The sequence below is a fragment of the Podospora bellae-mahoneyi genome, chromosome 3 (genome assembly GCF_035222275.1).
Source record: "Podospora bellae-mahoneyi strain CBS 112042 chromosome 3, whole genome shotgun sequence".
In the NCBI taxonomy this organism is placed as follows: Eukaryota; Fungi; Ascomycota; class Sordariomycetes; order Sordariales; family Podosporaceae; genus Podospora; species Podospora bellae-mahoneyi.
The window spans coordinates 1769611-2801356 of record NC_085882.1 but is presented as its reverse complement, the minus strand read 5'-3'; the positions used below and the strand labels follow the sequence as shown (position 1 = coordinate 2801356).

General features: G+C 52.9%; 328 protein-coding genes and 14 non-coding genes across 342 annotated transcripts in view; 167 read left to right on the top strand and 175 right to left on the bottom strand.

Annotated features, from left to right (window-relative positions):
• Nucleotides 1-1596, top strand: part of QC761_308180 (uncharacterized protein) — a gene marked incomplete at both ends in the record, with an annotated part of 2321 nt that extends 725 nt beyond the window's left edge. Inside the window, one exon of the mRNA XM_062877963.1 lies at nucleotides 1-1596. This exon is cut by the window's left edge and continues 314 nt beyond it. Within this exon, the coding sequence (XP_062733783.1) occupies nucleotides 1-1596 (1596 nt within the window).
• A 337-nt stretch (nucleotides 1597-1933) lies between these two features.
• QC761_308170 (uncharacterized protein) lies at nucleotides 1934-6166 on the bottom strand (the record flags this gene model as incomplete). Its single annotated transcript, XM_062877962.1, has 5 exons — nucleotides 5300-6166; nucleotides 4136-5244; nucleotides 3941-4067; nucleotides 2484-3893; nucleotides 1934-2459 (listed from the first exon to the last, which is right to left on the bottom strand). The coding sequence occupies exons 1-5, from the start codon at nucleotides 5452-5454 to the stop codon at nucleotides 1934-1936; spliced, it is 3327 nt and encodes a 1108-aa protein (XP_062733782.1). The 5' UTR covers nucleotides 5455-6166.
• On the top strand, nucleotides 5799-9042 carry QC761_308160 (uncharacterized protein). Its single transcript, XM_062877961.1, has 2 exons — nucleotides 5799-7623; nucleotides 7675-9042. The coding sequence occupies exons 1-2, from the start codon at nucleotides 6502-6504 to the stop codon at nucleotides 8839-8841; spliced, it is 2289 nt and encodes a 762-aa protein (XP_062733781.1). The 5' UTR covers nucleotides 5799-6501; the 3' UTR covers nucleotides 8842-9042.
• Nucleotides 9043-9794: 752 nt separating this feature from the next.
• QC761_308150 (uncharacterized protein) lies at nucleotides 9795-12935 on the bottom strand. Its single transcript, XM_062877960.1, has 2 exons — nucleotides 11833-12935; nucleotides 9795-11774 (listed from the first exon to the last, which is right to left on the bottom strand). Exons 1-2 carry the CDS (start codon nucleotides 11897-11899, stop codon nucleotides 10474-10476), a joined length of 1368 nt encoding a protein of 455 aa, XP_062733780.1. The 5' UTR covers nucleotides 11900-12935; the 3' UTR covers nucleotides 9795-10473.
• Nucleotides 12936-14109: 1174 nt separating this feature from the next.
• QC761_308140 (uncharacterized protein) lies at nucleotides 14110-15910 on the top strand (the record flags this gene model as incomplete). The annotated part of the gene is made up of 3 exons (XM_062877959.1): nucleotides 14110-14532; nucleotides 14691-14752; nucleotides 14821-15910. The coding sequence occupies 3 exons, from the start codon at nucleotides 14110-14112 to the stop codon at nucleotides 15908-15910; spliced, it is 1575 nt and encodes a 524-aa protein (XP_062733779.1).
• A 454-nt stretch (nucleotides 15911-16364) lies between these two features.
• Nucleotides 16365-18857, bottom strand: QC761_308130 (uncharacterized protein; the record flags this gene model as incomplete). Its single annotated transcript, XM_062877958.1, has 3 exons — nucleotides 18310-18857; nucleotides 18141-18164; nucleotides 16365-17987 (listed from the first exon to the last, which is right to left on the bottom strand). The coding sequence occupies exons 1-3, from the start codon at nucleotides 18388-18390 to the stop codon at nucleotides 16365-16367; spliced, it is 1728 nt and encodes a 575-aa protein (XP_062733778.1). The 5' UTR covers nucleotides 18391-18857.
• Nucleotides 18858-19837: 980 nt separating this feature from the next.
• On the top strand, nucleotides 19838-21739 carry QC761_308120 (uncharacterized protein; the record flags this gene model as incomplete). Its single annotated transcript, XM_062877957.1, has 1 exon — nucleotides 19838-21739. One exon carries the CDS (start codon nucleotides 19838-19840, stop codon nucleotides 21737-21739), a length of 1902 nt encoding a protein of 633 aa, XP_062733777.1.
• Nucleotides 21740-22258: 519 nt separating this feature from the next.
• QC761_308110 (uncharacterized protein) lies at nucleotides 22259-27233 on the top strand. Its single transcript, XM_062877956.1, has 3 exons — nucleotides 22259-23097; nucleotides 23165-26405; nucleotides 26471-27233. Exons 1-3 carry the CDS (start codon nucleotides 22780-22782, stop codon nucleotides 26584-26586), a joined length of 3675 nt encoding a protein of 1224 aa, XP_062733776.1. The 5' UTR covers nucleotides 22259-22779; the 3' UTR covers nucleotides 26587-27233.
• Nucleotides 27234-27929: 696 nt separating this feature from the next.
• Nucleotides 27930-31521, top strand: QC761_308100 (uncharacterized protein; the record flags this gene model as incomplete). Its single annotated transcript, XM_062877955.1, has 7 exons — nucleotides 27930-28053; nucleotides 28113-28151; nucleotides 28235-28449; nucleotides 28585-29215; nucleotides 29271-29730; nucleotides 29785-31029; nucleotides 31087-31521. 7 exons carry the CDS (start codon nucleotides 27930-27932, stop codon nucleotides 31514-31516), a joined length of 3144 nt encoding a protein of 1047 aa, XP_062733775.1. The 3' UTR covers nucleotides 31517-31521.
• Nucleotides 31522-31821: 300 nt separating this feature from the next.
• QC761_0056440 lies at nucleotides 31822-31892 on the bottom strand. Its single transcript has one exon. It is a non-coding gene; the product is annotated as a tRNA-Gly (tRNA).
• Nucleotides 31893-32461: 569 nt separating this feature from the next.
• Nucleotides 32462-33751, bottom strand: ATP5 (ATP synthase F0 subcomplex subunit OSCP atp5; the record flags this gene model as incomplete). The annotated part of the gene is made up of 4 exons (XM_062877954.1): nucleotides 32462-32841; nucleotides 32907-32999; nucleotides 33070-33381; nucleotides 33593-33751. The coding sequence occupies 4 exons, from the start codon at nucleotides 33749-33751 to the stop codon at nucleotides 32728-32730; spliced, it is 678 nt and encodes a 225-aa protein (XP_062733774.1). The 3' UTR covers nucleotides 32462-32727.
• A 468-nt stretch (nucleotides 33752-34219) lies between these two features.
• MOB1 (Mitotic exit network component) lies at nucleotides 34220-35616 on the bottom strand (the record flags this gene model as incomplete). The annotated part of the gene is made up of 4 exons (XM_062877953.1): nucleotides 35339-35616; nucleotides 35168-35233; nucleotides 34515-34973; nucleotides 34220-34461 (listed from the first exon to the last, which is right to left on the bottom strand). Exons 3-4 carry the CDS (start codon nucleotides 34663-34665, stop codon nucleotides 34220-34222), a joined length of 393 nt encoding a protein of 130 aa, XP_062733773.1. The 5' UTR covers nucleotides 34666-34973; nucleotides 35168-35233; nucleotides 35339-35616.
• A 23-nt stretch (nucleotides 35617-35639) lies between these two features.
• QC761_308070 (uncharacterized protein) lies at nucleotides 35640-38393 on the top strand (the record flags this gene model as incomplete). The annotated part of the gene is made up of 2 exons (XM_062877952.1): nucleotides 35640-36477; nucleotides 36538-38393. The coding sequence occupies exons 1-2, from the start codon at nucleotides 36210-36212 to the stop codon at nucleotides 38391-38393; spliced, it is 2124 nt and encodes a 707-aa protein (XP_062733772.1). The 5' UTR covers nucleotides 35640-36209.
• Nucleotides 38394-38492: 99 nt separating this feature from the next.
• On the bottom strand, nucleotides 38493-39959 carry QC761_308060 (uncharacterized protein). Its single transcript, XM_062877951.1, has 3 exons — nucleotides 39217-39959; nucleotides 39094-39162; nucleotides 38493-39024 (listed from the first exon to the last, which is right to left on the bottom strand). The coding sequence occupies exons 1-3, from the start codon at nucleotides 39407-39409 to the stop codon at nucleotides 38705-38707; spliced, it is 582 nt and encodes a 193-aa protein (XP_062733771.1). The 5' UTR covers nucleotides 39410-39959; the 3' UTR covers nucleotides 38493-38704.
• QC761_308050 (uncharacterized protein) lies at nucleotides 39852-42344 on the top strand. The gene is made up of 2 exons (XM_062877950.1): nucleotides 39852-40743; nucleotides 40807-42344. The coding sequence occupies exons 1-2, from the start codon at nucleotides 40354-40356 to the stop codon at nucleotides 42067-42069; spliced, it is 1653 nt and encodes a 550-aa protein (XP_062733770.1). The 5' UTR covers nucleotides 39852-40353; the 3' UTR covers nucleotides 42070-42344.
• Nucleotides 42345-42456: 112 nt separating this feature from the next.
• Nucleotides 42457-43329, bottom strand: QC761_308040 (uncharacterized protein; the record flags this gene model as incomplete). Its single annotated transcript, XM_062877949.1, has 1 exon — nucleotides 42457-43329. One exon carries the CDS (start codon nucleotides 43327-43329, stop codon nucleotides 42457-42459), a length of 873 nt encoding a protein of 290 aa, XP_062733769.1.
• An 867-nt stretch (nucleotides 43330-44196) lies between these two features.
• Nucleotides 44197-50681, top strand: QC761_308030 (uncharacterized protein; the record flags this gene model as incomplete). The annotated part of the gene is made up of 2 exons (XM_062877948.1): nucleotides 44197-46779; nucleotides 46834-50681. The coding sequence occupies 2 exons, from the start codon at nucleotides 44197-44199 to the stop codon at nucleotides 50455-50457; spliced, it is 6207 nt and encodes a 2068-aa protein (XP_062733768.1). The 3' UTR covers nucleotides 50458-50681.
• Nucleotides 50682-50786: 105 nt separating this feature from the next.
• On the bottom strand, nucleotides 50787-52516 carry RPN6 (26S proteasome regulatory subunit rpn6). The gene is made up of 3 exons (XM_062877947.1): nucleotides 52127-52516; nucleotides 51989-52071; nucleotides 50787-51927 (listed from the first exon to the last, which is right to left on the bottom strand). Exons 1-3 carry the CDS (start codon nucleotides 52306-52308, stop codon nucleotides 50921-50923), a joined length of 1272 nt encoding a protein of 423 aa, XP_062733767.1. The 5' UTR covers nucleotides 52309-52516; the 3' UTR covers nucleotides 50787-50920.
• Nucleotides 52517-52696: 180 nt separating this feature from the next.
• On the top strand, nucleotides 52697-54672 carry sof1. The gene is made up of 2 exons (XM_062877946.1): nucleotides 52697-52870; nucleotides 52960-54672. The coding sequence occupies exons 1-2, from the start codon at nucleotides 52865-52867 to the stop codon at nucleotides 54295-54297; spliced, it is 1344 nt and encodes a 447-aa protein (XP_062733766.1). The 5' UTR covers nucleotides 52697-52864; the 3' UTR covers nucleotides 54298-54672.
• On the bottom strand, nucleotides 54610-55736 carry QC761_308000 (uncharacterized protein). Its single transcript, XM_062877945.1, has 4 exons — nucleotides 55334-55736; nucleotides 55080-55271; nucleotides 54963-55021; nucleotides 54610-54895 (listed from the first exon to the last, which is right to left on the bottom strand). The coding sequence occupies exons 1-4, from the start codon at nucleotides 55407-55409 to the stop codon at nucleotides 54860-54862; spliced, it is 363 nt and encodes a 120-aa protein (XP_062733765.1). The 5' UTR covers nucleotides 55410-55736; the 3' UTR covers nucleotides 54610-54859.
• A 1227-nt stretch (nucleotides 55737-56963) lies between these two features.
• QC761_307990 (uncharacterized protein) lies at nucleotides 56964-59124 on the top strand. The gene is made up of 3 exons (XM_062877944.1): nucleotides 56964-57475; nucleotides 57528-57975; nucleotides 58032-59124. Exons 1-3 carry the CDS (start codon nucleotides 57371-57373, stop codon nucleotides 58811-58813), a joined length of 1335 nt encoding a protein of 444 aa, XP_062733764.1. The 5' UTR covers nucleotides 56964-57370; the 3' UTR covers nucleotides 58814-59124.
• QC761_307980 (uncharacterized protein) lies at nucleotides 59122-62170 on the bottom strand. The gene is made up of 4 exons (XM_062877943.1): nucleotides 61000-62170; nucleotides 60908-60931; nucleotides 60648-60835; nucleotides 59122-60589 (listed from the first exon to the last, which is right to left on the bottom strand). Exons 1-4 carry the CDS (start codon nucleotides 61124-61126, stop codon nucleotides 59615-59617), a joined length of 1314 nt encoding a protein of 437 aa, XP_062733763.1. The 5' UTR covers nucleotides 61127-62170; the 3' UTR covers nucleotides 59122-59614.
• A 1486-nt stretch (nucleotides 62171-63656) lies between these two features.
• DCL2 (Dicer-like protein 2) lies at nucleotides 63657-68859 on the bottom strand (the record flags this gene model as incomplete). Its single annotated transcript, XM_062877942.1, is given in 6 exon segments — nucleotides 63657-65041; nucleotides 65095-67575; nucleotides 67630-67888; nucleotides 67944-68057; nucleotides 68125-68640; nucleotides 68656-68859. 6 exon segments carry the CDS (start codon nucleotides 68671-68673, stop codon nucleotides 63657-63659), a joined length of 4773 nt encoding a protein of 1590 aa, XP_062733762.1. The 5' UTR covers nucleotides 68674-68859.
• Nucleotides 68860-69029: 170 nt separating this feature from the next.
• QC761_307960 (uncharacterized protein) lies at nucleotides 69030-70184 on the top strand. The gene is made up of 3 exons (XM_062877941.1): nucleotides 69030-69267; nucleotides 69322-69453; nucleotides 69507-70184. The coding sequence occupies exons 1-3, from the start codon at nucleotides 69054-69056 to the stop codon at nucleotides 70166-70168; spliced, it is 1008 nt and encodes a 335-aa protein (XP_062733761.1). The 5' UTR covers nucleotides 69030-69053; the 3' UTR covers nucleotides 70169-70184.
• Nucleotides 70185-70207: 23 nt separating this feature from the next.
• Nucleotides 70208-71985, bottom strand: PRE8 (Proteasome subunit alpha type-2). Its single transcript, XM_062877940.1, has 5 exons — nucleotides 71474-71985; nucleotides 71392-71411; nucleotides 71260-71310; nucleotides 70541-71140; nucleotides 70208-70479 (listed from the first exon to the last, which is right to left on the bottom strand). The coding sequence occupies exons 1-5, from the start codon at nucleotides 71515-71517 to the stop codon at nucleotides 70361-70363; spliced, it is 834 nt and encodes a 277-aa protein (XP_062733760.1). The 5' UTR covers nucleotides 71518-71985; the 3' UTR covers nucleotides 70208-70360.
• QC761_307940 (uncharacterized protein) lies at nucleotides 71817-73723 on the top strand. Its single transcript, XM_062877939.1, has 2 exons — nucleotides 71817-73064; nucleotides 73125-73723. Exons 1-2 carry the CDS (start codon nucleotides 72210-72212, stop codon nucleotides 73266-73268), a joined length of 999 nt encoding a protein of 332 aa, XP_062733759.1. The 5' UTR covers nucleotides 71817-72209; the 3' UTR covers nucleotides 73269-73723.
• A 70-nt stretch (nucleotides 73724-73793) lies between these two features.
• MNN11 (putative alpha-1,6-mannosyltransferase mnn11) lies at nucleotides 73794-75920 on the top strand. Its single transcript, XM_062877938.1, has 3 exons — nucleotides 73794-74657; nucleotides 74711-75138; nucleotides 75194-75920. Exons 1-3 carry the CDS (start codon nucleotides 74363-74365, stop codon nucleotides 75410-75412), a joined length of 942 nt encoding a protein of 313 aa, XP_062733758.1. The 5' UTR covers nucleotides 73794-74362; the 3' UTR covers nucleotides 75413-75920.
• Nucleotides 75921-76548: 628 nt separating this feature from the next.
• DPL1 (Dihydrosphingosine phosphate lyase) lies at nucleotides 76549-78944 on the top strand (the record flags this gene model as incomplete). Its single annotated transcript, XM_062877937.1, has 3 exons — nucleotides 76549-77054; nucleotides 77280-77885; nucleotides 77948-78944. The coding sequence occupies exons 1-3, from the start codon at nucleotides 76945-76947 to the stop codon at nucleotides 78942-78944; spliced, it is 1713 nt and encodes a 570-aa protein (XP_062733757.1). The 5' UTR covers nucleotides 76549-76944.
• A 157-nt stretch (nucleotides 78945-79101) lies between these two features.
• On the bottom strand, nucleotides 79102-82056 carry PDK2 ([Pyruvate dehydrogenase (acetyl-transferring)] kinase isozyme 2). Its single transcript, XM_062877936.1, is given in 5 exon segments — nucleotides 79102-79552; nucleotides 79563-80008; nucleotides 80067-81073; nucleotides 81186-81334; nucleotides 81402-82056. The coding sequence occupies 4 exon segments, from the start codon at nucleotides 81514-81516 to the stop codon at nucleotides 79945-79947; spliced, it is 1335 nt and encodes a 444-aa protein (XP_062733756.1). The 5' UTR covers nucleotides 81517-82056; the 3' UTR covers nucleotides 79102-79552; nucleotides 79563-79944.
• Nucleotides 82057-82270: 214 nt separating this feature from the next.
• QC761_307900 (uncharacterized protein) lies at nucleotides 82271-85478 on the top strand (the record flags this gene model as incomplete). Its single annotated transcript, XM_062877935.1, has 2 exons — nucleotides 82271-85004; nucleotides 85068-85478. The coding sequence occupies exons 1-2, from the start codon at nucleotides 83085-83087 to the stop codon at nucleotides 85476-85478; spliced, it is 2331 nt and encodes a 776-aa protein (XP_062733755.1). The 5' UTR covers nucleotides 82271-83084.
• A 280-nt stretch (nucleotides 85479-85758) lies between these two features.
• Nucleotides 85759-87714, bottom strand: QC761_307890 (uncharacterized protein; the record flags this gene model as incomplete). The annotated part of the gene is made up of 1 exon (XM_062877934.1): nucleotides 85759-87714. The coding sequence occupies one exon, from the start codon at nucleotides 87712-87714 to the stop codon at nucleotides 85759-85761; it is 1956 nt and encodes a 651-aa protein (XP_062733754.1).
• Nucleotides 87715-90429: 2715 nt separating this feature from the next.
• On the bottom strand, nucleotides 90430-92528 carry QC761_307880 (uncharacterized protein; the record flags this gene model as incomplete). The annotated part of the gene is made up of 2 exons (XM_062877933.1): nucleotides 90430-91656; nucleotides 91755-92528. 2 exons carry the CDS (start codon nucleotides 92526-92528, stop codon nucleotides 90430-90432), a joined length of 2001 nt encoding a protein of 666 aa, XP_062733753.1.
• Nucleotides 92529-93355: 827 nt separating this feature from the next.
• Nucleotides 93356-96114, bottom strand: QC761_307870 (uncharacterized protein; the record flags this gene model as incomplete). Its single annotated transcript, XM_062877932.1, has 4 exons — nucleotides 95118-96114; nucleotides 94669-95066; nucleotides 94509-94611; nucleotides 93356-94458 (listed from the first exon to the last, which is right to left on the bottom strand). The coding sequence occupies exons 1-4, from the start codon at nucleotides 95503-95505 to the stop codon at nucleotides 93356-93358; spliced, it is 1992 nt and encodes a 663-aa protein (XP_062733752.1). The 5' UTR covers nucleotides 95506-96114.
• Nucleotides 96115-98139: 2025 nt separating this feature from the next.
• QC761_307860 (uncharacterized protein) lies at nucleotides 98140-100211 on the bottom strand. The gene is made up of 3 exons (XM_062877931.1): nucleotides 99421-100211; nucleotides 98564-99340; nucleotides 98140-98505 (listed from the first exon to the last, which is right to left on the bottom strand). The coding sequence occupies exons 1-3, from the start codon at nucleotides 99667-99669 to the stop codon at nucleotides 98404-98406; spliced, it is 1128 nt and encodes a 375-aa protein (XP_062733751.1). The 5' UTR covers nucleotides 99670-100211; the 3' UTR covers nucleotides 98140-98403.
• A 157-nt stretch (nucleotides 100212-100368) lies between these two features.
• Nucleotides 100369-101939, bottom strand: MNN4 (mannosyltransferase). The gene is made up of 2 exons (XM_062877930.1): nucleotides 100685-101939; nucleotides 100369-100634 (listed from the first exon to the last, which is right to left on the bottom strand). The coding sequence occupies exons 1-2, from the start codon at nucleotides 101531-101533 to the stop codon at nucleotides 100620-100622; spliced, it is 864 nt and encodes a 287-aa protein (XP_062733750.1). The 5' UTR covers nucleotides 101534-101939; the 3' UTR covers nucleotides 100369-100619.
• A 1362-nt stretch (nucleotides 101940-103301) lies between these two features.
• On the bottom strand, nucleotides 103302-104801 carry QC761_307840 (uncharacterized protein; the record flags this gene model as incomplete). The annotated part of the gene is made up of 1 exon (XM_062877929.1): nucleotides 103302-104801. The coding sequence occupies one exon, from the start codon at nucleotides 104799-104801 to the stop codon at nucleotides 103302-103304; it is 1500 nt and encodes a 499-aa protein (XP_062733749.1).
• A 1039-nt stretch (nucleotides 104802-105840) lies between these two features.
• ERD2 (endoplasmic reticulum retention protein) lies at nucleotides 105841-107561 on the bottom strand. The gene is made up of 4 exons (XM_062877928.1): nucleotides 107097-107561; nucleotides 106960-107018; nucleotides 106832-106898; nucleotides 105841-106766 (listed from the first exon to the last, which is right to left on the bottom strand). Exons 1-4 carry the CDS (start codon nucleotides 107122-107124, stop codon nucleotides 106273-106275), a joined length of 648 nt encoding a protein of 215 aa, XP_062733748.1. The 5' UTR covers nucleotides 107125-107561; the 3' UTR covers nucleotides 105841-106272.
• A 389-nt stretch (nucleotides 107562-107950) lies between these two features.
• RFC5 (Replication factor C (RF-C) subunit) lies at nucleotides 107951-109380 on the bottom strand (the record flags this gene model as incomplete). Its single annotated transcript, XM_062877927.1, has 3 exons — nucleotides 107951-108516; nucleotides 108591-109213; nucleotides 109294-109380. 3 exons carry the CDS (start codon nucleotides 109378-109380, stop codon nucleotides 108168-108170), a joined length of 1059 nt encoding a protein of 352 aa, XP_062733747.1. The 3' UTR covers nucleotides 107951-108167.
• Nucleotides 109381-110668: 1288 nt separating this feature from the next.
• Nucleotides 110669-115762, bottom strand: QC761_307810 (uncharacterized protein; the record flags this gene model as incomplete). Its single annotated transcript, XM_062877926.1, has 7 exons — nucleotides 115579-115762; nucleotides 114837-115154; nucleotides 114675-114695; nucleotides 114034-114497; nucleotides 113298-113478; nucleotides 112013-112910; nucleotides 110669-111951 (listed from the first exon to the last, which is right to left on the bottom strand). Exons 2-7 carry the CDS (start codon nucleotides 115077-115079, stop codon nucleotides 110669-110671), a joined length of 3090 nt encoding a protein of 1029 aa, XP_062733746.1. The 5' UTR covers nucleotides 115080-115154; nucleotides 115579-115762.
• A 3066-nt stretch (nucleotides 115763-118828) lies between these two features.
• On the top strand, nucleotides 118829-122311 carry rpc2 (DNA-directed RNA polymerase III complex subunit Rpc2; the record flags this gene model as incomplete). The annotated part of the gene is made up of 1 exon (XM_062877925.1): nucleotides 118829-122311. The coding sequence occupies one exon, from the start codon at nucleotides 118829-118831 to the stop codon at nucleotides 122309-122311; it is 3483 nt and encodes a 1160-aa protein (XP_062733745.1).
• A 753-nt stretch (nucleotides 122312-123064) lies between these two features.
• Nucleotides 123065-124198, top strand: QC761_307780 (uncharacterized protein; the record flags this gene model as incomplete). Its single annotated transcript, XM_062877924.1, has 1 exon — nucleotides 123065-124198. The coding sequence occupies one exon, from the start codon at nucleotides 123065-123067 to the stop codon at nucleotides 124196-124198; it is 1134 nt and encodes a 377-aa protein (XP_062733744.1).
• A 363-nt stretch (nucleotides 124199-124561) lies between these two features.
• Nucleotides 124562-124941, top strand: QC761_307775 (uncharacterized protein; the record flags this gene model as incomplete). Its single annotated transcript, XM_062877923.1, has 2 exons — nucleotides 124562-124570; nucleotides 124645-124941. 2 exons carry the CDS (start codon nucleotides 124562-124564, stop codon nucleotides 124939-124941), a joined length of 306 nt encoding a protein of 101 aa, XP_062733743.1.
• A 408-nt stretch (nucleotides 124942-125349) lies between these two features.
• rhp57 (DNA repair protein rhp57) lies at nucleotides 125350-126858 on the bottom strand (the record flags this gene model as incomplete). Its single annotated transcript, XM_062877922.1, has 1 exon — nucleotides 125350-126858. The coding sequence occupies one exon, from the start codon at nucleotides 126856-126858 to the stop codon at nucleotides 125350-125352; it is 1509 nt and encodes a 502-aa protein (XP_062733742.1).
• A 339-nt stretch (nucleotides 126859-127197) lies between these two features.
• Nucleotides 127198-130190, top strand: QC761_307760 (uncharacterized protein). The gene is made up of 3 exons (XM_062877921.1): nucleotides 127198-127853; nucleotides 127906-128110; nucleotides 128143-130190. The coding sequence occupies exons 1-3, from the start codon at nucleotides 127616-127618 to the stop codon at nucleotides 129863-129865; spliced, it is 2166 nt and encodes a 721-aa protein (XP_062733741.1). The 5' UTR covers nucleotides 127198-127615; the 3' UTR covers nucleotides 129866-130190.
• Nucleotides 130191-130641: 451 nt separating this feature from the next.
• On the top strand, nucleotides 130642-132124 carry RPS8A (ribosomal protein S8A). Its single transcript, XM_062877920.1, has 4 exons — nucleotides 130642-130976; nucleotides 131127-131223; nucleotides 131307-131496; nucleotides 131552-132124. The coding sequence occupies exons 1-4, from the start codon at nucleotides 130921-130923 to the stop codon at nucleotides 131914-131916; spliced, it is 708 nt and encodes a 235-aa protein (XP_062733740.1). The 5' UTR covers nucleotides 130642-130920; the 3' UTR covers nucleotides 131917-132124.
• Nucleotides 132125-132480: 356 nt separating this feature from the next.
• On the bottom strand, nucleotides 132481-135155 carry mcl1 (DNA polymerase alpha accessory factor Mcl1; the record flags this gene model as incomplete). Its single annotated transcript, XM_062877919.1, has 2 exons — nucleotides 132481-133245; nucleotides 133317-135155. 2 exons carry the CDS (start codon nucleotides 135153-135155, stop codon nucleotides 132481-132483), a joined length of 2604 nt encoding a protein of 867 aa, XP_062733739.1.
• Nucleotides 135156-135483: 328 nt separating this feature from the next.
• QC761_307730 (uncharacterized protein) lies at nucleotides 135484-137241 on the top strand. The gene is made up of 3 exons (XM_062877918.1): nucleotides 135484-135691; nucleotides 135766-135934; nucleotides 135986-137241. The coding sequence occupies exons 1-3, from the start codon at nucleotides 135654-135656 to the stop codon at nucleotides 136973-136975; spliced, it is 1197 nt and encodes a 398-aa protein (XP_062733738.1). The 5' UTR covers nucleotides 135484-135653; the 3' UTR covers nucleotides 136976-137241.
• Nucleotides 137242-138135: 894 nt separating this feature from the next.
• On the top strand, nucleotides 138136-143250 carry QC761_307720 (uncharacterized protein). Its single transcript, XM_062877917.1, has 2 exons — nucleotides 138136-141513; nucleotides 141568-143250. The coding sequence occupies exons 1-2, from the start codon at nucleotides 139586-139588 to the stop codon at nucleotides 142757-142759; spliced, it is 3120 nt and encodes a 1039-aa protein (XP_062733737.1). The 5' UTR covers nucleotides 138136-139585; the 3' UTR covers nucleotides 142760-143250.
• Nucleotides 143251-144189: 939 nt separating this feature from the next.
• QC761_307710 (uncharacterized protein) lies at nucleotides 144190-148044 on the top strand. The gene is made up of 3 exons (XM_062877916.1): nucleotides 144190-144958; nucleotides 145098-147575; nucleotides 147639-148044. Exons 1-3 carry the CDS (start codon nucleotides 144791-144793, stop codon nucleotides 147702-147704), a joined length of 2712 nt encoding a protein of 903 aa, XP_062733736.1. The 5' UTR covers nucleotides 144190-144790; the 3' UTR covers nucleotides 147705-148044.
• A 56-nt stretch (nucleotides 148045-148100) lies between these two features.
• Nucleotides 148101-148874, bottom strand: QC761_0056040 (uncharacterized protein; the record flags this gene model as incomplete). The annotated part of the gene is made up of 1 exon (XM_062872524.1): nucleotides 148101-148874. One exon carries the CDS (start codon nucleotides 148872-148874, stop codon nucleotides 148101-148103), a length of 774 nt encoding a protein of 257 aa, XP_062733735.1.
• Nucleotides 148875-149918: 1044 nt separating this feature from the next.
• Nucleotides 149919-152566, top strand: LSC2 (succinate--CoA ligase beta chain). The gene is given in 6 exon segments (XM_062877915.1): nucleotides 149919-150166; nucleotides 150255-150347; nucleotides 150432-151581; nucleotides 151641-151881; nucleotides 151894-152102; nucleotides 152159-152566. 4 exon segments carry the CDS (start codon nucleotides 150113-150115, stop codon nucleotides 151682-151684), a joined length of 1341 nt encoding a protein of 446 aa, XP_062733734.1. The 5' UTR covers nucleotides 149919-150112; the 3' UTR covers nucleotides 151685-151881; nucleotides 151894-152102; nucleotides 152159-152566.
• Nucleotides 152567-154570: 2004 nt separating this feature from the next.
• On the bottom strand, nucleotides 154571-154928 carry QC761_0056020 (uncharacterized protein; the record flags this gene model as incomplete). The annotated part of the gene is made up of 2 exons (XM_062872523.1): nucleotides 154571-154708; nucleotides 154887-154928. 2 exons carry the CDS (start codon nucleotides 154926-154928, stop codon nucleotides 154571-154573), a joined length of 180 nt encoding a protein of 59 aa, XP_062733733.1.
• An 84-nt stretch (nucleotides 154929-155012) lies between these two features.
• Nucleotides 155013-156471, bottom strand: ypt1 (ras GTPase; the record flags this gene model as incomplete). The annotated part of the gene is made up of 7 exons (XM_062877914.1): nucleotides 156426-156471; nucleotides 156295-156352; nucleotides 156021-156203; nucleotides 155722-155845; nucleotides 155619-155666; nucleotides 155319-155546; nucleotides 155013-155213 (listed from the first exon to the last, which is right to left on the bottom strand). The coding sequence occupies exons 3-7, from the start codon at nucleotides 156029-156031 to the stop codon at nucleotides 155013-155015; spliced, it is 612 nt and encodes a 203-aa protein (XP_062733732.1). The 5' UTR covers nucleotides 156032-156203; nucleotides 156295-156352; nucleotides 156426-156471.
• A 680-nt stretch (nucleotides 156472-157151) lies between these two features.
• QC761_307685 (uncharacterized protein) lies at nucleotides 157152-158206 on the top strand (the record flags this gene model as incomplete). Its single annotated transcript, XM_062877913.1, has 2 exons — nucleotides 157152-157443; nucleotides 157512-158206. The coding sequence occupies 2 exons, from the start codon at nucleotides 157152-157154 to the stop codon at nucleotides 158204-158206; spliced, it is 987 nt and encodes a 328-aa protein (XP_062733731.1).
• Nucleotides 158207-158604: 398 nt separating this feature from the next.
• QC761_307680 (uncharacterized protein) lies at nucleotides 158605-159366 on the bottom strand (the record flags this gene model as incomplete). The annotated part of the gene is made up of 1 exon (XM_062877912.1): nucleotides 158605-159366. One exon carries the CDS (start codon nucleotides 159364-159366, stop codon nucleotides 158605-158607), a length of 762 nt encoding a protein of 253 aa, XP_062733730.1.
• A 3974-nt stretch (nucleotides 159367-163340) lies between these two features.
• On the bottom strand, nucleotides 163341-164162 carry QC761_307670 (uncharacterized protein; the record flags this gene model as incomplete). The annotated part of the gene is made up of 1 exon (XM_062877911.1): nucleotides 163341-164162. One exon carries the CDS (start codon nucleotides 164160-164162, stop codon nucleotides 163341-163343), a length of 822 nt encoding a protein of 273 aa, XP_062733729.1.
• Nucleotides 164163-166809: 2647 nt separating this feature from the next.
• Nucleotides 166810-170481, top strand: YAT1 (carnitine O-acetyltransferase yat1). Its single transcript, XM_062877910.1, is given in 4 exon segments — nucleotides 166810-167664; nucleotides 167718-169868; nucleotides 169937-170324; nucleotides 170333-170481. Coding segments are annotated over 3 exon segments (2742 nt in total). The 5' UTR covers nucleotides 166810-167225; the 3' UTR covers nucleotides 170089-170324; nucleotides 170333-170481.
• A 204-nt stretch (nucleotides 170482-170685) lies between these two features.
• Nucleotides 170686-174503, bottom strand: SFL1 (Flocculation suppression protein). Its single transcript, XM_062877909.1, has 6 exons — nucleotides 174406-174503; nucleotides 172975-174381; nucleotides 172817-172915; nucleotides 172700-172767; nucleotides 172222-172641; nucleotides 170686-172157 (listed from the first exon to the last, which is right to left on the bottom strand). Exons 2-6 carry the CDS (start codon nucleotides 173364-173366, stop codon nucleotides 171343-171345), a joined length of 1794 nt encoding a protein of 597 aa, XP_062733727.1. The 5' UTR covers nucleotides 173367-174381; nucleotides 174406-174503; the 3' UTR covers nucleotides 170686-171342.
• A 3650-nt stretch (nucleotides 174504-178153) lies between these two features.
• On the bottom strand, nucleotides 178154-192239 carry TOM1 (E3 ubiquitin-protein ligase tom1). The gene is made up of 4 exons (XM_062877908.1): nucleotides 191611-192239; nucleotides 179395-191536; nucleotides 178990-179334; nucleotides 178154-178928 (listed from the first exon to the last, which is right to left on the bottom strand). The coding sequence occupies exons 1-4, from the start codon at nucleotides 191656-191658 to the stop codon at nucleotides 178834-178836; spliced, it is 12630 nt and encodes a 4209-aa protein (XP_062733726.1). The 5' UTR covers nucleotides 191659-192239; the 3' UTR covers nucleotides 178154-178833.
• A 1114-nt stretch (nucleotides 192240-193353) lies between these two features.
• On the bottom strand, nucleotides 193354-194995 carry RPS6 (40S ribosomal protein S6). The gene is made up of 6 exons (XM_062877907.1): nucleotides 194784-194995; nucleotides 194592-194671; nucleotides 194523-194529; nucleotides 194095-194457; nucleotides 193818-193985; nucleotides 193354-193761 (listed from the first exon to the last, which is right to left on the bottom strand). The coding sequence occupies exons 1-6, from the start codon at nucleotides 194787-194789 to the stop codon at nucleotides 193666-193668; spliced, it is 720 nt and encodes a 239-aa protein (XP_062733725.1). The 5' UTR covers nucleotides 194790-194995; the 3' UTR covers nucleotides 193354-193665.
• Nucleotides 194996-195077: 82 nt separating this feature from the next.
• Nucleotides 195078-196720, top strand: DPH1 (Diphthamide biosynthesis protein 1). The gene is made up of 2 exons (XM_062877906.1): nucleotides 195078-195499; nucleotides 195551-196720. Exons 1-2 carry the CDS (start codon nucleotides 195307-195309, stop codon nucleotides 196705-196707), a joined length of 1350 nt encoding a protein of 449 aa, XP_062733724.1. The 5' UTR covers nucleotides 195078-195306; the 3' UTR covers nucleotides 196708-196720.
• A 182-nt stretch (nucleotides 196721-196902) lies between these two features.
• On the bottom strand, nucleotides 196903-197574 carry QC761_307615 (uncharacterized protein; the record flags this gene model as incomplete). Its single annotated transcript, XM_062877905.1, has 2 exons — nucleotides 196903-197313; nucleotides 197398-197574. The coding sequence occupies 2 exons, from the start codon at nucleotides 197572-197574 to the stop codon at nucleotides 197032-197034; spliced, it is 459 nt and encodes a 152-aa protein (XP_062733723.1). The 3' UTR covers nucleotides 196903-197031.
• A 1199-nt stretch (nucleotides 197575-198773) lies between these two features.
• QC761_307610 (uncharacterized protein) lies at nucleotides 198774-201724 on the bottom strand (the record flags this gene model as incomplete). Its single annotated transcript, XM_062877904.1, has 3 exons — nucleotides 198774-200700; nucleotides 201254-201316; nucleotides 201567-201724. 3 exons carry the CDS (start codon nucleotides 201722-201724, stop codon nucleotides 198774-198776), a joined length of 2148 nt encoding a protein of 715 aa, XP_062733722.1.
• Nucleotides 201725-201738: 14 nt separating this feature from the next.
• QC761_0055900 (uncharacterized protein) lies at nucleotides 201739-202896 on the bottom strand (the record flags this gene model as incomplete). Its single annotated transcript, XM_062872522.1, has 3 exons — nucleotides 201739-201765; nucleotides 202341-202529; nucleotides 202855-202896. 3 exons carry the CDS (start codon nucleotides 202894-202896, stop codon nucleotides 201739-201741), a joined length of 258 nt encoding a protein of 85 aa, XP_062733721.1.
• Nucleotides 202897-204908: 2012 nt separating this feature from the next.
• On the bottom strand, nucleotides 204909-206432 carry SEN54 (tRNA-splicing endonuclease subunit sen54; the record flags this gene model as incomplete). Its single annotated transcript, XM_062877903.1, has 1 exon — nucleotides 204909-206432. The coding sequence occupies one exon, from the start codon at nucleotides 206430-206432 to the stop codon at nucleotides 204909-204911; it is 1524 nt and encodes a 507-aa protein (XP_062733720.1).
• Nucleotides 206433-206700: 268 nt separating this feature from the next.
• Nucleotides 206701-208099, bottom strand: CYP10 (Peptidyl-prolyl cis-trans isomerase cyp10). Its single transcript, XM_062877902.1, has 2 exons — nucleotides 207533-208099; nucleotides 206701-207477 (listed from the first exon to the last, which is right to left on the bottom strand). The coding sequence occupies exons 1-2, from the start codon at nucleotides 207608-207610 to the stop codon at nucleotides 207037-207039; spliced, it is 519 nt and encodes a 172-aa protein (XP_062733719.1). The 5' UTR covers nucleotides 207611-208099; the 3' UTR covers nucleotides 206701-207036.
• Nucleotides 207876-211656, top strand: QC761_307580 (uncharacterized protein). Its single transcript, XM_062877901.1, has 3 exons — nucleotides 207876-209496; nucleotides 209577-210461; nucleotides 210515-211656. The coding sequence occupies exons 1-3, from the start codon at nucleotides 209410-209412 to the stop codon at nucleotides 210755-210757; spliced, it is 1215 nt and encodes a 404-aa protein (XP_062733718.1). The 5' UTR covers nucleotides 207876-209409; the 3' UTR covers nucleotides 210758-211656.
• A 296-nt stretch (nucleotides 211657-211952) lies between these two features.
• Nucleotides 211953-214917, bottom strand: CTA8 (Heat shock transcription factor; the record flags this gene model as incomplete). The annotated part of the gene is made up of 2 exons (XM_062877900.1): nucleotides 211953-214394; nucleotides 214451-214917. The coding sequence occupies 2 exons, from the start codon at nucleotides 214915-214917 to the stop codon at nucleotides 212513-212515; spliced, it is 2349 nt and encodes a 782-aa protein (XP_062733717.1). The 3' UTR covers nucleotides 211953-212512.
• A 1660-nt stretch (nucleotides 214918-216577) lies between these two features.
• Nucleotides 216578-218161, bottom strand: CWC27 (Peptidyl-prolyl isomerase cwc27; the record flags this gene model as incomplete). The annotated part of the gene is made up of 1 exon (XM_062877899.1): nucleotides 216578-218161. One exon carries the CDS (start codon nucleotides 218159-218161, stop codon nucleotides 216578-216580), a length of 1584 nt encoding a protein of 527 aa, XP_062733716.1.
• A 333-nt stretch (nucleotides 218162-218494) lies between these two features.
• Nucleotides 218495-220709, top strand: VMA2 (Vacuolar ATP synthase subunit B; the record flags this gene model as incomplete). Its single annotated transcript, XM_062877898.1, has 7 exons — nucleotides 218495-218923; nucleotides 218994-219078; nucleotides 219134-219153; nucleotides 219211-219246; nucleotides 219301-219462; nucleotides 219512-219837; nucleotides 219902-220709. The coding sequence occupies exons 1-7, from the start codon at nucleotides 218825-218827 to the stop codon at nucleotides 220707-220709; spliced, it is 1536 nt and encodes a 511-aa protein (XP_062733715.1). The 5' UTR covers nucleotides 218495-218824.
• A 1427-nt stretch (nucleotides 220710-222136) lies between these two features.
• Nucleotides 222137-223342, top strand: QC761_307540 (uncharacterized protein; the record flags this gene model as incomplete). The annotated part of the gene is made up of 1 exon (XM_062877897.1): nucleotides 222137-223342. One exon carries the CDS (start codon nucleotides 222137-222139, stop codon nucleotides 223340-223342), a length of 1206 nt encoding a protein of 401 aa, XP_062733714.1.
• Nucleotides 223343-223527: 185 nt separating this feature from the next.
• Nucleotides 223528-225078, bottom strand: ZPR1 (nucleolar zinc-finger protein; the record flags this gene model as incomplete). Its single annotated transcript, XM_062877896.1, has 2 exons — nucleotides 223528-224889; nucleotides 224953-225078. The coding sequence occupies 2 exons, from the start codon at nucleotides 225076-225078 to the stop codon at nucleotides 223660-223662; spliced, it is 1356 nt and encodes a 451-aa protein (XP_062733713.1). The 3' UTR covers nucleotides 223528-223659.
• A 247-nt stretch (nucleotides 225079-225325) lies between these two features.
• Nucleotides 225326-225949, bottom strand: QC761_307520 (uncharacterized protein; the record flags this gene model as incomplete). The annotated part of the gene is made up of 1 exon (XM_062877895.1): nucleotides 225326-225949. The coding sequence occupies one exon, from the start codon at nucleotides 225947-225949 to the stop codon at nucleotides 225326-225328; it is 624 nt and encodes a 207-aa protein (XP_062733712.1).
• A 1163-nt stretch (nucleotides 225950-227112) lies between these two features.
• On the top strand, nucleotides 227113-231374 carry GDE1_1 (Glycerophosphocholine phosphodiesterase; the record flags this gene model as incomplete). The annotated part of the gene is made up of 4 exons (XM_062877894.1): nucleotides 227113-227647; nucleotides 227703-227824; nucleotides 227887-229840; nucleotides 230021-231374. Exons 1-4 carry the CDS (start codon nucleotides 227631-227633, stop codon nucleotides 231372-231374), a joined length of 3447 nt encoding a protein of 1148 aa, XP_062733711.1. The 5' UTR covers nucleotides 227113-227630.
• A 779-nt stretch (nucleotides 231375-232153) lies between these two features.
• Nucleotides 232154-234819, top strand: QC761_307501 (uncharacterized protein). The gene is made up of 3 exons (XM_062877891.1): nucleotides 232154-233369; nucleotides 233448-233750; nucleotides 233804-234819. Exons 1-3 carry the CDS (start codon nucleotides 233019-233021, stop codon nucleotides 234317-234319), a joined length of 1170 nt encoding a protein of 389 aa, XP_062733710.1. The 5' UTR covers nucleotides 232154-233018; the 3' UTR covers nucleotides 234320-234819.
• Nucleotides 234820-234904: 85 nt separating this feature from the next.
• QC761_307504 (uncharacterized protein) lies at nucleotides 234905-235884 on the bottom strand. The gene is made up of 2 exons (XM_062877893.1): nucleotides 235406-235884; nucleotides 234905-235330 (listed from the first exon to the last, which is right to left on the bottom strand). Exons 1-2 carry the CDS (start codon nucleotides 235712-235714, stop codon nucleotides 234923-234925), a joined length of 717 nt encoding a protein of 238 aa, XP_062733709.1. The 5' UTR covers nucleotides 235715-235884; the 3' UTR covers nucleotides 234905-234922.
• On the top strand, nucleotides 235482-238952 carry PXA2 (ATP-binding cassette long-chain fatty acid transporter pxa2). The gene is made up of 3 exons (XM_062877890.1): nucleotides 235482-237099; nucleotides 237151-237824; nucleotides 237878-238952. The coding sequence occupies exons 1-3, from the start codon at nucleotides 236356-236358 to the stop codon at nucleotides 238602-238604; spliced, it is 2145 nt and encodes a 714-aa protein (XP_062733708.1). The 5' UTR covers nucleotides 235482-236355; the 3' UTR covers nucleotides 238605-238952.
• On the bottom strand, nucleotides 238942-241402 carry QC761_307480 (uncharacterized protein). The gene is made up of 3 exons (XM_062877889.1): nucleotides 240807-241402; nucleotides 240544-240743; nucleotides 238942-240492 (listed from the first exon to the last, which is right to left on the bottom strand). The coding sequence occupies exons 1-3, from the start codon at nucleotides 240977-240979 to the stop codon at nucleotides 239144-239146; spliced, it is 1722 nt and encodes a 573-aa protein (XP_062733707.1). The 5' UTR covers nucleotides 240980-241402; the 3' UTR covers nucleotides 238942-239143.
• Nucleotides 241403-241910: 508 nt separating this feature from the next.
• On the top strand, nucleotides 241911-243843 carry ARP3 (Actin-related protein 3). The gene is made up of 5 exons (XM_062877888.1): nucleotides 241911-242140; nucleotides 242239-242261; nucleotides 242329-242600; nucleotides 242660-243580; nucleotides 243639-243843. Exons 1-5 carry the CDS (start codon nucleotides 242106-242108, stop codon nucleotides 243702-243704), a joined length of 1317 nt encoding a protein of 438 aa, XP_062733706.1. The 5' UTR covers nucleotides 241911-242105; the 3' UTR covers nucleotides 243705-243843.
• Nucleotides 243844-244474: 631 nt separating this feature from the next.
• Nucleotides 244475-246691, top strand: ADH1_2 (alcohol dehydrogenase). Its single transcript, XM_062877887.1, has 3 exons — nucleotides 244475-245454; nucleotides 245520-245631; nucleotides 245712-246691. The coding sequence occupies exons 1-3, from the start codon at nucleotides 245394-245396 to the stop codon at nucleotides 246601-246603; spliced, it is 1065 nt and encodes a 354-aa protein (XP_062733705.1). The 5' UTR covers nucleotides 244475-245393; the 3' UTR covers nucleotides 246604-246691.
• On the bottom strand, nucleotides 245739-248924 carry QC761_307450 (uncharacterized protein). The gene is made up of 3 exons (XM_062877886.1): nucleotides 248547-248924; nucleotides 247222-248488; nucleotides 245739-247169 (listed from the first exon to the last, which is right to left on the bottom strand). Exons 1-3 carry the CDS (start codon nucleotides 248548-248550, stop codon nucleotides 246680-246682), a joined length of 1761 nt encoding a protein of 586 aa, XP_062733704.1. The 5' UTR covers nucleotides 248551-248924; the 3' UTR covers nucleotides 245739-246679.
• A 545-nt stretch (nucleotides 248925-249469) lies between these two features.
• On the bottom strand, nucleotides 249470-250996 carry QC761_307500 (uncharacterized protein; the record flags this gene model as incomplete). The annotated part of the gene is made up of 1 exon (XM_062877892.1): nucleotides 249470-250996. The coding sequence occupies one exon, from the start codon at nucleotides 250994-250996 to the stop codon at nucleotides 249470-249472; it is 1527 nt and encodes a 508-aa protein (XP_062733703.1).
• A 2818-nt stretch (nucleotides 250997-253814) lies between these two features.
• Nucleotides 253815-256220, bottom strand: QC761_307440 (uncharacterized protein; the record flags this gene model as incomplete). Its single annotated transcript, XM_062877885.1, has 1 exon — nucleotides 253815-256220. The coding sequence occupies one exon, from the start codon at nucleotides 256218-256220 to the stop codon at nucleotides 253815-253817; it is 2406 nt and encodes an 801-aa protein (XP_062733702.1).
• Nucleotides 256221-256445: 225 nt separating this feature from the next.
• Nucleotides 256446-257199, top strand: QC761_307430 (uncharacterized protein; the record flags this gene model as incomplete). Its single annotated transcript, XM_062877884.1, has 3 exons — nucleotides 256446-256626; nucleotides 256690-256804; nucleotides 256867-257199. The coding sequence occupies exons 1-3, from the start codon at nucleotides 256592-256594 to the stop codon at nucleotides 257197-257199; spliced, it is 483 nt and encodes a 160-aa protein (XP_062733701.1). The 5' UTR covers nucleotides 256446-256591.
• Nucleotides 257200-257421: 222 nt separating this feature from the next.
• On the bottom strand, nucleotides 257422-258612 carry TFB4 (RNA polymerase II transcription factor B subunit 4; the record flags this gene model as incomplete). Its single annotated transcript, XM_062877883.1, has 1 exon — nucleotides 257422-258612. One exon carries the CDS (start codon nucleotides 258610-258612, stop codon nucleotides 257422-257424), a length of 1191 nt encoding a protein of 396 aa, XP_062733700.1.
• Nucleotides 258613-259710: 1098 nt separating this feature from the next.
• SHE4 (SWI5-dependent HO expression protein 4) lies at nucleotides 259711-261908 on the top strand (the record flags this gene model as incomplete). Its single annotated transcript, XM_062877882.1, has 2 exons — nucleotides 259711-260457; nucleotides 260547-261908. The coding sequence occupies 2 exons, from the start codon at nucleotides 259711-259713 to the stop codon at nucleotides 261906-261908; spliced, it is 2109 nt and encodes a 702-aa protein (XP_062733699.1).
• Nucleotides 261909-262144: 236 nt separating this feature from the next.
• Nucleotides 262145-263974, bottom strand: QC761_307400 (uncharacterized protein; the record flags this gene model as incomplete). The annotated part of the gene is made up of 1 exon (XM_062877881.1): nucleotides 262145-263974. The coding sequence occupies one exon, from the start codon at nucleotides 263972-263974 to the stop codon at nucleotides 262145-262147; it is 1830 nt and encodes a 609-aa protein (XP_062733698.1).
• A 2273-nt stretch (nucleotides 263975-266247) lies between these two features.
• Nucleotides 266248-274195, top strand: QC761_307390 (uncharacterized protein). Its single transcript, XM_062877880.1, has 4 exons — nucleotides 266248-267853; nucleotides 267972-268289; nucleotides 268347-272536; nucleotides 272592-274195. Exons 1-4 carry the CDS (start codon nucleotides 267691-267693, stop codon nucleotides 273150-273152), a joined length of 5232 nt encoding a protein of 1743 aa, XP_062733697.1. The 5' UTR covers nucleotides 266248-267690; the 3' UTR covers nucleotides 273153-274195.
• A 2730-nt stretch (nucleotides 274196-276925) lies between these two features.
• On the top strand, nucleotides 276926-280511 carry ACS2 (acetyl-coenzyme A synthetase 2). Its single transcript, XM_062877879.1, has 6 exons — nucleotides 276926-277722; nucleotides 277795-277818; nucleotides 277925-277951; nucleotides 278070-279232; nucleotides 279291-279551; nucleotides 279607-280511. Exons 1-6 carry the CDS (start codon nucleotides 277146-277148, stop codon nucleotides 280072-280074), a joined length of 2520 nt encoding a protein of 839 aa, XP_062733696.1. The 5' UTR covers nucleotides 276926-277145; the 3' UTR covers nucleotides 280075-280511.
• A 2875-nt stretch (nucleotides 280512-283386) lies between these two features.
• On the top strand, nucleotides 283387-286570 carry QC761_307370 (uncharacterized protein). Its single transcript, XM_062877878.1, has 2 exons — nucleotides 283387-283674; nucleotides 283729-286570. The coding sequence occupies exons 1-2, from the start codon at nucleotides 283608-283610 to the stop codon at nucleotides 286005-286007; spliced, it is 2346 nt and encodes a 781-aa protein (XP_062733695.1). The 5' UTR covers nucleotides 283387-283607; the 3' UTR covers nucleotides 286008-286570.
• Nucleotides 286571-286695: 125 nt separating this feature from the next.
• On the bottom strand, nucleotides 286696-290191 carry RGP1 (Golgi membrane exchange factor (Ric1p-Rgp1p) subunit; the record flags this gene model as incomplete). The annotated part of the gene is made up of 2 exons (XM_062877877.1): nucleotides 288953-290191; nucleotides 286696-288890 (listed from the first exon to the last, which is right to left on the bottom strand). The coding sequence occupies exons 1-2, from the start codon at nucleotides 289677-289679 to the stop codon at nucleotides 286696-286698; spliced, it is 2922 nt and encodes a 973-aa protein (XP_062733694.1). The 5' UTR covers nucleotides 289680-290191.
• A 163-nt stretch (nucleotides 290192-290354) lies between these two features.
• QC761_0055620 lies at nucleotides 290355-290426 on the bottom strand. Its single transcript has one exon. It is a non-coding gene; the product is annotated as a tRNA-Trp (tRNA).
• A 45-nt stretch (nucleotides 290427-290471) lies between these two features.
• Nucleotides 290472-294286, bottom strand: QC761_307350 (uncharacterized protein). Its single transcript, XM_062877876.1, has 2 exons — nucleotides 291132-294286; nucleotides 290472-290953 (listed from the first exon to the last, which is right to left on the bottom strand). Exons 1-2 carry the CDS (start codon nucleotides 292873-292875, stop codon nucleotides 290883-290885), a joined length of 1815 nt encoding a protein of 604 aa, XP_062733693.1. The 5' UTR covers nucleotides 292876-294286; the 3' UTR covers nucleotides 290472-290882.
• An 811-nt stretch (nucleotides 294287-295097) lies between these two features.
• QC761_307340 (uncharacterized protein) lies at nucleotides 295098-297740 on the bottom strand. The gene is made up of 2 exons (XM_062877875.1): nucleotides 296852-297740; nucleotides 295098-296790 (listed from the first exon to the last, which is right to left on the bottom strand). Exons 1-2 carry the CDS (start codon nucleotides 297322-297324, stop codon nucleotides 295335-295337), a joined length of 1929 nt encoding a protein of 642 aa, XP_062733692.1. The 5' UTR covers nucleotides 297325-297740; the 3' UTR covers nucleotides 295098-295334.
• Nucleotides 297741-298757: 1017 nt separating this feature from the next.
• On the bottom strand, nucleotides 298758-300983 carry QC761_307330 (uncharacterized protein). Its single transcript, XM_062877874.1, has 3 exons — nucleotides 300607-300983; nucleotides 299751-300541; nucleotides 298758-299695 (listed from the first exon to the last, which is right to left on the bottom strand). The coding sequence occupies exons 1-3, from the start codon at nucleotides 300788-300790 to the stop codon at nucleotides 299114-299116; spliced, it is 1557 nt and encodes a 518-aa protein (XP_062733691.1). The 5' UTR covers nucleotides 300791-300983; the 3' UTR covers nucleotides 298758-299113.
• A 196-nt stretch (nucleotides 300984-301179) lies between these two features.
• On the top strand, nucleotides 301180-302605 carry QC761_307320 (uncharacterized protein; the record flags this gene model as incomplete). The annotated part of the gene is made up of 2 exons (XM_062877873.1): nucleotides 301180-301921; nucleotides 301991-302605. The coding sequence occupies exons 1-2, from the start codon at nucleotides 301445-301447 to the stop codon at nucleotides 302603-302605; spliced, it is 1092 nt and encodes a 363-aa protein (XP_062733690.1). The 5' UTR covers nucleotides 301180-301444.
• Nucleotides 302262-303552, bottom strand: QC761_307310 (uncharacterized protein). Its single transcript, XM_062877872.1, has 3 exons — nucleotides 303113-303552; nucleotides 302670-303052; nucleotides 302262-302489 (listed from the first exon to the last, which is right to left on the bottom strand). Exons 1-2 carry the CDS (start codon nucleotides 303357-303359, stop codon nucleotides 302739-302741), a joined length of 561 nt encoding a protein of 186 aa, XP_062733689.1. The 5' UTR covers nucleotides 303360-303552; the 3' UTR covers nucleotides 302262-302489; nucleotides 302670-302738.
• Nucleotides 303553-303641: 89 nt separating this feature from the next.
• QC761_307300 (uncharacterized protein) lies at nucleotides 303642-307056 on the bottom strand. Its single transcript, XM_062877871.1, has 5 exons — nucleotides 306845-307056; nucleotides 306738-306754; nucleotides 306406-306611; nucleotides 305139-306308; nucleotides 303642-305083 (listed from the first exon to the last, which is right to left on the bottom strand). Exons 1-5 carry the CDS (start codon nucleotides 306889-306891, stop codon nucleotides 304628-304630), a joined length of 1896 nt encoding a protein of 631 aa, XP_062733688.1. The 5' UTR covers nucleotides 306892-307056; the 3' UTR covers nucleotides 303642-304627.
• A 2382-nt stretch (nucleotides 307057-309438) lies between these two features.
• QC761_307290 (uncharacterized protein) lies at nucleotides 309439-311438 on the top strand. Its single transcript, XM_062877870.1, has 2 exons — nucleotides 309439-310253; nucleotides 310317-311438. Exons 1-2 carry the CDS (start codon nucleotides 309877-309879, stop codon nucleotides 311062-311064), a joined length of 1125 nt encoding a protein of 374 aa, XP_062733687.1. The 5' UTR covers nucleotides 309439-309876; the 3' UTR covers nucleotides 311065-311438.
• A 7050-nt stretch (nucleotides 311439-318488) lies between these two features.
• SSN6 (glucose repression mediator protein) lies at nucleotides 318489-322295 on the top strand (the record flags this gene model as incomplete). Its single annotated transcript, XM_062877869.1, has 5 exons — nucleotides 318489-319541; nucleotides 319608-319811; nucleotides 319870-320132; nucleotides 320189-320281; nucleotides 320337-322295. Exons 1-5 carry the CDS (start codon nucleotides 319388-319390, stop codon nucleotides 322293-322295), a joined length of 2673 nt encoding a protein of 890 aa, XP_062733686.1. The 5' UTR covers nucleotides 318489-319387.
• A 768-nt stretch (nucleotides 322296-323063) lies between these two features.
• On the top strand, nucleotides 323064-324685 carry RPL3 (60S ribosomal protein L3; the record flags this gene model as incomplete). The annotated part of the gene is made up of 6 exons (XM_062877868.1): nucleotides 323064-323076; nucleotides 323262-323340; nucleotides 323425-323581; nucleotides 323640-323663; nucleotides 323725-324374; nucleotides 324430-324685. 6 exons carry the CDS (start codon nucleotides 323064-323066, stop codon nucleotides 324683-324685), a joined length of 1179 nt encoding a protein of 392 aa, XP_062733685.1.
• Nucleotides 324686-325111: 426 nt separating this feature from the next.
• On the top strand, nucleotides 325112-325918 carry QC761_307260 (uncharacterized protein; the record flags this gene model as incomplete). Its single annotated transcript, XM_062877867.1, has 1 exon — nucleotides 325112-325918. The coding sequence occupies one exon, from the start codon at nucleotides 325112-325114 to the stop codon at nucleotides 325916-325918; it is 807 nt and encodes a 268-aa protein (XP_062733684.1).
• A 1054-nt stretch (nucleotides 325919-326972) lies between these two features.
• On the top strand, nucleotides 326973-330013 carry QC761_307250 (uncharacterized protein). The gene is made up of 3 exons (XM_062877866.1): nucleotides 326973-327647; nucleotides 327728-327830; nucleotides 327897-330013. The coding sequence occupies exons 1-3, from the start codon at nucleotides 327181-327183 to the stop codon at nucleotides 328062-328064; spliced, it is 738 nt and encodes a 245-aa protein (XP_062733683.1). The 5' UTR covers nucleotides 326973-327180; the 3' UTR covers nucleotides 328065-330013.
• On the bottom strand, nucleotides 328095-330924 carry QC761_307240 (uncharacterized protein; the record flags this gene model as incomplete). Its single annotated transcript, XM_062877865.1, has 6 exons — nucleotides 328095-328194; nucleotides 328367-329062; nucleotides 329132-329657; nucleotides 329722-329973; nucleotides 330047-330646; nucleotides 330707-330924. The coding sequence occupies 5 exons, from the start codon at nucleotides 330922-330924 to the stop codon at nucleotides 328730-328732; spliced, it is 1929 nt and encodes a 642-aa protein (XP_062733682.1). The 3' UTR covers nucleotides 328095-328194; nucleotides 328367-328729.
• Nucleotides 330925-333873: 2949 nt separating this feature from the next.
• On the bottom strand, nucleotides 333874-338032 carry IME2 (Serine/threonine protein kinase; the record flags this gene model as incomplete). Its single annotated transcript, XM_062877864.1, has 3 exons — nucleotides 336206-338032; nucleotides 335055-336150; nucleotides 333874-335012 (listed from the first exon to the last, which is right to left on the bottom strand). Exons 1-3 carry the CDS (start codon nucleotides 336380-336382, stop codon nucleotides 333874-333876), a joined length of 2412 nt encoding a protein of 803 aa, XP_062733681.1. The 5' UTR covers nucleotides 336383-338032.
• A 4241-nt stretch (nucleotides 338033-342273) lies between these two features.
• Nucleotides 342274-342681, top strand: QC761_307225 (uncharacterized protein; the record flags this gene model as incomplete). Its single annotated transcript, XM_062877863.1, has 1 exon — nucleotides 342274-342681. One exon carries the CDS (start codon nucleotides 342274-342276, stop codon nucleotides 342679-342681), a length of 408 nt encoding a protein of 135 aa, XP_062733680.1.
• Nucleotides 342682-343053: 372 nt separating this feature from the next.
• QC761_0055470 lies at nucleotides 343054-343124 on the bottom strand. The gene has a single exon. It is a non-coding gene; the product is annotated as a tRNA-Gly (tRNA).
• A 425-nt stretch (nucleotides 343125-343549) lies between these two features.
• ELP1 (putative elongator complex protein 1) lies at nucleotides 343550-348378 on the bottom strand. The gene is made up of 4 exons (XM_062877862.1): nucleotides 347609-348378; nucleotides 346576-347537; nucleotides 345379-346519; nucleotides 343550-345323 (listed from the first exon to the last, which is right to left on the bottom strand). Exons 1-4 carry the CDS (start codon nucleotides 347824-347826, stop codon nucleotides 343646-343648), a joined length of 3999 nt encoding a protein of 1332 aa, XP_062733679.1. The 5' UTR covers nucleotides 347827-348378; the 3' UTR covers nucleotides 343550-343645.
• Nucleotides 348379-348855: 477 nt separating this feature from the next.
• Nucleotides 348856-350136, top strand: QC761_307210 (uncharacterized protein; the record flags this gene model as incomplete). Its single annotated transcript, XM_062877861.1, has 1 exon — nucleotides 348856-350136. One exon carries the CDS (start codon nucleotides 348856-348858, stop codon nucleotides 350134-350136), a length of 1281 nt encoding a protein of 426 aa, XP_062733678.1.
• A 4806-nt stretch (nucleotides 350137-354942) lies between these two features.
• Nucleotides 354943-356718, top strand: YPD1 (Phosphorelay intermediate protein; the record flags this gene model as incomplete). The annotated part of the gene is made up of 3 exons (XM_062877860.1): nucleotides 354943-356168; nucleotides 356227-356402; nucleotides 356466-356718. The coding sequence occupies exons 1-3, from the start codon at nucleotides 356145-356147 to the stop codon at nucleotides 356716-356718; spliced, it is 453 nt and encodes a 150-aa protein (XP_062733677.1). The 5' UTR covers nucleotides 354943-356144.
• An 891-nt stretch (nucleotides 356719-357609) lies between these two features.
• Nucleotides 357610-358413, top strand: QC761_307190 (uncharacterized protein; the record flags this gene model as incomplete). The annotated part of the gene is made up of 1 exon (XM_062877859.1): nucleotides 357610-358413. One exon carries the CDS (start codon nucleotides 357610-357612, stop codon nucleotides 358411-358413), a length of 804 nt encoding a protein of 267 aa, XP_062733676.1.
• Nucleotides 358414-358673: 260 nt separating this feature from the next.
• QC761_307180 (uncharacterized protein) lies at nucleotides 358674-360533 on the top strand (the record flags this gene model as incomplete). Its single annotated transcript, XM_062877858.1, has 3 exons — nucleotides 358674-359553; nucleotides 359796-360005; nucleotides 360073-360533. The coding sequence occupies exons 1-3, from the start codon at nucleotides 358953-358955 to the stop codon at nucleotides 360531-360533; spliced, it is 1272 nt and encodes a 423-aa protein (XP_062733675.1). The 5' UTR covers nucleotides 358674-358952.
• Nucleotides 360534-362674: 2141 nt separating this feature from the next.
• QC761_307170 (uncharacterized protein) lies at nucleotides 362675-363547 on the top strand (the record flags this gene model as incomplete). Its single annotated transcript, XM_062877857.1, has 1 exon — nucleotides 362675-363547. The coding sequence occupies one exon, from the start codon at nucleotides 362675-362677 to the stop codon at nucleotides 363545-363547; it is 873 nt and encodes a 290-aa protein (XP_062733674.1).
• Nucleotides 363548-365890: 2343 nt separating this feature from the next.
• Nucleotides 365891-368922, bottom strand: QC761_307160 (uncharacterized protein; the record flags this gene model as incomplete). The annotated part of the gene is made up of 3 exons (XM_062877856.1): nucleotides 368280-368922; nucleotides 366036-368221; nucleotides 365891-365981 (listed from the first exon to the last, which is right to left on the bottom strand). Exons 1-3 carry the CDS (start codon nucleotides 368361-368363, stop codon nucleotides 365891-365893), a joined length of 2361 nt encoding a protein of 786 aa, XP_062733673.1. The 5' UTR covers nucleotides 368364-368922.
• Nucleotides 368715-370466, top strand: QC761_307155 (uncharacterized protein; the record flags this gene model as incomplete). The annotated part of the gene is given in 4 exon segments (XM_062877855.1): nucleotides 368715-369648; nucleotides 369701-369853; nucleotides 369906-370298; nucleotides 370315-370466. 4 exon segments carry the CDS (start codon nucleotides 369615-369617, stop codon nucleotides 370464-370466), a joined length of 732 nt encoding a protein of 243 aa, XP_062733672.1. The 5' UTR covers nucleotides 368715-369614.
• Nucleotides 370467-371064: 598 nt separating this feature from the next.
• On the top strand, nucleotides 371065-371347 carry QC761_0055380 (uncharacterized protein; the record flags this gene model as incomplete). The annotated part of the gene is made up of 2 exons (XM_062872521.1): nucleotides 371065-371243; nucleotides 371302-371347. 2 exons carry the CDS (start codon nucleotides 371065-371067, stop codon nucleotides 371345-371347), a joined length of 225 nt encoding a protein of 74 aa, XP_062733671.1.
• A 565-nt stretch (nucleotides 371348-371912) lies between these two features.
• On the top strand, nucleotides 371913-373222 carry QC761_307150 (uncharacterized protein; the record flags this gene model as incomplete). Its single annotated transcript, XM_062877854.1, has 4 exons — nucleotides 371913-372006; nucleotides 372073-372507; nucleotides 372567-372599; nucleotides 372656-373222. 4 exons carry the CDS (start codon nucleotides 371913-371915, stop codon nucleotides 373105-373107), a joined length of 1014 nt encoding a protein of 337 aa, XP_062733670.1. The 3' UTR covers nucleotides 373108-373222.
• A 2979-nt stretch (nucleotides 373223-376201) lies between these two features.
• Nucleotides 376202-377677, top strand: NOP15 (nucleolar protein). The gene is made up of 3 exons (XM_062877853.1): nucleotides 376202-376312; nucleotides 376370-376426; nucleotides 376487-377677. Exons 1-3 carry the CDS (start codon nucleotides 376273-376275, stop codon nucleotides 377554-377556), a joined length of 1167 nt encoding a protein of 388 aa, XP_062733669.1. The 5' UTR covers nucleotides 376202-376272; the 3' UTR covers nucleotides 377557-377677.
• Nucleotides 377678-377870: 193 nt separating this feature from the next.
• Nucleotides 377871-380827, top strand: QC761_307130 (uncharacterized protein). Its single transcript, XM_062877852.1, has 4 exons — nucleotides 377871-378469; nucleotides 378733-378956; nucleotides 379072-380264; nucleotides 380320-380827. The coding sequence occupies exons 1-4, from the start codon at nucleotides 378418-378420 to the stop codon at nucleotides 380711-380713; spliced, it is 1863 nt and encodes a 620-aa protein (XP_062733668.1). The 5' UTR covers nucleotides 377871-378417; the 3' UTR covers nucleotides 380714-380827.
• A 177-nt stretch (nucleotides 380828-381004) lies between these two features.
• On the bottom strand, nucleotides 381005-382450 carry QC761_307120 (uncharacterized protein). The gene is made up of 2 exons (XM_062877851.1): nucleotides 382291-382450; nucleotides 381005-382218 (listed from the first exon to the last, which is right to left on the bottom strand). Exons 1-2 carry the CDS (start codon nucleotides 382308-382310, stop codon nucleotides 381090-381092), a joined length of 1149 nt encoding a protein of 382 aa, XP_062733667.1. The 5' UTR covers nucleotides 382311-382450; the 3' UTR covers nucleotides 381005-381089.
• Nucleotides 382451-382767: 317 nt separating this feature from the next.
• GET1 (GET complex subunit get1) lies at nucleotides 382768-383947 on the bottom strand. Its single transcript, XM_062877850.1, has 3 exons — nucleotides 383740-383947; nucleotides 383455-383641; nucleotides 382768-383393 (listed from the first exon to the last, which is right to left on the bottom strand). The coding sequence occupies exons 1-3, from the start codon at nucleotides 383824-383826 to the stop codon at nucleotides 383053-383055; spliced, it is 615 nt and encodes a 204-aa protein (XP_062733666.1). The 5' UTR covers nucleotides 383827-383947; the 3' UTR covers nucleotides 382768-383052.
• A 375-nt stretch (nucleotides 383948-384322) lies between these two features.
• On the top strand, nucleotides 384323-385327 carry QC761_307100 (uncharacterized protein; the record flags this gene model as incomplete). Its single annotated transcript, XM_062877849.1, has 1 exon — nucleotides 384323-385327. One exon carries the CDS (start codon nucleotides 384323-384325, stop codon nucleotides 385325-385327), a length of 1005 nt encoding a protein of 334 aa, XP_062733665.1.
• A 1690-nt stretch (nucleotides 385328-387017) lies between these two features.
• Nucleotides 387018-389783, top strand: QC761_307090 (uncharacterized protein). The gene is made up of 2 exons (XM_062877848.1): nucleotides 387018-387932; nucleotides 387996-389783. The coding sequence occupies exons 1-2, from the start codon at nucleotides 387723-387725 to the stop codon at nucleotides 389367-389369; spliced, it is 1584 nt and encodes a 527-aa protein (XP_062733664.1). The 5' UTR covers nucleotides 387018-387722; the 3' UTR covers nucleotides 389370-389783.
• Nucleotides 389784-390137: 354 nt separating this feature from the next.
• QC761_307080 (uncharacterized protein) lies at nucleotides 390138-392807 on the top strand. The gene is made up of 2 exons (XM_062877847.1): nucleotides 390138-391727; nucleotides 391787-392807. The coding sequence occupies exons 1-2, from the start codon at nucleotides 390575-390577 to the stop codon at nucleotides 392404-392406; spliced, it is 1773 nt and encodes a 590-aa protein (XP_062733663.1). The 5' UTR covers nucleotides 390138-390574; the 3' UTR covers nucleotides 392407-392807.
• Nucleotides 392808-393575: 768 nt separating this feature from the next.
• QC761_0055290 (uncharacterized protein) lies at nucleotides 393576-393752 on the top strand (the record flags this gene model as incomplete). The annotated part of the gene is made up of 1 exon (XM_062872520.1): nucleotides 393576-393752. One exon carries the CDS (start codon nucleotides 393576-393578, stop codon nucleotides 393750-393752), a length of 177 nt encoding a protein of 58 aa, XP_062733662.1.
• Nucleotides 393753-393754: 2 nt separating this feature from the next.
• QC761_307070 (uncharacterized protein) lies at nucleotides 393755-394223 on the top strand (the record flags this gene model as incomplete). Its single annotated transcript, XM_062877846.1, has 3 exons — nucleotides 393755-393823; nucleotides 393888-394112; nucleotides 394141-394223. 2 exons carry the CDS (start codon nucleotides 393755-393757, stop codon nucleotides 393900-393902), a joined length of 84 nt encoding a protein of 27 aa, XP_062733661.1. The 3' UTR covers nucleotides 393903-394112; nucleotides 394141-394223.
• A 463-nt stretch (nucleotides 394224-394686) lies between these two features.
• Nucleotides 394687-397256, bottom strand: RHO1 (GTP-binding protein Rho1). The gene is made up of 5 exons (XM_062877845.1): nucleotides 396400-397256; nucleotides 396221-396248; nucleotides 395828-396025; nucleotides 395631-395765; nucleotides 394687-395571 (listed from the first exon to the last, which is right to left on the bottom strand). The coding sequence occupies exons 1-5, from the start codon at nucleotides 396468-396470 to the stop codon at nucleotides 395419-395421; spliced, it is 585 nt and encodes a 194-aa protein (XP_062733660.1). The 5' UTR covers nucleotides 396471-397256; the 3' UTR covers nucleotides 394687-395418.
• QC761_307050 (uncharacterized protein) lies at nucleotides 396961-399846 on the top strand. Its single transcript, XM_062877844.1, has 3 exons — nucleotides 396961-397016; nucleotides 397101-398829; nucleotides 398893-399846. Exons 2-3 carry the CDS (start codon nucleotides 398374-398376, stop codon nucleotides 399622-399624), a joined length of 1188 nt encoding a protein of 395 aa, XP_062733659.1. The 5' UTR covers nucleotides 396961-397016; nucleotides 397101-398373; the 3' UTR covers nucleotides 399625-399846.
• VTC2 (Phosphate metabolism transcription protein) lies at nucleotides 398991-403000 on the bottom strand. The gene is made up of 2 exons (XM_062877843.1): nucleotides 400266-403000; nucleotides 398991-400194 (listed from the first exon to the last, which is right to left on the bottom strand). Exons 1-2 carry the CDS (start codon nucleotides 402597-402599, stop codon nucleotides 400108-400110), a joined length of 2421 nt encoding a protein of 806 aa, XP_062733658.1. The 5' UTR covers nucleotides 402600-403000; the 3' UTR covers nucleotides 398991-400107.
• Nucleotides 403001-403596: 596 nt separating this feature from the next.
• On the bottom strand, nucleotides 403597-406669 carry QC761_307030 (uncharacterized protein; the record flags this gene model as incomplete). The annotated part of the gene is made up of 3 exons (XM_062877842.1): nucleotides 403597-404574; nucleotides 404634-406360; nucleotides 406411-406669. The coding sequence occupies 3 exons, from the start codon at nucleotides 406667-406669 to the stop codon at nucleotides 403597-403599; spliced, it is 2964 nt and encodes a 987-aa protein (XP_062733657.1).
• A 946-nt stretch (nucleotides 406670-407615) lies between these two features.
• Nucleotides 407616-409662, top strand: PHO80 (Pho80p cyclin; the record flags this gene model as incomplete). Its single annotated transcript, XM_062877841.1, is given in 3 exon segments — nucleotides 407616-408452; nucleotides 408465-409041; nucleotides 409092-409662. The coding sequence occupies 3 exon segments, from the start codon at nucleotides 408224-408226 to the stop codon at nucleotides 409660-409662; spliced, it is 1377 nt and encodes a 458-aa protein (XP_062733656.1). The 5' UTR covers nucleotides 407616-408223.
• Nucleotides 409663-410266: 604 nt separating this feature from the next.
• Nucleotides 410267-411130, top strand: QC761_307010 (uncharacterized protein; the record flags this gene model as incomplete). The annotated part of the gene is made up of 2 exons (XM_062877840.1): nucleotides 410267-411015; nucleotides 411067-411130. 2 exons carry the CDS (start codon nucleotides 410267-410269, stop codon nucleotides 411128-411130), a joined length of 813 nt encoding a protein of 270 aa, XP_062733655.1.
• A 616-nt stretch (nucleotides 411131-411746) lies between these two features.
• CHZ1 (Histone H2A.Z-specific chaperone) lies at nucleotides 411747-412256 on the top strand (the record flags this gene model as incomplete). The annotated part of the gene is made up of 3 exons (XM_062877839.1): nucleotides 411747-411905; nucleotides 412005-412017; nucleotides 412087-412256. The coding sequence occupies 3 exons, from the start codon at nucleotides 411747-411749 to the stop codon at nucleotides 412254-412256; spliced, it is 342 nt and encodes a 113-aa protein (XP_062733654.1).
• A 1296-nt stretch (nucleotides 412257-413552) lies between these two features.
• On the top strand, nucleotides 413553-414782 carry BET1 (protein transport protein bet1; the record flags this gene model as incomplete). The annotated part of the gene is made up of 3 exons (XM_062877838.1): nucleotides 413553-413563; nucleotides 413832-414065; nucleotides 414155-414782. The coding sequence occupies 3 exons, from the start codon at nucleotides 413553-413555 to the stop codon at nucleotides 414453-414455; spliced, it is 546 nt and encodes a 181-aa protein (XP_062733653.1). The 3' UTR covers nucleotides 414456-414782.
• QC761_306980 (uncharacterized protein) lies at nucleotides 414765-417242 on the bottom strand. Its single transcript, XM_062877837.1, has 2 exons — nucleotides 416480-417242; nucleotides 414765-416416 (listed from the first exon to the last, which is right to left on the bottom strand). The coding sequence occupies exons 1-2, from the start codon at nucleotides 416513-416515 to the stop codon at nucleotides 414965-414967; spliced, it is 1488 nt and encodes a 495-aa protein (XP_062733652.1). The 5' UTR covers nucleotides 416516-417242; the 3' UTR covers nucleotides 414765-414964.
• Nucleotides 417243-422238: 4996 nt separating this feature from the next.
• On the top strand, nucleotides 422239-425982 carry GLT1_2 (glutamate synthase [NADH]; the record flags this gene model as incomplete). The annotated part of the gene is made up of 4 exons (XM_062872519.1): nucleotides 422239-422372; nucleotides 422429-422523; nucleotides 422575-423246; nucleotides 423302-425982. The coding sequence occupies 4 exons, from the start codon at nucleotides 422239-422241 to the stop codon at nucleotides 425980-425982; spliced, it is 3582 nt and encodes a 1193-aa protein (XP_062733651.1).
• Nucleotides 425983-426847: 865 nt separating this feature from the next.
• Nucleotides 426848-428188, top strand: GLT1_1 (glutamate synthase [NADH]; the record flags this gene model as incomplete). The annotated part of the gene is made up of 1 exon (XM_062872518.1): nucleotides 426848-428188. The coding sequence occupies one exon, from the start codon at nucleotides 426848-426850 to the stop codon at nucleotides 428186-428188; it is 1341 nt and encodes a 446-aa protein (XP_062733650.1).
• Nucleotides 428189-431716: 3528 nt separating this feature from the next.
• FAA2 (medium-chain fatty acid-CoA ligase faa2) lies at nucleotides 431717-434135 on the bottom strand (the record flags this gene model as incomplete). Its single annotated transcript, XM_062877836.1, has 2 exons — nucleotides 431717-432060; nucleotides 432115-434135. 2 exons carry the CDS (start codon nucleotides 434133-434135, stop codon nucleotides 431958-431960), a joined length of 2124 nt encoding a protein of 707 aa, XP_062733649.1. The 3' UTR covers nucleotides 431717-431957.
• A 122-nt stretch (nucleotides 434136-434257) lies between these two features.
• QC761_0055150 (uncharacterized protein) lies at nucleotides 434258-435342 on the bottom strand (the record flags this gene model as incomplete). The annotated part of the gene is made up of 2 exons (XM_062872517.1): nucleotides 434703-435342; nucleotides 434258-434474 (listed from the first exon to the last, which is right to left on the bottom strand). Exons 1-2 carry the CDS (start codon nucleotides 435023-435025, stop codon nucleotides 434258-434260), a joined length of 540 nt encoding a protein of 179 aa, XP_062733648.1. The 5' UTR covers nucleotides 435026-435342.
• A 776-nt stretch (nucleotides 435343-436118) lies between these two features.
• Nucleotides 436119-437574, top strand: QC761_306940 (uncharacterized protein). The gene is made up of 2 exons (XM_062877835.1): nucleotides 436119-436523; nucleotides 436600-437574. The coding sequence occupies exons 1-2, from the start codon at nucleotides 436439-436441 to the stop codon at nucleotides 437022-437024; spliced, it is 510 nt and encodes a 169-aa protein (XP_062733647.1). The 5' UTR covers nucleotides 436119-436438; the 3' UTR covers nucleotides 437025-437574.
• Nucleotides 437575-438594: 1020 nt separating this feature from the next.
• On the top strand, nucleotides 438595-440556 carry MET15 (Homocysteine/cysteine synthase). Its single transcript, XM_062877834.1, has 3 exons — nucleotides 438595-438985; nucleotides 439053-439107; nucleotides 439167-440556. The coding sequence occupies exons 1-3, from the start codon at nucleotides 438945-438947 to the stop codon at nucleotides 440427-440429; spliced, it is 1359 nt and encodes a 452-aa protein (XP_062733646.1). The 5' UTR covers nucleotides 438595-438944; the 3' UTR covers nucleotides 440430-440556.
• A 69-nt stretch (nucleotides 440557-440625) lies between these two features.
• On the top strand, nucleotides 440626-441707 carry QC761_306920 (uncharacterized protein; the record flags this gene model as incomplete). The annotated part of the gene is made up of 2 exons (XM_062877833.1): nucleotides 440626-441446; nucleotides 441508-441707. Exons 1-2 carry the CDS (start codon nucleotides 440858-440860, stop codon nucleotides 441705-441707), a joined length of 789 nt encoding a protein of 262 aa, XP_062733645.1. The 5' UTR covers nucleotides 440626-440857.
• An 869-nt stretch (nucleotides 441708-442576) lies between these two features.
• Nucleotides 442577-443900, bottom strand: WWM1 (WW domain-containing protein wwm1; the record flags this gene model as incomplete). Its single annotated transcript, XM_062877832.1, has 3 exons — nucleotides 443547-443900; nucleotides 442847-443486; nucleotides 442577-442819 (listed from the first exon to the last, which is right to left on the bottom strand). Exons 1-3 carry the CDS (start codon nucleotides 443633-443635, stop codon nucleotides 442577-442579), a joined length of 972 nt encoding a protein of 323 aa, XP_062733644.1. The 5' UTR covers nucleotides 443636-443900.
• A 626-nt stretch (nucleotides 443901-444526) lies between these two features.
• On the bottom strand, nucleotides 444527-446767 carry QC761_306900 (uncharacterized protein; the record flags this gene model as incomplete). The annotated part of the gene is made up of 1 exon (XM_062877831.1): nucleotides 444527-446767. One exon carries the CDS (start codon nucleotides 446765-446767, stop codon nucleotides 444527-444529), a length of 2241 nt encoding a protein of 746 aa, XP_062733643.1.
• Nucleotides 446768-448221: 1454 nt separating this feature from the next.
• Nucleotides 448222-449067, top strand: QC761_306890 (uncharacterized protein; the record flags this gene model as incomplete). The annotated part of the gene is made up of 1 exon (XM_062877830.1): nucleotides 448222-449067. The coding sequence occupies one exon, from the start codon at nucleotides 448222-448224 to the stop codon at nucleotides 449065-449067; it is 846 nt and encodes a 281-aa protein (XP_062733642.1).
• A 783-nt stretch (nucleotides 449068-449850) lies between these two features.
• PMT2 (Dolichyl-phosphate-mannose--protein mannosyltransferase 2) lies at nucleotides 449851-453484 on the bottom strand. Its single transcript, XM_062877829.1, has 6 exons — nucleotides 452810-453484; nucleotides 452541-452671; nucleotides 452412-452466; nucleotides 451096-452353; nucleotides 450988-451046; nucleotides 449851-450932 (listed from the first exon to the last, which is right to left on the bottom strand). Exons 1-6 carry the CDS (start codon nucleotides 452942-452944, stop codon nucleotides 450345-450347), a joined length of 2226 nt encoding a protein of 741 aa, XP_062733641.1. The 5' UTR covers nucleotides 452945-453484; the 3' UTR covers nucleotides 449851-450344.
• A 314-nt stretch (nucleotides 453485-453798) lies between these two features.
• QC761_306870 (uncharacterized protein) lies at nucleotides 453799-454915 on the bottom strand. Its single transcript, XM_062877828.1, has 3 exons — nucleotides 454773-454915; nucleotides 454511-454614; nucleotides 453799-454455 (listed from the first exon to the last, which is right to left on the bottom strand). Exons 1-3 carry the CDS (start codon nucleotides 454809-454811, stop codon nucleotides 454002-454004), a joined length of 597 nt encoding a protein of 198 aa, XP_062733640.1. The 5' UTR covers nucleotides 454812-454915; the 3' UTR covers nucleotides 453799-454001.
• Nucleotides 454916-454983: 68 nt separating this feature from the next.
• QC761_306860 (uncharacterized protein) lies at nucleotides 454984-457554 on the top strand (the record flags this gene model as incomplete). Its single annotated transcript, XM_062877827.1, has 1 exon — nucleotides 454984-457554. One exon carries the CDS (start codon nucleotides 454984-454986, stop codon nucleotides 457552-457554), a length of 2571 nt encoding a protein of 856 aa, XP_062733639.1.
• Nucleotides 455858-459004, bottom strand: COX11 (Cytochrome c oxidase assembly protein cox11, mitochondrial; the record flags this gene model as incomplete). Its single annotated transcript, XM_062877826.1, has 3 exons — nucleotides 455858-456956; nucleotides 457065-458407; nucleotides 458468-459004. 2 exons carry the CDS (start codon nucleotides 459002-459004, stop codon nucleotides 457922-457924), a joined length of 1023 nt encoding a protein of 340 aa, XP_062733638.1. The 3' UTR covers nucleotides 455858-456956; nucleotides 457065-457921.
• A 350-nt stretch (nucleotides 459005-459354) lies between these two features.
• QC761_306840 (uncharacterized protein) lies at nucleotides 459355-460230 on the bottom strand (the record flags this gene model as incomplete). Its single annotated transcript, XM_062877825.1, has 1 exon — nucleotides 459355-460230. One exon carries the CDS (start codon nucleotides 460228-460230, stop codon nucleotides 459355-459357), a length of 876 nt encoding a protein of 291 aa, XP_062733637.1.
• A 3599-nt stretch (nucleotides 460231-463829) lies between these two features.
• QC761_306835 (uncharacterized protein) lies at nucleotides 463830-464882 on the bottom strand (the record flags this gene model as incomplete). Its single annotated transcript, XM_062877824.1, has 3 exons — nucleotides 463830-464169; nucleotides 464250-464704; nucleotides 464727-464882. The coding sequence occupies 3 exons, from the start codon at nucleotides 464880-464882 to the stop codon at nucleotides 464151-464153; spliced, it is 630 nt and encodes a 209-aa protein (XP_062733636.1). The 3' UTR covers nucleotides 463830-464150.
• A 2532-nt stretch (nucleotides 464883-467414) lies between these two features.
• On the top strand, nucleotides 467415-471450 carry QC761_306830 (uncharacterized protein). Its single transcript, XM_062877823.1, has 4 exons — nucleotides 467415-467528; nucleotides 467792-468005; nucleotides 468112-468252; nucleotides 468316-471450. Exons 1-4 carry the CDS (start codon nucleotides 467521-467523, stop codon nucleotides 471232-471234), a joined length of 3282 nt encoding a protein of 1093 aa, XP_062733635.1. The 5' UTR covers nucleotides 467415-467520; the 3' UTR covers nucleotides 471235-471450.
• A 5620-nt stretch (nucleotides 471451-477070) lies between these two features.
• QC761_0055010 (uncharacterized protein) lies at nucleotides 477071-477391 on the bottom strand (the record flags this gene model as incomplete). The annotated part of the gene is made up of 1 exon (XM_062872516.1): nucleotides 477071-477391. The coding sequence occupies one exon, from the start codon at nucleotides 477389-477391 to the stop codon at nucleotides 477071-477073; it is 321 nt and encodes a 106-aa protein (XP_062733634.1).
• A 2970-nt stretch (nucleotides 477392-480361) lies between these two features.
• PMA1 (plasma membrane H+-ATPase) lies at nucleotides 480362-485567 on the top strand (the record flags this gene model as incomplete). The annotated part of the gene is made up of 5 exons (XM_062872515.1): nucleotides 480362-482537; nucleotides 482697-482916; nucleotides 483084-483204; nucleotides 483267-485180; nucleotides 485240-485567. The coding sequence occupies exons 1-5, from the start codon at nucleotides 482355-482357 to the stop codon at nucleotides 485565-485567; spliced, it is 2766 nt and encodes a 921-aa protein (XP_062733633.1). The 5' UTR covers nucleotides 480362-482354.
• Nucleotides 485568-486240: 673 nt separating this feature from the next.
• Nucleotides 486241-488209, top strand: QC761_306810 (uncharacterized protein; the record flags this gene model as incomplete). Its single annotated transcript, XM_062877822.1, has 3 exons — nucleotides 486241-486277; nucleotides 486454-486885; nucleotides 487350-488209. The coding sequence occupies 3 exons, from the start codon at nucleotides 486241-486243 to the stop codon at nucleotides 488123-488125; spliced, it is 1245 nt and encodes a 414-aa protein (XP_062733632.1). The 3' UTR covers nucleotides 488126-488209.
• A 124-nt stretch (nucleotides 488210-488333) lies between these two features.
• QC761_306800 (uncharacterized protein) lies at nucleotides 488334-490561 on the top strand (the record flags this gene model as incomplete). Its single annotated transcript, XM_062877821.1, has 3 exons — nucleotides 488334-488834; nucleotides 489048-489266; nucleotides 489321-490561. Exons 1-3 carry the CDS (start codon nucleotides 488456-488458, stop codon nucleotides 490559-490561), a joined length of 1839 nt encoding a protein of 612 aa, XP_062733631.1. The 5' UTR covers nucleotides 488334-488455.
• Nucleotides 490562-491237: 676 nt separating this feature from the next.
• On the bottom strand, nucleotides 491238-494469 carry QC761_306790 (uncharacterized protein; the record flags this gene model as incomplete). Its single annotated transcript, XM_062877820.1, has 4 exons — nucleotides 493714-494469; nucleotides 493392-493640; nucleotides 493031-493133; nucleotides 491238-492964 (listed from the first exon to the last, which is right to left on the bottom strand). The coding sequence occupies exons 1-4, from the start codon at nucleotides 493834-493836 to the stop codon at nucleotides 491238-491240; spliced, it is 2202 nt and encodes a 733-aa protein (XP_062733630.1). The 5' UTR covers nucleotides 493837-494469.
• A 939-nt stretch (nucleotides 494470-495408) lies between these two features.
• On the top strand, nucleotides 495409-497414 carry CIT1 (citrate (Si)-synthase). The gene is made up of 4 exons (XM_062877819.1): nucleotides 495409-495652; nucleotides 495724-495788; nucleotides 495857-497041; nucleotides 497099-497414. The coding sequence occupies exons 1-4, from the start codon at nucleotides 495536-495538 to the stop codon at nucleotides 497148-497150; spliced, it is 1419 nt and encodes a 472-aa protein (XP_062733629.1). The 5' UTR covers nucleotides 495409-495535; the 3' UTR covers nucleotides 497151-497414.
• Nucleotides 497415-497658: 244 nt separating this feature from the next.
• On the top strand, nucleotides 497659-500467 carry YHM2 (Mitochondrial DNA replication protein yhm2). The gene is made up of 4 exons (XM_062877818.1): nucleotides 497659-498211; nucleotides 498407-498967; nucleotides 499049-499721; nucleotides 499789-500467. Exons 2-4 carry the CDS (start codon nucleotides 498742-498744, stop codon nucleotides 499841-499843), a joined length of 954 nt encoding a protein of 317 aa, XP_062733628.1. The 5' UTR covers nucleotides 497659-498211; nucleotides 498407-498741; the 3' UTR covers nucleotides 499844-500467.
• Nucleotides 500468-500797: 330 nt separating this feature from the next.
• QC761_306760 (uncharacterized protein) lies at nucleotides 500798-502921 on the bottom strand (the record flags this gene model as incomplete). The annotated part of the gene is made up of 3 exons (XM_062877817.1): nucleotides 500798-501799; nucleotides 502521-502602; nucleotides 502909-502921. 3 exons carry the CDS (start codon nucleotides 502919-502921, stop codon nucleotides 500839-500841), a joined length of 1056 nt encoding a protein of 351 aa, XP_062733627.1. The 3' UTR covers nucleotides 500798-500838.
• A 793-nt stretch (nucleotides 502922-503714) lies between these two features.
• On the top strand, nucleotides 503715-505161 carry QC761_306750 (uncharacterized protein). Its single transcript, XM_062877816.1, has 2 exons — nucleotides 503715-504651; nucleotides 504730-505161. Exons 1-2 carry the CDS (start codon nucleotides 504504-504506, stop codon nucleotides 504771-504773), a joined length of 192 nt encoding a protein of 63 aa, XP_062733626.1. The 5' UTR covers nucleotides 503715-504503; the 3' UTR covers nucleotides 504774-505161.
• Nucleotides 505162-505430: 269 nt separating this feature from the next.
• NIC96_2 (nuclear pore complex subunit) lies at nucleotides 505431-509182 on the bottom strand. The gene is made up of 2 exons (XM_062877815.1): nucleotides 505921-509182; nucleotides 505431-505849 (listed from the first exon to the last, which is right to left on the bottom strand). Exons 1-2 carry the CDS (start codon nucleotides 509035-509037, stop codon nucleotides 505529-505531), a joined length of 3438 nt encoding a protein of 1145 aa, XP_062733625.1. The 5' UTR covers nucleotides 509038-509182; the 3' UTR covers nucleotides 505431-505528.
• Nucleotides 509183-509411: 229 nt separating this feature from the next.
• Nucleotides 509412-512413, bottom strand: NIC96_1 (nuclear pore complex subunit). The gene is made up of 3 exons (XM_062877814.1): nucleotides 511399-512413; nucleotides 510639-511343; nucleotides 509412-510563 (listed from the first exon to the last, which is right to left on the bottom strand). The coding sequence occupies exons 1-3, from the start codon at nucleotides 511417-511419 to the stop codon at nucleotides 509496-509498; spliced, it is 1794 nt and encodes a 597-aa protein (XP_062733624.1). The 5' UTR covers nucleotides 511420-512413; the 3' UTR covers nucleotides 509412-509495.
• A 596-nt stretch (nucleotides 512414-513009) lies between these two features.
• Nucleotides 513010-515410, top strand: QC761_0054900 (uncharacterized protein; the record flags this gene model as incomplete). The annotated part of the gene is made up of 6 exons (XM_062872514.1): nucleotides 513010-513570; nucleotides 514623-514687; nucleotides 514776-514929; nucleotides 515077-515155; nucleotides 515225-515272; nucleotides 515330-515410. 6 exons carry the CDS (start codon nucleotides 513010-513012, stop codon nucleotides 515401-515403), a joined length of 981 nt encoding a protein of 326 aa, XP_062733623.1. The 3' UTR covers nucleotides 515404-515410.
• A 161-nt stretch (nucleotides 515411-515571) lies between these two features.
• QC761_306720 (uncharacterized protein) lies at nucleotides 515572-519148 on the top strand. The gene is made up of 2 exons (XM_062877813.1): nucleotides 515572-518259; nucleotides 518314-519148. Exons 1-2 carry the CDS (start codon nucleotides 517641-517643, stop codon nucleotides 518721-518723), a joined length of 1029 nt encoding a protein of 342 aa, XP_062733622.1. The 5' UTR covers nucleotides 515572-517640; the 3' UTR covers nucleotides 518724-519148.
• Nucleotides 519149-521188: 2040 nt separating this feature from the next.
• On the top strand, nucleotides 521189-523486 carry QC761_306710 (uncharacterized protein). The gene is made up of 3 exons (XM_062877812.1): nucleotides 521189-521657; nucleotides 521736-522111; nucleotides 522170-523486. The coding sequence occupies exons 1-3, from the start codon at nucleotides 521339-521341 to the stop codon at nucleotides 523122-523124; spliced, it is 1650 nt and encodes a 549-aa protein (XP_062733621.1). The 5' UTR covers nucleotides 521189-521338; the 3' UTR covers nucleotides 523125-523486.
• A 731-nt stretch (nucleotides 523487-524217) lies between these two features.
• QC761_306700 (uncharacterized protein) lies at nucleotides 524218-527862 on the bottom strand. Its single transcript, XM_062877811.1, has 11 exons — nucleotides 527815-527862; nucleotides 526792-527650; nucleotides 526689-526742; nucleotides 526484-526623; nucleotides 526340-526369; nucleotides 526216-526291; nucleotides 526117-526153; nucleotides 525972-526062; nucleotides 525860-525896; nucleotides 525694-525802; nucleotides 524218-525642 (listed from the first exon to the last, which is right to left on the bottom strand). Exons 2-11 carry the CDS (start codon nucleotides 526958-526960, stop codon nucleotides 524826-524828), a joined length of 1560 nt encoding a protein of 519 aa, XP_062733620.1. The 5' UTR covers nucleotides 526961-527650; nucleotides 527815-527862; the 3' UTR covers nucleotides 524218-524825.
• Nucleotides 527863-530508: 2646 nt separating this feature from the next.
• Nucleotides 530509-531774, bottom strand: QC761_306690 (uncharacterized protein; the record flags this gene model as incomplete). The annotated part of the gene is made up of 2 exons (XM_062877810.1): nucleotides 530509-531432; nucleotides 531559-531774. The coding sequence occupies 2 exons, from the start codon at nucleotides 531772-531774 to the stop codon at nucleotides 530509-530511; spliced, it is 1140 nt and encodes a 379-aa protein (XP_062733619.1).
• A 689-nt stretch (nucleotides 531775-532463) lies between these two features.
• Nucleotides 532464-534894, bottom strand: QC761_306680 (uncharacterized protein; the record flags this gene model as incomplete). The annotated part of the gene is made up of 3 exons (XM_062877809.1): nucleotides 532464-533252; nucleotides 533305-534177; nucleotides 534658-534894. The coding sequence occupies 2 exons, from the start codon at nucleotides 534892-534894 to the stop codon at nucleotides 533692-533694; spliced, it is 723 nt and encodes a 240-aa protein (XP_062733618.1). The 3' UTR covers nucleotides 532464-533252; nucleotides 533305-533691.
• A 90-nt stretch (nucleotides 534895-534984) lies between these two features.
• Nucleotides 534985-535447, bottom strand: QC761_0054840 (uncharacterized protein; the record flags this gene model as incomplete). The annotated part of the gene is made up of 2 exons (XM_062872513.1): nucleotides 534985-535094; nucleotides 535348-535447. The coding sequence occupies 2 exons, from the start codon at nucleotides 535445-535447 to the stop codon at nucleotides 534985-534987; spliced, it is 210 nt and encodes a 69-aa protein (XP_062733617.1).
• Nucleotides 535448-535500: 53 nt separating this feature from the next.
• Nucleotides 535501-547456, top strand: QC761_306670 (uncharacterized protein). The gene is made up of 4 exons (XM_062877808.1): nucleotides 535501-542037; nucleotides 542107-544974; nucleotides 545041-546956; nucleotides 547136-547456. The coding sequence occupies exons 1-2, from the start codon at nucleotides 541808-541810 to the stop codon at nucleotides 542939-542941; spliced, it is 1065 nt and encodes a 354-aa protein (XP_062733615.1). The 5' UTR covers nucleotides 535501-541807; the 3' UTR covers nucleotides 542942-544974; nucleotides 545041-546956; nucleotides 547136-547456.
• Nucleotides 544704-545756, bottom strand: TRM9 (tRNA methyltransferase, has a role in tRNA modification; the record flags this gene model as incomplete). The annotated part of the gene is made up of 1 exon (XM_062877807.1): nucleotides 544704-545756. The coding sequence occupies one exon, from the start codon at nucleotides 545754-545756 to the stop codon at nucleotides 544704-544706; it is 1053 nt and encodes a 350-aa protein (XP_062733616.1).
• Nucleotides 546917-548764, bottom strand: XYD1 (D-xylose 1-dehydrogenase (NADP(+))). The gene is made up of 3 exons (XM_062877806.1): nucleotides 548502-548764; nucleotides 547997-548434; nucleotides 546917-547941 (listed from the first exon to the last, which is right to left on the bottom strand). The coding sequence occupies exons 1-3, from the start codon at nucleotides 548557-548559 to the stop codon at nucleotides 547262-547264; spliced, it is 1176 nt and encodes a 391-aa protein (XP_062733614.1). The 5' UTR covers nucleotides 548560-548764; the 3' UTR covers nucleotides 546917-547261.
• A 436-nt stretch (nucleotides 548765-549200) lies between these two features.
• On the top strand, nucleotides 549201-550443 carry QC761_306640 (uncharacterized protein; the record flags this gene model as incomplete). Its single annotated transcript, XM_062877805.1, has 2 exons — nucleotides 549201-549545; nucleotides 549763-550443. 2 exons carry the CDS (start codon nucleotides 549201-549203, stop codon nucleotides 550441-550443), a joined length of 1026 nt encoding a protein of 341 aa, XP_062733613.1.
• A 2433-nt stretch (nucleotides 550444-552876) lies between these two features.
• On the bottom strand, nucleotides 552877-554103 carry QC761_306630 (uncharacterized protein; the record flags this gene model as incomplete). The annotated part of the gene is made up of 1 exon (XM_062877804.1): nucleotides 552877-554103. The coding sequence occupies one exon, from the start codon at nucleotides 554101-554103 to the stop codon at nucleotides 552877-552879; it is 1227 nt and encodes a 408-aa protein (XP_062733612.1).
• Nucleotides 554104-556794: 2691 nt separating this feature from the next.
• QC761_306620 (uncharacterized protein) lies at nucleotides 556795-561430 on the top strand. Its single transcript, XM_062877803.1, has 2 exons — nucleotides 556795-560058; nucleotides 560118-561430. Exons 1-2 carry the CDS (start codon nucleotides 559447-559449, stop codon nucleotides 561276-561278), a joined length of 1773 nt encoding a protein of 590 aa, XP_062733611.1. The 5' UTR covers nucleotides 556795-559446; the 3' UTR covers nucleotides 561279-561430.
• A 579-nt stretch (nucleotides 561431-562009) lies between these two features.
• Nucleotides 562010-565520, bottom strand: PFK26 (6-phosphofructo-2-kinase; the record flags this gene model as incomplete). Its single annotated transcript, XM_062877802.1, has 4 exons — nucleotides 562010-563877; nucleotides 563934-564780; nucleotides 564924-565227; nucleotides 565370-565520. 4 exons carry the CDS (start codon nucleotides 565518-565520, stop codon nucleotides 563020-563022), a joined length of 2160 nt encoding a protein of 719 aa, XP_062733610.1. The 3' UTR covers nucleotides 562010-563019.
• Nucleotides 565521-565535: 15 nt separating this feature from the next.
• QC761_0054760 (uncharacterized protein) lies at nucleotides 565536-566909 on the bottom strand (the record flags this gene model as incomplete). The annotated part of the gene is made up of 4 exons (XM_062872512.1): nucleotides 565536-565556; nucleotides 565784-565877; nucleotides 566126-566380; nucleotides 566608-566909. 4 exons carry the CDS (start codon nucleotides 566907-566909, stop codon nucleotides 565536-565538), a joined length of 672 nt encoding a protein of 223 aa, XP_062733609.1.
• On the top strand, nucleotides 565665-570114 carry QC761_306600 (uncharacterized protein). The gene is made up of 2 exons (XM_062877801.1): nucleotides 565665-568459; nucleotides 568515-570114. Exons 1-2 carry the CDS (start codon nucleotides 568266-568268, stop codon nucleotides 569566-569568), a joined length of 1248 nt encoding a protein of 415 aa, XP_062733608.1. The 5' UTR covers nucleotides 565665-568265; the 3' UTR covers nucleotides 569569-570114.
• Nucleotides 570115-570178: 64 nt separating this feature from the next.
• QC761_0054740 lies at nucleotides 570179-570250 on the bottom strand. The gene has a single exon. It is a non-coding gene; the product is annotated as a tRNA-Gly (tRNA).
• On the top strand, nucleotides 570251-573365 carry QC761_306590 (uncharacterized protein). The gene is made up of 6 exons (XM_062877800.1): nucleotides 570251-570570; nucleotides 570626-570991; nucleotides 571093-571649; nucleotides 571723-571830; nucleotides 571917-572399; nucleotides 572462-573365. The coding sequence occupies exons 2-6, from the start codon at nucleotides 570874-570876 to the stop codon at nucleotides 572918-572920; spliced, it is 1725 nt and encodes a 574-aa protein (XP_062733607.1). The 5' UTR covers nucleotides 570251-570570; nucleotides 570626-570873; the 3' UTR covers nucleotides 572921-573365.
• Nucleotides 573366-574909: 1544 nt separating this feature from the next.
• Nucleotides 574910-579165, top strand: SPT23 (SPT3 Dosage dependent suppressor of Ty-induced promoter mutations-like protein; the record flags this gene model as incomplete). Its single annotated transcript, XM_062877799.1, has 4 exons — nucleotides 574910-575016; nucleotides 575053-575566; nucleotides 575621-578980; nucleotides 579037-579165. 4 exons carry the CDS (start codon nucleotides 574910-574912, stop codon nucleotides 579163-579165), a joined length of 4110 nt encoding a protein of 1369 aa, XP_062733606.1.
• A 1047-nt stretch (nucleotides 579166-580212) lies between these two features.
• Nucleotides 580213-583216, top strand: PCF11 (mRNA 3' end processing factor; the record flags this gene model as incomplete). Its single annotated transcript, XM_062877798.1, has 3 exons — nucleotides 580213-580960; nucleotides 581027-581500; nucleotides 581558-583216. The coding sequence occupies exons 1-3, from the start codon at nucleotides 580799-580801 to the stop codon at nucleotides 583214-583216; spliced, it is 2295 nt and encodes a 764-aa protein (XP_062733605.1). The 5' UTR covers nucleotides 580213-580798.
• Nucleotides 583217-585865: 2649 nt separating this feature from the next.
• On the bottom strand, nucleotides 585866-588441 carry QC761_306560 (uncharacterized protein; the record flags this gene model as incomplete). Its single annotated transcript, XM_062877797.1, is given in 4 exon segments — nucleotides 585866-587364; nucleotides 587369-587831; nucleotides 587910-588053; nucleotides 588061-588441. Coding segments are annotated over 4 exon segments (2487 nt in total).
• Nucleotides 588442-591384: 2943 nt separating this feature from the next.
• On the top strand, nucleotides 591385-594642 carry QC761_306550 (uncharacterized protein). Its single transcript, XM_062877796.1, has 3 exons — nucleotides 591385-592068; nucleotides 592182-592477; nucleotides 592540-594642. The coding sequence occupies exons 2-3, from the start codon at nucleotides 592303-592305 to the stop codon at nucleotides 593814-593816; spliced, it is 1452 nt and encodes a 483-aa protein (XP_062733603.1). The 5' UTR covers nucleotides 591385-592068; nucleotides 592182-592302; the 3' UTR covers nucleotides 593817-594642.
• Nucleotides 594643-595389: 747 nt separating this feature from the next.
• QC761_306540 (uncharacterized protein) lies at nucleotides 595390-597642 on the top strand (the record flags this gene model as incomplete). Its single annotated transcript, XM_062877795.1, has 2 exons — nucleotides 595390-595551; nucleotides 595576-597642. The coding sequence occupies 2 exons, from the start codon at nucleotides 595390-595392 to the stop codon at nucleotides 597640-597642; spliced, it is 2229 nt and encodes a 742-aa protein (XP_062733602.1).
• A 1896-nt stretch (nucleotides 597643-599538) lies between these two features.
• RRP12 (pre-rRNA processing protein) lies at nucleotides 599539-603407 on the bottom strand (the record flags this gene model as incomplete). Its single annotated transcript, XM_062877794.1, has 2 exons — nucleotides 599539-603210; nucleotides 603309-603407. 2 exons carry the CDS (start codon nucleotides 603405-603407, stop codon nucleotides 599539-599541), a joined length of 3771 nt encoding a protein of 1256 aa, XP_062733601.1.
• Nucleotides 603408-603755: 348 nt separating this feature from the next.
• SEC17 (vesicular-fusion protein S17) lies at nucleotides 603756-604973 on the bottom strand (the record flags this gene model as incomplete). Its single annotated transcript, XM_062877793.1, is given in 4 exon segments — nucleotides 603756-604170; nucleotides 604224-604530; nucleotides 604582-604762; nucleotides 604776-604973. The coding sequence occupies 4 exon segments, from the start codon at nucleotides 604806-604808 to the stop codon at nucleotides 603756-603758; spliced, it is 936 nt and encodes a 311-aa protein (XP_062733600.1). The 5' UTR covers nucleotides 604809-604973.
• Nucleotides 604974-605271: 298 nt separating this feature from the next.
• On the top strand, nucleotides 605272-605934 carry QC761_306510 (uncharacterized protein; the record flags this gene model as incomplete). Its single annotated transcript, XM_062877792.1, has 1 exon — nucleotides 605272-605934. The coding sequence occupies one exon, from the start codon at nucleotides 605272-605274 to the stop codon at nucleotides 605932-605934; it is 663 nt and encodes a 220-aa protein (XP_062733599.1).
• Nucleotides 605935-606090: 156 nt separating this feature from the next.
• Nucleotides 606091-609229, bottom strand: QC761_306500 (uncharacterized protein). The gene is made up of 2 exons (XM_062877791.1): nucleotides 607137-609229; nucleotides 606091-607073 (listed from the first exon to the last, which is right to left on the bottom strand). The coding sequence occupies exons 1-2, from the start codon at nucleotides 608809-608811 to the stop codon at nucleotides 606343-606345; spliced, it is 2406 nt and encodes an 801-aa protein (XP_062733598.1). The 5' UTR covers nucleotides 608812-609229; the 3' UTR covers nucleotides 606091-606342.
• A 1467-nt stretch (nucleotides 609230-610696) lies between these two features.
• Nucleotides 610697-611564, top strand: YPI1 (Type 1 phosphatases regulator ypi1; the record flags this gene model as incomplete). The annotated part of the gene is made up of 2 exons (XM_062877790.1): nucleotides 610697-610916; nucleotides 610975-611564. 2 exons carry the CDS (start codon nucleotides 610697-610699, stop codon nucleotides 611334-611336), a joined length of 582 nt encoding a protein of 193 aa, XP_062733597.1. The 3' UTR covers nucleotides 611337-611564.
• Nucleotides 611565-612248: 684 nt separating this feature from the next.
• On the bottom strand, nucleotides 612249-615876 carry QC761_306480 (uncharacterized protein; the record flags this gene model as incomplete). The annotated part of the gene is made up of 3 exons (XM_062877789.1): nucleotides 612249-612709; nucleotides 612777-615095; nucleotides 615177-615876. 3 exons carry the CDS (start codon nucleotides 615874-615876, stop codon nucleotides 612249-612251), a joined length of 3480 nt encoding a protein of 1159 aa, XP_062733596.1.
• A 3971-nt stretch (nucleotides 615877-619847) lies between these two features.
• QC761_306470 (uncharacterized protein) lies at nucleotides 619848-620926 on the bottom strand (the record flags this gene model as incomplete). Its single annotated transcript, XM_062877788.1, has 2 exons — nucleotides 619848-620796; nucleotides 620856-620926. 2 exons carry the CDS (start codon nucleotides 620924-620926, stop codon nucleotides 619848-619850), a joined length of 1020 nt encoding a protein of 339 aa, XP_062733595.1.
• A 231-nt stretch (nucleotides 620927-621157) lies between these two features.
• Nucleotides 621158-624203, bottom strand: QC761_306460 (uncharacterized protein). Its single transcript, XM_062877787.1, has 6 exons — nucleotides 623228-624203; nucleotides 622918-623138; nucleotides 622750-622771; nucleotides 622459-622685; nucleotides 621592-622410; nucleotides 621158-621540 (listed from the first exon to the last, which is right to left on the bottom strand). The coding sequence occupies exons 1-6, from the start codon at nucleotides 623427-623429 to the stop codon at nucleotides 621517-621519; spliced, it is 1515 nt and encodes a 504-aa protein (XP_062733594.1). The 5' UTR covers nucleotides 623430-624203; the 3' UTR covers nucleotides 621158-621516.
• Nucleotides 623979-625677, top strand: ILV6 (acetolactate synthase, regulatory subunit). Its single transcript, XM_062877786.1, has 2 exons — nucleotides 623979-625188; nucleotides 625318-625677. The coding sequence occupies exons 1-2, from the start codon at nucleotides 624410-624412 to the stop codon at nucleotides 625499-625501; spliced, it is 963 nt and encodes a 320-aa protein (XP_062733593.1). The 5' UTR covers nucleotides 623979-624409; the 3' UTR covers nucleotides 625502-625677.
• On the bottom strand, nucleotides 625650-627609 carry ARG3 (ornithine carbamoyltransferase). Its single transcript, XM_062877785.1, has 3 exons — nucleotides 626689-627609; nucleotides 625946-626633; nucleotides 625650-625881 (listed from the first exon to the last, which is right to left on the bottom strand). The coding sequence occupies exons 1-3, from the start codon at nucleotides 627043-627045 to the stop codon at nucleotides 625838-625840; spliced, it is 1089 nt and encodes a 362-aa protein (XP_062733592.1). The 5' UTR covers nucleotides 627046-627609; the 3' UTR covers nucleotides 625650-625837.
• QC761_306430 (uncharacterized protein) lies at nucleotides 627441-631251 on the top strand. The gene is made up of 3 exons (XM_062877784.1): nucleotides 627441-628925; nucleotides 629042-630019; nucleotides 630147-631251. Exons 1-3 carry the CDS (start codon nucleotides 628142-628144, stop codon nucleotides 630968-630970), a joined length of 2586 nt encoding a protein of 861 aa, XP_062733591.1. The 5' UTR covers nucleotides 627441-628141; the 3' UTR covers nucleotides 630971-631251.
• A 3418-nt stretch (nucleotides 631252-634669) lies between these two features.
• RAV1 (regulator of (H+)-ATPase in vacuolar membrane) lies at nucleotides 634670-635598 on the bottom strand (the record flags this gene model as incomplete). The annotated part of the gene is made up of 2 exons (XM_062877783.1): nucleotides 634670-635431; nucleotides 635500-635598. 2 exons carry the CDS (start codon nucleotides 635596-635598, stop codon nucleotides 634670-634672), a joined length of 861 nt encoding a protein of 286 aa, XP_062733590.1.
• A 614-nt stretch (nucleotides 635599-636212) lies between these two features.
• rmt3 (Ribosomal protein arginine N-methyltransferase rmt3) lies at nucleotides 636213-638174 on the bottom strand (the record flags this gene model as incomplete). The annotated part of the gene is made up of 2 exons (XM_062877782.1): nucleotides 637729-638174; nucleotides 636213-637669 (listed from the first exon to the last, which is right to left on the bottom strand). The coding sequence occupies exons 1-2, from the start codon at nucleotides 637994-637996 to the stop codon at nucleotides 636213-636215; spliced, it is 1725 nt and encodes a 574-aa protein (XP_062733589.1). The 5' UTR covers nucleotides 637997-638174.
• A 2737-nt stretch (nucleotides 638175-640911) lies between these two features.
• QC761_306400 (uncharacterized protein) lies at nucleotides 640912-645079 on the bottom strand. Its single transcript, XM_062877781.1, has 3 exons — nucleotides 644873-645079; nucleotides 641990-644805; nucleotides 640912-641932 (listed from the first exon to the last, which is right to left on the bottom strand). Exons 2-3 carry the CDS (start codon nucleotides 643972-643974, stop codon nucleotides 641041-641043), a joined length of 2877 nt encoding a protein of 958 aa, XP_062733588.1. The 5' UTR covers nucleotides 643975-644805; nucleotides 644873-645079; the 3' UTR covers nucleotides 640912-641040.
• Nucleotides 645080-645639: 560 nt separating this feature from the next.
• QC761_306390 (uncharacterized protein) lies at nucleotides 645640-647184 on the top strand (the record flags this gene model as incomplete). The annotated part of the gene is made up of 1 exon (XM_062877780.1): nucleotides 645640-647184. One exon carries the CDS (start codon nucleotides 645640-645642, stop codon nucleotides 647182-647184), a length of 1545 nt encoding a protein of 514 aa, XP_062733587.1.
• Nucleotides 647185-647945: 761 nt separating this feature from the next.
• UFD2 (Ubiquitin conjugation factor E4) lies at nucleotides 647946-651671 on the top strand (the record flags this gene model as incomplete). Its single annotated transcript, XM_062877779.1, has 4 exons — nucleotides 647946-648754; nucleotides 648817-649030; nucleotides 649082-650475; nucleotides 650529-651671. The coding sequence occupies 4 exons, from the start codon at nucleotides 647946-647948 to the stop codon at nucleotides 651436-651438; spliced, it is 3327 nt and encodes a 1108-aa protein (XP_062733586.1). The 3' UTR covers nucleotides 651439-651671.
• Nucleotides 651672-652245: 574 nt separating this feature from the next.
• On the top strand, nucleotides 652246-654737 carry OPT8 (OPT superfamily; the record flags this gene model as incomplete). Its single annotated transcript, XM_062877778.1, has 3 exons — nucleotides 652246-654071; nucleotides 654121-654597; nucleotides 654663-654737. Exons 1-3 carry the CDS (start codon nucleotides 652401-652403, stop codon nucleotides 654735-654737), a joined length of 2223 nt encoding a protein of 740 aa, XP_062733585.1. The 5' UTR covers nucleotides 652246-652400.
• Nucleotides 654738-655229: 492 nt separating this feature from the next.
• On the bottom strand, nucleotides 655230-660895 carry QC761_306350 (uncharacterized protein). The gene is made up of 2 exons (XM_062877776.1): nucleotides 658621-660895; nucleotides 655230-658559 (listed from the first exon to the last, which is right to left on the bottom strand). Exons 1-2 carry the CDS (start codon nucleotides 659802-659804, stop codon nucleotides 656783-656785), a joined length of 2961 nt encoding a protein of 986 aa, XP_062733583.1. The 5' UTR covers nucleotides 659805-660895; the 3' UTR covers nucleotides 655230-656782.
• QC761_306360 (uncharacterized protein) lies at nucleotides 655240-656325 on the top strand (the record flags this gene model as incomplete). Its single annotated transcript, XM_062877777.1, has 1 exon — nucleotides 655240-656325. The coding sequence occupies one exon, from the start codon at nucleotides 655240-655242 to the stop codon at nucleotides 656323-656325; it is 1086 nt and encodes a 361-aa protein (XP_062733584.1).
• Nucleotides 660736-663713, top strand: RDS2 (Transcription factor; the record flags this gene model as incomplete). The annotated part of the gene is made up of 8 exons (XM_062877775.1): nucleotides 660736-660833; nucleotides 660907-661643; nucleotides 661731-661753; nucleotides 662065-662082; nucleotides 662238-662580; nucleotides 662649-663358; nucleotides 663418-663611; nucleotides 663671-663713. Exons 2-8 carry the CDS (start codon nucleotides 661460-661462, stop codon nucleotides 663711-663713), a joined length of 1515 nt encoding a protein of 504 aa, XP_062733582.1. The 5' UTR covers nucleotides 660736-660833; nucleotides 660907-661459.
• A 450-nt stretch (nucleotides 663714-664163) lies between these two features.
• Nucleotides 664164-667439, top strand: SPO22 (sporulation-specific protein 22; the record flags this gene model as incomplete). Its single annotated transcript, XM_062877774.1, has 5 exons — nucleotides 664164-665738; nucleotides 665795-665894; nucleotides 665969-666388; nucleotides 666440-667003; nucleotides 667060-667439. The coding sequence occupies 5 exons, from the start codon at nucleotides 664164-664166 to the stop codon at nucleotides 667437-667439; spliced, it is 3039 nt and encodes a 1012-aa protein (XP_062733581.1).
• A 1489-nt stretch (nucleotides 667440-668928) lies between these two features.
• Nucleotides 668929-669903, bottom strand: QC761_306320 (uncharacterized protein; the record flags this gene model as incomplete). Its single annotated transcript, XM_062877773.1, has 2 exons — nucleotides 668929-669090; nucleotides 669115-669903. 2 exons carry the CDS (start codon nucleotides 669901-669903, stop codon nucleotides 668929-668931), a joined length of 951 nt encoding a protein of 316 aa, XP_062733580.1.
• Nucleotides 669904-670387: 484 nt separating this feature from the next.
• Nucleotides 670388-672503, bottom strand: QC761_306310 (uncharacterized protein; the record flags this gene model as incomplete). Its single annotated transcript, XM_062877772.1, has 3 exons — nucleotides 672193-672503; nucleotides 671363-672139; nucleotides 670388-671305 (listed from the first exon to the last, which is right to left on the bottom strand). Exons 1-3 carry the CDS (start codon nucleotides 672325-672327, stop codon nucleotides 670388-670390), a joined length of 1830 nt encoding a protein of 609 aa, XP_062733579.1. The 5' UTR covers nucleotides 672328-672503.
• Nucleotides 672504-673307: 804 nt separating this feature from the next.
• Nucleotides 673308-676059, top strand: ALG14 (UDP-N-acetylglucosamine transferase subunit; the record flags this gene model as incomplete). The annotated part of the gene is given in 5 exon segments (XM_062877771.1): nucleotides 673308-673480; nucleotides 673537-673705; nucleotides 673725-673809; nucleotides 674205-674311; nucleotides 675212-676059. 5 exon segments carry the CDS (start codon nucleotides 673308-673310, stop codon nucleotides 675971-675973), a joined length of 1296 nt encoding a protein of 431 aa, XP_062733578.1. The 3' UTR covers nucleotides 675974-676059.
• Nucleotides 676060-676206: 147 nt separating this feature from the next.
• On the bottom strand, nucleotides 676207-679379 carry RSM25 (mitochondrial ribosomal small subunit component). The gene is made up of 2 exons (XM_062877770.1): nucleotides 676638-679379; nucleotides 676207-676568 (listed from the first exon to the last, which is right to left on the bottom strand). The coding sequence occupies exons 1-2, from the start codon at nucleotides 677036-677038 to the stop codon at nucleotides 676244-676246; spliced, it is 726 nt and encodes a 241-aa protein (XP_062733576.1). The 5' UTR covers nucleotides 677039-679379; the 3' UTR covers nucleotides 676207-676243.
• On the top strand, nucleotides 677610-679301 carry QC761_306280 (uncharacterized protein; the record flags this gene model as incomplete). The annotated part of the gene is made up of 1 exon (XM_062877769.1): nucleotides 677610-679301. The coding sequence occupies one exon, from the start codon at nucleotides 677610-677612 to the stop codon at nucleotides 679299-679301; it is 1692 nt and encodes a 563-aa protein (XP_062733577.1).
• Nucleotides 679380-680273: 894 nt separating the features above from the next.
• Nucleotides 680274-682661, top strand: QC761_306270 (uncharacterized protein; the record flags this gene model as incomplete). Its single annotated transcript, XM_062877768.1, has 3 exons — nucleotides 680274-681234; nucleotides 681286-681749; nucleotides 681818-682661. The coding sequence occupies exons 1-3, from the start codon at nucleotides 681040-681042 to the stop codon at nucleotides 682659-682661; spliced, it is 1503 nt and encodes a 500-aa protein (XP_062733575.1). The 5' UTR covers nucleotides 680274-681039.
• A 349-nt stretch (nucleotides 682662-683010) lies between these two features.
• QC761_306260 (uncharacterized protein) lies at nucleotides 683011-684456 on the bottom strand (the record flags this gene model as incomplete). The annotated part of the gene is made up of 2 exons (XM_062877767.1): nucleotides 683011-683905; nucleotides 683963-684456. The coding sequence occupies 2 exons, from the start codon at nucleotides 684454-684456 to the stop codon at nucleotides 683011-683013; spliced, it is 1389 nt and encodes a 462-aa protein (XP_062733574.1).
• A 628-nt stretch (nucleotides 684457-685084) lies between these two features.
• QC761_306250 (uncharacterized protein) lies at nucleotides 685085-687488 on the bottom strand. Its single transcript, XM_062877766.1, has 2 exons — nucleotides 686483-687488; nucleotides 685085-686410 (listed from the first exon to the last, which is right to left on the bottom strand). The coding sequence occupies exons 1-2, from the start codon at nucleotides 686759-686761 to the stop codon at nucleotides 685265-685267; spliced, it is 1425 nt and encodes a 474-aa protein (XP_062733573.1). The 5' UTR covers nucleotides 686762-687488; the 3' UTR covers nucleotides 685085-685264.
• A 366-nt stretch (nucleotides 687489-687854) lies between these two features.
• Nucleotides 687855-692943, top strand: QC761_306240 (uncharacterized protein). The gene is made up of 3 exons (XM_062877765.1): nucleotides 687855-688307; nucleotides 688394-692697; nucleotides 692829-692943. The coding sequence occupies exons 1-2, from the start codon at nucleotides 688129-688131 to the stop codon at nucleotides 692319-692321; spliced, it is 4107 nt and encodes a 1368-aa protein (XP_062733572.1). The 5' UTR covers nucleotides 687855-688128; the 3' UTR covers nucleotides 692322-692697; nucleotides 692829-692943.
• Nucleotides 692944-694313: 1370 nt separating this feature from the next.
• On the bottom strand, nucleotides 694314-696008 carry HLJ1 (Chaperone protein dnaJ). Its single transcript, XM_062877764.1, has 2 exons — nucleotides 695160-696008; nucleotides 694314-695106 (listed from the first exon to the last, which is right to left on the bottom strand). The coding sequence occupies exons 1-2, from the start codon at nucleotides 695719-695721 to the stop codon at nucleotides 694559-694561; spliced, it is 1110 nt and encodes a 369-aa protein (XP_062733571.1). The 5' UTR covers nucleotides 695722-696008; the 3' UTR covers nucleotides 694314-694558.
• QC761_306220 (uncharacterized protein) lies at nucleotides 694559-697514 on the top strand. The gene is made up of 2 exons (XM_062877763.1): nucleotides 694559-696664; nucleotides 696776-697514. The coding sequence occupies exons 1-2, from the start codon at nucleotides 696607-696609 to the stop codon at nucleotides 697147-697149; spliced, it is 432 nt and encodes a 143-aa protein (XP_062733570.1). The 5' UTR covers nucleotides 694559-696606; the 3' UTR covers nucleotides 697150-697514.
• A 34-nt stretch (nucleotides 697515-697548) lies between these two features.
• Nucleotides 697549-699725, bottom strand: SIW14 (tyrosine-protein phosphatase siw14). Its single transcript, XM_062877762.1, has 3 exons — nucleotides 698421-699725; nucleotides 698169-698358; nucleotides 697549-698111 (listed from the first exon to the last, which is right to left on the bottom strand). Exons 1-3 carry the CDS (start codon nucleotides 698909-698911, stop codon nucleotides 697812-697814), a joined length of 981 nt encoding a protein of 326 aa, XP_062733569.1. The 5' UTR covers nucleotides 698912-699725; the 3' UTR covers nucleotides 697549-697811.
• Nucleotides 699726-701231: 1506 nt separating this feature from the next.
• On the bottom strand, nucleotides 701232-703141 carry QC761_306190 (uncharacterized protein). Its single transcript, XM_062877761.1, has 2 exons — nucleotides 702535-703141; nucleotides 701232-702466 (listed from the first exon to the last, which is right to left on the bottom strand). The coding sequence occupies exons 1-2, from the start codon at nucleotides 702668-702670 to the stop codon at nucleotides 701679-701681; spliced, it is 924 nt and encodes a 307-aa protein (XP_062733568.1). The 5' UTR covers nucleotides 702671-703141; the 3' UTR covers nucleotides 701232-701678.
• Nucleotides 703142-703322: 181 nt separating this feature from the next.
• QC761_0054330 (uncharacterized protein) lies at nucleotides 703323-703633 on the top strand (the record flags this gene model as incomplete). The annotated part of the gene is given in 3 exon segments (XM_062872511.1): nucleotides 703323-703344; nucleotides 703356-703459; nucleotides 703517-703633. 3 exon segments carry the CDS (start codon nucleotides 703323-703325, stop codon nucleotides 703631-703633), a joined length of 243 nt encoding a protein of 80 aa, XP_062733567.1.
• Nucleotides 703634-708469: 4836 nt separating this feature from the next.
• On the top strand, nucleotides 708470-711310 carry QC761_306180 (uncharacterized protein; the record flags this gene model as incomplete). Its single annotated transcript, XM_062877760.1, is given in 5 exon segments — nucleotides 708470-708812; nucleotides 708888-708921; nucleotides 708979-709190; nucleotides 709338-710673; nucleotides 710689-711310. The coding sequence occupies 5 exon segments, from the start codon at nucleotides 708470-708472 to the stop codon at nucleotides 710789-710791; spliced, it is 2028 nt and encodes a 675-aa protein (XP_062733566.1). The 3' UTR covers nucleotides 710792-711310.
• A 1073-nt stretch (nucleotides 711311-712383) lies between these two features.
• Nucleotides 712384-715923, top strand: QC761_306170 (uncharacterized protein; the record flags this gene model as incomplete). The annotated part of the gene is made up of 1 exon (XM_062877759.1): nucleotides 712384-715923. One exon carries the CDS (start codon nucleotides 712384-712386, stop codon nucleotides 715921-715923), a length of 3540 nt encoding a protein of 1179 aa, XP_062733565.1.
• Nucleotides 715924-718737: 2814 nt separating this feature from the next.
• On the top strand, nucleotides 718738-719896 carry QC761_306160 (uncharacterized protein; the record flags this gene model as incomplete). Its single annotated transcript, XM_062877758.1, has 2 exons — nucleotides 718738-718812; nucleotides 718880-719896. 2 exons carry the CDS (start codon nucleotides 718738-718740, stop codon nucleotides 719387-719389), a joined length of 585 nt encoding a protein of 194 aa, XP_062733564.1. The 3' UTR covers nucleotides 719390-719896.
• Nucleotides 719897-722530: 2634 nt separating this feature from the next.
• Nucleotides 722531-722876, top strand: QC761_306155 (uncharacterized protein; the record flags this gene model as incomplete). The annotated part of the gene is made up of 2 exons (XM_062877757.1): nucleotides 722531-722539; nucleotides 722601-722876. The coding sequence occupies 2 exons, from the start codon at nucleotides 722531-722533 to the stop codon at nucleotides 722874-722876; spliced, it is 285 nt and encodes a 94-aa protein (XP_062733563.1).
• A 6021-nt stretch (nucleotides 722877-728897) lies between these two features.
• Nucleotides 728898-730570, bottom strand: QC761_306150 (uncharacterized protein; the record flags this gene model as incomplete). Its single annotated transcript, XM_062877756.1, has 2 exons — nucleotides 730537-730570; nucleotides 728898-730369 (listed from the first exon to the last, which is right to left on the bottom strand). Exons 1-2 carry the CDS (start codon nucleotides 730550-730552, stop codon nucleotides 728898-728900), a joined length of 1488 nt encoding a protein of 495 aa, XP_062733562.1. The 5' UTR covers nucleotides 730553-730570.
• Nucleotides 730571-730688: 118 nt separating this feature from the next.
• GLR1 (Glutathione reductase) lies at nucleotides 730689-732580 on the top strand (the record flags this gene model as incomplete). Its single annotated transcript, XM_062877755.1, has 2 exons — nucleotides 730689-731235; nucleotides 731305-732580. The coding sequence occupies exons 1-2, from the start codon at nucleotides 730979-730981 to the stop codon at nucleotides 732578-732580; spliced, it is 1533 nt and encodes a 510-aa protein (XP_062733561.1). The 5' UTR covers nucleotides 730689-730978.
• Nucleotides 732581-732984: 404 nt separating this feature from the next.
• COX15_1 (Cytochrome c oxidase assembly protein cox15) lies at nucleotides 732985-733360 on the top strand (the record flags this gene model as incomplete). Its single annotated transcript, XM_062877754.1, has 2 exons — nucleotides 732985-733198; nucleotides 733317-733360. 2 exons carry the CDS (start codon nucleotides 732985-732987, stop codon nucleotides 733358-733360), a joined length of 258 nt encoding a protein of 85 aa, XP_062733560.1.
• Nucleotides 733361-734353: 993 nt separating this feature from the next.
• SEC6 (SNARE-binding exocyst subunit S6) lies at nucleotides 734354-736624 on the top strand (the record flags this gene model as incomplete). Its single annotated transcript, XM_062877753.1, has 1 exon — nucleotides 734354-736624. The coding sequence occupies one exon, from the start codon at nucleotides 734354-734356 to the stop codon at nucleotides 736622-736624; it is 2271 nt and encodes a 756-aa protein (XP_062733559.1).
• A 375-nt stretch (nucleotides 736625-736999) lies between these two features.
• On the bottom strand, nucleotides 737000-740677 carry QC761_306110 (uncharacterized protein; the record flags this gene model as incomplete). The annotated part of the gene is made up of 3 exons (XM_062877752.1): nucleotides 737000-737089; nucleotides 737111-739044; nucleotides 739096-740677. The coding sequence occupies 2 exons, from the start codon at nucleotides 740675-740677 to the stop codon at nucleotides 737249-737251; spliced, it is 3378 nt and encodes a 1125-aa protein (XP_062733558.1). The 3' UTR covers nucleotides 737000-737089; nucleotides 737111-737248.
• A 530-nt stretch (nucleotides 740678-741207) lies between these two features.
• QC761_306100 (uncharacterized protein) lies at nucleotides 741208-743276 on the bottom strand (the record flags this gene model as incomplete). Its single annotated transcript, XM_062877751.1, has 4 exons — nucleotides 742444-743276; nucleotides 742051-742364; nucleotides 741867-741997; nucleotides 741208-741803 (listed from the first exon to the last, which is right to left on the bottom strand). Exons 1-4 carry the CDS (start codon nucleotides 742561-742563, stop codon nucleotides 741208-741210), a joined length of 1161 nt encoding a protein of 386 aa, XP_062733557.1. The 5' UTR covers nucleotides 742564-743276.
• On the top strand, nucleotides 742967-746779 carry QC761_306090 (uncharacterized protein). Its single transcript, XM_062877750.1, has 2 exons — nucleotides 742967-744403; nucleotides 744470-746779. Exons 1-2 carry the CDS (start codon nucleotides 743783-743785, stop codon nucleotides 746501-746503), a joined length of 2655 nt encoding a protein of 884 aa, XP_062733556.1. The 5' UTR covers nucleotides 742967-743782; the 3' UTR covers nucleotides 746504-746779.
• A 572-nt stretch (nucleotides 746780-747351) lies between these two features.
• QC761_306080 (uncharacterized protein) lies at nucleotides 747352-749900 on the top strand (the record flags this gene model as incomplete). Its single annotated transcript, XM_062877749.1, has 3 exons — nucleotides 747352-748280; nucleotides 748340-748444; nucleotides 748506-749900. Exons 1-3 carry the CDS (start codon nucleotides 748233-748235, stop codon nucleotides 749898-749900), a joined length of 1548 nt encoding a protein of 515 aa, XP_062733555.1. The 5' UTR covers nucleotides 747352-748232.
• Nucleotides 749901-750552: 652 nt separating this feature from the next.
• QC761_306070 (uncharacterized protein) lies at nucleotides 750553-751452 on the top strand (the record flags this gene model as incomplete). Its single annotated transcript, XM_062877748.1, has 1 exon — nucleotides 750553-751452. The coding sequence occupies one exon, from the start codon at nucleotides 750553-750555 to the stop codon at nucleotides 751450-751452; it is 900 nt and encodes a 299-aa protein (XP_062733554.1).
• A 4173-nt stretch (nucleotides 751453-755625) lies between these two features.
• Nucleotides 755626-757197, top strand: GRE2_2 (methylglyoxal reductase (NADPH-dependent) gre2). Its single transcript, XM_062877747.1, has 3 exons — nucleotides 755626-755887; nucleotides 755950-755970; nucleotides 756133-757197. Exons 1-3 carry the CDS (start codon nucleotides 755866-755868, stop codon nucleotides 757140-757142), a joined length of 1053 nt encoding a protein of 350 aa, XP_062733553.1. The 5' UTR covers nucleotides 755626-755865; the 3' UTR covers nucleotides 757143-757197.
• A 21-nt stretch (nucleotides 757198-757218) lies between these two features.
• Nucleotides 757219-758382, bottom strand: QC761_306040 (uncharacterized protein; the record flags this gene model as incomplete). The annotated part of the gene is made up of 1 exon (XM_062877746.1): nucleotides 757219-758382. The coding sequence occupies one exon, from the start codon at nucleotides 758380-758382 to the stop codon at nucleotides 757219-757221; it is 1164 nt and encodes a 387-aa protein (XP_062733552.1).
• Nucleotides 758383-758732: 350 nt separating this feature from the next.
• YME1 (i-AAA protease yme1) lies at nucleotides 758733-761931 on the top strand. The gene is made up of 4 exons (XM_062877745.1): nucleotides 758733-758939; nucleotides 759004-759589; nucleotides 759640-761048; nucleotides 761109-761931. Exons 1-4 carry the CDS (start codon nucleotides 758913-758915, stop codon nucleotides 761568-761570), a joined length of 2484 nt encoding a protein of 827 aa, XP_062733551.1. The 5' UTR covers nucleotides 758733-758912; the 3' UTR covers nucleotides 761571-761931.
• Nucleotides 761932-763225: 1294 nt separating this feature from the next.
• On the bottom strand, nucleotides 763226-766103 carry QC761_306020 (uncharacterized protein; the record flags this gene model as incomplete). Its single annotated transcript, XM_062877744.1, has 3 exons — nucleotides 763226-763878; nucleotides 763933-765643; nucleotides 765705-766103. 3 exons carry the CDS (start codon nucleotides 766101-766103, stop codon nucleotides 763226-763228), a joined length of 2763 nt encoding a protein of 920 aa, XP_062733550.1.
• Nucleotides 766104-769647: 3544 nt separating this feature from the next.
• On the top strand, nucleotides 769648-771123 carry QC761_306010 (uncharacterized protein; the record flags this gene model as incomplete). Its single annotated transcript, XM_062877743.1, has 1 exon — nucleotides 769648-771123. One exon carries the CDS (start codon nucleotides 769648-769650, stop codon nucleotides 771121-771123), a length of 1476 nt encoding a protein of 491 aa, XP_062733549.1.
• A 1741-nt stretch (nucleotides 771124-772864) lies between these two features.
• Nucleotides 772865-774355, bottom strand: QC761_306000 (uncharacterized protein; the record flags this gene model as incomplete). Its single annotated transcript, XM_062877742.1, has 1 exon — nucleotides 772865-774355. One exon carries the CDS (start codon nucleotides 774353-774355, stop codon nucleotides 772865-772867), a length of 1491 nt encoding a protein of 496 aa, XP_062733548.1.
• On the top strand, nucleotides 772969-777221 carry QC761_305990 (uncharacterized protein). Its single transcript, XM_062877741.1, has 3 exons — nucleotides 772969-775720; nucleotides 775780-776269; nucleotides 776334-777221. The coding sequence occupies exons 1-3, from the start codon at nucleotides 775540-775542 to the stop codon at nucleotides 776695-776697; spliced, it is 1035 nt and encodes a 344-aa protein (XP_062733547.1). The 5' UTR covers nucleotides 772969-775539; the 3' UTR covers nucleotides 776698-777221.
• Nucleotides 777222-777555: 334 nt separating this feature from the next.
• PRN1 (RNA pol II transcription cofactor) lies at nucleotides 777556-778737 on the top strand (the record flags this gene model as incomplete). The annotated part of the gene is made up of 1 exon (XM_062872509.1): nucleotides 777556-778737. The coding sequence occupies one exon, from the start codon at nucleotides 777556-777558 to the stop codon at nucleotides 778735-778737; it is 1182 nt and encodes a 393-aa protein (XP_062733545.1).
• On the bottom strand, nucleotides 777711-778250 carry QC761_0054120 (uncharacterized protein; the record flags this gene model as incomplete). Its single annotated transcript, XM_062872510.1, is given in 3 exon segments — nucleotides 777711-778010; nucleotides 778015-778191; nucleotides 778245-778250. Coding segments are annotated over 3 exon segments (483 nt in total).
• A 923-nt stretch (nucleotides 778738-779660) lies between the features above and the next one.
• Nucleotides 779661-781985, bottom strand: QC761_305970 (uncharacterized protein; the record flags this gene model as incomplete). Its single annotated transcript, XM_062877740.1, has 3 exons — nucleotides 781685-781985; nucleotides 781349-781625; nucleotides 779661-781145 (listed from the first exon to the last, which is right to left on the bottom strand). Exons 1-3 carry the CDS (start codon nucleotides 781699-781701, stop codon nucleotides 779661-779663), a joined length of 1779 nt encoding a protein of 592 aa, XP_062733544.1. The 5' UTR covers nucleotides 781702-781985.
• Nucleotides 781986-782422: 437 nt separating this feature from the next.
• Nucleotides 782423-785141, bottom strand: QC761_305960 (uncharacterized protein). The gene is made up of 2 exons (XM_062877739.1): nucleotides 784376-785141; nucleotides 782423-784308 (listed from the first exon to the last, which is right to left on the bottom strand). The coding sequence occupies exons 1-2, from the start codon at nucleotides 784575-784577 to the stop codon at nucleotides 782666-782668; spliced, it is 1845 nt and encodes a 614-aa protein (XP_062733543.1). The 5' UTR covers nucleotides 784578-785141; the 3' UTR covers nucleotides 782423-782665.
• Nucleotides 785142-785533: 392 nt separating this feature from the next.
• On the top strand, nucleotides 785534-787963 carry QC761_305950 (uncharacterized protein; the record flags this gene model as incomplete). The annotated part of the gene is made up of 1 exon (XM_062877738.1): nucleotides 785534-787963. The coding sequence occupies one exon, from the start codon at nucleotides 785534-785536 to the stop codon at nucleotides 787961-787963; it is 2430 nt and encodes an 809-aa protein (XP_062733542.1).
• Nucleotides 787964-788526: 563 nt separating this feature from the next.
• ATX1 (Cytosolic copper metallochaperone) lies at nucleotides 788527-790380 on the top strand. The gene is made up of 2 exons (XM_062877737.1): nucleotides 788527-789427; nucleotides 789561-790380. The coding sequence occupies exons 1-2, from the start codon at nucleotides 789298-789300 to the stop codon at nucleotides 789728-789730; spliced, it is 300 nt and encodes a 99-aa protein (XP_062733541.1). The 5' UTR covers nucleotides 788527-789297; the 3' UTR covers nucleotides 789731-790380.
• A 2367-nt stretch (nucleotides 790381-792747) lies between these two features.
• QC761_305910 (uncharacterized protein) lies at nucleotides 792748-796181 on the top strand. Its single transcript, XM_062877736.1, has 4 exons — nucleotides 792748-793343; nucleotides 793399-793804; nucleotides 793859-795670; nucleotides 795725-796181. The coding sequence occupies exons 1-4, from the start codon at nucleotides 793207-793209 to the stop codon at nucleotides 795881-795883; spliced, it is 2514 nt and encodes an 837-aa protein (XP_062733540.1). The 5' UTR covers nucleotides 792748-793206; the 3' UTR covers nucleotides 795884-796181.
• Nucleotides 796115-797831, bottom strand: BNA3 (arylformamidase). The gene is made up of 2 exons (XM_062877735.1): nucleotides 797540-797831; nucleotides 796115-797482 (listed from the first exon to the last, which is right to left on the bottom strand). The coding sequence occupies exons 1-2, from the start codon at nucleotides 797692-797694 to the stop codon at nucleotides 796267-796269; spliced, it is 1371 nt and encodes a 456-aa protein (XP_062733539.1). The 5' UTR covers nucleotides 797695-797831; the 3' UTR covers nucleotides 796115-796266.
• Nucleotides 797832-798421: 590 nt separating this feature from the next.
• Nucleotides 798422-800474, top strand: QC761_305895 (uncharacterized protein; the record flags this gene model as incomplete). The annotated part of the gene is given in 4 exon segments (XM_062877734.1): nucleotides 798422-799450; nucleotides 799515-799798; nucleotides 799856-800093; nucleotides 800100-800474. Coding segments are annotated over 4 exon segments (1752 nt in total). The 5' UTR covers nucleotides 798422-798595.
• Nucleotides 800475-802073: 1599 nt separating this feature from the next.
• QC761_305890 (uncharacterized protein) lies at nucleotides 802074-803078 on the top strand (the record flags this gene model as incomplete). Its single annotated transcript, XM_062877733.1, has 1 exon — nucleotides 802074-803078. The coding sequence occupies one exon, from the start codon at nucleotides 802074-802076 to the stop codon at nucleotides 803076-803078; it is 1005 nt and encodes a 334-aa protein (XP_062733537.1).
• Nucleotides 803079-803382: 304 nt separating this feature from the next.
• Nucleotides 803383-805402, bottom strand: QC761_305880 (uncharacterized protein; the record flags this gene model as incomplete). The annotated part of the gene is made up of 3 exons (XM_062877732.1): nucleotides 804863-805402; nucleotides 804688-804806; nucleotides 803383-804638 (listed from the first exon to the last, which is right to left on the bottom strand). Exons 1-3 carry the CDS (start codon nucleotides 804937-804939, stop codon nucleotides 803383-803385), a joined length of 1452 nt encoding a protein of 483 aa, XP_062733536.1. The 5' UTR covers nucleotides 804940-805402.
• A 184-nt stretch (nucleotides 805403-805586) lies between these two features.
• SOG2_2 (RAM signaling network component) lies at nucleotides 805587-809780 on the top strand. Its single transcript, XM_062877731.1, has 3 exons — nucleotides 805587-806664; nucleotides 806731-806842; nucleotides 806906-809780. The coding sequence occupies exons 1-3, from the start codon at nucleotides 806324-806326 to the stop codon at nucleotides 809378-809380; spliced, it is 2928 nt and encodes a 975-aa protein (XP_062733535.1). The 5' UTR covers nucleotides 805587-806323; the 3' UTR covers nucleotides 809381-809780.
• A 281-nt stretch (nucleotides 809781-810061) lies between these two features.
• Nucleotides 810062-810961, top strand: QC761_305860 (uncharacterized protein; the record flags this gene model as incomplete). Its single annotated transcript, XM_062877730.1, has 1 exon — nucleotides 810062-810961. One exon carries the CDS (start codon nucleotides 810062-810064, stop codon nucleotides 810959-810961), a length of 900 nt encoding a protein of 299 aa, XP_062733534.1.
• Nucleotides 810962-810969: 8 nt separating this feature from the next.
• TSC13 (Very-long-chain enoyl-CoA reductase) lies at nucleotides 810970-812918 on the bottom strand. The gene is made up of 2 exons (XM_062877729.1): nucleotides 811883-812918; nucleotides 810970-811811 (listed from the first exon to the last, which is right to left on the bottom strand). Exons 1-2 carry the CDS (start codon nucleotides 812142-812144, stop codon nucleotides 811117-811119), a joined length of 957 nt encoding a protein of 318 aa, XP_062733533.1. The 5' UTR covers nucleotides 812145-812918; the 3' UTR covers nucleotides 810970-811116.
• On the top strand, nucleotides 812856-816614 carry MTR4 (ATP-dependent RNA helicase mtr4). The gene is made up of 2 exons (XM_062877728.1): nucleotides 812856-816169; nucleotides 816233-816614. The coding sequence occupies exons 1-2, from the start codon at nucleotides 813102-813104 to the stop codon at nucleotides 816411-816413; spliced, it is 3249 nt and encodes a 1082-aa protein (XP_062733532.1). The 5' UTR covers nucleotides 812856-813101; the 3' UTR covers nucleotides 816414-816614.
• A 943-nt stretch (nucleotides 816615-817557) lies between these two features.
• Nucleotides 817558-817633, bottom strand: QC761_0053970. The gene has a single exon. It is a non-coding gene; the product is annotated as a tRNA-Lys (tRNA).
• Nucleotides 817634-818301: 668 nt separating this feature from the next.
• On the bottom strand, nucleotides 818302-824659 carry QC761_305830 (uncharacterized protein). The gene is made up of 4 exons (XM_062877727.1): nucleotides 823310-824659; nucleotides 821139-823246; nucleotides 819930-821087; nucleotides 818302-819872 (listed from the first exon to the last, which is right to left on the bottom strand). Exons 1-4 carry the CDS (start codon nucleotides 823736-823738, stop codon nucleotides 818828-818830), a joined length of 4740 nt encoding a protein of 1579 aa, XP_062733531.1. The 5' UTR covers nucleotides 823739-824659; the 3' UTR covers nucleotides 818302-818827.
• A 689-nt stretch (nucleotides 824660-825348) lies between these two features.
• Nucleotides 825349-828086, bottom strand: LCB3 (Long-chain base-1-phosphate phosphatase). Its single transcript, XM_062877726.1, has 4 exons — nucleotides 827403-828086; nucleotides 826959-827175; nucleotides 825639-826900; nucleotides 825349-825567 (listed from the first exon to the last, which is right to left on the bottom strand). Exons 1-4 carry the CDS (start codon nucleotides 827524-827526, stop codon nucleotides 825479-825481), a joined length of 1692 nt encoding a protein of 563 aa, XP_062733530.1. The 5' UTR covers nucleotides 827527-828086; the 3' UTR covers nucleotides 825349-825478.
• On the top strand, nucleotides 827284-829926 carry QC761_305815 (uncharacterized protein). The gene is made up of 3 exons (XM_062877725.1): nucleotides 827284-828302; nucleotides 828371-828944; nucleotides 829193-829926. The coding sequence occupies exons 1-3, from the start codon at nucleotides 828054-828056 to the stop codon at nucleotides 829339-829341; spliced, it is 972 nt and encodes a 323-aa protein (XP_062733529.1). The 5' UTR covers nucleotides 827284-828053; the 3' UTR covers nucleotides 829342-829926.
• UBA2 (E1 ubiquitin-activating protein uba2) lies at nucleotides 828982-831559 on the bottom strand. Its single transcript, XM_062877724.1, has 4 exons — nucleotides 831224-831559; nucleotides 829903-831151; nucleotides 829759-829837; nucleotides 828982-829702 (listed from the first exon to the last, which is right to left on the bottom strand). Exons 1-4 carry the CDS (start codon nucleotides 831446-831448, stop codon nucleotides 829378-829380), a joined length of 1878 nt encoding a protein of 625 aa, XP_062733528.1. The 5' UTR covers nucleotides 831449-831559; the 3' UTR covers nucleotides 828982-829377.
• A 193-nt stretch (nucleotides 831560-831752) lies between these two features.
• QC761_305800 (uncharacterized protein) lies at nucleotides 831753-833834 on the top strand. The gene is made up of 2 exons (XM_062877723.1): nucleotides 831753-832758; nucleotides 832827-833834. The coding sequence occupies exons 1-2, from the start codon at nucleotides 832335-832337 to the stop codon at nucleotides 833522-833524; spliced, it is 1122 nt and encodes a 373-aa protein (XP_062733527.1). The 5' UTR covers nucleotides 831753-832334; the 3' UTR covers nucleotides 833525-833834.
• On the bottom strand, nucleotides 833561-834439 carry QC761_305790 (uncharacterized protein; the record flags this gene model as incomplete). The annotated part of the gene is made up of 2 exons (XM_062877722.1): nucleotides 833561-834014; nucleotides 834074-834439. The coding sequence occupies 2 exons, from the start codon at nucleotides 834437-834439 to the stop codon at nucleotides 833850-833852; spliced, it is 531 nt and encodes a 176-aa protein (XP_062733526.1). The 3' UTR covers nucleotides 833561-833849.
• A 607-nt stretch (nucleotides 834440-835046) lies between these two features.
• Nucleotides 835047-836411, bottom strand: QC761_305770 (uncharacterized protein; the record flags this gene model as incomplete). The annotated part of the gene is made up of 1 exon (XM_062877721.1): nucleotides 835047-836411. The coding sequence occupies one exon, from the start codon at nucleotides 836409-836411 to the stop codon at nucleotides 835047-835049; it is 1365 nt and encodes a 454-aa protein (XP_062733525.1).
• Nucleotides 836412-836683: 272 nt separating this feature from the next.
• On the bottom strand, nucleotides 836684-839053 carry CDC10 (cell division control protein). Its single transcript, XM_062877720.1, has 3 exons — nucleotides 838203-839053; nucleotides 837555-838117; nucleotides 836684-837502 (listed from the first exon to the last, which is right to left on the bottom strand). Exons 1-3 carry the CDS (start codon nucleotides 838321-838323, stop codon nucleotides 837173-837175), a joined length of 1014 nt encoding a protein of 337 aa, XP_062733524.1. The 5' UTR covers nucleotides 838324-839053; the 3' UTR covers nucleotides 836684-837172.
• On the top strand, nucleotides 837563-839493 carry QC761_305750 (uncharacterized protein; the record flags this gene model as incomplete). The annotated part of the gene is made up of 2 exons (XM_062877719.1): nucleotides 837563-839358; nucleotides 839411-839493. The coding sequence occupies exons 1-2, from the start codon at nucleotides 838989-838991 to the stop codon at nucleotides 839491-839493; spliced, it is 453 nt and encodes a 150-aa protein (XP_062733523.1). The 5' UTR covers nucleotides 837563-838988.
• Nucleotides 839494-839577: 84 nt separating this feature from the next.
• On the bottom strand, nucleotides 839578-842701 carry QC761_305730 (uncharacterized protein). The gene is made up of 2 exons (XM_062877717.1): nucleotides 842305-842701; nucleotides 839578-842250 (listed from the first exon to the last, which is right to left on the bottom strand). Exons 1-2 carry the CDS (start codon nucleotides 842398-842400, stop codon nucleotides 841459-841461), a joined length of 888 nt encoding a protein of 295 aa, XP_062733521.1. The 5' UTR covers nucleotides 842401-842701; the 3' UTR covers nucleotides 839578-841458.
• On the top strand, nucleotides 840613-841278 carry rec14 (Ski complex subunit Rec14; the record flags this gene model as incomplete). The annotated part of the gene is made up of 2 exons (XM_062877718.1): nucleotides 840613-840721; nucleotides 840774-841278. The coding sequence occupies 2 exons, from the start codon at nucleotides 840613-840615 to the stop codon at nucleotides 841175-841177; spliced, it is 513 nt and encodes a 170-aa protein (XP_062733522.1). The 3' UTR covers nucleotides 841178-841278.
• A 677-nt stretch (nucleotides 842702-843378) lies between the features above and the next one.
• Nucleotides 843379-846453, bottom strand: QC761_305720 (uncharacterized protein; the record flags this gene model as incomplete). The annotated part of the gene is made up of 1 exon (XM_062877716.1): nucleotides 843379-846453. One exon carries the CDS (start codon nucleotides 846451-846453, stop codon nucleotides 843379-843381), a length of 3075 nt encoding a protein of 1024 aa, XP_062733520.1.
• Nucleotides 846454-847345: 892 nt separating this feature from the next.
• Nucleotides 847346-847912, bottom strand: QC761_305710 (uncharacterized protein; the record flags this gene model as incomplete). Its single annotated transcript, XM_062877715.1, has 1 exon — nucleotides 847346-847912. The coding sequence occupies one exon, from the start codon at nucleotides 847910-847912 to the stop codon at nucleotides 847346-847348; it is 567 nt and encodes a 188-aa protein (XP_062733519.1).
• Nucleotides 847913-848759: 847 nt separating this feature from the next.
• On the bottom strand, nucleotides 848760-849790 carry QC761_305705 (uncharacterized protein; the record flags this gene model as incomplete). Its single annotated transcript, XM_062877714.1, is given in 4 exon segments — nucleotides 848760-848777; nucleotides 848835-849368; nucleotides 849541-849709; nucleotides 849720-849790. 4 exon segments carry the CDS (start codon nucleotides 849788-849790, stop codon nucleotides 848760-848762), a joined length of 792 nt encoding a protein of 263 aa, XP_062733518.1.
• A 1263-nt stretch (nucleotides 849791-851053) lies between these two features.
• QC761_305700 (uncharacterized protein) lies at nucleotides 851054-853549 on the top strand (the record flags this gene model as incomplete). The annotated part of the gene is made up of 5 exons (XM_062877713.1): nucleotides 851054-851257; nucleotides 851332-851433; nucleotides 851455-852380; nucleotides 852412-852737; nucleotides 852762-853549. The coding sequence occupies exons 1-5, from the start codon at nucleotides 851198-851200 to the stop codon at nucleotides 853547-853549; spliced, it is 2202 nt and encodes a 733-aa protein (XP_062733517.1). The 5' UTR covers nucleotides 851054-851197.
• Nucleotides 853550-859730: 6181 nt separating this feature from the next.
• On the top strand, nucleotides 859731-862456 carry INDA1 (Amino-acid permease inda1). Its single transcript, XM_062877712.1, has 2 exons — nucleotides 859731-860890; nucleotides 860973-862456. The coding sequence occupies exons 1-2, from the start codon at nucleotides 860353-860355 to the stop codon at nucleotides 862157-862159; spliced, it is 1725 nt and encodes a 574-aa protein (XP_062733516.1). The 5' UTR covers nucleotides 859731-860352; the 3' UTR covers nucleotides 862160-862456.
• Nucleotides 862457-863805: 1349 nt separating this feature from the next.
• On the bottom strand, nucleotides 863806-865257 carry QC761_305685 (uncharacterized protein; the record flags this gene model as incomplete). Its single annotated transcript, XM_062877711.1, has 1 exon — nucleotides 863806-865257. The coding sequence occupies one exon, from the start codon at nucleotides 865255-865257 to the stop codon at nucleotides 863806-863808; it is 1452 nt and encodes a 483-aa protein (XP_062733515.1).
• A 1242-nt stretch (nucleotides 865258-866499) lies between these two features.
• Nucleotides 866500-868473, bottom strand: QC761_305670 (uncharacterized protein; the record flags this gene model as incomplete). The annotated part of the gene is made up of 1 exon (XM_062877710.1): nucleotides 866500-868473. One exon carries the CDS (start codon nucleotides 868471-868473, stop codon nucleotides 866500-866502), a length of 1974 nt encoding a protein of 657 aa, XP_062733514.1.
• A 3800-nt stretch (nucleotides 868474-872273) lies between these two features.
• On the top strand, nucleotides 872274-873617 carry QC761_0053780 (uncharacterized protein; the record flags this gene model as incomplete). Its single annotated transcript, XM_062872508.1, has 1 exon — nucleotides 872274-873617. The coding sequence occupies one exon, from the start codon at nucleotides 872274-872276 to the stop codon at nucleotides 873615-873617; it is 1344 nt and encodes a 447-aa protein (XP_062733513.1).
• Nucleotides 873618-875586: 1969 nt separating this feature from the next.
• QC761_0053770 (uncharacterized protein) lies at nucleotides 875587-876185 on the top strand (the record flags this gene model as incomplete). Its single annotated transcript, XM_062872507.1, has 2 exons — nucleotides 875587-875739; nucleotides 875901-876185. The coding sequence occupies 2 exons, from the start codon at nucleotides 875587-875589 to the stop codon at nucleotides 876183-876185; spliced, it is 438 nt and encodes a 145-aa protein (XP_062733512.1).
• A 34-nt stretch (nucleotides 876186-876219) lies between these two features.
• On the top strand, nucleotides 876220-876533 carry QC761_0053760 (uncharacterized protein; the record flags this gene model as incomplete). The annotated part of the gene is made up of 2 exons (XM_062872506.1): nucleotides 876220-876382; nucleotides 876523-876533. 2 exons carry the CDS (start codon nucleotides 876220-876222, stop codon nucleotides 876531-876533), a joined length of 174 nt encoding a protein of 57 aa, XP_062733511.1.
• An 864-nt stretch (nucleotides 876534-877397) lies between these two features.
• Nucleotides 877398-879385, top strand: EGC2 (endo-1,4-beta-glucanase; the record flags this gene model as incomplete). Its single annotated transcript, XM_062877709.1, has 5 exons — nucleotides 877398-877589; nucleotides 877643-878164; nucleotides 878219-878530; nucleotides 878589-878839; nucleotides 878891-879385. 5 exons carry the CDS (start codon nucleotides 877398-877400, stop codon nucleotides 879195-879197), a joined length of 1584 nt encoding a protein of 527 aa, XP_062733510.1. The 3' UTR covers nucleotides 879198-879385.
• Nucleotides 879386-879659: 274 nt separating this feature from the next.
• QC761_0053740 lies at nucleotides 879660-879754 on the bottom strand. Its single transcript has one exon. It is a non-coding gene; the product is annotated as a tRNA-Ile (tRNA).
• A 395-nt stretch (nucleotides 879755-880149) lies between these two features.
• Nucleotides 880150-880807, bottom strand: QC761_305650 (uncharacterized protein; the record flags this gene model as incomplete). Its single annotated transcript, XM_062877708.1, has 3 exons — nucleotides 880150-880433; nucleotides 880499-880646; nucleotides 880701-880807. The coding sequence occupies 3 exons, from the start codon at nucleotides 880805-880807 to the stop codon at nucleotides 880362-880364; spliced, it is 327 nt and encodes a 108-aa protein (XP_062733509.1). The 3' UTR covers nucleotides 880150-880361.
• A 762-nt stretch (nucleotides 880808-881569) lies between these two features.
• QC761_305640 (uncharacterized protein) lies at nucleotides 881570-882965 on the bottom strand (the record flags this gene model as incomplete). The annotated part of the gene is made up of 2 exons (XM_062877707.1): nucleotides 881998-882965; nucleotides 881570-881937 (listed from the first exon to the last, which is right to left on the bottom strand). Exons 1-2 carry the CDS (start codon nucleotides 882578-882580, stop codon nucleotides 881570-881572), a joined length of 951 nt encoding a protein of 316 aa, XP_062733508.1. The 5' UTR covers nucleotides 882581-882965.
• Nucleotides 882966-883199: 234 nt separating this feature from the next.
• On the bottom strand, nucleotides 883200-883271 carry QC761_0053710. The gene has a single exon. It is a non-coding gene; the product is annotated as a tRNA-Thr (tRNA).
• Nucleotides 883272-884401: 1130 nt separating this feature from the next.
• Nucleotides 884402-884491, bottom strand: QC761_0053700. Its single transcript has one exon. It is a non-coding gene; the product is annotated as a tRNA-Lys (tRNA).
• Nucleotides 884492-884763: 272 nt separating this feature from the next.
• QC761_0053690 lies at nucleotides 884764-884847 on the bottom strand. The gene has a single exon. It is a non-coding gene; the product is annotated as a tRNA-Gln (tRNA).
• Nucleotides 884848-887665: 2818 nt separating this feature from the next.
• QC761_305630 (uncharacterized protein) lies at nucleotides 887666-889018 on the top strand. Its single transcript, XM_062877706.1, has 2 exons — nucleotides 887666-888610; nucleotides 888668-889018. The coding sequence occupies exons 1-2, from the start codon at nucleotides 888408-888410 to the stop codon at nucleotides 888957-888959; spliced, it is 495 nt and encodes a 164-aa protein (XP_062733507.1). The 5' UTR covers nucleotides 887666-888407; the 3' UTR covers nucleotides 888960-889018.
• Nucleotides 889019-891820: 2802 nt separating this feature from the next.
• On the bottom strand, nucleotides 891821-891905 carry QC761_0053670. The gene has a single exon. It is a non-coding gene; the product is annotated as a tRNA-Ala (tRNA).
• An 867-nt stretch (nucleotides 891906-892772) lies between these two features.
• On the bottom strand, nucleotides 892773-894374 carry QC761_305610 (uncharacterized protein; the record flags this gene model as incomplete). Its single annotated transcript, XM_062877705.1, has 2 exons — nucleotides 892773-893602; nucleotides 893654-894374. 2 exons carry the CDS (start codon nucleotides 894372-894374, stop codon nucleotides 893073-893075), a joined length of 1251 nt encoding a protein of 416 aa, XP_062733506.1. The 3' UTR covers nucleotides 892773-893072.
• A 494-nt stretch (nucleotides 894375-894868) lies between these two features.
• QC761_0053650 (uncharacterized protein) lies at nucleotides 894869-897073 on the bottom strand (the record flags this gene model as incomplete). Its single annotated transcript, XM_062872505.1, has 2 exons — nucleotides 894869-896948; nucleotides 897021-897073. The coding sequence occupies 2 exons, from the start codon at nucleotides 897071-897073 to the stop codon at nucleotides 894869-894871; spliced, it is 2133 nt and encodes a 710-aa protein (XP_062733505.1).
• A 400-nt stretch (nucleotides 897074-897473) lies between these two features.
• On the top strand, nucleotides 897474-898811 carry QC761_305580 (uncharacterized protein; the record flags this gene model as incomplete). Its single annotated transcript, XM_062877704.1, has 1 exon — nucleotides 897474-898811. The coding sequence occupies one exon, from the start codon at nucleotides 897474-897476 to the stop codon at nucleotides 898809-898811; it is 1338 nt and encodes a 445-aa protein (XP_062733504.1).
• Nucleotides 898812-904165: 5354 nt separating this feature from the next.
• On the bottom strand, nucleotides 904166-905293 carry QC761_305570 (uncharacterized protein; the record flags this gene model as incomplete). Its single annotated transcript, XM_062877703.1, has 1 exon — nucleotides 904166-905293. The coding sequence occupies one exon, from the start codon at nucleotides 905291-905293 to the stop codon at nucleotides 904166-904168; it is 1128 nt and encodes a 375-aa protein (XP_062733503.1).
• A 649-nt stretch (nucleotides 905294-905942) lies between these two features.
• QC761_0053610 (uncharacterized protein) lies at nucleotides 905943-908666 on the top strand (the record flags this gene model as incomplete). The annotated part of the gene is made up of 2 exons (XM_062872504.1): nucleotides 905943-907337; nucleotides 908246-908666. 2 exons carry the CDS (start codon nucleotides 905943-905945, stop codon nucleotides 908351-908353), a joined length of 1503 nt encoding a protein of 500 aa, XP_062733502.1. The 3' UTR covers nucleotides 908354-908666.
• QC761_0053620 lies at nucleotides 907416-907498 on the bottom strand. Its single transcript has one exon. It is a non-coding gene; the product is annotated as a tRNA-Gln (tRNA).
• QC761_0053600 (uncharacterized protein) lies at nucleotides 907633-909972 on the bottom strand (the record flags this gene model as incomplete). Its single annotated transcript, XM_062872503.1, has 2 exons — nucleotides 908796-909972; nucleotides 907633-908728 (listed from the first exon to the last, which is right to left on the bottom strand). Exons 1-2 carry the CDS (start codon nucleotides 909815-909817, stop codon nucleotides 907633-907635), a joined length of 2118 nt encoding a protein of 705 aa, XP_062733501.1. The 5' UTR covers nucleotides 909818-909972.
• Nucleotides 909973-909975: 3 nt separating this feature from the next.
• On the top strand, nucleotides 909976-912777 carry QC761_305540 (uncharacterized protein). The gene is made up of 6 exons (XM_062877702.1): nucleotides 909976-910277; nucleotides 910336-911070; nucleotides 911126-911532; nucleotides 911587-911733; nucleotides 911792-912162; nucleotides 912219-912777. The coding sequence occupies exons 2-6, from the start codon at nucleotides 910848-910850 to the stop codon at nucleotides 912634-912636; spliced, it is 1566 nt and encodes a 521-aa protein (XP_062733500.1). The 5' UTR covers nucleotides 909976-910277; nucleotides 910336-910847; the 3' UTR covers nucleotides 912637-912777.
• A 17-nt stretch (nucleotides 912778-912794) lies between these two features.
• On the bottom strand, nucleotides 912795-912892 carry QC761_0053580. The gene has a single exon. It is a non-coding gene; the product is annotated as a tRNA-His (tRNA).
• Nucleotides 912893-912910: 18 nt separating this feature from the next.
• QC761_305530 (uncharacterized protein) lies at nucleotides 912911-915610 on the top strand. Its single transcript, XM_062877701.1, has 2 exons — nucleotides 912911-914132; nucleotides 914190-915610. Exons 1-2 carry the CDS (start codon nucleotides 913710-913712, stop codon nucleotides 915549-915551), a joined length of 1785 nt encoding a protein of 594 aa, XP_062733499.1. The 5' UTR covers nucleotides 912911-913709; the 3' UTR covers nucleotides 915552-915610.
• A 606-nt stretch (nucleotides 915611-916216) lies between these two features.
• QC761_305520 (uncharacterized protein) lies at nucleotides 916217-917967 on the top strand. Its single transcript, XM_062877700.1, has 2 exons — nucleotides 916217-917222; nucleotides 917300-917967. The coding sequence occupies exons 1-2, from the start codon at nucleotides 916266-916268 to the stop codon at nucleotides 917678-917680; spliced, it is 1338 nt and encodes a 445-aa protein (XP_062733498.1). The 5' UTR covers nucleotides 916217-916265; the 3' UTR covers nucleotides 917681-917967.
• Nucleotides 917707-917804, bottom strand: QC761_0053560. Its single transcript has one exon. It is a non-coding gene; the product is annotated as a tRNA-His (tRNA).
• A 198-nt stretch (nucleotides 917968-918165) lies between the features above and the next one.
• On the bottom strand, nucleotides 918166-919302 carry QC761_305510 (uncharacterized protein; the record flags this gene model as incomplete). The annotated part of the gene is made up of 1 exon (XM_062877699.1): nucleotides 918166-919302. The coding sequence occupies one exon, from the start codon at nucleotides 919300-919302 to the stop codon at nucleotides 918166-918168; it is 1137 nt and encodes a 378-aa protein (XP_062733497.1).
• A 1486-nt stretch (nucleotides 919303-920788) lies between these two features.
• Nucleotides 920789-921847, bottom strand: QC761_305505 (uncharacterized protein; the record flags this gene model as incomplete). Its single annotated transcript, XM_062877698.1, has 2 exons — nucleotides 920789-921523; nucleotides 921629-921847. The coding sequence occupies 2 exons, from the start codon at nucleotides 921845-921847 to the stop codon at nucleotides 920789-920791; spliced, it is 954 nt and encodes a 317-aa protein (XP_062733496.1).
• A 157-nt stretch (nucleotides 921848-922004) lies between these two features.
• On the bottom strand, nucleotides 922005-922640 carry QC761_305503 (uncharacterized protein; the record flags this gene model as incomplete). The annotated part of the gene is made up of 3 exons (XM_062877697.1): nucleotides 922005-922160; nucleotides 922216-922471; nucleotides 922534-922640. The coding sequence occupies 3 exons, from the start codon at nucleotides 922638-922640 to the stop codon at nucleotides 922005-922007; spliced, it is 519 nt and encodes a 172-aa protein (XP_062733495.1).
• Nucleotides 922641-922859: 219 nt separating this feature from the next.
• Nucleotides 922860-924343, bottom strand: QC761_305500 (uncharacterized protein). Its single transcript, XM_062877696.1, has 2 exons — nucleotides 923074-924343; nucleotides 922860-923019 (listed from the first exon to the last, which is right to left on the bottom strand). The coding sequence occupies exons 1-2, from the start codon at nucleotides 924042-924044 to the stop codon at nucleotides 922971-922973; spliced, it is 1020 nt and encodes a 339-aa protein (XP_062733494.1). The 5' UTR covers nucleotides 924045-924343; the 3' UTR covers nucleotides 922860-922970.
• QC761_305490 (uncharacterized protein) lies at nucleotides 924302-925678 on the top strand. Its single transcript, XM_062877695.1, has 2 exons — nucleotides 924302-924847; nucleotides 924919-925678. Exons 1-2 carry the CDS (start codon nucleotides 924441-924443, stop codon nucleotides 925559-925561), a joined length of 1050 nt encoding a protein of 349 aa, XP_062733493.1. The 5' UTR covers nucleotides 924302-924440; the 3' UTR covers nucleotides 925562-925678.
• Nucleotides 925679-925932: 254 nt separating this feature from the next.
• Nucleotides 925933-926025, bottom strand: QC761_0053490. The gene has a single exon. It is a non-coding gene; the product is annotated as a tRNA-Ile (tRNA).
• Nucleotides 926026-926052: 27 nt separating this feature from the next.
• On the bottom strand, nucleotides 926053-929198 carry QC761_305480 (uncharacterized protein; the record flags this gene model as incomplete). Its single annotated transcript, XM_062877694.1, has 3 exons — nucleotides 926053-927911; nucleotides 927966-928389; nucleotides 928445-929198. The coding sequence occupies 3 exons, from the start codon at nucleotides 929196-929198 to the stop codon at nucleotides 926492-926494; spliced, it is 2598 nt and encodes an 865-aa protein (XP_062733492.1). The 3' UTR covers nucleotides 926053-926491.
• Nucleotides 929199-929878: 680 nt separating this feature from the next.
• BET4 (Rab geranylgeranyltransferase) lies at nucleotides 929879-931371 on the top strand (the record flags this gene model as incomplete). The annotated part of the gene is made up of 3 exons (XM_062877693.1): nucleotides 929879-929935; nucleotides 930009-930900; nucleotides 930953-931371. The coding sequence occupies exons 1-3, from the start codon at nucleotides 929927-929929 to the stop codon at nucleotides 931369-931371; spliced, it is 1320 nt and encodes a 439-aa protein (XP_062733491.1). The 5' UTR covers nucleotides 929879-929926.
• An 11-nt stretch (nucleotides 931372-931382) lies between these two features.
• Nucleotides 931383-933089, bottom strand: QC761_305460 (uncharacterized protein; the record flags this gene model as incomplete). Its single annotated transcript, XM_062877692.1, has 2 exons — nucleotides 931383-932555; nucleotides 932610-933089. 2 exons carry the CDS (start codon nucleotides 933087-933089, stop codon nucleotides 931383-931385), a joined length of 1653 nt encoding a protein of 550 aa, XP_062733490.1.
• A 154-nt stretch (nucleotides 933090-933243) lies between these two features.
• Nucleotides 933244-935565, bottom strand: QC761_305450 (uncharacterized protein; the record flags this gene model as incomplete). The annotated part of the gene is made up of 1 exon (XM_062877691.1): nucleotides 933244-935565. The coding sequence occupies one exon, from the start codon at nucleotides 935563-935565 to the stop codon at nucleotides 933244-933246; it is 2322 nt and encodes a 773-aa protein (XP_062733489.1).
• A 279-nt stretch (nucleotides 935566-935844) lies between these two features.
• Nucleotides 935845-937076, top strand: PET8 (S-adenosylmethionine transporter). The gene is made up of 2 exons (XM_062877690.1): nucleotides 935845-936491; nucleotides 936537-937076. Exons 1-2 carry the CDS (start codon nucleotides 935891-935893, stop codon nucleotides 936821-936823), a joined length of 888 nt encoding a protein of 295 aa, XP_062733488.1. The 5' UTR covers nucleotides 935845-935890; the 3' UTR covers nucleotides 936824-937076.
• On the bottom strand, nucleotides 936787-940731 carry QC761_305430 (uncharacterized protein). Its single transcript, XM_062877689.1, has 6 exons — nucleotides 940487-940731; nucleotides 940333-940414; nucleotides 938921-940259; nucleotides 938655-938865; nucleotides 937340-938604; nucleotides 936787-937279 (listed from the first exon to the last, which is right to left on the bottom strand). Exons 1-6 carry the CDS (start codon nucleotides 940518-940520, stop codon nucleotides 937091-937093), a joined length of 3120 nt encoding a protein of 1039 aa, XP_062733487.1. The 5' UTR covers nucleotides 940521-940731; the 3' UTR covers nucleotides 936787-937090.
• A 247-nt stretch (nucleotides 940732-940978) lies between these two features.
• On the bottom strand, nucleotides 940979-943480 carry QC761_305428 (uncharacterized protein). The gene is made up of 2 exons (XM_062877688.1): nucleotides 941616-943480; nucleotides 940979-941447 (listed from the first exon to the last, which is right to left on the bottom strand). The coding sequence occupies exons 1-2, from the start codon at nucleotides 941815-941817 to the stop codon at nucleotides 941140-941142; spliced, it is 510 nt and encodes a 169-aa protein (XP_062733486.1). The 5' UTR covers nucleotides 941818-943480; the 3' UTR covers nucleotides 940979-941139.
• A 510-nt stretch (nucleotides 943481-943990) lies between these two features.
• Nucleotides 943991-944257, top strand: MSN5_3 (karyopherin; the record flags this gene model as incomplete). Its single annotated transcript, XM_062877687.1, has 1 exon — nucleotides 943991-944257. The coding sequence occupies one exon, from the start codon at nucleotides 943991-943993 to the stop codon at nucleotides 944255-944257; it is 267 nt and encodes an 88-aa protein (XP_062733485.1).
• Nucleotides 944258-945923: 1666 nt separating this feature from the next.
• Nucleotides 945924-948934, bottom strand: QC761_305420 (uncharacterized protein; the record flags this gene model as incomplete). Its single annotated transcript, XM_062877686.1, has 2 exons — nucleotides 947509-948934; nucleotides 945924-947351 (listed from the first exon to the last, which is right to left on the bottom strand). The coding sequence occupies exons 1-2, from the start codon at nucleotides 948439-948441 to the stop codon at nucleotides 945924-945926; spliced, it is 2361 nt and encodes a 786-aa protein (XP_062733484.1). The 5' UTR covers nucleotides 948442-948934.
• Nucleotides 948935-949063: 129 nt separating this feature from the next.
• On the bottom strand, nucleotides 949064-952637 carry QC761_305400 (uncharacterized protein). The gene is made up of 6 exons (XM_062877685.1): nucleotides 951865-952637; nucleotides 951721-951801; nucleotides 951449-951656; nucleotides 950213-951027; nucleotides 950114-950160; nucleotides 949064-950057 (listed from the first exon to the last, which is right to left on the bottom strand). Exons 1-6 carry the CDS (start codon nucleotides 952025-952027, stop codon nucleotides 949386-949388), a joined length of 1986 nt encoding a protein of 661 aa, XP_062733483.1. The 5' UTR covers nucleotides 952028-952637; the 3' UTR covers nucleotides 949064-949385.
• On the top strand, nucleotides 952588-955586 carry SSN8 (RNA polymerase II holoenzyme cyclin-like subunit). Its single transcript, XM_062877684.1, has 3 exons — nucleotides 952588-953246; nucleotides 953316-955215; nucleotides 955299-955586. The coding sequence occupies exons 1-2, from the start codon at nucleotides 953087-953089 to the stop codon at nucleotides 954191-954193; spliced, it is 1038 nt and encodes a 345-aa protein (XP_062733482.1). The 5' UTR covers nucleotides 952588-953086; the 3' UTR covers nucleotides 954194-955215; nucleotides 955299-955586.
• Nucleotides 955587-956514: 928 nt separating this feature from the next.
• On the bottom strand, nucleotides 956515-958068 carry ADK1 (adenylate kinase; the record flags this gene model as incomplete). The annotated part of the gene is made up of 4 exons (XM_062877683.1): nucleotides 956515-957484; nucleotides 957554-957708; nucleotides 957783-957835; nucleotides 957912-958068. 4 exons carry the CDS (start codon nucleotides 958066-958068, stop codon nucleotides 957019-957021), a joined length of 831 nt encoding a protein of 276 aa, XP_062733481.1. The 3' UTR covers nucleotides 956515-957018.
• Nucleotides 958069-959366: 1298 nt separating this feature from the next.
• QC761_305370 (uncharacterized protein) lies at nucleotides 959367-960363 on the bottom strand (the record flags this gene model as incomplete). Its single annotated transcript, XM_062877682.1, has 1 exon — nucleotides 959367-960363. The coding sequence occupies exon 1, from the start codon at nucleotides 960276-960278 to the stop codon at nucleotides 959367-959369; it is 912 nt and encodes a 303-aa protein (XP_062733480.1). The 5' UTR covers nucleotides 960279-960363.
• A 144-nt stretch (nucleotides 960364-960507) lies between these two features.
• On the top strand, nucleotides 960508-961851 carry rps23 (ribosomal protein S23). Its single transcript, XM_062877681.1, has 5 exons — nucleotides 960508-960625; nucleotides 960733-960859; nucleotides 960936-961011; nucleotides 961099-961270; nucleotides 961330-961851. The coding sequence occupies exons 2-5, from the start codon at nucleotides 960738-960740 to the stop codon at nucleotides 961395-961397; spliced, it is 438 nt and encodes a 145-aa protein (XP_062733479.1). The 5' UTR covers nucleotides 960508-960625; nucleotides 960733-960737; the 3' UTR covers nucleotides 961398-961851.
• Nucleotides 961852-961938: 87 nt separating this feature from the next.
• Nucleotides 961939-963471, bottom strand: COQ2 (Para-hydroxybenzoate--polyprenyltransferase, mitochondrial precursor (PHB:polyprenyltransferase); the record flags this gene model as incomplete). The annotated part of the gene is made up of 2 exons (XM_062877680.1): nucleotides 963256-963471; nucleotides 961939-963051 (listed from the first exon to the last, which is right to left on the bottom strand). The coding sequence occupies exons 1-2, from the start codon at nucleotides 963316-963318 to the stop codon at nucleotides 961939-961941; spliced, it is 1176 nt and encodes a 391-aa protein (XP_062733478.1). The 5' UTR covers nucleotides 963319-963471.
• On the top strand, nucleotides 963395-968423 carry QC761_305340 (uncharacterized protein). The gene is made up of 2 exons (XM_062877679.1): nucleotides 963395-964069; nucleotides 964124-968423. Exons 1-2 carry the CDS (start codon nucleotides 963799-963801, stop codon nucleotides 968275-968277), a joined length of 4425 nt encoding a protein of 1474 aa, XP_062733477.1. The 5' UTR covers nucleotides 963395-963798; the 3' UTR covers nucleotides 968278-968423.
• A 163-nt stretch (nucleotides 968424-968586) lies between these two features.
• Nucleotides 968587-969752, bottom strand: QC761_305330 (uncharacterized protein). Its single transcript, XM_062877678.1, has 3 exons — nucleotides 969209-969752; nucleotides 968940-969143; nucleotides 968587-968862 (listed from the first exon to the last, which is right to left on the bottom strand). The coding sequence occupies exons 1-3, from the start codon at nucleotides 969309-969311 to the stop codon at nucleotides 968858-968860; spliced, it is 312 nt and encodes a 103-aa protein (XP_062733476.1). The 5' UTR covers nucleotides 969312-969752; the 3' UTR covers nucleotides 968587-968857.
• A 5816-nt stretch (nucleotides 969753-975568) lies between these two features.
• On the top strand, nucleotides 975569-979544 carry QC761_305320 (uncharacterized protein). Its single transcript, XM_062877677.1, has 3 exons — nucleotides 975569-976510; nucleotides 976609-979458; nucleotides 979520-979544. Exons 1-2 carry the CDS (start codon nucleotides 976241-976243, stop codon nucleotides 976906-976908), a joined length of 570 nt encoding a protein of 189 aa, XP_062733475.1. The 5' UTR covers nucleotides 975569-976240; the 3' UTR covers nucleotides 976909-979458; nucleotides 979520-979544.
• A 595-nt stretch (nucleotides 979545-980139) lies between these two features.
• Nucleotides 980140-981911, top strand: QC761_305310 (uncharacterized protein). Its single transcript, XM_062877676.1, has 2 exons — nucleotides 980140-980845; nucleotides 980904-981911. Exons 1-2 carry the CDS (start codon nucleotides 980364-980366, stop codon nucleotides 981601-981603), a joined length of 1182 nt encoding a protein of 393 aa, XP_062733474.1. The 5' UTR covers nucleotides 980140-980363; the 3' UTR covers nucleotides 981604-981911.
• Nucleotides 981912-983342: 1431 nt separating this feature from the next.
• Nucleotides 983343-983818, top strand: QC761_305305 (uncharacterized protein; the record flags this gene model as incomplete). Its single annotated transcript, XM_062877675.1, has 2 exons — nucleotides 983343-983663; nucleotides 983804-983818. The coding sequence occupies 2 exons, from the start codon at nucleotides 983343-983345 to the stop codon at nucleotides 983816-983818; spliced, it is 336 nt and encodes a 111-aa protein (XP_062733473.1).
• Nucleotides 983819-984302: 484 nt separating this feature from the next.
• QC761_0053280 (uncharacterized protein) lies at nucleotides 984303-985099 on the top strand. The gene is made up of 2 exons (XM_062872502.1): nucleotides 984303-984589; nucleotides 984670-985099. Exons 1-2 carry the CDS (start codon nucleotides 984513-984515, stop codon nucleotides 984836-984838), a joined length of 246 nt encoding a protein of 81 aa, XP_062733472.1. The 5' UTR covers nucleotides 984303-984512; the 3' UTR covers nucleotides 984839-985099.
• Nucleotides 985100-986626: 1527 nt separating this feature from the next.
• Nucleotides 986627-990761, bottom strand: QC761_305300 (uncharacterized protein). Its single transcript, XM_062877674.1, has 6 exons — nucleotides 988761-990761; nucleotides 988572-988677; nucleotides 988191-988513; nucleotides 987443-987529; nucleotides 987184-987346; nucleotides 986627-987105 (listed from the first exon to the last, which is right to left on the bottom strand). Exons 1-6 carry the CDS (start codon nucleotides 990327-990329, stop codon nucleotides 987089-987091), a joined length of 2265 nt encoding a protein of 754 aa, XP_062733471.1. The 5' UTR covers nucleotides 990330-990761; the 3' UTR covers nucleotides 986627-987088.
• A 191-nt stretch (nucleotides 990762-990952) lies between these two features.
• On the bottom strand, nucleotides 990953-991309 carry QC761_0053260 (uncharacterized protein; the record flags this gene model as incomplete). Its single annotated transcript, XM_062872501.1, has 2 exons — nucleotides 990953-991186; nucleotides 991292-991309. The coding sequence occupies 2 exons, from the start codon at nucleotides 991307-991309 to the stop codon at nucleotides 990953-990955; spliced, it is 252 nt and encodes an 83-aa protein (XP_062733470.1).
• A 224-nt stretch (nucleotides 991310-991533) lies between these two features.
• Nucleotides 991534-991897, bottom strand: QC761_305290 (uncharacterized protein; the record flags this gene model as incomplete). Its single annotated transcript, XM_062877673.1, has 2 exons — nucleotides 991534-991660; nucleotides 991716-991897. 2 exons carry the CDS (start codon nucleotides 991895-991897, stop codon nucleotides 991534-991536), a joined length of 309 nt encoding a protein of 102 aa, XP_062733469.1.
• Nucleotides 991898-992256: 359 nt separating this feature from the next.
• On the top strand, nucleotides 992257-993926 carry RPN8 (proteasome regulatory particle subunit). Its single transcript, XM_062877672.1, has 3 exons — nucleotides 992257-992722; nucleotides 992789-993060; nucleotides 993126-993926. Exons 1-3 carry the CDS (start codon nucleotides 992533-992535, stop codon nucleotides 993702-993704), a joined length of 1041 nt encoding a protein of 346 aa, XP_062733468.1. The 5' UTR covers nucleotides 992257-992532; the 3' UTR covers nucleotides 993705-993926.
• A 52-nt stretch (nucleotides 993927-993978) lies between these two features.
• On the bottom strand, nucleotides 993979-994698 carry QC761_305270 (uncharacterized protein; the record flags this gene model as incomplete). The annotated part of the gene is made up of 1 exon (XM_062877671.1): nucleotides 993979-994698. One exon carries the CDS (start codon nucleotides 994696-994698, stop codon nucleotides 993979-993981), a length of 720 nt encoding a protein of 239 aa, XP_062733467.1.
• Nucleotides 994699-994967: 269 nt separating this feature from the next.
• On the bottom strand, nucleotides 994968-996823 carry HEM13 (Coproporphyrinogen-III oxidase; the record flags this gene model as incomplete). The annotated part of the gene is made up of 2 exons (XM_062877670.1): nucleotides 996062-996823; nucleotides 994968-995996 (listed from the first exon to the last, which is right to left on the bottom strand). Exons 1-2 carry the CDS (start codon nucleotides 996248-996250, stop codon nucleotides 994968-994970), a joined length of 1218 nt encoding a protein of 405 aa, XP_062733466.1. The 5' UTR covers nucleotides 996251-996823.
• On the top strand, nucleotides 996724-998486 carry ATG8 (ubiquitin-like protein atg8). Its single transcript, XM_062877669.1, is given in 6 exon segments — nucleotides 996724-996953; nucleotides 997018-997061; nucleotides 997076-997190; nucleotides 997257-997447; nucleotides 997607-997824; nucleotides 997887-998486. 3 exon segments carry the CDS (start codon nucleotides 997358-997360, stop codon nucleotides 997942-997944), a joined length of 366 nt encoding a protein of 121 aa, XP_062733465.1. The 5' UTR covers nucleotides 996724-996953; nucleotides 997018-997061; nucleotides 997076-997190; nucleotides 997257-997357; the 3' UTR covers nucleotides 997945-998486.
• A 4556-nt stretch (nucleotides 998487-1003042) lies between these two features.
• QC761_305240 (uncharacterized protein) lies at nucleotides 1003043-1007969 on the top strand. Its single transcript, XM_062877668.1, is given in 6 exon segments — nucleotides 1003043-1004603; nucleotides 1004663-1004925; nucleotides 1005025-1005702; nucleotides 1005767-1006381; nucleotides 1006439-1007575; nucleotides 1007587-1007969. 5 exon segments carry the CDS (start codon nucleotides 1004303-1004305, stop codon nucleotides 1006949-1006951), a joined length of 2370 nt encoding a protein of 789 aa, XP_062733464.1. The 5' UTR covers nucleotides 1003043-1004302; the 3' UTR covers nucleotides 1006952-1007575; nucleotides 1007587-1007969.
• Nucleotides 1007970-1008545: 576 nt separating this feature from the next.
• On the bottom strand, nucleotides 1008546-1011587 carry QC761_305230 (uncharacterized protein; the record flags this gene model as incomplete). Its single annotated transcript, XM_062877667.1, is given in 2 exon segments — nucleotides 1008546-1008613; nucleotides 1008632-1011587. 2 exon segments carry the CDS (start codon nucleotides 1011585-1011587, stop codon nucleotides 1008546-1008548), a joined length of 3024 nt encoding a protein of 1007 aa, XP_062733463.1.
• Nucleotides 1011588-1012227: 640 nt separating this feature from the next.
• QC761_305225 (uncharacterized protein) lies at nucleotides 1012228-1012503 on the top strand (the record flags this gene model as incomplete). Its single annotated transcript, XM_062877666.1, has 1 exon — nucleotides 1012228-1012503. The coding sequence occupies one exon, from the start codon at nucleotides 1012228-1012230 to the stop codon at nucleotides 1012501-1012503; it is 276 nt and encodes a 91-aa protein (XP_062733462.1).
• A 54-nt stretch (nucleotides 1012504-1012557) lies between these two features.
• On the bottom strand, nucleotides 1012558-1016465 carry VAM6 (Vacuolar morphogenesis protein 6; the record flags this gene model as incomplete). The annotated part of the gene is made up of 5 exons (XM_062877665.1): nucleotides 1016066-1016465; nucleotides 1013499-1016009; nucleotides 1013329-1013437; nucleotides 1012761-1013247; nucleotides 1012558-1012713 (listed from the first exon to the last, which is right to left on the bottom strand). Exons 1-5 carry the CDS (start codon nucleotides 1016145-1016147, stop codon nucleotides 1012558-1012560), a joined length of 3345 nt encoding a protein of 1114 aa, XP_062733461.1. The 5' UTR covers nucleotides 1016148-1016465.
• A 1024-nt stretch (nucleotides 1016466-1017489) lies between these two features.
• On the top strand, nucleotides 1017490-1020441 carry PHO91 (low-affinity phosphate transporter; the record flags this gene model as incomplete). The annotated part of the gene is made up of 3 exons (XM_062877664.1): nucleotides 1017490-1017510; nucleotides 1017560-1020224; nucleotides 1020299-1020441. 3 exons carry the CDS (start codon nucleotides 1017490-1017492, stop codon nucleotides 1020439-1020441), a joined length of 2829 nt encoding a protein of 942 aa, XP_062733460.1.
• A 677-nt stretch (nucleotides 1020442-1021118) lies between these two features.
• On the top strand, nucleotides 1021119-1022372 carry QC761_305180 (uncharacterized protein; the record flags this gene model as incomplete). Its single annotated transcript, XM_062877663.1, has 3 exons — nucleotides 1021119-1021323; nucleotides 1021394-1021743; nucleotides 1021845-1022372. 3 exons carry the CDS (start codon nucleotides 1021119-1021121, stop codon nucleotides 1022370-1022372), a joined length of 1083 nt encoding a protein of 360 aa, XP_062733459.1.
• Nucleotides 1022373-1022534: 162 nt separating this feature from the next.
• Nucleotides 1022535-1025141, bottom strand: QC761_305170 (uncharacterized protein). The gene is made up of 2 exons (XM_062877662.1): nucleotides 1024725-1025141; nucleotides 1022535-1024566 (listed from the first exon to the last, which is right to left on the bottom strand). Exons 1-2 carry the CDS (start codon nucleotides 1024894-1024896, stop codon nucleotides 1022777-1022779), a joined length of 1962 nt encoding a protein of 653 aa, XP_062733458.1. The 5' UTR covers nucleotides 1024897-1025141; the 3' UTR covers nucleotides 1022535-1022776.
• A 944-nt stretch (nucleotides 1025142-1026085) lies between these two features.
• QC761_305160 (uncharacterized protein) lies at nucleotides 1026086-1028474 on the bottom strand. The gene is made up of 2 exons (XM_062877661.1): nucleotides 1027295-1028474; nucleotides 1026086-1027230 (listed from the first exon to the last, which is right to left on the bottom strand). Exons 1-2 carry the CDS (start codon nucleotides 1027586-1027588, stop codon nucleotides 1026397-1026399), a joined length of 1128 nt encoding a protein of 375 aa, XP_062733457.1. The 5' UTR covers nucleotides 1027589-1028474; the 3' UTR covers nucleotides 1026086-1026396.
• Nucleotides 1028475-1029023: 549 nt separating this feature from the next.
• On the top strand, nucleotides 1029024-1030528 carry QC761_305150 (uncharacterized protein; the record flags this gene model as incomplete). Its single annotated transcript, XM_062877660.1, has 2 exons — nucleotides 1029024-1030214; nucleotides 1030268-1030528. 2 exons carry the CDS (start codon nucleotides 1029024-1029026, stop codon nucleotides 1030526-1030528), a joined length of 1452 nt encoding a protein of 483 aa, XP_062733456.1.
• Between the last annotated feature and the right edge of the window lie 1218 nt (nucleotides 1030529-1031746).

Sequence of the window (1031746 nt, the reverse complement as noted above, 5' to 3'; positions counted from 1 at the left end):
TTAGCTACTCGGGTGGAGAGTGAAGAAGAGATGTCTGCTGTGGAGCAGTCTGTTGTTCTGGAGGAGGCGGATAGCAGTGTTGTTGCGAATGTTTCGCAGGAGAAGAACTCGACTGTTTTGAGGGGCGGGGAGGAGAATCTGCAGCCGGAGGGGCAGGAGGAGAGGCCAAAGTCGGTGTTGAGTATCAAGGTTGATGAGTCGTTGATGGGCATGGAACACTTGTCTCCTTTGCCGTCGCCGCAGCCTGCTAGGCCGCTTTCGAGGATTGAGGACTCGGTTGAGGAACTAGATAAGCTTGAGGAAGAACTTGAGGCCCTTAATGAGGTGGCTCAGTTGGAAAGGGTGGTTTCCCCTGAGTTGGCCACCGAGCCGGTTCTTGAGTCTATTCCTGAGGCTCCTGTTCAGCAGCAGCCTTCAACGTCGACAAGACGGGCCTCGACTATTAGAGCGTTGACTACTACTACTCCCACTACTCACACTACTACCCGTACACGCAGCACAACTGAACGCAGCTCGTCGGTCCGGAAGTCGACGTCGGCGTCATCGGCTAGGGAGGATGACAAGCCTGCTTCTACCTCCAAGACCGCCGCCAACACCTCTACAACTCGCCGCTCTATTGCCCGTCCTTCTAGTCTGCTGCCTCCCAAGGCCACGGTGAAATCTAGCAGAGCACCCACCGTCCCGGCCTTTGAACTCCCTGGTGAGGCTGTCGCCCGTCGCCTCAAGGAACAGCGCGCCGCGAGGCTCTCTCAGCAGGTTTCTGCCGAAGAAGCTGCCGCTATTGCCGCGCAATTCTCGCCTAGCAAGCCGCATGCCAAGTCTAGCAAGCCGTTGACACGTCCGACGTTTGAGTTGCCTGGGGAGGCGATTTCACGGCGGAAGAGGGAGGAACGCGAGGCGCGGCTGAAGGCGCAAGAAGAGGAGGAGAAAAGGAGGAGGGAATTCAAGGCTAGACCAATTCGTGCGAGTGTTATTGGCAGCAGTGTGGGAAATTCAGTTCGGGAGACGGCTACTAGCCGGGCGAGGCAGGCTAGGATGGAGGCTGGGGGACAGGCGACGACGCCGACGCATACCTCGACTGCTACTGCGCCTACGTCAGCTTCTGCGGCGAGAATGAGGCATTCCATTGCTGTTACTGGGGGTGGGTATGCTTCTAGCACGGTGGCTGCTTCGACACGGTCAGCGGCGGCTTTGTCTCTGACGACCACGACGGCAACGACGACTAGAGGTCGGACATCTCTTGCTGCTCCTTCTGCTGGGGGAGCGGGTTCTTGTAGCAGGGGGACGTCGGCCACTTCTGCTGCTAGCAGTAGTGGGAAGAGGAGCAGCACTACTACTACTACTGTGAGTCAGGAGGAGGTGCAGCAGCAGAAGATGAGGGGGAAGGAGATTTTCAAGAGGGATAATTCTTTTACTTTGGAGAGGGAGAGGGAGAGGAAGGAGAGGGAGCAGGCGGCCAAGATGGCGAGGGAACAGGCTGCGGAACGGAGTAGAGCTCTGGGACGGGAGTGGAAGGAGAAGATGGCTGTTAGGCAGAAGAGGGCTAGTTTGATGATTTCTGGGTCGGGGGGTGAGAGTGGTGGGCAGAGGTATTAGATGGTGGGGGAAGGGTTTTGTTAGCTTGGAGTTTTTATTATTTGGGGTCGTTTTTCTTTTGATTCTGGATTGATTGCTGTAAGGAAAGACAGATAGGGTATTGTTAGGATTATGATTGGGGTTTTTGGTGGGGGGTTAGAAGAGATGGGGTATTGTTAGGGCGTTGGTTTTTGGCCCTGAAACATACTGTCAAAAGCTGAAAAACATCAGAATAAAAGAAGGAAACCGAGTATTCCACGATACCTGTCGTCCCTCCTTTCCTAGGTAGTTCCTCAAGTGGCGTTAGCTATTACACAAAGCTCTGCTCCAGCCCTCCCTGTTTATCCTGATAATATTCCTAGAAACGTTCTGGCTCAGGCCCATATCCACTTTCGTCAGCCTCAACTGTGTTCCCATCTTCGCTGCTGCGCCGCCCCTCGCCATCTTGGATTCCGTCCCCGATGTTGCCTTTCTCATCCCCATCCCTGGTGGCCTGACAATGCTGAGATTCTGAGCTCTGGCCAGCCTTATTGTTCCCGTGCTCGTTGCCCTCGTGACCAGCATCGTCATCCGTGCCGTTATCGACGTCTTCGTGGTGACTGCTGCTCCCACCGGCGTTCTCACCGCTCTTCATTGCAGCGTTTGCCTCAGAATTGCCGTGTGTGTTCCCGTTGCCACCGCCTTCGCCTCTCAAACCCTGCCATTCTTCCAGTGCCGACGAACTTTCGACGCTATCGGGATGATCCGAGCCCAAGACCTTCTGACGGAGGCGAACACACTCCTGCATCAACTCTACAGCTGCCTCAAGGCGGCCCATGACCTTCCAAGTATATGCAAGGTTGTGAATGCTCACCAGTGTGTCGGGATGCTCTTCTCCTAGAACCCTCTTTGCAATTTCCAGTACTTACAGTTGTAGTAATTCGGCCTCCTTCCACTGGCCTTGTGACTGGTATGTTAATGCTAGGTTGTTCATACTAGCCAATGTATCGGGATGTTCTTCTCCTAGAACCCTCTTTGCAATTTCCAGTACTTGCAGCTGTAGTAATTCGGCCTCCTTCCACCGGCCTTGTGACTGGTATGTTAATGCTAGGTTGTGTATACTGGTTAATGTGATTGGGTGCTCTTCGCCCAAGTGGGCTTGATTGATCTCCCACACTTCTTTCTGGTACAATACCGCGCTCTGGTAATCTCCCCGTCCAGAAAAAAGCGCGCCCGCATAATGAAGAAGTCTTGCTCTCGCCAGCTTTCCTTGTCTTGAGGAGATGTCTTCTCCTAGTTTTAACACAGCAGTGGCGTGCGGGAGGTATGCGTTGCATATAGTCCAATTCTTGTACTCCCCCCACGGGAAACACACAGTCACGACCAAGAGTGCCCGCTCGGCGAATTTTTGCTTTATGCCGTTCTGAACCAGCCATTTTCGAGTGACCAAATGCACGAGTTGATGCATATCAAATTTCTGGTCTTTGTCTTCAGTGACAAATGAAAACGCTTTTAGTACCCCTAGTGCCTTGATGAGCTGAAGCTCTCCTGCACCGTGGTCTTTGGCGTACGTGAAAAGAAATTCGTAGGGAATGGTCTGGCGATCGAGGAAACTCATGATTGAAAGAAGCTCGCCTGCGAGGGTGTTCCGATTGTGAATTTGCTTAAAAGAGATAATCCAAGCCTCTGCTACTGCGCGAGGAGTTTCCGAGTCTCTCCCGACCGTTTCAAAGTCTTCACTAAGTAGATCGATAAGAGTCTGGTCGCTCTCGTCCAGGAGTTGGATGTATCGAGAGATCGTGATACTGTTCTCTTGGATGAACGAAGCCGCCTGAACCAGTGCCAATGGTAGATACTCAAGCCGAGCAGAAAGTCCTGCATAATCCCCAGGCATCGTGTCGATTTCTGCAAGCCGTGTTGAGAGCAACTGGGCTGTCTCGACTTCATCCATCTTTCCGATCCTAATAACGGACGAGGCCATTCCTTTTGTTAGCCTGGAGGCGACCTGCAGGTTTCTTGTGGTGATGAGGATAGTCCCGTGCGCACACTCTGGAAGGTAGCGTCCCAATCCATCATTTCTGTTGAAGAAAAGCTCCAGATCATCAGCATTATCGATTGCCATGATCCACTGACCACACTCCTGGCTTTCTAACCAGCTCTTTACCAATGGCAGCACCTTTGCTTTGGGATCTCCATGCCCGGGGATCCGGTATTTCTGTGCGATAGCAGTGTATGCTTCACGGAACCGCTCGTGGTTGCTTGCGTGGACCCAAAAGACTGATATGTTGGGGTAAGTACGCTGGATCCGATATGTGAACTCGATGGCAATTTGTGTTTTCCTGTCAGGTATTAGGTAATATTAACAGAATGAACGAATTGAACTTACCCGATGCCCCCAAGACCGCAGAGAGCAACTCGGGTCTGTGAGGTGGAGTTGCACGACAGTTGATGTAGCGTCGCTAAAATATCTGACCGACCAACGAAGTTATTGTTCCGTGGGTATGGAACAGAAACTAAATACGCATGAGACAACTTCCGAGATAGTATGTAGAGGTTGCAAGGTAATGAGACTATTACATACAGGTATCGTCCTGAGGAGAAGGAGAAGGAGTCCATTTCTTCAAGAATGCTTTCATACACGCGGCGGCGGTAGCAGCTGCGTATGGCTGCCATCCTTTCGCCTTGTGACTGTCCGCATAGTCACAGACAGCCTTGATCACAATACAAGGGAAGGTGTCCCAAACTCCTGCTCCTTCCATCTCGAACCCTATGATGTTCGCCTCCAATTTCAATTTCGATTCCGCCACAATCTTGTCGCGATATGGTGCTGATTTCACGACGTTGTCGCCTGAAGCCATGATACCCAGGTGAACCATAGGATGCGGAGTTTCATGGCCGAGCCTCTCGCGTGTCACTAATTCGTCGTCGCACCCACAGGTCTCGCACAACTCCTTTTCGCGGATATGGCTGTAGGTTGCCTTATAAAGCTTGTCCTTTGCTGCGCCTGGATATTGGGTAGACAGGCCCGACTGGGCGGGCAGGACCGACAGGACCGACATGATCTTGGCCATTTCCTCTTCAAGCATCTTCCTCTGCCGCGGGACCTTCAGTTGCGAGAGAAAAGAGCGTACTTCTAAACTGGGCCTGGCGAGAGTATCCAAAAGCCCGGCCTTGATTTCGAAGTGATCATCATACTGTCGTCCTAAATCGTACTGAATGATCCCATCACTGATAATAACATCGCCAAGTATAATCTCTGTGCTGACATCATGTGTAGAGCTAAAAGGGACGCCGCCACAGACCCCCACAACAAGTGCGAGCTTGATGTTGGGGAAACTGTGCCTGCAGTTGGATGCCACCAGCGCAGAGCCGACTTTCCCTATCCCCGGCATGTGTGCGAGAACAACATTGTGACGACCAATGGCACCGGTGGTATACGCATTGGGATCACCGGCAACTTTGTCGTAAGGTGGACCCTCGTCATCCCAGTAGACGTCGAAGACAGCGTCCACGGCAGTGGCCTCTGATGGGAGCGCGCAGATGATGGCAATGCTGAAGTCGCTCCGTTTGGCTGGACGTCGGGGTGGGACATACGTGCTGACTACATTGTTGGTTGTCGAAGACTGGATTACTAACTGACGGTCCTGCGATAGTCCAAGGGAAGTCCGCTGAGGTGTTTCTGCCACGGCACTGGCAACTGTCAGCAAACAGTCTATTTAGACATCAAACCAGCAAAAGTACGCACTCGTTGGCAACGGCAAGTTCTAGGATCTGGTTCCGGTCACTGTTAACCAGGACTTGGGGAACCCTAGCGGACGGCGGCGGTGGAATGGAGCGTTCTTCCTGTAATTCATCGGTTGCCATCCGCTTCCGGTGTGATCGCAAGACCGGGGGCATCATAAGTGTTCAAGCGCGTCCCTGTCGAAGATGTATGCTGTATTAATTAGATGTTCTGATGTGCTTTCAGAAAGTTGATAGAAGAAGGAAATGGACTTTCTTCCGCAGAGCCTTATCCAGCTGGCAGTCAGTCAGATCCTGGGCGCCTTGCCGCTTGGAATTGGTGTGGCTCATGCTCAGCCGCTCCGTCGTCCGCCTATATGTGAGAGGTCTAGAGATTTGATACAGTGCAAATCACCTGATGCGAACAACTTGGAAGCCCTCAAGTCTGCCTTGTGACTATGGCTGGGCTTGATTGATTCTGTTTGGAGACTTCGTCATCAGGTTTTAGTTGATTATACATACCATGTGGAATGTCTACAAAGCCCATAAATCATAGACCGAAAGACCAACAACCAACAAACCCCATCGTCCGAGCCGGAGACCGGACGGGCGCAGTAACCACAACATTGCCTGAGTCTAGACCCAAAGGGTCTCCGTGCCTGATGATAGGGGATGTGAGGTAGGAATATCTCGTGTTACATGTCGATAAATGCAGCTCAATCGGGCGATTGTCAAGGGTTTGATATGCAGCCTCGCCGTCGTTGATCCGAAAGTGAAGTGAAACCTATAAGGATGGTTGTGTCCGTGCCGCCGTCACGATGTTCAGACGAGCGTGGCTTTGCCCCCGTCCTCTCTCCAGTCGTTCATTTTAAGTCGTTCGTTCTCAATGTAAACGGTCACCTTCCCAAATATTCTTCCAAAATTTTAGAGTTTGCGCCAACTCGAATCTCAGACACCAAAAACCGCTGTGCGACCTCAACAGCCGCTGGACCAATTGCCCCGAGCGACCGAACCCGGAAACCGTTAACCACCGCTACACAAACTTACTCTCAAGCCTTTGTATTCAAACACTGCTGCGTCCTGCGAGAAACCGGGAGAAGAAACAACGATCACAGAAGCCCGAAAGAGAAGGAAATACTATGGATATGACGATATACACCGGTAGATTATAGCCGAGAGACCCTTTTTCTACCACTCTCCCGCTCCGCAGCCACCCAGGCGACCAAGATGTACGCCAAGGACCGCGAAGCTTCTCCGCATTTTAGCAGCGGCAGCGGCGGGTCCTGGTCTGGAAGAAGTGCAACGGTGGAGCTTCTTCTCCAACAACAACACCGAACCCGAACCTCGTCGCATGGAGGAGGAGGAGGATTAGGAATGGGTATAAAGCAGAGGCCCCTGGTCCGACCGAATCATAGATCATATTCTTACGGCCATTCGAGAGGAGGCTTTTTCAGGAACAGGTTATCGCTTTGGATATCAGGGCTCGCTGTGTTAGTGTTGGTGTGGATCTATCTGAGAGTCTATGGCCACGGTTACGGATATTCACTGAAGAATTCACATTCAGGCGCTGGGCTGGGGACATCGAGACCCGGGCAGCAAGGGACGAAGATTTCTTTGGGGGACTTGCCTGCTTTCATTTTACCGCCGGTGACGACGACAACACTGGTCAGAATGACGAAACCAACAGCATCACCAGGGAAAGCAACAGGGAAGGGCAGCGGTGTGAAGGCGACGGCTCCGGCAGTCGAATTGAAGCAGGGCATTTACATCGGGACGACAAACCTCAAAGCGCCAAGATTCAAGAAATCGGTGGAGGCATTCAGGGGCATCCCCTATGCTCAGACGACCGGAGGGCAAAACAGATTCAGGCCACCACAGCCACTAGAGCCATCGAAGGAAACATTTCAAGCTACGAGATACGGAGAGTTCTGTCCGATCAACGATGGGGTGGTCTATATAGGCCAGGGCGAGAATTGCCTAAACCTGAATGTCTACAGGCCTGCTGGACTGATCAAGGGGAAAGGTGGGAAGGGTCGAGACGGAAACGAGCTAAAGCTGCCAGTAGTGGTGTATATCCACGGAGGAGGGTTCAATGCTGGAAAGGGCATTGAGAGGAACATGGCCAGTTTCGTCGCCTGGGCGGAGCACGACATCGTTGCTGTGAACTTTAACTACAGGGTGGGCGCGCTGGGCTTTCTACCGAGCGATATTACTGCTAGGGAAGGGATTTTGAATCTCGGGCTGAGAGACCAGCAGGCGCTTTTGGAGTGGGTGCAAGACAACATCGGTGCCTTTGGTGGTGACAAGGACAATGTCACCATCATGGGACTCAGTGCCGGTGCCCATTCGGTATGTCCTCACTTACCATCTCTTCTGAGCATACGATACTAACATCATCAGATCGGCCACCACATCATGCACTACGCCAACTCCCCCAGACCACCCCCCTTCCACAAAGCCATCCTCGAATCCGGCGCCACCACAGCCCGCGCAGTCTTCTATCCCACCCACCCCCGCCACCTCATCCAATTCCGCGAGTTCCTCACCGCCATCAACGCAGCCCACATCCCCGAATCCGAAATTTTCCCCCACCTCCGCACCCTCCCCCTCAAAACCATCGTCGCCGGCTCCAAAGCCGTCTGGGACAAGTACGTCGACAGCGTCACTTGGCCCTTCCAACCCGTCATCGACGGCCCAAACCCCTACTCCAACTCCTCCCACGCGAACCACACCCTCCCAGACATCATCCCCGACCTCCCCATCTCCTCCTGGCAGAACAGCCACCACCTCAAAATCCCGATCATCACTGGGTACAACACAAATGAAGGCACAATCTTCATCCCCCCTGACGCCTCCACCAATTCTGAATTCCGCTCCTTTTTCAAGACTTTGATTCCGACGTTGAAGGATGCTGATTTGGATAAATTGGAAGAATTGTACCCCGACCCGGTGACGAACCCGACCTTCAGCCCGTATGTCTCTGTTCCTAATGGAAAGGGGGCTCAGTGGAATAGATTGGACACGGCATACTCCCACTACGCTTATATATGCCCCGTTCTGCAATCAGCGCATTTCATGTCCCTTTCTGGGATTTCCAACGTTTATGTATATCGGTATGCTGCTACTGGTGTCTTTGGAGCCGCTAACCACGGGGATGAAGCGCCTGTTGTGGCGCATGATATGGAGTTTTTGGGTTACGGGAATGAGAGGCCGGGGTTGGTCAGGACGGCGGATGAGATGATTTCTTTTTGGTCGGGGTTTGTGGCTAGTAAGGGGGGGGATGTTAACGCTGCGAGGGGGAGGAGGGTGCAATGGCCGAGGTTTGAGAGTCCGGTGAAGAGGGAGGGGTGGTGGAAGGATTTGGGGAAGGGGAGGGTGATGGTTTTTGGGGAGGGGAATAATGAGCGGGATAGGAGTGTGCCGCAACAGGAGAGGAAGCAAGGGTATCCGGTCAAGGTGGAGAGCTTGATGAAGCTGGAGAGGGAGGCTTGTGAGTTTTGGTGGGGGAGGGTTGGGTTGAGTGAGGGGTTGGGGAGGGGGGAGGAGGGTGGGAGGGCGAAGTTGTAGATGGGCTGGGTTGGGTGATGTGGAGGGGTGGATTGTTGGATTGTTGGGAAATGGTTTGGCGTTGGGAGTATGGGAATTGGATTTGGGTATTTGTGTGATTGGGGGTTGTCATGTTGATGATGGGATTAGTCTGGCGAGATGAAAGGGCTGATACAGGACCGATTACAACGAAAATATATTGTCTCTGACTGTTGGTCATCTCTGTTTTATCTGTTTACTAACTCACATGGCATATCGGGCGTGGTTCAGGATGAGTTTCTACACATCACATGCTAACGCACTTTGCAGTACCAGGATTTTAGAGAGTCGGTTTGGATAATTGAGTTATAGGAGGCGGCGGAACCCATTCCCTATCCTACCTACATTCAAGAAGCAAGCTGGCATCCATATGTCACAGAGTGGGTAACTGGGGAAGGAACATCACTGTATGGTTTTCCGTAATTGAATTTGTTTACAGAGATATCACTATTCGCAAGTATTACCAAGCCAGGAGTTCTCAACGACATATCCCCTCGGCGATTCCCCCCCCGGTCTATTTTCGTGACTCCCACTCCCTCGGGATGACTACCTACCTAGTCTTCCCCGGAGATATGTCAACAATCTGACTCTGACTCCTCCTGCACCCCGCAATAAAATAAACAGCGGCCCGGCTCTTCAATACGTTCCGTGAAACAATGAGACGCCTGTACATGTCCCCATTCGGTGACTTGCAGAGCGGTGGTGATCTGGAACTCCAGACGTTAGGTAAACAGAAGCCGAGGTTAAGCTATACTCGAAGGATGATACACTGCAGTCCTCCTGCGTCTGCTCCGGTAATAAACCGTTGTACCGGTCGATCCGTCGTAGATCGACAAATGTGAAATAGATGTTCTTGGGTCAGGGGGTATCTAGCCAGGTTGAGAATTACCCAGACCCAAATCCTCCGAGGTCAGTAGTGTGGTCACTCAAGTGGCCTCAGCAAATATTTGACATCATCATCAGCATATCAAGTCAAAACATAGTCATTTCCAACCACCCCATCGTAGGGCAGCAATATTATAGTTAATTTGATATTTTTCTTCCCCCAATCACCACCTTAAAATCTCATCCTTCCGTCGGTATAAAAACCCCTTTTCACAATCTCAATATGCTCAAAGATACAAGAAAAAGGGTATCAAAAGTGCTGTAACTCCCTTCTCTTTTAGGGCTGGCATTTCCTCTCCTTTCTCTCTTCCTCTTTCCCTCTCCTAAATTGTTCATCGACATCGTAATTCTTCATCATCTCTATCCCTCCCTTCCTCTAAATATGGTTTCCCCCCTTAAATCAGCTCTTACCTCGCGCCCTGCATGAATAAGCTGAGTTTATATGTGACTCGAATCTCTCGATATGTCCAGAATAAAAGTTTGCAATATAAATAGCAGTAAATGTTGACTGATTCCTTCTTTGCCAACCTGACTCAGGTTGGTATCGGGAGGATAGTGTTGATTTGTGGTTGGTGTGGGCAGCCGGGAGGGAACAGCAAGTCAACCGCGGTGTGCGAAAAGCACATTGCATTGACGCCAGACCTCTGGAACTTGTGTAATCTCATCTTTTCAATACAAGCTGAATGTTGCCCAGTTTCCATGATAAGTTTCGTATATCCAAAAGTCGTCCTAGGCCTTTTCTCCAGTGCTAGCCAGCAGCTTTTCCAGCTCCTTGTTCTCCTTCACCAACTGGTCAATCCACACGTGTGTCGCGATGAGGACGCCAGCCTTGCTAAGATTCTGGTTGATGACTGTCGGCACGATTTGGTTGAGCTTTGCAAAACCATCCTTGATAATGTTGCGGCGCTTCTGTTCGCTCTTGATGTGATTCTCCCGCTTCTGTGCCTCTGACAGGTTCTCTCGAGGCGGCTTGGCTGCTGTTGACTTTTTCCGTTTCCCGTTGGTTGGAAGAGTGGCGCCGTCTTCTACGGCAGAGGCGGCGATAGATGGCTTTCGCCTCTTGGCGGTTGGCGGCGACAAGGCGGACCTAAGTGGTGACGGAACAGATATCGGAGTCTCTTGGATAACAGAGCGTTCTTGCTCCTCGTCTTCGTCGTCCGAATCCGTCGACTTGTCGCTTCTTCTGCGCTTTTTCAGGGCGCTCGATGAGCCGTCGCTTTGTGGTGGATTTGGTGAAAGGTCGGACGTCTTCAGTTTTAGGGGTGATATTACCCCGTTCGTTGTGGTTTGTGGAGGGTGAGATGCTGCCCACGGCTCAGGACTGGGTGCTCGTGTGGGAGCATTGCTGTGGTTTCGTTGCAGGCAGCTCAAAGTTGCCAGCTGCTTCGCGGCGATGTGTTCTGTTGATTCTCTCTCGTGCCTCGGAACGAAATGTTGGGCGTTGCTGAAACCTGGATCGGATCCAAACAGGACCTCCACCGTTCGTGATGGTCTCGCTTGTTGAGAATGGGATGGCCCAGCATTTGAAGCGAAAATGTTGAAGCTGTTAGCATCTTGGTGCAAGGGCATTGGTATCCCGTGAGAGGGCATGAACTGCAAGTTGGTACGGGGGGACTGCTGCTCAGATGCCGGGAGCAGAGCTGTTGCGGCACTCAGGACATCGGCCGATGGCTGGCCCATCGGGGTGGGAGCAAAGTTGTTGCTGCCGTGGGATGCATAATGAGGACGGATTGGAAGGGCCGAGTTGTACTGTTGCATGGGCTCCTGATAAAGCATGTTGTCGGTGTTCACTCCAAAGTTCAACTCATGACCGACAAGCAGTTCGTCTGACCATTGCTCCGAGTGCAGACCTAAACCCTCACCCCATGATGTTCCAGGATTGTCGCTCTGGAATACTCCAAAGAATGATTGCAGATAATCAGTGCCATCTTCACCGAGAAGACTCTGGCCCGAGATTTCGAGGCCACCGGGATTGGCGAACAGGTCTGGATTGTCTAGTGTGGGATCTCCGTTCGGATTGTTCATGTCGTCTGAAAACAGGCTATTAGTATTCTATGATCCAACTCTTTTGGCTCCTTGAACACCTACAGCCGAATAGAAGACCGCCGGGGGGGTGCGTCGGTCCCATCGTGTGCGGGCGCCGGGCCAGGAGCATATCCGCCAGCTGTCAGGCAAAAAGGACTGTGTGCGTCAAGACCTCGAAGCTTGTGTATTGTGCACTGCTGTCTCGGTGCAAGCTGCCATCAACCGTTGTGAAGTGGCGTTGAGCTGTGGAAGTGATGATGGATAGCTAGCTGTTGGGAGCTTGGAACGTAAACGAGACACGTCGCTCGCGTATAGCCGTGGCAAAGGGGCAATCGTCACGTCGTAGGCAGTATAGCAATACCACTGTAGCAGTGTTGAGCTAGAAATGTGGGCGGATGACACCGATGGCGGCCGTGATAGTAGAATGCTTGTGGTGATGGTGGTGGTTCGAGTGGGGAGCCAAAAGAAAGAGGCACATGCAAAAAATAAGAGGGCCAGCTGGGTTCTTCAGGACGTGCAAACAGGGAGACGGAGAGCTGCAGGGAAGTATTTCTCCAGTTTCACAGAAGACTTCTCTGGCGCTAGCGTTGTGCGGGGGAAAGAACCGGGGGGCCTCTGTTCCCGTCGACAGGCTGGGGTCCTGACGGGGATGACTGGACAGGGGGGTGATCAGGGGAGAGGTCGAGGTTGAAGTCGAGGTCGAGGTCGAGGTCGAGGTCGAGGTCGAGGTCAAGCGGAGAAGTAAGTGGTAAAAGACGGGCAACCAAGCAATAACTTTTGTTGAAAGGAAAGAAAACGAACGATGATAAAGTCAGAACTTCCAGGCAATCAACTACAAGGCTGACAAGAAGACTTTCAATACAGGAAACGGAAGACGGGAAAAGGAAACCTGACGAGGTGCTTATGTGTGATGGATTTGATTTGGGGTTACCTAGTAGCTCAGCCTTTTACCAAGTACCTGGAAGTAGTTGGAAAGTGATGCTGCCACCAACCAAGAATGTGTGTGTGATGGGTGTCGTGGGATGAGGAGATAGTGCAGGAGTTCAATCTTGAAAAAGGAGCCTCGGGAATCCCAAGACAGGCGGAGTGCTGCATCGCTTGCTTGATTCATGGCGCTAAGCCCCTTCCGGAGTGAGGCCGCTGCGGGGCTCCCTTTTCCGGCAAGGTCTCCTCTGCTATGTGAATCGTGCATGACTTGCATTCGCAATTAAACAGCATATGCTTTAAACAGAGAATCACATGTCTTTTTTCTTAACGCTCACCACCAGAGTCTTGCTTGGCTGGATGGCAGCAACGTTTTCTCAGATTTTCTGATCAACAAGAACAAGATGCTCCATCAGACCAGTCACCAGTTACCAGAGGTCACCCGGACTGGAGTCGCATTCCCAACGGCCAAATTCACCTCTTGGGTGGGTAGCATGGTGTCCGAGCTGAGCAAATGCATTGCCCGTCCTCATCTCGCCCTGCTGGTAGCTCCGGGATCTGTGCCTGATTATCATCGAGTTCAGACATCGGTACGGAGTAGTGTAGATCTCGATGGTTTCCAGAAGTGTTCTCCTCCGCATCTTGGCAGCCTTTGCAACCGGGCCTTTACCGGTTCGCTGACCGCACATTCAACCCTTGTACCTTATTCTGCAAACCATCCTCAAGAACTGGGATAGAGATTACCTCGTACACATCCTTCAGAGTGTACAGTACTTTGTTGATATCTCTGCCATCCTTATTTCCAGAGATTCAGACGCAACGTCCGAGAAGCATCGCTCTAGCTCGTCTGGGCGCTCAATCCTGTCATCAAGGCCACCCCCCCAAAACGGTCACAGGGCCGAGATCACGCTGCAGGTCAGCGTCATGCCTTCACAGCGAGATCTACCCACAGGGATCAGGGCGATGCTCGAATCCCGAACCAAATCATATTTTTGACAGACCCTTCCGAGCAGTCTCGTCCGTTGTCAGCGTTTTGCGTCCCGCTCTGTTCCGCCATGTCCGTCCGCGGGGTCGTGTGGTGACCGGTATTCGTAGGGTTCGGCCAACCGACCGAGGCTCACGGGAACACGCTTGACCTCAGGGCGGGTTGCCAGCGTTACATCAACGCTCAAACACCTTCTTCATGTGCCAAAAAAAAAATAGCTTTCTGTATTACCACATCTTGCCATTGAATATCACTTTTTTGGAGGGGGGGGTTATTCAGCTCGAGTTTCTTATGTTCTTTGAGCCCTTCATTTGGTTGAAACTGCCGCCGCTGTGGTTGTAAGACCGAGTCCGGCCATATTCGGTGTCAGCGTGTCACTGTACCGTGTCGGATATCTCATCTTCCAAAGTCACCAAACACCGGCCGTCTGGATGGCACCACCAGCAAAATCCTCTCTGCCGGCTTCGCCCGCTGCAGCTCCGTCTCCGTCACTTATTTCTGCGGCATCACCATCCTCAGCGGCGCAACTGATCCAATCCATACCCCCATGGAAGCATAGGAGAGGATGGGATGCCGGCATTCCCCCTATTCTCCGGCCGCTGGTGCGGGCTTACCTCTTGGGCTATGCAAGTACGGTAGCACCGAGACTGGCCTCGCTGCTAATTCAGCACCTGACGCGCCTGTTCAAGAAACACTACGACACACCAAAACAAGAGGCATCATCAACATCAACAAAACAGCAGTCAACCGGCACATTCCTTGCGTCGCTCATACGCACACTCAAGGGGGGTTTTGATTGGCACAGGTTCCCCACATTCTGTGCGCTGCTGGCAGGCGGAAGCACGTTGCTTGAGGTGTGTAACATATATGCAACCTGCACTCACCTCGAATTGTGACCACACCTTTTTCTCCAAGACATGCATAGACATTTCGGAGATGTTACCTTGCCTCGACCTAACTAGCCTCTCATACAACCACCAGCGTAGCTAATGATCCGGTGTCAACACATTAGGTGCCATTGAAAGCGGCATTTGACCGTCTCGCCAAGAACCTACCTGACATTGCCAAAAGAAGGCAAGTTCACTTTTGTCACTATCCGTTGCTCGTCATAGCTAGTACTCCCACTTACACATCACACACAGGCTAGCAAGGTTTATCGCCTCCTTCACCTCAGCCTACCTCTCCCTCGCCATCCTCCAATCCAAACCCACCTCCTCCTTCACCACCACCACCACCAACCTGGACGGCACCACAACCCAAACCCCCCTCGCCGGCCGCACCCTCGACCTCACCCTCTTCGCCCTCACCCGCGCCATCGACGTGGTAATCGGCACAGCATGGAACCTCCACCGCCAGCGCCGCCAGGCATCCAATAAATGGACCCGCCTCGAATCTCTCATCTCCAACGTCACCGACCCAGCCATCTTTGCCCTTTCTTCCGGAATGGTAATGTGGTCCTGGTTCTACTACCCCTCCTCCCTCCCCCGCGCCTACAACAAATGGATCGACTCCGCCGCCGCGGTAGACAGCCGCCTGATCCAAGCCCTGAAGTATTGCCACGACGGCACCCTCCGCTACGGCGAGGAGACGGGGCAAGCGGAGTTGCTCGGGTCGATGTGTAAAGACTACAACCTGCCAGAAGTGTGGGGTGATCCGGCCAGGTCGATCCCTTTTCCATGTGAGATTGTTCACATGGGCTGTGGACCGAGCTGTGAATACCATGCCCTCTCCCGCTTTGTCAGGTCGTTCAAGTGGGCTATGACGACTTACTTGCCGCTGTCACTGCTTCTCGCCTTGAGGAACCCAAGCAAAAAGGCGTTTAGACGGGCGGTTCTGTCAGCTGCTAGGACGTCGACCTTTTTGGGGACGTTTATCACACTTTTTTATTATGGGGTGTGCTTAGCCCGGACGAGGATCGGGCCGCATATTATTGGGAAGGGAATTAAGGAAAGGAATATGATTGATGGGGGGATTTGTGTGGGCACGGGGTGTGTGCTTTGCGGGTGGAGCATTTTGATTGAGAAGGTGGGGAGGAGGAAGGATGGAGGGTTGTTTGTTGCTCCGAGGGCGATGGCTACGTTGCTGCCGAGGAAGTACGAAAAGACAAAGGAGTGGATGGAGCGGGTGGTGTTTGCGGGGAGCACGGGGGTTGTTTTTACTTGTGTGCTGGAGGATCGGGGGAGGGTGAGGGGGGTGCTGGGAGGGTTGTTGGCTGGGGTGTTGAATCATTGAGGTGTATAAATTAGGGGAGGGGGGGAGGCACAAAAAAGTAATGTGTATGATTACTGTCTGGTAAGGGCGAGGCGTGGCGTGACATAAGATAGACGATACCTAAGTGTGTACGACAGGATACCTATGTTCAAGACTGGTCATAGCAATATATTACTCTTGCCGAGTAAAGGGAGCTGTGGGCTGGGCATCCACACCCACACCATCATGGTGCCATGGTTGTTCAAGGGTAGAGGTATGGCATGGTTGAACTGAACCCTAGTTCTTGAACCATTCCACAGTCGTAAGAGCGGAGCAAATATATCCCAAGATACGCCACCCCTTACCCAGCGGCGCAATGCCCTTACCCTGACAATTCTATTCTCATCCTCGCCTCACCGACCTCACCGCTTGCCCGTAAAAATTGGCAGAGCCATAGTATATACCCCTACAATGTAGATCTACTCTGTTTTTACCTTTACCCACCCTGCGGCTCAACCCAACCCTCATCCAGCTCATGCCACCGCCCATGAGCCTCCACCGCAAAAACCGGAATGACACAGCCACAAAGCCGACACCTCACGCCATCCTGCTCATCTTCCTCCTCGACCCATTCCACCTCGGTGTCGTCACTGGTATCTTCAGCCTTTTCCTCCCCATCTGGGGGTTCATCAGCAAAAGCAACGCCCCTAATCTCCTCCACCTCCCTCTGCCTCTGAAATGCAGCCATGATATCCCCTCCCCGGCTGCTTTCCTTCGCCCTATCCATGTTGGTGACACAGACGTTGAGCAGCCCGATGCAGAGTTTACTCTTGTCCGGATTCAAACTGTGAAACAACGGCATCAACGTCCCCTCAACCAACCTCTCCGCAATACTTTCTGGCTCAATGTTGAGATCAAAAACGAACCTAGGCAACGCAACCGATTTGGATACCCGACCGTGGTTATACTCAAACTTATCCCACTCCGACGGCGAATGATACGGCCGGGTTGTCAACCTGAGCGTCTTTGGCTGTGCCAGCCACCTCCCCTTTCCCACACTAGTTGGTGCTGGTGATATAGGTGGAGTGACCGCATCAAAATCATCCAACAAATCAACATGCATCCGCCGCAGCAGAGAGGTAGTAATCTGAACCAAACCCGCCCTGACCTGCGACAACTGCGTCAAACCGCGATAGGTATCCTCAATGCCTATCTGCCTCGGAACATCCCTCGCCGGCTTGACCTCTGAACCGTCAATCCCGTGGAGCAAAAGCCAGACTTTCCGGCCTATACCCTTCTCCCCACCACCACCGCTACCGGCCAACAGCCGTTCAAGAGCGAAAGGGGAGACGGCCGGGTTGGTTCGGGCGTTGTGAACGGTCAGGCCGTCGTCGTCGTCGTCGGTTTTGAGTAAGCTTTTCATGGCGGTGATGGTTTTGCCGCCAATGCCGGGGATTTTCCGAAGAGGTAATGGGTCGAGGAATGGGACGGGACTGTGGGAGGAGAGGAGGGTGGTCTGGTTGCGTGGCTTGTTTCTATCGCCAGCTAGCTTGGCGAGGAGCTTGTTGGTGGAGATGCCACAAGCAGAAGTATACCCCAGACCTTCCATCTGCTGGCGGAGGTAAAAGGCAAGGTGGCTGCCGAGGAGGAGCCTCAGCCTCAAGCTATCCGTGCCCTCATTTTCGCGGTCAGAAACAAAATCTGGAGGCCAGACACACCCCTTCACCTCCCGGGCATCAAACGCAAACCCCCTTTCCGGATCCTCCCTCGACAGACAAAACCACGACTCCTCCAAGCAGTGATGATTCACCAACCCCAGGTTGTAAGCCACGACATCAGTCACATCCAAGAAAACCTCATCCAACCCCAACCTCTCCACCCTCCCGTTCCAAGAATAGGACTTTAGCAGGGAGTAAATCTGCTTGGAGACATCCCTGAAGGGTGACAGGTCCTCCCCGTCTGCCAGGACAAGGTCGGGACACAGCCTCTTGGCCTCCTGGATCCCCATCAGCTTCTTCACCCCGTGCTTTCTCGCGACGTAGTTGCACGTGGCAAGGATGGACTTTTGCTTGATGCCGAGGGGTACAGACTTGAGGTGGGGGTTGGCGTTTTCGATGCACTGTGTTTTTTGCACACTGTGTTAATAGGCTGGTTCAAGAGTAAGCAAAGGGGACGGATCGGAATGAAATGTGAGCAAGGTTAAATGTCTATTATTATGTATGACGACGCGGTAGGATATTGAATAATAAGAGGATTTCAGAAATTTACATGCCTGTGCGTAGAAGCAATCTAGATCCTGGATAGGGTGCGGGTGAAGGTGTTAGCTGAGGTTCCGAAAAAAGTAACCATTTTGATATAGAGGTAAGGTTAGACATCTACCAAAACGGGAAGGACGAGAAAAGACAGCACTGCTGGGGACGGAGAATGAAATGGCCACTTACAAAATGCAGGATGACCCGGTCATCTCCTTTTCGGCGTGGCGCCTTCCTCTTGGAGTCCGGGTTGTCCATGTCCATGTCCATGATGTGTGTGTTGTTTCTTTCTGTTTCGTTTTGTTTACATTTTCGTCATCCTCGAGGATAATCAGTCGAGGGGTTTATCGTCTTGGTAGTGTCAATATTCCCTAAACCGACATGCTGGCACAGGATGGCTAGCGTAGTGTAGCTCAGCTTCTGGGGTCGTTCTATTTTAATCCCCCGCGCTTTCCCTCTTCAGTACTGGGCTTGCCCTGCTGTCCACCGCAACACGTCCGTGCACACCTGGAATCTGGAGAACAGGCGGACACCGCTCAGACGGAAGGTGGGGAATCGGCTCCACAAAAAGCGCAAGAGCTTAAAGCTTCTTTTAAAGGATCTGAAGGAAAAAGAATGAATCCTGGACAAAAGGGAACGGAATGTTTGCTATCCGACCGACTTTTAGAAACATTCTTTTTTTTTTTTTTTTTTTTTTTTTTGCAGAAACCGAATCCAACAGGGCGTCCCGTTCGCCTCAGTTGACAAGGGCCCGGCTCGGAAGATCAAATCGAGTGCGTTGGAGGGGGGAAAGGGTTTATTTTGGGCATAGCACGTGGACGGCGTCAAACTTGGTTCTTTCTCGTCTAGATCTGTGTGACACAACTGGCTGACAGATTTCATTGTACGGTACCTCCATGCTTACGTACTTTACTCCGGTACACACCACTTTACGCAGTCGGTCTGGAGAAGGGCAGCCAGCCCAGCCCAGCCCAGCACGAGATCCGATGGCCCGCCCGGTCATAATGCGGGAGATCCTGGTGATTATTTGGGGGATAGATGGACGGAGGACAGCCCAAGCCTCGCTTCGGAAAGGATTGGTACTAATTTCAATAGGCAAACATCTTTGGGGCTGTGATGACGGGGAAACCATTCTAGAAGAGTAGTGTACGAAGCGGTGGGATCCTGAAGGAATGGCTAACTAACAACCAGAATTAGGACTCACCATATCCCCAGGGGGACGCTTCTAAAAAGAGAGGAGAAAAAGAAAAAGAGAGACAGAGAGTGAGAATCATGGTTCTTGAATAGACGCGATGTGACTTGGCCTGCATGCGCTTTGCATGCGGTGTCAGCCGCTCTGATTGGGTCGTTGGGCGCTTGCGCCTGCAATATGCATCTGGTGTGCCAACCACTAGCAGCCCAGGTTGAGGGACACACACGGCCAGAGAAGAGGAGTTGATCGCGTCTATACCTGTGCCCTAATGCCGCATGCGCATTAGTCCCGAACACCCCCGGTCTGGCGCTTCCCCCCTCGCTAACCCCCCCCCCCTCTCTCTCTCTCTCTCGCACTCGATGACTGTTTAGTGTACTCTATACTATATAGCCGCCCATCTCCCGTCCGCGACTGAGATCCCGGATCTCTGGCTCACACACACAACTACCGTGTGCGCTTTGATATCAGATCTGCCGTCCCTTTCCCAGCTGGCTTGGAATTCGGGATTGTCTAGAGGAAGGAAAGATGGCGACATCACCACAGAGCCCACCAAAGAGACCACGCCTCTCTCTTCAAATCACAGCCATCGCCAATGGCCCAAGTGTACGGACATCGAGGAGGGTGGCGGCGGCGGTAGACATGAAATCGCCCACGGCCTTCAACACACTGTCAAACGTCTACGCTACCGCTGTCGACCGCTCAACGCCGATTCAAGAAAACCCGCCAACGGCTCTGCTGAGCGGTAGGCCAATACTGCGGCTCCAAACCCAAACTCAAGATGCCGCGCCAGCAACAGCAACGGCAGCAACCGCCAAAGCCAGGCACACCCCCTATTTAGGTCCATATCTCGACACACCTCTCACTGCGCAACCACTATCCCCCGCCATCGCCATCAACCGCGAGGTCCAATTCCCCAGCGCCATGACCGCCACCCCCCCATTATCCGCCCAAGCCCAGGACGCAAACGCTCGTGTATTTACCTTTGACAGCACTAATAAGCCCGGTCTCCCATCACGGCATCAAAATCAGTCTCAACAAGAGAGCACCGCTCCAGCTCCATCATTGCCATCACAATCCCTCAAAAGAAGAACCAACACCTTGCCAGCCAACATGACCCCCAAGCTCCCCTACACCCACCCCCGGTCTCTACGGTCCATCCTCCGCAACTCCCCCTTGCCACCATTGACCACCAACTTGTCCCCCTCCACAGGGCAGAACATTTCCCCCAGGCGGACCTCCCTCCGCCTCCAAGAAAGAGCCGCCAGGCGCGTGGCGTATAACTCACCCCTGGAACAAACGATAACAACCCACAAATACACCCGATCACATATTGATCTCCTAGTAGCCGACGACGACACCACCCCCGTAAGCCCCTCCGTCACCTCTGACGAAGGCGACCTTGACAGTAACTCCACAGTCTTGGACCAAACCATGGCTTACTCCAACCTGACCCGCGACGGGGGGCAAACACCGGGTCCGTTTGAGGAAATGCGACGTCGCATGGCCGACATGAGGGCCAGCACACCCACTACTTCCTCCTCGTCAGCTTTGTCGCCTACTTCCACGGGCGGCATCAGGAAAAAGGGCGGAAAAAGGAGGGAGAAGAAGAGGAGGTGGGTCTGGACGATTGGACAGGACGAAGACGGGGAGGAGAGTCTCCCTTCTTCATCAACCACTCCAGCAACAGCGGTACCAACGCTGGCGATCCCAACAACAGGGAAAAAGCACCCCCTGGCTGCCTCGACTACCGTCCCTGTGATTGCGGTCCCTGCTCCAAGATCAAGGGAGAGACAATCAAAATCAACAGTCGGCACGAACGGAAAGGGGGTGGCGGTTGCTCCTCCTGCTATCACACAACAACAACAACAACAACAACAACAACAACAAGAGCAACAACAGACCCGAGAGGAGAGGGAGCCAACCCCCATCCCTTCTTCATTGCTGCCCATCCCACATTCAAGCCCGGGTTCTTGGTCCAACTCATCAGGGTACTCGGGGTATTCCTCCGACGCGGATATTTCCATGCCTAACCAGCAGCAACAACAACCCTACCTCTCCATCCAAACAACTGCCCATCATCAACTATCCTCCGCAATGGCGATCGAGCCCCCCACTCCCAGCGTGGAATCCATCGCCTCGTCCACCCAAGACAGCGTGTTTGAGCATACAATCGGGTATTCTTCGAGTTTGAGAGGATCGTTCAGCTCGGCTGGGGGCGGGAATGGACAGGATGTGGAGATGAGCGATAGCAGTTCTTTTACTTCTGTGGAGGAGCAGGAGGAAAACAACCATTATACCTACCAAGGGAAGGGGAGGGTCATGGTGGGGGAGGAGGATGTGGAGATGGAGGAGGGGACCCCGACTATGACTGCTAGGCCGGTGGGTGCGCCGTGGAGGGTGGCTGATGGGGGGTTGATTGCTAGGTGAGAGGTTGATTTTTTTTTTTGGGGGTTTCTGGCATCATGATTGGGAAGAGATGGATTGGTTTGGGAAGGGCTGGGAATATGTATATGATGGACATGAACATGATGGATATGATGGGAATTGGATACCAAATAATCATGTGTTACAAAATCTCCCGAGAGGAGAGGAAATCTAAAATGAAATACAAACTTGCATCAATACCACACGCTGTTCTCTCTCGATTTCAGTTATCTTGAAAACACACGTCGAGATGATCCTCAAAACCCCTCCCCCTCAGTATATCGTGATCTCGGTTGACACCCCCTCCGATCAGATCCCACCACCCTTCCCCCCTCCCAAAAGATCGGTAACACAGATCCCCGTCCCATCTTTTTCCATGCCCCACAACTTCCCAAGCTGCGTGTTCTGTACCATGAGCCTTTGCTCCCACTTACATACACACACGTTAAAAGTGGGGCCCCATGACATCACCCAACCCGAACCAACCACAACCACAGACGTCATACATCTCCACCCCCCCCCCCAAACCCATCCATTCATCTCCTTTCCCTCCATGATCCACCAACCAGGATACCTACCTCTCATCCTTGCCTGTTCACTGATTGTCTTGTTTCAAAGCTCTTTCCGGTGGTGTAGGGCTGTCACATATTTCTCGTGCTACGTAATAAGAGCAGGAGGAGCTTCCCCCTTCCCGCAGCTTTGTTGTCATCTGAAACTCTCGTACTCGCCTGAAAAACTTGAACTGGTGTGGCCGGGAAGGAGAGCTGCCTATGATATAATGGTCCCTGTCTCTCTCGCTCTCGTTGAGGCTGAACGCCCATATACATTACATAGCAATTTAATACCTACCTACCTACCTGTCCTCCTTACCTACCTTTCCACTTCCCCTCCCACCCACCCTTCAACGTTTCATGCAGTAGGTTACTCCCACCTACAGCTGCTGCCGTTGCCTTTCTCCAAGGGTACAACCTGCACCCTCTCTAGGATCACTAGTTGTCGTCAAGTTCAATGATAGACGATTCATTCATGAATAACCAGCAACAATGAGCAACTACCAAGCCCACCAATACCCGGTAACGGGCCAGCACTACTCCGGCACCAACCGCATCCCAAACATCAAGCAGTTCGCCGAAAGCCTCGACCGAGACAAGAAGAACCGAGACAAAAAGGTCGAAGAGCGCGAGCACCGCCTCCGCCACAGACCCGTTCAGCCCCAAGCCAACGGCGGCGACGTTCAAGATCACGTACCCACCCACAGCGCCGGCAAAAACAGGCGTACCGTGACCGACCCCGTAACGGGAAACGAAGTCGAAGTAGTAGACATCACCTCCGACCATGTCAAGAACGCTGCCGAGCCTAAGGTTAGTTCCCCTTTTTCATCATGGTGGTACACAGATGGAGGCCGTGCTGACACACAAAATCCGCTAGTTAACCGTCCCCAACGCGAATCTGAACAAACCAACAACCTTGGCCACATCACCGGACCAGTCCGGCGAGGAATACCGAAAAGCCCAAGATGAAACCGCCCCCCCGGACCCCGTCCACAAGGGCGCCACCTCGGACGTGCCCATCCACGGCGAGGCGACCAATGTGCTCTTCCACCCGACCCCGAGCATCAGCTTCGAGGGCATGTTTGAGAGCATCGAAGCCCGCGCCAATGTCCTCTGCGCCGCCGTCTTCTTCGGCATCGTGCTCATTGGCAAAATGTTTGGTGGCTCGCTTTGGGGTCTGATCCCGTTGGCGGCCGTCATCAGCTCGGGCATTTTCCTTTGGGCCAAGGACCTCATCAAGCAAGGGCGTGCCAACGAGTGGGCGGCGGAGAAGAAGAGGGGAGAGACCGCCGTTGTGAACCTCATTCCGGAGAGTGTTGAGTGGTTGAATACCGCCATGGGGTTGATCTGGGGCCTGGTGAATCCCGAGATGTTCGCCGCGGTGGCTGATACTCTGGAAGATGTCATGCAGGCCTCCGTTCCCGGTGTTATTGAAAACGTCAAGGTCAACGACATCTCCCAGGGCAGCAACCCGTTACGCATCCTTAGTCTGCGAGCACTTCCCGACTCGCACGTAGAGGACCTCAAGGAGGATATCCGGAAGCAAGATGAAAAGACCAAGGATCCTCAAGAGATGGCGGCCGATGAGCAAGGAGGTGACTTTTACAACCTCGAAGCGACTGTTGCATACCACTCTTTGCCATCTAGTGGTGATGTGTCGAGCAAAGCGGCCAAGAACATGGGAATGCAGCTGATCTTTTACCTCGGTATCAAGGGCCTCTTTGGTGTTCCCTTCCCCATCTGGGTCGAACTGAACAGACTGGTCGCCACCGTTCGTTTGAGAATCGCGCTGGCTCCTAACCCGCCCTTCATCAAGACCCTAAGTTTTACTTTGATGGGCTTGCCCAAGGTTGAGGCGAGCTGTGTTCCCCTGATCGAAAAGGGGGCCAACATCCTCAACCTGCCCCTCATCTCCAACTTTGTCAACTGGGCCATCGCCACTGCGGCCAATATGTACGTCGCTCCCAAGTCAATGACACTGGACATTGGCAAGATGCTTCAGGGTGATGCCATCAAAAAGGAGACAAATGCCCTGGGAGTCTTGTATATCAAGATTCACAAGGCCATCGGATTGTCAAAGCAGGACAGGCGGGGTTCCGAGGGTGGGGGGTCGGATCCGTACATCTGTGTCTCCTTCTCCAAGTTTGGGAAGCCCCAGTATTGCACTAGGGTCATCCAGGATGATCTGAACCCCATTTTCAACGAGTCCTGCGCTCTCCTGGTCACCCCTGACATCATCAAGGCGGACGAGCAGCTTAGCCTGGAGCTCTGGGATTCAGACAGGAGTTCGGCTGATGATGTCGTCGGCAAGGTGGAACTCTCGATCCAGGAGCTCATTCAACACCCGGGCAGGATGTTCTCGCAAGTCTCCAAGCTTAGGGGTGTCAAGGCGGAGAGCAGCATGCCTGGTGAGCTGTACTGGGAAGTCGGTTACTTTGACAAGACCAAGTTCAGGTCTGCGCTCCGAACGGACGGCAAGGACCCCAGATTGCCCAAGGCTCTGCAGGACCACAAGGATCTGCAGGACGACAAGGGCGCTCTGGAGACTGCGGAGGAAGATGCGGTTGTCCACACCCCTCCTGACCCGCTCTGGCCTTCTGGTATCTTGTCTATCGTTGTTCACCAAATTGTGAGTCTGGAGCTCGAAGATGTCAAGGGCTCGAACGGCAAGAGAAAGGGCAGGGAGTATGAACCCGCCCGGGATGCCGGAGAGATCAAGGAAGAGGAAGGAAAGAAACTGCCGAGCTCATACTGCACCATCTTGCTCAACGACGAGCTGGTGTACAAGACCCGCACCAAGGTGGTGTCATCCAAGCCTATCTTCGAAGCTGGTACCGAGCGCTTTGTGAGAGATTGGAGGTCTGCCATCGTCACTGTCACTGTCCGCGACTCCAGAAACCGGCAACACGACCCAATCATCGGTGTCGTTCCTCTCAAGCTTTCAGATGTGCTGCAGACCAGCAGCCAGAGCACACGGTGGTACCCTCTTGATGGTGGCATTGGGTTCGGCAGAATCAGAATCAGCCTGCTGTTCAGGAGTGTTGAGCTCAGACTTCCACGCAACGAGCTTAGTTTCGGGGAGATAGGCACCTTTGAGTTCTTGTCTGACAGAATCTCCACTGTGAACTACAACCCTGGAGAGAACACCAAGCTGAAGCTAAGAACTGGCGGCAGTTCTGCTTCCATCAAGGGCTCGTTCTGCCATGGCACCCAGGAAGGAAACGGCATCGAATGGGATATTTCCGGTGAAGGCAAAGCCCAGAAGGTTAGATTGCCGGTTCGGTTCAGATACCGCAGCCCGGTGTTTTTTGAATTTCACCCAAGCGGCAAGCGGAGAAAGACGGATACGTTTGCTGCCTTTTGGCTTTGTGACGTGCCAGACTCGGAGGAGAAGAATTTCAACATCCCCATTTGGAGGTGCAACAACGGCCTGAGGCTCTCGCAAAACTACATTACCGAGGAGAACTGCTCCTCTCTACCGTGCCTCAAAGTGGAGGAGATTGGCAGACTGAGATTCAGGGGCCGGTTCAAGCCGGGGACGGACCAGGACCACCTTCGCTTCGTGAGCGATAACAACTCTCGGGAAACTATTGAAACCTGGGAGGCTTGCTACGCCGAGGGAGTGAGGGGCGAGCATGTCGCTGCCGAAGTGCCTCCGCTGGTGCAGAGGCTCCACGACGAAAGCTTGTTACGGGAGCGAGATGTCTTGCGCAATGCATCTCAGGAAGAGAAGAGGAAGTGGTTGGCCAAGGACGGGACTGACTGGAGCGGTGCCTTTGGGGATGATCCGGCGGCGCTGTTGGCTGCTCGACGGAGCAGGCAGAAATCTGAGGACCTGAGTACAACTGACTACGAGAGCAGTCATTCGACAGACGATGAGGATGTTGACTTGGGTATCAACGATGCCACGCACGAGGATGGCGTGGAGCGAAGCAGCGGCGAGAGCTCGGAGAATTACACGTTCAGGACTGATAGCCGTGAGACGGGTGACAGTCGAGCGTCGATGGACAGCAAGAATACGGCCGGATCCTCGAGCAGCAAGAATCCCATTAAGCAGTACAAGGACTACAAGGAGCGCAAGCGGGATCTGCACCGTCAGCATCGGGGTCTGATGCAATGTAAGTCATTTGCACCATTGGATAGATAGGTACCTTATGTTTTCAGTTACTGACATGTCGGATAGGGAAGCCCATGCGTAACGTCCAGTTCGCCAAGAACGAGGCACTTTTTGCTGCCAGGAGGGTGACAAAGATGGGAAGCTTGAGTGGAAGGAAGCCTGATGTCGAGACTGAGGTCTAGGCAAGGAGATAATGGAGTGCTACATGTCCTGGTGAAGCTGATGTGACGAGTCCATGCTTGATGATTGGAGTTGGGAAAAGAGTTTTTTTTCTTTCTCTTGTGTGTTTAGGGCTGGTAATCAGCGGAAAATCCAATGACCTATACCGAACGCTTTTTCCATTGCGTGATGATTGTGGGAAGATGAGGAAGCTGCTATCTCTTCTGTTGTCAGTGGCCACCCAGATAGTTCCTGCCTTACCTGTAAGCGAGAAATCCAACTGTCTTTCCCCGATTGGATTTGAAACCGATGTTTGCGCCTTGCCACTAGGAAATCTCTTCTCTCACATTGCCATGAAAAAAAGTTGGGCCTACCTACTACACCAAGGTAGTAGCATCTCCATCTTCCTACATGGCCAACTCATTCTGTTGACATCAAAATTGACCGCTCGGAAACCAAAGGTAACCTTGGACCCAATCGGGCACGAATCTTCCCGCAACGGCAATGGAGATTGTGTGATACTGACACAAGCTGGAAACGAGCTCCAAGCTACATGCTGGTTCGGACCGCAGCTCGGGGGTGGTTGGTGTACGGCGTGGTGCCGGAGCCGGGATCGGTTGGTTGGGCGATGGGACAAGGATTCCGCGCTTAAAATATCCAACGGTGGATGGCCTCGGTTTCGATCTGATATCAGTTTGTTTGTTTGTTGTTCAGCCTATCTCGTCTTGCCATCAACAATTTCGTGAGGAAGCGGAGGCGGGAGGGGATGGCAAGCTGTTATCCATCCCGCAGCTTCACGGAATCCAGCGCCGATAAGATGCCATTCTGTTGATGCCCAGCCCATTGAGAACGGGTGGATCTCGAGATCTCGCCAAGCAGCGCCATGCGGCAGAGGCTCTGGCGGTCTCGACCATTGTCAACCAACCCCCTGGCAGTGGGAGGCACAGTGGGCGGGTGCCGCAATTATCTTTGACGTCACAGGCACAGATGGCCTTGGCACTTGGGCTCCTACCAACACATGCTTCCACCCCCACCACTGCCACACTGCCACACACCTGGTTGAATTTTACCTTACCCCCCCTTTCAGGACCATCATTGCCGTCTTCGTCCGTCCATCTGTCTGTCCATCTATCCGTCCATTCTCTGTGTGTGTCCTGAATCTGCTGTGTGTCGTCGACCTGCACCTGATTCGTTTCTCTCCCTGCCTACTCGATAGTGAGCACTGTCGAGGTACTCCATACTCACGTTCACTAGTATCTCCACCGCTCAGCTTTGGTGGTGTGTCCAGCCATCCCGCTATCATTTCTGGTGACACAGAGGTCATCTTCACTCTTTACCGCCACTTCGCCTCCCAGCATCACACACAATGGTTGTCTTCGACGGCCACGAGTTCCAGACGGCCGAGGAATCGAGGCTCAACGAGGATCGCAAGCGCCAAAAGTACTGGAAGAAGTGGGGTTCCTATGTCGCAGAAAGACAGTGGGCTACTGGCAAGTTGCTGCACTGATTGGTATTGGTCATGAATGCCTCATCTAACACTGAACTGCAGTGCGCGAGGACTACAGTGCCGATGGTGATGCTTGGAGCCGTGAGTGATCCCTCGTGTGTCATGTTACGGTGCTACCCCTCCTTCTCGTAGTGCGGGATACTCACATAATAACCGATCGGCAGATTTTCCCCACGAGCATTCGAGATCCCGCGCCTACCGATGGGGTGAGGATGGCATTGCCGGTGTCTGCGACACCCACGGCTACCAGAACATCGCCTTTGCTTTCTGGAACGGGCAGGACCCCTTTTTGAAGGAGCGTCTCTTTGGCTTGTCTAACCCTCAGGGCAACCATGGCGAAAGTATCAAGGAAGCCCATTTCCATCTGGATAACACTCCTGTAAGTGCCATTGACATACCTGCACCCCAGAAACCCTAAATCGGCTTGCGCTAACCACATGTTCCTGCAGACGGTAAGACCCTTCATGCAGACGATGGAACGGCCGAAGTTTAACGCTTGACTTACGCATGACTGCAGCACTCGTACATGAAATATCTCTACAAGTACCCTCAGAAGGCCTTCCCATACGAGGACTTGCTCAAGGAGAATGCCAAGCGAGGCAAGGAGGACAAGGAGTACCAGATCCTCGACACGGGCATCTTTGACGAGGACCGGTACTGGGATATCTTCATCGAGACCGCCAAGGAGGATGACGATCCGGATGAGCTCCTCTTCCGTGTGACTGCGTGGAACAGAGGCCCAGATCCTGCACCGCTGCACATTGTCCCTCATGTGTGGTTCCGTAACACGTGGGCTTGGGGTCGCGAACCGCCTGAGAACAAGCCAGCTATTGGGGTTGCTGATGAGAATCTTCTCAAGTCCAAGCATCACAAACTTGGAGACCGTTATGTCCTTCTCTCACCCTCGCCCGGCGTAGGACCCAGCGGGGATGATGTGCACCCCGAGTTCATGTTCACTGAGAACGACACCAACTATGAGCTGCTTTACAAGGGCAAAAATGAGCAGCCATATGTCAAGGATGCTTTCCATAGGTACATCGTCGATGGCGAGAAGGGTGCTATCAACCCGGCCCAGACGGGAACCAAGGCTGCCGCATGGTACTCTTTCAACGAAGGCGGCGGTGTGGGCCCTGGAGAGTGCGCCGGTATGTTTACCTCTTCCTATCTTTTCCTCAAGAAGATTGACTGACCATCTCAAAGTTGTCCGTTTCCGATTTTCCAGGAAGCCTGAGACCTACCTCGATGAAGAGGAGTTTGATGACCTGATCGAGAAGAGGAGAGAAGAGGCCGATGACTTTTACTACCACATTAGCCCTCTTCCCATGGCCGATGATCTTCGCAATATTCAGCGCCAGGCTTTTGCCGGCATGATGTGGTGCAAGCAGCATTACCTCTTCATCTGGGAGGAATGGGCCAACGGTGACCCCAGCCAGCCTCCCCCACCCGAGTCTCGCAAGGGCATACGCAATTCCGCGTGGAAGCACCTTCACTGTGACGATATTCTATCCATGCCCGATTCCTGGGAATATCCTTTCTTTGCTGCATGGGATACAAGTTTCCACTGCATCACCTTGGCCATGATCGACCCCGAGTTCGCCAAGAAACAGCTCGATCTGTTTACCCGCGAGTGGTACTGCCATCCCAACGGCCAGCTGCCTGCGTAAGTCTTGAATTTTGCGTGTATGTGAAGTGGTTCCCGACTGATAATTTGCAGGTACGAGTGGAACTTTGGCGATGTCAACCCTCCTGTTCACGCTTGGGCTACGTTCCGTACCTTCAAGATCGAGCGCAAGCTGTATGGGAGGCAGGATCTCGACTTCCTCGAGAGAGTCTTCCAGAAGCTGTTGTTGAACTTCACCTGGTGGGTCAACCGCAAGGATGTTGAGGGCAAGAACGTCTTCGAAGGTGGTTTCTTGGGGCTGGACAACATTGGTTTGTTCAACCGTTCTGAGCCCCTTCCTACGGGCGGTACTCTTGAGCAGGCTGACAGCACTGGTTGGATGGGCTTTTACTGCCTGAACATGCTCAACATTGCCCTCGAGCTCGCCAAGCACCGCCGTATCTACGAAGATATTGCCAGCAAGTTCTTTGAGCACTTCATCCTCATCAGTGATGCCATGACCTGGAGAATGGGCCAAAAGGAGGAGCAGTCCCTGTGGAACGAGCAGGACGGCTTCTACTATGATGCCATCTCGTGGGGTGGCCCCTGGATTCAGCAGCTGCCCGTGAGGTCGCTTGTTGGCTTGATTCCGCTTTATGCGACCTTGACCTTGGAGCCTGAGCTCCTCAACAGACTTCCCTCCTTCAAGAAGCGCGTGGAGTGGTTCATGAACAACAGGTGCGACGTGGCTGAAAGGACCATGCACAGTATTCGCAAGCGTGGTAAAGGTGACAGGATTTTGCTGTCCCTTGTCAACAAGGAAAGATTGCTCAAGATCTGCGAGCGCATGCTGGACGAGGACGAGTTCTTCAGTCCCTACGGCATCCGGTCGCTCTCCAAGTATCATAAGGAGCACCCTTACTCCATGGACGTCAACGGTCAGACCTTCAAGGTCGGCTATGTTCCCGGTGACTCGGACAGTGGCCTTTTCGGTGGCAACAGCAACTGGAGAGGGCCTATCTGGCTCTGCGTCAATTTCCTGCTCGTGGAGTCGCTGCAGAGGTTCTATCTCTTCTTCGGACAAGACTTGCAGGTGGAGTGCCCAACTGGTTCGGGCGATTTCATGCACTTGGGACATGTGTCTGAGGAGATCCAGCACCGTCTGCAACACATGTTTGCCCGCCATGACGATGGGCGCCGGAGTATCAACGGCAACAATGATACTCTGGACTTCGACCCCAACTGGAGGGATTACCTTTGGTTCTATGAGTTTTTTGACGGAGACTCTGGGCGGGGTCTGGGAGCTACGCATCAGTGTGGCTGGACGGGTTTGATTGCCAGAATGATTCACGATACTGGGTATGTTTCTCTCCTCTCGTTTGCTGGGTTTGACATGAGTACTAATCGTTTTTGTAGTGTCAACTGCCGCCTCCCGCAAACTCCTCGCACCCCGTCCGCCGGCATGGCGCACTACTTCGACGACATCCTCCATCGCCACCTCGGCGGTGCCCAAACGCCCCGCACACCGATGCTCTCCCCCCGCCTCCGTCGTTCCTCCACCAGCCGTTCCATCGCCGCCCGCAGCGATTTCGACCTGAATGACCTCAACGGCTACGAGGATGAGGCGGACGGAGGATTCCCGGCCAGGAAGGGATCCATCGCCGCTCCAGGCATGGGTCAAAATGGAACCAACGGTTTGACTCTGAGCCAGAAACTGAAGGGCAGAGAAGAGGATGAGAAGCACCTGCATGCGTATATTCACCAGCAGCTGGAAAAGGTGAGGCTGGAGAGGGGGGCGGATGGGTACTCGCAGGGTGATGAATTCGAGGCTCATGCCAATGAGTAAAAGTTTGGCGGGGGGGATGAGGATGGGATAAAGTTATGCAATGGGATGGGGAGGATATTTTGCTTTTAAAGAGAGAAAATAGTTGATAGATAGAGATGTTGATGAACGTGATGGCTGGCTTTTTGTTTTTGGAAGCTATTCAAGTCGAAAATTTTGATATCTGCGCCAGTGAAGAAGTGAAATAGGCTATGATGGGTAGGAAGAGAGAGAGGAGAAGGGGATGCAGGGTGAAGGAGATGAAGGAGGAGAGGGTAGTATCCTGGCATAATCCCGTATACCGCCACCAATTCTCATCACTCATACTAGCATCAGTGGTTTAGTGGTAAAATCCATCGTTGCCATCGATGGGCCCCGTGTTCGATTCACGGCTGATGCATAACCTTCTGATTTGATTTTTGTTACCTATCCTCTTTCTGAGGGACAAATTGCTGATTGCTTCAATTTTGGCTCAATCCAGCTAGCTGTTTTGCCTTTTTGTCTCGACCTGGTGTTTGCTTGCGAGTTAGTTGTGTCGTGATTAAGCAACACACATTCCATTCTTTGTGTACCTTAGCCTTCAGATTGGGTAAAGCTGTATGTATGTTTGGACGAGCAAAAAGTTACCAAGCGTAAGGTGTCATGTCATGTATGACAAAAATGGTCCGTCAATCTGGGGTTCGAAGAGAAGGGGAAGGTGAAAGGGGGGTGGTTATGGAAATCCATGGTTGAAAAGGCAGCGGTGGTTCTCCCAATCTTGATGGACATTCACAGGGACCACCTGGTTCGGAGGAAATGAGATAGATACCGAGGGAACTCTTGGTTTTGTATTCTTACAACTTCCTGAAGGCGGCGGTGGTGGGCGGGAGCATAGTCGCTGAACTGGTCGTGACTGCATGGACGAAGCTACAGACGGGCGAGGAGGGCTTGTAGTGTCGATCACAAAGAGGATCACCAAGACGGCAAGCAGGTAGATATCCAGCTTGTAGCAATGCGTCTATTTTCAGCTCATATACACAGAAGGACGTCCTTCCTTTCTCTCGAAAGATCCAGACAAATGACCGCGAGCCTTTGATGTGTCGAAACTTGACCGGTCCCCTTCCACTCTCGTACCCTATCCCCATCACAATCCTCTTTTCTGCACACTATAAAAGGAGCGAAAAAAAGCAAAGGGCTGAACGGCTCATGACGGTCTTGTTAAAAAAGAGGTAGTAGTAGTAGTAGTAGTAAATAATTTACAAGGTGTCAGTAAGGAGCTTGTTCATCTTGGCCAGCTTGGCGGAGACGGACAAGTCGATTGTTCTCTCGCCGACCTCGACGATGAGACCACCGATGATGTCGGGGTTGACCTGAGGTAGAGTGTTAGTATATGGTGGAGTGATATACAGCAAGGGGTAAAGCGGTGGGGCCATACCTGGTTCTTGACCTTGAGCTTCTTGCCCTCACCAACATACGAGGACTTGGAGACGGCAGACTCAAGGCGGTTGAGGGTCTTGTTGTCGAGGGGCTATGTCATGTCACATGTCAGTCCTCACCATCCCCTTCCTACCTTGTGAACAGTGGGGAGGGGGGCTCACCTGAGCAGAGGTAACAACCATCTCAACCTCACCACGAGCAGCGCTCATCAGCTCGCCAAACTTGGCGCACACACCAGGCAGCAAGCCCAAGCGGTTGTTCTCAGCAAGAGCAGCCAAAAGGTTCTTGACAGTCTCGCCAGAGACGCCAGCGCTCTTCGTGAGCTCGGAAACAATGGCCGACTTGTCGGCGGCGGAGAGGGTAGGGGCCTCGAGGATGCCGACGAGCTTGGGGTCCTTCGCGAGGAGGTTGGCGAGGGAAGTCACGCCTTTGGCGGTGGGCTCGAGGGAGGAGGTCTTGACGGCGGCAGTGTACTGTTATGGCGCCAAAACCAAAATGACGCAGCTTGTTAGTGATTGTTCCTCAATTATTTTCCCTTTTCCATTTTCGTAGTTCTCCGGTGTTGTCCCATTTCCAATTGAAGTATTCCCCCCCAGTGTCCAACTCAATTGCTTTCCCCCCCTTCCGAAAAAAACACCCCAGAAAATGTCCGACACCGAAAAGACTTGTCAGGGAGGGGCGTACCAGAGCAGTAGCATAGGTGCCGTCGAGGCCGAAGAGGGAGACGGGAGCCTTGACCTTCTCGTTGGAGGCAGCGGCAGCGTAGGTGCGGGCTTGGGCCTGGATGGCGCGCTGGGGGGCGGCGGACCGCGCGGCGCGGAGCACTGCCTGTCGCGAGAACATGGTGACTGTGGGATTGGATGCGGTGATGCGGACCTCGAGTGTCGTGAACCTGAGCTTCAGTTTTTAGAAACGGGGTTTGGCTGCTCGGCAAAAGAGGGGTGCCTCAGGCAGAAAGCCAGCTTCGGGTTACTGGCGGGCGGGTGTGATGGGGCCAAGAGCAAAGCTGCCGGGTGGAACCGGGCCAACCACCCACCGTCACCTATGTAACCTCCCTGCGCCCGATTGGATTCCTTGGTCTTTATACATTTTATCATTCCAGTCAATTAGTTATCATTGATTCGCATACATGCATTACCCGAATGCCATATTACAAGAATCCTATTACAGAGAGACAGACATCCATACCCTGAAACCCAAAGCTCCAAGCTCCAAGCTCCCATCCATCCATCCATCCATCTGTACCCAAACGCCACATGCAACAAGCCAGCAATGCATTATCCTTAAACCCAGCATCCCAATCTTCCACGACTAGTCACTACGCAACATGCTGTCCACCAAATCCCCCAAAGGACCCCAAAAGTCCTTCCCGCTGGCCAAGTTGTGCTCATCAATGAAGAGGACATACTGCTTGAAGCTGGTGTTCAGGTGGGGTTCCAGGCCGAGCTCTCGAATGACTGGGTAATGGTGGCAGTAGATGTGCGCGTAGACACGGTACATGCGCTTGAAGATTTGGCGCACAAGAGCTGGGAAAGACTTGGGGAATGGAACGCCTATTTCTTGTGTTAAGGGGTTCTTCTCTAGTCTGTAGAGACAGGCAACGTACCGATACGGCTGGGAAGCACAGACTCATTGTCAATATTGCTCTGAACCCAAGTCATGAGCTGCTCAATGTAGGCCGGCGCTGGCATCTTCGTTGGTCGCTTGTAGTTCTCCGAGTCTTGCCACAAGTACTCAAACTCATCCGTGGCCTTCATCTCGGGACATGACTGAGGAGAGCAGAACTCGGTGATGGCGCCATATAGCAGGTTGATCTGATTGTAGAAATCGACCACTATCCATCACGAGTCAGTTGGCCTATCATTTTCGGTGGTAGTTTTAGGAATGAGAGGGCATACTGTTGACGGCCAACCACTCATTCTCATCCTCGCCCTCAGGAAGCTTCACCACCTTGCGAAGACTCCCCCCGCCAAGGGTCGCCTCGGCATATTGACGAAGTTGGTAGCTGGTGGCACCGCCTTTGCCGCCAGCGCGAGGCCTAAACTGATTCCTCGTCCGTTGGTTACTTCAGTGTGCCCAAGTTAGCCAAGATATCTTCAACTCGTAGTTGCAATGGTCGCGTGCGTCTCGCTGGGATAGAGCTAGGCGCCCCACGTCGAGTCGGTGAAGCGTCTTCGGTGTTTTCTCATAATGGGCAAAGAAGGGCGCATCGTGGATTTTGGTCGGGGCTCTAGGGGTAACGGCCGGAGGTCAACTCACACTGTCGTCAAGAAGTTACTCATGATGAGAACCCAAAGCGCAAACTGTCTGTGGGATACTGGTGAACTGCAGGTCGCAGTGTGCCAAAGGTTAGCGGGGCAATTCGCTATGATGACGCAGCTAATGGGGAAACTCCACTGCTGTCAATGCGGAGCAGAGCTCGAAACAGACCTCTGATGAAGACTGGCAGATACAGAATGTTGGACGGCCTCTTGTTGTGGATTCTCGATATGGTTGAATGGCGCGACAAGTCCAAATATGGAAGAGGGAGTAGAAAGTCCAAAGTCAAACAAAAGTTAAAAGACGGCTGAGTGGGTGGGATGTTTACCAGCATGGGAACACATGCAAAATAATGCTGCACAGCAACAGCAACTGGGCGGCCTGTCGGCGGCGTGGTGGCAGGGCCGTTCTAGGGCGGCATTTAGCCCACTTTAGCGGGGTAGTTGGGCCTAATTTCCCCAACTCTTGCCCACTTGTTTCAGCTGGACTACGATCCCGTTCCACTTCCAACCCTCAGCTCACATCAGGTCACTCAACTTTGAACTCGAGATGCCTGCTCGAACCACTCTTATAAGTTGGGAGATATTCTCACGGCATTTGGAAAGTACCTGAGACCTCACTTAGCATGCGACCACTTGACGACACCACCCGTCGAATGAACATCAGGAAGCTTGCTTATTGACGGAATTTCATATCAGCCTCAATGCAATGACCGTCCATCCCGCTGCCGTTCTCCAACCCACCTTCTTCTCCTTGGTTGCTATTTGCAACGGGAAAGAATATCTTGCTTTGTTATGGATGTCACATCCCCTCTTCAGACCTCTGCAGTCTCTACCAGGCTAATGGTTCAGTGGTCGATGGCTGAATATCAAGGGCCCACCAGATCAACGGGTCACTTTGAGATATTGCTGCATGAGGGGAACACATGGCTGGCATGTATTTATACTACCTTACTTATGTGTATAGGAATGCTGTGCAGCATGTCGACAGTCTGCTACATCTCGAAAGTCACATCGCTTTTGCGAGCTCATGACACACAAACATGCGAGCTCTCCATCTTATCGTTGCCTTCTTTTGCCTGGCTGAGGCAAAGGGGATTTCTGTTGAGCAAAGACGCAAAGTAGTACAGTCCTTCAGTGTACGCCGAAATGCAAGTTCTGATACAACCCCGTTGCAAGTCGGAAATGGAAACTTTGCCTTCGGGGCCGACATTACCGGGCTCCAAACCTTCAAGCCCTTTGCTATCATGAACACTTGGGGATGGCACAACTTCAGCCTTCCCACCACCCCAGGGCAGACTTCTGTAGAAGGTGAGCATGAGACACCAGATAGGTATATGATCCATGAGACAACTAACTGCTTATCTCAAGACTACACCGGCTTGGAATGGTGGACGCATGGAAGACTGGTCCGCTATGAACAGCCAAACCCAGCCCAAAACGACATCTCGAACTGGCTGAGAGAGAACCCTCATAGACTCAACCTCGCCAATGTCGGACTACACTTTGGTGGTCATGATGTTGTCGAAAGTGATCTGGAGGAAAAGACCCAGGAGCTAGACATGTGGTCGGGAAGACTGACCTCATCTTCCAGATTCAATGGGTCAAAGATTGTAGTTCAGACATGGGCCGATTCGGACTCTGACACTGTTGCTGTTCAGGTTCAGTCATCACTCTTGAAAAGGGGAGATCTTGGTCTATTTCTGGACTTTCCCTACCCAGACAAGGAAAAGTTCAATGCTCCTTTTGTTGGACACTTCAATCTAGCCTCCAAACACAAGACGACTATGAAGCAGCTTTCGCCTCAAAGTGCCCAGATCAAGCACACGTTGGACGGCACCACATACTATACGCTGATTCAGTGGGAAGGCAGTGAAGCAACCATCACCGGACCCCTGCACGGAACTCATCGCTACGTCCTCGCCCCTAAATCATCCTCCAAGATCCAACTCGTCATCTCCTTCTCACCGACACCCAACTTTTCCAGCAAGAAAGCCAGCTACCGGAAAATCACTACCGCCTCTCGCAACTGGTGGAAAAACTACTGGACCAAAGGCGCCTTCATCGACCTCACCCCCGTCCACTCCGACCCCCGCGCCCTCGAACTCCAACGCCGCATCATCCACTCCCAATACCTCACAGCAGTCAACTCAGCCTCCGATTTCCCCCCGCAAGAATCCGGCCTAGTCAACAACGGCTGGCACGGCAAATTTCACCTCGAGATGAACCTCTGGCACACCCTCCCCTTCGCCCGCTGGAACCACCTTGACCTCTTCCACCGCTCCCTCCCCCACCTCTACAACCAATTCCTCCCCTCCAGCCTCTCCCGCGCCCGAAAGCAAGGCTACAACGGAGCCCGCTGGGGCAAAATGACCGACCCCCTCACCGGCCGGTCATCCCCGGGGGAAATAAACTCCCTCCTCATCTGGCAGCAGCCTCACCCAATGTTTTTTGCGGAGACAGACTACCTTTCCCACCCCAACAACCTCAACACCCTCCAGAAATGGGACGCCATCCTGACAGAAACGGCGAATTTCATGGCGGACTTTGCCTGGTTCAACTCCTCCACCAAAGTCTACGACCTCGGCCCTCCGTTGTATCCCGTGTCGGAGAATACCAACCCTAATATTACCCTCAACCCTACTTTTGAGCTCGCCTACTGGAGGTTTGGTCTTGATGTTGCGACGAAGTGGAAAGCGAGACTGAACCAGACGTCACCAGAGATTTGGGGTATTGTCAGGGATAATTTAGCTCCCCTGCCAGTCGTCAACAACACTTACGCTACTTATGAAGGGATCCCAAACATGTGGATTGCCGCAGAGACAACGTTTGACCACCCTGCTCAGGCTGGGATATTTGGTCTCCTTCCCCCGTCACCGCAGGTGGACCTCACGGTAGTCAACAACACGGCTCGCAAGATCAAGGAGACGTGGAGACTGAATGAGAGCTACGGGTGGGATTTCGCAATGTTGGCTATGAATTCCCTGAGACTGGGGGATGTAGAGCAGGCGGTGGAGTATCTACTTCACCCCATCTTCAAATTTGATGATGCTGGCTACGCGGTGGGAGGGGAGAGGGTGCCCACCCCGTATTTTCCCAACAGTGCTGGACTGCTGATGGCGGTAGGGATGATGGCTGGGGGTTGGGTGGATGATGAGGGGGTGAAGTTGCCTGAGCAATGGGTTAGGGAGGGGGCGAGAGCTGAGGGGTTCGTGGTTGCTTTGTGAGATGGCTGTACCTAGTTGAGGGGTTTTGCGATGCCGGGTGTGAGCGCGGTAGATGGCTATTCATGTCATAAACTTTTACTAATACATGACATGGTATATGGTCCTCATTTCCATGCCATTCTTGCTTCAATAACAAACCCATCGCTATGAGATGCTCTTCCTCTTCATAACCCTCCTTCTCAATCATGTCATATCTACGCATAAGCCATGAGCATGTAACAGGTCTCTCTCTTCCCCAAGAACTTGAAAGTAAGCATTTCACAATATTCTGCTTTTTCAGTCCCTTACCCTTCTCCTCTCCTCTCCACCTCTTAGATGAGCGGCATCTCCCCCAAATTCTCCCCCTCAAAGCCCTCCTTCCCCAGCATCTTGGTCTTCTTCTTTTCCTTGACCTTCTCCTCCTTCTTCCTCTCCCTCGCGAGCTTCTCCACCATCTTTATCTCGGCCAGCTGATACCCCGGGGGCGCATCGTCGTCCTTGTCAAGGTCGATTTCTCCAAGCAACAAGACGTTCTCGCCTCTGACTAGGAACGTACCCCGGTCGATGTCGGCGAAGATGCCGGTTGGCTCTTTTTCCGAGAGGACGGGGGGCACGAAGATGCGCTCTTTTGTGGATTGGAGGACGAGGTTGGCTGTTTGGCTTGTTGAGTATATCTTATTCCTTGGGCTTGGGGTCGTCATAGTTCAAGAGATGTACATACCGAATTGATCCCAGCTGCGGAGGATGCCTATCAATTTACGGCCGTCGCGGAGGGAGATCATGAGTTTTTCTGTGAGGTGTTTAGAACTCATGTGTGAGTGAGAGAGAGGACAGGAGAACACACTATCTGTGAGGTCCAACAGCTGAGCAGCAGTGGTAAACATCTGGGCTGGCAACTGCTGGGGCTGGGGAGGGCGGCCGAGTCCCGGGGGCATCATGCCCTGGGGTACAGGGCCGCCTGGATGTTGAGGTGGTTGCGGCATCATTCCAGGGGGAGGAGGGCCGTGTTGGTGGTCATGTATTGAGAGGTGTTCCATCTTGAATGTTGATATGTGAGGGTAAGGTTAAGCCTAGTGGCGGGTGGGTGGTAGTCAATTCAGGGTCAAAACCCAAAGACCGGTTAACAAGATGTTGTTTTGTTGGTGGTATTGTCTCCCTAACTAGCTTTGGTCCGTCAAATCGAGGTCGACGAAGTGGCGTTGCAGGTCCTGGAGGAGGGGTAAATTTGGGTTCTGCTTTTGCCTTTGCAGAGATGTGTTATGAAGTTGGTATAAGAAAGCTGTCCCGGGCTTGAATATCGTTCGAGTATTGAGCTATTGACCGAGTCCCTCTCAAAATATCGAGTTGATGTGAGATCTCTCTGAATTCAGGCTGGTGGGCTGAGTGACACAACACTTGCCTGTTGAATGCAGCTTCCGGCGGGCGGACAGTGTGAGCTTTACTGTCTTCCACACGGAGCAGCCTTGCTCGAAGTCGGCGCCAGTTGTGCCACAGTGGAGCAAGGCTCTAAAGCTATGCCCGGCCAGACGTCATCTGATTGGTGAGAGCTCTGGTGTTCCTGGTTTCAAGCCACAGCATTGGCGGTTTGAATACAAGAAAATCGTGCGCAAGCCACAGTTGACAGCTGGGGTTGGGAGAACAGTGACAATAGCAGGCCGGCCAGTCCGTTCCGTCGGTTGCCGCCAGTCCAGCGCAAGGCGCTTTCTTTTCGACTTACTGTCTTCTCGAACCAGTCACCCGACACACAACACCAAGGTCAACAAGGTCGACTTTGCATACAATGATCACGGCCTTCGCCAGTTCATTTCTGATACCAGAGTTTCTCTGATATATACAAATCTCGACCAATTCTGCACCTTTTCTTCGCCAGACGCAAACCTGTCAGGTTCGGCGATCAACCCGACACTGGTCTCAAGAGTGACGACTGCTTCTCTTCGTTTCTCGACCACCAAAAGCTTTCACACCTCGAGTCGCATTCGCAATGGCTACGACAGACCCTTCCTCGGCCGTTGCGCCGGTTGGAACATCAGCGCAAGCAACACAGTCTAAGAGAGACAAGCGCCGCCAGTTGATCTCCGATCGACTGGCCCATCTTGACGATAGGCTGGCTAGAGACAGGGACCAAACCTTCCGCGAGCAACTTCACAAGATCCAAATGGACACAAATCTGGTCATGAGGATTGACCCATACGCTGAGCGACCATTTGACAATCTCGAGGAGGAGTACCAACAAATCCTCCACCAGCTGAACGCCGATGCGAGCACAACACCACAATCGTACCTTGGAGCGGCCGGTCCGAGATTCACAGACTGGATGAACAAGGTCCAGGACTTGATGGAGGAGCGTGACTACGCTTTAGCGAAGCACAAGGTAAGGAATACTTTCCTTGCGACTTTTTGTCGCTTTTGTCAAAAACTGACCTTGTTTTCACAGTTTGACTATGACAAGAAGGTGTCTGAGTACATGAACACCCACGCCTTTAAGGTCGAGACAGCGAACCGAGAATACCGCGCGCTCTCCCAAACCCTTCGCGACCGCCTAATCAACGCCATTACCACCAAAAAATTCCGATTGAATAAGGAGAAGGAGGCACTGGAAATCTCCGACTCGTCTGCTCTTCTGCTTCACCCGAACCAATTCAGCATCACAAACCCTGCCAGCCCTGGCGGTACCCACACCAAGCGAGCGACGAGGTTGCGACGAGGAGAGATTGACGACATGTCCTTGGACAATAAGAAGCGAAAGCGCAATAACAACGACGACGATGGCTCCCCAGCCCCCCAGCGACGAGCTCTAGATAATGCTAATACCACGCCTCTCTGGCAAACCGACCGCCTAGCAGTGCGCAAGACCACCGGACCAATCTACAGCATTGACAAGTTATTCACCGACAAGGAGCTCTCAATGACCTACAACACGGCTGCCTTTGCCGCCCACAAATATCTGTTGACGCATAAGCCAAAGTTTGATGAGAACGGCCGTCCTATCCAGTCGCCAGACGGTAGCGACTCCGGCAACGGCGAGCACGACGATGACGACGACTCGGTTCCCTCTGCGCCCCCAATGGAGCGCAATATTTCCCACGCGACTCGCAGCGGACTTCGTGGCTCAAACAATCCCAACTTCGTGGATGACAAGCTCATGGGAATGGAGTTGCTCGCCAATTTTGACTTTCCTGGCAACTTCGACAGGATGCTTGCTGCAGACCCCAAACTCCCAGCCACATTCCCATCCACATACATCAAGGGGCACAACAGACTTGAGTACAACACCACCAACAGCCTCGCTAACGACGACGTCAATGGTGATATGATGGTCATGCAAGCCCTCAAGCAGTATGAGCAGGTCAATGGCCCTGGATCGAGCTTTGCTGTGGAGAATGGAAGCCGCAAGCTCCTCGAAGCTGCCTCTTTCCCAGCTAGAGACCACCGCTTTGTTGCTTACCTTCAGGGCGAAAGGCCTTCGGAGAACGAGGTGCGCAAGCGCCTCGGGCTTCCGGTGCTGCCAGATACAGTCGAGCCTGTTATGAGCAACGAAAGGAGCAGCACCCCGCGTCCAGGTCATGGAGGTACACCAGGCCAGTCGCCAGCCAAGGGTTTTGGAGGAGTGCCAATGAGCCGACAATCCAGTGCCAATGGTGTTCCTATGAGCCGCAGCAGCAGTCGGAAGGGAGGACGTGGTGGACGGGGCAGTTAGAGGAGGAATGAGGAACATCGAGTCTCCTAATCTGGGATGCAGACATTTTGCGCCACCTATCATATCTGGTGGATGAAAGTTGTACATGACATACTACTTATGGGCATATGAAACGGAGTTTTCGGGAGGGAGTTACGGGTTGGGCGGTTACATATCGGGCTCGATTTTTTCTTTTATTTCATAACATTGCGGGCGGCATCACGGGCATCTACTGCAATACCCCAGCGGAAGCGGCGGACTGATTAGTTCACCGAATTATTATCAGTTCACATGGAATAAATCAATTCATTCTAACTTGCTTGCTCCAAACCGTGACATGCTACTCGCCCACTCTCTGTTTCCAGATTCCTCTCTTTGCCTGCTGATTCCTTTCAAATTCCAACAAATTCAAGGACCAAAAACCAAAGCCCTCACCTCGATACTCCTCCTCCCCTCGGCCTCCGGTCTGGTGCGTGGATCCTCAAACGCCGAGTGCGCCACCCTCCCCCCCTTGACCTCGCTGTTTTCCTTTAGCGCCTCCGAGTCAAAACACTGCAGGAGAATCCGTTCGGTGTTCTGCATCCCGGAAAGGTAATACCACTTTTGATCAGGATGATGGGCAATGGCGGCCGTCTGCCCTATGTAGCCCGTTTGGGTGTACCTGTGCTCTACCGGCACCACTTCCTCATCTCGTAAACTTGCGCTGGAGGCAAAAGCGAGGGGGAAGGATTCAAGGGGTGCGTCGTTGAGGGGTCGCCAGACGTTGATGATGCGGTATCGGGTGCCGGTTGAGAGGATTTTGTCGGCCTCGTCGGGGGGGAGGTGTTTCCTCACGCGCTGGGCGGCGGATAGGGCGGTTTGATCGATGTGGACGCGCTGAACGGGGGTTCGGGGGGCGGATGGGGAGGGGAGGCGGATGGTGTGGTCGAATATCAGGATGTGGGTTGCGTTTGGGATGGTGGAGAGGAGGAGGGAGGTTATTTCGGGGTAGTAATGGGTTTTGATGGAGGTGTCGGAGGTGAAGAGGGAGGGTTCGGAAGTGGGAGGGGGTTGGGAGGTGAGGATTTGGAAGGAGTCACGGTCTAAGGTGAAGGAGGCGAGGTTGGGGCGGGCGTCGTGGATGAGGGTTGGGACGGGGGTTGAGCCGTAGTTTCGGGGGGGAGTTGGGGAGTCGGGGGGGAGGTCGGCAAGGTTGAAGGGGGGGGAATTGTCGGAGGGGGGGGAGTAGAAGTTGAGGGGGGCGGTTACGTCGCCTGAAGGGGGGAGGTGGTCGATGGCCATGGTGGTGAGGTGTGAGGTGGGCTGTCTATCTTGGGATATGTGCGGTGGGTGGCAGAGATGGATGTTGAGATGATGATCAGAAGGGATCCAATGGATGAGGATGTCAAGGTATATATATTCTATGATTCTGTCTAGAAATAAAGGTTTACCCTCTCGATATTATCAAACAATGCTACATTCAAATGCTGTCAAACACACGATTCACCACTTACACGGCCGGTTGCGCCATTAGCCCCATCACGTCATGTTGAAGAACAACTCGAAGGGCGCGCTTTAGTTCTCGAGGCCTTCAAGATGCGACAAAGATTAGTAATAAATGATTTGCTCAGCTTTGGGCTCCCATTTTCTAGCGTTGCTGCAAGAAGAGAAGTGGCCGCATCTGCATCTTCTTTTCAGAAAAGGAGGGGGGATACGGATAGGAAGTGCTGACAATGACGTCTGCACCGTTGGCATTAAGAGGGCATAAAGTTATCCCGAAATTTGGCCAAGACCTGGGGTATTCTTGTCGAAGACAGCCACATGTTTTGATTGGAGCAACTCATCAAAAGGCTTAGCCTAATCAGGCAACATGTAAACAGACACGGATGGTACCTGGTCGGATGTAACTGTGCGCGCACAGGACACACCGATAGGAAGCGCAGCTTGTCGCATTTAAACCATCATTTCCATCCCATATCCATTATATCGACGCGTTAAACGGTGGCCCTCATTAGGCGGGGTGGTGTCTAAATTTTGGCATATTTTTTTTTGGGAGAGACACAACACACACGCAGGTCGTGGGCTTGCATGTCCATGCGTCTGCCCCTGCCCCCATGATTATTATTTCTGGACGCCCTCGCCCGCGGCAAATTTGCGACGACCGCGGACATGGATGAAGAACACACCATAACGCTGAACCTGGGATCTTCACCCGACCCGCTAATAGATCCGATTCTCAGCCCACCGATGCTGCCGCCGTCGCGCGTCAAACCACGAGCCCAACCCGCCGCGCGACTTTTATCCATTGCGAGATCGCCTAGGAAACGAACCTTTGAGCTCGACATTGGCAGCCCCGTTTCGCCACAGAGGCTGCTGGTGACTGTCCAGGCTGAGGACGAGGTGAGGAATACAAAGGGCATAAAGCGCCGGCTTTTCCAATCGCCGACGCCGAAACGGGGAGTTATGAGGGGAGGAGGGGATGTTACCACTACCGTGGTGCCGGTGCGCGGTCTGAGTGATGATGAGGGAGTGACGCCGCGGAGGAGAGGTCGGCCACGGAAATCTGGGACGCCGGTACCTACGACGCGACGAAAACGACCTGGTACACCAGGAGCGAAGGCTGTTGTTGCGAGAGGCACGTCTCGATCGCCACAAAAGTCCCCTCAGAAGCAGCAGCCACTAAACGAAGATGCGCTGGAACATATCGAGGCGACGCCGCGACCCGTCAGCCTGTTGAAGAGGCCGGCGAAACGAAAGTCGATGACACCCGCAAAAGAGGATACCCAGCCGAGAAAAAGAGGACGGCCGCGGAAGAGTCTGGTTCCTGCCGAGATGAATATGGGCAGCATTGCGGAAATACTACAACAGGACAACGCTTCGAGATTACCACCAGTACAACATGACTTTTTCGGCCAGGATCAATTTACGGCAGGGGAGGATCACGAGGATGATGGTGCAGGCGACATGGAGGATGATATCTGGCTTGGGACCCTTTCGTCGCCTGCCGCGCAGAGACTCCGGACGAGTTTAAGCAATCGATCTCCCCCGAAGGAACCATCACCAGCACCAGAACCCGAGCCGGAAGCAGAACCGTCCCCAGAGCCGGAACAACAACCACAACCCGAGCACTCCGAAGGTGATTTCGATGAACAAGGCGAGTGGGGCGACATGCACGATGGACCTGAGGACGATTACGATGAGGGCGATTACATGACAAGTCCAGTTCGTGATTTGGGGGATGCTCAGGATACCATGGCGGGAGCGGAGGACTTTACAGAGGTCCCGCTTGCCGAGCTCAGGTCTCTGATGAATTCCAGTATGATGGCCGGGCAGGAACAACAGCAAGAGGAAGAGCTCGGTGAAGCCACAAAAGTCATTATTAAGAATGGTATCGACTATCTTAGGCAGAGTCGAGGGACTGCGGCTGGGGAGGGCCCACAAGAGGCAGTACAAGAGACAGGGGAAGAGCATGATTTCGGGTTTAGTGTCGGGCCAGGGCGGACATCTCAACTGGAAGCTGCTGAGCCAAGGAAGCCATTTGACTTTGGTTCTAGTTTTCACCCTGGGCAGAGCACTCAAATGCCTTCTGTGCGCCGACGAAGGGAGACCAATTTCAACTTCAGTGTCGGGCCTGAGAAACCTGCTGCATCTTCTCATGCTGAGCAGCTGGAGGGACTCGATTTCGGACAAAGCACTCAAAAATCCCCCACTCCACCACGGAAGAACTTTGATTTTGATTTCAGCATTTTGCCGGGTGAGAACATGGCTGCTGAGAGGAGAAGCGAGTCTGCTTCCAGCTCCCCTGTTGGAAAACAAGAAGCAAAGGCTGCTGAGAGGGCAGCTGTTTTGCGGAGGGAGGTGGCTGGTTTTGGTTCTAGCATTGGACCAGTGCAGAAAGCTGGCACATCTTCGTTTGAAGTGAAGAGCAGATCATTTGATCCTGATTTTTTTAGTGACGAGTCTAGGGAACAAAGCGCGGAGCCAAGGCAAAGTTCTGAAGAGCCCAGGCGACACAGCGAGGAGCCAAGGCGAGAGTCTGAGGAGCCACGACAAGAAATCGAGGAACCCAGGCATGAGTCTGACGAACCGAGACAAGCGTCTGAAGAACCGTCACAGAAAGAACAGTACTCTAGGTCGAGGCCCGACCCAGACTTTGAGTTCAGTGATGGGCCTGTTCCGCAACCCGAGCCGGACCAGGATGTGCAACCAGAAAGACAATGGGCCGAGACCTCAGGATATTCAGCAACCGAGCAGCAAGATGACCCAGGACAAGAACCAGACCGGGAGCAACCCAAGCCTTACAAACGACCTTACAAACGATTGCCACCCCGTCCCAGCGAGGTCGAAATCCGAGCTGAAGTCGAAGCCGAGGATGAACCCGCAGACGACTCCGATGCTTGGTGGAACCGAGTTCCAGAAAAGCCGAAGCCAATAAAGAAGCCAAAGTCACTACTCGGGAAGTTGATCCGCAAGGCTGCTCGTCAACGGACAGATTCGGCCAACACAACGCAGGAACCATCGCCTGCCGACACATCAAACCTGAGTGGAGAAGGGGATTCCTTCTCTACCTTGCCCGATGAAGTGTATGCCGCTGCAACTCCAGGCCAACACGTGGAATCGCAGCTTGAAGAGCAACATGACGACAAAGTGCGCGATGGAGAAAGAGAGGAGGAACCGGACAATGATGGAGGGGAAGAGGAAGCGCAGGCCGCGAGCCACCCAATCCAGCCGTCTATTGAGCGGCCCTCATCAGTGAATCACTCCATCCCCCACCTTGAATCGAATAGGCTGTTGACACCTGATGAGACACCATCCCCAATACCCTCCGAGGCTGAAGGCGATGGCGTAGACGAAGCAGGGACCGTTTCACCCAACCAACCAGCACAGCCGAATGTTCAGGTCGAGATGCCCTCTTCCCCACCTGCCAGTGACCCTAGCCCGCCGGTCCCTGTTGCCCGCCTGCCGCAGCACACCAGAACAAAGTCGAACGAAACCCCAGCCGATCAGCTGTCGGACGTGGCACCTCTACCGAGAACAGACTTGAATGTACAGTCACTAAACCTAGCGCCCCCAGGATCGCAGCCCCGGCCTAGCCTTTCACCCATAGTACGTGCCGGCCGAGTTTTGCAGCTTGTGACATCCGATCCGCCCTCGCCCCCAGGGAGAGACAGTGTACTGCGGAGTCCATTTCGGGGATCGTTTGAGAAGTCGAGCCAGTCCCCCGCGCCCTTGATCTCACAGCCCCGAGCCACCCACTCCCCGTCGCCGCAGCGTACTGACACCGCCCAGGAGAAGCAGCAGGACCGACCTTGGTTTAGAGGACTACAGCAGATTAAGAATTTTGTTGCCGAAACAGCCAAGAGTTTGTCGCCCACCCGGATTTCGAATCCCAGGCCAGAACCTGAGCAGGAGCCTGAGGAGGAACCCGAGGAGGATCTTCAGGAGACCCCAAGTAGAAGAAGTTCTGGGCGTGAGGCGCGTTTTAGTGAGCCTGAGGTTGACCCAGAAGCTACCGTTAGCGCTCCCAATTCTGCGATCGCTGAACCAGCACGACGTCGGGCTCAAGAGCGAGCCGAGCCTGCGCGCACAAGCAATTTTGGTTTCCGGGGGTCGTTTACTTCTAGCCGAAATCACGAGACTACAGACAGGAGACCACAACAAAAAGCGACTCGTCTGCCTGCCAAAGAACCGACACCCCAGCCTGAACCGGAGCTTTTCACTATGGACCCTGTTAACACACAACAACCAGAGCTGCCAACTCAGGAAGAGGAAGATGATGCTGATTTCTGGCTCGAGGCTGGTGGCGTCACCCCTTTCGCTCCAAGAGTGGTGCCCCCGCAGATCAAAGCACCTGTTGTTGAGTCCCGGCAGAGCAGCAAGATCCCGACTCTGGGGAGGAATATCAGCCGTCAACAACAAAGGGATGGCCAAGAAAATCAGCTTCGCTCTTCACGGAATTCTCAGATTGATGACGCTTATGAAATCGAACAAGAGTCCAGTTCTATCCTGGAACAGCTTGACAAGCGGCCGGCCGTCAAACCCACCCCAGCTCCGGCGAGGACCAATCTGAGCGGCTTTTTTTCATCGCCTGTCTTGTTGCCTGGCCAAGAGACGCCCGGTATGGGGTTGTTCAAGCCATCACGGCGAGAGCCAGCCAACAACCTAGTGCAACAGCAACAAAAGGAACGGAAGAAGCTGCAACAACCGGATAATAGCTTGTTTGCTCATTTGGTGGAGATTGAGGAACAGCAAAATCAAAGTGTTACTGCTGAAGCAGTCACTAAGAAGCAATCGGGTTTCGGGAATGCTTCGCAGAACGTGGAGGTGCGGTCTGGCGCACATGATGATAGCCTTGAAAGCATCGATGGCGGTTTAAAAGGCAAGGAAAAGGACAGAGGACGGAGGTCCACTTCCGCTCGTGCTCAGGAGATCATGGAGAAGCGGTTGGCCAGGATCACGGAAGGTCAGAGGAAGGCGAAGGAGCAGATGACAGCAGCCTCTACATCGCAGTCATTTGCATTGCAGCCTTCAACATCGCAACCCTCTGCATCTCAGCCGTCTGCAGCGCAGCCGTCTACAACTCAGCCATCCACTTCTCGGACGGATAACACGGCCGATCAAGCAAAGACGAGCATTCGGGCCAAGGGCAAAGAGCCAGAACGGCCGCCCATCCCCGCCCCTCGCCCCCTCTCTCCCGTCGAGCCTCAAGAGAACCCGAATAAAATCCCCCAACTTCGAAACTTTGCGCCCCGCAGACGAGAATTTGGAGAAAACACTCTCTTCCAACCACAGGCAGGGCCCGCCAAAGCAGCAGCCCCCCCGACCACTACCAATGTGCTCAACCCAGACAACAGCCAAGTCGGCCGCTTCTTTGAGGAAAGCCGTCAGTTGATTGAGCCTCAAAAGAAACGTCGGCAGCGGGTACGGGCTCAGAACGGTCAACAAATCTCGGCCGAGGTTTTTTCTAGTCCAAAAACTACGCCCCCGAGACATGAGCCGAACCGAGCGGCGTCTCCTGCCAAATCCTCGTTTCGATCGCCGCTCAAGGGGAAGACTCCCGGTCCGGTTGTCGAGTTTACGAGTAGTACGCTCTCGCCGTTGCCGCGCGAGAGGCGGGCAAACTCACCGCAGAAGACGAGGCAATCTCGGAGTCAGAAGCAAGGTGCTGGAGAAGGTGGAATTGGTGAGCGGACTGGCGCGGACAACCGTCGTGAGGAGCCGGTGGTTAGCTACCCTGAGCTGCCTGAGCCACAGCCTGAAGCCAGTGAAGAGGAAGAGAATGGGCGGCAAGCTGATCCTTTCTCGGATACCTCTCAGCAGCGAAAAGATCGGGAGTTGAGAGAGCAGCAGGACCGGCAGGGTTGGAGGGCACAAGAGTTGGGACCGCCGCTGCACTATGGGAAGGCGTCGTTTGAGCAGAGACTTCATCAGGCCAAGGCGCAAGAACCGGAACAGAGACCGAGGGGGGCTACGTGGGAGGGCTATGGCCGGGAAGTGGAGGAGCAGCCGTCAGAGCTGGATTGGGAGGCAATTGGGGAGCAGGAGCCTGATCAGGGTCACTACGATGAGGATGGTGAAGACAGGGACCAAGAGCCTACCCCTCCTCTGTCTGAACAGGACCAGCAGCGGTATGAACCGTATCAGCCTCGGCAACGTGATTACCAGGGGAGGGATCTTGAGCCTGTTGAGGAAGAGGATTACTCGGATGAGGAAGAAGAGGGAGATTACGATCACCATCAACAGGGCACCTACGCTCAAGAGGGTGACTACGATCACGAGGATGACTATGACCATGGCGACTACAACCAAGAAGACGACCATGATCATCAACAGGGCGAACACGACCATGAACAAGAGCAAGAAGAAGAAGAACCCCCCCAATCCTTCTTCCCCAAATTCTCCCTCCCCTCCCTCCCCAACCCCCTTTCTCTCCTCTCCTCCCTCGTCCCCACCACCACCTCTCCCCCCCCAAATGACCCCCTCAAAGGATGGGGAATCCCCAACTGGGAACTCCTAGACCAATGCCTCACCCTCCACCGCCAACACCGCCTCCCCATCCTCCCCTTATCCGACGTCTCAAAATCCTTCGTCGGTCTCGTCCCCTCAATCGGGGAACCACAAGAAGCAATGACGATTGAGGTCTGGCACTTACAGATAGTAGAGTACTACAAACATGTTGTCTTGCACACCCGAGGAGAAGAAGATAAATGGACGGAGTGGGAGCTTGTACGGATGTTATTTGCTGTGCTGATAGGGGAGATGAGAAGACGGGATAGGAAGGGGATGGAGGAACGGAGGAGGAAAAGGGAGGAGGTAAAGAAGGAGAGGGAGAGGAAAAAGAGGGGGTGGTTTAGCCTTGGAGGGGTGTTTGCTGGTGGGGGGAAGTATAAGGTTGAAAAGCCGAAGAGGAAAGAGAGGAGCAGGAGGTGATTGTTGGGATAGTTGAGAAAGTGTTGGAAATATGCAAGTCAGGATATCAGATGGAAGAGGGATAAGGGAATATTGCTGGGTAGTATAACGGACCAAACAGGGAGATACCAAGGTTGCTGTTTCTTTCTTTTTTTATTTCTTATAACATTGTTTGTTGGGTCAAGTCAGGGTTATGGTTGTCAGGATCAGAACATGGGAGGAAAAGGAAAGCGTCAAAGATACCACATGAATGAAATGTTTTGTTTTCTTACGTTGCGTCAAACCAGGCCACCTTGGCATTGATTGTACACTCACTGTCTGTTCATACCTGTATCACAAATCAAATACCCCTCACGATCAACGCTTGATTCTCAATTTCCACACCCCTTTTTCTAAGAGTGCGTTCTCTGTCAAGTACCTCCTCACCCTAACCTAGTGTAGTGATATTACAGCAATTCCACCTCTTCCCTCTTGAAAAGCCAACCTACTCCAAAAGCGAAGCCTGGTTGGTGTAAAGCACATCCACCACATTGCTCAACTTTTCAATCGTCGCCAACGCCGCATCATACGCCTCATCCCGATGCGTCTCGTCATAAATAATCAAGCACCCCGCCCCCTGATCCAGCACACCAATAATCACCTTGTCCAGAATCATCTGCGACAGCTTCCTCTCCACCTGCTCCTTGTCCAAGCTGACCATCTTGGCAATGTGGTCAATCTCAACCCGGCTGAACGGCTCGATGACCTTGATAAGGTTCTGCTCGAGCATGGCATCGTACAGCCTCCTCAGATGGTTCCGAACAAATCCATCGCTCGCCAGCTCCCACTTGTAGGTACCCAGGGCACGCTCGTACTCCTCCAATGAGCGGTTAGAGTGCGCGCGGGCGATGGCCTTCATAGCCTCGAGGGACTTGCCGGCGTATTTCTGGGCCTGCTTACTGGTCATGAGCTGATTGACGTCGTCGGCAAGGTTGAGCATGATCTTGCAAAGGAGCATGTACTGCAGCGCAGCCTGGGCGCGGGAGGCCTCGTCTTGGGAGTGGTAGCCGTCGAGGGCCTCGATGAAGTAGGAGAATGCCGTCTGAAAGTCCTTATCTTCAGCGTGGAGCATGCCGGACTGCATGTCGAGGTTGGCTTGGAGGAGAGGGGGGGTGTAGACTGAGGCGGCAGAGGTACGAGCGCTGGTGAGGGCGGCGCGGGCTTTGGAGATGTTGCCGAGGGCGTGGTACACTCTAGACTCGAGGAGTTGGACTTCGACGAGGACAAGCTTGTCGTCCATGCGCTTGAGCTCCTTGAGGAGGCCGTTGATGAGTGTAAGAGCATCATAGTACGCTTGCTTCTTCATGTACAGGGCAACAAGGCGGGTCTCGAGGTTTTGTCGAAGGAAGCTTCGTCTCTCGGAGGTGGCCCATTCTATGCAAGATTTTGTGACGGCGATCTGGGTTTCGAGGGAGTTGGGGATGGCATCGAAAAGGTCGAGGAGCTGGCGCACTGGTGGGGGTGAGGTCAGTTTCCGGTCAACAAGCAAGCCTCCTATGACCCAGCTACATACCCAACTTGGCTGTCTTTGCCTTGGCGAACGAAGACAGAACTGTCCGGCTTGTGGTTACGAGACTCACGAGCTCGTGTGTGTTCCTAGTTAGGGTCAGATGAGCAGTTCCCGCATGAAGGCTGCCAACGAGGGGCTCACTGTTGGTCGCGGTAGAGCTCTCCCAGGCTGATAAGGGCAGTCTCATATTCCCGAATAGCGGCCTCGGAGTTTATGGATGGCGGTTGGGAGATAATCTCCTTGTAAAGTTCGATAGCTTTCTGGGGGTTGACTGGGGCGAGCTTCTGAGCCTCGCGCACCCTCTCGGAGTCGCCTTGCGCCATTGTGACTGCGTGTTGCGTGGATGCTGTTTGTTGGAAGGGGGTGATTGTAAGTTGAGAGTCCCCGGTCGATCAAGATGGTACGGCAAGGTCGTCGCGGATATGGCTCGTGAAATGGATGCTGTTGGTATTGGTTATAGCGTTGGGAAGCAGTCGTGGTTGCAGCTCCAAATCCAACCTGGATGGATGCCCGCCGCCTCACCACCAGTCCACCCCTGCAAGGTCAACTAGGTAGCCGTGCTTGCGACGTAATGGAGCTAGCGGCATCCAGCCTTGGCAGGTCCACCTTACTGTGGCGCCAATCGGTTGCTGGGAGCTGGTGTGGCTGACCAATAGCGGGCGGTGAGCATTCTGCCTCCAGACCCCGCCAAAATTTCGAGATGCGCCTGGACTTTGGAGCAGGCGATTGAAAGAAGCATCTGCCTGTCCAACATCTGTTCCGAATTCACCGCTACATCCTTGTCCACGAGCAGACTATTTCGGGTGATAATATTAAACACACGCTCCACCACTTTGTGCGATCAACGATACATTACCAGTCCGCTACAGGGAACAAATCATGAAGGTACGGCGCAATGGCAGAATGTTTTCAGAGTTACTAGCAGCTTGGAATAGCTTCAACCTCTGGTTTTGTGGCTGCTAACATGGGCATAACAGATCAAAGCTCTCACTCGGCCGACTACGGTCCAACAGGCCCCTGGTTCCGATAACCAGCGCGCCCCCCGAAACTTAGCCCCCGAAATCCATCCGTTCGAGAGAGCCAGAGAATACCAGAGAGCCCTCAATGCTGTCAAGTTGGAACGCATGTTCGCCAAGCCCTTCTTGGGACAGTTAGGGAGCGGTCACGTACAGGGTATCTACAGCATGTGCAAGGACAAGAACTCTCTCAGCAGTGTTGCTTCAGGTTCCGGTGACGGCATCGTCAAGGTCTGGGATCTTACGTCGCGGGAGGAGGTTTGGAAGGCATCGGCCCACAACAATGTCGTCAAGGGATTGACCTTCACCAACGACAAGAAGCTTCTGTCTTGCGCGACCGACGGTATCAAGCTCTGGGACCCTTACACACCAGCCTCCGACAACACATCTCCTCTCGCATCATGGCAAGAAGGCGGCCCCTACACCTCTCTTTCGGCCCACCGGACAGGAAACGTCTTTGCTGCTTCTTCAGGTGCCGGCTGCATCCGTGTGTGGGATCTTGAGCAGAGCACAGCCGCCCAGACCATCCAGTGGCCCAACCACACAGATACCATTACCGATGTGTGCTTCAATCAAGTTGAAACATCCGTCATTGCGTCTGTCGGAACAGATCGGTCGGTTATCTTATTCGATCTGCGAACAAACATGCCGGTTGTCAAGACAGTGCTCAAGTTTGCGGCCAACCGTGTTGTTTTCAACCCCATGGAGGCCATGAACTTAGCTGTGGCCTCGGAAGACCATAATGTTTACGTATTCGATGCCAGAAACTTCAACAAGGCTCAAAACATCCACAAGGGGCATGTCGCGGCTGTAATGGATGTTGAGTTCTCGCCTACCGGTGAGGAGCTTGTTACTGGCTCTTACGACAGGACCATCAGAATCTTTAAGCGCGACCAAGGTTCATCCCGCGACATGTACCACACCAAGAGAATGCAGAGAGTCTTCAGGACCATGTGGACCATGGACTCCAAGTACCTCATCAGCGGCAGTGACGACGGCAACCTCCGTTTGTGGCGCGCAAACGCCTCAGAGAGAAGTGGAGTCAAGTCGACGAAGCAGCGACAAGCCCTCGAATACAACAAGGCTCTTACCGAAAGGTTTGGCCATATGCCCGAAATCCGCCGCATCAGCCGTCACAGACATGTGCCCAAGGTCATCAAGAAGGCGGGCGAGATCAAGCGCGAGGAGTTGGCGGCCATCAAGAGGAGAGAGGAGAACGAACGGAAACACTCGGCCAAGAAGTTTGAGAAGCGCAAGAGCGAGAGAGAGAAGGCTATCTTGGCCAAGGTGCAGTAAACAGTCTTGTGGCCTTCTGTTCCGGTTTGCAGCGATTTCTCGGTCTCTATTTTGCTTTACATTGGGCGGCGTTGGAGGGGTTTACTTTGGGGTGGGTGTGCGGACCTGATACCATCCACGTTTGGCGTTGGCATGTTTGAAAAGGACTAAGACGGGTTCGGCGTGTTATTTTGAGCTGATATCAGATATCACATATCGAGGAGGACGGCAGATAATAAGATGCTATCTTCTCACTTCTTGCACTTTTGTTCAGGTTCCTGCGGTTTATGCGGGTTGATGGATGACAGGCAGTTGAGATCTTTACGGCTTGTTCTCGCGATTATTCATGCCGTCTGTGCTAGGGCGCATAAAGACAACAATTCTTGTTTGGGAAACGGAACTTTCGATGCTTCCCTTTCTCAACTTTGGGAATCATTCGCTATTGCATGTGATATGATCGGAGCTGATCTGAAACGAATCATGACCCAACAAGCGAGAGAACAGCCTTGGTATGTCATTCCAGTTTGGTATTTTCTGACCTCCTTCTTCTTCAGTACGTCTCTCCACGTCGACTGCTACCCAGTTATGTGCAACGAGTACCCAGAGAACACTGTCCTGGCTATAGAGGCAAAGGGGTAAAAATCATCAGCATGAATTCCGCAAGACGATCGACGACCGGCACTTACAATGAACCCAGCGCAACAAGTTGCAAGGAGACTGCCAAAGCAATTCGTGCCAGGAGCACCTATCATGTGTCAGTCACATAGTTTTCAACCAACGTTCATCAATCAAACTGCACTCACGGGTAATACACCTCGCTCCGACCCTCTCGTTGGGATCAGCAGGATAGTAACCACAAGCACCTCCCCAGATTCCACTGTTGGTGGACCAAGGAGCCAAGTTCATACAGCAAAGAGCGATGGACTGGTCGCCACCGCAGTCGGGAGTGACACTGGGGGTCGGAGTCGGAGTGGCAGTACTGGAGGATGGGATCGCTGTTCGCCGCTGGAGTCAGTCTATGAGAACTCCAAGCCAAGAGGATATGACAGAGACTTACGAGTGCATGCCGCCGAGGCGCCCGTCACGGCCAACGACGACATCGCCAACAGTTCAATAACAGATCGAAAATGCATTGTTGTCTTTATCCCGGACAATTACTGACTTTTTCCATGAGACAGCAACGGTCCCCGAAGATGAAATATATATTCTCATTTACATCTCTTGAACCTGGCTTTCCATCTGACAACCTGCTGACCATCCCCAACCTCGAATACGAAGAACAACGCTGTGAGGTGGTATCGCCATTTCTAACCAGAACCCTGGCTCAGCAATCCTACTCGCTATAGCCCAAGGCGTGGCGTTTGATTATTGCCCGGTGTTTTCGTAATGGTAGGCTTAATGCACCCAGTCGGTGGTTGACTACCGGCTCCTTCAGCCTCGGAATTGGTCCGTCTTACACCGTTGGGCCTGGGCATACCACCATCACATCAGTGTCATCAGATTCTGGGTTGCAACTTTACTCCAACGTCCTTGGCGGTCGAAGGGACAATAACTAAAGGTCTTATAAATGATGAGGTGACCGAAGCTACTGGACCTCTGAAAGAAAGCTTACGGGTACATCTCGCCGATACACTTGTCACGGCCATCGACGACACCACAAGAAGGTCTCGTTCGCAATAGAAGTCTCCATTTATTTGTCCACGGCGTAACGGGTTATCATGAAGAAGTCCAAAAGACCACTTGACGTGTCCTGCAAACATTCGAGATAAGCCAGCCCAGGGGTGGTGATGATCTACGGCTCCGTGTGTCGATGATACTTCGTCCCCAACATAGGGTCAACAGCAAGTAACAAGGGGCCTTCGACTGTACCGCTCCCTCGGATATTTATGCAAAAAGAAAAAAGAAAAAAAATCTTGTTCGACGTACAGCCCGGTATAAGATGTCGCTAAAGGCTTCGAGGGCCGTCGGCACTCAGAATGCAACCCGGATTTGGGGGCCAGCGAGGTAACTGTAATTCCGATGAGACGGAGGGTGTTCCATCACTAGCGATGTGAGGGTTGCATGCGGCAGAAGAGCCTCACTTTAAAGACTCCCATTGTTTAGGAAGCTTGCATAAGGATGATGCTGACGATGCTTTGGTCGCCTTACACCAAGGTCTGACAGATCTTACTCACCACCAACAACTCCCACCAAACATCACCAGCAATCGAAACCACGAACTTTATGGTTTTGTGTTTACCCAGGAAGATCACTTGAAGGCATTGAAAATCAACAAGCTTATACTTATCATTCCTGGAATAAATTCCAAGTTCGGTTTTAGACATCCCGCCTATCGAAGATCTGAAACGCGAGACTAACGGGACCGCGAGCCAAGTCACCGACTCAACAACCGACCCGGCAGCGGTACTGTACCTTTTCCCTTTCTTTTGGTAGATCTGGCGGGTAACGGACCGCAGGGCGACGAACGAGCCCCTGACCGACCGAAGTAATTACCTTCCCCGGATTCCAAAAGCGAGCTGTCGAAGGATCAGTTTCCCGATCGGGAAAGTCGTTACTTACATGACATACATGCCTTAGCCTCCGCAACAAGGCACGCGGCATTGATCTCCCTCACCCCTGGTTTTGAACACGATCAGACCTTTTTGTCGATTTGGGGAGAGCTTGCGGTTGCAAGAGAGATTTCGTCAGCGCCCCTTGATCTGCTCGCCTCCAGATACATCGAATGGCCTCGATCCCTTGGGCCGCCGCAACGCCACGATTGAGCACTTTTGGCCGAGGCTTATGAGGCTTATAGAGTACCGTGATTGGTGGACCAAGTTTGTCGTCTCAAGAGTGATATTCTAGATGTCTTAAGCAGAACATGGAACAGGCTACTAAAATGTGTGGTTTCCCGTCTTTGGATGAAGCTCGTCTGATCCATTTCTGGACGACTTTGGCTTTTTCATATTAGTCTAGACCAGGTCCCATGAGTGTCTAAACATCTCATCGATCTCTCATGCTCGACGACCTTTTGATGTTTCTACCACCACCTCCCTGACCAGGCACTGTCCAAGACCGTTCTCGTTCCAACTTGAATCACAAACATCCTCTCAAGATGGCGGACTTTGAAGCAAACCAGCTCCCCCAACCAACAACCCCTTCCCCCAAGATCCCCAAAGAGCTCTCCTTCGAAAATGTAGTCAAGAACCAAACAGCCTCCGTAAGCCAACCCTTTCCCCCCTATCATCGCCACCACTAACATCCGATCCCAGCCCTGCTCCCTCCCCGACTTTACACTCTACCTAACCCACTCCTCCCACTCCCCCGAAATCCTCCACTTCTTCCTCTGGTACTGGGACTACGTCCAACGCTGGTCCCAACTCCTCCCTCGCCAAAAAGCCCTATCCCCAGCATGGGACCCAGAAAAAGCCACCGAAGGCCCAAGAGCAGCGAGGTTTATCACTTACAGCCACAAACGGGCCAGGAGCTTGAAGATGGAGAAGGTGCTCGCAGTTATGGACATCAATTCCCCTCATTCTGACGAGCAGCCCGAGAAGGAAGGTGATATGTCAAGAAGCCGTTCGAGTTCAGCTTCTTCTAGTGTTACAACAGCGAGCGCTGTGTCGGTTGTTGTTTCGGGGCAACCGAGGACGCCGTCGTCTTCTATAAGTGGGATTTTGAGCCCGACCGAGTCAATGAGAGGGTGTAGTTGGCAGCCATGTAACCTTCCAACCGCTGCCCTTTTTCTCCTGTGAAATTTGAACTGACAAGAGTAGTCACCATCCAGCCAAACCACCCCGAACTCTCCCGCATAACAAAGCTCTTCCTCTCCTCTCCCGAGACGTTGAAATGTCTATCACGGCACGACAGAGAGCAGTGCATACGTGCGGTGCAGCATACAACCCACCCTACCGCCCTACTTCCGGCATTCATGTCGGTCGAGTCGACATTAAGAAACCTGCTTCATCCAGCTTTTATCCGCCACTCAATTACCAACGCAAACACTGCTCGGCTTGTCTTCACGGGTGTAATCTGCGCCATCCTCGCGCTACTAGGGTTCATCGTCGAGATGGTGTTGATCCTCTCAAAGCAATCCCCCTACTTACGAGTCCTCGGATTGCTATTCTTCTGGCCCGGGCTTACCGGTTTATTCGCCTCTATCAAAGGGCTGGATGTATACCTCCACTTTCAACAAAAACGCCAACTTCGCCCTTGGGAGCAAACCTCCCTTCCACTCTTCCACTCGCCCTCGACCGATAAGAATGAGAAAAGGGGGCATGAGAGGATGGACACGACCAGCACCAGCATCAGTTCCACAGCCCCATTTACCCCGACAGGCGTCGACACAAGAGGCAGAGAGCAAAATACCACCTGGGAGGAACAATACCGACAACAGAGCTGGAAGAAAAAGACCTTCACCACCGCAGTCCCAGTAGAAAGCAAACCTCTGATCGTCCTGCAAGACCGAATCATCTTCCTGTCGATACTCTGGGCCGGCATCTCGTCATCTGGCCTGACAGTGGCGGTGTTGTTCATCCCGGCAAGAAATCTCTTCTAATTAGGTAGTTAGCTACCAATACACCAAAGACAAGCGTGACGGTGTAGTAACAACAGCCTCTCAACCATCGCTACCTCAAGCCTAGCCCGTTTGATCCCGTATGACAAAACCCACAAACCTCACACCACCATCATCCCATCTTTTCCTTGGACAACGTCTCTCCTCCATCACCCAATAACAACAACAACAACCCCTTACCATGCCACAACCCGTCCACCTCTAAAATTTACTGGGAACACCCTCCATTTTATTTGAATCTCACACACAAATCGAAAGTAGATTAAGTACTACAACGGGATCTCACGTACCCCCCTTCCTGCTGTGTATTCTCTAATATGTACAACATGTAACCTGTCCATCATCTTCATATCACCCACATCTCGACATTAACATTATGCTTGTTCCCGACGACGACCCACCATGATCACAAACCTTCCTCGTGTATCCCACATCAATTCAGTCATCTCGGAAACCCCATTACCTCATTAACCCCACATTATCTCATAAAAAATAAAATAAAACAATGAAAGAAAGAAAAGCCCATGCATGCAAGGATACACCCACATCTCATCATGCCTTCACACTAGAAGTGTTAAAAAAAAGAGGATATCACAAACCCTCAAACGCCTCCCTTTCTCCCTCTCCCGTCCGCCCAACCATTTTCCCCAGCCCAATGCCCGACGTAGTACCATGACAACCATATGCCCCATGCTTTGAGATACCTACCCAGTTTAAAGCAACCAACTTTTCTTGTAAGAACAGTGAAAGAAGAAGAAAGAAGTAAACACCACCCCCCTCTCTCTAAAACCACACCGTAAAAAACAACATCACTCCCACCAACCCCGCCACCATCCCCTTAAACACAACCTTGGTCGGCGCAGCGGGATTCTGCGTCTCACTGGCCGGATTGGCAGCTGTGCCCGTCCCCTCATCCCCTCCAGCAGTTGTAGGAGCAACAGTAGCACTAGGCACACTCTCATACGTCCCCGTAAACGTCTCACCCACCGCCGGCAACTTGACATTCCCCTTCACCAACCACCCCCCCTGCGTCGCCTCCGGGCAAGGCCTGACCGAGACATGCTTAGCATCATAACTGTCCTTCACCACCCCCGTCGGCTGCCCAACCTGCTCCCACTTCTCCTTCAAATTGTCAAAATCAGGCTGCACCGGCTTCGGCGTCCCACTCCTCACCACACCATTCACCACATCCTCCTCCTTGGTCGGATTCTCATACTGAATCAACCCATAACTATTCTCCTCCTGAATCCACTCATAAACAATCGCGCCTGACCAATCATTCCTCATCTTTGGCCCAAAAATGGCAAGCTGGTCGTCAAACAGCCTCGGGCCGGGAACGTTGCACCCCGTCTCACTAAAAAAGATGGGCACCGGGAAGTCCTTGGCCTGCTTCTGCAAGTTCTCGTAGCCAGAAGTCTCGTAGGTGGAAGGGTCGCACCACTCGTAGCTATTCAACGCGAAGAAGTCGACATTCTCGGACGAGTTTCCGCCGCATGTCAAATAGTCTTGGAGCATTGGGCGAAGCTCGGCAATGTCAGCCGCCGAGTACCCGATGGGGACCTCACGGTAGTTTTTGGCGTCACGGTGGGCTTTCATGTCGCGAACAGCCGCCTTGATGAAGGGGGCCGCCTGGGAGTGGGCTTCGGTGGAAATGATTTCGTTGCCGACGAAGAAGCCCAGGACGTTGTCGTACTTGATGAAGGCGTCCATGACCTCAGCGTAGCGGTCGTGCATCCGTCTGGTCCAGGCGGGTTTGGCCTACTCGGGTGTTAGTATTTCAAGTCTGATGAACTGAAAGGCAGAGGAGATTTCGTACAGGCTCAATGTACGTATCAAACGTATCCAAATCAATCAAAGCCGTAATCCCAGCATCATTGAAAGCCTTCATGCAGCCGTCGTGGTTCTTGTCCGCGTCAACATGATAGACCCTAATGGTGTTGGGACCCAACTCCTTCATGAGCTCAACATCGCGCTTGCACTGCTCAGTGTCAATCAGAGGGTCGTCTGTTGTGGTTTGATGTTAGCTGCCATATTCTTGTGCGAATTGTCCAAGTCGCGCAAATGCCAACATCTTACCTGGCGACAACTGATAAGCAATGCCTACAGCCAACCCCAAAAAATTAGCCAAAAAGTCCAATTTGATCAGCAGAATGTGGAAAAAAACATACCCTTGACAAAGAACTGCTTCCCATCCGGTGTAAAAAGCTTGTTCCCGACAGAAGAAATAGGGCCAATGGCTTCAACGGTTGTGGCAACGGCCAGCGCCCCAATCGCGGCAGGCCAAGAAAGCTTCATTTTTCAGTGCTTGTCAGGAGATCGCCAAGAGGTGGATAAGATTTTTGTTGCCAAGTTTCGCAATAATCAATGTCGACAAGATACTGGTCAAATTCCTGTTTTTGAGATATTTCTGCAGAGAGAATACTCGAAACAAAAAATAATTTATTTTTGGTGGTGGGTGTTTTGTGGTGTTGCTTGGGGTGATCTGATAACGGGTTTGAACCAGAGGTTCAAAGCTGCAAACGAACGGGAGAAGGCGCGACCGTTGCGAACACACCACACACCCGTGCAGACCACAGAACCGCAGTGCTGGGAGGGAGGGCAGGTGCGAGTGGTGGGTTGATCAAACGGTCAAAGTCGGATGGACCTTCAAGGGAAAGAACGAGTGTGCTCGTATTTTTTGTCGAGTTGGTGGCCGTTAATTCGTATTCCTGTTGTTGCTCCCTTCTTTCCTACCAAGTCACCCAATCCGGCGGAATCGATATCATAAGAGGAATAAAAAGCGAGTGGCCCCGTATCCGTCAAGAGCTGTTGTATGTTCACCGCCGGGTCTCCGTTTGCCTTCAGGTGCTCCCCGGAAGCGGTCCCGTCCTTATCCTCAGCTGAGAATTCCTGGCCTTATCGTCAAAACGAGTGACTGGAGAGTGTGGTGTGGTGGAAGAGATGAGAGAACACACACACAAAACATGGCGGGGAAAGGGTCAGAGATAATAAAACCAACACGACTGTAATGATGAGGACTACTGGGAGGTGTGACAGATGCAACATGGCCCATCAAACTGGGCTATCACAAACACCAACAACACGGGTTACCTGATTCTGTTTTCTTCCACAGACACACACATACAGACCTGCCATATCGCGATATCGCGTGTGGAGCTTTGGTTTTGTCGTCTGCCATGGTTCGGCTGCAGCAACCCCCCGGCGAGATCTCGATCCCCCTGTCAAACCAAACTCCAACGGGATTTGCAGGGATACGCTTACCTACCAAGAAAAATATATCGTGAGCTATCTCTAGCCAAGCTTCATCACCAATGTCTATCTATCGCTCTTCTCCCATCAATGCAAATAGTCCTCAATTCCTCCCCCCCCAAAGAAAAGTCCACGCAATCGCGGCTCGAAACCATCCCGACACCAATCAATCACACCCACCTCCCAACTCTTGTAACCAACCGCTTTTCAAACCTGAAGTTCGTGTTGCCATAGATGCACCATCCCCAAACAAGAATAGTCCTCCCCAGCCCCGCGCAGCCTGGCTGTACCCCCACGCAATAGCTCCAAGGTCTGCCAATTCCAGCTTGTGTCGTCAGAGTACTTCGTTCGGCAGGGAGTCGGAGACACCTGCCAAACTGTGCCCCCTCCACCACCCCTCCAAAAGATCCCGCCCGCATTTGCATGAGAGGGTCGGGTGGTGTAGAAACTCGGCGAGGTTCCCACTGGTCAGGACGGCCCAATATATTGTTGACAAACAAGGTTCAGCAACTTTATGGTCGTGATCCTTCCGACCATACACTCGCCTAACCACCAAGATTTCTAGTCCAATGCATCGTTCTGGAGAGGATAGCTAGCAACAAGACAACACATGGCCCCGGCCTGAGCGATAACGCAATCGGCTTTCTTCCCAGTTTTTTTGATCCTCCTCCAACAAAGCTTGATTGAAGAGGCGGGCGCTGCCGCCGAGCGGATGCGCGGGCCGTATCATCATCGCTCACCTCTCTCACCTTTCGGGGAAGCTAAGCTAGTTGCTCACCTACATCATAGGATGATGGTTCGGTTCGGTTCGGATATAGTGCATACGTCTTGATGATGGGACTTCCCGAGAGAGGTAGGGTAAACGTCATCCAAGACTGTAGAATATTGCCTCGCAAGTATCTAAGCTTGGGAGTTGGACTTGCATTCGCTGCGGGATGGGCTAAGTGGTCAAGAAGAATGCCGTGATATCCGATGGGTATCCCGTACCAAGGCCAGCTTTTTGAGCTTTATGCCGACTTACACGTCATGTTGAATCTCTACTCTAACCCAACAGCTCGACTGCAACCCGAATAACAGTTCCATCAGCCTACTGAAAATTGGAAAATTGAAGCAATCTACTCAACAAAAGATATCTCCAGACGACAATTTCATTCAAGTCCTCCTTCGTGATCCCAGATGTCCGGACATGTTGAATCTAACCAACCTCCAAACCCACACTCAATATCCAAATCAGCTCTCTACCTGTCTAGCGCTGCTCAGTAAAAACACAACTATCCATACAGCTAACCCCTCAAAAACCCGGCCAGCGCAAGGTATATTTGTTTAAAATATACCGCACGCTGGCAGGGTAATCAAACAATGAGGTTCATGGGTATCTCGCGCTTTATCCAAGCCAGCGCTATGAAACAGATATTTTGCGGCAATCGTCATCCAAGAGAGAAAAAACACGCAGAACAAAACAAGAAATAGGCAGTATCCAAGCAGAGAAACAAAAAAGAAACATCAAAAACACAGATGTAGAGACATTCCAGCTGATACCAACCCCCCCCCCCCCTTCGCTGCCCGAATCATCCCCTCACGCATCAACAACCACATCCTTTCCCAAGTTCTCCAACATCACCCTCCTCTTCTCCTGTTCCCTTACCTCCTTCTCCGCCTTCAACACCCCAACCGCAGCATCAGCCCCCCTAACCCTAGCCTCCTCCCCCTTCCTCGCACCCCCAACCCTAACCACCTCCTCCCCCGTCTCCGCCCAAACAACAGCACACTCCCACTGCCCTTCCTCGTTCTCCTCAACCCTATACTCCACCGCCCTTCCCGCCGCCAAAAGCCCCAACTCCTCCTTCGGATGCAAACAGTGCACCCCCTCCCTCACCAACCTCTCCATCACCCCCATGATCCCAATTCGTTCCATCAACCCCCTGCACTCTTCCAAATCCCCACTATCAACCCAGACAGCTCCCATCAAGCTCTCAAAAACATCGCCATAAAACTTTTGTGCTTGGAGTCTTGTAAGCGCGGGCCAGGGGTATTTTTCGCCGCGGTCAAGGGCGTGACGGATTTCGTCGCGGAGAAAAGAATGCCGGGATTGGGTAGCGAGGATGTGCTCGCCCATTTCGGGCGAGGTGTACCGCAGGAATGACCACAGCGGGAATTTGGCCGTGGTGCTGATGAGGTTGATCTCTGGGGGGTTAGTGCTTGAACTAGAAGTTCGTCGTGAGGGGGAGAGGTATGGGTTGGAAGTGGGATCAGGGAGGATGACTTCAGCGTTGTATCTTTCCTCTTCGATGGCCCACTCCATCACCAAAAACCCCAAAATGTCGGCGTTGACAAGAGCGGTGCGTAAAAGGTGGAGCTTGGAGTTTTCGAGGGGGAGACCGGTCAGTGGTTCGCGGAGGGAGAAGAGGGATTCGACAACGAGGTAGTCTAGTATCGCGTCGCCAAGAAATTCTAGCCTGTCGAGGGAGGCGCGGGTATCTTGCACGTTAAAAGAGGGATGGGTCATTGCCTCAATGAGGAGGGACTTTTTCTTGAAAGTATACCCGATCAGTTTCTCCAGAAGGTGCATGTTAGGAGGGAGGGGCTCGTCGTCGGGGGCTTCGTCGTAGAGGACCTGGCGGCCGTGGTCGATGCTCTGCCATTTGGCCTCGGGGAGAAACAGAGAAATACAAGCGAGGGCTTTATTGATACCGCCGCTGATGTGGGAGGCACCGATCAAGGCTTCTACCACATCGGCGAGGGTTTTGGTCGACATCTCCCGGGTTTTCGGTTCATCGGAAGAAGGGTTGTCGGTGCGCTCGAGGTAATCTTCCACAAACACGGGCCGCCACTTGTCTGTCGTGTAGGCAGTGTTGATGATATAGCGGGCGAGTCCGAAATCTATGGCAGCTTTGCAGAGACGGTAGTTGGAGACGATCTTGTCTTTAGTCGCCGAGAGGAAGCCTTCTGGGAAGTGGAGGTCTTGAACCGCGGTCAGCCACTGTTCTAGAAATCAAAGGGGCAAGTAAACTTACACTGTGCCGAGCAGTTGATAGTTGTGCAAAACTTGAGAATGGAATCTCCCAGAAACTCAATTCTTTCATAGTCGATTGACCTCCTCGCCCCCGATGCAGTGAGGGCCGTGACCACCAGATCCAGATCCGTGATCCCGGTCGTTTGCAGCGACCCATCCAGCAGGTCTCTGGCAACAAGATAGTCACCCACTGCAGCCGTAAGAGCGGGAAGCATCAGACCCACATGGGCAAATACAGTTGGGATCTTGTCGACTTTGACCTGGCTCGCAAGAATCACTCGCGGGTAAGGCTTCCCGCTGGGTAGCTGGTGAATGAAAGCATTGGGTAACTTCCGGAATTGACCTGCCCTCTTGGGGAACGCCTGCACAGACACATAAGGGACATCCTCTGGGGCCTCCTCGAACCCCTTAAACACGGACTTGATCATGTTCATGGGAGGCTTCTTTGGAAGCCACTCCCTAAAGAAATAGGGGTGGTTGGCGCTGTCAACATCCCGGATGAGGTAAGACTGAGAACAGTTGGCGAGAGAGTCGCGGTTGAATTCCAATGCGGCCATGCGGTCAATAGCAATCTCCTCCTCTGGCGAGAAAAGACGGATGGGATATTGTTTCTTCTCTATCGGAAACCGATGTCCGTAGGCCATCGTGAGCAAACCATAAGTGTGATCTCGATTGTCCTTGTCATACTTTCTCTCATGAGCAGCCCCCATGGATATAGACCAAGATATTTTGCGCTCCGAATGAATGACTTGATCTCTTATCAAAGGAACGGGGATTGGAAGCGAAAGGTCCAGCTGTGCCCAATGTGTGCCGTCCTCGCTGGATATTGTCACACGCCGACTGTACAGCTTAGTGCTGCTCTCCCAAGCCTTTGATACCTCCAGCCAGGGATTATATTGCACCTCAACAGTGGTGATCCCCTCCGGTTTTCCAACTTCCACCAAGCCAGGCGTTGTTCTGGCAGGCAGCATGTTCTTGTCGATCAAACCCGCCTCGTAGAGCTTCTTGTAAGCCTGGAAAGCGGCGTCTTTGCAAGCAAAAGCCTCCGAGGGCCAGGTCCGCAGGCTTTCTGCACGACGCAAACTCGGGGACAGTGAGACGGGCAAGTTCACAGTGGCGGCCCGAAGGCCGGGTTTGCGAGCGTCGATAGGGTTTCCCTCCAGATCGTGGATAATGTAAAACGGCGCCCAGTTGACAAACTTCCTGGTGGACAAGGTTGAGCAGAAATGATCGAGATGTTGCTTTGCGTCGTGGATAGTCATCTGTGCCCCTGTTGTTGGGTCTGTCATCTTGGGATAATCATCCGCCTCGGATTGTTCCATCTGCTCAAGCCCTGCTATTTCCCGTAATTCGTCTTCGTATTTGCGCTTCATCTCCTGCTCGAGCTCCTTCCACTCCTCCAGAGACTGGTCCTGATCATCTTTGAAAAGAACCCAGAGTTCCGACTCGTTCATACGAGCCCTCCCTCGTCTCTGGATGAACGACTTGAGGTTGCTGGGCTTGTCAAAGCAGATGACCAAGTTGCACACGGGTACATCGATGCCTTCCTCCAGAACGCTTGTAGCCACCAGCAAGTTGACCTTGCCCTTTCTGAACCGGTGCAGAGACTCAATGTCCTCTTTCGTGGTGAGATCGAGAAAACTGTGCTTGCCCCCAGGAAGTTTTGATGTGCCAACCATAGACTCCACGGAGTAGCGAGACTCGAGAACGGGATGTACCGAGAGAACATGCGAAAGGACCGAAGCGGTTGCCCTCTCCGTGACGAAAACGATTCCCATGGGGTTGCCTTTATGGGAGGCGAGAATTTGTAGCAAGGCTTGAACTTTGCGGGAGAGGTTATCTGGAAGGCTCGGCGGTGCTTCAGGTTTAATACCCTGAAGTGTAGCCGACAGATAGGCCTTTTCCTCATCCCAAAGGTTGTGAACCGATGGGGCGGGTGGACTGCCAACTTTGAGAAACTCAGTGACAACTCTGTTGATGTAATATTCCGCCGCCCACGGTCCTAGGTTCATCCTCATCTCTCTTGCTCTTGCAAACAGCGCCTTCATCTGCTTCTGTGACTGAGTATCGCGAGACATGATGGCGCGTTTCAGAGCCTCGCGACTACGCTCCGTGTTCTCCTCACGGAGTCGTATGATGTGAGGATCGGCCGTAATATCCATCTGTCGTAAGGTGTCGATGAGCCTGGTCATGTTTGAAGACGATGGGGTGGCAATTTGAGGTTCAGGAAGGTCTCCGTATATGAATGCTTTCATCTCTGGACGGTTCACCTGAGCCATAAGCTCGTCGCGGTGCCTACAGGGCGTCCTGCAGATTGCATCAAGGGTCTGCTCGAGTGTTTCTATACCAGCGAGATTGGACCTCATCAAAGGGCTAGCCGTGAGACCCAGAATGTGAGGGACGGGTTTCCCCTCCTGCTTCAGCTTGGCGTATGACTCTCTCATGAGTCTAGCCACAGGATTCATGCCGACACAGTTATGGGCTGCACCTTATCAGTCTTGAACCATGATTAACGAAATGGACAAGGAAAACTCACCTTCATCGATGACGAGAAGACTAATAGATTCCAAGGGCACAAAAGCGTGTGCTACGGCAGCATCAAACAAGATCTGGTACGTAGACACAACGATCCGGACATTGGTGAGAACCGCCTGCCAAACACCGGTCTTGTACTTCCAGGCCTGAACATTGTCCGCGCCGCAGATGAACCTTGACTGAACTCCTGGTATCTGTTTTTCGATGACCTCAAACTGTTGGGCGGCAAGCTGAACGGTAGGAGCAAGGAACCAGATAAGCTAAATATCTCGTCAGTTTTATTCGACCACATTATCGGCTTCGTGAACAACCTACCTTGGGGCTCCTTCCGAGCTCTTCCTGAATTCGAAGTATCGCCCTACGTAAAAAGTCAGCAATTTCCGCAAACTGAATCACGAAGCTCAACTCACACTTGAGTTTTTCCGCTTCCTGTGTCCATCTGTAGGTATATCCGCGTCAGTTTCACCCATAACCATCACATTCTGAGGTATCTTACTGCAACGATGATGTTCCGCTGTAGACTCTCCTGAAACATTTCGACTTGGTATGCTCTCGCGGTCATGATCACCTCAGGAGAGGTTTTGACTTTAGGGGGCGTCTCAGTTCCACTTGTGTCTTCAGTGTCCGAGGACACTTGGTAGACATTCTCTGCCAATGCCTCCGTCTGCATGGCCTCTTCCACCCCCTGAAGTCCATCTTCATCAGAGGAGGATGCCTTGGGCTCATCTGCCATCGTGTTCCTAGTATCCTTTGACTCCATAGCCGGCGTTGAGCGTAAACAGAGAAAGGATTTGTGGCGTGAATGGTCTTCCGAGCAAAGTGGCGGAAGTAAAAAACTCTGATAGCCTTTTAAAGCAAAGAAGAAATTTCTATGGCCTTTTCGTCCCCATCTTCCAAAGCAGCGGCGGAACAGGTTGGGACGAAGCAAACTGGAGTGTGGGTAAGCCACCGCAGGCCTCACTAAGGTCAAAGGGTGGTAGTACTGATGTGTGGAGGCCCACAGAGCAATGCACTGGTGAGAACATACCGCTTGGATCTTGCCCATTCATATATCTCGAGTGAATGATGACCGGCCAGTTGTGACCTCGCCGAGCATGGTCAGTTGGCTGGACAGGGCAGATGGAGCAGTGATGTCGAGACCAGAGTGTCGTCAGAACAGGAGGTCCATCCCGCGTCGGGAAATCAAATTGGGATCCTTTTATATATATACTTGAAATCATGCAAAAACGAGTGTCGACGAGGCCTACTGCCGGCAATGCTGGAGTGAGGCTGCAGCTGCTTGGCAAGCCGTCTGCATGAGGTGGGGATCACGAGGTTTAGTGGATGCGCGCCTTCCTCATTGGTCTGCTTACACTAACTGGATGGGCAGGTACAAGTAAGTTACCTTGCACAAGGCAAGCATTCCAGGTTGTTTCTTGCCGTTGAATGGTTTTTTATACAGGCCAGCAGTTATCATACATAAAAGTGCCAAACATCATAATTACCATGTCACTCTATGCAGCAGGCCTCAACGCCTGGAGCCAATTAGACTTTGACACCACCAAAAAAGACCAACAACCAGACGACATCTTCACTTTCACTTGCCTTCTCGAGGACAAGGAAATAGACTATATCCGTCCATTTCCATCATATACCCTAGGTAAGCCTCCCCAATCCAGCCCCTTGAACACCCACACCTAACTAACCACTCCAGTCTACACAACCACCACCCCCTTCTCACCAACCTACACAGCCGGCCTGGTCCCAAAACTCCACCAACAACTCTCAACCTCGCACCCAGACCACTACCACCACTTCGTCGAAGCCTCCAACGACATAGTAGTAGGTCCGTACTATCCCCTTCCCCTTCCCCTCCACTCCAGTTCTAACAAACACCAGTACCCAACCACCCAACAAACCCCCACCCCCTCCAATACCCCTCCCTCACCACCCTCCTCTCCCCCTCCTCCCAACCCATCTCCTACCCCACCCTTCAACTTTCCCAAATAACCCCCTACGCAACCGGTTTTCTCGCCCTTTCTCCCCCCCCAGAATCCCACGTCCTCTCCTGGGGCGACCCCCGCTACCCCCCCCTCCTCTCCCGCCCTTGTTCCCCCTCCCAACCCCCCCATCACCCCCATCCCATCCCCGACCTCTCCTCCCTCCCCACAGGCCCAGTAACGAAACTCTCCTCCTCTCCCTCAGGCTGCTTGGTAGCAGCCCTAACAGCCGGCCACGACCTCTACCTCTGGGGCCACCCAAGCCGCTGCTCAACCTGGTACCCTGACATCCCCGACTCTCCCGAACCCGTCGTAATAGGCGACGACAGCGAAAAGGATATCAAAGACGTAGCAGTCGGCCAGTCACACGTCCTAGTCCTAACCACCGACGACGAAATCTGGGGACGGGGAGACAACTCCTCTGGTCAACTCGGTTTAGGCAGAGAAACAAAACTAGTCACAGAATGGACAAGACTAAAAGGGGAGTTTGATCACGACAAAAAGAAAATAAAGGGGGTTTGGGCAGGAGAAAGAAACTCATTTGTTGTTGTCCAGCCTTGACATCACCAATGTTAATAGTGAAAGTGAATCACATGACAGCTGGTCTATGGCTTGTATTGTTCCTTCTTTTCTTCCTTGTCCTGTCTAGTGTACAAACATGCCCCGCAGAGAATCACCTTGAGAAGAACGCGCTCCCATATCATTCATCGTCGTCAAGAGAGAAAAAACAACACACAAAACTATTCCCCCAAATCATAGATTCGTGAGATAATCCTCAATCTCCTGGGGGGTGAGCTTCCGGAAGCGGGGTCCCACCGCCCCTTCGACGCCCTCGACGCCGAGGAGGTGGTCTGCTGGGGGTCCGACGATACCTATTGTCGCAAATGTCAGTAAATACTCTTGATGCAGCAAAACAACAGCAACAAAACCCACCAATCTCAATAGTTTCCCCATTCATCTCCCCCTCAATCGTCTCCTTCAACGTCAAAAGCGCAATATGCACCGCATCCTCCAGCTCCAACCCCTCCGTGTACCTCTTCTCCAAAAATGTCTTCGCCGTCGTCGCACTCTTCCCAATCGCCGTCGCCTTCCAGGGAAAGTAACTCCCCGAGGGATCGACCTGATACAACATCGGCCCGCCCTTCAAGATACCACCCGTCTTCCCGCTCAGCTTCTTGCCCTCCTCGCCCTCCTTCGCCTCAATCTCCTCCTCTGGGAGGATACCCTCATCCCAACCGGCAATGAGGAGAGAGACACCGTAGGGACGGACACCACCAGATTGTGTGGCTTCTTGCATGACGCGGGCGACGTCTTGGACTAAAATGCGGGTGGGGGGGTATTCATTGTAGATGCGCTTGTAGCCCGTGTGGGAGACTTTGCGGGCGCGGTCGACGAGGACTCGGTAGTCGGGGCCCATGCCCGAGTAGACCATGCCAATGTTGGGGGTGATGAGGCTGATTTTGGAGAGGGACGAGGGGTCGGCGAGGGGGGAGGAGGATTTCTTTTCTGTAGCGAGGACGATGCCGTTCGTGGCTGTAAAGAAGTAGCATATGTCAGTTATAGGTTTCAATATGGTGAACGATGTGACGGAGGATGGTGGGATGTTTGTCGACGGTGGGCGTTGGTAATGGCGGGGAGGGGCAGGAGCTCACCCTTGATGCCTAGGGCTGTTACACCTTGGTTGACGGCGTTGAGGGCATATTCTAGGATGTGTTAGAAATGGCTGTTCGTCTTTGTAGACTATGACCTTCTTGTCGCAAGACAGGATCCAGTGGGTGACGAACCGATCTGTACCAGCTTGCCGCTATTGCAATGTCAGCGATGTCCCATGTTCAGAGCTTCTGGCAGCCAAGCAACCCAACTTACCTGGGAGAGAATGTTGTAAGAGAGAAGGAGTATCTGTCCGCCATGGTGCCGGCTTGGAGAGACTATGGAATGGGTTGGGTAGGAGAGGCTGGTGCGTGGTCGTTGCGAGGGAGATCGTCTTCGAATGTGGTTCCCAAGTTGGCGTTGCAAGGCTGCTGATGTCGGTCGTCCAAAGCTCCCCCAGGCACGGTGAAGTTGCGCGTTCGACAGGCCCAGCACCGACAGCCTGCCGCAGCAAGAGAGAGAGCTTGGGCCACTTCCTCCTCATTGGCTGAAGGTGGGGCAAGCAGAAGCCTGGGACCTGGTGGTGTCCACAGAGGAGCTAAGCTGATTAGGGAAGTGGTGGGTTGAAACATAAAAAAGTTTCCCGCCGATGGTGAAGAACTTTCCCTTTGTTTCTTTTCTCTGCAGTTCGCAGAGAGCCTCGGAAATCGCCTCGTGGCCAATGGGCAAAAGGTAAGAACAAACTGTCTTTGAGACCGCTTGGACCCGACGAGAGATGTGAGAGTTCCTCCATCATGAGCTTCTTTTTGGGGTGGAATTGCCCATGCCACCGGCAGTTGGCGCAGTTTTGAGACCACCTGGCTGCTTTTACGATTACAGTTCCGAGCACTTCCCCAAGCTTCCTCTCAGCTTCCCTTCCATACGCCTATTTAAACATTTCCCCGCCATGTTCTTTTTTGATGACCGCATGACCACATTTTGATTACAGGACTACTTGGACGACACAGACAACATGGCTGCTGAATCTTTGGGACAGCAATGGTCATGGCCCGATGAAGTACGTGCTTCATCTCCTGAGCATCCGCACCAAGATAGCAATTGGACGACAACACCTCGGGCACCCGCCACGGATGCACCTACCGGCACGGCGCCAGAACCGACACCAGCAGAACCATCACAGCCGCGTTACAAACCACGTACTTGCCGGATATGTTTGGAAGTCGTGCAACCATCTACCGAGCTCGACGATACCGTCGCCGGGCGGGTCTTTGCGTCAAAAGCTCGTGTACGATATGTTTCCGAGGATCCCGAGCTGGGTCGGCTCATGAGCCCATGCAACTGCAAAGGCTCTCAGAAATATGTTCACGAGGGTTGCCTCCAGGCCTGGAGAAATGCTGCGCCAATGTCGGAGAGGAATTACTGGCGATGTCCCACTTGCAAGTTCGAGTATCGTATGGAGCGCTTGAGATGGAGCCGATGGCTGTCAAGCAAGGCGCTACGGGCAGCCATCACAATCTTGGTGATGATGATTACAGTCTTCATACTTGGATTCATTGCCGACCCCATCATCAGATATGGCGCCGACCCTCTGGGTACCATCGCCGGAACTTTATTAGGGGAGTTTGACGAAGAGTTCGACATACCAGTGCAGCCACTCGTCGAGGAATTGGAGTCAGACAATTGGTATATGCACTTTGTCAAGGGTTTTTTGTCCCTTGGCCTATTGGGTTTTATCAAGTCAATGTTGGCCATCTCGCCTTTTCAGATTTTCAATATCCGAGTTGGCGGTGGTCGTCGCAGACGAAGAGGTGGGACAGAGGGCATCAGTTGGTTTGTTGTGGTTGTTGGGGTTGTTACATTCTTGGCAGTAAGTGACATCTTCCTCTCTCCTCTCACCGAGTTGACAATACTGACCGATCATCATCAGGCAACCTGGCATGCCGTCAGTCATTTCAGCGCAAAGTTTCTTGAGAAGCTCAGCGACCGTGTTGTGGATGTCCAAGGAACGGAGCCCGAAGATGACGAAGATGACGAAGACGGTGAGACCGATGAGTCAAGAAAGGATAGGTGATTGTGGCCAACAGTGATTGTTCGAGTTCTAGAAGCTCCCAGTTCTCTTCAGTCCCCATAGAGACCCCCCTACCTGTACGAAGTACTGCACACTCTTAAGTTTCCACAGCTGCTCTTCCATGCTGTAGCTTACTAGTCTGTGTGCAGAGATCAAGCGTGGCAATAGCTGGCCGAATTTGGGCGTCTTGTCCTGTTCATGTTTGGCTTTGCGATGCGGCAGTCCTGTTGGTCATCTTGAGGGCCTCTTTGGGCGTTACTCATTGTGCTGCTTCCTCCTCAGCTTCATGCTGACGTACGAAGTGGGTTGAAGTTGCCAGCAGGATTGGTACAGTTATGTCCATCTCTTGTATATAGGGTGATTTTATGAACATATAATCGTACTTGTGGTTCAATTGGGTATGATGCCTGTCTGGTGATGGTGACATGGGGAAGCTGATAAGAGATAAGCTGCCGGGCTGCTAGCGTCATTGCCGGGCCCCTGAATTCTATAAATGTGGGACCGGCAACGGCAGTCGGGGCAGTGGCTGGCCTGCAACGAGCTGACACTTGTCAGCTGGAAATAATTTCCAAAACGCGCGCCGGGGGCATCCAGGTTCCTATTGTCTTGCTGAACGAGGAGGGTTGTTCGAGGATCCAGCGGTGTTGTCTTTCAATGTATTTGCCCTGAGCCGCCGACACATCGCCATATAACGGTTTCCTTGGCACTCTTATCTGCCCGATGATTCCTGTACGAGGCCAGCCAATCTCGCCAAATGTCTAGATCTTGATCCATGTGCGACCAACCTTTCCAGAACTTGCGGCCTTCCTCCTAGCCATTGATCTCGACTGTCACTTCGACCCTCGACTGTGCCGACAGTATTATATACGCGAGTCCCTTGACCAGCGAGAGCGCGGCCACGGCTCCCACACCAAGTCCCACGGGCTCAGACTTTTTTTTACGTACGTAACAAGCACGCAGCGCAACACATTCGAAGGGCCTCCCCGATTTCGCCGTGACACACGTCCTTCCGGCAAGCAATCTCGACTGGTATCTTCTGGAAGACTAGGTGGAATCGAACCTGAGTCTTGGGAAGATCCAAGCCACCACGAGACAAGATGCATTTCGCACTACCCCCACGAAAGACGTCGATTCCTCCGCCGTACATGCCTCGGTCGAACCGTCTACCCATGCTACGGAGAAGCCGCTTCAAGCTCATCGCGATCACGGGACTGTTCTTCTTGACGGTAATATACCTGCTCACCCGCGGCAATGGGCATCCAAAGCTTAAGAAGCGCATGCCTACTGGTAACCCGCCGGTGGTGGTGGTGACGGTGTTCGACGAGGCCAAGTACGGCAAGGGGTACATCGACTCGATCAAGGAGAACAGGATAGAATATGCCAAGAAGCATGGTATGTTGATGCCGCTAAAAAGCCACACAACAGCCGACTAACAGGACTGACAGGATATCAAACTTTCTTTGCCAATGTCGGCGACTATGATCTGAAGGGTGCGCCGGGATCGTGGACCAAAGTGGTGGCCATGCGCCATGCTCTCACCAAGTATCCCGAGGCCTACTTCCTCTGGTATCTGGACCAGAACGCCTTCGTGATGAACCCGCAGCTGAAGATTGAGGACCACATCATGAAGACGGCCAAGTTGACGGACCTCATGAAGAAGGACCATCCCGTTGTCCCGCCAGACAGCATCATCAAGACATTTTCCCACCTTACCGGGCAGGACGTGGACTTTATTCTCACGCAGGACAAGGACGGGTTGTCTGTTGGGAGCTTCATCGTTCGCAACGGAGAATGGGGCGAGTTCTTCTTGGACACTTGGTTTGATCCTATTTACCGGAGCTACAACTTTCAGAAGGCCGAGACACACGCCTTGGTAAGACTTGTTTGCCATAACTTCCAAAGCTGCCAGGCTTACTGACCTCCTCTAGGAGCACATTGTTCAGTGGCATCCCACCATTCTCGCCCGTCTCGCCATCATCGATCAGCGTCTTCTGAACTCCTACAGCCAAGGCAACAAGGGGGATCAGTACAAGGACGGAGACATCGCCGTCAGGCTCGTCGACTGTGTATCAGCCGGGGCCAACGCATGCGAGACCGAGTCTCAAAGATTTGTCCAGCAATGGCGAACCTCTTTTGGCAAATCCTGACGAAGGAACGGCGCACCTGAGGATTTCGAAGATTAAAGCAATAAACAGACTCAAACGATGACGACGGATTAGACACGAATTCCGAACCAGACCCTACTTTTTCGGGCACACAGGCGGATTGTGCATTGCGCCATTATCAGCATCACCACTGCGGGCGTTTAAATCATTTTTGACTTCATACCATGGGACTTGGGTTGAAACAGTCAATACAGGCGTTAGGTTTTATTTTTCATCTTTTGGAGGGGGGTCTTTTGGACAGAATAGCGATTGGAGGGTGGCTGCACAAAAAAAGCGAGGGGGGAGGCCAGGGGCTTTTTGACTTGCTTTGGTGTGCTGTTTGAAATTGTAGGCACACGCAAGACATGGGCCGAGCGGCGTGGTGGGGAGGGAAGACATGAATGAGGATGATGTCGGTAATATTGCGGGCAATGATGTGATGTTGCTGGCTGTTTTTAAAAGAAGTCACACTGGGCTGTGCAATATGAGAGAGGAAAGGGTCCGCGGAGGGAGGGGGGGTGGGGGGGTTGGTTTATCTTGTATATCAATCATGGCCAGGGGGGAAAGGATCAAAGCATATGGTTGATGCATTTGTGTGTGTTGTTTTGCTGATGTTTGCTTTGAGATGAGGTGTTGTTTGAGATAGAACAACAGGCAGGTGCTGCAGACCAACTGACCTGGGGACTGTAGAGTTCATGGAAAAACCCAGGGTTGCAACTTATCACTTATCGAGTCATCACCAGTCAGTGACCTCAGGCGAGCTGGCTTCGCTTCGGGATGGTAACGTAACGGTCGAGCAGTAGCGGCGCAGCGCCAAGCACGATCGTGAGCCAGAGGCAGATGCCACGATTGCATCAGATGGTCAGCTTTTTCCAGATTTCGTAACCAGGCCTCGGAGCTTTTGCTGTGTTGAGAGTGTGACGACGACCTGGGAGGTGGGGAGGGTAGTTTTGGGTGAGGGTATCCTTTTAATCGATCATGCGGAATGGGTGATTGAGTGAGTGTCGTTTTTGGATGAAGAGCATTGGTGACACACCGGCAGCTGTTCTAGCGGAAGACATAGGAAATGCGAATATGTAGGAGGGAAGCTATGTTTTATCGAATGGGATCAGCTACACAAAAAAAACCCAGCATGTGATTGTCCTCAGCCCGCGAGGTGCATGACAACGGCTCACTCCCATCTCCAACTTTTGTGTGGGGTTGCCGGGAGCCGCGGGTTCTTTCACACATCGCCATCGCGCGCGGGCAGGCTACCACGCTAATTGGCCTTGCTGGAGAGACAGCCTCCGCTCTTTTGTCTACAGCGTCACCCGCTAAAGCAAGCCCAGAAGCACTTCCCCAGCCATTACTTCCCTTCCATTCATCCCACTTTCACACCACCTACGTGAATCTGTAGGGGGGACTCATCTTGACCCGTTTGTTTTCTTTGGGTCAATTGCTTTTGTTTGTTTGTTTATTTGTTGTTTATTATAAAGGGGGGATATTTCGACACGAGAGACTGGATTGGTAAAACAACCACAGACCCAAATCTCAAGATGCCCGGCACATCACGCATGCCGGTTAGCCTGCGGGAGGGCTTCAACAATGTGAGGAATCGGTCGAGGGCGGGGAGCCCGTTGGCGTTGGGGATGTTGAACTTGGATTTGTCAGTGAATTTTTTCCCTCTTTTCTCATGTCCCTTTTCTACCTATCTCGGGAGAATCGGTTTATACCAAGCACGCAACTCTGTGATGCAAGCTGCCACACTCCAACTTTCACATAACATCCCGCCCCGAGCGTTGCATATCATTGCCAAGCTCGGCCTCCAACCAACCTACCTACCATCTTGCGCCAACCTCCACAACTGACAAACCATCTCCAACAACGACAGAGCCCGCAACCTAATTTTCTTCCTCTTCGTCCTCCGCTGGACCCGTCGCGTTCTATGGAAACTCAAAGGCCGCGGCCTCATCGGCACCATCGTCGAACTCTACGTCGACCTCCGCCGCATTCTGTACGGTTACTTCCTCCGGATGCCCGGCGTGCGAAACCAAGTCAAGAAACAGGTCGATGAAGCAGTGGGAAAACTCCAGACAAAACTCGTACCGCTCAACGCGACTCGCTATCTCACGCTGCCGAAAGAAGGATGGGACCAGGATGCCGTCCGGAAGGAGTTGCAGACGCTGGCGGATATGGACCACACCCGCTGGGAGGACGGGTTTGTTTCGGGCGCGGTTTATCATGGCGAGGATGAGCTGCTGAAGCTGCAGACGGAGGCGTATGGGAAGTTTACCGTGGCCAATCCTATTCATCCCGATGTTTTCCCCGGGGTGAGGAAGATGGAGGCCGAGGTGGTGGCGATGGTGCTGGGGCTGTTTAACGCACCTGCGGGGGCGGCGGGTGTGAGTACCAGTGGAGGGACAGAGTCGATTTTGATGGCTTGTTTGAGTGCGAGGCAGAAGGCATACGTCGAGAGGGGTGTTACCGAGCCTGAAATGTACGTCCCCCCTATCCATTTCCCCCCCCATCTATCACCCCCCCTTTTCTAACCCCCACTAGGATCCTCCCCGAAACAGCCCACGTCGCCTTCCGCAAGGCAGGTCTCTACTTCAAGATCAAAACCCACCTGGTTGCCTGCCCAGCACCAACCTACCAAGCCGACACCCGCGCCATCGCCCGGCTCATCAACTCCAACACTATTCTCCTGGTCGGGTCAGCCCCCAACTTCCCACACGGCATCATCGACGACATCGCCGCCCTGTCCAAACTGGCAGTCAAAAAGTCTGTTCCCCTGCACGTCGACTGCTGCCTCGGCAGCTTTCTGGTGCCGTTCCTCTCCCGAGCGGGGTTCGAAACCCAGCCATTCGACTTTAGACTCAAGGGCGTGACGTCCATCTCTTGCGACACGCACAAGTACGGGTTCGCGCCCAAGGGGAACAGCACCGTCCTCTACCGGACGCAGCAGCTCAGGAGTTACCAGTACTACGTCGATCCAGCCTGGTCGGGCGGTGTGTACGCCTCCCCTGGCATCGCCGGCTCCCGTCCTGGCGCCCTCATTGCGGGGTGCTGGGCTAGTTTGATGTCGACCGGTGAGGACGGGTATCTCCAATCGTGCATTGAAATTGTTGGCGCGACTAAAAAACTTATCGCTCACATCACTACCACGTCTCCTGTTCTGGCGCAAGAGCTGGAGATCTTGGGCAGCCCGTTGGTGTCAGTTATTGCGTTTAAGAGCAAGACGCTGAATATTTATGACATTGCCGACGGGATGTCGGCCAAGGGGTGGCATTTGAATGCGCTGCAGAACCCGCCTGCTATTCATGTCGCGCTCACGCTGCCGATTGTGAAAGTGTGGGAGAAGCTCGCGGCGGATCTGGAGGCGGTGGTGGAGCAGGAGAAGGAAAAGGAACGGGCGAGGGTGGCGGAGGGGAAGGGGGCAAAGGGGAAGGAGGTGGGGGATAGCGCTGCGCTTTATGGGGTTGCGGGGAGCCTGCCGAACAAGAGTGTTGTTGTCGAGTTGGCGAGGGGTTTTTTGGACATTCTTTACAAGGCTTAGAGTTAGAGAGAGAGAGAGAGGGGGGGGTGTGATAATGGGGAAGGAAAAGCGATAGATTGCAAGCGAACCAGGTTGGGTTGTGTTCATGATTTGGGAGATGTTTCTCTTGAGGTGAAGAGTCCATGTTTTTGAATCAAGCAGGCATGGAATTGATACATATCAAGATTCCACTCATCACATTTTTGTTATGTAAGAATCGTGGAAATATTTCTTGTTCATATTTCCATATATTCCTTCCTTACTATACCTTGCTACTACTCCTTGCCAACTTTGGGATCCAACTTTGTTTCAATGACCATAAGATAAAAAAGGGGTATTCTACTACTCTCTCTTTCCTCTCTCTCTTTCCGACTTCAAACTTTGAAACTTCCCCTCACTCTCTCACTCTTTTGGTGAGTCATTTCAGCGAGTGACTCTTCCCCCCTCAATGAAACTTTCAACAAAAAAGACACTTCCCCCCCTTGTCCCAAGACAAGGCAGACTTAAATCGTATTCCGCCCATCCTTTCTCCCCCTTTGGCATTGGTTTGCTGCTCTCAACTCCCCTTCCATGCATGCCATAAAAATATAGCGTTTTGTGTGTGTGTGTGTGTGTGTGTGTGTATGTGTGCGTGCGCATGTGTGTTTGTGATAACATATCCCACCCATATAACGCCCCCCCCCGCCCTCTCCTTCCCTTCCATTCCATGAAATCTCCCTGATACCCAAAAAAGAAAGAAAACATAAATATCATGCCACCCCGAAAATGGCAGACAGCCTCGCAGACAGGGCTAAAGGAACCAGATCACCACCTAGAGCTCACTGTCCCTCCCCCGTCCGCTCAACCAAGCATTATCAGCAACGCCCCCACTGGGATTAATAGTAGCCTCGGCGTCGCCGACCTGCCTCCTTTCCGTCACCTCGAGCTGCTCCGGGCTCTTGAGACGCTTGCGCATGATATACCGCATCGGCAGCGTCAATCCTTGGGATGTTGTTCTAGCACCCCTCATGACGACTGGTTGCTATTGGAGTGGCTCCGACGAGCTGGACAGGCGGTTGAGATGGAGGTAGACGTCTGTGCCGTAGCTGTTGGCCGAAATTAGTATGCTGTGACAGTTGAAAAGGGGGAAGAAAATGAACATACCCTTCCATGCTGATCAGCTTAAGGTCCCCACCGAAATACCTCGCGTACAGACGACTTATCGGCAACCCATACCCAAAACCCGCCATGGGAGCCTTAAAGTCGCTCTTGTCGAAATCAGGGTCCAGGTTTGGTGTCCTGTCGACAGTGGTGTACATGTACGTCCAAACAAGCGGGATCGAGCTGCGCGGTATACCGCCGCCCTCGTCCGAAACCTTGATCGTGATATCCTCCTTGCCCTCAGCCACAATCACCTTCGTGACGGGAAACTCCTGCTTATCCTGGCCGTGCGTCTCGACAACCGCACGCAGCGAGTTCTTGAGCGTTTCAAAGAGCATGTGCGACAGGTGCCCAGGCACGTACATAAAGTTCAAGTTAGGATTGCACACGAGCTGGATCTTGGGCGCCTCGAACAGGCCGTAGTGGTCCTCGCAGACAAAACGCGCGTTCTCGATGGCTTCCTGAGCCAAGTCCTTGACGTACGTCTTGGTGCAGATAATACCGACATAGGACGGGTCCCGGTAGTGGCTCTGATCGGTCAGGGCGATGTGCTGCCCGATCAGCATGCGGATGCCGATGCGTGACATGTAGAAGCGATCGAGGAATGACTGGATATTGTTGTCGATCTGCATCCGTTGCCGCTTGCGCTTCCACTCGAGGATGCCCTGCGCCATGGTGGTCACGACGCTATCGTGTCTCCTCTTGATGCGGTGCAGCGTCTGGGCGAACCTCTTGTTGTAAAGCTGCAGCTCGGGCGGCCAGTCTCCCGTGTCGTCGACCATAGCGAAGTATCTTCTTGTTGCGGGGAACTTCCCCTTTGACCAGCCATTGTTGACGGCGTTTTGCTGCGACACCGGCGTCCACGAGTTGTACTGGCCCTCCTCGATGCTTGGGTTCGGTGTCGCCTCGCTCAGCCATTGGTTTCCTTTCCCTCCGGTTATTTGCGCGGGCTTCATTAATCTCTCTCGTACATCTCTGGCGAGGTTCGGTCTTGGTAGTGTTGTGATTTCCTGGACGCCAACAAGATTTCTGGTGAGTCATGCAATTCTTACACCCCCCCCCTACGCGCTCGCTCAACAGACCCAGGGCAACAAAGCGACAACAGCTTCTGTAAAAACATACCTCGAACGACTGTGCATACCAATCTGCCACCTTCTTCACCGATGGCATCTCATTAAGGCCATCGGGCAACGTCTCGAGCTCCTGGACGCGGTGGGCGAGCCGTATGGGGAGCTCTTCGGCGAGGAACTGTGAGGCGCGGAATAGGGTACCTGGGTTACTTAGAATATGGGATAACCAAAACAAAGACAGAACTTGACGAGGCTTCCACAAACTTACCACTGGATGGCTTCTCGCCAAACTGGACCATCTGGCGCAAGCTTACCCCGGTGGCAGGGAAGCTTGCATAATGCCTGATGGTGTCCATCAACTTCTCGCTCTTTTTCCACGACATGACTGCGGCTCAGAGAGGACCAATTGGTGTGGTGCTATGTCTCTAGCTGGGCTGGCTGAGGTGTGTTGTGTGGTAGTGGTGCAGGTGCAGCATGAGGCGCTCACAAGGCAAAGACGACGCAACAAGAGTGGACTCGAGGCGGGCAACAACGGCTTTCTCGGTACGGGTACGGGGGCCCGGGGCCCAGAGAAAGAGAGGCTTCTGTGACTTCGCTACAGCCGAGGCAAGGCAAGCGGATCCGGCTGTCTCCCCAATGACGCAGCGCACCGGTGTGCCGGAGGCTTTTCGGTTGAAGTGTGGCTTCAGTGGGTGTTCAGTGATGTAACCGCCTGTAGGAGATAACAATCTGTGTTGACAAGTCAAGTGCCGGATAAGAACAATCCTGTCAAGGACGGGAGTCAAGACAGAGTCAGGAGTAGGAGTAGAGAAAGTGGTAAGTGGTGTAGTAGGAGTAGGAAGAAGACGAGGTAAGGTAGGTAGGTACCGGGAGGGGTGTCAGATGTTCATGTGCTTTTCCCGGGATACAGGCCGTTCCAGGGTTTTTGGTGGTGACTCGATGGGTTGTGTGGCGCCCCGCTAGCTGAATAATGACGGACCGCTGTGACGATGCAGAGCCGGATTTGTGCTGCTGTACCCCACATCGAAGCTCCCGTCCGCTGCGGGGCATCTGTTTTCCCCTTCTTGGCTCCCCTTCACAATCCATAGATATCACTTGTCTTGTCTGTATCACATATATCTGGCATGTCTCGATTTCTCTCTGCAATATCTGAATCTCGGGACCCTGCAACGGTTTTTGTCTTGGGGCCTCGTTCCTGTCGCTCCCGCCGGTGCCTCACCGGCTACCTGCTGGATATCTGTTCTGTCTGGCACCTAATGATTAATCTACAGTTATTCAACCTCCAGTTGACATCATGATCTTGACTCAGCACTCAGGCATTGGAGATGACTTGGAGAACAACCCCGCAAAAGACTTCAGACAAATATGGCGCATACACTCAAACTGTTGATATCTCACAAGATGAACAGCCGATGATCCTCCTGTCTTGTTGATGAGCTGGCATCAGATGACAGACAGGTCGGAGATATGTCGCTGTTCCGTCGCATTTCGAACGGCTCGGTAGAAGAGGTCCTGCATCCCCGGGCATGCGGAAGATTGCCGGGCGACAGCAGCCTCATCAGCTGAAGAGGGTTGCCCTGTTACACCGAGCTCACCTTGGGAGTTCACCTTGGTTGCTCACCTGGACTGCTGACCTTGGCCGGGTCTTGGCTCAAGCAGTAAAGTGGGGCAGCCGTTTGAAGCCTCACGATTTGCTTGGCTCAACTCACCACCACATCGGTGTTGTTGCTGTGTGGTGTAGGGTGTACCTCTCATAAATGATCACCTAACGACCTGTGAATGCCGCCCTCAATGTGAATCCATCATATCCAACTGTCGCGGTTAATCAGAGGAGGACAGTTTTTGAATACCACCAATGTCTTGACAACCTGTTTCCATTACCAACTAACGACGTTACGACTTTACAAGCCCTGGTGATAATAACCCCGTTTTTGTAAACAAAGACAGCACCATGTCGGGCGATGAAAACACGGACGAGTGGGAACCCATACCATCGCTTTCATCACTTTCGCCGTTTTCCTCCCCCGCTTTGTCCTTTTTGCTCCTCAGCAAGACCGATTTGGCCCACGATTCGGATCATCCGAGTTTTCACAGCAGTAGGCACGATGATGATGTCTTGTCTCACACACCACCACCCGCCACCACTCCCCGACCACCCAAAACACCCTCCCTTCTCACACCTTCCCCACCATCTACTTCCCGGTCAATGCATGGTTCTCATCTTCGGACTCCAACACAGCCATCTCCGCTGCAGCTGAGCAGTAGTGTTGTTGGGTTGGGTCTTGGTCATCTTGGGATTGGTCCACCGATGGTATCGCCGCTGCAACAAAAGGTTCCTGCTTGGATGTCGGCTGGCCATCATGAGGAGGTTATTGAGGAGGAGACGAGCATTACTCATGATGCGGATGATGAGGATGAGGAGGATGAGAGGGATGAGGGGGAGGTTATGAATAGGCAAAGTCTGATTTATGATCGAGGGGTTGATCATGAAGTCGAGGAAGAGCAGCGGCCTGAGAGGAGTGAGCGAGACATCATGATGAGATTGAGTCAGATCTACGGCCATAAATTTGAAGATGAGAGTGAGAAGGATGAGCCACGAGGAGAAAGCAGGCAGGTTCTCAGCCATGACAGAGAGGCTGATGATGAGGATGAGGATGAAGACGACGATGGGGAGGAGGATGGGACTGATGAGGAGGATGAGGTTGATGAAGAAGATGAAGGCGAGAACGGAGCTGAATATGAAGATGGGGATAAGCAGGAGTCGGACGACCAAGAATTTGGGGATGGGCAAAATCCTGCTTATGACCAAGGAACCGACGAGGAAAGCGAGGGTGAAACGGAGGGGCAGCGGGTTGTGGACAGGCAGAGCGTTGTTTACAACCCACGACCTCATGGTGACAGTGAAGATGAGACAAACGAGCAGGTCATGAACAGGCAGGACCTTTTCAGGGATCAGGAAGGCGATGATCAAAGTGACGGTGACACAAATCAGCACTCCATGGACAGGCAGGGCCTTATCTGGGAGCAACAACACGATCATCATAGTGAGGGTGACACGAACAACGAAGTAATGAACAGGCTGGATCTTTTTCAGGATCAGGCAGGCGATGACCAAAGCGAGGGCGATACGAATGACGAGGTCATGGAGAGGCAAAATCTTCCGTGTGAACGGGAAACCGACAGACTGCAGCAGAGTTTTATCTACGACCACGACCAACCAACCGATGAAATCACCCAAAACAGCAAAGCGATTCTGGTCGACCGCCTAGAAGGCTTGCTCCACCGATTAGCAACTTCAAATCCAACAGCCGACCTCGACACCATCGACATCTTACATGCCAAAGTAGACGAAATGGAAAGAGCCCTCTCAGCCACCTCGCCCAGGAAACCAAACACATCTAGGAGGCTATCATCAGAACTAGAACCCCTCCAACACTCCCAGGAGACCACCGCCCACTTCTCCGCCCAAGAACACCCCAACCAATCCCCCACCCACACCAGCAACATCAACCTCCACCAGTCCATAGAATCAATGCCCGACACCCTCTCCCCCTCCGCCTCCCTCGCCCAACTGCGCCGCTCCCTCATCCTCCCCCCCGCCCTCGCAACCACACCACCGCCCTGGCTCCTGCCGTCAGCAGTCCTCTCCCCGATCAAATCAAGCGAGATTTTCTCTACTTCAATCTCCTCCCCAACCCAACCAGAACTCGACGCAGCAGCCGAAGCCACAAACAAAGCCCTCGAAGCAGCCAAGGAAGCCGCCCGGGCGCACTCGGAAATGACGGAGCGGATCGCCGCCGAGGCGGACGAGTTGCGACGGGATCTGGCGGTCGTGGTGGAGAGGTTGAAGAATAGGAGGGAGGAGACTGATGTATGCCCGCTTTTCGCCCTTGGGTCTTGAATATATGCTGATGATGACGATGTAATCTTTTAGCACATCCACACCCTCCTCATCCAACGCGCCGAGGCGGCTGCCGAACGGATTTTGGATCTGGAAAAAGAGCTTTCCGATCTGGAGGATGACCTTGCGTCTAGCGAGTCAGAGCTGAGGCACTTGAGGCTGAAGCTGAGGGCGGTGGAGACGCTGGTGGGGGAGTTTGTCGACCCGGACGAGACGGACCCGGAGCTGTTTAGGTGTATTGAGAACTGGAAGGAGGATTGGAGGGTGGTGAGGGAAAGGATGAGGGAGCGGAAGAGGGGGAGGGAGGAGAGGAGGACGAGGTTGAGGAGGAGGGAGATGGTGGGGGTGGTGAATGAGGAGGTGGAGGAAGGGGAGGAGGAGGGAGAGAGTACGTTGACTAGTTTGGGGGGGGTTGGTATGGGGGAGCAGGGGAAAGGGTTGTGATTTTATGGAGAGAGTTTTTTGTATGTGATACCCTGTGAGTACCTACCTACCAAGTAAGTTATGGAGTTTTAGGGTTTATATGGGTTGACTAGTCTCAATTATTAAATTTTAACAGGTTGGAGGGTTTTTTTGTTTTCAATTTTTTTTTCATTTTTTTTATTTCTTTTTTTTTTTTCATTTTTTTCTACAGTAGCACTTTTGAGCTTAAATATCGATTATATCCAAACGGGAAGTATCCAAAATCCCTTCCTTCCCAGAAAGAACAGCAGCCTCTTTTCTCTCAGTCAATGTGAATCCTCCACAACTCCCTCCCACCCCCACTAACAAACTCAGTCCGGGTATGCATCATGGCAAAGTCATCACTCACCACCACATCCCCCTTGCTCCACGCGTGCCGGTAGCACACCCGCCTGTCATACAGCAAATCACCCAACAAGCCCCTCACAACCTCATCCGTCAACCCCATCCCTCCCTGTCCCCTTTCCGAAATTTTCAGTCTGCAATTCATCGGCCCAAACTTTGTCTTTGACTCGGGCCAGTGCTCGTGATACCTCAGACAGGGCAGTTTCGTCGTGGGGTGCTCCACCACCAGCGGCAGACCCGACAGGCTTACCCCCCCGAACGCAGTCGTGTTCAGCGACATGGTGCACTCTTTCAAGACATCCAAGCTAACAACATGCTTGTAATTCTGTTCCAGATATCGAAACAGCAACCTGCTCGCGGCGAACAGTGTCAAGCCCGTGTTGGAAGGGGAAGGGGTGACGGCAACAAACATCTGAAACCTCGGCGGTAGAGAACTTATCTTTCCCGTCTCCAGATCTTGCGTTGTTTTGAAGACACCGTCGTAGTGAAACGCCATTTTCTCTGCCGATAGGGAAGAGACAACTGGGTTCCCCTTCTCGTCAAATTCTGTCCCGACGTCTTTGACGGACATAATGACTTCGTACCGGCCTGGCCAGCCGAGGGTAGTGCCCATTTCTTTGGCTTTTTGGATGAAGAGGTCGCGATTGGTGGTTTGTTTGAAGCCTCGGAGGCAGATGGGGGAGTTGTGCTCTGCTAGGGCGCGGATGGAGAGGATGGGGATGGAGGTGATGGAGAGGGAGTTGGGGATGAGGGGTTGGATGAGGAGGCCGCAGGGGTAGAGGGGCTGGATGAAGACTTGGGGGGAGTCCCAGAAAAGGGGTGATTTCTCGCGGTAGTAGCTCCCGTGGCCGGAATGGGAGAGTATGAGTTCGAAGGAGGGGTCAGAGTCGAATTGGGAGCGGGGGAGGGAGAGGATCGTGCCGTCTGCTTTGAGGCCTAGGCAGCAGTGCCAGGGGGTGGTGCCGGGGGTGGTGTTGGGTAGGAGGCTGATGGGGAGCTTGGTGTTGGTTTGGGTTTTGGGGTTGGGGTTGGACACTGAGCCCTTCGGGTGAATAGACAGACGGAGATGGTTGGGAAAGCGTTCTCGAACAGCCCTCGCAAAGGCGTCGCCTCTCATGAGCATGTTTTTGGCGATGTGCTCGGTGCCCCTCTTGAACTTTGACTTTGACCGGTCCGAACCCAAGGGATAGACATGCCTGAGGTCTGTCTCGAGGAACTTGATGTACCCGCGGTACGTCATGCAAGTGTCCCCGTTGCAGCAGATCTCAACCGAGGCGTCAAAGTCAGGGCGGCCAAAGGTGTTGAGGAGCGCCCTGCGAAACTCGGTGGCATTGGCGACGTATGTGATCTCATCCAGGTCATTTCCGGGAAACACATGGAGAAGATCTTGGAGACGAGAGAACTTGATGTTGTTGCCGAACCCCTTTTCGACAGCGAGGTCACGGAGTGCTTGTCCATATGCCCAGACATGTTTGTCGGGAACGCCCAGGAGGTCGTTGTATACCAGCCCATCGGAGATAATGGTCAGCTCTGCTCCTGGGGGGTAGATGTCCTCAATGGCGGCACACAGCCCGTTCAAGTGGGCTAGGGCAAACTGCTCTGCCATATCGGGAAGACGGCCGAGGACCTTGCACTTGTCGTTTGGGGACTTGAAAGGAAAGGCGGGGACACACATCTTGATGGTCTGATTGGCCCGGACCTGGTCGTAGATGAGAACAAAGAACTTGAACATGTCGTGGCTATCCGAGGTCTCAGATCCCAATCCCGATCTGCTGAGACGGTATTTGTAGATGACCTTGAGGACAGCCGACGCTTTCATAGCTAGAGCTTCGTCAAACCCAGCCGTGATGTTGAAGGCGTAGGTGTTTGCCATGTTGAAGTGGACTCAGACACCCAGAGCACAGGGCAAGGGTGAGAAGAAGCAGATAACAAAAGCTCAACGAGCACTGAATGACAGTTGAGTAGGGGCTAGTCTCAAAGAGAAAAGCAATGCCGTGAATGCTGAAAACCGGTTGAATCTCGAGAGCAGATGGCACGGAACAGCCAGACTGTTTTGATTCTTATACTTCTATGTCCCCCTTGTTCTTCATCGATCGCCGAGGTGGCTTCCCCCCCGAGTCCTCCTTTATAGCAAACATCTTGACTCTCTTCGCCTCCTCCCTTGCCAGGTCCGGATCACTGGGCAACACGGGAACTTGCGGGGTTGTCGGGGTGTCACAGTATACACTGTGCCTTGGTGGACGTTGAGCCACCATTCTGGTTGCTCCATATCGTGGATATGTTCGGGCTTCAGTTGCCAATTTAGTTAGTCTCCTTGTACTACTTTGTCAATCGATATCGGACCATAGCACGGGGCCAAAATCCACTCGATTCGGTCAGCATGTGAAGGCTGTGTGAGCTCGAACCTCTGATCAAACATGCCAACATGACAACCTTCTTCCACCTCTAGCCCAACTCGCACATCGCAGCTGCGACGCTACCATCACCGCCTAAACTCCCAAGGGCCCCCTATCTCCAACCCTCAGGCCATTTTGCCCTACCCCATGACCAAGTCAACAGCTCCCTTACCTTAATTACTAGCTTAAGCTGCTCTGCCACCTCGTCACAGCTTCGAGCTTGCTTGAGGTGGGTAGAGTCCGAATACGAGTCTGCCGTGCTTCTTTCAAGGCCTGAAAACAGCTGCCTGTCTTTCTTGAACCTCCCTTCGCAACCAAAGTTGGTGGTGGAGATGGTCACGTGAATACTCACCTAATGCACCCCCTTTCTTTCATCACCAACGGTCTAGAAGCCAAATGCCGGTGCTTCGTTGATCTCTGGCCAATTATACTTTGTCGTGGATGTCTCGGTTTGTCAACTATTGTCTCCCTAATGTTGATATATACTAGCTGGGCGAGTATTAGTGATGGCGCAGCCTTGTCCAGGCGGGATACCTAGGGGGGGGGATGACTTCACCAACGACAAGAACTTGTGTTTATCATGTGAAAGAGTTTTACCCAACTGTTATACAACACTTGTTGTTGGAATTCGGTGAGCAATGTCAGCCAAATGTGGCAGCTGATAACCTGTAGTCGGGCCTCGAGTGAACATCTTCCCCTACCTCCGGGTAATGTACCCGCGTTAGGAGTGGTCAGACCTGGGGCCCGAAAACCCCTTTCACGCAGCAAAGGCTTAAACTGATAAAACCTTTCAAAGTAGGTCAAAATAGGTCCTCGCCGAAACCCTTCAAAGCAAATCAAATACGTACCTCGCCTTCTCCTTGCCTTACAACCTGCCCTCATTGAATCTATACACCAAATTCAACACTGTGACCCGGATGGATATGCGCGCAAAAGGAAACTTCTGATTGGTCCTTCTGGATTGACTGATAGGTTAGGTTGGTACCTGCGCCGTGTCCCCTTACAGAACCCTGACTCAGACAACCAGGGTTGCGGCCGTGTGTGTTAACGTGCATCACCAACAACACCACCATAGCCACGTCACCTGCCTGCGACGATATCCACAAGCGGTCAGCTGTCTAACTACGCTGGTGTAGTGTTGTTGGTGACAGTCATGCCACCGGTATTCACTCCAGGAGCAGTCGCCGAAGCTATTCCAAGACATCATCCCCATGCGCAACCCTAACCCCCACCCTTGATTCCCAGCTGTAAAAGGAAGTTGTCTGAAAAGAAAGAAAAAAGGGGTTGTATATACCTCAAATATCTTCGAACTATCCCTCCAAGTCTCTACCTAATAAGATCCCACCCTACAGCCCAAAACCACCCGTACTCACCCACCTTTCCCCCCAAACCTCACCCCAGGCCCCAAAACCCAACCGCGCTCGCAGGTGAAACCACCGCCTCCCCACCCACCCTTACCTATTTCACCACCGCTACCGCCTCTCCCGCAGTAGATGGAAGAGGTCAGCTAACTGCGCTTGCTGCCCCTCCTCCTCCTTTCCCGGGTAATCTCTGGGACGGTTGGGAGGAAGGCATCATGTGCCAGCCCAGCCAACATGGTCGACAACAACAATGCCATCACGGCCAACATGAAATAGATGAAGCTGGAGAAGAGAGGTGATGTTGGTGCAGAGTGCATGTAGCTCACTTACCCGAGAAAGGGAACGTGGGTTGGGTAGTGGTATATTGATGCTGAGAATTTGTCTTGGTGGGTTGCGGTGGGCTGGATCGTGGCTGTCTGATTCTCGCAAGCAGGAAAGACAAGGGTGGTATTTGTTCAATACGTGGCAAAAGACGCCCGTAGTCTGACCTCCGTCTCGGCGGTCTAATTGTTCAAACTTATTTCCGTCTTTTTCCAAGCCATGGGGTTATATTTCCAATGACTAGCTTCATTCATGTCTGAGAAAGGTCAGAAATAAATATTGACCGATACTTGACAATGGGTTGACGGCTAATGCTGACATTGTTATGGGTAAAGACTATGAGAGCTCTTCTCCGAGGAAGATGGTTGGCTTTGTGAAAAGAAGGTTTATAACCGAAATTTCTTGCGGAGAACCTGTTGGTTTGATAGAAATATAGAGATGAATTAACCACAGATCCCAGACTTAGATGGCAATAAGACGTCCCTGACAACCAGAGTCATACAATCTTAATCAATTAGTAAATCCAACCCAGTAATTATCCCGAACACCCACCTCCCATCCAGCATCAAACCCTCCCCGCCCCATCCATCCCCCCAACAACCCCCTTCTTCTCCCCCAAAACTCTCCCTCCTCCCCACTATCCCCATCCAACCCCTCCTCCCCCGGATGAACCGGCTGCCTCCCCCCCTTCCGCCTCATCACGTACCTCCCCCAAAACCACCCCGCCTGCCTCGCCCCAAAAGCCATCATTCTCCTCAAATCCACATCAAAAACCCTATCCAGCTCCTCCAACGTCTTCTCCTTCGTCTCAGGCACCAAAAACAACACCAAGAAAAACCCAACAATATTCCAACCCCCATACCAGCTAAAAGCGCCCTGCGGCCTGAACGCCTCCAGTAAACTCGGCCACGTAAGCGCCAGAACAAAATTGAAGAACCACGTCGTTGCCGTCGCGAAGCTCATCCCTATGGCGCGGATATACAGCGGGTATGCTTCTGCTGAATAGGTAAATGGCACCGGGCCCTCGCCGGGGCTGTAGACGATGCCAAAAAGGTAGATTCCCAAAGCGATACACCCGATGTGTGCTGGACTGTCTTCTGGTATCCAGAAGCTGAAACCAGTGAAGAACATGAATAGTGCCATCAGCGGGAAGGTGGTGAGCAGTAAATTGCGCCGGCCGTACGTGTCGATGGTGTAAAAGGCTGGTATAGCAAACAGGAAGTTGATGACTCCGAATCCCAAGCTTGCTGCCAGAGCCTCGACCTCAGAATACCCAGCCTCCCTGAAAATTTCACTGGAAAAGTAGGCAATGACATTGACACCGCAGAATTGCTGCATAAACATGACAATCTCCGAAGCAATCATGGCATTTCTGTTGCGTCGGATGGTAAAGACCTCCTTGATGCGGTTGCGTGTTCCAATGTTGGCCGTGGTCTGCTCTTCCGCCTTGAGCAGGGTGTGCGTGTAAAACAGATCCCTGGCCGCCTGGACTTTCTCATGGCGAAGTTGACAGACCGAAGCAAACGCATCCTTGTGGCGGTTCTTGGTGAGATACCATCTGGGTGACTCGGGGCAGACGTAGGCGAGACAACAGACAACGACGGCTGGAATGAGGGCGGAACCCATCATCAACCGCCAGTTGAGACCCAGGGGGATGCCGCGGTCAGGAACAGGGTAGAAGGCCAAGTCCGCAACGTAACCGATCATAATACCGAAGGCCGTCCACATTTGCCATTGCTTTGTGGTTTGTTAGCAATATGCTCACTGGTTGAAGGCGATGCCTCGAGAGGTGGATACAAGATGCCAAGGACTCAGGGGTAAAAGGGGGTGCTCACCATGACCAGGGCTCCTCTCAGTCTTGGCGGAGAGCACTCTGCGGCGAAAATCGGTGTAGTTGCGCTCTTGGGTCCAATACCAAATCCCAAGAAAAACCGTGCGATAAACATATGATACCAGGTGTTCGTAAACGCCTGCCAGAAGCATGCCAACGCCGAAATAGCACAAGAGATGAAGATGGTGCCTCTTCTTCCGAACCTCTTATTCATAGGCTCAGTCACCCAGCAACCAACAATGGCACAGCACAAATACGGAGCGCCGTTAGTGAGACCAATTAACCAGGTGTCCCCAGCGATTCCAAAGGCTTCCTTGTAAAAGATCTGGGCGCCATTGACAACTGTCTCATCCATGCCCTGAACAGCGGCACAGAGAGAGCAGATGGCAATGACCCAGTAAAGCATCCGGGGGTTGGACCACTTGTGGGTTGTCTCACGCTCCAGAACTTCCCTCTCGCGATCGGTAAGCTCCGGGATGGAGCTGTAGTCAGTCTGGTTGCTAGCGATAACTGCACCGAGACGGAAAGCGCGGAGGTCCTCATCGCTGGTCAGCCCGGCGTTAACGGCATACTCCTCGCCCATCTGGTAAAGTCGTTCATGGCTCAAACCAGCGAGGGGGTTTGCGAGCTTCCTGGAGGCTTCCAGGCGTTGGTGCTTGAGAGACTCTGGTGAGCCATGGTGGGATGAAGCGGTGCCTGTATCGTCATGGTGAGCGTACGAGGCTTTGGATGTGGTTGAGTTGGAGCGGTTGTGGGCCTTGTCAGCGTCGACAGCCATTGTGAAGGTGGATGATAGCAACAATTGATCAAAAACGATATCCAAGACCCAAGAGGGCAAACCATCATATATCTCCCACCATATTGTCCCCAAGATACTCAAGTCTCGGACTTGCGTTCACCTATGACATAAGTAGTCAGGGGAGGGGCATCCGAGCCGTTCATCATCCAACCAGATTTCATGGCAGCAAGGACAAAGATTGGGTTACACGGTGCCGTGTGTAGGTGCCATTCAACGGAGTGTGTAGTCGGAAAGTCGGCGCACAATGGAAGAACCGGCACCGGGAGGCATGTCAGATGGCGGGATGCCAACTACGTCATCCGGCGACCGCGGGAGATGAGCCGTGCAGGGAGAAAGCAACAAGGTACAGGAAACCGGCGATAGCCTCTGTTTCCCTCGATGCAAAGTGCTGCAGCTGCATGCACGACAAAGATTGTTTTTGAAGGATTTCGGATCGGCAGCATTGAGGGTGGTAGAGGTGGGGTGAAATGGCAGATGATGATGTCGATCGTGGGAAGCCCCGATGCCGTTGGCTCTTGCCAGAAGTCGATTCAAGCTTTCCAAGTCGGCTCACTCAAGCCACGAGCTCCTTCCCGAAATGGGGTATCCAAGAGTCGGTGAGAGGCTTAATGGGATGGAGAGGAAGGTACGAGTTATCAAGGGTGAATAATTTTAAAATTAATCGCAACAAAAGCTTACACGGCGCAGGCAGTACCTATCTATCCTAAGGAGCGAGTAGCTAGCTATACGAGTATAAGATACGAAGAAAACCCACACAATGACATAGCAATGTACCAACAGCAACATACAAGTCTCACACACCACACTCAAGCCATGGCTGACTTTCCTGTAAAGAAATCTCCCCACGTCGGGGCACGTCCCAAGTTGCCCGCTCGTTCATCTTGGACAATCACAGAACTCCTTCGGTTAGGACGACCAAGGCCTCCTTTTCGGTCCGTGTTGCTCACCACCGAGGCCGATCTTCGACTGCCTCTGTCCCTTCTGTCTGCCTCCCTTTCTCGTCCTCTGGCCTTGGAGTCTCGGGCATCTCTCTCTCTGTCACGATCACGCTCCCGCTCCCGCTCCCTATCTCTTTCGCGTTCTCTTTCTCGTTCACGCTCTCGCTCTCTTTGGTCCGACCGGTGAGGATATATGGTAGCATCAGACGACGACCTGGTGTATCCCCTCTCCTCTCTTCCACTTGCCCCTGATACGGAGCTTCTGTGATAGGGGCCAGGTGAGCTACGTCGGCGAGAACTTGTTGTCGAAGGGGGTCCGGTCCGCGAGGGGGGGCGAGTGGGCAAGCCAAGTCCCGTTGTTGATCGCGATAATGGAGGGTCTCGCCTCGCGGAGCCATTACTCTCGTATGGTCTTCCTGGAAGGTCGCGGTAGTTTCGCTCGCGCTCACGGTCACCTCTCCGGTACTCATCATCCACGGCCGCCCCGGAGACTGAGGAGGGAGGTGACGGAATGTCAACGGATGAGGGCTTATATCGAGACCTAGGGCTAACAGCGCGCGATTGAGATGGCCGTCGTTCCTGGAGACTCGGTTTGGGAGGCGGAGACAACAGTCCCAAAGCTTCCTGTACCACTCGAAGGGCGGCGCTGAACTTTCCCCGGGATGCTGGGTCGGCCTTCTCCGGCAAAAGGTGACGGGATATCTGCTTCGGAAGTCTTTCTAGCTTGCCGTCAAGTGGACTCTCGGCATTAATGGGCAGCATCGTGATCACCTTGGCGAACCTGCGAGCCTCTTCATCAGGATGCGCCCTCATGGCTAACGTCATCCACTGAGTCCATCCGTGGAGGGTCAAGCCAGGCACCGTCGGCCTACATCCGGGTGCTGAAGGTGCCAAGTGATATTCGAACCCGAGCTGGTCATACAGCTCCGACAATCTGACATGGACGTCTTGATTCCGGCTTCGAAATATTTCTGCACCTTGGTCAGCCTCATACAGTAGCTGGAAGATGGATTCAACATACCGAGGAATGAAACTGCCTCACACTCGATGTTGTGCTGGGAGTAGAAAGCTGCCATCTTTTGAGGAGCCATCACCAACGTCTTTTGTGGCATAAATTCATCGAGCTACAACAGAAGACGCGTTAATTTGTTTCTTACCAATCATCGACTCGCTCTACTTACAATGTATTGACCAAGACCTTTCAACACTTGCTCCCATCTTTTTGTTGGCGCTCCCTTTTCGTCGAACAGCGGACCCCATTTGAGGTCAACAGCGGAAATCTCAACCACGGGTGTCTTTACACCCGGAAACGGACCCGCCGAGTGGCCGCCAGACGAGAAGGGCGGCACTGGTGAACTGAACTGAACACCGGATGGTGATCGGGGTGCTAGCTCAGGGAAGGCTGAGGTTGTCTGACCGGTGACTATCCGAGGAGCTGTTTGCCGAGGAGACGGCGCTCTGTTGATATGTCCCGGGTAAGTGGGTGGTTGGAGTCGAATACCTGGTGTAGTGAAGGGTGATGCCCCGGCATGGCGGTCTTCATGGTCTGGGGCCGATGCGGTGCCTCGAAATTTACCCACTACAGTCTGATCAGCAATCTACCAGGAAACGCCTTGATGGGTTCACATACGTTCTGTCTCCAGTTTTGAGACTTTGTTGACAAGGTCCTCGAGCACCTTTGCCTGTGCAGACTCGATCGGAGTTTGAGCTCTCTGGAAGCCAACATTTGCCTGCGGTACGCTGAACGGCGGAACGCGAAGCCTTTCCGCCCTCAAAGGGTTGGCCATGTTGTTTTTGATAGCCTCGACCGGGCTTGCCTCTGTGTCGGATTCATCATCTTCACTGCTGTTGGAATCGTCAAATTCGGTGCTGTCGCTATCATCAGGGTTTTCGAAGGTCAAGTGCGGTAGCTTAGGAGGCAGAGAAGTGTCCGAGGGTGGAGGATGCAAAGTAACTGGTGCCCCGGCAGCCTGTCCGGTCCAGTTGCTCGGCTGTGTAGAAGAGTTCATGGGGAGCATTATGGAGAACGGTTTCTCAGTGGTGAGTCCTGATCAAAGAATAGAGAAAAGCTAAGCATATGTGCAGAAACTGTTGCCCCGTTACAGCCGAGCTGTGTAAAGGGCGGAGTAGGTGGGTGCAAGAGAGAAGAGAAAGTATAGTCGAGGAAGCAAAGCGAGCTAACTGGCAGAAGAAGCTGCAGAATTTGGACAACCTCTTGACAATATATCCATCTCGCAAGCCGTAGCCCGGGCGCTGGCCAACCTCCCATCTCCAGCTGATCAACCCATGACTTCCAGATGCGAACCATGGAATGTGGGTCCGCCTTACGAAACTTTGGAATCTTGAGAGATTGCCCCCCCGAATTTCCAATTCACTGGGGAGGATTTTCTTCCATGCTTAGAAACGATGCGGCATATGTCGCCGAAGCTGATACACAAAAGAGGCCACTTACGCAAGCCGCCGGACCACCCACACATACGGGCGCATGAAGAAACCATGGTGAATCCCAGAGCCGATCTGGAAGGACCAGACGCGTTCTTGTTGGTGGGCTTCGGCCGGGGAAGAAGGTGGTGTACGACATGGCACAGAAGCCCCGGCAGACACAAGGTTGCCTTGCCATGACTCCATTGCCAACCACGTTTGTCAATACTTGGTATATGATCTGTAGGATGCTCGGTATGTGTGTCTGCTCACTGGCAGATAGCCAATAGTAAGTCCCATATCGATGTTATACAGACCCCCGCCGGGCAATGCTGGGCGCGGGAAGCCGCAGCGTTGGCGGGTCTCAAGCTTGAGCTCTCAACTCTCACGCGGAAGCTTGCACATCTTTCACACAGCATCGTATGTCGCATGAGAAAGAGGAGGGTGGTATGCAACAGCCGGGGAAGCTGTCCGTTTCTTTTTATCGTTTCCCTCGCGGATCTATTGGACGACTGTTTGCGCCGTTTGCCCGACTTGCCTACCTCTATCCGCGCGGCAGACGCACATGGAAACAACGGAAGCGAGAATTTGGCAGAAACTCGCGTATGTATGACATTGCCATTCCCCTTACCCATCTCATGGCCTTGTTTCTATTTTCATATAAGTGCCGGCCGAGATTAATTGCAGGTTGATCGGGCGAACGACATGCGGGACTTTTTGGTTGATCATCAACATTTGAGCCCTGCTCTGGACCTTTTGCCATTGAACACCCTCACATTGGCGTCATTAGTATCGAAGCAGATACCGAAGGCCTCCGAAAGGAGTAGAAAGCAAAGAGGCAGCAGTAAGATACCACGACCATTTGCGTCGACCACACCATCATTTCGTTTACCATATCATAGCCCCAGCCAACATCCTCCAAGGTGAGAGTCCAATGAACTTCAAGGTGAACGAACCACACCACCACCTCTTCGGACAAGGCTGTGGCTGTGCCTCCCACATTTTGGACCGACTCATCACCAACCAGAAAAGCTACCCCTCCTTTTTGGAGAAAGCAGCACAGGTGGGCGGGAGATAACAAGGTAGGTAGGGAAGCCTGGAGCTGAAACATGGAAAACTTCAATTTGCCCGACTTCTTAGTTGGAGCGGAGCAAGTAGGTCGGTAGCCGACTATTGCCCCTTTGCAAGGTCGCAGCCGGTCAAGAGAAGGGGATCGTTGTGCGAAAAAGCGTTAATGCTGTGCTGGTGTAATTGAATGGTTGTGATAGGCTGCCTTGTATTTGAGTTGCTCCGACACCACCGTGACTTACACGCTCCCGGGGGTGAGAGTGATGCTCGAGATTGGGAGTGGGTAGCTGGCTTGGCTGCCTACCGCAGCCTTCTTGAAAAACATGGAGACCTGGTTTGATCTCTAGGGAAAATCGGTCAATGAAGATGGGGGAGCAATTCGTCTGCTCGGTAGGGGATTTGGGGGGGGATTGGAGAGTGTCATGTATGGTGACCCGAGCTGAATCTCCTCACGGTGATTCGGAGTTACACATGGCAGAAATGCAACCTAGCATTCGATATACTACACGAGGAGCAAGCAACATCGGCAATATTGGGAGACCAACGCACTGGTGCCTACCATTTATTGCTCCCAGACATATCCGCCATATACATGTCGAGCCCCTTCCATGTTCGACAGCACATGTGACCTTGGAAAGCAGAAAAACACACCTCCAACTTCCCGAATGACATCTCTACCCAGAATCCTCACTCCGCGATAACTACACCAGGAGTAACCATCAGATATAGAATTCATAAACTGATAACAGACACCTACCTACCACGGTTTGCTCCAGACAACCCTAGTAAGTACTAAGACCGTCATGAAGCAAGCCCGAGGGAGCAAAAAAGAGAGAGCAACTGGTGGTGGTCAGTTGCTGCTCCATGACACTTCCCATGCTAAAACCTACACACTCAACCTCCACACGTCGTGCACAGAATAATAGAGACTAGAACGTAATTACATTAAGGCCTTGAAAGATAGTAAAAATCCCTTCGATCATCTTTTTTATTCCTCTCGATTATGTTTTGATACCTTTCAACTAACTTTTACCACCTTCCAACTATCTTTCATGGCTTTTTTTTAACTGTCTTTCAAGGCCTTCATAAGTTATCACAGTCATCCCTTTTCCGTCAGATGCTCATCAAACACTAGTAGCACAATACCAGTCACTCAAACGATGCATAGAACATAATAAAAGTCATCGCATTACTCCGCAAACCCATCAACTACCGAATTGCTATGTAATTTTCCCCGCTCATAATGTCGTATTATTGTCCGCTGCATAGTTTCGTGCTGTCGTCCGCCCATCATCGTGTATTTGTGCGTAATGTCAAGAAAAAAAAAGAAAATGCAAACCGCAAAACCGTAAACCATAAAAAGCCGTAGAACCATTAAAAAAACCCAAAATTCTTGCCAAAATCGGCTCCTCCGTGAAAATAGGCCCTTAAAGCTCATCAGGGATGATGTCACCCACGAAATCTTCCTCGCCGCGAACACAGTTCGCCAGGATATAGTTAGGCAGCTGTGGCGTGGTCCGGCGATTGCTCTGCGAAGGTAAATTTTAGCCAATAGTTTACCAACAGGACATCAATCAGAATACTTACAACTTTGATCCATCCGTTCTTGCCGACCTTCACCTCGTCCTTCTCCTTCTTGCCGCGAGGACGAACGGTAATCATGCGAGGTCCCTTGGCCGTGCGGGTCACCGTCTTCCAGCCGCTCTCCTCAGTCGCGATGGTGGGCTCCTTGATCATGCGCTCGAAATTGCCCTCTGGGCTCCAGGCGTTGAACAAGACTGCACCGGTCTGGCCAGGAGTGGCTGAGGCATTTGTGTCGGCAGCCGTGGTGGTCGTCTGAGTGTGAGTCTGGGAGCCAGCAGTGATGGAAAGCTCGGAGATCGACTCATCGGGTGTGTCAAGACTGTCAAGAAGGTCAAGGGTATCGAGAGTGTCAAGAGTGGTAGGTGTGGTGGAGGAGGTGCTCGGAGAGTCGTTGTTCATAAATCCCAAAAACCAGTGGGGGGCGCGAGGAGTTGGTGCCATAGGCTCAGTCGAAGTAGCAGCAGCGCCAGGTGTCTCAACTGACACATCGGTATCCTCTGGACTGGCAATGGAGTCGGTCACGGTGGTAGCCTCAGCACCGGGAGGCAGAAGAGTGAACTCTTCCTCATAGTCATCGTCGAAATCATTGATGCTGACCGTAGTAGCCGGGCCCGAGTCATTCCCCTCCGGAATGCCGTTCTCGTAATCCTCATTCAGCACGAAGTCGGCAACCCTCATCTTGAGAGTCTCAAACTCTTCCTCACAGATTCTCTCGCCGGGAGGAGGAAGCGCTTCGCCAACCTCAGTCTTTTCAGCCCAGTCAACGCAGTCCTTGCACCACTGCTGATGGTCAGTATTTGAATTCCCTTTCCCCAAAAAAAAAAAAAAAAAAAAAAAAACTATGGACGGTGAATACATACGTAGACTTTGTTGCGGCGGGTGGACTTGCTGAAAAAGTCCAGCTCACGCCAGCGATCACAGGGTCCCTCACACTTCATCTCGGGCGCCTTGTTGCCAGAGCTGTGCTCGAGACACGAGATAGTCGACTGGGCAGGAGTGGCAATGCCGTTGCCCAACTTCTTCTGGTACTTGCGAAGGGCACTGTGGGAAAACTTCTCTCTGGCCTTCCACTCGCCGCCGTTCTCGCAGCGAATCTTGTTGCCGACCATGTTGACTATTTACTATCGACTGTCGACTCTTTGATGGAATTAGATGATGGTTGATGGATAAAAGGTCGACGGAAGTGACTGGAATGCCGAAGAATTGAGTGTCGAAGGTGAACAAGGTGTAAGAGGAGGAGATGTGTGAGGAGATGGTGGAACGAGAAGTAAGCGATAAAAGCTGTTGACCGGGCTATCTGTCTCTCGAGAGCTGACTGCTTGCGAGAGGGATGCTCGAGGCAAGAAAGAAGGAGGAAGTTAGGGGAACAGAGGTGTAGAATATATACTCGAGTTGGGGAGCCGTCGGCTGGCTGCAGCGACTTGAGGTAATTGTGGGCCTGATTGCCTTATCTGATGAACTGCCTGTTTTTTGTCTCCTGAATATTAGGCAGGAGCGAGTATGGGAAAATCCACCTGAGGCAGGTGGTTAGGAGCAGGAGAGGAAGGCACTAGTGATGAGGTGAAAGGTAAGAAAGGGGCACTTTTCTCCACTCGAGGAGCACTGCAACCTCAGATTACAAAGTAGAAGACCCACCTAGGAGCAACTCAATCTAGTATATAGTGCTCTATCATTGCAAAGACTTTTCTTGATGAGATTGTTGCTCCAGGGGAGGTTGGAAGGTTGATAGGGGGGGGTGGGGGCTGAGAGGGAAAGGAAATCAAGGGGCTGCGATTCACTCCTGATATTCACTCCAGATGTTCACCCTGCGGGGCCCAGATTTCAAGTACGTATCAATCTTTGTTCTTCACCTGCCCGAGAAATCTCTTCCAAGTTTGGCGAAAGCCAGCCTCTTGCCCTCGTCACGTGGTATCCAAGCAAACGCCCAACGCCTAGCGCCTGTCAAACAAGTCACATATCCAAGGGATCAAATCCAAACTGTTCCTCACTTCACTTCTACCCAGATCCATAGCTGTTCACCGTATCATTCACTGATATCCTCACCCACTCCTTCAATTCCTCACTCCAGCGGTGTCTGCGTTGAATGTCAGCTTTGTCCTAGGGAATCCCTCGAGATCAAACTGACCCTTCCCACTCGGTCAACACCAAGCTCTTCTCCCCATACTCCGCCACCAAAATTCTCTCGTGATCAAGAGGCACCTTTGCCTTAACCCCCTCAAACCTTGTCTCCTTCAGCGGCCAGATATTATGCGTCCTATACTGATGGAAGTTCTTGCAGCTCCAGATCCCCGGTTCCAACACCGGATCTCTCTCGGCCAGCGCAGTGATATCCACAAACATGCCCGTGTCAACATCAACCCATCTGGCATCAATCACGTTCATTCCCTGTCTCCTCTTCATCTCCGAGTAGTTTGGGTTCACGTCCAACAGATACGTCTTCTTGATCTCATGCACACCCTCCCCTCCCTCATCGGTGGTGTACCTCCACTCATGCAGCGTCTGGTTGAATTGCTTGGCCATGTGCTCCATCGTGTGGAGGCTGACCTGGACGTCGAGGTCATAGTCCCAGGGCATGATCCGGCCATTCCACCACCACCCAAGCAATGTGCCATGTGCGATCCAGGTCTCCATCTTGAAGGAGGCCATGATGGAGAGGTATGATCGAATGAGGTGCTGAAGGACCTCACGATGTTGAGAATACGGAATCACGCCCTGGAAGAAGCGGATGTCGTAGTGGGACATTTCTAGGGTGTTGCCAGCTTCCTGGAAGTACTTTGGTTCGGGGGGTTCATTGCTGTAGGAGGCCCATACCATCGGCCAAGCTCGCTCGGGGGGCGGCTCGACAGAGGGAACGGAGGAGAGGTAGGAAGACCGGTGAATCGTCGCCGATAGGAGGACGAAGGACGTTACCACGAGTACAATGGCCAGCAATAGATTCGGTAAAGATACGGGAGGATAAAGAGAAGATTTCATGACGTGCTGGTCTGGTGTCTGTCACAGTACAAACTAATGAAACAAAGGGCTATAGAGAAGAAAAACTCGGGATGGGAAAGTAGAGAGGAACAGCGAGTCAACATAAAGGATAATCGGCGCAGGACCATGCAGTCGGGGATATAGACTAAACATCAGAGACACATCGCAGCGAAACCACACGCGTAAGAGCACACGAGTGATGAAACCTCTGGTTCCCCGCATGGTCGTCAAGATATCTCTCTAGGCCCCATAGTTCCCGTCTGCTCCGACATCTCCCAGCCAGGGACTTCCCGGATGCCCGGGTTTTGCAGCTCAGGGACCCAGTGTCGTACGGAGCTGCCCTGTGTGAGCATTTGGGGGGGGGGGTCAACCTTGCGGTTGATCAGAGCTGCGGGAGTCAGTGCAGTTGCGAGGCGATGAGCCTCAGTAGGCTCTTCCAGAGCGCTTCTCTAGCAGAGCCTAACGTTGAGCTATAAGAGGATGAACAGATCAAAACCCGAGGACACAGCCCAGGAACCCACGCTCTAACGGCTAGCCTGTCCCAGAGAACAGGTCAAACCATCAAACTCAATTCCCAAGTCTCAGAAAATCGTCACTCTCTCTCTCTCCTCACCACCAGCCCATCCATCACCAACCACCCCACACCTATCCCACCTCTTTTCCTCCTCCTCTAACCCAAACCGTCCCCTCCCCGGAGCAGTTTTTATCACCTCACACGACACCCCCCTGCCTCTTCAAAAACCCTCAGATAAAACGACCTTGAACGCGAAGACGACAAATCAAGCTTTCCACTAGCAAAAGCAAGTCCCCACTCTGCTTCTCCGCCGCCGTTGAAGAAAGACGCAAGGCCGCGCAAGCTTGTGGGGACAGACAGACGAACGGGGAGAGGTTCTCCGAAAAGGAAGAATGCTTCTTTTTGTTTTCCTTTTGGAGGGAGGGGAGGGGAGTCGTCATCGGACCGTGGTCCGGTTTTGTTCGGGATGTGGGCGGGCCCGGAACACATTAGCTCACCAAGGTACGCGGGAGCACACCCCGGGGACGAAGGTGAAAGGAACAGCGAAAAAATAATTGGAAGATGGGGGTGTGAAGAATGTCAAGGGTGGATTACCTGCTGCTTTCGGGGCCCAGGTAGGATGATAGAGGTGGTTCATTTATAAATTACATGTGTGTGGCCCTTGGAAGACAGATACCAGCGATATTGTTTTTATTATTTTTTTTTTGGCAGCGATTCGTGAAGTCAATCATGGTCTCTCTGAACCAGAAACATCATCGTCAAAGAATCCTTGCCTCCACATCGTCACACAGAGGATAATTCAAAATGCCAAGGTCTGGGGATGGCAAGCTTCAGTGGTGGGTCCTCCACGCCAAGAGATCTCTCTGCAGATCATCGTTGGTTGGCCTGCCACAATCCAGGGGGTTTGTTTATTTTTCCTCCTCTTGACACTACTAACACTCTAGCTCACCATCTACAAGCCCATCCCCTCAAAATCACCCAATGCTTTGAATAGTATTCATAACAATTTGAGGAAAAAAAATTAAGAAAATAAAAAAAACAAAAAATATAAAAAAAAATGAAGAAAATATAAAAAAAACAAAAAATATAAAAAAAAATGAAGAAAATATAAAAAAAACAAAAAATAAAGAAAATAAAAAAAAAAAAAAAGTAGAATAAAAAACAACAACAACAGGAAACCCTGGGCACGCAAGATGAAATAGTCTTCATAATTCATGACACTATAAATTGCTCGCTCGCTTGAATACCAAAAACTCACTTCTTCCCCGGAGCAGCCGTAGCAAACGGACTAACAACCCCCCTCTCCCTCCTCAACCAGCTCTCCAACCTCTTCGGCGTCCCCTTCCCATCCTCTTCATCCACAGGACTACTCCCCCCACTACTCCCCCCATCACTCCTCGGGAACAAACTCAGCTTCCCCGGCGGCGGCTGACTCAGTTGAAACCCCTTCATCATCTGCCTCGTCTTGTTCCCCCCCGTCTTGACAATCGTCGTTGCCGTAGGCGTCGTAACCTTCATCACAGAATTATTATCATTATCATTATGCCCCCCTGCCTTCTTGATCACCCCCGTCCCGACCGCCTTTGGAGGTGGTGGCATCGTCGTCGAGTCAGGGGAGTAATAACTCATCGCGAACCCAACCTTTGGACCCCCGACCGACTTTCTCGAGATGGTAGTCCCCAACCTTTCCAAAACCATCCTCCTCAGATCCGGCGCGTTTCTTGCCAGTGTAGCAGGTGACGGCTGCTGCTGCTGTTTAAGCAGCCCCTTTTCGTCGTCGTCCAAGTCAGAAGAGTAGACACTACTGACATCACTGACTCTCTTTCCCACATCCTTCTCCTTGTTCTCCCCCCCGACCTGAACCGCCCCCGGCCCCAAACCCACACTAGCATACGCCTTATTCGACGTAGACTGCAGCACCGGCGCCCCAATATTCGGACTCCCCCCTTTGATCTTCCCCCCTCCCCCCCCGGTAAAAAAAGCATCACTCCCAATCCCGGGCCCCAACCTCCCCTGCTTCTGCTGTCGCTGCCGTATCTTCAACCCAAAAAACACCCCCACCACACTCAACACCATTGACCCCAACACCCCCCCAACCACAGCCCCAATCACAACCTCCGTTCTCATCCCTTGCACCGGTTCCGGCACCGCTGTTGAGGTGGGAACCCCAAACCCAGTCTCCAACCCCCTATCCTCCCCCTCCTGCACAACCCGTCCCTGCGCCAAAGCAACCGCGCTCCTAGACGCTTGCGCCAGCCTCCGGGAGAAACTGCTCTCCATCTGAACCGACATGGCGCTCATATTCTCCACCATCGTCATGCTCGCCCTCTGCAGCCGCTCACTCATCTGGCGGTCTGCGCTGCGCGAAACCTCAGCTATCTGCTGTGATAACGAGCGGGAGGCTTGCTCGGCGTTGTTCACCGACTGCCGGAGCGCATTGACCGACTGTTCTGTTTGGGTGAGACGGGAGGAGAGCTGCTGGACTGAGTTTAGCAGCTGGGCTGACGTGATGGAGAGTTGTTGGGACGATTGGGAGATTTCGCGGGAGGATTGGGATAGGGCGGAGAGTTGTTGGGAGAGGGATTGGATTTGGGGGTCGTTTTGGCGGGGGACAAGGAGGGTTGGTGGGGGGGTTATGGTCGGTATTGGCGGGAGGGCGGGAGGGGCGGCGAGGGTGGCTGTTGATAATACCCCAAGGGCGAGAAACAGATATTGGGAGAGTGACCCGGTTGTTGGTGGACGTGATTTAGCCATCTCCTTCTGCCTCTCTTTCTCTCCCGTTCCCGTCGAATCTTTTGTTTCGTGTCGTTTGTCGTTGTGTAAAGAATGAATGGCCAAAATCCAGTCTGGCTAAATGAAAGTAGCGGGACGGGTACCTATCTATATCAACAAGAAACAAAACCCCTGTAGAATAAAAAATTGTTGCAGTATAAAAGAACGTATGAAATCTACCGCGCCGGCGGGTATGAGAATAGAACAGAAACAACTTCAGCAAATGTCGTCGTCGACGATCATCATTCAGCCTAACTCCAAGATCACACCTCAGGCAAAATGGAAGAAAAGAGGGAGAAAATATCCAAACCCGCGAGGAGGGGTGGGTGGGCAGTGATAAAACTTCATGCCTCACTCACCCCAAGCAAAGAAAATGTGACGTGATGAAGCTTCCCAGCTCGGTTGACTTACAGCACACCAAAAGAGCTTGGCGGCAGCAGCCTCGAAGTCGCAGATCTCACCTCGGGGCGGGTGTGACCCGGAGCGAGCTCACGCACAGACCCTCAATGCAGGGGGAGGAAGAGCTTCAACGTCTCAGATATTGCCCCGTGCTTCAACAGCTACCAGAAAATTGTCTTCATGCCCTTGGTTTTTGTCAACAAGACGAGAGAAGGGTGAGTGTAATGACCCAAAGCTTGGCTGTTTTGGTCAAGGCTTGTCATCCTCACTCTTCAGACTTGGGATGGCATGCTGGTCATGTCTAAACTTCCCCAAACCATCATCATCCACCGAGCCAAGTTCATCAGAATAGTAACATTTGCAGTCTAGTCCGTGCTGCGTAGCCATGAAAGAGGTTTCTAATCCGCACCGAGATCCTTCATCTTCCAGAACCCAAGGACACTTCTACCCAGCCCTCCTCGTCTCAACCACACGGCACATCCATAAACCAACCTGGTAACAACCTCCTCACCCACCAACACCCCATTCTTGGGCCAGGGGTTCGGTTCCCCCCCCACCACCACCACCAACCACCAACCACCATCATGCGAACCAAAGACCACCACCATCGGCACTTGCACTACCCGGTTTGTTCTCGAACACACCCATATATCACTCTCCTCTTCCAAAACCAGTCAGCTTTTCCATTTTAAGTCTCGGTCCCTTGACCACCTGCCTGCAATATACCCCTACTGTATATACAATGTGAAAAAGCAAAAAAGGATATTCATACTTGTCGACCACACAACACGCCGGCCACTTGTCATTCATTCCCGTTATCCTTAGAACCAACCAGCATTTGAATTACACCCCATACACGTAAAAATAACAACCACACTTTCTTTTCCCTCCCCCCGCCTAACGCCAGCCCGCCCACCCAAGTGTCCGTATCTCATAGGCCATTGCATTTTTCTTATCCTCCTCTCGTTAACTTTCCCTCTTGCCATCACCCCCAACCTGTCTCTTTCGCCCCCTTCTGCAATCCCCTCCACCATATCCTTGGTTATTGCTGGCCCTAAACAGGCAACTTAAACTTCTCCCCCCTCATAACCTTGGTATAATAAATCCAAAAGAAATCACTATACAAAATCGTCTGCAAAATCCCCGCCGTCACCGCAATCGTGTCCACCTTGTGCGTCGGCTCGCTAAAGTACCGATAGATCCAGTTCGGGATATACAGCGCCCTGTACATCCCCAGCGCCGCAATATAATGCGCCGTCATGGCCTCCGCCTCCCCCGTCCGCTGCAGCATGAACAGCTGCGGCAGGATCGCCACCGACTCGAGCCAGATGGAAAACGCCCAAAACACCTCGAGGATCGTGTACTTGTACGGAAACAAGAGCGCGAGCAGGCCGGCGAAGCCGAGGAGGAACTCGACGTGGAACGTGTCGAGGTTGGGGTCGTTGGTGGGCTTGTAGGCCCGGGCCATGAGGTAGATTATGTAGAGCTCTGAGGAGATGAAGAGGACTTTGAAGATGAAGTTGTAGGGGGAGGAGGTCCAGGGGAGGTCTGCGCCATCTATCAGTCAACATTATCCTCCCAAGGTGGAAACGGGAAAAGGAGGAAAGACATACCGAGATATCGAGTAATGTAAACCAGCATGTAAAGCACCTGCGACTTGAAAGAAATACCCGAGCAGCTCTGTTTCCAATATCAGCCACACCACCTATTGTCACTGTCAATGACCCGGGGGGGAGCATACCTTCAACTGCTGGATCTTGTGCAGCAAGATGAAAATGGAGGCGAGATGGGAGAAATCCCCTGTGAAAGCACATCACATTATTAGCCCGGGTGTTCCTTCTCCCTCTAGCCGACGACTACTCGGAAGGGTATGCATACCCAGCACGCGAAAGATGTTGAGCGACATCGCAAAGGGAGCTCAATCCTAGCTTCTCCGGGGGCGTGCCCGTCTCTCTTTTCAACAACAATCCCCGATCAATTTCCCAACTATCAACACTGTTGTTATCAGCCCTGCCGCTGTTTAGTCGTCTTCTCTCGTCTTCGTTTTGCGTTATCGTTGATCGGTCTCCTGTTTCGTTTGTTCGTCGCCCCTTCTTCGTAGCAGGTTCGGTTCCCCAGCTCCCTAAAATCCAACCACCTGTTCTTCCGGAACTTCGGAAGTCTTCTCAAACCGACTGCGGCGCAAACCGACTCGCTCCGTCGTTATCGGGTGTTCGCTGTGGGAGTGATGCCCTTTTCGTGGTGTGTGTGCAAGTGGTTAGAGTCTTTGCCGTAGTACACTTCCTCACCATCCAAAGAGGACACGAAACGCGTTTTCTGGCTGAATTGGGGGAACAATTGGAAATGCACACTTACCCACCCTTGTTCGCTTTGGCACACGGCAATGATGCATGCCAAACCGATTCGACTCCACTCTTTGACAGGATCTGGCCAATCAGACTTTACAAGCTAACGCAAGGGCCAGCCCGCCTGCTGCCCGGGGGCCGAGAACAATGTGGGTCTGGGCTTTGCAAGTTCAAGGTCAGGGTTGGGAGAGTTGGAGATGGATGATGATGATGATGCTGCTCTTGGAGGTACAAGAGATGGTGATATTGGAGTTGGATGCTCTAATTTTATATCAGAGTTGTGAGATTATCTTGAAGAGCGAGGAAAAGCCCATCTGGGTGAACTCTGGAAAGCTCGGGCTCGCAACCTCGATGGCTCCGCCACCTTGTTCTTAACCAATCCATTTGTCAATATTATGTTATCGAATGCCTCCTTGGATCTTAAAGCCTCACCTCCATCAGCTATCACAACACCACCAGCAACGTATCTCAAAGATGCTCCAAATGAGTATTAACTTGTAAACTGACTGCCTGGCTGTCTCTGAGCTCAGGCATGCCCCAATTATACACTCCTAAAACGCCAAACTCCCTCTGCTCTTGTCCTCTTCCCTGCATCACCCCCCCCCTACATATCCATACTCATCAAATACATCTCCAATATCCTCATAAACTTGGCCACAAACGCCTCCAAGTGAAAAATCACCTTTGTCCCCGTCTTTATCCTGTGCTCATAAAACGCACTCCACTTGATCACCTCCGGCTTCAAATCATCATCAATCAGCGGCATCAGCTTAAACGTCAACGTCTTCAAGATGGTCGTCGGCGGGATGCAGTGCGTCAGCAAGTCATAAAGCTTGCTCCTCACCTGCAGGATCCTCGCGGAGGTATGCTCAGCCATGATCTCCTGCGCAATCTGCTCAATCAGTCCCTCCCAATCCGGGGGCGGGATCGGTGTGTCGTCCGTCACTTTCTCACTGTTTTTCTCTCGTCAGCTCCCCAATCCACCCCTTATATCTCGCCCCCCTCCCCCCCCCAAAAAAGGACTCACTTCTGCGCATAAACCCCCTCCAACATCAACAACGCCCTCCTCAAATTCCTCCCGCTCTCCCTCGCAACCCTCCCCACCAACCCCTCCCTCACCTCCCACCCCTCCCTCTCACAACTCCCCCTCAACACCCCCTCCACCTCCCCCACCGTCGGCCTCGCAACCCTAACAAGCAAACACCGACTCCTAATCGGAGCAATAATTCCCGCCGTGCTCTCCCCAACCAAGATCAGTCTCAAATTGGGACTATACTTCTCCATCGTCCTCCTCAGCGCAGCCTGCGCGTCCCTTGTCAAGTGATCCGCCTCATTAATCACCACAACCTTGAACCTTTGCCTCGCGCTCTGATCAACCTGCTGCGTCTGCGCCACCTCCTTCAGCAAGTCCTGAATCACCACCCTGTCATAATTCCCCACGTCCGACGGCGTGATCTCGAGGTGGTACACGCTCGCGACGATGTTAAACTCGAGCTTCCTGTTCGAGCTCGTCTGGAAGACCCGCGCATCAATCTTGATCTTTTCCACACCGGGGCCGTACAGCTCTTTGAGCGTCGCGACGATGCGAGTCTTTTTGCCTGCTCCGGAAGGGCCGTAGAAGAGGAGGTGGGGGAAGTCGCCTGATTGAGCCTGCAGATTCACACAAACAAAAACGAAAAAAAGTTAGATGATATTGTCGCTGCAAAAGGGGGAGGGGAGAGGAAACAAACCAAAGAACGGAGTCGATCAGACAATTCATCATGATATGTCAAAGCATCTAGACTTCTGGGCCGGTGCTTGTCGACAATGAGCGCCATCTTGCTTGATCAAATTTCTGTTGCTGTCGATTTTTGTGCTTGATGGTAGTTGTTCGGAGAGAGTTGAGGTAGAGTACTGGAAAGTGCAGGTGGAAGGAAGCCTTGAAAAGGTGGGCTCTGGAAAAGCACGCGTTTGGATGACGCGCCGCGCGACTCGGCCGCCAAAAATCAATTAAACCAAACCTACGCACAGCCCACCTCACCTCAACATCCAGAGCTCTTAATCTTGTCAGCTACGAGTATTACGACAACAACCACCAAGGCATCAAGATCACAAGTCACAGGACGCATCATCAAAAAAGTAAAATACAAAAACAATTCGCTATACGCTAGGTTATAGTGTTCACCCTTCCAGATAACTAAAGACACCCAGATCAAGCCCAAGCCCCAATCCTAGCACCCCTAATCACCGCTAAAGTCATGTCCACCACCCAGCAATCTTTTCCTCCACCAAACATCCCCTCCTCCCTCCTCAAACAGTGTGCCCCCAAATAAAGGAGACCAGAGCCTTGCGGAAGGATCCGGAGTAATGTCGGCAGATCAGACCCTCTTAAGCGAATCAAAGAGCCGAAGAAAGAAAAGAAAAGAAAAAAGTTTACACTACCTAAAATACAACAAACAAAAAAACCCATTTCCCTTTCGCCTTTCTGAAGCAACATCAATTCCCCCCCCCCGTAAATCGTAGCAAACAAAAGCTGTGGCCGCCGCCAGAACTCCCAAGGCCGAATATCCACAGAGATACCCAGATAACCCCAAGTGATATCCAGACTCCCTGCTTCTGGAGCCCCAGTATACGCAAGATGGTGCAAAGGACTGAATCTTGAAAGCGTATAGATGGTCGATGAGAGCTGTTTGTCGCGGAATCGACTTGGCTCGTGAGCGCCAACCACCCGAGAGTAGGCGAAAGGTGACGGATCGAATAGCAACGGCTGGCTGGCGAGGCCAGAGAACCGAGAAAAAAAAAGAAGAAAAGAGACCAATACCTCATAAGAAATGAAAAAGAGACTGTAAATAAAGCCTTCTAAAACCACCGCACCTCCGCTGATATCCTCCCTGTCGCGCAGATAGTGTACAACACAGCAGAGCTTCAAAGAGGGCCCGCTGAAGAGGGAGTGCCGTGTCAGTCGTTGTTAGTGAAACAACAAGTGCAAAAGGGAAAGGAGTCGTGACGGTCATAGCACTCATCATGCTGTCGTGACTAGTGTAGCAGAGAAAAGTAAGAGACCAAACTCCATAAGAAACACCCATCGCCCATCCATGATCCCAAACACACCCCAGTGCTGATGATTTAGAGCCAGTTGTTGTCCGCCTGTCCGGAAGGGAACTGGTGCGGGTGCTGCTGACCGCGGGGCGGCTGCGGCGGGGCCTGGCTCGGGCCCCCTGGGTACGTGATGGCAGCGGCGTGGTTGACGTTGCCGTTGGCGCCGTTGACACCATTCGGAGCATATCCGTGGAACGTGCTCGTCGTGCTGTTGGTGCTATTGGACATGCCGCGCTGGTGGGCAGGACGAATAGACACCTGGCCACCCGTGTGGTCAGCAGGGACAGGCGGCTGATTGGGGGTATTGGCATTGATCCCGCTGGCGTCAAAGGCCGAGATCTTGGCCGAGATGCGGCGACCATAGGGTGTGTTGCGAATCGAGGCAAGATGAGGGCGGATCAAGTCGACGAGGCGCTGCTTCATGTCGTTGGTGCCGTGGTCAAGGGCCGTCTGGTAGACATAGTTGGCATATGAGTCGCGGAGGCAGCGCTCAATCTCGCTTCCGGCATCCAGAAGCTCCGAGACGATCATGTTCTTAGACTGTTCCGAGGAGCAGCGAAGGCACTTCTCCACCACATTGGAGCTGAACTTGAGCTTGGAAAGCGTCAGAATGTGGGTGCGGAACTGGGCGACGAGGGGCTCGGTGAAGCTAGGCTCGTTCAGGTCGATGATGTATTGAATCACGTAGTTGCCAAAGGGGTCCTGGACCAGGCGGTACGCATTGTTGGTGATGCATTGGATGAGCCAGGCCTTCTGTTGGCCGTTGGCATGATCAATGCACCGCTGGAGGACGCAGCAACCGTGACGGTGAGTGCCCACGTCGATGCAATTCTCCCCGACAGCGTTGAAGATGAAGTGAGACTGCTCGGGGCTGAGCTTGTTGAGGCACTTCTGAATCACGTGGTTGCCATTCAGATCTTGGATCAGCGTGACGACCTGCATCTTCAGGGCGTCGGTGATCATTTGAATCTGAACCTCGTTGGACACATGTTCGATCATCTTTTGAAGGGCGCGAGTACCGTGTTGGTTCAACGCGATCGGCACCATATCTTTGGCTGAGTTCTTGATCAGCTCGGTGCGTTCGTCGTCTGTACAGTACTCGAGGAGCTTCTGGCAGAGGTAGTTGCCAAAGGGATCGATCATGAGTTCGTGAACGTGAGGCAAGACCTCCCGGTAGATGGCGTGGACCTCGTGAGGAATACGGTTCTCGAGCTGCTTCTGCAGGAACCTGCAGCCGTGCTGATCTCTGGCCAGGTTGTTGATGTTGCCCTCAGCCTTCTCCAACGTCATGTTCTGGTAGCGTGACATCGCTTCGACATTGTTAGCCAACTCGGCAAGACTGCAAATCACAACAGAAACAAAGTTACTTACCCTCACTGTCCTGCTGGCGACGATTCGCAATCACGCGGGCTTGGCTGTCGTGGAGAGGTTGCCGAGGGGCAGAAGGAGCAGGCTGGCCGTACTGAGGACCGTAGCCAGTGAAGCTCTGCGTCGGGATATGAGCCTGAGGCTGCGTGGCCTGAGAAGGCTGTGGCGCGGCACTGCCAATGCTGAGGTTGCTGAAGCTCGGCACGAGCATGCCATAGGGATTGAATGTCTGCCCCCCGTTGTACGGCACGCTACCAGGCACAGCGGCAGCATAGTAAGGACTATACTGGACTCCGCCCAGCGAAGGAGGGGCCGGCATGACCGCGACCTGGGGCTGCTGGTTCGGAGCCTGGAAAGGGGTAGCTTGGGCATGCAGGGTCGACAGGGTCGACGAGATAGAGGGATAACCAGCAGCAATGTCGTGACCGTTGGCCACGCGGACATCACCAGGCATGTTCTGGCTGTGGCGATTCATGGCACCGGCAGGGAAGCGTCCCAAGCTGGCATTGTGGTTATGGAAATGCTGCTGAGCATGGACATTGGTATTGGCACCCAGAGTCGAGCCATTGGTCTTGATGGTCGGGACGTCGTTGGCAGAGTACGACTGCTGAAGCTTGGGGGGCGAGGCCACGGCGTGGGCGGCAGGAGGGGAAACAACAGAGGCAGGAGTGTCCAAGGGCGTAGTGACGCTCTCGGACATAAACTTCATGCCATCCATTGAGTGACGGATGCTGGCCGGGCGGCTGCCAATGGTACCAGGCTCCGAAGGAGGGGAACCGACCGGGCCGGCACCGTTGAGACCGTTGGAACCGATGGTAGACATGCTTTGTCGCTGTTGATGCTTGGTAAGATTACTCCAAGTACTGGTTGAGGTGGGTTCAGAATCCAGAGCAGATGAGGTCTGTTGGGTGAAAAAAGGTTAGCAACAGTTGATCCTTTCGGAGTCGCGAGGTGGCTATAAGAAATCGCGATGAAGATGAGAGAGTGGGGAAAGAGAGCGGAAGTATTGTTCAATGGGAGTGAATAATTGAGAGTGAATTGGGGAAGAGGTGAGGGGCGAGGAGAAGAACAAGAAGGTCGGCCTAATAACCTCAGGCCGGGAAATGAACGAGAAGAAAGAATTTTCATCTCACAAGCCCTGACAGTTCTTCACGGCAAGAGCGAGCTGGCTAACGTCATTCTCGCCCTGTGACCTTCCAATTCTCCGCAACAAAAGAGAGATGGGTGATGGGTGAAGAAGTCGAGGCGATTCAGATGAACGCAAGAAGGTCGGGGCAAGGTAACTCACCAGTTGAGAATAGGCTTGCGAGCGATAGATCGTGTTGAAAGCCTCCGCTGTAGGAGTGGTTCGGGTATCCTCGAGATGGGAGTCTTCGTCTCCAAAGAGGAAACCCGTGGTGTTGTTGCTGTCCTCAAAATCACCCAGATAGGTTCGAGACTTGGTCACCGGCATAGAATACCGGTTGAGGCTGAGTGTGAGTCGTGTTAGCGACGGGACACGGCGAACAGCAAAAACAATGTTGCAAACGCAAAAACACGGAAACAACAAAAGGATTGTGGTGAAAGACAAGTAACAAGCGGTACTGATATGGATGATGTGAATATCAACCAGTCGGCGACGTGAGGTGTTGCGAAGAGGAAGAGAGAGTTGCGGGGGTGGGAAGAAGCGGAATTATTCCAGAAAACCACCAACGGCCCTGCTTGTTTGCAACCAGCTGCTGAGATCACTCAAGAGGGCGGGTAATGGGCGGCGAGAAGGGGGGGGCTCTGGTCCCTACACCAGTTTCACCACGGCAGGAGCAACGACAGTTGGCCCGAGCGCTTCTTCACCTCTGACAAGCTAGCAGTTCAAGCAGAGAACACCGAGCTTCAGTGTTGCTGCAGTACACATCTCCGACCTCCAAGCTGTGTCTCCCTCCTCTCACACTTCGAACAGCAGTACACAGCCAAAGCCGACACCCAGGGATAATTCAGAAGCAGTGGCAGAAGAGCAGCCAGCAAGAAAAGTCAAGACAAGAACTTACTGATTGGTGGAGCGGTGACTGGTGGGATCCTGGCGAACTGCCTCCTCCTTCTCGTCATCCTCGTCGCTGTTGCGACGGGATCCTGGCACCGAGTGGGACAAGGGGTCGTCAAAGGCGTACCGGGCCGGGATAGCACCACCACCGGATTGAGGTGATGTCAGCAGCGAACCAGATCTGTTAGGTCGGTTGTAGAGGCCCGGGGGTGATGTAAGGCTCGAGGTCGAGTACCGGTTTGGCCGCGATGTCGACCAGATGGTTGACAAGGATGTATTCACCTCGCGGTACTCGGGAGGCGTCGTCGGCTCTGACTGATGGCCGGCCCCCAGTCTCTTGGCGATATCCTCAGTCATCTGCTGAAGCTCCTGTGCCTCTAGCCTTGTCTGAGCGTCCAGCTTCTGCATTTCTGCCTCGAAGCGCCTACGCTGCTCTCGTAGGCGCTCGTAGTCCTGGCGCTTTTTCTCTAGCTGTTGAAGAAGAAGATAAAAGTCAGCCATACTGTCTCACCAGAACGGCACCACCCACGACGAAAGATAGGTGAGGCGAGGAAGTCGGAGCAATGAAGTTGCCACGGCTGACAGGTCCGCAGGTTGCCCTCTTTATGTTTTTCCAAAGCAGGAAACTCTGTTGTTTTTTCAACATACCAGTTGAACTTTGTGCATAGCCTGTTTTTAAAACCGTCAGCCACGGCTCAAGGTCTACTCAATCAGATAACCCTCCAAATCCACTTAGGGGGCGCGTAATCAACTCAAACGCCACCCCTTTCTTCTCAAGCAACCAACCAAGGAATTGAGGGGTACACGTACCGCAGTGGAAGCAAAGTCCTGCGGCTCAGGTACCCGCTGATGTTGCTGCTGTGTTTGCGGCGGTTGAATGGTATTGATAGTGGACAATGTTGGTACACGTCCGGAATCGGCAGTAAACCGGCGAGGAAGAAGAGGATTTCGAGAAGGCGATATAAGGCCCAATGTCGCGTTCACTTGCGAATCACCCCGGGGACTCTGCTGGATCCGGAAATAGTCGTCCATCTCGTCCGCCCTATGGTACATACAACAACAACAACAACCACACCAATTTTCATACACGGCTAGGCGGGTTCCACGGTGGAATCTTGCTCTATAAGTCTATATGACGAGGAGGCATGGTCAGCGGCTTGTCATGATGCGGGGGGGCATGAGCACTTGGGGCTGTATGGGGCAAGTAGTAAGTGGATATGCGCGCGCATTCACAAGCAGCCTGGAAGAGCAGAGAGGCGGTGGCTGTTGGGACGAGGCTTCGGCTGAGGACGGCATCAAAGTTCACCGATTTGAAGGAAGCTTTCCAAGGGCTGAATTGTTGAGCGGCAAGATGTGAGATAGACGCAGAATACGTCGGCTTGCAGTTCTCGCGGTTGCCTCAAGCCCTCTTCACTCTCCCCGCTTGATGGTTGCTTCCCTCCCCTCCCCTCCCTCGGCGGCGCCCGGCCGGCTGTGCTGTTCCGCGATGGGCGGCAGACGGACGGTGGAGGGGACAATGCGCGCGCACGCACTCTGGGACAGAGTTACTGACCTGGTTTTAGAGAATCTGTTGGCACGCGATAGGAATAGCCAAGGAGCAGCAGCAAAAAAAAGACTGGTCTTGAAGCACAGTACAAAAGAGCGTGGATATGTGTGTTCAGGGAAAGTGTGTGGAAACGGGCCGGCTTCGTCGTTGGGGGTGAGGTGGTGGAGGAGGTTGTGGTTTATGGGGATGGATGACCAGACAGTGGCAGACAGGCCAGTCACCCCTGGCAGGGCGGAAAGAGGCGTTGCTGTCCAGTAAAGGGCCTGGTTAGCCAAGCTCGTCCCCCTCGAACGCTAAGACATCCCCACCCTGACGATTGGGCTGCCGTGGGTCCCACCACCTGCACGTTTGCACTAACACTTTGGGGATCCCACACTAGAAAACAACCCGAGCCTGGAACCACACGCAAAGAGCGGCTCGTGTGCAAAAACAAAACAACAAAAAAAAAAAAAAAAAAAAAAAAAAAAAAAAAAAAAAAAAAAAAAAAAAAAAAAAAAAAAAAAAACAAAAAAAAAAAAAAAAAAAAAAAAAAAAAAAGGGAAGAGGCCGGGCGGGCAGAGATGGGGAGGAGCAACAAGTTGAAACGCTCGCAGCGGACCGTAGTGCCAGAGAGAAAGCTGGCAACCTTCATGGCTCTGTGATAGTGTCCCGAGTAGCAGTTTGTATGTACTTTTGTACCTTACCCTTCCATCCTAGCTTTGGAGCAATCACTTTTTGCTGCCCGAAGCTCCCTTCCTAGTACTTTAGTACCTACTTACTTTTATTGGGGATCAAACTGTCAACTTGTATGTACCATGTCTCGAGAGACAATGGTGGTTACGGTATGTTAAGAGGAGACAGTCACGCACGCTAGGCATGTACAGTACATGGAGCTCCCTTCCCTACATGCATGGTCCGGGGATGCTGGACTGGCGCTGCTCACGGGAGGCGAGGTGGGAGTGTGTCAATCCCCAAAAGCGATGGCACCTCATTGGGGCATCCCCCCCTTATTTCATGTGTCTTGTCCCGTTCTCAAAAGAGCATAGGATAGAAAGAGAAAAGGCCGTTCAGCTTTTTCTGTCGTGGTAAGTTTTTCGCCTCCTACCTACTACCTACACTACACCACGGCCGAGAACAGGCGATCAGGGAAACAAGCGGTGTACAACGTGAGCATTTCTCTGGGGGGGGAGGGGAAACGGGCGGCAGAAAGAGCAAGAAAGGTGTGATGGGAAAACGGGTTGCCGATATACGGGCCTGCAGTCACTTTCTCAGCCAACACTGCCTCAACGAGAAGGTATCAAAGTATTTTTGTTTCCCCAGCTTCGTGCCGACCACCCCCCTGTTTGTGTACTTCGCTGCTATTGTCGGTTGACAAGACTGGTTGGAACCCTTTGATCTGGGAGGTTTATATGGAGCTATGCTTGGCTTTTTGCGCTGGCTCAACCATATCTTGGACCAGTGGTGTGAGATGCAATATCGATAAGTGGCGTGTGGGCGATATGCCGGTGGCGATGAATCGAGTAGTAGACCATTCTAGGTGGTGATTATTGCAGCTCACATACATGAGCTGAGTGACAACTGACACAAGTGCCAAAGTCAATTGCCTTGCATCCGCTACTCAAAAGGCCGGCTTCCGTCTTTGGGCTGAGGTGGCCGTCTGGGGAAGAGGCCGGCATATTTCGAGCTTCAACCAAAATCCAGGTGGTGATTAACGGTGCAAGTATCCACAGTAGCTTGTGGTAGTGTACTGTGTACGCTATCAACGAGCGGGCGCGGGGGGCAAGTTATTTAGCCGGGTGATGTCCCCCCCCCCGGTGAGCGAGACCACTGCCATGGGATGGAATCCGATCATTATCAAACATCTACGGAGTATCGGATATCTATCAGTTTCCGTCCTTTCTTTTTCTGATATCTGATTGTTTGCTCACAACAACCCAAGTCTCGGCTGCTTGTCATCATCCTCGCCCCGAGTCCTTCCTTCGTCCGCGGGGTTCGAGATGGTGACGGCTTGAGCTAGGACCGCCCCTCAAGGGATTGATTCCCCGCTCCTTCGACAGTTCAAAAAGGGGAAGGAGGGGGAGGCATTGATCACTTCTCGCTCACCCCCTCTTCGAAGTGTCCTCGCGCCGGCATCCCGTTGCAACAGCAGCAATGGAAGCAAGTAATCGAAGGTGGAGATGGGCTCTGTCCGATGTCGACATCTCGCAACAACACACAACACAGCCCAACCCCCTTTTTCTCGGCGATGCTGGCTGCCATGTTGTTGGGTGTGGGTAGTGTTCTCGTCGATTGTGTCTCAGCTTGGCCAATGAGAAATGACATTGACCGATGCCCCACACCTGCCCGACAGAGGAATCCTCGATGGAAAAGAAGAAAAGTTGGAGGGTATCACAGACACAGACCTCTTTGTGGCATCGGAAAGGTGCTGTTTGGGTGTCTCGGTATGCCCTTCCGGGGGCATTTGGACCTCGAAAATACCTTGTACTCCAACCAGTCCGACCAACTCCCCGCGCCGCAACGGGCACTTGGAAAGGGTCTTTCTAACCCTACACCTGGACTCTCACCTTCAGCTTACCTCACCCTACCTACCTACCCCCTTACCTTGAAGAGGAGGATCGGATGGCCTACGTCAGCCTCAAGGGCAACCCCCACCCTTGAAAGAACTCTATCCGATCTATAGAAATAAAAGGCGGTGAGTTTTCGACGAATGTGGAATTCGATCTAGACTGACTGCTCTTGAACTTCTATAATCATCAGTGGAAGTTAAGACTGCCCATAACAAAAGCCTTTGCCAACTACAATTCTCGTGGTGACTTGTGACCCCCAATTGCCCCTGAATCCACCAGTGGAATCCAGATGCAGCTCTGTCGCCAGCACATCAACCTGCCTGCGCCGGGTATGCAATCCATCTTTGCGCGGACGAGCTGTGGAAAAGAGAAAACACGTCGGGGAACTCTAACCGGTTTCCACAGCCCCGTGTCGCCAACCATGGCGTTGATAGCAAGAGCTTGTCATTCTTGGATGGTGGGATGAACCCTGAGCAACCTTAAACGTGCCAAGCCACACCCACCCCTGGCGGTTCCCTGTCGTCGCCAACCCTGCCTCTTCTTCAATTCCTTATCGCGATAAGAAAAAGGCCGACGCCTATCACCGCGGGGCAAAATCACCTAGAGTTTATTCGAGTCACGAACAGATCCCTTTGACATTCACTACACCACTAACTACACACACACTGCTCAGCGTCTCGGTCACGGTTGAACAGCACGACACGACCAAGATGCCTTCGGCAGCCGTCGACGATGGCTTCGAGGCTCTGCTGGAGCCCTTCTACAACGGCAAACGGCTCACGGATCCCATCAACACCAAGCAGGACAAGTACCAGCTGCTGCCCGCCTTCCTCAAGGTCAAGGGGCTGGTAAAGCAGCACATCGACTCGTACAACTACTTTGTCGAGGAGGACATCAAGAAGATCGTCGAGGCCAACCGAGTGATCCGATGCGACCAGGAACCCAGCTTCTGGCTCGAGTTCACCGACATCCGCGTCGGCAAGCCCACGAGAAATGAAAACTCGCAGCTCCAGTGGCAGAGCTCGACAACCGTGTCGCCCATGGAGTGCCGTCTTCGCGATGCTACCTATGCCGCCCCCGTCGTTGTCGATATCGCCTACCCCAAGAACGGCGTCAGAAATATCCGCAAAAATGTCCAGCTCTGCCGCATCCCCGTCATGCTCAAGAGCTCCAAGTGCTACCTCAACGGTGCTAATAACGCGAGGATGGAGGAGCTCAACGAGTGTCCTCTGGATCCGGGTGGCTACTTTATTGTCGGCGGCACAGAAAAGGTCATTTTGATTCAGGAACAGCTCAGCAAGAACCGTGTGATTGTGGAAAAGGACGACAAGGGTGGCGTGCAGGCCTCGGTCACAAGTTCTACCCACGAACGCAAGTCCAAGACCTACGTCGTTCTCAAGAAGGACCGCATCCTTCTCACCCACAACATTCTCGTGGAGGCGATTCCCATCGTGATCGTTCTCAAGGCCCTCGGGGGACTGTCTGACTACGACATCATGGAGCTGGTGGCGGGAGGAGACTCCAGATACCAAGACGACTTTCTCATCAACTTTGAGGACGCAGCAAAGGCTGGTGTCTACACGCAGCAACAGGCGCTGGAATATGTGGGTGCCAGAGTCAAGATGGGCGGCCCGAAAAAGCCAAGCCCCAAGTTCTCTGCTGGACCACGGCGCAACCCCATCGAGGAAGGCTTGGATGCTCTCTCCAACCTGATTGTAGCCCATGTCACCGTCAAGGACCTGGACTTTTATCCCAAGACCATCTACATCGCCATGATGGTGCGGCGCATCCTGATGGCCGTTCACAATCCCGAGCTGGTCGACGACCGTGATTTCGTCGGCAACAAGCGTTTGGAGTTGGCCGGCCAGCTGCTGTCTTTGCTCTTCGAGGATCTGCTCAAAGGTTTTATTGGGCAACTCAAGGCGAACATGGAGCACTTTTTCAAGAGACCCAACCGCACGTCAGCTTATGACCCCATTGGTCCCATCGGCTCTTATGGTACAATGATCACCCAAGGGCTGAACCGGGCCATTCAGAGCGGGAATTGGACAGTCAAGCGTTTCGGTATGAATCGGGCCGGTGTCACACACGTTCTCAGTCGTCTGAGCTATATTGCTGCCCTCGGCATGATGACGAGAATCAGCAGTCAGTTCGAAAAGACACGAAAGGTATCGGGTCCCAGAGCCCTCCAGCCCTCGCAGTGGGGTATGTTGTGCACATCCGACACACCTGAAGGCGAGGCCTGTGGTTTGGTCAAGAACTTGGCGCTCATGACACATATCACCACCGAGGCAGGAGAAGAAAAGGTCAAGAAGTGCGTCTCGACATTGATCGAGGGCATCCGGCTTATCGAGGAGTGCAGCGGCACAGAGATGCATGAAGAAAACGCCTTCATCATTCACGTAAACGGCACGCCGTATGCTCTGACCCTTGACGCGGCGGCCTTCACCAAGAGGTTCAAGCAGTTCCGTCGCCGCGGCGTGCTGTCGGCCTTTATTGGGATTCACACCAGTCATGCCACAGCCTCGATCCACATCGCCACCGATGAAGGGCGCATCTGTCGGCCATACATCATTGTCGAGAACGGAAAGTCCATGCTGGAGGCAGCACATCTAGATCTTCTCCGGCACAAGAAGGCCACATTTGAGGACTTTTTGAAGAAGGGTGTGCTGGAATATCTGGATGTGAACGAGGAAAACGACGCGCTGATTGCCGTCCACGAGTCGGACATCAACAACCAGACAACTCATCTGGAAATCGAGCCATTCACCATCCTGGGCGCAGTTGCGGGCCTCATTCCGTTCCCTCACCACAACCAGTCGCCCCGTAACACCTACCAATGCGCCATGGGCAAGCAAGCGATAGGCTTCATCGCATACAACCAGCAAAACCGCATCGATACTCTTCACTACACGCTCGTGTATCCTCAACGACCCATGGTCATCACCAAGACCATTCAACTTATCCATTACGACAAGCTCCCTGCTGGCCAAAACGCCACGGTTGTCGTCATGTCGTACTCGGGGTACGATATTGAAGACGCCCTTGTGCTCAACAAGGCATCCTGCGATCGAGGATTCGGTCGCTGCCAGGTGTTCAAGAAGTACACGACCGAGCTCCTACAGTACCCCAACCGAAACAAGGACCGACTTGGTGGCGTGCAACGCGATGAAGACGGCAAGGCCAAGGATCGACATGCGGTGCTTGACAATGATGGTCTCGCTACTCCTGGAATGAAAATGAAAGACGGCGATATCATGATCATGAAAGAGACCCCGGTCGACCAGACGTCAACAAACATTGGTGAGGATCGGAAAATCACCGAGTTCCGTCCGTGTCCCATCAGCTACAAGATCAAGGATCCAGCCATTGTCGACAAGGTAGTCATCACCACCAAGGAGAGCGGCACGCCGCTGCTGAAGGTCCGGACCAGACAGACACGCCGACCGGAGCTTGGTGACAAGTTTTCGTCTCGTCACGGCCAGAAGGGTGTTGTTGGTATCATTGTGGACCAAGAGGACCTGCCCTTCTCCGACAAGGGTCTGACGCCCGATATCATCATGAACCCCCACGGCTTCCCATCGCGTATGACTGTCGGCAAGTTGTTTGAGTGCTTGACCGGCAAGGCGTCCGTCGTGGCAGGAAGGCGGGAGTACGGCTTTGGTGATGCCTTCCGGTCTCATCCGGTGGAAGAGATGGGCAAGGTATTGATCGAGCACGGCTTCTCGTGGGAGGGCAAGGATTACTTCACATCCGGCATCACGGGCGAGCCCCACGAGGCCTATCTTTTCAACGGGCCCATCTTTTACCAGCGCCTCAAGCACATGGTGGCAGACAAGATGCACTCTCGCTCTCGCGGCCCGCGCGCGGTCCTCACACGTCAGCCCACCGAGGGTCGTTCGCGTGACGGTGGTCTGCGTTTGGGAGAAATGGAGCGTGATTGCCTGATTGCCTACGGCGCCTCGCAGCTGTTGCTAGAACGGTTGATGTACAGCTCTGACGTTACCAAGGTGGACGTCTGCGAGCGGTGCGGTCTGATGGGCTACAAGGGGTACTGCCAGACTTGCAAGACGACGAGCAATGTCACCAAGATGAACATGCCGTACGCTGCCAAGCTGCTGCTGCAGGAGCTGATTTCTATGAATGTGGGGGTCAGGATGCAGTTGGAGGACCAGTTTCCCCATCCTCGGTGAGGCACACGGCGAGGTCACTGGTGGCCACAGTGGAGCTATCTCTCATAATTAGGAGATGGAGAAAAACACTTGCATGTATATGTGGCGTTTAGGGCTTCTAATGGGTGGGTGGGGGCTATGGCGTTTTTGATGCTTGGGTCAGATATCGTATTGTGTATATCTAGTCTTGGGGAACGGTAGCTGGGCACTCGGGCAGAGGTAAAATGATATTTGTTTAGCATTGGTGTTGTGAATAGATTTGGGAATTGAGTCATTATGGGTTTTTCTTGGTTCTGAGTTGATGTGGCTTCTGATGTCCCACTTGCTTGCTCCGAGGGCGTGATCATTAGAGTTTGGGTGGTCGTGATAATGAGGTCGGCGTGATCTCGGGGTGGACTTTACTGATATAGCTCTGTTTGGGCGGTTTACTTAAACCCTTTGCACCCTCCCGCATTTCTCTCTCTTTTTCCTTTTCTTTTCCAGAGTTATAGGTGTCTCGGGATTCCTAGAAGGATCACTTTTCTTTCTGGGATATTGTCAAGGTCAATTGACTCACTTGTCGACAAGGTACGGCCATCAACGAAGGCTTGTTTTCATCGACACACTGCCTTCATCACCTGGCTTCCATCATCACACACATCATCTTCTTTCCCCCATATCACAAGTATCCCTTCCGCTCTACCACCTTCAACACAACCCCTCTTCTTAACACCACGATAACTCAACATCCAAATACACCTGCTAACCTAACTCCCCATTCCGACTTACAGATAGATGTCTTCACCTTTTCAAGATAACAACAGCAACAGCAACAACGACAACGACAACGACAACGACAACGATAACGACAACGACAACGACAACGACGACAACGACAGCATGTCCTCTTCCTCGTCTCCCTCCTCAGGTCTCTACGCCTTCTCCCCCATCCACAGAACCCAAGCCGAACTCAACGATCGGGTCGCCAAGCTGGAGGAGATGGCGAGCAAGGCAAAGACTGAGGACGTCAAGTTCATGACTTTTCTCCGTCAACTTTTTGACAGTGTTAATCGCACCCGGCTGATGTGCAAGGAGTTGGGTGAGGAGGTGCGGATGCTGAGGAAGGCTGGGGAGGAGAAGGAGGAGGAGAATCGTAATGCTGCGGTGTATGTTATGGCGCTTCTGGAGAAGCAGGAGGAAAAGAACAAGAAGACGAAGGGACGGGTGAGGAAGTTGAAGGAGAGGGTGAGGGAGTTGGAAGAAAGGGAGAGGATGATGAAGGAGAGGGTGGGGGTGTTGGAGGGGTGGAAGAGTAGGGATTGTGTGTGTGAGAAGTTGAAGGGGGAGTTTGAGGAGTTTAAGGCGGTTGTGGAGGAGAGGGTGGTGAAGGTGGAGGAGTGGGAGGAGGAGTGGGAGGATCAGTGGGAGGAGGAAAGATACGAAGGGAGGGTTTGTGCGTTGGAGTGGCGGGCTGATTGGATGGAGAGGGAGTGGGAGAAGAACGCATCTGAACCGAGGGCCTGTGTGTTCGAGAGCCGGGTTGATTGGATGGAGAAAGAGGAGGCAGAGGGGGAAGAGAGTGAGAAGAAGAGCGTGAAGGCCTTTCCGGATTCCCTCCGGGAGGAGACGGCTGCTCTCACGGCCGGCCCCAAGATTGACAAGGGACTTGGCAAGCTTGGGGCGGCTGGGAATTCGGGGGCGGATGGCCTGGGAGAGTACAACCCGCGACGCCCTTACCTTCAGGCTTCTTCTCCGGCGTCGAGAGGACTAGCGAGCAGTTCTGGATATGGCTATCCCCGTTATCCCTCACCACCCAACTTGCTCCCCTATCTCTCTTCGAGCCTGACCCGGCAGATATACAATGCCAGCGCCTATGACGCCCCGCGGCCAACCTACCGCACTTACGGTGTTCCTTCCGATTCTCAATAGGACACCTCGTCCAATGTGAAGGATTCGGCCCCATTTTATTTCGGTAACTCATACAGCAGTGGCCATTCTACAACAGCTGCTGCGGGTAGCGTTCCTCCTGGTGGCCACTCTTCCCCCATGGCAACTCATCCTCAATCTCATCACTATAGTGTGTATGGCCGACCCTGCAACAACAAATGGAACAAGGAGGACTCCAACAAGAACAAGGACGTGACCTTTACCCTCAAGCTGGAGTCATGAGAGGTCAAACCGCCGACCAAAGAGACGACAGCTCCCTCTGAAGCCAAGACAGAGGGAACGGGGGACAGCAATATGGTGATTTCTACAACAACGAGAGAAAGAGGGAGGCGATGGCGTTTAATGATGCCTTGTGTGCGGTTGATGGGGGAGAGGGACATGATGCTGTTGCGGAGAAGTATGCCGGGGAGATTCATGGGACGGCATAGACTGGGAAGGACAAGGGTGAGGATGTGGAGATTGTTGAGGGTGAGGGGGGATTGCGTATGAAGTTTGAGAAGATGAAGTTGACTCGGGATGGGGAGGTCTGGCTAGAGGTGGAGGATGAGGGGAGCGGTGAGGAGAGTGACGATGGTGAGGAGAGTGACGATGGTGAGGGGGATGAGGATGAGGACGAAGATGGCGATGAGGAGTGGCAAGAGGACGATGTGGAGTACTATGAGGAGTCTGAGGAGTACTATGATGATGATTATGAGGATTACGGTGAGTCGGATTCGGTTGGATAAAAAATGAAAATAAAACACCAAAACAACCCATGCAGCATCTTATCATCGAATATTAAGAATCAAAAATATATAAAAATGAATTATCTCTGATTACTCTTCTCAAAGTTTGGCCTGGCAGTGATGTCTTCTTTCCCAACCTTCGCCTGGCAATATGTATCCATCCACTTGGTGGGTAAAAAATAACTGATATTGCGAGTCCGGTACAATGTGTAGTTATTCTTAACCTATGCTTTTTAAAGGAAGAATCGGCTTTTAAAAGATAGTCAAGAGGTCTAAAAGGATAATCAAGAGGCCTATTGATTACTTTTGAGGCCTGTTTCAGTGTTTTATAGTGCCAGTCTTTTTGTCCACAACGTGCCATCCAAATAAAGATTTATCCATACTCTTTCCCCAAGCCCTTGGGCAGTATTATGCAATATTCGCTTCGTTAATCCTCCCCGCGTCAACAACCCTCACACCCCCCTTCCAAACCTCAAACTCCACCGGCCCCCCTCCCTTCTTCTTGCCACCCCTCCCACTGGCATCAGAAGCCGGCGCATTAACCCCCCAAACAACCTTCATCCACCTCCTCCACCCCTTCATCGCCCCCATCCCCTCCACAGCCCCAACATGATCACCATACCCATAATTAACCGGCCTCCTGAACAGCGCTATCCTCCCGGATATCTGCGTCGACCAGACAAGCCCCAAACTCGGCGTCTTCAACGGGTAGTCCAGCGATGGGTTGTCACCCCAGCCGGTAAACCACTTTTGCTGGTGATCCAGCGATAACGCAGGATGAGCGTTAATCTCAACTTCTGGATCGGGAAACTCGGGGTTTAACTGCGGCTGTGGCGGTGGCGGTGGCGGTGGGATTGGTATTGCCCCCGCCGGTCGGGATCTTGATGCCAACGGTGACTCTTGTGATTGTTTCCCCCACACATGTGGGAAAGGTGCCTTAAGTGATGAAGCTGGTGTCTTGGGGGGGACAGGAGCAGGTGTCTTGAGCCCGCCGGTGCCTGAGAAACGATCGGCTACTTGGTTGGAGACCACCACCGCGAGGTTGTACTTTTCTGCTAAATCCTTGAGGTGCATTCCCAACTTGATGAGCTCGTTGGTCCTCGCGCCCATGTTGGAGGAGAGGTTGGAGTTGGCGGTGGGACGCTCAAATTCGGCGCGGTAGTTGGCTGCTACTGAGTCGATGACCAAGAGGCCGACGTTGCGGCGGGCGATTTCCACCGGGGCTTGGTAGGTGAGGATGTGGTCTTGGGATTCGAGGTCGGGGGTGGTGGTGCTGATTATTTTGTCGAGGGTTGGGCGGGCAGACCGTGGGAGGGTGGAGAACAATGGGTTTTCGGTGATCATTTGGGAGAGGCGGCGGGTCGAGAGGGGGGCTTCGGTGCTGATGTAGAGAGCTGGCCGGGAGAGGCCGTGGGGAGGGGGGAGTTGCACGGCAAGGAGGAGGGTGAGGAGGAATTGGGTTTTGCCGGCGGCGGATTCACCCGTGATTTCGGTGATGTGGCCGGTGGGAATGCCGCCCCCGAGGGCGAGGTCCAGGTGGGGGTCGAGGGTGCTGATTGTGATCCATTGGGAGGAGAGGGTGTCAGCCGTGTGCTTTAGGTGACTGGTTTCATGGTGATGATGTGGTGGTGGTTCAGTGTTGGACTGTACATCGTCGTGTTGTTGTTGTTGTTGTTGTTGTGATGGTGGTGGCGGTAGCAGTGGTGGTGGATCTGCAACACCAAGATCGGTGTGTAGGGCGTTCAAGATGGCATCACATAATCGCTTCACATTTGGCAGCTTGGTTCTGGTTTCTATTTCAGCAGGATCTAGGGTCAGGAGGTCGGCGGTGGTGTACCCGCGTGACTCGAGGGCTGAGATGAGGCCGCCAAACTGTTTGACTGGGAATTCTGGCAGGACTCGCAGCAGGTCTGTCATGGTTTGAAGATGTGGACCTTTTGATAAATTGATATCGATACTATCAATATCAGAGAATCAGGCAACGGAGGACGTCTGCTCGGCACCGATGGTGGGGCCGTTCGATCTGGCGTGCAGTGCGGAGCTTGGCAGGGCCCCCGCCGTTCCTCATTCCTCACTGGGCCTAGCGTCTTTCCAAGAGCCGGGAACCGCTGCAGGGATATTTCGGGGGCAGTGAAATTAAAGGAAGGGTCTCTGCATGTTTCTGTTTCTTGGATGCATGGCGCCAGGCACAGCTTTTCTTCACTTCATCAACCCCTGAGATCGACAAGGCCCGCATCTTCAGAGCTTCATAAAAACAACTTGTTTGCTCCAACGTTTCCCACACCGCATTACAATGGAATGGCCGGCCGTAGCACAAATACCCCGTAGGTACATGCAGTAAACAAGTCCTCCCAGATTGCTGGGAGCCATCTTTCGGCAATCCTGTGTCCCGTGTGCGCTGTCATCTGCTGGTGGTGGTTCCCCATCCTTGCCCGCCAATGTCTCACACCCCAGTCCCCCTCCCGCTTCCCACACGGAGTCCTCTTTTTAAACATCTCCTACCCATGGCACATGTCTGCCGATCACTTCTGACCCGGAAAGGAGTGCGTCTTTTCTTGTGCCTGCTGGCCGGCACCGTAATGCCAAACCCACTCTGACTTATGCTTTCTCTTCTTCCCAACCGTCATTGTCACCGTCGCTTGTGATTCAGGTGACGCAAGCCAGCAAGCGAAAGATGAAGATGAGGATATCTACTTTTTGTCAGCTCGCCTTCTTTGGCATTTCGGTCGAGGGACTGGCCTTTCCAGGTCCCCAGCCAACCGGTGTCATTGCCGTGGAAGACGGTCTTGGGTGGACGCCGAAACCAACAGAAGCTCCGGCTGTGAACGCGCTGCTGCGACGTCAGAATGGCAGGCCTTCAAACTACATCGCCGCTCCCGATAACACTTGCGGCTATCTCGACGGCAACAAACGTGTGTATAGCTCTGGATCACCGTGTATGAAGATGGTGCTAACTATTTCTAGGTGACCCATTGACCTGCCCGGACGAACAGCAATGTATCTTCATCACGGCTTCAGGCAGATCTCCGGCTGGAGTAGGCTGCTGCGGCAATGGAGGCTGCAACTTCCACACAGCCTGTCTGGACAGGAAGGACCTCAAGGACTGTGATGAGGATTGCCAGGCGGATCCTCAAATCCTCAAGTGGCATGTAGCATTACGTGAGATGATGTGTTGGATCGGTTGTACTGACTGTCTCGTAGTTCGGCGTTCGGAAAGCAACTGTGCAACACCATCAGCTATGAGCTTGGAGCAGTCGACTATTACTGCAGTATCTTCAGGCAGAGAAGCATCGAGGAAGCTGATACGACTCATGTGGGCCAGAAGACGAGAACCATGTCTACCATCACTCCAACCCGCACTTCAACTCGGCGCACAACCACTGCTGTCAGGAGCAGCAGCAGTTCATCGCAGTCGTCAGGGTTGAGCTCGTCATCGGAGACGGAGACGGAAACGTCAGCTACGGATAGGTCACTCGAGACAGCCTCATCCAGTGTCGATACCGCCCCCGCAGCCACTTCGTCCGATGCTGCCGCTGTGGTCCCGGCCGAGAGTTCTTCGTCCAACGCCGGTGCTATCGCGGGAGGTGTTATTGGTGCTATCGGAGCTATCGCGCTCATTGCGTTTGCATTCATTTTTTTCCGTCGCCGGAAGAGAGAGCAGGAAGGCCAGACGCAGATTCCGGACGGGCCTCCTCAACCCCCCATGTATCAGCAGCCATCTGCGCAACCGCCATCTGCGCAACCGCCATCTCACCCGCAAACTTACCAGCAATCGGCTCCACCGCCACAACAGTCCACATACGCACACTCCCAAGCTACTACATATCAGCAATCTTCTTACCAGCCATCGCAATACGAGCAGCAGCAACCATCCGCCTACCAACAGCGGCAACCATCAGCTTATCAGCAACAGCAACCATCGGATTACCAGCAACAACTGCCACCACAGCCTGTCCCGGTCGTGTCGCCCTTCTCAGACCCTCCGCGCCAACACCAAAGCCAGTCCGAAACACCTTCTTTTACCTCGATTTCTTCATCGTCTGCAGCATCCGCCATCCCGCCGCCACTCAAGCTTTCTTCTGCTACGACATCGCCCTATCTGCAACAAGCAACCCCGGCTCAGTTTTCTCCTCTCTCTGGTACCACCATCGCCGCTCTAGCCACCATCCCCGATACGCAAAAGTCGGCTCATCATAACCACCCCCCGCCTGAGAAATCGCCAAACTACTACCCAGCTCCGAGCCCCATGTCGACACCAGCGGCTTCTCCACGGTTCTCTTTTGACGGTATCCCTCCAGCGCCCCAGCCTCTCCAGCCGTACCGACCGGAGTCTGCTGCCTATCCGAACCAGCCACAGTATCAGCCCAGGCAGTACAAGCCCTTCGTTCCCCAAACCAGCGCAACTTACATGCCCAGCGCCAATGACACCATGGACTCGCCGGTGTCCGCTTATAACGCACTACCAGTGAGCCCCGTCTCAGCATTGGGATCCCACCCCATGGACGACATACCTGTGGTTTTGGCGACCGCAACGGCAGGGACAAGGAGGCAGCCGAGCGTGAGGAAAGGAAGCAGGGAAAAGGGTGGTGGCGTACCGCTTGTTTTGCAACCTGGTCTGGGAGCGCAAAGATTTGCCCCTGGCACTGTGAAGCAGGTTACAGTCCAGAGGGGTATGTCTAGACGTGGTCAGAATCCAAAGTCGCCTTCGCCAGTGCAGCAGCAAGAGGGACAGCAGCCAACCCAGAGCCCGGTCGTATTGCCGGCTCAGCCAAATCAGCCCCAAGCACCAATAGGGGCGGAGGACAAGAATCAGCAGGAAAAGCCACCCCAGGTTAACGATCAAGAGGTCCAGAAACCAGATCAGGAGGTGACACAGGAGAAAGAGCCACAACAAACTAGGAACGTTGCGGCTGCTACGTCATGAGATTAGGGGATTTTCAGGTTGGAATGATTTGTATGAGAAAAGAAAAAGACGTCGAGGAGAAAGACGTCGCGGATACCCCCTTGTTTTGCGTATGATTTATTTCGAGAGGCTGTTTGTCTCCTCCCTGGTTTTTGAGCCGTTTTGCTGCCCGGGACACATCTGATGAAGATTGGATTGATTTTATTTAACTTTCACCGTACATACTTACGAACTCTTTTCTACATATGCATACACTTACATAGATGTGTAGCTCAGAGACTGGAGTTGAAAGACTTGCCAGAGCTTACAATTCAGATTGAAGCATTTGCTTCAATGTTACCTTTTACTATGACCGAAATCTATGTCTGGTCGTAGACTCCAACTTCGATTGATGGCAGTGATGTACAAGCTTTCAATGCCCCCCCCCCCCCCTCCTTCTGTGCTTCGTTGTGGAGAGCGAAAGGACTGTCAATGCCGTATGGCATGGGACAAGTGTTTCCTTATCGTAACTAGTGACTGCAGATTGGTGACATCAACTCAGGCTCGATCACAGATGACAGACTCCGCGAGGCTTTCTGCTTGCATGGGCCTCCTGGGAGCCATCATTGCCAACCCCAACCCTCCACATGGCTGTTTACCCAAATTTGACAGGCATCTTGGCGCAATTGGACTGCAAGGCTTGGCAGGGCCAGCGACAAAGCGGGCCTTCTTCCCCACCAATTCTTCGGTTGGCCCGTGCTTTCTCTCTTAGGGCTCCACAGCACGGACCCGGCCCTACAATGTCGCCGATTTTTTTCGCCCACAGTTTGCAAAAACATATCGCGCCTTGCCCCGACCTTTCCACAACCGTTCAGTAGTCAACGACCAACGACGTAAGTAACCACTACGATACCCATTGCCCTCGACCAGCCCGACGGAATTTGAAGCGAGAGCCGATATCTGCAGATTCGAAAAGATTCAATCTTCCGAGAATTTTGCAGCCCTGCTCAACCTTCGACTCCCGCTGCGAAATATCCACCATCGACCGGCATCACGAACAATTTTGCTAACCCGACCTCACAACAGAAACCGGCAAGATGGGTATCTCTCGTGACTCTCGGCATAAGCGCTCCCACACCGGTGCCAAGCGGGCGTATGTTCAATCCCCTTCCTTTTGTCCTCCTTGCTGGTGTCGATGGAATCCAAGATGGCGGTTGCTAACTTATTTCGTGCTGCAGTTTCTACCGTATGTCCTAACTTCCTCCTCCCGTTTCCTAATCATAATACATTTGCCCCTCGACAGCTGGGGGCACTCGAAGGTCCGCATGGAGGTTCCTGTGGTGGTTCACACACTGGGTGCTTTTCTTGCTTCTCGAGAGGAGCGGAGAGGTGGCTGTGTCGTGGGCCGTCACAGGAACTAGCAACCCATCGCGTTCTGAGCCTGTCATCGCACACTAGGAATGAAAGCAATTTCTGACAGTAGCGAACAGGGAAGAAGAGAGCCTTCGAGCTTGGTCGCCAGCCCGCCAACACCCGTATCGGTGCCAAGCGCATCCACACCGTCCGCACCCGCGGTGGTAACCACAAGTACCGCGCTCTTCGTCTCGACTCTGGTAACTTTGCCTGGGCTTCCGAGGGTACCACCCGCAAGACCCGTGTCATCGTTGTCGCCTGTATGTTCTTCCCAAAATCTGAAGACCTTGAGTTTCAGACACTGACCTCTGCTAGACCACCCTTCCAACAACGAGCTTGTCCGCACCAACACCCTGACCAAGTCCGCCGTCGTCCAGATCGATGCCGCTCCTTTCCGTCAGTGGTACGAGGCCCACTATGGCCAGCCCCTCGGCCGTAGACGCCAGCAGAAGCAGGGTCAGACCGTTGAGGAGGTGAAGAAGTCCAAGTCTGTTGAGAAGAAGCAGGCTGCCCGCTTCGCCGCCGGTGGTAAGGTCGACCCCGCTCTCGAGAAGCAGTTCGAAGCCGGTCGTCTCTACGCCGTCATCGCCTCCCGCCCCGGCCAGTCCGGCCGTGCCGATGGCTACATCCTCGAGGGTGAGGAGCTCGCTTTCTACCAGCGCAAGATCCACCACAAGTAAGCATCACGCTTGCGTGTGAGGACAAAAAAGGACAAATAGGGTCTGAGCTCGGGTTCGCGTCGGTTTTCCCGCATGGTGTTCTTGTCGTTTTAGGGCTGCCCATCTGCATTCGCCGGTAACAGGCACGGCGCGGGGATATCGGGGATATAGGGCAATGGAAAATGATATACCCACCAGTAGAGCGGTTCGCGCGAATAATCGAGCCAGGTCAAGCCATTTTTGTTTTGTGCCGTTGTTGTCTTGTGTGATTTTCTCTTGGTGATTCTTCCTGTTGTGAAGTTGCAAATGTCTACTTTGTTTTGAGTGGGTAGATTTCAAGACAGGCTTGATTGGAAATCAACTGTCTATATAAGTCTTCAATAGCCAGGCTAGAGCAACTCCCTCTACGAACTGTCAACACGGATTTCTGACTAGCCAAATACCGAGACGGGCCCTTGATGAACACAAACAGAATCTTTTATACCATGCTTCTACTCGAACAACAGATAACTAGATACCCAATGCAATTCAATATCCATCATTACTCATTTTCCCATCCTTCTTCTCTTCTTTTTTCCGTCACTTTCAAAAGTCACTCTCATCCCCACTCCCAAACCCTCTGTGATTATGCGTTGACATCCGCCCATCACTCCTACTCCTGATTTGTTTCCCCACCCTCTCCTCGCCATACTCCCTGATCTTCTCCCCCAGGACGGTCCGTCCATACCTCTCGGCAATCTTGCCCGCCGCCTCAATCATCTTCCCAGACGTGTCCCTCATGAGCTTGACAACCTCCAGCGCGCGCATACCCCTCTCCTCACCCCCCTCCCTGCACTCCACCGCCAAGAGCTGCAGTAACGTTTTATCAATCTCCAACGAAAGCCTAGACCGCAGCGCGCGCTGCGAGGCGGTTGATTGCGTGGCGTCTAGCAGGTCGTCGAGCTGGGAGGCTTGGATACTCTTCAGCATGAACCCTTGGATCAATTTATCACTCTCCCCGGCCGCGTCGTCCTCTCCATCCGAGTCTGAGGATTGATCGAGCATCATGTCATCGTCGTCGTTGGCGGGTTTTGACTTTTTAGGTTTGGGCGGTCCAGAAAGCGGGATGGAAAACTCGAATTCGGAGAGTAAAGGCCGGGGAAAGTAGGGGTACTGATCCCCTCCTTTTAGGATGATGCAATGGAATTTACTGTCCGCCACTGCGATGGGGAAGTAAGATTCCTTTTTTCGGCCCGAGGCGAGACGTGGGAGGAGGGAAGTTGACAAGAGGGGAACCCAGTAGGCACGGGAGGGGAGGCGCCAGTGGAGGAGGGTTAGGAGGGTTCCTGTTGTGTCGTATATACATGGGTCCTATTACGCAAAGTTAGAAGAGCTGGGTGGTGAAAAAAAAAAAAAAAAAAAGGGGGTGCGGAGGGCCTTACGCCAACATCGGAAAAAAAGACTGATTTCAACGAGGCACCGTCCGGCAAGGCGACAATGTCTTCGTTTTGGCAGATTTCATCCCGCTTGATGTTGTAGATGGAGTACAAGAGCCTGGACATCCCGTCCGCGCCTACTGGGCCGTTGCCAATCGTCATGATGTAGTCGTTCCATCCCGCGCAGGTGACCACGGGGCTGGACTTGGGGCGATAGACTCGGTAGGGAATCCCAAAGAGGGTATATACCCGAACGTAATTCGCCGTGGTGGTGACAGTAATAAAATTCTCGCCTAGGGCCATGGCCAACACGGCTTCACCCTTCGGCAGGGAAATCCGCCAGTCGTTTCTCTGCGTCCAGGTCTCGTGGGGACGGTAAAAGACCACAGCTGGGGCGTCGTCTTTTGGTGGGCAGGAGAACAAGGAGCCGGTGTTGGTGAGGCAAGCTTGGTCGTAGAGGAACGTGTCGGTGAAGTGGAAGTCGCGGTGGAATTCGTGGTCGTAGAATTCGACCGTGACGGTGTGGTGGCTGTCTTGGTCGACGGTCCAGATGAAGCCTATTAGGTTGAGGCAGAGGTACTTTCTGTTGCCGCGCCAGGGGGTGGAGCCGGGTTGGAAAGGGGGGTGGTGTTGGAGTTGGAGGGCATAGTTGGCTCGTTTGGAAGGGGGTTGGCCGTCGGTGGTGTCGTCTGCGGGACGCTTTCGGCCGGTGTTGAGCGCATAGCCCGCACCGTCGTCGTCCACAACAAAGTCATCCTCCTCTACTACGTCATCATCAAGGAGGTCGTCGAAGCTATCTGGCGTACCAGCTCGGGGACGACTAGGAAGGGGTTGTTTGTCGAGGCCATGGGAGATTCCTTCAAGGGGGTCGTGGATAAAAGGGGCCGGTTGCCGGGGGAGCTTGAGCATGGAAGCAAACTGCTCCGAGACGAACTCTGGGCTGATGAATACTTCTCCATTAGAGGTAGTGAAGGAGGCCAGGTTTTTGGTTGGGTGCCAGGCGATGTCGACGACGTTGGGGTACTCATATCTGGCGACCACGCTCTGGTCCTTGGTGGACCAAATCAAGAGCTTCCTGTCCTTGCCGGCTGAGGCAAGAAGCGCTCCGTTGGGAGACCAAGCAAGAGCCGTGACATCCCCCTCATGCCCGTTGGAAAACACCCTTTGCTTCTCCCAGTCATTCTTGGACACAACCTGAATATCCCTCGTAGGCGTGGGCACCGCAAAAGCACGGCCATCAGGGTGCCAGACCACCTTGGTCGAGGCCTCGGAGTCGGTCTGCACCCTGCCAATGACACCGTCCACCTTTCGAATAAGCTCGGGATGATCCGCCGTCAAAGAGTAAATGTAGATGATCCCATTGGTACATGAGACCGCAAGCATGGTGCCCTTGGGGTCGAACGAGATATGCTTCGTCTGCTCTCCATGCTCCTTCAGCGTAAGCAGGTTCGTGGTATCCTCCATGTTGACCAGCTTGACCGTAAGCTCATCACTAGCGACAGCGCACCACTTGTCGTCTGGAGAGAGGGCAACATCGCGAACTGGGAGACTTGTCCGTGTCAGGAGGCGGTCAAACATGTTGGTCTCGAGCGAGTAGTAAGCGAGAGTGCCATCTTCCGAGCCGACAACGAAGAACTTGTTGCTTGTTGATACCGCAACATTTTGTTCCTGGCAGTCGTCCACATTGTCAGGCTCGCCGTCTGAGCCGGTCTTGTACACACGAATGGTATTGTTGGAGCCGACAGTGACCAGTTTTGTTCCGTCTGGAGTGTAGGCGCATTTCGTGGTGCCCGAGGTGTGGGCTGGGCGAGCCCTTGGTCGGGATGCGATGACCGACGACGCCATTGTGGTGTTTACTCTGAGTTGATCCGTTCTATTATCGCATAGATGAACCAGTGACTCAGCAGAGGTGTGCTTGTCGTCGTCGTAGCAGTCCCCTGTGGATATCCAACTAACGGGGATGTTTGAGCAGCTGGGTGGGCGGTGAAAGTTGCGCCCCAGGAGAAACATCCGCTGAAAAGGAGACGCGTCTCACCGCGTTTCAATTTAGCGGTCGCGTTTCGCTGCTGTCGTGCCCAGCCTCAATTGGCCCGTGTCCCACTTACACTACACCACGCATCCAAGCACTGTCAGCTGTCACCGCCTGGCATTTCCATCCCCTTCTGTCGGGCTTGCACTGATCCACTGGTGACCACTGATTACACTATCATGAACTGAAGGCAGCAGAATATACATCTTCCGGGTGGCCAGGCAGCTGTATTTCCAGATCTATAAGTCAGGGGCTGTTTTTCTCTTCTTTTGTCTCCTTTTTCCCAGCTCAAAATCGATAACCCCGCAGTCAAGATGCAGTCCTCAGACCCAGGTCACTTTTTCGAGACAGAGTGAGTTATCCAAACTGACAGGGGCCCCTATACGTGAGTGTTTGGATCACGAGCTAACCTATACACCAACAAAGTGCAGAGCAGGCCACAAGGCAAAGAAGGGCGGCCAAGTCTGGCAACACATACGGCAACCCCATCGTCCTAAAGTCCAAGATCCTCGCAGCTGTGCTGGACCCCAGATCCCCGTCTTCTGCTGTCTTGGTTGCCGAGTCTGCAGGAGCTGTGAGGAGGGTGGACTTTGAGGTAAGTGATTGGATTCCTTAGCAACCCACAGCATGTGCTGATAGTGAACAGGATCCTGAAAGCACCAAAACAGTCTATCGCGGCCCAACAACACCAGTCAGCTGTGTCACCGTCGGAGGCCCAAACAACGGGACACTCTTTGCTGGTGCCTGGGACAAGTCAGTCTGGTCTTGGGACTTGGACACCAAGACACCAGGGAAAAAGTACATCGGCCACGCAGACTTTGTCAAAGCAGTCGTCTGCGCCAGGCTCCGAGGCAAAGACATCCTCATCAGCGGCGGCGCCGACAAGAAGATTATCGTCTGGGACATCACCTCCGGAGCCCGCCTCCACACCCTCAAAGACGATGTGATCAACATGCTCAGCATCCAAGACCTAGCCGTCGACCACGCAGCCTCAACCGAATCCGAAATCTCCCTCATCAGTGCGAGCAGTGACCCGCATATTCGACGGTGGAAGATTCGGGCCGACGGCTGGGAGCAGGTGGTCGAGGAGCTGCCCAATGCGCCCGGCACGGAAAGGCGGACAATTTTGGAGCACGAGACAACCGTCTACAAACTCGTACTCGACCACGACGGGGACGAGGTCGACTTGTGGACGTCGAGCGGAGACGGGACGGCCAAGTGCCTGTCGAGGATAAAGAATTTCAGCTGTGAGGACAGTTTTCAGCATGGGGATCATGTTCGCGCTGTGGCTGTCACGGACCAATGGGTGATCACGGCTGGGAGGGACGAGGACATCAAGTTCTGGGATCGAGCTTCGGGGAAGCTGTACTGCTCTCTGCTGGGGCACTATGATGAGGTTACTGAGCTGGTGCTCTTGAAGAATGCCAAGGGGTCGGCTGAGAGACTTTGCAGTGTTGGTATCGACGGCACTGTTCGGGTATGGCCCTTGGCAAAGGCAGGTCTGGACACTTTGGTTGAAGAACAGAAGAATCCTGTCGCGGAGGAAAAAAGGGAGGAAACTAAACCCGAGGGCCTGCTGAGTGCCGAAGAGGAAGCGGAGCTCGCTGCCCTGATGGAGGACGACGATGAAGAATAGAAAGTACCTCAGGCTTAGGCTCGGGCACGCCACCCTGGCTTGCAGTTCGTATCTTTTGCCCTCAGACACTGTGTTCCTGCGTATTGCTGCGGGTTGCTCTTCCAGACCTGCTTGTTTCAGTGTTCCCGTCGTTCTACACGTGGTTCCTGGGACGCCACCGGGTTTGATTGCGCGTGATTGCAAGGACTGAGCGTGAGCTGCATGTTTCCGCTCAGCTTGACGGGAGGCTGCGTAGAGGCGTGCTATTCGAGTCGGACGGAAGCGCCCTGTGAGGTTGGTCGGTGATAATGAAGTTTCAAGGCAACACCATAACAACTTGGGAATATCTCGGGGCTTGCCAGCTATATTTCCCCGGAAATGGCCGAAAGCCATGATTATTGACGCCACTTCAGGTGTATGAATGTATGTCTTGGAGCACTTGCATTCATCAGCAGGTTGTAGAGAATGGACATCGGCCGAGTCAAAGGAAGCTGGCTGGCTGAATGAGATGAAGTTGCATTAGACGTAGCCCCCGAGCCTTGCCGGCAGTTGGTACGGCGTAGAGAGACTAGAGCCATCAACAGCACCTCCGGAAAAAAGCAAGGATAACGGGGTGTCAGAAAAATAAATTGCCGTTTGTCACCACAAGAGTCATGTCTGGAGGAACATCTTGGGTACCGTGGGACGAGGACTGAGTGTTGTTGACAACCCAAATCTGTCGAACGATTGGCGAACCACTGGGAGGTCAAAGCTGGGAGGAGAAGGGGTTGGACAGCGGTACGTCACTATTTTTACACGGGATGGAGGGCCCATCCCCGGATCGGGGATTGCCTAGAAGCGCTATCTCACGGTGGGTCAGCCCTGCCTGACTGGACAAAATATTGGGCGGGGGAGAATGGCTGACGATCATGGCACCTTTGTCTACCCTGTACAAGGAACCAAGTAGGCCTCTCGGTCAATCAAGAGGTCTTCAAGTATCTTGAGGGGAGAGTGATGCCTGTATCTCACAGTGTGCCAACTGTTCTTGGAGTGTAGCTATGAGGTGTTATGTATCTGGCTTACTTTGCTGTGCCATTGTTTTGTGGAAGAATATCCGTCACACACACTATGGAACCCTCCGCTTTTTCAGTCAAATCCCTGCATGGAACTAGCCTTGTTTCCCCTCATGTCAGACACTTCATCAACATCGGTTCACACATCGGTTCACCCAAGACACCCACCCATTCTCGCAGCATGTGGTGATTGCTTGCATATTGTGTAAACTGAGCTGATCTTGCCCCCTTTTTCTTTCTGTCTGACCAAGCTACCTACATGCAGCAGCCTCCGCAGCAGCAAGTATGATGGTGGCGTGGCATTGTCTCTCATTCACAACGACATATTCCTCCTCTCACAAACGCTGTTCCTGGTGATAAAAGTTGAGAGTTGGTGTGCGCACACTAGACAGGTCTGTAAGAGGCGCTTACGGAGACCCGCTCCTCCCAACAAGGTTTGAATCCCTCACACAACATTGCTAAAGGTGTTTCGCAGTCATGTTGGCACCCGGCTGAAGGTCCGAAGGCCGGAAGAGACGTTGTTCTTCGTTTATGCTCCTCGGCATGAGGGCCGAGGAGGGAAAAAAAAAGAGTGGTACTTTGTCCGGACCACCGTATGTGGTGCAATGGAAGCGAAGCATCCAAGAGGGAGAGAAGGCCAGAAAGAAAAAAAAAATACCTCAGTAGTTATGGAGAACAGAGAGATATGTCTGTCAGATTTGACTGATACCCAAAATTAATCCTTCCCAGCTTCCATTGGTGTTGGTTTGTTGTTAACATCCTGCTATTATGGATATTAGCTTCACCGAACCCGGTCTATGACTGGTTGGACTGATGGGTAAATACTCAAGTTTATTTGTTCCCTTCCTCTGTTATTTTTTTCAAGCTGTTTCCATCCCACACCACTTGGGAGCAAGCCCCTCCTCCTGATGCTTCTATTTTGGCCGCCGTTTGCAAGGCGCAACCAAGTGGCACTGGTGCTTCCTGGCTGGCAAACCCCCAGAAATTCTAGAAAAAAATAATAAGCCTCCGTTTCAATTCACTAGGAAGCTGGGGAAAAACCAGGACTAGGACGCTACGGTTAACCGGTGGTGTTACCCACACGAGTGAGTGAGCGATTCTGGATACCCGCATCCACTTCATCCAGAGTCTGGCCCGCCCTTGTCTTCTGTCTGTCTGCTCTGCGACTTGGCCCATTTACGACCCAATTCTTTTTTTTTCTATCTTGAGCAAGCCACCCCCTCCTGTTCTCGTCCTCCTTTACTTTTTACATCGCTTTATTTCCTCAGGTGCATTTGCAATGCCCGAGCCTGGTCTCTCTTGATTTTCTTCTTCACAAGCCACCGGCTGTCTAAGCGACATCATTGTTGGTTGTTGGGCACACAGCAGGTATAAACCAACCCTTACGACTTACGAGCATTTCTTTTCGCTTTCTCTTTCTTCTCTGATTGCCAGGCCAACGACGAGAGAACATACCTGGTACTTCCTTGGAGACGGGCCGAGCATGCTTTATGGCCGGGTCGTTGCTGCCATCACCCTTCAGACGACAAGATCCCACGGCGAATAATTCAGAGAAAATATTCTCGACGACGACAACAAAATGGCAGAATCGACAGGCTCGCCAGAGCTAAACGGCTGTCTGGTGGCATTGGAAGGTCCAGCAAGGCTGGTAGCAACCCAGCTGCGCCTTCTGCCCACCTCACCTCGCATCCTCATCCTTCCCGCCCTCCAACACTACCTTGGCAACATCAACAAAGACGACTACCCTGACGCCACCCAGCTCATCCACAGGGTCCATGTCGCCGCCCAAAAACGACATGCCGAAGCCCAAGAGTTCCTGCAGCAATCCACACCCGAGGAAGGGCGCCTCGTGTTCACACACGGGGGCACAGTCGGAGCCCACGCGCTATGTCTCTCGGCGATCAGCAAGCAACAAACCAGCGGCAACGTCGAGGAGGCAGATCTGGTGTTTTGCCAACTGGCTAGCAAAGGTGCTGCTCACCTTGCTAGGGAAGCCTCACGCCGTTGCGCCAAGAACCACGGTCCTTCGGTAGCGGCCTTGGAGAAAGCCAAGGTTGTTGCTGCTAGCCCGAGATCTGCTGGTCTAGTGCCGCGACCGTTGCGTCTCAGGAATGCCATGCCATCGTTGCCAAAGGAGACTGTGCTTGTCCAGCAGAAAGAACGCCACAGCCCGTTTGAGGACCCTGTGATCAGGGCGATGAGGGCGGCGGATTTGCTGGATAGGGAAACGGCTTTTTTGCAGCCGGCGGGTGGTATCAATGAGGTTGATATGACGGTCAGGATTGTGGAGATCAGGAAGAGGAAGGTTGTGAGGAGGAGCATGAGCTTGTCGGTGGTGGACTCTGTCGCGGGAAGTGTAGTGCTGGGGGGATCTAAGGGGTCGTCGTCGTCAGCGGCTTCGAGTGACGGGCGCGATAACAAGAACGGGCTTATTACATCGCCTTGCTCATCTTCTTGCGGAAAGACATTGCCATCAAGCACCCGACGAACGCCTCTGAGGATTGAGATTCCGTCGCCTCTTATTAGGTGGACTGGAATCAGGGAGGAGCCGCCGCCCCCCCTTGCTGAGGGGGACCAATCCGACCCGTCGTTTTCTTCTCGAGGGTGTCGTGTTGAAAATGAGAGGCCACGGTCGGCTGATGACAAGCTGACGTTTGAAAATAACTTGACGAGCCTTGGGAGGCATTTGGGGGTGGACCGCGATGATGACAACATGGGAGGTTACCACCGCTTGGGCGTGTTTGAGCAGTGGGGCCGAGGTCACAACGCCAATCTCACCACCGAGCCACCACCGTCCGATCACGAGAGCACCGCCGCCGCCGCGACCGAGACCGACAAAACATTTGAACCGGTGCTGCCGCTGAGGGAGGATTTGGTAATCCATCTTTCTACACCCCAATCGGACGAATCGCTGGATTTCGTATTTCAGGGCTTTCAGAGAGGCGATTATACGGATAGGATGCCGGTTCGGACCACCGCCGCCCTTGACTCGGGGGTTTTGGAGAAGGGGTATGATAATACGAGGAGGATTCTGGAGAGTTTGAGCCCGGGGGCTTTTGCGGAGGCGGCGGGTGATGGGAGGAAGCAGAGTTGGGCTAATGGTGGGTTGGTTCACGGGTTGCCGACGCCGGGGCATTCGCCGACACCTTCGGAGGCGAGGCCGGTGAGTGCGGTTGAGGGCGGTCAGCGGTTTTGGAGTTTGCCGGTTGGGGAGGAGACGTCAGTTGTGACGCAGAATTCGCTGAGGTCGATTCTTACTTCACAGTGCGCGCAGACGCGGACGGGGCGGCGGCGGCCGAGGTCGTCGGGGGATGGGTCGGTGACGGATAGCATTTGGGACGAGCTTTCTGTGGTGAGCCGGTATGTGAGGAAGGGCAAGGTTGACATGATGTTGGGAGTTGGTGGCGAGGTTGGGGTGAGCAAGGCTCGACTTGATGAGGTGGTTCAACTACTTGAGAAGCTCGGTTGCAAAGATGGTGTTTCTAGGACTGGGCGCGTGAGCCTGAGGTACGGCTCCCCCAACTTCTAACCCGTCATCTATCAGTTGCTAACCCTACACAGAGACCTCATCGGCGCCGCAATGCAAGCCTACACCGCCCAACCACTCTCCAAGCAAACCCAAGCAAACCCCTTTTCAGACCGAGCAGTCCTCGCGGCCTTGATAATCCCCTACATCGAACGCTACCTCTGCTCCCGCCCTCAAGTCCGGTTCCTCCTCATCGAATACCCCTCCGAACACCTCGAAACCATCCTCGCAGTCCAAAAACTCATGGGGAACGAAATCATGAGAATAGCCGGCGTCATCAACGGGGACGCCTCGGCGCTCAACCGACCCTTCTCCCCACCACCCAGCATTGAAGTCTACAAATCCTCCACTGCGCCCATGTCACAAGAGGACTTTGGGAGCATACTCGAAGCACTGCTCGGCTCCCCGTCATTCACCCAGGCGGATTACATCCTCCCTTCTGTAGCCAGCGAGGCGGACACGGCCACGTTTCTTGCGTCGGTGCAGAAGCAGCTGGTGTCGGTGTCGGATTTTTACACGCCACCCAAAACGCCGATCAGCGAGGTTGCGAGACCGAGGGAAGGGACGGGGACAAGGAAGCAGGTTTATCCGGCGTTGATCATCAAGGCGGCAAGGACGCAGACGACGGAGGAGTATCAGCAGCAGGGGGAAAAGGTGAGGCATCATTCTATTGCCAGCTCGGGGTTGGACACGCCGCCTGCGTCGCCGGCGGAATCGTTTTGCCCTAGTGGGTTGCGGCCGCCAGTTTTTAGGGATTCGGCGGCGCTGTCGCGGGGGGCGATGTCGCCGAGGGATATGACGCCCGGGTCGGGAATTGTGACTCCCACGCCGAGGAACATGACGCCGATCTCGAGAAATGTGACGCCTGTGACGATACAGAGCCCGCATCCGTTGACGGCGCAGAAGCAGATGGAGCGGGGTGGTGGGTGGGGGAGGCCGAGGGGGCAGGCGGTTCATCTTGGGGGGCAGGGCTCAACAGGTAGGCCGTATGGGTTTTCTACGGGGACGGCGTCTTCCCAGGGTTTGAGCCATAATGGTGGGAATAACAACCGGTTGAGACAGGTGGCTACGCTGAGTCACCTGCCGGTTACGTCGTCGTATGATGAGGAGGATTACGGGGAGTTGGATGAGGAGGAGAGGAGGTTGATGCCTATGTATGGGAGGCGGAGGGGGAGTGGTGGTGGGGGGGATGGGAAGAAGGCGCTGAAGTGGTTGGGGTTGGCTTAATTTTTTATTTTATTTTTTGTTTCTGGGTAAGGGTAGGAAGGGGGGAATGCATAGCGACTGGGTTTCTTTTGTGTTTTTTTTTTCGGGCGTTATTTGGTTAAAGGTCATCGGATGGGTAGATGGTCGTTGGGCTTGGGAAGGGAAAGGGGTGATACCACGAGCTTTTTTCTTTTTGACTTTTTAGATTGGGAGGTGTGAGGGTTCCGACAGGACTGGATTGGACACATCACAGAGGAGGTGATGAGATGCGAGTTGGACAGCTGGATCTGGGTGGCCTGTAGAGGGTACTACTGTATTGCATACTACTAATAGAGAAGGAGAAGGTGGTGAAGGGTAACTTTCATCCAAAATTACAATGGTTGTTTTGTCCCTTGTTTTTCATGTTCAACATGGGTTTTTCTGTTTCATAGGGTTAAACCTAGACATATCTGCCACTGATGAACCTGTTGAGCTTTGAGACGCCAGATATCAAGAAAATATATATTTAGAACATCGTGGGGATTCCCTGGTGTTATCTGTGCATTACCCCGTCAATATCGCAAAGTTTTATTTCCTTTTTTTTTCGTCCTAATTAACGCTGCGGAGACGATATGTATATATATCCTCGCAAGGCAGATTTGTGTGAGATTTCAGTTAATGCGAACTGAATGTTTTACCAAATCTCGGGTCATCCGGGGGTGGAATTCGCTCTCGCTTCTTTTTCCTACATGACGTGAATGGAGTCATGTTGAATGAGGTAACGTTAGACTAGTTTCGCATTATGGTAGTTTGCAGCTGTCAAAACTGTTTGCTTTGCTGTTCTGTTGGCGGACGACGTCTGCAACAGAAGCCGGTTGGAACATTCTGATTCGAGGTAAGGAAGAAAAGATCGGACGATGCAGCTCCGCCTGTGAGGGTGATCTGCACCGGGAGAAGCGTTGGAACGGTTGGCGATCCTGTGGAAGGACAGAAGAACTGGAAACGAGCAGCCCCCAACCAAAAGAGGAAAGGGCTGAAACGATGAAACGAAACGTTCGGAAGGGTGGTGTGTGACTTCGGCGGTACCGTGGCCTATGAAGTGGTGAGGGGGATGGCGGAGGTATCGCCAAGGTAGCGCTTATCCCTAGCTGCGTTTTTTGGGTGGATGCTTGTTCTTGAAGACATGGACAGATGTGAAGACGAGGGAGGGTACGGAGTATATACGATTTGATAAGGAGGAGAATGAATAGATTGTGCAATAGGTTCTTTGTTGTTAGTTGCCTGTAGTGTTGGATATTCAACAGTGTGGTACGTACGGATGACGGATGACTGAGCCAAGAAGGAATTGGAACAGCTGTCACGTCGAGGTATGGGAACCGTGTTTTAATGGCGTGGGTGTCGATTAAACGCGAGAAATGCCATTTATTAGACAATTACCACAAGATGACCAAGGTGGTGTGGAGGTTGAAGTTCTGAAGCTGTGGTCAGCTCGTGAGCAGTGCCCCGTTGGTTAATGTCAAGGAGATCGCTTGTTGAGAGGGGCCCGGCAATCTGCTCGCGCCCCCCATGCCCCTCCACAGCTGGCAACCTAGGCCCCCGTTTTTAGCGGAAACCTCGATTGGAAATAAGGGGCTCCGTCCGGGCAGGCGCAAACGAAGCGCTTCATTCCAAAAAAAACCACCTGAACACTTTTCCTGAACTTACTCCAGCAGAGAGAGAGGGAGAGAGAATCCATACAGTTTTTTTCTTTTTGCCTTTTTTGCTCTCCTGTTACGACGACGTCTTTTTCTCTTTTTGACGAAGGACACCTCAACCAACGGTTTTCCCTCTTGACACGAGACACTGCAACAACGATTACCCAAATCATCCACCCCGGCGCTCGCCATCTAGAAAGTCGATTCCATACGGATATCCACCCCCTTTTTTTGTTCATGGCCACAAAGCTGCGCGCTTGAGCAAACTACGACAGCATCATTCCGACCTCGTTTCGCCGCCGATTATAGAACGTGATACGACAACGCCGGTGAAGGGTGACAGAACAAGGAGAGGGTTGCGCCGGCGGTAAAGGTCACCATGTCGACCGCCATCGAGGAGATGATCAAGTCTCCTGTCGTGGAGGAGAGGGAGGAGCTGCAACAAACGCCGCTTTCTCCCGTAGCGGACCAAGAAACGGTCCAAACCCCAAAAGCACCACCACAGCAGGAGCAGAGGCCGCCATCAAGGGACTCAGACAAGGACACGGTACGTCGACTTTTTCGCCTGCTGACGGGAGCTGGCTGGTCTTGCATGGACCACCCCAAATCTACTCCTGCCATCTCCCGATGACACCGTCACACAACCTCAATGTCGTACTAATCATTTTTTTTTTTTTTGCAACGAGCAGGACACCTTTGAAGATGCCGTCGAGTCGGGCGAGACAGGTTCGGTCCGGTCGTTGACCAAGCGACAACCGTCCGTGGTCACGCCCCTCGCCGTGGAGGAAACCGAGTCCGACTACGAGGAACCTCAGTCCCCAGTTGCTCCCGCTCGGCAATCTGTGCTCACTGTCGATGGGCCCGCCGATGTGGTCGAAAAGCCGGAATCCCCGTCGACGAGCGACCACAGAATATCGCGCCGTTTCTCCCGTGTCTCTGAAGCTTCTGCCGGCTCACTCGACAACGTGAACCTAGACGACGATTCAACTCCAACGGCCGCCACCCAACTAGCCAAAATTGCCGCTTCCGTCTCCGCTGCTGCAGCACCAGCGGTAGCTCAGGAGGTTCCCGTCCCGACCAGCCCCGAACCTGCCATCGCAGAGAAGCCCGCCCCTGTCCCTGAAAAGGCTCATACTGCCAAAACTATGTCTTTTAGCAGCATCAGCATGCCCTGGGATACTCGGTCAAAGAGCCCCCCCGCTGCGCCGCCCTCGCCAAATCCTCCTTCGACTGCTGCTCCCGCGCCGGCTGGTCGGAAGTTCAACAGCCCCTTTTCATGGCTTTCGAGAAGCTCGACCAAGGTTGAGACACCTGTGCCACCAGCACCTTCCCCGAGGAGGAATACGGCTAGCTCGGTCGCCACCATGACGAGCAATCCGGAGATGATGCTGAGCAAGCTGGACGAGGATGACGAGACTAGGGCGATCGGTTCGAGGAACAGCTTGAAGGATCGGTTCAAGGCGCTGCGGATGAGGGAAGAGGCTGGGATTCCTGGTATGAATGGGGACGAGGAGAAGCAAGGTGATGAGGACGGCGATGCTGATACTATTTCGATCCCGAAACCACCGCCCTCGCCGCTGCCGCAAAGCCCGAACCGGAATCTGGCTCCGGGCACTGTCTCGGGTGTCAATGCCGGGCCTTCTGCCATGGCCGACACGCCGGTTGATTGGGATCTTTGGCAGGCCGTTGTCTACGAGGGTCCTGCAGCGGTGGCCCGGACGAGTGCCGAGGAGCTGAATAAGGCGATTGCTACCGGCATCCCGAGCGCCATCCGCGGTGTTATTTGGCAGGTGTTGGCTCAGAGCAAGAACGAAGAGCTCGAGATAGTATATCGGGAACTTGTTGCTAGGGGCACTGACAAGGAGATTAATGGCACCGCCAACGGGAGCACCAAGGACTCGGCCTCGTCTGCCTCGTCGGTCAACTCCGAGGCTGGCTCTACCGGTGGTTCTTCGCCAACCGATAAGGAGACTGACTCTATCAAATCCGCCGCCGCTGCTGCCGAGCGCAGGAAGAAGGATAAGGAAGATCTTGCTCAGCTTCAGAAGTTGGAAAAGGTCATCAGGAGGGATCTGGGTGCTCGAACAAGCTACTCCAAGTACGCTGCCGCCCAAGGGCTCCAGGAAGGCCTGTTTGGCGTGTGCAAGGCGTATGCACTGTTTGACGAGCAGGTGGGGTACGCGCAGGGCATGAACTTTTTGATCATGCCGCTGCTCTTCAACATGGCCGAGGAGGAGGCCTTTTGCCTGTTGGTCAGGCTGATGAATCACTACCAGCTGCGGGATCTGTTTGTGGCGGACATGCCGGGGCTGCACCTGAGGCTGTTCCAGTTTGAGAGGCTGCTGGAGGATCTGGAGCCGGCGCTGTACTGCCACTTGCGGAGGAGGGGGATCACCCCGCACTTATATGCCACGCAGTGGTTCTTGACGCTGTTTGCGTACCGCTTCCCGCTGCAGCTGGTGTTGAGGATTTATGACTTGATCCTCTCGGAGGGGCTTAGCGCGATCTTGAGGTTTGGCATTGTGCTCATGCAAAAGAACGCGGCGGCGCTGCTGGGGATCACGGACATGAGCGCCCTGACGACGTTTTTGAAGGACAGGCTGTTTGATTTTTATATTGATGCCACCCCGTCGACGAATTCGATTTTGGAGAATGGGTTCTTTGGAAGCAGCAGCAGCAGTCTGGACAAGGAGGTTTACCGGGCGGATCAGCTGGTCAGGGATGCATGCGAGGTGAAGATTACGCCCGAAGTGCTGCAGGCTTACAAGGTGGAGTGGGAGGAGAAGACGAGGGCGGAGAAGGAGAGGGAGCAGGAGCTGGAGGGGTTGAGGTCGGCGAATGCGAGTTATGCGAGCAGGGTGAGGCGGTTGGAGGAGAGGATCGAGGCTCATGATCGGGAGCAGGCGGAGCTGGCGACGGATTTGGTCAAGACCAAGGTGGAGAATGAGGAGTTGAAGGATGAGAATGAGAGCTTGAGGGGGCAGGTGAAGGAGTTGAGGATTGTGATTGAGAAGCAGCCCGAGGAGCTGGAGCAGGCGTGGGAGTTGGAACGGGGGGATTTGATGAAGAGGAATGAGAAGGTGCACGAGGAGAATGAGAGGTTGGAGAAGGAGTTGAAGGACTTGGAGGAGGAGCTGGTGGCTACCAAGGTGCAGTATGCTGAGGTGTGTTGTTGCCTTTTACTATCCACTATCGACGACTGATGATGCTAACGTCTTTGTGACTAGGTCAATTCTCAACATGAGACACTCAAGCAAAAGTGGAAGGAGTTGAAGAAGCAGTTTGATAATTAAGCATGGCATTTGGCTTCGAGGAGGGGGGGGAGGATATATGTATTAAGGGTGTAACTCAAAATCACGTTCACATTGTGTAAAGGGATTAAGGAAAGGGGGGCATATTCGAGGGGGTTAGGGGGTCTGGTTATTAAAGAACTAAATAACATAGCAAAGGCGGGTTATTATGCATAGTAGTTGTCAAGTGGGTGGATGGAGTTTTTTTCTTTTATCATCCAACGGCTTGCAGCAGAGCAGCATAGAACTGATGGCTGCGGCCTGAATGGGACAATATCAGCAATTGTAGCTTGGTTAATCTGGTGCTTTTGCAGCGGTCAAGTATGAACTACAACAACTGGTCAAGCTCCGTTCTCGAGGCAGCTTGGTACAACAGCACATTAGACATCGAGTAATAGCTCAGTCCTCCTCCTCATCCCCCTCCACAGCAGCCCCATCTCCATCACCACCCCCCTCTGTCGTAGATGCCTTTCTCTTCTTTCTCTCATTCTTCTTTTTCCTCTTCCTTTTCTTCTCTCCGTCCTCCCCGTCCACCTTTTCTTTTCCATTAATCGTCGGTGGTGTTACCTCCTCCTCTTTTTCGTCGTTCCCAAGCACATCCTCCGTCTGAACATCTCCTTCTACACCCTCCTCCTTCCCCTCCACAGCCGCAGTTGAAATACCTTTTTCTTCACCGGTACTGACAGGCTTAGGCTCCTCAACCCTGACCTTCTTCTTCCTCCTCCCTGCCGGTTCCGGCTCCGCTACCCTCCACCTCTTTGTCTTACGTCCCAGCCCCCCCCTCCCGACCTCATCCTCGGATTCGCTTTCTTCCTTCTTGCGCTTTGCTTCCTCTTTTTGTCGCAAGGCGTTTTTCCCCAGGAGTTTTTTCTTGAGGTCGTCGGTTGCGAGCTGTTGGGCTGTGGGGAGGGGTTTGGATGAGGAGAATCCGATGCCTTGATTTGGTGGGGGGATGTAAGATAGGTCCGAGTCGGTGTTGCTTTGGGGAGGGGGTTGGTGGCGGGAGGTGGAGGAGAGTGAGGACTTGGTTGTGGGAGCTTTTCGGTGGTGGGAGATGGAGGAGAGGATGGAGGAGTGAGACTGTGAGATGGAGAGGGAGAGGGTGTTGAGGAGGGAGGTGTATTTGTCTTTGGGGAGTTTTGGGTCTTGAGGGGGGGGTTCTGGTTGGGACATGGTGATGAGTTTTGGGGGTGTTTGGCGGGGGTGGGGGAGAGAAGAAGTGGTGAATGTGGGTTTGTTGATGAGGTTGGTGACAGTGAGGTTGGTGATGGTGAGATGGTGGGTGTGAGATGATGGATGTGAATATGCGATTGACGAAAGCTCATCAAGGTGTTCAAGGTGAGCTGTTATCGGAAATTATTTTTGGCTTATCGCTGGGGAGGGTTTGATTGGTGGTGAGGTGGAAGGTGGGATTAAGGCGGGCTGCGGTAGGTGCATAGCCTTGCGAGGAATGCAATGGTTGGAGCTATGGATATGCAGGTATTGAATTTATAAATGGTTTTCTCAAGGATACATTCTCAGTGGGAATAGACTGTTCTTTTCCAGGTATGTTGAGAAGCCTATTTCACATCACTGCTGACCATGTGAATAGAGCACATCAAAACTAAAATTGGAGACTCATGATGACTTGCGGCTAAAGCCTCATCCTGCCTTCAATGACATCTGTTTTCACCCGGCTCTCATGTGACGTGAAAACCGAAATGGTTTGACAAGGGAAACTAGTATGATCCTTGGTGGCAGATCATGGGAATGAAACCGGGATTCTCAAATGCCATGATTCAGTACCGGCGTCCATCGCTCTCCACGGGGAAAGTGACAGGTGTGGGGAGCTTCCATCTGGTCCGGGGACCGTTCTTCAAGTTCAGGGCGCTGATGTCATTGGTTATGGTTCATCTCATAGCTTTCTGGTATAGGAAGGTATCGTCTGTATACCGCACCGCGATGCTCGCGAGTGGTTTGGGATATCAACTGCAGGCAAATCAATGCCTTACGAGATAGCATACCTATTTATATATCGAAGCGGCGGAAGTCGACTCCCGCCTCGCGTCTCCGTACGCCGAAAATCTAGATCGGGCACGGGCCGGCCACAGCGGGTCTGGCAGGTGTCGGCTCAACCTCTCGGCAGCTCAGGCGGCGGTCAGCAGCCAGCCATTGGTTCGGTTATTCCCGGACCTATCGCAGCCAGGTGCAGCTCCCAGCAACCTGTTCTTGGCTGCCCAGCCCGCCGTCTGTTGGTTGGCTCTGCCCCCCTTGGAGCGTCATTTCGAAAAGTGAATACAGGGTCCCCAAATTGACCAACGTCGACTTTTATCATCGACATAAACCCATCATAACGCTTCGCTGCCTTTCCTACCGAAGCACATCTCCCCTCCTCCTCCTCCTCCTCCTCCACACACCCACAACCACACATCATGTTCAGACTCGGTCGCAACCGCGCATTGGCCTCGGCCTTTGCTGCCCCCAAGGTATGTCGTTGCGCCAAATAGATCCAGCAGCGCAAACGGTGAAGACGGTGAACCTGAAACTAATCTGTCTCTGCCCGCTTCTTCACAGACTTCCCCCGCCCCCAGACTTCCCAGCTTCGCTCAACAACAAAGGAGAGCGCTCAGCATCCACGAATACATCTCGGCCGACCTCCTCAAACAGGTGAGACATAGCAAAGAGTGGACCCCTCGAATTGGTCCCTCATCGCAGGAGAGAAGAATCATTCCGCTGATCTCAGTCGAATAGTATGGCATCGATGTCCCCAAGGGCGCCGTCGCCAAGTCTGCCGCCGAGGCTGAGGCTGTCGCGAAGTCGATCGGCAGCGACGACATGGTCATCAAGGCCCAGGTCCTCGCCGGTGGTCGTGGCAAGGGTACCTTTGATAACGGCCTGAAGGGCGGTGTTCGTGTCATCTACTCCCCCACCGAGGCCAAGATGTTCGCCGAGCAGATGATCGGTCACAAGCTCATCACCAAGCAGACCGGTGCTCAGGGCCGTCTCTGCAACTCCGTCTACATCTGCGAGCGCAAGTTCGCCCGCCGCGAGTTCTACCTCGCCGTCCTCATGGATCGTGGCTCCCAGGGCCCCGTCATCGTCTCCTCGTCGCAGGGCGGCATGGACATTGAGGGTGTCGCCAAGGAGAACCCCGATGCTATCAACACCACCTACATCGACATCAACGTCGGTGTGACGGACGAGATGGCCCGCGACATCGCCGTCAAGCTCGGCTTCAGCGAGCAGTGCGTTGATGATGCCGTCAAGACCATCCAGAACCTCTACAAGATCTTCCTCGAGAAGGACGCCACCCAGATCGAGATCAACCCCCTCTCCGAGACCTCGGACCACAAGGTCATGTGCATGGACGCCAAGTTCAACTTTGACGACAACGCCGAGTTCCGCCAGAAGGAGGCCTTCGAGTGGCGCGACACCACCCAGGAGGACGCCGATGAGGTGCGCGCCGCCGAGTCTGGCCTCAACTTCATCAAGCTCGACGGTGACATCGGCTGCCTTGTCAACGGCGCCGGCCTTGCCATGGCCACCATGGATATCATCAAGCTCAATGGAGGCCAGCCCGCCAACTTCCTCGACGTCGGTGGTGGTGCTACCCCCGCCGCCATTAAGGAGGCTTTCGAGCTCATCACCAGCGACCCCAAGGTCACTGCCATTTTCGTCAACATCTTTGGCGGTATCGTCCGCTGCGATGCCATTGCTCATGGTTTGATCAACACTGTCAAGTCGCTCGACCTCAAGATCCCCATCATTGCCCGTCTGCAGGGTACCAACATGGAGGAGGCCCACCGTCTGATCAACGACTCGGGCATGAAGATTTTCTCTATCGATGACTTGCAGAACGCTGCCGAGAAGGCGGTGCAGCTCAGCAAGGTTGTCAAGATGGGTATGTTTCTTTTGCTCTTTGAATTTGCCAAAACATCAGCTGACATGTTGGTTTTACAGCTCGTGACATCGATGTCGGCGTTGAGTTCACTCTTGGTATCTAAAGTATGTATATATCTTAAACACTAGGCGGTTCCTAGCTCGGTTCCTAAAGGGTTGATTCAAATAGACTGGATGGGAATGGAAAGGGGGGTCGACGGTTGGTTTTGAAAGGGGACCAGGCCACACTTGTATTTTGTTGTTCGTCTTTTTTTGCAAAGTATGTGTTAACCACACCATTTTGTGTTCAGAGCGTTCTCTTTTCTTTTTTCTTTTTTTTTTTTTTGAGGGAGTGGGAGAAGAAGTGGTAATTTGCATGACCTGCTTTTGCACATTGGGTTGGGGAGGGGCAAAGGGGGGTTTGGTGTGGGAGGGAATGGCATAGAGTTACCTACAAATGGTATTTTTCGTTGTCGTTCATTTTTGGCTGTGTACATTTGCTGTTGAGAGATGCCTGTGTGACTGGGGTGGGAATGATTGGATGTAAGGCACGCCATGTCTTTGGAGGGGGGGCATAGCTGATGTTATATGATCGACAGATAACGACCAACAGACATGCCACATTTTCCCATCTGACACTGGGGGGGGGGGAATCTTTTTTGCCATCCCAATTTGAGAGAATTCGGTCTAGATCTTTCTGCTGATTTTAGATACTACCAACGAGATATGGATATTAACTGCGGCCGAGGCGCTTCACAGGACGCGGGGACGTGGGATGCCAATGGGTCGAGAGTGCTCTAGAATCCGGGGTAAATTGGTAAAAGGACTCTCCTCACTTGAGGAAAGACGGGGTGGTTTTGTCCGTCTCGTTGGGATGAGGGGGCTGGTGGTTTAGGTGAAAATGCGGGGAAAATAAAAACTTGGGGTAACTTTCTTGTTCAAGGTAGGATGGTGAGATTTCTTGGGTTTGGGGGCATTTTGTCAGGCCATTCACCGCTGGACCGGTCGGGCGGAATGGTGAGTTCCAAGCTTTTGAGGGGGAGGGGAGGGGTGAGGGGGGGGGGATTTTTGGTGTTGTAAATTCACGCAAGAGGTTGAAGGGGGGGTTGATGTTCACGATGGCGGAGATGGTGAATTTGATGGTGTTGTAGATAGAAATGATGATATCGATAAGATAACTAGGACTTATGTAACAAATCTTACTGTGGATTTGATACCAGTCTCGATATATAACAAGACTTGTCATTGGGTACTGATGAGCGACCGATAGGTAACTGCTGTGGCTAGATGTAGATGGGGTGGGTGGTGGGTGTTAGTCGAATGACTTTGCCTTTCTTGGCGAAAAGTCCAAAGATGCGGGCGACACTCGGGATGTCGCCAAATGGAGGAGGGTTGGTTAGAAGTTGGGTTGGGCGGGATTTGATTTGGGGTGTGCTGCATGTGCTTGGACACACACACACACACACGCTCACACACGCACGGCTGGACCTGCATGGGATGAATTCTGTCCTCTTATATATCTTCCCCTCATATCCCTCCCTTCTTTTTCGGAGTTCGGTTTCTCTTTTCTATTCAACATTCGGGAAAAAGTGGCAAAAGGCTTCATCACTTACACGGACTTGTTATCCACCTTGAGATCCAGTGTGCCAAGAGGAAGACAGGGACTGGTGTTAGTCACGGATGCACCTACAACCCTGGAGGTGTTAGTCACTGTGCCACGGTTAACCCTTGGCCTGAGCCCAGGACTCATCTTTTCCCACTCCTCACGCAAGGAAGATACAAGGAACACCAACTCGAAAATGAGCTGCCCCTGCTCCCGCTGCTTCAACGGCCTAGGCCACCACTACTCCCCACCACAAACCCAGCCCCAACAACAACAACCAAGATCACCCTACGGCAGCACCAGCAGCTCCCTCCTCAACAAGCTCAAGAGGAAGACGAGCATCTCCAGCATAGCCTCGAGCACACCACTCCTCAGCAGCTCATCCCGGAAGTGAGAGCAGCCATGGTCAACAATTGACAGAATGAGACCACAGGCATGCACCGGGTAATGAAATGGAAAGCGACCGGTCACCACTTCACACTGGTTTCCGTCGGATTCACACAAAAAAACAACACCGCTCGTAAATTATACCACACCACAAACACCACACTTATATCAAGCGAAAGGAGCCCAAAGAACCAACAACACAAAAAAGTAAACAACAACCACCAAACACGACATCCGCACCTTGTTAGGGTTGCGGGCGAAGACGCAGAAGAAGGCGACTATCAAGGTACGACACGATCTGCCAGGCGGAGCATGAGAGAGAGAGAGGGAGAGAGAGAGAGAAAGGGGCAGACAGGAAGTGATACCCAAAAAGCAGGAGCGAGGTGTTTTCTTTTGCTTACTTTTCTGGAATTCCATGAAGCATTTTGAGTATAGTTTGGAACTGGTTTATGAAGATATGATTTTGGACGCATTGTCGCTGGAGGAATTGCGAATGTTTATCAAGAAGGAGTTCTTCCATTTTTAAGGAGTTTATATAGCAGCGTTTCTTTAGGGTTCAGTTGGTATCCAAGAAGTCTTTAAACTGTGTTTGTAAATGCAGTATCGAGTGTTTCGTTCCAGTGAGCATTTGGTTAGAAGCCTAAAACCGGTGACAATTATTTTTCTTATGTACCAATTTCTTCATCGTCTTTACTGTTCTTCAGTCTTCTCAAAGCTCGTCATCGGTTGAAAGAGCACGACACGAGTATTGCATCTCAATAAGCCGCAGGAGCAAAACAATACCTGCGGTCACATTCACACACACACACAAATCACATGGATAAGCCAGAGTTCCGTATTACTTAAGACAAAACCTAGCCATGTAATGAACCCTTGTTATGCCCAAACTCAAATCAACAAAACACAGACACAGACAGGACCTGACGCACATAAAAAGAGCTGTAGTAGGTAGTAGCAATGGCAGAAACAAGACATCAAAGGAAATTAAAAGAAAAAAAGCCCCAACCGCAAACCTCCCTATTCAGTACTGTTCCTGTTTGGGTCCACCCACCCCTTTCCCGTTCTGCTGTGCGCCTTCTGGGCCGTGCCAAAGAGTTATTAACCCCCCTTGTGGTATGTCCTTTGCCATTTTCATGCTGGCGTTCTCCTCTGCGGCTGTCTAGGAGTCATATCTGAAGTCCAGCCAAAAAGAGCCGCGTAGCTTAGCATGGCGAATTCCAAACCACTTCCTAAGAAGCGTAACTTGCCCAACCAACAACAGCCCGGCGTAGATTCCACACGGAGTAGGTAGACAGAGAGACAGACAGACAGACAGACAGACAAACAGACAGACTGACAGAAAACCTTCCCTCGCCCACGGCTCCCGCAGATCTAACCATATCCGGCCCATCCGATGCAAGAAAACCGTCCCAACGCCCCAGAAACAACAACGGCGCACAACGCTAAGGAGACAAAATTATCGTTTAGCAGCAGCCACCGGACTGGTTGTTGGAGACACCCTGTCCAGGCGACACGTTGACGTTCGCCTTGGTGTTGTTGGTGGCAATGCTGCTGCCCATGCGCTCCTTGATCTGGCGAGCCATGGTCAAGAAAGCCTGCTCGACGTTGCTGGCGTTCTTTGCTGATGTCTCGAGGAATGGGATGCCCAAGCTGTCGGCAAATTCCTACAAAACGCCACGGGTCAGCACGATGCACACCTTGTTGCTGCGGGGGCCAACAAGGTCCCGAGGCATGTGATCCCGACAGTTGCGGGGAAATGTGAGCCTTACCTTTGCGACTTGGTAATCAACCACCTTCTTATCCGCCATATCGCTCTTGTTGCCAACCAGGAGCTTGTTAACGCCCTCGGTGGCGTACCTGTCGATTTCTTGGAGCCATTGCTTCACGTTGTTGAAGCTGTCCATATCGGTAACATCGTAGACGACGCAGATGCCATGCGCGCCACGGTAGTATGAGGATGTGATTGTGCGGAAGCGTTCTTGGCCGGCAGTATCCCACTGTAGCTTTCGAGTTAGCCGGTGCTGCTGTTGCCCATCTTTCTCTTTCGGGCGGAGGGGGGGGGGCCATACAATCTGGAGCTTCACGGTCTTCCCGTCGAGTTCGATCGTCCGGATTTTCTGCATACGGGTTAGCCGCTGCTGGTGGGTTTCGGTTGTTTTTGGGAGCGCATACGAAGTCAACGCCGATCGTGGAGATGTAGGACTCGGTATAGGTGTCGTCGGCGAACCGCAAGAGCAAGCAAGACTTTCCGACACCGGAATCTCCGATGAGGAGGAGCTTGAAGAGATAGTCGTATCTGGTGTGACGTTAGAAGGGGCTGTACGCAAGGGACTGGCCGTAGAACTGCAGGGGCGTGGCCAGTAAGACAGTCGTGGGAGAGACACTCTGACAGAGGCGGTGGTTAGCAGACAAACAAAGCGACAAGAGGGCGGCAGACGGCAGGGGTCGGTGGCTTGGGCTCAACTCACTACTCGGGATTCATGGTCGGCAGAGGTGATAGCGATGGGTGGATATCAGGATGAGGAGTCGGCTCGACAGTGGTGGTGGTAATGGTGATGATGGAGGGGCTCGGGGTACGGTTCGCGCCGACAGCAGTTGAGAGAAGGTTGATGATGTGTAGAAGGCAGCAGGTCGGTCGGCGTCTCTTGGAAAGGCTGCGTCAGGGCGTCAGAACAACTGGGGGTGGACCCAACTTGATTGGACCGCTGGAGACAAAACGCAGGGGCCTACTAGGGGGCGGCTCACGTGATGCTTATCGGCTGGGCGGTGTACTCGACACCACTGTATCATGCGTACCTATCAACTGTTGATCGCGAGCAAAGACGGCGGAATGAGCAAGGCGATGAGCAAAACGAGGAGGTGTTGGTGGAACGAACATAAACTGGGGGCTTGTATCTTTTCAAATAAATATTTCCTGGAAGAGAGGTACAGTTTTGTGCCACCGTCAAGTGGGCTGTCTTTTTGGGCTGTCTCTAATTAACTCTTAGACAGCGGGATCTTCCCAGATGGTTGCCGCCTGACTGATCTCGTCATCAGCTGCCAGAACCCAAAATATTCCGCCCGGTCAGGAGTTGCTCTTTTTTCTATGGTTTCCAGCGCATCTTTACCGAGCTTGCTGTCGACTGACTTTCCACATGGCCAGCGGGACGAGATGCTGGCTTCTTGGGGCGTGCCGTTGTATGTCTCGGATGGCACCATCAGTGCGTTTGAGCCACATCACAAAGCACACAAGCCATTCTGTTCTGCCTCTGCATAGATGTGATACAGAGGCCAAAGAGCGTCCTGTGAGGCTTCCATGATTCCAATTTATCTCTTAAGGTCTACAAAAAGATTATCTCTCAGACATGACATGTTGCATCTCTCACTTATCGTCTTATCCGAGAGCCCCGCTCCGAGCACAGCGCCAGGACCACATGGTAATGGAGTGTAGCGCCGACAACCGTTCATCGCCAGCGCCGCAAAAGAAATTCGGACACTGACATCATTCCGACAAGCACCGACAAGCACCACCATCCCGGCACAATCCGTCTTCTATACTTTACGCCGCCAGCAGCACTCACCGATCGAGGACTATAATATCACTCTGCCATATCCAACCGTCAATGTCTACACCATCAAGAGCTCGAGCTCTGCGATCAACATGCGCATCAACACCATGGACAGCTCCCGCAGCTCCCACAACCGGTAGACAGCTCCAGCAACCCTCAACCTCACCACCACAACCACAACCACAACCACCATCCCAACTACCACACCAATCTCGCCCCCTTTCAACAACAGTACCGGCCCAACCCGCAGTAAACTTCCACTCCCACCCCCCGCTATCCTTCCCCTCCTCCGCAGACCCGGACCAAAAACCCCCAGACAAAGACCGCAAAGTCAAGCTCGGCAAAAGTGAGCCACTTCTCCCTTCCTCTCCCCCTTTTGTTCCCCCAGTTCATACTAACATTGTCCCCTCCTAGCCCTAAGAACCCTCCAATCCCACCTCCCCACCATCCTCCTCTCCCCCCTCCCCCAAGAAATCCTCTCCCCCTCCATAACCCTGCACCTCTTCCCCTCCACCCACCCCCACCTCCCCGCCGTCTCAGGCCGAATCTCCTACATCGCCGCCCTCTTGTCGTCACCAATAGCATGGAACCGCCTCCCCCTCGTCGGCAACGTCCGCTTGGAAATCCTTTCGGAACGAATGATCAAAGACCCTCACTACTCCTCCCCCGCGTTCCGACAGACAAGACCAAAGGATGCTTTTGGGGAGCAGCTGATTGTTAGGTGGAGGACCACGGGGGGGAAGCAAAAGTTGGGAAAGGCAAAGGGGGAGAAGAATGGGTGGTTGCCTTGGGAGAAAGATGACGGAGGGAAGCAAGGGGGGGTAGACACGGAATATAAAGCCCCGGTGGGGACGGCGCAGGGGGTGGGTAGTGGCAAAGAGTTTACCGGGTTGTTTATTTTTGATTTTGACACGGAGGGGAGGATAATCAGTCATACTATCGAGCATGTTGAGCAGGGGGGGCAGTGGGAGAGGGGGGTGGGGGCTAAGGTGGTGGGGTTGACGGATTGGTTGTTGGGGGGGTTTAGAGGGGGGGACGGGGGGGCGCCTTGTCCTGCTTTTGCGGGGAATAGGGGGGGTTGTTTTGAGGGGAGTGGGAAGGGGAGGTGATACTGGGGAAGCAAGTGTGCGATTATGAGTTTCATGTCTATGCTTGTGAATGAATGGGCGGGGTGTATTTATGGGTTATTGTACATCAGGTGTAACAAGAGGGGGGTAGATGCTGGCAAGCGGTTATGTGAGCATTGGGAAAGGGGCTGGTGGGAGTTGGAGGCAGATGTAAAATATGATACCACTCTCCTCTGTGTATTTTACGAGATCAAAGTCAAAGTTGCAAACATAAGGCAAAAACACAATGCATTCAACTGTCAAAGCCAAAATGCGATTACAAAACAAGGATATGTTGGACATCCTCTCTTTCACTCATCCAAAGAAAAACAAAAGAAACAACAAGCCGTGTTGAAACCAGCCTGTCCCCCTGTCCCTCATTTTCTTCCCATCCCCCCAACCTAAGCCCTCGTATCACCCCCCATCTCCCCGCTCAGCTCCCGTGACGTCGTTCCCCTGGCCCTCAACCCCTCAGCCTCAATCTCGATCCCGTTTCCGTTGGCATAACCCCCGTTCAAAACCTTCTTCACCCCATTGATTTTCTTTTCCTCCCCCTTGCCGGCAGCACCACCCTTAGCAGCCAAGTACCCGTCCAAAGCCCGCTCGGCAGCCCTGACAACCTCCCTCAGCGCCTTTGCGGTCTCATCATCTTGTCCCCCCTTTGTCCCGTTCATCCCCAGCAGCTCCCTAATATGCGCGTTGAGAAACATACCCTCCAGCTGCTCAGGCTTCATATCCCTCGCGCCGCTGATCCGTCCTTTACAGCTGCTGCTTCCACAGAAGCAGTCGAACGGCTGGGCCATGGCGTATTCAGTCGAGGGGTAGAAGAAGGTGAGTTCCTCCCCGACTTTGAGCCCTTTTGGTCCGGCCATGACGACGAGGTTGGTGGTGTCGAAGATGAGGGAGGGGTCGCACGAGTGGTTGATGTAGAGGAGGTCAGAGTTGAGGTTGAGGTGGGAGTTGATCCCGCACTGGACTGTAGCATAGGTTGGGGAGGGGGCGGGTGTGCAGGGGGGGAAGTCTAGCTTGGCGAAGAGGCCGAAGGGGGGGAGGGTGATGAGGGAGAGGGACTTGGTTGTGAAGGAGGTGTCGTCGGTGGCGTAGATGACTTGTTGGATGGTGGGGTGGGAGGGTTGGGGCCAGTGGGGGGTCACGTGGGACATTTTGGCTGTGGTGAGGGCGGGAAGGTTGGTGATGGGTGGTGGTGTGGTGTTGATGCTCCAACAGATGGATGTCTTGGGTAAACAAAAAGTTCAAGAAACTATCTTGAAAAACAAAGAGAGGAAAAGAGAAAAGAAAACGCAACAGCAAACCGAGATAGTACTCTCCCCTTTTTAGTACAACGCCAACGGTCAACCGGCGGTCAAACCCACTCTTTGTCTCCTCACCACATCCCACTACCGTATCCAACCAACACAGTCGGTCGTTGCTCGGCTTAGAGGAGGCAACACCCCCCTCTCCTCTCTCCCCATCCCATCCCCCATGGCCGGGATGATGGTAGCCAGGTGTCCACCTCAAGCATACTTTACCAAGGCAACAACCCATCAAGCGAGAGACGCAACAAAAAAAAAAGAAAGCATATGACAGAGCCGCCCTTGTTACACGCGGCGCGCGCGATTTCTCATCCTCCACCACCACCATCACCTAACATCATCATATGTCAGGTATCACCATCTCTTCTTACCTCATCATTGGAATTGCCCCTCTATCATACACCTATCAATTGATCCAATATGAACTCCTCCTCCCTCTGTCGTCAATCTCCCCCATAAACCCCATAGCACTGAACATACACCTGCTCTGGCCAAGAAACATCCGATCGCGATATGCCCAACACCAACCAAAACCAGCTTACCAAGAGCCTCAGCATACATAAGGGCGGGGTTGCGTTGTTTTTTCTTCATATCCTTGCACTATTTCCACTTCATGACCCCCAAAAAGAAAGGCGGGGTTTCCTCCGGCTTCCCGGCATTCAATTCACCCTTATCCACCACCAAAGGTACGGTAACGAATACCGCGGGGAAGAAGAAGAACAACATCAAACTCCGACAAAGAAGAACAGTGAAGAAGAAAAAAACTTGCCATCCTACAAACCCACCCCATCCACAATGAGAGTACGCGGATGCGAGTTTCAACCTATGAGGAACGGCCGGGTTTCCCAATGTGGCACTTGTGTGTTCCAACCCCCTCCCCCCTTCTGGCTTGTGCCTGTTTTGTGGTTACCATGAAAATCCCTGTCAGTCATTTCATGCACGCCATAGATGCGCTTAAACCTTTCAGCAATGCCCTGTGTACCAAGACCAATCGCGTTTCCAAACTCCCTCCTCTCCTCTCCATACCAAGGGGGTTGGGGTTGGCCTTCCCCCATAATAAGTGGTATATTGATATGTATAAAATCGGGGTAGCGAATATAACGTCATGGCGCCAGGGGAAACAATGAGGCTTCTTTGTCCCACTATCTACGGCGTGGGGGAGGGTTGGTAAATAAGAATTGAATAAGATATCTACCACCCGCCCAATATGTTGTTGTTGTTGTTGGATACAGGCCGCCTCTTAAAATAGGTGAATGATTCGAACGGGAAAGATTCTAGAAGAGAACTTTCCCCCGAGAAAGGACTGGAGAAGGGTAAAAAGCGGGGCCGGCTGAACGGTGTTAGTGTCAACGTTTTGGCGGGGTTGATCCCCCTAATATCTCGCTAGGGCAGACTGTAACAGACATGTCGAATGCTTGACCTTTCCTTCAACGCGCTCCGGATCTGCAGAGACAGGTGACAGAGAGACGAGTTCGGAGGTGCAATATGTCAGGGCACGAGAGGGACGTTGGTGAGGTTTGGAGTGTGATATCTGACTTGTCACTAGAGAAATGTGAAAACAATTGGGGGTCAGCCATCAACCTCGAACCCCCCCCCCCCCAGCAGGTCTTGATGATCTGAGAAAATTCCAGACGATGTCAACACCGGCCAGCCCAAGGTTGACGAGGCTGATATCAGATTCTCGAAAAAAAAAAAGAAAAAAGAAATGGCCGCACGTGGCTCTCACGGACTCTGTATGAAACATAACATCCATCCATGTGGGGGACAGGGGGCTCAACCCGTCCTGAATGGTACCGAGGAGCTTCAGGACACGGGAGAGAGACAGAACCTCGCAAGCCACCGTCATGCTCCACCGTCTGTAAGAAGCAAGTCATTCCTGCAGAGAGCAGCCCATCCCGCTGTGCATCGGCGGGTGCGGTCAATGATCGATGGCGCAGAGAAAAGAACAGACTGCGTGGCATCGGACTCGGTACTGCGCGGTGTCTCAGGGGGTCCCCCCTTCCCCCTCTCCCATAGAGCGGGTCGCCCGTCACAGTGTCCCACCTGTCAAAGGACTTGAGATGCCGGGTTGGGTTGCCAGATATCCCACCTTTTTACCATTTATTTTTTACACTGCTTGCCTGTTTGGTCGACCCGGACTTGTGTCAACTGTGGGTCGGTTCACTGAGCATTATCGTGGATATTATCGTGTCCTCGTGTCCTGGCTGTTTAACCAGAATGTCACTTGGAAAATGGGACCTATGGCCGCATACGCTGCGGGCAGCTTTCGAATCCACTCTAGAGCCACCAGAACGACATGCTCTTCCGCTTGGAAACATGCCGTCGGTCCGTTTCTCGTAAACAGCCATGCTGCCCTGTTGTTTCCAAAACCGCCAGACGGCTGGAGCGGCCGCCCTGCAGAACATAGTCCGTAGTCGAGGACAGACGCTAGGAGACAGGCGAAGCATGTATAGCGGGGAACGTCTCGATGGCGTGGGCTTGATAGAGATCCATAGCGTCACCGGAGTGGGCTGCGGCTTAAATGTGCGGCCTTAACACGCCCTTTAATCTCTGGGATGCCAGACCACCACGTTCCCGCGACCTGTCACCTGGACAGCTTTGCATAGATTTCGACCCCTGCTTGGGATGATCAAGATTCCGGTTCAGTCCAAGGATGAGGGTGTTCCGCAATCATCAGATTGTGGGTTTATTATCCGTGCGCTGCTGCCGGGCACCATGTACTGCCCCCCATCATCGAGCAGTCGAATCAGCCGGGCTCCTGAGAGAGCCTGGCACACGAGTCACTACGCAACCCTGTCCATCAACCCGCGTCCGAGTGGGATGCCACATGCAGTGCTGGAGGCCTTTCGATAGGAGCAGTGGGCTGGTCTCACTATCGGGGGCCCATGGCCAAGATGGAACTGTATCTCTCGCCCTCCCCTCAAGGGAGGAGTCTTCGCTCAGGCCTCTTTTGAGAAAGGCAAGTGTGTGGGGGACATCGGTCCTCGCAGTGCTTAAAGAGGAGCTGATCACCAGGTGTCTTCCAGTCGACCTGCTCAACATTCTTCATCCTCTTCAACCTCTTCAGACGCCGAGATCCGAAGCGAAGCTAAACAACCAGTCCCTAAGGTTCCTATTAGAACACTAACACCGTCAAAACATAGCACGGAGGGACCGGAACCAACCTTCATCAATAGCCCAATCCGGAGCTTCCCAAGGTATGTTGCATGAAATGCAGAGCGGGGTGCCACAGGGCTAATGTCAACCTCTTCCACAGATGGCGCATTTACTTCCTGCATCCTCCTTCGTTTGCCAGGGCAAGCCTCAACCTCCTCCCGCTCCTACACCTCCCACTCCCAATCCTCCAGAGCCTCCTTACTAAATCCGAGGGCAACCAAGCTTGGGATAACGACGATAAGGAAACGGCCTTGCGGATATGGGTCGATCGAAACGACAGATCCCCTTGATCGACCGCGGGTCGGCCCGTGTGGCGCCACCTCGGCAAATATGGAAACGAACATGAGGCGAGGGATTTAAAGAGCCTCTATTTGCTACCTCGGCACCTTCGGGGCTGGCTGAAAGGGCGTGAGAACACGAGTGGGGACCATGGGTTTCTCTTGGGAAGCGGGTTTGTAACAAGTATAACGATGGCTGTTCGGTATTGCGGCTGATGAAGAAATGAAACACCAGAGAAAGGCGGCGACTTCACATGCATTACCTGGGAGGCAAAGCACTGGTTTCAGGTGGAACGCTGTTTGAAGGATTAATAGCATTAGCAAGCGAGATTATGCATTCCCTATGCCAACCCTTCCTCGTGAAGCCCGTATCCAACCACCAGGCTTTTGCTACCTGTTCTCGTTGATGAACGAAGCGAGACCATCCTCGGCGATCATGAGGATTTGCATGTTGGCCAGAGACTCGTTGACGCAGGTGGTGCCGTTTAGGAAAGCACACCAGAGCTTCTGAACAACGTTGTCAAGAGTGGGCAGTCTCAAGTGGCGCGTCTCTGTGTCCTCAGTCGTGGTGGTGATGAGAAGACGTTGAGCGGCAGGGCAACGGTCGATGATGTGAAACAAAGTGCCAAAGATGGAATCGGACTCGTAGAGGCTGAGATGTAGCTCCTCAAAGGCACAGGCAATGTGCTTTATGCGGGCGGTGTCCTCTTTGCGAAAGAAGTGAGACATGGGCGAGCTAAAGCCAAACTCATCGTAGGGTTCGAGCTCGCCAAGTAGGAGCAAAGCATCCAGGTTGAAGTTGAACCAAACACGAGCGTCACCCTGTGCGGGCAACACACTCGTTTCTGGGGCGGCCAATCTCGGCGGAATCTTCCAGGCAAAGGTGAGCTCGTAGTGGCGGAGAGCAAGATCACGAGATTCGCGGTTTACATGAAGCAAGACCGGGATGGAGCGTGTCGTTGAACGCTTGGCCATTTGGGCGTGTTTCTGGGTCTTGCACCGGTTGTCCACACATGCTGCCAGAACGATCCTCGGTTGGATCAAGACTTCCCAGATAGATAGTCGGATTTCTGGCGGAAGATCACCAAAGCAGGTGAAAGTCTGGGTTGGTTGTTGTTTGGAAATCCCCTCATCCAGGCCATCGTGGACAACTTGAAACTCGAGCCGGAGCCGGGTCTTTTCCTCGCCCCGGTTATACCACAATAGAGACATGTTTGCTTTTTAAAGAAGGGCTAGAAAAAATGATCAATATCCAAAAATGGGATGTAGTTTGCAGTTTGCGAAAATCGGAAACAAACGCCACGAAGCTTAATGGTTCGATGAGATTGAGATGGCAGGTGGCTAACGGTGTTTGGCAAAGCTCACAGTTAGGCAACCATCGTGTAAACCGCGCTCTTTACAGTGGTGGCTGTTTTTTCACTAACACCGGAGACATGCCCAGACCGTTGACAAAGCTTAATCGGTAATATTTAATCTTATCAGATTGCCAACATCCGACCGTTTGTTAACTTAACAAGCCAACGGTGGGAGATAAATCTCAGATAAATCTCAGATAAACCTCATCGTCTACATATGCCCTTTTGATATCTATTCAGAGCGACCTAAGTCAGGGTATTTGATGGTTGGACGTCCAAATAGCCTCACAAGCTCTTATGAATGGACCCACCGTACAGAGTGTGCGGCTTATGCCGGCAATGGCCCCTCGAATAGGTAAGAGATTGGTTGAACCATCTGATGATTTCATCCAGCTTCCCGTCAGAAAAGACAACCAGCGGGAACGCGGAAGCCGGCCTCGAATCTGGGAAGTTTGGGAGGTCGTCGTCGGCAGGGGCCCGCTGAGCTTCTGCACCCAGGGATGTTCTGCATTACAGAACGCCACCCAATGGCCAAGCCTACCCCTGTGAGGCTCTGCCCGAAGTCTTCTCGTATTGTCAACAACAACCTGAATCGCTGTACCCAGCTCCGCAGTCGGAGAATCCAGTTTCCGCAGGAAATGGCAATCTTGAAAGGCTTCGGGTATCTACCAGCACAGACCGGTTGCGGGGTGCTTGGCAGTTGGTGATGCATCTGGCACACCCGGCGGCAGCCATGTGCCAAATGTCAGGAATATCTGGGGAAGCGCCACCATCCATGGATTTTCTTTTTTGGAGAATTTCTGATTGGATGTCTTGAAAGAGAGTGGATGAAGTGCATGGCGTGCCAGCTCGATCCTGGAGGCTGTCCATTGATCCGAACTCTTACCGCGGGGAACAAGAACTGAGAATTCTATCTGCACGTGGAATGCCCAGCGGGAGGAGCCAGTGTGCTGAAACCAGTTGGAAGATGCTTCTGGAACAGACGTTGTAACATGGATATATTGCACTTTGAAGATGAACACAAGTTGCATACGGCCACACAGCAGAGAAGAGACCTTTTTGACCATTGAAGTCTGAAGAGGCTCAGAGACATTGGGTCAGCCCCACATATCCGTTCGGCCGGGAGATGGTTAGCCTACGTGGGGTTTCTTGGCCCATCTGCCGCTGCTGACTCTTGGCTTTCTCCCGTCTGTCTTGTTCACATGCTTACGATTGATTCTCTTGGGCACCCGCCCTCTCACAGAGCGCAGCCGAAACTGGAAATCTCGCTGGAACTATATTCCTCTTCCTATCTTGCCAGCCGCTTTGGACATCGCTTCAGCTTGGCCTAGACTCTTGGTACCCCTCACTTATGTGCATTGACTCTGTCCGTACAGGTAATCTTACTTTCTTGCAGTTGTCCCAGTTTCCTGGTTGTTTAATCTTTGCCAGAGAATAGGCCATCACCAACGAGTGAAGACTGTCCATCTCTGACTGACAGTCCCACGTCGCCATAACAGTGACTTCCTCCGTGTGGGGAAACCTGGAGAGCGTTGCAAGTGGCTTGGCACCGAATCCCCAGGAAAACCCCACCGTGGAACGTGGAGTGCTTGGATGCAGGCCAGAAACTGTGCTTCGATCCCTTGCCCAACCGCACGACATCCTCTTGTCCGAAGACCAACCAACCTTTACCAAGGCCCTCGACGAAGCCGTTCCCGGTCGATCGCCCCGTGTAGTCTACACCGAGAGCACTGTGACAGCAGCACCGTCTCGTCTTCGTTTTGGTCTTTGTCCAGTCATCAAAAAACACCCGTGTCCAGACGGAAGCCTTCCATTTTAGAGGCTGCCAATTGGTGGGGATCTAAACGTCATTTGGAGAAAGTGACGTCCTTACCAAGACCCCGGTTCCATTCCGCCTGGAGTTCCATTGTGTGCCCCCAGTGCCCCCATCAACCCTTCCCCCCCCCCGCCCTGTCGTCTGCACCTGTGACGCAGGAGAGGCAGGTCAGGAAGCCTGGTTCATCGACGCCTGGGCTGCCGTCAACGGCTGGCATAGGCCTTGTGGTTATGTGAGCGATAAGCCACCGGAGAGGCAGATGACCTTGACAATGACAGAGACTAACCAGTCAACCACGGGGCAATAAGTTCAGACGACGGGAACTCCTCGGACGGCCCTCCCTCGACCATCTTTTGCTGTTTGCCTCGTCTAAAAAATCTCACTACATCCTTATCCATTCACTACTCACCGTTCCACGCCTCAGTCCGCCGCCCCGAACAGCTCGGTCGAATTGCCGCAAGTAGCAGTTGGTTGTTGGATTCCTGGGTACGTTGCGTCTCGTCTCTCTCTTTTCTCGTTTTCTTGTTCCGGACCTGGGGACCAGAGTGTGGTGCGCCGCTCGGCACATCATTAGATGGGCGCATCCAGATTGAGCGTTCGGGCCTGCGGAGGAGGCTTCCTAACCCACTACGTCCAATCACTCCTGACCTCCCCGCCTTGTTGCGCTTAGACAGGCCACATGCTCTTCGAGCTGTGTCTATGATTGAGACGCCTAGTCCCACATGCTACAACTCATGTGTAGGAGGACAGCTCCGTGAGTGCGGGCCGTGGAAATGGGGGGTCCACTCTGCCTCAATATCTCTACTCCTCCACCTTCCCTCATCCCCATCCCCGAGCTTCCCGCCGCCATATAATCCCGAACTGTCCCGGCCGAGGACCGGTGTCTTGTTTGTCCCCATTCCCCCTAGGATCCAGCTCGCGCTTTTCTCGCTCCTTTCCCTCAACCATCTTAAGAATATTTCACCTCTGCATTTCCAGTGGAATGCCACCTTACTGTCTTCAAGATTGTCACTACTTCTACCGCACAGCTCTGCGCGGCCTGAACATCAGCACCTCCGTCTCGCCTCTCTACGCTTGAATCCAGATCACCCCAGCTGACAAGAAATGCCTACACAAGTCCGTCACTTCGCCACACCAAGAGCTCTCGGTGAGACTCTCACCCTTCCACTTGAGCCGGCTGAGTCGAAACCTCAGTCACCGCCACCCGAAACTCCTCGCACCATCACAGACCTTCCAGTGATTCCAAAGCCGAGAAGAAACACAGTGCTCAAGGCTCGCAACTACGACATGGGTCCCTTTCGTGAGGAGAAGACCAAGGGAGGAGTCACGTACGCTCATCAGGATAAGTTACCCAAGCTCCCCATCCCAGCCCTCGAGCAGACCTGCCAGAGATATCTCTCTTCTCTCAAGCCGCTTCAGGGCCCAAGGGAACACCAAGATACCAGGAATGCCGTTCAAGAGTTCCTCAACAATGAAGGACCAGAACTGGACGCAAAGTTGAGGGCGTACGCGGAGGGGAAGACCAGTTATATTGAGCAGTTCTGTAAGTTGTTTGCTCGCTGGTCATGGAATGAAGACTTTCGGCTAACAGTCAAGGGTATGATTCATATCTGAACTTCGATAATCCGGTCGTTCTCAACCTCAACCCCTTCTTCCTGCTCGAGGATGACCCTACACCAGCCCGCAACAATCAGGTGACGCGCGCTGCGTCTCTGATTGTGTCGGCGTTGGAGTTTGTTCGAGCTGTCCGCAAGGAGGAGCTCCCACCAGACACCGTCAAGGGGACGCCCCTGTGCATGCACCAGTATTCACGGCTCTTCGGCACCGCCAGAGTGCCCACTGAGGATGGGTGCCAGATTGAGCAGGATCCCGACTCCAAGCATCTCATTGTCATGTGCCATGGCCAATTTTATTGGTTCGATGTCTTGGATGACAACTCTGACGTGATCATGACGGAGAAGGATATCGCCATCAATCTCCAGACCATTGTGGACGATGCGGCACAGATCCCCATTCAAGAGGCCGCGAAGGGCGCCCTCGGTGTTCTCAGCACCGAGAACCGCAAGGTCTGGTCTGGTTTGAGGGATGTCATCACCAGAGAGCCAGGTTCCAACAATGCCGACTGCCTCAGTATCATCGACACAGCTCTCTTCGTGGTCTGCCTGGACTACACAGAGCCTGCCGATGCTGCCGCCCTCTGCCAGAACATGCTTTGCGGCACCAGCGAGATCGAGAAGGGTGTCCAGATTGGCACCTGCACCAACAGGTGGTACGACAAGCTGCAGATCATCGTCTGCAAGAACGGCAGTGCCGGCATCAACTTTGAGCACACTGGTGTCGACGGCCACACGGTTCTTCGCTTTGCCAGTGATATCTACACCGACACCATCCTCCGCTTTGCTCGGACCATCAACGGCAAGGCACCAGCCCTCTGGTCATCCACCAGCCCTGACCCCTCGAAGCGTGACCCTGAGAGCTTTGGCGATGTCAGCACCACACCTCACAAGCTCGAATGGGACATGATCCCTGAACTTCGCATCGCTGTCCGCTTTGCCGAGACCAGACTCGCCGATCTCATCGAGCAGAACGAGTTTGAGTGCCTGGATTTTGGCGCCTATGGCAAGAACTTCATTACCAGCATGGGCTTCTCTCCCGATGCTTTTGTCCAGATGGCCTTCCAAGCCGCTTACTACGGTCTCTATGGCAGAGTGGAGTGCACGTACGAGCCAGCCATGACCAAGACCTTCCTTCATGGCCGCACTGAAGCCATTCGCACTGTTTCGGAAGAAGCCGTCAACTTTGTCCAGACCTTCTGGGCTGACAACCCGGCCGAGAACAAGATTGAGGCTCTCAGGCAGGCCTGCCAACGTCACACAGCCAGCACCCGCGACTGCTCCAAAGCCCAAGGTTGTGATCGTCATTTGTACGCCCTGTTTTGTCTCTGGCAGCGCATGGTTGACGATGACTTTGGCTCCAACGGCGATAGCACCAACGGGTACTCTTCTCCGGTAGATGGCATGTCTGATATCAGCTCTTCCCACGGCAGAGCGGCCGAGTACCTTATCGACAATGGCACCACCCCCTCGTCTGCGGTCCATGCCCCCCCCGCGGCTACCACCAACACCAACGGGACCAATGGCACGACCAACGATGACGACGCCAACAGCAGCGTCATCCGCAACAGGACCAATTCCGCCTCATCTAGACACTCCTCCCGTTCCCGCTCGCCTAATGGATCATCTCATCAACTGCCCCTCATTTTTGCTGACTCGGGTTGGGACAAGCTCAACACCACCATCCTCTCCACCTCCAACTGCGGCAACCCATCCCTGCGACACTTTGGCTTCGGCCCCGTGTCGGGAGATGGCTTCGGGATAGGCTATATCATCAAAGACGAGACCATCTCTATTTGTGTCTCCTCCCGCCATCGCCAAACCAAGCGCTTCGTCGATACCCTTGAGTCCTACCTCTTGGAGATCCGCCGGATCCTGCGGTTGACCGCAGCCCAGAGAAATGGAGGGGCGGGGGTTGCCAGCAAGCAGAGCAGAGCCAGGGAGGTGGATGAGATGAAGGCCAAGCCGAAACTTATACACAAAGATTCTGCCACTGCGAAGGCCAAACTCCGGGGACGACTTATCACCGGCGGTAGTGATCTGGGGAGGAAGGGAGGGTTCAGTGTGAATGGGAGCGTGAGTCCGACGGAGGATAGCCTGTTGGGGATGAGTGAGGATGATGAGTTGGGCGGTTGTAAGTTTTCCTTTTTGATACGGATGTATAGGTGATGATGATGACTAACGAAAAAAAATAAAAAATAGATGGCTTCTTTGACGCGGGGATGCTGCTTCAGGCGCTCAAGGCGAGGGGGGAGAGCTACGAGGGTGGGGAGACGAAGGCGAGTGAACGGGCGACGCAGCAGGCCAAGAGACGGACGGAGATTGGGAAACGGTTGAGGTTGGTTGATTATTGAGCTTGGCTATTGTGATGGGAGGGGGGGAGGTCGGAAATCTGTCATTGAGCGGGATGGATTGATTGTGAATGCCTGGGTTTTCAACAACTTTTTCGAGCAGATTGATGGATGGGGAATGTTTTTGTTTGTTTAGCGTGCAACAAGATACCAAATTCTATAATAGGTTGAAAATGAGCAACACACCAGGGGAAAAGGTTTTGTCTGGTTATGTCTGCTTGGGTTGGCAATACTATCAGATTATCAGATCAAAGGGTTCAATTTTCTCGTTGGTCTGTTAATGTTTGTTCCCATTAGGCTAGGAATGTTGCCGTTCAACAGATCTGATCTTGATGATACCATAGCAAGTGTGCTCCCCTTCTCTTGAATTCAGGGTTTTCATTAGTAATGTTCGGCATCTTTGTGTACTCGTACTTTGACAAACACCAACTCATCATCATCATCATCCACGTCTTTGCTCTTCTCTTGGCAAAGCCCAAACTTTTGGGTACAACGACGTTGTTGATATAGTGACATATAGATATATATATGTTATTAAACTCAAGCACGCCACAACGCCCAATCCTACAACACAACCACAACACAACCCATCCCCTATCTTCCCAAACACACCAACCGGCCAACCGGTACACCATTATCGAAGCAAACATCAAAAAACACAAACCACCATCAACCAAACCCTAAATCCAATTGAACACAACTCTCAACTCTCAACTATCTCCCCACCCCCCCAGATCGTACAAAGCTTTCAACACAAATATAGATCCACGATACCCCTTGCAGCTGCTCTTCTCTTCAGGCGATTCCTCCACCAGGTGTTCTAATCCAATCAGACACACCTGGTGGAGGAAACACCCAAAAGAGAACAACAGCCCCAAAGGGTATCGCGGATCTATTAGTAAAAAAACTCGTACATAACATCCAACAACAAGATATCCCCAACAAACCACCACCACCACCACCCAAACAAACAACAAACAAATTTGGCCGCCTCCCCACCTTACCTGAGAAATAAAACAACAACATTTTCCAGCGAAAGAAGTTGAAGAAAAAATCCAAACCACCACCAATTCCATTACTCCCCCCCTTCCCCCTCCCCAAAAATAGGTATCTTCAAAGTAATAAATGCTTTTTTGTTACCCGAGAAATAATTTAGAAGGAAAAAACAGAAATTAAGTAATGTTTTTGTTGTATGCAATCAAAGATGTAAAGCAGATTTTTGTTCGAAAATAATACCAGACGTTGGAGGAAAAAAAATCACTGCAGCCTCTTCCTCTTTCGGTCGTCATCACCCCGGGGGTCCATATCCTCATCCTCCCTCTCAGCCGTGTCAGTCGGGTTCAAAATATGAGCCATGCTTCCTCGTCTCGTCGGCGGCGCCGAGTGATCCCTCACTGACAGGTTCTTATTCTCCCGATTGGCAGAGTTCCAGGACCAGTTGTTAAACGTGTCGGCGGCAGGTGGGTTTCCATTGGAAAATGGGGGCGCTGGGGGAGTGGCCGGACGGGAATGAGGTTGGGACGAGGGTTGCAGAGAATAGTGAGAAAAGGTATCCCTGAGATGCTGGCTCTCGGGGGGTGGTGGGAGCCGGCTGGGTGACGATGGCCATTGGGACGAAGGTGGTCCGGAAAACGGGGGAGGTGGTTGGGGTTGCCAACCATGAGCACGGATATCAGCTGAGGTGTGCCTTCGACCCAGAGCACCGGGATGCAGATCGGGATTTGACAGGTGGTGTGGCCCGGGCGGTGGCGGCGGAGCAGGTGCCCGATTGGAAGACGGCGAAGATTGGCCTGTGGAATTTCCTCCTATCGAACCATATGGTCTCCGGGTGCTCACCGACAACCCAGAGGGCACCGCGGGGCGGTGGTCATGGTAATAATTTGGCCCTCGGGGCTGGGGGACTGCGAGATTAGACCTGCGGGGATCGTCCTGGGGCAGCTGGCGAGGCGAGACGGGCGCGTTTTCGATGTTGGCAAAGTAGGGACGGGTGCTGGCGAACAACGGCTCGTGGGGTTCCTCGAGGCTGCGGAATATCTCCATTTGCCGCTGCACCTCGATCTGCAGTGATGATACTAAGCGGAAAATATTAGGCTATGCTGGTACGAAAGAAAGCTCCAAGATGCAGCCAGCACTTACCGTCCCGGTGTATCGGGTTATCAGGGCTCGGCGAAAGGGCCATCACGGCGCGTGACAGGTCTTGATTAAACTGCAGCAGCCGGCTCACCGTGTCCATGATGGCCTGGTTCTTGATCTGCATGAACTGCGAGTTTTCTTCCTGGCGCTGAAGACGAGCACTGAGGTCGTAGAGAGTGTGCTCGATGCTGTTCACCCTTGGGTCGCCGCCTTCTTGCATGGGAGGCATTGGCTCGGCCGGAGTGCCAGGCTGAGATGGCGCTGGCTTCTGGTTGCTGTATTCTCTGTGAACCAGCGCATGTCGCGAGGCCCGGCGCTTGATTTCCCGCAGACCAACCAGGTCTCCCCGCTTGAAGTTGCCGTTCCCATGCTTAAACTCCCACATGGTCGAGTCGGGAGTCCCATGAGCAAACACGTCACTCACTATGCCATTATCAACACTCTATCTCACTGGATAAAAATAGAACAGCCGAATGCTTACCCTTATGGAAGCCGTACATGTTGAGCTGCCGCACAAATGAAGAGATATTGGTATGCTTGAAATATTGACTGTACACTCGTCAGAAAATGCAATTGGCGGCTGTTCAAGTCAACATACGCTAGCACTTTGGAAAACTCATGTGAGGGCTGCATCACGAAGCTCTCGGAGCTCTGGGTCCAAGAAATGAGGTGCTGGATCGTCTTGTCTTCCAGCATGCTATCACATGATTTAGCATCCGTCCATGGCCGTACGAGTGGATTGGCGAGGCACCATACTTGTAAAGCTTGTGAATAAAGGCTGTCTGAACAATCTTGGGCTGGTGGACAGCCGGGGCTGCGGCTACGGGGGCCGGCATGATGATGTTATTCTCGGAGGAAGCTTGATGGTTGTGGTGATTGCTGTTGATCTGGGCCTGGATGGGCTGTAGACGCTCGTTCGACTCGTTACTGGCGATGCCGCCGCTGGCATTCACGTCGCTATCGGGGCTCTTGGTGGCAGATTGGGGTGCAGAGGAGTTCGTAGGGGTGGTGATGTCCATGGGCTCGCCCGGAGAGGGTGCAGACATCTGGATGGTAGGCGCAATGATTGGTATCGTCCTCGCGCCCATCGAGTCCTCAGACCCTTCGTCCAAATGATTCCTCGGCGCTCGATCAATAGCCGCGGCCATCTGCCCTATATCTCATATAAATAGGCGTCAGCAACTTGAGGGCGCAAGCGACATCGGGCAACATCGCGAACTCGGCGCGACAAATGGAAAACCCTGGGAGAGGACTCCAGAAAAAGGACCCGCCCGAAACAGGGACCGGCGCATGTGCTCGATATGCCGGTGCGGGTCTTTCCGTCGTCTTGGACGTGCAAATGTGCAGTGTGCAGCTCGCAGCATCAACAGCGTCCGGCGGGCGTGCAATTGCGTCGGGGAGAGGGCTTCGGGCCTACCTCATAGCTTCCTGGGAGATGTCAATGGGTTGTCGAGTGGGCAAATCGCGCGCTGGGCGATCTGTCGATAATAGCTTTGCCGACGAATTTGGGGAGGATTCCCTGTTCCTTGCCGCACTGCCGTAGCTCCTAGATAGCTTGCTTGGACCCGCTTTCCAACACCAGCTCCTGGAGAGCACGCGCCGCCGAAACACACTTGACGGGCTGCTCCGCGAGAAAAAAGAAGAAGCGGAGAGGTCAACGTTCTTCGGCAATGGATTTGGATCGTCAGACGTGTGTCGTAGCTCGTAGCTCAGTGGCTAGCGGGGACCGGAGCGGTGGTAGGTAGGACAGCGTAGACGGACAGTTTGGTAAGGCAGCCGTTGTGGGAGGTGGCGGCCGAGTATAAAAAAACAAGCAAAAAAACAACCAAAAAACCAATCTACCTGTCGAGAAAAAAAAGACGGCAGGTTCACGTCGGGCTAAGAATGGGAGAGAGAGGGGGGGTGGGCAGGAGGAGAGAGACGTCTTTTTTGTCTTGTTCGTGGTGGCGCAAAGACTCGGAGCTCAAGCGATGGGACCGTGGTCTTGTCGATGTCGGCTGATTGGTAGAGACTCAGGCACTGGAGACGATCCGGGGGACCACCAATGCAAACAAAACCTATACTGTCTGGAGGCTTGCGTGATTCTCGAGCGATGTTAATTAGGGTCGGGATTTAGGACCGAGGTGAGGTGGAGGAGAGATGGAAGGAAGGTGGAAGTAGAAGCAGAAGCAGACGCAGAAGCAGAAGCAGAAGCAGAAGCAGAAGCAGAAGCAGAAGCAGAAGCAGAAGCAGAAGCAGAAGCCAGAGGAATGGATGGGATGGATTGAATTGAATTGGATTGGATGGGACGGGTTGTATCCGTGCCGGAAAGGCTTGACACAGGCCCGGGCACCGCTACAGCAAGAACCTACATGCCGTTTTAGTGCTGGTGCTGTGCATTGCACAACTGGGGTTGGGTGAGGGGGTGAGGGGTTACAGGGGAAGCGGCGCGCCATGGCGGGTATGTGTGCCTGTCTTGGCAGCCCCAATTTCGTAAGGGTTGGTCCGGGCGCTGTCTTTCTATCCTACCATCTTTTCCCACCGAGTGCCAGTTTGTTTCCAGAAGGTGACTTTTGATGTCGACATATGCTTGGCTACAGCAAAGATAGGGGCAACGGGGAGAGGGGAAAAGGGGCACCTCTACTAGACAACAACAAGCCATCGGCTGAAGGGAATTGCCAGCGGATGCGGCCCTGGACACCTATGGAAGAGCTGCCACTTCAGTGGCTTACCGACTCTCGGCCGCTCATCAAGAACTGGACAAATAAATGGCCTTCCATTCCGTGACGCCACATTCAAGAAAAATGCAGATTAGGGCCCGGCCACCCTGTTCGAACATGTCGCGCAGGAGAAAAGCTGACGGCGGAGGAGCCAACCACGATGAGGCACATCCCGAGGGAAAGGGGAGGGCTCGATATCGACAGCCTCTCGTCTCTTTGGCGGATCTTCAGCTCAGGTCCCGATTTTTCGTCTCACTTTGCCACACCGAGGAAGTGAGACTACAGATAGACGGCGTGCGGAGGGCAGAGAAGCTCTAGAACCTCTAGAAGGTCGAGGCGCGATGATCTCTTGAAGGATAAGAGAAGCAGTTGGCAGTCGGCCGTGCCACGCTGGGGGCCGGAGATAGCACTATAGGTGCAGCACTACTGCAGGGCGTGCGCAAACGGGCACCGGCCTGAGCGGGCACCAAGAAGCAACACCTGTGCATCAGCCATGTCCTATATTGACGGTACAGTTCCGTCCACTCCATCCTATCGATGGGTCTTGGTGGGAAAATATCAAGATGAGAGTGGCTAGGTAACGAGCTGAAGACCACCCCAATGGACACTACCCTATCTGACACGATAGACGTTGTGTGTTGCCGCAAGCTCACCTCGTAGGCTCCAGCACTCACCGGGCATCACGGAGCTCTCTCGAACTGAGCTTTGCTGACTGAGATTCCCAATTCGACTGGAGGCAAATATGACAAGTGATTCCAGTCTGTGAGAGCAGCGTTCCCCCATGAAATCCCAAAACCCAGGGTCACCAGAGTGAGATCGATCTGGTGGACCGTCGTGACCCCCGGCAGATGCCGTGACCACTTTTGGATCCCTGTTCTCCCAGAAGGTGGGTCCCCGTTTTCTGCTCCGCACCGAACCTTGAATCTCACAACCACTCACGTTGCATCAAAGGGTCGACAGTCTCGACCATCGAACCGTCTTATTTTTCTTTTCTTTCTTTTCTCCCGGAGTTGGGTGAGAATCACGGAATCATATGGAACCAAGTTGGCGGGTCATAGTCAGCTCACCTCGCATCTATCGCATATACTGCATCACGTCGCCGCGGATTGCTGAGTGATGGCCCCGATAGGGTGCATTCAAAACTGCACTGCACTGACGACACCAACTGTTCCCAAACGGACGAAGGCCATGTTTCACACTCCTGTTCTTGACATGCCAGGAGCCCCCCATGCGTCCAAATGGGAGAGTCATTGTTATTGCTCGGCCGGTCTGGCACGGACCTGGTGATACAATGCTGTGGTAGCACCTTCGTCCAATGTTCTCTGGATCATTTCTTGGCCTTGTAACTGGGAGCCTTCTACAGATCTCGCGCCCGCCAGAGGGGCAGAAATCGCCGATCTTGGTCCTTGGGACAAGAGAGAATCTGTCCAAATTGAGATTTGGTTGCAGCCGAGGGCGACTCAGATTCCCGTATTGCATTGCACCCGTCGACAGCATTTTCGTCGAGCTCGCCATACCCTATCACGAGTCCGCCCTCTTGGCAGCATCATCCCTCTATATGGTGGCCATCCTGACAGCACCCGTTCTCTCTTCTGTTTCAGTTTAGTTTAGCTAACCTATTCTATCAGATGACAACTTCACAATCAGCCAGCTAATCACGACTTTTAGACAGCTGACCACATCAATCAGGTCTTTTATAACAAATTTCTCCCACCGATATCTCTCCCTTTTCGGCCTTGCCAGCCAGGAACACCACCCACCTGCCTACTCCGTACACCAAGGGTCGCAACAACGAGATATTGGCAAACAATCTTGGCTCGAGGGTCACACAACAACACCCGAGCCCTTACATTTTTATTTTTTTTCATTGTCGAACAACTGTTTCTTACCTCTTCGTTCAATCACCTAGTGTCTCACGAAGAATTTACGCCTCCCCCAGACTCGTAGGGGGTGGCCTGGGATTAACCCTTATCGGGGCATTTGCACGCTCAAGAGCCGAGCTGTCGATCCATCCAGTCCTTGTTTCCTCGGCCATATCGAAACTGGTGATGATGGTGTTATGCCACCCACCACCACCACGGCGTCGTGATCACCGTTGTTCGAAACACCGTCGTCATGCGGCGGCGCTTTTTCCTTGTTGCAAGACCATTCTACGTTTTGTTGTTGTTGACTTTGGCTGAAAAACACAGTATTCTATTTTTGGGAACCACAACCCTCCCCCAATGGGTAAACAAGCGTGGTAGATGTATGTGTGGGATTGAGAGGGGGTGGCGACCACCACAACCACAACCACAACCACCACCACCGCCGCAAACCTACCTATACCTTCCTGCCTTACCGAACACGCCCTACCTGCACCCGCCCGCATTTTCTTCCAACACGAACTGTTTTGTTTCTTTCTACCAGGTATTCAGCTATACCGGGATTACTTGTTATTTTCGATAAACCATGTTTTGATTGTTTCTCTGCCACGTAGCTGAGACTCCTACCCTTCAACCAAAATGTTGTTAACAAGGGACCTACTACGTCATTCAAACATGGATCCAGGCAGGGCAAAAGTAGGCTTCCGCACGGAAGATGGGGATATTTGTCTTGCTTTATTCTTTGTGTGAGGCGGCGGCTCTTTGGGTGGGGGGAGGGGGCGCGGGGGGGAAGCGGTCTGGATTTGCATTTGTTGATTTATCTTCGGTAATTTGAACCGAGGAGACAAGATGGGGTATGCCTGCTTTAAAGAAGTAGGTTCGGGGTGATGATGAAGCGAAGGGGGGGATGTTCTGTAGGTAGCCGGAGTGAGAAGAGAAAAAAAAATGGACGGGCTACTTACATGATCTTGTCGACCATCATGAGGTGTTGGTTGAGGTAAGTAGGTAGGTCCGCGTGGCAACGTTGCAACGACGACGCAAGGAATAGACAAAACAAAAACGGAAAACGAGACTACTGTCGTGTTTCGAACATAGATATCCGTTGGGCGGGGGGGCTTTTCTTATGCAGTGGACTCGAGGCACTGCATGAGGCCGAGGGAGGAGGCTTTGCTGAACCCGGGCCGCAGCTGGTTGCAGCGTAAACGATTGGTATAGCTCGTATCTGGGTCGCATGCACAATAATCTATCAGGTGGGCATTTTCATGGTTTGGTCAGGGTGATAATGTCAACTTGGCTCGATAATACGATTATATCTTTACCTATGTATGCTAACCCTTTTCTCGCAACCACACACATACACTTGAACATACCAAGGCAGGGAATCTTCATGATAACTTAGCATTATCCTCATGAGGATGCAGTAATTACATCCAAAAAAAGTCAACAGATATTGCCAACCGAGCTGGTGTTCTCCATCCTGCTCAAGGCACCACATGGAAAAAACCTAACCCACGTTTATGCTACAATCTGAAGTTTGGGTATTCAAGCATCATCCACACACATCACCAAATCACAAAGTCATAACCATAAGGCAACCTCTCTATTCACTAATTCTTCCCCTACTACCCAGACAGAAAAGCATCCACGGACCCCTGCACGAGCCGCATCCACCTCCCCATCTTCCGCCAATCAACCCTCTTAAGCCTATACCACCGCAATCTGAGAGTGCCCCTTTACATGAAAAAAAAAACAAAATAAAACAAAAACAGTTACAAAACTCCTTCCTCCTTCCTGATAGCCCACTCGCCACCCCAAACTAAATAAAAAGCAATACACAGGATATCTTTGACGCTTGCACCGACAGGCAAAAACCCCCTACTCTCTGCTTTGTCTCCCTTTTCGCAACCATCTCCTTGCCCTATTCTCAACAAGATGACCAATTTCCTTTTCTCCATCCTTCTCTTATAAGCAAATATTCCCGCTTTTCCCGCTTTTTCTTTATTTTTCTCCTCTTCATATTCTCTCTCCAGAGCAAAATTCGTGCCCCAAAATGATCAAGCAAAGCCAAAGTAATCGCTACCAGCCGTGATAGCCTTGAGAATTTGGCTGCGGAGCGTGTCGTAGCTCTCGTACTCGGGAAGATCGAGTTCTAGAGACAAAAAAAGGTCAGTCATTTTATCCAAGTCTTGACTGAATAAGGCACAACTTACGGTTGAAGCACGTGTGAGAGCTGGGCAAACGGTCCTTGTTGCCATAATCACGGTGAATGTTGAAACGGCTCACTCCGTTCATGCCTTCCAGCTCCTTGAAGCCGTTGAGCGGCACCTTGGAGGTACCGGTGACGAACTGAAGAAGCTTGGCCCGCTCCTCCTTGTCAAATGAGCGGATGGCGCGCCAGAACCACTGAATCTGCTGCGAGGCCGCAGTGTAATTGTGGTACTCGGTGTTGCTCTTCCAGTCATCCACATCGATATCGGGGAGACCGGAAATGAGAAGCTCCAGCTCCTGCTCGTTGAAGATGGCAATCAGCTCCTCGGGAATGATGTCATGGAAGCCTAGAAGCCAAATGTTAGTCAAAGCCATACCCCAAAACACACATAGCAGGATTCACATACCCTTCAAGAAATGCTCCATCTGGTCCTTAACCGACGTAAGCAGCTTGTGCTCCACAATCAAGCGGACGTATTCGCTCTTGTTTTCCTCAGTGACAGGGATGTTGCGGCCATCTGGAATGAGGTCCACAGTCTTGGTCACACCAAACTCATCGTCCTCGACCGAGAAGGTCTCGGTGATGATATCAGTAATGTCGTTCTCCAGGATCCAGACAAGAGACTTGTAGTAGTTTGGATCAAACGACTCCATGTCCTTGACGGACACGGGCTTGCCGAGAATGCGCTTGTAGACCGCGCGGCTGAAGTAGCAGTCCAAAAGTCTGCCCTCGTAAAGGGCCTTGCCAATGATCCGACCAATAAACTTGAAGAACATCAGATGCTCCTCATTGATACTGCTGAGCTGGTTCGGGTGGAATGTGGTGCGGTCAGAAGACACGGGAATGAACAGGGCGTAGTTGGGGTCAAACATTTGGCGGGCGAGCACTTGGAACCACTCGCGAGTGACACCGCCAGCGTCAACACCCTCTTCGCCGTGGAAGCGAATGTTGAGCTTTCCAAACTTCATTTCGTCTCCAGTCTTGAAGTACAGAGACTTGAAAGAGTCGTGGAAGACGTGCTCACGGCGAACTGACAACTGAAGAGGGTTATACTGAGGCCGAGTCTGCTGGGTGCCGGTCTTGGAGTGCACGCTACGGTTGAAGTAGTTGCGCTTGTTGTCGAACTCGAGAACCTTGGGGTTCTTGACCAGGAGCGAGAAGGTGCCCGACATCAGCTTGGGGTTGTGTCGGACAAGTTCGTTCAAGATCCGGCGATGCTCTTCAGTAAAGCTGAAGAAAAGACCCGCAATACGGTTCTCAGGGGGCGGGCTGGACAAGAGCAGCTCCTTGTGCTGGACCGAAGGTGCGTCACCAAGAGTGGTGTTCTTGCAAACAACCATCAGGGACTCGATCAGCGGCAGCAAAATCGTTGCCACATTAAGCATGTTCTCGCGCTGTCGAATGGCGCTCAGGCAGGCACTCAGCTTGTCCCACATAGTACCAAAGGTTGGGTTCCAATACAAGGAACCAAGGAGGTCTTCCTTGGTGCCCTCCTTGCTATCCTCGGCCTCGGATGCGCCCTCTTCCTTCTTGCCCTTACCCTTGCTGTCAAACAAATGGTCCAGGGCAGTAAGAACACGCAACAGCTTGTTCTGCTCCGAAGCACCAGGAGAGAACTTGGCCAGGGCGACGCCCTGAATCTCAGTGCCGGACTCAGCCTTGAGAATGTATGGGAGGAGGTCGTTGAGGTCTGACACGATGTTCTCGCTAAGAACTCTAGCCTGGCGCACGAGTTCCTCGCCAAAGACCTTCTTGGCACCGGGAATGTTGGAAAGGTTCTTGATGGTTGAGATGGTGTTTTGGAATGTCTTCGAGCTGCATTCGCGGGCCACAAAGATATTGACAACCAGCTTCAAGTTGTGGTCTGGGATATATGGGGGCGTCAGCTGGCGCACCTTCTTCTCCTCTGGCTTGGTCTCCTTCGTCTCCTTGGTCTCCTTATCCTGGGCATCCTTCTGGGCGTCTTCCTGGGTGGGCTGATCGCCAGATGGAGCCGCAACCGCAGCAGGAGGAGCTTGAACATTGGCCATATTGACAGCCTCTGTGTTGGCATGTTCGACAGCAGGCTCAGCAGTCTCGCCCTTGGCCTTCTCCTCCTCTTTTTTCTTGACCTCCTCTTCCTTCTTTTTGGCTTCCGCTTCAGCCTCTTTGCGTCGCCGCTCGAGTGCTTGAAGCGGGTATGTGACCTTGTTCAACAAGTCGGCGAGGAGCTGCATGACAGCGCTGCTCTCCATAACCAAGCTGCGATCAAGAAGAGCCAGGAGACAGTTGATCGCGTACTTCTGAGCCTTTAGGTTGACATCCTTGCCCTTACCCTTGCGACTGAGACTTCGCTTGAGTGTGGACGCCACGGTCTCGTGTTCTGTGAGGAAGAGAGACGGGATGTGAGCGTTCTTTGTAGCAAGATCCTGAAGAAGATCGAGACACTGCTGTACGATCAAAAGGGGCGAGACTTCCGAGTTGTTGGTGAGGTGGTGATTATGGGTGCTGATGTTGGTGAAGGTACGCTTCAGACTCTGGGGCGTCTTGGTGGCATCCTTCTCCTTGGCCTGCTTTGCCCGAAGGGAGAGCTGACCAAAGCTGCGCTCAACCGCATCCATATCTGTGCTGCCATCCTGAAGAATCTGAAGCAGAGTCGAGATAACCTCCAGACGGTTTTGTCGGTTCTCGCAGACACACGAGAATACGTCGAACAGGTAGTTGCGGATGGACCCATGCTGGGTAATGAACATGAGTCGGAGAAGCGTGGCAACGCCGGCCTTGTCAAGCATCTGCACAATGGTGCGGCGCTGGGGTTTACCGTCGTTGACAGCAGCTGGCTCGGCGAGGACCTGTCTTCCGGCCACGGCGCGAGCATTAGGCGGTGGGCCGCGATATTGCTGGCTGCTTTGCTGAGCCAAAGCGCGTGCTTGGGCTGCCAAGTCGGGTGGCAGCTGATCCATTATGTCCTCACCCTGTTCCAACAAGACTTGCTCGCGCAAGGCTGGAGGGAACGTCAGCAGGATACTCGCGGCGTCCATTTCGGCAGCCTCTGCAAGTCGTCGGGCAGGATCATTGTTGTTCTGGCGACGTGCCTCATCACGCTCGCGGCGCCGGCGCTCTTGACGTTCTTGCTGAACAATCTCGTCCCGGAGCTCAGAGGGCAGTGCTTCAAGGAACTCCTGGAATGCCTCTCTATTTTCACCCTCGGGAGGAGCTTGTTGACGGGCCTCGGATCGTCGAGTGGTCAATGTCTGCGCAATCACCTCCTCTCTGAACTCTTCGGGAAGCGCAGCGAGATAGTCGGGGTCGATTCCCAGGTCGGTCACATCCACCGTCTCACCGTTACGAATGGTCGTAATGATGCGCTCGGTAGGAGCCGCGGCGGGTTGCTGGGCAGCTTCGGGGGCGGCGTTGTTAGACTCGACACCTTCCATAGCTTGGGGCTCTTCTTGGGCTTGTTGCTCGCGGGTCGTCTCTGCAGCTTCGGCTACTGCTCGTGCAGTCTCGGCAGCGGCGAGTTCTTGGGCCTGGCGCTGGCGCTCTGCTTCTTCCTCGGCCTCCCTCTTCTCCTTGGCCGCTTGCTGTTCAGCCTTCTGGGCCTCGTACTCCTTGAGGGCCTCTTCACGCTTCTTGCGTTCTGCCTCCTCCTTCTGCTTCTTTTCCTCGTCGCGAGCCTTCTGCTCCTTGAGTTGCTGGATAGCGGCTGGCGCAAGGGTGCCAAGAACACCCACCATAAGGATGGACACCTTGTCATGATGAGCAGGACCAAAGATCATACCGGCTTCTTCCTTCCACCGATCATTAGTGCGGGCCGCTACGAACTGGACGGCTTGAGCGGGCTCCTGGTACACATCGCGCCGAGGCTCCCAGCGACCAACACGATTGCCAGTAACTGCATCCAAAGGGATGCTAACTTGACGGATTTCACCATGAGGTCCTTCTGAGGTCAACTGAAGGCTAAGTGCGGGCCCGGCACCGTGGGGAATGGGCATATTCTGGACCAGGGTGTGGATAACGGCAAGGGGGCCGTCAGGAGTAGCCATGGCTCTAAAGGATTCGGGTAACCCGAGAGAGCTCCACGGAAGAGACTGTCGGTCGGAGTGACGAGGAGACTGATCTCGGCCAGATCTATGGCTGGGAAGCAGCAGTGGGTTCCTCTGACTGTCAAGTACTGCGGGAGGAGCGCGGCTCGTATTGCCAAAGTAATTTCTAAAGTCTGGAATGGCGTTAGCACGGTGTTCAACTGGTTGGCGCTCAAGTAATTGTTGTGTTGCTGTCCTGAAAGCCTGTGAAAAGTCCTCTGAGCCTTCGTTGCCCCCATCAACGCTGATTTCAACACTGTCCAAAGTTGCTTCCAAATTATCGAGGCGTTGAAGGGTTGCGCCAACTTGTTGCGCAGACGAATAAAGAAAATCAGAGAGCCTACCGGAGGATCCCATGTGCCGCAGATCTCCAACCCCAAATGGAGCGGGGAACGGGTTTCTTCGACTGAACCCGCCTCGGACGCGGTGGTGAGGCTCAACGGCCAAGTCCCATCCGAGACTACCGGAAATATTGCCAGGGAGGAAATCATCATGGGGATGTCCCTGTTCGTAATACATGTCGTCGTCAACCTCTTCCTCTTCCTCTTCTTCTGAAAACCCAGTTAGCAATCCATATCTTGACTCAGTCACCAGAACAAAACTCATACCGTCATCTTCAGGACCACCATCGTCCATGTAGTGTTCGTCGTCAAACTCGTGGATGTCCTCGCCATCAAGCTCATCGACATCGCCGGCAGCAGCAAGGCCCCTGAGCTCGAAGCGACGGCGGGTGATCGACTCCAGTTCCGCGAGCTCTTGCATCATTTGGGCGTTGTGAAGATTCTGGGCTTCTGCCTCATAGTCAAGTTCTTCCTCACCCTCTTCATCCTCCTCGTCCGTCTCACTCTCCCAACCATCATCACCATCGTCGCCAATGGGATTTCCTTCCTCGTCCATGATCTCGACTTGGTCTTCGACATCCTCCATGTCTTCAGAGCCGACCTCGTCTTCATCATCCTCGTCGCTATCGTCTTCGTCATCCTCGTCCATATCCTCATCTTCGTCGTCGTCTTCACCCATGATGACTTCGACAACGCCAGGGTCACCAGGAAGACCCTCGATTTCGCCCATTTCGCCAAGCTCTTCTTCGTCCTCGTCGCTAGGGTTATCCTCCTCATCTTGGGACATCTCGTCACCATAGTCCAACTCATCCTCGTAGACCTCTTCGTCGTACATTTCGTCGTCATCTGCCCCCATTAGTAACAGTTCGTCTATTTGAGCAGCAAAATTGGAGAATATACCATCTTCCTCTTCATCCGAGTAATAATCATCCTCCCGTCCGGGCTCGAGCATGCCGAGTGTGGAGTTGCGGTAGAGGTCGGGGGTTTCCTCGCGCTCGTCATCCATGTCGGAAAGGGATGACGCAGACGCAAAGTCGTCCTCCGGTTGGTCACCCGTCGCGGTGGCAGGAATTATGTCCAGCTCACTCAGGGCCGATGCAGTCTTTGTCAAAGATCGCAGCACGCGGAGAATATGTTTGATGGTGCGCTTCACATCGGGATAGGTGAGGTCGATGTCGGCGATGGATGCTGTCAATGTGGCAAGGTATCCCTTCTCATACATCAACCGCTTGATTTGAGCATAAGATCTGGTGAGTCCCTGATCCTGACTTGCGCCCCTCGAGTTGGCGTCTTTGTCCTTTTCCCCGATCATGTGGCTCATCAACTCGGCCAGCGCAATCATCCGGGGATAGCGCACATCGAACGACTCCCCAGGAGTGGAAGCGTCCTTGTAAGCACGAAGAACCGTGTCGAGAACAAATCGGCGTACAAACAGAAGATCGGGCTCGTCATCATACTCCCAATTGCCACGGTGTCGGTCATACGGCTTCTCGCCGGTACGAGCCACAAGAGCCACAAGCACGCTCTGTGCCTGAGCAGATGTTGAAGTCTTCTTCTTAGCCACCGGCGTCTCTGCTGCCAAGCTGGCCGAACCTGGAGAAAGCAGGTCATTGAGCAGATAGTTAAGTACGCTCGATCTAGGCTTGATGGGGGTGTTGGTTTGCATCGGTGCACTACGCTTGAAGTTAATGAATTCCACCTTGGCACGCGTATAGCTCTGTAGAAGTTCTGTCAGGCAGCTGAGGAGGAAGCACCGGTAGATGAAGATGGGGTGATCCTCTGCCTTGAAGGTCGGCTTGGAAGACTTCTTTTCGTCCTTCTTCGGCTCGGGAACTTCTACGTCTGCGGGAGCCGGTGTGGCATCTTCCTCCGCACTTGATGTCTCGCCTGCAGTCTTGTTATCAGTCTTGCTGGCTTCCTTGGCTGGCACAGCCGGGACCTCCTTGTCATCAACCTCTCGGTAATTGAGGAGCTCGCAAAGCAAGAAATGAACCACGCCATCTGGGTTTTCAAGAACAGGACGCTTGATGTCGAGCGGAGTCTTGGGCGCGTCTATCATCTCCTTGTCGGCAGACTCTGTCGACGGCTTCACATCGTTGATGCTCAGATCCTCAGTCGCCTGAACCGTGGGCTCGACTGAACTATCCTTTGGCTTGGTTTCCTCTTCTGCAGCCGGCGCTGGCTTGAGAACGATCTGGTAGTTGGAACGTGAGGAAGACTCCCTGGCCTCAGGGACCGACCACTTGACTAGCTTCACGAGCTGACCAGTGGTTTCCACAAACAACTTAGGCGACCGAAGAGCGACATGCGAAAGGTGTTTGAGGAATGTCTGGGCGTCGTAGTTTCGGCCGCTTCTCGAGCTTGACGAGAGAAACTGGCGAATCTCATTCTGCATCACTTGGCGGATGATGTCTTCGTCTTCTACTATGTGACGGAGGATTGTCATGATGTAGTCCGTGATGCGTGACCGGTTGAGAGGACCCGAGCCGCCAGCACACAACTGCTTTGCCATGACAAACAGGCGCTGCAGATTTCTCTTCTCGCCCACCGTCTTGGCCATCCCATGATCCCTGGTGAGAATGACAAGAATCCGCAGCACGGAGACAGCAAGTGCCTCTTCCTTGCCGATGCGCGGGAGGATCTCCAAGACCGCTGAGAGCAAACCAGAACGCTCCTTGAGCGGTATTGTGGGAACCTTGGTAGCCCAGACAGGCTCCTCGACTGGGTCCTCCTCTTTGGCAGGCGGCTTCCACTTGATATCGGGAAGCTGCTCCTCGTCAATCAAGAGCGTCTCGAAGACCAGGAGCACATATGGCATCCATGGAGGCAGCTCCTCGCTAGAGTTCGAAGGAACTTGGAGAAAACTGAGATATTCTTCAATGTATTGCCTCAACGTCGGCAGCGTGGATTTAAAGAAGGAGCTGTTCTGCAGCAACAGTGACAAGAGATGAGAATAGGCCGCAATGGTCCCACCGTTGGCCTTTTTGTCAGCCTCATCATTCGCATGGAGCGACAGCAGGGCGTTGGCAAGAATTTCGCCGACCTCGGTCCGCTTTTGTTCGTTGTCTGTCTTGAGGATCATGTTCTGAATCAAGTCCGAGATCTCAAAGACAGAGTCAGGATGAGCTCTGATGACGTCTAAGCACCGGTCAATTAGATCATTGGACAGTCGTGCGCGCTCGTCGTCCAAGTCCTCCTTTGTAACCGAAGGGGGATTCGGCGGTACAGCGGCGACCGATGACGAGGTCGGTGCCTGCTGTGTGAGCGCAGCCGTCGTAGAAGGGGCCTCCTGTGCGGAATGCTGGCTTGAGCTCTCATTACTGGTGTCGTTGGACTCATCAGACGAGTGATCTCCCGAATCGGCTTCACCGATAGCATCATGGATGAGGCTGTTGATCCCCGGCATGGGATCCAGTGCCATTGGCTCTGCTCCCAAAGGCACAACTGGCTGGGAAACCACCGGAGTTTGGTCGGGTTGTGCTTGCTCTGGCTTCGGAGGCGGAGGCGGCTCCTTGTATGCATCCTCTTCTGGGATAGGGTTCCGCTTGAAAGCCCATCCCTTGCTGCTGTTCGCAGGATCGAACGCCCTACAGTATTCCATGGCATCCTCGAGCTTTCCGTTCGCGCGGTAGATGGCCTCCCGGCTGAGCTCCTCGTCGTTCCCCTTGTCGATAAGTTTCTTGACGTTGACATTGGCTTCACCCTCCCAGTTGAACGACACACGCTTCCGATCCTTAAACACTGGGGGCGGACCTGTCTTGTCAGACCTGCGGTATGCGTTGGACTCAGAATCGGCAGCGGCAATCGTTTGAAGTATATCAATCATCTTACTCAAGACGACCGTCTCGACCTTCTCTGCCAGTTGAGACTCCCACAGTTTGCGCACCACAGGCAGAATGGCCACCCTCAACTCCACGACGAGCTGATGTCCAAACTCGCGGTTCCGCTCTGCACCCTTGAGAAGGCTGGTGGAGGTGAGGGACTCAGTGACATTCTTGCCGCTAACAATGATGTGGTAAATGTCCAGGATCCTCTTCATCCCCATCGTTGCTTGCCGCACCTTTGGTGACTCCTCACGAGCAGTCGAGTCAGCTGGGACACTGCAGATATCATCAGCAAACTTCTCGAGCATGCTGCTCAACAGGTCAATACCGCCATTCTCCTTGAAGGCGATAAGGACGGGTAGAAGCAGGGCAGTTCCTTGACGCTCCGTCTGCCGAGTTACATCAATTAACATGTCATGCAAGGACTGGAACGTGGTCGCAAAGTGATGGAAGTCTAGTCCAGCCAGCTTGTCTTGATCCAGCTTATCTTGGACAAATCTGAGCTGCTCCAGAACTGTGGTGGCCAAGGTTTCTGCAATTGTCAACTGATTGGAGCGGCTGAAGTTGTCGAATCGTCTGGGCAACAACACTTTGCTCATCGTCTGAAAGAACGGGAGAACATTGCGGTGCAATGAACTCAAAAGATCGTGGATGGTGTTGAAATTCTGCTTGTGAACCCACTGCTGCACCTCTTGTTGCTCTGCGGTTAACTTCGTGGGCTCCGAGGGCTGGGCTGAGGCCTCGGTGCCAGAGGCCTGCGGAGCAACAGGTGCAGTCTCAGTAGCAGTGACACTGTTGGCAACCGTGAGCTTGGCAACTGATAGCTCAGCACCGTCTGGAGAGGTAAGACTCTCTGTCCAGCGCTTCGGAACCAGTGTCCTGATGGCCAAGTCTTCCGTCACGGCGTCGCGTAGCAGTGCTCCAAGTGACTTGATCAGATTGTCATACAGATCATAAGTATTGCACGGCGGGATGACAATCGAGCCCAGTCTCGCGGCGTATGGGAAGGACTGGTACAAAGTCTTGACCAAGCTCTGCAAGCGAACAATGGCCTTGATGATATCATTGCCACCGACCACTTTACGAACCAGCTCCGGATCCCACTCGCCCTTGTCGTTCGATAGTGAGACTCCTGACACGAATGGCGCGAAGAATGGTTCCGAATCATCTCTGGTCATGAGTGGCTGAAGCACACCGATTGTGTCATCGATTCGGTTGAGAAGAGAGGGGATCCCTAAAACCGGGCAGCACTCTATGAGGTGTGAAAGCACTTGCGAGAGCATGCGCGAAGCCGTCGTCTTATCAAAGCCTTCTGGGAGGGCCGGAGACTCGGAGAGATTGAGCAAGAGTTCGACACCCCCGTTCTTGACGTAGGCCTGTTTGAGGTTGGTGTTGCTAGCAAACAGAGCGCTCAGGAATGAACAAAGCGCCCAGATGTATGGTGTGACCTCGTGATGCACCTCTTCCGAACGCTTCGTCGTCTCTGGAGCCCACTCTGGAGATTCGCCAGCCGCATCCACCATCTCGACATCAGCATCATCGCTCACATCTTTTCCTTTCTCCTTGGATCCAGATGAGAACGGCGTGCCTGCCTTGGCAAGCAGCGACTTATCTGCGGCATAGATATTCTTTTCCGAGTCTTCAACCAAGAGGTTTACACCCCAGCCACGCGCCCCCAAGCCTTTTCCTTTTGCCTTATCGTGGGCGAGATGAACGACCTTAGCTGTCAGATCGAGGACGGAGTTAGAGATCGTTGGACGCAAGCGAGGATGATGACGGGCAAGTTCGTCGAAGCTTGAGCCAATGTTGGCGGCAAGATCAAGGTCAGACCTCGACATGATCTGGACGTGTTCGGGGCTGAAGAAAATTTCCAGAAAGTGATCAAAGGACCTTGACGACACCACCATCTTCATACCGGCATTGTTGAGGGAAATAGAGTTCAAGACCTGAGGAATGATATTGATGGCATCGTTGGACGCAAGGACGCCGTGGGCAAGGGGACGCTCCCGAGACTCGTTCATCATGTCTTCTGTGGGTGGATGCGGACGGCTATCAGCACTATCAAGCAGCAGCGAGTCGTTCGAGTAGGCGGGCGATGCTGCTTCCTCGGGGTTCTCCTCAGGTCTTGGCGAGCCCTCTGGTTGAGGAAGGCCAACCTTCTCACCTGTGAGGGTGCTCAAGAAGCTCTGTACCATACCCGACTCTGAAAGGGCCGCGAAGCTGGTGGGGTCATTGTTGAGGAAGTCGCTCAAGAGCGTGACTGCGTTTGTCCAAACCACAGAGCCATAGAGACGCGGCTCTTCAATAACGGTACGGAGACTGACCAGCAACTTGGAGTTGTCGACCAGGTTTCTCAACAAGCGGTCTGTATTGGCACCGAACGAGAGCGGGCTCTGCAGAATGTGATGGAGGAACTTAAGCAGCCACTTCACCGTCTGCTGATGATAGAAGGGAATTCCATAGTCGACCAGCTGCGCGTGGAACTCGGGCTTGGTCCCTAGTCCCTTTTCTGCCAGCTCTTTGGATGAATGGACAACGTGGATGATAAGGTCGGCAATGGCGTCGAGGCCCGAGGCGTTGCTGAGTGCCGGGAACGCCACCGTGTAGTTGTAGACGATCGTGTCGAGGAAAGCCACAACCATGCTCCAGTTGAGCTGTGCCGTTTTGGTGCGGAGCTTGAGAATTTCAATCAGCACCTCCAGCAGTCCATTGGAGGTCATCTCTGGGCCTATCCGCTGCGACACAATCATGTGGAGAGCCAGACCAAACAGTTTCGAACGCCACTTGTCAGCATCCGTGACCTTGCCGTTGTCCATGTTGGGGTCGTCCTGTTTCATGCTGGCAACAGCCTTGCGAACCACATACATGAGAACGCCGTGATTAACGTTCGCATTCAGAGCGGACACGATGTCTTGATACTTGGCTTGGATGCCAACGATGCCCTCCAGTGTCCCGAGCGCAATGGCCTGTAGCCACAAGGGGGTGTCCTCTGCACCGTCGACTGAAGGGTGAATCAACTCCGCAAGCTGGTACACCAACTGGTATTTCCGAGGCTCATCGTTGTCCTGCTTCAGGACCTTTTCGATAAAGGTTTGCTCGTGGTGGATGGAAGCAAGGTTCGTGATGGCCAGCAGACGAACAGCCAGGGCTTGGCGTCTGTCTTCGGTTGAGCCAAGAAGCGCCTTTGCGATTCTCAGACGGTTCAAAAACTCATATCTCGAAGCTGCGGGCATGTCGTCAGGGCACTGCTTGAGGAGATCATAGATAGATGTCGACTTGAGTACAGTCTGACGGATCTCGAGTGTCTTGGGCCCCGAGGGGGCATGATCGTCCCCGTTACCGTGCCTATTGGAGGGACTGTCATCAGGACCTGATGGTCTGTTCGAGCGGGGGGGTTGTGAGACGCTGGTGGCGCTGCGTCGGAGAGGCGTGGGAGTTGGTGGAATGGTGGACGAAGATGCACGGTCCGACGATTGGGCCTCTGGCGCTGGGGTCTTTGTGCCTTCAGCCTTGGGATAATAGACGACCTTGAGGTCGCCCCAGCCGTTCCACCGACTTTCATCAGTAGATCCTTGAACCACCAATGAAGCCAAATCGTTGGCATACATGGATGCCGCATTCCTGGAGCTGGCGCCTGACGTCTTGTCCTTGGCCTTGCTCGTGGGGGCGCCTGGGGTGGTAGGTGGAACATCGGTGAACCGAGCAACAGGGGCCACGGGTGTCTTGACAAATGGTTGAGCCAGCAGGTTGACGCGGTCCAACTCAATGTTGTAGTGATTGGCAAGCAGGGCTGAGCTCACTTGGCGAGAGGGCTGCGTCACGCGCTTCATAGACGCATGATACCGCTGAGCAAGCTCCAGGGAAACCTCAAGAGTGGCACGAACAAGAGTGAGAGATGTGGTATTCAACAAGTCGTTCAGACGGCTGCTACTCCCATATATGCTTCGGTTTCCGCAGTGCTGGAGGAGCATCTGTGAAAAGTTGAGTATGGCGATGATTAGCTGGCAATCTCCATCCTCCCCGAAACCAAGCTGGCCAAGACGATCCTTGCTCCATGGCTGGTCATCACAGTACTCTACCGGCGCCGCCTGGTTCAACAGAAGCTCGCAGGTGAAATCCCTTGTCTGGAAGCCTTCGTTCAAGCCGTGGGTGGCGCAAAAAGCCTCCAAGATATTGTCAAAGCGGTTCAGCAGCGGGATCCAGTGGTACAAGTCTCCGCGCGGGAATGGCCATCTACTTGGGAACTCGCCAAGCTTCTTGGGCAGAAGTGGTAATGGTGTTGAGGTTGTCTCCTCGACATATTTCTCGAGCCACGGCGACTACCACACACAAAGTTAGCATATCTGGACTGAGGGGCACAGCCAGCGGGGTAGCTAGCACGACTGAAGCTTACCAAGGTCTCCTTGTGCCGAGACTGCATAGTTTTGGTGATCTTCCCCATCTTGACGGAGCGGCTAAGCCGCGTGGGCAAAAGGAAATCGACGCTCCCCCTCCACTACCCGCACGTCCCACCAACGGACGGCAGCCTTGTTCGCGAAGCCCGCAGCCTTGCGGAAGAGGCGGAAGCTGGTGATGTTTTCAAGATGTGGGCGAGTCGATAATGGGAGCCGTCAAGTATCGTGGCGGGGTATCGATGTGTGGTGTCGTCGGGTCGTGATAAATAAAGTGCCGCGGCAGCAGCGTCGTGGTTGGGTGATGGACCGGCCGATGGCTGAAGGCCGATAGATGCAATTCGACGGGCAGTAGCGGAAGACAGCTGCTCGATGCTAGAGACCTGGTCCGAGGACGGCCAAAGACGAGTGCAGGTCGCCTTGAGAAATCCGGGGAGTCGGTCAAGTGTCTTGTCTAGTTGCTGATGTTGCAGATGGTCTTTTTGCCCTCGCCGTGAGTTGCAGGCGTGCCGCAGTTTGATGGGAGTGGGTTGTGACTTTGCGAGTGGGAGAAAGTCTCGGTTTGGGGATTTGGGATTTGAGATCGAAAAGAGCAGAAGCAACCAGTGAAAGGCGTCGAAGCCAATGACGGCAGCTGCCAGTCAGGTACTGCTTGGAGTGATCCCGCGGGTCCACTGCTGCCCGCCGGGTGACTGTTAATTCTGTCTGTGGTGGGGCAGGAGCTTCTGTTTCCACCTCACTACGTCCGGAGCTTTTCTAGGCTGGGTACAGTGTACACTGTATTACAATACACGATACTGCACTTCTAATCAGCAGCACTTCAGTTGAAGCTACACGGGTGGAAATCTTTCATTTCTTATAAATCAGACTGTCATATATATGATTTCTCCTTCCCACCCCCCTCAGAAAACTCTTTGCTGCGGACCTGCCTGGAAATGCATTGCCAGCAGCAAACGTGGAGGGGCAAGCTGGGCGTCCCAAAACCCCCACTTTGATAATGGAGCCAGCCAGCCCAGCTGCCTTTCACGCCATCCATCACATGGACAAGGTGGTGTAGGATTGTGGAGAGGTAGTTGTATGTTACGTCGTGGACAGAATTATCTAGACATGTCGAATCAAAGCCTTAAGAAATAGCCAACAAGCCTTTGAAGATAGTCAAAGAGACATTTCTATTATCATCCAAGGCATGGACCATCTCGAGAGACATGCTGCCTGTCCTTGAGCAGGTAATGTCTATCTTTCAGCGTTTTGGTTGTCCACGTGATATTGTAAAGCCTCGAGATATGCCTTCATGACATGTCGACTTACAATTCCCTCCATCATATTCCCCCAAAGCCACCCAGCTAGTGTCCCTCGACAACCCAAATGTCGAACAAAGGGACACACACATGTCTGCCTCCAAGAAGCCGGGCCATCAAGCTTACAAATTCCACATGTCATACTGGCACTTGGAGAGCACACCTGGCTTACGCCTGACATAAGTTGGCTGAACCTACCACAGGCAGCATGAATGGGTTCAACCCGACGCCAAAGTCCCAACAGAAAGCGCCTTCGGAAACTATACCTAGCCAGGAGGTCTGCCAGGCAAGAGAGTCCGCGGTTATGCCCAATACAACCTGCTTACGTGCACTCATGGATCTGCAGGGTTGCATATCCTTGTTTTTCTTTCCTTCGAGAAGCCGTCTATTTCTTGAAACCATGCTGCATTCAGAAACAGAGCAGCGTCCAAGTATCATAGCTCTCAATAGTAGACTGCTGCATCACCAGGGACAAGAATCACCAAAAACATAGGGTATCACAGTTTCACAATTTTTGGCTGCATGGGTCTATATGAGCAAGTCGAAAAGGGTATTCATGGTTTCTCTTCCGTCGCTCAACCACACGCCTTCCCGGTGGAACAAAAACGCCGTTGAGGTGATTCTCAAAGAGACTCATGCTGACATTCGTGAAGACCGTTTCTAAAGCCATTTACACGTTCGCAGATGAGCCGGCCAGCCAGCACGCCGTACCCATTTTCCCAAAGCAACCCGAGAGACCCATTAAACAACACTCATTCTTTACTTGCGCATAGAGGAAGCTCTGCGCTTGCGAGCATCAACCTTGGCGGCCTTGGCCTCGGTGACACGCTTGGCCAGGATAGCAGCATACTCATTCTGTGCTGATAGTCAGTACATGTTGCAAAATCATCCCTAGAGTACGAAATACGTACGGCCTCATCCTTGACCTTCTCGGCCTGGCGGCGCTTGAGCGCAATGCGGTGACGCTTGTGCTGGAGGCGCTGGGGAGTGACGAGACGCTGGATGCGGGGAGCCTTGGTGTAGGTCTTCTTGCCCTCACCCTTGGGGGTGACCTCGCGACGAATGACGTACTTGCGAACCTAGTTTCGACAGATATTAGCACTCAGACTCTACCCGAAATTTGGGATGTCTAATCCTCAAAGCTCAAGGGTAGGCGATGACGGATATGACCGAGAAGGTAGCACATACATCGTCATCCTTGCTGAGGCCGAAGAAGCGGCGGATCTTGGTGGCACGCTTGGGGCCGAGGCGCTTGGGGTGAACGGTGTCGGTGAGACCGGGGATATCCTGCTCACCCTGCTTGACAATAGCGACAGCGAGGACGGAGAGATCGGCACCGACGATGCAGCCGCGGACGGACTTGCGCTTGCGCTCACCAGTGCGGCGGGGGCGGTAGCAGGAGTGGCCGTCGGAGAGGAGGAGGCGGACACGGGTAGGGGCGATAACACCCTGCTTCATTGGGAAACCCTGCTTGTCGTTGCCACCAGTGATGCGGAAGATGTAGCCCTTCCACTCATCGCCAAGGGAATCGGCAGGGACCTCAGCGCCCATCTAATTCGGTCGGTCAGCAATTCGGTTCATTCGAGAGAGATGTCGGGTATTTCGATGGTACATACGCGCTTCCTGTGAGAATTGGTCAGTTAGCTGTCTCCTTTTGAGTCGGAACCTTCTCTTCGACCACTTACTCGAGGAAGGGGCGGAGCTTGCGCTCATCTTCAATGTCGATGAGCTTCTGAGAGCCGTTGGCTGGGTAGGAGATGTTCAGCTATCAAGGGAAAATCGTCAGCACCGATCGGAAAGTCGTCGAAATCGCAAGTTGAAGGCGGCAGCAATTGCGTATCGATTGTAGGAATTCGTAAATGGGTATGGTGGCTCACCTTCATGTTGGCGATGATGCTGGCAACGACGTTTGTTGACGATGGACTCCGGGTCTACACGGGAAAACAAGAGAAAGATTTTGTGTGCTCACAGCGATGTGAATTCTTAGGGCACATTTTCTGCCGACGCTAATTGGGCGGGAGCACCTCACCGCCCCACTCTGCCAAAGTGAATCGCAGACCTCTGGGCCAGAGTGAATGGACCGTGCCAAGCCCCGCCTGGCCTTTTGGGTGGGGCCTCACTTTTCAGGGACAACATCTTTTGATCCATGCCATTACATCTGAACGCCATGTGTGCGCTTCATCTTCATGAAGGCTATCTCACAAGTCATTTCTGATAGCAAAGGTCTGCGAGAGAACACATAGGACCTCAAGTCAACATCCAGACTCTCACTTCACCTTTATTTTGTGCGAGAATCTGCTCAGGAGTTTCTTCTTTGTTTTCCACTTCCTGTCTTATCTTATCAAAAAGTGGCCCTCATCGCCCCTCCTTGAAGACTGAAGACTGAAAGCGAGGTTCACGATGGAGGAAGACAGAGCCCTTGTGGACGTGGGCATCGCAGCCGATATCGAGGCCAGTCAACCACCACCACCTCAAAATGTAGTCAAACAGCCGAAGAAGCGATTCGTCGGCAGACGGGCCGCCGCCGAGGCCGCCGCAAAGAACAGTTCAAGCAATGCTTCATCATCCATTGAAGACAGCGGAGCTATCCAAGGTACATTCTCACCACCCCTTATTCACAACACACCATGCTAACACCCCTCAGTGGCCCAACCAAGGAGAGCCCCCAGACTCCTCAACCAAGTCCCCCCTGAAATCCTCAACGACCCCGCCCTCAAGTCCGCCATCTCCCTCCTCCCTTCAAACTACTCCTTTGAAATCCCCAAAACCATCCACCGCATCCGCTCCCTCTCGGCCAAAAGAGTAGCCCTCCAAATGCCCGAAGGCCTCCTCCTCTTCGCCACCACCATCTCCGACATCCTCACCCAGTTCTGCCCCGGCATCGAAACTCTCATCATGGGCGACGTCACGTACGGCGCCTGCTGCATAGACGACTACACCGCCCGCGCCATGGGCTGCGACCTCCTAGTCCACTACGCCCACTCCTGCCTCATCCCGGTAGACGTCACCAAGATCAAGACCCTCTACGTCTTTGTCGACATCTCCATCGACACGACCCACCTCCTCGCCTCGCTGGAGCGTAACTTCTCCCCCGGCAAAACCATCGCTCTGGTAGGCACAATCCAATTCAACGCCACCATCCACGGGGTCAAGTCCACGCTCGAGAAAGCCGGGTTCAACATCATCGTCCCTCAGATTGCCCCGTTGTCAAAGGGGGAGATATTGGGGTGCACCTCCCCCAACCTGTCAACGTACACGACCGACCCGGTAGATCTGATCCTTTACCTCGGTGACGGGCACTTTCACCTCGAGTCGATCATGATTCACAACCCTTCCATCCCGGCCTACCGGTACGACCCTTACTCGAGAAAACTCACTCATGAAGTCTACGGTCACGACGAGATGCAGGGCTTGCGGAGGCAAGCGATTAAGACGGCGAAAACAGCCAAGAAGTGGGGGTTGATTCTCGGGTCGTTGGGGAGGCAGGGGAACCCGCATACGTTGTCTCTGATAGAGGAGAAGCTGACAAAGATGGGGATTCCGTTTGTGAATTTGTTGCTGAGTGAGATTTTTCCTGGGAAGCTGGGGATGATGAGCGGGGAGGGGGAGGTGGAGTGCTGGGTGCAGGTTGCTTGTCCACGGTTGAGTATCGATTGGGGGTATGCGTTTCCTAGGCCGCTGCTGACGCCGTATGAGGCGCTTGTGGCGTTGAATGAGAGGGAGGATTGGGGAAGTGGTGCGTACCCGATGGATTATTATGGGAGGGAGGGGTTGGGGAGGACGAAGCCTTTGGCTGTTTGAGATAGTAACAAGTAAAATTTGGTCATGATATTCACCCTATCTAAGCCCAGTTTGTCCCCTATGCTACAGACTTGCTTCGATGTTGACGTCAACTCGCCTCTTTTTGCGGTCTACCCAGTTACATGTGCGCAGGTTGCGATAGTTATCCTCCCTGCTGGCCAGGCCGGTGGTAATTCACAGCAGCCATCGGAGTGACCAGTTGTTGTTGTTGAGAGATAAGCTTTTACGCCATTTCCTCGTGTTCTTTGAGAGCACATTTCAGACGCCCCATGTTTAGGTTCAACCTACACACACCGACAGTTACCACGTTCATACCCCCTCCCTTTATTCTCCCCCCCCTACCCCCTCGACCCTCTCCCTCTCCAACCCCGAACTCGTCACCGGCTCAGGCCGCCCACTAAACACCAACTTCCACTTTACAATCTCCACCACCTCCAGCTCATCCCCATTCCCCCCATCCCGCTGTCGTTTCCTCACCACCGCCAACGCATTAACCAACTTCTTCACTTCCCCGAAAAGTTTCTGATGCTGCCCGATGTACATGTACACCTTTTTTATCCACGGGCCCTCCCCTGTTGTCTCCCCTTCTACATAATCTGGAAAGACCTATTGGTTGTTAGTAATTTGAAAGGGAGGGAAGGGGGGAGGGGGGGGAAGGGGGGAGGAGGGGGGGGGGGGGGGAAGGCATACCAACTGTCCTATCTGGATTAGCTCCCCAGACTCTGACTGGGTTAGGTTGATCGTCCCTTGTAACTCCAGCAGCGCAAGGCCGTGTGGTGTTTGTAAGAGTTGCGGGAGTGGAGAGTGGACAACTGGGTGGTCAGGGGAAGTGAGGGCTGGTGGGTGTAGTTGAACAGATGTGGACATTGTTTGTGGCAGGTGGTGGTTGTGGTGGTTGTAGAGCCTACTTAGGATTGCCGTGATGGTAAGGTGCTGACGATGGATATTTTGAGCATCGGTTCGGGGATTTCTCGTAAAATGTCCGTTTGATGTCGCTGATGTTGAGTTCTAATGTCTCCAATCTCACAGAGGTGGTGGTGTTCACTGATGATGCAAGTAAACGCGTTAAAGCTGGATTGCGGTCGCGAGTTTGAATGTCGTCGCCGTCTGACTCGGTGAGTTGAAAAATCACAGACAATTTTCAACAATCCTGGTCTTCAATTCGCGTTCTTGGAGATTCTCAACCAAAAGTCACTTTTTTGTATGTTTGAAGAGTTGACAGCGCTCCTGTTCATGAGAAAGATGATGATGCATGTTGTCTATATATGCATCCCCCGCATAAACAACCCCGCTATGTGCATACCTCACAGTGTGGGCTTCCCCCCTTTTCAACTTCCCCCCTTTTCAACTTCCCCCCTTTTCAATTCTCTCCCAAAAACACCATGCTTCTCAGTCACTTTTCACCACCTTCGCACTCTACGCAGATATACAATGAAAATGCAGTATATATACAAATAGTCTATCTCTGACACTTGCCCCTCCACCTGACCCTCATCCCATCTGTTTAGGTATCCAGATCCATCGATAGAAACCGAGATCCCTGAGAACTGATATGACCATGCCGCTATAAACCCTTTCCCATGCTCAGCAAGTAGAGAACCCCTTTCTAACCTCCCATATCCTCCTCCCCGCAAGAAAGTGGTGTAGCGATATGTCGCAAAGAATGAGCAGCATGGTATCGGTGTTGAGAGCGTGTTAAAAGGCTGCCAAAGACACATATCTGATGTTGTACAGTCCTAAAAAGCAAGAGGGCGCTCGCTCTTTGTCGACTCCAATTACATAGTAATGTTGGTGTGTTGTTGCCATGAGGAATATTAGGTGCGTGTCGAAGCAAAACAGAGCAAGGGGTATACGCGCTGCTAGGCGTAAAACAAACAAAAAGCCGCCGTGAAAAAGTGGAAAAAATAAGGTACAGCCAGTCGTCCGAGCAAAAAGAAAAGGAGGCGAAGAAACACGCGCAACGAAACGCAAATTGATGATCCCAACCCTGCCCCCCAAAACGCCACCAGCCCAGAGCCACCAGGGTATAAAAACAAAAAATGCCGCAAGGGAATCACCCGGTCCTACTAGAAGCTCGGCTTCGTGAGGACGCGGTACTCCACGTAATCCTCCCCGTCTATCTGGATCAAGAAGGGTTGGCTGACCAGAATACCCTTGAACGGGCCGGTTTGCTTTCGCTCGTACCTGATGGTACCGTTCATCAGGACGTCTCCTTCGTAGCCTTGGCCCTCGTTACGGATGCGTGTGGCCTCTTGACTGGCCCAAACGTTGTTCAAGCGAGAGATGTTTTCACTGAAAAGCTCTCTGCGGTTAGCTGGGGTGGCCGATGACTCTCGGGGCGTGGCTGTGCTGCTGGCACGCTGATCAATGCGAGCCTGCGCCTTCTCAACCTTTTCAATCCCGTGACGGGCGAGCTCATGAGTCCTCTCGATCTGGGCGATGGCCGACGATGACTTGCGGTTAGCAACTCCGAACTCAGGATTAGGGAGTGAGTGTCGGCCGCGGAGCCCAGTTTGACGACGAGGCTCGTTGGTCTTTGAGGCAGGCGAGCCGGAAGCAAGACCATGAGTGACGCCATTAGCTCCCTCGATCGAGATCTCAACATCGTTCTTAGTGACGGAGGTCCCCGCGGCGATGTTCAAAGCAGCACGCTTCTGAGCCTCTTGGACGGCTTGTATCTCGTTTCGGGCGCGGTCCTCAGGTGCCTCACCCTGGTCGAGCTGGTGCTGGCGAACCCTGCAATATTCCTTGACCTCATGGCGGGAGAGACCTTTGAGATGAGGTTCAAACTCGAGAGCGTCCCAGGTAATCCACAGTGCACCAGGCCCACTAGGGAAGTTGCCATCAGCGATCACTCTACCATCGCGAGTCTCCTTCGCAAGCCTGATCCTGAACATGTCATTAGCACCCAGGATACCGTAAACCGCGTGCTTCTCAATCGGGTCATCTTCACTGGATTGTTTCCAGTATCCCAAAACAATGCGAGTTGGCCGGGTTCCCGGAAGGGCCTCCGCGGGCTGTTGAGGGGGGGGGGCAGGCTCTAGCTGGGCTGAAGTAAAGGATCCTGTGACCTTTCGTTTCTTGGACTCGGGACGGCTGGGAAGGGTGGCAGGATCGGGTATCACAGCGCCGTAAGCAATGAGAGGTTGGTTGGCCGTTTCGGGGGGAGGGTTGGTGGTGACTCTCTCAACCGCGAGCTCGGCAGCTGCTTTGTCGGCTATGTTGCGCTCCTCGGGGCTCTCGTTCTCGCCAAGATTATCGGCGCGGATCTTGACAAACTCCTTGATCATGTGATGATTGAGACCAACAAGATGGTCTTCAAAGACAATCTTCTCGAAGATGACCCAACTCCCACCGGGGCCAGGGGGGATCGGGTAGCGTTGATCAACCTGACGTTTGTCGCGGGTAGTTGTCTGGATTCTGGTTCTAAGGCGATCCCTCGAGTCAATGAAGCCGATCACGGAATGCTTATCAGCCTCATTTTCGACCTGAGAATCGCGCCAATATCCAATGATGACACCTTTGACGCCTCCAGAACCATGAGTCTTGGCAGGCCGGGCTTTGACACGACCTTCGTGAGGACCAGGGCTGTCGTCTTGGATAGAGTCAGCATAGTAAGTGGAAGTCCGCTTGCGCTTGCCGGTAAGAATCGCAGATGGATCCATGTTGACGTCAGCTATATCGGATTTATCCTGGTTGACGGGCAGCTTCCTGTTGGCTTTGGTGCCAACGACGATCTCGTCTTCCAGGTGATGAATGACAGGGCTCGAATCGACACTCATGAGATCCTGAGTTTCGTCGACGGGAAGGCTCGAAACGACACTCATAAGATCGTCATCAACCAAGTCCTCTGTCGTGTCTTCGGCAGGGTTCTCAGCAGCGTCGTCAGGATGATCCTCAATACTAGCAGTATCTGTTGGAGAATCTGGTGGGGGGGTGAGCTCTTCGTGAAGCTCGTCCTCTTGGAGATTGTCCCCGTCCAGATCGGTACGTCTAGCGACACATTAGTTGACTGCATATAAAAACAGAACATCTGACTGACAGGATGAGAATGTGATCGAGGTTGTATCATGAGATGCTTTGAAGGAGTGTATACAAACCAGGAAAGGCAACGAATTGCTCTTCGAGAGCCGTGGCCGGAGGAGAAAGACTGCAGCAAAACACTTGTCTGTCTGAGCCACCACGGTAGGAGATTGCTGAAAAGTGGGATTTTGAGGGCAAGGGGCTGCAAATTGTGTAGATTGTGCTCAAGGCAACAAGGGACGCGAAGCATAAGATATCATAAGCGACTTGAGCCAGGTTGGAGCTCACTTCAACATTCCGACCTCGAAGTCTGTGCTCAAGGGGGCTCAAAGTCCTCTGTGATGGCAACAACGAAGGCTTGACGAAACCAACAATATCATAGTCAGTGGCTCATAGCCAAAGTGTATCCCAGAAGCTGATCGACTTTGGCGATGACACTCGTCATCTGATCGGCCACGAGGACCAGAGAGAAAGAGAGGAGACTGGTCTGATGTGTGTTTCTGAGGCTCTGTGGATGACTTACTTGTCCAAAGACTCTTGCTGAACTGGAGTCTCAACAATGGGCGATTCTGGCTTCTTGATCTCACTGGGACGGCTGTTGTCAGCGTGATAAAAATAAGCAAAGTTTTGGGAGCAAGAGAGCAATTAATAAAATGTTCCACGAAAGCTGTGATACCGTGCGCATACGACGCAGACTGTGTTGGAAGAAAAAAAATGAAAACCTGGCTGAGAGAGCAAATGTGCATAGAAGAACTGGCAGGAACGAGTCGCATGCCCCTCACAGCCATTGCCCTCCATCACATTTACCGACACAGAAAATAGAAGGAACGACTTACTCATCAACCGCTTCATCTTTGACAGTCTCGTCCTTGGGTGATGGCTTTGGCGGTTCAACCAATAATGATGTAGGCTCATCCATCATGGCAGTTGGGGCACCTTCTCTCGCAACAGGCACAGAGACGGTAGTCTCCATCTTGTCTGTTCCAACTGACATCCGTAGATAGTCAGTCAAGGCTCTGGGTGTTGTGTGATTTGCTGATATGTAGCAGTGTCTTTTGGGGATTGTCAGTCAGCGATGTTTAGGCACGAACACGAATGGCGGAATATGAATCTTGGTGGATAAGGTCCAACTGGGTGGCAATCCAAGATGAATAATACGAGACAGAGCTCGTGAACAAAAGCCCACCAAAGACCTGAGCAAGTGACGAGCCAGAGGGAAAACATCAAAAGCTGCCACATCTCAACCCATTACATGAAATAAAAAAACATTTTGACCAAGTGTGAACACGCATGCAAGACCTTGTCGTATATGACGTGATTTGAAAAGAGACACGAAAAGAAGCACAAAAGCATTGATAATTGCAACTAGATAAAAAGAACCGAAATACTCACGTCAATCAGCAAAGTAAAGCTTCAGTTTGTTGTCGCAACACCCAACAGGTGATGCTGATCCCCGACTTTGCGACAAGTCGAGAGGATCGGTTGAGCTGGGAAGGCTTGGCGCGTGGATGTGTTTGTGCTGACCAAGTCGACAGGATGAAGCTGATGATGATAACAAGATATTAGTTGCGAATCGATCAATCAAATCCACAAGAGAGCCCTTCACTTACTTGGATGGCCGAGCGCAAGAGACAAACAGTGAAGTTTGTTAAGCTCGAGTTGTTTTTGTTGTCCGGATTCTTTCCACTGGGACGCGCCGAGAAACACACGAGACTCGGGCCGGGAAATTCACTGTAGTGCGTGGGTGCGCAAGTCGCTTGGTTAGGGACACTTTGCTGCTGATGATAGAGAGCGATTATCTGATAAAGTTGAAGCGGAGACAAAAGAAAAAAAAGTCGCAGAAAAGAGGCAAGAGGTGAAAAGAGGGAAAGTGCGGTGGGCAGACTAGGTGATTTATTTAGATAACAAGGTGGGTGGGAATTGAACCGAGGGAGACAAGGTTAATAATTCCTGGGGTGTGTTGTGTATTCGCACTCAGTTGCTGGGTGCTGACTTCACGCAAAGAAAAAAAAAAAAAGGTACATATCACAAGTACCGAGCTCTGCTTCCTGCGTAGGATGGATGACGGGATGATTCACACTGGGCTTCAGCCAAATTGCACGAGTTCCATCGAGTAAAACTAACTAAGCGAGCTTTTACGCTGTTGCCAAGTTCCAGTCTTGCCATTGTGAGATTGAGACTGTCGAGCAAACATACCACCCACTTTTAATAGCTCTCTCTGATGTAGTTCCACATGCCAGATTGATGGAAGTTCACAATCAGATCTATCTCTTTTGCGATGTCTGGCCCCTCTTGGCAAAAAGCCACTTGTCAAAAAATGACTCTTGTCAAATAATGCTTGTCGAGAGAGAAGGAGAGAGACAGACAGACAGAGAGGAGGAGAGTTGTTGGGAATAGATAAATGGAACATAAGTGGCCCAGTTTCCTGCATTCGCACCTTCTAACTTGAGTATTCACGCAGGGCTGTAACTTTGCAGGGGTTGGCTTGAACCATCTGAAACATGGTGTCTGTTGCATCAGTGTGATCCAATGCAAAGCGTTCATCATCTCTGGCGACACAAGATAAATAAGGCGATGTGTGCTTTGCTTCTTCTCGCACCTTTTTTTTCAGCGACTGGTCATTTGTTTTCTCAGAGGAGATACTTGTGATGGGCCGAGGCAAGTAGGACCGAAAGAATATCGAGGAAGGAAGCGATAAGTGGATAATAAGTTGAGTGTGGTGATAAGCGTCGATATCTCTCTCCGTTAGTACCATGCTGATCACTTGCGTGTCAACTGGCCACGAATTAATAACCGTATTATGTTGATAAAACAAGACCTTAGTTTTGACTGATGCCCCTCTGTATCAACCATTATAAAAACCTGGAAGCCATGAAACTGGAAGGAGAGAGAAAGAGCTTTTTATCGCAGGAGCGGTCTCGAACTTGTTGCCCATTGTGGGAACGAACACGCCCCACTTAGTCTATTCTGATTGGTCATCTCTACAGCCAACTTCTCAAAGCCTAAAATCACCAATTCCAAGATCGAGACGTCAGGTGGGTGGGACGCCATGCTTTCTCAAGGTTACCTATTTTATTTGTCTCACCTAAAAGTTGTCGTAAGAAACATGTAGTCCTTTTTTTTGCCATCTTCCGAAGAGCTGGTGTTTCCAAAGAATCATGGCTTCCTTATCTTTGGAGAGCTCTTGGTCTTTGACTTACCTAGACTCGCTTCCAACGACAGTCTCGGAGATATCCATTTCAACCAACCCCGAAAACACACCTTGTCCGACAAAACAAAGCACGCCACTTTTCCATCATGTGATCCCTTTCCGAGTCACTATCCATGATTCGACAGAAGCGGGACCTGCAGTAGCTGCCTATCCTAGGTCCTACTTTTACATGCCGCCTGTCCAACAAGATAGAATGCTTCTGATCGAGATAACAAGATAGGCAGACAGGAGCCACGCAATCCCGGAAACACTATATCCTACTTCCTCAGAACTCAGCTCAGTCAAACCAACTCCTTCACAGCTTTCAGACTCGTACCAATAACCCAGCCACCTACCACCCAACATGAATACCTACCTCCCGCATCTGCCCAGAAGAGTCAGAAGAGAATCTCGCCACCAACCCTCCCGTTCCCAATGGTTGACGGAGGCATTCCCCGTTTACATTGCCTCTCTCTCATTGCATTCAGCAAACCTCAGACTTTAATTTTGCACAAACCTACCAATCTCTGATGCAGTTTGTGTGCACCTAGGTTGTGAAACCTTCAAATTTCCTATCAAATATCGAGATGAGATTGCCGTGCAACAATGTGTCAATAGGGATCTCGTTCTCAGTGTCACATTTGTTTTTCTCGAAGCAGTTGGCTTCAAAGGCAACACAGCTCTAGTGGGCTGTCATGTTTAGAATACAGCTGAGCATCAGAGCTGTTGACATAGACTTTGCTCGGCTTGAAACTGCATAAATCGCTTAGCCCTGGTGTATCTCTGGATACCAGCAATACCTGGGTAGTATCCAATTGCTTTGATTCAAAACCTTGAGGTGCTCTTCAGTCTCTCACGCCCCTTCAAAAAAGGCTTTCCGCATACTAACTGCCGCAAAGGTCAACAAGGCATAGTAGAACTGGGGTATCATAACTGATCTATCCATCTATTTCTCCATCGCTCTAACCAGTACTTTTCACCCTTCCGTCTATCCCCCCCTCCCCCTCCCCCTTCCTCTCCCACCACCTCTCCCACCCCTTCCACCCCGTCCTTGATTCCTCCCCCCTCTCTTCCCACCCCTATAACTCCCATTCCTCCCATCAAACCTCTCATAAATCCTCTCCTGCCCAAACCCCCCTTCTCCCCACCTCATATAATTAATAACCCCATGATCCACCACCGCCATCAAAACATTCCTCCACCCATTCTTCAACCTGGCATACAACCTCCCATGATTCCCCTCCCACTCCCTCTTCGGCGGCGCCCAAGGCGTCTGCTCCAACAGCCCAAGTATCTCCTCCATCTGCGGCACCTCGCTCTCCTGAGCATCCACCACACTCAGATAAAAGTCCGGGCTTGGATGCCTCAGTTTTGTCCATTTTTGGGAGGACTTCCACACCAGAAAGTGAATCTCATATGGTGCTATCGATGGGAGAGGAAAAGGGAGGACGGGGGAGGGGATGTGCCTTTCGATGAGGGAGAGCTGAGAAAAGATTTGGTTGTAGGAGCGGTAGAGGCCTGGTTTGAGCAAGGGACCGGATTTGGGCGGTGATGGGGTGAAAGAGGGGAGGAGGGAGGAAAAGAAGTTTTTGATTGTGATGTTGAGACGGTAGGAGGACTGATTCGGGTTAGAAGGGTTAGGAGGAGCGCGGAGGACGTTGTAGCCGCAGCGTTTGAGATTGGAGTAGACCTGAAATTTTTGGAGCGAGATCTTCCCGCGGGTGCCGTCCAGGCCGATGAGGAGGGCGTAGGCTGCTTGGAGGGAGAGGGGGAAGCCGTCGGCGTATTCGTCTTCTTCGTCTTCGCTGGCGCCCGTCGGTTGGGTTGATGGGTCGACATCGGTGTTCTCGGGTTGGGGAGCTTCCCCTTCGACAGGGGCGGCAGGAGGTGTAGGGAAAATCTCACCAAACTCTTTTGTGGGCCACCACAGATCCAAGGACCCTCTCTCTACCAGATAGAGCGCTTCCTCGGGAAGCAACCAATCCTTCCCCCTCCCTGGCCTATCCTTCGCCTGTCCCGTCACTGCCCTCCCCAGGTTCTGCGTAGACGTGCTGGACCCCTCCAAAATCACAACTCTGTCCCTGATGTGCCCAAAAGGCTTCCTTTCCTTCTTCCCATCTTCCGCTTTTGAATCCTGCCATTCCTCACCCTCCTCATAGTCCGCCCACCAACCTGGGAAATACCAACCACGTACAAGATTGGCGCCACTGTGAATGCGAGTATAACTTAGAACCTCCTGCATAGCAGCTCTACTCTGCTCGAGGGTGTCGGCCTGGAGTTGTGTGCCATGGGACTCGAAGTCTTTCTCGCCTTTGCGAATTGTCTGCGCGGAAATATGTGTGTTCTTTTTGAATAAACTGGCAAAGACACGGAAGTCTTGTGCTGCGGCGCCTTCGTCTTCGAGGAGGTCTTCGGCGGTTTCTTCAGCTGGGGCGTCTGGGGTCGCGGTGGTTGTGTTTGCTGTGGGAGGAGGGGCCGCAAGGGCGGGGTTATCGTCGTCGTCGAGGGCCATTCCGTGTGCTTTTTGTGGGATTCGCCGGTAAAGTATTCGTTGCGGCCAAGATATCGTCTAAATTCAGAGAAATCTTCACTCTAGGTCGCAAGCTCTGTGTTTTGTGGTTGATGGACGGTTGACTCCTAAATTTTTGTATCTGCGGCGAGAAGGCTTTCTGGCGTGGATGACCCACACTGGAGTGGTTCCCGGCAGGCAGCGCATTTCCACCAGCATAACCCGTTATTGGCAAGTCGACCACACACCGTTGTACAGAAAGCATCAAAAGTGGTAGAATAAGTTTTCTTCTTTTTTATTGTCTTTGGAATATGCAACCGTGAGCCAAGATGTCAAATGTCCCCTAGCTTCTATGTGGCGTCTCTATGTTGCCTGGCCTTCTGGTTGACCAGTCTTGCTTCTTGGTTTTTGGGTATCATCTTATTCTCGTCGCCTCTCAACTTTTGCGCTCTTTCCGTTTGGGTTGCTAGCTGGTGCGTGAGATAGTACTCAACTCCAGCCGGCGCCCAGTTTAGTGCCAAATGAAGGGGGTAGATGGCAGAATGCCTAGGCAGATACATGATGCCGGTCGTGCATTGTAGTTTGCTCCAACCTCTTATCCTGTTTCTCACTTGGCCAGTGGGTTCGCATGTAACGTTACTCTCTCAATCCTCGGTGTCTCTTCTCCGTCCTTCTTGACCGGTCTGCCCTTCTTGTCCACCTCCAGCTGTTCAATCTTGGCCAAGGTAGCCAGACTCACGTCTCCAATCAGCTTCCCAAACACCGTGTTCAACCCGTCCAAATGTGGCGCGGGGGCGAAACATATGAAGAACTGACTGCCGTTGGTGTTAGGCCCTTTATTCGCCATACTCACGACTCCTCTTTCGTGGTGTTTAAGTGTTGGTCGGATCTCGTCTTCGAAGGTTATCCCGTATATCGATCGGCCGCCCTTCGGGTTATCTGGAGGTGATGGAACAGCGGGCGCGCCGGTCTGGAACATGAAGGACGGAATTATTCGGTGGAGGGGAGAGTTGATGTAATAGTTAGAGGCGCAGAGGGCGAGGAAGTTCTACGAAATGTTTAGTGGGAGCGAAGGCGCAAAGGACATATTAGACAAAACATACCTCTGCAGTCTTGGGGACGGCCTCGCAAAACACCTCAATTTTGAGGTCCCCAAGAGTCGTGTGGAGCGTTACTGACATGGTAGATGTGGTAGAATCGATCAAGTGTTGTGCTTGCTGAGGTTTGTTGTGACAAAAAGCAGTGAACGGGTCTGGGTCCGTGTTGACGTCGGTCGTCTGAACAGGGGCCCTTCTATCAGAAAAGCTTGGCGGGCGGAAGCCACATGCCTTGGGGAGCTATGACCACCATCTTGTTTCATGTTCATGTTGGTGTTCTCGACATGGACATGACGACACCACATTTTGACTTGGAGAGCAATCGAATGTCTAAGCCTTCCTGATGTTTGTTTGTTTGTTTATGTTCCGGATGGTATCTACCGGGCTCGTGTCACTTATCATTTGGCTTGGTGTACCGGCAGCTCGACATTAGCTTAAACCGTCTCACAAGTTTACAACGGACATCACACGTGCCCCGCACTTCGATGATTAGAGAGAAGCCCGAAACTCCCAACGTTGGCTGGAGCCAAGATGGTTGCTTTTGGACCAACACATCGCTCAGCAAAATGAGTCTAGTCCTGCAGGAACCACTGATGAGGATCCGTCCGCCCGCCGCAAGTCATGATTTCTGATAGTGTATGTGTTTTGTAAGTTGCTGTGAGGAACCACGATCCACTTCGGTTCCCACCTCTCGGCAGCCCTGAGCTTGGACTTGGACTTGGCTCTTCTACTTCGTAGCTGGGCCACTCGCACAGACAGGGCAGACAGGCATTCAGATTTCGACATCGCAAGGCTGCCTCTCTCAGTCTCTCTCACCTTTTTCCTATTCTCATCCCGCTGGCCCAGCAGTTCAGCCGTCTCACCTCCTGCAGGCAAAGCAAGCCCGCTGAGACTGTCGTCGTCTCTGCCCGGGGCGCTGGGTCGCTGTGTCTTTGTTCCTCCCACTCCACCTGTCCCGCTGCCGCTGGCTTCTATTAGAGATCTCGAAACCTCACATCTCGGACCTAGCAGCTTTGCCTCACACGGAGCCTTCCCTCCTTAATTTATAGGACCGTGGCTATAGCTACCGACCGCTGGAAGTTTAAGGCGGGCCTTGGTACTAGCAGCTTTTGGAAAAGGGCCTACCTTCATACCTAAGTTGCTCCCCCTCAAGAAACCTGAAAGGAATTCCCATTTCCCTTTCGGCCTTGGTTGCAAGGTGGGTATCACTTGGTTGTCGCATTGTAAACTCCGGGGTCGGTATCCGCTGTGAGATCGCCCAGCCGCAGAGTCCACTGAAAGGCAAGGAACCCGCAGGAACACGCCGGGCTACAATCTCGGCGCAGACAGCACCCAAGTTACCAACGCACCTGAGCGGCCGAGCTCGACGACACAAAGACACACGGCGGCTCGAGGGGTCTTTTCATTTGGCCCCCTCCTCCCCTCTCACCCCCCCCCCAACGACTGCTAAAAAATAAGCCTGCACCACAGCAGCCTCCATTCGTACTCCATTCGTATCCAACCCGTCGTTGCTTGCGTCTTGCAAGAGATCTCCACCCACCTTGGAAACCCCCCTTCGCCCATTTCCCAGCAGCACCGACACACGCGACGAAAGAAGACCTCGACTCCAGTACAGTGTGCCTCGCTGCGGCGGACGCCGAAGGTGATGTCCGTGGTTGTCGCAACCTCACCCAGCTTATCGATACAGCGCCGGCGACACCCCAGACGAGCCCCTCACCTCGGACAGCCCTCACGCCTGATCCCATCGCTTCAAGCCGACGTCTGCGGGACGGTCCTGTTACTGATGATTGGCGAAGGCCGCCGCGGCTTGCCTGAACGACAATAAACGATAATAACAGTAAAGTTTAATTGGAATCGGTGCGGGCGCCTCACCCACCAGCAAGATGAATAATACAGCTGCGACGGTGAGGATATCCGGGCCTCCAAACAGTAGTTTTCTGGTCGGCTACCCGGGCATTTCGGCGACACTGGTGCGCTCCCCTTCCTCTTCCTAGTTTTTGGTATTCGTATGCAAGTTGAATCGACAGGGCGCATTGCTAACATCGTGTAGCCCAGGATAGTAGGCAAAGTCGAAATTCGGCCGGGTGCAGGCTATACAGCGCCAGTGCAAATATCCATGGTTCGCATATGCTTACAGCGACGAGAAACGATACATCCAGCGGCGGAAAACATGGCGCGGAGGCATTTGGGCACCCCGAGACGAGAGACGGTCGATTTAGTAGGGAAGGAAGTGCTGCTGTTCCGGTGCGTGTCGGGAAAAGAGGCCGAGAGCGTGATTGCGATGGATCTGCCGTTCCAAATATTCATCCCTTTCGGACGGGGCGGCGAAGAAGTAAACCGCCGCATTCCTCCAGCAAGCATCCAACTAGCCAGCCGAATCGCCGAAACCTACTATGAGCTGGTGGTCACAGTCCAACAAGGCTCGAGCATGCAAAACCGATACGCGTTCCCAATACCTCTTCAACGATACGACACCCTCTCCACATTCGGCATGTACAACCGCCCAGAAAGCAAGGTGGTGACGGCGGACAACATTGTGACGTTGGGGATTTCGCTGCCAAAGTGGAGTTATGGGCCATTAGATCCCATAACGGTGTACATTAAGCTTGCGCCAAATCCGGACTGGCTGAACAAGGCGCGGAAGGTGACGATACAAAAGATTACGCTGGCCATCGAGGAGGAGATCACGTTCAACCCGGAAGGAGACGAGCCAACGAAGAAGGTCAGCAAAATCGCCAAACACACGCAGCAGGTAGGGACCAAGATCCCGGAAACTGGATATGTTACCAACTTGGGGCTCGTGTTTCCTGCGCGAGACCTTAGGGATTCGGAGGGTATTGTGAAAAGGGGCAAGCCGGGATTTCCGCTATATGAGGTCACCAGCTTTACGACGACGTCGATACTGTACAAAATTGAATTCTTTTTGACGATCAAGGTGGGTGCGCGCACATGGAATTTTCAGTGGCTCTTGTCTAACCTTTTTGCTAGGCACATCTAACATCTGCCCGCGATATCACATTACGGCAACCAATTGTGATTTGTCCAATGGACCAACAGGCTTGCAAGGAGGAAATGGATGCTATTGAGCAAGCAGCGAAAGATGCCTCACATGTTGACCCAAATAACCCAAAGCTGCCGGATCGAACGATCATCTTGGCACACGATAGGGAGGCCATTCGGTACCTGGGGCTGTGCGAAGTTGGAGGGATGAAGAAGATGCTGATCGAATAACGGCCGACAGCAGATGGATGGCTGGAAACGGAAAGCACCAAACGAAGAGCGACGAACCGCCGGATTCAACCTATCCATCGCCCTCTGGATGGAACTCGCGTCGCGTTCTTTCTTTTCGGTTGTATCACACGAATTTTTTGCGTCAAATAAGTTACACCTTGACTAAGACGCCGTCACCGTTGCTCAACGAGATATTTACGAAGACAACCGTCTGACGTTCGGAAGAGACAGCTCTCGGATAAAAAAAGAGTCCCACAGCGCTTTGACAACGACCAAAGAATAAAAGGACCTTGAGGCCCCAGTACACCATGCGCAAGGGCCTGAACCCAGGTTACTGGGAATGAAGAAGCCTTTATATTGCGCTCTACTCTAGCCACTGACTAAATACATCGCTTCAATGGCGGGGGTAGTATTATAGCCCAAATGAGCGATGGGAGCTCTAGATGGACTAACTGACGTCCCTATGGGCCACTCGGCGTGGTGGCCCAGAGAGTTTATTATTGGGGTGATTTTGGAAGGCGTTGAAACTTGAAAGAGGGGGAGGGGGTCATGTTTCTGATGACATGGTGTTATACAAACGGTTGGGATCATGATGGATTTGTTTGATGTCCTGAAATGGACGGGAATACCCCCTATGTTTTGCATCTGACGATGATGTCTTCTGTCAGCTTCAGGGGAAATGAAGGAGGGGGGGGGGCAAGGTTTGGATGTATATATACCTATAGTTAAACAACTTCACCCGCAACAAGGTTGGTGATGATGATGATGAAGGATTAGTTGGATGGAATTTGATGGAGGAGAATAAGATGATTTTAAGGTGGTGATATCCCAACACCAGACATCCATCCGATTTTATCAGTGTTTAGATGTGAAGTAACACATATGGGCACATACACACATACACACATACACACATACACACATACACACATACACACATACTTCACACCTCTAATTCCCTTTTTTACTCTCATCTCACCAGGCCATCTGTATTGAGCTATTTCATAAAGTCATACTCACTTCCCCCATCATCCCCATCCAATCCCCATCCCCATCCCCATTTTATGCAAATGTAAAGTGTTATGTAGTAAAGAGACTAAAAAATTAACAAACCAAGCAAACCAAACAACCGAGTAGGAGAGTGAGTAAGGTTTTAAAAAAGGCAAAAAAAAGAAATATAAAAAAACGATAGGAGGATATCTAAAACTGCTAACCATGAAAAAAAAAGCAAGAATAAAACACAATAGAAAGCCACCCCAACCAATCCCAGAAATCATCATCATCATCCCAAACCAATCAACCAACCCCATTCCTTCCCAATGATTGTGTGAGTAGAGTAAGGTGAGGTGCTGGTTGGTGTAATGATTCCGTGCCCCTCAGCGCCATAACCCCCCTTTACCATACTTAACCTTAACCTACCCCTAATCCCTAATCCGCAAAACACTACTCCTCCACGTATCCTTCCACCAGAGTTTTGTTTTTTCTGTGTTTGTTTTGTTTTTGTTTTTGTTGGGCATGTACCGTCGGGATCAATGTGGCTACGTCCCTTGACAAGTCTATCTATGACTTGTCTGCAACCCCCCCTTAACAACACCAGGTAGGTTAGCAAAGTCGACACCCTCAAGTCCAACTCCCTCACCAGCCTACACCACTTGTTGTATGGCCTCAAAAATAAAGTCCCCCAAACACATCCCCTCCAAACCCACCCCCCATCCCTTCCTCCTCATGATCCTCCGACGAAATGTAAGAGTGATTCTACCCCCTCCTCCTCCTCTTCGGATCCCTCTCCGGACTATCCGTCACCACCCCGTTCCCAACCCCCCCAATCTCACTCCTCGTAATCTCCTCCGTCCCGGCTGGACTAGGGCTATTAGTAGCCGAAGTAGTCTCAAACACCCTTCCCGTATCAAACAAGCCATCCTGCCCATTGATCCCCAACCCAGCACCCCCACCACCACCCAACATCCCATTATCCGCACCCGCAACACCACCACCCCCAAACTCTGCCCCACTACCAGGAGCATCCAGCGAAAAGTTAAACTCATCCGGATGACCACCCGTGTTGAACCCATTGAACTCATTGTCCCCAAAGCCGGTCTGGTTAGCAAAGGCATTGTTATCAACAAACTGGTCAAAATCGACAGAGTCGAAATAACTAGTATTGACGTTGCCGTTCTCGTCCATACCGGGAATCCGGCCAGAGGGGCTGAGCGGACCGAGGAACTGGGTCAGGTTCTCAAGTTGAGAAGCCTGCTGAGCTTGAAGGCGTTGAAGCGCGTCAATTTCTTGCTGCGTCGCCTGGAGTGGTTGCAGCGGCGGGGGCATAGGCATCGACGCGAGGATGGGAGAAAGCGATAAACCGGCTGTGGTCTGTGGGCTGGCAGCGGGCAAGGAAACACCGCCGGGACTAGAGACAGATGGGATACCGCCGCCGTTCATGGACGCGGCCGGGGTTGTCGCAGCAGAGCCATTGTTCATGATGCTCAGCATCTTGTTGCGGTTCTCGTTGCTCATGCCTGTGACCGGGGTGGTGGCGGCGACGTTGGGGAGGTCGATGCCAGTGCTGTTGACGTTGACGGCGTTGGTGTCCTGGATGATCTTCATCATGCCCTCATGTGGGTTGTTCTGGAGCTCCTTCTGCATATAGGCAGAGGTCGAGGTGGTGTCAGCCGGCGAGGTATCAAACACCTCGGTGACAGTCCCAGACATGCGAGTGTTGTACGAAGTCTGGGGCGCCGGCGAGGGTGTTGGGGACGGAGACAGGGATGTCACCACGGTCTTGTTTGCTTGGTGATGTGGGACAGGAGGCAAGAGACGCTGCGCACGTTTTGGCGTCGCCGACCCAGCAACGTTGGGAGCCCGTTGGTTGACGAAGCCGCCCAAGTCCACCACACCTCCGGTGGCCATGTTTGTGGAGCCGTGACCTTGAGCATTGGGAATGATGCTGGCCAAAAGATCTTGGACGCTCTGAACCCCACCCTGCTCCTCCAACGACTTTCGAAAGACATTGGCCAAGAAGTTGAGAATGGCATTGATGGAGTTCTCGTGCCGCTCGTGCATGGTTTGAAACATGACCGCCTGCTGATAGAGCGAATTATGATCTTGCCGTATCTTGTTGAGCATGCCCGAAATCGCGAGTTGCTGCTGCTGGATCCTGTCTATCTGATTCTTTACTTGTATCAGATCCTTTTTCTGGAGCGGACCGACTTCGTGAGAAACGGAGGCCCTGCCGCCCTGTGACGCTCCATGGTTTGGAACACCGTAGGCTTCTTCGGTATTGTTGTCCTCCTCGCTCTCCGCCTCTCCGTCTTCCTTCTTGATCTTCTTTTTACTGCTGCCACCCTTTGGCTTGTTGATCAGCCAAAGCAGGTTCGGATGCCCGCGTCGGAAATACGGGTTTGAGTACTCGCTGGGACTCTTGTTTTTCCGCTCGCTCGCTTTCATCGAGTTGTCGGACAGCCCGACCCGCTTATGGAACCCATACATGTTGAGCTGTCGCACAAACGAAGCATAATTGTTATGCTTGAAGAGTTCGGGGATGAGCGTTTTGGCAAACTCATCTTCGTCCAAGACGATAAATGAATCGCCCTTGTCAGACCAGCGGATCAGGTCGGTGTTCCTAGACTCATCGAGAAAGCTATCGAAAGATTAGCAATTTGCAACGTGAACAAAGTGATGAAAGGGCTTGCTTACCTGCTCAGCTTCTGAACAAACGGGGGGATCTGTTTCCTTTTGGCTTGCGCTTCCCTCTTCGCCTGAGCAGCCTTCTCCTCTAGCAGCTCGATGTTATCATGCTCGTCTACAGACGAATTCGTCTGAAGATACCGAGCATCCTCGGCAAACCCGTTCGCCCACGGCTCCCCCACCTGATCAAAGTGGCCTCTGTTGCCCGAATGGACAAGAGCGCGACTGTTTCCTCGGCGGGTCAGAGCGTTTGAAGGCGCCACAATTGGCTGCGCAAAGGCGCCTGACGTCGGCATCATGAACTGATTGACGTTTGTCGTTGGCGAGTCGACGAAGCCGTTTCCATCCATTGTTCCGTTCCACCCAAACAACCGATCCGTCTGGACAGGCGAAAATGTCTGCTGTACTGGGGGGATCGGGATCATCGAAGAGGCGCCAGGGGCCGGTCGTTTTCTCGGATTGTTCGGCGAAGACATAACACTGTGAAGGCGAGTGCGCGCTCAGCCGATTGGGGTTTGCTTGACACCCCTGGATATAGCAGATGGCGGTTCTTGACCGTTAGGCTAGGCTCGTCCTAAGTTTGTGGCCGGCGTGGTGGCTGCAGCCCTCAGTGACTTTTTTTTCTCGCAAAAGGCCGTCAAGAAGCTGAGGCCAAGGCTGTAGTCTTCCTTGTTGTGGGCGGTTTGAAGCACTGCTGAATCCGGTCGATTTTTTGATGAAACCAGCGAGCTCAGCACACAGAGGGAGATGGATCTAGTCGGAGGGAAGACAAGCGAGAGAAAACTCTATTCAACTCAATCTGTTATATACTGCGAAGCGGAGAACAGCTTGCTCAAAGGCAGAGGCGGTCCAGGCACCTGATCCACGCGCGGGTCTGTTATTGTTCCGCGGCGCGATATCAATGGCAATGTGTGTGTCGAGCCTGCGAGAGTGTCGCAAAAGCGGAGAAGATAGATGTCTCGCTCGGCGCCGGGTTCTGAATAGGGCTTGTGAGGTGTCTCGGCGGTGTCGTGATATGTCAATGGGCGTCGTTGTGTGGTAAATGCTGAAGCCTCGAAGGCAGGGTTCCTGCTGAACAATGGCTTGCGTCGGGGTCTCAGTCGCCGGCTTCCGCGCTGCTTGATTTCTGGTCACGCCTGGGTGTCTCAAAGACGTCGCTGAGAGGGCTCACAAGAAAAATTTTGGAGAGGAGTTCACTGGGGTCGTATGCTCAGGGCGCAGAGCGGCAGAGGATCGAGTGGGAAGGTTTGGGCTTTGCTAGATAAATTTGACACGGTGTAAGGCCACTTGCTGGTGATGAAGGCTCACTTGCCCATCATATGAAGTGGGCTTTGCCGGTGCGATCGCGATCAACACACCGATTTTCTCGCTTGCCGAACCAATCAGCGGCGGCGCAGATAACGTCCTGTCTCCACACGCGGGGTCGACGTCCCAGCCTGTCACCCAAGACAGCTTCTTTTTTTCTGGGCGTTTGGAAGGAGGACCTCAAGGCGGTGGCAGCGGCAGTGAGGCTTTGGACACTTCTCTCCAAAGACGTTAGTGACAATTAAGTTTGACAGCGCCGTTATGAGGTACTATGCGTAGTCTGAAGTTGTGGCCTTGATGCCTGTCAGTGGTGCAGCCGTGCATACCTGGGGAGCTGTCAGGAAACTTTTGGCCTCACTGTCGATACGGATCGTAGAACACCTTGGATTGAATGCCAAGAGATGAGTTGCAGTTGTAAGACTGTTCAAGTGGGACCAAGCCAGTTTCCCTTCTCAGTCTCGAAAACAACAAGACAAAAGGCCATGTCTGAGCAGCTCTTGAGCTAGGAACAACAGCAGATGTGAGTGTGCATGGAGAATGAGCACGCCACCATGACATGAAGACCCATATAAAACCCTATTGAGGCCGGGGCTCACGGAGCTATTGTTCCGGACAGGCATGGCACCATGGGGACACATGGGACGGGACTTGGGCATCACTACCTTTGCACTGAACAATGGAGGAAGGTGACAGGAGATATTAGACAATAGAAAGTGGGTATCTCTTAATGGTTACCATCCGACTGGTGGTCAGTCTCTCTTATGCTTGGCCTCCTCTGCTTGTAAGAACAATGCAATTGTATCATAAGTCAGATAGCGACTGCTCCTTCTACTATCTTCTTGCCCGGTCACGCTCCCGGTCCCGGTTCCAGGCCCTTGAAGATGAGCCCCCAGACCGCGAATCCCGAGAAGACTTCTTGCCCTCTTTAAGAGCCTGCGCCTTTGCCAGGGGGTCAATAACAACCAGCTCCTCTTCCGCCTTTTTGCGATAGCTCAGATCCTTTCCAAGCTTATCTGCAGTAAAGCTGAGCTGATGAGACATCCACCCTTCGTCATCGCTCTCTTCCTTTTCTTCATTATCCCAGGCTTTGCAGCTCTGGCAATGGGCAATGAAGTGAAGATCACAAACCTCTCCTTCGCCCTCCTCATCATCACCATCATAATTGATAGCTGGCTGGGCTGTCGACTTCTCATTTGGTGCTTGCTCCAGCTTTGACTTGAACGACCGCAAAAGCGCCAAAGCCTCCTCTTCCTCCTTTGCAGACTGCGTGCCCGGTCTCCGTTTCCTCCCACGCACTGCAGTCTCCGGTATCATTTCCTCCAAGGCCGACTTCTTCTTCTCCTGCACCGGTTCGGTGTAAATTGTTCGTTTCATCGAAGCCTTGACGGCAGCAATCTCCTCGTTAGTCCTTTCCAACAAGGTTTTCTTTTTGCCATCTTCCGGTTCGGGACTTGACCTGTCACTTTCCTCAACCTTTGGCCGTTGTTTCTTTGACGGAACAGGCTCCGGACGATCTGGACTCCTCGCTCGGTTCTTTGGTGGCTCTTCTGTCACACGAACTTTCACATCATCCTTGTGCGTCGGCTTTGAGTCCTTCTTTGAAGATCTGACTGGCATCGTCTTTGGCGCCGGTTCCTCGTCTACATCCATGACAATTCTTGTGTCGAACTTTGGCTTCTTGAGAACTGGCAGGTCATCGCCCTCACCCTCTTCGTCTCCAAAGCTCAACAACTGCTTGGCTTGTTTTCTCTTTTTCTGCTTCTTCTCCACGGGAGCTGGTTTTGCTACTTGCTGGCGTAGCTTCTTCTCCCTCTTCTTCATATCATCGAAAGGGTTGATGAGAATCTCGATATGGGTGATTTTGATCGGATATAGTGGCCGCTCGTCATTGACTTCCGACTCGCCAATCTTGGCCAAATTGTAGATGGTATCGCCCGCCACGCGCCCAAACACGGTATTCTTCCCATTCAACTCTTCAGCCTTGCCGAGAGTGAAAAAGAACTGGCTGCCATTGGTGTCCGGTTTTCCTTCGTTCGCCATGCCTAACAATCCTCGCCTGTTGAACTTGAGACGCGAATGGAACTCATCCTTGAAGTTGATGCCGTCGGGGCCGGCGTTCTGTCCTCTTCGCTGGTCCATTGGCCATGGATCCAGATCACCGCTGTATGCGCCGCCATCGTAGATGGATTCTCCTCCATGTCCTGTCCCAGTGGGATCACCACCTTGGAGAATGAAGCCGGGAATGAGACGATGGAATATGGTGTTATCGTAGTAGCCGTCGAGTGCTAGCTGAAGGAAGTTTCGGCATGTTAATGGCGTTTGTTTCGCAAACAGTTCGATTGAGATTTCGCCGAGAGTCGTGTGGATGATGGCCGACGCCGTCGGTTGTGGCTCGAGATTGTAGATGGCCGACATCGTGGATTAGGTTTTACACGCCCGAAAAGCTGGCCCGCGCCTTCGAGATGTGAAGCGGGAAAAATGCAACCAAAATAAAAAGATGACGCAGGGTTGGAGGCTGAATTGACATCAGGTCTTAAATCTGGATGACAGGAGCACAGGCGCGAGCTTCCCTGTCAAATGTTCCAAAGTTGCCGGCCGGCATCGACAAGGCACCGCCACAGTTCGAGATCTGGAACTGTGGTTGGCATGTGCTTGCTTCAAGGTGTGTGTCGCAGAAGCAGCACTAGATGTGATGCGAAGTGATCTGTTATTTTCTGTCTTTCGTAAAGACATATCTCTCCGTTTCAATAGCAGCTTGTTGCCGCAGAGCGAATCCCGAATACCTGTGCCTTTCAGTTGGTTTGGATGTTGTGGCTGTGCCATCTGGATTCATGATGTGGTGCGGGGCCCAGCAGGGGACAGGCCTGGGCGGCCTGCTTATCACCGACGGTCCAGCTTGGAGCTTGCGTCTTCAGGCTACCCGCATCCACTGGAGCTCCTCCATCGTCGTGCATTCACAACCAACTTGCCAATCCACTTACCAGCCTCTCGACCCTCTAGACAGCCTCCCGAGCCGGCCTCGACTTTCGCATTGATACCTCGCGCCTGTTTTTGCCCTGCATAACCTCCAAAACCACCATGAGCGACCCCAGAGATCCAGCCTCCTACCGGGTGACGCCCAGGCTTCGCTACAACACCGTCGGTGGTGTCAACGGACCCCTCGTCATCTTGGACAATGTTGGTCTCCCGCTTCTGCTTCCGCCTTACCACCACCACATCTCTGCTAACTCTGTGATCCTTCTTCCAGGTCAAATTCCCCAGATACAATGAGATTGTCAGCCTTACTCTTCCCGATGGGACTGTGCGTTCCGGTCAAGTCTTGGAGGCTCGCGGTAAGCACTGTCGCTACACCAGGGACCTATGCTGTTACTGACGGTATCTCTACAGGAAGCCGCGCCGTTGTGCAGGTATATACCAACCGAAACGGAACACAAGCGATCCACATATGTTAATCGATCTTGCAGGTTTTCGAGGGCACCTCTGGCATTGATGTGAAGAAGGTGAGACTGCCGAGCGCATTGGGAAATACATAGGCGGCAGCTAACTCCCACTAGACCAGAGTTGAAATGACCGGAGAGAGCTTGAAGCTCGGTGTCTCTGAAGACATGCTGGGTCGTATCTTTGATGGTTCAGGTCGTGCCATTGACAAGGGCCCCAAGGTCCTGGCTGAGGAGTTCCTGGACATCAACGGCAGTCCTATCAACCCCTACTCGAGAGTAAGCTTCACTACATGCCCTACCAAAGCCATGCGCTAATAGAGAACAGGTGTATCCCGAGGAAATGATCTCGACTGGCATCTCGGCCATTGATACCATGAACTCGATTGCCCGTGGCCAAAAGATTCCCATCTTCTCGGCCGCTGGTCTTCCTCACAACGAAATCGCCGCTCAGATTTGCAGACAAGCTGGCCTGGTTCAGCGCAAGGGTGTGACAAACAAGGGCGTACATGACGATCATGAGGAGAACTTCTCCATCGTCTTCGCTGCCATGGGTGTCAACTTGGAAACTGCTCGTTTCTTCACCCGCGATTTCGAAGAGAACGGCAGTTTGGAGCGCACCACCCTCTTCCTCAACCTTGCCAACGATCCTACGTAAGTAATGAACAACAAACAACAAACGCTGGTTTTTGGGTCTTGTTATTAACAATAACGGCAGTATCGAACGTATCATTACACCTCGTCTCGCCCTTACTACCGCCGAATACTATGCCTACCAACTCGAGAAGCACGTCCTCGTCATTCTCACCGATCTTTCGGCCTACTGTGATGCTCTTCGTGAGGTCTCTGCTGCTCGTGAAGAAGTTCCCGGTCGTCGCGGTTTCCCCGGTTACATGTATACCGATTTGTCGACCATCTACGAACGTGCTGGCCGTGTCGAAGGCCGCAACGGTTCGATTACTCAGATTCCCATTCTCACTATGCCCAACGACGACATTACGCATCCCATTCCTGATTTGACTGGATACATTACCGAGGGTCAGATCTTCGTCGACCGTGGTCTTTACAACCGCGGTATTTACCCTCCTATCAACGTGCTTCCGTCGCTGTCCCGTCTGATGAAGTCTGCCATTGGTGAGGGCATGACTCGCAAGGACCACGGTGATGTATCCAACCAGCTGTACGCCAAGTATGCCATCGGTCGTGACGCGGCCGCCATGAAGGCAGTCGTTGGTGAGGAGGCCTTGTCTCCCGAGGACAAGAAGTCTCTGGAATTCCTCGACAAGTTCGAGCGGACCTTTATCAACCAGGGCCCATACGAGGGACGCACCATTTTCGAATCTCTTGACCTCGCGTGGAGCTTGCTTCGCATCTACCGCAAGGACATGCTCAACCGTATTCCTGCCGACATTATTGACGAGTTTTACTCCAGAACCCCATCAGACCGCAAGGGCAAGGATAAGGCCCCTACCAAAGACACCAGGGATACCGAGGCGCCCCAGGAGGAGAACCTTATCGATGCTTAAACGAGGGTGCAAGATAACCGATGCATAGAGCCTGGGGAGCGGAATGCTCCAGTGACCAGGTTCAGGAGAGTGTTCCTTTTATTATTGCGTTCAAGCCTCTGTTTCCTTCTAGGCTTCGTTCTGTATGGGTAGCGCAAGACTTGTATATGATAGTATCGGACTGTTTTGGCGGGTTGCAGATTGGAATTCGACAGTGTTTTATGGTTACGGAGTATAGCCAGTGATGCATTTTAAGCATGTTGTTTTGCCGACTGCCATTGCCATTGGCGCGCATGTATACCCTGGCTTGTGCTGCGATGGTGCCAAAAGTGCAAATCAAGAGAATGCTGAGATAGAGGCTTGCTTTTGAGTGAAGCATAATAGGTCTCTTTGTGAGGATGTCTGTCATTGTTTCCAGAGATACTGTCCAAGACCCCGACTGACAGCAGTATAACACTGAGAGACAGTGATAGGTAGTCTCTCCATTGGCTTGGCAGGAATTCAACCTAAGCTCCAGCTTCCTATCGACAGGGGGAGAAGAATGCGGAGATAATTATCCCCGCATTCCCTCGTTTCCATCGACAGAGCTCCAACGGCGAAGGCAGAGCCGCTCCAATGATTGCTTGTTAAGACGTCATCCCATTCGCGTAGCTGCTTGCAATTATTGCGCGAATGTTTAGGAAGCAAGTGAGTTCATGTTATTTTGACCTGGGGAATTCGGTGTTCTTGTTGCTGGGAGTTTGGTGGTTGTAAGTGACGCATCCCATTGAGCTGATGATTGTTTTTGATCGTGACCAAATAAAGTATCATTTTTGCTTTCATTGGTGTCAATGAAGAGCATCATTGGAGGTTTCAATATCCCATGGCTGCAACGGTTGTGGAGAATCAAGGAAGGTAGCTAACGGTCTTTGCAGTCACACAGCATTCGGCATCGTATATCGACAGTTGGATGTATATGTATATGCCGGCCCGCGGCCACTCGTTGCGACCGCCGACCGACCTGGACGGCGGGAAAACTGAGATCTTCCCCCGTGTGACGCTCACTTCACCTCGTGGTCACACCCTCGTTTACCTCCTCGCCTGGAACGAAAAAGAGTGGCTGGTTGGCTGGCAGGCGTCAAAGTTTCTTCTTCATCCCAAATAACCGGATGCAGGTTCGCTCTTTCCCGCCTTCACCACCTACCGGTCTGGAGATCTCCCCTCTCTTTGCGCGCGCGTGTGTGTGTACCTGGTGACTTGCCTGCCTTGGTTGGAGGGTTGCTCTGCTCGTAAAGGTTCCATACTGATGGGATGAGATTGGGGTTGGCAGCTGTGGGTTATATTAAGGCACCGTTCTCGCCTCTCTCTCTTTCTTTCTGTTGACTCTTTCCCTTCAACTCATGACCTGAGTGAGTCCTACCTTCCACTCTCTCCCAGGTTGATGTCGGCACCAAAACCAACATCCCACCATGCGTCTCTCTCTCCTCCCTCTGGGAGCTTTCCTCCTTGCCACCCCTACCTTATCCGCCCCCTCTTTCACAGGGGAACCAGACTCCTCAGGTAAATACTGGCTCTTCGCCCCAGGCATAACAGCCTCCTTCATCCCCTACGGTGCCTCCATCTCCAACCTCTTCATCACCGACAAGAACGGCATAGACCGTGACATCGTCCTCGGCTTCGACAACGCAACCTATTACTCTGTCGATCCAGTTCACCCTCACTTTGGCGGCGTGCCCGGCCGGTACGCCAACCGCATCAAGAACTCGACCTTCACCCTTGACGACGATGGAGAAGACTACCACATCCGTCCCAATGAAAACCCCACCGCAGCCCACCCAGCAGGTGTGAATACCCTCCACGGCGGCCCCGACGGCTGGGATCACAGAAACTTCACCGTCGTCACCTACACCAAGTCATCCATCACGTTCAGCCTTGTCGACCCCGACGGGAAAGAGGGGTTTCCAGGGGAAGTAATCAGTTACATCACCTACACTTTGTCAAACCGAACCTGGGACGCAAAAATGGTTGCTATTCCTACAACAAAGAAAACTCCAATCATGCTGTCTAGTCACACCTACTGGAACCTAGACGGGTTCGCAAACACGGAAACTCCTACCGCGTTGAACCATACATTTTACCTCCCCTTTTCAGGGCAGACGGTGGCTGTGGATAGCATCCTCATTCCCACGGGGGAAATCTCCCCTGCCCCCAAGGGGTCCGTCAACGACTTCTGGTCTGCTCCCAGACAAATAGGCGAGGGGTTTTCCCTTGAGGGGATCCAGGGAAACTGCGGGGGGAGTTGCACGGGTTACGACAACTGCTGGCTCGTTAACAGGAACTACCCCTACGATTGGAGGTCGGAGGACAAAATGGTGGCTAGTCTGGCGAGTGAGTGGTCGGGAATAAAACTGGAGATTTGGTCGGATCAGGAGGCGTTTCAGATGTATAGCTGTAATGGGATGAACGGGAGTATGCCGATCAAGGCGACGCAGGGGAGGGATGACGGGACCGGGTCGAGAGGGGTGGAAAAGTACGGGTGTGTTGTTCTGGAGGTGCAGGATTGGATTGATGGGATTAATCACCCTGAGTGGGGGAGGGGACCAAAGCAGATCTTTGAGCCGGGGGGGGATCCGTATGTTTTGCAGGTGAGGCATCGCTTTAGTGTTGATGCTTGAGACGGAAATGGTTGAGAAAGGGGTCGGTAGGAAGCAGCCAGTATTGGAGAGTTACATTGATAATGAAGACGAGATATATCCAACTTCTCATGAGCCTTTTTCACACCTAAAACATATAAGCGTGCTTACATCTGCGGAAGACCCTTGATACGCTCTCAACTTTACAATTGTCGGACCCAGTCAAGTAGTTGGCATCATCAAATCATTCTCTTTGTCTATAGGACAGGTATCATTTTTTTAAACAACTGAAAAAAAACGCAAATCCCAATACCCAGAAACCAGCCACCCATGCTTTTCCCATTTTCTATTTCCATAGCTCAAACATCATTCTCATAATTCTCAGTCTTCATGTCCAACAAACCCAACTCCTCCTCTTCCTCCTCTGTCCGCTCATACTCCTCGACGGTCATCTGCTCATCAGGTTCATCCGGGTTATCAGCCAAGCTCTGAACATAACTGGCCGCCAATGGGTCAGTCAACACAATGGTAAACTCCCTCTCGCCCTTGATGGCAGAATTGAGCCCATCAAAGAAGTCATTCCACCTCGACGCCTCGGTGCTGTCCAGAGAGTCGTTCTTGCGCTTAGTCTTCTCCACGTCGGCATCGGCCTCGAAGATTTGTTTGTGGAGGTCATCGCGGACCTGGGTGAGGAGACCCTCGACGGTGGTAAATCTTCCACCGAGGGTGCCTGGGTTGACGGAAAGGCTGAGCTCGGGGCACTCGAGCTGGCAGCTCTCGCTCTTGAGGATATCGCGGGCAAGATCCACAGGGGTCTTGATCTTGATGGTGACCTTCTTGCCCTTCTCAGGGACCTCACCACCCGTCTTGACGTCGTTGGACTTATAACCGCAGTCATCACAGCTCGTGTTCATGATGACGACTTGTCTGAAGTGGGGGATGTCGACCATCTTCATGTTGGTCGTGCAGGGGTGCATGCAGCCCGGGCAAGAGGCTGGGAACTGGTAGACGTGATCGGGGATGATGTCGCCATTGTCGTCAAGGCCTTCAGTGTTGGTGTCGGCGAGACCGAGAGCCTCGTTCTGCTCAGGTGTACGGAGGTACTCGCGCTTCTCCCACTTGCCAACGCCGTCGCGAGGGTCAGGGGCGATAAAGCTGTTGCCAGCCGGGTCGTCGACAGACACACGGAAGGGGAACGCCTCTCCGGCGAGCATTTGTCTGCCCTTGGCAATGACTTCAGCAACTTTGGCGGCCGCCTCAGGGGTTTCCTTCATACGCTTCTCTTGGTCGAAGACGAGATCATCCACGATGGTGGTTAGGAGGCCCTCCACGTTCGTGAGCTGACCCTTGCCAGGGGGGACCTCGACATCGAGCTCGATAAACTTGACGGTGGCAGTGTCGGACTTGACAACCTGGCGCTGGAAGTCCTCCATATCTCTTAACCGGAGCTCGTAGTGGACACCCTTGAGCTGGAGGGTACCAGCAGGCTGGATCTCGTTGTTGTTGAAGCCGCAGTGGTCGCAGTTGAAGGACATGATGATAATCTCGCGGAAATAGGGAATCTTGGTGAGGAGGAGGCGTGTCATGCCCTATGACCATGATTAGCATCGGCGCATTCGTTAATGTGCAACCATCCAAAGTTTGCAGCTCACATTCTCGTGGCAGTTCATGCAGAGGGACTCGATCTCATCGATGGGCTTGAAGTCATCCTCAGCCTCGCCATTGGCCTGGACGGCCTGCTCGACCTTCTCGCCGATAGGGTTGAAAAGCTCTGTCATTTTTGCTATTTTGGTGCTTTGTTTCGGTGGTGTTGATGGGATATGGCGAGAACCAGGGAATAAAATTTTGGAGGGGTAACTAACTCTGTGATAAAATCGTTCTTTGGCGGGGTAGTTGACCTGCCAAAACGGTTGTGCCCCACTATAGGTTCAGGGAGTCATGGAGATTATGTCATAACACTAGGCACAACCTGACGCTGCCCCAAGGTTCCGGAATGTTCTTATTTCGATAGCTGAGCCTTGGGACTCATTTCGACATGAAGTCGGCAAGGCTCAACCCAGGCGAAGGTCTTGAATATTTGGATTGCTCCAACAGAGCTTGGAGACCCGCTTTTCGAGACTTGGCCCTCTTCTTGCTGTTCGCATTGGACGCTGGCTTCTGCGAGGATGTCGTCTCGTGTGAACCTGAAGTCTTGGGCAAAGATGGGGCCGCTCCCGGTGCCGTGGTCTTGGACACCTTGTGGGCCGGTTTGACAGTATGGCGAATGATGGGAGCCGGAGCCGGAAGCTTGATCTCGATTTTCGAAGAGCAATGGCCACACTCGATGCGCTTGGTTGGGCCAGATGACCGAGGTTCTTGCCTTTTCGCTTTTTCGACCTTGGGTGCTGGAGGTGTTTGCTGTTTCTTTTTGATCACTGCCTTTTTGTTCTTTTTGAAGACCAGGTCACTGCCCTCCCCGAAAGCCAAAATATTACCACAGGCCGTGCAAACATGCTGTCGTTGGACCTCAGGAAGAGGAATCTCATGCTCGAACATCAAGTCATTTCGCTGCCTGAGGATATATGCCGATGTCTCGGGAGCCGTAAAGGCTAAGAGATGACCTGCATCTGTCAAAAACTTCAGAGTCGGACTCGGATCAGTGGCGGCCATCTTCTCGGAATATTTTATCGTCGACAACGAGGGCGAAGTTTGATGTGAATATGGGTTGTGTTGTTGAAGTTTTAGTCGTGATTGATGCAAGACCCTTGATTGTAAATGTGGGTCCAGCGCCACAAGCCACAAGTTGAAATTTACGGTACTGTTGCAGGGTTGGTGAAGAATGGATTTCGAAAGGATGGATTTTTGCCTCAGCCCTATCACGCTTTCACGCCGTGAAGGAGAAAATGGAGTTTAGGAATATAAAAAGCTTCAATAATTAATCTATCGGGGTTCATCCTCACATATGAGTTTCTCTTATCACTCAACCCTCCACAGACCATATGGTTAGCTTTACATTGCCTGCAAGGTCGTGGATCAAGCATCCAGCGGCAACTTCTACAGGATCTTTCTTTAACTCAGTCAGAAGTGTTTGCTATTTCTTGTATGTAGCACGTTCCTGCCGAGCCTTGTTCAACCAACGAGCCGTCTATTTTTGCAGCATTTGAGGTGCGGCTCATTCACCGATCCCCGCACTAGAGCCATCCAGGATTACCGTAGAGTTATGCCATGCTAATTCAGGGGCGCTTTGTTCTGGACCCTTGGTCTGTTCTCAGTGGGCAAAAAAAGATCACGAGATGCGCCTTCGACGACAGAAAGGGTCCAGCGGCTTGAACTCCCTTGACTAGCCGCTGCACAGGGTATTGAGTCACGAGACCTCTTCCCTCCACGGAAAATTCTTCTGGATTTTGCCTGGTGCGACCTGCAAGAAAGCAAACTGTGCATGTGCAAGCTGCAGTCGAGAGCTGACCCTACATGGAGCACCTTCTGTGTAAGTGGAGAAGTTGGAAGTTGGAGGGGAGCGGTGAGACGACCAACAAAAGGGCCAAGACGTTGTGAAGAGTCGAGATATCATATGCAGACATGAAGGATCGATCTTCAAGCTTATGAAGAATAGAACCCTTCATAGCCGTATAAGTTTACTCTGTGGAGAGAACTCCAACACTCTATAAAAACCAGGCTGTGATTGCTCGTGGTGGAAACCCAGCGGCTGGGTTCTGAGGCGGGAGGCGACAGGGGTCTATCGGATGGTGGGGTGGCTATTGGCCAATCAGAGAGTGAGCTGGCGCCACTGATAGCTGCTGGACGATGTCACTGGTTCCGGCCTTCAACTGCCATGTATGTCTCGAGCAGCTTTCTTGCCATGTGCATTTGTCCACAGCATGAGCTCATGGATCGCCGCTTGTCGATGGGACTCTTATATTTTCCCCCGTGGAAAACGTGTGTGACGTGCGTGGCAGCTTGACCATCGAGGTTCCCACTCTTGTACCCATCAACGGGATCGAGACTTCCCCTCTCCACTACATCTTTCATGCCGTGACTTCCTCCCTTCTCCTTGCTGTTTCCATGACCTCTTTGTCTTCTCAAACACACAAGGTCTGCTTGTTGAAGTAGATACGATAACGATACTTCCGACCGTTTGATTTTGTACGTTTCACCTCCTACCTCTGAGATCGCAACTTGGAAACATCAGCGGATATATATAGCATTTTCTTTCCCAACACTCAGCCGCTGGCATCCCGCTCATAGCCAACACGGGATACGACCTGTCAGATCATTTGGCATTTGATACCCCCTTTTGATTTTTTAGCTGGCTTCTCATCGTCCAAGACGTACTTAGCAGCTACCACGCAATATGAAGTTTGGGAAAAAGTATGTATCTGCCTGCATTCGTGATTGCCCCTTACTTACACTTTTGCTTTCCTAGTCTTCCAAGAAACCAAGTCCCCGAGTGGGCAGGCTCTTACATCGACTACAAGCGCCTCAAGAAACTCATAAAAACAGCAGCCGACACAGCTGCCCACAATGGGGATCAAGTCGACTTGGCTGGTGGGTTCACTGATCCGCAACGCCCTTTCGTTGACCTCGTGATCTGACCCTTGGACCAACAGAGTTTCTGTTTGCCCTCGACCGCGAAGTAGAGTGCGTTGACCAGTTCTATACAAGGAAGCTCCACGAGAACCAGCGACGACTGCAAGCCATCACAGACAGATACGGACCAACACCTCGCGATGCCGCTAACATCGACGAGGAGGAGCTCGAGGATCTGATAGGAGCTTTACTCGAAATCAGAAACCAACTGAGGAATCTACAGTGGTTCGGAGAGATCAACCGTCGAGGCTTTGTCAAAATCACAAAGAAGCTGGACAAGAAGGTTCACACGTCGGATATCCAGGAGAGGTACATCTCTACCAGGGTCGACGTTCTACCGTTTGCCACAAATCTTGACACCAGCCAGGAGCTTCAGACAGTCAACACGTGGCTTTCGGTGCTCAATGAATCCAAGAACACCAATGACGCCAAATCCGACCGCTCAACACGGTCTTACGGGCGACCCACGAAACTGGACGTCGATACGTCAGTGCTCAACGCACTAGATCAAGCCGTCCGGCAAGATAATCTAGATACATTGACGACCGGGTTAGCTGCTGCAAATCTCGCAAAACAAGATCAAACCGACGCTTTCCAAAACCTCCTGCACAGCCTCCTGCAGCGCGCCATCTCGGCCCGGTCGAAAAAGGTCATTCCTGTGCTTCTGGAAAGGATTTCGGACCTTGATGACCCCGACGACATCAATGGGCGGAATTGTATTCACAGGCTGGTCACTCATATTGGCCGGACCAAGACCGTTTCTTCCAGAGCCGTGGAGGAGGTGAAGCCGGATCCTCACTTGAACGCATACCCTTTTCCGCCGGGGGTTCAATACGCCCAGAATTATCTTACCCCAGCAACGTCTCCTCTCGCCACACCGCGGGTGTCTGCTCTCAAGGAGACGGCCAGTCTCTTGGGCAAGGATGACGAGGCTGTGCAGATGCTCATGTACCTTTTGGACAATCTCAAGCCAGCACAAAGGGTGGCTTTGAAGGCGAAGGATAACTTTGGACGCATTCCACTGCATTACGCCGCTCAGTTTGGCTTTGTGGTGGTGTGTCAGATTTTGATGAAGAAGATGCAGGATTGGGGCATGTTTGATGTCGAAAACGGAATCGACGCCCCTGAATGGCAGGACAAGAACGGAGAAGCACCTCTGCATCTCAGCGTCCTTGGTGGTCACGCTCTTACGACCAAGGCACTGCTTCAAGGGGAGAATTGGCAGGGTGTCAGTGATAACAAGGCGGAGATGAGACGGGCCATCTCAAAGTCGAGTGCTGTGTTGGCTATTGCCACCAAGGCGAACTTTGAGCATATTGTCGAGATGTTGGTGCATGCGGGGGTTGACATCAACTGGCGGGATAAGACGGGGGAGACGGCGCTGCATATTGCCGCGAGGTTTGGGCATGATGAGTGTGCAAAGGTGTTGTTGGAGGGGACGGCGGATCAAAAGGCGGATTTTGAGTTGACGGAGAAGGCTTTTGCTTGGACGCCGCTGCATATTGCGGCGGTAGATGGGCATTTGTCTGTGGTTAAGCTGTTGGTGGAAGCCGGGGCTGAGGTGGACAAGCCGGATTCGTCGGGTTGGACAGCGAGGGAACATGCTGCTTTGAGAGGACATATGCCTATTGCTCACTTTCTTGCTCAGAGCAAGGAGGGAGAGGACACGGCTAGTAATACTTCTGATGACGAGAAGTCGGTGACGGATAATGCGGCTGTGCCTGACAAGGCGTCGTTCCAGGAGAGACGATCGAAGGGCTCTGCGCGCAAGGCGGAGCCGGTCAAGTCATTTGGTCATCGGTATCTCAAGGATGAGAGTCTGGTGCTGGTTAGCTTGGGCTCGATGGACATGCGGAAGAATCTTGAGGCGGTAAAGCTGGACAATATTCCGCTTTCGAAAGCACACACGACGGAGTTGGACACCACGTTGTCGATTGTAGTGTCGGCGCAAGGGGCTCAGGGCGAGCCAACTATGTTTGACTTGCCCGTTCACGACAACATCTCTACCGAGCCTGTCGTTTTTACTACGGTTGACGCCAGCAAGGTCAAGCTGTTTTTCGATATTGTTCCTACCTACTCTGGGAACAACGAGAATAAGGTCGGCCGTGGTGTTGCCCTGCTCTCGAGCGTTCGACCTACTATTGGGACCAAGAGGATGAACCTTCAGGGTGATGTCTGTGTGCCCATCATGGGTGCCAATTTTGAGGTCATTGGCAGCGTCAACTTTAACTTTTTGGTCATCACGCCATTCTCACACCCTAGCATGGAGGTCACTTCTGAGCACACCTACTGGAAGAAGTTGGCCTCGACCATGGTCATTGGCCACCGCGGCCTGGGCAAGAATATGACGTCCAGCCGCTCCCTCCAGCTGGGCGAGAACACCGTCTCATCCTTTATTGCAGCGGCCAACCTCGGCGCTAACTATGTCGAGTTTGACGTCCAGCTCACCAAGGACCACGTCCCGGTTATCTACCACGACTTTTTGGTCAGCGAGACCGGGTTTGACGCGCCGGTTCACACTTTGACTCTGGAGCAATTCTTGCACATCAACCCGGACAAGTCGAGGACTATTCAGGGGAATAATGGGACGTCGCCTTTTTCGTATGCCATTCCGGAGAACAAGCTGCTCGAGAAGACGAGGCGGAGCAACTCGCCCGGTCCGAGGCAGAGGTCCATGTCGATGGACTGGCCGGATCACAACAGGCAGCATCGCTTGTCCAAGCAGGAGATGGAAGAGAGGATGAAACACACGAGGGATTTCAAAGAGAAGGGCTTCAAGGCCAACTCGCGCGGAAACTTCATCCAGGCGCCGTTTGCGACGCTGGAGGACCTCTTTGTGAAGCTGCCGCAGAGCGTGGGGTTCAACATCGAGATGAAGTACCCGATGCTTCACGAGAGCGAGGAGCACGAGATGGACACGTACGCGGTCGAGCTGAACTCGTTTTGCGACACGGTGCTGCAAAAGGTGTACGACATGACTGCCAACCCGCACCAGAGGAGGAATATCATTTTTTCGAGCTTCAACCCGGATATTTGTCTCTGTTTGAGTTTTAAGCAGCCGAATATACCGATTTTGTTTTTGACGGATGCGGGGACGTGTCCGGTGGGGGATATCAGGGCGAGTAGTCTGCAGGAGGCGATTAGGTTTGCGAGCAGGTGGAATTTGCTGGGGATTGTGAGCAATGCGGAGCCGTTTGTGAATAGTCCGAGGTTGGTGAGGGTGGTGAAGGGGGCGGGGTTGGTTTGTGTTAGTTATGGGAGGGAGAATAACGAGCCGGGGTTGGTGAGGAGGCAGGTTAGGGAGGGGGTGGATGCTGTTATTGTTGATAGTGTGCTGGCTATTAGACGGGGATTACTGACGCAGGATGGGGAGGGTGAGGGCAAGGGGAAGAAGAATGGGGTTGAGGATAGGGTTGAGGAGGTGAGGGAGAGGGTTGGGAAGCAGGTGTTGAACGGGAATGGGAATGGGAATGGGTTTGGAGGAGGGGATATTGGGTATAGTTCTTGAGAGGTATTGGGTATAGTTCTTGAGAGGTAGTTGTTTGGAATAGATATCGATGGGAATGTGTTTAGAAGGTTTTAGAGAGAGCATTGCGAAGATTTGAAGATGAGGTTCAACACCGATGGGAGGAGTCGTTTTAACAGGAGTTTTGGGGTTGGAGTATTGAGCAGAACACATGAGCCTAGAGAGATGCGGCGGACCAGAAGTACCTAGATGAATGGTTTATCATTACTAGGTACCTTTGACGGAGCACGATTGGCATTCAACAACATTCGAACGAGCATTGTTTCGCTAGATTGCTACTGGTCTGTGATACATGCAAGTGTCTATGTGAGGTTCTGGCGTGTTCACATTTTGATTCGAGTGCTCTCTTTTACAGTTTTACTTGACATTTAGTTGCTTTTGCATTTGACTCGGGTAATCTTTTCTAGGTTCCATGGGGTGAGTTAAGAATAGAAACAACCTAATAGGTCATTCTCGACAGGTAGTTTAGGTAAGTCAGATGCAGAAGCGTCCAGCAAATTGTGGCGTCAATATTGAAACGGTAGAGGGTTGCTTTGAGGTATTAAAAGGGAAAGTCGATTGATGTTTTATGGATAGAATTGTGATTTAAGTTCGAAGGAAGGTAGATGCAATGTGTGGGGAAGTAAAGTGAGGATTGGTGCTGGCTGCCTCCCGGAGTTTTGTGCCCTTGTTGAGGGGACGCGCCATTCGTTGTGGCTGAGGTGGTTCGGGGGATTGGTGGTGAGCTGGAGATTTCATTGTGAAAAATGAAAAGGGAAATTGGAGGATGACGGTAGTTGAGGCAGAGGCCATGCTTTGGAATTTTGGTTGTTGAGAGGTATGTGATCACTCAGTGGTGAGGTGGGTAGTAGTGAGCGTGAGTGCTGGAAGTTATCAGCTTTCGATGGCATTCTCCAAAAGCTGACGTCGTCTGGATTTTATCGGTGGCATTGTCACAAAGACATCCTGTTGTTTGGGTCACCTTTGCGGTTGTTGAAGATGACGGAATTCGCAAGGCCTTCCTTCTCATTGAGCTGAGAAGAGGCTAGCTACGGTGCACTGATAATGCCCGGTGGTGGAAACGGCTGGCTCCCTCTGCACACTACTTCCTTCCGCCCCTTCTCTGGGATTTTTATATATGTATGTATGGTGGTGATGATCTCGGCCGTCGTCACAGTCGTCAGCAACAAAAATCAAGACGTTGTTTGGTCGAAGTCAAGGTTGCGATTTGCCCCGCCCCCCTCCCCCTCCATTAGACGCCCTGCGCAAGCGCAAGCTAGATAGAGCGAGCGGTCGCATCTGCCCCGCTGCGCATCTCCCACTCAGCATTCTCACTCAGCTCAGCTTGCTTGCTTGGTTCCTTTTCCCTCCTCCAAAATCCGTTCGACCACTTGCACCCTTGATTGTCAGGCAACACAGACCTCGAGGGTTGATTTCCTCACGAGTTTTGGCTTTTTACTTTCTCACACCCACACCCTTCCCTGCGAAATCTTGCTCTCAACGACCGAGCACCTAAGCTTCCACCCTCAACCAACCCCTCCATTATTTGCGCGCGATTGACGAGGCAAACGCCGAAGCACAACACCAGAACCCAATTCTCGTAGCTCCAGCAGATCGAAGAGTTTCTTTCTCGCGCCCCTTCCAGACATGGCAGGCCCCGGATCACCCGGCAGCGACGGGCCAACCTATGCGCCGCCTCCTCTCCCCTCGGGCTGGATTGCCCAGTGGGATGCTGCCAGCAAGAAGTACTACTATGTGCAGCTCTCGACTGGAGTCTCGCAATGGGATCTCCCGACCGAGCCCGTTCCCTTTGGCAACACTCCCGCTGCCCGCTCCGATCACCCCTACGGCGTACCTCACCCTAGCGCCGAAATCGTGACGCACCCCGACGGCTCCCAGACAGCTAGATACCCCGACGGACGTCTCGAGCCGGTGAACCCGAGAGAGGATGGCACACGAGGTGTCGGCGGTGGAGGACAGAGTGACAGGGGCCTTGGTGTAAGTTTAGCGGGCAGAGGATCTTTTGTGGAAGGGGCCAAGAACGACTTGCTAATGTTTGCTTTCGTTGGTGGATAGTCTTTCCTCTTGAACACGATCAGCGGCGGAAAGCAGGGCGGTGGCAGCAGTGGAGGAGGTGGGCTTGCTGGTGCTGTTCTCAGCGGACTGGCGGGTGGCAGCTCCGGAGGCGGCGGCGGCAGCGGCGGGCTCGGTGGCAAGGTCGCGTCCCAGCTCGTGTCTGGCATATTCTCCTCTGGAAGCAAGCCTTCGTCTTCGCCCTCGAACAACTTCAGCGGTCAGTCGTCGTCCGGACACGGTGCTGGAGGTCTTGGAGGGGTGATCGGAGGTGTTGCTGGTCTCTTTGGCAACAAGCAGAGCTCGGTATGTTGGTCCGGATGCTGAGATGTCTCGAGCGGCAGCTAATTGACTCACAGGGCAACAACTTTGGATACTCCAACTCGGGTGCTACGACCTACAGCGGTTCGGCCCCTCCCACATCATACCAACCTCCCTCGCAGCCGGGATCCTCGACCTCGGTCCACGGCGGTGGCTCATCTTCATCCTACCAGTCAAGCTCACAAACACACCATCAAGGCTCAAGTCAGTCTTACGGGCAGTCTAGCCAGTCCCACACCGCACCATACGGACAGCAGTCTTCTGGCGGCGGCTACCAGTCCTCTTCTTATGGCGCCGGACCCGGCCATGGTCAAGCGCACAGTCAAAGCTACGGCGGCCAACACTCTTACGGTTCGCCCAGCGGCCAGCCCAGCTATGCACCCCCACCAAGTCAGCCATCCTACGGCCAGCCACACTATGGAGCGGGGGCTGCAAGCTCATATGGTCAGCCACCGTATGGCGCACCACCACCACAGGGAGGAGGTTACGGCCAGCAGCCACCGTATGGAGGACACCAGTATTCTCAGGGTGGTGGCTATCCTGGACAGTATTAGGGCGGAGATGTGTGTCGAAACGCAGAGTCGTGCTGGTAAGCCGTGATAAGAATCTTTTTTTTTTTTCCTTGGTGAACTCAGGGGCTGACACGGTAGAAGGGGCGGCCCTTTGGTAACTGGAAAAGGAGACGAAGAGTGATGAGGATTCTAATGAGGAGGTGGGAAAAGCAAGAAACCGAGACTATTTACATGACTCTTTGCTTTTGTTTATATCAAAGAACTCTTAGATTTTTGAATGTTATCATAGCGTAATGCTTTGCCTTTTGTTTCGTTTGCCCATTTCTTTTCCATGTCGGTGTGGTTGGCTTTGGTTGTATGATCGGTTTTGTAGATGATTGATTTGGGGTATAAATATTTTGGCAAAGTGGTTTGGGAGGTATGTGGGGTATTTGTGTATGGCTTTCTGATGGTAGAGGATAGGTACTTCAGTCGAGTTGACGTGTCTATGTTGAGTGAGTCCGTCAAGACCGGATACGAAGTTCGAAGATGTATGATGACGAGATGTTATGGTCTTTTTTTTGTGATGGTAGAAATTGAATTACCATTAGGGTGGGTTAACTATGTGTCTTGTTTTTACGTTTAGACAGTACTGGACACAAACAATCACTGTGTCTTTTTTTCGTCCTTGGTGAGTTGACGGTCGTTGCTGTCGATGATGAGCGACGAAAGAGCCCTGCTCACGCCTCGTGCCAGGAACCAGCTTGTTATGGCTACCAAGATGATGTACCCTGCTGTTGGGGCTAGCGAGCGGGGGAGGAGGTTGAGGAGGAAAGGGTCGAGGATGAGGTCTGCTGCTACGGGGGGTGGGTTAGACATGAGGGTTTGGTTGGTGGTGTAGAAGTCTGCTTTGGCGAGGAGGCGGAGGAGGAGGAGGGAGGACCGAGTAGGGGGGTTGTTTAAGTCCTTGGGGGGTGATGATGATGGGGATAGGGGATTAAGGTAGGAGGTTAAGGAGGGGAGAGAGGGGATCTCGGTGATGGGGAAGGTTTGAAGGTCGAAGGAGGTTGGTTGCTGGGGGGGCTTTGTTAGTGAGTGAGGGGGGATGTAAGGGGGGATGTAAGGGGGGATAAGGGGTGGGGGGATTACAGTCGCTGCCCAGCAGATTCGCACTTCGTAGCGTTGGGCGGGGGTGAGTTCGTGGAGGAGGTACCATGATTCTGTCCCGGTTGGGTGGGAGGTTGTGGGGAAGGATACCGGGATGAGGGTGCGGAGGGTGGATTGGTTGGTGGAAAGGGGGGTGAGGCGGTTGAGAGAAGTGAGGATGGTGGCGATGGTTTGGTCGCTGATTGGGAGGTCGACAGCTGGAGGAGCAATGAATATCGTCTTCTCTGTGTTTGCCGAGATGGGAGAGACAAAAAGAGAGAAGGTGGTGAGAAGGAGTGTGAATGGCTTCATTTTTGGACAAGTCTCATGGTGGTGTTAAAGTGCTTGATGAGACGACTGTCGGGTCAGGGTTGCCGGAGAGCACGTGTTTCTTGGGAGTTGGGGTTAAACGAGGGCGGGTCCATTTTTTTACCCCAGTTTCTTCTTCCCCGGGTTTTGAGCCAAACCAAGAAGTGTGGGGGTTCAAACAGCCAATCATAAAGACGGAATAGAGAATCACATGCCGGTTCTTCAGCGACCACTCGCCAGCATAACCCGGACTGCCTGCCCGTTCCAGCAAGTGGGTGACGCAAGGACCGAGGAAAATGGAACCGCGCCAGCACGAGGATAGCGCCAGACCAAGAACCACAAGCAAAAGCCCGTGAACATCAGAGAGTTTCGTCTCTCGGGTTTGACCACCATTGCTAAATAATCACAAGAGTCTGTTCGAAAATACCCGACGCGGTTTGAGGATTACCTACGAGACCTACGAGTCGAGTCCGTTTCTGAGACCCACTCGCGTCTTTTGTTCTCCTTCAACCAAGTCCCCCCTCCCAACGGCTGGCTTATAGAACACCCCCCCTTTGATCCCCAATGACCGCCACAGCGCACTCGTGATTGTTATTCCCGACCTCCTCACTCCTGCCTTCCCACCACCGTCGCCGTCGCCCGAAATGGCGCCGACAATGTCGAAGCCGAGCACCAATAGCGCGGCCGCTCGAGACCGAACAATTCGTGGCATCGTTAGCCAGTTGACGTCCATGTACCTCCAAAACCGCACCCGTATATCTCGCGCCGTCTACATCACACTCTTTGTCGCCCTCATAAACAGGGTGCGACATGCTATCCAGGAGCAAAAGGCTGCCTCGGTACGAGAGGCGACAAAGCGCGCCGAGAAGTCTGGTACAACATCGACTGCAGATGGAGTGGTGACAAAGAAGAAGGTGGAATTGAACCGGGAGTTCTTCCGCTCGTTGCTAAGGTTGTTGAAGATTGTGGTGCCAGGATGGAGGAGCAAAGAGACGAGGCTGTTGATCAGCCACAGTTTCTTCTTGGTGATGCGGACGCTCATCAGCTTGAAGGTGGCGGCGATGGATGGTGCGATCGTCAAGGCTCTGGTGAAGGGCAACGGAAGGGAGTTCTTGATGCGCATTGTGTGGTGGATGTTGATTGCTGTACCGGCGACGTTTACCAACTCGATGTTGTCGTACCATCAAGCTGAGCTTTCACTGCGGTACAGGACACGCTTGACGCAGTTCATCCATGACAAGTACCTCTCGCAGCTGACCTTTTATGGTATTTCTGCGCTTGATGATCGGATCAAGAACCCAGATCAGCTTATCGCTGTCGATGTGGCCAAGTTCTCGAATAGTTTGGCCGAGCTGTACAGCAACTTGGCCAAGCCCCTTCTCGACATGGTATGCCCCCTATTTGCCTGCATACAAGGTAAACATGACTAACACGACCAGACAATCTACACATTCTCCCTCTCGAAATCTGTCGGCGGAGAAGGCGTCGTCTTTATGTCTCTTCTCGTCCAGCTCTCAGCGCACGTCATGCGTGCGTTGACACCCCCATTCGGGAAATACGTGGCCGACGAAGCCAGACTCGAAGGCGAGTTCCGCTTCCAGCACTCGAGATTAATAGACCACAGCGAGGAAGTCGCCCTGTACGCCGGTCACGAAGCCGAAAAGGACACCCTCGACAAGGGCTACTTCACCCTCATCAAGCACGTCAACTACATTCTCCGCCGCCGATTCTACCACGGCTTCATGGAGGACTTTGTCATCAAGTACTTTTGGGGCGCGCTCGGGTTGCTGCTGTGCAGTGTTCCTGTCTTTGTGAAGCTCCCTGGCCAAGTGACGATGAACATGGGTGACAGGACTGAGACCTTTGTGACCAACCGTCGCATGTTGCTGTCGGCGTCGGATGCCTTTGGGCGCATCATGTTCTCCTACAGGGAAATCATGGAGTTGGCGGGTTACACCTCCCGTGTGTCGTCGCTGTTGGAAGTCATGGATGATATTCAGGCGGGGCACTTTGAGAAGAAGCTTGTGTCTAGCTCGGGCACCGAAAACAACGAGGCTGTCCTCAAGGGAAGAGGCAAGGTTGTTGAGAGCAGCAACATTGAGTTTATCGATGTGTAAGTCCCCCCCCACACCCTTTTCTTTTCGTCCCCCTCATTAACCTTTTCAGACCCATCATCTCCCCCAACGGCGACGTCCTCGTCCCAGCCCTAACATTCAAACTCACCCCGGGCGACCACCTGTTGGTCGTCGGCCCCAACGGCTGCGGCAAATCCTCCCTCTTCCGCATCCTCGGCGGGTTATGGCCCGTATACGGCGGGACAGTCCACAAACCCCCCTTCACAGACATCTTTTACATCCCCCAACGCCCTTACCTCTCCCGCGGCTCCCTCCGCCAACAAATCATCTACCCCGACGGCCTCCGCACCATGCGCTCCAAAGGCGTGACCGACTCCGATCTCTTGTCCATCCTGAAAATTCTATCTCTGGAACACCTGATCGACCTCTACCCCGAAGGCTGGGACGCGGAAGCCGAGTGGCGTGACGTCTTGTCTGGCGGGCTACAGCAGAGGGTGGCAATGGCCAGGCTGTTTTACCACCGCCCTAAATATGCTATTTTGGATGAGTGTACCAGCTCAGTGACGCTCGACACGGAAAAGGTCATGTACGACAATGCCAAGGCGCTGGGGATCACGCTCATGACGGTGAGTCATCGGAGGAGCTTGTGGAAGTACCACACGCACATTTTGCAGTTTGACGGGCAGGGGCACTTTGTCTTTACGAGGCTGGATGCGGACAAAAGAATGAAGCTGGAGGATGAGAAGGAGGATTTGGAGGTGCTGCTGAGGCAGGTGCCTGAGTTGGAGAGGAGGGTGAGGGAGTTGAGTGAGCTTTAGTGGGACGGTGGTAATGATTTTTTTTTAAAAAAAATTGGAAAGCAAAGGTGTGTATTATCATGAGATGAAAATGCAAACAGAGCATAGGTAGACATGGTTATAGCAGGGTGTGTCGTTATTTCGGCTTATTCTTTATCTCGATAATCTCAAGAGATGGAAGGGGCATACCTGGTCTAAATAAGAAAGGGGACCAAGATGTGTTCTTTATGTATCTGTTGTACTAGTATGAGCCGTGGTTGTTTGTTGGCTCGCAGGTATCTAACGATGGCGAGTTATGTAGGGAGTACTGAATGAATGTCATCACGGAGTATCACCTGCACAATCCAAAATTGAAAGAGCTTCGATATCCTTTTATTTTAAAGACTCCTGTCTACAAGACTCTCTGGACATGGCCGCCCTTGCAATGACAGTCTAGCTACCGTATCCCATCCATCGCCATGATTTATCTATGCTATGCCTTTCCAACGGGAATGCAAAATAGGTACCCTCTTCCATCTCGACAACAGCTTCTTGCGTTTATGCAAACGAAAACTCCCCAATCAGTCATACCTCATCCTCCTCGCACCCTGCGCCACCCCATGAGCTTTACTCAGCCGGGACATCGTACATGTTGGTTGTTGGTCTGTCGCCGCCATCGCCGACAAGGCAAATGAGTCGGTATTGTGCGCGAAATAAAAGGAAATTCCCGACAGGTCCTTCTTGACAGCCATGACCCCAATCGCTCCAGCCGAGGGCTGGTTCCGCACTCCAGGATGCCCCATAAAGTCGTTGACAATGAAGGACTCCATCAGGGCAGACTCATCCAGCTCTTCGATATCTTGGCCACTAGGTCCGCGCCGGGTACAGTGAAACAGACGCTCAGCACACTTGGCAGAGGCAATGCACGTGGCCATGTGTTCGCCTGTCCCGCTGGTGACAGCAGCTACCGAGGTCGCCATTTCGTCTTCGGGGTCCTCCGGCACAACAGCGGTACCAATGCCGACGAGGGCAGCAGGCCCAATTCGGCCGCGATGCTTCATTCCAATACCCCCAGAAGAAGATCCTGCTGCAATGTGACCCCTGTTATCAATGGCGATGGCGCCGACCGTGTCTGTTACGAAATCCTCATCGCCGCTACCGAATTCTCGGCTACGTTTGGTGCCAGCAAGAATTGGCAGAGGCCCTTTCTCCTCTTTTTTTTTCTCTCCGTCGTCAGAGAGATCGCCTCTATCGCTCTCCGCAGTGCTTACCGAACCGTCGTGTGCCGAAGCGGCCGGGGATGGTGCTTTGTTCGTCCCTGTGAGCGGCGTGAGGAAGGCGGCGGCATCATCACTCACGCTTTTCCGTACTTTGGGCCGCTTTTGAGATGGCCTCGAGCGCCCTTGAAAGGCGGCACTGACGTAGCTCAAAGGATTTGGGGTTCGCAGGGTGTACGATGAGGACCTGGACGAGCTGCTGGGAGTCGACCGCGCAGTGGTAACCGCAGTGCCTGCCGGTGATCCATTCTCTCCCAAGGGCGTGCCGGGGATATGAGGGGAGTCAGGTTGACCTTCATTCCAAGTTCCCGTCAAGATTGCATTGGTGTGATCTCGCCCCGACGACTGCCCAGCAGGGTCGGCGGCCTGTTCGTAGTCTCCAGCGCTGGACCTTTCAGCAGTCCTGCCAGAAAAATGATTCGAGGGGTGCAGTTTGGCTTCTGCCCGTTTTAGGTCCTCGTTCCAGCGGAGATATCTGTCCTTGGCATTCTTCGAAACCAGTTGCTCGTTGGGGACTTGGGGCATGCCATGTTCTATCCCGAACTCTCTGGCACCCTCTCCAACAAGGATGTTTGGTGGAACTCGGCGGAGTGACAGAGGACGACTGCTTGCGTCAAGAATAAGCTTGGCTAGAGATATAGGATTTCGCACTCCTATGTCGAGTTAGTTCAAGTCTCCGTGGTAACTATGTGAGCACATCATACCAGGAACGGCACCGCAGGCACCGCTTCTTCCCAAGTGGTCTACCACAGTCGCATCACACTCGACAATGCCGTCCATGGTCAAGTTGCTGCCGAAGCCAGCATTGGTGATTTCCCTGTCCTCGAGGTATTTGATAGCAGCTTCCACGGCTTGGGTAGCGGAAGCACCAGCTCTCAGAAAGCTCATGCCCAGCTTGGCCGCTCTATGCTCGACAATCAGTATACCTGCTATGTGAGAGCATAGACCGAGGACGAACAGGGCTTACTCGCTACATGCACTGAGATGCACATGTTCATTGGCAACGCTGTGGTAACCGGCACCAGCATGGATAAAGATCGCAGCAACCGGCTGGGGCTGTTTCCTCCTCCAGACCCGGTCGGCAGCCCCATCTCCAGAGGATATTGGTGAGAGTTCGGGGCTACTTGAGCTGCGTTGCATCGTCGCGAGACGTAACAGCCCCTCCCCCCTTTATACCACGGGTTCTGCGAGATATAGCGACCCGATAGGGCGTGTTGATTGTCGTAGGATTTAGGACCGGCGTGCGAGCAGAGGCGAGGTGGAAAGTCAAAACGGGGGGATTGTAGTCCGGGGTAAAGAGGGAGTGTGGCGACGCTAAAGTCCTGTCATGGATACATGTGAGGGTGAGCAAGAGGCAGGACGGTGATCGTGAGCGGGCCAGGGGCGCGACGATGGATGGAGACGGGAAGGTTCGGTCTTTAGTGGGACGATAGGCAATGTACGCAAACGATGCTGTATAAGGGTGCTGTGATAAATAAATTTGGTTTGGTTTGCCGGTGGTTTGAGACAAACTCAGGACAGCGGAAAGGAGGTGTTTTGAGGTGGACGGTTGATGGACGAAGAAGATGCAGTAGTTGGTGATTTCCAAGAGTTGACCAAATCACGGATTCCCGGGCATCTTCAGATCTACGTCAGGGTGTGCAAATGGCGGGAGGAAGGTGGTTCCTTGGGGTGGTGGTTGCTTCTTGGGTTATGTGGACGGTGAGAGCTTCATGGCGCTTGCCAAATGTTTACTGCGCAGCTTTTTGGATTTGGAGCCGACCTGGCGGATGTTGGGGACTGCAACCACAACGAATCAAGATTGATTGACATTGAGACGAGGATCCTTTAAGATGACCTCTGAAAGCCATGCCATGAAAACAAGGCTCAGGAACTTGGACCTGCCATCTTCTAACAATATCTTGAAGCTAACAATATCTTGAAGCTCTTGGCTAGACATTCGAGACCATTATCCAGAAGGTGAGAGTGACACTGGAGTTAAATGTTGAGAGGAAAGAGAGCCAGAAAGGTTTTGTCACAAGAGCTTCTGTTGACCGCCATAGTCTGGCGGGGCTCTCTCTTGGCGCACAGCCGCAGAGCCACCGCAACATGGATGGAGCTCGCTGCTGGCGAGACGTAATCTTGGACCTCCAACCTCCACTGGGCGCCGACTGCCTGCCACCTTCGACGTCCGGCTCACGATCTCCCAATTCCCATCCCCGTTCCGCAAAGTAACACTTGATTCTTCAACACACGAGCTGCATTCGGCCGCAACCCCATCGCAAACATGGCAAACCAAACGCCGGCCGTTGTCATGGACAAGTACGTCGCAGCCCCTTAAATCAAGCCCCGCTCTTCCCAGTCCAGGTAGCAGCCAGCTCCCAGCTTGAAGGTCATCGTCACTAACATCATGCGCGCAGCGGCACTGGCTTCTCCAAGTTAGGTTCGTAGCTTCGGGTATCGACCGGTAACATCCTTTTCGTAAACAACATCTGACCGGCTCTGCCCAGGTTTTGCCGGCAATGATTCCCCGTCCTTCGTTTTCCCGACCGCCATCGCGACCAAGGCCGCTGCCGGTAGCGCCGGGTCTGGCTCTGGCCGTCCGGCCGTAGCGAACAAGCCCTCTTTCCTCACCGGCGGTGCTGGTCCGACCGGCCATCTCTCGGCCAAGCGCGGCACTGAGGACCTCGATTACTTTATTGGCGACGAAGCCATCGCCGCCTCTTCTGGCCCCGGTTACGGGTTGCACTACCCAATCCGACATGGTCAAATAGAGAACTGGGTGGGTCTAGTCGCATCGGGTTGGAAGAGGAAGCACAATGCTAATACGAGGATACCCAGGATCACATGGAGAGATTCTGGTCCAACTCCATCTTTAAATATTTGAGGGTCGAGCCTGAGGATCATCACTTCCTCCTCACCGAACCACCCCTGAACCCCCCCGAAAATCGTGAAAACACGGCCGAGATTTTCTTCGAGTCTTTCAACTGCGCTGGTTTATATATTGCCGTTCAGGCCGTGTTGGCTCTTGCTGCCTCCTGGACCTCATCCAAGGTCACCGACCGATCCCTCACCGGTACTGTTATTGACTCGGGTGACGGTGTCACCCACGTCATCCCCGTGGCCGAGGGCTATGTTATTGGATCATCGATCAAGTCTATTCCCATTGCTGGACGCGACATCACCTACTTTGTCCAGTCACTCCTGAGAGACCGCGGCGAGCCCGACTCGTCGCTCAAGACGGCGCAGGAGATCAAGGAGCAGTACTGCTATGTGTGCCCCGACATTGTCAAGGAGTTTGACCGCTTCGATCGTGACCGCAGTCGCTTCATGGAGCATGTTGTTGCGCACCCCGGCGGTCGCCAAGCGACTGTCGATGTTGGTTACGAGCGCTTCCTTGCTCCTGAAATCTTCTTCAACCCCGAAATCTACTCGTCCGACTTTTTGACTCCCCTTCCCGTGGTGGTGGATGGCGTCATCCAGTCATCCCCTATCGATGTGCGCCGCGGTCTCTACAAGAACATTGTGCTCTCTGGTGGTAGCACACTCTACAAGGACTTTGGTCGCCGATTACAGCGTGATATCAAGCAGTTGGTGGATGCCAGAATTCGGGCCAGCGAGGCTCGCAGCGGTGGAGCCAAGAGCGGTGGTCTTGATGTCCAAGTCATCACGCACAAGCGACAAAGGCACGGCCCCTGGTTTGGTGGCAGTTTGCTTGGTCAAACACCCGAGTTCCGGTCCTACTGCCACACCAAGGCGGAGGTATGTGTCCCTCATACTGACCATATATGTCGAGCAATGATGGCTAACCGTCTTACAGTACCAAGAATATGGCCCAAGTATTGTTCGGAGATTTGCGCTGTTGGGTGGCCCTGCAGGCTCTTAAGAGTATGGTGTTTTTTTGTAGTAAAAGCGAGCGATGTTTTTGGAGAGGGCGATTGCGTTTCTGCGGGACGGTGGCGCCCAAAAGAGATAGGAAAGACATGTTTTTTATTCATTTATTTGTTGATGTTTAGACCAAGTGACTTTGAAGTGGTGGAACCCGGCTTTCGGGGTGGCCGCCAAGCCGGCGTCTCCGCCCCCCGAACGCAACCCCAGGCCGTTTGATATGGACCGGACAGTCTCAGCTGCTCTCCAGACTACCGAGTTCCCGGCTCGGCAAGCTTTTGACGATCTGGGGGCTGTTTAGCTTCGGCTCAACCCTGCGTTTTGTCGTGATCCTTCATGCGGGGGAAGTGTCTTTTTTGGGTCTGTTGGGACGTCACGATGTTAGACATACATAACCTCGGATATAAGTGCATTTTGTGATGCTTCCTTCGCTTAAGCGGAAGCTGGGGAAGAGATTTTAGATGGTGGTGGTGATGCGGGGAAGTTTTGAAAAGTGACTGATTCTTATGTATCGTGTGTTTGGTCGATGTGATACTTTATTATGGGAAGGTCTAATCCGGCCGGTCTAGAATTCTTGGAGGATCCGATATATCCGGCCTTGTCCGGAGCGGTCCGGCTCCGACTTTCATATCATAAGGTAGACTCCCTCTCCGTTGATTCGATTGATCGGTGGAGTCTATCCAGAACATGAGATGATTGCTGTCTTGACTGCCTGATGGACACTGAAATCCGGCACTGGACTGAATGACAACGTGATGGTGATCGTGATACGAGTTAAGAATTTGATCCGAACTGTGGAGCGATGATGATGTGGTTTGTTTTGGAACGGGCCGTTTACAGTGGTGGCGTCGACTTACACGAGCAGCGGCTGTAGTTCTAGCGCCCTGTCGTTTGGTTCCGGGGCAGCGGAAGGCCTTTCTTCCATGCATGACACTGCATTGTGTGGAACGTCGCAACGGCCTAGGCTTGCTGCGAGGGGAAGGGGGGGTTTATCATCAAGATGGACAGAACATCAGACCACCTTCAGCGTCCGTGGACTTGGATATTGACTGCCGCGATTGACGGTTCAGTTTTTGAGGGGAAAGGTTTCAATTCGACAAAATAACGGCTTTTAAGGACAAGTTGATCAACAGTTTTGGGTAGCAGAGGATTCAGACACATAAAAATTGTGGTTCCATGACGTTCGGTGCAGGCGTGATCTTCCGGGGATAAACACCAGTCAGTTTTGCTTCCTCGTAAAAACAACAACAACAACAACAGAGCTTCCAGGCGGAGATCACTCGGTCTTTTTTTCTACGACATGATGTTAAGAGGAGGGTAACAGTGCATTTCAGCCTCACAGAAACAAGCCTTCCACTATGTCTGATTCTGGAAAGGGCCTTCCACCTCCTGTAGTTAGCCCCGGTTTGGTACCAAAGGAAAAGATCATACGTTTTTCCCTGACAGAACTTTCCCCCCCCCCTTCGCAGGCAGGAAAAAAGCTTCGATGATGCAGCAGATCTCGTGTCTGGACCGCAGGTGGTCTCCTCATTTCGTGAGGGGGTGACTGGGACACAAGTGTATATAAAGGTCACACGGTTACCTCATTTTGTACATCACAGTTCAACTTTGATTTCATCAGAACCAACCTATCCCATACTCAAACGCCAACCACTATTTTCAAAGAAAGAGAAAGAGTCTGTTCAAGATGAAAACCTACGACATCCCAACCGAGCAATGGGCCCAAGTAGTCGAAGCCCCCGGCGGCCGTACGTTTCCCATCCCCATCCCCACCTAGGTCTTGACAACCACAACTAACATCCCGCGCCCCCAGCCGCCGTCTACAAGAAAATCCCCGTCCCCTCCCCCGGCCCAGATGAGGTCCTCATCAACGTAAAGTACTCCGGCGTCTGCCACACCGACCTCCACGCCATGAAGGGTGACTGGTATGTTCCCCCCCAACCTTCACTCTCCCCATTCCCCAAAACAAAGCTAACAACCCCCCCACCCCCCTCCCCCTTTCCAGGCCAATCCCCACTAAAATCCCCCTCGTCGGCGGCCATGAAGGTGCCGGCATCGTCGTGAAAAAAGGCTCCCTAGTCGCCGACGACATCAAGCTAGGCGACGCAGCAGGCATCAAATGGCTCAACGGCTCGTGCCTCTCCTGCTCCTTTTGCCAACAATCCGACGAGCCCCTCTGCCAGTCTGCCCTCTTGTCGGGGTACACGGTCGATGGGTCGTTCCAACAGTATGCCATCGCCAAGGCTGCGCACATCGCGCGGATTCCTGAGGGTGTTGATCTTGAGGAGGTGGCTCCTGTGCTCTGCGCCGGGATTACAGTATACAAAGGATTAAAGGAATCAGGAGTGAGACCAGGCCAGTGGGTTGCTGTTGTTGGAGCGGGTGGCGGGTTGGGGAGTATGGCAGTGCAATACGCCAAGGCTATGGGAGTGCATGTTATTGGGATTGATGGCGGGAGTGAAAAGGGGGAGAGTGTCAAGAAACTGGGGGGGAGTGCCTACGTTGATTTTATGGCGTCCAAGGATTTGGTTGAGGAGGTCAAGGCTGCGACGCCGGATGGGTTGGGGCCGCATGCTGTGTTGTTGTTGGCTGTGTCGGAGAAGCCGTTCCAGCAGGCGACCGAGTATGTCAGGAGTAGGGGGGCAGTTGTTTGCATTGGGTTGCCTGCGGGGGCGTATCTCAAGGCGCCCGTGTTTGATACCGTGCTTAGGATGATTACTATCAAGGGGAGCTACGTGGGCAACAGGCAGGATACGGCCGAGGCGTTGGACTTCTTCCAGAGGGGTTTGATCAAGGTGCCGTATAAGACTGTTGGGTTGAGCCAGCTGGGCGAGGTGTACCAGATGATGGAGGAGAGCAAGATTGTGGGGAGGTATGTGGTTGATACTAGCAAGTAGACAGGGCAATGGGGAAAGGCTGGCTGTGGGTAATGATTATATATGAGCGTTATTATGTATCCTGAAAATAAGAGAGTTAAACAGTCAAACCACCCGAGTTCAACTGCCTTGTCTCCCCAACCGCCTCAAAAGTCCCGTTATACAACCTCAGCAACCCCTGCGCTGAGCTCTGTCCCGGCGCCATCCAAGAGACATTATGCTGCTTGCTCCCCAACCCAACAAAAACACTCTCGTCATACCCCGTCTCAACATTCAAAACATTAGGCATGAGCTGGTGGTGTAACCTCGGGGCTTTGATGGCCTCGTACATCTCCCCAACGGCACTACGTCCCTGATCAATGGCGGACATGATCCCAAAGGCAACTTGCATCGTAGAAGAGATAATCCTCGATCCACCGGCTGCTCCTGTGGCAAAGAAAAGGGATCCGTTGCTGGCGTGTTCGACAATAAGGGGAGTGATGGAGGACAGGGGGCGCTTGTAAGGGGCGATGAAGTTGTTGGGCGAGGGCTCGAAGCCGAAGGAGTTGGGGCGGCCGGGTTGGGAAAAGTCGTCCATTTCGTTGTTGCTGGAAGGGGGGGTTGTTAGCTTTGTTTGAGAGAGCGGAAAGGGGGGCTTACAGGATGATGCCAGTGTCGGTCATGATTTTTGCCCCAAAAAGCAGGTTGATTGTCGTGGTGGAGGTAACTGTCATGCCTGTCTCGTCAGACGCAACAAGGTGAGAGGTTCCCGAGCTTTCAGCAGCGTACACCGATTGTGGGTTGTACACGTCCAGAGCCTGGGTCTGGTTATCCATGATCATCTTGCGGATCTGTTGGGCCTTCTCCTCGCTCAACATGGTCTTTTGAAACGCTGTCAACCCTCTGATGAAATCAGGGTCACCAAGTTCTTGACGTGCCCCATAAGCAAACTTCATCGCCTCTGTGAGCCTGTGGGCAGTCAAGCTCTTGTCTGCCAAGTCCTCAGGGGGGAACTGCTCCATGACCTTGAGGATGTTGAGCGTGACTGCGCCGCTGCTGGGTGCAACCGTCGTGTAAAGCTTGAAGCCGCGGTAATCAATGCTGAGGGGCTGCTTCATGCGGATGGTATACTCTCTCAAATCGTCATGCGTCATCGTCCCGTTATTCTCCTGAACAGTCTTGATAATCGAGTCGGCGATTTCTCCTTCATAGAACGCCTCAGGTCCTTCATTGGCAATTTTCTCAAGCGTACTCGCCAACCTCTTCCTCGTAATCCTATCCCCCAATCCCAACAACGTCCCATTCGGCGCAAAATCCTGCGCCCAAACCGGATCGCTCACCAAAAAGTCATCATTGGCACTCGCAGCCTTCATGTACTTGACCAAATCCTCGCCAACCGTAAACCCCTCCCTCGCAACCTCGACAGCAGGCATCACCACCTCCTTCCACCCCAACCTCCCATACTTTTCCTGCAGATACCCCAACCCTCTAATCTCCCCCGGCACCCCCACCGCCAACCCCCCAATCACTGAGGCGTTTCGATCATGTTTGTACATGTCTTTGTGCGCAGAAGAAGGGGCAGTCTCCCGGTAGTCGATGACCTCATGGCGGCCAAGCTCGTCGCGGACGAGCATGAAGCCGCCGCCGCCGATGCCCGAGTGGTACATTCCTATTACCCCCACGCAGAGGGTTGCTGCTACGAGGGCGTCGGCTGCCGTCCCGCCTTGGGAGATCATGTCGATGCCGATTTGGGAGCAGAGTTTGGATTCGGAGGCGACGGCCCCGCGGGTGCCATTTGGCGCGGTTGAAGGGTCAAGGTTGAGGACGCATTGTTCTTGTTCTGGGGAGTAGCGGAATGGGGCCGGAAGGCCGGATGTGAGGGTGAGGGTGCTGGCTAGGCTGAGGGCCAGGGGGAGGATGGGGATGTCTAGGTGGTGTTAGTTTTGGGGCTGAATAAGTTTGGGAAATAAAGAAAGCGGACTTACACATGACGATGATATGGTTTGTTACCCTTATATACAACTATGAATATGTCCAAAAAGCTCGTCGTCGTTTCGTTGCAACCAACCTCTTACCAACCACGACGCAAAATGTACAACGGAGCAAGACGCGAGTGCAAGATAAAGAATAGAAGCAAAATCCCACTTTTCCCAACCAGAAATAGTGTATTCACGAAAAAACCGGGAAAAAATCCCTATCCGTTTCCGTTTCTCACCCTTCTCATCCTCAAACTTACTCCCCACTTCAAGAGAGAGGGAAGGCAGGCACCCCTTTAAGCAAGAGCAAGATAGATAAGCCTTGGTAGTGATCCCCTGTCCCACGCCGCTTACCCCAAAAGCAAAGCGGAGTTGGTTATCCATTCCACCATACTCAACCCCAACCCTGCGCTGTTATCTCCTTTCCATCCACCAATTAGCGGAACAGTGATTGCCCATTGTGATCGTCAACGTCATCTGACAGTTTATCTCCTTCCTTTTTCTCAGACCGACATGTGGTTATTCAACGGGTTCATTCATTTGCACTTTCGGGTTCTTTTTTTGGTCTGGGTATATACTCAAGTTGGTTTTAACCACTAAAAGGATGTTATTTGTTTGTCTATTCATCGGTTCATCTTCTAATTCATCCCCAAGCTTCAACCAAGTCGTCGTCGTTCTTCCAAAAAAAAAAGTGAAAAAATGTACAATGAATGCTCAAAAAGCCTGGGCTCTCTCTTTCCCGTCTAGGGCTCAGAGAGAAAAGAAAACATTTCCACATCAAAATCTCCAAAATCCATCTATGATACCCAAAGTGGCTGACTGATCTTACACTCTCCCCCCTTCCCCGAAGATAGAATGGCGATACTTTTACGCCCTCGCGGGCGTAGCCACTCTTTTGTCCCTTTTAAGCTCTAACAACAACCGTCGGTTATTTAAAAAAGCTTAACCGGCACCGCAGCCCCAGTAGCGGAAGCGACACCGCTCACGACCGTCCCGTTGGCGGCAGTAGGGAAAGGAGTGGCGCTGGCCTCGGCGGTGACAGTCACAATCTCATCAGGGGGGCAGGCCTCCTCCTCATCACCCTCCTCGACGATCTCCTCAACGGGGGTGGTCACAGCAGCGAGTTCGTCAGCGGTAGTGGTGGCGGCGACCTCGGTGGTGGCGGTAGTAGTGGTCTTGTTCTTGTTCTTCTTGGTCTTGACGGCCTTGTTCTTGCCACCGCCGACGGTGACAAAGACGGTGGAGACGGCGGCCGCCTCGGTGACGGTGACAGTGACGGCACCGGCAGCAACACCGGCCTCGGTGACGGTCACGGTGGCGGCGGTCTCAGTGACGGTGACGGCGCCCTCGCAGACTTCGCAGACGGGGCAGGCTTCCTCGGGCGCGTTGCCGTTACCATTGCCGGCACCAGCGCCGGGGGTGACGACGGCGGTGACGGTGGTCTGCTGGTTGGGCTTCTTGACAGTGACGGTGCGGGTGCCGGTGGAGGTGAGAGTGGCGGTGGTGGTGGTGTCGACATCGGCAGCAGGGGTGGTCTCAGCGGAGCCGGGGACGGCAGCGGAGGTCTCCTCGACGGGGGTCTCACCAGCAGCCGGAGTGGTGGCGGCGGCGGTCTCGCCGGCGGGGTGGCTGACGGTGACGGTCACAACGTTGACCTTGGTCTCGGTGGACATAACCTTGGTCTTGACCTTGGTGGTGACGACACGGGGGGTCTCAGCAACACCGCCGCCACCGAGGGTGACGGTGACGACGCGCTCGCTGGTGACGGTGTGAACAATGCTCTCGGTCTCGGTAGAAACGACAGTCTCAACAACGTGAGTGTTGGCAGGGGCTGTCTCGACAGCAGTTTCAGCGGGAGCAGCAGTCTCGGCGGGGGCGGTACCGGTGTTGGTGATGGCAATGCCAGTTCCGGTGATCACAGGGGCGTCAGAGGGGGTGAGAGTGGAACCAGTGATGAGACCGGAAGAAGCCTCTTCAAGAACGCTGGACTCGATGGCAGGGACCTCGGTGACGGGACAGACGATCTCGGTGAGGACGACGGTGTTGGTGACGATGACGGTCTCCAGGGCCTCGGTGGGGAGCTCAAGGAGATCCTCAGTCTTGGTAGGGCAGTCGATGACCTCGGCAGCGCAAGAGGTGATGGTGAGCACCTCAGTGGTGGAAACGGTCAAGGTGGTGATACCAGCCTGGGCGGCAGTGGTGGTGGCGGTGCCATTGACGAAAGGAGCGCTGGTGATGGCAGTGTCGATGGCAGACTCAACACCAGTGGAGAGAGGAATAGCGGAGGAGAGATCAGCAACGCCGGTTCCGAGAGAGGTAGCGGCAGCCGTCTCGGCAGCCGAGCTGCTGGAGATGAGGTTTGTGGTGTTTTGTCGCCTCCAGTGCATGTTGTATCTGGGGTGAGAGTAGGCGGTGGTAAGGGCGGCGAAAAGGCCGACGGCAAGAGGAGCAGACTTCATCTTGAAGGTTGATCTGGTGTATATCTCTGGGTAAGTTCGAAGTTGATGTGGTGATGAAAATGTTCAAAGTGCGCCTGGCAAAATATTCGTTTGTTTGAGTCTTTTGGAAAGCAGCGAGAGATCGACTTCGCAGTAAAAATGAGCAAACACAGTTGCTTAGAGAGTGTAGATACAAGAGAAGAAAAGAATTGACTGTCCAGACAAGCAAAAGGAATGGTGCTTGACCAAGAAAATGAAGGTTTATTTTTTTGGAAGAACGTGAAGAAAACAAGAGGAGAAAATAGGGAACACAAAGAAAACAACACCTGGGAGGTGAGGTTCTTATGAGGGGGCCACCATCAGGCAATCCACACCAAGGTTCCATCGCCCAAGAGATGTTTTCCGAGATTCCCATGGGTGGGGCTGGGGGGGGGAATGAACCCATGTCTGTTTCCCAAGCATCATCAACCGCCTGGTTCCTCTTCTCAAACCCCACCGTTAGGTGATTGCTCTCTTCGATTCGACTGCCGCGAGAATGGTGGTTGACTGGCACACTGGGCGGTTTGCCGGAAATCCAGGAGGCTCTGTCATGACACCGACAGGGGTGCCGTAGCCAAGACCAGGGGGCAGATGCAGGAACCGCAAACCTGAGACAGGCTGGGAGCCAATCATTTTGCCTGACTAGGGCACCGTTATGGAAAAGGGGGGGGTTTTTCGATTCTGCTGTCTCCATACTTCTGAAGCAGTGACATCAGGTATGAACCCTCAGGCGTTCATCGCCCGTCGGTTTGTCCGTTCAAGATCCGAAAGGGTGGACAGCCGTGACGGCTTCAAGTTGTCAAGCATCATCCTTTTTTGCTTTCCCATCCATCCGTCCGTCATCCGAGAGATAAAAGTTTGCACGGTTGATCTTCAACCCGACCGATTGGTGAAGATGGGGGCGGGGCAAAAAGATCACTGAGGCACACAAGGTTGAAAATCATTCTTTAATGATCAGAGGTCAAAACCAGGAAGGTGGGCAAAGGTGTCTGAGACAAGTGATCGTCAGCGAGAAGTCCGGTACAGTGCTACGGAGAGGTACTATAACAGACGATAATACCCCGATGGGTGCAGCTTAACTGACAGCGGTTGTTGGTGAAATGCGAGACTTGTTTCGCTCACTTCTCGAACTCGCCTATTTTTCTGGATTTTATTTAGAAAGAAAAGAAGCGGTACAACAATCCAAGTGCAACCTTCTCTCGTCAGACAGTAGAGGGGGTCCAACCGCAAAGAAGTCTCGATATGCCTCGGCCAGTGCCTTCTCACCCAGCAATCCTCCCAACCGCTTACTCACGTTCAACAAGCTTATTTCCGTCATCCACCCTCTCCGGATCCCAAGTTTGTACGACAATATCATTTCGTTGGCATCCTTCCTTACCATCATCACCACCGCCATCAACATCCTCTGCCCTGCCCAGCCCTGCTCAGACCTTATCCCCTCATCAGGGGTCCAGTTTCGAGACTCCCTTCTCCCCAACTCAAATTCATTAAGGAGACCACCAGTTTCATCCTCCCCGGTTCTCCACCACAGCTACAACACCCCCCAATTTCCATCGCGACGTTTGAACCAAGACTCGCTCCCATTGGCCAGCGCTTCAAGAAACTCTTCTCCTTCTTTATGCGATTTTCCAGGCGCGTCAATCATCGTCAACATGTTGCGTGCTTTGGCATAAACCAGCGTCAACACACGGACAATGATCCTCAACCAGCCTCACCCAGAGACTATTTCTGTCCTTCCTCCCCCTTCCCTTCTGTGCACGTGTGACGGTTGTTTTGGAGATCGGATCAAGCATGATAGCGGGAGCGGGCAGCGCGGTAGCGGTGACGGACATTTTATCCATTGACCAAACCCCTATCACGGTCCATACCAAGTCCCAGAGCTTCCAGAATATTGGTTACCTAGGAAAGAAAGGCAGGAATGATTTCCACACTGCCTGCTCCCCTTCTTATTTTGCTCTCCCGTGGCTTGCTGTTGGGTGATCACCGTCGTCTGAACTCGTGATCTGTGTTGATTTTCAAGTTTGCTTCTGCTGAGTTGTTGATCTGTCGTCGGCATTTGCGTGGCGTAAGCGGGTGAGTCCTATCCCCGGGTAGGTCGCGGGGTTGGGTCTGGTACGGTCTGGTCAGGTCGGGAGATGGGCTGTCGATGATGTAGGTAGAGAGAAAGAGTGCAAACTTGGGATGATGAGAACATGTCAGCATGGGGGCTATTGCAGATATCGCCACTTGTTGGAGCATGCTGATATCCCCGACGGCAAAAATTGTGAGCATCACTGTCTAGACATCGACACATGTAAGCTGTTTCTGTTATGTGGAGTCGAAAGTGACCAATGCCCTGCTGCGCCCACCACGCAAAATGCCAACATCAAAGTAACAACACAGAAATGATCAATTGGCCCGGGTCAGAGAACTCTGTGGCCGAGTGGTGGTGTTGAGCGAGTACAAGTCAGACTCGTTTCCCCAAAGAAAGGAACGCTGTCAAGCGACGTCGGTAAAAAGCACCAAGAATACAGTCATCACTCGCCGAAACCTCGTCTAGGTCATGCTCGTTAATATGACATAGAATGGGATCCCGCCGGGTGATGATTGTATACTTGCAGTCCTTTCTTCGCCATTCAGTAGACAAGCATCCCATTCTTCCAGGATACAAGCCAGTCCCAGTTGTGCTAGCTTAACACTACTACCTGGCCTAGAACCCCCTTCCCCAGCCTTCTCATTCCTTTTGTACAGTATCCTAATCCACAACCATGCAAATGTATATGTACACAGCCATCCATCTCGATGCACCCCCATTCCATGTTCATGCGGTATACCCCAACAACAGCGAGACCTGCCTACTCAGCTGCGTCCCAAAGCCCAACTCAAACGCCTGCCTCGCCCTCTCCTCCTCCGCCGCCATCCCATCCTGGAAATCATACAGATACCTCGAGAAAGTATACGCCAGATTCTTCCAGTGCATATCCCCGGACTCGGTCAACCTCGGCTTCAGCTCCTCAATATACCTCTGCGGCAGCGCCCTGGCAAGGGTAATCTTCATCTCCTGCTCTAGCTCCTGCGCTTCCCTGAAAATCCCCGCAACTTCATACTCTGGCGTCCCTGGCGTCCCAAACCGAATGGCCTGGCGGAATCGTTTGGTGAATGGTATCGCTGGGTTGAGGTAGCTTTCTGCCCTCCTCAGAGCTCCAAACCTGAATTTCCTGGCCAGCCACTCGCAAATGCCATGCTCGATTTGCTCCCGCCATTGCCTGGTGAGTTCGCATTCGCGGTGCATGGCATTGACGGTTTCCCGAATCTCTAGGTGTTTGAGAAATTCAGCCTCCGACCTGTGCCTCTTGGCAATGTTATCGATGACAGAGCTCACAAGGTCGATACGATCAGCTGTAAGGGGCCGTGCCGAGCGAAGAATGCTCTCCAATCTCCGCGTCGTATACCTCTCAAAATGAAGGTTAGACTGAACCCCCAGGAGCCAGAGCGCTGTCTCCAGGTGTCGTAACCTTTCTGCGCCAGCTTGGAGCCAGGCCGTCTTTTGATCATGAATCCACAACGTCTTCGTCATGGCCAAGACTCTCCTAAACTGTCTAGCAGCCGAAAAGTTCAGCAAGCCTGGACGTTTCCCGTCTCCTGAGCCCAACAGCAAAAATGTGGTTTGGTTGAGTTTTGCGAGACGACCTTGGATGAGCGCCTTCGCGCTTACCCAATCGCCATGTGTTACGATGATTTCGCATAATCGCCTGAAAAGATCGGCATTGGGGGCCCAACTCTCGTTCAGACAAGCCTGGGTCAGCTGAACAGCATCTAAGGTGCGTTCAAAATCCAGCAGGCCTTCAATGATAGCCTCCATGATCGGCTGGCTTAGCGGGACGCGCTGGACGTAGTAGCCCCGTATCCTAGCTACGTCTCCCTCGACAGCCCACCAAAGGCGGTTGATTCCTTGATGGCGATCTCGTTTGAAGTGGGTGATAGCCACCCTCCTACGTAATCTCATGCCCCGGGAATCGTGACCGAAAAACCTCCGAAGAATGGTATGGAAGCCCAGAATATCGCGGCTTGCCCGGTAGTGATAGAGTAGACACAGCAGTGTCGCCTGCGTTGGCCGGAAGCGACTGACATTGAGGAATGAATCCACCACGGCTTGGGCGAGGTCGTGCTCCCCAAGATTCGTGAACCCCCATATAAGAGTGTTGTAGTTTTGGATCGAAGGAGGCACCTCGCAGGTGAGAATATTGAAGCAAATCTTGGCCACAAATCTTTCCCTCCTCCATGGGTTAAACTCGGAGATAACCTTCATATTGGCTTCGTTCAAGCGAGCCCTCTGTCTAGCGGCATCTTCTGCGTCCAAGAAAGTGTCCTTGTAGCGCGGGTTCCCGTCTGACCGGAGCATCTTGACCATAGTCTGCGCAGAGTCGGGGCTGTTTAGCGCTGGATGCGTTCCTGGTGCCTCTTTCTCGGTCCTCCAATAAGCCACTTTGATGAGCCGGTCGACCAGACTATTGACCATGGCGACTGTTTTCATCCTGGCTATTTCGGTCACCGGCTCCGGGGTCAACGGCTTCATCATGGCTTCCTCCTCAGCCAAGGCGTTACTCAAGACACTCAACGTTGCAGAGCCTGTAGCTGGTCTTGACAGCTTGTGTGATTTCTCATACGGAGTGACCATCCTAGTCTTGCATATATGATTCAAGACGTATCGTAACGTTGTTGGTGGTGGTGGAGCTAGCTTCTCCTGCTCGGACCGGGGCCGAGGTATTGGTCGTCGTCTCCGCCCAGCTTGCCGTGGTGGTTGGGGCGTTGGCTCGACTGTGCTCTCAGCGGTCGAGGACGACGAGAGTTGTTGAGTGGCTTCCTCAATGAGGTCTTCAGATGGCTCTGGAGCCCCAGTCGCTTGATCAATCTCCAAGCTGTGCCCGTTTGCCTCGGCAAGCGCAGCTAAACTCTGCTTTGTCTCTTCAATCTTCTCGTCGAGCTCTCGTCTCCGACGATCCTTCTGCCCAGCATCAAACACGGCGGCCGTGGCCATGATAGCCGTGTAGCAGGCGGTAAAGACATCGCTGGCCAGAACCTTTCGTCGTCCGTGGGCTTGGGCACTGGTCGTCAATGGCGTCACCCTTGTCGGCGGCGACCGTCGGGCTATGGTGTGTGTGGTTCGATGGCACGCCCGACAGTGGCAGCCCTGCAGCCGGGCTGCCATTGACCAAAGGCTTGTCATCCTCGGGGCATGCCGGCCAATCTTGTGTCGGGACCGACTGGGTGTTTTGGTGTTGTGTTGTCGGGCAGTCTAGTGGGCTGAGCTCAAAGTGTTGACTGGCCCTGAGCTTTTTGTGACCTCAACTGAGTTGAGCAATCACGAAGGCGGGGTGGCCCGAGCTCCCGCGCCAAGTTCTGTAATTATGGTGTAATACCCAGTAATTACACGAGCTGTATGGGGGCCCCCGCAGTCTCAACACCAGCGGGGCAGGAGTGCCCCTCCATCGCGTCCATCACAAGAAGCTCATCCTTGCGTCGGCTGTCCAAGCTCTTTCATACACATAGACATCTTCACTCATCCCTTGGCACTAGAGCCAGGACCAATCTCACAACATGTTCGCCCTCACACTCACAGCCGAGCTCTCCGGGTATGTTTACGTATCTCGGCTCTTCCATATCACGAGCCCATAGCTTACATCCATCCCACACAGAGTAACAAACCTCCGCCCAACCGACACAAAAGAACACCCCTTCTGGTACACCTTCAAAGTCCAATGCACCTCCTGCAGAGAAGTCCACCCCAAACCCGTAGGCGTCAGCAGATTTGTATGATCCCCCCACCAACTCACACCACACTCACTCATTTCACCACTCACACCCGCCCACAGGAAGAAAATGAAATGTCCGGCTCCCGCGGCGAAGCCAACTTTGTCTGGAAATGCAAGAACTGCAAGCGCGAATCCTCCGCCTCCATCCAAACCGCCCCAACCCCCTACCAACAAGGCGAGCCACCCAAGTCCCAAAAGATCATCACCTTCGACTGCCGCGGCCTCGAATTCGTAGAATTCATCCCCGAGGGCGAGTTCGAGGTCGACGGCCTAGAGTCTAACACTAAGTTCACCGGCGTGGAGCTCAACGAAGGGGAGTGGTTCGAGTATGACGAAAAGGCTGGTGATGAGGTCAGTATCAAGGAGTTGAAGTGGGATATTGTAAGGGCTTAGAGAGTTGAGTTATAATTCGCAATGAAACCTTATGGTATTTCCAGGGGGACACAACGCCCTATCGAGTCTTATTTTGCGCTGTGATACCAGAAGGTAATACTTCTCCCTAATGCCCCCGGTCCAGTCCAGAACCCTATGCTTTTGCTTGAAAATCATAAACCGCCTGTATCTCGTTCTTTCTGCATTCAACGCCCTGAAAGCCGCCCCTAATAAACTCTTGGATTATTCCCCATTGGCCTCCAACTTCCTCTTTCTCTTAGCACTCGGAGAAGGCGCCAATCTCGCATTAGCCGGCTCCACGTTCAACCCATCCGGTGTCTTGATCATCCCATAATCCCCCACCGCCAATTTATTCCCACAGGTCAAACACTCGTCCCCAGGCGGTGGCTCACAAAAGATGCTCAAGCAGATACTGCACACAAACCCCGTGTCCACTACGTTCCTGTGGCAGAAACACGCGGCCCTAAAATCTACCGAGTCCGCCGCCGGCGTAAACAGGCATTCTCCCACCGGCTTCCTCAGCTCATCTCCCTCTCTTTGTTTGCCTGTTTTTGGTTTGCCCATCAGTGGCCCTGAGCCGTCATTCTGTGCTGCTGAAAGCCCGGAAGATGCGCTACCCACTCCAAAACCGAACATGAGGTACTGTAGGATGCCTTGAGGGTCGGCGGCTTGAATAAATGTGCCTTGGGTTATGAAAGAGGCTTGCTCGAGGAAGGTGGCACTGCCTCGGAGGGCAAGGGTATCGATGGCGATTCGGGACATGGAGGCTGCGAAGACGGCGTTCATGGTGGGGATGTATTGGGAGGCGGCGGAGTCGGAGACGGAGATGACGAGGATACGGCCGTGAAAACCGACCAAACCGGTGCTTGCGGTTGTGCCCGGGGCAGTGGTTCCTGCAGTAGAGTTGGAGAGTGCCTGGCTCGCACTATAGGCAAGCGCCGTCTTGTTCATATGGGCTAGGGCGAGTGTTAAGGCGCCTGACATTTGAGTTGTGGTCTCGTTGAGGTCCGGTGGTATCGTGCTCCCGATGAGCTCACGGAGGGAGGTTACGAGGGCGTGTTCGATTTGGGCGTATTGTGGGAATTTATTCGCTGTGTTTAAGAAGGTATCCGTCTTGCCGGCATCTCGCATCTCAACATCCTCTGATGGTGGTTTTGGGGGCGTTGGATACAGCCATACAGCTCGGTTCGTGTGTGCGGCTAAAATGGCGATCTGGTTTGTGTTGCTTAACGCTAGGTGGGCGTTGATGAATATCTGGATATTGGCAATGGCCTTTGAGAGTGGAAGAACGTCCCCCAGTGCTGCCCAAGCGCGTGGGTTTGTATCAATGATGATGGTGGTCAACGAGGGCACATCTTCGAGCTTGGAGACCTCGTAGTGCTCGGAGGCGTCCACCGCATCTTGGGCGCTCATTCTCTTCGAGCCGTTCCCGCTGCGCGGCGAGGTGTTTTGGATTGAGTTCTTCGTCAGAGCAGTGGCACTTGAAATCGATGAGGGGTTGGATCAAATATGTCCTGTTCGGTAAACCGCAATTCGTAGATAGATAAGGTAGTTAGTTGTCAAGACGTCACGTCACGTATGGTTGAAGTGGCGCGCAAGGCTTTACTCAGCTGGAGTCGATTTTCAGTGGGCCGTCTTTGCTCAGATACATTGAACTTGGCAGGGAAGGTCCGTCGCGTATTCTGGCTCAATTGCGATGGAACGCGTCCCGAAGATAAAAAGTCAAGAAGAAACCCTGGTCGATCCTGGCTGGCATCGCGCTTCCACGTGAGGCTAAGACCGCTTCGGGGTACCCCTCCACGTTGTGGACAACAAAATAGGGACCTTCAAAGATAGTGAATAGGCCGTCAATATAGTCAAAGGACCCCAAATAGTTAATAAAGGTCTTGAAAGAAGTTGAAAGGCATTAAAAAAATGGTTAAGAGGCCTTGAAAGAGAGTTAAAAGGTCTGCTGATCATCATCTGAGATCTGTTCATTAACTTTCGAGGCATGTTGGAGTCCTATTATTTTGTTCACGCACCCCTCCAATAGAGATGGCGCTAAGCTGGCTTGGGCCCCTATTCGTGGGGGTGGGGGCGCAATCAGATGCTAAAGGAGAGAGAGCTCCATCAGCCAGCATCGAGGGGCAACTGCCATCCCCAGAGGGCGGCTCTTTCTCGTGTCACGACAGATTCGAGGTTAACTTTCCAGATTGGCGGGCTCTGGACACTTTGTCACGTTACTCCGGGTCTGGTCGATCCTCTGCCCTTTTATTCGTCACTTTTCCATATCCTCGACGCCTGCGATTGATAAGCACCTGAATCCTACGTTTGATTTCGATTCATCTTATCTCACCTATCTATACGCCTACATCTTGTCTGACACCTGCCATCCCTTTGACAAAAACCTATTCGCCACCGGCCTAACCGGACCCTGCCAAACCTTATCCTCCAAAGATTAACATTTGCACTACTGCAGCCACAAAATCACCAACCTTCAACACACATCAACATCAGTCACAAATAAATTACATGGCTACCGTAGCCGAAGCGGCCGCGGCGGCGCCCGAGCCTCTGGGAAGGCTGGATCAGACACTGCTCATCTTCGCAGGTCTTATGGAAGGGGGAAAGGAGGACGAAGAGACTGTCAGAGAACTCGGCGAACTAACACGACTTCTTAACGATGACGTCGAGGTTACCAAGAAGGGCGAGACATCTGTCACGAATGTGATTGATAGCGACTGTGTCGATACCATACTATGTTACCTCGACATGAGACAGCCCGACGTCGTACGCGCCCACGCCGCACTATGTACCTCTGCCTACCTCAAAGCTGCCGGCGAGGATGGCGGCAAGAAATTGGCCGAGTTTTTCCATGACCGAGTCCGACGGGGGACCTACGATGACTACATTGTTGCCTTCTGCGTCGCTGCCACTATCTTCCCTATTGTACCCGATCTCACATCCGAGCTGTTCCTGAGTGAAGGTTTTCTTGCCAGTCTAGGCCCGCTTATGAGGCGGAAATGGAAAAGCAGAAAGGTCGAGACGGCGTGCTTGGAGATGCTGAATGCCGCCTGCATGAACTCGGCTTGCCGAGAGGCTGTCCGAAAGTACTGCACAGAGTGGCTTGAGGAGATCGTCGAGCAGGATCCCGACGACGCCGTCAAGTCCATGCATACGGTCGACCCTGACATGCACCTCCAGGAGGGATCTATTTCTATGAGACGACACTCTCTGCAAGTCCAGAACCTTGCAGCAGTGGTACTGGCGAAACTGAGGGTCAGCCAACACATCCTTACTCCCCCTTATTGACGTATTTTGTGCTGCCTTTTCATGGTGATGATGTCTGGCTGACATCACGCTTGAAGGCAGTTCCATCTACCGCAGCCACCGCCGGCCCGGAAGCCAGGATACAACCGGCGACGACTAGCATCGAGGACTTATCTAAGCGGTTCACCAGGATGCTGCTAGACGAAGATGAAATCGAGCATGTCCAGCCGTCGATCGAGGGCTTAGCCTACGCGTCTCTCCAACCCAAGGTGAAGGAAAGTTTGTCCAAAGACTCCAAGACACTGAAACGTCTTGTCAAGGTTCTCGATGAAGCCCCTCCTAGGTCCCCGATGATTTACGGCGCGCTCAGCATTTTTGCCAATCTGACCAGATACCGACCCATCGAAACAGACGAAGAGAAAAGGATACGGCAGCTCAAGGCGTATGCCAACGCTGCTGGAAAACTACAGCAGGTTGACCCGCTAGACGAAGACGAGCACGTCACAGAAAGATGCAAACACGTTTTCGAGGCTGGGCTTACACCAGTCCTTATCAAGCAAAGCAAGAGTGGTTCTGCGGCCTCCTTGGCGTTAATCATATCCATCATCCACGCCCTTTCCACCCCTCCCCCTCTCCGCGGTCAACTCGCACAGCAGGGGGCTGTCCGTCTCCTCATCGCCGCATGGACGGCCCTCCCAGAAACGGAAAACGGACCTAAACGTGCGGCTGCCCAGGCTCTAGCGAGGATTTTGATCTCTACCAACCCGGCGCTTGTGTTTGGGGGCACGAGACCGATCCCGCAGAGCGCGGCTATCAGACCGTTGGCGTCTATTCTCACCCCAGATCCCACCGCGGACAGGAGGGACCTCTTGCCTACGTTTGAGTCGCTTATGGCGCTCACCAACCTCGCCTCTACGGACGATGACACGAGAAAGTCTATTATTCGGACGGCGTGGGATGATGTAGAAGAACAACTGTTTAATCCCAACTCGAGGGTCTGCACGGCAGCGGTGGAGTTGGTGTGCAATTTGGTTCAGGACCCGGAGCAAACCCTTGCGTTGTTTGGGGATGGGAGTCCGAAGGCGAAGAATAGGGTCAAGGTTATTGTTGCTTTGGCTGATGCGGAGGACCCCAAGACGAGGAGCGCGGCGGGGGGCGCGCTGGCTAGTTTGACGGGGTTTGACGAGGTGGTGAGGGCGGTTGTTGGGCTGGAGAGGGGGTTGGAGGTTGTGTTGGGGCTTTGTAGGGATGAGAGGGAGGATTTGAGGCATCGGGGGGCGGTGGTGGTGAGGAATATGGTTTTTTCTGAGGGGGAGGTGGGGAGGCTGGCGAGGGGGAAGTTGGTGGAGGGGGGGGCGGTGGAGGCGTTGATGGAGTGTGCTAAGGGGAGTAAGAGGAGGGAGGTCGTGGAGGTCGTGGTGCAGGCTGCTGAGGGGTTGATGGGGGAGGGGGGAAAGTAAGCTGAGGGAGCGGGCTGTTTTAAACACTGTTTGTTGGCATTGGGGGGCAGGAGTACATTGGAGCGGAAGATTGAGGCTGGCAAAGGAGCATGATTTGACATGTGAGATTAGCTTGACATGATGGTATTATAAGATTATTGTAATGTTGATAATCTAAGAAATATCCTAACTCTGTGGTGGTGGTATCCCATTGTGTTTTTCAAGATCCTCCAAACTCAACACACATATATATAATACTACACACGCTCGCCTTCACATCCCCTCCGCGTCCCCCCATCAAATATCACTACTCCCCCCATCCCTCCCCAGCAATATCTTATGCACCCGCCTACTAATAGCCTGCCCAACCGCCCGATCACTAAACCCCCCATCCTATTCGTCCCCTTCCTCACCGTCTCCCGTATCAACGGCCCCTCCTCCATCGCCCTCTTCAACCGACTCACGCTCCCATACTCCTGCGCAATCTCCACCGCGATCGGCTTCGTGACCCGCCCAATCTCCTGCAGCATCCTCACATAAATATCCTTCGTCTCGGTCCCAGTCCTGACCTGCCCAGAGTCCATGCAGAACCCCGCCTGGGTGTCATTCGTCTGATCCCTCAACCGCCGGTACGGCGCAGTGGAGATGTGCTGAGTAAAAACGGCGATTCGCTGCGAGGTTTCAATCGGGGCGTTGGTGTGGTGGATGAGAGCTGAGTGAACAAGCTGTAGCTGGAGGAGGGATTGCTCGACGAGGTCTTCGTTGATTACTTTTTGGTTGTTGTTGGCCGGCCGGTTGGGCTGGGTGCTAGAAGGGGGATCGAGTCCGTCACGGACGGCGAAGACAAACTGCCTGTTTCGAGCGGACTTGTTCTTGCGGAGGAAGGGGTTTAGGCCTTCGATTAGGTAGATCAAGGTAAATCCGGAAAAACTGGACTTCATTGAGGGAAGATGTGAGTCCAGGTTTGGGGTGGATGGGGAGAGGCATAACTCCACAAACCGAGCGGCGGGCATGATAGCCATGGCGTACTTCTCAGTGTCGGTTCGATGGGGAACAGGTTCCCAGATGGAAAGGGCAGGGTTGTATTCCGCATCTACCTTTCGCTTCCAGCGGACGATGTTGTCAACCGGGGAGCGGGAGGATTGGACTTGGACGGAGAGGTCTTTTAGACGTTCCTCGGCCTGGATTTTGATGGTTGGGTTGAGGCCGATGGGAAGGCCGACAATCATTTCGGGGGTTGAGACCTTTTTGTCGGTGCGAAGTATGTTCACTTCTGCGAGGGCGGCTGCCTTTTTCTTCTCAAAGGCTTTGGCTTCTTTGGCGGCTTCTTTCTCGAGACGCTTGCGCTCTCTTTCGGCGGCGAGGGCGACGGCTTTGGTTGCTTTCTCTGCTGCTTTTTCGGCGGGGGTTTTCGTTTGTTGCGTTTTTCTCTCCTCATCTGGGAGGTCAACAGCATTGGCTGATAAGACACCTATGGTGAACCTCTTGTTCCTTGATTTGGTAACTGTTGGCTGCCGCTTAGAGGTTGACCCAGAGGTGGTTTTTCGCTTGGAACTGGCAAGGTCCATAATATCAGGGAGATCGTCTTTATCGGAGTCCACATCATCCATGGCGTCGTCAGAATCGTCAAGCAAAATGACCTCTGACCTAGTCTTGCGGAAGGGACGAGATGGCTCCGGCGGGTGGCCAATATCAGAGGCTGGAATGGGCGCCGAGCTCGAGATAGGATCCCAGTCAGCAGTCTTGCTGAGTGTGCTCTTTGCTCGCTGCGTCAGCGCCGGCGAGCTTGAGATGATATCCTCCGCCATAAGATTCCGCTTCGGTACAGCTGGCATCGGCTGTTTCCCCTTATCATGGGGTGTCTCGCTCACAAAAAGCTCGTCGTCAGACAGAAAGTCCACTTCTGGCTGTTCAAGACCTCTCCGCGTTGATGCAGTCTCCTTGCCCCTAGGTGGCGAACATCTGCAAGGGTCACTGTCCGGTTCATCGTCAGACAAAAGGTCTATTTCTGGCTGGTCGAATCCCCTTCGCGTAGATGCAACCTCTTTCCCCTTAGGTGACGGGCTTCGGAAAGGGTGATCATCCATTTCACCTTCCGAATCATCAAGCCCGGGTCGGTAGAACTTTCCTCCAATGTTCTCTACTCCTTTAGGGACAGAGCTACTCCGTTGCTGATCCCTGGGCTGCGCAGAAGGTGGAGGAATCGAAGCTGCCAACGACGGAGAGTTCCCTTTTGGACTCGATACGATTGAATCTGCTGCGCTTATCCGGCGCTTCTTGGTCGCTGGTCCTTCTGCGTTAAGCCCTTTCCATAACCACCCAGTTCCAACCACTGGGTAAGTTGCCAACTCATCGTCCGAGACGAAGAGGGCATCTTCGATAATTAGTGATTTCTCCTAGGTGGGGGCCGTTTGGAGCCTGCAGCCGGGAGAGATGGTTGGCGAGCTGTGGGTGGCCGAGGCGGAGAGCTCGAGAGAAGATCGACAATCTCGGTCATCGTATATGAGGCAGAGGCGCAACCAAGAGATCCTTGTAACTTGATGTGTTGCTTGTGGGGTAGTGTAGTTTCTTGGGGACCTTCAAAGTGCCGGCCATTGTTTAATGACGTCGGGGGGCAACAACACAACGCCGACGTTCTGGAGTCGAGACAGTTTCTCGTTAGCTAAAGAGACGCGCCATGAAGCGCGCGAACCTGGCGCCATATCACGTGAGAAGCTCAACTGCTTGCCACCCCTGTCGGCTCTCCAGGAATAAACCCCGCTTTCAACGGTCGTCAATGTCAAGTTTAGAAGTTTCACCTGTCAAACCCCATTTCAATGCCAATTATTTCCTCAACATCTCCATTCTGCTAGCTGCAGATATTCCGAGTGTCTACCTTCCTCATCCGTCTCTAAGGCAAGCCATGTACGGCCGTACGGAGGTCTCCAGGGCGGAGAATAGGAAGAGCTAAGATAAAACAACCATTCGGGGAATAATCGCACGTGGTCGATCTACGCCATGATTGGTGATCACTTACCACAGTGGTCATTGCTCGGACCTCCTTCTCCTCTCACTATCAGAAGAAGGATGAACTTCTCGCCGCTCTCCGCCTTGGAAAAAGGCAATTTCTAAAGTTGGTCCTGATGTCGTGATGGATTCGGGTCTTGACCTCTTGCAGATACCGTCCGTGCGCACGGCCGTTTTCTTCCCCACACCAAGAACCGAGCGCACATGTCTCAAGGGTTGAATTGAAGGGGGAGAGGGATTTCCAAAACATTTCTGCTTTGGGAAAGACGTTTCCTTTGCTATCGGACCGGGTTCCAGGGAGCGGGAATACGGCACCGCACCGCTCCGATGGGAACGCCGCTGAGGAGGGGGGAGACTAGTAAGTCTCTGGTGGCCTCTCCCCACGGGGTATCACAGGCGTGTCTGTCGGGTGTGAAAGATGAGTTCGAGACCGAGGAGGATGACAGTGGGATCATGAAGGGATCAGTTTGTATGGCAGTATATATTGCAAGAAAGAAACATATGTCATGGTTTCATGATCCATGAAGCTATATGCCGTGTCTCTTTACAAACTCATCAAGCTTGGTTGTAACTGGAGTTCTATGCATGGGCTCTACACTCTGTAGACTTTGCATGAAGGAAAAGGGGCCAAGGCGTTGCATGTCGGCGGCATTGCTGAGCGATGTGCTGCAAAACCAGAGATTCTGAAACGGTGGTCCCGCCTATCAGCTGTCCTGTTTGAGTGCGGACACTTTGAACATGGAGTTGATCACACTGACGGGTGACAGCTGGACATTTTTAACCATCAAGAGGAATTCTCCGCTGCGGTTATTTGCTGAGGCACATGTACATTACCGATTTCTCCGGACCGGACTATTGGGGGGTGAGGATGGACCAACAGCTCCAGACCTAGGGTCTGGCTTGTGTGGTCTTGGGGACGGGAGGAGGACCTAGGTAAGCAAGGTAAGCCGTCCCGTACCGCACCGGCCAGCCGGGACGGATATCTTTGGGCCCGGCAGCCGGAGCTATCAAGCGTCTGACTGGTGGCCAAAAGCGGGGCTGGGGCACCTGATTGAGCAAATCTTTGCTGCGTCTGGTGATCTTTTCTTGTTGGAATGCGAATGGTGTGGTGCAACTTTGCTTCTTCAAGTTGGGGGATGCTAGGTGGGGGTTGACACTGACGATAACAGGCCGATTATGTTTGCTGTCTGTAACCTGTTCCGTCTTGTGGCCCCTTCTGAAGATACCGATGAGATTATCGAGGTCTGGAGGAAGAGGCGTAGAAGGTAGAAACTAGTCCATCATTGGATGGTGCTGCCGAATAGTGGTGTTGTGCCTGCAGATGGTGTTCCCCCAAACAGTGAGTGGATGAAAACTGGTGTCTTGGTCTGCAGCTAAATTCGTCCAATCCAGGAGAAGTTGCAACCCTGTGCTGCACCTCTGGGCGAGAAGTTCAGATGCAGCTCATCCCAGACTCCACTGTGGACATGGAAGCACACAAACAAGATCTGGAAAGGCAGATCGTCATGTCCAAAGTTGCTGGGAACAGACGGAATGTCCGATATATGGGTGTTGTCTCGTCCTTCACCACCTTAGACCTCGGCGGCCGAGTCCACCGGTGACTTTGAAATATCCGTAGAGTCGGAGTCAGGTCTACCATAGGAAGCCCAGCTGTCACCTGGTGGCCAGAGCGTTCGGCCTTTACAGGGGAAGCACCGCGTCCCCAGAACGGAGGGAAGCCGCCGTCTGATGTGCGCACTGGGAGCTAGTCCCCTTTTGGCATCTGGTTGCTTGGTTTACTCGAGCTAACGCTGCAAGGCCGTCCCGCCTCGGGCACCCCCAACACGGCCTGTGTGGTGACACTGAAGGACTGGAAGAGAACTGACAAATTCCGCAGGGCAGCTGTTTGTGGGAGAAGTTTGCTGCTGAGGGAAACGGTGAGTGAAAGAGCTGTCATTATTATTTTGCTGCTGCAATATCTATTTGTGTGTTCATCAACTGCTTGCCACTGCTTGCTTGTTCTGGCTTCTGAGTGGGCTGCTCGGTACCTCTCTCGCCAACAAACCTGAGCTCGCAGCTGAAGGGAAAATCTTCAGAGTTTTCTCCTGAGCCGCCGTCTCACCGCATCGAGCCACCAGAAAAACACATACAGCGACTAACAAGCCATTGACTGGCAGAGCGAAAGACAGAAAAAAAAGGAGAACGCAACACCAAAAAAAAAAAAAATAATCACCAGCCTGGAAGCGAGAGGCTCTTGACGTTGCGTTTTGTGCGATCGTGTCGTCCCGGTTCGCATCCGGAGTCGATAACTTTATAGCGAAGCGACTCCAGGGACCCCAATCGGCCCCAATCGACCCCCGGCGCAGCTTCAGGGGACGCGTTTGTAATTTGCGCCACCCTTGTCGGCGCAATCAAATAAACAAGGGGACCTTCCAAGCGCCCCTGGCATCAGACAGCAACTCCCCCAGAATACCCGCCGACGACACACAGGAGAATTCACCAATTTCCAACAAAACATATGACGCCTGCCAGACGACCGAGTGCAGAAGCATAAGCCCTTTTGCGGGGTCGTTGCTATTCGACAGACAGACGAATATTCTGCCTCTGCCTCTTCTGCCTCTTCCCTTTTAACCACCGAGAGACGGTTCGTCCCGTCACACGTTCCACGATTGGGCCTAGCTGTACCTACCTGTACGAGCTCAAGGACGACTGCGGCAAAAATCGAGTGGCCCGTCCCACCGCGCCGGTTCAAGTCGATTGATTAGATCGAGACCTACTACTTATTAGAGCTCCACGCCCCCAGTCCCGCTTCGCTGCTATGGCAAGCTCACCACCAGCGTCGCCGGGCACACTGCCTGCACGGCCAATGAGCGCCATGGTCCGCCCGGCTCCGAGAAGTAGCAGTCGCATGAGCATGCAGGGCAAGTCGGCCGGAGGAAGCAGAGCCTCGGACGAGGAATCAAAGACCGCCGTCAAAGTTGGTGAGTACACAGCATACCTCGGATCCCGCTTGGTGAACCCCCGGCACGCCGTCCACCGACTGTGTGTCTCGCGTGCCACCGCTGCCACGGACACCTGCATTTCTGACATGTTGAGCAGTGGTTCGCGTGCGCCCACCTCTAAGGCCCGAAGACCCGGGCTTCGAGCTTATACCTCAGCGATTTCAGCGATCCATGGTCCAGGTGCATTCGCCAACGAGCCTGTCGATCGAATCACCGCAGGGCCGCAAGCTTTTTGTCTTTGATAGAGTGTTCGGCCCGGAAGTTGGCCAGGCCGGAATATGGGAGTATCTAGACGAGGGAGTCAACGCCTTTACCCAGGGGTACAATGTATCCCTTCTCGCGTACGGCCAGTCCGGCGCGGGCAAATCTTACACGATGGGCACAGCGGGTGACCAGGACAGTCTGGAGCAAATGGGTGAGTATACTCCCCAAACCGCGCCAACTGCTAGACGGTGCTGACTGTGATATTCAGGTGTGATCCCACGCGCCGCCACTGCGCTGTTTGAACGGTTGGAAGGTCCAAAGATCAACCCTAACCGCAGTTCCATGTCACAGCTCCGAACACCAGCTCGGTTCTCGAACCCGCCTGTCAGTTTCACGAAAGGGGCGGAAAAGAACTGGACCTTGCGCGCTTCATATGTCGAGATCTACAACGAGCAGCTGAGAGACCTGTTGGTCGACGATACCATCCCATTTCATGAACGGGGAGCCGTCACGATTCGCGAAGACGTCAAGGGCAACATTCTTTTGACCGGTTTGCGACAGGTGGAAGTCAACTCGGTGGACGACCTGATGCATGTGCTGGAGCAAGGATCGATAGTTCGACAGACGGATGCGACAGCGATCAACGCCCGATCGTCGCGCTCCCATGCCGTATTCAGCTTGAACCTGGTGCAAAAGAAGAGCAAGCCGATGACAGGAGCAGAGAGGCGCATGTCGATGCCGGTGGAGGGCTTGTCTGGGAGCGAATCTCTGGTAACGACCGACAGCAAAATGCATTTCGTGGATTTAGCCGGCAGCGAGCGTCTCAAGAACACGGGCGCCCAGGGAGAGCGGGCAAAGGAGGGTATTTCGATCAATGCTGGTCTGGCAGCACTCGGCAAGGTCATCTCGCAGCTGTCTTCGCGACAGGCCGGGGCGCATGTGTCGTACCGGGACTCGAAGCTAACACGACTGCTCCAAGACTCACTGGGCGGGAATGCCATCACGTACATGATTGCCTGTGTCACGCCGGCCGAGTTCCACCTGAGCGAGACGTTGAATACGGTTCAATATGCGCAGAGGGCCCGAGCGATCCAGAGCAAGCCGCGGATCCAGCAGGTTGAGGAGGGGGACAAGCAGGCCATAATCGATCGTCTCAAGGCCGAAGTAGCATTTCTGCGGGAGCAAATCCGGAGTGCAGAACGCAGCGGGGGAGAGCGACGCACCCTGGCCCCAGGCGAGAGGCCCGAGCGGCAGAGTGAGCGGGAGGTGGAACTCCAGAACCAGCTACTGGATGCCCAGGAAAACTATACGGCTCTGAGCCAGCGGCACGCGAAGCTCATTGCCGAGCTGGCGCGGGCTCGCGATGAGGAGCAGTTGGAGAACCAGCTCGAGAAGAATCTGGGTGACAGTGCCACAGAGCGGTTAAATCGCTCCAATAGCTTCGCGCAGGCGGTGGAACAGGTTGTGCTCGAGTACGAAAAGACGATCCAGTCTCTAGAACAGTCGCTAGCGAGTACCAGGGCAACCCTGTCCAGCACCGAGGGATCTCTGCTGGAAAAAGAGTCCAACTGCGCCTACGCCGAAACGATCAACAATCAGCTTCAGGCCCGGCTGCAGAAGCTCATGGACCGCGAGGCCAACACCGAAAGCTACCTGCACGACCTGGAGACCAAGTTGGACGGCCACACGTCAGGCGAGGAAAAGAACACAGCCATCATCATGGAGTTGCGCAAAGAAATTGCCCGGGTCCGCGAAAACGAGGCTGCGTGTGAGAACTACATCTCGACCCTGGAGGAGCGCCTTGCCGAGGCTGACCAGGATGCTGAGCTGATGCAGCGTGAGATTGACAGGCTGGAGCAGGTGGTGGAGCGGCAACGCAGCCTTGGAAAGCTGGACTCTTTGTTATACGAGTTGGATCAAATCCACCCTACAACTCCGGCTCCCGAGGCCGAAATCGGAGCCGCCAACGGCACTGCCACCAACGGAGCCGGCCACCGGCGCACGGCCAGCCGGAGCATCGCCGACCATTCGCGCAGCCACAGCCATGTCAGCCGCCATAGTCAACTGGAAGAGACCATCCCCGAGATTGGAGAGGAGGATATCCCGGAGGGGGGAGAGGAGCCAGTTGATGGGCAAAAGAGGCCACGGAAATTGTCGCCGTTGGCCAACGATGGCGAAGTGCTTGAATATCCCACGAGCCCGGCTCAGTCCAAGTTTGTGGCCGACAAACTCGAGACTATGAATCAAGAGCTTCTCGGTCTTAGGGTTGAGCACGAGGCGACACTCAACGAGTATGATCTCCTCCATGCCAAGTATGAGGAGGCTCTCCGGGCTTTGGGCCAGCTGCAGGATATGGTGGACGAGGCTAAGCACCCTAGTCGCCAGCGAGATTCGATTCTCTCGGTGACATCGCCAATGCTGACAAGACCTACCTCATTCCTGTCTGACGCTAGAACTAATGAGACCAAGGATACCACGCATCTTTCTATGCGGTCACTCTCATCAGAGCTTTCGTCTGCTCTAGAATCTCCGTCTACGACATTGGATGTCTCGGATGCTGGCACCGCTGTGCCCAAATCTGGTTCTGCTCCCGAGTCGCCAACGGAGCCCACAAATGGCACCGATGCCACGACCGAGGTTCGCCGATTGAAGGCTATCGCCGCCGAGAAGGAGGCCGCAGAGAAGGAACTGGCCGAGCGGTACGCTCAGCTGGAGGAACGGCATCAACACGCCCTTGACATGGTGGAAGAGCTCAAGACCCAGGTCGCCAGGGCTCAGGCCGCCAACGAGGATTCCGGCAAGGCCGGCCATGTCATCCGCCGCAAGTCTAGTCAAACACTCATGATCATCGATCGGGCTCACAGGTCATTTGCCTCGCTCCGAAACATCGCCGCCGAGCACTTTGAGGATCAGCCAGATGTGATGCAGAACTTTGAGCTCAACCTCAACGCCGCCATGCACGAGCTCCACGCTCGCTCCGAGAGGATACAGGAGCTCGAGACCAACGTCGCGACGGCCAAGAAGGAGATGGAGACCAAGATGACCATCATCTCTGGACTGACCCGTGAACGGTCGAGTTTGAAGGCTGCCTCGCCTATGGACATGGCAGTTGTGTCGAATCTCAGGAATCAGCTGGAGCAGAGCGAGATGCGCATCAAGGAGCTGCAGCAGGCGAATGAAATTCGGGAGAAGGAGCTGGAGGCTCAATTTGCGGAACTGCAGGAGCTGATCAAGCAGACGGCCGTGAGCGCCAATGCTACCGCCGCCACGAACGAGACTTCCGAGGAGGCGGTTGCTCAGTTGGCAGCTCGTGAGGAAAAGATTGCTGAGCTGGAGAAGGAGCTGTCCACCTGGGAGGAGAGGCACAGGTGTGCTGTGCAGGCTCTGCAGGATAATGAGGAGCAGCTGAAGAAGACTATCAGCGAGCTCGAGGCTCAGGTTGCTTCTTTTACTGCTAAGCTTTCGGAGGTCAAAGTTGAGGAGAAGCCTGAGGGTGGTAATGAGAGGGCAGTTGGTGAAACTCCAAAGCAAAGCGGGGGTGAAGACACGAAGCTTGTCGAATTTTTCCGTACCGAAATCGAGGAGTACAAGGCTCTCATTAACACCAGCCAGACAAAGGTGGCCGAGGTTGAGAAGCAGCACCAGGAGACGAAGGAGGCTTTGGAGCAGGCTATCAAGGAGCGTGATGAGGCGGTCAGCGAAGCAGCTGAACAGAAGGACCTGGTTGCGAAACTCGAGGCGACAATTTCAGACCATGAGCAATCTATCAAGGCTCACCAGGAGAGCGTTCACGAGTTGCAGTCAGCCCACCAGAAGGATGTTAACGAGATCATGCTGGCCGGCAGACGTGATCTGGAGTCTCAGCTGGCTGCTCTCAAAACAGAGCATGCCAACCGGACTAAGCGGCTTGAGAGTGATCTGACTGAAGCTCGCGAAGAGCTCATGAAGGTTGCCACCCAGGTAGCCTATGCTCTCGGACTGGATGTCAGTGTCGAGAAGATCAGCGACCGCATCAGCGATCTTGCCGGTGCCCAAAAGGCGCTGTCAGAGGAGCAAGGCAGGCGACTGGAGCTTGAGCAGGACATTGTTGAGCTGTCCAACATCAACGACACCATTATGCGCGACCTCGAGGCTGTTAGAGCCAGCTTGGCCGAGGTGCTCGCTGCTGAGTCGGAGAAGCAGACGGGCCCTACCGGGCAGGGCTTCCCTGTCAAGGAGCAGGTGGCGTTGGTGAAGAAGAAGGTGGTCGATCTCGAGGTCAAAAACAAGAAGAACTCGCGGCTTGTGGAGGAGCTTGAGGACCAGCTTAATAAGAATTTCGACCAGGTCCAGGCTGCTAGCAACAGGCTGTCGCTGCTTCAGACGGAGAGGAACCAGCAGCTGGAGGAGGCGAATGCTGCCAAGGTGAGATTGCAGGGCGAATTGGATGCCATCAAGGAGGAGTATTCTGCTCTTCAGGTACGTTTTTTTCTGTCCTCTACTTATTTGCTATCGGAGACTAACAATCATGCAGGCCAAATACGACAGCATCCTCCCCAACGACTTAACCGACACCCCCCAACGATCCAACTCGCAAACCCAGCAAAACGGCCACGGTGTCCGCAAATCATCCTCGGTCGCCTCTTTACCCTCCCCCCCACCAGCAATCCCCCTCCCGCCCCTCCCATCCAACAACTCAGGCACCACATCCCCCACCCCCCGCCCCCCCTCCAAGGATGTAGGCGGTATCTCCCAGATCCAAGAAGACCAGGAAGCGCGCATCCGCCTCATCGAAAAGCACCTCAAGGCAGAGAAACAGCTTACCACCACCCTCGAAGAGGCCTTGACTGACCTGGAGAGGCAGCAGCTGGCCATGAGGGCGGATTGTGACGCCTGGAGGAGAAGGGCGCAGGAGCTGGAGCAGGAGATTAAGGACCTGAAGGAGAAGCCGCAGCAGGATAACAGGTGGAGTCTGCAGCAAGTGGAGGAGGAGAGGAGGAAGAGGAGGGATGCCGAGATTGCGAGGGCACATTTGGAGGAGAGGATGAACACGATTAGCAAGAAGAAGAAGAAGGGGAGCCTGAATTGCTTTTAGAGGGGGCAAGGACGGCAGGGGACTGGCGGTGGTGGTGGTGTTTGGAATGTGATGAAGAGGGTTTTGGTTGCGGGGTTGGTGGTGGTGTGGTTGGTGGTTATTGGGGTGCTGGCTTTGGTTGTGAAGGGGTTGTGGAGGGTGGTTGGGGAAAGAGAGGAAGAATGAGTTGTGTGGGAGTGTGTGTGGTTGTGTCAGTCATGGCCTTTCAATTTTACGATGTGGATGTCCGTTTTTATGTCCCTTTTTTTTTTTTTTTTTTGCTTTTATTTCTCCACCGCCTTTTTCCCTTCTTTTTTTTTCTTTTGCACAACTTTATTTTTTAACTTTGTCTTCTCTGATTCCCCCTTTTATTTTAGTTTACTGTTCTTATTTTTATTTTTATTCTTTCTTCTTTTCTTGTCTATTTTTGAACAGGGACACATCACTTTGGTTGTTGGTTTGGTTTGGTTTTTGTTTGGATGAATAACTTGTTCCTTGTGCTTGCGGGAGGGAATTGGAATGGAATGGGTGGGTCGTTGTTGTGGTTGTGGTTTTCCAGTTATGTTTGTTTATATAACACATCATTCCCTGTTCTCATGAACGAAGAAACTTCTTTATACCCCCCTCTATCTGCAGACAAACACATATCAGTTAAGAAAGAAAGAAAGAAAGAGAAAAACGGAAGTGAAATGGAGAGTAGGATTATGTTAATGAGATGAGAGTAAAAAGACATTTGAATGAGAACTTTTGTTGTATGTGTTTGTGACATGGTAGTTTCTGATATGGACTTGGTTTGGTTGCAAAGTGTTTTGAGTGTTTTGTTGTCAGGTGCGGTTGAAAGGTTTTCTACGATTATCTTATGTTATTTTTATGTACCTATCTTGAAACGTTGATGTTAAAAAGAGAAAGATGGAGGCTGGGCTAGATTATGTAGGAAACCGAGGGTTTGAACATCTTGCTTTGGGGCAGGATGTTTTAGACAGGATTATACGCGGTAACTTTGCTCCAGGCACGGTGCGATCAGCCAATGGGCAATCCAAACTACAGTTGTAGATATTATCTATAAAGTATGTTTCCCTCATATTCTAGTTTACAAGATGTACCAGTCATCATCCTATGGAGCGCCTTTCCTGGGTAAGGTAGTGATCTCGTTTTTCTACAGTGGCTATACACCACCAAGCCATGTCAAGTGCCGATATTGAAGGCCTGGCAAGTACCTAGCTAACTTAGTCTATTGTGTTCCCTCTACCTTATCATTTTACATAAAACCAAGAGGTAGCTAGAACTCTGATAGACTTGTCAAGATCTGAAAATAGTCTCTGTTTTCCAGCTTCTCTGCTCTCAATCTGGCTCTCTGTGTGAAAATCTCCTTGCTACCTTATTGAGAGTCAGTCAAAGATGACGATATCACTTACACACCCTCTACCTACCAGGTAGGATCGTGAAAATGTTTATGTCATGACATCCTAGGAGCAGGCAGACAAAGACTAGTTAGTGGGACGGGAGGTCCATGGGGAACTGGGAATAGTCTCAAGTATGACGAAACGCATACATACATCGGACAACTCAAGAGAGCTACAATCCTGCAGTTGATGGGTGGCCGGTCTTATATACGGCCTTTCCCTCGGCTTCCTTCAATCTCCCCACATCCTTGATACTATGCCGTATGCTTAATCTTAATTAAAGTGACTCTTTCTATCACATGTGCCCAGCACAGGATCACCACCGCGTGTTGTTGTTACCCTTTTCCCCTCCTCCCATACGTCCGGAAGGCCCCGGTTGTAGGGGTTGAGGTATGACGTTGTTCCTGGTGGCGGGCTGGCTGTCTACAGGTGGGGTCATCTCTTGGTCTGGTCTTTGTACACCACAGTTCTGGGGTTCAAGGATACGGAAGGAATGAGGGGCACACACGAGGGAAAACACAAGAGTGCCATGACTCTCGTCCCCAGTGACGATCCGGACTGGGCGCTCTGAATAGGTTTAGATTTGTTGTTAGTTGGTTAGTTCGAGGGTACTTCCGCTGCTCCGGACTGGTGGATGGGAACAAAAAAAAACATGGGGAAATATTGCGCCCAGTCCAGTCCAGTCCGAGCATTTGAGTTTTATGGTGGGTTAAAAGGAACAATCAAGTTCGAGGCCCCCCTTCCATTGGAGAATGTGGGGAGCGGTAATGCCCCGCGATTCTGGGGAAAAGGGGGCACAAGACACACACACAACACACACACACACACACATAAGAGGACACGAGGGAAGGGGGGCAAATGGATAAGGACAAGGAAAGTCACTGATGGTTATCCCTGGTTCGTTGGATGCACATGCTCATACCCGAGGTGTATGTGAGAATATGGCTTCCCGAGCTTCCCTTCATCCCCAGGAAGTCGGGTTAGCCTTGGCCCACCGGCACTTGGGAATGTCCCGGCAGCCGGGCAGCCGCAACTGTCCAACGTCGTTGCACACACACACAGACACACATCCGTCTTATCACGATAGCGGTGGTCCACTGCAGGAACAAGGTGGTACCCCGGCTCATGTTCGTTCGTTCGTTCGTCTCGGTCTTCGGTATTTGCTGTGAGGGAGAAAATGGACAATAAAAAGCGAGGAGCGGGCCGGGATAGCCGTTCGAGAAGAAGACGGTGCGTCATGTCCTCGACTTTCCGAGGTGGCCATCCCGTGATGTTGGGAGTGACGGACGATGACGCCAGCCCATCTGGGGATTCCATAAAGACAGGTCGTGACAGCAACGGGGGGAGCCAACGGTGATGGTCGCCAAGAGGCGCTGTGCTTTGAATGCGGTTGGGATCAGTGCGGGGAAGGCCCTTCTTATGGCGATGCGGCGTTGCGAAGGCATCATGTCTTTCCCTGTCCAAGGCGCCTCCTCCGTCACCGAGGACCCCACCGGGTCTCGATCCGGTAGCGGCTCAATGCCAAGAACGAGATCGCTGTAAAAGGAGGGGCCCGGCAGAGTGTGGGGTAAAGAAGCAGCAGAAGGTGAGGGCAAAAGAGGAGGACCAGTGAGGTACCGGTACATGGCCGTGGGGAGTTAAGGTTATTTCCTCTTATGTTTTAGCTGATTACTTATTAGTCAAGTGTTTTGTTGGTACATTGAAGATTATTGAAGACGGCATATTCGAGTGTAGTGTAAGGTATCATCAGTATGAGGGTGACTGCATTCCCACGACGGCGGGGTGGTCCCTGCAGCAGCAGCATAGACAACGACGGGAGCAGTAGTATTGACGCTGAAGAAGTGCTGCTTGTTTGGGAAACTGCTTGGTCGCATAGGTAGGGCATCGCATCGCATTGCGACAACAGCCAACCGGTCGGGCTCCGATAGTGGCAGACACACCACGAAGAGGTTGAATCGATCAGGCATACGGCGGCCCGCAGACGTTCGTTCGTTCGTTCGGTTACATGCCGCTGAAGAGGTTTGTCGAGATGATGGCATCCACAATCCCCATCAGATAAGGACAAACCCCCACTGTCTGAAGTGAGGCGCGCGCCATTTTATTAGGAGCGCTAGGCTTTGACGGTTGAGAGAATTCCAAATTCCAACTCAAGTCGTCACTTTGCAGTCTCGGGCCGCTTCCAAATAGAAGGTTGTGTGTGATAGATGCAACTCTCTCACAATTCAAACACGGCAACCGCCTGTCTGCTGGACACCACTGACACCGTTCCGGTGATTTCGAGGCAACCCTGCCATGCGTCTGTGTTCCTGGTGCAGCACACACTCCACAGACTGGGAGCAGCCTGCCGCGTCCGGAGGAGACACTTGTGCCATCTCGACTCATCATCCACAGGCGAGGCAAGGAGCCCTGGCTATTCGCCGCACCGGACTGCCGCATGCCCGCGTCCACCGCACGGCTGGCACCGGCCCATCGTCTCAAGGTGTGTCGTTTCAGGGGAAACAACTTTTCTTGAGCCTCTAGGTCTCTCTTTCTCTCTTGAGTAGGCGTGCAAATAGGGCTGGTGGTCTTCTTCCCGTTTGCGGTAACAAGGGCCCGTCAATGGCAACATTGCATGTCTGGTGTGCAGCGAATAGTCAGTGGTCGGTCGGAAGGAAATCCACAACGGTGGTCTTGGGGCTTGGTGTCTGGGGATGGGCTCGTGGCCGTCTCTCTGCGTCCTTGTATCGGTACAAGCTCCGGTCCGGCAGAGAGCTGGGAAGTGAGAAAAAAGAAAATGCCCACACCCACACCCCTCCCCCTGAATGCCTCCCCTCGCGCTCCCCCATCCCAGCTTCCATCCTTCACCCATGCACCGGGTCCATCCAGGCGGGTATCCTTCGTCTCGTCTTCTGCCATAATACAAAAACGCCCGCTCCTCCCCAACATTGTCCGTCAGTCCAGCTCATTCAATCTCCCACTCATCTGTCCCACCTCCTTTCCACCCTCTACCACCACTACTTGTTCCTACCGGCTGCTCCTCTCTGGCTTGGCTGGGTCATTACTACTACTGCTGCGACGAACATTCTCCCGCTTTGCTAAAGCACCAAAAAGTTCCTCCCCCGCCATCACCAACACCAACACCACCATCATGGGCGAGCAGTCTCCCAAGGCGCCAGTAGTGGCCGAGGCCCACGCTGTTGACACTTTCCGTGAGTTCTTGTCCCGTCCTGGAGTATAGACGGTGAAACTGACAGAGCGGCTTTCCTGCCTGCTCCCAACAGACCCTCCCCAGAAGATGCTTGACAGTAAGTTTGGTCCATGTCGTGCGCCAAGGTGTTGTGGCCCTGTCGCGGGGCGCACACACAACACCTGGACGAACGGAAGCATTGGAGCTAACCACGTTTGTGACAGAGCACCCGAGCAAACCTCACTTGAGCAGTAAGACACGACCCCACCCCCCGCTGAATACCCCGCGGCCGTCCTCCTTGTCCCGAGCCTGGGCGCGCCTGGGCGGATGGTCTCTACGTCACATCGCGCGCTGACACCGGTACCGCAGGTCTCGAGGAATATCAGAAACTCTACAAGGAATCCATCACAGAACCCAAGAAGTTCTGGGGGAGGCTGGCGCGTGAACTCCTGACCTGGTCCAAGGATTTCCAGACTGTACACAGCGGCTCCCTCGCCGGGGGTGACAATGCCTGGTTCCTGGAAGGTGAGCTCAATGCGTCATACAACTGTGTCGATCGCCATGCCTTCAAGGACCCCAACAAGGTCGCCATCATCTACGAAGCCGACGAGCCCTCGGACGGCCGCAACGTCACCTACGGCGAGCTCCTGCGCGATGTCTCCAAGCTCGCCCACGTGCTCACCCAGATGGGCGTGCGCAAGGGCGACACCGTGGCCATCTACCTGCCCATGATCCCGGAGGCTATCGTTGCCCTTCTCGCTTGCAGCAGAATCGGCGCCGTTCACTCGGTGGTCTTTGCCGGTTTCTCGGCCGACTCGCTTCGCGACCGTGTCATCGATGGCGGTTCCAAGGTGGTCATCACCACCGACGAGGGCAAGCGTGGTGGAAAGTTGATTGGGACAAAGAAGATTGTCGATGAGGCTCTCAAGCAGTGCCCTGATGTCGGCCACGTGCTTGTGTACAAGCGCACCGGCGCCGACATCCCCATGACCGAGGGTCGCGATTTCTGGTGGCACGAGGAGGTTGAGAAGTGGCCCTCATACTACCCCCCCGTGGCCGTCAACTCGGAGGACCCTCTCTTCCTCCTCTACACCTCCGGCTCTACCGGCAAGCCCAAGGGTGTCATGCACACCACCGGCGGTTATCTCCTGGGCGCCGCCACCACCGGAAAGTATGTGTTCGACATTCACGACGGCGACAGGTACTTCTGCGGCGGTGATGTCGGCTGGATTACCGGTCACACCTATGTCGTCTACGCCCCACTCCTCCTGGGTGTGTCCACCGTCGTTTTTGAGGGTACACCAGCCTACCCCAACTTTTCCAGATACTGGGATATCATTGAGCAGCACAAGGTTACACAGTTCTATGTTGCTCCCACTGCCCTGCGTCTCTTGAAGCGCGCCGGCAACCAGCATGTGCGCAACGAGATGAAGCATCTCAGAGTTCTTGGCTCTGTCGGTGAGCCAATCGCTGCCGAGATCTGGAAGTGGTACTTTGAGGTTGTTGGCAAGGAGGAGGCTCACATTGTGGACGTAAGTCGCTTACCTTCGGCCCTGCAAGAGACCACCTCTCACTAACGACTAATCACAGACGTACTGGCAAACCGAGACCGGCTCCAACGTCATCACCCCTCTTGCTGGTGTTACTCCCACCAAGCCCGGCTCCGCCTCTCTTCCCTTCTTCGGCATCGAGCCTGCGATCGTCGACCCTGTCTCTGGCGAGGAGATCCATGGCAACGATGTCGAAGGTGTCCTTGCCTTCAAGCAGCCCTGGCCAAGCATGGCTCGCACCGTCTGGGGCGCCCACAAGCGCTACATGGACACTTACCTGAACGTGTACAAGGGCTACTACGTGAGTATCCGCTGCCTCTGCTGTTGCAAGGCTTTCAGACTAACAAGTGATGTAGTTCACGGGCGATGGTGCCGGTCGCGATCACGAGGGCTTCTACTGGATCCGTGGCCGTGTTGATGACGTTGTCAACGTCAGCGGTCACCGTCTCAGCACGGCTGAGATCGAGGCCGCCCTCATTGAGCACGCCTCCATTGCCGAGGCGGCCGTCGTTGGGGTTGCCGACGAGCTCACCGGCCAGGCTGTCAACGCTTTTGTGTCCATCAAGAACGGCGCCGAAGTCGATGATGCCCTCCGCAAGGACTTCATCCTCCAGGTCCGCAGGAGTATTGGCCCCTTCGCGGCGCCCAAGGCCGTGTTTGTTGTCCCAGATCTTCCCAAGACTCGCAGCGGCAAGATCATGAGACGTATTCTCAGAAAGATTCTTGCCGGTGAGGAGGACCAGCTTGGCGACATCAGCACTCTCTCGGACCCATCTGTTGTTGAGAAGATCATCAACATTGTGCACGAGGGCAAGAAGAAATAAGCGTTTGTGAGCATGTTGTGTGCGAGTAGGGAAGAGGGATGATCGGGATGGGAGATTATATATACCACTATACGACCGACTTGGGCTGGGTTTGAAGGAACGGCGTCCCCTGGATGGATCAAACGAGGCATGGCAGAAAATAACTTGGGCGTGCAAGTTAATTTTTGGTTTTGGGAGTCGGGCATTTACTTGCTTTGAGAGTCATTTTTTGTTTTTGTTTCTAGTCTGGGAGAAAGCGTGGAACGCGTTGCGAGTTCTGTTTTGTTGTAAATGGATCTTTGGACGTTTGGTTTCCTTTTTTTTTTTTGGATTATCATCGATGTCTTAAAGATGAGATATGGAGGGTGGATGTTCCTACTGGGAGATTGGGATTTTCCGTCTCTGTCTATTGATTTGCTATAGCAGCAAGAAATACAAAAACAGTTAAAGTATTTGAGGTTGCTCGGTTGCCTTTGGTGTTGTGAACTTTTATTGATCGCTGTTGGCAGCAGCCCGCCATGGTATAGCACTTAACTCTACATCACAACAAAGGGATTCGGAGTTCTACTTCTTCTCATCAACATACAACCATCATCACCACTTCGGGCCTTGAGCACGGCTGTCCCTCATCCTATTTATTCCAGCTAAACGAGAGATGTAATTTGTGCTGAACCAAAGCCTACCTACACACATACTCAGTATTTCATGAACTCAACAATTGTTATCGATAATCAAAGACGAGCTGAGATTGCGGAAGACTGTTGCGAGTCAAGGTGATAGATCGCTGGGCCATGTTGGGGGAAGCAGGTGTTGATGGAAAACCTTGTAATAGATGTATGTTTCATGTTATTGATTCACCTCCATTCGACAAATTAGGCACACTACAAATGTGTTTATATAGTCTTTCGGTCTGATATTGAGCTGATGCATCGACCCTCTTGGACTGTAAGAATTTTCAGTGGGGGCGCTGAGGTCAGAGAGATTTGTAAGACGTCGTTCGGGGGTGACAGAGCACAAGCATATATAGGTGAGGTGCATGTCTGTCTGTGTATTCTACCCTCACAGTCTATCTGTCTTTCGCCTTGACTCGATAACGGTTGAGAAGCCCGGGAGAACAGCACCCTGCCCACAAGATATTTGACACACACAAATATGACAGCCCGTGTTATATTGCGAACTACACCTTGCAGGATAGTCGCTAGGCTTTCAATATGATTAATAGGCCTCTGAAGATAATTAAAAGGCCTATTGATTTACTTTCGAGGCATGGTTTACAACATTGTATGGGCCAACTTAATTTTGCTGTGTCAACTATTCTGTGGGCAGGGTGCCTGTCACCAAGAATGCAAGAAACCTCGATCCCTTAGGGCTTGAGATGTAGGCCTTACTAAGATCATCATGTGCTTCTGCCATAAGGATACAACGTATATGTGCTCAAGAGGCGTGGTGCTGTATGTGCATCATCCAGCATTTGAAGATGAGAGAGGAATGTCACTTGCAGATCTGAAAGATTATACGCATGTGGAATCTTGGAGGGAGTATATCTGACTTCCTTCCTGGGGGCAGAAAAGGCGAACCTTGCACAACCTGTCTGATATCCGTCACTGTCTACCATATTTTCGTCTGACAACAGTAGCGACTTTAGAATCAACAAGCCGGATAACTCGGCCCACATGCCACTTCTGAGGCCTCCTGGCCATGGAGACCCGAAGACAGTATCAAAAAATCGTCATCCTGTAGTGGATATGGTCGTCTTGATAGGTCAAGATGTATAAGCAATGCGGGGAGACACCTTACCCCGAGGTAACAGAGGCGCAGATGACAGGTTGGACCGGGAGGGCCAAAAACAGAAGCTCGCAGATATTGGGCCTGCATATGCATCAGACGGGACGATATTTTCATCTGTTGTTGTTGTTGTTGTTGTTGTTGTTGTTGTTGTCAAACCTGGTTGTTGGTGCTCTCTTTGCTGCCATCGTTGGACAAACGGCATTTTAATACTAGCTGGATGTTTGGATCTTGTGTCGAACGGTTATCTCGATCTTTCTTTCATTGGTGGCACTTGGCATTTCTGCCAAAGTCCGATCTCTGAAATCTTGATGGCTATGTTGGAGATCAGGTCGCATAAAGGCTTAAATCCGATGCTGCCGTGTGAAAGCAGCTATGGACGCGTATGCAATGACATGGTCCAAGCCCGCTGTCTCCCTTGGCATTTGACAGTTCCGGGTATCTCGGAGTTCTGCAAAAAGGGAATCAGAAACTGATTTGTGAAGGTTGAAAAAGATATTTTCAAGTGGTGTGTTGTGTATCGCGCGACTGAAAAATTGCCGGGGGTTTCCAGGAATATATCCAGCACCGACACCCGTTGACCGCCGCCTAATTTGTATATTCCGATCTCAAGTGATCTATATTCCACAGGCTGGTTGCGGTGGTGACCTTCGGGTGGCGCCGTAAACAACTTTCAGAGCTGCGCAGCACAGTGCGAGATATTTGCAGAGGATTGCTCAGCAGGAAGCGGGGAGTTGAGCGGCGGGGCTGGTGCTCACTGTTGTCCGTACGCAGAACTGATCCGAGGTCAACACCGAGCAAGGCTGGTGGGCATCTTGATGGTTGTCTGCACAGATCGAAGGTTGTCACCCCGCAACCCGCAAAGCAGCTTCGTCCGACATGTTGCAAAAACAGATCGACATCAAAAGGCTAATTCCCAAACGAGATGGACAGAAACTGGCGACTCCACCAATTTAAAGCTGACGCTACTCTAGGGTGGATGGCACCTGCTCGCTTTTGGTCGAGGCTAGGGGGGTGGCCAGGGGCAGAGGCCATCCCGGGGTCTGTTTGAGTGCGCTTCTGAAACCGACACAAGGGATCATTCGCAACGGCCGCTTGGGTTACGTAGTGTAGCCAAGGGACCATGGCGTAGCTATCTTGCTTTCTTGGAGGCTGGGCACAGTGTTGAGCTATGCAGAAGAAGGTAGACATCGTGATAGAAGAGAGAAAAGCAGTGAGGTCGACAACACTGTCGGGGCTGGGTGGGCTGGAATAAGGCTTGCGCATATCCGTCTGAGGGGGTTTGAGGAGGATGCCGTTCCAAGCTGCTGACAGACAGCCCCAGGCGCCTGCCTCACTGGCAAGGACCCCCTGGAGAGAGCTGTCATGTTCGCACGGTGCAGCGAAGCGCTGGGGAGTTGTCCAAGGCTTGTCGTTTGCTGGGCGGGAGTTCTTGTTGTCCGCTGTCTCCTGGCCACTCACCAAGCCGCTCGCTACACCCATCTGACAAAATACGGTGCACTGCCACTGGTTCCCATCATTCTCTCTCTCTTTCCAACCAACAAAAGACTTCCCGTTCGCCTGCTTTGTTCCTTCCTCTCCCTCCTTGCTTGCGAGTCCATCGATTCGCCTCCACTCTTGAATGCGGCAGAGGACTTATAGAAGGACCTCCGCAACATTCTCTACGGCCGACAGCTAGACACTCTGGTCTATCCTTTCACTCCTAATAGCACTCATTCGTTTATGGGCAGGCAGCATACATAGGGAACGCAAATACGACTAATTGAATTATGCTTCTTACCAAGGCCTTCGCGGCCGCCCTCACAGCTGCAGGTCTACTGTTCCAAAATGCGATAGGTATGCTCGATTGCTACAAACCAAAAGGCGCCATTAGCTAACACAGCACCCAAGCGCACTCTGTACAACGAAGATCGCTGTCCTATGTAACGCGCATTGAGGACATCAACATCCAAACACCATCTCATCGGGTGCACGCCCATACCTCATTCGACGTCACATTCCACCTTCACAGCAAGCATCAAATTGTCCGTCTCTCATTGGACCCAAACACAGATCTCTTCAGTGATGACGCAGCGATCCAACATGTCGGTGTCGATGGTACAATCACCAAGGTCGAACCGCTCGACAGGCGAGCGATCCGTGTGTTCAAGGGAGAGAGTTGGGTCAAGGAGGACGGCTCGACCGAATGGAAGCATGTGGGCTGGGCTCGAATCAGCTTGATCCGCGATGGGAAAAATCCCATCTTCACGGGCGTATTCACCATTTTAGGAAACCACCATCATGTCAAGACTGCCAGTTCGTATCGAGCGCTCGCGATCGAGGGCGACCCCGAAGTCGACGAGGAGGATGACGACTACATGGTTGTTTGGCGTGACACTGATCTCAGCCCCGAGCCTGGCCATGTCGATCTCAAGCGTGATCTGGGCAGCATGGAAACCTGCGCCTCTGATGACCTTCTTTCCAACCAGGGTTCCAACAGCCTTGTGTATCGGGCCTTTAACCAGCCTCTGACGGAAGGCGCATCTATCAACCCTCGGGCTCTGTTTGGGCGGCAGGATCAGATCGGTGGAAACGGTGCTGGTGTCAACTTGGCTGGGTCGATTGGTTCGACGCAGGGATGTCCGACTACAAAAAGGGTTGCCTTGATCGGTATCGCCACCGACTGCGGTTACACTTCCAAGTTTAGGAACAAGGAGGAAGTGCGAGCCAACATCATCGATATCGTGAACTCGGCCTCGGAGTTGTATGAGAGAACATTCAACATCTCGTTGGGTATTCAGAACTTGACCATCAGCGATGCTCAGTGCCCAGGCACACCCCCCCCAACCGCGCCCTGGAACACGCCCTGCAGCGACAGCATTACTATTACTCAGCGTCTGAGCCAGTTCTCAGAGTGGCGCGGCCGATGGGAAGGGGATGGCAATGCTTACTGGACGCTGTTGACGAGCTGCGGGACTGATAATGCCGTTGGCCTGGCTTGGTTGGGTGCTGTCTGCCAGCGTGGAGCCACGCAACAGGGGAACGAGACCACGGCTGCTGCCAATGTCGTTGTACGGACATCCACCGAATGGCTTGTCTTTGCCCACGAGACTGGACACACCTTTGGAGCTGTTCATGACTGCGGACAGGGTTCATGTTCCCGCGGCGAAGACAAGCAGTCACAGTGCTGCCCACTGTCGAGCCAGTCTTGCGATGCACAGGCCAACTTTATCATGAACCCTTCGACAGGCAGCGGCATCACGCAGTTTTCACCCTGCAGTGTAGGCAACATCTGCAGCTTCCTCGGGCGTAGCTCCCAGCGAGCCAGCTGTCTCGTCAGCAACAGGAATCTCATCACCATCACTGGCCAGCAGTGTGGAAACGGCATTGTTGAAGCTGGCGAGGACTGCGACTGCGGCGGGGAGCAGTCCTGCGCGGGCAACCCATGCTGCGACCCCAAGACTTGCAAGTTCACCACGGGCAGCCAGTGTGATTTCTCCAACGATGAATGCTGTACTGGCCAATGTCGTTTCGCGGCCCAAGGGAGCGTCTGCCGTGCCAGCACCGGTCCTTGCGATCCTGAGGAGAGGTGTTCAGGGACAGCAGCTGCTTGCCCAGCTGATGAGAGCCGTCCAGACGGAGATAGCTGCGGTGAACCTGGCGCTGGCCTGCAGTGTGCTTCTGGCCGCTGCACATCCCGCGACCTTCAGTGCAAGACGATGATGGGCCGTTTGACCACAAACAACGATACCTACTCATGCTCGAGCAGCGGCTGCACCTTGTCTTGCCAGTCCCCCGAGTTTGGGCCCAACACTTGCTTTTCCATGCGACAGTACTTCCTCGACGGGACCCCCTGCGAAGGTGGTGGCAAGTGCTTCAACGGTAACTGCCAGGGTACACAGCTCGGCAAGCAGGTTCTCGACTGGATCAACGACAACAAGCCAATCTTCATCCCGGTGGTTATCGTTGTCGGTCTTCTCTTCCTCATGGCCGTCTGCAGCTGCCTGTTCAGCTGCTGCCGGAAGTCGAGCAGAAGCCAGCGCAAGATTCCCAAGCCGGTACCGCCACCATACCCCTACGGCAACGGAATGCCCGCCATGCGTGGACCAGCACCGGGGCAGCAAGGGTATCACCAACCACAGCAGCAAGGATGGGAGCCAATGCGCTCGACGCCGTATCGTTATGCCTAATGATAAATATCTCGTTGGTTTATTTTTTTGGTTTTTTTTTGGTCGGAAACAGGAAAGGGGCATAGATCATTTTGGCAGGGAGGTTTTTTCTTGTTTGGATTTTGCCTGCTGGACACACACAACCGAACCCCCCCCTCCCTTTTTTTTTTTTTTTTTTTTTTTTTTGCATGCATTAAGATGGCGTTTAATCTTTTCTCGTCTCTCCTTTTGTTTTCTGGATCCTGTCCTCAAACGAGGTGGACAGGGCTTGTCGATATCTTACCCCTCTTCTCCCGGAGGATTAAGGAAGTCAAAATTATGAGGATATGATTTCTTGTCTGGAGTATAAGCTGGTTGTATATGGTCTTGGCATCTTTGTATAGGAAGTACAGGACTAAGGTGTTGCACGATGTGTGTTGGCTTCTTGTACAAGATGTCCTGGGTGATCGCGATATTTGTATGTAGTGCAGAGAAAGAGAGAGAGACACGTATCAAATGGGTGGCTGTTTTGTGTTTCTGCAGGAGGAAAGATTAGTTGGGGGTGGGTGGGAAATATGCAACAAGTTCAATCAATGACTTTGGAAACGCTCTTAGATCGTGCCGTGAATGATACATAGCACAAACTCGCTGGGTGATAGGACTGCTTTGACCATTCAATACTCAATTCATGCACCGATAAATATATACAACCCCCCCCCCCTTCCCCCATCTAAACAACCAACCCCTCCTCCAACGCCTCATCCCTCTCCAACCTCTCCAACCCATTACAAACAGCCCCATATACCCTCAACGGCACCGCCACCTCAAAGCTCTCACACGTCAAATTCTCCACCGCCACCATCACCAAACCCCCTCTATCGTCCCTGCTAATCTCCTCGAGCAACGGATGCCCCTTACTCTTCACCACCTGCCCTCCATTCCCACCAGTATTCACCCCGCTCAACCCCAATCCCACCCCTTCCTCTCCTCTCCCTCTCAACCTATCCCCTTCCCCTTCCTCCTCCTCCTCCTCCTCCTCTTCCACATCCCCCAACCCCCCCTTCTGCTGTTCCTGCTGCCGGTTGTTGTTGTTGCTGCCAAGCTGCGGCTCCAAATCAACAGGCACCACAAACTCCAACCTAACCCTCCACCCCAGCCCAATCCCCGTCGTCTCAAACTCCGGCGTCGCACTCACCGGTATCGTCGGCTGAAACACCACCCTCCGTCCGTACATGGCTGCCTCGCTCTGGCTCACCCACACCTTTCTTGTCACTCTATAAACACTCGCCTCGCTCCTCAGCGCGAGCCCCGGATCGAGAATCTTCTCCGACGTCTCCAGCGCCGCGTGGACCGCGTAGCAGGGTATCTCTGCATTACTAAAATCAATCACCAGCGTCACAATCTCTCCCAACCGGTAGGCCGGTCGGGCAAGCATGACCACCCCCACGCGGCGGCCGTTGCGCGCAATCTCGAACCGGTTGGTCGACTGTTGGCCCGGGGAGGTGGTCAGGTTGGAGCGGAGGATGGCAAGGTCGATGGCTTCTTTCGCTGTCGGGGGTGGAAGCCCGCCGAAACCGGCGTCCGACATCGAGTACGTCGATGGACGCCGCGAGGTGGGCATCGCTGTTGGGGATAACAGCCCGGCAGTGGGGTTATCGTGGGATTTGGTGAGCAGCTCGTCCACGTAGGACAAAAACGAGGCCATGGTTGATGCTGGACCTGTTGTGGGGGGTGAGGGTTTTGGTTTGGAGACCATCAGCTGAGAAGAGGATGACGACTCCTTGCTGGCCGGTTTTACGACCGCCTGGTCTCGCAGGATGATATACGGAGACATGAGGTCGTGCCCCAGAATCTCGCCGTGGCTGTTCACACTCCCTAGGACGCGGAATGGGATGTCGACTGATTTGACTTGTTGCTCTTTCGCACCTCCAGGCCGTTGGGTTCCAATCACCACGCTGTAGGAGATTTTCATGGCTTTCCCTCGGTGAGTTGGTGGCAATCCCTTGGGGAGCTTGAACGTGTACTCATAAGCCATGCTCTCCCCGGGTCCCAGCTGTAAATCAACAAACAGGATTGACTGTGGTGTTGACAAAAGGGGCACCGCCTTGGAGCCCGCGAGCCCTCGCATTTCCTTAATCGTGCTGAGCTCGCCGCCGCCTAGCAGTTCTCCAATCGAGCTGGTGATACTCCCCCATCCAAAGCTCCTCAGCAGACCGCTGTCCCGCTTGGTGTTTGTTTCCAACCCAATAACACCACCCCCGTGCCCACCAACTACCGCCTTTCGCTTCACCGCTTCAAACGGCGTGAGATTCACGAGCGATCCATCTAGCGTAAATGACCCTTGCACCTGCGCATACCCCATCATCAGAGATTCCGGCGGCCTCACCGCAGTAGGCACCAGATTTGACGTCCTCCTGCTATGGAGCGGGCGCGGCTGCGTCCTAAGCGGCTGATGTAGCACATACTCGGAGGCCAACGTCTCGGATGAGTTGTTACTCATCGAATAAAACTCGCCACTGCTTCTGGGTGTTCCCGCTATACTCGTAGTCGACAAAACCCTTGCCGGCAGCGTGGCGCCGTGTTCGTTAATCGTCGGAACCTGGTCTCGCTGACGTATAGGCAGATTGTTCAGGAACCCAGCCGTCGCTCCACTCGGGCTAAGCAAGTCATCCTCTGAGCGTCCCGGGCCCGGCGTTGGCGGCATCCCAGGTGTTATCGGCGCAGCCGATGAAGCTGCCGCAGGGAACCTAAACTCTGCCAGCGGATTCGGCGGCTCGGACGTGGGCGAAATCTTCGAACCTCCGACACTCGGTGTCCCAGGTGCAGTTGAGCCACCCGAGCGCCGCCCATTCATGCTTCGTTCGGGTGGGTATGACGCGTGAAATAAAGGCGAAGATTGCGAAGCTGTAAGTCTCGGCGTAGTTGCTACACATCCAATAATCAGTCCCCTACCCTTACCCTCTCCTCAAAATCACCAAAAAACTCACCAGACCGCGGCCCATTAAACAACCCACCCCTCGGCAGAATCTGGAGACTCGAAGCTCTAGTATGACCTCTCCCCGACCGCTTAGAGCTCGCAGAGCCAGCAACACTCTGCCCATCATCCCCACCACCCCCAATCGTGCTCACCGACGACCCAATCGAAACAATCGACACAGACCGCTTATGCCCATGCCCATTCCTCTGCGTCCCCGATCCAGACGGCGATGACACGCCTCCACCATTACCACCACCAACACCACCCCTCGCCGAAAGCGCAGGTGAGTTCGGCGTCGCGGGCGTCCACGGAGTCGGACTCTGAATCGAACCCGCCCTCGCTCGGGAAGCCGCAGACGGGACGGAAAGCGAGAGACTCGACCTGTGATGGCCCCTGCCCCCGGCAGCAGCAGCCGACGGCGGCGCGAGACTGCTGCTAGAACTGTGCTTCGACCTCCCACCCGATGATGATGATGCGCCGGGGTGTAAAGGGGAAGGTTGGCGCAGCCGCTCCCGCTGCGAAAAGGGCTTCAGACTACTCGGCGGTGTTGAGACATGGTTGTTGCTGCTGCCGTTGCAGTTGTTGCTGCCTGGTGGACGGGCGACGTTTTTGAACGTGATGGTGCACTTCACCTCCTCGCCAGCGAAGACGACCTGCTCGTGCCAGCGCACAAAGACTCGGATATTACTGCTGCTGCTGTTGTTGTTGCTACTGCTGTTGGGGCCGTCGGGCGACATTTCTTGTTCGTGTTTTACGGGAACGTTCGGGATATTGGAGGAGTTCGAGGGAGTGTACGGGCCGTCTTGTCTTGTCTATGAATTGTTCGTTCGGAAGTCGTCGGGGGTACCGTCTTGTCTTGCGTTGGAAGAGAGGGGAAGAGAGGCAGAGAGAGAGACAGAGGCTACTATGCTTGCTGCTGACCAAGGAGAGGAGATTGTCTATTATGCTGGATCGTTAAAACCGCTCGATTCACCAGCATTGCTGATGGGCACCAGCATCTTGCGGCGCCAAGTGGGTGTCGAGGGTTCGAACGGTGGTTGTGTTCTCTTTCAATGGCCGAATCTGGGGACGAATAGCGCTGTGGACACGATCCGCGCGGCGCAAGATCCATGGTCGCCATGAGCTCACAAGCGAACCCCTGCCACCTGCTGGCAACCGGAACCTGCACTTTGAGACCCTAACCCTGGGCTCCATCTCCCCTTAAAAACACAGCCATCTTTGAACATCAACTCCATCTCCAAAATATCCACTCTCCTCCCAGGTGTCCAAAAATTCAGGATACCGCCGTTCAGAAACTTGACAAAAGACCTACATTTAGGCCTCGAAGGGCCTGAAAGAGGCATAAAAAAACATCAAATCCAGAGTGCGTGCCCCCTGAGTTAACAGGGGGGGGCTCTCCATCATCTTTGGATTGACCCCGACCCGATTTGAACGGATAACCTTTCGATCTGGAGTCGAACGCGCTACCGTTGCGCCACGAGGCCTTCCTGATTTGTTGAAGGCAGAGCGCGGTTTTAAGGTATATATGTGGAGCATGCATCATAGGGATATCAGAATACAAATGAACAACTTCTTCGAGCCACCTACCGTGATCAAGACGGTATCATGAAAGTATCCCAACAACAATCTCGAAAAAAAAAATATGAGATCTTGCTAGAAGACATGATAGCTAAATTCCACCGGGTATCGATGCTTACACTTCCCAAACAACGCCAGCCTTATGTATTCCGACACATGCTCCATTTATATGCACATTTCTCCCGTCCTCCCTTAACATCATGACACTGTGCTTCCCAAAGAAATCATCAAAACAAAAGAAATTCAGTTGACTCTGAATGCAAAGAGATCTCACAAAAGCAATGACCTGTGGTCCCATAGGTTTTCGCCAACTCCCCATCCCATGAATGAACAAACGAAGAAATAGGGCAGATGTTGCTTCTCTACCTAGTGGCCATCATTCGCGAATCCGTTTGCCAAAACGTCATTGGGCCTTTCCAACCCTCTCTTGATGCTGCTGCATGTCTAGTTAGCTTCTTTCTCGGGTGGCAACAACGATGGCGGTTAAGAGACAACAAACTGAGATCAGTTCGTCGCGCTTATGTACTGGCTCCTGAAAAGCGATGGTTGAGATACTTTGGTAGGCCAACGAGGCCGCTGTTGACTGTTGCCAAAAGAAAAAAGTTGCTTACCGGTGAAAAGGGGAGCCCGGCTCGATGCAACGGAAGGAGGTCCTCTAGAGCTCCTGGACCTGGAGAGCCGAGGGACTAGAAAGGTTTCCTGGCCCTGCAGGTCCTGAACAGAACCTGAGCTTCGTCCGCTTCCCCTGCTTCCAATGCTGTTTCGCGGGTGGTGACGTCCTGAACCACCACTGGCTCGTCTATTACCAGTGGTGTCAAGCTTCAGGCTTGCCATGCCAAAGTCCCAGCCGTTGTCATACTGATGCACACAGTGCGGCTCCAAAATCCCGCAATGATCCGTTAAAATCTTGTACATTCTCGTCTGTAAGTCTTGGGCGTCAGGGCGGTCGGTAGGATGAGAGGAAAGCATGTGCTCAACAATATGAAGCATAGGGGCGATGCCTTTGAATATGTCGTCGTCCTTCTCCTTTTTCTGGGCTTCCTTGACCAATAGGGTCATCCAGCTCTCGACCTGAGATAGGTTCCGATGAAACGACGAGTCAGGGACAGCACCGCCCCTGCTAGGGGTTTTGTGCTTTGCGGCCCGATGTGTTGCGAACGGTCTTCCGTGCTTCTTTACCAGGAAGCTGAGGAGGTCCAGAATTATGCAACCGAGGGAAAAGATGTCTGCCGCTTGGGGACTCAGGTGAGGCGTGGGTGCATGCATCATGGCCATCGGGTGCTGGCTGGAATCGGGGGTGGAACGGCTGGTGATATAGTTGGGGCTTTCAGGTGAAGCTGTCGTGGATGTCACGGTTCCTCGGCGGTGAAACGAAGCGGACGATGGTGAGGTCGGTTTAAACCACTGCTCCGGCGCCGCGTAGTCATATGACTCTTTGTCGAACGAGTTTCTGTCCAGTCCAGTGTAACCAAGCAAGTCTGAAAGGAAGATATGGTTCTCGCTGGTAAACAAGACTGTGGAAGGCTTGATGTTGCCGTGAGATAGGCCTCTGTTGTGAAGGAAACACACCGTGTCAATGAGACAGTGGATCCATTCCATGACCTGTCGCCGTCGTGCCTTTTTCTCCATATTCTTGAAGCATGCTGGCGTTGTGGTGAGGAGGCCCTTGAGAGTGTAGTCGGCCGCATTGTTGAAGAGGGCATAGCCATAGCCTTGTTGAACATAGGACGCCCAGTAAGAAGCGAGATGGTCGTTCTGGACGTTGCGAATGCCGTTCACGTCGAACAGAAAGTCTTCCGGGCTCGAGTAGCCGCCGCCAATCGGCATCTTCACACGACAGAACACGGTTCCTGGGTAGCCTGGAAGCATGACCTTGTCGAAGAAAGGGGTCTGGCCAGGGACGTGCTTCTTTTCGACCACCTCCAGCGGAACCACCTCACTATCTCGGTAGATGACATGCTCGCCCTTGCGCAGAGGTCGAAGTAGATAGTAAAACTGCTTTTCGTAGAATTCCTGTTCCAGCCTGCTGTCTCTGGTAGGGGTCAAGGCCAGTCGCTCAACTTGGTCCCGAGCAATAGGCAGGTCCTCGTCGTCCCACGAATCGTCAATCACGCCGAAGATCTGATCAGGGACTTTGAGCTCGACAAGAATGAGGAAGATCCTCTTGGCCTTTTGCTCGATCCACTCCCAATAAGTTCCATCGGTCAAGCCATCGCCAAAGCCCAGGGTGCGGTCGAGTCGCTCGATTTCCTCAGGAATAAGATGGCTACACACAAACATGCGTGTGACTGTGCGTTCAATGGTGTCGTCGTCCCACCACATGGTGCTGTGACGTCGGTTAGGAGTCGTTGTCATGGCCCGGATATGGTGTTGCTGTGCTGTTGATGCTGCCGGTGGAAGTTGTGTGATGAAGAAGCACAATACAAAAGTAGTATTTACTGAAGAAACCGCTCCTTTCTGGGGACAGCTGTTCAAAGAAACCTAGAGGGGTACCCGAGTTCACCGCCGGATTGTTGAGAAAAAAAGTACAGATGGAAGGAGCAACTGGACAGAGGGGCGGCCGCAGGTAGTGTGAGGTGAGGCGTCTTTACATCTCCGGTTCGTCGACCCGGCTCACCACACACTATGATTACAGCAAGGCAATGCTCGGCGTCATGAAATGTCTCAAGTTGTACTCCATGTACATCATATGTACTTAACGGCCACTACCCCCAAGTCTCTTCTTACTTGTGTGCTACGCAGGTGGGCATGTGTCCCCACAGTGATGCTGATATCAAGAAGGGAGTTTACTGGAGATGGTGATTTGTTTCATTGGCTGACTGATGGCTAGAGATAAGGAATACAAGCCTCTGTTTGGCTGGCCCTGTTCTGGCATGGGTTCCATCGTCTGCACCTTGCTCAACGCGGGATGGGGGCGTGTATCTGCCAGGGTCCCTGCTGAGTACCGAAGATGAGGCACAGCCCTGATATAATTTCAGGACGATTCGGTTCTGACCTCTAGCCCTCCCGCCGAGCTCTCTCGTGCAACCCCTCCGACATTGTCATCGTCAGTTGACTTGGCGGTGTGGTTACGTGCCGGTCAGATGATGTGCCTATCTATGATTTGGATCGGTGATCGAGACAACGTTTGGGAAGTCGCGAGGCTGTTGTTGAGGAAAGAGCAGTCGGCTGAAGTCGGACAGGACACGGAAGGAAGAGCCCGGGGAGGAAGGGACGTGGGGGAGAACCCCACACTTTTCTCAGCCCCTCGTTGCCCGTCACTCCCATCACTCCGCCTTTTCCAGTGCAGCGGGACACCACGATATTGTATCTGTAGGTAGTTTGTGAATATTCAGCATGAATTCGCCTACTAGCTCCCATGCATTCAATACTTGCTCTTCAGTTCAATTCGACACAGCAGTGTTCCTGACGCGAGTGTTGCACTTCATCACTCGGCCGGGTAAGACGAGCAACCAGATAGATCGACGCCGTCTATCAAGTGTCACCCACATGCCATCCAGAAGTCAAATGACAGCTATCAAGAATGTTTCGTGTCAAGCCACTTCTTGACCGTCGATCAAAGACCATGCGAGACCCTTGATTCTGCCCAAGAGCAGGTGTCTTTAGACGATATCAGTCTTGGCAGCTCCTGCAGCCACCCACACCATCATTGGTACGACAGATGGCTGTAGATGTTGGCTTCTTTGTTACACACAAGTTTCCGGGCACCAGCATCCATCGCCACACCGCCCGGTCGTCCTTGAGGCATTTCCTGTTGCCATGCTGGCGGAAGATAAATTCACGAACACGACTTTTGTTCCGATACTATCGCATCGTACCTCGGCCAGATTGTAATTCTTGTACTCGATCCAAATACTTCACCTAGGCAATGCTTATCTCCCCACGCTAGACGCGTGGCGTGACTTTTAATACCGGCCTGCAGGACGTCTGCCCGCAAAACTAATCTTTTTGGGAGCGATACCATATTGGCGGGTCTGTCTGCTCAGCGTGGCTGTCCCAGAACACGACCCTGTGGCGTTTGCCCTTTCTTTTCATATAATACTGAGACAAAATCTTTGAGGGAAAAAGAACAAGAATTCGACTGGTGAGCTGCCGACTTACACCGTCCCTCGGAGAAACCCACAAGACGAAAAGCAACATGCTAGATTCGCATTTGCCGTCAGACAGACTCAAGAATCGAGAGAAAGACCGAATCGGGGGGCTTGGCCCAGAAATCAAAGGATTTACCCCTCCCCCTCTCTCTCGAGCTCGAGACCCTTGGAATCGATCTTTTGCCCAAAGCAGGAATAAAGTTATCGCTATCGCTGGGGAATGATGCGCAACAAGGATTATCTACTCCTCCCCCATAACCCCTGAAATGGAGCAACCCCCACTTCTCTTGCTCAAGTCAACCCAGGCCCAGGTTCAGGGGTGACAACCAACACCAGGTTTCCCATCTCCAGTCACCACTTTAGCTTCATGCGTTTCTTGATCTTGTTCCCACCTGGTGATGCCCCGGCCCGGCCCACCGGCTAGTATTGGGGTAACGATATTCCTTAGATCTTGGTCTCGAAGCACATTATGACACTTTACCACTAGCCCGAGTAGTTTAATTCGCATCATAATGGAGAGCTCAGGTATCAGCTAACAAAGTCTAGTTTACCGCAAAAACCATTATTACATTATCTCGTTGATCATGCATCAGAGTCAACCAATATCTATGCACAGCTGGGTATCGAGCTCGTTCCTCTTCCAAAAATGCACAAACCAAATGTCCAAAACGCCAATGCTCAAACGACATGATCCAGTTTCCTCTCCATCTTGTTGCTCAACCATTAGACTGCCCTGTGGGCAGCATCCATGTCCGTCCTGGGCGCGCTGCTAGGCGCCTCCTTCTCTCCGTGCCCGAGCTCAGAATCATCCCCCGTCTCGCTCTCCGCCACTTCCGGCCCAGCACCAAAGGTCGGGGCATAAGCGCTCTTCGCCCTGATCCGATCACCATACATGTAAAAGATGACCGGAATAGGCACGAGCGCCACACCGATGCAACCAAGAAGCGTGCTGGCCCACTGGGTGCCCATCCCTTCAAACATGTATCTCGCAAACAGCGGGAAGGCCGCTCCGGCCAACGATCGCAAGAAGGTGTTGCCCGCGATCGCCGAAGCGGCAAACATCAGATACGAATCGACGAGGTAGTTTAGCGCCTGCAAAAAGATGCTGGCTATCCCGAATCCCGTCATCAAACCAGAAAGTGTCGGCCAAATCCAGTGAATATCCTTGGTAAAACCCGTCCACCCGAACCAAAACAACCCAATCGCAAAAGCCACACCTCCAGCAATGACAGAGGGCAACCTCCACTCAGGAACCGGCACCCCATTGTTGGCAGCCAGCTTCCTCGTATACCAAGGCTGCTGCATCAACACGGTAACACCGGCGAGGATCTGCCCGATAATCATGCCGAAAAACGTGAGCCCGGCCACACCGGCAGACATGCCGTGGACCCCCATGAAGACAAACGGATACGCCGTCAAAAAGAGATAGAGCAGCCCGTAAATAAACGCCATGTACACCGACAACAGCGTGACGATCGGCTCGCAGAAGAGAAGCCTCATCGGCCGGGAAAAGTTTTTTGTGATCAACTCCTTGACGTCGATTTCAATCTCTTCCTGCTTGGCGTGGATGCCCCAGTTGAGGGTCCTCCTCCTCAGCTCGGCGGCTTTGCTGACCAGAATAACGGGGGGATAGGTCTCCTCGAGGAAGATCAGATCGATAATAAAAGCGACAGCACCCATGATCGCAATGAGATAGGCCGTCCACCTCCACCCGATGCTTTCATCCTCAACCATGAACCCGCCGATAAACGGCGCCAGCATGGGACCGGTAAAGACAGTCATGCTAAACACGGTGATGGCCATGCCACGCATGCGGTTGTCAAACATGTCTGAGAAGACAGCTGCAACGACAGCAAGGGGGCAAGCACCGAAAAAACCGGCAAAGAACCTCGTGATGAGGACGGTCTGGAGGTCTTTGGCAGTTCCGCAGGCGAGGTTGAAGATGGTGAAGCCGAACATGGAGGCTACCAGGGGTAAGCGACGGCCTTTGAGCTCGGATAGGGGAGCCCAGAAGGTTGGGCCGGTGGCGAAGCCGAGGACGTAGAGGGATACGCCGAGGAGGGAGACGTCAGGGGATACGCCAAAGTCGGCTGCGACGGCGCGGGTGGCGGCGGAGAAGATGGAGGAGCCGAAGGAGGCGATCATTGTTGTGTAGCCTAGCATTGTTGCTGTGAGAAGTCTAGGGAGGGTGGTTAGCAGTGATGAAGGGATAAGTGGGAAAGATGGGGTGGAGAACGTACTTCTTGGCCATGGGCCAGTTTTGAGCGTGGAGGGGGTCATCAGGGCCGTCGAACTCGACGACGAAGTCCTCTTGATTGGGTAGGAGGGGTGGGTATGGCTTTCCGGCGCCGAAGGGGGGAAGGGGCTTGACGAGGGAAGCACGGCTTCGTCTGGAGCGGATGGAACGGCCGACGGTTGCGCTGTGCTGGCTGCGGGCGGTCTGGATGCGGCCGAGCTCGGTTGGGGGGAGGTCTCGGGAGGTGGAGACTCGGGACATGCCCACGCCGACTATGCCGGTGCCGACGGTGGAGGGTCTGCGGGACCGGGCCGAGTGAGAGGAGGAGGCGGAGGATACCGAGCTGGCGGAGATGACGCGCTCAATCTCGGCGCTTGTTCGGTGGGGGAGCTCATGGTGGGTTGGGGTTGGGGAGATTGGGGTGGCGGCGTCGTGTTCTGCCGCCTCGAGGGCGCGGTCGACGGTGTTGGGTCCCATCGACACTATCGACACTGAGAAGAAGCTGCTTGACCTGGTGTTGAGGGTTGGTGGTGATATCAGGCGAGTGAACTGTGAGAAGAGCCAAAAAGACTAATACCAAAACGAACAACTTGAAACAGAAGTGTTCGTCAAATCGTGGTGTAAGTGATTGACTAAGATTTTGCCATCAGATCTTTCCAAGAGGGGGGAACCCAGATCTTATAACAATGACGAGGACATCTGGGGGACCACCATCCAGTCCCCCCCTGGATCTCTGTTGTTCTTCTGCTACCCGATTGAGTAATCCCTATCCGGATTTTCTTACCAAGGCAAATAGAAGGGTCACAATCATAGCATACTACGGGGGAAACTCTCAGACCCAACGGGAGATCGATATAGCAAAGAAAAATGGAGCTTCTTTTGCCCAATTGTCACACCAATTCCTCGGTGAAAGTTCGTCTAGTCCACCCACCCCCTGGTTTGCTGGTGCCGTTCCCGAGGCCGGGTTGCTTTTTGAACGGCGCCACGCACGGAGGCGCAACAAAAAAACCAGATGACAAGGTTGATCGATGCGGCTTCGGCACTTCGCGTTCTTGGGAAGCCCACCTTGGCTTACTCACCACCATACATATGTACAAATGCTGTAGCATTCCGGCTTAATAACCGCATCGAACTGCATGTCAACTACAGAACTCTCTAGCAGCACTCCTGTGACTCGAACGAGACATTTTTCTTGGAGAACTGCCGTTGATTGATATCCACGTAGGTTGCTAAATCATGAAGCAAAAAGGAAGATGCACATTGTGGGTAGCGGGGACACCGACCCTTTGCCCATTTCCAATCTGGTGCCCATTGAGAAGCTAAACAAGGACCATCCCTTTTCATTCCAGGCGATGCAGGCAAGATGGAGTGATCCCCGTTGGGCCCATTATCAAACTTCCATTCCCCACCATGACAGCGTCCTTGGTGGGGTCCTGAAAGTTTTTAACATCAGATGAGAAGAGCCCAGAATCCCTCCGTTTTGTTCTCTCATTAGATCCCCTACACCGACACAAGCAAGATTTTGTGTTCAGCTCTGATCGCAATGAATTAATCCCGACCACCGAACGACGGAATGTTGACGATGATGAATGCTTTCGCATCCGCATCCGGTGTCAGGATAGCAGCTGGAGCGGATATAAAACGGGAATCTGCTCTTCTTAAAAACAAACCTCGGGAGGCGAGACGTAGCTCTAAACTCCGGACATTTGGTTTGTGGCTGCGGGATTACGTCAATGCCGTCTGGTCTCAGCGGCCCACCCCCCAGGCAATTCGCCAATCACAATCAACACCACCACACCGGGCTAACGTTTTTTTTCCGTCCACGCTTCCCACGATACAACAGCTTCATTTGAATTGCCATGTGGATACGAGACATGGGGGAGCACAGGTGAAAACTTTTTTTCCATTCACGAATGATTTCCCCTTTCTCACAATTTGACGATAGTTGATGCGAACCGACTCATGGGCTGTCCCGCCTCCCATGTTTTCTTGCTGCCCAACAAGGCTGTTCAGACCATCTAATCCCGCCAATTGCCGATTCTAGCCGCCAGTAGCCTTGCAGTTCGAGGTGAGTTCACGATGTTGCGGACTCTTCCGCGCAATCAGGAACCCTGCCCTTCGGGCCGTGAGGGGATCCATCTCGGATGGACGTCAAGCTTTTTTCTGCTGCTCACTTCCCGCTGGAGTGGCTTGCATGGGTGCGTCACGATGGTTCTAGATGGCGCCAGCCGTTCGGTTTGTCTCCACTGTGAGGCTGTATCTCACCTCACCTCCTCACACCCCAATTGTCATCCTCCAACAGCGAGGCAGCGTCTTCGAGAGACAAGCCGGCTGTCTCTGGGTAGAATCTCCATATCAATACGTACCCTCCAATGCAGATCAAGGCGTATAGAGTAAACGTCAGCGGCGGGCCCAACAAGTCCATCAACATCAAGAAGGTCAGGCCAATGACAAAGTTGGAGCCCCAGTTTGTGGCCGTTGCTATGCCGCTTCCCAGGGACCGCACGTTGAGGGCAAACAGCTCGCTCTGCATCCATGGGACGTTTCCGAGGCCAATCGCATAGCCTGCCACATAGATCATGATGCTGATCAGGATGACGACTGGAGATCCGGGCGCATCGCTATCTGTGACTCCGCTCAGAAAGAAGCCAAAGGCAGCAAGGAGTAGCCCAAACACCATCCAGGGAATAGACCAGAGAAGGATGCGTCTTCTTCCAATGCGGTCGATGATGAGAAGAGCCACCAAGGTTAACGCGAAGTTGGTGACTGCCACGACAAGGGAGGTAAGAGTCGGGATCGGGAAGCCGAGCATCTCGAAGATGGTCGCCGAGAAGTACATGAGCGAGTTCTGAGACGCCGTGTTAGCATTGACATGCGCCATTGCTCATGATCGGAAAACTTACAAAACCACACAATTGCTGTAAGCCCTGCAATAAGCAAGCGATTGCCAACGCCCTCTTATTTCTCCTGATGTTGAACAGCTCGTCGAAACCTTCGGCCCAGCCGGCCTTGCTATCACCTCTCCTTCTTCGCAGCCGTCTTGCATCTTGTTCTTCCCTAACTTCGATCTCAATGCTTTTGACCGTAGCATCGACCTCGCGGGCAGCAACCTTTCCGCCAGCAACTTTCTCAACGACACCCCTAGCTTCCAATCCCCTCCCCACCATGACCAACCATCTCGGTGTTTCGGGCATAACTGTCATCATGAAAAGCTGCACCACTGCTGGCAATCCTCCCAAGCCAACCATCCATCTCCACGCGGTCTCTGGGTGCCCATATTCCCCAAATCCATATCCAACAATGTACGCAACGACCTGGCCCGATGTAATGAAGATGACGTTCATGGTCACCAACCTCCCTCTGTGTTCCGCCGGGGCCAGCTCAGCAATGTATAGCGGCACGACGAAGCTTGCTGCTCCCACCGCCATACCAACGATACTCCTCCCAACCACCATCACCCAGACTGTTGAGCATACTGCTTGCACCCCGGCTCCCAGAACAAACAGCACATCTGCCACGAGTATTACTCTTTTCCTTCCGAGACTATCGGCAAGAACCGACGAGAACGGCGAGATCAAAAGCGCGAAGAGGGAGGTGGAAGCGGTGATGAGTGACTTGTCGAGGGAATTAAGCGGTCGGTTGGAGAGGGACTCGCCAAGAAAGACGAGCGTAGATGATATGACGCCTGTGTCGTCTTTGGGTTTGGATGTCAACACCACGCATTTCGTGAGTGAGATCAGGGTGAGAAAGCACACATACAACCAAACAGCAACCCTGATATCCCCGCCGACAAGGTCAACAGCCAGATAAACCAACTCGGCGCCGCGGGGATCGCTTTCCCGGATTCGAGACGGCCGGCTTCATCGCCTTGTTCTTCATCATGATCCCCACCAGCATCTACCCGCTCCGAGGCCGAAATAAGAGGTTCCTGCGCGCTGCTCATCACTGCGGTTGTTGTTGTTGTTGTTGTTGTTGTTTTAGATCTCTTGTCGGCAAATGCATATCACAGTCTTATCGAGTACTATCCAGAAGTGTATGGAGTACCAGCACGGGGTTGACAATGAGAACCCTGATGGTCACAGACGGTCGGTTTGATGTCCAGATGTTGGCAGCCGGCGGCGGCGCACCGAGGGAACAAGTGACAAGTGCCAAGCACACAGTGGGAATTTAATGCAGGGGTGGGAAGGTGCACTGGGCCAGAATTCCATCCCAAGTTGGGAAGCGCGCAAAGTCCAAGAATGGAATTGAAACAAGCTAGGGGTAGCACGCACGGTCCATCAGCGTTTCAACGTCGCAACGGCCGTTGAGCTATGCGCTTTGCTACTGCTGCCACCGCCGCCAACAAGTCGTGACACCAAAAAAAGTCACACCAGGGTGAGCTTTCTAACTTGCACTCTCTTTCTCATCCCATCTTTCTTCTTCTTCTTCATCTTCTTCTTCCAGTCTCTGTACTATACCTTTTCTTCAGTATTCTTTTCTGGCAGAAGAATCCAAGCCATTCCTACCTATCGGAAAGTTTAATTTCCTAGCCATCAGCAACGCGCATAGCTTCAAGCTCTCAACCCCTATTAAACATAATCACCACCACACAGACAACATGGCGCCCTCCCCCTACGCCGGCCACCCCTCCCGAGGGGACAGCTGGTTCGCCCCCCTCTCCATCGACCTGATCGTCAAAGTCTTCAAAACCACCTTCTTCCACCCCTTCATCGCCTGGATCATCCCCCTTTGCTTCCGCGCGCAAAACATGCACTGGGACGCGCCCCCCATGCTCGTCTCCTTCGCCTGGGCCGGTGCCATCACCCTGATCTGGATGGCTGGCGTGATTAACGACCGTCTCGCCTTTGGCCTCCCTCGTGAGGTGGACCTCAGCGAGGAGGTCATTGTCATCACTGGTGGCGCTTCCGGGCTCGGGTTGCTGATTGCTGAGGTCTATGGTATGCGCGGCGCGACGGTTGCCGTGCTGGACGTGGAGGAGATGGAGAATGGGGAGGCAAGGGGGGTGACGTATTACAAGTGTGATGTTGGCGACAAGGAGCAGATCTCAAAGGTTGCCGAGAAGATTGAGCGCGAGGTGGGTTGCCCCTTTTTCCTCCTCTATTTCACCCCCTTTATATCACTAACATTCTGTCTGTCTGTTCAGCTCGGCCCCCCTACAATCCTGATCAACAACGCAGCCGTCGTCCTCGGTAAACCCCTCTTGTCCCTCTCCCTCCCCGAAATCGACCGTTCCCTCACCACCAACCTCCTCTCCCACTTTTACACTATCAAGACCTTCCTCCCGGGCATGACGCGCTCCGAGACCGGCGGAACGATTGTGACAATCTCGTCCGTCATTGGCACCCTCGGCGCCGCGCAGCTGACGGATTACGCCGCCGCCAAAGCTGGCGTCACCGCTCTTCACAAGTCTCTCTCGGCGGAACTGAAGGAATCACACCCCGAGATTAGAACGGTGCTTGTCACCCCGGGGCAGCTCTCCACGCCTTTGTTTGCTGGGGTGAAGACACCCAACGCGTTCTTGGCCCCGGTGGTGGAGCCGGTTGATGTGGCGAAGGAGGTGATCAAGGCGATTGACAACGGGCAGAATGCGAGCATTGGGATGCCGCTTTATGCGAGGTGGGTTGATTGGTATAATGTACTGCCTGTGGGTGTGCAAAAAGTAGTAAGGGGGTTGGCCGGGGTGGATAGGGGGATGAGGACTTTTCAGGGAAGGGCAGGGTCCGGGTTGGGGAGGAAGGGGAGGCTTGAGGCTTTTTAAAAGTCGGCGACTGGATCGCGAGGTGTGGGGGGTTGTTTTTGTAAAGTTAGGGGAATGTACATACCGCGTATCAGCGGGCGGAGGGTTTTGCATCATTAGCAAGCGAAAAGAACATTATCATATTTTTTCTTCACTACATAGCCTTTTCCTTCCGCTCGTTCTCGCCAGCAGGGTGGTCCAAAGCCCACTGGACCCCGGATAAATCACTATAAGGAGGGAGCTTGGCCTTTCCATCCCCCTTTTTGTACTTCAGCCCTTCCAGGTCGACATCGTTGAACGCCCTCACGCTGATCCCGTACCCCTTCTGCCGAAACTCGCGAAAGTCGATGCCCAAGCTGGAGCCGCAATTACCGCAGAAGAGGTGGTCGATTTGTTTGGTGTTGAACTGGTAGCGGGAGAGGCGGGGGAGGCTGTCTTCGGAGAACACGACTGCTTCTTTGGGAGGGACTGTTGATTTCAGCACACTATGACGGGGGAAAGGGGTGGGATGAGGGGAGTGAGACGTACAAACAAGTAGATACCCAACCCGTCGACAAATCGAGCAGTTACATTCCATCACTGTCTGCTCTGCCAGCGGGGGGGAGAGGGTCACGGTAAAGGTTATCGAGCCGCAGTGGCAGGAGCAGGGGTACGTTTGCTCATTTTTGGTTGTTTCACCACTGGTGGTGGCAAGCTCCGAGGTTGGCGAGGTCGAGGTTGCCATGCTGAAATTGTCAAGAAACTTGTATAAAGGGAAGAAGGATGGGGCAATCATACCAGCAGTTACTTGACCCTCGCTTGTACATCAAAGTTGTTTATATAGAACAGAGCTCGGTCTTCGGATAATCATGCATACTATGAACATATGCGAGGACGGACCAAAGTTCCCGGCTTGCTTAAAAATCATCGTGCTACGATGCAGACAGCCAAATAAGCTCTGGGAAGGATTGTGCCGGGTTATCTCATTCGAGATACCACCTACCACACTTGTCATATTGGATCACTCAACTAACTCAACACATACCAGGAGGGCACCTCAGACTCATACAGAAGAGAACGCAGTAATGTCAAGTTTCTATTGTTAGATGCCTGCTAGATGCCACACTACTCCAAGATAGCATACTATGTAAACCACGACAAAAAGAAAATCGTCGCTCGACCTGTATCGTTATAAAGCTTTCAATGTTGACTAGCCAAAACCACGCTCTAAACCAAATCATTCCCATCGCTCCGCTATTCAAATATCATCGCATGTATGTTTGGCCCCAACCTTTACTCCCAAAAAGCATGCATTTATTTTTGGTAAGTTTAGTTCGCGCCCCCATTCCAACGCACCGTTGCCGATGTGTACTGGCAGCGTCACCGTCTTTTTATTTTCCCCGCCCATGCTGGAATATCTCTCTGGCATTATTCTTTACGACAGGACTCAAAGAGCCCCAAACTGCCCACTGTTTGGGCCGGGTGATTTGAACCCCAAAGCTCCCTACTGCTCATCCATGTCGGGGATGATGAGAGGCATGTCTCCGATACTGGGCTTGCTTCTTGGCTCGATACTTTTCTGGTTGTCGGCACGGCATGTAGGCGGGTTGTGCTCCAGCAATAATCGAACTGGTCGTGTACAGGTCCTTGTAAGGTTTGATCATGCGCATACAGGAACTGGTAGATGACCAATGCCTTCTAGTGCCGGGCACCAATTCGGTGTATCGGTGACTGGTCGTTTCTCCGGCCTCCTCAGTTCATGTTGATACCGGTCCGCTTCTCGTCGATTCTCGGGAATTCCGCTTCCTGCACGTCCCGGGGAACACGTAATACTAACAGGTCGGAGGTTGCCATTCGAAAACTCCCGCTAGGGGTTCTGCGCTCAGGAATCCAATCCTATAGGCACCGTTGCAAATGTTGACCGAACCAGACGGCCCCCCAAACCTCACACAGAGCAGCCTATTCGCCCAAGCGCCCCAGTCGAATAGGATCTGGGGCGGCGCCATCTCTCATTGGGAAAGAAAGCGGCATGTCGTTGCGTATTCGTAGGTCCGAAAGCCCCTTCTACCGGAAGTTAATGATAGCGAGTCGGTTATCCAAACCATGAACCAGTCTCTTGCCCTCGCAGTCCCACTCCAAGAATGGCAAGGAATCACCCGAGTCGGATCCCGTCTTGGGGGTCTGCCACCCAGTATTCGGCATCCAGCCGGCTTTAGGGACTTGATGTTCACCAAGCTTCCAGATCAAGATTCTGTCATGTGTTGCTACAGCGATGTGCGATCCGTCGGGGCTAATGGCGAGGCTATTTGCTGCAAGGGGTGAATCCAAGGTGATCGAGTACTTCGGCCTATTCTCCAGGCCTCCAAGTACGTTCCAGACAAAGATGCCGCCATCGATGCCACAGGACACCAACAGCCTCTCGCCCTCCGCAGGGTCCGCTTGCAGCGGTTGCCACTGCATAGCGGTGATAGCGCCGTCATGGGCTTTTATCGAACGCCGCCTACTGGACTCATCCCAAATCTGCAAGTCATAGGTCAGTACATGAAAACCTTTAGATGCTGAAGAACAAACTTACATCAATGAAACCCGCTTCGCTGCCAGTGGCAACAAGGCTAGAGCGCCAGTCGAACTTGACATACTGGAATCGCTCGTCCTTGCGTGTTTCAAACTCTCTGATCTGAACAATCTCCTTTTCAGTGCATCGGAAGGCAGTCAACATGCCTTGACCGCAGAGAATAAAAGAGCTCTCGCCGATCCATGTGGCATCGACGGGGTAGCTGTGAATGTCGTAGTTGAGGATGTGAGACATCGGATTCACCGTGGTCGGAGACGAAACCTGGATCAGAGTCCGGGGGTTCTCCAGTCCATTGGTCATATCCGGTGAGATGGCCAAAAGGAACTTGTCATTGGGACTCCAGCAGAGGTTAGTGATGGGGGAGTCGAGGCCTTCGAAACGGTAGGCACTGGTACCATCGGCAGCCCACACACCAAGACGGGACTTGTTTCCTATCTCAATCCCGAGGGCGATAAGAGCGCCATTGGAGCTCCATGCCATGGAGGTGACGGTTGAGTCATTGGGGAGGTCATCACCAAGATGGAGGTACCGAGGGGCCGTGTCCACGTGATCTGGCAGGGCGGCGTCTGGGGCGGCTCCACGCGGAAGCGTCCAAATGCGGGCTAGCGCATCGGTCCCGCCAGTCGCCAAGATTGATGGGTCTTTGGGGTTCCACTTGCTGATGAGCACGATAGGGTTTTCGCTAGCTTCTGTGGAATCATCGGCGCCGAGTCGCAGAAACACCGTGTCTTGGGTGAGGTCCCGTGTGTCGTCAACCTGTGTGCCCCGCGAGGGCCCCTCGGTGTGAGGGATTGGTGATGCGGCCTGTTCACCCTCCAGGGGCGATGGGTAGGCGTGGTTGTTTTCTGCGCCATTGTGGTGGTGGTGGTGGTGGTGGTGGTGGTGGTGGTGGTCAATTTCCATGGGGGTTGTGGCAGAATCCGCCCCGTTGTCGTAGCCGTTGCTCAGTCTCTGCCGCTTAGCGGGCGACCCATGCGACACGGCGAGATGCCGGTCGACCGCGCGCTTTCTTGGGTTCTCGATGTCTTCATCGTACTCTGCATCCTCGGATTCTTCTGCCTCCTCCTCCACCTCATCCTCCTCCACCTCCATCATGTCGGGCTGGAACTTGAGCGGTCCAAACACCCCACGCGGTGTCGCCTCGGCCGTTGCCGGCACATCACGAGGCGCCTGCAAGAAAATTGTCAGTTACCCCGGCACTACCGCCCCCTGGAACTTGCACCACCCGCCAATTCCATGCAGACCGGAATGGGGGGCGCCAGCCCACAGGTCGAGTCAATTTCACAACAACAATAAAATCGGGCCACCGTACCTTTTGCTCAGCAAACTGTCTCTCATACGCTTCAAACTGAAGGCCTTTGTTGAGAAGGTTCACCAATGCATATGTCTTGACGTGCGGAGCATAGTCAAAATGCCTGTGAGGCGTTTGGATCCGCCACTCCTTTTGCAGCTTGGCGGCGGTTTCCCGATAATCTGTCTGAGGTCAGTTTGTCTGCGTGCGTCTTGCTGCTTGCCTCGCAACTTTGTTGGTTGCTCAACGCGTGAAACACGAGAGCTGGCGGGGTGAGCTGAGCTGTTCCCAGTGAGCAGTCCACATACTTGACTCCAATAAGTACCTAATTGTCAAAAGTCAGCGACTGCAGCGCCCTCTCACCAGGCAGTCCGGAGGTTGTCGGGCTGAAGGGATGGGCACAGAAACAACGAACCTCCAGATGAGATAGTTGACACGGTTAGTGTCGAGTAATTCCTTCATTGTCGGAGCACCGGGGGCGAAAAGGCGGCCAAAGTTGCGGGATTTCCAAACTCAGTTTCCAGCGCAGGTGGTGAGGGTATTTCTGTCCAATTTGGTCCGTCGGCGAGCTGGTGACAGGGCGATTAGGGATCTGGCATTTGTTGGTGATGGAGAATGAAAAGGGACCTCGAAAGCGCAAGGTTGAGATTTGGAGGTTGCAAGCGTTCGGGCCAGCGATGGCCCCAGCGACCCAGAATCCCAGTGCAGGTTTGCCCAATGAGGTGTGGGTTCCCACCGGCCAAGTGGTCCCTGCCGCTTGTTATTAGGCGAGCGACTAAAACCGCACCCCGGACGCTAAGCCAAATGGGAACAGCAACTTACCTCACCACGCTCAAACTTCACCACGCCAGGCCAATTGCATTTCCCCATCCGTCAAATGGATTGATGCCCTGCCTGAGGGGACGGGGGAAGTCTTGAAGAACAATTGAATGAGCCACAGACAAACCCCCGATAACATCATCCTGTCTTCAACTGGCTGACCTCCCTGATCTGACGAACTCACAGACACCCATGACATGCTGTCACCAACCGCGACGCTCAGACTGGCGGTAGTTTGGTTTTAAGTTTGGATTCCGCACCTCCAGCTTGTTTGTGACAGGAGGTACAGTGCAGTGTTGTAGCTACAAAGTGGGTAGCAAGCTTCTGCTGCCCGCCATCGCCCTGCTGAGCGAGTGAGACCGCTCTTTTTTCTGCCCTTGCCCCGCGTAGGGCGTATCCAGGTCTCCCACGATAACATCACAGGTTGCTGATGGTAAGCAATTAACTGTGTGCCACCCGCTGGCCTGCGAGTCTCACGCACAAAGAAGCTATCTGGAGGTGCTCTGGGGCCAAAATGACACACACGGTAAATAATGTCGCAGGGCTTTCCTGGCCTCGCGCAAGCGTGCGACCGAAACCCGTTCTTCGGATTGAACCCACACCAATACCAACATTACCGTGGCTGGTTAGGTTTACGCCGGCTGCGAAATACAGTTTTACGGAACGGTACATGACATCCTGTCCCTGCTAGAACTAACACAAAGCCAACCTCAGTTCAGCTTGTCCTGTCCAGCACGGCCATGGCCGGGTTCCGTATTCCATCTCACCCTGTGTGCGGTTGCGTCAAATCGACACTCGACCTGGCCAGATCTGATGCCATCTCGCCTGTGCATAATTTGGAGAGAATGGAAGGGAAAGGTGAGCGGGAAGGGAGGTACTGCAATTAATCGAAACGTGGTGCTTTGCCGAGACCAATCAATCCATAGCTTATCACCCACCACCAGTGTGCCAGTCCATGGCCCGCCGGCGCCATTTGACACATACCGTCATCATCGTGGCCGAACTTCGAGCATGGCCCCCGCCTCTTCGCTACTAAACGGAGGCCTGGTGCCGCCCTTGTTCGATGCACAAGCTCCCAATTAGGCTCTGCAGGCCGTTGTGTTGCGCTTCTTTGTGCGGCACAAGAATGATGTGGCCGACCGTGAAATACAGCCCCTGGCGCCGTGGTGCTGTACGTTGTGGACAGCAACCGAACACCGGTCATGTTCCAAGGACCCGATGCAGATCGGCGGCGCGGGTAGTTGAGCGGTACTGCTGCAGGCAATCAATCAATCAAAGCCCATCAGAACGTATCCTGCCTGTGTTTCCTTCTCCGGAGCATCGTGGCACCTAGTGTACCGTTATTCATCCAACAGTAGCTGAGGGCGCGGGGAGGGGAGGGGAGGAGACTGCTGCAAAGAACAATCAACAGGCCTTCCGGAATTTTGACCAACCAAATTCGGCCAGAGCCAGTGTGTCGTGGTGTTCTGGGCAGAGCCAGGGTTCATGATCCGGGGTTTTCGATCTTGCGGTGCAGGGAGTGCTGATTGGACACCATTGTTGCATCGTGACATGGGTTTTGTATGGTGCTGGCTGCTTCTGGGAGGTACCGGTACTGATGCTTCCACCACCGCTTTTGTATCCGAGACAGGTATCTCGGCATGCAGCGAGCCTGAAGAGGCGGGCTCGAATTTCAAAATGAAACCTTGTGAAAAGAAGATCGAGTTGCGTTCGCCGCCCAGTAGCAGCAACGAGAGATCAACAAGAAGCACCCGCAGGCACCAGTGCCACTGGACTGCAACCAGCTTCAACGGGCTAAAATTTCCAGATGGCTGCCCGAGTCGTGGGCCGAAAGGAGGCTCCCTAGTGACCCCCCCATCACACCCCGCCTTATCCGTCCTGTGAGGTTTTGTAAAGATCAACTCGAGATGACTGCGTTGCTCACCGCAGTACGGCCCAACAAACCTTACATTACAGTAGGATAAGAGGATGACAGAGTGGCACAAGTCACGAAAGCAGTGTCCAAATATTGAATGCAACGGACGCCTTCGACCGAGGTGGCGTACGATCTGCGGAGCGGGGCATTGATGTGTGTGCGTGTGTGTGGTGTCGCAAGCCCTGCAGATGCCACCAAACGATGTCCGATTTCTTACCATGATGAGATAAATTCCCGTCGAAAATGAGCTGTCCTCGGAGATGTGAGGAAAAACGAAATGAAATTGAAAATGACAAGAAAACCGCCCATGTTGGGCTTGACCTTTCGACCTTCCAGATTCCTCACTCTGACCTCTGGCTTGACCGCTCGTGCTCGTGCCGCCCGAGATGAGATGGCGTGGACGACTGAAGTTGGATGGCTCGTGCGCAATCTAAGATGTCGTCCCCACTCCTTCTTTGTGCAGGGGCCTGCATGAAACAACCTGGGTCCTCGTGTTGTGTTCGGGCGGGCGAACCCTGCCAGCCTGCCAACCCTGAGGAGCGGCAGCCTGGGCGCCTGAGGCACGAACCGCCCTGAATCCTTTCCCAAGCCTGGAAAAACTCCGGCAAACGGGAGGGCCCGACGTCAAGACACGAAAGCGCGATAGGAGCACCACCTTAGACAAGCCGTCGGATCAGAAAAAAGTACGGAGTACCCAAAGGTCAACACCCACCATGCCGCCCCGAATAAACATCCCGCCAGTAACGCGCATCTGCCTCATCGTGCTGCTTGTCCAGTCAGTGCTGAGCGCCGCTATACGATACCGACAATGGACGGCCAACTCTGAAATCGTTATCCCATATCTGAACCTGATCCCACAGCTATCACTGGTCTACCCCTGGACTTTTTTGACGACGACACTAGTCGAGAGCAACATCTTCACCCTGAGCATTGCCGGCTTCACACTCTACCATGGCGGCCGCTACCTCGAACGTGCCTGGTCAGGCCGGGAGCTTGCCAAGTTCCTGCTCATCGTTTCCCTTGTGCCAAATGCCTTGGTCTTTGCTACCACCATCTTCTTCTTTGCCCTGACAAGAAATGAGGGGTGGACGTATGTTACCACTTGAGCGGCTATACCAGAGCGCATGACCAAAGGCTAACAACCTCTACACAGGCTCATGACCATCGCCGGAACCATCCCCATCCAGATCTCCTTCCTCGTCGCCTTCAGCCAACTTGTCCCCGCACACACCGTAACCCTCTTCAGGGGCATCCTCTCCCTGCGGGTACCTCGATTTCCCCTCCTTTACATCGGCCTCGTCACCCTCCTCTGCCTCACCCCGATGCTCACCGCCGCTTCGTTCCTCCTCGCCATCTATGGCCTCACCGTAAGCTGGACCTACCTCCGCTTCTACAAGCCCGTCTTCCCCGATCTCGATGCGTCGCAACCCGCCCACCTCCGCGGCGACGCCAGTGAGACTTTTGCGTTCGCCCAGTTCTTCCCCGGCCCCGTCCGGCCTCTGGCCTCGAGCATCTCAGATCAGGTGTTCAACGTCCTCGTTGCTATGCGCCTTTGCACACCCTTCAGCGCTGCTGATGTATCAGCCGCCCGGGGAGACCACCACCACCACAACTTTGCTCAGCGCGGTGTGCCGGGTAGTGCTCGCGCCGAAGCTGAAAGGAGGAGAGCTCTGGCGTTGAAGGCGCTTGATCAGCGACTTCACGCTGCCACGGCGAATGCGGCGGCCAGAGCGTCGAACGCACCGCCTCCACCAGCGGTTGTTCCTCCTATTCCCTCGGCGACGGGACCAACAGTACAGAGCCAACCGCAAGCTGGAGCGCAAAAGACCATGACGGTGCAGGGTGGAGGAGAGATGCTGGGGGAGACATCGTATAACCCTGATGGAGATGACCACAAATAGAGTGGTTATAAGCACTATAGTGAGAAGTTATGAATACCAGAGAGAAGATAGAAAGTGGAGGTGATGATGGAGGAGAAGGGCAAAAAGGAGGTTGGAAACGTTTTAATGACTGATTACTACCCCCTTAATTTTATTCGCATCTTTTTTTTGTAAGCCAACGGAGCGAACAGAAGATCTTTTTCGGTTCATGGAGTTGGAGGTTTATCAAAGAAACGGAATTGGGCGGTGGGTAGGAGGAAATACCTTGTCAGCTTTCGTAGTTGTTATTCATATAATGGAGGGATGACTGTACTATATGCTCTTGACAAACTTGGAAGATCCCATACCCTGTGTTTCGCCTGGGCTTTTTGACACTTGGTAACTATCGTGAACAGCAACAACCATAAGTTGTCGTTGCAAGCGGCGGAGAGCCTGTCTTAGTCTCTGACTTCTTACGATATCTCCAAAACAACAATAACACATTGCGGCGTGGGCATATCCAGTATAACTATCTACACATCTCCGAACAAGCACACTGCTTGATCACGGCAAGCTACTGCATCCTGGCTTGTCAAGCTCACAAACAAACCACACCCGATCGCTTCCTACCGGCCTGCTTGACGGCCTAGCGGCCAATGACATCATGGTTGCTGCGGCCCTGGAGGGGCTGCGTGTGGCCTTGTAGGTTTCAGCCGGCTGCTGCGCTGGCCGGAAGGGTCAAGTCAACCTGGTTAGATCTGGCTAGGTAGGTAGGCTTGGTGGGAAGGCCGCGCCGTTTAATGCTACGGATCAGATCGATGGATGGGCAGGTGCAGAAGGAAACTGTCCGGCTGGTGAGGATTCGGGCAGATGGGAGAACGTGGGTTGGGGGTGCTGGCCTGATATGCTGGCCGCGTCTTATAGATGGTGTTTTATTTGCCTTGTTGAGCAGGGAGATGGCAGGCGGTTTACATGTCACATTCCACCATGGATTGTGAGCTTGTGCTTGTAGAACAACCTAAACTTCATGGGTAAAGATCCCTTTTCGACTGCTTCTTGGTCAAGTTTGAGGAATCTTTTTTCGAGACTCTAGCTTCAGGTCATGGCTATGCTATGAATGTAGAACCGCCTCGGGAACATTGATTGATGTGCGAGTTTCACCCATCCTGACGTGACGGCAAAGAACATGTGTTGTTGGTCCACTGAGTCGGTTAGACTTGGGACTGAGGTGTTGATATGTGCGGTAATGGTGTCCATGGACTAAAGATGGATCTTCACTCAGCAGGAGGCTTAACGAAATAGTGATCTAGGGCAAGATGCTTATATTTATCTTAATTATCATTACTTTCAGAACCTACCTGGGTAGGTTGGCCCCATCGCCGGAGAGAGGCAAAATCCGCGTATGACAGTATGACAGTGGCACTGAGACACCAAATCACCAACCGAAAGACAGCGCTGAGACTAAATCTTCGAGCCACAAACTAAGCAGCACACGGCATCTATTTCGGATATCATACCGTAGCACGCATACCCCATCACCCTCGTGACATCCAGTCTGTCTGTCACCTGTGTCAACGGACCAAAAAGACAAGCCTTTTCCCCGTTCCACTTGCCCGTCACACAACCCCTCCTCCTCAAGCTGCTGACATGGCAGTCAACCATCGAGGGAGCGGTTTCCGGTGAACAAAAGGGAGCAACCAACATCCAACCCCATATAACACCCTGCATCTCCTCTCTGTGTAACAGCAACAAAAAAGAAACTCTTGTAAAGAGAAACAAAACCCGTGCGTTGCATAGCACATGCCCTGTATCACCGTTCCATACATACCAAATCCCATCTTCGAGTTTCGGCAACCAAACCTCTCTCACATTTGATCCAGACCATCGTCATCTCCGTTGTTGTTCCAGTGCCATCGTCGTACACATCCATCCGTCCCTGTCCCCCTTATCTCTCACCTCGGTGAGTTCCCCAAGGTGAGGTGAATCCACACCTCCCATATCAAGCCAGAAGCCAAGCCGGGGAAAAAAGAAGACCAATCAAAAAGTCGTCAAAATCAATCCACCCACCCCCACCCACACGCCCCCAAAAAGTGGGACTGCACTAACGAAATGAAGGGTGTGTGCATCCAACCAAAAACTGTGCCCATGCCGACGGTAGGAAGGAGATAAAAAAATAAAAATGGGCCTGGCTTGTTTGAGATGGGCCGCGCTCTCCGCCGAACGATTCGATCTCACACGCTTCTACTGGGCACCTCCCTTCTCCCCGGCGGCACGGCCAGGTTTTCTGTGGGGCCCGTTCGTGACGCTGCTGTTGTGAACCCTTGCTTCACATCTGGCGGCGGTGATGTGATGGTTCGTGAGATTCTGGGGAGAGGTTCATTAATATCTCGATAAGAAGGCCCCCCCCCCTTACCACCACCGGGTGTTATAGACAACCGACCGTCCTGATGATGAGATGGGCGATAACTTATCTGGCACCTGATAAGATCGCCCAACCCTACTCGGTGTGTAGGGTACCTACCTACGTCAGGGACCTTTTAACTCCACCACGCACACCAGACGAAGAGTTCCAGTGCAGGAGCTGGAAGCCCATGATCAACCATGATCATGCGCTGCGACAGCGGTGAGAGAGGGAACAAGACGAACCGCAGGGGGGAAGGGGCGGTTTTCCATCCCATCCTTCAAATTCCCAACCAAAAAGGAGGCAGTGAATGATGAGTTGTCAACCTGTCGGCTCTAGCAACGAATAATCCATCCACCACCCACCCATTATCTCTTGTCTTTCCTCTTCCCCAAAATGCTGACAACTGACTACCCACGATCAAGCCTTCTGGGCATTCTCTTGGCACGCAGTGAAGACAACGAAAACAAGAGGGGTAAGAAAGAAAAACGCCCGGGCTAACGCTGCACTAGCTTCTAACCCCAACCCCAGAAAAAGCCGATTCGGGCCCTCACCACTTCACGTGTCTGCGGGAAGAGAGGGGGGCAACCTTAGGAACGGGGGTCCGAGTCTCGGCAGCTGGGATTGATGACACAGGGTTTTCTGTTGTTAATGCATGCACACCGCCCGCATGACTAATGAAACGAGGGTGATCTGTCCTCCTTTCTAGTAAATGTTACCTCAGTCCACGATATCAACAGCACAAAAACTTCCTTCATTTTCCAAACTGGATGGGTTGGAACTCGGGGGCGTCTTTCTGGTCGTGGTTCATTTCAAAACCCCCCTGCCCAAAACCCCTGCCCAACCAACATGGGCCCCCGATTTTGATCGAGACAGATTCTGGAAATGGTGCAAAAACGCGCGCCAAGACCCAACCGAGAGGTGCGTAACCAGAAGCTGCAGCTCTGCATGGAAAGAAAAAAAGGCCAACGCATCTGACACATGATGCGTCTGCATTTTCCTTTGGTCAAATGCAGGTTCAGCGGCTGGTCGGATACGGTAAGGTTGGAAAATAAATACATATAAAAATGCCGGGCCATCGTCATGTCACAGCCTGAACCGCCCGTGGTGGTGGGGGGGGGGTGGGGAAAGGAGACAACAAGCGAGCGAGAAGGGCAGTTGTTGGCCTTGACGTTTCTTCGAACCGGGAGAAGGAAAGTGAGTAAGATAAATACCACTGCATAATAAGCGAAAAATGGTAAATCAAAAGAATAACAAAACCACCGAGAAAAATGCCTCGGTCTGCCACCGCAACGGGAAAGAACAAGCAAGCAAAAGCTGCAGCATTGCTACCACGGTACAGGCACAGCAGGGGGATGCACAGTCATGTCCCACAAGCCGACGACGACGACGCTATCATAATGTATGCGCCCGTTCTGTGGAGGGAGCACGGCATGATTTGAGCCTGCCGCCCCGGGTAGCCCTCGACGGTTTTCTTTGTCTCTTTTTAGAGCTTTCCCCCCTCGATCTGGCTGCGCGTGCCGACTCGTACACCTACAAATCACGTGATATGACAGTAATTGGCCAAAAGAGAATCACGCATTTAGCAAGTTGATTTCTTCAAATGGTTTAGACTACCCGTAATTCGAGACCGGCCCGATATTACGCTTATCTAATATTCTCCGCAAGACGTGAAAATGGAAAGCGGGACGCTGCCCAGGGAGAAGAGGAAAAGGAAAAAGCTGGGGTGCCACCGACCCACACACGGATGGTTCCAAGAGAGACATTTCCCCCGTTGCATCCATTCGGACACCCCTGTCTCTGCCCTGGTGTCTGCCCACCCTCCTCAGACACACCCACCCATCACTGCAGAAAAGTGTGTGATGAGTTGAGCAACCTCACCGGCAGCAGCGTCAACCGGGGGAAAAAGTGGTAAATGAGGGATGGTGAAATCGGTGAGCGAGCGGGCAGGTGAGTAATGAGATAAGTATCCCAACCCCCTTCCCCCAGCCCAGGGAATGCAGCAAATCGGGCACATCGGACCTTCCATCTTCAAATCCCAGAAGAGATCTTCAGTCTTTGCGCACAACCGCCGCCTTTCACACCGGCTTCCACCCCCGTCCAGTCGCGGGTGTCAGCCTGTCAGCACCAAAATATGCTATGTCGGGATCGACCCCAAGGGACCGGCGGGTTACTCTCTCTCTCGGCTCACCAACAGCTGATAAGCCACATCTTTGCTTCTTGTTTTTGCTTTTTGAGGCACATCTCATTCGACTCTTCTGCAACAGTAGTGGGCATATGGCAAACGAAAAGATGCCACTACGAGTTGAGCCGGGCCTGCATATTCGTGCATGTTGCAGCTTTCTAGTTGGCGATCACAGCGTCAGTTCTTGTCCTCCTGTAAGAGGTAGGTCCCAACACGTGCTGGTGTTATGGGCTCTCTTGTGTAATCACCGTGTGCCAGACTTTTGCTCTTTTGGAGGGCAGGCTTCACCTAGGTGTCTCGTTTAGGATCATTTTTCCACTGTTGAATAATTCCAGTGAGGTCGGACAGTGCCGCAATCGAGACCGAGCTGTGCCTTGGTGAGACAGAAAAGTATGGACCTGATAAGTTGACCCAGTTGAATAGACCGCTTATTACCCAACCCAGAGGGCTTGGCACTGTTCCCTTCGAAAAGAGGCACGGCAGGCAGTTGGATAGGTGCTGCTTGTTATATGTAGGCTGAAGGATGGCTGGCATGCGGCACTGCCCCGTTTGCTTATCGACGTGAAACAGCCTGTGTCAATGTCAGACGTACCTTATATCTGTTTAGGTAGCGGGGAACTAGATCTCTTACTGCCTGTAACTGGAATCTGATATGCCATCAACGGGACGATTGCTTGTAGTTATGTCTTTAGAGTGAGCTTGAAACGAGGTGGGTTAGGTAGGGAGAACAAGGATAATGGGGGAGAGGGAGCGTGTTGACTGAATCAAAACGAAACGTCGTTTTATGCTGCGTCCACTCTCCAACTCGCACCATTAACCCATCGATCAACTCAGATCAGATCCAGATCGAGACTGGAAGAACGCCGGATGCCCGCGAGTCGCTGGTGGCAGGTTCGAGCCTGCCTGCCTGACACACCTAAATAACCCTGAGAGCTCATCCATCTCAACTGCCACCTAAATGATATGTTGCCCAACCCATGTGCATGGTGCGGGTTGCCTAAAACTGCAGTAGCGGCTGGCACTACGGGAGTCACCCTCTCGCCCTTACCTTACATAACCCTCTTCTGCCTTCTATTCTTGCCCGTGGAACGTGCGCGCAGCCGGTGAGGGGCAGAGAGGGGCAAGGGGCTGCCGATGACCGTTTCTTGGGTCCCGTCGGTCGATGCGTCCACCTTCGGACAACTTGGAAGAAAGAAGGGGGACGTGATCGGCTTTTCGTCGGGGCTTTCCCTCTATACAAGTTGGAAAGGTACTCAAAGATTCGAGTTCAAAAATTCTGGATATGTCTCTCTCCGCTCAGCAGGGTGCCTGGGGGTTTCGTCGATGGCGTTTGACCATACGGTGATTTCAGCGTCATGCTGACACTGAAACACGGACGGGGCATGTGCGTCTTTTCTTCCTTCTGGAAGGCTCCCCCCCCCCCAAAAAAAAGAAAAAACCACTGGGCAGAGATCAGATCAGATTGACTCTCCGAAAGTTTATGCGTGGGTAGTGCGAGTTGTCAAGACTCCGAAAAGGTTTACAAAGAAAGGTACGCCCTGTTGATGCCCCACTCGAGCCTCAATTCCTACATCAAGGGTATTTTTGATGTCAACTTTAAGATTTCAACGGTCTACCGGACTTTCTAATCCCAAAGCGCCCAAGGGGCGCTGTTCCCAACTCCATCAAAATCACCTACGGGATGCATCACTGGCAGGTTTGCGGTGCGCCTCACCGTTGAAGTTCCGAGGTCTATATGCCTTACACGATGATATTATTGCCGGCTTTTGGGAGTGCCTGAATCGCATCCAGGACCAAGCCGCCTGCTTGGTCTAATGTAGGTGCTGTGCCAACTGCAACCTGTTCTCCTCAAGGTAGCATTTGTGAACAGAAGATCCTCCGAGTTAGATATTCCGTCTATCGGTGTATTCACCAGCCGTTTCATCGACCAGGAAATCATTTATATATCGTCGATCATGCTGTCTTTATCACTGTGTGGCTGCATAGGTACCGAGGCGAGAATGACAGCATGATCGTGTTCCCCAAGAGGAGGGGATAATAAGAGCTGACGGCTCGAGATTGCTCCCGTCCTGTACAAGCGAGAAACAGGCTCGCAGTCACGGTGCATGGCAGGCGCAGTTATTTTCCGATGATTTATCGAACTCCAATTACGGCGGACCAGCTCATTTGGGGCGATAGGGTTCTGCGTCGCATCGTTGGTGACGGGCTGGCTGGTGGCTCGCTGGTTGCCGCTTGCTCTTGGCTGGCTGGCTGGCTGTGGTTTGTGGTGGACTGGTGGTGGACAGTGGGCACGGGAGAGTGGGTGTGGGCCCCCCTGCCTGTCTGGTTGCTGAGATGCGGGCGGGACGCATGGTGGAGGGCCGGCCGGCTCGTTGCACCGTCGCCACAGTTCTGCGGTATCCACTCTTCAAAACGAAATGGCGTAGCTGCTTCCTCCGGAAACGCCCTCCCCTGGAGGAGAGGTTGGTGTTCGGCCACCAACGTACCGAACAAGTACCCGGTACCAGCTCGAACCCTTGGGATGCGGCCCTGGGGAAGCACATCAGCCGCCGTCAGGCTGAGGAACCACACAGCACACATCCTACGAGAACTTGTTTGGACAGGCACCGCCACCGAGACACACACACACACACACACACACACACACACACACACACACACACACACACACGGGGAAAATATGGGATGAAACGCTCGTTACCTGGTGATGCCTTGGAGCGGCGGGACCGAGCCCACGCGTCGTGCATGAAATCATCGACCCAAATGCCATCTTGTTCTGTCATCTTGTGTCGCTCAGTGATCCGTTTCATCCAACAAAGAACAGCCGATTGTTTGTCGCCATTGTTAAATTATTTCCCGATATCGCGCAGCTGGACCTATCGTGGTTCGTCATTTGGTCCGCGTCCCAGGGCCTCGATGACAAGAAAAAGAGATGGAATGGAATCGGAGCAAACCTGGAAAATCCAAACTGGAACTGGAGAGATGACAAGTGATGCCTGTTTCGGCGTGGTCCTTGGTCTGTTTAGCGATGCGGCACTAAATTTTCAAGTGGCGGGTAGAGGCTCCCACAGCACAGCTTCGGCATGCTGGTACCAGGGACCTGTCGGGAACCTGGCGCGACTTGCCCACCCTCGTGCTGCAAGACATGAGCGGAACAGCCAAAGGGCCATCCCTCCACTCGCTTCTCTGGGCAGGGCTTGGCATGGGTTGGGGGAGTTGCCGCTGCGAAACCAAGTCGTACTCTTCCCATCCCGAGATTTCTTCCCGGGCTTCTGTTCTCTTTCCCTTCTTTCCCCCCTTTCGGCCTCTCAACTGACCTGGGCCGAGTGCTTCCACCAATCCCTTCCAGTTGCTCTCTATAATCTCCGTTTGCTTCAGGTCTTGTTTTTCACCACCACCACCACCCCTGACCTCGCGCCTCCCTTTTACAATTGTTCCACTTTACCTGTCGCCTGAGTGAAATTGGCGAGCCGACGCCCAGCTTTTGGAGCTATCCGCCGTCGCCGTGACTCCCAAACCAGCAGCTCCCTCCACCATCTCGTGTCAGCGCGACGACACGTATTTTGCTGTCTCAACGGCGCCACCCACAACTCCCTGGGTAGCTACCTTGATGGAAAGAGGCGTCTATGCTTAATCCAAAGCTTGTTTTTTGGTCGTAGTGGTACCTGACAACGCCCGCCACTGTTACCCCCTTCCACGTGCATCGAACTCCCAAGTCAGCCAACCTTCCCGGTGGCCATCTCCATCTGCCTCAAAGCACAACAACATTATAACGCAACATGGCGAACCATCACCCTTCCCCTCCGATGCAGATGCGGATCCATCATCCCCCTCCTGGCGCAGTTGGACCTCCCGGCCCGCCTCCCCCTCTTGCGGCATCGCGTCAGACATCGACCTTGTTACAAATGAACGAGGTGGTGTGGATCCAGCTTGGTATGTCCACTCAAACACTGCTGAGGCTGGTTGTCACGCGACGCATGAATACTGACGAAGCTTCAGGTAATTTGGCTGAACGCATGGGAAATCTGGAAGAAGCGATGACATGCTATGAAAGAGCTCTCACAGCCAATCCAAACTCCATCAATGCCTTGAACGCCCTCAGTGTCGTCCTGAGGACGCAGGAGAACTTCCCCAAGGCGGCGGAATATCTACACGCAATCATCAAGCTTGATGGGAACAATGGCGAGGCCTGGGGCAGTTTAGGTACGCCAACCCACACAGTCAGTTTCGGTGCTACAAAGACTGACAACTATCTCTATAGGTCATTGTTACCTCATGATGGACGACCTTCAACAGGCATACCAGGCTTACCAAAATGCCCTGCTGAAATTGCCCAATCCCAAAGAACCACGCCTGTGGTACGGCATCGGTATTCTCTATGATCGATATGGCTCGTTGGAGCATGCCGAGGAGGCATTTGCCGAAGTCATGGCGATGGACCCGCAGTTCGACAAGGCCCATGAGATTTACTTCCGCCTGGGCATAATCTACAAACAACAGCAGAAATACACCCAGTCGTTGGATGTAGGCCATCAGAACTCTCCACGGCGTTTTGCAAATACTGATATGATCTACTGCAGTGCTTCAGATACATCGTCACCTCTCCTCCCGCTCCGTTGACAGAGGAAGACATCTGGTTCCAGATTGGACACGTACATGAGCAGCAGAAAGACGTGAGTTTCGCCTCCATCACGTCTGACCCGCCAGTGATATTGACCTTGTTCTTAGTTTGATAACGCCAAGGCTGCCTATCACCGTGTCCTTGAGCGGGATCCCAACCACGCCAAGGTTCTCCAGCAACTTGGCTGGCTGCACCACAACCAAAGCCAAAGCTTTGCCAGTCAAGACAGGGCCATCGAGTACCTGGAGAAATCTGTGGCAGCCGACAACTCGGATGCACAGAGCTGGTACCTTCTCGGCCGGTGCTATATGCAGCAACAAAAGTATCCGAAGGCATACGAAGCCTACCAGCAGGCCGTATACCGCGATGGGAGAAATCCCACCTTCTGGTGTTCCATCGGTGTGCTTTACTACCAGATCAACCAGTATAGGGATGCGCTCGATGCTTATTCGCGTGCCATCCGCCTCAACCCGTTCATCTCGGAGGTCTGGTATGATCTGGGTACTCTGTATGAATCGTGTAACAACCAGATTGCCGACGCCCTTGACGCATATCAGCGTGCTGCCGAGTTGGATCCCAACAACCCGCACGTCAAGAGCCGATTGCAACTCCTGCGAAGTGGAGGACAAAACGGCGCCCCTCCTGGACAGGCACCAACTCCCACTGATGTTCACCCACAAGCTTATCAGGCTGCAGGTGCAGTTGGTCCTCCGGGTCCTCAGTGGGCTGGCTCCGGCCCGCCGCCGCAGTCGCAACCCCCACAGCCGATGCACAATGGTGCTGGACCGGGCGGTCCCAACTCGTGGGCTGGCCGTGTTGCCGAGATCAATCCTCCGCCGCAGCCCCCCAACCCGTATGCTTCCGACCGAAGCGAGCAATTCCGGGGTCAAGCTCCTCCCATGCAACGTCCGCCCAGTCCGAGACAGGAGCAGCAGCCGAGGCCGTACCAGGAGGCAAGCAGAGGTCTGGAGCCGCACAGGCGTGGTCCTTCGCCTCCCCCGGGTCATTACGCAGCTCCCCCGCCTCCTCCCCCTCCCCAGCAGCAACAGCCGCCTCCTCCCCAGATGGCTGGACCTCCACCGCGTGTGCGAAACCCGAACTATGGAGGACACGCACCCGCCGCCGTTCTTCAACCGAGCAACGCACCTCCAAATGGAGGGGCCCCGAATCCTCTCATGCCATACCGCACCAATAGCCCGAGAAATGACGGCCGGGCCCCCATGCATGACAACCGAATGCCTTCACCAAAGTCGGCCTATCCCCAGCATCAACCTCCTTACCCCCCGCACCCGTCTGAGCAGGCTGGACCCAATGGTCCTGAGCCTGGTGTCCCTCATCCTCCTCATCAAGGCATGCCTCTTGACGGTCCCCATCACCGGGAGCAACATGACCCACGCCCTCCCTCGGTTGGCCCCAAGCGCATGCGTGAGTGGGAGGATGATCGCGAGTCTAAGAAGCCTGCCACGGAGGAGTCGCGCGGACGCATGGAAGATCTGCGGCACCGCCGCCCTTCTACTCCTCCGCGCCCTGAGTATCGTCGCAACTCATCGGAAGCCCACCGGTTCGACGAGCGGCGTATGGAGGACCACAGACGCGTAGAGGAACAAAGACGAGCTGAAGAGATTCGTCGTGCGGAGGAGCAGCGTCATGGCAACGAAGGGTATCACCCATCTGAGGCTGCCCATCATCCCCAGTCACATTCTGTCCCTGCTCATCTGCCCCCAATACAGCAGGGCCCGTCCTCGATGCAGGGCATCATGCACGATGGACCTGGTCCTCAGCCCGGACCGAGCCACAAAGACTATCCCCCGGCGCAAGAGGAAAGGCGGATAGAGCATTCGCATCCTCCGGCCCCTCACCCACCCCCGGCGAATGAGCCCGAGCGCGCCGCCCGAAAAATGCATGTCAATGAGGACTACGATGACAGTGAGGAAGAGGATAAAAAGGGTGACATCATCTCCGGGCCTGCTTCTGGTCCCAGTTCAGCGACAGCTGAGATGAAGAATGGAACACCCACCAGCGCCAGCATCAATGGCATCATGAGCCAAAAGGTCGAGAGCAATTAGGACGAACCGATTGGCCGTTTTCTAGTCACGACTTGATTTTCTTTGTCACCGAGGGCGCTCTGTTTTGTGCGTCTTATACCAGCGTTTGCTCACGCATATTTGGCTTGTTTCCTTTCGTGTGTTAGGCGAGGGAGCGGTTGGTTTCGTGTTTTCGTAGAGTAAGTTCGGGGCATTGAGTGTAGGGGAGGCAGGGTCCTGTGCCATTGTCGCAACTGGGAATGTACATGTGTGGAATCGGATAGGAATGGAGAGCTTCAAAAGCTTTATTTAGCGGGGCAACATCTTCGGGGTAGTAGTTCGTTGGGTTTGGTGTTTTGTCATGTATGGACTCTTCTTTCGAAGCGTTGCTTCACAGGGCGATCAGGCATGGTCGCAGTAGTTTAGTGGCTATCCACAACATTTTCCTTGTTTGAAAGAGTTTCTCGGGCAGCTTGTGACTGTCTTTTAGCTTGATATTTGAGAAAAGCCAAAGTTTGGTATGGCGTATGAGCATGGCATGGCGGTCACGTGACCAGAACTCGGAGCAGTCGTGCAGCGAAAAGCCTTGCTGGGGGCATCACAGAGTGGGGCGCGATAGAGAACAGGAGCAGTTCTCAGTGGGCTGAGCCAGTTAGGGCTCCGCTGCAATTGGCCCGAGCGCCCAGCTCCATTTTCCACACAAAAATTCAACCTACCTCCAAATTTCCAGACGACTTTTCTGCTCTTGTGGTTCGGACCTGGGGGATTTTTCCATTTCACATCACGGTAAAACCGAGGACATCAGCAACCATGTCTCACCGCAGTGAGTAGCGCCCTCTCTTCGAACCTCGAATACTCCCAGTCTCGATCCAATTTCGATGTGGCCGGGGCTTCACGATGGGCGAATTCTGCGACAACATCTCTGGAGATCTGGAGCACTGCGATTGTGGCATCGGGACTGGGCGAGAAGTTTGCAAACGGCGACAGAGGACTGACAACATCGAACAGAGTACGAGGCCCCTCGCCATGGCTCTTTGGCCTACCTGCCGCGCAAGCGCGCTGCCCGCCATAGAGGAAAGGTCAAGTCGTAAGTGGAATATGAAAACCTTTCTCCCCTCAGACACCAGCCTCGGCCGAAGAGATGGAGGCTAACTGTTGTGCACCACGAAAGCTTCCCCAAGGACGACGCCAAGAAGCCCGTCCACCTGACGGCCGCGATGGGCTACAAGGCCGGCATGACCACCATCGTCCGCGACATGGACCGTCCCGGTGCCAAGGCCAACAAGAAGGAAGTGGTGGAAGCTGTGACAATCATTGATACTCCTCCTGTACGCGCAACACAGCCCGCTTGGCTCTATTTATGTCAATGGCTAACATCTTTTACAGATGATTGTTGTGGGTCTGGTTGGTGTAAGTCATTACTGTCCAGCTGAGGAAGAAGAAGAGACGGCCGAATTAACACACGAAATAGTACATCGAGACTCCCCGCGGTCTCCGCTCCCTCACCACCGTCTGGGCCGAGCACTTGTCCGATGAGGTCAAGCGTCGCTTCTACAAGAACTGGTATAAGTCCAAGAAGAAGGCTTTCACCAAGTACGCCAAGAAGCACTCCGAGAACAGCGGTGCCTCCATTACCCGCGAGCTCGAGCGCATCAAGAAGTACTGCACCGTCGTCCGCGTTCTTGCCCACACCCAGATCCGCAAGACCCCCCTCAAGCAGAAGAAGGCCCACCTCATGGAGATCCAGATCAACGGTGGCTCCGTCGCCGACAAGGTCGAGTTCGGCCACGGCCTCTTCGAGAAGCCCGTCTCCATCGACACCATCTTCGAGAAGGACGAGATGATTGACGTTATCGCCGTCACCAAGGGTCACGGTTTCAGCGGTGTCACCGCCAGATGGGGCACCAAGAAGCTTCCCCGCAAGACTCACAAGGGTCTCCGCAAGGTCGCCTGTATCGGTGCCTGGCATCCTTCCCACGTCCAGTGGACTGTTGCCCGTGCCGGTCAGATGGGTTACCACCACCGTACCTCGGTCAACCACAAGGTTTACCGCATCGGCAAGGGTGATGCTGATGACAACGCCGCCACTGAGATCGATGTCACCAAGAAGACCATCACTCCGTATGTTGACCCCTTTTTGGTGAAATTTGAAGAGCTCAAGACTAACAGATTGCAGCATGGGTGGCTTCGTCCGCTACGGCGAGATCAAGAACGACTTCGTCATGGTCAAGGGTTCCGTCCCCGGTACCAAGAAGCGCATCATGACCCTCCGCAAGTCCATGTTCATCCACACCTCCCGCAAGGCCCTCGAGAAGGTCGAGCTCAAATGGATCGATACCTCCTCCGAGTTCGGTCACGGTGCTTTCCAGACCCCTGCGGAGAAGAAGCAGTATCAGGGTACTCTCAAGAAGGACTTGGCCGCCAGCTCATGAGCGGCGTCCGGTTTCTGATTTTATCGTTCATTCAATGGCAATGGTGTCACGGTTTTCACAGCTTTGGGTCGGGATAACGGGATTCTACCTAGCATTATCAGCTTAGTTTAGAGCTGCAGGAGAGGAATGGGAAAATGAACCAATTGCCATTGACTGTTTATGATGTGTCGATGTGTTTTTTTACTATCAATATATACCCTTTTTGTTCAGCCTATCTAGAGTATGCTGAGTGGTCGATGTGCAATTTGCCCCCTCCAATCTTCTGTCAGTGGTCACACCCCATGGCATCAAAGTGGGTCCTTGACACTGCCTCTGGCTGAGGATGCCCCGCGTCAGCTCACTGGTCACAGCTTCCCAGCAAGAAAACTGCGGTTACATCATCGGCCTTTGCCCAACTCGAGAACTGCCGGCTTCCGTTTGCTGCTCATGACCATGATTGCGCCCCTTTTCAACGGAATTAGTCGAGTTATTTTTTCCCACAAGACTCCCTCCCTCTTTCAGATTCCATTTTCTTCCTTCCTTTTGACTCATACCAAGAACGCTTCGGCGTACTCGAACACAAAGCTTTGTGTTTCTTGTCCACGATTCCCACCAGCTCGATCGTACCACTCTGCTACCTGCCTAGCTCTAGTCACTACACTTACCGCAGCTCCATTTCTACAAGCACTACGATCTACCTCCTCCGCGTCAAGATTCCCCCGACAGAAGCGATTCTTCTCCCGCACTGCCGCCGTCAAGATGTCAGACGAGGATTACCTCGCCTTTTTGAACAAGGCCAACGCTTCTTCGTCTACTACCACCCAAGCCGCGAGTAGTAGTGATAAACAGCACTTTAAACTTGTCGACTCCGGTGTGGAGGTTCCGGAGAAGCTGAAACAGGCGGTTGAAGGAAGGGTTTTTACGGTTGCGTCGTCGGAGGCGGAAAGCCCGTGTGAGGTTGTGGCGTTGAGGTTGGAGGGTGATGGGGGCTTGCCGGATGAGGAGGAGTTTGCGAGGATGATTGGGCATACTGATCCCAAGGGGGCAAAGGTGGAGATCAAAGATCCGGTGGATTGGGATCCGGAAGGGGGGAATAATGAGGTTTTGGAGGCGGTTAGGGAGGTTGGGAAGGGGGGGGATGTGAGGGTTTATGAGGTTGGGGGGGATGAGAGGGGGGTGAGGGTTTGTTACTTTTTGGTGACGGCGGTGGGGGGGAAGGTTTTGGGGGTTGTGGGGGAGGGGATTTTTACCTGAGGAGGAGATTTTTACCTGAGGAGGAGAGAGGCAGTTGGTAAGGAGGGTTTGGCATAGAGAGGTTGTTAAGTCTCTAGGTTTATTCTGGGACCGGTTCTACCTTTGTCTATTTTTTTCGAGACGGTTTCTAGTTCCTGATGTTGGGATGGCTTCAGCTGGACAAGGGGAAGAAAGTGGTGAAGAAATGCAGGGAGAGGCAAACGGACAAGAAAAAGCAGGATCAAACCGGGCAGCAATACCAAGGGATGGATGGATGGAAACTGGCAAGACGATGAGGCCATCATCTGGTGTGTTTGCTCGATGCTGGGTCGTAGAGCGGTGAACGGCTGGGCCAGCCACATGGCATAACCATGGCAGACAAGGTGATCTTTTTGGCGGTATGCAATCGTCGCCAAGAAGTTTACGTTAATAGCACAACATAATCCATAGCCATAATTTGCGTGACCTGTGGGCAAAAGGTGCTTATGATGTCGGTATCGATATGCGGGGGCGGGGCAAGCCATCGGGTAGCTGCCGATTCAGCTCCATGTGTCCCGGCACTCGCCTTTTGGCCTTTCCTTTCGTAGGACAAGAACCAACAGAGAACAAAGGGAGAAGAGAACAATGGAGCCGTATCCGATACTGTTTTTCTCTTGCTGCGTGTCTTACCAGGACTCGGGACACTTTTGATGGAGTCGCTGGAAGCCGGCTAAACTGGTTTGGTTAGATCAGGTTTGGAAAGAAGCAACTGTCTATGTGTATGTGCCAAGGCTACAAGTAAGAAGGCAAAAGAGCATTTTCCGTCCCATCCATTGCGTGAATGTTTGCCCCAAGACGGGGACGTGCATCTGCAATGCAGTAGATGGGAGTAGGAGGGGGTGCAGTTACGTTTTTTTCTTTCTTTCTTGCGTTCATAAGTGAGGCGAGCAACCTGCTGGCTAGTAGGAGAGGGGGAAAGAGCAAACATTTGAGTGGCAGAGAGGGAAGGAGAACGCAGAGGTAGGCGCTGTGGTACGGCTTTAAGTTAGCCCCACATACCTGGTCCTTTGGAGGTAGCTGGGTGGTGCTTGCACGACTTCACTTGTTCAACTTGCCTACCTTATTGGACTTGAGCGATTCTTTCTTTGAAACATTTACCATTAGCTGGGAGCAACACCAAAAGCCAGAGTCTTCTGATATTTTCAGAAGGAACAGTTCTTTTATCGATCTTTTCTTTTTCTTTTTTTCATTCATTCATTCAAAGCAACTTGCACCTCACTCACAGAGACTCGAGGGCAACAGCCATGTCCCTGTCACCTGGAGCAGGCCCATCCGGTGGTGGAGTAGGAGGAGGAGGGAGTGGTGGTGGGGGCAACAACCACCACAGCCACAGCCACAACCACAATCACAACCACAACCACAACCACAACCACAACCACAACCACAACTTCGGTGGCGGCGGCGGTGGTGGAGGTCCATCTTCATCCTCGTTTGCACATTTCCACAATAAGAGCTTCAACAATAGGAAGTTCAATTCAGCTTATATGAACACGACGGCGACGACCAGCTCGGGATCACTTTCATCGTCGTCATTATCAAACGACGACGAGGACGACGGCGACGCTTTCACTTCTGTCATGCGCGATCGTCAGGCGAGGGGGAAGGACCCCTATAATTCGGGGGATGGGTCTGAGGGGAGTGACTTGAGTGATCGGGAGGGTGGGATTGGGACGTCGAAGTTGAGGTTGGGGGGGGGTGGTGGTGGAGGGAGGTGAGACTTTTCTTGCTTTTCATACTTGTTGTGAGATGGGGAAAGTGGAATAACTGACATTGGTGGGATGTGATTTACAGACCTGAGAAGGAGGATTACGCGAGCAGAGAGCTTCGTCAAAAGGCGATTGCCTTTTTGGATAATCCTGAGCTGCTGATGATGTATGCTCAGAGTACGGGTGATGTTCGTCTTTTCTTTCCTACGGGTTTCTCATGCTCATTTTCTGACCATGACATCCTTCCCGAGTAGAGCATACCAGGTGCCCGTCTCCATTTTATGCGTCTCCTTTGTGGGTATGACGATCTCCCTCAGCATTCTTCCAGCAATAAAGTGGCAACGTCAGGTTCACGGTTTGCCAACCGACCTGATCACCCTAGACAGCAAGCTCACAATATCGGTGAGAAACGTCGCCGATAGACAGTACTGCCTCTCCTTGGAGCCAGTTATGGGTTTCCCAATCAGTACACAATTCTTACCCATTGTTTTCACCACTTCGTTCCCAGCTCGCTCGCTTGTGTCGAGCTAAATTTTGTGGTTTTTCCTGTCTCTTGTTTAACATCAGCGAATGTGTTCTGTTTCAATTTTATGGAGATTTTCCAGGACTTTGTGAGATGGGGTTTGGCATCGAACCTGTCGTCTTAAGGGGCATTTGGATGAATTATGATGACATGACACGGGCACAAAATAAAAAAAGGAGAAAAGGCAAAAGGAAAGAGTACCAAGATAGCATGGTTAATGAGTGATTCTTTTGCCGTTGAGCAATCATATGCGTGGCAGCACGGATGTCGAGTCTTCTGTTCCAAGGCAGTTTCATGAGGGGGGTGGCTGGGGCTGGATACTACATGCAAGAGAGCATGGGCAAATTGGTTAGTTACTCCCTGTCTAGAACAGTTCAAGTACATCATCCCCTGGTTCATTCATACTCTGTGTTCCAGGACTGTTCTGTGCGATATATATATGATCTCTTCCCTCTCCTCGTCCAGGTTCAAGCAAGGGCAACCAACTCCGTATCGAAAAACCAACAACCTGACCGCAGACGCCTTGCTTCCCTACTCTCCAGTAACATCAGGAGAACCGACCAACTAGTGAAACTCAGCATCTACCCTCCCATACCTCACCCCGTCAACCTTGAGCTCGAACCCCAGCCCTGCACTGTCGACGATCATCTCGAGGGTAAAATCCAGATTGTCAAACTCAACACCGCGTGTGGTTGTCAGTCTGGTGAACAAATGCCTGGGCACCGCGCTGAGGTCCGTGGTCAGCGTGCAGACGTGGACCAGATCCCGTGTAAAAGCCTTGGGCGGCTCATCAGCCTGGCAGGCGATGAGGTCGTCGGTGACGACCAACGACTGCCCCGGGCGAAAGTTGCGGGTGTAGTGGAAGGCGATGGGTTGCATGGGCGATAGCGCTTCTCCCTGTTTTTGTTTTCTCTTTTGTTGGCATGTTGGAACTGGAATACGGGGACGAGAGGGTGGGAGACTAACCTTTGCAATATGCCATTGCATCCTGTCACTGACCATCCACCTCTCCCACAGCGGCGACCAGTACCTCTCCGCCACAGAGTGCTTCTCCTCGTCGTACACAGTCGCATACGACGTGCCATAGTGCATTCTCGCCTTTCGGGATATGACCATGTTACCTTCCAAGCCGCGCAAAACCGCGCCGCGGACGACGGCCGTCCAGGCGTATACCGGCTGCATCACCTCCACCGAGGGCCGCTCTCGCATGTCGATGTTGGCCTGGGAGGGTCTCTCACTATAGGGAGGGGGGGCGGCGCTGGTGAAGTGAGTCTTGAGCTTGTGGTAGAGGTAGTCGCTTTGTCCGAAGCCACCGACGAGGATGATGCCCGAGACGATCGCCCCCAACGCGCGGAGGTTGTCGACTTGACCTTGGACGAGTTCGCAGACTTCTTTGACGACGGGGTCGAAGATTTCTTTGATTTGGTCGGCTGTCATGACGAGGAAGCCCGAGTCGAGGCCGGCTTCTTCGTCGTCGGGGAGGCCGGGAAACCTAAAGGGGGTTGTTGGTTAGGTCTCCATGAGGGTGAGGGGAGAGGGGGAAAAGGGGTACGTACGGCACATTGACCTCCTGATGTTCGTCCTCGTTGAAATTCCTCTTGACAAACTCCTCGAAATACCGCAGCCCCATCTGCCATGTCTTGCCCTTTTTCGCCTTCATGTCATCGAACCTGCTCTGTCCGAGTCTGGACTTGACATGCTCTTCGAACCGGTAGTTGAGAAAGGCGCTACCGCACAACCCGCCGGTTCCAACGGCTGATTCTTCTACTTTTATGGGGTTCAGAGAGACGATTTTGTAGGCGATGAGGCTGGGGTGTTTTGTCAGCTTCGTTGCCCCTTTTCCCGGGCTCAGGGGTAACTGCAAAAGCAGCAAGAACTCACTCGACCGTCCCGCCACCACCGTCACAAACAATAAAATTATCCCCAACCTTCAAGTGATTAGGCTGTATCGCCTTCAAAGTATACACGGCCGCCGCCTCGGGCTCACTGATAATCTGAATCTGCCCCCCCGCCCCCATCCCGGCCCTCTCCGCCGCCTGCAAAGTAGTGTTCTTCGCAGCATCTGACCAGACCGCCGGGCAGGTGAGAACAAAACTGACCTTTGTCGAGGCCATAAACGTCTCGCCGTATCTTCGTGTGAGGGTGTCCATTGTGTGTTTGTATAGCTGCGTTAGGTAATCACTCACGGCGTCGGCGACCGTCTTCTTGAACTTCTTAAGCTGGGCGGCGGTTTCGAGGGGTGAGACATAGTATGGTAATTTCTGGGAGCGGTCGAGAAAGAGCTTGATGCACCGGAGGCGGGACTCTTCTGGTTTGAACTGGAACCCCCATTTTATCGTTGGGGCGGTGCCTGGGGGTGAGTTGGGAGGGAGGTCGTAGGATAGTTCGGTGGGCACCTTGTCTGAGGTGATGCCGTTGCCGCCCGGCCAGGTTTTGATGATTTCTATGTCGTCTGGGGTGCCGGTGTAGACTGCTGCTACTCTGTGTGCAATGTTAGTGATATGTATATGCTGAGATTTGGTGGGATGGGGTGAAGCTTACCCTGAGAATGTAGTTCCAAAGTCGACACCAACGATTAACCTGTCGTTGATAACCGCTGACCCTCTGGCCGCCTCCCTAACCGGGCCATTGATAGCCTCGGCCGCCGGTGGCGGTGTTCTTTGAGTGCTGCTGATGGAGGTGTTGTTTTTGATGTGATAGTCTCTGCTTTCACGATTCCGCAGACTCGGTGATGAGTGGATGGGGAGAGGGATATTCATGGTGACGGCGGCATCGACTGATGATGTGGTGGTGATACAAGTGAAAACAATAAGAGAGACGGTCCACCCCTTCAACCTCTGCCAAATCCCGTATCCTGAACGCCCGTATCCACAACGTTGATACCCCCAAACCCGATAAAACCTTCCAATCTCTGAATCCCTTCCTGAACGAGAAGCGACTTTCAATCTTGTCGAAGTAATCTTTCCTTTCCAATTATTGAACACCCAAAGTACGTCTGCCTTCCGATGAACCCCTCAACACCAAAAGTCAAAGATCACCACTCCCCCTTGGCTCCCTAGCCAAGTCTCCTCCCAAAGGTGGCCGCGTGGAAAATGACGTAAATAACCTGCAAGGTCCCGTCCCACTAGGTCTCGAGTCTTCGTATACCGCCAAGAAAATAACCACAATTCATATATATATCTGCCTTTCAAAGCTTCCTGTCGTCTCGAATGCTGCTGCCTTGCCCGGTCATGCGTTGTGGTTCTCTGAGGCTGGATAGCATTGGACGGACTGGGATGGTGGGGTAAGGGGAGAAATGGGTGGGGGAGCCCTCAGCCCAAGAGCAAGCAACCCGCTGGCGAGCTGCAAGGCTGGTTGGTGGTGGTGGTGCTGTTGGTGGCTTGTTCACTATTGTATTTTACTGGCGGTCATAACGGGCAACTGTTCGTCCTTTCCTCACCAAAACGGTGGGATGAACTGCCAACGGACCGTCCAGCCCGTTTCTTTCTTTTGGGGGGGGGTTTCCATTTTGGCAGGTCCAGTGCGGGACAGGGATCAGAAACAGGAGGGTTTCACGTGATGGCGTTGCTACTGCTACATACAGCCTTTCTCTGGTAGCATTATTTCGGGGATTAAATAATATGGAAGGTTTTGAGAAGAGCCGAATGCGAAAACCAACAACCGATGCGGCCTGGTGATGACGAAAGCTTTTTCAGGCCGCTAAGCAAACATCTCGCTGTCGACGTACTCGAATTAGGCAAACATTTCTTATCCATTTGCCAAGCCGCTCAACTTCCCTAATCTCCGTCGTGATGTTTCGTGATTTCTTCCTACTCGGTGAGAGATAAGAAAAGAATGGTGATCTTCAACAAGTTGCTCATTGATAACCGTTTGCCTGGCCCTTCCACGGGAATCCCCGATACAAACCACTTTCTTCCTTAGCATCTCATCGAATCATATTCGCAAACTTCCCCATGCTGCTTTCAGTATCGAGTTCCTGAAGAAGGACCTTGCAAAATCTGATAATTTTGATCCGATCTTATCTCTCTCCACCGCGCACTGGGTCTTGCCATGGGAATTGTACTTGACGTTCTCAAACATACCGTCAAATACGTTCAGCTTACGTGTGATGTGGTATTCCCTCCCTTCTCTAGAACCGTCTCGCCCGTCCGTGTGTTTGTTGCCCAAAAAAGGGGGTGGCAAAAATGCCCATCGCCAATCCATCTCCTGATACCAAACAGTAGATCAAGAAAACCAGGCAAAAGAAGCAAGCCACTCCCGGTATCCCGAGGCCCCCGCGCCGCTCAATTCTCTCAGTACAGAGAAAAAAGTTCGGACTAAATCCAAGACAAAAAACGCGGGTTAAACCGGACAGAACAAACAATCAAGTTTGCTGGCTGTCAGCGGCTGGACACCCCGTTGGCTGTATGTAAGCAATAGCTGGTTTTGAAATCCAAAACGCAAAGAATAGGGGGGTTGTGACACTCCACCATAGCCTTATCGCAGATCTTCTTGCCTCTTGGACGTCATCCCTTGATGGCATATGCCGCTCTCCCTATACCTAGGGTATCCGTAGATACACACAACTTCACCTCTCTTGTCAAAATCACCCTTTATACAACAGAAAACCACCCCGTAGCGACCTTATACGCCTGTTCTCCATAAATGAACGCACAAAATGCCACCTGGTATACGCCCCATCTCATCTCACACTTATCATCCCCCCAACAACGACAAAAACAAAGTCAAAACAGCTATATCAAAGCAACATTTTTCGATTCTGAGTGATAAACAATACTCCCATCCCCACACACCAATCCTATCATCAGCCCCCCTCCCCCCTCCCTCACTCACAACTCATCCCCATGAAAACACCTCAGGTACACCGCTTCGTATGACATACAAGTAAAAAAAAATTGTGAAGGTTAGGTATGTAAACTTATATGTCGAGGTGTGTGTAAAAAAAATAATAAAGATAGTACCGTGTAAAGATTCAACACCCCCCCAGACAGCCAGCCATAAAGCCAGCCGGCTGCTGCCCCCCGCTCACCCTTCAAAAACAGTGTGTGCGTGTGTGCAGTGGTGCGTGATATGTGCGGTTTGTGTAAAACAACAAAAAATATGAGCAAAGTCCCCCTCTCATCTTCTCTCCCCATCCTTTCTTGAAATATTCTAACATAGGAAAAAACAAGCCCCCCATCCGACGACGATACATGTGAGACGCCAAAATGATATGATGATGATGAGCTTTCCCAAGAAAAACGACAACAGCCAAAAAAGCAAGCGACCATATGTGACACAAACTGGCTCAAAGCTGGCTGGCTGTGTGCAGTTGAAAACAGAAAAACCCAAATATCCCAATTTCCTCACTCAATCTATATGGGGGTATTTGAAACGACAGAAATTTGAGATATGTGAGAAATAAACAGAAAAAGGAAACAAGCCACAAGGTATTAAAATCTAGCACTCGACAAGGCGGCACCGTCCTTGGGGGTATTTGCAAGATCGAAAGACTGAAAAACGAGCCCCCACAACCGAATTCGATCCAGAGAGAAGCATTGTAACCGAAAATATCTGCCGTCGTTTGGCAGAGTCGAGAGTGAGCGATGAGACCAAATCAAGTAGAATCCTCCCATCCCGAAACACCATCCGATGAAACCCAGCCAGAAACCAAGACTTTTATTTTCGCCGTCGTCACCAAGAGACCATCAGGAAAGAAACGTCGCACCTTAAAACCGACTGCCCGCCGCCCAGATGCTTGCCGAAGCCGAAGCTGCCCAGTCCCCCTCGTCATAAGGGGGAGTGGGCCACTTGTATTCGGCAGCCTTCTTGTCGTAGTTCAATGGCTTGGGCGTGACAGCTTCTTGGCCGTCACCAAAAAGCATTACGTTTCCGCTGGCGGAGGGCGAAGGGGTCGGGTAAGGGTTCGTCAACACGACATTGCTAACTGATTGCCTCAGAGGCTTCTCGTTGTCGAGGCGCTTCATAGCACGGTGGGTCGAGGTCAACACTTCATCTAGAAGTTCGTCTTCCTCGTTGGGGTCGTCGTATTGGTTGACACCGTGCGTAGCCTGGGCTCTTCGTGTCCTGCTAGATACGGGACCGGTTCCTCGGGAGGCGACAAGCAGATTATCGACCGATCTTGGTTGGTGGTGAGGGAGGGAGTGGTGGCGCTTGAGATTACCGCTTGGCGTTAGTTGATTCACTTGATGGGCCGGTGGCGCAGGAGGTACCTCAGCCATTTGCTGACCCTCGCGGAGCGTCTTATCGAGGGACTCATACGTGTCTTTTGGAACGGGGATGGGTGCCGGGTTGTCGATCACCATTGATGAGCGGTTGCTCGCCCATGGTCCACAACCTGCCTGGGCCTCCATATCGTCAGAGCTGGGCGACATGGGCGTCTGATGTCTGCCCGAGAACCTCCTCGCTCTTTTCCGGAGGTGCGAGAAAAAGCTCTCCTTGTGTCCACTCGGTGGCGACACCAAGCCAGACTGTCCATTGAGAGCTCGTTCTGCCTGTTGCCTGTGAAGTTCAGCGTAGTGATTGGTGTTCGATTGGACTGAGAGCTGCCTGCCAATCTTCTTGGAGGACTTCTCTTGAACTGGGGCGTGTCTCTGAACCGCATTCGCATAGGCGTCATTGTACACTGGTGCGGGTTGGGCTGTGACAGTCTGCGATAGAGGTGAGATGGGACGGATGGTGGGAAGAATGGGCATTGGTGCGACGTTCGAAGGGCCGTTTGTCCAGGTTGCTCTTTTTGCGACCGTGGGTCGTGGAGCAGGCATAACCGGCTGTGGTGGCTCGACGGGAGCGGCAGGTCGAGCGATCGGGGCCGGGCGAGGAGCAGGAGCAGGAGCAGGAGCAGGAGCAGGAGCAGGAGCAAGAGCAGGAGCAGGAGCAGGAGCAGGAGCAGGTGCTTCTTTCGGGGCGGGCTGCGGAGCGGCCATAACCTCGACACTCTCGGAGCGACCGATGAGCGACTTTCTGAACCACGAAGACGGCTTTGATGTAGCCGTCGGCGTGGTCGCGTTAGAGTCCTTTCCGCGACTGATGTCAGACTGTTTACGACCCAGGATCTTGGACGCAGACTTTGGGCGCAAAGGATCAACGGCATCGGCAAAGTACTCATGGGCAAGCGCCTGAGTAGATGTCGGTCGGCTCTTGGGATCCCACATGAGGCACCAGGTAACAAACTGGCTGAGCGACGAAGGCCATTGGGGAGTCTGCAAGATGGTGTCCATGGAGTGAGGCGCCATCTTGGGGAAGGAGAACCCGAGCTTTCCAGCAAGACGGGTTCCTTCCCTCCACTCTCCACCGCCGACGCGCGCACCAGCCTTGTTGTACCAGTTCCCTGGGCTTCCCATGATTTCACATACCCTCCAGACCTGGTCAACCTCATTTCCACCGGGGAAAAGAGGCTTGAGGGTGGCCACCTCCACGGCCATAGCACCGACGGCCCAAATATCCACCGGGGCCGAGTACTCGCCCGCCCTCAGCAGTACCTCTGGGGCACGATACCACCTGGTGGAGACATACGTGGTGTAAGGAAGCTTCGAATGCGTCTCACGAGCGAGACCAAAATCGGCAATCTTGACGGTATAAGATGGGGGCGTCGATGGTGGCGTGACAAGAGCAGAATACCGTCTGAAAGAGTTGGTGAAATCCGAATGAGCTGAAGTAGACACGAGAATGTTCTCTGGCTTGATATCACGGTGGAAGAAGCTGTGAGCATGGATATGCTCCAAACCTTGCATGATCTGGTACAGGATGCTCTTCACGCTGGCGTTGTCTAAGCACTTGTGGTCCCTGGCCTTCATTAGTTGGTAGAGGTTGCCCTCCATGTACTCCATGGCGATATGGAGCTTCCTGGTGAATGGATCCAAAAAGATGTCAAGTGCTGGAACCAAATGAGGGTGAGCAGGGAGCGTCCTCAGGAACACAACCTCCCTCAATTCCAGGCATGGCTGAAACGACTCGAAAGTCTTCTTCATGGTCTTGATGGCGACCTGTAATTGATGGTCAGAACAGCACCTTGGTCAAGGGAAAAACAATAAGCCATACCACTGTACCACGACGGGCAACACTGGCGCCCGCCGTCCGTACTCTCGCGAGCACGACACTTCCAAAGCTTCCATCTCCAATCTCCTTCAGCACCTCGAACCTGTCTTCAAGGGGTAGCCCGTTGTTGGTGACAAGCTGGGTGGACCCGCGGCGGGTCAAGTCGTGTGCGACAGTCATGTTGATGGTCGTAAATAATGATGGATATCCGGTTCGAGTGTTTTGTGTCTTCGAGGACTTGCTCGAATTGACAATGGATCGGCGCCGGAACCAGCCAACACACGCCCTGTTGCGCGCAGTGAAGCGCGGATAATGCCGAGTCGCAAGTAGAAACAGGCTCTCTAAAAGAGCAGTGCGGTTTATCGGAGCATTCAGTGTCCTACAGAAGCAACTTTCGCGAGCGTGTCGAGGGGTCGAGGGGTCGTCAGAGTGTGCGATCGATTATAGTAGTGGTGGAGATGGCGCGACGAGGAGCGGACCGTGTGAGTGAGTTCTAGATAGCGTGTGGCTGACAAGGAGTGTAGGCAGTTGGAGTTGTTATTGTAAAGGAGCGAATGAATAGAGCTGGGTTAATGAGCGACATGAAATGACAAAAGTGTATTGTGGAAAGATGTCCTGTCGAGGATGGATGGCAGGGAAGACGGCCGAAGAGACGACCGTGACTGGTATCTCTCGCGTTGCCAGAGAGTGTGGGACGAGGACCAGGGCCAGGAAAAAGGAGCTTGCGGGCGTAACAGCAGGCCTCCTAGCGCGAACCGAAGCGATGGATGGATGGATGCAAGAAATGGCCCAAAAGATTGACTCCAGGGGGTCAACAAGAAGTGTGGGTTTGTTTACCCTGTCGATGGATATTGACTCGGACGATTGCGAAACTGTCAAAAGTCGAGACAGCGTCGGGGGAGTGTAGGGTGGGTGAGAGCGGCGGTGGTGACCGGAGCGGTGTCAGTGTACAGGTCACTGCCCTGTCCAGACCTGTCCTGTGCTGAGTGAACTGAGTGAGAGGGTGAGCTGAATGGTCTCAGATGTCCGTCTCGCTCTATGCCGTTTGCTGACAGCGTCGAGAAACTGGATACAGCTGATGGGAGGACGAGCGGGCCAGTATTACGGAATGGCAGACAGAGACACACGGCTTGTTACTCTCATGGGACGAACGAGTGCAACAGGACGGGCGGTGGACGGTGAACTGTTTTTTTGCACAACAATTGCTGGCGCTCTGGGAAATGGGTCCGTTCTCTTAGCATGAATTACTGGGGCCGGGGTGTCTTCGAGAAAAAAACGATAGGGGACCCAATCTCGCTAGTGATTCGGAGCAACGCTGCTCTCGAGCGGGCGCAATTTGGGCTAAGATGTGAGAGACCAGGGTTGAAAAAGAAATAATGTCACCGTCGCGACAAAAAGAAATATCTGATGAAGCCGTCACGGCACGGATTGGGCCGAGTGGCGGTTGTCGGTTTGTTGACAGCGAAGGTGATGCTCGAGTTTCTCAGTCACCTCAGGTCTCCCCAAACAACGGCGGATAAACAGTCGTCGTCTGCTCCCCTCCCGCCGTTACGGGCTGCCTGGCTCCGCATATATCCGCAGTGCTATTATTGTTGAATATTGACGAGAGCAGACAGACTGAGAGATAATCACATCCACATTCTGTGGGCTGTCGACGGCAGAACCAATGACACCTTCCACCAGGAAAACATTGCAGCAACGCACGATGCTTCTCCTCAGTTGGCAGCGTGCCAACACACACCGTTCAGTGGTCAGTGGCTGGTGATCCCCGCCAGGCCCCGCACTCAACTGGTGGCCGCTGGTGGCTTGAAATATTGCGGGGGACGGCCGTTTGTGACGGTATTGGGGTGAAATTCAAAAGGGTCCGTTGCCAAACCCGACTTGTTTGCCGGCCTTGGCTGCCCCAAAAGGTAGGCTGGATTCTCAGCGGGACAGAGGCAGGATGGGCGGGAGCGGGAGCTTTCATCAAGCTCTCATGTTTCAGGAACTGCAACCCATCATCATGCTGCCCTGCTTCCAGAGAATTTGCACACCCTCTGCACATCGACGATGCCAGATTTCACCAGACAATCGAGAAAAGGCGTTCCCAATAATGCCTCGCACTAATTTACCAGTTCACGTTTCGGGCTCCACACGCTCACCCTGGCTTCCTTTCCCGATCACAAGTCGTCTTCTGCCAAGCCGCCATTTCACCCCATTTTCACCACCACACGATGCCCTCTTGATATTGATGGAGCTGCTCAAATGAGACAACCGCCGTGCGGTCTCTCGGCATCCCGCTGACCTCTCATCATGATTACCAATCTCGGAGCAGCGCAATTCTGGCGGACGGCGTGACGGTCTACCGTCGTAATGTACGGTGCCTGTCTCCCGAGAGCCAGACGCATGTTTCATCCATCTCAACAGCCTGCAGCTGGATGGTTGTAGGTGGCAGCGGATTGGATGTGCAGGTACGCTTCCTTTTTGGACGTCGAATCAGCCTTTTTGGCGTCTCTTGGGTGTCCCGTTAGGCTACACGCTACGTTTCTGACGTTCTAGAAACCTAGAGCTTTATCTGTCCTACCTCGAGATTCCGATATGTTGTGTTAATCTCCGAAGTACCAGCTACACACAGGTTTTCCCTGGTTCAACAGCCATGTTCGAGTCCGGTTTTCCCGATTTCCTCAAGGGTGTGTCTGTGCGACGTCCAATAAGCCATCAACCCCAATCCGAGAGTGGTGGCACCGCAGGCTCATCATGGTCATGATTGGAGATGTCTACAAAGTGGAACAGCCTGAACTCGATTTTACCAACAGAACCTGCTCGCAGCGCGCAGGAGGTTGTGAGAATTTACTCAGAACTGCGTCACGAAGGTTGTACTGTTGCATTCAACCGCTTTGAATGTCTGCGAGCTGCAAATAGACTGCCATGACGCTCAATGACACAAACGACAAGACACCACGGCGCGAAGGCGGCGCTACCTACTTCAGCCTCGCCTCCAGCCGCTAGCTACCAAGGCAGTGGGTTGACGGCACCACAAGCTGAAACCCAGCTCGAGGCAAAAGAAATACCATGAATATCAGGACGAGAAACAGCAGACGCTCAGGTTGGCTGGGCCCGTTCCAGCGGCAGATTTTTATATCGACTCTTGCCGCCGTTGGCGGTGAACGTGGTGCATCGTCCTACCAAGCCATCAAATCACATGGTGACTAGAAGATGTCCCAAGGACAACAGATCATCTCTGCGAATCCCGTCATTACCAGATTCTTCACTACCCCATCAGGTTTCCCAACCCCTCCAAAATCTTAAACCATGATGTCTGCCCCTCCTCGGCGCTTTTACCGAGGGGCCGGTGGTTGGGTCTATGGATAGAGCTAGCCCGTCTTGAGGAAGCCCGGACTCCGGGCGAGCCGGGGGCAAGGCTCATGGGCCCCGGAAGCTCCCCCGGTTCGACTAATCCTTCCATAGCAATCGATCAACAGGCACGTGTGAGTGGGTAGGATCAGGCGTGTCAAACTTGAAGGTGTGCACGCCGGAATCATGATACCAACCCTCATTTCAACTTGTCTTGTAGGCAATCTTGACGCCAGACGCCAAACGCAGAGTGTGATCCGCCTCGGGTTTGGGCGACACCATCGAAACATCAAACGCGGACATGGTCCAAAGCACACTCCACACCACGGTCCGACCGACGACGACAAAGTAACTCTGTAAAACCGTTGGATGCCCCGCAAATTCGACGACGGGTTCTAAAAGCGACCGAAGAAGTTTATGCGAGCGGGGATCTTGTTTTCATCCTAAGGTGCACCGTGCTCTATCTGGAACGGCTCGAGATGGGAATATCGCAGCTGTTTCTTATGCGACCACCACGCAATGCCACTGCTGATACTTGATAACAGTTTATCCTATCCACATCCTGCATGTCCCTGTCCCCTTTTTGCTGCATCCGTCACTCACAGGCCAATCACCTCTGATCAAGGGAAATGACCGATTGGTTCCCAACTGTCACAGCTGGTCCCGGGTGGCTGGCAGTTGGACCATTCAACTGCCGCTACCCAAAAAAATATCTGAACACTTTTTGCCAAGACTTTCGGCGGTGCATTTCCAAACAAATAAAAATCTCCACCACAACCCACAACAATGACCACCAAAAATCAACAAAAAATGACACCGGCAAAAACATACAACACCAGGGATTCCCCAGTGGTCACCCACCTGAGTACTAGTCTGGCGGTCAATTGCTTAACTAGGGGAGAGCGGACGGGATCCCGTGTATTCAACTGCCTATGGTCGTATGTGAGAGGGGGATGTAGATGATGAGGTTATATAGAAGGTCTCAAAATCAAAGGAGCGTCCCAGCTGTTCTTCGGCGTTGTTGCACAAGGCTGTCTTATCCTTTGTGTAGTTGGTGGGCTCACACTCTCTGTTCAACTGCTGACCAACATACACAGTAGTAGGAGGGGTTGAAAGCGCCCTTACTTGGACATTCTTGCTGCTTTGGCAATATCAACCTGGAAAGTTTGGTCCGAGAGAAGGTTTCACACATCATGGGTTAGGACAGGATATACATTATCCTGTCAGACTGGCAGGCTGGCTACTACTAACTTGGGTTTATTTAGTCTCTCGATTCAAAGATAGTATATTGAGGGAAAGCTCGCAACCAAGTACAAAGAGGGGAGGCAAGAAACCCGCAGATACTTTTACCGATTGGAGAATGGTTCCACTCCTCCTTGATGTTGGGCGGCGTTCCACTGTCCTCCTGTGTCCTACTTCCTTTTTTTCACCACTTCCCACCCTCTTCACTAGGTAGCTATCCTCTCACCAGCAGAGCCTTACTCCACGCCTGCCTGGGTCAGGCGTAGTTTTTGAAAAGAAAAAAAATTCCCTACAGGCACATCCATGCTGCATACCTCAGATGTCCGTTGATATCTTCCTTTCAAGCCCGCTCGCTACCAGTCTCAATCAAACTGGCTCAGGCGCCGTGTGGTGCACTTACCTCATATATGACGACCGGGCCAGCTCTTTATGGACATATCTTTCGAAGCTCTACTTGCCGAGCCTCAAAAAAGGTCATACTGATTAGTCCAGGCTGCCATGCATGCCGGTAGTATCATAACTACTGGACTCTCTCGGACTTCTTAGCCTCGGACCTTGTTTGGGGGACTATACCTACATTTGGCAATATTGGATAGTCTAACTAAACATTGCAGGTGGTACAAAGACAGCATAGAGTGTGATTGGATTGTTGTTGCTGTTGAGGAAAAGAGCCTCATTGTCTGGCTACCATACTCGCGGTAAGAATCCGAGTTGGGTTTGTACTACCATATAGGTATTCCGCGAGTGTTTGTTTTGGGGCACAAGAAGTATCATGATCGGTTCTCTTGGTTGTGTTTGTGTCACCATATGAACAGTTGATGGGCAGTTCTGTTTTGGGACATAAGAAATATTATCAGAAGTTTTCTTGCGTGTTAGAGATTAAGATTTGAGATGTGTTGGTTGTTGAGGGAGGAATTGATGAGTTGATTTCCGGTAATTGTTAGATTGATCGAGCCACTTCTGTTAAGAAACACCACCACAGCCCTTTTGACGCTGAAGAGCTCTTCGTCTGTATTATATTCGCATTGTTGGTAATACGACCGGGCCGTGTTACGAGCATGGGCTGGCTGAGAACATTGCAAACTGTCCTGTGATGTGGTGACTGGAGGGTCTCAGAGTCCGAGATGCGTTGACTCTGCAGGGCATGGATGAGCGTCAGCTCCATGGTCGAGATACATTCAAGTCCCCTTTGATGTGTGTAACCAAGTCCGAGAGATGGGTATTGGAAATAGATGAAAGTCCTTCAACCAAACCTCATCTGGCGAGATGGGCAACTCTCGACGGGTATAAAGAAGGGCCATCTCCCCACTTCAAACCACCTCATTCTACCTCTTCACCACCGGCCTTCATCTCATCAACATCATCATCATCATCATCATCATCATCATCATCATCATCATCATCATCATCATCATCATCATCATCATCATCATCATCATCATCATCACCAGCCTTCAACGAACAAAAACCACCACCACCAACCCCCAGCCATCAGCATGAAGTTCCTCGCCACCCTCCTTACCCTCGCCGCCTCGGCCTCGGCCATCGACCTCTACCTCCACACCGACAACAACTGCGGCGGCTCCAACGCCCTCTGCTGCAACGGCATCAACCCCAACACCTGCTGCGGCACCACCGCCAACGGAAGCCCCTACCAGTCCGTCGCCGTCCGCGGCATCCAGCAGGGCTGGAACATCCAGTGCCGCGGCTACGACAACGGCCAGTGCAACCGCCTCCAGACTATCTCGGGCAACAACGGGGGCAACTTCATCTGCAACCGGTCCAACGGCTTCCGGTACTCCGGCGTCGGGTATAACTTCATCGGCCGGAAGCGGGCGATTGATTCTACCCTCAAGCCTGAGTGTTCGAAGAAACGCTTAGATAACTTCTGTCTGCCCGAATAAAAAGTATTGGATCCTCAACGGTTGATACTGCCGAGACTGCAGTGTGTTTCTGAGAGATGGGTGTCTCCAATATGAAACCTTGACCTCTGGTCTTAAGAGATGGAGTGGTGATTGCTCGGCTTAAAGCATGAAGAGTGCCCCGGTCAATTTGGTGCTGTTTCGTGGTCCTACCACGGAGGTTAAGACGATGTTGGACTGATGACTCAGCCAAACAGGTGGGCACAGAGCTCACTCCAAAAAGTGAGTCGGTCATGTGACTAGCTGTCTATTCATTCTTGACCAAGAACCAGATATGTTTCAAAACACATGGGACAAAATGTGTAAAAAAGTCCAAAAGAACACATGAACTTCTGCGGAAGTTTTGGGATAATATGCATCAGCCGTGAATCGAACACGGGGCCCATCGATGGCAACGATGGATTTTACCACTAAACCACTGATGCTGTTTCTTGTGGGGTTGTTGAAGAATTTGCCTAGAATATAGGTACGTAGGGGTAGCGATGGGTAGATAGAGCTAGCATGGCATGGGCGATGCAAGAGAAGCACTTTGTCATGAAACGTAGCGTACCCGTTTGGCTCTGTATTTGAGAATTTGTCATGTCCATATGTGAATAAAAGATTGAAGGCAATAGAGTGAGTTTTCTTGCCTATGGCCGCTGAGAAGTATGACCGCGGGTAAAAATCTGTTTCCTTTGCCTTGCTTGTTGGTTTTGAAAAGGGGTAATGTTTACGTGCCTTGTTGGGAAGAGATAGACAAAGAACAAGGTTTTGTGGCGTCGAAATCAGGGGAATCATATACCCCATCCCGAAGCATAAGGCCATACTATACAGCTAGGCATTGTGAATGTACAAAACATCGTTTCATGAGCTATGCCTACCCTATCTTACTCCTGTTTCCTAAACAACCAATGCAAATGCTTTTAGCCCCAATTTTAATCCATACCTCCTACATCCCAACCACCGCTCACTTCTTTCCCCCCAAAAGTGCCAACTTCTCGAACCCCGTCACCACCGGCGCCGTTTGCTTAGCCCTCATAGCCTCCAAACTCTCAAACAGCACCCCATCACCGCCCACCGGCCTCCACCCCTCTCCATCCTCCCCTTCACCCTCAACTTGCTGTTTCTCCTCCTGCGGCCAAACCTCCCCAACAGCCTGCCTACACCCCTCCAGCACAACCCCCATCGCCTCCTCAATAACCCTTGCCCGCTCCTGCATATCCCTCCTCACCAACCCAAAGACCAACCTCTCCACCTCCCCCTTCGTCCCCTCCACCCTCTCCACCAACCTCCTGACACTATTAACCAAATACTCCTCCTCATAAACCGTCCCCTTCCTCCCCCTCGCCCTCTTCTTCTCCTCCCTCCTCCTGTTTTTGCTTGTTGCTCTCGAGACATTGGAGCCAACAGTCCCCACGCTCCCAGCCTTGCCGGTATACCTCGTAAACATCGACGCACTCGTCGTCGCCCTCGAGCTAGCAGCAATAGAGATATCATCCGGGATGTCATAACCATCCGCGTTCTTGCTCCCAAAGGGGTTCTCCCCCTCGTAAAACGCCAGCGGGTCCTCCTTTGCCTTCTTGCGGAGCTCAAGGATGCGCGGAACTTGCGCCTTGAGTTGGGCTTTGCAATCAGCCAAGAACTCAATGCTGGAGGAGAAGGCATCCGCGAGGCCGCTGTCAATATGGCTCTCAAGAAGGTCACGTCGCTTGTGCCGGGCGACAAGTCGGAGCGCATCGGCAAAGAGGTAGCCCTTGCAAAGGGATTGGATGGCGGATTCGATAGAAGAGAGGTACTCCATGTGAATTGTTGCCGCGGCGGCATAGTCCTTTGCTTCGCGGAGGGCGTCGGCAAGGTCGCTTGCTACTTCTTCTAGTCGCTGCGCGGTGATGGGCGGGTCTTGCTGCTGGGCAACGTAGAGGCATTCGCGCCAGCAGGCGGCGCCCGCTTTGAGGTAACAGTCTGTGGCTTCGTGGTAGCTGTTGAGTGACTCGTAGGCTAGGCCGGCTTCCTTAAACTGGGAGATAGACTTGAGGTGGGCGGCGAAGAGGTCGGTAATCACGCGGTGGTGCTGCTCGTCGTGACGGTAGATGCTCAAGGCGTGCTGGTAGAGCTTGTGCTTGACGGTGTACGTCTTCACCTCCTCGAAATCGCCAAGAGCCTTAAGATGGTCCAGGGCTTTCTCGTGGTTCCCGAGCTTGTCGTCGATTGTGTACTTTCGCTGGAGCTCTGGCATTTTGTGAAGTTCTTGAATAAATGGGAGATACTCTCTGGGATCACGTTGAGACTGCTGGGCAACCAGCAAAGTAAGTTCGAGATTGTACAAACCGAGCGCGTGGTCGTAGAGTCTGTTGACATCTACCAGGAAGCAAATGTGCTCAACAGCACGTTCGGCTAGTGCCTCATGTTCTTGCATAAGATCGGCAACCACGCGCAAGCCATCATCGAGGGCTGGTGGGTTCTTGCACACATGCGCTGTGATGATGTTTTGGAGGTTGGCGTTCTTCTGGGTCTTGAGCTTTGCCAAAACAGCATCACAGATCTTGTTGATCTTGCTTTCTTTAGCAGCCGTTTGAGCTTCTTGCGACTGCGGAGCTGAGCCAGCCTTGGTGTCCTTGTACATAGTCCGGGTGACATCCTCCTCCCTAAACAAAGTCAGCAAACGGTATCAGATGATTCTGAAAGACTCAAGAAACTTACTTGAGAGTGGACAAGAACAAGTCAATGTTGGCCGTATCCTTCACCTGCTCCAAGAACAAGCCGACATGCTCCAGGAACTGCTCCGGTCGGTGATCATAGAGCAGGTTCATATCCACACGCTGAGTGCGGCATGTCGCAAAAGCAGCGCCATAGTTCTTGGCCTCGATAAGGTCGCGGATGCCGGACAAAACCATAGCCCGGGGATAAATTGTCTCAAGATTGCCACGAGGCATCTGAAGCACAATGCTCATCCTACTGGGCATGGCAACGACCAGCCTGCCTCCCCGCTCGATACTCCGGCATCGTTCGTCATTCTCGGGGTCGTCCTGGGGAACTTCAAGCTCTTCTTCCGTAGCCAAGTGAACAAACTTGACGAAGTGGTTGGTAGTCGTGAAGATGAGATGATGCTTGGTAACAACAAAAGAAGTACAGTTCCTGGCCAGTAGCGTCGAGTTGCAGTAGAGGTAGCCATTCCGAGCCTGTCCAAAAGCCAGGAACTCGCCTGAATGTGTAATGTAACTTGTCCAGGGCAAGAAGTTGGCAAACTCGGCAGGAAGCGGGAGGTGTTCTCCTTCAATGATTCTGCTCAGTCTGCCACGCCAATCCTGAGCAATGACTCCATCTTCCTCGACAACTGGTGGCACTATAGGTGTTGTAATGGTTGTGATGGAAGTTGCATCCGTCTTTTGCCACCCGTGTTCGTTTGTTTGTGTGCCTTCAAATGTGTGCCTGACAATCTCCATGTCTTCCGACATTTGAAGAACGTGAACCTCATTTGAGCCAGACAGGCCAACCTGAAGTACATGTTCCTCGTATAACTGGGCATGTGTCTTCCTAAAGGAAGCCGTAGAGGCAAGCTTCGGGGCTAGCATCCGTGGTCCCTGGATGATAAGCTCGAAGAAGCTAACACCAGCTCGGTGCAGCACGGCCATCGAGTTGCAATCCCGTCCGATTGTAACGTCAATAATAGGAGACTCGACTTCGAGTTCGTCAAAGGCCATCGGAGGAGGCACATTAGCCGTCCGGAAAGGAGTGAATTTGAGCGTCTGACCGTCAATTACGGCAACAGCTCCGAAGTCGTGAGGAGAAACTCCCGGCCCACGGGCGATGGTGAAAATGTACTCGTTGACAAGTACTTTGCCTACACAACTTGTGAGACAACCGAGGAGAATATAGGGGGTAGAGAGGTTATCTTACCTGCTGTCGCCGCAACACACAACAGTGGTTTCTCTGCATGCCAGGCAAACTTTGGACTCTGGTGGTACTTGCTACCACCGTCACCACAGAGGAACTCTTGTTTCAGATACCAGTGGTAGTTGCCTGTAGTCCATAGCTGTACTCTATCCTTCATGATAACAGCTAGAACGGTTGAGTCCGAGTTCCACTCAAGCGCCAGCTCTGCAGCCACATCAGGGGCGTCCTGGGGCGCTCGAAATGTGAACTGCCCATGGCGCAGGCCATTTCTTTCAAAGAACACAACGTCAATACGGTCAGAGAGACGCTGAATCCCGGCCATGAGATTTCCCTCGGGCCGCCAACTCAGAGCGCCCTCAAGCCCATCCACGGGTTCACTGACACTGTCCAACTCACCATCACGGTTGTACACCCGGATCACACGTCGTTGTCCTTGCTGAAGGAAGTTGACAGCAACATACGCACCATCACCTCTCCAACTGATCGTGCACCGCCCATCATCGTTTGAGCTCAAGGTGCCCTCGTCTACCTTCTCCGGAATAGTAGGGTCTCGAAGTCCCTTGGCCTTGGCGCCCTTGCCGATAAACTGAGTCTCCTTCTTGCCCCATCCGACAGAGACATGCTTTGACAGTCTCAAGTCCTCTTCGCTGAGGACAACCTCTGAAATAACATCGAAGCTCCGGCTCATGAAGAACACCTTGGCATCCCCTGTTGCGATGGCAAGTAGCTCTTCATCTGGTGACCAGCGAGCAGCCGAGATAGAGGGCGACAATGTGCCTACGATCTCAATGTGCGCTTCACCAGCGGCAGTTTCTTCGTCTTCAGTAACAGTGACAATGTCACCGCCGGCCATGATGACACATGTTGTCAATGTGTCGCTGAAGTAGTGTATACTCCGGATAACATCTGGACTGCCATCTTCGTTTGGGCAAAGTGCATCCCATGTTGCGATGTTTTTTGATTTTCTATGTCATAGAAATTGCAGTCTTAGATTATATGCTTGTTTTAACATGAAAATGATGAATATGTATCTTACAAGTGACAAGGGGGACGCTCATGAGTGTGCTTCACCACCCTCGAGAGTTCGATCCGGGCATCATGGGTGGTTGGGCCACGGGCAACAATCACCTCATCCCTGGAGACATCCCAACACGATGCCGAGAAGGGGGCCGAAGCCGAGGCGGCGGTAGGAAAGGGAGAATCCGGGACGGGATTCCTGAAGACGCTGTGGCCGATGTTGCGCAAGTTCCGCATCTCGTCCGGTCAAAACTCTTTTCTTGGTATGAGTTTTGGGTATGAGTCAATCGCTGGTTTTAGCACCGTAGTGGTGCGATCATTATCAGGATATAGCTTCTTTCGGGACTTTTCGGCGGCCACCGGTGCCCAGGTGGTGAGAGCTGAGAGCGGACGAAGTGGGTAGTTCAGAAGGGTAGCACTCGTCTATTTCCGTAGTGAAAAAGTGGCAAAATGTGAATAAAAAAGCGACTGAAAATTTTAAAAGAGTTGTAGTGTGTATGTAAGTTGAGGGGCTCAAGCCTATGCTCATGCAGCTCGAGTTAGCTGATTTTTGTCGGTATTTTTCAGCCTTTGATATCCGTCTGCCAAGTTTGACCGAGTGACTCGATGTCTCAAGGTTATTCACAAGCTTGTCCTCCTCGAAAAGATCACCACCGTTCTAGAGAGTCAATGACACTGATGGCTGATAGCCCCTCTATGCCCCTCCATAGACTGAAGCTTTCGGGAGCCCAGGGTTTAACAGCCTCAAAATGTTAGAGTCAGTGCGCTTAGCTGCGGGGTCGGTCATTGGCTGTGGCTTGCCTTGTACCGGGGTACCAAACAGTCCGCCTTGCTTTAGCGGCACACCGCGGGAAAATATTTTCCACTAAAAAGTCGCTGGTACCTTTGCCAGGGCGTTCAAGCTTCAGTGGCGGTGGCCATTGCTCTAAATAAACGGGCGAATCAGAACTCGCCCTACCATAGCCGGACGCGTTCCAGAGCTTTGAAAGCCAGCAATTGTTGAGGAATCAGGCGTGCAGGGTGCCACAAACAAGGGATAGAGCTTTCCCATCCTTCCAATCGCACCACCACCGACAACTGACCGCCCAACTGTGAAACTACTTAATCGCTTCATATATCACTTGCTTCTGGAGTCTGGGGTAAACTCCACCCTTCTCTCTCACTCGTTGTTATTCAACGTTCGTTTTCTTGCCTTCCAATTGCCTTCTAATAACCTACCCACTAGACAGCTAGAAGACGACGACAACTCATTACCCCAACAAAAACATGGACGTCGCCTACAATCAACACTCTTCCTTCAGGCGCAAGTCCCGATCCTCGGGTAACCTCACCCACCTCTCCCTCGCGCCTCTAACCTCCAAACTCCCTATTCACGATGCCCACGATATCCTCAACGACAACGATCTCACCACCCCAACCTCCGCTCCCCCAACAGTAACCTCCTACTCCTACCTCCAAGGCAAATCCGCCCCTACCACCCCCCGTCTCCTCTCCCGCTCCCCGGGTCCCAACAACCGCTCCGCCTCCGTCTCCGGCGCCCGCAAGTCCCGATCCTCAGTCTCCCTCGCAAAATCGAAATCCTCCTCCCACCTCCCCCACAACCAGTCCCGTGCCTCCCATCGCCAAAGCTCAACCTCCCTCCACACTTCCCCCACCACCCCACGCCACCGCTCCTCCCACCACCCAAACCAGCTGAGACAAACCGACCGCTCCGACTCGGACTGGCTCCTCCGCTGCGGCTCCATCATCTCCCTCGAAACCCGGGAATCCAAAGGCCAAGCCTGGCTCTCCACCCGCGCCTCGTCCACATCCTTGGCTGGTCACTCTCCTCAAGACGCCGAAGACGAAGCCTTTGAGCGGGAACTCGCAAGGGAAAGAGAAGAGCTGGTTTATGGCTCTCGGCACACCCCCCGTCACCTATCCCGTCACGCCTCTAGGAGAAGCAGTGTCCATCTTGACGGCAACGATGATAACATCTCCTCCCCGGCCTACAGCCGCTTTAGGAGCAGATCTCACTCCCGGGTTGGGTCTATGACGCCAGGCGGGAGCAGCCATAGGATGACAACCTTTGTGGAGGATTACTTCAACTCTAATGGGCCGGGGTCAACTCCTGTGGCGGAGAACCCTGACGACGAGATTGCCGGTCCGGATTTTGTCAATTTTGACGAGGAGCTAGAAAATTACACTGTGGATGACGCTGAGTTTGTCACGGGTGATGGGGCAGAAGATGAGGCGTACGTGAGGAAGCTGGTGAAGGGGACTGGGAACGGGGGTGTAGGGTCTTGGTTTGGCCATGTGCTCGGTGTGAAGCTTTTTGCTGTTGAGGAGGACGATGAGGAGGAGTCGGAGGATGATTATGATGGGGAGACGACGGATGGGGAGGGATCAAGGCATGAGATGGAGAGGAGGGTGTCATGCTTGAGGAGGCTGGAGGGGCAGAATATGAAGACGATGGTGGATGAGAGTATCCCGCCGCCGAGGGAGAATGAGGGTGGCTGGCATGATGCTGCTTGGTTGTTGACCGTTGCTTCGAAGGTATTACTTTGAAAGGAGTAGCTTGTTAGAATGTGCAAGAGACATGGCGTTGGTTTGTGTTGTGTCATACCTGTCTTTACGTTTGTCAAGCTTGCCAGGTAGCAATTGTGGCTTCGAGTTTTTTACCCTGGCATCTTCACATACCCTACTCTTTTTTTCTGCTGGTTATTGGCTTTGGAGTTTTGCAAACTTTCCTCTGCTTATATCAGGGCAGGATTTGTGAAGTGTATGTCATTCCAGGGCGCTGGTTGGCCTTGTGGTTGGCACGCATGTCGACCTTCGAAACTGCTATCCAGTCCATATCAATGGCTGGAGAGTTCAGTTGAACGGGATTGCCTCTTGGGAGCCCTCCTAAACACAACCACGATATGGCCGGGGCAAAAAGACGATGCTCCCGGTACTGGTTTAATCAGGCCGGCGGCTGACTGAGAACCCCCAACAACAAACCTCCCTCTTCTTATCGTGTGCCGCTGCACTGCGATTGGACATTCCGGGGAGCCTTTTCCCTCTCAAGAGCAACAGTCCAAGAGATACATGGAGTGATAACCGCTTACAAGACCGGCAACATCCCCAGCCTAGAACAGTGAGCTTGCATGTAGGAACTGTTCCCAGAAAGATTGCTTATTTCTATACCCACTTAATGATTGTCATTTTACAACATGTTTTCCCCCAAATTTGGAAGCGAGCAAAGAGAAAGATATGGTTTTTACATGTAGCTGGATATAGAAAAATGTCTATTAAATCAGCTGCCCCCGACAGCACCAACCCCCGCAAAAAAAAAAAAAAAAAAAGGGTTTTTGTGTTAACCAAACAAGTCTTGGTAGTCTTGGAAATCTTGGTATCAGAAGATTGTTGATGTGTACCTTATGTAACCCCGCCCGCCGGTTAGGTATCTTGTTTCACGATAGAAATATGTCGGGACACGATGGTGTTTCTCGGGAGAGCGAATATTCGCAACCCCGATTCTCTAAACATGGAATCTTCTAGCTCTGCTTATAATCCCATCCCATCCTGTTGTGTCTGTCTTCCAATACTCTCTCTTAGTGCCAAGATTTGAACCAAACCCAAAACGCTTTGATCTCTTGGGTACCATCGCCATGATAGGCTCCTTTTTCTTAACCCATTAGTGCGTGCGTTGGTGGTGAGGAGGTAAAAAAAAAGCCGGCCGGACCGTACTGCTGATATGTATGTATGTTGTCCTGACGCACAAAAACAGGTTTTGGGAGTGTCACGATGCAGTCCCCTATGCAAGTCGAGGGTCTAGAACGCTCAGATTGAGGGAGGGAAACAGGAAAAAAAAACCGGTGTCAGACAAGGGGGGCTGGCTTGACATGTCTCTGAACTTTCTCTCTCTATGTATGTACCACTATTCCGCGCCCTTTTCTCGGAAAACCAACAAGTCATGAACTTTTGCTCTCTCGCCGTGGGGTTGAAACTTGCAGCGGAAGCTTCCCGGTCCGAAATTACTGATCGACTTACTTTCTGTGGTGTTGAGCAGTTTTTTTGCTGGGAGGGCAGAATTGGGGACAGACGGCGCGCCCAGGAGGCTGTCGTCACTGGTGCCCGTTTCTTCGATATCCGAGTACACATTTCCCGAACTCGAGAATGACTGACACTTATCGAGATGAAGTCGTCCGAGCATGAAAATACTAGATACTGTAGTCTAGCGCCTGAGGCGCTTCGATCAAACAACAGCCCCGGAACGAAAGGTCCTGCTGCTCAAGACACCGAAGACACGCCGATGCACAACTGAGCGAAGGATTGATAGAAGTGTCTCGAAGGAATATGTATATCCTTAGAGCATGCTGGCCGGGAGTCTCGGGTTTCGTGGAGGACGGACGTCATCATTACACTACAAGGAAGCCTTGGCGGTTGATATAGATATCGTCGCTCAGAGCGGCTCTTTCTGTCAGCGGCGTTCAAACCCGTCCGCCTGGGACATGTTTCGGGCGCCTAAGTGCGACAAAACGATATTAGATGAGCTGAAAAGGGCCGCATTTAATTAGCTCAGAGCTGGCCAATGCCCTTGCTATGGGAGCTGACGAAGATTCCAAAGCCACGATCTGGTCCTCGTCGTCAGACCGAAGTGAATCAGCACTGTGTGGACGGCTGACAGGTTCAAAGGTTGGCTCACAGGCAACGCCTGAGGCACGTTCTATATCACTACTCAGTCAGGGCACATTGCATCTGAATCTGTGGAGCTAACTCAGGAGCACTGTCCGGCTCCGATGATGGTGTGACCGCCGATTCGGGCGGTCGCACGCAAGGAAGCACCTGAAGTTGCAGTTGATGGATTCCGCGGGCGCTCCCAGCCTCCGTTTTGTTGCGGGAGACGTGCAGGCGTCCCGGCCTTGGCTCCCGTTGGTGTACGGAGATCTAGTATAGAATAATCAAAAATGGAAAGGGTAGAAAACGATCACCAGTCCTCAACTAGCCTCCGAAAGATACGCTCATGCGGTGTAATAATTGTGGTGTTGTTGGCCGTGTGTGATGCCGAGCCAGCGCCTCCTCCGAAGAAAGATGCAGGCGGTGCCGATATCCGGGCTGTGGGAGCTACTGCGGCATTGTGTAGGGACTGGCATCCCACCAACCACCTCTCTGACACGGCATCATGACTACACTACATGTTGTCGTTGAAACAAACTCGGCCTAGTTTGGAAATTCTTGCGGTATCAAAAGAGACGAGGGATGTGGGTGGTGGAAATGGATATCCTCGATAAAAGCACTCGTGGCTCCCCACCGATCCGCTGGAAAACTCGCACACGATGCAAACGGTCGACAAAACGTTTTTGGGCTCCAATGGAAAGTTGGTCAGGGATCCTTGCATGAGGCCGGGTACTCGTGCTCCCAATGACGACACCTGGCGGAATGACGTCGATATTGAGACGAACTGCCTCTGGCCCCACTTGCCAAGAGCCTATTGTGGAGGGTCCCCATCTAATGATTGGCTGTCCAAATTTGGTGGGGTTATGAGATTCAACCCCCGTCGAGGTGCTCCTGTCGAGATCTTCATTCCGTGACTCCTCTTGTCGACTGAGTAAGGGGCGACAGCATCTAAACCCGCTACTCCACGATGTGTTTTCTCCGGTGGATTCGTTGCTGGTTAGCGATATTGCTTGTATCGACCGCTTTGTCGATGACATCGCTCACCAGCAGGTTCTCGTGGTGGTGCTGAGCATCGTTACACAGCAGGAATGTGTCGAGTTTGTGCCTCGGAGTACCGTCCAGATTTCCGCGATTCTGGCAGAGTGGTGTTTCTTCCAAAGATCCGGTCCTTCCATCGCATGCATGGCCCTCTCTCTTACTGGGTGTTTTGTCCGGTCCAGTCCGATAAGGTACCCAAGGGGAGAGGGCATTGAGGGGTACCGTCTATCAAAAGCCCACGCCGAGAGAGGGGTTGTGACAGATCGGCCTGGACCCTGCATTTGTCGGTCTGCAGCCAGATTCAAGTCTTTCGAAGCGTCCTTTTGACCTTCCGTGTCGAATCACGGTCAGCGGCATGGGACCATATGAGCCTGCTCGATATGCTGTATCGTCGTCGCCAACGAGAGATAAGTGGAAGAAGAGGCCGCATTAAAAAATATGGGCACCACCTGGTCACGCCACGGGGGAGCAGAGTCGTGATCAGCTCATTCTTGCGTCACTTGCTGAAGCCAGACTGACCTCTTGAGCTGTGGTACCGTGTCGTATGGGAAGGTCACCCTCGCTCGACGTCGAGCCCCGCGATGGTAGTGGAAAAGACGCTTATTGTAGGCAATAAAAAAACAGACAAGAGAGAAAAATGAAATAGGAGAAATACTTCCAGTGGAATTTATCACACAGATGAATTCCATCAGATGAAATCGAAAGATAATAAAATTCCTAAATCCTTGTCAGCTTTTCCCGTGTTGCTGGCACAGATCAGCGCACGGGGCCAGTTCGGTTCAAGTTTGAACCCTGGAATGGAAGGCACCTTGTGTTGTGCATGAGGAAACCGATGAAGAGTCTAACCGATGAGAGGTGGTACCGAGCTGTGTCTGGATTGGGGATTATCGTCCATATCTGCCACTGGAAGGTAATCTGGACAATTTTTGGGGCGTTTATATGATTTTGGAACGGTGGAAATAAACAGTTTCTAAATCTCTAGATACGGAATGGAGCAAGATAATGTGGATGCGTGGTGATTGATGGCCACACGCGCACAAATGGAAGCCATTATTCTCGAGTACAGGTGCGCCCAGTGTGTGCTACGAGAACCCAATTGGGGAGCCATGACGACTGCGGGGTTGAGTGTCGAGACTAACCTCGTTTTAGCGATAATTAGTGGGTGGACCCCTACCTGCGGAACCTCAACAAGAATGGCAAGGAGAGGTAGTGTACCTGTCTGCTGGACCCGGAAAGCACAGCAGGTTGTTTCCCCTCCGTCTGAATCTGTGCCTGCATGAGCAATCGGCTTTCTAGATCAATTCTCCCATGATTTGCAATTTCCAGAGCAGCGACAGACACCAGATCCAGTCCGAAATGCTGCGATCTCGCCAGACACAGTAGGTATTACTCCGTACCTGGGCTGGGTCGTTGGTGCCAGTACCCTTGCGTCACCCGCGTCACCACCGCTGCACCTCTGCATCTCAAAACGGAAGTGACGTCTGGCCCAGGAACCCCCGAGCACCTGCAAATGCCCGTCCGACTTGTTGAGACAGCTACGGGGGGCAGCGCTGGCAAAAGCTAACCAGACAGAACGATCGCGAAGAAAGTGCGTGAAATAGGCCATCTTGCTTGTAGATACAGTACTAGCAGGCTCAAGACGGCCAAGGGACAAAGAGAAGCTAATGGATGTGTCTTGGCTGAGAGCTGAGCGAGGTGCCGCGGTGCTGAATTACCTACTGCTTGTGTGCGATTAGCTTTTTCACTGGGTTGCGGCCAGACTGCCACCCGTTTTGGCAACGCTATTTATTAACTGTCGTGCCGGATCTTATGCCCACCCTCTTCTCCACCAGCAGGACACCCAACCTACCTATCATCATCTACTTTACCACCCTTTAATACCTTGCTCCTACGTTGCCGGCGCCGCTCTACAGAGTGCCAGCTGGACAGACAAGCCTTTACACCACCAACCTCCAACCTCCTCTCAACTCCCGGATCCCTACAGGTCTTGTCGTAAAATAGTCAGTCACGCTCTCCTCTTTCCTATCCATTCTTGTGCCGGGGCCGCGAGGGCTCTCCCGGTACCATCAAGAGTCCCCTTTACCCCTCGACCCCTCGCTCCGACCCGACCCCTCAACCCCGCCGTGGATAAAATTTCGCCCTTCATCAGATCCTTCTCGGGCATACACACACACACACACACGCACACACACAGGATACATGTCACAAGAGCCATCCATCTCTAACTATCTGAATCAGCTCCAGCTGCCATAGCCACCCTCGCCCGTATCACACGTCGCTCCTCTCTGTCTTCCCCCGTGGTTGATTCAAGGTGAGTTGAACATTATCCTGCCGAGTTCGAGGCTCCACCCCTCACTCCGCAGCCAAACTCAGAAAGTCACTGGACTCTCCGTTGACGCGCAAATAATAAGGTTCCCGAAAACCTCACCCCTGCCAACGGCCTTCCTCGTACGCCGCTGCCAGACGTGTTTTTGTGCATACTAGGGCAGCCTGGTGGTGCAGCCGCCCTTGTTTGGAACCTCTGGAACCAGTCGCCGTCTTTCTGCTATTAGAGACATCCTGTAAGCCCATCCCCCCGCCTCACCTCTCACACGCATACACCCAAGACCCAAGAACCCCGTCCCCAATCTCATCCTCATCCTCGCGCTCCACCACTGGCTGCTTCCTCCGCTTCCTTTTGTCTCCTGCAAGGGTGCGCTCCCGGTACTTAAGAGGAGCCGGGCCCTGCCAGCGCGGCTACAGCCGTGTGTCCTTGGCCTCCCATGTTTCCCCTTTCAGTCTTTTTATCCCTTTGCTCCTTATCAGCATACCTCCATCCCGTTCCACAGTAACAAGCATATCCGCTCCGGAGCACAGCTTGACTGCCCCTTGCCACCATGCTCAAGTCAGACGAAGATTCGGTCTGTAATGTGTCTGTATCTCAAGGCGATCCATACTAACCCAGCTTCTGGACTACAGGACGACGAAGTATACTTCGCAAACATGCCAGACTTCGGTGACCACGTCGACAATGCGATCTTCTCCCAGATCCTGGAAATGGACGAGAGCGACCATGAGAGGGACTTCAGTGAGCCACTGGTCATCAACTTCTTTGAGCAGGCACAGGACACCTTCGAGAAGATGGATCAAGCTCTGTAAGTTTATATCCGTGGCTGGAGCGCAAGAGGAGTGTCGTCTACTGACAGCATGATGTGCAGAGCTTCCAGAGATCTTAACGAACTCTCTACTCTGGGGCACTTCCTGAAGGGATCCTCGGCCACCCTTGGTTTTAACAAGATCCGGGACAGCTGTCAAGTTGTGCAGCAATATGGACACAAGCTCACGGTCGACGGAGTGTCTGAGCCGGACGAGAACGTATGCTTAAAAAAGATCGCCGAGGCACTCCAGGCCGCCAAAGTCGACACAGCCGAGCTCGAGAAACAGATGAAGAAATTCTTTGGAGCCGAATAAAACGGCAACATGCCGTCTCTCGACAACACAACGATAGACGGCAACAATCTCGAGTCGAGGCGGCACCGATAGTCTATACTGTCTTTGCGGGAGGCCATCATGTGTTGGCCAAAACAGGCCCATCGTGAACCAAAAGCTAGTGGTGGGGAGGAGCAGTTTTCTCAATAAGAACAGCACGTTTTAGGTCACGGATTGGCTAGTGCTGGGTATTGTGGAAAGCAATCGTAGCTTGCTGAGCGGCGTGAGAGGGAAGCACTGCATTTGATTTCAGCGGGTCGCATGAGAGGTGTGGCATGTCTACGGAGCAGACATTATGGTGTAGCCTTTGGTGTGATAGTGGTATTGTCCACAGTTGTTCGATTCAGAAGTTTATACTTTGTATTCTTGAAGCTGCTCAGGTCCACTTGTTGCTCTCGTTAGTGCACAAGTGAAATTCGACAGCAGCATCACCTCTGGATGGAGTAGTAAATACCAAAACCTTTCTCATATTGTTCAGGGTGTGTTGGATGAGCTGTGGTGCACGGACCATCGTTCTTTCCTTCTTACTTCATCTGCAAGTTGCCTTTCAACACTTGCACCGATCTTGGTCAAATCTACATTCTACTCTGTTTCAATAGAGCACCTAATAAAAGGAGAAGAGTATAGTGAAGGAAATTCCCGGGTACTTCTATTCTCATTGCGGAGATTTGAGTCACCGGCCGGTCGGGGTCGCAAGCTAGGCCCCAATCTCACTCACCGATCTGCTAAGCCTGGCTTGGTCTCAACAACAGCCCTACGAAGGTACAAAATCTCAGAGCATATAATTATAGAAACCCAAATTACCCTCCCTCAAGATACCGATCGAACTAACTGACTATATACAGCCCATCGACTCAAGAAAAGTCCAGCACCATGCCTCCCAGGCCCAAACCGCCACCGCCCACGCACTTTCTGTGCATCCCCTTGGTCACACCCACCTCTCGCCCCCAACTAACCGCCTCGCTCTCTGCCTTCAAAGAAGAAGTCACGCTCCCCCCTCCGCAAGGGTTTTCCCTACCAGAGACGGCTATTCGACCTCTGGGGACTCTACATTTGACACTTGGCATCTTCAGCTTCCCGCCGCCGCCGTCGCCGTTGGTGAGTGGTGATCGTTCTGGCGCGAGCATACCACCGAGCGAGGGTAGACTGGAGAAGGCAAAATCTGTTTTGGCTGGGTTGAATTTGAGTGAGATGTGGAGTTCTGTTAAAAAGGAGGGGGAGCCAGACCAGCCGAGGGTTACGCTTAGGGGTCTGGCGAGCATGCACCCGCTGCCGACAACCGCCGTCTTGTACGCCCCGCCTACGGATGAGAACTTCACTGGTTCACTTCAGAGGTTTTGCGAGTCTGTCAGGGAAAGATTTTTACAGGTTGGGGAAGAGGGGGAGAAGTTGATGGTGGAGGATGGCCGGCCGTTGTTGTTGCACGCTACGATTGTGAATACTGTTTATGTCAAGGGGCGGGATAAGCAGAGACATAGGGGAAGACATGGCAAAGAGAGGATGGTGGTGGAGAAGGCGGGGGATATTATCGAGCGGTATGAGGACCAGATCTGGATGAGAGATGTGAGGGTGGAAAGGGTGGCTATTTGTAAGATGGGGGCGAAAAAGGTTTTGGATGAAAAGGGGGGGGAGACGGGGGAGGAGGAGTATGAGGTTGTGGGGGAGGTTGAGTTTTAGATGGGGATGATCAGGGTTGAGAACTATCGATGTTGCCTCCATGTTGATGCTGGTAAATAATCATGGAATATGCCCAAGGCTGTTGTTTGTTACCTACCTACGGTGAGGATAGGCAGCTCCCAATCTGATAACATTTTGCAAGCTCAGCAGACCCATGTAAATCACTCCCCTGTCCCGTCACGAGCGAGACGAGCCGCTGGGAAGATGGAGCTTGGGCCACCCCCACAGGGTCCCCCTGCCGGAAACGAACGTGAGGGATCGCCCAAGGCTGAAGGCAATCAAACACCACCATCCATTCCAGCAGCCTGGAGCCGCTATCTTACTACACACACTTCCTCGGATGTTGCCCCCTAGGCTGCAAGTTTCTTCCAAGAGCGAGATTAATCAGCCAATCTTACAGCGTCAGACGGCGCGCGGTGGTAGTAGTACTTACACAACCAACCCCCTAGATGCTCCCCACGAGCAAACGAACCAACACCACCAGGACAGATCACCAATAAACAACAACCACCACACCAACACGACATCCAAATAACGATATGCCCCACTCTCCAAAACCATCCCCTTCTTCCAACCGCCGCCGCAACTTGAACCAACCCCCCTCATCAACAGCAACAACAGCAGCCACCACGGCCCTCACCCGAGCCCTCTCACCAACGCCCGCCCCTCGCTCCTCCTCCCTCGCAACCCCCTCCTTACGGAACACCACATCGAATCTCCATCCGACAACCCCATCTCGAACCTCCTCCCTCTCCCTCTCCCGCAACCCATCCCCATCCCCGGCCCGCCCAAAAGAAGAACCAGGCCACTACAACATGCAGGACAGTCCAGAAGACGAGCTATCAGCGCTCCAACAAGAAAACCTCCATCTCAAAGACAACATCAACGCCCTCGACGCCCAGAACACCCTCCTAAGGGACATCCTCCGCCAGGTAAAAACAGACCACAGGCAAGAACTCGCCCAGCTCCAAGACCAAATACGAGGGTTGAAGGAGTTCGTCAGTAAATCGGGCAACGGCGGGGCGGGAATCAACGGGTCCGGGCAAACAACAAGCGACGAGGTCTTTGAGGAGGGCATGGGCAAGCTAGGGAATGGCCTGCAGAACTGGGTTTTGGTTTATTGGAGGAGGAGTAAGATTGGTAGGTGGAATTTTTAACATTATCTCACAGAATCGATCTGGGCGTGATGGGAGGTTTTGGGGAGCTCAATGAGGCTCTCAACTGTGATGGGTTTTGTCGCTCCTCCATTAGGCACGAGGCTCCCACATGCAAAAAAAGACATACCGTAGAATGGGAGAGGACGAGGCTGCAAAAGGATCAACCAGCGGTGAGGATATTGCCAAAAGGCTCTTTCAACTAATACTGCGGCTCTTTCAAAACAGACCTCTCCCACGCCAGCGAGGCTACCCTCACAGAACTTGACCGCATAGTCCCAACATACAGAGACCTCGTCTCAACAGCCAAGATCCACCTCCTACAGTCCCTCGTCTCGCGACTGCTCACCGAGTCAATATTCAACACCTACTTCGTCGGTTTATCCCCCTCAGAAGCCGACAAGCTAGCCGAAGCCGAAAAGTCATTGGGCACCTATGGTAAGCCAAACCCCCCAATCAGAAACAACACAATCATCACAAGTATGAACAACTCACCGCCCACAAGCAACCTCCCCTGAAATGATGTCCCAGTGGCGCTCCCTAACCCTGGCCATCCTCCAAAAGGACGCCAGCGGGAAGCTACAAAGAGAAACCTCGACCATCGTAGACGCCCTCGTGGCCAAAGTCAACAGGCTGCTCGACGAGATAACATCCTCAAAGTCCAACGATGCCCGAGACCAGGGTCTCCGGTCCCTCATCGCCAGCGCTGTCGATCTGTCACGCCTGCTTGCTGTCCAAAAAGCCGTCTTTGCTGTCCACATGCCTCAAGTCCTCCCCCACCAGCAAATCATGTTTGACGCCGAGACCATGGAAGACATCGGCGGTGAAGACGAAGAGGGCCTGTTCGAACGAGAGATCTCCTGCGTGACATTCCCCGGAATCATCAAGAGAGGTGACGAGACTGGCGGGCATCTTCAGTTCCGGAACGTGATCTCAAAGGCAAGAGTCCTCTGTTGTCCCGAATAAGAGTTTGAGCCGCAAAGAAAGGAATGGGCGTGATGCAAGATAATGATAGCCGCCGAATTTGTCTCCACTTGGGCTACTAAATGGTGCGTACGGTACACGTACAGGAATGCGTATGCCGGGATCTTTTCGTCGTAGAGGTCGGGTGCACCGATCCTTCGCAACCCAATCTGTCAAACCTGCCGAATAGAGATGCAGACCGGTATGCTGGCTAATGTGCCTTGACTGTGGTATTTCATGATGTCGGGATTCTTCCATGCTTGAGCTTCCGAGCTGGTGACCTTTTACAGTCCATCCCGCATGCTCTGAATGGAGGCCTCGCTTGGGTCAGCGAGGGTACAAAAATCTCAACCAACATGGCAAATTGATTGCAGATGCAGTGACACGCTGCATGGTCCGTGTTTTCGAGCCGAAACAAAGTGGTGAGATACTCCATCACCCCAGCGGTCGGATTTTTGGGCACGCAGAGCCTCAATCTGTGGGGAAACTTCCTAGTTTTGATTCCAGTTGGAGTCTTGTCGCTCACCGACGAACATGCTTTGATGTTTGACTGTCGGTTTTATCGCAACTGCGTCAGATCGGAGGCTAGGTATTAAGCAGGTTTGTCGCAAGCTCGATGTGGTTTTACCACAGGAATAGATCTCGGCGTCGGCTCCTCGATATCTTATCCAACCAGGTGTTCTGTAATCTGGGGAGCAAATCGAATTAGAGTATAATTCCGCCGGCACTCTATTATCAGGCCCGCACGGCGCGATCCCTTCCCGGTATGCCACGTACCCACCCATCTTCCAGTAAAGCTCTGTCCATCTGGAGCATACCGCAAAGCAACAATGCGTTGGTATATGAAATATATGACTCGGTGGTGGGATTGAAATCGGTCAAAGGCTACTGAATGACTGGTTAAACCATGCAGATGGCATCCGTCCCGTCCTGGCCAAGGTCATCAGCTCTGCGGAGAAGCTGCAGATGGCAGCATGAGAGAGTGGTAGCCAGTGAGTTGAAGCGGAGCGGTGGCTGCAGTAAGACTTTGGCCAAGGGCTAATGCGACATGCTGCGTCGCTTGTATGGACTCAAGCTATGTGGTTTTTACCCGCGTGAATCATTCGTCAAGCTTGAGGTCGAGATGACCCTCTAAATAATGACGACTGTGAGGAAATGGCGGTCGAGACATGAACAGAAGTAGCAGAGAAGCCACAAGATAGCAAAGAGCATCTTAACACCTCGACCCAGAAATGCATCGCTCCAGGCCTCGAGGGTGGCGTGGGCTCCGGCAGATGGTGTCTGCATGCGGCAGAAACGATACAAAGACTCCATGTAGCTGGATGGATCATGCCGCGTCTGCAAGAGGAACGAGAACGAAAAACGTGACTGGTGTTGATCGATGTAGCGGTCGATGTTGCGTTGAAGTGGAAATGGAAAAGTTGATAACATCCTGGAACTCCCGGAAACGCGGACGTGACTGCTAATCCTGAGTGAAATGTCATTTCCAAAATTGACAGGCGCCACCCACACATCACAGCTCGGCCCCAAATACCATTCAACAACACCACCCGCACTCTTCACAGCTGCCCCTCATTTCCATCCAGTCTTATCAGACCCAAGTTCCCGCTTCTCTTTTCCAAAACATCCCCCATCCCACCGTTCTCTCTCTTGCTGGGAAACGCCCACCACATATTGCTCCATCAACACAGCAAGAAAACACCGCCAACATCGCATCTGTACGACGTCAGCTCCGTCTCGGTTCCCTTGTGCCGTTTCCATACCGGCCCCTCCTGTGCCGTAGCTGTGCGGCTTTGCGCTCGAATCCGCGATAGCACACTTGATACCACCCAACACCTGCTCGCCTCAACGCCCAGCTAACTGCGTAGGGTTTGGAACCAAGAACACTTGCTTGATCCCTTGCCTGCGTGTTGGCAATTACTTGCAGCAGGACTTCCCAAGGACTGCAGCAGCTTGCGATTTGAATCGGATCGGTCAACGGCAATCAGCACATAGCTGAATGAAGGAATAAGCCCCCTGCTCACCCATTGGACCTCGCCAGCCCCCGCCAATTGAGACCCCAAACACCCCTCACAGAGCACTCGCTCCCCCTCTTTCTTAAGCTTGTCTGTCACCGCCACCCCGGCGCATCGGCCATTACCACCATGGCTGGCCCTGGTTTTGATCCCAACGAGATTCACAACTTTCTTCGCACGTATCCTTCGAGCGACTACACTGGAGTGTACGGCTATTCCCAGAATCCATACAGTGTCGGTGTTGAGACTCCCCGATATGCAGTCTCGATAGTCAGCGGTGACTTGCCAGATGGTTCTGAGTTTGACCATACCAATTCTGACGTCCAATCGTCATATACAGCAGCGCCGAGTGTTGCGTCACGAGCATATACCACTACATCCACGATGCAGTCCAGTACAGCATCTGTATTCAGCCGATGGGATGACCAGAGCTCGGTAGGCAGAACTTCGATAGCGTCCGGACGGAGAAGTATTGCGGCGCCACCAGCTCCTACCAATTGGACGCAGCAGACTGGTGAGCTGTGGTGCGAATTCAGCGAGCTCAAGGGCTGTTCGGCAATATTTCGACTTGATGACGAAGTTGGTTGGATTGAACACCATGTCCGCCACTTGAGAGAGAAGTTGCCTGTGCAGTCTCGTTGCTGGTTCTGCGATGACTACCCCTTCGTTGCCGAGTCCCCTAGCGACCTGTATCCCAGATTTTACGAGCGCATGCAGCATATCCGCTGGCATATTGATTTCGAGCGGGTGACAAGCGACCATATGCGTCCAGACTTCCACGTCGTCGAACATATGTATAGGCAGCGTCTGATTCCCGAACACACGTATCGCCTCGCGATGCAGTTCGATGAGTTGCCGCCACAACTCCAGATCCCAGGGACGCCAGGCGCGGCTCCGCCGTCATCGTCTTCATCAATGTCACGACCATCGAGAAATTCGTCGAGTCGGCATCGAATGGATGAAATATACTCTCAAGGCTCGGGATATCGGTTGAGACGATAGGGGACTTACCTGGTTTAGTTCACATCACGAGGGCGAAAACCGCCGTCTTGCGAAACAATCTGGTCTTCACAGTTCTCTCGTGTCTTTCAACTGCATCCTGATCCGTTGAGTAAACAAAACAAAAAAACAAAAAAGAAGAAACAAGGAGAAGGTGGTTGCTGCCTAGCTTCGCGTTAAAACAACGCGTCTCCTTGCGCCACGCAAATCGCGAGTCGGATCTCGGTTGGACCGGGTTTGATCGCTCGACGTGGGGCCGGCCGGACGGAACTCCACTCTTCTCCGACTTGGCATAACTCCGGGCCCGGGGATTGAGACAAATACTGTCCTCTTTTCGGGTCTCTTGGATGACTGTTGGGTTTGGGGGCCGTGACAGGGGTTGATGGAATTTTCTTTGTGGTCGAGAATTTGGAATTGGGGGTTGAGACTCTCCACCTATTTAACTATTTCCTGTTTCATCTCATCACTTATACGTTTTTATGAAAAACCCAAAAATGCAAGAAACCGAACCATGCAGTTTGATAGTGTGGCTATCGGATGACTTGCATATCTTTCCCTTCATGTCTAGCGTTGTGTGGGATTGTGTGGTTTGACAGACGGGTTGGCAAGGCTGATTTGGAGGAGGACAAGGTGGAAGTCTGCCGGGGGCGGGATGGGCTTGATTGAACCGGTGTGCTGGGACCGCGTGTACGTGTTTCGAATCGGATGAGGGTTGGGGTGATGCAGGGAGGGGAGGTCGGATGGGAGGTCGGTAGTTGGAATTCGGTCGATTTGGAAATCAGGATGGGGAAGACAGACGGGTTTATGATGACGACGTTATGATTTTGGCGGTGTATCGACGGGGTATTTTGGACGGGGTCTCTTTCGCTTCTTCGAAAGCTGGTCTTTTTTTGGATTCGTTTCTTCCCTCGGGCCGATGGTGGCAGGATGGTGTGAGGGAATATTGTGTCCGAGTTGTTTCGGTTGTCCTCTCTCGAGTTTCTCCGTCAGGTGGGTGGAATTTGGTATCCGACTATGTGGAGGAAGGAAGGCCTCATGTCTGAGGCCGGAAGGATGTGGACTGAAAAAGGTTCCGCGGACCTCTTCGGACATAGGCTGTAGGTAACGAATGATGACGCTGGGAAATCAAAATCCTTTGACACATGGCTTGCAAAATGGAAAAGTGAGTAGAAAGAGCAAAGTGAAAATTTCTGCAGATAGTCAAGCAGTTGCGTCGGGTAGGTACGATCTTGGGAAAGTGCTCTTTCTGTACAAGTGAAAAGGTGAAAAATTTGTGCTTGCTACCCCAGCTCGCCCCTTCCCGTCTTCCCCGGAGGCACTTTCCTTTTTGACCGCCCGAGTACCTACCTAGGGTTTCCTTCTTGCCCAAGTCCTTGTGACCGTGACACACACCATGACTTGTTGACCGCTCATAATAGAAACCGGTCTGTTCTATCTGTTTCCTTGGATGTGGCGATACCGAAGGAAGGCGCAACTGGAGAGCTGCATGGAAGTAAGGCGATAGATGACAGGGCAAGCTGAATAAGGCACAGCAACTGACGGATACTATCAGATTGATTGGGTGCGTATTACCTATCGACATCAGTCATCCCACTCGAATGGGTTGTTCAGATCTTGGTTCGCACGTGTAAGCTACCTAGGCATCCGGGCATCCGGGCAATGTTGAATGCTCGGTACTTTTGTTCGAGATAACCATTTGCACACTTTGCACATGCTTTTTTGTCCTGTTAGTAAGGGGGACGCGTGGTGTGGATTGATGAGTGTGTGAGTTGGTAGCAAAAGTGAAAGATGTGACAAACTTCCAAGAGTGGCTATGCTGGAAAGCCTGGTATCCCATTCGCGTCATTTGATAACTGAGATGGCTGGCTAAAATGCAGGGCGAGAGCTAACAAAGCTGAGCTGGGGTGGTGAAATGGTTCCGTTTAAAGCTTAATAGATGAGTATATAAGCACTTGACGGCTCACCTGAGCATGTTCTCCCAGGTATAAGCAAGTTTAGGGTCAAAAGAGCCAAGTTCCAACAGGGTATTGCTTTTCATCCCCTTCCTTCTGTGCTCATCTCTTACTAGATATCAAGCCAAACAACCGAATCAAAAAACGCAATGCTAGCTATCGTAAATACATCAAAAATCAAAAAGAAACAAATTGCTCCACGCTCCCTAACTGAACCATAGCACCTGGCCAATGATCCTCGCTCCTGGACCTTGAAAATGTCCAACTAAATTCCCCCTCTCTCCCTAATTCTTGGATATCAGTCTTCCGCTTGCTCGTCTTAAAAATTAAAGAAAGGTTTTGTTGTGTTATATCTCCACCCTGACTGATTTGATACCCTCTCCCTTCCGATTGTCTAATCATCCCGTCGGTTATCTTGGTCATCGTCCACCAAGATCACTACCGTGACTGTAGCTGCGTATGCCTCTCTGATTGCACAGGCCATACTATACCCATATTAGCACCACATGGAATAGTAACTGTAAGAGATAAAAACATACCAGGTCTTCCCCAAATCCGCCACAACCGCACTCAATCCCCAATGCGCGCACCAAGCCCTAGCCAGAACCTCATTATCCGGCACCCCAAATGCCTCCACCACCAGCACCTTCTCATCATCCCCGCCACTCAAAGTACTCGGACTTGACACCCCCGTTCTCCCTTGGTTGGTATGTCCGCCACTTGCCCCCTGTCCAGGGGTCGTGGGCGATAAGCTCCTCGCGTTTCTCTCGTTCTGCCCATGACTGTGAGTTCCTGCCCCGGTTCCAAACACCCCAGGCCAGTCTCGCACTTTGACCAGCTCATCCGCTTTGACTGGTGTGTATACATAGTCGAAGAACAATGGATGAGGACCGTCGGTACAAGGCCAGGCGCTGATGAAGCTCACGTCAAAGGTGAGTCGTAAAGGCCAGGAAACACCATCGATGGCGAATTGGATGCTGGCGTCGTACCACTTTGGTGGGCTGGAGGTGTCGGACTTGGTATTGGTTGATCGAGGAGTGTTGGGGCGGGTGTTATTGTTTGGTCCGGCAGGACGGAGGTTGAGGAGTTCGATGCGGACTAGATCGGCAAGGTAGCCGTCTTCGTCGCGGTCGGGGGCTACCAGGGCATATTCGCTGACTGGGAAGACTTGTGTTGGGGGGCCGAGGGGATCAGACCGCTCAGACATAGACCGGATATCCTCCGGTGTTACCTTGTTAGGGGGTCGTCGGGATCGAATACGTGCTATTTGAGAGCGGGCAAGATCGCCAGTTGGACGAGCCGGCCCGACCCAGCCTCCTAATGAGCGGCAGGTAGGTGCGAGTACTTTGCCTACGATGGAAGTGGCGGTCCAGTAAGTATAACTGTTACGGTACTGGAAGCCACAGCTGGGGTGAATGTGAGTCAGTAGAGCCAAATCGTCAGTGGCTCTGTCTGGATCAATGTCAAGCAGGGAATTCATTATAAGAAAAGGGAAAGTAGGGCCCGGGAGGACAAGCCCGCTGAAGAAGGCCATGGCGTGGGAGCTGACAAGATCGAGGACGCAGTCTTCATCTCGTTGTTTGAGCTCACGCAGGGTTTCGGAAAGATTGGGCCACTTCATCATTTGGGCGAAACGCTTGAGCATCTTGACTTGACGACGTTTGAGTTTGAAGCGGAGGCGGATATCGTCGGGTGTTGGACCGTAGGCCTCTACGCGGACGTTCTCGCGCCATCGTCGAGCAAGGGCGAGGCTCCATTGTATCGTTGGTGGTATTTGTGCTAGTAACCTCTCTCTGGCATCGGTCATGTGGTGTCTGGAATTGATTCGAAGATCTAACTCAATGCTCAGGAGGAGCTGGTGGAAGAACTTTCGATATTGCTCAGCGTTGGCAGCACTGGTGTCGAAGATGAACTTGGTCGCCACCTGATTTTTTAGATTGGTAAAATCGATCCAATCAGGTCGTGAGAGCACCATGAACAAGTCCATAATTTGCGTGTCCAGTGTCTTGTGTGGACTTCTGTGCTTGTCTGGGTCTCTGAGTAGCCTCCGGTAAAGGTTTTTGTACATCAGGTCCTCATCATCGTCCTCCAGTCCTCTTTCCAAATCTCTGATGCGTGCAAAGATGGTCTCGAGGTCAACCTCTCGTGGCTCAATGCCTGAGTCGCGCAACGGGATAGTTGTTGGGAGGACGCTCGCGAGTGATGCCCAATGGTTGAGAGTGATGGTCCCTGGGCGTCTTCCAAAGCAGAATGAATAACTGGGTTGTTCAAGCGTCTCCCACGGGTAACTTGCCGGGCCCGAACCCAAAAGGCACAGGGTCATGAGCTGTGTCATGGAGTCATGATGGTTAGCAGCGTCCGTCTCCTCGCCACGGTTTCCGGCTACTGTTGCGAACATGGCATAGTAGTGATCCGAGACATGCGGTATTGGGCGTTTGTGTCCCTTGAAAGCGGGGACTCCTCTCGAGATGAGCTGCATTGCCGGACCCAGCCTCAGCTCTTCGGTGCTAGACATGCCGGAGGGCGGCCATTCCGTCAGGGGTCCGGCATCGTGGGAAGGGCCGTATGCATCCTCCCGGCCTTTCCCCTTGGTTGCATCCGGGTTGGTCCGCCTTGGTCTCCGACGTGAGGCAGATGGCCTCAACTCTGAGATGACGGGCTCTGATTGCCTCCGCTGGCGGTACACTTCCCCAGTGCTTGCCCTTCGTTGTGGGTCTTTCTCCAGCTTATTCAAATCATGTTAGTACACACATCGGTCTGTCGAGAGATGTGAAGAAGCATACAAATTTGGATATTTTACTGGCAGTGCTCTTCGCCCGTAAGAGCCCCCAGAAGCTCTTCTTCTTGGGTTGTTCCTCGTCAGCCATGGTGAATACGCGCGGGTGCCGAAGCGACTTCGAGTATTCTTTGTCCCGCGAGCAAGTTAATAAGCTGGTTGGAGACAACTGGTAAGGGGTGTCCTAGAATTAATCTTTCAGTGGACACGCGTCTCACAAGAGGTGGCTGCGCCTGTTCTTCAGTTTGTGAGATGCATCACGTTAATTTCGAGATCCGAGAATGCTTGGCAAAAACTACGAGAGGGGAAAAAGAGGCTTGTGGGGTATAGAACAGGAAAAAGATGCAAAAGTCGGTCAGCGACACGGTGGAAAGAGACGTCGAGAAAAAGGCGAATTGTGAACACGCAAACGAGCGGCCGAGTTTTTGTCGAGGGTGAGTTGAGTGAAACAGCGCAGAAGCTTGAATGGTGCACGGAAAGAGTGTGCAGCGGCCCGGTCGATCCAGAGAAATGCCAGCCCAGCACCGGCGGACAGCCTGCATGCTCAGGTGATGCAAGGGGTCTGCACCTCGGAGCTTGCACCTCGTCTCATCACCAAGAGACGGCTTTTACCAATTGTCTTCGATCCTCGTGTCAAGCTCAGACATCTTATCAGCTGCCGACCATCATTAAGGCACCAAACGATCTCAGATACCCAAGGGCGGACACGGTGCTCGACTGCAGCCTTGTGGCCCAACATCAATGCCACTTCATCGCGACAAAACCTGGATGGGACTTCTCCCTCTTTATTTGTGGCATCAAGGGCCTGATATTGTCACAGGAGAGATGAGATACGCGTCTCTCACCAAAAGCACAAACCCGGTGCAGTCTGCAGGTTGGGTATATCAACTATCGATGTGCCAAGCCATGGGGTTATAGACGCACTTACAGTCCAAGTCGAAAATCGACTGCACTCGATCTTTGTAACCACAGCATTGACAGCAATTGCATCCTCGGAAGCGAATAACTCTCTGTTTCCCAGAAGATCAGCTGAGCCGAAGGGATGAAATGGTTGCAAGTTTTCATTTATGCTGGGCTTATAGCCAAGCCTCTCTCCTGTCATCACTCGGACACTCCTCGTCCAAGGTTGCAAGGCTATACAAGTAAATACTGACATCAAGAGAAGGCTGTTCCCATTATACGAGGTTTGTGGAAGCACTTACAGGTATTTGCAGGTTTGCACATCACATATCCCAATGCCGGATGAATGGAGGCTGGGTGATGTAGTATCACCGCAATTTATTTCAGCGTCTCGTCGAAAATCCGCCCCAAGACCGCATACGTACTTGGGGGCTGGCTATACATGTTCAAGGCGGCAGTTTCGCATTATATATCTAGTGTGTTGCAGTCCCTTCTCTGTCTTCCGGTATCTCATTCTAACGTAACCAGGTCCCCCATCATCTCTTGTAGCAGGCCTAGGCGCATCTTCTATGGAGCACGAGGTTGGGAGGAAAGGCCCGAGGGGACGATCCGTGAATTTGCGGACGAGACAGTACACTGAGGGCATTATTCATGTGCCAGCTCCCTGCTTCTCAGTCTGCGGTGAGTGGCTCTAGGCTCACGAAAAAAAAATACAGTACTAATATATCAATAGATAGTGCCTATCTTGAGGCGCAGAGGGTTGGCAAAGATCCGGAGTTGTGCGAGGAAGAGGACTCTGTGTTCTACAGCTCATACAATGACTGTAGAATGTGTATTCGTGACATGAGCGACTATGGCATGTACGGGGTTGCGGAAAGAGAATATCTCACGCCTACTTTCCAACCGTGGTTGGACTACTGCGAATCATTACCACCCGTTCAGTACATGGCCAGCACCGATATGCCAACCAGCACACTAATCACCCCAGCGACCATCGTTAAGATCCCTGAAAGTACGGACAAACCCGTCATCGACATCAGTCCCGCCACTTCACCCCAAACACCCAGGGCAGCACCCATACCCAGCACACCGCCTCTTAACGAAGAGCCCATTGCACCATCCACTGGTATAAATATAAATAGTATCACAACCGACGTTCCGTTACCTAGCGAGCCGTCTTCTCCTCCCACTCCTGCAAGTTCCCCAGGGAGCAGCCCAACCAACGCCAGAGGCACTGCTCCATTATCCTGTATGTCAGCGCCAGTACCACGGGTTTGGTCCCATTGTTATCTGACATATATCGATCAATAAGCTAGCTCCTCAGCGTCTCCCTTTGCACTGGGTAAGTACCCCTTTATCACATTTTCTTTTTCGAGTCCTAACATGTCTCAAGCCGGAGGTAAAATCATTGAAACAAGCTTCTCGACAGCAATACGAGCCCCTGCCTCAAATACCTCTGGAGATGGCGCTTCAAACTCCCCAGAAACCACCGCTTCACACTCACCAGGTATTTCTGCCTCAAACTCGGAGAGCACTCTGGCCCAAATACATCTGGCAAATCTAGTACAAATCTCTCCGGGGCCCCCACCTCAACCTCTTCAACTCCTCCTATCCCAAGCTCACTAGACACTCCAATCCTTACTGGAATCATCGCGGGCTCAGTCATAGCAGTATTATTTCTCCTAGGGGGCATCATATACCTGATCTGTTCACAACGACAACGAAGCAAAACACCATCAAGCTCTGATACCTGGCCTAGTGGCAAGGCTCAACTTCACAGCAAACCACTCACACCAAGGGTACCACCAGCGGAAGTGCTAGACACATGGCTTCGAGAGCTTGCGGCCGATACATCATCTCGAGGATCGCCAAGAGGGCTTTCACATGCCGAGATGGGCGAACTTCGTGCTCTCCGTGAGGTTCGTGACTTGCGGGAGCTTTGTGAGCTGAGGGAAATAAGGGTATTGAGGGAGTTGTCGGTTTCTACGGGGGTCGTGGAGTTGGAGAAGACGTTTGATCTTCCAAGGTATGAGCTTGATGGGGGTGGGGAGAAGTTGAGAAAGGAGAGGAGGTCGGTATGACCTGCGCAATGAGGGAGGAAATGGTTGAGCTGATGATAATGATAATAGCAAACGCGGTGATGATAGAGGTTATGAGCATACAAGAAAGGTCTAAACCCAAAACATATGAGTAAATACGAAGCAAGGCTTTCGCATTCGAGCATTCAGGTATGAGCCAAAGAGTGTGATATCCAAATGCCTAACCAAAACAACATCAGCGTCAGGTACATTCAAGCCCACGGCCTAGGCCGCCATAGAGCGACAACCAAGGGGTCAACTGCTCTGTTGCCAAGACCTGGATTGATTGGAAACGAGAAAGTAAATGCAGACAATACAGCCGTTCGGCAAATTATAAGGGTATGCCACTGGCTGGATATCTACAACATCTTTCATGCAATGGCAGTCGAGGTTGTACAGTAATTTCAGGTAAGTGTCGATCACTTGGACGAGGCTGTGCCCAAAAACTGCACTTTGCTGGAGTATTTACATGTATGATGCATCGTGACTGAAATGGCATCTCGTTCTGCATGCAGCTGAATTCGACGATCACAGCGAAATACGTAGTATTCTGGCCATATATTTCAGCTCATGCTGTTTCCCTAGTAAGCGGTACCATCTCTCCCTTGCTTCTGTTCTCAAGTTTCATCAACCCCGCAACAAGCCCTCTCACCCCCAAGGAAATGGGAAAACGACAGCTATCGCCTATGGGCTTACAAGCACGGCAAGAGGGTGAGGGATCTCAATTGCTGCCAGCTATGTGCTTCTCACTCTGCGGTAAGTTTTGGATCTTGAATTGGAGAAGAAATGGCGTATCTAATGCGAATCCCGGAATGTCATTAGATAGCGCATATCTGGAAGCCCAAAGGCTCGGCAAAACTGCAGAACTGTGTTCAAAAGACTCAGCCTTTCTTTCAATCTTCGGGAATTGTACCGCTTGTATCAAGGATAACTCGAACGACACCAAGTATTCAGAGATCGAGAAGGGTTACATCAAGCCAAACTTTCAACCATGGCTGGACTACTGCGAAGTCTTGCCGCCGATCCCGATATCAGCTACCAGTGGATCGACCAAGATGATTGTGCTTCCCGCCGATTACTTTGACACTGTAACAAAGACCTACTGGAAACAAACATTACTGGGCCCGAATAGCATCACTTCGTTTTTGGAGACAGTCACACGGATTCTACCCAATCTGAAGTCCTTCAACGTTACTGATCCCCAGGAAACAACTTCGACCACTTTTAGCAATGCTACCACTACGAGTCTATCATCATGTAAGTTGGTCTACTCTATTCCAATGCCATGCTTCATCATCTAACGCCACCACGTCTAGCTACTAGCACCTCCGCAACTGCCACACAGTCAGGTAAGTAACCACCCACCAACCACACTGCCAGATAACATTCTAACGAAACCCCAAAGTCTCAGAACTTGAGCTCGACCAATCCGGACCCCCAACTACACTAAACAGAAGCTCCCTCATCGGTGTGCTAGTAGGCTCAGTAATAGGCGGACTCCTCCTCTTGGGTGCCATTGCCTTCATGATACGACGCCGGCGGAAAAAAGAACCCATTGCTCGAACCGAAGACGCAAACGACGGGAAGGATGAGGTCTGGGGAAAGGCACAGCTACATGGTGACTCTATACCCGTCAAACCAAAAACATCCCCGCAAGAGCTGCCAAATTCTTGGCTTCGAGAGCTACCGGACTCAGGTTTCCGGGAGCTTCCACTTGGTTCTGACTCGACAGAGCTTCCTATATCGCCCATGTCGAAGGAGCTTCAGGGAAGTCAGGGCCTTCCGAGGTATGAACTGCATGGTGGTGATGCTCATTTCGAGAAGAGGGAGGGGGGTGGGAGGGGTGAAATGCTTTGAAAAGTTGAGAGTCGGTGGCTCTGTATCATGACTGGAGAAAGGTTTTAGGGCAGGAGGGTACATGAGGATGGTAACGCTCAGAATAGGTTGAACATAATGAAGGGGGTGTTATGCACAAATGACGGGAACGGCTGTGCCGCCTCATATGACTGAGAGCAATATCAGGTTTGAGAGGAGTCACACGGTTGCTTTCCTGGTATTTAATGAGTATACCTCGGTAGGTAACCTATATCAATTCTCATATGCATTTCTCGCGACAAGATGAAAGGTACATATATAGATAGACGACACCTACCTTATCTTCTATCCACGTAAGTACCCACCGCAAAGAAAATCGACCAGACCAAGTGCTGCTACAGTACACATATGAAGTTCGGTAAGCCTGGCCCCCAACAAAGGTGTCAATGCAACAGCTTCCTATTACCAAGCATCAGCCGCATAAGAAAACGAGTAAGCGGGTGTATGGGATGCATGGGAAGCATGGCCAGGGCATACTTTTGAAGCTGTCACTGGCTGGTGATTATATGAGTAGGCCGAAGCGGCCACCTATGAAACATGCAAGGTGCCGTATTTACATGCAAGTTGACGTTGATCGCTGGAACAAGGCTACCCCTAAAAGAGCGCTTTGGCGAAGTATTTGCGTGTATTGGGCGTGTGATTGAAAGTATGGCTTGTATCTATGTGATCGGAGCAATATATTGGAGCTGTCGGTGCCCGTAGGTACTTGACTTATTACCCAAGCCTCGTCCCAAAATTCTCTCTTTCATCAACCGTACCTCTCTGTTTCCATGAGCCTCACAGGAGCGCTCAATGCATGGCCATACAAAATGTAGGGCGCCAGGTTGGCAACGACGATCTGTCCTTGCCAGATCGCTGTACTGGAATGTATTGCGATGAGTGGTCTCGACTTGAATCAAAGGTCGCGATTTGATGCCAACTAATACCAGACTTTGCTGGGTTTCTTGATATGAGGAATGTAACTTCATACGCATGGTCGACTATCTACAACGTCTTTCGAGGGAATTACGACTTGTGTATAAATGTCTCACAGTGGGCACTTCTGATCTCTCCACATTCAAAGAGAATTTCTCGACCCTAACTACGGACTCTGGGTGGGCTTTTGCAACTTACCACAATCCGATGTCACCTACCCGGCCGACTACTTTAAAACCTTGACCACGACGGAATCGGTTAAAATCAAGATTTTCAACCATGACGTTTCGACGATTTTGACAACCCAGACCATGATCTTGCCCAAAGCAGAGCCCTTTATCTTACAGCCACTGAAGCCTCCGCAACTCCAACAGTGCTACAACTACTGCTTCACTCTCAAGTAAGTTCATATCATCCCCACTCTTTTAGAGTGTTTTCTGACATGTTCTTGTCCAGGGACCGGCGCTTCAACAACAGCCACCGGGCCAGGTAAGCCAAACCTCTCGTCATACCTAATACAAACAATTATTTTAACCCTCGAAGTCACCGGATCCAACTCAAATGACGACGAAGGCACATTAGGCAGAAGTGCCTTGATCGGAGTCATCGTGGGCTCCATGATAGCACCGTTCATTCTCTTTGGAGTTGTAGCCTATCTGATTCGAAGAAGGCTAAGGAAGCGAAGGGCCGACAATGGCATATGGGACAAGGCACAGCTTCACGGGGACTCTTTGACTGCCAAGCCGCGTAGACAGGCCAAGAAGGATCCAAACTCGACAATTGGTGAAATTTGCGAACTTCCGGTTTCACCAGGGACAACAGAGCTTCAGCAGACACCGGAACTCGATGGCATGAGCTTGATACAACTGCGGGTCAAGGAGAGAAGGGTGACCGTTCTCAATAAATGATCGTGAGATTGGGGGTGTTGATGCTGATACATTTGGTAACTTGGAAACGAGGGAGTACTCGCCTTGGCGACAAGCTTGCTAGGCAATGGCAACAAACACGATGAAGGAAAATATGCCGTACATCTGTTGGAAGGTATCATGCTGCCCAAGAAGGTGATGCGCAGATCGCATGAGCTGCGCTATACTCCGTAGCTCAGGTTCCATGCATCTGTCTTGATAGCATAAACCAAAGGTTCTGTTACAACATGAGCTGGAATTACTGGTAAAGATCATTCACAAACATACGACTGTGCCTCACGGTTGATAATCAGTGTTGGAGGGTATTCTCGCCATGGCTCCGGAAGAGCAGATCCAGGAGAACTACATGACCCCATGAACCAATTCCATTCAATACTGAGGTCCAAGCCCCTATTTCCATTCTTCTTCTCATGTGGCTTTCTTACCCGATATTAGCACGGTGATTGAGATTAAACCCGAGAAAACAGCTACCGAAGTTGTACAGCCATCGATGCTCGGCGAAGATGCTCAAATCCTGCCGCCCCCTTGTAATTTGTCCTGCAGTTAGTGTCATCAAAACACAAGATTTCTTCAAGACAATAAAGACGAAGTTGCCTATACCGACACCTCCCAATGCCAGACAATTTTTATAGAGAAAAACCGCAGCTTACCAAACACCAGGATGGAGTTCTCTAGCATCGTCCTTCATTCTTTATCTCCAAAACTGTAAAAACTGTATCCTTGAGCACCAAGCTTGTTGAGCATGCAACCGATACTAAGGCTGTGGAGGAGCAGTATCTTCAACCAAAATACAAGGCATAGGCATGGTTTGACTACTGCAATTCTCTGGCAGTGAAGAGATGCCTGAGCCCCCGTGGTATGAGCTAGGTGCTAGTGTGGATTGTAAGGATGTGGTTTGGTATGAGAAATGGTCTGAGAAGGGTGAGAAGAGAGTTGAGCAACGAGATAATGGAAGGGAAACTGTCCGTCACGGTATAATGGCTGCTGACGATACCAGCTGAAACTGACGAGTTCTGGGTTCACGGAACATACAATATTGACAAGGCCCCAAATAGTATTGTATCGGCTGTTATTGAAGCTGTCGACAAGAGTGAGGTTGAAGGGGTGAACATGAGTGGGTCAAGGGGTGCAGCTAAAGGTGGAACCAGAGAGCTTGGCAATTCACCGCCTTCCAGGATGCGGTCGCACTGGCAGAATCCAGAAATTTTCTGGAGGTGAAGCGCTGGACGGAGCCATTGGATTGCACTTTTGCGCCCGCCCCAGCAACAATCCTGTTCTGCAACCCACACAATCATCAACATTCACAATGGCCAGAACAGTTAACGGTGCAGGCCGTAAGGCGAAGGGTTTGTTCATTCAAAATCCGGCAAACACACAACTGAATACTAATGGTTGGTTCACAGCTTCTGCCACGGAGAAGAAGGCCGCCAACGGAACCCCCAAGGCCGAGAAGCGCAAGGGTTTGTTTTCTCCCACCATATTTGTCTTGGAGCGATAATTGTCTAACCATGTCTTCGCAGCTACTGAGGATGCTTCCCCCGTCGTCATCAAGAAGCAGAAGCCCGCCAAGGACGTTGTCGCCGAGGAGGCCCCCAAGAAGTTGGCGCTGAAGAAGGAAAAAAAGCCAACAAAGGAGGAGAAGCCCACCAAGAAGGCCAAGAAGGTCGAGGAACCAGTCGAGGAAGAGACTGTGAACTTTGAGGAGGAGGACGAGGAGGTCGATCTTGAGACCCAAGCCCTAGTTGAGGCCCTTGACAGCGACAACGAGGAGGAACAGCCAACGCGGATCAGCGAGATCTTCCAGAAGGGTCAGGATGTCGGCAAGATCCCCAAGTCCAAGAAGGCGAAGAAGGAGAAGAAGGAAAAGGAGACCCCAGTCAGCAGTGGAAACCCCGGCGTCGTTTACCTCGGACGCATCCCCCACGGTTTCTACGAGCACGAGCTCCGGGCGTACTTCGGTCAATTCGGCGATATCACCAAGTTGAGAGTTGTGCGCAACAAGAAGACAGGCGCCAGCCGTCATCGTGCCTTCATTGAGTTTGCGGAGGCTGAGGTGGCCGATATCGCGGCGCGCACCATGGATAAGTACCTTCTCTTCGGCCACATTCTTACCGCCAAGGTTGTGCCGCCTGAGCAGGTGCACCCTGACCTCTTCAAGGGCGCCAACCGCCGCTTCAAGGTCGTCCCCTGGAACAAGATGGCCGGCAACCAGCTCGAAAGACCGCTTTCCGAGTCGCAATGGCAGGCCAAGATCACAAAGGAGGAGCAGAGACGGCTTGCGCGGGCTGAGAAGCTCAAGGATCTTATGGACTACGAGTTTGACATCCCTCAGCTCAAAGCTCCCGAGGCCAAGCCACAACTGGAGAACGGAACCGCCGAGGAGGAGGCTCCTAAGGAGATCGAGGCCCCTCCCGCCGTCGAGGAAAAGGTTGAGAAGAAGATTGAGGAGAAGATTGAAGAGGTTGTTGAGACGGTTGTCGAGACCAAGGTGACCAAGGTCAAAAAGACTAAGGCTGCCAAGGAGCCCAAGGAGGACACACCCAGAAAGGGGACAAGGAGCAGCACGAGGAACAAGAAGACGAAGTCATGAGGGGCATAATACCCAATATAGGCAGGGAGAAGAGTACTTGATACCCCGACTCAAGGCAGAAAAAATTGCATTGTTGGCCAGTTTTTAGTTGATTTTTAAATACATCCAATTCACACACAAAGTTTCCTGGTGAAGTAGCATGTCCGCCCCAAGCGAACCTGGCACCCTCATTTGGTGAACTGATGTTTCACGATCAATTCGAGATATGTCAGGATTATAAAGCGCGGATAGTTTTGTCTACTTCTCCCCAAGAGATGAAAAGGCCACATTTGCTGTTACATAAATGCACCAGCGGGCGGATTCCAAGAATATTCGGGGGGAAGGATGAAATATGTAAAGAAGAAAAAGAGAAAGTTTCTTCGCGGCTGGCAGAACCTGGAGTTGGTAAAAAAACCCACGATTGGTCCGTGACCTTGAAGATTACGTAATATTAGTCCCCACCTGTGAACACCATCTCTTGCGCCGCTCTGCGACTGCTGCATGCTGTAACACGGTAGCATTTATCAAGATGCAAGCCCTGACTAAAAACCTCCTTGGGGGACCTCGTGCTGGCTTCTCAGGCCTATAGATGACACGTAAGAATATGCATTGTTTCTGAGCAAGGAACAGTTCTCTTGTCTTCCAAGGGCGAGGAACAGGCCGAGCTGACGTGGAGCAACGGATCGGAATTCATGGAAGTGGGATGCTTGCTGCGGCGCACACGGCGGGCACTCGCTGAGCTCTACCTTGCTGTTTCAACACAAGTACTTGTTCCACGGCCAGCCAGGCAAAACAAGACACATAGGGCCACATTTCTGCTCCTCTTCATCATCCCCCGGGCATTGATTCCATGACCAATTGCTAAAATCTGCCCCGGAAGCCATGTCCTCTTCTTCCGCGCCGAAGGGCAGCTCTGTCCAATCAACAGCACCAGGTATGTCCCCCATGTGGGCTTTGCTGGGGGTAGCACCACCGCCCAGCAAGCGAAGGGCCTGAAAGAGTGCAAGTGGCCAGACCGCAACTGGTCCGACGGGGAGACCCTACGATTATGTTCTGTTACAATACATGCATATACCGGAACCTATCACCTTGCCATCTTGTCTTTTTTCCTATTTCTTCTTCTATGACGAGGCCTAGATCTCCCCTTGACGTGCATTTTGCGCTAATCATGCAATTGTTGTAATTCACCACCATTAGTTCCCGCCTCGACCGCATCTTCAAACACCACTCCTAGCAGGAAGAACAGGCATAAGAAGAAGAAAAACACCAACAACAATAATAATAACACCAACAACGGCGGGAAGGGCAGCAACGGGAACAACAACAGCAGCAGCGTAGCGGCGCAGAAGCAGCAACGAGAGCCACCACCAGGAGAAAAGGATGGCATTGAGAGCGCCCGGTCTCAAGAGCCAGAAACTCTGGTATGCGCAACCTACTATGTTTGGAACTCTGGTCATTTGCCCCCTCCCCTTGCCTACTACCGGCCTCGGGACCGTGGGTTTCATGTCGTTGAAGGTGTACTAACCCATTGGGTAGAATGCGCCAGGCAGCCCCTTGTCCCCGCCGCCAGATAAGCTCGAGCACACCTTTCCGCTAGCAGACGAGGGGCTCGAATCTGTGAAGCCAGAAGACGAACCCGAGAAAATAGTAGAGCCGGAGGAAGAGCCCGAGCCTGAACAGCCAGAGGAGGAACCCCCAGCCAACGGTCATGCCGACACAAACGGCCACCAACACAAACCAACAGAGAAAACGACGACGCCCCCGCAACCACCCAGCATCAACACCAAACTGGAAGCCACCATGTCCTCCTCACCAGATAACTCGGCTCTCCGAGAAGAGGTAGAGAAGCTTCGCCAGCAATTGGAAGCTCAGTCAACAGAGATTACCCAGCTGAAAGCCGACCTCGAAGAATCCGAATCCGCCAAGGACCATGCGGAAACCCAATACCAGACCCTTCTCGGTCGCGTTGAGAAGATCAAAGAGACCCTCGGCGAGCGCCTCAAGCGCGACAAGGCCGAGCTGGAAGAGGCGAAGGACCGGGTGGAGGAATTAGAAGCGCAGAATGACCAGCTCACGCAACAGATCGAGTCCCAAAGGGAGGAGACGGAGCAGCTGAAGCAAGAGGTTCAGGAACAAGGGCGGGAGTTGACAAGCCTGAGAAGCAGATCCAATCTGTCTCAACAAAATTGGCACAGGGAAAAAGATGACTTGGACAGGCTGGCCAAGAAGCTAAGAGAAGAGCTGGAAAGCACAGCCACCGCGATGGGAGAATGGGAGGTCATCGCCATGGAAGAACGCTCCCAAAGAGAACTCCTCGCCGAGAAAGTCTCCGAGTTGGAAGAGGAATTGCTCTCCACAAAAGAAGGCTACGAAAGAGCCGTCGGGGACCGAGATGTCCAAAGCCAAGCGGTGGATAGACTTCAGCGAGCCCTCCAAGAGATCCAAGACGCTCGCAAGAAGGAACTCCGGGACATTGTCGAAGCAAATGAAGAGCTCGTCCAATCCCTCAAGAAGCGAGTTCAGGAAGCCGAGCAAAAAGCCAACGAGGCCGAAGCAGAAAGGGAAACCCTCTCCAAGGAACTCGAACGGACCGCCTCCTTTGAAAAGGAGGTCAAGGAAAAGAACCTTCTCATTGGCAAACTTCGTCACGAAGCCATCGTTCTAAACGACCACCTGACCAAGGCACTGAAGTACATCAAGAAGACGAAGCCAGAGGAGATGATCGACAAGTATGCCCCCCCCTCTCTCCCCAGCCGATCGATAACCACTAATTATCTCCCACAGACAACTAGTAACAAACCACTTCCTCCAATTCCTCACCCTCGACCGCTCAGACCCCAAACGCTTCCAGATCCTGCAGGTCATGGCCGGCTTTCTCGGGTGGAGCGAGGAACAGCGCGAAAAAGCCGGTCTCTCCCGCCCTGGCGCTTCAGGAGGTTTGCGCCTTCCCACCTCACCGTTCCATCGCACGCCTAGTTCGCCGGCGTTGAACAGCGAGTTTTTTGCTGATCAGAACGCTTCGCTTGCGGGGGTGACACCCAAAGAAAGAGGGGAGAGCTTGAGCGACCTTTGGGCGAGCTTTTTGGAGAGGAGCGTGGATGAGGCGGGTGTGGGTGGGGGAGGCAAGGGGTCGAGGAAGGATAGTGCTAGTAGTGCGGGGACGAGGCCAGGTGTCTGAATTTCGTGAAAGAAGAAGAAGGGAAACGGGTGGGAAAGATAACAAAATATAGCTTATTGGTAGCTGGTTTGTATATAGGTATCCATGAAACGGAGGATGGTAGTTATAGTACCATGATATTGCATCAAAGACATGGATTATTCATGGCATGTGGCATGTTGTTCTTTTTGTTGGGTTTGGGCAGATCAAAAGACATGAGTTTTGTAGTGCTGGTGTTTATCTTCCGAAATTATAAGGGTTAGGTGTTGTAGGCATTCAACTTGGTTTGAAGCACTTTATCACCACCAGACTCTCTTGATATAACAATTAATATTATCCTTAAACGCCAGAAGAATTCGCTCGCTAAATCATCATACATTACCCAAGATACCACCATCTACTCCTCCTTAACGTGCCCACCTGCTGTCGTCGACGACGTCGTAGTAGTTGGCGTACCCGGCACCGCCTCACCCCCACTTGCCGCCGTAGGACTACTAAACCCCATCAACCCCCCCAAAACCCCCCTAGTATACTCCTCCGCATCCCTCTCCAAACTTCTCACATCCAGCCTATTCTCCAGCGCATCATTCATCCCCCTCACCACCTCCTCCTCCTCCATCATCTCCCTCGTCAACCTCACCTCATGCGCCCAATACCCATTACTCCTTCCCCTCAACCCCTCATCCCTGGTAACCGTATTCTTCACCACCCCCGCCGCATTCAGTTTCCCCTTGATATTCCCCAACCCCTTCAAGACACTCTCTATCCTCTCCGCCGGTGACGGCGGCGTGACAAACGCCCTGTTCGTCCCAGTAAGATATATCGCCAACGCAAGAAATATATCCAACATGGCAAGAGAAATAAATCTCATCAGCCTCGAACTCCAAAAAATCAAATCCAGATCCTGCAGCCGTAGTTTGTTCGAGTTAGACTGGTGGTTAAAACTGCTCGTCAAATACAAATCCAGCACCGCCACCACCACACTCGCAATCGCCGCCGGGGTCCGCCAACCAGCCGCCTTTTCCCCCGAAAACAAACTCGACGTCACCAGCGTGATAACCACCAGATTAAAAACATGGGGCGTCAAAATACTCGGGATGGCATAATACAAATAACTTGTCGGATCGTCGCTCTTGCAAAAGGGGCAGTTTCCTAGGACATCCGGTCCGAACTGGAGGTACAACAGTCTTGACTCGAGCGAGGTGAATTTTGCTTTGAGGGCGAGGTCTAGCGGGGTGAGAGTGTGCAGTTCCCTGAGGGAGGATAATCGGTTGAACAAGACTTCGGTGGGGATCTGGAGGCGGGATTGGGTGATGGCGAAGATGTTTTCTGGGGAAAAGATTGGGAGGGCGCGGAGGAGGAAGGTGGTTGCCACAGCGGAGAGGATGGCGATGGCGCGGGTGAGGGAGGGGGAGAGGGGGATGATTTTGAGGCGGTGGGTTTGGGAGGTGGCGCGGATGGAGCGGTAGTAGGATATTGCTTTGGGCAGGAGGAGGGGGCCGAAGAAGATGAGGAGGGATTTGATGCTGTTAACTTGTTAGCTGGAGCTTAAGAGGTAGGTTTGGGGGCGTGGGAGAAAGAGAAAGAGATACACGTACGTCCCCCAGTCTATGGCCATCTTGTCTGGTGTATTTATTGATCGGGCGGCATGCGCGATTCGATTTCTCCGTTGTTTTGCCTGCGCGTTTGTGGAAACCCCCGTTGTCAAGATCTCTGTTGTTTGCGACACCAAGATGCCAGGTGGTTGACGAGGCTGACAATTGCTCAATGACGAGCCAAGGGTTGAATGCGGTCGTGTCCCACCATTGTATGCAAGGCTGCCGCTGGGTGGCAGTCTCGGCAAACGTACCCACTTTTACCCGTACGCAGCCTTGGAGGGAAAATATAAATTTTGACTGGCGAATTTCTGTTGACCTTTTCTACCTTTTCACAAACCAACCACTTTCTTCGGCTTCAGCGACTGTAACGGACACCATTCGTAACCGACTTTGTTTCTTCAATCGTGCCAATACAGCAATCAATATACTCACAACGATTCATCTCAGTCCCGATCCCTCTTCGCGCGTGATATTCTACTGACCTCCCCCACTTTCAATACCAGTTGGCACTTTCGAAGCTTCTGCGAATCTTTTCCCCATGGTCGCAGAAGTCAAAAGGGAGCCTAGATCGAGCCCAAGGACTCTGCCAAGAGTCATCTCACGTAGTGTTGCAGAACTCCAGCTCCGGCCATGAAGATTATCTGCGTCAAATTGTGAGAGACATTTTATTTCTCTATCCATTACTACTTTTGTTTGTGCCCCATGCCTATGTGTAATCCTGTCATGGTCTTCCTGACCTTCGCAACATCATACATGTCCCATTCATGAATCTTTCTTTTCCGACTGCGCTGGAACAGGCTGCCTGACCTTTTGTGACTGCTTCGCAGCAACATACACCAAAGCTGCTGTGGCCGCCTCAATCATCAGAGCGATCACGGCGGTGCAAGCCCATTGCCAAACCACAATGCTGACGCTACCCATTGGCGCACGGGGGAAAGAGGCGAACCATTCGACATAGTAGGGGAACCAGGCGTAGGGGAGCCAGAACATGGGCTCCTTGCTGTACCAGAAGGGGAGGAACCACTGTACGCCGCGGGTCGAGACCGTGCGGGTGGTCGTGAGGGTTCGATCGAACTTGGTGCGGGCTGCCTCGAGCGAAGCCTCTGTAGAAACGCAGAAGTTAGCAACTGCGTCCCTTCCAACCCATATGTAGTGATCGCCTACTCTTCTTCTCAAGATCCTCCAACAGCTTGTCATGCTGGCGCCTGAGTTTCGCCCACTTGGCAAACTCGTCTTGACTGCTCGTCGCCTTCAGCTCATGTCGAACGGCGAGGTATTCTTTTTGCTTCTTTCGCTGTTGTGCAAACTCTAACGAGAGCGATGTCGGTAGGGTAAGGTATATCCTCCATAGCTATCAATGGGTTTTTCTTGTCAGCATATGATCGTTTGCCGAGGGCGGCCATGGCATGGTGGGGGGGGGGGGGCATCGCAGAGAGAAGGCCAGCGTACCAAATCGTTGATGGTGGTTGCGCCGAGGGTGTTGACCAGCTGGACAACCAGCTCGGTGACGAATATGATGAGTAGTAGAGATGGCATCTTTGGGGAGTATGAGCGCGCTGGTCGGTTTACAACTAGCGGTCTAAAGTTGCGGTCATGTCCGTAGTATGTTTTGTTTGTTGGGGGGTTCGACTGTCAGCATTGGGAAGAGAAATCAACGTGACAATGACGGAGCTCTCTCTGCCAGCTCAGACCCACAGGCGGGATACGTGGCGTGGCGTTCAGCAGAGGGTTAGGGTTGGAGTAGGTAGCTTTCACAAGGTCAGCTTGGGGGCTTGATGGCTTCACCTTGGGCCAATCACCTACTATCTTTAACATCCAGTCTTGAAAGGGGGGTTTATGGGACTCAAGCTCAGAAACACCACTTACTGTACAGCTGGATTATTTTGCCCGCCTCTTTCACATATCATCCTTCTCTCGAGGCAGCCTTAAGCCAAGCCTGAACTCACCAGCCTCATCTCACACTCAACCTGACTATCTCACACTCAATCTATCCCTGAAGCTCTTACCAGCAACCCAAATACAGCCGCTCAAAATGTCTCGAGCCATAGACCCAAAAACAGCCGCAAACCTCAAGTCCGTCAACCTACAACAAGTATACGAAGAACTAACGCAAACCCTCACCCTCCCCTCCTCCCCATCCACCCTCCTCGAAATCGAAATCCTCAAAGAGTTCCACTTCCCCCCCGGCCAAACCATCCTCAGAGACAACAACTTCATCGCCATCTCCAAACTCGCCCTAGTCCAATCCTTCGTCTTCGCCCGGACCCGTCTCAGAGCCTACCAAACCGACCCCTCCTTCTTCAGCTCAGACGACATATCCTCCGCCACATTCACCATCCTCCTCTTCGACCCCGAGCACCTCACAGCAGCCAACACCAGAAAACGACTTCTCCAGTCAGAATTGCAAAGGCAAAACTCTGACCATAGAACGGTGTTGGAACAAGAAAAGAGGACGGTAGACAGTCTCCTCACAAGCAGACTACACCGACACACCAAATCCCCCGTGTTATGGAGTCATCGGCGGTGGCTCATCACCCAGTACGCAAAGTATGGTCTGTCAGTTGAAGTCACGGGTGATATCGAGAGGATTGTCTGCGTGGCTGGGGAGAGACATCCCCGGAACTACTACGCTTGGTGTCACGCCAGGTTTTTGGTCAACATCAGCAACAACAACTTCAACCGTGGGAAGCTGTTGGAAATAGTCCAGACTTGGTGCGCTCAGAATCACACCGACATATCAGGGTGGTCATTCCTGTCTTTTCTCCTCGGCCGCGACAAGGACGCACCGGGGGTGATAGCCAAGGTGTTGGATCTGGTCGAAGCTCTCCGGTTGTCAAACGAGTCTGTCTGGGTGTTTTTGCCGACTTTGGCAGCGGCGGGTGTCATGACGGAGGAGGCTTATTCTAGGTTTTTGGAGATTCAAAAGGAGCTGTTGGAGATGGAGACGACGGCGGTGGCAGACAAGGCGGTGTTGAGGAGGGCGGTGGAGTGGTGTGAGACATATCGGAGTCCATCAGCAGACAGAGGACGCGGCTAATGAGACAGTTACGTTACGGATGGAAAGAGCCATTGTTTTAGGATGGGAGTTGAGGTGTCAGTTGAGGTGACGTTGCTGTCCGCGTGTCCAGGTGTGGAAGACAGGAGAATTTCCACCAACGGGCAGATCTCTATGACTATCAAACGGATCGGCTTGAGAAAACCGGAGACGAGCGGAAAGAAACTCTCCATACCATAGACTGGTAAGATGGTCCAAACTTCTTATTCATACAGAGAGACCCTCAGCGGGATATCAGGTAAACTGACACGTCAGACCAGCTGAAGGCATATCGACTTCTTCAGCCTGATACGAACCAGGAGTTCAACCGTTGTCAAAAGAGAGGTGAATGAAACTGACAGCTTCAATGTACCATTCCCCTCTTACCTAACGACGAGCTTGGGCATTTTCGTGGGTTAATCACACACCATGCTCATGAGGTCATGATGGGTATTTGTTAGAAATTACCATTCTCCACCGAGGAAGGGGGCTCTGCTGATCTAGGTAGGGGACCTTCACCTACGCAGACTCGTGCCAAGCGCGATGGTCAAACATGAAACTGTTTGTTATTGTCAAAAGCCATGATGCCAAACAGCCAAAAGTAAGACATTGATAGCCGCCTTGTTGTTCAGCTGGCCGGATGGGAGAGGACAAGCTGAGGCTCTGGATCAGTCTGTTGTGGTGGTGATGCTTCACACAGGCGCAGAAGAGTGTGGCCGATTGGCTCGTTCGAGGCTGGCTGCTTGGTGGATATCTTGGCCGACGCCACGCAGGGATCCGGGTTCAGGACGTTATCTGGGGCGCACAGGCCGGCGGCTCCCCCCTGTCAGATTCGTTTCCCACGGCTGCCACCCTCCCAATATTGCATCCTTGAAATGAAATTTCCAGAAAGAGAAGTACTGGCTTATGTTGGTTGCTGTGGGAGTTCGTATTCTCAGGAGATTGCATTTGCCTGAGTGAGAAGAATGCACAGGAGAGGACATGAACACAGTGAGGTAGATGTTGACTGTCTGAACTGCAGACGGGAAGGGATGTCAAGAAATCAAATGGCAGTCCGGACGGCTTCGGGGTCTTTTGCAGAGACCGGGAAAGCTGGGGGACAAATTGGGTGGAGCCTCGAAAACAAGCGGCACACAGACGCCGAGCAGCGCTGCAGAGCTTGTTCGAGACCGCCGCCAATCAGACAGCGGCTAGATGATTTGGACATGGACAGGGGCGGCTCCACTCTCCAGCAGATCGTCGCTTTTTTGAGATGAGAAGAGACACCAAGACATTTTTCCAAGAAGCTCCCAAGAGCTTCACCACGACCCCAAAGGCAATGGTCATTTGCTCAATTGGCGTTGCAGACGGCGGTATTCAACGGTATTTGAGGGTTGCAAGCGTAGGAAAACACTCCGCTTTCTCATCCAGCGAGAGCCAGGGCTTCCAGGGCAAAATGCGGGCAGCCGCAACTGACAATTTCAAGACATCCATGAGTATACATGAGATAGCCAGGTAACAAGCTCAATCGGGAAACATTCCCCTCCACGTTGCCGATATCTCTCATCCATCATCTCTCGCTATCCAGGTACCTGCGGATATTATGGTGGTAATGGTTGATAGCCATGTCAATCGCCAACAATTAACATCGAGCCAGGGAGAAGCCCAGAACTGTTCCTGGTCTCCTGCACACCATCATGGGTCGGCCCCCCCTCAGCAAGCCCCCCCAAAGAGGAGCAGGCAGGGGTGGTTGCGGCCGACTGCTCCATCCACAATGCATCTGGCCTCGTTCCCTTCCATGTCTTGCTCTTATTCCCACGCTCGCCACCCTCCTCTTCTTTTTTTTCTCTCCACATCCGACATCTCCTTTCCGTTTGTTCGGGGTGTGTCCATCATTGCTCGAGGGGTCTTCCTTTATACCTCCAAAGAGCTTGTTTCAACATCGGCTTCCTGTCTCTCGTGTATCTCGCCCATTGCCCCATCATCGCGTTTCCCATTCTTCCGATCTTTCCGCATAGTTTTGCATCTTCCAGCAAGCAAGTTTCTTATCAAAGTCATTTTTCAGCTTCAACGTTTTTGCATAGCCTGCGAATAGTCATTTTTGGGTGTTTGCTTTTTCCCCATCACAAAAGTCCGGTTTACGTCTGTCTCCATCAACTCTCGCCGCAGGAACCATTAGACGACAATTCCAATGTTGTCCAATTAATCGTTAATCGCCTCTTAATACCCTCCCTTCTCGGCAAGACGGATCTGGCGCTCTCAAATGACCATTTGACCGTTGCCAGTCATCTGTCACCGATATCGAGGCTGCCCAAGTTTTTTCGACATCAGTTTTTGGAAAGCCGTTGGCAGAGAGAGACCACGTCCCGCCAAGGTTGGTGAGGGAGTGTGGTGAGGATTTTGGGGATCATCTCTCAATATGTTGAGGCCGACGTCTTTTCTTACAAAGCTCGCACTTTGGGTTGCCGCTGCCAACGCCTTTGTTGTGTTCATTCCCGACGACCAATGCGATCCTACCGGCCATTGTGGTCCTTTCACCAAGACGACGCGGAAGCATGGCGGCCACTCGGCGAGGTCCAATGGCGGCGAGGTGGTCACGTTCCCTTTGGTTGCAAGGCCAAGACAAGTTGTATGTCGCTCCTGAGCTGTCGCCTTGATTGCCCACCGGACATGATATTGACCGTGTTTCTAGCTTGACGATGAGTCTGAACCTTTTGATCGTGTAGCAGTGGCTATTGCCCGTGTCGCCCAAAAGTTCGGAGGACCGCCTGCAGTGCGTGCCCGAAGTCAGAAAGACGACAAGAACTACGTGCCAGGGAACCAGTACCCTATTTCCCACCCCATCAAGCCGACATCAGAAGGCAGCACCGGCATCTATCAATACGGGCCCGACTTTTCTTACTTTATCAGGGTTGAGCTCGGCTCCCAGAAGACGCCATTGTATATGCTTTTGGACACCGGTGCGGGCAACACTTGGGTCATGGGAACCGACTGCACGGAATATGCCTGCCGCCTTCACGATAGATTCGACACGGCAACATCAACGTCTTGGAAGGCCAATCAAGCTGATGACTTCTTCATCAACTATGGCACAGGTAATGTCACAGGTGTTGTGGGATGGGATAACATGGTGCTGGCGGGGAAGACTGTCAATGTTCAATTTGGTGTGGCCAACCATACTGCAGAAGAACTGCGACATTATGCCTTTGATGGCATTCTGGGTCTGGGGATGGGCCACTCTGTCACTGGGAGTTTTTTCAAGGAGGTCAGGCAACAGAACGCCCTCAAGCCGATCGTTGCCATCAGCATGAACAGAGATTCGGACGGCGTGAACGACGGCCAGGCCACTTTCGGCGGCATTGACCCGGCCAAGCATGTCGGTGAGATCAAGTACGCCGACGTCACGACGGAGCACAAGGCGAAGGGCGAGTGGGTCATTCCCATCGAGGGTTTTTCGTTCGACGGAAAACAGGCCAAACTCAACTCTACAAAAGCCATCATCGACACCGGAACAACATACATCTTTGGGTCGCCGTCCGACGTCGCGGAGCTCTTCAAGCTCGTTCCCGGGGCCAAACTGGATGAGAAGCCGGCCTACACCGAGTATATCGTCCCCTGCGAAACCAAAACGGCATTCAAAGTTACTTTTGGAGGTGTCGCATATGAGATTCCAGCCAAGGACTGGGTGGCCCAAGTCGTAGATGACAAGTGTCTCAGCCGTATCTATGGTTATATCGATCTACCTAGTTTTCGGCCTGGCGAATGGATTATGGGGGATGTTTTCCTCAAGAATGTCTATTCTGTGTTCGACGCCGACAACGGCAACATGCGAATAGGCTTTGCAAACAAGGCAGCCCCGCCCAAGCCGACGAGCACGGGCAACACAGGTGCTGTGGCGACTGGCGAAGATGGTCGGCCTGTCGTACCTGGATCTACCGGGAGCGCAACTGGCGAGACAAGTGCTGAGACGGTAACTCCAAAGACGGTCTCTGGTGGCAGCAAAGTAGGAGGTGTCGTGTTTACCTTGGCCTGGGCTCTGGTCGCTTGGGCCATGATGGCGGTGTGAAGGAACATTGTAACAACATTCAAGTGTGTTTTTGGAGAAGAGTGATGTGCTCGAATCGCAGCACAAGACATGGGGGAAATCACAGACCGGCTGTCTGGAATAGGGCAGTCGTTGGTTGAACCCACACAAGACTCAACGAGTCGCCTCTTGAATTCGATTCAACTGGCACTTTTTATTTTGGAAGAGAGTGGCCCAGTGGAGAGGAGCCGAGTCGTGCTTGGGTAGATTGTGATTTGATTCCTACCCCGTGAAAAGGAGCGTGGACGTTGCCACCTCCTGTCTCGACTCCTCGGCTGAGGATGTTCACTCGACGATCTTTATGATCGGTTATAAAAGGGGCATTTTGAGTTAGGTCCCGCCATTTTGGTAGCGCTAGAGAAATAAGTAATAATAAGCTTCTTTAACATCACCTCAGTGAGATTGGGACTTGTGAATGAGACCAGAGCGGATATCGTCGGGTCGGTCGGAGTGTTTCAGTGTTCCAGAAGACCGGGCAACAAGTCCACTCTTTCGGGACGCGCAGCAGCCGCATCCTGCGAAGCGGTCCCCGTTCAGGGGCTGAGTGAGAGCCTGTGAGGAAGCTAGCTAGCTCCGCAAGGTGCCGTGTGTAGCGCAACGCAGCATCATCTGACAGGGGTCTAATTGACCTGGCATTCTGTAACTGGCGAGACATTTGGTTTCTTGGGAAATTTCCAATTCATGACACTCGTTTTTCTATATCTTCTTTTTTGAACTGAGGTACATAATCAACACTTGCGCCAGCTTTTTTTTTTTTTTTTTACTATTGGTTTGCGGATGCAGAAATAAGCTTTAGTTTTCTTTTGTTTCATGCGACCAGTTTGTACACGTTGCCCAATAACGAACCGGATCCCGAGCGGCCGAGCCGTGCTCGCTCTTATAACGAACCGTTGTGGCTTGAATCGCGAGAAAGGGGGGGGCGAAAGCAAAAGTTGAATAAACAACAATAGCAACTTGACGAGTAGCTGGAGTGGAAGATTGCGAATTTGTGTGTACTTCCCCGCGAACGACGAACGAGAAGAAGACTAGCGGTGACGTACACTGCATCTCGACAAACCGAGCCCCTGACTTATACCGGCCGACTTATTGCGACTTTCGAATTGCGCCTACACACGAGCAGAAAGAGGGACAGCTGCGAGCTCGGAAGGGATAGGAGAGGAGGATAGGGCATACAGAACACTGAAATCATGTCGAGAATACGAAGGGACATCCCCGAAGGAGAAAGGGCCCCAGCCCAAGAAGAGAACATCGGTCTCCTCTCCTCCCACGACGCCTCCCAAGAACCACAACGACGCCCCTCCCCCATCCACAGCAACAGCACCTCCTCGAGCAAATCCTCCTCCCGCGAACGACCCCCAGGCGGGCTATCTATCCACCCGCCCGGCCCACGAACACCACGCACACCACACCGAGTCCGCTTCGACCTCACACCCACGTTCGTCCCAGAGGAAGCCAGGCAATTCCCCGCTGTCCCTCCCAAACCCACCCCCACAAACGAGGACACTCACCACCACGCCAGAGCGTCGTTCGACTACTCCGAATCAGACACCTTCAACCTCGACGACGATGATTACCTATCCTCCTCCACCGCCCGCCGAGGCCACCAGCGCGTCCCTCTGCTATCAGATATCACCGCCCCCTCCATAGCCGTCGCATCCGACCGCTCCCTATTCGGCGACCACGCCGACGCAGAAGACTGGCACGCCTCGGAAGCATCCCGCCCCAAATCAAACCTGTCGTCAGCGTTCATGAACATGGCCAACAGCATCATCGGCGCGGGCATCATTGGCCAACCGTACGCCTTCAAGTCAGCCGGTCTCCTGTCTGGCACGTTGCTCCTCGTGGTCCTCACCGTGGTGGTGGACTGGACGATCTGCCTCATCGTCATCAACTCCAAGCTCTCGGGGGCGTCGTCGTTTCAGGGCACGGTGGAGAAGTGTTTTGGCAAGCCGGGGTTGATCGCCATCAGCGTGGCGCAGTGGGCGTTTGCGTTTGGGGGGATGGTGGCGTTTGGGGTTATTGTGGGGGATTCGATACCGAATGTTATGAAGGCGATATGGCCGGATTTGGCTGGAGGAAGAATAGGGAGCTGGCTGGTGGATAGGAGGGTGGTGATTGTGGTTTTTACGCTGGGGGTGAGCTGGCCGTTGGCGTTGTATAGGGACATTGCCAAGCTGGCAAAGGCGAGCACGTTTGCGCTGGTGAGCATGGGGGTTATTGTTCTGACGGTGGTGGTGCAGGTCGGGTTTGTGGAGGTGGAGGAGAGGGGGGAGGTGAAGGGGTGGGAGGGGTGGGTGCTGGGGGATGGGATTTGGAGTGCGATTGGGGTTATCAGTTTTGGTATGTATTTCTGGTTGTGAGAGGGGAGGGAAGATATCATGTGCTGACAGTGGGGAAAGCATTTGTTTGCCATCACAACTCGTTGCTCATCTACGGCTCCCTCGAAAAACCGACCATCGATAGGTTCTCCAAGGTGACGCACTACAGTACGGCAATCAGCATGTTTGCCTGCCTCCTCATGGCCCTCGCAGGGTTTTTGACGTTTGGGGACAAGACCCAGGGCAACGTCCTCAACAATTTCCCCGCGGACAACACCATGGTCAACATCGCGAGGTTATGCTTCGGACTCAACATGCTCACCACTCTTCCTCTTGAAGCGTTCGTCTGCAGAGAGGTGATGCTCAACTACTACTTCCCGGGAGATCCGTTCAACCTCGCCCTTCACTTAATATTTACGTCAAGCTTGGTTTTCAGCGCCATGACGCTGAGCCTGTTGACTTGTGACTTGGGAACGGTGTTTGATCTTGTGGGGGGGACGAGCGCGGCGGCGATGGCGTATATTTTGCCGCCGTTGTGTTATATTAGGCTGACGAAGAAGAGCTGGAGGACGTGGGTGGCCTGGGGGGTGGTGGGGTTTGGAGGGGTGGTGATGGGGATGAGTATGGTGCAGGCGTTGGGGAAGATGATTAGTGGTATGTTCTTGTTTCCTTTTGACTATTTGTTTCCGATGCTAACATGAAATAGGGGAGGGAGAGACGAAGCAGTGTTATTAATCATGGCAAAGGTTACAAAAGGCATAATTTCGATACCATGGGAGGGGGGGAGTGGATAATTATATTGTTTGTCAACAGACGCCTTGCTGGGCCAACTGGTGAAACCCAACAGAGTGTTTGGTTGTGTATAAAACGGCTTTGTGTACATATAGAGACTGGCTTTTGTGGTTTACTGTCTGGTCAAGAGCTCTGTAGCCTCTGGAGGTGATTAGATTGGCGTTGGATGGGCGTTGAGACGTTGGAGTTTGGGGTTTTCAAGGGTAGCATCATTGGTTTACCTAGGTTTGAGCAGGAGAGCGGGGTCATAAGTTTGGACTGTGCGATTGAAATAAGACATGAGGTGTCATGTTTTGACCAATCTTGAGCATATCTTGTCTTGCAACTCATGAGTGTGTGGCTGACAAGTGTTGGTTCGAGTCCATCCAACATACGTGTAAGTGGCACTACCCGCCTCACACACGAGCTCGCTTTCACTATCCCGAGCGATCCGTTCGGTTGGTTGCCCGCCGCTCTTTTGAAGTTCCAGTGCGAGAGATATAAACGAATGGAGGAGGGTGGGTGGTATACAGGATGTACGTACTATATATTGTGTGCTTGGCGTGGGGAAACTGGGGATGAAAACGGGGCGAGACTTGCAGCTCGTGGCCGAGCTAGAGGAAGAAACACTAATATGGCAGGTCTCACGGGCAGACTTTGCCCGGTTCCAGAGACTTTGTTTCTTTGGTTGTTTGGTTAGCATATGGTTTCTTATTGCTCTTACAGTAAATGTTTCAGAGCACGTCAAGCAGAATCCCCCACCCCTCAACCCCGGTTTGTTTGTGTTGTTAAGTTATGACTTTGAAGTTCAAGTCCTGGTCATCCTCCAAACTTGCCTCTACTAGTGGAGATCCGATTGCAAATCCCAACCTTGTGACATGACGCTCCTCCCTCATGATAGGCAAACTAAGGTAGGTAGCGTTATGCACCACCGTTTTAGGAAGAGAAAAGGGTCCAACATTTGCCATGCTTAACGCGGTTACCCATGGAGATAGGTGACAAGCTTGTCTGCGGATTAGTTAGCCCCCAAATGGTCCATGTGTGTAACAAGTGATGGATCATGTGGTTCCCTCCTTCCATCTGTTAATAAGTGCGGTTGATGGTGGGTGGTGTGTTCAGCATATATATACCCCGCTCTTTTAGTCCCCCATTCTTGCCCACCTACATATCTACCCCTCCTCAAACTCTCACCCCTTCCACTATCGTGAACTTCAACTTACACTCTCACCTTTTTACTCAAACCAAACAACCAACAACCCGCAAACACTTCAAGTAACCATGCACGACGGAAGCTGCCCCAAGTGCGGTGCCGCCTCAGAGGGCAAGTCCTGCGGCAGCTGCGGAGCTGTAAGTCTTCCCCGCTCACTTATAATAACCCTCCTTGCTGACATCCACACCCTTTCTAATACAGACCTGCCCCAACTAGCAGACTTCCCCTTCCCGTCGTTTACCCTCCCCACCAACTCCCAACGGCATCGGTTCCTTCTGTCTCAACTAGACAGCCAACTCCCCCTCCACAATCTCACCCGTCCACATCGCCAACAAGAACAACGGAAAAGACACCACCAACAAAAGGGCTTTACCGGGTTCATAGGCCGTCAAGCAGGAGTTATGTCTACCTAGCCAATGTTCGAAAGTCAATTCACGAGGAGAATAAGAGGAAGGGTGGTGGACGACGGAGAAACTACTCCTTGATTTCCAATTCTTTTTTCTCGCTGTTTTTTGGTATTTTATTTTGTTTCCATGATGAGTTGACGATGATGATATCAATCTTTTCAGAAAAAAACCAAAATAAAGAATTGTTCTGTTTTCAAATCCTGAGCCGTGTCTTTGATTTAGACGAAAACAACATCCATCTTCAAGCAAAGCTCATCTCCAACAAGATAATAATACATCCACGACGTTGAACCTATAGCTTAGAAAAGCCAAAAAAATGAGTTTAAACCATCCTCGTTCGTATTCCCCTCCTAAATCAAGCCTTCTTCTCATTTCACAAAACTGTAAACTATTCAACCCAAGATAATAAGATGAACCACCCCCCGCCCAACATATCCACCCTTCCTTAATTCAGCAATTAGCACAGCAAATCAGCACAGCCACTCCTCACCTGCTGAGCATTCGCAAGGGACAACCTGAGAGGCCGAGTGGAGTCAAAACACAGCCCCCCTTTTTTATTGTTCACACCCATCTCGCTCGCATCTCGTATGTCAAACAACATTACGTGGATAACATGGTCAACAATCTTCCGCAACAAATGACGTAACCAGCAGAGTAAAAAAGAGAGAGAAACCGTGTATTCAATGATGATGATCTAGCCTACCGACCAGTGAAAGTCCAGACCGCACAACCCAAAGACTTTACAAGCAAGCAGGTGGCACAACCCACAACAAACGACAAAGGCCCGGTCCAAGTCCAGAAAAGAGAAAAAAAACCACATTGACTAAATAGCTAGCTAGAAAAAAGTGAGAACAGAGAGGTACAATACGTAGAGAGTTATTGGAAAAGATGAAAAGGGGAGACAGAGAGTCAGACAGAGAGGAAGGAGGTGGTGTGGATTACGGCAGAGCCTCTGCCCAAATAGTTGCGTGTACTCGGCCCATCTCCAAACCGACACAATAGTTGCTATGAGGCAGACGCTTCAAAATATTGCTTTGCGTTCTGTCACTCCTCTCCCGCCTCATGGGCCAAAAACGTGTTTCCCTCCCAGTTCTTGCGCACGTTTCCGCGTAGCCCTCCTGGAGCATAAATCCCATCCTATCCTCCCTACGGTCGACGGCGGGTGGTGATATTCCAAGAATGTCGGGTGAGCTGTTTCTGCCTCTCCGAGAGGGAATGTCCCCACTGTGATGCATTACTGGGTGCGAGGGTGTTGGGTATAGAGGCCTGGTGCGGCAAAGGTCGACAGATTGCTAGGGGTATATCTGCAGAGCACATGGTTGCGCTTAGGCGATGACGCACTTGCCCTTCTTCTTTGATGACTTCTTCATCAACGCGGCCCGCGTCGCGAACTCGAACACTTCCCGGACACCCTCGTTGGTCTTGGCGGAGCACTCGAGATACTTGGTGGCCTTGATGTTGGTGGCAACTTGTTGACCCTGCACATATTTGTCAGCTTTTGTTGTTGTCGTGGGGGACGATCCTTGCATAAACATACCTGTTCAGGAGACACGGGCTGCTGGCTGGTCTTGCGGAGCTCCTCGATGGTCTTCTGGTCGAAACGGAGATCCTTCTTGCAACCAACAAGGATCTTGGGAACATCGGGACAGAAATGGTGTACCTCGGAGCACCACTATCGAGAGAATTACATCAGTAACGTCTAAGCGTAATATGGTAGGATAAGCATAAACTTACCTTCTCGCCAACGTTGTCGAGGGAATCGGGCGAGTCGATGGCGAAGCAGATCAAGATGACGTGGGAGTCGGGGTAAGAGAGAGGGCGGAGACGGTCGTAATCCTCTTGGCCAGCCGTATCCCAAAGGGCGAGCTCGACGTGCTTTCCATCAACCTCGACATCGGCAACGTAGTTTTCGAAGACGGTAGGGACATAGACCTGCAGGTTTTGTTAGTAATTGATAGTTGAAGGGCAGTGCCAGCGCGATCCAAGTGCCGTGGTGCGGTTGTCTTGATCGTCATCGAACGCCCAGGTATGGGCAGAAAAGTTGCAGAGGCGGTCAATAGCGAACAGGGGCTGGCGTGATGGGCAATCGAAGCGTGCACGGGAGGGTGAAAGTAGTTCGAATCTTACCTCTGGGAAGGTACCCTTGGAGAAAACACTGCGACGAAACCTGTCAGTAACTGTAGATGATGGATGATGGGGGTTGATGATGATGATGATGTTGATGACGACGCGGCCAAGGTCATGGTTGCGGCGGTGAAAGGACTAAATCCGACATGACACAACGGGCATCATGGAAGGCTACTCACATCAACAAGCACGTCTTTCCGCAGGCACCGTCACCGACGATAACCAACTTCCGGCGAAGCTCGGCGGCCATTGTTGCGTGTGATTAGGTTAATAGAGTGTTTTGGTTTGGCTTGGTTTGGGAGGTCGCAGACGTGTCGAGCTGCGAGGCCGGGAGACGGGTGATGTTCAACAAAAAGAAGAACAGCGGTGATATCTGTATGCCAAAGAGAGAGCGGAGGCGGAGTCAGAGCCTCTGTCTGGGTGCAGTTGGTCGGGTTCGTGGGTGGTTGATGCAGCAAAAGTGCGAGAGATGGAAGGTTGCAGGGTGGAGGTGGAAAAGAGCAGAAGATCAAGTCGCTTTCAATTGACGACAGAGAAAGGGCAACGGCAACAGTGCGTTGGGGGGAGCCGGGAAGATGAGGACGAGTGGGTGCGCGCCTGAAACGGGGGCCTCTGAGTGGACAAAAAGTTTGGGGGGGCTTGCTTAAGTGCTGTTCGCTTGGTCTGGGCTCAGCTTCCCTGTTCAGCAGGGCAGTGGTGGAGGTCGCCGGTTATCTTTTTGGTCTTATTTAATCACCTCTCTCGTGATGTTGTAGTGCTCTAAATTGTTTATTTTATTCTTCCTGCTGACTGACAGGTAGTGGCTTTTTACCTACGGAGGACCGACAGCATCACGGGCTCCGAGTCCTGAACTTTTAGCTATGGACTAACTATATCTTAGGTAGCGGGTGTTCTTGGCTGGCAGATGCTCCCGTCAACGTGCACCAATGTGGCCCCAGCCTTCTGCCCTGGGCTTGCAAAGATCCCAAGCCCCTGAAAGACAGGCAATCTTGAACGGGCAGACGGGGTCGGATTGTCGGCGGGCCTCGCTCTTCCATCAACACAATCAAGAACGTGGGAATATCGCCACGGCTGCCTACCACGAATGCGATGATGCGATTGTCAGGGCTGTCCTGCACCAGCCGGAGCACATGTCTTGAATTCTATGACTCCCGACCGATTGGGAGAGTTTCCCGCTCCTCCCCCCCCCCCGCCCAAAAAAAAACGCCCCTATCAACCAGAAGCACAGCACCTGCACTTGCACAAGGCTTAAGAACGGGGGCTATCCTTTCACAGCATAACTCCCTTCAGCCTTGCCATTACGGAATATCTGTGCTTCTGAAACAGTGACCTCGAACATCGATGACATCCATTATTAACAGTCGAGGCATGTGATGGGTGCATCAGTTGGCTACCTCCCAACAAGGAGATCTGCAAAGACCGAGGAGAAAGCTCACCGTCTTTGCCCTCCTACGGTGTCAAGTGAGAAGTGTGTGGGTCATAATGGGTCGTAACGCTGGAGTCCTAGGGACAGCCATAGGACTTCCCAAGCCATACCTACAGCCTGCAACCCGGGGAGCTGCATAACGGGACAAAAGCCGAACGAACTGCCAGCCATTTCAGCATCAGCTTGTTTGCTTGTCAGCCCTGCAAACTCGTGAGAAGGCAGTCAGATTGGACCTGATACTTGGGATTCGGCCTGGTCGGCGTCTGATGTGCAGATAGGATCACAACACGAGCGTGTCGAATGTCAACTCGTCCGGGTGTCTTATCCGCAGCTGCACGGAAGATCTCTGTTGGTTCAACCCCTTTTGATATTTGACATAGTGATCCATTCTCCATGTATAGCATGACAAAAGCATTCGATGATGCAGATGCAGCATATCTCAGAAAGTGGGTCGCTGGGCCATGTTCATAGCTGCCAGCTGACAGGCCTCTCTCGGTCAGCCGTAAAAATTTCCAACCGCCGGGTGCACGGGGCACACACGGACCGTTGATGGCACGAATTGAGGCTTTGGTCAGTCAACTTTTCTGAGATTCGCTGCTGGTGCGCCCGACGGATGTGATACTCGCCCGCCCCGGTACCCCCCTCCCCCCCCGACCAAAAGGACGAACACAGCTCCCCTCACCACTCCCCAGCACACCAACGGTCAATTGACCGTCTGCGGCCCGAGATGGACAAGATCCTCCGCCGGGTTGCCATGGCTGAGCGCCAGGTGACAAAACGAATCAAGCGCAAGACCCAGCGCCGGTACCAGCAAGAGAAGAAGGAGCGGATGAGGGAGATCAAGAGGCACAGAGAAGAAGTCGGCGAGGACATGCGACAGGCCATCATCCGCCGCAACGAGGACCTCAAGTTGGGCCCCATCGCCCCCAACCGTGACACTGGCAAGCTCAACGAATTCGGCAACCCATACGGCGCCATCTCGGTCGACAGAGCTCTCCTCCACTCCCAGCTCACCCCCGCCCAAAAGGAAGCCCGCTGCGCCTGGGCCGGCGGCTCCAAGAACCTCTGCCTTGCCCCCGGAGACCGTGTAGTCATCCTCGAGGGCCCCTACAAGGGCAAGATCGTCCCCATCAAGACCATCCGAACCAGCACCATGGTCCTCGAGATGGAGGACGAGCTCAAGGTGAGCTTCCTCCACCATAACCCCTCCCCCTCCCCAGCATATGACTAACCCTCCTTTCCCCAGACCAACGTCAAAATCCCCGAATACCTCCGCGAACCCGGCTCCTCCCCAGTAGAACCAATCGCCATGGCCGTCCCCATCTCGGCCGTCCGCCTCGTCTACCCCCTCCCCCACCCCGACTCCGGCCACGTCCGCGACGTCATCGTCCGCGAGCTCAAACCCGTGAACATCTCCTACGACCGTCCCACGCGCCGCACCCTCTTCTCCCGCCTCGTCCCCGGCCTCAACGTCACCATCCCCTGGCCCGCCGTCCCCCCCGTCAAGCACAGCGACCACCCAATCGACACCCTCCGCATCGACGTCGAGGAACGCACCTACATCCCCACCCTCCTGCGTCCACCAATGCCAGAGGTGGTCATTGACGAGCTCCGCAACCGCTACAGCAAGTTCCGCACGAGGCACACGGAGGAGTACATCGCCAAGATTCAGGCCCAGGAGGACGAGAAGAAGGCCAGGAGGAAGAGCGTCGACACGATGCTGCAGCCGGTGCAGGAGTACAATAGGAAGCTGAGGGAGCTGAGACGGGAGAGGGGCCAGCCGGTGCTGACGGATGAGATGTTGGAGAAGATTGGCAGGGTTATTGCCAAGAATCAGGCGCTGAGGAAGAGCGGTGGCTTGGTGAGCGCGCAGTTGGAGCAGAGGAAGAAGCAGGACGAGGAGTTGAGGAAGGCGGTGGAGAGTTTATCGATAGAGGGCGGCGAGGGGGCCGCGCCGGTGGACCAACCAAAGGTGTAGAACCATCATGTGTAGGTAAGGTACATACATATCAAAACAAGATACCCCTGGGTTGAAAATGGCGTGAATGGGGGAGGGTATTGAAAGTGTAAAAACATATGGAACGGCCTTGTTTGATACGGGAATGTTTCTTTGTAACGATAACTGATGTAGCATATAGAAAGGGGCGGAACAAGAGAAATCACAAGAAATGCCATTTCACGAAGCACATGGTTAAAAGTGATATTGAGGCCCTCCTCTGTTATACAATCTAAGCTGTGCCCCTGCCTCCCATGCAAATATACAATACCGCTTGTCAATGTTATGATTTGCAAAAAAAAAAACTCTCCCCTGAACCCCTGATTCAAAAAAGTAAACAGAACCGCACAGACATCCAACATCACCTATCCAAAACACAACAACACTATCCTCTCATAACCCATCTCACTCCCCCTACAACTCCTACTATGACTCCTGCTATCACTCATACCGGTCCTCTTCTACTCACCTCAAATCCCCCATATCAACCCCACTCCGATTCCCATGATGCCCCCCATCACCCCCCCAATGCTTCTCAAAAGCCTGTTGATACTACATCACACAAGTTAGCACACAACCTTCCCCCCTCCGGTTTCAATCAAAAGCGTAGTTAGTGTACTCACCGCAATCCCAAAATTCACCACCAGCGCCACCCCAAGCGCACCCGCCACCACCATCGGCCCCAGCACAAAATCAAAATCCTTCCCGCTTCTCCCCATAATCATCTCCCTCCTCCTCCTCAACACCCACCAGCTCCAACCCCCCGTAAACGCCGCCACACCCAAGAAAACCATTCCCATCACCTCCCCCAGCAAGTTCCCTCCCTTCGAGCTCGCAGAGGCAGTGTACAAACTGATCGCCAACCCCCCCAGCAATACACAGATGTGCTGCCACTTCAAAAACGTCCGCTCGTTTGCCAGCCAGACTTTTGGTTCGATTTGCAACGGGCCAGAGTTCTTGATCCACTCCTTTGGTTCCGTCACTCCAGGGGGCAGGGAGGTGATGCCCGCTTCGCGGGCGCGTTTGGCTCTGCTGTACTTGGACAGGGAAAAGCCGGGGAGGACGGAGGAGAGGGTGCCGTAGTTGATCTCGCGGTTCTCGCGGGGGATGAGGGGTTGGGACTGGGAGGACTCGCCGGCTTCGTCCCCGGCGGGGGTGGACACGGCCTGTTGTTGATTGGAGGTTGTAACGCCTGACTTTGGGGAGGCGGCGGCAGCAGCAGCGTCGGTCGCCATCCGGTCGGCGAGGTAGGATTTTGCTGCTGGGGACGAGCGGGAAGGTTTATACGACGACAGTTTGGTCCCCAGGAATGACCCGACCACTTGCTCGTTTTCCGCTCTGCGGGCGCGACGCTCTTCCTCTTCTTGGAAGGCCCGCTGGGGGTCCTTGCGGATGTCGGTGTTGAGGTCCGATAGCCAGAAGGGGAGGCGGTTGACGTAGTCCTCAAAGAGAGAGGCGACGCCCTGGACAAACTTGGAGAATCTGGGGCAGGGGTGGACAAGATGGGAGCCCATGAGGTCTTGGATCCAGCCTGGACGGCCGCGCTTGTTGTTGACGTCCTCCTTGAGCTTGATCTCCAACACCGCGTAAGGGAAGCGGGAGACCTCGCTTTGGTTGATGTTCTTGAACGGGTGGGTCATGTTGCTATTGTCGATATCCGCCCGATGCCAGTCCTTGGGATCGCGGCAGGGCCGGTCACGATCAAGCGTGTCCTCCCGGATGAAGGCAATGTCCGTATCAATAGAAATCCGCACCCGATCATCCCCCGGATTCTGAAACGCAGTCCTCACATAATTCGCCCTCACCAACGGCTCCAACTTGTTATCCCTCACAAACTCCTGAATCGCGTCCGCCGTCCCCTTAAATTCCTCCACATCCTCCGCCTTCTGCCCCTTCCTCTCCATCTTCTGAACCGACTTTTCCATCTTGTACTCCCCATCCAGAAACGCCCTGACATATTTCTCCTTGATCGCAAACTTCCTCTCCTCGCTCGTCCCATTCTCATGCAACAGCTTCTGCTCCAGCAAGATCTCCGGCCTCGCGCTCAACTGCCCATACCACCTCAACCTCAACGAACTCGCCTCCGCCTCCCTCTCCACCTTCTTCGAATACAGCTGGAACTTGGCATTATCAAAATACAACGACGTAATCGTCGGGTCCTGCTTCCCATCCACCTCCTTGGCCGACTGCTCACTATACACCAGCGCCGGCAGCCTCCTCAAGATGTACGTCTTGACCTCCAACAAGTTATCCGGGTGCACCCAAAACTTGTGCGCCGTGTACTTCTCCCCATTGTGCGTCTCAGGCTGGCTGTCCGGATCAATAGGCAGCACATCCCCCGCATCCGGCGCCTCAAACCGTCTAATCGCAAAATACATATACGACAGCTTGTTCAACAACGGCGAGTAAGCCTGCTCCGAGTTGAACGGCCGGTTCGACAAGTTGACCTGCATCATCGGCCGAATCTTGTACCGATCCCCCCTCTTGCGATCATGCTTTTTGACAATCTTCAAAAAGCCGGTATAGTTCAGATTGCTATACTTTTGCAGCTCCTTGACCTCGTTTGTGATCCCATCCAGCTCTGCCTCCATCTCTTTGAGTTTCTGTTTATCCACCGCCACCTCTTCATGTTTTCCCTCGTCCCCCTCTTCCTGGGCAGCATCACCCTCGCCACCCTCCTCGGACTGTTGCTGCTCATTCATATGCTTCAGCTTCTCCGCCGCCTCATCCGTCCTGTTGCGCAGCTCCTCAATCTTGGCCTCTTGAAACTTGGCCACTTTTTCGAGCTGGGTGTTGAAGATCTCGTCGCAGAAGCGGTTCTCGTCTTCTTCGGTCCAGGGCTCGTCCTCGTCGTCGGGCTTGTCCTCGCGGAGGATGGATTTCAGCTTGGCGTAGTCGATGTATTGGTCTTTCCAGGGCGGGTAGACCGACTGGCGGAGGGTTTTGCCGAAGCGCATCGTGAACTGTCGCCTTCTCCCGTTGGAGGCGTCGGTGTTATTTGTTGGGTGCGTGTTTGATTTGGGGGAGCAATGAAGATGATGTAGTAGAGTCTCGTGTTAACAGTAGAGGGAGAGACCTGCTGGTGCCACAGAGACAAAAGGTCGGGGAAAATGATGAAACAAAAATACAGTTGGAAAGAGAAAGCTTGCGATGAAGATGGCGGTTTTGGAGAGTGCAGAGTGGTGTCTCGTCATAAACCAACCAGGCCCCGCCGCGATGGCACAGAAACATTTCCCCACAGTACCCGTTGCCCCTGGTGCGGGCGTTAGAGGCTACAAAAAGTTTGAATTTGGTCTTGAATTCAGAGATCATCAACTGGTTTTCGGCGCTGTTCAAAGCAATACAAGTCATGTATGACTTCAAACCTCTATGTAACGTGTTGAAAATATTTGCTGTGAGAATTCGATGCTGTGACATGTCTATCAACAATCAACCTCAAAGTACTCTTCAACCACGATAGCTTCACTGTCAAGTCCTCCAGCTCCAGCCATTGGCCAATCGACCACTGGGATCACCCACGTGCTCTTGGCGATATATTCAGCACATGCAACTCAACTTGCAAATCTAGACTCTTCATGTTCATAAACAAATCACAGCGTATAAGTCATACAAAAGCTGTATTGTTTCGCTACTGGCATGTAATCATGATCCCTCCACGTCAAGTAAACTACTCAAGCCTCTCCATGTGTGCAAGGTTCTCCCCGTCTCCTCCCCATCACCAAACCACCCTTTGGCATATCATATATATACTTCATACTTCAAGCAAACCAAAAACTCCAAAAAAAACAAACAACAAAAAAAAATCACGATTTCCATCTTCCTCCAGTTTCATCGCATTCCATACAACCAATCTCCCAACAACTTCAACCCCTCTGTCGTGAGGTCCAAACTCTGATGCGCCAGCTCAGTCCAGTCTCTCACTAGCCTCTGCTCTTTCAACTTCCACGCTTTTCCCTAAGCCATTGCTGGAGTCTTGAACTGAGCCACCGCCGCCTTCGCCCTTTCTCTCACATATAGATCCGCATCATTAGTCTCCAAACCCTCCAGCTTCGACAAGACCCCAAGCTTAGCCAGCTCCGACGCCCTCTGCGCGCAAGGCTGCCTGTCCTCATCATCCTCCAGGACGCTCAGGTTCTCAAACAAGTGACAAAGACCTCTCCTCACATCCACCGATTCGTTGTCGAGGTTGCCCCCCAGCAGCTTCAACAACTCGGTCTGCGCAATCACCAACTGTCGATGCCTGGGGATACTTGCAGCAATGTGCACCAAGATAAACGTGATAGCCATAATGATCTTCGCCTGTGGGTACAGCGCCAGCGTGTCCCTCCCCTTGGAATACTTCCGGCCAAACGCCCCCACCACCCGCACCTTGAGCTTGTTCGCCAGAATCCCAAACAACCTGTTCTCCCCCAGCTCCGAAAACAAGTAATCCACCAGCTCCGTCTGGTCCTGCGGTGTGTTCGGGTTCATGATGAAATTTTGAATAAAACCCAGCGCCTGCTCCTGAATCGCAATCATGTCGTTCCTTGCTTTCCGCACCGGGTTCAGGTCCGCTTTCCGCAGCATATCGAGTTTTTCTTTCGCTTTTTGCATCCGCGGCGAGTTCATCCTGCGAGGATTTCCATCCATGCCCCGCCATGTCCACAAGTGAGGCTCCTCTTCCTCTGTCGTTTCCGCGTCCATATCCTCGTCTTCGTCAGCATCCGTGGAGCGTCGCGGCCGCGTGTACGGCGCACCCTCTTCGGATGTGTCATCGCTGATCAGCTGGATGAGCCACCCGGGTTCCAACTCCTCCAGGAGTTGCTTCTTGCGGCTATTGTCGACTTCGAGGATCAAGTGCTTGAGTGCCCAGACCGCGTTGAGACGCAGCCCTGGCTCGTGAGAGTGTGCTTGTTCGCAGAGGATCTTGGAGATACCCGCTTGGAGAAGAGGCTAGTAAAATGAGTGTTAGTACATGTGATCAACCACTCAGAATTCGGGACAAAACTTACCTCAACCATGGGACTGGAGCTTGCCAAGAGGTTGATGACAACACTGCAAGCTGCAATTTGCACTTCCAAATCGGGGTGTTTCATGAGCTTGTAAACAGGCTGCCAGACATCGTGATCTAAAAAGGTCGTCCTTAGAATACTGACTGATCGCCCGAGACACCGCAACGCATGACAGGCCGCCAGAATCACGCTGGTGGGGTTCTGTCCATAAGCCAACCTCTCAGCCCCATCTTTCCCTTCCTTCTTGGAAGCCGACTTCCCCTTTCGATTTTGGGGCTTCCCGGGTCGTACCGCAAGCGACTCGACAATAAAAGGAACCAGCTCCTGGGAAGCAAGCTCCTTGCGGTAATCCTCTCGTGATGAACACATCCCCGCCACGAGCGTCAGCGCACTGTACCTCATCCTAATCCTATGGATGTACAATGGGACCGGCCCCGGCGGTCCGAGTTGGCACGATGGAGGGCTCCCTTCCGAAACCATACTCTGACGGGGAAATGCTGTCCACGGGCTCGGGATCAACGGCGAAGCCAATAGCTCATATGCATCCTTGAGAAGCTTGGCCGTTGTCTTGATTACGCCACACTCATGAGCAGACTTCTGCAAGATCTCGCTCCCCCCAACCAAGCGCGCCAACACTTCCGGTGTTTTCTCCAGAATGGCCCAGTCCTTTTCCGTATCACTGTCAACAAATGTGGTCGTGTAAATCGACGGAGGAATTTCCTTCATATGATCCCTTATCAGATTGCAGAGTATAGGCACAAGGAGGTAAGCCAGTTCCTGTTCTCGGTCCAGGCGGGTGAGGTTGGCTTTGAACAGAGACGTCAGAACAGAAGCCGCTGCCACCCTCTCGAGCCCACTTGTCTTCCGCACAAGATTGAGAAGCCAGGGCACCACAGGACTCTCCGGGTTGTCAGCATCCGAGTCCTCACTGGCGGGATCGAGGCCAGTAAATTTGTATGTCTGAGAGCGCCTGTTTGACGAAGCATTCCGCGACAAACTGGAGGGAGGAAGCTGGGCAACCTGGGAACTGCTCCTAGACTGGGAACCGGGCATTAGGGGCAGGAGATAGTCCATGGCCCCGTGGCTTTTGCCCGCGGCACCGCCAGCACCAGGAGCCCTTGGTTCTGCTGACGCAGGGGTAAAGTCGATCAAAGGGAGAACGGCTAGGATTGCCGGAGAAAGCACAAACATGCAGCAACGGAACTTAGAGTTGCAAATGATGGCCGATATTGCTTCCAACGTCAAGGCGAGACTTGCCCCTCGGGGAGCCGGGGCTGGAATCATGTCAGCTAGGCCATCTGTTTCCGCAACCATTTCCGCTCCAGGTATGACCTCGCCTCGGGCCACAATGAAACTGGCCAGTATCGTCGCGAGCGCATCCAGAACACCACTGTCGGCCAAAACGTTTTGATGTTCCTCTTTATAACATAACCGGGCAATCGAACTCAAGACCAAGCGCTTTTGCTCTTGTATAACCGAATCGGCAGAAGGTTGTGTAAGAATAGCATGAAGGGACTCGAGATGTTCCGGTCTGAATAGAGCATCGGCCAATATGTTGAGATCATCGTGACCTGGGAGAGCAGCACTCGTTGCCTCGGTCATGTTGCGAATGATGCGGAGGGCTGTCAGAACGACCCGGGGCGAGTTTGGGTGGGCGAGAGAAATATAAGATAGGACTGTTGGGACAACGTCGACCGCATGAAGGGGGTCAAGGAATTGTGGCCCCCCTGACGAACGTTAGCACCGGGAGCAGCCGCTTGGGAGAAGAGATACTTGCCACCTGAGATACTTGCAAGCAGCTCCAGACACAGCAGACGAACAGAGTCCTCCTCTGTCCGCACGTATGACGGAGCGCTACCTTGTAACGCCTGGAGGATAGACCCCAGTATACCCTTCTCGACCCATTCTTCTTTGTTTTGCAGGTGACCAATACACTTGTCCTTGATTGCTCGAAGCTCGGCAACCTGTTCTGAATAGCTTCTAGTTATCTTGTGCGGTGTGAGCACTGGAGGGCTCGAGGCCTGGGCCATCGTCATAGCGAGCTCGGATTTCTGCTGATAGCTGCTGATCAAAGGGTGACCAGCCAATAGAGACTGATTCGTGGAAAGGTATGTGGTCGTTCTTTGCGTCGGAGTATGTAGTTGTACGGTATTGGTTGTATCGCGGGCGGATTGAAGATGTAAAGATGGGAATGATGGGGAGCAAATGGCTAGACGACGAGTCTGTGGGCAATAATGAACAAAAGTAATCGATAGGCTGAGATGTTGAGAGTAAGGGGGACCGTGTGGTGCGTCTGGGTGCTTTGGGATGTGGTTAAATCATTCATCGAATGCAACTGCTGCGATGGAAGTTCGACAGCTGGAAGGCGTAACCAATCGATGATTGAATGCAGATTGGAGCAAGCTAGGAACCCCACTCCGGCCCGGCCCCGGCAGGTGGTCTGGACTGGGGTCGCCTGGCTCCCTGGCTCGCGGCTGCCGATGGCATGGGGGGCTGTGATAAGATAAGCAAAGAGATCCCATTGCATCGAAATCCCATTCTGTTCCAAGATATCACCATCTGTCACTTTCACGGCTTCAAGATCAGCTGTAAGGTAGTCTACTGAGCCGCCGAGACCAGCGGGAATAGGCGAAGGAGATAGAAGCTTCCAACCCGTGGGCAGAGATATTCCCCCAAAACCAGGGCAAGCAAGCAACTGGGTTCCAGCCTCCCAGTCGTCGGCCTCACTCTGATTTGAACATGAGGCACTGCCCGCCTCTGATAGAAGTGTCCTGGCTGTGCATGTGTCACGGTGAGATCTGTAGAGCACTAGCAGGGCAACACATGGCGGTCTCCTCATGGGCCTTGACACATCTCGCTGTCACCGCCCAGGCAATGCTCTGCTGTCAGTTCTGTTTTCCAGAACGCCAAGCCATCTTCCCGGTTTCTAGGCCCCGGGTCTCCATCCGCAGCCAGTCCTGGGCTGCCCCAGGCCTCTCACCTTGCCTTGAATCTGCCGGCAAGTCGACTACCCTCACATGAAAACGTGATCCGTGTGGACGATCTCTTTGGCTCAGCTACCCAGCCCGCCTGCTTAGGTACTGCTGCACAACCATCCACAAGGCAAGGGGCAGTCATAAATATCAGATGCTGGTGCTGTTCCGCCCGTCGCACGACTTCCTTACGTTCCTCCTACTCGGTTTCAGCGAAATACCTGTTCGGATATCGGATGTACCGCGTATAGTTCCCACTCAGCTGCGATCTTCACCTACCTAAACATAGAGCCGCCCAGGAAATCTCTTTGTCGTATTATCCGAACAGCAGTCTTGACGATCCAGCTACACATACCGATACAGATACAGATACGGAAACAGATATCTACGACGATAAATAGATATCTCGAGGAAAATCCTCACCAGATCCGATTTTGCCATTGAGAGCCATTTTTTGTTCGGCCTACTTCGTCCCCAACAGCAGCCGCCCTATGAGATTGTGGGGAAAAACGTTGTTCAACGGAGCCCCACCGCGCCATTGATCGGCCTGCCGCAGGATTTCCCATTCACAACATCGACCGCGCATACACCTGCGCTCGCAGGAGGAAAGAGCTTGGGATGATGTTGACACCGTCCCCGGTCGTCTCCTCTGTCAATGCCTCCCCGAGAAGCAGCTTTCCCAACATTGGAAGCCACTATGTTCCCGCTTCCTCGCCCAGACAGTCTTCTCCCCGGGTCCAGGCTGTTGCCAAGTCTCGCCGACAATCGCAATCACCATTGTCATCCGCCGTCGCTTCTGCTGCTGCCCCAATAGCTGGGCCCTCGACCTCAACCACGACCACTACCGCTACCACTACCGCTACCACTACCACCTCGACGACAATAGCGTCCGCGATCCCCCCCTCGAAACACTATGTAGCCGTCGACGCTGCAACCCAGTATTCACCTATGGAACGTATCAATTATGCTACGGGGGAACCATTATCTCATACCAAACCCGAAGGAGCCCAACCACACCAAACCCCGCCGACCACACAGTCACAAGCCATGGCTGCTCCCGGCGACCACTACGCTGCCCAAGCGGCACCAGCAGCGGCGGTGACACCGGACCCGATCAAGAAGCCCGTCCCGCCGGCCGTTGCGAAGCAGCAGCACCAGCATACCGAGGCCGTAGCCGCCTCACCCTCAAAACGGCGAAACTCCCAGGGGCCAGGGAGCAGAGGCGCATCGCCATCACGAGATGCTGGACAAAACCCCTCACCCTCTAGCAAGCGCGCAAGGCCAGAACAGTTGCCGTCGAAAGAACTGCCACGAAAATATGAATTTTGCCTCACCGAAGATATGGTTGTTTTGATAGCGCATATGCTTGGAGAGCTTATTGAAACCAACGATGTGCTTGCTCTGAAGTCAGGCAATCTTACACGATTTCACTCACGGTATGTTGCTGCTGCTGCAAATGTCCGAGTTCCATGCTGACTTGTTCCAGTACGGCGCCTGGCATCTCCGTTTTGGATTACCTTCACCGCCTAGCGAGACATGCTACTCTCAGCCCACCACTTCTACTCTCCATGGTTTATTATATCGACCGACTATGTGCCTGCTACCCCGAATTCACCATCAACACGCTGACCGTGCATCGGTTCCTCATCACGGCTGCCACGGTAGCAGCAAAGGGCCTCTCAGACGCCTTCTGGAACAACTCGACCTACGCTAAAGTCGGGGGAATAAAAGTCAACGAGCTGAAACTGCTCGAGCTCGAGTTCCTGTACAGGGTGGACTGGAAAATTGTCCCCAACCCAGACATACTTGTGTCGTACTACAAGGGACTTGTGGAGCGGTGTCCAGGATACGTGCTTGAACGAGAAGAGATTCCACTCGAAGACGACGGCGAAGACGAGGGAGAGGACGATGACAGCGATGTGCTCGACGAAGAGGACGATGACGACGAGGATGGTGATAATGATGGGGGCCACGACGAGGAGACAAGGAGCCAGTGCGTGCAATCACCACGATTCAAACAATCGGAAGAAGGGCGTTCACCTTTGAGATATCGCTAGGGGCTTACGCTTGGCGAGCCCTTCCTGGCGTCTTTGCCATGGGGAAAGAATGAAGCAACTCACGTGCGTCACACGGCAAACTGGACTGGGACGGCTATTACGATCGATTTTCTCAGCATATACGATCCACAGAACCCGCCGTTTAGCCTCGGTGCGCCAAGGCATGGAGTCGCAATAATGGCAGCCGGGCCTTTCCCAATCTGTAAACAAGCGCAAAAGCTGGAGGAATCAGATCGTCGCCGTATACGGGAAGCTATAGCGGCCATTTTGGAAGCGAAAGCCGCTAAAGACGTGAAAAAACAGCGCGGTGATCGGGTTTTGGATGGAGAGAGAAGAAAAAAAAGAAGAAGAATATAAGAATTCTAGGATAGGCTCCTGGTGACATAGAAGCGTGAGAGAAGATGTTGCGAAGATACCACGAGAAGCGAAGAGGTTTATATGCATATAGCGTTGAATACAGCGATCAGGTTACAGGTCTCTAGTTTTTCTCAGACTATGGTGGTGGAATTCGGAAAAGTGCTGTTGAAGACATCAGACGACGGTATTTTTGGACTGTTGAGCCAAACGATGATGATATCGTTTATTCTCAGTTGTTCAAAAGACTATGATGAATCCCTGCCAATCCCTCAGCACAGTGCCAAGACGGCTGGCCCAAAAGCTTGGGGGGACGTGCACCTCAGCTCGACGCCAAGACCTGGAGCATCATAACCAATCCAATTCCAATCTCGGCCGGCTTTTGTCTCCAAACCGACAACCGAAACACAAACCGCCCACCATGAAGCCATCCCACCTACTCTCCGCCTTCGCGGCCCTCGCAACAGCAGTCACGGCCCAAGAATACGACGACGATGTTACCTATACCTCCCCTCCCACCGGGCGCATAGCACCAGTCTACATTCAACCCATCTCATCTTCCTCCCCGCCGGTCCTCCTCGCCGAACTAAACTACCACCCCTCTTCTTCCACCAACCCCTCCTCAGAGGAGGATGCGCCAGCTCCATCCGTCCTGAGCTATGAACCCCCCGAATTCGACCCAGAGACGAAGCTTGTTAGAGTTGGGGTGTATGATGAGAAAACAGAGAGATGGGCCTCCTCGGCGGCGGTGGTGTCGGTAGAGAACTTTGGGCAGGGGTACCAGCCGAACTTTGTGCTGAATGTGGATGAGAAGGGGGAGGAGGTGGTTGGGGTTGTGGTGAGGGGGGTGAGGGTTGATGCTGGGCAGACGAGGAATTTTGGGCCGAGGGTGGTGGTTAGGGGGATGGAGAGGGGGAGGCAGCCGGGGTTGGGGAAGCCGGTTGTGCTGAGCGCTGAGGGGAGGAAGGTGGAGGTTGAGGAGAGAAGTTTTCTTCAAAAGTGGGTGGCGATGATGGATGATATTATGGGGGTGTGCTAACGTGAGAATAGGTACTGGTGGGCGATTCTTTTGGGTGCTGTTTTGCTGCTGGGAGGTGGTGGAGATGGGAAATGAGAGGTTTTGGGCATATCATCATGAGTTTTTGGCATTCATTATGGCATTTTCTGTTGTCTTTTTTCTAGGGGCTTGTATCATGGCGTGTGGTGGTCTGTTTGTGTATTCAACAAGAGGGAGGCGCTGTTGTTGTTCTTTTCCATGGACACGGACTGGTTTCTCTGATCAAGCTGTCGCTCCTCTCTCTACAATCACCCGTCCCGATTCACAGGTCGGCGGCAAGCTACCGCTCTAGACTTGTTGATCATTCGATGGCCTTTGCGCGACGCAGCGCAGCGCAAGCCCTCACACAGTGGGCTAGCTGGTGGCTACTGCCGTCAGCTCTCGGACCCCTGTCAGCTGGTTGCCAGTGGTGATCGAGCCGATAAAGTTTAGCGCAGTTTCGCCTGCACCTCAGCCCCACAAATAAGCTTTCCAATAATAAAGCTGAGAGGTTCACTGCGCCAGCGACCATCAGATCTCCATCTGCCACGACTTCCACCCCTACTTTCCTTCTACTCTGCCCCCGCTCTGCGTTGTCACTACACGCAAACTCCAAACCTTAAACTCTACACGGTCCGACTCGCGAGTTTTCTACCTTGCAATCCCAACACAACACTACTAACAAATCGCAAATATGGCTTCCAACGGTGCTACAGACCCCACTGCGGCTGCCGAGGCTGGCGCTGCCCAGACCGATTTCAAGGGCAAGGGCAAGAGCACCGAGCAGCCAGTTGATGATACCTCTATGGTCGAGGACGATGATGATGATGACGATGAGGAGGAGGTCGAGGAGGTATGTTTTCTTTTTGCTGCGACTCGAGACACTTGCGCGATTCGCGAGTCGCATTATTACTTTGGAGGAGGGGCAACTTGCTAACAGCGTTTACTACAGGAGGCCGAAGTTGGTATGTTTACCTAAATCAAAACAAAGCATGCCCACGTCATATCGAGTCGCATAAATAACCATCTCACAGAGGAGGATGGCATGGAGGAGATCGACCTCGAGAACGTCATTGGCCGTCGCACCCGCGGCAAGGTCATTGACTTCGCCAAGGCCGCCGAGGAGAACCCTCCCGAGGGCGATGACGACGAGGAGGACGATGACGACTTCGAGGCTCCGGATGAGGAGATGAAGGACGCCTAAATTCACCACAGCGTCACTTTCATTCTCTCTCTCTCTGACGTTTTCGGATCTTTCTTTGCGGCATCGTTTTTTGATTTACGACACTAAAATGAGCATGAGCCTTTAATGATGTTGAGGAAGAAACACCAGATCCGGGCCCATGGCTTCTTTTCTCGCCAGTCTCTATACAGGAGGGATGATTTGGTTGTGTGGTTTTTTCATAAAACATTGCGATTTCATCTAGTCCGATACACAGGAGGGGTGGTTTTGGGAAATGGGTTTCGACAGAAGGGGTCAAATTTATAAGAACAGAAAAAACTTTTGTAGTCTGAACAGAGGGGGCTTGCTATACAGGAGGATGCGACCCTTGTAGAGAGGGTTGCGATCTGGGAATTGTCTAGCTCTCTCCGGCTATGGATTGGATGTGGCTTGCGGTTTATGAAATTCGAAAGCGCATCTTCAAGTCGCATCTCACCCCTCATGGAACGTCAAGCTGCATCCTCGTAAACAATACCGTGTTTCTGGGTTCCCCTCCTTTTGCCTGAAGGGAGCTGTTGTCAACGTCGGCACTACCCCTGCTGCATTTTATTTTTGGCTTTGGTAAGGCTTGGTCCACTGGGGAATGCCCAGAGTTTGTTGAGATCCATTTTCAGCCCAACGGGGAAGAGAGTTCACATGCATTGCCTCGTCAGTTGGACCTTGAGAGTGAAGATGTCAATGTGCATAGTAAAAGCTGCAGCTAATAGGGGTTTTGCAGAGCAAGTGATTGGAGATCAACAATTAGCGGACCATAACACGGAGCACACTTTCTAGTTTCCTGCTCCGTTGCCGGTAGCCAACCCCTTAAGGGTTGGATTGCTTGCTGTAATAAATCGAGACTTCAATTGGCCAACAAAAAAGTTCTCCTTTCTCGCTGGTTTTTTTAATTTTACCCCTTTGCCCCAATAAGTTTTGGGAGAGGCTCTTTTTAAAAGCTGGCCAGTCACATCGTGTGGAAAGCTTGGGGTGGACAAAGGACACTTTTTACAGGCCACGCGCACGCAGCAGGCAACGTACGTCCTAAAGAACACCTACCCGGTAGTTACACAGCAACCACGTAGTCTAAACCTTAAATCCTTGTGATCAGGCCAGGTGCTGGGGGAAAAGTTCCACCTTACAACAACACACGAACAACTCCTGCTCGCGACAAAACAAGAGAGCACCACAGTTTGGGGAAAGGATAATAATGGATAGAGGGTCGTTTGGGAGATAGCGCTGCGATACAACGAACAATACCTAGAGAATACTATCCGGCGACCGGATAGGGGGTAGGATAAGATGGCTTCTCGGTGAGTTTTTGGGCTTTTTGCTGCTTGCGCACGCGCGCGCGCATCGAAGGGAATAGGATGGGGTGGTGCGCGACGGTTCTTGACAGCGACACCAACGTCGTTGAATGCAAAGAATCCGCGATGGCTTCACTCTGCCAGTTTGACGACGCAACCGCCGCCGCGTGATGAACCCCGATGGCCAGCGCAACCCACCCTACGACAACCCCATCCTCGAGGCGCGCCGCACGGTCACCTCCCTCTTACCAGCAATAACTAACACCCCCCTTAGATTCCCCTCCTCAACCCTCCACCAACGCGACTCCCGCTCCGACCTCTTCAAAGGCTACTCCGGCGGCCCTTCCTCCCGCACCGCCTCCCCATCAACCTTCAACTCCCAACCCGGCCGAGCAGGCGGCGGGTATGGCTACGGGGGGTACATAAGCAACAATGGCAGTTCATCACTAGGAATCGGCGAGGGGAGTTCCGGCAATGGCGGGTATCGGTCAGCGACTCCAAATCGAAAGTGTGTTTCCCCCTCTCCTTTCCCAACCCTTCCCTACCTTTCTTTGTTTGTTCGTGGTTCCAATCGCTAAGGTGCTCGGCTGGAACTAGGGGCCAATACTCAGACGCGGTCCTCAACGAGCTCGAATCCCAAAACGACGCCCAGGTCGACGGCATCCTCGGCAAGGTCCGGATACTCAAGGACATGACGGTTGCGATTGGGGACGAGATCAGGGAGAGCTCGGCGCTGGCGGAGAAGATGAACGAGGGCTTTGATAACACGAGATTGAGACTGAGGGGGACGATGAACAGGATGTTGGTCATGGCCGAGAGGACGGGGGTTGGGTGGAGGGTTTGGTTGGCGTTTTTCGCGGCGGTGATTGTCTTGTTTGTTTGGGTATGGTTGTTTTAGCCTGTTTGACCTAGACTGATGGGATGGACGGCTGGTGGGGGAAAAGGATATGAAGTAATAGTGTGGATGAGGGCGGAAAGGAAAAAAAGATGGACATGAATACGAAAGGAGGGAAAGGGGTGGGAGAATGATGTGAAAAATGCATGGGCGCTTGGGTTTGACTCTGCTTTCTTGGCTTCATCCAGTTATATAAAGCTCTGTTCGACATGCTATGGCGGGCCTGGTAATGTTTTGGTTTACAAATTTATTTAATAGTGGTACATGGATTCTTTTCTCACTTTTGATATGCTGCCAGGGCGTGACTGAAAATGGGATGCAATGCTTGACTACCTCAACCAGTTTCGCGTCTCTTCCATGCCTTTCATCAGTGTAATACAAAACTCAAAAAAGCCTTATGAATCCGGTTCCATAACGATACGCCATACTCTCAGTTTAAGACAAACAAAATGGGTATCATACTTGAACTAAACCACAAACACTCCCTCTTCGACCACCACCACCCAACCTTCTTAACCATATCGACTCCTCCTAAAACTAGCATGAGGACTACTCCCAATCATACTACTCCCGTCCAAGCTCAAAAACCCACTAATATCGTGATTCAGACTCGACCTAGGATCAAACCTTCCCATCCCACTGCTCCTAAAGTTCCCCCCACTATTCCTGAAATTCTGCTGCTGCTGCTGCGGCGGTGGGCCAACAGCACTGCTCCTGAAATTCCCCTGCTGTTGCTGCTGCCGTCTAACACTCCCCCCGCCTCTGGCAAAACTAACATTCCCCTGCGTCCCATCATCGCTAAGCTCAGCCTCAGAGTCAGTATGCTCATAACCCGCCCCATCCATCCCGAACCCGGCACCACCGCTAACCCCACTGATCCCGCTCGCGTCAGGAATCTCGTCGTCTAGGTCAGCCTCCATGTCCATATCATCCCCCGACTCAACCCCCCCTTCCAACTGCCGAGACGAAACAAGGTCTTCCTCTTCCAACATGTCATTCGCTCCTCCGTCGCGGTAGTGGTTGTCGTCATTGTCATTCCCACCATACAAATCATCGTCGTTACTGTTGTTGTTCCCATGTCTCGGTTGGCTCTGCTGCGCCATGAGATCTCTCATCCTCTGCTCCTGCGCACGAACGGTAGCCACCCGTGACTGAAGCTCCCTCCTCTCCGTCCGGCGCTGCTGTTGCACCTCGGTAAGCGAAACATCGTTCGGGTCGACAGAACTGCTTTCATCTCCCGACGTGTCAAACTGCGCGGTTTGAAAAGTGTTGTTGATGTTCTGCTCCGTATCCCCCTCCTCTTCGTCCGTATCATCACTCGCACCATCATACCCAAACCCCCCTCCCTCGGGTATATCATCATCCAAGTCTCCCTCGGGTATCTCATCATCCAAATCCTCCCCTGGCACCGCATCATCCAGATCATCGTCATCATCATCATCAAGATTACCCTCGAGAATTTCATCATCTAAATCCTCTTCTTCCATGTCCACCATCCCCTCGGGAATCTCACCATCCAAATCAACCTCCATCCCCTCTTCTTCCTCACCTTCCTCAACACCCTGCTCCTCCTCGGCAGCTTGCGCCTCGGCCAGCTCCTGCGCTACCATCTCCCTTCTTACCGCCTCGGCGTGCTCCTCTTGTTCACGTCTCTCTTCCCTCATCTGGAATAATGTCTTGGCTAGACCGGGGGGTTTAAGCCATTGCTGGCCGTGGGTCGCGATGTGGGCTTGGCGACGGCGGATGAGGTCCTCGTCGGCTTTTAGGCGGCCTAACAAGGAGCGGTCGATGATTAAGTTGGTGGAGGAGGATGATTTGTTGTTGTGGCGGGAGTTGGGGGGAGGGGGAGGGGGGACTAGGGAGTTGTTGTCGAGGGTGGTGGAGGATTCGTTGAAGGCTGTGGAGGGGTGGTGGGATTGTTGGGGGGGATGGGGGCGGCGGGGGAGGTGTACCATGAGGAGTGGCTCTATTATAGGAGAGAGGGTTAGTAATAGAATGCAAAGGAGGGAGAGGAAACGGGGGCTTACATCTCGGGGGGTGAGGTCGGGTAAAGTAGAGAACATGGTTGCGGACAGTTCGCTATCAGTTATGGATTAATTGCAACGTCGACCCTTTGCACCTCATTTCTGGTTGGTAGCTGAAGTAGTTGGGGATCTCTTCTACTATGATCAATTTAAGAATCAGTCGGCCCAAGTGATATCACAACATTGGTTGTAACTGTTGAACCGTGACTGCAAGCTTCGTCGTTGCGACAATGAATGTTGACTTTGAGCTGTCGCGCTTCAAAAGTCGCGACCTCTCTGGACGAATGACGACAAATTGTTTATTCCACAGTGCCATCTTCTGCCATCCAAGCTGTATTGATACTGTATACAAGATACTTACCCCACGATGCGGCGACATGATATGGTCTGTGCTCCCACGGGCCAGGGGTCGCACAGTCCACACCCGCACCGGGAAACTTGGCTTTTAACTCACCGTGGGTCCCTGAGGTCAACCCTGAGATTCAGCCATCTTTCAGGACGAAAAGTATAGAGGGGTTGTTGGCGGCTACCCCTCCATAGGTGCCCTTATTTCTTTGTTCGCCACCGGGAGAACCAAGAGTGGTAATGCCTCGGTGCTGTTTGGATGCCGTCCACCTGTGGTCTGGGCCTCGGGTTTCAAGACATTTCAAATCATAACTGCCTAAGGAAAGCTCCTTGCCAACGGTAAACGGCACGAAAACGGGTTCTCTCTGTCGCTCGTCGGAGCATTGGAACGCGTCTCAACACCAAGACCGAGGGGTAAGCTCATGTGTGGAAACCCTCGTGAAAGCAACCAAGCCCGGTGGTGGTGGACAAGACAAGCCCCGCCACACTCATAGCATCCGACTCAACCTGCCGTGAACTGAAGAGTCAGTCGAGCTTGTGTCCCGTGTTCTCCGGGACCATCCGAGACAACTGTCATTGTGGATGAAGCCGACTGGTAGTTATCGAGAACCGGTATGGCAGCCAAAGACGTCTTACCAAATAAGCTCCCGGCCACGGTAACACAAGTTGGGTTATCATTATCAGATTGTGCGACCTGGATCACTCGATTTGAAATACCCATCCCTTCGGATCCGTGGACCTCGACGAAAATCCAGGGGCATTTCGTCCCGAGGGTCCCACAGGAAACCGTAGTTTTTGTGAGGTAATAATGGAAAGCTGACCGCCTGCACAAGAGCTTGAATTCCGTCTGAATGCTTCAGTATTGCCTCCTTGCGGGCCTTTCCCTACCTGCATGGAAGGCCACCCGCTGAGCGCCGCTGTAAATGAACATGCAGCCAATTCTCGCCTGCCACGCTAACGAGCTCACCCTTCGGAATTTCTCGGAATAGCAATACCAAAAGGGGGAAGACTGCGCGTGGGGAGACATGAGGGAGCCGCGTAGCCGGTCGTGTGCTCAATGTTTGCCGTGACCAGTTGAACAGAGGGAAAAAGAATATTCTTACGTCTTGTTAAACATGACTGGCCGGAAAGCTGCTGGGAATAAGGCACATACAGCTGGCCTTGTAGCCTTGTCAAGGGTATTCTCGGGCGATAGCTGAACGGGCGGTCTGGATGGCAAGGTCCATCAAAGACCGGGAACCCGCCGATCTCGGCCAGCGGAACGGGCAACAGCTCAGAAGCCAGAAGGAGAGAGCACGATGACTCCCAACTCCGGTGGAGCGATTCCGGGCATGAACAAGCACGCAGATCAGATGTTTGGCTCTCAAACATGCTGCTGATGAATGGCTGCTGTCTATTCATACAGTCACCCTCCAGCAACGCCCCCCACGAAGTGGAGCCTTGCCTCCCATCTCCTTGCCCAAGCCAGGGTTCCACTGCGCGTCTCTCTACCCCGCCTTGAGGGGAATTTGGGTTCATCGTTGCGGGAAGAGTCTCAGGTCGCCAGGATCATCCTCTGCCCCAAATACGGCCCTGCGGCTCTGGCTGAGACGGGAAACACAGCAGAAGACAGCCAAACATATGCAACGTTCCACCGCGGGATGCTGTCGCGTGGTCTGAAAACCGTTTTCCCAACTTCAGATGATGCGGGTGCCAGAGGGTGTGGTGAAGGTGGACGAGAGTGTCCGTCCTGATGGGACTGTTTCCACCCGCGGCGATACGGCCGACCATCGGTGATCTCGGGATGACAAGGTAGGGTGAGTAGCTACCACACTTTATATGCTTAAAACACAGGCCTTTCGCTGGATGAGATGGGGTGGTGGTGGTGGAGGAGGGGGAGCCGGCCAAGTCTTAAAAGACCAGTGACGTCTGTGCGTAAGGCGATCGGGCTGCGGGGGCCACCCCTTCGTTCGAGATAAGGAACGTTGAGGCTGGTATTGGTGTGTTGTGATTGGTTGAGAGTCTGCCTTTTCTGTGATAATCTTTTTACAGCAGCCTTCTCCACGACTCGTTGGACTTGGTGAGGTCACAGTGAGAAAGCTGCATGCAGATGTGCCGAAACTCAGTTCACCCTTTCGTGCGGCAGGCAGATGGGATGCGGTGCTTTTTTTCTCTCGCCATTTTTGGTTTCTGTTGCAGTGCAGTGCCGTCCAGTCGTGACCTTGGATGAATTTTCATTCATCTTCCATTGGCCAATCCGTCGCTAATCGAGCATTCTGTCCTCTTCTGACCAGCTCCCTAGATTGGGCCAAGACGGGTCCAAACCTCCGGCATGGTGTAGGGGGCGATGATGAGCGTGTGGCTTTCCCTAGGTAGTCGTCATTCTCGAGGAAGACATACAGAGTGGGAGTTTATGAGGTGAGAGGAAGATGCCTACACTACACTACCCATTCGCGGCACATGGTGGGATCCCCATGTTGATCTGGCTAGCTGGTATCATGTGTCAGCGATTTTCTCTATTATTTCCATGTCTATTCAAGCGGATCGCCGTGATTGCTGTCTGGTGTTTTCGGACATGTTGAACGATACCGGCTGACAGGGACACCAGAGACGTTCCTCCGCACGCTTTCCCTGGTGCCCTGGGTTTGGCGCTTGAGCTGGCGACATCGGCCGGTCGTCTTTGAAAACGGTGTTATCTGATTGGTGAGAATGTTGCGGGACTGGACGGCCCAACTTTTTGAACCCTGTCGCCGGACAGGGATGGTGGGATGCTGAAGCATGCTGTGGATGCTTCGCATGCAGGCGATGCCAGTGGATCTTGCGCTAGTCCATTATTGGTTCTGCAAGATGCGGCCATGGTGTGGGGTGCACAACCCGCTGTGTTCATGAAGAACACCTACCAACGCCTCCAACCGGGCATCAGGCCTGTGTTTCCATGGCAAAACACTTTTACACAAGTGATTTCACTCAACCTCCCAGATTCGCTGGCAATATCATCTCTCATCAATATCTGTTATGCTTGGCAGCCGGAAGCGGAGAACATGTTGACCGGAATCTTCAGGCTCGTGTTCTTTATCATCACTTTCTCCAGTACGCCGAGAAGGAGGTCGGTCCGTCTTGATGTGTCCTACTCCTAGGTATTACGCCTGAAACTGTTCAGACGGAATTACTGGATTTATTTTACAAGTGTATAAAGTTACTGTGGCCGCGGAAATACTCACATCAAACACTTCACATTGCCGGTGTCCAGTGATTCTCATTCGACATGAATAGGACGATGACAAGCCACCGGACCAGGGCAACGGACAGTTCTTCCATGCGGTGACACCGTCAGACAGCTTCAAATGCGTGCGCGCTTTTTACACAAACCGTAGCAACCTGCAGGAGAGGAGATAGATAGTGAGCTATGAATGCCACTCAATATTGTAGCATGTGGGAGACCATCCGAGATGGGCAGATGTAGAGTAGCTGGTAGCAGATGGAGTGCACTGGATGAATAGCCCACCCACGAATAAGCGACCAGCTGGAAGGTGTCTCCCCACCTCCCCCCACTCACCCTTCGCAGCAACACACCTTCAACACCAGCAGCCACATGTCATTGCCTTTAGCACTCGGGTCACTTTCCACCGTCCATCTTCCCCCTTGTATCCAGGTTGTCTTGGCTACGTCTGCTCCCCGCTCCGGTTGTTCTGCCTCAATTGAGAAACGAGAACCCCAGATCCAACACGCAGAGCTCCTGGGCAGCATCCTTGGCCAGAGCGGATAGCTTGCTGCCATCGGCCGTCTCCGAGCTCTCTTCATAAAAGCAGGCTTGCCGCCCCTCCACGACCACCTTCTCTCTCCTCCTCCTCCTCCTCCCTCTTTCTTTCACGATTCCGCACTCCCACCTCCAAACAACCACCACTCGACCTCGAGTCCCACCTCGACCCGTGAAGCACCAGCACTCTTGGAGTGTATAGCTAGTTCTAACGGTAAGTTCTCTTCGGATCGGCAACCCTTCCCATCCCCCTCGCAACACCCAGTCCCAGACACGATGTGATGAAAGACAAGATATGTTTCGAGGTATCTCAAGAGCTCGGCCACCTCGTGAGAACTACGACAGCCTTTGATCGAAGGCAATGGACAATCTGACCAGCATGCGACAAACACCAACACCCCGCTCCATGCCCACCAAGGTCTCGGGCGCCGCCAAGGGGATCTTCCGAAGCTCTATCTTTGGATGACGTCGAAACTCAGCATGTCCACCCAACTGCGGGGCCCCGATAACCACTACGACGCATCCAATTTATCCCACAACGAAGCCGAAACCCCTCCTCCCAAGAAACAAGCAACTCCTCGCCTGCCATTCATATTTGGGCGGCAGGCACCGGGCGAACACGGGCGAACGCGGGCGTCTCTGCTTGTGCTCCGAAGTGTGGATATGATATGGTGGATTTCGCATGTGGATGCGGAATGGAGGGGGTGGTGGTGCTAGTGGTGGGGGAACACACACACCCTCCCCCGCTCTCACACTCCCAATCCCGGTCTTGCCCCCCCCGCCCCTCCCACCCCGCCTCCATATTGCGTTACGACGTGCCGACGCCGTTTGGTGCTTGGTACATGTCGGCAAGGACAAGCAGGCGTCATGAAAGGCTTCGCTTCTCGCCTATCGATGATAGGATGGGTGCTCCTATCAGAGCTGCGGGAATATAGCGGCATGGACACACGATAAGGCCTCTGGGTGCTACACGCCTGTCGTCATCCCGCGCCGGTTGGGGTTCTACCGTTCTTTGGATGGTCCAGATTGTATCACAAGTCTTGGGAGCTATTGCTCAGGAGAGCTGCCTATCAAGGAGCATGCATCATGCCACGCCAATATCCGATGCCTCGAGACATTCTAGACCCGTCCCCCAATAATTGGGACGATGCCACGCTGTGCACTTGACGGCCACCTTCTGCCTCTGATAACAACTATTCAGCATTCTGGCTGTGGTTGACCGGCTCTGGGTGGGGTGATGGTCCTGTCTGGTGGCTACACACAGCGTTCGAATACGGGACGTAGCTGGCAGCTCAAGCTTTGGGCCACAAAGCCCTCAATTGAGTTCCGTGACTGCCTTCAGGGCTTTTCACCTGTCTCACGGCGGCCTGGCGTAACCCGCACATTCACACTGGACCATTGGTCCTCTCCCTCGAACTTTAAACAGTTTCCCACCACCCATCTGTCAGACTTCACTCACAGCGCCAGACTTCGAGGATACCTCACTCACTATCTTGTCTTTGACTAACGCCTTGGAACAAAGAATCACTGCGTATAGTCTTGGAGCTAATCATATCTCTATCCTGTAGACCCTTCCATCATCCGCAGTTATCAAGCTGCTTTTTGATACCCCGCCCGTTGGCCAGGTCACGTCAGACAAGCGACACTCCTTCGCGTCTTGACAAGCAGAAGCTTGCCTAGCATGGGCGAGATCAAGCTGACCCCAGAATTTGATGATCGACAGACTCACCTAGAGTCTGAGCAATACAACTACCAGCCCTATGAATACCAGACAGAAAACAACGACTCGTGGGCTGGTGCTCTTCCGGTGAAGCAGTATGTGTCCCCTTGGTTCGGCTGAATACTTTGCTTTGTTAACACTTTACCTCCAGGGGGTTGTATGATCCCTCACTCGAGAAAGATGCGTGCGGTGTGGGCTTTGCTTGCCACATCAAGGGCAAGGCTAGCCACAAGATCGTCAGCGATGGTGAGTTCTCCTGACAGCGGTTATGTCGAATTAATAACTAAACCTTGACAGCGCGAAACCTTCTATGCAACATGACCCATCGTGGTGCCGTGGGATCTGATGCGCGAGATGGTGATGGTGCTGGTGTCATGACATCCATTCCCCACAAGTTCTTTGTCAAGAACTTTGAGCGTGAGGAGGGCATTAAGCTTCCTCCATTGGGACAGTACGCTGTGGGCAATCTGTTCTTCAAGCCTGATCCAGAGACCCTGCAAGAGTCCAAGCGGCAGTTGGAAGATATTGCCGAGTCCTTGGGCTTGAGAGTCCTCGGGTGGCGAGAGCTTCCCGTGGACTCCACTCTCCTTGGTCCGGCTGCTGCTTCTCGCGAGCCTACCATTCTGCAGCCCTTTGTGGTTCTCCAGTCTGCCTATGGCTCTGGGGATGCTCCTGAGATTACGGACGCAGACAAGTTCGATGACAGGCTGTTCGAGAGACAACTCTATGTCCTCCGGAAGCGTGCCACCCGCACCGTCGGGCTTCAGAACTGGTTCTACATCTGCTCTCTGTCGAACAAGAACATTGTTTACAAGGGACAGTTGGCTCCAGTACAAGTCTACCAATACTACCACGATTTGGTGAATGCTGATTATGAGGCGCACTTTGCCTTGGTACACTCGCGTTTCTCTACCAACACCTTCCCATCTTGGGACCGTGCTCAGCCCCTGAGATGGGCCGCTCACAACGGTAAGCAGTAGGCTGGATTTGCAAGACCGACACCACATGCTAACTTTAACCCCAGGTGAAATCAACACTCTCCGTGGTAACAAGAACTGGATGCGCGCTCGTGAGGGTGTCATGCAGTCTGACATTTTCGGTGATGAGCTCGAGGACCTCTACCCGGTCGTTGAGGATGGTGGTTCTGATTCCGCTGCCTTTGACAACGTGTTGGAGCTCCTCACCATCAATGGTGTTCTGTCTCTCCCAGAGGCCGTCATGCTCATGGTCCCCGAGGCCTGGCAGGGCAACAGTGCCATGGACCCCAAGAAGGCCGCATTCTACGAGTGGGCTGCTTGCCAGATGGAGCCCTGGGACGGTCCTGCTCTCTTCACCTTTGCCGATGGTCGTTTCTGCGGTGCCAACCTTGACCGTAACGGTCTTCGCCCTTGCCGCTTCTACGTGATGGATGATGACCGCATCATCTGCGCTTCCGAAGTTGGTACCATCCCCGTTGAGCCCGAAAGAATCATTCAGAAGGGCCGTCTGCAGCCTGGCCGCATGCTTCTCGTCGACACTCACGCCGGTCGTATTATCGATGACAGCGAGCTCAAGGCTGCTGTTTCCACCCGTCAGGACTTCAGATCCTGGCTCGATGAGAACCTGATCACCATGCCCCATGTCTTGGAGAAGGTTGGCGAGGACAAGAGCGTTGTGCTCGCCGCCAAGCCTGATGACTTCAAGCTCCAGGAGGACCCTCTTCTGCATGCTTTCGGCTACACCTTTGAACAGGTCAGCTTGCTGCTCGCTCCGATGGCCTCTGACGAGAAGGAAGCTCTCGGTTCCATGGGTAACGATGCTCCTCTTGCATGCCTGTCTCAGGCCCCCAAGCTGCTCTATGAGTACTTCCGTCAGCTGTTCGCTCAGGTCACCAACCCTCCTATCGATCCCATCAGAGAGTCCATCGTCATGTCTCTAGAGTGCTATGTCGGACCTCAGGGCAACCTTTTGGAGATGGATGCTTCCCAGTGCGGCAGACTCCTCCTGCCCAGCCCCATCCTTTCCATTGAGGAGTTCAATGCCTTGAACAACATGTCCAAGCTCTACCCCGAGTGGACCGTCAAGACCATTGACATCACCTTCCCCAAGACCGAGGGTGTCCAGGGCTACATCAACCACCTTGACTACATCTGCAAGGAGGCCACTGCCGCCATCGAGGCTCGCGATCGCATCATTGTCCTGACTGACCGCAACACATCCAAGGATCGCGTTGCTGTCTCTGCCCTGTTGGCTTCTGGTATGGTTCACCATCATCTTGTTGCCAACAAGTGGCGTTCCATGGCTGCTCTCGTCGTTGAGACTGCCGAAGCTCGTGAGGTTCACCATATGTGTGTGCTTCTCGGGTACGGTGTGGATGCCATCAACCCCTACCTTGCGATGGAGTGCATCCTCAAGCTCAACAAGGAGAAGCTCATCAAGAAGAAGCTCACCGACGAGCAGCTGATCCACAACTACAAGCACTCTGTTGACGGTGGTATCTTGAAGGTCATGAGCAAGATGGGTATTTCTACCCTCGCCAGTTACAAGGGTGCTCAGATCTTCGAGGCTCTCGGTGTTGACGACAGCGTTGTCGACCGCTGCTTCCGCGGCACTGCCTCCCGCATCAAGGGTATCACTTTCGAGCTCATTGCTGAGGACGCTTTCCGCCTCCACGAGCGTGGTTTCCCCTCGCGCTACACTGTTGGTGTTGCTGGCCTTCCCGAGTCTGGCGAGTACCACTGGCGTGATGGTGGTGAAGCTCACATCAACGACCCCACGTCGATTGCCAACATCCAGGACGCCGTCCGCACCAAGAACGACAAGTCGTACGAGGCCTACTCCCGCTCCGAGTATGAGCAGATCAAGGCCTGCACGCTCCGTGGCATGCTCGACTTCAAGTTTGAGGAGACCACTCCCATCCCCATCGAGCAGGTTGAGCCCTGGACCGAGATCGTGCGCCGCTTCTGCACTGGTGCCATGTCTTATGGTTCTATTTCCATGGAGTCTCACTCCACTCTCGCTGTGGCCATGAACAGACTTGGTGGCAAGTCCAACACCGGTGAAGGTGGTGAGGATCCTGAGCGCTCGCAGGTCATGCCCAACGGCGATACCATGCGCTCTGCCATCAAGCAGGTTGCCTCTGGCCGTTTCGGTGTCACGTCCGCCTACCTTGCCGACTCTGATGAGCTTCAGATCAAGATGGCCCAGGGTGCCAAGCCCGGTGAGGGTGGTGAGCTGCCTGGCCACAAGGTCTCCAAGTCCATTGCCCGCACTCGTCACTCGACCCCTGGTGTCGGTTTGATCTCGCCTCCTCCTCATCACGATATTTACTCGATCGAGGATTTGAAGCAGCTCATTTACGACCTCAAGTGCTCGAGCCCTCGCTCGCGTGTGTCAGTGAAGCTTGTGTCCGAGACTGGTGTTGGTATTGTTGCCTCTGGTGTCGCCAAGGCCAAGGCTGATCACATCTTGATCTCTGGTCACGATGGTGGTACCGGTGCTTCGCGCTGGACTGGTATCAAGTATGCCGGTCTCCCTTGGGAGTTGGGTCTTGCCGAGACTCATCAGACTTTGGTCTTGAACGATCTCCGTGGCCGTGTTGTTGTCCAGACTGATGGTCAGCTCCGCACTGGTCGCGATGTCGCCCTTGCTTGCTTGCTTGGTGCCGAGGAATGGGGTTTCGCTACTACCCCCTTGATTGCGATGGGTTGCATCATGGTAAGTTGATCACTTTTTGATATTTTTGTTACCCCTTCACACCTGGCCCGGATGGATTCAGGCGTGCGAATGATGCAGAGAGGCGTGGTTGGATTTGAAGAAGGCCTGTTTGAATTGAAAATAGGCCTTCTTCACATCCAAATATGCCTTCAGGTGTCTTTTGGACGCTTGTCACTGTCTTTTGGATGCCTCACTTCATCCACCGCCCACCATCCCATGATGATTTCTTGTTGAATACAAGCTAACTGAGCGCGTGAAGATGAGAAAGTGTTTACATCCCTCCACCACTGTCCGCACCCTCGCCGGCGTCACGACGATTGCCGAGATCAATGTCGGCGACACCCTCCTCGACGACAACCACCTCCCGGTCCTGGTCCTCGCCGTGGATGAGGTCAAGAGGGGCCCTATGAAGGAGATTCACTACAAGGAGTTTGATTCTCGTGAGAAGAAAAGCTTCAAGTGCACTCCTGATCACATCCTCCCCCTGCGGACATATGGCACTGCCCCCTCCCTTGTCTGCTCCCAGAATGGGGACAAGGTCGACTGGCAGGTTTACTGGTTGACACGCTGTGACCGTTCCGGTCTTGAGAGAGAGTCGTGCAGTCTGAGGTGGGATCAGGCTGCTCATTTCCTCTACCGTGACCTTGTCGATAGTCAGGACCATACCCCGACTGAAGAGGAGGTCCATAGCTATGTCGACAGTCGTGTGGAAGCACATTTTCACGCAGCCGGCCACGACGACAACCCCCCTGAGTTTGACGACTTTCTGCGCCAAATTGCTAACCAGGAGCTTAAGAATGAGCCTGGCCTGGTCAGAGAGGCACTGCATAGTGCTGTGCAAGAATATTTGGACAGCATACCATCAGACGTTCCCATGGAAGATTTAGAGGTGGATGATGTCGAGCTGGTGGACCTCGGACCTGAGATAGGACAACAGTTACGCGACATTGAGCTCCCGTCCTCGACATATGGAGGATCTTACCGTCCTGGTTCTTCCCAGTATACGTCCAGACCAAACTCGTCCCTTGGACACGCAGGGAACAACTCGAATGGGGGCTCATCACTCATGTCACTCCCGTCAGCTACACTCGATCGCTTCGCCAAATTGAGAAGTGGGCTGAATAATGGGTGCCAATGCGGTGGTGTCCGGAGAATCTGTCGTCGTTTCCCTACCGAGCAGCAAGGTCGCTTGGTATATGACATGCTGAGGAGTGAACACCATGATCTCGTTGACCCTTATCTTGTCAGAGATGGTGATGACTTCAGGATGACCGTGACTCGGTACGAGGAGCTGTGCAGCAAGCAGGTCAAGAAGAATCACTTGAAGCTTTACCGCGCCCCTCTTGCCTTTGCTCCTCACCCGGCCAACGTCCAGAGGTCCGTCCCCATCGACCCCTGGCTCCTGGGCTTCTGGCTTGGTGATGGGTCCACAGGCGGCCCGATCGTCTCCAGCTCCGATCTTGAGGTCAAAGTCTGGCTTCATAGCCATGTTGCGGAGCTCAACGCCAGCAGGCCAGCCGGGGCTCGCCCGCTCCACGTCAGCGAGCACCTCCAGCAGAAGGCTGGTGATGCTATTCCGGGGACTAATCACTATGCCAACCACAATACTTACACATATAAGATCTCCAGTCAGGAGGGGATGCCTGGGTATCACTGGAATCCCATCCAGGATGGCCTCCGTTCCCTTGGTCTCCTTGGTGACAAGAGTGGTGGTATCCCCGACTGCTATAAGACTGCGGATGAGGCTACTCGGCTGGCTGTCATCGCTGGCCTCATCGATTCTGATGGCTGCTATGTGAAGTCACACAATACCTACCGTTTTACGCAGCGCACCGATGAGCATAGGAAAATCGTGGAGGATCTCCGCGACTTGGCACTGAGTTGCGGTATCTCTGTCACAGGCATTGACAGAGAAGTCAATAACCAGAAGTTTGGGGATGGGTGGTCAGATATTCCTGGCGATGTCTTCATTTGCTACCTTGGCAAGGGGTCTGCTAAGTTCCAGCAATACCTCCTCATGCCTCGCAAGAAGATGAACATGGCCAAGACCTATTACAATGACGATGCCCGCCCCTTCACGGTCACAGACGTTGAGGAGGATGATTATCGCGCGATTCAGGTCTCAGGGTCCCTATTTCAGCTTGGGAATGGCCTCGTTACTCACAATTGTCATTTGGTTTGTGATTTGAGATCCCCAATTGCCGAGTTTTGCTAACCTTTTCATCAGAACACTTGCCCTGTCGGTATCGCCACCCAGGATCCTGAACTTCGCAAGAAGTTCACTGGTACTCCCGAGCACGTCATCAACTTCTTCTACTATGTTGCCAACGAGCTCCGTGCCATCATGGCCAAGCTTGGCTTCCGCACCGTGAACGAGATGATCGGTCGTGCTGAGGTCCTCAAGGTTCGCGAGGATCTGCGCACTAACAAGACCGCTAACATCGATCTTTCTCTCATTCTTACGCCTGCCCACAAGCTTCGCCCCGGTGTCGCCACCTTCAACGTCCGCAAGCAGGACCATCGCCTCTACGTCCGCCTCGATAACAAGCTTATCTCCGAGGCCGAGTTGACTCTTGACAAGGGTCTTCCCTCCCGCATCGAGTGCGACATTGTCAACACCGATCGTGCCATGGGTACTTCACTCTCCTACCACGTCTCCAAGAGATTTGGCGAGGCTGGTCTCCCCATGGATACCATCCACGTCAACATCAAGGGCTCAGCCGGTCAGTCTTTCGGTGCTTTCCTCGCTCCTGGTATCACCCTGGAGCTCGAGGGTGATGCCAACGACTATGTCGGCAAGGGCTTGTCTGGTGGTCGCTTGATCGTGTACCCTCCTCGCTCGGCCGTCTTCAAGGCTGAGGAGAACATTCTCATCGGCAACGTCTGCTTGTATGGTGCTACCAGCGGTACTGCCTTCTTCCGTGGTGTTGCTGCTGAGCGTTTCGCCGTCCGCAACTCCGGTGCCACCGCTGTCGTTGAGGGTGTTGGTGACCACGGTTGCGAGTACATGACTGGTGGCCGCATCGTCATTCTTGGCAGCACTGGCCGCAACTTCGCTGCCGGTATGTCTGGTGGTATTGCCTATGTCCTTGACATCCACCAGGACTTCCTCACCAAGCTCAACACCGAAATGGTGGAGGCTGGCCCCGTCGAGGACCCCGAGGAAGTTGCCTACCTCCGCGGTCTCATCGAGGATCACCACCACTATACTGGCTCCGAGCTTGCGGCCCGCATCCTGGTCGACTTCAACCGCGCCCTTCCCCGTTTCATCAAGGTCTTGCCTGTTGACTACAAGCGCGTCCTTGCCGAGGAGGCTGCTAAGGCTGCTGAGGCCAAGCGTGCTGAGTACAACCTTCCCATCGTCTCTGGCGTTGAACAGAAGAAGGAGGCCAAGAAGGAGGTCAAGAAGGAGCACACCGAGAAGCTTGCTGACATCGAAGAGAGCTTCGGTGACCAGACCCGTGACAAGAAGAAGGCTCTTGTGCTCGACAAAACCAAGGGCTTCATGAAGTACCAGCGCCGCTCTGAGAAGTACCGCAGCGCCAAGACGCGTGTCAAGGACTGGGCCGAGCTTTCTCAGAGACTCGACGAGGACGAGCTGAAGTATCAGTCCGCTCGCTGTATGGACTGCGGTGTCCCCTTCTGCCAGTCTGATACTGGTTGCCCCATCTCCAACATCATTCCCAAGTGGAACGAGCTTGTTTTCCAGAACCAGTGGCAGGACGCCCTCAACCGTCTCCTCATGACCAACAACTTCCCCGAGTTCACTGGTCGTGTTTGCCCTGCTCCCTGCGAGGGTGCTTGCGTTCTCGGCATCAACGAAGACCCCGTTGGCATCAAGTCCATCGAGTGCGCCATCATTGACAGAGGTTTCGAGAAGGGCTGGATGGTTCCCAACCCTCCCGAGGTCCGCACCGGCAAGAAGGTTGCCATCATTGGTTCTGGTCCCGCTGGTCTTGCTGCCGCCGATCAGCTGAACAAGGCTGGTCATCTTGTCACCGTCTACGAGCGTGCTGACCGTCTTGGTGGTCTGCTCATGTATGGTATCCCCAACATGAAGCTTGACAAGCGCATCGTCGACAGACGCACCAAGTTCATGGCCGACGAGGGTGTCATCTTCAAGACCGGTGTTTCCATCGGCGACGATATCAAGCTGATGGATCTCAAGGCTGAGAATGATGCTGTCATCATCGCCACCGGTGCCACTGTCGCTCGTGACCTTCCCATCAAGGGCCGCAACCTCGAGGGCATCCACTTCGCCATGGAGTTTCTTCACAAGAACACCAAGTCTCTGCTTGACTCCGAGCTGGCTGACGGTTCTTACATCTCTGCCAAGGACAAGCACGTCGTTGTCATTGGTGGTGGTGATACCGGTAACGACTGCATCGGTACCTCTGTCCGCCACGGTGCCAAGTCGGTTGTCAACTTTGAGCTGCTGCCTCAGCCTCCCCCGGAGCGTGCGCGCGACAACCCGTGGCCCCAGTGGCCCCGCATCTACCGTGTCGACTACGGTCACACTGAGGTGGCTCAACACACAGGCAAGGACCCCCGTGAGTTCTGCATCATGTCGGAGGAGTTTGTCGACGACGGCAGCGGCAAGGTGAAGGGCATCAACACCGTCCGTGTTGAGTGGACCAAGTCTGCCAGCGGTGGTTGGGACATGAAGAAGGTTGAGGGTTCTCAGCAGTTCTTCCCTGCCGACCTTGTCCTCTTGTCCATGGGTTTCTTGGGACCTGAGGCTCGTGTCTTGGGTGACGAGATCGAGAAGGACGCTCGTAAGAACGTCAAGACTCCTGCTGGGAAGTACAGCACCAATGTGGAGGGTGTCTTCGCGGCTGGTGATTGCCGTCGTGGACAGTCGCTCATCGTTTGGGGTATCAATGAGGGTCGCCAGGCTGCTCGCGAGGTTGATTTGTATCTCGAGAAGAACACCAGCTTGCCTGTCACCGGTGGCATTGTCAAGAGGACTGCTGAGGAGGTGTTTACTGCTATTGCTTGAACAACAGTGAACACAATCGGGGGCGTTTGAAAGGAACGATAATGATGACGAGGAATGAAAGCATGGGTTTCTCTCTCTCACATGGGTCAGAAGGGGGGGAAGCGCGATCACACGACATCAAAAATTTTTCTCTCCAGCGAAAGGGAATCATGATTTCTTTTTCTTTGATGTGATACCATTTTTTCGTTGTTCATTGCAAGAATGTTATCTGGCTGGTGGGGGATGATGGATGAGAGGTGAAATTTGTGGTATTACTTTTTCTCTTTGGTATGTTTTTTCTGCTGGTTCGGCCGAGAGGGGGGGGGGGCGTGGGTTGGCATTTGGGAGCATTTTCTAGTAGTTTTATTTTCTTTTTTTTCTTTCTTGTCGCTGTGGCATTTTTGTTTTAAGGTTGTGTACATATTTCAGATTTCAAAATAAAAAGCTGTTCAAAAAGTAATGGGGTTTTGATGTGTGATGATGTTTGGTGATCTTTCGAAGAGCTTCGATCTGAATACTGGTACCATATTCGGTTGCAGCTCCTCTACGAAAATGCGACAGACAACTGTCCAAACCCACACACATTAACTGCAGAAGAAAACCATCCTCGGCTCGACAGTCTTCATAGCCTAGCCTCCAACATGGTGTAGATCATGGGATTGAAAGCGCTTTGCCTACACCAAGATATTACACCAAGATAGTTAGGAAAGGAACAAGTGCAAGAACAGATGTACAGGCACACGATGGACGGTACCTCATCTCATGGCATTTTGTCGATTCATACTTTACACATATACACTATGATAAAAGATATTTCGTCCTGTTTTTCCTCCCTACTCCTACTCTGTAAGTACAAGTGTGTATATAATAACACTATATGAAACCCGCTTCAAATAAACAACCGCCCCCGCCCCCATCCTCCCCGACATATCCAAAAACAGCTGGGTATTACACAATATGGCAGAGTAAATCATCCCCCCTAAATCAACCCACCCCCTTTAACAGCTTACAACTTTGGCTTGGAACCAGCATTGGCCGCAATCTCCTCATACATGCGGTCAATCTCGGCGCGGAAAGCCCTCGCCGTCTGCGGGCGCTTGAGCTTGAGGCTGTTCATCTCGTTAGTTATACTGTATCCAATAGAGTGACTCGGAAAAACTTACGTGGGAGTCAAAAGCTCATTCTCGATCGAAAAAGGCTCAATATCCAAATAGATATTCTTCACCTTCTCGTAGCTGTTGAATTTGTGGCTCTTTCCAATGTTATCCAACAGTTTCAACAGCGCCCCCTTGACCCTCGGGTCGTTCGCCGCCACCTTGAGCGCAGCCTTGTCCTCGGCAGAAATGTTCTGCTTGAGGATCTTGCTGGCATAAGGAGCAAAGTGCACAGGGTCGATACCGAACACAGCCACCAAACTCGACTCCTTGGGCTCGCCATGCACAAAGGCCATGGCGAGGAGGTTGCAGCTGCCGAGGTAGACGTTCTCGATGCGCTCGGGGGAAATGTACTCGCCCTGCGCGAGCTTGAGCACGTTCTTCTTGCGGTCGATGATCTTGAAGCGGCCCATGCTGTCCACCTCGACGATGTCGCCGGTGTGGAACCACCCGTCGGCCTCGATCGTCTTGGCCGTCTCCTCGGGGTTACGGTAGTACTCCTTGAAGATGATGGGACCGCGCATGAGCAGCTCGCCGCGGGGGTTGGGCTTGTCCTCGACGGTGTACTCGTAGTCGGGGACGGACTCGATGCAGAGCTCGACCGAGGGGCACGGGGGGCCGATGTTGCCGGTGGTGAAATCGCCGGGCATCTGGACGGTACCGACGGCGTAGGTCTCGGTCATGCCGAAACCCTGGACGAAGTTGTTGCCAAAGGCGGCGCGGAGGAACTCGTGGACGTCGGGGTCGAGCTGGGCGGAACCGCTGACCATGGTGCGAGCGCGAGAGAGACCAACACCCTTGAGGACCTTGGGGGTCCAGATCTTGTCGTAGAGGAAGTGCTTGTTGGTGGCCTTGCCAGGAGGAAGCTTCATGCTGGTCTTCTTGGCCTCAATGACACGGCGCGAGAGGGCACCCTTGAAGCCCTCCTGCTCAACCGTGGCGGCCTGGATGGCAGAGTTGATGCGGTTAAAGAGACGGGGCACCGACATAAGACCAGTTGGGCGCAGGAGCTTGATATCCTCCACAAGCTGGGTGATGTCACCGTGGAAGTAACCGATGCTGGCGCCTTCAGCGAGAGCAGTCTGGTCAGCCATGCGACCATAGATATGCGCAAGAGGAAGATAAGACAGGTGGACGTCGCCAGCCGTGATGCTCTGGTTGGAGCGAGCAGCCGAGATACCGGCAACACCGTTGGCGTGGGTGATAAGGACACCCTTGGGGTCACCAGTGGTACCAGAGGTGTAGTTGATGGTCAGAACATCCTCGGGCTGGGGAGGGCGCATTGGGCGGCCGGAGCGGGCACCCAGCGCCTCCACGCCCTCCATGGAGAAGATCTCAAGGCCAACCTGGGCGGCCGCAGCGTTCAAGAGCGACAGCTTGGAGTGGCCGGTCATCTCACCGGCATCGAGGGGGTCCAGGGAGATGATGAACTTGAGGCTGGGCACGCGGGGCGCAAGCTTCAGGAGAGTGGGGATGTGAGGGAGCGAGCAGACGACGGCAGTCAGCTCGCTGTGGTTGATGATGTACTCGGTCGCCTCGGGTCCGAGAGTCTCGTAGAGCGAAACGGGCCACAAGGACTGCGAGAGCAGAGCCAACTCAGTGATCTGCCACTCGGGGCGGTTCTGGGCCCAGAGACCGACAGCATACTTCTTGTCAGCCGTGACGCCAACCCGCTGGTGCAGCTCAACGATGCCAGCACCAAAGTTCTTCCTGCGCTCAGCAACCTCGGTATATGTCGTCCAGACAAACTTGTTCTCCCATGTCTTGGAGACAGGGTTCCAGGGTCTGTGGCCCAAGCATCTGTTTCTAGGGACCCGCGCGACGGAAGCTTCGAAGAGATCGTGGACGGTGCGAATGGCGGGGTCGAAGGTCTCGAGAAGAGGGCCGTTCTGGAAGCGCCAATGGCGGTAGATGGGAGTCCGGTTGGGGCGCTCGGTGCCGGGGATGGGGAGGGCGTAGGGAGTGCCCGGAGGGGGTGGTTGGGCGATGGCGTTAATGTAAGCCGTCGTGTCCTGCTTGCTGGGAGCCATGGCCGCGAGGTGTTTCGGCGAAACTCAAAACGAGCGTCGTTACCGGTGGTTGAAGGAGGGGAAGGTCGAACGGCGTCTAGTAGATGTGACCCGCACGAACAAAGACAAGAAACAGCAATTCGTCAAAACACACAAGTGGCAGCTAGGGGGAGGTTGGCGTCAGAGGTCGTTGGAGGATGGAGGAATGGTTTTGAGTAGAAGCGGCCCAAAAAGCCACAAGCTGACGGGGAGATGGTCTCCTTTTCGTCAACAGGGTCGGCGCTCGGCAGCATGTGTCTCGTCCAAGTTGGTCTTGAGCCGAGTGCGACAGGGGTGTGGGAGCTAACCGGGTTGTCCGGGCTGCCAAATCAGCGCGTTGCGACTGGATGTGAGAGACCTGCTACGACATCATGAGTCTTGGTTTGCAGATGCGCCTTGATGTGAAACCGTGGGCTAAAAGCTGTCCCTCAAAGTTGAGCTTGTTTCGCTATGTCTTGTAAATACTACTGTCAACTCTGCACGCTTCCACTCTTTGTCGGAGGCCCAATATCAGCATGGCTGTTGACGACTCTGTTAGGGGCTGGGTACCTCGTCGCAGAGGTCAGCCTCGGCTGGTCCAGCGACAACAGTGGACCTGTGGCGTCAAATGGCGGTTGTTCCCCAATGCTTTTGGGCGTGGAGGCAATGGCCAGTGTTGAAATCCGCAACTGGCAACGGGACACCGGATTGGAACATGGGGCCGACATCCAAGGCTTCGCCAAGCGACAAATTCCACGACCTCGCACGAAGATGCGCGGAGGCCCTTTCCCGGTACGGCCATCACATGCGCAGAGGGAGATTTCCCCAGACAAGACAGATGGCACGCGGGGGATCACATCTTTTGAGAATGCGGGGTGCGGAGAAGCAAGCATTTCGTTTTACTGAAAAAGCCCACCAGCAAGTGAAGTCAACAAAGAAAGCACCCGTGGCTGGCAATGTCGATATCCACTCCAGACTTTGTAACTGCGGGGGTGGGGGTCAGGAACAGCGTGTGAGCGTTTGGAGAGGCTCACGACGTTGGACGTTGCGCCGGGAGGACGGTTACTGCTATCCAGAAACAGGCCTTCGGAAACAAACTAAGTCGAACAGTTACCAACGGTTGGGACTGGCGGTTGTCGACGTCAGGTTGGCAGACGTTCAAAAAGCCTCGGACAGCCATCGACCTCGGCTGGGATGGAACTCGGGCGAGCTGGGACAACCTAGTCGCCTTTGGGAGCCATGAAAACGCCCAGCCCTCACCCCGCGATTCAGATGCCCCACATTGATGTTTTGGTCTTGGCATCGCGCACGAGCCATCAAGTTCAAACTGAACAACTCGAAACCGCCAAGACATCCAAGAGCATCGAGCCATCAGATGAAACATCCTCCTTGATTCTTGATAATGGGGCTCAACATCGCAGTTGGAGATGACCCGAAGATTCTATATGACGGACCTTCTGAGATGGAAACCAACCCAGCAGCTTGTGTGAGTTGCTTTTGTGTGAAGTTCCACCTCTTATCTCAAGCTCAAGCAAGCCAAACAACTGTCGACAAACACCTGCCATCTTACTCTGCTTGTCCAGCGATTTTCGAGATATCCAATTGCATTTTTCTTGGGGACCTGAGCGAGAAAACTCGAAAGACAGATCTTTAAAAAAGGAAAGAAAAACCGGCACCTCAAATTCGACAACAAGAGGCGGGACCCATCCCTTCTTATAGCCCGTCTCCTGTCATCCCGTCTCATGTTCCATATAAAACTCCCATGCCCACTTCGTCACCACCAACGCAGCGATCAGGGTGGATATTCCCGTCACGGAGTCACCCCTAGCCGGTCTTGAAGGGCAACTTCAACACTACTTCACAGCCTTGTTTTAAACAATGGTACCATCTACCATTGGGTGGCCTCGCGCGCCCAGTAGCTACGACCCCCCATCTAGCATGAATGAAAATGCCTGATGATTTGCGTTTCAGGGGGGTCGTTGACGGCTTGGATAATGTTACTTCACTCATTGACTTGGACAAAAGTCAAGACTGCTTGATTCTTATGGTTCCTCTTGCTATTCTTTTTCATTTTTCCTTCCATCAGACATCTGCGGTGTTGTTGTCCAGTCTATCCTAGACATTTTCTTTCTCTTCATTTCGTCACTCCTTTGATACATTCATCCTTCCCTTCGATACGCAAGCAGGCCAGCAACTGCTTTTTTTTTTTTTTTTTTGGTTTTTTGAATTCTCCGAAATCGAAACATTCACATCTTATCAAAATCAAGCCATCACGAATACGAGATCAAAACGTCAAACTCACAACCATGTCCCTCTTTAAGACAGTCATCCTCCCTCTCCGGGCCATCCAAGGCGTCTTTGCTCTCCTAGTCCTTGCTCTCTCATCATACGGTACTCGCCCCTCCTTACCTCCCAAATCAACTCTCTCTCCTATATCTATCACCCTGAAACTAACCTTTTTCCACAGTCGCCCACTGGTACAACACAACAACAGTAATCTCCTCCCCCTCCTCCATTAACTTCCTCTTCTTCGCCTCCCTCTACTCCCTCCTCTCCATCCTCGCTCTCGAGTTCCTCATCCCTCGCTTCGTCGCCCCCAAGACGGCCGCCAGTAACTACATCGCTTTGGGGGTGGAACTGTCAAACGTGCTCTTTTGGTTCGCGGGGTTTGTCGGGCTGGCGGTTTTCCTGAGCAAACTGCTGTTTTGTCGGGGGAGCGTCTGCCAAAGTGCGCAGGCTGACGTTGCGTTTGCTGCGGCGGCGTGGCTGGTGTGGATTGGGTCAGGGGTGATTATGGTGAGGGAGGTGGTGAAGAAGGGGGGGTTGATGAGTTGGAAGAGGAAGGAGCCGGCGGCGGTGGAGGTTCCTGTTACCAACAAGGAGGAGGCTTAAGATGTTGGAAAGACTGAGGTTAAAAGCTGTCGTGCCGGTGGAGGTTGATCAAAGACCAGCCAGTTTTCTGGGGATGCGGGAGGATTCCTGGAGGATCGACCGGGCCGTTGATTTTCGTGGCTCCTTCGCGATGGTGGCTTCTCAGGGGCTGGCGGGAATGCGGCACAGTTCTATGCGCTCCGTGGTGGTGGGAGTGGTGGCTGCTCGGAATTACCAGAGGTTCGGTGCTCGGATCTGGAATGCGAGAAGGATTCGGCCCTGGCGGGGAAGGTTTATTACGGACAACAGGACATGGCTCGGGCGGGCGATGGTTTTGGATAGGTATGATTTAATGGTTTCCTTTTGCTTAGATTCTGTTCTTGTCGATGTTGGCTGCTCCAGCCTTGACGGCTGGCTAGAGTCGGTCACATTTTTATCTTATAACGTTTCTTTTTTGAGCTGGCGCTCTATGAGGGTAGTGTTTCTGCGTGGCTGGTTTTTGGGAAAGATGACTATCCTGAGAGCTGTTGATGAAAATACCAACAAAGATGAACTTTGCCTTCGAATGCTCTTCATGGGTAAACGCTCCTTCATTGCCACATGACAGGAAAAGTCTTGCTCCGATATATGAAAGTCCCCATACATTACCTAATTTCTTACCTGAGGTCGTCGCTTGTGGATGGGATGGGATGGGATGAGACATGGATCACTCATGTGGGGGTCGCTCTTCTGAACCTATCTTCCCGTCTTACAACAGCGTGCCAGTCTCATGGTTACTAGATGTGGATGGTTCTCTCAGCCGCCATGTTATGCCTCACTTCGGACCTCTATTTATTCTCTTCTTGACCGTCCGATCTTTGATCCCGTCTGAATTCCATTTGACTTACTGTCGAGAAACAGAGCCACCACAGCAGCAGGCGCCTGGTGTCACTTGGGGTCCCCATTGCGAGCTTGCCTCACTGCATTGTTCTGTCTCACATTCACCATTCATTGTTCGCCATGTACCTCGAATTCGAAATACAGCCAGTCGAAATGCAGCAAGTGATCGGCCAGCTTAACTCTCAACCCCTCGTTGGAGAAAGCTACCCCGCCTTGATCCTCTCGTGTAAGTCCACTTGAATATCACCTCATCCCATCTGCAAACCCAATCCGGTGGTCTATGAGATTCGGCTAGCATCTGTCACAATCTCCTACTCCTGCAGCATGTACCTACACTTGGTGACTTACAAAAGGTTGATGGTGGGGCAGCCTCCGACTATCGGCCTTATCGTCGACAACCTTGATGGGCAAGAGAGTAGAAGCTCAAGTAACAAAACACGTCTTGAAGCAATACAATGACGGGCCTTGATGCTAATAAGAATGGATACCCTTCTCATCCTCGACTGACAACCGAAGAAGCAGTCGTCATTGTTGGGTGATCAGGCTCGTACACAGCGCATCGCAGCTCCCACAAAGTGACTTGCTGCCCCACGCCATGAGTCGATGGCGCGATTGCGTGCTTTGGACATTCACCCCCTCCCTTTCCCAAAGTGGCATGCAAAGTACACCCACTCCTGTAAACTACAAGCCCGTCACCACGCGGGAAAAACATGACAATTCGTAGCCCCAGGTAATGGAAATGCATCCTGGGCCAGCCTTGCTGTGGTGTGAGGTAAACGGGGCCCTGGCCTGTTGCTGTGTGTTGGGACGTGTGACGATCATTCCGAGAACGTGGGTGGGTTGTCACAGGCGGGGACCCCCAGATGTGAAAAATGTAAAAAGGCCTCCTGTTCCCATCCTCGCCGCCCGTTGAACTCCTTGTTCCTGTCCCCTCCATACTTCGACCTTCGTCCCTGTCTCGAGCCTCAGCCTCGTGTTTGAAGGGTGTTTTTCTTTTACTTGTGTCTTTTCTGATACCCCGTTGATACCCCGTTTCCTACTTCAACCAACACCACAGTCATCATGTCTGAGCAGAGATTCGAGACCCTCCAGCTCCATGCGGGGTATGTGCTACCGCTGAATCTACTTTTGAGAGAGAGGACTATGCTGACCAGAGTGCGAATGCTATAGCCAGGAGCCTGACCCTGCCACCAACTCCCGTGCCGTCCCCATTTATGCCACCAGCGTGAGAAACGACTCATATACATACCTCAAGAAGGTTGAGATGGCTAACAAGTACAACAGAGCTACGTTTTCAATGACTCGGCTCACGGTGCCCGCCTCTTCGGCCTCAAGGAGTTTGGCAACATCTACTCCAGAATCATGAACCCCACCATCGATGTGTTCGAGAAGAGAATCGCCGCCCTCGAGGGTGGTGTTGCTGCCGTTGCCGCCTCCTCCGGCATGGCCGCTCAGTTTATGGCCATTGCCGCTCTTGCTCACTCCGGTGACAACATCGTTTCCACCTCCAACCTCTACGGCGGTACCTACAACCAGTTCAAGGTCCTCTTTCAGCGCTTCGGCATCACCACCAAATTCGTCACGGGAGACAAGCCCGAGGACTTCGCCGCTGTCATTGACGACAAGACCAAGGCCGTCTACATTGAGAGCATTGGCAACCCCCGCTACAACGTCCCCGACTTCGAGAAGATTGCCAACATTGCCCACGAGCACGGTATCCCCGTGGTTGTCGACAACACCTTCGGCGCCGGCGGTTACTTCGTCCGCCCCATCGAGCACGGTGCTGATATTGTCGTCCACTCTGCCACCAAGTGGATTGGTGGTCACGGTACTACCATCGGTGGCGTCATCGTCGATGCCGGCAAGTTCGACTGGGGCAAGCACGGCAAGCGCTTCCCCCAGATGGTTGAGCCCTCCGAGGGTTACCACGGGCTCAAGTTCTGGGAGACCTTCGGTGCCATCACCTATGCTATCAGAGTTAGAGTCGAGCTCCTCCGCGACCTTGGTGCCTGCCTCAACCCCTTCGGTGCCCAGCAGCTCCTCCTCGGTATCGAGACTCTCTCCCTCCGTGCCGAGAGGCACGCTTCCAACGCCCTCACCCTCGCTCGTTACCTCGAGGGCAGCCCATATGTGGCCTGGGTGTCATACCCCGGTCTCGAGAGCCACCCATCTCACGAGTTGGCCAAGAAGTACCTCAAGCGCGGTTTCGGCGGTGTCTTGAGCTTCGGTGTCAAAGGTGGCGGTGCTGCCGGCAGTCAGATTGTCGACAGCTTCAAGCTCATCTCCAACCTTGCCAACGTTGGCGACTCCAAGACCCTTGCCATTCACCCATGGACCACCACTCACGAGCAGCTCACCGACGAGGAGAAGGTCAGCTCGGGTGTGTCTGAGGATCTCATCCGTGTGTCGGTCGGTACTGAGCACATTGAGGACATCGTTGCCGACTTTGAGCAGGCGTTCAAAGCTGCTGAGGCTTCGACGACAAAGGGTGAGGAGACAGAGGTGGCCGATCGGACCAAGACTGATGCTGCGCCAACTGAAGTTTAAATGATTTATGAGATGTAATACCTAAGCGAGGGTTTTTTTTTTTTTTTTTTTGGATGATAAATAAAAGAAAGAATTCAACTTTCAACCCATTATACCATCTTGAATGTTGCGAGCTCTGTGATCCAACCCATGTAAAGAGCAAGCAGCCCAAGGCTGAAAGATGTCGTTTACAGCAGGGCCCCAGCCCTGAAACAGCCAATCAGACCCCACACTGCCCCCCTGCAAGCCGCGTTTCGTCACTTGGACCTGGGTAGCTGCCGCTCCGCAAGGGAACTTGACAACAGAATCTTGTCCAACCTCCACCCAAAGCGCATCAACGGTCCACCACCACCCCAACACGCGCGTGCCCGTTTAACCAGTGTCGAGTTCCCTACCGAATACACAAACCTTCGAACCATCCAAACGACATTCTGCCACGACCCCCAACGATGAGAATACCAACCCTCCTCTCCCTCCTGGGAGCAGCCACCGCCCTCACCCACAACAACCCCCCTCTTCAAACCTCCCTAACAGTTCACATCCCCCCCTCGGCCCCCCTCCCCAACCCGGCCGCTCTCCTTCCCCAAACACACGCGACCCTCAACTCCCTAACCAAACACCACTCCGCCCCATTATCGGACAAATCCAACTTCCACTTCCACAACGTCACCCCCGGCTCTTACCTGCTAGACATCCACTGCCTCACCCACGCGTTTCTTCCCCTCAGAGTGGACATTTCCCCCTCCACCTCCTCCTTCTCCTCCTCCTCGGACCCGTCAGAACAATCACCCATCAAGATTGAAGCATGGGAGACGTTTAGGGGCAACGACTGGGGAAACAAAGGGGAGAAGGTCTCTACTGAGGTGTCGGACGGGAAATCGAAGATGATGGTGGTTGTGGCGAGGATGGCCGGCCAAAAGAGCTATTTCATGGAGAGGAGTTCGTTTTCGGTGCTGAGCATCTTCAAGAACCCGATTATCCTGCTGAGTTTGGTTTCGATGGGGTTGTTTTTTGGGATGCCAAAGTTGATTGAGAATAGTAGGTTTCTTGATGAGGAAAAAACAGGGGTGGGATAGATTGCTAATGTGATGAATAATAGTGGACCCGGAAATGCGCGCCGAGTGGGAGGAGCAGCAAAAGAGCAACCCGATGAATGCGCTGATGGGGGCGGCGAGCGGGCAGCAGGGGGGAGGGGGAATGGGGAATTTTGATATGGCTGCTTTTTTGGCTGGGAGCGGTGGGGGTAAGGAGGATAATAAGGGGGGGAATAATGATGGGGGGAAGAAGAAGAACAGGTGAATGGGGGGAAGGGGGGGGGGTTGGGAAGGGCAGGGATGGGGTGTGGATATGGTATATGTATAGAAAGTTGTATAAAGCGTGGGAAGCAAAAGGGAAGAAGAGAGGGCAAATGTATTTGCATGGGTTGGGTGTTTTCTGGTTAGAATGGTCAAACATATACCATGAGAGACAGTTGTGGTATCTTGCTGTTCATTGTCAGGGCCACAGTAGCACACACTGGAGAATAAGATCTTCCCGAAAGGAGCCAGCAACCTTTGCCTGACTTCTAAGGTAAAGACGAAGAAGGCGAAGCTGGTGACAGTTTTACCACACATTCATCTACCACCTCGGAACTAGTAGCTACACTGCCACCACCGCCCCTTCTTGTTATTGTTGGCGGTAATAATAGCAAAGGCAACAACCCAAGCCTCATATCCTCTGCTGATCTCGGACGTCTCCCACCCCTTGGTCCCCTTCTCTTCGGACTCAGGATGATACCGTATTTGGAATATGAAGTCATCACAACCAAAACAAAACATCACGGTTCTGCTAGTCAACTACGTGTAACTGACTATACACACTCCGTAGTCTCAGCTCATAATGGCGTTCCATAACTCACATTACTTGTTATAGCAGCCAGAGTTGCGCAACACAATAGCAGACATATGTTGACCCAAGAGCATAACAGTCTGGTCTCATTTATTCATAACATGTATATACAAACATACACCATCTGCAACTCTTCGTAGACACCATGCTAAGCCATCCCAATCATAGGTTCACAGAAAACACCACAGCAAAGAAAAACACAGAGGGGTAATAGAGACAACAAGAAAACAACCAACCACCCAACTCTTCCTCTTCACACCACCACAACTCTAGAAGCCAATCTAGAAATCACCACCCCCAAAATCATCCCCCCCACCAAAATCCCCCTCCGCCCCATCCTGATACCCCTCCTGATAAGCCTCCTGCTGATTGTCATGTATCGCATCCGCAACCAACGCACCACCAAGCAATCCAGCACCCACACCCAACGCCGCACCACCAGCCATCATCCCCATCCCAGGACCACTCTTCGCGGGCCTACCGTGAGCACCATAGCCCTGCTGAGGATAACCCCCATACCCCCCCTGAGGAGGATAACCCCCATACCCCCCCTGAGGAGGATAACCCCCATAACCCTGCTGCGGATAACCCTGCTGAGGAGGGTAACCTCCATACCCCTGCTGAGGAGGATAACCGCCGTATCCTCCCTGAGGAGGATAACCACCACCACCATAAGCTCCCTGAGGAGGCGGCGCCGGCCCTCCATAACCCCCCGGATACTGACTGTGACTCCCAGGGCGATTAGCCATCAACCCCCCCAACCCACCCAATGTCCCCCCCGACCCATGACTACCGCCGCCCCCCTTCTTTCCCCCAAACAACTTCCCCAAGAAACTCTTCCCCTTCTCAAGATTATCCGGTCTAGGCGGGAGCTGTCCTGGAAAGCTCTGCTGCGGCGTTGTAGTACCCCCATGAGACCGCGCCCTAGCGTCCTCCTCCGCCTGTAGCTGCCTAGCCAGGCGTTCGTCTTCGCTTTCGGTTTGATGGGTCCCAGATCCGGACGCACCGCCCGTAGTCGACTGGTTGGTATTATCGTAAGGATTGACCTTTGCATCAGAAACAACAACAGGTTTATCATCCCCGGCGGTGTAACTCGGGGGCGGACCGGCAGGAGCGTCATCGCGGGGCGGGATGGCCGGCTGGGTGGGTTTTTCCCATTGGGACTTTTTGGTGTAGGTGTTTACATAGAACCTAACAAATGTTAGTAATGGGGCTTGGGTAGAGGGGGGGGAAGGGGAAGAAGCTACTAACCATTCCTTGTACTGGTCGTTCCAGCGCGCGACCCAGCCTTCTGGCACCTTGGGCGGGGGAGGGCCGGTGGGAGCGTCAAAGTCGGCCATGTTTTTGTGGGATAATAGCAAGCTGATTGTTGAACGGCAAAATGAAATGCTGAAAATGCCGATTTCTAGGATATCTTTTTCGCGACTACTTTGGTGTAAGTGGCAAGATCTGTCTTGTCAGGGGAAATGGCGGGGCACAGTGATCAAGAGCGAGCTATGATGACGAAAGAGGGGCAATCGATAAGAGAGGGAAGTTTGGTCAATGTAAGAGAAAAATATTTCGAAAATTGAGCAAGAGAACACGAGAATAACAACAAAATTCATGTACATACCCTTTTATAACAGATGCTTGATAAGAGGAGGCACCTTTTTTACACCTGGTCGACAAGCATACGTAGTCGAGTGTGGCGTATGATGATGTTGGAGGTAGAGCTGCTCAGTGAGGGGCAAAAGACGAACGACGGACTTTCGACTTCACCCGACCATTTGCACAGCCCCCTTCTTGGTTCGATCCGGGGCGGGAAGGCGTCATGGCATCGTGCTGTCCATCTGATTCCATAGAGAGTGAGTCGCCTTCTCCCTCCTGCCCAGACCTACACAGCCCCGCAGCGTGCGGCAGTAACAAAATAGAATATCATGATCAATTCTAGTTTGTAACGACACAGGTAATCCTGTTCACTATAACGATGCTGCTCTTCAAGTTAGAGTTAACCCTTATACAACCCCGTCTCCGTTCTACCGGACACCAGTCCATGCAATACTCTCTACTCCCGGTAATCCCTACCACCACTATAAAATAAACAAGAAAACTTAAACCAATCATTCTTTCATCCCATTCCTAATGTATGTTCCATAATAATGATAATCCACAACAACGCCGCGCTTGAGCATATATATAAAAAAAAAAAAACCAAAAAGTTCCAAAAATAAAAAAATAAAAAAAAAGTCTCTCTAATAGATAGACTCTCTGTCACCCTGTCCCCTTCTATCCCCAAACAGGTTCGCCGCCTCCATGCAGTATCCTCCCGCTCCGGTCAACATTCTCTTCTCGCTGCCATAGCAGACCACTACGCCATCAACAATGCCGCTGAGAATGCCCTCCATGGCTCCCAAAATGCCCCAGCCTATGAAGCTGGCGATTAACCCAACCACATACGCATAGGCGCTTCCCCGGATGCCCACCTTGCCCTGCCTTTCGATTTCGAGTTGCTTCGCAGTCATGACCCACCCTGCAAATCCCAGCGCAATGGCCATCATGAAGCGCGTGGCGTGAAGGATCAGCTTCGCAAGCCGATAGGGAAGAAGAGGCGAATGCCTGTTATGCTTGGGCAACGCGGCAGGTGTGAGAGTAGTGGTAGGCCGTTGGGGTGCTAGGAATTCCATCGATGACAGACCCCTGGCCGAAATCGACAGCGGTTGCGAGTGGATGGCCGCATATGTCAAGGTCAACGGGTTCGTCAATGCCGCGATCGGGGTCGGAATGAACGAGTAGACAAACATGGTCAGGATATGAGCCAGTCTCCGCGGCAAAACCAGTAGGGGTAGGCGGATCGCAAGAGCTAGCAACGTCGACAAGCTGATGGTTCCAAAGATAGTGGTCATGGCATGGCTCAGGGCTGCGGAAACAACGTCCCTAGTAGATGGAGCTGGAACCGCATTCCGATGGAAATACCACTGCGACACCGTCGCCGCTGTTGTGCTCCGCTGAACCGCGGAGATGATCGACAGCGTCCAGAGGTACATGAGTATAAAGTACGCCCCCAGCCACCAAGTCGAAGCGTTGATGATGAACCTGGCGAGCTTGCTGGAGAAGTTTCCACCGAGAAATACTCTAGTGAACATGAAAAGCCAAGTCCACGTCCAGAGCACCACAGCAGCAAGGCAGCCCATGCCAACTAAAATAAGAGCTGAATTCGCCGTCAGGATGCGGCTCGAGAAATCAAGAATGCTCATAGCAGACTGAATAGACTCGCGGCCTTTCCAAACCATGTATACCCATATCAGTGCCCATATACCAGGGATCGTCGCTGCCCATCTCATGGCTGTATCCTGGAATCGTGAACTGCCACCAGTCTCCTGATAACTCGAAATGAACGGATACAACGAAAACGATAAGAGGATTATTGGCACCGCCACCAACACCAGGGTGACAAGCGGTCGGACGAACGACCGCAGCGCAGCCAACCATACCATGGAGACTATGATGGCCACCAAAGTGTCGACAGCCAGCAGATGGAAAGATGCCTTTAGCGTGGTGTAGATAGTGTCTCCAGATGCCTTGTTACCACTTGTATGCATGAAGATTAGGACAAAGGTAGCAAACAGGGATGCTTGGGCGATCAGGTAGATCCAGGCAAAGAAGGCGTCGTGCCGAAACATTTCTCCATACGATGCTGGCGGCAGCGCAGTGGCATTAACTTCTGTCCCGACTGAGCTGGGCGGTCGCAGTCCAAGCTCCGAATCCTCGCCAGAATCTCTCCTAAGCAGCGGGCGCGACGGACCGCCAGGCGACCTGAACTTCTGGAAAGCCGGAGGGGTACTGTCCTCCATCATCAAGTCCGCTGGTGGTTCGCTGTAGGCGATGGTTGATTCTAGACCAACATCTTCCATCCCTTTGGTATCCGTGCTATCCCTCGATATTTCGCGTATGTGCTTCCTCGGCTCCGGCCGTTCTGTTGGTGGCTCCTCTTCCATGGTCGCCCTCTTGTACTTCTTGGGGCCGTTCCAGCTACTCCGGATGCCTCGGAGACGTTCCCCAAGAGACCCAGATCCTTCATACTCCTGGCTTTGCTCTATCGAAGCGCGGCTCCCATCGTTATCTGTTTCGGTGCTTTCTTCGAGTCGGCCGGCGGCGAGGACACGGCGTGATTGTTGCAAAGCATAAATGTCTGCGGCCTCTCGATCTCTCTCTTCTTCGTCTTCCTCATCGTGATCTAGTGGGGGTTGGAACAACGGGGCGTCCTGATTGTACCTCGAACCGAAGGCTGCCATACTACCGAACCGGGAGTTGCTGGTTTGATACGGGTTGCCACCGCCGCCCCGACCGAGATAGGAACGTCCCCCGAATCGCGCGCCTCTATTTTGCCATCCGGACGGCTGTGATGGTCTGTCGGCGTTATCTGGCTGGCCGGCAAAGTTGGAGAACCTCGACTGCGACTGCGCAAGGAATTTAGAGGCATCTGGAAATGGCATAAGCGGGTGTCCGTGAGACACAAGAGCAGCAGCGGCTGACTCCAGGCAAACTTACATTCAGAGAACATGTCGATAAACTCCCGTCACCCTCCAGAGAGGGCGTTTGTTTCCTCGCAGACACACTGGATCGAGTATTGGCAGTTGCTGAGTGGTCCAGAGGGGAAATAGAACGAGGAGAGGGGGTAGGATCGGGCAGGGCGGCTGGCTAATAGTGTGTGGATGGGAGCAGTATGTCGGGCACCTCAGAGATATGTAATGATGATGACTTGAGACGGGACAGTATAGTTCCTCAAATCAGTACGACTCCGGTGTCTTCGAAAGGTCTAGTTTCCGGGGAGAGGAGATGTTTCCGAAGATACGGTAAGGTTGCTGCTGCCTCCCAGGGAAGAAGTAAGAGACGGTTGTTGTGCAAAAGTCAAAACAGCTGTCGCATGAGAAGGCGTGGAAGGGCAGGCAACCAGTGCACTGTGCCCGGCAGTGCTCACCACGCAAGACGCAACCGACGCAGGCGATGGATGTGACTGGCGGCCATTGACCAGGTGCTGCAAGCCCCCATGCACCTTTTCCGACACTCGCTAGTCTCAAAGCACCCTTGCGGTTATGCAACTATCCCACGTAGGCTGCTGATCCTATGTGGGGAAGTCCTCACTACTTACATACTAACTTACCCACCGAACAAGAGAGCTCTTGAGTCAGAGGTCCAGGACAGCAACACAAAGCAGCTTAGATATACCGGTAAGTAAAGAATGCTGTTATCTCTCTCTTTGTTGCAGCTATTCAGTCCTACGGCCAGATGAAAGAATGCATACCGGCACAGTGTCCCATGACGCAGTCACATTGTTCAGCCAGACCGCCATAATGCATCTGCAACTGGAGGGGAGTGTTATCAGCATCTTGCGTCACTGATAACGGCTGGCCAGGCCCCATCACCTGCTGCAACGCACATCAGCTGGATGCTGATCCACCCGTGGACAAGTGGAATCATGGGAGCGAGCTTACCACCCCAAGCTTCAACCCTTCCCTCAAACATCAGGAGCTGTCAACTGCCAACTGCCAAACCGCTTTTCTCTTCTCACATCACACAACCAACCAACCAGTCAACCAGTAGCCTACCACTGCCCGATACCAGCAAGCCCGGCATCTGTACGACACCCTTTGCTACGGATAATATCTCTTGATCACCCAGAGACCAAGTCCCCTGTCCGCCAAGTCCTAACGGAACGACGTGCATCAACTCGCCTGATCCACGCCGACGAGCGCTAATAACCTCTCGATTTTGTCGATAGCCCGCAGGTTCTCCATCGCAACACACACACACACACACACAAGACACAAAACCAACCCCGAGACACACATCCGTCCTCCCTCTCTCTCCCAAGTCCCAACCCTCGCCTCCTCCTCCTCCTCCTACTCCGTCCTCGCTCCCATCAAATCCCCCCCTCTCACCAACCCTCATGACTTCCCAACCCGCCTGGGACTATATCGCAAAGCTAGTATGCATAGGCGACTCAGGCTGTGGTAAATCCTCCCTGACCATACGTCTCTGCGAAGGCCGCTTCGTTACCCATCATGACGTAACCATCGGCGTGGAGTTTGGCTCCCGCATCGTCCCCGTCGGTCCCCCTTATTCCACCACCACAGAAGAGTGCTCTAGCTCAACCCCAATACCGTCCACTCCGTCTTCCCCAAAACCTGCCAACGGCAAGCCCCCAGCCGGCCTCCCGAAACCCCCAACAGTCCCTACCCCCCAGTCCGAAGCAGCCGCTGCTGCCTCCCAAAAGCACATGAAGCTTTCCCTCTGGGACACTGCCGGACAAGAAACGTACAAGTCCGTCACGAGATCCTACTTTCGCGGCGCATCCGGTGCGCTCTTGGTCTTCGATCTCACCCGCAAGTCCACCTTTACGCACGTCACCGACTGGCTCAACGACCTCCGCCAGATCGCCGAGCCCGACATCGTCGTTGTTCTCGTAGGTAACAAGGCCGATCTGGCCTCACCAGAAGCAGAGGGAGGGCAGAACAAGCGCGAGGTCTCACGGCAAGAAGCGGAGGAGTGGGCCCGTAGGAATGGCGTGCTTGAATACGTCGAAACTAGCGCAAAGAGCGGGGAGGGAGTAGAAAAGGCCTTTATGAGAGTAGCCGAAAAGATTTTTGGGAACATTCAACAGGGGAAATACGACTTGAATGACAGGAGGTCAGGCGTGAAGGGACCGAACTTTGGGGGGCCGCCAGGGAGCTCGGGGGGCAAGCCGGTGAGGTTGACGAACAGTGCGAATAAGAGCTCGGGCGGGTGCTGTTGAGTAAGGAGTCTGGTTGGGGGTGAGGGCGAGTTACTATGGGGGAGCAGGGGCAGGACGATCTGTAATAGTAATGCTGGGGGTTGAGTTGCAAAAGGGAGCAGGGTGTGTTGTTGTCGAGAGCAAGCAAGGCAAGTCACCGGAGCAAAAAGATACACAAGGGTCCAAAAGACACACACACACACACACACACACACACATCAAAGCATAGGGAGAGATTAGATGATACCCCCTCACCTTCTTATTTATTCATCATTTTACTTGATTAAACAAACTGGACAAGGGAGAGCAATTGTAACTAGGTTTCTGCATTTACAGCGTTGAAGCGTTCTGAGTGACTAAGGATTTCGACTGTCGAAGCTCCTAGGGGGTCAACCCCCTTCCGAGGATGGAAACCCACTGAGTGATAGATTTCGGAGGGGCTAGGTGTGACGGGTTGCAAAAAAAATATATTTGGGAGTATATCTACTGCGATTCGCGGCACAAATCTCGTTCATCTGAGTTATGCTTACTCGAGGTCATTTGCAGTGGACTGGGTGGTTTACTGTCCTTCGTTAGGGGGCTGAATCACTGGGTCTGTTTGGAAGGGAGGACGTATGTCAAAGTTTCCTTTATTGACCAATGGACATTTCGACTTGACTATACTGTGATGATTTGACCCAGGTCAAGGAGCAAGCCAGTCTGCTTACCTAGCTACCTGGCTTCTGACAACCATGAATGGTCGAGGGCTGTTGAAGTTAGAGAGCCATACGGCATCTCACATTGCAAGTTTTGTTCAGGGCAGCCAGGCACATGAGTTCGACAGACATCCACATTCATCTATCTAACCTCTCCCTTCCCTTCCCCTCCCCACCTCAAAAACAAAAGAAAAACAAAAAACAAAAACAAAACATTAGAGTTTTAATGTCTAGAGATAGTGATGACGAGACAGAGAGGTCTCATAGAGCCCCGATGAATGTTTTTCCCTTCGCTGTTTTGGTGTGTCCTCTCCCATTTATAACGCCGCACACCTTCCCCCTCCCTTTACACAACAGCCCTACCTATCCCACCCAGACGCCCCTTCAAGATTTTGTTGCGCCCAAGCCAGATAGATAGATGAACCATTTGTGTAGATCAAGAAAACAGGAGGTATGCACACAACACCAAACGCGCCATCAACCATTCCACACACGCCTCGAAAACATCGTACAGCAACACAAGAAACATTTCAACAACACATGTTTCCACATATCCCTTTTATTTCCCCCTTTGCATCCTCCTAATCCCCTTGGTGGTAGAATTTAAGCATCCGACATCCTCCACGTGTCAAACCACTTCATGTAGCCGTACTGCCTGTTGGGACCAGTCATGCCCCAGCAGATGGGAATAAAGTAAATGTACAGCCCAATGACCGTCGCGTCGAGCACGGCATAAGTGGCGTACTGAACAATCTTCTTCTGGTTGCGGGTGAACCAGTCGGTGAGGAAGCCGAAAGTGAGGATGGCGAAGTACAAGGCTGGGTAGTAATGGTGGACGTAGGTGACACGAGCCATGATGACGAAGGGCAAGTAGTGGAGGAACCAGCCAATGACGGGGTAGATGCCGGCGTAGTGGATCTGGTCAATGTCGAACTGGGAAAGCTCCCTGTACCCTCTCTGCCAGCGGAGGATGTACCAGACGGTCAAAAGACCAAACACACCGAGCCCGGCAGTCGAGCCCCAATAGACGAGGGGGTTGCCGAGAAGGAAGTACTTGACGATCTTGTCGTCCCAGCCGCACATCCTGAGACCAACGTGCAGAATGGGCCATTGCCACCACTGAGAAGCCAAGTCGTCCTGCTTATCGGGATCGGGCACAAGGGCGTTGTTGGAGGTCATCATGGCAACGTTCTAGCAGAGTTAGCATGCGTCATCGAGATGCAACGGCCGGTTTTCAGTCACTTACCAGGTGCACGAAGTCCTTAAAGAAGGGCGACCTGTACTGGCCAGGGTCTCCAGGAGGGACTATCGACAGTTAGTAAGGGTCTTGTCACACTTCATAATCCTGACTTACGCTTCTCGTTAATGTGAGACTCAATGTTCCAGTGGGTGTAGGTGTCGCGAGGCTTGTTGTCCTTGGTGCAGGTAACCTCAATCTGCTTGAAACCCCACTGGGGCAAGTTGACATTGCCAGCGCGGAGATAGCAGCCCAAAACCTCGTGCTTTAACCGGAAAGCGGTGGTAAGAGTGCGGATCTTGGAGCGGTCCCTGGAGGCAGCATCGCTGACAACCTCAATCTTCCAGTGGTCCTTCTCGTCGCCAACAGTGATGTTGCCGTAGCTGGAAACTTCCCAGTCGGCCTTGGTGATGGGAGCAGCGATTTGGTGAGAATGGAGGTTGCGGCCGGTCTGGGAGTGAAGGAGACGAATGGTCTGGCCGTCGGCAATGAAACGGGGTTCGGCAGCGGCATCGTAATCGGCATCGCGGCGGTTGGGGTAGAAGAACCAGTCGTTGTTGGCATCCTTGTGGTGGTAACAGGTAACCTGTTGCTGGCCAGAGCCCTCGGGGTAGGTCTGAACGTGACTGTGGAGAAGACCGCCACCATAGCCCATATTCTTGATGGTAACCTTGGAACCGATGGCCACTTCCAATGGGCTGTTCCTGCCGACCTCAGTCCCCCTCAAGTTGGCCTGGAAAAGTGAAGACATCTGGGCATCGCCAGGACCGCTGTTGGTGAGAACCGCAAAGTGGATGGCGAAGCTGAGAAGGTAAACAAGGAAGGGCAGGATGATGAGACCAACGACGCGAGTTCCGACGTGGGCGGCGAGGGTGGAGATTGGCATCTTGGTGTCGCCAAACTTGTTCCAGAGATCCTCAATGGTGTAAAGACCAACCAGAGCAGTGACGAAAAGTCCCACCAGCTTGACACTGGTAACGAAACCAATGCTAAGACCAGTCATGAACAGCCAAAAGAACCACTCGGGCTCGAAGCTGTTCTTGCGCTGGCCATGGAACTTGGCCCAGCAGAGTGTCGTGGCAACGGTACCGAACAGGAGCATAGAATCGAGGAGGATAAACCGGGAGATGGTGGTGTATGAGTTCTCGCAGAGGACCATAAGAGTGACGAGCCAGACAGCATTGCGGCGGAGCTTGAGCTCCTTGGCAGTCCAGTAGGCGAGGGGGACGCAAATGGCACCCCAAAAGGCGTTGAACTGGCGCATAAAAGTGTAGTTGAGCTCAGGAGGGTAGGTCTCTCCCGACTTGAACTCGAAGGACCCATTGTAACCGGCAAGATATCCGCTCAGACCGACGAGAAGCTTTCCAGCGGGGGGCTAGCAAGACAGCCCGGTTAGCAAAGGCTCTGGCTGTTTAATACTCGGGAGAACATACATGGACATCGAAGTAGAACTCGCGTTTGAGGTAGTGGCTACCGAACTTTCCGAAACTGTCGCAGGCCGTCAGGTTAGCGGCACCGTTGCAACGACAAGACAACGACGAGATAACGGGGGGTCTACTAACTGAGCTTCGTCCCAAGTAACAATGTTGGAAAGACCGATCTTGTAGAGACGTGTGAAGAAAGCGAGCGCGGTGAATACGATGGGGGCAATGATCCACTCCCATTGGTCCAGGATCTCGAGGAAGGACGGTTCCTATCAAACACAAGCTGTTAGCACATGGCCACAAGGAGACGATCTGGCGCAAGCTGCCCAATGCCCTGGCGGGGCATCCTATTGCCAGTGATGATACGGATACCCGAGATACTGTAGATAGAGGTAATTGGTGCTCACCTTCTTGACCTTCTTCTTATCATCAGGCTCTGGGACGACGGCAACTGTCTGGGGAGTGCCTGGGACGTTACGCCTTCGGGCATCGCCCAGATCAGCGCCAGTGACGACAGGGCCTCTGTCGTTGACGGCGGCCATGATGGCGAAGGGGACTAATCAATTCGGCTTCGTTGATAGGGATTGGGTTTGTGGTGGTGTTGATATTCAGGGTGGTTGCGGACGGGCCTCGGTGTTGGCGGTTGTCTTGATATGGAGATGCAAATCATAAAATGGCTAAAACGAGCGTGTCGAAAAAAGAATAAAGTGCGTGCTGGAACAAGGTTTGGTCCCGTCCAGTACCTAGATTGGTTGAAGAAAGCACCCAACAGAAAGTGTCCCCCAAAAAGAAATGGAGACACTTGATGGGAGGCGATGAAGAAGAAAGCGTGCAGCTCTCGCGCAAGTGAAGTCGAGCTTGAAGAGCTTCAGCTGAAAGGGAAAAAGGGATGAAGCTCCCCCAAGGCAGTCGTGGCCTTTTTTCCCCGTCGAACGAGAGCACCACTTCCAGGTTGGGCTTGGCGCGAAGCCCCCTGGCCCCCTGTTCCCCAGAAATAGTGTGTGGGCTGCAGGGGTCCTCCCTCGTACCAGCGCCCTGTAAGCCGTCGCACACGAGCCTGTCAACCAACATCTTGATAAATGGTACCCTATGTTGAGTCCAAGCCTTTCAATCAATTCCTTTTTCCTGGTTTAGCCTTGTGTTTATCGGTGATGCAGATGAGATATATTGCTCGCGTATTGGCATCTCAAGGATAACCTCACCCTAGGGTTGCTCCTGAAGGTATATATGGATGTGGGTAAGGCACTTCATCCCTTTGCCGTAGCACCAGCAATTACTTGATCCCTTACACGAAACGAAACATTGCAGAAATGTGATTTGCGGCTCACATATCAACTGTCTGGACAGATCTTTGATAAGTGGCGCGCTCGGAGCTCCCTCGAGGAAACATCTTGGTGGGGTATCGGAGAATAGGAAACTCATGAATCCCATGCCCTTTGCCATGTAAAACTTCCAGTATCCCAGATAAAGCCCAGAAACATTGTGGAATTTTATGTTCTTTTGGGTAATGCTTTACATATGATGATATACAAGCTCCGGGCTCTTTCCGAACCCAGAGTGACGCTCAACCAACTGTCCCCAACACCACCAACAAGCTGCTTACAGCGCAGCCCTGATAGCGGCAGCCTCAGACTGCGCCTGGGCAATGAGCCTCTTCTCCCTCTTCTCAGCATCCGTCTTCCTCTTTACTCTTTCCCGGTCGATCTCTCCCGTGCGCTCCAAGTCCCTGAGTTCGGCCAAGTCGGCCTCGTCTTGTGGTGTTGGTCTTACTGGAACCGCGCCACTCTTGCTGATGAGCTCGTCGAGAATTTTCTCGGACGGCAGGTTCTTCATATCAATCGTAAGGACACGCTCGCCCTCGGCTGGTTGTGGGGCCTTGGCGAACCCGTGGAAAGATGAACTTGGCGTCTGCAATTCCTGCAGTATCGAGCCTGGCTCGCGGAAGTAGACACTCAACACCGCTGGCCCAGTTACGTCTGTTGTTCGGTTGACAATCATCGGAATAGCGGGGTTCCAGAATTTCAGTCGTGGGAGATTTGTGTTCCAAAATTTCCTAAGAAAAGACTCGTCAATATCTTCCCCTATGCTCGTAGCCATATTTGCCGTACCTTGGTCCCAAGTGTCCTGCTAGACCATAGGCAAACTCGAGGTGTATCCTGGTCACATCGCTGGGGAAGATGGCAGCCCCCGGCCCGCACCTGATGTCAAGGAGCTATGAATATCGTTAGCAAGTTGTACCCTGGGCAGTAGGCTGTCTACCATCGGCGCAGTGGTTAGTTGACGAGGGGTCTGGGGGGCAGATGAACCTTCTGTAACAGAGATATCGAATTAGTCCAGCAATTCTTTCATTCAGCACACAGTAACACTTACAGCCTTGAGCTTGTGTAATCTCCTTATTACGCCGACCATGGTGAAGATGTCTCGAGTGGCTAGGCTCGAAACAGGCGGGATGTGATAGGCGGAGGTATTCGACGATGATGGCTATCGCGCGGGCAGCACCACCTTCAAGCTACTGAGCGACCCTGTAATAATTTTCAGGAACCGAGCTCACCGCTTTTGCCTGCCGGGAGCTCTGTTATCGATGCCAAGCCCGGGTTGCCGGCCGCAACCCTTGCCAAAAAAGTTCCTGGGTCCAGAAATTTTGGATGAAGATGCGGGTTGCGCAAAGTCAAAGGCTGCCAGTTCTTCAACGTCAGATCTGTCAAATCGATATTTTTCAATCATGCACATTCGGCCGGGCCGGACTGCGTCTTCAAGATGGCTGGGGAGTGTGTTTAATGCCGAGCATCTCACCCCGACCTCAGTGCCTCTCTACCTATGCCCCGCCTTTCGATCGCTATCGACTGTCGCAAATGCCCCTCACTCTCGACCTTCTATCCCACACCATCGTCAGAATGCGCCATGTCAGTTCCGACAACTCCGAAGACTCCACAAGCAGTCAAGTGGTCTCGAGCATACTTCGGATGCGCCAGAAGAAATCACGAGCCTCGAAGTTGCACCCAAAAAGAAACTACCGCCTCAATGCCATGGCTGCGGTGCCCTGTCGCAAACCGCCGTCCCCGACGAAGCTGGCTACTATGATATGTCACGGAAGAGCATCAGACAATATTTGGGACTAGATAAAACAACCAAACCGGACAAATTGGAACAGAATGATATTATCAAAGATGCATTGAGTGGGCTGGACCTTGACGCGCTGGCACAAGCGGGCATCGATCTCAAATCACTCCTACCCCAGGAACGACAGCCCCCAAGCAAACGCGAACTGCAGAAGATTGAAAGTCCACCGCTGTGCGATCGCTGCCATAATCTGGTTCACAATTCTACGGGCAACTCCATTTACCACCCGACTCTGGAGTCTATCCAGGAGACCATCGAAGAATCACCATACAAATACAACCATATCTACCATATCATTGACGCCGCCGACTTCCCAATGTCTCTCCTGCCCAGGCTCCACAGCATTCTGGACATCACCCTACGTACGCAGAACCGAAGAGGAGGGCAACACAAGTATAAGCGTGGCAGGTTAATTGAGATGAGCTTTATCGTCACTCGCTCCGATCTCTTGGCGCCCAAGAAGGAAATGGTCGACTCCATGATGCCTTATATTCGAGAGACCCTCCGTGACGCCCTGGGAAGGGTTGGTCAACGTGTCAGACTAGGAAACGTCCACTGCGTTAGCGCCAAGCGAGGATGGTGGACCAAGGAGCTCAAGGAAGATGTCTGGAAGCGTGGCGGCGCATGCTGGATGGTTGGCAAAGTCAACGTTGGAAAATCGCAGCTTTTTGAAGCAGTCTTTCCCAAGAACCGCATGTCAGAGGCTACCGCGGTGCTGCTCAACAAGAAGAAGATTGCCCCCGTTAATGTCTTCGCAAAGAGGACAGCCGAGCCACTTTCTTTTACTGAAAACCCCGAGGATGAAGAAGCGCGCAACACCCTCCTCCCCGGCCTCAGTCTCCACACGGTCTCCGACCTCTTACCCCCACCGCAAGAAGAGACCGCCTACCCAACCATGCCCATCGTCTCTTCCCTCCCTGGCACGACCGCCTCCCCCATCAGGATTCCCTTTGGATCTGGCAAAGGCGAGCTGATCGATCTCCCCGGCCTGTCGAGAGGCGACATCGAACTCTTCGTCCGCCCTGAATGCCGCACATCTCTCGTCATGAAACAACGCATTGTTCCAGAACAGCAAACCATCAAACCCGGTCAGTCCCTGCTCATCGGTGGCTTCATCCGCATCACACCCCGCAACGTCGCCCCAGACGAAGAGCTTGTTTTTCTGGCATACGCCTTCACCCCCATCGACCCGCATCTCACATCCACCGAGAAGGCCATCGCAACGCAAACCCAAGACCCGAATGCACCAAAAGTAGGCAACATTGCCCTCCCTGGGACGGGCGAGAAGATCAAGCATGCGGGAGCGTTCCAGTTAAGATATGACATCACCAAAGCCCGTACTGGACCCTTGACAAGGAAAGAAGCCGTCGGTCTTAAGGTCGATCAACTCCCCTACCGCGTTTTGGGCATCGATATCCTCATTGAAGGCGTCGGCTGGGTAGAATTAGCTGTTCAAGTCCGCACGAGAAAGTTATTCGACAACTCCGCCCCAAAGCCAGTATACGCCAAACCCCCCTCCTCGGACCCATTCCACATGCTCACCTCTCCGGCAACGGACGCAACCACCACCACCCCAACGCTTGACCTCCGGCCCGAACCGGTCAACTCCCTCTCTCGGGAAAAGGAACCGAAAAAGGAGAAACGCAAGCCTAAACCGGCTTACACCCCCAGACACGAGAGGATGTCTGACGAGCAGTTGAGGGAAGATCTCTGGGCCGCGTGGGATGAAAAGCCCTCTCCACCAAGAGAAGAAAGTCAAAATGACTGGGAAGATGAATTTGACCAGAGACAACAACAACAAGAAGAAGAACAAGACACCACTGCAGAGCCGGAACCAAACTGGCCTGTCATCGACGTCTACTCCCCCGAAGGGAAATTCATCGGCTATCGCCCCCCGCTGAACGCCTGGTTGGTGAACAAGGAGCTCAAGAGCAAGGAGGCGAAGCTCAGCAGGCCGAGGAGGAGCATGAAGGGGGTGAAGAAGGGGGCTAAGAGTGAGGGGAGGTGGGGTGGTGGTGGGGGGCCACGTTGATCTTGTCGGAGGAAAAGTTGTACAGATAATGTTGTAAGATTTCGGGTATCACCTCTTGTAGAATATAAGTGTACGTGTAACGTGTATGTATATATACAAAAAAGATGAGATCTCATAGTTTGTGCCGCCCACACTCCTGTATGCCAACCGACCAGGAATTTTCCTGCCTTCTGGTCGGGGAAATGCTTTCATGTAACCCCCCCCCACCACCTATGATGATGCCTTTGAACCTGATAACAATAATATCTCACACCCTATCTTACACCCTATATCTTTCATTTCTTTCCCGTGACGTTACTCCTTTCTCAAACGCCACTCCTCCATCACCCCAATGGCGACTCTTCCCTCTTTGAGAAGGCGAGTTTTTTCACTTCTGATCATCATACCTAGCCTTGAAAAAAGTATAATTCAACACCACGCTCTCCACCCCTCTCATGTTGAGATCATTTAGCAGATCGGGATCCAAGTAAAAGAAAACCGGCATGTCCACCGTCTCCCCGGCCTGGAGCCTCTGCTCCTCAAAACAGAAGCACTGAATCTTGCTAAAGTAGGGCGCCACCTGTGCTGGTGTGACAGAGTAGGTCGCCACCCCGATGATGTCCTTGTCAGAGTTGTTCGTCGCGGTATAAAACGCCAGCGCTGTCTCTCCCGGTAAAACCCGAACTTCTCGCTGTTGTGGAACGAATTTCCAGTCTAGGAGGTCGGAGACCGAGGCGGAGAAGGAGACGCGGATGCGGGGGGATGTGGTGATGGGGATGAGTTTGGCGGTTATGTCTTCGTCGGGGGAGGAGGAGGAGGAGGAGCCGCCGTGGGCGCGGACGGGTTGTCCGCCCCAGCCAGTTGTTTGGCAGATCTGACGGGGGGAGGTTAGTAAAGGCGGAAGGGGGGAGGGGAAAGGGGAGGGGGGACGAACCATTTTATACATTGGTACTGAACCATAACTCAAGGCCACTGTGCCGAGGATCACAGAGATTGTGTAAAAGGCGGTTGAACGGTTCCGCTGGCGGTAGAGCTGGTGTATCCTGTCCATTTCTGGGTTGGAGGACTTGGAGCCGGAGGGGGTGGGTTGGTGGTAGTGTGGGTGTTGCTGGGGGTTCGCTCGTCGGGGGGTGTTGGGGGTGAAGAAGCGTTTCTGGGAAGTGGCGGCTAGGCGCCGGGTCATTCTTGGTATTGAATTCATGTTTGGTGTGACCGAATGGTGGTGACCGTGGGTGTTGGTAGGTGTGGAAGATCGTCTGATGATGGACTTCTCAAAAAAGAATCCCAATTGAACGGCTGCGCAACCAAGGCGAGCTTGGAGCTTGTGGGTGTTCTGGGCTTGGCGGTTGCGCAAAAGTGGGGTGCATGGGTGGGTGGTGGTCATAGCTCCTTCCTTTTTGGGACTTACACGGAGTGGTTCTAGAAGGCATTCGCTCATAAAACCGTCATCATCGTCGTGAGTCTTGGACATTGCTCACATAAGGTAGAGATCACCACACTGAGATCTTGGTTTCGAGACATTTGACTCAAAATAGTTCATCAAAATAGTTGATTGATTATACTATTACGTCTGCCGTATACAGACATTTTTACCGCCTCCTCCAATCCAAGCCAGTCCAACTCTATCCTACATGACCAACGCAACTAGCGAGTGACTTTGGGTATCTCTGAAATGCAGACCTGTCCCATGAATTGATAACAACAGACATAAACTTCGGGTAAATGAGTGGTTTCCGACACCTATTCCTTCCTCCGCTTCAAGTTGAGACGGTGACCACTCCAACAAGCATCATTGATGATGCATTGCTATTCATCAATCACTTAAACAGCAGCGCGGGTGCTGGGGGCAACGGCAGCGTTGGCATGGGGAGAGTTCTTCTCGGGGAAGCTGCCAGCGTGAACAGGGACACGGCCATACTGGGTGAAGGCAATGTTGAGTCTGCCATAATCCCACCGTCTGGAGAGGACAATGGTGAAAGCAGCGAAGCCGATGATGAGGAGCAAGTCGAGGATACCGAACCAGATGAAGCTGGCAGTAACACCAATGACATTACCGCCATCAGACAGACCCCAGGCAATGGGATAGATGAGCCAAAGGAAGTTGGCATAGCCGGTAAGCTTGGTGTAGTCGCTACGGATGCCAACATGGGTGGCGTTCCTGCGGCTGTGGATCAGAGTAGAGTATAGGAGGAAGAGATGAGCGAGGAGACCCCAGGCGAAGAAGCCCCACTTGTAGTTGGATGGAGTGTAGGCGGCGGCGAGGTAGCTGAGCTGCCAGATCCAGGTGAGGAAGACGTTAAAGAGGATGGTGGCCCAGGAGACACCGGAGAGGACACCAAGAGCGATAACGACGGCGGGGAAGGCGACAACCCAGAAGACATACTTGGGCCAGAAGATTTGACGGGTGAGACCGCTTCGGTTGATCTGGTTCGCCTGCGCGATCACATCCCAGCCGAGATCGCAGGCCTGGGCATAGTAGGTGATGAGACCGACAAAGGCGGCGATGATGAAGAGGTAGTGGAAGAAGCGTTCACCGTTGCGGGCCTTAAACTTGTGGGCGAAAAGGCCCAATGTGGTGACACCGAAGAGGGCGGCAACGGCAAAGAGCCAGTTGGAGCCATTGTCGCTGAGGTATTGGTTGCTTCCCGGAGGCGGGTGCGTGCGCCAGGCGTCGTTGCGTGGGACAATCTGGGACATGTTGACTTGGTGTCTGTTGCCTCGTGGGTAAGGGGTGGGTTATGATGTTGTTGTGGTATTCGAGAGATACCCAAGTCGTTTGGAATGGTTGTGAGATGTTGACTGGTGTAGTACCCTGAAATCGAAGGGAGGGAGAACTTATACCAATTTCTTCGCAGGGGACAAGTCGATGATGTCTTGGACCTTGGACTGATCCGGACAAGTCAAGGCTACGGAAAGCGGCAGCTCAAGGGGACCAAAGCAAGGCACAGCAGAGACCAGGCGCCCAAAGGGAGAAATTTCTCGAACTGCGGCCCCTCCCCCGAGAACCCCGACAACGATACCTAGGTTAATAAGCAGCTCAATCACTAAAACTCAGCATCTCTGGTGCCATAGGTCCGACTGCATCTCAGTTGCTGCATTTGTCGTCTGATACCACTTCACCGTGGCCATTGGTAGTCATCCAACTGTCAACGCTGTCGCATTCCGGTCCGTCCATCAACTCATCACCTCATTATCGTAACCCCTCCCGACTATACATCTCTTACACATTGGCCCCTCCCCTCCAGAGCACCTCCAATGGTGGGCGCAACAGTTTGTTGATTGGTGCTGTTCAGCCTCGCCCAGTCGTTGTCGTCTAAAGGACCGGCCAATAAAGAGCCCCACCTGACAGCTCTTGGCATACGTTAGCATGACCCACACACTTTTTGCAAGCGATCCGCCACTACCGACTGCCGATGAGCTTTTGGATCCTCGATCAGTCTGCAAGTTGTCCACCAGAAACGTCGGCATTACGAGTATCGTGATATTTCCCAGTGACGGTATGAGTTTCTCAAAGGTTTCAATCTAGACTTTGCTGTGGCTGGTGACAAGTCAAGGCCCCCAAGGTTGTGAAAAAAGCGGGGCAAGTCAACGACGTCGTTGATTCCCTCCCTGCTGGGGGCTCACTGGCATGGCTGAATCATTAACGTCATTGACAGTTTCAGATGCCGCCGCCTACCAGCGGTGCCTGTTGCGGCCCGTTCAGACAACACACACCCACAGGTAATTCCTCATGTCGTGGTGCCTACATATTAACACCCTTGGAGATGAGGTGATGTTCCACAACCGATAAAGCCTCTACCTCACGGGCAAACAGAACGATAGCGTTGATTCCTCATAACTCCGAAGACCGATTATTGGACAGCATCAGCATCGCTGTTACCCTCCTTCACAAATCATGCAATTCACATGCTCTGCAAAATCTCGGCGATCTAATCCAGTCAGAGTGACGACACTAAATCTGATGGATCATGAGACCCTGACGGGGATCAATGTTAGGTAATCATATGGTCTTGGCCATGCATGATTCCTTATATTCTCCCGATCTGAAGGTCTCGTGATAGACTGAATGGGCCCGAGTGTTTCTTATCCCACGGTGTTTGCTCATCCCTGAGTAAGAGCCAATATCCATTAGCAGCGAGATAGTTACAGCACATCCTCTTCTGTCCTCATCATCATACCAACAACACCGGATTCTAACGCGACTCCGCTCAGTGATACTGATTCTCTGGCCTCGGCGTCCACGATAGACAGTCGTATTCCACAATGGGTCCATACCTAACAGGCATAGATAAATTCATATCTCATCTACCCCTTCTAGCACTTTTGCAATATTAGTTAGAGAAGGCTAATCCAGTACCTTTTGACGGCTATCAAGTTCATTCAAGGTCTTAATTCATCTCTTAAGCCTTTCGACTATTCGTTAAGGCTCTTGACTATCCTCATTCCTCATCCTTTGATTATGTGTAGGCCACATTGCTGTTCCTTCTCTGGCCCATGACTCGTTGCCGCCAGACCACAGCGCCCTCTCCAACATTTGTCCTCCACCAGCCTATGAGCATGCGTCCGGTGCAGTCATTCAAGCATTGTCTGCTACAATAAACACACTAACCACCACAGGCGGATTCTTTGCATTGCTGTTTGCCAATAGGCTAAGGTAAGAAGCAGCATGGGCAGGTATGTGGGAAAGTAAGGAGACAGTAAGAAGCAAGCGCGTCTGTTTTGATCAGAACAAAACTCTATGCCGAGCCTAAGAAGTCCGCCTTTCCCGCCAATAACTCGAACAGGGCAAGCTTGTGGCAGAATCCTTTCCCCTCCCAAAAAGATGAAATCTTGAAGGACGAAAACAATAGAGTGTGCAAACAGCTCAGCAAAACTGAATTGCGACAGCTCTCGCGTTCTCTTTATTGTGCCAGGCTCCATTGTTTTCTTTCCCGGCTTCGCCTTCGGCTCCTGCTCCAGGCATTTCTTTTATAGCCACTATCGCCAACCCCTGTCCTACGATGACCCCCCTCTTTGACCTTGCCGCATTTCAGTCTTGGGTTTTCCCAATCCCTAGCAGCCGTCACAGGGATTCAAGAGAGTATTGGTGACATTTCCGAGGTGGTCGACGGGCTGGGTCAGTGATGGTGGTACATGGGCACCAGAGTCTGAAATCAGATGACACTGCGCGGAGAGAGAGGTAGCTAGGAAGAGAATGGGGGGTAAGTGGGATAACTCGGGGATGGAAGAGGATGCAGTTCGGTTGGTGCCGGTGTGAGGGAGGGGGGGGAGGACGAGGAAGGGATGACTTTTGGTAGAGAGACTTTTTATCTATCACTGTCACTAAAACCATTAGCTGATGTTACCTCTATCAGCACCCCATCTTTCCCGCCATTGCCACAAATCCGAGCACTACACCAAGACCAACCACACCACCATCATACTGGCCGACCAGACCGTACCCACCACTGAGGCCGGGATGAAGATGGAGTGGAGGGGTGATATGAGTGAAGGAAATGGTGAAGGAGATGGTGAGGAAAGTGATGGAGATGACGGTGGAGCGGATGGTGAGGAGGCGGTGGGGGAGGTGCTGAGGGAGTTGGTGAAGACCTGTTGGCTATCTTTTGACTAGGTTAAGTGATATGAATGGGCTTTATTTTAGATTTGTTTTCAGCATGAACCCGAGAACCTGCTGTTGACAGGGGGCTAAACGTCGATAGAATCAGGCTATTGGGCTTTGTGCTGGATACATAGTGCTTCGAATGGAAGGCGGGAGAAAGGCGCAGAATCTTTCAGGTTTGCCTGTAGTGCTGGTCAAGTCTTATATGGCAGGCACCGCCAAGGTTCCTTCTTCAATTCTACTAGGAGGATAGTAAGTGGAAGCGCGACAGTGAAATAAAGCCGGAGAACATTGCCTGCACATGGGCTAGATGACAAGCCGTTGCGTTGCCGCTAATAATGCAGGGCAGGGAGCAGGCGCCTGAGGAAGGAGGCAAACTAACAAGCGCAATACAGGAGGTATCGACACTGGCAACGGGCTGACCTTTTCAGTAACAGCTAGTAGAAGGAATGTACTGGCTATAGACCACACTATTTACTTCCTATCTTCCAAGATATCCAACTTTTCTTTAAAGAATCCGGGAAATGGTTCAGCACTCAGAACGGCCATAATGGGAATTTCTATACTCCACACACAGCCCTAACCCTTGATTGAGTCCCTGCACGATAGCCCCTTTGCGTTGCCATGGAAACCATTACCAAGCTTAGACAGTCCTTTCTGTTACCACCTCCTCTCCCCATCCCCCGTCCGTCACCCCCTTTATACAAGACGTACTTTTATGTGCATTTTGGTTATAAAGCAGTTTAAACGAATCTCTCAAACATCAAACTGAGAGGCAGTGGCATTGACATTGTCTTCTCCTTGCCCCAATACACCCCATACCCATCGTCATACCCGTCCGCGTAGTTTGGGTGTCACTGTCATCATCATAATCCTGATTCTGGCCATCATCATCCTTTTTTACATCGTCCCAAAAAGACTGGGGGTCAAGGGCCTGAAACCAAGCACTGTTCATCTTAGCGACGCTGTCATCTGGTCCCGATGCCAGGTCCACGATTCGTGTAAAGTTGATCTGTAGTCAGAGCCCGCCACCACGGCTGATAATATCAATATTAGGTACCGATTGACAATCTAGGCATTGTGAAATTTCTAGGTCGAATATCACGCTAGGACCTACCATGGTAGAGCTATTGTTCGATCCATGCAGAACGGAGCTGTATCCTCGGTGCACGGTTTCGATATACCCACGGTCATGACGTGCGCTTGTTTGACAAAGTCTTTTCTGCATGCTTGCCTTTGTCCTCGGGTCGGTTTGTTCTGACAGTGCTGTTGTACTTGGGCTTTTGTCAGCGGGCCAAGGTGTTGGCAATGTTTCCCAAACAAACAGCTTTTAGCTAGTGACCGAAGAGTTGTCTGCAGCGGTGTCTGAGCGCGATGCCATGTTCCACCAAGCCGATCTAGTTGTGTGTAACGCAGGCAATCGCAACAGTTGAGGTCAAAGAGCATCGTCTCGATGAGTCGTCCAGGCTCTGCCTCGGGACACGTAAAACCTGCTTGCCACTCTCGGAATTTAGCAAGGTTCTCGTCCAACGTTTCGGGCGTGAGGCTGTAATTATTGGGGCTCAGGTCGACCTGTGCCAGCCAAGATATGTACAGTATAAGCTTCTGGCGTATCTCGGTCCTTGCGTGATTGGATATGCCTTGCCTCTTGCGTATGGGTACACGGGGGTGCAGAGGAAATGTACCTTCCTGCCAACTTTTTCCAAAACACAAAAACGGAAACGACTATCCATTTGGTTGCTGTGGGCATGACTGCATGTGGTCTTTGTCGCGACACATTACCACCGTCTTGTCATTCGCCCCTTGCACTTGAGCCTTTCCCATGAGAACCTGGTAGACGACACCCTTTGGACATCAGACCATCGGAAAACTGTGTGCGAGCACAATTGGATAAAACCCATATGCCCAACACAGAGACGGCTGTCCCTGCCCTTGGAGCGCTCAGATGGGAGGAACAGGCATGCTGGGTGGTCGAGCTTGCAGTCCGAGCAGTGCAAGTACACCTTGGTCAAATAGTGAACTCTCTGGGCCCAGTTCCTGGCGAGCTTCGTGGCATAGCAATCAGTACAGTATAAGTCTCTCGCTAACAAGAACGTGAGGAGTAGTCCGTTGTTGAGATGTGAGGTATCGGCGAAATCTGGCCCATGGATAATTCACCGATATGTAATTCGCTGGTAAAAAGTCGCATTTCTCGAATAATTGAAGAAATAACCGCCGGCCCAGCGAAGACACTCAAGGCTAACTATGTCTAACAACTTCATGATTCTGAAGATCACAGTGTCAGGGAGCATGTAGAAGGGGTTCTCCAGGTAGCTTTCCAACGCAGCATTGACGAACCCCACGCCTCCAGATTTTGTGACGTATTCTGTATGCCTTCGATTCTTGTGGATTTTGGCACGGTCGTTTGGCGCTGTTCGGTTCTCGAGAAGGGAAGGAACAGACCAACGATCATGGTAATTCTCGCGGTTGTGTTTCCATTGGGGTTTTCGACTAGATCGTTGGTAGGCAAACAGCTCCACACTCTCTTCGTTAGCCTGCACGCTCAAATACTCTATGGGGGGGGGAACGAGCAGACAACGCGAATCAAGGTTGTTGGTCTGGTGAATAGGTAATACTGTCTGCGAAAAACACGATATGGAAGAAGAAGAGAGAAGAATGGAAACAAGTAGGGGAAGAGAAACGGACAAGAACCACCGACTGTGTCGGGAGAAAACTAACCAGATGTTTGGATGATAAGTTCCCCACTTAGATACACAATCTACACACTATAATTGTAAGGCGCGTTGCCAACTATAATGCATCAATGGTCGGCGGACTTTAACTCGAGGCGTTAGTGTATTTATATCATCAAATCCTCTATCCGTATTGTGGGTTTCTTAAGGGATCCTTAAGGGGAGTTTGACAAATAAAGAAAGTTACAGAACCATCATACATAGACTTAAAGAATTTAGTTTATAAGTTATAGTTACACACATTGTCATCAGTAAGAGGATTGCATACATAATCTTGTATTATGCTGTTGTTTGATTATTTTGTACAGGCCCTTTAACAAGCTTTCAGTGCTTAAAGCTAGGGCGTGTTAAGTAGATGACGCGCTGTCACATGACTTGGAGCATCATTCTACGGAGCTGCTATAGAGACTGTGCTGCGCGGCGCATCAGTGTTGCACATTAGTAGAAGGTTGCCGAAGGTTTGTGTAAGACAAGCTACCTCTTTCTGGCCAGTGTCAGATGCGTATCCTGATCATCTAATAGGTTTTGAAAATATAAAGCTACATGAAAAGGAAGAAAAAGACAAAGACACTGTATAGTAGTAGGTATAAGTGTGTGGGATTTCAGGCACCGTTTTTAGTTAAGCAGCGTAAGATAAAGCTTTCTTCCTGAAAGCCTCGCTATACTTTTTATCTTGTATGCCTGACATGTAGCTAGAAACACTCTCAGAGCTAGAGCCCTGGAAATCGGCTGTTCAGCACCATCCCGTTCAGCACCATCCCGTTCAGCACCATCCCGTTCAGCACCATCCCGTTCAGCACCATCCCGTTCAGCACCATGCTTCATGCTGCACTTCTACTAGGAGCAAAAAGCCGGCTTCTCGCAGCTTGAGTATAATATATCGTATCGGAAAGATGCAGAAAGACATGTTTTAATGCAGAATTAATATAGAGAGCCATTCTATTACGGTTTTGGGAGACGATGGGGACGTAAGGAACTAATCAGGACTGGACCGGGCGATTGAGCGGGGCTCACGGTCCAGGTAGACAGGATGGACCAATGGGATTGGGACCGGGGGCTGCGGCGGGGCTTACGGTCCACGGTCCAGTATCGGCCAATTAGGAGAGGACCGAGGACCGCCTGGAAGTCAATGGTCCACGGTCCCTAGGTCTATATATATGGACGAACTGGCTGGTGTAGATAGATAGTTCCACAGTATGCAATACAAGTCACAAATCGTTGGTATCTAGACTGTTATGAATAAGACAAGCCATTTGTTGTACACTATTTAGCTGTACCGAGCTAGGATTATTCAGAAGTGCTTTAACTAGTATCCCCTTCAGAAGTTCTGGATAGGGGTTCGTCACACTGTCAAGATACGAGATATATATTTTGTAAAGGAAATATAATGATGATGTTTTACGCTAATGATCATTTAAAAAACCAATTAAATTTTACCTGATAACTATAAATATTTTTAATTATATATTAAATTTAGAATATTAGTAAAAAATAACAGTAATTTTAAAGTAAAAGATTAAATAGATTTATTTAGTCCAATTTTATTATGTAATTTTAGTAGTATCTATTTGGCAGGTTATTTCTTGGCGGTTGTTACTTAACAGGCTTCTGTAACGGGCCTAAAACAACAACCCACAAACAGGCAAAGCAGGCAACATGAACTGGTATGTATTTTCCTTTTTTCAAGCTTGTATTTCTACCGGTTTATTATTTTGTATGATTCTAGATGGGTCTGTACTTTTAATCGACTTTTTTACGATTTTTGGGCGTTTTTGGGATACGCGCTTCTCAACGCGTCTTCCACCGCTACTCGAGGTTCCATGAGCTCGACAGTGACAGCGACCACTTCTCCCACACGCTTCCCATTCCAGAGCACTGCGCTTCCAGTGCCTGGTCGAAGTGGTTTACTGTTAACAACTTCTTTTAGGCCAGATATCTCTCCAAATAAGGCGACGCCGAGCAACGGGCTGGCGCCCTCCAATGGCGAGCCCCCCGCCAAACGACCACGCCTGGAACGAGAACAAACCGACCGAGAAGATGCGCTGAATAGGTGCCTGAAGAAGCAGGTTTTCCCTCATATTTTCAAGTGTCTTGATACTCTCCGAGAGCGTGGAGACAAAACTCTTCAGCTTGGCCGAGAAGTAGGTGTCACCATGCGTTCTTGCTATATATACATTTCCACCACTTGTGGCAACCTGTCCTAAATACCTTTGTACCGAGCTTTCTCTTACACACCGCGCGCCCTAGCTTATCCTCCTCTTTACCTCCCCGGGCTCCGAGTTTGCTCAGGAGTATCATTCTAGGGCAACAGGAGACATCTCCGCCGCCCTAGAAGCCAAGATAGCCGCGCGCGTGCCTTACGAACTCCAAAACCTGCTTGGTTGCCCTGTACCCCTCCCCCTCCCCCACAGCTACCAGGCAGTGACAATTTGAGCTAACTTGTGTCTGTAGAATTCTCAAAACACCTCGCTCGAGGCGTCCATACCGGAGCAGCTTGGGAGGATCTCCTCCGACCCTATACATTCATCATCCCCAATTCCTCTGCCCAGAATACCTCCTCCGAATATTCCCCCAAAAATCGAAAAGCCAGACCAAGTACGAAACCCAGCGAAGGCGAGCGTGAGACAGGCTGCCCTGATTTCGACGTCTCCCATCCCTCTTCCGCGTATTCCTCACCTCCCACCGGCGAGGGTGCAGGCGACCGGTCGCTCAATAGAGGAGGCCATTGTTATTGATGATGATTCGGGCGACGAAGCTGGGCCGGCTCCGCAGAAATCTGCCGCGCCGTCTTTGACTCAAAGGAGGGTATTTGCGCCAGTCTGGCGTCATGCTGCCAGCGTGCCACCCATCCAGTTAACGCAGCGGCGGCCCTACCTTTACTTCAAAGACCGGGCATTTGCTGTCAGTTATGCCCACAGCTATTTTGACGATTTACTTTCGAGCGCAATTGATCCGGTCACATTGCATGTGGACCTCACCGCACGAGAAATCCAATCGCTGAACGGCCTTGCTTCTAGAGTCTTTCCTGCCGAATTCAAAAAGAAAAAAAGGGACGGCCATTCTCATCTAGCAAAGCTCTTGAAGAATAAAAAACTTCCGGATGCTTTGTCGAGCCTTCTAGGCGCATGGGAAGCTGACCCTAATCGAAGGATGCTGTTTCCAGGCAGGGAAAAGGAGGATCTCGAAAACTTTCTAAAGGATCTCAAAAACAGACAACTCAACGACCGCCCTGCGTCGATCATCCTGCGCAAGGACGAGGCTAACCGACAAGGGAAGTTCTTGCGGGAAAGCAAGATTTCGTCCTTGCTATTTGCCAGGGAAATCGTGGGGTCTCGTGGTTATGGGTCGATGAGAAGGCCACAAAACTTACACAACGAAATTCGAAAATGCCGCGAAGATGAGCTGGCTCTTCGAGCCGAGTGGGCAGGCGGTGCCGGGGATATCATCACGATTGTCTGGATATCAGATGATGGCTTCATCTGTGGGACAACCGAACACTCTGACTCCCACAACCAGCAGTACAACAAACCCGGCAACTTGGTCCTGGGCTCTTGTAGCTGGAAGACTATCAGAGCCTATCCCGACCATCGAATTGTCCGGCCGATCGTTGAGAGGGGCGAGAATTCAACAGAGGCTATGAGACAGAGCCAAGATCCTTGGCTCTACTCTTCCGTGGTGTCTTCTGCATACGACGCCATTCATGACAGGGCTTACACTTCTGGTTTTGATTGTTGTGTGAAAGTCTGGAGGGCGGAACCATCAGGCGCTTCGATGAGTCTGTTAGGGGAGTGGAAGCATGAAGGCAACGTGAATTTTGTCATTGCCTCCAAGCACAGCTCCGGCATGGTGGCGACTGCTGCGGATGTTGCTGCGGGTGCAGTGAGAGTGTACAAGATCAACGAGGAGGATATCTCTGGAAGCCCTTTTGGTAGGCTTTATTGCTCCCGCGTTACGGACGAGAGAGGAAACTTAGTGCCGACGGAAAAATGGGCATACTATCCGGCAACTATGCAATGGGGTATTTGCGAGGAGGTTCAGCATTTGCTCCTGGTTGGGTATTCTCCGCGTAGTCGAACCGGAGATGACCTCGACATCCCCGAGGACCGGAAAAACTCGGGCGAGCTTTGTTTGTGGGATGGGCTTACCGGCAAAAGGCTCAACATCTTGTCAGCGGAGAAGTCCAACGTCTTTGAGGTGCTATGGCATCCAAACCAAGCATCTTTCATTGCAGCCACATCGCCCTCGGGCTTGGATCTGGAGCCCAAGACGAAGACACAAATTCGAATTTTTCGGCCCACCGATCCCGCTGAAGATGGGACCGCCCAATTCTCAGCTATCAAGGTGCTGGACTGCCCGGCTCTGGATATCAATGAGCTGACGATTATGCCAAATAGCCCAGCCTATTGTTACGTCACCGCTGGGTGCACCAACGGCAAGGTGTACGTTTGGGATACTGCTCCCGGCCGTGGTCTCGTTCACTTACTAGAGCATGGCCAGCCAATCGATGAGTGTGAGGGTGATCGAGAGAAATACGATGTGGGCGTGAAGTTCACGGCTTGGGGCACTTCACCTGACCGCTTCTACACCGGCTCGTCGGATGGTGTGGTCAAAGTGTGGGACATAAGGTCTTTCGATAAACCACTTGTGAGAATACTGCTTGAAGCACCAGCGCCTATAGCTTGCGGCGTATTTTCTCCAGACAAGTCAAGACTAGTCGTTGGCGACGCAAGTGGTCGAGTATTTATCTTATCAGTCTACGAGGAGGACGATAACCCGAAACCGAAAGACAAATTCAAACTGCCCAACGGCATGATGCGGGAAGTTGAACGCCCGCATCAAATAATTCCTCACCCAGAGCCCGAGCCCCCGGCTCAGGATGCCGAAGGTCGGGCACTCCCGCCGCCCGAGGTTGAGACGCCCTGGGCAATCGCCAGGGCTTATCTGGCGTCGGGACAGCTAGTTATGCACCCTAAGCGCACCATTGGGGCGGTGCAAGGCCCAAACTACTCGTCCACGGGGTTGTTCTGCGCTGAGGCACATTTGAATGGCGACCCCAACGCGCCGTTGTTGGGACAATGGCTCTGCAATCAACAAGAAGAGAAGGCGACATCCCGTAGGAGCTCATCTAGGATACGCCACCTGTCCCTGAAGCCGATCAGGGAACAGCCGGGGCTTGGGGAGGTGCATCTTCGGAATATGAGCAGGGATGTTCTTAACGTGAACTCTTTGCCTGAGCATACCAAGCGGGAGTTGGAACGGGAGGTGGATTTTGAGTTGCTGGGAGAGTACACCTTACCGTATGAGGAGCTGCCTGAGATGGAAGAGGGAGATGGGGATGAGGATGAGGACGAGGATATGGACGAGCTTTAGATTTAGATTTAGACGGGGCGGTTCTGTTTTTTGGGGCATTTGCATTTGTTGTTAATTTTGGGAGCAAGCAAGCATTTGGTTATTATGGAGTGAGAATGGACGGGAGTCAAGAAGATGGGGTAGCAGAGATGGGTATAATTGTGTAGAGAAGTTGGGGTAAATGTATGCAATGCAATATTAAATACTTATTGATACAGGCTGAGAAGCTCCCTTGCATTATTATGAAGCGTGATTCGATGACCTAGAATGTATTTCTGAGTTATGGGTGGAGGGTCTCACGTTATGGACAGATAATAGAGAGAAGGTAACCAAGTCATCGCCATTGAAGATTTGTTGCAGGCGTAAATAGTCACTGAAGATAATAACTTCCAGCCACCTAAGCCATCTTACTATGACTTGGGCTTCAATGCCAGCCTCGACTTCATTTCCCACCAATTACAATGTTACCTCATAGGCCCATGCCGCAGACAGAATTAACATCCTTCAAGTATAATCAAGAGTCCTTTAAGGATAGTTAAGATGCCTTCGAAGATAGTCTAGAGCCCCTTAAAGATAGCCAGTAGGCCTTCTAGGATAGTTTGGGGCCCATGAAGGATAGTCAAGAGGCGTTTAAATATGATTCAGAGGCCTTTAAAGATAGTTAAAAGGCCTTGAACACTTTATATAGGCGTTTAAGAATGATTGAGAGGCTTTCAAGGATAGTTAAATGGCCTTAGAGGATAAGTAGAAGGCCTTAAACATGGTTGATAGGCCTTCAAAGATGGTTAAAATGACCTGAAAAGAAAGTCGGAAGCGTGGTCACGGTTGTAGAGTGTCGAGTTCGATAAGGAACTTTCTTGCTATCTTTGAGTTAAGAGAAGAGTGTCTTGACTCCCTCTTGGGGCGTGATGTATATCAGGCTAAGCTATCGCAGATGTGGAATTACACGTGAATATAGACCGACGGCTGTGTCTGTCTTGAATTTCGCCTCGGTAAGTTTGGTGATGGCCTGTGACTTTGCATGCTGGATCAGATATGTTGGCAACCCCATGCCGTCGTAATGGCCATCTCTGTCACATCCGGTGCTGAAGACTCGGGGGCTCGACGTGGTATATCTAAATCTGGGTTGATTGGGTCTAACTGAATTCACATGCACTTTACAAAAATATATAGTAGTCATAAGTCGGCCATCTATCTGCCTGGTATCATATAAAGCTACAAGCAGCAGGCGAGAGCACTAATATTCCTCACGAGGCGGAGACTCGCCCAAACCAAACGAGCAAAGTCAAATCATCGTCCTGACGGCAGTGACTCAGCCCTTCATGACTCCCAAACAACCCAACACCGGAGATACTGCCACCAGACCACAACAACACTCACCCCTATTACGGAGCATACCTAGAAAAGTACACATCACCACCCTCATGTCACCAAACCACCACCCACCGTATCAGAACATACCCTCACCCCATCTCCAGACCGCTCATCAGCAGCCAAAATTCCCAATCCCCACCTTTTTGTCCAGTATCTATGGAGTCAGTCAACTGCACTCCATCAAACCCCATAACCTACCCCATACACGCACCAAAACTCATCCCCAGGAAAACCCAAACCGGCAAAACATTGAAGCTGACCATGACAACTGCCGGTGCCAATCGATGCTTCGATGGTGTGAGTGTCCGGTCCGATCCGGCATTGGGAAGTCCGGCCCTCGTGTGGGACCGGTCAGCCATCAAACAAACAAGTACGGTACAGTCAAGCTAGAGAGTTATGCAATTTGTTGTCCACCGCTCATTTGGAAACTTGCTCTCATTTTTTGACTCCATCCCGCCCGCCAACCTGTTCTGAGTGTCCCCAAGACAACGACCGACGGAAAGTGACAACACATCACCGCTTCTTTTCTCTCTTGTCCGGTCGGTCGGTCGGTCGGTGGGTGCTTCTCATATCCACTATCCATCCAAAAACCCCATAAGTGGGAATCCTGATATCGCTAGGTACCCATCTATGGGATCCGCCTTCTTTTCCTTTCTCTCCGCGACAAACAAACAACCAAACACCAGCGCCAGCGCTGATGTTAGTAAGGTGCGGCGCGCTTCGATGCGGCCCCCTTTTGTGGAGTCAGATACTACCTCTCTGCTGCCGCCCCCGTACATGATTAGTACAAAAATGCTGTCGTTACCTTTTTTCGTGTGAAGTGGGTGAAAGTGGCATGCCGCCGGCGCCGGAAGGACCTAAACTCCTCACGCCACTGCAGGTACCAGTGGTACCTTATGCACAAGCTACATTAGATAATGTGGGTTTGTTATAGTCTAGGTAGGCTAGTAGCCGGAAAGGGAAGCTTGGCCGGTTTTGTGCATTTGATCAAAGGGTTGGTGGTGGTGGTCGTGAGTATCGTCAATGTTGTCGTCGTTGTTGTCAACATCACCAGAACCTCACCTTGGGATGGTGAAGATCACTTATTTTTAGACCGTCTATCTTTGCAAGATCGATGAATATGAACCCAACCCCCCCTCCCCCCCCCCCAAAGAACCTTGGCCAGTCGATCACCAGCACCCAATGTCTCAGATTCACCTAGTGTACTCCCCCCCCAAAAAAAACTCAGGAATGCCAAGTCATATCAAGCCGGCATTTCTGATGACAAAAACAACACGAACCACAGACCCGGGTCATGGATGGGGTTCCGATAACAACGGGTTTCTTTAATAATCGGCCCGGTGCTTATGGTGGCTTGAAAGTTTGTCTCCATAATCATGAACTCAAACCATGCCAGTTTCAACCCCCCTTCCCGCCTCCTCACGATGCTCGATATTTGCCTCAGACAGCCAAGAAGACGTTACCCATCGCCAAGCAGTGATATACGTTGACCAGCTGACCGAAATTGTTGATTTCGTGGATGTGTTTTAATATACGATGTGTCTCATGAGACATCTCGTCGTGGGTTACGCGGTCGTCTGGGCAAGGTGATACAGAGGCGCAAAAAGAAAGCTGGCTGAGTGAGATACTTTATGCAGGAAGAGGAAGAAAAGAGAAGGTGTAACAGATAGTAAAAGATGTGTAATACAAGACTGTCAGACTCGAGGGAATTCCGACGACAATGATGGATGTGTATGAACCATGGTGCCGGCGCCCAGACGGAAAGTTGATGATGGCCTGTGTAGCGTCACCGGCAGTTCCAGTCTGACAACAACTCCAAGATCAGCGTGTCGTTCCTTGGCTTTGTGTATGCTCTTGGGTGGTGATATCAACGGTGTAAATCCCGGCAGCCGACCAGCACAACGGGCTTGACATAGGAAACAGAAGTGCGGTTCCTCCTCCCAAGACTAGCAGTCTGGCTTGCCATACACTGATTGAGGCAAATCACCTCTAGCCACGCGATTCCCCCATCCGTGCCCAGCCGTGATACAGTGTGTCTGAGAAGCTACACCAAGTTGCACAGACATGTACAACGTACGTATTTTGTATAGAACGAAAGACCACAGCATGCTTGGCTGTGATGCTCCTTCTTTGACTCTCTCTTCAGTCCCCGGACCGAGTCCCTTGACGAGCAATGATTTGATATCAAAGCTGAGATGTCTCCGCTGCGAAAGGCTAACCGAAAGGCAATATACTTCCAGTAGACGTCTCATGCCCTCAAGTTGGCCGGATATTCAACCCCTCGCCTCGCACGAAACCGTTAGCTCGAGCTTTCAGATGTTCTAATAAACGTGATATGCCGAGGCATCCTAGACGATAGACCCTGCGTGCATCCCACGCAGTACCAGATAGATTGAAAGGTACCGATCTTGATCATCTGGAACCATACGCAGCAGGCAGTATATCACACCGGCCCACACCAGCCTGCTTTGACAGGTGCTACTAATGCTGTGCGGCTGCACCGGCATCTCGCCGCCGTCGCCCGTTAAAACTGCACCTTGCCTTGTCTAATACACCGCAGAAGCAAAGGAAGCAAGCAATCGTAGCCAGCATCTTCATCACCCGGACCCTATCTTGGCCCTGTCAAAATACCGGCCTGTGCCTCACCATTGCGTTGCAGAAAAGCGGCCGGGGCACCGCCGGGCGTGTTGCAGTGTCGTCCTCGTCGTCCGTCATGTTACGCTGCGGCTGGTGAACCAAAAGCCAGCTGCTGCCCCGAGCACACACAGCTTGCCCTTTGTCTCCCATCACAGCAAAACCAGCGAAATGGAAGGGGTCGCGGAGCGGAGCCCGGACGGAAATGTGGGTCCCAGACAAAAGCCGAAGAGAGTGAAAAAAAGTTCGATTGGCGAATCATATCCCGGCATGGGTCAGACCAGTTTCCTTCTTGGGCCAGCGCTTCGTCTTCGCCTTGTTCCTTGCGTAGGTACCTGCATTTCTTGCTCACGGGAAGTGGATGTTGGATTCCGCTTGCCAGAGTCAGCGTCCCAGCAACGCAAAACACCACGGATGCCTGTCCAACTCCTGGAAGAAGTCGGGAAGGGGGAGGAGGCCAGTAAGGTGTCTATAACGAACGCGGCTTCGGTTCCCCAGTTGCGCTGTTTCGGACTTCCACAAACGTGGACAGAAATTCGCAAAGCTAATCAGCCTGACACCAATTTAGCCGCTTTCTGCTTGCTGGAGACCTGTGCTATTGATGTTGATCCTGATGCAACCGCTGTAAGCTTGCTTGCCCTGACCCCCACGGCCCAAGCGAGCGAGAAGGGGAAAAATGAAAAAAAAACGGATCGTGAACGTGGTTGGTGGTGCTGCCCGTGTTCGCTCGTTTCGTTTCGTTTCGTAGCACTCATCAACAACTTCTCACTGGCCTGACTGCTTTGCTGACACATTGTGGTGTCTGTCCCGCGTAATGGTTCAGCCGCCCGCGCTGCTGCACACACGGCACTGCGATCGATTGGAGAAAACAGCTCTCGGTCAAGGCTGGCTAGCCACTTCACTCATGAGGGGAATGCGGGGGAGGTTGCGTTTTTGGGTCCTGACCAACATCCCCCGGCCGCTAAAACCCCCATCTCCCCGGGGCGGCTCAACGGCAAGGCCAATTTTGTAACTGGGCGACTGGCAGGTTGTGAAATTTGATGGATGTGACGTGGTGAACGGGAACACTCAAAATCGAAAGGCGGCCGGAAGAGGTCGAGAATCTCTCGTATGGCCGGCCCATGACCCATGCTGGGTTGGGGGGTTGCAGGCTTGTGTCTCCGTTGCCGAATGGTCTGACATTCTGCAATTATTGACGATTCTCCCGCTCTTATCATCTGCTAGACGAGGCTCCAAAAAAGCTCCGCGCATCGCCGAAGTCGCGTTTGACCTTTGTCGCTGTTTTGGTGAAAGATTCTCCTGCAGCTAATGTCCGAACATGTCCGCTAGAGCGGAGCCCCCGGGACTTTTCAAAGAGACAAGAACGGCAGCTCGTTGTATTCTTTTACGAAAGCCTGCAAAAAGAAGGGCCGTTGTCGTTGGAGTCGCCGCTGGGCCAGGCAGCTCCAAGTTGAATCCAGCCAACCCCGATCAGTTGTAGCCAAGAAGCAGGCCCGTGGAGCGCCGGAGAGCTTTCAGCAGCAGGGACCAGCGGGTGCCCACTGCGAGCAACATCGCGAAGAAACCCCACACATGTGGTGGGGACAGAAAATGTGGACGAGAGAGACTTTTTATGCCGCCCTTTGCATATGCTGGCTGCAGAAGGAGCGGCTTCCGATGCGGCAACAAACATTCTTCTGCATAAAAGTGCTTGGCTAGTGGTCTGTGCACTTATTCAACTGCACCGTCCAATCGCCATTATCCAATCGCCCCGAGATCCGATCAACATAATTTCAGTCTGCAGCATTGGACAGCCAGACAGACAGGAGAGAAAAATTGCACATGCTCCCCGGACTTGCCGCCGTTGCCATCATTGTCGTCGCCGCTTGCTGTCATCGGAGCCGGAACCGTCGGCGATCGCCACAGTGGTGAGCGAACGACTCGAGCCGGGGGGCTCAATTTGAACCACGACCGGCGGAAGATCCCGCTGAAATCCTGCTTGTTGACCGTGTCCCGGATCGGTGAACGTTTGCCTGCCACTCCTGCTAACCAACACGCCGAGAGAAGTCAAGACTTGATCTTCAAGGGTGTTATTGTCGATTTGTGTGTGACCCGTGCGTTCACCGTCAAACGGCCGCCGAGACGAACCCTTGAGGGCCTGTAGAGCTTGAAGCTTTACCGCGATAGGCATCGGATTGCGCCATTGACACATTTCCAGCCACCTTATCCCACCATTTGTTCGCCGCCGTCGCCGCCGCCGCCGCATGGACGGAGGTTCGGTTTCGTATTGTGTGTATGTGTGTGTGTGTTGGCAGAACCAAGAAGGAAGGAAGGCTTTCCTATCAGCAGGTCCCAAGACCTTACGAGAGGGCGTTGAGCACGTTTCCCCTTTCGATAGCTCGAATCCCGTTCTCCTTCCGAATCGCTTGTTCTTTTCCAGCCCTGATCATTGGAGGAACCCCATTGCGAGGATATTCCCCGCGCTGTTGATGGATCCCCCATCAAGCTGCCAAGCAACACACGCCTGCGAGCCGGAGCATACTAGCAAAGCACGGGCGCGGGGACTTCCCTTGTTCGGCCGCGAAAAGCCGTTCTTCCATTTGATGCCCAGCATCTCCGACAAACGACGAGCCATTGACCAGTCAACAATCAGCTTCACTTTTTTGACAACAACCCTCGGGGTTGGGTATGAGCTAGAAATATGACAGAATTTACGGGGTTATGCGATTCGCCTAAAATGGGATTGCAGAATGCATTGACAAGAAACATTCTAGAATTGTTCCTTGACCGCCAGTTTGCGGGATAATGTAGCCAGCCATGTCTGGAGAGCACATCCCCCTCATCGCTTTTCCATTTCCCCGGGTCGTCCATCGTGACAGCGAGCAGTAACAGCATGAGGTTCCCCCAGATTTTTGCCATATCTGGGGAAGGAATCCAAAATCAACGACACACATACGCATAACCCCAGACGGAAGTTTCCATCATGCTGCAAAATTTGAGATTGAAATATTTGACCTTGATATTCGGGTCCGGAGAATAACCGGGAAGCCAAGGATAAGTGTAAACTGAAAACTTGAACATCAAATAGCAGATTATCGTTCGCCATTCGTTGAACGGTAGCACAAAAAGGGAAGCAAGTGTTATAAGTACCGGTCGGTCGTTCGGATATCACTATACTACCGCAAGCGTGCACAACGGTAGCGTAGGGGACTGTCGTGTGCTCTGTTACCTGGATGGACACCGACCAAGCAGCCATATATGCGAAACGGGGACCGGGCTGGACAACCTTTATTGTTCACGCCCAGGGCAATAGTCTCGAGAAAACGACATCTCTTTGGCCGCGGCCGAGTAAGAGTAGCATAATGATATGGTAAGTGCGTAAGCTATGTGACTACATCCACCCATCCAGCCAGATAGAAGAGGGTAGGTAAGAAAAGACACGCACGCACAGTAGGAAATATGTCTCATGTCGATCACACCCAGAGGTACACAGTATGAGAAAGAGGTATATATGCAATCGGTCGGTAACAGATATGAGGCTGCAATGTAACTCACAGACGACATGCAAAGGAAAAAATCCAGATGTCAGAAATGTCCGCACTTTCTGGCGATTTTTGCCATTGAAGGTAGATGCAAGTGGCTTGGATCAACAATCTTATCCAAGGTGCCAAGATATGTACCGTTGATGCAACCCGTCAGTGTGCTTGGGCATCGTTCTTTCTGGCAAATTGTAGTCCGCAGGGATATACTCTGTATCAAAGCGATATATCAAACAGCTGAATGTTGTTTTCTTGGCTTTTGAGTTCCCCCAAACGGCACTTTGGGGGGCACGGAGGTTTGACCGTTGAGATTGGATGAATGTTTGAAACGCAAAAGCGGCGATTGCCTCTTTTGTCATTGCTGCTTCCACCACACCTCTTCTGCTCTGCTTGTTTTTATATCGGAAAAATCATCTGCTTTGATCCCATCAACTCGAGTCTGTCGGCTGTTTCGAATTCTTCGCCTCTCCCACGCCAAAGTGGGAATTGCAGTTGATGTGTGAGCGGCCGTGGACAAAACAAGCAAGTTGCCACGACTCGGGAGCGGTAGCCACAACCGTCCCTTTTTACCCCCTTCCCCCAGCCATACAACGGGGCGGCATAGGGGGGGTGGTTCATGCCGGTCACCTAGCGTTGATGAAAGAGGGGACCTTCCCGGGAGACAAGACATCATCAACGGCAGTCCCGAAATATGCTTCTTTCTATCAAGAAGCCGGGAACAAGCAGGGAACTTGCTCGTCAGTTCAGTGTTGAACAAATAACAGTCGATAAGCGACTCCATAAGCCACATGACTGTCGTAAATGCTCAATGGGAGGGTTGCGGCCCGAAACAGGGCTGATGATCAATGGATTTGATAATATCATATCCTAAAAAGGGGAGCCCGGATCATCATCATCACAGGCAAGGCTCTCTCTTTCTGTGCTGTAGGGTATCTCTTGCTCACCGCCGCCGTCATCGGGGATGGAAGTTGTTGCTGACATGAGTCGATGGTTCCCATGGGTGTGGAAGAAATGACGTAGTGGAAAGGGCGGCCAACCACACACCTCGGCACTTCCGCTTTGGCCGAACAATTGAAGAAAATCTAACCTGTTCTTTCATTGTGTGTTCTTATTGTTCGCCTCCACGCGACTTGCCATGCATATTTGATATAGGGGGATTGTCGTGTGTGGTGGGATGGGGTGCTTTGTAGTAACAGTAGCGGGCAGTTACCGTCCAGTCGGAGGGAGGAATCATTCATGGTTTTACCAATGATACACAGATTCCCGCGGGGCTTCCGAGGCAACAAGAGCGAGATATGTGAGAGTGTGAGAGAGGATATGAGTGAGCCACTGAGCCGACATGTGAGGCAATTTGGGGCGGGAGCCAATATCTCGCTCAGATATGCAGTTACAGCAGCAGCGAAACACTGCATTGCCATCATCTCGAATTGGATATTGGAAGAGACAGGAGAGGCCGATGTAGACTACGGATATGCCATGCCAAAATGGGATAACATGCGAGATGCGAAATGCAAGCAGGGTCAGGAAACACAAGCGTATGGAGCCTGCTGTGCTGTCAAAGCTCGGGTGTGCCCGTCTGAACAGCCAGCAGCAGCCATGCTCGTAGTAGCATCGCATCGTCGTTTCTGTCTCTCTCTCTGTCTCTCTCTCTCTCTCTCCTCCCAAATTGACCGAGAAACAAATGGCTCGTCGATTGCCCCATCGCCCGGTGAGCAGAGCATGGAAAGCCTTCCCGGCTCCGTCGCTTTCCTCACCGGGATGGTCCCCCACCGCACCGAGAAGAGCCGGCTGGCTTCTGCCCGCGAAAAAGGGACGAAGGCGAGGGGCGAGGATGAGCCCAGGAACCATCAATATACCTCGCCGCCGGGTACCGGTGGGATTTTCGGTTTCGAAGCCGAAGCCCGTCCTTCTGATCGCCTTGTGATGTGATGCTTCTCATCAATCGTTCTCTCTCTGTGTTTCTTGGTCCGACCAGTGAGATAAGGCCAATCACAGGACAAGGCGCTCTCTGAGTGGTCAGGCGAGCAGGCCAAACCGATTGCGACTGGGCGGGCATGGGGGGGCCCAGGTTGGCGACCCATGACGGGCAGCCAACACCCCAAAGCTTGTCGGTTCGCAGTTTCTCATGCCTGGCGAACGAGGTCTCGAGCGCCGCTGACAACCCCGGGCCTCGCCCTCTTCATCTGATTTTTCAGTGCATGGCAACGCCGTCGCGGGGAGCGCATGGTGTCAATTGGATTCTGGACAGGCCGTGCCAGCTTGCGGCGAGGGAATTAAATGAGCGTGGCTCACTATAAGCGCGCATTTGCAGCTCTTTTTGCCTTTCTGAATGCCTGCATCTTTTCTGCTCATTGAGAGCTCGTTGCCAGAAGCAGAGAGCTTCTCAGAACCACAGAGGCACAGCCAGAAAATCCCGCACGCAAGGCCTGTGAATGGATGACGGAGGTACCTGGTAGTGGAGTCATAACAAGGTACCGAGGACCCATGCAATGGCGGCATCCTCGGCGGGCTAGGAGAGACAAGAGTGGGGAGCCGGTACAAGGCCAGATTGCGCACCCCAGGTACCTCGTTGTTGATTGTGACCTGCAGTTGCGCGACCCACTGTTTTCAAGGACCAGGGTAGCAAGTGGTTGCTGTGGGTTGCGATGCCCGTTGCTTGGTTGCTTGGGGTCTCGGAGGAAGAGGAAAGCAGGACTGGCAGAGCAGACAAGGACAGTGCCAATTGGGACGGCAGAACACGCCGACCACGCGCCGATGCTGCAGGAACGCCCAGTAGCGCACAGTCTAGGGTCGGGGGCACACACAGTGTAAGGCATTCATCCCAATGGAAGGACGGGGAAGGAGGCAAAGAGCGAGTCGGGGAAACCTGGAACTGAAGGTAGAAAGAAGCGGTAATCGCAGCAGCAGCAAGCAGCTGGAACAGAGCACGGGCACTGGACTGGCAGGCACGCAGCAGCAGCGGGCAGGCAAAAGAGCGGGTTTGACGAGTGGGCGAGTTGGAGTGGATTGATTGATGGGATGGATGGATTTTGGAGGAGCAATGGAGTGTGGGTGGGTGGGTGATGAGTGGGTGAGCGGGTGAAGGTTCCACCAGTCCAGTAGGTGGTCGGTACCTGGGTACCTTCGCTTGGACGTGCAATTCCGTACTGTGCCCACGGTAGCGCAGCTTGTAGCGGGCAAGGAAGCTTTGATCAGGGCCGGGAAAGGTCGCTCGTGGTTCGCGGCGTTGTTGGAAAGGTTGAAATACTTGGACTGCCCGCTTCCCTCCCCCCTCTCTTTCCTCTTTTTGCTTCACGCTTGAAGGCCCTTTTTAACTCTCCCTTCGACGTGAGGTCTCGCTCTCCTTCGAGTCCAAACTCAACTCTCCTCTCTACACCCTAATTCTCTCTCGGTTTTTGTGGTCGCCAACACCGCATCACCGCCACCTCACCTATTAATAAGGTCGTCACAACAAACAACCTTTGAGGCCGCGTCCGCCTACCTAGCTTTGGTTCACCACCTACAACCATATCTACCTAAGCATCACTTGATCACTCCGCGCCCTACTGATCACCTTTATTTCTCCTCGTCCCGATCAGCCCCGAGCAGAGCTTATCTGCCGACAACCGCGTCACAATGGCCGAACACTCGACCACCGGCGCTCCCGCGCTGTCGACCAACATTGAGAGTGGCAATTTTGACGAGAAGGCCCCTCACCATGCCGCCCCTCCCAAGCAAAAGGTCGTGGAGGAAGAGGAGGAGGATGAGGACATTGACGCCCTCATCGAGGACCTCGAGTCCAACGACGGCCATGGAATGGTGAGCTTTCCCCCTACCCCGGTCTCGCCAAGCGCACATCGCGCCCCATTCCGCCCACCACCCGGTCGCTTCGGCCTTGGTTTTTTTTTTTGGTGTCGGCCTTGGCAGCTTGACCAATCTGTCAATGATGGATCGCCTGCTAACCCATCTCGTGTCTAGTTTGAGGAAGAAGAGGAGGTCGCTCCCGGCTCCGGGCGCGTCATTCCTGAGGACATGCTCCAGACCGACACCCGCGTCGGTCTCACCGAGCAGGAGGTTACCCAGAGACGCCGCAAGTATGGTCTCAACCAGATGAAGGAGGAGAAGGAGAACCTTCTCCTGAAGTTCCTTGGCTTCTTCGTCGGTCCCATTCAGTTCGTCATGGAGGCTGCCGCCGTCTGTAAGTTGGCTCACCAAACATTTTCCTTGGCGATGTTTGCATCTCGCCCCCCACTCTGCCATGGCGCCTCTGCAGCTCAGCGGGGCGCCAAGCGGAGTGGCTTCATGCATCGCCAATCCACGTTCTAACGACGAGAATTGCTTTTGCTAACCGTCTTTACCTGGTAGTGGCTGCTGGTCTCGAGGACTGGGTTGATTTCGGTGTCATTTGCGGTCTGCTCCTTCTCAACGCTGTCGTCGGTTTCGTCCAAGAATACCAGGCTGGTTCTATTGTCGATGAACTCAAGAAGTGAGTTTTATCTTGTCCTGCTTTCTGCTGCGCCAGACAGCCCTGCTAACCCCCATTGACAGGACTCTTGCCCTCAAGGCTGTCGTCCTCCGTGATGGCACCCTCAAGGAGATTGAGGCCCCCGAGGTCGTCCCCGGTGACATCCTGCAGGTTGAGGAGGGTACCATCATTCCCGCCGATGGTCGCATCGTCACCGATGATGCTTTCCTCCAGGTTGATCAGTCTGCCATCACCGGTGAGTCTCTCGCCGTCGACAAGCACAAGAACGACTCCTGCTACGCTTCTTCCGCTGTCAAGCGTGGTGAGGCTTTCCTCGTCGTTACTGCTACCGGTGACAACACCTTCGTCGGTCGTGCCGCTGCCCTCGTGAACGCTGCTAGCGCCGGCTCCGGTCACTTCACCGAGGTTCTCAACGGCATTGGTACTATTCTCCTGGTTCTCGTCATTCTCACCAACTTGGTCGTCTGGGTTGCTTCCTTCTACCGCAACAACGGCATCGTCAAGATCCTTGAGTTCACCCTCGCCATTACCATCATTGGTGTTCCCGTCGGTCTTCCCGCCGTCGTTACCACCACCATGGCTGTCGGCGCTGCTTACCTTGCCAAGAAGAAGGCCATCGTCCAGAAGCTCTCTGCCATCGAGTCCCTTGCCGGTGTCGAGATTCTCTGCTCTGACAAGACTGGTACTCTCACCAAGAACAAGCTCTCTCTCGCTGAGCCCTACACCGTCGCTGGTGTCGAGCCCGAGGACCTCATGTTGACTGCCTGCTTGGCCGCTTCCCGCAAGAAGAAGGGTATGGATGCCATCGACAAGGCTTTCCTCAAGTCCCTCAAGTTCTACCCCCGTGCCAAGTCTGTTCTCTCCAAGTACAAGGTCCTCGATTTCCACCCCTTCGATCCCGTCTCCAAGAAGGTTCAAGCCGTTGTCGAGTCTCCCCAGGGTGAGCGCATCATCTGCGTCAAGGGTGCCCCTCTTTTCGTCCTGAAGACCGTTGAGGAAGACCACCCCATTCCCGAGGAGGTTGATGTCGACTACAAGAACAAGGTTGCCGAGTTCGCTACCCGTGGTTTCCGTTCCCTCGGTGTTGCCCGCAAGCGTGGTGAGGGCTCCTGGGAGATTCTCGGTATCATGCCCTGCTCTGACCCCCCTCGTCACGATACCGCCCGCACCATCAACGAAGCCAAGTCTCTCGGTCTCTCCATCAAGATGCTTACTGGTGACGCCGTCGGTATCGCTCGTGAGACTTCTCGCCAGCTCGGTCTCGGCACCAACGTTTACAACGCCGAGCGTCTCGGTCTCGGTGGCGGCGGCGACATGCCCGGCTCTGAGGTTTACGATTTCGTCGAGGCTGCCGATGGTTTCGCCGAGGTCTTCCCCCAGCACAAGTACAACGTCGTCGAGATTCTCCAGCAGCGTGGCTACCTCGTTGCCATGACTGGTGACGGTGTCAACGATGCTCCCTCGCTCAAGAAGGCTGACACTGGTATTGCTGTCGAGGGTGCTTCCGATGCTGCCCGTTCTGCTGCCGATATCGTTTTCCTTGCCCCTGGTCTCGGTGCCATCATTGATGCCCTCAAGACTTCTCGCCAGATTTTCCACCGCATGTACGCCTACGTTGTCTACCGTATCGCTCTGTCGATCCATCTCGAGATCTACCTTGGTCTCTGGATCGCCATCCTCAACCGCTCCCTCAACATTGAGCTCGTTGTCTTCATCGCCATTTTCGCTGATGTTGCCACCCTTGCCATTGCCTACGACAACGCTCCCTACTCCAAGACCCCCGTCAAGTGGAACCTGCCCAAGCTCTGGGGTATGTCCGTCCTTCTCGGTGTCGTCCTTGCCGTCGGTACCTGGATCACTGTCACCACCATGTACGCCCACCCCAACGGTGGTATCATCCAGAACTTCGGTAATCTCGACGAGGTTGTCTTCCTTCAGATCTCGCTCACTGAGAACTGGCTCATCTTCATCACTCGGTATGTTTTTATCCTTGATTTTGTGTTGACTATGAAGCAGTATGCTAACTCTTTCCCAGTGCCAACGGTCCCTTCTGGTCCTCTCTTCCCTCGTGGCAATTGGCCGGCGCTATTCTCGTCGTTGACATTTTGGCCACTCTCTTCTGTATCTTCGGATGGTTTGAGGGCGGTGACCAGACTTCGATCGTCGCGGTTGTCCGTGTCTGGGTCTTCTCTTTCGGTGTGTTCTGCGTCATGGGCGGTGTTTACTACATCCTCCAGGATTCTGTCGGGTTTGACAACCTCATGCACGGCAAGTCCCCCAAGGGCAACCAGAAGCAGAGATCGCTGGAGGACTTTGTTGTCTCTCTCCAGCGTGTGTCTACGCAGCACGAGAAGTCGCAGTAAGCGACCTCGTTGCATGGCTTGGATGGGCAGGGTGCCATGGTTATGGCACCAAATTAAGATACCATGGTTTTTTTTAACGCATACCCCGCCCTGAATAGCAGCGCCTCGGCTTTTGGGAGGAATGATAAGACCATGGCATGGGTCGAGAGCCTGCTACAGGGCACCTACTTTAATTTTTCGGAGTCTTTGATCACGACTTTGTCCGGGGACTAGTGGCGCCCCGATACTTTAGACAGATCTAATAAACAGTAAAACATAATTACGTTCACACTGGCTTTGCTGTGGTGGTGACATGTACCTTGCTAGAGGGGGGGTGGTGATGGTGGTGGCGCTGATGGTGGCTGCCGGCGAGCATGAATAAGTGGTTTTTTTGGCTTTGCCCACGTGCACCGACCTCTTGTCATTGTTGGGCAAAGATTTTCATGCTCTTTTGGACAGCCGAACGGCCACTACCAACAACACGAGTCGCTATCTGCACTTTCGACTGCGCCAGAGAAGGTACTACTGTAAGCACCAATATCACACCAATTCTCTTTTCTGAAGCGGTTCCCTGGTAGACAACACGCCACCAACAACCCACTACGAGTTGCATCATCACCGTTTTCCTTTTTGCCCCGATTCGGACAATTGTCGGAGATTGGAGGATTTTGGTTCAGGACGCAAAGAAGTCAGGATGCCACCTCCGAGAGAGATTCCGGGGTTTTACTATGGTACGTCCATTTTTTTTGAGGGTCAAGAGGTCATGTGATGAGGGTTTCTGGCGATGTTCTTTAGCTTTTCATGGGGGACCAATCTCTTACTCTTTAGAGATGGCGAGGGTGTGCGCAAGGTGGGAGAGGGGAAGGAAACTTGGCTGACACATGTGCTGACTTGGGGGATGATATAGATGAGGTCAAGAGGAAGTACTTCAAGATTGAGGATAGCAAAAGGACGGTGTTGCCTGGTGGGGCGGCTGCTTGGGGGAGCGAAGGGGAGGTGAAGAGGCGGAGGAAGGAGGTGGAGAGGGAAAGGGGGGAGAGGGAGTGGAAGGAGAGGGTGAGGAGGGAGAGGGTTAGGAAGGTTGATGTTGGTTGGGTGTTGGGGAGGGAGACTGGGCGGGAAGGGGATGATGGGATTGTGAAGGAGTGGGCTGGGGGGTTGGAGGATAGGGGAAAGATCAAGATGTGGGTTAATCTGGAGGAGGGGGACGGGGGGGTGATTGATTGTTTTTATGTGGCTGGGCAGAGGGAGGCGCAGAAGGAGGGGAGGAAGGAGTGGGAGGATGGGTGGGAGAAGGAGGAGGATGAGGTTGGTGAGGAGTCGGTGTGGGTTTTTGCTGGTGAGTTTGGTAACTTGGTTGGGGAAGGTGGGGGCTTGCTAATAGTGATGATGTAGGGATGGAACAGATGGGGATGTCGGTTTCGGCTGCGCCGTTGGGAAGGGAGGGGAGGTTGGTTTACTCTTGTGGAGGGGGGCAGGATATTGAATTGCTAACGTGTGTTTATCTGAAGGGTCGACTACCTTTGCAACCGGGTACGAAGGTGTCGCTGGCCAGGACAGTACGTTGAACATAGGAGCGAAAGGGGGGACATCAACATGGTTGGTATTAAAGGAAGGCGAGAAGCGCTGTTATTCCTTGGCAACCACATCCATTCCACCACCCCGAAAGCTTGCTACGAATATGGATTTTCTTCCGGGCAAGAAGGGTGTTTCCCACGTGGGTGGCCTTCTTTCTGCTCGCCCATTCTGGAGTTTTGTGACTCAGACCAGAACCGATTTGCTGACTTGATTCTTGCATCGTAGTCTTGCACAGTGGCGGCCTCATAACCACACTACGTAATAACTACATCAACGCTGGAGACTGGTCGCCTGAAGAGACCGGGGCCAGACTTGTTTTGGGAACCCAGCGTGGCGTGTATTGTGCCCGAGGTCCTGGTGCGACTGCTGCCACGACTGAAATGGACACCAGGCGTCGACCAGCGAAACTTATGCCGCCTTTTCGGGGCGATGTACTCGCGGTTGACTTTCTTCATGCGCAGCCTCAAGTGGTCCTCGCCGGCACTCGTTCAGGTCACGTTTGTCAACTCGATACGCGGACGGCGCCGGAAGCATGGGATTCGATGGTTTTCCGCCACAAGAGTAGCGTGGCACATCTCAGGGCCGTCGGTGGCTTTGATGTCCTCGCTGCGGGACCAAAGAACGCGATGTGCATCTATGATCTTCGCTTTGTCAAAGCGAAGGAGCAGAAGGCGGGCGAGAAGCCGTTTGAGCCCTGGGAGCGAAACACTGCGGCTCCGGCGGTGGAGTTTCCTGACTATCGCAACGAGGCACATATCAAGATTGGGCTGGATGTGCTTACGCAGCCGGGGTATGGACATGGTGTTGTTGCGGCTGCTCATGATGATTGCACGGTTGGACTGTACTCGCTACGGGATGGATCGAGGATGCCATCGGGGGATGTGGACAAGAGTAAGGCGCCGGGGGTGGTGAAGGCCATCCAGTTCCAGACGGTGGCTTCTGATCAGCATCCCAGTTTGTTTGTTGGCGTTGGATCGGTTATTCAAAAGTTTTCTTATTGATACCCTTACTCTTTTTGTTGCTTTGGCATTGGTAGGCAGGCGTGTATAGAAAAGAACCGAATAACTGAACACGATGTTTAGCATAAAACTCAACGAATGTGATTAGTCATAATTTGACGTCGTGCTGTGGCTGATGTTCCCATCAGCCGCCCGCCGCTTCCGTTACCGCGTTGTCGGGTCCGTTTATTCGGCGACCGCGCATCCACAGCGAGCGAGAAGGGTGTGTGCGAAGTTGAAAGCGTGGTGTTACACACAGTTGTATTCGGATGACGCCGGCCGTTGAACTTCCGGCGGCATCATCTTTACTAACTTTTTCTTTTAATTCGGGCCATGGCCGGGAACCATGTCAATTTGAATGGCCTTGCATCATTCACACCCGCCGCATCTGCTGCTGCACCCGCAACGGTCTCGGCCCTCAATAGAGGGGGAGGAAAAGGGCCATCAGCATTGGCGCCCGGCTCCGGAGGTGTCGGTGGTGAATTCGGCAGCAGCAACGGGGAATCGTCAACCGCGTCTGCGTCTATTTCCTCAACGATAACGACGCCGATGAGCAGTGTGAACACCGACGGGACTGCCAACAGCAACCTCCCGGACAACACGGCAGACGATGTCGGCACCGGTGGAATCTCCAAAAAGCGTAAGGCGGTCCCGGGATCGAGAGGAGTTGCGAACTTGACCCCGGAGCAGCTGGCCAAGAAACGGGCGAATGGTAAGTGGAGCTTGTTCTAACGTCTTTTTCTCCTGGTGGTGTGAAATCCTCCCCCGATGGCGGTCGGCATCCCGCTCTGAAAAGTGTGGAAACATTTTTTGGGGCTGGATTGCAAGGGCGGGTGCGGTTATCCGGGGGGTATTCGTTCATTGTTCTCTCCGGCCCGTCTAACCTGCTCCCCCTAGTCATGAGTAGCACTAACAAGGCTGCCAGATCGTGACGCACAGCGTGCTATCCGAGAGAGGCAGCGCCTCAAAATTGAGCAGTATGAGCGGGAGATTCGTGAGCTCAAGTCTCAGCAGCCGTATCTGGAGCTGCAGGCTGCTGTTCGCCAGAGGGAGGCTGTTGAGGCGGAGCTGGCCGAGGTGAAGGCATGTCTGGCTAGTATTATGCACTTGGTTCAGCCTCTGCTGGCTAAGGGGTCGCCAATAGGTAAGTTTTGTTTGTCCCGTCGCGTTCCTGCCCAGAGGTTGATGGGATGTATAGTTGGGCAGCAGCATCCTGCGCCGTTGCCTTCGCCAGCTCAGACACACCATCCGTCGTTGCACCACCAACAGCATGGACTAGTAGCACCAACTCGGACATCTGTGGGGTTTTCGGGGTCTGGCCCGGGCAGTGTTGCCTCTCCGGGCTCTGTCGGTACTCATGGACGATGGCATAACAGTATGTCGCCTGTGGTGACGCCCATGTGCACAGAAGGTCAACAACACCAGCAACATCCACACCAGCCACACCAGCTTCAGCAACCTCAACCCTCTTCCCAGGCCGGTATTCTCGCCCAGCAACGCCACGACCTCGGTCACGGGTTGTACCTAGGTTCAGACCGTCTCGGCCTCGAATTTCTCCTCGACCCGGCCCAGAAAATCGCCCGGATACATCAAAACGCTGCTGCTGCTGCTTCCACCCAGTACCATCATCAAGTCCCTCTGTTGATACCACCCACACAAACCCCTTTCCCGAAACCCACTCAACCACCACCACTACCGCAACATCAACCCCGAGAAGAAGAAGAAGATGATGAAGAAGACTTCTTCACCCTCCCACTCAACTCCCCCCCAACCTGCCCCCTCGACTCAATCCTCCTAGACTTCCTCTCCGAACGCCGCCACCTTCTCTCCCTTCCCTCCTCGCACGCAAACGACGTCCTCGGCCCGCCCTACCCCTCCATCTCCTCCCTCCTCAACCCGTCAACCCCCTCCCACCCCCTATCCAAAGTTTTTACGGACATCCTCGCCCGCTTCCCCGGCCTGTCCCGTCTCCCGGAGCGCGCAGCGGTTTTGTACCTCATGTTCCTCCTCATGCGCTGGCAAGTCTCCCCCACAAGAGAAAACTGGGAGAGGATCCCGGAGTATTTTCGCCCCGGGGGGTTGCAGAGACGGAAAAGGCACCCGGCCTGGGTGGATTATATACCCTGGGGAGGGATGAGGGAGAGGATTGTACAAATGTGTGATGATGATACGGAGGAGGGGGGGATAGAGTTTGAGAATTTTTTTATACCGTTTACTGGGACTTTGAGGGTTGGTTGGGGGGAGGAAGGGGAGGGGGAGGGGGGGTGTGTACTACTACGACAGAAAGAGAAAGGGGGGGTCGCAGGGGTGGGGGATGGGATGGTGATTAATCCCGCTTTTGAGGCGCATGTGAGGAGGTTGGAGAGCTGGAGTTTGGGAGGGGAGTTTGAGAGGGCTTTTCCTGGGTTGGGGGGGACGTATAAATTGAGGAGGGGGTGAGGTAGAGTGGGGAGCAACGGCATGATCACAAAAGGAGTTGAGGTTGCCTTGAACGGGTGATGTGGAGGTCGGGTAGATAAGAGACGTGCATGCACACAGACATTGTGGGATATGGGAATGCCCGTTTGATATTCTTCTGCCTGTGACTGGTTTGGGTATGGTATACGGCAGTGATGTGAAAGGCGGGACAAGAAAACAAATGCATTCTCACAGTTGCTCCACAATTGTCCAAATACCATTGTTTTCCCTGGTTCTTATGCCAAGGCATCATTCCGAGCCAACCCACTACTAGAACCTCATCATGTTTTACCCAACGCTCTCGATAGGTGCCCATCATCCTACTTCCCCCTTTTCCCCAGCCTTGAGTTCTATACCTGGCCAGATACACCAAGTCAGTAAAACATATAATAAATTGTTGGCTTGACACCTTTAAGAGAGAAATAACTATCGAAGGATAGCCAAGAGGCCTTCAAAGACAGTCAAGGTAGTGAATACGAGTTGGGAACATAGTCGAGGGCTTGCCTGCTATTTTTGAAGGCTTCAAAAGAGAAGTGAATAAACAAGCTTTAATAAATGAAAGCTGGAGTCATGTCTGCTATATTCAAGGCCTTCATTTTGCAATGCAAGTCCTATTATTTTGTCCATGACGCTGCTACTAGGAAAAAAAAGGCAAACCCTAATAACCGCCACTAAACCCCTGAAAGACCGGCCCATTCCTACTCATTTGGATTCCCGGCGGTAATTCCATAACAATTGGATCATCGCCATTCTGTTGGTTCCCATTCCCGCCATGACTTCCCCTCTTCCCATCAAAACCCCCTCCCCTTCCACCCCTATCCTTCTTCCCTCCTCCCCATCCCCCTCTCCCACCACCGCCACCACCACCACCCTGATACCCCCCATCATGGTGATGGTCCTCCTCCCGCCTACTTGACTTAGGCCCGTGACTCCCGCCTTTATCAGTTTGCATCCTCCTAGAGATCGCCTTACTCGACACCCCCGCACCAATCTCAATATCCGGCTCCTCCACCACCATCCCCGTCACAATTGGCCTCCCGCCACTACCGCCGTACGGCGCAGTCAACACCCACTTCCTATCCGCTTCCGTAAGCTTTTGAATAGGAATAACAGAAATTCCAGTGCCGTAATCACTGCAATCCCGGGGCCCAAAGCCCACTCCCCACTTCGTCCGGAGCTCGTTCCCCCTCGCCCCCCCCTCCGACATGGCCGCCTTGGCCTTTTCGGCATCTTTCCTGTAATACATCTTCACAAAGGCGTGTCTCTTCTCCTTGTGAACAATGGCACTTTGGACCTCGCCGAAGCGAGAGAAGATTTCCCGTAATTCGGGCTCGGAAACCATGACCCCGCCAACGAAAAGGGTTCGCGACAAGACCTTGAAGTGGCCAGGGGGAACGGTAGGGTCATGATCGACCCATTTTTCTCCGTTGGGCTGTGGCGGCCCTTGTTGTTGTTGCTGTTGTTGGCGCGAAAAGTTATCTGATGGGCTACCTCTCCTGCCCTGGGGCGAGCGCTGGCGATATCCCCTGTCATCATTGTAACCCCGGTTTGGCGAGGCTGGGCGGTTGTAGTCGAATCCTCCGCGGTCGTTGCGGCGAGATCGGGGTGAGTCTCTGGCGTCCCAGCGTCCCGGCGAGCGGGAGCGGGATCTACCGCGGGGAACACGCCCCGGTGAGTGATAGCCGTTGCGATCACGGGAGTCGGCTCCATGTCTGGGCGCTTCCCAGGGGGCTGGACCAGGGCCGGCACTGACGGGAGGAGCTGGGTAACCGGGGTAAGCGGCTTGAGGTGGCTGCGGGAAGCCGGTTTGTGGGACGGCTGGAGATCCGGTAGCCGCAGTGTTTTGGGTCATGAGCTGCATTACGCTGGCGATTTGTTCGACAGGTACACCTTGGGCCAGCAAGGCGCTCAATAGCTGGACGGCCGCCGGATTGGCAGCTGGATTGGCCGCACCATTGAGCACTGGAGATGCTGCGGGTGGTGGGAAATGGGCAGGCTGAGGAGCTGCCATGGGTGGTGGAAAGGCATGTGGCAATGTGGACATGTTGACAGGCGGAGCAGCAGGCTGCATGGCGTTATTGCCAGGCTGGCTACCAAGGATGCCGTACGAGGCTGCAGGCAGCGGAGCAGGGGCCGGAGCCGCAGTCGGGGCCGGGGCTTGAACTGGAGCTTGGACTGGGGCCGCGGGAGGGGCCGGAGCCGGGACTGGCCCGGCCGAGTGATTACTCTGTGTACTGGGCGCATTTTGGCGAGCCAGGTTGGCAAGGGTCTCAAGAATGTTTAGAGGGTTGCTTTGCGTTGCTGGCGGTGCAGGCGGCTTGCTTCCAATACCCAGCGAAGCCATCAGGTTGGGGGGAGGGCTTCCGGGAGGTGTTGTTGATTGGACTGTTGGCAGGGGTCTTGTCAGAGGTGCATCTACACAAAGAAGCGGTGACATCTTGGATGACCTACGTGTCGGCTGGGGAGCATTGAGCTTTTCCCGCCAGGAACTAACCATGGCAGCGGGAAACGTCTCGCCCTTCTCCCAAATATCGAGCAGTTTCTTGATCTTGTCCTACATACCGGCATACGTGTGAGTTACTAGTCATGGTGATGAAGCAGGGATGTATGTGTATATGTGGGCGCCCAAGACTTTGAGAATGCTGCCGAAGTTCACCGGCTGGACGAGGCAAGACAACGAAGTGAGGGCAGCAGTTGTCTACACCAACTGTGAGGTCATCGCCAATAGCTAGTTGCAAAAACCCACCCTCTCTCTTTTCGTCTATTGGGTGCTAGAGCGGCAAAAATTCAGTGCATGATCATATGTGCGTACCTTTTGATCTTCTGGAGCCGCCGAGATGCTGTCGTTCATCAGAGTGGGCATGAGTTCAGTCAATCTATGCACGCCCGCAGCATATGTGCCATCTTGCGCTGAAGAATTTATGGGAAACTGTCCCAGAGCCTTGGCCTTCTTCAACCACTCCCGTGCTACTTGGTCTACGACGTAGAGGACGCCCAGCTTGTGTGTTCCGGGCGTTTTCTTGAGATGTGTATAGAATTTTTGGACGATGACCGACTCAGACTATCAAATGAGACACCAAAATTAGTATAACCGTCTACAACATCAAATCGAATCGCTTCACGCGTCCGCTTACCTGTGGGTTGTTGACGCAAAGTGCAGTAAGATTTGAGATCCGAGAACCAGAAACGCCTGGAGCCTTGAGGCTGAGCAAGGCTTGCAGCCCAGCCTCGAGCTCTGCTACCGGTGACGATGCCATCTCGTTGTCCACTTCCGGAAGCCTTCTTTGGTGACAATGGATGATGTGGATGACTGGCGGTGGTGCTACCAGTGGGAAGGGACAAAAAAGTCGTTGAAAAAGTCGTTGAAAAGAGCCGAGAGACAGGCCCGTGATCTCTTCTCGAAGTATGATACGACTGAGTGAGCTTGGTGGGGTAGCAGGTGAACAAGATCTATGCCATGCTCCTAGGTCACAATAGAAGAATAAAATACGGTTGGCTGGCTTTTGACTTTGATTTGTTTGCTCTGCCTTGCTCTCGTCAAGGTCCCCCGAGGGAAGTGGCAGCCAGCAGATTACTAGGTTTGATTTGAAGGTCGCGTCGAGTTCACCAAGTTACGTTCGGACGAAACCTGAGAGCATGCGCAAACACCAGAGACGCGTGTTTTTTTGAGGGGGGGGAGCAGGGCACGCAGCAATAGATCCCACTCGGCACAATCCTGCTCAAAAGATTTTCTAGAAGGCTCTGGGGGGGAAATACGTTGGGCTACTGCAAAGTTAGAGATTGATAAAAAAAAAGTGTGTTCTTGATGAAGTCGTCTTGATGAAAATCGAAGAAGCTCGAAATGGCCGGCCTTTTTGCCGCGAAGATGAAGAGGAGGCGGGGAACGAGCGAGCTTTTTTTTGGAGACGGTTGGTAGCTTTTATTTGGGGAGGGTCGCTGTGGTCACACCAATGCCTTGGGTTTCTTGGGGCCGGATCAAATGTGGCGTGCGTGCGACCAACAACTGTGGCGTCCGAGGCAGCTGCCAAGCAGCCGGCATGGAGCACTGAGTGGCCCAGGGCCACGAGGTGACGCTTGTCTCGTGAACTGAACCCGGAACCCCGCGCCACGCCCAAGCCAAGATGTGTTGCAAAAACTCCCGAGTTGCAGCGAGACGGGCGAGCGGCCATGCAGTGGTTCACGACATTTCCCTTTGGCCGAAGGTGGTTTCCCACTCGGTATGTTTAGGGTTTGCCACAGGGGACTCGCCTCACGAAACAGCAAACTTTCCGAGGGAACGAGTTCGATGGGCAGCTGTTTGGAGCTCCAGCGAGCTTCTCGAAACCCTCGTGCAGCAGGCAGCTTCGAGATGGGTGCCGTGACGTCAACCAGGCGAAATAGCTCATAGGGGTACCAAACAAAAAAGCAACATTTGAGACTTGGGTGCTAGGGGTTCCGTTTACTTGAGAAGCTCCCGTGCCATGAACCGGAGGGCCCCTCCATTTTAATACCCGGATAGCACTTTGTAGCCATGCATCCACTTCAGAGAAGCCTTTGGAAAGAGGAGAAAATTGCATCACGGGGAGGGAGCTCCGGAATCATAGGTAGAGCCCCTTGTTGGGAATGCCAGCTACACAACAAGACGTGATAGTCGATAGCAGCAGCCTCCCTTGAAATATATGCCATGAGAATCTCTGAGAGTCCATCGAGATCGTCTTTATGATAGCAATGGGGAATATGGAAGGGAGTGGACAGCCGAACCCCGGTTGGTCCGTTGCCGTGTGTCCGGCCAACCCGCAAAGCCGCCTGCCAAATGCTGGCAGGCTAGGCTAAGCTTGACCTTATTCCCTGGCCCGGGGCGGGCGGGCTGCGCTTTTTTTTACGGCTTGGCTGTCTTCATCAACCCCCAAACATTTTTCTCCTCCTCCCTTTTTCTCACCTAAACACCTACAAACCCTCCACATCAGATACCCAACCATGGCTCCTGCGATGCGCCTGACTTCCTCTGCCCTCCGGGCTTCGTTGAAGGCTTCGTCCTTTGCGACCAAGCAGACTGCCTTCACTGCTGCCCGCTGCTACTCCTCCAAGACCCAGGTACGAGCGAGACGACGCCCGACGCCAAATGCGCCCTGACATCATCCATTGACCGTGCTATCGTGCTGCAGACCCTCAAGGAGCGCTTCGCCGAGCTCCTTCCCGAGAAGATCGAGGAGATCAAGGCTCTCAGAAAGTACAATGCCTGCCCCTCGCCCGCCCGCTACAAAGAATTGCTGCTGACGAGCTGTCGTAAACCCACAGGGAGCATGGCTCCAAGGTCGTTGACAAGGTCACTCTCGACCAGGTCTATGGCGGTGCCCGTGGCATCAAGTGCCTCGTCTGGGAGGGCTCTGTCCTCGACGCCGAGGAGGGCATCCGTTTCCGCGGCAAGACCATCCCCGAGTGCCAGCAGGTCCTCCCCAAGGCCCCCGGCGGCAGCGAGCCCCTTCCCGAGGGTCTCTTCTGGCTCCTCCTCACCGGTGAGGTTCCCACCGAGCAGCAGGTCCGCGACCTCTCTGCCGACTGGGCTGCCCGCGCCGAGATCCCCAAGTTCGTTGAGGAGTTGATCGACCGCTGCCCCAGCGACCTCCACCCCATGGCTCAGTTCTCCATGGCCGTCACTGCTCTCGAGCAGACCTCTTCCTTCGCCCGTGCCTACGCCAAGGGCATCAACAAGAAGGAATACTGGGGATACACCTTTGAGGACTCCATGGACCTCATCGCCAAGCTCCCCACCATCGCTGCCCGCATCTACCAGAACGTCTTCAAGGGCGGCAAGGTCGCTCCCGTCCAGAAGGACAAGGACTACTCCTTCAACTTCGCCAACCAGCTCGGCTTCGGCAACAACGCTGACTTCATTGAGCTCATGCGTCTCTACCTCACCATCCACACCGACCACGAGGGTGGAAACGTCAGCGCCCACACCACTCACCTTGTCGGCTCTGCTCTCAGCTCCCCCTTCCTGTCCCTCGCTGCCGGTCTCAACGGTCTTGCCGGTCCCCTCCACGGCCTTGCCAACCAGGAGGTGCTCAACTGGCTCACCGAGATGAAGAAGGTCATTGGTGACGATATCTCCGATGAGAGCATCACCAAGTACCTCTGGGACACCCTCAACTCCGGCCGTGTCGTCCCCGGTTACGGCCATGCCGTCCTCCGCAAGACCGACCCTCGCTACTCTGCCCAGCGCGAGTTCGCCCAGAAGCACATGTCTGAGGACCCCATGTTCAAGCTCGTCAGCCAGGTCTACAAGATCGCCCCCAAGGTTCTTACCGAGCACGGCAAGACCAAGAACCCCTACCCCAACGTCGATGCCCACTCCGGTGTCCTCCTCCAGTACTATGGTCTCACCGAGGCTAACTACTACACCGTCCTCTTCGGTGTCTCCCGCGCCATTGGTGTCCTTCCCCAGCTCATCATTGACCGCGCCGTCGGTGCCCCCATTGAGAGGTGAGTTTTATTCCTGACATGTACGCAAACAGCAAGCTAACTATTGTTTCTGCACAGACCCAAGTCTTTCTCCACCGAGAAGTGGATCGAGATCTGCAAGAAGTTGTAAGTTATGTACGAGGACGGGGAGTAATGCGGGTTATGGGTTAGGTAGTTGGGAAAATTCGGCGCGAAGGGATCGTTACGGGTTTTTCAGTATAGAATGGATGGGAAATATTCAGCGATTGCTTCAGCCCCTGGAGGCATTGATTGGTTTGGGGCTACGCGATTACTGGGTGATGGCTGTCCATTGAGTTGTACGATACAGATTTTTCCGTATTCCGGGCCACTCGGCCACACGCACATGTTCAATGAAAAGTTCTTAGCTGCAACATCTCTGCTTCCAATGCATGCAGGGCCGGGCGGGACTCATGGGGTGGGGGGCTGTAGGAGAGCGACATCGAACGGGCGTGTGCCACATGCAATCCTGATGGAAGTCAAGTCAAGCTGCGGCTTCGGACCCTGGATGGAGGAAGCACCGTCAGAGTTGTTTTTGGTTACACACTCGGTGCGCTCGGTCCGGTCATCAATATCATCAAACACCTTGCCGCCACAAAGAACCCTGGGCAAGGAGCATCCTCGGGGCACTGCCGCACTGCAGACCGTAGATGCTGTTGGGTTCTTATGGAATTCATGTTACAACGATGAATTCGAGATTTCTGCACCACCAGAGATGAACTGTCGGTGAGGAGCAGCTGAAGAAAGACAGCCGATAGACCAGCTGCATCTTATCTCTAGCGCAGACAGACTGAGTGGCCAGGTCAGCTCTACTCCAAGCCGGTCCGGCCGGATTCATAGGTGAGGTCAGAAGTGAGACTGGTCCCCAAAACAATTGCTGTTGAGGTGCCGAGGCGGGTGGTTGAGAGCAGGGGTGTGTCGGCCGATTGGCGTGCGTTGAGCTTTGGCCCGTCTAAGAGTCCAAGACGGAACGGGCAAGCACTGCCAACAACTCGGGATTCCCCCTTGTCTCCCCCAACCATTGGAGCTTTATCGGGGTCCTGTCTTTGGGTCCTTTTTTTTCTTTCTTTCTTGTCTTTCTTCTTCGACAACAAAAACATCAACGACATTGTCGTCGCTGCCATCGTCATATCCTTCCTTCATTGCCACAGCCTCATCTCCGTGTTCTTAGTCGTAAGTGGATCCCCCTCTTTCATATGCTGGCTGTTGCGTTATCCGCATTACCGCGGGTATCCCCCCCAATTGACCATTCCCCATGGGTGAGCCAAGCTCTCCCGCCGGGACCTCGCTTCTTTGGGCAATTCAAATCCACATCTACAATGACAGATTGAGCCTCCATCGGTAACACGTGCAATTTTATTGTTTTAGGGGAGCCGCCTTCTCTGCTGCGTTGCAAGCCGCTCAAATCATATTCCGGGTCGCCTCTACCACTGCTCAGCATCATCAGCAACAACCTGACTCCCTAGCTTCCAGCCAATCCGCCCTTTCTTGTAACCTGGGCTGCCCCTCCTCGACCTTGCCCACCCCCCCGTTTCCACACCTTCCAAATACCCACCTCTCATCACACCCACACACCCGCCGTCCGGACATTCTCCCGTCCTCCGCAAACTTTACTCTCTCTCTCTCCTCTCTCTTTCTGATCTTGCGACGAAGCACCCTTTTCCCTTGGTCAGGGCCCCTATCACAGCAACATCCACCAAGTCATGTCCGCCGCTATTGCCTCCTCTCTCCCGGCTTCCGAGCCTCCCAAGCTCGAGAAGAAGCCCATCAAGTTTTCCAACTTGCTCTTGGGCGCCGGTTTGAACCTGTTCGAGGTCACCTCCCTCGGCCAGCCCCTGGAGGTCATCAAGACCACCATGGCGGCGAACCGAGGTGATGGTTTCGGAGCTGCTCTTGGCCGCATTTGGAACCGTGGTGGTGTTTTCGGCTGTAAGTTTTTCTTCGGATAAGCAACAAAAAAAAAAAAATTGCCAACAAGTAGCATGCGCTGATTTTGCTCTTGTTCAACAGTTTACCAAGGTCTCATTCCCTGGGCCTGGATCGAAGCCTCCACCAAGGGCGCCGTCCTTCTCTTTGTCGCTTCCGAGGCCGAGTACTATGCCCGCGCTGCCGGCGCCGGCGAGTTCGGCGGTGGCATTTTCGGTGGTGTGACGGGTGGTGTTGCGCAGGCGTACGCTACTATGGGTTTCTGCACCTGCATGAAGACGGTGGAGATCACCAAGCACAAGATGGCTTCCACCGGCCAAAAGGCTCCCGGCACCTGGGCCACCTTCATGGACATCTACCGCCGCGAAGGCATCAGAGGTATCAACAAGGGTGTCAACGCTGTTGCGATTCGCCAGATGACCAACTGGGGTTCTCGCTTCGGTCTGAGCCGTCTCGCTGAGCAGGGCATCAGGGATCTCACCGGCAAAAAGGAGGGTGAGAAGCTGAGCGCTGTGGAGAAGATCATTGCCTCGGCGCTGGGTGGTGGTTTGTCGGCCTGGAACCAGCCTATCGAGGTTATCCGCGTCGAGATGCAGAGCAAGAAGGAAGATCCCAACCGCCCCAAGAAGATGACGGTCGGGAATACCTTCAAGTATATTTACGAGACGAACGGGCTCAAGGGTCTGTACCGCGGTGTGACGCCCCGTATTGGATTGGGCGTCTGGCAGACGGTTTGCATGGTCGCCATGGGTGACATGTGAGTTTCCTCTCCCGCTTCCATGATCTCTCACTTGACCAGCTGCTAACCATGTTTGACTAAACAGGGCAAAGACGTATGTCGAGAAGCTGACTGGCGAGGCCGTCACCGCTAAGCATTAGATGGCGTTTTGATGGGTTTTTTCATATAATTGCATCAGGGCTCTACTACTACATACACACATCGTTTATATCACTTAGAATGGATCGGGATCGGATCAGGTTAGGCGGTCGGTCGGTTGGTCGGACAACTTACTACTGGTCGGGTAACGGTCAGGTCATCTGGTTTTGCGCTTTTTCGGTGGGGAGGGTTCCATAAAATCAACAGAGATGTTTGGTTGTTTGTTTCATGATGCGTTGCGTTCAGTCTTGGGGATAGTGGGGTGGTAATGATATATGTGTTGGTTGATGTTTGCTTGTCTTGATGTTGCTGTTGTGTGATTTTTTGCCTTGAATTGCTTGCTGTCGATCTTTTTGAGGTGTAGTGGCATGTGATACAAAAAGCGAGCTGGTATGGCAGTTGCACATTCTTGGACTTGGCAGGTTGGACACCAACATAAGCGGGCGATGAAGTGGAATATATATATGGTGGCTATGGAGTCTGGTTGGGTGATAGATGAATATAGATATCATTGGATATCATATAAGCATGTTACCTTTGACCTTGCATCATTATCCCTTCGAACATCAAATACTGCAGGCACAATGATATCCACATGGAGAGACATTCTGTCCTCTTTTCATTCTGTTTCGTTCTTCTTCTTGTCAGACCAATTCTGGCCTCCAAAGTAATTATGCGACGTTGATGTCTGGAGCTGAATGGCCTATTCAGTCTTCCCATTTCCTGTATCCTCCCCTCCAAATCCTTCGGGTATACCAATACTGCTGCTCCGCTTCCCTCCCCCTTCCCTCCCCCTTCCTTCTTATCTTTCCTCCCGCCCATGAAACGCCCATCGAAAAAAAGAAATCAGCTTTAAACTCCCTAAACGCCCTTATGTCTTTCCCATCCCATCCCCTCCCTCCTGATGCTATTATTTGCCCCTCCCCCATAAAGAACGAAAAGGAAAGAAAAGGATTGTGTGTGATGAGTGAGTGAGTGAGTGAGTGAGTGAGTTGCTCTAGAACCTGTCCATATGAGCAGTAGAGTAATGACTCCCCCCCGTATAAGCAGGATGCAGCGCGGTCGGCGGACGCTGAATGTCAGGAATCACCGGGCTAGCCCGACTATTGCTGTTGCTCCTGTTCAGATTCCCATACCCCGTCCCCCTTTCCACATCATCATTATCGTCATGAATCGGCATCGGCTTGCTAATCTGCAGGTTCCCGCGCGACTTTCGAAAGTTGAACTTGGGGGGGATGGGAACAGAAAAGTGGTTCGTCATGCGCTTGTAAAAGGGCTGACTTTGTTGAGGGGTGGTGTTGTCGTCGTCCTCGGGGTAATGTTGCTGGTGTTGACGGATGGAGTTGCTCCGGACAGAGGACTGATAGCCAGAATCGTAGTATTCTTTGGAGTTCTGGTTGGTGGGCACGGCGAGAGAGCCGTCGGAGCGAATATTCCGCGCCGTGATGCCATTCTCCCCGTCGCGAAACACAACACTCGCAATCATGTTGAACATCCCAAAAGTGATGGCCAAAATCCCAGACGAGAGGACGAGCCTCCAGATTGGCAGGCCCAAGTTGTCGATGCTGTACGCAGGCTTGACCAAATCTGCCATGATGCCACAACCCGTGATCATCAGGGCTAGACCGAGCCAACCAAGCGAGTGGTCGGGCCCGAGGATGGGAAAGTTGTTCTTGAACCAGGGCTTGAAGAGGCCGATTTCGGAGATGAAGAGGACGATGCTGATGGCGAAGACGAAGAAGTGGGAGATTACGTCGAAGAATTGAAAGTGGCCGGTTATGCCGGACAGGACGATCATTGCCCAGCACGAGGCCATGATCACGACCAGGGCGACGAGGGTCATGGCGCGGAGGGCGTGGAGGATTAGGTGGCCTGAGCCGCGGAGTTTGGGGGAGGTGGCGAGGGAGAGCATTTTGTTGTTGTTGTTGGGGATGGTGGTGATTGTTGTTGTGGGTTTTCTGAGGAGAAAGATGTTAATAAGAGTATTTCATTGGGGTTCAGGTTAATTCATGTGCTTGGGTTGAGAAGATGGACCTTGGTGAGAGACTTGGTGCTGTAGTTTAAGGGATTGCTCAAGTTGGCCGCGTTGTCCATGAGGAGGAAATGGTTGATGCTGTGGTCCATGAGGAGGAAGAGGAGGTTGCTGCCATTGTCCAGGAGGAGACGGTTGACGCCACTGTCCAAGAGCTGGTGGCTTGAGTCCTTGGTGTTCCTGGATAGGGCCGGGAGGTTGTTGGGGTCTTTGCCCAAAAAGTGGAGGATGGGGAAGTCCCTAAGCCGGAGAAGGCATCGGCATCTGTCCTGGCCCAAAGGCCAGTGTGGCCCGCGGTAAAGCTGCGGCTGCCCAACCAGGACATCTTCAACATCCGATTCCTCCTCTGACTCTTCCTCAGACTCATCTGTGGAGCTTGACTCTATCGATTCACGGCCTCTGATCAGAGGCAATGTTGGAACTTGGCTGGCGGCAGATGCTCTCCTTGGAAGCTGAGTTGGCTTCCGCGAATGGGGAGTACCCGGCCTATCCATCACAGGAGCTTGTTCGGGCATGGCGAAATACTCTCCAGAAGCTTATTTGTCGACAATTTTTCGTTGCTTCGGGGGTAACCGGGTGTCGAGATTTCCAACCGGGGCCATCTTCTCAGGAGGAGAGGTGTAGGTTCTAAACTCATAAGTACTTACATATGTGACTCGTGCCAGTTGGCAGACTGCTCAGCAGGTAATGGCGAGTGATGAAGTGATTGAGTGATTATCGGATGACGATCTGGCTAGCAGATGTGTCGAAAGTTATGTGTAGATATCGTGTGATATGTTGACGAAGTTTGCGAAGAGAGAGGGAAAAAAAACACAAGGAAATATTTTGAAGATAGAAGATGTAACCAAACTTGGTGGTGAGAAAATACGATATGAGATAGGGGAAAAAAGAAAAATAGAGATCAATAGAAGAAAATTCCCATTGTCCAGGGGTACAATGGTGAATCTAAGTGATGAACAAAAGACAATGGGTGGGAAGAGCTACAATAGACTTATGTGAAGTGGCGATCGGATTTATAACAATGGAATAAGGCACCTGCCCTTGTCATGGGCAAATCGCCATCTGCCCAAAAATAACGTCTGCGGCTTTCCCACACGGCAGTCTGTAACAAGAGGGGGGAGGGGAGGGGGAGAGCAAAGAACTGGTTCATGGGTCTTCTGGTGAGTGTTTCGCATGGAGCAGAATGTTTCTTGTCATTCTGACCAATGAAGCTGTAGGCGCCTAAAAAACTCCAAGCCAGACATGTCCCCAGATATTGATCATGAGCTGGGGTAACTGCATCTCCCACGGTCTAGCTCATGGCCTTGCCTTGAAGCCCTGTGTTGAGCAAAACATTTTGGCGATCGAGGGCCACCCGATCAAGACAGCTTCAGTGGAGTCTCGCGGCTGCCAGCGCATAGCGGGAGAGGTCCGGGTTGGTGTGGTCCAATGGTTCGGCAGTCAAGTCATGAAGCGAGAACGTCAACCGTCGTGGTAACATTGGAATATGCGGCGGCGCGAAAGAAAGAAGAGCCAGGGTTCAGATGCATCGAGTGGTCGCATCTTCAAGTCTGCGCATGGAGGGCAAGTCGATTGGCTGGCAATGAACCATGATGGTTTCAGGTGCTTTTAGCCTTGGGCAGCACTCGATGCGGCATCTTCTCCCGTGAAATTGCAAAGCTTCATTAAATACGCAGAGAATGAGTCAATCGTGAGATGAGAAGAGGAAGAAGAAATTTTCTTGAATTCAACAGCATCGACTTGATCTTGCTTGTCAAGTGTTGAAAGAGAGATGGTCTTCAAAGAAAGACATGGTGTTATGCACAGACCACCTTGCTCTTTCGATATGGGACACGGACCATATGATGTTGACAGAGGAAAACCACCACAACCGTTCATCAGAAGAATTGGATTTTCAAGCGGCTGATCTCAAGGCATGTTTCCGCCCAGAAATCTCCCATTATCGAAAATCTGCACTGTGATTCCCGGGTCCGTTTGCGCATCAGTCCTTGCAATTTCGTTGCGCCATGAGGTTCTGCTGTGCTGCCGCCGCATGTAACACAGTTTCACGGAATCTTGGAAACTCATCCACAGCAAAGTCTCATCCTCGGATCAAGACCGGACTCGGGGTCCCTCGGAAGCTCATTTCACTTCAATGATTCAGTAGACGCCGACAAAGCGCGGCTTTCCGCGCGTCAAAATCATCGTGCTCCCAAAGACAACCCTTCCCCCTGGTAACAAGCGCACGTGCCATCCTCCCCAGCTGAAAACGGCGATTGGTCAAGAGGTCACGCCCTGTTTCCCCACCCATCGAAACGCCCAGAATCTCGATTGCTCTCTTTTCTGCACAGCCTCGTCCAGAGCCCTTAAACGGCGAGCCACTCACAGCGCTGCAAAGGAGAGGAGGCAGCCTTCTCCCAGTTGCTGACCACCAAAAGCGCAATTCACCTTCCACCGCCAACCGCTCGTCAGCTTTTTTCTGCAAACCTGCCTACGATCCCCGTCAGCGGTCCGCCATCCAACTTGATTCACCACTCTCCGCTTTCGCAGCACAACCCATACTCGCTGGTTGCGAATCGATCCCCCCTCTCCCTTCCGAGAACCGACGTCATCTTCTTGGACACTTTTTCACTTCTTATTAAACATTCAACATGGCCCGCGGCAACCAGCGCGACAAGGCCCGTGAGGCCGCTCAGAAGAAGGCGGCTGCCCAGAAGAAGGGCCACAACATGTCCGGCAGCGAGCTGGCAAAAGCCAAGGAGATCGCGGCTCAGAAGATGCGCGAGAAGCAGGCTGCCGGTATGCACTCACTACCTCTCTCCCTCCTTCCTTCTCCTCTCTACCACCAAGTCACTAACCACCACCCACTCCCTCCAGCCGACGCAAAGAAGGCCGCCGAAGCCGCCGCCGGAAAGAAATAATACCCTAATCCATAATTCCGAAATCAACAAACAAACAAAACAGTTTATCAACACGAGCAATACCCAGGATACCCCACCAAAATCCTTTTGAACAACAACCCGCGCCGAACCACAGTCGACGAGATACCCCAATCATCAGGATATATACACGGCCCCTTGGTTCGTCTCGTTTTGTATTCGATTACTACCCAAAAACACAACCCTCTTTTCCACCAACGGAGAAAGGGTACGAAACTTTTTATGTCAAACTGGAGTAGAAAAGGGGAAGTATGGCAGGGGATTGCGAGCATTTATCTGGAGCAGGCAAGGCAAAGGGCGAGGGAATGATTTGTTTTCAGTGAGATTTTTTTGGAGGCGCTAGGAATTTTTGAGACAAGATTTTCCATAATCATTTGGCATTGGTGAATGTGACTGGTGATTAAATTGCTTATGGGGTGCCATGGCATGACTAACCCCCTTTCTCAACAGCCCAACACCACTGGATTCAAGAATGACGCTGATACACAGCCCATATAGCGCATCGTGTCTTCAAAGTCGCGTCGTAAAATAGAAACAAGACATGCGCTCAACAGAATACAATTATCTACCTTACCCAGTACCTCTCCTACTTCCCACCTCCCTCCTGCTTTTTGTCTTTGATCGTGTAATGACAACAATAAATCTACCGTTTGGTATCTCCCCCCACCCCTCAGCCTTTCCCACGCTAAACACATCATATTCAACATGCCCCCCACCCCCCCTTTCCCGCTTCCCCCTTAATCAGCCGAAGCCCTCGCCAACATCTCATGTAGCGAACTCGGCAACCGATACCTCAGCTGGCTCGTATACGCCGTCAAGTCAACGCTCGTCTGCTTCATATTATCAATCAACTCCCTCGCCGTCGTCTCATTCCCCGTAAACTGCCCATACATCAGCCTCTCCCTCTGCTTGGTGCAGCACACCACCGCCCACATCAGCAGGTTCGGCACGTTCTGCGCCACCGTCTGCGGCAGTTGGGCAAACAAGGCAGAGTACTGGCGGATAAGACTCTGATCGCCCTTTGCATCAAGCGGCAAAATGTTGAGGGCTTCGATTTTCTGTTTTTTTTTTTCAAACCAGTCAGTACCTTGGGGATGGAAGGAAAGGGCGAAGAGGGAGGGACACTCACATCGAGACATTTTGCCCATTCCTGATCCTCCACAAGCTTCTTGATATCACTAATCTGCAACAAGAGATTGCACGCGTACTGGTTCTGATGGCCAATCTTGTTCCAGTACATGTACTCCTGCTCATACATCTTCATCATCTTCTTCGCCAGCTCCACCGGGTCGTCAATCGCCGCCAGGCTCCCCGCTGCCTCCTCCTGGCCATCCTCTCTAGCCATGACAGGTACAAGACGCATGGGTTCCTCGCCGATCTCGAGAGAAATAGCCTCGCTGAGGGCCCTGCTGACAATTTCAACCACCTGGTTGTATTCCTGAGCCAGGTGATAAAGAAGAACGGCGTCAGTGGTGCGACCATTGTCGTTGGCAAAGGCAGCGGCTTCTTGCGTGATGTTGCGGATGAAGTCGTCGTGGCGGCCAAGGGCAATAAGCTTGCCGCGCTCCTCGATGAGACCCTTGATGCGAGAGCCATCGGGTTTGATATCCCCGATCAGGCGGCTGAACTCACGGGACTCGAGAACGAGCTCGCGGAGGGCTTCGTGGCAGAGGGCGGCTTGTTGCTGACCGGCGGCGGTCTCGTCGGCGTTCAGGCAGATGAGGACAAGGTAGTCAACCGCGGCGGCGGCGTTAGCGGCGCGGAAGTCGCGTGTGTAGTACCCGAGCATACGGCCAAAGTTGATCTGAGGCTGGTTGCGGGTGTTGTGGGAAAGCAAATCATTGCCAGAAGACTGAGCATCAGCCGCACGGAGGAGGCCATAGTAAGAGAGCGCAATGGCAAAGTGAACGGCATCGACGTAGCTGAAGGGGTAGAGGTAGGCAATGGCATTCTCAAACATGCCCGACAGAATCTGGAGGTAGAAGAACATGGCAAAGCTGCCAGTAGTGTCCTCCGCAGGAGTCTTGGGGAAGTGCTTGAGGCCGATCTCCCGGATGCTAGACTGGAGTTCAGCAAGGCCATAAGACTCCCCGGCAAGCTCCTGTGACCTGTCAGTCTCCCGAGCAAGGTTGAACTGGAGCCAGACCCAGTCATTGACGTCTCCTGAAAGACCATCCAGACTGCGGTTGTTGACGTCGCAGCGGCCGATGATCTTGTAGCAAGCCATGCGGAAGGGGTCGATGGAGCCCTCGGGGGCATTGCGAATTCTCTGGTTGTACTCGTTGGTGCAGCGATCCTGAACCGACCGTTTAAGTCTCCGATCTTCGCTGGAGGCATAGCTGTTGATGTAGCCCATAAAAGTTCGGTCGATGCTGCGGAACAAGCTCTCATGATCGTTGACATACTTGGCGGCGTCGTTCACAAAGCCAGCACGGAGAAGGTAGAAAACGATCGCCCAGACGTACTCGCCATTCGCTTGCTGAAGGTCGACGTTGTCTGGAACCAGGCTCTTGCGAATGAGGCGAAGGCGGATGTAAGCCTTGACCTTGCTGACGACGTCGGGCTGCCCACCCAGGTTCGCTTCATGGGGATGTTTGGTGATGAACGAATTGACACCAGCCCAAAACTGTTTCTCCAAGAAGGTGTTTGCGCCCTTCAAGATCCGCTTGCGCATCTCAATAGAGTTGGCAGACGATGGGTTGGGGTCCAAGTAGTACCTGGCAAACTGGCGTTCCCGAGGTAGATTGTCAGGGTCGTTTTCACCCACAATCTCCCTCAGGGCATCATAGGCCTCCACCAGATGCGGCCCATGCCGATCTCCGGCAGTGTTCTCCAGGTCGCCCAGCTCCTTGCAAATCTCGACTGGAAGGCCTCTCTGCCTCAAGTCGTTGAACTCCTTGATCTTGGTCGCAAGCTTGCCCTGCTTCTCTCTCAAGAAGCGATCATCCACAGAAGTGAACCCCTCGAGATCGCTCTTCTCCTTCCTGGCCTCGACATCCGAGAACTCGGGGGCATGAGCACCAATCCGGCTGGGAGTTCCAATAACAGACTTATTCATGGCCGACCTCCCAAACATACTCTGCCGCATCGACTTTTCCCCACCACCAGGAGTGCCAGGCGCCATGCTCCCCTTCCTCCTCGACCTCCCAAACCCACCAGCACCCTGCTCCTTAGCCGGCGTCCCCCCCCTCACCGTCCTCTGTGAATCTCCCATACCCCCCTCCTGCTCCTCTCTGGGCTTAATCCCAAAATGCTGGTAGATCCTCTTCCTCTGCGCTTCCCACTCCATGGTAACATTGTCCTCCAAAAACAAATCAAAGTCCCTCACGCTCCTCTCCAACCCATCCGCAATCATGCTCAACGTCGTCTTTGTCTGCAGATTATCCAGATACGTCTCCACATCCACCTCCCCAGCAGAATAAGGACTCCTGTCCCTCGTCGTCGCCGTCGCCGCAGCAGCAAACCCCAACGAGCTCAAATCCCTCACCGCCGCCCCCGGATCAACCCCCGACGCAGCAAGAAAGTAATGAGCCTTCCCGTGCTCAAGATTGCGACCCCCTTCCCCGTTCTTGGGAGCGAGCTTCCTGACCGTCTGCCTCAGGCTACTAAGACTGAGCTGCAGGGAAGGGAGGTCTCCCTGGGGCGTCTCCCCGCTGGCTTGCTTCTTGTTTTGCGAGAGCAACGAGTCGAAGAACGAGCCCGTCAGGCTAGGAGGGTTCGTTGCCGCGTTTTGGAAGACGCTCGCGCCGCCGAGGGTGTTGCCGAAGCCAGTGTTCATCCCGCCGGCTGGCTGTTGGGTTGTCGGGCCCAAGATGCTCGCGAGACTGCCGCCGAGGTTCGATTGCTGCTGCTGCGTCGTCCCTAGACCACCGCCAAAGCCACCGCCGAGAACGGATGTTTGAGGAGTAGTGCTCCCGCCCAATGTGTTCCCAAAAATACCCCCGCCCGTCGTCGCTGTGGTGGCAGCTGAGGCAGCAGTGGTGGTGGTACTGCCAAACAGGGGGGTAGATGTGGTCGGGGTAGTCGTACCGCCAAACAATGATTTTTGGGGTGTCGTCGAAGTAGCTCCAGCGGTTGGGTTAGGATTACTGAACAGGCCGGTCGTCGTCGTGGTCGGCGTAGCTGGTTTGGAGAAGAGTGAGCCCAAACCACCGGCCGTTGTAGCAGGTGGGTTTGTGGTGCCGGCTGCTAAGCTCCCAGTCGAGAGCGGCACCGGGGGCGTGCCCTTCCCTAGGTTGCTGAACATTTTGTGGTTCGAAACCTTATTTTTCTTGCAGTCGGTATGTCGAAGATAAGCAAGACGCGTTCCGAGCTGCGCGATGGCAGATAGTTGATGTCGGTTGAAAGCAAAACACCGACTTTTTGCTCTGTTGTTTTTTTGCGACTTTGGCGGTTGCTGCACAAAACAAGGCTGAACCTGAAATGGATGGACAACACGCCGGCGCGAAAATTTGAGTGGGTCCAGCCACCCAGCCGCCAAGGTGCTACTGGAGCTCTTTGGGAAGCATAGACCATCTGTTGCCAGCTTTCCCCTGAAAGCTTCCGTCTCAGTTCAGGCACCATCAACGCCAGTTCATAGTGCAATATTACATCACAAAGTAAACAAAGGGTCCCTTCTTTGTTGGACTTGTGACGATGTTGTAAAAATACCTAAGAAAAATTACAATTGACGGATGTCACAGAATTACACGCTATTCCACTCCCCTAATTGACCCCCTCCAACGTCGACCCCTTCAAAGCTTCATCAATCTTCTTTCTGTATTCCTGCTGTGTCCGGCACTGATCCAGGAACACCTCATACTTTGTATCCAGAAGCTTCTTCTCCGCCGGGTCACCGCTTGACCAAACCACCTTTCCAGGCTTGCTCATCCGGTCCATAATATCCCACAAAGGCTCTGTCTTTCCGTCCTTGTCCGCGCTGGCAGCCTTGGCACCCAGCATCGCCGCGCCATGGACCACAGCAGCATTGACATATCGGGGAATCAACACCGGCATGTCGCAAGCCGTAGCGATGAGATCCATCAGAATCTCATTTTGACACTGACTCCCCGACATGAAAATGCTGAGAATGCTGTGGCCCGCCTTGTTCATGGCCTCGATAATCTGCCGTGTCTGCAAGGCGATGAACTCCATGGTCGAGTAGTAAAGCAGCACCATCCCGTCTTTGCTCTTGTCACTGCTCATTCCAATGATTGCCCCCCTCATGTTAGGGTCTGCAATAGGCGACCGGTTTCCCCAAAGATCTCCGTAGAAAAAGAAGTGTCGTCCCAAATACGAAATCGAAGGCGCCTTTGTCTCCTCCTTTAAATGCCGAAGATGGTCATTCAAATAATCATAGATATTCTTCCCAGCCGCCTCCGCCTCCTTCACCGTCTCGTCATAAGCCGCATGCGTTTCCAGCATGTGCTTAATCAGCTCCCCGGTAGCCGACTGCCCACCTTCTGCCATCCAAAAGTCAGGAATCAACACATCTCTGTACGGTCCCCAAACTCCCGGCACGAAAACCGGCTCCCTCGACATAGCCAAATGACAAGTCGAAGTCCCCGCCACGGACGCCAGTCGTGTAAAAGCCTGCGAGACATCATTCGGAGCAGCCGACTCATCCAGATGGTCCCGGGACAGCTTCACCTTAGCACCCACCGTCCCAATCCACCCAGCATACGCATCAATAACACCGCTCCCAATCGCAATCCCCGCCGGCAGTCCCAGTTCCTTCGCCGCCTTCTCACACAACCCCCCAACCAACTCCCCTGCGCTGAGGAAGTTACCGCTCTGCCATCACAGAATGTGTCAGCCATCAATTCCCCTTTTCCACCACTTCACAAAACAATCAGAAAAAGGACTCACTACCCCATTCACCCCTCCCATCTTCCTAAAATCATTCTCCACCAAATCGCCCAGCCCAATATTTTCCAAAAAGTCCTGCTGCCAACCCTTCACACTCCCATCCACCCCCACCGGCACAAACCCCTGCTTGCACACGGCGCTACAGAAGCTCCTAGTCTCCTCCCCCGTAGCAATATGTGTCAGCGCATCCGCCAAGTCATAAAACTTGCACCTCTCCCATAGCTCCTCGGGCATGTTATTCTTCAGCCACAACACCTTTGGGATCTCCATCTCCACCGACATCTTCCCCCCGACATATTTCAAGAGCGGATGGCCAGTAGCGTTGATGGCCTCCGCCTCGGCCAAAGGGCGGTGGTCAAGCCAGAGGATCACATTCCTGTCGTTGCCATCGTTGGTGAAGTCAGGGCCGGTGACGGGGACGGGGGCGTCGGTGTCGTGGGTGAAGACGGCGAGGGAGCATGTCGCGTCGAAGCCGATGCCGCGGATGGAGGTGGGGGGGATGGACGAGGTGGCGAGGACGGAGCGGACGCAGAGGCAGATTGCGTTCCAGATGTCGGTTGTGGACTGCTCGTAGTGGGTGCCGCCGTAGGAGGCCGGCTGCCAGAGCTTGATGTTTTCTGACGCGAGGGCTTTGATGTCGCCGGTGGTGTCGATGATGCAGGCTCTGGCGGAGCCGGTGCCGACGTCTATGCCGATGTAGTGGTCCTGTTTCGATGTGTGAGCTGTGAGTTGAGAGCTGTGGGGGGCCGTTAGAACTAACTGGGGCAGACCTGAGAGTCATGTTAGCATGGTTTACTTGACGAGGTTTTCACATGTTTGGACAGACTTGCATTTTGGAAGAGGTGTATGTGACAGCAGCAACACTCCGAGTCAAACAGCAGTTATAAGTGACGACACCGAAACCGGACCTGGATGATTTGAAGTAGAAGAGCAAAACACCTTGCTCGGAGAGCGAGGCTGAAAGTCAACGAATGTGAAAAAGCGATGGATGAGGAACAGCCTGTCTCCCAAAACTAAACAGCACCAGAGAACGGGCTTATAAAGAAGCTCTTTTCGCAATCGACACACCCGGTGTTGCCCTGGTGTTGTCGGAGCTACCCAGATGACCTAAAAGGGACAACCCGCTCTGGAACGGTGACGAGGGGGGAGGAGGGGTAAAATCTCGGGTCCCACCCCAACCACAGCCCGCACCGTCTTACCCAAAGCCGTAGAAAAGAGATTATAAACCACAAAACCATCCCCCTTTCAGTTTCTATCAAAACAGTCCTAGATTCTCAACAGTTTATCGGTGGGCTAACACACCTCGCTAGAGCAACCGGTACCTTGAACATGCAGCACCCCGCCCGCATGTACGACGGACCTAGACCTGTCTGATGTCTTGGGATCAGGCCAAAGCCAAGTTACCCCCTCCTTCGCTCAACAGCTCGCAGTAACTCCATCAAAATCCTATGTAGTGTCACGGGTTGAGAAAGATCAGCGGTGATCTACCCAAGTCGTTATCTCTGGCTTATTATAGCACGAAGACATGTTCAGATCCCGTCGGATGGGAGCTGAAGTGGCTGTTCAAAACCAAACAAGCAAAAAAAAAAAAAAAAAGAGAGAGACGGCGGAGAACACGCGGCTTGGGTGGGGACTCCCACTTTTCTGAGTTGTTACGAGCTTGTTCTCGTGACACGTGAATGGCGGGTTTTGTAGTTTGTTTGGGAGCTGGAACCGCTGATCTTGTGGACTGGACTGCCACGGTAGGAAGCCGCTATGCGAGGCTAGAGCCGGTCAAATGGGAAAGATTGCTCCAGATCTTTGCTGTGTGGAACATTCCAGCTCCGATCCGGCATTCCGGACGACGTTTAGTGACGGCGCCCGGTCCGGGCTTCCAAACGCCGCATACCGGAGTTTGCAGGACAGGGATTCGCCGGGGTGCCGACTTTGATGACTCCCAGAGTTCAACCGCACCCAATGCAATGATTTTGCGGTGAGAAGATTTCGAGGTACTCAATCCGCTCCGGTATTAAACATGGCAAGGGGCTACTTACCGCCCGCGCCGACCACAGAGTTTCTCTTCTAGGTTCCCTTCTCTTGCCCCCTTTCCAACGTTTGCTTCGAGCCTGCCTGCTGAAATGTTGACGGCATTCGGCGCCGCGCTGCAGCTTGGCTGGCAGGTCGCCGCGGATGGCTGCTCTAGCAAACGGACAACCGGACAGCTTCGAAGATTTCCCGTCTCTTGCTGAACAAACGGTGATTTGCAAACAGGATAGTAAGATAGATCCTTGATAACATGTACTGAAACGACTCCCGTGCAAGATCACTACCGTCGCCATCTTCCTGTGATCTCTTGACAACTCTAATCTAACCCAGTTGACTCGGTGCCACCATGGCATCACCATCTCCTTCAACAACCCCCAACCCTTCATTGGTCACCAATGTTCAAGCTCTGCGGAACTTCCTCGCGACCATTGGCCCTTCCTCTAGCATTTATGTCGATCTCGAAGGCACAAACCTCGGCCGCGGGGGAACCTTGGATCTAATCACCGTGCTGGTCCCCCCCGATCGGAAAGTTCGCATCATCGATGTCAAGGCAATGGGAAACCAAGCCTTCACCACTCCGTCGAAAAAAGACGACAATGTGACCTTGAAGTCGATTCTGGAAGACCCATCCATCCGCAAGTACCTGTGGGACGTACGCAATGACGCCGACGCTTTGAAATCACTGTACCATGTTGCTATCTCTGGGGTTATCGACCTCCAGCTGCTCGAGAATCTCACCCGCCAAGGTAATAGTTTCTACGTCACCGGCTTGGACAAAGCCGTCGAGAACGATTTACGACTTGATTGGCAGGAGCAAATCGAATGGAAAAAAACGAAGGAGGATATTCGCAAGCGCATGGCTTCAGGCGACTCAGGCATCTTCTCTACTCGACCGTTCACGACGCCGGTACTTCGTTACTGTGCCGGCGATGTACATTTTCTTCCCTTGCTACCCAAAGCGTATGAGACGAGGCCTGCATACACACCCAAATGGTGGGCACACCCAGAAAACGCAAGCGCCAAACGAGTGAAGAAAGCCTGCTCTGCCAAAGGCTACGATGCAACAGGTGCAACAAGAGCTGTAGGTCCCTGGGGCTCGGATCCAGCGTACTTCTTTAGGAAAGGAAAGCAGCTGGGGCTGCGCGCGACTTCTTCAAATCCTCAAAAGGGTTCCCAAAAGGATGGAAACCAGTCAAAAGGTCTTTGTCTCAAACCTACTAAAGAGTTGGCGCCTTTTGTACTCGTGGAATCTCAAAGACAGGCGACGCATCGTGGTCTCGGAAGCACCTTGATATCCAAGCTGGCCTCGTTGATGAAAACGGTTATGCCCTAGGCAAAAGTGTCGGTCATTCAAGAGGGAAGAATGAAGTGCCATTGTTGAAATGCCCCGGCATTGTTGGTGTGTTGTTTCGGGAAAACGAATGTCAGAAGTGGGAATTAAATAGGTAGTAAGTGAGACTTATTCTGATTGAAGTTGGAGCTCGGAGAGAATGGCAGTCATGCAGCACGGGCCACCGGAGTGGTGGTGCTTTCAAGTCCGCAGTTTCTTCGACCGGGCAGCCAAAGATTTTTGAATAGGTAGATAACAACTGTAGTTTTCGAGTTTATGGGAAATTTTTGGCATGATGTTTTGAGACAAACCATTCGACTTGGGAGCTGTTGTGTTTGGGGGAAAGAGCGGGCCTATTGTGAGCGAGCGATTTCATCCTTGGTCCCCTCCAAGGTTCCCACTTCGGCACTCAACACCACACTTCACCACTCACGCGACCACCTCAGTTCTCTCCACAGCCCACAAACCACCTCATAATCCGACATGGCATCCGAACAAAATCTCACACACGAAGAGATCTGGGATGACTCTGCACTTGTAGCTTCCTGGAACAACGCGCTGGCAGAGTACAATGCGAGCACCCCTCCGTCCTCGATTTTCTGGTGTTTCTTATTGACGGTAAAACACAGAAATATCACAGCATTCACGCCCAAGGAGGCACAGTAGACGATCTTCCAGCCCCCGAGGAGAAGAAGTATGTTTCTCGCATTTCTCCAAACCCTTCAGGACAAAACCAAGAACCGTGACGCTGGGTAGCGACTCCTTTACTGACTCCAGTTTAGGACATCCGGCAGTGCCAAAGCTGAAACAAATGGCCATGCAGCACCTATCACAGCAGAGGAAGGGGAGGTCGACGAGAGCGTCCCAATGGATGAGAGCGACGAAACATCGCACCCAGCAATCTCGGATGCCCAACACTCCGCAGATGCGAACAAGGTACGCGGATCAAACACCCAAGATGCAGGCTGTGATCTCCCCAGGATGGAGGATCTCCGGAGATCACTCAAAAGCTTGGCATGAAACAGTTCCTCTTCCTTGCCCTTCTAGTTCTCAGATTGATTAACATTGAATCGCGGCTTACAGGTTGGAGGTGGGCTATCTGGAGGCCAGCCTGCGGTGCCGTTGGGGCCAGGACCAGGACCGCAGGTGTTGCTTGGATCAGGTACGCTCTACATGCTTTTTCTGTCATGTTGTATCCAAGCTCGATACGAATGTTAACCCGGAGATACAGTCCAAGATGAGGAGCTCAAAAAGCTGCTGATGTCTTGGTATTATGCAGGTAAGGTTTCTCTCTGTTTCTTTTCTTCGAGATGGACCACATGTGCTGATGTTTCAGGGTATTACACGGGCTTGTACGAGGGAAAGCAGCAAGGGCTCAAACAGGCCCAGCAGCAAGACAAAAGTTCTTGATAGGAATAGACAACATATTACCTCATCGTCTACAGGTGTTTATCATCAACGAGCTTTCTGAGGAGGTAGGGTACCATTGGGAAACAAATGTTAAAATGAAGGAAGAAGGCCCGAGCCAGGTGCTGGCCAGGAAGGTGACGGCGCATGCGACCCTGCACTAACGGCTTTAGGCATGGTTGACTGCCGGTGTTTGTTAGTCGGACGGTTTTCAAAACTGGGGGGTCATGTTCTAGACTCGGCGCTCGCTTCAGACCCCAGTCTGCAAGGCTGCGACTCTACACTGCAGCTTTTCCAACCCTGATCAACGTCCAAACGCCAACCTGCGACAAGAAGCGTTCCAGAAACCTCACTTTCTACCACGGCTCCGCGAACTTCCATGTCTGAGCGCCGCCATGGCAGTGTCACAAATACAGCCTCTTTTCCTCGCCCAGCAACTTCTGTGCCCCTCGACATGGGATGCAAAAGAGGGACGGGAGATGAACCTCACCACCCTCCGTGTCCGGCTTTCAATTCCCCGTCATCCGGTCTTGTCCCCCACAGCCTGCCCACGTAGCAACGGATGCAAGAAACGGCCGTGTCTTTGCTGAATGCGCCGAGCTCGAATCTATTTGTTTGGTTCGTTTCATGCAGGGAATGTCGATATTGATTCAACTCTTTTTTTCGCTCACGTTGCATCCGTTGGCTGCCTCAATTCTCGAGTTGAAGTTGGATGGTCGTCAATGGGGGAAGAACAAGGCCTGCAAAAATATCCCGATATGCTAGCCCCCAGTTGACGCCCTGCCAAGACATGAGATCTCGATAGGATTTGGTCCGACGGGACAGACCTCACCAACTCGATATGGTTAAGAAAGGGAATTTGAGTTGCGCTGACAGACATGCTACGGTATGATTCGACGATTTTGCCAACAAAAGAAGACGGAATGTCCCGTGACGCAGGTGCTGGACGGGCCTTTCGCCGCCTTGAAGGCCATGCCGCCTCTTTCAGATGGGGGTTTCCATGACGGACCGTTGTGGCGTTCTCAGTACTCTCCGCCCCATCCCTACAGCGCCTAATCGTAATGGCAAACTCCCATGAGCGCCCAATATCGTTCCTGGCTTTGAACACAGCTCTCAGTGAGTAATTTGGATTGCGTATCGACTGCTTGGCAGTTGTGGGATCGCCTACTATATACAACAAGGAGCCAGTACTCAGCAGGAAACATCTCGAACCCGAAACGTTCCTATGGCTAGCCACTGGGCCTTTCTGCTGGCCCCCAGCGTCAACTCCCGCGGTGGACATTCAAGATGCCGGGCGGCTGTCGTCTTGCGACCCCGCCGCTTCCGGGGCTTCAACCCACTCGTTGTTTAAGCGCACCGGCCGGGTCTGCTGTCACGGCCGCATGATGCTAAGAAGATCAGAGAGATGATGAAGTAGCCGCCTGGCTTGTTGGAGCCGCGCAGTCTGAATGACGGGCCAAAATAGCAGTTCGAGGCCCGCCTATCGAACGTCTTCGCTCTTCGTCGGGATCTTTTGCTGACAGCGCTTATCCTGTCTCTGTCTTCGTCCCCGTTGCCAGGAGGAAGTCCCCTCTCCGGATGCTGGGGGTTGCTATGCCCCACTCTTTCATCCCATCTTAGCGGTCTGTGCAACCGACCTTGGCGAAAACCCCAAACACAATTCTGAGACGGCTTTGTCACAGCCGACCTCCTGCTCCCACCACCCCCTCTGCCAGGGTCAGCAGCCAGGGTCTTCGCTCCGCAACGGATGCCGCTGTGCGCGGGCGCCCAGCACGCCGAAAGCAATGGGTAAGGAGCGAGACAGGGAGCAGCTGTCACGGTGATGCCCTCCCGACAAGTTTCGAGACCGACCGCAACGCCCCTAGCATCTTGGCCCGCGTCCTTGGGCATGCACTGGCGGAAAAGGGGGAAATCACAGCAAAGCGCACGTCGTTTTCGATCTCCAGCATGCTTGGTACAAGAGCCCGTCCCATGTGGCCGGCCCTCCTTCAAGAAGTCTTGTTTCCCTCTCTTTTTTTCTCCATCCTCTTACTCACCCTCTCTCTCTCATTATTCCACCATTGTTTTTCTCTTGTGTGTGTTCCGCTCTTTTGGTTGATCCACAGTTCCTTCTTTGATCTTTCCTCCATCTTCACTTCTATACGAGCAGGGACTCGCTTCAGCATCCAGAGTTATCTACGATATATACAACATCAAAACTTAATCAGATCGAGAAAAAGGGAAACAGAAAAGAAGACAAAATGAAGTTCTCTACAACAGCGATCTTGGGCATGGCCCCCCTTGCCTTGGCGAAGTCGGTTCACAACGTTGCTCCCGCGAAGAGAGACGGACATTTGCAAAAGGGTCACGAGAGCGTCAAGATTTCCGACGAGCAGCTCGCTGAGCTCACCCGCCTCATCGGTGTCCACAAGCCCAGCCACGGCAACATCAACTTCCTCTGGGTCAACATTGGTGGTGGTGCCCCTACCACTGTTGTTGGACAGGCCTCGACCGTAACCGTCACCGAGACCGTCAAGCACGAGGCCACCCCTCCTCCCGCCGTCGTCACCGGCGAGCCCGGCACCCCCGTCGAGCAGCCCCCTCCCGATGCCGTTGTTGGTGCCGGCGGTGCTACTCACAGCGTCACCGTCGGTGGCCCTCAAGGTCTTGCCTTCAGCCCCCAGGAGCTCAAGGCTTCCGTTGGCGATACCGTCATCTTCACCTTCCTCAGCCAAAACCACACTGCCACTCAGTCTGCCTTCGACACTCCTTGCGACCCTCTTGACGGTGGTATGGACTCTGGTTTCCAGGCCAACGCCAACAACACCGTCAACCCCCCTCCCCAGGTCGCTATGCAAGTGATGGTTGACACTCCTCTTTGTAAGTTTGACCCCAGTATCTGTCTGGAAAGCCTGTTCTAACACCGAGATAAAGGGTTCTACTGCCGCCAGGGCAACCACTGCGGAAAGGGCATGGTTTTCTCCATCAACCCCACCGCCGAGAAGACCCACGCCATGTTCCAGTCCCTCGCCATCCAGCAAAAGGGTAACGGTGCCGGCGGTGCCATCACCGGCAACGCTCCCGCTCCCGACCCGAACGCTCCTCCTGCTGCTCCCCCCGCCGGCACTGAGACTGCTCCCCCTGCTGCCAACACTGGCCTCGTCCCGGGCGTCGGCAAGATCGGTGCCGACGGCTCTTGCTCTTGCGTCGTCCAGTGCAGCTTCGGTGGCTTCCCCAACGTTGCCGTCCAAGGGAGGGATTCCTTCGGCGGCTACGGTGGTGCCGTCCCCATGGCCATGGTCGGCGCCGCCCCTGCCGCCCCTGCCAAGAAGTTCAGGGCTTAAATCAACAAGACTCTTTGATATTTTCTTTGCTGCGTCATGAAAAATAAAAAAGGCATTTGCTTTTTTTTATTGGCCCCAGGATGAGATGATACCCCATTGTATATTTTCTGGGGGAGAATCACATGGAAAAGGGTGGCAAGGTGTTTTTGGCGAGTGCGTTTATGACAATGAATAAGGCGAAGTTGAAGGATAGGGGAGATACCAATGCTTCTGATGTAGACTTTTTTTATTTTCTTTTCATGTTTCTTTCTATTTTTACTTTTACAATCCCCCCCTCCCCTTAGGACTTCTTTTTTCTGGTCGTTGTTGTTGTTGATATGACTGGCTCGTATTTTTCTCTGGATGCTTCACACCGTTTATACCTTAATGAGAGAGAAATAAAAAAACCAAAAATATAAATACCTTGTAGTGGAACTTATGGGATGTGACGCGTTTGTGAATGAAGATGACTTTATACAAAAGTGTTACAATAGGGTCATCTAGGTTGAGACCATCACCACGTCCTTCTATCATATCCAACCAGTGGTATGACGAACCACCGGCATTGTACACCACACGTCATGATGCTACCATGTTGACCATGGCCATATCTTTATGATGAAGAACCTATCTCTCCGTCAAGACATTTGTAATTCCCACCTTGCAATTACAAAGTCAAATCCCTTTTCGTTCCTATGTCATGTTGTCGAGAACTGGAACAGCGGGTCCGTGCCTTAAGAACGTGAGCTGGCCATGAATGTAAGCATGTGTGCTCGTAGCACGAAGTATGCCTGCGAGTTACACATGACTCCGGTTGCCAACTTCCTGTTGTCGCCGCATCTTTTATTCGAAAACATCACCAGATGGTTCGAAGTCAATCTAAAAAGCCATCACCAACCCCAACCCTCACTCCTTCCTTCTGCCCCACCCAACATCCCGCACAGACCAATAATCACTGCCCTATCCTAATTCCACTGGTGGTATAAAATATTTTCGCGCGCGCCAAAATTTTATCTCTTCTTTTCCTCTTTTTCTTCTTCAGAAAGTTGACCCCGGTGAAACGCAGAAATTCTGGCCCGGTGCGAATTTTCCTTTTGGGATTTTGTTTCTTTCGAGAGACATATTCTGATTGGAGAAGCTGTGCACCGGGTTGATTTAAGCCGGGCAGAAGAAGAAGGAGTCTCAAGAATTGCTACTAGCCCAGGGTAAAAGCTGTGCGATGAGTGGGCGATCCCGTTAGGCCTCAACATTTTTTTTGTTCAAATCGTGTTCTGATTTTGTGTGATGGCTGTGAGATGATTAGATGTTTGCGGGACTTGATACTCGGGAGGTTCCATGACCATGGTCAAATGTGTCCTTTGTTGAACGACGATATTGTCGGTTTTCATCGTCGGTCGAAGAGAATTTTTCATCTGTGTGGCTTGAGCAAAGGTGGCTTTGCGTGCGTTTGCGTGCGTTTGCGTGCGGTGAGAGTCATAACCCTAACCCAACTTCAAGTCAGTTCAGTGTCATCAAATTGTCAATCAAGGCAGGTCAGCATGTGACGGCCTGCAGACATCTCGATACCCAACCCCTCGTCCAATTAATGGCTGATATATATATCCAGTTCCCTTGGAAATGCAGCCTCGCCATATGTCAGGCCGACACTAATGCGGGAAAATCAGCTGTGTTGCAACCTGCTGCGCTGGCCGAATCCACCGCCAGGGCCTGATGGGGCTGGGCTGCTGTTGTGGTTGATAGCAATTGGCCCACTGCCCGCCCTGGCTGCTGCATAACAAGATGGCGATGAAACTCAACGGTGACTGCCAACCGCTGCCGAGTTTGGAAGAGAGAAATCCATTTTCTCGTGTCTTCTTCCCCTGTTTGTTCATGGGATGAGATGAAGGGGGACTGGAAAAACTCCTGAATGGAGTCATCTTTGGAGGGTCGTCAAAGTGGACACATGAGTTGAAGCTGAGACTGAAACTCAGATAGATACCTGCCACCTCGAAGCTGAGTTGACCTCGGAGCTGACATACGAGAATCCATTCTGCCAGCCACCGCTATTCGAATTTTCCCCTGTTCACTGCCGCTGCCATGCTTTTCAGCAGCAAGAAAAAAAAAACTTGAATGCTAGGTGCATTATCGGCCTGGAGCATCAAGAATTGAACATGCCAAAAGATTCAAAATCGACCCTTGTAACACGGATCGGATCGGTCTGGCCGGCCATGCGTGCCTGCACAAATGTCGTGCCTCTCGAAGCTCGAAAAGCCCTGGTCGGCTGCCCAAGACATCCATTACAAAGACGGTTTTGGGCTGGCGCTTGATCAGGCCTTGAAACAAATAGGCTTCTCTTTTGAGATTTTGACTATCAACCGCGTGTCCCCCCTGGCCGGGAACGAGGATGAGTGGACACGGCGATGCCAGCTACACTGGCACCAATGCATGTTACACCTCTCCTGGGCCTCCCATTTGACGCCCGGAACTGCGGTGTGTCCACCCTCGAGCAATATCATATGCATGTGGCAGAAAACAGCAAGGTCTTTTAATACGTCTCGTTACCCCACTCCTTGGAATCTTTCTTCGCCTTCTCTTCCCATGCTTGCAGCATTCTCTTCTGTTCCCACCCTTGTTCACCCCAAGGTTGTAACTGCCCCATGACCGACGCTCCCCGTCAGTCTTCCTCTTCATCGTCCACGTTCTTTGGTCGTCCCTCTTTTGTTCAGCCGTTTCAGGCACTCTACTTCCTCATGATTCAACGAGGGAACCCCCATCCGCGTAAGAAGGTGGCCGTGGTGGGCAGTGGTGTAGCGGGCATCGGTGCGCTGTGGGCGTTGAACCGGAGCCCTCATGATGTGTACATCTTCGAGGCCGCTGACCGCCTGGGCGGTCATGCTAACACGGTGGAGTTCACGAGGGGAAAGTACAAGACTTTGGTCGATGCTGGGTTTATGGTCATGAATGAAGCTACATACCGTAAGGAGGCTCCTCATCCACCCCTGTTTCCTTTTGCTCAGGGCTGTTTGTAAGTGAGCCGCACTAATGCATGGACAGCGAACTTTTTGAACTTTCTTAGGAGGATGAAGGTGGAAACCGCGCCCACTGAGATGTCCTTCTCGGTGTCCCGAGACCAAGGGCGCTTCGAGTGGGCCAGCCTGAACAGAGATGCGTTCTTCTGCCAGCGAAGCAATTACTTCTCACCTAGAATGTGGAGATTGGTCTTTGACATTTGGCGCTTCGACAAGTTTGCGCTGGACGTCTTGCGCGCCGAGAAGCCAACTGAGGAGACCATTGGGGAGTACCTCGAGAGGGAGGGCTACTCAACCAAGTTTAAGGATGACTATCTCACCCCCATCACGGCGAGTCTCTGGAACACCAGCCCGGAGAAATGCGTACTTGACTTCCCCGTCGCCACACTCATTCGCTTCATGTAAGCTTGTGTCCTTGAGACTCATCATCACTCGAATTTGTTGGCTGACCTCACTCAGGTGGAACCACCACTTCCTCGCCTCAACCTCCAAGAACCCACAATGGCTCACCCTCAACAGCGGTTCAAAGTCCTACATCGACGCCGTCATGAAGGGCTTCCCATCCAACCACGTCCGCCTCAACAGCAAGGTCATCTCCATCACTCCTGAGCGGGACGGCAGGTTGAGACTTCACACCCTCCACCCAACCGGCGGCAAGTCGGAGGTATTCGACCATGTCATCCTCGCCACCCACGGCGACCAAGCCCTCTCCATCATCCGGGACTCGGCAACCGAAGCAGAGGACTCCATTCTGCGATCCTTCCAGACCTCCACGAACGAGGTCTTTTTGCATTCTGACCTCTCTCTTATGCCAGAGCGGTACGAAGCCTGGACATCATTCAACTACCTTTCCCGGTCCTCCCCCATGACCGGCTCGGGCCACATTGACCAGGTCTGCCTCACATACAACATGAACATCCTCCAGGAAATCCCCCGCGCGGCCTTTGGGGACGTCCTCGTCACCCTCAACCCGCTGCACAAGCCCGACCCGAAGACCATCCAAGGGAGGTACACATACCGGCACACAATCTTCAACAAGTCCGTCCTCGCGGCCCAGGAACGCCTCCCCGAGATCCAAAACACGCGCGGGATTTCTTATGCGGGAGCCTGGACGAGACAAGGCACCCACGAAGATGGCTTCAGCTCCGGCCTCCGCGTGGCCGTCGAGCACCTCGGCGCGAACATCCCCTTTGAGTTTGAGGAGTCCACCCTCGCCAGGGGGGAAAGGCCGTGGTACTCGCTCTGGGACTACGTCATCCGGTTCCTCATCTGGCTCGTCCAGGTCCTTTTCCTTGCCGTCATTGACAAGATTGCTGGTGGCCTCACCACGACCCGTCGTAGGTTGGTGTCGAGGGTGGGAGCCAAGGGCACTGCTCTGAACGGACGGGTGAAGGTTCACGAAAAGGACTTGTGACTAGAAGGTCGGAGGGAAAAGATACGGGAGCAGTGGGTTTTGGTTGAGAAGGAGAGGGCGATGGTTGCGGCGAAGAAGGAGGGACGACAGTAATTTTTTTTTTGTTTTGATTTTGTTACTATAACGGAACGAACGAACTTGATGACGACTTTTACGAAAAGAAAGATGAACTTCATACAACACCCCACGAAAATCATAAGGGAAGGGGGGGGGGGCCATGACACACATACATACAACATTTTGGAATTTTTTTGGGCGTTTTTTTTATACATCAAGGGAAAGATTGGATACCACTATTACCACTACATGAACAAGAGGGGGGGATATTTAAAGATTGTATATTTTAGGAAGGGAGGGTTGGGCAACATGGGAAGGGGAGGGGAGGGGAGGGGAGGGGATACAGATATCCATTACGAAATAAATATAGAGTCGCATAACGCGGCAGAAAGCATTTCTCTTTTTTTGGTTGCCATACAAACATCACTAAGTGTACCTTACCGTGCTGTATAGTTGGGGAAGGTACCACCTATGAACGGAATGCTACGTCAAACACTCTGAGAAACAGATAATGAATCTACGAGAGAGGTGTTTGTTTGGAAGAGGCTGCAAGGATGATAGCGTAACAATAGGTACCACTATATAAACTACATGCACATCACAGTTACTTATCTGCCCTTCCAACAGACAATGCTGCAAAAAAGGCTCTCCATTTATATAACACACCACAACAAAGACTCACAACCCACAAACAAAGAGAAGACCTCTGTTGTTGAGCAATCCTTCACTTGTTTACTCAACCTACCTCTCCTTCTCCTCATCCCATGTCTTCCAACAATCCACCTCACCAATCAAAAAAGGAGGGAACAAGCAACCTTGATACCCCCCCCCCCCTCCACAACCCACCTCCCAACAGCAGCTCCCAGAATCCTTACCAGGATGCCAACAACACTTGTAGTCAGGTCAAATGGTAAGGATCTCGGAAGTTGCTGATAGCCCCCGAGTTCAATTCCTAGGTAAAACTTCCTGAAAGGTTTTCGTAACCGGCCACCCTACCAGAGGTTGGCCGGTGAGCTTTTTGACTTTTATGCTCACTGTTGTTTGTTTACTTCACTTCTTCTGTCTCCCCTCTTGACTGCGACTTTTCAGATGGTTAGAACACTGTCATCATAATTGAAACTCGACCCCCATGGTTACCTACGGTCAGGCACGCCTATCACAGGCAAAGTCTTTCTGCCATCAGTTTTGTATCTCATCATAGCCACTCAGTCGAGACTTCCATGCCACATAGCATCAGGTCCCCAGAGGATCCATAATCAATGTTCATTATGCAAGTAGATCATGTATCCTACCATCGAAAAGTCAACCCCCAAACAAAAAGGTATCCAAACCAACCAGAGTCCTAGGGTGCGAAACAAGTAAAACACACCAAAGAAAAAACTCCTCTTTTGCTTACCTACCCGCCCACCTGTTCTTCTTCTTCTTCTTCTTCTTCTTCTCCTCCTCTTAACCCCAACTCTTCCCGCACTTCTCACCCCTCTTCTCCTTCTCCGTCCCCTCCTCCTCAGCAGTCCTTCTCCTCCAATCCCTCCACCCCCTTCCCTCAACGACATGTCCCCTCAACATCCCAAGGATCGGATAGCTCACCGTGCTTCTCCTTTGGCACTGATCCCGGTGTTCACCACAACTCCAGTTCGAACCCCACTAAAGCCCCGGCCCCGTTCCCGGACTCCAAGCCGGCGGTTGTTTTGTCCACCTCCCGCCCCCAGTGACATCCGTCACACCGCACACGCTCGTCCCAGACCCAATCACAATGCTGTTCCCCAACCTAGCCTCCTCCCCATCGGCAATCTCGCGGCTACTCAGACTCGTCGCGCCGTAATCAACGTCGACTCTAACTTCTGAGGTGTGGTGCCGGACGGTTGATGTTGCCAGCGCCGGCGGCAGACGGGGGAACCTTCCAGCAGCAGCGCCGTCGTCGTCGTGCGGGTTGTTCGTCGTCGTGGTTGTCGTCGTTCTGGTCAGCGAACCGCTCGTGTACGGCCTCCTGTTGGTTTCCTTGTCCCTACCATCATCATAACACCCCGTGTTGACCTCTGTACTTCGCGGCGAGACATCCCCATCCCCTCCAAACTCGGCGTGGTTGATCGACATCTCGGCAGCGTCTGCAACGATGGCATCGGTGGATGACACGAGGCCTTTTCTGTTCAGTGACTTGTTTCTCGCTTGTTGTTTCTTATCCCCCTCGAGAGAATCCTTCTGCCGGTTGTTAACGTTGCAGCGGTGATGGCTGTTGTCGAGACCGGCCAACTCCTCTCCCCCGTGACTAGTGTGGTTGTTGTGCTGACTTCGTGGTCGAGATGCTCCTCCGCTGACAGAATCAGTAGAGGCCGCCGAGCTAGTGCTGTCGCGGGAGGTGACCCATTGGATGACAATTGCACTGAAGAGGATATCACTATTACAACACATCAGGCACACCCAGCCTGGCTCGCCATCGAGAGCCATAAGCACGGATAGGTTTCTGTGGCACTTGTTAGAGGTCACCGCCGTCAGTGCGTGAAGGGAAACCTACACCACGCTGCTGGTCAATGTGCAGACACAACCCACAAAAGTTCTCATGGCCACGGTTCGGAGACGTCGACTGCCAGGTGTGTGGACAAAGTTCTTCCACGTGTACGTTCCTATGATTCCAGGTCAGTAAGGCGGAAATGAACCAGAGAGAAGGAAGAGCGGTGTACTGGATAATGGTATTAAGAATACCAAGGTAAGATATATCTGATGATTGAACTGTTAGCAACCGTTCGAGCCTTGGATCCAAACGGGAAACAGAGAAGAACTGAACGGGCTCACATTGACGAGCAGATCGAAGCTTATCAGAGGGATCATGGCTTCCTTCCTCATGCCTATTATGCATTGGCCGTTTTCCACCCTCGTGATGCGACTGGAGATGTCGGTTAGCCGTGGAAGCTGAGATTGACAACAGGGGGTGCAATACTAGATGAAGTTCATAACGACAACAACGCAATAAACCCCTGGGGTTCCCTGTTGTCAGTGACCGCTCCTATAAACACGGTCAAGGCCTCCGAGAACATACCGATCATGCCGAACGAGTTGAACAAATAGAGCTTCGACGTCATGCGCCTTCTCTTGGAGCCTGATCGTATGATGAACTATCTCGTGTCAGTGGGAAATCGTCAATGGCGACCGCAGTGTCTTACGGCTTTTTCGACCAGAAACATGTAGATAAGCTAGGTCTTGTCAGCAAAAATACAAGACATGAGCTGAGCCAAGCACATACAATCTACTCATTCAAGATTAGCACACTCGTCGAGAGAGCCTTACGAGCCCGCCGAATAGCATACCTTTGTCGTTACATAGCAAGCCAGACACAATAGAATGGCTGATTCGCACACTGATACCGAGTATCCCACACCAAAACCAAACTGGAGTATGCCAGTAGCAAACACAAACAGAAAGGAATCAGCATAGATAGCGAACACCACTGTTTCCCGTTAGCCGGTGATCCTGCTCCTCCGCCACCACGATGACATACGGAAGGGCACCTACAGTATTGAACAAAAGGGAGTCTGCTCCAGAGCTTAACCGCCAGATACCTTTGGGCTGTCAATTCGTCAGCAAAGACAGCTCGGCAGAAAAAGAAGGGACATACTCAGAAACGAGGAGATAATAACTAGCGAGACCATGGCCAGGATGACACTTATGACCATGCCAACCAACGGCTCGCTGTACGAAGGGTTCCTTCTCTCCGCCGCTGCCGAGGACGAGGTCTCGCTCCCTTCCTTGATGCCTCGCAAGACGAGCCATATCGGGGGAGCCATTGTTTCGTCGCCAGGAATGTTGGCGGTTGTGACAATCCATCAAAGCAAGGTCGTGTTCTCGTAGTAAAATAAAAGGTGGTTGGATATTGAGTAGATCGAGGAGGTAGGTAGCTAGGTGAGCCAAGACGAGAGGGGCTGATATCTACCCATCTATGCGCGAAACGGTAATCATGTATAGGTGAGTTGCTAGGATAATAGGAACAAGATGAGAGATATCAGCTGGGGAAAAGGGTAGCTGAACAGTTAGAATAGAGAGACAGCCAAGACCCAGGTGTGAGGTGAAAATGCTAACGTTTGCGCGCTGCCATGACGAATAGCTCGTGGGAGTTCCTTTCCTGGAAAGTGGCCGCCACATCGTGGCAAGGTGGAAGAACCGACTGTGAAATAGGAACGGTAAGAGGGAAGGGGGAAAGAACAATCCCGACTGAATTGATGGGGGCCCCCTTGCTGTTCATCAGAACCCACGGGTCGGAAACAGCGTCTTGGGTGTTTCTGAGCTCAGGTGCTGGAGTGCTTGTCTCGGTAGGGTAGGTCTGATCCAAGACACTCAGGCAGTGCCCAGAGCATCGTGAGAAGAAGAAACAACCCTGGAAAAAGAACAAGAGCTGATGCGCCACTGGTGCTGCAGTACAACCGTTGCTTTCAGCCATCTAGTGTTGGTAAGCCGGCATCTGCCCGTGTTGGCCTGGCCTGAGAAACAATGAGATGCATGAGAAAAATGAATCCACGCTTTTCGGAGCTCAAAAAAATTACAGATCGGAGTGACATGGTATAAATGGCAGGTGGCAACAGAAGCAATTCCGACAAGATCTGGTGTAGCCCTAGCTTGGACCATTCACAAGTGTTCAACTCACCAAGGCCGCGGACGATTTCGTGCTTTCAGCGAACATGATCTTGCTTGGATGTGGGAATGCATGCTTGCTGCAGGGGATCATGTATGTATAGAAAGTGCCACCGCATCGGTCCCGAGCTTGGCCCAATATTGAAGAGAATGTTGTAGAGGGAGAGATGACTTGCTCAGAGTGGAGCATGGCACTGATAATTTGTTGATAATGGGTGGCTCTTTCCCACCATATTTCATGTTCCTTCTGTTGTCTTCTCAGTCGACCTCATCGGCCGTATTTACCTCTTCTTACCTCTTCCTCCCGTTCAAGACATGCCCGATCTCAACCCGACTCTCCGACGACGGGGCTCACCTTTCACAACCTAACGATCGCGGCTCTCTCAAGGAAACTCCCTGCTTCGTCTTCCATATCAAAGCAAAAGCCAGACTGCCGTGCAACGGTAACAAGAGGGCTAGCCTGGCCGGCGGCCGATGGCTCGTATCACTCCAGTGCTCCTCCCTACTTGTCCAGATCCGTAAAAGAGAGACAATTTGGCCCGAGATTCTCAGCCTTCAAAAGCTCAGCAAAAATTCAATCAATCTCAGAGATAGAAGAATGCTTTCCAGCGCGGTCCTCGAATCAGTTGACAGGTCATTTGCCGCTCAGACAAACTACAGAAGCTAACTCCAATGGTGTGCCATACAAGGGGCGTCAACACTCGACGTTTCCCCCGTTTCTGAACCTTTTGAACAAGTCTAGAAGCCCACGCTAATGTAGTTCCATGTTAAGCCTCACATAAGTATCAGTCCACAAACCGGCGAGCTGGACTCGAACCGTTCGTTGGACAGTATTGTTAGCTCATGAATTTCACGCCTCACAACAGTTGTTGGCCTTCAGGCCAAAGTTCATGCAGACACCTCGACTAGCCCTGCGACATAATGATCATGAGTTAACCTGAGCATCGCTCAGTCAGGCTTGTTTGAGAGTGAGCTCAAACAGGAACTGCTACATCATCTCACCCTTCAACACCTCACTCCCAAAAGGGTCGTAAGGGTTGAATACCTGTGTAAGTCCCAAACAAGCCTAGCGTCCCCCTCTCAACCCCCGGTTCCCACCTCGACCTGGCCAAAGCGCTAACCAACCAATCCCTGCGGCGATCAACCCAGGGGCCAGTGCTCCCTTGTCTTCAGGGTTCGGAAAGTGAGGCCTTACATAATCCACCCCCAGCTTCACCCTCACTCACTCACTCTCTCACCTTATTATTCTCAGGTCGAATTCAACGGCCTCGGTCATTCCTATCGACAAATGCCCTTCTTAAATAGAGGAGAACAATAAGATACATGGCTTCTGTCCCTTGCATAACCCCATCAACAACCCAAGTCTCACAAACTTGCCAGACCTTCCATAAATATCTTGAAAACAAGCCCTGCTCAAAAAGGGCAGGTCACACGACTGATGGGCTTCTTCTGTCGGGGGTTGTTTCTTGAGAATAAAAAAAAGATAATAATCAACACGTGAAACGGCTGATGAGAAAGATTGGATGCCTTTTGTATCAGGACACGTCTGATCATGTTTTGCCTAGTATAGTTTTGTCTGGTAACGATTATATTTCTTTCTCAGCTACTTTCCGCACTCGAAAACGCAAAACTTATTCTCATCTATCAGATCGCACTATATTTCTTGGGAGTTGGCCGGCTGCTGCCATCTCAGCCGGTAGTCTCCCTTGGAATTCGTTCTTCTGCCCCTGCGTCGACTTCATCCATGTTCATGTTCATTCCTGTTTCCTTCCAAACACTTCATATTGGCCAACTATATCATTCTTCAGTCCCAAATTCTCCTCCTTCATGAAACCCAAAAAAAAAAAACAAGAAAAGAAAAAGAAAAAAAACGCCAAATGCAATGATATCACCGCAAAACCATCACGCAAAAGAACGCCAAATTGTCTAACCGATCCAGTCCTGTCCTTGTCCTCCTTACCAATTTGAGTTTTGTCCAGATACCGGCCCCTTTCCTGTCCCAAAATGCCCGTGGTATTCCCCAAGATTGTCCCTAAAAAAAGAATATTAAACCTCCATCGCGTTTGCCTTGTGGGTGTTCTCTATCAAAAAGTCTCCCATAGTTATCCAAAACATTACTTATTATCCGTCCTGTCGTATACTCGGCGAATTATGTCATTCTTTTGCCATTAAGCTCCGGTCATTATAAGTGGAGAATGTTGCTCCTGTCGTGTGTGTTGTCGTAGTTACGTCGAGGCCGGTGGTGGTCCAGCTTCCCTTGCCGTTGTTGTCGTCGTCGTCGTCGTCGTCCTTGTCATCTCCCCATCACCACCATCCTGCCTCGTGGTGGTATGCACCCTAAACGTATCCCTCAGCCTATCCGCCAAGCTCGCCCGTCGGCTGTGATGCTCCTCCGAATCTGCCGTCGTCGACCCCGACGAAGACGACTGCGGTGGTTGAGACTCTCTCAACTGCTGCTGCGATCGGTGTCTTCTCAAGATTTCAATCCGTTCCTCAACCGAGGCGTGCCGGAGGCGGTGCAGGTCGAGGAACCGTACTGATTTCCGGCGTTGTTGCTGTGTCGTTTGAGCGTTATTCTCATTCCATTCGCCGGTCAAGGGTGGTGCGAGGTGATGAGGGTCTTCTGGGTTTTGCTCGTCGTGGGGTCGGAGGTCGAGACGGCTGTGGAGGTTAGTGTTTGGTAAATAAAACGCATTGAGCAGCACGCTTACCACAGTGGACAAGTCCCGGATACGTTGATCAACCACGGGTCGATACACGGGGGGTGAAATTTGTGGTCACAAGGTAGCACTCGTACGTCCTCCCCCACAAGAAAGTCCTCGGTGCAGATTGAGCATCCGAGGTGCTCCTCTGATATCCGCTTGCCGTCTTTGGGGGTAGCAATTGTTGGGTTTACGGCTGGCTGGTCGTCATCTTCAGACTCCAAGACTGTCCCCAGACCTTCATTTTGCCGCTTTGCTGGCGTTTTGGGTGTTTTGGGTGTTTTGGGTGTCCTCGGCGTCTTGGGCTCCTCTGGGATGGCTGACAATCTGGTCCCTATCCCCGGCTCGGATGACGATCGAGATGTTTGGGACTCGAGCTCGAGGGCTGGATCAGGTTTTGCCGGTGCCGGATCCCCAAACTTGACAATGGGAAGCGTCTCCAACACCGCACGCGCCAGCCCCTTTGCCCTACTTTGTCGGGGCCGTCCGCCGTAACCCGATCGCGGCCCATATCGTTCCGGATATCGATGTGCCCTGATAGCGCCCGTCGCAATGATAACGAGAAAGAGGAGCGTGATGAGACCTGTGATGCTATACAGGATGCTCATCGCCACCGCCGAATTGTTCCCATTGTGCGGTACTTGGGCACTCGTTTCCGGGCCGGCAGCAGTGATGCCGCCAGTGATGGTGGCAGCAGCCGACGCCCCGGCCAAGCGTGTGCTGTTCATGGCAGCAATGGATTCCTCCTGGTTCGCCATGGTGAACAATGTATCGTAAGGCGTCCCTTCCAAGTCCTGATAGGAACCCTGCAGCGCGCAGCAGTTCCCCTTGATGCTGTACAGCAATATCGCCCTCGGCTTGGCAGTCGTGATGAGCTCGCCCACGAGGCTCGTCGAGCTGTTGGAGTCGCAGCTGACCAGGGCAATCGACTGGTTGTTCATGGCTTCGAGATCATCGGCGTAGGTTAAAAAGCCTTGGATTCGATAGTCCTGTGCAACGTTAGCACAAGAGCACTTTCAGGTTACCACTGTATCTGGCGCGCTCACGTCTCTGACTTCTGTGCTCTCGTTCAACCCGACCGCGCGGGTCAACGGGTAGACATCAAATGTCAGCTGCAGAATCGAGCTCTCGGGTGGGCTGATTTGGAGATGCATCAGCGATTCTTCCTGCCACGCCGGGGCATTTTCGATCCAAGATATCCTTGCATCCTGAGCGCTGACGGTTGCCAACGAGAGGGAGGCGAGGAGGAGAGTCCGTATTGAAGCCATCATTATTCCAGATCCAACGGCCGGCAACGGTCGACGTCGCTCCAAGCCAGATTGGAAGATGTGATGGACTTGAATGACGGCGATGACGATTTCGAATCGGCCACACGCGCGGAAGGGCCGGAGCAACTCTGATGAAAAGGGAACGGAGGGGAGAAGCGGCAGGTGGGGGTAGTGGGTTGGAAAAGGGCCGGGTCTCCGCGTTCTGAGGATCTCAGCATCTCACCATGGCTTTGGCTGGTCTATTCTTGATCGTCGAAAAACATATGCTGGGTGTGTGGTGAGGGGTTGAGGGTGGTAGATGAGTACTGCTCCCTTGCAGCTCGCGACGGCAACAAGACGGGTACCGCAGTAGCCGGGCAGAAACGGGAACTGCATTGGCCATGATGGCATCTGCCCAGGCTAAGCTGCCATTCAAAGGCGCAATTAAGGTCGTGCGCGACAAGGACGCCGACAATATGACACCAGCAGCTGGTGTGTGCAAGATGTGTGTGATGCATCTACAAAGGGGGGCGTTTTGGATATGTTTTAGTGCCCGTTCAGTTTAAAGCAGCTGCAAGCTGCCTAGTGCCACCTAACGGCCGTGCCTCACTGACGGCCAGGGTTGTTTTTTTATGCAATTGGACGATGTTTGTTGCTCTATCTTCAAAACTCGATGATTTTGATGCAATTATGATCTAGAGTCAGTATGTTACCATCGATGACTGTTGACGGTGTATATTGTTGGAGACGACTTGAACTAGAGAATGCGCTGTTCGGTGGAGCCTCAAAGCCGTAGGTAAACAGGATCAGTTTTTTGCACGCAGCATACAAAAGCGAAGCTGATCCAACGGTGATTACTTCGGAAGTGATCCGAAAGAAAACACTTTTGTTTGGACTCGTAGATGTTTTGGCTGGCTCGGAAGCTTTTTGCTCCTTGAGATCCTGTCTCTGTGATCGACGTTCCGCGTCTCAGATGCTAAACAACGCTTGGTGTTTTTGCTGACAGCGCTACCACTAATCAAATGCCGACTTGTTAACAAAAAGGATATTTGGCAAGACAAGATTGGAGAGAAAAGCTGATGTTTCGAGAGATAAAATATCCAGTGATGATGAGTTATTTGCATAGGAAATGGCGAAGACGCAAAATGGATATTTTGTGGTAATTTGAGAGGGTTACTACAGATGGTCTGTTAACGGCAGCGTTGCACTCAGGGGTAAACGTCTTGCCCTGCATGGAGTTCGAACATCAGGCGTTACGGGGCCCATCAACCCCTTGCACCATACCTCGCAGTGAGAGATGCGGTTATATGCAAATTCGATACCTGAGTAGACATATCCTCCCTTTGTCGCATTTGTCGTTTCGAGGTTTTCAGTGCCTGATTGCCCCTGAGCCCCTTTTCCTGAGCTGGTGATGGTATATCTTGATGGCATCTTTCTGGAGCTTGTTTGGACGAGATATTTGCTCGGCGGAAAATCTCACTTAGTTTTGCAAGCCCGGTGAGCTAAAGTAGAGACCGTTAGGCAGTCATACTGTAAGTCTGGGTAACTACCCACATGTTGGTAACACGGCAATGGCGCAGAAGCTTGGGAAACGGCAGTCTTGAGGTCGGCTTCAAGGGCCAGCCACCTGCTTACAAGCTGGCGGCTTTTTCGGTGCCAACAAAATAACGGGAAGTGTATCAGGGAGTGCTAGCGCTTGTGTGCAAGATGGGGTCACTGGAGGATGACTGGGACACCATCTTGCCGCGGCTTCGCGCAGCTGTTCAGGAACCTGGGAAAGAGTGCAGTCCACTAACGCATCGGGACGGGCCTCTGCGACTAGCCAACTAGGCAGACGGTGTTGGGCGCGAGATGAGAGCCAATCAAGCCTCAAGGGCAACAGAAGATGGTGACGGCGTCAAGGTTTCCATTGGTACGCATATGTTGGTGTGGTGATGGACTTCAGATCTCCTCCATGTCCTCGAGGTCATCCAGAACAGGAAAGTCCCCGACCTCCACCCGCTCTGCTCTCACAAACACGCCACGCTTAAGCTCCGACTCTTCGCCCCAGTAGCGCGTACCTCCCACGCTGCCGTCGTTCTTGCCAACCGGCTCGTCCAGTTGGATGCCCACCCAGGCACCAATACCCGGAATCTCCTTGACACCCCCCACGTACTTGACCTCCCCGCGTCTCGTATCGTCACCACCAACTCTGCACCGCTTCCCCACCGCGATTCCTCGGGCCCCAATCTCTTTGGCGATGGCGTCGATCTTGGCCTGCTCATGGGTCGGGGCGTTCGGGTCGAATCGCCCAAGCTTCTGAGCCTTCTTCCATGCGAGGACCGAGTCCGTCTTCTTCTCGTACTCCTCTTCAGGCAGCTCGAATTTCTCGACGCCTACGGCGCTTGTGAAATTGGGCCTGGCAGACGCTGGCCGCGTATCAACAACCTGCCAAGCGCTGTTAGTCTGCGGGTTTCAAAAGCTTGCATCTCGAGGGATTCCTCGGACCGACATATGGCCAGCAAGAAACTAGCTGGGGGGGCAGGAGAGCGCCCAATGGCTTCCGAGCTAGCCCTGGACACACACACACCTGCCCCTGGAGCGGCTGGAGACCAGGGCACGATGCACCTTCGACGTACATCCCCTACGTGGTGGCTCTCACCAACCCCGGAAGGAGAAGGCAGCATCATAGGACGATTCGCGAGCACCACTAGAAGCCGGCCGCCACGCATCACTTGAATAGCATTTGGCGTGGGGCGGCACGTCGTGCTCCATGTCTCAGGGCCCGATGGCCTGCCTTGCCCATGTGCTAACAGGATGATGGCAGCGCCACCTTGTTTACTTGCACTTTGACGGCGCCTGCACACCAAAGTTCCCCGGCCGAATAGATTCAGGGGCACAGGGACGGATCGGGTTTGTCTCACTTACTTGCAATTCAGCATATGGCGCTAGCGGAAAGCTTTGCAGATAGACCGCCTCCTCGTCCGAAGCCTCGATCGGAATCCCATCGTTGGACGAGGTCTTGAGGAAGATGTGCTGGCAGGAAGGAGGAATGCCGGTGATGGGCTCCAACTTGGTCTTGAGCTGAGCGATAGACCATGAGGGGGTGATCCGTCTTTCCGAAGACGAGTAGTCGGATACGACATAGAGCGGGACGTCAGCCATGGTGGGTGGTGGTTGCGAAGCAGACGTGAGGTTCCCTATTCGTTGTTTTTCGCTCGCTTCACCAGGAACAGAAGCAAGAGAGCTGACGGTTCAAAACGTGGTGAAGGTGCGGTGTGGTGCCGTGGCAGACAGAAGCTCGTCGAATGTGGAAGCCGTGCACGTGGGTTTGTAATGGAGAAAGTTGGGGGGTATGTGGATGGCTGCCAGAGAGTGGTCAGTTAAGAGAGATCAACCAGAGAGGGGAGCTGAGATGTATGAAAAACGTTACCAGAAAGCGAGTCTATCCGGGCCTGGAACCGTGAATCGCTTCAAAAAGGCTTATCTTTGAGGATATCGAGATCCGAGAGTTGTCTAGATCTCTCTCTGATGCTCATGTAAGCTGAAAAGGAAGCAGTTGAAGTCGCTGGTTGATCAAGCATGGGAGACCCAGCCTGGCGTCTTGGCAACACGAACCAGTGTTGCACAGCGCTAGGGAAAGCCACATTCCGGTAGTGTGGTCACTAGCCACACTCTTCAACTTCCACCCACCCAAGCTCAGCTGAGCCACCTCCATCTTCCATTGTCTTGTCTTCCCGTCTCCTTCTCATCGAATCAAGACTCCAAGCCCAAGGTCTCAGCTTTCTTTTGTCCGCACATGGAAATCGAATTCGATAAAGCTTCCAATGTTCCAAATTATCCGACAGCCGATATCACCCTTGACAGCGAAAGAACTCGCGAGGCGGGAACAAAAACCTCACAAGGCGACCCGGGCATCAATTGTCCTATTCATTCCCTCGTCGCCATTGGTTCACGCCCGTTTGCAAGCCCGCCAGCGAGGAACCGTGTCATTGGGAACACCAGCCCCAGAACACGGCAGCATTCGATGCAGTCAAACATGAGATTTCGCGGGAAGCTGAGGTCAAACGCCCACCGAGTTCGCCATTGGTCGAACCGGTTCTCGGCCAGCTGCCCTGAATGCCCTAAAGCGCAATGCTGCTGGAGACTCGTCCACGTTCCCGACAGGCTCACGGGCTTCACAAACAATTCCATGTCGACGCCCGATCCCGAAGACCGACCTGCCTGGTGTACGTGTACCGTATACCGGCCTGTTCCTCCGCATTCTGTGCAAACGGCTGGCCTGGACAAGAGGTGAAACATCTTGATGGTTCACTGCAGTACTGACAAGTCATTCTTGTGTCCTGCCGATTCCCTCTTTTGGCTGATTCGCCAGTCCAACTCATGCTGCGGCACCTGATGAGGCTGCTGCGTGTGCGGCATCTACCCGAGGCGATCTGAACACAATCTGCAAAAAACAGCAGGATTCACTCATAGATACCACACAGATACAATCACCGTCTCTCACAGAAACGAAACCCCTGCACCAGTTGCGCCTCCTTCCTAGCCTCTGGAGGCAATGCAACTGACCGCTGGTGAAGCTCATCTGCATAGTCGACACTAAATGCGTTTGTCGCAGAATCGAGGGGATTTTCACTCGACATGGCGTCGCATTGCTCACGATGTTGTATTCAGTGCGGTCAGGATGGCAGGGACAAGGTTTTGAGACACTTGTCGGGCGACAGATGATATGCATGCTTGCTACCCAAGATCTGTTCTTGTGTCGTTCACCGCCACCTTGGGTAGATGGTCACATCTTTGCATCTCTTGTCTAAAAAATTGTTTTTTTCCCGCGGCATGGACCACGGGAAGCCCGTCAACCTTTTGACCGGGCGTCTGGCACCCTGGCTGGGCGCAGTTGCTATGATCAGAAAAGAGATGTGACCTTGAGGTATGTACAGCACAGCTCGAATACACGATACTACGTTCAGAACTGCTCACCATATTCCGTATGGATCAGCCTACAGTTGTAGCCTTGTTCTCTACGGGAGAATGACGTCGCCAAGAATCAAATTGTCTTGTGTGCCGGGAGGGGCGGTCGAGCCGCATCTTTACGCTGCAGAACAGTGGCCAGCTGTACGGGGTGCTCGTCCGATTAAACCAGCCGCCAGCACTTCCCTAGGTACCGCCTACACATCACGTCCGCATCTGGTCAGTATTCTAGGTGCAAAACAGGGCCAGGCCATTATGCAAGGCCAACGAATTCACCACCCAGTGCAGCTGAGAAGCACAAGGATCGTGTTCTCAACCTAGGATGGCATCGGCACCCTGCCGAATCCGGGTGCCTTTACATACTTGCCGTGTTTAATAATCGTGGCTAGAGCACATGGAGGAAACAGAGCTAACGAGCTAACGAAGCCGACATGGGCCGACAAGCTCCCATAGGCCCAGTTCCTCACCAAATCGACGACATACTACATGCAGTTCATCTCACTTGACCTTGGCGATTGCTGTTTGATAGTCGCAGCTGGCGAAACGGCCGGCAGCTGAGAGCATCGACTTCAACAAGTCGGTCACCGTGGCGTAGGCGTAAATAGCTTCTTTTTTCGGCACCGATCTTCAAGGGCATTAGGAACAGCGCGCTGGTTGATTCGAGCACCAACAAACGGCCGAGCTTGGGAGCGTCTTCGCTGCTTTGTTCGGGCAGCAACAACGAAACGAGCCGGCGATGATCTGCTTCGTTCCATGTTTGTCTTGCTCACCTTGACCTGGACTGCTGAACCACGGTGGCCTTGGCTTTCCCACCCCACTCCCGCTCTGCAGTTGGCCATGTGGTCATGGAAATTCGTGTATTTGAGTCCCTGAATCGCTGAGCGGCATGTGCAAAAGCGCAGTTCCAAGCTGGCCACGACTTACAAGTGAGGTTCTGGACCAGTCTTGGCAAGCCGTTTGGGCCAGAGTCATGTCAGGTCTACAGGACAAAGCGAGGCGAAACGGCAGCGTGGGTAGCACATGGCTGTGGCTGAGCCAAGTGGGATCAGCTCCAATGGCATCTTTCTTGTATTGATATTGGGCTCCAGGACCTGCGCTGGTGTCGAAAGAAACAAGCAGCACGAACAGTCAGCCTGTAACCGAGCATGGCCGACAAAAGCATTACAAGGAGCAGCATAATGGCTATTGTTGGGTGGCAGATCATGGTTCATGGGCAGGGTGAGCCACAATAGCCAGCCGAGAGGAAGCGACACCACACCGGGAAATTCAAGGATCCTAGGCACAAAACCCAAAACGGAACGATTCATTGATCGTCTTGGGGCGGCTGTCCTGCCGGCACTGTTGCCCCGCAGGAACCTTGATCCCGGACGGTGTGGGGGAGGGATGAAGCGGAACTTGAGAGCAGAGACCTGTATCTGTCCAGAGGTACAGAACACAAGAGCTGACCGCCAATTCGTGGGACTGCCATCTCACAGCTGTTTGCTGGAGAGTATGGAGCGCTTCTCCAGTACACTCATGGCATTGACAAATGTATTGTCACAACTTGTCCGGTAGCCTGCCCCGCCAAACGCTGTCGTTGATCTTACAGCAAGATTGTGTGATGTGGGCTTACCAAGGACACGATCCGGAACGCACAGACAATGCATCGAGTCGCTATTACCCGCCCCAGGCTCTTTGAGAAACCAGGGTTACAAGGTTCAACAGCAACTGCTCACACGCCGGATCGATCTCTGGATCTCTGGATCTCTTGTGTCCAGAGAACTGACAGGGTTCCTGACTGTCGTGCCTCTGAGCCTGTTGCGACGGTTCTGTCCAAGTTCAGTCGACGTCGCCGTCTTAGGTAGGGGCTCATGCTCCCGCAACCAATGCAAGCAATGCTCCAGCGTCCGAATCGCACATCCATGTCGCATCGCATTGAAGCCAGGGTTTCCCTGGATCTGACAAGAGAACAGACGCACTCTCTTCGTCTCGCGCAGCGTCTGTTCTTATGCGCACAGAGGCTCCAAAATAGCTAGAGCCTGAAGAACATCCAAGAAGAATGATGACCGGAGCTGGCCCGGCGGCTTATATCACCGTGACTGCAAAGTAATAACCCGGAGCCAAGGTTAGCGAGCCGGCGGCCGTCGTTTCTGGGTCAAGGGCGGATCGAAGCGAGCCTCTCGTGCCGCTCCTCCCATCTGCGACTTACTTCACACCTCTAGCGCCCGTTTAGGATCGATCACGCTCCCCTTCGTCGCACTGCGCAGTTGTTCAACAGTTAGGTCTGAGGTCTCGGCAATGCAGATGCCAGATGGGTTGATCCCATCCAGCCTGGGGCCTTCTTCCGCATTGGGCCCTGGACTAAACTCTCGATGCTGGCAGTGTCCAAGCTTTGGACGGGGGCAGCATGACGGTAAACCATCAAACCTCCTTTCAGAACAAGGAGGTGAGCATCAAGATGGGGCATGGACCACTGGTTGCTGGTGGCCGTCGCCTCTTGCAAATCCAACCCGCCTCCCGCCCCATACCACCACGGGCAGTTTCAAGACCAACCCATTTGAACCCATGTCCTATGCGTTTTTTCTCCTCCCATGGCAAGCGTTTCCGTTCATCTACACTCCCATCGTTTGTGGTCGAAACAGGTACTGCCTGTTTATGCCCGGCTGGGCTGTCGTTGCTGCTGGACAGATACAGGTGCAGCGGCAACTTTTGGCTGACGCCTCACCCTACCTGCTTGCTTGCACACGTCTCTCTTTCTTCTGCCGCAAGTCAAGTTCCGCCTGCCCCGAACCATGCCATGGTGAAGTAGTACCTGGGATGGGGGTTAAAAGTCACTCAGGAAACAATGCCGCTTGAGAGCCCAACTAACCTTGATTACTGACCCTTCTTTACCGACTTTGCAACCCGACCACTCACGTACACCGCCCCCCATCATAGACTTTCTTCTTCGCGATATGCCCCCAACTTTGATGCACAATAAGAACTTTCTGCGCCATTAAACATGGCATTTTAGTCGAAGTAAGCGCTGTTAGCCAGGACCAGCCAGCCTGAAGAATAGAGGGTGTCTGTCATGCACGAAGTCGTGGTCAACCCATGTCGTTTGCCCTAGTGGGGGCGGTATCTCGCATAGTCGACATGTTTGGCGTTAGCACTGATCTTCTTCGACGTCCCTAGAACCAGTCGGTCTTGCATTTCGTTTCTTTTTTTTTCTTTTTCTTTTTGCCATTTTGTTCTTGGATGGAGCAACCCCTCAGCAACCAAAGAAGAAAAAAGGTCAATTGGGGCTCTTTTGATTGGGGAGGGGTGTGTTGCCATTTCTCCTGCCAAGGGGCGTGGTCTGGGAGTACGTCGATTGGCCGTCTCATTGACTTTTTACTTGGCCACCAAACAGTTGGACCCAGGACAGCTAGTACCTGTTGGGTACCTCTTCTCATCAGTCCAAGCGTGAACGGGGATTGGACTTTGACATTTCGCCTTAGCCCTCTTTCCAGCTGGATCAAGCGCCCGAGCATGGCAAACCGGTTCTTGGTCCCGGGCTCTTGATATTGCAGCTGTGTTGGGAGCGTTGGAGCTACCCCAAACCCAACCGAAGTCGATGAGGTCCGTCCCGAAGCCCCCGGGGGTTACTTCCAGAGGTTACCCGTATCTGACAGGGCCATCTCTACCGCACAAGTCAGGCGTTTGGCATTCTGGGGTACGGACCCTGACTTGTGGCTCAGGTTATCACTCACCACCCACGGCATCCGAGCCCTGGAGCCCTGACCTTGCCCGCATCCCTTGTTCTGTCTGTTTCCCTGGCCGACCCACTTTGCACACACGCCCCCCTCCATCTGCACCCCCTCCCTGGCCCTTGGCCCTTGGCCCTGGTTGCCATTCATCCATCCATCTCCTTCAACACGACATGCAGCCTGTCTGTACACTTCCGGTATGGCTATCACCGTTGTTCTTTTCATGGAATCCCAACCATGAAGGCCTACTCGTCCTCAGTGTATTAGTTTACCCTCATATGCCCCCCTGAACCCTGACCCCATCCCCCGCATCCTGTCACTCTCCTTAGATACCGTCATCAAGTTTTTCTTTCCCCTTCTCATCCTGGCTACCCATCTGCAGAGGCGCATCTTCCCGGACCTGGATACAGCCTCTCCCCTGCTCTATGTTCGGTGACTATGGAAAAGGCCTTCTCTCTTCTCAAGCAGTCGTCTAGCACCCCCGTCTGACCTTACCACTGCTCACCTACCTCATCGAGCACGGCACATGCTCATTTATTGGCGAACGCATGCTCAGGAACCTACCCAATCATGTTTTGATGTCTGCCATCAGCACACGAGCCACCACCGTTGTCTAAAAGCTACTATTATAACAACCAGTCTCGAAAGGGGGTCTCTTTCTCGCTCGGCTACCAATCTACCCCCTTTAAACACGCGCTGTCTCCCGAACTTCACGGGTTACAAAACTCGGAATCGCGTCCATCACATATCCCAACCTAGCTCACTTCGGCCGACAACAACATTTGCGAAACCCGTCCTGGTCTCCCGGTCCTAGTCTCCGCGCCAAACGGTTCACTGACCTCCGTAGAAGAACAGCTACGGTGGAGTGATCTTCTTCTTGCCCGGACGTACTGACCAGCGATCCCCTGCTAAGCAGTCGAAGGAACGAAGCTTCCATTGTAGAGCTCTCGGCACCTTTGGCTTCACTGCAACTCAAGAGCAACAACCGGTTCCTGTTGGTGGCGTTGGACAAGGCGGAAAACGCGTTTCCCCCGTCTTCAGCCCTGGCCATCTATGAACTTGCTGCCCCTATAGGCAAAGACCGGCGAGACACCGTCACCGTGGATATCGCGTCATTAATCAAAGGCTCCGACTCAAATGAGTCCACTGCATCGCCCACCCAGCAGGCTCATCCGACTTCGACTGCAACATTTTCGCCGGCAACAACGTCCCCAGGTGATCCTCCTCCTCTGGCCTCCTTTGCTGTAGCACCCGGCACAGTGTCTCCGCAATTTGGCTTCGTCGGCGGCACCGGATTTAGGGGCTTCGGGGCATCTACGACACCTGGATACTCTCAGCCGACTGCCACTTCGGCGCCAGCTTCAGCATCACGCCCGCCCAGTGGAAGTAATAAACGCAGCATGCCGCCTCACACCTCCGAGTCGCCGGCGAAGAAACAAAGCAAGTGGTCTCCGGAAGAGGATGCTCTCATCATAGAGCTCCGGGGCAGTGGGATGAAATGGGACGACATATCGAAGCGGCTTCCAGGACGGAGCTCCATCAGTTGTCGTCTTCACTACCAAAACTATCTGGAAAGACGGAGCGAGTGGGACGAAGAGCGCAAGAACAAGCTCGCAAGGCTTTACGAGAGGTAACAATGTCCCCCCCCTCTTTTTTTTGGCTGCGTTTCGGACGAACAAGACTGACAAAAGCTTGGCAGATTCAAACCCGAGATGTGGGCAAAAGTGGCAGAGGAGATGCAGGTCCCCTGGCGCGCCGCCGAGGCGATGCACTGGCAGCTAGGTGAGAATGAAATGGCAAGGCGGGCAGGCGTGGTTCCATTCACGCTGAACATGACTCCGAACGACTCGCAAGGTTCCCACGGCCATCACCGAATTTCCCCCACGAGAGGACACGGCCACTCGCAGTCCCAGGGAAGCCTCCCTACCATTCCGTCTCCACGATACAACCACCAACACCAACGGGGCCCCGGGCCCGTCCCACCACCCTTGATCCCACCCCCGATGGCGACCGGCCGGCCACTAGCCGTACGACGCGAGAGCCTCCCGCCGAGATCCTCTTCCGGCATCGCCCCTGAGCCCCTTGACTACGGCTACGGACAACCACCTCCACCACCGGGTCCTCCGTTTGGGGGGCTCGCGCCGATTCAGACGACGAGTCTTGGCCCAGGTCAAGGACGCGGAGGCGTGCTGCCCAGTGTGGCGGAACTGACGACGGGAGTTAGCCCGTACAGCACTCCGGCGTACTCGGTGGGAGCTCCTAGTGCGAGTCCTATCCACAGCGCCACTGCTAGTCCGGTTCCTTTGCTCCCGCCTTTGGGGTACAGCTCGTCGTCGTCGTATGGGTATACACATTTGGAATCGTCATCTGGGTCGAAGCGGAGGGCTAGCCCTGATGTAAGCAGGGAGACTAGCAGGCGGCGACACATGTACCCGCGGTCTGAGGATGGGGATTACCCGCCTCTTCCGCCTCCGCCTCCGCCACCGATGGGACTCGGGCAGGTGGCGGCTAGACGGCCGAGGTATGAGCCATAACATGGGGGGAAGGGACTGGATTGGTGAGAGGTTTCCCTGTTGTGCTCCCTTTCCCCAGATAAACACCACCACACACCGCAGGGGATTTTCGAATAACCACTTGCTACGGCAAATCAATCACCGAACAAACACACCACAGCTTGTTACGACTACAATTATTCCTTTTCCTAACTTTACTCGAGCATTACATACACTCACAATACTTCACCACTCATGACAACAAACATTCGCGGCATAGCACATTTACAATGACATACATCACAATATTAGCAACACAAACACACATGGGAGAAGGGAAAGAAAAGAAAACCCAGCGGAACAAACAGTAACGACCTGGGAGGCAATCTGTTATTTTGAAATTTCTTTTACAACTTTTCAGAACGAAGGGACGGGCGGGCGGCTGGATGGATGGATGGATGGATGGATGGTGGATGGCCTACCACGAAGAAATGGATGAAAAGGGACATGGCACGGAAACGGGGTGGGGTGAATATTTTGCATCAAAGCAGAGAGAGAGGAAGCGATGGGATGACACGCACATTTGTTGGACACATATTTCTCTTTTCTTTCTTTCTTCATTTTAAGCACCTACCCACTACATACTTCTTGATTGACAAGTAACGACCCTTTATTTTTATTCTTGTTTTGTTCAAAGGACACGGCATTTTGTAATTATAGTTTTTTTATTGGTTTTTTTTTCGATTCATGTTTTACACTCTTCTCTTTTGAACAAATTTCTTTTCTACGTCTCGTAACAGCCTTTTCACTTTGCCACATGGGGTCGGGATCTAATTGTTCTACAAAAATAAAACAAAGCGTTGAAAGAGAGATGGGTGGTGGGACATAATCATTACTGCTTGCTGCTGCTGCTTGGTACAGGGAAAACTTCTCCGGGGAGGAGATGTTTCGTCTCTCCACACCACGAGATATCATTGGGTCAGAATTTTGAGCTTTTTGTTGGTTGTGGATAAATAATTCTTGGACCACAAGCTTTGGAGTGTATGTATGTTATTCAGGTATGACAAAAAGGGGGTGGATTGGCAAACCACAGAGCACACACACAGAATCACAAAGGGGCGGCGGTTACTGCGGCCAACCCCAACATATCGGACTTTAGGCTGGAGATCTTTTTTTTTTTTTTTTTTTTTCAGTGTGACAGAACCTAGCTACCCTCCCCCGCCCCAACCATCAAAATGCAGCAACTATGCTAGATGCGAACCAACCTTTCTAGAAGCCTCGAATCACACATAATAGATCGATCCATCACATAACAGCGGTATCCAAAGGGGTCTAGCTTGCCGGGGGTGTCTGATCTCTGGTGATCGTTTCTCACCATTCTCTCGGCACGACTATCTGATGCTCACCAAAGCTGGAGATAGCCCACAACTAGAGCAAACCATCAGGTATGAATCATCGAGATATACCCAGCAAGGCTGAATATGGCACCATTATTACAGAATTACCCTCCGTAGTGTGCTCAACAAAGCTGGAAGAGATCAATGATACGAACCCGAGAGGCAAACCGCCGTTCATCCAAAACGGAGTCATCGTTGCGACTGGTCTCCAACACTCATCCAACAGCCAACGGGAACAAACCAAGCAAACGTTTCACTTGAAAAAGAAAATCACCAAACACACACGTACCCCCAAAGACGGAGGGAGGTCCGCATTAGCGAGCGATAGATCACCCAACCAACGGACCCGGACTCCGTTTCGGTGTCTTGTTTGGTTCAACATCAATATATTTTTTTCAGCTTTCGCCTCATGTTGACTGTGACGGGAGGGGCTCATTGGCAGCCACCACCCACCAGTTGTCTCTTTCGTAACCGCTGGTGATGACTGCGCCCCCGGCAGCCAATACATCCTCCTCCAGCTCACCTTTGCGGTAGAGATGATAGTAGCGCTTGAAGACGGGGTCGGTGTGGCCCGGGTCTGGTTCCGTGGCCGCAGTAGTTGCACCGGCAGTAGCCTCAGATGGTGGAGCCTCACCGCTATTATTACTGGCAGCAACACCACTGGAATCTTGGTCCCGAGTCCGTGTCTGTCCTTTGCGTTGTTTCGGTCGCTTGGGCTGTTTTTGCTGACTCTTGAGCACCCAGGGCACTAGCAGATCTTGCTCGCCCCCTTCGTCCCATCCGCGCCGGCTGTTGCCCTGTTCGAGAGCCCATACGTACACCAAGATTTGACCGCCGGGCTGGCCAGCCTGTCCGGTCCTGACACATCGCAGGAGGTGACGGATCGCCTCTTGACGCCTTGTTCTTGTCGACATGTGGTGGATAACGGCGATACAGATGACGAAATCCGCAGCGCGTTCGCGGAAGGGGAGTGACAGTCCATCAGCTACAAGCACCTCTGTGGCGACGACAGCTCCACTCGACTCCCCGCCTGTTCCTGTTGTTGCGTCCAGCTCACCTTGAGCGATCCGCTTCTTCGCCTCCTGGGCCTGCTGTTCCTGGAGCTGCCTCCCACGGCTGTGGGCAAGCGCAACAAGCGAAGCACTACGATCCGAGCCGACCATGTACACGGATGGGTTTAGGCCCAGGTACTTGCCATTGCCACAGCCAACATCGAGACCCACTGCTCCCGGAGGCCGCGACTGCAGAAACGATGCCACGGCAGGCCAGGGCTTGTAGCGTGTCGCCGAAAAGTGCGGGGCGATGGCTTCATACACACCGTGAACATGCGTCTTTTCGTAGGCCTCTGCTTCTGCCGATTCTGCTGCCTGAGAAGCGGCAGCGGCGGCGGCCAGCTTGGCGACGTCACCGGCCACAGAGTCAGACGGCAGGGCTGAGGGGTTATGTGTCGAAGCCATCATGGGTTCGGGTTACACCGAGAGACTTTGGAATAGTGCTGGATCGGGCAACAACAAGGTGAGACTTGTTGATCTCGTCGGTCCTGGGCCCAACTTGGGCTTCGCGCGGCACGCTGACCGAGTGTCCTGCTTCCCAGTCAGGTCAGGCCGCAGAGATTTTTCACACACACCACAGCCCTAGGGAGATGGAAAAGCTTTTTTCGATTCTTGTCGCGGCTCTTGGCCCAGCGATTGATATCCTTGACCGCCTGTTCCGGGGGGTCAGCGGGCAAGGTAGCGGGACTTGGGAGGGGGATCGTGATGTGGCGGCATGGATGCAGTGCAGATTGCAGTAAACCCAAGGCATTTGAAGATGCAGAAGCAACAGGGACGAACAGGGCCAAAACAGACGCCGTTGGCGACCAACCGACACTCGGTGCAGTCCTAGGCTGAGGGCGAAGGAACCAGCTACGACATTGCTGCCAACTGGAGGGGTATAGCTGCACGACTGGGGCAGGACAAGGAACGAACTGTGAGATGGCTTGTACACGTACCTACTTAACAGAGGTGTACAACAAGGCCTACACAGGGCTGAAGAACATGAACGGTGATGAACCTGACAAGAACGGAAACCAACTCAGAGATGGAGACGGAGAAGACGGAGAGATGACACACACCTTGTTGGACGGTCAATTACTCGGTCGCGTTATGCAGCTTTGCGCACATGCGGATTCCCCAAGTCGGGACGGTGTAGCCGTGGTTCGGAACTGGTCCCCTGTGTGTGGTCGTGTGTGTGGGTGTGTGTGGGTGATATGTTTGGTTGGTGGTTGGGTTAAGGTTGGGGACACCGAAGAGAGGACATGGGCCTTACCTTGGTGGGGCTGTTATCGGTTATCGGCTGAGCATTGATGCTATTGGGCAACAGCTCCCCTCTCCCAAAGAACATACCATACATGGACTAGAGTCTACAAGTATGTCTCAGATCTGCATCTCCGTCATACAAGTTCTTCATCACCAGCCAGTGGTGCCGTTGTGGATGATGCAACAGCACTTGCGGTGACGAAGCGTCCATTCGTACCTGACACGGCACAATACCCTAACCCGAAAACCAGGGTTATAGGCCCAATGAATGGCCTTGGCGACCGTCATGGCCCCAATGACCCATCTTGACGACCTGACCGATATTTCACAGAAAAAAGACGGCAGGGGGTGAATTGGTAAAAGGTACATTTGGACTACACAGACCTCTGGTTGGTAGATAAACCAAGCCCGGCTGCGCCAAGCTCGGGCTAAATTTTCCGAGCCCAAATCCCGCGCCCCCATCCCTCTTCTGTATGCCATCCTTGGGCATCATAGCCTCGCGTGGTGGGTTGAATGACAAAGACCTAATGCCGAGTCTCTAGTTCCAACAGCTTTCCCGTACGACCTACCACAAGCCTGCCCGACGCCAGAATGCGCCAGCAGCAAGGCTGTGAGTTCAGGCACAAAGCAGAGATACCAGCCCAACCCCCAATCTCTTTCTTGGGGTTTTACCTCTTTCCAGTGTTGAGAGGACTTTGGGGGTCAAAGACGTCAGTCGAAATCAACTCGGGGTATGTCACACCGCCCTGCTTCAGGGTTTCGTCCATGACCTCCATGATCACAATGCTCTCGCTCCACGGCAGAGTCTTGCTCTCCTTCTGCCCGTCACGCAGGCAGCGGGCGGCCTCGTCAGCTTCCCAGAACATGCCGTGGCCCCAGTCACGCTCCTTGTCCTTGGGGATGGCAAAGTCAATGACCTCGGCCTTGCCATCGCTCTCCTTGGTGATGACTCTCAGCTGACGTGGGCGGTAGGCAGGCCCAACGACCTGAATTTCACCAAGGCCGCCCTGGATGCGGATGGAGGCACCGGCGGTGTCCTTGTTGTCAGGTTCAGAGGCCACCCGAAGAGAGGTCAGAGCGATACCGTGGCTCTTGTGCTTGGGGAACTGGAGGATGATGCTGGTGGTCTCATCAGCACCAGTGTGGTACTTGTTGACGGCAGCGATGACATTGGGCGCTTCCTTCTCTGCTTCAGGCTGGGTGTGGTACAGAGACTGGAAGACCCAAGTCAAGGCGTAAATGCCAAGATCCAAGAGAGCACCGCCGGCCAAGTCGGCGTTGACCATGCGGTTCTCATCGGGGAAGTCAATCTTGCCCTCGGGGGCATCACGGCCAACAGAGAGGTCGGCTGCATGGGAAGTCAGTACGGCATTCTTCTAAAGAATTGGTAGGACCAAACTAACCAATAGTACGGTACACGTTGCCGATGGCACCGGATGTGATCAACTCCCTGACCTTGATGCTCAGGGGGAAGTAGCGAGTCCACACAGCCTCCATGAAGAAGAGGTTCTTTGAGCGAGCAGTCTCGATGAGCTTGCGGGTCTGGGCAGCAGTCACAGTCAAGGACTTCTCGCAGAGCACATTCTTGCCGGCATCGAGGGCAAGCATGGCGTTTTGGAAGTGGTGGCTGTGTGGTGTAGCAACATAGATGATATCGACATCGGGGTCAGCTACCAGCTCATGGTAAGAACCATAGGCCTTTGCTGAGCTGGGAGCATCCACCTTCTTGATGAACTCGGCAGCTCTCTCCTTGGAGCTGGACGAGGACACGGCAACGACCTCATGGCGCACATCATGGACATCACGGGAAGCTGGGCTAGTGAGGAGATCCTTGGTGAAGGCTAGAAGAGCGTTTTAGTCATGCCGTTTACCAAGGTTCAAAATTAAAAGGGGCAGGCAGGCACTCACTCTCAGCAATCCAGCCGGTGGCCAGAATACCCCACCTCACAGTATACGGAGACGACATGGTGTGCTGGTGATGCCAATGAAGCTTTGACAAGTGAATACAGACACAGACGACAAAGAGAAAAGAAACCACGCTGGCTTGAAGTCCTTTTGAAGCAAAGCCCGTAGCCGGCGTGTCCAACCTCGCGTCATCTTCCCCTCCATCCTCATGGCGGGGCAGCGACGGCGCTGACGGGTAAATCGCCGAAACACGCACCCAAAACTGCGGCACCTGTCCCGCACCGAGGAAGCTCTCCCAGGTGGGTAGGGATCCACCACAGCTTCTTTAGCCAATTGAATTCCGCCCATTCCTGTGCCCAGGATGATCCCAGCAGACATGGCGGACAGAAAGCTCCCGGCTCCCGATTGGCGAAGGTGCATCAAAAGCCTAGACGACGTCATTCTTGACTTATTCAACAGAACATCTTTGCGCGGACGATGAAGTTGAAGAAATCGATATGGAAAGGGAAGCTATAGGTCTAAAGCGTATGGACACTGTCTTGTCAAAAATTTATCTCGAAAAGCTCGATATAAACCTGTCAACAGCTTCGGGAAGCCCACAGCTTCCCCTCACCACTCAGCTTTGACCAATCAATTGAGTTGTACCTTCCCGTCCTGAGATCTTCACAACTTCCCATTCAAAAGACACACAGTGAAAAAGACATGTTTCCGACAAAGTCATCATTTTTAAGCCTCAAACCACCAACCCTTGTGACACCCAACCGTTTCGTCCCGCCACTTCATAGCTTTCCCATTCACCGTCACCCAAGAACCCTGGCCACCATGTCCACCTCAGAACCGCCCCCATCCCTCCCCAAAATGCCATCCCTCATCTACGGCACAGCCTGGAAAAAAGACCGCACCGCCGACCTCGTCTATGAAGCAATCAAAGCCGGCTTCCGGGGAATTGATACAGCGGCCATGAAACGGCATTACGACGAGACCCTCGTCGGCGAGGGTATTCGAAGGGCGGTATCTGAAGGCATCGTCAGCAGGAATGATCTCTGGGTAATTCCACCTCACCCCTTGACTTGTGCCATTATCCCTCTGCTGGCCCATTAGTCGACCACCCATCTCCTACACCCATCATCCACCATCATCCCACCATCATCCACCATCATCCCCTATCCTCCTCATCCCACCACCCACCTATCCCCTATCCTCTACCCCAATCGTCCCACCATTCCCCCTACCCTCTCTAACCAACCAAACTAATCACTCATAGATACAAACCAAATACACCCCCTCCCCCTCCACCCACTACACCTCCACCAACCCGCTCACAACCTCCCTCACAACCTCGATAGCCTCCTCCCTATCCAACCTCTCCACCCCGGATCACCAACCCCCCTACCTCGACGCCTTAATCCTCCACTCCCCTTTTGAAACCCTCCCCGAAAACATCACCGCCTGGACCCATCTCACTTCTTACCTCCCCAATCAAATCCGCCACCTAGGCTACTCCAACGTCCCCCCGGATTTCCTCGATGTCTTTGACGAGTTTCTCGACCTGAACCCTTCTCTCCCAAGAGTAAGTCTGATACAAAACAGGTTTACAGCGGGCATGTACAACTGGGATATTGAAACGAGGAGATGGTGCAAAGGGAATGGGGCGGTGTATCAAGGGTTTTGGGTTTTGACTGGTAATGTGGATGTTTGGAGGCATGCCAAGGTAGTGAGGGAGGTGAAGAAGGGATTGGGACTGGGAAGTTTGGAGGAGGCTTGGTTGGCGGTTGTGATGGTGGGAATGGGGGTGAGGGTTTTGGATGGGACGACTAAGGGGGAGCATATGAGGGGGGATCTTGGGGTGGGGGAGAGGGTGAGGGAGTGGAGGGGGGAGAGGGAAGAGAATGAGAGGAAATGGGAGAGGTGGGTGGGGGAGGTGAGAGGGTTGGTTGGGGGGTAGGGGGGACATTACACCACCTTGATACTGTTTGTGAGATTGGTTAGGAAGTGGAAGTTGGGAAGGACGGGGGAGAAGAGGTGGTGGTTATAGAATTGGATCGTAGACTGTAGGTGCGATGGTATTCTTGATGTCTCTAACTTGAACTCGTCGTTTTGGATGCCTGTGCCGCGGGTTAGCGAACTTCGGAGCTGTAGTTGTGGAATCACCCAATCGGTCAGGTTGTTTCGCCATTTGGGTGATTGGCATTCGAGATAAAGACGTCAGGTTCGCGGGACGTCAAGAATAACGTCGCCCCTACGTCTGGGGTCCAGCTGGATGGTGGGAATGTTCTCTGAGAACCGATGAGGGTCTTGTAGAGGAAAGATGATTGAGGCGAGGGTGTTGGATTGGGGTCTCAATGTTGAGATTGAGAACTGGTCTTTATACTTGCTTTTCCTCTCACACCGTGAGCCTACAACGAATTACGTATTTTGTCTAATCCAAGCCTCGAGGCTAGGTTAACAGTTTAGCAGTTCATGGTTTGAGTAGCGGAAAAGTCACCTCGGTCGCCCTGCAAGTCGAGTTAACAGAGCATCTTGTCATGTTCTTCCGAATTTCCAACATGAAAATGTCAGCCCAGATTGGGAAAAGACCCCCTGAATGAAGTCATTGGTCTTGAGCCGGTCATTCCTAGTTTCTCTTTTGACTGACATACCTAGTCAATTCTGTGTCCGCCCGCCCTTTGGTAGCGTCTCTCTTCTCAAGGCCGGCCAGCCAGCCAGCCAATAATTTTCCCGCAGTCTAAGGGGTGCAGCAGTCCTCTCTACATGAATTAGCCAGCTCCGAAGCTATAGAATTTTCCTTTCAAATTTTCACGACGAACCGGCGCCGTTAAAAGCAGGAAGCATGGTTTGGTGATGGGGACTTTTGCCCGTAGTCTAACAATCACAGATATATTGTTCCCCCGAGCCGCCGCCATCATGAGTAGCCAACTCTGGAAACTTTGCCCCCATAGTCTAACGGTCCAGATGAATCAGCCAACCCAGAAACTTTTGCAACTAGACCGTCAACGGCTTCCTCTTCCCCTCTCAACCCCGTGGAAAAGTTTAGTTCCCCAATCGTCCAGCAATCACAGATACCCAACCCCTAGCCGCCATCATGAGCTGTCAACTATGTTACCCTTTCCTCTAGCCCCCAACGGCTGGCTGTCCCTACTTTCCAGGACTACTCACCTCCGTCGAAGCGAGCCCGCGGGGAAGCCCAGCTCGAGAGGTAGGTACCTCTAGGTTAGGTACTTTGCCCCCAAAGCCCAACAGCTATTGCATGTCCCAATCCCACAATCATGAGTGACCGTCAACTCTGGTTTCCTCCCTCCCCCCACCTACTTACTCTAAAAACTTCTCTTCCCACAAACCTCCCGGGACCCCGTCTTATCTTTTCTACCAACAGCGAAACAAACGAGCCATGGCCCCCCATCCCCGGCTCAAGCGCCCCCCCACCTTCTCCTTCCCCCAATAAGATGACCCCAGTTCCACGTCTCTGCCCTTCTTCAAGATGAACAAATCCCCCGGCAACCGACTCAACCCCACGTTTATGTCAACATCCGCACCCGTCCGTCCCGACGGAAGAAAACTACTTCACGCAGCCACCCATCACTTCCACCAGTACTACATAGGTATCCAGGTAGGTAGGTATGCTCCCCCAAACTTCCACAATACCTACCCACCCACCACAACCAAACTTCTCCCCCTTTGCTTTGTTTTGAACCTCACGTCTTTGAGCTGCGATATGAAAGTGTCTTGGAATATGACAGACATTCACAAGCGCACATGTAATGATGAATCGGCGCGTTTGTATTCCCACATATTCTCAGAGCAAAAAGGGCCATAAGCGATCGTCATGAATCTATCTACCATCTTGTCTCATGTCCGTCCGTCCGTCCCCATTTCCAGCTTTTTACGCTTCTCAGAAATGCCTCTTCCGCCAAGATCCCATAACCTGTATCCCAGTGTATCCCCATTTGTCTTGTTGTTGACCCTATACCATTTCCATACACATAATCTTTTCATAACTGCATTCCCGTTGAAAGAGAAAAAAAAAGCATAAAAACAAGAAGAAAAAAAGAATCGAATATGTACAAATCGAAAAGATTTCCTCCCGGAAAGAAAAAAAGAAGCCAAACATGGCAACGTGTATCCATGTGCTTGCCCCCCTCAAACCCGAAAGAATAATTGCCCTTGGGACCAACTAGCCTGGAAAATATCCTGCAAGGTTGGAGAAGAAAAACAAGACACATATAACAGAAGCGAAGAATCCTGGCTCGAAAAAAAACAAAAAGAAAAAGATCCCCCCGAAAACAACCCTAAACTTTGTCCATGAATCGAAAAAAAACAAGATGTCGTTAACTCTTCCTTTTCTTCTCATATCCCGAGAAATTTTCGATTTTGAAATCCTTTAGTTGGCCCCGCCATAGGCAAAAGTCCTACCATAGCGACTGGGCTGGTTGCCCTTGACCAGGATGCCCTCCTCAACCATGAAGTAAGAATAGGCCTCGACGAAGGCATACTTGGGGTCGTTGTCAATGGCGTCAATGACGGTCTTAAGCTGCTGGGCGATCTCGTCGTCGGATCCATTAAATCCAAACTCGGTGATCCACACGGGCTTCTTGAACAGCTCGTTCACCTTGACGAGGTGGTCCAAGAATTGCTCAGTGCTGAAACCGTAAATGTGAATGTTGACAAAGTCGACGGCGCACCCACCGTTGCAGGCAGCGAAGAACCTCTTCATCCACTCGATGCCCATGTCGGGGCCACCGCCGTTGGTGATGGAAGGTGAACCAATGCGCGCCTTGCCCTGGAACGGGTTCATGAGCTCCTTGTGCTTGGCAGCGGCAACCTCGGGGGAGAGGTTAGCCTGGGTTCCGTGGTCGGGCTCGTTGAAGCTGAAAAGGCACGGCGAGCCAGCGTCGATGGCTCTCTGGGCATTGGCAGGCCAGACCTGAGCAAAATCCAGCTTGAGACCCCAGAGTGTGGGGATGAAGGGAAGGCCAGTGCCAGAGTCATCGCGCTGACCCCAGTTGTAGGTCCAGCCAATCTTGGTGCCAGATCCGAGCAAGGTTTTTAACAAGTTAGGGTTATTGTAGGCCAAGCCTGCTCCAAGTCTCTGTCCCTTGGGCGCGGGAGCTGGAGCTGGAGCCGGGGCAGGGGCAGGGGCAGGAGCAGGATTGGGAACTGGCTCTGGCTTTACGACCACCGCGGGGGCCTGGCTGGAGACAACAACAGGAGCCGGGGGAGGAGGCGCGGGCTCGCTCTTGGGGAGCTCGACCGGAGCGGGAGTGGGCTCAGGGTCAGCAGGGCGAACACGAGTGATGACTGTGGTCGGCTCCGGGGCAGGCGCAACAGACGCGGGAGGAGGAGGAGGCGGGGCAGGAGCGGCCTGGCTGGAAGGAGTAGGCTTGACCTTCTTGGCTTTGCGAGTGTTGGTGTAGTGCTGGCGACGACCGGTAGGCGAGTGACCAGTGACGGTGACGGTGACCCAGTTGGTGACGGTGACGAGCTCAGTCACAAGGGCACGCTTCTCGTGAACATGTCTAACGCCATGCTGGTGGTTGAGGTGAGGGCCGGCAGCAGCCTGGCCAGCGAGGCCAGCGGCGGCCAGCGCGAGAACAGTGGTGAAATGCATTTTGCTTTGCTGAGGGTGAAAATAAGCCAATGCTAGAGGTGGTGATGGATGGGTATAAAACTGTAGGTGATCGGCTGGGTGGTCGAAGGATGGGCCTGTTCGTGAAAGGAATGAATGTCGCTGTCTGTCAAAGACGCAGAAGGAGTGATGCGAGGTGACGGTGTCGTGATCGAGAAAAAGATCAAATGTACGACAGTCGAAACTAGCGACCCAAATGCAGTGGAAAGGAATGGAAAGGCCCGTGACCGGTGGGTTGAGAGACGAGAGGGAAAGAGAGTGCGAGCGGTGGGGGTTTGTGGTGTTTTAAAAGAGTGTTCGTTTTTGGCAGTGGAGGGCGGGAACCTAGAAGGCAGGGGGTAATCCAGGCACAGGGCACAGATCCAGGAACAGGAGCCAGGTGAGAAGAGGAGGGTGTGAATTGAGAGAATATTTGTGCGAGCTCGGCAAGCTGAAGGGGGGGTGTGGTTGCTCTGGCGAGGTGTGGGTGTTTGTTGTGTGCCCCACTCAGACTAATGAGACGGCAGACTGGGCCACAAAGTCGGGAACTTGATTGCTCCTATTGATTTCAGGTTGAAGGTGAGGGAAGCATGTGGGCTCTCATCCCACGAGGCAAAGTCGGAGTCTCCAGTTCACTTATTATACTCACCTAGAGAACAAGTGGCCAGCCTTCTTCATGTCCGCCGCCCATCACAGACTGACAGCTATCATCACAAACATCACAAACACCGTCACCGCCAACTTTTTCCTTGGTGGCATTCATTTTCGTGGACACGCCGCGGCTCTATAGGCTCTCACAGCACAGTCTGCATCTCAGAAGACGCCACAGTCTGCCCTGGAGAAGCCATCAAATGCGGCCACAGCAACCCAACCACATCCGGAGGCCCAGTTGGGGCGAGCTGTCGATGGCACCAGCCCCCCTTGAGTTTTCTCATTCCTAGGGATGGAGAGCTCGGACAGTCACCCAACGCAAGGGCCATCTGCCGGATAGGAAACACTCGTCTCCATTCAGCTCACGTCAGTGTCTGTCCGTCAATTCTCCATCATCCTCATGTCCTTCCCCATCAGTCGACATCTTCCAAGAGTCTAGGCTGAGAGTCGTCCCGGTTCGGCCGATGCGGGCAGAATAACCAAACGAATCGCTGGAATCGTCGGGCGGGTGATGGAGGAGGTGCTGCTGCTGCTGTTCGTCGCAAGAGGTCTCGAGTGGGGCAATTGTCTTCATGATGCCTGTCGGAGTCTCGTCGCCCCCTCGGCTGGGCTGACTAACACGGTGGGTTTACCAGAAAAGCCGGACCCGCAAAAAGCAGCACCGCACCCAATCGAAAGCAGTCCGGGGATGCAGGTACGCAAACTCTCGCACTCTTTATCCAGGGGAAAATGGCTCGCTGCTGCAGGAACAGGGCACTCTTTTTTTCGAGGATTGCAACCTGAAAATTCTGATGAGAATGACTTGTCTTCTTCTTCTGCCAGCGCAGCATTACGCAAGCACTCAAGCACGCAAGCAGCAAGCCATACAGTGTTATCACGGTCCTTGGCAACACCGGATCCTATGATGAGTCTTCTCCATATCTCTCAGCTGTTGTCCGATCCAGTTCGAAACACGCCTTTGCGGAGCAAGGTGGGGATGACCCCCCTCAACCCCTTTGACGCCGGCGTGGCGCGCGCAAACACACAAGCGCCCAGCTCCCAGAGGTCGTCGCTTTCTGTCGTCTTGTTCGTGGAAAACATCTTGAAGCTGAATTAAATCTTTTTGGCCGTTTTTGACATCTCAATCGATCGCTGTTCTGGATCGCAAGCGAAATTGCATCCAGCGCTCCGGAGCCACGATAGCACGTGTTCCCCTGTCCGCGGACGAGGGGGAAAAAGGCTTGTTTTTCCACGCTAGGCTAGCGCAGCCTGGGCAAGGCGACGAACCTGGACCGCAGATCTGTTCTGGAAGCCGAGAAGATTGAGAAGACTTCACATACGAGTGGTAATGTTGTGGTAAGCCAAGCATCGCCAACGTAAACGATAACAAGTTTCTGTTTGTCAATCCTTCGCCTGTTCTTTTCCTTAACGCCGAACTGCGGGTTCCAGGGGGGTTTTTCGCAAGACCTTGTCGCGCCGTCCACACACCCACACACCCCCTCCTCCTCTACATGGAGGGTCGGCTGGATTCGTTTCAACCATCCGCAGCGTTTTTTTACTGCGGGGACACGTGGAGCCTCCCACCTCTACCCAGGTCACGGCAGTTCATGCTGACTTTAGGATATGATCGCCCCTCGTCGGCCAACTACCGACCTTGCGAGTTGCGACCGAGTAGTCGACGGCGAGACTGATCACTGGCACTGGCACTAGATGGACACCCGAGCCGGATGGGTCAAAACTGTGCTCCCCGATGCTTGATTCCCAATAGCTTGCTTCAACACGCAAGGTCCCACGTCCAGGAAGCACGACAGTAGCACCGTGCCTTTGACCTATCTGTCCATTGGCGAGCATTTCTTCTCATTGGTGATAGTCCTCTGATAATCAAATCTCACCTTGACCACAAATGACGGGTAGAGGATGTGAAGTTCCGGGAGCTGTGTGACCTCCTCACTGACTGAGGTTCTATGTCTGAGGTTGATTTAATCTTCTTTTTCTTTCCTTTCCCTTCCCTTCCCTCCCGAGCCGTCTTTTGGGCGCTCAAAAGTTCCGAAGAACCGGGAGAACCGAGAAATTGTCTTGGTTATTTTCGTTGTCTTATCACTCCTGTCAGCCATCCAGATGCGAAGCTGAAAGAGCTGAACTATTGGCTGGAATGTTGAGGTGGTATTTCTCGAGCTGCAGTGTTCTGGAGGCACGGTCAACTTTACCCGGAGTCCTGCTCTTTTCTCGTGAGCAGGAGGCAGTAAGTGACAAAACAAACGCCCGCGGGTATTCTTTCCATCCAGGTATAAAAGGTATGTTGGTCTTCTCACTGCATGGCGAAGCAGGTCCTCGGCAGCGGGTGTAACCATCTACTCTTATTTTGGAGCAACAGAACTCATAATTGGAGAACCGTTACACGGCGACGGATTGCCGCCGATGCCTGCGTGGACTTTTGGTCTGTTTTAGATTTGGATCTTCATCATCCACGGCTTGACGCTTACAGCTGACGGCATTTCCAAACGATATATCAAAGGGCATGGCTCATAGCCACGCATAGACAGGACAGGTCAACGTGAGGAAAAGTGATATCTCAGCCTTCACCGCCGACAAGCCCTCTCCGACGCCTCTCCAAAATCGCAAGCCTCGCCAGCCTCCCCGACCTGCTATTCAAGGTAACGATCTACAACATACTAACTTGCAACCTCACAAACTCCTCCAGGGAGGATGACGAGCCACGGGGTCCCATATCTTTCAGTCCGAGCATGCCAAGTGGTAAAGACGGATGGCCGCAGGTTTTGAATCAGCTTTGTCGCCAGTCTGTTTCTGCAAACTGAAACACCAGGCTACGATAACGGCCACTTGGTACAAAAAGGCTTGGAAAGCCTTGGCCGTCTAGTAGGGCAGCATATTGGATGGGAACTGAGACACGGCCACGACGACTGCTCCTACAACATCAACGATATCCGAAGACCCCCATTGCTGAGTGTGCAGCATTTTGCCGAGGACAGGGAGAACCGATCGGTCATCGGTTTTGCAAGTCCTGCTGACTCTCACCGAAGTATGCAACAGCATGTCGGTATAGAGGACAGACAGACATTTGTCTTCATCCCGATGGAAACAACCCTTCACCTCACCGACACTGCATTCATCTCAATTTCTTTCCTCGGCGGTTTTGCCATCTCGCATTTCCTTCGGTCCCGGACTTTGTCGGTCTCCTATTGTCAGTCGAGTTTGATATTGTCCCGGAAGTCGGCACGGTGATCAACGATAAAGTGATCTGCCTATGATACACCAAGCGGTGTACATGGACGTTGTTTGGGAAGAACACAGATCTGGCAAAGGGAAGAAGGAAATCGACCGCGAGGACTACAGACCGCCCATCTATGTCAGTTAGTATACATCACCTTCCCAGCAGGTTTGTTGATGACTTTGCCATTCGGCCAGTGACTTACACACGGTCAGGTTTCTAGATACTAATTGACCTCAGCATGACGAATCGATTCGTAAGTTGCATCACGACATGTCCTACCCGTAGGACTTTTCCCCAAACCACCAAACCAGCTGCCGACACAACGTCAGTGTCAATGTCAATCCTTACCTTCCCGGGTCCCTAACAGGTCCAAATACGCTCCCGAAGCAACGTTCCTGACACATGCAGGTCGTGGGCGTAGAATTTGCCCAGCAGGGCTGAGAGGGCAATCATCGATCCAAAAACCGTGGAAATATTGGCAAACCACTCCGTCGGTGTCGTCGCTGCCTGCATCTCGCAAAGGCAAAAGGGCCGACATCGACTCGTCGGAGGGACATATGACCCGATCGACCTCGACCCCGCGCGGGCCGGCCGGCCGGGGTTGCAGCTTTGGGGGGGATCTAACTGGCTGGGAGTTTTCTCCGATTGCCATTTTGAGATTTTTTTTTTTGGATTTTTTTTGGTGTTTTTTTTTTGGGTTGTAGAGCCTCAACTTCTAACCCTGTCCACGCTCTCGCGCCCTTTGGATTGTATAATTGTGGCGTTGCTTCTACCGATTGCCGTTACGGAGACTAGGGAACGCGGGAGGAAGCGGTGACGGATCTTGAACTGACGGTGCAACTATCTCTTACCAACATCAATCACCAAAGAGGACTAGCGTTGGGAAATAGAGGAGCCAAATTACAAAATCATATTTCAAGTTGACACTGACGCGTTTTCATTCCCTGATTCTAGATACTCAGACTCGACTACATTCTGAATGACTCTCTCGGTGAGTGCTGGCAACTAAACTCTGCAGCAGAACAACAGTCCTAACCTCCTTCCCGTTTGAGAATTAGTGGCCTACTTTCGGGGATCGACAAGCGACATCCCACCCACAGCCTCGTGCATTTCTCTTATCCTACCATCGTTAATTGAGTAAAAAGACCTCGCAAGGTATCCAATAGGGCGACTTCTATCGCAAGGGGGAAGACTATGATCACACTGCCACTCTTGGCGGGTTATATAGCTAGCTGGCAGATTTTATCTTGCGTCGGACTTTTTGATTTGATGGAGTAGTATGCCTAAGGCATAATCCAACCCTTTTACGACACACCTGATACCCCTTGATCCATTTCGGGAGGTGAGGGTCCTTTACAAGGAATCAGCTTGTTTGTAGGTCAGGTTAAGTACACCTCTACTATCTCCACTTGGATGCCTCTCCCGGAGTTATTTCTGACAATTCTGGTCTAGCGATTACTATCGATTAGTACACAAAGCAGACGATGAACTACGGCAATAGCAACAACAATAACAACAACGGCGACAACAACGAAATGGACCCCAACCTCCATGCTACCTACCCCCTCTTGGCTTTAAATACCACAACCGAGACCCCCGAGTTTGACTACTCGGCCTTTTACACCCAACAGCCCCATCATTCTCACGAGGATATCGACTATCTTGCTGAGGAGAGCTCAGCATCTGCATCCACCTCTGGCAATCTTGTTTCCTCAGCATCAGATGCCACCCTCCAGAACCTCAACCCCCTCCCTCCCCCGTCCCTGTTGACGGTCCCAGCCCTGACAAGCACCAACACCGCTCTCGCTCTTCACAACGCCCACAGTCCAGGGAGCTATGGACAACCCTACCCCCAAAACCAACTCCAACTCCCCAGCTTTGACCCCTCTGCCGTGTCAGGAACAGGTTATAACGACGGTAGCAGCGGCGGTGGCAGCCCCGCCCCTTCTCCCGGCCACGGCGGCGGCGGTAGCGGAGGGGGAGGAAGCGGGAGCAACAGCGGCAGCCAAACCACGGCGGGAAAACAGCGGTTAGAAAGAAGGGGCCACACAAAAAGCCGAAGGGGTTGTTTCAACTGCAAACGTCGACGCATAAAGGTAGGTAATCACCATCTAACCACCAAAACAATCACTCACTGATACACGCCACCCACCAGTGTCAAGAAACCCGCCCCTCCTGCGGCCACTGCCTCAAAACCGGCCTCACCTGCGAGTACCCCTCCTTGCCAACCATAACCCACCAGCCAACCAACACCCTCCCTCTATTCTCCCTCCTCGACCTCCGCCTCTACCACCACTTCCTTTCCACCTGCTACCCCCACCACCCCATCGGTTCAGAGCCTTTGTGGCTGCACACAGTCCCTCACCTATCCCAATCCCACCCCTACCTCATGCACGCCATACTGGGGTATTCGGCCTCCCACCTCCTCCAGTCTGACCCCTCCCTCACCCTGACGCCGGCGATGACCCACCGTCTCAAAGCCATCAAATCCATCAAGAAGGCTCTCTCCTCCCTACCGTCTTCCTCCTCCTCCCCGGATTTGGCATCGGAAGGCAACGCCCTCATGGCCACCTGCTTCACGCTAACCTACCAGTCCACCCTTTTGGACGACGGAATGCCAGAGTACATGACCTTCATCCGGGGCATCGTCATCATCTCCATCTCCATGCTCGCGCGGCAGACAAGACTGATGTTTGACAACCTCATCCAGCCGGAGCATAACAAGTCGGTCTTGGAAGCGCACATGAGGAGCCTGCCGCTGGTGAGAAGGGAGTGGGTTGATGCTGCGGGGGGGAGTCTCCGGAAACTGGAAGAGGTCGTGCCGAGGCAGGGGGTTCAGAGGAGGTACTGGGAGCTGCTCGTTGAGATGGTGGAAGGACTGAAAAGGGGCGGATGGGAGGGGTACGAGGCTATGACGAGGCATTACACTTGGTGGATGATGCTTCCGCAGGAAGAGTTCAGGGTGCTTGTGGATGTGCCCGGGGACCAGGTTAGTGTTCTGCTTGGGGCGCATTGGGTGGGAATAAAAATGATTATGGCGACGGTGACGGAGGGTGAGATGATGGGGAGTGCCGAGAGAGAAAAGAGGGTTGTGGTTACCGAGGGGGGGGAGGTGAAGGAGGAGGAGGGGTGGAAGGAGGGGAAGGATCCGAGGGAGAGGGTGGAGATGGAGGGGGAGAAGAAGGAGGGGATCGGGAGGTGGTTAAGGTGGTTGAATAGGGAGACGAAAGGGGGGTGGAGAGGGTACGGGGGGTGGTGTAGGTGGGTGGAGGAGAGGTTGAGGGAGGACTTGGGGTATTTTGGAAAGTCGGTTTGATTTGAACGAAGCTTCAAAAAGACGGGAGATGTCTGTGTAGACCATGGAAAGGGGGAACAGGTTGGGGAGTTGAGAGACAAGCCGTATCTCGTATCTGCTTGACCTGTCTTTAACAATGTTGCCAATGGGTAGCAACCTGATGCAAGCATCCGTCGTTGGGGTAGTGTAAACAACTCAAGGCCCCATCACTCACACCTGAGAGATATACCCAAATACATAATTTAAAACTTTTCTCATCCACCAAATCACATCTCGCTTTCATCATCAACCAGGACCAGAAAAAGTGACCCCCACATTCCATTAAGATCTCCACAGGGACACCCCTGCCCCCCCTTTTTCTAGGCTCCACATTCCGCACCGCCCCACATTCAGGGCTTGGGTGGGGTCTGGTAGGGTCTGATCGATATCGAGCGGTCATTGACAAGCCTCGAGTTGGGACGGTGTTTTCACACGTGAGTGATGAGAAACAGATTTTGACGGGCACAGTTTCCAGTCTGAAAGTTTGTATGCTGTTGGTAATTTTTTCAATTTTTTTTTCTCCTCATTGAGTCATCATTTCTCAATGGCGATTTCTCTGGCACACGTCAAGTCAAGGACAGAAATGAATAGTTGTGACTGCTGCTAGGATTTCTGGCACCTTTTTAGTCCAATCTTATACTCAGATTCACTTCGGTTGCTAGGGAAAAAAATGGCTGCGTCAGTGGTGTAAGATATGGGTGGATTGATCTCTTGTGGGTGTGAGGGATAACTTCACATTCATCCATATTCCCACATGTGTCTGTATTTTCCTGCTCGATGGCTACCTACAAGCCTCAAAAGGCAGCGGCATTTTCCGTATATAAAGCTCTCCTTCTCAAAATTTTGTCTCGTCGCCCATCCTTTATTCCATCATGCATACATACATTGCTATTATTTACCTCCACCACCATAATAAACAAACACCCTCATCTCACCCATCCAGAACAACCGCGCAAAAAAACAACTCTAAAGATTTTTAGACAAATTTTCAACCTTTCATCTTCACCACCAAACAACTCATAAAACCACTAAGTCAAGAAGCTTACACGACATGATGGAGTCAATATATAACCAAACTACGCTACCACCCCAAGCGCCCAAGTCTACAACAAAACACCAGGCTACCCAAACCCGGCCTAGTCTATCATGAGTACATGCGTCTAGCTTTGGTTGCACTTGATATCAATGGTAATATATGCTTGCTTCTTCGGACCCTTCTCTCGTTGAATGCAAATACAAATTTTTGCAAGCTTGAAGCTTTTTCTACATGCGCTGCGCTGGCTCTGCTTGATCTTGCCATGATAAAAACACACACTTTAGAAAAGAAAACAGACAAGAAAATAACAATGCATAACCTACATCCCCGCATGCAGGTCTAAAAAGGAAAAAAAAAAAAAAAAAAAAGAGCCGTCGCTTGGTCGAGCGCCATGATGAAAGCAACCCATGATGATTGTGTGCCGGTAATGTCTCATGTGCTTGCGTTGTGTACGTGTTCGTCCCATCTGTACCTAGTCCGTTAAGTCATTGCCCCCGTCCCATAAACGCCTGTGTAGCCTCCTTGATAAATGTCAAAAATCAAGTGAGTTGTGGTTGTTGCCACCACGGTATCGCCCCGAAACCCGAGACGCCGAAAACCGAAAAGCGAAAAAAATCAAAGCGCGGCAAACGTAACCAGCTGTGTTGGCCGCCTAATGTTACACATGATGGGATGTCAAAATCTCCATCACGAGTTCCTGTCCACCGTCTTCCGAGGCTTGTAGTTGGGAAGCTCATCGAACCAGCCCTGCTCCTCGTTGTACTTGTAGGCGTGGAACTCGATGCCGTACGGCTTGGGTTCAATAGCGTAGAGAATCCCCAGCGGAACATCGAGGTCGGCAATATCGTCCCTAGTGAGATCCATAAAGTACGCCATCAGCACCCTGCAAACTGATCGGTGTCCGATGATGAGCAGGTGATCGGTAATGCGCTCAATCTCCCGAACCATATCCCGGAGACGGCTGATAACCTGGAGATAACCCTCGCCTCCCACTCCAGGATAGATGTACTGGAGCTTGTCCTGGGACCGTTTCCGGTACTCCTCGGGGTATCTTTGCGCAATCTCTTCGTAAGTCATCCCCTCAAAGGAGCCAGCGTTGAGCTCGTTGAGCATCTCCCAAGCCTTCACATCGTAATCTTCGTCTGCGTCGAAGTACTCGGCCGTCTGCACGCTGCGTTGCAGCATCGAAGTCCAGACGCAAAAGTTCTTGTCCTCGAGCTCTTGGTTGAGCTCGGGATATGGTGGCGTGTTGTCGCCTGGCAGCGGTGGGAAGGTCGACTGTGCGATCTTGTTCTTCTGTTCAATCAGCCACTCTTTGCGCTTGTACGTCATGAAGTTATAGAGTGCAAGGCCATAGCAGTGACCCCTCTCGGTCAGTTCAGAATTGCCGCCTAGCTTTTGCAGTTGGTTATCCTGACTCTGGCCGTGGCGGGTGATCCAGATTTGTCTGGGAGAAAGGTTGAATGTCGTCAAGTAAGAAGCGATCCCGCCGCTAAGGAATCCCTTGAGTCGGTGGTGCACGAGTTTTCTCCCAACATCAATCATCTATGCACAGTTGGTTAGTGGGTGTGGCTAACAAACAAACCAAAGAAAAAACATACCTGGATGTACTGAAGATGCATGTCTTCCTCCCACTTGCCCAGCGGCTCGTAAGCACTTTCATAGGCTTTGACTCTTTCCTTGAAATCAGCTAAAGACTTGACAGGATCCTTGTCTTTGTAGTCTGGCCCGGAAAGCTTCAGGCGCATGTTGGCCTCGAGGAGATTTTGGTCGTGGCAGATGCTTTCGATGAAGAGAATGCCGAGCTTTGGCTCCCGAGCTTTGATATGGTCGACCAAGAGCTTCCGCCGCTTGATCGTGCTGTTTGTGGCATCGAGAATGCCGACAGCACCGCCTCCGTGGAGAAGGTAGGCCAAGAGCTCATCCAAGGTGTCGAGAGCGACTTGTTCACGCAGCTTGGCTGCAATCTCGTTATTTGGATCGAAAAACTTGGCCGACTGGTCAATCTTGGTGCGAGCCGACTTGGGCTCCCCATTAAGATCCAGCTTGGTCGGCTCATCCTCTACCATAATGTCAGGACCTTTCGTGCCATTCAGAAGGATGGTAGCAGCCTGGGTGGGCACATCGACTCCTCTGTTAGTGGCCGAGGTCGGGGATCCACTACCGGAGTTGGCCACCCCTGCCGCAAGGCGCCTACGATTTCCAACATTGAAAATCTTGGTATTGTGTTGTTGCCACGACAGGTAGCGCTGGATCTTCTTGGTGATGTACGACTTGCCTCGAGCAGGCAGACCGACCATAATGATGACGAGCTTCGCAGCAACATCGCGGTCGGGAATTCTGCCATCGGGGGACGCCTTGGACCTGGTCATGCCCGGGATATTCAGCGTGGTGGCATGTGGCCGGACTCTTGGTGTGTGGCTGCCGGAGTTCTGTCGAAGGGGTGGACTGTTTCAACACTAGTCAGTCAAACTGACATGACAGCGGGATGCAGCAAGTATGACAAGGCTAACTATGCGCCCGGTTGGAAAAAGGCGCAGAAAGCTTCGCACAAAATCTCGCAGAAAGTGGAAAAATTGCATTCGACTCACATTCGAGGAGAACCGGGGGCAGTGGACGGGATGCTGCGTGAGTAGGGGGAGTCATAGTGCTGCTGGAAGCCAGGGCGTGTTGGGTGTGACGACGAGAGCTCAAAGTCGTTGAGGTCCTTTAGTGCGCTGGACCACGACGCAGCAGCTGGCGGCAGCAAGCCATCGTGAAACTGATGAGCGCCTGGAATGGTTCGCTGTCCGTTGGCGCGGATCGAGGGTGATGATGGTGCAGTGGCCGACGATCCGATCATATGGCTCATCGCCAGTTTTCGCAGCGACGAGGGCTGCGAAACTGGAAACGAGTCTTTATAGTGATATGCAAGGTCAGCCGTGGTGCTGGTGTTGTGCGGTGATGCCGCTTCGAGAGTGGGTGTGTGTATGTATAGTAGAAGCAGAGTAATATAGAGAAGTGTGAGAGGAAGAAAAAGAAGAGGGGGAAAAGAGACCTTCTTCGCGTTTTCTTTTGCGTGAGAGACCAGTGAATGATGATGATGATGATGGTAGTGGTGACCAAAGTGAATGCGGTGGCATGGAAGAAGGACGACGACTGGAGACTTTGAGATCAAAAGTCGAGTCCGGATGGCGCGTCTGCAGCATGGGGCAGGGATTCCCTTAGTGGGGTTGCAGCGCTATCTAAGCACCAATTAGCGGCAGGAGACAAAGGGCAGGGGTCCACGGGGCTGCACAAAATATTCGGTGCTGACCGTCCGGGTGTTGATCGGTGGTCGACCTTCCGTCAGGGTTCCAGCAGGGTCTCCAAAAGTCCCAGAAGCCCGGCAGCAACAAACTCTATTTTGCGGCAAAGATCTGACTTTGATCGCCACCGGCGGAGCATCTGACTGGAGCAAGCCATCACTTACAGGTTGTGATGAGATGGACAAGAGATGGACAATCCGGACTGGGATGGACTGGGATGGACCGTCTCGTGGGACTTTGACGTCGTCCGAGAATATTCTGTCGACGTCGAGTGGCTAAGACGATTTAGGGTCGCGAGGCGTCTTGGCCCAGGTGCTTGGCAGGGTGTATCCGGTGGAAACGAAGTGACGTAACCTGGCTCGTTTCCCAAAGGGTCGTGGGGTGACGCGGGTGACTCAAATCACCCTTTTGCTCAAACTGCTGAGAGAGCGCAGCTGCCGATGCCAAGGTCTGCGAGATGAGGCGCTGATGAGAGGTGGTCTGGGGTATATACGACCGTCGCACACGATGAGGCCACGGCAGATGACAAGACGTTCGACCGTCGGCCTCCTTTTGTGACACTCCGAAGACAAGTCGACCTGCCTCTGCGACTGCGCCCGAGCCCGACGATGGAGGTGGCCTTCTTGGCGTCCGCTGCGCAACAGAACACCAAGTCCGGAATGGGAGGACAGCCAGGAACGGGCTTTGGCTTTGTTGGCTGAATCCGGGACGTCCGTGATTTGTTGGGTTGGGCAGGTGTTGTCTTATTATACCAGGAGAGGCTGATGGAGGGCAGCCAAGTGTTGTTGGAGCAATCCGCGAGGGTGAGGGTGAGTGTGAGTCAAAGAGTTGGGAAATGTAAACAGAGAGACGACGGCTGGCTGTGGTGTTTGGCCGGGGGGAGGTACCTTCAAATATGTACCAATCTCCTACCTTTCTTTGAGTCTTTTGTTGAGCAATGTGGCTAGCCTCCTCCTCGCCCGCCCCCCTCCCTCCCGGCAGGAATTACCACAAAGACAAGTCCATCAACACTCTGACGCGGGATTCTGGGGTTTCATTGCCCCAGATGCGATGTGCACGGCTCAATAGTGGTGCAACAAGTGGTGTCGATGCTGCCGATGCACCCTCCGCTACAGGAGGCTTTCCCATATTGAGGAAGATGGGGATCTTTGCTCGTTGCGGAGGAGCCGCCGGCTGGGCTCTTTCAGCTGCAGCCAGCTCAATTCCAACCTCTGGTGTTAGGTCCGCACTCGGACTTCCGGCGCCGAATGAAGCCCACGCCAAGGCAATCAAGGCCTCATCATGCTTCATCATCACTCGCACCCCCTTCACGAGGCGTCGTGCTCGACATGGGAAATGTGACAGGCTGGCCTTCCCACCCCTTCCTTCTCCAACAAGACGGCGCCCTGCCAGGTGCTTGCTGCTTGTTGCTGCGTGCTGCGCTGCATATGCACCTCAACGCGGCATGGAGGCAGAATGCGCGTGTGCCCCCCACGCTAGAACGGGGTCAGTTGCCAAGACCAGCCGCTTTCCGATGTCAAAAAGCCTGGGATGCATCCAATGCGTTGCTCGGCACCACACCACCCGCCCGTTTGTTGCTGCGGAGGGGGATGGGATGTGATGTGGATGTGTGTGGGTGTGTTGGCAGATGAGTGCTGATGAACAACGGCATTGTCTGTGAGGGCTCTTTGTCTCCATCCATGCCATCCTCTCCTATCTCCGTATCTTCTCCATCGTGTGGTCTGGAGACTATCCACCTTTCCTTTCACTCTCACTGTCCACTGGCTGGGACGGGTCAAGAAACCCCTCTCCCACCTAGGTCTCAAAGAGGGGTTGTGAAAGATGCTGGAACCTGGAACCTAGAGGCGTGGAAACGGGCCGTTTAAAGGGCATTATATTATCCGGGAATGGACCTATCCTCGCGCTCTGATCCTTGGAACACATGAAAAGGTTAGCAATTCGAATGTGCAATTGGAGTTCCGTCCGCTCAGTGTTTTGTAATGGAAAATAGTTGGGGGGAGCTCTCTGCTTTGCGGGGAAGGGTAGGGTTGTGTAGGTACCCCGCAGTCGGTCGCTCGCCAAAAAGTACAACGGGAAGGTGGGGTTGGGGTTGGGTTGACCAGCTCCAGCCTCCGTGCCTGCCGCCACCAACCGCAATTACCAGGGGTCCAGGAACAAGCTGGAGGTGGAGCTCCTGTCTATAATTTTTTTTGTCTGGAACTCAGCGAAGAAACAACAGATGGTGCCGTTTTGCTTGTTGCTTGCCTCTTGTTGTTGTCGTTGTCCGTAGGGACCGGGCTGTCTAAGTGCTCCCCGTCTTGCTCTTGCTCCTGCTTTCTCTAGAATCGATACTGCCATGGTTTCTCGTCCGGACTTCTTGTCTCTGCATGTTCCATTATACCCTCTGACTGCTGTCGTTTGATTCTGCCCTTTCTCCTCCACCATCGCCTATCTTCCCGGTTACCCCGCTAGTCACGCTTCATCGTTGATTCTTCGCCTGCCACCCTCATCGAACAGTCGACCACATATTTGCTATCTGATTGCTGGCCTTCTCTACACCTTGTCACGACTTCCTTGGATCACGATTGCAAGACAAGCCTCTGTCATCGTCTCACGACAATCTCGCGCAGCCCTCTGCACTGACAAGGGGAAGCCAACCTGTACAAGATGGACGAGGAAGAGAATTCTATCCATCGCATCCTTGACGCCCAGGAGCCTATTGTGAAGGAGCTTGTGCGTGGGGAAGTCGAACATGGGGTCCTCATCCCACTAAAGACGACACTGGAGCTGCGAGATGATTACGTGACGGCCAAAGTTCTGATCACTCGCGTGCCTCTGAAGACAGCCAACCCCGCAATCATGTACGTTCCCAACCCTCTCGAGTCCCCTGGCGATAACTGCTCACCATGATAACAGGATGTTGCGAGAGCTACTATCTGAAGAGGTGGTTAAGTGCTTCCCTCATCTTCGTCGATGCGCCAAGCCTTGCGATTTGCCTGCCCACATCAAAGCGAAGTTCATGAACGAGTCCCCAGATACCCGACAAATTCATACCGGAAAATCGAACTGGATATACATCATTGCAGGGCCCGAATCCATGCTGAACAAGGAGGAGGTCAGACAGGAACTGACCAAGCTCGACGGCATGGAGGGCGAGGAGGTGTTCATCAGCAGCATCCCCGTCCCTATGGTTGCACCTGCTTCCCAGGTTCAGGCGGCTATGTGGTCACAGCAATTCTGGCCTGCCGTATACCGCAAGAACAATCCTCTTGGACCGCATCCTTCGATGATCGCCCGCAGCACGGACGAGATCAGTGACGATGCGGCCATTTGGATGAGCCTCGCACACCAAGTCGCCCACCAGTCCGAGGCCAAAGGCTATGGAGAGGCCATGGGCGCTTGCGTTATCCAACGAGAGGAAGACAAGACGACCATTGTCGCCTTGGCTGGTGACGCTCGTTGGTGCCAGCGAGGCAAATGCGGAGATGGAGGCAACCCCATGGCACACTGTGTCATGCGTGCCATCTCCATGGTTGCCCAAAAGCTGGTTCGATGCGAAAATAGACAAACTCGGACCAATCCGGAGCCCATTTTAGAGTACGAGTGCTTCCAGGACAAGCCCTTGTTCGAGGATGAAAGAAAGGTCTTTGAGCTGGAACATCCCAGCCCAGACGGCTACTTGTGCCACGGTCTCGAGATGTACCTGACACACGAGCCCTGCGTCATGTGTTCCATGGCGATACTTCACTCTCGCATGGGCAAGGTTGTCTTTCGTCATCGTATGCCGTTGACGGGCGGGCTCAGCGCGGAGGATAGGGGTTGTGGTCATCCCTCACTTGGGGGAGCCGATGGCGGTCGTGGTCTTGGCCTGTTTTGGCGCCGGGAGTTGAACTGGAGCTTGATTGCCTGGGAGTGGGAGTCAGGCGGCTGCATGAGGCCTCTAGAGGTGGACAAAGCCATCCATGCCTAGTCACTACGTGGGCTCTACACCTCCCTCTTTGCGGCACACACAGCTACACACGGCTCACAACACTGGCGACGACATCTCTGGGCGGTGTCGTCATCACGCCTTACATACAACAACAGCAACAAGCTAACATGGGAGGATCTTATGGTGTTCTTGATAGTATTGAGTTTTGCAAAGAAGAAGTCGAGGGAGTTAGGTAGTCCTCTCGTACATCCGGATTGGCATTATGACGGCGCAACAAAACACGAAACATTTCACAAGCAACAACAACATGGACTGGGAAGCATTTTAAAGTATCTCATTGCGAAGGGATGGTAGGCATGGAGGATAAACGGATAGCAAGGCGTTAGATAGGGGGGGGCAATCAGCATGATTTATAGCTGTGGTGTAATGTATCAACTTTCTTTCCTGTTAACGCCCTGGCTGGTGTTTCCGTGGTATTGGTTTGAGGGGAGTGGTGGTAATTGATGAATCCTGTCCGGCAAGATAACGACAGAGAGCAACCGACAGCACAAGACACTTTTGAAGATAATCGTCTGTAAAATTAATGAGATTGTGGGTAAAATTGTACCCAGTTATAAATGCTTAGACCTCGCCACTCTAACATCCAAAGGCGGCCATGGTGTAGTGGTTAGCATTAATGCCTTCCAAGCATTAGAGTCGGGTTCGATTCCCGATGGCCGCACTCAACTTTTGGACTTTTATTTTTGGCCTTTTCTCACTGGGCTGAATGCCCCTATACATAACACCCTTCGTCTGATTTTTTAAGGTTTTGGGGATTACCCATCGGGATCTCTTCTCATGGAATTCCGCTCCTTCCTGCTTGAGGGATTGTTGTCCAACAAAAGTGGGGTTCCGACACTGTGCCCGCGGTGACCCAGCCTGTGTGATCTGGTCCTCAAAAGCGGGCTTGGCGCCGCCGTTTTTTATGGTTCTTGCTCACTCACTCGCTCTCCTCAACTGACGTCGATACAGATAACGGTTGCTGGGTCATTGTTGTTGAAAGTAAGTTTGTTGGTTTGTTTACGTGTGGGTGGTCTGAGCTCACTTTTCATTCTAGATTCTCTCTCCTGCGCAAGATTTTCTAAAACAACACGGAGAGGGATTTGGTCAAATGTGTCGATAACATCCAGCATCACGCCTTCGACATACACACCACACACCACTTGCGGCTTTTACTTGGACAGAAGGAGTTTCCGCGCCGCCCGGTCCGGAGGATTCGGAAAGGGTGGAGTCCGGAGTTCCCGAGCCGGAGCCGGAGGAGTGTGGTTTTGACAGCTTGGCGCCAAGGGGGAAGGGAAAGCCAAGATGCCGACCTTGGCGATTACAAACTTCAACATTGTGTTGAGCGTGTTGGGGGGGTGGATCAGTTTGTTTGGACTGGTGTCGTATTTGATGAAGGAGAATTTTTATTTGAGTGAGGCTTGTAGGTGTTTTGCTTCTTGTTTATATCCCTTATGACGCCTGGACTTGTACACTCTCCCTCAACCGTTGGTGAAGATGAGATACTGACAAAAAATGTATTAGTGATTTCGTTGCTTGCGGGAGTGGCCTTTTCTCCGGCGGCGGCGAATTTAATCAAACCGCTCGAGTATACTTTGGGATCGGAAGAAGACCTCAACATTGTCACGCTCTCGTTCACCCGTCTTGTTCTTGGGATTCAGCTTGTTTTGGCGGGTGTTCAGTTACCGTCACGATATCTCAAGAAACAATGGCGGCCGCTGCTGTGGTTTCTGGGCCCGATCATGACGGCTATGTGGCTGTCTACTGCTCTTTTGATCTGGGGTCTGGTGCCTGGGATTAGGTTTCTGGAGGCGCTGGTGGTGGGCAGCTGTGTCACGCCCACGGACCCGGTGTTGAGCAATGTGATTGTGAAGGGCAAGTTTGCGGATCATAACGTGCCGAAGGAGCTGCAGGATGTGATTATTGCCGAGAGTGGTGCGAATGATGGGTTGGGGTATCCGTTTTTGTTTTTAGGGCTGTATTTACTTGAGGTGGGATGGGGTGGAGGGGATGGGGGGGTGAGGGGGGCGATGGGGCAGTGGTTTGGGGAGACTTGGGGGTATACTATACTGTTGAGTGTGGTAGGTTTTGTGCTTTTGATGTTTTGCCCTCGAAGGAGAGGAGATTTTGCTAACCAGCTGGTGATGTTGATAGGTGTACGGTGCTGTTGTGGGTTGGGGAGCGAACAAGCTGTTGCATTGGGCTGAGGAGAGGAAGTTTGTGGATAGGGAGAGCTTTTTGGTTTTTGCTATCAGTTTGGCGGTAGGTGTCTTCTACAACTCCTGAGGCTGGGTCTGAAGAAGTAGGGGAATGTGTCTGGGAAGGACTAAGCTAACATCTGTTGATAGTTATTCATCGTGGGAACGTGTGGGATGATTGGGAGCGATGACGTCCTTGCTTGTTTCATTGCAGGCAATGCGTTCACCTGGGATGACTGGTTTCGATTGGAGACGCTGGACGATTCGTTACAGCCAACCATTGACATGCTGCTGAATGTGTCGGTGTTCATGTGGTTGGGGGCGGTTTGCCCGTGGCATGAGTTTTTGGTGAATGATAGGGTGGCACCGCTGCATCGGCTGGTTATTTTGGGAATTCTGGTGCTGCTGTTCAGGAGGTTGCCATGGGTGTTTGCGATCCACAAGTTTATCCCCCAGATCGAGGAAGTCCGCCAGGCGATATTCGTGGGTTTCTTTGGCCCGGTAGGGGTTTCGGCGATCTTCTATCTCTATATCACATTGGAGTTCTTGAAGACGATGGAGCCAAGCGAGGAGGTTGAGCATTTGGGGCACGTGGTCAAAGTTGTGGTATGGTTCCTGGCCATTTGCAGTATTGTAAGTTGGAATCTTTGTTGTTATGACAAGAAGACAAAAGGGACTAACATGTACGGTGACAGGTTGTGCATGGCCTGAGTCTCCCACTTGGAAAGCTAGGATTTTACCTTCCCAGGACCCTCTCAAGAGGAATCTCTGTGACATCTGATGGGGGGGAATTCCTTCCACCAATTCGAAACAGAGTGAGCACACTGGTCGCCCGACGACCAAGGAGAAACTCAGGAGAGGAACTGCCTGCCACGGAGCCTCCTTCGTCAGACGCAAGGCGTTCCATTTCCAGAATCGGCGGCAGTGTTATCCCCAGTCAGCCAGTAGGTGGGGAACTAGATGTCAAAACCATACCCGCTGGCTCGGGCGGGCTCGCCATGGGCACTGACGGATCTAGCAGCGCCGTCGAAATAGACCTCAAATCACCAAGTCTCCCAGGACGGACAATACGGTTTCCGGATGAGTCTCCAGCGATCGCAGGACCGATCTCAGCACCGGGACCGGCCGGGACGCACAATGCTGACAGTACCTGAGTACTGGGCTGCCCGGAGTAGCCGGGATGACCTCCATCTCGGGGTAAAGAAACAGTGCCAAGTGGTGGGATTGGGAACATGATGTACAGACCACCAAACGAGAGGCCTCAGATGCCCTCTGTCCTTTCTTTTCTGCAGTGTTGCGTGCCTCCATAGCAAGGAGTTTAGTATCATTTTGGAGTCGCATGTTGTAGACAGAATAAGATGAAGAAGACCAGTTAGCTACCTCCCTTTCTGAACCCTTTTATGACCCTTGAAGGCCCTCGGCTCATGCAGCAGTCTCACTTTCTCTGACTACGACGTCAGTCCGTAATATGAAAAAGAAATATTCGAAACAGTTCCGTAATCCGTCCATCATTTATATCCTACCCCCTCCTGTTAGCGTCCGCAAAATGACGCGTTTCCCCTTGTCCCCTTTCCAGCGCCGCGAAACTCGGTGGGCTAGTTTTTGGTGTGTTTGGCTAAGTTTAGACGACCCAAAAGACTGGATGGCTGGGATTGTTATTTCGCTTGGAGGAAGGAAAACCTCGATAGAGACATATCAATCGGTTAAACTGCATGTCTGAGACGCAGTATTGACACGCACATACCAGATATCTTCATGATAGTGCCCCGTGCACCCTGAGACCCCTCTCGCAGCAGCTTCTCCAAGGTTAATCAGTTGACTAGTGGCAGCTGTCAAAGAGGCGTGATGGATCCGTAATCTCCATCATGGCATCATTGCGGAATAGCGTCGTCCCATCTTCTTCCACTTGCTACTACGATCCAGACCAAGCCCTTTACATACACACATATGTACACTAGGCCGGCGGATCCGCCGCAGGCCAGCCAGGCAGAGGTGAGTTGCAGCAAAGCAAAAGAGACGCCGAAGTCAGGAACACCTCAGGGGACAACTGGCAGTAGTAGCAGAGATGCAGCCCGAGTGCGGATGAATGACAACTGTCACACACACACACACACACACTCACTCACTCACTCACTCACGCCGCGTGCCTGCGGTTCAGTCTGATAGGGATCCTGCCGACGATGCCGTACCCAGGACTTTTGTCGAATTGAAATATCGAAGAATCCTCCCTGTATCCGTCAGTGACCACTGACAGTTCCAACATTGCGGTAGCTTTACCCTAATTTGGGATTTTGCCAGTGGCTGACAGAAGCACCACGCTTTCCCTGCGTTCCACAAGGCCCACCTTTTAGGTTTGATCCAGGTGTGCAGAGCAGTCCAGTTGCCCCCGGTCCGGTCTGGTCTTCACCTCTCCGCAGCCAAGTGCCCTCCTCACCTCAGACTTAACTTTTGCCCTGCCCAGCTCACCTTGCCTTTTGCTTTTCCCCAATTCACATTGCTAGCTAGCTACACAACAAGAAACAAGGTCACGACACACTCTTCCGGACGACCGTCACCCGGAAGTTGACCGCCAACATCTGCAACAGAGACGCAGAGAGTGACGATTGACATCCAGGTCAAGGCTGGGCGATTTTGCCATTGCAAGGGTCCGAACATCGACAATTGGCCAGTGCTCATTTTTCGCTTACCGCCTTTCGAACTGCTCTCTCTCCCTTTGCTTCTCGCCGTCACGGCTGTGCAGCACTGGAAGTGCCCCAACCCCATCCAATCCAATCCCGTCTCCCCGACCGACCGACCGACCAACCTACCTACCGACCACCGGGGGACCTCACCTCCACTCTCTCCGTCGCCATCATCCACATCGCCAGGTGACATTTGTGAGTGAGAGCCGCGTTTACGAAGAGACGACACCGCTGCCCGACCATCGCGAAGCCCTGAGAACCCCGCCTGGGCGCAATTTGGCCTCGTTCCCACTTTGACTCTTGCCGTCCCAACAAAAACAACATCAACTGCGAATTGTTTCGAGTCCGAGTCTGATCTTGTCCCTGACACACGACACTACCGACAACGCCTCGCAAACGCGACGCGCACCCCCTGCTCGACAGCGGCCCGTTTTACTTCCAGCTGGTTGCACACCAGCCTCGATGGCCACGGCAGGACCGGCCGCCTTGAATTGCGAACTGTCCAACATGGACCAACCAATGTCAGCCTGGGAACCCTCGTTTGATGAGCTCAACAACAACAACAACAACAACAACAACAACAACAACAACAACAACAGCAGCAGCAGCAGCAGCAGCAGCAGCAACTATCCCAGCCACTTCATGTCGCTGATGCAGGATTTCACCAATGAGCCGTATCCAGAAGAATATTTCGATTCCGATGAGAGCCCTCTTCCCTCGGGGCCTGATGTCATGGACGACGTGGGGGATGTTTTCATCCCCTTGTCCCCTTCTGACGCTCTTCCCATGAGCCAGGTCAACTTGTACACCAGCTCGCGGAACTCGTTGGCCGACTCGGGCTCCTCCAACGGGCCAACAAGCACAACGGTTACTAGCACATCATTGAGAAACCACAAGGATGATTCAGTGCTGGATGGGTCCGAGATCAAGCCAGAATGGAAGACGGAGCAAACTGTCGACGGGCGTAATGGTCTTGACGGGCCAAGTTTCGGAGGAGCGATGGAGCCTCATTCAGACTTCAGCTCCCCAAACAGCGCCGGCTACGAGACAGCCCAGCAACTATCGCCGCAGACGAGCCAGGCCGATTCTCTGATGTTTGGCAATAACAATATATACATGGTAAGTAGCTTGTCTGGCCAGGGCAAGACATGGCAAGCTGACGGTTACATGAAGCCCTTTGATTTCAAGCAGACAACAAGTGACATGTCATTCGAGACTTCGCGCGAAACATCTCCTTTCTCCCCACGAATGCCCAACCCCCAATCGCCGCAGTACTACCATGGTCTACCAACAAACACCTACCCACCATGGCACCCAATCAGCATGGGTGTAAATCCGCAGATGGTGCCTGTTCCATCACAGTTTTCTGGAAACGTAGGGCCACCGCTCAACTTTAACAGGGGGCTTTTTACCCAACCACAACCTTTCAAGCTTACCGTAGACCCAACGCCTACCAAGTCCCGAGTCGAGACGCAGATTCCGATAAAATTGAACCTGACGCCACTCCCTCCTGGTATCAAAAGGATTCATCTTCCAACACACACCATCAGCAAGCCAAAGCTTCTCGCCAAGCCTACCCCAGAGCCGTCTCCAGACATGTTGGAGCTGCACGTTCGGCTTGTTTGTACAAGCGCCATGCAGAACAAGGACCTCATGAAGACAGCCATGGAACAAGCACGCAAGGCATCCAAGGTACCTAGAGTCAAGCCGACTCTACCGTCCTTGCAGTCCGGAGACGGAAGTGATGATGGACCAAAACCTCAGGATGGCGGGGAAGTCACCATTTGTCAAAATTGTGTGTCGCGAGAACGGAAGCGGGCCAGTCGCAAAAAGATCAAAAAGGTGGAAGATGAAGAGATTTGGAGGCAGGACGAGCTATACCGAGTGATCGTTTTCAACACTGGCGAAGTCAGGGAGTGGGAAGCCCCGAAAGGGGAGACGGACGAATCAGGCCAGTTGCAAGTGCACATGGTGCAACCAGGAGCGCCGTGGACTGTCGAGGCACCGATGAGAATCGCGTGTTACTGCCGGCATCATACCGAAAAGCTGGGCTTTCAGGTCATCTTCACACTGACGGATTTCAGGGGAGAGTTTGTCGCCCAGGCCTTGTCACCCTCGATCATGATTACCGATGATCACAAGACTCCCCATGCCGCCGAAAATGCATTGAATAGACAGGCTGCCGTCGAAAGCACAGTTTTCTACCCCTCGCCTCCCCTGACCAACGCAGCAGACAGGCGCAGCTCATCGATGTCTACGCAGTTGCCTGACCAGCCGATCCAAGCTTCTCGCCTCTTGGTACGCCCGGCTCCGGCTGGACCCCTCCCTGGACAGCAACCGTCGAAGAAGAGGAAGCAGGCCGCAGCACGGCTCGAAACGGCCCTGTCTCCGGTAGCACAACTGCCATCGACGGTTGGCCCCTCGGCTTCGTCAACACCATCCCCCCAGTATCGACACATGCCACCTGCACATTTGGGGCTCCCTCCTGACGGAATGTTTGTGTCACCCACAGGGACAATGGCCCCAGGTCAGCTGCAAATGTCACCGGGGCACGCCAGTGGTCCACCGACACCCAACCACAACCAACCGTCGTTATTCAATCCGAACGGGACCGCGAATCTGGACAATGGAGGTGCCGGTTTATATTCTGGAACGTCCTCACTCCACCAAAGCAGAGCCCCCAGCCCCACCACCTCCATGGCAACCCTTACTATGCCCGCAGCACGTGGGGGCGTGGCTCTTTCTCAAGTTGCACCCAGAAATGTGTACGCTTCTGGTCCAGCCAACGCCGCCTCGAACGCCGCTTCACAAACTCCAGTCATACATAAGGTGGTACCGCAGGAGGGCTTGGTACTGGGAGGGTATGAGGTTACTGTGCTAGGCAAGGGGTTCAAGAGGGGCGTGGAAGTGATGTTTGGCGGTAAGCCGGCGACGACGACGACATTCTGGGGCCCTGAATCTCTTGTGTGTCTAGTGCCACCGGCCGAATCTCCTGGTGCCGTGAGGATCACTTTCAAGGATGCTCAACTAGAATTGCAGGGACACCCCGTGTGGTTTACGTACAAGGACGACTGTGATCAGCAAGCTGTCAACCTCGCCCTTGCTATCCTCAACAGTAAGATGAATGGAGGGTCTGGTGGTCTCTACGGATTTGCGCAGCAGATCATCGGAAGGCATCAGGAATCGCAGGACAGCTTTGGGGCTGGAGGCGGGATGACTGGAGGGGATGGATCATACACTGGCCGACCAACTGGGGCAAACCTCGATGGTCAGCTCCTAAACGTTTTGGAGATGATTGATCTCGATGACAGCCCACACTCGGCTCGGTTCAACTTGAGGACGAGGGCGACGGGTCAAACTGCCTTGCATGTCGCGTGCTATCTTGGCCTTCATCGCTTTGTCGCTGGTCTTTTGGCTCGCGGAGCAAACCCCGACGTGCGAGATAAGGCTGGATACACAGCGTTGCACATGGCGTCTCTCAGGAACCGGCCAGACATCATCCGCCTTCTGACTTCGCACGGCGCGGATTCCACACTGCGGACACTGTCGGGTCTGACTGCTGCGGATGTGGCCAAGTCACCAGCCGCAATTCGAGCCATCAACCGCTTTGAATCACACACGCGCTCCCGCAGCGGCGTCTCTCTCCATAGCAGGGTCAATAGTGCACTCAATCTCGCAAAGGCACTGCCTGCACGCGAAAGCAAGGATGCAGAGAGTGATAACAGCCTCAAGGTGGAGGCCGATGACGGCGAGGAAAGTCCAGAGTATTCGACATTTGCGACCACGGAAGAGAGCGACGTGGCTTCTGAGAATGCTGACGAAGAAGATGAGTGGCTCGATATGCGCGAAAACAACAGTATCACACCAGCTCCACCGGCAGATGATGCACCCCGTCGGCAGCGCCGTGGTACTGATGGTCTGGGTGGGCTTGCTTTGCCGACAGCCGCCATGACTGCGTTTAGGGACCACATGACTACTCAGTTCCAGCAACTGCAGCAGGCTATGCAGCTCAACATCCTGCAGAACCTACCAATGCCGTACATCCCTCAGATGCCAGATTACCAGGCCGCTGTGATGCAACGGTTAGCCTCGATGGTTCCCAACCTGGGCGGCCCTCGTCCAGACTCGAACGTGGAGGACGTTTCCTCTATCAAGGAGCTGTGGCACGTTCTCTCGTCGATGGCCACCAGTGCTCAACCCGCGCCAATCCAGGCACCACCAGCGTACAGCGAAATCTTCCAACAAGATACTTATGACAAGAAGCAATCGTCTGCGGTTCAAGCTGCCGCCGAGGCCGAGGCAGATGTCAAGTGTGTCGCCCTGTACGACGAGGCTGGGCCCTCTACTCAAGAGGCCCTGACTGTCACGGCCCCAGTGGTGGAGGCGGAGGAACAGTTCTCGGATGAAGATGCCGCTTTCATCGAGATTGGGCCCAAGAATGCCATCACTGAGGCTCAGCGGGAAAGGATCTTGAGGGCGCGCGCCGAAAGGATGAAGAGGCTGAGTGGGGATCGGAATCTGTTCTTCATTTGGGTATGTCGACTCGCCCATGATGTTCTTGATGACAACATGCTAACCATGTGCTACAGATTCCTCTTCTCGTCCTCATGATGTGTGCCATGTTCTACAGCAGCTTACCGTACTGGGGCTCCACCATCAGGGAGGTCATTACCAATGTGCGTGTACCTCAGGGTGCTGTTCTTGGCCAGCTGGTATAACGTGATGGACGTTTTTGCTGTTGTAAGAGAGTTGTAAGAGACAACTCAGCTATGGGGTTAGCTATGTGGGGGCCAGGAGGGGCTGGTTGGAATTGTGTTTTTGGTCGGACTCGAAAGAAGCATGGCGTTTGGGCGTCTGACAAGACCGTGGAATTATAGTGCGGGTATATCATAATCTTATTAGTCATGGATTATGTCTTTGGAGGTCAGCTTATGGTTGGGCAGCAAAACCCAAAGTGTTTTTCCGTTTCTGCTTTTGAGCGATGGTTTACAGTGATGTGGGTGTGGGGTGGAAACGGTGGTCCTATATAAAAGGGGCTTTGTGTTTTGTCTTTTTGGTGTTATGTCACGAATCGGTGACGATGATGGGAGCGGCGGCGGCGGCGGTGGTGGTGATATACTTTGGTTTTAATACATTTGCTCTGAAGAAGGGATCACAGCGTCTATTTCTTTGTATGTATATATTTCGGAGGGCTTGTTTCTGGTCAAGACGATGTGTGTCGGCTGGGCTGGGGATGTATATGTGGAATGTGGTTCCTGCCTGTTTACAAGGGCGGTTGGTTGAATGGATGTGTGGTTTCTTTGTGCTGCCCGTCGGTTCTCAATGAATGTGTGATGTGAATCCGTTATGGACAGGGTAGGACACTTGTGTAGACTTTGTAGGCGAAACGGCAAAGATTCTGAGATGGGGTGGAGGGCTTCAAGTTCATCTACATGGAAGGGGGTTGTGGCGGGGTGATGTTTGTGGTTGGGGAGGGGGTTTGGGTGATGCGGGCTATTTGTTTCCTATGGGGGTGGTGAGGTGATTTGAATAGGTCTCGCTGCAGAAATGGCAGACTGTAAGTGAGGCAATGTAAAGCTAGCAGGAAAGAACGTGTATAGGTTCCAGGCCCTAACCAAGCACTTGCATTTTGTGAATCTCATGTGCTCGTGATACCCTCATGTTCTTGGACCCACCGACCCAGCTGGATGGCCCGTGCGTATCGGCTTATCAAACTCTGTGGATTGGGCTTCCTGACCAATTCCACAGCGCCAGCGCCCCACAACAAAAGGCAAAGAGACCGACTTCAAGCTTTTCCCCAACCGTGAACACAGCTTGCGACTTTGCAGTTTCTGCTCAAATCACAACAAAGCAGAAGCAGCCGGCGGCTCGCTGACAGAGTGAATAACTTCTAGCGGCGAATTCAAGCGGAAAATTTCTCGCTCGTCGGCCATTTTGAGATTCGACCGATCCGCGGCAGACCGCCAACCAACCACAACCAACAGTCGCTGATTCCATCCACCACATTCTAGCATCCATCGAGTCGCGACTTCAGATCTTCCATCTAGCCAGCTCCGCCAGCCATCAGAGTCTTCTCTGATTCTTTTTCTTTCCATTTCAGTTGATATAGTAGGCAAATCTGCGGATGGGATTTGGCTTGTGATTGCAGGGGAGAATTTGCGGAGGAGCATCGCGCGTGAGGCCTGCAGGGTAGCTGGGGAACGGAGCGATATTATTTCCTGCTCTCCTCTACTAGTCATCATCATCTTCTCTCCAAGCAATCCATTGCAGCAGAACAGCGATATCTCTACTACTTGTTGAGCATCACTGGATTGACTTGTTGATTCCCCCTTCCCACGTTTCACACCCATCATGGAAGACCACGGCGAAGAAGTGGCGGCCGATTTCCGTGAGGCGCTCCAGGACTTGACCACCAATGCTCGCTTTGAAATCGTCACATTGACCAACATCGCCCGAGAGAACGCCGACCATGGTCTGGCCATTTCAGAGGTCCTCACAAATCACATCAAAGAGGTAACGTCGTGACTTGCAGATTGTCCTTCTGATCCTTGATAATCAGAAATGCTAACATCACGATAGGCACCCGCCTCCAAAACCCTACCCGCCCTCTACGTCCTGGACTCGATCGTGAAGAATGTTCCGACTCCCTACGCCCTATATTTCGGCCCCAAGCTCTATCAAATCTTCATGGGTTCCTACACCAAAGTCGACAACGCGACACGGAGAAAGATGGACGAAATGCTGAAGACATGGAAGGAACCTGTAGCCGGGTCCATCTCCAAGAAACCGGTCTTCCCACTTGAATTGGTTCGACCCATTGAGAACGCTCTGCTGGCTGCCCGCAATGCCTACATGGAGCAAGCCAAATTCCAGACCCATCTCATGCGAGGGCGTCCGGCCGGCCCGCCTGCCAGAGATACGCCGACACCTCCTATGGGCAGAGCTTACCAACCACCACCACCACCACCACATGGACAGCCCCCATATCAGGGACCACCTAATGGACAGTACCCGCCGCCTGGAGAACAAGCCTATCCCATGCGCTCCGGGAACGTAAGTGCTAGTGTAGCTCTCATTCATGCCGTTCGTGTTGCTAATACATGTCTACAGACACCCAATGGCGTCCCTAACCATGCTACGCCACCGCAGCCTCCTCCATCAGCCGAGCCATATGCTCACTACCAGCCACCTCCCAACCAAGGTCCCTATGGTGTTCCTCCGGCTCCAGGAATAAACATAGACAAGTTGAAAGATGATATCCAGCAGTTGATCGAGCTGGACAGGGCGGGTTTTGCCCAGAACATGCATGATGCTAGTAAACAAAACAGACTGAAGGCTTTGCTGGATTTGCAAAAAGTAGTCCAGAGCCAAAACCTGCCTCAGGAGCAGTTGATGATCATAAGCGATCAAGTTGCTAAACTTGCTGTAAACATGCGCGCTGCCCAGGCGCAGCCACCGCCATCATATCCTCCTGCTCTGCCACCACCATACAACACGCACACCCCAACACCTCCTGTTGTAACTCAACAGTTTGCACCTCCTCCAGTTGCTGCCGCTGCTCCTCCACCTTCGGTACTGCCCCAATTACCAGCGGTACTAGCGGCGGCTCTGGGACGTCCGGCATCAAATGTTGCTCCCCTGCCCGTGGCAGCGGCACCACCACCACCAGTCCGTCCGGCAACCACCGCAGGAGGTGCCGCTTCGGGAACACTATCTCTCGATGCGATTCTTGGCCAGGGCGCTCTGGCTGCGCTTTTGGCGGCCAAGAAACCTGCCACCCCTCAACAGTCATCTACTGCGCCGGTTCCGCCGGCGGCGGCTGTACCACCTGCTTTGGCCGCGCTGCGGTCACCACCACAACAAGCAGCTCCATTTCAACCACCACCAGCACCACCAGTTGCTCAACAACAACCGCCCGCTGCGGCAGCCAACCCGTTGACACAGAACCCATCGGCTTTATTGGCTATGCTACGGCAGTCCGGCCTTCTCGGCGGCACCCCCGGCGTACCTACACTACCACCCGCCATCCCATCTCTCCCACCCCCGGATCCGAACATCATAACTCTCACCCCTTCCTCTCTCAAATTCCCCCGCTTGCATCTGTTGTCTTATCTCCTCGATCACCTCGGCCCTCCCTGCTCCCAGTGCGGCCGCCGCTTCCCCATCACGGAAGAAGGCAGAAAGAAGAAGACGCAGCACATGGACTGGCACTTTCGTGTTCATCAGCGTGTTGCTGGGGCTGAGCAAAGGGGTCAGCACCGGTCGCAGTTTGTGAGCGAGCTTGATTGGATTCAAAGTCACGAGGAGCCGGATGTGGATTATAACGCCCCCAGCGGCGGGGGCGGGTCAGGAGACGGGGATGGGAGCGAGAGTGATGATAATGATTGGTCTGCTGCGGTAAAAGGGGGGAGGAGGAAGAAGAATGAGAAGAAGAAGAGGTGGATCACCGCGCCTGATGAGGGGGATGGGACGGGGACGGGGACGAACAAGGTCTGCCCGATCTGCCAGGAGAAATTCCAGAGTAGGTATCTGGAGGAGGTGCAGGATTGGGTTTGGATGGATGCAGTTGTTGTTGGATCTGGGCAGGGGAGGAGGGTGTTTCATGGGACTTGTTGGGATGAGGTTAATACTGGTGGGGGAGGGGGAGGGCAGGGGCAGGGGACAATGGTGATGTTGGGGAATAGCAACAATAAGAGGAAGATGGAGGAGGATGGGGGGGGGGAGGGGGAGGAGGAGGTTAGGGGGGGGATTAAGAGGTTGATGAGGTGAGTTTTGTTGTTGAGGGACAGGATTCTCGAAGGGGAAGGGGGTTAGAATGGAGGGGTTGTTGGTTTAGCGTATTGTTTCTTTCTCATGACATGCGGCATTAGGATGGTTAAGGGGGGGGGGTAAATTTACTCTTTTGCCCTGACAAACGTATTTACGTACTTGAGTTCTGTTCTGTACATAAGGCTTGATGGTCGGGTTTTTAGCGAAGAAAATGGGAGGAGGGTTTGTTTACTGGGCGAGGATTACAGTTGTTTATTTGAGGGGGCCAGGAGGAAATAGATGAGATTCACAAAATTGTTTATGTTTAGTGATACGCCACGTACTATGATAAAAGCCTTATATCGACTTCACATGTCCATATTAACCGTCTACAAAACAACCCATTGCTCTTTCTACTTCCCCTTTTTTCTCAGTCATCTCTCACATACTCGATCCGCTCCCTACGATCGAGATGAAATCCCCGAAAGAAGACCATCCGTCCCAGATCTCACCCCTAGCGGTAAATCGTAAACCTTTTCGAGGCTCCCAGGGCCCCTACTTAAACCTTAAGTTTCTATTCGCAGATAACCGATCTCACATGTCCCTCTCGGCTGCAAAGCATTCTCCGTCATCTTTATTTCCCCTATCACGAGTACGATCCCCTCCCATCCCCCACACGACACCCCCAAACCATCACTCTTTGTCTTCCTCTAAAAGCCACTCCCTAGATCCCACCAAACCCGTCACCTATCCTCAAGCCACTCCCACGCCACCCTTTTCAAGTATGCTCCCACTTTCCAACAGTCTCGAGGCTCACGGAACTTGCCATTTTCTTTATTAGTTGGTTGCCACTTTCGCGCCATGGAAACCGTGGGCATGCGGCAGGTAAAATGCCACGAAATAGGCTGTCAAAGGACGGGAGGGGGAAAAGGTCAAGGCGATGAGGAGCCACAGTGTCGGGTGGGACTTCCTTTGGGGGGGAAATAGGGATAGAATTATCGCACAAAGGATCAACTTCCCGCCAGACATATATCCGGGGGTGTAGAGTAGTGAAGACAAAGAAATATTCTCACACTGTGGGAGTATCGCTCAGTTTGGGATTTTATCGATGATGGGAAAAAAAGAAAAAAAAATTATCTATAACTGAAGGGTTAAAAACAAGCAATAGCTAAATCAACCCTCATGCGAAAGTGCCCGGGTTTGATAGAAGAGAGGGAGAAAGAGACAGCACAGATACCAGGCAGGGGGAGACAAATGGAGACAAGGACAGGCCTGGCTCATCAGGGGGAATGAGATAGACGGGATGGAAAAGATGAAACAAACATTTGCCCGGTTGACGGACCGGGAAAGAAACAGCAAGGCAGATAACATCCGCGTTCACTCACGTGGAATTTCCCCCCTGTCCGGCTAGGCGCCTGTCCATTCTCTCCAAACCAGAGTGTAAGGCCGATAGAACACCCTCCCGATCCCAAGACTCGGGTAGACACAGCATGTAAGTATTCTGTCTGAAACATCATCTCCAGCACCGGAAACCACCACCATCTCAAAAAAAAAAAAAAAAAAAAAAAAACGCCATTTACTGTTGTACAAATATGCAAAGCATATACCGACCGGCCGGGTTACATAGGGTGATAGGGTGATAGGGTGATAGGGTCTGAGGGCAGGGTACAAAGCAAAGTGAGACAAGAGTAGAGTTCGTATATACCAAAACAAAATCCCAGACTTGATGGCTTGGTGTACCTCGTCAAAGTCTGACCGGTGGGATTATATCAGATTTTTTTTTCTTTCTCATGGGGTGTACAGGGGTTGTTTGTGTGCCGCTGCCCATGGAGCAGGCATGGGTAGGGAACTCAGATGGTACGCGTCAAGCTTCTCTGTGTAAATGTGCATGTGGAACGCCCGAGTCTCCGGCGCCGGAGTAGGCTTGTGTTTCTTGTGTTGGTCGGGTGTGTGTATCAAAAGGTGGAGAAGAAAAGATGCTTCGGGTGGTGTCCTCCTGTGCTACATAGGTAAGTTATCAAGAGGAGGGGGAGGTGGGGGGGGGAAACGGGAGCACACTGGAGCTCCGCTGCTTGTAATTCTACGGTGATAAGAGTATCATGTTGTGAGAACCTTTACGGAGCCCCCTATTTATCTTACCAACACGCCCCCCCCCCCCTTTTACTGTAGAATTTAACTACATTTTGAAGGATGATTATTAAGGGTTAAAGGATATTAATAAGATTCAAAAGATAGTCCAAAGACGTGAAAGATAGTTAAGAGGCCGTAAAAGATTATTAAAAGGTCTTAAAAGATAGCTAAAGGGCTGAAAATATAGTTCAAGGGCCTTAAAAGATAATTTAAAGGCGTTTTATTATATTAAAGGCAGGGTAAATAAATACGTATGGAGGGGGGCTCTGGTAAGCCAAATATGGGGCTCCGTAAAGGTTCTCTTTAAGAGTATCCAATTCACGTCTTCTGGGGGACACAATAGTTTACAAGAACCTGCATCTTCCCAGCTGGCCGCTCCAGCGTACCCTTGTCGGTGAGAATTGCTGTCAGGGACGAAGAAAGGGAGAATGATTACCAGGAGAGCCACAGTATCGGTGCATCATGTACCCAGACCAAAGAGAGCGATGCACATCAAGACTTCAGGAAACCCCTCATGCGAAAGCCTTCCGTGTTCGGCAGTCAATCCCGGCTCCGTCCGAGCCAAAGCCGCCACCTGCTTTTCTCGCGCTCTTCCAGTTCACTATCAAGCTCGAGAAGCAAATCCATAATAGCTTGCCCATGCTTCCCCATCTTGGTCACTGCTCTAAGGGTCTCGCCAGTAACATCAAGTGTGTCGACATTGCCGTGATCCAGAAGCTGCCGTAATATTAACTCCCCATGCTTAACATTGCTAGCAGCTGATATCACCACTTCCTTTGTGACCGTAAACTTCCAGCCCAGCACGAAACGACTGAGCAACATTCCTGCGACTTTGCTCCCACTATTTTTATAGTTGGCACCCGCCAGAAGCAGGTCTTCCAGATCGCCAAGTTTCAGTCTTACGGCATTGTGTCCTTTCGAGATTGCTTCCAACATGAGATCCCCTTGCCCCTCGCACGCCGCTGCTCTAAGCAGCAAGGCTTTGTCGGGCTCGGGAAAACGTGTCTCTAACCCACAAGAGTATATATACCACATCATATCGCCCCCTAGAGGATGGCACGTTACTCTATTCATCAAATGCATCTTTATTTCGAGTCCGTCACCCTTTATCGTGAGTATGATGTCCATGAGGCCTCGGATGGCTCGGTAGTTTTCAAGGAAATCGTTGATATCCGGAATACGTGGGCCGAAAGATTGTGAAACGCGATTCTGGTGCTTTTTTGGGCTCCTTTCCAATTCGCAGAACATGATTTGGTGTACCAAACCATCCTCCTCCAACAAACAAGCGCGATGGTTTTCCTGGTCCCCCCTTTGCTGTTTCACCTCAATCACTTCAAGTTCTCTCCTATACAGCTTGGCCAAGCTTTCACAGTCCATCATCAGGTTGGGGTAGAGGCCTTCAACGCGCAGCCTCTTTTCCATGAGTCGTCGAAGCTTTGCTCTGATCTCCCTCAACTTCCTCACGCCCCAGTCATACAGAGCAGTCCTGATCTTTACGTTCACTGTCTTCCGGTCGTTGCGCCCGTACTCTTTCTCAGCTAGCTTAACCCAGTCGCTAAGGAGCCCCTGTATCTTCACATGATTGGGAGAATCTACGGGTCTTGCCAGTGTTGCTGGCTTCTCCAGGAATACGGAAGCCATGTCAAAACCCCTCCTCAACCGGTCATCGAGCCCGTGGTCAAGATCACGAAGCGCAACCAGAATATCGAACTTGGCATCAGGGCCTGATGCGGCATGTGTCCAGTCCCAAACAAGAAGAAAGCTCTTTGTCATCCAAACAGCTGGCTTCTCATTGGGTAATGGTCGTTTAAGAGAAACCGTGATCATGACAACTGAGAAGTAATCCACGTGTGGTCGAATGATCATCGGGCTCCCGGCATTCTTCAGCTTGCACACAATATCGCCCGGCCGGACAGCGTTTGCTGATGGCGGGAGGGACGTCGCCTCACTAGGCCATTCAGGCGACCACCCATAATCGGCCAGCGTGTAGTCAATGACCACGTTTTGCCGCCCACCCTGCGCGACTTGGTTCACCTCCGCTACCCTGCCCAAAAGAGCCCCTTTCCCCCCGAATCACGGCCATTTCTGTATTTTTCCATGTCCTGATCAGCTGAGTACTACCCAGTATGCGTCGAGAGAGTTGGCGCAACACCTCGTCCCATGAAATACTGTAATCCGGTGTGAAGCTTTGAATTGCCATCCCATACAGCGCGAATAATTTGTCGTGAAGGACAGTGGCTTCGCGGTTGTGATACATATTCACTAACTCACCGATGGGACGGCCCTGGAGTGGCGGAAAGGCGCCCTCACCGACGGTTTTTTGACGAAATGCTGCCCCTTTCATGAGGTGCGTCAACGACTGTATACGACTGTGCAATGGGGGCAAGGTATGGCAGATGCGAGGCAGCAGCTTGGAGTCGAGAGCGACAGTGAAAGCATAGCCATCAATCTCAACTGATCCGCATTTGATGATGATACTTCGTGCGGCCGCGATCTCCTGCAGAATCTAATTTGTTGGTAAGAGAGAACCGTTAGTGACACACGTGCCTGGATATGATGCCCGAAGAGTCCATTGTTCACCAACCCAAATGCGCCTGAACCACGACCGCCGAAGCAATGAAAGGACCTCTCGGTTGGGTGTATCACCATCCTTTGTATCATCGGATGCAAAGCTGACGGAGCTGCTCGAGTGCTTTGTCCCCACCGTCTTCTGCTTCACCGAGCCAGACTATAACCCGTGCCGCCTTGCTGTAGAACTGGGCCATGAGTTGAATTTGCTTCGTTTTCTCGGGGATATCCTGCTGGCTGATGCAGATGGCATCGATCCAGAGAATGCGCTGTAGCTGTGCATTTCGAAGGCGCAGCAGGGCGGCATGGAGGTTTGGTGTCACAGCAAGCTCCTTCCCGTCAACGACAACGTGGTGCTGGTTATCGCCCACTTGCCCCCAGGCGTAAGACAGAGCTTCGTACAAGTGTGTTCCGCCAGGGATCGAGAGATTGTAGTCAAGGACTCGGCAGTGAATCGGAGACGTCGGGTCCTCGGCTGGGAGCAAGCACAGAAGACGTATACTGGTCGGCGCCGCAAGAGGCAGATACTGGTAGATGTCGGAAGCCATGAGTGATGGTTTCACCGCGGTTGAAATTATGGGTTGCAGAATGGTGAAATTCTCTAGGTATATTCAAGCTGGAAGGGGCGGTCTCAGGTATGCCTTCCACCTACAATAGCTTTCCCGCCATTGGGTTGAAGGCAGGAGCCAATCGATTCCAGCGGGAAGGAAGCAACGTGCTGAGGGGATTTGTGCCGCTCGTACCTACCCTCGCTGTGGACAGGATGGTGGAAATTGCGACGCAAGCTCAAGGCTTGGAAGGATAACAATAAAGGCCTATCGATCATCGTTGAGGAGCTCAGTCCAAGTAACGGTCATACCAGTAACCCAGCAAGTCAACAACATATCCTCAAAAAACGAGGATAACCTCTTAGTCTATCTATCGTAAAGGTAAAGCCTCATTCAGGCCCCCATCAGCCCTCCAGTCAGCCTACCTTCCCCTCACCACTCAACCCTCGCCTCTCCGTGGATAGCGTGTGAATGCACTTGCAGCACAAACAGTGCGGCCCTTTATTTTTTTTTTCTCACGCGTCACAAGTGTCACCGACCCAGACCCGACCTGTTTTACACACAAGACCACCCGAACGTCCCGACTTGCCAATGATACACAGCAGCAGCTCATGGTCGACCCCAAAAGGTGGGGAGTTGGGTTTAATAAGTTGGTGTGTGCCTTTTTGTGGTGTGGTAAGCCTTGTGGAACCTGAGGATGCCCAAAAGATGGATACAATGACGGGAACGAACAAGCACCAGACGTCAACAACTGTCAAGACCAAAAAACCGGTACCAGGGATAGCGGCCCGTTTTTTGTGAGAATAGACTGAAAAAGGGCGGTTGCTGTAAGGGAGTTGTCCAAAAATGAGAACCTCTATGGCTGCCGAGTGCAATCCAAAGTCTCGGGCTTAATCACTTCGGCCCCGAGACAAGTACCTACACATTGTCAAATGGGCAAGCTTGATAGGAGATGGACCACGCACACATCAGGCTGAATTATGACTATTGAAAAGACAAGCGTGATAAGAAGGTAGCCGTGTGGCAACAATGAGATAGATAAAAATGGTAGTTGCGGGCCGCGTGGACGGGTCTCGGACGGTGGCTCAGCATGGACGCCCATCCAATTGTTGTGAGGTTACCAGTTTCATGGTTTAGCAAGGCAGCTCTTTTCCCAAGAACCACCGAGTTGGAAAAATTGTGTGTTGCGTACGCAGGTGTGTGGAGTGGATGAGGAGGTAATATGGATGCATCCTCTTCCGTTTTATTTCTAGTGTAGCGAGAAAAGGGACGTGGTGGAGGGGCACATACTACCTCTCTCTCTCTCTCTCGCTCTCTCAATATAGTACCTACGTACCTGCAGGCAGAGAAAGGATCAGCTAAAAGCTGTCAATGCGGGTGCGCGGGGAAGCAGGTTGGTTGCTTTGGGCCGATGCAATGCCACCATAGTTGACTGTCTGTCTGTCTGTCTGTCTGCCTGGCAACCACTGACTGGCATTGACTTCGTCATCGGCGATCAGACTACTGTATAGGCTCGACAGGCTGACAAGCACGAGTAAGACGTCAAAGAGGCACCGTGGGCATGGGCATGGAACCGTCCAATTCTTTGTTGGCTCGACGCCACGAAACGATGACCAAAGAAACTGGAGAGAGGCGTGGGGTCTGGAGAGAGGCGGAGACGGCGGCGGACCGGCCTGGTGGTTGAGTGCGGAGCGGGTGTGTGCGGGTCAGCAAGAGACAAAGCCAAAACGCTGGGCCCGGGAGTTTGAATCTCGGGGATCCCAGAACTGAGGTTGGCTGGGAATGTTGGTGTTTCTTTGTTTGATCGGAGAGCATTCCAATGTTTTTCTTTTACTTTGCACATTCCAACACGGGAAGAGTCGTTTCTTGTCTTGTCTTGTCTTGTCTTCTCTTGTCTTCTCTCCTCTTTGTCTTGTCTCGCTCATTCAGACTTCAACTGACCAATGGCGGACGACCCAAAGACGACAAGATGGTGGCGCGCACGGTCCAACGTGTCCTCTGCCGTGGGACTGGTGACTGCCCGGCGACTGGCACAGTCACTGTCAGACTGATGATGGCCAAGGCGGAGATCAAAACGGACGATGCTTGGCATGGGTCGTTCAAAGGTGCTTTGCACGCCATCTGGTGCTAACGATGGATAGCGGCTTGGCATCTCCGAGCTAAGAGCTAGCAACCAGCCTGTTTTCCACACCACGTTTCCCTGCAGCATGGCACAGCCCGGTCGCTGAAGAAGAAGCTTGAAAGAAGACAAGGAAACTCAATTCATTCTCGAATCACAGGCTGAATACCGATATCTCAGAATTCCGGCCGTTCTTCGGCATCAGAAGCACCCCCAAACCGGGTGTGTTGACTCCCAACAAGGGACGAGGGAGGGACGGCACCTGGCCAAAACGTGCCAATGGGGCCCGAGGTCGCCTTTGGCGAAATTGTGGCTGGCGGCAGCAGCAGGAGAAATGCAGCCGTAACAGCGCCCAGCGACAGCGGCAGCGCCAGGCGTTACCTTAGCGAGTGTTGGTGTTGGTGTGAACCACAACCATGTTTTTGATCCACGGTTTTGGCCCGTTTTTAATCTTGATTGATACCTTACCGGGTTGCGGGAAAAAAGTAACAATATCTGGGAAAGAAGAAACGTTTGCGGTACTCGAGAAGATCATGTCCGTTGCTTCTCACCTGTACGTGTAAAGCTGCGGCAGAACCTGAACCCTGGATCACCAACCCCCAAAAGGATTGGTCAGATGGTCGGGTGCAGGTGGTCCGTGGGGCCGAGAAACGGCAGCACGGCATTAAACCCAAAGAGGAAACTTTGGGAGCGGCCAACCCATGTCTCGAATGATGCACATCGCACTGTGTCGAGTCCCGGTGTCCCCCCCGCGGCCTGGCCACCCGCTCCCGCTGGGTCGGGAAGGACTCTCCGCTGGGGAAAACTCGCTGAACTCTGGAGCCCTCCAGACGGGCGGTAGCACACAGTGTGAAGAGACCGGCACCCACTTCAGATGCAACCTCCCATGCACGAGCCGTCACATTTGCGCCCGCTCATTTCATTTCCTGTCCCTGCCTCGCTCCCCTTCGTTCCAGGCCAGGGCCGCCGAACCGATCTTCTTTTCTCTGCTCTCTCCTCTTTGCCTGTCTCCCCTTCCTGCACTCTGTTTGACTTTTGACTGTCACCTGTCAACCTGTCACCCTCTCGACAGCGACAGCGACAGCATCTTTGAGATCCAGCGTCGCGGCCAACTCTCTAGACCGACGGCGGCAGCACCAGACTGTTTTCTGGCTGAGACGAACCAGTCGTGGACCGGCCAATAAACATCGGACCCGACCGTGCTTTTCCAGCTTACCGTCACTCTGGTTTCTGGAACCTCTGGCCGACCCCCTTCTTCCGTCTCCATCTCGCCCACTCAACAACCACCCTCCCGACTCCTGCTTTCTCGCAACACACCATCGGCGCATCGCACACAGAATCTAATGCTGCAAGCGGTTGTCGTTTTGATTTGATTCAATTCGGCATTGGGATTTTTGTGTGGATTTCGGTATCGATTGCGAACTGTTTGATTGATTGATTGATTGATTGATTGATTGATTGATTGACGACCGTTCGAGTCTTATTTATCTGTTGCTGGGGCCACAAAGGTACGATGAGCATCGGACTGACAGCTGCAGCCAGTCACTCGCGCATTTTTTCTTGAAAGTTTGGCCATCTGGCGACGCGCATGAGTTGATGCTGATACGGTGCGCTTGTACAGTTGTTTTTTTGGCATTTGAGGGAGGTCTGTCTGTTTGATTGATATTGTTAGCTTGTCGCCTCGACAAGTGTGTCTTGTTGGATTTTTGAAGGAAAGGAATTTGGACGAGAGATCGGACACGATGGGCGCACAAGTTGTTCCATCAGCCTCTCACGGCATGCCGGCCCTGGAAGTCGCTGAGCCAAATCCTCCGCATATCATTAGCCGCGCAACCAAGGGAGGACGCACCCTGTGGTACTGCTTGAAGGTCATCCAGCAACCCGAGCGCGCGAGAGCATGCGGTTCAGGCCCAAAGTGTGAGTGTGGCTCCTTGATCGTTCTTGTATGTGAACCAGCCAGTTTGCTAACATGGCAATAGCATCGGCTGACCGTCGTCCCGTCGACCCGCCTCCCGTTGTGGAGCTGCGCGTCTATGAGGGCCATACTTGGGAGGCGGCCCAGGATAAGGATATCACTTTCCTGTACAACGCCAACTTCTTTCTCTACGCCACTCTCGAACATGCCAGAGTCATGGCCCACGGTCGCGTTCAGACCCCAGCAGCCAACACGCCGCCCGTCTTGACCGGTATGCCCGTGTCTGGAATGGCCTATCTGGACCGTCCTACCGAAGCCGGCTATTTCTTGTTCCCTGATCTGTCTGTCAGGCACGAGGGCCGTTATAGACTGACGTTCAGCCTCTACGAAGAGACCAAGGAGGACAAGGACAAGGACCCGCAGAGCGACAGCTCGGCCTCCGAGGCCCAGAGCTCCAGCCCGGCCCAGGGAGGCTCCTTTGACTTCAGGATGGAGGTCAAGTCGCAGGACTTCGTCGTCTACAGCGCCAAGAAGTTCCCTGGTTTGGCTGAAAGCACCGCTCTCAGCCGCATGGTTGCCGAGCAAGGCTGCCGTGTCCGCATTCGCCGCGATGTTAGGATGAGACGGCGTGATGGAAAGGGTGCTGGTGACTATGACAATGGCGATGACGAGTACGCACGAAGACGTTCTCGAAGAACCGCGACGCCCGTGGCCGATGCTCGGCCTGACTTCAACCGCAACCGATCGATGAGCGGAAGCGCGGAACGGGCTCCCTACCCTGCCGACTCGCAGCGCCGCCCATCGATGGCCGACTACCCTTCGCAATTTCCTGGACAGCCAGGCTCCCAGGGAGGGCACCTTCAGTTCCTCAACGGAGGCTCCAACGGCCAGTATCCTTCTCAGCCACCACCTCAAAACTTTGCTCAACCTCCCTCGGTTCCCGCTTCACCCGTGTACCCACCAAGCCAGGCGGCGCCGTACACATCGCAGACTTCGTACCAGGCTGCTCCTCCACCACCGCCCCCTTCGTACAGACAGCGCGAGCGAACGCCTTCGCAGCCGTCGTATGCGCCTCAACCCAACTCCTCGTCGCGACAGCGCGCAACCACAGGGCTTCAGGTCATCCTCTGGACACGTCACCCTCCCTCCCTTGGTTCCGGCTTTCCCGCAGCACAACTCGCACCGCATGCCGCCGCCCAAGATGCCGTCCCTGCCGCCCATCCAGGTCGACGGACCCCAAACCAGCACGCTTCCCGGCGCCAGCCAGCTCCCGTTGCCGAGTCCGACGGCGCTTCAGGCCGCTCGTCCCAACTTCCCGGCGCCGGCTGCCGGCCCCGTTGACCGCATCATGACAACGCAGTACGCCGGCTCGAAGCGGGCCCACGACCAGTCCTTCAAGGCTGCTGACCAACCTAGGCGGTTCCAGGATGGTGCCCGCGACGAGGGTTCCTCTGAGGATCCAGATGCCGGGCTTGGGCCCATGATCTACTCGAGAGCGGCTGGATTTTATACTACGGTTCCGGCCGACCAATGTCCCGAGTAGCAACCAAGATACCCCTTGCTTGATGGCTTGATGGTTTGATGCGTACTGTTGGGCTAGGTGTTTGGAGTTTTGTTGCCCAGGCGGGTCATCTTTGTGATTTTTAGTGTATATACGGCGACTATATGGGATGGGCATCTGAAACCCAGGCTTTCAACGAGCCATGGACTGGACTGCTCGAGGGACACAGACGTTCTTTACGTTCTCTTTGACTCTTTGTTTTCTTCTTCTCGTTGCTTCTTTATACCTGTTGGAACGCACATAGCACGGGGCGACACATATACGTACGACCTTCATTTGCTCTGTTTTCCTTTGGCACTCTTGATTTAGAGCGACTACTGGAAGGTTTTGTTGTGGGTAGGTGGGTGGGTTGTGGAGGCGACAAAAAGTTGAAGCTGGTTGCAAAGGTTCAGATTGTGATTTTCTTTTTTGGCTGGGAGTGTGGACTTATACATCTTACATGCAGGGAGGCCTGGGATTCGGCCAGCGGATTTTTTTTTTTTTTTAAAAACAATTTGGGAATCGCGATATGTGAACAGTGTTTGAATATCAATTTTTATGCGCGTCTTCCTCTCTCTCCCTCTATCTCTCTCTCCCTACCGCGACCGTGTTTGTAACCGCGTCTTTTTCACGTGTTGCTCGTGATACGGCGTGGTAAAAAGGTGGTTGAGGTCACGCTCGAGGAGGATGCTCATTTGAACAACCAAGGCAAGGGAGGCTGGTGATTGGCTGCATTGTGGGGTCGGGGTCTGTGCCATGCAGGGGTCCCCGTTGTCAAGCCCGTTGCCAGGTCGCGTTTCTTGCTTTTGGCTGCGAGAGCTTGCTGCAGGTCCAGTGGAGGTGCTGCCGCTACTGCTCTGTACTGCTTGCTGCTGCTGCTTCTTCTTGCTCCAAAATAACAAGCTTCGCCGTCCTTGGTTCTCGCTTTTTTTTTTGTTGTTGTTGGTCTCTCTGTTAAACAAGCTGCATCGTCGGAGAGAGAGAAAAAATATTTTATTACTTCTACCTCGTGGTTTTGGCGCGATTGTGGAGTGTTACCGACTACTTGGGAGTCGGGAGAGAGAGAGAAAGTAAACAAAACCGTTGTCCTTTTTTTTTCTTCTTTCCCCCCGACCCCCCGATTTTTATAACCGCTGCCTTGCATCGTTTCGCGCGCTCTCTCTCTCCACCTACTTCACCGCATATCCATCCACGCACGCCACGACAAAACCGAACGATTTCGCATTGCGCCCTCTCCGCCGCGGTTTTTACGGGGCCTCACCCTTTTTTATCCAACATTATCCACTCACCTTGTTTTCCAGCCACGGTGTTTTAGTGGGTTTATGTACTAGTTTTCAGGGGGGGAGGGGAACGAGCTGTCGAACACAAGACACAATGGCGATTGCCTCTTTGCAACAACCAACACAGGCGGAGATGCCACCACCACCACCACCATCTGGTTTATCGCTGTGGCCGCAATTAGAACAGCAACAACAACAGCAATCGCAACAACCGCACACCCCCCGACAACCATCCTTCGCCGAACGCAAATCCCACCAACAACACCACCACCACCAACAACAACAACAACAACAACAACAAGAACAACAACACGCCCGCCGGGGGTCCTCTCCCGAAAAGGGACAGTCGAGGTTTCTGGAAGGGAGCATGAACGATCGCGTCAGCGCGGTGCCCCCGCCGGAATTCATCACTGGGAATAAAACCGAAGAGGAGATACGTGAGTGGGAGAGGCAGTTTTATTATCCGCCGTCCTCTTCTTCGCCTTATCACGGGGGAGGAGTGACAATGTCCACTCCTGCGAGCCCGACAATGTCGGGGTTTGGTGGGCATCCGTTGATGAGGCCGAGGAGCAGTTTGCAGGTTTGGGGTGGCGGGTATAACGGACAGGTGCAACAGAAAAAGAGCAGCGGTTTTTTGGCGCCGCTTTGGGATGGCGTGAGGGAGAAGCTGAGGGGGAGTAGGAGTTCGGGGAGTATGGAGGGAGTGATGATGCAGGGGCAGGGGCATGGGGAGAGGGCGAAGGTGGTGACCATGGCAGAACAATCACAACAACCACAACAGCAACAGCAAAAGAAGGAGGCGTCGTCGTCCAGGCCGGCGAGCCCGGTGAAGCCGTCGAGTATTGTTACTGGCGCGGCGAACGGGACGAGTTATCCCTCTAGGGAGGAGGTGCTGGCGAGTTACAAGAGTTTGCAGGCTTCGGGGTTTTTCAGTGCGCATGCTATCAAGGGGACTAGACATCCCCTTCGCAACGCTGCCAGCGCACCGATGACGAGGACGACGACGGAGATGCAGGTTGCGGGAACGATGTCGCCTTCTGGACCGTCGAGCCCGACAAGTAGTTTGTATGTCAATGGGGATAGGAGGTCGTTCGCGGATAGGTTGGCTGCCGTGAACAGTCAGCAGCAGCTGCGACCTGCGCCTTCGACTGCGAGCTTTCGGAGTCCGGCGGCGCCAACGAGGGCGCCTCCGCCGCCACCGCCGGAGGAGGAGAATTCGGAGGATGCGAGTCCGAGTCGGGGGACCAAGAGGCCGAGTCAGGACATTCACGGGGAGCAGGAGACTGCGACTAGGAAGCTGGTGAAGAAGCTGAGGAGGTCGAACAGTCGGACGTCGACCAAGACGAACTTTACAACGCAGACAGCAAATTTTTACGGGGGTCATCATCATCATCACCATCACAAGTCAAGGCCGTCGACCTCGTCGGCGATGTCGGGGTTTAGTTTGTTTGGGGGGGCGTCGCTTTATACCACGACGAGCACGGTCGTGGACCCGGAGCAGCAGACGCCGACTCAAAGCCCGAGCAAATCGGCGAAGCTGAGGTCCAAGATGAGTTTTGGGAATTTGGTCTCGGGGAAGCTGACGAAGGAGAAGAAGGAGAAGAAGGAGAAGAAGGAGAGGACGAGTTTTCTTGGTGGGTTGAGGAGGAAGACGAAGGGGTCGAAGACGCCGGCGGCGGAACAGCAGCAGCAACAGCAGCAGAGTGTTCAGAGGGAGGAGGATGTCGATATGGGGATCAACATTCCGGCGCAGGTCGCGCAGAGTATGGTGCAACCTAGCCGTTATGACGATGACGATGATGAGATGATGCTTGATGAGCCCTATATCACGCCTCACCCGACTCACTATCACGTTTCGAACCCGCACCCGCACCCGCACCCTCACCCTCACCATCATGTCTTGCATCAGAGGGGTAACAGCCTGCCGTTGGCGACTCTGACCGAATCTTCCCCTTCGAGAAGAAACATCACCCCGCCTACTTCGGCGTTTTACACCTCGCATGGGCACCAGCCACGGATCAGGAGGAGCTTGGAGATGGAGTTGGAGAATGAGGTTGTTATTCCGGATGCGAATAGGGGGATTCCAAAGGTGCCCAAGATTCCGAGGACGTACTACACGGGCAAGGCGGTGGTGGTGGACATTGACGAGGAGAGGAGGGTGAAGAGGGAGAGTTTGCAGGTTTTGATGGGGAAGCAGAGGAAGCATAGGGATAGCGGGATGAGCGGGTTTTCTTGGGGGAGCGGGGGGAGGAGTTTTAGCGGTGTCAGTGGGGGGAGTGGGATGAGCGGGAGCGGGCAGGAGAATAGGGGGGAGGTGTATGTTCATCCTAGTCAGAGCGGGTGGTGAACGGCGGCTGTGTCTGATGTGGAAGAGTCAAGGGGTGGAAAGCAACAAGCAACACCGAAGAAGGGGAGGAGCTGGGAGTGTGTATGGAATAAGGAAAAATATGTTGGACTCGACTGCTTGTTGGGATATATGGGTGGGAATGTTTGGCGTACATGTGTCAAAAGATTGTCTATATGGGGTACCCCCTGGGTTATTTGGCGTTATCATCTCTTCGCCAACAGTTTTTGGGGAGTTGGAGTTGTCGGTTTCGGATACCTCTCGAGTTATCTTATTTCGGCGGTGTTGGGTCATCTTTTTTTGTTTTTGCTTCCATCTTTGTTGGGAAAGAAAAGCAAAAAAGGGGATCAAAGTTTTCATCAGGTGTTTGTTTTTATTGTCCTTGGAGGGAGGAGGATATGTCTTGCCTGTTGCAAGGTTGTTTGTCTCGTTTGGCCTTTTGTTCGGATAATTTCCTTTCTTTTTTCTTTTCCCTGTTTTTCCTTTTTTTGTTTTCTCCTTTCTACTGTCGGGACATGGCGGTACTCACTTATCACCTCTCTCATGGACCTATTGGGCCCTTCCCCTTAGCGGTTGGGTAGCTTTTAGGTTTGTGTTGGGTTGGGTGTGTGGTATCCGACTGGTTTGTGTACAGGAAGGGGGTTGAGAGTAATGACGACTATTTTATGACCAAACCAAAGGAGGAGGGAAGAAGAAAGGCGGGGGGATGTTTGTGTGTTGTTTGTTTTATGACCAAACCTTATGACCAAATGTTATGAATTGTTTTTTTTTTTTTTTCCCTGTTAGCTTAGTTTTTCTTGTCTTGTTTACATAAACAGTACTTTCAGGATTCAGGAGTCGACAGAAACAGACAGAGAAAGAGAGATGTTGAGTAGTGTGCATGAGATTGATAAGAAATAAGGATGTGATTGTATCAATGGTGAGGTGTGATTGGGTGTGAGCGAAGTCAGAGAGAGTGGGTGATCAGATGTTCGGTTTCACATGGGGCTTCTTATTCTAGACTCGGAAGACACCTCAGCCCACTCAACCACCACGAGACTAGCAATGACTCCCTCGCCAATCTCCCTCTCCTCCGTTGCCCCTCCTACCCCAGACAGCAAGAGTCTGCATCGCCAAAATTGCCAACCCAAACAACCCACATAAAAACAGTGAATTGTCCAGATTTTTCACCATTGGTATCTCGTCGCTGTTCCCCGTTCGCCATCCGCATCAACCCCTTTTCCTTTTGCCTCTCTCCTTCCATTCAGTTCCCCATACCTCCTCTGTGGCCCAGTCATCCACCGGAAAACCCCCCTCTGGCCCCTTTCCACCCAACTCACCTTCTCCCAGTTTTCTTCCAAAAAGCTTGAGCCCTTCACTACCCTTAACCCCCTGCATCGCAACAAGGGCCGTGGAGGGGGTGGGAGAGGAGGTAGAGGATGAGGGTGGTGAGGATGGCGAAGGTTGATAAAAAGTGTTGGTGTGGGGAGAGGAACTTGGCGAGGGAGAGGAGATCCACGACGGCGGTATAATCCGACTTCAACTAGTCGTTCCTCGATCAGTTCTTCCGTTTTTCAGCATTCAGTCCATCGAGATAAAGTTATCAACATCAGCAAATACGGCATGTTGATGGATTAGCTTGGCAAGGAACCTAAAACCCGCCATCTCGATGTCGTTGGCACAGCCATTACTGCGAGTGATGGGACTCTTCTCGGGGGAATGCAAAGCAAGAACCCAAACACCGTTATGTCACGTTCGCTTTCCCACCCACTTTTCAGGTCTATTTCGTGAGGCGAACCAGCATCAGTGTCACCCAAAACCTCGACCTCAAACTCATTATTTTTTCCTCAACCTAAACACCAGCAATGAACATGCCCCAAAATCAAAAAAAAATCCCACAAAAGTCCCATTCTATCATATCTACGCCCTCCCTCTCCCACCTTTCCTCACACCACTAAACCCACCCGGACCCTTCTGCTTATCCTGCCCCAACCCCCTCCGTCCAGCAGCAATCCCTCCCCGTCCACCACGTCCACCCCCCCTTCCACCACCTCTCCCACCTCTACCCCGATCACCACCTCTCCCTCTATCCCCCCCTCTCCCCCTCTGATTCCCCGGCCTCTCCCTAATGGCCTTGGCAGCCCCCTCATCAATATCCATCCCATCATCACTATCATCCCCCTCCTCATTCTTCCTCCCCCTCTTCCACTTCAACTTACCCCTCATACCCCTAATCGGCACATCCTTGCCCCTCAGCGCAGCCACGTACGCACCAACTCCACTCTCTTCCTCATTACCACCATCACCCATATCAACATCCATCCCCTCACCCTCCTCCTCCTGCCCCAAAATCAACTTCCCATCCATATCCCTCTTCACCTTCTTCTTCTCCCTTGCCTTCTGCTTCATCGGCTTCGTCGAAGAAATATTCGCCAGCGCGTTACGATCCAGCAAATCCAACGGCTCATCCTCATCCTCCAAAATATACGCGCTCCCCCCCTTGTTCTTCCCACCCTTCTGTTTCCTCCCCGTCATCTCCACATCCGAATCATCACTCTGCTCACCCTCCGACTCGCTGCTATACAGCGCTTGGTCATACTCGCTTTCAAACCTGTTCTTCCTCCTCCCATCTTCCTCCCCATCGCTCTCCTCCGCGTTCTTGGCAGCGTCCTTTCTCCTCTTGCTGCGCTCCTTGGTCTTGCGGATGTTGGTGATAAGCTTCTTGTCGTCCTCGGGGCAGCACCTCATGACCACATCCACCCCAAACCGACGAATCATTCTCTCGATGATGTGCTTGACCTTGGCGCGGAAGTGGCCCTTGTGCTCGTGGCTCCAGACCATCAGGTTGGGGAGGAGAGTCTCCAGACGGGGGAGCATCATCTCGGTGGGCAAGCTGAGGATGCACACCTTGATGAAGCCAAGCACGGACTTGACAATCTCGCGGTTGTTGGAGGTGAGAAAGAGATCCATCGTCTGGACCAAGTCGGACATGGTCGCTTCGCTGACGGTCTCACGGAACTCGTAGAGGATGCGGGTGATGGCGGTGATGGAGGCGGAAATCATGTGGGGGGTGCTACCGGCAAGACCGGCGCTGACCATGGTGAAGAATTCCTCAACGGAAGCCGTAGCGGCAGGGGCGTCCTTGGGCATGTGGGGGACCTTGCTGTTGTCAATGACAGCACCGTGAGAGTTGACCATACGTTGGCCCATAAGAACCAAGAGGTCAAAAGCAATGGTGCGGGCCTTCTCGTTCTGCTCTTTGCAGCTGATGACAACTTCGGAAAGCACCGAGGGGATGAAGTGAAGCTGGGTGTCAGGAACGAAGGGAAGCATGGCAGCAATAGCAGCAAGACGCTCTCTTCTGGCCGGGGCCGACACCTTCTCAGCGCTGGACAGGATAAGAGCCTGGAGCTCTTCGTTTCTCTGAGTAAGGGCAGCACGGCCAATCTCGGCATCAGCCAGGCGTGGGATGAGCTTGTAGGCTTTCTTCTGCAGTTGAGGGTCGTCATCCTTGAAGACAACAAGGGCAGCAATTCTGAAAAGGGCCTCGAAGCTTTCTCTGGGGAGGTAGATGGACATGGTAACAACGAGATCCATCAGGGTGTGGGCGGTAGAGGGCATCTGCTCGCCCTTTTGCTGCTTCTGCTCCTTGGGCTCAGGGGCCTGCTGGAGAGCCTCGGCAAGCTTGGTGCAAACAAGATCGAAAGTCTCGGTCAGGCGGGCAGCAGGGATAATGCTGAGGTAGGCGTTGATAGTCTGAAGAACAGGGCCACGCTTCTGAGGAAGAGTGGTGCTGTAAACGTTGAAGAGAACGGCAAGGAAGTCAGCGGCAAACGTGGTACCAAGGTACCCCAAGTTCTTGGCCGCAGTCTCCTTGCTGACTCTGCTCTCAAGAGCAGGATCGGCTTCCTCGGCCGAGACAACAGCCTGGTTGGACTCGACGAGAGCCTTGAGCGAGCGGCAGACGTCGAGGCGCAACTCAACCTGTTCGTAAAGAAGCGTAGTAAGCGTCTCCGCGAAAGTCTTGTCGAAAGCCTCAGTCAGATCCAGGGGCAAGTCGCAGTAGCCGGGGAGGATAGACCATATTTGTTGAACCACAGTCTCGAAAATCTTGATCTCCATAGTCTTGGGCGCAGCACCGTGGTCCAACACGCGCTGGAACATGGCGGCGCTCACGGGCACAAGTTCGTTCTTGAAGTGCGCCAGGTTGGTGTTGGATGTGTAGTCGCGCAGAAGAGGCAGCAGCCAAGCTCTGCCTGGCTGGCCTCTCGCCGGTTTGACAAGATTCAGGGGGAGGACCTTCAAGACAGACTCAGGACCCATGGCCCGGATGGCCTTCCCAAGAACCTCATCCGCCTCCTGCTTGCCAGTAAACGAGTCGTTTCCGCGCATCTCACCAATGCTCTGAGTGATCTTGAGCATGTAAGGATCCGCCCTCCACCTCAACGAGTCAAACATGGCACCGAGAACGTTGAACGTCTCGAGCCAAGCAGCCTGATACTTAAGCGTCAAAAGGCTCTCGGCAGTCTCGACCAACTGTCCGATGACCTTCTCGTCGTAAATCGATGGCTCAACAAGAACCGAAGCAGGCACGCAGTTGGCCATAAAAGAAACCAAGCACTCGGACGCCGAAATGCGAATGTTCTTGGCCTCAGACTCAAGATAAGAAGCCACCAAGTTGAAAGGGTCCAAAAGCCCCTGGAACGTCTCCTCCGGCTCAACCTGGGCCGAAACGTCGTACGCTCTGGAGAGAATGGCGATCCACGCGGGAAGAAGCTGGGTATCGTTTGGTGCTGGGCGCAACTCCTTGATGATCTCCAATAATCTCGGCAGCTTCGACGAAGCCACATCCTCAGCCATCCCCTCAAAGATCATCTCGAAGATGTCAAACACCGCCATGCTCATGTGCTCGTTTCCGGAGCGAGCGATGCCAAGCAGCAGCTCGCAAAGCGACTCAATCTTCTTGCTCGGCCATCCACCACTAGCCGAAGCAACAGACTTGACCAACTGCAAAGCGTGAATAAGCTCGGGATCAGTCGAAGACTCGGATCCTTTCTTCTCCTTCTTCAACTGAGCGGCCTTCTCAGCCACAGCCTTCAAGCTCATCATGGCAGTCTCGGCGCACATTGGCGCAACAGGGTGGTCGAGCGACGGGCTAGGAGGAGGGCTCCTAAGAATCTTGCGCAGGGCCTCCTGGCCTCTCTTGCGCACCTTCGGCCGAGGGTCAAGCGAAAAGCTCAAAAGACCGCCGATAGCCCGGCGGGGGCCCATGACGGCGGCGCTCTGCTCCCAAGCAACGGCATCCTGAGCAAGCAGCAGACTCTCAAGAACACCAATCGAGGCTCTGACTAACGGGGCATCGGCATCGGGTTGCGACAGGACTGGTGCCAACAGTTCGAGGATCTGGGTGAACTTGGCGCGGAGGAGGGGCTCGGGCGCGTAGGGGGTGACAATGTCGAGGAGGTAGATGACGGGTTGGGCGAGCGTCTTGTTGTCGAGAAGACTGAGCAGGGCAGCGAAGTAAGCTGTTGGTGTGGGTTGTGTGTTTTGTTCCTTGAAGGCGGCCTCGACACCTTCGAGAATGCTGGCGGTCTGCGGATCATGGTCAGTATTCCGTTCGCAGTTCCTTATCAGCCCCCAGCTCTGCAAGAAGCTGTTCAAGACAAGACTGGTTAGTGAATAAAACCTACCTGCTTCTGACTCTGCAGATTTGGCGACCGGATCTTGTCCAGCTTCTCCGTCAACGTAAGAGAGGCCATTTTGACGGTTTCTGAGGTCGTCAATGGCATGCAAGTCCGGGGTTCTCCAGGTCAAACTCGAGAAATTTCAGACCAATTCAAAAAAGTTGGGTGTTATCGGTTATCGCAGCGACCCCACCATTTTTGTGCGCGGATAAGGGTTAACCGTGAGCTTTACCTTCACCAGGGTTATGTATGTCTGTCTGACAGGCCAGGAAGGTTCTCACTCATTGCTCTAAAACAAATCTCAATCAAATTCACCGTGGCTACCGGTAATCTCATCAGTGTATCATGTACTCGAAAGGTTCCCGCCCTTCTCCCACGAAGCAGCAGCAAATATACCACCATCCACCCCAAACGCCATAATAAACCCCAATCACCATTTCATCATCCTCCTCTCTACGAGAACTCGTTATCCGCCTCCTCAATCTGGTTCTTGATCTTGACCAACAACTCTGTCTTCCACTTGTCCAACCGGCTCATCTGATCGTACGCATAGAGCTCATCCGTAAACACCTCCTGGTTTCCCGCCTCAACAGCCTCAATCAGGGCCGACAGGAGCTTAAACTCACGCTGCCCACCAAACGACGGGTCCTTTTCCCTGTACCTCTCGATATTGCGGCGCGCACTAACCAAGTCCTTGGTCGCCAAAATGCAAATCCCCGCCTTGAAGAAGTACTCCTTGACCGAGTACTTCATCAAGTGGTTATCAAGCGACGAATCAGCCACCTTTTCAAAGTTCTGAATCGCCCTGTGATAATCCCCTTCCAAAGCAGCAATATCCGCCACCTTGAGCCAGAGCTTGTTGGCCAGCCTGTCATCCACATTAGCATCAACGCATAAAGTGCTTGAATTCCAGAAACCTACGCATTCGCCCCATCCCCCTCATACCACTGTGCAGCCTTCTCATAACTCTCCATCGCCCTCCTCCGATCCCCCAACTCCTCCTCCAGAACCTCCCCTTCGTTCTCCTTGTGACTCGCCGCCCGTCTAAAGTTTCCTTTCTGCGTGTACCGATCAATCGCCACGCCCAAGCACCGGACCGCGTCCTCGGGGTTGTCTTTTCTATAGACCTTGAAGGCGTCCACCATAATGTTGGCCGCGTCGTCGGGTTCGTTCAGCCTGTCTCTGTGGATCTTGGCCGCTTGCTCAAATGCGGTGCCTGCTTCCTTGTCTGTTCCATGTCAGTCCCATCGTTTTCACAGCGACGGAAAGGGGAACGCACTCTTCCCCTCCATCTTGTAAGCATTTCCCGCCTGGACAAACAGCTCCGCCGCATTCTGGAGCTTGTCCTCCTTGCTCCCGCTGAAGAAGCTGAAGCCGCCCGAGGCGCCCGCGAGGGTCTTCTTTGCCTGTTTTGTGTAATCCATATCAGCGGCGCCCTCTCTTATGCCCAACGTGTCCAACTGTAGAACGCACCTTCTCCTCCAACGCGCGCGGATCGAGAGCCATGTTATGTTATTTTATTTTCCCCCCTTTTGTTGATATTTATCGTCTGGCGGTATCGATTTCGTGCTGTCGTCGTCGTCGTCGCAAATTTTCAATTTCTGATCGGGCTTTGATAGACAAGAATGGTTGCGCAGGCGTGTGAGCTGTAGTGTGTGTAGGTCGGTAAGGCGGGGCCAAGTGGCGGTAGGCCAACAACGGCCGGGCCTAAAAGGGGAGCTATGACGCCAGCCTACCCTATACCAATCCAGCTAGCTCCTACCCGCAATTAGTTAGCCCATGCGCTCAATTGATTTCACAGCTCACTTTCTTCACTCTCAAAACTCCAAACTCGTCATCACGACACGCGGCCGAAAGGTTCACTTATCCAAGCTCCCGTATTTTCTCACAAACCAAAAATTTGGCAACAACAATTTCTCACCAACCCAGCTGTCCAATTCTTCAACCACTCACCAAGACACACACCACCATGATCAAACCTCACCACCTCCTCCGGCAACCCCTCCGCCAAATCCGCCCCCTATCTCACCCCCATTCAGCCTTTTCAACAACCTCCTCCCCCTCCCTACCCCAAAAACCCACCGCCATAAACCCCTCTAACACCCCAGTCGACCCTGACAACCTCCTCTCAAACCCAACCTGGTCCATCACCTCCCTCCTCCCCTCTTCTCCCTCCCCCTCACCATCAACACCATCAATAACCCCACACCAACTCTCCCACCTCCTCAAACTCTCCGCCCTTCCTCCCCCCTCACCAACCTCCCCAGAACCTCACAACAACAACAACAACTCCAAAATCCTCTCCGACCTCCACTCCCAGCTCCACTTCCTCGCCCACCTCCAATCAGTCAACACATCCAACGTCGAACCCCTATCCTCTATCCGTGACGAGACCCCAGAAGGCCTCGTCGAAGCGGCAATCACAGTCGACACACTCAAGGAAGCCCTCAACAACGAGGAACGGGTGGGCAAGTGGAAGCGGCCGAGGAGGAGGAGGACGGTTGACGCTACTACCAAAGAGCAGAGAGACGTCGAGAAGTGGGATGTGCTGGGAACCGCCTGCGAAAAGGTCACCGTGGGAGGAGGGGGCTACTTTGTCGTGAGGAGTGGCATGGCCGTTACGGCAGAGTGACGTTGGCACTAGTCAGAAAGAGCTACCACCGAGAGAACCCATGAGCATGAAAGACAAAAAGGTGGAAATTATCACAACAATTCACAACGACCACCACCGATGCACCATCACCACATATAAAGCAAACATTGCATTGTACTAACATCAAAGCGATGGTCTCACATAGAGAACGCCCTTCCCCAACTGAAGCAACCCAGGCTAATTCAACATACATCAGTTAACACGTTCCCAGCCATGCATAACCCGGCTGCCATAATTCATAACCATGGCTTCGTTCTGTAAGGCGGCAATCTGGCGCCTGAATATCGCCTCGTGACCATAGTCTTTCATCCCCCAATAAAAAAAAAAAATCAACGCAATGGTAGCGATTCCCTGTGCAGATACTCGGTATCAAATCCCTCCAAAACTTCATTTCTTGCCCTTCTTCTTCCTCATGCGGGTACGAATAATACCTTGCTCGGGACCCTTGTTCGTTGTATCCGTCAAGGTGTTCAGGGTCTTGAAAGGGTCCGGCCTGCCCGTCTCAACAGCAGCCCGTCTCGCCTCGTGCTGCCGGAGCTTCTCCTCCCAAATCGACATGGCGTGCTCCTGCTGGGTGGCCTGTTCCTTGTCGACGTCCTCCCAGCCGATGTGATGCAGAATGGTGCCGGCGAGGTATGGGTATCTGAGGTGGCTACTGACCTTAGCAGAGACATCCAATTGCTCGATACTTTCAACCCCGGCGATTCGCTCCAAACCTGCAACTCCATACTCGACACTGCACTGACGGCAGAGGAAGCCCAGGATGTAGTCGTTCTCCGAGTACACATTGACCATGCGACCCGTCACCACACTTCTCATGGCGACCCAGATGGCCGTCTCCGAAGGCGCCGGAAGGCCCATGACCACCACGTTTTCCACCAAACCAAACGCCCGTCGCTCGGCCAAGATGGCCATACAGGTGTAAATGGCGCGGGCGCCGAGGCTGTACCCGACCAGCGAGACACCACGCTCACCGGGCGCCTTGCTTGAGATGATATCAGCAAGAATAGAGCCCAGCTTGTCGGCGCGGACCATGCAGGTGTTCCAGGGGTTGTCGACAATCTTGCTGAGCTTTAGAAGAGAGGCCGGCCAACGGGCGTCGATCAGACTAGTATAAACTGGCCCGTGGCGGTCAGCACTCTTCGCAGGGTCAGGCTGAAGGAGCTTGGAACTGGGCTCACTAGACCGAGCAATGATTTCCTTCTTGGCGATGGACCACGCGGCGCTCTTGACCATGGTCTCGAGCGCCGTGTTCAGCTTGACCAGGTTGTCGAGCTCCCAACGAACCACATACACCTCATTCTGCTCCCCCAAGCATCTCCAGGGGCGGAAGATGTCCGTCCTGTTGGGCAGCCAGGCGCCGACTCCCAACACGACTCGAATCCGGCGATGATCTGGAACAATCTCGCTAATTTTGAAACACTCCTCGTTGACAATGCCGCGAAGAGGAATAAAGCCGGCGTCACTAACGTCTTTGGCGTGTTGTTCCATAGTTTTACCGCCAGCTCGACAAGGGCACATACCGAGAACGTTTCCGACAACGAGGCCACTCTCAGCCATCGTGCCAAGAAGGCCCGCGGCTGTGGTGCTCCCAACCCCCATACCACCAGTGACTGAACCGATGCTGGCAGCAATCAGCGGAGCTGCGAGATTGCCGCTGGGCACAAAGTGAGCGCCTGCCGGGCCGGCTCGTCTCCGAGAAGACTTGTTCTCCTCCGTCCTCTTCAAAGCCACCTCTTCAAATGACACCGTCTTGGCAAGGTCAGCGAAGGCCTTGCTAATTCTCACCTCTTCCTCGGTCAAGACACGCAGTGGTAAGCGAAGGGACGAGGTGATGTTGAGCATCAAGATGCGGGTGTAGGCGTTGTAGCTCTCAAGCGAGAGCAGCAAAAGCATGAGGCAATGAAGCAAGAGACATCTCTTGCCTGCCGGGAGAGTCGAAAGCGCTGTTGCAATGGGCGGGTACAGTTGCCAGAAGGCAGGATCGGCTTCCACGGTGATGGGTGTGACGTTGATCATGGTAGCCGGCTGCGAGTCTGCCACATGGTCAGGACGTCCAACTGGGACCCAGCCGTCGGCCTGGGTCTGGAACTTACTGTTTGCCCTCTTTTTCTTATAGGACGACGAGCCTCTCTTGGGCCCATACCCATACTGATTGCCGTAGTCGTTCGCCTTTCGGATCGAAATGTCGCCAGCACGCTTGAGCACAGCCGTCTGCCAGCGCTTGAAGTGCATCAGCGCCTCCTTCTTGAGCTCCTGTTGGCGAGGGCCGAGTGGCACGTCAGGCTCCCTCTGGGCTGAGGCTGGAGGGGCGTCCGAGGAGGTGCTATTGTCAGTTCTTCTGCCATTGGACCGACCTCCCTTCTTAGAGCGCGATGGCTTGACATTCTCCTGTTTCTCTGGGGCCTTTCTGGGCTGCTCTTCGATCGGCTTGGTCAAGCTGAGGTCTCTGAGATAGGGGGGAAGCTTGTTCCAGACCGTGATGCGGACGGGCAGGGGGTTGCTCTCGGGTGGAAACATATCAAACAACTGGGTTGTCTGCTTCTGCATCATGTCGGTCAGTCTATTGATGAGCGAGCTGACTTCGACCTTTTCGGCATGGTTGAGAAGGGAGGAGAAGTCGGCCTCCCGCCTGGGAGTGTTGGGCCGGGGCCGGCCACTGGGTGGCATTTCCTCTGTAGCTGCGGTACTGGTAATGGACGCCCCGTCTTCAGTGGGTTGGGGCTGGACCTGGACCTGGGCCTGGGGATGCGGATGGGGGTGGGGATGGGGATGCTGTGATACTGTTGGGACGTCTTCTTCGTTTTCAGACGACTGGTCGTGCACCTCCAGGAGGTCAAAGAGGGTTTTAGCCATGGTGAGGACAGGAAGGAGGGGTTCTGCTGGAGGAAGGATGGTGCTGGGTGCCTGGCTGTCCAAGGAAGGCGTGATGCTGCCGCAGCAAGATGTGTTCTCTGCGAAGGAAGGTGTCGGCTTCTCTTGAAGGGGAAGGAGTGCCTCTTATGATGGAAGGAAGGGGTGTCGTCACAAAAGAAGGTGTGTTCTTGATAAAGGAAGGTGTGATGTTGCCGTCTCTTGGAGGGGAGGTTGCTGTTACTCTGAGTGTGACTTCCTGTTTCGAGGGGGGCCAGTCGCAAAGCAGCGAGCTCAAGAGGCAGTCACGAGGGAGGACTGAGAAGGCGGCGACTCGGGAGTCGGGCACCCAACCAACCTCACCGGGCTTCTGGATCTGAATCTGGAGATGGAAGAGGAAATGGCGATGCGACGACGTGAGCCCGATTAGGACAGGTTCAGTTTTCTGTTTCTGTTTCTGTTTGCACGATCGGGATGCCGCTTCCCTCCTGCTGTGATACTTGAGCTCTGATTTGACGTCACCAGCGCCTGTCCTGGACTGTGTGGGTTGCTGCAGGAGGAAGCCTCTTCTTGTTGAAAAAGAGAAGAATGAAGCAGCAGAAGAGGTCGCAAAAGTCGCAAAAGTCGCAAAAGTCGCAAGTGGCCGGCAAAGAAATCCCTTTGGTCAACAGGCTGCGACGAGGGGGAGGGTGAAAGCGAACTGTCTCGGCAGTAAGTGTTCAATGCCCCGCCTGCTTCTTGAACATGTCTTGTGAAAGCAGTCCCTCTCTGTGTATCAACCAGTTGAACGAGCCGGCCTTCAGAGGTGAGTTCGGTGCGACATTATTGAAGCTGGCGGGCATGATCCTCGCCGTCGCCGCGTGCTCCCGCCTGGTTGGGGTATCTCGCTCTGGCTGCCGGCTGTTAATTTCCAGGGCATATCGACCGCAGCTGGCATCTCCTCTCTGGCAGATGCTGGAGACTGGTATCCCCTCAAAGATTGGGATGAAAATGGGTGTGCGTGAAGGAAACTGGGAGAGGTTTGGGAGACACCGCCAAGAAGAAGTCGAAGGACAGTTGCCGCCATGTATTCCAGGCCCATTACATTTATTGTATTCTGGAACGACTCTATTTTGCTGCTCTTCCAGTAATAAAACCCCAGGCTGCTACAGTTCGCTCTTGCCGTTTGAGGTTCAAGCCTACTCATCCCATCACATCACCCTGCTATGTATACTGCTGCGGTGTTGAGTCGAATACAAGGCACCCCCCGACATACATAGGTACAAACAAAACATTCATTGACATATTATTAAAGGACCCTGAAAACCGGCACCCAACCCCATTGGTTACATCGCATAAGCCTGCCTCCTCTATTCCCCCATACCCATCCCAGCTCTTGTCAGGGGTCTATCAATCAATACCGACCGTTTGAAAGGATGGGTCAGCTCCTCTCAGATTGGAAGTTCGGGACCGGGTCGATGTCCCGCTGCAAGCCCAACCGGGGGAGCCAGGGTCCAAGACAAGCTTCTAGAACGAAGCCCCAGATTTTTGTTTCGGGATCGACGCCCCACATCTCTCGCTGGCTGACGTCTGTGCGCCACAAACCACACATGCCGTGCCGTGGGGCTCTCTTTCTGACCCAGCCATAGCCTGATTCTTAAGCAGAACATCACTCCACCCAACTTTTTGAGCATCAATCACAGGCCATATCGCTCTGTGTCTCTGTCTCGATACCCAAGCAACTTGCATCTGTTTCCACTTTGACTGTGTCACTCTACAGGTCTAGCTTCGTGTCACAGCCCAACACAACCCCGCACTGTCGATATTCCGCGAGATTCTCTCTCCCTCGACTTCTGGCCGAGCACCTCGACGACTGACTGCCCTCTCTACGCCCCATATCAAAGCCAGAATGTCCTCCAACGATACCCCCTCCCACCCAACAACCCAACAGCACCCACGCGAACCCAGAACAGGCACCATATCAACCACCCAAACAATCACCACAACCTCAACCTCCCCCCCACAAGCCATCCTCCGCCTCCGTGGTGCCCACGCCCCCAGTTCACGAACGGTGCAATGGTCAGAAGATGTCATAGACAATGAAGGTCTGAACCGCAAGAAGTCAAAAGGTATTTATTCCCTCCTCTCCCTTTCCCCTTCCCCTTTCTCCAAGCTAAACCCCACCAGTATGCTGCATCTACCACCGCCCCAAAGGCGTCGACGAATCCTCCTCCGAATCCTCCTCCTCTGACTCTTCCTCCTCTGACTCGGATTCCGATGGTGGAAAGGGTGACCTCGACCGACAAGGTAAATCAGATGGTGGGAGAAGACGTGTTTACAATCACAACGACGACAACAAGTGCAACGGACATCATCATCATCATCACAGCAGGGGAAGGAAAAAGAACGGGGACGAGGGGGGGAGTAAAAGAAGAAAGAGAAAGCCGAGCCCGAATGCGTATGAGAAGATGCCTGATTATGGGATTAAACCGCCTGGAAAGGGGAAGAATAAGGACACTTCTGGAGATGGGGGGCCGATGAAGGCTTAGTCCGGGGTGTGTATATGCCGGTGTTTGGAAGGGGGGTGGGTTGTTCTGTGTAGGAATAGGGGGGCGTTGGGGGAGTATGATACCATCTATTTTTTCGATACCTTGAGGGGAGGTTTACGCATTGGGTTGGTTGCATAGAGCAAGCATGTAGCCAGGCATCTTCACACACATGGAAATCAACCTTGCATGGTTTTTCCTTTTGTTAGCGATGTTCCATTTCTTTCATTTCGAGGCGGACTTTAGATTTGTTTGTTTGTACTCTCTGAGAAGGTATCATTGGTTGTTTACCACCAAAGTATGTGCTCAACGCTTTGCATTTATTCATCTCTCCCATTCCTCCCTTCACACCCCTCCCTCCTATGATGCTATGTATGTGTTATTTTCCCCTTACCCTAGCCACCCTCCTCCTACCAAGAAAAAAAAACCGAAAAAAAAAAAGCAAAAAAAGAGATTTGCTAACCAACAATGATTACAACCTTTCTTTCTTTCTTTCTTCTTCCTCTATCTTACAAAGATTACAACAACAACTTCCCTCTGTGTGTCTGCTTTGCATGTATTTCTCTCTCTCACTCTCTCTTGTGGCTCAACCTATCGCGCAGAACAAAACCTCCCAGATGCTCTCCCACGCACTCCCCCCCAAGCCCCAAAACCCCAAATGATATCAAAAATAAATAAATCTGATGATAGCCACCCTCTCCCTCCCACCCTCCCTACCCATCCCCCCTTCCCTGCAAGCAACACACAAAAAAAAAGATTATCAAGACACTACTTTAAAAACCCAAAAAAAAACCAACGCTTTCAACCAAACCAAATGAAAAGCACCCTCCCCCCAAACAACAACCCAAATTCCCAGTTAACCACTTCCCTAATCAACACGCCCCCCCACCCTACCCTACCCTACCCTACCCTACCCTACTTCGGCACCACAAACTCCGCCGGCGCCCCCAGCATACTAGCAACCTGCTTCCTCTGCACCTTCTTCCTCCCCCCCATCCCCCCGGCGCTCGGAACCCCTTGAATCGCCCTCGGCTCCTTCATCAAGCCCGGATCCAACCTCACCGGCACCCTCGTGACCACACTCCTGTAATCCCCCGAAAACTTCGCGCTCGGCACGGGCACCGACGCCGTCCTCCAGATATGATCGCTCATGTCCCCCAAATAACTCGGCACTTTCGCTCCCTGACGGTTATGTCCCCCGCCCATGTAAGAGGGCGTTAACCCATGAGATGCCCTCAAGGTGGACAGACGGGACAGGCCAGCAGAAAACGTCGGCTTCCCCCTCGCCTTCTTGGCCAGAATGACCTCGTCAAAGAGGCGGATCGCTGGGTCCGATTGCGGTTGTCTCTCGCGCTCGTGGATGAATTCGTTGAATGCTACACTTCGTCAGTTTTGTTTTGACACCCTTAGAAAGGGGGGGAGGGGGGGGGGGGAGAAACATACCCTGCGTGTCCCTCATCATAGTAGCATACTCCTGCTGATCATACGGCAAACTCCTAACAAACCCATCCATATCAAAAGCATACAACTGCCCGTGCCCCTTCTGCTCCCTCGTCGGCCTCCCCAAATGCTTCCGGTACGTATACAGCAAACTAGCCAGACACCTCACAAACGCGGCCCTCACCCTGTCCGGATGGAACGCCTCCGGGCACACCAGGCTCACAAACCCCAAGCACCTGTTGTGACTCAAACAGTCACACCCGTTGCATTTATACAGCCCATCCCCCTCCGACCTCTCGTCGCACACCGTGCACGTAGACCCCGTCTCCGTCGGCTCCCAGTTGAAGCAGTGCCCCTCCACCCAGACGGTATTCTCCGTATTTTTAACCGGCTGCACCATCATGTTGGGCATGATGGTCGAGGCAGCAATCGTCGACTGCGCATACGTCGAGGGCGCATAACCCCCAAACGAAGACTGCGAGTCGATCGAGATGGCCGAGATGGACATGTTCTGCGTGTGGCCGTTCAGAAAAGGCAGGCTCGGGCGGTGGGCCATGGAAGGATGGGGAGGCTGCTTGTCCACCCCAAACGAGGAGCTGCGCCTCGACCTCTCGTCAAAATGCCCAGAGCGCTTCTCCCTCAGCGTAGCCGCAAACCCGGAATCGCTCCTGGAGATGGGAGTGATGGGCATGGGGGGAAAGTTCATCGACACGGGCGAGACAGACGACGGCGGGCTGCCCTTGCTGGACTTGGACGTCGGCGGCCGCTCCATCCTGGAAGGGTCAATCTTGGCCTGGGCAAAAGCGTTGAACAACGGCGTCCGGATACACTCTGGCGGGTCTGGCTCGGCAAAGGTGGATGAGTTTTGCGACACCCACTTGCCCAGTGAGCTCTTCATCGGGAGGGGGTTGAACAGCGTCTCGTTTTCTGCCGAGTATGCGTCGTACGGGAAGGCCTCGATTGCGTATGGGGGGGGTCCCGGTGTGACTCCATATCTCAGTCTGTGAGGAGCGGCGATCTGAAGGAGCGAGAGAAGCTTTCGTCGGTGCTGCCGTGGCAGGCTGGCCGCTTGGTGTGTGGCGTCGATGCTGTCTTTGTCGAGGTCCACAAGGACGTAGTCGTCGTCGGGAAGCTCAATCTTCTCGTAGCGTCTCTCAATACCAACAATATAGGGGCAAGGGGCTTCCAGGGCCGAGATGAGTCGGGCAGGCAAGACCGGAATAAAGATGCTCGCCCATTTCAAGGGGTACAGCAAATTGGCCAGCGCATGGCAGGCTAGGTGCAGCATGCCAGTGTGTGATGAGAGGAAGATGATGCGTCCTTCCGACATGGCATACTCGAAGAGCAGGACGATGTTTTCCAGAGACAGGCATCTGAATAGGGCGTAGATATCAATGCTGCGCGATCCAGGAAGCTCATTGGCAGCCTCCTTGCGGGCATACAGCCGCAGCTCTCGCACGCCCAACTCCACCTGGGTCAGAGAACTGAGGGGGCTAAAAGCTTCGGTGCAGAGGTTCACGACATAGCGCTCCAAAGGCTGCCAGCGTCCAACCTTGGGCGAGCTCGGCGGGATCCGGAGAACGGCACCGTCTGTCATGGGTACCGTGACAGCTCGCAACCATTCTTTCCAAAACTGCATCTTGGCTGGATCTCTACCCAAAATGCCAAACGCCCTAGGAGCCCAGAGGCCCGTCTCGCCGGCGGTCAGACCGTCAATCTTGGACGCCGCGCCATGCCTCAACGGCCTCAGCATCTCCGTCATGAGCGCGATCTTTTCCTCCACCGCGCTAATCTGCTCGTCCAGAGACTCGCGGGCGGCCGAGCCCGAGGGGACGGTACCCAGCTTCGCGAGCAGCTGTGACAGATAGGCCCGCTCTGCGGCTAGACGGCCGCCAAGACTAGCAGCGAGCTCCCTTTCCTCGTTGCTCATGTGTCTTTGTCGCCACCGCTCGCACCTCTTCTCGACCTCGTCCGCCACCTCTGCGTGCAGTGCCACCCAGACAATGATGGTAATGCCGTAAATCTTGGAGTTGTCATCCGACGTCATGGTGAATCCGTGCCAGGTCGAGCGAGGCCGGTCGTCCGAGGAGACAATCTGGATGTCGTTGGGAAAGGCAAACATGGGCACGTAGTCGGGGAACTTTCCTCTCCTGGCCAGGTCGTCGGCCGAGGCGTCTCGCGGGGGGTATCGATCAAGCAGAACTGGCTCAAACCGCCTCTTAAGCGGGTGCATGTCTGGATCGAGGTTCAGCGGTTCCGGGGGTGGGATGACGGAGTTGTAGTTGCTCAGGCGCTTCGCCGTCCGGATAGAGGCTAGAGACCCTACAGTCAGCACACGAACCGCAGATGGCAGGGATTCCAAGGCAGCGAGAGAGTCTGTCGATGCCGATCTGCTACACGTACCCGCTCGAGGAGTCATTGGCTGCTTTCTCACGCTGCTCATATCCCTAAAACTCATCTTGCGGCGAATGCTGCCGCGGATGCTCTTCAGAGGGCTCTTTCTCCCGCTCTCGGCGTCCTCAGCCTTGAGTCTCTCGGTCCTGGGGTTTATCATGGGCGGTCTCGACTGGACCCTTGCGCCTGCGCTGAAGGTCAGGTCGTCGAGGAAGTTCTCGCGTTCGGCGGCAAACTTGAGGAGGGCCTTGTCAAAGTCAAAGTCGGCGGGGAATCCATCGAATCCAATGCCTTGTCCTCCGCCCAAGCTTCCCAGATCAAAGCCGTTAGTGCCGTTGGTGCCGTTGGTCCCATTGGCAAGGCCGGTGTTGAGGCTGGGCGGGGGGTTCGGCCGGATGGTTGCGCTGCTACGGTTACTTTTGGTAATGTCCTTCTCCTCGACGTCATCCTGAGATGGTTCTTCGCTACCGGATAGGGAGAGCTTAGACATGACGGACAAACGGTTAGCCGAGTTCTGGCGCGAGTGACGAGCCGTGGCGCGCGACGGCGTCGCTACCGACCGGTCGGTCTCCGCCTCTCCATCCTCGTCCTCGACGATGGTGTCCTCGACGTCCAACTGGGAGGCTGGTTCATCGTCGTATTTAACGTCTTCTATGCCTGCAATCCAGAAGTAGTCGGCAAGGGGAGCCGAAGTATTGTTGCCGTCCATGGCATATCACAGCCACGCGGTGGCTCTTTTCTTGTTCTTGTTCTTGTTCTTGTTCTCGGTCTTGTTCTTGTGGTGTATCGGTTCGTTATCGGCGCCCTGCGGGTGGAACAAAGGGCAAGCAGTCAGTCGCAGTTGATCGCCAGGCGCGAGGTGGGTATGGATGGGTGCGGTGGATGCGGGTGATCGGTGTCGGTGTCGGTGTCGGTGTCGGTGTCGGTGAGCGCGACTTTGGTTCGTCTACACTTCAAGTTGGCACCTGGTCCCGCGGTGAGATAGATGGTGGGCAGAGACAAGAGCGGCCCCCGCCCCCTGAACACACTGCCTTTTTCCCAAGCCTACCAGAGCTTGGATGTCGTCGATTGGGTGTTGCGCACCTCACGAGATACCTGGTAGGTAGCAGATGCACCACCGTTATCGAAGGCGGTCGGAGGTGGAGGTGGGCAGAAAGAGCCCGGCGGGATTTGGATGGGATGGGACGGTCAAATAGAGTGACAGGACAGAAACAGGGCGCGTCTGGAGCTGTTCTTTGCTTCGGGATGGAGGTTGCCCGTTGTTTTGGAAGGGCAACAGGTAGGAATATTTTTCTTTATTTCTGGGGATTTGCCTGCCCCCAGGGGGATGGAGGTGGATGGACGTCCCAGGACGTGCATCTGCATTTAGGCCTAAAAAGCTGACCCTTGTCGCTGGCTGCAGGAGGTGCCGCACCGAAAACCCCTGCGTGGCCCCCCCAGCTGCCCACCCCCCATTTCTGGCAGGGCCCCTGTCCTTTAGGTACCTAACTGAACTTCCCCCTCTCAATCACGACACACATCGCATCCATGATCAACGACGACACTAGACAAGTCCAGACTCTCTCTCGTCCCAGTCAGAAACCAAAAACCGTTTCCAGATTCCCACATGTACGAGCGGGGGGTAGTGCCCTGTCCAGCCGCGGTCGAAACTGAACTGGACCATCGCGGAAGCTAGTGATGCTATTCGTAGAACCCCCTGACGCTAAAACACGATGGACAAGCCCTGGTCGGGAAAGATGAGCGAGCGAGCGAGAGAGACGTTGGACTTTTTTTTTTTGCTTTTTTCGTTTTTTTTTTTTTCGTTCTGTTCTCTTGTTGCTTGAAGCAAACGCGTCTTCTTTGGCGTAACGTGGAGAGAGATTGACCTGCAGGCAACCTCTGGATCTCACTCTTTTGTCGACTTCAGGCGCATTCCAACACGAGGCACACCTCCACCGGACCTGGGGGTCTGATCTGGGGAACGGAGTGGAAGGGGTCTTTTTTCCAGGGTTCCCAAAGGGGACCGTTGATTGTCGATCGATGCACCACCACAGCCGAGCAGATCCGACAGAACCCTTTGATCATTATTACGGAGTATATCACGTATAGGTATCTACGCCATTTATTATCACACGGCATCATGGGCGTTGTCCAGCTGTGATATTCATTGTTTTATATATATAATATATCCATGGAAACAACAACCAGAGAGTCAAATTCCCTATATCACGCAGTAGTATGTGGTGTGGTGGCCCCCCCTTTTGGCCGCACCACACCTCACTTCCACCCGTGGGGAGAGGCGTCTGCAGTGATGGCAGCCTCCAGGCACCTTCGATAACGCCGTGCGAGGTAGGACAGGCCCAGAGAACTAGATACAGAAGTCTCTCTGCCACATGGCATCTTGATCATGGCCTTTTTCTTCTGACTATGACAAGCAACAGTTACGCATACACAGTGAAAACACGATCAATTATCATGCAGGGGAAGCAGCAGGAATCACCTCTCTATCTGTCCTCTCAGCTTCAGCGGCAGGAAGCGACGGTAAAATCGAGATCGTCTTCTTTTGCGCCTGTTGATAGGCAATCCTCGACGGGCAACTTTTGCTGCCGATATCCTTGCAAGCGCCCCCCTCCTCCCCGCCCCCCATCCTCCATCTTTTGCCCCCCCTTATTCATTAATAAAAAAAAAAAACCCAAGCCCAACAAACTTGACGCCAGACGCCCGTCGGGAGCCGGCGTCGTCGACGGAGACTTTTTTTTTTGCCTTGTCTTTTGTTTCTGGTACAGTACACGACATGAGGTAAAAGGCTGACGGCAGCTCCCCAAATCGCTCGCGCGTTGGAAACACGAGATATACCTTGTAACTCGTCGTTGTTGAGATCGTGTTCCCGATACGCTCGGGTATCTTCTCGAGCAGCATCATCAAGTGTTCAGGGGTCAGCGTGCGAGGTGGGGAGAGGGGTTCACAAACCAACCCAGGGGTTCTCCCATCCACTCACACCCAAAACCCTCGTTCTTGGCCCCATCAAGGTGCATTATTGACCTGCTGCTTTGCTGCCCAGTTGCTTTAACAACCTCGAACTCTCAACTACATACAACCTTGATGATGATGGTGAAGCTGCCGGCAGCTCCGATGCCCAATGTTGAGCCCATCGTCCAAGATCATAATGTCAAGGCCATACACCAATCCCGGCCTCTCCTGAACTTTGACGGTTCCCCATCAACAATGCACACAGATATGCACACACATATGCACATGCAGAACCATCCCAATCAAGCAACTCTCCCATATCTAAACTCATGCAGGATCTGGATACCTGTTCATCTCAACCTTTTTTTCTTCTTTTCGGGCTGAAATCTCGGAAGAGGCACCATCAATACTTAATAACACGAAAAGTTTGCTCCTTCTTTCAAAGCCTCGGTCTGATGATATATTTCCACCCAGCAGCCCCAGTTCACTTCCTAGTGGACGCAGCAGTGTAACAAGAGACGGCACGGCTTGGGGGAACGAAACCCAAACCCGCCGATCCCGAGCGTTTCAGCCATAGCACCTTGTGGTGGTAGACACGGGACGGTCAAAAAAACCAAAAAAAGAAAAAAAAAAAGAAAAAAACCGGGTTGGTATCGTTGGTTCAGGTTGATTACTGACCTGGACCTTGTCCATAGGTGAGAAGTTTATACCAAGTTGGACCTGGGAGGTGGTAATTCAGATCTGGGAGAACATGGATTGATCTGCATGGGTGGATGTCACTTGCTGTAAAAGCAGAAATTGACATGGTCGAGCAAGGAAATTGTTTGAGAGATGCTACATTATACCATCATGAGCAGAATACCCTAGTGCCCAAGGCAGACACTACCATCATTGTTATTTATCACCTGTAATAGATCCCATTGTATTAACGGTCATACCAACCGATCATGGCTTTTGGAGGAACTTACAGACATCGACACTACGCCTGCAACCGTAAAAAGGAGACTGCGCGGGTTTCCAAACTCCAAGCCCGTTCTTCACCACTCAAAGCAGGTTTGTTCGTTGATTTCAGATATGGCGCATACGCCGTCAACTATCCAACTAAACAGACGCTGGCGGCCTTTGCTTGTAGTGTCCCATGATAGGTGCACACGTCGCAGAATAAAAAGGTTGCGGACGGCGACGGACGTAGATAAAGGCATCTCAGGATAACGGAAACCAATCTGACAAGGCCTCTCGAAGACTTTATATCTCAAGCCGTATTAACTTTATGTTCGAGGCATGTTAACTGGTTTGAGGGCGTACTAATTAATTTTGCAGGCCTCTTGATTGTCTTTGCAAGGCTCTCCATCGAATACTCTTTAGCTTTTTGGCTTACAAAGCGGTGTGCCATATATGAAAAAGTCGCAAAAAGGATCAAAAAAAAAAAAAAAAAAAACAGAGACTTGAGAGTACTCGAACCAACTACCTACCGTGAAGGGCTCCAGTGGGTGGACTCCGGACTCCTGCTCCTGGGAGCATACTCAGAATACCGACCACTGGGCTAGGGGACCCGAATGAATTTGGATGAACTAGCTACTTCGCTGTAAGCAAGAGCAGACCTGGGGTCTATATTTCCCACCGCTGAAAGGTTGCTCCCGCCCACCGTAAACCATATTCACCAAACATTGCCAAACCCGCCGCCCCATCAGTCAGTCACTGTTCTCCCTGACCCATCCGCATCCTCATCCATCACACCTTACTACCAGCACCACCCTCCCTCGGCCTCAAAACCCTGGTCCCCAACCTCCCCGTAGCCAAACTCCCCCTCCCACCCCCCTCCCCCCTCCACCCAATCTGCAAAACCCCAAAAACCCTCCTTCCCTCCTCCTCCTCCTTCCCATCCCACTCCCCCTCCTCCTCAACAACAAAGACCACCTCCTCCCCCTCCCCAGCCCTAAGCACAACCTTCTCCCTCCCCCTGCCCCTCCCCCAGAAATTCACATCCCTCCCCCTCAACCCCTTTTCCAGCTCCAAGCCAATCTCCTCCATAAACACCACCTCCCCCCCACCATCCCCCGTCTCCCCCCCACCACCCGAGTTCTCAACCTGCGCCTCCAAAACCCACCTCCTATTCCCCTGCTTCCCCAACCCAAGCGCAGAAGTCTTCGTCCGCACCACCAACAACCCCTTGCAAACAAACTGATACAACTTCCTAAACATCCTCGCCCTCCCGCTCGTCGACGTAGCCTCGTAGTAACTAACCTGCACCACCAGCGTGTGCGCCCCCTCCTCCCGTAGATCAAAACTCACAATCTTTTGGAGTGTCCCACCCGGGCTGAGATCTGTTCCCTCATCATTCCCGGGGGGTAGCAGCGGGATGAGGGTAGGAGAGGAAGGCGTCTTCATCTCTGCTTCGATCTTGACATCCCGGATCGTCTTCACCGACAGGGGGGGACCGCCGTCGATGGGGGGGGGGATGTCATGATTCGCGCAGAGGGTGCAAGAAAAGGTTGTCCCAACATATGCCGAGCCGAAGCTTGGGGGAAGGGCGAGGATGGGGGAAAGTAAGAAAGGGGTCGGGTTGGTGCTGGAGGGGGAGTAAGATAGCGAGGCGGGAAGAGGAGGAGGGGGCGTAATGGCGGAGGAGGACAGAGGTGGTGAGAGGGGGTATTGCGATACGAGAGATGGTCGGGTCAGACTTCCCCATTTGTTAGTCGACACCCAAGATATAAAAGTTGGATAGGGAAAAAGACGTGCCGGAGAACCTTGAGGGACACCGAGTGAGGCTCCTTGACCGCCGCGTCGGAAATGTGACGCTGGTGACTCATTTCGGGGACGGGATTCGATGGAAAAACGTTATATCGTGAAATAGGAGAATATACCAGCCGCTTCAACAGAGGATGGCAAGGGCAACCGTCAGATGTGAGTTTGTAGGTTGAAGCTGCTGGATGAAGGTGACACTGCGGCCCGGCGGCTGTGTGGGGAAAGAATGGAGCTTAAAGCTCCCCACACACTCAGGCACGGAGCTTGGACTTGACCAACGGCACGGCCCGGAGATATCATGACAGCATGAGGAAAGAGACTGACTACATGTGAAACTAAGGCTTCAAAATGTTGCAAAAGGCTTCTCAACTATCTTCAAACCCTTCTTCAATAGCTTGGAAGGTATGCAGACTATATTCAATGGCAAGCCCTTCAAAGATAACGGAAAGGCCTTCGACCATCGTTCAAGGCATATTCACGGTACATGAAGGTGCTTGGCCGTGCTTGAAGGCGTGTCAAGTCTGGCCAAGGGGCATCCTGACTATATTTTAGAGCCATACTAACTAATCTACCGAGGCATATTGATTATCGCTGAGGCCCCCTCCCCCCCAATTCCCAAAGTGGGTAGTCTCCTTTTCTTTGTTCATTGCCTTCTCTAGAGCCCCGGAGGTGGAGGTTGCTAGACAAAAGTTAGTCAAGTGGCTTCTGAAGCAAGCAGAGAGAATCATACCGCGCTGTACATCCCACCAGAGGTGCCTGGGGGTCCTCCTGGTGGGGGAGGGGGAGGAGCCGAGGAAGGAGGCGGTGGAGGAGGCGCCGCATCGCTTGGTGGAGGAGGAGGGGGAGATGCAGATGCACCTGGGGCAGCGGGAGCTTGCTGTGGTTGGCTTGCCATCCATTGCTGGTACATTCGCATGTACGCTTCATACCCTCCATACGCCGCGTACGGATCTGCACCAGCTGCCGCGCTGCCGTAGTACTGCATGTATTGCGCGTACTGAGCGGCGTAGTCAGCCGGGTTCGTTGCTGTGGGAGTGCTGGCCGCTGGTGCAGGAGATGCCGAAGAAGAGGCTGCCGGGGGGGCAGGGGAGTTGCTGTAACTATGACTTTGGCTGTGGCTGCTGTTATGGTGACTGTGACTGTCGCGGTTGTATGCTTGACCATGGAATGAATCGCCACCACCTCGACCGCCGCCGTAGCCACCACCACCACCACCTCCGCCGTTGTAATGTCGCTGGGGAGGAGGCCGACTCTTGAATGCTTCGTACTCCTGCTTTACGTTGTCCAGCAGATCCTCGCAGAGCTCCTTTGCTTTCTTGACCATGAGCGGATCGGGGCCGGCAACATGGAGGTACATGTCCTCTTCGCTTTCACGGCCCGTGGAGGATTCGATGTATCCGGACCCGCGGCCCTTGATCTGAACACGGCACCCAGTTTCCGACTGGATATGCTTGACGTATGCGCCACCGTGTCCAACAACCTGAGCGCGCAGGTTGAAACCTGGGACCGACTCGAGCGTGATTGCTATCTTCTCCTCGGGCCATTTGCGCTGTACATGGTCAGCAGATTCTTTCACAACAAATTCGATAGTACTTACTCGGCCAAACTCGTCACGCTCGACCGGCGGCTGCTCGGGGTTGTGGCGGCGCTGAAAGCGGCGCTCATCGACAAGTTGGGGGAGTTCCTGCTTCATCAACTCCTCGATCTTGGCCACTGCCTTGTCCAAGCCTTCCTTGGTCGTGGACGTTACGTGGAGGTAGAGAGGAGGGTTCGCCGGCGTGGCCATCGACTTGTCGGGAAAGTAGCTTCCGCGAGTGGTGACATCTTGAAACACATGTGGTCAACCGTAGTCCAAACAGAATAGCAGAGGTATCAAGTGTGGGCGTACCGGCACCAGTCTCATCTTTAATCTAGATCAAGCAGCCGAGGTTAGCAGATGCAAAAGTGGGTGTGCCTGTGCGAGCTATCGAGCTTCCAGTAAGCAAGACTGTCCCGCACAAAAAGCTTGGATATTGACCTGATGGTGTATCAGTAGGCAACACAAGGAGTTATTTACCATTTTCTGGGTCGAGCCTTTGGTCAGAAGGTAGCGGTTGCGCAGATCGTTCACTTCGATGTCCTTGATAAAGTCGCCATCGGCAACATACACCTCCCCGTTGAGGGCAGGTCCGGCGCTTCCTTCTTTGCCGGACGACGCGGACCGGACGGGTGGGACATCGACATGTTGGATGCCCTTGCGGGCCTGTAGCTGAGCGTTGATCTTGGCAGCGGCGGCGGCTGTTGGATACGTTAGCATTGGAAAGAGGATGGAGAGGCTTAGGCGTGTCAAGGAGAAAAGAAAAGAGTAAAAAAACTTCAGGACTTACCGGCAGCAGCAGCGGGATCAACTGGGGACTTGGGACCGGTGGGCGCGTCGCGAGGCCGAGAAAGAGGGCTGCGCTCACGTTCGCGATCCGAGTCGGGCTTGCGCCCCGGCGGCGAACGGGATCGACGGTCGAATCTCGAGGGACGGCGTGGCTCCGGCTCAGTCTGGTCAAAGCGAGACCGCTTCGTGCTACGTCCGTCCATTGCGCGCGCGTTTCGTTTCTCTCGGCGAGGCACAGGTGTCAAGTCGCAGGTGAAGAAGGACGGAACGGAGGGACCGTATCTGTTGCGGATAGACAGGCGAAGTTGAGGACTGGCTGGACGAGACAGAAAAGTAGCGCAACGGAGTTGGGATCAATAAGAGGTTGTCGAAGTGTCATATAATGGAGGCCCTTGGACAGCTCCAAAGTTTCGGTTGCGCAGAAAAATGCACGAGGCTCGCCAGTGGAAGGATGAAAACGGGGCGTTATGTTGGACAGTAAATGGAGACTGATGCAGAGCATGGGCCCTAAAACATGATAGTCGATAGGCTTTCTTTCAAAGACAGCCCGATACGAAGTAGACATACGAAAAGACAGTCAATAGGCCTTCAAGCATACGTCAGCTATCATCAAAGGCCTATTGGCTGTTTTCAAAGGTATATCAACAATAACTTCTCTTCAAAGGCCTTGAGATGATATTTTGTCCACGACGTGGAGGCACACACTGTTCCAAATACTGTGTGGCCGATGAGGACCAGGGACCCTGGAAAACGTCCGGGTACCTGTCTGCAGACAGAGATGCCCGGAAATGGACGGCCGGAGGAGGGTTTAACCGACCTTCCGGAACCATCACCACTGAAAACCCCACCATCTCCCACCGAGTCCGGAGCCAAGCGCTGGCTAGCGGCCATTGACCAATGCCAGTTGAGCCAGTTGAGCTCAGTTGAGCTGTGACAGCCAGCCGTTGTGGAGGGATTTCGCGGTGTGCACGCCGGACCTGAGCGCCGATTCGGTCAGTCACTTTTTCCTCTTCAACCCTTTCCTTCCCCGGCTTCCCGACATTGTGGTGACTCAGCTTGTTGATCCGCGAAACAAATACCCCATGTTGACGTCGACAGCTCCTTCAGATTGACGATAAACAAACCTGATCGACTCCTTCCCCAGCAAAACAAACCTGCCCGGGTCGCCAACCCACAGCTAGAGATGGCCTCCCGCTGCCTCTTCGCTCCCTCCAAGAGGATAGCGACGCAGGCCCGTGCCGGCCTCCTGGCGCAAACCGCCGTCAGGCACAGCTCCGGCAAGAGCTCCTCCACCTCGGCCATTGCCTACAAAGCCAACCGTCGCCGGCAGGCACCCCTCCCCATCAGCGACCAGCCTCCCTCGTGGTCAGCCCAAGCAGCCGTGTCCAACATCCTCTACGAGACCCCCACCCCCTCCGTCGCCCCTCCGAAGCGCCATGTCCTCAACTGCCTCGTCCAAAACGAGCCCGGCGTCCTCTCCCGCGTTTCCGGCATTCTCGCTGCCCGCGGCTTCAACATCGACTCCCTCGTCGTCTGCAACACCGAAGTAGAGGACCTCTCCCGCATGACCATCGTGCTTACCGGGCAAGACGGCGTCGTCGAGCAGGCCCGTCGCCAACTCGAGGATCTCGTCCCCGTATGGGCCGTTCTGGACTACACAAACTCTGCTCTCGTCCAACGCGAGCTTCTCCTCGCCAAGATCAACATTCTTGGTCCCGAGTACTTTGAGGAGCTCCTCGCCCACCACAGGGAGATCACGGCTCCTGCTGAGGATGCCGAGGCGGCCCCTGCTGCTTCTGAGCCTAGCTTGGAGGAGGTGTCGCAGGACTTCCACCCTAGCAGGCTGGTTGTCAGCGAGGCTCTGCGTCACAAGCATGAGCACCTCAAGAATATCACTTATTTTGCTCATCAGTTTGGCGGAAAGGTTCTCGATATTAGCACTAACAGCTGCATTGTTGAGATGTAAGTGACCCCCCTTCCCCCCCACTTTTCATTATCAGGCCAAGCTTTTTCACTGCTTGGTTGGACCTTGAGTCACCCACCCCCCTAAACCAGTCGAACAGTCACTAATATGCACTTCCTTAAAAACAGTTCCGCTAAGCCCGAGAGAATCGACTCCTTCCTCAAGCTCATCGCTCCCTTTGGCATTCTCGAGTCCGCCCGCACCGGGCTGATGGCCCTGCCTAGATCACCCCTCTACGGTCCTGATGAGCAGGATCAGCACGTCAAGGACGCTGACGAGGTTGTCGATGCCAGTACCCTCCCCCCTGGTTAAAACAAACTTGGTAGTAATAATGAAATGGAATGATTTGCTTTGATTCTGAGAGTTATGGGAGAGCTACAAAAAGTGTTTACGCGGGTGTTTTACTTGTGAGGCGTGTGGGTGGAACGGCGTAGAACCGAATCTAAAGAGGAAATTGATACCGAATCTGAATTGCCCAGATTATTTTGACATCTTTCTCAAATCGCTACCCGTGATATAACTTTTTTTGTTTCCGTACGCCTTTCTCCAGAAAAAAAAGCCATACGCTCCCTAGCCCCCTGATGTAAAACCAACCAAGACGCTTTTTTTGTAGACCCCCTTCTACCTCATCTCATCTACCCCAAAGATTCAGAGAATCTTGCCCTTGTTGACCACAAACGCCTCGAGGGCAGCTGTGTCAAGAGTTGTAAGCTTCATCTCACCAAAAACGGGTGACAATGTTCAAGGGTGACTTACCAACCGCAGCCCAAAGCCTATTCTCGGCCTCTGGAAACACCAAACTCCTGCTTTCGTCATAAAAAACAGCATCGTCCACCTCCTCGGGATGCCTAGGCAAGCAGTGCATAAACTTCCAGTTCGGCTTCGCCCCCCCGCGCTTGGCGAGCTCATGTGTGATTTGATACCCCCTGAACGCCTCCAACCTCTTCTTCGCCTCCTCCTCCTGCCCCATGCTCACCCACGTGTCCGTGACCAAGATATCCGCGTCCTTGATCGCCTCTTCGGGGATGGTCGTTTCGGTCAAGGTGCCTGGGTTGGGGACGCCTTGGGCGGCGGAGAGGATGATGGATTTGATGTTGGGGGGGATGCCGTAGCCGGTCGGGGAGGCGACGGAGATGTGGACGCCCATTTTGACCGAGGCGATGGCGAGGTCGAAGAGGACGTTGTTGCTGTCGCCTACCCAGGCGATTTTGAGACCTTCGAGGCCGAGGGAGGAGGAGGAGGGGGTGGAGGAGAGGGACTCGTGGATGGTTTGGAAGTCGGCGATGGTTTGAAGGGGGTGGAAGTCGGAGGAGAGGGCGTTGATTACGGGGACCGAGGAGGAGGCTGCCAGGCCGGTCACGTCTGAGTGAGGGCCTACGCGGGCGACCATGCAGGAGGTCATGGAGGAGATTACGACTGAGGTGTCGTGGAGGGATTCGTTGACCTGGGGGTTGTTAGATTGGGTACAACAGATGTAAGAAGAAACAGGAGGGGCTTACGCCGAGCTGGATGTCATCTTTGCCTAGGAACATTGGGTGGCCGCCCATGAGCTGGACGGCGGCTTCTGTTGATACACGGGTTCTGGTGCTGCGCTTGGAGAACATCATGGCGACGGTCTTGCCTGTCATGGCGCCGTGGAGGGGCTTTGGTGGTGTCTGGCCGGCGGCGAAGGCATCTTTGACGGCCTTTTTGTGAGAGGAGGCGTTGAGGACTAGTCTGGTGAACTCGGCTGGGGTGAGGTCGCCGATGGACATGAGATGCCTGGGCTGCGACCCGGAGGCAGCAGAGGAGAGGGAGCGAGTCTGGAGGTGAGCCATTGTTGTTTTCAGTGTGCGGAAGCCAGCACGATGCATCATGACGAGTGAGAAGGGTGGGTGGTGTATTATCGAGAGATCTTTTAAAGGAAGGGAATGCCTGGGAGTAAAACAATTCCTCTCTCTTTGGCTTGGGATCAGATCTCGATGACTGATAGTGGGGAGTGGGTGGGTATCAAACGGTTGAATTCTGGAATGAGAGGTATATTGCGATTGCCTCCTCTTCTTATGGGGAAATTGGTTGACGAGGGCAACAGGTCGTGAGTCAGTATGCAGGTTGGACCAAAAAAAGGGAAGATACCCAGACGGGGGGACCTTGATGACTTGTATAGAAAATAAGGGTCCGGTAACCGGTCCCGTTGGAAAATTGTATGAGGTCAGTTGGTCTGTCCGACTCTATCACCAAGGCAGCATTTGTAGAATTCTGTGTGGTCATAGGAAGATCTCGACTTCAACTCTGTCTTCTGATTGAGGGCACCAATTGGCTTCGAGCTGATGCTTCCTCTTGCTTCTCGCCCAACATTTGGCTCAACATGGTGTGCTCCTTGAATCGGAGGCATCGGCGTTCTGAGTTTTGCTGGGATAGGGCTCGCTGCAGGATGACGAATTGCAGCTGTTTGACTGGCCGTCTTCTCCCCCGCGTTCGGGACCTGTTCCTGGTCTCGCTTGCTCAAGGCTGGACGCCCGTGCCACACACCTTCTTTTGTTAACTGACCAATGACCTCCCATTGCTCAACTGAGCGCCACACCTCTGGCCGTGTGGGCTGTTCCCGCCCTGCCGTTTCCAAGGCACGGAGAACGGAGGCAGCAACAAGGCGGACAACCGAGCGATGTCATCCAGCCCCAACCTTATCTGCACATAGCTCCTCTCTTCACTTCATCTCGACATCACCATAGGTCTCTCATTCTTCAACGACCCATTCCGCCGTCTGTTTTGCGGTTCTCTCTCTCTCTCTTCCATCACTATCGATAGCTGCGGGGACCTCGTGACAACACCTCGCTGGCCATGTCATAGGCCAAGGCGACGATAAGCACCATCCCTGTTGTCCCTCGGCGGACGGCAAGCAATAGCTTCTTCCCACCGCCCAACCATTCAACCCAACAGCGCCTAAAATCCATCGACATCTCGAGTGTCATCATGTCAGACTCGGAAACGACGCCGTTTCTGGCTGCGTTGAGCAGTCCGAAAGCCGCCGATCCCGATGCGCGAGTGATGGACGAACAATCAGAATCAACACCTTTATTATCGTCAAGCGCAACTCGGCGCTACGATGGCGAGAATGATGACGTACGAGACGAGACAGCATCTGTTGCTGCTGGCGAGACGGACGCCGTCTCGGTCAAATCGACAAAAGACAGATCAATACCGAAGCCTTCACTGATCGCTGTGATTGTACTGTCACTCTTTGCGCTTGGGATTATGATTGGGGCTTTCTTTGTGCCCGCCGCGGTGGAGGAGTACGCCAAACAAGCGATTGTTCTTGAACCGACGAATCTGTCGCTGGTGTCCATCACGACCAACGGTGTACGGGCCAGAATCCAGGCGAATTTCCGCCTGGATGCGCAGCGTGTGGAAAACGAACATGTTAGACGGGTGGGCAAGACTGCTACATGGCTGGTTGGAAGTATCGGGACGGAGGATACCAGGATCAATGTCTACCTGCCAGACTACGACAACATCTTGCTGGGAAGTGCGGCAGTCCCTTCGATGGATGTTAGTATCGCCAACGGCCAGAACAACGCGGTGGACTTTGTTGCCGATCTCATACCGGGCGACGCTGAGGGTATCCGAACGATTGCCAATGAGTGGTTGGAAGGAAGGCTGGATACGGTTCGGGTGCTGGGAAAGGCTGATATTCAGCTGAGGGCGGGAATGATTCCTCTCGGAACGCACTCTATTGCTGAGTCGTTGACACTTGAAGGTCAATCCCTCTACCGCACTTTCGCTTCGTTGTACTTTGGAGAGAAGTCTCTCTTTTGAAAATGATTACTGGATTGCCTGCCCCAACCATGAACATGTTGCTGATTAGTAGTGTAGGCCACGACATGCCCCAGCTGCCCGCTTATAACATCACCAAGCTTAACTTTAAAGAGATTCCCGTGCTTGAGCGAAGCACGTCACACGCTGAGCGGTGGGCCATGGGTGTGGAGGTCACCATCAAAGCCTTTAACGAGTACCCAATCTCGGTCGATATCCCCGAGCTTGGATTCGAGATTCTTGTCCCCGGATGTGGAACAAATGACGCTCCCATTGTCATTGCGTCCGCCATTACTCACCGCACCTCTGTCAAGTCCCGCTCCGAAGTTGCTGTCGATGCCGATGGTGTTGTCGACAAACTGCCTGAACCTTTGACTCGCGCTTGTCCCAACTCCAACTCTTCACCGCTCGATTTGCTCTTCGCAAAGTTCCTTGGCAATGAAACAACGACCGTGCTTGTTCGAGGCCGACAGAAGCCCGGCGGCGACACACCAGCCTGGCTTGCTGATGTCTTGTCCAGCATCACTGTGCCTGTGCCATTCCCAGGACGATCGTTTGAAAACATGATTCGCGACTTCTCCTTAACGGATGTTCACTTCAAGATGCCAGATCCAGCAGCCGAGCCTGACGACCCCGAATCCAACCCAAGAGTGTCGGGCACGATTCGGGTCATCGCAGGGCTTCCGGCGGAGATGAACTTTTCTCTCAATGTCACCAATGTTCGGGCCAACGCCGACGTTTTCTACAAGAAGGACAAGCTTGGAGAGCTGAACCTCAAAGAGTGGCAACAAGCAAACTCGACCCAGTTCCCCGCTACTGATGGCGGGGAGGCTACCCTCAAGATTCAGTCTCGGATTGTCGATGCACCACTCAACGTGACAGACGCCGATGTCATGACTGATGTGATCGCAGCTTTGCTTTTCGGAGGAAAGGGTGTTGAGCTCGACATCAACGCGCTCGTCGATGTCCAGGTGCAGACAGTCCTCGGTGGCATCGTTGTCAAGGGGGTGCCCGCCGAGGGTAAAATCCCAGTTAAACGTCCGTATCTACTCTGATCATCACCACACTGTTAGTCGCCATTGGTCATCCATGATTCCATTCCGCGCTGGCAGCTCAACCGACCATCTTCGTGGGGCACCGTCACTGACATTACCTTGGTCAATAGCTCTTGGAAAGAACCTCCCCGGTCTTGCGGAACCCAAAGTTGGTAACATTGAAATTCTCGACACAACGCCTGATTCGATTTCACTCCGTGCTTTGGTCAACATTACCAATCCTACGCCTTATACAGCACATATTCCTTTTATCAGCATTCGTTTTGAAAAGAACGGCACCACGCTGGGAGAAGCCCAGGCAGAGAATCTTGACCTTGGTCTCGGAAACAACACCAACATCCCCGTCTTTGCCAGGTGGAATCCCATCCTCGGCGGCAAGAAGGACGGTCCCAAAGTCGGCCGGGAGCTCATCTCTCAGTATCTGTCGGGGTACAACACCACCATCACGATCCGCACCCACGCTGGCACGATCCCCTCTCTCCCCTCCTTGGGGGCGTCGCTCTCGAGATTAAACTTTACGCTCGACGCACCGAAGCTTTCTCTGCCCGGCAAGTCGGAAGACGACAAGACGCACTTTATTCGGGATGCAACGTTTCACCTCTGGTCGTCGACGGCGCAGTTTACGCTTGTGAGCCCGCTGAAAAAGAATATGCTTTATATAGAGCATGTCAACGCCACGGCGCTGTATAACCATACGGAAGTGATCGGGACGATTGTGTATGACTTGCCGTTTGCGGCGCCGCCGGGGGAGAGCAAGACGCCGAGGTTGCCGGTGGCGTGGGATTTGGACAGTGTGGGGTATGATAAGGTCGAGGAGGCGCTGGGGGGGAGGATGAAGCTGGATGCGAGGGCGGTGGTGGGGGTTAGGTTGGGGAGGTGGAGGGAGAAGGTTTGGTATTGGGGGAGGGGGATTGGGGCTGCGGTTAGGTTGTAATTTTCGGAGGAGGATGGTTTGATTTGCATATTTGGGAAGGGACTGGGATGGCGTTTGGCTTTTGTGGAGTTATGTAACTGGGGGGGCTATGAAGGGTTTGCTTGATTTGGGGACACGATGAGACGACAGGGAGAGTAAGTACAGGATGGATATCAGACCTACAATGAGTATCAGGGGGTGTATATGGATTGGGTTCGGAGTACACAGTTGTCTTTCTCTTTGCTTTTTTAGGGATACAATGGCATGAATACAGAGCAGTCCTTTCCTTTGATCACACCCCAGTTGCCTCATGAATGTCTAGTTTTGGTGTAATGTATCGATTCTCTTTTAATATGTACAATGAATGCCTTGAATCTACATTGCCATGTCACCCCCCTTCCCCTTTTTCCATCATTCACCTCCCCTCTTTAAAAACCAAAACTGTCCAACAAGGAGTTCGCATCCGGCTCCTCAAACACCGTCGGAGGCGGCTTCGGCTTTGCCGTTGTCCCACCACCACCACCAGTCTTCATCTCCCCCGGCACCTGCATCTGCCCCCCCGGCGTCGCAAGCGGCGACAGTGGCCCCCCACGGATAGGAATATCAGCCACAACCAAGCTCCCCCTCCTCTTCAGCAGCCTCAACGGGTTAATCTCCCCTCCCAACCCCGTTATCGCCTGCGCGGCAGGGTGGAAAAACTCCCAGTTTCTCACCAAATCAAGGCCGAGCAAGTCACAGCCCATGCGGTCATATAACCCGGCAGAATGCAGCACAAACTCCCACTCCACCTTTGGCGTGACCTTTGTCGCTCCACGAAGTGTTTGAAGCGTCTTTTGGCGGAGCTGGCGGTACAAGATTACGAGGGCGGGGTCGTCAGTGAGGTAGGATTTGGATTTGAGGTTGCCGTCGTCTGGGGGTGGGGAGGAGGGAGTGGTGGAGAGGAGGGCAAAGACTGGCGTCTGTTCCAAAGAGTTAGTCAGGGGGTGTTATAGAAAAGAAACCCGGGGGGGGGGGAAAGACTTGCAATAAGTGCCCTCACAGCCATATCACGACGTCCAAGCATCCAAAATGCCCATGACGCTAACCAGCGGTTTCCTTCTTTTGCTGCAGTGGATAGGACTTCTTCTTCGAGAAGTCTCTTCAGCACCGGCCCATTATCACCCTCGTACACCCTCGTGATCGCCACCGCGAGCTGCAGGTCATGAAGCTGATTAAGACAGACGTTCACCGCATCATGCAAATGGTCCGCCAACAAGAAGAACGCAGCCGCGTACTCAAACCTCCGCTTCGACATCAACGCGTAAGCATTCTTCAGCGCCGCAGTCCGCCACTTCGGATCGTCAAAGTTATTCGCCAGAAACTTCGACGTCGAGGCCTGTTCTTTATTCCAGCTTGCCATTCTCCACAGGCCCTGGAGGACAGTCTTCTTCTTGAGGGCGAGGTAATAGAGGCTGCAATCGATAGGGTTCTTGTCCTCGCCTTTGGTGTACTCGTTTCTCGCAATAATCTCAAACTGTTGCCTCACGGCAGCGTTGTCACCAAGCCACATGAACATGCCGCTTTCTCTCGCGCCCTCCCACAGCATCCTGCCGTGGTTCTGCTTGGTCACAAAATCGACAAGGACGTCTTGGCTGGTGGAGTGGTATGCCCAGCTGATTTCGCGCCACGAGATGTGCACCTCGTTTGCTCTTCCCTTTCTCAGGGCGTGTTGCCTGAAGGCGAGCATGAATCTTGCTCCGTTTTCGTCGAGGGAGCGACGTTGTTTTTCGACCACGCCGACGCATTCTACAATGTCGACGAGTTGGATTTGTTCGTGGCCCGAGAGCTGAGGGATGCCAATGCGGGTGAGGCGCTCGTTGATGTCGACAGCTGTTTCTTCCGAGAAGGGCTCGTCGCCGTCGTCAAACGACTGCCGGCGGTTGAGGTACTCTCTTGGGTGGCCACCGCCGTTATGCAGTGACCCATCGCCGGCGTAGAATTCCACCAGGTCGAGACCAAGGTAATCATCCACCACATCACCCTCTGCCCAGAACCGAAGCGTCTTGCGCAACGCCTGCAGGACCTTGTGAACGAGCGAGATCCTTCCGGCAAGGATGCACATGCTCAAGAACTGCGGGTGGAAAACCGGCAGCGGGCCATTGAGCCGGTCCACAACCTCAAACAGATCAAGCTGCCTCGCCTTGCCCTTCCGATGCGGTATCCTCAGCCCGGTTGCCGGAACAAGCGAAGTCGAAGCCTCAAACTCCCGATCATGCACAAACAACTGGTTCCCCGCCGCAATCACCAAGTGTCCACCCCCCAACCAAACCGAGTCCCCAATCGGATGCGGTGTGCACTGCCGTATCGAAATCTCCCTCGTCGGCAGCCACGCCGGCCCCTTGTTGAGATAATCAAACCTCATCTGACTCAACAACAACACCCGATGAGGAAACCCAACCGCCAAGATACTCTGCTTCGCCGGCGTGGTCGCCCAGTCCAGATCCCTAATCGTATGACTGTTCTCAAACTTTTGCTCATACTCCAGCCTCGCCCCCCTGATATCCCAAATCGTCAACGTCGACCGATCCGCACTCACCAACGCCGCCTTCTTCAGCGTGCTCCCGCTGACCAGCGCCGGGTTCGCAACCCCCGTCTCCAGCGAGCTCGTCGACAACCACTCCACCCCCTTCCCCTTATGCCCAACCCTCGCAGTCCAAAACTCGACCCTCCCCGAGTGCGTGTACGAAATCGCCACATCCCGTGCAAACACATCCAAAAACCCCGAAACATGAAAATCCGCCCCGGCCGGATCAACAGGTAACACATACCCCAAATCCCCCGCATCCTCAAGCGTAAACTTGACAAACTCCCTGATGCACCCCTCCTGATCCCCCTCCCCCCGGCCATTCGCAACCTTGACCGTCGGATCGTTCGGTCTATAGAACGGAAACTTGACCTCCCAAACAACACCCTCCTTTTCCGAAGTGATCGTCGCAACATGCGCCGTGGTGTAATCCTCCACCTTGTGCCTCGGCAGCACAATCAGGCACAGTGGTTTCCCCGGCACATCATACCTCTGCTCGGCCAGCAATCTCGCCTGAGCCCCCCTACAGTCCCAAAGCTCAACCTTTTCGTGCCGCAAGAAAACCACAAACCTCCCCTTTCTCAACACGCACATCCGGTGAACATGCCCCGCTTGCTGGATGACGACCTGTCTCCTCAACATCGTCACCCCCTTCCCATGATCCAACTCATGTTTCCACACAACGCTCTGCCCCGACTCCGTCCTCGTAACTACCGCCCTCCCACTGAAATTCCTCACCACCTTCTTGACCGGTGCCGAATGCCCAGTCCAAACAGCTACCCTTTCTAGCCTCTTCCTCTTCGGGTTCGGATCAACCAACGCCGCGAGATCGGTCTCATAAACCTCAATCCTCCCATCAAAAAAGTGCACCAGCACCTGCAACAGCCCCTTGCCATCACAATAACTCTGCACCTCGACATGTTCACCTGCTCCCCCTCCCCAGTCCAACCCCTCCACCCCCTTCACCTCCACAATCTCCCAGACCCCCCCTCTCTTCTGTGCCCCCGGTTCCCAACCTACATCCTCCAACCCCCAGACCTTCACCCCGCCTTTCCCATCCAACCCGACCACAACCTCATGACACCTCCTCCCGACCTCCACCACCCTTTCCACCCCCTCCCCCCTTCCCCGTTCCACAACCCCCTCAACAGCCCCCATCAAATCCCCCCCTGAACCACCCACCCCATTCTCATCCCCAACTCCACCCCCCAAAGCCTCAGCTCCCTCATCCCATGCCCATCCCCGCCAACCCAAAGCTTTACTCTTCCTTTGCAGTCCACCGTCCAAAGCACATTCTCCACCGTCTGCCCCTCATGCCTTGGCCTCTTCCTCCACTCAAGCCTGGTAACCACATCCCCATGCCGTAAGTACACAAAATCAAACCTCGCCCCATCAACGCCCTCCTCCGTCCCCGCACCCCCAGACCCATAGCTCAGCCTCCTCCACACTTTCACCAGTTTATCATATCGCCCCACAGAGGCTATGTACGCCGAATCATACGACAACAGCGCCATTTTCGCTGGATTAGGGAGCGGTTGCGACCATGATAAATGAATATCCCCCTCTGGTCGGGACGTCTGCCATAGTTGGAGGGATGATGAGGAGGAGACTAAAAGTTCGCCGTCGCTGCCCCAGGAGAGGGTTGCTGGATGGGAAGGGGAGGGGGAGGAGGAAAAGGTTCCTTGTAATACCCAGCGGGGCTCACGCTCGGGGGAGTTGATCGGGAGGAGGGTGTTGATTGTTGGTTTATATATCCTTCCTGTGCCAGAGGTGGTGATAACGGCGATTTTGGCTGTGGGTTCGTCGAGGGCAACGCATTGGAGGGGGGTTGGGTCGTCGTCGTAGATTGTTTGGAGGAGATGGGATGGAGAGGCGGGGCTTGGGGAGAGGATTGAGATTGCGGGACCGGAGATGTAGACCTACACCGGGTAGGGGGGTTAGTTATGAGGAAAGGAAGATTTGGGGGGGTGGAAGGGGGAAGAGGTACGGTTATTCGACGGGGGCCGGACTCGGATGCATTTTGGCAGTAGCCTGTTGCTAGGGCTTGAAGGTGGGGGGAGGGGAGGCCTGGGAGGATGGTTCTCATTTTTGGTGGTGGTGGTGGTGTGGTGGTGTGGTGAGGATTCGTCTACTGCTATTGATATGGTGAGTCTGCCGCAGGCATGTCGTGTTCTCGGCTTGTAATTCAATGTGCAAAAGGGACTCGACGGTTGGTTCTGTCGTCGTAACTCGTTATGTTTGCCTGCCTGGGAGCTGATTTGTGCTGTCTGTGTCGAGGTAAGTGGTTGAGTGAATGGTTGCCGCGTCGTGCCGTGCCGGCTGGCAATTAGACCCTGTCCTTGTTTTGCCAAAAATACGTACCTTTTACAGGCAACCCAGGTGTAAAGCACACAAATCACAGAAAAGAAAACATGAGATGAAGAAGATGAGTTGGTTTAGAAGGTGTCACGCAATCAGTGAAAGGAGCGCGCCTTCAGAACACATGCGACACACCAGCTGCTGCATCATGCGACTTGCAGCAGTGGGAATCTGCCCTGAGCTGCGAGATCGCTATGACGTGGGGTTCCAGAAGCTCCCCCCCACACTTTGCGACTCGGTGGCTTGGCATTTGTGTCAGCAAACCCATCATACAGAGCATATTCATTCCCTTGTTTATTTTGTCTATCCCATACATTTGTCCGCCGCCCCCGCCGAACCTCTCTAATGGCACATCCACATTTGGCTCAGCCTCTTCTCCCCCTCCTCCCCCTCCAACCCCCAAGTCACCTTGATGTTCAACCCTCTGTGATGACCCTCGGGAATAGCATACTCAATCTCGCCCTCCAACCTCGCCCCCTCCTTGACCTTCTCCTCGCTTCCCTTCGGCTGCTTGGCATGGTCAATCAACATTAACCCCTGCCTCCAGTGCGTCTCCTTGTCAAACGGCCCGGTGGTAAACGCCACGCTCTCCTTCCCCTTGACATCCATCCACTGCTTCCATGTCAACTGCTTCTCGACCTGCTCCTGTCTCGACTCGCAGAAAAAGGTATCAAACCACACCAAGAAACCATCAAGCTTGTCCTTGGATGTATAAGTCGACGTCCACTTCTCGTTGAACACAAGGTCCTCCTTGGTGCAAGTGTGGAGGTCGAGCATCCTGAAACACTGCGCGGTGCCGGCCACGGCGGCGTCGGGGAGGTGCTCAATGCGGCAGTTGGCGTAGGTGCCCTCCTGCATGGCCTTCATGTCAAAGCCATAGACATCCCGCCAAAAGTCCATGTTGTCGGTGACGTACTCCTCGTCGGCCACAGGAGCAATCCACATAGACGTGTGCGATGGCACGAGAAGACCGGTGTCGGGCTTGAGGTACTTGTCCCTGGCGTAGAGAACAGAGGGAAGCATGGCCTCGTAGAGAAGGCAGTAACCCATCCACTCCGAGACGATGATGTCGACCGTGGGCACGGGAAGAGTAACCTCTTCAATCTTGCCACGGATGCAAGTGATGACATTGTCGAGCCCGTTGTTGAAGATGTTCTCGCGGGCCTTGTCGATGATGGCGCTGTTGTCAACAGCAAGAACCTTGGCCGCACCAGCCTTGGCGGCGAACATGGAGAGGATACCAGTACCGCATCCGATGTCGAGAACAGTCTTGCCGGCAAAGATGGCCTTGTTGTTGTAGATAAAGTCACGGTAGGCGTTGGTGCGGATCGTGTCCTTCAACATGGTCTCGTGGATGTCGTTGTGGGCGTACGACTCAAAGTAGTAGGTGGCTTCGGGTGGGGAGTCGTCTTTCTTTTCTGTGCCGTTGGTAGCAGGAGCAGGAGCTGGAGCAGGGGCTTCAGCTCTAGCCTTGGAGGACTCGGGCTTGTCATCCTCACCCCATCTCTGGTCCAAGGTCTGCTGGACAGCAAGCCTGTAGTTGGAGAATTGCTGAGAAAGCTTCTCGAGCTCTTCCTGGAGCTGCGCATTCTTCCGAAGAAGCTCATCAACGGCCGGGACCTCCTTTTGCTTGATCTCCCGGGCCTGAGGAGCAGCCTCCCCAGAGGCAGGGAGGTCATCCAAGCACACGATGAGGGCATCATCCTCCAGTACTGGCTTCAAGAGTGAGTCATCCTCGAGATCAGACGCCTTGATATCATCCAGCTTGACTGGCTTGCCATCGTGGACCTTTTGGCGTACTGTGATCTCATGTTTAGTTTCCATAGCTATCACATGAGAGTAAAAGTAAGCAACGTACTGAAGTTGATCAACTTGATCGACCCGTAAAAGTCAAGCCCCAACCGATCTCTCACCCCCAAGAAATCCAACCCATATTTCTCCTTGCAGTAGGTGACCATGGCAAGAGCATCGTCAAAGACCTTGTCGTCCATCAGCGAGATGACCTGCACGGTCTCCTGCTCGCTGAAGTCATCACCATCGTCCTGATCACCCTGCAGCCAGTTGCCAGCCTCGGAGTTGTCTGACGAGGAGCCGTCGCTGATGGAGGGGGGGTATGCTTCGGCCATTTTGTTTCTTTTCTGTGGCACCAAAAGTGGCCGTTTCGGTGTCTGTTTTGTATAAGTGAGCGTCGGAGTTTTATTTCCAACGGCTGTGGATCAAAATTAATTTTTTTTTTCTGTTCCTGGCTGCAAAATGGAGGGGTCCCATCGCTGAGCTGCAGGTCACAAAAAAAGTGCGGGGAGAGAGCCTGCAGGTGAAGTTCATCAAGGGTTCATCAAGGGTTCATCGCACATAACCCTAACCCCTGGATGGATGTTGCTTGCCCTGGTCAAACAAAACATCCATGGTGGACACATTGCCCCTTTTTCTGTTAAACACAGGATATTACAGCTCTTAAGTGCTATCGGGACATTTAGAGATACCTGAGAGGCTCACAGCTCACCGTAGAGTTTCCAAAGCAAAGGATGCAGTTATCCAGGTCATGACGACTGTTTCCCGAATCCTGGAAAAGCTACTGACTTGTCCCGTGAAACGCCTGGCTCTTTTGCTAAACCTGAGGACACCAGTGCTGGCCACAGGGGGTGTTACAAGGGCATCATAGAACGAGAGCAACCGTTTCACAAAACCGACGTCTGTATTATGAACAATAAGAGGCTGGCCAAGCCGGGTAGCTGAGGTGGGTATGGTGAGCCCACAAGAGAACCTGAAAGTCAATCTGGGCCGAGAAGCAACGCAATAAACAAAAGAAATCTGATTCTCGTTACGCAATCTCGCCATCACGCCGCACTCCTGATGTCCTCCTCTCTCATTCACGAGGACTGGGAGAGCGCTCTATCCATCCATGTGTTAGTCGACTGATGGCTCCTCGCACCATGAGGAATATTGTCGAGAAGAGCGTCGCGTGTCGTGCGGAGCACAACCTCGTTCATCGAAGCCTTGACCTGAACAGCCCACCTGGAATCACTGCTTCCTTTGGTTGGCGGGAAAGTAACACCTGGAAGGATCTCGTTGTGTTGAGCAGGCGGGACAAATCGTTCGTCGCCGCGCGGGGATGGCAGATTCGCCAGGTACTGCCCGCAGAACCAGCAGGCCCCCTTGCTACAGCCAATGTACCTATCTTTATCCTGGAAGATCTTCCCGGTGGCGTTGAATAAGTTGGCAATCTGGATTTCGGCGTGGTAGCGCGTCAGAAGGATGCCTTTCTTCTGCTGAAGCCACCGGCTGATCTCGCCTTGGAAACTGAAGCCCTTGTGTTCTGTACTCCTTCGCTCCTGCTCGAGATAGTAACCCACCGCTGGATCACTGCTGGGGATGCCGGGGAAGAGATTCGCGAGCTTTTTGACTATGGTGAACGGGTCAGGCTCGTTGTTGTAGTCGCCATTTGCCCAGTCAAAAGCCCGGGTGAGGTTGATGGGCGTGGGCTTCAGAGCCTCCTGGTGACCACCCTTGGGCAGCCGGTCGAACTTGACACGGTAGCGCTGATTGGAAAAATACGGCAGCTTGTCGATTCCTTCCACCACCTTGAAAGCGGCGTACTTGTGGGCTCCCAAGCGGGCGACAAAGTGTGCGAATTCCTTCACATCGTCTGAATAGTCTGGGTCCGACTTGGGCAGATGGCGTTTGGCAAGGAAGTTCTTGAGCGGCTCTTCGAACCAGCACTGATAGCATGCAGTGACGAGTTCCACCTCGTCAGTTATTAGCAGTAGGCCATCGATCCAGTTCTCAATGGGGTGGTTCCCCCTGCTTGGAACTCGCCGGTCTTTTTGTCCTGAGCTGTTTGATCACTTTCTTCCCAAAAGAGTGCAACTTCATGTTGTAGAAATTGATGCGGTCCTGAACTCCGTGATATCAAGCCACGCGTCTACACCGGCAGCAACCATCTACATTATTGGCTACCAAGACACTGAGGATGATACACATCTAAGTCATCATCACCCCCTGCAATGTTCCAGACATAAGTAGCTACCTCTCTTACGTAACTGGATCAGTCCTGGATCAAGCAAACCACAGACGCCCTTGTTATATGTGAGAGCAATGCTTTTCAGACCCCCCATTTTTACTTGCCGGACCCCCTATTCACAATAATTTTACCTATAAGCCGTTAATATAAATGAAAGTTTGAAGATAATTTTATGTTTACATATTAACTATTCTTTCTTTTGTTATTTTAAGTCGTTAAAATATAATCTTACCTTTATAAACTAGTGTTTTAACGAAGCCTTCTCTTAGCTTTTTCCGGTTTATCGACATATAAATATCATAGTTTTAGATCTTACTTTTTAAAAAGATATCATCCATAATATATAAAAGAAAGCCCAAAGAACTCCCTTATGAACTTTTCTTTTTCATAAAGCGCGAGAGACGTAATTACTACATCCTTTTGTATAGTTGGGGGGTCCAGCAAGTAGAAATGGGGTGGCTGCTCGGATGCTTCACCAATTCACCACACCTCACTTTTCAGCAACCCAGTGTATTATTTACCTGAACAACTCAAGGAGCTCGTTTAGTAAATAACAAGTGTTGGAAAACTATCCTTCTTCGGTTTCGATATGACAACCTGGAAGGCTGAGTTTACATGTGAGTAATACTTTTCGGACCCCAACCCGAGAGGAGAAAAAAAGATGTGGGCTTGCAAGAAGCCTGGGCCCCCGACTGCACAACACCTGGTCATGATCATCTGGAACTTTCACAGCCTCGTCTGTAGCTCTGGCCAGCTGCGCGGCCAGCGTGACGCTGTGAAACCTCTTAGCTTCGTCGTTTGCTGACTGAACCGGCCTAAAATGGGCCATTTCGGATTTGGTTTCTTGGCTGCAACATGTGGCTGACTCTGGGCTGCTTCATTTCTTCTGTGAGGCGCCTATGCAGCGGACTGGGAGTCTTTGAGCGCACAGTTGAGGTTGAAGCTCGCAGTACCTTTGTCACGATCTCACCTGCCGTAGTCTCCGGTGTGGACGTGTATTCTTAGACAAATCCTTGGCTTCAGCAAGCAATTACCCATGGCCATAGCTCTAAAAGAAAAAAAGAAAAAAAAAGGACAACCCACATAGCGGGAGAGCGGTTGTCAAGGTGCAAGAAACCATCAGATTTTCTACCATCTTTCAACTCATATCTACATAGTAGCACCCACAGCCTGGCTATCAATCACCAAACTCGCCCCCTCCTCATCATTCTTCGGCTTGGCAAGGTGCACACTCACCCCGGCATCCTGGGCATACACCCTCAACCCAAGAACAGCAACCGCGTTCCACGGGATGGAAGGCGAGTTCTCGTCCTCGGCCAATTTGCGGGCTTCTTCTTCCTCCTTCTGCCGCTGTTCCTCCTCCTCCTTTTCTTTCTCCTCCTCCGAATCCGTTTCAGACTCGTACTCAGACTCGGAATCATCCTCCTCCTCTTCCTTTTTCTTCTCTTTTGCTTTGTTCTCGTCAGGCTTGGCTTCTTTCTCCTCCGCGGCTGGGGTGGTGGTGGTGGTGGTGGCGGGGGCAGGCCTGATAGCCAGTGTCTCCTCCTTCTTACCGTCGTCTTTCTTCTCCTCCTTCTGTCCTTCCTTGGGGGGAGCAAGGGCGGACGAAGAGGCGGTGGAGATGGTCTTGGGAGCTTCAGTCTTCTTCTCCTCAGCCTTGGTAGTGGGAGCAACAGCAGCATCCTCCTTCTTCTCAACCGCATCCTCCGATTTCTCCGATTCCTCTTTCTTGTCAGTGTCCTCCTTCTTCTCGCCAGCCTTGACATTAACCGTCGTCTCACCACCCTCGGGAACTTTCACCGTGACCTTGGCAGCAGCAGCCTTCTTTTTCTTCTCCTTCTCCTTCCGCTTCTTAGCCTTCTCCCTCTCCTTCTTCCGCTTGGCCTTTTCTTTGGCCTTGAGCTTCTTCGCCTCAGCCTTCCTCTTGGCCTCCTCCTTTTTCTTGAGGATGAGGTCGTCCTCGTCGGGGATGCCACCTTTGGCGTGGGCGAGGTCGTATTGCATGCCTACCTGGCGGAGCTTGGAGGGGTTTTTATCGGCCCTACAAAGCGCGTGTTAGTTATTCGAAAGGGAAATGGAAATGGAGAGAGATAGATACCATTTTTTGACAACGTCTTGGACTTGATCCCTCCAGTCGCATCTTTCGGCCGTCACCTTGGGCAAGACCTCATACCTCCCCGGCTCGAGGTCAGCCTCACAGCTTACCGATCGGCTCTCCCACTGGTGAACAGGTCTCACCCGGCAGATGTGCTGCTCGTCCTTGCCGCCTTCTTTCTTCAACAGGAAGTGAAGGGAGAAGTTGTATTGTCCCTCAAAGCCCTGAAAGTATCTTTCGTCAAGCTGGCTCAACACCACAACCACCGTCCCTGCTTTTTTGACCTCGATCACGAATTTCTGGTCGAGATACCCCGCCACCCAGCCCACACTCACACTCGTCCATTGTTGCACCACCGTCCACTTCTCATCAAAAAGTCTAGTCCGGTGGATAAACAAAAACGTCTCCAGCATATCAGCATAACTCATCCAAAAAACACCATCATCCCCAAAAGTATGATTCAGCTTCTTGAACCAGTAAGGAGTCCACTCCTTGCTCCCATCCGACCAAGGCCCGTTCCACTCCCCCACACCATCACTTCTCCTCTGACCCCACGGGTTCCTGATCTTGACCAACCTCACCTTCTTCCCATCCTCACCTACCTCCTCCGTAGCCTTAAGAATAGAATAAGCATGCCCCAACGCAAGGCCACCCTTGTAGCTATCCCACCCGGTCCCGATAGCCGACAAGGCGAAGACGAACTCCCCATCAGCATTCACCAGCTCCTTCCAAAGCTTATCCTTCCTGAGCACCCGGTTGGCAGCAACAGTGGTAGTAACACCGCCAGTCATATCCTCCACAGCCTCCCCGCTCCACCCTCCAGAAATAGCCTCGTAATCCCCGTGAACCTTTGCGTACGCCTTCTCCAAGATCGGGAGCCAAGTCTCGTTTTGGTCTTCGCACTGCGCAAAATAGAGGGCTTCGCTCCCGGTTTGGTATCTCTTTCTGTACTCCCTTGCCAACTTGCCGGTCGAGTCGTACCGGTCGCCGTAGTAGTCAAAGTCGGGGTACTGGAGGTAGAGGTTGTCGTCTACCACGGTAGAGATCCACTCCCCGTCTCTGTAGAACACAAAGCCGTACACGCCGACTTCCTCGTCGCGGACGACGCAGACTCTGTCCATTAGGTCCTTTCGGTGGGTGATGGTGGCCACGGCGGCGAGCCACCAGCAGTCGCCGTTGGAGCCTTGCTTGATGTCCGAGGAGGAGTACCCGTCTATGGTCCATTGGGGAGACGAAAAAACCCAGTCGAGGCGATGCTTGGAGCCGGGGTTGTACCACTCGCCGCACTGGACGCCGTTCTTGCTCCTGGTGGATTTGGGGTTGGCTCTGGGGTCGGTGTGGTGACGGGGCGAGTTTTTGCCGTGGGGGAGGACACCTTTCTGTGCGGCAGCAGCTTGTTGAGCTTGGGGGGTAGCTCCCTTGGTCACGGGTTGGCCTTTGGTTCCCCAGGCGCCGAAGAGAGCGGCCCAGGGGTCGTCGGCGATGTAGCCTCTGACTACTCCGGGGTCCAAGGCGACAGTTCCGCCTGGTCCGAGCGCGTTGGATTCGGCGAGGGTGTCGAGGCTTCGCTTGAAGCGGTCGGCGCTGACGGCGTTGCCGGTATCATCGGTGTCCCAGTCGTCCCAGTCGAAGCGGACGAGGCCGTTGAGGCAGTTGTCTTCGAGATCCCACTCGATATCAAAGTCGGGGTCGGTGAACTTTTCATTGGTACGGTGGCATTCTTTGATGATGCGCTGGACTTTCTCCCGGCACTCTTTTGCTGCAGCCTCGTAAGACTCAGCTGCGTTGCGGGCTGAGCGGGCTGGTTGGCCATCCTCGAGTGAGAGAGGGAGGATGGAAGAATAGAGAGAACGAGGGAAGATGCGGGTGACTTTGCCGGGCTTCTTGGTGAAGTATCGGTCCCAGAACTCGTGGATGAGCTCCTGGGGAGCCTTGGTGTAGTTTTTCTTCGTTGTGAGGGGAGGGATGGGAGGGGGTGGGGTGGACATCTTGGGCAACTTGGGGTTGGCGGTTGTCTTGGACAGAGAAGACAAGATACTCCAGTTTGTGAAGTAACTAAGAAAGGATCAGATGTCTTGAGAAGACTCGAGACAGCCTAGAGAAGGTTGAGGAAGACCAGAGCAGACACACACGAGTGAAGGAAAGAGAGGTGGGAACAGGCTCACTTATACCTAAGGACGACGCCGTCGAGTGACATGGTGTAGCCCTATAGCTGAGGTGAGCTTCTAGGTTGCATGAAGACGAACGCCCTGGCACCGTTTGTGTCTCTTCAGCTAGCCATCCCTCATATCATATCCACAAGAGGTAGGCCTAGAACGGTTGCGTGGGGTCGGCGGGGTAAACATGGCTGAAGAAGAAACAAGGGTCCTATCTGCAGCAAAGGGACTGTTTGTTACAGGCTGAGGACGGATACAACGGCGAGCTTCTTCAAAGCTCGAATAAGGTTGTGCTACCGCCCTCGTTTGTGGCTGCTGGGCCACACGCTTGCTGGTCTGGCTGGTCTCGTAAGGGGCTGACTAAGGAGAGATATCCAATGGAGTGCTGACAGAGTACACCGTTTTCTTGATAAAAGTCGGTTGGCTTTCTTCCCGTACTGCATAGCGCCGAGCTAATAACGCAGTGAGATGAAGAGTTATTGGAGTGGAAGCTGGGTTGAGCCGCTTGAGAAGGTGGGATTCTTGGCAGCAATGGTTAGGTTATACGACATGGCCCACATCACCGATGACAGTCGGAACGTTGCTCAGTGTCCCTGTGGACAGCTGTACGGAACATTCATCTATGCTTGAGCTGTGAGGCTGGGAAGCGGGGTGGTCGTGATACTGAAAAAGAGAGGGATTAGTGAGCACAGCAGGATCACTCAACATGGAGCACGACTTGCAATCTCACTGCAGTGCCTAGACGGAGGTCTGTTGTGAAAGCATATATGTGCCTTCCGAGGCTCGTAATATGCATGCTGCATTATGCTCCTTTGTCTCACGCCAGAAAATAGTGAGAAGTTGTATGGAGAACGAAGAAGAGGGGAAGGAATAGAGACCCTAACCCTTGATGGAGGGCGAGCTACAGGTGCTGTTGATTATGACCTCAGTGTTTAGGAGCTGAATGGATGAGACAAACTTCCAGAAGAGTTATATAAACTGCATGAGCGGTAGTTCAACAATATGTTTTTATCACATGTCGCCATCTGCTGCCATGGCCTGGCTACCCACTCTACCTTAGGGTGCCAGTAGCTTCATAGGTTCCACTTTTCTTATCGATAGGGCCAGTCGTCAAGGTTCTGGAGGGACAAATCCCCGCTCTTTTGATCGAGTCCTGCGCGCGATGACAAAATCATACAGCTCTTGGCTGTGCAGATGGCATATCCAGAGGGCTAATATTGAGGTAGCACAAGTACCACTTCACGGTTGTCGAACCCTCCAGTTTGCTGAAGTGTTTGAGAAAACGAAATACAAAAGGCGGACACGCAAGTCAGCCTTATAATTTGAAAGTGGGGTACATGGATCAGCTATCGATGCGGTGATAGGTGGTGACCTCGGCAGAGCTGGTACTTCCACCACCAGCCGCCTCCATTGCGCCGCAACCCTCCTCTTCAGGTCAGCCCCCGTCGCCGCCACCTGCATCAACATTTCGTTGTCGATGCGATCAGATTCAATTCAATGCCACCACCAAATACCCCAGAGGAAGGCTTGCTTCCCCCTCAGTCGGAGCCCTCGAGAATCGCGTCCATTCTGGCGACGGCAACCCCACCTCCAGTAGATTCAGCGCCTGAGCAGGCCCCCTCGCCTGAGGCTGCTGCTACCACCACCACCACCACACACACAGTCGTCCCTTCGTCACCAGAGGACCCTGCGCTCCTCGAGATAGACTACCAGATCCTCGAGTATCTCGACACAGTAGATGAGACGCTTCTGTGCCCAGTGTGCAAAACACCATTTCATGAACCCATAACCACATCATGCGGTCACACATTCTGCGCCTGGTGCATCAACCGAGCCCTTGACATCCAGCCAACATGTCCCATCGACCGTCAGCCGCTCACAAAGACGCGTGACTATCATCGGCCACCGCTGATCATCAAAGATCAACTCGATCGCCTCAAAGTCAAATGCCCCAACAAGGGCTGCGATCACATCTGCCCTCGGGAGCATCTTGACAGCCATTATGAGCGCCGCTGCGAGCACACCATGGTGCGCTGCCCCGACGCCAGATGCAGGAAGAGAATTGCCCGCCGCCACGTCCAGGGACCTGCCAGCACCTGCATGCATCGCGAAGTGTCATGCCGATACTGTGACGAGAGGGTGGCGCTGGTGGATCTGAACACACACTACGACTTCCTCTGCAGCGGAGCAACAACAAAGTGCTCGGCGTGCGAAGCAACCGTCGTTCTCCATCGCATGGAGAAGCACTGTGCCGAAGACTGTCTGGAAACGCAGGTACGGTGCAAGTGGCACATTGCCGGCTGCAAGGTCGACGATAAACGGTACCTGGTTCAAGAACATGAGACTGGCTGCCCCTACGAGATTATTGGGGAACTCCTCAAGCAGCGGGCCGAGGACCGCCGGATAATCGACAACCTCACCGATCGCTTGGTGGCTTTGGAGACGGAGCGGCGAGAGCATCAGGAAAGACGCGCTCGTCGGCGAGAACTCTCCCGCCAGGCACCAAATACGTCCCACGGAGCAGACGCAATCGACCTCTCCGCTCCCGATCCCTCCACTTTCTTTTACGACATGGAATGGAGACCAGACCTTTCCAACGTGGGAGCAGGCGAGAATAGATCATGGGGCTCACCCGAAGACTACATGCTTGCCCGCTTCGAGCGACTGGAAAGCCGGATGGAGGACCTTTCCAAGCAGGTGGTTGAGCTGGATGCGCACCAGTCCATGAGTATGCTACAGCAGATCATGCCACTCAACCAGCAGCTCGTCGAACTAGGCAGCAAGGTGGGCGTCCTGAACATGCACACTACCTGGTTGATGAACATGCAGAGACACAACCATCTCCAGCAGCGAGCCGGAGCAGTGAGCTCGTCAGGAAGCAGCATGGGCAATTCTGGAATGGCGTCAATGTCGCAAATGTCATCCGCCAACGATATCAACAACAACTTCCCTGTCAGGTTAACAGAGGGCGGACTGCCATACCGGACTACAGCTAGCCGCCGGAACAGTGATGGGAGAGGAGAGCCACCTCCCCGGCTGTGAAGATACAATGTTGAATGTTGATCAAAGCGTACCGCATATTTTCTGGCGCTGGGTATGGACGGGAGGGCAATGTTGCCCAGTCATGAGCTGTGTGAGAGTTGTATGGCTATCGTGGATATGGCGCTATGGACGTAATGGGTTGCATCATGAATTAGGTATGCGTAATGAGGTTATTCAGAGATGTTCTGTGGGCAGGTCTCTTCATCTAGAAACAACAAAAATAGACGAGCAACTAATAATGAAGGAGGATGAAGCTTGAAGAATACAAAGAAGAAAGAAACATGCTATAGTCTACCTATGTCGAAGTGGTGATGCTCTCTAGGCAACGATAACGATAAGATAAGGATAAGGTTAGATTAGTAATGCCTACCATCAGCTCTCTCTTAAAAGGCGGAAAAGGCGTCTTCTGCGAGCTTCCAGCGCACACAGCGCCCAAAGCAGCGGCGGGCACAATTCAATGACAGGGCATATTCGTCCCAAGAATACTTTGTCCAGGCTGTCTTTAGGCTCCAGCTGTTAGCGCAACCTCCCCAACGTGAGCTGAGTTCCGACCCCGCCATATTTACTCTGGAGCTTCAGGCGACTTCCAAGGTTTTTGGCTTTCAAGGCAAAAAGTTCTAGTGTGTTGGTGGCTGCCGTTAAATCTTCTCTGCATTCCTTAAAGAGTCTTTCTTTTTTTTTTATCTGTCTGCTTCTGCTGTCAATTCCTAGACTTTTCCAGCACCGCCCGCTCGGCCGAATAAGACTGCCGAATCATCACGATGGATCCTACTGAAGAACAGCAGCCGCCAGCGGCCCCGGCCCCGGCCCCGGCCCCGCCACCAGCCCCGGCGTCGACACTGCCTGATGCGCCCGACCGAGAAACCATGGAGGCAATCCGTCGCCGAAGACTCGAGAAGCTCGGCGGTGGGCCCGGCAGCGCGGCTGGCTCGGGAGCAAACAGCCCATCGGCCACATCACCAACCGGTGGCTCACCAACCAGTGGGACACCCGTGCCTGAGAAGGCAGCCCCCATCGTTCCCATCGCGAACCGATCACAAACCAACATCACCCCTTCGCCGTCCTCCGCAACCACCCCAAAAGACAAGGTCGTCAACAGCATACTCGGGGAAGAGCTGGGATCTAAAAGACGGGCCTCGGAGCTGGAGGGTTCACCATCAGGAGCCCCAGCTCCACCACGGAAACAGACACCAGCTCAGGAATCCTTCGAAGACTATGCCGACCGAATCCTGGGGTCCATCTTCCGCATGACGGTGGATGCTGCACGCACAAAAGATGCCCACGGCCACAAGTTGACATTCTTGCCCAACCTGAGCCAGGACCTCACAGACGAGGTGGCCCCTCTGAAGCTGTCCCAAGACCGGCTGGAGGAGGCCATCATGGAGGCGGCCACAGAGTACCCAAAGGACAAGCCACTGTTTGAGTACCTGCTGGCTTGCTGGAAGCGGGTAGTCCGGACGCTTAAGGCGCTGAGGAACCCAACCCCCCAGAAGGAGGCCTTGTTGAAGGAGGCGAGACGATTGTGCTTTAGCAACTGCATCTTTTCGTTGACGATGCCGGAACTGTTCAGGTATTTTCTGTCAAAAACGGGTCAGCTTTTTGTTTGGTATGCTGACTTTTGTGGGCGTGAAGTCGGGAATCGAGCCCCGTGCACGACACACTCGTTCCTTATCTCTTGAAGGAGGTTGAGAACGAGAGTGGGCTGTGTATGGACTTCATCGGGGAGGCCGTGTCTCGATTCGATGAGGATGATACCATTGCGCCGCTGTTCACCAAGGCCATGGTTGATATCAGCAGCAAGCTCTCTACGATGACCATGAATGATGATTATAAGCCTTATGTTAATGTAAGTGAATCGAGACAAGCACGGTTGAAAAGATTGTGCTGACATTATTAGGCCCTGAAAACATATGCTAGATATGCACCGCTTCTGAATGAACTGGCAGCTCACCCGTGCTTCCAGATGGCGCAATCGGCACCGGGCATCGAGAAGAACACCCTTCTGGGCCCCTTCTTCAGGATATCGCCCCTGCAGCCAGAGGTTGCTGCTGTGTACTTTGCTGGGCCTCGCACCATGGACCCCAGACATATCGCGACGTCTCAGAGCGCCCTGCAAATGACCCTCAACACACACCAAGCCGACCTCAGAGATATCATTAATGCCTTTATTCGCGCCAGCAACCAGACACGGAACAAGGTCCTGGATTGGTTCGCCTACATCATGAACGTCAACCACAAACGAAGAGCCATGCAGCATGATCCCAGGGAAGTGTCCTCGGACGGCTTCATGATCAATGTCACCGTCATTCTGGACTACCTCTGCGAGCCATTCATGGACAGCACATTCTCCAAAGTCAGCCGCATCGATATCAACTACTTTCGGAGAAATCCAAGGATTGATATCAAGGACGAGACCAAGCTCAATGCCGACCAGGCCCAGTCGGACAAGTTTTACTCGGCCAAGCTGGAAGGCGACAACAACTTCATCACCGAGGTGTTCTTTTTGACACTCGCGGCTCACCACTACGGAAGCGAGGCAACCAATGCCAAGCTCAAGACGCTGGACAGGGAGATTAAGCACTTCGAAAAGAACATTGCCCTGATGGAGGCCGAGCGGCCCAAGGTGATCAACCGGCCTTTTGAGCTACGGCGGTTGGATGATGCTCTGAAACGGTATACGGCCATATTGGAAGCCTCCATGTCTCTTAGAATGTGCATCTCTGGCGTATCGCTGGAGCAAAAGATGCAGGCCCGGTCGCTGCTGTTTATGCGCTATGTCACGGTTTGGCTTTTGCGCGTTGCCAGCGGGACGGAGTACACGCCGGAGAAGCAGCTCACGCTCCCACTGCCAGCCAACCAGCCCGAGGCATTCCAGTGCCTTCCCGAGTACGCGTTGCAGGATGTTGTGGACAACTTCAAGTTTGTCTTCCGAGAGGTGCCGCAGGTTATTGTCAATGCGATCGGGGACGAGCTGATTGCGCTCTGCATCACCTTTTTGGAGTCGTCCGAGTACGTCAAGAACCCGTACTTGAAGTCGTCGTTGATCACGCTCTTGTACCAGGGGACATGGCCTAGGTATCATCTCAGCAAGGGGTTCTTAGGCGAGCTGATGACGAGCACCAAGTTTGCGAACCAGTATCTGCTCCATGCGGTTATGAAGTTTTACATTGAGTGCGAGCTTACCGAGAATGGGTTCTACGACAAGTTCAACATTCGGTACGAGATCTTTCAGATCATCAAGTGTGTGTGGGTCAACGACCATTACAGGCAGCAGCTGGTGCAGTCTAGCAAGTGAGTTTTCCTCTCTTTCGGTCGAGGCTGATCGTCATACTGACCAGTGGTAGGTCTAACCGGTCGTTCTTCGTACGCTTTGTCAACCTTTTGATGAACGACGCTACGTATGTTCTTGATGAGGGCTTGGGGAAGTTCCCCAAAATCCACCAGTTTCAGCTCGATTTGAAGAATCCAAACCTGTCGCAGCAGGACCGGGAGAGGTTGGAGGAGGAGCTGCGTGAGGCCGAGAACAGGGCCACGTCGTTCATGCAGCTTGCCAATGAGACAGTCGGCATGATGAGGCTGTTTACCAAGACTCTGAGCGAAGCGTTTACGATGCCAGAGATTGTCCAGCGTCTGGCGGGCATGCTGGACTACAACCTCGACATGTTGACGGGTCCCAAGTCCAAGAACTTGCGCGTCGACAATCCCGAGAAGTACCACTTTTCGCCCAAAACCCTGCTGCCCGAAATTGCGGACATTTACCTTAACCTCGGCTCCTCCCCCGCCTTTGTCGAGGCGGTCGCGGGAGATGGCCGCTCCTACCGCGACTCGACAATGAGGCAGACTGCCCAGATCCTTAGGGGGAAGCATCTGAAAGATGAGCACGAGGTCCAGGCGTGGGAGAGGCTGTGTGAGAAGTTCAGAAAGGCCAAGGAGATATTGGAGCAGGCCGAGATTGACTTTGACGACGCGCCGGCCGAGTTTGAGGACCCGATCATGGGGAGTCTGATGGATGATCCGGTTTGGTTGCCGTCGAGGCACGTGGTGGACCGAAGCACGATCGTGCAGCATTTGTTGAGCGATCCGAAGGATCCGTACACGAGGCAGCCGATGAGTATCGAGGATGTGGTGCCGCATACGGAGCTGAAGGAGAGGATTGAGGCCTGGAAGGAGGAGAGGAGGGCTGAGGCGAGGAGGGTGAAGGAGGAGAAATTGGTGGGGGTTACGGAGGGGGAAAAGATGGATACTACCGAGTAGAGTGTGTAGGGGGTGGAAGATAGCGTGTGGATAGGGGGGTGAACAGCGTATTGAGTTGATGGTGATATTTTTGCTTGGCTTTGGTTTATTGTGATAATTTATGTATTAGGAAAGAGATAAGGGGGGGCGTTGGGGGGGATAGGGCGTTGAGAAAGCAATGGGTAGGGAGCAGATTTGTGTTTTCTTGTTGTCTGGTGCTTTTGAGTGAGTGAGCATATGGTGATAAAAAGTGGTGCTTGATAGTGATTGTTCCCCGCTAATGTCTGGTTAAACCTGTTATCATGTGGTAAGGTTTGCCTTTAAAGACAATATATGGGCCTTTAAAGACAGTTAATAGGCCTTTAAACATAAGTCCATAGTCCTTGCAAAGAACTATAAGACCTTAAAAGAGAGTTGGCAGGCCTTTAAAGACAGTCAAGAGACCTTCAAAGATGTTTAAAATGCCTATTAAACTGCCTTTGAGGTACGTATATGGCCGGTGTCAATTACTCTTGGGGAGGGAGAGTGTGACTGCGAGCCCTGCTTGAGCATGTCAGTCAATCTCGAGAAGAACCCGAACCTGCCCATGATTTTATTTATTTATCAGTTGCACTACTCCGTAACTAGCTGGTGAACATGTCAAGCAGCACCAGGAATGGGTGTGCGTGTTAGTGTTAGTGGTCACGCTGCAATTGGTTAGCGGGTGTGCATTTTACCCGCTCCTGATGGGGTTAGCGGCCTATTGGTCACTAAGCGGTGGCGTGCCTCAGCGGGTGTGTGTTGTGTTATCAATTGATTGTTTCACACACACACTCTCTCTCTCTCTTTCGCTCTCTCTCTCTCTCTCTCTCGCTCAAAACATCTCATTATTTAGCATCATCTTCATCATTGTTTATCATTAATCCGCTAGGCAGTCTTGATGTAGGCCTCACATCTGTTCTTCATCCCCTTTCATCTCATCATTTGATTTTCATCACGCCAAAATGGCAGGCTCAATAACCACTCCTGTCGATGATGGGGGAGGGGTGCGCAAACAGTACTCATCACTCACCTCCTTCTCCTCTTCTTCTTCTTCTTCGGCAGCGTCCGGCCTGGCGATCCCAGCGGTGGTTCATGACGACCCGAACGATACCTCCCCCCTTTTGACCCCTTCCCCCTCCCCCTCCCCTTCGCCTCGAAAACGAAAAATCATTCGCGGCAGTCATTTCACCCCCCGCGCGCTGGCGGTGGGCCTCCTCGTCGGTCTGATAATCTGCTTCAGCAACATGTACTTTGGCCTGCAGACAGGCTGGGTATCAACAATGACCATGCCCGCCTCCCTCCTCGGTTTCGGGATCTTTAGGTTGTTGAGGGATCGATTAGGGGACCTGCCGTTCAGTCCGGTGGAAAACGTGCTTGTTCAGACTGTGGCGGGGAGCATGGCGATCATGCCTTTGGGGTGCGGGTTTGTTGGTGTTGTTCCTGCGATGGAGTATTTGCTTAGGGAAGAAGAAATGGGGCCGGTGAGGATGGGGTTGTGGAGGGGGTGTGTTTGGGGGATGGGGTTGTGTTTTTTTGGGGTTGTTTTTGCGGTGCCGTTGAGGAGGCAGGTGCTGATTAGGGAGCAGCTGAAGTTTCCGAGTGGGTTTAGCACGGCGGTTTTGATCAGTGTGCTGCATGGGCAGACGAAGGGGGTGGAGGAGGCGGGCGGGGAGAGAAAAAACCCGCATGGGTTTGCGAGTTTGGTTGGGGATGATGAGAGTTCTTATGGGGGGGAGGAGGTGAGGGATGGGGAGGAGGAGGATAACAAGAAATCCGAGGGGTGGAAGAGGAATGTGATACTGTTGATTGTATGCTTTTTGCTTTCCGGCATCTCGACTTTTGCGACGTATTTTTTGCCTGTGTTGAGGAACATTCCCATCTTTGGAAGTGTCGCGGCGAGCACGTGGCTTTGGACACTCAACCCGAGTTTGGCGTATGTGGGACAGGGAATTATCATGGGTCCAGCGACGACGTTGCATATGCTTCTTGGTGCGGTGGTGGGATGGGGGGTTTTGTCACCGCTGGCAAAGAACAAGGGATGGGCTCCGGGGCCGGTGTCGGATTGGGAGCATGGGAGTAAGGGGTGGATCGTTTGGGTTTCGTTGGCTATTATGCTTGCTGACTCCGTGGTGAGCTTGGGGTATTTGGCTTTCAGGTCGGTGAGGCTGTACTGGCCTCGGATGAAGAGGGTGTTGCCAAATAGCGTCAGGAATTTGCTGCCGGGAGGACGCCAGGGGTATGCCTCTTTGCTTAGGACCGACTCTTCTTCCGAGTCGGAAGATGGAGGCCCGTTGCTTGCTGAGACTGAGGAGGAGAAGGAACATGATGATGCGCCTCCTGACCAGCAGATCAGCAACAAGGGGGTAAGCATTGGGCTTGCTGCCTCGATCATCTTTTGCGTTGGGTGCATTCACTATGTTTTTGGAGACTTGGTGCCGCTTTATGCTACTATTACGGCGGTGTTTATGGCGCTGGTGCTGAGTATCATGGGAGTGAGGGCTCTTGGTGAGACGGACTTGAACCCGGTTTCGGGGATTAGCAAGCTTGCTCAGCTGTTCTTTGCGTTCATCATTCCGCAGTCGAACAAGTCGAGTGTCCTGATCAATTTGGTTGCTGGAGCTGTGTCTGAGGCGGTATGTTGATGCTCACACATTCTTTGGATCTAACTAACAGGCAATACAGGGCGCTCTTCAGGCCGGCGATCTGATGCAGGATCTCAAGACCGGCCATTTACTCGGAGCAGCCCCCAAGGCTCAGTTCTGGGGACAAGTCATCGGTGCTACTGCCGGAGCTGTGGCAAGCGCGTTCATCTACCAGCTCTACACTTCAGTGTACACTATCCCAGGAGACTTGTTCCAAGTGCCTACTGGCTACGTCTGGATCTTTACTGCCAGGCTGGTGACGGGTGAGGGACTGCCTCCGATGGCGAAGGAGTGGGCTGTGGGTGCAGCTTTGTTGTTTGCCGTTACGACAGCGGCTCGCACCTCGATGACTCGGACCAAACGACTGCAGGCGCTGGTTCCAGGCGGGATTGCGGTTGCTGTGGGGATGTACAATGTGCCGTCGTTTACACTGGCGAGGACAATCGGTGGGTTGTTGAGCTGGTGGTGGAGGTCGTACAAGGGGTGGCAGGATACACCGTTGATTGTGTTGGCTTCTGTGAGTTTCTCTGCATCTTGGATGAGGTGTGGGTTTAATGAAAGATGCTGACTGTGATTACGTAGGGTTTCATTCTGGGAGAAGGGTTTTTGAGCATCGTGAATCTGATCATGCAGAGCGCTGGGGTTCCTCATCTGTAGGGTTTCCTGGACTAGGTGGCGTTGGAGTTGGGTTTTTGATTTCTGGGACAGCAACATAGCATTAGCATGAGACGGCGTTTTAGCTGCTCGAAGCTATCACATCAGCGGTTAGATATGTATCCTGCATGAGGCATCAGTAAGCCCAGCGGGGTACCTGGAAACTGGCCTTCCTTATTTGATCTCCTTCCTCGAACAGTTGGGCGGAGACAACATCTCCCCCGTTGAAAGTCGGCATTCATTGCAATCTCCGAATGCCGCCATGTTCACAGCCTGATAAGTTGATTCCTATCTAGGTGTTCCGGTCCACTGTCCCGGTAACCCAGCCTATAAAAAGGGTTGCTTTTGGCGATTATGCAGTTGGCAAATAGCCCAACATCCCCAACCTCCAAAAACCATTTGTGTCCCCCCACCATCACTACGATCAACATATGAACACCGCCCACCCCTCCACCACTCTCCCCGTTATCCCCTTCTCTACCAACCATCACAACTAATATTCAGAATGGGCACCCTCACCCTCCTCCTCTCCTCCCACCTAGGCCGCGGCGTCCTCGCCCTGCCCCTCCTCTACCTATCCTACTTTTGCAACAAGAGATTCGACCGCGACACCCTCGTCGAGCTCGTGCCGCCCATTTTGGAAAAGGGGTTCATCCCCCACCCCTCCGGCCCAGTCCCAGTTCTGGAGGGTATCTTCCCCTGGAAACCCGCCAACGACCTCTTCCGCCCCATAAGCGTAATCTTCGCGCCCAGCACCCTATCCATAGACCCCCTAGCCTGGCACCAAATGCTCTTCTTCCTCGTCGACCTGGGACCAGTTTACCTCGTTTTACTGCTAGAGTCGTTCCGCGACGGCAACGCCTACACAGCAGCCTACCTAGCCACAGCATGGAACTTCGCCGCCCAGATCCTCGGCCTCGGTGTCCTTGCCCCGCTGTACTGCTGGCTACACTTCACATTCTCCCCCAGCACCAGCATCCTCGCCCTCGACCCCCGAAAAAGGCTCCTAAAAGAGGAATACATCCCCTTTCTGCTACCCCTTCTGGTGGCGCTGCATTACGCCTGGGTATACCACATGTTCTTCCCCCACAATCTCGACCAAAGACACTACTACACCTGGCTATGGCAGCCCGCCCCTCTTTGGATCGGTCTCGCAAATACCATTCTTGCCAAAACCATCCCAACAGGATGGGCAAAAGGGAGTAAGTTGGTTGGGAAGGGGGCGTTGAGTTTGGTTGTTGCGGGGATCAGCATGGTGGTTTGGTGGTACGTGATACTCCACAGCGGATTCTCCCTCTGGGAGGTTTTTGTGCCGGTGACCATGGCGAAGAGGGAGTTTGTGATAAGCATGAGGGGGCTTTTGCAGTATGATTTGCTCTGTTCGTTTGGGGGCTTGTTGGTTTGGAGTTTGGGGTTGATGGTTGATGTGTGGGCTGCGGGGGCGGTTGGGTTGGGGGAGTTGATTGGAGGTTTGGTGGTTGTTGCTTTGGCTGGTGTGATGGGGGGCCCGGGAGTTGCGATGCTGGATGCGTGGTGGTGGAGGGAGAAGAGGTTGGGGAGGCTTGCTGGGGGAGAGCAGAAGGGAATGTAGACGGGTAGAAAGTGGTGAGGGTCAGGGCTGTGTCAACATCGAAAAGGGGGGTCCCAGAACTGTGTTCATCTTTGAATACACACCTGATGGAGGGTGACTGCTCAAATTTGCGACTTGATGATAGTTAGTTATCGTATCTATTACCAGTCAGGCATCATGCCCAGAAACCGATGTTTCGTCAGAGAAAGGGGGAGCAACTACAGTATATACATCACCTTCCGCACCCACCTTTTAACAGCTCCGAATACTCACTCTCGCCATATTGGCCCTCCGGTCCTCAGTGGGACGAGTATTTGAGCTGCTCCCAACTGAAGGATTGGGCCAACAGCCTTCTCGATTCGATCCATATCCGGAGTAAGATCTTGCACGTCAAGGTTTTTGTAACCGAGTCACCCCTCCCCAACATAAGAAACGAGAGGGTTGGCCGGTGAGCCTTTTGCCTTAGCTATTCCATAGCTTAAACAATCACAATCTTCTTCCACTCCCCCTTCATCAACCTCGCATACTCCTTCCTCTTCTCCATCAAAATCTTCATCGCCATAATCGTCAACTTCACCTCCATCTCCGCCTCCCCAAACATATCCCTCATCGCCCTCGTCTCCGCAAGATTAGCCTCATTCACACTCATCCCTTCCTCATCCCCAGGCTCCCTCGGCGTCTTAGCAGGCACCTCCTCCCCCTCAGCCAACATCATCATCAGGTCCGTCATCTTCCAATCCCCGCGCCCATTTATCAAATCGTTCAAAAAGCCCCTACCACGCTCCAGCTGGTATTTTCTCATATTCAGCCACCAACTGCGGTGCCCTAGCCTGGTCATATACCACACCGGACACGGTATCCCATCCTTTGCCCATTCAGACTGCTCCTGCTCCCTCCCACCATCACCGTCAACGGCAAAACCCCCGCGCTCATCCAAGTTTGCCGTCATTCTAAACACCATCTCCTTCATATTCTTCTCCGCCGAACAGGTATACAGCTGTCTGACACTCCGGCTCAACCAACCTTGTCCAGGTTCTCCATCCTCAACGTATGCTTTTCGACCTTTCTCCTTTTCAAACATCTTGACCCTCATTATTTTCAGCTCTGCTGCCCTCCGCCCGTAATCATCACGTATGGCGCCCTCAACCGTATTCCCCAGCATCTTGGCTGCTTCCAAAAGGGACTCGATCGATTCCCAGAATAATTTCATCCGCTTGAGTGACTCTGCCAAGTCTTCCAAAAACAACACAACTGGTGCCATCAGATCAACCCCCCTCAACGATGGCAACAGGCTGACGATCGGCACTTCGCGTTGGATGAATTCGGTCCAGGTCGTCTCCGCGTGCGCCCCCAGAGCTTGCAACCTTGCAATCTGCGACTCGGGCCAGGTTCTCAATGTGGCATCTTGGAGTGCTGTCGAGTAAAGGTCACCCCACCGATTGTACACCATTTGATCCGTGCCAAACTGTTCCAAGAATTGTGGTTGGGTCAAAACCGATCTATTCCAGGGCTCAAACTTGGGTGGTGGAAATTGGCGTTGTTTGTCCTTGCGTTTGGCATTTGATCCGATGGTATAGCCCTTCTCACTGATCTTGTAGCTGTCGGGGTTGTACATTTCTTCCTCAGCAGTTCCCTGAAACATGCACACGCCCGTCTGCACTCTGACATGACAGGTGCTGACGAAGGAAAAGATGCTGCTGTTGCCGGATTGTGACTGTCGAAGGATGACGGGTGCATTGATGCCATGCAGGAACCAGACAGACAAGCAAGACGTGTCATCTGATGGTCCCATCATGGCCATCACGAAGAGAGGTCCGCGGAAGCAAGTCATGCCGCCGTGAGGAGGTGGCAATGATGGTTGATCGGGTAAAACTTGGAGGGTAGGATGAGCCGGAACGCGTGAGTACTGGTCAGAGGGGAGATCTGTGATTTTCATCCCAGGCAGAAACAGAGAGCCAGTAGGACCGTGGATATCGATGCCAGCAAACATGACTTTGCTGACGTCGTCCATAAACCAAGGCTCACGGATGTGCTCGGTCCTGTAAGAAGAGATCTTGTGGGCGCTCATCAGACTGGCTCGAGTGTCAAAAGAGTGAAAGGCGCGTATTTGAGCCATGACGTCCCAGTTTCGGGAGAGGATAGCCCAGTCCGGCACCCATGAGGGCAGCCCTGGGCATTTGGCATAACCAGCAGCGTACTTGAGAAGATCGGCCTGCTTATGATTTTTCAGTACAAACGAAGCGAGGCCTGTGTATCTATTGTGTGATCAATATCAGCAACAGCAACAAATGTGCTCAACTGGATGCATGCACATACACTTGCTCAACGGTGAGCGTATAATCGGCCACCAGACCGTCGGCCGCTGCGCCAGTGATAACCCCAAGAAGAGAAAACACCTTATCCCGTGGGTCGTAGGCCTGTGAGGTCCAGCAGTCGGTAATCAGCTGAAAAAGGTGCTTGGAGGTCTTGTATTTTCGGGTTTCGAATTCCTTAATCCAGGGGAGAAACAGGCTCACATCGCTTTTCTCGTCATAGACGGGCCATACCCGCCATGATCTGCCATTGGCCACCAAGGCTGTTTTTGCAGAGGCGATTTCCTGTATAATCCAACTTCGAAAGAAGTAGGGACGTTGCAGAATAGGTCCCAGGTCATCCCACTTTTGGCTCCAGTCCATCACTTTGGAAAAAACTGGGAGGTGTCTCGAGATCATGCTTCGTTCCGGTTTATCTTCACCGAGGTAAACAAGCACACGTTGAGCAGTGGCATAGATCATAGGCATGAGTTGAACTTGATGCGAGCGTTCAAGGTTGTCAAACTGGTTGATGCAAACGGTATCGACCCAGATGTAGCGTTCAGTGTGGGGAAGGCGGACATGACGAAGAGCAGCGTCGCAGTTTGTGGTGATTGGGAACACAACCCATTCCCTCCCCAGATACAACTTCTTGGTCCGGCTAGCCTGGCCGTTGGCATCGGCCCATGTGTAGGACAGAGCTTCATACTCGGGAAAGTATTTGAGCTCTCGGGTTTCCAGCGTACCGTGCAAAGGTTCCGAGCCTTTTCCCTTACCGAGGCGAAGCAGACGAATGCTGTCATTGCCCGTCACTTCGTCCGAGGGAACCAGGCTTTGGTGATAGGTGCGACACTGTTGGGCTATGGTGGACGACGAAGAATTGGATTCCAGATCCGACCCTATTTTTTCCTGTTGGACATCCAGTTGCAAGTCATCAGGTTTCTCGGTTAATAGCACGGACTGAAGCACATCTCCAAGATCGTTTCCGTCGCCGTCGGTAAGTTGCGTAACATATTTCACTGAATGGGGCCACGAGAGCGACAGGCCAGATCGCTTCCCGGAGAGAATCGGAATGGCTGGTGGTGTTTCACTTGGTTCAAGGTCGTCGAGGGGGCCCATTGAGCCGCAACTCATACAGAACGGAATGCCTTCAGCCAAGCTCACATCGGGTCTGCTGCATGATGCTTCGTGCCATGACGAGGAAGCCATCGCGGCTGCAAACCTTCATTGGAAGGTGTAGTCGACGTCCCGAAACTGAGCTGAGTCAAACTCGAGACCTCTGTCTGAGGCTCATGCGCATGTTTGAGTTTTGTCTTGGTGGGTTTGAGGACAGGCAGACGGTTGAATGTCAGCGATGCCTGCCTTGACTGGCTGGTCCAACAACAGCTGGTTGGTGAGCAAATCACAGCCATCGCCTCCAACGTGTGCCCCGCATGTCGAAGGATCGATCAACTCACCTTTGGTCCTCACCTCAAGATGGGAAGCACAGAATATGAATCTAGGTCCTGACCGCCAGAACAGTCCCGTCTGGATGGCTGTCGTGCAACGCAGGCACCGAGTGGCGTATCTGTTGCACACCCATCGCGATCCCTTGATGCATCTCGATTCCAGCATACGGACTGCCTATGTCGGCCAAAGGGGCCAAGCATCCCGTGACAAGAGCAGCTGTCGAGGCTACTCACATAACAGGTTTTCATTGGACTTGAGCGATGCCCTTCCTGTGGGCATGCAGAATGCCAAGTATAAAGTGTCGGAAGGCGGACATCAGTGAGTAAAACAATGATCCGAGTTCCTGCCAGTGTATGATTAGGTAGGCCATTAGGTAAACAAGCAGCAAGAAAAACATTCCGATCCCCGCAATGTCAGATGCTGATTCATTCAAAGGGAGGGGAAACCCGAGAAGAAGGTTTCGTCATGTGAAAGTTTGAGACACTCTTTCCGCCCTTTGGTAGAGCCGGATAGGGAAAGAACACACACGACTCGGTGAGAGTTGGGGTAGGTACCCGGTGGGAAAGGGGAAGGAAGGTACGGCCAGGAACCGGCAAAAGGACGGGAACCGGGAAGGTACGGGCTACGATGGTAGTAATAACTATAATGGTGGAATTATAGACATGAAAAACCATCTCGAATCTCCATCCAATTGTTGAACACAGAATCGAGATGATTGTCAAAATGCGACAAAGGATGAACTGGATCCAGTTAGCAGCCCGTGCGACATGCCGTCAGTGGGTTCATGCTGTAAGTGATCCATGACTGGCGCTAAACCCACCTGGAATCCCCTGTAAACTTTACCCCTCGGCTCACACTTCAGCCCCTCTTGAGCCCCGGTCGCCGCGCCTGGGTCCCGCTCTGGGCGGCAGAGAGGGCCCATTGAGCACGCTGCTGCTGGCTGGTGCCGCGGGTGGAGAGGATTTCTTTTAGGAACGACGGCGACTACCTTCCCATACATACAACTTTTGCTCCGTACACCTCCCGGCAATGCTTCCAACCTCAAGCCGCCCGGAGAGACGACCCCGTGGCCACCAGCTTCAATAACACCAAATCACGGATACTGCCCCGCCAACGCGCGCACCCCTTCTGGCCGAGGTGTCGAGTCAACAAAGCCGAACGACTGCTTCGCGAACCGAACGACACACGAGCCGCGGCCGACGCAGAGAGCGCAAAAAAAAAAAACAGGGGAACCCAGACCGAGAGAGAAGCACGACGACCGCCAGGACACCGCCAGTAGCAGCAGAACAGCGTCGGAACTGGCATTGAATGGTCGCGACTTGCTGCGAGAAGCCGCCGGCCCTGCTTAAATGAGCAACGAACTCGAAGCCCGTTGCGTAACCACGAGACCCAATGGGAGAAGAGTCCACTAGACAATGACGGCAACCGAAGCCATGGAGAGGACCGCCGGGAATGAGACCAAGGACATCAAGTCCGAGAGCAACACCAAGCCCAAGGATCACCATGCGCCTTCTACCGACGACCAACAGCAACACAACCAACACAACCACCACACCACCCACCACCAGACCCCCAAGAAGCGCCGCAAGGTCAGTCATGGTAAGTCTTGTCGAACCACCCCTCCGGCTCCACGATGGCTTCGGTCCCCCGGGAATGGCGTTTGTATGCTGACACCATTTGTTACAGCCTGCCTCTACTGCCGTCGATCTGTAAGTCATTTATCCCAGTGCGCCGGACACCACACCCCTGTCTCCAGCCACCTCTGGTCTTTTTTTTTTTTTTTTCCTTTGTTTCTTGATCTAAGTGAAGCTGGCTGCTGGCTGGGCAGCTGCCCCCCACGGAGAGCTTCCGTGGAGGAGAAGCGCCCCTGCAGCAGCGTGCTCGCATACACGACCTCACCTCTCATACCCACTATTCACAATGAGCACTACACACCATATACTGTATACGCATACATCATGCATGTATCGAGTTGTTACAGTGGCTAACCAGGGATGATTCCACCCTCGTCTACATACAGCACATGACGTGTGATCTTGTACGTACACTTATCCCCCTTCCGCCTGGTCGACGTCCCGTCCCCAGTCTTCCCGTCTGCTGCTTGCTGGCGGCCGGGATGAGACAGGACAGGGGCGGCGAACCATTGGCCCCAGCGCTTGAGCAGTTATTGACCCCAGGCCGTGCTGTGAATAGGCGAGACCATGTACGAGATGTGTTAAGCGGAATATCGGGCACCTGTGCCATGATGAGCCCCGTGATCAGGGGTCCAACAAGTCCAAGAGCGTCGTCGCCCCGTCTACTACGCACGGGTCTGCGTCTCAGTCAGACCTGGGCCGCGGCAACATGAACCAGACAGCGGCAGATGCCTTGAGACTGGCCTCGTTCGATGGGAGCTTGAGCTCCGGGACAGGATCAGCCGCCAGTGCCGCCTTCGATGCTGCTGCTGCGCTAGGCCAGAGTAATCAGCTACAGCTCGTGCAACCCACGGCGGTGTCCGGCCTCCAAGGCAGCACGCTGGGTAGCAGTATGAACCAATGTAGGTGCCTGAAAATCCCCCCCCCCAGTCCGTTCCTTACGCCAGGAGCTGAAAACCTTCCCTCCCAGTCGGCGGTTTCCCTGACTCCTGGTTAGCCTCCCAAAGCCATTATCACGACATGCACAACTATCACCCCAGCTTCGTAGTTCCCCATGAGGTGTCGAGTGAGTTCGACGTCCTGAACAACTACCTGCGAGCCAACATATTCGAGGACCCCGTGGCTGCGCCCGATGGTCCAAACCAAGGCCGCCCAATCCCGGGGTTTCCCAGTAGCAACTCCATGCCGCCCCCGGCCACGGCTCCGGGGGCCTCTCTGCCCACGGCCAATTCGGAACAATCAGCTGCGGTTTCCAAGGACAAGACCCGAGAATATTATCTCCAGGCAGCCGATCCCAGCGGTAATGCCGACGCGGATGACCGCATGCTCCAGGTTCTCACGGCCAAAGTCGAGGCTGGACTCCTCCAACCGTTTAACTATATCAAAGGCTACCAGAGTCTTCAAACGTATCTCAACGAGCACGTCAGCCCGGGGTCGAGACAAAAGATCCTCCGACAACTCGATCGTTTCCGGCCAAAGTTTCGCGAAAAGATGCAGGGGCGGGACCACATGTTTCTGACCATCAACGAGATGCAGATAGAGAGTTCCCTGATGGAGTACGACCGCGTCTTCGCCAGCATGGCGGTCCCGGCATGCTGCTGGCGTCGAACAGGGGAGATTTTCAGGGGTAACAAGGAGATGGCCGAGCTCATCGACGTGCCAGTGGAGGATCTCAGAAATGTAGGTGTTGGGTCGACCAAAAGGGGGCATGCATGGCTGGGTTGCTGATCCCGTCACAGGGCAAGACTAAACTGCACGAGATCCTGACCGAGGAGTCGGTCGTGCGGTATTGGGAAGAGTTTGGAACCATTGCCTTCGATCCGCTCCACGACACCCTTTTGACAGCCTGCACACTCAAGAGCCCCAATAAATCGTCGAAAAAGGTGGTGAACTGCTGCTTTTCTTTCAGGATAAAAAAGGACAACGCCCAAGTGTATGTGGTGGACATTCTCTTTTCTCTTTTGTCGTTTCAGTCTTGCTGACACTCCCCAGGCCGGGCTTGATCATTGGAAACTTCATCCCCCACGATCCTTAAATGTGGGATCAAGTCGTCGTTTATTATAACATACCCGCCCGACAGGGCAAGCATCAGGACGTTTCGTAGAACAGGGAGCATAATAAGATGCGGTGGGAGCATCGACAAAACAAAGACTATCCACACACGTGGATGTTTAGAGTCAGCTTGTAAAAAGGAGAAGTAATCAGGAAAACAACAAGAGTTGGATTGGAAGACGACAATGATTGATGGCTGGAGTTGATGGTTTGGAAAGGGATAGGGTTGATGGTTGACATCAGGAAGGTGCTGGTGGATAGGTAGCACCTTCCGTTCTGCTTGATCGCGCCTTCCACTGGATGGTTAGGTGAGGGCGGCCATTTGTCATAAGCTAGTCCACGTGCCTATCAGGCAGAGTCAAATTCAGCGTTTTCTGCCTCTCCTTCTGTCGCTGTGCCGACTTAATTGCGATGCCTCTGGTATCTATACACGATGCCGCCCCTTCGATCGACCATCTCCAGCCACGATAGGAGGCTCCCTTCTAAACCACTCCCGCCGACCAGGGGGGTCTCAGCGACAGGAGCAGGGACCGGTGTCCGCCCGAGGCTGTCACCTCCGCCCTTCTCGTCACCTCCTCCTCGATCGCTTGTACCTTCTCGACGGCCGACAGGACAAACGCACATGCTAACGACAGAAGCACCCGCTCCTACCCAGTCCAAGACCGAGAGGCGGATTACCCCCTGTGTCGAGTTTGCCAACAGACTGTTGAACCTGCTGTCTGTGCCGAATGATATACCTGCCGCGGAAGGGCTTACTGAGGAGATTACTGGACATATTGACAAGCTTCATTTGCTTTGCCAACGGCCTCAGCCCTCCTCCTCTGCGCAGCATCATCAGCAGCAGCACTCGCCCGAAGAAACTGACATTGATGGTGTTGGTGTCAGGCTGTGGAATTTATGCACGAGATTATGGCGGGACTGCAACGACCCGATCAACCCGCCTGAGGCCCCCAATACTCGGCTGAGGAAACTTGCGCTCTATGGCAAGGCGCTGGGGTTTTGGCTGGTGGTGTTTGCCCGCTCGGCCAGGAACAAGAGGAAGAGGAGGAGTGATCTGGTGGATGTGATCAAACTTGGTTTGAAGATAACAAGGGACTTGGTGGGGACGAAGGAGACGAAGCTGTCGGGGAATGCGCTGCAGATTGTGGCCGATCACAAAACTCATTTGCAAGATTTGGGACGGGAAGGCTGGATGGAGGAAGAGGTTAGTGAGGCGAATTGTTTGGAGGTGGAGTACTTCATCTGGAGGACGGCGCTGGCGTGGGTGGAGGGGAGGTTGGATGTTGCCGAGCATATGTACAGCAGTGCTGAGCGCCTGAGGGGGTTTCTCACGAGGGATTATACCGAGAGGCTGGCGGATGTGCTGTATGAGATTGGGAAGAGTCTGAGCGGGAAGGAGGACTATAAGATCGCGGTCAAGTGGTTGGAGAGGGCTAATGAGGTGGTGAATAGTGTGGGTGTTGAGCAGCTTACGAGGGAGGGGGTGGAGCTGAGGTTGGCGATTTTGCAGGCGTTGATTACTGCGTTGCTGGGGACGGGAACGGAGGAGAATTATGGGAAGGCGAAGAATTATGTTGATTTTGTGGAGGTGGAGATGGGGAATAAGATGGTGGTTTGTTTGTTGAAGTTGGAGGTCATGTATAAGACGCCTAATGCGGAGGTGTTTGATGAGGAGGGGTATGCGGATGTGTTGAGGCATTTGATTAGGAACTTTGATGGGAAGAAGGGGATGGGGTCGGGGGCGGAGTTCAAGTTGGTTGTGCATCATGTGAGGAGGTTGCATGATAAGGCTCCTGGGGCGGGGTGTGCGGTGATGGATGATTTTATTTTGGTGTTGAGGACATTGGGGGGAACTGGTGGGCAAGAGTTTATGGAGAAGGCGTTGGTGACGAGGATGTGGATGATGACGCAGCAGAGGGATTCGATGGAGACGGTGAGGAGGTTGGGCGAGTTGTTTGGGAATGTTGCGAGGGCTGTGAGCGCTGAGGCGGCGGTTGCTGCGCAGGCGGTGAGTTTTCTTTGGGTGGAAGGGCAGAAGAGAGAATGCTGATGATGATGGTGTAGCTGTTGTGGAAGAAGTTGGAGTTGTCGTATAGTCAGGGGGAATACGCGCTCGCCGAGGCTTGGTGTCAGTTGGCGTTGGCGCCCATCTTTGAGAAGGGCGGTCCTGGGAATAATGCAAAGCTGGAGAGGTAATTCAAAGCCATCCCGATGTTGAATTTAAGGACTGACGTCAAGAAAGAAAGCTTCTCCTCTGTGCTCTGGCCCGTAACAGCATGGAGACGGCAACAAGAGTCATCAACGACATGTCGGCTACGAGCTGGAAGGAGCCCATGACCGCATATCTTGCCTTCAAAGTCGCCATACGGACTGAAGACCGAGTATTGGCTGGAAAATGTCTCGAAACTATCAGTCAGACACCTGAACATGTCGACTTTCTGGGGGCTTGTATTGCAGAGTCCCAGAAGGCTGGGGACGTCATCTGTGCTATTGCCGCTCTCAAGAAGCTGCAGGATCGATATGAGTACAAGGAGCCGAATCCGATACATTTGCCGGCGTTGTTCAGGTGTACCATTCGACTATTGAACATGCTCGTTGATAGGGCAGACGCTGGTGAAAACGGGGTTGTTGAAGACCTTTGCGATATGTTTGATGCTGGTGAGCTACCCCTGAATGCCCATACTGGCAGCCCCCTGACCGATCAAACAGTCGTTGTCGCCCTCGAAAAGCAGAAGAAAGAGAATCCAAGACGCAAGCTGTTTACGGTTGACGAACTCGAGTGGTTCAGCCGCAACTCTTATAACCTCGCTCTGAAGAACACAACCACGTGGGACCTACGGTACATAGTCAGAATGCTCACCTCTTGCGTCCATATCACCGGCCACTTTCCGCCTGACATGGGAGGGTCTCAGCTTGTTGAGATGGGTTTGAAGATGCTCTTTTCCCGGTTCATCATTTCCTCGGCGTTGGTCTCCCAAGCAAGGGCGGAAGACAATGTCACGAAGCAACTAGAATATTACACCGCCATGCGAGAACATGTTTTGGCATTCGATACCGACCTTCCAGAGCTTTTGCCACAGCTAGACGAACACTCGAGGGATGACATGCTAAGGAAACACGCCACGCTGCTGACATTTGACTTTGAAGCCGCGGTAGTGCTGGAAGCGTGGGATGATTTGGGTGGGATTGTGCAAAGAGCAGTCGGCTGCAAAAGTGTGACGGCTTTTCAGGCTATGGCGGATAGTTTGCTCCGAGCGAGAGCTCCAGGACAAGGTAACCCCCCTGCCCCCCTTTTGCTACCCAAACAAGCTAACTAACACCCCAAGCAGTTCTGTACTCAACCATGCGAAAACTTGTCAATGAGATTTGGGCGCTCGAGGCGTTTGACGCGGTGAAATTGGCGAAGTATACGAGGTGTTTGTTCCAGGCTACGTTGCCGGTGGATGACGGGTTGGCGATGAGGTTGCTGGAGGAGGCGTGCGGAAAGGCGAGGGAGTTAAGGGAGAGCGAGGCTGGCTGGCCGGAGGAAGAGCTGGAGTGGATGGCTGCTACGGCGTTTAATCACGGGATTGATTGTTTCGCTGCTGGGGAGAGGGAGAGGGCGAGGGGGTGGGGGGAGGGGGCGGTGAAGCTGGCGGGGTTTTGTAGGGATGGGGGTGGGTTGGAGGGGATTTTGAGGGGAAAGTTGGGGAGGTTGGAGTTGGGCTAGGGGATGGCGTGGTTGTGGTGAGGGATATGAGCTATGTGTTATGGGGTGTCTGAGTGCCATTTAGACGGGGTTAGATGTGTGGTGGGAGAGGTGTGAGTTTGGGATTGCTTAGCTTTTTATAGTTGCTTAGCTGTTTCATAGTTGCTTTTGCATGGCTTTTTTTTTAACCTTGCATGAAAAACAGCCAACAGGCCTTTAAAGATAGTTGATAGGCCCCGAAAGAAAGTCGACAGATCTCGAAAGCTGGTCAACAGGCCTCGAGATAATTTCAACCCCTCTGATCCATCTTTTTCCACCCTTAAACCCCCAAAAAGCCCGCTCCTTCCCTTGTTGATCACCTATAATAGGCCGCCCATCACCTCACAGAACCGAACGCACAGCCCTAGTAGTAGAGGAATCATCTACCGCTTGCTTCCCTACCCATGGGGGGGAATACGGCGGCGGCGGCGGTTCACGTATCACACTCCCCTCCTGCTACTCCTCCTTCCCACTCTCATGATTGTTGACACCGTCCCTCCCATCCCCACTCAATTCTGCCCTCTCTTGTCCCGATGAGGGTCTTCCCGCCATGGCACCAACCTCCATTCCAGCCCGGAGCAGCTCCCCTCTTCTTGTTCTCTCCTCCTGCCCTTCCCAAAGTTGGTCTTGCTTTTCTAGATGGAGTTGTTTGGCGCGCTCCTCTTGTCTTTGTGACCAAGGGGATCCAGGTTTGGAGTTGGTGGGGTTGTTGTTGTTGTTGTTGTTGTTGTTGTTGTTGTTGTTGTTGTTGTTGTTGTTGTTGTTATTGTTTGTGGGTGTGCTTGCGGGCGCGGATGTTGATGTATAGAGCGGCGAGGAAGGTGATCACTATGACGAGGGAGGAGATGACAATGAAGGAGATTGCGGCGGGCGGGTTGGAAGAGGGGAGGGGGGTTGTGGTTGGGGTGGAGGTGCGATTGTTCAAGTTGAGGGTGTCTGAAAAGGGGTTGATGGGGGAGACGATGAGGTAGGTTGGGGAGCGGTGCGTGATGGTGGTGAGGGTGGTGGGTAGAGGTAGGGCTGGCATTTTTGCTGTGGGGTGGGTGTTGTGGTTGGTGATGGTTTGATGAGTGGGTTGTGGTGGTGGTGGTGGTGGTGGTGGTGGTGGTGGATGGTTGATGGCTGATGGTGGTGGTGGTGGTGGTGATGGTTTGATGGTGGTGTCACCAGATCTGTCGTTTTTTTATGGACGGAAGAGAAAAGGATTCAAACTCGAGGACTGCACTTGGAGGGCAAGATATAGCTACCGAGGGTGTAAACTTTACTTTGATGGCGTTGCCCTTTACCTTTTCAACCCATGGCACGCCCCTTTGCGCGATAACCTTTTTTACCTCTCTAAGATACTGTCCGCGGTGGTAGCAAAGCAACATGTATTATCAAGTTCAAGGCAACAGTATAGTATCCTGAACCACGCTTCAGCCATAGAACCTAGATAAGGTATCCAGCACACGCTCAAACACACCTCACAATCCTACCCCTCCTCACTCCACCCCCTCTTCCTCTCCCCCCCTTTAGACCCCTGCCCTCCTCCTCCTCCTCCACCTCCTCCCCCTCCCCCCTCTTCCCTCTTCACGGGTGTCCCATCCCTAACCATCCCCCACTGCCCAATAACCCTCCCATTCCTCCCCTTCCCCTCCACCCAATCCATCCCCCCTCCAAAAAACTCCTTCCTCCTCCTTGCCTTTTCCACCACAACCCCAAAGTCGTCCATCACGGGATAAACCTTCTCCGCCTTCCCTCCCTTCATAACCCGCTCAATAATCGTCTCATTCAAATAAGCCAGCATCTCCTCGTAGTTGAAAACTTCCGAAATGGGCAACAGAAACGAGCTCAGAAAGCGGTGGGTGTGATATGGTTGGTGGACGTATGATTTTATCATTTGGCAGCGGTTACATTGGCCGGTGGACGACGACGACGACGAAGAAATGCACACCGGGCAGTGAGACGTGAAATTGGTTGTGACCTCTTGACGGAGGGGGTCCATAACAGGGGAGGGTTTACTTGGGGACGGTGGCTCGGGTCGTGAGAGTGAGAGTAACTGTTGTGATGATGGCGGTGTGGGTTGGGTGGAAGCTGTTGGGGTTTGAGACTGATGCTGCTGCTGCTGCTGGGGGCCGGAAGAGGCAAGTGATGTCTCAGAGTAAAGCTGCTGATTCGGAGGGTTGAAATGTCCTCTTATCTTCATTTTGGGCGGGGACATGGATTGGTCTTGAGTTGCTGCTGGAAATGATGACTTCTCTGGCTGTCGGAATGAATATGGCGGTGGCGGGCCTTGAGGGTGGTGGTGGTGACGATGGGATGTGACGGAGGGGCCTGTTCTGCTTGTCGCATCGCTTCCCCCGCCTGCTTCGGAGGGTATGGCATTGAGCCATGAGGGGATTCGGCGTGTGCCGGTTGTGCGGTAGTGGGAGTGCGAGTTGTCGTTGTTGTCATTTGGGTTTTCCATTTTGGATGATGTCGAAAGTCAGAAGCGGTCGGAGTGAGGTTCACGATGTTCAAGACAATAGCTTGACCAGGGGGTTCCGATCTATGCCGTCACTGACGTGAGATAGTGCCAGCAAAATCCTGTGCCGTGTGACGGCCCTAATTGGTAAGAGAACCGGATCTTGGACTGAGAGTGGCAACTTGACTGGGTCCGAAAGCTCTCAACGCAAAAGCCTGCAAAACCGGTTGACAACACCATGGAAATTGTTTAAACCGATGAAAATGGGGCTGGCGACACCTAATATTTACATGATCGCCTGATCGGGTCAGGTTGCCCTGACAACCTGCTGGGCATGACTCTTCAACCTACATGAAAGGGGTATACATATTTCTAAACAGAAAACCCCGCCGTATCCTGACCCTACCCATCCAACCACCCCAGTATCCTAATCATTCATGTACACGTTATTGTGTGAATCGATCACAACCATTTTTCTGTCATCTTCCTACTTCTTCTTGTTTGATGCCGGTGTTCTGTTCCGCAATCTTCCAAGCCATGTCGACTGTGGCTTTTCTTCCTTCGGACTCTCGTGCTCGAGACTGAAACTGCCCGAAAACATGCCGGTCAGTTCGTTTCTCGGGTCATCCGGACCTGGCTGCGCAAAGAAGGTTGCTGGAGCAAATTCTGGCGCGGGCTCATAGTGCCGACTGCTAGTCAACTGCTTCTGGGGCGTCCCAGTGCCCCGGAACTGAATTTCTTGACCTTGCACCGGGCTTGGTCTCAGTCTTGGTTGGTTCGGAGGGTTAAATGCTCTCTGCGCAGGCGTTACTGGAGCCGGCGGGACTTTGTACCAGAACGGACCCTTCTTGGGTTCTACTGGGGCAGCCCCAAACGGCTGAGCCTTGCGTTGGCCCTGAGTGCTGAAAGCGCGATGCGAGGAGACCTGCTGTTGCGGTGGCGCTGGCTCCCACTCCATTTCTGCAGAATAATTGACCTGCCTTTGAGGGGGCTCCTGAAAAAAGGACGGTGAGACAAGATTCATCGAGTCAAGCTCTTGAATGCTAGTAAGAGAGTTGGTAAGCTGCTGGGCTTCCAAGGTATGTGTAAAGCCCATTCGTGGTGCACGCGGCTCATCCCTCGCGCGTCTGAGGGGTGACAAATCATAGACAGTAGATGCTGCTGTGCTTGGTCGTTTTGGTTCTGGAGGGGAGCTCTCAATATGCTCCAGCTCATCCAGCAGATCTCCCAGAGACTTTATGGTGTCCTTCTTCGCACTGGAGGCTCTGGGTTTGGCTCCGGAAGAGGCAGGCGTCTTCTTTGCGACTGGTCTCCCCCGTAATGAGGACTGGTTTGATTGTTTCGCGGTTGGTTTGATTACAGGCAAAGGCTTGAGGCCGACCGACTGCCATGACATCAAAAATAGCTGCTTGCTGATTAGTATCTGATCTTGGACATGAATAGATGGATGGATAGCACATACTATGGTGGCAGCAGTCGCGCCGATGATTTGCAAATTGGTTTGGAAGGGCAACTTCCGCAAAGCAGCATTTGCAGAGTCTGGAGCAACACGCAAATATATACGCGAGAAGACGGCAATAAACTGAATCAAATACCAGCGAAATAGCCCGGTAACCTGCCTGCTGTTTCCAGCTATCATATCCAACAACCGTGGATTCCACCAAACCCCCAAAACTGTGGCTCCAATGCTCCATTTCAGCAATGTGTCTGACAATGGCAGCCAAGAGGAATATGGGATCTGGTTGGTGTTTGTGGTAGAGAGCAAACTATGCCACACAAGTTGTAACACAAAGCCCAACACCCACAGCAATCTCCCAATGCCGTTCAGTATCTTTATAGGCATCCTCGACTGGATGTAAATCTTGCGCCGAATGTTGGAGTTGCGGTCCATCATGCGCCGAAGGGTATCGGTCTTGGCTGTGTAGGCCGCCTGGTCTAGACGCTGCCGGACTTTGGGCTCACACTCGGCACACATCTGGGGATAGATGCGCTCTTGGGTAATGCGAAACTCATCAAACTGGCTCTCTCGCTCCCCGTTGTCTGAATCGTCGGACTCGTCCGAATCGGGAAGATATTGGGCAAGACTGGCACTCAAAAGACGTTGGTTGTTTAAGCACGTCTTGCAAAAGACTGAGTTGGCCGGGCTTGCTGGAGGGGACCCAGGGCGTGGGACAGCGTATCGAGGTGCGGGCGTCGAAGTATTAGTTCGTGCCACTGGAGGGTCGACCGGCTCGCCATTCTAGTGTCATGTCAGTATAGAGGGGCCCTTTGACAGGAAGGATAGAACTCTACCCTATCGCGATAGTTGTCGGCATCGCAAGAGAGACACCGGAAGTGTGTTGTACTGCCATCGTTGCGCAGTTTGGTGGTATGGCCACAGTAAAAGCACGACAGGTACTGCGGTCCAAATAGGCGTCGCGGCGGCATGGTTATTTGATGTTTGGTTGAATCGGCATATCGAGACGCGATTGACCAAAGGAAGCGACAGAAGCAATGTGATCGTGGGGCAGTTCCAAAAGGTATTTCCAGGAAAGCTAAAGAGGGAGGGAGCTTGCGCGGCGATTCTGCCGGGCGGTCGTGTTTTCCAGCAGCACTCAAATGCGCGGTCGGCAGGGGAATGCATTTCCCCACAACACCGTCATTGTGTCTTGGCACAAGGCACGGACCACGTGTGCCTGAATTCGTTAACTTGTAATTGCACGTCTTTGTAACTTGACCCACCACATCGAATTGCTGGCCTCTTCACGACTTTGACTTACAACTTCAGCTTCCATTCATCAAATTCGGTAGCGGGAGGATTCTCTTGCTGTGCGGCAAGCTGCTAGAATATTGAGTTCAGAAGCTCCAAGCAAGCAAGCACAGACTCTCCCAGTTCAGCGACGAGACAGAGAAGCCAGATTGGGCTTTGAGCGTCTCAATTCACACCACAACCAGTTCGTCTCCCACCGCAGGCCTGCTGTAGCTTCTCGACTCATTCGTTCTTGAACAAGTTACTAACTGGCCACCAGCAAGATCAATTTCACTCAGACATTAGATGAACACCACCTGCCATCTTGCACCATACGCACATTACCACAGAATAGCCGTCACCCATTTCACCTTTGAGCATCGCTGTATTTGATTCGCAAGTTCAACACAGACTTGGTGTCTGGAGCATCCAACTGCATATGTTCATCCGAAACCTGGTTTGAAAGTGTCCAAGTATATGTCGATAATCATTCTTCAGCAGCTGGCCAACATCAGCCCGAACCCAACCTCGAAAGGGGCTCAGGGGTCAATCTCTTGGCATCAACAGCACAGACCGCCCAACATCATCACCACCACCACCATCCCCGCCGCTTAGTCGACAACCTCAATTAGTCGCCCCCCATTGATTCTCGCGATAATAGACTCAAGTCACTACCATAATGGACCCGCATCTTTCTGACCGGGGCGAGAGCCAGGCAGCGACTCATAAACCCCTCGACAGCCTCGCAGACCAGCCAGACTTTCTCCAGAACAACCGGCAACGAGAAGGGCGAAGCCCAGCAGAGCAAAACTTGGAGCCACCGGCTTCAGATTTCTTTTCGTCATCACCACAGTCAGTGCCGCCTTCAGATCATGTTCCTTCCTCGTCACAAACAGTCCTAACTTCAGATCTCAGTTCTTCCTCTTCACAGACAATCCTGACTTCAGACCTCAGTTCTTCATCAACACTGCCATCGAAGCCTTTGTCGCCACGAGAACGGCCCTCACCACAAGTTTCGGCAGCTCAAGAAAAAGCCTCACTGGTGTCACCTGCCAGACCGCAAGAAACAGCTTCGCCGTCGCCATCTCCACCAAAGTCAGCACCTCCAGCGGAAGAACAAGACGAGATCAAAATGCTCGAGTCGATCGATGAGATGGGGGGTGAGGGTGGTTTGCTCGGTGGTAAGTAGAACTATCCTCTTTACATCACATGTCCTCGGACTAGGGACCTTGAAAAAAATGAGAGATCATGTTGTTCTACGACTTGACAAAATCAGGGGCATGTTACTCTTCAACTTTGAAGATTTCACATCGACCCGTGGGACAGCCCAGTTCCACTTTCCAAGACATGATGTCAGGTCCTGAGAAAGCTCTTCTCGGGCTTCATCTCAGAGACACCAAAAAGGCACACATTGTCAACTTCAAATACTCAAGTTCTAGGACGACTCGTCACATTTCTCATGACTTGCAGCTCCTTTGGAGGCGGAGTTCTCACTATTCAAGATCAAACCCCAAATCGTATGAAAACAGACATGAAACAGCTTGCTAACAATTTACCTTTGTGAAAAAAAAAATAGTTTTCCTCGCGCTCTTGTGTGCGTTTGTCGCGGCTGCTGCGGCCGTTGTCAAGTTGTCTTGGCCCGCGCTCGCGACTTTGGTCGTGGCCGGTTGCTCGGGTGTGGCTGTAAGTTATCTTTTTCACTTCTCAGGTTATTGTTGCAGCTTGCTGTTGAGAGATCGGAGTGGCTCAGGCGAGAGGTAGGGATGTCTGGGGGAGCAAAGGGACAACAAGTGCTGTCTGCTTTTGGCGGAATGTGACCGAGCAAAGTTGAGGTGTCTCATGTAGTCTCCTTCCAAGAGTCTGTCGATCGGGGATCTTCGTGGGCGCCATTCTCCCGAGCCGTTATATGGGGTTTGGTGCTTGGTCACGTCTGGGAGCGGTTTCTTCTGCCCAGCTCCTTTTTATCTTTTCTACTTCTGAAGTGGTTTTCTATTGCAAGAACTTCTTCGAGTCATTGCATCCCCCTTGTTCTTTACCTCACAGTCATGCCGGCGATTAAGACCACTCAAAATGTTTCCTTTCGAGAGCGCTTGATGAATTTCGCTGTCAAGCTCATCCCTACCTACACACAGCACATCATATTCATTTCTGTTTTTTTTGGCAAACAATGGTTCTGCCTTTCGCTAGCTTACTCTCACTTGTCTTCTTGGATGCATCCTCTATATATACATCTCCTTTTCCTCATTTACACCTCTCTATCATCCGCACCGTGTTCTCTAATTTGTCACACTTCACAATGCACTCATCAGTCAAGTTTTCCTTCCTCTCCTTTGGAAACTTGCGAGGGAAAATCTACCCTCGCGACCAAGCACGCTTCAGTAGCCTTGTCCCACCTCTAGTGATGACAGCGGACGATCGTCTGTTTTTACGCAGTGGAGTCGTGGATGCCTGCCCTTACCAACTCTTTCTTGGGGTCGTCGTTCGGCTTCCGCGGAGGTTCACCTCCCCAGAGCCGGCGGCGGCTTGTAAAACTGGAGGAGTGCCCTGTCCCAGACCGTTTGCTAACCGACCTTTCCTCGCCAGTACCGCCATCAAACCCTTGTCTCCTCCCGCCGCCGTGTGCGCGGTGGTCTGTTTCCCGCGCTGGCCCGCGGTGCTGTCCCGGTCGCCTCCTCGCGCGGTGCCGGCATCCTCGGGCGTGTGCCCGCCTACTTCCTCTTCGTCTTGGGGTCGGGCGGGCACACGACCGAGATGTTTGAAACCATCAAGAACTCGTTCTTGCCGTCGCCGGCGCAGCACCGGCGCTATGTGATTACGAGCGGAGATGGGGATTCCTTGCGGCGGTTGTTGAGGTTGGAGTCGTTGCTGGACCGGGCTGTTCTCGGTTCTTTGGCCGGTGGTGACAAGGCTCGGGTTGGCACCCGGGATATGTTTACAATTCCGAGGGCGAGGAGGGTTCACCAGCCTTTTTGGACGGCTCCGTTTACGAGTTTGGTTACGGGGTTGGGGGCGGTGAAGGCGTTGAGCACGGTTCCTAGGTCGAGGAAGGGGGAGGGGTATAAGTGGCCGAATGTGATTGTTACCAATGGGCCTGGGACGGGGTTTGTGGTCGCTTTGGTTGCGTACATCCTCAAGTTACTCTCCGTTGTTCCCCAAGACGGCTGCAAAGTGGTTTACGTGGAGAGTTGGGCGCGGATTAACAGCTTGAGCCTGACGGGCAAGATGTTTTACTGGAGCGGGATTGCGGAGGTGTTTGGGGTTCAGCATCGGCAGCTGTGCGACAAGTATGAGGGGGTGATTTACGTCGGGGAGGTCGGGGCTGCCAAGAGGGCGAGGATGGGGTGAGCTGGGATGGATGTTTGCGTGTTTGGGCGGTTAGCATTGCTTTCATGAATTCAACGATACCCCGTCCTCGTTTGTCCAATACGAACATAACCAGCGATCCTGAACTTGTGTACATATTTTGTGATCTCTACCCTCCCAAACCACCCATAATTTTGCATGTATACACAGAGAGCCACACCCGAACAGTTTCTCTACTGTCCGTCTCTCCAGCTCCCTTCAGGAAGCTAACAACAACCCACCCACTCACTCACTCACTCAATCACTCACTCTCTACACATCGGCAGCCTCCTCAGCCTCCACCTCGGGCAAATCAATATCATTCGCGTAGGCCGCCTGCCTCTCCATCTCCTGCCCTGTAATCTCCTCCCCAGCCCACTTGAGCCAGTTGTTGTACTCCTTGTCCTCGAGCTCCATGCCGACCTGGTTGACCGTCTTGCCAAAGTAGGCGCCGTAGGCCCTCGCTTCTTCCTGGGCTATCCTGGCCTCTGTCTCCTCGAAGCGGCGGAGCTTGTAGAACTCCTTGCGGGCAACGTCGTAGGCTTGCGCTCGCGTCATTTTGGCGTGCTGCATGAGATATAGTTGGCGTTGGACGACACTGTTTTCTGTCAGTTATCACTCTTTGTTTTTTTTTTTTTTGTTCTTTTTCAAGCAGGGGGTGATGTACCTCTCTCCAGACAATTTCATCCCCGGCTGTCGGAGTCCTTTGCTCCAATCCCGATACCGAGCGTCCTTGCCGTCGATTTCCATGAGGAGCTTGGGCCGGGCGAGTTCCCATGGGTGGTCGGAGTAGAATTGCTTGCGGAGGCGGTCCTCGGGGTGCTCGATCTTGGTTGGGCGGTAGAGATTTTTCGGGGGGGTCTTACGTGATTTGGGGAGGCGGACGGGCAGGAGGGCGTGCTGGGCTGGGTAGGGGCGTGTCCAGATTTCAGAGGGGGGGATGTTGGCTAGGGCGGCGACCCAGGGGGGGGAAGGATTGTAGGTTTTTGGGTAGACGGTCGAGGCTAGGGATTCGGTGGCTGTCTGGTGGACGCGCGAGGCGAGGAGGCGGGAGGGGCCGCGGGCCATTTTGATGGAGGACTACTCCCCGGGAGGGAGGAGGATCTGGTGAGAAATCGGGGAGGGGGTTGTGGTGATGGTGGTATGTTGCCGTCCCCAGTCGCAATCGCAATCCCCACGATATCAAAATATGGGATAACGGCTGGCCAATCTTCAAGGTTGGTACGAAGTAGTGCCGATTGAATTGTGGGGCATTCCAACTTTTTGATTGGGGAGGGTTGGGGTTTTATGAGAGAAATGCCCCTGGCAGAAATTTTGTCCCCTCCATGACGGCGGGAGCTTGGGCTTTGCGGCAGCGGTCATTGGTTCGTACCTTAGCTTAGTAGCGCTGTAGCGCTATAATCCTTGCTAAAGGTGGGGGCAAGCAGAGCACAGTTGCGATAAGCTTCGATGTCGACTTTTTCTTGTGCTTTATCAACGCCCCCCATCGTTGACGACGACCTTGACCCCCCGGCGCCGTGACTCCGCTCCCCTTCAAACTGCCGGACGAACCAACCACCGACACGGGAGCATCGACACAACGACACACAGGGCATGCGAGGTCGGGCTGACGGCAGGCCACCATGTTGGACGACAGCCCATGAAAGTCTCCAGACGAATTGACGGGTCGATATGCGGCGCGATCCTCTTTTTGCACCGCCCGTCGTCGTCAACGTCGTCGACCTGGCAATGGCAGACCAATATCTTACCTGCGTGTTATAACCATGGCGGAGGGTCGGGGAGGGGTTTTCTGAATCATCACTACCGCTCGACAGCCCCGCTTCACTATGCCTTGACCCTCCCGACCCTCCGCCGATTCTCGACCATCCGATTCTGGAGCTCCTTCCGGCCGTCGTTGGCTTATTTAGCAAAGAGCAACACCGCGAGAGCTACACCTCCAGCACCGGCCAACGACGAAATATCACCTTTGTGCTCCGAGCCAGACCCAGGGTCAGAAACAGTCCACCCTCCACCAGGCCACTCCAAAGAAGAGCTCCTCGCCCTCGTCGACCCCTACGATGGGGAACCCATCGCGCCCCTGAGCGATTATGTCGAGTTGCATGCTGATCCCTACATGCGCGGTTATGCCCAAGCCGACACCCCCAAGATTTCCCTCGCCAAAACCAAAGAACAAGTCGAGTACCCTGCTCCCGACGAGGTTATCCGCCCCCGGAATCAACAAGATGAACAAATCCTCTTCGAGCTGCGCTTCGCCGTCAGATACCACCTCATCAAGCCCGAAATGGGCGACCTAGACACCGTTTACTCCCTGTACCAGCGCCTCCCCGAACCGAAAATCCTGCATCTCGACGCCAACTTTCGACATCAACTATTGAAAGCCCTCGGTCAACCTCCCAAGCTGAATGCCAGATCCATGATGCGCTACTTTACTGTGATTGGCGATGTCAAAAACAGCGGGATTGCCCTGACGAGAAGTGAGTGGAACAGGGTCATTCACTTTGGCAGCAAATACGTCGGCAGAATCACAGAGGTGGAAAACGAGCAGGCGTTGAAGATGTGGAGGGAGATGGAGATTGACGCCGGGATCAAGGGGAACGATGTCACGTTCAACATTCTGTTCACTGTCGCCTGCAAAGCGGGCAATTTTGTGCTGGCCGAGATGATTTACAAGGAGATGGAGCAGAGAGGGCATGTGTACAATCGGTATCACTACGTCAGCCTGATTTACTACTTTAGTCTCAAGTACGAGACTGGGGGGATGAGGGCGGCGTACCGGGAGATGGTGGAGCGGGGGGAGATTGTCGACACGGTGGTGCTGAACGCCATGATGTCGGGATTGCTGAGGGCGAGGGAGGAGACGGCGGCGGATAGGATATATGAGAGGATGAAGGCTGCGAATTCTGACTTGGGGGAGGTGCCGATCAAGGGGGGGATGACGGAGAGGGCGATCACGCAGGCGTTGATGATGATGGGGAAGTTGGGGAGGAGGTTCCCCGAGCAGAGGGAGAGGTTTCAGAGCATGGCGTTGACGACGCCGGACCTGCAGACTTATAGGATATTGGTGAATTACTATGGGAAGCAGGGGGATTTGGGGAGGGTGGCGAGGTATGTGGATGAGATGAAGTATTTTCAGATTCCGCTGCACGGGGCGATTTTTTTGGGGCTGTTCAAGGGCTTTGCGAGGCACGGGAGGTTGCACAGGAGTGCGTGGTCGGAGAGGCATTTGGAGGAGATTTTCAAGGCGCTGCTGAGGGCTGTGGGGGAGAGGGGGGGAGGTGACGGGGGTGCATTTGCAGACTTGGTTGGTGGTTTGGGTTTTGAGGGCGTTTGATGCTTGCTCGGGGAAGAAGAGGGTGATGGAGGTTTATGATGAGTTGAGGGGACGGTGGGGGGAGGAGGTGGATGAGGGGTTTGTGGGGGAGGTGCTTGGGGGGATGGTGAGGAGGGAGTTTGATTTGCATGCGCAGAGGAGGGGGGCGAGGTATGGGATATGAAAGAGATATTTGGAAAATGAGATGGGTTGGGAAAATAAAGGAGGGGGCATGTAACATATTTTTTGGGCGGCATTTTTCACATAAGAGAAACAAAATGGGAGGGCTGGGAGGGAAACGGCATCGATGGAGATGCTTGTTGTATACTAGATGGACATGTACATACATAAGAGGCTGAGCATCTCACGACATGGAAGATGAGAATGGGACCCGATATACAGCGGTATAAGCAGATGTTGAAAGAAAGACATAATCCGCTCGCCTTCGTCACCCACCTTTGGCTCACCTACACTCACCCCAACCTCCGGCACCGAGCTGACCATCATCACCATTTTTGCCTGAATACACAAGTTCATGCGGCTCACAGCTGAAGTCTCAGCTTTGGAGCTTTAAACGCCTTGCCTGTCTTTTGCTGCCATTTTTGGAATACACCACAGACCGTTGATGTGTGCCGGGGTGAGAAAGAGGGGGGAGGGGGCCGTGCGCTTGTTAGAGGTTGTTCCAGTAGCCTTCGATTGGATGGCGATCACACAATGTAAACATATCAGGCGAGAGAGGGATAAGAGGAACTTTATGCGACCGGGTGTCCGATTTCGAGAGAGATTTGGAGTGTTTTCAGCTTTGAGAATGGGCTTTGACTTTCGAAAGTTGAAGTTGCGATGGTTGCGATGCTCTCTTTCCATCCGAATGTCGACATGGCGTTCGATGCCTCATCAACCTCACCTCAACCATCCATGGTAAGTCAACATCGATATCAGTGTTTGAGACTTTATAACCAAGCCTTTCACTCGCAACGCTAACTCTTTTTTCTATAACCCTCACCCACCTACCTACCTAGCTAGCGACCCTGCCAGACGCCCGTTTCATAGCATCTTTCTTTCCCCCCTAGCACCCCAATAGCCGCCTCCGTTACCAAACCCCAGCTCGGTACTTCCCTTGTCCTTTACGGAGCTTTTATAAAGTCTATGCGATCAACCAAGCATAACCTATCCCGCATTTACACGGGAGGGAGCTTTCGGCTCTTGTCATCCACTCTGGTCCAGACCGTTTTGTAGAAGGCAGGGTAGTCCTTGTCTTTTTCTCATATCTCTTCATGTTTCTACCTCCTTGATGAAGCTCAAACCTCCGAGTTGAGCGAAGCGTGGGGGGGGGGGACCGGAACCATATGATATCCCCCTTGGTAAGAACTAGAATGTTTTGATAAAGGGAAGGTTTCAGTTGGCTGAGGGGGAGGAGGTGATCACCCATTCATTCATTCATTCGTTCGTTCACTCTTTTTACCCGCCCGCCCGCCAGCCAAGATATAGGCTGACCAGGTGATGGGTGATGGTATAGCATGAAATCTCTGGGGTGTTGTTGTGTTCTCTCAAAACGGAAACGAAAAATGTCGTGATCCCGTGTCTTATAGCTCCAACTTGCCCAATTTTTCTTCTCCCTGGCGTGTGATGTTTTAATCTCCTCCTCACCTTTTTCTGTTGTGGCTGGGACATCAAAATTGACCATGACGAGGGCATCATCATCATGACATTTTTCTTTTCGATATAATTTTGTGAGTAATGTAACAGATGACAGGTCATCATGGACCCTTCCCAACCAACACCACCACCGCTAGAGGCGGACCTCTCCCTCGGCCCCGTCCTCCTTTCCTTCTCGCTGGCAACAGCAGCATCCGCCTTCTCAACAACATTTGTGCGATTCTTTTGCCTTCCACGACAACGCAGAGCTGGGAATGGTAGATACAAGGCTGACGACTGGGGAAGCCTCATCGCCACGGTACGCCCCCTTCCATGACCTCTTCCCGTTATGTACTGACAGAGGTTGTAGCTAGTAGCCCTCATCTCGACAAGCTTCACCCTCGTAGAGTCCACCACCTCTTCCCCCGTCCGGGCACTTGAATACGACGTTCTGGGCCGGCCGTGGTATCTCATGAGTGTCACCTTCAGCAAGATAGCCATCTGTCTTGTCTACATGAGGGTTCTTTCCGGGAAGGGGAGCCAATGGAGGTTTTTGTTAGGGGGGTTGGTGCTCGTTATGGCCGTGGTGAATTTTGCTTTCGCCTTGACGGTGAACTTGCAGTGTAGACCGCTCGAAAAGATCTGGAGGTGGGGGGAGGTGGAGGGGAGTTGCTGGGACGTGGGTGTGCAGAGGGATTTTGGGTTTTTCCAGGGGGCTTTTGGGGTTTTTACTTGGTTTTTCTTGGGGGGGTTCTCGGTTGTAATTTTTGGCATGGGTTTGGGGGATGGGAACACGGGGTGGGAGTATTGGGGTGCGTTTGGGGTTTCTTCTGCGTGGGTTTTCATCTTTCGAGTTTGTGAGAAGAGGAGGGGGGTTGCTAACATGTGATGACCCTACTCAGGTCGGGAATCTTCGCCATTGTCGGGACAGCAAGGACGGCACAAACAAGCGGGCTGGGAGTTTACACCCCCGATCACTCCTACGCCAGCCTCATGGCGACCCTGGAGCAAAATCTGGGTCTGGTCGCGGCCAATATATTAACCTTTGGGACGCTGTTTGCCTCACGCCGGAAGGGGTCCAGGCGGAGGACTCCATTCCAGAGCACCTCCTCCGCGGGCACATCAAGGAGCAGAAAGACAGGCAAGTCCTCGTCAAGCAGAGCGGGGAGCATCACTCGAACCATCACCCGTGCCTCCTCCCGCGCCAGCTCCCACAAATCACTCCACAGCAACAGCACAGCAGCCGAAGTGTCAAACGGACACAACAGACAGGGGCACTCCGCCAGCGTGAGCAGCCTGGGGAGTTTCTTCCGGGCTGATAACAACAACAACGACAACAAGAACAACAACAACAACAACAACAATAACCACGACAAGTACGACGATGACAGGCATAGCAGTAGCGATGATGAAGGGACTTACTTTGAGGGCGAGGAGATCGACCTCGAGTCGGGGAATTGGTGGCCGAGGGGGATCATCAAGACTGTGAGTGTGGAGGTCGTGGAGGAGGTCAACGTTGATTACGTGCCGGATCGTGCTGCTGGGGAAGCATCATCATCGTCCGGTAGTGGTGGGGGGGCAACGCGCGGTGAGGGCTCAAGAAGGGGAGCCAGAAACTCGGTGGTTATCGTTCAACCCCCAAAGGCGAGGGTCAAGAGGGGAAGTGTTGCTTTTGACGATCGGGCAGAGGAAAGCGAGGAGATGGCCGATTGGGAGGTTATGATCAGGGGAGGGCCGGCGAGGTAATCTGTGATGGGTATGAATGCTTCGTATCCCGCAGGGTTGAGCGGGCGTGGGTGAAACTCTTTCTTTAGACAGGCTTGATTATACATGGGACATGGATGCCGTTGGGAGATTGGGCAGGCGATCACGAAGAACACACATCAGGAGGCAGCGAGGCGTTGGTGGATAGCCGAGAGAACACGAGGGGCTGGATGGCCGTGTACAAACAAAAATTGCCTCGTGTTCGATGGGACGAACTGAACCACGGCCGGATTTTCAACAAAAGTTCAATATTGTCTCAAAAGCAAACGCAATCATGTCCACACATACCATACCATACCATACCATATATACAGCCCATCCTGCAGCCCCCCTAAACCTTCGCCTGAGCCTGCTTCATCAACTGCAGCGTCTTCGTCAACGCAAACTCACTCCTCCTCTTACTCCTCACCTTGTCAGCCTGCTCCTCCGTAAACCCCCTCGCCTCCACCGCCGGGTTATACCCAACCCCACTCACCCTCCCCACCTCCTCACTCCCCAACACGCTCGCCTCCTGCCCATCAGGCCTCTTGTAAACAGTCACCACCGCCGCGCCCCCCAACCCCAAATTATGCTGCAGCGCATACTTCGTCCCTTTCACCGCCCGGTTGTTAGCCCACCCCCTCAGATGCCAGACCAGCTCGGCACACTGCGCGATACCCGTCGCCCCGAGCGGGTGCCCCTTCGAGATCAACCCCCCAGAAGGATTCACCACAACCTTGGTGTTGGGCCCATAAGTGATCGCCCCGCTCCTGACAAACTCGTGCGCCTTGCCCGGCTCGGACAACCCAAGGGCGTCAATAAGACACATCTCGTTGGCGGAAAAGCAGTCGTGGAGTTCGCAGACTTGGCAGTCTCTAGCCGTGATGCCTGCTTCCCCCAGGGCGATCTCAGCCGCGCGCTGGGTCATCTCCCGGCCCACAAGATCAATGGAGGACTTGGAGAAGAGCGATGGCGCGTCGGTGGTGAGAGCCTGACCGGCGATGAGAATGGCGCGGTCTTTGAGGTGAGGGTGGGCGTCGAGGAAGGATTGGGAGACCAGGACGGCGGCGGCACCACCGTCAGAGGTAGGGCAGCACTGGAGCTTGGTGAGGGGCTCGTGGACGGCGGGGGACTGCATGATCTGCTCGAGGGTGTAGACGTCCTGGAACTGAGAGTAGGGGTTGTTGACGGAGTGGGCGTGGTTGATGCGGGCGATCTCGGCAAAGTCCTCTTTTCTGGCGCCATACCTGAAGTCGTGCGTCAGTGATGCATGTCACCAAAGATGCGACCAAGAGGAAGCTCACTTCTCCATGTACTCCCTCCCAGCATTCCCGAAGATCTGCGGCGCCCCCGGGGCCTTGCTCAACCCCCTGGTCTGCGCCATCATCACATACGTCGTGCCGATGGGGTTCTCCCTGTCGTTCCAGTGAGAGCCCAAGCTTCCGGGCATCATCTTCTCCCAGCCCACCACCAAGGCGCAATCAGACGCTCCAGACGCAATGAGGGTCCGGCCCATGTAGAGACCAGTAGACCCAGTAGAGCAGTTGTTGTTGACGTTGACGATGGGAATCTGCGTCATGCCAAACTGGTAAAAGACACGCTGGCCAGAGGTGGAATCGCCGTAGCAGAAGCAAGCGACGCCATTGTCGACGTCGTCGTAGGTGATGCCGGCGTCGAGGAGGGCTTTGATGCCGGCTTCGTAGCCGAGCTCGGTGTAGTCTACCTTGCCGCGGGGCTTGATGAACTTGGTCATGCCTACGCCGAGGACGTAGACGGGGGCTTTGGATTTGGGTGCCATTGTGATTGTTGTGTGTGAGGGGGGATGTTTGTTGCCAAGGTTGAATGATCAAAATAAGCGGTATCAAGAAAGAAAGAGTGAAGCGAAAGACGGTTTTATATCTGAAGGTGCTCAATGACACCTACACCCCGGTCCAAGAACGCAGGTCCCAATGAAAAGGGAGGCAAACGGCTTCCCCACGTTTGCTTCCCCAGCATTTGAAATGCGGGGATTGGGGTGCTGTGCCGAGGCATCGGAAGCTAGCCAGCATGTTGCCACAGCTGAGCACTCGAGAGGGTTCGCGTCCCGGTTATCTCTGATTCGAGAGATCGTGGAGATGAGCGCTTCAACGTGTTGTTTACTTTAGCTTGTAGATCTGTAAGGGTTTACTTCGAGAGACGAATTGGTGACCCTTTTGGTGAGGTGACGATGCCCCTCGAGAGAAGGCTGCTGCCATGTGATGCCTGGTCTTGGCGAGGTTCGACCATTTGCTGCGACGAGTTCTGATTTTGAGGAAGCTCGGTCTACCGTACCTCCCCCTCTGTGAGGAACTCGCTATCAAGGCCAATATCAAAGATTGAAGTTTGTCTTTCCAGAGACCGGGATTGTTGGACTCGAGGTGCTGAACGGATTTCGGAGACGAGAGTCAGCACACTTGAGCGGGTTCTTGGCACGCTGCCCGCCTCCATTTGTGGGGAAGCTCCTCATTGCCAAGGCTCAAAATCTGGGGAAGAGGGGCTGGTGCTGCCTCGGGTTGACCTCCCCTGTTCATGATTGCTCATGATAAAGTAGCTACACCCACATGGGTAACCCATCACATCATCATCCCTCACTTTGTAAAATGCAAACACTTGGTGTAAGCATAACTCAGCAAGCCCTGTCTCCCCATCTCCCCCCCAAAGCCAGAATCCTTGATCCCGCTGAAATAAGCTGCAAAGTTCGGCCTCTCACTCTGATTGATCCAAACACTCCCCGCCTCCAACCTCCTGGCAACCCTCTCCGCCTCCTTCAAGTCCCTCGAATAAACCGACGCGCCCAACCCAGCATTCGCCAAATTCGCCCTCCTCACCACATCATCCTCATCACTCCACCCCAAAATCGGCAACACCGGCCCGAACTGCTCCTCCTGCACCAACAAGCTCCCCTCCTCCGGCCGACTGACAATCGTAGGCTCCAACCAAAACCCCTTCCCACTCTCGGCCACATTAACTGTCTTCCCCCCCGTCCTGATGTCAAACCCCCTCCTCTTGCAGTCCTCAATAATCCCCTTGACAATCTCAAATTGCAACTTATTGTCCACCGGCCCAAACACGCTCGGCACCGTCCCATCCTCCTGGACCTGATACTTTTCCTCCACCTCCCTCACCAACCTCTCCAGGAACTCGTCATAAATGCTCTCGTGGACGTAGATCCTCTTACTCGCGACACAAACCTGACCTGCGTTGAAGAAACCCCCAGAAGCGATGCTCGGCACCGCCTTGTCAAGATCTGCATCAGGAAGCACAATACAAGCATCGTTTCCCGCCAGCTCAAGCGTGACCTTTTTCAAAGTCTTTGCGCACGCAGCCATGACTTTTTTCCCGGTTGACGTTTGCCCTGTGAAGGATATCTTGTGGATCCCCGGGTGGGAGCACATCGCCGCCCCCAGCTCCGCTCCCCCGTTCAGCACCTGCAGCACGCCCGGGGGGAAGATCCCCCTGGCTAGTTCGATGTGCTTGAGGACGGCGTAAGGGGTGAAGGGGGAGGGTTTGACGATGACGCAGTTCCCCGTCACGAGGGAGGAGACAATCTTGATGTTGGAGAGGATGAGGGGGAAGTTCCAGGGGCAGATGGCGCCGACGGTGCCGATGGGGATGTGGGTGGCGATGACTCTGGAGTGGTCGTCCTCGTGCTGGATCTCGTCCGAGAGGCCGTTTTGGGAGTAGTAGAGGGATTGGGCGACGGCGGCTTGGACGTCGATGTTGGCGAGGATGGTCTGGTAAGTCTTGGTAAGCTGCTGCTGCTGCTGCTCAAACTTGACAAGGTGAGCGGGATGATGAGCACATACGGATTTGCCGGTCTCTCTGGCGAGAACAGCTGCGAGCTCGTCTCCGTGCTCCTTGATGTTGTCGGCCAGCTTCACGAGCAAGGCTTGACGCTCGGCGAGGCTGGTTTGTGACCAGGTGAGGAATGCCTTGGAGGCGGCCGCGACGGCATCTTCAAAGTCCGAGGCGGTTGCGATTGGGCAGGGCCAGAGCTCCTCTTCTGTTCGGGGATCGGTCACGGTGTGAGTGTCTTCGCTTCCGCGGAGCTCATCGTTGATGATGTTGTAGAACTGGAGCTGCATATTTTGTTCCTTCAGTTTATTTACCTAGGTATTTGAAATCGTCACAGACAAGAAAGCGAAAAATGTGGGCGATAAGGAGTGATATATAAGACTACCACCTGGCTGAATCCCGCATGAAGCAAAATACCCGGCCGGCACATGTTTCCCCACCGGATCATAAGCCAACGGCATTTTTTCTGACGTTCGTGTAGGGCTCCATCGCCTAGTCCCGACTGGTGGTTGTTAAAGGTTTGATGCGGAGAAAGGAGGGGTTCCGTCAGTCTAGCGCTTCCTATCGTTGTTTCCGGGGACGGCAGATGGGGTGCTGCCCACTTGTATATTTGCTACTGGATATAACGGACTTTAACAGAAGGTCAACAGGCCTTTCAAGATACCGAGTCGACAACCCCTCGATAATGAAGTGGCCTTGGATATGCATCGTAGGCCTTGTAAAATCATCGAGAGGTCTTTTACTGGCGGGACCTGATCGTGATACGAGACACCAACATTGATATCTGAGGGGTAGTTAGTGTGGATGTTGCGAGAACGGAAAACAACCTTGACGTTGGATCGGATGGTGGGAGTGCTTGAGAAAGAAATACTTGGGTTTGTCCCATGAGTCTTTGAAAGTGTAAGATGAGTGGGTGCTTGAGTGAAGCCTTGAGGATGGAAGGTGAAACAGAGGTGAAGACACAGGGTTAGGGTATGGAACGCGCCGACAGCCACGCAGTCGGAGGCGGCCGACATCAAGAGTGGGGACGTCCCCTAGCTGTCTGAACCCCACCCGGCCGATAGGTAAACCTCCAAGACGAACGGCTGCCGGGAAATTGACCGAACGGTTGGCTTCCAAGTTAGGTGGCTCTTTGTGGAAGTGTTTGTTACCAACGGCTGGCAGCTCAGCTGTTTGTCTCTTGTATCTGGTAGTACAGAAGCAAAGGTCTGCAGTCTGCCTGCTTCCAGGTTTCTTGAATGCGGGGAGGTGGAATCGGGCACCGGCGATAAGTGGATAAGCAGCCCTGTGGGCAGCGGGGGAGCTCCGAGAGGCACCCCCGCGTTCAACCGATAAGAGCCTTGGTGGAGAAGGGAAGCTTGCCACGCGCCCGGTGCTGGTGATGTCCACCCATGCAACTGCCATCCCATGGCCATTTGGTTGACAGAAAGGGGATTGGATGCCATCCTGATACCCGCTGATATCTCGTTGTAGCATTAATAAATACCAGTAGTAGCACCCATCTCCCCGACCGCCCGGTTCTTTGTTCTTTTTGGTTTTTGGTTTTTAATTCTTGGTTCCTTACTACTCTAGCTCTCCCTGTTTTTGACATCTAGGGAAAGCAACCAAGAAAGACTAGACACTTGGGACAAACACTACTGGTTCCCCCGATTTCAACATGGCACCCTCCGCCATAGCCACCACCCCCACCACAGCTCCTACAGCCTCTCTGTCGACAGAATATTCTGACACCATTACATTTTACCTGAACGGCACTCGTGTTGTCCTTGACGATGTCGACCCAGAGGCCACCCTTCTTGAATACCTGCGAGGCATCGGCCTAACTGGCACCAAGCTGTATGTCCCCTTCTCCTCCTCCCCCTTCTTCTTTTTCTCCTTCTTCCTCCTTTTGTATCCCCGGCATATCACTAACATCCCCCCAGCGGCTGCTCCGAAGGCGGCTGCGGCGCCTGCACCCTCGTCCTCTCGGGCTTCAACCCAACCACCAAGAAAATCTACCACGCCTCCATCAACGCCTGTCTCGCCCCCCTCGTCGCCATCGACGGCAAACATGTCATCACCGTCGAAGGCATCGGCAACGTCTCCCGCCCACACCCGGCCCAAGAAAGGATAGCAAAGGGCAATGGCTCCCAATGCGGCTTCTGCACCCCGGGGATCGTCATGAGCTTATATTCGATGCTAAGGAACAAGGCCGACAGCAAAGAAGAGCTCACGGAAGAGGAGATTGAGGAGGGATTTGATGGGAACCTGTGCAGATGCACGGGGTACCGGTCTATCCTGAACGCAGCACAGACTTTTGCCACGACAGGGAAGAAGGTAAAAGCAGTGGCAAATGGGGGCTGTGGCAGGGAAGGAGGCTGCTGTATGGAAAATGGCAGCGGGGGTGGGTGTGGGAGAGAGGTGGATGGCGGAGAGGTAACCAAGAGGTTCACACCGCCAGGGTTGATCGAGTACAATCCCGACACGGAACTGATCTTTCCCCCTCAGCTCAAGAAACACGAGCTTAAACCACTCGCGTTTGGAAACAAGCGCAAGAAGTGGTTCAGGCCGGTGACGTTGGAGCAGCTGTTGGAGATCAAGTCTGTGTTTCCGCAGGCGAAGATTATCGGCGGCAGCACGGAGACGCAGATTGAGATCAAGTTCAAGGCGGTGCAGTATCCAGTCAGTGTTTACGTCGCTGACATCCCAGAGCTAAGACAGTACGAGTTCAAGGAGGACTCGCTGGAGGTGGGGGCCAACATTACGCTTACTGACCTGGAGCATCTCGCGCTGGAAGCACGGGAGAAGTACGGGGAGAAGAGAGGGCAGGTCTTCGAGGCGGTGCACAAGCAGCTCAAGTTCTTTGCTGGGAGGCAGATCAGGAATGTTGGCACGCCGGCGGGGAATCTGGTGACGGCGAGTCCGATTTCGGATTTGAATCCTGTTTTGATGGCGGCTGATGCTGTTTTGGTGGCGAAATCGCTGGGCGAGACGACGGAACTTCCGATGAAAGAGTTTTTCCAGGGGTACAGAAAGACAAGCTTGCCGGACGATGCCGTGCTGGTCAGCATCAAGATCCCGGTGACGAGGGAAAAGGGCGAGTTTTTCAGGGCGTACAAGCAGGCGAAGAGGAAGGATGATGACATTGCTATCGTGACAGGTGCGTTGAGGGTGAGGGTGGGTGAGGATGGGGTTGTGGAGGAGGCGAGGTTGGTGTACGGCGGTATGGCGCCTATGACGGTGGCGGCGAAGAGGGCCGGCGAGTTTTTGAAGGGGAGGAAGTTTGCCGAGTTGGAGACGTTGGAGGGCACGATGACAGCGTTGAGCCAGGACTTTGATCTGAGCTTTGGGGTTCCCGGTGGTATGGCGAGTTACAGGAAGTCATTGGCGTTGGGCTTCTTTTACAGGTTCTATCATGATGCGATGAAGGAGTTTGCTGAGGGCGAAAGAGATGAGGAGGCAGTAGAGGAGATTGAAAGAGAGATCTCAACTGGCAAAGAGGACGAGGCGGCTGCGGCGGCATATGAGCAGGAGATTGTTGGCAAGTCGAACAACCATGTTGCTGCGCTGAAGCAGGCAACTGGTGAAGCTCAATACACAGACGACATCCCACCAGCGAGAAATGAGCTGCATGGCTGCATGGTCCTCTCGACCAAAGCGCACGCCAAGCTGTTGTCGGTTGACTTTTCGCCCGCGCTCGATGTTCCAGGCGTGGTGGATTACATCGACAAGAACGACATGCCCGGCTCGGCAGCCAACCGTTGGGGTGCGCCGCACTTTGAGGAGGTCTTTTTTGCCGAGGATGAGGTGCACACTGCTGGCCAGGTCATTGGTATGGTGCTCGCCACATCTGCTGCTCGCGCTGCCGAGGGTGCTCGCGCTGTCAGGGTCGAGTACGAGGAACTACCTGCCATCTTCACCATGGAGGAGGCCATCGAAAAGGAGAGCTTCTACAAGTTCTTCAGAGAGATCAAAAAGGGAGATCCGGAAGGCGCGTTCGAGAAGTGTGACTACACCTTCACCGGTGTTGCCAGGATGGGCGGCCAAGAGCATTTCTATCTCGAGACCAACGCCGCGATCGCTATTCCCAAGCCTGAAGATGGTGAGATGGAGATTTGGTCCAGCACCCAGAACCCCAACGAAGCCCAGGTTTACGCCTCCCAAGTTCTTGGTGTCCAGTCCAACAAGGTCGTCGTCAAAGTCAAGCGCATGGGCGGTGGCTTTGGCGGAAAGGAGTCCAGATCCGTTCCCCTGAGCTCCTACTGCGCTCTCGCTGCTAAAAAGACCCGCAGGCCAGTTCGTGCCATGCTCACCCGCGAGGAGGACATGCTCACTTCGGGCCAGCGCCATCCCTTCCTCGGCCGGTGGAAGGTAGGCGTCAACAAAGATGGCAAGATCCAAGCCCTCGATCTCGACATCTTCAACAATGGTGGTTGGTCTTGGGATCTCAGCGCTGCTGTCTGTGAGCGCGCCATGACGCACTCCGACGGCTGCTACCTCATCCCCAACATCCACGTCCGCGGCCGCATCTGCAAGACCAACACCGTCTCCAACACGGCTTTCCGCGGGTTTGGTGGTCCCCAAGGCATGTTCATCGCCGAACAGTACATGTCTGAAGTCGCTGATCGTCTCGGCATGCCTGCTGAACGGTTCCGCGAGATCAACATGTACAAGCCGTTGGAGGAGACTCACTTTAACCAACCATTGACTGACTGGCACGTTCCTCTGATGTACAAGCAGCTTCAAGAAGAGTGCGACTATGCCGCTCGCCGGCAAGCAATCACCAAATTCAACGACACACACAAGTGGCGCAAGCGCGGGCTGGCTCTCATCCCAACAAAGTTCGGTATCTCCTTCACAGCTCTTTGGTTCAACCAGGCCGGCGCTCTTGTCCACATTTACCACGATGGTTCCGTCCTCGTCGCCCACGGTGGCACGGAGATGGGTCAAGGTCTCCACACCAAGATGACGCAGATTGCCGCCCAGGCACTCAACGTTCCGTTCGACTCGGTCTACATCTCCGAGACGGCCACCAACACCGTCGCCAACGCGTCTGCCACTGCCGCATCGGCATCATCCGACCTGAACGGCTACGCCATCTACAACGCCTGCCAACAACTCAACACCCGCCTCCAGCCCTACCGTGAAAAGCTCGGGCCCAAGGCAACAATGAAGGAACTCGCCCACGCCGCCTACTTTGACCGAGTCAACCTCTCGGCCCAGGGCTTCTACAAGACCCCCGAGATCGGCTACGTCTGGGGCGAGAACAAGGGCAAGATGTTTTTCTACTTTACCCAAGGCGTCACGGCTGCCGAAGTCGAAATCGACACTTTGACTGGCTCCTGGACCTGTCTGAGAGCGGACATCAAAATGGACGTTGGGCAGTCGATCAACCCGGCTATTGACTATGGTCAGATCCAGGGGGCGTTCATCCAGGGTCTGGGGCTCTTTACGATGGAAGAGTCGCTTTGGTTGAGGAACGGACCGATGAAGGGGAGCCTTGCTACTCGCGGTCCGGGGAACTACAAAATTCCTGGCTTCAGGGATATACCGCAGGTTTTTAATGTGAGCTTGCTCAAAGATGTGGAATGGAAGGATTTGAGGACGATTCAGAGGAGCAGGGGGGTGGGTGAGCCGCCGCTTTTTATGGGGAGTGCGGTCTTCTTTGCTATCAGGGATGCGCTGAAGGCGGCGAGGAGGCAGTATGGTGTTGAGGCGGGGGTGGGGGTGGATGAGAAGGGGGATGGGCTGCTGAGGTTGGAGAGCCCGGCGACGGTGGAGAGGATTAGGTTGGCTTGTTGTGATCCTATTGTTGAGAGGGCCAGGGTGGAGGCGAGGGAGGGGGAGAAGAGTTTTTTTATTGCTATTTGAGGGGGTGGGAAAGGAAAATGAGGGATGGATTTTGGGTTCGGGTTGTATTATAGTCTGAGTTATCTTTTTATCCGGTTTAAAGATGGAGGAATACGAAGTGGTGCTGGTTGGATCCGGGAATGTGCTTTCAAGTGTGCGTGCCTAGATAAAGTGATGGGGGTTGTTGAGGCGGTGTTTTGTTCGTGACAGGCGGAGCAGTTTGGCTATGTCCGGTTGATGGAAGAAGTATCTTTCTGGAAGACGGTTCTACATTACTTTTGCTAGAGCGAAGCTCCCATAAAGTCGTGGTGGGAATCAAGGCATGACAGGGGGTTCATTCTCCTTAACGAAACCAAAATTGTTAAAAAAGAGCATTCTCAGCAATTGGAAACTCTCGGTGTGTTTATTGGCCTAGTCCTTTTTTATCTAGAGCATTTTCTCCTTTTGGCCTTTTCTTATTTTTTTTTTTAACAATATGGGGAGAGAGGACCACGAGGAGGAGCTTCGCTGACATGTTGATCGATACAGGTTGATCAATGTGTCCTTGATACACTATCGGTTTTCTAGAGACTCCCAAGTGCCATGTCTAAAACTAGGGGATATATGTCTTTTTTCTTCCCCATGAATGAACGCATTTCCATCGAACTTTGATATTTTTTTCAAACATTCCCTTGGACTCTTTCCCGCAGCAAGGCTTTCACATGCTGGTGGTGAGATGTCTTGGCGTTGATGGCTGCCACCGAGAGAAGCGTCGCCACAACGAGTTGCTGCCGGCTGTGGATCATCGAGTTGTACTTGATAAGACCCAGAAGACTTTGTTACTATATGATGAGCGACTGTGGGGATTGCAATGTCTTCGTCGAGGTTTGTCTCACTTTCAGACCAGGCGCCTGGCAAAGCCTGTGTGTGGCTGTGGCTGGTGGGCTCCACCTATTCAGTGGGAGGAATCTCGACCTTCAAAGGTGGTTTTCTCAACAGGTAAGTGGGCCGGCCCTGTGGCTGCCCTTGAGCCACAGGCCCGCGGAGGTCGTTTGAATCCGAGATAAGTCGAGGTTGACTTCCGTCACATCTACTCAAAAGCTTGTGGTTGCTGTGGAGATGCGGCTCTTTGTTTACACCTCCTGAAACCACGTTGAGAGATTTTGTTGAGATTGATGATGACCTCCGGGGCTGTGTTGCATGCGCCGAAGCGAGCGTCACCCCTTTCTCATCACCTTCCACCAAGTATAGGGTCGAGCAAACGGTTACACACCAAAAGCTTTTGATCGACCGGCCTTTTTCTGGATGGTTGGTGTTGCGGCGATTAGGAGGCACACGACGGCCAAGGGGAGGGGGGGGGGGGCTTGTAAGCGTGGTGAGTTGGTTTTTGAGAGGTTTAACTCTGTGGCTCCGAGCGGGAGGGGTTGTGAGAGGGGAGAGGGGATGGGGGATGAGGAGTAGGAGGAGGAGGAAGAGGAGGAGGGGGCACAGCAGGAGGAGGGACAGCAGGAGTAGGGACAGCAGGAGAAGGGACAGCATGAAAAGGGGCAGGAGAAGAAAGGGCGGCAAAAAGACGAGGAGCAGGAGGAGAAGCACATCTGCCCGATTTTCATGGAAGACCTGTTTGAGCAGAGCTTCGACGGGGTGTTTGAGTTGCCCTGTCGCCATCGGTTCCACCTCTCATGTGTGCGGCCGTGGCTGGGGTTGGATAGTATGAGCGGGAATGGTATGGGACCGACTCTCCATTTTGCGAGGGATTGTCCTTATTGTCGACAAAAGGTGACGCTGCTTGGGTTCGTGCAGGCTGCGGATGACAAGATTCGGAAGGATAGAGAGGGTCGAGTGGGTTTGATATCGAGTGAGAGATGGGAGGGATCGGATCTCTTTTCTTTTGGGATTGTAGATAAGTTATCCATGATTGGGATGTGTTTTTAAGAGAGAATACATACCAAATCATGGATAACTTATCTACAATCCAAAATAAGATGGATATAAAAAGGTTGGACAGAAGAGAGCGAAACTATGATCAACTCAGCAAAGTTCGGGAACACCATCGATTGTGTATATAGCACCAGGTTAGATCACTCGTTTATACACACACCTCATCGTACACATCTTCATAATCTCATTACAAGCGAGTGGCAGCAGCGGCATCACAAGCTACCTAGCTTTCCAACGCTTCCACCCTCCCCCTCACTCCAAACACCACTACCATTATCTAAGTATTTATCTCATGCAAAAAAACAACAGCAACCAATACCTTCCCCCGTCACCTCAAACTACTTGTTCAACGAATTCAGCCTCCTACACTGCGGCATGGGAAAGTTATTAGCCAACTCCATCTTGTCCTTGTTGTAAGAAAACCACCCCGTCGCCTGGTCCTTCAGCTCCTGCTTCCTCTGCATCTCCTTCTCACACTCGATCCTCAGCTGCTGCACAAACACCACCTCGGCCTGCCTATCCAACCAATTGAACTTGGCCGGGGTGTAAGACTTGATGTCGGCCTTGTTGAGGTAGTACTTTGTCTTGTAGTTTGGCATCATCCTCTCGACAGTATACGACGCATACGGATGGTCAAACACCATGCTCGGCGTCGCCGGCGTCGTGATGGTCGTCAACCCGGAGAAAATAGACGAAATGATCGGAAAGATGAATAAGATGATGATGGGTAAAAGTCCCAGTATCGTCCCGAGCATGCTGGCCGGTGGTTCCTCCTGCCCGGGGTTTCTAGGCCTTGCTCTTGGTCTGCCGCCGCCGAATTGGTGGACTCTTATCCCTGGCCCGCCCATGCCGCCGAGGTTGAAGAAGAATTGTCCGCCGTCCATACCTGTTCACTTGTCAGCATCCATTTCTTTTCATCTCCCTCCCAGAAGTACTCACCCCCAAAAGGCCCCCCAAACCCACCACCCATCCCCCCGCCACCACCCCCAAAAAACCTAGCAAACATTTCTTCAGGACTAATTTCCTCCTCCCAACCCCCGAAACCTCCCCCCCTTGGCCGCCCCCCAAACCCACCCATCCCTCCTCCCTCCCTCGCCGCTGCCCTGGCCGACTCGAATCTACTATCGGGATCAGTCCCAAACCGATCAAATTTATCCCTCTTTTCCTTATCCCCCAAGACACTGAACGCTCTTGCGACCATCTTGAACGCCTCGTCCGCGTGCTCGTGCCCGTTTTTGTCGGGGTGTGTCAGGAGGGAGAGCTTGCGGTATGCCTTTTTCACCTCGGAGTCGGTGCATGTTTTTTGGATGTCGAGGATCTCGTAGAAGGCGGTGGGGGAGCAGCGGCGGATGCGGAGGACGGCAGCTTTTTGGTCGGGGGTGTAGGTGCGCGATTGGGAGCCTTGGTTGTGGCCGTTGTGGGTGGAGGAGGTGCCGGCTGCTGTGCGGGAGCGGGCGGTGGCGTCGCTGGCGGAAGCGCCGGAGGTTTTGGCTTCGGGCATGGTTGCCCTTGGGACTGCGGTGGTGTTGAAGTGGTGGTGGCGGTGGTGGTGTAGTAAAGGGGGTGATGTTGGAGTTAGATATCTATCGGTTGTCGGAGACGGGGGGAGTCGCAAGACCAGTTGGTGGAATCAGGTTTATCTGTCGCAGCAAGAATTCTCTCTTCTGAGATTGGGACAGCGATGATAAAAAGCAACAAGAACTGCCTTTGCGAAAAGAGAGGTCGTAAAAAAGTTGGATTGCGGTTGGATCTTGCAGAGTCGAACGCAAGCGAAACACCACTGGTGACAAGACAACGACAGGAGGACACACTGAAAAGCGTGGCTTTTTTGGAGACCGCCGCACACTGACTGTAGCGCCCCCACACTCGCTTTTCTATATCACCCCCACGAACAACGTCCTTCCAGAAGTTGAAATGAAACGCGGAAGCCAGAAAAAATAAGACGATAGATTTGTTGAATATAGTTCAATTCAGACATCTATTTTCCATTGTGAATCCAGCACACACCTGTGACACTGGTGAGTGAACTCTTCCTCCTGCTGCTGTTCCAGAACCATCTGATTCTCCAGGTGCCAGGGACAACAACCCGTTGGCCCGTGCGTGACGTTTTTTTCCCGGCAGGGGGCGCTGTATCGGTTGCTTAGTCATCTCACTTGCCCTGTCGCAGCGGCAGAACCAACCAAACGACGTCACTGGTTTGTGGGGGAAAAGTTCATTATGGATTTGTATGAGTGAGTGAGTGAACAGTGAAGCGAGTGAAGTGAGCGACAACATGTGGAGATGAGACGACGAGATATTGGAGACTTACGACCGCACTGAAGCTCTCTATTCAATCGAATACTCAGATACCCGTCTTGAAACCGTCGACCAAATACCAGTGCTCAGAATGGCTTCAACAAACCAAGACAAAGTCACCTTCCGTGACACCATCCGCGCCTGGGGCAGTAAGTCAACTCCTAAACACCACTCTCACACATCCCCTATCTGGCCCACCCTCCTCCCCTTCTCTTTCTTCCCCCTCCTTACTCACCATCTTGATACTAATACACACCCAGCATCCTCCATCCCCCCAATGACCCTCTCCTCCCTAGCCCTAGCCCTCCACCTCCGCCCTTTTCAACCCCTCCCCTTCCTCTTCTCCCCCCTCCTCGCCTTCTCCTCCTACCTCACCCTCGCCGGCTTCAAAGTCGACGGCGCCGGCACAAACGCAGCCTGGTCAGGCATCTACGTCCTCCTCGCCTCCCGCCGCTCACCCCCGGGCGGCGTCCGCCAAAAGTTCATGTCCCTCCGCGGCGGCGTCCGCGGACTCGCAATGGGAATCGGCGCCATCAACACCGTCTGCGGAGCCTACGTCTACGCTACCGGCGACCGCAAGGCAGAAGAAGAAGAGAGGAGGGAAGTAAACAGGTGGGGGGTGTATGATGATTAAAACTTGCTACTCAAAACTGGAGATAAAAAGACTGAAAAAGGGGGGGAATGGGAATAGAATTTCGACGATATGGCATGCGAGTTCAAGGATGGAATGACACAATGCTGGTTGTTTGTCTTCTCAAAATTTGCATAGTTTCTATCGACGCTTCTCCCACCAGTTGCCCGGCAAAAGAAGCACGGCAGCCACACCTAGCCAAAAACCTCAGCATGGACATACCCGGGGGCGAGTAATATCACCCCCATGTCTCTGTCTTGTACATATAAAATATACTATACAACTAGTGTAGCATAGTCCCCCTCAATAAACGGGTTCTCACTCAAAAAAAGACCCAAAAAATGTACCCAGAGAGACAAAAGAAAACAAAAAGGAGGCTACTAGGGAATAAAAAAGATGCTAGCCGCCAATAAAAAAATAACTAAAAAAAAACGCCAGGGAGACCACTTCAGCACTTGATCAGTCTCCGCTCCCTTGTCCCAACGAGTCTTGAGGGGTTTCTATGCCACTATGCCATCCGTCCCAAAATTACCGATGCAGTATATCAAAGGTAAGGGGGTTGTGTGAATGCAATGATATCAGACAGCCTCACCCATGGTGACTCGTCCCACGATCCCTGCCGATTTCTCCTCTTGTCCCAATCTACCCTAAGCTGTGCCATTGCACTACTCTTCCAACAATTTGCCTCGCTGAGGCGCCGCTGATATTAGCTTGGTGCCTGAAAATAGCCATATGACGGTCATGATGAGGGCGAAGAAGGTGGCTCGGAGGAAGTTCCGGGTTCGAAATGGTAAGGTCACCTCTCGAAAAAGATTCGAAATGTCGGCCGGCTCAAAGCCGGTGATGTAATTTACGTCACAGTCTCGGACCTTCGGCTCGGCGTACTTCTTGTACTCGCTAAGCACGTTGCCAAGCTCCCAGCCAGAGAGTTTGCGCACCACACCAACGACACACCCAGTGCGATGCTGTCATACTGTCAGAGAACTGCTTCGTAATAATGCAAAATCCGACTCAAATCATACCTTGCCGTGATTGCAGTGAATCAGCAATGGGTGATTCCTGCGGTCCAGAACCAGTCGGAGAATTGACCTCATGGTGGCAATCGGGATGGCCTGCTTCTTGGTGCCCTTCATGTCAAAGACGCAGTGGTTGATGCCATTCCTCTCAATGAACTTGTCATAGCCTTGTGGGAACTCTTTTTGTACAAGGGTGCTGCGTTTCATGTTAGTAACAGCTTCCTTGTAAAATGGAAGAGCAGAGTGGGTGGTGCCTACACAATTGTCTTCAACTTCAAGCCCTCGATAAAGCCGTAGTCCTCCGACTGTGGAAAACTGCTTCTGTAGACGCCTGGAACAACAACACCAAAATTGGAGGGCCGGCCCTCGGTTGGAAGTATCCTGTCCAGCTCAAGAGCTGATATTGAGCCAGACTCGAGGTCGTTATTTGGCGGGTGAAAGGCATCGCGGGGTCCGGTGGTGGATGTGCGGTGTTTCTGACTTGAGAGCTGAAGCTGTTCCACATCTCTCTCCGGGTCGGCGGCATGGACTGATGGCGATGACTCGAGGCTGGTTTGACTGCTGTAGGTGGTAGATGTCGACGCCGTGCTTCTTCTCTCGTCCCCGTTGGCCTGATATTCCAGTGTTTGTTTCTCCATTTCGTCTTCTTCGATGTATGGTCGAGCACTCCTCTTGGACATGACAACTTTCCCTCCTTCAGACATGGCGAAGAGACCGAGAGTCGTTTTTATGGCAGTGCCAGCACCCATGACAGGAGGTAACTGGTAGAATGGGTGAAGCCAAGGTTGGGTAGTCGTTATGGGGCAGATTGGGAAATGTCGGATCCGATCAGACCAGGAAGTGGGCGGTGGAGCAGTGGATGGCGGTCGCCGGGGTGTGGTCTCACGGGACGGTCGGAGGAAGCCGTGAACAATGCAGGCGAGAGGTGGATCGTCGGCCAAGGTGGTCGGGTCGGTCAAGAAGGCCGGGACTCTTTTTGCTTTTTGAGTTTTTAGGAGGACGAAGTGGAAGTGATTCCGTGAGTCGGGGACCGGGAGTCGCGAGTTAGAGCGGGATGGTTGGGTAATAAGAGTGGATGGCTCGGTGGGCAGGATCAGAAAAAGATCCTAGGCACCTCTGAGTGGAGGGCGTTGCTGGTGATTACGGTTTCCCCATCTTGACAGAGAGAATTGAGAAGGTTCTTTGGGATTAAAAGAACGGAGAATGGAAAAGGGGGGCCTTGCCTGTCGCAAAGCAAAATGCAGGGCGAGAGGGTGCTGTGCTGTGCTCTGGCAGCTCGAAGCGATTTGGTTTGTGGGCTGTCGAAGGTAAAACAGTGAAAGAAAGTCAGACGTGTGAGTGTGCGGGTATGGGGATGGGGTCCTGGTTGTGGTTGATGAGTGGGCGCTCCACCAAAGACGGTGGGGTGGTGGTGGCTGCACAGTGTCAATGAACGGACATGCCACTGCGCGAAGCGTCCAGCTGTCCAGCCGCGGGACGACGGGAGCTCAAACTGGGTTAGGGTCACGGAGAAAGACAAAGTCTGTCTTTTTCTTGATCTGGAATTCTCTCCCCTTCTCCTTTCTCTTCGCTCTTCTCTCCTCTCTCTGCTACTCTCTCTGACGAAAAAGTCGACGTTTCCTCGCCACCACCAGCCAAAAAGAGCTGGAAGAGTCCCTGCAGTGAAAGCCTCGTCGAGGCACTCTAAATCCCTGTCCGTTACACCGAGTTTGTACCTGTACGGAGCTACGTCGGGGTTAAACATTGAGAACAGAGGTAGCAAACTCAAGTTCCTACCTTTGCACAATGACATCTTTCCCCTCCCACAGCGCCGTCAGCGTACGCCATGCAATTCCCCCAGGTCGTACCCCTTCCCCTTGAGATTGGTGATATTTCCCTTGATTACACATCACAGAATACAACCCCAGGCTGCGGGCAAGGGATACGGTTAGCAACAATGCTGTCGTCTCGTTTCCCCCACACGAACTCTAGGTTCTCCGCTTCTTGGCGAGTCGCGTGCATAGCGCACAGCATAGCACAAAAGTCGCCATGTTATTCTTTTCTTTTCATCACTTGGGACTTTTCCATGCGCTTCATGTGGCTGCTCGAAAGCCACGTTGACAAGTGGATGATCAGTTTGTTGACGCCTGATCTAGTAGCGTAGTGTACCCGCCTCATCTGTGACCGAGCGAACGCGCGGAGGAGATGCCAGATCGCTGCATGCTCACACGGTACACTTCTTCCCTCAGAAGCGAGGCGGTCAATCAAAATACGATCTAGACTCGCTACCCGGATGGATCCGATTTGGGTGAAACATTATCCATCCCCCAAATCGTCGAGTCTTTTCTGTCTATGCAGCCAAGTCTCTCAAGAGATGGGAAAAATCCAGTTCATTGGTAGACCTGCCCATAAAGAAACATACGATTTCTACATCATGAATAAGAACACTGCACTGCTCTTAATACCGCAGATATTTCCAATCCCCCCCCCCTCCACCTTCTCTCCCAAACTCAACCCGTCTCTTCGGGACAAAGGACACTGCGAAGCGAGAAGATGGAATTGGAAAGCTCTCGCGTGTAAGAGCTATGTCGCGGCCTGGATTCCGCGTCGGCCTGGCACAAAATACGTCATAGGCCCCTCCAGCTAATTGTATTTTCTGGGGTCAAGGGTGTGTCCGTGCACTCATCAAAGAGAACCCTGAGAAAACACCCCACGCAAATCAAACTTGTGTTTCACTGTGATTGGTAGAAAGTCAACACAGTTTCTTAACGCTATTTCCACTTCCTGAACAAGAGAACAAAAAATCAAGAGACTGAACTGACGCAGTACACTATATTTCCACGCTCGCGCGTTTACCAGTTAAAAAAGCGAGGCTTGACGGTGGGATTGTGTTGTGGTGGACGTCAAACTCGGCAATGCAAGCCCCTAATGCACCCCAGTTTGCATGCACATCCCACGCTGGGCCACCCGGGATGTCAACCGCCCGCTTTCGAAACCAACAAAACAGCCAAATCCCACGCCGCAGTTCGCAGCTGGTTTCGCCAAATGAACCAATCTGAGGAAGCTTGGGGGGGGGGACTGCTCTCGTGATCACACCAAAATGAAGCCTGGAATCAATAACACCGAGCAAAATAGGGGATGGTTTCGAGCGAAGCCAGTTCTTGCCTCTGACTAACCGCTTTTGGTACCCGCGAACCATTCCTCAAGGCCTGCGCCCTGTTGTGTCCGGTCACGTGTTGCGCACGTGATACTTGGCTGTCACCGATCGCACACTTCTTACCACATCTGAGAACCGATATGGGACAATTAAAGAGATATTCCTCTGTGGTGAAACAAATAGATGCATTTATTCAAGACTTCTACGAGTTTACAGTCGACCTCGATATCCTGTTCGTCCGTAATCCCGGTAAAAAGTCCATTTTCGTCGACCTCATCTCACTCACGATGTTACCAGATCTCTCATCATCCCTCCATGTTCATTAACCACATAATCACGACTCGGTCAACCCACATGCTCACCACTACCAATCTCACACATCAACCCAATCTCCCCGGCACAAAAGGATGCCCAGCACTCAACCCCCCATCCACCGCCCACGCCTGCCCATTCACATAACTACTCTCATCACTCCCTAAAAACAACGCCACCCTCGCAATCTCATCCGCGTGTCCCCCCCTCTTGAGGGGATTCAGCTGCCCAATCTTCTTCTGCGTCCCCCTCTGCCTTGCCATCTCAAACACAGGCGCCGTCATCCCCGTCTCGATCAGCCCCGGACACAGCGCATTAATCCTCACCCCCGTCCCCGCCAGCTGATAAGAAATCGTCTGCGCCATTGACACCACCGCCGCCTTTGAAGCCGAGTAGCTCGTATCACCAGCATTACTCCTCAACCCCGCCACCGACGCAGTAGCAATAATACTCCCCCCCGGATCCTTTTTACCTGGGCTGGTCTTTTGCATCGCCGGGGCGGCGTGCTTGGCTGCCAAAAAGACAGACAGAGAGTTGACGCGCATCGTTTCCATGAAGCCGGATGGGTCGACGTCGGTGAAGAGGGCGTTGGGGCCGATGGTGCCGGCGTTGGCGAAGAAGACGTCTAGCCTGCCGTAGGTGGTCATGGCGTGGTTGATGACTTCGACGACAGAGGGCTCGTGGGCGGCGTCGAATTGGCGGGTGTGGACGTCGACTGAGGGGTAGAGGGTTGTGAGCTCTGCTTTGTGGGCGGCGAGGTTGGAGGGGTCAAAGTCGCAGATGTAGACTGCGCGGGCGCCGTTTTGGGCGAATTGGTGGGCTGAGGCGCGGCCGATGCCGAGGAGGGAGTTGGCGCCTGGGAAGTTTGTTAGCCCTATGTTGATGTGTTTGAGTATAGGTGAAGGGTATGATATATGAACTTACCAGTGATGATGACCACCTTGCCGGCGGCTCGGGGGGTGGTGGATTCAGGGGCTACTTTGATGATGGGGGCGAGGCTGGAGCTGCCGGAGAGGTGGTTGGCCGTGGCCTCGAGGCGGCGTTTGGCTTGGTCTGACATTGTGATGGAAGACTAACTACTACTTGGGACGTGAGGAATTACAGGGTGAACTTCTCATCAATTCAAGAAGATTGAGAGGACCTTTTAATGAGATGGACGGTTGAGCATGTAAGACGGTAATGCTCGGTGTGAAAGGCGGGGATGCGGTTAGGTGGGGCCGAGCCGAGGCCAACGGAGCATCCGACGTCAATGTCTCGGTTGGGATAACCAATTCCGTCTTCATCTCCATTGCCAAATGGACTTTCGTTGACGACTCCAATTCTTTGTTGATGTTGTTGGCGAGACCATGGGAGCATGGCCATGTTTGGAGGTTATGACATTGGGGCGGTTCACGATGGCATTGCGCAAAATTGAAGACAAAAGACTTTGGTTTACGACTGCATCGAGAGTCCAACTCGCCTTGTAAAAATGGTTATTCAAGTGTCGTCACCCGATGGTGTGTCGGTGATACACATGCAGCATCGCGCCTTCTTCATGAGCAGTTGTTGGGCAGTGCCTCCTGCTTGCGCCTTCCTTCAAGCATCGATATACTTAGGCAGCAGTCACCAATTAGGCCAGCCCAATTGGAAGTTGCACCTGTCTCAAACCTTATCAATCCGCTCTTTCAGTCCCATCTCCATTGTTCTTCTCACGCTATCTCTCATCTTTCGTCATGTCCAGATACACAATCGCCGGTGCTTGGCAGGGCCTCAAGGCACGGTGAAGCCCATCTTATCGGAAGCCTACTACGAAGAATATTACGCGAGAGTGCCAGTGGATAAACACGTGTCTGAGGAAGAACCTATCGCAGTTCGTCTGTCCATTTAGAGTTCATAATCGCTATCCGTTGTACTGACTGCGATCCAGGATCGCGAAGAGAATGTGGCGGTAACGGAACCTCATCAATACACGCCGTTTGTCAGACTCGACGACCAGCATCAGGCTTCTTCGTCTGTTGCCAGGATCCCGTCAACAAGATATTGAATGCGAGCTGTATGTCACCGAGTTAGCCGCCCGCGGTTGACCGTTATGAAGCCCTCTCCTACGTGTGGGGCGATGCCTCGCCGACGACCCCTATCCAGGTAAACGGCGACACTCTGCAGATTGGCCTGGACCTTAGAAGCGCCTGTTGAACCTGAGGCTGCTTGGCCGTCCCAGAGTACTTTGGGTTGATGCAATTTGTATTAATCAGCAGGAATACGACGAGAAGCCTGGATCAACATGATGGGCCAGATATATCGCAGTGCATCACGATGCGCCGTCCGGCTCGGCAAGGCACATGTGTCAAAATCGAAAGATGTTCCCCAGAGAGACACAAAGAAAGCTTTTGCTGTTCTTAAGATGCTCGGAGAGGAGGCGGTCGAGATGAAGAAGTTGGGCAAGAAAGTCGAGCCACACCAAGGCGAGATCTACAAGAAGCTGAGGGCTGATATGAATGTGGAGGATGCCGTCTTTGAGAACAAGTGGTGGAAGGGAGTATAACCTGCTCAGGAAATCATTGTCGCCAAACGAGCTCTAATGGTAAATGGGCCGCATCAGATGGAGTGGGATTTTTCCGTGACGCCATTCAGCATGGCTTGGACCTGAATCTGACAGCCTGGACCGTCAATGTACTCGGGGTTGGTATCCCGCATGTTACGGCAGTGTTTGAGGACGTCCGACGGATTCGGGACTTGACAACAACACCAAGCTCAAACCCTTGCCGATGAGCTTCTCGGGTATTTAATCCATACAAGGGCGCGTGACGCTTCCGACCTTCGAGACAAGATATTTGGTGTCTTGGGCTTTTCTTGAGGTTCGGTTGAAAGATGCCGGGGTCGCACCGGACTACCGGTCTACTGCCGCCCAGGTATGTCGGGATGCTGCTATTCGAATCATTACTGTTTCTGGGAATTTTGATATCTTGGGTTTTTGCATCCGAGTTGAGACGCCAACAGCACCCAGGGGTCCCTCATGGGTTCCAGACTGGAGCGTACAATTCGCGATCGCTTACCCTCTGGTATACGACGCACTTGAACAACCTCGGAGTACACATGCTTCGAAGGGGTCACCGCCTGTATCTTGGCGTGCTCAAGGACATGTGATCGACATTGTTGGTCATCTGGCCCCCATACAGCGCCAATTCGACATTGTCGAAGGTGTACCTTACACAGTGGAAGAGGCAGGAGAGACTTCGGGATTCAAGGAGTCCATGGTGGGGTTGTTCGGCATTTCTTGGAAGACCTTGGTTGCGAGTATCCCCTTTTTGGCCGTCTATGTTGAATGGGAGAGCTTTTCAAAGGAGCTCCATCCAACAATCCTGACCCCATCTCAGGAGATACCATGTCAATATTCTGCCAGACATTGTGCACCGGCACACTTATGCCCGGTGGAAGAGAGGAGACGGAAAGTGGCTTTCATGAGTGGCTTCCTGCTCTATCAACGATCAGGAGGCTTATGGCCATGAAGGCAGACAAGAAGGCAGATAAACTGTTCAAGACGGTAAGCTTGCTTGAGTATACCAGGAAGAGGCGGCAAAGCTACGGGTTCTTCGTTCCGTACTTATCGCAAGTGAGAGAGCGGAGGATGAGAGCCACAGTTCAAGGATATCTCTGTCTGCTTCCTTGAAACACAGAACCGAATGATCAAGTTTACATTCTGAGCGGTGGTAGGGTGCTTGTGGTTCTTCGACCACGCAGTGACGGAACGGCTGAATTCATCGGCGAGGCTTATGTGCATGGAATCATGAATGGCGAGGCTTTTAAAACAGAAAGCTGCACCGACGTTAGAATAAGATGAAGCTGAAAAGACTGTTGAGTATACTGGGGTCCCCAACATGTCGATGCCGTCAACGTCGCAATATCACCGTTGAGGCTGGCTCGATAGGAGCTCAAACACGGGAGCAATCGGCACACCTTTGAACGCCATCGACCCAACACGAGGGAATGGTACCCCCACCAGCCATTGGATTCTTTTCAGAAGCACCTTGCTGCCACGAGCCCATCAATCTTCCAGCCCTTCGGGCTGTCTGCCCGCACGCTCATCACCACCACCACACTTCGGACACGAGGTTCTGTCGAACCGAGTTCTATTGGCTTGGCGGCCGATCGAAGCTGGCTTGTCTTGAAGAAAATGCGGGTGGCGTCGACACCTTTTTCCAGGTCGCCGACCTGGGCTTTTTCACCATGTGCAGAAAGGGGTGGGAGTGGCTGCTTCTAGTAGGGCTGGAGAAGCGCGCCTTCTTCCGACCCGATTGAAGCAAGACAGGAGTGCTAAGAATAGATGTCTTTCTTTCAAGATGCAGGTCCGGGATCGTATGCATGACTGTCAAAATGCGATGATTCGACCACCGCTTTATGTACGGTTCTAACCCCCTAACCTTTGTGCCTGGTTGGTAGCTAGAAGGCCGCGTCACCAGAGAGGCAGACCACTTGCTCGGAGATGTTAGGACCGGCTTATCAATTCCGGCAGTCGTCTTTTTACTTCTCTATCAGCCGCAGTACGGGAGAGGGGGATTGGTTCGACTTGTTCAGGTTGTTCGGGTGGAAGCATGGAATACAACTGTCTCATGCCGCCAACCATCAGCTGCAACTCCTGCGGCTGGATTTCGAGAATATTTTCTGGACTTCTATGGGGGGGAGGGGGTTTCCACAGTACACCTAGGATCTTTTCAGCCTCCTACTCCACGAGAAGGATCAAAAACGGTGGTGGCTTTTCAGCCGCTGTGATCACAGGATGTGTGTGTGGTTGGGAGGAAACTGGGATGACCTCATGGCTTTGCTCCTCCTCCTCCTCCCCCTCCTCCTCCTCCTCCTCCTCGATGACGCACCATTGTTGACCGGGTAGTGAACAACTGATGAGTTTGCCAAAATGACGGTGAAACCCAATATCTTCGAGAGCCCAACCGTGGGGGTGGGGAAGGGGGGAAAGCTGTAGTAGCAAACATGACCCAAGGGCCAAAGCATGAGCTTTTCGTTTCTATTTAGCAAACATTTCGAGGGTGCAGGAACCCCTCCCCAGCATATGTACTGCATCAACACACGGCAGGTTTTTTTTTTCTCTGCCTGGTTGCCGTGACCTGACCTGGCCTGACCTGACCTGACCCTGGGTGCGGGTGGGATGGTCTCACTGCGGGAAAACCTGTGCGAGGGGGAGTTCATTGGAGGGCAGAGGAAGGAGATGTAATTTTGCTTGTACGTGCATGGAAAGGTTAATAAAAGGTTGGGCAGGTTGGTTGGGTAAATGGGGGGATTATTACACCGAGGTGCGGTGATGTGCACAACGGATTTTGGTGAGAGGAAGCCCTTTGGGTAGGTGATGAGGATGAGTTACTTAGGTGGGGAGCGGTTGTGAGACTGTGGGCTGAAATTGGGAGAGGCGGGTTTGTTCGACGTTGGGAAAAGGGAGGATAACACGAGGTTTGAGGGTTTCGTGAAAGTTCCCCCCAGGCTTTGCTTGCTGGGTTTGAATGGTTGATGAGAGAAAGGTGTGATTTGGTAATGGGTTTGGACAGGATGGTTGGGTCATGGAGATGGGAATGGAGATGAACCTACGACAACGGACGGGAAGGGGAGACGGTAGAACACGCCATTCGCCGTTTCATTTTTCGGCTTTCGCGAATCTGGGATCGACGGTACAGGCTTGAGATTACCAAGATTTTACCTCCGTTGGGTGTGTGTGGGCGGGACGGACGGCGACGGACGGGGTGGAGGGGAGAAGAGAATGGGGACAAGGGGTTGTGGGAAGGCTGCAGGAGGGCGAGCGGTACCTGGATTGTTTTATGCAAGCCTACACGGTAATCCACATGGCCTTTTTTTTTTTTTTTGATCGAGGAGAGCTGATGGTGTAGTAGACGGGGTTGCGTGGGGAAAGAAGGAAGTCATTGGGTAAGAGAGAAGAGGCGTGAGTGGCGCACAAGGAAGGGCGGGGGGGGGGACGGGTGGTTGCAGATTCGTCAGTCTTCGACTATGTGAGATTTTTTGTCCTGCATTCCGGTCTTCATACGAGACTATTCTCGTCGGGCGGCGGGATGGTGCAGCGGTTGTGTAACGGTGAGTCCACTTGTCGCCAAGGGGGATTTGGCTTGCGAGTAGTGGGTATCTTGTACCTACCATCACGCAGGTGCGTGTGTGTGTACCTCGCTCTTCTTTGATTCGCGTCTCGAAAACCCCGTCTGTCTAGGGGACCCACTGTCTGGAACCAGCACACACACACACACACACACACGCACAGGAGAGTGGTGGTGCCGCCCGTCCTCCCGTTCAGAAATGGGGCACTGGGGGCAGCCGTCTGATCTCTGCTCATCTATCGTACCTCTGGGCAACGTTGTGTTGCCATCGCTCAGCAGTCACGGGCCTGGTACTTGCCCCATTTCGAGAAAACGGGGGACACAAGATGGGGCTCATCATTTTGTGAAGAGGGAGGGGGTGGTGATGGGATATATAGACTGGGAATGCTTTTTTTTCTGTTGCGCCCGTGCCCACCTTTTTCTGACCCCTTTTCCGTTTTCTCTCACTTTTCCAGATTTTTGTTTCGTTTTGATCACTCTGATTCGGACCTGTCACATCGCGACTTTTCACCATCTATCAAACGGACACACGGCTTGCCAACCTTACCTTGCCTTGCTTGGGCATCTTAGCTTTTCGGAGGCAGACAGGTATAGCTGAGACTGTTTGCCTCCGACTTGTTCGTTTGTATAGGGCTTATTAGGCTTGAAGCACAGCAGCTCAATCTCTTTCTTTTGGAGACAAGGCTTTATTTGGGGGGGAAGGCCGCATGGAGTTTTGATCTGGTCAGATCACCGACTACTATTACTACTACACACCGACATTACCTCGAGAAATGGAAGGATCAAGAGTAGGGATCTCGGTGGAAGGGGTCGACCAGCAGCACAACGCGGAAAAGGACAGCAGCTGCGAGTGTCATATCAATAAGGCGGAGATCCAAAAGGGGGCATGGAACGAGGACAGGAGCGAGTGCATATCCAACTGTAAGACGCAGTTTCTGCAGTCGATAAGCCCGGGATGGAGCGGAGCGGCGTCGGGATGGGCGGACGTGTGCGGCAATCTCAACTCGACGAGCAAAGGTGTCGAGGTTGCTGAATACAGGTTTTGGTCCCTTTACTGGTGCGACTCGACGTTTTGCGGGGTAGCGATAGACCAGAGCAAGGGACTGGGGCAAGATCGTGAGTAACAAGAGAGCGGAGGCGAGGTGGTCTGATTTTTTGTCTCGGACGAGAAGGCTAAGATGTGGTACACAGCGAATGTTGATTCGATCATCACCACCTGTGACAAGTGAGGCCTCCTCTTTGTTTTGAGACCAACTTGGAGGTTGCTGACGATGTTTTGCAGTAATGGGTTCAAACCGATTATTGATCCTGGACCACCGCACGAGGACTTCAAATGCAGCACCGAGGGGGATGGAGCGGGTTCGTGTACGGACAGTTCGTTTTCGAGGCTGCAGCTGACGTCGTCGGTGACATGGGAGTCTTCGGCGCTGCTGCCAACGGCAGCATCTGCGACGGCTGTGGGTGTAGGATTGGGTTCTGTGAGCACGGTACAAGGTACGACCTCTGTTTTGCAAGAGTCTGACTTTTCTCGTCCTCCACTGGCAAATACCTTCATGGCACCAGAGAGCCAACAGACGGAGGCTGTTCCTCCTCTGCCCACAACAACCCCGACGACGGCAGAGATATTTACATTCACGGCAGAAACAATATCGACCTCATCGGACCCAACAAAACTACCACCAATGAACGGACTGGAAACAAGTTTCCCTGCCCCATCATTTCCCGCGAGCACATTTGTTGTCTCGTCAATATCCTCCCTGACGGCATCGACATCATTGACAACAACTTCGACATCATCCGCTTCATCAGCCACACACCCAGCAGCATCAAAAACATCCACCTCTACCTCTGCCCCTGCTGCCTCAGCAATAGCAGCCGAGAACGGCCTTTCCAACCCAGCCAAAATCGCCATCGCAGTCTGCGCCACCATCGCCCTCCTCATGCTTATCTGCGCTCTGTTCCTTTGCCTCCGCAAGCGAAAACGCGGCGGCGAATCATCGCCCCCCCATCGCAGCCTCCGCTCCCGACTAGGCCTCAACAATAGCAAATGGGGGGGCGGCAACAACCCAACACCGCTGATCTCACCGGCAAGCTCCCTGATGGGAACAACAGCCAACAACCAAGGCATCACCCCGCCTCTCCGCCTCCGCCAGAGAAAATTCATCCCTTCTCTTTTACCGTCTATCCTCCGCCCAGGAGGAGGCGCCCGCTCGGGCTCACCCCCTTTGACGCCCCTCACACCACAGCACAGCACAGGCGGGGTTTTCCCGTCAAGCCCGATTTGTACCCCCACGACTTCGAAGCTGGTTCCTAGACATGAGAGGACGCCTGGGGGGTACACGGGTGGGTTGCCGCCTATTCCTGCGCCGGTTCCGATGTTTGTGAAGGATTGTGGGAGGGGTAGTGGTAGTGCGGCATCTTCCATGACGGCGGCGACAACGAATAATTTCTTTGGTGGTGGTGGTGTTGGGGGGGGGTTTGAGAAAAGTCCATCATCATCGTCACCTGCGCGTCCGAAACGGCCGCATGATGGACCGTTGGAGATTCCGGATTTGTTGGTTGGTGGTGGGGGTGGTGGTGGTGGTGGCGGTGGTAGTAGTACGGGGAGTTTGGTGTCGCCCCCGTTGAGCCCGCCTCCTACTAGGGCTTTGCCGGCTACTCCTCCGGTCGGGACGACAAGAGCGGGGGGGAATGGGAATGGGAACCATTGGTCGGTTGTGTCGAGTTCGTCGAGTAATTACTCTAGTGAGGCGGGTAATGGTGGCAGGGTGAAGGGGATGGGTTTGGGGGGAACGCTGTATCATCACCAGAGGGGGAGTGTGGGGGTTGGGAAGGAGAGGGGGAGTTGGGGGAGTTGGAGTGGGACTACGGCGCAACAGCAAGGGACAGGGACTATTGGGAAGGCGATTGGGAGTGTGAGGGATAAGGATAGGGTTGGGAAGGGGGAGGAGGTTAGTCCGAGGAGTAGTAGTAGTAGTAGTAGTACTAGTAGTAGTAGTGGGAGTAGTGATACTGTTACTGGGGGGACGGTGACGACTGGGGGTAGGGGTGATGTTAGTAGTTTGGGGGAGGGGGGGGCGTATTTAGAGGGTTAATAACTAGGTAGGTGCCTAAGAGGGAGTAAGAGGAAGAGGGTATACCATGTGTAACTTGTGGTGTTTTTTTCTTTTTTTTTTCTTTGGTGGGGTTGGTTGGACATCAGGTTTGTTTCTTTTTTTGTGATACAGAGTATCAGTTTCATGTTTTGACTTTTTGTTCATTTACACTGAGCATTTAGTGGTAGGGAAAGGGAGGTAATGATTTGGAGTAGGGGTAGGTATGATACCAGGGTTTTTTGTTGTTGGATACACACACAGAGAGAAAAGACAAAGACAAAAGATGTGTTTTTTTTGTGGAGATGAAAAGAGAGATGGAAAGAGAGGTTAAGATAAAAGCTGCTGGTTAGCTAGACGGGGTGTTGGGAAGCTGAGGGGAAAGTGTTTGAGAGGAGAGAGGTGGAGTCGGTATAGTAACAGAGATGGAATTACTCGGGGTGGGAGTGCCTGTATGGAAGGGTTGGATATGGCAACAGGGAAAGTTAGATAAAAAGAGGTTTCGCAGTTGTAATCTTCAAGGCTTTGATCATACTATATCTTGTTGCCTCGGCTGGACTTGGTGACCGAAAGCTCCAGCAACAGCTGGGTGAGTTGGCCAGGACCACCGGATACTGAGAACAGACTGCTGTGTTTTGGTAAATAGAGGATTGTTGCTGCAGAGATGACGCTGGTTATTGAAGGAAAGTTGACGCCGTTGATGGTACTCGAGCACAGGACACAGTACCAAGGACGATGCTCGCCTTGCCGCTATGGCCCAGAACACTAAATGGGCCGTTTATGTGTTTTTATGTCGTGCTTTCTTCAATGCAAGGGAATCGTCATGACAGCGGTTCACGAGCGTGAGTTGGTGATGTACAAGGTAAAGATTGTCAGGACAAGGCGCGACGGGAGAAAGGATCGACAGCCACTAGCAGTGGTGCGCAATGCAGGTGAAGCTTGTTGTTCGGCAGTTGGGGCTTAGGTAAGGATTTGAGTTGATTCGGAATTGCACTATCTTAAATAGTGCGAGGGGGAATGGATCAAGCATTGGGGGGGGATGACAGGATGAAACGGGTACTAAAGGGGATGAGGATCGAGGCTTGGTTAGGCAAACAGTACTCTAGAATTAGTTGGGATAGTATAGGGGAGGGAGGTGGTCTTGGTTGGGGTTTATTCTTTGAGGTTTGAGGTTTGATGTTTGATGTTTGAGGTTGCTGGAGGAAAAGCACGGGCCACGTTTGTGGATTGCGTGGTGGAAGAGGAGACAAGTTAAAAAGATGCCTGTCGCTGCTGCTGCTGCTGCTGCTGCTGCAAGCACTTGACTTGCCGAGCAGCTCTGCCTTGCTGGAGTTACAACTGCCCGCCGCATTCCCAACGCCGCACGCCCGCCGCCCCTATGACAACACCAGTGGTTCATGCGACCTGACTGACAAGACCTTTTGCGACAGCAGCAGTGTTTTGTTAATACTTTTACAGACAACCACCGACAAACACCCGCCCTCACGAATTGTTTTCCAACCACCAAAAATCAAAACAATGCCACCCCCCCTCTTCTCCTGCCACTAAGCCTTCGATCCCCATCCAACAACACCACAGCACACCGCACCACCACAATGAACCTCTCCCCCCCTCTCGAGCGCACAATCTCCCAACAATCCCACACTTCCGTTCGCTCCCGCAACACCTCCCGCCGCCCAGCAGCCAAAAAACAACAACCTCCCTCCAGCTCAGCAAGCTCAGTGATAGGAGGCGAAGATAGCAAATCCCTAACCTCCTTCCCCTCCTTCTCCCCGCCAGAAGAAGAAACATGCTGTTTCCTCAACAACAACCAACAAGAAGAAGACAGTGGCAACACTCCCCTTCCTCCTCCAAGCAGCACGACCCCCTCCCGCAAACCATCCACCTCCCTCTCTGAAATCGACCAACAACCACCCCGACTCGAACCCGAACAAATAATCCCCACCTTGCTAACCACTCCTCACACCGCCGGCCCTTTATTCGAAGACTCCCCCCCCTGCCGCAACCGCCTCCCCGGCGCGCTCCACCACGCCGACGACGGCCACATCGAGCGTCTAATCGCCAGACAGGGCGGGGCCGTCAACCTAGTAAGGCAAATCGCAGAGGACTTAGCAGCAAGGGACGCGCAAATCGCTCTGCTCCGTCGTCGGGCCGACGAGAGAGAGCGGGCTCTCAGAAAAATCATTCTCGAGTGTGGGCTCTCCAATCTTGATCTCGAGACCCGGCTGAGGGTGCTGCTTGAGGAAGGGAGGAGCCAGAGACGACAAGGAAGTGGCGAGGAGCTGGAGGATTTGATCGGGGACGCGCTGGAGGGGGATGTGAGGCTTGATGCGACGATAAAGGGGAGGGTGGTCAAAGAGCGGGGTGCAAATACTGGACAGCAGCAGCAGCAGCAAAAGGGGACGGGGAGGGGGTGGAAGGAGTATTTGTGGGGTGGGACGGGTACTAGCAAGGGGGATGGGAAGGGGGAGACGACGGCAGTGAAAGGAGGGGCGAGGCAGTCGATGCCCGAGGATTGGTTTAAACCACCAGCGGAACAGCAGGAGGAGCAAGCACAACAAACCTCCAGTAGGGCTTCAAGTGTGAGTTCTGCTCATGCGGCGAGGAAGCCTTCTCTGGCGAGCATGGCGTTGAGGCTTGTTGCTGGCGGCGCAGCGGGGAATAGGGATAACGAAGGCAGGGGCCGTGCTAGCAGCGCTGCTGCTGCGCAGGCGGGGGGTCCGCTCAGGGGATCGAGCGCTTCCAGTACGAAGACTACGGCTTCTAACCGGGCCGTGTCGGCGCAGGCCGGCGGGCCAAAGGCGCTCATGCAAATGAGACGAACGACTGCCGGTGGGAGCACCAGACCGATGGATATCCCCGCCAGAGGACAAGTTCCCGAACGATGGGACACCATGGGGGCGAGCCCGGGAAAGGCTGCGATATTACGACATCAGAGCTATGGACCTGTCGAGATGGACACGATCCTCCCACCCGAGGCTCAGCCGCCTACGCTGACGCACATCTACAATAACTTTGTCGGGTCGGAGTATCTGACCGATCGGTTTGGGTTTATTTACGACCAGAGACGGAAAAAGAGGCAGAGGGAGGCGGCGCAGATGGCGAAGCAGGGGAAGAGGGGGAGTAGGACGGAAATGTTGACTAATGGACGGGGAGGGATGAGTCCGGTAATGGCGGGGGATGATGACGGGGCGAGTAGTGGGAGGTGGGACGTCTTGAGCGAGAGCGGGAGGCCGGACACGCCGTGCTCGGGGACCACGACCGAGGAGCAAGTGAGAGGGGGAGGCGGGAACGAGGAGAACGCGAAGCCGAAGAGGTGGCAGGATTACCTCAAGATTGCGACGTTTCCGACTGAGTTGCTCTCGCACACGCCGCTGATCAGCGCGCAGGGGTTCGAGGTTTTGGAGGGAGGGGAGGTGCCACCACCAAAGTCGCCGGGGCATTCGCCGAGCATCATGTCGGAGGAGAGGGGGTTTTTGCCTAGTGCTACCACGACGACGGTGTCGATCGCGCCGATCATGGAGGAGCACCAGGAGCCGGTGGTTAGTTCGGTCTTGAGCTCCTCGGTGTCTGCCCCGGCAGGGGTTGAAGAAGAGGATGGGGGGACGCCTCCTGGATCCACGACCCCGGCGAAGGAGGATGCCGAGCCGGTGAGGTTGCTGTTGGAGAATCTGAACAGGCTGCATGATTCGCTTCAGAGGGAAAGGACAGTCCGCTGGAACGAGTTTCTTCGAAAGGTCCGCGCCGAGAGGAAGCGGGACGGCGAAGCTGCCGCCGCCGCCGCCGCAGCAGCAGCAGAAGCCAGATTCCAACGAGCCACGGCCGTCATGCCGGAAACTCGCCTCGGAGACGGGGAGCTCATCGGCGTCGCCAGCCTCGGCGTCCAAGGCAAAGTCGGCAGGGCAAAAGCAACCGAATTCCGCTCGCTCTTGCTGGGCGGCATCCCCGTGGCCATGAGAGCCAAGATCTGGTCAGAGTGCTCCGGCGCAAAAGCACTGCGCATACCTGGATACTACGAGGATTTGGTCAGCCGCCCCGGAGAGGAAGACGACCCCCAAGTCGTCGCTCAGATCAAAGCCGACATCACGCGCACCCTCACCGACAATATATTCTTCCGCAAAGGGCCCGGAGTGGGCAAGCTGCACGAGGTTCTGCTAGCCTACTCGCGCCGCAACCCGGACGTGGGGTACTGCCAGGGGATGAACCTCGTCGTTGCCAATCTTTTACTTATCACTCCCTCGTCAGAAGACGCGTTTTGGATCCTCGTCGCCACGGTCGAGCAGATCCTCCCGTCGGGGTACTTTGACCACTCGCTGCTTGCGTCGAGGGCAGACCAGGTCGTCCTCCGCCAGTATGTCTCCGAAGTGTTGCCGAAGCTGTCGGCGCACTTTGACGACCTGGGCATCGACCTCGAGACGATGACGTTTCAGTGGTTCCTCTCCATCTTTACCGACTGCCTGTCCGCAGAAGCGCTGTTCAGGGTCTGGGACGTGGTGCTCTGCACGCCGCACGACGGGGGCGCGTTTCTGTTCCAGGTGGCGCTCGCGCTGCTGAAGCTGAACGAGGGCCAGCTTTTGGGGTGTGGGAGCCCGGCGGGGGTGTACACGTACATTAACCATCAGATGACGAACCATGCTATTTCTATTGACGGCTTGGTGCAGGCGAGCGAGGGGTTGAGAAGGTTGGTGAAGAAGGAGGATATTGAAGCGAGGAGGGGGAGGGCGATTGAGCTGGAGAGGGAGCAGGTTCGGTTGAGGGAGGAGAGGTTGGCGGAGCGGAGGAGGGTTCAACAGCAAGATAAGGTGCATGGCAAGGGGGGGAATAATAACAGGCCGAGGGCTCTGAAGAAGGAGAGCAGTCTTTTGGTTTTGGGGGGGAGTGGTGGTGGTGGTGGTGGTAGTAACAAGGCGGGTGCGGTACCCGCTGTGGTGAGTGGGGAGATGGCCAGTGGGGCTACGACGCCGAGCGGGATGGGGAGTTTGAGCAGGGTGGGCAGTGCTTGTCCTAGTCCCATGTTTGGACCTGAAAGGGGGGGACTGGGGGGTAGGAGTGTGAGTGGGAGTGATGGGTTGTTGAGTGTGGAGGGGTTGGTGGGGATATCGAGTGGTGGTGGTGGTGGTGGTGGTGGTGGGTGATGAGTTATGATACAACAGCATACAGCACAGCATAGCATAGCCGGGACGGCATTTCCTTTTGTTGAGGGTTATTTTTTTTTTTGGCGGTGGGAAGATTGAAGAGTAGCATCATATCCGTTTTTTTGGGGGGTGGGGGAGGAGTTTAGGGAAAGGAAAGAGAAGATTGGCTGCTGGAGGGACATGGGAGAGGGTGTAGAGGTGGCTTTTTTCTTTCTTGTTGTGGTTGATACCCCCTGGTGGCAATACTATGTGTGTTGTTGTAAAGAGAGGAGATATAGACATACAGACAAGATATGAACGCTGAAGAGGAGAGCTATGGCTTCTGCGTGTTGAGTTGGATGTGCTGGTTTGCATCCGGTGTTTTGCTGTGATGATTTGACGTGATCTTACGAGTTCAGACGCACAACCGAGAAGAAATGTTTAAACAGGGAACATGAAACTGTATGGAAGGAGCCATGAGTGAAAGATATGGAAGGAGTGATGATGGATGGAGTGAGGAAGGTACGATTGGGGTATTCTTGAGACGGGAGGAAGGTGCTTCTACTGGTGAGGGAAGGTTCTATGGTGGGAGGGAAGGGGCCATGGTGGGGAGGGGGAAGGTGCGAGGCAACATGAAGAAGGGTCTGATGCGACGAGGGCTTTCAGGTAAGTCCTTGGGAGCTTGCCGATATGTTTATGGGTCTGCTAGTTGTGAGTGAGATTGTGGGCCACGAGAGAGCTAAAACATGGTGCTGATTAAGTTCTGGTGAGCATAGCTACAGCCCCCAAGCAGACTATCAAGATGACTGCCTCATCCACGAAAACGATCGTTCTCATATATTGTAAATTGATCAGCTCATTCATCAAAGCCTCGCGATTTTCCTTGCTGGTTACGGAACATGGAAATAACTGCCGGCTCTAAGCCTCTCTGCATCGAGAGCCTCATGAAACCCAAGCACAGAAAAGCTCCACCTGTCAAAAAAGATAATCACCTCTTGGACTCACCTCTCAAGCAAGGGGCATACCGACACATCGCGGCTTGGAGCGGTCTTGGCCTGCCAGGGAGGGGTTGGACTTTTTTTGGCCCTTGTTCAGCGTTATCGGATCACCGACCGGGTTTAGCTATCGGGAAGGAAGCTGCCGCGGCGTGGGTGGGTCAGGGACGAGGGCGAATGCACAATTCGTTCATTCAGGCGTGGCGTCTTGATTTGTTTGGTGATCTCGAGAGGTCAAAGTCCTGGATGAGGATGTTGCCTCTGGAAGAGAGCTATTGATGGTGATTGCGAGGTGAGTACGTAATTGCCGTCATAGCTCCCTTCGGCGGGAACCGAGTTGAGCTTGGCTGGGCCATGGTTCTTCCTGATCTGGATGGCCTCTTGACATGACTTTGTCTATTACAGTCTTTGACGTTTGCGTTGATTATTGTCGAATTGGGGTTCCATATTTCTGGAACACCAAGCATAAAGAATAATATGCTACACTGAGATTTATTGATGGTCAATGACGTTGGTGATCTTTTGGAGGGACGGGAATTGAGTTTCAACCCAGGGGGAGTGGCGCCAACGAGTCGGGCGATGCAGCTGCTTGCGCTGAATCCCTCGTGTGAAGCTGGGAAAAAGAAAAAAGAAAAAAAATAGCGTTTCGCTGTTCGAGAACGTGGGTTGTTCTGAGGGAGGTGGTTGACTTACATGTGATCGAGAGACTGACAAGGGTCTGGAGGATCAGCGGGTCCTGGGCTAAACCGGAAGCGGGTTCCTGGTTACTTGGGTCCTTTGGACTGGTTTTTCCGGTGCCACTGACATGGTTTGGTGATGCATACGATGCATGTCACCCTACAGGCAAAGTGAGGTTGCAGAAACATGCCACTTTGTTGGTTTGCGCAGCTCGACGCCACACCAAGTTGCTTTGCAGACGGGCCTTCCGGAGTTTGTTGAGGCATCTGTCGGAGGTTGAGCTTGACTCGAACAAACTGCCTCGGTCAAGTTAATGGTTGTAAAGAAGACGTGGGCGATCGAAAGAGATCCCATGGCATGGTGTCGATAGGTTTGTGAGACGGACTCGGATTGGGCTGGCAACGGCTCGGTATCTGACATCGGACAACGCTTGCGCCACAACAGGGGGACTGCCGCCGTCGGATGTGGGATCAGGGCGGTTACCTCAGCCTGAGGGATGTGTAACCAACCCAGGAAGCTGCAAGCTGGCTGCATCATCAATCAAGCTTATCAGAGAGGACAGAACCGCAGGAGGAAGATGATGTCTCTGATGCTCTTTGTCTACTAGCAATCTGCACACTAACCAAGCAATATCCCAATTGTCCCTGTCAATCTGAGACCAGCATGTCGGGAGATTTCCCCAGGCTGTTGAAAAGCAACGGCCAAGGCTGTGTGTGTTTGTAGTGCTTTTTCACATGCCAGGCAAAAAGCGTGGTGGGTGATTGATGGTGGGGTCGTGAAAAAGTGGGGTCGATAAGAGAGCTGGGGGAGGGGTGTGCTATGCCTCGTCTTAGTGGTTAGTTCGACAGTCCCGTCACACGCTGGCGATAAAGATGAATTAGGAACTGGACCAACTTGGACCGCTTGGACGGCCGGGTCCATGAAAGAAAAAGTTTGGGTCCAAACGGTGAACTTGGTGCGCCCGCCTGTCACATGAAATACTACTTTCCTGGCATTCCATCACGGCATTCCTCCTTTTCCACCACAATCTCTCACCTTTTCTTCCTCGCCTTCCATCATTGCCATTGCCCCCGCCCAGGTATATATTTCAGGTAGATCCCTCTTCCATTCATCTTCCTCTTGCTTCACTCCTTGTTCATTCCACTCTTTCGTCAGTTCTAACATGCCGCACAAGGTCTACAAGATGCCTACCTCCAACGTAGTGAACGGCGACTCCCCTCACTCCGCTACCATCAGGGTATGTTCTGATAACACCATCTCCTCTCCCAATCCTTCAACAAGCAGCTTACCCCCATGTTCAACAGCACCTTCTCACATACCCCTGCGTCCAAGATGGTGTGAGAACAGTCAAATCGACTTCCGTCGGCTCCAAGGCCGTTGACCTCAGCAATGGTGTCTACCAATCCCTCGCCCAGAACGTATTCCCCTACCTCGCCGGCCCTTACTCATTCGTCGCCCCCTACGTGGAACGAGTCGACAGCGTCGGCGACAAGACCCTCGAGGTCATCGAGGAGAAGTTCCCTGTCGTGAAGAAGCAGCCGGGCGAGATCGTCGAGGGAACCAAACAGATGATCTTCTCTCCTTATCACGCCGGCCGCTCCGTGAAGGAATACGTTCTCTCCATCTTTGAGACCAAGAAGCAAAGCTGCGGCGACTCCTGGACCGCCTACCCCACGGCCGTTGTCGCCACGACCTTCTACCTCATCGGTGAGACAGCCATCAACGCCGGGGATTACATCATCCACAAGAAGGAAGAGGAGGAAGGCAAGACGGGCGCTCAGAGGCCCGCTCAGAGACCCGCCAGCGCCAACTAGGCCCGGCAAACTTAATCTTCAAGTGGCTGGCAGGTCGGGTGTACAACCATTGTACTACACTTAGTTCATGGCGACAAGCAGCGACTGATGATACCCGATACCCCAATTTCTTTTGTCTTCCTCTTAGTCATGTAAGGGGCGGCAGCAACAGCTTTATCCTTTTTTTCTCTACCCTTTTTTGACACAATTATCAAACTCGACAAATCTGGATATGGATCTTTCATCTTCACGGCCTGGTCGTCTTGTTCGAAGCAATCACTCTTTTTTTCATGTTCGTTTGTTCATACGGCATCGTTGACTATTTCTTTTGTTTTTTTCTGTTGGGTTAGGGAGGGTGACGGAGAGAAAAGAAAACTGTTTGTTTGTGTCCTGTTTTGTTTACTACCAGGCAGAGATAGTTTTTTTTTTTTTTGGTCTGGATTTCAATTGTATATATATTTGGAAAGGATAGATGGGATGAAATAGATGGTTATGAAATCGGTTCATTACATTTTGATATTGTTTGCGTCGGCATGCATGAAGCGTGGGTGTGAGACTTTGAGTTGAGATGCCGACGGAAGGAGAAAACGGTCCGGAGGTGGCGAGCGGGAGGCTGGATGAGGTGTCTAAGATGTCTCAGATTGTGCAGCCGCAATGCAAGGGGTCTTGAAGAGGTGGGTGGGTAATGAGTGAGTTTTTGGTTCCTGCATATCGCTTGAATCATGGCGGATGATGTCTCTTTTGCCTCATATTTTGTTGTGATTGCGGAATTGGTTTGGAATGCATGTGAAGCGGATCTTTGAGAATAGGTCTTGCTTGCCCAAGAACAACACAGCAACCAAGAGAATCTAAAATTTAAGAGCTCTCCTATCGTGTCCGGAGACAGTCGACGACCAGGCCCATCCACGTGGTACACAATGTCAAGGGCAAATCTTTTGGATGTCCTATCAAACATAGGTTTTCATGAAGCCCTTAAGATAACTTACTTGTTTCCACGGGCGAGTATCCAGATGATGCTGTCAAAGCCAGGAGGATGTAGGAACACTGCATGATCACAACCGGACCGCCAAAACTCGTACATGTTTTAAATTCACTATTCTCACCATCCGAGGTATATCTGCGCAAGCTCTATCCCTCCCTCATGTATATCTTAAATCGCATACAATAATCTCATTACACTAGCTCTGCACCCTTCGCCAATGCTACAACCCCAATATCACAAAACCCCAACCCTCACGTCGTTTTCCATTGCCCCGCCAACTAACTCCACATTCATTATTTACTTTACCCCTTACATGAGATGAGCCCCATCATCCCCATCACCACCACGGCGCACGTAATGTTCTGGAAGCATTCGTTCCAAGAAAAAAAAAAAAAAACCAAGGTACAAGTCCAAGCATTCATGTCATCGACGCTGATGTCCTCGACCTGGAGAGACATATTGCCGTTGGGGATCCGGTTCACAAAGAGCAACCGCTCTGTGTGGTCTTGGCGAGATTGGCGAAAAAACGATCCCAGGCCGTTCAGCATCACGACACTGGTAGGTAGATCTGGCTCCCTGGACAAGAGGTAACATGACTTCTCTCCGTTGACCCCCGGTTTGGCCGCTCTTGGCGGCAGACCCGGGCATCTCCGTCTTTTTGTGCTGCTCGTCGCAGGGCAGAAGTCAAGCGTGCGGCGGCGGGTGTTCGAGGTCAATGCCCTCGGGAGGGGGAAAACCTTGATCGTGCGTCCCGAGGCTTCCTTCCCACGACGGTGCCTCATGCCAATCCGTGGTCATCTTCCTGCATCTGAAGCAGGTCTGACCATGACGAATGAGGGGTTCGCACTGGGTCGGTCATGGCGCACTTTTGTTGGTGTGAAGGGGTGAGTGGGTAGGTGGTTGTTTAATTGACCAGACGGACGGCACACGAGGGAGGGTGAAGGTAGGGAGAGGAGGGAGCGCGCCGTGTAACGATAGCCGACTATTTTGTCCTGGAGTATAGTCAGTAACGTGTTGAAGTGAAGGGGAGGAACTTAGAGGTCACATACCACAGGTACAGGTTCTTGTTGTAGAACTTGTGAATGCGGACGGAAACCAGGTGGGCGCAGGCTGTTGTCGGCGTGTAGGAGGATCCATACCGACCAGCATCGCCGAGAGGGTTGAACTCGTCGTAAAATTTGAGACGGTCGTGGCGATGATGGTGCGCTCCAGGGCCAACGATAGGAGGGGAGCTCCTCACAGCCTAGGTGTGGGTAGGAGGCTGGGATGAGATTGGCGAAAGGTAAGGTTGCTAGATCAGGTATGTGAAAGGGAAATGTAGGGCGGTGGCCTAGTGAAGTCACTGCCCGCGAAAGAGAGGCCAAAAAGGCAGGGAAATTAGTTGACAAATTGATATTACAGTCGGTTGTTGTTAGTTGTTCGGAGTAAAAGTAAACAGTAAGCAAACCCAGCCTTAAGAGCAAGTCAGGTGTAGGTCTGGTGAAAAGCAGGCCCTTTGTAGGTGCCCCACAAGAAAAGTCGTATATACAACATGTGTGGGGGTGGCTATGGTGCCAGATTAAGAAAGGAGAAGGAGAATTGGGTTGAATGACACCCGCCTTGGCTACAACACACCCATCGCGCCCCAGAGATCCACACATGTCCGGAGGCAGCTGGTTGGTGAACTTGGTGGACAGCTATGAAGACTGTCTGTTGATTCATTATCGATGCTGAGCTGTGTGAACCATCTTGGGACGCCCTGAATTCCAATGTATCCGGTGATGACCTCGGAAGCCTGTCCAAACTTTGTGTTGGGCAGTGGTTGTTGGTTCGTAGCGGTCCCACCAGCTTCTCCGTTACCTACTTTCTCTTGTGTAAAATAAAGTATGAATGTGTGAAGGTAAGTCTCTAAGGTAGGTAAGCAGATAACTGTGGATATGTGAGTAGAGAAAATATATATGAAATCTAAACGTGTAGCGGAAGCTGATCAACCGAGTAAAAACAGGAAAGGAGTGCTCAAGACCCAACAATCAAGGGAAACTTTTGACTTCCATAAGTAAGCTATTGTGGCAACCATCTAATCATCCATCTCCCAACTGCGATGCTCCTGACTCCAAGCCAAAATAAATTTCCTCTCCTCAAGTTGTGCTTTGCTTGGGAAGAATCTGGCAGTTAACAATCCCGGATTGACACTTTCCATGATGAGCGTCGTCTGGTTGTTTTTAAACCGCGCGCGGAAAAGAATTCTCTGACCCTGCTTTTCACATCAAGCAGCCCACTTTGCTGCTGCTCACCACGACTGGCCCCAAGTTCTCAGGCATCCAGGGCAAGGAAGATGCCACCAACCCTTTCTTTCCTATGCCCATCACCACATTCGCTACTTCAGTCACCATGGCCGCTCCCAAGTTCTCCGGCATTGTGGGTGCTGATTGTATGGGTTTGGGCACAGCAAGCGGCGGCGCTTTGGACGACAACCGCACCCTTGACCCGGCAGTAACGGCAACCGTCATTCCTCTTCCCGACGGTGGCTTCTGGACGATTGTCTGAGAGAACAAGGCTGAGAAGGCCCTCCAGACTATGCACACCAAGAACGAACACAATTTTGATTCCGGAAAGCCCCCTGTGCCTGATCTGGTAGATGGGCAGCCTGCTCCTGGTCAGTTGGCTAATGGAGAGAGAGGACAGATTAGACTCCGTACCAACTACTCGGGCCACATCGCTGTTATGGAAGCGGGCAAAATCATGAATGGGCGGGAGAGTCGTGTGGGAACTCTCCCTGGAGAAACAAGGCTTGGCTTTTGGAGGGGGCGACACCAACGTCTCGTATGTCGGCGGATTCAACTTCCCTATCATGTGCCATCGCAATGATGTTGAGATTGCCGGCTGTAACGACAATCTCTGGCTACAGGGGAAGCTCTGCCCTGAGGAAAACGGCCAAGGGCCTTGTATACACCCTTTCAGAGAGAACGGGGCTGCGACTTCAGGCCCCGAGTAGTTCAAGCCCTGCGAGAACAAAGCCTACACCTACCCCAACAACAACCAAGCCAACTCCAATCGCAAATGCCAGTCTGGAACCGTAATGTGCACAATCAGCAAAGGCAAACCTTATGGAGTCCAGTTTCGACGATCGGCAGCTTAACAAAGAAGACTGAAGCTTAAACCGGAGGAACTGAATGGGTGGATGGCTAGCGACAAGATTTCCAAGGAGGGCAAGTTGATAGCTCGGATCAGGGTTAACAAAAGCTTAGACAGGCCAATTATAAACTGAGATACCCAAAGTAATCCGCGCTTCAAGATAAGCTCGATAAAGTGATTCCTGGTATGAGGAGGCCTAGAACTGACCATCAAATGTGATGTCACCATAGCCACTAGATATACTGTAGTAATCCCGCACGTGTGAACTGAACTTTAGACTGTACGAATTGAAGTGTAGGTAGACTGTGTGAATTGACCACGTACCATATTGTACCTGCATTGTATAATCACTACAGGTCCCAACCTAGTCGGAGCCTCCTTGTATTCCCCAGACCAATGACTCATCCAGGCACGGTGGTTAGAGCACGCAGAGCAAGCCACTTGCTTGGGACAGCCCCCTTCTCAGCCTCAACCCTAACCCGAAAGGAGTGGAAGTTTTCCCAACTGACCCTTGATGCAGCCAATCAGGAGAGGCTAGTAACAAGGGCGTGATAAACTGGGGAAGATGGAGAGGACCTTTATGTTTGTCCCTCTCTTTTCGCGAGCTTTTGGGCGCGTCGCGGGCCATGGACCACCGTTAAGGTGACTCCAGAGTCGGGTTTCGACACCTGAATTCATGAGGGACAGGCTCTGCCACCAGAAACCAGCAAGCTCAAGCTGATTTACAACAAAACAACATCTACCGCAGCCAAGCCATCCTTGACTTCAGAAAAGCATGCCCAACCTGCAAAGGGCACTGTTCCAGAAAATGCGCCCATTGCATCAAAATGGAGACATGGATCAAGGAAAGACATGCATACACGAAACATCCTCTGGTATATCTCCGAGATTTCCCATGAATTTTGCTTTGATGAGATGGAAGCATACCTCAGGGTTGCTATCGCCGAGAGGGTCAACAGAGCCTATGAGGTGACAGGCAACCGTTTGTACCAGGCGGACAGAAGGCGGTTGGCTGCAGAGTGGCCTTGCCCAGAAGGACATTGGGGAGGCGTATCCGAAGACGACGCAACGGCGGAAGGCCAGTGAGAGAACGGGGATACGACATTGGGACCATGGACTTGCTTTCACTTGGTGGGCGAAGATAAGAGGTGAATGTGGCTGCTGGCTACTATGATTATGACTTTATGACTTTGTGTTTCTTCTGGGCTAGTTATGGTCGGTTTACAGGATGATTGCATTTTTCTTTTTGGGTTGGGTCAATGCTTTGCAAAAAGGGGGTTTGGAAAGGGGTTTTTTTTACTTTCACATACGTGGCTACTCAGTTAACCCAACGTCTACCAAGTACACGTCAAAATACATAGAGGGACCTCGAAATTGGGGCATGAATATGTGTGTATGATGATGATGTAACACACCATGCCAAAACTTGAACCCAACTCCACATTTTCTCTAACTTTGGTTAGGCTACATCTTAGGCCCAGAGTAGGCTCGAGAGTTACCAACGCCGATCTTGTAGGGACTGGGGGTCAAGTACAGTGGTTATCACTTTCCATCCTCCTCGAATCACATCCACTTTCTCTACATATCAATTAAGCTTTCTTTCCTCTTGGTGAAATCCTTATTTTCAGTTACACGTCTTGTCCCTGTTTTCGGCGGTCCACTGAACCACGCAACCTACGAGGAGGGGACTTGGAGATCCATGTGAAGTGATGCAGCACATGTAGGAATTTGGCACATTACTTCACATGTAAACAAAATATCCACGCAGTCACAATAGCTATAGCCAGAACAATGGACTGCAGAACTATGTAGTTTGGCCCTTTCTCTGTATCTAGTGTTGCAAAAAGATCCTTGCAGAATAAGGCTCCACTTATGGTAAAGGGGCTAAAAGGAGCTTGTTTACTTTTGTGCCCCACCGTTTACCCGCATGTCCCACATCTAACTAGACGACATCCCAGTCTATACTTACAGAGCCGAGATTTGTCTCTCACTGATGAACCCCGTCTCGGATGAGGTTGTACGCTCCAATATGGCACCCCACAGCTCGGAACACGCTTCTTCTGAGCATCTTTCTTGTACACAGACTCAAAATCCTCGGTTGTTGAGAATGGCTTTGACAGCTGAGCGAACTTGATTTGTTCCGGAGTACGCGGCCCATTATTGCGTCTCCGATGGGGTGGGCAGATCATTGAAGTCAAGGTCCCTTCTGATTTTGAGAGTTCGTGCAACTCTGTCGATGATTGCTTCGATTGCGTAGGCCAGAACCTCATCGTAGTGGAAAACCTACGATGTTCAGACGAGCTTCTAGAGAAAGGCTTCGCTGTGAAAGGGGAGTCTGGCCCATCTCTCCATGATCTCACATCGTTAGCAGGCCGGAGCTTTGGAGTGACGGGCGAGAGCTGCGCAGGTCATGCAAATGACCTTGAAGTTTATGATCGCGTCTTCGCGATCACTCTCAGCCGCGTTGTTGAGGGGCATCTTAGAGATTGTAGTGTTGCGTATTTAATACCGGAGAACCGTTCGAGATGGGCAGAAGTGGACAGGCTTTGAAGAGGATCGAAACTTGGAGGAGGTAGCAAGGTTACCAGTAGGGAGTTGGAGGAAGTCAAAGATCCCGATAGTCGGGGAGAAAAATAGCTGGTAAGGTCTGGTCGCGAGACAGAAAGAAAGATCAGGCAGCAAGGCTGTCGAGACCAGGCAGGTAGGGGACATTTAAAACCAGGACAGCTGAGGAAGGAGCGAACGGGTGTTGATAGTATCAGCCCACACACATTTCTCGTTAAGCTGGGAAGGAGTACTCTGACCCGGAAGGGGCCTGTTTAGCTCTTGCAATTCCTAGATAAGATCTCTGCAAGTGGATTCTTCTTCTTATCCAAGATTGCCTAATTCTTCGAGTTATACAAGGCTCAACTTTGCCAGTCCAGGGGAAATCATCAAGTGTGACAGTGATGTCTTCTATTGACTGATACCCAAGTCTGCTATCACCACATCCCGTCATTCGGCAACCTCCTGACACCCCGAAGCTAATCCATCTACCCCCTTTCCACTCAACTCATAGATTACTCACCCACAACCATCTCCCACTGCCCAACCGTACACCCCAACTGCCTAATACCACCCTCCTCGTCATCGCCTGGTCATACACCACTTCAACATCCCTCCCGATATGCCACACCATCGCCTGCTGGCACAACATCATCTGCTGTTCAGTCTGGGGAACAGCACGACGTCTAAAATGGGGGGGAAGTCCTCCAACGTCATCATCATCTGGCTCAAACCTGAAAAAATGAGTCACTCTCGCCACGAGTGCGTCGTTGATGTGGGCGACAAACTCTGGCCAGTGAAACACCTTGGAGATTTTGACCAGTCTTTTGAGAGTGTCGACTTTGTGGTTTAGGTTCAGGGAGCCGACCATGTTGCAGCATAGAGGGCAGGGAACGGGGGGGTTCAAATTGAGGGTGGCCAGAAAGGGGCAGATGCTACATTGGGAGAGGAAGTTGTGCTGTACTTGGTGACGGTAGAAGTTGATTCGGCTTGGGGGAGAAAGGCCATTGTTGGTGGGTTTTGTGATGGTGGTGGCGGCTGTTTTTTTGATGTGCTGGAGTCTGCCTAGGTGAGAAAAGGCTGAAAAGGGGGCAGAGATGTGTGGCAGTGGATATAAGCCAGTTTTCTGTGTTTGTTGTTGTGAGTAATGGGGTGTTGGACATGTCAAAGGAACCAGCTGGGACTAGTGATGAGCCTTACCTTGACAGTTACCTATGTGACACATGCCTAGGTATTTAACCTACCAAAAATTTGCTTTTCCATCCTCCACTGTCGATCAAGTCTATCAGAAAACTTGGCATTGAACCAAACTGTCTCTTGCCCACAAGCACCCACCCTCAGCCAAGGTACCTTAACCACTCACCGACAATAGGCTCCACGATACCCATGTCAACCAATGCGGCCGCCAGGCGACCACTTAGATAATCAGAGACACCAGGAAGCAATCCGAAACTTTACAAACCAGTGCCTTATTCTGCCCAGCCCTGTACCTTCATCGAGCCCCCGGCGAACCTTATTTCTGCCCGTACTGTGACAAAATTGCTGTGGAGGGCTGTGTTCCAGGAGGTCGGCTGCGGTATCGCGGCATTTGACCTGATTGAGGGGGGCACTTCTTATATCTGAGATAGCAGCAAGGAAGGAGGAGATTGGGTGGATTGACAGTATGGATGACCAAATATCTTTTACGTCTTTCTGGGTGCGGAAATAAAAAAGAGATATTGTTCAGGAAATAGGAGTCACGTTGTGTGTGTGTATTGTTTGACCCCTGAACTCTGTTGAAGAAGGCATTTTTAAAGGTCTTTTCCTCCTTTGCTTCATTCCGTTTAACTACCAGTAAATGAACGTGTTAGAAATAATTCTGAAAGTCGTACCTATGCAAAACCCAAGTTAAAAGTTCATCCCAGCTTTGATAAAAAAACTTGGACTCCTGCAAGCGAATGACGCAACTCAGTCGGCCGATAGAAATACTACCGCGTACACGTGCGAGCGGGCAAAGCTAACGTGCGGACGCGAGGCAAGAATGGTCTTGATTCGGTGTGCTGCAACTCGCACCATGAGGCTTGAGCAATCTGCAACGCTAGGTTGTGGACAGTAGAAACATCAAGACCCTGTGTCCATGGTGGTCCATCTGTTGCAGTTTCCAGAGAGGCGTGCGCAGGGGCGAGAATCTTGTGAGCTGATATTCGCGTGTCAGACGCCTCGCGTATTGTTTGTTGTGCCTGCGGACGCTCCTTGCCTGTTATGGCTTTTATGGCAAGGGCCGAAGAGTAATTACTTTCGCTTTGTAGCTGCGGGCTATGTGTGCGGCGTCAAAAACCCACCAGTGAGGTTGAACAGAGCAGAGCCGCGGCCAGACAATGAATCTTCATCCGAGCTCTGACAAAGAACCGCGTGCGCACGTCAAGCGTGGACTGGACAGAGTAAGTTCTAGCGGTTTGCTCGCGGAGGAAGGCTATGTATAAAAGAAGCTGATACAGAACATGAGATCTTCGTGCTGCATCGCGTCGCACAAAATGAGGCCGATTCCATCATTTTAGACTCACTGCCGAAGAAGACGAACCTCAGTGCTTGTATGGGGTCATGGAGCTCGGACACGAACACTCCCACGTCGCTGCCCAACTTTGCTTCTGTCCTATGGAGGCTCGAGGTCTGGGTCGAAAGCAAAGGACGCGCAATCTGGCTATGAGGGTTGAGAAGCCGATGATGGGCCAGACGTATAGCGTACAACGACGGAGTGGCACACGGACACCCCAGAGAAACTGTTAGCAGATAGGCTGAAAAATTGCCCTGAAATAGATCAGGAATAAGGGACTGGTAGACGGTGGGACGGTATGATGTAGAGCCATCTCAGCATCCTTTGGTTTGGTAATTAGGTCTTCTTGTTATGTTTTATATCAAGACGATATCATCCTCATTCGATTCAATTCGAGCTGACCTTCTTCTGGAAGTTTTCATCTCAGCCGCTGCCACCTCTACTTTGTTACTCCCACCAACAGCTGCTTTCCTTGGCCTACCACGGCTTTTTTTCTTAGTATCTGCCTCCAGCACAGCCTCTTCAGCATTCTCTTCTTTGACTGACGCCTTTTTCCGTCGACCAGGCCGCTTTTTGACCGGTTCTGTTCCGGCTGTTCCAATATCTTCCGCCTCCTCGATCCCCTCTACCTTCTTGGACCGCCCACGACTCTTCTTTGGAGTCTCCAACAACGCCACTTCATCAATAACTTCCTGAGCCACGGCGGTCTTTTTCCTCCTCTCCGATTTCTTCTTCCCACCACCCCCCTCCAACACAGCATCCACCTCAACCCCTCCATACCCCTCATCATGCACATCAACATGCTTGATCCTCCCGGTCCCTTTCTTCACCTTGCTAATCGCCTTCGCAACCCCCTTCTCCTCCTCCCCAAAATCCACCCCCCTCAACCCCTCCAAGTTCCTCTGCCACTGCAACCAAACCATCCCCTGCAACACCGAATCACTCAAATCATCCAACTTCACCCCCCTTCCCAGCAACCCCTCCTCCATCTCCCTCTTCTTCTTCCCCCTCACCCCCTTCGCCCTCCACGCCTCCAGAAAACCCTTTGCCATCCCCGCCCCTTGGTCCTGTGGCTTTATCAGTTTTCCCTGCTGTAACCACTCCCCCAACATACCGACTTTATTCGCCTTCAACAAATGGTACGCATTTTGGCTCTTCCCCCCTCCCTCGGCCTTGGCCTCACTTTTGGGAAAGAGGTAACCGGCTACTGTCTTTGGTGAGATGGAAATGACATTGCCATGGAATAAGTCGACCCCTTTGAGGGTTGCAAAACAGGCGTGGAGCATTGATTCCAGCGTGTTCACCCTGATCGTCCATTCGAATATGTTTGAGGCGTTGCCGGTGCGGAAGCGCTGGCGCTCGATGAGGATGTGCGTTGGTTTCAAGGGGAGGAGGTGGGTTGAGATGAGGGAGTAGGTTAGTGAGGATAAGGAGGAGGGGGTGAATTGGACTGGGTCATCTTGTGGGAGAAGGGGGGTGGTTAGGTTGAGGTGGTTCCAGTGGTGGAGGGTGACGGGTGGGAGTAATGCCTGGGGAACTGATGATGAATCGGGGGGTGTTGGTAAGGGTGCCTTCTCTGAAGGGCTTGAGGCGGGTGTGAGGAGGCTGAAGGCGAAGTTTTTGAGGCCGAGGTCGATGCTCAGTATGCGAGCGGTGTCGGGGATGTGTTGGGCGGATTGGGCTGCTTGGCGGAGGGTTTGTTGGATGGTGGGTTTGGAACCGGCCTGGGGTAGGCCGGTGGAGGAGCAGAGGGATTGGAGCTGGGCGACGGTGAGCTTGCCGGGGAGGGGGAGTTTGGTGGTTGTCATGGTGGGAGTCTTATGAGATGCTCACGAAAAGGTAAGAGATAGAAGTCAAGAAAGAGGAAGAAAATTCAAAATTGGACATTGACCATGCATTACCCGTGTCTCCCTTGTAAGCCCATCTTACAATTGTCGTCAAACCATCAGATTTGATTGAGTTGTGAGTTGGGATGCTCTCATCATCGGTACGTACCTCGAGTCTTGATCATCGTTTAGGGCAATAATTGTTAGTGCATGGTGAAGTTGACAGCCCCTGTCAGGAACAGTGGGGCGAGGGATCTCTTTTGAAGCCCAGCCCGGAATTTGTCACTGACCCCTGCAATGACGCAGCCGAACCGGAGGAGCGGGGGCAGCCGAGTCGCAAAGAATTAGTATCCATGTATAATCAACAATTGCTTACCTGAGCGCCGTTTCTTTGCTTTCTTTGGACTTCTGCGTATCGGCATCTTTGGATCTTACCGTTGCGCCGTTGTGAGAGTGGGAGTTCGGACGTTGGATTTGGAATTCCATCGTGCCATCAGTCAGCAACCCGCTGCCTGCGCCAGAGCTCGCTTGTATAAGACCGCCCTCCTCCCTTTTACCCCGCGATACCTCTTCCTCCTAGAAGACGGTATCCCGAGTTTCCTTTCATTCTTATGCAAGCAATCTCTATCTTGGCCAGACGCCCAGTCTTATCATCCAGAACTGTTGCATCAGGCCGCATCGGCACCATCTCCAGACACTTTTCGTCCACAGTGATCAACATGGCGCCCATCTCCAAAGAAACCGACTTCCTCGTAATCGGAGGCGGCAGCGGCGGCCTCGGTGCCGCCAGAGCCGCCGCCTCGAGATACGGCGCAAAGGCCATGGTAATTGAGGGAAAGAGACTCGGAGGCACATGTGTCAACGTGGGGTACGTACCTTTCTCTTACCATGCCATGCAGCCGCACATACAAGGCTGACACTAGTCGTTGCATCTCAGTTGTGTGCCAAAAAAGGTGACTTTCAACGCCGCCTTTATCGCCGAGACCATCCACCAAGCCAAGGCCTACGGCTTCAACGTTCAAGAAACAGCCCCTTTCGACTGGCCAACGTTCAAGACCAAGCGCGATGCCTACATCAAGCGCCTCAACGGTATCTACGAGCGCAACCTTGCCAATGACAAGGTGGAATACATTCACGGCTGGGCCAAGCTTCTGTCGAAGAACTCGGTCGAGGTGACCCTGGACGATGGCAGCAAGGAGGTTGTCAATGCGAAGAAGATTCTGATCGCCGTCGGCGGTAACCCACATGTGCCCCCAGAAATTCCTGGTTCCGAGCTCGGAATCAACAGCGACGGTTTCTTCGATATCGACAAGCTTCCCAAGAAGGTGGCGCTTGTTGGCGCTGGTTATATCGCTGTTGAGTTCGCCGGCATGTTCAACGCGCTCGGTGTCGAGACACATTTGTTTATTCGTTACGACACCTTCCTCCGCAGCTTTGACCCAATGATTCAGGAGAAGGTCACGGCCGAGTACGAGAGACTCGGAATCCATGTACACAAGAGAAGCTTGACCAACAAGGTTGAGAAGGATGAGAAGACCGGCAAGCTCAGGCTTCACTACAACTCCTCCAAGGGCGAGGGCTCCAATGGCGAGGGCGTTTTGGAGGACGTGGATCACTTGATTTGGGCCATTGGCCGCACACCAGCCATCGAGGGTCTCGGTCTTGAGGCGGCGGGCGTCAAGACCACCGAGAAGGGCCATATTGTGGTTGATGAATATCAAAACACCAACGTCGAGAACGTCTACGCGCTTGGCGACGTCACCGGTCATGTCGAGCTCACCCCAGTAGCCATTGCTGCCGGTCGCAAGCTTGCCGCTCGTCTCTTCGGGCCAGAGCAGTTCAGAACTTCCAAGCTCGACTACGACAATATTCCTTCGGTCGTCTTTTCCCACCCCGAGGTTGGCTCGATCGGCTTGACTGAACCCCAGGCTGTGGAGAAGTATGGCGCTGAGAACCTCAAGATCTACAAGACCAACTTCACGGCCATGTACTATGCCATGATGGAGCCCGAGGAGAAGGCGCCTACCAGCTACAAGCTTATCTGCGCTGGGCCAGAGGAGAAGGTTGTTGGTCTGCACATCATGGGTCTGGGCAGCGGAGAGATGCTCCAGGGCTTTGGTGTTGCGGTGAAGATGGGGGCCACCAAGGCTGATTTTGATAGCTGTGTTGCTATTCATCCGACTAGCGCCGAGGAGCTTGTTACTTTGAGGTAGATGTGATACCATGATTTAATAGCCAATTGGTGCAAGTAATTTGTTATCTTGAAGTTGATGTCCTTGATGTTGTTCGCTTACATAAGTTTCCTCTGGGTGAGAAATCCCCACATGTGAGCGTCAAAGTCACACCACTTTTCGTTCTTCCGTGGTTGGCCCGAGCTCCCGCAACTGCAATCCAATCCCGGAGAAAGTGTGGAACGTCACAGGCGAGCAACACAATCGAACTTCAATCTCTCTCCGACCCTCTGACGACGATAGTTCAGCAAACTCTCTCCACTCTGTCAAAGTGAGTCCCTCTCTCTTACATGCCCGATGACAACCACGACAGCGACACCCCAATTGAAACAAAGTTGATCAGAGAAGCTAACTGAGCTGTTTACTTGCCCCCCCCCCTCTTGAAGATGATCGCCGCCTCCCGCACTCTTGCTTCTCCTGTCCTCCGCCAGGCGGTCGCCCGCCGCGGCTTCTCGACCACCCGCGCCCAGCTGTCGTCGCCTTATCACTACCCTGAGGGTCCCCTTTCCAACATTCCCTTCAACCCCCGCAAGAAGGGATTCGCGATCAAGTACTGGACTTACTGCACTGTTGGGTTTACTTTGCCTTTTGGTATTGCCGGTGAGTTATTTTTGGGGGTGGTGATGATGAGGTTGAGGGAGTGGGGATGGACGCTGACAAAGGAGGATAGTCTGGCAAACTTACCACCCTGCGAAGTAAACGGTCTTTGTGCCACTAGGAAACAAGGACGATGGCAGGGAGATGATATCGAAGGGGAAGTAAGAGGGGAGAGAATTGTATATGATACGATACGTGCCTTGATGAGAAGGTGGATAGACCGAATAGAGTTACACGATGCTGCTGGTCTTTTATCAGGGCTTGAACTACGATCTGGTGATGTTTTATTTGGGCGATGGAAGGGTGGGTGAGATGGGATACCGGAGACGAACTGATAACTAACTACCTACTGATGTGCTTGGGACTTGGTCTGAAACCAGAAGCTCGTGGCCAGAGTCCACTGACATCCAGTCTAACAAACAGCTCTTTCTTGTGACAAGCTTCGAGGATGACAGATGGGAGCTTGTTTGGGCCTCTTCGGCATAGCCGGATAGCATGCCCTTGGAGACGGACCTATGATTGATGATATCCGTTGGGATCGGAGATGTAAGGCTGATGAGGGCACATTCTGGCTCGCCAGCTTGCCATGACGTTACTGTTGATGAAGGGATATCCAGATATAGCAGCCTTGCTTCACCAGTTCCTCCTCGACAGTCTGATTTGAAGCCCTATTCAGTGTAGGGTAGCTAATTTCCGAACCCAATCTCACAGTTAGTCTCAATCTCTAATTAACATCATATTCCCAGTTTCTGGGAGCTTGAGAAGCTCGGCTTGTGCCTCTCCTCAACGTGATTCCGAGCTTGACGCACGGGCCACGGCCGCATTCCAGAAGCTCGTCCCCCGTCCCAGCTGCTGCAAGGCTACGAGCCATCCCCAAACATCAACGATACCTTGTCCTCGAACTCAACACAACCCCGCAACAACACCAACGACAACTCTCGGCATATTTGAGAAGACGTTTACGACTGATGAAAGCCAGCCTCTGATACCCCAAACAAAACGATATTCAATTATCCCGCGACGCCTCCGAACCACCCCTATTGATGCGCCGCCCCTCCAGGCCACCCCCGAACCACCACCACCACCACCACCGAACCCCTCTCATAACCTCCGACGAACAACCACGCCTCCCATCGACCCCCATATAACACCTCCAAAATGGACATCCCCCCCGTCCACCTCCCCACCCTCCTCCGCCACCCAGACGACCTCTTCGACAAGCTCTCGGCCCTCAAAACCGAATTCGCCCGCAAAAAATCCCTGATCGACTCCCAGCTCCGCGCCGGCCTGCGCGACCAGCTCGAAACAACCCAGTCCGGCATGACGCACCTATCCGACTCGCAAAAAACACTACAGTCGATCAAGGAAGAAATGATCAAGATTGACAAGATCGCCTCGGAATCCCAAAACCAGATCACGGGCACAGACTTTGCGACGATCAACCTCGTCAGTCAAGCACATCGTAACTTCAACGCTGTCGAGACGATGAGGAGGAACCTGGAGGGGTTTGCGGAGAGGGTGGCGGAGGTGGAGGAGATGCTGAGGGAGGACGAGGCTGATTACGAGGGGATGCCGAATTTGTTGAGGGTGCATTATGAGCTGACGAGGTTGAGGAATATAAGGGATGATGCGATGGAGCAGATTAGTAGGGGGGATGATCCGGGGTTGAGGGTGACGTTGGAGGATTATTTTGAGAGGTTGGATGGGGTGGTGAGGGTGTTTGATGAGAGGATTGAGCTGATTGCTATGAGTTTGATCACGTTGGTGCAGGCGGAGAATGAGAGTTTGGTGGTGAGGTTTGCGTTGATTGTGGAGGCGGAGGAGAAGAGTGATCAGAGGGTTATGGCGCTGCAGGAGGCGCTGAAGGACCATAGGGAGATTGCGACGAGGTTTCAGAGCATTACTGACGGGGCCAAGACTGTGAGGGGGTACAAGGAGAGGTTTTTGGAGTGCATCAAGGATGCGGCGGCGCCGCAGTTTGAGAAGAGCAGGCAGGAGTTTATGGGGGATCCGGGGGGGTTGGAGAAGAGTTTGAGGTGGTATTTTAATGATTTGAACACGGTGAGGTTGGGGATGGAGCAGAAGCAGCTGATGCCGAGGAAGTGGAAGATTTTCAAGACGTGGGCGGTGATCTTTCACCAGATGATGCATGATTTCTTGATTGGGATCGTGGAGGACCCGGAGACGAGCAGTAGCCACACGTTGGAGATTGTGGGGTGGCCGGAGAAGTATTATAGGAAGATGCTGAAGTTGGGGTTCAAGCAGGAGGAGTTGGGGGTGCAGGTCATCGACAACAGGGAGACGGAGTTGGTGAGGGATTTCAGACAGCTCATCATCAAGTTTTTAGACGAGTGGATTGATCGGATTTGGGCGGCGGAGAGGAAGGATTTTGCTGAACGAGGTGTCGACGGCGGGAACCTGGAAACAGACGAGTATGGGTATTTTCGCAACAAGAATCTCATCGATCTCTGGCGCATGCTGAGGGAACAACTCGAAGCAGCAGCCAACTCCAAGCGAGCGGATGTGGTCGAGGGTGTAGTCGACGCCATGTTCCAACGCCTACGCCAACGCCAGCAGGCCTGGCAGAAGATGCTCGAGGACGAGTCTGCGCGGTACGAAAACTCCACCACGGGCGACCTGGAGGGGTTCCAACCGCTGCAGGACTGGCTTGTGGCCACGGCGAACGACCAGATAGCCTGCATAGACGACAACGAGGAAGAAGGCCGGCTGGCTTACCTCTCGGACTTTAGGAAAAAGTTTTCTCCCCTCGTCACGCCCCAGTACATGGACCGCGCCGAAGCAGAAGTCACCACCCTGCGGGACGGCTATGTTGACTTGTCCACGTGGTGCATGGCCAAGTTTGCCAGCCTGGTCTTTTCCGTTGACTTTAGGACTGTCATGCCCGACTTTTTCACGCCAAAGTGGTACACCACCACCCACATGGCGCGCATGATCGCCACGTTTGAGGAGTATGTCTCGGACTACAGGATGGTGCTGCACCACTCGCTCGTTGACATTTTTATCGAAATCTTTGCCGACGAGCTCCTCGTCCGGTACCTCGGCTCGGTCAGGAACAAGGGCGCCAAGTTTAGGAGGGTGGATAACTTTCAGGACAAGATCTTTGACGACTTGTCTACCGCGTTCGAGTTTTTTAATTCCCTTCCCAACCCGGAAGTGGGCAACGCCATCAAGGAGACGTGGAGGGTCACGGAGGCGTTTCTGGGCCTGCTGACTGCGGAAAAGGAACAGATCCCGGACACGTTTGCGGGCTTCAAGACGTCGTATTGGGACTTGCAGATCAGCTGGGTCGAGGCCGTGTTGAGGAGCAGGGATGACTTTGAGAGGAATATGCTGAATGCCGTCAAGGCGAGGGCCGCGCAGATGGATGTGGTTAGGGGGCCGGAGACGATTATGAGTAAGGTCAAGTAGAGAGTGAGTGAGAGATAGTTTTGGTTGTAATAGTAATGAATCATGATGGGCTTCTTTCGGCTTATTTTTGTCTCCATAAATTGTCTGATTGCATGTCCCAACTGAACGACACGCTCGCAAGACCCAGTCTCCAGCTTAAGATCATGCCTTGCCAACATTGATCGTGCCATATCGATCACCACCGAACAATCACCCAGACAATAGAATCCATCGTCAACCAATATGTACTCTATTAACAACACTCCTCCATCCCTTGTCACAGCTACATAAACTATACCTAAACTCCCGTCTTTTACAACTGCCCAATAAATAACCATAACCACCCCCCTTCATATCCCCTAATATACCACAACTCTAACCATACATGTCCGGCCTCCCCCCCCCCTGTTTTGCTGCGTCCTTGAGGTCGGCGTCATAAGAGCTGAAATAGTATAGACATGCACCTACCAAAACAGCCCACCATGCCGAGAAAAAAAAAAAAAAAAAAAAAAAGAAGAAAGCTGTCCTTCATAAACCCCCATCATAACAACCAAAAACAAAATCTGCCTTGTTGCTCACACAAGCACCCGCTGACCATTCTTGACCACATACTGTCACCCTTCACCAGTTCCCTCAACACACACATCACACAACTCTCACCACCGTATTCACCCTCCTCAACCGCATCTGCTCCATGCTCTGCACCGTAATCAGCGGCCTGCTCCTCTCCCTCCCACTCCAAGTCTGAAACTTGGCCGCTCCCGCCGGCAGCGCAGTCAAGTGAGGCGCCGAGGCAATATGCAGTCGATGAGCCAGTGTGCTATCGCTTTTGATGGAATTGATATCCGTAGTATCCCCTTTATCATGACAAGAGTGAAACGATGCCGTATCATTGTTGCTGTGATAAAATGAGCTGAATGGCGTAATAAACTTTTCGGCTGTCGTCGCCGAGTCTTTGCTGTTGTCTGCGCTACTGCTTGCTTGTCGATCTCGAATAGGTGTGTTTATAGGCAGTGCACAAAGAGGTGCACGATGCCTGAGCTGGTGATGGCTAGGATGCTGTCGCTTCTCCTCTTCGGGATTCGAGTCAGAATGCAACAAGGTCGCCATCCGTGTGCTGAGAGAAATCGTGCGACCCCTTTTTGGCGTATTTGTCTGCCAATACTTCGGGCCCCGGCATGAAACTCCTACGTCTTGTGACTTTTGAAGTTTCACAACCTCTGCTCTGGCTCCGCTTCCTCGCCTTTTGAGGCTTTCCAGCGACTTCGAACCAGTGCTGTTAGAGGGCCCGCGATGGGGGACGAGCTTTCCAAAACTTGACTTGATGGCTTTTCCAAACTTCCCAGAGAAGGACTGGGTGTTCGACTTGAGAGTAAGGCGGGAGCCGTTTTTGTGGGGTTGGTGTGCGGCTTCAATCACGATATCCGGGTGGCCCGCAACGAGCTCAGGGGTGACGCAGGTAGATTGGTCGCCAGGAGTAGAAGAGTCACGAAGTCGGGAGCCTGTATGTGCCAGTGGGGATCTGGGACAGTCTCGGGTAAAATCGCTGCTTCTTGCTGGGTAGTGTGTTCTGAATGCATCGTAAATTGGGCTTTGGAGGCCTGTGGACGAACTGCGCTTGGGGGTCTCGGTCGTCTCTGCGATGGACGACAAGCCGCAATCAGTTGTATGAGAGACCGGCGAGCCCGGTGCAGACGAGAAACGACAAGACGGGTCGGTACTCGGAACACCCATATACCCAGAGGAGCCGCCACTGTGCTCCGAATCGGCAACAGCTTGGAGCCTCTTGTTCAGACTTTCGGGGAAACTTGAACCACGGCGATGGGCTTTGATACCGCGAGACTCCGTCTGTTGTTTCGGAGACTCGTCGCGTATGCCTAACCTCCACAGATCATCTGCACTGCCTTCATACTCGGAAAGAATCGGGGTTAGAGGGTGGTACAGTGAGGTGATGGCTGTTCCCCAAGAGTCAGGACGCCCACGTTTGACGCCTGGACAATGTCTCAACAGTGGTGGAGACGGCTCTGGCTCCCAGTTCGGTCCCTGCCCGTGCTCCTGTTCTTGTTCTGTGACAGCACCGTCAAAGTTTCGTGGGCTTATTTTGGTTCTTCTAGGGATGGTCAAATGAAGGCGTGCCAGAAAAGAGTGTTTCACCGGCTCCAGGGGAGGTGTGTCTGCCTCCTTCCGGAACCTCTTGACGATAAGTGCAGGTGCACCGTGGCCAAGATGAAAATATCCGATACTCTTTTCAACCGTATCCAGTTGAGACTCCTTGCGGACCCTGCTCGAGGCATCGGCTTTTGTAACTGTCGAAGACCTGTGGAGCTCTGAGCGTCCTTCCAGAAGTGGCAAACTGTTGTTGGCCGAGTTTTCTCCTGTTGTTCGGTGGGAACTTTCCACCGATTCTCCTACAAGGTGTGGATTATTCACAGTATCGAGCCCTGTCAGTCCAGAGTTAGCAACTGCCAATCACAAGCATGGGACTCACACACATTTGAAACCTGGCAAAGTAAAAGCTGGCGGTAACTCGTGGGGCGCAAGTGTCGCCGGAAGATCAAGAGTAGACGCGCCTGCGCTCAACTGTACACTTTGTCCAGCTGATGGGTACACCGACGATGATTTTGTCCCCAGGTTATTCGGGTCGTGTGGAGCCAAGATAACTTCGGAGTGGTTGAAAGTCGACTTGTTGCTTGGAGGTTTGCTTGGAGGGTCGGAAGAGGGACGGATTGTACTTCCCGAAGTTTGAGCACCGCAGGAACCGCTTGCACCACTGTTTCTCATCGATCGGGATCGTGTTGGAGAATCCATTGGTGTGGTGAAAGTTTGAGTTCCCAACTGGCGATGAATATCCATGTCGTAGAGGTGGACTATTTCCGGCTTCTGACTCTCAGCCTCTGGGACTGCAGAATTTTGAACAGAGCTCCATCTCCTGAGATAAACCACCTCGGCTTGCTGAACACTTGCACCTTGCTCAAAGTCTTGTTCGGATGATCTTGTAGGCGAGGAAGAACGAGATCGAAGGCCCTGACTTCGCAGCCAGACGCTCAATGGAGACTGCTCTGCAACGGATGCAGTCTCAGTAACTTGCGTGCCGGGTCGGGCGGGTGACGAATGTGAGCGTGACAACGAATGGGCAGGGCGTGGTGGATGCAATCCCGAGGTTGGAAGACGAATGATGGATTCCGGGTGTGACGCAGAGGAGCTGTGCACAGCATCTACATGACTCGATGGCTCTCCTCGGTCAATGTAGCTGGCCAGTTCGTCGAGCTGACCTGCACTGTAAGAAAGCCGCCAGGAAGCAATTGAGGAGTTCTCGCTAGTGCTTGGATACCGCCGAGGCACAAGATCTGGTGATGCTGGCATCTCTGGGAAGGAGCCTTGTTCTCGAACTGTTTTGGAGTTTGCGGCAACCGGTGCAAGAGCTTCGGGATCAGTCTGACCAGCATCCGGTGCTTCACTGTTCATTCCGGGTGAGTTGGGCCTGCTGTCATCGGCAACAACAAACTCGATATTGTCCCGCGGTCCGCCGCCAGGAAGAAGGTCAATCTTGGGACTGCCAGGGTGTCGATCAGAGGAGACTTCACTCCGTGTGGATTTTTGCCCTTCTTCGCTCCGGAGCTCCTCCTGGATTCTTTTGTGCATAAGCCGTTTCAGCTCGGCTCGTCGCTGAATCTCCTCCTCGGTGAAGCCCACTGCAGAACGAGCCTTCTTCTTTGAGAGCGAATCCTGGGAGAGGTGACGGCGGATACGGGTGCGGACCAGGTGGAGGGTGCTGGTGCTCTTATTGTGGGGTGCCGGATGGTCAGGCTCATCTTCACTGTCCGAGTCTTCGACTACCAGCTGGCCGAACTCTATGGGTTCGATGGGGCTGATGGTGGCAGGTACCGAAGGCTGAAGTGATGAGAGCGATCTGGGCGATGTCTCAGTCGAGAGCGGATTGACTGGATTCAGGGTAAGGGGTCCGGGGAGGCGAGCAGGGGGTGGTGGTGAAGGTAACACAGGCTCAGGACTTCTTGGTGCGATTGTCCGTGTTTTGGACGACCGTGCCGAAGTGCAGCAGCAGAAGACGGCCATGATTGCGACGTGATTCGGACAGGCCAGCAGGCATCACCAACTCGGGGGGCATGCAAAGATGTAGGATCTACAAAGTATTCCAAGAAACGGTGATGGTGGTGTGGCCTGGTCTCCCAGAGGTTGCCATGCATGGAATGGCAGGCCTGAAGATGTCAAGAGATACGAGAGGGCTGCTGAGAAACACAGGAAGGGATGTTCCCGCCGAGGCAGAAGCAAACAGAGTTCCTTGGGGCCATTACCAGGGCCTCCCTCTTGCGGACGACTTGCAGCTTTCCTTCCGAAGTGTGTGCGAGATTGATGGAAGTTCAGGTCCGAAGATGAGTGACATGGACGCACGGCAGGCCCTTCATTGGCACCCGCAGCTTCCCAAAATTGTAAGGGGCATGGATAGCAGTGCTGCCATAGGGAAGGAACCAGGACAGCGATCGAGTGAAGAGCCGGAGAAACTGTAGAAATGGAAGGAGCCACGGAGCACACACGAGAAGCACAACCTGCAAGGGAAGACTTATGCTGGGTATCCAATTATCTAATCAATTGGCCTTGGGAGGGTTGTAGACTGGCGGGTTGTCGCCATCGTGCACATTCCCGCTACCGTCGTACGGCGTCTTCCCTACCTTCTTGATGTCACCGGCCCATTTCTGCTTGATCTTGTCAAGGATCGGAAGCCCACCGGCGCCAATCAATTTGTCGTTTGGTATTGGGATGTCCAGTCTGTTTGTGGGCTCGGTGTGCAGAAACCCCGGGTATGATATTGAATTGTTGACTGACGCTGCATTGGCAGGCTCCTTGTTCTTGGTGTAACCAGACGCATCTGCAACAAACTGAAACACATTTGCTCCAACGTCATACCTGCCGAGATTGGGCAGCATCCAGTTGTTTTGGATGGTCGAGAGCAAGCTGAAGTGGGTGTAGAAGGTGCTGTCTTCTGTTCCCTTGAGCGCTGGAGGAATTGCGCTTCCCAGAAGCAAAGTGACGATGTGGTTAGGCTGGCTGTAATCTTCCGATTCGTCATATGTAAGCATTATCAACGTCTTTTCGTCGAAAGCTTTAGGATCCAGAAGAGGTTGAAGGAACTTGTGGGCCCAGTCAGCAGCAAACTTGTTGCTCGTGTTGTGGCCATCGTTCACTGCGCCATGTCAGTCTTTGATCTGTACCGCGGCGGGTGATGAAGAGATGGAAGAATACGTACTCATGTTGGGGGTCATGAACACAAATTGGGGAACCTCCTTTGCCTTGAAGGCCCTTTGGAAGGCACGGAAGGAGTCTAGGGCCAGCAGCCGCTCTCCCTCCATAATGACGCTTTCATACGACACAAATGGACTGGTACGAGGTTAGCATTCTCCATCAAGAATCCCGATTCCACGTGTTCATACTTGTGTTTCCTCACATAGTCCCATGTGCCGTTCCCAGTCTGTCCATCGCTATAGTTCCCCATGTACCCCGGGCCGGGCATGTCCTCAAAGTAACCTGCCCAGCTTATGTTCCTGTAATCCAGCAGGTCCACCACTGTCGAGACGTTCTCAGGGATATGAACCATGTCATCGTGATCGAGGCCCCAATAATCCCCACCGATGGCGGCCAGGTAGTTTGGCTGGGATGGATGGGTGTGCGCATAGAACCTCGTGAGCAAGATGCCCTTCCTCTTCAGGTCGGCGATGCTAGGCTCCAAGACAACCTTGGCATAGTCCTACACGTACCATTATACTGGTCAGTAAACATGTTATGGAGCACATGTGGAATGGTTGTGTGTGGACTGTTGGACCAACCTGATTCTCCAGCCATATCGTGATCAAACGATCGAAGGCCTTCCCTGGCACTAAGCTGGCAGCGCGTGCAGCCTCCCAGCAGGCGCATCCAAGCAAAAATATCCAAAATAATGCGCGCATGTTATCATACCGCCATCGCGTCTCTCGAAGGTGCCCAAACCCGACTGGAATTTGCGATCCCAAAAACCCGAATGTCGATGTTGCACTGTGTCTAGTGCGCCGAGCCAGGCCAGACCGTTTGGTGGCGTCGGTGGCCTTTCAGACCCAAGCTCTGTCTTTGTCCCACCACACCATTGCCAAGCCTCTTTCTAAGCTGCGAATAAGTCGCTGGTCGGTCAGCCCGTCCCGTGGTTCTGGGACAATGGGGACGGATTGATCGGGGGTCTGATTCAAAGTCTGGTTCTCCAATAGAACCGAATGTTCCTTTTGTGCGGCTTGCTCACAATGAATAGTTCCGTCTTCATCGTCGTGGTTGCTTTGTTGAGTGTCCATATCCACCCCTAACCCTCAGAGTTTCGGAACAATGTCTTGTTCCGTTGTCACATGAAGGTTCGTTAGGCAATTGGAAAAGTCTGGTTTAAATCCATAGACTTCGACCTTTCCACATGGTCAGAGAAACTCACTGCAAAGCTGCAATGTTTCCTCCGAGGTCATCATCCCATCTTTCTTCATACCCAAGGTCCAGGAGGATGACTTCCCTGCTCATTGACGGAATATCCTGACCTTATGTAAGCAAAGTCCTCTCTGCTTCAGTCGGCCAATCATCGGATGAACAGGTGAAGCTGGCAGAAAGAGGGGCAGCCTCGGCGAAAAGTGTCGGATCTCCGAGAATCTTATTCCTCAACACGCATCACCAACGACCACGACCACATCACACCAACTCTACAGTCAGAAAAGAAGGAGCTGACGAGTCCCCCGTTCAATGGCTGTGGACGTCGAGATCTTTAACTCGATATTTGTGTTGCTTGTTCTCTGAGCATCGCCTGTCGTTTCGACTGAACCAGCAAAGCCCTCGTTATTAGTCATTGGTTTTGAGAGAGAGGGAAAATTTATACTGCTGCAGGTTTCGTTTTGGCAGTCGTGTTCGCTTGCTGCTTTTCTCACCTTACATACAGTACAGGCTTCTCTTATCAGATTTGATTGATAAAGCGTTTATCGCCGACTGGCCCGTTTTGTTGCTGTCTCTGTTTCGCATGCTCGAGCCCACTTCCTTGTTTATCGCCTGCAACTTAGATAGGGAAAACGGCGCCGAGCGTCAGTGGCGGCTGGGTCTGTTTTGTTTGTTTGTTTGGAACCTTCCCTTCGGCCGATAGCCCCCTCCGTCTCCGGGAGAAACACCATGCCCCGGTCGGATCCGAGTGAACAAAGCGTTAGCCCCGGCGGAACCGAGGCCCACGAGGATGGTGATGATCGCGCTCCGCCCCGTAAACGCCAGAGAGTCCGGCTCTCCTGCCTCGAGTGCCGTCGAAGAAAGTTGTCCTGTGACCGGGAGTTTCCATGCTCCCGCTGTCTTCAGTCCGGTACATCAGACAAGTGCGAGTATGAGACCCGGCCCGGCCTGGCACCTCCGAACAAGCTCGGCCTCTCCCAGGGTGCCTTGACGGGTCTGGACTCTCGACTGTCGTTGCCAAGTACCGGAGGAGAGTCGCCCTACTTTCGCAAGGATGGCCGAGATCTTGACAGGATCCGTCGGTTGGAGATGGAGGTTGCCCAGCTGAGGAACCTCCTTACCAATAAACAGGGCGGCGCTTCTGTCGACGGCAGTACGCTTCAGGACCACTCACCCCCTGAGCCGAAGCATCACGAAGATGACGAAAGAAACAAGGAAGAACCTGAGCTGCCACAGTTCCTGCGGGTCCAGACAACAACGGCCGACAAAGAAGAGCTACGCTTCTTCAGGGGCAAGGAGTTCAAAACGCGATACTTTGGCCCCCACAGCGCGTTCCTGGCCTTCCAAGAAGTATGTGACGGTCTTTTACTTTCTTCCTCTCCATTGGCTCGGAATGCGTTGGCTAACGACGAGAAGTTGACTGGACTGTGTCCTTTCATGAAAGAAACCTCCGAGGAGTGGCTTCGACCACACCGGATCAGCCGGAACAAGGACCGCCACAAGAGGGCCGAGGACCGAGACAGGAAGTTCCGTGAACCAGATCTTGCGCTGGAAGCTCTCCTTCCCTCCAAGGAGGAAGCTGATCACATGGTATCTATTTACTTGGACCAGTTCGAGCAGATTCACCGAATCCTCCACATCCCCAGCTTCCGCAGGGACTATGCCAAGTTCTGGGACCCTAACGAGACTCGTAATGCAGCCTTCACGGCTTTGATCTTATCCATCATGGGCATTGCCAGCTGTTTGGCTGCTAAGCTACCGCACAAGTTCGAAAAGATGGTGTCGATCTCTTACGCCAATGCCATCAAATGGATCGAAGCTGTTGAACGTTGGCAGGAAGTTCAGAGCCAAAAGCATCGCCGCCTGATTCACTATCAGATCGCCTGCCTCATCTACCTTGCCAAGAGAGTCAACACAATGAAGAAGAAGAGATATTGGAAAAATGCGGGCGCAATGACACAGGACGCCATCTCTGTCGGGTTGCACCGGGAACCCAGCCACATGAGGAGTGACAAGATCACCCCTTTCCAGCAGGAGATGCGGAGGAGAATCTGGGCGACTATTCAAAGCTACGATCTTCAAGCATCCTTTGACCACGGTCTGCCATCAATCTTGAGCACTCTACACTACGATGTCAATCCGCCGCATAACATCGACGACGACGAGTTTGACGAGGACACGAAAGAGCTCCCTCCCTCAAAGCCTCCAACTACATACACGTACTCTTCCTATCAGCATCTCAGTCGCCAGAGCTTGCCGCTTCGCCTGGAGCTGAGCCGGGTGCTCACCGGCCCTCCCGAAGATCTCGACTATGCGCGTGTCGTTCGCTACACCGATGAGATCAACCGCGAGATTGATGCCCTCCCGTCATGGGATGTAAGCGATGCAGACAATGAGGATACGGACGAACAGCAAACTCAGAAGAAGCCTTTGCTTGCCTATACACTTTTGCACATCCAGCTTCGCCAGTACATCATACCTCTGCACCAGCCCTTCCTTCGTCTTCGCAAACAAAACTCCAAGTACCAATACTCGGAGATTATCTACTACAATGCCGCCAGGGATATGGTTCTCCTCAACGACCAACTTTTCCAGCAGGGCATTCGCACACTCAACTTTCTCCGTGAGGACAGTCTAACACTGGCGATCAATCTCTGCAGTGTCACCATGCTTCAACCACGCGGGTCAACTAATATGATCATGATCAACAGCAAGCACACGGTGGAGGCCCTGGAGAAGTGCCTGGCCATGAAGGAGGACCGGATCTTGAGGTGCGGGAACAATGAGCCCTGGGGATACAGCATTATGTGTGCTGCTTTTGGGCTTTTGGAGGCTCACCTAGGGATCAAAACCTCACAGGAAGCAAAGGCAGCCAGTGCGGACAGGTTCGTGACGTTACACTACAAAGTGATGGCCGGACAGGATCCGCCTGTTTCGAGCCAGCCGACGGGCTCTCAACCTGGTCCGTCGTTAGTAGGGGCAACGCCAGGACGTGGCGGGCCGGTTACACACGGGCCATCGCAAGGCCACAGAAGGGTCAATAACGGACCGTTTTCTGCACCTCCCGGAGGCGGCCCATCAGCACCATTTGACCCTTTTTCCAGAGACAAGGTCTGTGCCTCATTTTCATCACCGTCGGATACCACTTCTCATACTCAGGGATTCGGTCGGGATGTCCGGAACGTGCGAGATCGGGGGCTGACGAATGGCTTGTTTCCGCAGGGGATGACTCCTTTTCAACAACAACCACAGCCGCAACCGAACCCGCATGGAATTGCGACAGGAAGCAACAACAACGGTATGGAGATGCCAGTAAATCCTTGGTGGGTCGCCAACACGGACACGCTGGGGGAGATCCCGGTCAACTTTGAACAGCTCGGGTATAGTGTCAATGAACTTTGGGGCGGTGGGACGGTGACCTGGGATTGGGATGCGATGATGGGGTCGTAATGTCTAATGTGGGAGGGATGAGGACTGGGGAGACTGGGAAGGGTTTACCACAAAAAAAATGGATTGGGAATGTCTTGTCTTTTGTATTGTGGGATCTTTTGGTGGCATATGCGTGCGAGTTGATGGACTAAAAGCGTTGTTTTGTTTCATTCGAAAAGTAGCATGTAGGTGAGGGTTTTATATGTATGGTGTTTGTTGTACATTGACGGAGATATAGTATGGAAACAAAGTTGTTATGGAGTGGTAATCTACAGAAGATGCTAACATGACACCATCACCATGCTTTTGGCTGCATCTAAGTCGCTGACGGTTTCTTGCGGTTGCATTGAGGTGATTTCTTGGCGTGGAAAGGGCGTCTGTCCATTCAGAGGGCTTGGTGAAGGGGCCGTCTTGCCGAAAAGGGAAGGAAGGGGCTGTGTGGGCGGCATGCATGACTCGCTGAGGAACGTCGTTTTTGAGCGGTGATGTTTGGGGGACTCCACTGACAACGGGGGAGGTTGACTTAGACTTACACACTGACGTCGTGTCTTCATCCCCCAAATTCTTCTTGTGGATGCTTTGCATCGTCGGACGGCAAAGATGATGATGACCTCGCTCACCCATCATCTTATCATGGATCAAGCTTGCACCAGTGTGTTGATATCAGCTCACCCTCCGCGGAAGAGCCCAACGTCAACAAAAACACCAATGTGCTCAGTTAGCACTTGTCAGACTGCGTTTTGGCCTTGAAAACGACCGGACAGGCCACACTAAGGGGTAACTCGACCGCCCCTGAAATCATCGATAGATGTGCCTTAGTAATGGGGAATGGCTTTGGAGGTGTGTGTGCCCAGCTGGGCAAATCTAGCTCTTTCTCTCTCTCTCTCTGTCATGTCTTTTTTTCGCCGTCATGCTGTCTGTCGTTTTCTCTTGGCCAAGTTCTTCAACCTTTTCATGTAAAGGCTAACGACTGGACATACCTACCTAAGTATCCAAGATGAAACCACTACCAACCTCTCCCTTGCTTTCAATACCCTCCTGTTTTCTATTACTAACGTTTCTTATCCTCCCGGCCCCCAGCGAAGCAACCCCCCAGTTTCTCCCACATTCTTTTTTTCCTCAACACCAACCCCGGCCGCAGTCCCTACCACGGGCATTACTCCATCAACTCCTCCCAATATCAGCACCACCCCGGCCCCTTCCACCATTGAGCTTCCTCTCACAGACAGATATTGTTGTCTCTGGACAACAACGCCAAGACTTATCACTACCCCACACAACAACAACAACAACAACAACAACAGACCTGATCGCTCAACTGAGCGAGAACATACCCTTGTGCGCGCTGGGTTGCGTGGTGGAGCTTACCAATGTGACGAAAGAGTGTCTGGATGGGAAGAGAGGGATGGGGGAGGAGGATCAGGTGTGCTTGTGCTCGGATGATGAGGGTCATTATACGAGGGTGTTGGGGTGTGTAAGGAGGCGGTGTACGATGGAGGAGGGTATTGGTTAGTTTTCTTCCCCTTTCTAGTGTTTTGTTCACTTGACTTCTTTTGTTTGGCTCGGCTGATACCTCGCTGCTCGCTCGTGCTCGCACTGACAACGACAACAACAACAAGAGACTGCCCGCGGCGCCTGGGAAGCCTGCGGGAAGCCTCAACGATCCCGAAAGATACACCTGCTGGTGCCGCTGTCGGTTGAGATACTGGCTTTGGTGTGTGTTTTGCTCCGGTTGTACTCACGGTGGTGGATGGGCGGGAAATTCGAGGTGGACGATTGGGTTATGATGATTGTTGTGGTAAACATCCCCCCATCCGTTTCGTTGTCCATTCCCTCATGACTGACAAGACAAAAAAGGGACTCTACATCGGTTTCGAAGCCGTAGGCTGCACCGCCGCCGGCGCCGCCTTCGGAGTGGACATCTGGACCGTCGACGCCAACGCCCTCGGCACCGCCCTCAAGGTATGTTACCTCCTTTCAATCCCACGACCCCACATCAAGCTGACACCGTGATGGAAAACAGCTCTTCTACATGGCCGAAACTTTCTACCTCGTCATCCTAGCCCTCACCAAAATCTCCATCCTCTGCTTCTACCTCCGCATCTTCCCCCAACCCCACTTCCGCACCATCACCCTCGTCGTCATGACCTGGGTCGGCCTCTCAGGCCTGATCTTTGTTTTCTGTCAAATCTTCCAATGCGCCCCCATCTCCTTCATCTGGGAAGGCTGGCGAAAAGGTGAATTCGGCCCTTTTTCCTGCCTCAACATCAACGCGCTGGGGTACACCACCGCCGCGTTCAGCATCGCGCAGGACATTGTTATCCTTGTCATGCCGCTTCCGCTGTTGATCAAACTAAATGTGAATGTCCGGTCCAAAATCTGCATCATCGTCATGTTCTCGCTTGGGATTTTTGCGCTTATTACGAGCTGTGTGAGGTTGTGGGCTTTGTATGATTTTGGGGATAGTGTTAATCCGACGTGGGATTATACGAATGCGTTGATCTGGACTGGGTTGGAGGTGGGGGTTAGCATTATTGTTACTTCTCTTCCTGCGATTAGGGTGCTGCTGGGTAGGAGGGGCAGGGGGGGCGGCGGCGGGTTGTTTGGTGGTGGTGGTGGTGGTGGTGGTTGGTCGAGGGACATGGCGTCGAGAGGGACCACGTCAAGTTTTGGGAACACGACTACTGTTGTGGCGAGCCGGCATACTATGCCGCCTCATCTGAAGAGGATTAGTAGCGTGAGTAGGATTAGTTCTATTAGGGTTGGGGAGGAGGATACTGGGAAAGGAAGAGGGGATGATGTGGAAAGGGGCAGGGGATTGGAGGATTTGGATGGAGGTAAAGCTGAACTGGAGGATGTGATGGCGGGGGGCAACGGGGGGTTGCAAGAGGAGGGGTTGAGGAGGCCGTGGAGTGATGTTAGTGTTGGGAATAGTACTGTTGTTGGAAGCGAAAGTGATTTTGAGCAGGGGGTGGATATTAGTGACCTAGGGTGGCCGTTTATGAATAAGGCTGTTTTGGCGGGGGCTGGGGGAGTAGGGGGGCAGAGATTGAGTCATATGCCGAGTATTGATGAGGTTTTGACGTATAGTGGTAGTAATTGGCGGGGGATTGGACCGAGGTCGCAGGGGAGTCAGGGGAGTAGGTTGTCGAATAATTGGAGTTATGATTCAGAGGGGTCGGGGAATAGTATGTTGACTTTTAGTTGGGAGGAGAATACGAGTGGAGGATGGGAGAGTTGGAATTGGCAAGGGAGTTGGAGTGGGAGTGGGAGTGTTGGTGGCGTTTGGTGGAGGGGGAGTATGATTGAAAATGGGAATGGTAGTAGGAGTAGGAGTGGGAGTGGGGGTCATGAGGAGGAGGAGGATAGTATGTTGGGTGGGCAGAGCAAGAAACGGTCAGGGTCGGAGAGGGGCTAGGATTGAGTGGTGTGTATCATATGAGGTTTTAAGATGGTTTTCGAGTTGAGTCGCGATGTATAAAGATTCGTTTTGGTTGGGAATATATGGCTTGTCTGGCTTGGCTTGAATAGAATGAGGAAGATACCACGCTGCGTTGAACACGTACGATTTCGTTTGTATGTGCTAATTGCCGGGTGTGTATTTCGGTAAAGGCGATCTAATTGTAATAATAACAAATTATGAAGAGCATCCCACTACTTCAAAAGTCGAAGGGCAACATCAAAATAACTGAGCTGGTCGAGTAGTCCAAGATGACATAGAGGCTGTCGAATGGCGCGAGAGAGAAAAAGGTCAAAAATCTCACCGGCCAAACCCCTCAGTTGTCTGAGGGAGGTGGCCGGCTGCGAAAACCGGGCGGTTTTGCTTCGGATCGAACTCGGGGCTATCGGTTGCAAGCCCCCGGCGGGGGGGGGCCAACAGCAGCTCCTCGAGCTTGACCATTTGTCCTGACCAACAAGTGGCGCCCTGATTAAGATTTCAGAGCTGCTGTTGAGAGGTACATGGTCGACCTAGTATATATACCGTGGTTCTGCTTGTTGGGAAGGAGCAAGGATTGAGTGTGGGAAAGGTGCACATATCAACTGGGGGAAGGAACGACGATGGGGTGGTGATGGCGGGGTTATCTTATCAGACGAACTCCCCTGCGTCTCCAATGCCCCACCACTCGGCTCAGCCCGCCTTGGCAGCCCATCTCAAACTCAACGTCGGTCTGTCATTTCCGCCCTCTGTCTCCCTGAGATTCACACCCACCTCTACCAATTTTGGATTCGAGTTGGGCAAGAAGCAAAACGCCAAAATGGCCGACGAAGAGCTCATTCCCGTCTCCCAAAAAGTCCGCACCATCTCCCACATGAACAACGACCACCGCCTCGACCTCCAGCACATCCTCCAGCACTTCAACAATCTCAACGACTATGAGGCCCGTGACCCGGAAATGGTGGACATCAACCTCCAGTTCATGACTGTGAAGACACCTCACACTGGAAGGACGCACTACATCAAGTTCGAGCCTGAACTCGCCAACTGGGCTGAACGCCGCGTCAAGCTTGTCGACATGACCCACCAAGCCAGGGTCGGTCTCGGTCTCGAGGCCCCCGCGGAAGAGGACGGCAAGAAGGAGAAGGGGGTTGTGGTGAGGGAGTATATGCCTCCCCGACCATTCGACTGGGTCATCTTCCTGGCGGTGCTGTTTTATTATTTTAACTTTGTGGCAACTGTGAAGTTGAGGGTGCTGGACGGGCGGGAGTGGATTCTGGATGCGTTTTGGCCGTTTGGGGGCCATCAAGGATGGATGTGGTTGACAAAGACGATTTTTTGGCCGGTGATTGTGATTCATATCTCCGAGGCGGCTTGGTTGGAGAGGAGTAGACTGAGCAAATTTGGTGTGGAAAGGGGGAGTGGGGTTTGGTGGTTGTGGATGGGGAGCTGCTTCATTGAGGGTGGGATGGCGTTTAAGAGATTTGATATCTTGGTGAGGAGGGCGGAGGAGAAGGAGGACAAGAAGCATTAAGGAAGGGGTATGGAGATAGACGCTGCGAAGGTGAGAGGGCTGGATTTTAATGGGGTGGTGATGGTGTGAGATAGGCGCGGGAACTGGTACGCTATGTAGAGACTGTGACCTAACCCTTAGGCTTTAAAGGTTACTTAATACGCCTCTCAACTATCTTTTAAGGTCTGGAATTTGACGTTGCAGTCTTCATGGATTTGTTCACAACGTGGCTGGGTTTACAGGTGTGGACTTGGTGGCATAATTGATGCCGGTAATTGGTGATTCTTCTATTTTGTACTCTTCTTTACAGAGATAAAAAGAGAGGATTGGCCAGTCTGATTGACTAAAAGCTCACTGGCCAGCCTTATACTCTTGGAAGAAGGAGAGTGACCAGCTACGGAACTCCGGGGTGCAAAGGGGTTTACTTCGGGCAGGTTTTGAATCTATGATGTCCAGAACCCCGGTGATCATTGCACAATGACTGGACCAATGTGCAATGGTAAGCGTACTCCCAGAAGTTCGACGGCCAGTCATCGAAGAAACCGGGGCTGATTACCCGGGAGAGACGTGATGATGACGGGGTGACAGTTAAGGATTGGCATCCGGCACATATCAGGTGTCTGACTGAGAGATAAATGAACAAGACGCGGAACTCTTCAGGCAATTAACACATTTTCCTCTGCCCTCAGCCTCGGAGTCAAATCCGAACCATCCCGCGTTAAGACATCGTGTCTTGACTTCCTACATTCCATAGGGCTGCATATACCCCGGCCTGCCCCCATCAACGCTATCCGACACGGGGTGCGGATTGATCCTTACCTCTGTTGACGTTCGTCCCTTCATCAAGCAACCTGTCAGTCAGGATATGCTTTATAATGCTCGCAACAAAGCTTACAACTTGGGCCAACTACCGAGTAACTGTTTCTACACCAGTCTCGTACCCAGTACGGTCCTTTATCGTTCTAGCAAACCATTAGAATGGCCATGCAAAGTCTTGGGGTAGCCGACAATTACTGCGTTGGCGTAGGATCTTGGATTAATTAGTCTCATGGCCCGGTATCGGGAGCAACACTCACGCTGACCAGAGAGCATGGCAATCTCGTGATAGCATTCACAGCCTTTTTGTCCATTATATCTTCTCGCTTCTGGCGCATCTTGTCCCATCGATACTACTCTGATGCTTCACCTCACGATGCTCTTCATCACCAATGCCAAGTCACCTTACGAAACTCGGCCTCCCCAGCGAGTGGTCTTTGGACACTCAGTCAGCTGGCTTTCGTCCGGTGCGACAGAGCAAAACGTTCCCTCATAAGAGTGCTTCTGGCTTTCTTCTCTGCTTTCCTCTGTGCTTTCGGACTCGCCCTCGCAAGAGGCTTCTCTTCTAACCTTGCAACATCAAGCAGCCACGAGGTTTTACTTGATGGTTCAAATTGTTCCCTTGTCAGGTTGAGAGAATCCACCCCTGGCAATTTCAGTGCAGCAGTGGATGCGAGTGTAAGAAAGGCCAATACCGCCACGAATTATGCTCAACAGTGCTATAATTTCAGTAACTATGAAGGATGCAGTGCTGGCTCACCCTGTAACTCGTTTGTCGTTCCACGGCTAGCCCTATCGCAAGACACCAATGCGCCGTGTCCTTTCAGTGATGGGATATGTCGAAATGAGTCATCAAACATAAATTCTCGATACCGGTTATATCGACAGTCACGATCATCTCGGCATTAACTCGCCAGAAAAGAACCGATTGCTGTCCCGAACTGTTGCCCATTGTGCGCCACTTCGGACCGAAGGATACAAAACCAATATTCAAGAGAACTTCCCAGCGTATTACTACGGTTTGAGATATCTTCCACGTGATTCGCCCGTAGATCCAAACAGCGAGATGAATTATACTTTGAAGGTTCCGAGCGTGACATCCTAAAATCTTCAGCTAGGCGACTGGGAGCACGGGATTGGGTCTCCTCCAAGTCGTATGTGAGCTGCAACCTCTGTGGAAACCATGGACATAACTGATACATGTTAAACACAGTGTGATGGACGCTATCAATAGGAACGGAATCACTGTGCCAAAGATCTCCGACTTTTATCCCATCCCAGCTTTACAACGCGCTGATGCCGATGTTCCATCATTTTGCTTGTCGGTAACGGCGCCGACAGTCTCGGGCTTTATCAAGATAAATGGTACCAGGCGAATCTCCCTGCGTCGGTCGTACGTGGCACTGACCACAGGGGCACCAATACCACAATACAGCTCTAGAAACTCCGGGAAGCCGCGTCGCCCTTGGGTTGTGCCCAGCAGTATCAGATTTGCTGAGGCTCCCCTCCTCCAAACGGCCGTTGTGGCCAGCTTGGTAGCTGGCTCGATGTGAGAGCCGGCGCGTTTTAACTCGAAGATGAGGTTGAATCTTCTGCCGATATAATGAGCCTTTTCGAGTGGCGTCTTGATATCATCGAGAGCACTTTGATTGCCTACTCCCGTACAAAACGGTCGTTTATCCAGGCGTGGATCGTCTGCTCTCTTACCGGACTCTACGTTCCGGATTGATACCCTTGATACACGACCATCAATGGAAAACGAACGTCACAAATATATGGTCATTTTGAGCTGCAGCTTGCGGTGGTGGAAACAGTCACTGGGCCGAAAGACCCTGTTCTTCATTCGTATCGTGTCCTGCCGAACAGCTCTTATCAGCGCGACATGTGCTACAACCAGGCAAGGTTCACCATTCTCTCTTGCTGGTGGCATTTGATGCGCTGACTAGTCGACTGCAAAAGATACAAAGCCGGCAACATACCTCTTTTAGTACATTCGGACTATCCCTCGCATTGGCTCTAGGCGCTATCATCATTATTCTGTCATTAATTCTCGAACCTCTGCAGAGCTGCTTCGACCAGAGAGTCAAGAAGAATGCATCACACCGCAAAGATCTGGAGTGGATAACCAATGAGACACTGCACCTCCAGTGCCTCGCCTTCAAGAACTCCGGCAATGGATCATGGTCCGATTTCCACAAGCGTATTTCCTTGATGAAGCCCGATGAACTCCTCAAATCACTCACATTTTGCACCTCTAAAGAATGAGGCTGCAAATGAGACCTCGACACAAATTCCGATGTCAAAAGACGAAAGCACAGATACTAAGCCACCTCCGACAACAACAACAACAACAGCAGTAGAAGTGGTCGAGCTCAGCAGGAACACCACTGTCAAATCAAAAGATATTGATTTTTCCATTCCACCAACTCGAAACATCGTCAAGGACACCACAAAGCCACATAAATTCCAACAAAAACACGACTAGCCACTCCACCACCAAGGACCCTGCACGTCAGTGGACACGAGACTAGGATACTTCATCTCGTGCTTTACCGCTTGATGATGATGGTAGTAGAAACGCAAAGAGTTTGAGGTCAAGAGGCTCTTGTCTTCCAACGCAACAGGAAATGAAGATAACAAACAACCAGAATCACCCAAAAAATAGAAGATTCCGCCAAAAGATTACATACAACACCAGGGATTCCCCAGTCGTCACCGACCTGAGTACTGATCTGGCCCTCAGCTGTTTGACTCGGGCAGAGCGGACGGGATGCCGTATTTTCAGCTGGGTGTGGTCGTATGTGACGGTTTGGGTCAAGGGATGGGTTCATGTGTAGACAATGAGACTGAGGGAAAAAAACAGGAAAAATACATACAACACCGAGGATTCCCCAGTGGTCACCCACCTGAGTACTGGTTCGGCCCTCACCAGTTTATCTAGGGCAGAGCGGACGGGATGCCGAGTATTCTGGTGGGTATGGTCGTATGTGATAGTTTGGGATGGTATTTCTGGCTGTATTGTGGTGATCAGGGGTAAAAGGGGAGAAGCAGTGTTAGGGTTATATGACTGGTTGGTCGGGTTTCTTTCGGTGTCGTGAAGGATTATTTCCACGATATGTTGTGAAACAAGAAGAGCGATATGTCCGGTCGCTTCTTTATTCATTTTGGAGTAAGATAGGCGATGGGTGATGAAAGATGAGATGACAGGAGGTTATTCCGGTAGTTCGATATACCCCAGCTCACAGATCTTGCAAATGCTGCTCACCGGGTCAACTTTTCCTTGTCATAGTGTCCAAAAGAAGAGATGTCGGCCGGAGATAACAACCGGACATTGTTTCCCAACGCTGATCACGTAAGGGAGAACAATGCGATGATGGTGTGCGATTGCGAATTGTGCCGAACAAACATCTCGGGCTAAATCAACCCCACTGCAGCATTTGGTGGGGGGGAAAAGGCAACGCGGGGTTGGGGAGAGAGTGGTGGTGTAGTTGGGTATAAATATAAACACATCGTCATTGCCTCATCTCTTGCTTGCGTTCTCATCAGCAGCGTCACTTGAGCATCACGATAGGCACACAAAGAGAAGAGGGAAACGTGAGGAGAAAGAAATCGATCAAAATGACCAAGGTTCTGTTGACTGGTGAGCGGCTCACTGATTTTGATCTTTTGATGGCATGCATCATATACTGACGTAGACTGCAGGCGGCTCCGGCTTCATTGCGGGTATGTGATCTCATCATCACCACGTTTAAAGATTCATCGTACACACACACACACACACGGTCGGATCCGTTGCCGGCGGTGGAGTCTTCCCCGGACCGGATCGGCTCCGATCAACCATCCCGGCGCTCAGTTTACTAACAAACAACAACAACAACACCACAGCCCACATCCTCGACCAACTCCTCTCCGCCTCTCACACCGTCATCACAACCGTCCGCTCCCAATCCAAAGCCGACGCCATCACCTCCGCCTACCCCTCCCAAACCACCTCCGGCCACCTCACCGTCGCCATAGTCCCCGACATCGCCCAACCCAACGCCTTCGACTCGGTCCTCCAAACCCACGGCTCCGGCCTCGAAGTAGTCCTCCACACCGCCTCCCCCTTCCACTTCAAATTCAACGATCCAAAGAAAGAGCTCATCGACCCCGCCCTCATCGGCACAACCTCCATCCTCTCCGCCATTACCAAATTCGCCCCCTCCGTCCACCGCGTCGTCGTGACCTCCTCCTTTGCAGCTATAATCAACGAGGCTCACGTCTCCGACCCCTCCACCGTCTTCTCCGAAAAATCATGGAACCCTGTCACGATAGATGACATCCATCGCAACCCAGCAACCGCCTACCGCGCCTCCAAGACCCTGGCGGAAAAGGCCGCCTGGGAGTTTGTGCAGAACAAGGAGAATGACGCAAAGTTTGACTTGGTCACCATCAACCCGCCGATGGTCTTCGGGCCGGTGGTCCACCATCTTGCTACCCTCGAGGCGATCAACACTTCTAATGAGAGGATCGTGGATGCCATCAAGGGGAAGTGGAAGGGGGAGATACCCCCGACAGGCCAGGCTTATATCTGGGTTGATGTACGGGATGTGGCGACTGCTCACGTAAGGGCTGGGTTAGGGCTTGTGGAGGGGATAGCTGGGAAGAGGCTGTTTGTTGTTTCGGGGTGGTTTTCCAACGCTCAAATCGCGGAGGTGTTGAGGAAGAACTTTCCAGAGGATAAGGAGAAATTGCCTGAGGAGGGGGTCAAGGGGGGAGAATTGCCGGAGGAGGATAAGAGGTTTGGGTATGATAATAGTGAGACGACGAGGTTGTTGGGGATTGAGTGGATTGGTTTAGAGAGGAGCATTGTTGATACGGTGAGGAGTTTGAAGAGGGTCGAGGCTTCTGCTTAGATATAACACCGTTGATAGCGTTGGAATACAGTATATGATATTGTTGTAAATTCTGGATCGTGATGGATGGCGGGACTCAGCCCTGCGCCTTGATCCTCTTCATGATCCCCTCCTTCCATTCAGCATACGCCTTCCTTTTCCTGTCAGTGAGAAAGTCGTATCTCTCCTGGAACATCGTATCCGCCCGCCTGAGCTGGACGGGTGCCGCGTGCCTCTCCTCTCTCTCTGCATCCTCCTCATCATCCCGTGCTCGTTCTTCATTCATATGCACAAAATCCTGCACGCCCTTTGCCCAGTCCAACTCCAACCAACCATGACGGTTGATCACCAAGGCAGACATATCCAGATCCTTGAGCTTGACATCATACCACAACTCCCACGCCTTCTCAGCATCACCGTCCTTAACATTGACCTCGACCTCCTTCCTGGCTCTATTCAACGTAGCCACGAGTTGCTTCCGGAACTTGATGTACGTCGACTGATCCAGATCTTGGCCGGGAAACGTAACGCCTCGCCAGACAAACAGATACAGAGCACCGAGTAACGAGACCAGGTTGATTTTCACCCACTCGTCCTCTGTTGGTTTGCCATTGGGACAAACGATAGACTCAATCCCGGAGGCCACGATAGGGCCGATACTGGCTGGGCCGAGTTCCTTGCATAAAAACCGCAGCGTTGGCCGGATCCATAACGGTAAAGGTGGTGGCTTTCTTTTTGACTGGGGGGTGGTTCCTAAGTTCTTCTTTGAAGGCGTGCCATCTGCGTTACTGTCACGAAAGTCCGCTAGCGACTTCTCCTTGCTTGGCGTTGTTCTCCCTGGTAGAGGCCTGCTTTTGCTTGCTTGTGGTGAGGTACCAAGCGGTGCAAGTTGTTCTCTTAGTTTGGTGCTCGGTGTGCGGACACGACTTTCAAGACCACCGCGAGCTGGTGTTCCTCGCCCTGGGGTTCCAGTGCCAGATGGGAGGATTTTGTCGAGATGGCTGTAGAGGCGTTTGTAGATGCGTGGCGGGATGGGTGGCCGGGGCTCAATAGGGGGCAAGTTGAGGGTGGTTTTGAGTCTTTCGCAGGCGATGTGGGCACAGGCGTAGGGGCGGGCGATTTCCTCTTCGGCTTTGAGGGTGCTGGCTTTGTGACGGGATTGGGCGAGAAGGGAGCTGGCGAGCTCGGTGAGTTGTGGGGGGAGGGCGGCGTTGTGGGTTGGGATGAGGGAGAGGAGGGCTTGCTCGATGGAGCGGTTCATTGTGGCGATGCTGCCCTTATGAGTCGGGATTAAGTGAAGATGTTGAGTGCAAGTGAGGTGAGAGCTGTGATGAAAGCTGAGATATTAACCAAGTTAAATAAGTAAGGGAAGAATGTAAGAAAGTAAGTGAGCTCATTCACTTCCAAAGTTCTGTGACAAAAACACCGTCATTAATGGCCATCAGTTCATAGACATGATTTCGTGTGTGAGCTGGACTCAGACGCGAAACGCGAGTAAGGGACGAGAAGGCGCAACGCCAGATCACGTGTAGTTTGCCGAAAAGAGTGGGCCTCCCAACGGGGAAATACCGGGGTGGTGGAGCCCGGGTGGCTCAGGGTGCTCTGGCCACTGCCAAGGCCTGCCGTTGAGGGACCGAGTGTTGAGTGGCCAGCCGGCGCTGAGCAGATGTTTCCCAACGTCTGGCCTTGCATCATCTTCGAGTGTGTCTTCCAATCTCATCCCGCATTCCTTTTTCTTAGGGGACGTGAACAGTTGCTGTTAGAGTGAGAGTGGTCGCAACAACAACAGCAATGGCTCTCCACGCAAGTGGGCTGCCGGTATGATGCCCCGCCTCCCGCCTTCCATCTTGACCTTCCACTGACGTGATGCCGTAATCTTCAGAGCATCGCAGCGGCGACGTCGGAACTGTGGCCGTCCATCACAAAGTTCCTGGCCGTCCTTTCCTCGACGACGCAGCACGCCCGTGTCTCGGCTGCTCCTGTACCAAACCCGACATCCTCGACGACCAAGCTTCCTAGCTTCATGCGCAACGCTCCACTGGCAAAGCTCGCTCTCGAAACATCTTCTCAGGCAAATGTATCGTCTACCAACATTCTCTCGGTATTATCTACACTGTCTCCCGGCTCCATCGCTATGGCGAACCCCCTCATCCGCAGCTCTCACGCTGCCCTGATGGTCCGTCGACCCGTCGGCACCGTCCCCGGTCTTCGCTTCATGAGCACCACTCGCCCCCCGATCCGTATGCAGTCTGTCTCCTGGCCTGCGCTCAAGACGCTCGATGCTCTCCCGCCTCGAAATGTTCAGTATCGGTCTTTTGGTAACTCCAACTTGGTTCCTCACCACCTCCTTTCTCGCACCGAGGCTGCCGCCAACCGGAATCCCCAAAGCGCACCTACCCAGGCCAGCTTTTACCAGCTCCTGCTCAAGGCCAACATGCCTGCCATAGTAGTGGAACGGTATCAGTCTGGTATGTCTTTCCCCCTCAAGGTTGCGTTGACTACGCTAACTTTACCACAGGACGCTTTGCTGCCAACGAAAGTGCCACGCAAGCATATAACCAGGCGCTTGCCATGATTGCTGGAACACTTGGCAGTGCCGGTCAGGCCTCTGCGGGAATCAGTGAGCAAGCTGCAGCTGCTGGACAAGCAATTGCCGCACAGCGCAACGGCGGCAATGTCGCTGTCTCCGCTGGCGTTACTGGAAAGGGCGGTGCGCTTCATGTTATCGTCGACGAATCGTTCGGTAGCGCTGCTTTCCGATGGTTTAAGTTTATGCTCTGGTTCAGTTTGTGCGCCTACGTCAGTCTCGTGGTTATGACCATGGTCGTTGAAACAGTTAGTTCGCTGAAGAGACCTGGCGCCAAGGTTGACACTATGGAGGCCAAGGCCGAAAACCAAAAGGCTCGATTCTCAGACGTTCACGGCTGCGATGAGGCCAAGGAGGAACTTCAGGAGCTGGTCGATTTCCTGCGCAACCCCGACAAGTTCAACACACTTGGTGGTAAGCTCCCCAAGGGTGTGTTGCTTGTCGGACCTCCCGGTACTGGTAAAACTCTCTTGGCTCGGGCTGTTGCCGGTGAGGCTGGTGTGCCCTTCTTCTTCATGTCTGGCAGTGAGTTCGACGAGATTTATGTCGGCGTGGGCGCCAAGCGTGTCCGCGAGCTCTTCAATGCGGCCAAGGCCAAGTCTCCTTCCATTGTCTTCATTGATGAGCTGGACGCTATTGGCGGCAAGCGTAACTCTCGCGATGCTACCTATGTCCGGCAGACGCTGAACCAGCTTCTCACCGAAATGGACGGTTTCTCTCAGAACAGCGGCGTTATCGTCATTGCGGCCACCAACTTCCCCGAATCTCTCGACAAAGCTTTGACTCGTCCTGGCCGTTTCGATCGTCATGTCGTCGTCTCTCTCCCCGATGTCCGAGGCCGCATTGCCATCCTCAAGCATCACGCCAAGAAGATCAAGATGGCTGCCGATGTGCGTATGGAGGACATTGCCGGCCGTACCTCTGGTCTTTCTGGTGCTGAACTTGAAAACATCGTCAACCAAGCCGCCATCCACGCCAGCAAGCTCAAGAACAAGGTCGTCACGCAGAAGGATATGGAATGGGCCAAGGACAAGGTCATCATGGGCGCTGAAAAGCGGAGCATGGTTATAACTCCCAAGGAAAAGGAGATGACTGCCTACCACGAGGCCGGCCACGCCCTTGTTGCTTTCTTCAACAAGCAAGAGGGCGGTAGCCATCTCTACAAGGTCACAGTCTTGCCTCGCGGTCAAAGCTTGGGCCACACCGCCTTCCTCCCGGAAATGGATAAGTACTCTTACACTGTAAGAGATTATCTTGCCATGATCGACCGTGCCCTTGGTGGCAAGGTTGCAGAGGAGATCGTGTACGGCAGCGAGTTTGTCACTAGCGGTGTTAGTGCTGTAAGTGTACCCGCCGCGTCCATGTTAGACCCGGTCTGAAGTGCTAACACATTTACCTAGGATCTTGACAGTGCCACTCGCACCGCCTGGCACATGGTTGCCCAGCTCGGCATGTCGCCCAAGCTTGGCCCCGTTGAATACCTCCGCAAGTATAATGAACTCAGCTCGGAAACCCGCGCCATGGTCGAGTCCGAGGTCAAGAAGGTCCTGGATGACTCTTATGCCCGCGCCCGTGCGCTGCTCCTGTCGAAGAGGACGGAACTCGACCTGTTGGCTAAGGCTCTTGTCGAGTACGAGACTCTTGACCACGACGAGGTAGTCAAGGTCCTCCGCGGCGAGAAGCTCACGGACCGTATTGCTGTGCCCGTTGGCCCCATGACGGTGCCAGCTCCAACCGATCCCTTGGAGCCAGGTCTGCCTCTGCCAGGCCTGGGTGATGATGGTGATGGTGGGAGTGGCGGTCCACCACCGCCTGCCCCACCACCACCAGCGCCAGCGAGGACGTCATCGGAGGAGAAATGAAGAAGATGAAACGATAATGGGTTGGTTGGGTGTGTTTTCGATAGCGTAGATTGGAACGATAGGGAAACAATCAGGCGGGGTGGTTTGTGGGTGGATGGATTGGCATTGATGGCGTTTTTATGAGTTGTGATTACACTGTCCTTTTATTGGTTTCTTTTGTCTTCTTTGATACATTTTCCTTCCCTCACCAAATGATGTGGTTGGTGAGGCATACATTACTACACTCTTCCATAGCGGTCTTTAAAAAGGTCATAGATGAGATGAGCGAATGTATATGTAAGTTGTGAGATGAGAATGGCTGCTGAGATGAGTGTGGATAGGTTGTGAGGGTAGAGGTTTTAATAGAAGATCTTTAAAGGCGTCTCATACCTACCTACCTTAGGTCAGATGCCTACCCAGACAGAAAAGGCATATCTATACCTCCTCTTGTCAGTCTCCTACATCTTTCCAGACCTTGCAGGGCTTCTAAGCCTTGCATTGGCTACAAGCCTTGCAGAGAGGGCAACACTTGTAGAAAGCCCGCACTTGTAGACTTGTAGACTTGCGAGAAGTAGAAAACCAGGATATCTAGCTAGAATAGAGAACACACATTCTTCACGCATGAAAAACAATGGCCTTGAAGTGTAGGGATCTTTTCTGCAATATCACCCCCCCTCGCGCCACTCTGTCTAACCTAGTCTTTTGTCAAGTCTTTGTAGACAAGCTTGTTATTTTCGTGCTTTGAACTCGACGTATATACACAGGGGGACTTTATGCTGAAAATGGACGATGCTGAACGAAAAGTTATAAGCCAATTCTGTTATGAAAAGGAGATGTTTGTTTTGGCAATTAAGGACTTGTTGTTATTCTGGTGAGAAGGAGAGGGGAGTTTCAAGTGTTCTGTCTATCAAATAAAGCAGCAGGTTTCCAGAAAAGAAAAATACATGTCTGTCAAGGAAGGGGACGGGTATCAAATGATAGTTCTATCAACATGTCTAGGTGACTTGAACACAATATGGCCAAAGTGCTCCTGGAGATCACATTATAAAGCACAAGTTCACTGAATCTACCAAAAAAAACCACCCGCTTATCATTCCTCACCTACTAACTACTACTACTACAACAACAACAACAAGACTACCAAAAAAAGGGTCATTCATGAGCTGCTGCTAAAAAAACATACAGAATGGATATCAAGATAGAAAATTAAACCCTTTCCTCCTTTCTTTCTCCCTCATTTCCATTCCCACTCCTCACCACCTCTGCCTTTCTCCACCCCCCACCTTCTTTTTTCCCTCCACAATCCTCCCCTCATTCATTCGAAAAAAGAATAACAAGTTTGTGTGTGAGTGCGAGTGTCGTAAGCATTTGTGAGAAAAAAAAAAGACTGCTGACATGGGGAATAAAGCTAGGCTGTGTATTGCTAGGAAAGATCGCGAGAAGAAAAGAGGAGCTTGGTTGGTATAAAGGAAATACAAAAAATGGTAGAAATAAAAACGCCAGGCTGCAAGTAGGCTTTGCCCCTTCTCCGCAAGCAAATGAATCGTCGTCGTCCAGAGAAATAATAAAACCCTTTCTACTCGTCGCAAAAGTGGTATAGAAACAATGTACAAATGAACCAAATGACCGCCGTTGAAAAAATCATGCTGTTTACATCCACCATCACCGGCTACCCTTTAGCGACCGAGGCCGCCAAGGGCGCTGATGCGGGCACCAGAAGGCCTGTGGATCAGGCTCTCCGAGTGCTTGCCCACGACTCCCGCTTCCTGGGGGACGGAGTGGACATCAGACTGAGATCCGTCGATATCGTCCTCGTCGTCCTCGACGATCTTGGTGGGGATGTCATGGTGTCCGTGGAGGTAGTGCTGAGAGCCTCGCTCAGGGGTCGTGGCCGTGCTAGCGAAAGACATGCTAGTGCTGCTGCGGTTGGGAACGAGATCCGGTGTGGGTGGGATGCTAGAGAGCCGCCCGCTGTTCGGTCGGAGGAGGGTATGGTCATCACTGACATCGGACGTTGCCGCCGAGCTGCGATCGTCGTCGGACCGGGCGATGGAGATATTACTCCCTCGGCGACTTTTCGACAACCGCGAAGAACGGGAGGCCGAAGAATCCGACCTCCCGTGCTCCGCGTCATGTGCAAGTTGGAGGCCTTCAACAGCGGCCTGACACTGTTCCGAAATGTTCCGGATGATATGGGCGATGGCATCGGTCTTGTCCTTGAGGTGCCGATCCGCCACGTCGATGAATGCTTGCGTAGAGATTCGTCTGCTAGCAGCATTCAGGTTCTTGAGGAACCGCTCGTCATTGCTAGACTCGCCAGCAGCTTGGGCTACACGTTTGTTAGTCTGAAAGATTCTTTTACAACGGGGAATAAATAACATGCCTTCAACCGCATCAACGGCGTCTTGCGCAGCAAAGCCAGCCTCAATCTCAGCAGCGAGCTCCTCGGGAGACGTCAGAGTCTTGACGAGGTGCTCCATGTGGTGATGTTGGCCAGAAATCAAGCTACGCAGGTGAAGCACAACACGGCGGGCTTCGTCACGCTGTCTTGAGATGGCTGTATTGGTGGTCTGGAGCGTTGACAGCTCCTTGCGATTCCTCTTACGCTCGCGCTCAAGCTCCTCGGCAATCTCCTGCTGGAGGACAAGAGCCTCAAGAGCATCGTCACGCTGCTTCTCGGTGCCAGCCAGACGATTGGCAAGACGAGCGGCGTCGTCCTTTTGCTGATCAATAAGACTGCCCAGGCGACGGTTCTCGCGCTTGTGCGTCTCAATCTTGACCTTGAGATCTTGGGTCTCCTTGGTGAGGGTGTCAGCAAAGGCCTGGAAACGCTGGAACTGCTGCTTCCAATTGTCGCACTCCTCCATAAGGTAGTTGTTCCGCTTGTTGACCTTGCCGAGTTCGGTGTCCATCCGCCCCTTAAGGTTGATAAAATCCTGCCAGGCCTCCAACGCGTCGCGTGAGTACTGGTTACGTTCACGGACAATCTCGTTCAAGTGCCGCATGGAAACCTTGGTCATCAGTGGCTTCTTGACCGACCCTCCAAAAACAGCCTTCAGGCCGGTGTTGCGGCCCATCTTCTCGCACACATGGTCCATCACCGACATGACGGCATCTTGATTCCACCATTCAGGGTCCTGAATAGACTCAACCTGTCCACGCATGACAATAATCTGACCCGCGGGGACAAGCTTGCCGCCGCCGTACGCAGAACGCAAGTGCTGGGGAACGCCCGATGGTGTTACATCACCATTCAGAGCCTGGGTAAGGCGGGTGATGAACTTGGTGCGCTGGTTAGGCTGGAGCGCAGAGGGGGGGTTGGAAGTGAGCACAAAGTTGCGGTCGAGATCCACCACCAGAGCATCTGTCGGCGCAGTGAAGAGCGTTCTGCACTCAGCAGTGATACCGAGGATGTACGGGCCAGGCTCCTCGACAAGGTCCTTGGCATGGCGAGCATGAACAACAGGGACATAGAGACCACTCCACTCATATACGCGCACACAGAATCTGACAGTCTCGGCGGCCATGGTGAGCATGGCTGGGTAATGACTGACAAAAATGATGCGGCGGGTGGGCGAAATGGCAGCCTCGATCACACCAACAATGTTGGGAACCGAGAGACAGCAGAACAAGGGCCACATGGCAAAGTTTTGGAACCCAGTGGGCGAAGAAGGAAACTGGTAGCAGAGCGCATAGTCCTTCATGTCGATGCGAACCAAATCGTTGAGACGAGGGGCGGGAAAACTCAGAATTCGGGAAACCTCCTCGGCGTGAAAAAGGTTAGTAGCCTTGTTCCAGTGAATCCACATACCACGCAGATAGTCGCCGAGCAAGTTGTACAGCGGGTAGCGGGAGAGGAACGAAAGGCAGTAGGGGATCCAGTACTGCTCGTCCGGGTTGTCGTAGAAGTCGGGCTCGGTGCGTTTCCTGAGATCGCGGATCGTCTCGGCTCGCCTGTCATCGGCGCGGGACCACACCCGCAGGCAGATACCGTAGAGCGTGTGGGAGGAATCCTGCTGGAGCACAAAGGCGTGGTGGACGCAGTGAGGCTGGCTTCTGCCGGTGCAAATCTCGACATCGTGGGGGAAGCATGCCTACATCAACGGGTTAATAAGCACATCCAGCAGCAAATTTGGGAAAGTTTCCATGACATACCCTCATAGCAGAGTGCAAAGCACGAGCAATCTCATTGTCCTGCTCGAGCCTGGGACTGCTCCCAAGAATCTCGGGAAGCCAGAACTGAGGAACGGCACCCTTCATGTGGCCAATCTTGCCCTGCTGGGGCGTTGGAGCCTTCACCCATTGCGAAGGCTCCCGGCCGACACCACAGACCATGTACGCATGAGTAAGGGTCTTGGGAGTGCGCTGCTGAGGTTTGGCGCTCAACTGGCCAGGAATCGGCTGGGTAATGCGGGAATGGAGGGACGAGGTGCGGCTCGGGATGACGAGGTTGGCGTCTTGCTGATCACGGGTGACAGGACGTCCGTCGCGGTGATCACGGTCGCTGGTTCTCGGACGGGTGAAGGAAGTGTGGGCTGTTAAAGAGGGCGCCATTTTGAGTTTGTATGGCACTCAACGGCCAATCCGTCTTCAGTGGTCGACCGCGGGAGCGCCAGCGTTGGAGCTTCTCCGGGTTTTTTTTTTGGCGTAGGTTGAAGCTTGTCTCAATCAAGGGGCAGCCACAGCCGGAGCGGTGATCGCCCGGAACGTGTAAAAAAAAACAAAAAAACAGGCGCCTGCCGTTGTCGTCGTTGTTGACAGAAGAGAAACAATCACTGCCAATGCAGTGAAGCGGCGAAGAGGTACTGAAGCTGAAGCAATTGCAGTGGGAAAAAGGCCGAGTGGGCACGCGGGACGCTAAGATTTCAGCGTGGAGCTTGTCGGCTGGCGAAACGAAACACCTTGGACCCGACAGACTGGCTGCTGATGCTGCTGCTGCTCTCCCTGCTGCCACTTACAGCTTGCTTCTCAGAGAAGAGAGGAAGCAACAAGAGCCAGAGACTCGAGGAGAACCAGAGGCAGAGGCAAAGGCGTAGGCAATGGCAGGAGACGAGATAAGAAAGGACCGTGATGGAGAGAGTATGAGAGTGAAAGTGCGACCAAGCTCGTTGAAGAGAGGCCCTGGCCCCTCGCAGGGATGCAACGGAGCAATCAGAGGGCTTGAGGCAGGTCGGGCTCAACTGTCCTGAGAAGCTGGCTGCAGGCGTGGTCACCGTCCACGGGGAATTGGGAAATAAGGTGGACGATGCAGGTGCAGCTAGGGGCAAAGCGGCCAGGGGTTTTTTCAGCAGGGGCCTGGGTCCAGGGCCCATCAAGATAGTCACTCATTTCGAAAGTCTGTACCCAATACTTGCCGTGATCCGCCAATTGCTACCAAAAGGTCCGCAAAAGCATGGGATGACCTAAGTTCCCAAAACTTCCGTTGCCATCCCAAGTGGCCCCTGCTCCATCGTGACAGTGACAGTTTCTTGACTGCTGCAGAAGAAGAATCATCCCTCTCCTTGATTCCTGAATTCTGTCGCAAATCGAATCGATTGTTCAATGCTTCATTACGGCAGTATCCGTTCTCTACCTCGTTATCTTAAATCAAAGTCATCCATCCATTCATTCATTCATTCATTCGCGAGCACGACAGGCAAAAGACAATGAGTCCTTTTTCGTGAAATGAGTGGATTCGATCGTCGCTCTCCCCAGTTGTAATTAACCTACGGGTGGTCTTACCATTACACAACGCCACGCTTTCTAGGAAGGAAAGAGAAACCTCGGGCTTTTGGCCAAGTGAGAGCCAGCCAGCTGGGTCCCAAGGGTTGGCCGTGGTGACGAAAGAGATGGCACTGATGGCAAGCTGGCGACGAGTCCAGTTTAGCTGGAGATCAGAATTCATCATCAAAGGTACGTCCGTAATGGCCCAGGCTGTCAATGACTGACATGAGCGGTCTGAGCAAACGGGCAAACGGACACACACGGCGCACTGATACCGGGGACGCCGCGTGTTTGAGGTGATGGAAGCCGAAGAGATCAGCGCTCCCCGTGGACCGGCAGCAGCATCGAACAGAACAGGCTGCTGTTTGGTGCGGTGAGCCGGGTGGTGTGCTTCGGTGTAGCCTGGAAAGTGCCCGTATTGCTTCGTTGTGTTTCCGTTTCGAGTCGACCTCCCCCCGCGGTGTCAAAAAGCAGCAACAAACAGCGCCGCATCCTGCTGCAAGTTCACGAAAAGTGCTTCTGAAACTGGCAGCGGATGCAACCTTTTGGACTATGTGTTTGTGTTTTGGGGGCACGCTTTGACCCCTGATCGAAAAGACGCAAGACGCACGATGCTCCGAGCGTTTGCAGCAAGCGGGGAAACAACTGGTCCAGGCGTTTTCAACGGCCAGACGGATCCCGCTGCCGGCAGAGGGCAAGAAAATACAGTCCTTTCTTTTGGAAAGGGATTCCTTCTCCTCTGAATCCTATCTGATCACTGACTTGGATGATAGGTCGAAAAGCCCGCCAAATCGTGAGACAAGCCACCCTATGCAGGACGGCAGACGCACAGGAGAACTGCCCTTTGATCCACGAAACATAACGCAGTCTGCAGTGCAGATGCCACAGTTGCATCGCTGATGGATAACAAGCCACAGGAATCATGCGGAGGCACATCAACATGGAAATGCGCCGGATTGGTGCAATGTTTCCTCGAGGCAACCACCGTCGCAATCAAGCCAACACGAAGAAGCAATCACCATGGCTACTTTTTTAGGAGAAAAAGATACAGCAACCCCACGGCAGCTCGCAGCTTTATTGTCTTGGTGGCCTCTTAGTAGGCCATGATATATATCTTACCTAGGACAAGCCTAGGTGAGGGGCAGACACGGCAGACCCAAAAGCAGCAGTCGTCACATTTTCATATCCAACGCCCATATCCCGTGTCATAATACACCTCTGCTATTGGAACACAGGACCCGGTTTCGAGTACAGAGCGAGGAAACTCGACGTCGGGAAGTGCCATGCCCTCCCTCCCGCCACCTCCGCGCCCCGCGGGAAGGGGGAAAACGAGACAAACGGTGCCGACAAGCTGTGCTACCGCAAAACCCCACGCATGAACAAGTGCTTAGCTGCCCTTGTTTGAGGAAGAGGGGCGGGGAATTTGATATGGGCCGCAACGGTATCACAAACAGTCGCAACGTCCCTCGTTTGCCGGTCCCTGATCACGTCGTCAGCATCTCTCCCTTTTTTGGAGTATTGAGCGGTGAAGAATCAAAGAATTTTCATCAGAGAAGAAAAGGCGAGAAAAAGCAACATGACCCCATTCCGATGACAGGCCAGGACTTCCAGGCCTGCCTGGCTGGTGGTATTTTCGTGTCCCTGTCCGCAGTGCGGGGGACTGCAGATGTGAGAGGGTCCGAATTGGGAAGGATACCCCTGGCTAAGCCTATTCGAGACGTTGCATTGGTTTACGCGATGAACCTGCTTGGTCAGCAGCAGCATGAGGCCATCGCGAGTTGACCTTTTTGGTATGCCGAAGAATCCGGGAGTTGGAGTGACGATGATGATTTTCTGTCATTCAACTTCAGTTGATCTTCTCTATAAAAGTGCCGGCTATTGATAGCGTCAAATTTGGTGTGAAACGGCCACTTATGCCGGCGCCGTGAAGAGGCTTGGCTGGTGAAAGGTCCAAGCACCGTTGCGATCCACCGCGTCCACGTGGGGTCAAGGTTGAGAGCTTTGTGAAAGAAAATAAAAAGAGCCGCCGTTTTTTGAAGTTTGACAAGTGGCAGTTGGGTGATGAGATGTGAGACTCACACATACAGACCATCTCTATCGGAGTTTCGCCGATCGAAGCCCAACGTCAATTCAAGATCCAGTCAATCAATCAATTGCTGTGGAATGCAGGCGGGAGCTAGTGTAATTAAGAGATTGGCTGGCTGGGTTGTTCCATGCTCCTATCTTATCGTTGCCTGCCGGCTAACGGTTCCCACTGAAAATTGCGATAAGGCTTATCGGCGCAACGCGATCCCAGAAACATCAAGCACCGATTCAACTCTTTCATCATCAAGCTTTCCAGCTCCAAACATTCTGTATACACCATATCGCGTACCACATGCTATAGGCCCTTGCAATGGCCGACTCCTCATTGCTCAGCGACCTGTGCACCATCTGCCACGCAGAACCTCCGAAATATACCTGCCCGCGATGCAAAGCCCAGACCTGCTCTCTCGCCTGCAGCAAGAAACACAAGACTCGCGCCAGCTGCGATGGCATCCGCAATCCACGAGAATACATGCCAATCCACGAACTGCGCACACCTAGGGGTATTGATCACGACTTCAACTTCCTCTCATCCATCGAGCGCGAACGTTTGCGTGCCGAGCAAGACATCGTCGAGGTCCGCCGGCTGATGGACGCCAAAGAACTACACCCACCAACCCCAGCAGAAGAACAAAAGCTTTTTCGCAAAGTATGGGACGGTGACAGGTTAAGCTTTGAGCCTGTAGAGAACAATACCCAGCACAATGCCATCGTGGCCCAACTGCGCCGTCGGCTGAGAAACCTCGACATTGAGGTGGTGTACATGCCCAAGGGGATGAGCCGGCAGCGGGAGAATAAAACGTCGTGGAATAAGAGGACCAATGCGATAAACTTCCAGGTCGAGTGGTTGATTTATGATTCTTCGTCGCAGCAGAAGCCATTGAAGGTGCTGTATAAGGCGCTGGAGAATATACCGCTTTATTCGGCGTTGACCAATACCGTTATTTGGCATAACGGGCAGCTGGATCGTCTTGTGCGCGAGGCAGATCCGGAATATGATGAGAGGAACCCGTTGAAGAAGCCGAAGGCGGAATACATCCCCGTTACGATTCAAGGCCAGTCTACACCAGCGTGGTCATCAGCACCATACTGCTTCCAGAACCCGCTGGACTCAACCTGGTTTTCGTTCTCGTCGGCACCATCTGTTGAGTCGACACCAGAAGAACAATACCATAAATACAGCTTTTACCTAAAGAAAGCCACGAAAGAGGCGCCCAACAGCAGGACTTTGATCCCGCTCTCCCCGGACAGCAATTTGAAAGATGCGCTGTCCGGAAGAACAGTAGTTGAATTCCCTACCATTGTCGCCATTCAACCCGGCTGCCCCCTCCCACCGTTACACAAAATAGGGGACTGGACGCCCCGTCCCCCACCGCCACCACCAGCACCCAAGTCTGTGAACGAAAAGAAAAGAACGCTTGAGAAGGGTCCTAGGTGGAGAGGTGGTCGAGGCGGCGGGAGAGGTGGGAAGAGGGTTAAGTTTGAGAAGGGGCAGGATACGAGGGGTGTTGAGGAGGAAGAAAGTAGCTCGGACGAGGAGGGGCAGATTGATGAGGATGAGGGTGTGGAGATGGAGGATAGGGGGCAAGGGATCAAGATTGATAAGGATGAGAATGGGGTTTTGAAGGTAGATTTGGGGACGGGGGGGATGGTGAATATGGATGATGTGGCGAGGGCGATGGCGATGGATCAGGAGAGGTGGGAGGAGGAGAAGGAGAAGGAGAGGAAGACGGTGAAGTTGCCGGGTGGGGGGTGTTTGGTTGATTACGGGAGTGATGAGGATTGATCGGGATGTGGAATTGCTGTGATGTTGGGTGAGAAGATGACATTTAGAAAGACATTAACAGGCACATATGTGACAGTGGCTGGCTGCATTGATTGTGTGCTTTGTTGTTCAAGAGAGTGCTGGCATGGAATCCATAAAGGGCATTCTCGTCTTCCACTTGTTAGGTGCCCTACAAACTACTTGACAGCAACACAATGGAATCCGACAGGGGACTCTATGCTTGAGACTGCAGGTCGAAAAGAGAATATTCTTGATTATTGGTTGGTGTTTGATGGACATGATGATATAACCAAAAGACAGGCTACATCTAGATTTTGAAGAGGGTGGCAAGAAAACGGCGAGGTTTGCTGTAAATTATTGGATTACGGCCTCTCACACCATGCTCTGGAATGGAGTTTCTACACCTAGCAAAAGGTCGTAGGTGATGTTGAGTGTGTAAAGTGCGAAGTTGTCCGTAGGTGTTATTTCGCGAGAGAGTATGATGGGTGTCTAGTTGGTGAACCAAGGTACTTTCAGGATGGAAGCAGATGACGAATAAAGGCTCTGCATTGATAGGAGTCGGTGGCTGAGGTTGTGCGGTGATGATATGTTCATGATGGCTATTACTATCTTTAACGAAGGGGTAGTAACTACTTATGACCAACATTTCAACGAGGTGGACAACCCATTGCGGTGCCTCGACAGTTGCTGAAAACCGACGACAGTAAGACATAGTTGCTTGAGGCAAATTCCGCTGTGTACGATGCAGTCAGCATTTAGCCGTGCTGACCAACAGTCAGGACTTGCTCCTCGCTTGATGGCTTTTCTAGTAATGGTACGAAGGGTATATATACCCCCCCTTTTGTGCCGACTGACATCCTGATGACTGGCAGGTTTTCATCCCGGCGGTGCAATTGGCTGTTGCGACGGTCAGGATTGCCTACTGTGTCTGGCGTTCTTGGGTTGAAAATTCTCTGGGGATTGGGATACATTTTTGTGAGTCGGTGGGTTCGAATTCAGAATCTAGCTTAATGAGCTGGGTTTTTGGAGATGGTTGGGAATGCGTCTTAGGTTGGTGAGGTTGGGGGTTATAATGTGGTTGTCTGATATGGATAGGAAGGCGTCGGAAAGTAGGTTTGGGTATCCAGGAGGACGCTTGAGGTATTTTGGATGAAGTTTATGGTTTGTTAGAGTATAAAGTACTAGTTGGGAATGCCCTCCAGCCGATGTATTGAGTGTTGATATCAACGCGAGGACTGTACGCCAGGGGTGCCAGGTGAAAGTCAAAGGCAGTAACGTTTCCAGCCCCGTTGAATGAGGTTACGGTCTTATGGCTAAATCGATACAACCTTTACGTTTGATTACTTTTGAGATGGGAGGCACCGTGGTCAAATTCACAGCTTACTCTGCTGCCAAAACACAGTAGACTACTTTGAGAGACATTAAGCACATCACCTAGCGCCGACATGTGGACTTTACAGATCCATATCAAATCACGACCAAGTGATGGTAACGAGTCGTGTTGTGAGATCAGTCGGCCTTGGCGCATTGTAGCTGTCTGTGTGTAATTATCACGATGCGCTTTGCACCCACACATGGGTGGAGTTTTACACATGAGGCAGTCACGACTTTACTAATAAGCTTGCTCCGTACACCAACAAAAAACACCAGGGTATTATTATCTTTGCTTCCAAACAGAACGACAAAGAGCCTCCCTCCATTCCATTCCATTCCATCATCATGCAGCCGTCCTCTCCTGCGCTCAGGCGCCCTTCTCATGCTCCTTGACAAGGTACTCATCCAGCTTGTCCCACTGGCCCTTAACCTTGTACGCTGACGTCCAGTAGTTACCCTTCTCATCCTTCCCAAACACAAAGAAACCATCGACAGGCTTGATGGGACCGTGGTTCTCCTGGACGTATGAAGGCCGGCATGGTACACCTGGCTTCTGCACCTTGCGAGCAGGAGCAAAGTCGAGGTTGAACAAGCCCGCCTTGGACCAGTTGGAGAAGCCAATCTGGGCCATGCCGCCGTCGCCAAAGATGACAATTGGGAGACCAGGCCCTTCACGCACCATGGCGTAGTAGGCCTCGTGCTGAGCCCGGGTGCCTTGTTCGTTGATGGCCCGCCGCACTTGTCTCGCGAGCCAACTGAGGGGCTTGGTGTTGACGTCACCAGCAGTGACGAGAACGTTGCCCCAACCGAAAGCATTGCCGACATAGGGACTCTTTGATGCCTCAGGGATCAGGTCACCTTCGAATGCCTTACGGAGCGACATGGCAATGGATCCAGCCACTGTCCTGTTGGGGTCCATGTCCTGGGGCCCGACGACTGACTTCATCGTCCAGGCAGTGAGGATGTCGCCTTCAGTCAGGAAGACCTTAGATGGGTCCTCGCCCTTTTTGGTTGCTTCAGCCCGGAGCTCCTCGATTGCTTTCTCCATCTGCGTCTTCCAATACGATTGCGGAATGCACACCATGCGGTTTTCCTTGGCCCGTGCCAACATATCGAAGCCATATCCGAGACCCCATTTGAGCATACCGCCAATTCCAACCTTCTTGTCCATCAACAGATGGGACTCTGTTGGCTTTCGGGTTCCTTTAGCCAAAGCCTCGAACGGGTCGCTGTCCAAACCGCAGGGCGTGGGAATCTCGTGCTCCTTGCCCCAGAGCATGTTGCTCCAGCCCTCGACGACATATTGCATACCCAACGCATCGAAGGCAACATGCTGCCATTGGAGAACGGCAATGGTTTTGTCGGTGAAAGAGTTGACACGCAGACCTAGGACGGGCATGTCAGAAGTGAGATAATCGCTGATGCCGCCGGGCCTGTGACCAGGCTCGAAAGCCAAATCAGCGAGGTCGTCAGGGTCCGCGACAACCGCCGGCCTAGTGGACGGTTGCGGGATTCGCGAGGCAGCTGGGTGCTGGGCGGCGGGGACTCCGTGATCGACATGGGCGTAGTTGATGATGGGACGGTCAGCTGAGAAGACAGTAGGGATATGCCACTCGATCGCTCCGGTTGTTGGGTTCTTCCGGAGACGTCCTCCAAGTCTCTGCCAGCCTTCCTTCTTCACAAGACCCTCGAGGGCTTGCTTCAACTTTTCTGGCTCCAACACATCGTCGAACACAAGAGATACGGCCATGTTGTTGCCCTGCACCAGCGGGCCGCTCTCGAAGAAATGGAGCGGCACCACCCGGTCGGTATCGACCGTTGGGACGGGTGGCTTCCCACTACCGAATAGTTTGTTCATCTTTGTCAGCGGATCGAAAGAAATGAGCGACTGCCGTTGCTGAGAGCGGGCCAGAATCGAAATCGTCAGAGAAATAGGGGGAATAGGCAGAGGATATCGCCTCAGAAAGAAAACACAGAGTCGCAGCCTTCAATCTCGTCAACGTCTTTGTTTCTTTTTATCAGCTTCTCTTGCAACGCAACGACACGGGGGAATCGTGCGAGTAAATCATCGTCTTTGGCCACGACGAAACCACAATTTCGGCCTCTCGGGGCCCTCGGTCCACGAATCATTGCCCTGCGGTCCATCGTGTGGCCTCGCTTCTGGGAATGATAGCCCCTTTGGAGTTTGGGGGTGCCTGGCATCTCGTCCCCCAGACAAGGGCTCTGCAGATGTGATTTTGCTTCTGCCGATGCCGTTAACCGTTTTCGGTAGCCGCTACGAATTTGCTGCAGCCAACATCACGCTACGGCGTGGGAAAAGGGGTGTTTTCGTTGCTTTCGTGGATTCCTGGGACGGTTGCCCCTTTCCCCCGGCTGATGATCTCTGGCAATTCATCGTTTCCTGTCAACCACTGCCAGCAAAATGGCAACACGGGGAACCCGGCCGCCTGGCCCGGTCCCTACCGCATGCCTGCCGAGCCGAAACTAACGTGACGGCGCCGTCGCCCGTCGCACGGATTATGGGTCCCGTACTCGGGTCCCACTCTCAGACGTTCGGTGCCAAACCGTGGGATTGGGAGTGGGATATGAGGGAAACTCAGGGAAATCGCCAATTGCGATTCGTTTCAAACCTCTGCTTCTTTCCAGTAGTGCGGAACTATCAATCCACTTCCTGCATGCCAAATCACCTTGTGTTCAACCAGCAATAGCACTTCAAGACCATGATCCTGGAGCTACACTACCGAGGAATCGAGAAGCGACGGAAGGCACAACCGAATTTGCTTTTTCTAAAACTCTTCTCAGCAAGGGTCCTTGTCGCCCTCGTGCCACCCAGGTGAAGATGGCCTTGTCCGAGCTAGATTTGCAACAAAACTGGGCTCATGCCCATCTTGGGACTGGAATCTGGAGTTGATCCTTGTGGACTATGTTTATGACGGTTATTATACGGCCAAACCACCATCGAATTCTGACGGCACAGAGTCTTGACGACACGATTTGATATCAAGATAGTGACAGAAAGGAAAGGCAGACGACACAGAAAAGATGGATCCCAGTCTCCTCCCAGAACCGACCCAGGATATTGGGCAGTTGGGCGCCCCGTACAATGACCTTCAAATCGGCACAATGGTCGCCTTTGGGATAACATACTTCATGGCGACATTCTTCCTGGCTTGCCGATATTTCCAGGCCATCAAGATAGTAAAGAATGTCGAGATCGATTTGAGTAGGTTGCTCTGGTTGTCGTCTTGCGTTCATCACTGACCTGGTTTTTTTTCTGCACAGTCATCTTGACACTATGTTATGGCCTTGCACTAGCCTACTTCATCACCATGGTTAACCTGATGGACTATGGGTGGGCGCGACACATGACGGAGATCTTTGCGTCCAACTGGATGAACCTACTCGAGTTCAACAACAAGCTGCTCCCCAACACGCTTATCTATCTCATCACACCGGCTGTGACCAAGATGGCCATGTTGACTGTCTTGTTCAAGATCAATCCTTCGGTCACATACCGTATCTGCGTTGTGGTTATTGGAGTATGCATTTTTGCCTACACTTTAGTGCTGACTTACCTGACCGGAGGGCCCTGCACGCCGCTCAAGGGTGACGAGACGATCAAGTGCTTGATGAACGTTGCCATTTCGCAGTCAGTGTTGAACATTGCGTCTGACATTGCCGTCATCTTGCTTCCCATTCCCACCATTATCAGCTTGCAGCTGAGCTTCAAGCAGAAGTTATCTGTAGGAGGTATTTTGGCTCTGGGCTCTGCGTATGTTTTTGCTCCTCTCACTGCCTCATTACCTCCGCATCAAACTGATCGTTGTCCCCCACAGTGTCGTCATCTGCTCCATTGCGCGCCTGCCCTATTCCATCTCCCTCGGGTCATCAGATGATCTCTCCTGGGAAGAAGGCATTCTCGGCATCTGGTCCATCGTGGAGGTCAACATCGGCATCGTCTGCGGCTGCGCCATGAGACTCAAGAAGCTCGTCACGGCCTACCTGCCCAGAATGGGCTGGAACAGCTCGCAAAAGAAGTCGACGCCATACGGCAGCTCATGGGGTGGCACCACTGCTACGGGGTCAAAGGGTGGAAACAAGACTTTTGACGAGGCAAACGGTTTGAAGGGGGATTACCAATTACACAGCGTGCAGAAGGGTGGTCTGGAAGCCGGGAGCACGGATACGATTCTGAAATAAGGCATCACCGAAGGAAGGGTGTTGATGAGGAGTCGAGGGCACATATATGAACACAAGGGACAACAACAACAAGAACAGGACCGAAGGACAAGGAAAAACAAACGTGTCGACGGGATGGGACAGATATGGAGGGTAAAATTGGGGTAGGAGCGTTTGTTATTTTTTTTGCCTTGCTTGGGTATGCGTTTTTGGGGTTTGGGGGTAGGCCCTGATTAAAAGAAGAGCATGTTTCTTTTGTGTAATAATAGTATATATATGGCCACCGACTTGGAAAGTTTAGAGAGGCAACAACGATTAAGTAAATTTAAAACAAATGAGCTTGCCTCTATTGTGACGAATGCTCACTGGGAAGGACATAAGCGCAGCCTAGGGACACTCGTTTGTTGGTGAAGTCCCCAATGTCAGTCTGCTTACATATTGGTCGACTAAGAATACGGCTGGCCGGACCATCCACTACAAACAATAATGTATTCTTCCTCAGCAAAGTTCTAATTATCTCGGGCGGTGATAGACTCATGAGTTTTATGTCTTATTCAGAGCTTAGCTCATCGTGAGCTCGTCCCCACTCTTTTCGCCCTCTGTCGCTTTTCAACCGATTACTAACGTGCTGTCAGCGGTGCGCTAAGCCTCTTTGGGCCAAACTGACCCCGCCACCAGCTCTTTTCCGGCAGCTTCATCGATCTGACAGCAACGATGATGAGAGAAAGCGGGATGGGAAGATTCAAGAGAGTTCTTGAGATAGCGGGTTGTTCATCAGTTATAAATCATTAGTCCACTTTGTCTTTTTTCTTGTAATCCCAGTGATTTCACCATCCGCTCACAGATCTATAAGAAGCTGTTACCTTGAGATAATTTCAGATGAAGACTTTTTCTTGGATATCTTCACTCACGGTTGTGCTCGTCAGTGTGCTTTTTGCTTACTTTTATACCACCAACCCAGCCTTTGAGCTTGAGCACATCAAAAACATTGACATCCCTGCCTCGTTGGACATCCTCAGAGACAACATCAAGAACTACTTGAACCTCACCTCTGCCACACCCTCATCAGACATATCCTCACCACCACCCACCACCACCACCACCGTCATCACACCAGCCCAGCTAGCAACAATGTCCCGCATCACCCTCCCCCGCCGCATCCTCAAAACCCTCCTCGCAAAGCAGCAGTCCGAAGGCGCAGGCGCCACAGTCCGCCGCTCCATCGGCACCCCCTCCCTCCGCTCCCTCAACCCCTTCCTCATGCTCGACCACTTCTCCGTCTCCCCCGGCGCCGGCTTCCCAGACCATCCCCACCGCGGCCAAGAAACAATAACCTACCTCCTCACCGGCGGCATGGACCACGAAGACTTCGCCGGCAACCGCGGCACCCTCAACCCGGGCGACCTCCAGTTCATGACCGCCGGCAAAGGCATCATGCACGCCGAGATGCCCCGCCAAAACCCCGACGGTTCCCCCAACATCGGCCTGCAGCTCTGGGTTGACCTCCCCAAGGAACTAAAATACTGTGAGCCACGGTATCGGGATCTCAAAGCGGAGGAGATACCCACCGTCATCACCGAAGACGGCAAAGTCAAGATCAAGGTTATTTCCGGCAAGTCGTACGGTGTCGAGTCCCTCAAAGATCTAGCGTACACACCCGTGGTGTTCTATGACGTGGAGGTCCAACCGGGGGGGAAGATCGAGCAGGAGGTTCCCCAGGGGTGGCAAGGGTTCGCTTATATTCTCGAGGGGGCAGACGTCACTTTCAGTGACGGGCAGCAAGAAGAGAAGAAAGTCTCACAGTGGCACAACGTCGTTTTTGGCAACGGAAAAGAGGAGGATGGGGTTGTTGCACGGGTGGAGGAGACCGAAACAAAACCGGGGAGGTTCGTCCTGGTTGCCGGGCAGATGATGGATCAGCCTGTTGTGCAGTATGGTCCTTTTGTGCTCAACAGCCAGGAGGAGGTCTACCAGGCGTTTGTCGACTACCAGAGCCACACCAACGGGTTCGAGAGGGCAAAGGGGTGGAGGAGTGAGATTGGGAAGAGTATGGTTCATTAGTGGGGGAAGAATGAGTTAAAGGAGAGGGGTTGTTAAGCAGGTGTAGATAGTCTTTTGTTTGAAGCGTGTACATATTTGTTTATGGGTTCTGGCTTGAAGTAGCATGTGTGAATATGGTGATCTTCCCGCAGTTGAGATACGTAACTTGAGAGCATACCCCCAGGTGCCCAAGTAAGAACGATCACGGTCGACTCAAATGTCATGCTTCCTGTTAGTTCTAGTTGTGCTGCGGCATGAGTAGAAGACGTCATTTGAGAGAATTTCCCTGCTCGTAGACCACACTGGTGATAAGAAAATGAGAGAAACACCATATGAGAGGCGCGCTTATTGAAGCATCGACCCTACCATACACTCCGAGAGTTGAGAGACTCATGAGGGGAGAAATCACAATCACGCAGAGCAGAAAAAACAGTAAAAGCCCAGAATACCAGCCTCGACGGCTGAATATCTTCTTTAATTTTTGGGAATCCCCACGCATATCGCCGCAAACCAGGGAGGCCATTTAAACCGAGATCTCCCTGCGCCCATGCTGTCTGATTTCAGCACGCTCATAACTGAGCACATCAACCTAGAGACACACCCCTTCAAACCTCAGACGCTAATTGCATCTACCCAGTAATCCAGTCCCGATAGATGCAGCCCTAGCCTCGATGTAGGAGCCAAAGTCTGAAGCGCCCTTTCGCCCTGCCTGTTGCGAAGTATCGTAAAAAAGCAACCTTCGCTAAGTCATCATAAAAACAAAACGTTTTCCCGTCGTAGCTTCGTCCTTCCAACTCCCGTCCAGAAACAAACACCAGGCTTGAGATTCCCATGCCGCCAATGAGAAAGAAAAAGTGAAATCCCAGATCCAGGTATTGACTAGTCGTACAGAACATCGAGTCATGTCAAATTAGTGTTGGACGGGTAAGAAAAGGTCACACCCTCTACTGGGGTGCCTGTGTTTGCTGTTGTTGGGGGCGATATCCACCATTATTACCGCCCCGTCCTCCGCGGAATCCACGTCCACGACCTCCACGGCCACGGCCCCGACCGCCGCGATAACCACGGTAACCACCGTCGACGCTGCCTTGGCCAAAGGTTTCAATGTTCTTTCTCTGTTCCTCTCCACGCCACTCACGGCCGCCTGGCTTCTGAGAAGCATTCTCCCTGTCCTTCAGGTCGCTAGAGATATTGTCAAAGAACGACCGCTGCTTGTTGTAAGCGGGTTCAACCGCTTCGGTACTCTCAACAGGAGCTTCAGGCGCAACAGCCTCTAGGGCGGGAGCTTCCACAATTGGCGAGCCACCAGCGATAGCCTCACGGACAAGGTCCTGCTTGTTGAACTTGGCATTCGCAGTCGCAAAATCGTAGTCGGAATCAGGAACCTCCACCTTGGCAGCAGGGCGAGCACCTCCACGTCCACGTCCGCCTCCACCGCGAGGGGCATGACCACCACGAGCCGCATTGACCCTCATCTCGTTGACCTTCTTGGTCAAGTTGTCAACAGCAGCGCCCTGGCTGGCAATTTGAGCGTATGCATTGTTCTCCATCTGAGCCATCGCGTTGGCAACGGCTTCCTTGGCAGCCTGAGTGGCATCGCGCAATGCAGCGGGTGTAGCGCCGGCATTGTTCTGTTCGGATCTGGTGGCGGAGGGCGATGGCTGAGCAACTCTAGAGGTCAAGCCAACTGGAAGGGGGATAGCGGGCAGAATCTGCACAGGGCGATCGCTCTTGGGACCTGTGGGAATGCCCTGAGAGGAAGCCGGAGCAGTAGGCTGGGCGAGATTAGCTGCCGTGGCCTTGACTTCCTCGGCAGTGGGCTTGGAAGCGACGGGCGGAGGAGGTGCCGGACCACCCGCAGATTGCTGAGGTGGGATTATGGGCTTGGACTCCGAAGGCTGAGCATTGTGTCCTGGAGTCGGGGCCTTCTTTTCTCCAGAAGGACCGATGGGTGCGGGCTTTTGGCCTGGACCCTGGTTGCTGGGCGTCTGGTCAGCCGACTGACGACCTTGTCCAGGTGCACCGGGAGCGGCAGGGAAACCGGGAGGACCACCTGGAGCACCAGGGCCACCAGGACCACCAGGACCAGGAGGAAACTGAGGATACGGGTTCCATTGCCCGGGACCCATTGGCGGAAACTCTTGTCCCGGCGGGAACCACCCCGGCTGCGGGTAGGGCATGCCAAAAGGACCGGGACCACCTGGACCTACGGGGCCTGGACTGGGACCACCGGGGCCACCAGGAACTGGACGTCCACCCCATCCTCCCATGTGAGGAGGGAAGTAGCCATAACCAGGTGCGCCTGGAGGAGGCTGCGGCTGGTTCGGAGCGCCGTGCGGGCCTGGGTGCCCGATGGGACCGGGACCTTGTGGAGGGCCTTGAGGACCACCAGGTGGGCCAGGAGCGACGTTGCCAGGCCGAGGGCGAGCCTGAGTGATTGTGGTCAGCAGTTACTCCACATAGGGCTTGAGCTTTGCAAAGAGTGTGCGTGGCCAGATGATCAGAAGGAAGGCAACGGAAATTATCAACATGGGGTTTTTGCGCTTTTCAGACAAATATGTTTTTACATCCGAAATATTTCATCATAACAATGGCCATGGGTAGAACAGTGAAAGAGAAAGGGTAGACTCACACCAACAATGGCAGGATCGTTGGGGACAGCCGGCGGCTTGTTCTCCTTGGCGGCGGGGCCCTCCTCGATCCTGAGATCCTTGACATCCGTTCCGCGGAAGACAATGTACTCGTAGACCTGGTCAGAAGGGGGGACCTCTTCCTCGATCTTGCCCTTGCGGCCCTCAGTGCCAAACGTCCTCACATCTTTGAGCGAGACAGTCGAGTCATCCGAGTTGATGCTCGCAAGTGTGCCGACATAACGGATGTCGCTCTTGGATATGAGGGATATTCTGGATCTGTATTCGAAAGAGTTAGCAATCAGTCCAAGAAACAGCAAGAGTCGGCAACAACGAACCCGATATAATCGGACATGGTGGCTTATTAGGGCGCGAAAAAACCAAATACAACCGCCTGCTAGAATGAGGGGAAGGGCACGCGATCAATGGTGACTTTGAAAGTGCTGGTAGTGAAGCGACTTGTTTGGGGGGGGGGGGTATTAAACCATGTAAAAGAGAAAGATGAGAATGAAAACAGAATCGCTCCGCAGAGACGATTTTCCTGGTGTTATGATGGTGTCCGGCTGGAGGCGTTGTGCAGCATTGTTTTCGCCGTTGGTTAGGTTTGAGAGAAAGAGGGAGAAGAGCACCGATGCGAGAAAAACCAGCCTATGAAAACTCGGCAGCTTCAGCCTCCCGCTTTTGAGCTCTAGCGCCAAGGCCCGTGCGACCTCCGCCCCTCCCCCCACCACTTTTGGGTGCAGCTACCCCAGAGCACCGCCACTTGGAGGTGGGTTCTGGCCAGCAGTGCTTGCCAGCAGGTTGACGGTTGCCAGACACTGGGAAAGCTTGAATGCACTGCACAACACCAAACATCAAACATCACGATGATGAACCGACAAGCAGAAACAGGTGTGAGGAAAAGGAGAAAAAAACACTTACCCGTCAACACCAATACCGACAGATCTAGTGATTATATGTAACGATAAGGTGCGCTCGTATACCCGCCGGCGTTGGGGTCCAGCCTTGTTCCAGTCCGCCATATCGCATAGACACTCTACAACAGAGGTGCAGAACTGAGCAAATGGTCGAGAATTTGCTCGGAAGATTCATGATATATACGCTTTAATTCATGATAGATATGCTCTATTTTTCGTACAACTTTTCAAAGCCAATCCACGCCAATCTGAACATCACCCAAGGAGCCTTTTCCGCCATTTCCAGCCGCAATGCTTAACCATAAATCTGATATCCAACCCCAAGCCAAAAACTCCCACGAGTGCTCCCAAGCCAGAAAACCATGTGGTACTCATACAATAATCGACTCCACCTTGAAGATTCTAATAGCTCCTATAATTGTGCAGGAATGGTTGTTTGCTCTGGTTGCTATACCCCGAATACCCAGTCTGTCCTGAGAACCTGCTGTTGAGACTGTCGTAGCTCGTCTGATGCTGCTGGCTGTGCTGGTATTGGTGCCGTGGATCTTGATTAGTCCACTGGGCATACGTGAATTGACCCTGCTGTTGTTGCCACGGCTGGCCCCAGGCAGCATTTGCCGAAGGAGGTGTCTGAACAATCGGAGAGACATAGCCAAAGCTCTGGTCCATTGGTGGTGAGGCTACCAGACTGGCTGGACTGAAGGTTTCAAGAGGTATCTCCGTGATATCGTCACTGTGACTCCCTTGGCCGTCGCCCTTCTTCATTCCCCCGTACTCAACGTTTGGATCGGGTTGTTTGAGCCGCTTGGTGCTTGTTCCTGTGTAATGTGGACCCTTCTCACCCCAAAACATGCATCCAGAATCCGCCCATTCGTCAATAATGTCGGCGATAGTTTGGATGTGGCCGTATGTTGGCGGCAAGTAACCTGATGGGCGCTGCAAAGACAGGAGCAAACCAAACAAGGCGGCCACCAAAGTTAGGCCACCAAAGTAAAATATTTGTGAGGGGTACATGTTGACCCCCAGCTGAAATTGGAGATTAATAGCCAAACCGAACATCCAGTGAACACCGGATTTGAGAGTAAACAAAAAAATTGTTTGCCATGAGGTGAAGGCTTCCACGACTGAGTTGAAGTGCCCGTTGGTGCCTCTGGGTCCGATCAGCTTCCTGTATATGCCTTCGTCCCGTGAAAGATTCACGATCAGTTCGGCACAGTGAAGAGAGAGAGTGACCACAGACTGGATCGCAATGATGAGGAAGACGCCACCCGTTGTACCAGCCGCACCACCGGAGGTACTCCAGCCCAGGTTCAGTACTGATGTCCCGTCAGTACATTGCTTAGTGTGGCAGTTCTCGTCTATGTGAGGTGGAAACTCTGGGAGAAGGCTCCATGACCGCCCAAAGATCCCATTTTTACTCCCACGTAAGAGGTAACCGTAGACACCGCCTCCCCAAACGCCGCTCAGGATTGGAAGAACCCACAAGAGATACAACACACGGCGGACATGGGGATGTGCTGTAATCATTGGTCTTTGCTTTCCAGTAGGTCGGATGGCCTTGATGTCATTCCCTGCCAGGTGAACTCCCATCATACAGCGGCCTTGGCGAGGCATAACCTGGTAGTGTTCGGTATCATGATTCATGCACGTGTTCGCAATGATGAGCGGGTTCGAGCTCCATGTGGGAATCTTAGTACCCGCCAAGGCCCAGTTGGTAACGGCGGCTTGGAGGAGAAAGCCGCAGCCGAGAATAATGAGAGCAATGCCGTTTAGATGGACACCCCTTGTGTCGGTGATTTCATAGGACTTGCCTAGCAGACGGGCAAGTTCGGGATTAAGGCTCAAGAATATGACAGATGTAGCACCGTAGGCGAGTATGATTCCGAAAAGGTATAGAAAGTTGGGGATATAACCGTTTGGGGGACTTTTCTTGGAGAATGTGAGTAGACGCAGGTTCGAGTTGAAGTCTAGGCTCCCTTCTCTTATGAGAGACCAACGGAGAGCAACGGCATGGATGTATCCCATGCTATCGTTGAGTAGGGTAACTTTGAGTCCGACTGTGGTTAGCTGTCCTGCAGTACCAGCCAGGGAAGGAGTGTTGCGACAACCTACTGAATATGTTCAGTCCGAGAGGGAGAAGCTCTCTCCATTTGTTGGACAAGTCGATCCGGATTGAATCGTCATCGCGGACCTCCTTGTAGAGACATAGTCCACCTCCGATGATACTGCCTACAGCAACAAACCAACACAAGATCAAACCAGTCACACACGCCCGGCGTGTGAACCTGCTATCATCGTACTTTTGGGCAGACATGGAAGCGAGCGACTGTGCCCGCTAGTCGGTCGGGTGATTCAGATGGACAAACGTAAGTGAAAGCCCAACCTCCAAAGTTTGGCGGACAAAATGGAGAAAATTACCACTTTAAAAAGGTAGGATTTGGAAGCAATCGGTTGCTGCAAGAAAGAGACGGAGAGAAAGGGACCAAATAGGAAGACTTGCCCACCGCATTTCCAAACCCTCAGCATATCAACACCGAAGGTTGAGCCTGCAGGGGTATTCTCAGCCCCTCGAGGCTGGCGACAAGAGAGCCCAGGCCCAAGCAGACGGGTATCAGACTAGCGACGCCATGCATGGTGTCTCTGAACAATGGCCAATGTCAACCACTCGGTTGCAACGGGGAGGAGAGCGTGATACGCTGGTCCATGATGGAGGCAGGAGCCTTGAGAGGTCCAGACCTGGAGCCAGCCAGCGAAGTTGCGAACATTTGTCTGGAGCCAAGAGGATAGGTACTGGGCATTGGACACCGCTATTGCTGTAATCAATTAACATCGAGACCAGAGATGTAAAAGATGTAGAAGTATGAGTGTGTCAACCCCCCTCGGAGGTTGGCTACAGTTATGGTTTATGTCATGATCCTGTCGATCATGAAAGAGCTCCCAAACACAGTGCATTGTACAGTGCTTAGTGGCATCTTCAAGACGGCGATGACTCCATCGGCAAACCGCCTTCCTTCCATTTCGCCTTCACCGTGCAAAAGCAGAAGGGTGAAACCAGAAGAGTGAAATCCAATACATCTGACAGTACCACTCCGAGCTAGCCAATTTACAAGCGTCAGCATCGCAACTTGAACAACTTTGCTTTGCTTTGGTGGCTGCCATCAAAGATTAGGTGCTGCCCCGCCATACTTGTTGCTTACCCCTCCACTTTTATGTCTTTCATCAGTTTAGCCCGCTGTCGACAGAACAACCTCTTTCATCAAACCACAAAAAATGGCGAGTCGACAATTACGCAAGCTGCGAAAGCAGCAAGAACTCTTGAACTCACAGAATGAAGCCCCTGAGAAAAAAGAAGAGACCAGCGAGGAGGAGGAGGAGGAGGAGGTAGTGGCGAAGCCCCGCGGCAACATGTTCTCCTTCGCAGCGCTCGGGGACTTGGGTGACGGCAACGACGACGACGACGACGACGACGATGAGGACGAGGAACCAGAACCATCAAGACCGGTAGAGAAGGAAGTTGCCAGTCCACAGGCCGAACCTGCCAAGAAGAAGTCCAAGAAGAAGAAAAAGAAGAAGGGAAAGCAACCATCAGAAACCCCGGTAGCAGAGCGCCCCAAGGCTAGGGAGGATGAGCTCGAGAAGGCACTCAAAGAGCTCAACATCAAGGCCAAAAAGCAACGGGCCGGCGCTGCATCAACAGCAAGCTCATCAAAACAAAACCCGGACGACCAGCTCAACGACCTCTTGAAGATCGACAGCCGACATCTCAAGGCCGCGAACGAGATGCGCCGTTTGTTCGGCAAGGCTATGGATCGCGCCCAGGTGGAGGAACGCCAGGAAACCCGACAGAGAATTCTGCCAGAGAATCTTGATCTTGAGACATACCTAAGTGCTGTTGCCACCGACCCACGTCGCTCGGGGCCGGCGAAGCCGGGCATGTTTGAGACGCTCCTCCGCACCAACCCTTTCATCGAGGGCAAAAAGTCGTGGCCTAGGGGTGCGGCTCAGGGGCTGATCATGAAGCGCCTCAGCGAAGGCACACCTAATGTGGTCGAGTTCACGTTTGCCCACGAGAAGGCCTACGATGATCTTGAGGGGTCGTTCTTTCAGCTTGTCCAGATGGGAGACCCCATGCAGATCATCCACTTCTTGCACCGGAACCCATACCATGTGTCGTCTCTGATTCAGGGCAGTAAGGTTGCCCGACAGGACCAGAACTCAGCTCTCGCTGCTGATCTCATTGAGCGTGCTCTCTTCACCTTTGGCCGCGTTACGCTTAGTGATTTCCGCCGCAAACTTGAACAGGGCAAAGCCAGGATCAGCTTTGCCAGGCCTGAAAACAGACAGTTCTACCTCGCTGGCTACAACTTGATCCAGAAGCTCATTCTCAAGGGCACCTATCGAACCGCCTTTGAATGGTCTAAGTTGTACTTGAGCCTCAACCACGATGACCCTTACGCCCTGCTCAACTGGGTGCCCGTTCTTGCGCTTCGATCCCGCGAGGCGGAGTGGTTTGTCAAGTTTTGCGATGCCCTCGCTTCCAGGTGGCCGGATGCGGTCTTGTATCCTCTCCATACTCTCCCCTTAGCCTACCTCCAGCTCGATGACTACGACGCGGCGCACAAGACCCTCGTCAAGAACATCGAGGCTCTGCCTTGGCTCTACTGCGCCTTGTTTTCCGCTCTCAGCCTAGATACTCCCCAGTCCATCTGGGGTGTCACTCCGCGGAACGATGACGACAAACTTTATACAGAGCTCTACCTTCACATCTCCAAGGACCTTTGGAACAACCCCAACGCCATCTCCCTCCTCAAATCAGCAGCAGACAAGGCCAAGAAGTCCCTCCCGATAGACGTCTACAGATGTCCCCAAAGCCCAGAGCCAACACTCGCAGTAGCAAGATTCATTTACCTCGACAGTACGCCGTCCCTCATGACCCTCGTCCCAAGGAAGCTGCTACACGATGCTTCTCCGAACTTTGAGTTCGACCCCCTGCCACCAGCGGCAGTAGACAACATTTTTAGCAGCGAGATTCAAAAACTACCCTGGAAACCCGATTCCATTGCTACGCGAGGCCTGTTTAGCACTCAAATGGACCCTCGCAGAGAAGCCGGGATGCGGGCGGCAGCCGAGCGGTTGCTAGCCGAGATGCCCCAGGAAGAACTCGAAGCTATGCTCGAGGTTGATGACGGCGGTGGAGGCGGGATAATGGGCTTCTTTAACGCGTTGATGGGTAGGGTCCGACCACGCGCTGCTGGGGATGGGGGTGCCGCTGCACATGAACAACAGCCGCGAGGACCGTTCCAGGCTACGGTTGAGGATGGGGAGGAGGAGGACGACGACGACCATGACGATGATGATTCTGATGATGAGGACACCACCGAGTTTGGGGGTAACTGGGATGGGCGGACGAGGCATGACCTTGAGTTTGGCGTTGATGAGGAGGATGATGAGGAGGCGGAGTGGACGGATCCGGAGGACTTTGATGGGGAGGGGGCGTTTGGGGAAGGACCGAGTATTGCGGAGGTTATGGAATATATGAGGATGAGGGTGGGGTATCCTCCTGTTCAGATGCCGGGGACTTGGATGTCGGATGAGGAGGATGAGGAGGAGAGTGAAGAGGATACTGATGAGGAGATGCCGGCGTTTGAGGACCCCGAGATGGTGGATAGGGGTCAGGGACAGGGGCAGGCTCAGGGGTAGGCTCAAGGTCAGTAACAAGCACATGGTTAATAGACATCACGATGCAGTCTGTATACATAGGAGAACAGAGTCAATTGAGCCTTGAATTCGATATCATGGATCGATACAACGGTATTGCGAGCAAACGAAGTGGCACTGATAAGATACTATCACCAATGCTTGGCAGACGGACTTCAGACTACAGATATGTAGTCTGATTCAGATCCAAACCGTCACATACGACCATAGGCAGTTGAAAATACGGGATCCCGTCCGCTCTCCCCTAGTCAAACAGCTGACCGCCAGATCAGTACTCAGGTGGGTGACCACTGGGGAATCCCTGGTGTTGTATGTTTTTTGGTACCTTTTTTGGGTCCACTTGACTCTATTCGACGGCTCCATTTTTGTCTGTCCCAGATCGCATCTCCCGAACTGCTTGGCTTCCTATTGCACGGAGTGTCTTTATCCGCAGGTAACACAGCCAGCTCAGACACGGGTATCACGTCTCCATGTTATTTTCATGGGAAACTGTTAGCTCTGATGTATAGGGCAGGAATCATCTCAACCTCAAAGCTGTGCCTTGTTTCAAAGTGAGTCAGATATGAGCATGTTTCAAGTTCTGGGCAGAGATGTGGATAGAGGGGGAATTGCGTTTGGCGAGATAGTCCAAGGCCTTTTGATATTTGGGGTCTTCATAGCGGGGTACTCAGCAAAGGCAATGGGATACCTCGAACAAGCTCAAGACCTTAAGCTTGCACCGCAGAGGAACATTAATAATCCTCACTAAATAAAGCAGCCAGCAAAGATTCCCATCGCGCGCAATCACAAAAGGCGCAATCACAATCTGGTCTCTCTCTCAGGTCTCTCGAGCCTTTTTCCCCGCTGGCGTCATCTTGATTTATCATTCTGCCCCGCCTTTCCCTCCCCCCCCTCCTCCCGTCCTCCACCATCGCATCTCGTCTCCCGCAACCAAGTACCATCCGTAGCTTTGTAACCACTACCGCCCCAACCACAAACCTCCCTCCCATCTCATGTACAAGTGCGTACGTAGACTAGCTGCGCGCTGTTCAACCCGTTAAATTTCCCGCCTTTTCCGTGCCTGGGACACACACAAGCGGTTATATATAGCAACAGCACCACCACCACCACCGCCAAATACACGTTGTCTTCAACCTTAAATAACATAACCAAGTGCCCACCCACCACCTCCACCACTCCCCCGTTTTATCTCTTTCTCCAAACCTTCTCACAACCAAAAAAACGTACCGCGCTACTCCTACCCCTAAAACGCCAATTACCTCACCAACACCCCTAATTCCTCGCATTGTTGAACGAACCGAAAAACAAGACAAAAAATGGCCGACGTTGCTACCGCTGCCACTCCCGACGTCCCCACCGGACAGGAGCACAAGTACCACTTTAACATTGTCATGAGCTGTGGCGGCTGCTCCGGTGCTGTGGACAGGGTTTTGAAGAAGCTCGAGGGTAAAATGCGCCCCCCTTTCCCTCTCCACCCCCAACGTTCTCCCCTTTTGCGCGGCCGTCAAACCCGGGCCACGGCCAACACCGCAACAAGAAAACAGTTTTGCTGACAAGAGAACAAAAACAAAAACCACAGGCGTCAAGTCCTACACCGTCTCCCTCGAAACCCAAACAGCCACCGTCATCGCAGAGGACTCCCTCCCCTACGAAAAAGTCCTCAAGACCATCGCCAAGACGGGCAAAAAAGTCACAAAGGGCGAGGCCGACGGCGAGGAGAGGAGCGTCGAGGTTCCCAAGGATGAGTAGAGCTCTTCGTTGGGGAAGCTTTGAACACTTCTCTGGTCCAAGGGAAACGAAGTTGAGGTTATGAAAGAAAGGAGGGGGAACACAGGACTCAAGAAGGGAGGAGGGAGGGGGAGGGGTTATGGGATGGAGAACCGATCATGTTCCCAATGAGAAAGTAAGCCGAACATCGACTAGGTTGAAGAGGAGAGGTGGTGGTGGTGGATAAAGGACAGATAAAGCATCGCAAGCAAAACTCATGGCTTTTTCAGCAACAACAACAACAAACAACAACAACAACAACAACAACAACAGTATGGAGCACGACTTTTGGAGGAGAAGGATGTTTGTTATTTAAGCAGGCGCGCACGGTGGCATCCAAGGGACGAATCTCTTTCTCTCTCGCTTTTTTTAACTTGTTACTTTTCTATTCCAATTCCGTTTTTGGTTTGCTTCACAAGTTTTCTTTGTGAAACCCTTGCGCTCTCTCCTCCGTGGGAAATATCCAATATTCACATGCTTGTCAGCAAAACTAATGTAAGCACCTTGTTGGCTGGGTTGGTGGTGTCGTCCACTATGTTCCGTTGTCACTCGGCCGGCCGGCTGCCGGACCAACACATCCACCTAGGTACCCTACCGGATGGGTAAGCTACACACTAGAGCTGCAACCAAGGGAGCCAACAGTCAAGGCTAGAGGCTTTTCCAGAGCCAGGGTAGGATCCTTCGTGGTTGGCTTGGCTTGTCCAAGTGGTTTTCTAGTGCAGCCATGAGCGTGGGAGTGAGTGGTAGGATGGGATGAGATGGTGGTGGTGGACCGGCGAGCGAGAGTCCTAGTTAACGCCCAACCGGCCTGCCTCGGTCTGGGTTGCTGGGCCTTTAGTCAGGATAAAAGCGCCGTTTTTTCTTCACAGTTTGCTTGGGTGGTTCTGGCCGTTAGTCAGGAACATTTGCCCTTTGATCTGGTTGTTGTCAGTGGAGAAAAAATGCGTGAATACCGTTTAATACCGCCGGCTATTCATCAACATATTGATCGATCACGTTGACTGTTTTACCCCAAATGGTCAGTCCAACCGATACGTAACTCACTCGCCTTTTCAACCGGGTAGCGGATGGGTATATGCATAAGCTCGTCTGTCAAGTTGTGCCAGATCCTGCACTTATCTCGTGGTCTCCGGAGGTAGTGTATGTATTGGTATACAAATCCGGCTTGTTCAATGCAAGGTGCTAAACGTTCGATATATTGCTACACGGTTTTCCCGCCCTCAAGTGCCGAAGGAACCGAAAGCCACGCCCACCGATGGAAAGTGGTCTTCAATCTGCGTGGAAGATTCTGTACATGCTGCCCTGGGACTGGCTTCATCTATTTCCTCGCTTATAATGAGCCGCCGCCGCCCGTTGTCACCGAGGGCCGGTCCTCGTGTAGTGTGAGCTGTACCTTGGCATATATGATTGCATATGAGAGGCGTTTAGATTTGCCCTCGGAATGGAAAAAGATAACGACATGGCTTGTGTTTGGTGGTGTGTGAGAGAAGGGTAAGGGGTGTTGTGCCCTTGCGTTAGCCTTGCTGTTTCAGTTGGGGGTGCGTGGGGTGTGGCTTCTAGAGTTCTGACCAGCTCGAGTCGCGATGTCTTTCCACTGTCTCTGGTAGGTCCAGGAACGAGCTGTCTAAGCTTGGGTCCGGCGAGGGAGCAACCGCAGTTGGGGTGCTCGTGGCCTCGGTATCCGTAGGCGGTCGAAAACGGGGCAGCTTGGGATCACTGGCGAGAGCCCTAGTGGGAGGTTTACGCCACCAACGTCGTTATCCCAACTAAGGTAGGTACCCTAGACCCATTAGGAAGTCGTTACTGCGACTACCCCGGAATAAAGATCTGAAATAAATCCGAGGACGGGCGGAGGCTTCCGAAAGGGCGCTCAGTGTGTGAAATGTCCAGATGGTGGTCTTCCCACCGTACCACGTATAGGTGTCCTATCGCCGGTGTTTCACGAGATTGGTATTATCCATCAGATGGATGTGCCACACTTGGGACTTCTAGAAGCGAACGCCGTGTTGATATGCCAGGTCCGTATGTCTGGTGGTTGGGACGGTCTGCGCCGTCCAACAAGATCAAAGGCCAGCCGAAGCGATCACAGCTCATCTCGACTCTGTTCTGCCTCGGATTTTATCATATAGAGGAAAACGAGAAGCCCGTCGGAACCAACTTTCGTGGCGTCAAGATTGCGGAGCCAAAAGAGAAAGGCCGGCGTGTCAAGAGGGGATATCCGGGCTGGGCGGACCTGAGTTTGAGGTAGTCCTCGGCCCGTGGCTTCATCTGTCGAGACGAGAAGTAAACGACAGCACCGAAGCCTGAGTACTGGCTGGGCCGATGTTGAATATCAAGTGATGGCAGGCTGGAGAGGGAGGTGGTATCCAGAAGGGAAGGCGAGAGGCGTTATGGTTGCAGGATCGACAACCATGCTTTGGAGAGTCAGGAAATTATGTCGGCTTGGCCTCGTACCAACGTCAAGTTCCTCGCACGGAGAATAATGTGCCTGCCAAATGTCATAACCTTATCTTCAACCACGGTCCAACATCCGGGTTCCGCCTCCTGTTGGATTGATCTTTGACCACTTCGTGATTCCTTGCTTGGTGCCGCGTGCTCGCATTGCCTCTTTTTTGCGCACGTCTTCCTCTGGGGAGGGTGGCCTGCATCCATCGGCGACATTTTCGTGTCCGAGGGTGTGTTGACGATGTGGTGGTGGTCATGGGGGTTCGGCTCCGAAAAGATCATGGATAAAACAAAAAGGTACAAGTCGATGTCATCCATGTCGTTACCTTGGATGTTGGGTGGATGAAAGGATGGCCCTGGGCTGTCCTTGTGATGCTTCCTTTAGCTTCCCACTCCACTGTAAGTTGTGCATTAGGGTGGCCTAAGCTACGGGGCCCTAGCCCCTAATGTCGGTTGCACCCGGTCTCTGTGGGGGACTCACCCCCCATGTCTTTGTCTTTCAACCTGGCCATTTTTTATGCAACCACATACACATCGACTCTCGGGAGAGCTGAGGCGGACAGGACAGGACAGGGCAGTCTTGCAGGATGCATGCATACAAGGACGGTTATGCTCTCGCCCTTTGCTCGCCATGTTCTCAATGTTGCGTCAACCATACCTATCTCCCCCCCCTTCCCCAAAGCCCAAGTGCCGCATGTCGCGGCTGAGAGGCCAACAGAGGGCGGGTTGTGGCACATTGCGAGAAGTCAGTTGTTTCGGGAGACCGTGGATTCGTGACATACACAGCACAATACCGTACCGGCCGTGTGTTCCCTCTAATGCCTCCTGACTGACTAAAAGGGGGCTTGCCAAAAGGACGCCAGAAGAAGCAACCACAAAGTTTCTGATATCCCGCCAAACCGCTGCCCCAAGCTGAGCCCTTCGAGAGTCGACACCCAAGCCACCGCTCATTTTCTGCTCGTTCAATTTTCCAATGCCAGTCACTGACGACAGGTCATTCTCGAGAGGTCACCATGGAAGCACTGCTCGAAGGTGGAGGTCCTGTGTTGCCTAGAACACCGTCCGTAACCTCGTCGACCGTGCTAGATCCAACAGTCCAGCCAAAGAGCGTCAAGCGCCCTCGACCAGTCAAGTCTTGTGTCGAATGCCGGTAAGGGATGAGCTTCTGCCTGGGAGGAGAAGCCTGGAACTAATCTTTTGGCCAGCAAGCGCAAGTTGAAGTGTGATCGAGTAGCACCATGTTCTCAGTGTCAGAAGTCCCGAAGGCCTTGTCGATATACTGACCAGGAGAATGGTGGTGGCTCAGACGGGTCTGATGGAGAATCGGCTGAAAGACCGGTCAAACGCCCTCAACACCTTGCCAGCATCAATGATGGAGATTATCCTCGACCATTCTCGCAATCCAACGGCATGGAGCACTACCATAAGCCTCAGGTCAGTCTGGACGAGATGGCAGCACGGCTGGAGCGCCTCGAGAGGATCATCACAGAAAAGTCTTCACCAACATTTCCCTACCGACAGTCAATGGCCATTCGGAGCCGTCCATTCAACCCAGGTTTCCGGTTCCCAAGTCCCCAAGGTCTGGACAGCACGCAGGTTCTGCTGAATATTGTAAGACATGTGCTCGATGAAACGGTCGAACTGAGACACTGACGTCCATCGGAGTTCGACGAGGCCGATGATCTTCTGAGAACCATGGCGAGAACAGATCACCTGCGGGGACCCTTTGCCCGCCTACAGAACGCATGCCGAGTGCTGAAAATGGAACACCACAAGGCTCTCGAGCCCATCACCGTCTATGTCGATTCCATGATGCCAATTCAGAAACGCATGAACGATGTTTTACCACCACGATCCGTCTGCGACAGGCTCGTCAATCAGTATTTTGTCGTTTCTGAAGGCTTGTATCGGATGGTCCACGTCTCGTCTTTCCACCAAGAATATGCCCAGTACTGGGACAAACGAGGCTGTAGCGAAAGCTTTCTTCCTCGGTTGCTCTGCATGATCAGCATCGCGGCTCGCTTTGGGACAGATTCTCGAGGTTTAGGGCAGGATAGATTCACCAGCGTCAACATCCCCACTGCCTGCATATTGGTCAGGCACTGGCTAGATGATCTTCGAAGAAAACAAATCACCGACTTGACCACTCTCCAGACCGAGCTCCTCCTTCTCCACGCCGAACGAACCATCTGCCCCCACCAACGCTCCTCCTGGACGCAATTAGGCTACATAATTCGCATGGCCATGACGATGGACCTCCACCGAGACCCTTCTGAGCTTCCCCCGTCAAGTCCTTTCATCGGCGAGATGCGCCGACGACTGTGGTACACTCTGCTTGAAATGGACCTCCACATTTCGTTGATGTGCGCCCTTCCGTTTGCCATCCGGGCGGGTGAATACAGCTGCAAACCACCCTCCAATCTCGACGATGACTCTCTCTCCCCTACGACGCCTGGTTTGCCGCCGTCACTCCCACTCGACCACTCTACGAGTAACCGCCTTCAAGCCTACACCTCCCGAACTCTCCCAGCTAGAATCGAAGCCGCAGCCTTGATATCCCATCTTCCAACCCTCGACTCTTACCAACCTATCCTGTCCGCTGGCCAGAACCTCGAAAACCTCCTCTCCGACATTGCCGCCCTCTTCCCGAGACACGCCTCTCTCAACCCAGAAAACAGCCACAAAGAATGGCGACACCGAGCCTTGTTGGATATGCACGTCCGCCGACCACTACTAGCATTATACCGCCCCTTCGCTCTAGGGCTCCTCTCCGACCCGAGCAGTTGCCCGCCAAACATTGAGCTCTCGTACCTAAAATCAGCAATGGCAATCTTAACCTATGCCGATGAGATCGACCCCAGGAGTCCGGGCTACGAAGAAGTGGTGGCGATGTACCTGTTTGTCATGAAAAAGGACATTGTGGAGGCTGGGTTGGGTGTGTGTGCTTACATCAAGCGAGCACAGCAGCACCAACAGCAACAGAGGAATAATTCACAGATATCGCAGAATTCGGACGGTGAGCCCTGGCATCACCCGCAGGTGGCGTACCCTCGGCAGTATCAGCATCGGCATTCCCAGAGCAACAGCCACAATCCTTACGACGAAGACCTGCTCAGTGCTGTTGGCACGGGGGCGAGAGGACCGAGCTACCCCTGGTCAGCGGTAACAATGGCACAAACAGTCGAGCGAACCCTCGACCGGCTTGTGACCCTGATCCCAGACGCCAGCAGCGACGTCAACGAGATTGTGGCGTTGGGGGTGGTGCTTAGCTCTGTTTGGCCGGGGACGATGGATGAAAAGATGCAGAAGATGCAGAGAATGGTTGGGAGAGTGCAAGATATTGTGGGGGGTGCTCTGGCCAAGATGGGGATCTCGGCGAGTGCGGTCCAGCACCAACCAGCTCCTCCTCCGGGTTATGCAAAACTGGCGGCGGGAGTGGGGGGTCCGCCTGTGACGAATGGTTATGTGAATGATGGGGTAGGTCTCGCGAGAAATAGGTATCAAGGTTATGGCTGCTGATAGGGAGACTAGATGAATCACGACGACGGTGTCTTGAACTGGGAACACTTCCTCGAGAGATGGGATACTTTGGCGGGCTCGCCCTTGATAACCCCGCCTGGACCGCAGTTACAAGCGCAACATCAACAGCAGCATAGAGAGTACACGGCGGCGTCGGGATTGAGGAACTAATACTTGACATATACATAGGTATGAGAAAGTGTCATCAGGATGGGGAATATGTTGGGCTGAGTACAGGGATTGGTAAAGCGGCAGGTCCGGCAGGCGTTGGATTTAAGGGGGTAATGGCATTGCCAACCCCAAAGTGAGTTTTAATGGGAAAAGGTCACCAAAATAGGGAAGCCGGCGTTGTCCGAGACAGATTAAGCGGGCTAGAAGGATATATCAACAAATCCAGTATTTACCTCCTAACCAAAGTGAGCGGTTATATAAGGAATATCAGTTTCTATCCCCTCCATCAATAGAATCACACTTGCTTGCTGTCTAAAAAAAAAAATGCTAACATGACCCAACCGGCCGCTCTTCCGACACTTGCCACTCAAAAACACAGGCCGTCACTTCTTCAGGTACTTCTTCAGCCCCCTAAGTCTCTCCTTCGCATCCTCCAAAACATTATCAGGCTTACAAACCGCAAACCTCAAATAATCCTCCACAATCCCCGCATTCTCATCCGTGTAAAACTCACTCGGCGGAATAGCCGCCACCCCCAACTCCTGAATCAAAAACCACGCCAGCTTAAAATCCCTCGGCCTCTCCTCGACATGCTTCGGAAACTCGTACCCCTCAGGAAGTTGCACCTTGTTAAAATTCGCCATGACAAAATACCCCCCCTCGGGCTTACTGTACGGAATCCCCAACTCATCAAACACCGCAGTAAACCTCTCCATCTTGGCCGTCATGTCAGCAATACACTGCTCCCAAAAGCCGTGCCCATCCGCCTCCTCAAACCCGATAGCGCAGGCTTCTTGAAGCGGGGAGACGGAAGAGTAGCAGATTCTCGTGTGAGCGGCAGAGACGTATTGGATCAGCTCGGGAGGGCCAATCAACCAGCCCACCCGCCAGCCAGTGGCATAAAAGTTCTTGCCTGCCGACCCAACAGTAAGGGTGATCTTCTCAACCTCAGGAGAAAGAGTCGCGATGCGGGTAAATTCGGTGTAGTAAAGCCTATCGTAGACTTCATCCGACAAGATGATGATTTGGTTCTTGAGACACAGCTCGGCGATTTTTTCGAGCTCGGACCGGGAAAATACTTTGCCTACCGGGTTGTGGGGTGTGTTGAGCACAATCATTTTTGTCCTGGGCGTGATGGCTTTTTCGAGCTCGTCAAAGTCGACTGTCCACTCCCCTGCCGAGAGGGTTTTGACGGCGCCTTCTTTTGGTGGGTGCATGGGCACGTAGACAATTTTTCCGCCGGGCATTTCAATGTTGGAGATGTACTGGTCGAAGAAGGGTTCGAAGACGATGACTTCGTCACCGGGCTCGATGAAGGCCATGAAGGCGGAGAGCATACCCTCGTTGGCGCCGGTGGTGACGGTGATTTCTGTGTTGGGGTCTAGTTGACGGCCCCAGAAGGGGGAGTATGCGTCGGCGAGGGCTTTGAGGAGGCGTGGTCTGCCCTTTGTGGGGGAGTACTGGTTGCATTCTACGCGGTCCAGGGCGGATTTGGCAGCTGAGAGAATGAAGTCTGGGGGGTTGTAGCCGAAGAAGCCTTGGCCCATGTTGACGATGGGCTGGATGGGGGAGGCGGAGGCTGCTTCGTTGATGATGGACCTTTTGTCTCGAGTCAATGATATGTACGTATACTGAAAGAGAAATGTGAGATCTCACCAAACATCCTGCCTCCTACCAGCGACACGGGCCGCGGGCTTCAGTTTCTCACTCATGATAGAGGGGGTACTCTGGAAGGCTAGTCTGGTGGGAACTTTGTGAAGGGATGTGAATAACTGTCGCCGGAAAAGAGGCGAGAGGAGCGACGAGCTCATTGATGAAAGACACCAAAAGTCACAGTGAGAGATAATTCGGCTTCAAAAGAGGCAGGACTCATTACTCATTCAAAACAGCTGCCGCAATCGGTGGTGTGGGCCGCTATAAACCGACTTGGGGGGGGCGGATCCCTGGATTGCGCAATCGCCGTCATCCCGGAGCCGATGTGGGTCCGGGGAGCATTGTGTCATTGTTGGGGTTTATGCGATTATGGGGGTGTGTGCGGTTTATGTGAATATCTAAACATTTACCCCTGAGATGGTGATGGTGACGGCAGCAAGTTGACTTTGCCAAGTTACAGAATGAACAACATGGTTTCCAATTGTAAGTATATTCAAATCAGAGGCACATAAAAGTCGGCTTTCCACGTGTGGTGTCGAATGCAATCTGCTCCTTGGTCGTGATCATTTGGCTGTGACTTTGACTGGACCCCTCTACGGTCTCAAAAGACTGTTGATATGAAGTACGATATCACAACCTCGACCACTCTGAAGTATACCAGCAAGAAATCCATCAATCCGGATTCTATACGGGATGGCTCTTATGCAGTCGCTGTCTTCTAAAGCCCCTTGGTCCTCAACCCAGGCATACAACCAGGCACATAGTCTTCAACGAAGGCGCTCGGACCATGCCCCCGACGCTCCTGCCGTCTTCTCTTTGCAGTCTAAACACCGGCCCAAGATATTTTTCTGATCTTGTAGTTCCTCTGCCTGCCAGGAGTTTTCTCTGATTCTTCCTTCTCACAACAACTATCGCGGGTTTGTTCTTCTGTCGTGGCGGCTCGCCCAGCTTCTCTTAGTGTCGTTTCAACCCCTTGACAGAGATCACAGCTGTGTATCTTTTCTGTCTTCGAAAAAGGCTGTATCATCTGACTATCCAAACTTCATTTTGCGCGACTTTATGCGACTAGCCATGGCCTCTTCCTCGAACAGACCAGCCAGCATGCGGATCCCGATGGCAGGTGGCCGCGCCATGCCGGGGAGCTCGATGCGAGGACGCCGGAGGGCACTGAGCGCGAGTTGCGCCGAGAGCAGCCTGCCTCCCCTCTCAGCGTCGCACCTTGAGGCCCATGAATTTCACTACACGCTCGCCCCAGAGGATCAAGAGGTCGACCTTCATCTTGACGCTGATATTCTGCCTCCGCCTCCACCAAGACGTCTTCGATCAACTGAACCTCATCGATCTCTTATCCAGACTCCAGGTTGGTCAAACCGTTCTTTCCTCAATCCAGATCTTGTGGGATTGTCGCCACACCTCGTCACAGGCTTTGGCTTTCGACTCAACGAACCCAGAGCTCGAAACGCCACTATTTACCTCGCTGCTGAACCCGATTCCCCTTTAGCAGCAACAATGAACGCCCCCAGAGACGAGCACCTGGAGGCGCTGGCTAGCCTCAACCGGGCTGCCAGACTAGGCGCGCAGTCTGCGCAGTTGCAGCACTCGCGCTCGATAATTCTCGGGCCGGCAGAGGAGTTTTTCGACTCCGCCTCTGCCCAAGCCGGCCGCCTCTACGGCCAGGCTTTCTTAAACCAAGGTGAGGTGACCTACCTCCCAAGTCGTCGCCTCGAGGACTGGCTGGAGGGGGTTTCGCTTTCCGAGAGCCCATTTGGGCCGCAGAGAGTCGCTCTGCCCGAAGTCAGCTCCTCCAATGGAGGCCAAGCTGGAAGCTTGGCGACCGTGATGGAGGATGACGAGGTTAAGATGGGGGAGTCGACCACGGAGAACCGGCAGACTGGGACTAAGCGACAGGGAGCTGTAAGTTTTCCAACTTTTGATCTACTTCTTTGAAAATATCACTAATAAAGTCGCGACATTGGAGGATCTTGAGGCTGGCCCCAGCAAGCGAGTCAAGATCGCCGCACCGTTCAGGCGCGCTCTTTCCCGCGTGAGCGGGGGAGCGGTGACTCGGTCGTCCGTGGACGACCACGGTTCAACCATGGCCCGCGCTGGAACGGCCATGTCGCGGCACGTTGGTGAGAGCGGGAGAAGTACCCCGTTCAGCATGATGTCCCGGGTCTTTGTGCCTGCTCCGGTCATCACCACTCGCAACTTCAAGATTTGCGTTTTGGGACACCCGGAGACGGGCAAGACCACGTTCCTCAAGTAAGTTTGCTATCTGAGTTCCACCAACCTAGTCATATTCACTAACCAAGAATGCAGCCGTCTTTTGATGGGGAGATATATTCCCGGCGCCCCCTCGACATCGACAGAGATCCGCACCATCAGCACCATGAGCACTGGCGATGCTACCGGTCGGACCCTTGCCCAGGTCGAGTTGTGGGACTTTCCTGGCATGATTGCTGGCCGTCATGACACCCAACTTCGGTCAACCTTCTTCAATGCGGCCATCATCTGCTATGATCTCGAGGATTCCCGGAACCTGGATGGCCTCAGCACGGTCTAGAAGCCTATGCTGGCTGCCTCTCTCCACGGTGATGTGCCGTTGATTGTCATTGGCCTCAAGGTCGATCGTCGTCCTACGTTTCCCAACTTGGGTTTGAGGTTCCTTGTTCCCCCTGAGCCCGCCACTGATATCCAGGGTGAGACTGCCGCCGCCGCCATCAACGCGGCTGGCTTCGCCGAGTGCTCTGCCTTGACTAGCGAGAACTGTCAGGAAACTTGGCAATCCATCGTCGACTATTTGGTCGATATTCAGGAGAAGCATGAGAAGGCTATTGAGGAGGCCCGTGCTGGAAAAGGAAAGGAGAAGGTGTTGGAGAAGGCCAAGAAGGTCTGGCGTGGATTTAAGAAGGAGATGGATGTGAAGTTGAAGAAGTGATTTTCTGCGGATGATTATCTGGTGGAGATATGCTTTGAAATGTTTGTTTGTTGGAATTTCTGGTGGAGGATACACAAAGAGGCATGAGCAATGGATGGGAGAATGCTTTGGGAGATTTGTTTTGGCTTCGGTTTGTTAATTTGGCTTCATATTTCCTTGGCTTATTCATGCACAATCTGGGAGGAAACACAAAGGGCGGGATAGTTGAGGGAATACTGTTTATAATCTAATACACTACTATATTATACATGTACAAAAGTCCTTAACAACACATCGTGCACAAGGTGACAGAGACTGTAATGTGAAATCAAGGCCTCAAAAGACAACAGACACACCTTCAACTATCATAAGAAGGCCTGTCAACTATCTCTGAAGGCCTTCAATCATAATCAAGAGACCTTGAAAGATACTAGCAACGCCTTCAAAGATAATTATCAGGCGTTGAAAGACAGTTAATAGGCTTCAAAATATAGTCGACATGCGTTAAACGATAGTCGACAGGTGTTCAAAGATAGCTAACAGGCCTGTTTATTCCATTTGAAGGCGTACTCATTATGTCTGAAGGCATGTTCACTGTCTTTGAATGTACAGCCAGTCTTCAACAACCCATCGTAAACAAATTCACAATAGCTGAAACGTCACATCAGCCTTAAAAGATAATCAACAGGCTTTCAGAGATATTAAGGTGGAGGGAACATAAACAAGCATGAGTACCTAGTAATGGATGGGGGAATGCTTAGAAAAAGGGGGGTATTGCATTAGGCTTCAGTCTTCTCATACTCCTAACTTCATTCTGCTTTGACTTACAAGAAGATGACTTTGCGGGATTGCTGTTTATATTATAGCACTGTACATTACTGTAACATTACATGTCTTGAAAGTCTTCAGCAGGACATCATGCATAGAGTGAAAGAGACTTCAATGTAAATAAGAGCCTCAAAAGGCAATACCTATATACCCCTTCGACTGCTGGGATGATGTCTCAAGCGTTCCTGACCGCTGCTGGAATTATCCAAAGAGCCTTTGTGAACGCTGCTTGGCTTAGGATCTTTCATTACTGGGATGATGTCTAGGGCGCTCGTGAGAGTTGCTAGAATGATTTAGAGAGCTCTCTTGAATGCCGTTGGAGTTGGTTGTTCTTTATGATTGGGATAATTCTCGGGATTTTTATCATAGTCGAAGGCGTGTGTTAATTGCCTTCGAGACCCTCATTTCAGATTGCACTACCATGTTTGAAGACTTGTTGACTATGCTTGAAATGTCTTGATTATATTTGGAGGCATTTGAATCTAATCAGTAGGCCTTGAATCTACATTGATACGCCTTTGACGATAATGAGGATCGCTGTTAAGATAGTCGAGGCTGTCATCTCAAGCAGCACTCTTTATTCTTTTGTCCACGGCTCGAGAAGTTGGTCGTCAAAAACCCCAACCCCGGATAATGCATGCCAAGCCTTCTCTTTGCGGGGAAATTTGGAGAAAGCCCCAAAGCCAAGACTCAACGGCCCCATCTATGTCTTTGGTTCACCCTGCATCGTCATTTTCCCAACTCCCAATTCCCAATTTCGAGAACACCATCCCACCACCACCCACCGCCATCATGAGCAGCAGCAGCAGCAGCAGAAAATCCCGTCCCAAACGCAACACAAGCGTCGGTTCCTCGTCATCCTCCTCCAGCAACGAACACCCAACCGCCCCATTACTCCATCCATCATCAGCTCCCACCCGGGCAAGATCCAAATCCCCATTACCACCACCCCCCACCCAACAACCACTCCACATCACCATCCGCTTCAGCACCTCCCTCCCCGACCTCGAACTCGACATCCCCTCCCCCTCCACCACCACCGTCATCACCCTCAAACACCTAATCCGTCAACACCTCACCCCCACCACCGGCGCAACCTCCAACCTCCGCTTCATCCACAACGGCCGCATCCTCCCCGACACCTCCCCCTTGTCAACAGTGTTCAAGTCCCTCCCCCCACCCCCGCCATCCCAAAACCTCCCCGACCCAAAGGGAAAAAGAAAAGATGCACCAGTACCAGAACGACGCGTCTTCATCAACTGCTCCATCGGTCATGTCCTCTCCCCCGAGGATTTAGAGACCGAGTCAAAAGCTGCCACCGCTCCCGCTGCAGCAGCGGCACCAACACCAGCTGTACCCGAGGATAGAGGCGGTAACAGGACAGGGAGGGAACCGAGGGGGTTTGATAGGTTGGCGGGGAGTCTGACGAGGGAGGAGATTGTCAACTTGAGGCTGACGTTTAGGGGGTGGCATGCGGCCAGGTATACCCCGGATGATATGCCTTCTGCAGAGAGGATGTTGGAACTGGAAGATGCGTGGCTTGATGATGGGGGTGGCTTCACAGGGCAGGATGCTGGGGAGGGGGGCGCAAGGCAAGAAGAGGAGGGGGAGGGGTGGGCAGGGAATGTGGATTTGCTGGTGAAGGGGATGGCGATTGGGTTTGTTTTTCCGATGGGGGTTGTGGGGTGGTTGTTGAGGGAGGAGGGATTGTGGTCGAAGAGGATGGGGGTGTTTGTGAGTTTGGGGGTGCTGTTGGGGGTGGTGGTGGGGTTTGTGAGGGAGTTTCCTGGTCACTAGGAAGGACAGTGGTGTGATGTGAGGGCAGAGGTGTTGTGGTGGTTGTGTTGTGATATGATACCCATGTGTGTTTCTTGGTTTGGTAGGTGGTTGTGATGGTTGAAACAGCGAAGCTCGGAGCTGAAAATGCTCGAGGTAATTACAACTATGCTGAGCTAGATGTATGCTTTACTGCTAAAAGCTGTCCTTATGCCTGATACGGCCGCTACACCCATCTGCTGCGAATAGCACAGTCAAACATTCAATGTTCGTCTCTCCCACCGGCTGACACCATAAGCTCCACACCCACCCTCCTCCTCAACATCTACTCACTGTAATAATAATCCTCAAAAGCGCCTTCCTCCCTCTGCGTACAAACCCACTCCTCACTTGCCAACCCCTCCCTCCACCTCCTCTTCAGGCCCTCCCGATCCTTATGCCAATCACAGGCAAAATCACACTTTGGCACCTCCTTCTCCCCAAAATACTTGGTAATCGCCGCATGCCTACACCCCCCCGTATCCTCACAATACCTCACCAAAGCCTCATGACTCTCCATCCTCGCCCGTTTGTTCGCCTCCCCCCCCTTATCCCTCCTATCTCCCGACGTATTGTCCTTGACAATCATCCCACAAACCCGATCCCTATCCTCCCTAGAATAATACAAAAAGCAGTAACTCGCCTTCCCGTCCCTCCCCGCCCTCCCCGCCTCCTGATAATACCCCTCAAAAGATTTCGGAAGCCTCCAGTGAACCACAAACCGGACATCATCTTTATCTATCCCCATCCCAAAAGCAGTCGTAGCCACAATAATATCATAGCCGACCTCATTCCTTATCCACTTTTGCAACGTCCGCTCCTTGTCCTGATTCGCAAGCTTGGCATGAAACGGCCTGGCGGCAATGTCATGCGACCTCAGCGAAGCAGCAAGCGACTCGCACTCGTCCCTCGAAGTGGTGTAAATAATCCCCGAGACGTTCTCCACCCGCTCCCCCATCTCGTCCAGCTCCGGTTTCCGATCCGGTTTCCCCCTGCGCTCGTACACCCCCTTGAGCCACGAGACAAAGTCGTCGTACCTGTCGTCTGTCTGATCGCTCGTGAACCTCACCTCGAGATGCAAGTTGGGACGAAACGCCGACATGGTAAACGCCTTGAGGTTAGGTCCGTTGATGCCGAGGGTGGTGAGGATGTCATTGCGGACTTGCTCGTTTGCTGTCGCGGTAAGGCACATGATGGGCACGTCTGGGAAGCGCTCCCTGAACCAGGAGAGGCGTTTAAAGTCCTTGCGGAAGTCGTGGCCCCATTCCGAGATGCAGTGGGCTTCGTCGACGGCGATGCGGGCGAGTTCTTTTTGTCGGTGGACGAGCTCGAGACGCTCGCGGAAGTAGGGGCCGGAGCAGAGCTCGGGGGTGACGTAGAGGAGACGGGTTAGGGGGTGGCCGGTGCCGAGGTCTTTCATGATGTGGTCGCGTTCGGCGAAGGGGGTGTTGGAGTTTAGGGTGCGGGCGTCGATGTTGGAGTTGCGGAGGGCTTTGACTTGGTCCATCATGAGGGAGAGGAGGGGAGAGATGACGATTGTTACTGGGGGCTTGTTAGTGATTGGATGCTGAGACATGAGATGGAGACACACTCCCGTGGTCGATGACGGCTGGAAGTTGGAAGCATAAGCTCTTGCCAAAGGAGGTGGCTGCTTGGACGAAGACGTCCTTGCCTTCGAGAGTGGCGTTGATGATTTCTCGTTGCTGTGGTCTACTCGTTGTATCAGTATATATGTCAACCCGTATGTAATGGGGCGGAGATGCTACCTGAATGATTTCTTGCCAAACTGGCGCCGTAGTGTGAAGTCGATGTCCTGCATCGAATCGGTTCTGACCAGTGGCATTTTGACAGCAGGTTTGGGTGCCAGAGACACCCGTTTCTCCTTTTATAAAAACCAAACCATCAAACGGACTCAAGAAAAGAGTGTGTATATCAAACGGTGAAGTGTTTGCTATTTTTCAAAAGCGAGCGTGTGCTGTGTCTGGCTCAAGAAGCCAGGCAATGAGCGCAAGCTGATAGACATGTTGACTGAGACCCAAAAGGGCAGGTGGGGACTTGTCAGATAGAAGGGTTAGGGAAGCTGTGGTTGTGGGAAATGCTCCATATTGAGATTATCTAGAGTATTCGAGAATGTCTATAATATCAATCGATCTTTTGTCTATTTCATTATTTTCCTCACTGCCGTGGTGTCTCTCTTGTGATCCCACCACTTTTGTTTGTAGGGTTAGGGTATCTACAGCCTCATCAATTTGTCTTCAGCCACCATGCATTCAACCTGCATGTCTGACATTGTCGGCCGATTTCCCTGTCGCCAAGAAAGGGGTATTGTCGTGATGTCGAGCTGACTCGTGGTTTTGTATAAAAGCTGGAAGAGAGGGTGTGACACAGCAGCATTTCGAGATCCATAATTAGATCAAGAAACACCGCCCAAGAAAGAGCATGTCAATATTGCCAATGCCCATCCACTGTTACACATCACCATCTCGGAGTATTGCCTTGACGTAAAAGGTAGCATCTCTGAATGTCCTAATTGTCCCTAGGCGACAGAAAGAAAGGAGAGCCTCCATTGGCAGGGTTCATTCAACGCGTTTCGTTTCACATGGAAATCTTGGTGTTTTGTGGTCGAGTTGTTGTCCCTTGCAGTGGTGCTTGGCGGATGCTAGGGACACACCCGTAGCACAGATGAGACGCTAGCGACGAAGCAATCGAAGCCCGGACCCCCTGGCCAGGTCAGTTTTGTGACATGCACCCCAACTGTGCCCCTACAGCAACACCCCTATCTTGGGCCAGACTTGCTAACTTGCTACCTGAAGCCCGTCAGACATTTTCGATCCCGTCCCTTTCCCCCCCCTCGAGGAAACAAATCACAGCCTGTCGACGTGTAGCCGTGTTTGCTTCGACGACGAAGCACCGCCGAAGACAATCAGTCGACTGTCCGCGACCCCAGGCCCCCTGGGCGCAACGTGCTTCCTTTTCACCGCCTACCGCTGGAGTCCAATCGAGCACTCTAACGAGCATTGGCAACCTCGTCCCGACAGCGATTGGGTCAAGCCATGAGCTCATCCGACCAACTGTTCCGACGTTGCTAAAATCCGACCCATCGATGCTCACCAAATAAATAAACACCGACCCGCGACAGTCGCCCCGTTTCTTTCTGTGTTCACGGCCGTACCCGCTGGAGAGACTGCGCCCAAGACGGGGGTTCAGACAAAGGCAGAGACGCCATAATGGATTTTCCTCGGGGTCTGCCCGACAACCCAGCCCACGCCCGCCGCGCTGTAGAGGCTGCTGCTCGCGCAAATCCCGTTCCACCACCACCAGTTCCGAGCATCAAAGATGTGCCGTCAAATACCAACCTCTCGGCCTCGGGGCCCATCTCATCGAGCCAGGTGCTTGCCCTCGCGAGGGAGGCCATGCGGGCCGCTCACGAAAACGAAGCGAAAGCGGCAGCCGCCAGCGGAGTTAGCAACACGCTGCCAAAACCAGGCCTCACCATTGATCTGAGCAGGAAGAAGATTGCAAAGTTGCCAGAGGAAATCGTCGACATAATAAAGGACGAACTAGAGCGGTAGGCCCGGCTCGTTTGTTTGCCTACCTGAAGTGTACGGCCTGCTGACCTGTGTCGACTGTCTAGACTTGCCCTATCACACAACTACTTGGAAACCATCCCATCACGTCTGCCAGAATGCACATCATTGCGGTATCTCAACGTCCGACAGAACCAGATCAAAGAATTTCCCCTTGCGGTACGCACTGATCTTCCAATGGTGGGACTTGGCGCTAGCTGACCGCTTCCTCTCTCCCTCTAGCTCTGCGACCTAAAATCCCTGGAGATTCTCGATCTGGGCCGAAATCAGTTGCAAACTCTGCCGCCAGAAATCATCAAGCTGTCGTCCCTCAAGGTCTTCTCGATTCACAAGAACCAGATCAAGAAGCTGCCGCTGTGTCTTGCCGAAATGCCGTCACTGTCGGTCATCAAACTCGAGGGCAACCCCCTGGAGTTTCCGCCCCGGGAGGTCTGGGATAGTGGCGGAGATAACGCTGGAGCGGCCAAGGAGAGTGACATGACCGAGGTGGCCCTGACGACACGCATCAAGAAGTTTCTCAAGCTCACGGCTTCAAGTATGAATGGGCGTGGTGATTCCGATTCGGTGGGAGACGATGCGGAAGGAACCGAAACACCGCGGCCAACAATCAAGCGAGTATTCAGTGGTCGATTCCCCGTCCGGGTCAACGGCAGCGATATGCCCGATCTTCGATCACCGGCTCTTACTCGCCCTCCACCAATTCCCTCGCGCTCACACTATCGTGGACTCTCTCAGCAAAATGGAGCACAGCGGAGACCTGGAGTCATGCCGCTGACCATCGGTAACCCAAACGAACGGGTGCGCAGCAATTCAGAGACGATTGTGCAAACCTCAAGCAGGGAGCGGTCCGAAAGCAGGTCACGGCGGATGGGCATTGTGTCAAAGCGGTCAGAGCTCAGCACCTTGGAGGAAATCGAGGGTACAAACCGGTTCAGCCATTACCGCGGGCTCAGTCATGGATCCGCCATGCAAGGGAACGGGACCGTCATGCAGGTGCAGAGTCCCAACGTCACAAGCCCGGCCGAACCGGCACTGCAACGGCCCGTTTACGTGCGCAGGCTGTCTATCCTGCCAGAGAGGAGACGGGAGTCCAAGGTGTTTGATCCGGTGCTGGAAGCTTCCAAGGGCATTTTGTATTCCATCTTCCAGATCCATCCGATGATCCAAATGTTGATCGGTCTGACCAACGACGGAACCTCGCGCCGGTCCAACTCTTTGGAGATTGTCTTTTACAACACCAACGCCCATGTGGAACAGCTGGAGCTGGAGATTCAGAAGCATGACCAAGCGATGGATGCTGGGGGTTCGAGGGAAAACGAAAACGTGCAAAGGGCATGCATCACGCTGATCAATGCTTACACGCACGTCTGCTCGCTGTTGATGAGCAACGTTGACCTTTTTCTGGACAATGGCGACCCGCGGTACATTCGGACTCTGTTGACGCAGCTCTATAATAGCATAATGGAGCTGCGTGTGACATGCTCACAGGTCGCTCCGCGGTCTCTGCCGCCGCATATGCGAACGGACCCGGGCGAAACCCTCCGCCCTCACTCGCGGGAGAATTCTTTTGTTCCTCCCACGGCCGACCGCCCAGCTATGATCAACAGCAGGTCGCGGAACGGGACATTTGTCCACCACCCGAGCAGCCTCCGGGTGACCACCGATGTTCCTCTGGGGCCATTTGTCAATGGCTCCAGCAGGACAGCCATTATGAGCGCTGCCACACCCCGCTCAGGAGAGTCGTTTGCTTCCAACAGCACGTCAGGTATCCGAAACCTGTCGGCTGACTTTTCCGAAGAGGACCGCGTCTTTGAACGGATTTTCCTCTCATTAACCAAAACGGCGGATCTAGTCATGCGGATACTACCCCAACTAAGCCAGCAGCTTTCGTCGTCGATGAGACTGGCAATGGCGCAGCGAGCCCCCGAGCACGTTGTGCAGCCCTGGAAGATGTTGATCCACCGGTGTACAGTCTCGATTCAGCAAACAGAGAGTTTGAAGCAGAAGCTGTCGACGATCAAGCTTAAGGAGCCAGGGATCAGGACACAGGCGCCGTTTTGGGGCCTGTGCAGCAGTTTCATTGATTCCTGGTACATGCTGGTCACAAAGATCAAGCAACTTCAAAGCGAGGTTCAACTGCCAATAGACACCAGGTCGAGGTTGCGACCGGTTCATCAGAGCATGAAGGAAACATGTGACCTGATACACTCGAGTCCTTGGGCATACTTTACACGACAAGGGCATCATCATGGGCACCATGGCCATCACGGAAACCATGGGCATGGGCCTAATCATGGGTCGGAGAATTTGAGTCCTTACAACTTGCAACCATTGCCGATGACGCCGCAGAGTGCCGCCTTGGGTCCGGCAGTCCAGGCGACTGTGCCTTCCACCCCACAGAGCGCTTCGTTTGCGGCGGCGTTCCAGGGCAATGTATTTGAACGAGCGGATACCTTGCTCTCCATGGGAGGGCTAGGCATGTCGAGGCACGGGACTATGAACTCCACCTCGACAACAGCGAGTCTCACCACGGCGGGCAGCATGCACTCTGTGAACTCGAGCCAGGATATTCCGACTCCGAGCTCGGCCCTAAGCCCAATGCCTTGGCCAGGGCATGGGCACTCACAAGGGAGCTTGAGTGTGCTACCGTTGCGACTCCCAGCAGGAGGTAGCAATGGGAAAATGAATGGATTTTGAGAAGGATGACGAGGGACATGTTGTATGAGTAAATTTTTTTGGATTGATTTCCTGTTTGGTGTTATGGGGGGAGGTTGTCGGGCTGGTTCTGCATTCTACATGGGGGGTCGAAAATACGGGCTCATCATCTACACAGGTTGGCGTTCGTTCGTTTGAGAAAGCACAAGATATATCACGTAATGTGTTATGGTTTCTGGATTGCGGGAGAAAAAAACAAGCAAAGCATGAGTTGTTATATTATTGCTATATTAGGCAGGCGAGAGGGTCTTGGATTTGGGTTTATTAGTTACCTACCTAGGAGTAGATATTCCCGAGTTTTGGAAGAATACAAGTAACTGGAGATTGATGCTGCTGTAGGAGTATTGTATCTTGTGTGCGTGTGGCATGAGTGAGCCGGTGTAACATGAAATTGACCCCTCTCTCCCCAATCTCCTGTGTATCTACTTTCCCCGCATTCGTCCTGCACATCACCACATGTCCATCCTGCATCTCACATCTCACATGCGCATGGTGGCGGGTATATAAAGTTATCTGTCAGCCCCGAGGTTTAGACTCTTTGCGTGTCAGGGACCGGCCGATTTCATCTACTGATCGTGTACGGCGCATGCAGGGAGCCGCGTTTCTATAGACACGCCTTGTCATCTCATCTTTTTGTATACTGGGTATCATTAGGCTGTGACCATGTCGACATCGAAACCGTCACCGCCAACGAGGATGCTGTTCCGGGGTAGCTCATCGACGTTGTCAGCGCCGGAAGTGAGCAGTGTAGCCGTCACGGCGATCACTTTTCAACCGCAAGATGGCACATCATCACCGGCGTCAAGATCACGAACCGAGTCTGTCACTTCCACGCCGTCGTCGTCGTTTTTGTCAAAGGGGAAGTCACCTTTATCGCTGTTATCAGGACCCTCAACGTCAACAACCGTCATCGGCAGCAACCACACCTCCCCTCCCCTCTCACAACCACAGCCGCCGGCCTTTCCCTCGTCGTCACAACCACAATCCCAGCCTCACCTCCCACCACCCCCGTCTTATCATCACCCTCCCCCTTCAGTGAACAACTCTTCCCTCCAACCCCCTTCCCGCTCCTCCTCCCACCCCTTCCCCGTCACAGCACCCCCAGACCCAAAAGCAATAGACCAAGCCCGCACCGCCCTCCTCGCCACCCTCTCAAACTACTTCGACAGGGAGATTACCCCCCGCGCCCAGCTCCTACACCAAAACAACGCCGCCATCGAAAAGCAGCAGTCCGATCTGATAAAAGCGACCCAAAGCCTAAAAAAGGAAAATGACAAGCTCGCAAAGATGGCAGACACGTATGGGAAAAAGGTAAAAGAGGTGGGGAATGTGCAGAACTGGGCCGAGATGCTTGAGCGGGAGTTTTTGATACTGGAGGACACGCTGAGGAGAGCCAAAGAAGGGAACACGAGTGACGAGGAGGGGAACTGGACGGGGAGTGAAAGTTGTTGGAGTGGGAGTGAGGACGAAGGGGAGGGGGATTGGGACAGGGGTGAGGGAGAGGGGGCAAGGCCGGAGGAGGTGCCGTTGCCGGAGCCGGAGCCGGGAGAGGGAGGGTTATAAGGGGTGATGGGGTAAGGATTTGAATTATATAAAAATCAGCCAAAACAGTGGGCTATCTATCCATTCTCACACTTCACTTCTCATTTTTTCCTCCTTCTCTTTTACACCTCATCCTACAACAGCAATTTTCCCACAAACATCCTTCTACCAGTCACCTAAATAAGGCCAGGCAACATGGTGTACCTCTTGTTCTTATACCGGTCCCCAAACTCCTTCCTCAACGCCTTCTCCTTCCCCCTCGACCAATCCCTCATGTAAATAATCCCCGTGCAGATAAACACCACCACCGCCCAGCTCCTGCTGATCAAGATGACACCCACCCAAGCCGTAACCTCAAACATGTAATTCGGGCTCGTGACCAAGTTGCTCCCGATACAATTCGGGATGCCCTTTTCCGTTCCACCTGGCTTGCGCAAGCTAGCCAAGTGCTGGTGCACAATCCAGTTGCAAACCTCACCAAACGTGAACAAGGCCAAGCCGAAATAGTCCAGGGGGACGAGCTCGTCACGGGCAGAGAGGTTGCCAGGGGCGTAGATGTCGAGAGCGCAGAGGAGGCCGGCCATGATCCAGTAAAAGGCCGAGTTGCGGACGATGTTGCGGGCGGGCATGGTGTTGGCCGAGAACTTGTGGACGAAGAGGGTCTCGTACTCGCGCTTGAGGAAGTGGATGTGGAAGAGGGCGAAGAGGAGCCATTGGACCTTTGTGATGGGCGTGGCGGACTCGGAGATGTACTTGAACTGGCCGGGGAAGATGGAGTAGAGGTAGGGACGGATGAGGGGGATGAAGGCGTGGAAGAGGATGGGACCGAAGTATTCGATTACGAAGACGGTGCGCCAGGCTACTTGAGGACCTTTGAAATATTTGTTAGCAAAGAGGGGTAGATAGGGGGGTGAAAAGAAAAGGCGGGGGGTGGAAACATACCAAGGTCCTTGACGACCAACTCGCCGGCCTTGATGACACCCTCCTCATTGCGAATCAGAGCCTTGCGGTCCTTGAGGATCTTGCCGTCGGCGGGGTTGAAGAGACCGATGCGGTTGAAGTCGGAGAAGCCAGAGGCCCGGGCGACAATCTTTTTGGCGTCCTCGACGGTGGCGTCGCGGGGGAGCTCGACCGAGGGGGCGAGCTTCTTGATGGGTTTTTTGGGCACCCTGTTGGTGAGCTTGAGGGAGAGTTCGGCCGCCATGCTTGGTGGTGTGCCAATTGTTATAATATGGGTTCCAATTCCAATGAGAAAGAACAGACGAAAAGACGGAAGAGAAGACAGAGAAAAAAATGGCGACAGAAAAGCGGGCTCAACACTTTTTTTTGTTGCGGAGCCACCACGCGTGTCGGGGGCCTCGGAGTGGTTCCAGAGATCACCACGTTCGGAGGTCCAATTCGACAGGGATGACGGTGGTGTCGGGTTGGTGCTCCACTTGGGGTCCCACTTGGGGAATGCTTGTTCTTGTCAGAGCTTGGGCCAGTGCCGACGGGCCGGACCAGACTTGCATTTTGATATGGTTGCTATTCCATTGCAATACAGGATAGCCTCTTTTGGTCCTGGTATATATTTCATGTTTGAAGAGACGTGATAAAAAGGTAGTATCTTACGCCATGATATGTAATGGCAGCATGGACTGCGATTTGGCTTCCAGAACTGGCTACCAGAAATCGGGATGCTGTGTAACTACATGCGTTGGAGATGTCTGCAAAAGACAATCCTTCGAGTTTGTAGTGAATGGCCGACTCGATGGCCCTATGTGAACTTGCAGTCTTCTGATATGTTCCAGTACATTCACCGTCTCTGCCCAAACTTGCACATAGCTTCCGTTCACATGATGGCTTTGGCTTACCAAGAGGAAGTTGAACTTTCTTTCAAGAATATTCTTTGCATCTCTTCCCACAAACTGGCACTGGAACCAGTCATCTCTCGGCCTCTTGGATATCTTTTAAAACTTGAGGTTGGACTATCTTTTTATGCGGAGTAGGATTGGATGCTTTCCTCCGTTGATGAGAAGAAACATCTCTCTCACCGCCTTGATACTTGCTTCGTGCACGAGCCATCTCTGTATTCTGCCAATCAACCCACCTCAACTTTTTTTCTAGGCCAGCCAACCTGACCCAGCTCTCATCTGCAGACAAACTGCACAGCGTCGCCGCCATGGACGACCTATTCGACGTCTTCGAGCAGCAGCCTCGCGCTCCCAAGAAGCGCAAGGCCCCAGCCGACCAGAGTCAAGATGTTGAAATGACCGATGGCACCGACCATGCCGCTTCCCAGGCTGATCAGTCCATCAAAACCGAGGATGCATCGCCCGCCGAAGAACACCACCCGCAAGAGATGGCGCACGGCGATATGAAGCGCCAGAAGCTCGAGGGTGAGCCAGAACCTGCCGCGCCTGTCATGGCCGATTCCTTCCAGACGGCCCAGTCAAGAGAAGTCAATGCCGCTGCAGGCTTCGCTCCTGGCGAAGAGGGAGAGTCTATCGTCCTGTCGCATAATATCCAGCATCAGGTCGCGCTCCCCCCTGACCTCGACTACGAGTACATCCCTCTTTCCGAGCACAAGGCTCCCGAAGAGCCCGCCCGAGTGTACCCCTTCAAGCTCGATCCCTTCCAGGCCCTGTCAGTCGCCTCGATCGAGCGCGGCGAGAGTGTGCTCGTTTCGGCTCACACATCTGCCGGCAAGACAGTCGTCGCCGAATATGCCATTGCGCAGTGTCTCAAGCGGAATCAGAGAGTCATTTACACGAGTCCCATCAAGGCCCTTAGCAACCAAAAGTACCGCGACTTCCAGGCCGAGTTTGGTGATGTTGGTCTCATGACCGGAGATGTCACCATCAACCCAACCGCCAGTTGCTTGGTCATGACAACCGAAATTTTGCGATCCATGCTGTACCGAGGTTCCGAAATCATGCGCGAAGTTGCTTGGGTCGTCTTCGATGAAATTCATTACATGCGCGACAAGACTCGTGGTGTGGTCTGGGAAGAGACCATCATCCTCCTTCCCGACAAGGTCCGATACGTCTTCCTGTCCGCCACTATTCCCAACGCCTTCCAGTTCGCCGAATGGATCGCCAAGATCCATCGTCAAGCCTGCCACGTTGTCTATACCGATTTCAGACCGACACCATTACAAAACTACTTCTTCCCTGCCGGTGGCAAGGGTATCTTCCTGATCGTTGACGAAAAGGGCAACTTCAAGGAGAACAACTTCCAGCATGCCATGAACTTGATCGAGGCCAACAAGGGCTCCGATCCTGCCGACTGGAGCGCCAAGAGGAAAGGAAAGGGCAAGGACAGGAAAACCAACAAGGGTGGCGATGCCCCGAACGAAACAGCCGACATCGCCAAAATCATCAGAATGATTGTCAAAAAGAAGTTTCAGCCAGTTATTGTTTTCAATTTCAGCAAGCGGGATTGCGAGCAGATGGCTCTCAAGAGTTCCCACATGAAGTTCAACGCGCCCGACGAGGAGCTCATGGTCGACAAGGTCTTTGAAAACGCCCTTCAGCAGCTGTCGGACGAAGACAAAAACCTCGCTCAAATTACCAACATTCTTCCCCTTCTCCGCAAGGGCATAGGTGTCCATCACTCCGGTCTTCTGCCTATCCTCAAGGAGACCATCGAGATTTTGTTCCAGGAGGGTTTGATCAAGGTGTTATTCGCCACAGAAACATTCTCTATCGGCCTGAACATGCCTGCTAGGACCGTCGTTTTCACACAAGTCACGAAGTGGGACGGTGTAGCCAGGAGACCGCTCACCTCCTCCGAGTACATTCAGATGGCTGGCAGAGCCGGTCGTCGTGGTCTTGATGACCGCGGTATCGTCATTATGATGGTTGACGACAAGCTAGATCCTGATACTGCCAAGTCCGTTGTTGTCGGCCACCAGGACCGCCTCAACTCGGCGTTCCATCTTGGCTACAACATGATCCTCAACCTGTTGCGTATCGAGGCCATCTCCCCTGAATTTATGCTCGAGAGGTGTTTCTTCCAGTTCCAGAACGCCGCTAGCGTGCCCCAGTTGGAAAAGGAACTCACTGCTCTACAAGAGGAGAAGGATGCCATGTTGCTCCCCGATGAGAGCACGGTGAAGGACTACTATCATCTCCGCGAGCAGCTTAAGGAGCTGACCAAGGACATGACTTCCGTCATTCACCACCCTGCCAACTGCATGGAGTTCATGCAGCCCGGTCGCGTCATCCAGATTGAGACTCCAGACGGCGTTAATTTCGGCTGGGGAGTCTTGTTCGACACTGTGGCCCGCAAGGCCCCCAAGCATGGCGAACCTGACTACCCGCCACAGGAGCAGTACTTCTGTGATGTTCTTCTCAAGCTCTCTAAGGAGAGCACCTCCTTCAATCCTGCAGTCAGGGAAACTAGCAAGAAGGGCGGCAAGTTTATCATGCCGGAAGGTCAGATTCCAGAACAAGCAGACGAAGAGGGGGAGTGGGAAATTGTGCCTTGCCTCCTGTCCTGTGTCAAGTCTCTGAGCCAGCTCCGTGTCTTCCTCCCCAAGGATGTTAGGTCACGAGAGGAGAAGGAAAACGTCGGCAAGTCTCTGCTGGAAATTCAGCGCCGTTTCGCGGATGGGATCCCCATCATGGACCCGATCGAGAACATGAACATCAGGGATGACAGCTTTAGGAAGCTTCTCAGAAAGATCGAGGTCTTGGAGTCGAGGCTGCTTGCCAATCCCCTTCACAACTCACCGTTATTGCCCCGGTTGTACGAGGAGTTTGAGGCCAAGACCAAGTTGACGGAGCAGATCAAGGAGAAGAGGAAGGCGATTGGTAAGGCTCACACGATTGCTCAGCTTGACGAGCTCAAGTCACGGAAGAGGGTGCTGCGGAGGTTGGGATTTATCGATGAGAAGGAGGTTGTGCAGATGAAGGCGAGGGTGGCGTGCGAGATTTCGTCTACGGAGGGGCATGAGTTGCTGCTGGCGGAGTTGCTTTTCAATCGGTTCTTCAACGAGCTCACCCCAGAAGTTACGGCCGCCATCCTCAGCGTGTTCATCTTTGACGAAAAGGTTGAGACGGACGCGCTGAAGGAGGAGTTGGCAAAGCCGTTTAGGGAGGTGCAGGCTCAGGCGAAGATTATTGCCAAGGTCAGCGCCGAGAGCAAGTTGGATGTGAATGAGGAGGAGTATGTCAATAGCTTGAAGTGGCAGTTGATGGAGACGGTGATGGCTTGGGCGAATGGGAGGCCGTTTGCTGAGATCAGGTATGTTTCTCTATGCGCACTTTTGGGCGAAAGATGTTTTACTAACAGTGGTGTGTGATGTAGCAAAATGACTAATGCTTATGAAGGCTCCCTGATCCGGCTGTTTAGACGGTTGGAGGAGCTGCTTAGGCAGATGGCTGAGGCGGCCAAGGTGATGGGGAGTGATGAGCTCAAGGAAAAGTTCGAGGCGGCGTTGGGCAAGATTAGGAGGGATATTGTTTCTTTTAACTCTCTTTATCTCTAGGTGAGATGTCCTCGCTGGAGAGCAGATAGGCAGCTGGGGGATAGCACTGTTAATGTGGTTAGCATGGATGACGATGGAGATGAGGCAGGGATTTGTGTATGCATCTTTGTACCGAGTTCCCGTTCATGTTTTAAGGCGTTTTTTGGAGCTAGGCAGATAGGCATAGGGAAAAGAATACCAGGCAGAGTTTTGTCTTTGAGATTGTGTATCATGAGGTGTGTTTGGTTGTCGAACAGGGGTTTTGATGTTTGGCAACATTGTCTTTGATGGTGGTGGTGTTGACAACATGGATTACGGACTCTGGCTACGCTGATGTTTATCGCCCAGGACTATGTTGGCAACGCTCAGGTCAGCTCATGACCATACAGACAGCCGCCCTTGAACTTTTCGGAAACATATCAACATTGAAACGGGGTGAGCAATCGACTTGGATAGTCGATGTTATCAGGAGCTGGGAGATGGAAAGGAACAAGCAACACGGATGTGAGGGGAAAGGAGCAAAACGAAATTGGAGTAGGTATAGATAGATAGGATATATTCTGTGTTATATGTCCCCTTCTCTAAGCTGGTTATCCGGGATATGTACGGCATGGTCGTCATCATCAACTCTTCCAGCCCTTGACATTCTTTGTCTGTCTGTATTTGTGTAGGTAGGGAGCTAGAACCGAGGGGGTCAGTCATTCCGGGAAAGATAAGCCTTAAAAGACTATTGCCTCCTTGAGATATGTACATCTACTTGATGGCAACGATTTCAACACACACTGGGCTGGTGGGTTGGTTAGTAGTGTGAGATGGGAGTAGTCGCTTTTAGAGATCCTATCATGTAGTTGAGGAACCACGGCTTGGTACTCTGCACCATTTGGGTAGGGGAAGTCGCAACGCAGATGAGAACACCTAGCGAGCGTTGAACCCTAACTGGAATGCTCAATGATAGCAATAGTTACAGTCCTTCTCATCTGGGGTAAGAGGAAATCCCTTTGATTGATTTACGTAAAAAGCAGGGAAATCAGTTGTTGAAAAACGGGAATTTACCTGGCTTGGGCATAAATGGATTGGGGGATGATCAATGATAGTGGTGCTGCTGGTGGTGGGGTTAGTGATAAAAAGAAGAAAAAAGCAAACGCTGAAAATCACAAATACGCTGTGTGGTCGTCGGTCAGGATTCGAACCCGAGTCCTTCGCTCAAAGAGCAGAATGTAATGCCACTATACTACGCACACTACGAGCATGGTGCTTCGAAATTCAAACTAAGTAGTCTGGTCTGGTCCTGAGGCTGGCTGGCCTGGTCGTGACGAAGGTGGCGGTGCTTTGGCGTCGAGGGGAGTGGAGATCTGGTGACGCCGCCTCACTTTTTGGCGGAAAGCTTCTCTAGAGGTCATAAGAGCAGAAGTTTGGGACTTGAACTGGTGAGGCGTGATGGATTATTTAAATGTATGTAAAATGTTGTTCAGTTGAGGATGCAGCTAACGTTCAGCTCAAGTTGAGAAAAGAGCGTGTGTGCTGTTCAGAACCACTAGAAATTGTTCTGTGTCTTTGTTCATGGCAGGATGGTGCTGTCAAGTAGTGGGGATGACTGCCGGTCGTGATTGAAGCATTTAGGAGCTGGGGCGTCGAAACTGACGAGATGTCAGACTATCTGACCAAATGTTGATTAGGACGGCAATGCAGAACTAGGGCTGAGACGCTGGCAGTCATCCATAAGACGACAAGGAGATGAAACAGCTTGCAAAACGAAGGAAAAAGAGCGGGCAATGCTCAGGAGATGAAGTGAGCACCTTGAGACAAGTAATGGTTTAGGTACCTAGCCATCCGACCATGTCTAGCTACCCTCACCAAGTCAAACACGACAACCCCAACCCCATTACGATAATCCACCAGACTCAAATATACCACAATTGGAGCAATGATTTCTTGCTTAGTTTAACTAATCCTTCCCTAGTCCCCATGTTCAACACTACATAATTACCCTTCACAGGGTACAAGTCTTGCCCCCCTAACCCCTACTCCTATAACACCCAAAAGATACCGCGCTGTCCCGTCCATTTCTCTCTTCCTCCCAAAGTCTGGACTTCCCATCTCGTTTACCAGATGTAAAACATACAAATCGCTTCCTCAATCCGCTTAGCAAGTGACTTAATGATATCATACATTATATATGCATCACCGATGAAGTAAAACCCATAGCAAAAAGAAACACAAAGTAGCTCATTTGAGCATGAATTACCCCCCTTCCGACCCCCAAAGTTTGTTCCATGCCAACCAGCCATTAGGTAGGGGCCACCCTAGCCACAAACGCCATGGAGTATCATACCCGTACCTTGCCTTGCCATGTTCAACCCATCCCATGCCCAGTCTTCGCGCCAGAAGTTCAGAAATACATAGCCTTGTCAAGAGAAACATCATTCAACACCACCCTACAGGTTCAGCGGCCCCATTTGCTGACTTGCCCGCCTAAGGCTGAGCATTATCCTCTTGGTAAGTTCTTTCTGCGGATCCCCGTCAGGTGTTGGCGGTGGAGGATACGTCATGTTTGCCGACTGTTGCTGATGTTGCTCTGGAGTCGAAATTTGTTGATAGTGCGTGGATGCCTGGGTCGCTGGGCTTGGGGTTGTTGCCATCACCATAGGGTCAGAACCTGGTCTCCATCCGTTCTCAAGAACCGGTCCAGACTGAGGCTCAGGATATGAGTAGCTTTGCATAGTAGACATTCCAGACGGAGTATGCCCCAGGTACTGAGGTTGGGGCATCGGCATCGTCTGCTGAGGCGCCGCCTGCTCCGGTGGTTTGCTCAGAGGTGATGACTTTTGGCCATTTGTCATCTGCCTAACATACGGTGGCAGAGGAATCGGGCTATGACTTTGCTTGGTAAAAGCTGGCTTAGGGGGCGGAGGTGCGGAGTTTATCGGTCGCTGCTGGGGGATAGGTACAGGCGTTGATACTTGAGAACTCGCAGACCATGTCTGTTGGTTGGTTTGGTCATTTCCACCTGATGGTGGTTGTTGCTGGAACGAAGTCCCGTACTGTGGGTTGATGGCAGGATGCAGTGGAGCCGATACTGGCTGCTTCATCTCGTACGTTGATGAGCTCGCAGGTGTCGTGGGCACTGAGAACCCTTGGTGCTGCTGGTAGGGTGACACGGGCGACGGCGAGAAACCCGTTCTTAAGTTGTCAAAAGTGAATGGCGACTGTTGGCTGCTTGCGGTGTCGGGGCGGGGCAGAATCTGCGCATATGGAGATGAGTATCCGCCCTGTGGCCGACCACCTGGTCCAGGCGATGGGGTAGCTTGTGGTTGGATGCTCTTGGTCTGCTGCAGGGGAGGAAGTGTCCTCATTGGCGCTTTCTTCTTGCCTCCGTTCAAGGCCTGCTGAGCTTGCATCAAAAATGCGCGATGGTTACGCTCGTAGCCGTTGACGAAGCCTCCTCCTGGCCCATAAGGAGTCTGATATCTGACTGGATCCCTGTGGCAGATATTAGTGACTAGATCGTGAAAATCGGAAACACAAAGCAAGACATACCTGTTGTGATGAACTTGGAAAAACGCGTACTTTTGGTACGCATGGATCTGCGGCTGCCCCTCTCCAGGACCCTTGGGCTTCATCGCCAAAGTCATGGGCGGCCTGTCTGCCGCAGATTGAGGCCAGTCTCTAGGAGGCTGATTGTATTGCCCTGATTTCATGTGAGCGGGGGGCCAGGTCAAGCCAGGAAGCTGCGGGAATCCATTACTACCTCCGACGGGCGTGAAACGTTCCGACGAATAGGATGTCGACGAACTCTTCTTCCGGGATTCCTTCAGGGGCGGCTGGTAGTGCTTGACTTGCAGCCGAGGAGGAGGTTGCGGCTGCTGCTGAGCAGGTGGAGGAGGGGCAGGCTGAAGCTGGAAAACTTGCTGCTGGAAGGTATGCTGAGGCTGAGGTTGAGGTGGAGGGGGCATTGGATGCCGTTGCACAGGGGCAGGCGCAGGTTGGATGGGCTGCTGATAATGCATCTGGTGTGGCTGGATGTACTGATGCTGCTGCTGCAGCTGGTGGGGCTGCATCTGCAAGAAAGGTGCCGCCGGCGTAGCTGGGTCAAGTGCAAATTTGTGCGGCATAAATTGCACAGGCTGGGACAGTGGCTCGGTAGAATTCTTAGGTTTGTACATGTAGGGCTTTGGTTGCTTAGGAGCCAATGGTCCCAGCGGTGTTCCGTGGTGTGAAATGGCTGAAAATCCGCCAGCAAACGGAACCTGGCCTGGGTATGCCGCCGTGAATGTCCTGCTGCGGACCTGCTGAGGTAGCAAAGACACGGAAACCGCCGAGACTGGTTTGGGAATCGAGTCCAAAAAGTTGCTCTTGAGATTGTGCTGAGGCCTGGCGATATTCTCGGTGTACTGAGCCTTGGCTTCTGTCGACGTCTTTCCCAGGTAGTGCCAGACTTGGTTTTCTTTGGCAAAGTCAATCTTGACCTGCTGGCGGTTTCTGATGGGATCGCTGGTGTGGAATTCGGCCCAGACAAGCCCAGTGCCGAACTCGTCGTTCTTTCGTGGGACCTCGTCGACGGCACGTTTGGCATTGATCTCCTGCTTCGCTTTTCTGCACGTCGGCATCGGGACCGCATTGGCCGAAGCTTTGGGCAAACGGTAATCCGCGGGGTCGGGCAGCAGCAGCCACTTCCATTCAACCTCAACTCGATCGCTGCTAAATGTTAGTTTAGTCCTCCCAAGCCTCACACTGTGGCTGACATACCCATTCGGAATGACATCAAGAAGAAGCATCTCTTCATCCGCACGGTTCTCCACCACCACACCAGCAAAGATCTCGCCTCGGAAGTACTGCAGCTGGCATATGTCGTTCTGCTTGAGTGCAGCTGCCACCTCCCGCACTCTCGGGTCGTCCTCCAAGACACCGCCCTGAGCCTTTCTGTCTCGCTTGGTCCGGTGGAAACGGCAGCTGAACTCGAACGCCTGTTCTTTGTACTCAGTCCCATCCTCACCAAACACCGGCACCTCGGACTCCTCCACAAACACTCCCGCAGCTGCCGCGCAAGTCGCGTGATACGACCTGTGGCATTTCTTCTGAGAACACTGGAAGCACGCGCCCTTCTTGGAACGGCAATACAAGCACTTGAGCTCCAGGCGGTCCTTGTTGATACCTCCAATATTGGCAATGATTTCTTGTCCATCAACTTCCTCGATATAAGTCTCGGGAAGGTAGAGAGCGCACATGCGATGCGCTTTGCGACCATCGTCCGTCGACATGATTTCGGCCCCGGGGATGTCGTTGGGACAGAGGCAGCACGGGGGTTCGATATGGGGCTTGACACGCACGCGAACCTTCTTGGCTCTTCTCTCCGATCCATCATTGTCGTTTGCTCCCCTCTTACGTTTTCTGCCCGGAGCTCTAACCCGGACACCATGGCTGTGAGGGGGACTCGGAAGCCCGCCATTCAGTTCGATATCACCATCGTCGTCGTCCTCATCCTCGTCCTCATCTTCTGTCTCCTCATACTCGGTTTCCTCGCCACGGAGCTTCCTCTCGATCTCGTAAACATCTACCCATACGCTGTCCTGTGCCTGAGCACACTGGCATCTTTTGGCAATCTTGCCCATTGGCAGCCAGCTGTCCAGGGCAAAGTTGACGGCCTCAGCGCAATTGTAACCGAGGTTATAGCCAGAATGATAACCATAGGGATACGTCACCACGAACTCGCCAGGGTACGAAACGCACTTGTTGACGGTAATGTTGTAGTGTTGCTTGAGATGAGCAGGCGAGATCAGGAAGCCCTTGTGCCTGAGGAATTGGTCACATGATTTGGCCTCCGTTGGCCAAATATTCTTCATGGCCGCCTCGAATCGTCGCGCGTCGGCTTGAGAGATACTGTACCATTGTTTTGGTGCGCCGAAATGCAAGTAGTTGATGCTGTAGAGATCCACGTCCTCCAAATGCCATGCAAACGTTGCCTTCCACATGCCAAGATAGAGATAAGCAGTGTTGACACCGGGAACCTTGGTACCCAGAACATCCAACAGATTCGGCAGCTTGTTCAGGTTCCAAAGCTTGACATCCTCACTGAACAGTGTACCGAGAAGGTCAGCGCCGTACAGTGGCGAGGCATATGTGAGCGTCTTCCAGTAAATCCTTTCCAACTCCTCACAGCGCTCCGGGGTGAAGTCTGACACGTCCATCCGATAATCCCAGTCCTTGAACGCGGCCTCGTCAATCATGGCAGAACCTTCACGGCGAACGTATTTCCGTCGGGCAGACACGGATTGCATCTTGGGCTTCCCTTGTCTGGAGAAACCCATCCGACGCGGTGCTGGCGCGCCATCATCTTCGTCACACTGTTCCTCCTCTTTGACACCCGGGTCCTGCTCGACAGAGTCTACGACTTCTTCCTTCTCGGGCACCGGAGACACAGGTGTCATTGGCCGCTCCTCCTCCTCGGCTGGCTCATTCTTCGCCGTCCTGGCCGAAGCGCGTGTTGCTCTACCTCCTCTGCCACGCTTTTTGGCTGGAGCGGCAGCCGGCCTGGGGGCGCCAGAGTTGGCAGCGGCGCGTGATCGGGTGGATGGCTTCTTTTCGGCATTGGCACGGCGCTCGCCTCGTCTCGCAGGAGGTTGGTGTTCGCTCTGTTCGCAGAGCTGTCTCCATTGCGGCAGATTGTAGGATCGCTGGTGAAGAATGTTGACCTGTCTATACGTGCCATTGGATCCCATGATCTCTTGCTTGATCGGTTCGCGCACCCTGACCTGCTTCACCATGTCGTCATATGGAGGTAGCGAATCCTTCCATTCTTGGGGCGGAATGATTTTAATGATTCCAGACTTCATGCCGTACTTGTCGACTTTGGTCATCTAATAATTCACCGTTAGTCACGGGCCACAGAGCTGGATTGGGCGAGGGAGGAGCGAGCGTACGAAGACTTTGAAGTCCTGGAATTGCTTCATTGTTGGTTTAAACACCGGAACAGTACCGGACCAGTGGTCGGGAAGGACCTCGCCAATATCTTCCGCCTCCTCAACCGCTGGTCCTGGTTGTGCCTCCGGTTCATTTTGTTGTGTTTCGTTTGCAGGAGCAGGAGCAGGAGCAGGCTCCGTCTCCAGTCTGATTTCGTCTTGGATCGCGTCGTTGAGTTCAAGTTTGCCGTCAAGCTTGTCGGCAACCTCGTCAATATCGCTGAGCTCCGAGTCGCTACCGTCGAGAGTCATGGCATTGTTGCTGTCGGGAGGCGAGTTCAAACCAAGGGGCTTTGAGCTGTCGGCAACGGCAACGACAACGACGGGCGGATTAACATCCATGAAAATCGTAGGCTCAGACGCCGGAGCGCCAATCGCTTCGAGGGACATTGTCGCTGAAGACGCTACATGCGTCTGATTTTTGCAGCGTTTTCCCCCTCTTGCGATATGACGATGAGCTGCGGAGAATGCGATGAAGAGTGGGCCAGTGTGTCGGTTTGTCGTCGCTTTACACAGCGAGATCTCTCAGCGGTGAAGCGCCTAGGCGCCAGCAAGTGCCGGGTCGAAGAATGGCAGATGCAGGGCCAGGATCGATATCTTGGGAGGTTTGTTGGATTCCCGAGGGGGTTGGGGGAAGGGGAAACTGTAGGTTGCCTTGCTGAATGGGTCGATCTGGACGGAATCTGGGCTGATGGATCAAGGTAAAAAGTGGGCGATAACCGAAGGGGAAAGGTGCTGAGCACGCCCTGCACAGCGTGTGCTTGGTTGGTTACAGCGGCTTTGCAGCGGTTGCGATGGCTGAAAGAGACCGAGCGCAGCCTGGGGGAATCGTCCCTGTATCTTCACTGAACTTGAAACTTGGCACTCGACTCTTCAAAGACTAAGTAAGTGAACACCAGTCGGGTGGAACGCCGTGTGAATTGGGGGTCCAGACAGACAATGCTCATCCAGATACTTCGCGCAAAAAAAGACAATAGCTGATGGGCAGCTTTCTCACTTTCTGTGCGACTCGGGGCGGAGGTTGGGTGTCTGTTCCAATGCGATTTGGGTTTGCCTGGGTTGAGAAAGGCAGAGCGCCACACAGCACCGAACACCTCCGCTTCATAAAATCATGCACCAAGGCTAGACTCGATCTGGTAGGCCAAGACTTTGAATTGTCCTTCAGCTCTGCACGTGATTGGACAGATGCAGCTGGGAGCCCCGGTTTAACTGCGGAAAAACTCTTTGTTCTAGCCAACGTCATGGCGACGTGCAAGATCTGTCAAAAACCAGCTTCGCCACTGCCGGGTCTGATAGCCGGAGCTTCGGCGCTTGAAGCTGGAGCTTTCCAGGTTGGCAAAGGAGGTGTGTGGATGTGGTGATGTGGAAAATAGAAAACTCCATTCCAGCTACGCTAGAAGGGATGAATAAAAACGGCCATCTCCACAACCTCATGCTGCGTGCCATGCAGTAGCACCCTATGACCTGCAGCCCAGCCTCACTTGGCTCAGGTACAGATCAGACGTAGATTATTTCGTGGGGTATGGATTCGAAGCATTTGGAGTCCTGGTCGTGTAAATGCCGTCAAGTATATAGTATGTGCTCAAAGGTGGTGCGCCAGTTATCGGGTGAAGTGCGGAAAGAAGTCAAGCAGGAGATGCACTTTGATGCAGGTTCGAAGACAGGATATAAACAACATGGAGCTTCGCTTCTCGAAGCTCCTCCAGTCAGATCTGTAAGTGATGGTGACAGCAAATCGGGTTACATGGAGATTAGATTAGATCAAACCCAGGCACCGAGGACCCAGAACATGGCGCTGATTGATCCATCCATTCACAGTTGAGACGCAGGGGTTCTCCATCACCGGCTGGCGGGTGTTGACCGACTGGTCGGGAGAGGGGCGTCCCTGACCGCCTTGACCTTTGTTGATCTCTGGCAGCCTCTGACTGGAGCCCGTGGACTCGACCATGTCTTGGTCTTTCAGAAAACCAGCTCGATACCTAGACACAAGAAACGCAAGGCTCATCATCATCATAAATCCTCATTCATTATGTATCAAGAACTATTACAAAGCCAATAGCCAAAGAGAAGTTGCAAACATTAAAAGGCGTTGGCGTATTCCAGAATTTCTCTTCTCACCTCTAAAGTTCATCATGGTGCCGCCGCCACCAAGTGCCCCGCACCAAGCCCAATCATCTCAAAAGTGACGAGAATCAGATCCACGGCCAACCAAGCGATTCCTGGGGTGGCACAAGCGTTAGTAAACCAAACACAAAAACCCCTCGCCATCCACAAGCAGAAGAAAACATACCCGTGTAAACAACCAGCTTGGTCACTACCTCCACATCATACCTCACTCTCGGCTTCACCAGCCTCGAGAAAACCTCCTTCTCCCCCAACTCATCCTCCACACCAAGCACCATCTCCTCCTCATTAGCAACCACGACCGTTCCCGTCCCCATCATCTTCTCAAACTCCGCCACCCTCCCATTCTGCTGCTGCACCCCAGAACTCTTCCCCCCATCCTCAAAAACATGCACCCCGCTCTGCTTCGCCGCACTCTCCCTAAGAGACGTCAAGCTCCCCTTGCTCTTCACCCCACCATTGTCACCCTCCAAAGACTCCCTCCTTCTCCGCTCGCGATACGCCAACGTCTCATACGCATCCGCCGCACTTTGCGGCCCGATACTCACGCTCCTACCGCGACCCGGGCCCCTGATGCTCCTCATCACCTTGGGAAAATCAGATACATTTGGAATCAGGTTATCGTCCCTCACATGCAGCGGCACATCCTTGTACTCGCTCGCCGGCACGAAGAACCTTCTGGGCAGGGACATGCCCACACGTTCTAACAACCTATACAAATGAGGCAGGAACTTCAACAGAGCTGGCTTCATCGCCTCTCTCCAGGCGAAGATCATCAGAACGCCAAAAACGACGCGACCAATAGACAAGGGCCACCCCATCGCAGCGAGGGAGAACGTAGCGTCTGACCCGTTGTAGATAGTGGCATAAGGGGAGTACCTCGCAAACCGCCACATACCGCACTCCAACCCGATCATCACACCGGCAAAAGCCACGCTGTCGTCGAAGCATGGGCAGTCGTCTGCTGGCTCGGGGTGAACACGCACAAGCACAAGAATGATTAACGCCACGATCAAGGGAGCGGCGTAGTTGGAAGAGTACATCCACTCTTCCACAGCCGGGGCGTAGTAAAACTCAACGAGAGAGATAGCCGTTCCCATAATAGACCCGATAATGACGTCGATGAACCCGTGCATACCGCAGTAAAGACGGCCGATAACAATCGAGAGAGCGTAAAAGTAAGCAAGGGCTTCGAGGGCAATGGTCGTGGTGGGCGAGTAGATGTTATGGTCACTTCGCAACATGAGGATAGCGTAGACTGCAACAGAGACTGCGTTGGCGGAGTGGGTGGAGGGGAAGCCGTATTCGAGAGCAGCAGAGCCAGACATGGTGATGCGCTGGAGAGGTGGTGAGAGCGGACGAGGGAGGGAGCACATGTCTTTGAGGAAGCCGGTGAAGAAGACGCCTTCAGCAAGGATATGAACGAGTCTGTATACCTCCAATTAGCCGCGATTTCCTGTTGCCTGGTTGCAGCAAAAGTCCATACCCCTTTCCAAAGCCCCTGAAGCCGCACCAGAACAGGATCGGCAGCCCAATCATAAAGAATGTATGTGTGCCAAGGTTGGCCGTGATCGCAAAGTAGCTATCGAGAGCTGGTGTTCGTACGGCATTCTGGAAAGCGGCGAGATAGGGTGTCTCCCACCGCACGAGGGGCAGGAGGCATTGTCGCAAAGAATATCGCCATTTTGGAAGCGCTCGCCGATCTACACAATTCACATGTCAGCATCTCGTTTCCCGTGACTATCGAATGCGAGTAGCGCTGTGCCACCGGCAGTGTAGAAGACATGGCGGAGAGACAGGCGGGGTTGACCGTCGGCCCTGTTCCATCCTCAAGCCCTCAAGGTACATTGTGTCGCGTCTCAACAAAGAAGTATGCTGTTGTCCAAATATCCCCCCGACAGAAAACAATCGCGCGCTTCGGGAGACATACAATGGTCGAGGCTCTTCAATCCAGCATCCACCACCACATCCTTCGCCTTCTCGTCACCACTGACAGGTAGCGGGGCAACTGGGAGCTCTGAGCCCGAGCCCGAGCCGTTCGCAGGTTTACACATGGAAACCGTCCGTTGCCGTCGTCATAAATTCGTTGTCGCTCGCCGTGTTCTCTCAGATCCTTGGGTTGGTTATGTGTGTGTCCGTACGTCGAAGAGCACTCATGCCCTTCAAAAAATATCGCGATAAACCTCGGGAGCGTGTAAAAGTCAAAAAAGCCAACCCAGTCGCAATTCGGTTTTGCGTCGCAGCGGAGACCCGATTTGTTCCTCCTCCGTCCCAGATCCAACAACTTGGAAGGCAAAGGCAGCTCTGTCTGCAAACTCCCCTGGATGCCTCTCCTTGGCAGCAGCCCCCCTAAATTTATCTTGCAGTTCGTCCGTCCATCTGTGAGACCAATACAAGGCGATCAGTTAGTCGTGTGTTGTGCCAAATCACAAGCTTGCGTAACTTCGACCCCTGTATTACACGTTAAGTGTACTATACCGTAAAATATACACCACCAATTACATCACTCAGTGGGATATCTCATTCACACTTCAACTTGCTCACTCTTCAACATCACACAACTCACAACCCAAACCCCAAAATGTCTGTTCAATACCCCCTCAAAGGCAAAATCGCCCTCGTAACTGGTGCTTCCTCAGGCATAGGCCACGCAATCGCGAAACGCTTCGCCCAAGAAGGCGCCAAAGTCATCATGGCCTCCCGCAAAGCTGGCGTAAAGCCCAAGTTCGACCGCAGGCTCGTCGTAGGCTTCAACAATCCCACCCTCCACGTCCCCTACCACATGAACATAACAGTCAAAGAACACTGGGAAACCCTCCTAAAACGTCACGTATGGTTCCCTCCCTCATAACCAACCCCCCATATCACCCACACACATCACTAACCCACCCCATCCAGCCCAAAATCGACATCCTCATCAACTCAGCCGGCATCTCCCAAACCAAACTCCTCCTTCACACCGGCAAGTTTGAAATCGACGAGCTCCTCTCCACCAACCTCCTCGGCACAATCCTCGGTTGCAAGTACATTGGCAAGTCCATGATCGCCCACACAACCGCGGCCCGCCGCTCAGCCAAAGCCGCCGCCGCCGCCCACTGGGAGTCCAAACTCTCTTCTCCCTCAACCCCATCATCATCTGAACCAGTCCAAGAAATTGACATCACCACCGAACAAGCCGAGCTCCCCCAAAGTCAAAAACTCACCCCAGAAGAAGAGGAGGACGAAGAAACAACCCCCATCACCCCCGAACCCCCCCAGCTCCACCCAGGAAGCTACAGAACTGGCTCCCAGGGTGTCATCATCAACATCGCTTCCTTGCTGGCAACAAAAGCAATCACAGGCAGCGCAGTCTACGCCGCCACCAAAGCCGGGGTTTTGGGTTTGACAAATACCCTAGCAATGGAGTACGGACAGTCGGGTGTAAGAGTCAATGCTATTGTACCAGGATACATCCACACCCCAATGACAAAAGGTAAGCCTCTCTCTCCCCTCTCTTACTTTTCATATTTTGTTCAGTATTCCTGTGAAAGATCAACGTCTTCTCAGCTGTTATGATTACAAAACTCCACAAGCCATGTCCCATGCCTTGCCCTTTTCCATCTCCCCTTCTTCGCCAGGCCAAATAGCAAATCACACACAAAAACAAAACACACACATGCATCCTACTCCTACGAACTCCCCCGCCCCACCACATTCACTGACTTTTCGCAAATCCCCCAGATATGACCAACATCGACAAATTACAAAACCTCATCCCCCTCCAACGCTTCGGCACCCCAGACGAAGTCGCCGATGCCGCCTCCTTCCTCGCCAAAAACCAGTACGCTAATAACTGCATTCTCAACCTCGATGGTGGACTCAGCGCTTGAACTCACCTCTCTCGATATTTCAAAGAGTCGGAAGAATTAATCATCAATGACAATCGCCCCCTCACTACTACTACCACCAGCGTCCAAAGGCGCATCGTCCACTATGACGATATCGCCTTCCTCATCAGCACCAGCAGCGATCGTCTTGACCTTCTTCGCAATCCCCTCTTCACTATCGGGGTGAGAGCGCTTAGCGGGCGTGACACCGTCAGTAGGCTTCGTGAGGGAGACCACAAGCGGGGGACTATCGCTGGCAGCGCCGTTGGTTTCCGTAGCTGGCTGCTTAGGCTTGGCTGGGATCTCGATCTTCTTCTCAGAGGAGAAAATCCCCTTGACAGGTTTATCCTCGAGAGGCTCTTTCCTGTAAGGGATGTCAGTCAACTGGTCTGGTGAGGGAAATAAATAACCGAGACGTACGATTCTGAAAGGGCGACAACCACATTGACGAGCTCGTCATCCTCATCGGTAATGGTCAAGAAGGAGTCAGATTTGATGCCTGTGTACAATACTGTTAGAAATACCCTGTAAAGCCTTCATGAATAACGAAACAGGAAAACATACCAAGCTCGGACAACTTCTTCTCCAAATTATCCGTTTCATCAGGATCATAGATGATTCCCACCTCCGTGCTAATAGCAAACTCCTTCTCCCCATAGCCAAGCTCCTCTTTGACAAAGTCCTCCACAAAGTCATTGAGCGTAGCTTTGGAAAAGTCTACCAGCGACCGTATCTGGAACGAGCTGCAGACCGGGCAGGCGGGATTTGGCTCTCGCGCCTTGTCGGATCCAAGCAGTCTTTGGGTAGCAAAAGGAGTGAGGAAGATTTCCTTCGCCTGGCTGTACTGGCCCTTGAGGACTTTGAACGCCTCCAAAACACAGAGGCCAGCCACAATGGCATTGGTGGTGGCGATGGCAGGAATGATATTACCCGCCATTTGCTTGATGTCGAACTTTGATTTCCGGTCGATGCCGAAGAGTGTCGATCGAATATTGGCACTGGCAGCGACAAAGTCGAGGGTGTCCTCGTCGTCCTTGTCGAAAGTGATGACAGCATCTTGGCCGGCAGCTTTGCTTTCCATTACGCGCTTGCTGAGCCGATCGAGACTGTCGTTAAAGACAATCAAATTCTCTTCCAGAGTCCAAACCTTTTGTTGGTCTTCGACCACGGCTTCCTTGTCAAGGTTAGACGCCTTCTCCATCAGGACCTTGTAGTCGAGTGGCTCGGGTGGCTTCCTGCTCTTCCACATATCTTCCATCGACCTCAACCGGACAATATCTGTGTTGAACACTTTCTGGAAGAGAGCTTCGCTGAACTCTGGTGTGCCGACTGACTGTCGAATACTCCGCAGTGCCTCTGACTCCCTCTTCAGCTCTTCAATCTCCTTCGCATTATCAGCATCGGTGGTGTGATCGAAGGCGGACTCGTCCTCGCTTGTGCCAAAGATTTCATTTAGGAGGTAGCTCTTACCCCAGACGATGCAGTGAATCGGCTGGCTCGGTGTGCTGCGAATCGTGCAAACTGGGAACGATTTCGGTGTTTCCTTGGCTGTGCAGTCATAGCAGGCCGTCACGCCCTTCTTGATGACCTGAACCTGGCCATTGAACCCGGTGGTGCCGCTCTCAATCAGTGGCACATTGGCCGCCAAGCACATCTTGTTCACATGTCGTCGGGCCTCCAAGTTGTCGAGGGCGTTGAAAACTATCCTAAAGCTGCTAAACCACTCAATGTTGAACTGAGGGTCCTTGATGTTCGCATGGTATGGGACGATCTTGACGTTCGGGTTGAACTTTTGCGCAGCCTCTGTGGCGACCTAGAAACACCATGCACGTCAGCCTTGCGATTTCACGGACCGTTGCGACTTGGGCAGTTGCGGTGCAATTACCAGCGCTTTCGACTTCTTGATGTGTTCCTGTCGAAAGAGAAACTGTCGATTCAGGTTGCTAAGGTCGATTGTGTCGAGGTCGACGATGTGCGTCTCTCCAAAGCCGGTCAAGACGAGGTTCTTGAGTAATTCGCATCCGATGCCCCCAGCGCCGACCATGAGCACCCGCGACTTCTTAGCTTCGGTCAGCGGTGACACGCCGTCGAATTCGGGGTCTGACGACATGTTGGGCAAAAGCGGGTTCCGCCAAACCTTGCGTCTTACTCGGTAGAGTTGTAATGTGTGGGCGACAGCTATTGCCGGGTTTGTGTGTTTGGGAAGTGCTTTCCGGAAGAGAGCTTCGAATTGCTGCGATTTGAAAGGCAGGGAACGCGACGGGCATCATTGGTGTGGGTCATGGCGCACTGCAGGGCCCCACTCGGCTTCCTGGAGACGCCCCCCATTGGCCGCCCTGCCTGCCAGGCGCACCTGTGCTGCTCTTACACTGAGCTCATCGCTCTTTCACCTCGCTACTTTTTTCGACTTCTATTTCAGGCTTCTTTTAAAACTAACCTCAAGTGAAGATGACTCTACGATGGAGCTTTCTTTGCCTTCGGTTGAAACCGGACCCCTCAAGCTTATTACTTGAAAAGGAATATCCCTTCTGCCTTGTCTTTCGACGGCAACAAGCCTTCAAGATGCGCCTATTACAGATTATCAGCCTCATCTTATCCGAGCTTCAACCTCCAAACAAATATTGAAACATGCTGTCACGGCAAATCTCGGTATCGCCATGAAAAAAAGCTTTCCAGTCTATATACCACATCAAAATACTTCTCAAACCTCTTCTTTCCCTAATATTTCATGATTCCAGTTGTTCTCGTCGTGATCAAAAGCCCCTTCAGCCCGCCCAGACTTTATGCTTGACTGCACAGTCCCACTTATCTGATTTTCATCCTCAATTGACCGCTTAATCCACATCAGCCACTCACTCACTTCCAGTCATACATCCCAACAAACACCCTTTTATTTTTGTTTTGCGATCTGGACAGTCAAAATCTCATAGGAAAATTTCTCATCTGAAAGACCAAACTCACAAAAATACCAACTGACAAATAGAAACCCGAAAAAAATGTCAGACTCGGAACCAGATCTTGAACTCCTCGAGCTCCTCCGCCAACACATCGCCGGTAAACCACAAGTCGCCGCTGAGCCAGACACGGGCGTCCTTGAATCAGCCGAATATGTCTACAACAACTCCATCGACGTAGCCCTCGACATGCGGTCGTGCAAAAACGCCGCCAGAGCCATCTACTCTCAGATGCAAACAAAGTCTTACTCACCGGCCACCTGGGCGGCACACGAGCTTCACCCTCACCCATCAAAGGGTGACAAGCCAGAGGATGTGGTGGCCTTTATCTTCACCATGGATCTTTTGAACTTTTGTTTTTGGAGTGAGAGGGGTGAAGAAGAGAGGTTTTCCATCGAGTACAAGGGGAGGAGATGGACAGGGTATTGGAGTTTGGTGGCTGCTTTACAGAGGGCGTTGGAGGAGGGTATGTCTTTTCTATCTCTCTCTTAGACATATACCACTACACCACGAGACTAACACCATCCACCCCAGGCATCCCCATAACAGACCCTCACTTCTGGCAAAACGAAGAAGAACTCACCCTCTCCACCCTCAAACACGTCTTCCGCTCCGCCACCTCGGAAGAAATGCCCCTCCTCGCCGCCCGTCTCTCCTGTCTCCGTGAAGCCGGCCAGATTCTCTATGAGAAATTCTCCTGCCACCCCCTCCACCTCGTAACCTCCTCCAACAACTCCGCCGCTCGCCTGGTCAACACCCTCGCCTCCAACTTTTCCTGCTTCAACGACACCCACTCCCCCCCTTCCTTCCCCCGCAAGAAACCCATCCGCCTCCTCAAACGCGCCCAGATCCTCGTCGCCGATCTCTGGGCTTGCTTCGAGGGCCAAGGCCCCTACGGCAAATTTTACGACATTGATAAGATAACCATGTTTGCCGACTACCGCATCCCGCAGATGCTCAACCAGCTCGGCTGCATCCAGTACAGCCCACCCCTCGAAACCACCGTGCAGCTCAAACGTGACATCCCCTCGGGTAGCAACTGGGAGATCCAGCTCCGGGCGTGCAGTATCTGGTGTGTGGAGTTGATACGGAGGGAGATATTGAGAGAAAATCCAGGGGCGAGGGTGAATGCGATTTTGATTGATTTTTTCCTCTATGATACCATCAAGGAGATGGAGAACGACGGGAGGGAGAGGGCGCCGCATCATCGGACGAGGAGTATCTGGTATTAAAAACTTTTCATAGACCAGAGGAGAGCGCCCCAGGTGTTGATAGAATTTAGAGTAGAGCGAAATTATGTTGCTCGTTCTGTTTGCGATGACCTCTATCTGTGATGTCAAGCTATGTAAAAAGTACATGTAATCAGCAAGGTGCATATCCAGCAAGGATGCATAGCAACTCGATTATGTTGGCACAAATTCTCCTCTCCTGATAACATTCCCCTTCCAAATCCTGCCCTTGTTTCCCTGTTGTGATCCCCTTCCCCGAAAGCAGTTCCCCAACTCCAAAACTCCAATGTCATTTCGCATATTCCCCTCCCCCCCCTCCTGTTGGAATTTACTCCCTCTCCCCAATCGCAGTACTACTCAACAACTGATCCAAATGTGCCTTCTCCTCCCCCCTCCCCTCCTTGACAATCACCGCCAGCACCTCAATCGGCGGGTTGAGTCCCAGCCTCTCCGCCCTCTGCCACCTCTCGAGTCGTGTAATCCCCACACATGGCTACATTATCACCTCGTCAGCACCCATCCCTTTCCCTTACACAATTTCAGAAAACTTACCCCAAACTGACTGCTAACGTCAAAATACCTCAAAATCTTTTCCCCCGTCCCCAACCCAGTCCCATGCTTCTTGTGAACTTCCTTCGCCAGTCTCGAGTCTTCAATCCCCTTCCAGTAACGATTAATCGCCGCCTGCGAAACCTTTGCCGCGTTGACCTCTGCCGGCGAAAGTTCTTGTTCAGGAGCTGGCTCGGAGAAGGGGGGAGGGGAGGGGGTGGCTGTTCTTGTGATGGCTTCCTCAAGCTTGACAGCCTTGTCTTTTTGATTGGGGCGGGAGGGGAGCGGTTTGGTGATTTTGTTGGAGAAGTTCAGCTTGGATTGACTGGCGGCCTTGGTTGTCGCTCGGGTAGAGCGGCGGGGTGGCATGGTTTCTGCTTTTATTTGGGGCGATGAGAGAGTCGTGAGAAAGCTGAGAAGATAGGTGTGGTGTGGTTGGGTCAAGGTGAGTGAGAAGAGGTCGGTGAGTGACGTCAGCGGGAGGGATGTCTTGGGTGAATTTGGCGATAGTAGGCGCAACAGCTATGTATTCTGCTTATCGCTATCGTCGCAAAATCGCAAAATACCAGTGACTGTGGTCTTGAGCGAAAAAGTCGGAGTAATTTTGTGCGTTTTCGTCGTTTGTGTTGAATTGGCTGCTTTGCAGCTCTTGAGGCAGGAGCCGGGAGGCTCTGTGGAGGAGGGGCTGGGGAAGGCGCCTTCCCAGCCAGTCATTTGTCGCTCGGCGCACCACTCCTTGTTCGCGAAACTGGGGCGTGGTCACGTGAGGCCTCACGATTCCAAGCTGTTCTTCCGTTCTTTTGAGGATTTGATGATTGATGTGGATGAAGAACACCTTTGATCTTATTGAAGATTAGGAGTCCTTAAAGAGTGGATGTCGCTGCCTTAAGACCCATTGTGGAAATGGTTGGAACCGCCGAACTTTCCTTGCTGGAGAATGGACGATTCGCAACTGAACTCCATTTCCTGGGCATCTTCAATCCTCCTCCCCAACAACACCCCCCTGTTGCTGAGCCCACCAGATCTCCAACTCCTTCACCATCCCCTTACACCACCCCAACCCTCGTCCCTCCACCCACCACCTCCCACCCCCCTTGGGCTTGTCACTCACATACTTCTTCAAGCTACCCCCATCAAACTTGTGATTCTTGACACCCAGCAAAAGGTAGACCTCGCCTAGCTTCGGCTCAAACCCGGCTGGCTCCAAGAATACTGTCAAGTGGATGTGCCTATGTGGTGTACTCTGATCAATGACCCTAGCCTGCCTTTGAACAAAGGGAGGATACGGACACGATTCTGTTTCTCCGAGTTGGGTGACAACAACGAGAACGTTGACCATCCAGTTTTGTTTGTAGCGTAAATATGGGATTTGGCTGAGGGGTGTGAGCTTTAGGGGTTGAGTCGGATCGCTGGCAAGCCAGGGAAGCGGTTTCGGTGCGGTGTTTTCCTGGGGTTTGATAGGCGGCCGAGGCTGAGGTGTTCTAGGAGTTAATATCTGGCGAGAGGGAGGAGGCAACAGGACTTGTGGATGTTGAATCGATTGATGCTTGAACACCGGTGGTCGCTGTGGTGTCGTGGTGTTATTAACGCTTGTGCCGGTGTATGCGGTAGCCATGACCCTCCTCTGGGTAGGCCTCTCGGTCGATATCACCATCTGTTCAAAACCATCATCATCATAGTCCGACTCAGAGATGCAATCCTCATCTTCCTCCTCCTTCTTCGCCTCTTCTTCCCACTCCCGCTCAACAGCCTGCTTTTCCCGCTCAACAACCTCAGCCTCCAGCTCCTTTCTGCTCCCCTCCTCCCTCCTCCTCTCCTCTTCCTCCCTCTCCCTCTCCCTCTCCCTCCTAACCTCCATCTCCCTAACCCTCCTCTCCAACCCAAACAACCTTTCCCCCCCCGTTCCCCCCTCCCTCAGCCCCCCGACATCCTTAACCTCCCTGCCCTCCCCCCTCAAAACCCCCAAATAACCCTCATCCCACCCCACAATCCTCAAATCCCCAATCACCAACACCCTCTCCCCCTCGATCTCAACCACCTCAAACTTATCCAACCTGACATACCCCCCCTCAAAAACCTTCCCCCCCTCCACAACCCAGTGCATAACTCCCTTCACAAACCCCTGAATCACCAGCTTCCCATCCCCCAACAGCAACCTCACCATCTTCCCCGCCCCACCAACCACCCTCACCATGTCGATCCCCTCTACAAGAAACACCGACCTCTGAACACAGTAATTTGTCCTCAGGATGTCTTCTATCAGCGGTTTGACCTCCTCCTGAATGGGAGTTTCCCGGTCGAGGGAAACGATCCCTTTGTCAACCTTTTTGGGTGGTGGCATTGTTGGAAGGAGTGAGACAAGAAAAAAGAAAAAAAGAGATACGTTGGAGGGTATCAACAAAAAGGAACAAAAACTCCAGATTTCATTAATGATTGAAAACTAGTTGATGGCAAGCTACAATCTCAGAAGTGAGTTGTCGATTTTTAAGTTCTTGGTCCGCAGTAATTGGTCGCGTCTAAACGCGTCAGTGGCGGTTGGAGCTATAAACCCTAACCCAGCTACAACCAACCCACCAACAGCCGGACTCTTGATGGCCAGTTCAAACGGACAACGGACACCGATCATCAACTCAAGACAGTCCGGTTTCAAATACACATTCATAACATATCATCTGTATTCTCCGTCAGGTATCGAAACTAGCTCTCTATTAATTTGTGGAGGGCCCGGGGTAATTAAAAGAAGAAAAGGGAAAAAAAGTTGCAAAGATGCGAAAGAGCTTCGGATAATAAAAAGAAAATAGGATAATAAGAAGAGTCCAGTCCACCGGAATAACTGCCAACAAGACGACATAAAACACCAGACGGCCAAACCGCAATCACATATGCGCCTCGCTATTTTCCCTCCCCACAACCCTCGCTGCTCCGTCCCCCCGTTCTCGTTTCGATGTTGTAAGAGCTTTTTCTGCGTTTCTGGTGGCACTGCACTGCTTCTGCCGGGATATCAAAAGGTCTGTCATGGTCATATGTTGTAGGCGACGAATAAACACTACTATAAGTGTAAGTGTGTGTGTGTGTGTATGCGTGATTAGAGGCTCGGTTGTCTTAGTAGCCGTTCATGGTCATTCTTTGCGAGCTGCGGCTCATCTCGCGGTCAGCAGCCGGGCTGATGGGTCTGCTGCCGTGGCCCTGGGCGCTGGGGTCCTTGAGGGCCAAGAGCTGCTTGGCGCGGAAGGTCTCGTAGTGAATTTGAGATGTCGTCTCGATGAGGTCCTGGAGGTGGGTGCGGAGGAGGAAATTTCGGAGGTAAACAAACTCGCAGTGGGTCTCGTCCTCAACGTTGATCACTCCCCACCGGTTCTGGCGGCCGCGGACTTGCTTGTTGTTGACGATGATTGACTTCTCGGAACCGACGACGGCGAAAGGAATCAAGCTCTGAAAATCATGTTAGCGAAGACCTAATAGTGACCCAAAATTATTAACTCACCTTAATCTGGCTGTTGACAGCACGCTCCTCGTCGTCAAATTCCTCGTTGTCATAGGGGTACATCTTGAGGTTGTGGAAAGCAAACTCCTCCTTGATGCGCTCCTTGAAAGCCATGCGCTCCTCCAAAGTCAGGGAATCGGACTTGGCGATGACGGGAACGACGTTGACAACATCAGAGAGCTTCTTGAGCACGACAATATCGATGGGCTTAAGGGAGTGACCCGATGGCTGGATGAAGAACAAGCAGCAGTGGATGCGCGTGTCCTGAATGTAGCGCTCACGCTGGGCAGTGAGCTCCTTGCGGAGGTAGGCCGAATGCTGGTCCTTGATGTACTTGACGATAGGATCCCAGCACCTGTCGTTGTTGATGAGGTCGCCATAGCCGGGGGTATCGACAATGTTAAGTCTGAGGCGGACGCCGTTCTCCTCGATGATGTGCGAAACGGACTGGATCTCGGTGGTGGAGCGAATGGTCTCGTCAGGGAGCAACCTGCCCTTGGACTCGATGAGGTGCGAGGCGAAGATGGTGTTGATCAAGGTCGACTTGCCGAGACCCGTCTGGCCTGCATTGCACGAGACACGTCAATCCCAGCTCGCGAACGGGAGGAGTGGAGAATGGAAAGTGTTAGTTGGGAGAAGCAGACTGACCGACGCAGATGACGTTGAACTGGAAGCCACGCTTGAGCAACTTGCGCTCGATCTGGGACGTGATGCTGTCGAAACCGACGTGGCTCTGGGGGTAGATGGTGGCAGCAGGCATGGCGGCCATTGTGGCGGTAGGTTATAACTGGCTGAAGACGGGAGACGGGAGACACGCTATGGAGCTATTCCAAAAAGCAGACAGGGGCAAAGCACCAGGAAATAGAGGCGCTCACGGGGGATATGGAGAGGTGAAGATGGAGTGTATCGACGAGAGTTGCTGTCGGGTTGAGGTTTCGAATGGTTGGGGGATTTTCGTGGTAGCACCGTGGACCTTTCCTGCCGACAGCGTGTGCCAAACAATAATTTCCGTCCAAGGGGTCGCTCGCCAGCTGGGGAAAGGGGGACGGGTCATAGCCGGCACCTGATTGGCCTGGTGGAGCTGCTGCCCCAGGCACAACCTCAATTGGGTTTAGAGGGTCTTAGCGCATTCTCCAGCGCTGCAGTGGCAGCTCAGAAGCAGGAGAGGGACCGTGCCATCCCGGCCCATTCTTTTTCAATGTCTCGAGTGGATTGAAGTGGTGGGACAATCCATCGCGAAGAGCACCGGCCGACAATATTTTTTGGGTCGACGACCGAGACCGACCCGACAGCGTCATCCACAGCGCCACGGTACAGCCACGAGAGGAGGACATACCGGAATATTGAGAGGGAAAGGAAGGCATTGGTCTATTTCAGACGAGTTACTTTGGCGGTACAATCGAGTTCGAAATTCAAGAATATCACCAAGCAAAAATGGCAATGGCGGCACCAACAATGAGGATGGCTTCCTCGGCCTCTTTCCTCCCCAGACTCCTCCCACCAACAGTCTTCTCGGCATCAAGGGCCCAGGTTCTTGTACGACAGCTCTCGCTCCCCCTGTTTCCCAACCTCAACATCGCCATCCCAGTAGGCATCTCGCTCGGTCTTCCATCATTACCAGAAGTCTTGGAGGGGATTTGGGAGGGTATTCTCAAGGCTGTACCAAAGAAGAAGACATCGCACATGAAGAAGAGACACAGACAAATGGCCGGCAAGGCTATCAAGGACGTAACGGCACTTTGCGTCTGCCCGGCGTGTGGTGGGATGAAGCGTATGCATTATGTCTGCCCTACCTGCGCATCAAGTAAGGAAATTCTGCTCAGGGGCGATTCCATATAAGCTGACTGTTTCTTCAGGACTCAGAGGATTCCTGCACCAGGAGGCCAAGGCCAAGGAGGAGGCTCAAGCGGAGGAAGAGGTCAAGGCTAAGACCAAATAAATGGCTGAATAAGAACGGGAGGAGGTGCTGTTGGGCTGAGGTCAGGGGTCAGTGTTGAAGTTGTCAGGCGTAGGAAATACCAACTCTTCAAGCTTGTGGACAGGACGTGGAGAGAATGTCCTGGACGTACATGTATATGTCTATACTTAACAGTGTAGTGCTGTGACAAGCAACAGCACGCACGTGTATTCTAAAGGGCTCTTGTGCCTATAAGGGTGGCTATCGACAACTGCCCTGGAAAATGAAACAAACCAAAATAGCATATTCAAAGTGAATACTCCAAAAATCACTAGTAGTAGTCCAATGTGGATTTCAAGATTTATATGCTGCATCCTTCCAGCCCACTCACTGCCTGCCGCAGTGACGTCTCCAAGAACAGCTACCCCACCATAAACCTTCCCAGGGCAGCTGCTCAACCGCCAGCAAGTCGCATCGGATCCCATTCTTGATCTCTCCAACAAAACCCTTTCTCAAAATCACATGATTTCATGGATAGGTGACAATGGTATGTCTCTCGTGTCGTGCTTGTTTGTCAATCACGTACTAACATACTCTCCAGTCTAAACAATATCTTACCGCCCACACGGTCGACCAAGGTAGGCGAGCAATCGCAATTCGCCCCGCCATCTTCCTTGATAGCTAACACCAGTTCTCCTCACAGCCCACCCGGCCGACATCTTCTCCCTCGCACCCACCCCCTCAAGCCTCATCTCCTCCTCAGGCTCCTCCTCCCTCCGCATCCACGACACCACCGCCCCAACCTACCCCCTTGCCCAAACCATCCCCAACGCCCACAAACTCGGCTGCCACCACCTCACCACCGCCCGCGGCCCCCAAACAGGCAACATCTTTGCCTCGGTCGGCTTCGGCGGCGATGTCAAGATCTGGCGGTTGAAGCCCGATAGAAAAGAATACGAACTCCAATGGGAGATCCCAACCGTTTCCGACAACGGCAAGGGGGACGTCTGGGCGATTGCGCTGAGCGCTGACGAGAACTTTTTGGCGTGCACCACTAGTGATGGGAGAATCCACGTCTGGGACTTGACAGCGAAGGAGAAGATACAGACGTACGAGACCGGGGGTGGGAGAGGAGCTGCCGGGGGAGGGGGCAGTTTTGCGATGGCGGTGGATTTGAGTAGGGATGGGAGGTTGACGGCGTCGGGGCATGAGAATGGGGGGGTGTATGTCTTTAATAATGATGCGGGGAGGATGGTTTATTCGCTTTCTGGTGGGTTCATCTTTCACTTTGTTTTGAGGGACAAAAGCTGACAGAGGGATAGGTCTCGCCAAACCGGTACGAACCGTAGCCTTCTCACCTGGCTGCAAGAGGCTGGCTGCTGCCGGCAACGCCGGTATCATCGCTCTCTATGACATGGAGCATGGAGAGCACGTCGCGAACTTGAGCGCGCCGGGTAACAGGCCATCGTGGATCACATCACTCGACTGGAACGATACGGGAGACTACCTCCTCAGTGGGCAGCTGGATGGCAAGGTCAAGGTCTGGGATGTTGCAAGGGGGGCTTGTGTGGCTACGCACAGCGAGACGGACAAGGCTTTGTGGTGTGTACGCTGGTTGCCACCGACCGAACGTGCGCTTGGGCCTGGGATGGGTAAAGGAGATAGGTTTTGCGCGGCGGGTGCTAGTCGGAGTTTGAGTTTCTATCGGGAGGCTACGGGTATTTAAAGGAGTCTAAAAAGGGGTGTTTTGGAGCATTGCTAGCAGGATATATTTGCTTGATGGTCGGGGAGGCACTCTGATAGATAACAAGATATAGTTATTCACGTCGTCGTTGTCACTGACCTGGCGATATATGTCATGGCATATCTCGTGAAAGTCATCGTGTGCTTATTCTCTGGACCAAGCTCAACTCCAGCTCGTCGACCAAACCATTATCCTCCTTTCTCTGGCCACTACCCCCTCCCTCACGCCCATCTTACCTCCTCCCCCCCTTTCCCTTCGTGATCCTACCAAACCCCCGGAATAACCGCCCACTTCTTGCCCACCTTCTCCTCCCCGAATTTCTCAACATACCAGGCCTTCCCCCTCACCGCTCTGGGCAACATCGACGCAACCTCATTGAACAAGAAACACCTCGCTGGCACACACCCGTACCCCGCCGCAGTCCAATACCCAAACCACTCGACCCACTCGACAAAGTAATGCGGATACAACATGTACTTGAACAAGCCCGCCTTGGGAACCTCATAATGCCTGCTCACATCCCCCCTCTTCACCCTGCCTTCTTTAACCAGCCTATCCTGGCGATGGTTCTCCCTCCTCCTTATCTCCCTCAGCTCATCATCATGATAGTAATTCGCCGCCAGCCCCACGTAAAAAATCGCGATGCCAACGCTGAACTGCAGTGTTCCAAACGGCAAGAGGTTATCCCAGTCTTCTTGTGAGGTTGGTCCGTACCCGCCTAGCCAGGACCCGAGCATGAGCCCGTTGATGACTTGGAAGGAGAAGGCCGAGGCCCAGATGGAGAGGTGCATTGGTGCCATGGATGGTTGGAGGAGTGGGAAGAGGATGGCGCGGTAGGAGTAGTGGATTACGAAGAGGCCGGCGAGAACGGAGTTTTGCCAGGGGAGGTCGGTGACGGAAAGTTGCGGGGGGAGACGAAAGAAGGTGTAGAGGAGGGTGAGGAAGCCGGGGGATTCCATTGTTAGCCAGGCTAGACGGCCGGGCAGGTTGAGCGGGGAGGGGAGGGAGGTTTTGCCCATGCCGTACCAGGTTGTTGCCCATTGGAGGGAGGCGAACTGGAAGTGTTAGTTGGGGGCGGATTGGAGAGGGGAGGGAGGGGGGAAACGTACGGCAGGGAACCACTTCCACAAGGAGAGGATGAGGTCGTAGTTTTCGCGGGTGGGGGGGTACCAGTTTGGTATGAGACCCAATGTTGAGGTGGCCATTTTGATGGGTTTGTATTCCTTCCTGGTTTGTTTCGTATAAAGTGTTGTCGAATGGTGAGAACTCAAGGTGAGGTGAAGATATCACGGGCGGTGGTGGTGTGGTGTTTCTTTGCTGACAGCTCCCCGCAATGTAACTCTCCTACTGTGCCACACTTCGCACCTCTTTAAATCAAGCAAAAAAAAAAAAAAAAGATCAGAGGGAGGATCAGAAAAGAAGAGGCACAGTAACCATCTATTAAGCTCAAGTTCCCCTCTTTGGCAGCTCCCAAAGGCAGTTGCATCTCGCTACCAGACGCCTGTCTCGACCAATGATGTCAGCGAAAACCTCCCCTAATATTCATCACCAACAACAGCCACGGCAACTAGAATCTGCAGGGGTGCAAGCATCGGGTTCCGTTGCTCTGATTGGCCAGCGGGCAATTATCCCGTCTCAACACCAACATCAGATCACGATGGTTTTTGTCATACGGAACCATGCAGGTACTCTGTGTGACTTGGTTGTTGTGGCCATTTACATGAAAATGTCGTAAATGATGGATTTGTCTACTCATCTGCTACTCTCCAGCAGTTCTTTCTTAACAATCTCAACCAACACTCACAAAACGCAAAACTAATGTGTCCACTCATCAGCCTCAAACCTCCAAACATCACAATTGGACAACACCAAACAGCATCTAATAATTCCAGACGAACACTCTTCACCACATGAGCCACTAAAAATCCAAAGCGCCACATCGTCATATACACTATAGTAAGGTCCCTTCCTCGAGTCCACTCTTTCCGTTACCCCAATAATCTACCCTCCACCACATGAAGCTCGGTATTTTCTCGTGTACTGTGATCACCACTCTCATCTCCCTATAACCATACCCATCGCCAAAACTTATCAACTCATGAATCTGAACCCATCCCAAAAATCCCAGCCGATATACCACGCCCATCAGCAAAGCGGAAAGCAGCTTCTTGAAACAAAACACTCTACATCACCACACACTTCTCCCTCTCCTCTCCCACCCCAGGCCGTCCATTAGCAGGCACAACTGGAACGCCCTGTCTCAACCCTTGCCTCCCCGGTCCAGCACCTCCAGCTCCCGGATACCCATGACTCCCACTCGGCGCCCTCCCCCCAGCACTTCCGCCCGTTCTAGGGGCATTATTAACCCTCGGCGGGGGCTGAGAAGCGCCCGTACTTGGCCTTTGCGTTCCCCCGGGAGTAGACGCCGGCTGTGACGTCGCCGCGGTCGGGCTACTAGCGGGGTGTGCCGGATGACCAGTCGGCGGCTCGTACGCCGCCTGTTGAGATGCTTGCTCATAACTAGGAGGAGCATCATCCAACCCAGCCTCCGGGTCTCTATTCGCCGCGGCCGCCGGCTGAACAGGCGGAATCAGCGATCTAACTGTTTGCGTGGATGGCCGAGGACGATTGGGCGTAGCACTGTTGTTCGAGGAAGCTACTGTAGGAGTGGATGAAGTGACGCGGATTCCGCTTGGGGCCCTACGGCCGGTGTTGACGGTACCCGAGGATCCCAACGAGCTCGTACTACGAGATGCAGCGTGGCTGCCTCCTCGGCCTGAGCCGGCCCCACCACGGCTGTTATGCGCTTGAGCTGCCCGTCCCTGCTGTTCAATGTACTGCTCTGACAACCTGGCTTCTCTACGACGGCGGTCTTCCTCTTGACGATGACGGTTGTCCTCTTCCTCTTGGAGTTGAAGCGCCATGGCAAAGTCTCGGTCCTCTTGTTCGGTTGTTGGCGAGGTTGGGGCCTCACTAGAACTGCTTCGGCCACCACGGCCCTGTTCTCTGCTTCGTCTGTTGCCAGAGCTGGAGGCCACATCAGCCCAGCTGCCAGACCCTTGAATTCTAGCAGCGGGCGTCGATGAAGTATGTGAAGCGCCACCTACAACACGGAAGTCTCCTGAAAAGAACTCGGCCTTTTCGCCGGTGGTGTCGACGAGAGATTCCCACACAACCTCGGCGTGACCTGCATATCCTGCATCGGTAACCAGCGTGAGAAGCTCCAGCGTCTGAGGATGTCGGTATAGAGTGGCGAAATGATCGTTTCTGAACAAGATAGCAACTGATCCTGGCTTCATCGACTTCTTGATAACCTCCAAACCAAAGTTGGTAAGCTGCGTGGCAGAGCTGTGCAAAAACGACTTGATCGAAAGAATGTCTTGGTACAGTTGCTGCTCCTCTTCGGTCAACCCCTCGTGGTGGTGGCTGCTGCTTAGTTTATCGTCTAGCTCCTCTTCCCGGAAAAGCAGATTTTGGACATCTTCATAGGAAGCCGCCTGCCGCGCAAAGGATTGGTAAACTATATCGTCCGGACGAGGCAGCCAGCCGTGAATCAGCGGTATTGAAAAGGTCGAGTACAGTGTCATTTCCTTGGTATGCTCAAAAGTTCCAGGTATAGACATCTCGCCGCGTTGACTCGGGTGAATGTGAGTAAGCGACGTCCTCTTGAAAGATTGCAAGATAGACTCTGTTGGAATAAACCGAGGATTGACGTTCATGCCAGTGTGCAGTCCCTGGAGGAAGCTGTAAAGTTGGGTGATATCCGGTAGGGGAACATTTGGATCAAGACGCCTCTCGGACATTAACTCATCGAACACAGCATCAAGTAGCAAACCCAGGCTGACTTGTTCTCGTGTCTTTAGCGTATCAACCAACGCCGTGTTCTTATCGGCCGGCGTGGTAAGTGTAAGGGCGTTGACAAGAGCAACAAGAGGGCAGGGGCCATTGGCATTCTGAACAAGAATAGGCGTCGATCTCGGGTTTTTGGCAGCCGTTATATCAAACCAGTTGATGTTCTTGATGTGGTATGTTTCGTTCTTGTCCACAGGACGGGGAGGTTGTGGCGGCGGTTGCTCGCTTGATGTTCGTCGAGGAAGCTCTGTTCGTGGTGGAAGTTCAGTCCTTGCAGGAAGTTCAGGAGCTTTCCCCTGAGGCGACGGTTGGTCTTTCGTTACGGGCGCTGCTACCTGTTGTGAGGTGCTCGCCTGGGGAGTATCCTTTTCTTCATCAAAGTCTTCCCATGTATCCCTTCTTCGAGGTGGGCTTGGCTTAGAATTAGAGGGACTTTGTTGGACATTGGGCTGACTAGAGCGAGGAGGATCCACGTCTATCAAATTCCACTCGTCGTCTGAACCACCCTTATCAGGAACAGCGGGCACGGTGGCTGTACCATTCCCCTTGTTGACAGTGCCAAGGTCATCCCAGGCGTGGGAATCACCAAGAACCTCGTCCTCCTCCGCTGTGAACCCTAACTGGATGTTAGGGGGCTTGTCCCTTTCGTTCTCCCAGCCCGCGGAGCCCTCTTCCGAAGGGAGTGACAAGAGCCTGGGTGGCGTAGATGTCGATGGGCGCGGTGGCTCCGAGCCCTTCCAGCCGTCCTCCATCCCTGGCGACGGCTCTGGTAACTGATATGACGGCCGTTGGCCAAGTGCGCTGTTGTCGCTAAGCGCTGGTTGCCACGGGTTCTTGGTCGTATCTCCAACGGCTAGGTCTGAAAATGCCCCAGTCAGGGATTCTGGGAGAGGAGTGGTGGAGGATGTTGACCCAGGATTCGCAGATCCATCCTGGTTATGTATCTTTCTTTTGAATGGGTTGGTCTCTCGACTGGACGGCCCGCCAGCGGGCCTGAGGATGGTCGGCACCCGTGTGACATCCAACCCCGCGTCTGTCCTCTCCGCCACTTTTCCCAGAGATCCAGTGTTGTCCATTCGATGGCTGCTTCCGGGCCTCAAAACTGTCGGGACTCGATCGAGGTTGGAAGAGCTATTATTATTAGCCCAGACATTCTCCTCCTCCAAGCCCGCATAGTTGCCAGCAGCCTGGCCTGGCTGGTGCGAGTTCGACATGTCTTGTGCAGCGTCGGTGTTTTGATTCTGGTTTATGTTGTTCGAGGTATCGTCCCAGAATCCACCAGTGGATTCAAAGGGCGGTAATACGAATTCTTGTTGTGCTTCGGGCTTTGGTTCTGGCGATCGAGCATGTGATGGTACGGCGGGGTCGAATGTCGCATTTGGAGGAAGCGGTTTTCGAGAAACCATCTTGGAGGTGGATGGAACGGTGTTGGTGGCTGGACTTCCGAGAGAGGACTGGGAGTAACGCGCTCGGTGTCCTTGAACTGTAAGATATTGTGGTTTTGTGAATGGCAACCTTGAAGGGTATCAACGGATAAGTCGGGATCCAGAGGCAGCCTGGTCCCACAGCAAGTGCGCCTCGCTCAGTTGTGCGAGACGATGTTGGCAGTGGCAACAAATGGATGGTCTTGTGCGCAAGAAGAATTGATATATACGATAGGGAATCGGTTGTGGATGGATGTATAAAGTAAACTGAACACCAGTTCGCAGGGCTCAGCGTTCGAGGGAAGCTTGTCGTCGGGGAGCTGGAAGAACCGTCGCGACCACTTGCGTCATTGCAATTGGAGTTGAGCCAAGGATGGAGCTTGTGACAGCGCCGCCGAGGGGCACTCAGCTCAGTATCACAGGCCTCGAGTGTATAAATCAGACCAAAAAGACTCCAGGAGTGTATAATACCGCTATTCAACATATAAGTATTCGTAGGTGGCCTTTTGCAATGCTCTCAGAAAGTCATCTCCAGCCACCCACTTCTTCAGTGCCGATGTTAAAGAAAGCCACGCCAGCCACGGGGAGCTCCAAAGTGCGGGGGGCGAACTGTGAGCAGGGTTATTGATGCAGTTGGAGAAGGCCTCGTCATCCTCCAAGGCAGCCAACACTGAACAACCCAAGCTGGCAAAATCTTGCGCGTCTCTGTGCATCCCGTCGGTAAAACGCCTCTTCAAATGCCACATATATGTTTCTCGTTCATGGTAGGGTTCAACAAAGTCTCATCAAAATTACAACAATTACATATAATACATCGAAACCGTAATTACCGAAAATCAAGAAACCCACAACCCTCTCAACCCTCACTCATCCTCTACTCCTCATCATCCTCATCGTCCTCATCCTCGGCATAAGCAACATGCCAAGCAACCAACACCCAATCCGCTCCCGCAGTCTGCCTCCAACTGCTGCTTCCACTCGCCGAAATCTCCCTGATGCCTCCCTTCCGGCTCTGCTTGTACAAACTCAACTTGTATACCGTCGAAACAGCCATCAACCCCGCCTCGACCACAAGCGGGCCTCCGTCATGGAACCGGAATCCAGTAAACTTCCCAGCATTCTCCAGTAGATCGCTGATACTCGGCTCCGACTCCTTGTTCACCGGCTTGGAAGAGTGATCGGGGTGAAAGATAGGGTTGACCATCACGCAGTCATCGGCGATGTACTCCTTGGCCTGCTCTGGGTCGTCGCAGATGGCTCTCCAAAGAAGAGTCTCCATCTCGTGGGCGGCGGCATAGTTGCGCTTGGAGATGGTATCGAGGCGCTGGTTCTTGTTCTCCGAAAGGACGAGAGAGCCGTCGTGGTAGCCCTTGGGTGCTTGAGCAGCGCCAATTTTGGGCTTCTCCTTTTGGTCGTTGGTGAGGCCTAGGACGGTAGGCATTGCGGCGTTGTTGATCAGAAATAGGGGTAAGGGTTAGGTATGTTTGTGTAAATTGACTTGCTTGCAGCAGGTTGTATCGATCGTGATATGCTTATTGGCACCGCAGCTTCGTATATTGCTGAACCAGTGAACAGGAAAGATGGAACCGTCCAGCTGCAGCGGACAAAAGGGGGAAAACCTGGCTTATATCATTATTTCTACCTGTGACCCAATCCTGCCCAGAAAACAGGAAATTTTAACCATCCTCTCTCGCTTTGCAGGCATCGCTTGTCGTTGTGCAGCGCCCGGTCGGCGCGTTTCACAAGCTGTCTTGTTGCTTGTGGTCCTTGGAGCGAGCTGTGTTGTGTCATACCCCCTGACGTCACTGCTGGTCACCCACACCACACACAGCCGAACCACCACCCTCTCCGGACCGAGCCATGCACAAAGCTCCATGCAACAGCAAACCTATGAAACTTGGTCGCAACATGCAGGGACGAACAAGAAAGATCGCCGTCGAACACGCGGCACTGCCCTCGAGCATGAATCTATTTCCAGGTCTGTCCACATCTTGGAAGACCCTGCAGACCCTTGGATCGGCCTTCCAATGTGACGATATCTTCATATATTTCTCTTGGCTAGTGCCCTATACGTGCTCTTCCCATCAGAGTGGCTAGACACCATTATTGTCATTTGCAACCTCTCGTGGTCTTCCCAGCAGGCATTCGGATCAGCCATGGTGTAGAAGACGAAGAATTATTGTTAGGTGTAAAAGCGAAAGAGGATAATGTAGGCCAATGCAAAATCAAACGAGAGACAGAAGAAGAACATGAAAGATCAACACCTACCTACCCAAATTATTACCTTCTCATATGCCGCGAATATACTATTTTCAACCCCATCGTCAGTTCCATCCATCGCGAAGAAAGAAAGCGATACTCACAGGACAGTCATTCACCCCAAGGTACTCTGGCGCCTTGATAGGATCACTCTTGAAAGGCCCAGGGAACGCAGTCGACACACAAATCCCATCCGCCGCAGCCTCAACAGCCAAAGCAGCCAGCGCGTTCTCCCTCGAGGCATCCGTCACACTGAACACAGGCAACGAACCCCAGAAGCATTCAGGATACCCAATTTCATCCATTGGCGGGGCCTGAAGAAAATCAGTCCCCATGTTGTTGAAGAGTGAGTTCCACTCATCAAACTGGCCATCACCCAGCTTATCCTGGCAGGCAATATCGTTGCAGTAGACGTGTTCAATATTGATATCGTAGTTAGCAAACGAGTTCATAGCTGTATCTTCAGTCTCGCGGGTGAGGTATGGATCCTTGGGGTCAGCCCGGAGAATGAACCAGCATTCACCGTCGATATCAAGAGCACCGGCCTTGTTGCACCAGCGGTCTCGGCCTTCGCTGGAGGAGTCGCGCATGATGAAGGCCCTGATATCTTCTAAAAGACCAGGGATGAGGAACTTTTTCTGTTGGAATAGGCATGTCAGCAAATCAAACTTACGAAAAAGCCCTAAAGGGAACCTAGAACAAGACCAAGAACCTCCCACAACCGCTGGTTAAACTCCGTCTGCCCAACCTCCTCATCCAACAACCACCTCCCACCCCCAAAGAACTGCGTCACCGGGGAGGCGGTAACACATCAGGGTTAGCATCAAGATCAATCCCAATATCATTAGTGTTCTCATTCTCCTCAAACGGTGCAATCGGCCCAATATCATGAAAGGTCAAGCTCTTCCCATTGGGCTTCTCCTCACCGTTAAAGATTGTAAGACGCATATCTTCGATTGCCTCTGTGAAGAGCAAAGAACTGAGCCAACCTAGTCGCAACACCCACAGTCACTGACTCTGTATCTGGCTCCTCATCCTCAAGGCGCGTTGCCCCGACCATGTTTGTCACTCCCGCTCCCAAGTTAGTCGACCCAGCCAAAGTGGCGACTTTTTAGTCGCCACTTTGGCTGCTCTGGCACCTGTTAAGCCAAAGGTGCCAAAGAGGCCAGCTACACCCCTTATGGGAGAGGCAAGGCCGCTAATTATTCCAAAGGCGGAGCTGATAATAGCCTGAGTCATGCCTACATCTGGGCCGGATTCGAAGTTGAAGGACTCATAAGCGAAATCCCGAACCATCTGGCCGATCTGAAGGGAGCTTTGGATGGTGGAGTCTTGGAGGGCTTCATGCATGTTATCCAGTGCCGAGTGAAAGTTGCAGGACGCTCGACGGGTTCAAAAGAACCTCGTGGGGGTGTATGGTGGACAGAGGGTGAGAGTGGGGTTTTTGCATTTATCTCCTTGGGTTCGGCAGTCCCTGACGCCTTCTTGGTTGCCGGACCCGGTAGTGTTGCCATCCATGCGTTGGAGCCAGTTCTTTTGGTCTTGGGTTTTGAGGTAGCCGGTTCTGTTTCGCTAAGTGTTGGACAACTTCGGGTGGCATTTCAGGGAAGAGTAGGAACTCACAGAAAGGCAGCCGCTCCGCTGTCTTTCCAAGTGTTGGCGCGGTCAGACTGCCGCACGGTGCAGATTTCCTGAACGGATCTGGCGGTCCACCTGGCTTCGATTCCAGCAAGCTCTTGAGCTTGCTCGTCAGTGATAGGCGTGGGAGCTGGGGCGGGAGCTCCATAGCCACCACAACGCCTGAGGCCCTGTCGACGATGGCAATGGCTCAAATGCATGGATGAGCGACCGAAATTCAGGACCAGCCAAGCTTCTTACATTGTCAGCAAGGAGAAGCTCAAAGGTGTGTCATTGGGGAAATCGGCTGCCCTGTTAGGAAGACTGCGCTGTCTGAAGGACGATCATACTGTCAAGACTTTTATACTGGCAATGGCCAGCAATCTGAAAAAGAGGAAATCGCTCTTTTAATCGCTGATAACTTACATGGCCGTGAGCTCACAACCGCAGCGGTCTGAAATTTCTCTGCTTCATCGGTCTGACAAGCCTGTCTGGTGGGCCAGGCCAGGTGGTGTGACAACCCATCAAACATGGACGAGGCGTGCCGGGTCGCCAAAGGTCAGCCAGAGAGGCAGTGATGACCTACACTTGAAGAACCTCACGAGGCTGGCTTATGTAACGTTGTCGTTGTCACACATGCCAAGAGGTGCAACGGAAATTCAGGCAGCAACAACCAGGCAGAGACGGAGCGAGGCAAGAGGGCAGGAGTCAGTCAGACAAATCTCCAACCTTGGTTGCATTCACCTTTTACAAAAACACCCGAACTTTCAAAACACCCTGGGATCCATCACAACGAATAGCTTCAGCATTCCACTTAGTACGGCAGGATCATCGCAAGCGGCCCTTCAACATGGCTAAAAGTCGCAAGACCAAAAGACAAGGAAAGACTACCAGACAAATTGGAGCGAGTGTGAGTATAATTTCGTCTCGATCTAAGCGATATGATATAGGGTATTTGTCGTGGATTTAACAATTCCGAGACAGGAACGATCATGTTCGATATGTCAGAAAATCATCCTTGCTTTCACGCCTTCTAGAAGTAAGGAACGTCTCGAAGAGGTGTTGGCTACCTGGAAAGAGGTCATGGTGGACTCAAAATGCTAACAGCACAAGGACATTTTGCTCTTTCAAAATGGGCGGGCTCTTCGTTTCAGATTTCTAGTGCCCATTGCAGTAGACACACTTGTTAGACTTGTGCGTTACCACTGGGACGACAACCGGGAATGCACAATACAGGCCACGTTGGGGCAGATCGGTAATCTGGTTGACGGCACTTTGAGAAGCTACAGTTTTGTTCTCCTCCCTTCACACCCGAGCGACAATCTGGACAGATATGGAAGGCTTATACATGCACACTGGATCGATTCAAGTTTGTTTCGTCGTTGGAAAACTGATTGCGACCAACACCATCAGCACTGCAAGCCTTCCAGTGTGATATTACCAGCCCTTGCTTCCATCCGCCCAGCATGGCTGGTTGACATTGTGCGTCAATGTCTTGTTCCGGCTCAACTGACCGATAGTTATGTGTGTCTAAGCTATGTATGGGGCGGCTCCAAACAATTCACTACGGCAATGGACAATATTGAGAGGCTGCAGCAACCAAATGCCCTCTCATTCGTGCCTTTGGCAAAAACAATCACCCACGCAATGGCTGTGGTTGAGATGGCTGGCGAAAAGTTTCTTTGGGTGGATGCTCTATGTATTGTCCAGGATGATGACAAGCAGAAACACCAAGACGTCCAAAACATGTCCGGAATATATGCCAATGCTACATTCACGATAATCGCTCACAGTGCAACGAATGCAGATAGTGGGCTGCCCGGGCTTTTTGGTATATCACAACAACGTAAGGTTCAACAGCACAATTGGCGTCTCGGGCCTTCTTCGACCGTTATAAATATACAGCATAGAGACTGGAAAGATGATCAAAACAGGGGGGGGGGGTGGTTTACCAGAGGATCGACATTTCAGGAAGAGTTGTTCTCCAGAAGACAATTGGTTCTTCGTGAACATTGGCCCGGCCCATTGGACCTGTATGTCCGCCCAATGGCGAGAGGATATTAGGTTGCCCGATATCACAATACAGATCCCGTCAACTAAACAATATCCCTATCAGCGCAGTATCTATCCGGAAATCCACAATGTTTCCCCCAACATCCCGAAACTAGCAAAAATCATCAAATTTTACAATAGGCGAAGTTTCCCCTTACGAGAAGATTCTTTAAGAGCATTTTCTGGAATCGCAACAGCACTTCTCTCCTCGTTTCAGGGCGGACTAATTTCTCGACTCCCAGAAGACTTCTTCTATGCTGGACTTTTATGGTTCCCTTTCTCGAAAGACATTGTCCTTCGCTGGCCAGGAGGGATACCAAAAGCATCCTGTGTCCCGAGTTGGAGCTGGGCCGCATGAAAAGGCAGCTTGGATCTAAAGATTTGGAGGGTAGCGGACACCTGGAGGCCAGTTGGAACAAATCTCAGGTCCTGGAGGGGAGAACAATGCTACCACGAGAAAATTTCCCCTATAGTCGAGTGGTCCTATCACACCACAAGCGACGGTCCGGGAATTGAGATCAAGGACAGATTTTACGCCTTGAAGGAGAAATATTTTGATTCAGATAAGACGCGATGCCCTCCTGGGTGGACACGCCGTCTGTGGACGAGCTCCCGGGGTCCGAATTGGGTATACAACTACCACGACGAGTCCCGATCGCTGCGATGTCTCTTCCACCCGATTCACCTACAGGGGAAGGGCGATTCTGAAGTTCCTGGCATGACCATAGCCCCTTGGATCTCTTGCTACACCCGTTCTGCAACCCTGCTTGCAGCGGAGGAACTAATAGATTCGCAGCCGGAGTACCTTGCACAATGTATAAGTTTACGTGACTCAATAGGCACCTGGGCCGGTTTTTTGACCCTTAATCCAGATCCACTTTCGCCGTCCGAGACATCTGATACGGTGAACTTGGATTTGACTGGGAAATCTTTAACGTTGGTAGAGGTGGCTAGAGGAGAAATTTGGGAACCCACGGAGGTTCCTTTTTTCCACTATTTTAAAGATGCTAACCACCCCGAGAGACCTAAAGGGGTTCCATGGTACCAGTTTTATTGGGTGATGTGGGTAGAGAGGAGAGGACTGGGACAAGTGGTGAAGAGTATATGGGAAGCACAGAACCGGAAGAAGATGCACTTGATACTGGGGTAGGGTATGATCAACTGGGCCTGAAAGATCCAATTTCGTTGTCTCCAAATATTTCTTTCTTTACAAGTGGTTTTATTTGTCGGGTGCTTCGATACTTCCTGTATGTGTTGATGCTTGGATCATACTCAGCGGTCAAGCTTTAGGTATCTACTATCATCATATTACCTACCTACCTAGGCACTTCACAAATACCTATGAAATCCACAAGTTCAAACATATTAACCAAGAATGCTTCTAACATACGCACACCGCCCCTTGAACCACCATCATACAAATCAGCAGCCTTACCCAGTTGCAACGCCAACGTGACAACCCTCCTTCACCTGCCTTAGTCAGGCACCAAGGATACCGTACCTTTCTCTTGTTTCTAGGCTCTCGTACCGTCGCCTTCTATGCAGGAAAGTGGTCTCTTACATCTAGGCATTCCTACCGTAGTCTTCCATGCATGAAATCGGTTCTTCTCGGTCAAACATCCAGGCTAGTCTCAGCCTTGGGTCACCTCGAACGTATCCTATCCCCTTGGATCATAGCCGCGCAAAACCGATGTCCACCGTCCGATTCTCGCTACCAACAATCTGGAGAACGCAGGACAAGTGCATTGCAGCAAGATATTTCCGAAGCTAAGCGCGATCTCATGTTTCTCAGTTTGAACCTTAAACCTCCAAAAGATCCATTTTTTTGTGCCTCTAAAGGCAAGTGGGTTGCTTTCCAGAGAAGAATACCTCTAAGGGCAAGTGGGCTGATCCCTTGCCCTCATGTCACTTTATTTCCCACACGTTCCCGTGAACGGTGCCCCTAAGGGAAGGTGAACCGACAAAGACGTGTGTCAAACCCGCCCCCTTTCGCCATCGTCCCTGCCCCGTCCCTACATTGTACATCCAGCACATCCCCAGATCCAAGATCCAGATCTTCGGGTTCGGGTGCCAGATCTTTCAACACACCATGAATTAATAAAGAAAGATCCCGGGCTGTTCCCGTCAGCAACCTGCCAACAAACTCGGGAACAGCTGATCGACACCCACTTTTACCTCCAAGGGGAAAGGAACATTTGCAAGAATAGATAAAAGGGCAGGTAGTAACGGCCAGTGACTGGTTTGCATAGAATACTTCTAGAAGGGAAGGAAAGAATGGTAATCAAAGCAGGTACGGCTCGTAACAGCACATCTTACTACCATCGAATAAGCACAGGGACCAAGATTCACATGATCTGTCTGGGTTGATATATTTTGGAAGGTTGCAGTTCCCCTTTGTTGGGTACGAGAGAGCAACAGCATTTTAATTACCAACTTGCATCTGCCAATGTGCAAGTCCGCTTTCCACCTCCCAGTTTCTCTCGCTCCTGCCACCTTTCCGTAGAGGTGCGCAAAAGGGGCCAACGTCCAAGTAAGGAAGCCGTCAAGACAAAGCCAAGAACCTCCTCACCACGACATTCCATTCCTCCTTCCCAAAACTCGGCCGACATGTGACTCGATTTTTTTTCTCTCTCTCCTCACCGACATCTTTATCCAACAGTCCGAGATCAAGGATACGATTATACGAATTGCTTCGAGGCTCCAAAATCCCGAGTGATTGGTGATACCGCCATTTCTGGAATGCTAATGGTCGCCCCCAAACACCGAAGGAGGGAGGGAGGAGTGGAGCAAGCTACCTAGGGGCGTGACGATAGGCAGGTCGTGTCGTGCTGCTTGCTGCGTGCTCGTTCCATCGGGGAGGAGCAAAATATCCCTTCCCATCCATCACTCCCTCAGTGGTACCACCTTCCCTTTTGGGTAGCTTACTCCAACGCCATGCACAGAAGGAACACGCCTCGCCCTCTAACGTTGTTCTCGATCTTTTGGAAAGGGCAGGTACGTATTCTGTACCCCATCTTTTTAAATGCGGTTTTGACTGTCGCTTCCATGCTAGGTGCATTATGTAGGGAGTGCTGCATAGCTTTATGCAATACTATTTGGCTTTTCTTTTTTTTTTTTTTTTTTTTTTTGGCACGATCCAGAACCATGATCATGCACAGTGTCTTGGGGGAAATAGCCTGAAGGAGGGGGGAAATTAACTGCTGCACTCCCGTCCATGTGGCTACAGTGGTAGTTGTACCCAACTTCCAATCGTTGGCTCTCAACGAATCTCAAGTTGACGATTTCAAACTCTGGCCAACCAGTGCCGCCTATCACGTTGACAGTGGACAGTTTCCCCAACGTCGCAATATTAATTCCCCATCCCCCTTCGCCATCGATAGACGCTTGAGAAAGCAAGAATGTCCACACCTTATTTTGATTAGGTTGACAGCGTCGCATCCGCTCGGTTGTAGACTGCACCTACGCGCAACAAATGCGGTCTGGATGCATGGACGTGGTGGGCAGTCGGGCGTGCTCCCGTCCGCTGTGCCATCGAGAGCTTGCATGGTTCAACCCTAGCGACGAGTAACCGTTTTTATTTTGCGGGTCTATCCTATATCTGTACCGTTTTCGGTGATATATTATCATGAGTTTCCGTTTTGACACCATCATTTCAGTCCTTGGGCTGTGGTGTGACCTTGGGCGACATTGGCAGGAACACGTCGTAGAGATCTTGATAATGATGGTGATCCCGTCTTGTCCCGTCAGCTTGGTACTGAGACCTGCCTGCCTTGTTGTTTCGGAGGAGGGACTGCATATCAGAAGGTACACTACCTTAGGGAACGCACCTATCGGTGGGGGTCTGGTCGAGCTGTGACCATTGTCGCGGATCCGGATGAGGCTTTCCGTGTGTGCATTGTTGACGGTGAACGGACCCAGGGGTTTGGATCTTGGACCCTGCGATGGGCATGTGTTGTTGTTGTGTAGGGGACAGGGGAGATCGGATCTGAGATGGCAGATTGTACCGTCAACGGCAGGAAAGGCGTCCAAGGAGAGACATGTGATCACCCAGCTTTATGAGTCTCCTTCGGGAGCTACCGTTGAATATGAAGTTCTTTGAATTCTACGCTGAGTGTGTTGTATGCAAGATGTATGACATTAAAGTCTGCCTTTAAGCCATTCTCGTTTTGATTTTTTGTTTCTTTTTGAATTATCACAGAAAACTAAAGCCACGAAGTGATCAAACTTGAGCTTTCACTTTGATGGCTTCCACAAGATGAATACCTGCCTAGGTTACTCTAATGCTGCAGTGATACCAAATAATTTGTGTTTTTAGAAAGCGGTTGTTGTCGTTCACGTTTAAGTTTGCATTGACATGGTTCTATAGTACAGGTCCCAATAAGTTTATACGATTCAACGGTTTGTGGCTGAAGATAAAGCAAGGACTAGAAATAGATTTCATGGGAAACATACACACCCTAGAGCTACGTAGACATCCTCCAACAGCAAGAACTGCGCTTTGTCGAGCACAGGTGCCCACTGAAGTCCAGGTCGACGGGACGAGGTGGAGGTCGCCGACGATTACAATGTCCAGTCCGCATGGCCAGACAACATGGGACGACAGATATGTCATCCCATCTCTCTGACTTCTGACTCGCGCATCCTGCAGTTCGCGCGGAGCTCTCAATAAATTGAGGTTCGGTTTCGATAGCGACTCCATCAGCTGTTGTTGTCAGACATCGATGATCCCAGCCAAGCAAACGGAGCGTCACCAACACAACACCTTCGCCAAAACTGCCGGGGCACCGTCGGAAGGATGCTTGGCACTGATAAGTGGAGCTGTGGTATCGTGGGGGTGTAATGTTACATGGGCTATCAGCAAAATGCGGGGAAAAGACGCAGGTGGAGTCAGGCGACTTTGGTGATTCCCGTTTTGGACACCGGGGCCAAATTGATGGCTCAACCTGCAAACGCCTCATCAATCAGCCCAGCATCAGGCAAAGACGTGAAACTGGGTAGAAACATGCCATCACATTCCTAGAGGGGATTTTAGTATAGCGTACACTGTAGTGAGGGTTGGTGATAGCGCCAGTCTCGATAGTAGAGCACTTGTCACATATGGAAGCTCAAGAGCGTCAATAAAGAGGCAAAGAGGTTGGTGAATGCTCTAGTAAATGTCGTTAGTGCTCTCCTTCCTGTTTCACTCTCACGAGCCTGTTTCCAAGACTGGCGAGCGCTCTGAGCGAACCGTTGGAACTTCCTTTTTGCGGATGGCCTGTTGCAGCTTGTGGTCGCGTGCCCAGGTTGGGGTGTAGTGTGCTTTCAGCCTTCCCTTCCGCAGCCCGAGCACACCAGAGATCGGTAGTGTGTGAGGCTACTGTAGACATCGAAAGGTGGGAAATGTGCCAGTCTCTTGGTATGCGGGAACACCCAGCTTCTAGAAGGATGGAAGTCTCATTCTGTCATTGCATCGCAGTGCCTGACGCGCCTGATCATGCTTTTGATGGTGTGTTGCGTGACGCCAGCTCACCATGCGACGCCGTCTCAGGCTGTGAAGCTTGCCCGCTTCCAGACACAAAATCTGATGCTGTGTTCGTCTGGAGCCAGTTAATACAGATCACACACCGGCTGGTCCCGAGTGCGCCTGCGATGCGATGCGACTACGACGGGCGACAGGCGACAAATCCAATATTGACATGTGAAGTTCATAGCGCAACCAGGAAACACCGACGGACCAACAGCAAGTTTGGGATGCGCCGACTGGCCTCACCGACCGAATTGCAGCTTTGATGCAAAAGTTCCCTTTCGTCCTTTGAATCGAGAGGGTTTCTTGCCACTTGCGATAGGGTTACTCAAGGCAGAATTGAGTGTATCTTCCTGATGGCGACCATCTCGATGGGCTATAGCATTTCTTGTTGTTGCCGTTTTGCGAACCATTTGCATCGCGATTGTGGTCCAGCAGGATTCCCCGCCCGCCATCCATGTTTGCCCCACCGACAAGTTCCCCGTCGCCCGTTGAGCCCCCCACCCACAGATACCCAGAATGCCAGATTATCGTTCCGTTCACCCAGTGGATATCAAGCGGTAGAGGAGGGCAGCCAATATGGAAGGCTGAACAGAACGGAGCTACGACTCGCGCAGAGCTCCAAACATATGAAGGAGTATTTGCCGATTCCATTCCCTCGGTAGTGTCGACGGGATGTAGTGCTGTTATCGTGTGTCCTACCTATAGAGGCGGTAGATAGCTTATTTCTTAGCGAGCTGTACGAGCTTACTGTCTCCCAGCACAGTGGTGGCCATCTTATCACGAGGGAGAGCTCACCATGCATTGAAAGAGCCCACCAACATGCGACGGCCTGCCCGAACGGTGATAAGGCCCAAATCCTTCGTTGCTGGCTGCTCACGCTGGCGGAAGCAGGTGAGGTGGGAGAGCTGGCGAGGTGGTGGTAGGTAGTTGGCAGGGGACCGCCGCCAAGAGCCGCTAGACGTCAAGCCAAGGAGCAGGGCTCGTAGCCAAGCTTTGCCTGGTCTGGAAGCTGGCAAGAAATGCCAAGACGGAGCACACTAAATCGGGGGCATGAACTGACGAATGATGGCATCACTTTGGGGGACCTGGCCGTTTCGACGGCTTCGTGCTCCCCAGACGGACAAGATAAGAGAGCAACGCTGCCGGAACGCCACCGCGCAGGCAATGACTAGCCGCACCGGGATATCGCCGGCTTGGCCTCAACGCCTGAGAGAAGCCAGCTGCCGTTTTCTTCCAACCTCTCCGCGCTCTCCAAACGCCAATGCCGTTTCGTTGAGTTGATCGGCGTCAGCGTGCTCTAGTGCTGCCGCGGGTGTGACATGCGACACGACTGGGGGAAAAGGGGCAAGGTGTCCATTGTTGCGTCCCCTCGAGTTCGCTTCCGTCGTCAATGGCTTTCTTCGGCGTGCCTAATGATGTCGAGAACAACAAACGACGACGGCGAGGGTGTAGATCCAAGGCCTGGTTCCCCTCTGCTCGACGTCACCAGTCACCACTAGAGCCATGAGCTATTCCTCAACGAGGAGCGGGCCATGCGCAGGTGTGGGTGGCATGTTGCGCATGGTCACAAGAGATCAAGCATCAGTGGCGCTCTGAGGTTCCTATCGCAAAACGGCAGTGGCGGGGAAGATCTGTCGCTTGGCCTTGGCGCCATCGCAGCAACGTCGTCCCAGGTCGCCCAGGTTGCTCGCTTGACAAATGGAATCTCGCCATGTTAGCCATTAGTTCCCTCTGCCATTGGCTGTGGCTTCCATGAACGACATGTTCCCAGTTCCATGCTTTCTCGACTTGCCAGTTCCCGTTCTGGGGAAAGCTAGCAGTAGAGGTTAAACTCCTGTTCGCAGTGATCGTCCCATCTCCGTTATGGTTAATGGTACCAAGGATCATGTATGTCGTGTCGCCTGCAGGCCTCCGTTAACATGTTCCCCCCCCATCCCTGTGCCTATCCGTCTTCGTCCTCGGTCTGGCCTGATGAATGGCACCTCGCTGCAGTCGAGTCTAGTGTGACCTCGTTCGTAGCGGGTTGGTACCGCGGACGCGCAGTATATCGGGGTTATTGGGTCTGGTGCTTGGCTCCTTCTACTTTCAGATGGTAATAAAACCCGCTCCCAGGGTTGCTATCAAGGCCCCGCAAACCCCGATCGACACTCAATTGGCTGTATTCTGCCTCTTGGCTCGTTCTGTGCAGCTTCTAGCCACTTTCCGTGCTTCCTGGAACCCAATCGTCAAGATAGATTCCGTCTGCCTGGGTTGCTCCTCGAGCTCCCCCCAGTCAGTCCACCCTGCGACCACACCCCGACCCTGGGGTAACGCGACAGCCGCGAAACTCCTCCTCTCTCTTTCTTACTCGGCCTCTGCCTTTATTAAACCCCCTCTGTCCCCCCCTCACATGCCGTCTTTTTTCCTTTTCTCCTCATCGACACTGATCACCATCACAACTCACCAACATGTCGTCCTCAGAAGAGAAGGGACCCCTCCCTGTCACTCCTGAGAAGGAGGTTCCTCCCCCACAGTTCACCCACAGTGGTGATGCCATCAACCAGCATCGCGACCAAGAGGACTTCTGGACTCGCAATGGCCTCAACCTCAAGTCCTTCCAGAGACGTGGCGATGGCGCCTCCATCGACTCTCTCGACCGCACCATGAAGACCCGCCATCTGCACATGATTGCCATCGGTGGTTCTATCGGTGCTGGTTTCTTCGTCGGTTCCGGAAAGGCCCTGGCTACCGGTGGTCCCGCAACCCTCCTCATCGATTTCGCCATCATTGGTATTATGATGTTCAACACGGTCTACGCTCTCGGTGAACTTGCTGTCATGTTCCCTGTCTCTGGTGGTTTCTACACGTACTCTACTCGCTTCATCGATCCTTCCTGGGGTTTCGCCATGGGCTGGAACTACGTCATGCAATGGTCTATCGTCTTGCCTCTTGAACTCACGGTCTGCGGTATCACAATTCAATACTGGACGAAAGACGTCAATGTCGGTAAGTTTTGACACTGCAACCATGCACAAAGCACCCAAAACAATCAAACAACGGGATACTGACAATGGCATCTTTTCTGCAGCTGTCTGGATCACCGTCTTCATGTTTGCCATCATCATCGTCAACGTTTTCGGCACTCTCGGATACGCTGAGGAGGAGTTCTGGTCTTCGGTTCTCAAGCTCGGAGCGACTGTCGTCTTCATGATCATTGCCGTCGTTCTCGTCTGTGGTGGTGGTCCCGAGGGCAGCGCTTACGACGAATACTCTGGTGGCAAGCTTTGGCAAGATCCTGGCGCTTTCGCCAACGGCTTCCGTGGCTTCTGCTCCGTCTTCGTCACTGCTGCTTTCTCCTTCTCCGGAACTGAGCTGGTCGGTCTTGCCGCTGCTGAGGCCCGCAACCCCGTCAAGTCTCTTCCCGGTGCCATCAAGCAGGTGTTCTGGCGTATCACCCTCTTCTACATCCTGGGTCTCACCTTCATCGGTCTCCTCGTCCGCCACGATGACGACCGTCTCCTCGGTGGTGACAACCCGTACATCAACGTCGATGCTTCTCCCTTCGTCCTGGTCGGTCTCGATGCCAATCTTCGCGGCTATGATTCGTTCATGAACGTCATTATCTTGGTCTCCGTCCTTTCCATCGGTGTTTCCTCCGTCTATGGTGGTTCCCGTACCCTCACTGCCCTTTCCCAGCAGGGTTATGCCCCCAAGATCTTCTCCTACATCGACCGCTCCGGCCGCCCTCTCATCTCCGTGCTTTTCGTTTGCGCTTTCGGCCCCCTCGCCTATGTCAACCTGAGCACTTCCGGTGTCGTTGTCTTCGACTGGCTCCTCGCCTTGTCTGGTCTTGCCGCCCTCTTCACCTGGGGTTCCATCTGCTTGGCTCATATCCGCTTCCGCAAGGCTTGGGCTCTCCAGGGTCACACTCTGGACGAGATTCCTTTCAAGGCCGCTGGTGGTGTCTATGGCTCTTACCTCGGCCTCATCCTCGTCATCCTCGTCTTGATCGCTCAGCTTTTCGTCGCCATCTGCCCCGTCGGCGGCGGCTTCAACGATGCCGAGGGCTTCTTCAAGTCTTACCTCGCCCTTCCCGTCGTCATCGTCTTCTGGATCGGTGGTTTCATCTGGAAGCGAACAGGTTGGCTCCGCACCGACCAGATCGATGTTGACACTGGCCGCCGCGAGCTCCCCTGGGACGAGATCAACGAGTACCGCGAGAAGCTTGCTCAGATGCCCGCCTGGAAGCGCATCTTGCATACTGTCTTCGTCTAAAAAAAAGCCCAGCACATTCCCTCTATCCTTCCGTTTTGTACATACTTTACCGGTATCAAACGGGTTCAGTTAGATGGGAGTTTTGAGTCTTTTTTTTTGCGATTTAGGAGTTCGTTTGCAAATCTATCTAGCGAGTGTCCATGATGGCATTTGATGTCTTTTTTGAATGTTGGGCTCGCATATGTAATGTTTTTGATGGAGCGGATGGGTGAGGGGTATGAATCTGAAGGGAATGAAATGGAATTTGATCGGGAGGTTTTCTTACAAGCGCCTTTCAGTGTTTCTGGAAAAGAGAGCTGGTTGGGGGTTTGGGGGGGTTCTTTTGGGGGATCAAATTTGGGATTTTCATGGGGGTTTTTTTTTTTGTTTTTGCACAGTTTGTTGTCTCTTTTTCTTGATACCACGGGGCCGATGAAAAGGTGCCATCAATACAGACTACTATTACCATAATGTTTTGATTATGCTTTGGATGATTTGTGAATGTTGAATGTGCTGTTGACTAACTGGTAACTTTCCCCGTAGGGAAACAAGCTTCAAAGCTAGGGGTCCGTCTTGGATAGGTACGTTGCCCAGCATGTCCTCGTAGGGTAAGGAGCTTGAGATGAGGTTGTCTGTGGGTCTCGGGAGTACCCTTTCCACGGACTTTTTCTTGTCCTTTGTTTTTCGATCCGCCTATCTTACAATTATGTCATGGAGCACGTTTGTTGCCACCATCGAGCTTTGTTCATTGTTTCATGGCGGCTTCTATCTCTACCGTGTGGGGCGTAATGCCTTCCGCACTGATAAGATATCCGAAAGTTCAAAGCTTCTCGGAGTTTAGGAAACACGCAAAACGGGAATGAAGTTCCACACCCGCTGATGTGGTTTTCTGGCGTCGTCATCCTCTTCGGTGGAAGGGTCTGTGTTTGGTGGTGGCACCGCGTTCTTTGGGTTCGACTTCATTGTTCCATCATGCTCGGGATCACACCAACCCGTGCCGCCGACGCACACACACATCTGCTGTTCACAGCCAGCCCATCTTCCCCGACGCCTCTACCCGTTTCGTTCGGCAAGTTTCGGATATGAAGTAGAGTTTTTTATTCTATATCGAGAAGATGTTGTGTTAGGCGAGGGCCGGCATACATACAATACACAACGTGCTTTTGGAAAGGTTTCCTGCGGTAGAGAAAACGGTGCTGTTATTGTATGCGAGTACCCGCCAAGCACGCACAAACTTGCCTCAACGGGCGGGCGTGGCTTTGCACCGCCTCGATTCATCAATAAAGCTTGTGTTGACTTCACATGGAATTTCCCGGTGTTTGCGGCGTACAGGCATCCATGCTTGCTCAGCCACGATGGTACCAAGATGAGAACTGTTGCCGAGCGTTGGAGGGAGTACAACAACGGCTGGGAGCTGCCTGCGGCGTTTAGGGTTAATGTTTTTGTGTTACTATGGTGCTGGGGTTGTGTGTTTGAGGAGGGTTTTGCACCACCACTAGTGAGAAGCTTGTGTTGACTACACTGACTACCGAGAGTCAAGTTTGGTTGAAATGGATCATGAATTACATTTCCGTGACTAGCCAGACTCTAAAAAGTGGCAAAATGGCACTACAAACATGGCTTAGGTAACTCAAAGCTAACCCCGTGTTTTAGTCTCAAACTATATCTCAACGTTTCCCTCTCTCTGCTGACCCCGGCAGTTCCGAAATCGAATTACCCCCCACTTTATACTGATACTCTGGCGGCGTACTGCTGTTGTATAATTCAGATTGGTCCGGGAAATACCCGCTCTGAGTGTACGTAGTGTACCTCTCGTTCTGTCCCTCCCGTATTGGCCAGCTCGGTCTTTGCTCCTCGTGAGCGGCGGGCCTGATTGGTGATGGCATAGCGATAGGGTATCCAGGTGGTCCATGCCACTGACCTTCTTGCGGATGTTGATAATGGTGGTACTGTGGATGGGTTTGGGGCAAAGGATCTGATGACCCAACCCCATACATAGATCTCGCCGACGATGGACCTAGGGCTTGGTTGACCATTGACAGGTGATGGTGATACGCCGCAGTGATAGGAGTTCTCGGGGTGCGGATTGGCTCTTCATTTGCGTGGCTGTTTTCAGGGACCCATGCTGCTGATGGCCTCCTCTCCATTGCGGTCCGGCTTGAGCCATCATGTGGCGACCTCGAGGGAGTATTTGCTGTCAATGGAGACCGAGCGGATATCGGTGGAAGGTAGTCTTCAACTGAACGCTTGGGCTCTGAGCTGACCGGATCGTCGTTCGCTGTTTCTGTTGTAATCAGTAGAGGCGGAGCTGATGGCGCAGAAACACTTGGCCTCGCCGACGAAGTTGGGCTGGCACGGGATATGCTATAACTTCGTAGCTTTTCGGTGGTGAGACTAGTGTTGAGATTTTGGAGTGATTCAACCTGGCGCCGTAATCTTCTATTCTGTGTGCAAGAAAATCCAAGTGCAACGATGCTGGCAAGAAGAAGTGAAGCAAGCAGACCGGCTGCGATGACGGGAACGAGGCGCATCCAAGGGGGCATATTGGCAGGTAAACCGGGCATTGGGTTGTCTACTGTATTCTCGGGGTTCGCTCCTCCGTTACTAGAGATACTGACACTGTCGCCATTATTATCGAACTGCCTCGTTACGGTTCCTAATCCTCGAGAAAGGGTAAAGTTTCGTGCACAACATTGCGCCTGATTACATGCCATTCCAAGGTTGTCGTAACAGCAACACCAGGCGCCGCTTCCGCAGTGAAGCATCGTATATGATGGCTGTATCGGCATAGAGATGTACTGGCTCGACCTCCCACAGTAAGATGGACAAGCCGGGTCCATTCCCGTTGGGTCAGTGCATCCTTGAGACCAAAACGTGTGATTGTCCCCTCTCTGAGTTGCGAAACAGAGGCCACTGGAGAGACAGGCTTCTTGCCTGCTCTCATCACAACATGATGAGTGAGAAGAACCTGTTCCTGTAGCGTCACGACTGCACTGTGTCCCCGACGTCTTTTGTCCGTTTATACCATAGCACTGTGCTGCTTCAGCCAATGGGCCGAGGCAAAAGAGGGCGAAAAATAGGGAGCCGCTGAGCGAACCGGAGGCGAAGAGGTGCCACATCTTTCCTATGTTGAAAAAAATGTAGGCTCATGACTCTTGAAAAATGGGTGTATGGGGCCAGCCGCATTGCAAAAGAAAAAAGAAGGAATTTGAGCATCGGTTTTGGAGAGGATCAGGGTAATATGGCGTCGGCATTGTCCTCGATCGTCATCATCTCGGATGTTTCCACCGCCTCGAGAGCAAATGCAGATGGTGCCCGGTGTTCTGGTGAGGTGCTCGCTTCGGCTTCATGTGGTGTACCAGAAAGGATTTAGCCTGTCGATCTTGAAGTTATCTGCAGCCTTGTCAGTGCTCAATGTGTCACTTTGGCGGGAGATCAAACGCGCCTGGACTCTTGGGTAAATCTCGTCATAGCCATATCAAGAACTGGGACAAAGCGGTGATTAGCAGCACAATGGATAGATAATAGATGTTTTAATCGATCTGACTCTATTGCATCGGGAGCATAGTTGCTGGCTGTGGAATGATATCAAATCTTGACGCTCGGTTGCTTGATACATTGATCTCTGCCCAGGCCACAACATCACGCATCATAGAGCAGACAGGGGCTCCAACAAACCCAGGCCAAACGAATGACCATTAATTGATATCGATGCCCTGGGATTGGCTGTTAACCTTTTTGTCCCACCACCCCACGGGAGCAAATTGACACATGAAAGGTGCAACTGCTGAGTTCACTGACCCCGCTCAACAACGAACTCTTCCAGCTCAGTTTGACGGAGTGATGGCTTCTTTCCTGAACGATTCCTTACGCTTCATCGCTTCTGTATTCTCTCTTCATGTCGACGACCCTCCAACACCTCCCACCCTCGTCACGATCCGAGGCATCCGCTTTCCATCTGATCCTTCAATAGAGCCTCACCTCTTGACCATCACGACAACTACCCACGGTGTTGAAACCGGCCCCGATGCTTGTTGGGGACATATCCCAGACCTCCGCCAATACTGGAAGACAGAACAAGGGTGGCAATGGCGAGACATTGAGACATTCCGTCTAGAGAACCAGCCTTTGGCAAGCTGCAACGGACTCTACATCTTGTTCTACTCCTTCGATCTCGACAATCTGCCCAAGAATGAGAGGTTTCCCGAGGCCATTTTCGGAAGGACTCGGTGCTTTGCTGGAGATGCGTTTGTGTTCAAGATCCAAGGCAATGAGATCGGGGAAGATCTCGGAGAAGATGGTTGGGCGGCCTGGCAGAATGTGTCAAAGGATATTTTAAACTTGGATATCATGAAGCTCTCTCAAGCCTCATAGCTGTCTACCACCCCAACACCCGAAGCTTTGCAAAGAGCTTTGCACACGGGTCCAATTTCCATACCATGCATGATAAACGTTTCGACAATTCTGGGCGCATTACTAACCCAGTTCTTGCGATTCGGAAACGCCCAAATTTGGTCCAACGGGACACCACGGGCTGCCAGCAATTCCATAATCTTGACCTCTCGAACATAGATATGCCACCAACCAATCAGATTGGTTCCAGAGTCGTCAAACTCGGGCAGAGCTGAATCAGAGGCGCCGTCGACCACAACAAGGGCATTGAAAAGATCAATTGCATCTGCTCGCTCCAAATCTCCATGTTCCCACTTTGCATCGAGGTCCACGCCATATTTGATCAGGCGTATCATCTTCAAGTGACGCTTCCAAGCTGTCATCCAGATAGCTCTTGTCAGCCCCGGCGATTCAAGGCTGTCCATATCCGACTTTCGAACAGCTGTCGAATACCCGATCAGCAACTTCACAACCTTCCATTGCTGATACTGGGCTGCCAGGCATACAGCTAGTGACACTGACGGTCGAGACGCTTTTTGGCCAAGGTTAGGTTCGGGCCCTAGCAAAGCGAGAGTGTCTAATGCCTCTCGAAAAACGAATCTCGCAAGCTTCATTAGGATTCGCTGATCGTTCCATCGCACAAAGCCCGTGCTATACTGGCCATACTCGCCACGAGTATTCCAACCGTTTAGCAAGTCGGCAGGATCAAGGCTGACGGGAACATGTATCCAGACATCGGTTGATAAGATCCCTCCTCCGCTCATCATTCTGTGAAGCGCTTCTTCGACCATCTCATCCGTCTTCTCAGGCAGCTCACGCAATGACCACAACGGAAACTCGTATGTTTTCTTATCAACAACCTTCCCGAATACAAGAAAGGAGGCTGTTTTTTGGACAATCTGCCGGGTATCCGTTTCATAGTCTGGCGTGATCTCGGCTTCTGCGTCCGGCGCCATACCAAGTAGCGCAAAGACCTTGTCTCGAATGTCAGTCGCTTGACTCTCTCTGAATTTCCGTAAGAGAATTCCCAGAGTCCGAGTGTGACTCCACCACGATTCAGACCTTCGGAAGCCCGGCATCACATCAAGGATTGCCTGCACATGATCATCGACCGCGGAATCGAGAAACTCTGGCGCAATAGCAAACGTCCTCGATGGTATGCTCTTTCGGCCACACATAATTCTGGCCTTCTTTGAGCAGGCAACCTCCTGAATGATCCAGACGCGTCTAAACCAAGGACTCGCAAGCAGGCCCTCCAAAGCTCCCCGGTACTCTGCCAATGTCGTGTCTGGAAGCCGCTCCAAAAACTTCCTTTTCCGCCAATTCAATTCTGACCTCCAATTTTCTCGACGAAGTTTCCAGCTCCACAGTTGGTCAGTTGCCGAAACCTGTTCATTGACATCTTCCAGGAACTTCATGGCCAACTGTGCTTCAGCAGTTCTTCCGGGACCCAGCCACACAAGGACCTCCTCGGCATTCTGATAGATTTTCCTCATTTGACCAACCTGGTGGCCCCGTTCCTTGTCATTGTTTTGATCGATGCATACCGCATCAATCCACAATAACCTATCAGTATGTGGGTGTCTGAGGTTCACGAGGGCGGTATACAGGTTCTCCGTCACCTGCAAGGTTGAATTGCGGCCAACAATGATGGATTCCTCTCGATCTATGGTTCCCCATGTGTACGAGAGTGCTTCGTATGGAACGCCTATGGAGGCATGGACGTAGGTCTCGAGAAGCTCGCAGTGGATCTGCTCATTGGACAATCCTTTGCATAGTCGGACGAGACGGATCGAGTCGGCATCGAGGTCGAGCGGTTGGTACTGGTATGGTGGTAATGAAGCCATAGCCGTTGAGGTCAAAGGTGAAGGTTTGCGGTGTGAGGCGCAGCGAGCCAATGCGGGGCGAGGGAAGAAATCTAGGCTGTTATCAACGTTGCTCATTGGTCACCCTTTCTCGGTGGTTCGGATCGGACTGACAACACTTGTCGATAGAACTTGGACCAGCCCCAAGCTCCGCACTGATAGTTTCATCTCGTCAGGCCAAGCCACGATGACAGTCCCTGACATCCCACAATGGAGCCAACTCACGATGCCAACCTACAATCTCATATTCATGAGGAGGCGACGATCCACCCTTATACCCACATCCCACTCCCAAACGCATCCACTCACATCCGACTGATCAAGCTATACCCAGCCGTTGCATTCGGCCAGGGTACTTCTTGCGTCCACCAACTCCAAAATCAAATGCAACATGTCAGTGGCATCGATAGATGTACTGTCGCCATTTGCAGTCTTGTCCTATGCCTGGGGCACCAGCGACGCGACCGAGCCCCTTTACATTGACCAGCACGATGAAGACGATTCGGGGCTTGGTACCTGATTCGCCCTTGTCAGCGATCTACATCACCCCGTCACTTATGAGCGGGTTGGTGCAAATAACCAAGTCGGAGTCATAACCAGAGTCATTGCTCCTCCGGGTCAACCAGATCTACATCAACAGCAGGACATGGTGGAGAAGAATGAGCAAGTGCCGATGATGGGGAAGATATATATCAAGGCTGACAAAGTGCTGATCTGGCTCGGCCCTTTCCCCTCTAAAATATTCGAGAACAGGTCTGAGCAAGCCAAGTTCATACAGAAGCTGAAGAAAGCTGGGGAATGGAGAGATTCGGGGGTTTTAGTCGGTGAGGGCTTGGAACCCACGGCGGAGGAGTGGCTCAAGTTTCTCGAGACCATGGTGATGTTGTACCCTGACACCGATCTCCGCCAGAAACAGACCCAAGAGGAACTGGAGGGAGCTGAAAGGGTCTTGGTTCTTGCTGCGAGAGCTGCTCGGGTTTTGTTCGGTCAGAACTGGGAGGATGGTATGGCATTACAGAAGAATATTGTCATTTGGTGGAGCCAGCCATGGTTCAGTCGAATTTGGGTACTCCAGGAGTTCGTGTTGGCGAGGGAAGCATTATTTCTTTCAGGTGACCACAATATTGAGGCCAAGTCTTGTTCAATGGGGTTATGGGTGGCGGAAAGGTTGAGAAGGCAGCTTGGGTGCGTGGTTGCTGGCTGTCCTCGGCAAGCTGCAATGATAGAGAGTGGAATGTCTATCACCAGCTCATCGAAGCTGATGGAACACTGCGAACTTCCCAGTCTCGCTGCACAGAACCCCCTTGTTGTTTTCATCGGATTAAGGTACTCGTATTGGCGAGGACATCCCCCTACCCCTCGACCAAGAGGACAGGCCATGAGCAAGGATGTTCCGGGTTTCCAGAATTTGTGCGGCTTATTCTGGTTGGTTGGTTTACGCTGACAGTTGGCCGTACATAACATCAACCGATCCTCGAGATAGAGTCCACGGATCGCGGGGGCTTCTTGCTCCCGACGCGCCAGATGCCATTGCTCCGGATTACTCAGAAAGTATGACCGCCGATATCCTTTACACCCAAGTCGCACGCACTATCATTGAGAAAATGGAACATCTTGGAGTTATACTTGAAATGGCTCAACTCCCTAAATGAATCGTCGGCCGAGTCGGAGACGAGGTGGCAAAAAGGCTGCCGTCTTGGGTCACGGGTTTCTCACACTACCGCAGTACCATCGCTTTAGCAACCAATGACCACTCCAGATTCTGGGTTATAGCCCAACAGGCAAAGAAGCAACGACACAATTGATCAAGTCGAACAACGAAAGAGTTCTAGACCTGCAACGCATCCGAATTGGCCAGGTTGGACGTGTAGGCAAGCCATGGTACTTCGGGGCAGTCGAGCCGGGAGCACTATCTCGACTACTATATTGAAGTGAAGCAACTCTGCCAGTTGTCTTTGTGCGAAGACCGCGACGCTTCTTTACGGATTATTCTCGGAGACACCGTCACTGTAAAATATCGACAGAGCCCCCGGGCCCAGACCGAGGACCTGACACGTCTCAAACTGATTTTGGAGTTTGCATACCTGGAGAAGGCCATGTGTGAAGCTGAAGCCGGGGGTGAACTGTCAGTTCATCCAGCGCTTTCCAGGATTATGTCTCATCTGCAAAAAGACTAATTCGTAAAGAATGGCATCTTGGATCTAGTGCGCGCGGGAATGCGGAAGGAGGAAGTCAGAGCGCAGCTAGTAGACCCCTTTCCTTGCATAGATCGACTAGAACAGATGGACCATAAAAGCCCGTTCCTGACAGAGGATTAACGAGATGTGGGGATGGGACCGGTCGCAGCTCAGCCAGGAGATGTCATAGTGGCATTTCATGATACCTCGGTCCTGTACATGCTCAGACCTACGGCCGTTAGCAATTACACGAGTGATGATGGTGAGCCAAAGCAGACATACGAATACCTAGGAGAGGTTTATTGTCATGGGATGATGCATGGCGAGACTTTGGAAATTCAGACAGTGGAGGACTTCTGGTTGAATATTGTGCACCATACATTTTTGCTTTCACTAACCACCTCACCCTACTCACTTTTGGATCTAATGCTTCCGAGGCCAATCATCAACACCTACTCCATCGGCAAACAAATATCGTACATTTCAATTGCCCTCTAGTCTGGTCGATGTTCTCTATCGAAGCACATCGTTGAGTGTCGAACAGGGGTCGTCTCGTTGCCGTGTGAACAAGTGGGGCGATCTCAGGGGTTGAATAGGGGGCAAGAACTAGTAGATGATACGTCCTCGCTGATCAGCAGTTTGGCTTGTACATTTAACTAAAGCATAATTTTTTGTTCTCCTCTGATTTCAGAGTCATATTTACGCATTGTATCCTTGACTTGCCCTGTGTTCCATCACTTGGTGTGAATCTGCCTCCCCTTCGCGAATTTCGAAGATTGCAGTGATCAACGCACAACCATTTTCATTATATGACCGGGGAATCAACTTACCCAGATTAATATGAGGCTAGATTACAAGGTCCGTCGATCCGCCACATTGAATCTCAATGGTGTCCCAATGTGGAAATCTTTCCTTACACCGGCAGAGTAGAGAATCTGCACCCCATTTTGATTGCTATGAGAGAGGTTTTGGTCATTACGCAGACATAGACTTTCATCGCTTTAGCTCACCCAATAACGATCACAAGTTTAGCGAGCGGCACGTGCTGTTTATTCTCGGTGACAGATGCTCGATTCCAAGTGAACACGAACAATAAGGCCCGCTCTTATGCATACTGCATGTAACTTTGTTTCCTTTCCAAATTCAAGATGGCTTATGGCTGAAGTTGAATGCTACGCTTACCTGTGAGTAATCACTAATCCAACGGTAGCGGTGATGACAAAGTTGGGATCTTTTACTGTTCTGGAATATCGTAAGCAGTGCCTCACTGAATGGCATTGACCAGACGCCTTCCTCCGAGAAACATCAAACATGTGAAAGCCGAAGTAAAACAGCGGGCAACGGGATAGGCAATTGTGCCCGAACAGAATGGCGGAAAAAAATCTTGCGGTGAGATTGGTTGAGAAGGAAAGTACGATCTACGGTACTATACCACCTTGGTGAGGAGAAAAGGCGGAAACATGAGCCATATAGGAGCCAATGCTGGTAACGGCAAGTCCAGTGGCAAGGCAAACCGACAAACTCGAACGGGAATGTCGTAGTGATGACCGCTTTGATAATCCCTGTGAGCGCAAGGAGTTAAATCCAGTGGTGTCCCAGATCTCAGAGAGAAAAATAGCTAGGAAAAAACGGCCCATTCAACTAAACCTTTAACCGTCGAATTGGTCACTCTCTCACCACCGCCTTCATAAACCTGTCAAGATGAAGCCATCCACCCTCCTCACCTTCCTCGCCCACCTCGTGGCGACCGAAGCCTGTCTCACTGAGCAGGAGCGGCACGGCGGCCACATCATCGACCTCAAAGCCCATCTTGCCAGAGGCACCATCAATCGCCGTCAAGCCAACCTCGGCACCGTTCCCGTCGCTGTTGGTGACCGCTTCCAGAACGGCACCACCGCCCCCATCGGTCTCGGTTACAACGCCAATGCCACCTTCGACACCATCCTCAACAGCGAAGAGATCAAGTCTGCCGTGTTTGGCCTTGCCAAACAGTATGGCAAGGACAAAGTCCAGTACTTTGAGATGCCGTACAAGACGTACGAGAACAGGGCCATGTATGGTGCCAGGGTTGGTGGGACTGGCAAGAAGGGGAACAAGGGGTACAAGGTTCTTCTCGAGAGCGGTATTCACTCGCGTGAGAGAGGTGGGCCAGATCATTTGATTTATTTCATTTCTGACCTCCTCCGTGCTGCAAAGGATAAGAGGGGATTGGTGTATGGTGGCATGTCGTATTCCGCGGCCCAGGTCCAGTCGGCTTTGTCACTGGGCATCGTCATCATCCCTGTTGTCAACCCAGATGGACTGGCTTTCGATCAAGCGACCGACTCTTGCTGGCGCAAGAATCGCAACCTAGATAGGGCGATTGATGGAGAGCCTGTGTCGGTTGGTGTGGACTTGAACCGCAACTTTGCGCCGGTTTGGAACTTCACCGAGGCTTTCGCGCCTGGAGTTGACCCCTCCTCTGACGACCCGAACAGCGAGATTTATCACGGTACTGGACCGCTGTCGGAGCCGGAGACGAAGAATGTTGACTGGACACTCGACCAATTTCCTGACCTTGGGTGGTTCCTGGACCTACACTCGCCGGCAACGTTGGTGCTGTACGGATGGTGTCACGATTCGAACCAGGCTGTGAATAGGGCCCAGAACTGGCAGAACAAGACCTTTGACGGGAAGAGAGGTGTGGTGCCAGATAGGTCAGGTTTCGAGTACAAGGAGTTCTTGGTGCAGAAGGACTGGGATGCTCTGACGCTAGCAGCCGCGAGGGTTGCGGGTGGAATGACAGACTCGACGGGACGCTTTTACCGGTCACTTCAAGCTCCTCATTTGTATCCCAGCAGTGGCTGCTCCGCGGACCAGGGCCTTGTCAGGGCAGCTTTGGATCCGAAGAAGAAGAAAGTGTATGGGATTGGGGTGGAGTTTGGGGAGTGGAATTACCAGGCTGAGTGCTTGTTCTACCCGACTCAGGAGCAGCACAGGCTGAATATGATTGAGAGCAGTGTTGCTTTCATGGAGTTGCTTCTTGCTGCTGTGAGGTTAGGATGATTGCTTGCTAAGGCGCGCACCAGAATGTTCATTTTTAGCTTATGTTTTGCAAGACGTTCCAAGAATGTTTGGTAGATACATAGTATCAAGAGGGCACATGTACATCAGGTGGACGAACTGTTGAGCGGAGACTCGTCGCCTGTCATGATTATATCCATAGTTGACCTACTTTTCGAGTGACATACTACGTCTGATTGTATTAGAACTCCGCGAAATTTTACGAAAACACTATTAACGATTCGATGGGCTAGTTTAAGAGACGGGCGAGGGCTTTTGTGGCGCCACACATGAAATGGAAAACCGGAAAACGGAGCCTCCACAAATTCCCTGGGACTTGCCTAGCGGGTGATTACCGTCGGGTGAGTTAACTGAGCGTTCTGGTTGGTCCAGCGATTCGAGGACGAAACACATCAAGCTATAAAGAGTCTCTTCCGCGATGTACCCTCCCTGCTACTTGCGGAACTGGATAATTCGATTCTTATCTAAAATGCAAGATCTCACAACATCCAGAACCCGGCCACACCGTCAAATCGAAGTCCTTCCAATCTCCCGAGAATACAGCTTCGACATACGAAATCAGAGAGTCCCAGCATCGAAGCCCACTCCGCACGCATGAGAAAACATCGCTGTCAGGACATATTGGTTTTGACAAGAGCATTGGCCCTTTTCGTCTGCGTCTTGTTTGCCGTTGCGTTGATGCTTCAGTACGGGGCCAGCTACCTGACACACTTGAGCATCAAGAGAGTCGGCCCTTTCGAACCAAAGTCCTGGCAGCAGGTGGTAGCGGAGAAACTCCAACAAGATAATGAAAAGATACCCGTTGATTTGCGGCTTAATAACAATGTCATGGCCCGAGGAAAATTTGCTAAGTCTCTTACCGCTGACTTTATCGAGTGTCTGCTTGACACCCATTCCCTGGCTATCACGTCGTTGGATGTACCCGATCCTGCTGCTTCCATGGAAAATGGCACTTTGACTGCTGTGGAAGTTGCACTGCTTTCTGTAAACTTGCTGCCTTTGCAGACCAACTGGTTAGATATATCCATGGCCCCATGACTCAAGTCTCTGTCGTCGTATGCCCACTAAGCCACCCACAAGAAGCTTGTCGGTCTACTGCACGGTATCCCTCTGACCGTGAAAGACCAGTTCTTTATAAAGGGCCTCGAAACCTCGATGGCGTATGTGTCATGGATTGGCACCTTTGAGGGGAAGAAAGGAACTGGGAAAGACAAGTACGTAGAGAGTGAATTGGTCAGCGAGCTTCACAGTCTCAGAGCTGTTCCCATAGGCAAGGTATTCCAATTCCACTCTACCACATGGTAGTCTTGCAAGGCTTGACGGTGTCTTCAACTGCTCACAGACAACCTTGGTGCAAAGCATATGGGTGAGTTGAGTTCATCGCCTTTTCGTTCTTTAGATGCTTTTATTATCCCCTCTGTCTTGGATCACAACAGCTTATACAAAGTTATGCTCCCGAAACCAATAATAACATCTTAGGTTATACATTGAATCCCCATAACCAGCATTTGTCATCTGGGGGTTCATTCGGAGGTAGTTAATCCCTTGTTTATATCTGCTGTGGGTGTATATTTTTTTTTGGAACTAATCACGGTGTAGGGGAGGGTGCTACGCAATTTATCGGCAGCAGTACCTTTGGCATCGCTACTGATAATTGGGAGGCTCGGTATCTATGCCGGCGTCTTATCATGGTGTCTACAACATAAAGCCCTCCGCGGGGCGTCTATCATCCAGAGACGTAGCCAATACCGTAAGTATATATAGATGTGACATAGCGCTCAAGGGCCTGGATATTATTCTAGTGCTGACTATATATCAGGGGCCGGGGCCAAGAGGTTATGCCCACAGTGGCAGGAATCATGGCACACTCTGTAGCCAGTCTACAACTTGTGTTCATATCTCCCTTGTCAATAGAGCCTTGGACCCGTGATCCATACACACACTTTAATCCATGGCGAGCGGGCAATGGGTACGAAACGACGACGAATCGGACCGTAAACCAACTTTTGGGTTCATGCCAAATGACGGCATCGTAGTTCCGCATCAATCAGTTGCCCGGGCCCTGGAGATCGTGAAACAGGCTTTGACGAATGCAGATTTTGAGGTATGCTGAAATCTGCTCTAGAGTTACTTTTAAGTACTGACATTGGCGTGCGCGTCGGAGCTCCTGGACTGGGTGCTTCCTTCGAACAATTACACTTCTGAGGATACATGTGAGTAACCTGCTTCACTATGTCAAAGGGAGTTGACCAAACACTTTCCTAGGGTCCGATTGCACGGAGTGACGGCTGTCCTGACGTTTGGGAAGCAATTCAACAGTCTGGGGAGCCTATCTTCCCCGAAATCGTGAACGTGTTCCCCGGTGGCAAGCGCAGACCTCCTATTCCACTCCCAGAGTATGAGCAGGTGGTGCTCAAAATGAAGGACTACCGCTGGAAATACAACGATTACTGGCAGTCTTCCGCAGGCAAAACAAGTTCTGGTAATGACTTCCGCGTGAGACACCAGGCACTTCCCGAACATGCTAACCTCATCAGGTCGGCCTGTTGACGTTGTCATTGCTCCGACCGGTCCACATAGCGCCATGCCACCTGGAAAGTTCATTCATTCGGCGTACACAAGCGCTCTCAACGTGCTCAACTTTTGCATCGCCGTGATACCGATTACCGTTTCGGATAAGAACCTGGACACCCTGAACCCAAACTTCCAACCCCTTACCGACAGGGATCGGCGAAACATGGCTTCATGTAAATATAACAATCATCAAACGAATGGACAGTACGCTGACAGTTAGACGGACGATCCCGAACTCTTCGATGGCACCCCGGCTGCCATTCAGCTGTTTGGACGCCGACTGGGTAAGGAAAGAGTGCTATCTGTGGCGCAGATTGTAGTTGACGCCGTTGAGGCGTGGAAGAGAAAGCACCATCCGGAATAATTGGGGAAGTATACAAATTATTCTTCAGCTTCTTCATCTTGTTTCCGCACCCTACCTAGTTGTTGGGCCTACAGAACCGACTCGCAACGATATTTGGGATATGGGCATTGACAACTCCATGTGAGATGTCCCACATCTTGTTGTAAGCCGATTCTGTAGGTCTGACAAGTAATAAACAGGATTTGGAGGCACCCCACTTAGCAAGTTTGATTCCACTCTAGATTGATAGAAGCCTCAGTTGGCAGCTCCTGTTCATTGTGCCAACCACTGGCAAAATGGTACCTATCTCTACCTAGGTATACAACTAAAAGGCACCATGTCCGCTTCTAGTCACATGGCGGCTCTTCTTCCTTCTTAACCCACCCTCTCTCAACGACGTCTTCTCGACTAATTGCAGCACCTAATTCACGAAACAGAAATGGGATCATGGATCTATCTTCCGGCTCTTCATTGTACAATTTACCAAAACGAGGATGTCAAGCATATCTTGAGCAAACTGCGACCGACACTTGATGAGTATGCTTCGGCCGCGCCCCGTTTACCCAGCACAGCTGCACTTGCACCAATCTCGACGGTCGTGAAAGGAACAAGAAGCCACCAATTATCAAGACCTCCTCTGCGAACCAAGCTCTTTGAGATCGCAAATATCACATCCAATGCAGTCTACTGGGTTTGCCCTCCGGTTTAAACTATTTAGTCCTTCTTTCTGTGGATACAATCCGGAGTTCGACATCCGGGATCGGTGTGGGGCATCCGGGGCGCGGTGTATTGATGCCCGAACCCCTCCGGCGGTGCCCACATGACGAACAGGTGCATGCGCTCCAATGGTCAGCCATGCCATGCGAGTACATCAACGTTGTCATGACCGTTCAACTGTTGTCTCGATTCCATCCCCCTTCACATATTGCTCTTTGGGCACTGAAGGAAAGATGGCGCCAAAGACACCAATGAGATGCCTCCGTGTGGAGGGGACTGACATCGTTGATGCTGATGGAAAGCAGGTAATTCTCAAAGGTGTCAGTGTCAATTATTCTAGAGTATTCTGGGAAATACCACTGACTATTAACAGTGTGCCACTGGCGGTCACACCAACATGGAGAACTTCATCACTGGCTACCCTGGTCATGAGAATGAGATGAGGAAGGCAATGCTCGAGGTTCTCAGTCAGGAGAAATATGACTTCTTCTTCGACAAGGTCGGCTCTGTTGCCCCTTCTTCCACTACTGATCATGGTCTAACACCCGTGAAGTTCCTCGAATACTTCTTCACTCCCTCCGACGCCCGCTTTCTTGCCTCCCTTGGTCTAAACTGCATCCGCATCCCCATCAACTACCACCACTTCCTTGACGACCACAATCCAGGCATCATCAAGCAAGAAGGCTTCAAGCTCATTGATCGCATTGTCGACGCCTGTGCAGCGGAGGGCTTATATACCATCATCGACATGCACACCTTCCCTGGAGGCCAAAATCAAGGCTGGCACTCTGATGCGGGTATTCACAAAGCTTTGTTTTGGGACTTCAAAGTCTTTCAGGACAGCATGACGGATCTCTGGGTCGAGATTGCGAAGCATTACAAAAATAACACCTGGGTTAGTGAAGCCCCCTTTGCCAGTTGGCTTCCCTGCTGACGTTCAACTGAACAGGTCGCTGGCTACAACCCCATGAACGAACCCGCCGACCCTGACCACACTGCACTTCAAGCCTGGTACAAGCGAGTGGAAAAGGCTATTCGCGAGGTTGATCCGGATCACATCCTGTTTCTAGACGGCAACACCTACGCCATGGATTTCACCGGGTTCAAGGAAGTCCTCCCCAACTGCGTGTACGCCATACACGACTACGCCAGCTTTGGCTTCCCAGCAGGCGAGCCCTATGTTGGAAGCCCCGAGCAGAAGGAGTCCCTGCAGAAGACATACGAGAGGAAGGTGCAGTTCATGAAAGAGAAAGGTGTCCCGGTGGGTCTGGCTTCCATGGCATAGGTGTTCGACTTTGACTTAGTGCTGACGATGACAGATTTGGAACGGCGAGTTTGGTCCCGTCTATGCGAGCCCGGGAGACGAGAACTATGAGAAAGTCAATCAGCAACGTTACGACCTGCTAGGCCAGCAGCTGAAAATCTACAAGAAAGATGAGATCAGCTGGAGCATTTGGCTGTACAAAGACATTGGGTTTCAAGGCATGGTCCACGCTTCGCCAGACTCGGCTTACATCAAGCTGCTCAAGCCTTTTCTGGAGAAGAAGAAGCGTTTGGGTGTTGATAAATGGTAAGCCTCACATAATACTCTGACACTTCTCTTCTAACACTTCCGGAATAGGGGCCGCGACGACTCTGCCGTAAAGCACATCTACGAGCCCGTCATCGCTCACTTCAAGGAGGCAATTCTTCCCGAGCATATCAACAAGAGATACCCACAAGTCTGGAAGATAGAGGGGCATATTCACCGAGTGTTGAGGGAGACTCTCATGAGTGAGATTTTGTGCTGGGAGTATGCGAGTTACTTTGAGGGCAAGACGTTGGAGGAGCTAGATGAGCTGGCGGGGAGTTTCAAGTTGGAGAACTGTGTGAAAAGGGAGGGGTTGAATGAGATTTTGAGGAGGGATGCAGAGGGGCGAACACCGTAGATGGGATATTCACCATCAATCCGGGTGAACCACACGAGGAGGCGCGCTGAAGAATCCTTCCAAAAGGAAACAGCAGCTGATACTTTTTCATGTACAACCGGCCGGGAGTTTACCGTGATTTGTATAGACTACCTCACACAAAACGCAAATAGACAATCAAGCTCCTTTTATAGTACGAGCTGCATGAGATCTGTCGAAAGTATTTGTATGCCCATGGACCTGTTTACTGAGCCCCTGAAGTCTGAACACCGTCAACGCCATATACTAATGTTGGAGTATATCACAACGCCGGACCTCCCCAAACTACACTAATGTTTCGTTTCCCAGAAGGGAGTTGAATGAATAGATAGCATACGCAGGACTGTTCCTAGTGTCCAACTTGCATTCGAGACCCTCCAGGAAAAGGGCTCAACTTGTTAATGAGAGCCACATCCAAGTACAACATTAATAATCTCCACATCAGCCCGATTAGCTCAGCTGGTTAGAGCGTCGTACTAATACTGGGAAACCAGCATGTGGTAATGCGAAGGTCAACAGTTCAATCCTGTTATTGGGCATCTCTTTTGTAATTTTTTTTTAACTGTGCTGCTGCTTTCTTTCTCACTACAACAGTTTATCGTTACCCATTTTCTCTTTTTTCTTGTCTCTGATGACTATCTTCAGAGCTTATCTGTGGTGGGAGTTGTCGAGTTTACCTAGCGTGTCCAACGCGTATCCTGTCAGCAACGAACAAATCACAATTGCTATGTAAAAAGGGCCATAGAAATATAGCGGATAATATATTGAGATAGTCGAGATGCCTAGCCGTGATCCTTTAATGGCTCGTATTTGATCTCAACTCTCCACCGGTGTGGTTAACCTGCCTACCGTTAGCTATCGAACGGAAGCAGAGCCGAGGGTCATGAACATGCCAATGCATATCCAAGATTTCACCTCAAGATGTCATCAAAGTTGCAGAAACAGTGTTTCTATTTTCTAGTCACCTTTTTATTATCTGTCATCCCAGGCATTAACCTTTCAACCTTCGTTGACATGAAGTCCTAGGAAGAGTAAGCTATCTTCACCAAAGGAGTGTATGTAATCCAACTTCCGACATGTCCCTTCAACAGCTACCAAATACCCCAAAACCCAGCGGCCCCTTTGCCACTGAGAAAAGTCTTGTGCTCAAAGATCATGCTCCATCTTCCTGCAGCAAGTCCAGCACGGATCCTCGTCGCTGCCCATGTTCTTGGGTGACTACAATGACACAGGCCATCAGCAATTACCCCATGCGCTTGCTTCCGATGATGAATGATGCTTACCCATTCCTCTGGGCACTTGGGCGATTCGGGCCAGCAGACGCGGAGGCAGACATCGGACATGCCCATGATGATCTTCATCTCTTCCGACTTTGACTTGGGGGGGCGGTGGTGGGCGGTGGTGGTTCCTTTGTCGAGGGTGAGGTGGAGGCTATTACTCGATGTCAGAAAAGGGTGATAGAGGGTGAGGGGGAGGGAGACGTACGTGATCTCATCAGAGTGCTTGCCATTGCCGGCACTGTTGAAGGACCAGGGGAGGGCGGTGGCGGTTGTAAGGAGGGCGAGAAGGGCGGTGGTGGCGGTGAACTTCATTTTGATGGTTGGGATGATTCTTGTGGTTTATTGTTTGCTCGAGAGGTTGGTTGATGCTGATGAAAAGCTTGACCTCTCTCGAGGGCAAGAGACCGCCTCTTTATACTTGAGTCTACCCCTACCATCCTCCCCATTTGACAACTCTTCTTCCATGACCTCCGATAGATAGACCAGCGTCAAACCATCAATCCATGACAACAACGACTCACACAAACGCCCAATGGGAGACTGTTTCGTGTAACTGGGCAGCACCATTGTTGATCCTGTCTCTCGATCACAACATCGAAACCATCGATCGCAACATGATCCAGCTGGAGTCTTTCCTCGAGGCCATGGCTGGCCCATTGATCCACGGCAATTGCCGCGTCATCAGGTCTGAATTCCGGCTCTGTCCATCCAACATACCCGCGCTGCAGTCCCTCGATGTCGTCCTGCTTGGGCTGAAAGCAATCCACATTGTCTTTCCACCTCCGCATTTCCCCCCCCTTTAGGGTGCCATAGACACCAGATCGCAGGGTTGTATGCAGACGGGCCGTAGACGCAGTGATACCGGCAGTCGTGAACCGAGACAGCAATGTCTCTTATCCCCGCACAGTAGACGTCCCCGAGCTTGGATCTTCCTGGGTCATCAGTAGTATCTCCACGGAGCTGACTCTGGTTGGATAGACCAGAATTGAAATGGTACAAGCAAGTGGAGTAGAGATGTTGCTTCGTTTATTTGCTCCCCGGCTGTGCATTGATTGCTGTTCATTATCCAACTGCTCAAATCGAGCTCGATAATTCCAATGCACAGCCATTCCCATTACTTGACATTAACAGACTTGGTAGCTCCCCTTCCTCCTGACTGACGCGCTTGACAGTCATCTCAGACATGGCAACCACTGTCCGGCCATATCCAATAATCTCACTGACGCTCTTGCCCCCCGCTCCATCTTCAGGGTAGATGTAGAGCATGTCCAGCTCCTCGGGCTCGTCAACAGCATCCTCGGGGATGCTGGGACTGTTCCCGATGCCAATGGCGGCATATGAAGGCCTGCGTATTACCTTGGTGACAAACAGCTCTCTGTAGCCGGTGTTCTTGAAGCCCATGCGCTGAAACGTCCTTTTCCCACCATCTGTCGCGACGAGAGCTGTTTGTTACGTCAGTATTACCATCCGCCATATGAGGTGAGGGTAAAAGCAAGACATACCAGACAACCCAACAACCTTCCACCCCTTCTTCTCCGCCGCCCGTCTCGTAACCTCCTCCATAGCAATCTCTGAAAACCTCCTCTGCTTCGAAGTAGGTGGCTCGACAGCTAACCGCTCGATATGATAAACATGCAGTCCAACCTCTTGTTGCTCCTCGTTCTCCTGCACAGCAGATATCCTTCCATTTGGTGCCTTGCCGTCGCCGATCTGCCTGGCCCCTGCCACCTCAACATGTTCCGCCTGTGGTTTTTGCTCCCTCTTGTTGTTGTGAGGGAACATGGTATGCGCGTCGACAGTAGGCTCCTTCAGTTTTCCCACCAGCAAGTCCTCCCAGTATTCCCTCAACATGGGCAAGACAATAACCACACCGAGTATTCCCGTCTTGGGTGATGACCAGCATATCGACATTTCGGGACAGGCCGCCACCCAGCTGCAGAGTCTGTCGTACGACAGCCCCGCGGGGTACATTTCCATATCTGACGCGTAAACGGCGCGCAGGACCTCATCCGAGATGGGGTGAGGCGTAGGCGGGGTCTCCATCCCGCTTCTCACCGGGCTGTTGCCGGATGTTGGTGACGACATTTTGCTGCTCTCTTTTATCGTATTCTGGCTGATGATGATGAGGTATCTCCTGCACTTTGAAGAAAGAGGTGTTGATAGCTGGGGTGATCGTATGAGAGTGATGAAAATGGAAGAGAGGAGAGACGTTCAAACATCTGCAGTTTTTAGCGCCGCTCTCTGCTTAGTTATTGCGGTGGTCCCTGGTGGTGCCCGTCGATGCGCCACTCATCTGACTTCTTATTTGACTCTTTGCCAAAGCGAAATGGAACCAGCACAGATTCAAAAAAGGACCAGCCCCAAAACCCACTCCAGAAAAAAAAGGAGCCACTGTGGAGTTGTGGTTGGGTTGTGAGGTCCAGATGAGGTGGGTGGATATCCACATTCAGATAGGTCCAAGCTCCCCGCGCCAGCGATGCCAATTCGGGCCAGAATTAGTGGATCCTTGGCAAGCCACACTTATCAATCGGGGGAGGGGTCCCGCAGATTTGGGTCAACTGTGCGCCCCGCGACAAGCGCTCAACTGGGGCGGGAAAACAAAATGTGGCCTGATGTTTTGGGAATTGGGATTTGCAAAGAAATGGGGAAACAGTGCTACGGGAGGCAAAAATAGCGAAATGAAACCGCAAAAGATAGATTTGAATGCCCACAGCCAGAATCGAACTGACGACCTCATCATTACTAGTGATGCGCTCTACCACTGAGCCATGCGGGCTTGGGTTTACCGGTTGAGATTGTGAGTGGATTTGACGCTTTTCATGATAGCTGTCAACAAATTTTGTGGAGTTTCTTAACTTTCATGTGGTTGTGGTAACCTTCGGTGTGGCTAAATGAAGGTGCAACTGAAACATAGTCGTCTGAGTGTGCTCAACTGAAAAAAACACGAGCAGATGGCGTAAACGGCTATCTCTCAACAATTGATGAGTCCGATGGCTATTGTGAATCACCACCGGCCTGGCCCGCAGGTTAACTTTTATGTTTATCTGTCAGCTCTCAAAGTTTTCATCCCTGAACGCAAGCCCAAACTGATCCTATCACAGTGACAAAAGTCCTTAACAGAGCTCACATTCCTTTGCATTCTTCATGCTGCAAAGTTCATCATGAGAATTCATCTATATATGACTTGGATTCAGTCACGGTCAACTCAACCATCAATCACCCAGCACCTCCATTGCACTAGCATATCTCTCAATGTCACACATATATTGTTCAGTTCACCCATGGGGATATGGCTAACCATCTCTCTTTTCCATGTGCCAGAAGACATTCACAGTCCAGGGTCGAAGCCCCTCCCGAAATATTGAGCATCCGTGTTTCATAACAGAAGCCTCCGTGACACCTGACACCAATGGGAAAACGCCCACATCTCACCGAATAGACAATACAATACACGGTATACGATCAAAACTGCCAACAGCCGAGACATATCTGGTGCAGTGCAACCTCCACCAGCCTCCAATGTTACCTGAGAAGACCCCTGGACCCTGAGATCCCAGATTAGCACACATCATGAAGAATACTAGACAGCCTAAGTTATCTCGAGTCATACCAGACCAAATATCGGCTTACCGAGACCGGGCACCACAAACGTCCGCAGCAACAGGAAATATATTGGGGGTTTCCAAGGTGTGACATATGCAATAGATACAATCTCGAGCCTGCTCTGTCAGCAACGAGTGATATCAATCCTAGTCAAATAAGGTGTGGAGAAACACTTGTCAACCTCCATGTGGGTATCATTCTCCTGTAGATCCAGAGATCTGACTGCCAATTGCCAAACATGCTGTACAAATAAAGAAAAAGACGAAATGAGCAAAAATATGGCACATTCGATGCCGGGATTTGAGCCCGACGTGGGGGTCGAACCCACAACCTTGAGATTTGACGGGGGAACTCCTTAAGAGTCTCACGCTCTACCGATTGAGCTAGCCGGGCGACATGCATCGCCTGAGCCGTATACGTTGAGATCTGCTGGGTGGAAGTTTTACTTTTGAAGCATGTATCTGAGCTTCTCGTGGGTGGTCCTTGTGTGCGAAGCTTAAAAAGCAAGGTTCAGGGGTTGAACGAAAGGAGGTGGAGCCAACGGCTTTTAGGGCTGAGAGCATTTGCGGTTTTCTCTCTGTGGCTTGTGGAGGAGAGAAAAAGAATCAGTGCCCACCGTTATTAACGGGCTAAGGCATAATTGGTAAAAGAAAATGTTGTTGCTGAGGTCCTACCCGGACTCGAACCGGGGTTGCCGGAATGGCTCTGATACTCAGAATCCGAAGTGCTAACCGCTACACTATAGAACCTTGACCTATGCTGTGATGATAGAAAAATGCTATGGTGAGAGTGCACAAGTAGTCCCAAGGATATGCTTACCTTTTGTCGTGTTGAAGCCTCCTTCGCTCCACAAGCTTGAATCGTGACTTGGCTCCACCTACCTCAAGTCTTCCAACAGTTGACAAGTTGAGGACTCGAAATGCGCAGTTCTAGATGAATGTGTTTTGAAGATGCAGTCATCGAGAGTATGGATCTAATCCGGCTGAGATTCAAGACGCAATAGCTGGTGTCAATGTCTGATACATGAACAGCCTGTCACCTGTGAGTATCCTCTGCTCCATGATCGAGAGCTTCGTGGCTGCTGAGATCCGTGATCATGTGTCCATATCAACAATCCTAAGTTCCTAACATAGGCTTTTCCATGGAAACCGGCCTGTCTCTCTGGTGGTTTGATGCATTTGGAGAGAGCCAGGAGAACATTGCCACAACCCAAAAACTAGTCTTGAAGGGGGGATCCGGTTGACCCCCAGAATTTGACTTCATCATGATCGGAGCAGGCCTCGGATAACCCTGGTGTAAATGCCGGAACGCCTCAATGCTTCCTTCAAGTTTGTCGCTGCCATTAACCTTGGCAGAGCCCCAGTCCAAGTGTGTCGAGTTCCTTGCTGTATCGTTGAGCCAGAACTTCGACAGCAGCTATCCCAAGAATGTTAATGATCAACTGTTCCACCTACGAAGTTCCAAGGTCTCAGACATCATCTCGAACCAGGTGTGGGTGCCCGCAGAATTTAAACGTTGGGACGCGTTCCGTATCATGGGTGGTTTCCATATCGAGATTCGAGAGAGGATCAAGCTGCAGCTTGTCGATCTGCCCGGAGTATTTTCGACTGTCGGTCTGTCATGAACAGTAGTAGTGAGCGAGGCGTGAGAAGGACGGGAGACCGAACGACAGTTGACATCATGGGGTGAGCGGTCTCGGGGCTGGCTGCATTGGGGCACCTTTGCGTCAGTAGACATCATGAAGGTGTGGCCTGACGGTTAGTCGAAAGAGCTGGAAGCCAAACCTACCAATTGTCATGATTCGATATCCACAACATTAACGTCAGCCAAAACGGAACTACCCGCGACTCCCAGTCCGCTTCTCGCAGTCAAATCCTTCCCGCTTATTGCCCGGCTTGGCCTTTTCTGCAAGGTAGTGAAGGTTGAGATAAGCTTAAGGCTGGAGCAAGGGGAAGACGAGCGTGTATGAGTGTCGACCATGCTGGATAGAGAAAGGATCGGCACGGTCAGAGAATAGAAAAAGTTGGCGAGCAAGGAGGATGATTAAGAGAAGCAACAAGGCGACTGCTGCAGACTGCTGCATCTGCATCTGCTAACATCCTGTTATTGTGAGGCGCAATCTGCGGATAATGAACAGCTGTGTTGCATGACAGCGAGTAATGACAACTTTTCGGTTGCCGATGTTGCAATGGCCCAGGTAATGCAAACGCTCGGGCTTGGTCAAGGCCAGTCAATAGGATTCGAGCCGTGGTTGAATGTGTGTTGTCATTTCTGAGTTTTCAGCTCTGAAGCGAGCCTCCAAAGCCGTCGTCCTCCGTTGGAAAGTAGTGGCGGTGAACAAAGTGCTTTGGGCGGTCTCGTGTAGTCCATGTTCTCATGATCTGAGCTGTCAGTTTGTTCAGCCGCTGTGATACTGACAGCGTCATAGAGAAACGCCCACCCGCTGTTTTCTGTTCTTGCTAGGTTATTACTGAGAGTCTCGAAATATGACACTTAATGGTTTCAGGCGGCAACCCGGTATGATGTCGGGTAGTACACCATCGGAACAGGAGCCTTGGTTTTGCATTTCGGGTTTCGTTGCTTCGACCCAACCATCTGGCCTAGGCAGGGACTTCTGTCGTGCACTTCATTGACTTTTCTCTGGGCCGGCAAGTCCACCTGATGACATCACCACAGGCCGTTCTTGGGGCAAGCGCTCCGGGCCGGGCGTAGCTGAGTCCTCCAAGCAAGGAGAAGCTCAACAGAAACAAGCCGATTTTGTGGAGAGCTGAGGAGCACTGCTTTGATTATTGTGAACAAATGACCGACTTACCGCAACAACTGGGCCGTTCAACCTTGATTTAGGGGACCAGCCAGTACTTTGGATGCAGGTGATGCATTCCGAAAGACAGAAAACGGTGCACATTGTCTCAGTTAGGTGGCATGGAGATTTGTTTTACAGTCAACACATCACTCTCGAAATAGTCCGCACGATGCAGCACTCCCTTGTTCCCCGCATTTTCCGGTGTACTGGGGTGTGGTTCTATTGGCAGCCGACCAATTTGCGGATGGGCTGACCGTGGAAAGCTTTTCGTAGCTGTGCCTGTGGTTGGTCGGTCCACTCCAATGCTCCTGCATCCCCTCGGGGAGTTGCCGTCGCCTGCCGTCTCCTCGACACCACCTTCTGCTGCCAATAGCTCACCGTCAAGATCAGATCATGTTGCTTCATGCTACACAACACGACACTAGTACATGATCGTGAACCTCCTTGGCCGCATTTTCGACCCCTTTTGCCACGACACCATCTCCCCTTTGTGTCTCTATTGTTCGTCCAATCACCTTTAGCCTGTAGCTGTACGGATCTTCTTCACATAGCAGAGATCGGATTACACAAATGCCTCGACAGTTATTCACGAGGCTGCTCCTTGGTAGGTACATGAAGAACTAGAAGTAGTACAGTCCAACGGCTTTCATTGCTCACTCCTTCCGATGTTCGGCCAAACCACCTTGGCCTCATTTCCCTTACAGCGCTGGCGTTTGGACCGAGTCTTCATACGCGCCACATTATCACTGACAATGGGAGAGATATGTTGGTAGATGCAGTATGATGCATAGCTGTAAGTTTCTCTTGTTGACAGTTAGCTCGCGCAGAAAGCGCCGGACATACTGACGTATGCTCCGGCTTCACGTTCTACATCATGATATTACGGGTTTGGCGAGCTGAACCAGTCAATGATCGTCATCATGCATGGAAACGGGACATCGTAGCATTGACTGGTTGTCGTAGGGTCGCAGCAGGCTTGGGGCTCTTGTAGGCATCGTAGATGCCGTGACACTTTTGCTTCTGAAGGTTTGCCAAGCAGTACTCCAACTCTTCGTCTCCTTGGTTTCACCACACGACAAGGTATAGCACTCTTGAGGCTATTCTGCAGATTCAAGATAGGAAAATGCAATGTTGATCTAGGTGAAGCCCGCAATCACAATCAAGGAAGACGTCCGAATGCAAGCAGAAGGCCGGGATGACAGGTTGGATGAGAGGCACACTTTTGAATAAGGTAACTTTCATGGATGATATGACTGAAAGCGTACTCTCTAAATGTCTATATAAACTCCCTTCTTCTCCCTTTATCAGACATTAAACTGCTCTCATCATCAACATCAACAGTTACTCCAGCAGTTCCAACTCAGCCTTCCAAACAATCGAACACTTTCTTGCTTCTCAAAACAACCAACTCTTCCACCGCCAATATGCAGTTCTCCAGCCTCATCACCATCCTCACCGTCGCCATGACCGCCGCTGCTCTCCCCGCAGCTGACGTCGCCAACAATAATGTTGTCGTTGCCCGCACTGGCGGCGGTGACGGCAGTGGCACCCCCGTCAACGAGTGCTCCGTCAACAACGAGAAGCCCTTCTGCTGCAACCCCGCCCCCATCCTCGGCATTCCGATCGGCTTCCTTAGCTGTGTCCTCGGCGTCATTGGCGGTACCTGCTCCGGTGTTGTCAAGTGCTGCAACGTTGACGCTCCTGCCTCTGTAAGATTCCTCCCTGGAACTCTCGTAACATATAAATCACTAATAACTACTCATCAGGGCTCCATCACCCTCAACGTCCTCACATGCGGCATCTTGTAAATGCGGTCATGGTATAATCTGCTGCAGTCAGATTTGGACGCCTGAAGGCAACAACAGCAATGGGTTCTGGAGGACTGTCTTCGGGATGGCAAACCTGGAAGGGTTGCTGGTGCTGGGTTGTATGAAATACTTTCTGTTTTTCATCTCACTCTTTCTCTCGCTTTTCAGGCCTGGCAGGGGAAGAGAGGGGTGGAAACATGTACGGTCTTTTTTTGCTTTTGAGCGAAGCGAAGCGATGCATTTAGTTTAGCTAGCGGGTTTTGCAGTTTTTCACTTGTTTTTTGAATCTGATGTCTTTGCCGGCTTATATTTCGATGGCTTTTGACTTGAGATTGGTGATGTGACTTTAATGAGAGACGGTTTCACTTGTGGAAGATGACAACATGAGTCCGCACTCTGTGTTTGATGAGAGCAATAATATGGTTCGTTTTTGAGTTACGAAAGGTTCCAAAACCCTGCTTGAGCATGTGATTTGTGTTGCAGTCCTGTGTCGAATAATCTGGGGAGGGAGTCTTTCTTCTTAACACTGCACTGTCCTCAACTTGTCTTGAGCGTTGGGTATCAAACTGCAGACGGTTCGAAATCATCGCAGTGTGCTACGCCCCTCCCCCCCGGCAACGACGAACTTGCCTATTTTCAGGACGATGAGCGCGGACAAGTCTACCGATTCTACGAACACCGCCGGTTCCCGCTCTAGCGAATTCAGACTCCACGCCTGCACATACAATTGACCCGGCATGGTATAGACCTCTAGCGACGGTTTGCGAGAAGTGCAAGTTTATGGTGGACGAGTGTGGTCGCTGTTTCGATCCCGACCCTCAAAATTCCCCCCCGGGGGCAGTTTGTTAAACGTAGAGGCTCTCACTACAACACATTTTCGGAGCTTCTGGCCTCATCTGCTGCAGGATGCGACATCTGTTTTCAGCTCTCAAGGCATGGCCTTGAGAGCCACGCATCATATGTACCTGGCACGATTCCTGAGCGCGTCCATGGGTGGTATTTACTGTCGACTGGAGGCAGTGAAGTAGTTCTTACTCTTAAGATTCCTTACACATCTGGCGACGTTGAGTTGGCAAAACAACATAGCGTCGAAGAAACCCGCGATTCAAGGATGGATACACCCTCTCGCACCGGCGCACAAGACCACCACCCGATGGAAGATGTTAATTTCACAAGATATATTCAGTGCACAGTTAAAGCCATGTTGACAGACTATCGAGGTACGATAAACCTTAGGCTCTGGAAAGTAGCCGTAACTGATTTTAATATGTAGCGCCAGAATATGACTCCTGAATCTGTTCGCCAAGCACTAGAGACGCTTACACTTGAGTAAATTTTGGCTTGAAACATGCCACAGGTCACACACTTGCGGAGAGCCTCGTTCAGCAACACCCTTTTTGCTTATATGAGTGTCCGAAGTTTCCCGCGATTCGGTGCGTTTACGATTGATGGACGAGGGCCGTCCAAAGGCTAGATATGCAACGCATAGTCATTACTGGGGCGACCTGAGAGTCCTCGCCCTGACTACCGATACATTCGACAGCTTCCGCCAGCAGGCTCCGCCGGAAGCCTTGTCAAAGACATATTGGGATGCCATAGAAATCACCCATTACATTGGGATTGAACGTCTTTGGGTCGATTCATCGTGTATTTTCCCAGATAGACATCTGACTGGACCCGAGAGTCGGCGCTCATGACAGAGGTTTTCGAGCGCTCCCCACGCTGGCGCTGTCAAACAATGTCAAGCGATGGGCGCCATCTTCTAAACATTTGTCGAGTTGAGAAATTCAGACAACACAGACGGCACATTAGAAACAAGCTTGCTGGAAGAGCATGGGTTGTCCAAGAAAGATACCTATCTAGTCGTACTCTGCATTTTACGAATGACGGAGTGTACTGGAATGCGATCAGGGCCCAGCGTTAGAGGTTTCTCAGGCAAGCCTAAGTTTCGACAAGGATCGGCTCATCTCTATCTCCGGGCTAGCGAAACATATCGTTAGTACTAGAAATAATCAATTCCTCGCCGGTTTGTGGAAAGAGAATTTCATTAATGACCTAGTTTGGAGCTTGCGAGAATGAACCCTAAAACAGAACCGCCGAACCAGCACCCCAAGTCGAGGTGTCAAGGACGAATCAACCCACCCACAGCACCAAGATGGTCCTAGGCGTCTCTTTCAGCACCTTTAACTTATCATTATTTAACATATATCGATCGGTCGACGGGCGGATTGGATGACTGGTCCACTGATATTTTGGACAGTTTCAATACCGTATCTTGCGCCGAACTTCATGATATCACTGTCAACCCCCTGGCTGTGAAGATGTTCAGGAGCCGTCAACCAATCTCAATGTGCGGCTACGCTGCGAATCTTTATTTGCTTGTCAAGGCTACTTTGTGGTTGGTGATTATGCGGCACCAACGGCGAAGGCAGGACATCACGGCATCGGCTTGAAACTCGTCAGGGAATCTGAACGTGAACCTGAGATTGAGACCATTGAATCGTTATTGTCCGACTCACACAATCAAAACGAGGTACTGGAGAAAAGTCATTGGGCAATGATAAATAGACTCGATCATAACCGGTCATGCATCTTTGGCTGTGGTTTGGACGTTGAATGGACTAAGGAAATCCCACCATCAGATCCCATATTTCTCTTGAAGCTCAAAGAGGCCGAATGGCCTGATCCATTACCTGCTCATGGATATTATCCTGAAATGCTTGGACAAGGCTGCAACTTTCTCGTTGGGTTGATTCTACAACAAACGGGCCGACAACGGGGCGAATACCGCAGGGTAGGAATTTACCGGTGTTATCAGCCATTTCGAGATCATGTGCTATTGCCTGAAATCTAGTTGCGGCAGGGGATGACACGGCATTTGTAAAGATCAGAGATGGAGCGAGAGGGAGAGAAGGCTTTACTGATCTTGTTTGAATCATCTTTCCTATGTCGGGAGAAGATGGGACAAAATAGCTTGATCACTACAAAAATAGAGAGGTGGCTCACTAATACAGAGAACTTGCTGAGGTTGTTTGTGTCATCTGAATCCAGAGCAAACAAAAGGTTGTACTACAAACATTAACAGTTTGCAGGCTAGCCAAAACCTAAAAATGGACGAGTTGGGAATCGAACCCAAGACCTTTCGCATGAATATGCTATTGCAAAGCGAACGCGCTACCAATTGCGCCACACGCCCTCAGGATAATGGCTGCGGAAATAAACTCTATCATCACTATCACCTGGTGGGCCTAATTGGGTATTGTTCACAAGGTTAGCGAACTATGCAGAGATGGAGAAGGTAAGAGGATATTCATCTGAAGATAAATAAGCAGAGTTACTCGCGGATATGATTTGCCTTAGTGCTGCACTTTGCGTGATTGCTGCGAGATAGTCGAGATTATTGTTCTTGTAAAGTCTGCAAACATAGCTAGTCAAGAGGTTTCATTTATATCTCTGAAATCAAGTAAACAACAGGTATTAGATGGCAGTCATCAAGGAAGGCCGCTTCGAAACGTAGGTCAACAGCCCTCTTCAACTGGTAAGAACATTTCTTGCCCTCTCCTTGTTCAAAGCACGCCGACGCCCGTGACTGCCGCTCTTAACCCCCACCCAGCCCGTTGAATTGAGCTCCAACCTACCTACTCTGGATCCAAGTCGTATTCTTACATACAACTTCCTCCCAGTTTCCACGCGAGAAATATATACTTTCCATTTTCGCGGTGCTCCTTGGCGGGCTTCCTTGGCCACGTCTTCTTGGGGCTATCTTTGAACAGTGTGCGGCTCAGTTTGTCGAGGCGGGCGCGAAAGGTTAAACCTGTGCTTCGTTCACGAGTCTACGTAATCTCCAGTACACTTCCCCTATTGATCGCCGGCAAGTGACCCAACTGGCCAGCTGATCTTACCTTACCATTATTGCCCCAGAGCATCCGAGTGATTCTTTCCTCCATGAGCCAGAGTGGGGGCCAGGGACTCCCGGTCGACACTTAAGCCGTGATGGTTTTTTCAACGTCCCTTAGATGTGTAGGTTTTCTTCCACCTGTCCTCCTACCTGGTTCACTTTGTGCCGGGGGGAGAGGAGGTCAAGTTTGGCGATCACAGCTTATTTAAGACAGCCAGATATGGTAAAGGAGTGCCCTCACCAGTTGAAGAGGACTGGTTCATTTTTGGAGGTCGGGTCAACAACGTTTTGATGCCTCTTGTTCATGTTCAGATACATACATGAAACCTCTTTCATGAAACATGAGGCTGGTATATTTAACAATGTAATCCCGCGTGTTTTAACGTCACCAGCTTTTCTTCCGTGGCATGCCTTCCGGTCCCTACTCATGGCGGATAGATACAATACAACAAAAATGAACCCTTTTCACTGCCACCGATGCATCAACCCAACAAAATAGTCCCAATACTGGCACAGCGCCCTCCCATTCCACCCCTGCTCTTCCATCCCGAACCCATCCAAGTTGACAATCGCAGGCAAGTACTTGCTCTCCCAATCTGTCAACGACATGTTCTCCTCTTTTGGCTTGGAGCACTCATATCTTGCCTTGCATAGTTCCCAGTAGGCGGGATACCAGCCTGCTTGCTCCCAGCCAATCACACTCGTCACCGTTGGCTGGTTCTGTTCGTTCATAGAGATGATGATGTTTCTTGGGTGGAGAGCACCGTGCGTAAAGACAATGGGGACATTGTCGGGGAAGAGATGATGTGGTTGGTAGTTGATCTTGGCGGGGGTATCATCTTTTTGCTTGGTTTGGGAGAGGGCCACGGCTGTGGCGACGAAGTAGCTGTGGAAGTTGGAGACGTTGGGGAAGGGCCCTGGGGCGGGGATTTTGAGGCCTGGGGAGGAGGGAAATTGGAAGATTTCGTCTTTAAGAGGGGTGTTGTCTATGCTTGCTTCCCGGGGGTCAGTTGCTGTTGGTCAAAAAACGGGGGAGGGAAACTCACCGACTACCTCGACTGCTCCTTGCTGGAGACGACGCCATGATTTAACCATATCCTTGATCTGAAGACAGACGTGCTCTTTCTGGGCGTCGGATAGATATGGCCATTGTTGCTCGAGTGTTACTTCCTCTGATGGCAAGGAGAGGTAGAGGACTCGCTCCCCAGTTCCGATGTCCCGTCGCCAGCCAAAGACTTCGGGGACGGGGACCTTGTCGCTGAGGTACCGTTTGAGGGTCATTAATGTCTTGGCTTCAGTCGAGGTAACCGCGGTGTCTGCGCCATACTTGACCAGCAGTCCTGCTTGTGGCGCGGGGAGGTAGTATGCTGATGGTAATGGCAGAGATCCATGTGAGAGGATAGCTTGTCCCCGCACCTGGGGCACGCTGGGAAGGTCTGGTTGGAATGCATATTTGGGACGGGTAAAGTATGAAGAGTGTGCAAATATGACGTTGTCTCCTGGGGGAAAGATCAGGTTGACAGAAATCCGTTGCTCATCTTGTTGCTTATCTACAATGGCTGGTTGAAGTTGTGGTACTGGCGCTGGAGCGATAGGTTTGCTGACGGCTGCTGGGGCTCTAGGGATGAGAGTGGTGGGGGTCAGGGTGAGGTTGGAAAGGGAGTTGTAGAGGGCCTCGAAGGGGTCCACTTCCTCGACATGTTGCCGTGGTGGAGGTGGTGGGGAGGGCTGGTGAAAGTGATTGAGGTGGATTGGATTCAGCAGCATTGCGACGAGACGGGAAATGTACGATGGGGCGGTTATCAAAGTTGCTTTCAGAACGGAGAGTCATTGCGGAGTGAGTGCTGTTTTATTGCGACATTCGCTTGTTGAGTGTGAGTCGATCCATGACGTTGGGCTCACGGAGGTGCGCTGGCGCCGGTGCCCAACCAGCTGGCAGCCCGAGGTGATGGCGGCAGGCAACACTGACAAGGGAAATCACATGGGCAAGCGCTCAGTTTGACTGGTTGCCGTCACTGATCACTGAAACATCTCTTTCGCTGAGCTCGGGAACGCGCTGTTTGTTTTGCAGTGGCATCATTTCTTTTAGGACATGTGTTTGGGAAGGGTCTCACGGGATGATATCACCGGCCGTCCCGCACCTGACCCCTCATCAACGTCATCTCCGGAGCTACCCGCTCCGCAACAATTCCCACGGGCAGTTACCACCCCCTCGGGACCCAAGGCATGTTGACTCGGAGGTCATCCATAGAAGCATAATATCAAACAAGAAGCCCGTTTCCAAAATCTAGAAACCAATTATCCCCATCCGCCAACATCATCCCCCTTCCACCTTGTAAATCATCACTGCCGCCGAAAAAGTCAAAGGTCTGTTGAAGCTGCTCCCATTCATTGTTACCGTCACATATATCAACAGTCTCACCTTGATTCCCCAACACCGTTACGGCCCCGCAGGATGGCTCCATGTTCGTCAAGGCTCGCAATCGTTCTTTCAATACCTCTCGGGCCTTGCGAATAGCCTCTTCTGCCGCCTCAAGACTCCTTTTCACCACCTCAGGTTCGGTCAAGCCTTCCCTCATAGCATCCACATTAGCCTTCACTAAACAAGCGAACAGATACCCCTTAACATTCGTCTCCCTTCCTTCAATACACCTCCACGTCCACTGTTTTGCCTCCTCAAGTATCGCCACCAAGTCTTCTCTAACCATGCCCCCGGAAATTGGGTCGGCAGCTTGCGCTCGAAGATGAGTTGACAGAACGATGATAACTTGCATGGAAACGGTCCGAAAACAAGCGGATGATCTAGCGACATTGCTTGCGCAAATATCTGTAGTAGAAAAGACACCTCGCCAGATACGGTGTGCTGTATCTACTACAACCACCCGGGAAAAAGCAAACTCTGGTCTGGATAGAGAGGGGAGAAAGAAAGGTAGATGGAGGGCGAGAAGGTGGCGTCTAAGTAGGAGATTGATGTGGTTCACGACAGCTTGGCGGTTCACGTTTGTGAGTGGCGCATTGCTGGATTGAGAAACGTGCGATAGGAACTTGGCCAGAAGTGTGTATGCTGCTCTGAAATCAGAATCAAGCTTCAAAGCGGTTAGGTAATCGCCTGGTGAAGACCAATCATTGAGAAATTTGACAATGGCGAGGCGTACTGGGAGTGTCTTTCGAAGGGCGAGGGAAATTGCTGTAGAGGTAAATACTCCGTCTGCTTTGGGGATTGCTTGGTCCGAATGCAAGTCCTCATCATTCAAGTTGGATGGAGGCTTTGTGTCAAAGTCTTGGAGAGATATCAAGGGAGGACCTCCAGCGTTCAGGCTGGACTGGACAGATAGCTCGAGGATAGTGTTCCAGATCCTGCGGCGCATTTCTGATGTGAACAGGTTTTTATTAGAGGATGTTCCAATGACACCATCGCGGTGCAGGCCCATGTACATGGCTGTGCGGAGGAGCGAGCCAACCGAGATCCAAATCATGTCTTCCGCTACACCGACAGCTTTGCGGGCGAGAAGCAACAAAATATGGGATTGAAGATGTTGAAGGGAAAGTTGATGCTTGCAGTCCGGCTTGGAGAGCCATGTTTGTGCATCTTGTACCCATTGTGTGGCTTCTTGTCGCAATACCGTGTCAGTATGAGTCGCACCTATGGCACAGACAAGCTTGGCTTGAACAATGAAGGCCACATTAGTCGGCGGAGTTGGCGATGTGCAGAGAGCATGGAAGTCTCGAGTGAAAGAGGGAATATGCATCACACGAAAGATGCTTTCTGATGTTGAGATGTAGTTCCGTAACAGATCGTCGTGGTCTGGCGGAACGTCGAAGAGCGGTTCATACGGCCAACAAGGGAGCACTCGAGACTTCAATGTCTTTGCCAGACCTTTGCATTCCAGCATGCACCCGACGATGGGAGAAGAATTGTTGCGGAAGTGTGGCTCAAGGATCGCAAATAAGTCTCGAACCAGGGTAATGCTGTTGACCCAGTGGCTTTGGCCGAAGTAGCGGGTCTTGTGTGCTATGCTGAAGGCACCGACGTTCGGCTGTCCCTGGCGGGACTCATGGTGAATGTGAAATGTGCCAGCGATGCCCAGATTAGTCGTGTTAACAAGAGATGGTGGCGTTGGAGGAGTAGTGATGGAGAAACAGCTGGCCACATCGAGCTCGTCGTTCTCATCGTCGACACAGTCATTTGGCAGCGAGGTTGCACTTCTGGGAGTGGTGGCCTTTGGAGGAGAGAGGGGAGGGTCACGGTAAGAGCAACTGGAGCCTTTCGACTTGAGGCAGTTTCCACATGGCGCCTTCCGATCACAGCGGATTTTACGTTTTCTGCAAGTGATGCAGGAGCTGCCAGTGGAACTCTGTGGTTAGCGTGACTTCCTAACTCTCAAGTTTCATTACTGAAAAGGAACAACTCACACGGCAGGTCTTCTCCGTCGTCGAACAGCACCACCTTGGTCAGTATGCTTCATCTCGATTCAATCTGCCGGCAAATTCTGTCGATAAAGACAATGTCCGACATCTTTGACAGATTTTGGGATTTTCACATCACATTCGACCGAGGACTCAGGAAATTCACTCGGGAAATTCAATCCTTCGGAGCCAACAGCCCGACATCATTGGTCCAGGCCTCGCTCACCCAACCCAATATGCCGAGTCCGCGATTCTTATCTCCGGCCCGGCCTTATCCACATTCGGCGACATATTCAACTATCCTCTTCGGCGTTTATATAAAAACATGTCTCGGCATCCCCTAGGGGAAATGCTGGTACAGGCACCGGTGCCTTGGGTTTCTTTTCTACACTTGTCGCATATTGTTGGTTTACCGTTTTGATTTCTCTAACTTGGTACCAACAGCAATCTCTTAGCACAATGGTAGACTCAGGCCAACCCCCGGCTCCCTCTCAAAGCACATCCTCCAGAAGCAGCTCTGAAAAGCTACCCACACCCGACCAACCTCGAGACCTGGAAAAGACGTCGGAATCTACACCTCCCACACTCACCGACCTCTACGGCCCAGCCCCCGACGGCGGCGCCCGCGCCTGGTTCGTCGCCCTCGGCGCAGCCTGTATCTTCTTCTCTTGCCTCGGCATCGTCAACTCCTTCGGTATCTTTCTCCAATACTATGGAACCCACCAGCTATCATCGCACACCCCCGATCAAATATCCTGGATCGGCTCTGTCACGGCATGTATGCAGTTTCTCTTTGGGGCTATCTCGGGCCCACTCTTTGACCGTTATGGGACATGGGTCATCCGTATCGGAGCTATCCTCTACGTCTTGGCCATCATGATGACGAGTTTGTGTCAAGAATACTATCAGTTCATGCTCGCTCAGGGGGTCTTGACGGGATTAGCGTCGGCAATGATACAAGTCCCTGCTTTTGCGGTCGTGTCACAGTATTTTGACAAGAAGAGGGCTGCAGCGTTGGGGTTGGTGGTTAGCGGGAGTAGCATTGGAGGTATTGTCTTCCCTATTGCTTTGGGAAAGATGTTGAATGATACCAGTCTGGGGTTCGGGTGGTCGGTTAGGGTGATAGGGTTCATTGTGGCGCCTATGATGGTGTTCTGTTGCTTTTCGCTGAGGGCGAGGTTGCCGTCGAGAGAGACGAAGTTCTTCCTATGGTCAGCGTTTACAGAGCTGAGATTTGTGGGGTTGGTCGCTGCCGGGTTCTTTGTATTGCTGGGGATGTTTACACCGTTGTTTTTTCTGCCCTCGTATGCGGTGTCGAAGGGGATGGACAAGATCTTGGCGTCGTATTTGCTGGCTATCGTGAATGGAGCATCGACATTTGGGAGGATCCTACCAGGAATTCTGGCCGACAAATATGGGAAACTGAATATCTACGGGTTTGGGTCATTGGCGACGGGGATTGTGGTCCTGTGCTTGACCAAGGCTACTGATACGACTGGGTTGGTGGTGTATGCTGTGTTTATTGGGTTGACATCGGGCACGATTGTGTCGGCGAACTCGGCTGCGTTTTCAACTTGCACGACTAATCCGCAGAACTTGGGGACTTACATTGGGATGGGTTTGGCCGTTGGTTCTATCGCCATCTTGGTTGGGCCGCCGGTCAACGGGGTGCTGTTGGATAAATATGGGGGATATTTGGAGGCTTCTCTGTTCAGTGGTATCATGTGTCTGGCTGGAGGGGTTGTGATTTTTGTGACGAAGCTGACGACTCCTGAAGGGTTGTTCGGAAATGTGTGAACTTTTGGCGTATCTATGGGGCCTGTCACATGTTGTTGAATTAGCTTAGAACTCTCAACTATATATGATATGGAGATAATTCGGTCAGATAACCACCCGACTTACCATCAGACCAAAGAGTGTGGCATGACGCGTCCGAAGCTTTTGGTCAAATGTGAAAGTACCTTTGTCGGTTCTCTCATTGGTGCGAACCCAAGCAATCCGAGCAACCTCCAGAATGGAAACGTCATACCACTGCTGCTGGGCGGCGTCAACACTGGAGGCAGCCGGCATAAGTACTGCACAAGATCCTATATGCTGGGTATAATTCTCTGGGCATGTTCGCACTTTTGGTCCATCAGTTCTTTTCTGTTGCACATCTTCATTTTTGAAGATTGGTGTTTCTTAACGCCTGCATTCAGCTGAATTCAATTCAAGAATCTCGCCAACATATCTCGTCCAGGCATCCATTCATCGCACAAACATGGCCAAACTCAGCAAAACAACCCCCTACAACCCCCAAGATGAGCCTGCCTCGCCCTCCGATCCTCCTCCTTCTTACGAAACAACCCTCCAGCAACATTCCCGATCTCAATCCCAGTCCCATTCCCAATCTCAGTCACAGTCCGACCAGCCCAAACCCCAACAGGCTTGTACTCCATCCCGTCCTCACACCTGCGGATACACACCCCAACCACCAATGCAACCCCAACCAGATAACCTAACCAAACTCTTCAACGACGAGCGGTACGCCGTCCACGACAGCAGGCCAGGATGTTTCTGGTCGTCAACAGGGGGCTGCTTCTTTTCGACGAGGGGCGGGTGTTTCTGCAGTGATAGGGAGGGATGTTTCTGCAGTGATAGGAACGGGTGTATTTTCAGTGATAGGGGGGGTTGCATCTTTAGTGATCGGGGAGGGTGCTGTTTTGGTGATCGGGGGGGTTGTTTTTGTAGTGAAGGGGGGAGGGGGCGTGCGTGGGGGGATTGAGTGAAGAACTTGGGGTTTGGAGGGTGGGGGGCCTGGCTAATTTGATCAAGTCATAAAAGGAGGTTTTTGGACAGTTTTGGGCTTGGTAGTTTTCAAAGACATGGAGTGGGGGCGTTTTCTCTCAATGCTCACAATGTTTTCACAGTGTATGCACGGCGGTAGTTCTTTCTCTTCATGATTCTGCTATGTGAAAGTCTACCTACCTGTAAGAAAGCTACCTATGGGAAACATAGAGACCTTGTATAAACTGATCTATTGCTATTGTGCGAATACCCTTTCTAGCAGAGCTATCAATCTTTCTTGCTCATCCTTAACCTGCTGGGGGCCCTCCCCTAAGCCGCCACCGCTGCCAATGTCTGTTTTCTGCTTGCATCTTCAAGCATCTCAATGATGGTAGCATTGCCATGAACGCGCGCCAAATCCAGCGGCGTCTTACGAATGTCCGAGAAGACGGAAACCTTGGCCCCGTGCAAGAGCAGGAGGGTTACGACACCCTCGTGTCCATTGCCTGCCCCCCAGTAAAGCGCAGTCCAGTCAAACAGAGACCGGAAATTGGCGTCTGCCCCCCTTTTGGTGAGAAGATCTTTTACTTCGGCGTAATGCCCACCCGCCGCGGCCCATTACAAGGGGAACCCAAAAGTTCTTGTCAAGAGCATTGACATTGTCCGGGCTTCGCCTCATCCTTGGGGGGATAAGAGATGGCTATGAAGTGTTTGTCCCAGGCAGAAAGCTTCTGGCACCGCTTGACAGACATGCCGTTGGTTGTCATCCAGGGTTTGATCTCGTACATCATGACCGACTGCCTGTCGAAACTCGACCACTGCATCTTCATCTCCTGAACCTTCTCATCGGTGTACCGGTACAAGATCTCTCGGTTGACACGGTCCTGGCTCCAGTTGCGCGGCTCAATGCCGTAAAAAAGGTAGATGAGATTCTTGTTCCACGAGATGCCGCCGGCGGGGGATTGGTGCTCGTGTACGCAACCAAGGGCATGCCCGAATTGATGGAGGACCGTAGCCTCAAATTCACCAGCTGTTGGATCCTGAAAGTTTATCGTGACCTTGTTCTGAGGCATGCCCCGACTGAGCGTACCGATACAGGATCTTGTGGGTTCTCTTGGGTTGAAGGAAATGCGAATCTCCACAGGATCAGTATCGGTCTCGTCGACAAAGTCCATTTTCAGGTTAGTATAGGCAAGCCACTGCCGTGCATAGGTTTTTACCTTCTCGTGCCAGTTGGGGGTGCCGTCCAGGAACCGAACCCAAAGGGCTTGTCCAGCTCTCCAAGTCCAGCTCTTGGCAACAGCAAGCTCAGAATACTTCTCCGCCTGGCCTTCGTCAGAATCGTCAACATGAAGTTCAGGGTGCGCGGAGGCGCAAGGAGCATTGACGCATGCAGCAATTTCGAAAACGATGGCTCCCACAGATGCCTTCAAAGAACGATCGAGTAGATCCTGCTGCTCGAGAGGAGGACCTATAACGATGGAACCAAAATGTAACATATCCGAATTTTCAAGCATTAGAGATGTTTGTCAATGCCACTTCGGACCCCTTTTCCGTAGCAAATGTCGCGATTGGTGAAAAGATCGGACAACGTGAAGTGAACGACAAAAAAAGGGATCCAATCTTACCTCTTTCTGGCACGCCACGAATGTTTTGATGGCTAGTTCACATGAAGACATGTTGCGAATGCTGTCGCAGACCTCAGCAACAGACTTCTCGAACTGAGTCATGCACCAAGTCTGGTTAGTACTGAATAAAACAAGAGGTGGAAGTAATCGGGTGAATAGGTACCTCATGACGGACAGGTTCGACATCTGCTGCATCAGAACGGGCGATCTTGGTAGCCTGGTCTTGTCAGAAGTCATTTCTAATGGTCAAATAACACATTGGGTTTTTACATAAATGTTCCAATCGTCGCCCACGAAGCTTTTGAAGTCAGGGCCCCAGATCTCCCCGGATGTAGGCCTCAAAGACACGCAGGTTGGAGGCTGCAGAAGCGGTGGGCTCGAGCTGCATGTTCGTCTCACATTTTCGTCTCGAACTCCTCGGCGGTGACCTATTTGTTTGGTGCCCTCGTTAGCTTCCAGTGCTCGACAACGACGACGGGCTAGGTAAGTATGATGTGGAATGGAACCAATGACTAGCCTTGTAATCAGACTTAAAAAATACAAGCCTCCATCGAAGCCAAGAGAACTGCCATTCCTTCTCACGTGAGAGGGACCTCAAAGCCTTTACGGACTCATAAACGGTCCGCGCGAACCAGTAGCAGTGGCGACGAAAAAAGATGCTGTATTCCGGGGCCTTCTTTGTGGTGGTGTAAAGTATTTCCACGAAATCCACGACGTTCAAATCGACGTCGTTCTAAAACTTGAGCGATGCAAGCGGAAGAGGAAGGACGGTCTGGTTTCCATCTGAGTCGGAGCTGGAGCTGGAGCCGAAGCTGAAGGGCGAAGACCCATTGGAACCTGGCGAAAGCGGTTCTCACTTGGAAGCCTTCCACTTGCCGAGAATGACTTGGTCCTGCTTTGTCTGGCGTTCGGCGATGATTCTGGTTCGGAACGAGGTATCCTGATCTTCGACAATGAATTGCAGATACTCATGGGACACGATAGAGTCCAGATTCTTGACATGAGTGATGCTCTTGACGAGGCAGCGTTCGTACAGAGAGCGGCTCTTGGTCAAGGCCTGGTACCATTCTCTGGTCGAGCACACCTGTTCTTCGTCAAAGAAGAGGTAAGGAATTGAGGGCATGGTAGTGGATTGTCGCAGTTTTGATGATCCGATTCATGTGGTGCGTACGATTTGAGGGTTCAGAGCTGAAAGGAAGAGATAGAGAACAAGATTAGCTACTTTATAGTGATCTGGGCAGACCGGAAATACCCTTTATCAGTTCAGACAATTATCCCTCTCACCAAATCTCAACCGCGTTTACCGTTCAAGTTTGTGGCTCCTTTTCTTCACGGGCTCATGCGGTTCATCTTTGCACAACCTTACCAATCCAATCAAAGCCTCTAGCCTAGTCACGGACTCTGAGAAAGCAGGAGTCTGGTTGCTTTGGCGTGTGAGAAGAGCTCTTCAACTAACCAGTATGTGGCAGTCGAGAGAAACCAAGTGGAACAAAACTTACCAGTAATATGCATATCCACCCAAATCCTACACGCCTCAGCAAGATGGCTCGCAATGTGGAACTCAGAGCCTTCCGCTTACAATGCGCAGCAGTACGAATCATGAAAGATGCGTGTGGTTAACATCAATCTCAATGGTCCAATAAATCACATAGCTAGAAATTAAGTTATGTTGTCAATGCCCATCATTGAAGTGTTGAGTCTTAGAGAGCGAGGCTTCACATGAGACCTCGCCTTGCCCCCTTCAAAGCTTGATATGCTGATTAACATGAAGCATCTACAGATACCCAACTCGTTGCAGACAGAACCAAGTGTATAGGTAATTGACAAAGTTTCATCAAAACCTCACCCTGGATGCCAATGAATGCGAGTACCAAGCCATGTGGGGCGTAGACGTAAGCCCACTGCATGTGTCTTGCTCCTCCTCATCTTGCAACCTATACCACGGCCTCTTGCTTCTGCTCTCCATGCGTCACCAATAGCATCACCTTTCCCCAGACCTTTGTTGACATCCCACTGGCATAAAACAACCTGAGGTTGCAAGCTTCAAAGAGATAGAACCCGAATTACCTGATAGCGTTTCTTCCGGTGATCCTATACCTCTGTTTGTTTGACATCATCACCAACGGCAACGATGTCACTCGTGTTGCATTTTTGGGCTGCAATGCATCCTGTCATCACAATCGCTTTCCTTCAAGCCCACTCATCCCCAGGACTTTTAGACTTGACCCTGGGTTTACCGCCCACTTATGTAATAGGTAGGAGCAGGTCCCCTAGAGCGAGCATGCAGATCCAGGGTCCTTCGAAAGGAATGCCGGGTCAAGCGCTGTTCATCCGTGACCCATCCAACGTAACCACGCCTACTGAAATAGTCCACAAACCCTCAAATTCCATGATGAGACATAGAGGGGGACTCAAGATGTGGGCCAACAAATCTTTGCAAAATCGTCGCGGCAACTGCGTCTGGTTCAGTCCTGTGAGTGATGAGCTAATGATAACATCAAAGCAAACATCTAGTTCAAGGTCTAGAACACACTACCAAACAAGACGTTATGGGCCTATCAAAGGACCTTCGTTTGCAACGTCTTGAACCGGGCACTTTTCAAAGAACGCCACAAGCAAATTTGTTGACTCACGACTGGCGGGGATATAGATATGAAACGCCAAAGTTATAGCGAGATTTTGATATCGCACAGCGGGAAGTTATCTTGTTCCATTTGTCATTCTTGCTTCCCAGTATCATGTGCCCACCCCTAGGGGTCACCACCCTTTCCGAGCGGCCCTCAATTCCTCGAGGACAGTCTTTATCCCCACAAGTTCCAACTCGTGCATAGTCTCCTCAAAGAGTTGCTTCATGACTGACATGTGACCTTCCTCATAAACCTGATATCCAAACGGGCTAACCTCCCAATCCATCACAAAGCACCCATTACTCTCTGCTCCTTTCGTGATGACAGCATCCACATACGTCCAAGCCCCATCCTTGATATCCCTCGCAGTAATAGCCTTGACCAACCTGATCGCCCCAGCAAGAAAAATACCACTTGCCTCCCTCTGCAACTCGGTGCCTTTGCAGAAACCGAGATCCACAGGGTTGGTGATGAGTTGATCAGAGCGCGGGAGATAACCCCTCCGGATCAGCTCGGCAAAAAACATCTGACCCAGGAGCTTGGATACAAAGTAGTGGTTCATTGCTTGGTATGCTCCTTTCCCATTCGACGAAGGGGATGTCGTCAGGTTGTTGAACGATGACAGAAAGGGGACGCCGGGGGAAGGTGGGGAAAGTTTGGAGTTGTATACGCCGCCAGAGGAGACAATGGTGAGTCTACCTGGGTTGCCGCCAGAGACAGATCGCATGATGGGTATTAACAAGATGGCTAGGAGGAATATGCCGAGATAATTGACTTGTATGACACGGTCGTTTCCCGTGACAGGGTCTAGGCTGAAGTTTGCTGAAACGACGCCAGCGTTGAGGATGGCAATGTCCAGACGGGGCTTGGTGATGTCGGTGTTTGAGAACTTTTCTGACAGGGCGGAAGTAAAGGATTGGATGGAGGGGTAGGACGACATCTCGAGGTGCATGAATGTGATGGTTGCAGAAGGGAACTTGCGACGGAAACCTGAGGTGACCTCTTCTCCTTTCTCAGTGTTGCGAACTGCGATGATGAGGTGGGAAAGAGAGAGTGATAGGAGGTGGTGGGCGGCATGGTAGCCCAGTCCGGTGGTTGCACCGGTGATGAGGGCTATTTTGCCTGCCAACGAGGTGGATCTTGTTAGGGTAAGGCGCTGAGGCTTGGTGCGGAATTGAGAGGAAATGAATATGGAGGTGGCGGACTGGGTTGGGCGACCTAGGTCGAGGGATGCAGAGGAGGTTGAAGATGGCATCATGGCGGTGTTGCTTTGTTTGAACTATCGATTGGGATCGAACGCTGATTTAACTACTCAATCATGGAGAATGTGGGGCTTTGGGTGATTTATACAGGAGAGTTTCGTCTTGATGGACGAGAGCTGAGTTGTAGAAGCAACAAAGACACAAAGGACGACGGCGACCCCAGAGACGACTGTTTACCGAATTGGGATTGTAGTTGAAGCTTGGCGGGCCTTGTTGGTCTGTAAAGACTATCTAGCCTCGCCAACGAGGTTTCAGCTCTGATGAATAAGCTCGATGAAAGTTGAGGAAGGCATAATCAAGCTCCGTGGCGCCGAGCGTTCGGGCCCGTGCCGGTCCCACCTCTCCGTGACCCACCTTTCCCGAAGGGGAAAATAATCGTGTCTTGGCAAAGCAATCCCGTGTGGGTCCATCCTTCAAGCTGACAGACGACATGTTGGATGCCTTTCGACGTCCGCTATTTCCGCTCCCACGACTTTTGCATTTTCCATATCTGTTTCCAAACTTGCTTCCTCTTTTCCTGCGAGTTTAATCATCACCTCGATCTATCTGCTCGTAGTCATACTTGGCAAGAATATGCCGGTCTCACACAGCCGTCACATCTTTTTTGTCGATACAGATACTGCGACGCTGAACCGATCCAACAACATGCCGGCAAGGAAGAACCACGCACCCAACTCGAACACCCCCCTTTTCATAGTCAACTCATCAGCCAAGATCGACCCTGCATCCAGGAAACAAATCCGCAGCCATGTCATGCAAGGCAAAAATCGAAAGCGGGCCAGTCAGAAAGACAAACCCCTGATTCGCTCCTGGATCAACGACTGCCAAGTCGCAGACTACTCTCCCAATTCGATTTCCATCCCACCACGAGTCGGCAATGACCTAAGCCACGTTGTATTCATAACCCCGCTGGCACCCTACATGCAGGAACTCATGTTCCAGTTCTTCACAGTCATCAAACAATCCGCCTATCCCGTCGAGACCTGCGTCCAGCCAGACGGTCGTCAGTGGGTGGAATACCTCACCTATGACGAAGCTTACCTTCACTCGGCCCTATTCTCAACCAATGCCTTCTTCGACTGGCGCCGCTCAGCAAAATTTGGCAATGTTACTCTGCAACACCTTACCACATGCATTTCCCGCCTCCGACAGAACCTCCTCGACGCCTGCCTCGCAACTTCAGATTCAACCATCACCACCGTGAACACCCTAGCCATGATGGCTGACCTATTCGGCGACTACGACAACGCACGGAAACATCTCCAAGGTCTTTCCAAGATCGTCGAGGTCCGAGGAGGAATAAAAGCACTTCAATACAACCCCCAACTGCAGTCAAAGATACTGAGAGCCGATCTTGGCCTGGCCCTGTCGACCGGTGTAAAGCCGCTGTTTTTCTCGGAGGGGTTCTCCTGGGAGCCTTACTTATCCTCTCAACCACAGTCCACCTCATCCAAACCAACCGGGGCACCAGCATGGGACATGTCCCTCGTCACTGACCCTCGCCTGTTGAACGTCTACCTTGACCTCCGGGAATTCTCTCGCGCGGCTAATCTCGCAAAGCAGATAGGCAGCAAGATCGGGGCGGCTGAGTATCTTGAGACGCTGATCTCAGTGCAGTACAGGCTGTTGGCTTTACGTCATGAAGACGGTCTGTCGATGACGGCAGAGGAAAGACTGTTGAGTGTGGGTATGTTGGCTTTTACCACTACAACATTTTTGCATGTAAAGGGGTTGCCGTTCAAATTCCCTCATCTGCAGGAGCAGGCGAGAGAATGCCTTCAGAATCTGGATACCAAAAAACAAAGCGGTAACCTAAGGTTGTGGTTTTTGTTTGTGGCGTATATATCGGCGCTTGGTAGCCACGGGACAGCGGAGAATGGAGGACTGTTACTTGAGAAGGGAAGGGAGATTGTGGAGGTGATGAAAGGTGAGAAGAGTGAACTGGGATGGACTGACGTGAGGGATATCTTGATGGAGGTTGTGTGGATTGATTGGGTGCATTCTGAGGATGGGAAAGAGTTTTTGGACAAGATAGCAACTGTGAGAAAGGATTGAAAGGTTGTGTGAGGCTGTAGACATGGGAACGTCATGAATTGCAAAAAAATGATGGATGATATGAGGTCCTACCCGGACTCGAACCGGGGTTGCCGGAATGCTCTGATATTCAGAATCCGAAGTGCTAACCGCTACACTATAGAACCTGGAATGTTCTGTGGCTGCAATGACAGAGAAAGTATCTCAACTTCTCTTTCCTTGCCCGTTGTGTGGGATGGAGTTATGTCCCCACCAGGGCAAACCCATGCTGAGTCATAAGAGGTTCCACATTCAACCTCCTTCATCCCAGGTTAATCTCTTTCCAACGAGGCCCCTGACCAAAGCCTAGATGCAATGCTTTTTTTCTGATCCAGCCATACCCTCTTCTCTCGGCAATTCCACCATCCCATTTCACCAGGATAACATTATAATGGAGGCCGTCACAAATTTCTACCTCTGTGGGCCTCCAAGTGTCAAGTACATAGTTTTGATCGTTCCGAAATGTCTTCTGTGGGCACCCCTCAGAGAGAAGAACCACTTCAATTGGTTCAGAGTCGTGAAATATGATGTCACTCTCTGAACCCCCCAAATCATCAAGACTCATCCATCCACAATCTTCACCATTAGCCCCGAGAAGTCGAGCGTCACTGGTAAAGACATCTGTTATTTGGATTGTGAGTGTCAACACCCATGTCCAGAACCTCAAAATTGGGTACGGCTTAGGGTTATGGATTGGCGTCGGCAGCGTCTCCAATGACAACTCAGATTGAAACCCTTGGAATGAAACACGCGGTTCATTATGGTAGAGCCAGCCTGCTCTCCAATCTGTGGTGCCTTGTAATGTTCGGTGGTGAGTTCGGTTAATTTGGTCGATTACTGACGTTGTTCTCCCGCTGCTATCGGTGGTGTACCAGACTATCCAAGTCCTGTGGCTCTCCAACCATTCGTCAATCTTCAGCTGGCTTTCAAACTCCTCCAAAAATATCATCCGCACCTCCCCTCGCCAGCCAGCCCACGAATAGCTTGGAAACCCAGGCCGTCGAATAACATTGTTCCCCTTGAACAGGAGAAAAATATCGAGATGCGCGACTGGCAAGCCCTGAACTACGGGATATCCAACCTTTATTGACACTCGCCTCATGATGCCTCCCATGGCTCGGAGCACATCTGCGTCGTTGCCGAGAGACCGGCCTGAGTATTGGCGGATCAAACTACCGTACACTCGTAGAGCAGTGAAGGCAGATTCCCCTAGATGATCCATGGCTCGGGGAACCACCTGGTCAAATTGCGCGAGGTTGTCATTGAGCCTTTCATGATATTCGACCCTGTTACACCGAAAGACAACTTGGTCTCTGAAGAAGTACAGGTTTCGGCGCGATAAAATGCGCTCTTGAAGCCTAAAACGGCGACTGCGTCAGCAAAGCTCAGAGTATGGTTCACGTATTGTAGAGAAGGAAGACATACGTCCACGCTCTGGTCATGTGCGGACTCTCATGCATTGAGAGGCCAATGCTTGTTATCTTTCCTAGGAAGATGCCTGGTTTGATTTCATGAGCCAAGCACCCTACCTCTCGGCTGCCCGTCTCAATTCCAGGCAGCCCAGCATTGGCGTCGAAGCCCGAGGCGGCGACGACAGTAACCCATGCCCGTTCATACACTTGATCCATGAGCTCGATGCCTGGCTCAAGATCGCTAGGATCGTTTTGAACTAGACATAGAGAATCAACCCACAGATAACGCAGGCCGAGCTTCCGGGTAAGTGTTATGGCATCACGAATTGTTTCCGGGATGAGATTCCAAGCCTTGTTGATACTGTCACGGTACTGGAGTTCTTTCCTGTTGGCCTTTGTAATCCTGAAGTTTGGGACGGAGCCCCAGACATAGCTCAACGCCACATATGGTACTATGTGATTCAGTTCTACCACGCAATTGAGCTTGACATCAATGCAGCGAAGAAACTGAAGACCTGGATAGGCTTGCTCAAATGACTCCCCGGCTGGAGCGACAACACATTGATGTTTGCGTGAGCATTCATCAATCCACCTGGCAGTGCGTTCAATGTCAACCGTTTTCGAAAGCTCATAATGCAAGTAATTGCTTCGACCATGATCTCTATGGTTTGCCGCAAGAAAGCAGAGCCCAATTGGAGCATGCCCTGGCCGGGACGAGTCGGCCCTGTCAACTAAGAAACATTTTCGACTAGGAAAAGCAGGGTCCAGACCATAGTCCCACTTGATGGAAAGAAGTGTAGAGTCGGGGTTGAAGTTGAAGTAGACTGGCCTTTTGGCGTGTCGATATAGAAGCTCGCTAACCAGTCGACAGACCGGACATGTGCTGGTTCGAATTCGTGAGGCAGTGCCGATATCCCAAGTTGAGTTGTTGCCAAAAGAGATGGAGCTATCTGCGTGTAGCAGATCAAACGGGATCCTCGAACAGTATCCGCACAAATCTGGGATAGAAACATTGGGAGTAGAATACTGCGTCATGGTGATGAAAAGATTTGATGTTGATGAGTGGAAGGAACGAGCGCTTTCTGATTAGGCAGCACTGTTCATTGGGTTCTGTGCCCCATCCACGTGATATCGCATCAAACACCATCGCTGATAAGTCCGCCCTGGAGCGGCAATAGGAAGGTGCACTGTTGCACTTTGTCACCCGAAGGCCGTCTTGCCGAAACTCGTAAAACATACTTCCGGGCAACAAGTAACTCAAAATGAAGGCGATATCATCTGAGTCCCCGACGGCCCCCTTCTTTCCTCGAATTGAGCCACCGACAGACTCACATTGCTATTTCATGATACAACAAGCACCCTTTATCTGACAGCTCAATAGCGCTTACCCTCGAAGTGCACGATGCAGCCCTTTTCTCTCTACCAAAGTCATGACATCTGTTTACGAGGGGAAATGATCGGCTACACAACCATCAGTGCTGCTGCATAACAAAAAGTGTGTGTTCACCTTATCTCTGTCCAGACATTCGCCACGAAGTTCTTACCCTTTCTAAATAGAGATACCGCCCCCACAACCACAATGTGACTCCTGAACATCCGATAAAAGGCGACATTAACCGTTGTATCGCTGTGAGATGGGAATGTTGATCAACGGCAAGCTGCAGGCTGAATCACGCATGCATAAGGCTATTAGCTCGGCACCTGTTCACAAAGCCCACATGTGTTAGTGTTTCACTACTTCATCAAACCGAGGGGACAGAGACCCTAGACTATTGGCCTGCAACACACTCACAAGATGCACCACACTTCCATATATTGGCATGCGGGTTTAGTGATCAGAGATGGTGGCTCATGCAGCGTGCTCGCTTGTGTTGTTGAAGCCAGTCTAAAACTGGATATATTAAGAGCGATAGTTCTGGACATATTTCTTCAATATTGGGAGGAGTTGTTTTTAACCTCATCTTCTCGCCCATGCCAGGTCTCAAGGTTATGCGGGACTACTCGCCTGATACCTATTTGACGTTCTTTCACGCTCACAAGCATAACCAGAACGACTACAACAACAATGGCGCTCTCATTCTCGCTTCTAATATCGATTTGGCCATTGCTTGTCGGAGTTTGCGTTATTTACTGTTTGTCCGTAGCAGTCTACCGACGATACTTTTCCCCTCTCGCCTCCATTCCTGGACCCTTTTTCAACGCCATCTCCTACCTTCCCATCCTCTACCAACAAGGTATTCTGGAAGGTCAGCTACTACATGCCTTGGAAATATGGCACGCTCAATATGGTAGGTTCTTTCGGCAATCCCCCAAGTAACGACATCTCTAATGTGAACCACCCAGGCCCGATTATCCGTATCTCACCTAACGAGATTCACCTTTCCTCACCTGAGCACTATGAAACAATATACTCGAACTCTCTGAGGACAGGCTTCTATAAAGATCCTGCTTTCTACGGACCGATGGAGGGGCCGATCAAGACCCCCATTATGCTGACCATGATCCCGAATGAGGAACACAGGGTGAGGAGAATGGGCATGAATCCATTCTTTTCCCGAAGGTCCGTTCTTGGCTTGGAACAAATTGTCAGAGACAAAACCGAGAAGTTGGTTAAGATGGCTGAACAATTTCTGAGTCAGAAGGGTGGCGAGTTTGATGTGCACAGAGCCACGAGGGCACTCACGGTCGATATCATCACCGAGTATGCCTATGCGAAATCCTGGAATTATATGGATTTGGCTGACTGGCAAGTCCGCCATGGGATATGAACCTGAAGCCTGGGCTAACAGAACAAAAGGGGCGAGGGATATCAGGAGGCTATTAGAGCTGTTCAGACTTTCTTCCCCTGGTTCCAAACCTTCCCCTCCCTGGTACCGGTCTTTGGGCTGGTTCCGGACTGGGTGATGGTGAAGCTTTATCCACATTTTGGAAAATGGTTTGACAGTCTAGAGGTATGTCGCCCAGTGCCACTTTTCTGGGGAATGGCGGGTGTTAATGCAGATTTGACAGGTTGTTCAGCAATCTGTCGCGGAGGTCAAGAGGGATATCGCGCTTGGTATCAAACCTCCTCGGAGAACCATCTTTCATGAGCTTATTGATCCCGGGCTTTCTGAGACAACAAAGGATCTGCCGTCGTGTCAAAGGCTTCCAGATGCTGTTGTCTTTGCTGACGCGGTGAATGTCACCGGAGCGGGTGTCGAGACTACAGGCGCCACCATTTGCAGGGCGCTGTACGAGGTTCTTGACTCGCCTGAGATTGCAAGGAAGTTGAGGGAAGAGCTGAAGACGGCTCTACCTGACCCTTTTATCGTACAGAATATGAGTTTGATTGAACTGGAGAAGGTGCCTTATTTGACGGGGGTCATCAAGGAGACTCTAAGGTAGGTACAATATCTACGTGACAACGGTTGATGAAAGCCACGCTGACACAGAACAGACTCAGTCCAGGTGTACCTGGCCACCTACCCCGTGTCGTTCCTTCTTCGGGTGCCACGTTCGACGGGTATACACTTCCAGCCGGCACAGTAGTTAGCATGAGTGCCTGGTCGATGCATCACAACACTGAGATCTTCCCGGACCCAGACAAGTTCGATCCCACACGTTGGACCGATCCAGATGTGAACTCCGTTCACGCCAGAGAAAAGTGTCTTGTGTCCTTTGGCCGAGGAACGCGCAATTGCATTGGTCAGAACTTGGCCATGTGCGAACTTTACTACAGTGTGGCAAGCATGATCCGGAGGTGGGATGACTTGAAGGTGCATCCTGATTTTGGAAGGGAGGATATGAAACTGGTAGAGTTTTTGTTGTCGTATCATCCAAAGAAGGCAAGGAAGTTGAAGCTTGTTAGGGGTTGACCTAATATTGAATAATGCAAATTGTAGCCAGGGGGCATTTCTGATCATTGAATTCCTGATACACCTGAAGGGTATGGTAGTGCAAAAATGGGCAGGTAGTGGAGCTTCCGATATAATGTCAAATTTTGTGTCTACCCTCCATCAAATGATACCTCACCGGGTGACTAGTCTAGTGGTCAGGACGCTTCGTTGTGGTTATTCGCAAGAATATCACATACGATCCGAAGAAACCCCGGTTCGATTCCGGGGTCGCCCATATATTTTGCTCTGGTCCACACCCAGAGCTTCCTTCTTCTCACTTTACACTTTTACCATTTCGGCTTCTTCAGAATTTCTTCAAGTCCCCAAAGACTCACCAAAATCACATGCCACATTCACAGTAATCCCGTTTCCAGCGCCGGTACACTCCAAGACTTATGCGCTTCAGGAAGGAGTCTTCGAAACCGTCAGCACGTTTTTAAGCGATTGGCTTCTTCCCAACTACAGCGGGCAGGGGTGTCTGCTTTCTACAACGTCACCAGCCTCCCAGCGTTACATCTAGTGGACCCTTCCCGAAGATGGCGGCCTTGATCGGCCTTCAAATACCTGATTGCTGATTTGACAGTGGGCTTTTGACAGCTTCAATCCGGATGGCACAGCGCACGTTGCAGGCATGAGGTTGCTTCATTGGCTTGGCCCTGCATGTCCGATTCCCCTGTAGGGAAAGCTGATGTGCGCTGCCTTGCTCAGGAACACAACTCTTGTGCATGATCTGATAATACGGCTCAACATTTTCACATTTTGGGCGTCCTTCCATGGGGTATGCCTGGTTCGCCGACATGGCCAGTCAGGAACAAGAATTGATCAACGCTGCTGAAGATATTGACCCCAGCATGCCAAGGGCGACAATGTATGATCCCGAGGTTATATGCACGACCATCCAAGGCCCTTACATTCGCTGTTCATAAGCACTTACTGGAAGAACTAGGTATTGCGAGTACAAATAGGATGTCTCCGTCTACTTCTTTTGACGATGGCTTCACTTTGACACTCAGACCAAAGTAAACATCGAAGAGGTCCAGTCAACAGTCACCATGTTGCGCCTCACAGCTGCCCTCTCCCTTGCGGGTGTTGTCTCTGCTTCTTTCGAGAACAACCTCGCCTATCTCTCACCATCTCGTCGCCACGCCTCTCTCGCTGTTCCTCTTGCCCACGTTCAGAAGCGCCAGAGTGGCTCTTTGTACACAGCAGCGGAAGTGAACTTCACCCACGGCATCGCGTCAGGAGATCCATATGCCAATTCCGTTATTCTCTGGACCAGACTTTCCCCCACAGCCGATAACGTCGCCTCAGATATCGTCCCAGAGGGCGTAGTGCCCATCTATGGCGATGAGGGCGCTCCCCCCAGCAGCCGCGCCGCCTGCGTCGAGTACCGCATTGGCACAGACGAAGCCTTGACCAATGTCGTAAACAGCGGCAGAGCCTACACCTCGAGCGAAGTAGACTGGACAGTCAAGGTATGCCTCCCACGCCCATCATCCCAAAAGATCCGGGCTAACACCCACCCCCCTTAGTTTGAAGCAACAAACCTCCAACCCTTCACAACCTACTTTTACCGCTTCAACGTCTGCGACTCCTCCAAATCCTCCGTCGTCGGCCGCACAAAGACCATCCCCACAAAAGACCAAACCGTCCCCCGCAACATCAAGCTGGCAGTCTACTCCTGCTCCAACTATCCCGAAGGCTACTTCAACGCCTACGCCGCCGTCAACGCCAAGGATTCCGCGGATTACATCCTCCACCTCGGCGATTACATCTACGAGTACAAAGCCGGCCTCACCGACCTCCGCAAACCTCTTCCTGACCGGGAGACTTACTCTCTCTACGATTACCGCAAGCGCACAGCTTCCTACCGTCTCGATCCTGATCTTGCCTTGTCTCACCAAAAGTTCCCTTGGATCCCTGTCTGGGACGACCACGAGGTCGCTGACAACAGTTACAAGGACGGCTCCAAGAACAGCGACGGGGAGGAGTTCAGGTTGAGGAAGCAGGCGGCTGTGAGGTCGTATTTTGAGTGGATGCCCCTTCGGCAGGTCACTATGGATGACTCTTTGCGCATCTGGCGGGATTTCTCCATTGGGAACTTGTTTGATCTCATCATGCTTGACACGAGGCAGTACAACCGGGACGTTACCGTTCTTGGGCCGCTGGGGGGGATTATTGGGGGGAATAAGAATGAGGTGGAGGAGCAGGCTGATTGGGTGAACAGGACGATCATGGGGTTCAACCAAGAGGCTTGGTTCTACACCAAGCTTCAGGAGTCGAGTGATCGACAGGCCAGGTGGAGGTTGGTGGGCAACCAGGTGATCTTCAGCAGGGTGACGATTGGAGTTTTTAATGATGAGCCGCTTAATCTGGATCAGTGGGATGGGTACATCGCGAATAGGGACAGGGTGTACAAGACACTAGTGGACAACAAGATCAACAACACGGTCATGCTGAGCGGGGACAGCCATGCGGCTTGGGTGAGTGATATGGTTTGGAAGGCGGAGGAGGGGTATGATGAGAACACCGGGGCGGGGGCGGTGGGGGTTGAGTTGGCGGGGAGTGCGGTGAGCAGCTCCAGTCCGTTGACGGGGATTGTGCAGAGGTTGATCACGGATCCGATTTCCAAGTTGTTGATCAAGAACAACCCGACGTTGCAGTGGCAGGATTTGTATTACAGGGGGTATTTTGAGATGGATATTGGGTATGATGCTATTGAGGCGCAGTTCTTTGGGATTCCAAATCTCAAGGAGAGGAGTACGGAGGAGATCAAGATTGCAAAGTTCTTGATCAGGGATGGGGAGAATAAGTTGGCGAGGAACCCTACTGTGGGTGGTGGAGTGGCGTATGCGGGCGCGTTGAAGAATGGCAAGGTCGAGAAGGCACCTTGATGTCCTTTCTTGTCGACAGAACTCAACTTTTTTCTTTTTGCTCTCAAGACAAAGCCCTGAATTTGTTTTTGTGATTCAAGTGATTACAAAGGTTCCAGATGGAACAGTCTCCAAGCACCGCCAACTTCCTTTGAGAACAACGGGGTGGTGTTCCTGACATGCCAAGGACAAGGGCCGTCAACAACGGCTCCTTGCACCAGTCAGGGGCGGCTCCAGACTGTGTACCACTTCAACTACCGGTTCCCGAGTTTTGTTTGCACCTCAAGCTGCATCGCATCGTCACTTCTGATAACAGCTGAGAAGCTCGTATCGTGCCGCTTCTTATCTTTGCATTGGGCATCATGAGCTGCGTTGTGAGGTTTCACATACTTGAGGCCTACAACGCTAAGACAGAACAGCAAAGCAAACACCACAGAAATAGCTCGAAAATACTGGACTCATTGGTCAAAGTCAAAGACAGGCAAACAAAGAATGAAATTTATCGATGCTGGTAGCAGTTTCAACTGCACTCTTCCGCCTCGAGGCTGGTATGAATGGTCATCAGCTGATGACCGTGGCAACAATGAGGGATGCCAGGACGGACTGGCGTGGGAAGATGAGATTTGATAGTATTGCTTTGGCGTGTTTAGAAAGAAGAGACTGCTGGATCCCCGATGCGAAGTCCAGTCTTAGAACTACACTCAACCCATCACTCAGACTCCAGTCAGCTACCTCATGATGTCGTCTGACCTATCTTCCTCCCATGATGCTTGGGCAAGCACACCGCCCAAGGCGACGAGACCAAATTCATGCTGTGAATCTCCGAACCTCCTCGGCGAGTGCATGTTTCTCGGCTTCGTGGCTATTTTGGGAATCACTTGCGTGTTGCTCTGCAAGTTGATTCTGTGGTTATTCCACATAGAGATAGACTTTGGACAACCAGCCTGGCTTCAGTGGCTTCAACGACCTGAGAAGCAAGACGTCAACACCTGGCTCAACGGCCAAAAGTCAATCATCAACTTTTCCTTCGCTGGCGTCTCGAAGCCACAAGACACCCTCCGCCTTCGTGCAGCAGCCAACGAGAATATTGCCCTTGCCTTCAACATCACCAATTCTTTAACTACCGCTTCAACTTCGACCCACAAGAATTTCCTGAAAATGGCCTCTGGTATCATCAACCGTCCAGGCCGAGACTGGATCAAGCTCTTTGAGAAAGCCACTTCCACTCTCACAGCTGAACTCCTCCGCGACACAAGCCAACCCCTTCACCTAGCAGAAGCCACCCGAATAACCTGCCTCAAAGTCGTGCTCATCGATAACTTTCAGATCTCTTCGGGCAGTTTGCCACGGGACTCACTGGTCATCATCACCGACGAAATCAACAACCAATGGCTTAAAGCCAAGTCGTCTTCGGAGAAACCCGTGATATCATCGCTTCTCATCCACCACCTCACTGCCCTACAACGCAGGGACCCTCGGTGTTTATGCTGGCCATTCGACCAACTAAAGCCGGAGGAAATCCTCGGTATGATCATGCCCCAATACGAAACACTCTGGCGCGTCGTCATGGTCACTTACATCCTCGCCTTTCACCTCTATCCTTCGCCTACCCTTCCATCAAGGATCTCTTCTGTTCCCGAGTGTCTCGGGACGAGTTCTCTCAAGGAGAGGGAGGCCCTCAAACTGGCAAAAGTAAGCAATATAGGCCACCTTGTTCCTGTTACCCCCTCCCCATCATTCACTCCATTCCCACTAAAACCCAACCCCAGGAAGGCCTCCGTCTCACCCCCTCCAACAAACGCATCTACCGCCACACCCCTTCCTCCTCCTTCAAGATCAAAGCCGACCTCGAACTCATGCACCGGCACCCCTCCATCTGGGGTCCCACCGCCCTCGAGTTCTCCCCCTCCCGCTTCGACAACCTCAGCCCCCTCCAAACAGAAGCCTACCTACCTTACTCCCTCCGCCCCCACCGCTGCCCAGCCTTTGGGGGGTTCGGAGACCGGATGGTGACTTGTCTTGTTGTTGCCATGGGTCGAGTCCTCGACACAAAAGCTGGCAAGGTCTTCAACACTGAACCGACAAAGAGGGCTGGGGTGGTTGATACAGGGAGAGATGGGCTGGAGGGGTGGAGATACCAAAGAGGGTAAAGGGAGAAAAAAAAGTCAAAAGGTTATGGGCGACCCCGGAATCGAACCGGGGTTTCTTCGGATCGTATGTGATATTCTTGCGAATAACCACAACGAAGCGTCCTGACCACTAGACTAGTCACCCGGTGAGGTATTTGAGTTTGTTGTTGAGTTTCAGTGGCGGAGTTGGAGGTTTTGATGGCGTGGGAGGTGGGAGTGCAGAACAGATGTCCGTAGCCTCTGAACTTAAATTTGCACACAACACACACAAATATTAGACAGAAATTTTGTCGAGATATATACCACCCGGACTACACTGTGGGTAGGATGTCCTTTTGGTTCCACAAATTTCACATTGTTTTCTCCTTGTCGCATGCAAGTCACGGAAAAACAATCGCTGAAATCTATTATCAAACTTGCTTGTGCCATGAATCCCAAATAGGTACAGCAGCCATCCATGATCAACCCCCAAAACCGCAACGAAAGACCCCTTTATCACCTCCATACTAGGGCCAAAACACATCAAAAGTACTCACCGGCGCACCTCCCTGCCTAACCCCCCCTCCAGGAACATACACACCCCCTCCCACCCCCACCGCACTCGTACCATGCCTCGGCACCTCCATCCCCCCCAACCTCTCCCACTTATCCCTCTCAACATCATATACCTCCACCTGAGGAAACACCCCCTCCGTCCCATTAACTTTATTTCCCTCCCCCCCCAAGACAAAAACCCTCCCCCCCACCCTCGCAGCAGCAACTCCCCCCCTAGCAGTAGGCATCCGCCCCTTCTCCACCACCCACCCCTTTCCCAACCTCTTCAGATCCAATTCATAGACCGTGTCCTTAACATTATCCTGCCCGTCCCTCCTCCCCCCAAGAACATAAAACTTGTCCTTATATACCGCCGCCCCAGCGTGATCCCTCCCCTCCGGCAGTCTTCTCGCCTTAGGAGGAAGCGTAAGCCAGGTGTTGGTCTTGGTGTCAAAAGCAGAGACCACATCCGTCGTCTGCTGCGGTCCTAGTTCTGGAATAAGAGGGAGGATGGTGAGGCCCCCGGCGAGGTAGACAACGCCGTTATGCACCCCCATCGCCGCGCTTCCTCGGGGAGTATGACTGTCCGGGAGAGGGGGGAGGTCAGCCCATTGATTAGTTTTGGGGTCGTAGACGAAAGACAAAGGGGAGGGTCTCCAGGCCCAGTTGTCGACTTCGGTTAGGCCTCCCAAGAGGTAGATTTTGCCGTCGACGACGGCAGCGTTGGGGTGGTTGAGGGCTAGCGGTGCGGGGGCGGCAAGGGTCCAGGTTTTGTTGGGGATGGAGTAGATTTGGAGGATATTGGTTGTTGAATAGGGGAGAGGGGAGGAGATGTCGTTGGTTGGCAAAATGCCACCGAAGATGGCGAGGGAGGAGGGGGAGAGGGCAAGGGTGACGTGTTCCTGGCGAGGTAAGTCACTGATTGAGGGGAGGGTTTGCCATGTTCCTTTGGAGGGCTTTCCTCGGCTGTTGGGGAGAGCGAGGGTGGTGGTTGTGAACAGGAAGGCCGAGACGAGGGCCAAGAGCTTCATGATGATTGATGTCGATGTGAATAAAGACAATGGTGGTGAATGTTGAGAGAGCGATGCAGCTGTTTTATATCCCGTCATTGCCGTCCTCTTTTGCCAAATGGGACAGCAGCATTCATCTCCGTACTCCAGGTCCGATCTCCACGACTTTCAATCGCAAAAACATCAGACCAGCTCTCCTTGGGATGAGGATGAGATACCGGTGACGTGGACCAGCTTACTTAACCTCTGTTAATGAATTCATCCGCTCCGAGCTCCGTGCTGACTGCAGACTGATATTTGTGGCTGCAATTGGATCTCGGACGGCACGTTCCTGCAGCAAGGCCGGACAAGAAGGCTTCACGTAACACTCGGAGATAACGGACGGTCCAAGCAAACAAGAGTTGTCGGGCAGGCAAAAGGACCATACATCGATCGACCTTTGACCGCGTCAGAATGTGGCTGACATTTGTTCCTTCTGCACGTTTCTTTCCGAAAGAGGCAAGAGTACGTACTTGACATGTTTGTTGATATGGGCTTCAGGATTCAACCAGTCTCTTTACTGGGTCAAATGTTAGTCACCTGGTAGACTGCAACGATAATGGATTCTATGGGAAGCCAGTGGGCGACAACAATCATGCTGCAATCACCTGTGCTTCAGTGAGAGAATAAGATCAGTTACGAAAACCCTCGGATTTGGCTTCGCGGCGGAATCAAACGTGAAACTCCTTGTGGGAGCCCTGAGAGGAGTTCGACATTCCCCTCAGCCAGCAGGCTGTCTATTTTGACCACGGGGCCTGCCGTAGTCAGATCCTCAATGGCTGTAGCCTGCTGTTCGGTTGGAAAGGAGCAACGTGGACCTAATATTTATACTGTGGTCGCTCCTCCCAGTTGCTGGAGAAACCAGGGACAAGACTGGCAGACAGCGCCCGAGTTCGATTCCCGTCCTCAACTAACATTTTTTTTTACTTCAAATTGACCAAAACCAAAAAGATTGTCATGGCATCCTCAGAGACAGACTGTCCACCCGTGGTGAAGGCATCATTTCACTCGCATTACTCTCTCCGATGCCGCCTATTTGTGAAGTGAACTTAAGCCAAGGAAGGACTCAGAATTCAGCCTCACAAATAGGCGGCATCGGAGAAGGGAATGTGAGATACATGATGGCCTTTTGGGACGGAGACAACCAATACGCAGGCAACGGCTTTGACCGTTGCACCACGCTCTCCTAACCAGTGACACTAGGCTCCCAAGATCCTCCGCTTATATGGGGGTAGTTGCTGGGTTGCGGAGCGGGTGGTTGTTGTGGTCATATGATGTATGGGTGAAATGAAAGCGGATGGATGCTCTTCGTCGCCACGACGACCACGACAGGACGGCGGAATGGTTGGCTCACATGGGCGCGTGTCACTCATTCACAACTACCCAGTTACCTACATCTATTACCAACTTCAGCCCCATGAGAATTCAGAACACTAAATTTCAAGCTCCCAAAACAACCCCCCCAAAATCATCCTCCCAGACCTCCCCCTCCCCATGATCACCAACCCACATATTCCCCCACCCCTAACCCCTTCCTCACCCCCCTCTACACCACCTCCGTATTAGCCATAACAACCTTGACCAGCTCCAAATTCCCCTCCACCACCACCCCCTCCTCTCCACCAGCCTCCAACGCCCGTTGTATACAACCCGTCACCTCCCTCCTCAACCCCTTGTAATTCTGATCCCCTTTACAAACCCAGCCTGCTAACTCCCTCGCCGTAGTACCCAACACCCCTTTCCCCACCCTCCCCCAAAAAACGTTATTCACCGCCGCAACCGCCATCAACACCTCAAACGATCCTGTTGTCTTCACAGCGCTGGCAAAGGTGGCAGGTCCACCGGGGCATTTACACAATACGGCCGTGCAATTCTTATTTAGTACTGCAAAGTCAAGACAGACACTCCGGGTTTGAAACTCGATCTCCCGCCCCGGACTTCCACGCAGCCAAGTCCTAGTCTGAGTCGGGTTGAGAAAACACCCGATAGGTCCGACGATCCTGGTAGATTTCACCACTTTTGCCTCAGGCTTCAGACTCCAATGCCCCGGTGCCAACACTTCATGTCTTGATTGAGAACCAGAAACGAAAGGGGGGTAAGTTTTCAGTTCTGCTTGCAAGGAGAGGGCGGGGGGTGGGCCAGTGGAGAGGTTGTGTTTCCAGGGGTGGGTGAAGAGGGTTGTGAAAAAGAAACTGAGATTGCCGAGGGAGAGGGGAAGTTGGGCGTGGAGTTGGGCGTCGTATTCCGTTCGGGGTCTGGACAGGAGGGTGGTGATTTTATGTTGTTTACTATCATCGGTTGAAGTTGATGAAAATGAGCGGGCGGCCTTGAGGTGGTTTTGTATCTCCAGCAGACAGTGCAGCCATGTGGAGGATTTGCACGGGACCTTCATGGTGATATTGGGCGCGATATTCTCCCTTCCTGAACGGTAGTACACCACCGCCCCAAGAACTATGTGCTGAGACTTGGTGAGCATCTCCCCACATTTCGTCCGCGTTATCACACCTGGTGAGCTTGAAAACGACATTCCTGACAGTGCGGCCAAAAGCTTCACATCAGCCATGGTCGTCTCGATAGTAGCGCCGTAGATATCCGACGGAATCATCGTTGCCAGCCGCCATTCTCACCTGATGTTGGCGTGTCCCCACCAAATAGCCTGGTAATTGACAAGAAACGGAGACCACGCGGCGACCTCCAGACCAGGTGAACTCCCATGGCGGACTTGTATTTGATGGCCCATTTCCATGCAAACGTCAAAGGAGTCAGTAAGTCGAGGCATATCTCCCGTGACCTTTTCCGACGGCACCAGTCAAATCTGTCTCGTTTATCTTGTTCTTCCTCTTCCTCCTCAGGCCGACCCATCCCACAGCACCCTGTGCACGCACAACCGCACGCAAACGCCGGTGGGCAGCAAAAGACTAGAGTGATGGAAGAGAGAGCGATCCCAATTGGAGTCCACACCACAGCAAAAACACCCCGAAGAACTGTCGGTAACATGCTGACTTCCCTGTGAACCTTGGACGCATCACTCCCCGCTACCACGCGCAGGACGCCATAGTCGAGATATCCGTTTCTCTTCTTGTCGTAGTTCTTCCCAGGCCTGAACTCGGCGTTGGAGGGGTCTCTCTCCATGGTTACCACTGGCTCTGACCGCAACCCCGGCATGGTGAGCACCGGCATTCGATATTGCGGATTCCATGACAGCGAGAGGAAAGGTGGAACCAAAAGCCTGCTGTGAGGTCAAACACGCCGCTCACACGTCTGCTGCATCGACTGCTAACGGAGATGTACTGGGCGAGCGCAGCAATGGTCTGAACGACGGCGAAGAGGAGGGCCGCAACGGCCGCTACCAGAGCGGCAATGCCGATTGTTGTTTCCTCGGGGTTTTCAGAGCTCATAACGGCATGTTGCGGAGGTGAAATTGTTGTATGCCCCTCTAAAAGTTCATGGCTGGCGACTGCCCGATGTCAAAGGAGTCGGACTTGGTAGGGTGTGAGTGAGGCTGATAGCAGCTAAAACACAAACCGCTCAATCAGGGAGCTAGAGGTCTTGATCGCAATAGATAAAGGCTGCGCCGCTGGGTAAGCACACCATTGGACTATAGTATTTGTTGTTCCAAACACTTGACTATCACCTACTCACTGTTATTACATGCTCTAGAGTCCAAAGCTACAGGTACGCGATGCATGAAGCTAGAAATCACCACAACCCATCATCCATGCCCAGTCCTACTGAACAAATGCCCCCAAGTTACGAGATACCTGCATATCAACATCACTGCCGAGGAAGCACAGTCAGCAACTGATACCATAAAGGTTTAGGCGCACTCACTCTGAATCCCCTTCTCCACTACCACTTCCCTCACCCTCTCTTTCACCGTCCCCACTTCCCGGAGACCCTTGCCCCCCCTCTGACAGTGCAAACTGAGCATCAGTCATATGCTGACCCGTCTGAAGCCCGTGAACCGGATAACCGGTGTGCATATTCGGCCCAGTGCCCATAAGCTGAGGGTGTATGGGGTCACCGGTCTGTCCTGCTGCCGCCGGTTGCTGATGCTGTTGAGTGACAACCATCTGATTCGCATCACTGGGCCCTGCTTCTCCGTCCTCAGGTGCATCCAGAGCAGCTTGATCCTCCTTTGCCTTCCTCTTTCTGTTTGGCTTTGGACCCTTGTACAGTGAACAGTTGGACGTGTTGTCGAACCACTTGCAGTTGGAACAACTGCCATGGAAAAACTCTGGTAGCACCCGACACTCCAAAAACGGACCCAACGAGTGTTTAGAGCGACGCTCAGCACACGTGGTACACGATACCGGCGCGTCCTGACCGCGAGAGTGAATGAGTAGACCGTTGACATAACTGGGCCGTTGAGCAGCGATATGACGAGCGGTAATCCACCCCTGAACAAAGTGTATATACTCATGGCTAGGCAAGCGGAAGATCTTCCTCTGATTCTCATGTTTGAGAGCGGTGTCTGACAAGGCGTCGCGGATAGCAACGGCCACGGTAAGAATGGGGTTTTTGGGGTTTGCACATGCCACATTCCAGTTCTTGACTAACGGGTGGTCTTTGAACTCTTCCTCCTTGGTGGACATGTTGGGACGTCCAGGAGGACGGCCACGACGCCGCTTGGGAAAGGCGGCTGGGAGCTCTGGTGTTGAGACATCGGGGTTAGGGGTGGTGGTGGTGGTTTTGGCGGTTGCGTCTGCTCCATCTTGGTTCTGATCAGGTTGTGGCGTTGGTGTCTCCTGTTGTAATGGTGTGTCGGGATTGACAGCCATCAATTGGCCGTCGTGATCCATCGTAATGGTGACTTATACAGGCAAGCGCTACAAGAAAGAGTGTCGTTGCGACGGCAATGCGTATGTTATTTTGTAGCGATTATTTTGTAGGAAGGACAGTTGACAGCCCAGAACCTGGCGGTTTGGAGATTTTGTCCCACTCACACTCGGGTGGCGCACGGGCCATACACCAGGCCAGGTGCCGCCAGTTGGCTACATACGATACAGCAGACAAGCAGGCTGTCGTTTCGAATGTGAAGTCTTTCAATGACCGTCAAGAAGAATTCAATTTTCATATATTATGAGTGCAAAGAGGAAAATACACTCCCCAAATCGAGATGACCTCGGGATGCTGCCTGGTAGACATTTGTATGTACAGTAGCTCAACCTTGAAGAACAGTGGGGCGGTCCTGCGTAATGCGCCAAGCGGCCCAGAACCATGCGGTTCAACCGACAACAACCTGTCCCTGTCACTGGCCAACTGAAACAGCCGCAACAACACCACACCAAGACTGGCTTGCGCACCACCAACTATTGGTGCCTTTTTTCTCTATTTACTTTTTGTTTTCCTCGCTTTTGCTTTTTCAGTCTGGTACTCGGCGCAGGCGCAGGATCATCATCACCATCATGTCCAACCCCAACGCCCTCCTCCTCCTCGCCGACCACATCAAGCTCTCCCTCCTCGAGCGCCAGCGCGCAAAGAACCTCAACCTCCCAAACGACACCCAAGATGGCCACATCTCTCGTTCTCTGGACCAACTCCGCGACGGGATCGAAGCCCTAGAAAAAGAACAACAAAGGCTCCAAGAAGCAGGCGAGGAAGCGTACGCCCTCCCGTTCCCCCCCCTGCCCTCCCCCCTCCTCTATCTATACCTATCCTAACCATCCCAACCAGTAAATCGACCGCCCTCCTCACAACCCTCACCTCCCTCAACAAACAACAAAAAGACCTCACCACCCAATTTCACGGCTTCCCCACCGCAGCCACAACCTCGACCCTAACCCACCCCAACGACCCCTCCCTAGCCGAAGACTTTGCCCACGCCCAATCCGCCCCCGCTCCCCCCACCACCACCACCAGTCAGAAAAAGAACGTCCGTTTCACAGACGACAACAACGACACTGACCTCGAAGCGCAACGCTCCTCCCTTTTTTCTTCTCAACAGCCATATCGCGACGAGGTAGACGACGACTCGGCGGGGTACCGCAACGAAGCCGAGGGGCTGTCAAACACCCAAATCCACGCCTACCACCGACGGATTCTGGAAGAGCAAGATGCGCAGCTAGACGCGCTGGGGCTGAGCATCAGCCGGCAGAGGGAGCTGTCGATGCAGATTGGGGATGAGCTGGACTCGCAGGTCTTGATGCTGGATGAGAGCGAGAGGGTGGCGGATAGTCATGCGAGCACGCTCAACAGGGCGAGGAGACAGTTGGGGCGGGTGGCGAGGGGGGCGGCGGAGAGTGGGGAGGGGAGGCAGATGACTGCTATTGTGGTGTTGATTATTGTTTTGGTGTTGTTGATTGTTATTTTGAAGTGATGTGACAGGGCTCATCGTTTTGAAGGCGTTTAACATGGAGTTTTTGGAGTTATGGAAGTCACGCACTGCAGCAGCTGGGGTTGTGTGGGAGGAATACATCCTTTTTTTTGTTCTTTTTTTTTTTTTTTTTTTACAGCTGCAAGCCGGTACTATACAAAGTTTCGTGTTTTGCTCTTTTTTGTCATTTTGTTTTTTGCAATATATCCATCTTGCTATACACTATCTTATCAGACTTGAAGCTTCTCACATGCTCGTCCACCATCTCCACCCTCTGGGCATCCATATCAGCCCCATCACCTCCTCCACATACACAAAACTGACTCGCGATGATACATAAACCCTCCCTTCACCACCAACTTTAACAACGAAAAGCCCGATTAGCTCAGCTGGTTAGAGCGTCGTACTAATACTGGAAACAGTGCATGGTAATGCGAAGGTCAACAGTTCAATCCTGTTATTGGGCAGTGCATATCTTTTAGCCTTCTCATATTATAACTTTTTGATGTTTTGCTATCATCTCTCTCTTCATCACAAGTTCGACTCCATCTTTAATTTTGACGCTACCAATTTCTTGTTTCTGCTCGCTATCAACAAACAAAATTATCTACACGGCTGATCCTCCTCACCTCATCAACATCAACAGGGCCCAAAAAAAATCCCCCCAAAGAGAGAGAGGGGGAGAGAACAAAAGAATGTTGCAAAGTCAAAAGCTTGTTGTTTATGTGCATTCTTTATCGGGACTGACTATCTGCATCCATCCTCATCTCTTCAATTTCTCGTCCATCTTTTGTGTTTTGTTCCTCCTTCTCCTTCCGGTTGTGTGGCAATGTGGATTTTCGACCACAGCAAAAGTCACCCCCTTGTACAGCAGGGTCTTGTGTGTTTGGTGTCCAAATACTCTCCTGAGCAATGACATTCAACCCCGAGCAATCAACGAATAACATCCCCCTCCTTGTCAATCCCCTCGAGACCCTCCAAGATGTCGCTGCCCCCCAGCATGCCGACGCCGCCCATAGTGGCCACTTTGTCGTCTCGCCCCCACACTTCGTGAAACCGGACGCTATTATCGCTTGCCGCGACCATAATGCAGCCTTCCATCTTGTAGCGCCTCTTGGGGTTCAGCTCATCCAAGTAGCCCTTCTCAGTCCGCTTCTCCTCCTCAGGACCACTAGGATAGGGAATAGCATACAGCGCACGATGCTCACTGGGCCATGGCACGGCCGCGACCTGACGACAGTCCGGCCACGAAAAGACGGCGATACGGACCGGGTGCTCGGGCGACGCGTACCCAAACGTGGCTGCGATTTCCCTTCGAGTGGTGGACCAGATCAAGCTGGTGACCTGAGCCGATACAGAGATGGTTGCCAGTGCTGAGCCTGATTTGGTGTGAAAAAAGTGTATACACTTGTCGTTGGATCCTCCGCCTGTTGCAACAAGTCCATCCTGCCAGGGGCAAAAAGCAATGGCTTTGACCGCAGCCCCATGCCTCCACTTGTGCTTCACTCCGTCCGACTTGATGTATCGGATTTGGCTTTCAGGCATCTGTCTTGACCCTGTAGTGTCGTCACTCGGAGGCTCCTGTTGAGGAATGTCGGTCTCGACAGTCTCGACTGTAGAGTCATTGTGCAAGCCAGACTCATCAGCAGCGTTGTTCATATTGTCGCATAGTTCCTCGTAGTCAAAAAGACAGCACAGGTTGTCGTTGGCCCCTGTAGCAAAGTAATTCCCTTTGGGGCACCAAGCCAGTCCGCAGATCTGTTGGGAATGGACCTGGATGTTCAGCAAGAGAGTTACTCTGCCATCCAAGCCCCACAACTCCTTCTCCTCCGGACTTGGCCAATCGACCGCATACAGGAGCACGCGACCTTCGTCAGTCCCGACAAGCAAGTCCTCATGGGTCCAAGAAGCCCGGTACGCGAATGATTCCCGGTCCTCGGGAGGCATACACTTGTCGGCCCTTTCTTTGTTGAGGCAAGGCCTCCAGCTGAGACAAGAGACGGGCGACTCCATCGACAGTTCGAATCGAGGTCTTCGGCCTGCCCCATGTCTTTCGCCACGGTCCGGCTTATCTTTCAAAGACATAAGTGACAACATGCCACTCGACCTTCCAACAGCCAAGATAGCTGCTTCCCCTTCGGTGCTCGAGAAGGCGACACTCGTGATATGACTGGGTCCGTCGAGGTATTCGTACTGCGAGGGTCGCGCACTGCCGTTCAACAGCTGTACACCGCCGTGCTCAGACCAGCCGTACACCATGTCACCCAGCCCGATAGCAAGGGTGCTGTTGATGTATGAAAAAGCCAGGACAGAGCAATAAAAGTCGTCTCGTAGGCTGGGAGCATCGAGGACTCTGTTTACAGTCAGCTAGCTGTCTTTCAACCACTGGCCACGGGCATCAACTGACTTGAACGGTGCAAATGGTAGCTTGCGCTTCTTAGATGGCTTGCCAGATGCCGCGGCTGTTGTTGGGTGATCCTTGACCCATTGAACGCCGTTCCATTTGGTGAGGCCGTGGGAGCTGAGGTTGTTGGCGTCGACCTGTCGAGGGAGACTGACCCTAAGTACCTTCTCGGCTCTATCCAGGCCGAGAGCCACCGCAAGGCGCGCACCGTATCTCTCCCGTTGCTCGTCGGGTCTTGGTTGCAGTGTGGGAAAGTTGGACTGAAAATGCCTGGCGTTTGTACTACTCGTGACCAGCTGACCTCGACCATTGTTAACAGCGGTGTTTCCAGGACCAAGACCCCCAACACCCCATACTGCGCCGTAGCTGATCTGTCTGTCGCCGTTGTGGGTGCCATTCAGATCCCTAGGTCCGAGAACAGTGGGAGCTAGGATGTTGTGTCAGTCTCTGTATTTGTTGCCTTGATGGGGCTAGAGGCTTACTTGGGACATATCTAATGCCATCATGATGAACAGGCTCTCCCCGGTCCCGAAGGTCGCCAAATATGGGAGCACTAGGAACGCGACGAGGGGAGCAAAAGGCGTCTTCGGCGGCTCCCTTGTGCCGCAGAAGCTTCTCGGCTCGGGTCAGTTGGTTCGCTGGCTTCCTAGTCCTGTACCTCTCCGTCTGAGTTTCTCTCTCTCTGGGTCTGGCAGGAATGAAACGGTCTGGTAATCGGGACCAGGAAAAGCTGGCTCCAGGAGAGCCGTTGGTAGTTCTTCGCGGAAGGGCCGGGCTGGCGTCAAACGAAAGCGATGTAGAAAGTGCAGGTCGTGGGCGAGGGTAGTTGACGGTCAGAGCGACTGTGTTTCTGTGTAGTCTTGTGGGTGGACGTGTGATAGTCTCCGGCGAGTTTCCGTTTATTGGAGTTTGTTCACCGTCGTCCTTGGGTTGATCATCGTCTTCGGAAGAATTTCCATCATAGTTCATGCACAGGTTGGCAAAGGGACGCCCTGTTTTCTTGATGTTGGAGGGCAGCTCGCGAAGCTCAATGGGACTTGCAGACTCATCAGATTCTTCTGGGGATTCGTGACTCTCCCGGCATGATTCCAACGAACCGTATCCCGAGTCTCGCGTGTTGGAAGGAGAGCTGGCGGACCGTTTACGACGTGACCCTTGGTTGTATGGAACCACGTGGTTCATGGTTTTGCTTTGCCTTGTAGCGTAGCCACGGTTGGTGTTGCGTATGGCGCCCATAGCGAAGCTGCGGCACCACCAAGACTGAAAGATGAGAAGAGTATGGAAGAGAGAAGCGATGGGAGAAGATGCGAATGCTAATGAGATTCACAAAATGATATTTTTCAAAGACCTAGCGAGTGTAAGGGCCAGCAAGAATTGGTGTAGTTGAAGCCGTCGATGGATCGAGACGGCGATGTTTGATGCGGGCCTGGATGATCAGAAACCTGTTCGGCCAGTGATGGGTGACAAGTCCATACGTGAAACACCCGACGGGATAATAGTACCCTGATGCCGATGCTGTAGTCGCGTAGCAATATTCGGGAATGATGGTTTTAGGAATCAAGAGAGAAGATGCAGAGGCCGAGCAGACGAAAGTCATCCAGACGATCGGAGTCCTGTTGCCCGTGTGGGACTGGGAAGATAGCACCTGCCCATCTCTTTTCGGTCCTGACCCTCATGACGACACATTATGGTTACTGAGGGAAAGTGCTCGACGCATTTGAGCACTTTCCCCGCCATATCCTCTCTATCATGGAAGGTGTTGAATGGAAGGCAGGAGCTATTCAGGGGCTTCAGGGGGCTGCCCCGATTCGCTAAGCCCCCTATCTCTTATCGATAAAGCCCCGCAACAGCTGACGAATGCACACACTGTGCTGCTGTAGCCTTCCTGACCTCACACCCGACGTCATTTCGATCCCGCACCCGAATCCTCCACGCGACACACCATCGCTACAACTACACATACCATGGCCGATGTAAGTTCTTTCACCAAACCCCTCATCTTTCCCAGCAGCAGACAAATTAACTAAACAAGCCCTAAACAAAAAGCAAGGCGGCTCCCAGCACGGCATAGCCCGCACCACCCGCACTCGCACCCCTGCCCAAAAGCAGCAAGACCTCGAACGCATCCAAAAGTACCGCGACCTCGAATCCCACCTCCGCCAGCTCGTCTCCTCCTCTGATTACTCCCGCCGCGAAACCTTTGACCTCACCACCACCCTCCTCAAGCTCAACCCGGAATACTACACAGTATGGAACGTCCGCAGGCGTACGCTAACTTCTGGCTTATTCTCAAGACGGTCGGATGGGTGCTCATGCTCGAGGGCGTGCTCGAGTTCTTCTCGGTCAGACACTACAACAACGTGTTCCGACGAGTCATCGTGCTCTTATTCGACAAGGACCCCGCACAGCCAAGCTTGCCGGAGGATTGGGAGGAGTGGTACAATAGCTGACCAGGGGTCTGATGATACCGCTGTCGCGCAAGAACCAACGGAGCGAGAAGACGGGGAGGCCCATAAGAAGGATCTTGATATTATCACCTCGGAGCTGTCTTTTACTTTTGGGCTTTTGCTCAAGAGCCCGAAATGCTACTGGATTTGGTCGTATCGGCTTTGGACATTGGATCAGTCTATCCTGCTTCTGCCGGTGGAGAAGGCGAAGAAGATTTGGCAGAACGAGTTGGGACTCGCGAGCAAGATGCTGTCGATGGACCGCAGGAATTTCCATGCGTGGGGGTACAGGCGGCATGTTGTCAGCCAGCTGGAGAGCAGGGAGCTGGGCGGGGATTCGTTGGTGGAGAGCGAGTTTGCGTATACTGACCGGATGATCCGGGCTGATTTGAGTAATTTCTCGGCTTGGCATAGCAGGAGCACGCTGATTCCGAGGTTGTTGGATGAGAGGGGGGCGGGGGAGGATGAGAGGAGGGCTTTTTTGGATGCCGGTATGCTATTTGTTGTCTGAAACTGATGGATAGTTGCTGACATGACGAGCAGAATTGACCCAAATCCGAGAAGCGCTCAATGTCGGCCCCGACGATCAGTCACTGTGGTATTATCACCAGTTCCTTGTCGACAACCTCGTCAGTCCAGTTAGGCGTCCCACCATTGTCCCGACCTTGACGGTAGATCAGAGGGTGGACTACCTCTTGAGAGAAATCACGGAAATCAAGGATCTGCTAGAGGATTATGAGGATGTGAAGCTGATCCATGAGGCGTTGTTGGAATACACGCTTGGGTTGTGTCAGCTGGAGAAGAGGAAACCTCTTGAGCATGAGAGGCAGGATCTGATATCTTGGGTGAAGAAGTTGAAGGAGTTGGATCCGATGAGGATGGGGAGGTGGGTCGATTTGGAGAGGGATTATGGTTTGACTGAGTTGCTTCCTGGCGGGGGGGGGGTGGTTATGAGTATATAATAATTCTAATGTCACTTATTGTAGGTAATAGGGGTGTTGCACATCTCCTTGATATCGTGCATCATTTTCCCGTCTTTTTCTCGTAATCCAATGAGGCCACCTAGATACCCCATGATTTGTTGGAGTGGTATCATCCCTTTGGTGTTTCCCTTTAGCATGGGTGAACTGGACTTTAGCACCTGCCCACCGTACAACACCCTGACGAAATGTTTTGGCTGCTGCTTATAAACCTCAAAGACGATCTCGGAGCCCATCCCGGGCCAGTGCATATCGTCTACTTGCAGCACGCCCAACAGTCGGGAAATTGACCCGTCGTGGGCAATGTTGTGTCGATATCTCACTTTTGTCTCTTCTTTCGTCACGGATGAGATATGTGACAATAGTTCGGCGATCCACACCCCGTAGCTTGCGACTGAGGCTTGGAGGGATTGTTTGGAGGAGCGGTAGGTGTGGTGGTACTCCCACTGGCCTAGGCGGTAGACGGTGTCGGCTAGGTGTTGGGGGATGCATTTGTGGTTGTGGGGGGAGTGGACTGAGCAAGGGAGGGGACGAGAGTGGCATTGTTTGGAGGAGAGGTTGTCAAAGTAGTGGTCGAAACTGATGTGGAAACTGGTATCAGAGGGGGGGACGCCGCTTATGATGTCTAGTTGGGTGAGGATCTCTTTTGATAGCTGCAGGTGGGATTTCCATTGGGGAGTGGATTGGATTTGGGAAAAGAGGTGGTGGGAGAGGGGGCAGGGGTATTTGGGCTCGAGGGAGTCGATTTCTTTGTTTTGGATGAGGAGGGGGGTGGTGGTGGTGGTTTTGGGTGGTAGGAGGGCGGATATCAGTGCGCCGGCGACTTGGGAGGTGATGGGGTTGTTGGTTATGCGGAACTCGGCTGAGGTTGGGGAGATGAGGGGGGAGTAGACTGATAGCAGGTCGAGGCCATGCTGGTAAGAGTCGGAGAGGCCTTGGGTGGTGATTTGGGGAAAGTTGCAGGTGCCTTGGAGACCGAGGGGAGATGGGTGGAAGGGGTTGAGGGGGGAGGTGAAAGGGGAGTGGTATCCTGGGATGGAGGGGGGTGATCCAGGGGTGAGAGGGGAGGAGTAAGAGTAGATGGCGATGTTATTGCAGTTCCAGGGGTGAGGTTCAACAGGGAAGGAATTGGATGAGTAGGGGGTGCGGAGGTGGTGGCGGTGGATCTGGGGGCTGTTAGAACTGAGGTGACAGGCAAAAAGAGGGGGAGAGTCACTGACTATTTCGACGTAGAGGAGTTCATATTCTGAGGGTGGCCTGGGATATTCCTTTGCCCGGATATGAGGCATGTTGCACCAGTTGTAGGTGCCATACTGGGAGTCTGAGGTGTGGGAGGTGTTGAAGATGAATCCCCAGACGCCGGTGCTGTTGAAGACGGTGGTGAGGTTGGTTATCGAAGATGGTTTTGGGGGATACCAAGACAGGTCGGTCTTAAAGTCTTCACTTTCGAGCGACTCTGGTGCGTTTGAGGCATGAGAAAGGCCCAGGCTGGCAAGTAATATAGCTGTGAGACTGGCCACGCTGGACAGCGTGTTGTGCATCATACCGGTTGTGCTTATCAGATCTTGGTTGAGCAGTTGAACTAGCAGCCCAATGATGAGAACCGTAGACAGTCCAAGAACCAGAAATAGTGTTGAGAAACCCCAGAAACCATAGAAAACATGGCGCCGTCGGCCCGGTTGATGCTGGGTCACATCCATCAAAGTGTTGCATCTGCAAAGTTGACAGTGACGCTGACGACGAAGTTGGATGGCAGGGAGGGGCACCGTTGATCAACGATCACCGTGCATAACCGCACCGGACACTAACACGTGGGGCGGCAAGGCTGCCGACTGGCTGAACTTGTCACTACTTCTATTTCGACTTTGACTTCAGCACCTCTCGGCGCCGTACTGGTCTACTGTACCTCGGCTTGATCAACCCCGACAGCAACATATGCCGATACGACATTCGAATCTGACTCCTGACTTTCCTCCGTTTTGGCATGAACTTCCTCCGCTTCACCGTGAGCAGCATATCTGGATCAAGCTTCCTGTACCGAATCTCCCACCTCAGCCAGTCTTCCAAGCCCGGTATATGAATTCCCAGCGTTGGTAGCGCCAACAGCTGGGGCGGATTATCTGTCCTTCTTTCCGTAATGTCATCCTCCCAGGCCTTGGCCTGCAACAGCCTGGCTCGTTTACTGGCTGACGAGTGTAGCAGCTCCTGTTCCACCGTGTCCGAGCTTTTCTTTTCAGCATCCTTGCTCTCTTCGTTCTCTACAGCCTCCTCTCGGATTTCCCACTGGCCATCAGCGTTACGCTTACGGAAGGCCCCATACTTGTCCAGTTCCTCAATATCCGGCCAGTATTCATCGCGTTGTATTACTCCCGTAACATCAATCCTGGAGTATATTCCAGGGAGAGTGTACCGTATCTTGCCAGGCGCATACCGCTTGAGCATAGCCGCGAGGTCATTCTTGCTTTGCTCATCAAGCGCTTCTTTGAACGGCTTCTGATGCTCCGCCTCAAATGGCATGACATGAAGATTACCTGGCAGCCTGCTGAGCAGTCGGATCCAGTACCGGCCGTCATACAGCTTGAAGCCTGACCATCCGGTTGTCTTCCACTGGTGCGGTTTTTTGCCCCATCTTCCTCTGATGCTGGGCGCCCAAAAACCGGTACGAGGCCGTGGGACATTCGAAGCGTAGGGCGCGCGGGTCAGGAGCCAGCGGAAGGGTTGACTGTTGGGGCCCATCATGGGTACAAAATGTACGCCGCAGATAACGTACGGCTTGGGAGGTGGTGGCTCGAAGCCATCTTGTGCCAGGGAGGGGAACAGCATAGATGCGAGATGATCGAGCTGGCCAGCTTGGTTGAGCTCTCTTTCTGGTGTGACCATGGAAATCAGCTTTCGAAGCAGGAGAGCGGCGATGTAGCGATAGTGATCAAGCCGCTTCCGGCGACCCTCGGGTGACTTTGACGATAATCTTGACACTCGTGGGAGTCGGAATTTCGGCAGTTGTACCACCAACGTGCCAGTACTGGGCTCAAAATGAGGGACCAGAGCACTCTGCAGCAGGCGATCTGCTTCAGCTTCCTCAAAAGCCACTCTCTTCCTGCACCGTTCTGCCAATCGCAATATCGCCGGCTTCTGAAGCGCCTCTGGCAAGCGGTGATTCTTCCACATCTGCCTCACGGCATTCCTCATGGTCAGCGTTGGGTCCTTGTTGGTGTGATCCTCAAACCACGGAACGTTATTCTCCAAGCAGGTGGCAATCAAGCGATCCTTGGAAAAGTGTAGCAGCGGCCGATATACCATGACTCCCCCATCCTCAAAGTCCATCGTCGGCAGCGGAGGGGCAGGCTTGTTGCTCCTGGCGATCCACTCGTCATAGTCCTGGTCGGCAGAAAAAGCGTCCTTGAGATCTGTCCTCCACATCATGGGTTCCGCCTTCTCAGCAAACGTGGCCAAGTCGAAGTGGAAATCATCACGTAAGGCTCGCAATATCTTGGTCCTTTCGGCCCTGTTTGGGTAAATATTCCACACAGGGTGCTTACTCCTCTGGTCATCGATAAAGCCGCTCTGGTAGATGCCATGCATATCGTAACACTCGGGGATGTCTGTTGCCGGGCGCATCCCTCTCAAGCCGCGATATCCATGGCCGGAAAGCAGCCTCATGAGAATGGTCTCATACTGGTCATCTTCGTGATGGGCCGTGAGCAAAGACATGGTCTTACAGTTCCTGGCAAAGGTGCCCAATTTCCGATAGCGCTGCTGACGTGCAAGAGTCTCAATGTTGGGCACCGTGTTGGGTTCCACACCCTTGCCCAATACCTGGGCCCAGTCGATTTTGGCAACATAGGCAAAGATCTTGAGCCCTCTCAGGGCCTTGATAACCTGGTCGACTTCCTCAACCATGCCCTTCCGCAGATCATGGTTGACAACAAAAGCGACAGGGTTGCTGACGGGGTGGTCAGCCACCTTGAACCAATGATCGGTCGTCCTGATCTTGGTAGAGAGGTAGGCCAGGGCCATGGAGTCGACACCGCCGCTGATGGCGAGGGCGATGGGCTTGTGGGAGCGCCCACGGTCGTAGGGGAACCTGGGGTTGCATGTTGCGTGGAGGGCGTCTAGGAACTCGCGGGGTGCGATGGCCCTCGCTGTGCTGTGCACAACAGGCGGTAGCGTTCCCATTCCATCGCAGGTGAGCCAGATACCGAGTAATAAATCTCTGTCACAAATAAAAAGAGAGAACAAATAAATCACCATCAAAGTCGTGAGGGGTCCGAGCTTCTGTATTCACAAGTGATCGCCTCAACCCCTACCTCTTGGCACGCCAAGCCCGCATCGGGCCCACCAGCATGACGCATTTGCCTGCCGGGCCCGGACCGGAGCTCGGGAATTTTCATCTCAACCCTTTGCGATTGCGACAGCGACGCCGGCGACAACCAGCTCTGCGCCTGGCCACATCCTCACCACTCCGGACCTCTCAACCGGCCGCTCTGTCCCAACCGACACAATGTCAGAACCCCCCCCACCCCCCTTCAACACCGCCCTCCTCTCGGGCGCCCTAGCCGGCACAACAGTCGACCTCCTCCTCTTCCCCCTCGACACCCTCAAAACCCGCCTCCAATCCCCCACCGGCTTCTTTTCCTCAGGCGGCTTCCGCGGCATCTACCGCGGCATCGGCTCCTGCCTCGTCGGCTCCGCCCCCGGAGCAGCCTTCTTTTTCTCCACCTACGAGCACACCAAATCCTTCCTCTCCCACAACTTCCCCCCCTTGCCCACCTCTCCAAACCAAACAACCACCCCAGCCTACCACCACATGCTCTCCGCCTCCCTCGGCGAAATCGCCGCCTGCGCCGTCCGCGTCCCCACCGAAGTAGTAAAACAACGCGCCCAGGCCGGCCACCACAACGGGTCTTCCGCCCAAGCCTTCCGGCACATCATTGCACAATACAGCACCATCGGTCTTCCCGGTGTGTGGAAGGAGCTCTACAGAGGCTGGACAATAACAATCATCCGCGAGGTCCCTTTTACCGTGCTCCAATTCCCGCTATGGGAAGGTCTCAAGTCGTGGGGCCGCGCGAGGAAACAACGCACCGGGAGGGGACTCTTTGGTGATAGTTCCTCTACCTCTACATCTACTGAAGTTTCCGCCCCAGAGTCGGCGCTCTACGGTTCGGTGGCTGGCGGGTTCGCCGCCGCGGTGACAACACCGCTTGATGTCCTCAAGACGAGAGTCATGCTCTCGACTGAAAAACAAAGCATGTTCAAAGTCATGACCGATATCCTGAGAGAAAACGGGATACGTCCCTTCTTTGCAGGGATAGGCCCGAGGGTGATGTGGATCAGCATAGGGGGCGCGATATTCTTGGGGAGTTACCAGTGGGCGGTGAATACGCTTTCTGTAGGGGGAGAGAAGAAGAGGGGGAAAGAGAGTGTCTTATAAAGGTGGGAAAAATAAGGACAGTAAAAATAAGGGAGGGACGGGAACATGATAGATGAAACAACACCATGCACATAGATCTTGATACCCCTAGTTGTGTTGTGCGATCAAACTGAGCGCCTGTATATAATATGTACATTTACTACGCTAAAAAAAAAACACCAATAATTACCATTCGCCGGCCCTGCAAAAGCCAACCCACCCAACCAGCCATATACAAACCCTACCTTCCTTCAACTCGCATAAACACCCCCACACCATCAAACACCATTAAACACCAGGCGTCCCAACCTCCTCATTCTTCTTCCCCGCCTGCTCCTCCTCCTTCACCATCTCCGCCACCTGCTCCGTCAACTTAATCTCCTTCCTCCCATTCGCCCTATAATGAAGAACAATATCATTCCCCCCCCTCCAAACATGCGTCCTCAGCGTCGCAAGTGTCATCTTATTCGGTAGCATCTGTTTTGTCTTATCAGCACCACCCCCACCTTCCCTTTCCCACCCCCTAGCAGTACTCACCTGTTCGTTACACCACAACTCCAAATACTCCTCCGGCCTCATCACCCCCTCCCCAACCTCCCCCCCCTCACGTTCCACCCTCTCCACCTCCTCCTTCCACTCCCGATCAATCCTCTCAGCCACATACCCCAAAATCTTCTTCACCCTCAGCATCCTATTCGCATTGAGCCTATTATTCCCATCCGGCGCCGCCACCAGCTCAGGCAGCTCCCCCTTGTACGGAAACAGCACAAAGCTGACCTTCACCGCGTCCTTGACCGGGAGAACATTCTGCAGCAAACACTCACCGAGCCACTTCGGTCCTTTCTGTTCAATCTCATCCGCGTCAGTACCCACACTTCCCACCGTCCCACGATAAACTTCCGCCGAGCCGCCAGAAGTTTCTTCCTGTATAATGACTTTTGTCCCAGGTGGGAGTTTAAGAACCGGAGTATCATTCGGTAAAGATGGCGTGATTTTCGTTTCGACAATCCGGCCTGGGTTGTCAACAAGCTCTTCTTCGTATTCCGCTTTAATCTTCTGAACGACGCCCCCAAGGTTGTCATCAAATTCCCTTTCGTGTTGGCTGCCATTCGACCCTGACTCCTCGGCCTTCTCGTCCAAGGCGGCAGGTTTCTCTGCTTGGGGTGTAGATGCCGAGCGACCCAGCTTCATGCTGAACCCGCCCATTCGGAACTTCTTCATTCCACCAAACGGCGTGCTGGGAGTCTTCCCACCGTCCTTTTCCTTGTCTTTGGCATCCTTCTCCTTTTCTTTGCCATTGGTTTCAGTAGCACTTGGTGTCTTGGCTGGTTGCTCAGGGCCGGGGGTAGGGGGCACCTCGGTCGCGGGAGTTTGGGCTAGTCTGTTGCTCTGATCTAATCCCGGCGTTTGTATCGCATCGGCGAAATAGTCTTCGCGTTCTTGTGAGGGTCTGCTGACTTGGGAAGTTCTCTTCTCAAGTGGGCTGAGTGGTGTGGTGAAGCCTCCATCTATGAAAGGAGCCATTGGTGAACCGGGGGTAGCAAGGCCGATGGCCATCCCAGGAGTCATGGGTGGGTAGTTCATGCCAGTAGCCTTCGGTGTAGCTGACGACGAGGGTTCAGAAAACTGCCATCCTGCTGGTCCTGGAATACTAATCGCCAGTGGAGGCAGCATCCTACCGCCGCCTGCCGTCTTTTTGAGCACCTCTTCGTTGAGCTTGTGTCTGAAGGCCTCGTCACGGCGGATTTCTTCGTCGATGAGGTTGGCAAAGAGATATCTGAGGACCCATTTCCCAAGGTTGACTAGAATTTGTCAGTTGCAATCCGACCTTCCTCAGGTTGGAAGGACTTACTCCTCTGGTCTTCTCTAAACTCCGTATTTTCCACAGAGCCCAACTCATCAGCGTACATCTCTGCATCAAAGCAATTGTAAGGTTCCAACACAACAGCAAGATTGCCCGAGCTGGTGTCAATCGAGCACCACGGCGCCACGGCCTCCTTAGTGTTAACCTGTGGCACGATGGTCTCAAGGTGATGCTTTCCAAACTCTTGAATCGGTCGGCACTTCAAAGGGTCAATATCGTCGCACATACAAAACACAATGGGAGAAGGAGCATACCTGAATCAAATCCCACAACAAGACCTCACCAGCAGTATCCAGGGTCAGCACTCGTCTCCGATCATTCAACAACCTGTGCTTCACCAGCCCAAACTGGCCCGCTATGGTCTCCTCTGGTTCATGCTGTATTGGCTCAGGGAGCTCCACCATGTTGAACGCCGGCTCGGGAACCTGTGAGCCTGGACTGACCGAGTTCTCATCCATGTTACCGCTACCCAACGTAAACGGAAGAGGAGCCGTGTTCGAGATTCTCAAAATGGACTTCTCCGAAATGTTCCGCTTATGCCGGGGCTTGTACGGGGATTCAGCTCCAGACACAGGCGGCACCATAGTCGACGACAAAGATCCGTCCCGACTCCTAATCGTGGCCAACGATGCCCGATGTGCCCGGAACGCCTCTGGTAGTTGCGTATGATCACTCGAGTCCACATTCTTCCATCTATTGATCGATGCCCTGCTGGTTGATGTCCAGATGCTGTCTCCCCAGGCCACTACTCTCGTGACGCCATCGTTTTCTTGAGCGACAGCTAGCGACAGCCCGTTGTCAAACTCCCCATTCGTACCCCTGACATCCGTCTTGACCACCAACCCCGACCTGTCAGCGCTGTAAAAGGTGTGCAGCGAAGGGTCATCCGAGAACAGCGCCCAAACACTGCTGTCATGCATGGTAAGTGTATGCATACACCTTCCCGCCGTGACGCTCCACACCTTGACCGTCTGATCAGAACTAGCAGACATGATCAAGTCCCCATTCTCACTGATCAGAATCGACCTGATCATATCCGTATGACCAACAAACTTGGTGATACGTTTACCAGTTTTTGGATCCCACAACCGTACTGTCGACTCAGGTCCGCCGTTGGCGACAACGTTGTGTGTTACCCCCATGGCATAGATGCTGCCCTTCTCAGCCACCTCTTCACCTCGGGCGTCAATCTCGAGGATGTTTCCGCCTCCTGCCAGGTCCCAAAAGTTGATCTTGCGGTCGAGGCCGCCCGAGGCTACCCAGTTTGTGTCTGCTGTTGGTGTCGCGACGCATTTGACATAATCGGCATGCTGGCCGATGGTCACCGGGTCGGCCGGTGTTTCGGCTAGTGGACGCCACAGCTTGACAAACAGATCCGAGGAGCCGGATACAACGGCTGTATGCTTCTCGGCGAGCGTAATGTCGTTGACCCAGTGGGTATGCGCCTGTGTTTGTGCTCGAAATGTGGTTGCCCGTTTGGATGTGCTGGCGCTCATCGTCTCGTCGATCATGGCGGAGTGGGAGGTCTGGGGGGCAACGAGATCTCGGTTGAGATCCCAGGCGCAGAGGACACCATCGCGGCCGCCGGAGTATCTGTGGGGAGCATATGTCGGTAAGTAATGAACTTCTGGGGGTGGGTTCGGTATATCTGGAGCGACGCTCTCACAGGATGCTGTTTGTCTGGTCGATGGCAAGGCCGTTCACGCCGAGTCTATGGCCGCCAGGAGAGGAGTTGGGGTGTTCGAGGACTATCAATTGGAAGCGTCAGATGGAGATGTGTCTGTAGGGATGCTGCAGGACAACGCATTGGTAGCACAAACCATAGCTGATTCTCTGGCGGGCCTTTTTGGACATGGCGAATGGATAGCCCGCTGGGTGCCAACCATGTGATTGCGCGGTAATGTCAGTGGATATGATACTTTATGGATGAAACGTCCAGAATGATACTAGTAGCAGTCAAAGTATATCTGAAACCTAGTCTCATGTGAGAGAAAAACAATGGAGGAATGTTGAAGTTGAGCTCGTGTTCACAGGCAATTGCGGGGTGGTATTCCGGGGCGCGCGGACAGCTCCAAAGCTCCCCCAGATCAGCGGGAGCTAAGCGCGTTCCTGGTGCTGCTGCCAAGGATGCTTCAGTGGGAACTGCCCCATGTTCTGGAATTTCGGAACCTGGCAGATCCACGTGATGGGGCCTGCCAAGATATCCAACGTCTCTTCTCTCTCACCACTCTCAGAGTCATCATCATGTCTTCACACTGGTCACTTGTTCTCAGGAAGATTCTCAGAGTTCTGTGATATGCCGCTCAAATCGGCAGGCAATGTCTTCCATTGTGTCCCTTGGGTATCTTCCTCCACCCCTTCCCAAACTCCACGAACTCCATATCGTTGTAAAAATACAAATAAGATACAGGGAAGGATCCTTCTCTCCTTCTCACTTCTCCTCCTTCTTCACCCCATGGGTCTTCTTGTCATCTCAGGCAGAGCCGGAGGGCGCGGGCGAAGCTGGTCCCAGACGGGCAGGGTTCCGGGCCGGGATGGCCGGCGACGAGGGAACGGCAGGAGGCGGCCGGGAGGGAGGGACCGGTGGCGCGGGTCGAGTGGGCGCGGGCGGCGAGACGGGGCCCGGCAGCACAGGCGGGAGCGAGAACGGCAGATACGGAACCGCAAGCACACCACCAGAGAGGGAAGGTCGAGGGCGCGAGCCGACGACAACGCCAGAGACAGCTCCACCGAGGACAGAGCCCCGGGCAGCACGGCGGTTGGGGTTCGCCCAATTGTGGCCTATCACTTGAAGTTAGCAAAGTCGGCCATCTGAATCGGTGGGAAACGACTTACGAAACGCGGAAGGAGCAGGGTAGCCAAACGGATTGTTTGGCTCGAGGTGATCGGCTTCAAGGAAAACGTCAGCAACTTTTCGATCCAAGAACAGCACCTGCTGGGACAACTTACCAGGACGAGGCAGAGACTCTTCCCCGGCAGAAACTGACGCAGAAGAGGGCGCAGCAGAGGCAACCGACGCAGCCGACAGCGACCGTTCCTCCAAAGAGGGCCGGCCCGGAGGCGCAAGATTCTCCCTGGGCTGCGAGCCCAGGGACGGCAACGACGAGAGTGCTTTGCCCTGCAAAGGGCTGGCGGTTGATGAAGCCGTCATGGTGACGGCAAATCTGTTGCTTTTGGTGGGAAAGAGAGAGTATATCCCAGGCCTACGTGTGTGCTCGCTGCCTCACCAGGGCTTCCGGTGGCTTCTGGCCCTGGCTTCGTCTCCGCGTCGGATGCCACGATTGGCTCGACAGCACCGAGCGGAGAACGCGGCAGCGGGAGCTCAGGCCGGCTGCTGGCGGTCGCCGGCGTTTGGCTTCGGGCCCGGACGGGCAGGCGTGGCACCAGCGGCAGAGGGAACGCTGGTGGGGGCGAGGGCTGTTCGAGGGTGATCCCTCGAGGACGGGCAGGTAAGGCTGGCTCTGATAGAGGTTAGCTAACTTTCTGAATCAGCCGTGTTTGGTCAGAGCTGGGTTTGAGAAACCCCAGGTTCAGAGCAAAGGTAAGAGGACCAAGACAAAAAAGATCAATCAACATCGTTACTTGCCAGTTGGAGCAGTGGTCGAAGGACCCCAAGCAGCACGAGCTCTGGTCATCGGAAAGTCGCCACCCCCTTCACAATCATTTGAGGTCAGCCATAGCCCCTTTGAATTGAAGAGTGTTGACGAGGATATCACTTACTTCCAATGTCACCAAGCATGTGCTCGAACTGGTCGATCATCCCAGCTGTCTCTTGCAGAGTCACCTCCTCCTCCTCGTCATTGCAGTTTGGTTCTGCTTACATCTGTGGTTAGTCGGTTCATCCGAGACACAGTCAAGTCATCCCGATGATCACGACTTACGTTTTGACATGTTTGTCACTTGGTGGTTTACTGTGACTGTTGATGTTGGTGTCATGGGTTCAACTCAGAAGGTCGAAAGAGAGAGAGCAAGAAGAGAGGTCAGACAGGAGGGAATTTTCAATTTTCCAAGGCCACCAGAGTGTGCACGACTGCAGTCGGTCTTCGTGAGTACCCTCCTGGCTCAAAGCAGGTATCAAGTTGGTCCAAGCGTTTCACCGCCTTCGAAAGGTCAAAATGGATGTCAAGGAGCAACATTAGTAGCAGCGACGGTAAGGGCTGATTGCTGTTGGACAGAACGGTAGGGTTCTTTGGGTTCTGGACATGCACGCGCATGCCTGCCAGTCAGCATCACTGCAAAGAAGGCGTGTGTGCTTCAAGATATCTAGTGAGTGCTCTGACCTCTCTCCAAAGAACTGTTACTCAACATCATCAGGCTCCAAATACAGTAAAAATGGCCTTTTCACGAGCATCTTCTCCGGTTAATGTTGTTTGAGTTCTGGTTCTCAAGCCAATGCTCTGTCTGTCAATATATAACTCGAATTGAAGCACACAATGTTCAACCAACTCCTTATTGTGCGCTACTATTTCAAAGCCATGGTGAAGTCTGCTCATTAGTTAGTCTCACATATGTGTTTCTGACAAGTCCGGATCGAAAGAGAACTGAGAGATACAGAGTCATCCTACCAGCACTCTTTCAACGTGGGTATCAACCTCTAACAACTTGACTCATCAGTCATTTCTTTGATGTCTCCAAAAAAAAAAACTATCTTTATTGACGGGCAAACACTTAAAGTCACAGAATTCACATAAATAATCATTCCTGGCATGGAAGTGCGGTTGCTGGAGGGATGGTTGTCATAATGCCAAGGCTGGATTCAGGAGTGACCCCTTTTCCAGAACTGAGTCTTGGCATCTCACAGTCAACAAGAACAAAGATACATCATGACACCTCTGAACAAGGTGAATCTTCCATGACTTGATAGCCCATGGTTCTTTCGTGGGCCTCTAGTCAGGAGTTGATCACCTTTGGCTTGTAGTTCTTATCATAACATGGGTTATGTTCAAGACGTGAACTGTTTTAAAGTCAGCAATGACAACACGATAGGTGCGTCAAATGAAGACATTATTGTTGTGACTATACCAATCTCTGCCAGATGTACTGGACTTCCATGTAAATATCCCCCCCTCCCTCAGAATTGCTCCCGAGCTATGGATTCCTGTTGGGAAAGGATCATCATTCTTTAATATAAGTATACCAGAAGGTATTAAAGATCAAGATTTTGCATCTTGATGATCCAGGTCTTTACGCATAGTACCGCTGAATGATTATTTGTGCTTATATTGATCAGCATATAAATATATCAACCACTCCTCTTTGCTGAGTACATTTATCTCACCTCACCTCTTTGCGATGCCACATGGAACTTGGCTTGTTGGTCAGTCATGCACCTGCCCACCCACCTACCTCTACACTCGTCTTCTAATCTAAGACACCGCCCTCCAGCTCCGACGGTCTCGAATAGACATCCTTCCCAGACCTTTCTCGAGTTGTGCAGCAGTTGTCTCACCCGACATGAGAGCCTGCCAGAGGATACTGAAGACCCAACATATGTATTGCTTCTCGAGGAAACAGTGCCTCCTCCATCGCTGGCGGGCGACAATAACGCCGAGAAATTTCGATTAGTGGTCGACTTTTTCAGCAACCTCTGACCTCGATCGTGCTCGATCTACTTTTTGGGATCAGTTGTGAAATTTTATTATGAATTATCTGACCCTATTCACCACGGCACCATCCCAGTTTGAGAGCCACGTGTTGTCCTTTAGCGATGTGACTGGCAGAGAAACAAAAGGCTCGCTCGGAAGTGCTACAACTGCGGTGTTATGGCTGAGAACACCGGATCTTGAAGATTGAAGAGATTGTGCCAGTACCGCTCGGTTTTGGAAATAGGATTCCCACATCTTAATGGTGAAATTACCGGTCTGGATGGCCCTCGCTTTGAGAAATTAAACAACATCGCTTACTGTTTGGTTCTTTGGTGTTAGGTACCTTAGGTATGTGTAGCCAAACATCTAGATCCTGTCAAACGCTACTTTCCGTACTCTTTTCCTCTTTGACTAGGTTTGTTTGCCCTACTTTGAAGGCAAATCACACACTGATTCCGTACGGACTTTTTATTGCAGCCTGGAGAAGCTCTTCTTTCATTCGCGCCTTCTTGGCCTAGTTCTCATCAAAATCCCCACATAACATACCCTATTCAGCGTATCCGTTTACCACCTAAACTCTTTCCTTCGTTGAGTTAGGTATCTCTCCCCAATGTTACAGACATCCCAACCGATGAAATTCACAAGAACCCCATTTTGGGGGCCCACCACTTTTAGGCTTTACAGAACTCTGGTCGAGCAACGCCAACCATGACGCCCCCTCATCACCACACTCAACATAGACCAATGCCAGCACCCAGGACCAGACCACACTATTTGATTCGAAATTTAGGCACACACATCCGTGGCGTGCGTAGTATAGCGGTATCACGTTCTGCTCTTCGAATCCTGACCACTCACCACACAGCATATTTGGCTTTCAGCGTTTGCTTTCTTCTCTTTTCTTTTCTTTATTATTTGATTTTAAGTCATTATATAGCACACCTCTTTTTACTTTTGATCCTACCTCCCATCCAGCAGTATTCCCTAGATGCCGGACGACAACTTGACATACCACCTGACACCCATCACCCAAACGTACCTAGGTACCTTACCTTTTGCGCTCAACCCTGAGATTACGTGCAGCACCTTGTTCATTTTCGCAGCTCCTACGAGACTGCACCATGTCGGGAAGGGACCCCAACATTCTTCCATTTCTCCAAAGTCACTCTCGTTTTCGGTTACCATCTTACATTCTTCTCCGAAGCTACCTGTCACAAGACGATCGACAAGAAACCGACCTGAACGTGCGCCTGGGTTCCATGCATGATCTGGCGCCGACTTGGGATCAACTCTCTTCCCTTACGCCAGGATGAGGACTTTCTCAAGCATCACATAGGGGACAGTTTGTCTGGTGGGGTTATGGTGGTGGCAGGACTGGTATCAGGGGTTGTGCACCTGTTTCTGCGGTGGACGAGGGGCTGCCTGCTTAAGGTAGTTTGTCTTCTTGGTTGTGGTTTGACATCGTCGGTGGTGAATGAAGCTTTGAGATGAAGAGAAAAGATTGCGTTACCTCAGGCATCTTAACGAGGAATTGGCAAAGCAATGACAACTGTATTATCTTGTATTTTAGCTCCTCAGGATACCCAACAACAAAAGAAAATTGCAAACATTAACCGCCATCCCATGTGCTCATCACCGTTCGTGTTCTCATCATCCCCTCCCACACCCCCCTTCACAAATCCCCAATCCAAACCCAAACATCACCACTCGTACTCCTCCCCTCAACCTTACTCCCCCCCTCCCCCTCCCCCTTCCCCTTCCTAGCAACCAAATTCTTCCTCACCCCCGGCCACCCCCCCTCGCCCCCTTTTACAACCCTCACCCCCTCCCCCCCAACCTTCAACTTCCCACTCAAAGTCCCCAAACTCACCTCCCCCTCCCAACTCTTCGGGTAATTAACCCTCACATTCCCACTGGTGCTCCCGTGCCTCCCCCGAACCACATCCAACTTGTTTTCCTTATCCCTCCCAACCCACATCACCTCCCCGACCCTAACCCCAACATTCCCACTCGTGCTTGACGTCTCCAAATCAACCTTTCTTCCCTCGGGGTTATACACCCCCCCATCCAGCACCAGCAAAACATCAATATCCATCCCCCCAGAGGTACTCCTGAACCTCGCCCCGTCCGTCACGGCAAGTTTAGCCTTGATTTTCCCAGACGTGGTGTGGACATCAACCCTGTAATCCCTCACTGGGATAACCTCTTCTGCCTTCCCGGCAAGAAGGTAACCGGCCCCTTCTGCCGTCAGGACCTGTGCCAATTCATACGCCTCCTTCGCGGCGTCGATCGGCTCGGTAAGTTCCACCGTTCCGGAGGAGGACTTCACATTGAGGATGGCAGGTTTGGGGTGTGAGGGGTCGAGGTCTGGCTGGGGGAGGATGGTGACTTTGATGTTACCTGCTGTGGACTCGAAGGAGAGGTAGTTGTACAGCGGCCAGGAGCCGGATATCGGGGCTGAGGTGGTGGTGGTTTCTATGAGGGGGGAGATGAACTTGAATGACGGGGAAAGGGTTAGGGACTGAGACCCCGAGCCGGCAGTATCAGAAACAATAGACCCAACAGTGGAGGACAGGCTGGCCGACTCTGCGATGCTCAAAGACAGGTTATCAACCAAAAGGATAGACAAAACAGTTGTTTTGACTGAGAGGGTCAACAGCGACGAGGAGGGGGGGGTCCAAACCGTGGCGGTTAGGTGGATGCATGGCCAGGGTGTGGTTTGGTCGTTGGTGTCGTCAGAAAGCAAAACATTAGGAATGGTGACGACCAGCTTTTGGGAGGTCTCCTCCCAGGTGATGGAAGCAGCGATGAGGTCGTTGTTGACTGTTGTTTCCACCACCAGCTTCGGGTCAGGGTGGTCAGCGTCAGTCTGTCGGAAAATAACCGAACCGTGGATCTGGATGGGTTTGTAAGAGTGGTGGTCGTTGTTGTGGGAATTGTTTTGGATGATGGTCAGGGGCTTGTCGGACGAAAACAAGACGTCAAACGACTCGGGATCACGCGTGATACGGTCCGTCCCGCAGGAGGAGCCGTCCTGCCAGGGGAGTTTGTTGTCGAGATCGGGGTAGGTCATCTTGGGTGGTGGGTGGAGGTGTGGTCGCTGGAAGCTTGTTAGTCTGTGAGATCTCGGGCAAAAGAACCAGGCAGCAGCGTGTATTTATGATGAGTGGTGGGGGGATGTGCCAATTGGAGAGAGCGTTACGCAACCCTCCATCGGACAAAACAGCACTTCAGATGAAAAGACGCGTAACACTTACCTCGTCTCTCACGCTATTGATGAGAGTGGTGAGGAACCCGGTAGACAGCAAGACCAACCCCACCACAAGAAACGCAAACTTGCAATAACTCCTGTCAAATGACGATATCCTGTTTTCAATTCGTTCCCTCCATCGGGGGCTGTCTTCACCAGAACCACCATTGCCAGAGTCTCTCATGCTTTCAGGCTCATGGCCCAAGAGCCCCTGAGTCTCCCCCAAGCGTCCCATTGTACCAGTCGGTGCCGAGAATGTACTGTAATTCCTGGAAGCGTCGTGCCCACCTTGCAAACTCTGAGGCGACGTGGGTGAAGGTGTATAAGCCGGCGGGGCGTCTTGCGGTACCAGTCTCGAACTCTCACCCTGGTACGCAGCTCTGTGTGGGTATGGCGTATATGATCTCGTAGACAGAACCGATGGTCCAGCAGATGATGATGATGGCGACGAGGATTGGGTGTACGTACCCGGCCTCGAAAACGAACCACTATATCCATGAGCTCGAGAGGACCCAGTATACGCAGACGAGTTGTACCCAGAACTCGTCAGCCCCCCAACCGAGTAGTCCTCCCTCGCAACCCCTGACACTCGTCTCTCCAACTCGGCCTCCCGTGCCTTGCTGGCCGCGGTGGTGAGGCTCGGGTCCTCAACCCAGACATTCGGCACATGCGGCACGTTGGATGATGTCGCAACAGCAGACTTGTCGGATGAGGTATCATTTGATGACCCAAAGTAACCATCGACAGGAGACAGGGCGTCAGCATCGAGCCCCTCGTCGTCGTCGTCGTCGTCGTCGGTGCTGGCCCGTGCATGGCCAAATTGAGGGGGCCGATGTGCCGATTGAGACAGTTCACGGCCCTGTTGACTCAGAATGTCGTCAATTGGTTCAAAATCCGATTCATCATCCACCGCCGAGTACAAGTTGTCTGAGAACGGCATGGTTGGTGATGACTTGGTACACACTTGGCGGCGCTGTTAACACAAGGCCCCTGATCGCCAAGGCGCTTCGACGCGATGGAAAAAGCTTCTTTGGACGACTGCTTCACAGCATTCACCTGTTGCAACTACACAATTGAACGACTGACAGGGTAAATTCAGCAAAAGTTGAACGAGCATAGATCCGGGAAGGAATTATGGTGTAGGTAGTCAAAATTCACTGACAGGGAATGAATCCTGCCTCATCAAAATGTTCACCAGTGACCTCACCTGGATATCGACATGGTGTGTAGATTGCTCATCTGTGCGCTGCTATCAGCAGAGGAGGGGTAACACAAGTCCGAGGTGCTCATGGCTTCGTCAGCTAGAGACCTTGCCGGGATATTCACGGTCGAGGCCACTGAGCCTCGAGTCCAAATCAGGAAGCTGCAAAGGCAATGAATGATACCATACGGCTCGCTTCGTGCGGGGGAAGCCACTCGACCTCCAATGTGAATCAAGATTGACAAGTTGGAGAACTCAAGGAGGGGTAGTTATCAATCTCCCAAGCTTACGAATGCCTGCATGAGGTGACGAAGTTAGCCGAAAATCATTACATTCCAAAGAACGAGCCTCGTCAGCCCGGCGTGTTGACAATTATTCTCTTTTATTGTGATGCCGTGAGCGGTTCTCATCTCACCAGTCGACAAACGTCGTCTATGATCTGAATTCACAAGCTTCCCCTTCTTTCGCCTTCTCTCTAATGTGGTATCTCCGGTGCAAAGAGCATCCCAAACGCCGTGGCAATGTAGCCAGCAAAAAGCTCAATCAGCCCAAGATTATCCTTCTCCTATCCAGACGCCAAGATGATGCTGAAATGTCGCTCGTTTCCCCATAAACAACTCGATATGCCTCCCTAACTTCCCTCTACTTCCCCTTATGTACTTTTTAGTGGTCGATCTTGTCGACTAATTAAGCTTCAAGAGCTTCTTCATGTTTTCGTAGCACACCCAAGTGATGCTGAGCGCGGGGGCCACCTTGAGGATGTTGGGCGTCAAGCCCTTGTACAATCCGCGAACCCCTTCATTCTTGACTGTCCTCGTGGCGACGTCGACGATGCCTGTGTAAGTCGGCGGGTGCATGGCTGTTCCCTGGGTTTGCAATCGGGTGCGAAGAACGTTCAGAGGGTACACCATAGTCGCGCCAAGGGCTCCGGAAGACGCTCCAAGAACAGCAGTGGCAACGTTTCCGATCTTGGCGTCCTCCTCATGGATTCCATAGTATTTGGCCATGGTCTTGATGTACTTCTTCTTCAAAAACTCGAATGTGCCGATATCGATGGCGCTGTACGGAAACATGCCGATGAGACCTAGCCCGAGGCCACGGTACGCTGCGCGAAGTCCGCCGTCCGCCCACATTGTCTTGGCCGTTTTGAAGAGCAGAGCATTGCCCTGCAAGCCGCCCTGAACTGTCTCACATTGGAGCCTGAACTTGAGAGTATCGACAGGGTAGACGCAGAACTGGGCTGTCATGCCGCCAATGCCACCAGCAATGAATTTGGATACGGTGCTGATCTGAGTCGGGTCGTCATGGCCTTCGTAGGCTGCCAAAAAGCGCTTAGACGCTTCATACGAACCAAACTGCAAAATGGTCAATACTCGATGAGCTTAGCTTTGGTAATTTGACAGCTACTTACCCGAATGGCAGACTCCGGCATGATTTTGACAACATTCAAACCGTTTCCTGCAAGCTTGTTAGCGTGTTGTCCAAGCAGAAAGAAATGAGATTTGCTCACCTGCAAAGAAGGTGCGGAAGCCACCTGTTTTCCACAAGGTTACCATCGCGTCGATGATCGGGCCACCAGCATTTCGCAAGGCAGCAAACGGCCGGCCGCTCTTGGCGGCAGTGAGTACCGGATTATCGACATTCTTTGTGTTCACGAGGAGATAGACCTTCAAGCGGTCCAGAGGAGCGGTAGCTGTTCGTGAGACACCACCAGAGACGGCGCCAGCGAGGAAGTAACCTGGTTCAGGTAGTAAATCTGTCAGTTTCGTTTGCACCTCCTCTGAGACCTCTTCGGCCATGACAGAAATATCCTCGGGCCCGTCCTCGTAAGACTCGTAATATGGCATTGGCTGGTTGGTGGTGCTCGGCATGATCATTTGCTGAGCCGAGCTGGCAGCGCCGCCGTAGCGAACGCCAACTGCAGCGGATGAGAGAGCCATATCGGATCCTGGCTCGTTCTCGTGATCGGGGGTTAGATGTTGTTTCTGGTGGTGTAATTGCGACTCTAACTGTGAGCGAGATTGCGGTTTGTGGTAGTGTTGCGGGGCGTGTGGTGAAGCAGGCACTTCAGGTTCGGCGACGACCGTCGTCTCTGGCGAAGGCCTCTGTGTGTACTTGATGGCGGTTCCCTCGGGGTTGACAATCCTCAAAAGTGAACCAAAGAGAGCTTGAAAGAGGAATCCCGTCGTACCTAAACCCTCTAAAGTGTCATCACTAACCAGCGAGTCTCCCTCTGCATTGACGGTAACGATCGAAGAGTAAAACGATAAAACAGCCTCGAGCGGGGAGTTGTGGTGGTGGGTGGGCATGAACAGAAGAAAGTCTCTTTAAAAGTTGTTAGCGTCTGAAGTGAATTGAGGCCTTGATCAAGCTCATGTTGCTCCCATTCATGTGCCCCGCCATTTACGTAGTGAATATGAATGGCACCTGCCACCAAATTCTGCTAAGCCCAGAGGTTGCTCTTCAGGTGAATGTCACCAGCTCAAGCTCCAGCCACAGAATTTTGAGCATGTGCCGCCAGGAAGAAAAAGACAGGAAACAGAATTACTTGACTTTAAAGAAGCCGCCCAAGGAAAAAAAAAAAGCCAAAGAGACAATCGGGAATTGAAGTGAAGAATCTCAATGAAAAAGCAAAATCCACAGTGGGTGGGTCGCCCCAGTCTTGTCCAAGGGTGGCACATGAAATCGGCAAAAAAGGGGGCCAACAGCAACAAGACCAAGTAAATAACAATAGAAAATAACGTACCTCCACTCGTCAAAACTGATGAACCCGTCGTTGTTCATGTCTATTTCGTCAAAAAAGTTGGCCAACCTCCTCGAGGGCACTGACAGGCCGGCACGCCGAAAGGCCGTCTGCAGCTCCTTCTTGTCGAGCCGGCCGTCCTGATCGCGATCGATAGCCTTGAAAAGCAGACTAAGCTGCTTTTCCGCCGTCTCGACGAAAGTTCGAAATTCTAGTTGCGCATCATTTCAGCCTCCTTCATTTCCACCAAGTCCTGGGACAGCGTAGAAACCCACCTTCATACTGAATCTTTCCATCCCCATTCGAGTCTACGGCCTTGATGATCTCTTTGAGCATATGCTCGGCGTTTTTCATGGCTGTACACCCAACTGTGTAAGCAAGAACCAAAAATCCCCAGACCAGGGGGGAAGCGCTCTCACGGTGGTCTATCTTCTGTAACCCCTTTTGCAGCCCCTTGTAGTCAAGCTCCCCGTGTCCAGCGGGATCGAGCTTCTGCCATAGGTCCTCCACGCGCTTGTCGCGCTGGTTCTGCGACTCCGCCATCTCTACCTCCAGTTTCGAAACAACATCAGAAACCTTCATTCCCGCACCCCCACTATCTCATCGTATGTGGTTCTTCGGCCGCGACGAGGGCGTTTCGACATGCAGTAGTCGCAATCGCGGGAGAGATCGTATCGAATCGTATATGGCAGTATCAGGCGCAAGGTTTAGGAGCGGTAGCTAGCAATGACAGCGGGTAGTTCGAGTCGCGCTTATGACGTATGAGGGAAATTCCCCAGCACCCAAGGCCAGTGGTAAAAATAGATCAACAGTCGTTTAAATGTCAACGGGTTGAGACAGTGTTTGAGCCAAGGCTAACGGCAGGTCATCGTAGGAGAGAGAAACGGCCCAAAAAGTGATCGACGCTTGAAGGTTCAGCTCCGACTGTCTGGTTGTTGCATGGCGGTTGCGATAAGAATCGGAAAATATAGAGGGACCCTCTTCTTCCACAGCTTGGAGGCTGTTGTTGCCGGGAAATCTTGGGGTGTTCGGGATCCGCAAGGGGGGGTGGACAGCGGCAGAAACCAAAAGGCGGGCCGAAAGCAGGTGTCCAATGAATTGAGCACGAGATAACAACCTAGATATCAGATATCTATATTTGAGTCAAGGTACCTTCCATCAACTCGCTCAGCTGAGCAGAGGCTCTTTATATACAAAACGCAATATTCAATAGAACTTTCTCCTAAACAGCCAAGACCAGTTGTTACGTACTTTGACCTTCTTTTTACAAGCTGCTTGCCCGCAACATCCCCGCGCTGGCCAAGAAAACTGTTAAGAGGTACCTCGTGACCTGGAAGCCAAGAAGCTGTTTGTCACTCTTACCCCACTCTGGCCCACGCGCGTCATCCTATTCCCTGTCCACTCATTGGCCAGCCTCGGCCAGGCCGCTGATAGTCGGTAGCCTCGCGCGATCGGGCAACGCGATAAGATGCGGCCTGTCAATACAGCAGCCCCTGCTTAAAAAGAACATTAATTACACCATCATCTGTTGCCAACCAAACGGCTTCCCAGAGGTCCACACTTTCAATGACAGCCTTATTTGTTTTTCGGTGATACAAGCCTTAGAAGCTGCGGGCAGATGGCTCTTTTACAACATCAAACATGGCGGCCAATTACTGGGAATCGACCCAGCGGCGGTACTGGCAGTTTACCAAAGAGGAGCTGGCTGCGATGCGACAGAAGCTCGAGGATGAGGACCCGAATCTTGTCCACATGTATCCCCTGCCGCAATTGCGTCACATTAATATCTACTTAAACCAACGTATGCCCTTCTTCTTCTTCTTGGATCATCGTCAATGTCATGGGTGGCTAACAGCATCTCCAACCATAGAGTTCAACCGTCTTGCCAAGCGCCTCGGTGTACGTCAACAAGCACTGGCAACTGCTCAAGTCTACCTCAAACGATTCTACACCCGCGTCGAGATCCGCCGTACGAACCCCTACCTTCTCGTAGCCACCGCCCTTTACCTCGCCTGCAAAATGGAGGAATGCCCACAGCACATCCGGCTCATTGTCCAAGAAGCTAGAGGTCTATGGCCAGAAACCTTCCATGGTCAAGACACCTCGAAACTGGGCGAGTGCGAGTTCTTTCTCATCTCCGAGATGAGCTCCCAGTTGATCGTCCACCAGCCCTACCGCACACTGACCCAACTCCAAGGGGAATTCAATCTAACGCCAGAGGAGTCACAAGCGGCATGGCAGGCCATCAACGACCACTACATGACCGACCTCCCCCTTCTATACCCACCGCACATCATCGGCCTCACAGCCATCTTGCTGGCGATAACATGTTACAATCGCCAAAACGCAGCTGGAGCGGCCAATGCCGCGGGGAACAGTGGAGGTTTGGTAATGGCGGCTAATGCTCTAGCACATGCCCAAGCACAATCACAAGCCCGGGCGGCGGCGATGGGAGGCAACAGCGGACCGGGAACGCCAAACCTGACTTCTCAAGGGTCCTTCGCTGGGGGAAACTTCTCCTCTCAGGGGGGTAGAGAGCTCGGGGACGGGTCCAACCCCACTGACCCCAAGATTGCCAAAATGCAGCGGTTTACAAACTGGCTTGCGGAGAGCAATATCGATATTGAGGGGATGATTGACTGCACACAGGAGATCATCTCGTTTTATGACTGCCATGAGCAGTATGAGGATTTGGTTGTGAGGGATAATATTAAGAGGTTTATCAAGGCGAGGGGGCTTGATAAGTGACCAGCTGCTCACGACAAACCTTTTTCCTCACGGGAAAGGGTCTGGTGGACGATATCAGGGTTTTCTCCAGATGGAGAGTCGCAAAAGCCCCTCTGCTTTTTCTCTCCAGGATAATCACGAAGCATCGCCGAACCAAAACCGGAGGCACGTGGTTTGTTCAAAGAGGCCATGCGAGTTGACGATATTATCTAGCTGGGTATTTGTACCGACTCGATTCTTATTGCCATTCAGCGCCTGTTCTTTGCATGGCCTAGATGCCCGCCTTCGCTCAGCCATATTAAGCCGAGGAGACTCAACATTTCATGACTTTGTCCTTTCTCTTGAGTATTGAATCAGTTCTCGCTTTCCTCCTGCCCAGCGCTTGGGATATCCCCCTCTGTTGCGCTATTCGTTCCTGAGGGGCTCGGTTGAGGAGTGTCGGCGTCGGGTCCTTCCGCAAAAGCCAATGTGATGGTCGGGTAACGGCGGCCTTGGACATGTGTGGTGAGAACACATATGGGTCTGTCGGATATAGCTTGGTACAAGGCAGTGGAGGAGCCATAGGGGGTTCATGACTTTGCGGCAGTGAGGGCATGTCTTTTGTTCTTGTTGTCTGGCGAGCGCGCGGCTGAAGCATTCCTCTGGTAAGAAAGTTGGTGGTGGTTGGTTGTGAGAGTGCTTGTGAGTGAGGGGACATACCATGGAACCAGCGGCCGCGCTGATGAGGTTTTCGCGGCCCCAGTGGGAGGGTGTGATTTTGTCTAAACAGATCAAACATCTTCTTGAATCTGGAGCGAGGGGGAAGTTGTAGATTTTTTTTGGCGGGTTTCATATCCGAGGGGGATGGTTGTGAGGGTGCTTGTGAAAGTGAGATTGGGGGCGGGAGGCGGGGGGTGAACTCATTTTGCGTGCGCTTGATATCATATGGGGTTGGGGTTGGGTGAAGGGTGGTGATGGATGATGAAGTGGTCGATGTAGTAGATGGGTGGGTGTATTGACAGAGAATAGGTTCTGTCAAGCGGAGGAGTGTGCTTAAGAAAAGAGTATGTGGAAGATTTATTTCCCAGATGAAAAGCCTCAAAAAGTCTATCTTTGCCGCGAGCTTCCAACTGCCAAAATCATTAAGCTTCTCTTCAGCCACCAACCATGAAAGTTCGTCTTGCACACAAGAAGACTTTATCTCTTCGCTGTACATGCCACGAGCTCACCACCAAGCAACCACCACCATAACACCCCAAAATGAAGAACTTGTCGAGCTACTCATCCCTTTTATACTCCCTCTACCTCCTGGTGAGAATAGTCGTGGCTTATTGCACAGCTGATGTCCCTCCCGTCGTCGTCAGCAATACACCGGAACCATTCACACCCCAATATGGAGAACTTGTCAAGCTATTCTTCGCTTTTATACTCTTTCACCTCCTGCTGATAATATACGATATTGATTGCACACCTGATGACCCTCCCGTCGTTGATAACAGACGCAATCGATTCAGACCCCGGGCCCCTCGGGGACAACAAAAAGGGGATCCGTGTGCTATATGTTTTGAGGCTAAGCTTCGGGGGTTGGTTAGGCTTGAATGTGGACATATATTTCACAGTGAGTTATGACCAAAGAATGGTATGTCTAAACGGTGGGTTGACGGTTGTATAAACGCAGAGAAGTGTATCCTTCCCTGGCTGGAAATCACCTTTAGGTGTCCACTCTGTCGTAGAGTGTCGCTGTACGTGCTGAAGAGGAGGGAGAGGAAGAAGAGGATGGACAGGGCCAGGGCGGGAGTGTGTTTGGTTTTTTTGATAGGGATATATGGTCTTGGGTTTTGGGGGTTTAGACACTTGGTTTGAAGCTGGGTTGGGAGGATTCGACTAGGGGGTGGGGTTTTATATGGCAGACTGTTTGTTTGTGGGCTAACTATGGTAGAGAGCCCTTTGCTGGCGAGGAGGGGGTTTACCTGGGTTTGTGGGGAAGGGAGTATTTTGTGGGATGGGAGTTATATTAGAGATTCACATCCTTGGTATATAGGCGGGGGTGATACTCGTCGATCGTGGCATCTGTGTAGACAACTTTTGGTCAAGCCATTGAGGCACGTTGTTACGTCTACTGGGCACGAGAAATTCGAGGGAAGCTGTGTTGAAAGTTGACGACAGATGCACAGGGAAGATGGAATACTTCCTCATAGGTTACTGTCATGACAAAACCTGGTCATGAGGCGATCTGGTTCAGACTCTTTGACAGGCTACTAGCTAGACATGACCATTGTGAAGCTTTGAGTACCGGGTAGGTTTGTTTTCCGTCGCAGCGAATGAAAAGTTGATAACGGTTTTTGGTTTCTTCTACATGGTCGTGATAATACAGTGTGTAAGCATGGCCATGCTTTTTGTCCCTTTTTCCCACCCTCATTCCATTTCATTACACATTCTCGCTCGCTACTTCGCTTCTGCTTTGAAATTTTGTTTTGATTTTGTGTGAATCTCGAGGATAGGTAGGTAGGTACCTAGGGAGGTTCAATGGTAAAGGGCAAAGGAGAAAAAAAATAATGCTGGTTGGTTTGTTGAACAATCCGGGTATATACCGAATCCACCACATCCCTCTTTTTATCCCTCCCAGATTCCAACTGGAATCACTCAACTCCAACAGCAGAGAAGCAGTAAACCTGCTCCCTCATATAAACACGGGAACTTTAGTGGCACCCGCTCAGAAACAGCAAGTAGTCGAGCCGCTCGCTTTCTTCTTTACAATCGGCTGACTTCTAGGCATCCTGTTTCTCCATGTTGTTTTCCTCTTCTTCCTTACCACCACCACTGCTACCGCACTTCCTATCCCCGGAACCCACCCCACTATCGCCCGTCTAAGAGCTGTGGGTGAGCTTGCTGAGGATGGTGCTGCCAGCCTTGCTAGCCTTGGACTTGTCGCCGTCAAAGATGGCGAGCAGGCTCTTCCAGACCTGGCCGGGCTCCTGGGAGGCGTCAATGGCCTTCCAGATGCCCGTCTTCTGGTAGTAGTTGACCACAGGGGTGGTCTGCTTGTGGTAGGTCTCGAGGCGCTTCTTGAGAGCGTCGGCGTTGTCGTCAGAGCGTTGGATCAATGGCTCCCCCGTGATGTCGTCGGTCATCTCCTTCTTGGGAGGGTTGAACTTGACGTGGTAGCTGCGGCCCGAGGCGGGGTGGACCAGACGGCCGGTGATGCGCGCTACGAGGAGCTCGTCGTCAATCTTGAGCTCGACGGCGTGCTGGAGGGTCTGGTTGCGCTCGTGGAGCATCTTGTCGAGACCCTCGGCCTGGGGGACGGTGCGGGGGAAACCGTCAAGGATGAAGCTGCAGTGTGTCACATGTCAGGATCTGTCTCGGGAACAACTCTGCCACGTTTGAGGCATAAAAACATACCCGCCCTTGCACTCCTTGTTGTTGTCGAGCTCCTCCTTGATCATGCCAATGACAATCTCGTCAGAGACGAGACCGCCGGCATCCATGATCTTCTTAGCCGCTTGGCCGAGGGGGGTCTTCTTAGCAACCTGGGACCGGAGCATGTCACCGGTGGCCTGTCGTCGGACGATGCTGTGGTCAGCGAACCGGACTCGGGTTGGTAGGGTAGATCGAGGGCCAATTGGCTTACAAGATGGCAGCAGTTGAACTTCTCCTTAAGTCTGGGCGCTTGTGTTCCCTTGCCTGTGGTGTGCAGATGCGGCGGTCAGTCACTGGTTTGGGGTTTCCCAGCATTGCGAAAGCAACATCATCAACATACCAGCACCGGGAGGACCGATTAGAATGGCGCGGACCTCCTCGACAGTCTTATTCTGGGAGCTGGGACCAAACTGCTTGGTCTCGAGAGCCTGGACTCTGCCCTCCAGGTTGGCAATGACGCCCTGGAGACGCTTGACCTCGTCGTCGATGTATCCCATCTTGTCGGTGTTGCTGGTCCGGTTTCGGTGACTGGTTAAAAAGAGGTGGGCGGAAGCTAGAACTGGCCTGAAATCCGGAGACGGAGTAGGAGTCGGGAGGGAAGCGGGGGAAGAAGGTAAAGAAAGGACAAGTTGACCAGAGGCCGGAACTGGGTGTGTAGACGGAGCGGAGAGTTGTCGAAAAGATCGAGAGGCTGGCCGCCGGAAATTTTGAGGTGGGTGAGGATACCGTCCTCCGAGACGGGACAGGAACAGGTTGGGGCCACGGCGGGCGGCGGGCAGGCAAAGAAAATACAGGGAACAAGGTTTGCGACAATTGACGCACGTTACAGCGCGCTCCAGGTACACAGGGTTCTAAATTCTGGGGGCTGCAGGGCGCCGTAGCGATTTCAATCTAGAATAGGACCACCTAGGCTGGAAACAACGGTTCAGCGTGGCGGCGCTTTGTTTGAGGGCATTCTCAGATGGGTATCTTTTGCAATAGCATTCCAGGTTCCTATTCCCATCTTTATGAACCTCTGAGGCCACACACGTTGGCATGCTGCCATGCTGCAGATGTCCGGCACTGAGCCCAGCCCAGTGACAACTGACGTCGCAACTCCTGTCCGCCGAGGTCCCTGGAGGTGTCTTCGGACGAGCTTCCATTCGTGCTGCGAATCAGCAGGCCCCAACACAAGCCGACCGGCAAAGCGGAAGAATGACGGCGAGTGGAGTCGAGGCAAACCGGCGCTTTCGGTGCAGAATGGTGGGACATCCCGAGGAATCCATCTCACGTGGAACTGGTCCAGAGGTCCAGTCTTCGGCACGTCTCGTAGTTGTTGAAGACGTCTTATATATCCCCAATAAATGCTGGATCCGATCTCTACAACTCTTTGCCTGATATCTTCCCCTCATTCACAAGGTCAATATAAACTTTTTTTTCAAGCGAGTCCAAGCTCTCACCACCCCCACGGCCGATGACTGGGGTCTTCACCAACTCGATGCCAAGCCACTTGCGCTCAAGAGGTGATGCACATCCCTGCCTGCCGGTTGACAAATTGACATCATTGAAGAACCCGGTGATCATAACTGAGCTTGATATTGATGATTCCCAAGACATAGAAACCATAGAAAGGAGTATGACGCCTTGTATTACTTTTCCCGAACCACGATGTGGTACCAGGTATATTCCCTCAACGCCTAGCAATGCTGAATACGCCGAACATGCTGTGTGTCCTGTCGAAACTCAAAAACATGTCTGTATCTTGAACTCCAATCAAGCCCACAATATCTCTCCCAAACATAGCGTAAAGAAACAATTAACTCTTTGAACTCCCAGCAACACTCTCTCCTTCCCCATCCCCCCAAATCTCCTTACTCTCCAATTCCACCGCCCTCATCGCCGTAGCCACCTCCTCCAACTTCGCAACCACATCCAGCACCCCCTGATTCACCCTCTGAAAATACCTATCATTCGCCTCCCTTCTCTTCCTCGCAAGCAAAATATCCACATCCGTCTCCTCCTCCATACCACCTCCCCTCCTACTCCCCGGCCTAGCACCAGGAGGGACACTCCCTGTTCCAACTGTACTCTTCCCCCCTTCCGTATTCGCCCCCTCACCTTGAGTCCCCGGCCCCCCAGCACTCGTAGCAGCAGCCGTAGTCTCCCCCGGCTTAGCGAGCTCGATCGCCTCATCAGCCTCACTCCTCGCCCACGCCTGAGCAAGCGCAATCTGCGCCATCCTCAGCTCGTCAAGCTTCCTCTCGTGGTCAGGTCCAAACACGCGCGTGCCGCCGCTGGCCGAGAGCTCGACTTCCTCGAGGGTGGCTTGCATCTCTGCCCATAGGGCATCTGTCCTATCAGTTGCGCGGGTGGACTCTTGCCTGGGGAGAAGGGGGAGGTTGGTGATGCCTAACCCGCCGGCATTGCGGCCGGGTTGTAAGGGGGAGGCAAGACCTCCTAAGCCGGGGGCGGCGGCGGTGGTGTTGATTGTTGCAGGGGATGTTAGGGAGGCTATCGAGGTGACACCTGGGGAGTTGAAGGGTTCTGGTGGGGTGCGGAGGAGGGAGGAGCCGGGGCGGGAGCTGCCTGGTGGTGGTGGTGGGTGAGAGGAAGAGGGTTGGGGTTGAGTGTTGGTGAGTGAGGCGTGGGATGGAGCTGCTGAGGGGTGCAGGAAAAGGGATGGCGGTGGGTCGCGGGGTTTGAGGGGCGTTTTGTTTGGTTGAGACATTGCTACATGTCTTGAAGGTATTCGAAACGACAGATATGATGAACCTCTGTGGAAAGTGAATATGTTGATGGCGGTGATGATAAAGTTCAACGACAAGATGAGCTTCAAGCTCTGCCAAGCCACAGGTGAAGGCCCGTGCTGGATCAAAAGGGCGCACTGACCACCTCCAAGTTCGCCTCCCCACACTTTTCCTAGAGGGGGCTGGTGCCTCAGGCAGAAACAGCCCACCGCCCAATCCAAAGGTAGGGTTTTCACGCCCTACTGCGAAACTCGGCTGACGGTCCAAAATTTCGGTGACACTTTCCGCCCATCACGAACCTCAGAGTCCAGCGTCAATCAACAAGTCGGTACGTACGCCCCGCCCCGCTACCATTGCAATCCACATCTCATCAGCAATTGCGAGATCCCATCAAAGTCTACCAGGTCAACTAACATCAACTCTCTCGACGTCTAGCAAATATGTCTGGTGGAAAGCCTCGTGGTCTTAACGCGGCGCGCAAGCTGCGCAACAACCGTCGCGAGCAGCGCTGGGCCGATCTTCACTACAAGAAGCGTGCCCTCGGTACTGCTTTCAAGTCCAGGTTAGCAACGAATCCCGAATGAAATCGACACTCCCGATCTCTCGAACACCGAAAGCTAACAGTGGTGGAATAACAGCCCCTTCGGTGGTTCTTCCCACGCCAAGGGCATTGTCCTTGAAAAGGTCGGCGTTGAGGCCAAGCAGCCCAACTCTGTACGTCTTCCCCGAATACACAGCATCAATTGAAACCGATTCTCGAACACCCAACGAACAAACCGACTGACTGTGGTGGTGATGTAGGCTATCAGAAAGTGTGTCCGTGTCCAGCTCATCAAGAACGGCAAGAAGGTCACCGCTTTCGTCCCCAACGATGGTTGCTTGAACTTCGTTGATGAGAACGACGAGGTTCTCCTCGCCGGTTTCGGTCGCAAGGGCAAGGCCAAGGGTGATATTCCCGGTGTTCGCTTCAAGGGTATGTCTTCGCCACCACATCAAGCTTTTTGCGCTTCACATCTAACCTCCCAACTACAGTCGTCAAGGTTTCCGGTGTCGGTCTCCTCGCTCTCTGGAAGGAGAAGAAGGAGAAGCCCAGATCTTAAGTGCGGGGCACTCTCAAGACAAAAAGTGGTACAAGGGTTGGCATGAGGAGTCTGCGAGGCTTGTTTTCATCAGCATACCATTTTCGGGTTGGGGGAATCTGGGCTCTCACGGGGTAGGTTTGGTCCGAAGAATAAGAGATCATTTCACACCGTACCACGACGATCCGACCGGCCAAGATGATTTTATGGGAATGGCGTCATTTGGGAAGCTTACATCTTTTAGGCAAAGAGCCCTCGGACTGCTCTATGCTGGAGATAATGGTTACATGAATATCATTACGAGTCCGAATAAAATCACGCCGAGTGCCCTCCTCATCTTTGTGGTCTGTCTCTCTTGGTTGGATTGAGTGCTATTTTATGTCTTGCCTCTCTCTGGACAGTGGCTTAGGGAGGTTCTGTACCTATTAAAGCTTCCAGGTTGGGTGTTGTTCCTCCAATTCTTTATGTGCCAGGCTTTATATGAGTTGTAATGTCGTACAAGATCGGGTGCTCTATTTTGACTCTTTGCTGTCAAGCTTCCTCTGTGGCATCGAACATTGGCCTACTGTTCCTCCTTCTCGACTGCTTTCTCGTCCTCAGAATAATACCTAACCAAATAGTCCGCCCCCAACCCCAAGCTGATGGCACCTCCCGTGATCCAGCACCCATTCACAAACCACCACCAGCAATCCTTGACGCTCTTCAAGTTGACCCTCTTGATCATGAAGCCCAGCGTAGCGGCTGCACCACCGCAACCCCCAATGAAGAACGCCGGCCCCGCCCCCGTGGCAACTCCGGCTCCCGCCAACAAGGCAACTTGCACGACCGCCAACCCCGTAAGAACCTGCTTCGTCTCCTTGTCGTGCTTGAGCGCAATACTCTTGATGCCGGCCTTGGCATCATCCTTGATGTCCTGATGGGCGTAGATCATGTCGTACAAGACCGTCCAAGCAACATTACTCCCGTATAAGAGACCTGCTGCGGTCAAGGCTGCGGTGTTGGATAGGAGATCCACGCCCAGAGCGGGGAAACCTAGGATGGCGCCCCAGGAGAAGGTGAGTCCGAGGACGAACTGGGGGTAGTAGGTTACTCTTTTTGCCAAGGGGTAGAGGGTAACGAGCAGGAGGGAGGGGGTGGCGTAATAGAAGCAGGAGGTGGGGAATTGGAGGAGGATGGCGAGGCCGGTGAGGAGCTGGGCGCCGGTGAAGAGGAGGGCGTTGAGGGGGGTTATGGCGCGGCGGGCGATGGGGCGGAGGCGGGTGCGGGTTACGTGCGGGTCAAGGTTGCGGTCCCAGAGGTCGTTTATTGTGCAGCCTGCTCCGCGCATGATGATTGCGCCGGAGAGGAAGAGGAGGGAGTAGGTGAGGACGGTTGAGGGGGGGGAGTGGGAGAGGGGGGCGGCGAGGAGGGTGGAGAAGAGACAGGGGAGGTAGAGGTAGTAGGTTCCGGCGGGCTTGTCGAGGCGGATTAGTTCTGCGTAGGGGACCCAGCTAGGGGGGAGGAGGGAGAGGAGGCCGGTTGAGGGGGGGGTGTAGATTTGTGGTAAGGGGGAGGGAGCTGGAGTGGTTGTGGTCTGAGTTAGAAGTTTAGAGGTTGTGTGGTAGGCTATGAGGGACCTGGGGGTGGAGAGCTGGAGGGAGAGAGGTCGTGGTGTTGGTGAGAGGCGGGTATATGACTGAGAGGGGAGCGATGGTTTGCTTGTGGTTTTGGTAGTTGATAGTGCTCGCCGCGAGGCAGGCAGCCGGAGGAGCCGGTGACATGCTGACATGGTAAGGCTGATCATATTTGGTGATCGATTGGATCTAGTGACATGTCAGATGTTGTTTATTTCATATGAACCCCGGGTGGCTTTCTCTTCATGAAGCCGAAACTCACTCACCAGTGCGCTGCCGCCTTCCGTTTGTAATAGACTTTCGAGTACCAGGCAACCAACAGAAAGCATTTCTCGTAGATAGCCTCTAGTTTCCTCTCCTCAAATAAAAACCTTCTTGCTCCCTCATACAATTCCTCTTTTCCTCAAATCCCGACCTTCCCACCGACACTTCCTTACACATACACACATGCATGTGAACCAGTCTCAGCCTTGTCAAATTTCTGAGCCACACAAACTGACTGACAGCTCTTGGGCCAAACTGACGGTTGATTGGCTGCAAGCTGCATTTGCCCCACCTCAGCCTTTTGCTTGTCAATTACGAATCCTAGTCCCCTCCATTCTCAATTCAGCCGGCGCAGCGAAATCACTAAGAATCGCGTTCGACGCGACGGCAACTGCGCATGTGGTTAACTTTGCCATCTACGCTGCGGCAGCATATTCGAGCGACATGTAGATGGCCGTCTCTCCATCGAGACATCTCATCAAGAACACGACAATACAATGCGACTGCCAGCAACCACTGCCTAGGTCGCTTCACCCGCCGTCACGATGCCGACAGCTCAGCATCCCCAGGCAAAGTTCGACCCTATCCCGCCGGATCTCGATTTGCCCACGCTCGTTGACAGAACACCAAACTTTCAATGGGTAGCTCGTATCACGGCTGCTCAGATTCAAAATATCGGTCCTCAAGAGTTTGAGAAGCTTGTTGTTCTTCATGTGGTACTTGGTGGGAAGCCACTGGTTATTGAGAAATGGAACAGGCGACTTCCCAAGGACCTTTTTGGTCCCAAGTGGTTGGAGGAGATGTACAATAAGAAACGTAGGTTGACTTGCGCTTTACCTCTTATCATGTACTAATATTCTTGAATAACAGAGGAAAACGTTCGCGACATTGTCGGTCAATGCGACATTCCCATGACCACTGGTCACTACCTGCGCTCCATGAAACAGTTGACAAATCAGTGGACGCCCGAGAACTTTCGCGACGAACGACGACAGCGACTCTACCTAAAAGACATCGACTGCCCACCAGAATGGCACGAGTACCTTCAAAAGAAGGTCATTCCACCCAACCTCTTTTACATGAACGAGAACGTCGACGAACGGAGTCCTATGGGGCAAAGTGACGACGACTTTGACATGTTCAACGAAGGCACCAAGTCCGTTGCGCCGGCAGGAGATTTGATGAGCAGCTTGCCCGAGTCGATGCGCGCCCAGAATCTGATGTGTTACATTGGTCATGAGGGTACCTACACCCCGGCGCATCGAGAAATGTGCGCCAGTTTGGGTCAGAATATCATGGTGGATGCTTCAGGCGATGAAAATGGCGAGAAGCCCGGAAGCTCCATTTGGTTCATGACGGAATCAAAAGACCGCGAAGTTGTCAGGGAATACTTCCTGTCGATGCTTGGTCATGACATTGAAATCGAGAAGCACTTTGCGCAAATCAACGCTTGGAAGAAGGCCACCTTTCCGGTTTATATCGTGGAGCAGAAAGTTGGAGACTTCGTTCTCGTGCCCCCCTTAGCGCCCCATCAAGTATGGAATCGTGGGACCCGGACCATCAAAGTTGCCTGGAACAGGACGACCGTTGAGACACTCAAGATGGCCCTGGAGGAAGCGCTACCGAAAGCCCGTCTTGTCTGCCGCGATGAGCAGTACAAGAACAAGGCCATTATCTACTATACTCTCGAAAAATACTCGAAACTATTGACGGACATGGAAAGGACGTCTGAGACTGGGTTGCTTGGGTTCGGGCAAGACTTGATCAAGAACTCGTCTCGCACGAAGCAGTTGACTGGCGACTTCAAGGCTCTCTTTGAGCTCTTCACCCGAGTCCTGGTAGACGAGATATTCGGGACGAAAGAAAAGGAAGTCGAGTATATCGAATTTGACTCCTGCGTCACCTGCTCCTACTGCCGCGCCAACATCTTCAACCGGTTCCTGACCTGCAAGCATTGTGTTCGCCAGCTTGTTGGTGGTGACGAGGATACTTATGATATCTGCATGGAGTGCTACGTCATGGGCCGGTCATGCCTATGTATTTCCAACCTCACTTGGTGTGAGCAGTGGCACTGGCAGGATTTGGTTGAGAAATACGAGGACTGGCGCGCGCTCATTATTAAACATGACGGATATGTCGATATCAACACCTCCCCGTTGCCGCTCGAGCTTGCACGCAAGCGATACGGCAAGAAGACGGTTGCTCAGCTTTGTCAAGAACAACTCCGGAGACGCCCATGGAAAGATATCAGCAAGGTTGACAAGCCAGAGGAACCTGCTGAGGACTCGGAGGTTGAAGTAGACGAAAATGGTCAACCAAAAAAGAAGAGAAGGGGCGGGAGGAAAGCGAAAAAGGGCGACGTCTATCGCTGCCATGTGTGCCAACACAAGGACTACACCTACAAGTTGGCCTTCTGCTCCAACCAGGGCTGCAATGACGCATATTGCTATGGTGTCCTCTACCGAGCATTTGACCAGATGCCACAGGAAGTAATGCAGAATGAGAGATGGCAGTGCCCAAAGTGTCTCGGCATATGCAACTGCGGTGCCTGCCGCAAGGCCAAGAACGGTGTTCCCTATATTCCTAAGAAGACACTCTTAGGACACGACACTCGGCCCATCGCTGACGATCGTAGTGTCGAGCTTCTTATCGACTTCAAGATCCACAACCTGTCGTGGTTGAAGAACGCTGGCGATGAGACGCGAGCTCTGTCGAGCAAAAGGATGCAGAGACTCAGAGAGGCTGCCGATGCTGAAAAAGCAAAGTCGTCCCAGCTCGAGAACGATGTGCTACAGTTACCTGATGGAGCTTTGGCTGACAGCCTGGAAGAGGCGGCATTACAGCAGGCTTTGGTCAACGGTGGTTATGGCGAACAGCCTGCGGTGCTTGGTGTTTCAGGGGAACATCCGCCACATCAAAATGGACATACCGGACCTGCCGAGGTCGCCGACATGTCTATTGTTGAGGACCAGTCTACCTACCCTGATCCTTCAGGAGTTGGACGCGAACGCGGCTTGGGCATGGGCTACTACGAGCAGGACGACAGCGAGGACAGGATTCTGTTCGACCCCTATCAGCAACCTTCAGTCGAGAGCTTGATGGCGCTCGACGACGAGCCCGAGCCGGCCGAATATCTCAAGAAGCAGCTTCGCGTGGCCAAGCGTCGTGCTCGTTTGGAGGAGGACGATGACCCGGATTTTAGAGGACCTAGGTCACACAGCAAGAAGAAGGCCAAGACGACTAATACCCGTGATGGTCAAGCGGATGCACTTAACAACATGGACCCGGCTCTGTTTGGTGATGTCACCATGGTTGGCGCCCGGGCTGACGGCACTCCTACCGAAGGGGAAGCTCCTGCTGTTCAAGCTCCACCGAATGCCGATGTTCCAGATGGCCCAGCCCAGGAGGGAGAAGAGCCTCGTGCCTACTCGCCGAATCGGCCTGCTCTTCGCCACGCGCGACCCAAGATATCATACTTGGTGGATGAGAATGGCGAGGAGGAGTTCAACGAGATTCTCATTCCGCGTTCGCAGAGGTCTCCACCTCTCAAGGACTATAACCCTGCCGATGCGACCAAGGATCCTCTTGATCTTGCGTCCGCGGCGATTTTGGCGATTGCGGGCGGTACCGCCGGTGCTAGTAAGTCCGCTACTAAATCTCCTGCTCCACCTGGTTCTGGAAATGCCGCTGTAACTGGAACTGGTAAGAGACGTGGTCGGCCTCCGGGTCCTCGCAAGTCTATGCCAGCAGGAGGGTCGGCTGAGCAGACGCCTTCTGGGCGACCGAAGCCCACCAGGAAACCGCCACGTGATCGGACATTGCCTGTTCAGGTCAGCGATGATAGTGATAGTGACGTGGATGCACAACTGGCTGGGGCTTTGGATGGGTTTGTTGAAGACGGAGAACCCATCGAGTCACGACCTCAGTCTCGGGGAGGTTTCACGCCTGTGAATGCGCCCAAGAGAAGGGGCAGACCGCCAAAGAATGCGCAGCGAGGCCCTTCAGCTGGTGCTTCGGGTCCTGCTGCAGGATCACCGTTCATGTCCATGGCGGATCGGATGAAGGCTAAGGGCAAGAAGTTCAAGATCGCGTCAAGGAAGTCGAAGGCTGCGCAGGAGAGCACACCGGCTGGGCAAGCTGCTTCCCGGTCTGTCTCCCGTGATGTCGACACCCCTACAACGACCACGGCGGACAAGGAACCCGAGAGGCCAACGAGAGCCACAAGGGGCAGATCCAAGGCAACACCAGCTCAAGATTTTGATATCGATATGGCGGACGCAGACTTTGATCCGAACGCGGCTGAAGAGGCCGTGTCGGAGGCTTCGAGCCCTCGAGCCAGCCCTAGCCCCTCGATGCAGGAGTACATGGAGTCTATGGATACGTTTATGCCTAGCCCGTCTCCAGTTCGGGATTTGCCTAGGGAGCCGACAGTTATTTTGAAGACGCAGACACCAGAGCCGAAGAGAGAACCTACACCTACCCATGATGTTTCGCCTTCGCCTTCACCATCTCCCGCTAGAGAAGCGTCTCCTACACCGGCGCACTCCCCACCACACGAACCCTCACCGTCACCGTACTATTCCCCTTCGCCGCCGCCTCCACTACCGAAGCCAACAGGTCCGACGATCGTCAGGCTCGTTTCCTCGGATGAAGAGGGCTCCGAGTTTGACGATCACGACCACGACGATGGAAATGAATCACAGTCTGAATCTCGGTCAGCGCCGGAGAGTGAATCGGAATCGGAGTCGGAGGAGCAACCAGGCAGAGGAAGGGATCCGCTTGACCCGAGCGACAGTGATGACTCGGATTCAGATGATGAGGATATTCCTGCCGTGAAGCAGGTTGTTAGCACGGCGATGAGGGGTGGGAGACGAGGGGGGATGGTTGGTTTGACTGGGAGGGGAGCAGGGACAGCCGGATCAGCTGGACGGGGCGGTGCCACTGCTGGACGGGGGAGAGGTCGTGGGAGGGGAAGACCGAGGGGACGGGGCCATTACAAATGGAGGGGTGAGGGTGGGAGGTGAAAAGGTGATGGATGGAGTTGTGAGATACCCATATATTGTGTTTTTTTTTTTTTTTTTTTTTTTGCGTTGGACTTGCAAGACACAAACTCTTAACTGAGAGTAAGTGCGAGCGAGTTATTTGTCATGGATATCTTGAGATTGCGATGGGTGTGTGCCATTATGGGAGTTGTAATTATCAAGGATATGGTTCAGTGGTTTCTGGGACTTGTGAGTGAAAGGAAGAGTTGATGGGAGATCGAGGATTTTACTTAGGGATGCAAAAAACCATGTGTGTTGATAGTTTAATTCGATGAGTACATATTTCAACAGTGTTCACGATGATCATGTGTGACAAAGATGCTTCTCAGTTGTCCATCATTCTATTGACTCTCTCTCTCTTCCTCCATCTTCTTCTTTCCCATTCATTCATGCTTTGCCGTGATTTTAAGCCAACCCCCTATGCATTATGTACAATCCTTCTTCCCCACATCCCTCCCCCATCTTCTTCTTCTCCCCTGTTTTCACCACCCTTTTTCCTTTCTGCAAAAGCCATGCTGCGCGCGCGTTGGAGGTTTGGTGCGAAGGACGAAAAATCAATATGTTAGTCTAAAAGCAAAACGCAACAATTTGTCTCAGCCTCTCGCGTGTTCACTGAATATGTTTCGAAAGGCCATCATCCATACTGGTACCGGCTTTGGCGTTCTCCTCGGCCGCCTTTTTGGTCTTTTCCTGGAGGTCCTTGATGGAGGAGGAGCCGGAGCTGCGGTCGGCCTTTACAGCTTCTTCGCTGTTGGAGGCGAGCTCGGGCTTCCAGTGGCCTTTGCCGGATTTTTGCTTGGAGAGGGAGTCTTGTTTGTGGTGGTCGAAGTTTTCGGGGGAGGGGTCGGCTGGCGAGTACGGGCGAGTCAGTGGGGAGTAGGGGGTGGGAATGGGGGAGGATGGAAAAACGTACTGCTGTTAGACTCCTTGAGGGATCGGAGGGGGGTGGTGGAAAGGGCGCGGCGGGGGAGGGAGGTGATGGTGGGGGAGGTGGTGATGCGGCGGAGGGAGAGCATTTTGGTGGATGGGTTTGTGGTTGTCGTAGAGGTAGTGGAATTGAGGTAGTTGCTTGTGGTGGTTGTGTCAACGCGGAAAGGAGAGAACGTTGAAAGAGCTCTTTATTGGAAAAAAAGGAGAGGGATTATTTCCTGCTGTTGCTTTGCTTGCTTGCAATTGAGTGGTTGTCAATTGGATGGGAGCGGCAATGGGGTTGGTTATGAAGCCCCGGGTGAGGGTATGACGTCACCACACGTAGCTTATTACTGGACAGTGTCCCTGGTTTTTTGCTAGGCCAGGCAGGTCAATTGCGCGAAAACAGACCGAACGACAGCCGAGTCGAGGCGGTTCTTTGTTCGGGGAAAGGGGGGAAATCCACTTTTGGGCGTCATTAAGATTGCGGAAGGGGTGGAGGTAGGTATGTTGTTTACATTGTCGTCGTCACATGCCGGTGGATGGGGGTGGATGAGGATATCGTCATTTGGCGGAGGCCATGCCAATTACACGTTATACTCTCTTCGTATTCATGAGTCGAAGGAGTCATGTCGTCGGTTAGTTTGATGCTCACGGGAGATCTTCACTTTGTTGTTGCTTGATTGTGTCGATGTGGTTGTTTGCTGCGTTATGGTATCCGCTCACTCTCAACTTACGACTGTCACGACTTGCGATGGTGTGATCTTCATGCCGGGGATGACACATAACGGTGAAGTTTTACAAAGTGTAGACTATGATATCTCGAGAATAATGATACCTAACAATAGGGTCAAGCATGTTCAGGATGTTTGTTCTGTTTAGTAGGTCTATTGGTCGTCACTATCCAGGTGTATGTAATGTATCTACTCAATGGTGCAAAACATCAAGCAGCATAGACTTGATATCATATTCACATAATATACCTCGTGCCACACCTATACAACATCTACTCGCCGTAAGACATGTTTATTACCTGGGTTCATCAGGTCTAGCTGTTCAGCTCCCTATTGGAGTTCCAGCTCACAATAACCGGTGGTAGGAGAATTCTATTGCCTACACTTATAGCGTGATTAAACCATCATTCAGCATCGACAAGTGCTGGACTTGTTGGAGATACCTAGTTACCAGATATCATAGGTAGGTAGAGCTATACATGGGACTCAAGATTGATCAAGCCTTTACCACCCTCGTCAACAACCCCAGCTAGACCCGATACAATGACCAACATGGGAGATTTTCAAATCTCTTTACCCCAGATTTTGGCCCTCTCCCCTTGCGTACACCACACCATTCAAGCTTTCTCCCAAGTCCCCGATCTTCCTCCACCGGTCCGGTCTTCCAAAGTGGATCATCCAAACTTTTCTCCCCCGTCAACGCCGTAACTCCAAACCCGGCCTGGACCCGGGTCACCTGGGTCCTCTGCGGGGCCGAGACCGCACAGACAACAACCAAACTGCCATACGCCGCCGCCCGCCCGCCCGCCAACCCCAATCTGATCTTCAAGAGGCGTAGTAGAAGGGGGTTTGTTGACATGATGAGACATCTCCGCCTGTGTCGCACCTTGTGGTGCACCGTGACCCCGTGACACATGATCAATATTTGACATCCTGGCCAGAGAAGACCATCGAATTTGTTCATCAAATTTGAGATGAGCATCTTGAATTGCAAAGATGCGGGTTAAATTATCAATGTACACCTCGGACATATTCAATTCACAACCGCAATTCCGTAACAGATTCCCTGCAGAACTATTTACTTGAAGAAACGCTACGGTGATATCCAATACTAATTACTCTGTCCATCTCGGCAAGTTTATCGTTTCGTACCTAAACTACTGCCAATTTCTCGCTTCCAATCTGAAAACAGAGTGTTGTGTCTCGCATGTTGGAATGCCCCAAAACCAGCAGCGACATAACACCGGCGGGGGGCTCGGTTCGGTGGGAAAAAAACCCTATTGCGACTACTGCAGTATGCACAATGCATATGATGTATTAATATGTAAGAGCAAAAAAGTGGTGAACCCCTTGATGCCCAACCCTAAACTACACTCATAAACAACTCTTTGACGGTGAGAGTGGTAGAGAGGGAGAGTAGGTGCATGAACTAGTATGCAGACTATTTGGGGGTCAGGAAGATGTTGTTTGGTAATTGTTCCCGAATGGGAGGTATCGTCGAGGTCAACGTTTTGGCTACTGTCTGGCGTTTTGATATTTGAAACCACAAGTGTTAGTGGTTCCCGCAAGGTTTGCGGAAAGTGTTAACAGAAGCCAGTTGCTCCACCACTGGAAACGTCCACGGGAATTCCATCTCGGAATTCCGTAAATGACCCTGGAGGTACTAACCATAGTTCAGTGCCGACCATCCCTCTATAGTTCTCCCATGCGAACCATGCGGTGAGCAACAGTCAAGAGCTCTCCGAATATTATGCATATCATGTCAGCAGCTTGTATGCTTCCGTCTGCAATATCAATCACATCTCAGGTCAGCAGATGCATACACAACTCTGCAGAAGCCAGCTCAAAAGCAATTATAACCGTGCCGCAGCTCGGCGGTGGATTTCCTTGAATCCAGCATGGTAGTGTTGCAGCGTATCCGGGGCAGACAGAACTGTGGAGGCGGCGCGGCATGGCGTGGGCAGACACAACAGGCGACCTCCAGCAGTTCACACTGATGAATAAACTGGTGACAGTTCACATCTTGGAGTAGCGGTGTGGCAGGGTTCTCCCCTCCCTCCCCAGCTGCAAGTATTCACTGTTAGCTGTCGAACAAAAGTCCCCGTGATTGGATCTCCAAGATCAGAAGAGGGCATGGGGCCTGTGCTCTGTTAACGAGATGCCAATCAGTCGGCAAGATCTCACCGTGCGCGAACCATGGACGGGGCTTCCAGGAGTCCAGAGCATTCACCCAATACCATGACTCGTCTTGAACACAAACGTCCTCTGCCGAGGAAAAAAGCGCAATGGGGAAGCTCTCGAACAGGCGCAGGCACACACAGCCCGGCCCTGGACGCATCCTCTCAATTGGACAATGCATGTTCCCTGTGACCTCTGTCTGTTCCCGATGGCCCCACTCCGCATCCAGGAGGGCGGCCGGCGAGAGCCACACTCCAGCGGCGCACCACTGACCAGCAAACTTGTGTGGTGTCACTGGTGGATGTGTGAAATCTCACTTTCTCTGTCCCACCGTTTCGCCAGATGAGGAGCGCATTGATGAGAGTCTGACAGCTCTCGCCCCAAGAACTGCATGTCTCAGACATCCGGGAGCAGCAGGGAGGGAGACCCCTCGATACCCCTCCTCTCCCTTCCTTGGGCCCACGGACAAACCGGTAACTGCTAACGCCCAGAAACAGGCACCACCTCAACAGTTTGTCCCCACACTGAGGCGAACTCCCAATCAGCCAATTAAAACTGCAAGTCGACGACGGAGCACTAAAATACAGTATCTCCTCAGAAAAGTGAGAAAAGGCTAGCCCGGAGACCCCCCAGGGGCACACACTTTTCTACTTTTCCGGCCAATTGCTTACATCTTTTTTCCTTGACTTAAAGCGCCCTTTGGCTACACTTAACCAAGATAAGCATTACTTGCTAAAGCGCTTTGTGATTGCCCAGGCTTGGGAATCCTTTAATTAATAGTATTTTTAATAAGCTTTTAACTGGTAGACTAACTAAAATCACTACCCGAATAATATATAACTGTAGTAATACATCCATCTATACTCTAATTAAATTAATATAGTTTTTAAAGTAGATATCAGGTGGCTGCTAAAAAAGCACGTGGTGAGTGCCGAGTAAATGCTGGGTAGGTGCTAGGTAGGTGCCAAATAAATGCCTTATGAGATATCTTTTGTTGTTTGCAACGCTTTTGCTAGGGCTTCCGCCACGTAGCATTACAGTAATAATTTACTGTAAAATAGGCTTTACGTGGATCAATTTTGTCACGGCACTGGCGCGTGACCTGTGGGCCTGCGGGACCCTGGCGTGTGGGCCATGTGAGGCTTTGAGAGAGACTGGGCGTAGCCCAAGCTTTGCTCTCACAAAAAGCTGGCTTTTTTTGCTTCGGTCTAATTTTTACGTTTTTTTCTTCTTTAATTTGCAATCCATTCAAATTGATACGATAAACTGTGTGCTTTATCCCAGTATTTCTGCCTTCCCGTGACAAATTTTAACAAAAATAAAAGATTAAAAAGTATTGTTATTACCAAAACTAAAGAAAAACCCAATAAAATATTAAAATAGTTAATAATTTGATTTATATTTAAATTTATTACTTTTATGAATATATTTGACATTATAAGATTACTATAAATGTAGTTTTTGAATAAATCTACTATTTATGTATTTGTAGATATTAATTTTATGATAATTCAACCGACATAGAATAGCTATTTTCAACAGCTTATTCATCGTATCTTTAGATTTTTTTTGAATCTATATTAAAAAATATAAGGAATAATTACCTATAGAATTAAAGATGTGATATATATATGTATATATACATTAAAATATTAGAGTTATTTTAATATTTTTACAAAAAAGACTAAGTAATTTTCAGAGCGCTTTATAAAAACGCTTACTTTAGTGAAATGTAGTAGAATTGTGGCTTTGGCTAAAAAAAAAAGTAGTGGTTAGTTGCGAGGAAATTGGCCGGAAAAGTGGGCGCCCTGGGGTCCCTGGGCTAGCTTTTTCTCACTTTTCTTAGTAGATACGGTAGCTTACTTTCATGCTCTGGCAAGCCCCGCTTCAGTAAGTCAGGCTACCCGGACTTTGAAACACTATTTGTCGTCGGTTGTCGGTAAAGCTTCAGCAGAGCAGAGCCACGAGTGCTCTTTTGAGAGACTGTTGTCAGATAATGGATAAAAGCGGAAGAATGCTGGTTGGTGATGGACCAGTATGACGCTGATGGGATGACTTTGGGTGCCACCCAGCGAGCCAGCGAGAGAATCAACGGCATCAAGAGAGGAGTTGTGCCCTTTCGTCACCCCACCAGCGGAACGGCAAGGTGGGGGGTTCTTTCGTCTTCTCGAGGGTGACAGCAGTTCGGTTCCAAACCAGAAAATGGAACCAGGCGGTCAGTTGGTCTGATATGGTTATGTCGTGGCACGCAGAGGGCGATCCGGCTGAAATCCATCAGCGGAGATAAATCGCCCTTTTTTTCCTTCAGGATGCTGCATTTGCAGGCGCACAAGGCGGCTGTTGAAGCAAACCAATGGCTCTCCCGGGCGGGCGTCAAGTGAATGGGCAGCTTGTTGATCCTTGCATGCGGAGTCAGCAGCCGAGTGCTGGGTCCTGCTTTTGGCTGCCACTCACGCAGCAGCTCCCGCTCGTGTTCGCAGGCCGTCCTATGTGGCACTATGCAGATGGATGCAGAATACTGGACGTAGAAGCCTTTCTGGCAGCTAGCATCATCAGCGTCACCAGCGCCAATCAGTGGCAAGCAATGAGGTTTGTTGCGCCCTTGGATCGCCGGCGAGATGGTGGTCTGGGTCCGGTGAGGGGAAGCAAATCCGCCCGCCGCAATCATCAATGGCCGGGATCTGCGGGGTGGTAGAGAAGAGTGAGAAGACAGAAGAAGAACACACCAGCCACGTTTGGTGTCTTGCGTCTGTCGAATGCAACTTCAAAGCTGCACGGGAAGGCCCAGAAAGGTCTCACGGTGTTTTACCGTGACCACCAGTCAGTTAAAGCATGGAGATGGAGCGCCCTCGCCACAAGGCTGGGCCGGAGAGCGCTGCCAATGGCCACTCAGCTGCACTTAATTATGCATCTCGAGCCGCTTGCAGCAACGCAATAACGGGTGGTATGAAGGTCCAGGCCACCACCGATTGGGCCGCGGGCGCCAGTTTCAGTGTAAACACCGATGAACCTCCCTCTCTCTCCGCAACAGGGAGAAAATACGGAGTAGTTCGCATCGAGATGCGCATCATGGTGACAAGGCAAAGGCAAGGCAAGGCGGCGATAAGCGACGGGATGTTTCGAGGCGTCTGTCCAAAGGTAACGAGGAACAAGAATGACGGGAGTCCGGGAACTCAAAAAGGGACGTGGATCGACAAGGAGAGGTGGATGGAGGACATGTAGAAAAAGATACATTGAATGCCACCAGAATCACCAGTGTTTGGCGGTATCAAAAGAAGAAGCGGTGGTGTCGGGCCACGTCGGGTGACGATTGTGGGCAGGAGACGGAGTGGAGAATCGGGCTTCTCGAGGGTTTGCCGGCTGGCAGGAGGGCAGCGCCACACTCCAACCAGCGACGGCCAGCACCGTCAGACCGTTTTCGGCATTGGCTGGCGGAGGACGCACAAGGCAACGCCCAGCCAAAATTACACGACAACAGACTCTAAACTGTATTAGGGTTAGCGTGGACTGGGTAACCAATCAACAGAAGAAAGTGGATACCTTTGCCACCCGGGCTGCAAGAAAAGTGGCCAGTGCATTCGCTCAGAGTGTGTCTGGTGCTCGTCTTGATGTGGGTGTGGCCCGGGGTCCTGCCTCTCGCGTGCAGGAAACCCCTGTAGGCCACCCCAGTGCCCCCCCATCCACCCACCATTTCCCTCTGACCAACCCATTTGCCCGCTCCGATTGCTCTGTCCCTCTCCTCCCTCGCCTCTCTCCTACTTTACCTCTCAACCTACCCATCTCCTCGTCCCACCAAAACCACCACCAAAACCTATCCTCCCCCCCAAAACCAAAAAAAGGCGTTTCAACAAGAATCACCACCACGACACAACACACACGACCACAACGATTATTCCCATCTAATTCGGTTCATTTTGGCAATCAAATCCACAACGCCGTCCACCTCACTTTTCGCCCTCGGTTAGCCCGGTTTCATTGTTATTGTTTCAAAATTGCAGCTCGGCTTCCGCACAAAACCCTCGCCACATCCACAACCAGCACCGCAACCACCGCCTCCAGACTCACCATTCGACCCCTTCACGACGACGACGCTTTTTGGCTTGAGAGTGTCAACACCATTCATAATGTCTTCCTACTATCAATTGCACCAGCAGCATCCAACACCTGCCACAGCCCCTGCCGTCTCGCACACGCACCATGGCGGCCGCAACCGGAGAGCCCCCAGGTTATCGGTCTCGCAGCATCCCCAGAAGCAGTTTCGCGGTGTGCGCAGCATGAAGGAGTTGACCGAGTCGGTAAACTTGTCTAGCTTTCGGTCAAGATTCGAGGCCTGCCGGTCCTTTGATCTGGAAGACGACATGGAGTTCTGCCCAGGCCTGTTGACCGAGACTGATGTGAGCACTCCCCCTCCCTCTGGCCCGGCGCCATTGGTGGACACGGACCTCTTTTGCACCGCTGCCACGTTCAAGTACTGACATTGATGGCCCCAAAGCTCGTGTCGATAAACAGCTCGTCTTCGGAGCGTTCTTCGCTGGCAAGCAACTCGCCCCAAGGGTCGCCCACTCAGCAGCCCATCCAGGTCGCCCACTACCCTGTCCAGACCGGCTCGCCAGTGTATGCTCCTCCATACCAAAGCCACTCTAGCAACCTCAAGATCCACCAGCCTGCCGCTACCCGTGCCCGCAACGCCATCCCCATCGTCAACCCTGCTACCGGCATCACCATGTCGAGCCCACCTCCTTCGGTCTCTCCCGCCCGGATGCAGCCGCAAAACATCGGCCGGCGGTGGTAAGTTGGGGCTGTCGTCTCGCTTCCGCTGTGACGCTAGACGAGATTGAAAGCCCCGACTGCAACGCCGTCGTCGTCGGTGCAAACTACGAACATTGTAAAATTACTTGCATGCGCACATTCGTTCCGAGCAGCTGTTCATCTTAGCGGGCACCGAAAAGAAAAGCAAAGTAGCAGGCATCGATTCTTCTTTTTTTATTACCACCTTCCCTCTGGCAGGCAGGGGGCGACAACTTCACCATGGATACTCGACTTCCTTGCACAACCCCCTCACGATACCCTTATCACCTGTACAAAACAACATCCTTAATCGACTCTTGTGCGACTTGTTTCGAAGCGGAAAAAACTTTTGACTTTTGGGATGGCGCGATGAAAGAATAATCGATACCTCTTCGTTTGTTGTTTCTGATACCACAAAACGTATATTATTTTCGGGCCGGTGTTTCCGACCTCGAAAGATGAGGGCTGCGGTTTTGTTTTGCGGTTTACAACGAATGGGCGTTTTTCAGGTGGTTTTGCATCATCAAGCCAGCTTCATTGTTTTTGCATCGGTGTCTCACGACGGAGTTTCACAGCGGTCTTCACTTTCTGGTTCTTTTTCTCGATACCATACAACATTTTGGGCTGGCGTCATCTCTTTTGCGTCTCGTCGTTACGGGGAAGCGACGACTTTTCAGTCTCACGATAAAAAAACGTCATTACGGTCTCACGGGTCTTTACGAGTTCATTACAAAGAAAAGAATATCGACATATAGAGTGGCCCGGGGGTCTCTCCTCGGCCGTCTGTTTGGGGCTGGTTGGGGGTGCTTTTTCTCTCTTCTTGCAACCTAGGTGTTCTGATCTTTGGGTGGTGCGGGTTTTACAACATGGGCGAAATATCTTTTTTGGGGGAGGTCTGGTCGGCAAAGACATTGCGGTTTTGTTGGTTGAGAAATTTCTCGGACGAAGGAAATTGGGGAAGGGTGGAGTTGGTTGTGTTTTTGTCTGTTTCATATTGTTGTCTATTGTGGCTATTTTTTGGCCTCCTCTCTTGTACCATTGGGGTTGGGGGGGCTTGGGTGGCATTCGGCGGGCGAATTGTTCACCCATTGATATCCTCTTATTTTTTGTTGACTTGGGATTTTTTTATTTTTGTCAAGGGCCTTTTTTGCATCTCTGGACGGGTACACTACTGGGCGCGCGGAAATCAAATGGTGGGCGGGGTGAAAGCACATAACTTTTTGTTTTCTGGGTTCCCCTTTGCGGGGCCTTCTCTCTATGGAAAGATATCTTTGTCGTATCTTTTGCTTTGGGGTGTAGGCGTCTTGTATTTGGGAAAGCGGCCGCTGTCTGTTGTGTGTGTGTTTGTGGTGTGTGCGTGTTGGTTTTGATAGTGTCTACCTAGCCTGGGTTGGTTTTGGTGGGCTCTCTATTCTATCGGTGGTGTCCAGCGTATTTTTTTTTCGTCCCCCAGTTTTTGGGTTTAGGACGAAGAGGGGGCGTTGTGTTTGCCAAGATATGAATAACTTTTTCTTGTGATTATGGGAAATCTTGAACATTGGCCGTGGGTATATGGCTTCTTCGCTCTGATTACTGGTTCCAATTTTGCTTGATATGATGTGTGTCTATCGGTTGTTGAGAGGTGTATCTAACCGCCAGTTCTCAATGCATAGGCAGTGATCATGTCCCTTTCGAAGTTGGGTAAGAACCTACTGAAGTCTGTATCCTCGTTGTTGCTGCGGGTGGAGAGGTGGAATAATACGCCACGTGGTCGGGGCAGCATGCTGGCGAGCGGGGACGAAGAGGTCAGCTGAGTTGCTGGTGGGCGAATCATGAGTTTATGGAGTCGGAGAGGAACATGAGGAGCATTGAAGGAACTGCAGATCTAAACTGAAGGTTGATGGAAACGGTGGGTTTGGCGCAAACGGTCACGGTTGAGGTGAGATGGGTTAGGATCCTCAAGGTCGGGTCTTTTACGGCGTAAAGAGACTCCGCTGGTTGGGTATATTTTATGGAGTAATTTTGGAGATGATGGTCGGGGGAAGTTTGGGTCATTTTGGTGGTTGGGTTGTGGTTGCTGTGGATGTGGTTGATGTGTGGGTGGGAAAAGGGGCTCAGGGGGTGGTGTTTTCTATGGCTGTGGCACAAAGATACCACTATAGGTACCTTTATTCTTAGAGACTCTCTATAAGGATCATGCTGCTTTGTATGTCTTTTGTGATTTTGCTGCAAGTGCAATAGTTTTTATTCTTCATTGTCAGATGTGGTCAGGGAAGTGAAAGTCATCCTGGTTTTGAAGATCTATATGTAGGTTCTCTTATCTGACTTTTGTCCGAGTTGGACGGGGGAGTATCTTGGTGTTCTCTCTGCTGGCTGACCTCGGGCTGGGGGTGTGTATACTGATGCGAAAGGGTGGAGATCATGTCTTAACGTAAAGGCTCGGGGCCTCTGTCTTTGGTTATCTTGCTATGTCATGGTATACCTTTTGGGAGGTAGGATTTTCTGTTGGGGTGCTCTTGGTAAGCTTGGAAGCAGGTATTGAAAGCTGGGGTTGATGTACGGTAAGTGATACGAGGTGAGTTTGCCTTAGCCTTTACAAGGGCATTACTCCGGATTGATAGAAAGTGCAAGATCAGAGGTAAATCTAGTTCCAGCTCGTCCAAGTAGGATATCTGGACAACGGTGGATTACAGGCAAGTTGTGTCCCAGCTTGACCTGTCCGAGGGCAATCCGAGCAATACCCAAAGCCGTAGTCAAGCAAGTCTCTCTCAGCGTCCTCTGTCTTACTGACACTCTGACTTCTGATACACCCAGTCCATCTGAGCTCTATTATCAGAGACTATCTCAACAGTTTCCTGTCCCCGCCTGTCTCTTCCATCGAGATGAGTTAGTGGGGCCGATAGTGAATAGTTTGCCATGTTGCTCCCATCCATGCTGATAGAAGCAGTCAGTTATGTGGGGCATAATCAAGTGGTAGTGGAAAGGTAGTATATAGGCTTGCTCTGCGGGTTGTCGGCGATCTTTCTCTTCTACCCCACAAACGTCTACAATCGACTCAGAAACAACTCTCTGTATAGGTACCTCTCGTTTCCAGACGGTCCGGAATTGTATTTCGCTTTGGCGTCCTTCGCTAGCAAAAGGGACAATCATGTTTAATACAGGTACGCCTTTCAAAGGCTCGTGGCAGATTAGGCCTCGGCCCCGTCTGGACCAGTAAGTTGCTTCCATCATCCCAATGTGCTGTCGTCGACGGCGACATCATCACTAGGAGGATTGCACCTTCCCTGAAAAGCCGGGCCAACTTTCGTCGCCGAGCTCTGGGCCTATAAATCTTTGCGCAGCTTGCAAATTCTCTTCCCTTTCTTCTCTCTTTCACCACACCTCACACTCACGCTTGGAGTGCCTGGGGCGACAATCCGCCAGCTCTCAACTCCATTCATATCCTCATTGACACTCACAAACACATACACAAACGGAAACATGCCTCGCCCAGCGGCTAACTTTTTCGACCCCAGTTGGTTCGCCGGCCGGATCGTGACCATCTACCTTGGTCCTGATCTCCAGGCGCGGAACGTTCACGAGAAATTGCTGACGCAGAATTCACCCTTCTTTACCCGCTTGCTTAGTGGCGGTACACGTGCGACTCTCACTTCTGGCGAGGGCCTTGCTGGTCCCGCCTCGCCTGCCAGCTATCAGGATCTCGGCCAGACTCAGGCCTCTATCCAGCAGCCTCATGGTTTTGGTCAGGTTCAGGGTCTTAGTCCAGCCTCCAGTCCTGCCAACACTCCTGCTTCACAGAATGAGGAACCTATCAGACTTCCTGATGTCGACCCCAAGCTGTTCAACATCTTTCTGCGTTGGGGCTATGGCAATGCTTTTGCTCTCTCTGGCAACACGGGCTCGTTTCGGCTCCCGGCTCCTTACGAAGATTCTGAAGGGGAGAGTGCCACTATCCGCGATTAGTATGAGTTTTTGCTGATTTATAATCACTTTTGTCACCTGCTAACTCTTTGACACCAGCCTCGGTGTCTACGTTCTCGGCTACAAATTTGAGTGCGTCGGCCTCCGCAACGCCTGTGTTGATGTCCTCTACGATTACCTGGGCCCTGCCTCTGCCGATCACGTCTGTCTCAGCATGCAGGACGTCGCCTTTGTTTTTGAGAACACCCCCAAGGAATCCCCCATGCGACGCTTCCTCGTTGCCCACCTCCTCTTCTACATCTTTTGCCTCAACCGCCGGGGCACACCCCTCCCAGAGGAATGGGGCACCGTCCTTGAGAAGGGTGACTTTGGGATCTCCTGGACTCTGATCCGCATGCTGGGTGACTGGAACTGGGCCATAGGTGACAATGTTCCGGTAATGATCATCAAGCCGCGCTCCGAGTTTTATGAGAAGACGCCCGCCCAGATGCAGAGGCTGCATTACCTTGCGAGCGTGGGACGCATAAGCAGTGTGCCGGAGAATAGCGAGAGCAGCACCAATGCTGTGATGATCAAGAGGGAGGATGGGGCGGTTGAGAGTGTTGGCCAGTCGGGTCTTCGACAGGCTGCCACGACGGTTCAGGGCTTGAATGGGGAGGCTGCTCAGGCTCCGATGACGCCTTCTCGGGGCAACGTCCTTCCTGGGTCGAGGGTTGGTCCTGTTCGGACTAATCGCAGGTTTGGGCGTGGTGGTCCTGGGGGGGATCACCCTGCTGAGCCGTACCATATTGATGGTTGAGGGGCTTTTATCTCTCGACTTCTCGCCTTTTCTTTCTTGGCCGTCTTCTTTTCTTCTGCGGTGTCATTATCGTCAACTTTCTCGGCCAACGGACATGGAATAAGGTGATGGAGGGGTGACAGGCATTTCCTTTCTCTCATCATCAAGGAGTATGGCTGGCGTTTTGCGGTTTCTTTCATGGTGCGATACCCAGGGCGGCGGTTTTCACTTTGAATTTCGGGAGGAAAGAGAGGGGAGGAGAGACACTTGCCTTGAGGCAGCATGGGGGTTTGCTCAGCAAGGTAGCAGGTTACTTTAGTTAGAGGGGGGGTGGGAGGGCTAAAGTAGTCTTATACAACGGCTTTGGTTTCAGTGTTGGGTGGGTTCCTTTGGGTGATATGAATGTATTTGGAGTTGTTAATATTCCCCAGGTGTCCAGGCAGATGCTGCATGCGGAACATAAGCGGAAATAAAGGCGAGAAGTTGTTGTAAGACAAGGTGTTTTGGTGCCTGAAAGACAGGAACACGAGGCCGCGCCCTCTGCTCCATGACTCTCAGATATTTATCTTTCCTGCTGGCCAGGCCGGCGGTGAATCACAGCAGCCATCGGATTCATCAGTTGTTGAGCGATAGGCCTTTGCGCCATCTGCTCGTGTTCTACCTAGGTAGCCAGTTGAGCACACTCAGACGACCAAGTTTTATTACGCCTTCATTCAGCCACACCAAAGGTTACTACAACCATGACTTCTCAGCCTCTTGGGTTTTAAGACTGCCTGCTGTTGTGAACCAATTTCTGTCACATCTCACACCTGAAGACACCCCCAACCAATAGAGCCCTGCCGCTCCGAGACAACAACCACGACCAATCAGAACCACGCATGTCAAGCAGCTCTACCCTCTTATGCATTTATTGGCCAGGTCTATCCCATCTCATGTTGAAGGTGGACATCGACACCAAATGGCCACCAACTGGTATCGCCTTCTCCAAAGCACTCCCCCTCCCCCAGACGCAATCCGTCGCTTTATCGGCACCATATCTCAACTTGCAGAACCCGCCCCTCCCCCCTCCCGGGAAAAGAAGCAGCAGATTGAGCTATCAATCAAGGGACAAAATCCTGCACCATTTGTCTAGATGACATATTTGACGACGACGCCAAAAGCGCGAGAATCTTAGTCATGGTTCTGAGTTGCCGGCACTACCTCTTTCATCGTATGCACACTCCCCTGAATACTCTGGCGTAGCCTCCTCCTAGCCCTTGTAACAGGGAGGTGTCTCGCCCCTTGGATAATCCAGACATCTACCCACAAGTGCCCGCTGTGCCGCCAGTCGTTGGACCCCCTCAGGCACAGGTTGTATTTTGCGGACCGGGAAGACAACCGGGAGCCCCATGACCAGCCGTCGTTTTTATCACAACGGGTCGGATCCCCCCAAAGATGGCGCGCCGGATGGGGGTGGGATGGGGGTAAAAGATGTTAAGCTAGAGGGCGGTAGGAACTTGCGAGTATTTGTATGTGATTAGTGCGCTCAAGAATCGTTTTCATTTATTATCAAGCCCGGTGGAAGCTCGCTCCCCAGGTTCAAGTGATCTGGCAACACGTTGGGGACCGCATTTCCGTTTGTTTTGTCCGATTACACTCCAGCCACAACCCACTCACCCTCCGCCATGGCCTGGTGACCACCGGACATTGCTCTGTTTTGGCCCGGAGCCATCGAGCCCGGCTTTTGAGCTGAGCCAACATCTGTAATTCTCTCTCGGATCATGTCAAGGATGAGTGGATTAGCAGTTCAGAACAGCATCGACGCACTCCCTCAAGAAGACGCGCTTCCTCGCGAGGAGGAGCCCGAGGAGGTCTCTCTTGAGGGTCTCTCTCTGGGGGAAATCCCTTCTGATTGGAACGGCCCTGAAGAAGACATTTTCGACCAAATCGACAAAGAAGATGATTCTATCCAGGGAGACGACTCTACCCAAGAAGACGACTGTACCCAAGAAGACGACTCTACCCAAGAAGTCGAGCTCACCCTAGACGAGATCCACCCCCACAAACAATACAACCCGCCGTCAGACACAGACAACTGCAGGGTGAGGGGAGACGAGTGTGCCATCTGTCTTGATGGAATGAAGAATACCGTCATACTGACTGAGTGCTGGCATCCATTTCACTGTATGTGTGGTTGTCACCTCACTGCCCTCGTTAAGCTCTAACTGTGGCATACCTACAGATGATTGCCTCGTGAGCTGGCTAAAGAAGAAATACAACTGTCCAACATGTTTGAGGAAAGTGGACCTGAGGAAGGTGGAGTTGTATTGGGTTGAAGGAAGGGATCAATGGGAGACTTTGCCGAGCCAGGGGCTGGAGAGTGTTCATGATGAGTTGGTGGGATTGCATACCTAGGTTAGGAGTTGGGGACTTCACAGCATCTCCCTGGAAAGGTTGAGCTTGTGGATGATTGGGATAGATAGCTCGCTGCTGGGGTGTTTTAGGTCGAATATTTGGAATCTTTGGCATTGATCATGCCCCATGAATGGATGTATCCATCCACATCGTCCATGTGTGTAGAAAATAAGCGTGCCACACACCCTCCTCCGGCAGCCCCCAGCATCCCCAATCATATGGTGGCCTGAAGTTTATCAGAGAAAGTAAACTCCGGCCCCATCCGAACCCTTCCTTATCCGACCGATTTAGATTCGGGAACTCTGCTCTTTTCCAACAAAAAGACTCTTTCACCGACAAACAAAAGGAATCACTACACCTACCCATAGTTCATCATGGGTCTCCGATGGCACCATCATTTAAAATCCACAGACAACACCTCCACTACAAAAGAGCTCGTCTATCGACCAAAGTCCGGATCAGCAACCACCGCTCCAGACCCCGAAGACGTTGAAGCCGAAGGAAACATGCCCCTTTCCCCCGTCAACAAAAGATAAATGCCCAATCTGCCTCGAGGAGACGAAGCCCGAGAAAGTGATAGAGAAGCTGTCCTGCTGCAAGAAAACACTCCGCCGTGACCCACCCTCCCGCCCCCTACCTAACCTCCTAACACCCCCTTCTACCAACAGATACTAACCCCCTCCCCTACACCAGTAACCTGACTCACAACCTGAACAAGAACAATCTCACGACCCTATACCCTCCTATCCTGCCCTATATGCCGTGGCCAGCTCCCGCGTACAACCAACAACACCAGAATCAGCTTCCTGGAAATCTTGCGTCGAGACGAGAGGAGAACCAGTACCTGGCTTTGAAGACATGATTGTCCCTATGACCCAGCACCAGGGAGAAGATTTGGGGGAGTGGGAGATGTGTATCACAAGAGGATGTCTGAATGGCACGGGCAATGGGTATCTACGAGGGCGTATGGCTAAATGGGTAGACCATGCTGGGGATTTATATCTATCTTGTTGTCATCGAAAAGGAGGAGAGGAAGTGGAGGTGGATGGGGCTGAGGGCTGGTTTGTACTGAAGGTGGTTGGTAGGGGATGGAGACTTCTGTGTTCTTGCTTGTTGAGACGAGAGAGATATTTTGGTTGTGTGCTTGTTTGTGGTTAGGGGTGGTAACATGCCGTTTGGTGCCAATTGCAATCTGATCAGATGGTGGCATTGTGAAATGCTGTGCCTGCTTTGGTGCGAAATGGGCAGTAAGGGTTGTTGAAGTCGGCCTCTCTGGGGCTGTATCTACTTTGCCTTCAAACTTTTGAATAGGTCCAACTCTTTTATCTCTAAAACTTAACCCTCACACAGTCCAAGATAGGTACCTTGCCGTGTACACTGCTTATCTGACAAGTCCTAACGGTTGCTCAGTAGTCCAACGGTGGCTCACCTCGTATCTTGGCGAGCACTTGAAGCTTATGCATCTAGCCCAGCCTCTTCACGTTCCCCACGGACACGCCACCATCCACCGCCGCCTGTTCCATCAAACACTCGAGCACAAATACCCCTCCCTCCCTCTCATCGGACACAGCAAAGACCAAATGTTGCATGCAAATCTTCCACGGTTAGCCCCCAACCCCCCTCCACCCTCCGCCTCAAACGTCACTAACACCTCGTCAACAGGTGCATGCATCCAAACCTGATCCGAGTTCTGCCTCAAGGAAGAACTTGGCCGGAGTGGCCGGTCAACAACTTGCCCTCTCTGCCGGTCAGACTTGGCCATCCACTACCTCCCTCGTGGCAGTAGCGAAACCTCCAAACCGCGCCCCTCGCCCCCAGGAGAGGAGCGGGGACCACGGAATTGTTATCTCTATTTCCTGAAGCACAGCAGGACCGACCAGCCGAGCCGTAGGCCTGGCTATTGAGCGCCCGGGCGGAAGCTCTAGACCGCGCATTCTCAAGAGCAGAGCAGGAATTCCTCGAGCGCTCTCTGGTACGATATGATGCGGCGGAACTGAGCGAGAGGGAGAGCAAGACGAAAGGCGCAGGGCAGCAAAAGAGGAAGCACCTGCGACGACATCACTGTTGCTCGAAACCCTTGATGGTTCAAAAAAACGGTAACAGTCAGGAGGAGGATCATGCCGTCCAGGAGAAGGATCATGACGACAACAACGACCAGGACAACAACAACCACAACATTCAGAACCAGAACCAAAAACGATCACAAAACCGACAATCACCATAAAAAAAAATGACCAAAACAGCAACAGCCACAAAAACAAGCTCCCCATCACCATCAACCCTGAGGATATAAACAGCCACGACAGCAGAACCAACCACGATAGAGACAATCCCCTCCCTCCAACCACGGCAAAACAACCACCTCCTTCCTCCCTCCCACCACAACACAACAACCCTCCTCCCAGCCGGCTCGCTCCCCTTGCCCAATCGCCCAAAACCAACCACAACAAACCTCATAGCCCAGGCCGCTCCTTCGCTGAAGAGATGACAATCCTAATGGTAACAACCACCCTTCAACATTGTTGTTCCTCAATGTCCAGTTTCAATCAATCCAGTACAGGGATGAGAATACCGGGTGATAGGGGCCTGGGGAATGGAATATACCTATCCCACATAAAAAAAAATTCAACTGTTTCCACACAGTAAAAAGTTGGAAACATTGGCTGTCTTTTTTTTTTTTTTTTTTTTTTTTGAGAAAAAAAAGGCGGTCTATTCAGGGGTATACCAGTACCCAAATACCACATCATCTTCAAACGGTTCATTAACCCCTTAGCTCTGTCTACCCTTCCATCTCATCTATACCTCTCTAACAACAAAATCCCCCCTTCCACCCCCGCAAACAAGAGATCAAGTAACAAAAAAAAAAGGGGGTGGGGTATTCCAATAAACTAAGTAACAACCATCAAGTTAAAAAGGGTTGTGTAATCGAAAAAGAAAAAGAAAAAAATCGCAAATCCTACTCTAAATATACCTCCCTCTTTTGCCTCCTCCCATGTACCCCTGACTTGTCCAGACAATCCAGTGTCCAAACCCCTTTACCTCCTCCAAACCCCCTCCCGACCCCATCATCATCCAACTACCCACTCCCCGCCGCCACCGCCGTCGTCCTTCCCTATCTCCTCGGCGTAGCTAACCCCCCACCAATAAATCACCAGTCAGCATTCAACATCCTCACCCCCTCTCGCTCTCCCCCCAAAAAGAACTCACCATTAACCATCTGCCTCTGCTTATTAATCCAGCTCTTCGGCGCGTCCTGCCTCCTGGCCAGCACCACATGGTTGCTCTGCAGCCTCGAGCTCAAGTCATACCACGCCGTCGTGATCATGGCGTTTTCCTTTTGCAACGTCTTTATGATTTGGTCGTTGGCCGCCTTCACACACAAAGGTGGGGTTAGCATATACATGTTGACGAATAAAAGTTTGCAGGTTGGGATGATAAAAAAATGTGATAGGAAGACAAAACGTACCTTTTGAGCAGCATACGCCCCCCCATTCTCCATCACCTTCAGCTTCCTCTGTAGCTCATACTTGTCTTGTTCCGACTTTTCGAGTTGCTATATTTTCAAAAAAAAACACATCACGAATCAGTGAATCAAGATTCTCAACCCAAAAAGAAGGAGCAAAAAATGTTGTACTCGCAGAGATCAATGTGTGATGTGAGGATATGATGATGTAAGGAGTGATGTGACGGGCAAAAAAGACAAAAAGCTCAGTTTAAAAGTTATTGTGTGTGTGTGTGTGTGTGTGTGTGTGTGTGTGTGTGTGTGTGTGTACGCGCAAAGATGTGTGCTAGCCGTTGAACATGTTCCGTAAACCGGGAAGCCATCCTTTATTGTCCTTGTACCAAAAGGTTTTGATGGGAGGTGCAAGACCGCCAGGCGAGCTGGCGCTGTCGAGCCGTGGCCTCCCCCGCGTCGTCCTGCCCGCTGCCGCTGACGACGACAAGTCCTCATCATCCCTGACCTCGAGGTAATCATCCACCGAGGACAGGGTCGAAGAAGAAGAAGCAGGACTGTCAAGAGGAGAGGAGTTGTCGTCCGTCGCCTGGCTCAAATCGCTTGACCCCTGAGCATCCGACAGTTCAGGAGGCGTTTGCCCGAGAGGACGAGGCTGCTTTGATGATGTGGACGAGACAAACACATCCTCGAGACGCTCGCGACCCAACGTGAAGCTCACGTGGGGGGATGCAAGACGAGAGGAAGAATCGGTACTTACCTCCAGCTTCTGCTTCAGCGCAGTCTTGAGTTTCTCGATCTTCTCGGCGTCCTCCTTCTTGCTCTTGGCAGGCGTTGCCTCGTCCGCCTGCTGCTGCCCATTGGGCGCCGCTGCTGCCAGCGCATCGTCCAGCCGCTTTTGCGTCTTGTCCTTGGACACCAGCACACCCATCAGCTGGTCCTTCATCTGCTCGAGCTCAAACACCTTGTGCTTCAGCTGCTTGCGGGTGGCTTCTAGCTCGGTGCGCAGAGACGCCGAGATGAGCTCGTCAGATGACTTGAGCACCTCGAGCGCCTCGGACTGCTCTTGTCCGACAGCTTCCACTGCATCGTCAGCCAAGTTAGCATCTTGTAAAAATAGTCCAGAATTCCTCCAACATACATTCTGCCTTGACCTGTATAATCTCCCGCTCTCTGTCATTGGTCAACTGCTCGAGCTCCACAATGCGTTTCCTAGCGGCCTCGCATTCCTTGGTGGTTTCGAGCAGCTGTTGACGCATATTGACAAATGCCGCATCCCTAGATAGCCAAACATCAGTACATGTCTATTAAAAATCTCGGGTTCCGCTACTAACTCCTCATGAATAATGGCGTTGGCAATAAGTGCCTCTATCTGTTCCTGGGCCACGGCGTGCTTCTCCATCTCATCCGTGGCCGTTTCGCGATAGTGATCCACTCTCTGACCAGCAAGATCGAGCTCGTTTCGCAGTCTTTCATTTTCAGAAGCCACAGCCATGTTATTTCGTAAAAGGTTGTTCTCGGCCTTGAGCTTTTGGACCTCCAGCCGCAGAGCCACCGTTGGATCCGATGTGCCCTCCAGCTCATGTTCAAGACTGAATTTTGTCGCGCCGGCCCCTGGACTCTCGGAGCCACTTGGCTGCATGATATCTCCCAGTTGCAGTTGTTCCTGGAGCTCCCTAATGGTGGCCTCGTCAAGCTGGCGCTTGGATTCCAGATACTCAACCTTTCTCTTGAGTTCCTCGTTGGTGTCTTGGAGGACATTCTTGGATTGGAGGGTGTAGATGATTTCCTGCTCGTTGCTAGACAGCACCCGGACTTTCTCGTCGACTTCCTTTTGCAATCTCCGGTTTTGCTCCTTGACCTCCTCGAACAGTTTCATTTCCGCCTCGTACTGCTGAACCTGCTCGTCGAGGATCCGGTTGCGCTGCTGGATAGCCGTCAGGTCCTGGGCCTTTTTCTTGTAGTTTTCGAGTCCCTTGATCATTTGCTGCTGCTGTTTCGTTTCATGCTCCAGCAACGTGACCTTGTCCTGAAGTTCCACAATTCTCTCGGCCTTGGCCCGTAGAGTCTCGTTTTCCTTTTCTAGCCTGGCCGCCCGAGCTGTTTCCTTGTCGAGCAAAACCTCCAATCGGTCGATCTCGTCCATCTTCTCGCGAACCTCGTTGCGCATGTCCCGGATCGCCACCGAGGCATCTTGCCCCCTGGTCCGCTTCAGTGTCTGGAGCTCATCCTGTGATACCCTCAGGTCATGCAAAACGGCTTCTCTTGTATCGAGCAGCTTGTCGAGACGGGTTTGCAAATCAGCATTTTGCTTCTTGAGGATTTCCACCTTGTCGCGCATCTGGTCCAGTTCCTCCTGCATGAGCTCGGGGTCCCGGGCATCCTGAATGTCGAGGTCCTCCTCTTCCCCAGAGTCACCCTCCCCTCGTTTGCTTTCCCTTTCCTCCTTGAGCTGACTTTTTTGGCTGATGATCTTGGCAATCTCCCCCTGGCTTGCCTTGTCAAGGGTCAAAACCTTGGGGACGTATGTCCTCGACAGAGATCCCAGGCAGGCTGCTGTGAGGAAGGCCGAGAGGAACTCGCAGAGAGCGTTGTCGTCTGGGTTCTCGGCGATGGCTCGGAACTCGGAGGGCGAGGGGGCAAGGAGGGGGTTGTCGGTGCGGAGGAATCTCGCCAGACCGCGGTAGACGGTCTCCAGGTTTTGTTTCTTGTCGGATTCTGATCTGGGGGCCTGGATGAGGCTCGAGCTTTGGAATTCAGGGGCCAGCATCTTTTCGAGGATCTGGCCCAGTATTATGCCATCTCGCAGGTCCTGCAAGGAGCCGGCCTTGCGGCGTGTGTCGAAGGTATTAACCCATTTCAAGAGGGCGGTTTGGGTGTGAGGGCTGTGTTGTGCCATGGTGGAACAGGACTGCGGGCTGCCGGCAGGTCGGCGTGGATTAGTCGTGGGTGTAATCTCAGTATCAGGTGTTGGTAGATGGGCTGTATTCCCTCGGGGTGGAGTGATGTTTGTGTTCCTGCAGTAGTAGGTGGTATCTGTAGTCCGTCTAGGTAGGGTATGAGTGTATCCGACTAGGTGCTCGATGTTGGAGATAGTAAGTGTAAGTTGGGATGGTATATTAAAGGGGGTGGGCCGTGGTGATGGCGAACGTCAAGAGTGCAAAGGCTGGACGTGGAGTGCAAAGGACCCGAGTCCCATGGTTTTTACACGGTACAAGGCGTGGTTTACAATACAATGCTGAAGTGTTATTGCCTGAATCGGGGCTCTTGTCGTTTCATGGTCGCACGGGTCGGAGTCGAGGTTCAGATGCGGAGCGAGGAAGCCATTGTTCAGTCGGAGACGATGCGCTCTGGCCACATCCTTACAGAAGCTCCAGGCCTGATTAGCGCCAAAACTTCCCCACAGATTGGCCCGGGCCGCAGCGCTCATGGACCTCCCACGTAACCATAACAATGCATGAATAGGTATCGATTCCTGTGTTTCTGGTTGACTTTATCATTAATTTAACCCGGAAATAGGAGCTATTCTGTTTGCCATGAGGTGTTGGTAGTGGTTGTTACCCACATCCGAACCACGAGGCTGTTGGTGGATCTAACGTTGACTAGGAACTTCAACGCCGGGAATAGTATGTATGGCACCGGCGCAGGTGATCTCAACTGAGCGTTGGCAATCTGTTTTACTAGGTAGTTTGTTTCCATGCCAACAGGACTCGTAGTCATGGAGACCTTCGTCGAGAGTGCTATGAGCTCCTCTAACTGAGCACCGCTGCTGGAAGAGTAAGCCGAGGCTGTGGATGTTCATGCCCCAACCTTGGGTGCCGATGTTTCAAGTTGGGTTATAAGTCAGTAGAAGCATCTTACCATGCCACACAGCTGCATCTTCAACACCACACCACACCACACGCATAACGTATTCAGAACTAATTCGCGAATAACCAATAACACTACCCTCGTGTACAGGACCCATCAGGTCTATTCAACCACCCAACCATCCAGATAACGCCAATCAGTGTAGTCCATCGTCGCACAAGGAGCCCTCATTCAGGGCGCCCCTCATGACCCATCGTTACTTGATTCTTTTCCTTTGTCGTTTTTTGCCTTCGTCAGATTCCAATGTGGCTGCCGCCCATGGTGTGCACCTCCTCGTCTTCCTCAACCGAGACCTTGTACTCCTCACCCCACGCAGTAACAGTCTCCAATACCTTCTCTCCAACCTTGGCCGCGAAGCCCCTGAATACAGTGTTAGAATCTTTGCACATATGGTTGCACGCTGACCGCAACTTACTTGATCAAAGTGTACTCGTGGGTAATGACTCCTCCTGCATCCTTGATGGCCTTCTTGGCATTGTCGACAACCGAATCGGGGGTCTCGGGGGGGTAGCTGATCAGGACCGACTTTTGGATGTCCACGGCAATGACGCCAGAGAAAAAGGTCAGGGCCGCGATAAGGAAAGAGAAGACTCTCATGGTATCGGTGTTGGTTGGGTAGTTCTCGGGGCAAGAGAGTAGAACTGGATATTCCCGGGTAAATATTTGCTGGCGATACAATAAATGGCGTTTACGTTGACGTTGACAATATGTTGGAGGGGAGATGGTTCCCCAGACTTGAAAGAATGGAGGGGCCTGTTTCTTGATATGGGCCGATGATCAACCCCCGGGCCCTGCCAAGCCATGGCTGACGCACCTGTCATGCAGTGCCGGCCGAACCAGCACCAAAGAGGATGCTCAAAAGAAGACGCTAACCCCATCCAGACTGGTGCTACGATGATGTAAGCTGCCCAACAAAGCAGGCGGTGAGGTCCTCAGCCCGCCCTTGCCCCGTGCCTCGACCGCAGCCTTGCGCTTCCCAGACACCCAGAGCAGCCCACCCGCACCTGAAGCTAGCCCGATTGGGTACTCACCTTGAATCTGGCGAGGCAGCGAAGCCAGTGACGACGACAACAGAGACCCAAACAACCAAATTTACTTGCAATAGTCCCATCTTGACCCAACAACTGTTTTAGCACCAGCGATACCCCACGGCCCCGATTGCATTACTTTGACATCTCCCTGCCGCCCGCCGCCCTCACCACCGACGACAACTGCTGCTCGCCCACTACAACATGCCCACCACAACCCAAGAGACGCTCTCGCTGGTGTCGCGCAGTGTCTCGGTTGCGCCCCTCGTCCTCCTCTCCGTTGTCGACCACTACAACCGTACCGATGCCAACACGTCCAAGAGCAAGCGGGTAGTCGGTGTTCTGCTGGGGCAAAACGATGGCAAGAATGTGCGGGTGTCAAACAGCTTCGCAGGTGGGATTCATCGCCAACCCGTCCAGCTGCTAATCGCATGCTGACCTGAGCCCATCATCATCACAGTTCCCTTTGAGGAAGACGAGAAGGACCCCACAGTCTGGTTCATCGACCATAACTATATCGAGAACATGAACGACATGTTCAAGAAGGTCAATGCGAGAGAGAAGCTCATAGGGTGGTACCATTCCGGCCCCAAGCTGCGGGCCTCGGATCTCGAAATCAACGAGCTCTTCAAGCGCTACACCCCCAACCCATTGCTGGTCATCATTGATGTCCAGCCAAAGGAGTCGGGCGTGCCCACAGACGCGTACTTTGCTACGGAGGAGATCAAGGATGTATGTGTTGCCTCTTTTCTGTCGAATTGCTCCCCAACAGCTAACCTCTTGACTGCCCCTCCCAGGACGGAACCACCGCTTCCAAGACCTTTGTCCACATACCGTCCATCATCGAAGCTGAAGAGGCCGAAGAAATTGGTGTTGAGCACCTCCTCCGCGACATTCGTGACGTAGCCGTCGGCACACTATCCACCCGCGTGACGAACCAGCTCCAGTCCCTCCAAGGCCTCCACTTCCGCCTGCGAGACATCCAAATCTACCTGCAAAAGGTCCTTGACGGCGAGCTCCCCGTCAACCACACGATTCTCGGCAACCTGCAAGACATCTTCAACCTGCTGCCCAACCTATCGACGCCCAAATCCGGCGGCAAGGCCGACAGTGACCTCCAACACGCCATGAGCATCAAGACCAACGACCAGCTCATGGCCATCTACCTTAGCAGTTTGATTCGCGCCATCACCGCTTTCCATGACTTGATCGAAAACAAGAACCAGAACAGGCAGCAGGCCGAGGAGAAGGAGGCGGCCAAAAAGGAGGAGGCGGCGAATGGGAAGGATGGGGAGAAGAAGGAGGGTGGCCCAGCGGCGAACGGGGATGCCAGGGAGGGAGATAAAGAGAAGGAGGGCAAGGAGAAGAAGAAGTAAATACTCTGAGTGAGTGGACCTAGAGGTCTTGGACGGCGAGCAGTGGGACTCAGAGACAAGCCCGCAACCACATACAAATGAAATGATTGTACGAAGAAGGAACCATAGATTTTTCCCGATGATGGGAACACAGTGGGCGTGTTATTAATATTTAACTATGCCTCGTTTCTAAGCCGTGCTGCTTTGAATCACAACTAATGACCACGAAGGCCCAGGTCTACACATTGACCTCCAGCTTCTTCGACTCCATTCTTGCTTCTGGCCCCACTCAAGATTAAACATCAGCAACAATCCCAGCCATCTCCCCCTTTCCCACCTGTTTGGAGGTTACGTACCCCCCTAGCGCATTGCCCCATCTCTCGGCCAGGAGGCAGGCGAGGAGGTGTTTACATGTGGGGATTTGTCCCCCGTTTGGGGCCTTCCCATCAGTTGACATGCCACCAAACTCCCATTCCTTCTTGTCGTCGTCTGTTGTGATTTCTGCCAAGTGCAACTCTGGTGGTATTTGGGGAGGCTGTTCGTCCAGGAGTGATTGAACGATGGAGAAAGCAAACGCCGCGCAGGAGCAGTTCCATGCCTGTAAATGGACCACATATTTTTGGCTGTTTTCTCGATTTCCCACCCTGTCATCGTCGGGGTCGGGCTTGACTGATTTGCGTCTGCGGGACGGGGCGGCGGTGGTGGAATACACCACGTATATCGCGCCTCTCACATCTTCTGCTTGATCATCTTCCGGCTCTTCGTATTTGATCTTGTCAGAGAGGACGAGTTTCTGAACCAGGCCGCGGTCGAGGAGGTCGAGGGAGGGGAGGACGAGGTTGGGGAAGAGGACGTGAAGGGTTATGATTAGGTGGCGGTGGGAGACGGGGATGCGAGAGAGGGCGTTGCTGTTGGGCGTTCGGTTGATTGATGGGGGTTGAGGTGGTTCCAGGGGGATGGTGGGGAGGCGGTTTATGAGGTTGGTGAGGAAGTGTCGTGGGGTGGGTAGGGTCATCTTTCTTGTGGAAAACTAACAAGGGATGAAGAGAATTTTTTCCGTTTTGAGAAAGAGAGTGTGCATCCCAGTGAAATGCTGATGCTGGTGGTTGGAGTTGAAAGTCAAAGGTTGATGCCCCGTGCACTGGTCATGTCCGTCGACGGATGAAGTTCAGAACTCGAAATCTATTTCTTTCAAATTTTGTACAATATTCCCCCCAGACGTTACAATACTTAATGTACATGAAACCGCTAAATACAATTTTCAGATTTTCAAACCCTCATCAACTACACCCACTCCTTTGGGTTCTGCAAGATTTCCACCAGCCTCGCCTCCCTGCTCCCCGGCTCAGGCTCGTGCATATACCTCCAGCTCGCCGTCAACGGCATGCTCATAAGGATGCTCTCCACTCTCGCGCCAGGCGTGTTCAGCCCAAACGACGTCCCCCGATCGTGCACAAGGTTGAACTCGACGTATTTCCCTCTTCTGATCTGCTGCCAGTCCTTCTCCGCCTCGGTAAAGGGCATGTCCTTGCGCTTCAGCACAATAGGGACATATGTCGGGATAAACGACTTGAGTGAGTCCTGGATAAAAGCAAACGTGTTCTCCTTGTCAGACACGGTTTCATCCAAGTCGTCAAAGAAGATGCCGCCGATCCCTCTTGCCTCGCCGCGGTGCTTGTTGTAAAAGTACTCGTCGCACCACTTTTTGAATTTCGGGTAGTAATCCTTGTTGTGCTTGTCGCAGACCTCCTTGAGGTCTCTGTGGAACTGTATCGCGTCTTCGTCGAAGAGATAGCTGGGTGTCAAATCACTGCCGCCGCCGAACCACCACGCCCCCGATGACCCGTCCGGCTTGGCCGTCTCAAAGTATCTGTAGTTGAGGTGGACCGTTGGCGCCATGGGGTTCTTGGGGTGGACGATCAGACTGAGGCCGGCGGCGAAGAACTCGAGGCTCTCGGGGACTTCCCCGTCGGGAGCGATGTTCTTGTGGTTGGCGCTCATTTTCATGATGGCGGGCTTGGGGAGGGTGCCGTAGACAACGCTGACGCCGACGCCGGCCTTCTCAAAGACCTTGCCGTCTTGGAGGCAGCAGGTGATGCCGCCGCCGCCTTCCTTGCGCTGCCATTCGTCTTTTCGGAATTTCGTTCCGTCTACCTCTTCGAGGGCTTTTACAATCTGTTCTTGTTGCTCCTTGATAAACTTTTCCATGCGGAGGCGCATGGGGGAGGTTTCGGAGACGCCCTCGTTCCTCTTTTGTTGCTGGTCGCGCTCGGCGAGACTGAGGGAGTCCATGCTGAGGGGTTCTGTGACGGCCTGGGGGGGGGGGAGATACCTGTTAGCTTGCTGAGATGCGAGCGGCGGCTTCAAAGGGAGCATACCATGGCGTAGGTTAATGGCACGGAAGCAATCAGACCGAAAGCTGCCAACCCGGCGTATCTGGCCCACGGCACAAACGTCGAGCTTGAAGATGTCGAGCTGGACAAGGTTGAAAGGCTTCTCCTGAAGGCCAATTGAGGACGTAACTTGAACTGCGACAAGAAACGGGCAGCTTGACGACGGGAGGCCATGTTCGAGCAGCTCTTATATATAAGCCGGCCCGTTGGCGGAGAGTTGGTCAATTCGGTACTTGGGATCAGACGATGCTCGGCGCCAACATGAGGCCACTTTTCAAGACTCGGCGGGTAAGTTAACGGCTTACGGGCAGTGCCGAGTGACAGATCCTCTCCGCAGACCACCCTTTTGGAAGCGATTCTGGCTCGGCTGATCTGGCTTTTGGAATCGAACGTTTCGTTGATTCCAGAGCTGCGGAATGGGTTCCTGGGAACCGGGACCTTTGCCGGAGCCCCAAGTGGGATTTTGTGCCGGGTGGACAAGGGCCTCCCCACGTTCCTTGTACCGCGACGTTGAGAACACGGCGCGGGGTCGTCCCTTGCAGGCACACCCTCCAGGCAGGAAAGCGGGGCATTCCCGGTCCTGATTGAGATCCAGGGATAGCTTCCCGTCCTCTGTCATGAGGACATCTAGATAGTATAAGGTATTTACAGGTTCATGGACTTGGTTGCCTCGCTGCAAATGTAAAATGGAAGCCCTGATGATTCATACGGGGACCTCACCGTGCTCTCTCTGGTGAGCCAAAAGAGTCTAGCTTCTGCTCGGTGACCTACCTAAAGGCTGCTCCCAGCGATAAGAAGCCGGGCTGCGTCATGGATCAAGCGCAAAGCCACAAAGCCATAAGTACCGGTACCAGAGCAGGTGACAGTCGTCCGCCATGTGAGCGCCCCATCTGATTCACCCTTGATGGGCACGCGCTAAACTGCTCTGGGAGCTTAACTAGTTAGTCATCTGGGCACCCCGCCTCTCCGTCCGCCAGACAGCCCGCCAGCAGCCAGCAGCCAGCACCCGTGCAACGCAAGCCCCCCCAGCTTAACAAGGCCACCACCTTTCTCCAACTCAACTCAACTCGACCTTTCTTCCTCCGACAACCATCATTTCCATCACCCAGGAGAGGTATTTCTTCCACCCTTCACCTTCCTCTCCAGACAGGTATCCAGCTGTTGACCTCTTACCTTGCAGACATATCCAGACGCCGCATCCAACACCTACACAGCACTTGCTAGCAACCCAGCCACAGCACCCAGCCAACACCGACAGCCAGCAACAACCAACCCGCCAAAATGAGATCCAAGTTTAAGGACGAGCATCCCTTTGAGAAGCGCAAGGCCGAGGCCGAGCGCATTCGTCAAAAATATGCTGACCGCATTCCCGTAAGTACTCCATCAACCTCTTTGGCGGTGAAGCCATCATCGACATCATCGGTCTTAGAGCCGTTGGCTGCCTAGAAGCGAGACCGGTCGCACCGCCATTTCACTCACCTCCACCCATCTCAACAAGCCCATTTCTAATCATCCGTGTGTCTCTATTAGGTTATTTGTGAGAAGGTTGAAAAGAGTGACATCGCTACCATCGACAAGAAGAAGTACCTCGTTCCGGCCGATCTCACCGTGGGCCAGTTCGTCTACGTTATTCGCAAACGGATTAAACTCTCTCCAGAGAAGGCCATCTTCATCTTCGTTGATGAGGTCCTGCCTCCAACCGCTGCGCTCATGAGCAGCATCTATGAAGAGCACAAGGATGAGGACGGGTATGTGCAGCTCTGTTTGCTTTGTTCATCAAGAAGCCATGCACTAACAGATGATGCCACAGATTTCTTTACATCACATACTCGGGCGAGAACACCTTTGGTGGTTTCGAGACTGCCTAAATCGACTTTCTTTCCTCTGGACGTTTTTAATGGGCGTTGCCGGCACTGGACTTCGGGTATGATGGGCCCTTTCACTTTCTACCAGTTGAGAGGGAGAGGGGACGTTGGGAAGAGCTCTGGTTTTTGTCTCTTGCGTTGCATTTTTGTCTGTTCGGTTCGTTGGGTCTGGGATTATCTCGCACACACACATTGGGAAACTGGAGAACTATCGTTATGTTATCGAGGCATGGGGTATTTGGTGAAGAGTGGGAACGCAGACGGCAGAAATGACGGCTTCAGCGATGTAGCCTCGTCTTGCCTGCATTTGAGTCTTTGTTAGACAGCATATTTTCTGGGAATTTCTGCCTTCGCCATCGATGCTTCACCGCTGCCCGTTGCCCTGTACCTATCCTCTTGTTCCTCATTGCTTCAACTAGGCGGTGTGGCCTGAGCCGTGTTACACTTGACAACAGGGCTGGAGATAGCCTCGCGAGCACCTATCTGGTGGTGAATCTCAGACTCGCGCTATAGCTCTCCAATGAACCTGATCTTGTCTCGCAGCTACCATTACCTTTTGTATCTTGCTGTCCAAACCTTGTTCAAGAAGACTTTTCTCTGGCACTTGCTCATTCCAAATTGATGCCGACTGGAAACTTCAAGCCTTGTGGAAGTAGCCTTGAGGTTCTGACCCAGATCCACACCTGGCACTTGGCAGGATGTGGACCAGCGCCATCCTGATGGGTCCAGGGGGCTGGATGGTGATTGGACAGTGAGGAGGGTGTAAGTGGTGGCTTGCTGGGAAGAGACGACGCTTGGAGAGAGATGGACATGGTTCACTTTAATATTGCGTAACTCGTGATAGCTTTCTTCTTTTGGGCGATACACATTGGCTGCACTACAGCAACTCTGTACTCGTGTGAATTTACCTCTCCAGATGTGTCTGTCCAGTTCAGCCCGGCCAGCCAGCAACACTGATCCAGGATGGGAAATGCCTTTGAAGACGGTTGATCTGCCTCTGAAGATTGTCAACACATCTTTCAGAACCATGAAGAAGCTTTTAAGCACAGCTCATACGCCTTGGGTTATAGTCAAGGGTCCAATAGACTGCAAAAGGGTTGACTATTTGTCAAGACCTTGATATTTCACCTGTGTTCTTGTCCACAGCATGCTCATCAACTCTCAGTTTTTCACTTTCTAGTTCATACCAAACATACATTATATGAATTCTCCAACCTCGACAAGACGTAACCCAAGATGTGACTCTCCAAGAGAAGCAGCTGCCCATGACAGGCACCTGCCATATGATCCCACCCGTCGACCGATGACTTACTTCCTTCTGTCTTTCCTTTACCACATGTGTAAACCCCCCTTCAACCTCGCTCCTGCCTTTTCCACATCTTGCCAACACCTCACGCAGGACAAACAGAGACGCAGACATGGGAATGATTCTATTTGGGGTAGTTTTCTTTCACAACGACAATTTTTACTTTTCACAACAACGACGACAACCTCTTCCCCATTCGCATGTTTTTTGGGTTAACATCTCTTCTTTATATCGGTTGTCAGTACTCCACATCACATAGCAGCCCAAAATGTCCTCCCACTCCTCCTCCTCCTCGTCCTCCTGGGGTAGTACCACGACCAGCAACAACCAAGCGAACCCCTCTGTCGCGGGAGAAGAAGAAGAAGCAGAAGAAGAAGAACAACAACCCTCACCCTTGTCCTCCTCGTCCCTCTCCACCCTCCCTTCCCTCTCCACAGACTCAGAAATCGAAGTTGCACCCGCACCCCCACCCCCCCGTCGCCACGGAAGAATTCCTAGGCAACTTGCCCGGTATTTCACACCGCATAAGGAGTTACTTGGCAGTTTTTAACAATGAAGAGAAAAAGGTGAGGTGTAATATTTGTTTGGGGGTTATTTTACGAGATTGGGATAGGGAAGGTGGGGTGGTGACGCTGCCGGGGTGTGGGTATTGGTTTTGTGGTGAGGTATGAGAGGAAGGATGTGTTGTGCTGGTTCACGAGCTTTGGGAGTATGCTTCGACGACGCGGTGGCCATGAGCTGAAGCCTGTGGTAGAGTTGTGGTCCTGCGGCGTGGAGATTTACGGTTTTTGTCACTAACAAACTTTGATACAGCCACGGAGTGAACAAGTTTTTCTTGAAGTGGATTTCACTGGGCGGATATATACTGTGGTTTTCACATATCTTCAACTGAGTATTCTCTTCGTCCATCAACACCTTCAAAGACTCGGTCAGAAAGCAGCGAACTCAACACACAGGACTAGGCAACACATCCACGCTTCCAAAATGGCGAACGTCAACCTGATGAGGCCCCATTACCTCAGTCCCAATGACGTCCATTCCTTACTGCCAAGCGGCAGTGACCGGATCGGACAATTTCGAGATCACATACGACAAATCTCCAACGCCGCCATCGACACCATCACCGACCGAAAACCCGGGAGCGAGCACGGCTACAGCGACGCTATGCTCCATTTATCCGGACTAACCAGGCACCTGGTGGATAGGTTTATTTCCCGTGACATGTTGCAAGATTACTACGCAGGCACTGAGTATCAAAATCTTGAATCGATCGACTCGATGGATTACGCCATCGACCGTGTACTAATTGCTATGATGGCGACGACAGTTGCGTTGTGCATGGAGGTCGTCAAAGATGCCGCTATCAAGAGTGGAGAGGAGTTCGATTTGGACATTTCCGCAGGGGAAAGATTTGCTGCATTGACGTTGGTTCAGCGAAGTATTAAGACGGCTCGAACGACTGGAAACTGGGTCTTGTCAGTCACCGACGAGCCTCTTATCGAAATGGCGTGCCAGACCTTTGCAGAGTCACTGTGTTACTGGGATGGGAACATCAGCAGGATTTAAGGTTATCATCGGCTGGGGCCGGACCTGGAGTCGTCATTGCTGTGGTACTTTGGAGGGTGCAATGGAAGAGGGTTGGGAGCGAGTGGTGTGTGTTGATGGAGAGGAGGTTGATGACTGCATGGTTGATGGATCTTGTTGATTTCAGGGGGGGATGGTTGGACGTCGCCGAGTTTGAAGCCACGAGTGGCTTCCTCATGCACCCTGCCAACTCGGAAATAATTTCTTGCCCGCCGACTGTCTCGCGGAGCTTTCCCCGGTGAGTGAAGGAATGTCGTTACCAGAACCGGGATCTGGAAGCCGATTTTTGGGGGAACAATAGCTACCGGGACACCACCATCGACTGTGTCATCTGCCAGGAGACGATTGACGACGACAACGACAACGCTTGTCTGGACGGATCGATGGACAAGACGGATGAGTTGAAGCAGCCTGTCTCGTTGTCTGATTGTGGGTATTGGTGTCACAGGTCTTGTGCTGCTCGCTGGTTGGAGAGGAACAACTACTGCCCGATGTGTAGGAGGGCGGTGAAGAACGTTGACGAGTGCACGAGGCAGGGGGTTGAGATCAGTTTCAAGATTTTGGAGACGATGAAGAAGGGGCGGGAGTTTGACAAGAGCCTCAGGTTTGGGAAGTTAGAACATCGACGACGGCACCCAGGCCGGAAAAGAAGCTGGCGTGCAAGTGAGGATAGCCATGATGCCAGATCGACGGATCCTGCGCCTTCACCATGTACGCTGATCCCGATGTCACTTGCCTACATGTCACATTCCTACTCACTCTTAACACCCTAGGCTATCTCAAAAGCCCTCTTGGCTGGAACTGGTCAGCGAAGTTGTTTTGGAACTGAAGCAGTAGATAGTATCATGTGAAAGGCATCAACGCCCTTGACAGCTCCAAGTCTTCACCTTGAGTAAACTACCTTTGGGTACCTTGGGCATTTCTAATAGACAACGACAATGTTGACGCCCAATTGGTGTTCCTCTTTTTGACGAGAAATGGCAACATCACTGTGCCTTGGGCCGCTAGATTGGAATAAGAGAGCTCCTGCTTATACACATCGACTACGATGCGCGCACGAGGCTGAAAATCGAAAACATCTATCACACAAGGCATAGTCACCACGGCAACGCAACATGAAAAGACACAGAAGTTGCAGGAATAATCTTGTATTGAAGCTATCAAAAACATTGGCGACGCCAGCAGGAAACCTGAAAACCAGAACAGAATGTTAGCAACTGGTTTCTGACAAACAAGGCTCAGAGCGATGACTGTTTGATTCTGTAAAATCATACATCCAAGGAAGTATTGCTCCCTCATATGTCCCGAAATAGGCTTCTAGGTGGGACTCAAGTGGAAACTGCGAATGTGGGAAAGTTTGAATCATGGTAGAATCGGGGTGTGGTGGTCAAGTGCTGCGAGCAGAGGGAGTAAACTAACCTTTTGTGGTGATTTTGTTGTGCAGAGTCGCTGCGTAGTTAGTTGCAAAGTTGAAGAAAGCAGAAAAACCGAAGCGGAAATTGTGCTCTGAAAAATCTGCTTCAAGGGTCAGTGCTCAAGCTCCAAAGTCAAAAACAAAACTCTGCAACATCGATGTGCTTCAAGCTGTATGTGTCAGACAAATTTACTGGCAAGCAACAAGCCCTCCCCCGTGGGAGAAAGCCCGAAACAGACTAGTTCTCTTCATGGTCGATTCAGTTGGGAAAAGAAGACAATTCAAAAGTTGTCATCATTCGACAGCGAGAAGCAGCAGTCGATAAAGAGAGAGGGAAGAATGAAGACGAGGATAGCTTACCTGATAAGTGTCGAACAACCCAGCCAGCCCTTCCTTCCAGCCTCGAATCGATCCGTTGGCACTCATGAACACCGCAGGAAACGCGCGGCAAGAAGCAGAATCAACTGCTGATTGCGTTGCGAGTGCAGTCGACGAGTCGAGAGTCGCTCTCACGGCTTGCCAGGAGAGCAGAGCCAGGGCTGGAAGTGTGCTGGTTGGGGAGTTGGTTGGTGGAAGAAGAGAATTGAGTCAAAGCTGCTGCGGAAGTTGAAGAAATACCCAATGGTCAGATAGCGATAAGGAAATTTTTGGGTGGATCAGTGGGGCAGCCTCAGGGAGAGGGTGGGGCCGCTTTTACTTCCGTGTACCGAGTCACGTGATAAAGATGCTTGCCTGCAATCGCGCCCCAAAAATAGCTGCATGCTGAATCGCGAAGCGGCACAATCCGTGGCTGAAAGAGAGCATCCCCAAATATGGTGATGGCTACAAAACAACACCTTGATGCTTCTTGGAGGGGACACCTGAGACACGATGATATTTTACTTTGGCATTTCGGGTCATGCGTGAGCGGTGACCTTGGGCCAGACGAGGTTGCGCTCCTCGCAGGTTAGGTTACATCCGAATTGCATCTAACCGCCACAACGGAACGGATTAACTACGACCCTTGACAGAAATGGCCCAAGCCAGCCCCGATAAGCGCACATCTCGCTGTCCGGTGACCAATCAGAGTGTGCGATTTCGCTGTATCGGGAATAGGCTCCCGCTCTAAAAGGCTGGCCGAATCCCCCAACTGGGTCTCAGCATTCGAACGCTCTGGCTCTTGCAGCTTGGTCCTGATCGGTGCCCAGGATCTCTCTCCCTCTGCGACCCTCCAACGCCTCACCGTCTGCACCTCTGTCTGCAACACTTCGGCTCCCCTGAGAGTTCCCCGTTCCCACTCTTTTTCAGGTGTCCCTCTCTGCCTCTGCCTCTGCGTCTGCGTCTGCCCTCTGCCCTCTTGCCCTTCTGTCATGATTTCTGTGAACAAATCACTCATTCTTCCTACTTTTTAAATATTATACTTGTAACGAATTGCTGGCGGCACAGGGAACAGGGTCTTGGTCTTGCGACGGCGGAGAGATTTGACGTGCTGCCGGTACTAATCAATTTTCAATCGGGCAACTCTTTCACGAAAGAGAAGAGACTCGCTCCCACCACTCCCAACCCCCCGTCCTGCAACCAAACCTGGAACTCCACAATTCACCACCTCTGTCCACGACACGTCGTCGCCGCCGCCGCAGCAGCCAGCAGCAAAAGAGTCGACTTCGCCCGTTGAACGCCCAAACGCCTGCCCAACGTTCTGTCGCTGTAATTTTTATTGTCCGCGGCCGCCCAGCATCTTCTTGGTGCCGCTGATCCTTTGGTCATTGCTTTTTTGGGGGCGTCGCACCACTCGCGACAGGTTCCGCCCATATCACACACTCCTACATAACATCATCCTATTGCTATCTAGCCCGTCGCAATCGCCCGCACAACATCCCCGACCCCGATAACGACGGGCCTCGACGCCCAGGCGATCGCACCGTCTAGCCGGCACGCGCGCGCACCACCACCCACTACCGCTGTCCGCGTTAGGTTAGGTGACTGCCCGCCACCAGACCTCTTCCTTACCTCGCATGCGATAACGCGGAGGGACAAAACGTCGATATCCACGCCGTGGGTAATCGGCTGCTCCGGAGATGATGGCCTTTCAGGCGCACCCCGGTGGGATGCAGCAACATCCAGGTGCTCCTCCCGGCCACCCCATGGCTCCTGGCATGGCCCACAACCCCAGTCAACCGGGCGCGACACAAGCAGGAATACCGCACAACATGATGGGACACATGGGCGTGTCGGGTCCCGGTCCCCAAATGAACGCCGCCGCTCTCATGGGGGGTGGCATGCCGCCGGGCGCCGGTCATCCTGGTCCCCACGGCATGCCGCATTTGAACCCAGCGCAAGCACAACTATACCAGCAACAGCAAATGTCTGCTGGCATTTGTATGTCATCTCGCATCATCTCCCACACGGTAGAGACAAGTACTGACCAGCCTGTGTAGACGCCCACAACCCAGCTTTGCAGCAACTACAACAGCAGCAAAGGCTGGCCGAGCTCCAGCTGCAGCAACGGCAACGGGCTGCCATGATACAGCAAGCTGGTCAATACAACAACCTGGGCCAAGTACCCATTGGCATACCGCTGGGACAGATGAATCAGATGAACCCTGCTCATATCGCAGCAATGAGGAGGATGCCGGTACCTCTCCCCGCACACCTTCAACAAACACAGCTAGCTCAACACCAACAGGCTCAATCCATGAACGTAAGGATACACTCCTGATTACCACGATATAAGGCCCGACGCGGCTGGAGAAATGTGTAGGTGCTCTGGAAGAAGTAGATGCTAACGCAACGGCAACAGCACGTCAACATGGCCCAGCAGATCGCCCTTCAGCAGCAGCACCAACAGCAGCTTAACCAGATGCAGAACAACCCGAACCATGGGCAGATGAACCCACAGGCAATCATTTCCCAACAAGCCCAAATGGCCGCCATGCAACAGCAAGCCCAGCAGGCCCAGCAACAGGCAGCCCAGCAGGTCCAGCAACAGGCCGCTCAACAACAGGCGGCCCAGCAAGGTCAACAACAACCTCAGCAGCCACAGCAGCAGCAACCACAGCAGCAGCAACCACCACAGCAACCAGGCCAGCCACAGCGGCAAGCTACTCCATCACAAGCCGGGCCCAACGGGCAAGCACCGACTCCGGCGCCTACCCAAGGTCCTACGCCACAACCAAATCCTCAGCAGCAACCCCACGCCCCACCCCAAACACCGCAGACTACGCAGGGTCAACCAATTCAACAAGTCCAACTGGTGGCCCAAGCCCAACACGCTGCCCAGGCCCAGGTTCAAGCGCAAGCCGCCCAGGCTCAAGCTGTCCAGGCTCAGGCGCAAGCAGTCCACAATCAACAGCAGGCCGCTGGCCTGGCCATGATGCAGCAGCAGCAACAGCAGCAGCAAAAGCGCAACGGAATGGAACTGAAAGGGCAATGCTTGCTAAAGTTGATGCAGTTCAGCGAGCATCTGAGTGGCTTCCCGGTATGTTCTCGCACGTAAAGGAATGCGGGTCAATGTTCACGTTAGCTAACCCGTCACTCATCAGGGGCCAAAGGGTTCGGATGATTTGAGCTACTGGGAAGATTTTGTCAAAATGTTCTTCTCGCAGAAAGGTGTCTTCAAGCACACCCTGCTGGAGAGGACGGCCGAGGGTCCGGTGGAAAAGCCGTATGAGATTCAGTATCCCGCTCTTCCCCGCTACTTCCACTCCCACTTCGACAGCGGGGTAAAGACGATGCAGTTGATCATGGCAAAGGGCACAACCGACCGTGCGTTACCAAACGACTGTCACTTCATTGAGAACACCAAGGCCAGCCTCATCTACCGTTTTGATCAAAACTGCCACGTGGTTGCCGACGGCATTCTGCGGGCCTCATTTGACAGTGAGCAAAAGTTCGAGCTGTTTGAGTTCATCACGACAGATTTCGAGGAATTTGTGCCCCGAAGCATGGTTATTCAAGCCGCTCGGCCGGCCCACAACTGGGTCAAGGAGTGGCATGCTCTCAACTCACCAGACAACAAGCAATCTCCGGAAATGAACAAGAAAAACAAGACGAAGCAACTCAAGACCCCTGCAGGCCCCCCGCCAGATCTTGAGCTTCCGGACTCGTATGTCAGTCCAGGAAGAGCAGTGCCGGGGCACGTGTATCAGTTTCTTGAGGTATGATGATCTCCGGTGACTCTGAATAGTCCAATGCTAACATGCCTGTTCTCAAAGATGTCGGAGATCATGGGTCAAATGACGCCGTTATTCGACTTCTTCCATGCCCACCCTGGGATTGCGCCCTATGCCGCCATGGAGCAGTATGTCAGCCGGATCAACTCGGGTGCCCATCAAGGGATGAATGGGCAACCAATGCCCCAGGGCGGGCCAAGGACTCCCAGTTTTGGCCAGTTCCCCATGGGTGCCAGCCCGGCCATGGCCAATATTGGACTGCCAGGATCTCCGCACGTGGTGAACAGCCCGGCGCCCGGGCAGCTTGCGGCACCCGTGATGCAGCACCAGATGAGCCAGCCAGGAACTAGCTCGAGCGGCCCCAGCGCCAACACATCACCTGCTCAAGGTAACAAGAGGAGAAGGTCGACAGTGAAGGAAGAAGATACCCCTCAGTCTGCCCCAACACCGGGCGCCATGGGCACCCCTCAGATGAACGGGGTTGGGATCCCAGGAAAGGGAAAACAACCCCCAACACCGAGGATGCAAAAGCGGATGAAGGGCAACCCAGCATGAGGTTGTCTTTTTTTCTTCCGTTTTTTCTTTTTGGTTCGTGTCTTCTCGTCATCAAAAACAGCTTAATGTGTTTCCTGGGGAAAGGGCGGGCTGGGATGAGCTTAAAAGCTTTTTGTGTCTAATTTGTTGTTTTGTCCGCTTCCACTTTTCCTGGGCGGCTGGCGCAACTTGGATTTGGGAGGGGGGGTAAGAGGAGGGGTGAAAAGGGAGGGCATGTGTATGGGAATTGTGTACGGATGGGCTTGCTATATTGGCTCTCTCTCTCTCTGACTTGGCGGTGGTGTCGAGGCGTCTTGACTGCTTTTGGTTTGCTTTTTTTGTTTTTGTGATATCTGGTTGTCTTGTTTTTTTTGGGGGGAATTTGGAATTTTGCTGCTGCTGCTCTTGCTTGTTCCTTTTTTTTATTGGTAACTAGGAAACGTGGGGCGTTTGTGTTTTATACACCCCCCTTTTTTGGTTTTTCTTGCACAATAAGAAAGAAAGTTTGAGCAAAGCAGCGGGAAGTGATGTCAAATGATTATTGTTTTCGCTTGTTGAAACTGTGGTTTTCCTATACTGGGTGTCAATTGAGGGGAGGAATCGTTATTTTAATTTCTTTGGGCATGGGTGAGGAGGGAAGGGCCGGGAGGACGGGGGGGGGAGGGTTAGGTTACCTACATTAGTTGTTGTTTGTTGTTGTTGTCGTCCACATCATTATCTTGCATGTCCCTCTTGACTTGTCCTATAAAAAAGGAGAATATTTGGTTTGGGCCGAAGTTGATGAAATTGTTTTTGAATATAGTGTTTGTGAGCTGTGTGGTGTGGCTTTGGGTTTTGAAGGTTTTATATTATATAACCACGCAGCAGTATCTTTGTGTTTTGCCCTAAATTCCCAGTCAAAACAGAGACGGAGGGAGAAACCCAGATTTTTGTTGAGTTCTAACTCTTTGCTTTTGGATTTTGAATACGTCACCCTAAATAAAAATACCCCTATACACTATCATCCTTTTCTTGTTTTTATATTCCAAACCCCAAGGAGGGTTCTGCAGTTCAAGATACCAAATAGGCAAAAAAAAAAAAAAAAAAAAAACATGGCGCACGTGTAGATAAAAGTCTGTTTTTGTTTTCCGGGTAAAAGGAGATTCAAGGAGGTGGGAAAGCAAAGAGTCTTCTTCTCTTTTTGTTTTACACTTTCTAAGTGTGGTTTGCTTTGTATCAATGCCGAGAAAGAGAAGAACCTTGTTGTACTATGTCTTTGTTCACTGCCCTGCATCTATTCTCGCTTTACACACACATCATATAGCCATATCGACAGTAGTAGTAGTAGTAGTAGTAGTAGGAGTGGTAGTAGTATGAGTAGTACTCTTTCTACAATTCACCTTTAAAAAAAGGTCTACTCATAATCTTTTGTTCGCTTCCTCTATGTATAGGTACCTTAAGTAACTCTGTATAAGGGAATTATCCCTGTTCCCCCATCCTTATTTTCCAGCGCCCCCCCCTTCCACCAACCATCAAAACCAGGCCCATAAAAATTCCCATCCCAAGCCCATACAGTAAGGTGTACTCTTTCCTTCCAACGCCAAAAGACCCATGGTATCATATTCTCCCCCCTCTCTCAACCTCGCCCAACAACGCCCTCCTCCCTAATCCCCCCCTCAATACCCAACCCCAACCCCATCCCCCCTCCCGTCACCAACCCCCCCCTCTTCACCCGTCCCCCAACCAACCCCCTCCTATTCCTCCCCGTCCTCCCCCTCCCTAACCAATTCAACTTCAACAACTTCCCCAACTCCTCCACCTTCCTGTTCCCTTCTTCCTCTTCTTGTTGCCCCTCCCCAATCCCACCCCCAACCCCAATCGACGCCAACACAGACATACACTGCAACATCCTCCCCCCCAACTCGGTAACCTGCTTACTGTCCTCCACATTCTGATCCCTAAGACTGTGATGAACCCCGGACGGCGGCGGCGGTGCATGCGTCATCGCCGCCAGACCAGAAGACAAAACCGACGCACCGCCCACCCCAGCCCCGACCCCGCCCACCACACCCAACGCGTTGAGGCTCGAGGGTGTGAACGGTCTCGAGAACTGATTCGTTACCGCGCCGTCGCTTCCGTACGAAACGTTGGATATGGCGCGGGAGCGGTTACCAGCGATGGAACCCTCCCCAAACAGGGTGGTGGTGGTGGAATTGTAAGACGCAGTCGCCGGATCAAGCGGGGCACTCCCCTTCAGCGCTGTCGGTAACGAACTGCTCGACACCAAGTAGGCATCACTCCCACCACCACCCCCTGGCGAGCCAGACAGCTGGGAGGCAATCCCCTGGTTGTGAAATCCCGGGCTTGGAATCGGCAGCGGTGGGGAGGCGAGGGCGTTGCTCGCCAGAATCTGGGGGAGGAATTCGAGGGACAGACGAGAGAACATTGACTTGAGGGTGTCGTACCGAGGCAGTATGACAATGTCCCTAAAAGCAAGGAGGACCAACCTCCTCACCTCAAGCACCGACGAAGCCGGGGAGACGGCCGGTTCCGACCCCGGAGGTGATGACTTGGTAGTGGAAGAGGTCGGTACACCCCCCCAAAAATCCCTCGCCTGTTCCGCCGTCATCAACGGCCCATTCCCCGCAAACTCCAGATCCAGTGGCAAGAAAACCGCCTGCATATAGGGCAGGATCACAGTAAAAGTGAAGATCCAAAGCTCCACCAGCAACGGAATCAGCTTATCCTCCGGCGTCTTCCTCAACGTCTGATCCAAACTCGAAAACCCCGTTGTCAACAGCTCCCTCAAATCGTCCACGATCAAATTCGGACTCCTCCTCAGTAAGCACCACTGTATATGCATCGTCACCACCCGGTTGATATCCTCCACTGGCAACCTCAAATCCTCCGCCTCAAACACAACCAACAACTTTGCCTTTAGAAACGGCCACGCATCATCATGCGTCATGTTGTTCAGCCCGTACTTGTGACTGTCAAACGGCTCGTTCAAATACAAACTCGGCGCCGTAACACTGCTCGACCCTCCTCCCCCTCCCCCTGATCCTCCCCCGCCCGAAATAACACTCCCGCCTCCTCCAGGCCACTCACTCCCAACCCCAGAACTACTAGCATCATCCCCCTTCTCCTCGCTCGCAGCAGTCTTATTCTTCTTCTCCCTCAACGCCCGTCCCCCATGCCTCAAATCCAACCCACTCTTAAACCCCCCAACCGACCCCGCCATCGGACTCTGCGGTATGTTGAAATTATACAAACTACTCGGCGCGCTCGGATCCGTAGGCCTCGAATTACTCATCGCCGAGCTCAACGGCAAATGGTACTCATCCTTCAGCTTGTTTTTCTGCCTCGACAAGAAATGGTGCCTCTTCTCCTTTTCCTTTTCCTTGCTCCCCTCCTCACCAGCAGGACGTATCGTCGCCACACTCGAATTGGACAGACTGTACAACCCCCCACCCCCCTGCTGCTGCCCCCCCCCCGTCGTTGTCGTCGTCGTCGTCGTCATTGACTCCAGACTCGTGGTGCTGAAGTTTCCTCTCTGCAACCCCGCAAACGGATGGGGCAGACCCCCCTTGCCTGGACTGGGCAGCGGCTTCTCCTTCACGTCGGAGCTGCTTTTGCTGCTGCCGATTTTGACGGGGCGGGAGAAGAGTTTGGGGACTTTGGATTTTTCCGGCTTGGGGGGTTTCTCGCTCGCTGGGGGAGGGGGAGGAGGCATGCTGGATTGTTGTAGACCCGGGGAGGTTTGCGCCGATCGGGGAAAGACGAGGTTGGCTGCTGCTGTTGCGGCGAGCGTGTGATTTCCTAGTAGCCCGTTGTGATATGTCTGCCCCCCAAAGGCGTTTTCTCTCGGACCGCTCGCTTCGGTGAGGCTGAGGACTGGTGGTGGTGGTGGGGGGTTCATTGTTGTCGGTCCGCCGCTTACTCTTTTGGCTGGGGGGGGTGGTGGTTCTGTTTCTGATGAGTTTGGCATTGGTAGGGTGGATGATCGTTGGCGGTTGTTGTGGGGGGATTGGTTTCTTTGTTGTTGTTGTTGTTGTTGTTGTTGTTGTTGCTGGTTTTGCTGGTGGCTCATCACTGCCGCTTGGGCGGCGATTTGGCTCGCTGACATTTCCCTGTGAGGAGGCGTCGGGCTTATTTTGGGAGAGGGCTGGTGATGCAAGCCGACGACGACTTGGGAGAGGTTCGAGGTGCTGGTTGAAGGTAGAGTAGGCTCAAACATGCCCGCATTCTGCGAGTTCTTGCGCGCGTGGGAGACGACCCTTGACGAGAAGGTGGATGATGCTGCTGGGGATGTTGCCGACGACGAGGGCGGGAGTGTCAAGGGTGAGGGCCCGTTTCGTGATATTGTCTCTGCGGTGGCGGGAGAGTAGGACCGGGCGGCGGCGGCGGCGGCGGCGGCGGTGGATAGGGTAGGTCGTGAGAAGTTTTGTAGGCTGGTGGTGCTGCTGTTGTTGGTGAAGCTGGTGTAGATGGGCGTGGGCGACGGCGCGGCGGCGGGACGGGCCTTGGGTATGTTCAGGTCGTCGGCTGTGGACGTCGACGTCGCCGACTCTTGCCGTCGTGATGGTGGTGGTGGTCTCGGTCGTGGCAGGTCGGGACTGGACCCCCCAGGAAGGGGTGAGAAGCTCCCTGGGGTCCCTGTGGATCTGGATGGCTGCATGGGGTAAGGTTTAAGGTAAGATGATGCCTTTGGCAGTAGTCGGTTTCGAGCTGTGTTTTGTGCTGGGGATCATGGGCCAGGATGTGTTACATCTTGGCTGCCCCCGAGTGAGTGAGTGTGTGAGTGAGGGAGTAAAGAATCGGAGAGTCGAAGAATAGGTATCTTCTTGAATCGGAGAATAGGTACCTTTTTTGGATTGGAGAACTCTGCCCTGTAAACAGGTCGTAGCAACAAGCCTTTCACAAGCGTCTGCGTTCCAGGACCCCTGCTGCAGATGACGGAAGTGATCTGAAGAGCGGGTATTCAGCTGAGCTGGGGACCGCCACAGAGAACCCTAACCCCAAGTCTCACTTTCAGTCAAACTATCTTCACCAACCACCACACAACAGTTTTGATGTCAATTTCATGTGCGAAGCAGCATATATTTTCTCTATACTCTGCCGTCTCATCATCTCTGCCTTGTTCCTGAAGCGTTGTCACAACCCCAGCACACTCCCAATAACCCACCCACCCCAGGCGGGGCAATTCTCGGCACTCATCCTGGAGTCCCACCATTTTCAAACCTCGACCCCCTCCATCACCGTCACCACCACCAATACCTCACCACTCACCACACAGCACTCCGTCCCCAGCTCTCAAAATGTCAAACCCAGCCGCCATCACAGCCACCTACACCTCCGAAACCAACGCCCCCTTCACCCTCTCCCTCCCCCAAACAACCCCCACCTCGACCGGTGCGGTAAAAGCCAAGCAGCAATCCCTCTCCCAGCTCCGGGACTCGGTCCACTCCCTCCAAGCCACCATCAACAAGGAGCTCACCCAAAGAATGGAAGAAGACAACGCCCGCGCTGGAACAGCTGCGGTGGACAAGAAAGAGGAGGAGAACTACGGAGAGGAGGTCGTCGAGGAGGATTGAGCATAAATAAAAACAAACAACCACATATATCAACAGAATAATAATCACAAGTTTTTAAACGAACAGAGGGGTGAATAATGGTGTGCCCCCCCTCCCCTCCCCACTCAACTTTCTACAACTACCTTCTCTAATAAAACTACAGTTCAAACCCTCCCCCAATTCTTCAACCCCCCCCCCTCCCCCGACCTGACACTCCCCGGACTCATCGGCCTTTCCCCCTTCCCCCCAGTCACCCTCCCCAAACAACCATAGTGCACCACCCTATTGTCCGGCAAAACCGCCACCACACTCCTCCCCAACCTTTTATGACACCCCCCACACATCCTCTCCTCCCCAACAACCACCCTCCTGTTCCTCCCCGCCTGACCCCCCGGTATCCCATCTCCCAGGTACAACAATGCCTGGGCCGCCAAGTGGCTTGTCCTCCTCAGCCCAGCCACCACCCTCGTCTCGTTGACCATTGAATTCGCGCTCCTCATCCTGCCGCGGAAATACGATTCCAGTTGCGCGACAGGCAGATCATCTGGCACAAGCGATAAGGTCGAAGTAGCTGGCAGACGGGAGCCATGTTTTGAGAGGAGATCCAGCGCAGGTCCAAGGTTGGGCTCGTGAGGTCTAGGTGGGCGGAGGTAGAGTGACAAGAGGGTGTGGTAGATGGAGGGCTGGTCGGCGTTGTCGGTGTCGTTTTGGTCAGGAGACGAAGAGGGGGGGAGGTCTTGTGTCTTGTGGATGTGGTTGCAGTATCTGTGCTTGTTAGTTCAAGGGACTTTTTTTTTTTTTTTTTTTTTTTTTTTTTTTTTGGGATGGGGAACACGAGAAACATACTCCTCTGCCTTGGCATAGTCCTTCATCTTGAAGACATATATCACCAGCGCCTGCCTGTGCTGTCCCATGTTGCTGAGAACCACCGCATGAGCCTCATAAAAGGAGGGATCTGTCGCCATCATTAGCATCCCCAACCATGAAAAAAACAGGTTGCCAGACCAGTTACTCACCCTCCTTCGGAATCCAGCTCAACGCCCTTCCCAAGCTATACTGCCTGCTCTCCCTCAAAAACCTCACCAACCTCCCCATCAACCCCTCCCACTCCCCATCCTTCTTCTTCCCCTCCTTCAGCTGCACCACAAACAGTTCCACCAACCGATTATGAAACTCGGGCGTCCCATCCCCCAGCTCCCCAACGACATGCTCCAAATACCTCGTCTCCAACGCCACATCAACCCCCCTCAAAAACTCCACCACCCTCTCCCGCGGCAACGTCTCCGCATTCTCCGTATCCGCCAAAAAAACCTCCATCCCCAACCCCGGGTCCTTCCTCAGCGTCCACTCGGAAAACTCCAAGATAACATCAATCATCTCCGGCGGCAACCCCTGCAGATACCCCACTGTCCTCTGCGGCCCATGCAAGCCCGGCGCCGCCTCATCCGGCTCCGGACAGCTCCCAAACTTCCTCAAGAGATTCAACGCCTCCCGATGAAGTTTCTTGCCATAGAAAAAGTCAACCAGCTCATTGAATCGATTATGCTCCACCAACCTCTCATTCACCACATCCGGATCGCAAAAATTCGGTATCCGAAACAGCGAGCTCGCCAGCTGCGGACGCGAGTACATGAACGCCCTAAACAGCGTCGTGTCCACAATCTTGAACGTGTGCTGCAGCTCCGCCGCGAGCTGCAACTCCGACTCATCCACCTGCCGCGAAGAAAGCGTCAGATCCTCCTGAGCAGCCGTCTGGGAGGCAGAGAGCGTCTCCGACCGGGCCCTCCTCGGCTTCAGTTTCCCCGTAGCAGGATCAATCACCCTCTGCAACCTCGCCCTGGCACCAGCAAGATAAGAATTCAGTTCCAGAACCGCATTCTTCAAATCCTTTTCCTTCTCCTCCTGTGAGTGATGGTCCTCGCTTGATCGCCCCCTAACACTAGCCGCGTCATCATCCTGTGTTGTCCGCCGCGAAGAGGCGACAGAAGCAGTCTCAGGATTAAGCTGTTGCTTCCGATGTCCCATCAGATACTTTGCAAACCCCCCTCCTCCCCCCCCGCCAGCCTTGGGAGGAGAGGCGACAACCTGCGGCTCCGAGTGCTTCCCAACTGTACTCCCCTCATGATCAGAATCATCCTTCTTCTTCTTCTTCTTCTCCTCCTCCTCCTCCTCCTCCTCCTCCTGCTCCTGCTCCTCCTGCTCCTCCTGCTCCTCCACACCCGACAAATCCCCCGCAATAATCCTGGGAAACAACTTCAAGACTCTTTCCGGCGGGGCATCCACCTCGTCTTCACTGAACAGGTCCATCGACTCCCTGTATTTCTTTTGCTTAAACAGCACCTCCGCCTTTAGCATCTTGACCTCCCTCATAGTCTCAGTCTTATTCTTCAACAAGGCGTCCTCTAGCATGCCGAGCACACTGATCGCTTCGTCCAGCCTCCCGTTCTTGACCAGCTCGTCAATCTGTGAGTCGTAATCCGTCGCTTCCATTTTCCACACTGCCCTATCGCTCAGGACGTGAAATCCCTTGCCTGTGTGCTGGACACTAACCGTCGGTGGGGGGAAGTGCAGAGCCGCCGCACCAGGGAGACTGATCGTCTGCAGTAGACTCAGCGTGTCAGGGTTGCGCACCTCCAGCGTCCCCTTCACCGGCGGCTGCAGAGCCAGAATGTATGGATAGCTGTACCCGATCGACTCGGGCGCAGACTGCCACGGGATCTGATGCTTCTCCAGCGCCCTCCCGGAATCGTCAATGAATAAAGTATTGATATCCTTTGCCAGCAACAACCCGCCCTCCGCGAGCTTGGTAGACAGCGGCTTAGGGATGTAACTCCCCAATCCCATATACGACATCCCAGTAGCGCTCACCGACCCGAAACGTCCCATCCCACCCCCCCCTCCCGTCGTCCCGATCGCCCCTGGCCCGACGATATCCTCTATACTTCCCGTCTCCACATCTACAATGACAAACCCGCCGTTCATGCCGCAGACGATCTTGGTGGCGTTTGCCCAGGTTAGTGACCGGATTGATTCCGAGAGTAGTATCTCGGTCACATCGGGGGATAGCTCGCTCTCCTGCCATGACCAGAGCAACAACCGGCGTTTTACAGCCACGGCGAGCCTGGAGATGATCTCTGGGACGCCTGTTGACGGGTCCTGGACTACGTTGCTTGTTACGGCGAAGGTGGAGGCGTTTTTTGTTTTGGAGAGGGGAGCTTCGATGGGGGAGAAGGTTTGGAGGTCATGGAGGGAGACGGTGTAGTTTGAGAGGGAGACTAGCGTGTTGGCTCCTTTGATGATGGCCAGCTGCTCGATGGCGCGGGGGGAGAACTTTTCTACCTCGCGGAGGAGGTCGGTTGGTTTTTGGGGTGGTGGTGGTGGTGGTGGTGGTGGTGGTGGTTCATCGTGGGAGGGTTGGCTGGTGGAGGTTTGGGAGGGGGGGTTTGGGGGATCGGATGGTGGTGGGATGTCGTTTACTCGGTAGATTCGAAGGGAGCCGGTGTTGAGGCCGACGAGCACGCGGTCGCCTGTCAATATATGAATCAGTAGATGCCAGTAGAACAGTGGTAAAGAAGCTGTGTACCATAAGCCAAGATGGACTCAATCTTGGACTTGTCCCGCTGCTTGAGTTCGATGATGGGCCGAGCCGTGAATGCGGACAGCATCGTGGCGGACGGCTATTATTATTGTGTGTGTGTTTGCGCGCCGCGCCGGGCGCGAGATGTGGTAATAGGTTTGCGATTACGGTGTTAGCTCTCCCGGGCGGAGATTGATACCCAGCTTCCTCGCTGTGTTGAGCTGGCGCGGTGGTGGAGAGGGGATGTGCAGCATCGATATCCAGAGGAACAGAACAGCTTCCCCCAACAATCTGGTGGATCAATGCGGAGACTTGAGGGCCATGGAGCTGCGACGGAGGAGGCTATAACACGGTAGAAGAGACAGAAAATAGACACCTCCAGAGCTGCGAATGACGCGCATTGTTGGAGGTCAGGCATAGCTCGCGGGACAGCAGGTGATTGCGCGGGCGTGATAAGGGTTAGGGTTGATGATATATCTTGGACAGGACTAAATACTCCGTACTTTTATGACACTTCACCTCGCAGCAGGCAAGCAATAGGACTATTGATGGGAGGAGAGGCAGTGAAAAGGGGTAAATACAAATGGTATCTTATTAGTCACAGCGTACCGGAACTGAGATGAGACTGTCACCATTCGTGATGCTCACTAAAAAGTACGTAACAGACGCTTGGCGGGTGTTTTGATTTTCTGGGCCAAGGTTACAGGCGGTATTCTGTATGACAGAGCGTACTCAATTCAGAAGGTATCATAGTGAAGATAGAAAGTGTCTCTGAACTTGAATCATGGGGAGGTTTGTGCTTCAACATTGCGGCAGACAACCCTGAGAGCTGGGTGAGCCGTCAAGGTTCTCCCACATTGTGGCAGCCACACTTTCCGGTCAGTGTTGGCAACGAAGGTTTCAAACGCCTGAAGAGAGCAAACCTTGAGCCAGAATGTGGCGAGAAAGCATCAGCCTCTCTTCCATCTCTCTCGGTTGATTGAGTTCCTCTCATGCTGCCTGGTGTAGTTTTCCCCAAAAATGCACAAGTTCTGTTCTTGGTTACACAAACGGCTTGCAGAAGCACGTAATGCCTGTTCGTCTGGAGCTGTACAAAAAACGTCGTCATTGCAACATGGAGAAGAGGTGAACATGTTCCAGCAAGCCATAGGGGTCTTGTAGGAGAGGTTCTCCAATTTCCAAAAAAAAAAATAGATCGAGAACATCTCTCTTGTTTTAAATCTACACTTCTGATGTGTGATTTCTAGACAGAAAGAACACAGTAAAACACACACCCTCTGTATCCTCCTCGTCTGATAGTGCCGGAAGCCGTTCCAAGATTCTAGACCAACAGGCTGGTGGACCGCGCCGCGGGTTGGTGGGGACAGCCCTGAGCGCTTGACCACTGGGGGTCCTCGGAATGACGGCGATGGCTGCATCCACCCGACACAATGGGTTTATCTCTGCGCCCAGTTCCTGTTTCCTTGCTGTAGAAAACTCCCCTTCTTTTGTTTTGCACAGCATGCCGTCAAGGCAACATCTTTGAAAATTATACCCCCATCCGCCTTTCAGGAGGTCCCCTCCTCTCTTTACGCACCACAAGAAGCCCGTCGACCACACAAAACCTCGGACCTTCTTGTCAGAGGAGGGAGCAGCAGTAGCAGCACCGTTGGAGAAGAGTACGAGCTAGCCGAGTACAAGGCCGGCGACAAACAACGGGAGCGGGAACGGGAATACAACGAGAAAACACGCGACCGGCAGCGCAGGTACAACGTCAGGCGGGCCGAGAAGCGCCGTTGGCTCGAACACAACGACGAGATGAAGTTCTCCCACAGCATCCAGTTCAATGCTGTGCCGGACTGGAGCAACCACTACATCGTCTACAGCACCCTCAAGAAGCTAATATACTCGCTCGAAAAGTCGATCCACCTCGCGTCCGGGGGCGACGGCGAGTCACGACCCCTGATCCAACATGACGACCCCGAAACCATCTTCACCCGCGCCCTCGATGTCGAGCTGGAAAAGATCACATCTTTCTACGTCATCAAGGAGAAGGAGCTGACAGACGAGGTCGACGCCCTCTTGAAAGAGGTGGCCGCATTCGAGGAGGGAGCCGACGAGCACACACGACCCGCCACCCGGTCCAGCGAGCGACCACAGCTGCGCTACCGCAGCCAGAGCGCCAGGAGCCGTCACTCAACCGAAGATGATGGGCAAGAAGATAGCGACGATGACGACGGGGATGGCGAGGCGACCGGGCTCACTAAGAGGAGAAGGGGAAGCTTTGGGAGACGCAGGACGATCCCCAATGCCATGTTGGCCTCCACCACCGACATGACCGCTTCCACCGAGCTCACCAGGTCGCTCAGAAGGCTGAGCGTCACGTACGATGACTACGCCGAGCAGGCCGCTCTCTTTTCCAACGGCATCATGCTCAAGAAGAAAATCATCGACGTTTACGTCCGCCTCTGCGAGCTCAAATCCTACAGCCAGCTCAACAGGACCGGCTTCAACAAGATTCTCAAAAAGTTTGACAAGATTTGCGACCGCCGGCTCCGGTCAAAGTACATGAGCAGCTTTGTCGACTCTGCCTACCCCTTCAAGCCAGAGACGACCAAGTCTTTGGAGGAGCATATCCAGCGCATTGTCCAGGCCTACGCCGAGATCGTCACGGACGGCGACGAAGCCGCCGCCACCAAGGATCTCCGGTCACACCTGCGCGAGCACGTCGTCTGGGAGCGCAACACGGTTTGGAGGGAGCTGATCGGCCTGGAAAGGCGAGCCGAAGCCGCCAGCCTGGGCCACACGCTGCTTGGCCGGGATGCGGACCCCCAGGCTACTCGGCTGCAGGGCGATGACGACTTGGTGTTACCGACCAAGGCGATAAGCACCCCTCTTGGGCGCTTCAACCTGCCGACCTGGCTCGTCAGCTCCACCATGTTTGCGCTTGTCGTCATCTTTGCCGTCTTTGTGGCCATGCTGCTGGTTCCGATCATGGAGAAGCCGGAGCAGCAGAACTGTCTGGCCATTCTGGTGTTTGTCAGCTTGCTCTGGGCGACGGAGGCGATCCCGCTGTTTGTGACGTCGTTGACGATTCCGTTCTTGTGCGTGGTGTTGCAGGTTTTCTTGGACAAGGACGAGCCTCACAAGCGGTTGGGTGCCAAGGACGCCACGGCTGCCGTGTTTGCGGCCATGTGGACGCCGGTCATCATGTTGTTGCTTGGTGGGTTCACGCTGGCGGCTGCGTTGTCGAAGTGTTATATTGATAAGCGGATTGCCACGTTCGTGCTGAGCAAGGCGGGGACCAAACCCAAGACTGTGCTCATTGCCAACATGGCTGTTGCGGCTGTGGCGTCGATGTTGATCAGCAATGTTGCGGCGCCGGTTCTGTGCTTCGGCATCATTGAGCCCATGCTCCGGAACCTGCCCTCGGGATCGGACATGTCCAAGGCTGTTATCATTGGCATCGCGCTGGCGTCGAACATCGGTGGGATGCTCTCGCCCATTGCCTCGCCGCAGAACGTGGTGGCCATCGGTATCATGGAGCCGGCGCCGACGTGGGGTCAGTGGTTTTTTATTGTCATTCCTGTCGGGATCATCTCGCTGGTTCTGATCTGGATCTTGCTGCTGGTGACGTTCAAACCCGGGCGTGGCACCACCATTGTGCCCACCCGCCCCATCAAGGACCCTTTCACGGGTATCCAGTGGTTTGTGACAATCGTCACCGTCGCCACGATCGGCCTCTGGTGCGCGTCTCACACTTTGGAGAATGTCTTTGGCGACATGGGCGTCATCGCCATCATCCCCATTGTGCTCTTCTTTGGCGTTGGTATCCTCACGAAAGAAGACTTTAACAACTTTCCCTGGACCATTATCATTCTTGCTGCTGGGGGGTTGTCATTGGGCAAGGCGGTGAACTCTTCCGGCTTGTTGCATACCGTCACGAGGGAGATCACGGCTCAGGTTGAGGACTTTTCGCTGTATGGGATTTTGGTCGTGTTTTCGACTTTGATTTTGGTGATTGCGACTTTTATCAGTCACACGGTGGCGGCGTTGATTATTTTGCCGCTGGTGTACAATGTTGGCAAGGGGCTGGAGGAGCCGCATCCGAACTTGTTGGTGATGACGGGGGTGCTGATGTGCAGTGCTGCGATGGGGTTGCCGACGAGTGGGTTTCCGAATATGAGTAAGTTTTTTTACTTTACATTTTAATTTTTTAATCCTGATGATGAATGGGACGGAGGCTGACTGGTTTGATAGCTGCTATTATGAAGGAGGATCCGGCGGGGCAGAGGTATTTGCAGGTGAAGCATTTTATCAGCAGGGGGGTGCCGAGTAGTGTTTTGACGTTGGTGGTTGTGGTGACGGTTGGGTATGGTGCTATGAGGGTTTCGGGGATGTGACATGGGAAGGGGAGATGTGATTATGGGGTGGGTGTGTAGGTAGAGAAACTTGGTGGTTGGATGAGTGGATGAGCCAAGAGAGATGAAGTGTTGGATTAATGTGATAAAGACGAGACGATGGATGGGTGGACGCCGTCTCTTTTTTGGGGAGGGGTGGTCTTTTATCGATGAATTAGCAATGGGATTCTGGTAGATCGGATACTCTCAACACTAGCGGTGATCAAGAGCACGGTAATTTAGCATTCATAGCAGGTAATTCTTTTCTTTTCCTTGCTGCTCTTATCTCAAGTCTTATACAGGTTATGCAGTCAGAGTCCGATCTACACCACTCAATTACCAGAAGAAAACAGAGCTATCGTTTCACTTCTTACTACTTACATATATATATATCCCCAAGACGGCCGGCATTGGTCGATCTAGTCTAGATATGAACAGGCAAGCATCCCCATGATTTTTCTCCTCACAAAAGATTCCCCCGCTTTCTCCAGGTTTTTACCCCACTGCTGTTATCTTTTGGGCCTTGTTCTTTTTACCAGCCCACGTTCTGACTGAGTGAGCGAGAGCGTATAGTTCATAAACAAAGTTCGTCATATATTTACTTGTGACACAAGACGTCCACATTACCGTATCCAACCCCCTATTTCGCTTCACTGCATTCAAGAAAACCAGCATCCAAAATGGCGCCCTCGGAAACAAAGTTCAAAGTAGCAGCCGTCCACGCCTCCCCAATCTTTATGAACAAATCCGCCACCTTGGCCAAAGTGATCAGTCTTATTGAGCAAGCTGCCTCTGAGCAAGTCAGGTTCTTGGCCTTTCCCGAGACGTTTGTCCCTGGATACCCCTATTTTATTGAGTGCTACCCCCCTATTACGCAAGCTCCTGGTTTGTCACCCCCCCCCCCTCCCCCTCCCCCCGCTCCCTTTTCCACCTCCCATTACTGACACATCTCCAGCTCTGGCGAGATACGCAGAAGAATCAGTCGTCGTATCATCCGACCTAGCCGCCGTGGCCCAAGCCTGCAAAGAAAACAACGTGGGGATCAGCCTAGGAGTGTCGGAGCGGATGGAGGGTGGGTATACCCTCTTCAACTCGCAGGTCATGATGGATTCCGACGGGGAGATTGTGTCTGTCCATCGGAAGCTGCAGCCCACCTATGTTGAGAGGATGGTCTGGGCTCAGGGCGGCGGCGCAACCCTCGACGTAAAACCCCTTGCCGCAGTGGGTGGGTTTAACGTCGGCGGTTTGGCCTGCTGGGAAAACACCATGAACGGTGCCCGCCAGGCCCTCATAGCCCAAAACCAGGTATCCTCCCCCCCCCCCCCCACCCCTCCCCCAACTAGGAAAACAAAAACAAAAAAAAAAAAAAGATCCAACTCAATGCTAACCTAGTGTGTTGGATCAAGCACATCCACATCGCCGCCTGGCCCGCCCTCTCCACCCTCTCCGGCTTCGAATCAACCGCCGACGCCCAAATCGAAGCCCTAGCCAAAACCCACGCCCTAACCGCCCAAGTGTTTGTCTTGGTGGCTTCGAACTACGTCGATCAGACCTGCCTCGACTGGATGGCCGCCAACCTCGGCCCCCAATCCTTCGTCAAGCCAGGCGGCGGCTGGTCCTCCATCATTCACCCCTTTTGCTCCCTCCTCGCGGCCCCAGTGGAAGGCGGCAAATCGGGTGATGTCCTCGTCAAAGCCGAGATCGACCTCTCAGACCTCAAAACCGTCAAGGTCTGGATCGACAGCAACGGTCACTACGCCAGACCGGAAGTCGTCCAGTTCAGTCTTGACAGGACGCCTTTATGGGGGGATGAGAAGCGGGGGGAGGGGTGGTGGAGGAAGGAGGGGAGTACAAGTGCGAATCGGGTGAGGGTTGAGAATGGGGGGAAAGAGGAAGGAGGAGGAAAAAGAGGTGGTGGTGACGGATCAGTTTGAAACGTGGGTTTACCCTGTGAGTTTACTCAAAGGTATATGTTTGATGACTGAAGCGGGCTTCATTTTGACCGTTGACATGGAAAAAGTTCCGCACCGGGGGCAAGAGAGTAACAACGCCAAAGTAGTGGATTCCCCAACAGACAAACAGCATAATCCGTAGCAATGCCCATCATTACCCTAACTATACATCTCAAAACAACGCCAAAAAAAAAGAGAACAAAAAGATCGGGGGTATCACGGTATCATCAGTACCAATATCAAACTATGCCCTTTGCCTTTGGAAAAACACCACCACCACCACCACCATCAACATCATCATTATCATCCCCCTAGCTTCCCATGTCCAATCGCTAAAAGAGTTCAAGAAACATACGACCTCATATACGTCACCCTCCTATCCATCCCTAAGTCATAGCAGCCCCCAAGGCAGCCCCCATCACCTCCCTCTGCGGCGGGCTCCCCACCGGATGCCCATGCCCATGCTGTCCCAAACTTAACACCCTCTGCAGACTCCTCCTAAACAGCGCCTTTCCGCTCCCCGTCTCATCACTATGGCTATTATCTTTATGCTCCTCATGCGTGGTGGTTTTCCCCAGGAACCCAAAGCTCATCCTCCTCACCGTCGACCCAGGCGAGGAGGACACCGGTGGAGAAGTACTCGCGGCGGCCTTCCTGGCGGCATTAATCTTTTGTTGTTGCTGCGCCTTTCTCTGACGCATGGCAACGAGTTCGGCCGTGGTGGCGGCTACAGGAACAGGAAATGGAGCCGTGTAGTTGGATCGTGGTGGCCATTCGCCGTCGCGTTTCCAGCCCACGACGCAGGCGCGGATCATATCTGACAGATTTACCGGGCAGGCTGGTTGGAGGCCTTGGACGACGAGTTTATCGTAGAGAGAAGAGTACATGGACGGGGTGATGGACGCGCGCATGGGGTTTTGTGGCGGGAGTAACGGAGCTGGAACGGGAATGAGTGTTTCGACTGGATAGACCGTGTTGGACTCGTGGGATGTGGTCTGCTGAATAGGCTGCTCTTTGGCCGAGTCGGATTCGGAGAGGGGAGGGGTGATGGCCGAGATGTCGGATTGGTGCGAGGTGCGGGTTTCGGTTGGGTTGATGGGGGAGGCTTGGGGTGGCGCCGAGCCCGGAGTAGAGTGCTGAGAGCTGGATGACTCGGTGCGATGAAGTCTCCAGAACGAAAGTCGGCGGCCGGTAGACGGCGAAGTGGGGGGTGCCGGTTTCGGCTTCACGCGGACGGTCCGGGCACCTGTCCAAGCGTCACGGCGGGCTTCGAAGCATGCGAGACCTGGATTCCAGGATGCCTCTTCTCTCACGGCTCTCCTCCTCCGAGTGCGTTTTGATCCCATCGAGGTGCGTACGGCGGTGCCGACATCGTCGGGGCTGTTGAACCGGAAGGGTGATGGGACGGGTTGCAACCCATCGTCATCCGAAAGATCAGATGTCCACTCGGTTCTTGGCTGGAAATGGGCCAAATCCTCGGATATCGTGCTGTAGACAGATTCGTTCTCCGATTCCGAGTCTGCCTCCTCTCCCGAATCCCTGTTTGCATCGTCCTCATCGTCATTCTCGGTCCCCGTTTGGGGCGCTGATATGGCTTCACCGGTGCTTGGCGGAAGCACATGCTCGGCTGATGTTGTTGATGTGGGTCCGGTTGCCGGTGGCAGTGGAGCGTCTCCGTTGACAACGGTCGACTGCTCCGATTCAGCGGGGGTTGGCGGTGAGTTTACCGGGATGACTGGTGGTGGTGGTGATGATGGTGTCACGGGCGGCCACGTGAACTCCCAGTCGTTTTTGACCCTCTCGGCGAGGTACCGCTTCACGGCCTCTTTTTGCTTGGCCTTGTCCTTGCTGACGAGGTCGGCATCGATATCTGAGGGCGGCGGGGGGTGGTGAGGCAGGGAGTTGCGGAGCTTGCTGAAGGGCGACCTCGGTGACTTGTAGAGGTCTGAGAAAATCATAGCTTTTGGTGTGTGGTTGTTGTTGGGAGGGTAGTTCACAGACGAGTCGTGGTCGCCACCGTTGGCCTCACGCGACGGTGACGGGGCCGGAGTGACTTTATAATAGATTGGGGGTGCTGGGGGCAGTTGACGCTGGCCGGGGGGGTGCTGAGAGTGCGGGGTGACAGGCGCTGAAAGTGGTATGATTCCTGAGCCAAGAAGGCCTGGTCCGCCCAAGTCTGGAGGCAGGCACAACAAAGCTCACATTAGCGATCTGCGCATTGACTTGTGGGGGGATAAGACAGTGTAGTGTAGGAATAGCAAGGGAGGGTTGAGAGGGATGTTGATCAGAGTAGAAGAACAAGAAGAAGAAAAGGATCAAGAGACAAAAACATACCAGGTGATGTGAGTCTGACAGCAGTGGCAGTGGCAGCACTAGTCCCGTCCTGACTTGCATCATGAGCGGTGTCTCTCTCATCAAGGATGGCTGTGACCGTGGCGGGGTCTTTGTTGATCGGCGTGGTATCTGTGTCTGTGGGCGCTTCTGGCCCTCCCTCATCCGAGTGCATGTCTTTCTTGCAAAAGCTGTGTTCCCCGAGTCTGGGGAAGCGGCAGGATCCGATGGCCGTTTTTTCCTCTCTGTGTCTACCGATTCTGGCCGAGCCTCGTTCCTCGTTTTTGAGAGAGGATTATGTTCAGGAACACGCCACTAACGAAGAGATCCCGAGCCTTGTTTTGATTGTCTTGTGAGTGGTTCCCGGCGCAGTGGATGAGAATCAATATCTCAATTTTGAGAAACGGCACCTGAAATCCTTCGTCTCCACCACCACTGGGCAACCAGCAACTCAAAAAAAAAAACAACCCCACTCCACCCGTTCGTGGTGGGGCCCGGCGCCAGTGACATGTAGGTTTGGGGCCATCTGCTGAGATCGTGTGACTTGTGGACTTGCTGCCAAACCGTTTTGACTTTTGTTCCTCAGACGGCACTATTCATGTCAGTTGTCACTGGGAATCCCCTCAAATCCCATTCTCTGCCCTCCACCCCCCCCCCCCCTCCCCTCCCTTTCTTCCATCCAAATTAGGTGAACTGGTGGCGTGTTTTTTCTCTTTTCTCTCCTAACACCCACCTCACATCACACTCCCACTTGATGCGGGGGACTTGAATGGATGCCCGCCGGCCGCCGTCTGTGTACATACATACATAGTACATCTCTTGTGCTTGGTAAATGCAACGCTGCAGTGCCTCCATCATCTGCAACTTGCCTTCTCGGCATGCGATCGAGACTACATTGGCCAGCCGCCCCGTTTAGGAGGTTGGGAACAAGCTTGGTCTAGAGCTGAAAGGTCCTTTTGCTTTCGGTACAGACCCTGAATTATATCCTCTTTTATAGACAGGGAAGAATTGATTATGTATATTTCTACCGGCCAAAGCGGTGTGTAGCTACTTCTGTGGCAGGTCTCAGCTCGGGTGATTTTGAAGAATAATCCCACCGTCCCTCCTCACAACACCGAGCTATTTCCACCTCCCGCTCGCGCTGCGTAACACAAAGCAGGAGGTTTGTCAGCTTGGCAAGTGGTGGTGGACAGTTTGACCCTCCCGCTGTACCCATTTTGCCCCTCACCACCCATCATCGCCTAACAAACGAGCCTGCATACCGACCTAGACCTGTAAGTGTAACCAATAATTCCCATGCTCGACAAACTGACAGATGACCACACCCACCCGCACTAACCAAGACGCCGCCACCTCCCTGTAGTTTGTAGCGCGTCCTTGGGAATCCCAAATCGAGCATCTCCTGTGCATCTCCAGCAGGTTGTTTTGTTTTTGATCGACCCCGTAGCACACACAACCGAGCTGTCCGAGTGTTTTTGTATTCCGCTAGCTTCTGTAAGCACAACATGTTCGGGAAGCCGTTCAAAATTGAAAATCTGTCTGGATCCTCCTGGCTTCCATCAACGCTTCCATCTCCTGTGTAACCATACCATGTCTCCATTAATCATCAAACAAACCAAAAAGAATACACTCCACCCCCTCACCACCCCCTTACAAGACCCTGCAATTCATCAATCTACCTTCCCCCAATCCCAAACCCCCCCCCTCGCCCTTGCCCAGCCGTGACAACCCCCGACCTATCCCCCGGAAAACTCCTGCTGCTCAACAGCACCCCCTTCACCCTCCTGATATTCTCCTTCGCCCTCCTAATCTCATCATCCCTCTCCTGCCTCGCCCCGTACATGTTGTACCCCCCATACACCTCCCCGCTCGTCTCCCTCGCCAAACCCTCCAAATCATCCCTCATCACTTCCAGCACCGTCTTCACATCCGCGTAACCCTCCGACTGGCTCGCCAACCCCTCATTAACTTGTCTCAAAGACTTGACCAGACCAGACAGACGTCTGGCCTGGTAATTCGTAGCCGTTTCTTTTGCGTTCCCAGGAAAGAGGGGAGTAGACAAGTTGAGGGAGGAGCGGGGTGTGTCTTCTGTCTGGATGCCAATATCGCGGTGGAACAGCTCGGTTGGATCGTCGTATTGGGATTGCATATCTAGTGACTGACGAGGGGACTGGTCCTGGTCGTGGGAGGGGTAGGTTGGGATTTGGGAAACGGTTTCTTCTAGCTTGGTGACCAATTTGGAGAGGTTATCATTCGCTGCTGTGGCGAGTTCAATCCTCGAGGCGGTGAGGGAGGTGACCATGGGTTCGAGGACAAATTTGGAGGTGCCGTAGATGAGGGTTGACAACCCCGTGAAGGCGTAGACTGTGTTGAGGAAGATGTTTGGGGTGATTAGGGGTGGGGGGCGGGAGGGAGTGGTGAGGAATTCGGGGTAGGTGACGATGGGGGGGCGGTCTTCTTTTGGGAGGACGGAGGTGGTGGTGGTTAGGCGTGATTGTTGGTCGAGGTGCTGGGGGAGATGAAAAGGTTAGTTTGATATATGCTGGTAAGCAATACGGCAGAGAAAAACGTACTGGCGCATCTTGGGTAACTTCCTTTAGGAGGTCTTGAATATCACTATCCGACAGCCCTTTGCTCTTGAGAAACTCTGTTTTTTGGGCTGCGGTCGCCTTTTGGGTCTCGGTGTCTTTGAGAAAGATGCGCGCCTGCTGGAGGGTGGCTTCTCGCGTCTTCTCTGGCGCCGGCGCAGTGGAAGACTCAGCTTCGGTGTTCGTTGATGGCTCGATGTTTGTCGGGGGCGTCTCGAGCACGGCGGGCTCTGTGGCCGCGGGGACTTCTGGGTCTGGCTTCTTGTCGGCGTCGGTCATGCTGCTGGCTGTGGTGATGGCTGATGCGAGTAAGAGGAACAGCCGGTGTGACGAGAGTCGAAAATAAAGAAAGATGGAAACCGACAGCCGTCATCAACAACAGCGTCACTTGGCCGTGAAATTGTTACCGAGGCTCGCCCAATTGCGCTGGTGCCGGGATGGGCCTGGTCTGGGCGCCTTGGACGTGACCCCACTCATAACAGCACCCAGCAACGGCCCCACAACTAGAGACGCCAAATTCTGGGGTCGTCCGCTGGGCCACGATCCACTATCCCACCGGCCATCAATCACGGTCAAGTGTTTGTATATGCTCAATTCGATTCGAGTCGAGCTCCATCTGTCAGACAGAAGAAGAAGACGTCATTTTTTGCCGTGTTCTTTGCGGTGTATCATTTCGTTTATTCCGAGTGTACTTTTTGTCATTTTTGTACCATCACCTCATACTCTCTGCCGTGTCTGTCTTGCCTGACAGACATTTATGTGTTCCTGCCGCTCACTGTGAGAGTGCCGCCATCGAACAACTGATCCACAAACACTTTGGTATGTCAATCGAGATTGAGTGCCCAGACGGTCCGTTGATGAAAGATGACGTCGACAGCCCAGAGAGCCACCATTGAGAAACAGTCTTGCTGATTACACCGCCGTGAGAACGCAGCAAGCCGTTGAGATAGGTAGTCCGTCGCAAACCACCCAATGTGAGTGATCTTTTTTGCGATTCAAGTGAGATATGATGAGAATGTGGGTGGACGGTTGTGATGGTGATGGTGGCGGTTGTGCCCCCTCAGAAACAGGACCGGCCTCAACTCTCTTCTCTCTGGGGTGATCTGTGATCTGCATCGCGCCTCCAGGGAGTGCGCGCGCGCGCGAGAGAGAGAGAGAGAGAGAGAGAGAGAGAGAGAGAGAGAGATGGGACGAAACGACCGACAGTTCGAAGTGCAGGCGGCGTCTGTCGGAGCCGGAGCCGGCAAACACCTTGTGAAACCTACTTTTTGACCAAGTGCAACGGTTGGAAAGAAGTACACACAGCTCCGCGAATGAATTGGGGAAGGCTCAAATTCCGGTCGAGAGCCTTTCTGGCCATTGGCACGCCCGCGCCCATCTCACACAGTCGCAAATCACACACCACACGCCGCCCACACACGGCAAGGCATAGGCAAGGCAAAGCCAGGCGAGGCAAGGCGAGGCAAGCTTATTCGGACGACGTGCCTTGTCTCTCTCGCAACCTCCACACATCAACGCTACTATCCATAGGGCATTATCAGCCAACCGACCAACAAAGCCAGCCACCAGCCACATCGTCAATTGTCAACATTCCTCATCTCTCACTCTCACTCTCACTCTCGCTCTCACTCTCGCTCTCACTCTCACTCTCGCCTTCACTCTCACTCTCACTCTTCACTCCCACGTTTCATCACCCACACGCATCATTTCCATCATGTCGTCCCGGCCGCGTCGCTCGGCCGCTCAGCGCGCCACCGTGAAAATCACTGACCTCGCCGACAGAGATAACAAGGATAACGAGCGCACCATGTCGTCACGCTCGTCCAACCGCCGCTCAGGAAACGGCATCGCCTCTGTGTCGCGGAGGCCTGGATCCTCCCCCACCGGTCCTGCAGATGCCGACCAGCATATCCACTTAACAGTCAAGACCTCATCTAGCAAGCTTCGCCAGGCCACCAGCGGGACAAGCAGCAACAACAACAATAACAACAATAACAACAACAACAACAACAGCAAACGGAAAGCTATCCCCAGCACCTCCACCCCCCGGCCAGGATCTTCAGGAGGGAAACGGACCAGAGGAGGCGGAAATCGCTATGTTATCGAAAGTAGCGAGGGCGACGACGTAGATGAGGAGGAGGAAGACGAAGACGAGGAAGAGGAGGAGCCGAAACAGGAGATTGAAGTTAAGGGAAACAGCAACCGTTCCGGTCTCCGAAACGACCTAGAAGATGACGACGATGAGGAAGACGAAGAGGAGGAGGAAGAAGAAGAGGATGAAGATGAGGATATGGATGATGGGGATGACATGGACGTTGATGCTGAAGGGGAAGAGGACGATGATGAGGATGTCGACATGTCCATTGCTCCTCCGCCGCCTGCTATCAAGGTCACCAAGCCTCAGAGGGGTGTGGCTGTCCCTGCCAGCAAGGCAAAGACCACGCCTGTCAAGGCTAAACCGGCTATTCACTACGCTGATGATGACGATGATGAGGAGCTTAGTGAGCTGGAGAGCGAGCCGGAGGATATCACCATGGGAGTTGATGCCGAGGAGGGGGAGGAGGAGGAAGAGGAGGAGGAGGAGGAGGAGGAGGATGCTGAGGGGGAGGAGGAGGATATCGATGCCGAGGGAGAGGAGGAGATTGTGGTTGATGATGAGGATGCTGAAGGGGGGGAGGATGATGATCTGGACAGCGAGCTGGGGAGCAGAGGGGGGACGCCAGATCTGTCAAAACTCACGGCCAGACAGAGGGCTAAGCTTGGAGAGGCATCTCACGAGTACCTTAAGCTGTCTGATGAGGTCCAAGCGAAGAAGGTTTTCACCGCCGAGGAGCTGTCCATGAGACGTGCCGAGATGGCCAGACGCAGACGGAATCTGAGCGAGAAGCGGAATGAGGAGGTCAAGGTTTGTTTGCCTTTGTCTGTTTTACTGAGAACAAAACTAACATGGTGTCTTAGATGGAAACCATCAACAAGCTCCTCAAGAAGCAAGCGCCCAAGACAAACCGGAAGAATGCGCTTCTTGCCGCGGGTGGGTATGATACCCCGGATGGCACCGCCGAGGCTGCTCCCCGTGCTGATCCCATGTTTGTGAGGTGGGTCAACAACAAAGACGGAAGCAAGGTGTCTGTTCCGGATGAGATGTTGGCTGGACCTGCCGGGAGGGTTTTCATCAAGGGTGGTTTGGCTTCGGGCAGGATGGTGGAGGAGGTCTCTTAGGATGAGGATTCCGATGGGACACTGATCATGAGGTTACGGGAAGGGAGGAGTACTGGGCTTGGTGGCGAACTGGTATGTTACACATAGAGTAAAAACAGGGCGTTTATTTCTTTCCGGGTTGCAGCATCTCTGAAGGTCTCTTGACCATGCGTGACGGTGCGGGGGACGCTAATGCCAGAGGACAAACGCATCCCAAACAGACGGTGCATGGCAGATGGAAACGCTCGGTGCAGCTGCTTTATGCTTGCGAACACATGCATAGCCCAAACGGATGTTTTCTTTCAAGACAAGCACCAACGATGGCGCCAGCAGTTATGGCCTGGTGGGGAGGGGAAAAGGGTAAATGATGGGTATAATAGGCCTGGGACATTCACAGCTAGAAGTTTTCATTCCCAACATCAGTCTCATCTTTACATTCACATTGTCTTCAGCATCATTTTCCTGCTTCTGAGCATTTGTGTTCAAGGCCTGACGTCTGCTCTCACGTTAAGACAGACAGACAGACAGAAGGGGATATATATATGTATATCTCAATTTCTATCACCAACAATTGGTTTCATCGTGATAGCAAAAGCCTCTTTCCTTTCTTTCACCTTCTCACCTTGACCAGCATTCACCTACCTACCTCAGGCACCACAGACCGCGTCCAAGCCCCGAGACTGTTTCCTGGCTCTCGCCTGGCTTGGGACTGGCTGGGCGGCCACACAAGTAACATGCTCGGGTTGGGGGCTTGTCTTGGGGTGAACCGGAATGTCGGGCTCGAGTATTGTGCTCGGTAATGTTCACTGAGGTTGGTTGTGTTGGTGGGATGAGTGCTGGTAATGGGTTTAAGGATCTTTTCTGGCAAAACCGACTACACGGCGAAATCAGTTGCGTGGTTCTCGTCGCCGTCTTGTGGTGGAATTAGTTCTAGGGGTGCATGGTTCCAGGAGGCCTTTATCAGAATTGCAGCCCTTGCCAGAGGTGCTGACGTTTTCCTTGACTTACCTGAGCCGCCAGACTATCTGAATGGGGCCGGCGCTTTTGTTGGCCTTTCTCAAGCATCAAAGGAGTTTCCTGCTTCTGGTCTAGTTGTTGAGCACCTACTGTACCTGGACTGACCTTCCTCTGAGCGAATTCAACGACAGCTGGAGAAGCCCAACACAGAGCCCATACGCAGAATGGCCTCCAAGAACCGTTGGGGCCAGGCGACCTTTTCTTCTAGGGTCAAAGCCTTGT

What these genes read in the sequence shown, in the direction of transcription:
- ATX1 (XM_062877737.1), top strand. Translation starts at nt 789,298, where the DNA reads ATGGCCGACGTTGCTACCGCTGCCACTCCCGACGTCCCCACCGGACAG. An exon ending in GGTTTTGAAGAAGCTCGAGG is followed by an intron (nt 789,428 to 789,560) that starts GTAAAATGCGCC and finishes CAAAAACCACAG; the next exon opens with GCGTCAAGTCCTACACCGTC.
- QC761_307860 (XM_062877931.1), bottom strand. Translation starts at nt 99,669, where the DNA reads ATGGTCGGCAACAAGATTCGCTGCGAGAACGGCGGCGAGTGGAAGGCC. An exon ending in CCCGCCGCAACAAAGTCTAC is followed by an intron (nt 99,341 to 99,420) that starts GTATGTATTCAC and finishes GACCATCAGCAG; the next exon opens with TGGTGCAAGGACTGCGTTGA. An exon ending in AGAACGGATGGATCAAAGTT is followed by an intron (nt 98,506 to 98,563) that starts GTAAGTATTCTG and finishes TTACCTTCGCAG; the next exon opens with AGCAATCGCCGGACCACGCC.
- DPH1 (XM_062877906.1), top strand. Translation starts at nt 195,307, where the DNA reads ATGGAGGAAGACAGAGCCCTTGTGGACGTGGGCATCGCAGCCGATATC. An exon ending in AGACAGCGGAGCTATCCAAG is followed by an intron (nt 195,500 to 195,550) that starts GTACATTCTCAC and finishes AACACCCCTCAG; the next exon opens with TGGCCCAACCAAGGAGAGCC.
- QC761_306870 (XM_062877828.1), bottom strand. Translation starts at nt 454,811, where the DNA reads ATGGTCGGCGTAATAAGGAGATTACACAAGCTCAAGGCT. An exon ending in GATTACACAAGCTCAAGGCT is followed by an intron (nt 454,615 to 454,772) that starts GTAAGTGTTACT and finishes CGATATTCATAG; the next exon opens with CTCCTTGACATCAGGTGCGG. An exon ending in GCAGGACACTTGGGACCAAG is followed by an intron (nt 454,456 to 454,510) that starts GTACGGCAAATA and finishes GTCTTTTCTTAG; the next exon opens with GAAATTTTGGAACACAAATC.
- QC761_308160 (XM_062877961.1), top strand. Translation starts at nt 6,502, where the DNA reads ATGTACGCCAAGGACCGCGAAGCTTCTCCGCATTTTAGCAGCGGCAGC. An exon ending in TCAGTGCCGGTGCCCATTCG is followed by an intron (nt 7,624 to 7,674) that starts GTATGTCCTCAC and finishes TAACATCATCAG; the next exon opens with ATCGGCCACCACATCATGCA.
- QC761_307250 (XM_062877866.1), top strand. Translation starts at nt 327,181, where the DNA reads ATGTCCCTGTCACCTGGAGCAGGCCCATCCGGTGGTGGAGTAGGAGGA. An exon ending in GGGGGTGGTGGTGGAGGGAG is followed by an intron (nt 327,648 to 327,727) that starts GTGAGACTTTTC and finishes TGTGATTTACAG; the next exon opens with ACCTGAGAAGGAGGATTACG. An exon ending in ATGCTCAGAGTACGGGTGAT is followed by an intron (nt 327,831 to 327,896) that starts GTTCGTCTTTTC and finishes CTTCCCGAGTAG; the next exon opens with AGCATACCAGGTGCCCGTCT.
- QC761_305310 (XM_062877676.1), top strand. Translation starts at nt 980,364, where the DNA reads ATGCCTCGCCCAGCGGCTAACTTTTTCGACCCCAGTTGGTTCGCCGGC. An exon ending in AGTGCCACTATCCGCGATTA is followed by an intron (nt 980,846 to 980,903) that starts GTATGAGTTTTT and finishes CTTTGACACCAG; the next exon opens with CCTCGGTGTCTACGTTCTCG.
- QC761_306600 (XM_062877801.1), top strand. Translation starts at nt 568,266, where the DNA reads ATGGACGAGGAAGAGAATTCTATCCATCGCATCCTTGACGCCCAGGAG. An exon ending in ACAGCCAACCCCGCAATCAT is followed by an intron (nt 568,460 to 568,514) that starts GTACGTTCCCAA and finishes CCATGATAACAG; the next exon opens with GATGTTGCGAGAGCTACTAT.
- QC761_307730 (XM_062877918.1), top strand. Translation starts at nt 135,654, where the DNA reads ATGCAGTCCTCAGACCCAGGTCACTTTTTCGAGACAGA. An exon ending in GGTCACTTTTTCGAGACAGA is followed by an intron (nt 135,692 to 135,765) that starts GTGAGTTATCCA and finishes ACACCAACAAAG; the next exon opens with TGCAGAGCAGGCCACAAGGC. An exon ending in TGAGGAGGGTGGACTTTGAG is followed by an intron (nt 135,935 to 135,985) that starts GTAAGTGATTGG and finishes GATAGTGAACAG; the next exon opens with GATCCTGAAAGCACCAAAAC.
- QC761_306240 (XM_062877765.1), top strand. Translation starts at nt 688,129, where the DNA reads ATGGCACCCTCCGCCATAGCCACCACCCCCACCACAGCTCCTACAGCC. An exon ending in GGCCTAACTGGCACCAAGCT is followed by an intron (nt 688,308 to 688,393) that starts GTATGTCCCCTT and finishes ACATCCCCCCAG; the next exon opens with CGGCTGCTCCGAAGGCGGCT.
- LCB3 (XM_062877726.1), bottom strand. Translation starts at nt 827,526, where the DNA reads ATGTGTAAACCTGCGAACGGCTCGGGCTCGGGCTCAGAGCTCCCAGTT. An exon ending in ATTGAAGAGCCTCGACCATT is followed by an intron (nt 827,176 to 827,402) that starts GTATGTCTCCCG and finishes TGAATTGTGTAG; the next exon opens with ATCGGCGAGCGCTTCCAAAA. An exon ending in TTCAGGGGCTTTGGAAAGGG is followed by an intron (nt 826,901 to 826,958) that starts GTATGGACTTTT and finishes GGAGGTATACAG; the next exon opens with ACTCGTTCATATCCTTGCTG.
- QC761_305320 (XM_062877677.1), top strand. Translation starts at nt 976,241, where the DNA reads ATGTCTTCCTACTATCAATTGCACCAGCAGCATCCAACACCTGCCACA. An exon ending in GCCTGTTGACCGAGACTGAT is followed by an intron (nt 976,511 to 976,608) that starts GTGAGCACTCCC and finishes ATGGCCCCAAAG; the next exon opens with CTCGTGTCGATAAACAGCTC.
- HLJ1 (XM_062877764.1), bottom strand. Translation starts at nt 695,721, where the DNA reads ATGCCCGAAGCCAAAACCTCCGGCGCTTCCGCCAGCGACGCCACCGCC. An exon ending in GTTTGGGGGGCCTTTTGGGG is followed by an intron (nt 695,107 to 695,159) that starts GTGAGTACTTCT and finishes ACAAGTGAACAG; the next exon opens with GTATGGACGGCGGACAATTC.
- QC761_307504 (XM_062877893.1), bottom strand. Translation starts at nt 235,714, where the DNA reads ATGAAGCCATTCACACTCCTTCTCACCACCTTCTCTCTTTTTGTCTCT. An exon ending in GAATCTGCTGGGCAGCGACT is followed by an intron (nt 235,331 to 235,405) that starts GTAATCCCCCCA and finishes AAGCCCCCCCAG; the next exon opens with CAACCAACCTCCTTCGACCT.
- QC761_307120 (XM_062877851.1), bottom strand. Translation starts at nt 382,310, where the DNA reads ATGGCCATAGACTGGGGGAC. An exon ending in ATGGCCATAGACTGGGGGAC is followed by an intron (nt 382,219 to 382,290) that starts GTACGTGTATCT and finishes ACAAGTTAACAG; the next exon opens with CATCAAATCCCTCCTCATCT.
- RPS8A (XM_062877920.1), top strand. Translation starts at nt 130,921, where the DNA reads ATGGGTATCTCTCGTGACTCTCGGCATAAGCGCTCCCACACCGGTGCC. An exon ending in AGCGGAGAGGTGGCTGTGTC is followed by an intron (nt 131,224 to 131,306) that starts GTGGGCCGTCAC and finishes TTCTGACAGTAG; the next exon opens with CGAACAGGGAAGAAGAGAGC. An exon ending in CCGTGTCATCGTTGTCGCCT is followed by an intron (nt 131,497 to 131,551) that starts GTATGTTCTTCC and finishes GACCTCTGCTAG; the next exon opens with ACCACCCTTCCAACAACGAG.
- ACS2 (XM_062877879.1), top strand. Translation starts at nt 277,146, where the DNA reads ATGTCTGGTGTGCAGCGAATAGTCAGTGGTCGGTCGGAAGGAAATCCA. An exon ending in AGGAGGCTCACATTGTGGAC is followed by an intron (nt 279,233 to 279,290) that starts GTAAGTCGCTTA and finishes GACTAATCACAG; the next exon opens with ACGTACTGGCAAACCGAGAC. An exon ending in ACGTGTACAAGGGCTACTAC is followed by an intron (nt 279,552 to 279,606) that starts GTGAGTATCCGC and finishes CAAGTGATGTAG; the next exon opens with TTCACGGGCGATGGTGCCGG.
- QC761_305990 (XM_062877741.1), top strand. Translation starts at nt 775,540, where the DNA reads ATGGATCCCAGTCTCCTCCCAGAACCGACCCAGGATATTGGGCAGTTG. An exon ending in GAATGTCGAGATCGATTTGA is followed by an intron (nt 775,721 to 775,779) that starts GTAGGTTGCTCT and finishes TTTTCTGCACAG; the next exon opens with TCATCTTGACACTATGTTAT. An exon ending in ATTTTGGCTCTGGGCTCTGC is followed by an intron (nt 776,270 to 776,333) that starts GTATGTTTTTGC and finishes TGTCCCCCACAG; the next exon opens with TGTCGTCATCTGCTCCATTG.
- SIW14 (XM_062877762.1), bottom strand. Translation starts at nt 698,911, where the DNA reads ATGGGTGCTGGCACTGCCATAAAAACGACTCTCGGTCTCTTCGCCATG. An exon ending in TTGAAGTTGAAGACAATTGT is followed by an intron (nt 698,359 to 698,420) that starts GTAGGCACCACC and finishes CATGAAACGCAG; the next exon opens with CACCCTTGTACAAAAAGAGT. An exon ending in TTCACTGCAATCACGGCAAG is followed by an intron (nt 698,112 to 698,168) that starts GTATGATTTGAG and finishes ACAGTATGACAG; the next exon opens with CATCGCACTGGGTGTGTCGT.
- QC761_305630 (XM_062877706.1), top strand. Translation starts at nt 888,408, where the DNA reads ATGTTGTCGTTGCCCGCACTGGCGGCGGTGACGGCAGTGGCACCCCCG. An exon ending in ACGTTGACGCTCCTGCCTCT is followed by an intron (nt 888,611 to 888,667) that starts GTAAGATTCCTC and finishes ACTACTCATCAG; the next exon opens with GGCTCCATCACCCTCAACGT.
- QC761_305340 (XM_062877679.1), top strand. Translation starts at nt 963,799, where the DNA reads ATGCCGACAGCTCAGCATCCCCAGGCAAAGTTCGACCCTATCCCGCCG. An exon ending in GGAGATGTACAATAAGAAAC is followed by an intron (nt 964,070 to 964,123) that starts GTAGGTTGACTT and finishes CTTGAATAACAG; the next exon opens with AGGAAAACGTTCGCGACATT.
- SFL1 (XM_062877909.1), bottom strand. Translation starts at nt 173,366, where the DNA reads ATGGCCGCGGCTATTGATCGAGCGCCGAGGAATCATTTGGACGAAGGG. An exon ending in GAGTTTTCCAAAGTGCTAGC is followed by an intron (nt 172,768 to 172,816) that starts GTATGTTGACTT and finishes ACGAGTGTACAG; the next exon opens with TCAATATTTCAAGCATACCA. An exon ending in CATGTACGGCTTCCATAAGG is followed by an intron (nt 172,642 to 172,699) that starts GTAAGCATTCGG and finishes ATAATGGCATAG; the next exon opens with TGAGTGACGTGTTTGCTCAT.
- QC761_306620 (XM_062877803.1), top strand. Translation starts at nt 559,447, where the DNA reads ATGAACTACGGCAATAGCAACAACAATAACAACAACGGCGACAACAAC. An exon ending in GCAAACGTCGACGCATAAAG is followed by an intron (nt 560,059 to 560,117) that starts GTAGGTAATCAC and finishes GCCACCCACCAG; the next exon opens with TGTCAAGAAACCCGCCCCTC.
- CIT1 (XM_062877819.1), top strand. Translation starts at nt 495,536, where the DNA reads ATGGCTCCTGCGATGCGCCTGACTTCCTCTGCCCTCCGGGCTTCGTTG. An exon ending in GCTACTCCTCCAAGACCCAG is followed by an intron (nt 495,653 to 495,723) that starts GTACGAGCGAGA and finishes ATCGTGCTGCAG; the next exon opens with ACCCTCAAGGAGCGCTTCGC. An exon ending in GAGATCAAGGCTCTCAGAAA is followed by an intron (nt 495,789 to 495,856) that starts GTACAATGCCTG and finishes GTAAACCCACAG; the next exon opens with GGAGCATGGCTCCAAGGTCG.
- QC761_305540 (XM_062877702.1), top strand. Translation starts at nt 910,848, where the DNA reads ATGGCGCTCTCATTCTCGCTTCTAATATCGATTTGGCCATTGCTTGTC. An exon ending in TGGATTTGGCTGACTGGCAA is followed by an intron (nt 911,533 to 911,586) that starts GTCCGCCATGGG and finishes AAAAGGGGCGAG; the next exon opens with GGATATCAGGAGGCTATTAG. An exon ending in AATGGTTTGACAGTCTAGAG is followed by an intron (nt 911,734 to 911,791) that starts GTATGTCGCCCA and finishes CAGATTTGACAG; the next exon opens with GTTGTTCAGCAATCTGTCGC.
- PET8 (XM_062877690.1), top strand. Translation starts at nt 935,891, where the DNA reads ATGTCAGAACCCCCCCCACCCCCCTTCAACACCGCCCTCCTCTCGGGC. An exon ending in CACCGGGAGGGGACTCTTTG is followed by an intron (nt 936,492 to 936,536) that starts GTGATAGTTCCT and finishes TTTCCGCCCCAG; the next exon opens with AGTCGGCGCTCTACGGTTCG.
- QC761_306400 (XM_062877781.1), bottom strand. Translation starts at nt 643,974, where the DNA reads ATGTCCACCCCACCCCCTCCCATCCCTCCCCTCACAACGAAGAAAAAC. An exon ending in CAAGACGTTGTCAAAAAATG is followed by an intron (nt 641,933 to 641,989) that starts GTATCTATCTCT and finishes CGCGCTTTGTAG; the next exon opens with GGCCGATAAAAACCCCTCCA.
- BNA3 (XM_062877735.1), bottom strand. Translation starts at nt 797,694, where the DNA reads ATGAGCTCGTCGCTCCTCTCGCCTCTTTTCCGGCGACAGTTATTCACA. An exon ending in GGTAGGAGGCAGGATGTTTG is followed by an intron (nt 797,483 to 797,539) that starts GTGAGATCTCAC and finishes TCGAGACAAAAG; the next exon opens with GTCCATCATCAACGAAGCAG.
- ELP1 (XM_062877862.1), bottom strand. Translation starts at nt 347,826, where the DNA reads ATGCGGAACTTGCGCAACATCGGCCACAGCGTCTTCAGGAATCCCGTC. An exon ending in GTGTGTTGCGGCGACAGCAG is followed by an intron (nt 346,520 to 346,575) that starts GTAAGATAACCT and finishes CAAGTTGTGTAG; the next exon opens with GCAAAGTACTTGTCAACGAG. An exon ending in TTGTTCTTGTCCACTCTCAA is followed by an intron (nt 345,324 to 345,378) that starts GTAAGTTTCTTG and finishes GACTTTGTTTAG; the next exon opens with GGAGGAGGATGTCACCCGGA.
- QC761_307300 (XM_062877871.1), bottom strand. Translation starts at nt 306,891, where the DNA reads ATGAAGGAATTACTCGACACTAACCGTGTCAACTATCTCATCTGGAG. An exon ending in TTGTGAAATTGACTCGACCT is followed by an intron (nt 306,309 to 306,405) that starts GTGGGCTGGCGC and finishes ATTTTCTTGCAG; the next exon opens with GCGCCTCGTGATGTGCCGGC. An exon ending in GCGAAGCGGGTTTCATTGAT is followed by an intron (nt 305,084 to 305,138) that starts GTAAGTTTGTTC and finishes TATGACTTGCAG; the next exon opens with ATTTGGGATGAGTCCAGTAG.
- ARP3 (XM_062877888.1), top strand. Translation starts at nt 242,106, where the DNA reads ATGGCAAACCAAACGCCGGCCGTTGTCATGGACAA. An exon ending in CCGGCCGTTGTCATGGACAA is followed by an intron (nt 242,141 to 242,238) that starts GTACGTCGCAGC and finishes TCATGCGCGCAG; the next exon opens with CGGCACTGGCTTCTCCAAGT. An exon ending in ACTGCCACACCAAGGCGGAG is followed by an intron (nt 243,581 to 243,638) that starts GTATGTGTCCCT and finishes ACCGTCTTACAG; the next exon opens with TACCAAGAATATGGCCCAAG.
- YHM2 (XM_062877818.1), top strand. Translation starts at nt 498,742, where the DNA reads ATGTCCGCCGCTATTGCCTCCTCTCTCCCGGCTTCCGAGCCTCCCAAG. An exon ending in CCGTGGTGGTGTTTTCGGCT is followed by an intron (nt 498,968 to 499,048) that starts GTAAGTTTTTCT and finishes CTTGTTCAACAG; the next exon opens with TTTACCAAGGTCTCATTCCC. An exon ending in ATGGTCGCCATGGGTGACAT is followed by an intron (nt 499,722 to 499,788) that starts GTGAGTTTCCTC and finishes TTGACTAAACAG; the next exon opens with GGCAAAGACGTATGTCGAGA.
- QC761_306750 (XM_062877816.1), top strand. Translation starts at nt 504,504, where the DNA reads ATGGCCCGCGGCAACCAGCGCGACAAGGCCCGTGAGGCCGCTCAGAAG. An exon ending in GCGCGAGAAGCAGGCTGCCG is followed by an intron (nt 504,652 to 504,729) that starts GTATGCACTCAC and finishes CACTCCCTCCAG; the next exon opens with CCGACGCAAAGAAGGCCGCC.
- QC761_306220 (XM_062877763.1), top strand. Translation starts at nt 696,607, where the DNA reads ATGGCTTCAACAAACCAAGACAAAGTCACCTTCCGTGACACCATCCGC. An exon ending in CACCATCCGCGCCTGGGGCA is followed by an intron (nt 696,665 to 696,775) that starts GTAAGTCAACTC and finishes ATACACACCCAG; the next exon opens with CATCCTCCATCCCCCCAATG.
- QC761_307720 (XM_062877917.1), top strand. Translation starts at nt 139,586, where the DNA reads ATGGCAGAATCGACAGGCTCGCCAGAGCTAAACGGCTGTCTGGTGGCA. An exon ending in ACTGGGCGCGTGAGCCTGAG is followed by an intron (nt 141,514 to 141,567) that starts GTACGGCTCCCC and finishes AACCCTACACAG; the next exon opens with AGACCTCATCGGCGCCGCAA.
- QC761_305500 (XM_062877696.1), bottom strand. Translation starts at nt 924,044, where the DNA reads ATGGATCACGACGGCCAATTGATGGCTGTCAATCCCGACACACCATTA. An exon ending in AGTGGAGAAGGGGATTCAGA is followed by an intron (nt 923,020 to 923,073) that starts GTGAGTGCGCCT and finishes CTTCCTCGGCAG; the next exon opens with TGATGTTGATATGCAGGTAT.
- QC761_305815 (XM_062877725.1), top strand. Translation starts at nt 828,054, where the DNA reads ATGTCTGTTCAATACCCCCTCAAAGGCAAAATCGCCCTCGTAACTGGT. An exon ending in AAACCCTCCTAAAACGTCAC is followed by an intron (nt 828,303 to 828,370) that starts GTATGGTTCCCT and finishes CACCCCATCCAG; the next exon opens with CCCAAAATCGACATCCTCAT. An exon ending in CCACACCCCAATGACAAAAG is followed by an intron (nt 828,945 to 829,192) that starts GTAAGCCTCTCT and finishes CAAATCCCCCAG; the next exon opens with ATATGACCAACATCGACAAA.
- QC761_307580 (XM_062877901.1), top strand. Translation starts at nt 209,410, where the DNA reads ATGAATAATACAGCTGCGACGGTGAGGATATCCGGGCCTCCAAACAGT. An exon ending in CGGGCATTTCGGCGACACTG is followed by an intron (nt 209,497 to 209,576) that starts GTGCGCTCCCCT and finishes AACATCGTGTAG; the next exon opens with CCCAGGATAGTAGGCAAAGT. An exon ending in AATTCTTTTTGACGATCAAG is followed by an intron (nt 210,462 to 210,514) that starts GTGGGTGCGCGC and finishes CCTTTTTGCTAG; the next exon opens with GCACATCTAACATCTGCCCG.
- QC761_305428 (XM_062877688.1), bottom strand. Translation starts at nt 941,817, where the DNA reads ATGACGGCTTCATCAACCGCCAGCCCTTTGCAGGGCAAAGCACTCTCG. An exon ending in AGAGTCTCTGCCTCGTCCTG is followed by an intron (nt 941,448 to 941,615) that starts GTAAGTTGTCCC and finishes TTCAAGTGATAG; the next exon opens with GCCACAATTGGGCGAACCCC.
- XYD1 (XM_062877806.1), bottom strand. Translation starts at nt 548,559, where the DNA reads ATGTCGTCTCCGTATACTGTGAGGTGGGGTATTCTGGCCACCGGCTGG. An exon ending in CACCGGCTGGATTGCTGAGA is followed by an intron (nt 548,435 to 548,501) that starts GTGAGTGCCTGC and finishes ACGCTCTTCTAG; the next exon opens with CCTTCACCAAGGATCTCCTC. An exon ending in CAACGTGTACCGTACTATTG is followed by an intron (nt 547,942 to 547,996) that starts GTTAGTTTGGTC and finishes CTTCCCATGCAG; the next exon opens with CCGACCTCTCTGTTGGCCGT.
- QC761_306350 (XM_062877776.1), bottom strand. Translation starts at nt 659,804, where the DNA reads ATGGCTTCCTCGTCATGGCACGAAGCATCATGCAGCAGACCCGATGTG. An exon ending in ACGCTCACCGTTGAGCAAGT is followed by an intron (nt 658,560 to 658,620) that starts GTATGTGCATGC and finishes ATCACACAATAG; the next exon opens with ATACACAGGCCTCGCTTCGT.
- ILV6 (XM_062877786.1), top strand. Translation starts at nt 624,410, where the DNA reads ATGGCCTCCCGCTGCCTCTTCGCTCCCTCCAAGAGGATAGCGACGCAG. An exon ending in AACAGCTGCATTGTTGAGAT is followed by an intron (nt 625,189 to 625,317) that starts GTAAGTGACCCC and finishes CCTTAAAAACAG; the next exon opens with TTCCGCTAAGCCCGAGAGAA.
- MNN4 (XM_062877930.1), bottom strand. Translation starts at nt 101,533, where the DNA reads ATGAAATCTTCTCTTTATCCTCCCGTATCTTTACCGAATCTATTGCTG.
- RPN8 (XM_062877672.1), top strand. Translation starts at nt 992,533, where the DNA reads ATGCCCACCACAACCCAAGAGACGCTCTCGCTGGTGTCGCGCAGTGTC. An exon ending in GGTGTCAAACAGCTTCGCAG is followed by an intron (nt 992,723 to 992,788) that starts GTGGGATTCATC and finishes TCATCATCACAG; the next exon opens with TTCCCTTTGAGGAAGACGAG. An exon ending in CTACGGAGGAGATCAAGGAT is followed by an intron (nt 993,061 to 993,125) that starts GTATGTGTTGCC and finishes TGCCCCTCCCAG; the next exon opens with GACGGAACCACCGCTTCCAA.
- QC761_305830 (XM_062877727.1), bottom strand. Translation starts at nt 823,738, where the DNA reads ATGTCCCTCGAAGCGATTGGCGCTCCGGCGTCTGAGCCTACGATTTTC. An exon ending in CTTGATGTCATTCCGAATGG is followed by an intron (nt 821,088 to 821,138) that starts GTATGTCAGCCA and finishes AACATTTAGCAG; the next exon opens with CGATCGAGTTGAGGTTGAAT. An exon ending in TTCCAAGTTCATCACAACAG is followed by an intron (nt 819,873 to 819,929) that starts GTATGTCTTGCT and finishes TATCTGCCACAG; the next exon opens with GGATCCAGTCAGATATCAGA.
- PRE8 (XM_062877940.1), bottom strand. Translation starts at nt 71,517, where the DNA reads ATGGCGGACAGATACTCCTTCTCTCTTACAACATTCTCTCCCAG. An exon ending in CTTACAACATTCTCTCCCAG is followed by an intron (nt 71,412 to 71,473) that starts GTAAGTTGGGTT and finishes ACATTGCAATAG; the next exon opens with CGGCAAGCTGGTACAGATCG. An exon ending in CGGCAAGCTGGTACAGATCG is followed by an intron (nt 71,311 to 71,391) that starts GTTCGTCACCCA and finishes AACACATCCTAG; the next exon opens with AATATGCCCTCAACGCCGTC.
- LSC2 (XM_062877915.1), top strand. Translation starts at nt 150,113, where the DNA reads ATGTTCAGACTCGGTCGCAACCGCGCATTGGCCTCGGCCTTTGCTGCC. An exon ending in CGGCCTTTGCTGCCCCCAAG is followed by an intron (nt 150,167 to 150,254) that starts GTATGTCGTTGC and finishes GCTTCTTCACAG; the next exon opens with ACTTCCCCCGCCCCCAGACT. An exon ending in CGGCCGACCTCCTCAAACAG is followed by an intron (nt 150,348 to 150,431) that starts GTGAGACATAGC and finishes TCAGTCGAATAG; the next exon opens with TATGGCATCGATGTCCCCAA.
- QC761_307710 (XM_062877916.1), top strand. Translation starts at nt 144,791, where the DNA reads ATGTCGACCGCCATCGAGGAGATGATCAAGTCTCCTGTCGTGGAGGAG. An exon ending in GGGACTCAGACAAGGACACG is followed by an intron (nt 144,959 to 145,097) that starts GTACGTCGACTT and finishes TTTTGCAACGAG; the next exon opens with CAGGACACCTTTGAAGATGC. An exon ending in CCAAGGTGCAGTATGCTGAG is followed by an intron (nt 147,576 to 147,638) that starts GTGTGTTGTTGC and finishes CTTTGTGACTAG; the next exon opens with GTCAATTCTCAACATGAGAC.
- CYP10 (XM_062877902.1), bottom strand. Translation starts at nt 207,610, where the DNA reads ATGTCAGTAACGCTCCACACGACTCTTGGGGACCTCAAAATTGAGGTG. An exon ending in CCGTCCCCAAGACTGCAGAG is followed by an intron (nt 207,478 to 207,532) that starts GTATGTTTTGTC and finishes AACATTTCGTAG; the next exon opens with AACTTCCTCGCCCTCTGCGC.
- QC761_0053280 (XM_062872502.1), top strand. Translation starts at nt 984,513, where the DNA reads ATGCCCAATCTGCCTCGAGGAGACGAAGCCCGAGAAAGTGATAGAGAA. An exon ending in CTGCAAGAAAACACTCCGCC is followed by an intron (nt 984,590 to 984,669) that starts GTGACCCACCCT and finishes CCCCTACACCAG; the next exon opens with TAACCTGACTCACAACCTGA.
- NIC96_1 (XM_062877814.1), bottom strand. Translation starts at nt 511,419, where the DNA reads ATGACTCTCAGGTCTGCCCCA. An exon ending in TGACTCTCAGGTCTGCCCCA is followed by an intron (nt 511,344 to 511,398) that starts GTTAGTTCTAAC and finishes ACATCGAAACAG; the next exon opens with GACCACTACATCGGCATAGA. An exon ending in TGGGAGGGGTGAATGGGGTA is followed by an intron (nt 510,564 to 510,638) that starts GTGAGTCCTTTT and finishes CTGTGATGGCAG; the next exon opens with AGCGGTAACTTCCTCAGCGC.
- QC761_306710 (XM_062877812.1), top strand. Translation starts at nt 521,339, where the DNA reads ATGACCGACGCTCCCCGTCAGTCTTCCTCTTCATCGTCCACGTTCTTT. An exon ending in CATGAATGAAGCTACATACC is followed by an intron (nt 521,658 to 521,735) that starts GTAAGGAGGCTC and finishes ATGCATGGACAG; the next exon opens with CGAACTTTTTGAACTTTCTT. An exon ending in GCCACACTCATTCGCTTCAT is followed by an intron (nt 522,112 to 522,169) that starts GTAAGCTTGTGT and finishes GACCTCACTCAG; the next exon opens with GTGGAACCACCACTTCCTCG.
- QC761_307390 (XM_062877880.1), top strand. Translation starts at nt 267,691, where the DNA reads ATGGCAAGCTCACCACCAGCGTCGCCGGGCACACTGCCTGCACGGCCA. An exon ending in AAAGACCGCCGTCAAAGTTG is followed by an intron (nt 267,854 to 267,971) that starts GTGAGTACACAG and finishes CATGTTGAGCAG; the next exon opens with TGGTTCGCGTGCGCCCACCT. An exon ending in GGACAGTCTGGAGCAAATGG is followed by an intron (nt 268,290 to 268,346) that starts GTGAGTATACTC and finishes TGTGATATTCAG; the next exon opens with GTGTGATCCCACGCGCCGCC.
- QC761_305170 (XM_062877662.1), bottom strand. Translation starts at nt 1,024,896, where the DNA reads ATGCACTCGGATGAGGGAGGGCCAGAAGCGCCCACAGACACAGATACC. An exon ending in TGTCAGACTCACATCACCTG is followed by an intron (nt 1,024,567 to 1,024,724) that starts GTATGTTTTTGT and finishes GCCTGCCTCCAG; the next exon opens with ACTTGGGCGGACCAGGCCTT.
- QC761_306250 (XM_062877766.1), bottom strand. Translation starts at nt 686,761, where the DNA reads ATGCAGCTCCAGTTCTACAACATCATCAACGATGAGCTCCGCGGAAGC. An exon ending in CCAGAGAGACCGGCAAATCC is followed by an intron (nt 686,411 to 686,482) that starts GTATGTGCTCAT and finishes AAGACTTACCAG; the next exon opens with ACCATCCTCGCCAACATCGA.
- QC761_305330 (XM_062877678.1), bottom strand. Translation starts at nt 969,311, where the DNA reads ATGCTCTCCCTCCGCCGCATCACCACCTCCCCCACCATCACCTCCCTC. An exon ending in CCTCAAGGAGTCTAACAGCA is followed by an intron (nt 969,144 to 969,208) that starts GTACGTTTTTCC and finishes CGTACTCGCCAG; the next exon opens with CCGACCCCTCCCCCGAAAAC.
- RHO1 (XM_062877845.1), bottom strand. Translation starts at nt 396,470, where the DNA reads ATGGCCGCCGAGCTTCGCCGGAAGTTGGTTATCGTCGGTGACGGTGCC. An exon ending in GGAAAGACGTGCTTGTTGAT is followed by an intron (nt 396,249 to 396,399) that starts GTGAGTAGCCTT and finishes GTTTCGTCGCAG; the next exon opens with TGTTTTCTCCAAGGGTACCT. An exon ending in CCAAGGGTACCTTCCCAGAG is followed by an intron (nt 396,026 to 396,220) that starts GTAAGATTCGAA and finishes CAAAACCTGCAG; the next exon opens with GTCTATGTCCCTACCGTCTT.
- TOM1 (XM_062877908.1), bottom strand. Translation starts at nt 191,658, where the DNA reads ATGGGGAAGATCACCAAAACTATGCAGTCTCGGCACAAGGAGACCTTG. An exon ending in CTCGGCACAAGGAGACCTTG is followed by an intron (nt 191,537 to 191,610) that starts GTAAGCTTCAGT and finishes TGTGTGTGGTAG; the next exon opens with TCGCCGTGGCTCGAGAAATA. An exon ending in GATGGAGCATTTCTTGAAGG is followed by an intron (nt 179,335 to 179,394) that starts GTATGTGAATCC and finishes TTTGGCTTCTAG; the next exon opens with GCTTCCATGACATCATTCCC.
- CDC10 (XM_062877720.1), bottom strand. Translation starts at nt 838,323, where the DNA reads ATGGCCGCCATGCCTGCTGCCACCATCTACCCCCAGAGCCACGTCGGT. An exon ending in GTTCAACGTCATCTGCGTCG is followed by an intron (nt 838,118 to 838,202) that starts GTCAGTCTGCTT and finishes CGTGCAATGCAG; the next exon opens with GCCAGACGGGTCTCGGCAAG. An exon ending in CTGTCAACAGCCAGATTAAG is followed by an intron (nt 837,503 to 837,554) that starts GTGAGTTAATAA and finishes CATGATTTTCAG; the next exon opens with AGCTTGATTCCTTTCGCCGT.
- QC761_305730 (XM_062877717.1), bottom strand. Translation starts at nt 842,400, where the DNA reads ATGGCCACCTCAACATTGGGTCTCATACCAAACTGGTACCCCCCCACC. An exon ending in TGTGGAAGTGGTTCCCTGCC is followed by an intron (nt 842,251 to 842,304) that starts GTACGTTTCCCC and finishes TAACACTTCCAG; the next exon opens with TTCGCCTCCCTCCAATGGGC.
- QC761_307130 (XM_062877852.1), top strand. Translation starts at nt 378,418, where the DNA reads ATGTCCTCTTCTTCCGCGCCGAAGGGCAGCTCTGTCCAATCAACAGCA. An exon ending in TGTCCAATCAACAGCACCAG is followed by an intron (nt 378,470 to 378,732) that starts GTATGTCCCCCA and finishes CACCACCATTAG; the next exon opens with TTCCCGCCTCGACCGCATCT. An exon ending in CCAGAGGAGATGATCGACAA is followed by an intron (nt 380,265 to 380,319) that starts GTATGCCCCCCC and finishes TATCTCCCACAG; the next exon opens with ACAACTAGTAACAAACCACT.
- MET15 (XM_062877834.1), top strand. Translation starts at nt 438,945, where the DNA reads ATGTCTGAGCAGAGATTCGAGACCCTCCAGCTCCATGCGGG. An exon ending in ACCCTCCAGCTCCATGCGGG is followed by an intron (nt 438,986 to 439,052) that starts GTATGTGCTACC and finishes CGAATGCTATAG; the next exon opens with CCAGGAGCCTGACCCTGCCA. An exon ending in TCCCCATTTATGCCACCAGC is followed by an intron (nt 439,108 to 439,166) that starts GTGAGAAACGAC and finishes CAAGTACAACAG; the next exon opens with AGCTACGTTTTCAATGACTC.
- SSN8 (XM_062877684.1), top strand. Translation starts at nt 953,087, where the DNA reads ATGGCGGCCAATTACTGGGAATCGACCCAGCGGCGGTACTGGCAGTTT. An exon ending in TAATATCTACTTAAACCAAC is followed by an intron (nt 953,247 to 953,315) that starts GTATGCCCTTCT and finishes CTCCAACCATAG; the next exon opens with AGTTCAACCGTCTTGCCAAG.
- QC761_305490 (XM_062877695.1), top strand. Translation starts at nt 924,441, where the DNA reads ATGCGCCAAGCGGCCCAGAACCATGCGGTTCAACCGACAACAACCTGT. An exon ending in CAAGAAGCAGGCGAGGAAGC is followed by an intron (nt 924,848 to 924,918) that starts GTACGCCCTCCC and finishes CATCCCAACCAG; the next exon opens with TAAATCGACCGCCCTCCTCA.
- QC761_307940 (XM_062877939.1), top strand. Translation starts at nt 72,210, where the DNA reads ATGGCTGCTGAATCTTTGGGACAGCAATGGTCATGGCCCGATGAAGTA. An exon ending in GGGTTGTTACATTCTTGGCA is followed by an intron (nt 73,065 to 73,124) that starts GTAAGTGACATC and finishes GATCATCATCAG; the next exon opens with GCAACCTGGCATGCCGTCAG.
- QC761_306940 (XM_062877835.1), top strand. Translation starts at nt 436,439, where the DNA reads ATGTCCCTCTTTAAGACAGTCATCCTCCCTCTCCGGGCCATCCAAGGC. An exon ending in CCTTGCTCTCTCATCATACG is followed by an intron (nt 436,524 to 436,599) that starts GTACTCGCCCCT and finishes CTTTTTCCACAG; the next exon opens with TCGCCCACTGGTACAACACA.
- QC761_306550 (XM_062877796.1), top strand. Translation starts at nt 592,303, where the DNA reads ATGGGCGCACAAGTTGTTCCATCAGCCTCTCACGGCATGCCGGCCCTG. An exon ending in ATGCGGTTCAGGCCCAAAGT is followed by an intron (nt 592,478 to 592,539) that starts GTGAGTGTGGCT and finishes ACATGGCAATAG; the next exon opens with CATCGGCTGACCGTCGTCCC.
- QC761_307310 (XM_062877872.1), bottom strand. Translation starts at nt 303,359, where the DNA reads ATGATTGCCCCATCCTTCTTCCCTTTATACAAGTTTCTTGACAATTTC. An exon ending in GGTTGGGTATCTACTTGTTT is followed by an intron (nt 303,053 to 303,112) that starts GTACGTCTCACT and finishes TGAAATCAACAG; the next exon opens with TCCCTCCCAAAGAAGCAGTC.
- QC761_306590 (XM_062877800.1), top strand. Translation starts at nt 570,874, where the DNA reads ATGCCGACCTTGGCGATTACAAACTTCAACATTGTGTTGAGCGTGTTG. An exon ending in TTTTTGCTATCAGTTTGGCG is followed by an intron (nt 571,831 to 571,916) that starts GTAGGTGTCTTC and finishes ATCTGTTGATAG; the next exon opens with TTATTCATCGTGGGAACGTG. An exon ending in TCCTGGCCATTTGCAGTATT is followed by an intron (nt 572,400 to 572,461) that starts GTAAGTTGGAAT and finishes GTACGGTGACAG; the next exon opens with GTTGTGCATGGCCTGAGTCT.
- NIC96_2 (XM_062877815.1), bottom strand. Translation starts at nt 509,037, where the DNA reads ATGTTCAGCAACCTAGGGAAGGGCACGCCCCCGGTGCCGCTCTCGACT. An exon ending in AATGGGCAAAATGTCTCGAT is followed by an intron (nt 505,850 to 505,920) that starts GTGAGTGTCCCT and finishes AAAAAAAAACAG; the next exon opens with AAAATCGAAGCCCTCAACAT.
- QC761_307980 (XM_062877943.1), bottom strand. Translation starts at nt 61,126, where the DNA reads ATGAAGCTTTCTTGGCCTGCCGCGATTGGGGCGCTGGCCGTTGCCACA. An exon ending in GAAGCAGTTCTTTGTCAAGG is followed by an intron (nt 60,932 to 60,999) that starts GTATGTTTTTTT and finishes GGTTGGCTGTAG; the next exon opens with GCATTGCTTATCAGTTGTCG. An exon ending in TGCTTATCAGTTGTCGCCAG is followed by an intron (nt 60,836 to 60,907) that starts GTAAGATGTTGG and finishes AAACCACAACAG; the next exon opens with ACGACCCTCTGATTGACACT.
- QC761_306670 (XM_062877808.1), top strand. Translation starts at nt 541,808, where the DNA reads ATGCCGCCTCACACCTCCGAGTCGCCGGCGAAGAAACAAAGCAAGTGG. An exon ending in CTCGCAAGGCTTTACGAGAG is followed by an intron (nt 542,038 to 542,106) that starts GTAACAATGTCC and finishes AAAGCTTGGCAG; the next exon opens with ATTCAAACCCGAGATGTGGG.
- UBA2 (XM_062877724.1), bottom strand. Translation starts at nt 831,448, where the DNA reads ATGTCGTCAGACCCCGAATTCGACGGCGTGTCACCGCTGACCGAAGCT. An exon ending in GAAGAAGTTGTCCGAGCTTG is followed by an intron (nt 829,838 to 829,902) that starts GTATGTTTTCCT and finishes TATTGTACACAG; the next exon opens with GCATCAAATCTGACTCCTTC. An exon ending in GTTGTCGCCCTTTCAGAATC is followed by an intron (nt 829,703 to 829,758) that starts GTACGTCTCGGT and finishes CATCCCTTACAG; the next exon opens with GAAAGAGCCTCTCGAGGATA.
- QC761_305520 (XM_062877700.1), top strand. Translation starts at nt 916,266, where the DNA reads ATGATGTCGTCTGACCTATCTTCCTCCCATGATGCTTGGGCAAGCACA. An exon ending in AGGCCCTCAAACTGGCAAAA is followed by an intron (nt 917,223 to 917,299) that starts GTAAGCAATATA and finishes ACCCAACCCCAG; the next exon opens with GAAGGCCTCCGTCTCACCCC.
- TSC13 (XM_062877729.1), bottom strand. Translation starts at nt 812,144, where the DNA reads ATGGCGGCCGAACTCTCCCTCAAGCTCACCAACAGGGTGCCCAAAAAA. An exon ending in GTTGGTCGTCAAGGACCTTG is followed by an intron (nt 811,812 to 811,882) that starts GTATGTTTCCAC and finishes AATATTTCAAAG; the next exon opens with GTCCTCAAGTAGCCTGGCGC.
- QC761_306460 (XM_062877787.1), bottom strand. Translation starts at nt 623,429, where the DNA reads ATGGACGGACGTAGCACGAAGCGGTCTCGCTTTGACCAGACTGAGCCG. An exon ending in TAAAGATGAGACTGGTGCCG is followed by an intron (nt 622,686 to 622,749) that starts GTACGCCCACAC and finishes ATGTGTTTCAAG; the next exon opens with ATGTCACCACTCGCGGAAGC. An exon ending in CTGGTGGGATGTACAGCGCG is followed by an intron (nt 621,541 to 621,591) that starts GTATGATTCTCT and finishes ACTTTTGTCTAG; the next exon opens with CAACCTCCACCTCCGGGGCT.
- QC761_305800 (XM_062877723.1), top strand. Translation starts at nt 832,335, where the DNA reads ATGTCAGACTCGGAACCAGATCTTGAACTCCTCGAGCTCCTCCGCCAA. An exon ending in ACAGAGGGCGTTGGAGGAGG is followed by an intron (nt 832,759 to 832,826) that starts GTATGTCTTTTC and finishes CATCCACCCCAG; the next exon opens with GCATCCCCATAACAGACCCT.
- ARG3 (XM_062877785.1), bottom strand. Translation starts at nt 627,045, where the DNA reads ATGATGCATCGTGCTGGCTTCCGCACACTGAAAACAACAATGGCTCAC. An exon ending in AAGATGACATCCAGCTCGGC is followed by an intron (nt 626,634 to 626,688) that starts GTAAGCCCCTCC and finishes AACAACCCCCAG; the next exon opens with GTCAACGAATCCCTCCACGA. An exon ending in TAGGCTTTGGGCTGCGGTTG is followed by an intron (nt 625,882 to 625,945) that starts GTAAGTCACCCT and finishes CTCTTGACACAG; the next exon opens with CTGCCCTCGAGGCGTTTGTG.
- QC761_307480 (XM_062877889.1), bottom strand. Translation starts at nt 240,979, where the DNA reads ATGCAACGCAGCTCAAGTAGCCCCGAACTCTCACCAATATCCTCTGGA. An exon ending in CATCTCAGTGCATGTAGCGA is followed by an intron (nt 240,744 to 240,806) that starts GTAAGCCCTGTT and finishes TGTCGAGCATAG; the next exon opens with AGCGGCCAAGCTGGGCATGA. An exon ending in TGCCTGCGGTGCCGTTCCTG is followed by an intron (nt 240,493 to 240,543) that starts GTATGATGTGCT and finishes AACTCGACATAG; the next exon opens with GAGTGCGAAATCCTATATCT.
- QC761_308000 (XM_062877945.1), bottom strand. Translation starts at nt 55,409, where the DNA reads ATGCATTTTCGATCTGTTATTGAACTGTTGGCGATGTCGTCGTTGGCC. An exon ending in CGCCTCGGCGGCATGCACTC is followed by an intron (nt 55,272 to 55,333) that starts GTAAGTCTCTGT and finishes AGCGGCGAACAG; the next exon opens with CGATCCCATCCTCCAGTACT. An exon ending in CTTGTTGCGCTGGGTTCATT is followed by an intron (nt 54,896 to 54,962) that starts GTAAGTGCCGGT and finishes TTGCCTCTATAG; the next exon opens with CCAGGACAGTGTTCTCTGGG.
- QC761_307960 (XM_062877941.1), top strand. Translation starts at nt 69,054, where the DNA reads ATGGTTTTTTATACAGGCCAGCAGTTATCATACATAAAAGTGCCAAAC. An exon ending in ATTTCCATCATATACCCTAG is followed by an intron (nt 69,268 to 69,321) that starts GTAAGCCTCCCC and finishes TAACCACTCCAG; the next exon opens with TCTACACAACCACCACCCCC. An exon ending in CTCCAACGACATAGTAGTAG is followed by an intron (nt 69,454 to 69,506) that starts GTCCGTACTATC and finishes AACAAACACCAG; the next exon opens with TACCCAACCACCCAACAAAC.
- QC761_305300 (XM_062877674.1), bottom strand. Translation starts at nt 990,329, where the DNA reads ATGGCACAACACAGCCCTCACACCCAAACCGCCCTCTTGAAATGGGTT. An exon ending in CGCTGAAGCAGAAGCTGGAG is followed by an intron (nt 987,530 to 988,190) that starts GTAAGTACCGAT and finishes TTGAAAATATAG; the next exon opens with CAACTCGAAAAGTCGGAACA. An exon ending in GGGCGTATGCTGCTCAAAAG is followed by an intron (nt 987,347 to 987,442) that starts GTACGTTTTGTC and finishes TTGTGTGTGAAG; the next exon opens with GCGGCCAACGACCAAATCAT.
- QC761_307050 (XM_062877844.1), top strand. Translation starts at nt 398,374, where the DNA reads ATGGACAAGATCCTCCGCCGGGTTGCCATGGCTGAGCGCCAGGTGACA. An exon ending in AGATGGAGGACGAGCTCAAG is followed by an intron (nt 398,830 to 398,892) that starts GTGAGCTTCCTC and finishes TCCTTTCCCCAG; the next exon opens with ACCAACGTCAAAATCCCCGA.
- QC761_307760 (XM_062877921.1), top strand. Translation starts at nt 127,616, where the DNA reads ATGAAGATGAGGATATCTACTTTTTGTCAGCTCGCCTTCTTTGGCATT. An exon ending in CTATCTCGACGGCAACAAAC is followed by an intron (nt 127,854 to 127,905) that starts GTGTGTATAGCT and finishes AACTATTTCTAG; the next exon opens with GTGACCCATTGACCTGCCCG. An exon ending in GTAGCATTACGTGAGATGAT is followed by an intron (nt 128,111 to 128,142) that starts GTGTTGGATCGG and finishes ACTGTCTCGTAG; the next exon opens with TTCGGCGTTCGGAAAGCAAC.
- QC761_307340 (XM_062877875.1), bottom strand. Translation starts at nt 297,324, where the DNA reads ATGGGACCCAACACCGTCGACCGCGCCCTCGAGGCGGCAGAACACGAC. An exon ending in AACTGGCCCATGGCCAAGAA is followed by an intron (nt 296,791 to 296,851) that starts GTACGTTCTCCA and finishes CACCCTCCCTAG; the next exon opens with ACTTCTCACAGCAACAATGC.
- QC761_307450 (XM_062877886.1), bottom strand. An exon ending in ACCGACACTGGCATCATCCT is followed by an intron (nt 247,170 to 247,221) that starts GTAAGCCCCCCT and finishes CCCCCCTTCCAG; the next exon opens with CAACAACGAAATGGACGACT.
- QC761_308110 (XM_062877956.1), top strand. Translation starts at nt 22,780, where the DNA reads ATGAGCAACTACCAAGCCCACCAATACCCGGTAACGGGCCAGCACTAC. An exon ending in AGAACGCTGCCGAGCCTAAG is followed by an intron (nt 23,098 to 23,164) that starts GTTAGTTCCCCT and finishes AAAATCCGCTAG; the next exon opens with TTAACCGTCCCCAACGCGAA. An exon ending in GCATCGGGGTCTGATGCAAT is followed by an intron (nt 26,406 to 26,470) that starts GTAAGTCATTTG and finishes CATGTCGGATAG; the next exon opens with GGAAGCCCATGCGTAACGTC.
- QC761_305960 (XM_062877739.1), bottom strand. Translation starts at nt 784,577, where the DNA reads ATGTCTGCCCAAAAGTACGATGATAGCAGGTTCACACGCCGGGCGTGT. An exon ending in TCTCGGACTGAACATATTCA is followed by an intron (nt 784,309 to 784,375) that starts GTAGGTTGTCGC and finishes TCGGACTCAAAG; the next exon opens with TTACCCTACTCAACGATAGC.
- QC761_308150 (XM_062877960.1), bottom strand. Translation starts at nt 11,899, where the DNA reads ATGCTCCTGGCCCGGCGCCCGCACACGATGGGACCGACGCACCCCCCC. An exon ending in CGGCGGTCTTCTATTCGGCT is followed by an intron (nt 11,775 to 11,832) that starts GTAGGTGTTCAA and finishes GCCTGTTTTCAG; the next exon opens with ACGACATGAACAATCCGAAC.
- QC761_306830 (XM_062877823.1), top strand. An exon ending in CTCTTCAGCTTGGCCGAGAA is followed by an intron (nt 468,006 to 468,111) that starts GTAGGTGTCACC and finishes CGCGCGCCCTAG; the next exon opens with CTTATCCTCCTCTTTACCTC. An exon ending in AAAACCTGCTTGGTTGCCCT is followed by an intron (nt 468,253 to 468,315) that starts GTACCCCTCCCC and finishes TTGTGTCTGTAG; the next exon opens with AATTCTCAAAACACCTCGCT.
- ATG8 (XM_062877669.1), top strand. Translation starts at nt 997,358, where the DNA reads ATGAGATCCAAGTTTAAGGACGAGCATCCCTTTGAGAAGCGCAAGGCC. An exon ending in AATATGCTGACCGCATTCCC is followed by an intron (nt 997,448 to 997,606) that starts GTAAGTACTCCA and finishes TGTCTCTATTAG; the next exon opens with GTTATTTGTGAGAAGGTTGA. An exon ending in GAGCACAAGGATGAGGACGG is followed by an intron (nt 997,825 to 997,886) that starts GTATGTGCAGCT and finishes ATGATGCCACAG; the next exon opens with ATTTCTTTACATCACATACT.
- MNN11 (XM_062877938.1), top strand. Translation starts at nt 74,363, where the DNA reads ATGCATTTCGCACTACCCCCACGAAAGACGTCGATTCCTCCGCCGTAC. An exon ending in AGAATATGCCAAGAAGCATG is followed by an intron (nt 74,658 to 74,710) that starts GTATGTTGATGC and finishes CAGGACTGACAG; the next exon opens with GATATCAAACTTTCTTTGCC. An exon ending in AGGCCGAGACACACGCCTTG is followed by an intron (nt 75,139 to 75,193) that starts GTAAGACTTGTT and finishes GACCTCCTCTAG; the next exon opens with GAGCACATTGTTCAGTGGCA.
- RSM25 (XM_062877770.1), bottom strand. Translation starts at nt 677,038, where the DNA reads ATGGCCCGCGGCCCCTCCCGCCTCCTCGCCTCGCGCGTCCACCAGACA. An exon ending in ATGAAATTGTCTGGAGAGAG is followed by an intron (nt 676,569 to 676,637) that starts GTACATCACCCC and finishes GACAGAAAACAG; the next exon opens with TGTCGTCCAACGCCAACTAT.
- rps23 (XM_062877681.1), top strand. Translation starts at nt 960,738, where the DNA reads ATGTCTGGTGGAAAGCCTCGTGGTCTTAACGCGGCGCGCAAGCTGCGC. An exon ending in AGGCCAAGCAGCCCAACTCT is followed by an intron (nt 961,012 to 961,098) that starts GTACGTCTTCCC and finishes GTGGTGATGTAG; the next exon opens with GCTATCAGAAAGTGTGTCCG. An exon ending in TCCCGGTGTTCGCTTCAAGG is followed by an intron (nt 961,271 to 961,329) that starts GTATGTCTTCGC and finishes TCCCAACTACAG; the next exon opens with TCGTCAAGGTTTCCGGTGTC.
- MTR4 (XM_062877728.1), top strand. Translation starts at nt 813,102, where the DNA reads ATGGACGACCTATTCGACGTCTTCGAGCAGCAGCCTCGCGCTCCCAAG. An exon ending in AGGCCGTTTGCTGAGATCAG is followed by an intron (nt 816,170 to 816,232) that starts GTATGTTTCTCT and finishes TGTGTGATGTAG; the next exon opens with CAAAATGACTAATGCTTATG.
- QC761_307290 (XM_062877870.1), top strand. Translation starts at nt 309,877, where the DNA reads ATGCCGCCCCGAATAAACATCCCGCCAGTAACGCGCATCTGCCTCATC. An exon ending in ACAAGAAATGAGGGGTGGAC is followed by an intron (nt 310,254 to 310,316) that starts GTATGTTACCAC and finishes ACCTCTACACAG; the next exon opens with GCTCATGACCATCGCCGGAA.
- QC761_306700 (XM_062877811.1), bottom strand. Translation starts at nt 526,960, where the DNA reads ATGGCTCCCCCGATATGGCTCGTCTTGCGAGGCATCAAGGAAGGGAGC. An exon ending in CAACTCGTTCGGCATGATCG is followed by an intron (nt 526,154 to 526,215) that starts GTATGTTCTCGG and finishes AGGGAACCCCAG; the next exon opens with GGGTTTATTGCGTTGTTGTC. An exon ending in ATTCTTAATACCATTATCCA is followed by an intron (nt 525,803 to 525,859) that starts GTACACCGCTCT and finishes CTGGAATCATAG; the next exon opens with GAACGTACACGTGGAAGAAC.
- QC761_305160 (XM_062877661.1), bottom strand. Translation starts at nt 1,027,588, where the DNA reads ATGACCGACGCCGACAAGAAGCCAGACCCAGAAGTCCCCGCGGCCACA. An exon ending in AAGTTACCCAAGATGCGCCA is followed by an intron (nt 1,027,231 to 1,027,294) that starts GTACGTTTTTCT and finishes CATCTCCCCCAG; the next exon opens with CACCTCGACCAACAATCACG.
- QC761_307090 (XM_062877848.1), top strand. Translation starts at nt 387,723, where the DNA reads ATGTTGAGGCCGACGTCTTTTCTTACAAAGCTCGCACTTTGGGTTGCC. An exon ending in TTGCAAGGCCAAGACAAGTT is followed by an intron (nt 387,933 to 387,995) that starts GTATGTCGCTCC and finishes CCGTGTTTCTAG; the next exon opens with CTTGACGATGAGTCTGAACC.
- YME1 (XM_062877745.1), top strand. Translation starts at nt 758,913, where the DNA reads ATGGCTCTCCACGCAAGTGGGCTGCCG. An exon ending in TCCACGCAAGTGGGCTGCCG is followed by an intron (nt 758,940 to 759,003) that starts GTATGATGCCCC and finishes CGTAATCTTCAG; the next exon opens with AGCATCGCAGCGGCGACGTC. An exon ending in TCACTAGCGGTGTTAGTGCT is followed by an intron (nt 761,049 to 761,108) that starts GTAAGTGTACCC and finishes ACATTTACCTAG; the next exon opens with GATCTTGACAGTGCCACTCG.
- QC761_307990 (XM_062877944.1), top strand. Translation starts at nt 57,371, where the DNA reads ATGGCGGACTTTGAAGCAAACCAGCTCCCCCAACCAACAACCCCTTCC. An exon ending in TCAAGAACCAAACAGCCTCC is followed by an intron (nt 57,476 to 57,527) that starts GTAAGCCAACCC and finishes ATCCGATCCCAG; the next exon opens with CCCTGCTCCCTCCCCGACTT. An exon ending in AGGGTGTAGTTGGCAGCCAT is followed by an intron (nt 57,976 to 58,031) that starts GTAACCTTCCAA and finishes TGACAAGAGTAG; the next exon opens with TCACCATCCAGCCAAACCAC.
- QC761_307350 (XM_062877876.1), bottom strand. Translation starts at nt 292,875, where the DNA reads ATGACAACGACTCCTAACCGACGTCACAGCACCATGTGGTGGGACGAC. An exon ending in CCGGGCTCCCCTTTTCACCG is followed by an intron (nt 290,954 to 291,131) that starts GTAAGCAACTTT and finishes GACATGCAGCAG; the next exon opens with CATCAAGAGAGGGTTGGAAA.
- QC761_306090 (XM_062877750.1), top strand. Translation starts at nt 743,783, where the DNA reads ATGCCCCGGTCGGATCCGAGTGAACAAAGCGTTAGCCCCGGCGGAACC. An exon ending in CGTTCCTGGCCTTCCAAGAA is followed by an intron (nt 744,404 to 744,469) that starts GTATGTGACGGT and finishes AACGACGAGAAG; the next exon opens with TTGACTGGACTGTGTCCTTT.
- QC761_307501 (XM_062877891.1), top strand. Translation starts at nt 233,019, where the DNA reads ATGGCAGGCCCCGGATCACCCGGCAGCGACGGGCCAACCTATGCGCCG. An exon ending in AGAGTGACAGGGGCCTTGGT is followed by an intron (nt 233,370 to 233,447) that starts GTAAGTTTAGCG and finishes GTTGGTGGATAG; the next exon opens with TCTTTCCTCTTGAACACGAT. An exon ending in TTGGCAACAAGCAGAGCTCG is followed by an intron (nt 233,751 to 233,803) that starts GTATGTTGGTCC and finishes ATTGACTCACAG; the next exon opens with GGCAACAACTTTGGATACTC.
- QC761_306190 (XM_062877761.1), bottom strand. Translation starts at nt 702,670, where the DNA reads ATGTCAGACCAAGCCAAACGCCGCCTCGAGGCCACGGCCAACCACCTC. An exon ending in CAAGGTGGTCATCATCACTG is followed by an intron (nt 702,467 to 702,534) that starts GTAAGTTCATAT and finishes CAAACTTCCCAG; the next exon opens with GCGCCAACTCCCTCCTCGGC.
- ERD2 (XM_062877928.1), bottom strand. Translation starts at nt 107,124, where the DNA reads ATGTCGCTCAACATCTTTCGCGTGCTGG. An exon ending in ACAAGATCCAGCAGTTGAAG is followed by an intron (nt 106,899 to 106,959) that starts GTATGCTCCCCC and finishes TATTGGAAACAG; the next exon opens with AGCTGCTCGGGTATTTCTTT. An exon ending in TTACATTACTCGATATCTCG is followed by an intron (nt 106,767 to 106,831) that starts GTATGTCTTTCC and finishes TAGATGGCGCAG; the next exon opens with ACCTCCCCTGGACCTCCTCC.
- QC761_305910 (XM_062877736.1), top strand. Translation starts at nt 793,207, where the DNA reads ATGGAAGCACTGCTCGAAGGTGGAGGTCCTGTGTTGCCTAGAACACCG. An exon ending in CGCAGGTTCTGCTGAATATT is followed by an intron (nt 793,805 to 793,858) that starts GTAAGACATGTG and finishes CGTCCATCGGAG; the next exon opens with TTCGACGAGGCCGATGATCT. An exon ending in ATGGTTATGTGAATGATGGG is followed by an intron (nt 795,671 to 795,724) that starts GTAGGTCTCGCG and finishes TAGGGAGACTAG; the next exon opens with ATGAATCACGACGACGGTGT.
- RPN6 (XM_062877947.1), bottom strand. Translation starts at nt 52,308, where the DNA reads ATGGCGCAAGGCGACTCCGAGAGGGTGCGCGAGGCTCAGAAGCTCGCC. An exon ending in GAGCTCTACCGCGACCAACA is followed by an intron (nt 52,072 to 52,126) that starts GTGAGCCCCTCG and finishes GACCCTAACTAG; the next exon opens with GAACACACACGAGCTCGTGA. An exon ending in GGCAAAGACAGCCAAGTTGG is followed by an intron (nt 51,928 to 51,988) that starts GTATGTAGCTGG and finishes CACCCCCACCAG; the next exon opens with TGCGCCAGCTCCTCGACCTT.
- QC761_305400 (XM_062877685.1), bottom strand. Translation starts at nt 952,027, where the DNA reads ATGAAGGTTTCTGATGTTGTTTCGAAACTGGAGGTAGAGATGGCGGAG. An exon ending in TGGAAAGATTCAGTATGAAG is followed by an intron (nt 951,657 to 951,720) that starts GTGGGTTTCTAC and finishes ATGCGCAACTAG; the next exon opens with AATTTCGAACTTTCGTCGAG. An exon ending in ATCAGTTTTGACGAGTGGAG is followed by an intron (nt 951,028 to 951,448) that starts GTACGTTATTTT and finishes CAACTTTTAAAG; the next exon opens with AGACTTTCTTCTGTTCATGC.
- SOG2_2 (XM_062877731.1), top strand. Translation starts at nt 806,324, where the DNA reads ATGGATTTTCCTCGGGGTCTGCCCGACAACCCAGCCCACGCCCGCCGC. An exon ending in ATAAAGGACGAACTAGAGCG is followed by an intron (nt 806,665 to 806,730) that starts GTAGGCCCGGCT and finishes TCGACTGTCTAG; the next exon opens with ACTTGCCCTATCACACAACT. An exon ending in TCAAAGAATTTCCCCTTGCG is followed by an intron (nt 806,843 to 806,905) that starts GTACGCACTGAT and finishes CTCTCCCTCTAG; the next exon opens with CTCTGCGACCTAAAATCCCT.
- QC761_306500 (XM_062877791.1), bottom strand. Translation starts at nt 608,811, where the DNA reads ATGGCTAAAACCCTCTTTGACCTCCTGGAGGTGCACGACCAGTCGTCT. An exon ending in GGAAATCATTGCTCGGTCTA is followed by an intron (nt 607,074 to 607,136) that starts GTGAGCCCAGTT and finishes GCCACGGGCCAG; the next exon opens with TTTATACTAGTCTGATCGAC.
- QC761_306430 (XM_062877784.1), top strand. Translation starts at nt 628,142, where the DNA reads ATGTCAGACTCGGAAACGACGCCGTTTCTGGCTGCGTTGAGCAGTCCG. An exon ending in TGAGTCGTTGACACTTGAAG is followed by an intron (nt 628,926 to 629,041) that starts GTCAATCCCTCT and finishes TTAGTAGTGTAG; the next exon opens with GCCACGACATGCCCCAGCTG. An exon ending in GGGTAAAATCCCAGTTAAAC is followed by an intron (nt 630,020 to 630,146) that starts GTCCGTATCTAC and finishes CTTGGTCAATAG; the next exon opens with CTCTTGGAAAGAACCTCCCC.
- QC761_307370 (XM_062877878.1), top strand. Translation starts at nt 283,608, where the DNA reads ATGCTTCTTACCAAGGCCTTCGCGGCCGCCCTCACAGCTGCAGGTCTA. An exon ending in ACTGTTCCAAAATGCGATAG is followed by an intron (nt 283,675 to 283,728) that starts GTATGCTCGATT and finishes ACAGCACCCAAG; the next exon opens with CGCACTCTGTACAACGAAGA.
- QC761_308050 (XM_062877950.1), top strand. Translation starts at nt 40,354, where the DNA reads ATGGCTACGACAGACCCTTCCTCGGCCGTTGCGCCGGTTGGAACATCA. An exon ending in ACGCTTTAGCGAAGCACAAG is followed by an intron (nt 40,744 to 40,806) that starts GTAAGGAATACT and finishes TTGTTTTCACAG; the next exon opens with TTTGACTATGACAAGAAGGT.
- GET1 (XM_062877850.1), bottom strand. Translation starts at nt 383,826, where the DNA reads ATGCCATCTCTACTACTCATCATATTCGTCACCGAGCTGGTTGTCCAG. An exon ending in CAACCACCATCAACGATTTG is followed by an intron (nt 383,642 to 383,739) that starts GTACGCTGGCCT and finishes ACCCATTGATAG; the next exon opens with CTATGGAGGATATACCTTAC. An exon ending in GGAGGATCTTGAGAAGAAGA is followed by an intron (nt 383,394 to 383,454) that starts GTAGGCGATCAC and finishes GCGTTTCTACAG; the next exon opens with AGGCTTCGCTCGAGGCAGCC.
- RPS6 (XM_062877907.1), bottom strand. An exon ending in GCCTCAGCAAGGATGACGAT is followed by an intron (nt 193,986 to 194,094) that starts GTATGTGCTACC and finishes TGTCGAAACTAG; the next exon opens with GTTCGCAAGTACGTCATTCG. An exon ending in AGAAGGTCAAGGATGAGGCC is followed by an intron (nt 193,762 to 193,817) that starts GTACGTATTTCG and finishes CTATCAGCACAG; the next exon opens with AATGAGTATGCTGCTATCCT.
- QC761_307330 (XM_062877874.1), bottom strand. Translation starts at nt 300,790, where the DNA reads ATGAGCAGCGCGCAGGAACCTCTTATTTCGGCCTCGGAGCGGGTAGAT. An exon ending in ATCAGGGTTGCTGTTTGGTT is followed by an intron (nt 300,542 to 300,606) that starts GTATGTGTGCTT and finishes CCAAACCCAAAG; the next exon opens with ACGACACAGGCGTCATATCA. An exon ending in TACAGCAATTGTGTGGTTTT is followed by an intron (nt 299,696 to 299,750) that starts GTAAGTTTTCCG and finishes ACGGCGTCTCAG; the next exon opens with AACTCGCTCATGTACTTCTC.
- QC761_308060 (XM_062877951.1), bottom strand. Translation starts at nt 39,409, where the DNA reads ATGGAACACCTCTCAATACATGACCACCAACACGGCCCTCCTCCCCCT. An exon ending in GCTGTTGGACCTCACAGATA is followed by an intron (nt 39,163 to 39,216) that starts GTGTGTTCTCCT and finishes AACACCTCACAG; the next exon opens with AAAAACTCATGATCTCCCTC. An exon ending in CCGCAGCTGGGATCAATTCG is followed by an intron (nt 39,025 to 39,093) that starts GTATGTACATCT and finishes CAAGCCAAACAG; the next exon opens with CCAACCTCGTCCTCCAATCC.
- PDK2 (XM_062877936.1), bottom strand. Translation starts at nt 81,516, where the DNA reads ATGTCGTGGAAAAAGAGCGAGAAGTTGATGGACACCATCAGGCATTAT. An exon ending in TGGCGAGAAGCCATCCAGTG is followed by an intron (nt 81,335 to 81,401) that starts GTAAGTTTGTGG and finishes TAAGTAACCCAG; the next exon opens with GTACCCTATTCCGCGCCTCA. An exon ending in AAGCTGATCAGCATGGAAGG is followed by an intron (nt 80,009 to 80,066) that starts GTATGTTCATTT and finishes TTCGGCCAACAG; the next exon opens with CTACGGCACAGACGTCTACC.
- VTC2 (XM_062877843.1), bottom strand. Translation starts at nt 402,599, where the DNA reads ATGCGCTTCGGCAAAACCCTCCGCCAGTCGGTCTACCCGCCCTGGAAA. An exon ending in TGGTGAATTTTGGGATTGCG is followed by an intron (nt 400,195 to 400,265) that starts GTGAGTACACTA and finishes TGTGTGATGTAG; the next exon opens with TATCAACAGGCTTTTGAGAA.
- PXA2 (XM_062877890.1), top strand. Translation starts at nt 236,356, where the DNA reads ATGGCGCCGACAATGTCGAAGCCGAGCACCAATAGCGCGGCCGCTCGA. An exon ending in CCAAGCCCCTTCTCGACATG is followed by an intron (nt 237,100 to 237,150) that starts GTATGCCCCCTA and finishes TAACACGACCAG; the next exon opens with ACAATCTACACATTCTCCCT. An exon ending in AACATTGAGTTTATCGATGT is followed by an intron (nt 237,825 to 237,877) that starts GTAAGTCCCCCC and finishes TAACCTTTTCAG; the next exon opens with ACCCATCATCTCCCCCAACG.
- QC761_306720 (XM_062877813.1), top strand. Translation starts at nt 517,641, where the DNA reads ATGAAGTTCTCTACAACAGCGATCTTGGGCATGGCCCCCCTTGCCTTG. An exon ending in GATGGTTGACACTCCTCTTT is followed by an intron (nt 518,260 to 518,313) that starts GTAAGTTTGACC and finishes ACCGAGATAAAG; the next exon opens with GGTTCTACTGCCGCCAGGGC.
- INDA1 (XM_062877712.1), top strand. Translation starts at nt 860,353, where the DNA reads ATGTCGTCCTCAGAAGAGAAGGGACCCCTCCCTGTCACTCCTGAGAAG. An exon ending in GACGAAAGACGTCAATGTCG is followed by an intron (nt 860,891 to 860,972) that starts GTAAGTTTTGAC and finishes TCTTTTCTGCAG; the next exon opens with CTGTCTGGATCACCGTCTTC.
- QC761_305430 (XM_062877689.1), bottom strand. Translation starts at nt 940,520, where the DNA reads ATGTCCAAAAAGGCCCGCCAGAGAATCAGCTATG. An exon ending in GACCAGACAAACAGCATCCT is followed by an intron (nt 940,260 to 940,332) that starts GTGAGAGCGTCG and finishes TGCTCCCCACAG; the next exon opens with ATACTCCGGCGGCCGCGATG. An exon ending in AGTTGTGGTGTAACGAACAG is followed by an intron (nt 937,280 to 937,339) that starts GTGAGTACTGCT and finishes AAGACAAAACAG; the next exon opens with ATGCTACCGAATAAGATGAC.
- PMT2 (XM_062877829.1), bottom strand. Translation starts at nt 452,944, where the DNA reads ATGGCCGCCGTCAACGACAGAGGCCCTGTCGTCACTGGCGCTGATCTG. An exon ending in GTTACTTGGGACGAAGCTCA is followed by an intron (nt 452,467 to 452,540) that starts GTTAGTAGACCC and finishes GGCCTGCGACAG; the next exon opens with TTTCGGAAAGTTCGGTAGCC. An exon ending in TTAAGGACTTCGTGCACCTG is followed by an intron (nt 450,933 to 450,987) that starts GTAAGTGACTGA and finishes TAACTCTGCTAG; the next exon opens with AACGTTGCCATGATGACCTC.
- QC761_306980 (XM_062877837.1), bottom strand. Translation starts at nt 416,515, where the DNA reads ATGTTCTCTACTTTACCCGACCTCACCCCCCGAGAT. An exon ending in CCGACCTCACCCCCCGAGAT is followed by an intron (nt 416,417 to 416,479) that starts GTAAGCCCCCGT and finishes CCTATAATAGAG; the next exon opens with CCACTCCTCATGGTACACCT.
- ADH1_2 (XM_062877887.1), top strand. Translation starts at nt 245,394, where the DNA reads ATGAAAACCTACGACATCCCAACCGAGCAATGGGCCCAAGTAGTCGAA. An exon ending in AGTCGAAGCCCCCGGCGGCC is followed by an intron (nt 245,455 to 245,519) that starts GTACGTTTCCCA and finishes CCGCGCCCCCAG; the next exon opens with CCGCCGTCTACAAGAAAATC. An exon ending in CACGCCATGAAGGGTGACTG is followed by an intron (nt 245,632 to 245,711) that starts GTATGTTCCCCC and finishes CCCCCTTTCCAG; the next exon opens with GCCAATCCCCACTAAAATCC.
- QC761_305530 (XM_062877701.1), top strand. Translation starts at nt 913,710, where the DNA reads ATGTTGCGCCTCACAGCTGCCCTCTCCCTTGCGGGTGTTGTCTCTGCT. An exon ending in AAGTAGACTGGACAGTCAAG is followed by an intron (nt 914,133 to 914,189) that starts GTATGCCTCCCA and finishes CACCCCCCTTAG; the next exon opens with TTTGAAGCAACAAACCTCCA.
- GRE2_2 (XM_062877747.1), top strand. Translation starts at nt 755,866, where the DNA reads ATGACCAAGGTTCTGTTGACTG. An exon ending in GACCAAGGTTCTGTTGACTG is followed by an intron (nt 755,888 to 755,949) that starts GTGAGCGGCTCA and finishes CGTAGACTGCAG; the next exon opens with GCGGCTCCGGCTTCATTGCG. An exon ending in CGGCTCCGGCTTCATTGCGG is followed by an intron (nt 755,971 to 756,132) that starts GTATGTGATCTC and finishes ACAACACCACAG; the next exon opens with CCCACATCCTCGACCAACTC.
- QC761_305240 (XM_062877668.1), top strand. Translation starts at nt 1,004,303, where the DNA reads ATGATGGCCTTTCAGGCGCACCCCGGTGGGATGCAGCAACATCCAGGT. An exon ending in GCAAATGTCTGCTGGCATTT is followed by an intron (nt 1,004,604 to 1,004,662) that starts GTATGTCATCTC and finishes CAGCCTGTGTAG; the next exon opens with ACGCCCACAACCCAGCTTTG. An exon ending in AACAGGCTCAATCCATGAAC is followed by an intron (nt 1,004,926 to 1,005,024) that starts GTAAGGATACAC and finishes CAACGGCAACAG; the next exon opens with CACGTCAACATGGCCCAGCA.
- NOP15 (XM_062877853.1), top strand. Translation starts at nt 376,273, where the DNA reads ATGGCCAGAACAGTTAACGGTGCAGGCCGTAAGGCGAAGG. An exon ending in TGCAGGCCGTAAGGCGAAGG is followed by an intron (nt 376,313 to 376,369) that starts GTTTGTTCATTC and finishes GTTGGTTCACAG; the next exon opens with CTTCTGCCACGGAGAAGAAG. An exon ending in CAAGGCCGAGAAGCGCAAGG is followed by an intron (nt 376,427 to 376,486) that starts GTTTGTTTTCTC and finishes ATGTCTTCGCAG; the next exon opens with CTACTGAGGATGCTTCCCCC.
- QC761_307080 (XM_062877847.1), top strand. Translation starts at nt 390,575, where the DNA reads ATGTCGAGAATACGAAGGGACATCCCCGAAGGAGAAAGGGCCCCAGCC. An exon ending in GATTGGGGTTATCAGTTTTG is followed by an intron (nt 391,728 to 391,786) that starts GTATGTATTTCT and finishes CAGTGGGGAAAG; the next exon opens with CATTTGTTTGCCATCACAAC.